General features: G+C 43.2%; 10 protein-coding genes and 1 long non-coding RNA gene across 33 annotated transcripts in view; 6 read left to right on the top strand and 5 right to left on the bottom strand.

Annotated features, from left to right (window-relative positions):
* Positions 1-8,130: 8,130 nt before the first annotated feature.
* Positions 8,131-16,456, top strand: CLDND1 (claudin domain containing 1). 3 transcript variants are annotated; one of them, XM_064466559.1, is made up of 6 exons: positions 8,131-8,195; positions 8,785-8,962; positions 12,917-13,218; positions 14,456-14,563; positions 14,937-15,074; positions 15,184-16,456. In XM_064466559.1, exons 3-6 carry the CDS (start codon positions 12,930-12,932, stop codon positions 15,402-15,404), a joined length of 756 nt encoding a protein of 251 aa, XP_064322629.1. In that variant the 5' UTR covers positions 8,131-8,195; positions 8,785-8,962; positions 12,917-12,929; the 3' UTR covers positions 15,405-16,456. The 3 variants fall into 3 exon arrangements, with proteins under 3 accessions (XP_064322629.1, XP_064322648.1, XP_064322638.1); XM_064466578.1 differs by lacking the exon at positions 8,131-8,195 and having other exon boundaries at positions 8,242-8,962; positions 12,980-13,218; XM_064466568.1 differs by lacking the exon at positions 8,131-8,195 and having other exon boundaries at positions 8,242-8,962; positions 12,920-13,218.
* Positions 16,457-27,105: 10,649 nt separating this feature from the next.
* Positions 27,106-49,067, top strand: LOC104052371 (phospholipase A2). 3 transcript variants are annotated; one of them, XM_064466523.1, is made up of 5 exons: positions 27,106-33,811; positions 34,436-36,618; positions 39,830-39,995; positions 45,602-45,708; positions 48,833-49,067. In XM_064466523.1, exons 2-5 carry the CDS (start codon positions 36,576-36,578, stop codon positions 48,994-48,996), a joined length of 480 nt encoding a protein of 159 aa, XP_064322593.1. In that variant the 5' UTR covers positions 27,106-33,811; positions 34,436-36,575; the 3' UTR covers positions 48,997-49,067. The 3 variants fall into 3 exon arrangements, with proteins under 3 accessions (XP_064322593.1, XP_064322603.1, XP_009511926.2); XM_064466533.1 differs by having other exon boundaries at positions 27,106-34,513; positions 36,350-36,618; XM_009513631.2 differs by having other exon boundaries at positions 27,106-36,618.
* An 11,821-nt stretch (positions 49,068-60,888) lies between these two features.
* Positions 60,889-116,213, top strand: GRAMD1C (GRAM domain containing 1C). Of its 6 annotated transcripts, none has more exons than XM_064466431.1 (19): positions 61,049-61,126; positions 62,234-62,305; positions 62,511-62,639; positions 80,086-80,170; positions 83,989-84,092; positions 85,864-85,959; positions 87,220-87,300; positions 94,010-94,128; positions 95,271-95,391; positions 99,265-99,427; positions 106,241-106,387; positions 107,167-107,285; positions 108,418-108,560; positions 110,297-110,400; positions 111,107-111,286; positions 112,794-112,851; positions 113,348-113,458; positions 114,280-114,385; positions 115,981-116,213. In XM_064466431.1, exons 3-19 carry the CDS (start codon positions 62,592-62,594, stop codon positions 116,056-116,058), a joined length of 1,863 nt encoding a protein of 620 aa, XP_064322501.1. In that variant the 5' UTR covers positions 61,049-61,126; positions 62,234-62,305; positions 62,511-62,591; the 3' UTR covers positions 116,059-116,213. The 6 variants fall into 6 exon arrangements, with proteins under 6 accessions (XP_064322478.1, XP_064322518.1, XP_064322501.1 ...); XM_064466441.1 differs by lacking the exon at positions 61,049-61,126 and adding an exon at positions 61,175-61,453; XM_064466408.1 differs by lacking the exons at positions 61,049-61,126; positions 62,234-62,305 and adding an exon at positions 60,889-60,998.
* Positions 116,214-117,351: 1,138 nt separating this feature from the next.
* ZDHHC23 (zinc finger DHHC-type palmitoyltransferase 23) lies at positions 117,352-135,714 on the top strand. Of its 4 annotated transcripts, none has more exons than XM_064466499.1 (4): positions 117,352-117,553; positions 117,884-118,585; positions 119,323-119,490; positions 135,650-135,714. In XM_064466499.1, exons 1-4 carry the CDS (start codon positions 117,447-117,449, stop codon positions 135,699-135,701), a joined length of 1,029 nt encoding a protein of 342 aa, XP_064322569.1. In that variant the 5' UTR covers positions 117,352-117,446; the 3' UTR covers positions 135,702-135,714. The 4 variants fall into 4 exon arrangements, with proteins under 4 accessions (XP_064322569.1, XP_064322553.1, XP_064322562.1 ...); XM_064466483.1 differs by lacking the exon at positions 135,650-135,714 and adding an exon at positions 124,720-125,068; XM_064466492.1 differs by lacking the exon at positions 135,650-135,714 and adding an exon at positions 120,578-124,923.
* On the bottom strand, positions 128,281-149,851 carry CCDC191 (coiled-coil domain containing 191). 2 transcript variants are annotated; one of them, XM_064466390.1, is made up of 16 exons: positions 149,570-149,851; positions 148,133-148,274; positions 145,690-145,821; positions 144,980-145,158; positions 144,262-144,476; positions 143,344-143,500; positions 141,279-141,469; positions 140,240-140,489; positions 138,450-138,904; positions 137,835-137,929; positions 136,146-136,228; positions 134,632-134,733; positions 133,003-133,146; positions 131,668-131,820; positions 131,126-131,280; positions 128,281-129,629 (listed from the first exon to the last, which is right to left on the bottom strand). In XM_064466390.1, the coding sequence occupies exons 1-16, from the start codon at positions 149,717-149,719 to the stop codon at positions 129,497-129,499; spliced, it is 2,736 nt and encodes a 911-aa protein (XP_064322460.1). In that variant the 5' UTR covers positions 149,720-149,851; the 3' UTR covers positions 128,281-129,496. The 2 variants fall into 2 exon arrangements, with proteins under 2 accessions (XP_064322460.1, XP_064322469.1); XM_064466399.1 differs by lacking the exons at positions 128,281-129,629; positions 131,126-131,280; positions 131,668-131,820 and adding an exon at positions 133,242-133,314 and having other exon boundaries at positions 133,007-133,146; positions 149,570-149,782.
* Positions 149,852-149,878: 27 nt separating this feature from the next.
* On the top strand, positions 149,879-163,999 carry QTRT2 (queuine tRNA-ribosyltransferase accessory subunit 2). Its single transcript, XM_064466461.1, has 8 exons — positions 149,879-150,078; positions 150,740-150,795; positions 152,718-152,794; positions 155,528-155,737; positions 156,692-156,891; positions 159,521-159,672; positions 161,210-161,327; positions 162,650-163,999. The coding sequence occupies exons 1-8, from the start codon at positions 149,879-149,881 to the stop codon at positions 162,909-162,911; spliced, it is 1,275 nt and encodes a 424-aa protein (XP_064322531.1). The 3' UTR covers positions 162,912-163,999.
* A 10,384-nt stretch (positions 164,000-174,383) lies between these two features.
* Positions 174,384-192,125, bottom strand: DRD3 (dopamine receptor D3). The gene is made up of 6 exons (XM_064466379.1): positions 191,841-192,125; positions 181,192-181,304; positions 179,817-179,959; positions 178,492-178,688; positions 177,263-177,608; positions 174,384-176,413 (listed from the first exon to the last, which is right to left on the bottom strand). The coding sequence occupies exons 1-6, from the start codon at positions 192,120-192,122 to the stop codon at positions 176,217-176,219; spliced, it is 1,278 nt and encodes a 425-aa protein (XP_064322449.1). The 5' UTR covers positions 192,123-192,125; the 3' UTR covers positions 174,384-176,216.
* Positions 192,126-246,530: 54,405 nt separating this feature from the next.
* Positions 246,531-711,970, bottom strand: ZBTB20 (zinc finger and BTB domain containing 20). 5 transcript variants are annotated; one of them, XM_064466348.1, is made up of 11 exons: positions 711,658-711,970; positions 649,982-650,041; positions 613,680-613,801; positions 569,661-569,736; positions 483,447-483,510; positions 366,577-366,631; positions 332,435-332,577; positions 279,866-279,962; positions 272,468-272,655; positions 252,487-254,094; positions 246,531-248,025 (listed from the first exon to the last, which is right to left on the bottom strand). In XM_064466348.1, exons 10-11 carry the CDS (start codon positions 254,072-254,074, stop codon positions 247,607-247,609), a joined length of 2,007 nt encoding a protein of 668 aa, XP_064322418.1. In that variant the 5' UTR covers positions 254,075-254,094; positions 272,468-272,655; positions 279,866-279,962; positions 332,435-332,577; positions 366,577-366,631; positions 483,447-483,510; positions 569,661-569,736; positions 613,680-613,801; positions 649,982-650,041; positions 711,658-711,970; the 3' UTR covers positions 246,531-247,606. The 5 variants fall into 5 exon arrangements, with proteins under 5 accessions (XP_064322418.1, XP_064322409.1, XP_064322398.1 ...); XM_064466339.1 differs by lacking the exon at positions 483,447-483,510; XM_064466328.1 differs by lacking the exons at positions 332,435-332,577; positions 483,447-483,510.
* Positions 512,551-517,784, bottom strand: LOC135315616 (uncharacterized). The gene is made up of 4 exons (XR_010375109.1): positions 517,739-517,784; positions 516,842-516,948; positions 514,385-514,484; positions 512,551-513,400 (listed from the first exon to the last, which is right to left on the bottom strand). It is a non-coding gene; the product is annotated as an uncharacterized LOC135315616 (long non-coding RNA).
* Positions 711,971-880,105: 168,135 nt separating the features above from the next.
* Positions 880,106-941,969, top strand: GAP43 (growth associated protein 43). The gene is made up of 3 exons (XM_064466315.1): positions 880,106-880,210; positions 912,768-913,395; positions 935,922-941,969. Exons 1-3 carry the CDS (start codon positions 880,181-880,183, stop codon positions 936,008-936,010), a joined length of 747 nt encoding a protein of 248 aa, XP_064322385.1. The 5' UTR covers positions 880,106-880,180; the 3' UTR covers positions 936,011-941,969.
* An 18,464-nt stretch (positions 941,970-960,433) lies between these two features.
* The window catches only part of LSAMP (limbic system associated membrane protein), a 1,028,083-nt gene continuing 912,988 nt past the window's right edge, over positions 960,434-1,075,528 (bottom strand). For 4 of the 6 annotated variants that reach the window (XM_064466267.1, XM_064466276.1, XM_064466286.1 and 1 more), the window contains 5 exons: positions 996,563-996,697; positions 992,557-992,677; positions 991,426-991,574; positions 985,366-985,401; positions 983,958-984,762 (listed from right to left, as the gene is read on the bottom strand). In XM_064466267.1, the coding sequence (XP_064322337.1) occupies positions 984,560-984,762; positions 985,366-985,401; positions 991,426-991,574; positions 992,557-992,677; positions 996,563-996,697 (644 nt within the window). In that variant the 3' untranslated portion in view covers positions 983,958-984,559. Of the gene's footprint in view, positions 967,943-983,957; positions 984,763-985,365; positions 985,402-991,425; positions 991,575-992,556; positions 992,678-996,562; positions 996,698-1,075,528 lie in introns of those variants that run through there. The other 2 variants (XM_064466295.1, XM_064466305.1) reach the window with 2 other exon arrangements.

Below are 1,075,528 nucleotides of genomic sequence, written 5' to 3'. Positions count from 1 at the left end.
GGAATGTAGTTTTCAAGATTCTGAACTTTTTTTTTTTTTAGGGCAGGATATTGCTAGTTTGCAGAGGTTCGAGATTGTACCAGCTCAGAAAAAGTCAGAGAACGGTGAATTCAGGTGCCACATTCTTTGTCTTTGCTTGAAACATTTTGTATAAATTACTTTTCAGGCCAAGTTCAACTTTTCTGAGGCTTGGAGGTTTTTTGTTTCTTTGTCTGTTTTTGATTGGTGTTTTCTGTTGAGAGTAATTCTATCATACAAAAATACTTAGGGAAAACATTTAAAACTACCGTCTTCATTCTGCTATGTAGTTAGTTGTTCTACATCAGTCCCAGGCCCTCCACTGCTCTGCCAGTACCCCCACGCTCCTGCCCTGCAGCCCCTCCGGTTCCCTTAGCCCTGGGCTCCCCACACCCAGCTTTATCATTTTGTTAGAAACTTAAGTGGACAGTTTTCCACTGTACCATACATTCTTCTGCAATCTGAAACTTGACTTGATGTTCCCATCACTACACAAGTTTCCTTATCAGTCTCCAGAGCAGTGGTTCCTTCTCCTCCTGACTGCACATCCCACACAGCTCTTGAGCCGTTGTTATGTACAGTGCTTGCTTCTCTTAAAGAGATCTGATTTCCTTCGTCTTTCATTCACAATATCAATATCACTCCAATTGTGGCTTACCTTACAGCCCGCCCTTCCAGCGTTGCATAAATCGAATGAAAATTCTCACTTTTTAAACTACTGAATTCATTACAGCTTTGTCAGTGCATACTGATTTGAAACGTCTACTACTGGTCTTCATCATCCTTCCTCTCTTCTGCAGATAAATTCATTTTCTCCTTCCCCTCTCACCTGCATGTTCACAGACCAGGAGCGTCTTCAGGATTCTCAAAGCTTTGAGCAAACTGCTTACCAGAGTGCATTTGAGCCCCAGGCAGATAGGTTGCAACTAAGTATGTCTCCACAGGCAAAGAGCAACTCCAAATTGCACGGACAGCAAATTAGGCCCTCCAGTGCACTCTGGATGCAGATTCATTCCACCAGTGCTCAGGTTATGTGCTCCTGTGTGGCAGGTACCTGGTAGACGTCCAGGCACATGGAAGAGCAGCCAGCTGCTATTAAATGACAGGCTGCTGGATCAAGGGATATTTAGGTGGGCACTCTCTTTTGTGTAGATATGCTTATGTCTAATAAGGAGTTAGTTATATACAACTGCCTTCATATCAGTAGGGCACCAGTGGACTCTTGCTGACTGTTTTTCGTGGAATGTTTAAGGATTTAATTATCTCAGTGAGTGTAATTCAGCCATCACAAACTCTGAAAAAAGATCAAGGTGTATAAAACCACCCTGGCTTAGATTACCAATCTGTATGCCACAGATGTTTAAATGTGAAGCTGTAAGGAAGTACAGGCTAAAAATCATCTCACCATCTGAAGATTACAAAAGATATATCTACTTTTCAGCTAAGAGATGTGTAAAAGTGCCCAAGTATCTTAGAGTTTACAGAAATGATTTTTGATGGATTCAGTGTGGAGGTGAGTTTTGCGTCATCTTATTTCTGCTTCAAGAAATGTGTTTCAGTTTTTTTCTTCTTAGCACTGGGAAATAGAGGCATTTTCTTTCAATCAGTGCTAGAGTAGAAGACCAGCTGAACATACAGTCTGCAGTGTAATAGTTCTGCCTGTCTTGCAAAGATGGACCTACATGTTATTCTACTCTGCACTTAGATCCTAACAGTTGCAAGCTTTAGAAATTGGGCACAAACTTCTCTCCCTCCATCTCACACTACTGCATACTCCTTGAAATTTACTCCCTCCCTCTCCCCATCCCAGAGCAGACAAAAAAGTTAGTAACTTTTTAAAAAGCTTAGTGGGACCGTAAAGATAAGCATATGTCCACGTATTGTGTTTGTGGTTCCTCACTTCGTTGTCTGCCTGTAGTTTAGCAGCCTTACTTACTAAAATAAAAAATTAGATAGTGATCCTTTTCAAACAGGTATGAACTCCTTTCTCTTGAATTTGCTCTGTATTTCTTGAATGCTCTAAATAGACTTGTGGATGTCACTGTGTGTTGCCATGTTACAGATGTGACACTTCCTTATCTGGACAGAAGATCTGCAAAGATTATATGGAGCATTATCATGAACAATGGAGTGATCTAATTATCTGAGCGAAGCAGCAGCAGGCGTATTTGTTGGTAGTCTGTCAGCCCTGTGGCTTCTTTTGTAGTAGTGATTCACTTAGGGCGTCATTACTCTTCCCAGAGCTCATTTCCCTGAGGTAGAGCCAAGCGCTCAAAAATACTCAGCAAATGGAAGTTTCCCTCATAACACTTCCACACAGATATTCCAGAAAGCTCAGCATATGACGCGCTAAGATCCAGGAGGTGTGGTGAGACGTTATGTCACCAGGAGGACAGCCTGTACCCTCTCCTCACACCCCTCCTAGATTTCCACAGCACTTTCCTCCTCCCAGACCACACCAGATACATGTAAGCCCTTTTCCTGGACAAAATTTTCTGCTGAAGCAACAGCTACTGGCTTGGCTTGGGTGTATGTCCTTCTGTTAGGGGTGCCCATCTTGTCCAGCCCTTGACACAGCTCTGAAAAAATGCAGCTGAGTAGTTTTGAACCTGAGAGTGAACCTAAAGCATGTGTAACCACACGCTCATGGCAGATACTGTAATTATGGCTGTGCATTTGGCCAGTCCTGCTTTAGGTCATGCGGTTGTCTGATGGTCCTGCCTTTCTCCAATGCAGTTGTGAATTTTGTCCTGTCAGTGTTTGTATCATTCCTTATACCTTCCTCATAGGAAATGCTGAGTTATTTCCAACAGTAGCAAGGGGAAAGATTTAATGTCTGTGTTCACAGTTCTGTAGTGCTTGTGATACACGTATTATGGCAGCCTTCTAATTTTGTGGCAAAATCTGCAAAAGAGATGCACAGCAGAACTATCTGCACAGGAAGTACGCAGCGCTGTGTATTCAGTTTGTTACACACACACCTTACAAATTTCTGCAATTGAAGCATTTCTGGTAGTGAGGTGTGAGTTTGGGGTTTTTCTTTAAATTTTTGTTACTTCCTCAATTTTACTGATAGTTTAAATGTGATTTTATTCCAACTTGTGCTTTTATATAAGCACAGGCATCTGGATAAAATAAGATACATATCTGTAAATTATTAATGATGATAAATGCTGAGAAGGAACAGAGGTTTACTTGGCTGTAAAAGAAAGTGTAGTAGTTTCGAAATGATTGTGCTTCAAAAACCTTCTGTAAGGAATAGAGATTTGCAGACAGTTAAAAAAACAATGAAAAAAACCCACCGAATTGGCTGAAGCTGCCCTACTATGCTATAACCTAGGTGAAGACAGGCTCAGAGGTAACCAGGTGAATGCTAACCAACAGATGTTTCACCCCTGAACAAAGAGGAGAGGGTAGAACTGATTCATGTAAAATTGTGGGCACTGTGACAGTGCATTGGGATAGGCTGAAATAGTTTCACACTGAGAGCAGTGGTCTTCAAAGTGTGGTGCAGGAAGAAAATATTTTTTGTACACTTCATAAATATTTATAAATAGTGTTTATTTCCTCTGTCATCCATTTTTAATTTATATTTTTATGTATGTTTTATAATGTACATAGTATATTAGTACAGTAGTACATGTACATAGTGTAAAAAAACCCCATATAATAGGGTGCATAATTAAAAAGCATCATACTGATGGGGTGCATGATAAAACGGTTTGGAGACCACTGACTTAGAGGACAAGTGGGCATCATTAAAACGAACCTGTGCTATTCATAATTTTCAGAAGAAGGACATCTAGAATAGGGTACTGTTGTCTTAGCCTACCATGTTCTGTGCCACAGCTAGAAAAATACAGGAGGCAGAAATAAACCCAGGGAGACTGTGTAAAGAGGTCTGAGGGGAATCCATGGGATTTTCTGCTCATTCTGGCTATGTGAAATGCTCATGGATGGTGCCTAAAACACAAAAACTAAACTTCCTTTTTTATTATTATTATTATTACAAAGAGAATATTTGTTGGGAGAGGCAATATGTTGTAGTAAATTAACTAGTAGTGTTGGAAGAAACAGGCACCTTTTCCCGATGTGAATCAATAACTCCTGAAGCAAATGTGATACCTGAAGAAGGTTTTTTCCATTTCTCATCTCATTTCTCACCGTGTGTCAGCTTCACTTAATGCAGATGGTGCCACTTCCTACAAATGTTTACTTATTTCCTTAGGCTGTGAGAGCTAAAACGACACAAATTTTGTATGACACAAATTTTTTTGCAACATACTAGGGTTTTGTTTGTTTGTTTTGTTTGCAGCACTGTGATGTTAAACTCTCTGTCAGTGCCTGAGAACTTCTGTTAGAGGTACTAATCAATCTGCATGATCCAGGTCAGCTATCAAAGAAACTTCAGTTTTGCAAAAAGAAAGAACAGCATTTAAGCTGTAGCCATCAGCGTTACTCCCTTTGTGCTTTTATGTGCAAACTGCCAGAGTGTCTGCACAGTAAAGCAAACTTTTACTTTGAAAACCTTCCCAAATGATCCTGTTAGGTAAACTGATCAACCAGTGGTTCCTGCTGAGGCACACTGAGGCGGTGTGAAAAGAAAACAAAAAAAAGATAGGTGTTAGCAGTGAATGACTCTCTGCATTCATTTGTAATGTTATTACTGGGTTGTTCTTATTATATGGAGGGGTATTTTTTCAGGGAAAAAAAAAATCCAGGTGAAATCTGTAGAAAGTTCTTGAAATTATGTAAATAAAATGAAAACACATCTCTCTGGCTGTTTTTGAGCAGCTGCACACATTGTATTGATCAGGGCAGATTGTGACGAAGAAGAGGCCACTGTAGTCTAGTTCAACAAGGAAGTAGCAACAGCTTCAACATTTTCCAGAACTGATTCTCATTTTTACAAGATTAGATCTTTTAGGAGAAAAACCTATAGACTTGTCAGTGTTAGATAATTCACTACAATTTACAGTAAACGGTTCCAATTCTGCTTATCCCATGGCTTTGAATACAGAGGTATTCTGTTTGTTTCTTTGTTTTCTTTTAACGCTTTCTATCTTCAACTTCTGATACTTTTGCCAGGTATACTGAAAAAAACTATTGCTGATTTCTTTCTTCCCTATTGCCATGACATGTATTTTATGGTCTTGCAAATCCTTAGCACTCTCTTCCATAAATTAAATTGACCGACCTTCTGTGATAAATATCACTGAGAGAGGTTTTCTAATTGCTCAGTGATCTTCATGTCCCTTGTCAGGTTCCTCTCTACTTTATCAACATGTGAAAACTAGACACGCTATTTCAGCAGCCAGCAGCAACCGTAGATGTGATCAACTTTTTTCCTCCTTGTGACTTCTGTTTATACAACTGAGGTTGCAGGAAAGTTGGTTTCTTTGGCCACAGCACCATCTTGCAGTTGGTAATCCGCCGTGACCCGTTTGTACTTTTCATTTTGTGCTTCCCAGGACAAAGTTTTATGTCAGGTAAGTATAGCCTCCACTCTTTGCTCTTAAATGAATGAGCTCATTGATGACCTTACTGAAATGCATGTTTGCTTGCCCCCAGCTGCCAAATGATCAGGTCACCCTGTACCAGTGCCCTCTCCATGTCATTATTTACCCTTCCCTCAGGCCTCGTGTCATCTGTGAAGTTTATCAGCGATACTCTGCTTTCTTCCAGGCCATCAGTAAAAGATGTTAAATATTTTAAAGTCTAGCATAAATCCCAGTCAGACCCCAAAATACGGCCTTGCAGAGTTACATTATAAGGTGTTGGTGAGATGGTTCTGTGATCTGGAAAGGTGGGGTGTTTAGGCAGAGGTTTCTTCGTTAAATATAATTTCCAACTACTTTTTAAAATAAAAAATTTCATTTGGTTGCACCAAGTCAGAGAAGTTTCTTATATTACTGCTTTCACCTTTGCCATCCTAGCTTCCTACCTCACTGCAAAAATGCTTCCTGGCTGTTCTGGGAGAGGAGTTGGTCAGGATCGTTCCCCAGAAGTCCTCAGAGATGTAAAAACCACAGACGTGATTCTGTTTTCTCTAAGTATTCATTTGCTAGTTTGGAGGTTGGTAAAATCAAAACTGGGTGTGGTAGTCTCTCAGCCAGGGGAGCTGTTAACCACCTTTAAAAGTCCTCTTGTAATTTGCGTGAGTATGTGTGCCAGGCATGGGGAGAAATGACCAGTTTGCAGCGTGGAGCTCATGTTGCTGATTTTTGCAATTTGTACTACATCTTTTTTTCCTTACTTGGTGTTTTCCCAAGTCATTCAGCCAGGGTATCATGTCACCATTTTTACAAGCCCTCGAGGAAAAAGAAAGAAATGTGAGCCTTATCGTAGAATCATAGAATCACAGAATCATTAAGGTTGGAAAAGACCTCTAGGATCATCAGCCCAACGCTACCATGTCTCCTAAACCATGCCCTGAAATGCCACGACTACACGTCTTTTAAATACCTCCAGGCATGGTGACTCCACCACTTCTCTGGGCAGCCTGTTCCAGTGCCTGACCACTCTTGCAGTAAAGAAATTTTTCCTAGTACCCAATAAAAACCTCCCCTGACACAGCTTGAAGCCATTTCCTCTCGTTCTATCGCTAGTAACCTGGGAGAAGAGACCAACACCCACCTCACTACAACCTCCTTTCAGGTAGTTGTAGAGAGCAATAAGGTCTCCCCTCAGCCTCCTCTTCTCCAGACTGAACAACCCCAGCTCCCTCAACCTCTCATCATAAGGCTTGCTCTTGAGACTCTTCACCAGCTTTGTTGCCCTTCTTTGGACATGTTCCAGCACCTCGATGTCCCTCTGGTAGTGAGGGGCCCAAAACTGAACACAGTATTCCAGGTGCGGCCTCGCTAGTGCTGAGTACAGGTGGATGATCACTGCCCTACTCCTGGTGGCCACACTATTGCTGATACAAGCCAGGATGCTGTTGGCCTTCTTGGCCACCTGGGCACGCTGCTGGATCATGTCCAGTGGCTGTCAGCCAGCACCCCCAGGTCCTTCTCTGCCAGGCAGCTCTCCAGCCGCTCTTCCCCAAGCCTGTAGTGTTGCATGGGGTTGTTGTGACCGAAGTGCAGGACCCGGAACTTGGCCTTGTTAAACCTCCTACAGTTGGCCTCAGCCCATTGATCTAGCCTGTCCCAGTCCCCCTGTAAAGCCTTCCTTCCCTCAAGCAGATGAACATTCCCACACAACTTGGTGTCATCTGCAAACCTACTGAGGCTGCATTCAATCACCTCATCCAGATCATTGATAAAGGTATTTAAAAAGACTGGCCCCAACACTGAGCCCTGGGGAACACTGCTGGTGACTGGCCGATAACTGGCTTTAGCTCCATTCACCACAACTCTTTGGGCCCGGCCACCCAGGCAGTTTTTTACCCAGCAAAGAGTACAGCTGTCCACGAGCTGCCAGCTTCTCTAGGAGGATGCTTTGGGAGACAGTGTCAAAGGCTTTGCTAAAGTCGTGGTAGACAATATCCACAGCCCTTCCTTCATCCAGTAGGCAGGTCACCTGGTCATAGAAGGCGATCGGGTGGCAGGCAGGACCTGCCTTTCATGAACCCATGCTGGCTGGGCCTGAATATGGCCACAGGGGGAGACTGAATAATTGAAACTGCAGAAATGAGAGTTTGCAAAGTGTTTGTGTTTCTGTAAAAACAGATGTAAAAAAGGACACTGGGACCACAACTGCAGATTCCCAAGCACCTGTGTCTTGCAGGTGTGCAATTTTGGCATGAACCGGTGCAACACCTCACGCTGGCCATGGGCAGTGCAAGGCACGGTGCCAAGGTGTGGCAATCCGGGGCTGGCCCACCGCCCGGTGTAAGCCAAGGGGGTCCCAGCTTTGGGATGACAGGTGCCAGGCGCCCTGAAGACACACAGGAGTGGCTGAGGGGAGGAGGCGAGGTGGGTTGCCCGCCGGCGGGCGTCGAAAAGGGGACCGTTGAGTCACCCCGGGGGCGGCGGGAGAGTAACAACTCCCATCCGGCATGGCGGCGGCGGGGCGGTGTGGAGAACTACATCTCCCGTGGTGCACAGGGGCGAAGGCGGGAAAACTACATCTCCCAGGGGGCCCCGCGCGGGGAGAGGGGGCGGGGCCCTTCCCGGGCCCCGGGGGTGGCGGAGCGGAAGCGGCGGGGTGGGGGCGCGAGGCGGCGATGGGCGGTGGGTGCGACGCCGCGCCGTGGCCGTTGGAACAGTTAAAGGGGGCGGTTGGGGAGTGCGGGAGGGGGCGGGTTGTGGCGGTATTTTCGGGTTCGCTGCTTGTCGGTGGCGCCTGGTGCCCCGGCGGCCGCGCTGGGTTGTTGCTTCCCCCTGTGTCAGGGTTGTCGCCTGAGAGGCCGGAGCAGCGGCGGCCGCGCTCTGTGGAGATGGTCCGGTCGGCCCGGCCCGACCCGGCTCCTGCCTCGTCCCGGCGGCGGGGGAGGAAGCGTGTCGGCACCGCCTGGGCGATCGGTGCCGGAGCGCGACCCGGCCCGGGCAGCCGAGCGGCTGCGGGGCGCTGCCTCTGCACGGGGCGAGAGCCCTTCGTACGGTCACTTACGCCGGAGGCCACTTGTCTGGCCGGGTCGGGTGCGGGATTGATCCTGGCAGGGCATGGGGCTGTTGGCCTGAGGGCTCTTGCAGTCATTTCCCCCCTTTCCCCTCCCTTTTAAATATTTTCTTCTTAATAAATAACTCTGGGAGATTTCTGTTAAGTAAATTCAAAGTGAAATTATGTTCTCGAGCCATTTGGTTTGCTTTCTACTTCTAGATCACTTCTTGTGAGCTGGTGGTGTTGAAGAAACTGAATGAATGGAACGGTTAGGGGAGATAGAAGGTTTGCATTTCATGCTCTCCACTTACCACAAGACACAAACAACGTTTTGCCTCTGAAGTGACCTGGAATCATTGGAGCTGTGTGTCCTGTGGGACTCTGAGGACCTCTGAAGGTAAAAGAGCATTTGGTGATATTCCTTCCTAACCCTCTGTTGCCCTGAGTATTAAAAGGAGGATCCTGTTCAGTAGCGTTGCCAGCCGTCTCCCTCCATGTACATCTTCTTTTAGACCTTCTGCCTATTTTGCTTTCCCAAGGTGCAGTCAGATAACAAGAATGTTTTCTGAGAAAATAACAGCAAATACAGCCTTACTTCTTTTTGATGTCAGGTAAAATTTGTTTCTTACATGTGGTGGCCTGCTGTTGGCTGAAGGGAGTGATTGCAGTCACAGGAAGAAAATACACATATTTTTATATTCTCATCTGCCATGGTACAGTAACTTCTTAAAATGCTTATCCATTCTCCAATCTTACAGTTTACTCTTTTTTTGCCAGAGTACTTGCTTTTGTACTGTTCTGTGGTTTTTTTCTTTTTCAACTCTACCGACTTGCCCTTTCTTTTCCCCTTCTATGCAGTGCATGCATCTAGTCATACTGTTGAATGTTGCTGCTAGTTTGGCCTTTGCCTTCTTTTTTATGAGCTGGTGCTTTGAAATTTTTACATCTTGCTTCTTTCAAAAATGAGTGTAATATCCTGTGAAGCACTTCTGCTTGAGTGCCTGTTTACTGCTGCCTTGTGTTATCTTATAGTCATCACACAGCTTATTTTCAGCCATAACTTGTTTGAAATAATTTCTACTGTTAGTATAAAATGTGCTGGCAATACCACATGAACAAACCTTTTGTAAAAAAAAAAAAAAAGGTTCTTGCTGACAGCCTATAAAGGCAAAATGTTATTATCAATCTTTGTCTTTATAATTGATGTCATATTTGGTGGTAGGAATGTTATTTTTTTGGTAGGTAAGCTTGTTCTAAGACACATATTTTTTCTGCATAGAACCTTTTGCAGAGCACGGCATAATCTCATAAACATGTGGTGTTTTACTTCATTGTCTTCTCTGGTAACTATTTTTTACAGACTGCTTACTATTCCCATTGGGCTCTGCCTGGGGCTAGAAGGATGGTTCTCTTTTCAACAGAGCAAAGGACACCTCGTTTAAGTGGGGGTGTGTCTACTGTAAATGAAGACCCATTGCATACACACAGTGAGTGGGCAGAGTAGTCAACTACACTGTGGCAGAAAGAACTTCTAGTTCAGAATTTGCCTAAAGTGTTGCAGAGTCTTTAACCTCTTCTGTAAGTAGTTGAAGTGTTAGGCAGCAGCACTGAGGGGACCTTAATTATAAGGAATGGGGGGCGCGCTCTTGCCTTGGCACTGTCTTGTCTGTACTGAAAATCCGTTTGTTCTTTCTGGGACAAATCCCAGAGAAAGCTGCCCACTAGATTTTGGGGACTGTAGCCATCTCAGCTGCTTTCTACGTATCTTCAGAGCTGTACATTGCAGGGATTGAACATCAGTAGATAGCCTTGTCACTTTTGCCAAGTGGGTAACGAACACTGGACAGTGCTTTAATTTACTGTTGTTTTTTTAACCCTTCATTTTACTGGTGAACTGCTTTTGGTTGCCAGCTGACATCAACTCCGCCAAGTCCACTGTATGCCAAAGCACAGAAAGCTGGCCAGAAGTATGTGGTTGCATTTTAATATTTCCAGCACTGGTGTTCTGCACCTGGTGACAGCAGCAGAAGGAATGTTGTATCAGAAAGTAAGATTATTTTTTTTTTGAGCCAGTTGGTCTCTTTCTGTACGTTAGGTACACAGGTGATAAGACTTTTTTATTGTAAGCATTTATATTAAAAGGCAATGGCAGCAAACTGATGGCCTAATAATACTGTGCTTGCTTTTTTTTTTTTTTGCTGGACTCTACTCTGAGGATGGAGCTTTGCTATTCCTCCTTCCAGAGAAAGCACGTCTTAAAGGAGTCTGTTGCATGCAGTGACTGTGACTGCAATATAGTGGAAAATCCAGACCAGCCTGCTTGCCAGCCTGCTCTGCTGCTTGCCCTGGGAGGGAGTTCCCAGAGGATCTGCCTAGCTCTGACCTCAGCTGGGCAGGATCAGGGCAACACAGCTTTGGCCCTGGAGATGCCACTCACCCTGTTTGCCTTGCAAGAAGTTTGAGAAGGGGAGGGGATCCCTCAGGGAACTCAGTGGGGATGAACAGTGAGGTCAGCCCTGTACAGCAACGTGCTCCCTCCCTATTCTGCTCATCCCATGTCCAGTGTACCTTGAGGCAGATGCTAGGGTATCAAAGGAGAATGTAAGTACATAACCAAGAATTTAACACTGCACAGAGTGTTTGCTTTCAAGTCTGGACTTGATTCTATGTCATCTTGTTAAATAAGCCTGTATATAATTTTTTCTCCCTCTCAATGTTTGTCCTAGCTTGTAAGAGTTCACAGCTTGTGGATTATTATTTAAGTACAGTTGTGGTATGCAGGATTTGCCATATTTTAAATGGGTGCTGCTTGTCAGTTTACCAAAAAACAGTTCTATTCTTATTCGTTGCTACGGATGCAGTTAAATGAGGCACACTGTAATATCGCTCCTTGAATATGGAAATTAAGCATAGGGGCTGATATTGTCTCTCCTCCCCAACCCTGTCAGCCAGTCTCAACCAAATACAGAAGCAGATGGGAGGGAAAAGAAATAAGAATGGCATTGTTAGCAGCAAATATTGGTGCCTTTGAAACGCCCTGCTTTAATTTGCACCTTGTTTTGTAGTTCAGAGTTTCTTATTGGCAGGTCTGACTTCAGTGCTCATGTTTTTCCTTGTGAATGCTGTGTTTCAAGACATTTGCTGTTTCCAGTTGCGGTTCACTCAGTTGCAAAGAAGTTAGACCAAAATATTTTGATTAACGTATGTGGGAGAAGGGAGGCAGAACAAGCAATAGACAAGAGCTGATTAGATAGTAGCTCATGTAACCAGAGTAGCTCTAGCTGCTGAGTTAAGGTCAATAGCTTTTTTTTTGCAAGACCATCAAGCCTGATTTATCATAATCCATAAATTTAATCAAGCACAGAAAACGAGCGAGCACAGCAGGCATCTGAGTCCCCTGACGTATTGCACTATCTGCAAAACATTCCATGTATTGGCAATCTATTACTCATTAAAGTCAGTGTTGTCATAAGTGTAAGCATGTGTGGTATCTGTATTTTCCCATGCCTCCTTTGACCCTGAATTTACATGGTTTGTGAGCATGACCCTGCAAAGGAGGGCATAAGTGACCCCTAATACAGGGAGCCAGAGCAAGGTCCTCCTGCCAGCGCATGAAGGCCTTTCAATTTTGGAAGCACTTGTCATCTTGTTGCCGTGCAACAGGGCACCCACCCCACCTGCGTTGTTTTAGTTCTTCAAAAACATCACTGTATGTATTGTGGCATTATTGTAGCATTTATAATAATTTCCAAATTTGCCTTTCAGTGCTTCCTTCATGCCTAAATACATTTCTCTGCTTCCCTAAAGGCATTCCTGCATCTTGGCATGGCTGCCCTTTGTGAACAGCCTGGAAGAGCTTTTTTGGTGTGCTTGTGGTTCTTATCTTTGCTGTAAACACAAGCTGTGGAAGCCGTAGGGGATGGCAGTCTAAAAATAACTTCTACCCTTGGTAATCTCTTAAGGAAAGATAAGTCTTCTGCCTGGGTGCTGCGGACGGATTCTCTGCAGTTCCCTACAGTCAGGATCACAAATGACAGTGAGCTGTGCCACCTGCTTTGGGGACAGAGTTGCTGTTGCTCTGTCAGTTCCTTTCTCAGAGAGAGGAGCTAGCACAGCATGGCTGGGAGAAGGGCAATATCCATGCCTTGAACTTAACAGATCCAGTGGATGCTGACCAGTACTGTAGACTTGCTCAGCTGTTCCTTTGATTCCGGTATGTTGGAAAAGGAAGACATGCATATCCTGAGGGGACATTGTGCAAGAGGAATGATGTCAGGAGTTTGATGCAGCTAGGATAACTCTGCATTTAGTGTCTGAGGAGTTACTCACTTGGCCCTCTCTTTCCTTACAGCAGCAAGGGCGCAATGATGGATAACCGTTTTGCTACAGCACTAGTAATTGCTTGTGTTCTCAGCCTCATCTCCACAATCTATATGGCAGCTTCCATTGGCACCGACTTTTGGTACGAATACCACACCCTGTCCCCAGCTGAGAATGTTAGTGAAGCTGGTAGGAGCATCTGGGAGGAATTTGTCAGCGAAGATGCAGATGAGAAGACCTACACAGATGCGCTTTTCCGGTGCAACGGCACAGTTGGATTGTGGCGGAGGTGTATCACTGTACCCAAAAACTCTCACTGGTACAGCCCACCAGGTACCTCCAGAGCAATTAACGTTTCCCTGGCTTGCCTGGGTGGTATGTGCTAACTTCCTCACAGCATATTCATACCACTTTGTTCCTCCGGAAGGCTTATTTCTAGCTTATGTGTGTTTTGTTGTGTGTTGTTTTTTTTTTAATAAAGACAGTCTAAATTTCTAAAGAAATGAAAGGCAAAATTATCTGTGGCTGTCAGTGCTACCAACTCTGGATTTGACGCGTGATACTTGATCTAAACGTAGTCTGGTATAACTTGATTTTCTTTTACATCTGCTATCCAACTGGGGATATAGTTATAGTTGCTCTAACAGTCACTGCTTTTTTTTTTTGAGAGGTCCTGGAATCCAGCAATAGAATAAAGAAATTATTTTATCAAGGGACAACTTGCTCCTTTTAGCTAGTCATTCATTTTGCTTGCATGTCACAAATGTCCCACTGTTGCATTAGTACACTTGACTTCTTATACCATAGTGGTAGATATACAATGAAATATTTGTATTCTTCTTTACTATGGTTGGGGGCTAAAAAAGTGTGATAAGCAATTATTTTAATTGCTTCAAAGTAGATTTTGGACACATGTTGTGTGTGTGAAGCCCCTCATCTTGAACTGTCCTAAAAATGTACCTTGAAACATTTTTTCTGTAGAAAAAGCATTACATGAAATTTCTTTCATTTTCTCTAACAAAAATACTAATTTTGGAAGACACTTAAACCAGCTCTGCTCAGTAGTATTCTCAGAGCAAAGTCTGAGGCATGAAAGGGGAGAAATTTAGTATACAGAAGCAAATATTTTCTGTTCTTTAAATAGTCCTTTCTATCCCATTTTTTAATTGAGTCTGTAGTATAGTACTACGTTCGGCATATGGAGATCAGCACAGCTCAGTTAAGCAGCTCTGAGTACAAGAATATGTAACAACATAGTTGAGCATTATATGCCACATTTTTTTCTTGATCTGTCAAGCATGGCCCAGTTCTCTGTGGGTAACTCGGGTAAGCTTGATGATTCTGCATGTTTGCTGTCCCTCATTGTAGTAACTATGTTATGCCAACTGCATTATGGTAAAGCATCCTACAGATCTGTTTTGAGAGGTAATTTTTTTCTCTAAGATGTTTTTTCTCTAAAATTTTTTCTCTGGGGAGTTTCCTAGCTTAAATGGTTAAGGGGCAGGGGGGAGTGGGGATGGGAGGGAGACATCTCATGGTTTGTTTTTTTTTTTTTTCTTCCCCCTTCTAGAAACTGATATGACTACAAACTGCATCAGTTTTTCCCTCTCTGATCAGTTTATGGAAAAGTACATAGAGCCTGGAAATCACAATAGTGGCACAGATTTGAATCGAACTTGTAAGTGTCTTTCATTTCTAGGTGATAAACAAGTAGGATGAAAAGAAGGATATTTCTCAAATACAGTCACTAGTGAGGGAAGCGTCTGTATTTACTTTTTTTCTTCACAGTAGTACAGGCAGTAGGTCAAAGTTTAAAAGGAAGACTTAAATGCTTTAGTAAAGGTTTTGCCCACGAATGCAGTCCAGGAATTTGGGAGTTAGCAAAAGAAGTTCTTCCTACTTTAGTGGGGCCTTTGGTCCTTTTTAGCTGTGAATGTATAGTGTCTGATGAAGCAGAAGCAGTGTAGGTAGAAGGGAATATAAGATGGTGGGAGGAGATTGATTTGTAGCACATTTTTAACAGACTTGTTTTGTGCCTTTTTCACGTGCAGATCTCTGGCGATTGCAGTTTCTCCTGCCGTTTGTCAGCCTTGGCCTCATGTGCTTTGGGGCTCTGATTGGGCTCTGCGCCTGTGCCTGTCGCAGCCTTTACCCTGCCATTGCCACTGGCGTTCTCCATTTCCTAGCAGGTAGGTCTCCTGCCATCTATCACTTACCCTCCTTCCTCCAGAACCCTCATAGTGACAGCCAGAGCACTTCAACAGTGTGCTCATGGCACTTTACTGCTTCCTTCCCCAGGGCTTTGTACGCTGGGCCTGGTTGGCTGCTACGTAGCTGGGATTGAGCTGCTCCATAAGAAGCTGCCCCTGCCTGATGATGTGAGGGGTGAATTTGGCTGGTCCTTCTGCCTAGCCTGTGTCTCAGCTCCTTTGCAGTTTATGGCAGCTGCTCTTTTTATCTGGGCGGCTCGCACCAACAGGAAGGAGTTCACTCTCTTGAAAGCATACCGTGTAGCATAAGTGCTGCTACCAAAGTACTGGGTTTCCATGTTATAGCCTCTTCTCCCCCAACCCTTACTACTTTTTTCCTTTTAGTCAGAATTTTACATTGTACTGCATGCTTCTTGCCAGTTGAGACAATTTAGCCTGCAGGCCTGGAAGACAAAGACCTCTAGGCTAAATGACCAAACTCTGCCAGAAGTCTGCAGAATTTGAACAGGTTTTTAAATTGGGATTTTTTTTAAGAATTATTATTTTTTAGGCTTCATTTGGTTATTGAACATCCCCTTAGTTAGGTGTACATGCCCCTTCCTAATCTTATTACCATGTCAGCCTGGAGGAAATAGGACTGGTGTTTGTGGGGTGGAAGAGAGATAGGAAAAGAAGAGGTGCAGGTAGGAAAGAATGGGAACCTCAGTCCACAAATAATAAATAACCAGGAGCTGTCTGCTGTGTGACCCAAGCAGGCAGAACCTACAGAGAGCATCCAAGAGACATGGGCGAACTCGGAAGCCTCTGTTATGGAATTACTGTAGCTAAATCAGTCCTACAGGTTTGCCTTGGGTCCCTTATTCTCACTAGATGGCTACTTTTTCTGGCTTCTGCCAAAATTGATGCAGGCAGAGCAGCTGCCAGTGGGAGTGCCACACCAGTACTGTGATTGTCACAGCACACCATCCCGAAGCAGACTCTGCGCTCATGTTTGCTGAGAAGCAGGATAAGTTGGCCCATGTGGAACTTTGTGCTGCTCTAGCTACACTGCTTCCAGGACCCGGGCTAGTTTGGTATCTGCACTACATGTGATTGTGTACTCTAATCTTAACTTGTGGTTTTGATTCCTAAGAAATAAGGCTTTCCTCTCTTGTGTGGAAAATAACCTGTCACAAGTTTTTTGTTTTTAATTTGGTTTAGTGTATGTGTGTATATGTACATATATAAACTTTTTTAAAGCTCACCTATTTATCCTATATAGCACACAACAGGTTTGTTTTTTTAAAAAAGGTGCTGCCCTTTTCCCATCTCACCCCAAACCTATTGTTTAAATGAATGAATTAAAAGAAAAGAGCTCAGAAGTTCTCAGTGTTGCATGAATCGAATGGGAGGGTGAGGGAATGGTCTGAAGTGAATTTTACTTGGGGAGAGAAAAGCCAATGTCTAGATCGTTCTGTTTTCAGGGAAATGTCACCAGAAACAAAGATGTCTGGTAGATTTTTTTAAAAATTAAATTCTTGGGCTCCTGCTATCTCTAAATTTTCTCCTTCTCATCATTGGGGGGCGCAACACCCCATAATCTCTAATTAGTTCATGGCTTCTGCACATATTTCTTTTAAATCACTGCTACTCAAGCCAGACTGGGTGGCATGTCTTATCGAGAAAACAATGTTACGAGACTAAGTTGTTTAATTCTGAGGCCTTAACTCCCCTTGTTTCCTTACTCCTTGCTTAATAGAAGAAATGTGTCTTAGAAGAAATAAATCCTGACAAAATTAATAAGTGTGATGGCAAGGATTCTGTGAGATACTGCTGATGAAAACAACACAAAAATGGCATTTTTCTCACAGCTAGTTTTTTTATTTTGTTTTGTGCTTTTGATTTGTCTTATTTTCTCAGTGGGTGCTCGTTGCTGGGTCAGCAAACTGTCCTAGTTACTAGTTCCCTGAAGATCGAGGATATATACTAGTGTATCATTTCTTCATCATGTGTGTGATAGAGATCAACCTACTTCTCAATTTATAATCATAGAATGGTTTGGGTTGGAAGGGATCTTTACAGGCCATCTAGCCCAACCTCCCCTGCAGTGAGCAGGGACGTCTTACTAGGTCAGGTTGCTCAGAGCCCTGTCCCAACATAACCTTGAGTGTTTCTAGGGATGGGGCATCTACCACCTCTCTGGGAAACCTGGACCAGTGTTTCACCACCCTCATTGTAAAGAATTTCATAATTCGAGTCTTTACAGAATGAAACAAGGATGATGATGAAAAGCAGGATCACTGAAAAAGCAGCGGTAGGCTGGTAGGCCATTCAAAGATAATCTTTCTCCTGCTCTTGAGTAATTTTTCACTTTTCCTCCTAAAACAGCTTCTTTCTCTCTCTACAATGTCTGGGCCAATTCTAACCCTGTGAAGAGGGGTTGTGGTACTTTTGTGCATTATTTGAGAGTAAATGAAAATCCGTGATGCTGATATGTACTGATGTGGTGCCTTTTCAGTCTCATTAGTTATCCCTGACTTAGGAAGATAAGGCCTAACTGCTCAGCTTGTGTCATTGCTCATTTGTCAGAAATACAAGGGCATGCAAGCCTCAGCTTGGGTCAAAAGGACTGGAAGGTCCTATTCTGCCCTTTGTGAAGAAACACTGCTGGTTATTTTATCTAGTACAGATTGGGGGTGTTTTCCTTTTTCAGGAGCTGGCAGAATAAACGTACTGGTGATTTTAATCTGAGCAATGGGAATCCTGTGTGCTTGCTCTCTCCTCTTGTATTAGACACCTGGTTTTCTGAAGTGTAAATCCCAGTTCTCAAATGTTAACATTCTTGCTTCCAAAAGAAGGATCCTTATGGAGAGAAAAGGGAATGTTAGAGGTGCTGTCAGTCCCTTCTTGATCATTTTAAGTAACAGCAAAACCAAGATTGCCTGCTTTTTTGGTGTCTCAGAAAAATACTGCTGTGTTTTTCTGCCCTGAAATGAAGAAAACCAGCTGTAATTGATCCTTGACTTGGACCATTTAACTAAAATGAGGGTCACCTTTCAGGGTTGGGTGTGGGTTTTTTTCTCACTCTTCTGTGAAGATCTCTTCATTAGAATGATTTCAGTGAGAAGCAGACTTCATACAGAAAGATGGCTATCCCTTTCCATTCTCTGGGATGATGGATCTGTGTGCTTTGCTCAAGGTGTAAAGGGAGCAAGAAGAGTTCTTGGACTGCTGGCTTGATTACACTAAACGGTGTCAGAGGAGGACAGAAAGACAGTGGACACAGAGGATGGAGTAATTCTATAAAAGAGAGATGATTAAGTGCACTAACAGATACTGAGACAGATCTTGGCCCAGTGTGTGTGTTGAATAATAGAATCACAGAATGGGTTGGAAGGCACCTTTAGAGGTCCAACCCCCCTGTAGGCGGCAGCAGCATCTTAAACTAGATCAGGTTGCTCACAGCCCCATCTAACCTGACCTTGAATGTTTCCAGGGATGGGGCACATATCACCTCTCTGGGTGACTCGTTCAGTGTTTCATCCACCCTCATGGTAAAATTTTTTTCCTTATATCCAGTTTAAATCTACCCTCCTTTAGTTTAAATCCATTACCCCTTGTCCTGTCACTACAGGCCTTGCTAAAAGAGTTGCCCGCATCCTTCCTATAGTTCCCCTTTAAGTACTGAAAGGCTGCAATAAAGTCTCCCCTGAGCCTTCTCTTCTCCAGGCTGAACAGCCCCAACTCTCTCAGCCTGTCCTTGTAGGAGAGTTGCTCCAGCCCTCAGATCATCTTTGTGGCCCTCCTCTGGACCTGCTTCAACAGTTCCATGTCCTTTGTGTGCTGAGGGCTCCAGAGCTGGACGCAGCACTGCAGGTGGGGTCTCACCAGAGTGGAGTAGAGGGGCAGGATCACCTCCCTCGACCTGCTGGCGACACTTAGTTTGATGCAGCCCAGGATATGGTTGCCCTTCTGGGCTGCAAGCGCTCATTGTTGACTCATACCCAGCTTTTCATCCACCAGTACCCCCAAGTCCTTCTCCGCAGGGCTGCTCTCAATCCCTTTGTCCCCCAGCCTGTATTGATAGTGGGGGCTGCCCTGACCCAGGTGCAGGACCTTGCACTTGGCCTTGTTGAACTTCATGAGATTCCCACAGTCCCACCTCTCCAGCTTGTCCAGGTCTCTTTGGATGACATCCTGTCCTTCTCGCATGTCGGCTATACCACTCAGCTTGGTGTCATCTGCAAACTTGCTGAGGGTGGCATGATCTTGCAAAGTTATTCATGAAAATATTAAACCATACTGGTCCTAGTACAGAGCCCTGAGGGACACCACTTGTCACCGGTCTCCATGTGGGCATCGAGGCATTGACCAATGCCCTCTGGATGCAACCATCTAACCACTTCCTTATCCACCAAACAGTCCACCCGTCAAATCTGTATCTCCCCGATTTATGGTGTGGTACATGCCCTTCAGAGGTTGTCTGCATTCAAGAGAAGCTTGAGGCTTGTGTGTATGTTTGCAGTCACATGTATGTGCAAATACAGACACCCTCATTCAAAAAAGCAAAGTGTTCCAACTCTGGAAGAAAATGGTGGGTGAGATCAAAGGCTGACTCATGTTCCTCAGTATTTTGTGGTCTGACTGTGGGAGATGTTTACTGATACTAGTTCAGTGTTGGAGATAGGGATGAGGTAGACAGACACAGTGCGATCAAGAGAGATGGAAAAAAGGGATGTCCTTGTGTGTCTGTGTGCACAGGGGAAATGGCACACATGTCTAACACTGTTGCATGGGCCAGTGAAAGTAGAGAGAAGGCATATCAAAGGAAAAGGAGAAAAAAAGAGGAGGAATCGCATCAGCCTGAGCGTGAGAATTGAGGACACTTGACACTGTATGGGAGAAAGCTCCCTGGACTCCAGCATGAGCTCCCCATGTGGGGAGTGTGTAGCCAGCATCACAAAGGCCAGCCGCTGCTCTTCTACCACCACTACCTTTCTGCCCACCCACAGCACCATCACAGGAACAGCATAAGCAAGTGGGTAAACTTCCCTCTTGTGTTTATGAGAAGCCTATAAAGGTTTTGTCCCCCGAATCCAAGGTGGGCAAGCTGTATTTGTCCTTCAAACATGCCTCTACAAGACTGTTTCTTCATGCGCTCGGGCTTGTTTTCCTGCGAACATTGAAACTGCTAGGAAAGCAGGACTAGCAGAAAGCTGCACAGAGCAATGAAGTGTTCAGCTGAGGTAGCAGCTGCTTATTTTTTCCTCAAAGTGATATTTTCTGTGTTGTCTCCCCCCCACTCCAAACAACTCAGAGAAGGGGCTAGTCAATGAAGCTGCGAAGAGGGGTTTTATTGATGTGGCTGTAAAGATGGCTCCCACTGGTATTGGAGGAGAGGTTGCTGAAAACAGAATGGTCAATCCCATTTTCTTACTTTAATAAAAGAGCACTATGGAGCAGACACAAAAATTGCTTTGTTGTGTAAAGGGGACGGTTTGCCACTTACAAACGAATAGTATATTGTGGGTGTAAGGGATAGCGTAGTCTTGGATGACCCAAGAGGCCCTTCTAACCTGTTGTCATGGCAGAAACTATGTGTGGTTGTCTAGTTTTCCTTCTGGACTGGGTGCTGGCCAGGTGGTCCTTTCTTCATGGAAGGTCTGTTGCACTCTTTTTGTTATGGTGATAATGAATGCCTCCTCTCCCCTCATCTAAAATGCTCTGAAGTGTGTTTTAAGAAAGGTGTTGGGATTTTTTTTTTATTTTTTCTGTTCTTTATCACTTATGGCTGGCACCAAGTTATGTACCAGCTTGCAGTCTCTCTTGCAGTGCTCTCTCAGTTGTGTGATTCAAGTCAATGACTTCTGAAAAGCTCTTTCCTGTTCACTTGCATCGTGTGTACTCAGCCACCACCTGCTATTCAAAGCATATTCCCTGCTTGAGCAGACCATATATCTCAACAGAGAGAGGATAACATCTTGAAGCTGCATTTTCGTGGTGTCCCCCATTTCCTCAAGAATAGCTAGAGTTTTGTGCTATAGAGCTTCTTTATAACCCGGTTTCTAATAGGAAAGGATCAAAAGTTTGCATGTTTAATACTAACTCTTCTACTGAGGTAGACTATTATTGTTGCCCTATGTTTTTAAACTACAACTTTCAAAACTATAGGGTGTAAAGTGAAGCCTTTGTTCAAGTTATGGTTCAGATATGTGACAGTGGAAGAATGGATACTCTAATGGGAAGGATGTATAGGTATCTGGATATGGCAATTACAGCCATATGCAAAATTACACTTAACAAGCACCTCTCTGCCTACTGATACATGCCAAACCTTTATACAAACTGGTGACCACTGGAAAAAATCTGACAGCAATAATGTATTCCAATCCTCTCTCTCCTCTTACCTTCTGAAACTACTACTTTAAAAATAACCATAGGGACAGTGTTTTTATTTATTGTTCAGGTCAGAGCAATGAGTGTCAGATGTCTCTGTGCTTCCTGCTTTCTGTGTACAGACAAGGGTGAAGGAGATTATATTGATTTTTGCAGAGGATCCAAGCATCTCTCTAGCTTTGGGTTTTCTGAGGTGAAGATTGAAAATTTTCAAGAAAACAAGAACTTTTTATTTAATCAAAATTAATTATTGCTTAATCAAAACTGTCCTAAAAAAAGGCCAGTGGGTATTTTAATAGACTTCTTTCTTTTTCCACCTTTCTCAAGTCTTTCATTTGCATCTTTTCAAGTGTTTGTTACATTAAATGGTTTTAGAATTTTGTCTTTTTTAGCTTGATGTTAACAAAGAAGATCTCCTGGTGTATTTTGTATCACTAACTGATAAGAGGAAACCCTTACATATGTAACTTTTTAATGGACCTACCCATTACATCTGTAATTTGGGCTAGTTCTCAACATCAGACATGGATATTTTAAAAAAATTTGGAGTACCTATTGAAAAGAAGGTTAATCTAAACATGCTTAATAGCCTTTCGAAAAATAATTAATGAGGGAGAGTTTCCAGAGCACTTTGTTAGCAAGGACTCTTTCTGTCCCATGTTATGACCTACCAGGTGTCTGGAGCTTCACAATCAGTCCTTTTTCCATTCAACGTCCACAGCTGAATGCACGTGATTATATTTTGCCACACATTAACTCGACTGAGCTGTGGTTGAGGACCATTCCCCATTGTAACTTCACCTTTTATCATCCTCATGATAAAAGGGTTGCACTACAATGTCTGCTGTTAGAAAGAAGGAAAAGCCCTGTGAAGAAGCAGCATGTGGTCTCTTTGTGGAAGAACCATCCTCTGCCTGGCTCTCTGCCCAGAGAAACCGAGGCAGAACCTTCCCAGTGGAGGGAGCATAGCTCTTCACCAGTGCCCCGTCATGTTTCCATACCCATAAGCTCAGTGGTGGGGTCTTATGTTAGATGTAAATGTCAGTATAGGGTGTCCTTCACACCGTGTCAGATGAGTTTGATTACAGTCTTTCCTAGCATCATCCAACTGTGATGTGCGATGGGTATACTCTTGGGCTAAGCTGCTGAGTCAGTACTGCACTGAATGATGGGTTTTTTCCTTCCTCTGAGGCCAAGTACATCTTGCACCTTTAGATAATTTGGGAGATTTCTCTGCAGAGTCTGGTAGCTGACGCTGTTGGCTGAGTGACCATGGAAATACCTTTTACATTAAATGGTTGCTATGTAAATTCACTGCAAAACCTCCATCATTATCAGAGTATTTGCCTATAACAAACACATGTAAAGAACATCAAAGCTGACCATCCAATATGTTTACACTGATGTTGATTTAATCGTTGATGCACTCCACCAGTTAATTGCCAAAGTGACGTGCGTTTTGGAGTGCTGGCTGGGTGAGACCAGGAGTGTGCTGCAGAGGCAGTGCAGAGCAGGTTCTAATTTCCTGTGATGCCTCCGTTCTGCCAGAGCCTTCCTGCCTGTGGGCGATGTTGATAGCAGACGCTGGAGAACTTGCTCTACAGCCTCTCCAGATCCTTCCTGCGTCTCAGCCCTGCACTGTACCATGCTCTCTTACCACTGCTGATTCCCTAATTTGAACCAACTACTTGTGTGAGTGATTTTGCAATCCCTGTGACTTTATTTAACTAATTTCTCCAACCCTCATTAAATTGCTTTGGCTGATAATGGGATGGGGTTTGCCTTCACCAGAAATGAGCTCTGCTTTCAGAGTGCTTTCTGGGGCTGTTGAAGTAGGTCTTTTTGCAAACAAATCCTTTTTGTCTTGCACTCAAGTGACCCATTTAGCTAGGTTTGACTTGCATTTTGATGATTACTTCCACAGAAAGCAGCAGCAGTGGTCAAAACCACAGCATCTGCCCAGTGCTGGAACTGTTTGGGTTCTCTAGAGGTCTTTGAGTTCTGGGAAGTGATTAATCATCCACAAATGATGAGGACTTCCCAAATGGCGTCAGTAGTGGGGTGCTGCTAGAGGAGTTGCCCCTGACTCCGGAGTGCTAAAAGGCAGGAAAAGCTGGTGAGTGGGGCACAGGCTGCAGTGGGAAGAAAGCAGTCCCTGAGAGTGGGTCACAGGTTCTGGAGCAGCTTCACCATTCAGCTGGAGCCACTGCAGACCTGCCCAGGAACAGCACTCGGACAACGGTGTTGACTGTGTGAGGGGCAGCAGGGACAATCCATAGTGATTTCTTCTGCGGGCCTGGGGTTGAGGAGGCTGTAGCAGCCAGGGCTGTCTATGGGGAGCACAAGGAAGCATGTAGTATTATGGGGAGAGGAAGCCAAACCTGTTCTGGAGCAGACAGGTGTGTTTTACATCCAGCCACATTTGTGAGCTGACAGGAGTGTCATCATCCAGGTTATAGACTTGTAATTCCCCTTCTGTGTCTCCTTGCTTCCTTCTCCCAGCTCTGTACTGATTCTTCCCCCTCCATTATCTTTCTTTTATAGCCTCTTTTACCACAAGGAAAACTAGCTAAACACTTCAGAGGCACGTTGGGCCGTACTCAGACGACCTTAAGTCTGTCCACCTCCCTGTTAAGCACCCAGTTGCGTGCATCTGGAAGTCTAAAGCCAGCTAATTGGAAATGCCAAGCACAGGAACATTTGTTAGGGTATATAGCTATGGCCCTGAATATCTTTAAAGCACTGGCACCCTTTTAAACATGGCCTGGATGCTGTTGGCTTATGGTTTTGTGGTGGGTTGACCCTGGCTGGACACCAGGGTCCCACCAAAGGCGCTCTATCACTCCCCTTTCTCAAATGGACAGGGGAGAGAAAAATAGAACAAAAAGCTTGGAGTCAAGATAAGGGTAGGGAGAGATCATTTACCAATTATTGTCATGGACAAAACATACTTGATTTGGGGAAAAAATTGATTTAATTTCTTACCAATTAAATCAGAGTAGGATAATAAGAAATAAAACCAAATCTTAACAAACACCTTCCCCCCACCCCTCCCTTCTTCCCAGGCTTAACTTTACTCCTGATTTTCCCTACCTCCTCCCAACCAGTGGCACAAGGGGACAGGGAATGGGGATTGCAGTCAGTTAATCGCACATTGTCTCTGCTGCTCCTTCCTACCCAGGGAGAGGACTCCTCACACTCTTCCCCTGCTCCAGCGTGGGGTCCCTCCCACGGGAGGCAATCCTTCATGAACTTGAACATGGGTCCTTCCCATGGGCTTCACAAACTGCTCCAGTGTGGGTCCCTTCCACAGGGTGCAGTCCTTCAGGAACAGACTGCTCCAGTGTGGGTCTCTCACAGGGTCACAAGTCCTGCCAGCAAACCTGCTCCAGTGTGGGCTCCTCTCTCCATGGGTCCTGCCAGAAGCCTGCTCCAGCGTGGGCTCTCCACAGGGTCACAGCCTCCTTCAGGTGCATCCACCTACTCCAGTGTGGGGTCTTCTATGGGCTGCAGGTGGATATCTGCTCCACCAGTAACCTCTATGGGCTGCAGGGGGACAGCCTGCCTCACCATGGTCTTCACCACAGGCTGCAGGGGAATCTCTACTCTGGCACCAAGAGCACCTCCTCCCCCTCCTCCTTCACTGACCTTGCTGTCTGCAGGATTGTTACTCTTAGATATTCCCACTCTTCTCTCCAGCTGCAATTGCTGTGTGCACAGCAACTTTTTCCTCTTCTTAAATATGTTATCCCAGAGCTGCTACCACCATCACTGATGGGCTCAGCCTTGGTCAGAGGGGGGTCCATCTTGGACCCAGCTGGCACTGGCTCTATTGGACATGGGGGAAGTTTCTAGCAGCTTCTCACAGAAGCCACCCCTGTAGCCCCCCTGCTTCCAAAGCCTTGCCACACAAACCCAAGACAGGTTTAAATTCTCTGCATCCAGTGTTTACAGAATGAGAAATAAGATCTTAATTTTCAGTAGAAGATTTATGTAGTACTGTCTGGGCTAAAGGAGCTCTTGTTCCTGCCAGCTGTCTGCTGTTACGCTTCCTACCCTGGGTCATCTTCACCCCAGGAGGTGCCAGCAGGTAACTGACAGCTTCTTGATATTTGGGCATTGTTCATGTTTAACAAGCTGGCAAGGAAACAGGGATCTACTGATTTGCAGTAAAGAAAACCCCTGTGGTGCCATCATACACAATGCAAAGCTTCTGGTCTATAGGTAAAGACAGTTTGTGGGAAATGTTTTTCCCCATTTTTCAGGGGCTACATCATATATTCAACTCAGGTTTTTCTTTTATTACCAGTAATTTTTAGATTAACTGCTAGAGTTCCTAGAAATTATGGGAGTCACCTTTGTCTTCTTACAGAAAAGAAAGATTTTCAACAAAGGTGTCACTAATTTCAAGCTCCCTGACCCAAGGAAAAATTCTGAGAGTTACTTGAAGCAGTGAGAAATAAGTGGGACAAAGGAAGTCACCAATACTGAAGATTCAGGAAGATTAATTTCAGGCAAAGGTAATGTTTTCTGTAGGTTTCCTATTCTGGGATGTAGTAACCCGGGAGATGCACAAAAGGTGCAGGAAATAATTTTTTTTCACTTGACCGTGTTCAGCCTTAGCTGATGTTGTGTGTTGAAGTTGTAGATAGTTGGGGGTATCCTGAGAGGAGTGAACACCACCTGTAGAAGGTTTAGAAACCATAACCTATAAGACAGGGAACAATGGAGGCATTATGCAGAAGGTAGGACTCTTTGGGTGGGGTAAGTAACGTTTTTTACAAAAGGAATTGACACAGACAATGGCTAGCAGTTCCCCACATCCAGTGGTGACAGGAAAAGAGGTAACTAGCTTAGTTTGTGGTAAAGGAGAACTGAGGTGATGGATGGAAGAAAATCCTGGCCTAGGCATGCTTGATCCTGAGCTAGATGATTATTTGTCCCTTCCAGCCCTACACTGCTATATTACTTGTTCAAACCATCTCCAGTAAAAATTCCACCTACCTGAGCGCTGATCTGCTGAGTGTTATCAAGAGATACCATCTCTGAGGAACTTTCTTGGCTTATTCTGTCACAGAATTTGTGAAATACAAATGCCAGAAAAGGTAATTGAGCATGGACCCGCACATGAACATTGTGAAATTCAGTGAAGATCCAACTACTTGTTTCGCCTGAGGCACTGGCTCAAGATGTGTTCCAAAAAGTCACTTATGCAGACTTTCCTAATATTTTCATTTATTGTATTTATCTGAGGTGTATTTATTTTGGGGATTATTTTATCTAGTCTCTAAGTGAGACAAACCTGAAAAAATTTATGGATGTCTATGTATTGATGATTATTGTCCTTCATTCCCCTTTAGAATCTATTGGCCAGTTCAAGCCATAGTTGCTGAAATACTGTTTCTTAACAAGTTTCCTGTAAAGAGGCCTCACAGAGGACAGGGACTCTGTTAGTGCCTCCACTGGAGGAAGCATCACCATCTGAGTACTTACTAAACAAAATAGTCCTTTGTCTAGATTACAGTTCATGACCATCTTACCCTTCATTTTAAAGCATTGATGTCACTGTGAATGAGAGATATTGTGTATTGGGACTCATTTAGATGATTTTGCAAGGGATGAATGAAATGCATTGGGACTTGATTCTCCTGGTTTTAGAACAAAGACTAATCTTGACATCCTGCAGACACCTGAGTGATGCCTGTAGATCTGGTCTGTAAAATTCACGGTCACAGATATATATAACTGTTTTGAACCTTGGTGCAGCATATTAAGGAAGTCAGTCACTTATTGTCATGAAGAATCACCTACTGATTCACTCCTCACAATATATTTCACATTAGATTGCTGTCCCATTTACTGCGTTTCCTGTAAGGGCAAAATGAGACTACACATACCTATTGTCTGTAGCCTAGCATTGCTCTCTTTTATGCATTGATGAATTAGTTCATATGGAGTGATGTTAAAAAAATTGTCATAAGTAGGAGAAGAAAAGCAGATGTTTGATATGCAATGAGACTTCTTTTTGATGTTTGTTATGCTGAGTCAGGCTGAAATGAAAGCGATCAAGGGAAAGCATCAGAAGTAAGAGATGACAGAGAACTTGACAAAAGCAAGATTTGGAAAATAAGTCTGAACTGCAAAAAATAAAGCTTATATTCCCCCTGGCCTTGCAGGAAAGAAGGTATCTTCCTGTTAGTGATACATTAATATCTGTACTGAGGTAGTATTCTTCTTGAGCTTCTTCACACAGAAGTACTTGTCGGCTGGTTGCCCAAAAACTTCTTTGAAATTTGCCTCTAAAAATGAGGTTAGTTAAGCAAGATTTCTTCATTGTTACTGATTTCTAAGAGATAATTAGTTATCTTTCAAATAGAAAATAACTTGTTTCTAACAACAGATTCTTCCCTATCTGAATTCATTGTGTCTTATCAGAGATGCTCCAATCTTGAGCTCCCCTTTGTTCTCTATGTCTTTATTTTTAAGTAAGGTTTTTTCCAGCCTACAAATGGTTTCTCTCAGATAAATTCTTGGAACTCTTTCCGGCTCATGTTATTGAACACTGCACAAATCTTCTCACAGTGACAAAATTTAACAAACAGGAAGAGTAATAAAGAGGTAAGTACGTTAAAATCATGAGCAGTTGAGGCCAGAGAGAAGAGCCGGGTCCAACTGCAAATAATCAAATTTGAAGACAGTTGCTAGCATCTCAATGGTAGGGTGGCGGGCATTTTATGTGCTTTGTGGGTATATGAAGCTGAGGTGTATGAAGCTGATGCAGTAGCTCTCATATTCAAAAGTTACAAGGAAATGCTGTGAGTTCAACTCTGGTATGACCAGATCACACTTTTAAGGGCTTTAAATACCAGTTTAAGATTTTAGTGTCAGATGTTAATTTTGTTCCAAAATCATGCCCTATGTCTTGAAGAAAAACAAGGAGAAACTTTGGGGCTTTGTTGCTTACCTAGAGTCAGTGGTATAGGAAATTCGTTTTGAAACTGTGTTGTGGTTTTTCAGCTTACGGGGTTTGTTTTGTTTTGAGGTTTTGTTTTTGAGAAGAAAATCTTTGTACATGGTTCTAGGTAGGAGAAATGTCTCCCCAGAGATCACCGCACCAACACATTTAATCTCTAGGATTACATTGCTTTGCACATTGTCATAGCGCATTGTGGTTGACAGATTACCTTGTCTGAGGCTTTATCCTGTGAAGACTTATGAAAATATTGGTGAAGGGAAAGTGTCAGACAGCTGAACGTTTCCAATCCTTACTTTTTCACAATGCACCCTGCCATTAGCCTGTTAATATCAGGCTTCCAGTTACAGCTCTGTATGATGGTACAGAGATACTTCGTCAAATAGCACAAGGGAGCCCTGAGTATACAAGGAAAAATAAACGCACAAGTACAGAACTAAGGCGATGAGCAAAAACTCAGACTTGACGCAATCTCCCAGACTTGATGCAAACTCAGACTTGAAGCAATGCAAATTCATAAATGTTCTATTACCGGCCAAGTACAGTAATTGTAGCCAGAAATGGTACACAGAGGGGAAAAAAAAGAAAGAAATACTTTATTTTAAAGAAAAGGAGTAGTGACTCGGAAAACAATACTTTGGTCATATCTGGTGTTAACGTAGTGCAGATAAGCAAAACTTAATTCAGGAGTAGTCTCAGGAAAAATGCTTCCTGTACAAACAGGGAACAAAGCACCAAACGCGCAATTTGGCAGTGGTTGAATGTGTGAAGAGGTGCTCAGCACTGTGCAAGAGAGGATAGCAAAAAATTACAATGTTTTAGAAAGACGACAAATAACATCTCCTGGATAAGTTACTCCAAAAAGTAGGCTGCTTGTGTCACTCAATCTGGCAGAGCTTTACAGACCACTTACTGAAGGAAAAAGAAGAAAAAACCAACAGTATTTCTAAAGCAATTGAAGAAATTAAGCAAATAGACAGTATCCTTGTCCTGAATTACATAGAGTCAGGTGGCCACCTCTGACAGCCCTAGGAAACTCAGCCAAGATGCATATTTGCCTAGGCTCAAACAATTTAAGCAGAACTCCCTAAAGAGTTGATTGTCTGATGCATGCCATGAAAGAAATATGATCTGATTTGGGGAAAAGCCACTATATTTTTACAATCTGGTGCAAAAAGGAGTATCAACAATTTGGATAGAGTGTTCCCTTAAGAACACTAGTGACTGGGAGGAGGGGTTGAGAATGCCCCTGGAGACCTGATTTAGGGAATATATGAACCCTCACAGCACAGTAGCTGCTATATTAGAACATCATCTACCATGAAAATTTGTATGACTGAGGACAACTGGTGGAATGATTCTTGTGTCTCCTAGAAGGAGCCAACAAAGCAAAACTAAAATGTCTGAGGAATAAGCACAACATCATACTTGGCGGACCTGCTCATCACCAGAGCCTATGGCACAAGTCAGGAAAAGTCACCACAAAAAGCCCACACGACTGTAGCTCTTGTGATATGGTAATATGCTGGCTGTCCAACAGGAGAATTTGAGAACCAACCAAACCTATGTCCTCAGTCCAACAGAAGTAGGAGTAAATATCAGTCAAGCTATCTGTGAGACAATTTCCAGGCAGAAGCAAGGAAGAAATTATGAGTGGGCAAAGAAGTGGCATGAGCTTTACCAGTGTTCACACTTGTTCTTCTGACTGGAGAGAAGAGAAGCTTCATCTTCCTATGTGTTTCAAAATATCACTATGGCTTGATTGTCCAGTATAGCATAGCTTAAGAAAATACTCACACCTTCAATAAATCTTATACCAGAAAGTTCAGGAGCTCATTGCAATGCATATTGGAGCTGTTCGGAAGGAGAAGAATGCCTCCAGGCAGAGACAGATGCTGCTTACTGTGCAAATATGACCATGATAGAGATCAGGGACTTGATGTCCAGTGGGATATACACATGGGGACAAGATAGAAAGAGAGACATGAAAATACACAACTTCCAAATGTACTACAGAGAAGTGGGAAGGATGAGTGGCTTAACTGTGGGAAAAGATACTGAAGTTGAATGTCGCCATTTTAACTAGGGCTATTTGGCCTGCTCTTTGCTGCCTAGCCCAGAAGGCCAAACACCCTGTATGAATTTACCCACTACTTTATCACTGCAGATCTTTTTCCTGCTAACTTTACAAGCATTCTTCTTGTAGTCACTTTCTTGGTGTTCCGGGAACTGCGTGAACTCCTGAATTCCCAAGAGGTGCTGAGTAACAATGAAGTGATAAGGCATTTTAGCAGGTACAGACTGCTATCTCACTCTACCATATCACAACCAACAGCATATTAATGATAAATTAGCACTTACAGTTTTAATTACGTTATGTCCTTCAGTGTGGTCTTAAGTTTACTGTAAGTACCAGGACTGGTGTGAGAAACAGTCAAATGAGCCAGATAAAGTTTGAAATCTCCCTATACTAGTAAGCAAAAGACTACATGAAATCATAACCAAAATGCCTTGTTAGGATTATTTGCTCAGCATAAAAGAGGCAGTTTTACTGGGAATTGAGGAGATGTCTCTGGGGCTGGGAGCTTCCCACATTGGCAGTTCCTCACTTGAGGGCTGTTCGTAACCTCTCCTTGGGCACAAAGGTACAGGCTTTGATCAGATAAATCCTTGTCATGTGAGGGAGAAAAGGACTGGCACTGGGACTGGAGGTGTGGTCAGTTACCCACTAAAAGCACAAAGCCTGAAGACGAGATGTAATACACACAGCATGCCCTCAGCTGGGGACTGGTCAGAAAGGAAAGAAGCACAAACCAGCTAGGTGACCGCAGTGACCAGCTCAGAGCATTGCCTCCACAGCAGCACAAATTGCAGAGCTGTCTCCTCTTTTCCTCCTGAAACGTGGAGCTCTTTTGACTAGCCCAATGTTTTTTCCTTTTCTTTTTTTCTAACACTTTTTGTATACCAAGTATGAAACCCAGAGACAACCATTTCCACAGCAGTGAATAGGTGATGAGTCATGAAACAAAAACAAGGTAGTGGTGGAAAATATGAGCGTTGGTGCAGGGATGTACACATGTATAGAAAGAGAGAGGGTTTGAAGGGCCCCTGAAATAATATTAACTGTCTAAACAGAGTACAGTATTTGAACTTGGGCTTGATAATTCAGATTGTGATTGGGGAAATGGTAAGGAAGACTTTCCCAATAGAGTAATAAATATAAGCTTAATTGTATGTCTCTGTAGGGGTTAACAAAAGCCTAGCCTGACGAACAGCAGAGGGATTCCAGGAATGCTTAAAAACTTGCTATATGCAGCACTGGTTGATGTCAAGAAAAGAGAACAGCTAAACCCTTGTTCTACAGTGCCCCTCCTAATAAATCTGCAGTGGTAGCCTTGAGCTCATGGCCAGCCTTCAACAGGGCTGCAGGAAAGCAAATCATGAACCATCATAGTAGCACCTGCTTGATTTCACGTTTCCTGTAGGAATAGGAATACCCCCTGTACACTGCTTGCATCCTAATAAAGCAATCTGGATAACGGGGTGGAGGTAGTGTAATGTATATCTACTTTTTTTCAGGAAGTCTCTAATTACCTGTCCTTTTAAAAGTGGAAGATTCAGAGCTCCCAAGTGCTCCATGACCTAGACAGGACCAACTGCTGTTATGAATGGAGGGCTGCAACAAAAAAACACTTTTCTCTGGTGGTACCTGAGGTTGAGGCAGTTCCAGTGTGAGTCTTCAAGCTATTTATGATGTTGTAGGTAAAAGTGGTAAGTTGGGACAAAAGGTGGAAGGAAAGAAGTGTGAGATGGCAAGTGCAGAAGCGAGAGCCTCTCTGTTCCTGAGTGAGCCTGTCCTGCAGGCAGCAGAACAACTGCTTGCTCTGCAGCAAAAGGGGAGTTACAGGCAGACCAGACTAGGAAATGGATACTTCTGAAGGTCTGAGCGTTAAAGACAGCGTCACCAATACTTGGGGTGGGAAGTCTGTTAAAGTCAGAAAAGTCTTGACATTTCCAGTGATGAGAGAACAAGGCAGGTGGGCCAGTCCCCCCACGCAGCAACTGTACTCCCTCACAACCTCTCTCTGCCTAATGAGAGAGCAGGAGGACAAGGAAGGGACACCTGCACCCCATATTTATTCCATGGGTTGTGTCTCCTCTCCCCATGCCTTGGGGAAGGGATATGTGAAGGGATGCAGCTCTGGGTTTTGTGTGTCATGAATGGAGTTTGAGGGGTAACAGATCCTCATGAGGGCCAGAGGCAGCCTTGAGGAGGGAAAGGAGCCTGCCAGGGTGGTGTAACTCTTCCCTAGCATGTGGCCCACAATGTTTACCCAGCATCCAGCAGTGGATAATAAGGAGGAAAATACTGCTCCCTCAGCATCTCACATCACCCCCCTCCTTCAACAATCCATCAGTTCCTTTATCCCAAACACAGGAAATTTCATGTGGAAATTACTTTTGAGGGGAGGGACCACACAGTCAGCTCAGGAGACAGCACCTTCTGAGACAGTGCTGGGAGAAAACTGCCACAGTAAAAGCCTGAGAGAGGTGGCCTTACTTCTTTGCCACCAGAGGATGGTTGTGGGTGTGTGACTGACTACAGACAAAAGCAAGCACTGACTTTGAGAGGGTGCTGCAGGCTGGAGCCATCCAGCTTCACTATTCAGAAATGTCACCATCAGTATGAGACCCGGTGCACAGCAGAACTGAAGCTTAAGGAGATACATACTGGACACCCTCAAACCAGTAGCCACTCTTAAAACTTTTATTTTGGGGCTGAGTTATAAACTGAAAATAATAATAATGTTGGTTTTCTCATGGAAGTTTTGCTAGGCTGTGTCATCACTAAAGCATGGAGAGACCTTCCGTGCAAGCCGATATTAAATCAGAGTGTTTACTTAATATGTTGTTGTATTAACTCCATTGCTTCTATAACTGGTTATGTAACCACAAATCATGTGGAAGTCTTAGATATGGGTGGTTTTTTTTCCTCTAAACAGGTAATGTTGGGTTTGTTTCCCTTTAGAACGGATTTTCTCTTCCAGCTCCCACTACCCAAACTGTCATATTGTATCCTTGAGTGTCTTTATCCATCCTCCTGTAAAGCAGCAGTCTTTGCGGGAGCAGTTCCTTTAGGGAACCTCTAAAGCCCATAGCACTGCAGGAAAGCTTCCTCTGCCCCTCGTGGGAAAAGCCCTTCTCCTGGCCAGCAAACACATCATTGAATCTGCTGGTGCTGACCAGAGACCTCTTCTTGCAGTTGGCAGTGACATCCACAGAGATGACTGGGTATTTCATTTGAGGAAGAACAGCCTCTGTGGGATGAAGGACAGCCCAGCTTCTACAATAACATCTGACAGCTTGGGTAAACATCATTAAAAAATGTAGAGTCCTTATGAATTCTTCTCTCCTTCAGCTGAAAACTTTTCCCTAATAGTGTCTTTCAACAATAAGGAGCCCCCATAAGCATGAGGTAGTATCATCCCTGAGAGCCAGCTGCTATGGTGGTGCAAACCAAAGGAACTCTGTTTTTGACAGAGCTAGTTCATCTGAAGAGATAGCCCTCCAACAGTATGGACTGATTGCCCCATACAAGTGTCCTGAGGCTCAAAGTACATTTATTCCCTATGCAGTTTTGGACAGCCAGTGCTCCAATATAGCTGCGTTTGCTGAGATGATATCCAACACCCTCGTGTGCTGCCTCTTGCTACCAGTGAAAAATGGAGCTCAATCAGTTTACATACAAAATGCGCGTGAAGCAGCGGGATCAGGGAATTAATTTTGTCTCCCTAAGCAGTAACAAAAATGCCCTCATGATCCCAGCCCACTCACCATAATATAGTAAGACCACGATTAGCACTTAATACTATTTAATAAATATGCTGTTTAACTTAATCAGTAATTGCACAGATAAATAACAGACTTGACCAGTCAGCGAGGTGAAATAATCATAAGGAAATAATACGCTAATTCTGCTTTCCATTTTAAGGTTGCATTTGGGCTTCCCTCCCTAATATCCTGCAGAAGTCGTCTTCCAGCATTGCAGATACATTTGGCTATCAAAGGGGTCTGTGTTTCTTTATTTTGTATTTATTGCTGAATGGGCAAGAGAACCTTCATCTATTATTTGGGGGGCAGGGGGCTGTGAGAAAGGGAAGAATAAAATTAAACTGTGGTCCGAAAGTTCATAATACCTTTTTTGATCGGGTTTGTAATTCAGGAAGTCTTTGAAAGAAGAAGATTAAAAGTATGTTTCAAACCGAAATTACTTTGATAAATTCAAGTCATAGAGCAGACTCTTATGAGCACTCAAAGGCATTTCGCTGGGCTCGAGGACCCTGGGATTCTGTAAAGCATCTGCAGAGGTTCCTGACACCTCCCCCTTGGTCCCCACTTAAGAACGTGGCCTGCCAGGTATCTGTCAGGGCTGGAGCTTGCTCTAACAGGGCATCTTGTTCAGATAGGCACACAGTGACTTAAAACCTAACTTCTTTTCACTTCCCATTTTGAGAACCTCCATCCACAGAGCCCTCGAATACAGCACACCCACCTTACAGCATCCTCCTTCTGCAAACTTATATTCTTGAGGTTAAATATTAGCCAGCAACAGCTCACGTACATAGAATTTGGCATTATTACTTGTGTAAATGTATAATCATTGAAGGGAGTTTCCAAGGGAGGAGGTGTAAGCTGCGCAGCTCCTCCTGGGTCCCTCTGATGTTGCAGAGCAGTTGAGGCACGGAGCAGCTGCGTGAGTGGTGTGCTCACCTCACCCTCCTCCCTTGCCTGCTGCCAGCGCACAGCCCATCACAGGGGCTGTGATGGGCAGGGGATTTCAGACTTACAGTTGTCATGAGATTTACCCAATTCTGCTGTCTCATTGGCCCTGTATCAAAGGCACCCGATATACACTGTATCTTGAAAATTCAACAGAAGGCAGCCCTATAAACGACTCGCTGCTGACCTTTGTTTCGAGTACCAATATTTAGCAAGCAAATATTTAAAACTGTGCCGTTAAGAAGGGAGGCACAGCTTTACTGTGGGGTGCTGCTGAGAAGCACCTAGCCTGTGCATGGGAAGGGGCAAGCAGCCTTCTTCCCCTCCTCTCCCTCCCAGCAGAGCAGCCAGCCCTGCCCACCATGCCCGCACCAGGGAAGGGGCAGATGCTTAGCCCCCAACAAGGCAGATGGCTGCTGTACCAAGCAAGTCAGGAGTTTTAAAGCTCTGGAGGGCTGGGTGAAGCTGTTTCAATGCCAAAGGCAAAATAACCATGGCCATGGCAGACGCGGAGGCTCTGTGATCCACCTTGCCGATCCAGCTGCCTGGTGTGACCAGAGCACAGCTGGCGCCAAAAGACTGTCCCCAACCACTGGTCTGTTGCCATGGCTGGGACCCACATACTGATGAGTCTTCAAGAAATCAATTGGTCTCAGTCAGGTGCAGCAACAGGCCAACAGGGTATTTTTCCCTTGGGAGTGGCGCAGAATTAGCTCTGTTGGTCAGTGTATAATTAGATACTTGCACCTAACAGTATTCTTTCTGTTGGATTTTTATAGTTTTGTCTCTTCTTTTTTAAACATGAAAAATAATCAGTCTTAAAATAAAATAATAAAAAAAATTACCCTGGAAAGAGTCATCTATAAAAAGAGAAAATCCTTGCCAGGGGAACGCCACAGCAATGAGCCCAAGCCGCAGAAAGCCTCGTTGCAGGCTTCGCTTTTCCACAGCTACTCAGAGGTTAACCAGGGTCTGTAAGCAAACAGCTTAAAGAAGGAGCCCAGCTTAGTGCCTGGGTGTCTGGGTCTGTCCCAGGGACCGCCAGCCTAATGCCCTCCCAGCAGCCCCTCCCTCCCAAAGGCGATGCTGGGCAAACAGAGCCAGCCCTCGCCCTCTCCTTGCGCAGCAAGGAGTCCACGGCGGGGGACGGACTGGACCCAGGCTGGGGCTCAGGGACATCACAGAAGCGGATGTTTCACTTCAGATGGGTGCGGAGCCATGTCTATATAAACCCTGGAGCAGCAGCCCGGGAGGATTGTTAAGCACACCCACACCTCGGCTCACTTGGCAGTGTGGCGAGGTGCTGTCAGCTGTCCCAGTAGCTGCACACTGGTGTACAGGAGCTCAGGAGCATGGGCTCCCGCCTGCTGCTGATGCTGATGCTGCTTCAGGCAGGTGAGTACCACCTCTCGGTCCCTCTCCCTTCCCATGCCTACCCCCATCCGGGGACAGCCTGTCCCCTTGCTGTCAGCTTTGCCTGCTTCATGGCAGGCACTTTGATGTGGTTTGACCAAGTGAGAAAAAAAAGCACTGCTTGACTCTTTTTCAAATGTGTTGCGAGGGGCTGTGTAAGTGAGCTGCCTGCCCGCTTTGCTTCCCTGGCGGTTTGCATAGCTGGGGCTGTATAAACATGGATCATTTTTCCTTTTGGATAGTTTTTTGCTACATGGTTGTCGGCGTCTGTGTTTCTTCATAGAAATACCCTCTTTTCATACCAGTGACCGTGGAGTCAGCAGTTTTCAATTTACCTGAATTTAAAGTAATTTAAAATAAAAAAAAAACACATCAATGTCTGCTAACATAAAGCCCCTACACACAGAGACAACGTGACAGTAAACCGGCAGGTCTGAGGTTATACCTGCAATACAGTTTTAAAATAAAAAACAAAACCTTGCCTTAATCTACAGCAAAGGCTGTCCATTTAAGCAGGAAATAGAAAGTGTAAGTTGTCAGATCCACCTCCACTCACCTCCCTGCAGGTATGTTCTCTGCTAAGGTGCCCCATTAGTAGTATAACTAATGATTGGATGTGCTCCTAATGGGAGATGTGGCTAAATGCAGGCTGCTGTGGAGACTCAGACTTTTCAAGGCTTTCCCAGCTGCGTTGACTTGGCTGCACAGCATAGAAAAAGCAATTTCAGTTCTTGGTCAAGTTATTAGCCACGTACATGAATATTGAAAGGTACTTGCTGGGGCTGACCTCTCAGCTGCAGTGACCCACCGTGGGGTCAAAACCCAGCCATCTTTCAAAGAACAAAACAGGAACATCAGAGGCTGCTTGGATGCCCATGTTATTTCAAGCTCTTGCAGAGCATGCAGCCCTAAGCACACTAATTGAGTCTTTTGGACTTAATTCCCTTTGGGGCTTTCTCTCCAATTTCATGAGCAGCTCCACACTGTAATTACAGTTCCTTGATCCTCAGAGATATCCCCAAAAGAAGAATGGCCTTTCTTCTTTTGGGTGAGGTACAGTTACCTTAGACCAGCCTCAGCTGTTTTCAGCCAGTGGCCAATAGAACAAGTCCATCAGTCCTGGCTTAAGAGGTCAGCAAAACACAGCTGAAAATTTGCAGGCTGCTCATCAGGAGGCCTGAATTCTTACAAAGAAGTTTTTGTCTCCATCGGAACATTTTCAGGGTCTGCAAACTGCAACAGGTTGAAAAAGCAAGATTTTTAACCCAAAATCCTGAGCAACTCTCTGCTTGTGATTTCCCCTGGGGTGCCTGAGGGCTGAGCACCCTTCTAACTCTGGAGCCCTGCTTTTTAGACAAGGGAAATAGGTCACCTCTTTAGTTTCGCATAACACCCATCTGATGTGTTTTTAGCACAAAAACTGAACACTCAAGTAGTGTTTAGGTGAGTAGAGCAGTTACTTTTTCAGGAATGTGCATTTAATCCCTGAGGAATGCCCCAGAAAGCATAAGGAGGCTGTGCAAAACCCTGCACTGGGACAGCCCGAAGCATCGATCCCCAGGGCGAAAACGGTTGAGCGCAGTGTTTGTTCCTGCTGCGGGCTCAGGCTGCAGAAAAGGAGCAAAGCCCTGCCTTCTCCTGCGTGGGGAGAGACCCTCCTTGTCCTTACTGGCATTTGGATCAGGCTAAGAGGACATGCCAGCCCAGGAGATGCGGGGAGAAGCCCAAGCAAGGCGATTAGAGGCTAGGTTTTAAAAGGAAAGCAACTGTTTTAATAATAGTATTGAGTTCTTGGGTGGTTTAGGGGATTAATTAGTCCGTGTTTGCACAACACTGAAGAGGTCAAGCGTGCTGCAGTAGCTGGGGGCAGGTGGCAAAGCAACTTCACTGGCCATTTCCCAGCTCTCAGGCATTACCTCCCTCTCCATCCAAGCATGCAGCAAAGTCCCTCCATTTCAGCAGGCTTTTCTTTTTGGAGCGGCTGTGCCAGGTGGGATGAGCGGATGGATTAGGCCATTGGTCTTGAGGGGTTTGATGATACTGGTGAGTAGCTTTGCCATGTAGGACAGATCAGTGCAAAGTGCACTTGGTCCTTCACAGTAAATCCAGGCAATATATGTACTGTCCTGTGCTGTGGTTAACATGATAAGCACCAACATTTGTAGCTGAGCATCACAGTGGTTTGGATGTTAGGGGCAGGGTACTCTTGGTTTCTGTAACAGTCCCTGCAAGGTAGAGTCTGTGGTTTCTAAAAAAGTTGCAAATTAACATGTGAAATCACAACTCTGTTGGAAAGACTTTTAACTCAGAAAAGTTCAGCCTGGTTTGGGTGGCCATCAGCTCACTTCAGCTAACACAGAGCTCCTTTTTTTTTCCCCTCAAATTAATGCAGCCAACCTGATGTTATGACCTAAATGGAACATAGCAATGGAAGCGGATATAAGTGTTGCCAGCACCTCCAAACTCTCAAAAGAAAGCTGGTATACATACATCTTGGCTAACATAGGCACTCTATCCTTGACAAAGTATACCTTACAGGCTCAGGGACTTGTAGCTATCCCTCTACGCAAATTAATAGTACTGCCAGCTTTTTGCCTTCTGGAGAATGTGTTAAAATATCCTCACTTGTAGGGGAAACTTGGATAATGTAAGACATCTTGGGCAACATAGAAACCACATTTTTTTCCGTAGAACCCAGGTTAGGTCTGATTGTGTGCTTGTCCTCTGCTGCTTCACATCCCACTTGGGACCACAGCATAGCTAGTACGCTTTCTCAGGTTTGTGAGCTCCGGGGTGCAGTGAAGCCTGGCTGGCTCTGTGTGGTGCTGGCACAGGCCCTGCAAAAGCTTTACAGCTCAGGCTGCATGGTGTGCAAAACTGAGCACACTGCTGCCAGGTGCAATCCAGCTGCAACCACACACTAGCGCACCAGAGCTAGTAAGTCTTGCCTGAATCAAGCTCCCTCTGCAGAAACAGCCTGCGTGGGTACTTCTGCATCTGCCTCCTGGTTATCCCAGCCTGCAGGTAAGGCCCCTGCAGAGTGCCCTTTGCAGAGTGAATGTCATGGCTAATTAGATTGTCAAGGCTGCACCCAACTAACCAGTCAAAACCAAAATGCCCCCCTTAAGAACTTTAAGAAAATCAGCGTCAGGCATGTTTAATCTTTGTGTGAAACCATGTCCTGTCTTTGCAGCTTGGAAAGGTGTTCTGGGAAAATCCCATTCACTGCACACCCGAGGAATCGTCGAATTGGCAGGGGCTATATCATGTGGCACAGGACGGTCTCCCTTGGCATATATTGGCTACGGATGCTACTGTGGACTGGGAGGACAAGGCTGGCCTAAAGATAGAGCAGACTGGTAAGAACTTCAACTATGTGTCCAGAAGCAGTGCAGACCTCCCCGCTCTTCCCTGTTGGTACTGCTGTGACCCCATGGATTTGTTGCTGCCCTGCAGAGAGGGAACCTAGTACATATGAACAGCACCGGGGAATTGTGAGTGAGGACCCACATATCGCTTGGGGTTTGAATGAGGGTTTATCCACCTTCTGGATGAGCCCAAAGGTCTTGGGACCTTTTACTATGTGAGGTGGAGGGCAAAGGAGAAACCAGGATATGATTTAATGAAATAGCTGCATATTTATTCAGAGGGCAAGCCCTGCCTGAAAAAAAAGGGGACTGATCAAGGTATTTTGGAGGGTTTTTTTCACCCTGGTCCTGAAAATGGCAGTGATGGGAATATCACCATTTATCCTCCGGAAGAAATCCAGATCACTGCAAGGAGTAATCAAACCTGTTGCCTTCATTGCCTCTTAGTTCACACTGATCAAGGAGAACAACAACAGAGGAGAGCATGGTGTTATTTCCCCTTTTTTTGGTTACTGGGGAAGATGCTGTGCTTGTTATTCCCGAGGCTAAAAGAAATTAGTCTAGGAGGTGTTGTAATCAAAGGTTTCTTTCTTCTGCTTTGCAATTAGCATACATGCAAATCTTGAGCATTGTGGACTCTTGTGTGCACTGAGCCCGTTATTTGAAGCCTTTTTTGGTTTGAAACCTCAGAGACAGAGCACACAAGTCTATCTGTTTATCTATAGTCTACAGGCCAGGTGTTACTCATAAGCAAGCGCTGCTTTTAGCAGGGGTGAAGGCAGTGTGTAGCTCCCTGGGAAGGAAACCGAGCTTTGCAGAATACCCAGCTGTTGGAGACACTTCACATTGCTACAAAACCAAACTTTGCTAAGTTGGCAGGAAAGGGAAAGGGACAAAAATGAAGAAAAGGTGCCAAAGTTAAAGACCAACTCTTCTGTGGGCATGAAAGGGCAGGTGTCCCTTAAAACTAGTGGAGCTGTCTTCATTAATGCAGCGAGATGTTTCAATCCCAAAGCCCTCTTGTCACATCCCCGTTTTGTATCTATGAAATATTTCATCAATGAAAGAGTCAATGTGGGACTTACAAATGATGAGTAACTGCCTATAAAGTGTCATAACTTTCAGCTGTAAAGATTTCTTTCAGTTTTCAGTAATACCTCTTGACCTGCTTATCACCATCTACAGCAGTGTCTTTACGATGTTTATTATTTTTGTTAGCCCTTATCCAGCTCTCATAATCAGGCCTTTAAAGTAAAACATGACTTCACTAGTCTGGAGTACTTATTTTACTGAAGGGATGAGTGGAGTCACCTAAAAGCTGTTTTCACAGAGGCTGAGGGACCCCCAAGTTTAGGTGACTTTGGGAGATGCAAGTGGTCAGCACTCCTGAAAAACAGACTGAGAAAAATGTGGACACATGTTCATCAGCCAGTGTTTCTCCTACTGTTTGATTTCCATGGGATACAGATTTTGCCCTAAGGGCAGAAAATGAGACTCTGCAACTAGAAATGCCTCAAAATACCAGATAGTTTGTAACGGGAAGTTTGGTCCTTTAAATGCGTTCATTATTATTCCTTAGCTGCAATGCTTGGCTGAAAAAAACAAAACCCAAACGAAAACAAAAAAAAACCAGAAAGGTTTTTAGTTAGGTTCTTAGCTAGGAAGAATGGGCAATGCCCCACTAGATTTAGCCCTAAAAATTTCCTTTTTATGTTTGCTGAAGGAATCTTCTGATATCTGTTACTGAGAACTACTGCAAAAATCAGTGTGTTTGAGTATCTCACGCCTATCAAAGTGAACACATTATTTTCCATATTTGCTATTCTAAAAAATAAAGAAGCAGAGTGGCAAAACTACTGGCTGTGAGTGACAAACACTCTTTGAAATTACCCTCTTGACACTTCTAGGTTTGCTACTGAGACCCTTAGAAGGGGAGTAATTTTCTTGTGAGTAATTCAGTCAATCTGTCTAGACAGAGCTAGAGTGCTTCTAAGCACCTCTCCTTTATGGGAAAAGAAAAAAAGCCATCGAGCTGGTAATCCTTTTATAAGGTTTATTCCACACACTGGCTTTGATGTGGCATTGTCAGTAATTACCTTTTCTCTTTTGTTCCACTCCCACAGTCCCATCACTTCAAGGCATAATGGCATCTCTTCTGCATAGAGTCAGTAGTTTTGTTTCTCCTTCCCCTTTCTTTTCCCCTGGATTGCTGCAGCACCCATTTTGTAAAGCAGGACCTGAGGATGCTCAGCATCTCCCTGAAAACACCAAATGCCATGAAAGGCAGGGTGGCATATATGGCTCATCTAAATCCTGGCAAAATCATAGGGAAGAGTAAGATTTCCCCTCAGCTGCTCAGTTAAAGCAAAACAAAAGGACACACAGTGGTGACGGTGCGGTTGACACGAAAAACACAACGTGACAAATTCTTACCTTAATGGCATTTGCTCAGCAGCAGGGGTCTGGCCAGCTGATCCCTGTGGCGCAGCCAGTGCTGTCTGTAGTCATTAGGGCTGTCTCATAGCCCAGACATGATTAATAGGTTGATTGCTAACTAGATGACATAGTTGTATTTGTTTTCCATACCTGTTGACCAGTGCTTTGCCATAGTGTTGGCTGACTCTGTTTGTGTTGGTCTAACTGAGCGTTAGCAGGTTATTAAAAGCTTAACACCACCTCTGACCCAGGTGCAGGAAGGGGCATTTCCAGACAGGAGGGGACCATATGAAGGTGGCAAAAGACAACGATAGGTTTCCTCACTCTTCATTCCCTGGCAGTTCTTTCAACGCATCTGAAAGAGATGTTTGTAAAATAGGAGCCAAAGTCTCCTCACTTTGTGTTGGTGTAAGCTGCATGACATCCCACTGCAGTTATGGGCATCATCAGGAGGAACTGGTGTAAGGGAAAGCAGAATTGTGCCCCAAATCCTGTGGTCCTGCAGAATTTATGCAATCCCCCTGTTTTTGCCAAGCCAGATAAGGAGCAGCAAGTTCCCACAGCTAGCTAGTACACCTCTCTAGTGCTCATTTGCTTGTCCTTGCCTGATTCACAAACCATCTTTTGCCCCCTCCAAGATCTGTTCTCACTTCTCCTACCTCTTTTTCTGTTTGTTCCCTCTGGCTCTCCATGAAGAGCAATTTCATTCCCTTGGCACACAGGGTTCTAACTCCTCCCTTTGCCCGTCTACCTCCACGTTGTTCCTCCTCCCCACACTCCTCCATCACTGACACCAACTTTACCAATTTGACTACTCATTCACTCCCCAGACCTCACCAACCCTACAATTTCTACACCTGGCACTCTGCCTCAGCTCAGTCTGATTCATGCCTCTCCACCATGGCCTCTTGTGCTCTGTGTTCCATATATGAGATGTCAATGATAGGCCTGCTCTGCCATCTGTCATCCCTTTGAGGATGGATGAGGCAGCTTCAGGCATGTTAGCCAGGGTGCCCTGGGCTGCAGCAACTCCTCCAGACAACACATGTCCCAGTTGTAGCTCAGTGCCATAGTCCATCCCTGTCATATCATATGACACATGGCATAGGGACTCAAACGTTCAAGAAAGCTGAGACTTTCACACTTTTTACAAGTTTGGAAGTTCTTCTCTCCTTTCACTTCCAACCTCTTCAGGACAAGACCAGGAGTGAGGTGTTACTGGACCAACAAAGATCTGACCCACAGCCTGTTACTGCAGCTATATCCAACAGAACCAGTTGGGCTGAATAAGCTCTTCTCAATTACAGCAATTGCTGTAACTTGTCATGGGAAAACTTCTGGCTAGGTATATCCCATAGGGCTTATTCCCATTCTGAAGTCCTTTGAGGAGGCAGCATGGAGGGGGACACTAGTCCGCTCTGCTAACTTACATTTCTAGGTTTCACAGTGCAGTGAGTAGTCTGGTTGTAAACATCACACAGGTTTCATCACTACAAGCTGAGAAAAAAAAGCATTTAGTTTGCAGACTCATCTGTGGGCCGGAATTCCTCCTTTTACTACTAAATAGGGAGCTCAATCATTAGGGAAAACACACTGGAATAAATTCAACTTGTGTGTAATCACAGGGTTTACCTGAAGGCTGAATTTGAGCTGACTGGTCTGATTCTGTTGTTTCTTTAACATGATTCACCTGATCTAGTTCCAGTCATTTAATGAGTTTGCATCTTCTTTGCACTTCAGAAACTGTTTTTTTTCCTGGGCTTTATCACCCCACACAGCCCACCAGGCCTCATATCTGTCCTCCTGCAGCAGCAGGTGATGAAGTTTGTGATGTTCCTGAGCTCTTGGGTAAGGTGCTGGCAGCTTCTGTCAGGTCCCCAGAGAAGCCCCACTTCCTGCACAAGGGACTTTTTTCCTTCTTGCAGGGTTGGTCCACTTTTCCAGAGGGATATAATGATGGATCCCAGACTTTCATTGGCTTTTCAGGTACACTGGCCTCAGTCCTTGAAGAAAAAAATCAAGGTCTTCAACTGGATTTGGTAATCTAGGCAGCCAGCACAGCCATGTTCCCTTTTGACCAGCTCATCAACCTCTTGAAGACATTCACATCTAGGATGCAAGAACTTCTCTAAAAGCTGTCTGTTCTTCATGTACCCCTAAGATCAGCCTGCCTCAATGCTTCCCAATCAGTAGAGCAGTTTCTGCGTAGTGTCCATATGATCTTTCAGGGACAGCTTCTGGAAATGCAGTTCACTCCTCCGGCTCAGGCCTCTGGCCTTGCATCTTTGTTGAAACAACCTTTGTTATCTGGCAGAGGACCTCTCTAAGTGCTGAATCTTTTCTTGATGTATTTTGAGCTGCTAAATTACCAGAATAAAATTCAATTGGGGTCAAGTTTTCCTATAAATTCTGAAGTAATCAATAGTGGAAATTATCTCACTGACTAGTCTGTAGGGCCGTTATCACCACCTGAGCTAGTCGCCCTCAGCTCCCTCTATGGTGAATGAAAAGCAATTGCACATTCAAATGCAATGTTTTTCACCTATGTTAGCTCTCTGCGGTATGACAATATGAACTGTGCTCCAGACATGCATAAAGGCAGTATAGATTGATATCTTAGATGTTTACATTTAGGGATCTGAAATTAACTTATATGAATCCCACCACTGAGGCTGATGACTTTGTAGCCTCAGAAACTGGATGGGCCAAGAAGCACGTGGCAGGTCCAGGTGAACTGAAGAGATGAAGCTGCTTGGTGATGCTGAGAAAGGCAAAAACCATCCTGACTCCAGATTCTGAGATGGGTCTAAGCCTAAGCCAGTGAGACACGATCATGCATCCCACAGGAACGCTTCAGCTCCCTTTGTGCGGGATTATCATGTATTGACCATACCTGCGTTTCTGAGGGCAAAAGCTTGGAGGAAGAAGCAGGGTGGTCATAGGAGCAAATATGGCATTAATGAGCTCCTGAGCCATGTGAGCTTTCAAAGAGATGCCAGGAAGCTGGGTTCATCAACAGATGATGTACTGACTGCTGGGGCAAACATTGCTGTTGTGAGTGATGCGTAAGTGGAGCACTCCTGGAGTACATCCAAACACCCCTGAGCAAAACATGCAAGATGCAGGAGGACGCCCCAACTCTACCTTTTATTCTCTTCCAGGTGCTGCCACAGGCACGACTGCTGCTATGACAAGGCAGAGAAGGAAGGTTGCAGCCCCAAGGTACAGCAGTACCAGTGGGCGTGTGAACAGAACACTGTGCAGTGCGGTAAGGAAAAGTTTACTTGCGTTGGGTTCGTTTTACTCCCTCCTCCGCAGATGGTAGGCTGACCGAAGAGCTTTTGTGGGCCTCAGAGGTAGACCAGTGTATACTGACCTGGTTTTAAGGCTGCTTTAGGCAATGTCCATAATCCCCTGAGCTCTCTTCCCACCCCTTGTCTGGATTTCTAGGCTTGCCCATAGTCCCCAGCTGGAGCTGGGAGGAACGCTGGAACCCCAGCACCACCCATTCCAGGTAACCTCAGTCCTCCCCAGGCTGAAGAGTGGGAGTGTGTGCCATGGAGCTGAGAAGCCATCTCATTTTGGCAAGGATGCAGATGCCTCTCTGGAGGCCCCCTGCCCTCCTGCATTACCTGCTTAATCCTGTCGCCTTCCCACAGCTGTGCAATGGTCTGCAAGGGTGGTCCTCCTGTGGCAGTTTTGGCCCTCCCTCCAGCAGGACTGTTCACTTTTTATTTATCATTACGTACAAGCTGTTATGCATGGCTGCAAGAAAAGTTAAATAGGGCACCATCCTGCATCTCTGCCTCTCACAGGGCTCCAACCTAAAGCCCTAGAGCTCCAGCAGGGATTTTGAAGCTTGCAGAATTGAATGCTCTTGAGTGCTGCAGGCATACAGCAAGTGTAGGCTGTGCTCAGCTCTACAGTTGGTACCCAGTCAAGAAGGTCTTGAATTGCACAGTCACAGCCCGTCAGTGGCTCGCACCAGTTTGTTTTGACATACACCAGATGACTTGAGTCTTAGAATTTGTCACATCTATTTCTAAGTCTCCAAAATGTCCCTGATGGTAAAATCCATTGTAGAACACTTCAAAAGTTTGAAAAGAAACATGTAAGAGTAAAACTTGTCCCCATAGCATCAAAGCTACTTGCTTGAACAATAAAAGACTCTTTCTACCTTGTCAGAAGACTATACTCTACTGGTGCCATCCTCAGCCTCTCCAGCAACTGAAAATGTGCCAGCAGATACAGGATGTGGCACAACACATCCTCAGTTGCTCTTTTCCCAGTGCCAGAACAACCTATTAAATACCAAGTGCTGGCTAAGGAATGTATTGCTTTAGTTTCTAACTGTTCTCCCTCCCACTTACCCATATTTCCATAGCTGGCTGATGTTTTCTGCTAGCTATTTTTATATGAAAAAAAAAAAATCCTGGGTTTTGTTTGTTTGTTTGTTTTTTGCTATGAAGGAACAATCCTAGTTGCAGATGTGAGATGTGTCATCAAGTCCATGAGACATGTGCAAAGTATGTCCCATAAGAGCACACTGGGCTGCAGTTGCTCCAACCTGGCTCACAAGCATTAAACCAATGCCATTAATTCCTTAACTGATGCCCAGGCAAGGCCTGAGAAGCATCCATCAACTGTTCTCCACAAGCCCTCAGCAGGCTTCACTTCCCCTGAAATCCCCCACGGGGAGGAACAATAGAAATGCATTCTGAAGGCAAATTTCCTACCCCAGGCTACAGCAGAGCAGGTGTTACTGAGGTGTGAAGATATAATGCCTGATCCCATTCAAACAAAAGGATGAAGAATTAAATTTCCACGCGTGTTTGCTGGGCCTAGGGTAACAACGTCCAGAAACATTAGAAGCAGATCTGCTTGCGCTGTCCTTTCTATGGAAGAGGAAGTAAATGCCTGTTACCTGGCACTGTATCACACAGATATTTTCAGGTAAATTAAACCAAAACTCATTTTACCCGGGACTTCTCCTTTTGCTACCGTTAGGCAGTTTTGTTCATGGAATGAAAAAAAATTGGCAAAAACCATATTTTTCAGTCCAGATATGCCATCAAGTGTAGGCAAATTCCATTCGATAAATATCTGGAATATAGAAACGGCTTTAAGTTGTGGGGGCTGCTCAAAAAAAATTTTCTGCTTTAACAGAAATGACTGCCAAGCCAGGCTCTTGTACCCACATTAGACTGACAGTGGTTGGCACAGCATAGGAAGAACTCAAGGGGCAGAGGGCGAGGAGGAAGTCAGGCAGGACTGGTAGCTGGGAAAAAAACTTAGTGCTGAGTCCTTATCAGTGGCCCCCTTGAAACACTTTTTACTGGTAAACATATGATTCTCTTCAGAAAAGCTTAAGAAATATAGGCTTTTCTTACATATCAGATACAGGGTTGATCCAGCAAAGTCCAGTGAAATCTGGAAAGATTCCTGTACTCTTTGCAGTTGCTTTTGCAGCAAAGCCCATGTGCACTGGCATGAAGTCACACTTTAAACTTTACCTAGTGCAGAGTATGATAGATAATCCATAGGAGCAGCCTCAAATAAACAAGGCACTGTGCTTTGAAATAATATTAGCCCAACGGCTTCATTTAACCCACCTATAGGTGGGATTCGGTTCATTAACCCAAAATCAGTCATTTGCAACCTGTGTTAGTTGCTTTGATATTCCTTATGGTCCTTACCTAGTCTTGTAGTCATATAATTGCATTATAAATAGTTCCATACATATGATTTTGATCAGCTTCATTAGCTGCTGACTCATAAAAATCAGGTACCTGACCCTGCTGTGGAGTTCCTTGGCTCCTCTGCCATGATCTAAGAGATGTAAGAGCAACTCACGGAGCATGAGTGAATGATGCCCAGTGGGTGCTTCTATACCCTCGGGTTTCCGAATGTCCCTCCAGGATACTCTTCCTTTCAAAGCAGTATTTTTTTCTTTTGAAATTGGTCTGATTTGCAGAGGGAGAAGTAAAAAGGGAAGTTGACTGACTGAAGGAAAATTGAATATTTTTAGCTCAGGCTAAGCAAAAATAATTATTTTTTTAATCTTCGGCCACTGAAGTTTTACTTCATTGTTCGCACAGCTCTAGAAGCAGGGAGCGCTCTGTGCTGGGCAAATTTTTGTAAGTATTGTCAATTTACATTGAGCTGCTACTTTTTGATGCTCTTCGTCACAGTTAAGGTCAGACTTGTCGATGGAGATAGGAAAAGGGAGGGTCAGATCCACACACAACACGACATGTTTGTCCTTCTCTCTTCCTGCTACCACAGCCTCTGTTCCCTAAGAATTCCTTTATTAGGGAATTGTTCCTCTTGAAACTGTTTTTTCCTTCATCGATACAGAATCTCTCATCCTCCGCTCACATTTTCTTTTGCAGATAACCTGACTGACCGATGTGAAAAAATGGTGTGCCTGTGTGACCAAGAAGCAGCCAAGTGTTGGGCAGCCGCACCGTACAACCCACTCTTCATCCTCTGGCCAAACTTTTTATGTGGACAGACTCATCCCACCTGCCATTTCAGATATGGGGGGCCAGAATAGTATTTTTAGGACTTTGCTTCTAACCCTCTGAATCTGTAGGTGCTGGAATAAAATTTTACCTCTTTTACCAGAGCTAATAATGGTGTGAGAGAATTTCTATCAGGCCAGGGTTTATGGGGAGGAGAGACAGGGTAAAATATACGCTGAAGTAAGGATAAGATCCTGCTCTGATTGCTGCTTTTGCAGAAATGGAGGGTTCGGTCTGCAGCACAGTGAGAGCACATTACCCGTCACCAAATGGCTTTTTTGTCCTTTCACATTGCCTGACCTTCAGCTCCCACACATTTGCACGTGATCTGGAAAATATGTAGGGACTTCTGCTGGACTGTTTTTTTAAAAAAAACCCCAACATCTCTGTTGAAAGATATGCTGGCCTTTGAAGACCCTCTTCTACTTTTTTGTTAAGGATATTAGGAGCTTATATTGAAACACTACGTTTCCTTCTGGCAAGAGTAAACCAAAATCCCATTCTTTCAGCCAAGGCTAGCTATGTTCAAGCAGGCCTTCTTTGCCTCTTGGTTACAAGCCTGTAGGCTGGAGCAAGCCAACAGGTCAAAAGCCTCTATACCAAGAGGCACAGACGGGAGCCACTGTTGCATCCCCAGAATCAACACACTCCATTTCCTTGGGTAGGTGATAGCAGCTGGGGAGCTGGGGCGCTCAGGAGGGCAGGCTCCTCTGTCTCTTCCGAAGCACAGCTGACAACCTTGGACTACCACCTTTAAAATAAGAAGTAATTGCAAGGAAAGACCCAAGGTACCTCATCAGAGTCTAGAGTCAGAGATACGTGGCCAGACTAAGTGGGGTTTTGGCGGATGATAATAAAAATTTCTTTACAAAAGCCTGTTTTGCCCCTCGCTGCAGGAGGATGCTGAATATGCCACTGTGGCTGCCAAAGCTGCAGGAAAAAGCAGCAGACTAACAAAAATTAAAATGCCAAACACAACATGTACTAAGGTGAAAGCTTTTATTCCATCTAGAGCTCAATTTTTGGCTTACATCAGAAGTTGTTCCACCTGTCAGTTTTCCATCTTCCAGTGACTCCCGTAATGCTGCACCTCAAGCTATGCAGAGCAAGAAGGAAAAGATAGCGATTGAGCAACACAGAGTAAGTACAACGCAATAAGATCTTCCAAGGCTTTCTGGCAAGTAAAGAAGTGATGAACTCTGTTCCTTCAGAGGATTTGCAAAGGGATGATGCTGTGTGAGCAGCATCAGCCTACGGGTGGGGGTGCGCTTCTCAGCAAGGGTTGGAAGACCCTCCCCGATAAGCAGGGGCAAAGCTCCTGGCCATGTCCCTGTCCCTGCCAGGCTGGCCATCAGGTGGCGGCAGCGCTCCAGCGAACGGCAAAAGCAGGTCCTCTTTCATCCCTTCAGGGATGGGATTTTTTTCAGCAGGCGGAGCAAGCTTTTTTGAGTGCCGGGAGAAGAGGTGCAAAACACACGGCTCCCCACTGAAAGCAAAAAGTCAGCTGAGCTCGGTCTGAAACGCAGACCACATTTTGGGTGTCACAAAGCGGGAACTAAGCTTGTTTCACAATCCAGCCTTCAGTGTCAGACTACTCTAATAAGACCAGCTGACAGAGCTGGAAAAAACAGGCAAGCTTTCAGGTACTTGAGCCTCTTCTCGGGTCATTCTTTTGGCTCGTGTGACGAAAACATCTAGTTTTCCCAACCTGATCAGTTGTTCTAATAAAAGATATTACTGGGCTTTACAAACCACACCTCAAACATTCACTTAGGCCATCACAGGCTTTCTGTAAGCGAGCATTACAAGAATATGGATATAAACATGTAGTTGGTGGGAGGAAGAACCATCCTTCCTCATAAACCTAAAAGAACCGAAGGAGACCTAGGACTTTGTTAAAAGAAGAAGCATCTCATTGAACAACTCTGCCAAAAGTGGCAGTTAAAGAAGATCCTATTATTTTGTTTATAGGTAACTCATGAGGCCCATGCATGAAGCTCTACCCAACATAAACAAAGAACTATTTGAAAAAGAGATGGAATATAGAGCCAGCCCTCTTAGAGTTCCAGCCACACCACTTATTTCCTGAACCAGATGCCCTGCCTGACCAGAGGTAAATAAATGGCTAATTCTTCCTTAAGTTAAAAAAAAAAAGGTACCTTTGGAAACAGGCAATTGGGTTCATCTTTCTAGCAAGTGATTCCAGAGTCTGGTTTGTGTTCCTTACCTTGGCGAGAGCCTTGTCTCATGCAGAGGACGCACCTCCTCAGCTGTGGGGTTAAAACAATGATCAGAACCACTACGCCTCCGATACCAGCCGCCACAACCCCAATGATGGTTCCAATGGATTCTTCTATACCAAACAAGCCTGGGGGAGACAGGAAAGTAGAGAGAATAATGTAAGATGTCGTCCAGGCAGGTATATGCAATGCAGCCAGCACACTTTCTGCAGTGGCTGCAGAGGAAGTTACTATGATATTGATTATGCTGATGTCTTGTCTGACAGGAAATCATGGGCTTCTACATGTACTACATGTACTATGAGTTACTGATTTTTTTTGTTCCTTTGTAGGAAACTGCTACGCTTCCTGGGGATTTAGGGATAGGACAACCCCATCTCCCTAGCAATCTCCCTTAACAGCTGGGTGCTCTTAGGATGGCAAAAGATGCTGCTGCCTGACTTAATGGGACTCATGCCCATATGCTTTATTTTCAAATGGAAAAAAAATACTTTGACATTTGAGAAAGTTATCAGCCTTCCTGTCTACCTCCAAGGGAGAGAGCAGCAGAGGGTGGTCAGAGCCCCACTGAAGTCCTTTCTATGATTTGATGCTCTTTGGGCCTGTTGCATGGCAGAGGTGGGATAATTCCATTTTCTTTGAGATAAGAGCATATTGGTATTCTGGCTTTTTAATTTGTCAGGACTGAAGGATGATTCAGGAAGAGCCTTCGGTCAGGTGAGCACAATAGGATGGGATGTTACAAGGGTTATGGAATGCAGCATGGAGAGCATCTGTCCCATAGAGTCGAGGCCATCGGAGTAGGAGTGTCTCTTTAGAGAGAGGGAGCTGGCTGGGCAACAGCACAAGACTGACCTGATCAGATTTTAAGTGACTGCCTCGTGCTCATGGTAGTCATTTTGCCATGTGACTCACCCAGCAAGGGTAATAAAAGAATGCTTTAAAAGCCTTCCAGTTTTATGTACAATTACAGTACAATCAGGCATTTATTACATATCTCTGTGTGGTTGTATTTAAGCTTCACTAGAAAATTTGGACAGTTTTGCTACCATATCCACATGCAGATTTCCAAGCATCAGGCCACCCGTTCACAGGAGTAGCTGCTACTCTGTGCTACCTAGCCAAATGGATGGACAACAAGCAGCCCACCAGTAAACCAGCTGTAGGTCATCAGTAAACCCCACTCCTCCCCTTCTTCTGCATACAGGGAGGTATCCTGTAGCCTAAATCTGTTTGTGGGGCTGCTCATTTCAGCAGGGAAGTGAGGGCAATGAAGGTGCTGTAGAACCATTACTTACCTTACTCCAAGATATATGTAGTTTGCTTCCTGTAATGGACAAGTTAATAGAGTCAGCTAATTTCTCCTTTTAATTTAAGGTAAGTTTTTGAGCTGGATTTGTGGCATGTAGCTTTTCTTTATGAACTGTATTTCTCATATTCTCTTGTCCCTTTAATTCAGGCATAGTGCAGAAATTATATATTTAATCTTCTTGGAAACACAGGAAGACAATTACACTGGCCGGGGTGCACACATTGCAAGAGTAACCTGTGCTACTGAGACTATGAGATCAAGCCAACGGGAGACCTCGTCAGACACATGACCAAGCCCTTGCAGGGGGGCACAGTTTTCTTGCCTTGTTAGTGCTATGGTTTAAATTGAGTAGTTCTATAAAAATTAGTAAGGGAAGAACTTGGGCTCAAAAGGGCAAAGGTTTAGTGAATCTTGGTGAGCTAGAAGCTTTGGTAATGAATAGGGGAAATGGCAAATGCATAATTTACTCTGGACACAGAAGGTACTATTTTTTGTTAATTAGATAATAAGATAATAAACCTTCTGATGTGTTGATTTATTGAGACCGGAATATGTTTAGCCTATGTAAAAAGGAAAGCTGCTTTGACATTTCCAGCTGATAAAGGCAAAGCAAATTATCTCCTTACTTAATATGCTTAGTGTCTATCTGTGAGGCTAAGAAAACATACCATGGCACTTCTAATGCTACTTTGATTTTAATGTGAATGAAGTTAAGCAGAAATGATGCAATGTGATCCTCATGTTTATTGTGGGATTACTTATGTCGTCCAGAGCTAAGGAATGAATATGCAAGTTGATGGTTTGAAGAGAAGTAATGTTGAAAAAAAGGAGTTTGGAGCTGTTACCCAAGACAGTATCTTGACATTTGTCACTCACAGCGGTTCTGCCTCATAAAGCTGTGAATACAAGAGAACTCGTCTGACTGTTTCATTCTTAGCACTGACACTGATTTTAGTGACAAAATTATTCCTTCTTCTTTTGACTGTAAATGCCCCTCCTTATAATAATACCTGTGTGACTGTTTATAGAGGCAAGCCAATCCAAATTAGCTGGCCTAACAAAAAGCATGAGAAATCCTATACAGCAACTACACTCCACGACACCAGGCCCTACTTGGTAGAGGCCAAACAGGCCAACTTCCCTCTTTCTACTAGCGTGTAGACCAGCTTTGGAGGAGAAAGAGGGAGAAAAGTAAATAACTTCAAATATTACCCAGAGCCCTCCTGATCCTGAGCTTTGTGCCATCTCCTGTCACCACCTTCCCGTCTGGAAGCATAACCTCACAGAAATAAATACCATGGTCACTGGTTGTTACATTGAGGATCACCAGGGAGGCATCCCCTTGGGACAAGTCACCACTCATGAAAACCCTGGAGTTATTTGGCAAAACGGTCATGTTGTTTTCTAGCAGGTCCGTCTGCCCCTTTTCATCTTCTTTGTACCACTTCACCACCAGGTCAGTCAGGAAGGGACGTCGTGGACTGTTAAAGTGACAGTTTAAGACCACAGTTTCACCCTCTTTGGCTTTTTCCTTGGCTGGTGTTTGAGTCACCAAAAGGTTCCATGGCTCAGTTGTTGTCAACAAAGAAGGTTGTGCTGTTATATGAGTTACAGCTGCATCCTCCTTGCTTGCACTTCCACCACTAACACCAATATCTGTACCAGGAAAGAGAAAGAAGAGGAGGGTTGAGGGTGGTAGATGATAAATCTTCTAGCTGCTCCTGACCTCTAACCAGCACAAAGAATGGCTCCTGGAATTATGACTTGAGGGTAGTCTCTATTATGATGATAGGGATTTTTTTGCTAGTTTCTGCTTAGATTATGTTCATGCATACAGACTGGTCTTTTCCTGACCCTCAGTTCCTTTCTACTGCCATACCAGAGGAAGATTAATGCCATTGTCCAATGGCTTTGGGTGAAATTTAGAGTTCATTCAGCCACATTTCCACCTAGAACACTAACGTCTTTCTTCCTGCCCCAGACAGTCTCAACTGCTTGTGAGGCAATGCAAAAAATTCACGTACCTTTACACACAGACAGCTCTGTTCTGACAAGTACAGTGAATATGTCTGCATCCTAATGCAACTGCCTGCATCCCAAAAAAATAACATGAGCTTCTTAGAAGTTTTGGCATGCAATTCCAGTTTCAGGATAGGAAATCTTGAAATTGTGAGAAGAATCTCCATTGCCAGAGACTGAACCCCCAGCAGAGGCTGTCAGCCACCTGGGGGATGGCACTTTAGCATTCTGTGGGTACCGATACTGAGGGTGACACCTATTCTCTGTGAAGGAGCCCCATTGTGCTGTTACCCTTTGTTAGAAAAATACGGACAACACATCTGTAGTAGAGATTTAAACCTGCCTTCTCTCACTCAGCTGTTAATTGTAGTATCGAACAGCCTTGAGCTAAGAGTAGTGTGAGTGGATCTCATTTCTGGAAACAAGCTTGGGCTCAGAGATGAGGGGAATAGTTGCTGTCTCAAAAAGAGGGAAAACAAACTCTTAAAAATAAGCCAACAGCTGTCACCAAGAGTTCAGACCAATTTTTGGAAAAGTTCCTTCTGTTGTTTCATTTTCTTCAAGTGAAATAGTCTCCCGTCATACTAGTCGGTGCCTTCTCAAGGGTTGCAGACCATTCCACAGTGAAGGTCTTGCCTTTCCATTGTCTTGAGTCTTCCATTGCCATCCAAAGGGTGTGAAAGGCTATTGTCTGGTTCTGGTAAAGCTTCACAATAACAATAGCCTCTCTATGCTGGGGGACAAATGTCTCAAGGCAATGGAAAACCAAACCCCTTGATGACTGGTTTGAGAGTTACTTGAATGGCTCCTCTAGGCAGGCTTGTACACAAAATCATAGTTGCATTCATAGTTATTATTATTTATGACTTGTATGGGAGTAGCACTGACAACTTATGTCAGACAGCAGGGCTCTGTTGTTCTAGGTGCCTTATAAAAGGATGGTGTACGGAGCTTACAGTTTAAATATCAGACGAGAGATAACTCATGGATGCAAAAATATAGAAAATAGAAGCTGGCTATGAAACTAGGCAACAACTTAGCATGTGAAATCCCTTCAGAGCTGTTCGGTGCTCTAGGCTTTTATCTCAATGTCAAAATTTTGCCCTTGTAACTGGAATACTCTGTTCATTAACCATTATCTCCACTGGATACTGCTGCTCTAGCTAGAGCAGTATGAGCTGCTGATACCTTGTTTTCAAGGAATGGCCACAGAAATTTTTCTCCACTGTAGCTATACCATACACACTGTAGCTTTACCATACACACCCTCTGCAACACAATTATAATTTTTATTCCTTTCAGTGATGTAAAGGGTCTCATTATTACACAGTCACTTCGTGGCATAAAGAACAAAACCGAGCAGGAAACAATGTGCTTTGATGTTGCATCTGCTCAAAATAAGTTTTATTTGCACCTCCTGTCATGAAATAACTGGCCTTGGCATCTGTGTTATCCCACATTTTTGATTCAATACATATCATGTAACTTACAGATAATCAGAAAAATGAAAACACAAGAGGAGTAGGCTGTATCATTTCACCTCAGCTCTGTTTGGGGGTTTCACTGAGAAGGTCATAGCAGAGCCTCTCTTTCTTTCTCTCTTTCTTTCTCTCTTTTCCTCTTTCCCCCTTCTTTCCCTCTTCTTTCCCTCTTCTTTCCCTCTTCTTTCCTTCTTTCTCTCTCCCTTTTTCTCCCTCTCCCTCCTTCTCTCTCCCTTTCTCTTTCTCTCTCTCTTTCTCTCTCTCTCTTTCTCTTTCTCTCTTTCTTTCTTTTTCTTTTGTAAGGTTGCAAAACTGGAACATACTAGTTCACTGGCACTCAAATACACAATGCCCTTATCATATTGGCATCTGGGAGCATACCATGCCAAATGCTTTGTTGACTCTGTTTCAAAGCTCTTTTTAAGCCAATCACTTCATTAGCAGAGTGATGTGTAGGTCCCAAGCCACAGAGGTTGTAGGGCTCAGTCCCAATGGAGAGGAATGCAAGGCTTTTCCGTGAAAGCACTTGAGCTAGACACAGTCCAGAGAAATACAGCATGGATGATCTTGTCATGACCTGGAAAAATGGTTAGATGATCTAATAGTTCATTTTTGATATGAACTCGGTAGTTCATGACCAGTTTTCAACAATGGAGGGGAGAAAGCTCTCTGGGACTCCCTGTAATGTGACAGTGTGGCCCCATATTTGCCGGTACTAGTAGGGCACCTCCCCTTTACGTAATCTGGAGGTTGATACTTTCCATTGTAAGGCTGTATGGTTGGTTGTGAATGAGAAATACATGAGGCAGACTAGAGGAGGTGGGGGGACAAAAGGAAAGAATAAAATACACCTGTGCTCCCTTCCAGTCCTGGAGCCTTTAACTTATTCTTTGGTGTCTGGAGTAAACCTGAGCAGCCCTGCAAGCTTGTTCTGCCAGCTGCCAACAGCATCAGGGAATCAAAATGTTGGGTGGAGGTTAGCACAAAATTTGCCCTTCCTAGTTGAGCCTCCTCTCCTTTGTTCACATACAATACATGGAGGAGAGGCTGAGGACAAATAGGGCTTGATTTCCAACCCACCCATGAGAGGATAAATCCTCTCATGCTGGAATGACCATTTTTCAGATTTTTTTTTGCTTTAGAGCTCAGCTTCACACTCAGCTGGTGCCATGAGGGTGCTCTACAAGCTGTATCCAGCTCCCAGTCGTCTATGATTAAGTGATCAATGACTGCACATTGCTCATCTTAATTTATATGACTTTTGCCCTGGACTGAGGTTGGCTTTCACAAATGGATATGAATAACTACCTTGTGATGATAACCGGTTGCTAATACATCAGAGAACCAAAATAGAAATGAAGCTTCTAGCAATGATGATACACAGCCCTTCATCTTGAAAAAGACAGGCAAACATACTCTCTCTGAACATTTGTATTAGCTAAACAGGAATGTATCAATAAAGAAAAACGTGTTTTAATGTAGTACACAACACTAGATAGTTTTCCCGCATCCAGAGGAAACCCTCAGCAGAAAGCTGCTTTTTGAAAAAAAAGAGAACCCCTCAAGCCAAACTCTAGGAATAAGCTATATTTCTTCTAATTAAGGAAGGTGGTTTAGTACTCACCCACCAGCAGGAAGAGGAGGAATGAAGGCATTGCAGATCTATAGAGCTTCCCAGTGTGCTGGCTCATAGCTGCTGAAGTATATGGCCTCACTGTCTCTCCCTCCAGTAGCACGGGTGAAAAAATATGTGTGTGTTATTGCAACAGGACCTCACATTCTGCCCAGTGAATGTCATGCTTACTAAAGTTACCACAGCTCCAAGCTCACAGTGGTCTGTCTACTGCCTGGATGACAGCCACATTTGAAGTGACAACAATGACTTCCTGGGGGCTGTTCTGATCTCTCCCAGAGAAGATGCCGAAAATGCTTGTGGAGAGAGCAGAGGGAAGATTATCTGTTGTTTTTCGCTTTGGCCTTGTATAAACCAGAACTCTGGGCTGAGTACAGAATATCCAGGTATTCGAAAGGAGACCTTTCTTCTGCTTAACCCCTCCCTAGTGGAGGTGAGAAGAAAAAGACCATTGGCTTAATTTTCTGAGCAGCTGGACTCCTTACATCCTAATACACCATGAGAGGAAGTCACAGGAATTCAGTATCTTTGTGGCTATACGCACACAGTGTTTATAGGTGAAATGTAGTCCCCAAAGTATTTTTTTTCAGTGTGGAACAAGTCCCTTTGCACCAAAAGTTGATTACTTAAACCCCATTTAAGTAAAGCTCGTCCATGCCACCAGGGTGGAGGGGAAAACTGCTAAGGCAGGTGGCCTGTCTGCAAAACTAGTGCGGGTGCTCTGGAACAGTCTCCGTTTACACAAAGGTACAAACACAGCGCTGCTTTGTGGGAAGAGCTGCAGCAGCTCCAAACCCCCACCTGTAGCATCTCACCCTGCTAGCTGTGCTACTGCTATACCAAGCAGGTGCCTCTCTCTGCTCTCACTAGCTGTCAGACACCTCTTCCCTCAGGCTCAGGACCAGGGATTATGGCACACCTTATCTAAGGACTTTGCATATCTTTAAGACTCTTCAGATAATGGAATTGTACTTGAGTATCCAGTAAAGACTCAACTCCCGAACCCCTTAAAACACATACAAAACACAATTCAGCTGAGAGAGGCATGAGTATTTCTGCTTTTCTTTGCCTTTGAAAGCAAAAAGGACCCCCAAAAAGCCCCCACCACACCATAAGGAAATCTGTCATCATGCTACTGTCACATGGCTTTCTTGAATAGACTTTTAATAAATTCCGTGGTCTGCATCTTTGCTTGTGGATGCTCCACAATAACTGCTTAAAAAAATTCCACACCTGACTTGCAAAACTCTGCTGACCAAACAACGTAAAGAGAAACAACCCATTCCTAAGTCACCACTTGTTGCTCTAGCTTTGATGTGGTGATGCCTCTATCAGGGAAAGTGAGATAAACTAGAGGAAGTATGTCTAAAGGAACCTAAAAGGGAAATATTTCTTCTCTGAAATGGGTTGGGAGAGTTGGAAGACCTGGGATTACCAGGCAGGAATCACTCCAAAGTAAATGAAGGGAACAAAGTAAAAGAAGGGAACTGGGACCAAGTGCAGAGCAACACAGCACTTCAGCAGAAAGCTGGAAGGTAGATTGTGAGAGTACTTCTGAAGGAAGTACTGACAAAGTGTTAGTGAGAAAAACCAACATATCTATGAAAGGAAAAAGTCAGAGGAGTCAAAAACAATCAAGAGTTTGAGGAGGGAATAGCCAGGAAAGTCAAAGACACCTAGCCGATCAAGAGGAGCAGGGACCGAGTTAATGGCTTAGAGTACTGGCCTGACTACGTCAGAAAAGTCAGCGTGGGAAGATGGAGCTTCACCAAAGGCATTCCAAACAGTGTCTGATTTAAACCCAAGTATTTGGTGTGTTTCTAAAAAAAACCTTCAAGAGTGTTTTGATGGACATACTACCGTTGTTCCTGCAAATGCTGTTTATCTTAATTTCATGCTGTAACAGCAATTCTCTTGTGAATCCTCCATTAAACAGGACATGCCTGAGCAAAACTGTCAGGCCAGCCAGCTTTTAACTGAGGGAATACAATGGGGTTTTAGTGTTGCTGGCAGCCACCAGTTGGATGTGAAGCTTCTCCCACTTGGATAACCCAGTATGATACAGAGAGAATCTCAACTTTTGGGCAAAAAGAAAAGTACATTGGTCCCCTGAGGGTTGTTGAAAAAAGCCTGAAAAAATTTGAACTTCAGAGGTCTAAATCAAGATAGCAAGCAACAAAAATGAAATAAAAAACACATTCATTTTTGTACTGGCCATAACTATGACTCACAGTTGGTGTGTTACAGCTCTCCTGTCTGGGCTGATGGCTGGGAGGGGATGTCAACCACCGGGACTTCTGTCACCTTTGCTAACACACCGGTGGGCAGGTATCATAGAGGCCAGAGATGTCCCTCAAACCACTTTCTGGGGAAGGAGTGACAGAAAAGGAACAGCAAAAAGAAACAGCGCTGCCAGGCCAGGCCGGTCTACTCCTCCTTCCCTCAGCTATTCATCCAGCCAGCTACCCAGTAAGCTAGAGGTTTCTTTTAATGTCACAGGGCTTTTTTATTTTCCCTCCTTCAAGGTGTCCTGAGGGCATAAACCTGCAACCCATCACCGCTCCACCTAGGTCCCCTAATTTGAGGGTCACCGTTTGGTGCTAACTTGGGAGTCCAGCTTTTCAAACCCCTGGGCGCTCACAGCGTGGGCAGAAACTACTTGGCTGTGCTCGGCAGCCATAAAAACGAGAGCCTGGGTTTCCTGAGATGAGTCCCCCACCGTTTATTTCCGTTATTTTCCACCCCACCCCGGCTCGGCCTGCGGCCGGCCCCCACGACGGCTGCTGAGGAACGGCGGGCAGGCTTTCCTTCCCCTCTCCCCCCCTAGGTGTCCCCCTGGAGCGGCCTCTCGGCGAAATTTTGCGCTGAACCCCAAATCCCCCTCGTCAGATTTAGGAACTGTTTTCACTCTCCGGACGCTGTTTTAACCCACTGCCGGGGCGTTGCGCAAGGGGAGGGCGGCGGGGCTTTCCCTCAAGAGGGAGGCAGATAACACGCACCCCCACCCCCCACTCCCCCGATCCCCGCAGCCAGGAGTTTTTCCTGCCACAGTCCTCAAACTTTCCACCGGTTCTGAGGCTTCGTAATTAACCCTTCTGGAAGCCGCTGAGGGGTTTCCCGAGCTGGCCGAGGAGGGGATCAGAGCTGCCGTGGCCCTCTCCAGTCGTCCCCCCGCCCTCGACGGCTTCCCCTCCTCAGTAGCGGCGGAGCCGCTCGCCCTTGGCAACCGCCTCGGGTCGGTGCCCCGCGGCCCGGCCGGCGCCTGCCCCTTTAAATGGCGGCCGCGGCCCCGCCGTGCGCCCCGCTGAGGCAGTTAGCGGGCGCCGCGCCGCCCTCGCCCCCCTCCATGGTAAGCGCTGCGGTCTGCGCTCTCCCCGCCCGCCCCTCTGGCCCCGCCAGTGGGCTCCATGCCCCCGGCTGTTGGCCCGCCGCCGCGCCGACCCCCGGGCAAAAGCCGGGCGGCGGCGGGCTGCGCAGGTAGGTGGGGGGCGGGCGGGAGCCCCGTTCCTTCCCCCGGGGGATGGGACGGGACGGGCGGGCCGAGGCCCGGCGGCGGGGCGGCCCCGCGGGCAGCGCTGGGAAGCCCTGCCCGGGGGCGCGGGGCCGCCTCTCCGCCGCCACCCCCATCCCCCAAAGTTTTTAGGGGCACGGCCCAGGGTGGCCCCGCCGGCGCTGCGGGCCCCCGGTGAGGAGGGGCGGGCTGCGGCCCCCGGAGGCAGGGTGCGGGCTTTCGGGTGCCCGGAGCCTCCTGGGGAGAGACCCAGCCCCGCTGCGGGGTGGCGGCCGCTGAACTCCGGCGACATGGTGGGTCGGGAGCGCCACGCCCGCGGCACGGACGGGTCCGTGGGCTGCGTGGGAAGGCGGGGCGGTGGAGCGGCCGCGGGTGGGGGTTGCAGCGAGTCGTGTTTGCGTGGAAGACCTCCGGATAGCGGCCCTTCTCTTACGCCGCGCAGCGTGGGGTGTCTCCTCGGGGTGGTGAGGGGGACTCTGTGTTCTGTGCCTTCCCTCGCCCCAAGCCTGGGCCGCGGGCTGGGCTGGGGCCCCGGGGGAGCGCTGGCCTGCTGGCGCGGTGGTCGCGCCCCTGCCCGCATTGGTTCGGTTTTGGGTCGTTCTGGACTTGAAGCCCAACTTTGTCTTTTACTGGTGGATCCTGTAGTGCAGGTGGTGGTAGTTATTGGTTCGGGCCCTGGACTGGTTTTGTCCCAGTTTGTTCGGTGGGTTGAGACAAGTGTCTTTCTGTGGCCCAGCTTCCCTTTGTAGAGTAGAACCGACCTCCCAAGTGAAGAATATTGATATCAAGGGAGAGTGGTACAGAAGAGTGCTTATCTTTGTAAGTGTTATGGGTAGAAGTGCTTGCCTCTGAAGAGTTGCCCTTGTATGTATGTATATATATGTACATATATGACAAAATTTATAGTGTAACATTAAATATAAATATTTGATGTATTTGTATAATAATATTATACGTAAGTGCTCTGGTAAATGCCACACCTGCATGTCCTTTCTCAAGTTTTGAAAGGTCCCACAGGTTCTAGAGACATGCTGCATGTCATGCACTGATGTCTCATGTTGATGTTATTCCAGCTCTAAATGTCCGTGCAGCTTCAATGTGCAAGTTGAGGGGCTGCTGTGGAAATAAAATACTCTGATAAAAATGTAAGTAATAATTAAATATAGTATACTCTGGACAAAACGTAAAATCAATGAAAAGACTGTCAGTGGGAAGTTTCCATGCCACTTGCTTGGTGAAACTAACATGTCAAGTTTCATTTAATATATAGTTGTTAAGTGGATTAACCGTCGTCTTATTTCACCTTTCTCCTCTGTTGTTGAATTACATACCTTGCATCTTTGTTCACAGGAAGTTCATGAAGTGGATCATGGTCTTATTAGCCAGCTACTTGCTGATTCAGAGGAGACTCTTAGTTCGTGCACAGAGAAAATGCAGGGTCCTGCTCAATACAGCTGGAGTGCTGACTGGAGCTTTTGGGTAATGTGTTTTATTTTTCTTGTAATTTGTGTTTTTTAATAAATATAATATACATATGTTTTTATGTATTTGTGCATATATACTAGCTTTATGTCAACAATTCTCAAGTTGCTTTGTAGTCATAAATTAGTAAAGTGTTCTCCACCCATGTAGTGAGCTAGGTAATTTTATCATTATCAGCTTACTAAAGTGTAAAGTGAGACTGAGGGGGGTGTGTGAATTTGTTTACCTGATGTCATGTATCAAGTTAGTGACAGGGCTTCTGGCTTCTGTGCCCAGTCCTATCTCCCAGTTACTTCAATGGTTCATTAACCTATCTGATGTCTCTTTATGCCTTTAGTAAGACAGGGTTGGTTGATGCCTTTTAACAGTAAGGGCTGAATTTTGATTCTCAGTGTTAGGTAGTACTTCTGATGTGCTTTCCTAGTGTCTGTTTTTTGTCAAGTAAACATATTCGTTTACCAGAAAAGTAAATAAGCTTCCTGTGTTCAGTGTAAAGAATGGGATTTGAGACTAAGAAGGGCAGAAAGGAGGGGTTTAATTTTGCTCCTCTCCAGGGGCATGCCTCACTGAAAGTGGAGGGTGTAATAATAAATGCTGTCTTTAATACTCTTGTCATGCTTTTGATAAATTTCTCTCTCTCTTCTTCCCCCCTCCCCCCCCCCCCCCCCCCCCCAATGCCATGAGAGAAGATAAACTTACAGGTGTAGACTTAGAGCATATTTTTGCTGTTAGTTTAGTGGATGGGTTGCTGCTGTTAGATAGGAAAGGGGAACACCTGTGTGTGTGGAGCCACAGGCAGGCTAATACCTGATATCATGAGATGTTGATTCCCTTCCTGACAGCTCTGACAGTCTGACTCAGGTGCTACATCAGGTGGCTCAGTAAATTGGCGTGCTTCAGCTTGTGCATAGGAACATCATCTAGACTACTGTGTCCTTGTCCTGATGAGGCCATCAGAGTATCCATTGTGCTCAGCAGGTGAAAGATTAAGTAACTAGCTAAGGCCGTAGTGAATCTGCGACAGAGCTGCGAACACAACTGGGGGGGGTCAGATTTCCCAACTCCTTATTTATAAACCTAGCTTGTATGTCTCTTCATCCCTCCTGTTCAAACTCAGCAGATGTCCTAGTGGTCAGAACATTGATTTTTGCATCTCAGGCCCTAGCATAAACTTCCTCCAAAACGCGTGTGTACTTTTAAACTGAGCAACGGTAGTCTGGAGCCAATGGAAATGGGACAGGCCAAATGAATCGCAGTAGGTCATAGAATTATGTTGCTAGACAATGAGTGCTTGTATCGTTCAGTATTTTCTCCACTATCCCTACAGCGACAAAGGTTATACAGAGCCGTCCTGCCTGTGCCCGGCTGTATCTCTGTACTTGATAGCAAATCGTGCTTCGCAGGCATGGTAACTGCCAGCTATGCTCTCATTAGATGGCAAACTAGACTGTGTAAACTAACTCTTGGTGGTTTGTATACAGCAGTTAATGCAGTTGGTAGTCTATGTGAGGAAGAAACTGTTTAGGTTTTGGGGCTAGTTTGTTGGACTTGCAGTTAGCACCTCAGTCTTTCCTTAGTAAGCTTGACAATCTAAAATAAAGTCAGTCAAGTATAATATGTGAAGAATATAACTGGCTTTGCATTTTTAGGTTTGAGACGTGTGCTGAAGGTTAGAAGTTTCTTTGAGCAGAGCTTTAGGTGTGTGTCTGCTCAGGGTATTGACCTGAGGTATTGCACCTCACAGTGCTGCTTTCTGCTTCCCATAGTAATGTGTGCCTGTAACTTCAGGGGAATGGGATTCCTCAGTGCAGTGACAGCTGCTAAGAGAGTGTGAGGTGTTTTCCAGCATGATTAAATGGTTGCCTTCTGTCTATGGTTTATACTTCAAGACCTCAGTATTTGTTTGAAGTTAGCATTTATTTGGTTCTGCAAATATTACCTTGCAGTTAAAACAAAGGAATTGTGTAAATACTTGTCTCTTGCAAGTCAGTGCTGTGGCTTGTAAATTTCTAGCTATGCTGTTTATGTTGCTGATTAGTTTTAAAAACCTCTATCAGTATGGTGATAGGAGGCTGTGGTACTCATTTTCTCAGCCTCAAGGGGACAGAACTTAGAAGTAGCAAGAGACAGAAAGTCACAAATTCATAGGTGCAAATTAAGATCTTCTAATTAAAATGTTATGTCATTGGCACCTTGCCCTGCTGCTGTAGACAGAAAATGTGTTTTAATAACTTGCATGGTTGATGATCAGCTGCTGAGTATATAAACAAATCATTAAAACTCTCTAAATACTGAGTCATAGTAAATGTGTAGGTGATAACATGGAAGGCACCTTGTTGCAGTGTGCAAAGCATGTGTCACTAACATTTGGCAAAGGATGATCTTGATGTCCTGTGGCAGGCGTGGATTTGTTATGCTCCTTCCTACTCTTAAGTCAGTAGAACTAAGGAGTTACTACAACAGCAAGGCTGGCCTGCAGTAGCATCCAGGGATCAGCTTTGGTTGCCTGGGTTGTTTGCTTTGAGAGGCTGCATGTTTGACAGCTTTGGTTTGCTCCAAGGATTCGTTTCTTCCAAGTAGGTACTCTTGCTTCTGTGATAGAAACCAAATGTGGATGTTAGAGCCTGACTGGTTTGACTTCAATTTTTCATGGATTTGAGTGGGAGTAGGCAGTTGTGCCATGCCTCTGGAAGTCAGGCCAGGTACCTTGAATGCTCAATAGGTGCTGTGAGCACATGTAATTAGTAGCAAGCTTGGGTTGGGAGCTTCTGGGATATAATCTCTTTTCTGATGAGGATGAGTGGGGAGAAGGAAGGGTAGCAGAAAAATCAGCAGGGAAGGAAGAAAAGAGAATCCTACTACACGTAACTTTCCCCATCTCAAAAAAAATAGTTTGGATAGCTTGATTGAAAAATTTTGAGAAAGAATTAATTTTCTGACTACTGTAAGCAATTCTTAAACTGGTAGTGTTAATAACTGCTGTTTTTAAGGTGTACTTTTTTGCGTTGGGTTTCTTTTGTTGTGTGGTTTTGGTTGGTTTGTTTTTTTTATGATCATTCCCTGGAAGTGGACAAAGCTAGGTTCTTATAACCTTACTGGAGGAAGAAAAAAGCTTGCTTGCAAACTTAATCTCAGGGGTTTTCCTCTTTACTGGAACCTGCACCTACTTTTGATTAAATGATTCTAGTTTTGGCAACTGCAGATAGAGATGATGAAAGTCAAAGATGCTTTGGAAATTAAGTTACATCTGGAAGCCCTGTCTCAAGATTCTGAATTAACTTTTTTTATCCTTTTGACACTCTTCATACTGAAATATAATTAAATTTAATATCCTGGGAAGAAGAAACTTGGGAAAATCTTAAGTGTTAAGTTACTGTAATGAAGAAGGTAAAGGTGAATGAGGAAGCTAATGAAAAGGATCCTTCTATCAAAAGTGAGGGTTTTCTCTCAGGGGACTCTAGCTTCTCTTAATAAACAGTCAAAGAAAGTTCACATTTGTCTACAATAAGAAGAATGCCTGTGGAAAGAAAGAACAAAAAAGTAAGTCCTTCCCTTGCAGTGAAAAGGTAGGTGGAAATTGTTGAAATCAAATGAGTATCTCTCCGAAAACTGCTTTTATCTGGATGGTTTGTTTAAGAATTTGGAAATGTGAGGTGCCAAAAAGGCATTGGAAAGAAAATAATAAAAGAGGCTTTAGAAAAGCCACTTTGATTGCAATGTAACGTCAGTTTAAAGGGTTGGTTAGTGTGAAGGAGCAAGAAGCAAATAAATAGTACAGTGAAAAGTGGAAGTAAGCCTCCTATTTTTCATAATACAAGAACAAGTGCAGATGCACAAGATTTGGAAAAGGATTTTGAATTCTGACAAACATGGATTTGGTTTCTGTGAGGAAGAGCTAGTCTGTGGGAGCGTGTGAGAATATGGATGCCAAGAGTGTGATAAACATATATGACTCAACCCTGCACAGGAGGGATGCAGATACACATTACAACTTGAAAGATAACTTTTTGCAGCACAGATAGAAGTTTGGGGCCCAAGACTAGTAAGGGTTAGATGAAATATTTCTTGCATCTATAGTTGTTGGAATGCTCCTGCCACCTTTCTCTGACTAATGTTCACTCTGGGAATGGTTTACTGGGCTTGTTAAATCTGTGCCTGTGTTTTGGCAGACTGATATTTAAGGTTGCTTCATCTCCTGTGTTGTGTATTTGGTATGTTACTTCTGAAGAAAGCTTTTCTCATCTGTGCCTCTGAATGCATGTGTTGTGAAGGAGAGACATTATAGCTTGTGACATCAGAGGAGGATTTTTAGCCTCCTTTTTATTTGCTGGTATGAAGCAGTCTGCTAAGGAGGATGAGAATTGGATAAATGCTGTAGGTCTCTGAAGAGAATAAAAATCTTAAGCACAATTATGCTGTTTTTTCTGAAATGTCATAACTTCAGTATAGTTTTTGCTGTACTTGTAGCACTGGTAGTTTGTTTACCTATCTGGAATTTCTAGAATAGGTGCTTTTTTTTATAGCCCTGTGATAGCATTAATTTATACAGAAGCAGTGTTTTAGAATAGTAGGAAAAGGTAAACTGTAGTTCTGACTAGCCCTTGAATATGGCTGATGAGGCTGAAGTGTTTTTCTCACTTATTTTCACACTGGGAATCTCTATTGCTTTTGATGCAGCTCCAAACTGAGCACTTGAGTAGATCTGACTGCCATTGAGTTTCAGCCTGGTCTTAAAAACTGGCAGTTGGTGCCCTGTCTAAATAAGCTTTCCCCAGCTGCAGCAGTGGGAAGTTTTATGTAATATGAATTACTATTACGCACACCTAAATAACTAGTCTAGAATCTGAAAGTTAAGTTTAATAGATGAGGAAGAAAATACTTCAGATTTCTGTGATTTACTTATTTTGTAAGTCACTGGGAGCAAAACTGTCAGAAATGCAGTATAGTTCAGAAAATCAGCATGAAGTTGGTTGAATTATGATATCCATTCAATGAAAGAGGAGTTCATAGCTTATGAAGTGAAAGCTTTGATAGCAAATGTAGTAGATGGGAGTTAAGCTCTTTTTTATTCTTTGGTTCGGTTACAGCTTTGTTGTTCAGTATTTCTGCAAAGAAGCAGTGGTGTAACATTCTTATTCCACTCTGCTACAGGTGAGCTACTTGCACCCCTTTGGAGGGAAAGACAACAGGTAAATGAAACTGTATAGGATGTGGTTATTTAGTGATACATTTAATTAAGTCATTAGCAGCAACTAGGGGTAGAAAATTCTCCAGGACATGTTTAAGAAGAAAAAAATTCAAAACCTGAAATCTTTTGAGGTTTAGATGATTTGGGACACATATGTACCTATCAAAAAATATAAGAGCATTCTAGACAAGAGTATATGGCTTTTCTGGTAATGACTACGCTGGAAGTTATATTTTGTCTCATCCTACGTGGCAGATGCTTATGCACTAATTGAGCTATGTCAGGATTCTGTGGTGATATCAACAGTGCTTTAGAAATTACATGGAGTAAATGTTTGTGTTTTTTTTTTAGGTAGTGCTTTTTCTTATGAAGTTGCTTGCAGAGTCAGTAAAACCTACACTTGGGATATTCATGCACAAGCTTTAACTTTGGTAATTGTGTATTTGGATTGTGTATTTGTTATGGCATCCTCCTAAAGCCCCTAGGAAACTGATGGATAAAGTCATTCAGGACTTCAGCTTGCTCATACCACTTCTCAGTTTCTCCTTCTGTTTTCTGCTATGCCTACCCGCCAGGACTCAAGATATCACCCCTCGTTCAGAATGAGTGGAGGTATGTGATCATGAACCATGGGGTGTATGTAGCTCTGATCAGCTTGTGCTGATATATGTCTCCCAATAGCTGACCCTTTATCTTCCATTTTTGTATGAAGTTCAAGAAAAATTATGTATGGCCTGTCTTTGAGAATGGTTCAATCAAATCTGGTAGCATCTTTTAATATAGAAATGACTAAGTAAAACCTATGCTTGGTTCCAAGGTGGAAAAGGAAGCAATCAAATTATATATTTCATAGGAAAAATAGTTTGGGGTCAGTTGCTTGTTGAGTGTGATTCGCTGTGTCATTTCAAATGCAGTAGGGCTTAGTGATATGACTAGTGTAAATTATACCAGCACAGTTAATGTAGTTGGCTGCAGTCACTACTGCATTAACTGTGTAACTACTGTTGTAATTTGTCTAATATGCTCCTACAGGTTGTCATCATAGTCCTGATCCAAAATATTTGTGTATCCTTCTATGATTTGCTGAAAAGTAAAAGATCAGTTATGAAATCTGAAGTGCTAAGTGAAAGTAGAATAAATCTTTTGAAGTCATATTTTTCCAAAATATATCTTGTTAGCACTCTTACTACCAAGAGGATTGTTTGTTTTCTTCATGACCTTTTCTCTGCCCAATATTTGGGAACTGTTACTGAACTTAAACACAGATTGGAGATACCAGAGTCCAGTTCTGGGAGAGGAAGGAGGGAAAAGTGCAACTGAGGTATACCATGATTTTGCTTCTGTGTTTAGCTACTTTTGTATTAAGTAATGTTGGTGGGACCTTGTTGCAGGTAAGGAAGCTGAGAGTTCGGGGGTAATGTCTTGTAGCTACTTTATTGTATGAGGTCCTCATTGTCATATGTGTGTGGTGTCTGTCCAAACACACCCCAACCCACACACCCCCTCCCCAGTCTGGATTTTTTTCCCCTAATTATTCAGTGGATCAAATAAGTCTAAAGGTAAGCAGTCTGAATTTTTTTCATTACTTAGGCGGTCTACAGTGAAAGATCAGGTGAAGGAACAGATGTTCTTAACAAATGACGTTGGCTAATTGTTTCACACACATGCTGTAGGAAGAAATATGAGTCAGATGAAACTGCTGTTCAGAAAGGAATGTATTTTTTATCCTAAAGGAAGTCATCTTGACTGAGCTTTTAATTGCCATTGCATCATGTTAGTTAGTACACTTATGGTTGTTGAAACCTGGACAATGTAGTTACAGGACTTGAAATTAAACTGGGGAGCAGACAAATTATTTGAGCTAAAGGATAACTTGGTGTTGGGAGGATGACAAACTAATTTTAATTGCACAATGTTAAAATAGGAACTGCGGAGTTTATACAAACACACTTGTTTTATTTGTGTTAAGTTTGTTTTAGAACTTGATGTATCACAGGATTTTGGGGGTATTGGTTTTTAATCCCTTAAATCCTTGAAAAAAAGCCTTTTTTAAAAATACCCTTAGTAATTTTATCACCAATCCTGTGATAAAGTTACTTGAAAAAAAATTGCTTGAATCGTACATCTTTGAAGTAGGGAAAGTAGGTCCAGGTCCACATTTTTTCCCCTAAAATGAGAAGGAGCTAGGTACTTAAGACTCTCGTGAACTTGGCTTGGACTAGTGCCTTGGGGAGGCAGCATGGGACATGGTCTCTGGCAGAGGCATTATAGGTGTAACTTTACTACCAGGTCCAAAGAAGTTATTGTCAGCTTCGGATGGTATTGATGAGGATGTTGGCTAAATCTGAGATTGGAGCATCTTGCCTCCTGGAAAAGCTAAAAGCACTTTAGTTTCCAGTTCAGAGTTGGGGAAGATGTTTTTCTGTGGAAGTGTCCAAATTGAACATTTTGTGTAACCTTCTTATTTAAAATGTAAATGTTTTTCATCCCAACTGTGAGTTACTTGGTAGCAGTTACATATATAATTGTATTTGAAACTGGAATTATCAGCCTTATTGCTAACTGCAAACTTAGACTCAGGTGTTTAATCAGCTGAATGTTGTGTTATAAACAGGAAATGCACTTAAATTACTGTATGCTTATGCTACTTCTGAAGCGTGAGTTACATTGGTACTCAGGCTTTTGGGAGGGCCTTTCCGGGATCACCTGGAGTCCTCTCACTGTCTTTCTGATGTAAAGAAATCGCCAATGAATATTTTTCTGCATAGATTTGCCTTGCAGTATCTTGTTCTGCTTTGGGATTCAGGCAGAGATTCCTTCTGATGTATCCTAGCTTTGCTTTGGGAAGGCAGAAGAGTTGCCTGTTTTACTGGTGAAACTAGTTCCTGCTATTTACGTACTTAGCTGATCTTGACGACAGAACTGCAGGCCATCTAAAGCACCACCACCCAGCTAGGTGCACAAAGACAACGGCTTAATCCTAATGAGCAGCTGTAGCTGGCAAAATGACAAATTGAATATAGTGGGGCCATATTTATCTTCTCCTTTTAGACATTGAGCTTTAAATCTGATTATAGGAGTGATTAAAATGCCTTGAAATGCGTTTTTCTGTTTCTTCTTTTGGCTTTTTCTGTAGAGCTGTGCTAGGACAGGGATCTGTTTCCTGCTGTTGAGTGAGTCATTAGCTCTATCTTCAGCCAAGTGCCCAAGGGGATCAACCTGTAGGAGGCTGGGCCTTCAGTGAGGGAGGTGGATGCAGCATAGAGACACTACAGGAGAAGAGCCTGGAGCTCTGAAACTGTATGTGTGTTGTGATAGCTTCTAGGGACCCAGTCTTGCAGCTGGGGATGGGTGGGTGGTGCCATGCAGCAAAGAGGGGCTCTGCAGCCCCTCGCTGCTGTAGTGGTTTGTGGTCTGTGTGAGGTGAAACTTGTATGCAGCCTGCTGTTCCCTGTGTAGTCCCCCTCACTTAAGAGAATGGTCCCGTATGCAAACTGCAGCTGGAGCCTGACTTCATTTAGTTATTTGCAGAAATGCAGCAGACAGATCCTAGGTAAGACAGGTGGAAGGGGACAGACAGCACAAAGAAGGCAGAGTAGATGTGTGCCTACTGTTTTTGTAGCAGGCAGAGGGGTCTTACAAGCATGCAAAGACCTATATGTCTTGCCTCAAAGTGTCTGCTCTGTGCCCACAAAGAAGTGGTGGTAGCATACTCATTTTGGGAGCTTGGGTGTGCATTAAGCATGCCCTGATCTCCTCCCCTCCCTGCTCTGGAGCTCAGACTGAGGAGGACTCTTAGCCATTGTTCGCTTTATAAGTCAAGCCACTGCTAAGTCTTGTGTAAGAGTAGATTTGGGTCCACACTGAGTTACCATGTATAGATGTACTCTAGCTTTAAGACTGGTGCACAGTAGGTCCATGGGCTGTAGCCTTCAGTGTTGCAGAGAGGGGGAGTGCTGGGCGTGGAGTGTTCCTTTCCAAGCTGGTGTTTCCCTGGTGATGGTGCTTTCTTCTGCTGTCCCCTTTGGGACTTTAGTGAACTTGAAATGACCTATGCCACTGCAGTCTGCCTCCCAAAATCTGTTTAGATGATAGCGGTTTTAGACTACAGCTGGGCAGCTCTGTGCCGTGCCCTGCCCTGCCACTTAAGTTTTCTTTGACCACTTGCTGCAGCATTTGTATGCAAGTTCTGCAAGGCTGGTGTGTTTCAGCCTGTTTTCCAAGCTGGCATGCAAGCAGAGGCTGGCAGAACACTAGCTAGCTCTGCTGGATGGTGTCCAGTACTGGCTCTGAGCAAGTGGGTGAGAGAGGGGGGAACTGTAGAGGCTGCCTGAGTGTTGGCCACAGATTTGCATGGGTTGGAACAGGCTGCAGGCAGCTGGAGGAGGAGGAGGTATGTGTAGGGGGTGTGTGTCTTCTGACTTTACATTAGCTTCATGCCTCAGTTTTATTTCTGAAATGGAGCATATGCTTTGATCCTCACTGTACATGTCAAACTTGAGATTTTATATCCAAATCAGAGCTGTTACGAAAGTGCATTGCCTTCACCACTTAAAAATGCTTTAGAACACTTATTTGCAGAAAGAAAGGACTGAATACTACAAAGCAATTTCTCCAGAATAAGCAGGGGATATTCTCAATCCCAACTACTTTTTTTTCTTTTCAGGGAAAAGTCTACAATACTACAAATGACAAGAGGCTTTCTTATTGTTGATAAGGAGGCCTTCTCAGCTGTAACATGTTCCCAGCAGGCTTATTTTTTTGTATGCTTGAAGTGTATTTCCTCCTGTGTTTGCAAGATGCATATTTGGTAGGTGCTGTTCCCTTTTGATAGAGGGTACTTGGGAAAACTGTATCCTGAGCTGTCATCTGGTAATGTGTATAGTTAAATTGCATCTCCATTGAGTGGAGAATAGAGCCCTGTGAGGTTAAATATAGACTTCGTTGGAATAGCTTCAGATGAACCCTGAATCAATGAAATGTAATGGCTAGTGAAACTGGGCTAATTCCAGTGTGATCTTGAAGGAGAAACTTGAGAATGGTCCTCATGTTCTAAACAGAAATACTTTGTTACAAAATTCTTCTAGACCTTGTCTACTGTTTTTTCTAAAGAAAGATTTTTTTTTTTCTTTAAATGTTAACTGGTTGCACAGTTTATAGGTGTTTGTTTGGAGAACTTTACATTTTTCATCTTTTTAAACATGAAGTATTTGAGTTTTCTGCTTGGGAAGGAAGCCAAATTTTAAAATTCTTCACAAAAATGATACTTTTGTTCTATTTCTAATTATATAACCTGATGTTAGCAGCATAGTTCCCAGTATATCATATGATGTTAAATTTTCTTGTCTGTCGAGATCGTGACAACTTTGATTGTAGATCTTGTAGGCTGTTTTCCAACCCGTGCTCCAATGTGATTTGATATTTGTACTTAAATAGGTAAAGCTCAAGTATGAGACCACCTTTCCTACTCTCAGAAGGGCAAGGTGGCTCATGAGGTGCAGGAGATGACCAGGCCTTTTGTGAGCAGGATTGCAGTTAGCTGAGTTCATGTCACACTGCGAGGGGGAAACGATTGTTAAGACAGGCCTCCCTGGTCAGTAGTCAACAAGAACTGCTTTTCAGAAAAGCAGGGTCTTACTATGTGCCAGGTCAATGATGGCTGATGAGACTGATGTCTGCAGTGGAGCTGGTGGGGGCTGGACTACTGTTGAGGTGCTGTGGGGCCCAGGACTTTTGATGTGCGTAGACCCAGTCTTTGAAATAAATAGGAGCAGTCTCCCTTTAGGAATTACCTAATTTGGTCAATTTCATGACACTGAGTGTCAAATACTTTGTAAGTGGGCATCCAGTATTTTAGTAGCTCTCCATAATTAAATAGTTCTGAAGAGTTTCTATATGGATTTTTTGGAAGCCACCGGTGTTAGTGGTAAATAATCTTAACATTTTTAGTGTGCCTGCCCATGCATCTGTGAGAACTAGTTAATAGTAATGCTCATTTTGGGGGTACTAGGGACTCTTGTCTTTAGCCTTGTTTATGGAATCTGATAGGATTTAAAACAAATAAACATGTAGAAAACAGAGTAACTCATGGCCTGTATTTCGGTATCCCTTCCTTGAAATTTTAGATGGTGTGCTTCCAACAGAAGAAACACATAGTTGCACCAAAATTCGTATTGGATGCAGCTCTGCCTGTAAACAGATGCCACTGAAGGAGAACTGCCATTGGTTTGTTTTCTGCTCAGTCACGAAGAAATGTTAAAATCTGTTTCTTCAATAGCCTCTGCAAATAAGAGGGGGGCTGGGCCACAGAAGGGGACATAATGACCCTAGTGCACAGCCATGTGCCTGTCAGTGGCCCACTGGAAGAACGCCCTGTGCTTATGAGATTCCCCTCTCCAGAGAAGTTAAGGGTGAATGAAGAAGAGCATACAAAGAATGTAGTAAAGTAGTCCTGGCTGCTTAAACTCTTCCCCCTCCCACTGTGGCCATGAGTTTGTTTCCATTTCCTTGAGAGAATGGGAACTTTTGGAAAGCAGGCTCCTAGGGAATACAGTGTCTGAGCCAATCCTGGCAACAGTTGCTTGCTTTTCTTTTTTTTTTTTTTTAATTGGTTGACATGTCTGATATGACCTATGAATTAAATACAACTCTGTGGATCATCAGGTATGATCAAATAGCTCCTTATTAAAAAAAAAAGTGGACACTGTACCCATCCAGTCCCAAAGTGCACAGTGTACTGTACATGGCACAGTAAGTCACCCTAAGTAAGGTGGTGTTGCTCTTCAGGTCCTCTGAGTGGTTCTTTCCCTGGGCAAATGTAATGTTTTTGTGCTTCAAGAGAAAGAAAAGAACAGTAAGTTACTGCTAGTAAAGCTTATGAGTACTCAATAATTGAAAATTAATTCTAACCCAATTTTTTTCTGTGATTCTGTCAAGGAATGGTTAGTGAAAATAGATCACTGTAGCAGAGTGGATCCAGACTGTTTGCTTGTGACAGGGTAAACAGAGAACAAGTCTGACACTTTCAACATACATCCTTGTGCTTGTTTTCAGAAAAAATGGAAAACCATGCCCTAGAACTGTGAAAAGATAAGCGATACTGGTAGTCACATGGACGTGAGCTTCCACTGTGATTCTGTGCCTGAAAGCAAATGTGAGTCGGATTTATTTGCAATGACTCCTGCAATGCTATGGCTAGCTCTCAAGAAGCACATTGAAAATAGGAGGGGATTCAGAAGAGCCATGAGAATAAATCTGAAAAAAAAATATAATTTTTCCTAATAGATTTGAGAAGCTTAATCCCTACCCCAAAAGAAGATATGGGGTAACTTGCTCACAATCTGAAAATAACTCACAAGGTGAAGATAAGATTAACCAACAGACCACTAGAAGAAATATTGATAGCTAGGATGGATTTATCCATCAGTAGTGGCTTTTAAGAAGGTAAAATATTTTTTTTTTTTCCTTTCCCAAGGGGAAATTTGTTGATTGCAGCTCAGGTTTTAAAGCAGGACCTAAACTGTGGGATAGCTGTGGCCTGTGCATCATAGATTAGATTGGAGGGTCATAATGAACTTTTCTGGACTCAAGAAATGGCTGCAGTGAGATCAACATTTCTCTGATGGAAAGGCTTGTCAGACTTGGTACGTTTTACAGGTAGCCTCAGCAGAGGGACCATCATCTCGGTGTGCCATGGGAGTTGTTCTTAGGCTTACAGATAAGTCTGCCTGAATCTATTTTGGAGTATGTGAAACCTTAAATTTGCCTGCCTTATACTGCTAAATGAAGCTCTTGTTTGGGGCTGTTAACTTAGCTCTCTCCTAGCCTAGTGGGGCTTTAGACTCACTGGAAGTGGAGTGTTGGTTTGTTTTGGTTTGGTTTTTTTAATGCCTTCCTTACCAGATAAGTTTCAAGAATACTTGTCGGGTTTGTTTTTTTTGTTGTATAAAATCAAACTCCTTGCTGACTGTATATTGTTCTTCTGGAGGCTATTTTCTTTTTCTTTCTCCTGATGCTAAGCAAGGTTTGAGATGAACGTGAAGGGGAGGAAGACAATGCATTCTTCAGTAGAAATGCAACAGATTTTGCCAGGATACTTAATGTTTGTTTTAATGTGTTAGTGTAGAATTATAAAGTACTTTCATCCTCACCTTAGTATCCAAATTTGTTTTCAACGATGTCTAGAAACTTCATATGAAAGTAGAAGTCAAGCTCCTCCATCTTTGGAGAACAGCACATCAGGTGGTCTTTTAAGTGGGAGGTAGAGATAGTGGTGTGGATTTGCTTGCTTGTAGACAGAGGAGCAAAGCCATGCCTCCCATTGGCCGTATTTTGATGGTTAAGTGAGGTTTCTGAACATAAAAGGGGAGCAGGTCAGGCAGCTTGCTTATAGGCTTGTTTGATTCTGGGACCCCATGTATTTGGTGGTAGGTGATACCCAAGGCTGAAGCTCAGTGAGAGGCACACGTGCCTCTCTAAAATGAGGTGACATCAGAGTTGTGTTACTCTAGTGGTGAGGTCAAGTTAGCTGTGTTCTCAGCTGTTTGTATTCATAGCTTCATGTCAGAATTCTAGAATGCAAATTGTCAGTTAATGTGGTTTTCGTGGTGTCTCAAGACAAGGGGAAAACACTAACAAAGCAAGTGCAAAATTACTGTCATTAGCAAACGATAAAAAAAGGTGTGCACCATTCCACTGAGGTTGATTGACTATTTGCATGCTTAGTTATATGTGCAATCAAATAATTTCCTAATGATTAGCATTTTTGCTGTACTCTTGGGAGAAAGTCTAGCTTAATTTTCTTCTGCAGTTTACTAAATGGCTCCAATTATTTACAATGTCCACACTTTGAAGATGTAAGTGTGAAGGGAAGCTGTTATTTATATGATAGAAGTCTGTTAAAAAACTCAGCTTAGTCCTGTTTAACACTTTTTTTTTTTTCTGGAAGAACATGATTTTATATAGCTGGACTCTGGTCCATTTCTAAACAAAGTATGAGAATCACTTGGGTTATGTGTCTTCAGGTAGTACCTGGTTCTTGTAGAACTCTCTAATGTAAAACTTCCTGGATGAGGCTGAAGGAGTTTTTCTGCTTATGCTGTTTTACAGGTTTTTGGTGTATTTTGTGGCTTCAGATAAAGAATGCTAATACGTTGTTGTCTGGACTTAGTGACTAAATATAGCATACCCAAAAATGCCTAGGATTATATGCAGGCAAAGTGTTTGCTGATGACTTACAGTTAAACTTAGAAATGTGCATCTGTTAAAAATTAGTTGCTGTTTTCATCTCTTATATGTCTTACTACAACCTAATTTATGCCTTTCTTTTAATATTTGATGGTAAGTTTTATAACCCAGAGGTGGCAACCTGTCTCAAATGCAGTCATGTCTTGGATATTATAATGGTGATTGAGAGATGCTGTATTCATATAAATGGAAATGTTTTGTTTTCCTCACTTTAAGGAAATTGATCATGCCAATAGTGTTAATATTGTCCCTGTTGTTTCCCAAGGCCATTGAGTGATCTCTTAATCACCAAGCCACATACTGAGCATGTAATAATTGGAGATCTAAGTGAGCTAGTTAGTTTTCATATGAAATAAGGAAAAGATAAGGTTAAACTTCAATGTGTTCACTCCCCCCCCCCCTGCTGATTAGATGAAGATTCAGAGCTGGCTCTTCATAAATGTCATAAGAGCTTAGTAGAAATCTACAACTAATAAGAGGATGTCTTATAGCCTGTTTGTCACTTGTGACAAGGAACACTCTTAAATGCCAGCAAGGGTTTCTCAAGGAAGCTATAGCAGGTTTTATGCTCTAGAGAAATTCTATTTCTAAGTAAAACACAAGATATCTTGGGTTTGGATTCTTGGAGATGTTGAACTGGCTGATTCGGGCACTAAAATAAACACATCTGTGATACTGTAATGTTCCTATTCTACTCTTCCTGATTCCTTTCATTTTATAACCACAAAAGTGATTCAGTGTCGCTCTTATCTCTTATCTGTATTCAGTGTGTTTGAGAAAGTACTTCCCTCCTAAAAGCTTGGCTTCTTAAATCATGGCTCTGTAAATCAGGCTTGAAGATTGTGAACTTTCTTTTGCTCTCATGGCAGACCAGTTCTTTTTTCCCCCCCCTATTTTGTGTTAGCGCTGTCCTCATAAGCTCAGACTTCAGTCAGTTGAGGTATGACTCTAAATTGTAGGGTCTCTGGAACTACAAGTGGCAACTTTACAGATCCACGTTAGGTTTTCATTCTTCTCTCTGTCTCTTTCCAGAGTAATCGCAAAGAACTCCGGGTCTTGAAAGTGGTGCAGTCATTGGATGCCTGTTTCAGATGATCAGTTAAAAGCATGCATTTCAGGGCACGATAAGGCTATGGTTTCTTGGCCTTGCCAATCTACTTTAGTAGATGACACGCTCTAAGAATGATACTTTTGTAATATCAGAAATAACTGAAATATAACTGGAAGCATACAGCTTAGAGGGCATGTTGCCCTCTTAGTTGCACCTAAAGCTTTCATGGTTACTTTTCTCAGAAGGATAGGAATGGATGTATTTTCTGTCTCCCTCCCTCACTGCCTTTTTACATAGCAATGCTCAGAATATACGTACGTGCTGTCCATGAACTTACCAGTGGTCAGACATAAAGACTTTCTTCTATTGATTGTAACAGAAGGTAACGTTAACGTGTTTCTTCAAAGCTAAACTGAGTCAGGGTGACGTTGCCCTCCCCTGTGTTACATGCACTTAAACGTGAGCTTGAAGTAGCACTTATGTGTTTTTGGAACCAAAGAGCTTGATTCTCAAGTATAGGTAGATGACAGACCATTGTGGGTTGTGTGTGTGTAGGGTGGTGCTCAGGGAACTTTTCTGAACTGCAAGAAGCAGGAATATCTTCTGTGGAAAACAGCAAAATGTGACAATGTTGTTGAAGTGGGGGCACTGTTAGTACTAGTTTATTAAGACTCTCAAACTGAAGACAAGTCTATCTTTGTTCTGGGATTGTTTCGACAACCAGCACAGACATAATGAAAGGGTAATGACCAACGAACATACTGTTAGTGTGCTAAAACTGGGTGGCTTTTCAGTAAACATGCTGCAAGGTCATACAGTTAAAAGTATTCTTTGCTTCCTTTCTTCTTTCTTCCCTACCTTAAATGTAAATAGCCTCTGACCTTATGGTAGAGATAGGTTTAACAGCGAATGTCAAGTTTTGGAGTAATACAGGTGCTCAAGGAGAGAATAGCAGCCATGTGCTTAAGATCTTTAGAAAGGTTAAAAAGAAAAGTGTAAAAGAGGCCTTTATAGTATCTTTATACCTGATTTTGGTAACACTTGAAAGTGATTTCTTCCTGTCTTAACTATAGTCCAGCTGAGTCATTGCCTTGTACAGTATTTGGTTAGGAAAGCCCCTAAAATAAGTGGCCAACATCTGTTAAGAAAAAAATATAGCCTTGTTATTACTGAAAATGAAAAACAGGGTATCTACAGCAGAACCATTTCTGGAGAACATGCTGAAGCTCTCCATTTGAATGGGAGGAGGGGCATTTGTTTATAAGAATAAGGAGTTAAAGTCCATCAAGATTAATATTCTTTGCTGTGAGTTTACTGCCCAGTTTGAATCTTAAATGAATGATAGACAATGATATCTTTAAAATTGGGGTAAAATGTAGAGCAGGGTAGGAAATCAAGAGGTGATGGTGGTGCTGCTATTTGTGTTCACTGGAGGAAACTTTGGTCTTTATTCCTATAGGTCTAATCACAGCAACTGGCAAAAAAAAAAAATCCACTGCATTGTAGCGTTCCCAAAATGGTACTCACATTAGAAATTGGTGTTCTAGGTTGTGTTTCTGTGTCCAGCTAGTGGCCTGTATGAGGGTTTGTTCTGTTCTGCCACCCCATGTGTTGTGGCCTCGATACCTCTTTAGTCTGTGCTAGAAGACTTAGCCCTGGAAAGGGCTCTTTTGCCCTTATGAGTGGAGCAGGTTGCCGTCATACAACTGTAGTACCTTGTGATTGGCAACTGGCCTGAATTGGGGAACAGTTTGGCCCATCCTATCCTAAATACTGGAAGCATACTCTTACATAAGTAAGCATAAAGTTACAGAGATTATCACATTTAGATACCACCTATTCTTCATTGCTCTTTTGATGTTCATTTGTTCTTCAAGATAAAATTACACATCCAGTATAAAGACAGTTGATGGCTGAAAATAGATGTTTGCTTAACCTTTTACCATTCTTTGTTACAGCTCTCAAGTTCCACTTACAAATATAGGAGCGAGGAATTCAAGAGACAGTTTTCTCATCTGCCGGACTCAGAGAGACTCATAGTAGGTAAGATGTAATCACACCAAAAGTGCTTGTCTTCTGGCTGATAACTCCAGTTTGCAGCAGTGCCAAGGTGGTGGTTTTTTATGGCAAATTGTAACTACAGCTGATATGTTCCTATTCTCCTGTCTCTGAACTTCAGGGAAAGTCAGGGCCATATTCTGCACCTGTAGTGCCTGCATGGTGAAAAAAGATTCCTTTTGGGGGTTGAGAATTGAAGGAGCGGATGCAAAATCCTTCAGTTCATCTAGATACAGGATGGGAGCCTCTTAATGTCTCTTCCTGCTGCTCCTTTCTAGTGTTTTTTTAGACAAAATGCTTCCTGACAGCAGTGGAGATGTGACTGTCAGACAGCTATTAGCTGACAAGTGGCAAAGAAAGATCACTATGCCAGGTCAGGATGAACACTGAGCATGTGAACTCGGCTTACATGCATTGGTGGGCCTGTGTGATGCAAGTGTGAGAACAACAGAGGTAGAGTTAAATCCTGAGAGCATTGAATTTGTTTTAAGGTCTTCCCAGTGTGGACAACCAGCTTGGTACCTCTTGCTGTGTTATAATAATTTATTTTCTATCCCATGAGTGTCTGAGTGGTGCCTCTGACTTTAAAGAGGCAACTAATTATGGTAGAGTCAGTTGCTGTAGTTGTTGAGGGAGGAGGGAATGATTCCACAGTTGTAATGGTTTGGTACTTGGATGCAAAGGTGAGGGATGTTGCTTCAGTGACCCTGCTAAGTAGGTAGATCATCCTTAGCAGAAGCTTTTCCCTTGCTCCCTGGAACTAAGCCTAGGCCCTTGCCCTAGGTACGTTGATTAATGTGACTTCTGAGATCAAGTGACACAATTGGTGCTTGTAATTTAAAAGACTTTTAAAAGAGACAAATGCCAGCTATGTGGTATGAGGACATAAAATTCAGTATTTAAGCATGTAATTCCTATCAGCCATCATAGGTCATCATTAGAAAACACAAACCAGTCTTCATTTTATCCTGACTTATAATGCTGTGCACTCGGATGGATTGCATTTGTCAACATCGTATAATGAGGGCAGATAAAAAGGTCTTATGCCACAAGCTGGTCTGTGCCGTTGTACTACTGCTCAGGCTAGCAGGCTAGTGCTGAGCATTAAGTATGTTATCTGTTGTGGTGCTGTGCAAACCTGTTCGTTCTGGGTTGGCTCATGCCTTGAGCAGATGTTTTTCACAGCCCAGTGTAACCAGGTTAGCTTATCCTTATCCATAGGCTGATGACATGGGTGTAGGCATAGTAGTACAGCTCAGCTGGAAGAGCAGAGTTGATAAGTGCGTGAGGTGGGAGGGGAGCGAAGCAAGTGGCAGAGAATATCAAAGTATGGTGCATAACTTCTTAGCACTGAAATGTTCCCTTTGAGCTCTGACTCCCTGTTTTGTTCCACTGCAAAATCCAAAGAAGGCAAGTGTATAACCCTGCCTCCTTTGCATGCAGTGATGTACCTTATTCCCTCTTTTATCACTTGCCTTTCAAGTAAGCCTGCCTGCACTGCCTCAGCACTGTGTGACAAATGTACTGTTCAAGAATTGGGTGTTGTTTTTATACAAAAGTGGCAGCGTAACTGTTTAAAGTTCAAGTCTCATCTTATGCAACCCTTAAAGTGAATATTGAGAGGCTGTCAGTATATGCTTGCAGCACGCTCAGTTCCTTCCAGGTTAATGGAAGAGAAATTAGAGCTTTCAATTGCAGAGAGTTAAATCCCTATGTCTTTTTCTATACTCAGAAGGAGGCAGTTGTCTGAAATGCCTTCTGCGTTTTTAAAATACTTGAGTTCGCTACAGAAGTAAAACAGAAGAAAAGGATGTTACTTCAAAGTGTCTGTTTGATGTTTCTCCTTACACAGGATTGATTTAGAAAGCCATGGAGCAAACTGAAGCACAGTTTCAATGAACAGACTGCCAAGGACTTGAAGAAAGATTTAATAATGGGTTAATCCCAACAGTGTAGCACCTGTTCCATCAGAAGCAAATTTATTATTTTATATACATTTTTTTACCCCATAAAAAGCAGCGCTCCTTTGGAAGGACTTTTTGCATCCTCCAAGCAAAGAGCTGCTCTTTTGCTTGATGCAAAGAAACTTATCACAGACTTTGCAGTGCTCAAAGAAGCAACTACTTGCTGCTTTGCAAAAGAACTGTAACTGCTCCTGTTCTGAACTTAGCTGTTAAAAAAAAGGCAACTATTCTACCGTAATGAGCACTGTACATAAAGATCATATGAAATGTGATTCTTTTCTTATAATGAAAGAGAAATATCTTAGACTTTTGACATAGGAGTTTAAAGGAGTGCCACTAACTTTAATTTGTCTGAAAATGTTTACAAGCAGCATCTTAAGTTACTGGATCTGAAAACTTAGAAGAGGAAATGTTAATGTCCTCCATTTTGTTTTGATATTTGCTTTTGTTTAGATAGGTCATGGTGTTGCTTGTGACTTCCTCAGTGCTCCAATATGTATAGGTCTGAATCCCTCTCCCTCCCCTAAACATGGAAGTTGGATGCAAACTTCCTGGTAATGCTTTCCACTAGTCGTTAACCTCAAACTCCTGATGCCTTCCCTCTCCCTCCTTTCCCAGCATTTTGGCATCTGACTTGTAACTGCATGTTTAAAGACAACTTACTGGTTTGTATTTCTTTAAGTTTATGTAATTCTCCTTACAGTTATGTCTCCAAGGGCTTGTATACATGCCTTAAGCTTGTTGCAAGAAACTTTATTTCCACTTGATTATTTGAGGGGAAAACCCAAGAGAATTTTAAAAATCATAATAAAAGCTTCTGTAGATGCAGGCTTACCTTGAAGTTACGATGGTGAGAGACTCCTGAACCTCTTGGTACTTCAGTAAGAACTGTATTCATCTTCCTGTTGTATACAAAATCAAAATTCTGGTTTAGACAATACCAGATAAATGCTTTTCAAAGTAACTTCAGAGGTTTCAGTGTTTTGTTAAAATCATTAACATCCTGCATGAATAGGTACATTCTGGGTATTTTCTATACATAAGGTAGCCTTGTGTAGGTTGGAGCTTCCAAAAGGGGTCTGCCTGCCTTAACTTTCTAGCAGTAGTGCTTCTGAAAATTCCTCTTGTTTGAATCTTCAGGCTCTGAAATGATGAAAGTTCTCTCAAAGAGGTTTTTAAAAAGTGCAACCAAATCCTCTGCTTGTGTTCTTAATTAGCAGGTGTTTGATGGTGAGTAGTTGCATTCTAGATTAAATCTGTTTCTCAGTAGGGATGTTGCAGCCAGAGGCAGTATCAAAATAAAAATGACAGTCAGCTTCTGAAAATATCCTCTGCCTGAAGAACTGGATAGCTTCAGGCTGCTGTTTAATGTCTCACTCTAGATAGTTTTAGCTAGTGATAGGATCTGTTTAGTGGAAAACGATTATCTCACTACAGCTATGAACTACCGTTATGTAGGAGTTGACAGTATAATCTGTTATACTATAAAATGTTTCTGTATTCTGTTGTTTAGGTGCTTTGAAGTTTGACTTACGAATACTTCTCCCATATACTCCTGATCTCGCCTGATACATCTTCTCTGAAAACATAGGATAATGTGCAGAGGGTCGATACGTGGAATGCTGTCTTCAGGCAGATGCTTCCATCAGCTCTGGCATTGGGGTGTTCCCAGAACAATGGTCTGGACGCAACCCAGTACAAGTCTGCCATCACAGACTTTTGAAGAGTGAAAGGAATAGCGTTTTAATTGTACTGTAGTACCTTATCTCATTTTAAGTTAAGTTTGGGTCAACTGAGCTGCAATAAGTGAGTAAATTTGCTCTTGTTCTCTATACATAGATTACGCCTGTGCACTCCAGAAGGATATCCTGCTGCAAGGACGCTTGTATCTCTCTGAAAACTGGCTTTGTTTCCACAGCAACATTTTCCGATGGGAGACCACAGTAAGATCTCTGAGCTCGTTTGAATCCCACCTCTTCTTTGTCCTGTACTATCAGGATATGAGAGTCCCTCCAACAAATCTTATCCTGTCAATCTCATGCTAGTAACTGTGCTGAAAGAAACAGCCTGCATCCCTGAGTAGAAATGCAGATCTATTTCTCTGTAAAGTGGGAGTAGCAATGGAGACATCTGAATGCTGAAGTAAGACTGCTCAGTCAGTCATTCAGGATAGAAAGGAGTTCAGGACTAAAGTTGATTCTTTACATTTCTGGATGATTCTCTGCCTCTCCTTACCAAGAAGAGTTGCTCTATAAAGAGGTGTAACATGTAACGTTCTCCTGTAAGACCAGGAGCATGATACAGTATATGGTGTTGCCCTGTTCAAGAACTCTCCAGTACTGAACCTTAACTTGATTTAGTCTCACATGTAAATAACAGCATCTAAGAATAGCTGAAGAGAATCTATAAATGACCTCTGCAAGTTCTCATATTGTGGTATGTAGCTTCTGAACAGTGTGAGCAAAAGTAGATATTCATGACATGTTGACCCTCTATTTCTGTCAAATTGGGTTAATGAGTTGAAATTTCTCATTCAAGCGGTTGTTCTATCTGCTGTAGAAATAGCATGAGGCAGTGAATGAGAAAGGAAAGATAACCTAGTTAATAGCTGGTGGAGACGTGTCAAAATGTTCTGTGGCAGTGAGACTGCTCATACCTTAACATCTTAAGTTCTACTCTGTGTACTCTGAAGTACAAATAGCCCATGTACCCTAAGCATTTCTGCAGCCCCTCTTTGTCTTGACTGAAAACCAAGCTTAATTTCATCAGATGGATTTGATGATGGAATGTTCCTTATCGTAGACTTGAGATTAAAAAAAAAAAAAAATTCCCTTTGAAGTGACACCCTTGAATATATAAACTGTTCAAAGACTGATGTTCAGCCAAAGCAGCATACCTCCTGGTATCTTTTTCCTGCTTGGCTAGCAGAGTGATATCTTAAGCAATATCTTAAGGCAATCCGAGCTCATCACCTACAGTGGTAGAGCCAAGTTTTGGGATCTGCTTAGCAGTCTGTGTTGATGTAGACAGAATAAGTGGAGGACCTTCTGCACACACAGGGAGAAGCAAGATCCAACTATATGTTCTTACTCTAAGCTGAACAGCAGCACAGCCATATCTTCAATGGAAAGGGGGTAGCCTGAGTGGAAATGGCTTGTTGCAGCCAATCAGACCATGCTCTTCTAAACAGAAACATTTCAAGTATTAATATGCAAGGCAAACACACACAGCAGGAAGATTTCCTTGAAGTGTCTGGACTGCAAATAAACCTCTGTGAAAATGGACTAGACTGCAAACTTCTGTGAGATGACATAGACAAGGTAGTCTGTTATCTGATCTATGTCCTGCCTTAACGTATAGTGTACCAATTGGGATTGGCTTTCAGGTCTGTGGTTTGTATGTGTCTGAGATTGTGCCCTTGATCATCAAGTGTTGCTGGAGGAGTGGAAGGAAAGAAGAAAGAACTACTTGCTTCCCTAGTCCTAGCATGAAAGAAGAGGAAGTTACTCTTAAGTCATCTTAACTTACTTCTACTTTGGAATGCTTGCAGTTAAGATAGGCAAGTAGAGACAGTAGTTGTCTTTATGATCTCAACTGAACTGCATCCTGGGGTTTGGGGTTAGTTTGAGTTCCTCTGGCACGTTCTGTCACTTTGTAAATTTTTAGTCTTAACACTTATTGCTAATATGTCTCATTAAATCTGTTTCTGCTTAGATTTCTATTGCCTTGAAGGATATCACTTTCATGACAAAGGAGAAGACTGCTCGGCTCATTCCAAATGCCATACAGATAGCGACAAAAGGAGAGAAGGTGAAATCTGTATTGAAAAATATATTTGGGTTGTTTTTTTTTAATGATAGTGTCTGGGGCAGAGCACTTGTTGTAGAATTAAATTTGTATAACTAGCTTCCCTGTCAAATCTTTAAATGCGATTAGAAGATGGACTTGGTGGTTTGATCCCTGTGTGCGTTGGCTTGATAATTCATCTTTCATTTCATTGCAGAATCCCCTATTAGTGTGATGCAGTAACCAGAAAGTAAGAATTTTTGTCCCACTGGTTCTCAAAGGAAGGCTATTTGAAAACTAAAAGTTCAGGGCCTGAATTCACAAAATATCAAACTGAAGGATACACATTCTGATCTCACTGGATTTAGAGTGGCCCTGGAAGAAAACTGCTGAAAACAAAAGGACTGTGATATCATGGGTTTCAAGTCATGGAAAAACCTACCCATAGAATATGCAGCTTTATGTTATGGGAAAAGTAGTTTTTTGGGTGTGTATTTGGAAATACTGCAAAACATTATGCAGAATGTTCTTATGTGCAACACACTTCATGATACTTCTGTAAATGCCTTGAAAATAGTAATTCTTGGCTGAATACAGGTAATAGCTTTCCAAGGTGAATCTGGAGCTGCTGTTTGTGAAGGGATTGCGATTCCTCATATTTGGCTGTTCCCTCTCTATTTATTAAATGCTAACTTTCATCATCAAGGAAGATAAACCTCTTTCACTGCTAAACAAACTTTCAGATGATCTCTAGAGGTCCCTCCCAATCCCTGGGATTCTGCAATTCTAGTGGGAAAGATTTTAATACTACAAGTGATGCATCTAATTTGATTTCCTATTTTAATTATTTTAATTTCACATCTTCTCATGTGAAAAGATTAGTAAAAGTAATATGTGGCAGAAGAACGGAAAGGGCTGTAGCCTGTTAGAAATAGGCATATGCATCTCTGACTTGTTCCACCTCCTGTTTGGAAGTGGGAGGAAGATGTAACTGTGTATTTAATTGAGGGGGAGCTCTTCCTTTATGCCAAAGGTACAAAAGATTGTGACTGGATGCCCGGAAGAGCAAGTGTCTTTATATATTATGTGGGTATTGGGGAACTAACTCTTGCTTATTAAAAGTGATAAAAAGTGTGGACTGTGAGGAGTATGAGCCCAGGTTTGAGTGAGACGAGCCTGCCATTGCTGAAAAACTTAGGATATTCAAGATACAAGAAAGCATTCTGGTTTTCTTGAAAATACCTACAAGTGAGCTCTTTACACCTTTTTTTTTTTCCCCTGCAGTTTTTCTTCACGTCATTCAGTGCAAGAGACAGAAGCTACCTCAGTATCTTTCGTTTATGGCAGAATGTGTTGCTGGATAAGGTAAGCTTGTAAGTGCCAGTACCTGTGGCTAAGTAACAAAATAATCTTTTTCTAATGTAAGGACATGTGACTTTGGAGGATCAGAGACTTTGCTTAAGAAGTTAGCTTTTCCTTTCTTACACAGAATTTTAATCTGACGTTCCCTTTCGTCTCTTTGTACTTTAGATCCCAGATAAGCTTTTCCTCCTTTCCTTCTCATGCTGCCATCTACTACCTTGCTGTTGATGGGGCATTTTGTCTTTGAAGATAGGTTGCATGCTTCTCTTCACTACCAACTCAAGCAGATATTACTAAACTGGCATTCATATGCTTCACGCTTTCTATGGCTAGTTTGCGACCAAAAAGGCAAGACGCATTTTTTCTTTTTAGTGAAAGCTTTTTTTTCTTGTCAAGGAAAAAGCCAAAAGTCACCTTCTCAGATAAGTTAGCTGAACCTTTGCCAACCAACTCATTACAGCTCCCTTGACCTTGAATAAATGCAACAAAGCCAGGCTGTATGATATGGAAGTGTATTTTGGCAACCTCTGCTAGTTAGCTTGATTTATATTGCAATTTGTGGACACTTAAGCTAATCTTTCTAAAAACGTACTGACACTTTTGCAGAACATCACTGTGAGTAATGCAGTTTATGTAAACCAATTCCTTCCTGTTTATGGCTCTCGTTGCTTAAATATTTCAAAACAGTTGCAATTGAACACTGAGATATCCATATATAACTCTGTATTACAATGGTCCCCAAAGGCTTAAAGCTGTTGTACTACTTATATATAGTACCCACACAAGTTTTTTTAGATGAATTTTAGGGTAGACTAGAGGCATTTTATCAAACAAAAGCTGAAAATGAAGTAAAGTGCCTTTTAAGACAAAACTAATGTCTTCTGCAAATATCCTTTATACAAACACTATTTGCCCATAACATCATAACCATCTTGTCTTCAATCCATCAGTAGCACTGTAAAAACCTGTACAGTGTCATCTTTTGACTGGAATGTACAACTGGAACTAATCTTGTTTTCTTTTGTTAGGCAAAGTTTGTCAGGAATGGTAACTGACTTAGTTCATAGAATCATAGAATGTCCTGAGTTGGAAGGGACCCACAAGGATCATCAAGTCCAACTCCTGTCCCTGCACAGGACAACCCCAAATTTACACCATACCTCTGAGGGTATTGTCCAAGTGCTTCTTGAATAGTGTCAGGCTTGGTACCATGACTGCCTCCCTGGGGGGCCTGTTCCAGTGCTCCACCAGCCTCAGGGTGAAGAACCTTTTCCTAATATCCAACCTAAACCTCCCCAGGCACATCTTCCAGCCATTCCCTTGGGTCCTATCATCAGTAACTAGAGAGAAGAGATCAGCGCCTGCCCTTCCTCCTCCCCTTGTGAGGAAGCTGCAGACTGTGATGAGGTCTGCCTTCAGCCTCTTCTCTAGGCTGATCAAAGTTGATTATTTTGTGGTGCTGGAGAATGAATGTATGGGTGCTGGACCAGAAGCAACAAGCTCTGTGCCATTCAGTATTAGTTTTTTCCCATGTGTTTCTACTCCTTGCCACTGAAAGTGTCACATTAGGAACAATCTTTCTCTTCAGAGCAGTAACAAAAGGATAGATCTGAACATAGAAGGGCATGGACTTCATGCAAAATGAGATGAATTAAGCCAGCAGGTTGTAGGGACCAGTGCATCTGAATACCTTGGGAACTCTCTTGTACTTTTTGTATCTAAACTTGTTATTAGCTTTTTTGCATCCTCACTGAAGTATGTTGAAAGAAAGAAGTCTGTTATGTGAATTTGTGCCTGGAGTTCTTGGTTATAAAATAGAACATTGCCATGAGGTGTATGCAGGGCTCTTAATGTGGTATGTTTGCAGCTACTTTTTGAAACAGGATGTCTGTTAGGTTAAGTTCCTGCTTCTGCAATGTAGTGGTGACTTCTGATTCTCAGACAGAAGGAGTTTGAATCAAATCTCGGCCTCCTTTATGATTCTTTACTTCTGAACCAAACTAGATCAAGCTATAGAGGGGCACTGAGGAGGTGGAAGTAGAAATGGATGTTGCTAGAGATGGGTCCACTGACTCTGCTACAATGACAGCTCTCCGTTGGCCTGTTGCTAAAAGAAAGCCCTTGGTGCATCCAAGCAGTTTTACTGCTTTTTCCCCACCCTCGCCCATGGCAGGGACAGCATACATTTGAAAGACATCTCATGTGTCTGAGGCTCTGGCATGGTATGCAGTGCCCTGAGTATGTGAAGCCTGGTGTTACTGGCCTCCTGTGGTCAAAGGGATCCTGTCAGAATTTAAGGCTTGTAACCAAAAAAACAAATCTCATTCTGGAACCAGTTTCAAAAGGAGTTGGTTTTAATGTTTCCTCTGCAAATAGCGAAGTATTTTAAAGCCTATGGATACTTTAATTACCTGGAGTACATTTGCTAGACCTGGAGATGACATCCAACTGTTAAATTATGAAATAAAGTCCTTCTGGTGTCAGAAGTGTAACTGTGAATGTGGCTTTCATAGTGCTGATTTGCGCCACCTGATGGTAGATACTCCCAAATTTTTAGGATATGGGTGCAGGGGATCGGAATTGCATTTGCTTCAAATTGTGTTTGTGCAGAGGTCACTTTCTGTCACTGGCTCTGGTATCTTCAATGCTTCCTGGGCATAACTTTGCGTTACAAGGTCTCACCTCCTCAGAGTGACTTATCTGCTTTACCTGATATACTTTAAGCTTTCACCCTCTTGCAGTAGGGTCAGTATGCCCTTTCCCAGATCTCCATCTTGTGGCCGTCCTGCCTTGTACTTCATAAGTATCGCGTGACCTAGACAGTTGAACAAGTAGTCTTCTGTAAAGTTTGCCTTTCTATTAGAAATTACTTGCTGCTTACCTTGCACTGTGTAAGAAACAGTAAATGGTTATATGCCGTTCCATGCCTAAGCTTACTTAGTCCATCAGGATGCTCTCCCGCAACTTTGTGTCACTGTTCTGATAGGACTGCTGGTCCCCTTAGCTGAGTAATTACAACTCTAGCTCATAGCTGCTTCTTCAGATCTTGCCCAGAGTCCTATACTGTGCATTTGGCACCCTTTAACTTTGGCTCCTCTGGGAACTAGTGGGTGCCTTCCTCTTAAGATGGTCCTTTCTTACTCTATTTTTTTTTAATGTAAATGTGAAGACTTTTTTCTTTCAAGGAAATCTTGACTTTTTTTCCATTCCTATTGCAAAATGTGCTCAGAGTGAGTCTCTTAGGCTTTTGCCTTGCCGTTGTCTTTTAAATGCTCCTGGTCAAAGGGGAAGCATCATGGAAAATAGTCATTAATGTAGGTCTGGAAGAGATATGACACCAGTCTTGATAAAACAGATAGCTGCTTCCCCATCCACTGAGGCTTTCAATAATACATCAGTTTATAAAATCAGCCAAAATTCCTGTTTTGCAACAGACTTTCCAGATTGATAAAACAAGTTTACTAATGGCTGCTACTGATAACAGAGCAACGCCATTTGTACTTTTCGTTTATTTTTCTGAAGTTTGTGGGTGTCAAATATCCTTCCAGTTTAAGGGAGAAGGAACAAATTAAAATCTAATTAGGCAGGTCATTCAAATCCTGAACAAACACAGTGCTCCTTATTTCTAATGGAACAAGGTCTTAACTTAATCAGTCTCAATTCCCATGAGTCCTCTTCCTTAGAGTTGGATTTATTTTCCTGTTGTTCTTATACTTTGCTGGGTAGAGATTTGCACCTGTCTCCAGAGGTATTGTAGTAGGTAAGTCTAGAGGTGTGAGAACCCCAGCTCATCAGAAATTCTGTGCACTTGTGACAAACATCTACCAGGACAGCAGTTCTACTTTCACTGGCAGCTTGTTAGGGAAGGTTGTGAAAAAGAAATGCTTGTTTGCACCTTTGTGCACAATGAGGGTTGTTTTAGAGATTAAAGAGGGCTTGGGTTGATTCTGACCTTTGTGTTTGGGCAGCTGGGGGGAGAGTTCTCTGTATTCCCTCGCAAACAAGCGATCATACAGAATTCCACGTCAGAGTTGCCTGGTGGGAGTGTGGTTTGTGGTGGGCAGTTGTCTCTGGAGTAAACCTGTACAGTGTGTCTTGTTCTTATTTCTGCATCTGTCCATAGTGTGTGAAAGTGGCTTTGCTTAGTCAGGGGTATTCTGCATTATTGCTTGTGCCATGCCACCACTTTGTCTAGTGTGAAACAGAGTGCTGATGTTTATGCTCCCGATTGAAAAGACAAAAAAGTACTTGCTGATTCTTGTAGCCTTTGTTTTTGTTTACAAAGAGAACTGAGGAAAAACGCAGCACAGACCATCACCTTGGGATGGCAAAGTAATTCATGTTTAGATCCAGCCTTTCAAGCTTCAGGGTTCCTCAAACCATCCTCTCAGAAGCAGAAGTCTGACCCAGAAAATTTGTGCCCTTTGCCTTCAGAACTAATCCTTTCTGATACAATAAAGCAAGTCTGGTTTGATCTTGGGATGTGACCATTAACAACTTGTTACATCTAGCTCAGCTAGGAATAGTTGAGCAGTGTGCAAGAATCCTGTTTTAGAAGCAGAAGTTGGTAACACTGACTTCACAAAACCAGCAGAAACAGCTTTATAGATTCCTGAAATGCGTAGCTTAGTTCCCTGCTTCCCTCAAGCCATTGAGCCCTCTGTGCAAGGGCAGTCCAATTTGCCCACAGACTGGTGCCAAACATGCTAGTGAATTTAATTAGCAACATGAGCTATTTCCCAGCTATTTTCTTAGGACTGGAAATAAAGGCACTGGCAATATTGGGCAGTAGAAGTGAAAGTGGCTTTGTTTCTGTCCTTTAATTTCTGGTTGAAAGGTGTGCTGTCTCAAGACACATGGTTTCAAAATATGACTGAGGTGAAATGCCAACTCTTGTTTTTAGCCATTTAATGAAAGCAGCTGTAGGTAGTTGTTTGTGGTTGTGAGTTTACTGCTCCTAAGTACAGCATGCCTGGGGAAAGTGAGGCAGGTGTGTGTTGATGCTAACGCGTGCACTGCGTAGCTCTGCTGAGCAAACCCCCGTGGCAGAGGGAGGCTGGCATTAGCAGTTATGACCCTTGCTTTATATGTGCTTGTCCTGCGTTTTAATGTTTACTTCGTCCTCGTTAGGTTCAAGTACCTTGTAACTGATCTTTGCCAATAGGATGCTTGTGCCAGCCGCTTGCTGAAATGCCTGAAACCTTCTTGTGTCGGAAAACACCCGAGGGGCGAAACCCTAGTCGGAGAGAGCGGGTTGGGGACAGCCGCCTCCTGAGCTGGCCTGGGTTTGTCCTGACCCTCGCACGCTTTCCCCCTGTTTTGGGGTGGGGGTTCCCTTGCGATGCAAGGCGGGGGTGCCGCATGGAGGGCGAGGGTGCGGAGGGACGCCCGTGGGCCGCCGGGGAAGGCGGGCGGGCGGGCGGAGGGGGGGTGCGGCCCCGGGCGGGCCGGGCCGGGCCGTGCCGGGCCCCGCCGCCCGGCAGGAAGTGGGAGCGCGGCGGCGGCGGCGCCCGGCGAGGCCGGGGCTGTCCCGCGAGCGCCAGGTTTGTCGCGGTGCGGCGGGACGGGGCTCGGGGGGCGGGTGGGGGGGCTCGGGCGGCCCCGGAGCGGGGAGCGCCGAGGGTGTACATGGGTGCGCGTTTGCATTGCTGCTTGTGAGTCAGCTCGCTTATGTCTGTCTGGAGCTGCGGGTAGTGTAACACTCCACAGGTGGAGCAAGGAGGTGGAGGGGATCGTTTAAAAGAAAGAGCTTTAAATAATGCATGGGTATTTAGTGTGATCATTTCATGCAAATAGTAAGCAGTGCTTGTGTTACCACCTCATTAGCATAGCTCTGTTCCCTTGATCAATATGGATTGTGGCTGAGGCACGTTTTTTTTCCTTCTTCCCCCTTTACAGCTGAAGTGGACTTTGAAACTAGCTGCTTACGTTGCTGGTATCAGTTTGTCATGCTGCTTTCACTTGCTGACTTTCCTGATGATCTGAGAAAACTTAAATGTATCCTGGTAGAGGATACATTAAATGTATTCCATGAGAATTCATGGAGCAGGGCAGAGAGGTTGTAGAGAAAGAGAGGAGTAGCTAGTGATGAGTGAAGGTAACTCCTATTACTGAGCAAAAGCAACTATTTCACGTAAAGGGAGGGGGGTGTCTAGTGCAGTTCCAAAGCAAGGACCCCCTGTCCCACCTTGGCAAAGCGGGCAGTTGGCTGACCCAGACACCGCTGTCTGTAGTGACTGAAACGCTAGCCTGTCACCATTTGTAAAGCGCCCTGAGCATCCTGAGGAAACAGGCATGTATCTATTAAGCAGTTTGTCCAAGATCAAAGAGGGAGTCCCTGGCTGTCTACTAGTTACTGGTGTTCTACAGTATCGAGTGAAATTCAGGAGGGAGCTACGTTGAAGATGTCTGTGAAAACACTGGTCTACATGAAGAAGCAAGTAGTGGCTACAAGTGTGTGTTTTCTTGAAATAACAATTTTTCTCATGTCTGATGTTATTGGTTGAACAGCGATGGGTTGGGAATATGGAGTAGGTGGGAGTACAGTTCCCCAAAATGCTGAAATCCAATCTTGAAATGTGATACCTAAACACTTTCAGTCCTTGTCAGAATTGAGGTTAAAGGCTGTGGCGTAACTCAAACTTCTTACTGTTTTACCTCCTGTGCCTTACTATCCCATGCTGTAGTTCTTGACTAGTTTGCTTTCTTTCAGAGGCTGACCAAGCAGGAATTCTGGCAGCTGGTGCACCAGAGCTATGGCTCTGAGCTGGGCCTGAACAGCGAGGAGATGGAGAGCTTCCACTCATCATCTGAAGACAATGGGCAGCCTCGGTAAGGAGAGGCTATATAAAGCTTATTGAAATACTCAGGGAGAAAGTGTCTTTTTTAGAAATCCTTCCTCCAAAGTGATGCTGTAGCCTTACCAGGAAGGTTAAGTCTACACTAAAAGGATTCAAAGAACCAAGCTGCATAAACTGAGCATGCATAAAAACTAACTTGTATTCGTTGTCTAAAATATGAGGAGCACAGCTGAGGCCCCTTAAAGGAGGGAGATTGGAAGACACTGTTCTCCCTGGATCTGCTTGGGGATATCAGTAGGATAGCTTAAAGAGCAACATTTTCTCATGATGATATCTAATTAGGAACTGTATGCCCTTCAACAATATGGAAGGGCTGAATGGAATGGAGCTGTATATGATGTTCAGACATTTTTTCCTCTCATCTGAGAGACTGAAATGCTTGTTTTGCTTTGTTCTTCTGATGTCTGAGGTCTTAGCTTATTTTTTTTTTGTCCTCAGCTTGAATTAGGAAGATGGAATAATCTATCTGTATGTGGATTTTTTAAACGGTTGCCTTGATTTTTTTTTTAACAAATATAGACTAACTTATGAACTGCCAGTGTCAATGTAATAATGGGGCTTTAATTTTTGTATCTGTATGTAAACAAGTATGGCTCTGCAAAATGGAACAAGGTCATTTTTGTCTCTCTTCAATCCTGTGTTATCTGAGTATGCAAGACTTTTTTCCCCTAACAAACAAGCTTCAAAAGATGTCCTATCAAATACTTCCTGGGTGTTGGGGTTTTGTTTGTTTTTGTTTTTCTGTAAAAAATGCACTACTTTGCAACTCTGGAATAAAGGATGCAGGAAAAAAATTTTCTCAAACTTAAAACATTTTCTTTCTAAATTTGTTCTAAGCTATCTATTTCCTCTTTTCCCACAGCACTCACTTTCTCTCTGATTCACCAGTGGTTGGTTTTATTAGCCTTACTTTCAGAAGCTGAACCTTCTGAGAGCTGGCTAGGATGAGGAAAATGGCTTGAGAGATTAATGAGCTGTATGTGGGAAGAATGACTTGGTAGTTTTTACTATTAGCTGAACAGCCATGGTTTGAATGTAAAAATCACACGTGAGAAGCTTCTTCAGATTTTTCAGCACTATCTCCAAAGGTATCTTCCTTTTTGCTTTGGACAGGTCCAGTATTTGTGATGATTCCGGAGAAAGGGATGAAAAACTACCTAAAATGATTGGTTTAGTTCGGGAACCCACGCTTCACACAGAAGGAGAGTCACTCAATAGCCACGCGTTGCCGGGAGTAAGTGCTGACAGAGCCTTTCTTACTATTTGTAAATGATAAGCATGTATGCTTAGCTTGTATATCTGTAAGCATGTATCTGTAATGCATGGGGATGGTAATTTCTAAAGAAGGCTGTGAGAATTCATGGTAGTCCAGAAGGCTTTCACATCAGAAATTTAAGATTAATATCTTCAGGTTTCAGGAATGCCTTTAATTTGGAAATGAATGAACTTCTATATAAGAGAATATTGTTGGTGTGAGTTTCAGCAATGTCCTAGCACTGACTCGCTGCATAACCTGGCTAGAATGCCAAGGCTATGCCTTGGTCTTCCCAGCTGCAAAACCAAAATTAACCATGTCTTATTCACCTTCCTAGGGACCATGTGCATTTTTATGCACGTACCTTTATGAAAGTAATGCCTTTGTTCGCTTCCAGTGCTTTCTTGTTTGTGCTATTTGTTGTTAAAATATATTTCCTCTTATACCTCTCTCTCTCCTATACATGAGGATTATTAGACAGTAGTTATGCTGTGTTATCCTTGCTTTCAAAGGTCAGTTAGTCTGCTGCTGTGAATATATGAAACCTTTTTTTATTTGGGTTTGTGGAAATGTTCCAGAAGAAAGGAGGAAAAAAACACACTTGATATAATAAAGATGAGTTTTCCCTTAATGCCTTGGGTTAATACAACTGAATGAGCATGGGTTCCTCACCCATGATTGTTGTATGAATTCATAAATCTATTTGGCTGGTTGGGAAGGCAAGCGTGTTATTAGTGGCATCTGAGGTGTGCACTGTGTCTAACACAGTTGCTGGGACTCCTGCGTGTAGTTGTACTCCTGAAAGGTTACAGACATTTTCTCTTGATTGATACTCCAAGGGAAAGATTCTGGAAAAGCAGATAAAGCACTGAAGTGTTTCTAATAAAGTTTGCTAGGGTAGGGTACCTAATTGCTGTTTCTGCTTTGGAGAATTTTGGGGGAGAGGAGGAAAGAGTCACTTGTAATAGTTTTTACTACTATATAAATGTTCTGACTTTTGTCACTTGCTAAAACTGATCTGGAGGTTAAGCAGGCTTTAAATAGTTTTGCCAAAATCCAAGCTAAGGGCTGTAGACTCAAACCCAGTAAACAATACTGGTATTTGCTTGTCAGATATTAAAAGCTTCGTTAATCAAGATGATGGGTATCCCTCATGGAAATCCTAGCAGTATAAAACAAGATATTTTTTTTTTGGGAGAGCTCTAAGGGAGGCCTGTGGATGCTGCTGGAATTTGGGTTCTTTAGGATAACTAAAAAGCTACCCAGGTAGCCTTGGTTTGGACTTGTAAGTCTTATTTGCACAAGAACAAGCCATTTAAAAATAATTGCTCTGCCTGGAAAAGTGTTTTGTTTACCTACTGGGTGCCACACCCAGAGGTGTCTCTTGCAGGTGCTAAATCTGATTGGGCATGTTAGTAGGCAGTAATGCCTAGGGATTTGGTTTGTGTGCAAGGAAAAACGCTAGAATTCACCCTTGAATAAACTGCTTTTTAAAAGTCCTTTAATTACAGTGTAGAAGTGCAGTCTTGATAAATGTGTAACTAAACTATGTAGCTTACTGTTCAGTGTAACTAAAACATATAATGATTGCGTTCAGCTATGTGTGTCGCTTGGCACTTTTCAAAAATGTTGACACACTTTCTACAACCCCAGGATTACAGCGTATGTTGTAGAAGCATGGGGGCAATAGGAGGCAGTAATGCTTAGAATGTATTTATCAAAAACCATGGTGCTGATGACACAAAACACACTTAATTACCTTCTGAAGACTGGACAGAAACAGGCATAACCCCTTCTGTCCTGCTCTGATATGCAAAGTAAGTCCCAAAGCTCTCTTCAGGGGGAGATCTGAAATGATGGAGGTATTGGCTGTAGTGCTTGGCCTGTCTTGGAAAAATACTGTTGATAGCTGTCTGTAGTTGATTAAAGAAAGTCCGTGTGTTAACAGCAGTCATGGCACATGTTCACAATGTGGGAATCACCTTATTGCCTGTCTGAATCAACCAACACCTTCCTTCCACCCCTTGTAGGGAGATCTTAGTCTTCCAGTCCTGGAGCCTGCTGTTCACAGGTTAAACTGAAAAACCTTGGCATGGACTTTAACGGTACTGGACTAACTCAGGATATAAATATACATAAGGAAGAAATTATGCATCTTTTGTTCCAGCTGACAGATCTTAAAATCTTTATTCTTTAGGGGAAAAAAAAATAAAAGAAACAAGAAAACTGTGTTTCAGTCGATGAGTTATTCCAAAAGCCTCAGCATGAATTTCCTCCTCTCTGATGTTATGAAAGGCTTTTTTTGTAGGAGCTGTTGCTCTAGCCTTCTGACTTAAGCCTGACTTTCCTGCTCCGCATATGGCATAGTGGGGCTGCTGTTGTGCTGGTGGTGGTAGCTCCAGCTGTTCACCAAATCCCAATCTTCATAAAAATGCTGTGAGAGTTCCTTGAATTTGTGCTGGATCTGTGTCAATTTTTAGACTGTTAAACTGCAGCTAGCTCCTTTCTGCCTTCCGTATGTATTGGTAGAATATTTTTGATATTGAGATCTTGGTTCTGTCCTAGTTCCTCTGTGTGATTGAGTATAATCTCAGGCATGGTAGCTCCTATTCAGTAGGAGCATTTGTTAATTAATCTGCTTTTCTGATGCAGTCTGTCTTTTTTTTTTTTTGACCTTGAGGAATTATTTTTGCCTGCTTATACTGCAGTCATTCATGCCTGTCACTGTGTTTCAGCCACCCACCTTCTACTAATGGCCCTTAGTTACACAAAATAGTAGATGGTCTTTATTTTGAAAAAAGCCAAGAAGTACAGGAAGTACATTATGACTATTCAAGTAGTGGATGCTCTTGCTTTTTTGAGTCAGTGCTTAATAATCTTTAGGGATAATGGTATTACAGATTAATTGGAACGACTCAGTTGAGGAGGCCTGATCTTATTTAGTATGGTCCATGTACTACTGTATATGGGGGGCCTGTACTACTATTGATCCCAGGTATCCCACTGGAGGTGATGGGAGCATTGAGGAAGGGTTTAGAATGAAAACTATGATTCATAGCTAGTAACCAAGCTTTTTCAGTGGCATTTTGAGATGTACAAACCTTGAGCGTACAGTTTCACTAGAAATTACTTCTTGAAGTGTACAGTGGCACATAAGCTTAGCCACCAGTTGTTATAATTCAGGGTTAAGAGCTGCATCATTGATTCAGTGACTGATGTTTTGGGGGCTGTCCTGCTTATATATTGGAGATGGCAAATGATACTCCATTGCTTTGTTGCCAAGAAGTAATGTTTTATAAGTAGGGTGGCTCTAGACGGTGTTTTAAACCCCATTTTTGTCAAAGGGTAATGGAGCCCTACAAAATAAAAACACCTTTCAAATATATAACTGGGATGATCTAATCCTGCTGAAAAAGGACCCCCTTGCTAAACTGGTGGGGGGGAAAAAACTAATCGCATCAATAAAAAGTAAATAATCTGTGTTAATTTAATGAATTTATAAATGCTAGCATTGGTGCAGGGAAGGGGACCAAACCATGCAGGTGGGTGCAAGGGGCCCGGATGGGGAGTAAACTGTCCCTTTTAAGGCAGCTGTAGGTAGGACAGTACAGATAAGTAAGTCTGTCCCTTATTACAGGGTAAAGTGAAAGTTTGAAATAAAGGGGGAGGTTGGTTGGGGTAGGGGAACAAGGTAGAAATTACTGCCTGACAGTGTGGTAATTGAGTAGGTAGAACTTGTGGCTTCCTTGTATATGGGCTTCCTTTTTATGGCTTTCTTCTTTGAAAGTAACTTTCTCTCCCTTTTAAATCATCTGTGATTACTGATTGCATTTTTTTTCTTGGTTGTTTCAGGTGGAAGAGTCCCCAAGTGAGAAGCAAATAAAGAAAAGCCCTCTTCTATCTTCAGAAAGAAAACCTGTTAAGCTAGTCAGGAGCAGGTCTTTAGAAAAGTCCTTAGACCTGAATGAGAATGAAAATCTTCCAGACAAGAGCAGTGCCTCAGATAGTGAAGAAGGTAAATCTCTTTAACAGTTGGGATCTGTAAGACAACCCGACTCTGGTGTTCCATCTCACTTGTGGAGCAAGTTAAAGAACTTTATGATCGTATGAAACTTGTTTGCTCATTTGCTTTCCAGAATTACAGCAAAAACATCTTTGAGTCTTACTCAGTTTCTGTGGAGGAAAAAGTTCCTGTTGAGGTGTTTAGAATGAAGGCAAATTGTGGTTTTGCTTTTTCTTCTTTGGGTGGGTAAAGAGTTGCTAACAGCTTAAACAAAAAACCCCCACAACTTTCTTGACAATGTGGTGGTGGTGATTCACCTTCCATGCTTTCACAGGTATTTCAAATATTTTTCTTTCCTTTGTTTTCACTTCTTGATAAATGAGGGGAAACATTTCAGACTGTCCTCCAGTTTCTGAAAGATTCCCTCACTCTCCCCACCACCGCTGCTTTACACTTCCACTTTCTTAAGGCATATAGGTTCAATGCTATTGATGGAGTTAACTGGGGAACTCACTGAAAGTCCAGCGAAGACAACTTCTCAGCTTTCAGGAGTATGTTTTGCATATTCTGAATCTGGTCTGAAGATGAAAAACCTTAACATGTATCTTGGAGCAGCTTATACTTTGTGTGCCAACAGAGTTAGTTATCTTAACAGATCCTAATATACCGTCCTCATAACTCATACCTCATTACCCACTACAAGATGAGAAGAAACTAGGATACCACAGTAGTGTAGACATTGTAACTTGGCTGTTACGCACTTCCTTTCCCCTTCTTACCGTAGGAGAGAAAAGCGTAGCTGTATGTCTTGTAGTGATTTTGGTATGTGTGGTTTTTGTATGTCTGGGGAGATAGGCCAGATCGTGGCTTCCACCCGGGCTGTATGACAGTGAGGCTTGTGCTGAGGTCTGTGGGTGCTTGTTCTGTGGACTCACAGTAGCCCCAGAGAAGTTCTTGCTCTATAAGGTGAGCTTTTCACTTACAGTGGGGAAGTTTTCTGTGCTAAAGGGCAGTAATTATTCAGACAGCTCACTGAAGTTGTGGTGGATGTTCTGTTAAATATCCCAATCTTGGACTCTGTAAGTGCCTTTAAAACGAGGTGTGCACAACCTGGATTGGCTCCAGAGTTGTATGGTGGTGTGCAAATGAAGGACAGAAAAGCTCAACAGTAGCAGTGTGCTCAGTAGCAGCTGAATATTTCTTTCAAATGCAAAGAGGTAACATACTTTCATCACATCTTGGTGGGAATAGAACAGTTGTTAATGGAGGCCAGTTCTTAATCTGGCTGAAAAACTTCGTGTCTCATGGTTTCAAACACAGTTGGCAAATGAAGCTGCTTGCAGGTGTCATTATGTTGGGATCGCTGAGGTGTCCAGGAAAGCTTTCAAAGTCATGGATTGAATTGACTGCCTGCAAGTTGATTGTTGCCTGAGGGATATACTTTATATTCAAGTAACTTTTCTTTGGCTTACCCACACTACTCCTATGTTTGCTTGAGTTCAGATTCAGCTCGATGCATGTGAGGTTGTATTGTTTTTGTGAATATACCTGCTTGAACAGCCTCCTCTTTATGCTGTACTCCTATACACTTAACAAGCTTTACACATTGTTTATTCCATCACAGGTGTATCTTTTAGAGCAGTAGAAAGTTTTGGCCTTTGAATGTTTTAGAGGACAGGAAAACTGCAAGATATCTTAATACCACACCTCTCTTCTGTCTCTGGATTTTATTTTTTCTTATGGCAAAGGTCTCCAGCAAAACTGATTGAAAATTGTCCTGTTGTCTTTCATGCTGCTGTTTGCCTAAATGAAAGCAGTAAATACTCCCTGTCATCCCTGCATTAGTGGTGTTGAGTAAATAGAGCATATTAAACTGGAGATGTCTCTTCAAAAGAGAACCGCTGCTTTTCTTATTTCTCCTCCCTCCCCCAAGACTAGTCTTCCTTATTTAGAGCAGGATTTTCTAGTCCCACAACATTAATCTCTTCTCTCAGATTCCCTTCCTCATGCTTAGAATTTTTTTCTTCTGTTTGTCTGTTTTCTATTGCAGTTGCCCCCTACATTTACAAGGTGAATTCCTTCATGCAAACGAAAGTAGCTTTCTCGCATGGCAAAGGTTTACCCATGCGATTAATCTCTCATGTCCTCTGGCTCATACTTAGGCTGCCCATGGAGGTGTCCTGGCAAATAAGGTGAGGGGCAAGCTCAAGACTGTTGTTTTCCAAATCGGGGTTCACCTGACACCCAAAGCTGGAATGCTGGAGCCTTAGCAACAATAGTTCCCTTGCCCTAAGCAAATCTTAAATGGCTTACTCGGGGATGGGGGTGTGCACTCACTCTGTGCCACTGGCTTATTGACCTGCTTGGTGCTCTTGTTGACTTTCAAAAATTGGAGTGTAAATCTTGAGACGTGACAAACTTTTGGCTTAGCTAAAAATTATCTGCAGACTTGATTCCAAATTTCAGAAAACAAATCTTAGTTTAAGCACAGAATATACATTTCCAAAATAGAGCTAGGAGCTTCTGAATTTCCTCAAATGACCCTTTTGTATGTAGGGTTTCTATATGCAGTGACAATGTTCAGCAGCCTAAAATACCTAAAGAAGGGGGAAGCAGGAAATTGGAAAACAGTCTTTTCTGTTAGAAAGCTTTACTGTATATGGGGACATCATAAATTTCTGATCTCCTTGCACAACTGGACAGGCTTACTGTGATGTTTCTATTTGTACTAATAACCACCTTAAATGTGTGGCCTGCAGGAGAGCATAACTGCTTGCACTGTAGTGATGTGAGATGAATACAGTGGTGGCTTGACTTTTCTTGCAGGTAGGGATATATGGGACAGAAAACGTTTGAAATACAGACTGGTTGAGATTAGTTCAGACCTGTTTGTTGTTTGGGTCTTTTTGTTGAGTGTTCCCACCCCGCCCCAAGATATGAAATTTTGGACATGCAATGTACGTAAGGAAGGAGGAGCCCTGTTGTCTTGTTGGCATCTTAATCAAAAAACTGAAAGCACGTGTTTTGTTGAATATATAACTACCAGCTATTTGTTGCATTGGTGTTTGGCGAATATATACTTGGGTTATCTAAAGGCAAAAGGCACACTTTTTTTTATCTTGTGAACTGGCAAAAGCTAGCATTGTCACAGTATTTAGTACCTCCTCAAGTTAATTTTGTACTTAGTATTTTAAAGTATAGGAGGGCTCTTTGATATGATAATGGTTAATATTGATGATGCAGTCTTTAAATAAATGGCATCTGGAACATGTTCACTCTAGGAATTGGTTTTATTTACTTGATTTCAGGTGTATCTGGTTAAAGGCTCCTACCTGCATATTCTTCATGCAGTGTGCAATTTTCCCTGTCTGCAGTGGCAGAGAAATCCTCAACAGTGCCAAGATTTGCATATATACTTTTTTCCTCCTGATCCTCCCCCAACTCCGTGGAGTGGAAAAATCAGCCGTTTTATTAATTTGTTTGATACAGTCTGCTTTTATCGTTTCAGCTTTCCTAATTTGATTGTGGTGTGTTTCACTTCAAGCTGTTGGCTCTTAAAGGGAATTTTAAGAACAATTTTTTTCTGCCCCTTCCCCCCGTTCAGTTTTCTGTCTGTCTTTCCTTGCACTGTAGATGTTTTCAAACCTGCAACCACTGCTGCATAACAGTATTATATTCAAACATTATTTCACAGCTTGCCTTGCAGTGATGAAAATGACCTTATGAAGTGCGAGGCAATAGTGGGGGAGGGAACAGACTTGCTGTCTTCATGCTGAACCAGGACCCTCTGTGTAATGTGTTTGCTTCTGAATTTTTGGGTCCCTAGGGATCCTAATTTAAAGTCGGAATAATCTCATGTTCTCTTATCAGGCAGTAGCTCCAGTTAATCTATAAATGTATTCAGGCTAAGAGAGTTAGTGGTTGATAACTGCATGCTGCTGAGGGGTTAGAACAGCATTAAAAGTTAAGGAGTTAGATTGATATCTAGATACCTGCACAAAACATTTTGGTCATAAACAGTATTTCTAAGCCATTCCTAGGTAAAATGCTTGATGTTGCTCTAGTATTGAGACAAAAGGCAGGTAGGTTTACATGTGGGAGTTAAAACAAACAAAAGAGTAGACCAACATGCATATTCATTTGTAGCAGAGATGAGCTGTTAAAGCTTTCTATTCTGTTCAGATTGTGTTTATACTGTACACTTATCTGTGCTATGCTACTGTTTCTGCTCACTGCTTCATCTAGGATTTGTACACATAAACTCTGAGAAGCCCAGAGGGAAGTGACTTGAAGCTTGTCAAGCTCTTGGTGTGTGCAGTGACTTGCTTCCACAGATGTGGAACTCACAGCAGCATTCATACTTGCACTTTCCAGACCTATCATCTGAAAGATTTCCAGGCTTTCTGGAAAACAGTTACTTGAATCCTAGCCTCTAAATTGGCTGATGGGCCTGATATGTCAACCCAGTTTCTGTTTGGATTTTCTGAAAATACTGCTTTGTGTGATAACACCATTTTTTTAAAATTGTGTTTGTTCCAAGAACTGAGAGAGACTGTAAGTAAAATCATTTCTCAATAGATACTCTGATGCACTTGACACTTCATTGACTATTCCTTATTAGAGACATGACTAGATAGAAATAGTGTAGGTAAATCAACTAAAAGGAAACTTTGTATAGACCCATGCATGCTCTTGCTTAAGACTTAGTGCAAGGACAGGCTTCATGCTTGAAGAGTAAAACATCTTAGTAGCAAGATCTGCACCTTAAGGTAATAATGCATGGGCTTTGAGCATATCATAAGTTGCTGTGGCTTACCAAATTACCTCACATCAGCAGAAACATATTAGCTGTCCTCAGGCATTTGAGGTGAACATAATGTTACGTCATTTAGCTAAGCCTCACTGAGGCAAAGGTAACTTGTATTATCTTGTATTTGCCAAGACATATACAAATAGCTGTCAAAGCTTACCTGATTCATGGTGACTTGATCATGTGTCTGGGTCTTTGTATTTTTTTTTTAAGTGGTAGAAGATTCCTTGGGCATGTCAAGGTCCTTCTGAATAAGACTCAATCAGAGTAACTAGGTTTGAATTAGCTGGTATCTGACTCCATGTGTGTTAGCTGATGTGCAGTAGGCAAAGGGGATGTCAACATCAACATCTGAGGCTTCCTGTCTCTGAGGAAAGAGAGGAAGTGGGGAGTGCACTCTGAAAGGAGAGGTCTGTAATGTTGAGGTCTTGTTAGCTGAGGTCAAACTTACAGTTCAGTTGGACTGCATTTACTGGAATTAGGTTCAACTCTGAGAAGAAATACAGTGAACATAAGCTGAAAACCCAGGCTGAATTTCTGGCTTCCCCCAGAACATTTCAGCACAGCAGAAGCTGTATCCTAGCATGTAACGACTGCATATTGGCTGGTTAAATAACTCTTAAAATGTGTGCTTGATTTCTGCCCCACCTCGCAATTATATAGACTTGTATCAGCAGACCATGATGTGGGAAGGAAGTCTTTCTCTTGTGCATCACAAAAACATGGCACTCATGCTTCACTTTTTGGGGCCCTGCACTGGAGCCTGATTAGGTCAAAGAGAACTTTTTTGGAGGCAGATGTATAACAGGGACTTCTAGCAGGCTAGAGGCAGCACTAGAGACAAAGTCTGCTCAGTCAGAATTGGATTTTGTTGGGGCCTGTTGTGGTGGTTAGTTGCTGCATTTGCATTTATCAATACTGACTGTTACCAAGCAGTGTTTTAAGTGTTGTAACCTTAGCCTATAGGCAGCTTGTGAACTATAGCTTGATATTCAAGCTACCTTTGCATTGGTGGCTGGCACTGACCTTTGCGGGCTCTGAGCATTCATTTGTATCAGTTGAAAGGTTAGGCATCCTGACTTCTGCCTTGTGTTCCCCTAGATTTGCTTTCAGGCTTTTTGTTTTGTTTTAGTGATGTGTGAGGGTGGGTCTTTTGGTTTTTTGGTAGTTACAGCTTAAGATGGACTTGTTTCTAAAGCATAAGCAGATTGAGTTCGGGTTGGCATAGGAAACTGCTTGCCCTCCAAGACGATAATTTTATCCCTTATCTCTTGGAAGAGTGGCTGAGACAACCACAAAGCTGAGTCATGCCAGCAGCAAACAAGAAGCAGAAATAGCAAGGATCGGTGCTGCAGCCACAGAATGTCACTTGGGCGCCTGTTGGTGGTTTTGAAATAGGGAAGGGCAATTAAGCATCTTGGTGCACTTTTCAGGACTGCAAAATGGAGCAGGGTACCTCTTGCATTCCTCTTATAAACAGGTATGGAGGGAGGAACAGTTTGAGGATCTGTTTGGGAGTCTGTACCTGGTCTCTTTATGCTGTGGGCAGTACCAGCATTAGAGATGTTAAAAGCAGAATCTGAAACTTGCCACAAGTAAGAAGAAAACTAGTATGGTTTCACTGTCCTACTTCTTATGCATGTGTCCTTTATACAATAGATACATGTACTAATGAAGATTATGGTAACTCTTTGTCTTCCCCAATGTTTCCTGTAGAATTAGTAGAATAGTGAAGGCAAAACTAAAGGGATGGGACCTTGTGATGTTGATTTATCAATTTACGTTTGTACAGGGAAACAGGGGTGAAGGGGCTGGAAAAGCAACTCTAGACTCTGCTCCTGAAGACAACCTCCCTACCAAATCATGTGCTGCTATCATTACTGGGTTTCTGAGAGTGAGGAGCAAATGCTGATGCAAGCTTGGGAAGGATTTGAGCTGTAATAAAGCTTGGGATATTATAAAGTTTCTTCATAACACTGGTCTTTTTGTAATCTGATCTCTCTGCCTTTCCTTAGCTGTGAAGGAGACTGTCTCTGAGAATGATCTCTATGGGAGACTTTTTATCAACAGAGTTTTCCACATCACTGCAGACAAGATGTTTGAAATCCTTTTCACCAATTCCCACTTCATGCAGAGGTTTCTCAGTTCCAGGAGTATAGTAGGTAATATATCCTACTCCCTTCTGTCCATGTTGCAAATTATCCTGAAAATTTCAACCTCTGAGAAATGTTAAATTAGGGCTAAGTTGAATTTTAAGTTTCTTCTTGCTTTAAAATAATTTTGAAGATTTAAAGTTCCACTATGAGAGAGAATATTTAAAGCTAGCCTGTTGTATCTGTAGATCAGTCACATTTCGAGTAAAAACCTCATTTTAGTGCGCCTTAATGCCTGAATTTTGGGTAGGCTATAAAGTTGATGCATTCTGTCAGACATTTCTGATTACTTTGTGTCCCAGAAATAGTGAAATGTGTACAGCTGGCACGCAGACAAGATCATTGCATCCTCCTAAACGATACTCACAGGCTTTAATTTTCTGGATGAAGAAATTTTATTCACTGAGAATATGAACAGAAAATTAAGTCAAAAAGGGTAATATTTATTCAGTGTCAGCTTGGAAGGCAAAGTGGCAAAAGCTTTTTGATACTGCTAAGTGAATCTATTAAACTTTAAGCAGATGAAAAATGACATATTTTCTTTTCATGGCTTACTCTTCTCCCCACCCTCAAGTCTCTTTTGGTAGACTCACATTTGGCTACTTAGTGCCTCACTTTGTTCATCAGCTAACTACAATTTTCCTTTTTCCTGCAAAAAACACATCCATTTGGAATCAGTTTTCTATCTGTTTCCCCACCACTGTTCTTAAACTGTTAAGATATGAAAGGGCAGAGATAATGCCTTTTAGGTAATCTGTATGTGAGATTTTGCATAATTTCTTCTGTAGATGCTGTATCAACCCCTTGGAATAGAGATTCCAGTGGCAATCAGTTGAGGACTTTGACATACACTGTAACAATTAACAATCCGCTGTGTGGGAAGTTCACAACTGCAACTGAGAAGCAGGTACTGTGTTGCGTGTGTGTCTGTTTGCCCTCTAAATCAAGGGAGTGGTCAACTCTACAGTCTGTCAGAGATCTAACCATGGATTAAAGTTCAGTGAGCTGCATGTGGATCTGCAGTTTAAACGTAGTATCTCTAAGGGTAGCACGCTGCCCCTGTCATTAGTGAGAAAATGCTGATGAAATCAGAGAGGCTTTCTAGCCTTACAAATGGCTGTAAACTTCTCTGACAAAGTCTGTGGGAGGAAGAAGTGTTAACATTTCTTATGAATTGCGGGGTGAGAAGAAACAATGAAATGCTTTCAGTCTCCACTTCGAGGCTCCCCAGTACAAGGGAGGGATGGAAAGAGTCCAGTGAAGGGCCACTAAGATGATTAAGGGACTGGAGGGATCTCATGTGAGAAACAGCTGAGAGCTTGGACTCTTCAGTCTGGAGAAGAGAAGACTCAAGGGAGGGATCTTACAATATATATAAGTATCTGAATGGGGGGTACAAAGATCTAGCTAGGCCTCCACCACCAAAGGCCACACCTTTCAGTGGTGCCCAGTGACAGGGCCAGAGGCAATGGGCACAAACTGAAACCACAGGTGGTTCCCTCTGAACATCAGGAAATGCTTTTTTTACTGTGAGGGTGACGGAGCACTAGAACAGGATATCCATATAGGTTATGCTTCTCCTTCCTTGGGGATATTGGAAAGCCATCTGGACATGATCCTGGGCAACCAGCTCTAGGTGGCCCTCCTTGAGCTGGGTTCTTGGACCAGATGACCACCAGAGGTGCTTTCCAATCTTAACCACTCTGTAATTCTGCTTTGGGAAAGGTCTTATAGGCCAGTCTCAAAGAGCAGCTGTGGTCATAAGTCAGTGGCCAGCCTTGTATCTCGTACTTAAAATGGCAGTAGGGAAGTACTGCTGCTGCCTATGTTGGCTTTGCCAGGAGGCATCTTCTCTTTCCCCACTCCATCTATACTTTCCATTCTTAACTGCTTTTTATTGTGGTTATTCAGGCTTTCTCCCTACTCTACTTCACTTGGAGCTGGTTGATCTAGCCTAAGGAGCTCAGTCCAAGGGGCGGGGGGTGGTAGAATGTGGTACCATGAATATACCTTCTTATTTTTATTTTCTTTTATGGTAGATCCTGCATAAGCAGAGCCAGAAAGGACAGTCTTATCATGTGGATGCTGAGGTACTGACCCATGATGTCCCCTACCATGATTATTTCTACACTGTGAACAGATACTGCATCAGCCGCACATCCAGTCACAAATGTCGATTACGGTGAGCCTGAGTGGTGCACAGTGGGAGGGCAGAAGCCAAGGCGTGCATGTTATGGGTTGATGAAGTGTGCCTATCAAAAGATCTGCCAACAGCATAGAGAAAAGTCAGTTTCTCTTGAAGCTGGGGATCTCCTCTGAAAAATGAGCTTGGTTTATCTCTTGTCACATGAATGCTGTATTTGGATCTCATTAATTCAGTGAGAAACGAACTCTTAAGCACCTCTCAAAGAGGTACAGAACTCATCTCCAAGACTGAACTGGGTTCTGACCAGCCTTGCTTTTTAGAGTGCCAGCTGTGTGAGTGGGATAAATTGAAGCTACCTGGGATGTTTTACTACAAAGTTTCTCAGATATCCTTGTTAAGTAAGGACCTGTGGAGGAGGATGGTTTTACAGGAAGGTGCAGGGAAGATGGAACATACCTACCTTTGCAGGGAGGGTACTTCAGCAAAATCAGTCTCCATTATTAAACCCTACCTAGATGGGGGTGTCTTAAAAGGCACTTCCCTTTCCCCTTTCATTTGTTGAAAATGCCTGAAGTGATCTAGTTCCATGTTCACCACACTCGTGTGACTTTCTGACTGTGTAATCCTTGATAGTTCTTGTGCTGTCTTTAGTAAGACCTTTTATCTCAAACTTCATCAATACCCAGGAAAGGTAAGCAAGCCTGGATTTTGTTCCGGCTTATCTCAGGCTATAAGAGTGCTGAAGACTCCATCTCTACTGGGAGGAGAAGGGAAGTTGTCCATGATGCAACTGTTCTGGATGATTCTCTTGGTGGTTTGTTTTTTTTTTTTTAGTGAGTCAGTCTTGCCTTTGAGGGCTATGTTTGTTTTATCTGAGACACATGGCAACCCTAGAGTAAGAGCAACCCTAGTTCTCAATATGGCACACAGAGAATGCCTGTATAGAACAGAAGGTGCATGGTAGTGTTACAGCTAGCTTTATTGTACTGTGTGTAAAATGGCTCAAAGACTTTATTTGAAAGATGCTGTTTTGTCAGACTAGAAACACAGTGAGCTTACATTGATTTGGATGATTATTTGCAAATGTTGAGAAAAGTGTATTCTAGGACAGTCAGTGTTCTTGACTTAAAATCACAGGCTATCCTTTTGTCCTTTATGAAGAGCTTTGGGATTCATTCAGTTATTAGAAGCAGCCCTCTGAAGGATTCTACTCCAATTCATTTCTATTCTGGAAGCATTATTGATTAGCTTGACCTGGGGAATGCAGGGCAGGAATCTCACTTCCCCTCTGTCATGCTCACAGAAAGATAGGTTTTAATTTCTGTCTCCTCAGGGTAGGATCTGAGCATTTGGTGGATGAGTGGTAGTAATGAATTTCACCTGCTGCCCATGTAATAAATCATGTGTACACATACAGACTAAAAAGCAGAACTTCATGGTCTGGAAGCCTAACGCCTATTTTAAATATATGTTAAAATGGGAAGACTTCAGAAGAGAGAAATTCTCTGCTAGTCTGAGTCTGAAGGAAAAATTTAAAATGTTTCCCATCATTTGGACACTTAATGTCCTGAAGCTGTAGCTAGATATGTTGTCTTTTGCTACTGTCTCCTGCCTTGCTTCAGTGTAAGCGCTGCCCAGGTGGAAAGCCAAGGCAGTTCCAGTGGATATTTCAGATTATGGACATAAGGTAGAGGCCTGCTTCTGGTAAGAGATTTCTGCTATCGCTGTGCTACCTAGAGAGCACTCTTTCACTATTGCATTCTGTTTATTAGGGTTTCTGCAGAAGTAAAGTATAAAAAACAGCCCTGGGGCCTTGTCAAGTCTGTAATCGAGAAGAATACCTGGGGAGGAATACAGGAAAACTTCAAACAACTTGGTGAGGCATTTTCCTCTTTGGTAGAGTAATAAGGCTACCTTTCCTATGTAGGTTCTCATGTATGACAAACTTGATTTCTCAAAGAATGGTTTGAAAAGAAGGCAACACCGAAGCAATCTCCAGGTCAGAAGTTCCTGTCGTCAATATATCTGCCAGTTCTAGGCAGTAGAAGAAGCCTGGTAGCTTAATGCTGACAAGGAGCTCTTGTACACCTTGTCAGTAATTGGTTTCTGAAGGAAACATGAGCAGCAGTAGGAAAGCTGTTAATTTCAACTGCACGCACCTATCTTTTAAGTATTTCCTTGATTGTGGGTATGAGAAGAGAAACACTTGGCAGGCTCCCTGGCTATGTCTGCTAACAGCCTGGCCGGCCACGCCTGCAGGCTCACAGTCTAACACAGCTCCTAGTCTCAGTCTAACAGTGTCTTGAAGTGCTCTTCCAACTGCTATCTAACATATCATTAAACAATCCTGCACAGGCTGAATGTACATCATATCCGAAAAGCATTCTAAGTGCCACCTAGCAAATAGGACAGGTAGTACAGGTCAAGGTGTAGTTTGTTAATTGCCTGTTTTAACTTCTAGTAAATGAACTTGCACTTGCCTCTCTTGCTGCCACCCTCCATATCTCACAATTTAAGTCTTCAGTGCTAGGCTTTCCAGTTTTTATTTTGAAAGTTCAATAACCTTGCTTTTCCCACTGCAGAATCAGATCTCCTAATGGAGGAATATGCAATTAATCAGTCCATAGAAGACTCTGGAAAATTAGTTGCCCTGAGACGAAGACGACGCACTTTACACCGGAGTCTGGCAGAATCACTTCCCAAACGCTCTTCCCAACACCCCTCTGGTGACATGGGAGTGGAGTCCCAGGGCAGCATAATAGGTAGGAACTTTTATATCAAGTGTTTTCCAAAAGGTGTGTTCAAGAAAGTTTAACTCTTGTAAGAGCATATATGTTACTCCCACTGTCTAGCTAATTGGTGTGATAGCAAATGCTTTATGTGTTCAAGCTTGTGTAAAAGAGACTTGGATGATGAGTATCTCATGAAACCAAACCTTAATCTAACTCTTTGGTTTTAAAACAAACAAAAAAACCAACCAGAGCCTAAAATGCTGCACTGGACCTGCATAGGATTGGAAATGAGATGGGATCAGAAAGAAATTTAACCTGGCTTGTGTAATGTTGCGGAAAATTGGCTTTATTTCTTCAAATAACTGCACACCCAAGTTGTGAGTTGATTAGACTTTGTCACTCACCTCTTGACCCTGTCACCTTGGTTTGGGGTTTTTTTATGTTAAGGAGTCAACTTCCTGTTGCTTCTGTAATTTCTGTGTCACTGAAGCAATTTTTTGCAGTTGCACTGCTCCTAGGCATGACAGACTTGGCCACTAGCATATACAGTATTAGCTACACCTTCAGTGATGAGGAACATCTGTGCGCTAATGTGTACCAGAGAATGGTGGATTTCATGATGCAAGCTGATATGTAGACACTGAAGTAGGAGCAAGTGCTCTTTCCTAAAGGGAGGAGACAACAATGAATGTAGCATTTAAGAGAGCGCTTGGATCACAGCATGTGTAATGGACTCTTATCTAACTGAGATTACTTCCTATAACTTAATTTTGCTACTGCTGCTCCACCTTTTCAGGTGAGTATGTCTGCCTCAGTATGCATTACAGCTTTTGTGTATGCTCCTTGTCCAGGGCAGTAGGTGTGAAGTATGTTCTAGGAGATCAGGGAAATTCTATTTAAAGATCATCCTGCCCACAGTGGTAGGTGACTGCCGCTCAGTTTGGAGAGGACGTGGCACAATTCTCCCTCACTAGTGTCTGGTTCCTGTTGTCTGATGACTAGCAGATGGCCTTTTGAAAGGCTGTCATCAGGCCAATATATAAATGAAGCTGGTAAGGATGGAACAAGTTAAAGGAGCACTTGATTTGACACCAGTTGTCAGGAGGACTAATGTGGCCAGGATAACAAGCAGAAGAGAGCCTCTTTGCAGGCTGTCTCCACTAGTGTGTGACTGGCAGCCCATGTGCTGAATGTGTGTTAGTGTGTTAGTAATGGATGGACTGTAGCCTTCTCTGGCTATCTAGGTTTAATGTGAACATGCCCCAGAGCTGTGTTCTCTGCAGCACACTAGGGTAGGGGCAATCTTCCTCCTGATGGAAGAGCCTGACTGTCCAGCTGACTTGTCTGAGAGGACTGCAGGAATGCCTTGGTGAATGTTGAAGATTATCTTGTGCACCCACATGATCTGTTATTTCTTTCCATCAGAAGCTGTTGAGCTATTCTGTGTGAAATGTTGGGGCACTGAGATGTATCTGCAGGCATCATTTAGGAATGTCCTTCAGTACTTTTTAACCTTCTTCTCTTCCATGCCCTATAGGAAGGAAAAGAGATGCTGTAAGTAGGACCACCACCATCATTGTAGTAATGAGTGTCTTGTAAGTACTCGCATTAAAATGTGGCTTGACTCAAGCTCATCTTGGTCTTTACCTGTATTTGCCTGTTCCTCACTTGCATGTCAACATTGCATGTAGTGTGATAGATCCTAACCTAATTTAAATGTATGTATAGGAGGGGAATGGATTGACTTAGTGATGCATGGAATGAAAATGCTGGCTTGCCAAACTAGTCTACCTTGCAGGTTTATGTATGTCGGATCCTATAAAAGCATCCCTAGAATTTACTCATTCCTAGCTTTAAAAAGTTCCAAGACGAGACACTGTTGTCGTTCCTACAGGTTGCTATTACACAGCTTAAAGCTAGCTGCTAAGAATTGTTTGGATAGATCTTTATTTTCAGTATACCACTGCCCCATGCCCTTCTTTCTCCCTGATGGATTCTCTTTTCATAGCTGTTTGTCGCCCAGATCTTGTTTCTGTAGCATTACAGATGAAACTGTTACAGGACTTGATTTTTGTTCTGTTCTCTCTACAGTTTGCTGTTCTTGGTCTTGCTGAATATGATACTGTTTCTCAAGCTGTCAAAGATAGAGCATGCAGCTCAGTCCCTCTATCATGTGCGGCTTCAGGAAGAAAGCTCTTTGAAGTAAGTTGAATTCACAGTCTTTGCTTTCTTTCTTCCTTAGCTTATGTCAAAATCTGACAATGAAACTTGGTGGTAAGTTTTCCAAAGCTGCTGGGGCTTGTTGTGCTTCTGTGGTCTATGCACATATCCAGGACATGCCTGACTGCATCTTGCCGTAATAAATTTCTCCTTTGCAAGCTGTTTTTTGGGGGAGTGTTAACCTTAGCTTGCATTTATCACCCTGCTGTGACTCATCTTCTGTGAATATCATAGTGCTGATCACAGAACCGAAGTGTTCACTCCATCCTGTGTGAACCAGAATGGTATCAAATGTAACATGAAAGATTCATTTAGCTTCTTGGCCTCTTCTGTGAGTCCCCTGCTAAATCCCTCTCCCTCTCAAACTTCCATATTAGGTGCCTTTTGTATTCAGACACATGGAAGAGGCTCAGATATTGCTCTCTGTCTTGACTGTGGTATCAGCAAACAAGTTAAAAACCATAACCTGATCTTGAGTATGAAAGTGGTGTGGTGACCTCCCATAGTGATCATCTCGGAACTGATTAGAGTAACTTTCTTGATAAGAAAGATCTTGCCCTCCGAGAACTTACATCGTATGCATAATGCGAGCACATTTGTTCTTGGTGGCTGTTGTCCACAAAGGTCCGAGGCAGTATCTTTAAGGCAACAGAGATTGAAATTCAACTGCAGGCAGCTTTTTATGGGGCTTCTGGAAAAGGATGCTTTTAGCAATGGCAGAGCAATGGTGGCAGAGCAGTTGCTTTCAGAAAGGCATGGAGGTGCTTGCTTCATGTTTCTGATGTAATCTCAATCTCTTTCAGCATATCCCCAGAAATGGTATCAAAAGAGGAGATCCCTCAATATGATAAGGACCAGGTTAAACATGTGAAGGGAGTTTTAAGAGACTCAATTGAAATGCTTGAGCAGGTAGGTCTGCCAGTCTTTCCTGGTGATACTCTTTGTTTCTCAACTCAGTTTTTTCCCTTCTGCCATCACAGCTTGTGTTTGGTTTCTTCTGGTGCTAACTAAACTTTTCGTGACGCCTTTACTTGTTTTGTCCTAGGCTTGAATTTGGCACAAAGGCAATGCTTGCATTTCTGATGGTTTTGTTGGTTTGGTTTTTTTCTTTCCCCTTTTGGACTAAGGTTAAACGTTTGTTTCAATTTTTCTTAAACCTGTCAAGTACTTTTACTGATGAGATGCATTGATGCAGTTCTGAATCATGACAGAGCAAACATGGGAGTAATTCAAAACAGAACCTCTTTTCGAAGAAGACTTAAAACATAACGTTAAGTATTTGACCACCTCATGAGGCTTCTTCATTCAGGTTTGTCCTGGCTTTTTCTCACCACTACTCTTCTAGATATTGGCGAGAGCTTCATATAGCCTTGGGGTCAGTGAACCACCTAATCTCCAGTGAAAAATAAGTTCTACAGACCATATGTTTCTGAGAGGCTCCATAGCTATGAAGTTAATCTTCCTTCTGGAATTTACAATTCCAGGCTCTTGCATACTATAAACACTATATAAAAAATGAGGTGGTTAAATACTGTTGTGTCTCTGATCCTGAAGTCCAGGACTGGTAAAACCCTAGGCTGAAATTTCAGTTCAGTAAGTGAAGGATAGTAAAGTCATACTTTGGGGTTTTTTCAACTTATAACCTATGAATGTTCTGATTTTTAAGGTCTTTTAATAAATTCTAAAATGTGACAGAAGAAATTATTAGACTCGGAAAGCTGTGGGGGAGTTCACATGTACCTCTATCCATCACCAGTTTGCTCTGTGTTCTCCCACACACTAAAGAAGTGTAGAAAAAGAAGCCATTTTTGATACTCCTTGTTCAGAGGTGTCTCTGCACACAAAATTGCTATTAATCTATTAAGCATTTTGGTCACAGCTTGAAAAAGCTTCTGAGTGATAGAAATTTCACTGTAGAAATGCATTTCCTGGTTTCTATGACCTTTTCAATTTCTCTGCTTGCTATCCAAAAAATTCCTAATTCTGAAGTGTTAAACTGCATTTTGAACAAACAGTGCTTAAAAAAAGAAACCAAACTAAGAATTCAACCACCTTTTTCATCCCAAATAACAGTTTTGTTTGGAAGTCATTGTAGTGCCTGTTACCTTGTGTTTTCTGAGGGTTGTCAGTAATTTAAACACATTTTGTGCACCAAAATGGCACTGGGAGGGCTAGGTATTAGAAGAAAATTCATGCTTTGCTGCCATGTTGCTTAGAGTATTTGCTATGAACATGTGGCTAAAAATGAGTGGGGTGGCTTATCTTCTGCACTGTTGTCTGGTGGAGTGGCAAGACCTTATCATACTGGACTGTTACTAATTATAAACTCTACAGAGTATAGTTGTTAGTGCACAGTAAAGCAACTCTTCATAGAGAGAAGGAAAGTGCATGAAATCCTTAAAACAAAAGGAGGAGGGAGACATTGTTTTCCTGATATCATTCACCCATGCAGGAGACTAACTTCAGTAACTGGGGGGTGGGGTGTGATGGTTGTATCTTTGCAGCTGAAGATCTCCCTTTCCATGCTCCAAAGAAGCTTTGACCACTTGAACAGGACACAGAGCAGCAAGACTGAGAGTTAATACCTACATCAGCTTTCCGTTCAAGATGTCGGAAGAAAAGATGTGTGTGTGTGAGGACTTGTGGGGTAGGAATTGTAACCGTCACCTTTGGACTCTTTACTACTATTTGGCTTTAAAGCTGCATGGAATAAAGGTTGCGTTCTACATTCCCATAACCTGGCGATATGTGTCTCCTGCCAGCCCTGTATCCTGTGAGTGAGCGAGGGCAGTTGTACTGCCTGTTAATGGATCTGCAGATTTCAGAGGAGGGGAGAGCACCCTCAGCAGAGAGCTGGGCTTGTCTTTAATGAAATCACAGGTTCTGTTATGTCAGTGAAGAGTGTATTGGAGAAAAAGAACAGGTAGTGATTTCACAGCCCCAGGATCCTTAAAGCTTTTTTTTTTTTAGCCACAAGGACCTTGTAAAAATATGTCACCATCTTTTAAGGATTAATATTTTTGAGATTAATTAACTAAACAGGAAAATGCTTGATACATCTTTGCTATATCTCTTGCATACTGTGAGCTTTGGCAGACTGCCTTTTGCCATATGTTTCTAGCTCTAACGGAGAAATTTCGGCCCTCGGTATTTTCCCTCCATCATGGGCTGCTCTTCAGTTCTGTAGCATGGTGTGCCCACTGATGATGAAACACTTTTTTTTTTCCTTCTGGCTTCAAGCTTCTTCTAAGCAGGCTGGGAGAGAAGGAAGATGAAAATAAAAATTGGCAGCAAGGAAAAGGGCAACATCCCTACAGGTTCAGACTGTGGTTGTGGGGTAGTGCTGGCTGGTTGTGCAAGCTTGGTCTGGCTTGCAGTGGTGCAAACAGCTGAGTGCCTCTGTCAGCAGCCTAGGGTAGGTTTGGGGGTGCATATGTGGGTGCTTGAGACCCTTAATACAGGGTCCTGGGTGAACCCCTCCAGGAGGTAGGTTTAAACATGTGCTGTGGTTGTTCTGCAGAATGGGAAACTTACCCTGCCGTATGTGGGAAGCTGCTACGCCCCCGGGGAGCAGCAAAGCCGACCACAGCCTTATGTCGCCCGGCTGTGGGAGCTGGTGGCGGCGGGACCGCGCTGTGCCCTTCCCACTGCCACCTGTTGCGCTGGTCCTTTAAGCCAGGTGCCGGCGCGTCACGGCCAGCCCCGCCCCTCCCCGGCAGGCATTGGGCCGTTCTGCCGTCAGGTGGATGGGCCCGGGGCGGGGGGTCCCTCATTCCCCCCACCCGCACACCTCCGCGCTCGGGCTACGCCCGGGCGCGGGTGGCCAATGGCGGCCGGCCTTCGCCGGGGGGGGCGGGGCCACCGGGGAGGAGGTGGCGGCGGGCGGGAGGCGGCGGCGGCGCTGCCGGGGGAGCCGCGTCCCGGGCCCGGCGGCGGCGGCGGCTGAGGGGGGACGCGGGGAGGGGCGGCGATGGAGGAGCCTCTCTGCTGCTGCGAGTACGTGGACCGGAGGGGCCAGAGGAACCACCTGGCGGCGTGCTGCTGCGACTGCGAGGACCTGGACGAGGGCTGCGAGAGGTAACGGCTCCGCGACCCCAGACCCGCCGGGTCCCACCCCGCCTCCCCCGGCGCCCCTGGCGAAGGGGTCCGGCTCCGAGGCACACAAACAGGCACCCTCCGCCCTGCCAGCGGTGTCCCCCCGCCTCGTGGGGAGTCCCGTGTGCAGCCGGTCCCCCACATCCTGAGGGGGCTGCTGCCCTGAGGGAAACTCGACCGGAGGGAGGGAAGGGGGAGGCGGGCGGGGGGCGCCCGGGACGGGCTGTGGGAGCGGGAGGAGGCAAGGGAAGGGCCGCGGGTGCGTGGCTGCACCTCTGCTAGCCAGTGTCTCTGTTTTCCTTCCCCTGACAGGTGGCTGACGTGCAAATCCCTGCCCCCGGGGGCTCTGGAAAGAATCGCCGACACCGTGGCGGACCGGGTGCGGGTCCCCTGGTTCGCAGGGGCCGTGAAGATCAACATCAGCCTCGTGCCGCCTCTTATTCTGCTGCCCGTCTTCCTCCACATTGCCGCTCTGCACTTCCTGCTGGGGCTGGTCATCTTGACATCCCTGCCCGTGGTGGTGCTGTGGTATTACTACCTCACCCACAGAAGGAAGGAACGGACCCTCTTCTTCTTGAGCCTGGGGCTCTTCTCCTTGGGCTACATGTACTATGTGTTTCTCCAGGAGGTGGTTCCCCGAGGCCATGTCAGGTATTCCCAAGTGGTTACTCTCACGTGCGGGTTAGTTCTTATGCTTGTGGCCCTGTCTCGAGCCAAGAAAGACCCTGGCTACCTTCCTATCCCAGCAAGCAACAAGAAGTTATCACAGCAGGGTTTGCCCAACAACAGTGTTAGAGGGAGCTCCAACGGGCTCCATGGCGTCACCACATTGGGAGCTGCCAGCGGCCGTGCTGCGAATGGCGAGGCTAAAGGCTATTTCAGGATGTCAGCTGAGGAGCCAGAAGGTGTGAAAAAGGACTGGTGTGCTAAATGCCAGCTGGTCAGACCAGCCCGAGCAGGGCATTGCCGGCTTTGTGGCAGGTGTGTAAGGAGGCTGGACCACCACTGTGTCTGGTAGGTTTTGCACTGCTGAGGCTACGTGTGTGTTCTCCCTCTCTCCTCCTCTTCCTCCTGCCCTCTTTGGAAGTTAGCGTCTTTTTTTACAGTCCCTGTCAAATGAGGTTGCTTTTGTTACGTGCAAGACCTGGTGACATTCTTCAAAACAGTAAATTTGTATTAACCATTTCAAAGAACAATTTAAACAACCTGGTTTTTGTAAGTGGGTTGACCTGATAGCCGTTAACTTCTACAGCATACTTCTGCATTGCTTTTGGTTCTCTACTGTTTTTTGTCTGGGGATGGGTTTTGGTTGTGTGGGTTTTTTTTGTTGTTGTTGGCTGGTTTGGGGGGGGTGGGTTTGTTTGTTTTAAGACTTGGTCTATGGAGCACTAGCAATTCTGCAGTTGACTTGCATTAGTGCTCTCCTGGGGCAAGGGAACCCAAAGCTGCATGTGTGCATGCAGTACTGGAAGCAAGGAGCAGTAGGGTATAGATGTGTCTCAGTGAAGGATACCATACTTGCTCTAAGTTTGAGGCAAACAGTCTACTACTGTTACCCTACTGGTCTGACTTGTGCCTATAACCTTTCTATAAAAACCTATAAAGCTGCTTTGAATGTGTTTCAAAGGTCTTAGCCTGTATTTTATAGAAGCACCTTGGAAATCAGGCTCTGACAGCTGGGGGAGGGAGGAGGAAAGAGAAGCCAGTTTCTTTTCTTTTTAAGCAAAGTAATGTCTTCTTTCCTTTTGGAGGATTAACAGCTGTGTAGGAGAGCAGAACCACCAAGCATTCATCCTTGCACTCTCCTCCTTCATGCTCACCTCTGTGTATGGGATTACGTTGACCCTGCACACCGTCTGTAGGGGCCGAACTCCATTTGTGGCATTGTTCTACTGCCCTGGGGCCTATTCTGACTACAGGTGAGATGTCTGTCTGGGAGAGAGCTGGGGTGGGAATGGGCTTGGTTGGGCTGGCAGCTTAGATCCTGTTCCTGGTTCTGTGCTCTAGGCCAGCGCTGTTGGCTGTCAAACCTGACCAAAAAGTGCTCCCTAAAAAGCCCTGGAAAGCAGGGATGCGTTGCTGCTTTTGCCAAAGTGGGGAGCCTGAGACTTGGAGCTCACCATTCATTGGGAAAAAGTTGTTGGAGGAGCTGGGTTTTGAAGTCTTTATTTATTGTGTCCCATATAGATACTCTAACATATGTTTGCCCCCAGATGCAGGAAACAGTCTGATGGCCTGGAATCTGTGTGCGCGCTCTCTCTCATCCCTCATTGTTTTTCTAGGGACTGACCCTCAAGGTTACCCACTTAGAGCAGACAGCATTAATGTACCTTGTCTGGTGGGGAGGGTGGTGAGAAGTGTTGGACACAAGTTCAGAGACTGGCGCTACCACTGATGGGCAGAGTACACTAACACAACTGACTCTACCTTCTTCTGTGCTCCATTTCATGATCTTTCAGGTGTGAGCATCATTGTGTCCTTAAACGAGGAACCAAATACCAACAGTAAGAGTACAGAGCTAGGTAGTGCAACAGCAATGTACAAGAGTAGCTGTGGTAGCGCTAAAAGCTTTCATTAAGTAAGCCCTGAAGCTTTAATTTTGAGAAAGCCTTTAAGGATTATCTGATGAAAGCAGCAAAGTGAGATCACTGTGACAGATGTAGACAGGGATTTGAAAGGATAGTGATTACCAGGGAAAGTCACTCTAAAGCAGCTGCTCCAAAACTAAATGGCTTCCTTCCCATCTTTTTCCCTGCTGGCAGCTCTGCTCTGTCGTTCACCTGTGTGTGGTACTGTGCCATTGTAACAGCTGGCATGGGATACATCCTCCTTATCCAGCTGTTGAACATCAGCTACAACGTGACCGAGAGGGAAGCTCGGCTGGCTCTGCGGGACAACACTGGGCGCAGGCTCCTGGGTGGGTTAGTAATAGACACCGGCCAGTATAACAGGGGTTTCCTATGCAACTGGGGCCATTTCTTGAGCCTGGGGTCTTCTCCTCCACAGCGTTCTGCTGAAGACATCGTGTGATGCCCCTCTTTCTGGAGATGATGTTGACTGACTTTCTTTAGCAGGGGAATGACCCCTTCCGCTAGGACTCCCTCCTTCCACACCCTTCCGTTATGGTCGGTGTACGGGCTGCCTATCCTGTCACTGACAACATCAGAGGCTTTCCCAGGCAGAATGGTTCTTTGTGTGCTGTCAGCCAGCAATAGGATGCAGAAAGCAGTAAGCCATATGCAAAAAGCTGGAGAGAAGGAGCCTGCTGCCTTTTTCCACTGTGGGAAACTTTGTGCAGCTCAGCTCAGCAGGAAGAAGAGCACAAGATTTTGGGAACTTGAGCTTCTGTTAGGTGTGAACCCTGGCATCAAGAGGAAACCACTGCTGGACTTCAGAGTGTGCACTGGTTCATTCAAAGGTTAAGGAATCCCTGGCTCATACCTACGTGCGACATTTCAGAGATGTCAGGAGGGTGAACTTTTAGTACGGATAACAGATGGACCGCTGCAGAAGCCAGGCTCTTTGGCTGAAGGAGACTGTCTAGGCCGTCACTGAGCAGCTTGCTCCTCTCTGGTGCATTTATCCCCCCACCCCCCCGATCTTCTATTCCATCCAGCTGTATACATGCTTGTATTAAGTGCCTCTGTGAACAACATTCCTGTAGGGCTTTTTAAGATCCCTTCACCTCTTGGCCCCTAAAGTTGTTATTCCATCCCCGTCTGTCTGGGTGAGAAGACACTGTCATCTTCAATGTTGTTCTTTCTGCAAGCTGGGTCTATGTTGGTTTGAAGGCTTGGCTTATCTCCCTCAACATGTTTCTGCTCTCATGACAGATTGTGACACTGAGGCAGCAGGTAAACATACCAAGTAAGGAGGAGATGTTTTGAAGCAATGTGTAACAGCGAACTCTGAGGGGGAAACAAGAATGGTCTCCAGTGCTACTGTAGTTTTATGGAGCTACCTCTCTCCCTCCCTCTATGGGAGAAGGGAGTCTGTGGGAGAGTAGATAATTCTGCTAACAGCATTTTTGGTAGGTAGCATCTTCATTGGTTGTGTTGCTAATAACTCGGTGATCTGGTTTCCTCTCAACCCAATCACTGTGGAGCTGCCTGACTGTAGATCTGTTTTCTCAAGCCAGGAAGCCAAGGAACAGTTTGGTCTCTGTGTACATAGGGAGAGGATGTGTTGGAACTGACTGTTTTTTGGGGTAGATGACCTGCACTGGCAGGTGAATGAATGCGTTAGAGGTGCTCTGCAAGAAGGCAGCTTGTTCCTCATCAGCCTGCAACTGTATCATTGCCTCCCCTTGAGCTTCAGCTGAAATCACAAGGTTTTGGTGGTGATGGTTTCTGCGGTTTGCGGGTGGGGGTTTTTTGTTGCTTTTTGTTTTAAACCCTATGTGCATGTGGTGCAAGAGTTATGGGTTCGGCCTAAGATGCAGAAGCAGAGGGAAGAGCCTTGTCCTAGCTATTGATGCGTGTGCAGCATGCATAGGTCATGCCTACCCCTGACTCCACCTGTGTGGCAGGCAGCTAGGGGATGTTGCCTGAGTGATGCAGATTCACTGTGTGCTGCTGTGCATTATCTCTGAAGAATGGACGGATGGCGTGTGGTGCCAGAAGGTAGCAGGGTTGGGGTTGTCCTTTGAGATCCCTGCCGTATTTGGTGTGTGTGCTCCTGATTACATGTCCCAGTTTAAGGTGAAGACCATGGACTGTTTGGTTTCCTCAAGTGGCACTTTCTAAAACCAGCAGATAACTGAGGAGCAGTTGCACTTGCAACGTGGGTGTGCAAAAAGTTACTGACTTACTGAGTGTCCCTTATTTCCTCTTACCCCTTTTCATCCAGTGAGCAATCCTTTATAAGGAGGTAAAGGGGACACCTCTCCTGCTTTCTGTCTGTAACTGAAGATACTGAGAGGTTTCTGACCACTTTCCTGGCCCTAATAGGAAGTAAAAGGCACCCAGCTGGACTGTGCTAACTGTTCCTCTATGACCTTCTGACTGTTTGGAGCTCGAAGCCTGACCCTAGGAGTTTAAATTCACACAAAGACCTCACCTCCACATGAGTTGCCTGTAAACGTTTCCATTGCACACGTGCATTTTGTGGTGCCTGCTGAGATGAACTGGAGCTTGGCAACCCTGGAGACAAGGGTGCTGTGGGCTAGCAGGTTTGTGATCTCCTCAGGTCTCGTCCTGCTGGCGCTTGGGGAGATTAAGGCAGAATGACCTCCTGGGCTTAGACAAACCCCTGCAGCAGAGGTAGCCAACCTCTCTGTCCCCGAGTTACATGTGCAGAAATCAATCATGCACTCATGAGCTGAACGAGCTCTGGCATCGTTTACAGGTTTGAGATAAGCGGTTTATCGGAGTCCTGATACACCTGGTTGGGAGAAACCAGAGCAGATCACAGATCATTTCCCTGGTAGCACCTGACCCTGTTGTGCTCACTTTCTCCCACAGGCAGAGACTGGTAGCTACTTTGCAGCCTGTCTGTCAGTGTAGCCTTGTCCCATGTCTCGTAGTGAGCTCTGGTGTGGGAGATTTCATCTGAACCATTTACACGGAGACCCAGATCCTCTCAGTGGTGTTCTCCCAGGCAGCGTGGACTTTGGAGTACAGATTAGGAACAAAGGGCTGTGGACTAATGTAATCATTCTGTAACTTGGTCGAGCCCACTCCAATATAGTAAAGTGCTAAAGTAAATTTTATTTTTGCCCACAGTCCAGAGGGAACTGGAGCCACTGAGGACACTAAAAGGGTTGCAAGGCTGTGGGTTTTTTTTAGAAGAACGCAGTGCTGATTCCCCAGTGAACAGGAAGTTCAGTGGCTGTAATCTGCGTAGCAGTGGTGACTTTTTCTTTAAGGGCATGGCTTTTCTTTACCATCCTGACCTCTTCCTGAGAGGATTTACCTTCTGAATGCCTTGGGAGATGGGAAGCATAAAGTAACAGGATATCTAAAAGGTATCTAAATGAGTGGAAGAGTTGCAAGCTTCAGATGCATACTTTGGAGCTCTCCTTTTAATAGCCCTGACAATCAACAAGAAGCCCTTGAGGAGTAATGTTCCCTTTTGCACTTTGCAAGGGCAGACTGTTGTGATCTCTTGTGCACTAAAGGACAGTTTCTTTTCTGAGAATTTTCTTGCTGTTTTCTTGCTGAGCTTATCGGCCGTGCTGGTAGAAGATGTTAAAACCTAGACATAGTCAGTCCTTAGGCTCACTCTGTTTAGTAGCTGCCTAGATCTATGCTCCCTGGGTGTTGGGGCAGTGGGAGCAGGCTGCATTTGACAGGTGACTTGTGGGTTGTTGTGTGCATGGCTTTGAGGCAAGGACCAGTGTCTCACCTGTAAAACCGCATGCACGTACTTGGCACTGCAGAAAACAGTACCCTGCTGGCCCTTGAAAAGTTTTCCCTGTGTAAGAAGAGATAACCCAGAGCTGGTCAGAAGCAGGGAAGGATTTTGGTAATAGCTAGCCTTGATGTTTCTCTGCCCAGACTTGAAAATTAGTTTATGCTGCTTTAACCGTGACCTTTTAGGAGGCATTTGTTGTTTCACAAATAGTGTGGACTTCTGCAGACCAAGGCGACTCTTAAGGGGCCAGGGTTCTGCTGTTGTAGTGTTAAACCCTCCATGACCAAATGCCAGCACCCTACTGTTTGGCGACTGTGCTGTTAGATACACCCTGTAAATGGTGGCTTGGCACTCTTTAACTCTTCTTACATCGTGCTTTTTTGTAGGCAAGTCACAGGTCCCCACATCAACTGTTTCTCCATTTAACTTGTCCTCAAATGACAAAAGTCACTGGTGAGCCTGAGTTGGAGCTGCTTGTGACTCCTAATCGTGTTTCAGCCTTCATGCTATGATGGTGCTTTCTTTTCTTCAAAGTAGGTTGCTTTCAAGTGTCTTAATGAAACCATTTGCTGTAAAATTTCTTCTGAAGATAAAATGGATACTGCCTCACTGCCTAATGTCTTAGTAATGCTTGGTTTTTTCCTCCTATATGAATGTATATTGCCTCATTAGGGCAGGAAGCGTGTGTGATTATGGATGTGTTTTCCTGTATTGCTTTCAGTGAAGAACTCTACAGTTTCCTAGGATTTCCTGCCGCTATTGGGATGTTTGTACAGTGAAAAATCTTTCTGCAGACAGGTGAGGCGCTTTCTGAAATGCAGGAATTCAGCCTCCCAAGATCCTTCTTTATGGAAGTCCTCTAATGATTATGTGAAGAACGACAGGCTCTAGAAAAACTGTCCACCTTGGAGAGTGGGGTGTTTGGAGTTTTTGGGGTGTTTTGGTTTTTGTTTTGGTTTTGGGTCATGTCGCCTCTTCTTCCCCCCCTCCCCCCCACCTCTGAACTTTAGGAAGAAACTTTGTGAAACATATTTGTGAGCTTTTTTGGAAGGACTGGTGTGTGTGTGTTTGTGTCCGTTCTGCATTGTATTCAGTGTTTCCAAATGGATGCGATTATGACTCAAAATAAATTATTAGAAATTATCTGTGGAGTGGCCTGTTGATTTATGCCAACACACTCAGCCTGGTCTAGTGACCAAAAGCTGCTGTCATCTCTTGGCTGTTTAGCTGTGAGCTGGACTTGGGAATAAGGGACCAACAGGTTGTGGAGAAGCTAGGAAACAGGTAAACAAGTGTTCTTCCAGTTCTGTGAAAGTTGACCTTTGGGTTTGTTGGTGTTGGGGTGAAACAGACTTGCTTTGCAGTTCTCACTGCCCTGGAAACTAAGGATATTCCCCCATGGTGGGGATTTGAACTGGGATCTTGCATCCCAAGAACAGTCCATTGTCAGATACTGAGTGTGTGTATCTGGTCGAGTTCCCAGCCTTTTTACCCAGTGTCTTGCTTTCCTTCCTATGCCTACCCACACAATACATCCAGAACGCCAAAAAGGAGCAATCTTTTCCTTTTAAACCCTCTTCTAAGCCATGTTTGGAAATGACGTGGATATTATTTGTACAGATAGTGGGAAGACATGTAGCCTTTGATCCTGTTGGTATCTTGGGACATCTGCTGAAAGGCAAGATGACTTTTAATGAGTAGAATCACAGGTGCCTTTGATTGTTCCTAGAGCTCTGCGTTGATTTGCCTGAGTGGCACTTCTGTCTGCTGTTCAGCTATTTCTCTTTGAAGATTACCTTGCACTTCCTGACAATAAGGACCTTGCTCTAGCAGTGAACCAGGTTTGTAGGTAGGTGAGAGTGGTATGTGCAGGAGGGTGTTGGGCTTCTGACACCCCAGTAGCCACCAGTTTCATTAACTCTAGTGCTGATAACAGGACACATGAGACCGCCATCTCTCCCTAGCTTTTATTGTTTTCCCCCTTTGTGGCTTGCCATGTTGTCCCCACACAGCAGGATCATGTCTGGAATGGCAGCTCATGTAAGGCCAAGGTGTGCTACTGTGGCTGGTGTCCATAACACATAACAGGTCTGCAAAGATGTGAGCTGTGGATCAAACTGCAGTAGTTCGTAGACCATTCCCAGGCTAACTACGGTCCCCAGCTACAATCTTGTTTGCCTGGGGGGAGCAGAGGAAATTGTTCAATACTTCAGGCATTGTGTCAAATCCGGTTTGAGCTGGGCCTAGGAGACTCTGAAGAGGCAGATTTGCTAAGAAGGTGTTTCTGTAGTCAAGGTTTTTGGGGAAGTGTGTAAGAACTCTGGAGGGCAGGTGTCAGCTGGGAATGGGGTTGGGGAGATGGGGATTTTGTGATCATTTCAGGGTTCTGCGTTTGCTGTTGTACCCAAATGAAAATACTCACCCCCTCCCAGTGCAGGAGAAAGAAAGTCTGGCTCTGCAGCCACCGCCCTCCCTTGCTAACAAGAGCAAGGAGCTGACAGGCAGGAGTGTGCCTGAGCTGTGAGAGTGTGGGCTGATGACCAGCATTAAGGCACTGACATCTGTATTTAACCAAGCACTGGAGCAGGAGGGATGCCCTGGCACAGTTGCAGGCTGAAGCTGTTTCCTCAGTCTTGACAAGTTCTCATGTGGGTCACCCTCCTGCTGGGAACTGTTTGCTGGAGCTTTAATTTGCAAAACGCTAACATCACGCCAGGGATTTTAGGGGTGTCCTGTGCAGTCTCTCAACAGCATCATCAGACACAGCCTTGCTTCTGTCAAGGAAGTATGAGTTGTTTCAGCCAGGTGTGGATCGAATGGGGAAGTGGAGGAGCCCCTCCAACTCGCCTTTGATTCTGACCAGGTTCAGTATGAATGTGCTTGATCCCTGAATATCATCCCTTTCCCTTAGCTGGATCCAGCTGAGGCTTCAGCTGTGTGCTAGCATGGAATTAGTAGTGGGCAAGGGCAAAGGGGTGTCAGAGTACAGCTCCTCCTGGATCATCTTCTTGGCTTCTTACTGTCCAGCAGAAGAGCATCTTAATAGGAAAACCTTTGTCAAAGCTGCTGAGATTAGAAGACAACTCTAGAAGTAAGAGTATCAGAGACAAAGGCCAGCTTTCAAGAGTGGTGACTACTTCAAGTTTTGGGGGGGAAGTTGTGCTCCACCTAAACAGCATTATTTTCATGGATGGTGAGTGGGCACCGTGGACCTCACAAAATGTGCAAGTGTGGCATTGCTGTGAGAAGAATCTGCAGATCAGTAAACCGGATGCACCTGAGTAGCCAGTGGTTTGGGGCACCCTTTTAGTGTGTGTGAGATGTAGATTCAGCCCCTGCTCAGCATGTTGCTAGGGTCAAGACCAGGCTGCGTATGGGCTCATTCACTCTACTGCTCCATACTCCTGCTATTCCCCTTAACAGCTGTGGCGTGTCCCACCTCCAGGGGCCTGTAATGGTACCTTCCCTCTAGCTGAAAAAGCCCTTGTGTCCTCGCCCTTCATTCTCTGGCTCACTATCCTCCTTATGCCGTGAATCCTGATGGAGAGTGGGCCAGAGACTTTCCCTGCTGCATTCGTTGCCAAGCCCCGGAAGGAAGAAGTCAGTGTAGGTAAAGGCCACCAGTAACTTGGGAGTGTAAGGGCTGGTTCAGTGTTCCAGGAGCTTGTTAGGCACTACATGGGAGAGGGTGGACTAAGAGAAGGCACATTGCTGCTGTTGTGCTGCCACAGCTTGCTGCTGTTAGCACCAAGCATGGCTGCTTGCTGCACTGGGGCATTAGTTTGGTAGCTCAGCCCTCAGCTCTGCTCCTCCCTGCCTCTTTGGCTCAGTCCTCTGCAAAAGATGCTACCCTTCTGCAGTGCCTGTTCTTCCCCGCATGATGAGTTATTCAGCCCTCTCTCAGCTTGTTGCTTCCTCTCACAATCTGCCTTTAATGCAGCCAGATGGTCTGTACTCGCCCACACTCCTTGCAGGCACCTTCAGCTCCCTGTGCTTGGATAATGCGCTCATCTCACCTGCTGGTGGTTAGGTCTGTAATCAGCTGTTGGGAGATGCCAAATGTTCGTGTGTTGTACGGGATGGATGCGGGAGGTAAACTGTGACAGTCATCTTCAGACCTTTACTGAGTGTCTGCTTGACAGCCTGGCTTGTGTGGGCAGGGAGGCTCACTGACCACATAGCTGTGAGCTCTCCGCATGGACAAACTACTGGTTCTAAAGCTCTGGAGTCTGCTGTGCCTGGGCACCAGACCTGTCCTATACACCTTTGTCTGCACTGCCTAGTGCTGGTCTAGGTCCCTGATCTTGGACTTCGGTCCAGTGCCATTCAGTCAGCTTCTAACACATTTGTACCAAGGACTCAGTTGTGTTCATTTCAGATTTGGGTTTACTGGAAACTTTCAATGTATATACAGATTTTTTAAATATCCAAGACAATGGATAACAGTAAACAGTCTTCTTCCTGGTGTTAGCTAAGTGCTCATTGTACTGCCAAATGCTTTTGGAGAGAACTTTGCCTATCTTGTTGTGAGGGGGAAGCAATTCTAGATTCCTGCCTTATGCTGTTGCTAAGACAAGACATACTGTACCTTAACGGCATTACCCTATCTGCACTTGCAGCAGGTTAAGGTTAAACAGTGATAAGAAACTTTCATTTTAATCATGTCAGCTTAGCTTATGTAAAAATACAGTCTGCCTTTTTCTTGGATTCTTGTTTTTTTTGAAGTGCTGGATTGAGTGAAAAGGCCCAAACAGACTTGCACGATACATCCTTAACCAGCTTAACAGTTAACCAGCTTGGAAAATCTTCACATGACAAGAAGACAGTGACTCATAAACTTGGAATCACTACTTGCCACCAAAATCAAAGCACTGTGCTTGTGAGATGACCAGTGCTATGAACTAGGCAGTCCCTTGAAAAAGAATCCCGGTTTTAGATTGTCTGTATGTGATGATGTGATCTGGACCATTAGCAAATATGATTTGCATGAATAGCTCTTCCCTCTCCTCCTCCCATCCAAACTTTCCTGGCACAGTTAGCTAGAAACTGTTCTCTGTGCGGCCAAGTTCGCAGTAGTGGTTAGGGGTCAGCTGCCAGTCAGGTCTGTTTGCTCTCTGATCAAGCTGTGTCACCCTACAGAGTACTGGCAACAGAAAAGCACCAGGTTACTGCTTAAAGAAAAATAGGTGCAGTTCAGTTCTGTGCTTCCTGTAATGGAGGAGGATTCATGTCAGTGCAGCAGCTCTGCATGTAGAAAGGGTCTTGGCCTGAAACACACCCTGTGCTTTGGTTATCTAGGCCTCACTGCCACCAGCCAAGACACCCCTACGGCTTCACACAAGGGGGTCCTTGTGGAGAATAACCCCCTGAAGTGTAAAGTAAAACCGTTAGGTAAGTTTCTATATATGCTTAGTTTATGACAGCAGTGGCCCCCAGGGAGTTTCCTTTGGCTGTAAGACCCTTTGCACTGGACAGGACTTCCACTTGGATTTGTTTCAGTCAGTAGGAAGATTGCATGGAACAGAATCAGTCTTTTTGTCCCCTTTCCCAATCTCCTTTGACTCTCTTCTGTCATGTCTGAAAGTCAGGGAGAATTTCAGCTACTCTCCTGCGTAGCTGGTTTCTCCTTTCCTCTCGCTCTCTTTCCTTTTTCATCAGTAATGGGTACTGCCTCCATGCCTTGAATGCATTCAGCATGAGCCTCCTTGAAGAAATTGGGGACACAAAGAACAAAGTGACAATATGCAGATGTACGCATAACATAACAGGTAATCAATAGATGACTTCCATTTGAGGGGGGAACCTCCCCTAAAATACTTGTGGGATTTGTCCTTTCTGCCACTAGTCAGGGCTGTGATATGGTAAACATCTGCATGCAGACTACTCCATCAATATGTCAATCATCCCAGGGAAAAAGAACATTTTTTTTCTCTGTTCTGCTCCCCCAAGAATTCTGCTCCTCCCTCCGACAGGAGTCATTAGCTGGTGTTTGCTCTAAAGATGAAAGCTGTCTCTTGAAGAATAAACAGGGTCTCTGAAAGCAGTTTCTTTGGGGAAAAATGCAGGTGGCTTTGGTCCAGACCAAGCACTTGGAAACACAGGAAGCTGGGCTCCAATTCTTACCTGATTTTAATCACCCCACCAAAGGTGCCTTGCCCTGGGTTCCCATATGGGCAATGGGGAGCAACAGTCCTTTCTAAAGACAAGTTTGCTATGTCAAGGTCTAAACTGGCTTTTGCCAGTCAGTGGAGGAAGAGGTAGTGAGGAATGACAGATGACTATGCTCCTAATATGAAGTCATACATAGAATAAATCTGGTCTCTTCCTGGGTCTGAATTTTCCCTGCTTCTTCCAGTTTGCTGGCTTGTTGAGTTAACTCATACATTGTTCTGATCTTACTGACACGGCAAGCTAGAACAGGTTTGTTCTACCACATAAGAGGTGAATTTAATTCCTCCTCCAAGGTGCTGCAGATCCTGTTTGGGCTATGCACAGGCTCAGCCTATTCATGACTGCATGCAGCTGACATGCTTTCATGGTGGGGCAGGTAAACATGCTTCTGTTTTCTGCTGAACTTTGACAATAGCACTTTCCTCCTGTTAAAATGCACAGTATTTATGCAGTTATGGGACAATGAGTGAACTGGGTGCATCCAGCTCCAGTCGTGATCGGCAGAGCTGTCTGCTGTAGTTCTCGCTGCCAAGTCAGGCTGACAATGGCAAAAACTGAAAGATTCCTTAAGCAGGGTTTCTAGTTGAACAACTTTGGATTTGTGAACTAAATAATCTGCTGCGGACAAAACAATACACAATAATTCCTGCAAAGTCATTTGGCTTGCTATAGTTGTACTTAAAGACTTTCCTAAGGCAGCTTTTAGCAGAAGCTGCATGGCCAGTTCTGCTAATCAGCTTAGAAAGTTTCAGCCACTTATCCACTTCCACTGTATTCTCTTTCAGCAGGCTTATAAGCCCTATGAAGGGTAACACTAAATTTCCTTTTCCAGGCTGCATGGAAAATTCTTACCACAAAACTCTGCTGATGTAGTCTGTGCATATCACAGAAGCAAAATACCAGCAGTAAAGAACCCATTCCATGTGTTCTTGGGGAGCAGATAACTGACCTGTCAAAAGTAGTCTCTAAAATAATCTATAGAGTTTATTAAACCCAAGTAAAGAACTGCTGGCAAGAGAATGCACTTACTTGTTACTGTGTTCATTAGCAATCTTCAGCTTCTCCCATAAGGTACTCTTTTCCTCCACGATCAGATCAAACCATGCCCAGAAGTACTTCTTCGTGAGGCAGGCTGCATGGAGGGTACTCGCTCTCTCCTCCAGAGTAGAGAGATAATTCTTGTACTAGGGAAGGAGGACAGAGAAAGAGGTGAGAATGGCTTCTTTCTCCCAACTGCCAGCTCAATAAGCAGAAACAGAGCATTGCTGAGACTGTGGCAGTGAAGGGTAACAGGGACATGAGTGGAGGAAAATCAGCAGGGAGCAGGGTGAGAGAGTGCAAAGGTGGACGTGGGGAGCAGTACGTAGGAGAGTGTCCTTGAGTGGGGAAAATGATGGACAGTGGAGAGCTAAAAGAAGGTGTCTGAAGAAGGAAACGATGTTGCTGGAAGGGGGACAGGTGTAACTCAGCAAAGGTTGGGCTGTGGGTATGTGAACAGCACTGTGGCGAGGGGAAAGCACAGTAGCAGCTAGCTCGCTTGGTATGGTTCCTCCAGTATGGTGCAGGCAAACCTTTAGCCAGTTCCTGAAGCCCCATCTCAGCAACATATGGGAATAGAAGTCCTTAGCCCAAGACATCTTCTCCATGAGGCTCTCCTGGGTGTGCTGGAGCCAAGCCATCAGGCATTTCCTCTGCAGGTGCAAGCAGTGGTGCCTTTGTGCCACCTAAGTCAAGACAGTGGAGACAGCAGCTAGTTACTTGGGCTGGTGACTACATAAACATAAAGCTACAGAAAACTGGATACACTAGAAAATTACCTCAGCTTTTTGGGGCCCCCCAAAATGTAGATGTCTGACAGTTGGAATAATTTACAGGGTAGGTTCCACCAAAGAGGGGTCAGCATAAGGAACAAGACCACTCTCTCTATCAGGCTACTGCTGTGTCACTTCTAGAGAATATCCTTTTGAATTAGATGCTCAGTTTAACCTATTGTGAATGGAGCAGAGGCATGGCTTATAAGTTTAGTCCATGTCCACAACTCTGACCAGCAGGGTGAACTTAAGGAGCAGCTGCTACCCCTGTTTCCTTCCATACATGCCTATGTGCATTTGGTCAAGTACCGTAAGTAGCTGCAGTTCCAGTGACTTGAATGGAAGCTTGCCGACTTAGCCCTGGGCTCTGGCTAAATCTTCAGGATATGGTTGAGTGTTATTAGTCCACCCCAATAAGGCATGCCAATTCAGTCATGTATGGAAATGCTTCATTAGCAGTATTTATGTTTCAGGGTCTCAGAAGCTACCATTTGCTATTCTGCACTGCACAGACCACTGGATTACCACCTGTGGTGTCCTGCCTCTAGCAGTGGCCAACACTGCCCAACAGCAACTCCAGAGAGACGGAAAGCCCTAGCGATGGGCTGGGGTTATCTACTGTAGCTACAGTGGCTTGGCAGTGTCTTACTGATTAGCTTTGCTGTGGAGCAAAAGAACTGACAGGCTCATGTCATATAACTTCAATTTATTTTTTTGCCTGTATCATACTAAACTAACTCCCACTCTGTTGTTATTGGCATCAAATCATGGCAGTTAGTACTGCAGACAAGTGGAGGCTAACAAAAGATGACTTTGATTAGACTGGAATTCATTCCTATCTCTGTCCTTTTGGTTCCTGTTTAATCAGCTATAAATGAGGCTGCCACACTTGTGGGTTTTTCATGACCTTTCATGATTATTGTCAGATAGGCTGATTTAAAGAACTAATATAGGGCATGGTGTGCAGGGAGAATTTCTTTTTCCATCTCTTACCTGGCTTAAGAGCCTGTTAAGGTTTCTGCTAAATGCTGCATCCATTCTTTTTCCCTTTCTCCCATGGCACCAGTCCTTTCCTCCTTTATCCTTAGCACTTACCAGCAGATTTTCCTGGGCTTGTTCCTTTAGCCTTTTCCATGGCACCATTCCCAGCTTTCTCAGCAGGACCTTCTCATAGTGATCTCTGGCCTTTTTCTGGAGCTGCTGCTCTTTCTCCAGCCTCTTTTGTTTATCCAGTTCTTTCTACAATAAAGAGAGCAGTAGTTTTAATTCACTCTAGATGAAGAGGAAGTTAAGCCGTGCCAATAGATCCTCATGTTGGAGCTGGAGGTCCTGACCTGACAGGAAACAGGGATTTGCATCATCTTTAGCAGTGCAGACAAGACAAGGTATGACCCCATGTACTAGAACCTGTGGTAGAAAGCAGAACAAACTGTCTTGAAAATCCTCATGGAAGATGATGGCATTTCTGGACGTTTCCTTGGGCCATGTATCAGCATGTGACCTTTCCTTAGCACTGCAGTTTGGTGTTACTGTAGCAGACGTATTATCTGTGGCTACCATCAGTGTTGATATAGCAGGAACCTCCTTCTGATGGGCCTTCATCAGTGTGGGGAAGGGTGCTTTGGTGAGCTCAAGGAGGGCAGATCCCTATGTTTTTATAAAACTAGATTGAAAAACTGTCCAAAAATGATTCTGAGTTTATGCATGGACACTAGCACTTAATCTAGCCTAAATAGTAGGGGAGGGTTTGGGGTATTATATAACTGTACAATATTACTTCTGCATCAGACTTGAGTGAAGGTCAAACATCCTAAAACACTCAGTCCAAATAGAACAGTAGTTGTAGGTCAAATTCCTGTAGGATTTCAAATGCACTATTTGGGTTATTAGGACAGCTCATTTCGAAGTAACAGTAATGAATTGGGGCTATTCCTAGGCTAGCTCCAAGGAGAGGATGCTTCTGTTCTTCACGTGGAAAGTTGCCCTTGATATATCTGTCAGGCTTGTTTACTTTTAAGTCGTGGGTTTGTGACTGGTATCATTGTGAATGCTGGAGTGGGTACAAGTGGAAGGAGCAGCCTGAAAGTAGGCCAAACATAGAATCATAGAACAGCCCAGGTTGGAAGGGACTTTGAAAGATCATCTGGTCCAACCTTTCATGGGAAAGAGAGCCTAGATGAGGTTATCTAGCACCCTTTCCAATTGTATCTTGCAAACCTCCAGCGATGGGGACTCTACCATGTCCCTGGGGAGGTTATTACAGCAAATGATTGTTCTCACTGTAAAACATTTTTCTCATACCGAGATGAAACCTTTCCCAGTGCAACTTGTACCTGTTTCCACTAGTCTTCTCCATGTGGCTCCTTGTGAAGAGAGCACCTCGGTCCTCTTTATAGCAGCTTATTAAGTACTAGAAACATGCTGCCACTGTTGGGGCTTATGTGGCTATATCTCAGCAGTGAACGTCCACCAGCTGGGACGTCTAGTCCTGCTGATGAAATGGAGACAGTATGTACTTCATAGCAGGTTTGGTCCACAGCCCTTCCCCTAATGTTGCCAAAAAGGGGTAAATGGTCATAGAGCGGGTGCTGTGCTGTGGAACCTGGCTCTACTAATGAAGACCACAGTTCACATTGCTCTGGCTGCTGACTCAGTACTAGTGGGTCATGGCTCTTCTTCCCTACCCCTGCTAAAGTGGGGGAAATGGGTGAGGTGTTTAGTCACCAGCTTCTGCTGCCTTCTTTCCTCCCTTCGTTTTTCCTGCTGAGCTTCCTTTTCCTCGGCCTCCTTCCTCTGTCGTGCTGCTTCTTCAGCCTTCAGCTGGGCCTTGAAATGGGAGAAAATCGAGGAAGGTAAAATTTAATTTGGTGCATGTGACCTTTTCAGAGGACATAGACCTCTAAGCTTTCCAGTATTCCTCTAGATTGACCAGCACCTGACGCTTCAGAAGGAAGCAGACTTTGTCACATAATAGACATGATCTGTGCTGGACAATGAACTGTGGAAGGGAGAGGAAGGAGGGGACTGTTCTTTCTGCTACCTATTATATCTATACATATGTGTGTGTATATATATCTTTGCCCTAAGTTATAGGAGTTGCCCCCTCTTCCCCTAAAAATGTAAACCATACACCAAGTTATTTATTGATAACATGGTTGCTTAAGTGAGTTCTGGGCTCCTGGGCTCTGCTCTGAAGTTTTTACTTCTACATGCCAAGCAGCGTTACAGGTACCCAAACACTTCTTTCCCCAAACACTGCAGATCAAAGATATTGTTTTACTTCAGTACTGGTCATACCTGGTACAAAATCCTTCTCTGAATGTTTACCTACTCTCCTTGCAGAGCCCACTCCGCTTTCATTTCACAAAGCTTTTGCTCTTGGTGTATGCATCAAAGGCCTAAAACCCACACCAACCATAATGTATGACTACTGTGACTGTGCTTCCTGATCTCTAAGATCACGGCAACTGCAGCTGAGGAAACCTAACCTGACACTTGTCTGCCCACTCTAAGATTAAAGTGTTCTCTGAGGCTCACTTCAGCCTCCTGTGTGTGACTGCATCTCTCTCACTTGAAGAAGGAAGAAACACTGGCTGTTTTATGACCCCAGTTCTGAGCTTTCATGTCCTAATGCAACTTCAGTCAATGCGTTCAGTAACAGCTCAATGCCCTGAAGCTAAGAAGGCTCCTCTGTTAGATGTGTATCACAGAATCTTTATATTAACTATTCAAATATTGTCAGTATCTTCTCTCTTCAGCAAAGCTTTGCTAGAAAGATGCAGGATTTTTACTAGGTCAAACTGCATGTCCTCAGGCTGTGTGTGACCAGACAGGAAAGGCAGGGGAGGGGAAACCCACCATTGCCAGGTCCGATCAAGTGGATCTCTGCACGCCCTTCCACCCTTCCCATCCTCAGCAATAACAAGTTACAGTCATGAGGTAGGTGTGAAAGAGGTGGTTGGGGGGGGGGGGGGGGGTAAGGGAGGCTGCTTCTAGAATTGCAACTGCATCAACATGAAGTGTCTGCCTGTGATATGGCAGGGCCAGTGGGGTCACTGGATGCAAATGCAGCAATAACTACTTTTGATGTGTGCCAGACATCTGCTTTCTCACAAGCTATAAACCTCCTGTTTTGGATAAAGGGCCTTTTCTTGGTCCCTGACTCTGGAGTTAAAACAGCATTTCTTGTAACAGGAATGATATGAAAGAGACTTTATTTCATTTTCCACTTTCCTTACCAATTTTTCCTCTTCTCTTTGTTGTTTGGCGGCTTCTAGTTTCCTCCTCCGTTCTGCCCGCTGAGTTGCTCTCTCCTCCATAGCTACAGAAACAGAGGACATAAAGCTTAGTGGAAATGAGCTACAGAATAATGACAGAAGTTTGATGAACAAGACCGACCACCCTACTGCCAGGCCGTCACTGACCTGGCAATGCCAGCACAAAGGAAGGGGCTTGCTTTCTGCTGCCTCCTATGGCTGGCACTGTCATGAACAAGGAACCCATAAAAATTTATAAGACGATTCAGGACTGTCCCAGTTAGATTCACTCTGCCCTTCTTGGTTGCCAGTCACAGCCATGAGGCCCAATTATGAAAGGAGCTGTGTCCAGAGGTTTTATCCCCATCTTCCCTGATTGAATGCTGAGGCTCAGGGCACCCAATTTAGCAGCAATTGCTATGAGGTCTCCAGTAAGCTCCAACTGCTTATTTAAAGAACAACTTCATGATGGAAACCATCCCTGTCTTAGTGGCACACAGGTACTTGGTCCCACCAGTGAGAAACTGCTGCTTAATGCTTCTTTTGGGAGATAAATTGCAATGCAGTGATCTTGCTGGCTGTCAGTGAAGGTGTTACAGTGCTGATATGACCACACAGAACTCGCAATGGAGTTGAGAACCTGTGCTCCCTTCTTCTGAAGTTGCAAACAAAGCACAGGCTGGAGCAATAGATGGCTGGGGGCATTTCAGTGTTTTGACTACCATAGTTTTCCTCAGTTTCTTTTCTCCTCTCAGCTGTCTCAGAATTCTCTGCCAAGAGAAAAATCATCTAGTGTCAACTTATTAATTGAATTTTTGGGGGACCTTCAAACAAAGCACTTCAGTGCTCTGAAAATATGCTTACTGTCCCTAAGCTGTACAGAGTTCAGGCAAATCAGAGTGAGTGATGGGTTGGACTAGATAGCATTGGAGCAGAACACAGTCAGTTAATGAAGGGCAACTACTAATGCCCAGCTATTAACAGCCAAAAAGCTCTGTTGATCCCAAGACTGTTAAAACGTCGCAGTGATTGTATTCCAATCTTTCACACAGACTGTGACCACCCCCCAGTTGATATGGAGGAACATGACTCAGGGATATAACAGAACCTGATCTTAATTTACAGCATGAAAAGGCTGTACCACATGTTTAATGTGTATGTGCTGTTCCACTGTGGCCAGAGAAGGGGAGATATCTCACAGAGGGCAGGGATCTGGAGCTCCTTCCCCTGCCTAGCTACTGTTGTCTCACAAAACCTTGGGTAGGTACTTAATTCCCTTTGAAATACCTCTGTCAAAGTTAGATGAAAATGACTGGTCACTTAAGTGTGACTTTGATGTGCAATGAAGGGTATAAGATTGACAGCAAATCCCTGTAGAGCTTCTCTCTGAGCCTTTTCATGCTAGAAACAATCACAAGTGTTAGGAGTAACCTCTACCACAGTGTACTAAGCGTGGACTTGAGGGGCTTGCAGTGGCCCAGGTTTTACAGACGCCTGACTTGGGCATATAAACAGCTCACCCTCACAGCACTGGTCAGGCTGGCAAGGTGTGCTGAGTTTTACTTGCATACTGTCATCAACCAGCAAGGCCAAGGCAAAGAAAGAGAGAAGTTTCCAGGCAAGCTGATGAGAAAAGTGGCCCAGAATGGTTTCTGCTATCTAGAACAATACCTTTCAGTATGGGATGAGCTGAGGTCAGCTGGCTTGAAGGCCTCCTGCCTGGCATCACTGCCCTTGTATTTTCTGGCCCATGAGAAACAGGTGGACTATGAAAGGAAAGAGTAAAGAAATTCATCAATGAATGTGGTCAAATGATGTCTCACACCTACCACCTATGGTTGAGAAACAGGCCTTGTAGTTTCTATTTTCCATTGTGCTGCATTTTCATTCTGAATCCCTGATACACCTTTTTCTCTGCTTGAAATGGGATTAATGATGCATCCTTGCAAAGGAGCTGAGTGCCCAGGGCTGCTGCATGTTCTGAAATACTGAGGATGACACTCTTTTCTCCTAACTAGATAAATCCCTGCTGCTACTATGTGTGATGCTCTAGTGTTGCTGTTTCTAAGTGGATCATGTATGGATCACATGGTGTCGAGCCATTGCAAAAAAGGAGAAGGATGGAGAACTGTGGCCAGCCTGATACTACCACTGAGGCTAAGTCACAGGTGAGAGGAAGAGCAGATAGCCTTGGCATGACTGAAGTGTGCCTGGCAAATTCTGGCTCACCTTAAGTAGGAATGAGACATGCTGACTAATTGAGCCTGCTTTATTGAGGGCATGTACCTCAAATGGGCTGTATTCTTGCATCTGGATTGGTTTTCCTCCCTGGTTTGTGAAGCAGAGTTGTTAAGTGGCTGGGTTACAGCTGTGGCTTGGGCTGCCTCTTCTTTGACTCTGCTCAGCCTCTGATTTTCCTGCAGTTCAAGGATCAGCTCTTGCTGTTTCTGAAGCTGCTGCCTCTGTTCCTCAATGAGATGTTGCTGGAAGGCATAACGGTGCTCAAAACGGCTACCATAAGCAGGAGTTGTCTTTGGCCCAGGTGCCTGACATTGCTGGCGGGGAGTGGTTATTTGACTCCTGTACACAGCCTGGTCCTGGGTACCCAGGGCTGCATGTTTTAGGGTAATCTCCCAGGCAAATTTGGGTTTTCTGTAGGAATGAGATGTGTGAGCAGCACCCCAAGAAGAGCAGTCTCTGGTCTGGTCAGGTTCTTTCTGTATGAGGCAATTTTCAGTTGGCTAGGGGGAAAAGGAGATGAGGGAAATACAGCATTGATTAAAACCAAGCACCCTTCTGCCCTTGCTGCACAATGTTTCTTTAATGCAAATCTAGTGAGATGCCTGAGAAGCAGGGTAATCTCAGCTATGCAATCTTGTATCCAGTTACTAGCCAGGGAAGAGAGGCCTTGTTATGCACAAAATGGGAGGCTGTGGGAAAGAACTGTTAAGGAGCTGTGTGCCATTTCACTGGGAGGAAGAACTGATCAGGCAAGAGCTCTGGCAGCAATATATCCTGACTCTTGTTAAGGAGCACAGCTCAGGACAGCTCATCTCTCGGGGACTGGCGCATTCACTTTTGGACTATATGTTGTCCCTACTTGGCACTCAGGCAGAGAATAAAGGAAAAAAAAACAGTTGTTGAAGTGATCTACACAGCTGATCTACTGGACAGTCCCTTTTCAGACAGAGAAGTCTACAAGGTCCTGCTTCCTCATGCCTCTTCTCCAGCTTTGATAAATATTACTGTGAAACTGGTACACAGTGGGGAATGAGGCTGTACCTTTTCTGACACATGGTCTGTCTCTGAAGAGGCATCAAATGTAAGGTCTGCTTTCTGATTCCTAGGTCAAACCCCAAATTCAGTCCCATCCTTCCAGCACAAATTTTACCAGTGCATCGGAAGAAAAATAGGGGCCTACTAGGATGATATAAGCACTGCAGGAAATCAACTTTTGCTGACGATAAAACAAATTAAAAGCTTGACCTGTAATATGTGTGCCTGAGCTCTCATGCTGTGATCAGGACACTGCTGTGGTACAGGTTTTATAGACAGAAAGGAAGACCAGGCTCTGACCTAACAATGACACTTCAAGGAAGCAACCTCTGATTCTCCTCTCCTACCTTCTCGTGATGTGCATTATCCTGAAACAGCCAGTGACAACTTTTTTCCCCCCACGCTTAAAAGCCAGAGCACTGCACTGGCATGACAGAATCTCTTGTCATGCAGTCAAGCATTATCCTTTTTCAGTCTAAGCAGGCATCAAAGACATAACTAACCTCTCAGCAAAAGCAATCTGGGGGTAGGATGCTCATTGCAACTCACAGTACATGAAAGGTTTGTTTTCTGCCGTCATTAGAGATTGATTATTTTTAAAACTCATCCACTGTCCTTCACGTTTGACTCTGATTTTTAAAGACTTCCCTCCTAAACAATCGCAGACAGGTATTTGGGGGTTACCCTGGCAAAGAAGCCTGCCTCTGGGACAACGTACTCTTTGTGCAATCTGAAATAAATGAAGTACTTTATTGGCATCTTAGTACTTATACAGACAAAACTACATGGGAAGGATTTACCTTGTCTTGCTGCACATCTTGATGATGGTTTACTTCTGCTGTGCCAGGCTTGTTAACCTCCAGTGGCCTGTCCAGACCACCCTTCCCCAGTGACACTGCCTCCAGCAGCTGTGCCATCTTTCTCTTTGTCTCTTCCCTCTTGATCTGCAGCTCTCGCTTTTCTGTCTCTGCTTGGCTCCAGCGCTGCCACGCCAGAAAGCAGCAGCGCAAAAGCCGTCGCTGGTTATGCTCTGCAGACAGTTGGTTTTTCCTGAATGAGAAAGCCTTGTGTAGTTATAGGAGCGAGGCTTCTGCCCAGGCTTGCCTGAAACAATTGCATCAAGTACAGCAGTCCAGACTGTGGCACGACGCCCCATAACTTCCCAGGTCTTTTTGTCACTTAACTCCGAAGGCCCTCCAAAGCTGTACAGGGTTTTCTCCAAGGAGAAGTGGGAGGGCAGAAAGGATGCCCATTAATTTGAAGTAAGCTTCCCTGTTTCCCCTAGTTCATGTTTTGCAATTTCCTGTGTTGTCCCTAGGCTGTAGGATAGGCGCACAAGAAGTATCCTGTTCTCCAGCCATCTGCATGGGGGGAAACAGCAGTCCCCCACCACACAGCATGCCAGATAGCTGCAAGAACAAAGTTTTCTGTGGCTGATAGGGAATTCATCCCACAGCCTCCTTAATGAAAGGCACTGACCAAAATTATTTCTGCTATACTACTACTGAAATAGGAAATAACTACATTAATCACAATAAATATGGCACCCCATATTCCCTGTGGTCCAGAGCAAGCCAAGGCCAGATTTCCAGGAAAGATACCTACAGAGAGAGTGAGATGCAGGCTTGTTGGAAAGTGCTAAAGCTCCTGTTTATCTCTGTCCTCCTCTTCGTCTGTGCCACAATGCCACTGACAGACTACAGGCTATGTAGCAGTTTTCTCAGAAAGCCACTGCTTTCCTCCTGCTGTCTAACTGGCAAGCCCCTTTCACAGTCCCTGATCACCGCACTGCCCAAGTACTGCTGCAGCAGGAGGAATCCCACACTGTAGGGTCAGTACCTGTTTTGATCTTGGAGATGAACTTGTAATCGCTGTATCTCCTGCTCTACTTTCTGGGCCCAAGTGTAGTTTCTCCAGGCTCGCAGGGCCTTCAGTTGGCATTTCCAGTCAGCAAAGGCTCTGGCTTTTCCCATTTTAATTCTGTGCTCCAGAATGACTTTCAGCCAAGCAGAGAAATGTCGTTGCATGCACTGCATGGGAGAGTTTCAGAAAACCAATGGGTAAGATACAGCCCATTACACAAATGCTGATCCTCTCTACCCTTCACATTATCTGACTTTAGTTTTTGAGATTCTTTTTAGACTCTCCACTTTCCACAATTACCTAGAGGGTAAAAAAAAAAAATAATGCAGAGCAGGTGCGGGTCGTCTACAAAAAGCAGAAAGAGACTAGAAAGATAACCTCATGGGGCTCTGTGCTTTTGAGTGAAACACACTTACTTCAAGTGTAAAGGAATAAAATGGGTGAGGAACATAGAATTTCTAGAGATGGAAAAGATGTTTCAAAATCTAGAAAATGTCTAAGATGCTACAGGTAAGAATACTTCTATGGAGAACAGTTCACAAATATCTCCATGGACCACTTGGGGTTTATTTTTGTTTGGTTTTTTTGTTTGGGTTTTTTTTTTTCAAATTTAGACAAAAATCAAGACACTTCCTAGCATGAATTTATGACACGACCGAAGTTAACCCTTATTCCAGTAGGAAGCCAAACCTTTCCCTTATTGTGTAATTAGACTTGCTGCCTCTGGGGGTGATTTACATTATACAGAACAGCAATTTGCTATCTAATCTCTTCCACGTGGGTCAACTCACAGGACTTGGCTGTTCCCCTTTTCTTGTAATGCCTTATTTTAATTTCATTCCTCTCACTCACTGAAATCTCCAAATGGAGGCTTACAAAAAGGACAAAATGTCAGTACATTAGCTATTTCTTTCTGCTTTAGGAAAATAATCAAAGTGTCACTATTGCTTAGCTCAGCTAAGCCGTGGCTTCTCGCATTTTGCCAGCCCTAAATTGTTCTGTGGTTTCATTCAGGCTTATCTTCATAGCTTAAATTGTGCTGGAGAGAGGTTGGGTACTGCTAAATAGTAGCCAAGCTCAAATCCAGCAGACAGGCAGATGAAGTGAGCCACAGGGAGAATCACCATAAAAGCTATGGGATTCTTCTATTAATAAAATTCTAGATGTAGATAAGTAGACACTAACAATGATGACTGCTCTATTAATTAAAAATATTATGTGATGGGTGGCATTCATACCTGCATTTGGGGAAACTTATTCCCTTTGCTGAGACTGCCCATATAAAATTATTCAGTACAAAAAGATTGCTCTTTAATTGCACGTATTTTATACAACTAGGTGTTTAAGTAAGAGCTGGCCATGGTATCAGAGTAATGAGGGTAAAAGAAATAGGTTCCTACTAGGAATAATTAAAGTCTGCACGTTTGCCTCAAAAGAGCTGTTGTGATATTACAGAATACCCTACTGCACCCAGTGGGAGTGGATCCTTGGGGAACCCATTACTGTGGCTGTGCTGGCATACTTCAACTCTTGGGGACCCGGCTCAAAATTCATCCCAGGCCTCAGCACTTCTCTTTCCTTTCCCTGCTCCTGCACCAGGGTCTGCAAGACAATATTTAAAATATCTTCCCATACACACAATACAGGCTTCTCAGGCCCATTTGTGCCACTTCCTCCCTTTTAATTCCTTCCTGAAAGGAAAATAAATCTTGCCCCACTGCCTCCTCTGTACACCTGCCTATTTCTCAACTGCAGAAGCCTTTACATTCGCAACTGTCCTGAGCACCTCATCTGTTCCACAATTCTAAATGAAACCTCCCACTGAGAACCCTTGAGGTACACACTGGCGATGAAGGCTCAGGATTTCTTGCTCCTAGTCTTACCATATACTTTTTGCCCTGTTCTTCTACTTCTGTGGTATCAGGAAGAGGGCTTGGAAGATGTAAAAATTTGTGACAACCATGACTTTTTACTTAAGTTTTGCAAATGGTAACTGAGGGCAGGTAGCTCAGAGTCTCAAAGAAAGAAGGGTGATGCTCACTCTCTGCTTATTGGCGTGAATCCTGCGCACTAGCTCCTGAGCCCTTTCCTGTTTCTCCTCTTCTTTTTCTTCTTTCTTCAGGACCAGGGGTGATGATGCAGTAATAGATACCTCCTGCATTGACAGCTTCTGACTTTTTTCTTGTCTCTTCCCCTCCCTGGAAAATGAACAAACATACGGATCTAATACAATGAGGAAAGTACTGTAGCACAGATTTCCCTCTCTTTTTGGCCAATTCTAAGTGCATCATCCCTACAGCTCAGAAAGTTGCTCATTATTTAACTCAGCCTTCTTAGGAAACTGACTCTGTCATGATTTGAGGTTCCAGAGATTAGAGTCTGGAGCATTTCCAAAATATAGCAGGCAGAAGAAATAGTAAGATTTCAGTAAAGCACTTGCATGAGAAGATTTAGGATCTCAGGACTGCCTAGGTAAATAAATGGCATCCCTACAAGTCACATCTCTGTGACAGTCCAAGCTCAGCAGAAGGAAAATTATGTCTCTGCAGAACCATCAGCCAAGAATGTTCTTTATTCTTTCATAGCAGAGGAAGTATTGTAAGTCCTAGACTTTCAACACAGACTATTCTTTTTTTTTGTGTGTGTGTGTGTGTGTGTGTACTGGCTTTCATGCTGCATTAGACCCTAAAAAGGCTGATGTGGCCACAGAGTTGATGGAGAAAATGAACAGTGGTGCAAACACACTCCTACTTTGTGAATCAGCGTACATACTGGTAATGGCTATGGGGAAGCTAACAGTATCTTTAGCTCATCTTCCCACTAACGATAAACTCTGCCATTGATGTTGGCAACAAAGGAATAAAAGGTTTTAGGAGAGTTCGGAGACAGAGGAATAGCATATGTTTCCTTTGGGACCACCATGCCCCATGCCCTTTCCATGCCCCCCTCTCCTCCTTACGTTCTCCATGCTTCTGCCATGGTGTGCCTCTTCTCAGCCATCTCCTTTCGCAGCTTCACCATTTCCCTCCGGATCTCCTCCTCCTTAGCCTTCAGAGCCTTCCTTCTGTCCTCCTGTGTTTGGAGCTTGGCCTCAGACACAACTGATTTCTTCAGGGGCTTTTCTTGTCTCTGAAGCTGTAACGCCATCTGACGCCTCATTCTGTTTTCTTTCACCTGGTGGGGGGGAAAACAGCAAAAGTCAAAGCAGGCACCAAAGGCTGAAGAATTTGAGGTTCATTGTCCACTGACAGGTTGGGGCACAATCCTCCTTTCATATGAAGTAAGCAACCATATCCATAGCTGACAATGACTGGACTGGTTCTGCTCCCAGACCAGCAAAACACTCCAAGAGAGTGAGGTTAAACCAGTATTACTTGATGGGAGCAAACTCAGAACTGACTGCCATGGCAGCTTTTCCTGACAGTGTTTGGAAAAGGGGAAAACCCGAGCAGACATAGTGACAATTGACTGTGCAAGCTACTGTGAATGGCTAATGTGCACACCAAAACGCAGTAATGTTTCAGCTAAACTGTAGAAGAGTATCCTTGGGTATTTGCCCCCAGGGCAGAGATTATTGCAGGTTGGGAGAGAATACTAGGGAAGTATCAGTGAGCATTTACTCTAATCCTGTAATCCTCCATCTTATTCCTTTTAACTCTGCTGCCTTGCCTCCTCACCTGCTTGTGTCTGACCTCCATGATTATTCGTGGATCTGCAAGTTTTTGTTTTTCCTTGATGTCTTCAAGCCTAAGGCCTTCCACTATCCCACAGTTCACATCTTCACTCTGCAGAAGATGCTGTAGGTATTCTTGGACAGAAGAACTTTCCAATTCATGTTCCAGATAGCTGCACAAGTCTGAAATGAGGAATTCAGATTATCTCAGGCTAGTCTGAAATGAATAAACCCCTCTGTCTCAGATCACAAAGCCTAACGTAATTAAAGGGATCACTTTCCCAGACTGTGAATGCATTTCTGATGAAAGCGGACACACTGACTGCACTCCATTTATCCCCAAAGAGTCTTAATCAGTCTCCCATTGAACACACCAGAGCAGTAACAACATTTTATCCATTTTTTTACTGCCTTGTCTCTGAGCATCTCAAACGGCTGTATAAATTTGACAGTCCTCACAAATACCCACACACAAAGGAAATAAAGTTTTTCTTCTACAAAGGGAGACATCGGAAATTTATGAGGTGCATTTGTGCAGCCCTACAATAAGCTGCTGTAAGAGCTGGGGGAGAAAAGTCATCACCTCTAATCTTGTTTTTACTAAGCCCACTATCCTGGCCTTAAAGCAACTTTTACTTCTCAGTCTGACAAGCCGTGAGGCCTGGTTCCCTTCCCCAGCACATCCTCAGAAAGGAAGCTTTGTTGTGCTCTCACCATCAAACCGCTCGTACTTCAGAGGGGCTGCAGAAGGCTCTTCCAGGAGGGCAGAGTCAACTTGCTCTTCTCCATCGCTCACCAGCTCCAGCTGCAGTTTGGACTTCATCCAGTTACTGAGCAGCTCTTGGGCTATCATGAGGAAAGAGACTGATTACTTCACTTGCTTAAAAAATATATGGTAAGTGTAAACTAGCAAGACGCTGTCTCTGGGATAATTACATCACATGCTGGGAAGGCTGTCTAAAATGACTGAAAGCTGATCTGCAACAAAAAATGGAATAAGGCTAATAGTTCCCATCTTCTTGCTCTATAAAAGAACAGGAAGAGAAGGTGGCAAACTTTTTCCCTGTCACAAATGAATTCTTCTCCACCCCATTTTTTCCTACATGATTCTGTGGACATTTAGATCACTTGTGTGATTATTATAGCATTTATCAAGGAGATGAAATTCACATGATGTAATTCATAACTCAGGTAGCTTTCATATGTTTTACCACTGCACTTGCAGACACTTAGGTATTTTCTACATGTGAACAGTGAAGGTTGTCAAATACAAAAAGAACCACTGTTTGGACAAAATGTTTGCTTCATGTGTATCAGTACCACAGCTCCAGGAATAATTGGTGAGTCTAGATTACATATCTGTCAGATGGCAAGCTTCACCAGAGGCAAACAGTACTCAGGATTAAGACTGCAACTACAGGAATGCACCCATGATGGATTTGGTACTCCTCAGTGAGCTCAACTGCCCAATGAATAACTGGGTATAAAATCTATCTGTGGACTTTATTTGCGTCTCCACTCTTCTGTAGAAAAAATGCAAAAATTCCTTTTTCAGAGTTCCTACTCAAAAGCAAGGACAGCTAACACGGCTACTGCCTCAACAAACCACCTGGCCTCGCCATATGGGTGGCCAAGCTGTTCGTGAAGCAGAACACAGGGCTTTAAACTGCTAGGCATCAGGAGCAGCCCTGCGAGAAGCTAAGCCATCTTGAGCCACCTGTGTGGTGAGGATGGGCAAAGAGCAGGGATTTCTGCAGCCACCGCACTGCAAGTCATGCCCTGTAAAGGCACGCAGTTGGCAGACAGGAGGAAGCAGCTGCTCCAAATCTCTAGTTCTAACACAAAAGAAAGATGCTCCCATTGACTCCTGGCATTTTAAGGCAATAAAGCGTTTTTAGAACTTCCTTAGAAAGGACTAGGATTTTGAAGAAAACATAAATCTAATGTTTATTGTCCTTCAAATAACTTTTGTTCTCTTTTATAATCTCTCAGGCCAACTCGGGAACAATGAAATTTATCTGGTAACAGAAAGAAGAGAGAAAAACAGCTTATCACTTGCAGAAGGGTTACTTCTGTGACAGGGCGATGTGAGCTCATAACTGCAGTAAAAGAGTCCTTGCACTTCTCTTATCAATACCTTTCCTTGCAAAGTGGACTATGTGTAGTTAATACCATTAAGGATTCTAATAATAGATTCCAGATAAAAGGCTTTCAGTTGAGCTAGGAACAATCCTGAGGGATTGATAGCTATAAAAGGAAAATTCTTAACAGAGAAGGGCAAACAAAAATAATAAAGGAACATGAGGAAAGCAAGCAACTTTTCCACCAATTGCAAAGACAGCTCCTTTTGAGCCACTATGCTGTATAATGCATTCAGACAGTGCACTGTAAGCAGATAGGTGTACTCGGTGCTATTAGTTGAACCCCTGACGATTACAAGTGAAAAAGCTGACTTCCTGTATTGCAGTGGATGCTCTTGAGACGTGTCTTTGTTCCATTCTGAAAGGCTCACTTTTGAGTCTTAAAAGAATGGTTAACTAAGTTTTTTAAAATCCTTTCTCCTATCTGCTTTTACACTGCAGATGTACTTCTAGCACTGATGGGAGATTCCTTCCTTCTCTTTTTTTTTTTTTTTTTAAATGTATCACAGTTTTATTTTCAAATTTCCTTAAGCGCTTGTGGTTGCAGGCATTACAAAGGAAATATTTAGTTAGCTAATTAGTAAGGAAAATTTTGCATGGGAATCAAAGCAAAACCACACAATTATTCATAGATGAGAAAGTTACACAGAGCAACTCCATTTTCACATCTGGCCTGCTACCAAAAATATGTCGGGTGATTTCATCCTGTTTCCTATAGCCCACTAACTTGTATTTGACCATACAGAGTATCTTCAAGGGCAGTATTCAACCTTGTCTTGACCTGAAATCCCCAGGAGACAGAGTTTATCCTTCTCTTAGGTATGCTAATTAAGATCTACCTTGAACTCCAGCAATTGATTCTTCTTATGCCTTTCTCCACTAGATGAAAGACACCATACTGTGAACTGTTTCTTACGGTCTCAAGCTTTGCAAAAGCCTGTTCAGAGCAGAACCACAATGCTGAATCAAGAATAGTTCATTTTAGGCAGCTTGGAGCAAGCAGTATTTCAGCTCACCTTCCTCAGAGGCCTCATCATGATCCTGCAGCTGTTCCAGAGGTCCCAAACTTGTCACAGGACCAAAAGGCCCCAGTGGACGCCTTGACTTTTGAAGGAAAAAAGCTTCAGAGACAGCATACTCAGAGGCTTGGTCCACTCTCTTTAAATTAAAGAAAGGAAAACATTTCTAAGGATTGCTGGATATTATTTTAAACTTCTATATCCACATTTCTCTTCCAGAGAGAGCAAATATCAGTGGGAATGTAACACAAGACAGCATGGCTGTTATAAGAAATAGATTTCTTTCAAAACACGTTTCTCTGACAGCTCAATTGACTGGAGAAATTGGACTTAGGAATCATTAAGTAATAAGCATTCATTTGGCAATTAGTGCAAATCATAGCGATTGGAGAACATGTAGGGAGAATACAAACACCCAGCCCTCACAAGCTGGATGGAGACTTGCTGAGCTAGTCCCCAGCAACCACCAACTATGAAATTTGGTACCAGCATTTTGTCATAACCAGGCTGGCCACTGTGTAAATAGTCTTAAGTGATTTTTCTGTCCCATACTTGTCTGTCTCTCTGAGGTGTACACGGTCCTGACGCATCATTGTGTTTTCACATGTAACACCTGTACCCCAGCCAGACTGTGTTTCTGCAGAATTTCTTCCCTTTGTGCTAGGGCAACCACAGCAAGCTGCTGCCAGTGGCCTTGGAGGCTGCACGAGGAGGCAGATGCACCCTCCTACCCACCATAAGAAGCAGGCTGAAGGTGGGGTGTTCGAGGAAGTGATACAAAGGGAACTTCACCCTAAAATTCATTTCCCTTGATTTCAGGTGGGTGTAGATGCAGGAGACGGTGCTTTGGAGTAAACCTCTTGAATTACTTGCCCATACATACAACCTGCAGTACAGCTCAACAGCAAGCTGTGTGTGACCCCTGAGTTTTATGCACAGCAACAAGTACCCTACTCTTGAGTGAGTTACTGTGCAAGTTACTTCACCTTGATAACGGTGTTCCAAGTTATCAGAGTCAAACTCTGACTGGAAATGAGATAGAAAAAAACCCCAACCAACCAGTGTTTCAGCCACCTGTCCCTTTTCTTGAACCAGTGTTTAACGCTGCCGTGCTCAGCGCCGTGCACCCGACTGCAGCCCGTCGACCCCATCCACTGGCAAACCGCACGGCCGCTGCTGCATTTCCCAGGTCCCACACCTGGGAACGCGGTTTCTGAGCCCGAGCCCGACCCCGCTTTAAAAAACAGTGGGGGTCCCGCGTGTGCAGGACCCAGGCCGAGCCGGGCCGGGCCCAGCCAAGCCAAGCCTAGCCGCCGCTTTCGGCCCGTGGGGCGTGGCCCCGATTGGACAGCGCCCCGCAGGGCGCGCCCCGATTGGACAGCGCGCTGCAGGGCGCCCCCTAGCGCTCTCCGGCTCCCCGGCGGGCCCCGTTACCTTCTGTCGGGCCGCGGCGGTGAGCCGCCGCCAGCGGAAGAGCGGGTACCGGCGCCCCGGGGGGCCCGCGGCCGCGCCGGGCGCCCCGGCGAGCCGCCCGCCCCTCCCCGCGGGGCCCGCAGCGCACCGCGCCGTCAGCGGCCGCGCCATGGCAACCCCGCGCCGTCCCCGCGGCGCGTGGCGGAAGGGAGGTGTCTCCCCGCCGGCGCAGGCTGATGATGCCCCGTGAGGCGCTGGGGGCGGGTACGGGAAGCGGGGAGGCCGCCTCGCGCCCAGCGGCGGTGCGGTAACGGGGCTGCGTGGCGGAGGATGAGGGTGTCGCTGCGCGGAGCGGCGGGCGGCGGGCGGCTGGGGGTGCTGGCGGGCCTGGGCCGGGGCGGGGCCGCCGCCCTGCCGCTGCCGGGCTGCCTGCTCTACACGCGGACCGGCTCGGCGCCCCACCTCACCCGCGACACGCTGCAGGCGGTCGGCGGCGTCCCCGCCGTGGCGCAGCTCGCCCTGCCCGCCATGTGAGTGCCGGGTAGGCGGTGGGGGGTGTCCCCGGAGGCCAGGCGGGCTTCTCGCTTCCCCCGGGGCGAGGCAAAACGTCGGGGTTGGTCGCCCCGTTGTTGCTTCCCCGTCGGAGGGAGCTGGAGTGGCTCGGCGGGGAGCAGGGAGAGGGCCGCATAATTTGAGTGTCTTTTGGCCAAATCCTTCGTAGCGACTTCACAGTCGTCTTCCCAGCAGAATAACAGCCTTTAGAAACAGCCAGCTCTCAAATCTAGTTAGGTGAGTGGCGACTGAAAGGAAAGATTAACATCATAAGGCTTGCCAGAAGGTCTTCCCTCCCGAAGTTGTGTAGTTGTTGAGTGATGCACGTTAGTAAGTCGCAGCGTGGCTTCGTGCTCTTGCTAGCAAGTCAGTGGCAGTGGAGATAAAAGCTCTGCCTTTTTGCCACAAAATCAGGAGTGCCCCGGTTTGTAAGCTGTGATTCTCGAGCTCTGTGTCTCTGGCATGTAGTTCCATCCGTCCCTGCTTTGCTGCCTGATAGCTGGATGGCAATTATCGGTGCCTAAACCAATCCAAGTTTGGATAACGCATAAGTATGGAAACAGAAGCCTTAGTTAGGAAACCACTGCTCTTTCTTGACAGTTGTTTGCTTAGTTAATGTATTTCTGTATCTGGGTGCAGGGCAGAACTTCACGAGGTCCTGGAAGAATATAAAGAAGGAGCTGCGAAATTTATAGGTAAAGTGTGTGCGTTTGCTTGCATGTCTGGAGAGGTGATACAGGTGGATCGTACTGGTGCATTTTTAGGCAGAAAGATGTAGGTATAGGCTTTCCACATTTAGGTGTTTTCATATTCAGTGACACTAAGGAAGATTTGAAATAGTACGTTGTCGCTAATATGGCCAGAAACCCTTCAAACAGGATACAAAAATACGTAGCTTTGCTTATTTCTCTTTTTCTGCACCCAGCCTTCTCCTTGGGAGCTTCAGCACGGACCGGGATGGGCTTTGCCCAAAAGCTGGGGCTAGAACTGAGAGAAGTTTTATTGTAGCCCCCAGTCACTGCTGCAAATGAATCTGCAATTTGTGACATCTTTTGATGAGAAGAATTAGAAATTCTCATGAAAATGGCCTTCCCCATACAGCTGTTCAAATATATTTCCTGAGAGTATCTACGTGCTCAGGCTGGCTGTTTTGATTCTCGTAAAACAGTTGGTTTCATCTAAAGATTTCCAACAGGAATCTTCATCCAGTATGAAGAATAAACAAGCCAAGCATCCCACATCAAATCAGTCTCAGCTGGTGCTCAGTCTCTGCTTCTGAGCTATTCCTGTTCTGAGAAGATGTTAGGGGAAGGACCCATGTTGGATTTTGTGGGAGCTTTGAGGAACTAAAGAAGCAGATGGAGGGGCTCATTCTTCCCCTGTTCTTTCTTCCTGTCTGTTTAGCAGTCGGCCTGTACTTGCTCCCTGTCTTCTCCTTCCATTTTTCTGTGTTAAAAGAGTCAGTTTTAGGAATAAACTCATTTTTACTTATGGATAGTCAAATGCAAAACAGTCAACGTTGCCATAGCCCTCAGCTACTGCACCATGCCTTTGATCTTCATCAGTCCCTGAACTCCATTTTTGGAGCAGTTCCTGAATGCAATCTTTGTCTTAACACCTTGGTGATAAGAATGGGTAAAGCAGCAGTTCCTGCGTTTGCGACTGTCCTGGATTTTTCCTCTGGTTGTTTTAACAGATCAGTAAAAGCTTGACTGCACACATTACGCAGCCAAAGATTGCTGTTGTCAAGCTCATGTGGCGAAGGAACCTGAATGCACAGTGAATGCGGGGTTAGCCTGTGTTTACATCTTGGGTGGTTGCTCGGAGATCTGGAGGACAATCAGCCATGTCAACAAGCTTCTCTGGGATGCTTGTTTGTCTGTGTTTCTCAGGCTACACTGGCTACAGGGTAAGCCCTGTTGAAGTGATGGCATGACTTTAATTTCTGTAATTTACGGACAGTTCTTTGGAATGTAGCATACTTTGCAAGAAAAAAAAATCTGTCTGAAATTTCTTGGAGGCTTCACCAATTTCAGTGACTATCTGAAGAGAAAAACTGTCATTGAGACGTACTATCTAGCTTTCTGACATTTGAAATCTCCAATCTGGCAGGGATGATAAATTTCTCATTTGTGTAGCTCACCTGTCCTCTCACTATATGTCGTCCTTCCTTAAAAGTTATAGGCTTGAGGTTGTTGCTCAGTTTAGATTGTGTCAAATGTCAGATGTCTCCAGTCTATCAGTTGACTGTTGATCAATTGATCAATGGTAAAGTGAGTCAGCTATTGGGTCTGGCAAATGTTAGTAGCAGGAGTATTAATCAAGAAGAAGCATAAGTAAATCTCAAAGGAGCTACATAGGCTGCAGAATAAAAGGGTATTATTTGATGCTTTGACCTGATGCTGCATCCTCCTCCCTCCAGCTAGTAAAGCTGGGGAAAAGGTCTGCCACCTGTGGTGCTGAGAGATCAAATGAACAATATTTTCTTTGTTAGAATGGATGTATTTGTGTTTATGAGAATACCCTGTTCCCTTTTGCAAATTTACAAACCACATCTTTATATTAGCCTTGTTTTGGTTCACAGAACTCTACTCTCTGTCTGTCTTTCTGTCCCCAGGTATGCCAGACACGGTGCTGTACTGCTCCCTTCATGACCCTGTCGCTCCCTGTCCATCTGGCTACAACACAAACAAGGTACATTGTAAAGACTTGAAAGGCTCTGCTTAAAGTTCCCAAGAGAAAGCTGCCAGTCCTCCCCTCACGTGTGTAGGGGTGCTTAGACAGCCACAGGATTTTTTTTATGCTTTATAGAAAAATAAATCTTTGCACAAAGAGGGGTGTCATTTACATGCTCATACCTCCAACTGAATAAAGCTGGACACTTTCTTACTTGGCAGTGCCTTCCCTGGACAGTTAAGTGGCGATTCAGATAAAAACGAGAGCTGTGGACTCCCATGCTGTTGCAGTTAATATGGTGGTAAAAGAAAATACATGTGTTTTAGCTTATATGCTGTACAAGCTTAAGGTGATGCCACCGATAAGCAATAAACCTGAACCGCTGTGTGTCTTTACAGTCTGCTGCAGGCCCACAAAGGGGGAGAACTTAGTATTTCTGCAGGAGGGTGGCTCAGCAATCCCGGAGTGTGTGGTGTTGCGGATGTTTGCCCATTCCATCCCACAAGCACGATTGTTCCCCATGCAATCCACACGCTACCTGCTGCCTGCTACAGCTTTGGCCTGGAGGGGCCGCTCCTGGCCCCTGCTCAGATACAGTCAGTCCCAGGCCTGTATGGGTATGGTCATATTGGGTGAAAGGTACTGAATGGCAGAGGGTATCTACTGCCATCCAGCTATAAGTGCATACTCTTTGCTGCTGGGAACCAGGCTGAGTCCTGTCTCTGCAGGGAAGGAATTACCTGGAGCTTGTCTCGCTGTTGGGCAGCTGTGAGGTGACAGCAGCGATCTAAGCCTGGGTGTTGCAGGTTTGATTTAGCTTTTTTTTTTTTTTGTTAAGATTTTTGTCACCTTTTTGCAAGGACTTCTGCAGCTGGATCTGTCTGACAAATGCTTATGAAAACTTATTGAAAGCAGCGGGATAGAAAGCTCTGGATTTTGTGCCAGAAAGCCTGGCACAGGCTGGATTTAAATAATCAGGAGGTAATGCTCAGTGTTCTAAGCCACATGGCGATTTTATTTATTAAAGCAGGTTTTTTTCCTTTGGAAAGCAGAATGAAGGTAACTAGACTTGATTACACTTTGTGCTCTGTGGCTCAAACAGCTCTGACTTCCCTTTGCCTGCTTGCAGCAGCTGTTCCTTGGTGTTGCCACATAAGAGGCAGCAAGTACCAACTGGCCAACATGCTGCTGCAGAACAACATAGAGCTGCTGTGTTCCAGTTATTCTGCATGTACCAATTTGGGATCTCCCTCCTTTGGAGTTGCTTTTTTTTTAATGGGAAATCGACAAAAATGTTACTACTTTGGACACTGCTGTCTGTCTTTGTGACGCAAATTTAGTGGAATTGGCTGATGAGGCCAAAAGTAATCAGGAGAGATGGATGGATGGACAGACAATAGATGGGGTGTATTTGCACAATCCTTCTGTTTTTTGTGGAGACCAGGCAAAAAAAAAACTTTGTTCTGCTCATATTTTTTGCATCAGCTGATGAAATTCCATTTGTGAATTAGTATGCACGAGAACTGCACTGCTTAATCGGTCTGTCAGGCATAGGCTAGGAGAATGTATCTAAATCCTTAAGCCCCAAAAAGACCCCGTAACACTTCAAGCTGTAAGCTATTTCTGATAGTTGAAAACCATTCCTCATTTGAAAAAGCAGTAATGGAGTTGCAGATGAAAAGAACTAACTTCTAAAGCGCTCGAGCCCTATACTTAACCTACTTGAATACCCCTTTAAGATTTTGGAGCAGCAGCATCACAAGTCTCACAATAATACAACAAAAGCAACTGCCAAGCTGCACTCATAGGTTAATTACAGATCCTGCAGGATAGGATGAAACATGGTAGCGCACATAGCTGCAGTGGCTGCAGTAACGTTTTGTGAATCTGGATGTTTAGTGAATTGAATGGTGACATCTGCTAGCCCAGAGGCATTCAGGTGACATAACCTCTCTGTGCAGGTGCTTTTGTCTTGCTTTAAAATCTTTTGAGGGTAACATGGAGTAACGATGGAAGATGGGGGCCCGTGTGCACACACAGAATGGAAAGTGTGTGAAAATACTGAGAAGACTCTGTGTGAAATGAGCACCTGCCATTTCATATGTTGGCTCAGTTTGAAAGCTGTGTATTTCTTTTGTGCTAGGTATTTCAATCCTTTCTTAAGAGGCTGGATTTGGGACCTAAAATAACATTGGATTCTGAGATGAAATTGTCTAACAACCTTTTGTATTCTTCCCAGGGTGTCTGTGTGGTTTGTATATACACGTATGTTCACATGGGTCTTACGAATTCGCTGCTCAGAAGAGGAAATAGTTTCTTGGTTTTGCAATGTGTACAGAAAATGAGTGAGCTGTATTTCCCATTGCAGCCTTTGCTGCTTTCCATGAGATGACAGCATAAGTTTGATGGGAATTAAATCTTTTCTTCTTTTAATTTTGTTTCCAATTCTGCCACTAATTTGTGTGATGATAGGCCAGCTGCTCTATCTCAGAGACTTCCAAACATGCGAAGAAGTCGCTGTGTTGAGCATGATGGCTTCACTGAAGAGTATCACAGAAATCCCAGTTCAGTCATTTACTTTCACTCATTGTGCCAAGTGCAGCTGATTATCTGAGCTGTGCTTCTGGAGAGCTTATCTGTGAAGTATCATTCCAGTACCTGGTGTTTCACCAGACCGATTCCTTCTCTCCTTTGACCCTTAAGGTCTGTTAAGCTTTGCAACTAACATTCATCCCCATTCTTCCTTGACAGACAGTGTCCCTGTGGGGAAACTCGGGGCGCATGGAAATGACAGCTTCCAAGTTCATGGACATACAGCGGGCCATCCAGCCAGACTGGTTCCAGTGCATCTCTGATGGAGACACCATTTCTGGGGAAGTTGGTAGAAAAAGGGCCAAGAAGTCTGTGGATAGGTCGCTTTCCTTCTTGGATGTTTGCCTTCAGCTGTTAGAAAAATCACCGGTAAGGTCCCCAGAATATCAGGGCAATAGCACTGTGGCTGCTTTTTGGTCTGTGCTGTATCCTGGGCCAGTCCCAGGATGTGATTTAGTAGGAAATTGTCATGCATATGTACCAGAGAATGCCCAGGTGACAGTCCTGAATGAGGTATAACCAGTAGTGCAGTGGGTTTTCCTTCTGCCACTCTTCTGATAACTTGCCTTCTGCACCAGGATACCCATCTCTGCTAGTTGAGGAGAATTTTCCCCCCTCCCCCCCCCTTTTTTTCCCCACTTCTGGACTGTAGTACATTTCTTTCACATAGCTTCATGCTGTCTGTATAGGTGGGCAAGGTAGCATCTTTTCATTCAGATTGAGAAAACCCATCTTATTGCTCTGAAGTCCCCTCAGTTCCAAGTGAGGGAGGACTTGCTAGAATTTACCAGTGCTATTCTTTATTTCTTCTAGCAGCTTTGAAACTTCCCTGCCTTTTGAAAGGTGGCATACTTTCTGAGTCTGTACTACATTGGAAAATGGGTGACAGGAGCTGGTACTGGTATCCCCTGAAAGGCAATTTGTTGTGAGATCTGGTATCTGACAGCCAGGATAATGGCACCTGCTTTGTATTCCGCAGTGACATGTGTAGTGCTGAGGGGGCATCTATAAAAATCCATGTACAAAGATGGTCTGTGGTTATTGCCTTCTACAGGGAGGTGGGAAGCATGGCACCAAATTTCTCTATGAGTTAGTGTCAAGGTAAGGAGCAGAATCTGTCCCTCCTAATCCCAATTCTACGTTATGCTTGGACTTCACAGTGTTCAGCGGGGAATAGTCTTACATGGGATGAAACACTGTGGCTCTGGCAAGTTCCTGGGAATGCAAGGCTTAAGTAGCAGGCATCTGGAGTCTGGGCTGTGAGATGTCTTGTGTGTCTTTGGCAGAGCACACTCTAACACTTGTAGCTTTCTCCTGGGCCAGGAACTACAAGGAAGTGTAATGTTTGGGGCAATTGAAGGTGGAGATGTCTTGGAAGAGAGGCTCAGATCAGCCAGGGAGACTGCCAAGCGACCTGTGGGTGGCTTTCTGCTAGATGGCTTCCAGGGATGTGCCATGGCCAAGGAGACCAAGTTGAAACTGATAGCTTCTGTCACAGCAGAGCTGCCAGAAGATAAACCAAGGTAAGTTGTGTGGGCAACATCCCAAGAAGTCCATCTGTCCTATTATGAGGACTGTCTACAGGCTGCTGTGCAATATCACTGTAGGAAATAATCACTGTGTTGCACAGCTCTGCGTGTGTGCCAGGGTGCTTAAATTCTGCCACTGTCAGGCTGCAGTCTTCAACCCTTGTTTCAATTTTTAGCTGCAGTTGGCACCAAGCTGTACTCATGCTGCGGGTTTGAGTATTCCCCATATTTGGAGAATAATCAAGATTTTATTTCAAGTCATCTTTACTTTTTTTTATGAAGAATGACAGTAGGATATGTCTGGGCTGCTTGCATTTGGTCTCTGAGGCGATGGTTTACTTGAAGTTCGGCTTGAACAAGAATGTTACTATCAACCTATTTTACAGGGCCCTCTTAGATAAACTGTCATGTTTCCAGTTCTCTCTGGTCTGAACTGGTGGAGAAGAGCAGAGGGAGGTGCTGACAGAACCAGCCAGTGCTTACACGATCTTATGGCAGCCAGCTCTGACCTAGTGCTTGAGGCACTGAGCCAGTGAACTACCAGAGGTGGTACAGCCCAGCCCAAAACAATTGTATTCTCTGCTTGGACTGGCATAGCGCGGGGATTGTTGTGTGTTACCACTTGTTAGTTGCACCCATCAGATCCATGCCAGAGACTGGACAGGAGTGGCAGCGTTCTTGACTCTTATAAATGACTAACAGTAACTAAAGAGTTCCATAGAATGTGTGCAGTATTAGCTAGTGGTTCAAGAAGTGGAGGGATTTCTTAGCACTGCGTTGAGCTTGCTGGCTTTTGCATGGGTTGCTCTTACAAGCGGCAACAGAAGCAGTACATGTGCTTTTTTCGTCATTTTGTGAAGAGCATGACTCAGGCCCCATTGGCTTTCTGTAGCTGTGCTTCCCTCTGCTAGCTGAGCGTTGCTCTGACCTAATGGTGTTCAAAAGAAAATTAAATGCAGAAGCATATGTCCGGTGTTGCAGCTTGTTCATGCTTAGTGGTGCCTGGGGTTTGAATTTTCCTGACAATTAGAAGGCTTGCTGTGTTGTTGCCATCCTGTCTGGTTGAGCTACTTAAAAAGGTCTCCTGGGAGCGTTAGGGTCCAATCTGCTCAGCTAACCTTAGTGGCTACCAGTGCATCTGCCTCATCTATCAAATAGTTTGCTTCTCTGGTTAAGACAAGTGTTTCTGACCTCTTTGTAGAAAGCAAGCTGGTTAGGGGGTCTTGTAAAAACATCAAGTGAATTTCAGACAATCCTGCTTTCCTGAATCACCTGTGTCATTCTGGCTGGAGAAGTTGTTTTGCAGCTGTGTTCTATCCCAATATGAAATTCTCTAGAAGACACACACTTTCCGTGCTTCACCCAAGAAGGAACTGCTTTTTGTGTGGTGGTGAAATGAGCTTATGTATCTACTCTTTAGAGTCCTTTCATGTACCTAAAGACGCTGAAGGTCTCTTGGTAAAATTTATTTTCCTTTTCAGTAGCATCAGAACCCTTGCAAGGACAAATGCTTGTCCTTTACCTGGGCGAAGATAAGTTCTATCAAGGGTTTCAATCATATATGCAGAGCTACTGTTTCAACTATTGAGTATAATTTTCTCCCTGCCATGAGAGCCTGAAACATAAGACACTCATGCTGTAAACTTCTCCCGTCCTTATTCTGTGCTCATCAATTTAATTGGAGTACTTAGAAAAGTGACTAAAAATGGCACCTTGTGACTTCATTTATCAGCCCCTGTGTATTTTCCTAATTATCTGTTTAGATCATTGCCCTACATAGCTTCTACTGCTGTCAGCCCAGCCATGCACCTGCAGGAGAGCAGGCACTGCTCTATTCTCTTCTGCTTCACCCACCCTCAGGGAAGCTGCCAGCTAAATTTGGCTAACAGCAGGATCTATATTGATGGCAATCCAGCTGGGCTCTTCCTGGCTGCTAATGCCATGTCCCAGGAGATGTTAAAGCCCAGGTTTTTGGGTAAATCATTTGAGCAGGTAGAGTGTAAAGAGGAGGGAAGAATAAAGCAAGGAACTTTTATCTTTCCAATGACATTTCTCATTAGTGCATTCTCCTCCAGGCAGTTCTCCAAGTGCTATATGATGTGTCTCTCACCTGAAGGACTTGTATCTTTGACCAGCTATCTCCTGCTGTCTCTGCTGCTCTTGATCAAGTCTTTTTAGACTGTCTCCTAAAGAGTTACCTGGCAAAGGGGTCCATGTGTCTGGAAACTGGTAGTTCCCTGGGGCACAAACATGACTGAGGAAAATACGTGTTCCATGGCAAAGATGTTAGGTGAATTTTGAATCTCAGTGTATTTACGTGTGTGTGAAGGAAACCAAATCACTTCAAACATAATGAACAGAATTATGTTTATCTGCAGTAGATGAGGGATTACTGCTGCCTTCCAAATGACAGATAAAGAAAAGCCTGCCATGTACTGGATAGGTTGGAAGCGGGGAAATGGAAGCACAGAGGATTCTGAGTGATGACTGTTGTACCCGCTTGCCTTCTGGTTAGCAGCTGCAGGGATAAGCTACATGTGCTGCACATGTGTCCTTTCCTTCAGGTACCTGCTTGCTTCTACTCAGAATATTCTAGATTTGTCATCTTGTGTGTCTCTTACAGAATCATCCATGGTGTAGGCAAACCAGATGAGGTGCTTGAGTGCATTGAAAGGGGAGTGGACATTTTTGAGAGTTTCTTTCCCTTCCAAGTGACAGAGCGAGGCTGTGCCTTGGTTTTCAGTTATGACTGCCATCCAGATCCTGAAGCAGCAGGTAGGCTTCTTGATGGTCATTGTAGTTTTTACTGTATCAGCCAGTATTGTGGCAAGCAGAATTAATGCTTTGGAGGAACCTATATTTGAGTTTTTTGTTTCTGAAATAAGTGCAGTAACCACTGGAAAAAATAGGATTCGACTGTGAAGTGTTGCGCTTTTGAAGGTGGGTTATTTTGGTGTGAAACCTGTTGAGGCGAACGTGAGGCCTCAACCTAGGAACTAAATGTCTGATTAGCCGAACTATGCTCAAGTATTTCTTAAACACCTACTGAATAGAGGGGAGTTTTTGTTCGACACCATTGGCAAATTTTCTGCTACCGTTACCAGTGAAGGCTGGTCCTACTAAGTGGAGATCTAATATACTTGATCTCTAGAATTAACTGAATATCTGTCTGTTTTAATAACATATTTTTGAAGTCTTTTCTTTTAGCTGACAAGGTTAGGGATCCTAATTTTTGGGGCAGCTTTTCTCTCTGTCATTGCATTCATCAGTTCATATCAAAACAAAAAGGAGATGTTCATAACTCATAATCTCATTATGCTGTGAGATGGGAGCATGTGTATCACCCATTAAAGCATCTATCAAATATGTTTCAAGCAGCCGTTTTGTTTTGGCCTATTAAATGTTTTTAATACAGAAAAGCACTTTACGTTTTTCCTCCTGGGTAGAACCTAGCGGCTTCTCATGCCTGGATAATTCAAAACCAGCTGAATAGAACAGAACATCTTGTTTGCTTGTGCTTGCTGCTGTTTTTTTCACCCTTCTCTTTGTTATTCTTTACCTTGTCTCACCTTATTCTTAAATTGTAAGATTCTGGCCAAGGACAATCTCTTTGTTCTGTGTCTGTTTACCACTCAGTAGACACGGATTATGCAAACAGTAATATTGATGTTTCCAGATACATCTCCTGCTTAAAAATAAACCTAAAAATGCAAACCTACAAAATTATGGGGTGATTTTTTATCTTTAAGATAGACTGCTGAAAAGGCAAATGTGGAACATGTGGAACCTACATCTTCTGCATTAGAGCCACCAGCCTCTTCTGATTCCAGTTGCTGGAAAAAAAAGGCATCTAAATCTCCGAGCCTGATGACAACATGGAAAGTAGAATGGTTGAATGCAGATGAGTTGCCTGTATACTCTAACAAAATCTCAATAAAATCAATTTGTTCAGGTGATTGCTTTCTATTCAGCATGCCGTTCAGACTGGAAATATTCTTGACATTTTATCAAGAATTCAGCTCAGCAGAGCAGCAAAAAGTTATACTGTTGTTTCAGCTCTAACTTCATTAGGTTTAGTAGATTAGTTTTTACTTGTCTCCTGCTGTTTTAATCATCTAAAATTGTATTTGTGTTAACTAACCTATGACAATTAAAGGAAAAGTAGTTGCTTACTATTGGAAAGAGGTGGAAACTTGTGGCAGGAGCTTTCATCTGGCAAGAAAGTAGCAGAAATACCTACTGTAAGGTTGCTACCCTTTCTCTGCCCTTGCTGTTAGTTCATAAAAGGCTGTTTTCTTTTTATTTAAAACAGTTTTAAAACAAAATGGGGCCCAGGACCTGGAGAAGAATGGTGCTAAAGAAGACCAGGATGAAATCTCCAAAGCTGACCCAGAAATGACACCATTTGAGATATTTCTGAAGGACAGAAGGTGCGTGAGTTTGTGAGGAGGGTACCTGCGGCTGTATCACTAAATATGATGCTTTTTTCCTCTGTATTTGATTGTATGTGGTCAGTAGCTAGATGGTAGACTTCATAAAACGTGATGGTTTTGAAGACGGTACTTCTGGACGTTGAATGGAGGTTGTTGGACAAGCATTCTAGCTTGTTACCAGGCAACAGTGTACAGCTGAGAGTGCTGTCTTCTGCCTGACCTAAAGCCAGGGATTTTCTGATCTCTCATCAAGCAGCAATACTGTGGTCATAACTATGTTCCAGCAGAAAGGCAGTAGGTTCACAAAGGTTGGATGGGGATCTTTTTGTTCTTCCACATCTAACTTGGGTCATCTTGAAATGCTAGATTTTATTTAAACTATGGAGAGCTTCCACTTTGTGATTCAGTTTGGGCAGCTGCAGAGCATTTCTGCATTTTCAGGATACTTCACAAAAACTTCAGCCAGTATTGCCACCCATCCTCCTCTTTTCCAAAGCTGTGGGTAGGCTGTCTGAGTAGACAACTGTGTTGCTTTGCTCGATCCTCTCCACTGTGTGAGAATGTTGCCTCTCATGGTAGAGGGGAATACTATTTTGAGAATAATGGAATCAGTAAATCCTTGTTTCTGATAGCGTCCTCCTTCATAGACTGTGTGATAGTCTTGCGCTGCAGCTTTTCTGTCAGGGAAGGCACAGATAAGGTGTCTCTCTGCTGTTCACTGTGATGTAGTAGAAGTTGTCCTCTGACTTAGATCTGTGGCCTTTTGGCTCTGTAGCAAGTTCTAGCGTGATATTTCAGTACTTAAAGAGGGACTATAGGAAGGACGGGGACAATCTCTTTAGCAAGGCCTGTTGTGACAGGACAAGGGGTAATGGATTTAAACTAAAGGAGGGTAGATTCAGACTGGATATAAGGAAAAATTTTTTTACCATGAGGATGGTGAAACACTGGAACAGATTACCCTGGAGAGGTTGTGGAGGCCCCATCCCTGGAAATATTCAAGGTCAGGTTGGATGGGGCTGTGAGTAACCTGATCTAGTTGAAGATGTCCCTGCTCACTGCAGGGGGGTTGGACCAGATGACTTCTAAAGGTCCCTTCCAACCTGAACCATTCTACGCTTCTGTGATTCTATGATTTGAAATCCTTTGTGCCAGTGGTGCTGGTCTTAGATGTCAGCACATCTTAGAGCAGCTGGATTCAGGCCCTCAGGACTTCAAGGCTCAGGTCCCTGAAAAAGACCATGTACTAACTGGATACTCCTTATTGCTCGAATGGGTCTTCTTACCTTTGAGGTTAATCAATGTTGCTTCCTCCTTAGGTACCAAGATGATTTTGGTCCTGTGCTGGAAGGATGCACCTGTTACTGTTGTCAGAGGCATACTCGTGCCTACGTCCATCACCTCCTGGTGACCAATGAGCTGTTGGCCGGTGTCCTGCTCATGATGCACAACTTCCAGCACTACTTCAGTTTCTTCAGTGCCATACGGGATGCCTTAAGAGACAATAAACTGGATCAGCTGAAAAAGCTTGTCTTTGGGCAGGCTCTTCAAGGCCCAGCAAACATGAAGCCAGGCCAGTGAGTTCAGAGACAATAAAGGAGGTCGTAGGCTACATCCTCATCCCGTGGGACTGTGTAAGGTGGACTGCCAGCAGGGTCATGTGGACCTGTTAGTAGTAGAGTGCATTCCTTCCTGGAGGGAATTGAAGGAGACATTTGAAGAAGATCTTGCTTCCTGGCAGGGAAGGAAGATCTTATTCAAATGTCCCTATTGGTTAATTGGCTTGGTGCCTTCTTGGGCTATGGAAGAGCCTGAACAGCTCACAAGACCAGTATGGATACTTTGTTTTCAGTTACTTGCTGTTGGTTTTCCATGTGGAAGGACAGAATTAATGAACTTGCGTTTGAAGAAAAAGCAGGACATATATTTAAAATTAATCCAGCTGCTGACAGGAGGCTCAGCAGCTGTTTGGGACTCTCATTCCGTATCCAATGCATATTACAGGTAATTATTTTTCTAGAAAATCCCAGTGGTGTGGTTGTCCCATCATGCAGCTCCTTGATGGAGATCCTGCCTCAGTCTAACGCCCTGTTCCTTGTGGCCACTGGCAGCATCTGTGTCCCTGAAAAGTGCTGATTGGAAGCACTGCTGTGTTCAGTGGCACAGGGAACTGTATGTTTACTTATCTCTCAGGCCACCTGCAGGGCAGAATGTTCTCTGGGCCAGGAGGAGGCCCTCCACCTTGGCCTGGCCTTGAAAACCACTGCCTCAGGAGTCCTGCTCTTTGACGTTAGACCCAGAAAGAAGAAAAAGTGTTTCATTCACATCCTGCTCTAGAGAGTTTTTTGACTTTGTACCCTTTCACCTGTATGGACTAAGATTGCACTTCCTAGCTAGCTTGTGGGTGATAATGAATGTACCATTCTTTCCAACTGTCCTAGTGCTGGTCAAATAGCAGGTTACTTACACAAATGTCAGTGTGAGATGGAGCTGTGGAAGAGATGTATTGCAGGAAAAGGTATTCAGAAAAGATTCTTGTGGGTCCTTGTTTTAAATATGACTTATGTCACATTTCTCTTATTCAGGTTTTTTTATGGCCTTTACTTTGGAATCCTGGATTTATTCATTTTGTTACAAAGCAACAATAAAAAAATTTATTATTTGTTGTACGTGCTGCTCAGTGTGTGACAGAGGTGGTGTACTAGGGAGCTTGAGTGCAGTACTCAAGGAGATGTCTCCTGGGAACTTGACCTAGCAGCCTGATGGAGGACAGTGACTCATCTACGGGTAGGATCCTGTCATGGAGCAGGGGTCCAAATAAATTGCTTCAAAAGAAGCCCTAATAGACATGGAAGCATTAGACACCTGCCCATCCCTGCCCCTATAAGAACTCTACTACCTGAATTCAGCTTAAAAAATACTACAGTTAAAGTTGCTGGCCTTAAAGCAATTAACGATTAATCTGCAGTTTGCTGCTCTTCACCATTTCTTTAATGTTTTAAGATTCTAATATCTCGCATCAGAATGACTTTATCATAAACTATAAGGAGTTTTTAGCTTCCCTGTCAGCATTGCCTGTATATCCATGTTTCCTTGGGCAGATACACCATGGTGTCAGAGTCCTTTCTACCATACCAGCCTTATCCACTGTCTTGCACTAGCTACATTCTTTTCCACGTGATTCTAAAGAAACGGTGCAAAGATTGCTTTACTGTTGTCTTTAAACAGAGGTTAAGGGGAATAATTCAGCCACAGAAATTATGTAAAATACAGGACTAATATCCTCACTCGAAGAAGTATGTTACAATAATGTTGATGCAGCACCAGGCAACTTGGAGATGGTCCCCTGGGCATACAGCCTGAGGTAGAAGGTCTGACATTTTCAGGATCCACCTATCTTAAAGGGCAGGGAATTCTAATGAAATAAAAATGTTTTGTGCTTCTTTGAAGAGGAACGCAGGATATGATGGTAGTGGGGCCTTGCAATGCTTGTTTCTGCAGTGTCTGTTCCTATGTTGTTGTACACGTCAGTGCAAAACCTTATGGGAGGGGACAGTGACTATTTTAAAACCTCTCCTTCACCCACATTTTTGAATCCACATGCTTACAATCACCAGAATACCTGAGTCTGCCCAGCATTTGGGCACCAAGGTGCTTGTGTCCAAGGGGTCTGTCAGGGATGCTGTGTGAAGACATGGAGGATAAGGGGTGCTAGCTGTTGTGTCCTTGCATTCCCTGCATTCTTCTTAGGTTGGTAGCCTTATTGCTAGTTTTGGAAATGCTGTTTTGTACCCTTTGGGAGCTGGCTGTGATCAGTCTCATGCTGCCCCACCTCTGTGAATCATTAGGATTCATTCACTTTTCTTTGGTTCCAAACCTGGGTGTTGTGAGAAGCTGCACATAGTTGTACTGGGGTCTTAGTGACCTGCTAAGCGAAGTGCCAATAACGTGCCGTTCTCAATAACCCTTCTGCTCTTCCTTCTGGCCTTCCAGTCTTCCCATGCTGCTGTGTTCCTGTTCATTCTCCAGTACCGATCAGGTTTTCTGGTTACGGTTCTCTGCCTAGCTTGTGTGCACATGCATGTGTGTACCAGAGCTGCACAAAGAGAACAATTTCCTATTTGGCAAAATTTGGTCAGGTACGTGCGCTTATTATCTAACAAACATGGTCACGAACTGCGCTAACCCTGAAACAACCTTAATGTGTTGTATTTACACAAGTTTTCAATCTGTCAGTCCTCCTAGTTCGCTAAAAATTAAGCAGCATTTTTCCTGCTAACTTAGAAAGTTTTTAATTTTATTTCCAAGCAGAGATCTAATTGATTTCAAAAACCGAATTCTTGCCCTAATACAGGGAAGAAAAACTACATGAAGAAAACTAAACTTTTCATGGAGAAGTTAAAATTGACATGAATAAGGAGTGGAAGATTTTCTGTGCTGAATTAACCTTACTTAGCACAGAAGACTGCAAAAGCATCCTTGACTGCCGCCCATCCCTGAACCGCCGAATGCAAAAGACCAGAGCAGAATACAAAAGAGATGGTGTGTTTGAAAAACATTAGACCCTTGAACATCTTCTCCTTAGCAACTTTTACTGTAACCTTCCCCTCGATAAAGAAAAATCTTTCATGCCCTTCTGTTTCTGATGAGCATAACTGGCAGGGCCACATGTTAAATGTTAAGTCCTGTGCCTTTCTCACTGCTTCATCAGTATTCCGCTCGGTAACTTGCTCCTTTCAGAGCTATTTTAATATTGCAGACTTTATAGCAGTTTCAAAGGTATTCAAAGGTATGCTTTTAAATGTGTTAAGGGAAAAAAAAAATTGGTTTATCACAAAAATGTTTTCTCCTTTCCTTCAGGTATGTCATTTCTTCCCGCATACATTCACTCACTCATCCACCCTCTAAATTACTAGGACACAGTGTCCACGACAGGTTGTATCAAGCCTTGTCTGGCAGTTTCTAGGTCTGCTGTTCTGCATCTCTGTGGGATTGCAGGAGCTGCCCAAGACTGGAAGTGTTCCAGCAAGGAGTTCAATTTATTTCTGCATCTTTTAGGTCCAGAGGGCTTTCAGATCATGGGGTTTTTATGCATAGAAAAATCAGCTCCAGGTATGTTTCAGAGGTACTTTTAAGCATTGGGTAGCTATTTTTTTCTTCCTGAACCCTGTTGATTTTTGATTCATAACCTGAGCTGGCAGGCAAAGGGCCCCAATAAAATGTTTAAAACCTTCCTTTCTGTAATTTCAAAGAGGTTTCCTCTGTGATATAGAAGGCCTACGCAAAATAGATTGTTAATGGTCTTATTTGTAGTACTCTGGGGTGATATGCATAATTCACTAGGGGCCTCATCTCTCTTCTGGTAATGCAGCACTCACTTCTTCAGACTATTAAAGAGGTTCAAGCACGTTACCATCCTTCCTTAAGCACATCCTGTAGGCATGATAGGACTTTTCAAACAAAAAGGGAGTGAAGCCAATTCCCTTTGAGAAGCTGGATCTAGACTGGCAAAGTTGGTGCCAGCACAAAAGCAGTTAACATCTTCCTGTAGCAAAATGTTCTTGTTTCCCCATCGATGTCGCCAGTGTGAATGGTGTCTCTCAGAGTGCAGAGTCTCCTCCCTGGTGGCATATTGGCTAGGAAAGGCAATACCTTCCCTGCCTCACGGTGAGGTGATGATGAACTACCTGGTTACTTCTACATGTCACCTGTATGATTTAATTCCACTGGCTGGGTGAAGGTGCAACACAGCGGGATGCTCTGTCACGCTTCTGATGTACCTTTACCAGCTCCTGGCCTCACTCAGTCCCCATCATTTCAAAGGCTTCAGAGAAAGCCTGCTCTGTTTGGCAGCTCTTTGTGTGTCCGAACATCTTGCAGAGCTCTCTAGGAAGCCGGTTTGGATGAGAAGGGGTTATCTGGTTAACAAGGGTTATTTCAAACTTCAGCCTGAAAATTTGAGAAGCTATGTAGTGGGGGCAGGGCCATATGTAAAGCAACAATAACTATCTGGATCTGCCAGACAGCTCAGGATTAGCCAGCTTCCCGTCTTCCCTAACCCCCTGCTACTGTGTAAAGCATTTTCTGGTCAAGGGGATGGTCAGTGCCCTGTGGAAGGCAATGGCTATGATTCATGCCTGCAGCTCTACAGAGCAAGACGTATCTCACCTGTCCATACTTGCAGAGCAGGTGGATTTTCAGATTGGTGGTCAATAAAAGATCTAAAAACTATGGCCTTCAGATGTAATAGCACAGCACAGATTTTCATAAAAGAAAGGAGTGGTTTCAAGGTCCTTGGCCAGAGTTCCTGGACCCGTTCCAGTGCTCTGTGTGTGATAGTTTCTGCTCTTGAGTTGACTGTCTTTCTGAGGTATTTATTGGACATGTATTGCAAAGCATGACAGGAAGGTGGCTTTGTAGCAATGACTTGTGCTCGTTGCTCCCTCCTTCTGCAGGAGAACGGCTGGTTTGCCTTTTGATGAGGTAATGGAGGGGATATTGAAGCAATATAAGCAACATCTTGCAGGAAGTCAGCAGAGGCTACAAATCTGTCCTGGGCTTTCTATACAGCCCTTACCAGACTGGAATGGAACCATGTAATGCCAAATTTAATGCTACTATGCTGAGAAACAGCTGAAGAAACCAACCGTTAGGAAAGCCAGATGCTTTCCTCAGACAAAGCAGAGTGAACTGGGATGGGGGGGGAACACAGAGGCTGGCAGACAGCCGAAGCCTTCAAAGAGAGGCAGCACCTTCAAGGAAGGGAGCAGGAGATGGAGCATCTGGGAGGAAGGAGCATAGGCAAACAGGATGATTAGGATTTGGCAAGGCCAGCAAAGAAAGGAGTGGGAGCTGTGCATTATGTCCATGCATCATTGCCAACACTGAGCTGCAGAAGACACTGGCATGTGCCTTTTTACATCCCTTGTTTCGCACGTCTTGAGGAGGAAGAACCATTCTGTTGTTGTTCAGGCTGTTTAGTGATGGCTGCTAACATCCTGCTCACAAAGGCAAAAGGCTACAGAGTAATGCTCGTGGCCTTCAGACCTGAGGCTGAGGGGGGACTGCATGTTGGACTCACCCCTGATACCTGGCTCCCCTGTTCTCCATGGCCAGCGTCCTCACAAATATTCAAGGGAGTCCTACAGCACTGTCAATCTGCCCATCTCCCTCTGCCTATCCCTCACAGACAGAAATGCCGCTGCCTACCAGCTGAGGCATAGCAAGGTGAGCAGTCCTTCTGCATCACAGCCCTTCCACCATGGCACAGGGTGGCAGAAAGAAATGCAGGGTCCCACAGTAGGTGTGCTTCTGCCCAGTGAAAAGTAGCCTTTATTTGCGCTGTTCAACTCACCGTGTTCGCAGCTGCGGGGCAAAACTTATTAAAACTGACAAGAGTCCCCAGGGCAGGGAACCAGAAAGGTCTTCCCCACATCACCAAACATACAGCAGCCTGGTGCTTGTCTCGCTGAGATGCTAAAATTGTTATACTGAAATTAATTTTTAATTATGTTCGGTTTCTTCTTTGGCTCTAGGGGTTTTCTTTTTCTTTGCCTCACATTTCCAGAGGCATTCGGGGACAAGACAAGACCAGTGTCTGGCAGGTTGAGATTCACTGATGTGTGGCCAGAATCATCAGGCTCAGGAGAATTCCTCGCCTGGGCCTGGGAGAAAGAGAATCCCTGTTGGAGAAAGTTGTGGTTGGCATCAAAGCTGATGGGGTCCCATTCCGGGGTTTGAGGCACTGTGAAACCACGGAAGGGTGGCACAAGTGATGCCAGGAAAGCAGAACAGGGTCACCACTCTGTCTTGAGTTGAGATTGACTGGAGAGTAACAGAGCACAGCTGGATCAGTGGCATTTGAAATTGAAAGGCAGGACTGGCCTAGGATATATCTTCTACCTCCTGTTCAAAGTCATTCAGCAAGATGTATGTAGCAGCTGATGCTGACTTTGAAGAAGTACTGTTTCGAATCCCTCACACCTTGAATTGCCTGCAGCTTTGTGAGCCTTCCTTTGCTCCTAAGGCAGCAGTTCAGGTGGTAAGATGCCACCCAGAGATGACAACTATGTTAATTCATTATTGCCATTAGATAAGGAAAAACTTTCAATGGCTCACTCAAAGGCTAATTCAGGTTTAGGGTACTCGCACTGGTCAGAGGAAGAACTGATGTGCCCATTCTCTTTGGGAGATGAGATACCTCACAGCCAGGAGCATTTGTAGGCTGAAGGCTGCCAAAGCCTGTCATCACTTCATGAGCAAACCATTACACACTTGGCTGAAACTAATCAGATTGGTACCAGTGTCCTCTGGGTGTCCGCAATTCCGATTTGTAGTTTTCTGAGCATCACCATATCAGCAGGCTGCAGCCTGTAGATCCTTCCTCAAAATGCTAGCATTGATTAGGTTCTTCAAAAACCATCATGTCAGTAACAGTGACTGAGACAGGGCTTTGCTCTGCAGTAAGCTTAAGCCAACCTCCATCTTGCATAAGGCTGCCCCTCCCAGAGGAGCTGCTAGGCTGAGCAGGTTGTGCTGACCCCAGCTGTGGACAGAGGACCAGCCTGGGGAAGCAGGTCCCCACGTCACTCCGATCACCATCAGAGAGGCTGCAATAAGGCAGACTCCAGGTGTATTTGCCAACAAGGGGTAAGCTCCTCATGCGTAGACCCACAGCGGGGTATAGCTGAGCCCAGCTGAGCCGCTGGCCTGCCCATTCCTTGCAGAGTCTAAGGACGATTACCTGGGGGAGTGTGGCTTTCTGCAAGACTTTGCTTTGACCTTGTAGTCTGGCAAATGTGGGGTTTTTTAATGTCTGGCTGCAGCTGGGATTGTTAAAACAATGTGTCCAACAGCTGCTGCAAGGTGCGCTGGAGCATGTTAGCTGAGCAGTGTCACCTGCAGAGGAACAAAGCCACGGTAGTGAGTGAAACCCCCCTCCTTCCCAGCAAGCAGCTTTCCCTCATAGAAGATTGTTTTACCTTCTGCCCATGGGCCTTTGTGCTCTCCTGCTTAAAGACTCCTGCATGACCTTGTGCCTATCGTGCTGACTCCGATGGGGGAGATTGCTTTACGGTTTCTTCTCTGTTTGTTTTACAATGTAAAACTCAACATAAGAACTGCTGATTTTAGCTCTGGATGGCTTCAGTTTGGTGCCTGGTACCATTTAAGGTTTTAGTAACTTGGGTAACCAGTTTTGTTGTAGTTTCGCTGCTACTCCTGAAGTTTAAATTGTGGCCCTTGACAACACAGCTGAGAGCCATGGGGCACACGTGGGGCTCTGCTCTGTGATGGACATCTGTTGCACCTGCACTCAAGTAAGCCACAGAATTCGTTTCAATAACCATCACATAGCAGCCTAAATAGAAATTTTTGGTGGTCTGTGAAGGGGTAGCAGTGAGCTATGGAGTTACTCTCTGCTTGCTTCTGCCTCTCATGCTTGCAGGAGTGAGTGACTGGGAGCTCCTTGGGGCGGGTTGTCTCATCTTGCCTTGTTTTCAGATGATTGGTACCCACCTTAAGTACCCTCTACTATCATGCTACCGCACATCAGCCTGAGGAGAGGTTGCAGATTGAGAGGCATCATGTGGAGTAGGGTGCTGCCTGGCTGGCTGGCTGGCCTTTCCAGCTCAGGGTCAGGCTCTTGCCACTTATTCTGAAAAAACTCTTATTCTGAACTATAGATTCATAACCCATTTTATTTACATGTTTTATGCTCTAAAAATCCAAAAGCACCTCAGAGCTGCAGCCGTTGTCAGGGTCCCCTGTGTCTCTCCAGGGACGGCACTGGGAGGTGCATGCACACACCTGGGTGGGTTGTGTTGTTTAGGACCTCCCCCAAAGAGCAGCATCACAGGCAGGAGCAGCAAACTTGACGCATGCAACGTGTGGCATACCTACCACAGCCATACCCCTGGGGAGCCCCAGGTACGTGTGGAGGAGGTAAGGGTCTCTGTGGCTTTGTCCGAGTCAGCGTGTAGTGCTGCGAGGGAGATGTGTGCGCCTGCCAACCTGAGCGAGCATAACTCACTGCAAGCCTGCTGAGCAAGCCGTGGGGGTACATGGGCCCAGTGGCTCATTCATCTGGGCTCCTGCAGCTCAGTCAGAGCCTACGGCTCTGCAAGCTGGGACACATGTCTGCCTGGAGAAACGGTGGAGGCAGGGGATAAACGGTGTTTTTCAGTCCATTTCTCAGGCGTGCAGTAATTGCGTCTAGACAGGCAGTACTTGGATGGCTGCCTTGTACCTTGCAGGGGGGGCTGCTGCTCCCAGTGGGTTTTGCCAGCTCTCTGTCTCCAAAGGGTCTTAACTTCCCTCAGCTACAGCAGAGATGCTTCCTGGCTATTCTGTCTGCTGGCTTATTTACAAATGGCATCCAGCACAGGGGACCTTAGGCATCCCATTCCTGCTTCCTGGTGGAGCAGAGTGAAGGTGAGCACAGACTGCAGGACCCCTTGCTGCGCCTGCACATCTGCCTAACCGTGATGTCAGAGCAGGTCTCATGACACCAGGAATTATTTACAGCCTGCAGCGGTCTCTGAGCTCCCTCTTTCCTTCTGTGGGAGAGGAGCTTTCTGCATTCTCCAAAAGCTCTTCTAATGTGAGTATCAGCATGTAAATGACACCCTGTACAATGCCTGTGGCTCTTCAGCAGAGCACAGAGTCACGGCTCACCTCTCTTCTTCCAGCTAGTCCTGGAGCCAGGGGAAAAAAACAGCAAAGATGGAAATGTTGTAGAAAATGAAGGTTAGGAGGAGGCATTTCCGTTAAAAAATGAGGGAGTGTGGATTATTCTACTGCAAATAATGAGTGGGGGTTTGTGAAGCACAGGTCCTGGGGGGCTCCTCAGCTGTCCCTCTGGCTTTCTGGGGAGAGTGGTGGGGGCATCAACTGTTTGCACCTTTGATTGCTTCTGTTCTTTGGCCTTTCCTGTGAGGCCACCTGTGTTCATATTGCCACAGTAAAACTGGGCATGGAGCTCAAGCAGTACTTGAGATGGGGAGAGATTGTGTTCTTTTGGTGCTAAGTTTTTGTAATTTGGCTTTCTATGATGGAGTGACTGCATCAGTAGACAAGGGAAAAACAATGGATGTCATCTATCTGGACTTCTGTTAGATCTTTGACATGGTCCCCACAGCATCTTTCTCTCTAAAGTGGGGAAATATGGATTTGATGGGTGGACTGTTCAGTGAATAAGGAATTGGTTGGATGGTCACATCCAGAGGGTAGTGGTCAATGGCTTGATGTCCAGATGGAGACCGGTGACAAGTGGTGTCCCTCAGGGGTCCGTACTGGGACCAGCACTGTTTAACATTTTCATCAATGACATAGACAGCAGGATCATGTCCACCCTCAGCAAGTTTGCAGATGACTCCAAGCTGAGTGGTGCAGCTGACACGCCAGAAGGACAGGATGTCATCCAAAGAGACCTGGACAAGCTGGAGAGGTGGGCCTGTGAGAACCTCATGCGGATCAACAAGGCCAAGTGCAAGGTCCTGCACCTGGGTCAGGGCAGCCCCCAGTATCAATACAGGGGATGAAGGGATTGAGAGCAGCCCTGCGGAGAAGGACTTAGGGGTACTGGTGGATGAAAAGCTGGGCATGAGCCAGCAATGTGCACTCACAGCCCAGAAGGGCAACCATATCCTGGGCTACATCAAAAGAAGCAAGGCCAGCAGGTTGAGGGAGGTGATTCTGCCCCTCTACTCTGCTCTGGTGAGACCCCACCTGCAGTGCTGCGTCCAGCTCTGGGGTCCTCTGCACAAGAAGGACATGGACCTGTTGGAGCTTGTCCAGAGGAGGGCCACAAAAATGATCTGAGGGCTGAAGCAACTCTCCTACGAGGACAGGCTGAGAGGGTTGGGGCTGTTCAGCCTGGAGAAGAGAAGGCTCAGGGGAGACCTTATTGCAGCCTTTCAGTACTTAAAGGGGGACTATAGGAAGCATGGGGACAATCTCTTTAGCAAGGCCTGTAGTGACAGGACAAGGGGTAATGGATTTAAACTAAAGGAGGGTAGATTTAGACTGGATATAAGGAAAAAATTTTTTACCATGAGGATGGCGAAACACTGGAACAGGTTGCCCTGAGAGGTTGTGGAGGCCCCATCCCTGGAAATATTCAAGGTCAGGTTGGATGGGGCTGTGAGCAACCTGATCTAGCTGAAGATGTCCCTGCTCACTGCAGGGGGGTTGGACCAGATGACTTCTAAAGGTCCCTTCCAACCCAAATCATGCTATGATTCTAATTGTGGGTGAGTTTTGTGGTGCTTTTTTTTTTTTTTTGTCCATAGCAGGTTATAGTTTAAGAGGTTGCTGTCAGTCCTGTGATCTGATTTTTCAAATCTTAATTATTAAATAAAGGACCATGTTTTTAGATACAAAATTCCTCCTATCCCTCAGAGCTGGGTAGGTACCAAAATACTGCTTGGTCTTCTGCCACACCTCCTGTTCCTCACCTCTATCCTCAATTGCCTTGGGGATCACTGCTTGAAGAACAGGTTCAAATTCCAGTAAGATCAGACTGAACATGACACCTGAGAGATGCTAGCCAGGACTTGAAGTGGACCAAATCACCCTTTAAAAAATCTTTTTTCTTATTTCCACTTTTCTGGCAATTGTGTATATAAAGCAATTGAAACTGGTCTCTGCTGGTCTGTGTTACGAAGCATCTTAATGAGAATGACTTGAGCAGCAATCTGTCCACAGGTTGAATCACTCAATTGATACCCCCAATATCCTGTGTGCCGAGTACCTCCCATGCTCCAGCACCTTTGAGCAGATGGAGTAACACTACCGCACGCCTGCCTGGCATAGCTGGGAAACTAATTGACCATATTTTCAGAATTAATCTGCTGGAAGTACTTACAGCAGCCGTTGATTTCTCTCCCAATTGCAAGTAAAATGCAAGTAATAATAACACTTTCTTTGTACAAAATTATCATCTGCCTGGACACCCACAAGAGGTTTTTAAGAGGGCTCCAGGTGAGAAAAGGCTTACGGAAGGGCTATATTCACCACAAAGATACCAAAACTTCCAGTTACATTTGTGGTTTATTGGATTAATGCAGTTACAATGCAGTATGGAGGGCACCTCCCCAGGCAAACAACACATACTGTCCATGAGCATCTCCTCGCAAAACCCAGACAAACAAAAGAAGAAGCTAGAGCTCTGCGATGTGCTCCAGAGGCAGAGGACAAAGGTTTTGGCTTTATATTAGGAAAGAGAGGAAGCCCTACCTGGATGGAGGAGCTGTGGCAGACACGGGCGGAGACAACACACACAGTTAACGCCCAAAGCTGTCAAATGAGCGCAGCTAACAGCACAGCTAAGCCTAGTCTTGGGAGTGAGAGCTGAGGCCTCAGATCTAATAGAGTGAGGGGGGGAAATGAGAGAAATGTGTTGAGATTGTCCCAGGTCAGATTTGCCTATAGAAGGAGAAGAGCATTAGAGTGCCCTGATGTAAGACCAGCTTACATGGTATGGCAGGGCTTGTCTGGTGTTTTCATCCAGGAACTACTGGAGATGGCATCGTAAGATACTGCTGGGAAATGAGACCGTGGCAGGGCCATGTTTGGCCAGCTCCCGGAATCTGGGATGTACAGACGCCCTGTGTGCTGACAGGTGTATCAGCAAGGGGAGCCAGGGAGAGCCCTGGGTCTGATCTTGAGGAACACGTCCTTTCTTACTCAGAGGGATGTTACTGAAACAGCTCTCCCCCAGGTGTGGGCTGTAACAGGAGTTATCGCAGCAATCAGACAGGACAAATCCTTAATCTAGCCGTGCTCCTGATGAGGAGAGGAGCACAAAGGGTGATTGGTTCCAAAGAGACCACTAACAAGTTTTGAGACAAGGTGCATGCAACCTACCCCAGCTGAAAAAACAGGTTTGAATCTATTGCAGGCATGACTGGAGCTATCCTAGGCCTTGTTCATTATTTAGTGGCCCCAGTAGATGACTGGGTGTGTGGTAGTTTAGTAGCTAATCTATTGGTGGTCCTTGGATTTGGAAGAGGGGGGACACTGTGATAGTGTTGCGCTTCTCATGCAATCTGATGTACCAGAGGGATGGTAGCCATCTCTCTACCTTGTAAGCAGCAATAAAATACAAGCTGGCAGCACCGGGGAAGGTTTCATTTGCAACAGGGGCAATTTTCTCATGCACTGAGACTGACCCAGTTTTATTGGCAAACATTTTGATGCAGACAAGAGGGATGTTGTCATTCTTCCATCAGCGCTCCGTTTCCAAGTTTCCTTGCCAAATGTTTGCTCTTGGCTCCTGATCAAGAGATTGGGATCCTTATCAAAGAGGTCGTGCTCTGCCCTCTTATTAGGACTGCTCTGCGTGAGCTGGGTGCCTTCTGCAGGCTGAGGCTCCAGCAGTGGGAGAGCAAATCCGTTCCCAACACGTAGGCGGGGGAGAGGAGAGATGCTGTCCGCTTGGGTCCCATGTGCTCAGTGAGCCTGGCAGCTCCCAGGAGCAGCACGCTGCAGTGGCTGAGCTTCCACTGCACGCCCAGGTCTGTCTCTCCGTGCTGCTGGTCCCAGTGCTGAGGGACCCACTGATTTGCCTCTGTGACTTTGTCCCCTCCCTCCCAGAAATGAGAAGCACTTGGGCTCTCTTAAGCAGGAGCATTGAGGCTCGGTGTGGGAAGCCAGCCGCGCAGGTGGGGCATGTTCCTGCTCTTCACTCTGGTGCAGAGGGTGCCTGGCTGTCAGCAACGACCACATCAGGCCGACCACCACTCACTCACAGCCGCTCAGAGCCGAGCGCAGTGTATCAATCCCCACAGCATGTAAAGCAGAGGGAGGGAAGGGCCCCATGCCTTGTCCCCAGCCCAGGAGTCTGCTGCAAACTGCAACCCATGCAGGCCAGTGCCAGCCCCACAGTCAGCAGCAGAGGATCTTGAGGAAGGCTTTGCGGAAGTCGGTGTTGAAGGTTGTGTAGATGATGGGGTTGAGGGCACTGTTCACGTAGCCAAGCCAAGTGCTGGCACTGTAAAGCCCTGGGGGCACGTGGCAGGACGGGCAGTGGGTGTTGAGGACGTGAATCAAGAAGAAGGGCAGCCAGCAGACTATGAATGTCCCTGGGTTTAAAGAGAGGGAGAAAAAAAATCCATTACTTCAGGGAAGCAACTCCTTGGAAAGGGGCCTGCACCTGTGCCCTCTACCTCCACCCTCTTGCTATTTCCATGTACATGTCTGCATTTGGTAAACACTGAAGGTGACATTTGTTCCTGATACAGAAGGACTTGGCAAGGGGTCAGGCTCCTTGGGACCAGTTACGTGAATGGATGGATGAGGCTTCAGAAGTGGCCTGGTGACAGACAAAAGCAAGTGGCCACAACTTAGAGGGAAAGACAGCTGCCTTAGCTGCTTTAATCAGTTATGATGAGGGCTGCATTATTTCCATGCTACTACTGAGTTAATGAGGTGAAGAAATGCATCTGGTGACGGTGTCAGGTGACTGGGGCACCAGGCTCCTGGCACCCTCTATCCAGAGCTGGTTCCTCTGCTGCTCCCTGCCTCAGTTTCCCCTTCTGTAATTGGAACTAAGAGCTGCTGCATGTATGGAAACTTAGGATTCTTCCAGCTATATCATAATAATATTATCAAAATAAAGGAAAAGGGAAAACAACGGTGTTGGCTGTTGCTCCCTCCAGCAGGGCTTGTTGGTCACTGATTTGAAACAAAAGGGTAACAAAACATAGCGAATAAAACACTAACGTACTTGGCTCTCAACGTCTGAGAGCATTACCCTAGACCCCTAAATGCCCCACCATTGTCTCTCCTGAGTCTGTGGAGCAGTGACAGCTGAAGTCTGGGCCTGGCTTGCATTTTTTTAATCTCAATACTCTATTAGGAGATTCCTTGCTCTTGCAAGTCCCAAACCATCACCCCCTGGCACCCCACTAGGCAGAGTGGCTCTCACTCACCCAGGACAATAGCTAGCATCTGTGTAGCTTTCCTCTCCCGAAGCTGGATCAGCCGGGGTTGCTGATGCGCTAGCTTCAAAGAGCTGATGGTTTTGCCATCGCTGAGCCTCCGTACTTCCAGTTCTGGCTTTGTACTCTTTCTCCTCTCTTCCAGCCTGCTGTGTAGTGTAGTCCCTGGTGTCTTGGGGAGGGATGCCTCGTGGCAGAAGCTGCGGTACCGCTGCAGGCTGAAGACAGTCAGCAAATTCCTTTTGGTAGACATCTCCTGGCCTGAGCATTTGAGTGGGAGACAGGGGGAAAAGGTGCCTTGGCATCTGTTTGGCAAAGCTTTTCTCTCCATGTGTTCCTGCAAAAGAGGATGCCACAGAGGAACTAGGAACCATTCATTGGGTCAAAGGATGATGAGGAAAGTTGTAGGAGTCATCCTTAGCCCCACTTGCTTCTTAGCTTTGCAGCATACCCTCTGGACTGACTTTGGCTTATCAGAGGAGTGAACGAGCACTGGCCAGCTCTCTGCCTCCATCCCACCAAGGAGAAGCATGAAAACCAGAAGAACTGAAACACCCACTCTGCTAACCTTTTGTTTGTATTTTTGTGTTGGCCCTGCTCCCCTCAACATCTCCACCCTTTTTTAATATAGCTTCACTGTGAGAAAATGGGTAAAACAAGTGGATATGCGTGACCAGGTGATCCCTTTCAAACCATTGTGCTGGTTCCCATGGTTGCAGATATTTCATCTAGAAAGGTCAGTGGAACAAATGCTCCATGCACTATGAGCATTCTGACCTCTTAAGTCTGTCAGGTAAAGAGGGTTGGTTTTTTAAAAATAATCTAGGTTAAAGCCTGCGAAGCCCTGAGAACGAAGCTTCATAGAGCAAATATCAATAAATGAAGACATTAAAATCAATAAATTAAGAAATTAGCCAGACTTCCACGTGGCTGAGAAAGCCCTGCTCTGAAGAAATATTGAAGTAGGCTGTGCTCTTTTATAGTTGCCTGGTTCTAGAGGGCAGAGATATACAGGGAGTATCCTCTTTCTAGAGGGCTGAAAAAGGTTTAACTGGAGCTTCTGCATCTCAAATGTCATGGTGTATGAGCGAAGGATGGGATGAAAACATGCCATGCCCCTTCTTTATGCTTTCCATTCTGTGCTTTGACCCTTTGAGGATAAGAGATGATGCATGACCTGTCCTTTTCGACAGCTCCTAGTGCATTCATGGGGATCTTACTTTGTGTGCATAACACGGTTTGGTGCTGGCGCTGTGGCTGCCCTGCCGGGTGAGGGTTCGCTTCTTTTGCCTTTGTCTTAGCACGAGGTAAATCCGGACATAGAGCAGCAGGGTCACCATGAAGGGGAGGTAGAAGGACACCAAAGAGGAGTAGATGATGAAAATAGGGTTGGATATGGAACAGACACTGGGATCTCCTGGGAAGGAGAAGAGAGAGAGAGAGGAGTGGCTGAGCTGCTTCGGTTTATTACAAAGAACTCTGGTGCATTGGCAAGTTGAAAGGTGGCTGCGGGTCAAAGGCAGTCTAAGGAGTGCAAGTATCTCCTACCTCAGTTGTTGCAAATTATACTGTGGCCTACCCACATGCCTGACTGATGCTTAAAACGGACTCTACTGAGGGCCATCCAGTATGACCCAGCATGCATCTGCTTGCTTTTCTGGCCATCAGCTCTGCCCTCTTCTCTCATGTCTATTCCCATCCTTTCTCCGAGGATCCTTTCGCCTTTCATCTTTACTCCTATCCCTCTGACAGCCTCTGAGCTGTCTAGATGCAGAGGTGTGCCTTCACCCGAATCTGTTTGGACCAGGCAGTGGGAGACAGCAGTATTTCCCACCCCCTGTCCTCTTCTCACCTCAAGCACTGCATAGAAGATGGATAGAGAGCAGAGGACTTCAGCCTGTGGCCCAGGGTGGGAGGAAGGCTCCCCTGCCCCTCTGCCTCCAGGGAGAATGGGCTGCTCTAGGTTTAGGGGAAGGAGAAAAAACAACCTGCTTCCAAGCAGGAGGCTAAATTGTTTACTTCCCTAAGGGATTAGGTGAGGCAGCAGCCAGCCAGTTGGATGGGAAGAACGTTTCTCACAAACAGTGCCAACACGCAATCCTTGCTGTTTAGAAATCTGTCCTGCGTCAGATTTATAACTGTGTGTCCAGACCTGTTGATATCAGCAAGATGCACTAAATCTGATGTGTTTGTGTGTTAGATGTGCTGCACGTCTGGAGATTTGCTCTGTGTGCACAGAGTGATTGTTTGGGGGAATCTGTAGACCTGGACACTTCAATGGGCATTGATTTGGCAGTAAAGCAGGCAGGTCTATCCTCTGAGCAATAGACAGTGTCTGCCTGAGCAAATGGCAAGTTTATAGACAAGAGCACATCTGCTCTCCAGCACTGGAGATTTTTCTCACCTTCATAGCGTGCTTTCCAGTTCCCTAAAATTTCCTGTAACTTAGAAAGTCTGCAGGACCCACATTAAATGGCCTTGCCATACACAGGGCAGCACCATTTCCAACCCCTCCCTGTGTGCTATTGTTTGGGACATCACCTACCTGTAGTATTGAAGCCGAAGAGGAGAGGGCACGACACTGCGAATGCCAGCATCCAGACTATCACTATCATGAGAGAAACTCTCCTGCAGGAGCTCTGCCCAGTGCTGTACTGGTACTGAACTGGTTTCACCACTGCAGTATATCTGCAGACCAAACCAGCTCCAGAAAGAGGAGAGGTAGGAATGGAGGAAGGAAAAGGACCGGGTTTTAAAGGGAGAAATGAAAGCCATGCAGGGAACATTGATGGTGAACATGGTGAAAAAACGGAAGAGGAAAGGAGAGAAGATCAGATGATGGCATCAGCAGTTTGTAGAAACGGTAAGTGGGGCATTGGGGGGAGGAACAAGAGAAAGCAGAGTTAGTTGGCAGCACTGCATAGAAACACTCTGCAGAACTGCTGTCATTGTGAAGCTACAAGGTTTGGGATACCAGATGGATCTAGAAACCCCAGGAAACCCCCATCCTTCAAGCCCCTAAGGTTATATGTGCACTGCTGGGAAAGAACAGTCTCTGGAGCAACCACAGCCTGCTACACTCTGTGCCTCAGCTGCCTGCTCTGGTGTCGGCCTCGCCGGAGGGTGTCCAGGGTGAGTGTCCAGGGCTTTCAGCTGCCAGGGTGGCCCAGGGGATGCAGCTCAGCAAGGCTAGTATGTGGGGATGTGGAAGGCACAGGAGTCATCTTTAGCATAGCCCGGGGCCTGCTCTTTGTAGACAGAGCCAAAATGACATGGTGATAAAGATTCCCAAGGAAGAACACCAGACCAACCCAGCATTGAGAGCTGCTTCATATGGTTACCCTTGAACTACATATTACAAAGGTACAGCATGCACTGTCCTTTCCTTCCCCCACCTTCCAAGGTCTTAGCTCCCGGCCCTCAGTGTTGCTTAAAATATGCTGCTTTAAGGTGCAGGAAAACATGGCAAGGCTGAAGATTACACAACAATATTCTTCACCCCCACCCCCCCCATGTATATGGCAGTAAATCATATGGCATGATAGTAAAACATCAAGAGTGAGGTCTCCAGAGGAGAAACCCTCTTTGAGACTCAGTGGGTGTTAAGATATTTGAGGCTCAATGGGAATTAGATCACCAGTTCTGGTTCCTGCCTTCAAAAACCATGAGGATGTAGTTGACTACCTACTGGTGACGTTTTATTGCTTGCGCCTCTCTGCCCTTAAGTGCAGACATCTTCTAGCACATGGTGGGCAGAGCCCACTAATAGCAGTAGTGGCAGTGATAGATTTGCAGGGAGGTTTGTGTTCCTGAAGATGCTGATGCTGCCTGTGCAAACCCCCCTTCCTTGTCCCTGCCACGCTGGGGTATGGGGCCGACCCCCATCTCTAGACTATCCCCTGGATGCTGTTGGCTCTCACCTGTCAATGCTGATAGCACAGAGGTTTAAAATGCTGGCTGTGCACATCATTACATCCATGGTGACGAAGATATCGCAAAAGATGCGGCTGAAAGTCCAGACTCCTCCGGTCACCTACACCAGCAACAACAAAACTGTCAGCCTTTTTCTGCATCAAGTCCTGATAAGTTACATATAAAGAGGTGCTCTCCTCCAAGTGTCTCAACAGATAGATGAGTTCATGTCCACTGTGATGTGCAGAGGGAAACTGAAGCACCTATGTTGTGCACAAGATAACACAGTGGTAGGTCATGGAGAAGGAGCCACACTTTGATTTCAATCCTTTAATTACTCTTACAGAGGGAGGCAGGGTGAAGAAATAGATAGCAGCTATCCCTTCCCTTAAGGCCTAGCATGATAAATTGATTTAAATTTGATACCACTGTATATATCATTTGTTTAAGGCTTATCTGAGAAAAAATAAGGGCTAAAAGTGTTTCTCAGCTTAGCTGCTGGAGTTCTCCTGCAGGCAGCAAGCTGGAAAAGTACTGCAAATTTTATGCATTTATGTATGAAACAGAGACCTGAGACTTCAGGCTTCCCTAAAACCTTATTTGGATTCTTATCTCAGTTACAGATTTTGATTATTAGATCTGAGTGAGAACTCACAAGTTATTCAGATAAAGGGGTTTGGTTTGCTACCATGTTGAGCTTTTGTTCTGGTTGTTCTGAATTCTTAATCTGAGGTGTGTAATTGTAAGAGCTTAGCTGTGGGCAATCTTTGTGATGGAGAAAGGCATTTTTTTGTCCCACCCATCAAGTTCTTGACAGTGACCTTTTTGGTTGACAACAACATGCTCCAAGCACTGTGTAGCACTACTCTCCTCCAGGCTGGGGTGACAGCCTGACTCCGAGCGAGGTGGTCTGGCTCAGCACTCACTCCTTGTAGGAGATGAACAAGGAGGCAGCCTGCCCTCCAACAGATAAACCCATTGGATGAGTACAACAAACAAATCTAATGCTGTGCTGGTTGGAGAAGGGGTGGTAGGAGAGAAAGAGGGAGGAAAGTCCTTGCTTGGAGGGAGCCTGCATTTTAGCCTTCAGCCCCATAGATCCTTCTGGTTCAGCTCAATCCTGGGAAGCTATCAGGAACCGGCACTAGTTCCTGGTCTCTCTGCTTACATTTAGACCACATTTGGAGTATTGCATCTGGTTTTGGGGCCCCAGTACAGACAAAACATTGATAAACAGGAGCAAGTCCAGCGAAGGGCCACCAAGACAGTCCCCAGGGGCTAGAGCGCTTGTCCTGTGAGGAGGAGCTAAGGGAAGAGGGCTTGTTCATCCTTGAGAAAAGGTGGCTTTGGGGTGGGGCACTAACAGCAGTCTCCTAGTGCCTAGTGGGAGGTTGTTAAGAAAGTTGGAGCCAGATTACTAAGAAGATGGAGCCAGGTTTTTCACAGCAGTGCATGGTGGGAAGACAAGAGGAAACAGGCATAAGTTGAAAGAAGAAAGGTGCAAAGTGGTCATGAAGGTAAACTTTCTGACTATGAGGACAGTGAGGCAGTGGAGCCAGTTGCTTGGTGAGTCTGTGCAAGCTCCATCCTTGGAGGTTTTCAAGTCCCACTCAAAAATACCTATCCTAGATCAGGCTGGAGAGGGTGCCACAAGTAAGCTTGGCTTCTAAGGCAGTGGGTCAACCCCTGCCTTAGAATCCCCGACAACCATTTCAGTGAAGTAATATTTCCTAATATCTAGTCCAAACCTCCCCTGGTGCAGCTTGACACCATTTCCTCTCATCTTATCACTTGTTATTTGGAAGAAGAGACCAACACCCACCTTGCTATAACCTCCTTTCAGGTAGCTGTAGAGAGCAATAAGGTCTCCCCTCAGCCTCCTCTTCTCCAGGCTAAACAACCCCAGTTCCCTCAACCTCTCCTTGTAAGACTTGTGTTCCAGACCCTTCACCAGCTTCATTGCTCTTCTCTGGACATGCTCCAGTAATTCAATGTCTTTCTTGTACTGAGGGGCCCAACACTGAACACAGAACTCGAGGTGCGGCCTCACCAGTGCCGAGTACAGGGGCATGATCACTTCCCTACTCCTGCTGGCCACACTATTCCTGATACATGCCAGGATGCTGTTGGCCTTCTTGGCCACCTGGGCACACCGCTGGATCATGTTCAGGTGGCTGTTGACCAACACCCCCAGGTCTTTTTCTGCTGGGCAGCTTTCCAGCCACTCCTCCCCAAGCCTGTAGCGTTGCACGGGGTTGTTGTGATCCAAGTGCAGGAACCAGCTCTTGGCCATGTTGAACCCCATACAGTTGGCCTCAGCCCATCGATCCAGCCTGTCCAGGTGCCTCTGCAGAGCCTTCCTTCCCTCAAGCAGATCAACACTCCCACCCACCTTGTTGTCATCTGCAAACTTACTGAGGGTGCACTCCATCCCCTCATCCAGATCATTGATAAAGATATTAAACAGAACCGGCCCCAACACTGAGCCCTGGGGAGCACCACTTGTGATTGGCCGCCAACTGGATTCAACTCCACTCACCACAACTCTTTGGGCCCAGCCAGCCAGCCAGTTTATCTACCCAGTGAAGAGTACACCCCTCCAAGCCATGAGTAGCCAGCTTCTCCAGGAGAAGGCTGTAGGAAATGGTGTCAAAGGCTTTACTAAAGTCTAGGTAGACAACATCCACAGCCTTTCCCCCATCTACTAAGTGGGTCACCTTGTCATAGAAGAAGATGAGGTGAATTAACCAGGACCTGCCTTTCCTAAACCCATGCTGACTGGGCCTGATCACTTGGTTATCCTGTACATGCCGTGTGATGGCACTCAGGATGATCTGCTCTATAACCTTCCCTGGCACCAGGGTCAGGCTGACAGGCCTGTAGTTCCCTGGATCCTCCTTCTAGCCATTCGTGTATATGGGTATCACATTTGCTAACGTCCAGTCAACTGGGACCTCCCTGCTTAGACAGGACTGCTGATAAATCAGGGAAAGCAGCTTGGTGAGCACTTCTGCCAGGTCCTTCACTATTCTTCGGTGAATCCCATCCGGCCCCATAGACTTGTGTGTCCAAGTGGTGTAGTAGGCGCTAATAATTTCCCCTTCGATTATGTGGGCTCCATTCTGCTCCTTGTCCCTGTCTTCCAGCTCAGGGGGCTGGGTACCCAGGGAACAACTGCTCTTACTATTAAACACTGAGGTAAAGAAGGCATTAAGCACCTCAGCCTTTTCCTCATCTTTTGTCACTAGGTTTCTTACCACATCTCATAAAAGCTGGAGATTCTCCTTAGCCCTCCTTTTGCTGCTAATGTATTTATAGAAGTATTTTTTATTGTCTTTTATGGCAGTAGCCAGATTAAGCTCTAGCTGGGCTTTGGCCCCTCTAATTTTCTCCCTGCATAACACTGCTACACCTTTGTAGTCCTTCTGACTTGCCTACCCCTTCTTCCAAACTTTCCTTTTTTTTGTCTAAGTTCCAGCCAAAGTGCCCTGTTCAGCCAGGACAGTCTTATTCTCCACTGGCTTGTCTTTTGGCATATGTGCTCAGCCTGCTCTTGCGCCTTTAAGACTTCCTTCTTGAAGAATGTCCAGCCTCCTGGATTCCTTTGCCCTTCAGGGCTCCCTCCCAGAGGACTCTGTTGATCAGTCTCCTAAACAGGCCAAAGTCTGCCCTCTGGAAGTCTAACATTCTGCTGACACCTGTCCTTACTTCTCTGAGAATCTCAAACTCTATCATTTCATGATCACTATGCCCAAGACAGCCTCCAAACATCACATCATCCACAAGTCCTTCTCTGTTCATGAACGACAGAACCAGCGTGGCTCCTTCCCTACTTGGCTCACTCACCAGCTGCGTCAGGAAGTTACTTTCCACATGCTCCAGGAACCTCCTAGGCTGTTTCCTCTCTATTGTATTTCCAGCAGACATCTGGTAAAATTAAGACCCCTTTGAGGACAAGGGCTAGCAATTGTGAAGCTTCTCCCAGCTGCTTGTAGAATAATTCATCTGCCTCTTCATCCTGGTGGGGTGGTCTATAACAGACTCCCACCATGATATCTGCCTTGTTGGCCTTCTCTCTGATTCTTACCCATAAACACTCAGCCCTATAGTCACCATCATTAAGTTCCACACAATCAAAACACTCCCTAACATAGAGACCTACCCCACCACCTCACCTTGCCTATCCCATCTGAAGAGTTTATAGCCATCCATTGCAACGCTCCAGTTGTGTGAGTCATCCCACCATGTTTCCATGACGGGAACTGTAACATAATTTTCATGTTGTACAATGGCTTCCAGCTCCTCCTGCTTATTGCCCATGCTGCGTGCATTTGTGTAGAGGCACTTCAGCTGGGCCGTTGTCCAAGTCACCTTCTTAGAGGAACACCCCTTAATTCTTTTGAAGTGTCTCACTGGTGTTCCCCTCTTGGCTCCTATTACATCAGTAGCCTCTGGCTCATCTCCACACAACTTCAACTGTGCCCCAGTGAACACAGCACTTCTCAAAGACACAGGCTGAGTGCCCTCACTTAGCATCCCATCCCACTAACCTTGGTATGTCGTCCCTCAGCTTGTCTTGGGCAAGCCTGATATTAGCCCCATCTCTCTTCAAGTCTAGTTTAAAGCTCTGTCAATGAGCTCTGCAAGCTCTCTTTCCGCTTTGAGAAAGGTCAAGTCCACCAGACGCCAGCAAACCTGGTGCTGTGTAGACCATCCTATTGTCACAAAAACCAAAATTGTGGCGATGACACCAGCTACAGAGCTATATGTTAATAGACTGGATGCATCTGTTCCAGTGTCACTGCCCACAGCTGGAAGGAGGAGAAAATAACCTGTGCTCCAGAGTCCCTTACTAGCTGTGCCAAGGCCCTGATGTCTCTTTTGGACTATGTGTTGCTGCTTCATCACCTCCCGCATGGAAGAACAGTAATGGGTAATAGTCCGAGGGCTGTACCAGGCTAGGAAGTTTCCCAGCAATGTCCTTAACCCGGACCCCAGGGAGGCAGCAGACTTCCCTAAGAGGAAGGTCTGTCTGGCATATTGGACCCTCTGTTCCCCTCAGAAGGGAGTCACCTACAACTATAACCTGTCTTCTCTTCCTTATGGAGGCGGTTTTGATACGGGGGCTGACCCTGGCAACACCACTGCCATAGATGGGCCGTTATCCACATCTACCATGGACTAGTCTTCCACCTGCAGAGCCTCATACCTGTTATACAGAGGCCCCTGGGAAGGTGAAGTGGGCAAGGAGGGTGTTTGCCTGCTGCCCCAAGCATGGAGTTGCCTCCATTCACTCTTTTCCTTTGAGCTACTGCCTTCAGCCTAGCTGGGTAGGGATACAGGTACCCCTTGATCTTGCGTATTTTCTGGTGGCTGCTCCTGTTTCTGTCTCAGGGAGGGCAGAGCAGGGCACCACCAGTCTATCTCTTCTGCAGCCTCCCTGAAGCTCCTTAACCTTTCTACCTCCTCTCATAGCTATGCCACCATGCTGAGCAAATTGTCCACTGGTCACCCCTCACACAGCTGCTCTCACGGCTGCCATCCATTACCAGAGAAAGGCTCTGGCACTCCCTGCAGCCTGGACAGCTGCATGTTTTTGTGGGAGCACTGTCTGGGTTGCCACATCCATGCTGGTGAGTGCAGAGGGCACAGCTTTCAGCTGGGTGGGTATCATAGCTAAGTTCCTACTGAAAGGATGATGGCTTCTGAATGAACTCACCTCTTGGGATGATAGGGTGACTACGCCCTTCCTGCGTGCCCTTCTGCATGAACTGCCACGCCACGATCTGTTTGACCGCCCTGTTTGCAGCACTCCTGGTCGCTAGCACTCCCTAGGCTGCTTTTTCCTAGCTTTCTTTTTTCTTTTCTCATTTTCTTTCAAAAGATAAAAAAATAAAAGGGAAGCAAAGGAATAAACCCCAAACCAAACCCTTAGAGATTTTCTGCACAATTAGGTGGGCTACAAGATGTGCAGACTAAAGGCTGTCCCTCTGAAATTATGGACCTTAGTAAGTAGGTTCAGTTTCAAAGAAGCCCCGCACCATTTTTGCTTTAATTACAGATCTGAGATCTGCTTGACTACCTCAAAATACATTAAAAAAATTATAAATGCTGGAAGCCTTTGCAGTGAGACCCAGTAAGGGGTGTTTCTGTAGTCTGAGGCAAAATGCAATGCAATGTCTGTGTGATCTGTAGAGTTTGAAGACTATTTCACCAGGAGCTGGTGCCAGGTGTTAACATGAAAGCCAGCTGCCGCTAGCCCAGGAGATGTGCAAGCACTTAACTGAGGGAGTTTCCAAGGCCCTGAGGACATTCAAATGCTAAGCCCAAGAATGTGAACCATTAAAACTGAACAAGGCGATGGTGGCAATGGCTCTGAAGTGAACCCTCTCAGGATAACGGCATTCAGATCACACCACCTGCATACTAAGCTGTAGCTTTTAAGAGAGTGCTTGACAGATCGAAATGTTTGGGCTTAAAACCCATCCTCACTTCCACCAGCTACAGCTTCTAAAATGGGGAGCAGCTCTGCTGAAGTCGGTGAAGTAGTTAATATTTACCTGTGGGGTATGCGAATCCAGAATTTATTCCAGACTCTAACAATGAAGAAGAGCCTTCTTATTACAGGCCTCGTTCATAATTTTTCAAATCCTATTTCTGCTCTTCTTTTCATTGCTCTGTTCCACTCATCTTTGCTACAGCAGCTAGAACTTGCTACTGTGCATTTCTGGTTTTCATGTGCTGGCAGGGTACTTGTTCTTTATCCCTCTGGTGGCTTTTGTCCAGGAATCTCAAAGTACATCACAGGTATTAATTGAATGAATCTTCACAACTGCCTAGGTGAGGTGGGTGGTCAAATATTATTCTCTTACAGCTGATGAGAGCAAACCACAGAGAGATGAGCTGATACAATCGCTCATTACCACTCAGTGTGTGTGTGGCAGAAGTGGGAATAGAGTCCAGGATCAAATTCTGGCTCTGTGGAAGACAACGCTAAAGCTACCTATAGACTATTGGGTCAGGTTCTCACCTCATCTTTCTTGATGATTAGTCTGCTTTATCCACAAAATTGTGGTATTATTATTTTTAACTTTCCAACCCTATATGAAGTCTTCCAGATTAAAAAGAAATAAATCACTGTGCTTTCATAAACTTATGCAAGTCCACCACTCTCCTGAATCCTTAAAAATAAACAAAATAATCTCTGTAAATCAGGTATGTATGATGATGCCATATACAGATGGGAAAGGTTGAACACAAAGCTGCGTCAGGTGATGACAGGCTACTTACAGTAGCGGTGCATCTAAGCATGCTTACTTAAGTAGTTTGTGTTTAAGAGAGTGTTCTTTGGGGTGCTGTTAACTGCCTGCAGCTGTGAAATGGCTGCTTACATTTTTGCATGGCAGGAGTAACTAAAAGCATTTGTGCAGTCAGGCCTGCTGACAAGTGGTAAGCTGCTGAGCTGCAGTAACTCAGTTGTCCGTCCTCCCTTTGACAGTAGTCTGGAGAGCTCCTTGAGCCCAAAGAGCGTTGCAGGTCTCGCTGCTCCGATGCGAGAGCCACAGAAGAGGAGACAGCATTACTCTCACATGTTCCAAACAAAGCTGCAGCCTGGACCTCAGTGACAATCATCTTCTGGAGCTTTTTTCCCTCTGGAGACAGAACTGGGTGTTGTAAGAAGACCGAGAAGGGTGCTCCAGGCCATGCTGCTACCTGTTCTCCTCCATTTATACAATTACTATGAGGCATGACGGTATTTAATGCCATCAAACTCCAGTGGGAAGGGTACCCTAATGCCACTGTCTTAGAAACCTTGGTGAGCTTCAGTAGTTGTGCCAGCCACAGCATCAGAGGTCAGTAAAGAACTGGGGTAGCAGTACTGGTATATTAGACCTACCTGTTGACCCCAGAAGATTGCTAGACATAGAACTGAATAGCATTTTTGTGCCAGAAACTTCATTAGGTGGAAAAGAGGATTTTGAGGTTATAAAAATGCTCCTATTGTTGCTCTGTCACAGCCTGCCCAAAAGACTTCTCAGAAAGAGACAGTTCTGGTCTGCGTAACTGATAAAATGACAAATTTAATGGAGAAGGACCAGGTCACAGATGGCTCTAAAAATTGAGTGTAAAGCCCAAAGTTCACAAGTGACATTTAAATCTGAGGTATTCATCCACCTTTAGCTTCTCCATAAATAATGGCCAGGTCTCAGATGTCTGGTTTGGCAAATGTTCAGTAGATTAATAGATATTGTACACGGTTTTGGGGACTGAATGATTTCTTGGCAATTTCCAGGCCCATAGTGTACTGAAGCATGATGCCATTTCCGCCTCATCGGTAGCATCGCTGATCCATAAACAGCAGTAAATATCTAAACGACTTTGGGGCTTTTTGGACTGTTTTTTAAATCTTAGTCTTACTGGAGTCCTACAGCCTAGTTCTCTAGGAGATGCTGTGTAATGCTGGGAGCGGTAGGTTGGGTTTGTGATGTGTTAGGGTCTTCTTCCTGTTGTTTGGGTGACTCTTGGATCAGCTGCTTTGATTATGCAAGCTCCGCAGATGGAAATGAATCTTGAATGAGTCTACAAACACAACTGGGGAACGGACATACTGTCAAGCTCACAAATCGTAACCACAGTACTGCATGGGGGCAGAGGCTGCTTCACAGCTGTGCCTCAGTCCCCACCCTGTCCGCATCGAGACCGAGTGCTAAGTCTTTTCTAATGCAAAGCATATTGTGATTGCCTTGAAGACTGGAATACACTTGAGGTGATGGACTACTCCAGTCTGAAATAAAATTTGACTTTTAATAATATTCTTTAGTTGCAATCAAATTGCAGAGTCTAACTCTGTCTTGCTGGGATGGCTTCCCCCGACACACTTATTCCTTGCTTTTTAATCATTTCAATGTAACACAACTGAGCCATACGCACCCTGCAGGCCAGCTCCAGGACTGCCCCACACATGCAGTATCTTGGTGCTCTCTCTGTTCTTCCACTCCACAGCAATGCTATACAAAAATAATTACCCATCAATGCCCTTATTATTACTTATTACTTACTATTTGCCCACTTATACACAGAGCAAACCCTTAATTTCTCTTAATTGTATAGCCTTGCTGAGACTGCAGTGGGCACAGTTTGGGAGCATGGCTTGAATTAACACAAGGGAAATGCCTAGGCTGGGTGCCAAAGCTTGCGTTGCCTATTCCTCTGCCATACTCCGGTGGCAGAGGAGAGCTGTAGGCCACTGTCAGCCCCCTGCTACTTGATCAAATCTGCTTGTACCTGCATAGTAGGTCTGGCATTTGCTGGTGTTGTCCTGTCTTGTCCTACTTTCTGTTCACGTACTGCGCAGTCCATATGCACAAGTCAAAATCCCTCTCTGCTTCTGCTTTGTTTTCTGGGAAAGAGGTCAGCCAAAGGTGGGCAGCTGCCAACAGAATATTTACCCTTACCCTTCAGCCAGATCCTGGCTTGCCCCTTACATAAAGAGCATGAGGCTTCAGCAAGATCATGGCTCAGAGGCTTATTCTGTCTCTGTTAGCATGAGAACAAGGTACTAGGGCTCAGCTGAAAGCTTATTGCTGATAGATGTTCACTCTAATATTTCTAGACCTACCAATTTTTATGAATTAGTGTAAAAATGCTGAAGAGAACAGATAAAAATGTCAGCTGTAGCATACCTTCTTGTATTTACTTTAGTAAAAATATTTGCCCCAGCAGTGGCTACAGTAATTCAGTATTTTGCCGTAGTGTGTGGGGATTTGGTTTCCATCTTTGCTGCCCTATATCTGATGGTGTTGTCCATACTGTGCATGGTCATGTCAGTACATTTTTACACCAGCCAATGTGCAAAGATCAGGGAAAAGGAGAATAAGACCCTGAGGGCTTGATGAGTCCTTTGAAGTTATTGTGAAAATGCTCACATGACCTAAAGAAATTTTGGAGCATGTTCTTCAGCTTCACCTCTTTGTCAGCCTTTTTGGGGAATGTTGCTTAGAGCTGACCTAACATCATGGGTTATAGCCATGATGGTATAATATATCATAATGTATGGCATAATATACCAATAACATTAGGCCATAAAGATGGCATAATATACCATAACACATGTGAAAGCTCTTAAACTCTGCAGGAGAAGAGGATTTGACTGCCCTCGCTTGTATTCTGTTAAGCAGGAATACGGATTGATCTGGGCTTTAAGATGAGTTCCTATGAGGTATTTCTACCCTATTTCCTCCCCCACCATTCCTGAATCATCATGGTGCTCACTGGCAACCCTTCTGGCTGAGGGAGTCAGCTTCAAGGATGCTCAGATAGAAGTGGTATTAGCCCATCAGAAACTACAGTCTACACTACTGGCTGTAGCAATTCAAGCTCAGGGAGACTGTGCTGTGCCAGGAAGAGCAAGGCTTAGGGTATCTTCTCACGGCTGGGACTGTGGTGCATTTATTTGGCGTGTGTCCAGCCTACGAGGGCCACCTGTGTGACATTGTGGGTTGCCACACACCCCACAAGTGCCCAAGAGCTAGCTGGGGGGTTAAAATGTGAATGGACATTTTCTGTACCGGAGCTGGCCTATCCTGAGAGCATGCTCTAACGCCCGTGAGCTCATAGTGCAGTTCAGTTGTGCTAATCTTTCCTAAGGTGTACTCACCTCCAGGTACACCACCCATGGCATCACCAAAGTAGCCACCAGCAAGTCCGCGACCGCCAGGCTCACCACAAGGTAGTTTGTTGTGGTTTGCAAGGTGCGCTCCCTCAGCACGGCTAAGCAGACCAGCACGTTTCCAAAGATGATGGCAAAAATCAGGATGCAGTAGCAGAGGGCGTAGTAGGCATGTGAGTGTGGCAGGTCAGACTCTGTAGTGTTGTCTGCCCCACAGGGAATGGGGTCGGTGGTGTTAGGATGACTGCTGATTCTTGTGAAGAGAGCCATGGGGACACCACTGCAAAGAGAAAGAGATGACTGAAAATCACAGTAATTCAGAAGAACAGTACCTTTTGTGGATGGCGTGCAACTTTCGTACTTCCTTCATGAATGCTACTTCAAGCCAGTTATAGAGGTCTTTTTCTCTGCTCATATATAGGCAGAGCTTCATGTAAAGTCTTGCTTGGCCTGTGTTGTTTTTCACTGAATCTAAGCCAAGAGCAGAATGCAAGATTTCACCTCCTGTGTGCATCTGAAAGGTGCATCTTACCAACTAGTGCAGCTGTATGGAAAGCAGCAATGGTTTTAAGATGCACCAAAGTCATACCACAGTACAATTCACCCAGGCAAGAGAGCAGTCTGAAAGCCAACAATTTGTAGTGCTGAGAAACACCCAATGCATTTACTCAAAGTAGGTCTTGCTCAGAAGCTTGGACCTAGTATCTTTTCTTCTGGGAAGTACCATCCCCTTCCCTCGTCAAAAAATGTCTTCAGTAACTTCACGCACTCGAGTGCTTGGCAGCCTGGCAGAGAGACTGCACCTGCAATGCTCAAGTAGCCTCTTGAACCCTGGCAGTAAGCACCACCTACTAAATTACTCTTTTCCTGCAACGTTTTTCAGTCCCAGGCCTTCTGTTCAAAGCAGAAGTCCCAGGCCTTCTGTTCAAGGCAGGCCCTGCCTGCCTTGCCAAAGCTTGACTGTCACTGCTGCCCCCATTTCATCCATACTGTGCTCTGTGTTTTCCATGCTTGGCCAGAAGATGTGCTTCCTGTGCTGAAGAGCAAATCAAGTTGTCATTTGGGATGAAATAATGGAAGGATGCTTGCAGGGTACTCGGCATTTCTTTTCCTTACAATGGATTCATGATTGTGCTCAGGAACCTACCCTTCCTTGATTTAGGAGGATGATTTTTGCCAGGCATATGAAGGCTACTGTCCCAGGGTTATTCCGTGACATTTAGTTGCTTGTATTTGATTTTTTTTTTTCTTTCTTTGCTAGTGCTCCCATCGCTGAACTCATCATCAATATGACAGGTACGAAAGGCAAGGACAAAATGTTGCAATGCCGATGGTATAAATATTACTCCTCGTTCAACCTCCCAACTTGAACAGCAGCATCTGTGATGCACACGTTCCTGGAAGAGTAGCTGTGCAATAGGTATAAATTGCTCCAGCACCCTGGCATAGATTCATCCTTAAAACTGGTGTCACTTGCTCCTGCTGGTTTGTAGTTGGGAGCGGACAAGGGCTGAATGAGATGGAAACTGAATTTCCCTCTGGCCCGTGAACACAGATGCCTCAGGACAGAGGGTGAAACCATGTCTTATGGCATGTGTCCTATTTCAAAGTGCCCATGCTTGTCTCTCCTTCTCTATCTGTCTTCTGCCTGCCCCTGACAAAGAAGTTAAGCCTTCCAACTGTATCTGAGGGATTTCCCATAGCGTGAGCACTGCTGCTGAGTCCAGGACTGCTTGTTCATAAAACATTTCAGCTGCAGCCACCCAAAGACAGGACTCATTTTGCAGCGTCCCCTGCACCGACACAGCTCCCGCTCTGGGAAATTTGTATCGTCTGGGGCCATGAAAGGCTAGTTCTGTAGTGCTGGAAAAAATCTACATTAAGCAGCTGCCTAGCTGATAAGCAAAGCCACAACAGGGAAGAACAGGACATCAGGCACAATATAACCAAAAGGCTTAAGGGACCACATTACACAGTTTGTCTGTGGGTTTCCCACCCTGGCACCTGCACCTTACATCCTTAAAGCACTATTTTCGACTCTCACCCGGTGGTCAACCTTCCCTACCAGGACCCCTCCCAGCTCGCCAGGGCCCCCCAGCCCTGGACTGTCCCACTCTCCCCGACCCTGCTCGCCCTGCCCGCGGCCAGGGTGCTGCCAAACCAGGCGAGGACCCGGGATACTGATGTGCCGGGGTACCGGGATAGACGCATACGGGGGCGGCGGGACCCAGGGGTACAGGCACACCGGGGTACCGGGGTACCAGGGTACCGGGATACCCGCCACCCGGGGCACCCGCGCAGGGAGCTGCGGCAAGGACCAGGGTCGGTGCCGTGAGGAGGGGCAGACGGAAGGGAAAGGGGGGGGATGCTTCTCCCGTAGGGCTCAGCCTCGGAAGGGTCCGGGTGCAGGTCGTGGTGCGGCCGCGGCTTCAGGCGTGGGGCACAGGGTGCAGAGGAGGGGTCCGGGCTCCGAGGGCAGGGTCCAGGCGTGGCCGCGGCTGTGGGTCCGGCTCCGGCTGCGGCTGCTGCTCCGCGCCCGCCGCTCCCGCACCCGAGGGGCAGCGGCAGCTCCGCTGCTCCCCGTCGTGGCCCCGACCCGGGGGCTGCCGTGTGCCCCGGCGATGCCGCGGGGGGCGAGGGAGGCTCGGAAACCGGGGCGGGGGGGGCGGTGCGGGGAAGGGGACCGCCGGCCCCGGGCGGGAGGGCAGCGGGGACGCAGCAATCAGGACTTACCCCCGCCCGCCGGGCCGTGGCACCGCCGCCGCCGCCGAGCAGGGCTCGGTGCCGGTGCCGGTGCCGGTGCCGGTCCCACCGCCTCCCGGCCCAGCGCACTCCCTCCTGCCGCCCTCCCGGCGCGGAGCCGCGGGGCGGGGCGGGGCTGGGCTGGCCGCCTCCTTCCCGCCCGCCCCAGCCCCAGCCCCTGCCCCAGCCCCTGCCCCAGCCCCTGCCCCAGCCCCAGCCCCTGCCCTCCTGGCGGCGGCAGGCTGGGACCCCGCAGTGCCCGGGAAGGGAGCAGCCGGGCTGCGGGCTGCGCTCCCTCTCCCGTACTCAAATGTCTTAAAGGTTGCCCCAAAGGGACCTGGTGGAGGGGTTCTTGGCTAATTTTGGAGCCAGGGGCCGCGGCAAAGGTGTGCTTTGCTGATGGACTGACGTGCTTCTGCCTGGGAGCCGAAGCAGAGCACTGGGAACCCAAAATCTGGGCAGTGCACTTGGCCCCAAAGTGCCCATGTTGTGGCAGAGCAGGAGGGGATGCCTTGGCCACAGCTGCCCACACTGCAGTGGACGGCAGAATCATTGAATCACAGAATGGTTGGGGTTGGAAGGGACCCCTGGAGATCATCTTGTCCAACCCCACTGCTTGAGCAGGGACACCCAGAGCAGGGAGCACAGGAAAGCGTCCACATATGTTTTGAATGTCTCCAGGGAAGGAGACTCCACAGCCTCCCTGGGCAGCCTGTGCCCCTGCTCTGGCACCCTCACAGGAAACAAGTTTTTTCTCATATTGAGGTGGAACTTCCTGTGTTCCAGCTTGTGCCCACTGCCCCTTGTCCTGTCATTGGGCACTAATGAAAAGAGTCCGGTCCCATCACCCTGACACCCACCCTTTAGATACTCACAGGTATTGATGAAATCCCCCCTCAGTCCTCCCTTCTCCAGGCTAAACAAACCCACGTCTCTCAGCCTTTCCTCATAAGGGAGATGATCCAGTCCCCTGGTCATCTTGGTAGCTCTCTGCTGGACTTGCTCAAGGAGTTCTACATCCTTCTTAAAAGTGGGGGGCCCAAAACTGGACACAGTACTCCAGATGTGGCCTCACCAGGGCAGAGTAGAGTGGGAGGATAACCTCTCTCGATCTGCTGGCCACACTCCTTTTAATGCATCCCAGGATACCATTGGCCTTCTTGGCCACAAGGGCACGTTGTTGGCTCATGATCAACCTGCTGTCCACCAGCACTCCCAGGTCCTTCTCAACTGAGCCGCTTTCCAGTAGTTCAGTCCCAGCCTGTACCGGTGCCTGGGGCTGTCCCTCTCCAGGTGCAGGACCTTGCCCTTGCTCTTGTTGAATCTCATCAGGTTCCACTCAGCCCAGCTTTCCCACCTGTTTAGGTTTTGCTGGATGGCAGCACAGCCTCTGGTGTATCAGCCGCTCCTCTCAGTTTTATATCATCAGCAAACTTGCTGAGGGTATGCTCTGTCCCTTCGTCATTGATGAATATGTTGATCAGGGCGGGACCCAGCACAGACCCCTGGGGAACACCGCTAGTTACAGGCATCCAACCAGACTCTGTATCGTTGATCATGACCCTCTGAGGTCTGCTGTTCAGCCAGTTCTGAGTCCAGCTCACTGTCCTCTCATCTAACCCACACTTCCTAAGTACCTATGAGGATGTTATGGGACACATGGTCAAAAGCCTTGCTAAAGTCAAGGAAAACAACATCCACTGCTCTCCCTTCATCTACGCAGCCAGTCAGGCCATCATAGAAGGCTCAGGTTCGTCAAGCATGATCCTCCCTTGGTGAATCCATGTTGACTCCTTCTGATAACCTACTTTTCCTCTACATGCCTGGAGATGACCTCCAGAACGAACAGTTCCATCACCTTTCCGGGGATGGAGGTGAGGCTGACTGGCCTATAGTTTCCTGGGTCCTCCTTCTTGCCCTTTTTGAAGACTAGAGTGACATTGGCTACCCTCCGGTCCTCAGCACCTGTCCTGTCCTCCATGACCTTTCAAAGATGATGGAGAGTGGCTTGGCAACAGCATCCTCCATCTCCCTCAGCACTCATGGGTGCATCCCATCGGGGCCCATGGGTTTCTGAGGATCCAGTTTGTCTAAATGATCTCTGACCCAATCCTCCTCAACCAAGGTGAAGTCCTCCTTTCTCTAGATTTTCTCTCTCACCTCTGGGGGCTGGGATGCCTGAAGGCCAGCCTTAGCAGTGAAGACTGAAGCAAAGGCGGCATTCAGTAACTCTGCCTCCTCCGCATGCGGTATCACCGGAGCACCCACCTCATTCAGCAGGGGGCCACAGATTCCCCAGTCTTTCTTTTACTGCTGATGTATCTGAAGAAGCCCTTCTCATTATCCTTGACATCTCTTGCCAGATTTAGTGCCAAGTGGACCTTGGCCTTCCTCATCACATCTCTGCATACCCTGAAATCTCCTTCTTCCGTCTGAATTTTTCTAGAAGCTCTTTGCTCATCTATGCAGGTCTCCTGGCTCCTTTGCTTGACTTCTTCCTCATAAGGATGCCCCAACCTTGAGCTTGGAGGTACTTGAATATTGACCAGCTCTCTTGGAACCCCCTACCTTCTAGAGCCCTAGCCCATGGGATTCCTCCAAGCAGGTCTTTGAAGAGGCCAAAGTTGACTCTTCTGAAGTCCAGGGTAGTAATCCTACTTGTCACCCTGCTTCTACCACACAGGATCCTGAACTCCACCATGTTGTGGTCACTGCAGCCAAGGCTACCCCCAACCCTCACATTCTTATCTAGACCTTCTTTGTTCGTTAGGATAAGGTCAAGCAGCATATCTTGCCTCATTGGCTCCTCCACCACCTGTGTCAAAAATTTATCCTCGATGTTCTGCAGGAACCTCCTGGACCGTGCACTCCTCGCCATGTTGCTTTTCCAGCAAATATCAGGGTGATTGAAGTCCCGCACGAGAACCAGAGACTGCAATTCTGAGGCTACTTCCAGCTGTCTGTAGGAGGCCTTGTTGACTTCCTTTTCCTCATCAGGTGATCTATAGCAAATGCCCACAACCGTGTCGCCCATATTTGCCTGCCCCTTAAGTTTTACCCATAAGCCCTCAACTCATTCTTCCTCCACCCCTAGGCAGAGCTCGATACATTCCAGTTGCTCCCTCACATAAAGAGGAACTCACCTTGCTGGCCTGTCTTTCCTAAAAAGCCTGTAGCCATCCATGACAGCATTCCAGCCATGTGAGCTATCCTACCACATCTCTGTAAATGCAATCAGACCACGGCCCTGCGACCACACACAGATCCTCTTCCTCCTGTTTATTCCCCATGCTGCATGTGTTGGTGTACAGGCACTGCAGAGAGGTAATTGAGCATGCAGGTTCCCCTGGAGGGGTGCATGAGGACCCACTGTAGCCATGCACACCCTTGAGGTGGTTGGTCTTCTGACTGTCATCTCATGAGGCAGCTAAGGCACCTTTGTCGCTGCTCTGGTTGGCCTGGCTTATTCCTCTGTGGGCAAACCCCTCAAGGGAAGCACTGAAACCCTGCAGCTTGTGACAGAAAGTTTGCACTTAAAAAATTATTAGTTTAAAATAAATAGAGATTATTTTTAAACTGAGAGAATTGAAAAAAAAAATCTTCAAATAAACTACCTTAAACCTGAGATGAGAGAGTGCTGGGTAACCGGGGAGGAAGGCAAGGGATGCTGGGGAAGTGTCATTCTCCTGGGACCACTGCCTGTAGGCACAGCACACCACATCTACCATGGCCAAGGCTTGATTGCAACCACTATCTCTGAGATATGGCTTCCCCTGAGGTCTGAGATCAGGTCTCTGAGGCCCAGTTCTCCTTGGACTGTGGTCCCTGGGAGGGCTCTGTGGTGTATGAATGATCCCAGTGGGCCTTCTCTCTTCCAGGTTTGGGCTGTGCCCACCATCAATTCTGGCACAGCAAATGGGGCTCACTGTGGGTTGTCACAAGGGTGCAGAAAGCTCAGCTGCAGGGCTAAGGTTTCCCTTCCCAGGCACACAAGAGTTGCAGGAGCAGCACTGCAGCCCCAGCAGGGAGGAGGGAAAGTGCTCTTTCCCCTTTATGCACCCGCTGGTCAGAGTGGCCATGGGCTAGCTTGTAGGTGGGCAAGAAGAAGAGGAGATACTGCAGAGAGCAGAGTTTATTAATCTATTTATTTTTAAGAAATTAATTACCTTAACAAGCATGGTTTTGGACTCTGGGTGCCTGGATCATCTCTCCTGATTGCAGCTATCCAAGCTAATCTCTTTGTGGGTGAGGGTGGTAAGAGGGAGAAGTGCTGTAGAGAGCACTTGTACCCATGGGGTGTGAGAGTACCTTTGGCCTGTTTGGGGATGGTGGAAGTGCCCGTACAGGACTTGATGGGGACTAATCAGTGCCAACACCTTAAACCAAGGCTGTGACTACCCAGAGGCAGGTTGGAGGATGGTACTGGATGAGTGTAATGAGTCACTGCCTAGTCCCTATAGGCGACATATTCACAGGTGTCCTTGGTGGAGGATGTAGCTGCCAGGCTATAAACCAAATGACCCATGAAGGGCTCTACAGTCTCATTGTCCCCTTGGGAGCTCCAGAATGGTTTGACATGGACTACATTTACCTTGCTTATATTATATGTGTACAGCTGAACTTCTGCTGTCGTCTGTCCCATACTGCTTACCTTCAGGGAAATGCATTTTCTAACTGTGCCTGGAGCAATCCCTTGATGAGTAAGCCCTCCCACCCATCTCTAGTAGAGGCTTCTTTTCTTCTTTTCAGTCCTATGTGTCCCCAAGCTCTTTGGTAAAGATTTCAAATAACTTGGATAAATCTCAGTGTTCCCTCCTAATTTTTCCCATCTCCTTGCCCATCAGTCCCAGTGCTAAGTTTATCTAGGGAGTGTTTTTGCAATCCTTTTCCTTTGTGTGTCTCTCTCCTGCCCATCCTCGTGTTTCTTCCTTCAGTTTCTAGCCACAGTCTCAGCATCCTGTCCAGTTCCCAAACCTCTGGCAGCTTCACCCAGCCTACTTGTCCTTCCCCACTACTGCACCTTCGCAAGCTTCTCACTCTCCACCTTGCCATCTCTGGCTGGGTTGCTAGTCCCCTCCACTCCTGCACCGTAAAGGATTGTTTGCAAATGATATTTGTTGTGCTTTCGCACCACGGTTGCTGTCACTATAGCCAGTGTTTGAGGCGCAGTGCCTATTGCATGCCACTCAGCTGAAATAAACCTTCCACCACTCATCCTGCAAGTCAGGATGTCCCCCTGACAATGCTATTGTTAGAATACTCTGTATCCACGGACGTTTTCAAGACCTGTCTGGATAAAGCCCTAATCTGACCTCATGGTTGACCCTGTTTGGAGCAGGATGCTGGACTAGATACCTTCAGGGGACACTTCTCAACCTGAATTATCCTATGCTGCCATGAATATAACCTTGCCCACTGGATGTAAACAGAGCTTTCCTGTTTAGCACAACCTGCAAAATTCTGATGAAACTTAAGTTCATACCCATGCCATCTAAACAGGATATGCCTATTCAGCCTCAGTCACTTTAATTTTTTTACAAAACTCGCTTGTTTTCACAGCAGCGACCAAAAAGGAACTCAAGCAGCTTCAGGATAATGTATGCACAGCAGCTTGCAGAACCAGTATAGACTCCTTGGAGAAATGGGAGGAAGCTACCACAGCTCACATCAACTAAGATTCACAGGAGATACAGATCCTGCCGATATCGATTCCCTTCTGCTCAGCCTTTACCTTCCCTCTTCCCTCTTCCAGCAGGCTGGAAAGAGGTAGCATCCCAAACCCACATAGCACACAGTGATGTGAGCTTCACCCACAGGGAATATTTGTCATGTAAATTGCATCCACAGCAGATTTTATACAAAAAAAAAATATTAATACAAGGGTAGGTGGTAGCATAACAACTCTATTTCTCCTCTGGTGGCTAGGCTGGGACATTCAGGTCCTAGTCCTTCTCCTGCTTCACTTAAGGTGTAATCTGGAGTAAAGGAGCTCTCTCTGTTAGGCAGAACTGGGATTTCAGGCTCTGCATCCCATAAAGCAGGCTGATCAGGTAAAGCCAGCGTTCCACCAAAACCCTGTCTAAAATTACCATTTTGATCCTATTTTCCTTTCTTTAAATTTTGGTCATGTTAGAACACATGTTTTGCAGCATGTTCGTGAAAGGATGGATCCTGCTGCAGTTAGTTTTCTTCTGCATCCAGTCTCGGGCAGTCGGTGCTGCTCGTGAGGACAAGACATGGGGCTTTTAAAAATGAGGAGGGTGATTCTGCAGGGATGCCTGTCAGAGAAAGGGCTGTGGAAGGGCTCGGGGGATCATACTGCCATACCTCACCTCATGGTGTCTCTCCACAGGCTCCAGGCTGTACCGTGCTCAGGGAGCCTAAGGGCCTCAGCCAAGTGGGACAGTTCCAGTTGATATGGGAGGAAAAATGCTGGAGGCTCGATGCATACGTGAGAAAAAGGGCATCAGTGCTCAAAAGTACCATTCTGCTCTCCAGGGAAAACTGTTCGCATTTTTGTGCAAAGAAGGTGTGGAACTGCAGGGCTGCCATTACCTCTGTCCCTCCTTCCCACCTCAGAAAATGAACCTGTCTGGTCTGTGATGGACCACACTGCTGGGGCTCTCGCCATGCCCTCTCATGAGGCACAGTCTTTCAGTGGCTGGGGCTGTCAAGTCATTTATCAAAGTGGCCCTAAATCTCAGAAAGTCTGGTTATTGCTAAGCGCCTGTTGCAGCTGTGCCTGGGGGCAGGGAGGGGTTATGTGGGTTTCCCTCGGGTAGCGTGACTGCCCCTTCTGCATGGGATGGCTCTCGGTCGCTGGAAGGGAGCAAAGCCCCGCTGGAGGCAGGGATGGTTATGGGAACTGGTGCTCAATTTGAACTGGAGGAGGGGTTCTATGAGCCAAAGCCAAATGCTAAAGCTACATTGGCTCCTCAGGTCAATGTCCTTCCTTCTCCCATTCCTCCCCTCCGCCTCAGCCTGAGGATCCTCAGCAAATAGGATCCCTCCTTAGCAAAGGTCTGCTGCAGCATCAGCTCCTTCTGCAGTGACTGTGCCTCTCATCTTCCCTCACACCTCTTCTGTCCTAAAGGGCTCTTGGGGCTTTCGCATTGTCACTTAACAGTACTGATGATTTCTGTCCTACACCTGGGATTCCTGCTTAAACCCAGCTGTCTGGCGCCCACAGCTCTGGGGTGTTTGTGCTGGTTTTCTGACTCCTCAGTTTCTCTCACCACTGGTCACAGCAATACACTCGTTTCACTGCTAGCAGGAATTTTTAATCCTCTTTTCCTGTTTGAGGCAAGAGACTGTGTGAACTCACATGTGCATGCAGGCAAATTGGGAGGCCTGTCACTGACCGGTGTCTGGCCCCAGTGTCCACCTAGAGTTACGTCTCCCTTTGGGTGGCACAGTGCTGCCACACCACAGGGAGTTTTCACTGGGCAGTGGCTCTGGTCACCTCTCCTTCCCAGACTGTGGTGTGATTGACTGGTGGACATCCGTGTCACTGGGGAGATGCCATGCTTCCTACTTAGGACTTGAAGTGTCCTAATCACCTCTGGCCGAGATGCTCATGTATCCCACAACACACACCAAACACTTAAGCCTCATGCAAGAGTGTTGCCTCTTCCAAACTTTGACTTTCTAGCCCTGAGTCAGGGTAGCCCATGAGTAGCGCAAGAATGCTTCAGGAGATTCAGTTTCTATTTTAAGAAACACAACAGAAAATCCCATTTCCACTTTCTTCAGGAATTAGTTGTTCCAAGAGCAGTGGGAGGAGCAGGGTCTACCCTGCCATGGGTTTGATGCCTCTGCCTTCCTCCCACCACCGTAACCCTGGCTGCTCCTCTTACTCCCTGGCTGAGTGGGAGAGTCGTACCAAGCAAGCACGGCAGCACACTGGGGAGAGCAGGCAGCAGCAGAGCCTGGTCTGCTGCCTTTCTCCTCCCCGTGCTGCTAGTTTGCATGGGGCTTGAAGTAATGCCATCCTCTTTAGGTTTGTTGTTACTCGCTCTGTCAGGCGTGGGTCACTGGGCTCCAAATCTTTGCTAAGGGCCAGAGAGGTGGTATGATTGCACAAACCATGTCTCCTTAAAAGAGCAATGAAGCTAAAAACATCTGAACCATTTTTACTTAAAAGCACTGAGAACACTGCTGAGGCAAGACCGACAAAATTATAGCCCGAACAGTGAGCCAAGAAATTAGGCTGCGTTCTGGTACTCTTCATTATAGCTTTCAGAGGTACTTCAGCTGCTATATACAGACACACCATGAAATGATCTCAAGTGAAAATTGCTGGGGTGGATGTAGCGTTTACGCTTTTCCCTGGCTGTGAACTGAAATCTCTCTCTGCTTCCTGTCTGCCTCCAAGGCAAACCTCCTCGCAGACCTCCCCTTTCTCTCCTGCACCCCCTCAAATACCTGCCCTAAGTCCTACTCATCTACCTGCCTCAGTGAAATCTGCCTTACCTATGGTTTCTTGTGGTCTCTTCAATGTAAACCTCTATTCTGGGCTGTCTGCCAGGACAGAAAATGGTGGGACCTGCTGCTGCCTCCTTGGTTTCCTGCTCTGTATCCCTGAAGTGCACAAGACAAGGAGCAGCTTAAGGCGCCGTTCCAAATTGCATCTTCCTATCTCCATGCCATTTGCATGCTGCTCAGGTTATAAAATCTTGCACTAAGTGCTTTTTCCTGAAGTTGCAAATAGCAGCTTCATCAGAGTCATCTGCAGGGCAATTGCAGTTGCACAAGCATTGTAGAGGTACGGGTTAATTTATTTATTTTTATTAAACCAGGCCTCTGAGAGCCAGAAATCAGGGGTTTCAGTGTGCACTTGTGTTTGACTTTGGGGCTGTTTTCTTCCGGGACCCAGTCACAGAGTGAGTGCTGTGGCTGCAGGGCTGTAAGCGTGGTGGGAGCAGGGCCACCACACCTCCATGAAGCCACAGAGTGGGTGTGCTCAAAATCATTGTGATTTGTGGCTGGTGACAAGAGGCAAAGTGGGTTTTTTCTAGGGGGGAAACATGTCATTATGGAAAATTCCCACTTCCATGAACTTCCCACGCCTTGAAGTAAGCCCTGGAGCAGGGGACTTCAGCTTCAGCTCTCCTGACCCCAGCTCAAGAACTGTTGTATGTTTTGCACAGACACTGGTCTGCTGGGACGAAGAGGTCCCTCATCACTCAGCCAATCGAGTGGTATAAAGCACACTGCTTCAGTGCTGCACGCACCCTGTCGTCTTGAGCAACCTCTTTTCTCGAAGCACTCTGTCCTGAGTGTAGGACGGGGTGGTTCCACTAGAGGGAGATTTGCTGGGAGGCTGGATTTCAGGTGGTGGGTTGCTGGCTGATGTGTTACAGACAGGTGAGAGGCACTTATATGACTGTGAAAGTCACTGTGCATCTTCTGAGGACATGGCTCTGCATTTAAAGACCTGTGCAGCTCAGTGTTTGATGCACTGGAGTGCTCTGCAGCCAGGAGCAGAGCATCTCAGCAAGTTTGCTGATGATACCAAGCAGGCAGGAGTGCCTGATGCACCAGAAGGCTGTGCTGCCCATCCAGCAAGACCTAGCCAGGCGGGAGAGCTGGGCCAAGGGGAACCTAATGAAATTCAACAAGAGCAAGGGCAAGGTCCTGCACCTGGAGAGGGACAGCCCCAGGCACCGGTACAGGCTGGGACTGAACTACTGGAAAGCGGCTCAGTTGAGAAGGACCTGGGAGTGCTGGTGGACAGCAGGTTGATCATGAGCCAACAACGTGCCCTTGTGGCCAAGAAGGCCAATGGTATCCTGGGATGCATTAAAAGGAGTGTGGCCAGCAGATCGAGAGAGGTTATCCTCCCACTCTACTCTGCCCTGGTGAGGCCACATCTGGAGTACTGTGTCCAGTTTTGGGCCCCCCACTTTTAAGAAGGATGTAGAACTCCTTGAGCAAGTCCAGCAGAGAGCTACCAAGATGACCAGGGGACTGGATCATCTCCCTTATGAGGAAAGGCTGAGAGACGTGGGTTTGTTTAGCCTGGAGAAGGGAGGACTGAGGGGGGATTTCATCAATACCTGTGAGTATCTAAAGGGTGGGTGTCAGGGTGATGGGACCGGACTCTTTTCAATAGTGCCCAATGACAGGACAAGGGGCAGTGGGCACAAGCTGGAACACAGGAAGTTCCACCTCAATATGAGAAAAAACTTGTTTCCTGTGAGGGTGCCAGAGCAGTGGCACAGGCTGCCCAGGGAGGCTGTGGAGTCTCCTTCCCTGGAGACATTCAAAACCTATGTGGACGCTTTCCTGTGCCCCCTGCTCTGGGTGTCCCTGCTCAAGCAGGGGTGTTGGACAAGATGATCTCCAGAGGTCCCTTCCAACCCCAACCATTCTGTGATTCTGTGATTGGGCTTGCTAGATCCAACGAACAGCAGCTGTTCTGTTTAACATCTGAAAGCCTGTAAGTACTCACTGTACTCTCGCAGCAATGCTTACTGATCACTTGCCCAACACTGCTTGCTATATGGCTGCTGCCTTTGCTTCTTTTAACTATGGAGGACATGAACAACTTACCATGCCTGTGGACTGGTTCATGCTGAATATTTTCAAATTGTTAAGCTAGAACCAGAACATAAGGGAAGAAAAATAACAAGGTATTGCCTTTGTTGAATCCCTACCTCTTAAAATTGAAATCTCTGTGGTTTAGACTCAAACTCAAAATTAGGCTCAGACAAAAAAATTTAACAGCAAATTGCTGCAGGGCAATGGATGAACCCTCTCCTGCTCATGTAGGGGTTTGCCTGATGTGCCTCAACCCAGAGCTGAGGTTGTACATGCAGGAAACATCTCTTGAACAGGTTTGGGTCTGACTGTTCTGACCAGCACTTCTGCTCTGACCACATGCAGGCTCTGGTGAGCTCCTGTGCAGTAGCAAGACTAATTACTTTTATTACCACTGCCTCTAGGAGGCCCCAGCTGAGATAAAGACCATCCTGAGCAGGGCACTGGGCATACTTGTAGTAAGAGGAAGCTGTTTCCTTGTACACAGGCAAGACCTACAGAGCGGGATGGTTGTGACTGGAGGACAAGGCTTGACTCCTGCGGTGTAAGGGCTGTAGAGGGAAGTGGGGGGTCGGGAGGGAGAGGTGGGAGGTGCAGGTAGCTGTCACAGGCCATATGGGGTGACAGCAGGGATGTGCCTGGAAGCACTGCTGGCAGCCCACGAGCCTGTCTGTGGAACATGAAGGGACAAAGAAGAATGGATGCACAGTATAGAAATGTATTTAAAAAGTTACTTTTCTGGTAGAAGGTGCCCTGTGGGGTTTGATACAGCCCTCTGTCTTCATCCTTCCTGCTAGTGGCAGGTGGCAGTGAGCAAAACTGCAGCCCTTGGAGGTAAGCCGGGACCCCACGGGGGACAGAGCACCCCTGGCCCCAGCTAACATGGCCCCATGTCCCGACGGATGCGGCCGGCCCCACACAGGGGCAGCAGATTCTGCTGAAGGCACCAAAGCATCCTGGCAGCAGCCGTTGGCCAAACACCAGCCCTTTGTATGGGAACAAGGCAAGTGCCCTGAGCAGGGTCATCCTGATGGCTCACCTAATGGGGGGCAAACACACAGCCCTACCTTTGTGGAAGGAAGCCAGCACCCCACCAAAGCCAACCACTGAGGTGTGCAAGGGGACCAGCAGCCACACATGAGCAATGGTTGACGTGCCGCAGCATGCTGATGCTCTGAGAGAGGTTTCCTGCACTGGTTTTCCTGTATAACACAGCTGCATGAACTCTCCTGACTCATATAAACACCACTTTTTTTTTTAAAAAAAGCTATCTAACCTCTTGGTAGCAATGATACAGCATGGTGCTGAGTCACACAGGATAATTATGGTGTTTAAAAAACAATCTTTGCCAATGCCATGTCTTCGCTTTTAATTTCACCAACTATCTTCTTATGAGAGAAGATTAATGACACCTAATATCCTTGAACAGAGGATTTCTCAGGAATGGGCTCTGTATGCACATTTCTTACACGCTCATCAATGGATTACAGAGTGTGGGGCCCTTTTTCACTACCCTAATGCATATTCTGGCATTGGTTTGGCCACTTACAAACTTTCACTATGCTTAGGCTTTGCTATAGGTTACTTTAGCTTTTTTGGTGCCAGCAGAACAAGCCCACTCTGTGGACAGGAGGTGTTTGAAGACCACCTCACGTGCTGATCATCCTACAGGCTTGTCTTCCCCACATTCCCCAGCAGTCTGCAGATCAGCCAGCCCTCCCTGACCATGAGCTTTTTGAAGGGAAGCTCCAAGCTGCCCTTCAGCTTTTAGCTTAGCTCAGTCAGTTCCTCTGAATCCTGCACTTCGCATTGAAGGAGACTGTCCCCTCAGTCCCACAACCCACGCAAGAAGGTGGCTGCTTCGACCCACTCTGTAGAGCTGCTGGGGCATGTTTTGGTCCGTTTGACAGGGAGCAGTGGGAGCAGGGAACCTGTCCTTCTGCCAGCATCTTCCCTGAGGGGCCTCCAGGGAGCTTACAGCTGGGGGAAAGTGCTCTGCCCTCTTGAAATAGCTCCAGAGGCAGTCCCACATCCAATTTCTGTTCCTCTGGAGTGGGGTGATTGCGGTCTCACTCCAAAAGGCACAAATAAGGAAATAAAAATGCAAGTTCTGTGTGTTTTCACCTTCAGCATAGAAGCACAAAATAATATTAAGTGCTGTTTGTTATACTGATCAGTAAAAAGCCAGTTGCTGTCTAGCAGCTCTGACTGGCTTAAGAAAGCAGCAGTGGGAGTATTTGTGCTTTTATCACTGACCTGGCTCTGTTCTTGGCCCTGATTATTCTGTTATTGGGTCATAAGATGGCGCTGCTGAAAGAAAGACCTGCTGTTGTGAGGCCCATCTCCCTACCATGTCCAGAAAGATTCAAACATGAACACCCAAGGGAGATTGCTAATCTTCTCTCTTAGGTGCTAGAAAGAATTCCACAAATAAACTGCATTTTGCCAGCTGTTACAAAGTCCATAGTTGCTGGTTCACTTTAAACTGCTGAAAGTGTACCCTTGAGTTCCCCTCATGAAAGCATTTGGCTGTATAGAGATGCCCAGGAGAACAGGTGAGGTCTCTGCACTGTAACTCTGGGCAACCTCCAGTCTAGACCCAGACCCCTCCTGGGCCAGCCCCACAAAGCCACAGTGCACTCCCCTGTGGACTCACCAGCTCTCTGTAATGCAGAGTGGGCTGTCACCTTGCAAGAGGTATGGTCCCAGGGGATCCTCTTTCTCCAGGGGCTACCTCTGATCAGCTGAGCCAGCTGTCTAGGGGTTTGCTCTGCCAATGCAAAAAGCAGGGCGTTTTGCTTTCCAAAAGTAATCTTCCTATTAATTGCAATCAGTCTGCAGCCACAGGAAAATCTGAGTCCATTCTTTCTCCAGTTTAATACGTGGATGTAACGGTGCTGAGATCAAAAGACAGAAAACAATCTTGTTGCTGCTATTAATGCTTCTGAGGCAAACTCTGGGCCATCAGCAACTCAGTTGACCAAATTCCTCCTGCTGCGCAGCTGGGATCAGTCCCTGCCCCCTTGCCTAGTGCATATGTTATTGGTCCAAGCAAGATGTGGGATAGCTATAGTCTGTTTGGATTAAGGAGCTTCACATCTACAGGATGACCATGTCAATCAAAGGAAGGAAACCTTCAGATATGCAGAAATAAGCTGTAGCACTGATTAATTATAAATATCTCCAAAAAAGTAAGACAAGACACCAAATGCAGTGAGAGAAGAGAGCTAGCTGTTCTTTCTAATCTTTTCCTTTTCAACACAGAACACTAGTCTTTTCAGTCCCTCATTAGAGGTGTCTGTGTGTGAGCTTGTTCGACTATACCTTCTGGCAAAGGGCTCGATGGTGTGTAGCGCTTGCTGGCACACACCGGTGACACAGCTTTCACACCAGCGCTCTGTGGCGGCGCTATCAAGGCAGGAGACGTGCCTGGTGTGAGAGGCTACGCTGCAGCCCAGGCTGGGCTTGTCCCACCAGAGCTAAAGCAAGGGTCCCTATGCTATGCCACAGTAAAAAGTTGGCTGTATCCCCAGTGTTTTATTTCTTGGGTGGGCTTTTTTTAAATTTTAGGAGGTTTTTTTTTCTATTTTTATTTCCCCCACTTTTTTTTTCTTCCCCACAATGGAAACTGCTCATGAGCCATTCCTTCAGTAAAACAAAAAGCTATGAAGCTTTTAAGTGCCCAGACTTCATCGCAGCACTGTGCAAGACTTGCCCTCATTCTGGGATGGACTGGAGAGAACTAAACTGCTGTTACCCACCTTGCTTGCCAGCTGCTGTTGCCTCAATGGCTCAGCGCTCGTCAGTGTGGGCCAACCGTAGTACAATATTTGGGTAATTAATTCCTTTCCGCAGCCTTCCTTGGGGTACTAAATATTTCCATGAAAGCTCTTGCTGTCTGTATGCTTCCCTCCGGAGTCTGAAAGTATTTTAACGTATTAGAGGGAAAGTTAAATTATATCAGGCACTTGCAACAATAAGGACATTTGCAATTAAGGAAATACATGCTTTGGTGCACAGGACCAAAGGATGGTCTCAAGTCATTTGCTGACGTGGATTTGTAACGACAGGAAAGGAGACACATTACTTTGGAGATTTCACCGTGAACTTTTAGAAAACACTTAGAAAATAAAGATATCAAATATAAGAATGGTAGGTACTAACCTATTCTTATCCATCGATAAGAAGGCAGGTACTAATCCATTTTAATTCTCTCTTCTCTTTTGAAAAACCAGTGCCAGGTAAGGTGTGCTAGCAGGTTGTTCTTTCCAGTTGAGCCTTGTGGATTTGGATTTTCTTTTCAGTTAAGAGCTTCAAAACGGTGAAGTATTTGAGTAGTTTGTAGAAAGAGCATTTCAATATCGCTCAACATTACACAAACTACCAGTACTAAATTAGGGAACATAAATGACAAAAATCCCCTTTCATTTGAGTCTTTAAGTAGAAAACTCTCTGTGCCTGTAGATATTTAATTAGTTTAAACAGTATATTTCTGATCTCTAGGATTTTACTTGTAACAAACAAGCAAGCATTAATAAAGCTTTGAGTTTTAGGGGCTTAGTAACGAATTCAAAGGATAATAAGAATGTAGGGAAAAAAATGACAAAACTCAGTGTGGGATCTTAAAGAAAGGGAAGATCATTTTTAAACTAAATCTTTAGCAGGTTGATGTTACACACTCACAGTCATATACTAACAAGCACCAAGATGTATCGTTTCAGGTGATCTGGCCAGGACCACTTGTGTGTAACTTGGAGGAGAAGGGACAGTGACTATCAGGACAGTGCCTCAAGTCCTTACCATGTCGCTGGGGTTTTTCTTGACTGTCAATAACAAAATAAATTTTGAACGGATGCTGAGGGAGGGCTCCCTTGGCAGTCAGCAGCTGCTAGGGGCTGGTCCTGTACCCGAGGCTCTGGCTGGCTGCAGCTTCCCCAGCCCACGGGCTGGGCTGCTGCCTGATGTCTGACCTTCCTTGTTTGGGCCATATATTTGAATTGTAAGACCAGACACTATCCTTCTGTCAGGCCAACAGGAAAACAAACGGTATATGTGATACGCTGCAGCCTTGTTGCCGTCATCCTGGTGTTCGGATGCTGGGTGTTCTGCTGATGAGTTCTCTGTGCTGCAGTTGTAGCAGCCTTTTGGCCATGATGAGACCAATGCACTCCTCACAGTGACCTCATTACCAGTTCAGGCCTTTCTTGTAACCCTCCTTCTGGTGCTTTCAGTCATTTCCATTCATGCTGCATGTGTACCAAATTTCTGTTACAGTGCTGACTCTCCTATTGTTATGTAGGAGGCGAGACAGAGAAGGCTTGTCCAGAGTCCTTCCCCAGGCTTTGATGGTGTCACCAGATGAGGACGTTACCTCATGCTGGCTGCCTTTCCTTGCTAAGATTTCCATCACTCTGTGAACTGTGAGACTGGGGTGATGCTGGTTTCAGTCCCGAGATACTAATGCACTTGAACAAAAATTTAAGAGTGCCAGTGTCTCCTTTGGGATCACTCAAAGTCAAATGGATGCACAGGTGTTTTTTCTGGAATGGGACCATGCTTACTTGCTCTTTCAGCATGAGCAGCTATGGGCTTTGGCCATGATCTGCTGTGGCCCATGTGGATCTTCCCACCTTGCACAAATGTGGCTGGGATTTTGAAATTCCCTCACTGTTGTACTCCTTTTCTGTAATGAAGTCAGGGTGAAGGGCCAGGGAACGATGAGGGTCTGGGCAGGGGGGTGGAGGCGGGGGCGGGGAGGGGCGGTGAAGGAAGGGAAAGCAGAGAGGAAAGATAAATGAAAAAAACATGGTTTGGATGGTGGGGCAAGAGGAGAAGGTGAAGCAGCATGTAGGTTATGAGCTTGCCTCTTTAAAGGCATCAATCAAGCATGACAAGTGGAAAAGGAGCAAACAGGCAGGTAGATGAAGCTGTCAGGGGAGAGGCATCCTGAGGTGCTTGTAGTGTTGTTCCTCAGGGGCACCAGCATGGCCCAGAGAGGTGTAGCAAGGGCTGGGTGGACATGGCCAGAGGAGGGAACTGGGGAGGACTGTGAGGAGACAGGGAGCCTCCAGCATGGGAAAGAAGACACAAATGCACAGATAGGCCTTGAGTGTTGAAAGAAAGGAGAATTTGGGGAAAAGAAGAGAGGAGATGGCACAAGAGGCAAGTGTGTGAGGGAAAGGGCTGCGGAAACATCCATCTGACCTGTCCATCAGATTTCCTATTCAAAGATGGGTCATACCCACTTTTGCTGGAAGCATTTAGAGCTGGGGCACCTGATACACCTGGCATGGCAAAACACAGTCACCAAACCTCCTCCTAAAATTCACCAGGCTAGCCAGACTCTGTCAGAGCCTGGCTGCAGGGAAGGAGAGGGGGACATCTGTGTGCTAAGTTCCCTCCTCCAAAGAGGGAAGATGGGATTAAGCTGCCATGCAGCAGCTGCTGAGCTGTTCCTGTTGCAGTCAGGAAGAGGTGCTGGTATTTCAGTCCTGTCTGGGATGGGCCTGGTTGTGGCACTGGACTTTGCCACACTAGTCGGCTCAAGATGGAGGTTTCCCCTTGGGCTGGAGCCCATGGCAGTTGGCTACTGCCCTGGTGTTTTTTTGCTGGAAGAGAAACCTGCTGGCTATCACCAGATCTCCAAACAGCACACACAGCACGTGGGCAACTGGGGAATTACATCTCTGGGTTCAATGTGCACATCGAACACATAAATGCCACTAAAGCTTGGCTGTAGAGGTCTAGAGCTGTTTTGGCTAGAAGACACTTCAAGTGTGGGCACCAAAGGAGAGGTATTTCCTGATGGCCTTTCCCAAAAAGTCCACTCAAGAGCATGTTCAGATCACCATAGTTTTTGGACAAATGCTTTCAGGGTCAGGCCCTACAGGGTCCATGGCTTATGAAACACATGTGTAGGGGACATATGTGTGCTTGCCATGCTCGGGTCCCTGCAGACATCTTAACTCCTGGACAATCAAAAGAGAGAAGGTGCAGAGGGCACTGAGAAGCGCAGCTGCTCTGCAGTGCCAGCATCGCTGCCAGGAACTTAGAAGGACGCCAGCACCTAAATTTCCTTGGCATTTTTTTCAAACATCACCTGAGGTTGGTGCAGGATGGTCTGGTAACATTTTTCTGTCTCACATATAATTGCAGGCCAGTGGCCTTGTTAAAATACTTGGTTTTATGATCTGTTTTTCTCCTAAGCAGCTGTTTAAACACTTTATTAATGGTGACTAATTAAGTCCCTTGGATAAAGTCCTTTGGAGGCTGTCCAAAGACATAAACCCAAATAAGCCTGGGCATTGTGATGAAACACAGTCACTAAAATATCTTCCCAAAAGCCATGTAAACAGATTGCAAACAGACCAAAGAAGGGACTGGTGAAAAGAGGTGGGTGGGAAGATATATAGATTCATGTAGGCGTCATCTAAAACCTAGGAGAAGAAGGGGAAGGAAGCAGGATTAAAATGCTTTGAAGTTCCTTTTGTGCATGAGATCTTAAACTCAGCAGCTTATATTTATGGTCACCTCAGGTCGGTAATGCACTTCCGAGCCAAGGGGCAAATAGGAGACCCTCAGCCCTGAGCCATCACACTGCTGGGCTTGCAAAGGCCACAAAGCATCCTGAAAGCCACAAGTGGCTGTGAAGTCAAGCTATTGACCTCATCGTGCTGGATGGTAAATTCCCTTGGAGGCAGTCTGCTCAGCTTTAGAAGGCATTTGGGCAGACAAGAGAAAAAAAAATTAAGAGCAGGTAAAGTTTTTGTGCACTGATAAGCTGGGGAAGGAGGCAGTGAGCGGCATGAGGAAGAAATATAATTTGACCACTGTTGGAGTGCTGGCAGCTGGCAAACCCTTCCTGCAAGGCAGTGGGCACTTTCTTGGCCAAAGCTGCCTTTGAGCAGCCATGGGTGTGGGCTTAGCAAGCCTCTCCAAGCATGACTCAAAAGACAGGTCTGGGCACATGCTGCCAAAAGTTTTCAGGGGTCAGCTCTGTGACTGAATTAGCAGCTTTTCTTCTGGGAAGCTTCAAGAGAGTTTCGAGACCCAAGAATGCACAAGTTTTGGCTGCGAACTCTGGAGGTGGCTTGCTGGCTTGCTCTATATCTTAAGGCTGGGACTTAGGTAAAGGCAAAGCAACCGCTGCCCAAATCCCTGGGATAGGCTTGGCTCCCATGGGCACGGGCGAACTGGTCCACCAGCTGGGCTGCAGCCCCATGCTCTGCTGGGGGCCAGGGTGAGCATAGAGGTGCGACACCGCAAAGCCCATTGCTTCATGGCACAGGGTATGCAGGTCTTGAACTTCAGAGGTCGAGAATGTAGTGGGCTGAGAACCTTTCCTACTACCATCCCTAAAGACATGAGCCGGCAGATGCTTCTTCCCTCTTCCTTCCCACCCTGAAACAGCAGAGTAGTCTTTTAATGGCTTATTTCCATCATGGGGGATGCAGGAGGAGTTGTCTCCAACCCTACAGCTGCGATGCTAGGTACTAGAAATGCATTTGCAGATACTTGCAGCTGATTGCAGGTCAGCAGCATGCTCATTTATGCTTCTTTCAGAGGGTAGGTGAGACCGCTGCTGTTTCCAATTAGCTTTTAAAATAATCCAGCAATGCCTGCTGGAATGGGAATTGTGCGAGCTATCACTCGTTAGCTTTCATGGCCTGGTGGCAGCATGGCTTAGCTGCTCCTGCCAAGGGGACTGTGCTGGTGTGTGGTCAGCATCCTCATATTCTCTGGTCCAGGTATGGGTTATGATGGCTTTTCTGGGATTCTGGCAGGGAATGAGAAATCTTGGGGTTTGTCTGAAATGCTGGCATTCATCTGCAGTGGGGCAAGTTTCTTTCATCACTCAGTGCCTCCCTTGGTGCTGCAGGCCTCAAACATCATGCAAGAAAAAAAAAAGGATTGTGCTGTTGTCTGGGGAAGTTGTCTGGGCTCCTGTTGTTTGCTTATTTGCTTGTTTGTTTGTTTTCTTTCTTTCCTTTGATTGTTTTGTTTTTAGTCTCTTCCAGACAGCTGGCTCTGTCTCATTCATCAGGCTAATTGATGATGGGCAGTGTGGCTATATGGAAAATAGGACTTGTCTGAATAGCTGGATTCTTTGTCACTTGCTTGTTTTAATGAGATGAGATGAGATGAAATAGATGGGGTTGCGGTCAGTAATACTGCCAGTGACATTATTGTGCACCTCTTCTGGCTTGGGCAGAAAAGCCTGGCATGAAACCCCTGCGGCACACAGCCTGCAAATTTAAAAGTGAGTGAAGGCTCACCCACGGTGTCGGTGTGAGTTTCATCAGTGCTGTGCTACAAGGAGAGTCTCTGGGCGAAAGAAGTGCTAAATCAGTGTTGCCTATGATTTGTTGGTAGCACAAGGGCTGCCACCATGGGGGAACGTGTGAGCTGAGTACTTTTCTCCACCCAGGTTTGAGTTTGAAGCCCATCAGTGGGACCCATGTGGGCAAGGAGACCATTGTCTGCTGGTTCCTAGGCACAGAGAGCTTTGTTAGCACAGCTGTTTCCACATACACTTTTAATTGTTTGATTAACGATATTTATGCCTTCCCTTCCTCCTAATATTACGACTTGGTCTGCAAGCTGTATTTCACAGCAATTGTAAGAGTGTTGCAGAGATGTCATTGATGATGACAACGATGATTACTAAAGGAAGCACCTATGCCAAGGCCTTCAAGCACAGTGGACCCCATTTCACCAGGGCTGTGGGGAGTATCTCTGATATTCAAAAAGGTGTGCAATGGGGACAGCCATGGCAGTATTCATCTGATCTATCTCCACGGAGTTGTGTAAGGGCATCCTCCTGTGTCTCTTGAAGGCAGTCACATTTTTTTTTGTTCCTTAGGTGAAATGATGTTTTAGTTTCCCTTTGTGCTTCAGACTTGGGTTTCAGTGCACAGACCCACCAGTGAATTGGTCAGCCAAGGAAAATTGCAGGAAAGCAGGCTCTTGACAAGCAGAGCAATGTTTCAAAAGCAGCTACATCCTGCTTTCAAGAGGGACTGGAGCTCAACTCTGAGGAGCTGCACATTTGCTTTGCCTGCTTTGTAATGGAGCCATGTTAGAGACAGAATGGCCCCTGTGGACCTGGCCTTAAAGTGTTTCATAACTCTGCCTGGGCCTCCGAAATCACAGAGCTACTGTTCTGCATCCCATGGATAGTCAATGGGAACATTAGGACTTCAGCCCTTCTGAAAAAAACTAGCTAATTTTAATGAAACTTGACTATCTTGTAATTTTTACCAGCACTTACCAAAAGTCACCGTTTTGATAAAAATTACTTTAACTCTGCACATTTTCTTCGGAAATGGGGGTTGGTCATCTTGGTTTTCGCACAAGGAAGCATTTCTAGTTCTATGAGAAAGTGGCCTGAAAAAACTTTGAGGTTCCTGGGGTTTTTTTTGAATTATGTTCCATTTTCAATACTCTAAATTATGCAAATGTGAGGCTTTAAGTATGCATTTCTGGGAAAAAACCCAGTCTGATTTGGGAGTTGTGCTGCAATCTGAGCATTGGGCCACAAATCTCCAGACAAGGCTCTTGCATTTCTTTGTTAATGTTGTAAACCATTGTGCATTAGTAGGATTTCTTTTTTCACTGTGGGCGCAGTTTAGCCATTGATTCTTGCTGTGAGGGGTCTTAGGGAAAAAAACAAACCAACCAAACCAAAACCCACCAACTCTAAGGCTGACCTTGACAGAGCTGCAGCCATGTCTGCCAGCCAGCAACAAAGCTTCACCTCCCTGCTGGGGAGGCTAGGAAAGGCTGTTGGCTGTTTATGGTGACTCTGGAGGGGGTTGCTTTCTGTTGTGGCTCTGCTTTATCATATGGTTTGATGTACACTCCTTGCATGACCAATATGCTTAGCCGTATATCTGTTTTGTTGTGTGTCTGGACGTAGAGGCCTGGATGGAGATGCCTGCAAATGGCTTGTGCAGTCAAGCAATGTCTGGTCCCAGCCAGAGGAGGGGATGGAGGTGTTCAGGATGGAGGCTACCAGGTGGCTGAGCTGGTGATGGGCTGCAAACAATGTCCACTGCCCAGTTTCATGGCTGAAAGGAGCCTGTGGGCTGGGGGAAGGGCCTGCAAGGAGTCCTCTTGGACCATGCTTAGCTCAGGAAGACAACGCTGGACTCCCCTTGCCAGCCTTGCAGGCCGGAGAGGGAGTAAATGCACAGCTGGTAGATTCAGGCTGTTACTTCATCCCAGCAGGTGAGGGAGAGCCCAGCCCATCTGTGATTATTACAAGCATGAACTAACTCAACAGGGCAGGGCTCACTAATATCTGTCACCTGTCTCTGACTAGGGTTGGACCCATGAATGGTGGCGTGAAGGGACCGTGCAGCCACATGGCTCTTACTGTCCTGGAGGGCCACTGGTGCATATCCAGCACCCCATGTTGGGCCAAGGAGCCAGACCCTGCCTGAACACACCTGAGTCCTGCCTGTTCTCCCTGGGGTAGCACCTCCCCAGCTTAGCTCTTGGCAGGCAGCTGGAGGATCAACCCAGCCAGCAGAGGTTCAGTTGTGTGTTTCAAACCAAAATGGATGTCTCCTGGCCAAAAGTTTCTGACTTTAGAAAAATCTGAAGTAGGGTCTTAAACCCACCCTAGTTCTGTGCCTCTATGTTCAACTGCATCTTCTGATCCTCTTTGGGGCCTGAGGACCAAGTCCTCAAGAGGGCTGAGCTGGGGCCATGACCCCCTGCGGCTCAGGGTGAGGAACCTTCTCTGAGCTATGACTGTAGAAATGAACATCTGCATGTGTGTGCCCATGGGTGTATGTGTGAGCTGTCCCCCCATGTCCTTCTAAGTGCTTACTGAGCACAGGCAGTGGTTCCCCAGAAGCCTATTTTTAGGCAATTTCCCAGTTTTCCCACACCCAGCTACTACAGGTGCAATTCTGAGGAGAGGCTCATGTCAGGATCCCCATTTTAGGCTTATCTGGTGTGCTTAAGTGTGCCAGCATATCTTGCAGCTGGGCCCCTGCCCCATAGAGAAGCCACAGGGGACCCTCCTCTCTCTCACAGACCAAAGGCAAGGGCACAGCTCAGGTGGTTTTATTTCTTCCTTGACTGGGGATGGGTTTCCTGTAGGAGGTTCTGCCTCATCGACTGTGTGACACCTCTAAGGAGCACTCCAGCCTATGGGGTTGGTATAGGGACACATCCAAAATCACCTCTATTCCCTATCTCCTCCACTGAGCTCCCACCCAAAGTCTCCTCGTGAGACAGTATGATCCTTTGTTGGGTCATACCAATGCATTGCTTAAAGTCACTGAAACCCTGACACCGGTCCCGCCTCCAGCCTGGGGAAACTTGCTGGGTTTAGTGGTCCTGTGTGTGCAGGGGTGTCTCCTCTGGTGTGGAGCAGTTTGGTTTGAGAAGGAGTCTAACTTGGTTTGCCTTGCAGTAAAAAAACCACCACGAACACCATGCTGCCATGGAGAGTGCTTTTGAGGGATGCCAGGGGACCAGGCACCATGGCAGAGGAAGGGGCAGTGTCAGCCCAGAGTACCAGCGTGCAGATGGGTGCTGATAATGAACCTGAGCATTTAATGTTTTGCACTACAAAAGCCATGTCAGGAGTGTGAGTATTGCAATAAAAATGGCCTGATTTGGTGAAGAGGGAGGAAGGGGAGGCTGAGAGGGTGTGGACGTGTCGTCAACCCTGTTACTCCTGACATTAGTTCTCTTTTGGGTTCCTTCACTCCTCCCAGGGCTGTCGAAGGGGGGTCCAGAGTTTGGGAGAGTGTCGTAGATGCACAAAAAGGACCTGTTTGGTGAAATGAATGAAACTATTGTGGGGGCTGGCTGAAAGGAAAACTGGCAGGGGCCCCCACTGGAGGGCTAGCTTCTCCTCGAAGGGAGGGTCAGAAGGTAAGTAACTATCATGCATCATGAATGACTGTGTCAGTAAGGCCTCTTGACTAAGAGGTCAGGTAGGACCAAGCCCGGGTTCCTGTTGTCTCAGCCCACCTCAGCGTGGCCACTGCAAGGGACACACAGGAGACGTGCCTGGGAAGGCTGTGGCTTGGGCCACCCATGGCCCAGCGAACCTCAGTGTCTAGAGCTGATCCCTGCAAGTGTGTCCTCCTGACTCTGAGGGAAGGGTGAGGTGTTAGACGTGAGGCCGATTGGCATTTTTGCTGACAGTGGCTGAGAACTAGGATTTGAGTTCCATGCTAAAACGTCCCTTGGAGCTGTTCATGGAGTAGGTCGCCCAACATGGTTTCTCCCAGGTGGGAGCCCTGACTCACAGGTCAGAGGACTGTGGGGAAAATTGTCCTTCACCCCATTATGGAAATGAAGATAATTGTTTTGCACACAGTGCACGCAGCTGAAAACAAAAGGACAAAATGGTCCTAATTTTCACAAGTAGAAAATTAAGATAGGGTACCTCAGTCTCACCTTGGGGCTCTCAGTCTGCTCCAAGCAGAAAGCTGGTTATCCTAAAGTTGACCTGGCTGTTTGTAATATGTGACCTTGAGACAAAATTAGGGGCTTTTCTAGATCCAAGATGGTTTTGGTTAAGTGCGAGCAGTGTTTGGGTAGTGAGCACGAGCGCAGCGTAGGTCTGCATGTCCAGTCCCGGTTTGTACCTAATTCTAATTCTCAGCCTTAGCAGCCAGAGCTTGGCGATGTCTGTGCCCTGGTTTTTACACCACTTCTGCCGTAACTTGCAGGAATTTTTTCTGTATTTTTTATGGCATTGGTTCAAGCGTGACCTGGGAGTGAGTTTGGTGGGGCTTGACTACTCAATGTTTTTAATGAAAGTCGTCAAACGTAGGATATTGCAACTCAGCGGTACTGGAGGCAAAAGCGTAGTGAAGGCATGGAAAGCTAAGAATGACATCCACTATGAAAATGGCAGGGCTGAAAGGACAAAGCTGAAGGGCAGGACTGCGTACATCTTCAGTAACTTTTAAAATATCATAGTTAACAAAATTTGCTCCATCTTAAAAGTCTGCTTTTAAGTGTTGCTTAAGTGTAGCACTGGGTCTGTTTCATTCAACGTCCCTGTTGCACAGAGTGCCTGGGGGATTCTGACCATTTCAACTTTTCTGCAGGAAAAATCACTAGCGATCAGCATGAACCCTTATGAACCATCAGCTGGCGTTCTTTGCCACTGTTCAACACAGTAATTAGTAGCTTCTAGGGGCTGTCCTTTCAATGTGCTGCTTGTAACGACCGAGGAAAACATTTTTACGGAAACTAGAGGGCTGAGGGCTAGTCCTTGTCAAGAAGGGGCAACGAGACCCTTCAGCGTGAGCGCAGATCCCAGGGAGCACCTCACTCTTCCAGAGCCTGGACCAACAGGCAGGATCTGTTTCTGATATTTGGAGAGGGCTGGCAAGGGCTGAGCAAGTGAATCGTCTTGCTTTTGTAGACTTAGTGCAGAGCTGCTTAAAATTGGAAGACTGGGAAGTCATTCATTTTATTTTGGAGTGACATCTCCGGCGCCAGTGCCCCAGACTTCCGGGCATCCGGCCTCTGCACCAAATACTGCTGATGTTCAGACTGGACAATAATCCCAACATGACGCAGCTTTCAGCTCTTCTTGCCGACAGCTGCCCGCGGGACTCGCGCCACGCTGCGTCAGAGCTCAGAGGGGTCCTCAGGACACTCACCATCCACCTTCCGTGTCCTCCAGGGGAAAAGAAACGCACAAAGACGCCTGCCACGTTCTTTTGTCTTTTTTTTTTTTTTTTAATTATTCCTTCATATTCAAACTTCACAAACAGTGTGAACTTGTACAATACCTCAGAAAGTGAAACTTACAAAAAAAGTGCTGGTAACATTAAAAAAAAAAAAAAACAAAAAACAAACATCATTCTTAGCAACATCAATTACTCTTCCACACAAAACAGAAACCTTGTAAAATTTATTTCCGTATTTTTTTTAAGGCGTAATACTTCCGTATAAAGTATATGCAAGAGATAAAACTTCACAGTATTCCAAAATGTCACAATAATAATAATAATAATATAGTATAATGAAGCGCTACAGTTAATTTTCTTTTTTTATTTTTTTTTTCCTGTTTTAAATAACAAATACAAGTCACAGGTAAATATACGTGAGAAAAATACGAGGCTAATATTAAATGGCAGGTAAGGATACTCTCACTGTAAGAAAAAACTGGCAGGATGTGTGTATTTATTCTATATTTTAAAGCACTTGATAGAAAAGGCGTATGCAAGGTAATTTTTTTTAACAATTTTCTATTTGCTTGTTTTTGATAACTGACATACCATTTACAGAGTATAATGAGAGAAAAAAAAGGAACTTAACCACTCAAAACTTTTGACCTGCTCTTCACATCGTCACAAACCATGTTTCTCGAGAGATGCCTGTACAGCGGTGTGTGTGGGTGTGTGTGGGTGTGTGAGAGCGTGTGTGTGTGTGTGCGAGTGTGAGTGTGTGTGTGTGAGTGCAGGCGGCAGCGCGCGCGCGTGGGTGTGCGGATGGGTGGGCGCGTAACGACACATACGGCCACAGCAACACGCGTCGGTACCGGCAGAGACCCGTCTCCTGCGGAGGATCTCCGCCGCTCCGGGGCCAAATCCTGAAGTCTCTGTGCTGGCAAGACGGCCCCCAGGGTCGGCGGCGGTGGTTGCCTGCATAGAGAGCCCAGGATTTAGGCCTGGGTGCAGCTTCCCATTCACTCAGGATCGAATGACTGTTGGGAATTTCTTTGTCCCCAAGAAGAAAATGTCCCCTTTTTAATGTATTCTTTAATTTTTTAACATCCGCACACACGAGTGCGTGCTCCCCCCTCCACCATTTCGCTCCCCCTCCTCCCCTCCATGCAACAGAGCAAAGACCGACCAAGAACTTTCCGCCTGTATCCAAGACAGTGCCATGAGGAACGGGAACGCGGGTGGCCGCCCCGGCTCCGCCGCGGGGCTGCGCGCTCAGGTGTGCGTGTGTAGCGTTTTGCAGAGAGGCCGGCGTACACGCGCGTGCGGAGCGCAGCAACACGCGCCCGGCCATACCCTCGCCCCCCACCCCCACCCCCGCGCGCGCTCGCGTGTACGTGCTAACAGCCAGCCACTCGGCCCACGGGTAACAAAAAGACAGCAGATAGCATTAACACATCAGTAAGGTGCTCAAAGAAAAAAAGGTGGCTCCCACTCCTGGAATGGGAAGCCACGTAAGGTGCTTCAAAAAGGTTTTTTTTTCTTTTTTTTTTTTCTTTTTTTTTCTTTTTTTTTTCTCAGTTTCAGACATTTTAAAAAAAGGACTGATTGAGCATGTGGTACGTGAGAGCAAGGCCGAGAGTTTTGAGACTTCTGACATCCTCCATAAACAAGAGCTTCCTCAGGGCAGGATGCATTTTTGTTTGTTTGCTGCTTTTTTTTGTTGTGGTGGTGGTGGTGGTGGTGGATCAGTTTAGATGCAATTTTTTTTTCATATAAAAGAAAAAAAGTAACAAACCAACCCAACGTGAGAATTAGCGTAAAAGTCAAACTGCGTTATTGGGCTGAGTTTTTGCTTTTGTCTTGTTTGTTTGTTTGTTTTTGCCCATTCATTCAGTTAGCACCGTTCCTTTTTATTCTGGTTACAACCCAATTCCTTCTGTAATTATTGAACGTACAGAAAGGACCAAGTAGTTGTTTTTATTTTTTGTGATCTGTTTCAAGAGCCCAACCGTAATTCCTCTGCTGCTGCTGTGTTTGTGTAGCATCTGGTTTCGTGAGCTTAAGGAGAAAGGTTAGTCTGCTGATATTTAAGGTTGACGTGTGTGTTTGTATGCATACACATTGTTCTATACATACACACTGCATGGATTACATTTTAACTGGAGATAAAGTGAACTGGGTTCAAACACATATGCACTATCTTCCCCTATGTATTTGAAACAGTCTGGAGCTTTGATTTGATTTTTTTTTTTTTAAAGTGCATTTAAAGCAAAATAACTGGCATTCACATACCCCATGGAAAACACGATAGCAGTGGAAAGCTTGACTATGCTAAACTCCTCAGACTTGACAACGCCAAAAGCAAATGGGGCAGTGACAGGCCTCGGTGTAGGCAGCTATTCTTGGGCAGCACCATTGGCAAGGAGGGAAGGCAGGAGGTGGTGGAAGGGAAATTGCTTTAGAGGTTGAATATTTGAACTGTTTTCGATTCCGACATAGCTGTGTCATTCCCAATACAGCTTCCTCTACGATGATTAATGACCTCTGTCTTATGGATGTACACGTCTGACTCTCCCTAGTTGTGTCTTTCATCGTGTGTGTGTCCCAAGTGCCAGCATCTATTAGGAATAAGGCACTGTTGAAATTACAGTTTTACAAAAGATGCAAAATAATCCAACCCTAACGATCCTGACTGCCCACACTGCTCTCTTCCCCCTCCCTCCCTTTTGTGGGGGAAATATTGCATGTGATAAGAGTTTATTCTTATGTTCTCTAAGTGTGTCAAAAGTAGGCCTTGGACAAATGTCTTAAGTCCATCAGCACCAAAGATGGGTAGGAATACACCCTTTCTCTTGTATATACATGCACACATGCAGACTGTTAATTGGGAGTGGGGAATATAACTGCGTCGCTCCCCTGCTGCTCCTCCCTGGCTCCAGAGCCTGGCCTAAAGAATACATTCCCAGTCCCCTGTCCACATCATTTAATGTACTGGATCATTTATGGAAGTGACTGAGGGATTTTTCATTCCCATCACCCAGGTGCTACAGGCTTTACAGGTGGATTGCTGAAAGGGTAAGCTCCTGAAAAGTTTGTGTGGAGCTTCCTGCTGTGCAGGGGAACAGCATGGGTGGGCGCCCACCCTCGTGCTTGCCTGCCAGGTGGACACTACTCAGGGGTTGCTTTGCGCCAATTCTTAAAATCAGAAAAGCCTCTACATTGCAGCTGGCTCCTCCATGGAGTCAGGGACACTGATTGTGCAGAGGGCAAGTCTGCAGAGGAGCTGGGCAGCAGCTGGGTCCCTGTCTTTGCTCACGAGCAGCTGTGGATTGCAAGCCGCTTTTCCGTTATGCCAATGCGCTCTTTTCTCTCCGCAGTTTTGACCTGGGAACAAGCCATGTTCCAGTAACTGGGTGGGGTTTATTGGCCCTAAAAATACTGCGGTCAGCCCATCATAATATGCATTTGCTGTAGCAGCTGGTATATCCTTCTCCTGCTAAAATGCTGAAAATGATCCATCAACTACCTTCCCTGAGCCAGGATCCCACTGGCTCCTCTCACCCTTCACCAAAGGCTAGGGCTGGCTCCTAAAGCAGAGAATACAGCAGAAAGTAAGAAAAGCAAGCAGAGAGTAGGGGTTATAGCAAAGAAAGCATGAGACCAGACAGTCTAGCATTTAAGCTGTAAGCTGGCCAGTTTAGCCACCATCGTTAAAATGGACTGAAATGAGTCTAAACTGCTATGGACTGGGTTTTTAGAAGTGACAGAAATCTTGGGTGGGAAATGAGTTGCCTTTTTTTCTTTTAGTGGTTTAAGTGTCATCTTGATAAGGCCACAAACTGCATTTGTCTTGTCAGTGTAACTGCTTGCAAATGGTGTGAACTGAAATTGAGAGAGTGCTTCACTCAGCTAGGATAGGAATGGGAGAGAAGAGCCACCCCATGCTCACTATGACTGCTCTGTAGGAGAGAGGAGCATCTGAGGAGGTGGTGGTGGAGGGTGTCTCCTTGGGAAGACCTGCTACGTGTGGAAAGGGAAGGGAGCTAGTAGCATCTCTCCACTCCCCTTCCCCTCACCACCACCTTACTGTTTTGCTGGACACCTATAGACAAGTAGCACTTCTAAAGAGCCTCCTCCTGCGTCTCTCACACGTGTAAGCTGGGGAAGGGGAGGAGCTTGGTATAATTACAAAAGGGGAAAAAGAAGGCACATGATTTTACTCAGTCCTGACTGAACCCACATTTTGAAAGCAAGGGCAGTTTAGGTGGAGGGCAAAAAAGTGCTCAGTGGAGCGGGAGCTCACTGAGAAGAAATCTCAGGGCAAAGGAAGAGGGAGAATAAAAAGGAAAGGCAGGAGAAATGAAGGCCACATTCAGCTTTCTGTCTGCTTGACAGTCTCAAGATTTGGCTGCATTATTTTCCAGGAAGGAAAAGAGTCTGGTTGGTCTCAAATGTAGCCCAGTTACATATCTCCAGTTTTTGTTATGGCTGTTGGTGTTTTCCTTCTTCCCTTTTCTCCGGTCCCATGAGTGCCTGGAGCAGTGCTTTAGTCTTTTTAAGCCAGTTCTTCAAAAATCAAGAGCATGGCACACCTCTTTGGTTGCCCTCAGCTTCTACTTCTCCTCAAATCCAGAACCAGTGATCAAACTGAGTAGTGCTCCCCGCTGGTCACTCCCACTATTGGGGTGCCAAAAAGGCTCGATTAGCAACTGAAAACGCAAACCATCCTCACACTTTCAGTTCGGTTGGTGAGCTGGTTGCAAAAGCCACTGGCTGGATGATGGGCACACAAGGGGAGCTGTTGACTGAGAAACTGAGATGTCATTTACAGAGGTCATTATGAGCATCGTGGCTCTCAGCCACTTAACCCCTTGCGCATCACCACGTCTAGGTACCATGAGTTTTCTTTCTCTGCCAATGACTGTAAGACTTTCTCATTCCTGTGGTAGATGGGAGAAGAAGTAGAGCTGATGGCTCAGCTTTGGGATTCCAAGTGTGTTGCATTTTTTCCCCGAGTCTCTGCCTCAAAAATGCATTTAGTTTCTCTCTTCCCCTCCCAACCTCTCCCCCCCCCCCCCCCCCCCCCCCCCCATTTTGCTCAGGAACTCATAAGGCAGAGTAATGAGAAGTAGGATCACCAACAGCTCTATGAAGACACAGGGTGGTAAAATGCTTCCACACAAACTCACAGTCCAGTGTTTGTGACATTTCATAAATAACTTTTTTTAAAAAAAAAAAAAAAGAATAACACAAGAACAATCCCTTTACTTACTCATCTGAAACAAAATAAACAGCAGTGGCTACAAACTTCTTCTTGTAACAATTACAAAAAAACTCCCAACAATACAATCCCCCAACTTTTAACACACGCCTTGAATGGTTTTTTTTTTTTAAATTTTAAACCTCAAAACTGCAGCATATCCTTAAGGGCAAACTTTTCAATTAGTTTTTTCTTTCTTTTCTTTTTTTTTTAAATAATGTGTTCACCAAAAAGAAAAAAAATTCCACAAAACAGTCTTGTACCAAGAAAATGCATTCAAAAATAGAAAATACTACACAACAAAAATATGTACCCCTCCTTTCCAAAAGAGTCTTCACAAAAATGTAGAAAAATGCCAACCATTTTTTTCCTTTCCTGAACACTTAACTTTCAACCTAGGGCACAATTATTTATTGACTTATAATGTCTGTTTTTGCATAAAATATGGAAGATACAAACCAACTATCAGGACTGTGAAGTTACAAACAACACCTCATTATTCTCCCCACCCCACATTCCCTCCTTAGAAAACAAACAGAGAAAGCCAATGTTTCAACAACTGATTGAAAGCTGTCAGGCTAGGAAAAACCATCAGCTGATATGGGGATTCAAAGATGCTGGCATAACAGGAAAATCATCTGCCTTTTAAAATGTATGCTCTTTGCATTTATCTCAACAAGAGACTCTGCCCTGCTGTACTCAAATGACCAGGCACTATGGAGACAGGACACTGCTGGGCACAGAAAGATCTGTGAAGAATTTGGGGCGATGAGGCCAGGGACCACATGTGGGCGCTTGCACGTGTGTGTGCACGTGGTGTTTCACTCGCAAAAGAACTGTCGCCATTTTGAAAGACAGAGAGGATGTTTCCATATGCCTTAAAAGTGCAAGGGTCATTTCTGGATCATAGTAGTTAAATACGCGTAATTTTTACTATGCTTAATAGTCAAGTCCATTCTTCTGGCAAAGGCAGGCTCTTCAACCAGAGTTAGATCGTATCAGTTCACGGCTGGGAGTGGGTAACAGCTGAAAGCTGGTAGGCAAAAAGTGTCACACCAAGGTGCATCCAGAACCGATTTTTTTCAGCGGGAAAGTGTTTTGCCTACCTTGAACAACGTTCAAGGGGTATTATATGATTAACACAGCCAAAAGACCAACTGTTTCAACAGCAATAAAATCTAGCAGTGGGGACTTAGGTACTATGGGGAAGGCAGCTGTACCTTGCATGCACGTGGCTAAATCCATCCTTTGTGTACCTCCTTTGACTCCATTGCAATTACATCTGCTTGCACCAGGGATGAATTTGCCCCATGTGGTTCTGGATTTTACGACTGTTGGCCATTTAGGAGCCCGACCCTGCAAAGCACTGTGCTAAAATACTCCAGATTGCAGAGCTAGGATCAAAGAGGCTTCTCTCTTCTTTTGTTTGAGATTGTTTGTTTTCTTTCTAGCATATCTTTTAGAGGATGCTTCCGTAATAAGGAAGAAGAGGGGAGCTTTTTCTTAGCCTTTTCCACTGCGTGGCTGTGTGTTTTCCATTTTTTCAAATGGCAAAATGTGTTTGTGTTTACTTCCAGTGCATTTTTTCTCAAAAATTCGAAACAAAAAGGAAACATTACTTTTCCCATCCTTCAAAAGGAAAACAAACCCACAACAGACCAATAAAGTACAATACAATAAAAATCAGGCATTATAAAAGACAACATAATGTGCAACAGCAATACCAAAGAAACAAAAATAAAATATATATATATATTAGGATACAAGTACGAATGAGCCAAGAAAGCTATCTAACCCCACTACCAGATGATTGGTAAGCATTGGTTAAGAAATAGGTAAGGCTATTCTGAGATTTCTAACTTAACACAGTTAACTGCTGCTTCTCTCACACCTTCGCTTCCTAAATTTTTCACCTTTCACTCACTGGTCTTTTATGTCTTGAAACTGATTTTTTTCCTTTTTCTTATTTTTTGGTCTACAGTAGAATTACATGTTAATAACAACAGCAAAACAAAACTCAAGCTTGTTGTGAGAGTAAGTTGGTGCCACATCCGTGATGCAGAAGAAAGAAGACAGACAACAGAACAACCGCAATCAGTTTTTCACACACAAAGCATATTCGAGGGCAACAGCATAGTTGACCAAAACAAGTTTGGAGGGGTGAGCAGCAGAGGCTGTAGGTTTACAACTGCACCAGCAACCAGAGCCTGGTCTTTTGCCTTTACCAGTGTCCTTTTGGACAACAGTAGCCCAGCTGCCATGTGGCTTTGCCATTCTTGCCATCTGGAGCAACAGCTGACCTGCCATCTACCCACCACTAATTGCACACCTGGTTTGATGGAAAACCGAAAGGAAAAGGAAAGGTAAAAGGCTCCTAGCTGGGCCAAGGCTGTCTCTTGGTCATCTTGGCTGATGTGACAAATCACCAGCCAGTGTGATACTAAGATCAGTGAGGGAGAGCACCTGGCTGGCAGGCCGTTTGGGAGCAGTCCTGAAGCAAATTCAGACTAAGGTGATGTGACAGATTGTTTAGCCTCCTCCATTGAGGAAAAAGTGATCAAGACTGACAGGTTACCCTGGGATCGTTCTATTAGTATAAAGTCTCTTAGTTCGGTAGGGATGAGAAAGCATATGCTCTCTATTGCTTCCAAATTGCCTTTGTAAATGTCAGCATCACCAGCCACCAGAAATGCGTTCCCTACAAACTTGGCTATAGCACTGTGACTGAAGCTCCATCATGATTCCTGGCATTTTCTTTTTTCTGTGGAACTTCTGAAACATAAGGTTTTCCTCAAGGGTAAGCTCAAAAATTACTGTAATGTTGAAAATATCACTAGCATCTTACTCAACCATAAACACGCCACACAGTACCAGCAAAAACTCAAGCTGATCCTCAGTAGTGCTTGTCAACGTCGAGGAAAGGAACGTACAGAAACAAGATGATCAAACAGTACAGGGAAGTTCTGTTTTGGATCTAGCCCACTGGCCAAAGTGATTTTCATTCAAGAGAAAAGGTGCAACAATGAAGCAGGATGACAAATGGAGAAGAATTATGGAAGTTAGTGTTCCTCCATCTGGAGAAAAATAGGGTATTAAGTTATGTGGCATCTCTAGTCAGCAACATATGTTTTGGCTTCTTAAAATAAACCTCAAGTTATCCTTGGTTTCTCAGTCAAGCACTGTCTACATGGGGCTTTAGTACCATGCTGGGAAAAAAAAAAAAAAAGTTTGTGCTATATTTAAATGCAGTTCCAGTTAAACTAGTTTCAAACTGACCATGTAGAAAGGAACAACTTATTTAAAAGCCATTAAAACTATAAAATCACACTTATGCCCAGGAACTGATCTAGTCAAGCACTGTAACTCAGTAGGAACATAGGCTGGAATGTGGCTTTTAAAAAATGGTTTGGTTCCTGTTTGCATGGACTAGACTGGTTTTGTTGAAACTGAGTCAGCTGGAATCAGGTTTAAACAGGCTGAACTCAAACCTGGGTTTGGAGCATGGCTCAAAGCCCACTTCTTCAGGTTGCAGTACTTTTTAAAAACTAGTGCAAATGGAATCTTATCACAGCATCGCAAGCATGCAGGGTTCCTCTCCTTGTCCAAATATGGTTGCCATCAGGTCACACCACAAGGGAGGAATATGCAGCAATCAGTCAGCCAGAACAGCTCAAACTACAGTTCTTTATTTTACCACAGCAGGAAAGGCACTCTGGACACAGCAGGCTCAGTAAATCCTCAGCTTCACTTTTTTCCTGGAGCAGTCCACTACTCCTCTTTGACAATGCAAATCCTCTCTGACAGTAGCAATATATGCAGCTGCCTTAAACAAGAAAACAAAACAAAAAGCTCACCTAAACAGAAAAGGGGAGTATTGGCTCATAACCTTAATTAACTTCAGCAGACAGACTTAGTTTCCTCCCATATCATGACTCTGTAGCTGTCACTACTCTTACAGAAGCAAATGGCACTTTACAAATTAAAGGTGCTCTCCTGCCACTGTATTATGCTGGCTCTCAAATGAACTGTGCTTGTATTGGGCATCCACTGCCTCATTACTGGACGATGACCTTCCAGTGGTTTTCATCTTACAGGATTCCTGCAGATGGCTCAGAAAGAGACTGCATGTTCTACTGTCCTGCCTGCTTTCAAGGGGAGAGTCATTCAGTAGTCCATCTAACACTGCATCAGGGGATACCTCCAGTTCTTCTCTTCCAGTCCTTTCAAGCCAGGATGGATAAAATCTAGGAGTGGAAATCTCAGAGCTTGCCAAAAAACCACATCCTTAACTCCAAAGTCTCTCCTGGTTCCAGACAGGTTTGTTCCTTCCCACCCAGGACCCATCTCTTGCATATTATTCCTCCTCTAGTTCTTGATACTCTTCTCAAACGAGGCAGGCCAACAGACTGCCCAGCCTGCAATCAGCTTTGCATTGTGCAACTCTGTGTAAGGTCTGTACTACCCATTCCTTGGTACTAATGAAGCCAAATGCCTTAGCTTCAAGTCTAAGGAGAAATTCAGGGCATGATCACCCGGTTACTCTAGACTTTCCTTCACAGCTGGATGAGTACTCCCCTTTTTTGACCATGAAACCTCTGTGTACATTAGACAGGCAGTCCCTCCACTTCAGGACCAAAGTAGATGCACTCATGGTTTACATTCTTCTCCCAGATGCTATACAGAGCATTTTTTCATGATCCTTTTTTACCTTTGGGCTGAAGTTGTAATTATAGTCTTACTGAAGGAATTCAACAAAAACTTTTGAGAGTTTATAGACCACAAAGAGCTACATCAAAGATGGATCTTGCTGCACATTACTACTGTTTTCTTTTTTCTCATATTATGCATGTTACAAAGTTAATGACCAAGGCATAGGCCAACATACATCTTGACTGTAAAAATACTTTCCAATTTAGGATTACATTTGATTCCAGCCAAAAGCCTTCATAATGCTTGACTATCTGTTTGAGGAGATAAATCAGACTGAAGAACTTAAAATGTTACAGAACAGCTTTGCCTAAGCAGGAATATTCCTTATTGTACTGAATTCCAAGTCACCCTTTCTTGTCCAAATGTCCCTCCTGCTCCCTCTGCCACAAAGGCTCGACTGGAACACCTTTAATTGAGTGTTCAGGATGACTGTTTATTGCACTGTTCCCATAACAGCCTTGGAAAGAAGTGCTTTTTTTCAGTGATCTTCCACTTTGGTAAGCCTGCTTTGTGGATTCACTTCTTGAGCTGAGAGATCGTGCTTATACTGAAGGGATGCTAATCACAGTTGAACCTCTCTGAAGAGATCCTATCTGACAATGCAATTTTTGACATCTGAACTAGGAATTGGTATCATTAATTTGAAGTCTTACGTTGGTTTTCATGCTGAGCAATTCTCCTAACTGTCTCACAGCCCCAAAGAACACTGTCTAGGAAAGGGGGAAAAAGATCTGTAGCACCCTGAAACCTGTGATGCCTCTTCAGTTTCTATTATAGTGCGCTTTTTTTACTTTTTTTTTTTTTTTTTTTAACAGAAGCTATCCAATACAGCTATCTCAGTGTCTGACTAGTTGCTTAAAGTAAAGGTAACCCCAGTTCTCTTTCAACCTGGTCAGGTTTACGGTACATCCTGTTTTCTGTGCCTATCCCTTTCTCTTCTCCCTTCCTGCTTAATTGGCCCCTTCCAATCCCACCACATGTAAATACATTTCAGTAGTGCAATGCAGTGCAGTGCAGTCATACTTAGTGCAAAAATAAAAAGCCTTATCTAGACCAAAAAAGCACAAACTCCCTCCCCACCCTACCCAGCCCCCAGGAAACGAGCTCTCAGTAAAAGTATTCGAATGCCCCAAAACAAAGGGGGATTTGCAGTCTCCCAGCCACACTTTCACATGCCTCATTTTCTCTCCTCCCACTCAATGCAGAGATGTCATTAGCAGATAGGACATTTATGGAAAACATAATAAGTCGAATGATAGAAACTGGAAAGGAGGCAAGCCATTGTTTGGGGGCTGCAGAAAGAAAAGAGAACTAAATGGATACGGCAAAAAGGACAGTGGTGGTTTTACACAAAGTCGTCAGGTGCAAACTCTGCAAGGGCACACCTTGCAAAGGGCATGTGTAAGTGTGGGTAAAAACCTAAAAAGCTTCCCTGTTCCCAATATACAGTCCTTATTTTAACAGTGCCCAAGCTAAGGTTCTGTAGTGCAATGAACTCTTCAAAGTGGCAGTTCTCTGTAGCCACCCTAAAACAAATGGACAGATCAACACTAACTTCAGTTTTCTTCCGTCTCATGCAGATATGCATGTGCATGGACAACTCCCTCCCCCATCCTGCAAATACATGAGTATATATATCTAAAGGATTTTTTTCATGGCCCTCCTAGGGCTATGGTGGGAAAAGCAGGAATTTTAATGACAGGCATGTAAGCTTTTAAGTACCTCAAAATGAAAACACGTCAGAAAAACAAAATAAAGTTCACCAATAACCAAGGCAAGCAGGTTACTGAATCCCAATCAGCCATACCTCCCCTAGCCTATCTATCTCTTTTAACAAAATAAAACATCTGCCAGGGCTTGCCACTCATTAAGATATCATTTGGGAAAACACAACAAAGACTTTGGGGTACTCACTGGTTTGGAGATTAACTTCAGCTTGGACAGCCACAAGAGCCTCCATCTAACCCTCATAACTACTAGAAAGGAGTGTGGGGAACCACTAGAACAGTGTAAGAGGCCACAGCAGGGAAGGAGGAGCAAGAAAGGGAAACGTATGAGAAAAGGAATACATTATGGCAATGCTTCTGGTGCTATACTAATCTCACTGTAATTGCTCAGTATGTAGAGGAATATTGCATGCTGCTTCACTCAGGCTCAGGTACACGCTTGTTTACGCCTTCTGCCTCTTCTCCTACTCCCAGCCTCTTCTTGACAACAGCAGCCCACCCCAGAATTTAAACAAAAGCAAATACCAACAAATAAACCAAACAATAACTGAGAAGCAGGTTCCTCCTTTCTCTTTCTCTGGCAAAGATAGAACTGTGTCCTTGCCTCCAGGCACACAGATACACTCTGTTTCATCCTAGTGCAGAAAAGACTAACAGCATTTCACATGCACAGAAATAAGGAAAGAACCTAGAAGAATCTAAATAAGGGTGCAGGGATCGTGAATATCAACGTCCAAAATAGAAAAATGCTAGATTAGAAGGATTCTTGCTGTTTGTCTTTACCAATGAGCTTATAATCAAAAATAAAGAGAGCACAATGGAATCATTAGCCATGGCAAGAGGCCAGCACTTAAACCCAGTCTCTCTGGGTGCAGAGTTACAGCGGTGTGTCCCATGCCAGAGCATACATGAGGCACCAAATGGATAGTGCTTACTAGCTCTTCTGTAAAGTCTATAAACATCAATTTAGCCAGTATCAGCAGCAGCAGTGAATTTTCTTGCTGTACAGCTGTGTGTACTTTGAATGTGTCCTACCTGTTTGCTGAAATGCTAAGTTCACCCTAGACTACATGGGTTTCCATCCATCCTCCTGCACACCCAACACAGTAGCACTTTAAAAAAAAAAAATGTCCACAGAAAAGCTTGATGTATAGTCTGAATTTGGGGTTATATAATTGGATTTTACAAAGAAACAACTTTATTTCACCCACACGAATATGCAGTCACCATTACAGGAAAGGTATGGCCAGAACGCTTCTGGGTAAAGCAGTCACAAACCTAGAATCAAGTAACTCCAAATATCCAAATACCTAAATGCTTTTACATTGTTCTGGCAATAGAAAAGTGACACAGCAAGGATGAAAATTAGGGAAAAGCAGTTGCTGAGTATCATAGATCTACGCTAGCTGTTGTGGCTCACTATTTAAGATAAAGACACCATCACCCATCAGATACAAAGAGGCTACATGCTTGTGGAATGAAAGACTCAAGGCTGTTTATGGCGCTCTGGACAAAAAAGCGTCCCACACCTTGTTCATAGGGAAGCAGCTGTCCCGCCCTGTATAGTTCTTTTGAATTAAGCCTCCCAGCAAGACAGAGAGACTATTTAATGACATTTGCCCTTAACACAGGCAAAATTTGTCCGGTGGAGTGAAATAAAATCTTGAGTCAGCTTTATAAAGAATAGAAACTTTGGGCAGAAACATGCCAAATTATGGGAAACAGTCCTGTGACATCTTAAAGGGTGTATATGAAACTATTTTTTAGGACTACCTATGCTTTCCCTGTCAGAGAAAATGCACTGAAGTCAACAAAAGAGCACATGGATCCCACCTGCAGAATTTGGCCCACAGAGTATTGGTCCAATAAATTTTCAGGATTAAGTACAGACCTCACTGATTCTGACAAGAAAGGTCACGCAGTACATCCCGCCTGAACTGAGCAGCCTATTTATCTTATGTTTGACAATAAAAGCTCATTATGGGTGGAGTTCATGGGAAACCACCAATTTTCTGCTTCATTTCATTGTAAGAATTTCTTTGAATCTGAACTTTGGAGCAAGGATCTAGGGGACTGAATGCTCAACACATATGAAACCAGGCGTAAATTCGAGATTTAAAGGATCCCCTTGAGTCTCACAGCAGTCCGACCTACATCCTGGCATTAGGACAAAGGAAACAGGGCAACCCAAAAGACAATGAAACCTGTTGAAGATACTTGTGAACAAGTAGTTCTGACTCCAATAAATGAAAGAGTGACACCTCTTCCACCAATAAATAGGAACTACAAACTTTTAAAAAGTTACTCATACATTTAAAAAAGAGCAGCAGCAGATACTGGAGATTCAGTCTTTTCCTCTAAGTGGCACGGGTGAAGAGCAAGTCCCTTGTATGGAGTTCAAGCATTCCTCTCTCCTGAGAGGACCCCCAGTCTTTGGTGCAAGCACCCCCAAGGTGGGGGACTCTCCTCTTATTCAACCTTGCAGCAAAGAGCTTTAAAATCCCTTTCTGTCCCTGCACAGTAGCATAAAGCAACATTCTCTTAGTACAAGGTTCTCCTTCTCGAAGTGACAGTGTTACCTACTTCAACTATTGTGTTCCTCAAAAGCTGTATAACACAGAATAGAAGTGCAAAAAGGAGCTGAATATAAATGCTGTTGACCACAGAAATGTGAGACCATGGCTTGCATTAGCCCTGGAAGTCTACTTGGTCAACAAGGAGACGGAAAACAAAAGTAATAATGAAAATCATATACTAGAATAAAGCTAATATTTGGACAGAGTCTTCCCTTGAAGTTTATATCATTCAAGGAAAGTCTCCAATGCAAGATTCTATAAAACTGTAAAGCCAGTATCACCTTCTGTTTTCTCTCTCCTTAGAAAAGCAGAAAATATGCACATATGAGACGAGTTTCTTAGAACATCACAACTCTCAAGATTAGTATTTCTTCAGAGAATGAAAAAGAAAGGATACATTTTCAAAAAAGCAAGATTTCTGGATTCACAAATGACTGTCTTTTATGTAAAAGATATGTTAAAATAGTGTTCACCAGCTGATTATTTTGTTAGTTTCACTTTCCCTTAGGCAATTGTACCTGTACACACTGCATTCTAAAAGTACAATCTCTAGTGTGGATAATCTACCTGTTTGGTACCATCCTGTTTGTAAAACCACTTCTTAGCCTAAAAATATAAACTGTAAACTGTATAAGATGCAAAATGAACTGAGGTGTTTAAAAAAGCATTAGGAAAAATAAAAGGCAACAAAGAAGTTAAATCAAGAAACACATTAAACTAGTAATTATCCTAAATGAATTACTGAACCTTACAGAGGATTAGCAGGGGAAGCGTGGAATGGGTATGCAGCCATTTAAATGATCAGGCATTCTCAGTGAAGTGAGAACACCATGAAAATATGTATGATTCAGCATTCAGTCAAAGGAAAAGGCAAAGACCATGGTCAGAAAATGTGGACCACTGAATCAGCACTCTGTTGCAGCAGCTAACTGGAATTAATTTGGGAAATGGCACCTGTTTGGCTTAATGGGACAAAGCCCATCCTTTACATAATTGGGTAATCTAGTTTTGTTACCTGCATAATTAATATTGAGAGGATAGTCTCTTCCTTCCCTTACAAATGGGCATACACAGAATAAAGAAAAGTCAGACTTTGAAATCACTGCTGGAAGACCATAACTTTTAAACTGCAAGTAGAAAGAAAAAGGATGAGGTGGTGGCCTCCATGTAAGTGCAAATGGCAGATGACAGGAGTCTGTAAGGAATGCCAGCACCTGATGATTCCCGTGCTTGAAGTTCTCATTTTATTATCGCAATATGTGGCATAGGTACCTCTTTCCCTCTCCAAAATAACTTTCAAGTTTATTGATTTGCAGTGACACAGATTTCCTCATTCTCAGTGAAAGCACAGTTTGTAACTGATGTGACCATCTCTCATTTCTTCCAGTCTTCACAGTTAGGAGAAATGATAAATGATTAATACCTCCTCCACCACTCTCATCCACTTGATTTTGCACATTTTCATTTAGGAGTGATATGCTATCACCCAAAGGAATGAAGGTCAGCTGAGATGTACCTGAATTAGAAAAGCAAATATAAATCCTCGTGCTCTTCTAAGTTTGCACTCTTACAAAGTTTGGATCTAAACTTGCTGCCTGGGCCACCTGTTGCAAGATGAGAATACAGAAAGGATGCCCCAGGCCACAAGGCTTGGGTGTTGATCAGCTCCCTCTGGGCCACTTGGATCTGGATGTTGACATAGCCCTAGTGACCTTTTTTTTCAGCAGCTCTGTAGTGACAATTAAAATCTAGTAGGAATGACCCCAAATCCAGAAGCAACAGCAATGTGGTGTGAAAATGATAAAGGCAACACTCACCTTGAAAAACTTTTGAACTGAAACTCAAACTTGCAGAGGTTGTTTTCATTTGAAAAAGGGGGGATCAAGTGGATAAATAAAGATGCAATTGGAATATATCAACAGTGGTGGATGGAGGTATTTTTTTATCCAATTCCTGGCAAAATCCACTGGCCACACGTAGCATAACTGTACAGAGAATATTTCTTCTACCCCACGTTAGTGCAGAGGATAATTTTAGGAAATCTTAAAACTTTAAAAAAACAGGACTTGGAAAGAGTGAAAGACCACTTGCGGCACCTCTCTCCCAAGGCTAGGAATGGAAGAGGAAAGTCTGACATATGCTTTTACAAATGAAATAACAGGATATCTTAGAAGAGAGCTAATAGATAACCTTATTGTCTTGATTAATTGTTCTTCTGATATGAAAGGGCAGCAGGGAACAATCTCTAACATTTTTTAGAGCCTAATACTGTTTTACCTTTTCTTAAAAAAAGTTACTTTCCTACATCTTGCTAAGTAGAGATGCAAAAGCCTGAAAAAAAACCGTGTAAAGATGATAAAGAAGCCAATAATATGAAAAAGCACACTAGAACTGTAATAATGATTGTTAAATGCTTCAGATAGCTGCAGCAGTTGATTGGGTTGTGCATGATACATGTGAAAAATAATTTTTCTATGATCATAGGCAGATGCAAAAGTTAAATGATTATACTATGTATATATATTGATATAGAATTGCTATATATAGTGTACTGTATGTTCTAGCTTTCAGAAATACTGTATTGTAGTGTACTGTACTTAACTAAGCAGATCTAAATAGCAACTTGTCATTTTCCACAAAGTCACTAGTACTGTTAACAAAAACCAAAAAGTCTATTTTCTCCAGTAAAAGAAATACGTACTGTTACAGTCACAGACATTTTGACTATAGAGAGACAATGTACATTTAACCAAAGAAAAACCCCAAACCAAAATAAAAACCTCACCCCAAAATCAACCAGCCAAAATTGTTGCATTTATCGTCTTATTCAAAAGGGGAAGGGAAATGCCACCAATCTAAGAAGAGGAATAACATTTACTCAACTTTGTATAAGTGAAAATGAAAGAAAAAAAATCTCCCCAAAATCTCCAATTACCCTTTCTGGGACAAGGAGAATCCCCCAATCGGGCAAAAGATTTAAAAGACTAAAATGCTAATTTTAGGGCCAACATGACACCAAAATAGGCAGCTGTAGCTAAAAGTACTTATTCATCCCACTAACTAAATGGGTGCAAAATGAGTTCTAGAAATCCTGCAGTTCTCACGGATTACATACTGAGTACTCTCACTGACCAATTCCTTCTCCTCCTGACAATCTATTGGTCTTCTAGACACACTAACCATGTTCCTGAAAAGATTTTGGCAAAGACCAAGGCAGAAAAAGTTAATTGTTAATTGTTAGTGACTGCACATTTCGAATGGATTACTCGGATTACTTATAAAGATATTCACAGTCTACATGTTTCAGAGTACACGAGGTGGGGAAAGAGCTGTTTGATATGGTGCTTTGGATACTGGGGACTCCAGAACTGGAGTATTTTAGTGCCTGTCAATACACTGCATTGCTAACTGTTTGAAGACTTGATAATTTTTTACTGTTCTTTTGAAGGGGAGCAAACAGGCAAGTTAGATTATTTTGCTTGGATTTTATTCCTTTTATTCAACATATTAAAATCCAATGCAAATGAAGGACTGAACTCAACAGTATCGTTCCAGGGCTGTCACCTCCCATGGGCGTCCACCTCTGCTAGTGCAACCTGCTGAGCTGGACTGTTTTATTTATTTTGTGGTGGAAAGACCACACAAGGCTCTGAGAGGCACACTTCAGCCTTCCCTTCAGAATGGGTACTCACAAAAATATACCAACCAAATCTGTGTGTCATGTTTTGAATGAGGGCAAACATCTTATTTGGGCAAACATCCAGTTAAGACCATTTGGCCATCAGAAAGTGTTTAATGAATATAGGCGTACACATATACTGTGTAAGTAGTGTACTTATTTTTTCATTAGATTCATATAGATTCATGCCAATGCTCCACAGTTAATGTTGTAACCATTGTTTCATCTAAACCCTTTCCTGAACCATGCATGTCCACACACTCAATTAGCAACCTGTCAATAAAGCCAGAAAGAGACAGCTAGCTACCTAACTACGCATGCACACACACACACGCGCGCGCGTACTCACACATACATTTACATGCACACACAGAGAGGCCATATGATTTGGTCTTATTCAAAGATCCCACAGGTACCAACAGACTACATGACAAATGAAAAGTCAAGGACTGCATGGGAAAAGTGAGAGGAAGAAAGTCATGATGTATTTCAGGGCAGTTGGGTGAATGTAATCCTGCTTCCTGAATGGTTGTTTAGTCTGGAGAAGAGGAGGCTGAGGGGAGACCTTATCACTCTCTACAAGTACCTGAAAGGAGGTTGTAGAGAGGCGGGGGTTGGTCTCTTCTCCCTAGTAACAAGAGATAGGACGAGATGAAATTGCCTCAAGCTGCGCCAGGGGAAGTTTAGGTTGGATATCAGGAAGAAACTTCTTCACCGAACGGGTTGTCAAACATTGGAACAGGCTGCCCAGGGAGGTGGTTGAGTGTCCATCCCTGGAGGTATTTAAAAGAAGGGTAGACGTGGTGCTTGAGGATATGGTTTAGTGGTGGACTTGGCAGTGATAGGTTAGCGGTTGGACTAAATGATCTTAAGGGTCTTTTCCAACCTTAACGATTCCATAATTCTATGATGGCCCTCTCTAACCAAACAGTATATATTCAACATGGGGGTTGAATTTTTAGGAGACTTTATAAGGCTCAACAAAGAACACAGCAATGTCCAGGTGGCAAAAAGAAAAGGAGCAAAGTGAATTAGAAAAGGTGCCTAATTAAATGTACAGATCTCAGAAAGACACCTGTCCATTTTCTATTAACAGGATGCTCCAGAATTGGCCAGCTGAACACAACAGTAAGTATCTATCCACATTTTCCTCAGGTGTCACAGGACTATGAACTTGGCAAAAAATCACCAACAAGCCAACTGTATGAAGTGTGCACAGTGTAGAAGTCTGCAGTTCTGCCTGGAAAATACCTAATGCAAGAAATGCTTTGCTACCCTGGTACCAGATTTTCCAGCAGGATAAGTCCCAGTGGGGACCTTATGAAAGCATACAGGATACTGTAACACCTAAGCCCAACCTGACACAGAGCATTTACGAGGGATGCTTAGGGTGTGGCTCCATGACTCTGCATGAAATTTCGCAGCACAAACAGGGCTCAAGTGCTAATAAAGTCTGCATGAGGAGTGGAAACAACAATGTCCCTATGGGCTGAACTGGATAGAAATTCTCACACACAATGGGGTATTGGCGGTTCTTTTGTTTGTATAATGTTATTGCTGCAGCAAAAGGCTGTTGTTAGAACACGTTTGTCTTAAAAGAAATCACTGCTAAACTAATCAAAAGGCCTACGTTTATCTCCAGTGACACGCATGCAAGCCCAAAAGTGCCAATACAGTTTGCACTGATAGGAATTAAGAACAGAATTTGTCACTGGGAAGTAGCTTTTCACTAGATTTCTCTCTCATGAATTCTGCTGGCATTGGTGAGGCTAGCGTCAGTAGTCAAAACACATAGCCTTACCCCCATATTATTAATTTGGTTTAGGAGGAGGATTTACCCTCCAGTGTTTTACAGGGAGCCGATGCCAACCAACCCAATCAAAAGTAGGAGATCACTTTGGAAGAGGACCAAACCTGGAGCTGTAACTGAAGGTAAGAATCAGCTGAGAAACACCGTCTAATATGAATAGACAACTATGCCTCCCTCGTATTTCGTTACCTCTTCCCTACCCTCTCAAACAGGAAAATATAACACATTTCGTATGAAGGGAATGTTTTAGATGAAACTTTGCTACAGATACAAAACATAAGCACACTCCATACTGCTCAGATGCATTTCTGTTTTAAGGCAGCAGTTGTATACAAGGCTATAGTGTATTTGAGGCTGTAGTGCATTTGCTTCCCAAAGAAGTATCTTACTGCTCTTTGCTTTTTGAAAAATAGTTAAGGACAAATGTGTAAATTGGGGGGTTAAAATACAGTTAACAGAGTGTTTGGAAGACCTCCTTGCTCTGTTTACTTCAGTGTTATACTCCTTTTCTAGGGGAAACATTAAGAGTTTTCCTTGGGCGTATGTGATTGTGCACAAAAATCTCTGTTCACTGACTGTGGGAAAAGGAAGTCAGTGAAGTAGACGTAGTTCTGGTGGTGGAAATAGTGATCATGTATAACATGAAGAATCATGTTGTAGTAGCACAGTTCTGCATATCTTGAGTTGGCTTCTTATTATTTTAAAAGCTTTTAGTGAACAATTCTTGGGGAAGCTGGCATTTAAAAACCATGACTAATTCTTCTGATGTGACTTTGCCAGAATTATGTTTAGAATACGTTTGACTCCTTGTAGTTTAAAATAAACCCAGAAACTCTTTAATTGAGTTACCAACTGCAGTTGTGAATAGTGATTTAGAGCACATTATGGGTCCAATTTAGTTTTTTACCTTATTCACAGTAGATCAGTCAATTCTGTTTCTCCTACACTTGGACTCTCTCATAATGCCTAGGGACCAAGCACTACTGCAGAGGCTAAAATGCAAAAAGAAGCAAGCACCACTGCTAAATATATAATGAAAAAATCTATTAATATTTAACTTTGGGTTTGGTTGTTTTTTTTTCACTAAACCAAAAAAATTTAAACCAAAATTATCTAACAGATTCCTAGTAATTAAATGCATCAATTTAGAGAGGGTATTTGTCCAGATACTGGCAGACATACACAGGGAAACAACTCTTCCGTTCACCAAAATTTTGCATTTGTGTAATTCTACTGTTTTCATCTTAGTTACTCCTCATCTATAGCGGAGGGGAATCAGAAATAGAAACATTGAATGCATAACATTTTCTCTGTTCCTAAAGGCACTAATCTAGTTGATTAGTTATCAGCACTGGGAATAATTAGATGGATATACACTACTACCTAACACATCTTGTTTCTCATTTACATATTTTCTTAGAAAAATGAAACAAAGATTCCCCCTTGTGCTTCACAACAATAGGTCTAAGAGAGTAAAGGATTCTTATTTTTCAGACAGCTTGTCTCTCTGTCAGTGCCTCCCTTGTGGACCAAATCTCTCTGTTCTACGCTAAAGAAAACATAACCTGCCTTTTTGTTTTGTCTGTGTTAGCTTGAAGAATATGCACACACCTAAAATTCTCTCCCAGTTTCCCAGCGTAGTCATTTGTCAAAACCTGGGGACTTCTTTGCCTCTGCTGAAATGAACTGGATCACGGAGTAGCTTTAAAGGAAGTTAGCTGAGACCTTATTACTCCTAGCAGGATCAATAAGAAGGTTAACAGCAGCAAGAACACTACCTTGACATAGGCACAACAAGCCCCTGATGGACATGAATCTAGCATTAGGCCACCTCCATACAACTTGGCTGTCTTACTGGACACACTGCAGTAACTCGGTAGTTCCAGTATCTGCCCCTCTGCAAGGCCTTTCTACCTGATTTTGGTTTCTGTCAGAAGGATGCTCAAGCACTGGGAAACCTTTTCAAAGCATTTACAAACTCAACACTCCAGATTTAATGTATTATCTGTAGTTCCTCTCATAACCCTTTCTTCAACAGAGCTATGATCACTGAGGGGCCAGATCCTACTGAGTGACAAGTTTTCTGGGAGCAGAGGAGGCTCAGAACCTCTCAGGGCCAAGTTCTGATCATATTACACCTCCTTAATGAATTTTCACAGCCAGCATAAAAACAAATTAAGGAATGTGAAAAGGAGCTATTTTCCTTTAGGCTGATTAGATGCTGCTTCAGTTGGGCTACCTGCTGATTCATTTTTATCAGGTTTATTTCAATAGCTCAGAGGAGCTGGATGCTGAATTGAAACGGCTGGATTACCAGGGTCTAGTTTTCCTTGACAGAACAGCCACCAGGTGCTAATTTGATACTGTATTTCTTTCAGAGTGGCAAGTCATCTTCAGTAGTGAGAGTCAGAGGATTTCCTTAGCATAAGACTGTCAGAAGGGTCACAAATCTACAGTCCTAGGCATAATGAAACTTGTTTATCTTTGAAATGGTTTGGGTGCTTCTGATTTTGGATTGGACTCAACAATCGTGCAAATAATATGTTTTGTACCTTATCCCTATGGGATTTGTTTTCATTACTATCAGAGGCAGGACATGCTAACGTAATACTAAAGGCAAGAGATGTGTTCCTTCACCATATGAATGATCCAGCATTAATCAAGTAGCTCAAGGTTGACTGAAATCAATCAGTCTGGGGTTGGTAAGAAGTGATGGGTCTGATGGTATGGGGGTTATTACTCAACTCTCCTTTGGATGAAAAAGAAACCAAAAGAAGAAAAATGGGTACCACTTGGCCTCTTTGATCTTAGAGCAAAGGGAAATCTCATTCTCTTAGAAAGTTAATGAAATGCTTCTCTTCCCTGTTAGTTTACTGTGAATTTGAGCTGGTTTTGAAAGTAACTAAGTGTGGGTCAGAAGTGGGCCTAGTGGAAGCATGACAGTTGCTGAGAAAGTGCCCCCAGAGCAGCTCCTGCAAAATATCTATACCTATTTCCCTTATGAGAGACAATTAATAGGGGGTTTGTGAGAGGAGGGACCAGACTGAAATATCATATTACAGCTTCTAGACTCATGTACTCGACTGGCATGTTCACATTATTTACGAGCCGTACTTGCTAGCCCTCTGCAAGAGATCACTGTAGGAGAACCCCACTAATGCACACACCCCAGACACGCACACGTGCACACTCGGTAGCCGTTCTCTCCTTACTGACCAGCAGACACTGACATGGTGGTCCTGCATTCCTTGTGGATTCAGATTTCCCAGAGAGAGGCAGACTTCAGTGGAATGAGCAAGATAAGTTAAATTTTGGTTCTCTGATTTATGATTTCATGTAATACAAGAACAAGGGTGTTTCAATGAACAGCAACAAAATTAACCTGAAAAGGAATAATTTCAACAAGGTGGTAATTAACCTGAGGAACTCACTTCCACAGGATAGCACTGGGGCCACCTAGCAATTAATAAGCTAAATCTTTAAAGGATAATGAGAACTATATGCCACAATATATAATTTTTATGCAGGATAAAAAGTTAAGGCCATAAATTATTATGTCTTTAGGTTATCAGCAGATACATACCTAATGAGGATTATAATAAATATTATCTCTTAGGCTTATTACTTTGTAATTATCCAACACGGTCTTTCATCTTCATCCAAATCATCTGTAACTAGCCACGGGTCAGAGACAGAATACTGGGCGAGGTGGACCACAGGGCAGATCTGCTCTGGCCAGTCCTACAGTTTCAATTGACTTCATCAGCCTCAGCAGCAGTAAGAGAAGGCACTTACCTCTCATTTACTCTAAGGCTTCCTTTATTGCACTTTTGCCTTGCAGAGAGGCCGTGATTTGTATGCTTGAATTTATGTCCTATTTAATGCTCTATTCCATTGCCAAAGCAATATAAAGGGAGCTTTAGGAGAAGTGAGAATCAGGCTCAAGGAATGCAGGATATTGCAGGCTCCATCAGAGGGATGTGTGCTACAGTCTGCTCTTTCTCATCTATATCGTTTTATCAGGTGTTTTGAAGGAAGCTTTTCAAGCATACTGAGATATATGCGCTCAAACACTGCCAACAGCAGTTTGTAGATCATTGCGACTGCTGGTGTACCACATGTATTCTTTCTGCTAAGGAATATTACAGCAATACATGGAGCTTGAAGATACCTGTAACATTCAGATATTGAAGTTGTTTCCAAGCAGTAAAAAAAAATTTCAACAGATGGGAGCCAGCATTATTAAAAGGAAATTAACATTTTAAAAGATAAAGGGGTATATGTTTGAGCTCCTAAGTTCACCGAAGGGCACTTAAATAAGTGACCTGATGAGCACTTTCAGCGACATTTGCAGTCATGCTGCAACTTGCTCCATGTTTTACAAAATCAAGTCACTACATTTTGAGCCTGGAAGTTCAACAAAATTAGTTTATATTTCAGGCACCCATTTGTGAAGACGTTGGCCTAAACTCTTTGACAAGTGATTTAGAATTCAGTCTAGTATGCCTTAGCTCTACCTTAAGAAGTTTGTTTATTTTTTTAATTGGCACCCTTCATTCATTCACAACTGATCTTTAATTCACTTCAAATTTATTAGGCCCCATAATAAATTTGCATTTCAACGTGATGCTTCTTTGATTTAGGGAAGGTTGAAAACTGCAGAATTAAAATTTAGGTATGACTTTTCTCTCTGAACACCATAGCGTTCAGATTTTGGTGGATGTAAACCCTGATTCTTATTTCCTGCGTACTGGCATTTCTCTTCTGGTTATCAGAACCATATTCCAGAATATGCTACATCTTGTCTATAGGTCACCAGATTTAACAATGGCAAATTAAACAGCTTTTTCCCAGACCTCAGATGACAAATGAGCAGCTACAGATTTTTAAGCTGGGTAAAATTCTTCATTAATTCCTCATATGGGACAACACCAAACCCTTTGATACTAAAGACCTCAGAAAAAAACCTCCTTTCCTCAGAGAAAGACCTTAAATCCTTTTGTATAGGTTCACCTTCCCCATCTTCTTCCATACCCTTGTCTCTAGAAGCTTCATTTTCTGTACAGATTTAGTGTGTCTTTAGATGGCAGATTTTAGTTCTCCCTCTCTGTGTTTTAGGCTTTGTCTTTTCACTTCTCAGTTTACATGCCAGCATTGCTTTTACCAGTGTGGCTGTGAGAACAATATTTTTCAACTAACTTGTGCTCCTTCTCCAGCCCCTTGAAGTACCCCAACAAACTGGTAACAAAAAAAGACGTTACTGTATAAGGGACTCATTTGCTCTGGCACTTGTCTCAAAGTCTCTTAATGCTGCCTACTGCAGCTGAGAGTCAGGGCTTCAACGTTTAGGATCTGCTGAACAATACCTTGCAGGATACAGAAAGATTCTGAGACTGAACCACCTGTCAGTTTTTTCCCCAAAATAAAACAGTAATGGAATAGGCATAAAACATAGCAATGAGGTTACCTGTGCTGAATCACAGACATCCGATACAGAAGCTGCAGGTGTAAAGAACACGCAAAATTGAATGTGGAGATCTATCAAGTCAATAGTTAGAAAGTTGTCCAGCACAAAAGAATGCCTCATGGGAAATGTTCAGTGTTCACAAGCAAAGTTTTGTAAACTTAAGAAAGTTTAATTTAAATATAGACACAAGTAAAAGCTAAACTAGCAATTTTTTTTTTTTCTTTTTGCATATTTTTGTTAGGTGCTTCTTCTCTGCCTAATATATAAAGTCCAGAGTGCAGCTGGTGCAAATCCTAGCTATGGATTTCAAGCAAGACAAAGATAGTGTCAGACACTGATCCAACTGAACTAAGGACCCATGTACTTTGGGAGCTGGCTTTGGGGGAGAAATTCTCACACAGATACACAGAAGACGACTAGGAGAACACCAGCCCAAACACAGTAAAACAAAATACAAACCACCAACATATATATGCAGATCAGGAATCAATCTTTCACACTGATCCTACATTCCTTGCATAGCTTCGCATATGCAGAGAATGCGGGATGTGGCCCTTCAGTTGGATGTTTTTGCAAATGAAGAAGGGAAGATTATTCGCAATGGTAACATTTTAAGTTATTTTGGCATTGGCACAAATTACCAGGGGCAGGATCAGATTCCCACACAAATATAGAAGCTCTCTAGCGAGCAAGGCAGGGATGAGAGAACAATACAGCAGATTAATTCTTGTCCAGTGACCAAAAAGAAGGGAAATCCTAGTTATTACACACTTTCAAAACTTTCATTACGTTTTCAAATAAGAAGAAAGAAAAGACTACAGATTCTATTATCCCCAAAAGCAAGGGAACATCGATAGAAAAATCTCTTTCTCCAAAGGAACCGCCCTTCAGCAGAAATAAATTCTGAGATGGAACCAAAAAAAGAAACAACAGAACCTTGGTAAGAGCCAAACAGAGAATCACGTAATTCAAAAACAAAGTAGCAGTTCAAATGATACTGCAGGATGCACAAACTCTAGCAGATAATCTCACAGATGACTTCACAGAGCCCCTCATCGACCCAGGTAATTCTTGATTCCATTAGAAAAGAGAGAGAGAAAGAATAATACTAGAAAAGAAAATTAAGAAACATCCTTCCTCTTTTTTAAAATAAAAATCAAGATCATCTCCCCTCCCCCCCTCTATCTGGAAGCAGGTTAGCTAACCTTAACAGTCTCAATTTAAAATAAAATATATATTTATATATATATTCATATATATAATAAAAGAGAAGATATTAGTGGCAGTGTACGCAAAACAAAAAAGAAAACAAAGAAAAATTACTTTTAACAATCTCACTTTTTTTGTTTTTTTTTTTACACAAATACTGTTGTAAATATATTAAAAAAATCAGCATTCTATCTGGTAAACGTCACTTTTGCCCCTCTATAAAATTTTGAATTAAAAAAGTCCCAAGAACTCTTTTTTTTTTAATTATTATTCCCCTCCCACCCACCCTCTATTCCTCTTTCTTCCACAAGAATAAATCCTGATGCAACTTTTTTTTTTTTGCAAAGATTGTGGGAACTAACCCTTCTCGTGTACCTAGATCCATAGGTTGCAACCTCTGATATCTTTGATTTTCCTCTGTGTTTCTCTTTGCCTTCTGTGAAAGTCCCTCTTGATTGTGCTGAGGCCCTGGGCTCAGCGAAGACACTGAATAAATTACAAAAAAGCCACCGTTGCTCGTTGTCTGAATCTTCTTGGTTTCTGCTGTAAGGTGGTGGTGGTGGTACGGGAAAAGCAGCGGGGAGGGTGCGCCAGAGAGCGTGGGATGGAGCAGAATCCAGGTGAGGAACCTCTGATTCTTTTTCCTCACCCTGCAGGGACTCCACACTATCCAAGCCACACTGCCTTGCACTCCCCTCAGCCCTTTCGTGTGTTTGTGGATGCGTGTGTGTGTGAGAAAGCAGACACGTGGTGGAAACCAGCAGGGCCTTGTTTCCTCTGGTTGCTGCTCAACCAGAAGCAAAATATTCCACAGTTCTAACTGGATACTGTGAAGTCCAAAAGCGGTCAGCATTGTGAATTATGTCCATTGAAACACTGCGAGCGGTGTACTTATAACGACAGTAGGCCTTGTAGATTTGTAATATATTTTGTTTCTTTTTTTTTTGTAGTGCTCTTCACAAGTGAGAAAAAAGAAATTGGGGTGTTTTTTTTGTTTTTTATTTTTTTCTGTCTGTTTTTTTGATTTTTTTGTTGGTTTTTTGTTTGTTTTTTGTAGTAAAGAAGGGTTGTATTTAGAGGCCAGTAGCTAGAGATCCAACCAGTGGAGCTCATGAAGCACTACCTGGCCTTAAGGCCACCATCCGAGGGAGGCTGGGAAAATTATTATTCACCCAGCCTCCGGAAATGTAATGTACCAGCAGGCAAAAAACAGTTCTTCATGTAGTACAAAAACAACAAAACGAAACAAACCCAAAAAAAGGAGGAAAATAAAGGTAAAAATGAAACAAAAATCATTTCTTAAATTCTAGTGCCATAGCTTTTTTTGTTGTTTCTATTTTTTTGTTCATAACAAAGAGAGAGAGAGAGATTCTACTTATCCGTCTGACACATGCATCCTCATGTGGTCGTTGAAATGCTCGATTTGGTCAAACTTAGCTGGACAGACAGAGCAGACGTACGTGGTCCCCTCCGTGCAGGCCACCACCCCGGCAGGGACAGCCCTTGCGCCGGTGCCGGTGGCTCCAGGTGTGCCGTTGGTGGCGCTGTGCAGAGCCACATGCCTCTCCAGCAGGGTCTTGTGGGAGAACTTCTTCTTGCAGATGTAGCACTCATAGGACTTCTCTCCGCGGTGGAGGCGCATGTGCACATTAAGGGAGCTCTTCTGGGTGAAGCGCTTGTTGCAGATACTGCACTGGTACGCCCTCACGCCAGTGTGTGTCACCATGTGTTTGATTAGGTAATCCTTTAAAGAGAAGGAGCGCCAACAGATGCTGCATTGGTGGGGTTTCTCACCTGCCCATTACCAACAGGAGAGAGAGAAAGAAAGAAAAACAGACAAAGGAAAGATAATAAAATTAAACCAGCTCGGTAGGATTCTTTGCAATAAACTAATGGTAAGTCTCATGGGGGTCTTTGGAGAGGTGCTCTGGCCAAGAAAGAGTAATTCTGTTAATAACTGTGTTTTGGTACACAACATTTTTTGTAACCAGAGGTTTCAAAAAGCTTTACAAAGGGGACTCTGGGTATTCCCAACCCATGTACAGTAAAAAGGAGCTCAGGCGATTTCTTCAAGTTCACATAGCAGGCGCTGACAAAGACAGGACTGGAGTTAAAAGGCCATGGCATCTACCCCCAGCTTCAATGCCACAGCTTCTGCTGCGCATGCTCCTACCTTGCACCTTGTACTCATTTCTAGACAGGTCTTAGCAAAGTTACTTTACCTTTCAGTGCCTCCATCTGTCTGTATGCAACAAAAGCATGAACAAAGCTAGTGATTACCAGATAGCTGACCTGTAACACACTCATTTTTGTGAAATTGCTCTAAATTTCTCAGAAGAGAAATGCTAGAGATTACCAAAGGAACCCAACGCTTTATAAAAGGTCTATACTTGCTGCTCCTTTTCCTGGTCAAATCTCATAGCTGAAGCATGGATAAGAGTAGCTGAAAAGGGAACCTCAGTACATAGAATTGCCTAGGTCAGCCAGTACCAAGCAAAAGGCAACTTAACAGATAAAATTCCACTGTAACAGATGTGAAATTTAAATGATTTGACTGCCAATTAAATAAAACACCTTAGCAGGTAAACCAGAGATATAAAACACTTAGGTCATCTACCACATTGCCTTGTGTGCCCAGGGCTGTTGTAAAACTGATTCTGGCAACATGTATAAGTGAACTCTGATCATATCCAGACAAACCAGTGACTACAAAAATACAAAAAACCAGTGACTGGAAAAAATATTTAGCTGAGCACATCTGATTGGTTTGACCACAGTACTCTTCATTCCTCCTCATGCTCAGAGTTCTTCTAGGAGGCAATGACACGACCCCATGTTTCACAGCATCAGCCAACATCTTCATGATATGTTGCTGTATTGATAATCTAGAAAATACCCAACACCCTGAATGTCCCATCAAAAACTGCTTTTTAATTTGTTTTCGGAATCACTTGTGGTAAATTTCAGGTGTGGTAACTCATCATCCCCAAAGCTGTCAGGGAGAAAGATGGTACCATAGCTCCGTAACAATCAAAATGATCCTCTATTTCACTGACAGACAAATTATTTTCCTTTGGTCATTCTGCAATTTCCCCTCTACCAGATATCCTTTTTCTTTTCACAGACATCCTGCTTCCTCCTCTTTACAATCTGTCTGGCACTGTTTTAAATCCTGAAGAGTCAATCTTCAGGGACCATCACATGCCTGTGGTAATATGTATATTCTTTGTGTAGTGAGATTACAATATGCTACTTATATTCAATTTTAAGAGGAGATAATTAATATCGATTGGATGGGAAGGACCTACTTTTTTATCTCCCCTAAGTCTCTGTTTCTTTTTATTTCACAGTTTGCACATATGACGGTGACATCTGTGAATGAAATCCACATGCTGCTCTTCCTTGCACCAATGATGAGTTTGTCCCTACTTGGTGAGAGACACTTGGTCAAAACACATTAAGTCCTTACTTTCCTGCTGGCTTTGCCGAACATAATAGTGTTGACTGTAGACAGGCCAATATGCTTGACACGTGCTATGTGGAAAACGATAGTGTGTCAGTTATAATAATGTCTGATTAACTTACCAGAGAATGATTATATTTACAATGCTCATTTTTGCCTTAGGCAATATATGTCCCAGAGTTTGTAATAAGTCAGTCTCCTCTGCTCTAGACCCTGTTAAGACTATGCTATAAAAATATCCTAATTTTTGCCTGCACGATTCTAAGTTACACTGGGTTCTGGTTTTCTAATCTTAGCTTCAAAATCTTCCTGGGATTTCTTCTCTCCTAAGAATCTCAAAACTTTTTAGGTTTTCTTTTTTGTATGCAAATGCATGTGCTTCCTAAGTGACCACTGTAGATTCTTTATTCCCGTGATTCTTCATCTTCAAGTCAAACAAAACTTTGCTCAGTGAATTAAATGTGCATGTTCCTCCTTTTGGTTCTTTATTTCATATTTGGCTGCCTTTAGGCAGCAATGTGGGACAGTTATCAAGTATTAATCACAGCGTGATATATAGGAGAAGGCAATGATGGCTTATAAGGTGCATGGACACCGCGTGCATGCCAGCGCTGTATTTCCACAACATTGCACGTCTTGGAGAACAACATTGTGGGATACATTAAAGTCAGCCTGCAGGGAACATAATAATAAATTACCCATCTCTAGTATGTTTGTGTTCATGTGAAAGAGGAAAGGGAGGTAAGCTTCCATTGCATGGAAAGCTACATCAGAGTGTAGTTTTCGGAAGCATAAAAGCATACTGTGATTTGGAGGCATTTAGGTTGCTGAATTCTGGTTTATGATCAGACTCCTCCACTTTGCCTGGCTGCTTTTAACAGGGCTGAAGAAAGTCACCCTGACAGTGGGAAAAATTGTCTTCTCTCAGTTTTCATAATGGTCCTGTCCAGCACTAGACAAGGTAGCAGACATGCTTTCTCTGAGGCTGTACATATAAAGGTTATTTTCAGGAGGGTTTTCTGAAGCCCTGCCCTCTATTGATTAAGGTGCAATTATTCTCCCAGACACTCTAGGAGCTAGTTTGTTCCTAAATGAACTTTGACATAATTTATCTACCCAAATCTCTCCTTGCCACCACAGTTCATTATTTTGGGCATTCACAGACCCATGCAAATAAAATATTAATTCATGATTGGAGATGCCTATTGATTTCCTTGGTTGACTTTATGTGTAGTAGTTAGGAGTAATTTAGGTCAGGTCTTCCAATATTATTCTTTATCTGGCTCCAAATACTAAAGGCAGTGTACAGTTGGGTGTGGGGGAAATAAAGCTCCTAATCTCAGTGAAGTTATTTGTGAAAAAGCCTTTCTAGCTTTTAGAACAAGGATGCAGGCAGATATATTTGCCTGTGTTCTGAAGGGGATATTTTTCTGAATAACGCAACACAACACTTTCTACATAGTATTTCAGCTACTCATCCACAACTGAAAGATGGAGTACATAAACAAACACAAAGGGTAATCTCAGGATTCATGATTCTTGATCCTTGCAGTCGTACACTTTGTACCAGTCCTGAGAAGTTGACCTTTTTGTATATGTACATGTCTGCGTTAGATATCTAGAGGAATTTTTCATTTAAGTGATAATTATAGGTAAACAGAAGTTAAAAGTTTACATACGCACATGGAAGTGAAATCGATTGGATACAATGGGGAGGCATAACTTACATTCCTCCCATACCTAGGGCAATTTCTCCAGGTTGTACTCCATGTATGATAAACCCAGCGTTTATTTTAAGATCTGACATTAACAAAACCACTGCTTGGTGAGAGAAATATTTACTCTTTCTCTAAACTAGAATTTCTCTCCAACATCAGAATGAGCCGAGGGCTAAAGCAAGAAAAATTTAGTCCTGAACCCAGGACAGTTTCTCCATGTAAGATACATACATCTCTCTGCTTTGAAGTCTCATAATTTGACAATGCTAGAAAAGGCAGTTTGGGCTCAGTAGTAAATACAGTTACCTATATTGTCTCAAATGACTATATACTAAAGCAGTTGCCTTTTTAAACAAAAAGGATGCCAACGTTGTGTTCTATTTATATTATTTTAAATTTTTCTCATTGAGCCCTACATTTCTGTACTCACAGCAGTGAAGCATCTGACTTACCTAGAGACAGGGGGTTGCAGCAATCAGCTTCAGTGAAGTACAGAAAAACTTCTGAAAAAACTCCAGATTTACTTTCTTACAGGAATATGTGAGATTTAGAAAATATGGAGCAGTGTGTGTAATACCCAGGCCTGGACCTACTGCTGCAACTCCACTAGGAATGAATTTGCCCTAAACTCATGCCAATCATCAGTGCTTGAGCTTAAACCCCCATAGCTGTAAAACTTAAGGGGCATGTCCTTTCTCAGTAGACACAGTTTTTCTTTAATGACTTAGTACAGTTCCCTCACGCCATTTCTATTCAGTGTTGCCTAGTCAGCTCGTGGGAGACAACAAATGCTTATAATTTCCTTGGATGGGTGCAGGACACATTTTACTCCAAGTAAAATGAGCTTGTTTCTGCACCATGCACAGTTAGGCTCCTATAAGGGACCTACATGTTTCTGCAGGGGCTCAACTTCAATGCAGTAAGCTCAGAAAGTGTTCAGTGACACCAGCTCCCTGCATAACCTCTCTCTCCTGTTTATGCTGGGAGATGACAGGCTGGGAAACAGAATCTAAGTCCATGTTTGTCAAGGACTTTCTCTGGCTTTGAGTATAAGCCAGAGGGATGCACTCTTACCTGTATGTACAAACATGTGCTTGACGTAGTTCTGTTTGGCGGTGAAAGTCTTGTTACAGAGAGTGCACTCGTAAGGCTTTTTTTCGCCTTGCCCACCTGCTGTGCTGTGGCCCGCAGATGGGGCCAAGGGCTGTGGGGCTGGCAGCTGGGCAGTAAAGGTTGACAGGCCAGGCTGGGACACTGTCACAAACTGTGTCTGTTGGCCAGCTAAAGGCTGGGGCAGGCTGAAGAGAAAAGGCTTAGGGCCACTGCCAGCAGACTGTGTGGTGAAAAGGGCAGGCAGATAGGTGTTGCCAGCTGTGCCAATGACCTGAGTGTTGCTGGTCAGAGTCAGTGGCATCCTCAGATTGCTGGTGAGGGTTTCTGTCTGGCGTAAGTAGATCTGTGTGGTTGGCAATGGTTGGGCAACAGTTGTGTTGACAGAAGGCTGCAAAGCCCCCTTTTCGGTGCCGTTATTGACTGTGAGCACTTTGCTGTCCATTTCAACGTCATTGCTTCTCTCTGGCGAGGAAGAGTTGGCATCTACATGCTGCTGCTGCTGCTGCGGCTGAGTGCCATCAGCAGGGACGTCATTTTGATCTGCTTGGGAAGGTTCTTGCTGCCCATCCCGGCCCAGACCAGCCATAAACTGCTGCTCCATGGAATCGGGCTCAGTGCCAATGGAGGAACTGACTCCCGAGTCAAAACTCTCCCCTTTGGGCTCACTCTCAGTGCCTTCTGCTTGGTCAGTGTCCTCAGTGCATTCCTCAGACTCATTGCGCTCAAGGATCTGCACCCTCTGTTGGCCATAGTAGTCATAGTCATCCTCCATCTCCTGCTTAATATGGATGTTGCCCATCAGGGTTTGAATTCGGACAGGGCGTGGTTGCTTGCGGCAGTGTGTGGTCTCTGGAGTGGTAGAGAGGTACCGCTCCATCTGTTGCGACCGTTCATGGATCCGAGTAATCCAGCTGGGGTCTTCCATGTGATGGTCCCTGGGGAGCCCCAGGGCTGTTTCATGGTGACTGACCACAGCTCCACTGTAAAAGGAGCGCTCCCCACTGCCATTTTGCATGGAACAGGCATAGAGGGCCGAATAGATCCTGTCCACACTGTGCTGTGAATGGCTCTGCAGGTAGCCAGACTCTGTGTCGGTGCTCTGCCCCGAGGTGCCTGATTCGGGTGTTCCCCTGGGTGTCTCCTGGCCAGAATCCTGAATCACTGGGTAGACCTCTCCCACATTTTGTGAGACAATCCTTGTGCACTCATCAATCACAGTCTTGATCTGCAGGATGCTGGCAGCTGTGAGGATTTGGAGGGCCTCTGACTGTGAGACCCGCAGCACCCCGCTGTACATGAAGTCAATGAGCTTTTGCACAGACTGGACTGACACCACTGAGGGGATCTCGATGTCGCTGTAGCCCAGCAGCAGCTTGTCCTGGAAGAAGGGGCTGCCAGCCGCCAGCACACAACGGTGGGCGCGTAGCATGCTCCCGTGGATGCGGACCGTCACGTCACAGAAGTGGCCACGGTTGCGCTGCTCGTTGAGGGTCTCGAGCACAGAATTGCTGAAGTTGTGAAGGTTGATGCTATGAATGCGCTCTGTCATCCCCTTGCAACTGATGTTACCTGTGGCAAAGCAGGTGACAAAAAAAAAAAAAAAAAAGAAAGAGAACAGGTTGAGTCTTGTCCTCTGCAGAGGCACAGCCAGGGCACTGATGAAGGTGACTGACCACTGGGTAAACAAAACAGATGATACTGTAAAAACCACACCCAAAGGCACTGATAAGAAGACATCTCTGCACCGCTAGAAGTAAACTTTGCTCCTCATTTGAAAAAGCTCAAGTCCTGAAATTTTGGACAGAAGCAGACAAAGACAGGTGTAGCTGGGCCTAAATTCCAACCACATTCCTGGGCCTTGGACTTCCTATCAGTTTATCTGGCTTTAAAAAGCCTAGAGCCAGCCAATTGTAAACACTGAGCACATGGATTAAAGCTGGATTTTAGGCTATTCGGAGGTGGACCCATGCCAGAAAAGATCAGATTCTTACTTTAATGATCCTTTATACCAAGTTGTTAACTCGAAGGGTCTATATGAAAATATGATTTCTATGTATTTTAAGGAATTTGGATACTTGTATCAAAAAAAAACCTGGCAGTCGCTTTGTAAAATCCAAATGTGGTTTAAGATTTAGGCTGTAAATGTTCCTAAAATCCCACGCGCAGTTTAGCCTGGGGTTGTGGTTTAGAACATTTGCTACCCAATAGTGACAAACAGTCTTTTGTAAGAACCCAAAGCAAAAAGTTAACATGATCTGTCCTCTTCCTTTTTAGCATATCCCAAGTTCTGACTTGAACCAGAATGCCATCATATAAAAACAAATGTTCTCCTGCTGTTATTTACTTGACAGAAACTGGAAAATTACAGACATTTACTCTAAGGAAGACTGTCTTACTTTGGCTGAATAATCTAAACAGAGAACAGTTTAAAAAAGCACCTAACCGATTCGGGTGCAGAGCCAGCATATTCTTCAAATTTAACTTATACAAGTGGCTAAAAAGTAACTTCTTTATCTCTCGATCCACTTTTCCCTATCTCCATCTTGCTTGCTTTGGTTTGAATGCTTTTTTGTTTCCTTTCCTGTTCTTTACTCATTTTTTGTCTCCTGTTCTTTATTCATTTTTTGTCTATTTATATTTTGATGGGCAGAACCTATTGTTTCACCTTTTAACTCTGAAGAACCAACTGCCCTTTGAGTGGTAAACAAATAAAACGTTATTAATTTCTTTTAGCATTTTTAGCACATGCATCACCTTGGTCCCCAGAAAAGTGTGCAGAGAGGAGAAAAGTAATGCAAAATCACCACTGGTATTAAAGGCGTTCTGTCTTGAACATTCCTACCAAAGATGTAACACCTCTTGCCACAATTACTTGTTAACGTGTGAGAATCCAAAAGTGAAATTTTGTAGAGGAGCACGAGTAAATTAAACTTGTCACTCCCTGTTTTAACAGAAATATACAGAGCAAATAAATGGCATTGAAAGCGGTTTCATATACATGCCTTTTAGCCCAACGATGTCCCTCTACTCCAGCCTAAAGCGTGCTTTACATCTCATACGCAGACAGTAGAACACTACTCACTGCAATTTGCAGGAAAATGTGGCATCCTCCCTGCTCTGTCTGTGTCTTCTTATTTATCCACTCCTGACATCTCAAGCACTCTCTGTCCTGGTGGTTCAAAGAGAAACCACCTTGGACACAGGTGGCTATTTTAATTCTCTGAAGTAGCTGAATGATAAAAGGGAAGCACAAAGGTCAGGAACTAGAAATCCTGATGGGGTCAAGCTGCCTGAAGAAGTCTGATGTTAACAGATGTAAACCAGCCAGAAGGGTACTAATTTCCATGTGAGGTTAGAGCAGTGGGTGGATGCTCTGCTCACATAGCAGAAAACAGGAGGAACACTAACAGTATCATGGAGGTTGTGAATTACATCTGTCTTGTTCATAAGCTCTGCTGGGAAACCTGAGTTTCCTCCTCTGATGAGACTGATCATAGGACTGGAAAAACATCTTAGAAACTGGGAGACTTTCCGTCAAGGGCACTGCAACTATTATTACAAAAAATAATGTGCAGAAAAGATGTATTCCCTCCTCCTTCCAGATAGAGTCATTCTCCAGAGGCCTTCAGGGCAGTTCCAGATGCTTCCCTTCCCAACATGTCAGATCACATGAGGATTCAAAACGTATTTATAAAAAAAGTCAGAATCCTTGATCTGAAAGGAAGAGAACTTGGTAAAAGCTTTGTACTGCTGGGAAAGAGAAGGGTGGAAAGTTATTGATAAATAGATGACACCTCTTTTCAAGACCTACTGTTGGCTGTGGCAAGTAATTACATAGCTACCTGTTTATCTGCACCTCCCTTTGAGTGGTTGCCTATCAGTATGCTAGAAATCCTTCCATCAATAAGTATTGATCACTACTTGGCTTGACCCTAGGGCTCCCTTTTCATGCAAACATGTCTTTAAGATGTGCTTCTGGGAAAGGTAATGACTTCTAGTTTATGTTTTGCTTTGTCAAATGAGGTATTTCATAATAATAAGAAATATGCAGCAGTCTAACTCAATAAACCAAAAACCCCGCCTTGCACATACACAAGGTGGAATATTCCACACATACCAGAGATGCTATGGACAGGTCTCTTTATTTGAGCAGGTGCAAATAAATCTACTTTGTTCCTATGTGCCTTGGCAGAGAAAATTAATTTTGTGAGTGGAACTCTGAAAACTGCACCCTCAGGACAACTCCTTTCCAGAAAGGTGTGATATGTACCACGAGACTGGATGACTTCTTGGTAAAGTGAATTTTGCCAGTTACCCACAAATTACACACAGAAAGGAGGAAGGGCAAGGTTCATCGCTAAGTTTCAGCAGTCTTTCTCAGGTCCCAGCTGCGGAAAGCAAGGGTTGTGTAGCCACAAGGTGTTTGGTCATTAGCTAACTTGATGAAAACAGACTGCAGGGGTTAATCAAGGCTAAAGAAAAGAGGTTTGCATGCACTTATGAGAGCAATGTGAATAGCTCTTGTATAGGAACTGACCTAGGATGCACCCTAAGGTGTAGGAATTGGTCTGAAAGTCAATTGAGTCACTTCATAAAAGGCATGGAGTACATTTTCGTTGCTCTTGGTATAACAGAGTTTTTCCTTAAAAAATCCTCTCCTCATTTCTTTACTTCTTCAAATGAAATTGGAACATCTACCACTTCTTCAACTGAGAAACAACTGAGGGGTGGGTCTAACAAATGGAAAAAAAAGCTAATACAGATTTTGAGGATGTTTTTTCTAGGCCACCTTCCTTGACATTCAACACTGAAAACCATACCTATCCAAAATACAGGTAACCAAATAATCTGCAGTAATGTCAGAGACGCTACTGTACGAGCCACACCAGTATACAAGAGCAGCTTTAACAAATTCCAGAGATTGGTCTCTAGCAAAACCCACTCTGTGCCACGCAGCTCCCCTCCCTCTCTGCAGAAAACTGTGTCCAGATCCAAGTTTTGTAGGTGCCCCTTACTGTGTGCTGTTTTAAGCTGAAAATCCAAAGGCAATGGTCCCCCAAAAAAGGTGGACTTACCAATGCGGGTTTGATTCTAAAGTAAATGCCACATTCTGACAAAGACTACTAGAGCCTTGGACAAGCCAGAAAGTGTGTCAGCTCCTACACACACGCACACTCACCTACTTGTCACTGCCCAGAAAGCTTGGCTCAGGAAAAAGACTGCTGTCTCAGGCTCTTCTCAGGCCTGCCACTCTTTTAAACTCAAGACAGTGGGAACCTTTCTGTGAAATTCAGTGGTCTTTGTTAAGTGCCCCCCCACCTTTTTTCTCCAGTAAACATGATGTAGACATCCCAATGGACTTATTCTGAGAACTCCTGTAAAATGGTTTTGTCCCCTTTCTGTGAAGCAAGTTCTGATTGGAGAGGCATTCACAAACCATATAGGAAAGAATGGGTGTGAAAATGCAAAGGCCATTCTCACCCAGATGGGCAATGAATAGGCGTTTGCCAGTTTTTTTTAAAAAAAAGAAAGAAAGAAAAAAGCAGGGGGAAAAAAAAAAAAAAGAAAAGAAAAGACGCCCAGACAACTGCACAGATTACACACATTTGCATCCTCCTGGGATGCAATTTGAAGCTGGCATGGCATAAAGGTGAAACATATTACTGTTCAACTTTGAAAAAAAGTTCCGTTTGCCCATATGCAAATGTACCGATTAAACTGTCAGGCTATTCACAGAAACATGCATGGAATTCATCCTCAACTAGTAAGAAGGAGCACAACGTGGATGGGAAAGGAAAAAAACTTTTATTGTGTAATACATGACTGAATGCTTAGAACAGTATTTCCCTGAATCTCATCCACCCCTCCTACTGACTTTTATGCTATGGACATTCAAAAGAAAGTAGATTTTACCATGACAATAACAATGACAACCTCTCCAAGTACAGTACCAAAGGGGAAGGCAATGGCAGAAGAAAACAGCAGGCAGCGGACTCCTGGAAGATGCTACAGAAAATGTGAAAGTGCAGCAGTGAGGTACAACAAGCATGGCTTGAAGGCAGTTTTCTATTTGCCAAAGCTACCATACATAGACCTACATAAAGCTAGAAAGGATGTCTGCCAAAGGTGATTTTTTTGTTTGCCAAAAACATAAAAAATGATCCCAGCAAACACACGATGTAGTAGAGCTACAAAGTTGTATGGAATACTGAAGACTGCAGGTCACACGTAAATGGCTATGTTGTACATTTTAAAATGTACTTAGGGAGGGTTTTTTTTTGTACAGCCACTAGATGTCCCTTTCTGCAAAGCCAGTGCTTACAGATTTAATGCTCATAACTGAACGATATCACAGAATTTGATTTTCTCTAGTGTCCTTTAAAATCACAGCATCTTAAAGCTCATTGCACAGTAATGACTACCATTTCTAGAAACACAGTGATGATGAAACCACCACAGCTACTGTAACTCAGCAAGCCTTCACCTGAAGCAAAACTGCCTAGGACGCTGGAATCCAAGCTCTTTTTGGAAACCTACTGTGTGGCCTTTCACAGGAATAACTAGCAGAGTGAACCTCAGAGGCTCTGTCTTGCTTCATATTTATGGGGCAAAGAGAATGATCATCTTATATCCTTAAGAACTGGTAGGCTTGCTAAGACAGATATAGACTGAGTTTAGAAAACTGTTTAGCAACCCATCTCACTGCTACTTAGACAAGATTAACTAGAACTAGCTTGATATTGTTGCCTCGCTTGTCTTCCTGACAGGCACTTGGAGAGACAGTAGAAAAGTTGGAGGCAGTGTATCTTGTATAGAATATGATATCTGTATATTCTTATCATCAAAATTATAAGTGCCTCCCTCGGTGGAAGAACACCCTGGGCCAGGACAAAGATGTGGAAGTTAGGACTGGTAGGCTTTCTTCCTGCTTCTGGAGCTGTTTCTCTGTGCATCTGCAATCCAGCCACTAGTTCCTGGGAGCGCCACAAACCTAAGTAACCTGCTGCTGCTGGAGACAAGCGTTATCATCTACTCCCTTCTCTCTCCCTCTACCATGCGTAGTTTTGGAAATCTCTAATCCTTGGTCTCCACATAAAGTGTTGAAAGACTGCAGCCTCCTGGCTGTACCTAAAGGAGGCATTAGGTTCTTCAGACAGTCATCTAGTCTACTCCCGTTCCTTGTGGTGGGAACAATTTACCTACACTACCTCTTCAGAAATTTGTCTAACATGTTTGCAAAAAACAACAACATGGAGGATTTCCACTCCCTCCCCAGACAGACAGTCTACTATCTTTATAACAATAAAGTTTTCCTAGCATCTAACTTTGAAACGAATTATTCATCCTTTCCTCCAGGAGACACAGAAGTACTGTCCACTTTCCTCTTTATAGCACTGTCTCACATAGTGGAAGGTGCCTCACTTTTCTTCTTTAGACCTATCTTTTCTGGAAAATACAAACTCAGGTCTTCCAATCACCCTCACTGGCTATATCTACTCTCCTCCCTCATTCTTGCCTTCTTCCTTTTTCTATCCAGTTTGTCCTTCTTTCACTTAAAATGCAGTGCCCTAAAGTGGATAAAGTACTCTAGCTGAGTGAGGTGAATGAAACAGTTGCCTGAGACACTTCATTATGATACTCTTTAAAGACCTTAATAAATAAAACCAACCAACCAAAGTCCTGTTATCAAAACAAAACTCTACAGATTTTCCTTAAGAAAGGCAAGTCTCAGTAAAGAATCCTTAACTTGGAATGAAAATCTCAACTCTTGCATAAACATGACAGTTCAGTGGAAATACAGCATTTCCATCTCAAGACATGAAAGCTATATAGCCACACAATTACCACAGGAAGTTTGTCGTTTCCATACATTAGTGTCTCCTGTTCCAGACTTAGCACCATCACCATGGGTGCTTTCTTCAGCTCCGATGACCTGATTTATCCCTAGTAATGAAGTTTTATTTTCTGTTGTTCTTAAGTTAGTTACTCTAAAATAAAACTCGATCAAAAGAGCAAAAATTCACATCTAGTGTTTCCATACACAAAATTAGTCCTGCATGACATTCCAACTCTCTGGGACCAAACTTAGTGGAGAAGTGACTTGAATTCAAATCCTGAAAACCTGGTAGTGGCTGACTTCTCCATATATCTCAATGATACTAGAGAGGCTGATTTAGCCAATCCTGCTCAGACTGATTCTCCTGAATACTTGGCCTCATTCTGAGCAGGGGCCTGCAAGAGGAAAAGCTTGTATGGAGTTTCAGGAACACAGCACAACATTTGTCTCCTCAGCAGGAAATCTGACCAGGAGCAGACCTTGCTTTCTGTTGCTTTAAAGGTTTGCTGGAGTTTTCACCCAATCATCTGCTTGAACATCTTGAAAATCAGTAATTCCTTCTATAATATCTATCCAAAACAAACACCAGATGACACTACACGAATTGCCCTAACCCTACCAGATTGTTGTTAGAATCAAAATATGTAGCAGTCTACATCTCACAGGAAGTACTGTATTTTTACCAGCACAACATCTATTAATGTGTCAGTAATATACTCTATGGAAGAAAGAATTGCTGTGTTCTGAAAGCTGTCAAACTTCTCTAAATTTCATAGTCTAATAACTACATTTATTTGAAAGACAGAAATGCATGCAAACACAAATACAACCTTATTCTCCAAGGAGCAAACGTATCAAGTAGATGGCTAATAAGAAAGAGTTTGCTTAAACTTTGTTCACAAGACAGGCTTTTTCTGCAGACTAGAGAATGTTCAGCAAATTTCCTATCAACGATTTGTACAGTTAATTGCCCTGTCATTTTTAGCATCTACCTAATGATGAGATATCCATTTTACATAAGACTGAAGACTAAACCATATGTGTTCTGTACATAAAACTGCTTCTATATCCAGTGGGCATAAATCCCCAGTGTCAAGCATAAAAGCCTCTATTTCAGCCTACATGCTTGGGGAGCGGGCACTGAATCACCTTCCTATGCTTCTCATGAAAGATTGCAGGACGAGACCGTCAGCACTAATCCTCTTTGTACTACAGTCCGCAAGCAGCAATGTCTGTGCCTCAGTTTGCTTCACACGTAGAACAAGAATAGCATCACACACCCAATTCTGCACAAGGACTGCCCACCTTAATTAATCTTAATAAAATGTTTTGCATTCATTGCATAAAGAACATCACAGGAAGATCAAGAATTAACTCCATAGGTCTCTTCAAATTTCATTCTCCAGGCTTACAAAAACAAAGCTTTCTTCTTACACTACTCTAGTGCCTTGATTTCTTTATACCTCTTTATGGTAAGCATCCTACTTACAGCTGTAAAACACCAGGTGAAAACTAGCTCCAGTTCTTAGCAGTCTGGTGACCAAGGGCTTCAAAGTGTTACAGCACATTCAGCTATTTTAAAGTCATATTCCATTTTTAGCCAGGGTATTTACTTTCCCCACTTTCACACCGATTTGTATTCTTGCTATTTTAGGAACTCCAAAGATACTTTACAGTAAAAAGGGTACACTCAAAAGCCATTTTTATTCCCAGGCACATATTTGGAGTCCAGTCCAATATACCTCCACTGTAAACACTGGCACACATATATGCACACTCTTTCTCTCAGTTCCTCTCTCAGTCCTCGTCTGCAGACCCTCTGCTGCTACAGCCATGCCATCATATCCCCCTAGCATGGACACGGGCTAGACTGATGGGGCATGCTTCTCCTGTAGGTATCTACAACACCTGCAAGCAACATATACTATGTTAACAGAAGAACCTCCAAAGCCATCATCACAGCTGCATTAACTGGGATTTCAACAGGCTGGCTATAGCGTTACAAGGGTGTTCATTCCTGTGCCCCCACCAGCTGTAACCTATTTATGTTAGCAAAAGATAGGATCACCAAATAGCATTTTAATGCTCTTTAAAACATAAAGGGAGAAAACTTTGTAGAACTGCCCTGTTGGAACTGGAAACAGAGAAAACAACATGACCACATGATGGCACCATTTCCTAGGAAGAGAAACGAGGCTGCGCTCATCCCTTCTTCAGGAGGGAACATTTTCTTGTTCTACATGAAAACTGTTTCAACCACGCTCGCTTGTTCCCAGAGAGCTCACGCACGATCCTGCCAAGCCCCAACATAGCCCAACTGTTTTAATTGGCTATAAGTTTAAGCCAGTTTGGCTCTTTAAAAATCTAGGTGCATCTATTGCTAGTTTTCCTTCACAGTGCCAGGTGCCGTTACTCAGAGGGCACGCTGCACTAGCAGACCTGCAGCAAGACAGCCACTGAACGGGGAAGAGATGAGATGGGCCAGCAATGCCAGTGAAGTTCCTGTGTGTAACACTCCCCACTCAAACAACGAATAGGGGGACGCTTCTTGGAAAGAAAGGAATAAACTTTTTGGAAAAGGTAGGCAAACACAGTGGTTTATTTGGCTATTCTATGGTCCTGACTGAAAACTTAATGTAGTCATTAAGAATATCTTCACCTGCTCTAAGGAGTTTTGTTTAAATCCTAATAGTGTATTTCAGACTGAATACCTGCAAGGAAAGTGAACAGGGATTGCTTTTGGTCATCTCGCTGTGGTCGACTGTATAAATTTATATCCTCTCTCAGAAGCACTGTTTAGGAAGAAGGGGCTGGGGCTGGAGGTGGGAGCTGAATATGGAGGAGGAATGAATTAGAAGGATAATAGGTGCAAATATATTAAAACATGTCTCCAAAAGAGACAACTGCTATTCCATGAACCCTTTCAGGTTTGCCCTGTATTGTTAGGTTTTTCCCTCAGGCAGAAAGACAAGGAAGAAAAGCTTATCAGTTTGAGTGTGGTTAAATACAGTAAGCCTGAAAGCCTGTGGGCTTTGGTTAAAAGGAAAATATAGATTAAAACCTCTTAAGATAATTACCTGTTTAGAAGGTTTCTATTCAACCTAGAATCCTCTACAGGGAGTGTTTGTAGCAGCCTGTTAGGAAAAGGGTGCAGTCAGAAATGGTTGACTTTTGTGGAAGATCACTGCTTATACCCTCCATGTTTCCAGAGAAAGGCCTTTCAATGTAGGAGATTTTGTTCTGGTCACAGAACTACTGGTTGATGGGAGAAACAAGGAATGAATGAAAAACTGTAAATGCCAGTCTTCAAGGCTGGGAAAAGGATTCTTTTATTTCTTCCAGTGGCTGTGTCTCAGCCCCAAGTACAGGAAAGCTATCACATGAAAATGCTAGATTTTATTTGGTTATTTTTTCCATTTATCTTTTTTATCTGTTAGTGAAAGGGTAATTGTTAACTAGTACAACTGGGTGCTTTGGTGAATACTTCAACTTAGAAATATCGTGAGACAGATATTCATATTGTTTTGGACTGTGGCTTCTTTATTTTGATTTTATGGGATGAGCGTTCAGGCCTGCTTATAATTCAGACTTAAATATCAGCGGGAAACAGCACAAGCTCACAGCAATGATACTGAAGGCCACAGGGAAAACTCCTGTCCTCAGTGAGACCTCTGCAATCCCTGGGAGCAGACTTATTTCCAAAATCACCTACTTAGTTTTGATAGGCAGAAAAATGTATAGTGGAACACCTTAAACTAATAAATGAAAGCAGTAAGTAAGAACTCATCATTCATGCGTGGCTTGATATCATCAGATGGATCTGTAGCATTAAATGTATGTTGTCAGCTCCAATGCTTTCCTCCCCCTGCCCCCCCCCAGGGAAAAGGCCCTGGAATTACATGTAGACACAAGCATACAGACACCAACAGGTGATATTAATACATTGTATGAGAGTTATTTCCCAGGTCTGCCTTCAGGCACATTCTACCCTCTACTTAGCTGAAGATATTAGAGATAGTATCTGGGAGTTTTACTTTTGAATACAGGGAATATGCCCTGTTTTGAAACGCCGCATAGGATCAAAGCACAAGGCATTTTTGTTAAAGTTGACATGGTTGCACACACAGGCGTGAAGCTGTGGGGAGAAGTCCCTTGCTCTGTTTTTATTTCCTCTATCATACCCCCTTTCACACAAAAATTGCTACTTTGTGGTTTTTTCTCTATCTGTGTAACATCAATAAATTACACGTTATCACTCCTATCATCTAGTTATAAAGAGCCTTTCAAGATTTTTAATAGATGCACAATATTGCTACACTTACATTTTCACTGGTTAAGAACTCAAAAATAGCTGTTGTGAGATTACTCTTAATTTATACTACTTCTCTCTTGTGGGCTTTCAAGAAGAAGCATTTCACCACATGTCACAGATTGATTCAAAGTATATATTGCGCATCCCAGCCGGGCAGAGATCCTTTCAGTGTTTAACACAACAAAGCTGGGATGAGTAGGGGTTCTAGGATTTGTTTATCCTTTTTTCATAGGCACAGTTAATTCCTCAAGGAGCTATTTGTGCTGACAGATTAACTAGAGATCTTGAATTCTCTTTGTATTCCAGTTCCTGAGTGGTGGATACATACGACCAGATCTTGTGTTATTTTTGCCTTGTAAATGACTCCATGGACAATGAAAACAGTCACAGAAAATATAAATGAAAAGGTGGCGCAATGGCATTCCCTCTAGAAACAATAACAATTAGCATCCTCAGAAACCCAAACGCACAGTGTCAGCCAGAACACATCACTGTGGCCCACCATGCACCAGGCTGCGAGGCAAATACCCTGATGCAAATGAAGGAGTTTAGTGGCAGTCTGATGGCTTACAACTGAGTTTCACCTATGGAATAGATCACACATCACATTTCTTGTGGAAACACAATGATTTTTCCCCCACAAAATCCCCTAGCACACTTCATAAACATTAGTGGCAGTATTAAACAGTACCATGGTTTTATGTTTCAGGTTCTCTCCCAGTACCATGTTAAGTTTCATTCAAAATGTTTTTGAAGTGAAAGAGCTCTTTGTTCTCGGCTCAACAATACAAGAATTGTTTTGGTTTCCTCTCATTTGAATACTGCTCTGGCCCTACCCTGTCCCAAAGTTATTGAGTGGGATCACAGCACAAAGATTACATGGCTACTCTACCATAGGTAAACAAGAGGAAAGAGGAGAAAGTGACGATGGAAGCAAAAAGCTCTGATGCTAGACAGATAACAGCAGTGAAAAAGAACGGGTCACAAGTCTATTTTTACATCTGCAGCTTTGGAGTTGCGTAGTTGCAACAAACCAGGCAACTAATGAACCAGTCAATATTTCTCAAAGCATGGAAAGTGTCAACCTAGAGCACTCAAAGGACTAACCAAGAGAGATGTAGCCACTGAGCTACACAGGGTTTTAACAACACGCAGTAGGGCAAAAGGAGATGGGGATGTCACTGCTTTAGTTTCCTTCAAGTAAGAGTTACCTGTCAAACACTGGAAAATCTTTTATGTTTGACCCTGCTGCATGAAGTGTCCCTCTGCAGACCATATTAGGGAAATGGTACATTTGGTTTAGTCTTCTCACCCAATTAGGACTGAGGAGATGACAGCAGTAGCATGAGTAGTTAAGACACTAAATAGCAACGATTGGCATGATTATGTCTGACATCCTTCAAGGAGAACACATGAAGTGGCAGTTTTGATTTGTGCAACTTCAGGAGGAACAACTATTGAAAGAAAATAAAGAAGAGGAAGTCAGTCAGAAAGAGTCTGAAAGGAAAAGATAAGGAATTAAAATCCATAAGATAAGCAGCCTTAATAATACTTTATTAGAGTCCATATGCATATCCAAGGAGAACAACAAAAAATAAGGAAGTAGAAAATGCTGCAATAGTTAAATAACAAGGTATAAGAGTTCATTAAAGCTGAAAATGTATCCTTCCAAACATGGCAATCATGCCTAAGTGACACTAATAGAACTGAGCATAAACTGTAGCAGGCTAGATGTAAAACAAAGATTAGGTAGGGTGAAGAGGAAATTTAAAGAAAAAAAACCACTAAAGGTATAAAGACAAATACTGCAATAAAACATTATTCAAACACATCAGACAGAGAAGGCTTACAGGGCAATGACCAGTACCTTAGAAGTTCTGTAGATTATTTGGATTAATAAATGAAATAGGCATATAGTAGACTTGGTAGGTTAGCTAGACTAGTGATCTATGAAAGCAGTAAAGGTAGTCAAAGAGGTTGCAGAAAATCTGCAGCAGAAGTGACATTATTGCTTTGATTTTCAGACTGGAAGATGATGGAAGAAGGTAAGCTAGCTCCAAGGGGAGAAGAGGAAAGCACTGATCTGAAGACTGTTATTAAAAAACCCCTGAACACCCACATACCAAACCAACCAAACAAACAAACAATTCCCAAACAACAAAAGAGTACTGGAACATCTTAATACATTGAACAATGACAGACAGTTGTGTAGGATTCATCAGTCACACATTTCATGAGTGAAGCAGTTGAAACACTCATCCAATATATAACGGAAGGATTTACTAAGATTCACAATTTAAGAACGTTAATAAAAATCTATTGGGGCAGACTCTGAAGACAGGAACAGGTAAACTCAGAAACAGCCTACAGATATCTTACTGGGAAGTTACAGTATGTCTCAGTGGCTGCAGTGTGACTTACAAACAGAAATATCACGGTATTATCCACTCAGTCACCTCAAAATCTTAAGAATGGAAGCTATGGAATTGTAAAGAGCAATAAGACTTTTTTATCCTTTCCCCTGGCACTTAGGAAGAATAGATACACTTGGGACATATCTTCAAGTTCTCCCCTGAAATCATGAAAGCTAGAAACCTGCACGGCTGTTTTAAATCAAAGCTGAAATTATGCATGTTATCACTGAGAGTTCTCTAAATGGAGAGCAGCCAGAAAAGCACTGAATACCACAAGAACTGACAACCTAGCATCAAGCCAATATTACAGGGTCATCATGACTGAGGGTGATCATGATTCAAGAGAATCAACATTTAGGATAATTAGACAAATTTTCAAAAGCATCTATGTGTTATAAATGTGGTTTATGCATCAGTGAGACTTAGGCTCCAAAGCCACAGAGTTGATTCTGAAAACTTACTCACTGACTTCATAACTGAAGTACCATATGCTGTTAGTCATTTCTCATGAGATGAAAAGCCCGAGAGACCAACCTGACAAAACTCACTTAGTGTACTGATTAGGAATATAGAGACAAGTTCCTATCAGTAGTACAACATTTTATACCACCAGCTCTTCAGTGTATTGTGATGGCTTTTTCAACAGAGGCAGGGTGAGCTCAGCTTACAGTTTTACATACCTGTACTTACTTCTGTCTCTACACAACTCAAGCAACATGTATCTGCTTCTACGAAAACGCAAGTCATTCCTGGCTGATATTTCTTTGATAATCTTACAAGCAGAAATATAAACCTACAGGACATAGAAACCACTTAAAACTGTTAAAAAGAGAAGCATTTACTAAATAAAATTTCAAATGTTCTGCAAGACAAAAGCATAATTGTGACATCAGTATTTCAGAACTATGCATGTCCCTGCTTCCAGTTTAGCTTGCTACAGAAAAGGCCTGTATCATTATTATTATATCATCTAAAATAGATATCTAAACATACATAATTTCTTAGGTCACCAAAAACAACCTAAAAATACTCAGCATTAGCTAACACATTCCATACATAGATTAGCAAAAATACAGATGAAAATGCTATTGACATACTGCCTGCCTTGGAAAATAAGGAAGCTGGTAGAATCAGGGCCCCCCTCCTCCCCTCTGAGAGTGGAGATCATTTGAAAGCTCCAGAGCAGTTCCTAGGGAATCATAGCCACAAATTTCCAGAGGCAGAGGGAAAGACCATAAGGGCATGTAACCTTTCTCTTCCTCCCACAGAACCTCAAAGAGAAACACAGGAAACCTAAAACACAAAGATGAGGCCAAACCACCTTCAGATCCATCTACCCTTTATACTAGCCACAGGCAAATCAAACTGTTGATTCATGGGAAGGGAACTGTTGGTCTCTCTAGCTGCTCAAAAAAAAGAAAACCCAGAGTTTCTACACCCACTCTCAATACTCTGTGGAGCTCAGGAACCTTGTGAGGTTCCCTCTCTGCCTTTTCCCATTATGCTAGAAGGCCATCAAGCAACAAAATCAGAAATTAGAAGAAGAAAATGGACTGCCTCAAAGTTCCTATCCTGTGAAAGCTAAATGATGCTGGAATTGGACTGAGTCAGCCAAGTCACTTGAGCATGTACGGACAAAGGGTTCAGATGTGGTCCATCACCGACAGTGTTTATAAAGTGCATTCTATTTAATGCATAAAAACTCCCCAGTCCCTTGCTAAAACATAACTTTAGAAAGTGCTCCCCCATCTCAACATCTTGGCAATGGCTGTTTTATGGATTTTTCAGAAATAATCCATGCCTCACTTTCCTTCTCAACTTGCATTCTGTACCAGAATCTCAGGTCTCTGCAAGAGTTCAGTGTTCTCTAAAATCATTAAATTGCTTCAGCAGTTTTTCCAATGATTGTCCAACTTGCCTCTCAGTCCCCAGGAAACTCTTTGCAAAGATGGTGCTTTTCCCTTGTCTGGAACAAATTCCTTCACAGATGGACCATCCAATATCTAAGAATAACTCTTTTAACTATCAATAGAGACAAAGAGATTCAGTTGCACTGTTCCCGTGGGATTCCTTTGAGTTTGGACACATCTGTTAAGATGCATACATCAGAGCTTGAATGAAATTTTTGTCTGATTGTATCTCTGAGAACTCGTGAAAGTTTCTGCCAAAATGATCTTATCTCTTGGCACTTGCAAAACATATAAAGTTATGGATGCTTTCTGAAGGGCTCCTGAAGTAAGAAGCCTATACAGACCAAATCAGTTTAAATACAGCCAAGTCCTCATGACTTCCTTCCCTCCCAGCAAAATCTTTAGAAGCTTTACCTGAGGCATTTCAGCCTTCAAACTAGGATCCTACCAACTTTATGCATTCTCTATCCATAAGCAAGAAAGTATGTAGAAAACTGCAAATAGTGTCTATCTCATATGCTTTCTATTGCTTCTTTGTAACCTTTCCAGAACCTGGGCCTCCATGCTTGTCCTTGCAGCTTTTTGCACAAACACCTTTCTTCTGGTTAAACAGCTACATCTGTTTGTGACAGCTGAGTAGCTACAGGTGTAACTCATTTGGAGCTCTATCAGCTCACTCTATGACTTAATTCCAAATTAATTCAAAGTGGTGCTTTTTCATCTGCCAAGCCCTACATGAAAACAATTACCTAAGGAAGCACCCCTTCCTCTAACTTGCTTCTCCAATTGCCTTGCCTGGGCTAGCATTTCCCAAGACTGAAAAAGATGGGAACCAGACACAATGCATCCTAGGTTTGGGATTTTGCTTCAAGAATTCATCTGCGCCGGAAATACATCATAATGTTCAAATCCAGAAATCTAGGAACCAATCCTACAAGGATCAGCAGTAATGCAATTTCATTGGGAATAAGTGGCACCAGAAACAGCATACAGAATGTACTACACTATAGAATTAAGACCTTAATTACGTTCTCCGTCATGTATGACTTTGCGCCACTTTTTTTTGCTAAGCGCTCATTTCAGTAAGACCGGCATTCATACATTTGCTTAGCCTTTCTTCACCTCTGCCTTTTACAGCTGAGGAGCAGATGGCTATCATAGAGTTTTTATTTCCTATGCTTGGAAAAAGTATTTTGATCTGAATCATTCCAAAAGCACCCTGATTTTTTAAAGTAGATTGGCTTCTCAATATTTCTCATAATAAATATGTGGTGGTGTTTTCTGCCAAGCACTAGTGACTGTGCATGTAAAATGATCAGTGAAGATTTCAAACTGATTTGAATAGGTGGCCCATAAAACCCAAGTCTTTTTTCCAGATACATGAACGAGGGGTTACAGAACCATCTGTACATCAGCGTATTTTTCCAAGAATTGATAAACCCTACCATGTTGACTCTTTCTGGGTGTTTTTGATATTTTCAATGAAAATGCCTCTCAAACTTCCTGTCTAATCTAGTTTTTAAGTATCTTCAAAATATTTACCATCCTCTAGAAAACTCCGCACCAGAATGAAGAATGTCCTTTGAAAATCAAATATCATCTGCAGGACTCTAACTGTATTTTGGGAACTAAATTCCAACAATTCCTGAGATAGGACAATATTAATATGGAAATTATTATTTTTCTGAAAGAAAAACAAAACCCAACTTCGGTGTGAAGGGAGCATCTAACATAGGTTTGCAGTTTATTGATATTGGTATTGTGAATTTAGTAGGAATGGAAGGTGATTTGGGGACATTAAAAACTTTGGGGTCTAAAAGACTCTATTAGTCCAAAGAACAGGTAGAGCATGAAGAGCTGCAGGCTCCACCTCCCCCTACTGCCCTCAGCCAATATTCCTCACCCCTGAACTTGGCCACCTCAGAAAGCAAAAGCAGGAGTTCATTCTGCAAGTTCCCTACAATCACTGCTGGCCTCTGTCCTAAGGTTGCTTTCATGGGTTTCCATTTGTACTGTCAAAAACCATCAGTGTGAGGTTTCAAATCCCATTTACTAATGAACTCTTTCATCTTTGTGAATGGGATAAAGAGATTCTTTGTTTGAAAATAAGGATTATTTTTTCTTGTTCTGCTCATTTTTTGCATCTTTTCACAAGCTTTTTGTTTTCAGAAAACATTACAAGACAAAACTGTACCCCAGTTTTAACAAAGAGCCTGACATCTCCAATTTGAAGATAATTCTTGTATATACTAAATTGCATGCTGCCTGCCGCTCGATTGTTTCACATCAATTTTCTTCTCCCCAAATCACCAGGTGAGATTTAGGAAAGTCTCCCCAATATCTACCAGCTCTATTAAAATCAAGATCTCTAGAAGAAGCTCATAATGAATAAAGTCAGAAGCCAACAGGAATGAATTGCAGCTAAAGTGATTTTGATAGTGACGATCCCTAGAACCCGGCTGGTTCCAAGCTTGGCCCTCAGGCAGGATTTTTAAATAAAAAAAAAAGAAAAGGCTATACATACTTTTTAATCTGATTTTTTATTATCATGCCCTGATTTTTTTTATAGGCTTTTACAAAGTCTGGTTGGCTTCTGAGCTCTTGAGACCTGGTGCCATCATCTTTCTTTCTCCTTTTTTCCCCCTTGTAAACTTTACAACATCCTAAAACAACCACAGAAGAGGTAAACTGTATACTCTAAAATTAGTGAATGATGAGGTTCACATCACCCTGCACATTCTTGCCTAAGAGACTTCCAGGCAGAGACCACTGTGAAATGACAGTGTTTTCAAGAGCTGACAGGTTATGTTCCGAGTTTCCAAAATCCAGTTTTAATCATTCCCTCCCTTATTTTTGTATTTTTTGGCAAAATGGAAAAGAACATTTTTAAAAGGCCAATTAACCCATGCTGAGTAATCTGAAAGTGAACGCACTCAAAACAAGGGCCTTGAACTGGTACAGCCACACAGGTCTACAAAGATTTTCCAGACTTTCACAGACTGATCCCCTCCACAAAACACTCCCCCCTTTCTTTGTGGAAATCCTTTACAATCCTGGGTGTCAAAGCCAGACACTTGGGAGAAAGCGTCCCATTGCAATACAGCACAGGCTGAAAATCCCCATCAGTAGATATGCTTGGGTAACGAGAAGCATGTGACTACCTGGAGAGGAATAACTACAGCTCTAGTTGGAAAGAGACACGCTTGAGGGGTCTTCCCTTTTTCATTTGTAAGAAACAGCAACCTGACCCAACAACATGCTCTCAGCTTCCTCTAGCTAATTGCATTATCATGACCTTAACACAAAACACTGTTTCAGTGGTAATTCCCAAAGAAGGGAAAAGGTAAGTCCTGAGGAAGTCCTGCTTGTGCCATTATGGAAAGAGCATTCAATTGGTAAACCTGGTCTGCAGTAGGAGGCATGTTTTCAAGAACCCCATTGCAACCCAGCGGCTTGTTGGTGTACTCACAATCAGATGACCCTGTGTGTGTGTGCAGGTTTGTTGGTGAATGTGGTGAGTGGATGAGGGCCGGGCTCAGAGACAGAACAGCTTCAAGGTTCAGGCAGGGAAGGCCCGGCTTGGCGCTGCATGCACCCGTCTGAGTAATCTCATTCTCCTCAGACGCCTTCTGGTTTTCAGCTGTCTTGGGTTTCTTCCTGAAAATAAACAAAGAGACCTTTGAAGGGACTGACTGCATATTTGGGAAAAGGCATTTTTAGAATCTGTTAAAGATAACTTACTTCTCCCCCCCCTCTTTTCCCTTACAGGGAAGGAGGCAGGGAAGACTTTCCTCCATGCTTCTTGTTTGGAAACAAGCTGCTCCTTGTTTTGACTCTAATGCAATGGCCCTGAGACTGTTACAGCAAATAGGCCGAGCACGAAGCTCCGCATTCTGCCCCTACTGATGACATATAAAATGAAACTCGTCCCAGTGGTTTAGACAGTCAGAGCTCCATTTGACAAATATTAACCAAGGCTGTAGCATTCTGAATATAGAGTTATACAGAAATGTAATAGAATTGTCTGAAAAGCAAACAAATATGTAAGTTTCCAGTTCAAAATGTATCAGCGTAAAGACTCATTTTGTAGGGAAAAGCACTAAAGTAATTTTGGGATGCAGAGGTCATCTAAGTAAACCATGAAGATTTAGAGCCTGAAACGACAGGCTATGAGCACAGAGCATGTGAGCTCTCAACACCTCCCTCCATCCAGGACCTCTGAGCATTTTGTAAACACAGGGAATTAAGCCTCAGAGGAACATTATGCACTGAGTTAATCACCACCTTCGTTTCACAGATGGAGGAACTGGGGCACAAAGAGAAGTTGCAGGTTTCAAATCACACAGCAAGCACTCTGAATGGAGAGGCAAACACCCACATTTCACTGTTTCACTCAGTTTTACAGGTGAAGGTGCTCACTCCTAGGTTCCCAGAGGGAGGTTGCTACTGAGCCAGCTCAGGCTGCAGCCTCCAGCCGGGGACACCACTGCCCTGACCCAGCACACAGCCATGGCGCCCGGGCAAACATCCAGCAGCTCCCACTGCGCGCCAGGGCGGGTCTGTGGCCACGCTTGCAAGAGAGCAGCAGGAGCTGGGGAGGCCAAAGCTGTTAAAATAAAATGCTGTTATCTCCTGCTGGCACCGTAGGCACGAGCTGTGGCAGGTCACCCTGGGATCAGGCCCTTCTCAAGGCAGCACCTCGTGCCACTGGACAGCCATGGTTTTGGGGTAGCATCTGGCCCAAGCGAGGGTCAACCCTGAGCATGGAGGTGCTGCTGGAGCCAAGGCGGTCCTGCCCGGCACCCACCCAGGCCCCACATGCGTGGTCCTGGCTCCCCTTCTGCTGGCAAAGCCCCTCTCGACAGGGACAGACTCCCCTCCTGAAGGGCCAAGGCGGGAGCCTCTTCCCCCCCCCATGCCCTGCTCTCCTGTGTCCCACCTAGCACCGCATGCAGCTGATGTGCTGAGCTGGCCTCTAGAATTTTAAACAACATCATCTTACAGCAAGAAAAGCCCCACTCCCGCGGGAGCACGGGGAACAGGGAAGAAGGGAGCGGACCCCCGGCCGGTTACATAAAGGCATTATGTAAGGGCGGCACGCCCGGCCGGGGGCAGGGCCGGGACCCGGCGCCATTTCCCGCCGGTCGCCGTCGGGGGGCAGCATCCGCCTGGCCTTGGCCTGCCCCGGCCGCCCACCCCGGTCAGCACCCACCGCCCCGAGGTGTCTCCCAGGCCGGAACGTGAAAGCTCTGGGAGAGTAGGGAAGAAAAATTGTAATTATAATAAAAATAATAATTAAAAAAGAGTTAAACAGGCCAAAAAGAAGTAAAACAAATGCCACATCGCCCCCCACCCTCTGAGTCCCCCAGGAGGTGCTGGGCCCAGTTGGCCGCTGGCACATTCCTTGGGCTGAAGGGATGCCCCGTCAGCAGGCAAAATGCAGAAAAGGTCCCAGACGGACAGGGTTCTGGGGTGCTGCAGAGGAGCTGAGCTCCTTAGGTGAACCACCACCAACAGAGGGGTAGTGCTGATAACACTGCAGCTGCTGGCAGCTCTGAGGCATTTTGGATTACGGGGGTCAAAAATTTCCACGCATGGGATGGGCAGATGGTACTGCTGCTGTAGCCTCCAGATAGATAATCAATATGCTCAAAATATACCGGGCTAAAGTCTAATCTGATCTAAATCAATAGGAGATGACCAAATGGGCCTTACTTAAAGTTGTAGATGTATAGCACAGGGCTGAACTGATTTATCCCATGTTAAATGGAAGGAAAATCAAACCATTTAAAAGCGTATTTTTTTCCTGAAGAGTAAACAGAACATCTCATCACTCCAAGCTCGGGCATCCTTCCATCTGTTCCTCGTTCTGTCACCAGGATCCATCTCTTACTACATGGATGAAGATGCATGAGATGCAAAGCTTGTACATGAGCACATATATTTTAAAGTACATGGACTGCATATGTTTTGTTCATTATGGTCTGTGTCGATCCTTGGTGTACAAACTCTAGGACATCTTCACGTGCCTCATTTCCAGATCTGTTGACTTTCTCATGTGCAGCCAGCATGCACCAGGGGCTGTGTACAAACCCCTGTTCTTCTACAGCATACCCAAAAAGCTTTCAGATAGCATGGCCTTTTGTCCAGGCAGCAAAGGATGTACGTAGGTTAGGCTGTAGGGTTAGACTCTGGATGTGCGGGGTAATGAAGTCCCTTGCGCCTGGAAGCTGAACTGCCACATTTAAAGTCTGTTTTCAGCTCAAGAGTTAACCCAAGTTACACGCTTGGAGTACAGCCTCTGACTCCACCTCTATCCACACACAAGGCACCTCCCCTGGGCAGGATGCTGTTGTTATTTGCACGGTAGGGGCTCAGTCTGATTTGTCGGCCGCTAGCCATAGTTGGTTTGTTAGACCAAGCACTGACTAATGCTTCGGCATGTGGCTGATCATGCGTGTGCCTCCCAGGCCTTCAAAACTCATTAGAGGGACAGGTTAAAAAATACTCTAGCAACAGGTAGAGACATCAGTGAAGCTGTGCACAGCGCCCCCTGTTTCCTCCTTTCCAAACCTCTTTATTTTCTGCTTTGCTCTTAAGGCTGACACTATGTTATCAAGACGCTGTTGCATCATCACTTTTGCACATCAGAGTCTTGAAGCTTGGTGACTTGTGCTCACTAGGATGGGGAGAGAAGCAGTGCTGCAGACTGGCACTGGAGATGATAACTCTCTACAGCAGTTCTCCATTTCTCTTACGCTGTTTAGACATGCCCTGCATCTCAGTAACACCCAAGAGGAATGTCGGCTTCCACATGAGGAAGGCTGAGTAAGTGAAACAGCCGAGTCAGCTAAGGATCTAAAGAAAACTTATCAGAAAAGAAAAGTCCTGGGGACACTGTGATCAAAACCACCTATGAAGAAACCCAAACAAGGTTCTTCTCCAGTCTGCAATGCCAGACTGCTGTTGCCAGCAAAGGAGAATGGGCAAAGCCAGACAAATCGTCCTATTGCTGTGATCTTCATCTATCCTAATTAAATATTCTTACATTCACTTACATAGTCTACTTCTATTGCTATCTTATTGCTGTAGTCTTCACAGGGAGAGTTGTTAAGTGTTGGGTCAGGCTGACAAGCCAGGTTGTGGCATCTCCATCCTTGGAGATTTTCAAAACTTAATTGAACAAGGCCCTAAGTAACCTAATGCAACTTGGAAGTCAGCCCTGCTCTGAGCAGGGAATTGGACTAGAGACCTCCAGAGGACCCTCCCAACCTAATATTTTTCTGATTGCACACTTCTTCTATGAAACTTCCATCAGCAAGCTCTCTAATATATGTCCCTGTTCCACAAGGTAAAATGGCACACCAACTGTGGAAGAGTATGACTGTCTTAGCTATGTCAAAAACCCTCAAAGCACAGGGAATAGGAGTGAGAATAAAACAAGTAATAAATAGTTTGTAGAACCTTCCCAAATTCTACCTACTTATGTACCATTCCTGGACTTCACTGATTGACAGTCCTGTGTCATTACTTCTATTGTGAGGGTTGGCCTACCTTGCTACTTTGAGTTCACGTGATTATGTTCTTTTCTACAGACTAACCCCAGAAATAAGAAGTTTGCTATTTACTTGTTGCTAAGGGCAATAAAAGTTGCAACTTATTTGCGATAGACTTGGGAATGTGCAAGGGGCTCCAGTCTGATGTCCAGTTCTCTCCTGAGCTCCAACACATAAACCTGTGGTATATCACAAGTCCTTCCAAATGCTGCACTCATTCTTAAAATTATTAGAGGGCCATCATCGTCTTTGCTTCTTGTGAAGGACAGCAGAAGGCCAACATAGCAAAGAGATGGCACTTCTGTATATGGACCCAATGCACAGATTCCTGGAAGTTGGGGACAGAAGAGATGCTGACCTTTCTAATCTAATCTAATTCTTGAGGATCACCGCAGAATTCACATTTACTACAGATTTACAAGAGATTTATCCATCTGTTTCTAAACATCCTACCTATTCCATCTCTTAAATTTCCTATCCTATATCTGGGTACTTTTCTTTTGTATGTATTCACTTTCAGCACTCCCTTATATTCATTGTGTTACTTCTCATTATGTTAATTTACACCACTTAAAAGATATTCTCTCCTTTCTTGATTGTATGCTCTCCAGTACCTAATATCAGGCTAACTGCATCCACTGTCATCCCTGAACTGAACTGTGCATATCAACACTTTCCGGCTCATGTGTAAAACAAAACCTACAATCACTGCCATCTTTTTATTTCTGTTTTCTGAAACTCCTCTGTCACTATCTTCATTGCAGTGAGGCACTCCCTCCTTGCCATGTACCTTAACACTACACTACCATACAAAAAGGTCTCAGATGGTGGACAACTCAAAATGCTGCAGCTACTCCAATGATTTGGGCACTGTCTGCAAACAGAATAGGCTCCTTTCTGTTTAATTTGAAGGCAGAACAGAGAATATTTTGGATGTCCTAACCTCTGAGCTACCTAGAAACTAATTACTATTAAAACCCCTGCTACACTTCCCCCTTTTTGCTGCCACTCATGCATTCATCCTTCTCCCCCCTAACCCTCCGCCTGCTCTCCACACATGATTTCTTTGCCTGTATCTCCCTTGCAATCATTACTTGAGTTTGGAATGAATTTCCCCTCAATGAATTAACATGGTCTTACAGCCGGGCCACCAAATCAAGTCTCTGTCAAAAACAGGCAACGTTATGTTGTTGTACTTCTCACACAGCAGCTATAACTAATGCTTGAACCTTTCCTTACTCAGAGAACAGCTCTTCGTCCTGTGGAGACACCAGGTTAGCGATGAACAAATTAGCTCAGGTATAGGAACCAGCATAGCTGCGCAGAACCCACAGTAGCATCCTGGCTCTCAGGGGAAGCTATGATAATGTGACTGTATGAGAATAATACTACATAATGAACAATAATGAGGCAGTTTTCAGCCTCTGAATACAGGGAGGGCTGGGTCACCAACCAGACCTTTGTTCATCGCATACTAAACAGCATAGAGGGAACACGCCACAGGGTTGCTGATGTTGTTACAAGTGCTGCTGCTGGCTGAGTCTGCCCACCCATGTTCCAGGCATTATTTCTCCTCCTCGCAGATACGGCATCACCTTCTAGTAAGTGCCCTCAGGTCAGAGATGCCTGTAGTGCCCAAGCGCTGCACTTAACTCACTGGTGTACGCTTTGTCTGTAACCTTAGTAATTCACAAAGACTGTATGTAATTAAAAAAAGCCCTGGCTTTTCAGATCCTAAAAATATAAGAGTGTGAAAATAGTTTATGTTTGATTTTAGGCAATATTTTTCCCAAGTGTTCTGCTGCACATTCTTCCTCTGCCTGTGTGCGACTAACACAGCTCCCGATATCAGTGCTTATCACTGCCAGTGTTGTGTCTCTTCCAGACATGACATTGACAATACATATTTAGAAACTGACAAAGTAAAAGAGAGAGAGAGAGGAGTACAATCATTGAATATGAAAAAAAAAAAGTCAGAAAGAACAGCGAAAAGTGCTATCTTTTCTGCCCAGAGACCTCACCTCAAAAATCAGGGCACACTGAATTCAAGGGCTGCAGGTGAAGATTCCTGAGACAAGCTCACTTTAAACCACCTGAGCCATCCCAGTTTTCTTGCCAGAAGTGTTGCTTCAGTAGTTAGAAGTCCTGCACAGGCTGACTGCCTGAATATTCACACAGCTTCTCTGATGATTTTGCAGCCACATTGATCTTCATGCTGTTACAGCTACATGACTGGCAGTTTGTTTAAAATCTCTGATTGCAAGTTTGTGTCATACAATGGAAAACACAAACTCCTGAAAACATTGCCATAAAATGAAATATGAAAGAGAAATCCCAGCAGAACACTGCAGAGCAAGAATGGGAGGCACGGAGAACTGACAAGAGAGGCCCGATGTTCTAGTGTAATAAAAGCCTGGAAAATTTAATCAACATGGAAAAGTAAAATAACCTCCAAAATCCCATACAGGAGACTGATTAACATAACTAAGTTAAATTCAGAGATTAAGTTAAACTAAGATTGAAATTTGCTGGGACTCTTTCAGAACTGAAGTGAGGTTTATATGCCCCCAAATTTGTCCTTTTTTCCATCTAAACCACAAGACTCATGAAAGTTAGGCCCCACCTACAAAACTTGCCTGACTTACAACCTCAGAGCATCTCAGCTACACCAATATTGCGACAATACTGGCAAGCACTGAGAATTGATCATAATTTACCAAAACTATGAGCTCTACAGGGGGACAAAAAGTGCAAGTAACACAACTGATAATTTCAGAGCTTAATAACAGCACAACACAAAGTCAGAATTCTCTCAGGCATCTTTACCTATGTAATCCAGCCAAAACTACCAAACTGTAATGGCCTTAAATCATAAATAACACAAGGCCCAGAAAGCACAGCATAAGCCTTTAAGGAGTTGCAGTAAATTCAATCTGTATTGCATGAAACACCAATGAGAGGAAAGGTGTCCTATTAAAAAGTAGTAAGAATAAAAAAGATAAACACTCTGAAGATAAACATGGATGAACCAACTAGAACAGCACAAACTGGAGCAGTAAGCAGGGAGAACCTGCCAAACTAAAAGATACAAGTAGATCAAACCAGCCACTGCTGTGAGGCTATGGCTTAAATATTTAACAGTTTTTTATTGACATATTTTTTGCCCACATATTTCCTTGCAAATGTCAAAAGCAAAACTTAGCTTACCCTCATCAGTAATGCTCACAGGTGCTGCAGTTTGTTTTTGTTTTTTAAAGATGTCTTTTTTTGCTGAAACAAGAAGTCTTTTATAAGAGATAAAATATACTTACAGTGGTTTCCAAATGGTATCACTCTTCAGGTAAATTACTCCAAGCCTTGGACCTAGTGCAGACGTTCATTGGGGCAGGGAACAGAGAGAGGCTGTGTCTGTACCAGAAAGAACCAAAAGGAAAGGTCAGGGGGAAATAATAATTATTTACTGAGAGCAAGAAAACTTGCTGCAATGCTAACTGGCATTCTCCTCTGTCAGTACAGCTGGCTGCAGCCTGGTAGGGCTGAATTCTTCTTGCTTCAATCCCTCCAGCCCCGGCTGCAAACAACAACAGAGTCAGTCCCCAGTTACCCCAGTCTGCCCATGCAACCTATTCTGGTGAAGTGAGGAGAGGGAGGATTAGCCAGCAAAGCGCTATCAGTAGGATTCATTCTGAGAAGTTGCTCACTCTAATGGCATGAGCACGGAGCAGTGATGGAGAGCTAGCACAAACTTGGCACTCAAGTGCATCTCATCAGAACAACAAGGCTAGTCCTGTTCAGAGCAGCAACAAACACTTCCTCTGGACTGAAAGGCAGGAAAAGGAAGGCAAAATCCTCCTTTGCTTCTTTTGCTGTCTTTACATCACAAAAATGATGGCTCATATCAAAGCAGAAACCCCGCTTATCTCCCATCAGCCACCAGGTCTACTGCGGTGAGACCAGTGAAATAACTTATTGTCAGCCTTTCAGGAAAGATTCAGCTCGGCAGCAGTTTTATGTCTGAAATCTCCTGAGCTAAAGAGGGAGTTGGACTCAACGGACTAATACAGAAAGGGATCCAAAGAAAAACCTCAGCTCCAATATTTGTTAGAGGGTGATTTCACCACCCAGAACTAAGTTTTTGGGAGTATTTACATTTTTGGGGGACTTGAATCCCTCTCTAGACTAACAGAACTCCTCCTTTGCTAACTTCTTATGATCTTTGGGTGGCTCGTTGTGGATGTTGGAAGTATGTCTGAAGTTAACATCCAGGGACAGAATTAAATCTTGCTCACTTCACTTATGCAAAGAACTCCTGGGACATGAGCATATTCAGTCCTACTGCCAGTGAAGCCAATGGTGCTATTTCCATGAATACATGATTTTGCCTACACTGATCAGACAAGAAAATCAAATATTTGTTTTACCAAAGAAATCAAGAAGGTGAACAAAAAAATGATAAGTTATGTAATTGTTATTTCACAGGTGGTTAATGTCACTGTGCAAGCTGGAATTTATGTCTGTAAATGCAACACAATAAAAAAACCCCACTGTTTGTGCAGCCGGAACACTGGAATGAACACCAGCCGACACAATGAAGGATTTTAGATGACACTGTAATAATGTACTTCACAAAATATACATTCGGTTTTATGTTCAATTTATACATTTTGTAATGATGACGTTTATTGGTGACTGGGATATATGCTACCTATTGATTTCAACAGGCTACATGGAATCTGGCAGCTACACTTCACAGGGGCTCAAGCAAACATTTTCTTTGATTCCAGTTTTTGTGGGTTCTCCCTTCTTGAAGTCTGCTTTGAATTGCAGATTGAGTAAATTTAAACATGAAAAAATAATCCTCAACTCAGCCTGAACCTCTGAGTTTCACCAGGGCTTGGGAAACGAACCATATGCCAGCATCAGGTTAGCTCAAAAGAATTACATGAAACAGTGACACCTTTGACCACTACCAGGGGTTGAATTTCAAAGATGCAATAACACCCAAGGATTCTGTACATTAAGTCCTTGCTATCACTCAGCACGGCTTACTTTCAAGCTCTCCTTCCCACTTCCATATGTGCCCCACCTGTTCTGTCAATGCTGACCTTGCTTCTTATATCCACTTTGCACAAATCAATCTGTCTTTTATCTGGCTATTGCTCACCTTTTTAAGGCATAAATCCTATGTCCTTTAAGAAGTGCCCAGTACTTCAGTTAACATGCATTTTTAGCTTGTACTAGGAGCAGAAAAATCACAGGATCAGGTCTTTAGTCTTTACTTCAGCAGAACTCCTGCTCATTTCACTCCTAATTTCACACAAGTGAAGCCTAAGAACTGAATGTACTAATCGTGCATATTTTGTCACCTCTCTTTTTGTGTCATTACTGCTCTTCCAATCTCTGGGATCCCAATCCAAGTGGCTCTCAACTGTAGCACTGCCTAGCACTCAATCTGGCTTCACATCAAGGGTCAGGCAGACAAGTTGTTAAGAGATGGGCTGTTCAAAGTCTTCTACAAAATCTGGGCACTAAAATCTCCATGAAAGGCAACACTTAAAATATCTTCATTTTTCTCCATCATTTTTGCTATGGACTGGGAGGATACATCTCTTTTCCTACACTGTGATGAGCATAAAGCACTGAGATCATCAGCAGTTGATAGGTACATTTTAAGTACATAAATCAATAAAGCTGATAGTGCTTTAGAAGACATGGGGAGTGCAGCAGAGAAGGGAACACCTCCAAATTTTAATAAAAGTCTTAATCTAGCTAGGGAAAAATTAGAGGAAAAGGATTTTTGACCATGAGAAGACTGGGCAAAAAGAGAGGCAAGCAGGACAACAGAGGAATAGAATGTGTGACATTGGGTTAAGTCACTTCTCCCTTCTCCACCTGGGCTCCTCTAGCCAGAAAAGGAAAGCATTTACATTTCTGCTTCATGAGGTAGTGTGTGCTTAATTAAGATTTTGGAGGATAAGTTTTCTGCATGAATGCATCCCAGAAATGCAGACTCTTATTACTTAAATATTTCCACTAATGATAGTAACTTGGGCATTTTATATATGCTCACTTTTATTCCACCTTGCTCTTTCCAAGCTTTATCCAGTAATTTAGAGGGTGTAAGAAACATTAATCGTATTACTGTTTTTATTAAGGAAGGTCCGTTTTATGATAGCAGCGATGTACTACAGATTGTGATTTAAGACATACGCTTTAGGTCAATTCTATACTGGCTTCAGTGGACTTGCAGTGGGCATAAAGTCAGGAGAAAATGTGGCACTTTACATAATAATGCTGATGATTAATGGGCTTCTGGACCATAACTCCATATTCTGAGGCACTGATTCTCCTTCTCCTCCTGCCTGAAATTTGTGTCTTGACCCTTTCATCTCTTGTTAGCTACCTTTCCAGAGCTGTTCATTAATCAGCACCATTGATCTGATGTGGTCTGTCATATCATATTACATAAAACACACATAAGCAAGCATTGGCCTGACTCTGCTCTTTACATAACACACCATCACAATATTTCCTTTACAGATGTCTTAAATATTATAAACATCAATTTCCTGCTGGTGCTTGGTCCTGAAATTTGCTTTTTCTAGGTTGGTTCCCCGCAGGACCTTTCTATCTCTCCCCTGGCTGTACTTCGTTCTGCTCAAAGACACCATCAAACACCTTCAGTATTCCCTGTTTGTTAGGGGCACTCATATGTCTGACCTGCAAGAGACAATCAGCAGAACAGCTCTTTCTCTTTGCTTAAGACCTGGTACCACAGTTTTCTGTTACTTTCTCTGAGTGAGTCTTGATCAAGGGGACTAAATTTTTTAGTTAATTGCTATTTATTTTATTCCCAAAATACTCTTTTCTCTGATATTTCAGAAGTCTGCTTCCTTCTGCCTTTCCTGTGATCCCTAGCAATGAAAAAACTAAAAGATGAGCTTCTTGTGAGCTTATTTCTGATTATTCTTACTTGCTGTGCTGGCACAGTGCTGTCTATCATGATGCAATGGAAAATAAGAACTTGCTAGTACCACAGAAGTTAGCGTGTCTGATCTTAATCCACCTATCATATAGATCTCTTGAGTAACGTGGGGTCAGTTTTAATTGACACTTTCACAATCATGATATATTTTCAGACTGAGCTGTCTAGGCTAAATGCAGTTCTTTTTTGTTCACTTTTTCTCTCCAGGAGTAGCATTTTGGGTGAAATTCTTAAAGCAGCAACAAGAAGGAGAAGATGAGAACAGCAGTGTTAGACATCAACAAATGTGATTTGAGAGTCAACTTGCTGCATGAAGTGCATTATTCCAGATATATTTTACTGTTTCTTTTTCAAAAGGCGGTACATCCTCTGACTAGGGCAGACTGTGGCACTCATGTTACATGAAAAAGGTTAGGCCGCTGTCCACCTGTAGGTAGATACCCACAGTGTCTTAAACAGAGATCAAGATGGACAGTTATGTAAAACACACCTTTCCAACAGAGGCCAGAACGTGTACCATAGAAAACATAAAATTTAGCAAACAGGACACACTATCAGAAGGCATGAATTTTTCACAATAGTCAGGGCTTCATCTAGGAGAGGAAGCTGCTCATTTCTATATTCTACTGGGAACACTATATGTCCACTATCAGTAACTGGGCCTGAAATTCAGAAATTAATTTGTTAATGGATTAGACATTTGCAGAAAGACTGTTTAAAGAGGCTGGACTGCTCTAGCCTGGTAAAGGCCAATTTCCCACAAGGACATCTTCGCAAATGTACTAGAGAAAAAAATATTTCCCTGAAGTCCCAGGGGTACTTACTGAAATCTGGAATAGCAACGTAGTTTGTAGTAAAGTCTACATCACGTTCCCACTTTTTGTCTCACAAACCCTCTATTACTTGTCTGTATCCATTTCTCTCTCCCGTTGTTCACTGCCCTTTATCTGATACTATAGAATTTCACTTCCCTTAAGCTGCAATTCTTTTCTTAAGTTTGAATTTGGCACTTGGAACAGGCATTCTCTAGGTTTCACTTTCATCTGTTGATTGTTCTGATACCTCTTTCTATTTGTAAGTGGTATTCTCAATGCAACAGCTAACCATAGCTAAGAGCTAAGGTCCAAAAGTATAACTCTTCTCCTACTGTTTTTCCTTTTCACCCCCCATGCCAAATGGCCCCTCCTGCCCTGGGCAGTGGTACAAGGTCTCAACCCTGAACTTTTGGAAAAGTTCTCTCTCACTTAAGAATTGGGGTGCTGCCTATTTTCCATTAATAAAGATCTCACCATGCTTAGTGTGTTGGGTGAATAAACCCTACACTTGCAGAGAAACGGGTTAGATGGTGTCCAAGCAGAGCAGGGCTAGAGGGGCCCTGCCTTCAGCCCGGTGGAGGAAGGGGACAGCCAGTTTTACTTGTCTGTGTGGATCCGATGGCCTGGTACATCACACCCACAGGAGTATAACGCTCTAGTGGACACAGTGCACCCTAATGACATCAAGCTAAACAGGGGCAGAACCTATATATTTCTGGAGTGACCAGGGGATCCCAACAGCTAACTGTATTGGAGGCTGAAGTGACTTTAACCGGGAATGAGTGGCAAAGCACCCCATTGCGACTGGCCCTGCAGCTGCATATATCCTTGGCATAGACCACCTCAGGAGAGGGTATTTCTAGGACCCAAAAGGGTACTGGTGGGCTTTTGGTGTAGCTGCCTTGGTGACAGGGGAAATTAAACAGCTGTCTACCTTGCCTGGTCTCCTGAAGAACCCTTCTGTTGTGGGGTTGCTGAGGGTCAAAGAACAACAGGTGCTGATTGCCACCACAACAGTGAACCGGTGGCAATACTGCAGCAACTGAGACTGATTCCCATCCATAAGCTCATTCATCAACTGATGAGCCAAGGAGTGATCAGCAAGACTTGCTCACCCTTTAACAGTCCCATATGGCCTGTGCGTAAGTCTAATGGAGAGTGGAGGCTGACAGTAGACTATTGCAGCCTGAACGAAGTCACGCTGCTTCAGAGTGCTGCCATGCCAGACATGCTAGAACTGCAGTATGGAGTCAAAGGCAGCCAAGGTGTATGCCACAGCTGATATCGCTAATGCATTTTTCTCAATCCCTCTGGCAGCAGAGTGCAGGCCACAGTTTGCTTTCACTTGGAGGGGCGTCCAGTACACCTGGAATTGACAGCCCCAGGGGTGGAAACACAGTCCTACCATTTGTCACAGACTGATCCAGACTGCACTGGAACAGGGAGAAGCTCCAGAACACCTTCAGTACACTGATGGCATCATCACGTGGGGCAACACAGCGGAAGACATTTTTGGGAAAGGGAAGAAAAGAGTCCAAATCCTCTGAAAGCCAGTTCACCATAAAACAAAGTAAGTTGAAGGGACCTGCACAGGAGATCCAGTTTTTAGGAATAAAATGGCAAGATTACTTTCATCAGATCCCAATGGATGTGATCAACAAAATGACAGCCATGTCTCCACCAACTAGCAAAAAGGAAACACAAGCATTCTTAGGCATTGTGGGTTTTAGGAGAATGCATATTCCAAATTACAGTCTGATCGTAAGCCCTCTCTATCAAGTGACCCGGAAGAAGAATGATTTCCAATGGGGCCCTAAGCAATGACAAGCCTTTTTAAAAATTAAACAGGAGATAGTTCATGCAGCAGCCCTTGGGCCAGTCTGGGCAAGAAAAGATGTAAAAAATGTGCTCTACACCGCAGCTGGGGAGAATGGCCCTACTTGGAGTGTCTGGCAGAAATCGCCAGGGGAGACTCGAGGACAGCTCCTAAGGTTTTGGAGCTGGGGATACAGAGGATCCAATGCCCACTATACTCCAACTGAAAAAGAGATATTGGCAGCATATGAAGGGGTTTGAGCTGCTTTGGAAGTGGTGGTACTGAAGCACAGCTCCTCCTTGCAGCCCGACTGCCAGTGCTGGGCTGGATAGTCAAAGGAAACGTCCCCTCTACACACCATGCAACTGATGCTATGTGGAGTAAATGGGTCGCACTGATCACACGATGGGCTTGAATAAGAAGCCCCAGTCACCCAAGAATCTTGGAAGTGATCATGGACTGACCAGAAGGCAATATTTCAGAATATTGCCAGAGGGGGAGGTGATGCATGATGAAGAAGTCCCACTGTATAACAAACTGCCAGAAAATGAGAAGCAGTATGCCCTGTTCACGGATGGGTCCTGTCAACTTGTGGAAAAGCATCGGAGGTGGATGGCTGCTGTGTTGAGTCCTATACAACAAGTTGCAGAAACTGCTGAAGGAGAAGGTGAATCAACTCAGTTTGCAGAGGTAAAGGCCATCCAGCTGGCCTTAGACATTGCTGAACAGGAAAAGTGGCCAGTGCTCTTATCTTTATACTGACTCATGGATGGTGGCAAATGCCCTGTCGGGGTGGTTACAGCAGCAGAAGCAAAGCAACTGGAAGTGCAGAGGCAAACCCATCTGGGCTGCCACATTGTGGCAAGGTGTTACTGTCTGTGTAGAGAATCTGGCTGTAAAAGTACGTCATGTGGATGCTCGCGTCCCCAAGAGTCGGGCCACTGAAAAACATCAAAACAACCAGCAGGTGGATCAGGCTGCTAAGACTGAAGTGGCTCAGGTGGATCTGGACTGGCAACATAAGGGTGAATTACTTCTAGCTCAGTGGGCCCATGACACCTCCTGCCATCAAGGGAGAGATGCAACATACAGGTGGGCTTACGATCGAGGGGTGGACTTGACCATGGACACTATTGCACAGGCTATCCACGAATGTGAAACGTGTGCTGCAAGCCAAGTGGTTAGAGCCTCTGTGGTATGGGGGACGACAGCTGAAATGGAAATATGGGCAGGCCTGGCAGATTGACTACATCACACTCCCACAAACCCACCAAGGCAAGCACCATGTGCTTACAATGGTGGAAGCAACCACTGGATGGCTGGAAACATATCCCGTGCCCCATGCCACCACCTGGAACACTATCCTGGGTGTGGAAAAACAAGTCTTATGGTGACATGGCACCCCAGAGAGAATTGAGTCAGACAACGGGACTTATTTCCAAAACAACCTCATAGACACCTGGGCCAAAGGGCACGGCATTGAGTGGGTGTATCACACCCCTGATCATGCTCCAGTCTCTAGGAAAATTGAACGATACAATGGGCTGTTAAAGACTGCACTGAGAGCAAAGAGAGTTGGGACATTCAAACATTGGGATACACATGTAGCAAATGCCACCTGGTTAGTCAACACCAGAGGATCTGACAATTGAGCTGGCCCTGCCCAATAAGAACTTTTATGTATTGTAGAAGGGGATAAAGTCCCTGTAGTGCACACTAAAAATATGCTGGGAAAGACAGTCTGCGTTATTCCTGCCTTAGGCAAAAGTGACCCATCTGTGGGACTGCTTTTGCTCAAGGACCTGAGTGGAATTGGTGGGTGATGTGGGAGGATGAGGAAGTCTGATGTGTACCTCAAGGGGATTTGACTTTGGGTGACAGTAGCCAATTAATTAAATTGTATGATGTTCATTGCTATTTAACATTGTGTATCATAATTTCTATGGTGGCTATATGCCATATCAATGGTATTACAGTAGAAACACATAGATTAATGAAGAATGAACTTTGATGAAAATGGAGTGAAGCACAGCGATAATGGAACCAGAATTGGCTTCAGAATGCAACAATCCAACATCACACACCATCTCTCCTGCCCTGAAGGACTGTTATGACAGAGAGAGCCTGAAGTCATGGACTAAATGAAACAACAAACATTTTATAGGGAAAGATACCTCTGTGCATATATATCAGAAGACAGAAAAAGTGGTGGTGATTAACTGGAATGTATTGGAAAGCATGGGACCTGGGCATGATGTAGATGGTATAGAATAAGGGGTAGACGCTGTCCTGGTTTCAGCTGGGATAGAGTGAATTTTCTTCCTAGTAGGTGGTATAGCGCTGTGTTTTGGATTTAGGATGAGAATAATTTTGGTAACCCACTGATGTTTTAGTTATTGCTAAGTAGTGCTTACAGCAAGTCAAAGACTCTTCAGCTTCTCATGCTCTACTGACTGAGAATGCTGGGGGTACACAAGAAGCTGGGAGGGGGCACAGCCAGGACAGCTGACCCAAACTGTCCAAAGGGATATTCCATACCGTATGGCATCATGCTGAGTATACAAACTAGGGGAAAGCTGGCCAGGGGGCCACTGCTCAGGAACTGGCTGGGTATTGGTTGGCGGGTGGTGAGCAACTGCATTGTGCATCACTTGGTTTGTATATTCTTTTATATTATTATTATTATTATCCCTTCCTTTTCTGTCTTATTAAACTGTCTTTATCTCAACCCATGAATATTGCTTCTGCCCTCCCCCCCAGTTAGCTCCCCCATCCCACCGGGGGTGGGGAGTCAAGTGAATGGCTGTGTGGTGTTTAGCTGCCTGCTGGGTTAAACCACGACAGTGGGGTGTGACTGTGGCAAATACATTAAGTCATGATTTTATCGATGCTGGTGTCAAATATGGGATAAATCTGTGCTCAGTGGAACTTCACCTACATAAGCTTTCCAGGGAACAGACTGATTTGTGGGTAGTGCTTGTATACTGCTAGTGTTGTTGAGTCTTGAGTGCTAGTTTTCTACAGATACTTAGTATTAATAGAGGCAGTTTGAGAGTATAAACAGCCTCAGGCATTCATGTGCTGATGCTGTAGGTTACAAGGCATCAGCGTTATGGTATGAAACTCAAAAGGCTGGTGGGAGGGGAACAAGGTAGAAGGTTAAGGTTCTGAAGCCATGAACAATGAAGATGGCAGCACAATCCGAGTACTGCCTTGTTACCGAGAAGATGGCACTCAGACAACAGAAAACTGCCTTGCTACCTTAATCAAGGTTCTCATGAAACCAAAGGTATAGTTGTGCCGCAATTACTACCAATGTTTCTGCAACTGAAATATGAGTTGCCATCACTGCAATCACCAGAGACGAAGGAAATGTGTAGAAATTAAATTGTTACAGTAATATATCCGCTTAAGATACTGCTTTGGCTAGATGAGCCAGATTAGCTCATGACAGATGAGCTTCATGAACATTTCATTGCCAAGGAACCCTGTCAAAATATTGGTGATTTCTCCGAATCTGTTCAACATCATGGAGATGTCAAATGAAATCTGAAAGGACATTATTTTTCAGGAAGAACAAAAACAATGAAAGCATACGAAGAGAATGAGCTGAGTTTTTTCCTCCTCCCCTACACATTGCTTTGGTTTCATTGAATGCTGTCCTTGCAAGCACTTTGGCATAAACCCTGAAACTCTTAGTCACATAGATGTTGGTGAATTGAAGAAAGTACTGAATGTACTCAGAGGACAGATCTCCATGCTTCAGCAACCAGGTTTGCAAACCGACAACAGATTTTTACCTAGGTGCAGGGACTCTATAATCTCAACACATAACACAATTTAATGAAGATTTACACTATTGGCACTTGTTCTGCCATATGCCTCTCCCTCCTGGTAACAGTGGTAGTGCACTTGATGCATCGATGTCCGGCCACCAAATTTGTAGTTCTCACATTGAAAGTTGACCTCAGTCACAAGTCTGAAGTACACTGTCATGAGTATGGAAGATGATACAAAATGGTAACTGACAAAAGTAATGAAATCCTATTTTATTTGTGGCTTGTTGCTTGCAGAAATTATGAGATACTGTTTATATTCATTTAAAGTGTAATTCCGTGTAGGACAATGGAATACCACCAGCTATAAATTTCAGTGGATTTGATCCATTTGGCATGGAACCACCCCCCTCAAGGTAAACTAGGAAACGAAACCTTCATTCATATATCTGGTTTTCTCAAGCACCAAGAGCCAGGTTATCAAATAAGCAAACAGAAAAATTGAACACCCTGCAAAAAACCAGCATCATCTTGATGGAATTCTTCCCTCTCACTGAGCTTTTGTTATGTGACTTGTTTTATAAGGAGAGGGGGGAACTTGCGGGGTTTTTACCTGCCTTTACTAGAGGAAGATTTATATTAAAAATCATGTTTGCATGCATTCTGAGGGGCAAGGTCTGAGACAAGGAATCTTTTCTTTAAGTTTTAAGATTCATAACACCACTGCCTGAATGCTGAGCTAAACAATGATGTTAGTGACAGTCAGGAAAAACACTGTCTGTTTTTGGATGACTGTCTCCTGTGTCTGAAGATTTCCCTTGCAAGTCAATCATTAAAGAGTCAGTACCCAACATAGTGAAAAGACTAGGTTAAAAGCACCATGAACATGTTTTCCCATACCATTCTTCCCATGTGCTTGCTGCCTCTGGCCTCAAACTGTACAAATGAAAGCTTGTTTGATTTATGTCAAAAACTATATATAAAATATCACACAGGATCCACAGAGAAACAGAGTCACTCTGGGCTTTGGTTTCATTATCCATTGAGGAATAACTGACTACAGCCTTGGAGTACGTAGAACTGATCAAAGTGTTTGCTTCCTCACAAGCAAAGAGAAACCCACTGTAGATTTCCTGTTTCATGCTTCAGTGCAAAAACACAATGAAAAAAGTTCTAGATGAGCATGTGAATTATTCTAAAACATTGTTCAATCAAATCTGATGGTTATGCACATTTGTGAAACTCATCATTTGAAATGTCAAGTCACTGACAGCAATGTGTCCTGAGGTGTGATGTATATTTGTGATAATTATTTGCTTTTTAAAGTTATATATCATCTGCATCAAAACAGGATATTTCTTAAGTGTGTCTGAAATGTAGAGATGTCAGTGCTGGCTGTGTTATTCAGATCTGGGTTTTAAATACCCTGTGCCAGGAAAGCACAGAGTCAGAATATGACTACAATGCCATTTTTGAGGCACTCTGAGTTATTTTTCACTTTTCCCCTAAAACTGTATGCAGTGTGGCTGATGGAGAATGATTACTAACGTTAATAGTAGCTGAAGTGATTTCTACTCTGTACAGTATATACAGCATGATGCATTATGGAAAATAACATAGCGATAATTGTTGTTATTCTTACTGCAGTATTAGCGAATGTTAAACTCTCGGGATTTATTGGAATTCTGTATTCAGCTCTTTTCTGTGGCTCTTAGAGGCTATTTCTCTGGTCATTTCAAAACTTTCTTGAATGAAACTGAAGGCAGTTGGCTCTGTTGTTCGATAAGTTCTGCTAACGTAGGAGGGCTGTCTCCTGAGTGCTAAAAAGACCATTTCCAAATCTTCAGCATCTTCTTCCTTGACAGCAGAAGTTACCACACAGAATGGTTTAGATGATGCTGAAATTAAATTTTACAGGAAATCCACATTTTTCCAAGAGGAGACACGGTAGGGAATGGCAGTTACTTGAGAGGACCCAATAGCAGCTTCCCCAGCTTTTATTTCTGGAAGGTGACACTGTAAATAAGCACCCCACTGGTGTTCGCTTTGGTATTCTGAACATAACCCTTCTCCCTGTCAGGAAGGGAACTCTGCGAGGAGGAGACTGGATCTTTGACTGTAGACAATCTGGCAGCTACCTTACTCCTCCCATCTCCCAACAGAAACTGTTGTAAGGAAATGGCCCAGATGAACAAAATTATGAAGGCGCTTGCAGATATTCTGATCTCTGCCATGACCGACAAGAAGTACTGTAGGAGATGGATCAGGAATCTTAGCTGTAGGGGAGCTCAGAGCTATTCTAGTTCAATCAGATTTCACAATTTGCTCTAATGAAGAGTGCTGGCAGAAGTTCAAAGCTACTCCAGGTCTCGACTCTCCCTCCACATTACTATAAAAATGACTGTAGAAGTGTTAACTGCAGAGGAGCCAAAAGTTGTTTTGGTTCCAGCCTTTCCCAGCAGGAGTAACTGAGAAAATAGAGTAGGAGTGCTAGTTCTGCTCACAGCTCCCTCAGCCTCCTGCAGAACACCAGAGACATTGCTGGGAACGCGGCAAAGTGTGCCCAGCACTGTCCCCCCTCGCAGCTCCCGCAGGCTCAGCTGCTCTCTGCAAACGCCGCCGATAGAGATGCACCGGCTCAGTAACTCCAGAAGTCTTCGGAATTAGCATTAACCTCTGGTGCTGATAGCCCAGCGGCTGTTTGGGAAGCAGAAGGTATCAGGAGGATGGCTGTGTTCAGCCAGCATTGATTTCTTCAGCCTTTTGTCTGTGTCTGCTTTCTGTCTCGTTTGGAGGTGGTTACTGTTACTACAAGTAGCATGAATCATGTCTCTGTTAAAAAACAGAGCTTCAATTGTCTTACATAACCCCTAGTAACTGCATGTCTAATAATAGCAAGACATTTCCAGGTAGGGAATCTGTCTGAGTCCCAGACACATGCACATGCGCGCACACACGCACATATTCATATTACTATTTACACCTCATCGCTGGGAAGGAGTGAGCTTTTAACACGCAATATGACAGTCCTGAGCTACAGGACCTGGCAACTATTATTTTAAAATGCCATTTTTCACTTATTGTCTTGAGAAGCCAGTCCGGTAAGTTCAATTTGCTTCACAGTCCAAGCAGCAAGAGGAAGTGAAAAGAAAAGACAACAGCACTGTTTGGTTTTGAGAGAGCATTGAACAGCAAAGGCCATGGCTGGATCCTGGTCTGAAAGCTTGACTTTTTCTAGACATGAACTCTCCTTCTGCCTCTTAGAGAAGGCCCACGTTTTTATAAAGTTGGTACTTCTCATAGTTCTGACAAACCCATATTTTTTCCACCCGTCACTTTCCCCTTGGAGAAGTAAAGGACAATATGCAACTTCCTCATTATTGCAAGGCTAATAGATAATGCTGCAAATGAATAATGAGATAGTCCAATGAAACTTTCTTCTAAGTTGAATATATTATGCATATAGTAACCCATGAGTGGTCCACAAAAAGGAGTTTCTGAAGATTACTATGGTGTCACAAAAGTTCTGAACTTTCATTCAGTAGGAGGTCAAGGAAGAAATTCTCACCTGTAATTTTGCTGCTGTCCTGTGAGACGTTTAACTGCCTGCCCTCTTGCCCAATGAGACAATATTTTGCTGCAGAGAAAAGTGCTACCAGGTCCATCAACTTTAGTAGCCTGATTCTGGTTAATAACAAACACAAAAGTCTTCAAAGGGAGAGAATCATAGACTATCTCAAGTTGGAAGCGACTCATAAGGATCCCCAAGTCCAACTCCCTGCTCCTCGCAGGACTACCTAAAACTAAACCGTATGACTAAGAGTGTCATCCAGAAGCTCCTTGAACTTTGATGGGCTTGGGTGCCATGACCCCTTCCCTGGGGAGCCTGCTTACAAATGAAATCTCCAAAGAAACCAGTTCCTTCTGACCTCTCTCACCATCAATCAGCATACCTGGGCATCCAAACTTGGATTATATGGTATTACCAACATAAGAGCCAGACTTCAGCCATTCCAAATGTCTATATTCTCTCGGTTTAAGAGATGGATTTGAGCCATGGATTTGGAAAGTCAGTTTGACTTCTGGATTGGTTCAGCTTTGAGAATCCAGTTTAGGTTAATCTCTTCACGTGGTGGGAATGTAATAAACAGTTAAAAACTTAACTGATGACATAATAAAAAATGTTCTCTTTCAGCTTTTATTTCTAACTCTATTATCTCTCTCAACTCAGATAATCTTTCTTGAAAGTTTGTTGGAAGTGCTTGAAAACAATAAAGCTTAGAGGATCAGATGTCAGACTCTGGTTCTATGCCTACTTCTGACCAAAGCGTACCACATAACCAGGCAGTATCTTTGGAAGAATCGTTACTTGCCTCTTTCTCAGGATCTATAGACAATGACTGACAATTTGGTATTATTATGGGATCAAGCGTCTTATTGTGAGGCCCTGGATCCACAAATCACCTTACAGCAAAGTCAGAACTGAACTAAACCTAAATTGTGTTTGAACTCACAAACTGACTGGTCTGGCCAACACTAGCAGACCAGCTTTCATGGATGCTCTCCCACTAAGTTAGTCCATAGTACTCATATGATCACAGACAGATTTCAGTGCGTGCAAGAGGGGAAAAACTGGACTGGTACTTTTATTTTTATCAAATAAAAGCCCATGGCAGCAATAAGACTACCATGAAAAGTCCAAAGACCCATGCAAGTGAAAAAACCAAATCAAACAAGAAACCTGCTGAGTTGTAAACTGCAGTTTATCAGTATCATGCAGTCATGAGCTGACTGTTACTGCCCTAGGGCAGGAAGTTCTTACCTTTTCTGTAGGAAGTCAAATTAATTTGCCTTCACTATGTAGTAATCCCCTTGCCAAGCAGTAAGAAATTCAGATACTGGCCACTTTGAGTTACAATGTACTAGAAACTAATGGAAACCATAGATCATGCATCAGTTGCTGAACTTGCAACATTCCTGCTAGGAAAAAAGTATTAATATTTTAATTGCTGATCATAACACTATGTCCCAGATTCTGGCTAAGTTTCTGAGAACACAATGGATCTCGTGCATTTATTTTTTGGTTATTTTTATTAGGACTGAAAATCCTGCAGGAAACACTTTCACTGGTGGCCCAGTAAAGGGTTAAACAAAAGTTGGACTCAAGTTTACAAAGCCATCTGAACTGGCTTCAAGTAGACATGAAACATCTATGCATCTGGAAAATGGAGCTTGCAACTGACTGTTCTGTACCATCTGCTCTCAAGAACATTTTCTGCTTGGGAGTTGCATAAGCAATGAAGAAAAGCACACAAACAACTTCCTGTACCATGTTTTCGGTCACTTGTAATGATGCATTACAAAGCAAACCACCTAAATATGCACAACTGTGCCTCACTCCAGATGACAACATGTATTATATAAAAGCAATGTCTGAGAGAAAGACACATATTTTAAGATATCACGACACAAAGAGCACCCAAGGGGAAATATTCACGACATGTGAGAGTTGGGGGCAAGTGCCAGGGAGAGTCTTGCCTCCATCTCGAAAGGCCAAGTGCAGTTCAGAAGGCAAAGAAATTGAAAAGAGGACTTTTTTTCATTTACAAAGTAAGATGACAGAACTTGGTGCATCTCCTTCTGTAACGGGGAATTTAACTTGTAAGGAATGTAAGCTTTTTGTTGTTATTTAATGTCACTTTAACACATTTTAGATTCAAAATTATTCTTATCCCCAAAGCTTTTAAAAATATAATTTGTTTAGACTCGCTTTGTTTGCCTGTTGGGAAGCCATGGCCTGATTTAATCGCGTATTGTGGCATAAATAAAACAATATCAACAGGAATTAGAATAGTTTAACCAGAATAAAAATACCTACCCCTCCAAATGGGTCCAAAACCTTTAAAACTGTGCACATATTTATGTATTGGCCTCTTTCTCTTTCCAGTGACTGCACTAATGGAATTGAATGGAGACGTATGGGGAAAGCCCAGTAGCCGTGCAAACACAGCGAACCACTGAAGGCAAAGGGGGACTGAAGCCTAGACTGAAGCAGGGCGTGTAGCTACCGGAAGGTACTTTGCCTCTGCTTTGGTGGATTTTTGATGCTGAAGTCAAGATGAGTTTCCCCACTAATGAACAGGCTCAGGCTATCAGTCTGCAACCATTACCACAGGATCACTCAGCAGTATAGGTCTGACCTGGTTTGGGCACAGGCACATGATCACATTACTATCAAATTAGCAAGAGTTTGTGTTGCTGCAAGAGAATAGATGATATATAATCAAGCCTGAAGTCAGAGTGGCGCAGACAGGTGATATCTGATCTGGCATAAAGCCTGCCATATAACGTTAATCCATTTGTTCTGAAAACATTCAAGCCAGTATGTGAATTTATCCTAGATCAACACTTTGTGTTATAGGGCTACAATGTTTTTGATAGGGTCTTATGACCCAGATCCACCGTGCCATCAAACCACTTCAGAAACAGTTTACAGAAAAAGCTTCAGAAACTGTTTGCACCACAGATTTTGCACGGCAATGACCAATTCTATCAATCTACAGGGTAAATATGGGGGTGCAAACAGCTCCAGGGCAGACAAACTCCCATGCACCTGAGTAGCAAACTGTCCTTGTAAAGACTAGCCAGGTAAGAATGAACGGGTTCACTTCCAAAATGGCATATATTACTTCCCATAGACAAAAAGGACTTAGACCACCAAATTTACCTTCAAAATATGGTGGCTTTGTTGTTAATAGGGGTTTTCCTAGAGAATGGACCCTGTAGTCTCGAATCTGCAGGACTAGACAGTTCTCAGGAGACCAGTCCATCTCTAAGAAAATATCTCAGCCCGTGGCAACAAACTCTCAGGTTAATGAAAACTGTTTGAAGATTTCAGCTGAATTAAGCAGGTGCACCTTTCACACAGGTCACTTCGGCATAGGAAGGAACATCAGTATGTTTTCTGTACCTACAATTCATTAATAGTAAAACCTAACTCCTATCCTCTTTGCTACATCATCCTTCCTCTGCCTCCCTTTGCCACCTAGCCCCCTTCCTGACTCTAACGCCTTATGCCTCCAGCCATCAGAAGGACACTGTATGAAATTTTGTTCATAATTACACTGGCAAGTCTTCTCTGGTTTTCGTGGAAGTTACATCCTCATAAACGAGAGCAGAATTTGGCCCTCTGTCTTTTCCAAAGGAAGACTAACGATCAAATAATTTTCTCACATCTCTGTTTGCACTTTCACAGTCTGGTTACATTGATTTGTGTCTCATAAGTAGACATTTCCTTTGTTGGTTACAAATCAATGTTATAGACCTAGCCTGCCTGCACATTTTTTCCTTCCCTCTTACTGTGTGAAAAACAAAGTGCAGCTTCAATTCTTCTTGCTTTATAAATGTGAACTTCCTTGATGAAGCGTAAGAGAGAAAAACAGATAAAATTCCAGCTCTCCCTCAAAAAACAGGAAACGTCTGTGCTTAAATTTCTAATTACCGAGATGCTTTATGGTGTGATAAACACCTTTATCATTCCAGTCCTGCCACAGCTTTGTTAACCTAGTTATAATCCTCTCCTTCAGATATCACAAGATTTCCCATAGCAGCCCACTGTGATATCACAGACAGCTATGACTTCATGGCATGAGTAAGGAAAAAAGAGGCAAAGGTTTTAGTCTGTAGCAGGACTGAGCTGCCACACAAATCTCCCCGAGAGGACAGAAAAGAAAAGGGTTTGCAATTGGTGCCTGCAAGGCAATGAGCTTTTTGACTGGAGTATGAAAATACAGTAGTGAAGATAGCTGGGTATCTTACTACAAACGGATACGCATGATAATAAGAAAGGAGTAGTAAGAAACAGAGCCATCAATCAGCATATACCAAGTGAAAGAAGGTACAGGTGTAAATGTGGAACATCTCCATTTGATTTGCCTTTATTAAAAGAGAAAAAAAATGTTTAAAAAAAAGAGTAAAAGCAGCCTCAACTCAATCTCATCTATTTTAATACTACAAAGAAGTTTAGTAAGTGACAGTTTCACCAATTTGATGGAAAACTTATGGCTGCCAAAATAAAAATAGAAATAGATTAGAGCTGGCATCAATAATAATAATAATAACAACAACAACAACAACAACAACAACAATAATAATAAGGTTTAGAGGACGTGAGATCAAAAAGGAAAAGAAAAATTTTACAAATATGAAAAAAGGCTTGTTACACTGCCGTCACCACCATCAAAGAGCATCTTCAGAAGTCAAAAGGGAATTTTATTTATTTTAAAGAACAGCACTAGGAATCATGAAATCTAGGTCCTACTTACACCTCTTCTGGGGAATCTATGCTTGGCCTTGAGAAAGATATTTCACTGCTCTGTGCTTCAGCTTCTCGGTGAGGCCAATCGAGATAATAACAGATTGACTTCCCAGGCATTTTATAAAGCTTGATTCATGAGTGTTGAAAAAACACTTTGAGGTCTTTATGTAGAAACTATTATTCGGAAAGACAGACAAAAAGGCATCTGAAGATTTGGGAAACACTTGAAAAAGAGCTTCCACAACTTGACCGTCTCCTGGAAATCACAGGAAAAGAACAAATAGCTTCCTTTTTTGGATTTTATTTCCAAAGGAAGCTTAAAACTTCTCAGCCTAATGGGCAAAGAAGTTGCCCTGCCAAATAGCTGGAGAATCAGCAAAGAAGTGGTAACGGGGAGCCCTGGCTTTGCTGTGCGCTTGCTCAGCCTCACTCCCTGCCGGACCACAATGCTGCAACACCGTACGCACGTGCCCATTCCCAGTGAGATAACACCACGCTGCTGGCCTGGTAGGAAGAGAGAGGTAGAGACGTTATGACTACTTGGCTGGCTGGCTGCTTGCACAGCTTCTTGCCAGCAGCAGTTCAGGCAAGATGCCACAACTGTTGCTATGACTTTGGGGGCCAACCGTTTGGTTTCTCTGTTCTACCAGTCCACAACACTTGGCATCAGCCTGCTTTGCTTGAGTTTAAAATGGAACTGGCTTTCTAAAACTTTTGAGTATTGTAATAGTAGATATGGTGGAATAGCCCTTGATAGATTAGATCCATCAACTAGGTTAGGAAAGAAAAAGATATACAAAATGAGAACATGAAAATTAAGATAACTATAAAACAAAACAAAATTATTCTGATTTGATGCAACTTTTCCAAACCATTTTACTTGAATGTAGATGACAAACAGAAGATACCAAGCTGCCATGAGTTAGAGCTGCAGAATCTGTGATTCTGTCGTTCTGTAATCAAATCTGTTCATCAATGTTGTTTTGGTTGCATCCATCATTGATGCAACTCTTGTCTCTAGTAAGAGTTAATCCTAAAGAACTCAAGAGATGGAACTGCCCAAACGTGGGTTAGCTTACTGATTAAGAATATAATCTACAAAAAAACCCAAGCAGTGATATGTTGCTACTTCAAAAGGACTACCACGACCACATTCATCTACAGGACAGAGAGAACTCAATATGCATTTCAACGCAAATATATTTATAGCTGCTTGTTTACAGCATATGGTGTCTTCCACTGTATTCTGCATATTTTTATTCTCTTGCACTATCAAAGTTAGCAGACAGCAGAAAGGTATGTATCTTTTTCTTATCTTATCCTGAACAGGCTTCACTAACAGGGACATAAATTCTGTCTTTTCAATACCAAGCCACAATTAGCACAGAGGTCGTGACATTGCAGTTAGCACAAAGGTCACAGCAGCACAGTTACCCAGGGGTTTCCACAGCAGAGCTAAGCAAGAACCCAAAGCACTCTGAGCATATGGAAATGTATAAGCTTTTTTTTTATGTCTGCATATACGCATGCCAGTAGTAAATATTTAAGGAAAAAACGTGATAACATAAGAATGAGAAAAACAATGATTGTAAGTGAAACAGTGACCAAAATATGTAATTGCCAGATGGACAAAATAGGTTTACCTGGTGGTCAGAACTGTGGAGAGAAAGGAAGCCTTGCCTTTTACATTTCATGCGTTTTAAGAAGCTGCTTAGATTATTTGTTTACTTTAACCTGACGTCAGTTCTGCTGACAGTAAGTGCTAGAACAAAATTTGTACTGGAATACAAACACCTTCAAATATTCCCAGGTATCTTGACATGGCACTTCTTTTTGGTTCTTTTTATATAGTTGTATGGATAAACATCAAAAGGTGAAACATCTGAGTTCAAGTCATCCAAAGACTGGGGAGCAGTGCCCAGACTGTGCATTTTGCTGCAGGTGCATGTTACTTTAAAACCTGGTCTCACGAAGGCTCATTACAGGACAATATGATCCACTTACCCTAACATTTTCAAAGAGGCCTTGGATGGACTTAGATAGCTGAAGGTGAGTGCCAGTATTTGCTGCACATTGGAGCAAGCAGACTCAAAATCTCAGCCCACAGGATCGGCTCCGAAAGCAGGTGGAGCTGAACTGTTAACTGCAGTATCCGAAACACAAGCACCATGAGAGGATTATACTGAGTTCTGTGACAACTACACTTTAGGAAATAGAAGGAGCAAAGGGGCTGAAGGAGCCTGAAAGGAAAATTAATAAATTCAGATCAATGGAACAGGCCTGGAGGCTGCTAAAGAGGCTCTTTTAAGAGCCACAGACGATGGCCACAGTCTAGACTGAACACACACAGAGAGAAAAGTCAAGACAAATCAGCACCATTAAAAGCTAAGTAATCACATCACATAACAACGAGATACAGCAATAGTCTCTCTGTCTCTGCTCTGAGGTGAAATCACCTGGAATGTGACATTTGTTTCTGGGCATCTCCTCATCAGTGTGATTGGAGAGAGCTCAGAGAAGAGCCACATAAACGACCAGGGTGGTGGAAAGACTGAGCTATTAGGAAAAGAAATGAGAGCTACATCTGCATAGCCCAGTTACATGCCAATGACTAGCAGACGAACGGAAAGCCATGAAAACAAGCTGCGTATAATTGAAAGGTGCAAATGCCAAAAAAAAAAAAAAAAGAAAGAAAAAAAACAGGGGCAAAAAGAGAGAGTAGGTAATAATAAGATCTATGGGTGAAATGAAGAACAGTAACAGATGAAATTCCAGGGAGCAAACAGCATAAGCCTTAAGGGTAGTCTTCTTAGGGAAGGAACTGAAAGTTGACTGTGTATTTAAAACTGCCCTAGACAAAACACTAGATGTGTGATGCACACACCATCCTTCATTTGCCCTGGGGAGACGGGCTGAGCAGGTCGTGATTGTTTTTCCAGTTTGATGACTCCAAGGTACACTGTGTTTTTCTGTCCAAAAAACCATCCGTGAAAATATGGAAACCCATGAAACACACTTTGGCAGGTTAGATGATGATTAACCAGACGGAGCCTAAATTCATATTCATTGGATAATCCTGTGAATTAGACAGAGTTGTATATGAAGAAAGGAGTAAACCAGCAATGAGCAAAACCTAGCGGGTTGAGGAAATGGCTCTTTTAGCATCAGATGGTACAATGAACAACAGCCACACAGCAGAGTGGATAATCCACTGCATAAAAAGAGAGCAGCATGTATTGATCAGGCAACAAGATGTGACAATGGAGTTGGGGAAATTACTTTAAAGAATACGTGACCTCCTGAACCATGATTTGGCCAGCTAGTCTACAGAAAGTTTAAATGCTTGCATCACAAATCCAGAAACCTGACTGTGCAGAAAGGGAGCTAGTCTCTTGCTATAAAGCATCCTAAGAAAGTCAATGACAGACAGACAGAGTGAGCCTTGCACTCTTCCACACTATTGAACCGTGGATATAAGCCTATAAAAGGAAAAATAACACCCCCCCCCTTACTTGAGTATTAAAACACTGCATCAAGCTGCACACGCAGACAAATGTATCACAGAGCCGTGCAGGGGGTGGCCGTGGAGGGAGCGCAGGCATCTGGACATGATGAGATGAATTGCAACTGTCACTTCCCATCCATAACCCCCCAGCAGCAAGGAGTGCAGACAGGAAAACCACCTGCTAAATCTGCGACACAGAAGTTATTATGTAAAGCAAACCAGATCCTAACCGATTTCAGCCTGCATTGGAAATAATCCTTAGCTTTTTTTAACTGGAAAGTAAAGAGCTTATGGGTGAGAAGCAAGGCAAAGGTAGAGAGAGAGGAATAAACTTGGTTCTACTGATAGTTTTCAGCAAGAAGGACAAACTCTCTCTACAGCAGTGGTGTTATTAAAGGAAAAAAAATTAGGTTCGTGGTATATTCATTTGAGTGGCAGCTGTTATTCTTTTCACAGTTTTTTGAACAAAGGGGAAAAAAGGCAACCTTCTTTGGACCAGAGACACTAACTGATTTAACTCCCCTGTGGCCTTACATAGGAGAGGCTACTTCAGATTTGGTGCTTCCATGTAGCCCTGACAATGCAGCACCTTCCTGACACTGCTAGCTCAGCCTGAGGTCTGATGCGTACAGCTCTGCTGACTGGGATCCTTCCACGACGTGAAGGAAAAAACATCTCGGGAAGTTTCAGGTGACATTATACAAAGTTTGTCTTTGCTTCTGAGTTACTATTCTGCTCACCTTCCTCATTGGTCAAGTATGACATCCAGAAGACTTTTTCCCTTTGCTGTACCTTCAGGAGCACAACTGCAAATTCAGCATTAAGATACCTCTTTGGATAAGAGGAGCTATTTGTACCAGCAATGGTGCTTCCTGCACAAAATGGTAAACATAAATGCAGTACTGATTACTTTGCAAATCATGCCTTGAGGCTGAAGGTCCAATGAAACAGTGATTTCAGAAGCAGTATCAGATAAGGTATTCTCATTACTCTCTGGGCCACTGCAAGAAATTACTCCCCAATCCCTGCAAAAATCCATGATTTAAAGAAAGATTGGTTGTCTCCGTTCATAGCCCAACTCTAGAAGCAGCTGTGCTGGCACAAGGCGGGGAGTTGTGCAATGTGTTGGCAAATCTGAGCAGCCAAAGAGGGAAATTTGTTCAACTGGTTTTGTCCCTGAAGCCCATGTGTTGACAAACCACAGCCTGTGCACCTTATTAGCTTTCTGCAGTTCCCTGCTAACTAATGGTATGTACCTGTCCATCTGCAGAGCCAAATATAGCTTCTTTTACAGGGACAGAAAGGAATCCCTGCTGAGCCTGACAGAAGACAAGGCCACCATGTGTCTGCCTGGTGCTGCCGAGTCCTGTGACAAAGGTGGCTCGAGGCTGCGTGTTTATTATCCAGCTGATGCACATTGATAACTTGACCTCTACACTTAGAAGATCCATGTAATATTTCACTGCTTACCTCAGCTTCTACAGGCCCCATATCCTAAAACCCCACATACGTCACAGAGGACCTTCCAAGCAGCTGATGGACAAAACACTTCTGACAGCCGTTCTGGCTAGGATAACATTTAAATATGAGGAGGAAATACAATGCTGCTCACTCCCCCAGGTGCAGGCTAACTTTAAAGTTAATACTGCAAGTCCTTACAGATAGGATGTTTTAATTACCTTCAGCCTGTCCAAACCACACTCCTAACCCTATGGGTACTGCTGATGTGACTGACAGCTGATAGCTTTTCTAAACACCAAGCAGAGCATTGCAGTCACTAGCGTCTCAAACTGCCTAAAATGGTGTCATTTTTATCACTTTGACAATACTTACGACAACTCTCTTTAAGCATAAAGGGATTTTTAAAATTTGCTAAGATTTACAAAATGAGCCTACCCAAAAGTTTGACGTGTGTATGTAAATTGATGATTCAAATCACGTACAAAGAACAGTCTGACTTTGCCTCATACTAACATTAAAAAGGGTGTCTCAGCTCACAGAAACAAGCTTGGCCCTCCTTTCCTTAGTTTACATAGCCTCCCACTCGGCTCACTCTCTCACTCTCCTTTTTCCCCGAAGTCTGGGAAAATAGATTGGGCTCATCCTCAAAATATACCAATCTTTGTCTGTGGAAGGGTACATGAATGTGGTAACCAGTGAGACAAGGCATGCAAGAGAACCAACGGCTGAGCTGATCAAGCTAATTCAGCTGTTAAGAAAAAGATCAAAACCCATAAAGCCCCTCAAAGGTCAAAAAGCATCTCCTAGTTTATGCCCGAGAATGACCTGGAAGTTGGTGTCATCCAGAGAGTGTGAATATGTGAAATTCCATGGCAGAAAAAAACACTACGCAAGCAAGAACTTGCTCTGTATATGAGCTGAAGTTTTTAAACCGTCCCCCACAGAGATAATCATAGTAAGATCCACGAGAAGGATCTTGTTACAATTCCCACCAAACACTAATGTAAACAACACCATGCTTCTATATTCAGAAAGCATCTACATCTCTGACAAGTCTTCTAAGATTTCTGAGACCAGAGCATCAAAATCCAGCCAAATGCAAGTAGGTTTTCATTTCCAAATGCAGGTATCTTAACATCCAAAGGGTGTGTTAGGATTTTCTTCTGGCTCATAAAGTATTAGGTACTATAATACCTAATCTCTAATTTATGTCTGACTCAGCTCCTGCTAAAATAAGAGATGCTGGTGGATCCAAATGGGAGGCTAGGACATTTCAAAAAACATTTTAGCCATTATCAGGCTTAGCTGGCTATGATGCATAAAGATGCTTTTTCAGGCAGAAGCAACGAGCATGGCTCCAACCAGCGCAAACTGTGGTCCTGCTAGAACAGTCCCTTTAGCAGAGATCTGCACACCCTCCCCTGAGTATCTGACCTTCTGTATACTGTCAGCATAGGTGCACCTACTGCTGGTGCAACAGATGTTAAAGTAGAAAAACCTGACTCCCAGAGCAGAGGGATTAATGGGGCATTAACACTAAGGCCCCAGTTGTGGCCGTTTAAATGCTAACAGCCTTAAGTAAGTTATCCAAAACATAAGCTTGCCGTGTGAGCCACTAGAACTTAATTATAGAACGTTTGGGGCCAAAACTTGCCCCAGGATACGCATGAAGTCATCCCGATGATGCTAATGGAAACCCATGTGCTATGTATTAGAAAAGCAACTGGTTCGAAAAAGGGCTATTTTAAAGCAGAACATAACAGGTTAGCTTTTACTGAACAGTCCTTTTCCTATTTACACTTACAAAAATTAATCATGTCACAGATACCCGGACTCATCAGCTGGGCTCCAATTTACATTCTTCACTAACATTCCCACAAAATCAGTTAAAGAAAAGCTTGGTTTTAAAGCCTAGGATGTTGAATTAATGTTCTGTTAAATCTGGCAGATTTTGTCCACCGTTCCTTATTGACCCTTCCTGTAATTCTCCTTTTGACAGTCTTCTGATGCACCTTTTCCTATCCAAAGTGTATTTCATGGTCCAGAGTTGTTTTTTGACTGAGCAGAGTGTATTTTCACCTCCTCTTCACCTCCCAGAGCAGTATTTCAGGGCTGATCATGAAGTGTGCCATTAAACCTAAAGCATGCACATGGCTCCTCTTGCATTGCAGCTAACAGATCTGTGAGACTTCAAATCTGCTGGGCAGCAGCAGGTAAACACAGCTTTTGTTTTAGCGGCTCAGTTACAGCTAAGTGAGCATCTGCCCTGGCTGTACACAGTAAACCACCTATTTCAGAGAAGTATAATTGTAATTGCATTTCATTGTCCTTTGAAACTCGGAGCAAGGGGCTTCAACCTGAGGGTCCACTGCAGTCTTTAGGACATTAAAAAACCCATCCTTCACTGCTTACTACCACAGGCAATTATTGATATCTATGTAAAATGAAAGGAAAATATCTCACTACCTAAAGCCTCAAATGATCCACTTGGCATGGGATTCATACACAAGAGGCAAAGCAGCAGAAATTCAGTATTGTTACATGGTTATGGTACTCGCTATATGCAATATTCTGAGCAAAACTGCTGTCACTTTAAAGATTTTCCTTTTCCTGTTGACAGGCTAAGGGGCTCAAGAGAAGTGTGTGATTGGACTCTTTTCTGCAAAGGGGGAGCTGAGCTGGCTCCATTTGCCACTTCTTTTGTAACAATTTCCCTTGTGGAAGTTATGGGCCTGTTCACTCACATGGAGCCCCTTGTTTCCCCCAAAAAGGACTTCTATATCATCGTTTCTTCAAGGGAATGCATTAGTACTTCTGTTTTATGTCTCCACGAACAGCACAGATGCAACTTTGAAAGCAAATCCGTGGTGAAATTCAGGAGAAGAATCAGCATGTGTGTGTTCAGAACAGAGTTTCCAGCATGAAGACAATCAGTAACTGAACCAAAGTCTTAGAATGGGCAATTTCAGGCAACTTCATCTAGGTACAGTTACCTATAGAATGTAAGGAACACACACATACATGCTTTTGAGAAAAAAATACCCAGCCTTTCAGTACACACTGACATTGCATAGTATATGCATTAGCATTTAATGAAGTGTTTGGGGCCCATGCTAACTTTGATTTGTAGGGCTTTAAGTCATGCAGCTCATGCTAATGTTACTGTATGCTGCTATGAATACAGAGAAGAATTTTTAACACCAGCTCTGTGTGTTACACTCACAACTCTCCTTTTATTTGAATGTAAATTGTGTGTTTAACCTCTTTGAAAGGTTTCAAAGATCCTATCCATATCTTTTGGGTAGAGAGTCTCATGAAAGGATGCAATGTAAATTATACCTACCCATTCCCTTGTGTTCCTCCCTTTTCCACACTTTTCCTTCTGGCTGTCCCTTTATCTGTGTTTTTTGGTCTCTCTTTACTCATTTCTAGTCATTCCCTTAGCCTGCCTTTGTTTTCCACTTTCAGATATATATTTTGTAATACCTTCTAACATACATCTTGTTCCTGCTGTTCCTACTCACCTCTACTGGCACTGGCACTGTCACATGCCACCACAGTACCTGGCCTGTAATTTGCCTGTTTACCTTTTCCTTGCATTTATTATGATAAACTCTCTCAGTCTCACACCTCACCTTTTGCTTACTCTGATTGCCTATCCTTTTCAGTTCCTACCACTCCAGAAAAGACAGGAGGGGGAATGAAGTGCTTGCAGAGGCAGGGCTGGCTGTCACAGACTGACTGACAATGAGCATGGTGCCTGCAAGTGCCGAGATGCTGCAGTCTGTGGAGTGAAGTGAGACCTCAGTGCCTGCTATGCCCTCCTTGACTGAAGAGACATTTTGAGTGTGGCTGCCGGTCACTGTGAGCCCAGTGACTCCCTGCATTCTCCTCATTTCCTTCTCCCAAGCTGTCAGACTGGCAAGGCTCAGAAGAAATCACAGGTTTCCTAATTGCATTTGTCCCTGCACAGAGAGAAAACTTAAATAAAGGCTGGTCAGATCTGTATGGATGATGGAGAATGTTTTGCTCCATTCTGTGCTAGTGTGGGCTCTTCGATTTGTGCCTGGCAGCTTCCTTGCTCCTGAGGACAGAAAGATAAACTGTGGCTTTGTATGGATGGGAAAGAAGACAAAGAGAAAGGAGAGAAAAGCATATTCATCACATTTATCAGTACAAACACTTTCTGAAATTATTCCTGCAATTTCAGGTACTGAGTCCCCTCCATGGGCACACCTATCTTGGATGGCTGTATCTTGGATTTATAGAGAAGGTTTGCTCCTTTATCTACGCAGTCAGATTGGAGCCCTTTATTGGTGCTGAACAGCCTGTTCAGGTCCTTCTGACTGCTTCTTGCTCAGGGGCAAGGCATCGTGCACTGTTTTGAGTGGCTATTTAAGTGGTGAGTAGGCTTTGGCAGCCAGGGAATCCAGAGAGAATGCGCAGCAGCAGCCCAGTCTGGACTGTGAATCCAACTCAAAAGCTGTTAAGTTTTCCGTCAACTGCACAGGATAGACTCATCTTTTAACAGGTCACTTTCTCGTCAAACCAAAACCAAAACCAAAAGCTGACTCAATCAGGATGGCCCAGCAACTCTTGGGAATCCCAGTGTCTTTAATGATCTGAGAGAGAGCAGGAGCCATGGACAGTCCTTCTCCCAGGTTATGGGTGGCTTTATGGGCAGCCTTAGTTTACATAGCACAGTGGCTTACAATTACTGAAATAACAACAAGTTGCTTTCTTCTTTTTTACTGCAAAGTCTCACGGGAAGCTTATTTTGCATACAGTGACTCAGAAAGCTGCCTGCTAATCTGCACGTACTGTATGTCTGTCTGGAGCAAGTCAGAGTAATTTGTCCTGTTGTTTACAGAAGCCTATTTATAACGGTACAGTGATGACCCAAGGATACACCAAGTCTCCCCTCCAAACACTCAGAAAGGGGCTTTTCACACTCATCACAAAGCCATGAAAACTATAGCTCCCTCAACTCCTCCTTCCAGTGAAGACGATCTCCAAGGGCAACAGGGAGCAGAGTGGGTTAGAGCAGGCTTTGATGAAATACATCAGCAAGAACATTTGTTGTGTCATGATCACAGCAAGAATCCACCTGCCCCAGAACAATACAAGGCCCCAAAGACGGAGGACAAGTGTCCTTGAATACCTAAGGACTATGGTATCCACTGCTGTTACTTTCCCCAGAATTCAGTTGTTTGCAAAAGGTAATGCCCTGAGGGATGCAGACAGGTGATCTGCATCTTTCAGGATTTTTGTTTAACGGTGTTCAAAGCCCAAAACTTCTAGAATGAAAGCTATAGAGTCACAACCTTTCTCTGTCACACAATTTAATCTCTTGATAATACCTGTTTCAGAAAGCACTGTGTGTCATGTATGCAGAAGCGATAGGCATGCAATGAATCATACATGTGTATTCTACATTCATTTTTCAGAGGAGTAATTTTAAGTGTCTTACATTAGCATCTCCTGCTGGCTAACCTTTCCCCCCAAGAATTAGATTAACAATTCTCCAACCTGTGCACCTTCAAACAACTGCTTCTTCCCAGACAAGGAAACAGGCTTTTCCTCTCTGTTACGGAAATAATATTCCTCTGTAGAATCGCAGAAGCCTAAGGTCCAGTCTTTACCCAAGATTTTGTTTTTACATTCATGTGCAATTTCTATTTTGCTTTAGAAGAAGGGCAACGTCACTGCCCTGGAAGAAAGAGCAGGTTTCTTCATCAGACATGTCATCCTCATTTTTGACCATGTCGCTAGACTGAAACTACGGATTATATGAACACATTTCCCATATTTTATATATAAATACAGACATATATGTCTGCACAGACACACGCACACCAAACTCCAATAATGTTATACATATTCATGTATGCATGTGTGTAAACAACTATTCAACCTTATTTTTACATATATATATATAGAATTGTTTGTATATACACTTATATATACATACATTTACTCACATATATGACTTGTAAGCATTTTACACTCATTAAATACTTTTTTACCTAAGCTTTGTGCCCTTTCTCTTGTGATATCTGAAGTATCTGGCTGAAGATGAAGGGGTAAGATGAATTACCCCTGTACTTACAGAAAAGAGACCCATCATGCCTAAAGCTTACCTAAAATATTTTTCTGTAATACATGTATCATTAAAGAACACAAAACCTTCTTCCTGCATCCTCCTTTATTTGGGGGCTGAGAAGGACTACTTGGAAATGGAGATTACAAATGTCCCAAGCCCATATCAGTAAAACTATCTGTATCATATCAGGAATACACGTCTGCCATTTCTACCATAGCACTTTCCATAAGAGGAGTGTACCAGGTACAGACTCTTCTACATTTCCCCACAAGCTTCTCCTCCACAGTACAATTTCTATTACCTCAAACTTCTTAAGACTTACAAAGAAAACAACCTCTTCCCCTTCCCCTGCTCCTTCCTTCCTTCCTTCCTTCCTTCCTTCCTTCCTTCCTTCCTTCCTTTCTTTCTTTCTTTCTTTCTTTCTTTCTTTCTTTCTTTCTTTCTTTCTTTCTTTCTTTCTTTCTTTCTTTCTTTCTTTCTTTCTTTCTTTCTTTCTTTCTTTCTTTCTTTCTTTCTTTCTTTCTTTCTTTCTTTCTTTCTTTCTTTCTTTCTTTCCTTTCTTTCTCTCTTTCTCTCTTTCTTTCTCTCTTTCTCTCTCTCTTTCCTTTCTCTCTTTCTCTCTTTCTCTCTCTTTCTCTCATTCTTTCTCTTTCTTTTTCTTCCTTTCTTCCTTTCCTTTCTTTTCCTTTCCCCAAATATGGAATATCTGACCATAAATTAAAGCGGTCCAAAGTTCTTGAATGGCAGTTCTGATTCCTGGAGCAATGACAAATACAAGGTGTGAATTTTGCAATAAGAGAATTCTGTATCTAAGCAAGACAATTCCTTCCACTTGCAAAGACAATAGGCAGAACAGGGTTAGAGGTGGCTTGTAAGGCCCCAAGAGATCAGCAACACTATTTCTAGCAAGACTACGTACAGAAAAGCTATGTATGTAATTTACAAATGATCCTAAAATATGTTTACAGCTATTTCTTATCTCTAGGGTTGGTCATGGAGGAATGGTAGAGTTGACTGAAAAACTGATTAAGAATGGAAAAACTGTACCCCCTTTTTATTTTTGGCACCAAAGTCTTAATTTTAAAAGTGATACTGTTATTCAGTTGCATGAGCTGAACAGCCTGCATAAATGGCATATATCCCTTTGACAATATATGAAGGATTAATTTTTTTCTACCATTTGTTATTTATACTGTGCGTCTGGTCATCTAAGTCATATGCTTCCTGCTTTTAACTGATCGACAACCTTTCCGAACAGGAGGATATATTCCAAATGATGCATAAGTACTCCTAACCACAAAAGTCTTCACCTGAACGTTTCTGAAATGTTCATTAGGAGAGAAAAATGGCAGAATGAAATAGAATCTGGACAACTATGTGCAGACGCCACTTTGTGGTGTTTTGCCAAGCTCAAGATTAAAGACTCAAAATACAAATAGGTGAAATAAGGAGCTCTAAGATTTTTGTGAAGGGTTTTGCTTTACAAAGAATTGCATGCCACGAATGAGAGAGTGATGTAGAGTGGGATTAGGGCTTTACGACATTCATATGGGAAGATTTTATCATAGACTTTTCTGCTTTCCAGGAAAAGCGGTCCTCCCAAACTTTAAAGAAGTTATGCCAGGTGTCAAACATTCTCTAGCCACATCACAGCAGTGAGAACAGAAACCTTCCTACTAATTACTCAGCTGAGCCTGTGGCCGCATTTTGTTGTTTCCTGGCAGTCCCTCTTCAGGTCTTTGAGCCTTCTCCACGCAGAAGGAGTGGGAGAGGAGTGGAGGGAACAAACCTGCCTATTGGTTGTGAGCAACACCCAGCTCTCTCTTCCCAGAGAAAAGATTTCTACAGTAGCACGAGGCTGTAGTGGAAGCAGGGAAGTGCATCCTGGAGCGCAGGGAGATGAAGCGATTATTCCTTGGCCTTGTAAGACGCCTCGGGGCTCAGCTGCGATGTGGTCCCTCAGCATTTCAAAGACAGGGCTGGCGAGCAGCTGCCTGCCCGCAAAGACCTCGGCGCGACGCGCGAGAGCAGCTCACAGGGGGGGATACGCCGGGCGGCGCGGGCGCGGGCGCGGGCGCGGGCGCGGGCGCGGGCGCGGGCGCGGGCGCGGGCGCGGGGGCGGGCGCGGGCGCGGGCGCGGGCAGCGGCGGCCGGCGCCCAGTACCACGGACAGAGCCCCCAGGCGCGGGTTTCCGCTTGGAGGAGCGCCGCCGCGTCCGCCATAAGCAGCGACCTGCTTCTTCTCACTCCCGGCAGCGCTTATCTTCGCCACTGCGGCTTGGAGCGAAAATAACGGGGAAAAACGTAGATGGTGAACTTCCAAGCTGTCAACAATGATTTCTTCCGATTATGAGAGGTGCTGAGCTCATATACCACTGACATCAACAGAATTCTGCCTGGACCTCAACAGCCATCGGATCCCAACACTCAGCTGTGTGGCTACTGCATTCTGATATGAGTCGCAAAACTAACTTCCTCTGCACAGTCCTTCGGAAATCATACTTAAGATTAGCAGGCGAGCTGGACGTCACCATACAACTTATCTTCCTTTTATGAGGGAAGAGCATTTTGTACAACCAAATCTACACTCTACCACTCTCAGATTAGGTCTCACTCCATAGATCTGCATTCCCAACATTTCCTTCTTTTCTAGATACTTAGACAAATCATACAGCTGTAGCATCAGCTCGTTGCAAGAGCTTAGAAATATTCTGGCTCGTAAAATCCTTGTAAATTACTGAAGTGCTAGCATTCCTATCTTACAGGGCTAGAAACAAAGGCCTGAAGATGTTAAGTTACTTGCCAGGGTTGCAGAAGAAAACAATAAGCAGAAAACTGAAAATCAGGCTTTAGAATTCCAAGTCAGTGATTTAACGATTGGAATAGTCATGCTGTCCGCTTCAGGATTAAAGACCTTCAAGACCCTTTTCCTCCTGCCCTCCCACATCATTAAACTGGATCTTGAAGTACTGTCATTTCTCAGTGGGTTTTGTCCTGTGCTTTTACTCACCAAATATTTTGAATACTTTTTTTCTCTTCCGGCCACTTCCACTATTCCTGCGTGTGTGTGTCCCCCCCCCCGCCCCTTTTCCTATTTCTCTTCTCCTCCTCCCTTTCTTTTCCAGTTCTTAGTTTCTACCAGGTTCTCAAATTGAACTTTCTCCCTCCTTCTAGGCCGTTTTAATCTTTGTTTTCATTTCCCCCTTGTTCTCCTTAATATCCTCTGCTACAATTCTGAGAAGGATTGATAATGCTCAGAGAAGTAATTTTTGATGCTCAGGTGCTATTCTAATGGAAAATAACCAAGCATACCAACCTCTCAACCCCTGGAAGTCAAAAGGAGGGTGAAGAAATTCTAAGTTTCAGGTAAATTTCCATTTGTATCTTGTAATACACATGTATATTTTGGGGATGAAATTCATGATACACAGCACACGGCTTTGAAACTCAGATACCTGAAACTGCTTTTTCTTCTGTGTCCACTTGTAGCAACTGAGTCCAAAGAGTCAGGAAAACCCCACGCAGGATTTTTTAACTTTTGACCCTACCTTCTCCCCTTGCTTCACTGAATTGCTTAAAATTCCATGCATCGTGCAAAGCTTGAGTCTAGTTTCTCTGTGGACAGCATAGGCTATAATTTGTTATGGCAACATTTTCTGGGGATGTTAAGGAGAGGTGCACACTTCTTCCTATTGCACCATGTATTTCTGATTTTCATTCTGGATGCTCAGAGAACACTCGATATTTATTGAGTCTTTCATAAACCCGAACTCCTGGCCTAGATCAGGATTCACTTTCACAGACCAGTTAGGAGCATGGCTATTCCCCCGTCCCGTGTCTCCTTTCCTCATTTCTCTGCCACCACGTTCAACTGCTCCATTCAGTGTTCAAGAGGCCTCAAGATGTGCATTTTCGTCTCAGCTCTACTGCCCTGTGCTCAGTGGCACAGACTGCCACATGGAGCTGAGATCACTCAAACCCCATAACTGAGTGACCTCGTACACCAGCAGTAGACTGAGAACATCTCAGTCAGATGTTGTAAAAGGTAAAGTGCATCTGGCAGCCACAAACTTCATTACGTCCCTAGCAAAGGCCTCATACAAAATGATGCTCCCTTGGTGCAAGAACCTTTTCTTTGCATATTCATTTACAACTCCAAGTACAGTCCTAGAGCAAAACTGATAGCAAGCGAGAAGTAGGCTGAAGGCTCTTTTCCTGATGGAGACAAATAGCAAATGCTAGCTACTTGCAATACCAAGTTCACTGTGCTTTGGCATTCCCAGATATCCTTAAGCATGGATTTCTTGGTTTCTATTGTTTGTATGTTCTGCCCCAATGCTATTTCAGTGTACATTTTAATGAGTGAATTTATTATATAGCTCACTGCACAAAAATTTCAGTTACATTATGAAAACCTGACTTTTGGATCAGATATTTCCTGCATGTATTTTAAACCCACCGTTGGTTACTGAGTAGCTTTTCTCCTTTTTTTTTTTTTTTTTTTTCTTTTTTGTTCTTGGTCCTGTCTGGGAATAAAGCTTAATGTTGGTCTGCCCTCAGTGCTGCTACCTTTTTTTCCCTCCCCTGTATCCCAGACTACAGTATAGACCTCTCTTAAACCCAGTGAGACAAGATAAGCCTTTTCTGCCTGGCAGCATTTCAGAGACATTAAGTGTAAGAGAGAAGGTAAGTAATTCACCATGCCTCCCCATTTCTGTAATGGGGGAGGACATCTTGATACATTTACAATACTCCTCTGGGGATATTTCATCAGTTATACCTAACTCTAATGGACAAGAATTGATTTGAACTTTCTACTTAGCACAGAGCTGTAAACAGCTTCACTCCAGGTTGCAGCAATGAACTGGTGTTTTGTAAAATCGAGAGAAATTTGGAAAACTTCTGCATTGGTCTATTAAGGAAGCTAGCAGCTGAATGATGCAGGGGCAAACTAACTTGTCTTTTCAGTTTTAGTAACACAGAGAGCAATGATTAAGCTAGACGGTACGGGTTTTTTTGTTCTAACGTCTCTCCATTTTTTTCAGGGGTTGGCCTTTTAGCTGTTTCATTTACTTTCAGTTAAGATTTGTCAAACCAGGATACAGCTTGAGAAGGTATTTTTATTGCTCTATTTAATGTCAGACATTTATTTTTGTAGTTCTCAGAGCACAAAGTCCAGAGGACTCTTTGTCCTGCTGTAGTCTATCAAACAATAGCATCCAAGGCTCTTGGGGTATTCCCCCCACCATCAAATTTTGTATTGGTTGGTACCTTAGGCTGTTTTATTCCTGGGCATGAAAGCAAAATTCCATCATTTCTGAAAATTTGGCATATACAGTATTGTATCTTTGCCAAGGTTTGCAAAGTGAAAATACAGAGTTCTTCGTAGCTCTGCTAGGGAGTAACTAAGCAGCTCCTGTTATCACATGCTGTATTTTTTAATGTCTGTTGCATTAGATATTATCTAGAAAGGTTGCAACTGGGGTAAATGATCACATCAGTAATCCATATTTTAAGGTCCCTATTTCCAACATACTGATCATCATGGTGAGCTATGAAAACGCTTTTGTAAGGCATTAACAATTCTTTACCAATAATACCAACAGTGACAGAAAACAGATAAGCAAAGGAGCTATGTTTTATACTAATGCCAGGGTTAGACATCAGGCAAGCATACGCAAGAAAAGCCCAAATGATGACCTTCCTAGTTCAACCTTTTGATTTTCCGAATGGCAGATGTCATTCTGCAAGGCTGTGCTTGTGCACCCTTTTCTTGCTTTGAGGACAGAGAGAATTGTCTTTTTTTTTTAATTGTAATCTGGGACTGGTGATGGAACAAGATACTGGCCTTCAAAGCTTTCCTACAGGGCTGTAGAAGTGCCTCTAACACAGGCAGGGGGGAAGATGTCAGGTTTCAAAATCATGCAGCTCTAGCTGCCAATGCTGTCTGACAATTTGAATGGGTTCCCAACCTATTTTCAGTAGGTATGAACACCGAGAGCCTAATCCTCACAGGCCTTGCTTAGTTTGGTAGTCTCACTGACGTCAGCAACACTGGCCCTCTGAGCAGGATCAGGGCTCTTGTTTTCAATTTTTCTCGTCTGCAAGAGACAACTGAAGATGTACTGAACCAAAATGGCAAAAGGCAAGACAGCCACCAGACTAATGTAACTTTAATACTGTGAATGATTGGGATGAATCATGAAAAACAGCCTATGTGCCTTCAGAAAGCTGAGAACCCCAGTATTGGGTATGCAGCTTCTACAGCTCTGGTATTTTAAGAGAGAGAAGCTATTAATTTCCTGCAGGTTCCTTGTTTGAGCAGAGTTTTTGGCATTCACCCAGCACCAATTTAAGGAGTTAGTAGCAAGTACTAGGCACAAGTCTAAATTCTACTCTCTGGTTTGTACCAGTGCTACAAACATGGCAATAGGGAAACTGGACTACTGCCGTTAACAGGCTGTGTCCTCTTCTGCAGATTGTAAATAGCTGATTAAATTGTGTATTTCCCAATTACGAGGGTCAGGTGAACCAACGTTGAATGTCAATATGTTTCTGCTTATTACTTTGGTGCTTTTGTTCTCTTATTATTTTTTTTTTACAGTTCAGTTTAATTTGATTTTATAACAAGAGGCACAGCTGTATTTTAAGCATTTTCTAATGAGTTACTCTAAGAGACACATTTCTTGACCCAATACCTCAATTTAGCATCTTTCTTGAGACAAGTTTGCAATTTGGGAACGTCAGAAGATGGAGAGAGAGAGGTGCTAGCACAAAGAATTTCATCTGAACGCTTCACATTCCAGCACATTTCAGGGAGAAACTGCTAAAAGGAACTGGGTCTTCAAATACAATCCTTATCATGAAACCACAAAGACAGCCTGGACTGAATTATTAACTTCTTTAGAGATAACATTTGCCACATCTCTTCTATCCTCATGGATATCCTAGGAAATGGATCCTGGATGCAATACGCAATGCTAGCTGCCAATTACTGCTTCACAGACCAGCACCTAGGTGGTAGCAGGAAGCAGCAGAACCTTCTGGCACGCGGTGCTTCGAAAGGTGTCCTTCCACAGAGGTGACATCCAGGAACAGAGCGATGGCCTGGTCAGGACAGCAGGCACTAGGCATTGAAGCACTGTCATGGTTTAGCCCCAGTCAGCACCTAAGCACCATGCAGTCACTCACTCAGTGCCTCCAACCCAGTGGGACAGGGGAGAGAATCGGAAGGGCAAAAGTAAGAAAACTCATGGGTTGAGATAAGAACAGTTTAATAATGAAAATAAAAACAAGTGATGCAACTGCTCACCAACTGACACCCCACCAGTCCCCAAGCCACGATCACTGCCTCTTCCCAGCTAGCTTTCCCCTAGTCTATATACTGAGCATGACGCCATATGGTATGGATGATATCCCTTCGGCCAGTTTGGATCAGCTGTCCTGCCTGTGCCCCCTCCCCTCCTGGCTTCTTGTGCACCTGGCAGAGCACAGGAAGCTGGAAAAGTCCTTGAGTAGTGTAAGCACTGCTTAGCAACAACTAAAACATCCCTGTCTTATCAACATTATTCTCATACTAAATCCAAAACAGAGCGCTATACCAGCTACTAGAAAGAAAATTAACTCTATCCCAGCTGAAACCAGGACAAGTACTCAGGCACGGACAGATTCTTCCAAGCAACTGGAAGGAGCCAGTACAGGCTAATCAGCCTACAAAAAATTGTTTATGGCTTTAACTATAGTTGTAAACAATTTTAAAACTACTGAAGCAAGGTTTTCTAACTTTATTCATAAGGTGACTGCTTGGTCTTTCAAAGTAATAGAGCAACGTTTGAATCTCCTTGTTTCTCCAGCTAATTTTAAGAACAGATTGCATTTTTTTCGGCCAGGGGCACCAACACCACCGTCTCAGCTCCCTGAATGCTCTAGGATTCATATATAACATGATGCTAGAAGATACATCACTATTTACGGTCTTTTTTTTCTTTTCCCATACACCTTTTGTGAAAGTGTTCTAAAGAGTATCTTAGGTGAAAATCGTAAAGGGCTCCTCCAGTATATACAATGATGACAAACAAATATAAATTCTTTACAAAGTTGCAATATTCCTACCTTTAAAAGTTCCCTCTCTTCTTTCATAGTGGCCCTATCCATTCCCCGCCTCAGACTCTCAAGCTCAAGTCTTTCAAGCTGTGTCTTTCTATGGGTTTGCTCTTTGCTTTTCCAACCACTGTCGCATCCTTTTTTTCTGCAACTTTTATCTAAGATTTATAAACCTTTCTTCTGGCTCTGCTTGGCCTAGGCTTGTGTTTAGTAACAAGTATTTGTTCGGCTTGAACAACCTTTGCCCATTTAGGCACACTCACCTTCCTGCTTCCCTTCTTGCACTTTGCAATACCATGTCTCCGTGGCTTCTCTGGTATGCTTACGAAGCCTTTGTGAATGTTTTGATTTTGTCACCTGAATTTTACAGTCCTCCTTGAATTATCTTTTGTTCTTTTTTTTTTTTTTTTTCCTTTTTTTAAAGCCAGAATAAAATAGGCTACCATTATGCATCTGTTCTGGTATTCAGCAGCATTAGAAGTGTTTCCGAAGCAATTCCAAAAGACTACAGTATGGCCTCGGCCAAAGAGCAGTTCTTTAAAGACGTTATAAATGAAAATGCTCTCTACAATAAATGCTATTTGCAACACACCAAACTGCTTGACTTCTTCCTTCTAGCTATTCACTAATGAAAATATTAATATTTCTAATTTACCAAAATAAATAAGTATAGGTGCAACTTCTAGTTTCTGGCAATATTCTCATTCTTACTAAATCATATTAAAGGAATGCACTGAAATGCTGTGTGATGAATTTATTTTCATGAAAACAGGGAGGAAGACAATGGATCTAGTAAGACAAGATGCCAAGATCTTTATACACAACATCCTTGAAAACCTATCTCTTCCCATTCTATTTAGGAAATAAATTCTGCCTTGAACTGGCTTAACCCAAGGGGCTATAAACTTTGGAATTCAAACTAGATGATTACATTTTCAAATAATTCTTAGATACAAAACAATCTTACATATGGCTTATAATCATGGACTCCAATATAATATTGCTAAAGGAATGTATCATTTTTATTGCTCACCTCTCCAAAACTTTCCCCAAGTGGCAGCCCACACATCTGATCCTGATATTTTTCACTTGTGATTCTGGATACATGCAACAATTGTCTGGGAAATATCGCAAGGTCCCTTTACATGGGGTGAGTTGGGTAAAGGCTCAAAATAAGTGGTGCCAATCCTTCATCCATCTGGTTTATGACTGTTCCAGATGGAAGGAAGCTATTAGAACACCATTCTTAACTCCCAGCAATGGCAGAGTATAGTCTCCCAATTAATGATTTACCATATGAGCGACCTAAGCTTATTCAGAAGGCCAAGAAAGTACTTGGCCCACTCCAAAATGTTCAGATCCATCTTGAAATGGAAAAGACCAGATTAATAGTTCCTGAATTCTACTAGCGAAAGGAGCTAGGACAGCTTGACAGTGCCTAACAGAAGCAGGATGGAAGTCAGCTCTTCCATTCTTATGCAAGTTAAAAATACAGGCCTTCTGCCCATGGCGTATTTTAGGACAACTGTGCTCTCCTGCAGCAGAGTTTCCAATCCAGTAACGCGGGTGCAGCCTTTGACATCCAACTTTGCTTCAAATGAGAAAAGCTTTCATTTCTTCAATGCTATTTAAACACCGAACCGTTAATGACAAGCAACTAATGTGGCCAACTGGTGCAGTGAAGAAACAAGAGAGGCAGTAGCTGGGGGTGACCAGTGGACCCCCAAGCTGCTGGGGCAGCTGAATGGCAGGGCAGGGCTCAGCACAAAAAGGGCTGGATGAAGAGGAGGAACCCAAAGCTTCGAGTGACACCTAAAGGCAGCTGGGATAATAGAGACCTTTAAAGAGGTCTTTGAAAGAGTGATGTGGAGCAGGGAGAGCAGGGGGACAGGAAAGGCATTGCTGAGGATTTTTCTGTTCATTAAGGGAAGTAAAATACAGCCCTCACTCATTATGGAGGCAGGCAGCCTCGCCGAGCTGATACATCTCATCAGCCTATTAATAAAGCTCTGCTCGAATCTAGTTTCACAAGGCAACCCATCGGAGTCTGTGCTTCCAACGCGTGGTACAGACACAGGGCTATGGAAAATCTCACCCTCCGGAGAGACCTGAGTGAGGCAGTCTTTTTCATTAATACCAAGTCTGCACAATGAATCAACAACAGATTCAATAAGGCCAGGAAGAGCAAAAATAGAGCTTCTGACCAAATAAGAGACATGTAATGAGATCAGAGTGAATTTAATGGGAACCTCTATTCCACTGAATAGACAAGGTCCCAAACATCCTCCTTCCTGGGTCTCAGGAGCTAAGCCAATAGACTTTGAGTTGCATCATTAAGTTCAAAATCAGACGAACTGTAATTGAAATAAAAGTCTTATTTTTGGCTTGTTGATCAAAATGGAGCTCAGATGTGCCTGAGGGCATGATTTTCATCAGGACCTCAATGCAACCCTTGATTTCCCAAGCACTGCACCTGCAATGAATCATGGGCTCAACTAGTAGCATATTAATACCCAGTTACCTGGTGTGCAGGTGGAAATAGAAAATGCAATATTTAAACGCTTTAAAAGCACCTGCCATTTATAATGAACACAATTCTTTCCAGGCACAAAATTGCATCTTAACACACATATGTCATTATTGAAAATCACGCCTGATGATTTTGGAATAGTATATTCACGTTTGTGCCTACATCCTGATAGCCCTTCATTTCCCCTCCCCCGATAATTAGTCTAAAAGACCCTCTTCCTGACTAAAGAGGTTAGTAAAGTAGAATCTCCATATCGTGATCACAGCAGATCCATTAACCTTGTGGGACAGTAACACAAAGCACACATCAACTGAGAGCCAAGCAGTGATCCTAGACTGTAAGTTGGAGTCAAAGATCACTAGTTAAATCCACTAAAAACAGCATGTGGTCCCTCCTTTAATATGTAATACAGCAGGTGATGGAGAACTGATGGAAATGAGAAATTTTGTTCTCATTAGCATCCATTGTCCTAATGTCTTGAAGCTTGGCCTCTAACTTCGCATCACACACAGATTCAGCAAATCCTGTGGGATACTCTGGTACCTAGGCAGAAGAGAGGACTGTTTCGGGGTTTAGTGATCTGGGGCAGACAAATGAAAGAAATAAATGGCTTCTTCGTTTCACTTGTTTCCTGCGGAAGAAAGCATCTGCATCAAAATGAGTTTAAGCATAAGGGAATACATTCTCAATGTGTTGCACAGGGATTTAGCCACATGACTCCCATTGATGTTTATGGGAAATGAGTGGCTAAATCCCCATGTAATAGGTTGAAATTTTAGCCCAAGGAGACTGACTGTGGAGGAACTCGTCAAGGTCTTTGCTTACAAAAATTGTGAGCGTATCAACCATTCTCAAATACCATCTCTCTTTACTGGTATACAATCAAGTGGACCCCTTGAAAGGGACCAGTAAAATTACCTCTATTAAAAGGTTACTGAAAAACTTTAAACTGCTCTACTAGCGAGTGCACGAACATGATCTGTGGGTAAAGGGGCATGTCAGAGGGTGACTTTTGTGTTGATCATGTCACTTTTTACAAGCTGATGCTCTCCTGAAAGACAAAAATAAGGGGTTATTGAATGATTTAATGCTTCAGACTTCAGCAACAAAAGGTTTCTAGCAGCATGGACATCCTGCTATAAAATGCATCAAGAAGAGCTTCTAACCATAGTTAGTCTCAGTAGGTTGCAAGAAAAGAAGGAAGATGCTAAATCCCTTGGCTTTTCTCCTGCCTTAAGGAGGATGGAGATAAGCGTCAGCTTAAAGTGAGAGAATCTCTTCTATTTTCCAATTACACAGATACAGGCCTACCGCAAGCCAGAAAATTTTCAGTAGCCAAAATTTATGACCAGATCGGCTATATGAATATCAGATTAGAGGTTTAACCAGGAAATACAAGTCTAATTCTTTCCTCAACCGCATGGCAGTTACTTCTCAGGGTAAATTAACAACGGACTAGCCTATTTCTGCCTAAAATACATAGTCGGGGTAACAGTGTTTCTGTGAGACCCGCATCCCTTCGGCAGCAATGCCAATGGAATTCTTCAGCTATTTACCCTCTCTCCCCTCTGGTCCCCCCCCAACCCAAGAGGGTGTTATGGAGCTAGTATGGACAAAATAAAAATGTTTTAATGTAGCAGATCATTAGATTATATTCTATCATCCTAGTGCAGGTTTAAATGAAGTCTAGTTGAAGTAGGGTGATTATAGAAAGTAGGTTCTTTGGAGATGTGCAGCCAGGGGGAAAAATTGTTGCATTTCTGTAAATATTTGGTTATAGCCACTGGAAAAAAACCTTCCTGTAGAGGTTAGTATTCATGATTATTATATAGACTTGAAAAACCTCTGAAGGTTTTGATTACAGCAGAAGACTTTTTTTTTTTTTGACAATTATAAACCATCAGTCAGCGGCATTCCATGAAGTTAGAGCAATGCACACCTATTTTTCTTTGGCCATCACACGACAATTTCAAAAGATATACTGCAGTCCTCTGTGTGTTTCAACTCTGAAATACTGTATATGCGAAAATTAATCTGGCAGACTCTTCTGAAATCGCAGGCTTCTGGGATGAGCAAATGGGTACAGTTTTCTTTTAACTGTTTTTTGAACCCCATGTGTTGAGAGAAAACAACAGAATGGAAATTGCTCATCAAAATGTTAACTTGTGGCACGGCAGAGCCCCAAAGCAGGTGCGTGGCATGCCGTTCCCTTCACTGACATGCCTACCACATGGCACCCAGTTCTGCCACCTCCATCCCTTCCTTTTGGAATCCCTCCTCCGGCAAACACAGAAATGTGGCTTGACACCGAGTCTAGCACAGAAGTGATGTGACCTTTCAGAGAGCAGGCAGTTTCAGAAAACCTTCATTTAGGATAATCCCTCATGGAATAATCCTTTGGATTAACGGTAGCGACCAGGGTTCTTCCAGCCCAAACGTAACTATGTTTCAGCTAATACTTTTGCTATTAGCATATCTAGTCAGAAAAATAATATGATCTTGCTAATTCAAGCTAAAAGCTAGGACGCTGACCTATCACAAATAACTGAATTTTTCAAATTAACATTTTAAAACATTGAACAGACAATACAAAATATAAATAAATAAAGGACAAAGCATCACAGAGCATACTTTGTTCATTTATTTTGACAACTGCTTAGGTTTAATTTGTGAAAATACTTTACAGTGTACAAGTCAATGTGCTATGATGAACTTTCTAAAAATAACGAAAGCCTCATCATATTTGAATGAATGTCTATCCCTGGAGCTTGTAGCTGGAACTGAAAGCCACTAAAGGTGACTGAGATTTTCAGAGAAAATAGGGGAGAAGAAACATCCTTTTGACTTGTTTTTACTCTTCACAGTGTTCTGTGTACTTGGACATCACAGACTGCAAGAAGCCAAAACCAGTTCTGTCTCCTGGATCCTTTAGCCCCCTGCTAAACCTTAGTGAAGGATCACGCAGATTTCCCCAAAATGTCTAATGTCAAATACAAAATTGTCCCGACATCTGGCATCCACCCACGTTTGCCTTGTATAGGGCCTTGCCAGACTTTCGCTGGGGTCTCAACCTGATACGCTTAATTTCAGATACCTGCTCACAACCAGGTTTCAGGTAAAGAAATGGATTTGAAATGAAACTGCCCATGGGCCTAGAATAAAATTTCACTTGCTCCAAAATCCCACATTTCTAGAGATACTACCTGGAATTTTAGAAGTCACTTTGGAAACATGAGCTCAAGGGTATAAAAAGTTTATCTTCACAACCTTTCCCCCCCCCCCCCCTTAAAAATGCAAGAAAATACTCTGTTCTTCTAACGCATAAAGAAAATGTTGCTCCATTTTCTCCCACAGTATGCAATGAAAGCATAGGATACCTTATTAATGTTCTTTGAAGAGAAGCTATCAAGACTGTACTATGTGGGTATTTGTCTCAGGGCTTAATCTATCACTCCCTTCCTGTGCAAAGCACTGAACTAACAGTTCACCAGTTTTGTTATTGCGTTTGTTCAGGGTGGCCTGGAGGTGCCAGAGATCACCCTACTGCTCTTTTCTGGAGGAGCACATGAAGCCCTAACACACTTCTCTGTAGGATCCAAAGGCCTCTGCATCCCCACCCAGGGAATGCATCTTCCTTTTGCTTCTGCTTTCATGCAACAGTGTTTCCCCATGGGTTTACATTTCCTTTTCCCAGCTAGAGAGAGTGTGCAGTAATCACCTGAAATGGGGAACTTTTGAGGTTTCAGAACAGAAGGAAATCTCTCTGGAAAAAGATAATGGCACAAAGGAAGTCTAAGAAAATCCTGGTAATGCCAGGCGAATTATCAGGCTGCAGGGAAGTCTGTGGGCTGCAGCAGCCCTTCATCAGTGGCCCTCGTATATTTGCTGAATTCAAGTTTCTTTTAGAAATAGCAGTACGAACAACTACTGTTTCTGGTGGTGAAGCAGAGTTGCCACGCCAGAGCACACACGTGTGGCACTCTTTCCAAATCTTTAAGGAAAAAAAAAAAAAAACGAGATTGGAGCAAAACTTCTCACAGATTCTGTTCTTAAAGAAACATAAACCCTCAACGATTTCAGCCACTGGGTTCCAGCAGCTGCTGTTTATTCCTTTCACCCACAGAGTGAAAGCTGAAGAACAAAAGGCTGAGGACAGAGTACTGCAAGTGAGCTGGCGCGAGTCAAAGAATTACACTGAACCTAAGTAGACTAGAGATGAAGAGGGACGTTAGTAGTACATGTTATGCTGATGGCACATTTATATACCACGCTACAGGACTGACAGAACAGGTAACAGTCAGGGGAAGCATTTCATTGACGGGAATGGGCTGGAGAAAAGTGGAGGGCTTGACCAAAATGGTTACACAAAGCATTCCTAGTAAAATATAATGCAGCAGTAACCATCGTTATAATCTTTATTACAGAGTTAGCACAGTTTACTACTCAGGTGTGCCATAGTATTCAGAGGTGAAAAAGGGGCAGCTCTTGCTATGCGGACAAATCATTGACGGGATTTTCAGGCTTGCCATTCTCCTGTGGCCAGAGGTAAATAACTCACAGATGTAGTTTGATTTCAGCCATGGGATGGCAAAGGGAGAACCAAGTCATAGCTCCGCAGATACTCAGTTGCTCCACTGGCAGCCTCAGTCTTTCCTTTCTCCTCAGGATGGAATTTATTATCATAGCTCTGAGCTCTGACTTTATTCTTAGTGGCTGAATTTGTGTCCAAATATCTCTTTGCTGGTTGCTTAGACTAGGTGGGGGGGTATTTCCCTAGAGGATCATGCTGTTTGAGGACAATAAACAGGTCTAAAAATTCATTATTTTTCTTTAACCCCCACCTCCTCATTATCATTTTGCAGTGGTAAATACAAAGAGCAGAGAAGCAGTGAAAAGAGATGATGTGCAGTACCTATGACAAAATACAGAAGCATTAAAGTGACGCTTCCTGTCTTCTTTACTTGGAGATGTAGTTAGCTGACATGCTAGAAATCATAAAACTGAAAAGCAAGTCTTTTCAGCAAAAAAGTGATTTGCTACTTTTTAAAGATTATTCATCGCCTACATTGCACGGGAGAACCTAAGTCCCCAGGAGTTGTTGGGATACATGCTGTGTGGCTTTTGAGATGAATACCAACCTCTGACTATCAGCTGAGCTGCATTCAGAGCCGTCTGGTGCCCTGTGGTCTAACAGCATGAATTCTCAGGGTATGCAGCGTGGATCAACCCACCCCTAAGCCTGGTGGGCATAGCCTTCCCTGGGCAAAGCTCACTCACACCTCAGCATTACTGAGGCAAAGCTCAAGAACCTTTTCTTCCCTGTGACTGTCTTAATAGAGAGATGTGTCCTTAGAAGAAATGCTGGGATGAAAATGTCAGAGTATTATTCAGTACTTTCCTGAAATTTTCCAGTGCTGCTCTTACTCAGGATTAAGTTCTACTTTATTTTGTTGTACCAACAAACAAACAACAAATCCAACCCCAAAGCATTTAGTCTAAATCCACTGGAGTTTTATTGCACTACTGCTTAAGTGGGAACAGACCTCAAACGCTACTTCTCCTTTTCTGAAAGCAGAAGACCTCAGCACTTGAGCTCAGAAGCTTGACCATTAATTGTTTGTATTGCAGGGCCTATGACATACTTAAGTAGCTGAGCACAACAATAAACACAATAGCCAGTTCATTAAATCATTCTTTGTTAAGACCTTCCAAAGCTTTGGGCTTAAGCCTCTTAAAATTGAAATAATTATGCTATTTTTTTAAACAAATGAGCAAACATAACTCACACAAAAAGGGGAAAGCACAACAGAGTCTTTGATGTATGCATCGTCACTGTGATGCCTTACTGAGATTAAACTATGTGTCTAACACCACTAAGAGGTTTCAGCAGCTCTTTGCAAGGAGAAGCTGAAATCAGGAAGGGCTATAAAGTGCGGCCGTTGCTGTCACCTCTCCTGCAACAGCTTTCCTTGGCCTGTCACATCATGAGAGAGGCTATCAATAAACTTTGTAGAGTGGTGTTTGTGGTCCCTCTTGCGTCTGTAAGATCCTGTCAAAACCTTGACTTGTTGGCGCACCCTGCCAGGCTCTGACAATGACTGGAGATGACAAAAGGTGGGAGTAGGAATGAAGGTTTGCTGCCTTGGGCAAGTTTGTTCTTTTAACGCAATGTGCTAATATTCCAGCTTCGAAAAATGGAGCCAAACTATTCACAGCCTTCCAGGTATTAGGCAGGCATTTTACACAAGGCTACTTAGATAAGGCTAAAATACTTCAATAAAATACTACTGTGATGAGTGCACTGAATTATGCTCGCTTTTAAATAAAATCACAATCCTCACCCTTTCTTTTGCCACACAGCTCCGGCTGCCTACAGCTCGCTCGTTTCTCCTCTCCGTGCCAACGTTGCAGCCTCACTGCAAAAGAACTCTGTTTCTCCCTAAAACATCCTGCACCTTTTCTCACATCATATGTCATGGACGGAATCTTTGCCTTTCCCTTCCTGTAAATACCTTTAGTATATGAATTCACACACTATTAGCATGAGAACACGTTCTAAGGAAAGCAGAAGAGAGATGCAGAGCTGAGCAAAAGACTTTAAAGAATAAATTGCCATCTTTTTTTTCCCACTGTTGCTACTATCTGCTTTTTCCCTTCCCTCAGCTGTGTAGGCTATGATGTTTGGTGTTCTGGCCATGTTGGACTAAGAGCCGGCTTCTGGTGGGTGCCGAGTGCCCCCTGTTCCTGAATGGGTTAATGACAGCTGCCAGTGCTTCATTTCATTTCTAGAGTTGTCCCCTAGATTATAAGCAGTTTAGGGATGGGCAGCGTTGCTTACGGGCTTGCGAAGCAATGTGTTCCTCTCTGGGAACAACAAATACAAACAATAATGGGTATGTTCAACATCCTATTCTATCAGATCATTAAATTGCTTTCTTGCAAGTTTTACCATTTCTTACAATTGCTGCCACCATGAATTTTAAGACAAAGCTCACACTGATATGGAAGTTACAGAATCGTGGCTTGGCGGAGGACTCCTGTGCTGTGGCACACCAGCCTCCAAGGCAGTTCTTCTTGGCAGGAGGGTGAAAATAAAAAGGTGATGGGGGGAAGAGGCAAAGCCCAATTTCCTTTTCCCCATGTAAGGTACCTCAGCCTGAAGCAGAGGGCTTGCAAACCACCTGCCTAGGACAGTTGTGGCCTCAGATCTAAGACTAGGTTCGCCTTCCTGTGCAGACACAAAGCGCATACAGCTTTAAAAAAATGCATAAATGAATTGAGAGTTAAAAACTACTAGAGAATACTCCCTGGGATTATCTGTACTATCAAGACAGGAAAACTTTGCAGATGCTACTGTCTCTCTAGAGGAATAAATGCTTGCATTTTAATATTCTCAGCAGCTGGTTCCTGTTGAATGCCATCAGGATGATTCAGCCACCCACCAGGAACACCAGTAGCAAGTGCACACACACAGAAATCTGCAAAACTTTCTGCTCTCGATGCCAGTGCTGTTACTTTGGCAGAGTCTGGTTTGTGTTAGCTATTCTTCATTACTACCAGTAGCAGGTTTAACTTCACCCTGGGATGGTGAAAGAAAACAACTAGTCCCTGGTGCTCCCCTAATCAATCCAACCTTCTGCTTCCTATTAGTAGTGCTTTGCCCAATCCACATCTTTAGCAGCTTAGTCTGTGGCTATCTCATTCACCTTCAGCCTTGCCACAAGTAACATATCTCTCCTGTGAGCTTGTCTCTTCAAAGTGGTGGCTCAGGCAGTTGATGTCCTTCCCCCTACAGTGGTCAATGTCTGATGAAAGGGACATCACCTTATATATATCTACATGAGACTCAAATGCGATAGATTACTTCCTCACCCTAGCTGATTAATTTATGTCTAAAAATATGAGGTCTGCTATCTCTCCCCATTTTTTAAAAAACCAACCTCAATGACGTTCCGTCTGTGGTCTGTGGATCACTTCCAGGTGTTTTATGGAGGTGCATCTGTCTAGCAGCAATAATGAAGCATTTACTTTTCCTCAAGTGGCAATGCTTCCTGTGGTTTTTGACCAGGTCAAATCACTCAAGGTTTCCTCTAATCTTACTGGGACAAATTTCTGCCTCTTTTTTGTCTGATATTTCTTGGAAGTAGACTGAACTGTGATGCCAATCTGCAGAACCCTACCTGGAGAGGACAGGAATTACATAAGACAGAACTAAACAGCACAGTCACTCAGAGAGACTGGGGGACCTGTGAAAAAGTCTTTCCTGCGAAAAAGGAAAGAGTCAATTTTAATTCATGTGATGACTGACAGCAAGAGCATGAAAATAAACTGCTCAAATGCAAAATGGCAGGAATGTAACAGAGCAGCTTCACCCATCTGGTCAGTAATGCCCACTTAAGTTTTCCTCCTTAGTACTATTGCCATTTCATTCGGCTCGATACATAAGGTGCTACAGGTGCACAGCAATGCACTATCAACATCTATTCTAAAATTATGGGGTTTAATCCCATCATCTCAGAGCAACCTAATTTCACCATTATTCAATGTTTTGGAAAAAAAGCATGTGTTCAACATGGAGAGCTCAGATCAAGCCAGCAGTGTTGGCCTTTCAATAGGAACAACCCCAAATACTGGTGCCGTACATATTGGTAACTCTCAAGTAATCTCTCAAGCAAATGAAAGAAATTTAGCTTTATTACCTGTGCCAAGTTGTTCTGATGTGGAAAACAAGCCAAACTAGAGAAGTCAGAGATTGTGCATTGAACAAGTGACAGAAACATTATGAACACAAGTGTTCTCATGTCAGATCCCTGATGTACCCATACAGCTTGTGACACCTACTGCTGACTGCAATGATATTCATCCTGATTAGAAGTGATGCTATCATATTCCTTACTTGCTTCACAACGAATATCTTCAAGAAGCTGTGTCATGTCCAGAATCCAGAGTGGTCCCTACCATGATCTCACCTTAAATCAACAAAGTTATGGAGCCGCCACTTGCTCATTCTAATGAGCGAAACAGTTAAGTGCCATTCAGAGTCAGCCAGGAGTCTGCATGAATATGGAAAAGAGAGGCAGGAGGGCAGCAGAAAGTGAGAGAATAATGTTTTATACTGAATTAAAAATAATAAAAAAAAAAGAAAATGTTAACTGCTTTCACAGTTTTCTGGTATTTCGTTTCATGTAAAACAAGAATTAAAATTCACAGAAATTAAAATAACTGAAAACCAGGGAGTTATTTTTCATTAAAGAATAAAAACAGTGTTTTGCTTTTTTTCTGCCTCAAAAAAAGAACAAGAGGAAGAGGAAAGAGAACATTTTAATTTCTTTTCTTTTTTTTGCAATCAATAATGAGGTTTTTTTGACCACTTCTTCCAGTAAGCTATCTCATTGGATGCGATGTGGCAACAAGGATCTGTTACCCATTGTGGTTTCAGGGCTGAGAATGGATTGGATTGTCTTCTCTGTTATTTTAGCCCCAAAGTATATTTTAAATAGCCTTAAAGAGAATGAAAATTCTTCTCATACCAGTGACAGGCAGAAATGGCTTTAGAAATGACTTTCATGTTTCCAACAGTTTCTGCTTTTTTCTCCTTCCGAGTAAACTTGCTTTTTCTTTGCTTGCACAAATGCAAGGGGATAGCCTGGTTTGAAAGATGTCAGAATAAACACTCAGTGATCCATCAGTCAACAAGAATCCCCAGATATGTGTTTCTAGTAAGCAGTGAGTGTCACGGAGTTTACTTCCACATACTTCATTCAAATCGGAGACAGGTCAGCCATACAAAGCCAGTTTGAAGGGCTGGCTTTGGGTTGGGTTTTTTTTTGTGTCTTGTTAAAAGCACATATCTTCTTAAAACCTACTCTGACTGGTCCAGACTGGCAGCATTTCAGTGCTTGGCCTTCAGTCACAACTCAGAAATTATCTTTTGTCTCATTCTATTTTCCCAGATTGGTTAGGACTAGACATGTGTTTTGAAAAGAAAATCAGAGTCCATTACAAAAATATTTTTTCTTTCGTAATAGAAACCAACCAGAATTCTACCTTGGCCAAAGGATTTTCTCAAGATTTAAGAGGAGAACACTAATACCTTCAAAGTGTGAAGAACTCATTCCACTCACACTTGGTGCTCCTGTAGCAGCAGCAACAAGCATTATCAGAGTTATTTCACAGGTAAAGGAAGACAGGAGAGAAATATTTGAGGTGAAGATGCAAGAATTCTTCATACTGAACTGAGTGAAACGCAAAGATAAAGGCAACCTTGCCACTTGTGCCTAATGATTTCATAGTGTTTTACAGGCCACATTGATCCCATCTTCTCAGCTGCCCCTGAGACAGGAAACAACTAGCTGGTTTTAGAGTCCCTTGGAATAATCTGGAGCAAGGGGGTTAAATGACCATTTCCAGGCTGCACCCTGAGCAGGCAGCGGGTGAGAAACATGTTCCAGCCACCAGAGCAAAGAAAGGTACTGCTCCGGAGAGGGCTGGAAGAGAAACAACTTGAGAAAACTAACAGTACACTTACCCTAAGAAAGTTTTACCCTCTTCTTTGTTCTTTTGTTGGTAGAAAAAGAAAATAGTTGTGTGTGTCAGAAGAGTTTTCTCTCGCCTAATTAGGCGTCCCTTTCGTTATGCCCTGAATGCTGGATTTTAATCCTGAGCACAGAGAGGCCTTGGGCAGAAAATTTGGCCAGTCTTTTTCACAAAGTCTGAATGTCTTCAGACCTTTCAAAACTGTACCAGCCACTCTCTAACCTGAAGATTAAGTGGTACGTTTTCAAAGCCGTAATGAGCTAAGCCCGCTGGCCTCCTGTGAGATAGGAAACTACCCACAGCTTGAGAAGCCATAGTCCATACTACCCAAGGTGAATTACTGCTACTATTTGCATTACATTCTTAACAAAATCTGATATTTCCCCATTTGTCCTGACCTTACGGACCATTGCAGATTACATTTGTTTCTCTTTTCTGTCCTTTAATAGCTTTATGATGCTTATCTTTTCACACTGCTTTGTGAGTCTATTCTCAAGACCTTTTCATTATATTCCCATCTCTTCCCCTCTTTATAACTGGATCTTCACCTTTACCCACATATTTTTTTCATTTCTGCCTCATCTACTGGGAAAGGAAAAGAAATCCACTGTCTCTGCATACTGCTCCTCTATTGACCCATTTCTTCTGTCGCCGGTAATTCCTCACATCTCACTTCAAATTCCACTACTCACCTTCCCATACCTTCAAACTGTACTCTGGGTGTCAAAAATTCACCACCAATCAGCAAAGTTTATTAATACCAAGCATGGGGAGAAGATTTCTGACAGTAGAGGGCTCCTTAATACATCAGACAAAGGCATGGCTAATGTTAGACAAATTCAGATCCAAAAGAAGTGAAATGGATTTTAAAACCTTCAGAGTAATTGACTTAAATATGTGGCCATTACCTTACTTACAGAGTTCAAGATGACCTGCCTTTCTGAAAGATATGTTCTAGCTCACCAGAAGAGAAGAGCTTTAAGAAATTCAGTAGGCTTTATCACATGAAGGAAACTAAATGGGACTAGGAGACGGGCCCTTGCTGCTTGACCATCCTCAGAGATGAAAAGGCACCAGTGTCCAATCTGACTCCGCTTGGCAGTGCAGTCTCATCTCTTTTCCCACCTGCTAGTAGACGTTGGATAGTTTGGGACAACTCTTTCCCTCTTCAGCTACAAGGACATTTCTCCCTGTTTGTGGGGGTTACCCTTTCCCAAGCAGGGGCTTCATGGCTGTCTTAAAAATGGTGATTGTGAGGATCTAAACAAATGCTTTCCCCTACCACCCATCTGTACACAGAGAGCAAAACAGAGCAACTTTTACTTTTCAAGAGCCTTTTCTCATTTTACAGCTCCAGTCCCTACCCCAGCTTCTGCTCAGGGCTTTTCTAGACTGCCTCCGATAAAACTGACCTAGTTATCACCAAGGTCCCCAGAAGCATCACTAAGAGCTCAAGATTAATATATTTTTTCTACTACATGGTCGAGGGATCTTAGCAGCCACAGAGCTGTTAGGCCCAAGACACATGAAGTTATCAATGACTTGATTTACATTAAATTACCATTTGGCGATTTATCTTCTTAATCATATCTATGGGAATATACAGTCATGTCTTAACTATGATACAACTGACAGATATGGAACCAACCAGCATCCAACATGTGGACTTCTCAAGGTCTGTTTAAATTCATTCTAAACTGTGGGTTTACGGCATTGCAAAAAGTTACTGAAAAAACATGAGTTAATATTTGTCCAGTTCTTTCACATGAGAAGTGCTGTTACTGTTGTCAAAAGTCTACTGTGGGCTTAAGTAGCTGTGAGAATGCAAAACAGTTTAAAATGTGAATAGCTTTCGTAACTAATAGCAAGTAGGCAATATAACAGATGGCAACTCACATGAAAGATAAACCACATCTTAATAACAATAACTTACATTCAGAGGGGTAGCGTTTCCTAGCGGTTAGAGCATGGGACTGGGATCCCCGGATTAGCAGGTTCTCCTCCTGGCTCTGCCACTGACTTGCTGTGTGAACTTAGAAAAGTCACTCAAAAATCTCTGTGCCTCAGTTTCCTCATCTGCAAAATGGAGATAATTCTTACAAATAACACCAGACTGCCGAGGGGAAAAGGCTCAAGTTGTTAGTTTTTATAATAGGCGTCATTTTGAGACACGTGAAGGTATAGGAGAGCAGTGTTTGCTGGTGCCATTATTCAGCCATTGATCAAATTGCAAAGCGGTTGCTTTGCTCAACACTGAGCGACTACAGTCACCCCTGGAGTGAGAGGTGGCAGCTGCTTAACTATCCTCCATGCCCTTATGGTACAGTTCAGGCCAGGAAGTGAATATTGCCCTGCCCAACTGACTCTTCAGAGGGAATTCAAGGAGGCCAAATATAATTACCTTCACTGAAATTCTGCCAGGACATTATGCAATCTTTAACAGTGGCTTGAATCTCTATTTTATATCTCCGACAAAAGGGAGCACCTACAGCTCTCCAGGTTTCTGTCATCATTAGTTGGCACATTACTTCGTTTTGATCAGAAACAAGATTGCTTCTCACTCTCTGACTTTGCTTTGTGCAGCCCTACAGAGTTTCACAAAGGTCCTCCAAAGCAAGCACCAGAACACTCTTATGCTGTCTGACATGAGCATAATACAAAATGAATAGGCTGAAAAATAAATGTCCCCCTTTGCTTTCCGCTATATATCAACTTTTTCTTTTTAATTTTTCTTTTCCTTTTTTTTTTTTTTTTAAATGAGCAATGGATTGAATTTTTAACTGTATGAGTAGTAGAGACTCTACTCAGAGAGGGTCCATTTTTGCCATGCTTTCCAGACAGAGATTTCCCCCTGACTTTGGTGAGAATGTAATGAAAATAGAAGTTAGAGAACTGGCCCAGGAGGGGAAAAATGGCTGGTTACAGAAAGGAAGATTCTTTGTAGGGTACACCTTGGTGCTTCAGCAATGCGCAGGCAATGGCACAAACTAAAGCTTGAAACCAACTTCCTGGTTTGCCTCATGAGTGGGGAAGGCTGTTTCAGATCAGTTCTGTTTTGCTCTCTTCAGCTGTACAGGGTTATTGTGGTCCTGATAATTTTCTGTGGCTTCTGAAGATTGTGGGGATATATTTCAACAAGCCAAAAAAAAAGTCACAAACAAAATCGTTATATCTATATATATGAATATATATATATATATATATAAAAAACAGCTGATCTAACTGAAGAAGACTCTGGCATCTTCCTACACAGTTTTCACTGGTATTTCCTGATTCTCCAGCCAAAGGAATCATCACTAAACCCTTTATTCTGGGAGGAGGGAACAAAAGTTATTTCTCATGCTAGCTCTGAAGGCTGTATGGGATATGTAGTTGAGATTAACAGGTCAAAGAGTTTGAGGAGTCCTATTTAAAGGACTGCCTAAAGAATATTCTATGTAACTGACTTAACTGCTCTCCAGATGGTCAAAACTGAAAAGGCCATCTGAGCAAAAATCAAGTTTTGGAAAGTGCCATGAGAAATTTTACCCAGAGGATGTGGATTCTGCTTCTGCTGGCTTCAGTGGAAACAGAATTACTCTGATTTTTTATTTTTTTTTTAAATCTTAGGTTTATACAAAGAAATGTCTGGAAATTCCATGTTGTTATTTTCAAAAGAGATGAGCTCAAATCACAAAATCTGGATCTGTATGCCTAACAGTGCCAGAAGTTCAGGAGAGTTTGGACCGACAAGGCTGGCTCAGGCAAGTGTTGAGTGTTTTCCCAGGATTTTTTGAAGGCCAATACAAGGGTTTCAAAGAGGAGAGAGGCATGTGCAACATGGCAGAGTTACAAAAAAACATCGCTTGGAATTTCCTGGGTTTTGTGAGATTAAAATTGTAAGTCTAATTAGTTTAAGGAAATTAGCTCTTTATAATTTTCTTTTTGTATTGAAGAAACATAAAAAATTAAAAATAGAATGAGACTGGAAAAATTAATGGGTTTCAGTAATTAGTTAATCAGAAAATGCTCCTGTCTCAGTGTGACTGCCCAACACACATTAAGAAAGGGAAAAAAAAAAAAAAAAAGAAAAAAGTAACCATGACTTTCCTCATACTTTCCAAAATAATATAAGCTTCACCTCTGAGCTTGGAACAACTACTTGACATTTCAACTCAGCTCATTTTTTAGCGGTAAGCCACTGAATTCAGTGTTTAGGTTGAAATATCATCTCACCATAACATTAATACAGAGATAGAATAAATACATGCATCCTGGCAAAAATAAACCAGAATTTGTTCCTCCTACTGGCCACATCACATTTACATGAGTTGCATGCACTAATGAAATGTTAAATGGAAGGGAAACCTCTTCTGAGCGCAGACCTTTTCGCCAAGTGCTGAACGGGGGATCTCTGACATCTGAAAGCAGCAGGACAACTTATTACGCTGTAGGAAAACGCATTTCTCTTGACAGTGGTGATCCAGTCTGAGGCCCCACAAGCCACACACTGGTGCACTAAAGAGACATGTGTTAGACAAGCTGTTTTGTCCCTTGGCTATCACCCTCCCGAGCACTGAATTTGGATTGGGCTGGCTTAAAAAAAAAGTCAGATGAAAGCAGTGAAGTTAAGCCAAGCCAAAACACAACTTTGGTGCAATTCCACCGAGTCCAAGTTATGCTAACAAAACTTTAGCTGCAACGAGCCTGGCCTGGCCAGCCCAGAGCCACGCTTTCAGACATTAGCTGCAGCGCTTGGCTTTCAGCTTTCTGCAGCTCTTCACTATATTTATTTAACGAGATAGCTAAATATGTATTTTATCATTATTTGAGCCTATAATAACTTCGAAACAGAATAATCTACTCTGCAGAGATGAACTCAAAGAAGTTTGGGGAGAACAGGTCTTTTTTTTAAATAAGGATGCTGAGCAACAATCCACAGAAATGGCCAAAAACTTTAAAGAAGCCTTCTGCCTCGCACTTACACAGCTCTTGAACTTCAGCCTTACCGTTGAGCTGATTGTCGAGTCAACTAAATTCACAGGCAGCTACCAGAACGAGCTCACAAATAAAATACCCACAGCTAGGACTACTCAGAGCACTGGAGCATGCGTAGAGTAACAGGGAACATCATGTACCGTGCATGAACAGCACACAATTTTTAAATGTTCGTAACGCTTATTTCAAAACCAAATTTCTTCCAACAAAGTCTGTAACTCCTTCCTTAGGACCATGAATGTGCCTAAGCACAAAATGTTAAAACAGGTCTGGTTTCAAGTTGCTAGAGGAAGAGGGAAAAGGAGAGAAGCCTCAAAATGTTGTCTCTGGCCAAAGAGTCTCTTACTTCTCATTGAGATGACTGGCAAAAACGAAATAAAAAGAAATGGTCTGCTGCTGAGAGCAAAGAAGAGGTATTGGTAATTTTCTGAAGGAACTGGAGGAATATACAAATAAAGTTTCAGGCTGCAGTTGTCCTCTCAACTCAGCTTTAACATCTTCACTACAGTGAGCGCGCCCTGCGTGCTACAGAGAGATGCTGCGCAAGGGCACGTTCAGCGCTGTCTGGTTTCCAACACTGATTCAAGGGGATCACGGATCACCCTAAATCCTGATATTCTAGCTCTGTTTGTCATTAACCCTTTCTCAGGAAAACCTGCACTGACTTCAGTGGCAAGGTGTCTCAGTTAGATGGTAGTAAGAAACACCACCACCTAGCAGGGAGACCTCATTGTGGTTCAACACAGCTACAGTACGGCCGAAATACAGTTGTTTCTGGATTTGTAGCAAAAAAATCTCAAATCCGTATTTGCCTCGCTTACAAGACTGCGTTTGTATGCTGGCCTAAGTATACACCAGAGAGGAAACACTAAAACTTACAGGTCTTCAGTATGCTGATAGGAATATCAGCACAAACTGTATATAAATCGCATATACAAAATACGCTCCTACTTTCCCCGGAGCATGGCGATCGGCCCGCACACAGCCAGCTGCTGAACAGTGCAAATTGGTGGAAGGACTGGCCGGCCAAAGCATCTACCTCTGATGGAAGAGTGTCGGTAACTCCTTTGTGCCTCTACAATGCAAACGGGATTTTGGCTTTCATGATCTTACCAAATTCAGATGAAAAAACCACCAAGTTCCACAAAAATACAGCTATAATTACAGAGGGAGCAAAGTTGTGTTAAAAGCTCATTTTCTGGTTTGCTTGCCGAAGATTATTACAATTCAGGTTGCACAAAACTGAAGCAAAGAAACAAAAACCTAAACACTCCAAATTCTTCCCAAACCACCTAAATCTCCCCCCCTTCAAACCCTCTCGTTTTGGAATATTTTTAAGGATTTTCCCCCCTTTTCCTTTAGAAATCAATTCTTAACAATTGTCAAAATAAATCCTTAGTTCGAAAACAGAAACGAAAACATTGCATAGGAAAGTATCAAAACAAAACATTACCTCTCTTTTGGAAAGACAGATCTTTTTTCTTGCAACGATTTAATACATTCGGTAGCAATGCATTGTTTCTGTTGACGTGACTTTGCATTTTCAGGCAAAAAGTTTTGCAGCGGTGTTTATCTAAATAAGGTATTGCTACAGACAGCACAAAGAGGGGAAAAAAGGAATCTCCCTGAACTAAAATGTGACTCTGTATCAGAAATATTGCTGCCAGAAATATTGCTACTTGGCTATACCCCTCCGATTGCTAGCTGTTGTCTGGCTCCCTCCATCCTGTTATCGGGCACCAGCGTTCTGGTACAGGAAACTTTTACGGGAGGTGTACAAAAAGCACATCTAATCTCTACCTTGTGCTTCATCCTCTATGCCTTCAGCACAAGATTTCATTTTCTTACAGCCTTAACTTGCCCTGTTTGCTCACCTAAATGCAGAAAAGCGCCCAGCATATGGATTGCTACCTGACAGCTTTTCAAACTCGATGTGGAGAAGGTGCCCGAATGAAATAACTAAATGGAGAAAAGTTTATGAAAGTGAAACAAACGACATGGAGTGGCAGGAGCAGCAGCAGGCAGCTCTGTACTCCTCCTTAGACTGACACAGGTGTATCCCAAGTTCACCAGCCCAGGCAGGAGAGACGGAAGGACATACACGAGTGCGTACAGACAGACCGAGAAGTGGCGGAAAGGGTGAAGGAAGAGGTAGAAGAGAGAAATAAAACTGAACGGTGTTATTTATTTTTACAACTCGACAATGAACTTTAATTTTGGCAGAGGATTAAAAACAGCCCTGGGAAATGATTAAGTTTTTTTTTTTTTTCTTTTCTATAAAGCTTCAGCATAAAAAGAGAGATTATTAAAGGGATACGCTCACACGGGCACACATAAAATAGGGGGGGAACTGGGGAGAAGGAAATGAAAGGAAAAGAAAACAAACAGCCTCCTAACAGGCCCATACTGCTAACGGGAGTCCAAATAAAGAGTCATATGATATCTGATAGTGCAGGACACGTCGCCAGGAGCTGGAGCGGATTGCCTGCAGGAAGAAAGAGCCAGTGTGTTACTGCTCAAAGAGCTTTTCTTTTGCCTTTTTTAATTTTTTTTTTGCCCTCTCTCTCTTTTCTCCTGTACTGTGAATGTGCTACTCTCAGGTCAGGTCCGCGAAGAGTCTCCGAAAGACAGCTATCGTCTTTCTCCCTACTTCTGGAAGCAGGGAGAGCCGCTGGAAGATGCCTTCTAGTTGAGATTGAGGGGGGCTAAATCTAGGTTTCAGCTCTGTAATGTCCTCCCTTTTCTGTCACCGTCTCCACTGTTGTAGACATAAAATGCTGACAAAAGCTTGTTAGATTAAAAAAAAAAAAAAAAAAAAAGAAAATTAAGGGGGGTGGGGGAAAGAAGAAAAAAGATTCAGGCAGAAAAAAATGAGACTGCTTATCCTATGGAAAACTTCAAAGGCCAAGTCCCATTTCTGTGCTCTTTTGTTTACTTTTCCTGTGATTTTTTTTCTTCCTTTTTGGAGAGTGAGAGAGCAAGAGAGAAAGAAAAGTCACAGAAAACATTCAGACCATGAAGAACATCAGGAGTTGGGAAAACTCTCTGGAGGAACGAGGAAAGCAGGGATTTAAAATAAAAGAAAGGCATTGCAATTTGCCAAAAGTTCCTCTATTCGTTATGCTTGCCAACAGAACTACCAGCTCTTTTTGGTGGTCCGTCCCTCTCCGTCAAGCATTTCACGTTAAACTGGGGAGCCCGCAAAGTACTTTCGACTTGACACAGCTATTGCTGCTACCCATCGAAATGCAAAGCACCCGGGTTACCTGCAGCGAAGGTACCTGGACTCAGGGCAGGGGACTTGAACCCATTACAACTCCCCAACTCCTGCTGGGGAAGCTGCTGTGCCCACCACAGCTTTGAAGAGAGAAGAGCCCCGGCTAACGGAGCTGGAGGGGTGCAAGCCCCCAGTCTAGATGCTGGTACATAAACTAAACTATGTTTTAACTGGCAGTTTCACTTGTCGTGAACAGTTTCCCTTCACTTTTGCAAGGGACGGGCTGTATCCTGCAGGACTTTTCGCCACTGTAGGGTACTGGCATTCCTAAAGCGGCGCAGGCAGATGCCAAGGGTGGATTTTCCCCCCTTCATCATATGAGGATATGTAAATGGACTAATTCTCCGTTTACACTTACACAATGCATAGATGTTGCTTAAAAACAGTGCCACAGATACATACGCGATACCTAAGCAGCTGTAACAGACGACCTCTTCTGAGGCAAGCCTGCAGCATGAATATAAAAATCAAGGTATTGTAGTAATAATGCCCTGCATCCAAAAACAATCATTGTAACTCTATAATAATTTGATCTAGTTCTGTATATTTTGTGTTTATGCTTTTTTGGGGGGGGATATAAGACACAGTTTCCTCTCTTGTTTTCTGTACCATTGCTATATGATGCAGTTTTTAGACTGGTAATTTGTCAAAGCCAGGAAAATACAAATCAATAAAGGAAGGAAGGCAGAATTTGGCTAAAGAAAGCACTTCCTTAAGCTACTGAATTTGCAACAGTATATATTCTCAAACATCCTAACCATTGTACAGGAGACAATGTAGAGAAGATATCCTGCATGTTATACACTACATGCAATAAAATTCCAATCTAATAATCTCCTTAAATGTGGTTCATTATTCCCTTCTATATTACGTGTGGCTTTTCCACGTACAAATAGACAAAGAGTGCATCTATAAGACATACATTCAGAAGCACAAAAAATCTATAGCACGAGGAGGTCTATCCTGAAATCCTCAATCTGGGGCTCGATTAAAGAACTAAACTCAGAAGGTGAAATGGAGCCATTTGAGAGAGGGTCCCACCGAACAGGAGGAACAAGCAAACAAACAAACAAACAAAAAAATCCCTGAGCTCCGTCTAATCATTTCAGCTGCCAATGAGAGGTGACTTTTAGACAGATGGTCAGGGAAAAGCTGGGTCCGTGGACACAGACGTTAGTGCCCCATCTGTATTTTAGGATCCTAGCTTCAACAAGCCATTACCAACTTTTTTTCTGAGTGACAGAAAGTGAAAGATTTCTGTTCCCACTCATAGATTTCTTTTCCACCAAAACCACCCCATTTCCCTCTTTTTTTTTCCCCCCAGTAAGAATTTGTTGTTTGATTTTTTTTAAGTAAACAGAAACTGTTTGCAGTATAACTTCTATGCCCAAAAAAAAAAAAAAAAAAAGGCTAGGTAAGTTGGCAAAACAGCAATTGGATTTAAAGAGAGAGTTTTTAAAAAGGGAGAAAAGAACGACATATCAAACTCACTTGGTCTCGTCCCCCTTCCATTCCTGTTCTTATTAAATCCAAATTATAATTTGGAGGTAAGAGAACTGCATTTCCTTTCAATCTATTTTGTTGCTGCCACACATTCTGTGCTTTGCTTCTCTCTCTTTCTTTTTTAGGAGGGGGGGGAAAGAAAAAAAAAATCCCTAATAAAAATAGAAAAACATATCTCAGGCGTTAAGCTCGCTCTCCCCCTTCCTTTGTAAAGAACTCTTTGTTCTCTAGTGAAAATGCTGAAAAAAATCCCCGGGCTCCCTGAAACAAGTGCAAAACACTTAGAGGCTTTTGGGCTGGCGAGGAGCCAGAAACCCTCCCGCTGTCTGGTTAGGAAGAGAGGAAAGAGAGAGAGAGGAGAGAGAGGGAAAAAAAATTGGAGCTTCCTTTAATAGACATAGGAAGCAGGTCTCTTTTTTTTTTTTTTTTTTTTTTTCCTTTTTTCCTTTTTTTCAAAACTGGCGGTCAAGCGTTAAGTAACTCCCTGTCTAAATCCACCTGCTGGAAATGAACTTGGGTAACCCCCCCCAGGGGTGCACAAAGAGGAGACACAGTAACACACTCCCGGCTCCTCTCCCACCCGCCCCCTCCCCGCTGCCCTGCTTCCATTCTCCCTGCTCCCGGCACACAAATGCCCACGGCTCGCGCTCCCCCTGCCACCGCCAACCTACGTACCAAAATAAACGCTCGCTCCGTCTCCTTAAAGAGCAGGGGGGGGGGGGGGGAAGGAGAGGGGGGGGGAAAAAAAGAAAGAAGGGGAAGAAAAAAAAAAAAAGCTTTTTTTTCCATCTCGGTTGCGACAGTGATAAGGGGTAGGGAACATCTCATACCTGGTGTGAATGCTAATCAGCCAGGAGTTCTCCTTTTTTCCCAAGACAGGGAACTGTTTCCTTCCAAATTTATTAGAACCTCCTCCACTGCCTCTTTGAAAAACCTTCTTTGTCACCCTCTTCCCAAGTCCTGATACTTCTTTAAAAAAAAAAAAAAAAATGGCTTCGGAGCTCCTTCTATTCTTGATATTGATTCTCTCTCTCTCTCTCTTTCTCTCCCTCTCTCTTTCTGTCTCCCCCCCCACCCCCCCACCCCTCCTCCTTTCTCCTGTCTCTGTCTCTTCTGAGTGGTCTATTGATAAGTCCCTAGAGGCACTGGGTCAGCCTGCCCGTAGGAAACCAGACACAATGCACAAATCTCCGAGTGCCATTCTGCCATCAGCAAGCAGACCACGTTTAGGAGAGAGGAAAAAAAAAAAACACACACACACACACACACACACACACACAGAGTAGAGCAAAAGACAGAGAGAGAGAGAGAGGGAGAGTGTGAGAAAAAGACTGATTGGAACAGGAGGGAGGGAGGGAGGGAGGGAGCGAGAGAGCGAGGGAGAGAGAGCGACACTGCCAGTCAGGTTAATCATCCCTACTTTAATTAGCTGTTCGGCTTAGACATAAAACAATTGAATTTGAATGATCTGTCAGTGGGCTCGGCTGAACCAAAGGGGAAATGCGAATATTACAAAAAAGACTGTTGGTGTATTCAGATAAGCTCGCCGGGAAAATCCTCAAAGGATAACTATTAAAACTTACCACCAAACAAGAAGTACAGATTCAAATGGCATTATACAGAGGCCCTCTCCGAAAAGCTGGGAGATCCCTTCCCTCTCTTTTATACACATCACCGCTGCTCTCACCAAAATAAACACCCGCGCCTTCCCGCAGCCTTCAGACACTACCTGTCCTGCGGGGTGGGGAAGGGCGTGCAGGTTTGCCTGCCACTTCGGTTCGGTTAAAGCAAGACTGTGCTGCCCTTCAGCTGAATTTTCCTGATGGATCACTGGAATGTTATGATTCAGGAACTACACAAGCTCCGAGAGCACATCCTTGCCACGGATGTCTGCACAGACACACACAAACCTGCCGGATACGGATGGAGATGCTGTATAGAGGCAGTCCCAGGTACTGGGACAGACAAGTCCCAGGCACTGGGGGGGGGAGAAGTTATGCCACAAAACAGGTGGGAAAGCAATCTATTCCTTCTACCCTGGGCCGCAAAACAAAGTGCAGTTCAAATGGATGAATCCTGGCGATAACCAGCGGAGTGGCAGCGCTGCTTGGCAGGCAAGGCAGAGATTTATGACACTTCTGCAAAGTCTGCTTCTGAAAAGGTGTGGGGCAGGCGGCCTCTCTCCCCGACAGGGAAGGCGGCAGGTAACACGCTGCTGTGAGAGGGAGGGAGCTGCCGGCATGTTTAGCTTGGGACACCATTCCCCCCGCCCTGCCAGAACTTCCCCTTGTCAGGCGCTGGGGTCCTGCACTGCCTTTCAGGGCACGCCGGCTCTGTTGTCCCCTCCTGAGTGAACGGCAGCAAGGGGGGTGTGTGTGTGAATTTACTGTGCAAGGCAGGTATATTCTCCACGTTTTAAAGACATTCTCTGTACTTCATGTAAAGCTGCAGCTCCAGCAGTAAATCCATAATTCCTGATCAGCTCCGTGAACATCTGCTGGATATAAACTTTTAAATGGGCACGGCTAACCTGCAAGCATTGCCCAAAAGCATGGGAAGAAAGTAGAGAAGGAATTCACAACTTGGCTGACTGCTGGCCTCCAAGAGAGGGCATGGGGATCCCCCCCTCACTTTGCATTTTGGGTACAAATGCTTAAGGAAAGAAAAAACAAAAGACAGACAGAAGCTCTAGCAACTTCTCTGTATTCATTTCATCATCTTTTCTACATACATCTCCAGGCAAAGCTAGCACCAGTTTTTGTGTTTCACTGTTAACGGAGGGCTGATGGGAGGTATCGGTATTATTCATTCCCTCTCTCACCCTCTGCTATAGGAAAAGGTGGGTTCCTGCCCTTTTCCACCTTTTAAAACGCCACGTGTTGGGTGTCTGTGTCCCATCTGCCTACCAGGCCTTGGGGCCCGTTGACTCAGCACAGATTATGGGAAGAACTAACCAGAGTCAACAGGAGAGGGATGTACTGCAGAAGCAAATGGGACATTGGACTTAATGAGGTCTTTTAAATGCTATTTATGAGTTTCCTCCCCAGTCTCCCCAAAATACAAATTGCTCCCATTTGAACTATTATGGGATTATGGGAGGTAAAATGCTACCAAAGAATGGGAACGGAGATTTCAGAGAAACACAGTACCATCAAAGGCCTCAACTCCTTTCTAGATGAGGAGATTTTGTAGAGCACAGTGACACAGACAAGCAGTGTTCTCTTCCCTGGGTCAGTACCAAACTAATAATCCAGCAGGGTGCAAAACAGCTCTGGGCTATGTGTCTAATGAAATATGCAGAGGACCTGACCGCTTGATGCAGGGGTTCAGTGGAAGAAACAGTGTGCAGTCATGTAATTACAGGCTATGTTAATGGTACAAGGGGCCCTCAGTAAGGTTGCACAGACAGCGTTAACTGTGGCATTTCCTTACTTTTAAGTGCTTGACTTAGTAACATTAACATTACAGTAATGCATTTTCAATATAATTTCTCAGGGTTTTCTTTTAAAGCCAACTTAAAAATCAAATGCCATTCCATGTTGCTGCTGATGCTGAGGCAGGTTAGCACCTGTGGAGCTGTAATACAGAACTTCACCACTTCAGCTGGCAGCGTCATTGGCAGCACGAGTAAAACAGTGCTTACGAGATGATCAACCACTGGAAGAGCATGAGGATTCTTAATTCAGGGGTTTGACGGTGTCTTCCTGACAACGGAAGTGCTGAGAGTCAGAAGCCCTAGGCTGACTTCCAAGGAGCAGAGCAAAGTGCACTGCAATGGGAAGGGACCCTTTGGCCCCTGGACCCCCCAGACCGCATCTGTTCTGTCACTGTTGGTTTTGATTCCATCCCCTCCATTCAGTTGGCTCCACGGACTGCTGTTCCTCCTGTTTTCTAGCTTCCTCTCTCTCATGCTATTTCTATTTCCCTACACTACTCCTTGACACAGTCTGTTCCTCATCCCACTGCCCTGACATGAGCATCCCCTCAAACGCCTCTTCACCTCTCCTCTACCCCAGGCATGGATGGGCCCGGGGTGCACAGGAGAGTGAGCTGCTTAGCATGGCAAATGAGGCCACGTGGCATTCCAGGCTGCCTTAACTAGACCACTCCTTGCAAGACTGTTTAAAACTAACTCGGGTATCATAATTTGCAATCCACAGTGTAGACATATCAAAATGTCCTTGTTCTCATTTCCAGTGCTTGCTGCCATAGCAACCCCTGGTCAAAAGGAAATTTCCATTGATATCAGAAGGAGCAGCATTTCACCCAGGTGAGTTTTTACTATGTGGCACGTATTTTATTAGCATGAGTTCCTGATATGGTGATCCCCAAATCTCCTGTAGCGCTTAATGCAGAAAGCGCTACTGTTAAGTCCTGCTCTCAGTAGGTCCCCTTCTACTAGAAGCCACACAAGTCAAAGACCTCCTGATTTCTATCTGAATATCAACCAAGAGCAGACCTGTAGTCTAAATGCAAAAGGCCAAAAGCAGCTCCAAAAAATGTACACCACCTTCCCCTCCTGAGATTTTATCACGGATTTTAATTTAGTTACATGATGATGATAATCTCTCTCTCTGCATCGCACCCTCTTACTTGCTCTTCCTTCATATAAAGCATTGCGTGTATCACGGAGGCTTAGCCAAAGAAGTGAGAATTGAAAGCACAGTCTGATCAGTTGAATAAAGTTTGCTCTTTGCTATGGAAAAGGCCATCAGTGCTGCAGCAAGCTTTCAAGCTCTTGTCTATGATACCCACTCCATAGGAAGAAAGTGTGGCTACGGAAGTGGAACAGATCTTTAACGATGAGAACTGTACCTGGATTTGCCACTGGCAAATGGCAGCATTTATGAAAGGAGAAGACACCAGAACCGCTCCTCGCCTCCTGACCTCTACAGGCATCACGTAACACCAGCCAAAAGCAGGACACAAAACAACAGCAGACTGGGAAGGAGCTGGTAATGGCACAGTGCTCACTCCTTTAATGTATATGAAGTATTCTGCAGCGCAACTTGTAACACTCAGCACAGCTGACATGAGCTGACATTAATGGAAAATCAACAGATGTGGGTGGCACAGAGAGGAATTTGGTTCCTTTGCAATGAAGGAGCTCTGTCTACCTGAAAAAAATGGCATTTAACTATGTAACCTCAGGATAAGTTGTATAAATATATTCCTCTAGATTTATTGGCTTGTCTTCATAAACAGCTGTGAGCCTGTGCTTTTTGTTCAGCGATGTAAACCAGCACAGCATGTTGGAGAGGGTGAATATATGGTTATCATTCTGTACATAAGAAATCAGAAAAAAAGACTGGAAAGTCCACCTATTACAGAAATCTACTTCTTGCTTATCTTTCGGGTACACAATCATTCCTAACTTGCACCACTATGCTTGGTAGATACCTTTGTATGCTAAGGTGAGAAAGGTACCATGCCTTGCATCTAACCTAGTTCATTTCTGTCATACATGCAATTTGATTGTCTGGGGCAAAACAAACAAGCTTATTTTCTGTTGCCTTGTTTACCAGAACTAGCCCCCCCGTATGTAAAACTATATCGAATGTCCAGGACTGGTTCCTAAAGCACCTGGTACTGACACTGTGCAGTTCCCAAGGCAATTCCTTTTACAGATTTGCTGACAATAGGGAAATCTAAATGGAAACATCAGCGGGGCTCCATATTTTAATCTCTTAGACAATCCAAATATAATGGCCTATTTTGTGGAAGAGCCTCTCTCTTTAAAAATTGAAAATATTGCAAACTGGGCTACGAGACACATTTTTGTTCTTTTTTGTGCACGTTACTGCCAGCAATAAGATGCTGAAAAGTGAGCCATGCCCTCACGGGCACCAGTGCAATCCCCTTGCCTTCAGATGGAAAAGCAACAGTGCAACCTAGGGGAACTCTTTAAAACATCTGGTTGAGAAGACACAAGAAGAGCAAGACTCCTGCCTTTCTTCCTCTTCAGCTGCATTGGGTTGAAAAGCAACATTTCGAAAATGCATTTTCACAATGGATTAAGGAAATCTGACCACTGGTTAAAAAGTCTATAAATGAGGGGGTGACTTTTGCAGGTGACGTGCTCTGTAGCTTTGTATGGATGCTTATTGTAAAGGCCTCAGAAGACTTTTAAACACTGAAAACATAAACTTTCTACCTTGCTTTCTACCCTCTATCATGATCCATACTGTTGTTACCAGATTGCATCTCTGCTCCAAAATTAAAACGACTTAAACAGCATCGTGTGTTATATTCAGCCTGTTCTACTCTGTTCCATTATATTTTATTCTATGATTTTTGAAAGAAGCATAAGTATCTCAGGGTGTCAGGAGGCTTAATTTTCTCTCATACTTTCATGGGAAGACAATTACAATTTTGATTTGAAGAACTTTAAAGCGGACGTCTGCCCCACTTCTGTTCTAAATGCTGATGTGAAACACGCTATACATCCCTCTTGCTAACTTTGGTCCTGTCACACATTCACAAATCTTATTTCCCACATTTGGAGGTGACAGGTATTATGCCTCTGCCTCCAGTCTTCCTTATCTAAAGATGTCTTGTTTCTGTAGGCTTTTCCATAGGCTTAATGCTGAGTAAAAATTGTAATTACTTTCATATTCCTCATTCAGGACAAAACCTTTGTAAGAACAAGAGAATTACTAGCGGTCTGGAGAGGTGTACAGCCTCAGCATATCAAAACCGTGAGACTCCCACCAAAATCACCCCACTGAGGGCTTCTGGCTCCTCTGTCCAACCATTAGTTTTGTCTTAGGGACAGCTGCAAGGGTCCCTTCTCTGCATATACTGCTTTCTCTCTTAGACTTGGATATAAATAGAGTGGGAAACCAAAGAGCCAGAGGAGGGTGTAGAGTTCTGCCTCTTTTCTGCAGCAGATCTGGTTGTCCATCTTGCCCTTGGGCTGGGTGAAGCCGTGAGGAAAGAAGACACAGATAGGGTTGATCACCTCCCCTCTCTCCACAGACACAGCTGCAGCTTGCAAGGTGACTGGAACAAGACTGGCTCAGGAAATGAAGAGTAGCGCATCACTCATTTTTCCTGCCTGTTTGCTCCTATCTCTCAATACATTTCACTGGTAGTTTTGTCATACAGGAAGACAGAAGATTCTTCTGGTTTCAGCATATAATGACTACTTTTAAAATGGCTTGCTATTCATTCTTGGGCAAACCTCAGTCTCTTCCTCCCTCCCTCAAGTTCGCTGCCTCTCATTCTGGGTTTGTGGGGTTTTTTTGAGGGGGGTAGGGTGTCAATTCTCTGATAATGTATTCTGATAAAAGGAAAAGAAGGGGCAGCAGAGGTGGCTTTCACTTTCTTTTGATGAGACTGTGGCCACGCTGAAGGAAGTGTCAAAAATTGAAATAATTTCATTTTGGCGAATACAACACCTCTTACAGGCTTGAGGTATGCAACTCCTGTGTAGCCCCTGGTACAAATCAACAGAGCCTCTTTTATACTTGTCTTCTAATATTTCTCTCTGACCTTAGAGAAATGGAGAATTGCTGTAGGCCAAGGAACTCTCATTTTGCCTTTGACATTTCTGCAATCCATCTCCCTGAGCTGGGAGACCCTTTCACAGATCCGGAACCTCACCAGCATAAGGAAGAATTAGTATAATTAAGAATAAGACACAGGGTCTCTAAAATGGGAATCATAACAATGACTAACATCACAAGAGTGTTTTCAGAATTAATTCGTGTAAGTAAAGCACTTAAAAGATAAAAAAGTAGGAGCTGCCACATCAGATTAGACCACTGCTCCATCTAGTTGAACATCCTGTGTGCAACAGAGAGCAGTGATAAATGCAGGGTAGCAGAATTGGGGTTCCCTCTCTGTGCAGAAACAGGGTTCAGTCTAAGTACAGCCAATACCAGGGCTTGGTTATAGCCTTATTTTATGACTTAGAGGACATATTTAAAGCCCTACAACCCTCTGTCACTAAACAAAGTAGTCTTGCAATTAAAGGAAAGAACCAGGCACAGCAAGAGTCTAATACAGTGGCCGTACAGCTGTACGTTCATTCCTGTGCAGGACAGCTTCTGACCAAGAGTTTCTGCTTGTGAATGAGAGAACCTAAAATTATTCTAGAAATCTCAAGTTTCCAAAACACAGTTAGTCAAAAAATGTGCAGTACTTATAAAATGGATATATAGGAGGACATATATGCACACACAACCAAGCTGGTTTAAAAAGCGACCAGATCCTCACTGGCTCTGCTTTGAGCAGGGGTGAGGGTTGGACCCAGATGACTTAAGTAAGTCCTTTCTCATTTTTATTATTCCAAGATTCTGTGATTCCACAATTTTCCATTGCAGAGTTCTGTCACTGAACATGATACAACTTGTGGTAAGCATAATTTTTAATGAAAATAATATCAGGGAAGTTTCGTGGGTCCAGGAAAGGAACTCTAGTTCAGAGCTGAAGAAAGAGGCGGACCCTAGAGCCTGATAATTAAGGGTGTGACGAGGGAGACCTAGAAGGGAACGGACTCCCACGCTCCGTCACCCACTGGAGGAGTCCTGGCCCTTGAGCCATCAGCTCTACTGAGGTGGGTCTTTTGAAAAGTTGTTTCTTTATGAAAAAGTTTCATAAAGCTTCATTCTTATACTCCAAAATTACCAACGTTTTCAGCATGGGGCATTGCTGATCCCTGGCCAGATCACCTATATGACTATGCATTCTGCAAGTACCTGCAGACCTTACATGACTGCGAACATCAGTTGTGACAAAGGTAACGACAATCTTTCTGTGAAATTTCATTATCTCCAATGGCTTGACACCTTTATTTTAATTCTTACAGATTTTTCTCTTTATGAAACAGCTTTATCTGAAAAGTAAATGGATGGGTTCGCATGAGTTTGTCTTCAGTTAAGAGTGGGGTTTTAAAATTTGTTTTTACTTTTGTACTAATCATGCAATGTTTAATAGAAACCATCCATACAATGCAAAACCCTGATGAAATAGAGCCACAAGATATTTTTGAGTATGATTCTACTCTATTCCATATTCTACTTCAAGACAGAGTAATGAAAAAGAACAAATTAGAAGATAATCTGTGAAAAAACAAATCCCTCATAACTGACCGAACCATAAATAAGACTTACATTACTGGGACTGGATAAAGTATCATCAGTGCTGGATTATTACATAAGAATATGTTAGTAATGTAGCAGGAGTCTAGTCTTTTAAGATGTGAAAGAGCGTTATCTAACCTCTCCGCAAAGTTCAGGAAGAGGAGCCATATGTCCAAATAATCATTTTCTTGCTGGTGTTTAACATGTCATTTTTTTCAAGGGCCCTATTTCAAGTTTAAAAAAAAAAAGTGTGAAATGCATTTCGATTTTTTTTTTTTTTTTTGGCAAAAGCAGCTCATTTTCAAGCTTGCAAGGAAACAAGAAAAACAAAATCAAATGTCAAGTAGATTTGCTCTTTGTTGTAATTAATACGCAAGCATTTGCTTGTAGATGGTCCTGAGCCTGAAAACAAGTAGTGTCAGTCATGGTGCTGTTATAAATGAGTAGTTCTCTGGGAATCCAAGGGCCAAGTACTCAACTAGTGAAAAACTCCACTCAAATCAATGGCCCTAGGCCAGTTTACATCTGCTAAGGATCTGACCAGAAAGGAAGGATGGTAGGAACGCCGATGACTGAGCACATCCACATGCTTGCAGCGATGGGCCCTACATGCAATGAGACAGCAAAGAAAGGTAAGGCAGACTTCTTCAGCGCGGGAGGTGGGAAATGATTAACAGAAAATAAGGAAATTGCAAAGCCCTACGCTGCAGACTACATGCACGCTCATTTTCTGGTCAAGGAAGTTATGTGAGATTTCTCTTTGAGTCAGAGCAAAGTAGTGGATAAAAAGGCCCAGTCTAGCCAGGGGGATTTCCTGGGGCCATCGCAGACCAGCTCAACATGCTGTTAAGAGGCTCGTTTTCATGAGAGTTTTTGTTGCATTTTTAACGCTGGCTCCAGGTCCCCTAGAGCTTTAAGTGCCACATCACAGTGCTACAAGCCCAGGGCTGAATGCTTGGCACAGCACCAGGCATCTTCCCTTTCTTCTCTCGGTTTCCTCAAGTCAGCAGGTGGGGCTCCAGGGCTCCATCTTGTTTTGATTTGTAGGGGGAATTTTTTTCTCCAGGAAGGTTGAAGAAAAAAATTTCCTGCTGAAAATTTGCTTTTCTCTTCCTTTCCCCCCATGTTGTTTAGTGGAGGCGTTCGGTGACAGAGAGAGAGGGGGAAAAAGGTGGTTTTAAAATTTTTCTTCAAAGGGGCTCACTATTGATTCTGAAATGGGATGCTGGAAACACTTCATCACCAAGGTCTACTCGCCTGAGGTCTGCTCGTATTTACATCAGGGTGAATAAGTAGCAATTCCACTGAGGTCACTGGGAGTGCTCTGGCAGGCAGCTCCCCTCTGCCGACGCGGGGTCAGCCCTACCGAGCCAAGCTCTTCAGCAGGACCAGCCACAGGCCAAGCCCTGTGCCAGGTTGCAGAATGGGTGTAAAAGGATGCAGGGCAAAGAAAACATAAACCTCTACCAACTTTCCCTGTGACATGGTCATAAAAGTGCTGGAACTCGAATGCTGGAGGGAGGAAGCAGGGGGCAAAGCCAGTACAGCAAAAAGCCCTACCAACAATACTGGCCAGGATAAGAGGCAACCAGGACAACTTATATTATTTTGTTACATATTTTCCCACATGCTTGTGTCCGATGTGTAATTCTCTCCTATCATTTAGGTCACTGCTGGATTTAGCCCTATGGGTTTGAACAATTAATTATTTTCAGTGATAGAACTATTTCAGTTTCAAAACTGGTTTGAACAGTAGATTAGTTCTAGATTAAATAATTTAACTACAGATCAGTAGTAGGTGTTTGCTCTATATTAAGATGGCATATCACTGAGCAGGTATTACTTTTTAACATTGTAATATACTTACTAATTTATAATGCTAAATTGTAAACTGGCTGAAAAACCATCACCTTGGAACACTACAGCCAAGACCTCCAAATTTAACCTCTTCTCCAAAGAGCCTTGTTCAGTCTTTTAAATGACCAACTATGGGGAAAAAGGAAGGAATGTGTCCACAAAAGGCTGTGGAAAGCTAGCTGCTTATCTCTGTGAGCATCAGCTTTCAGGCTGTGTGATCTTAAGCAAATGCTATGCCTCGATTTCCCCATCTCTATGTAACAATGGTACCTAATTAATCAGTTGCTATAAAGACCATGCAGTTCTTTTTAAGATGGTTTCCAGCAGACTACTTGAGGCAGACTTTTCAAATTATTTCTCAGAAAATCTCTTAAAGCAACCCTTAAACTGAAATAAATTTGTGCTCAGGTGTTTTGTTAAATCAAGAAGTGATTCATCCTGTGCCTCAGTTTCCTCTGCAGCTAAGTGCTGAAAATATGACCTCTCTACCTCACAGAAATCCAGGGAAAGTTAAGTCATTAACAATTACATAGCAATTGCAACTCCTGGGGCAGAAAGTCTTGGAGAATGCAGCAACATTAGATACGACGGATAACTGAGGCAGAAGAGGCCCAGAGCTCACACCCTAAGAAGTTTTGATGTTCATCATATCAGAACCAAAAGGATGGGAAGTTACTTCTGTGCAGAGCAGCAGCACCTGGGAATGTGTTATGCTCCGCTGCCAGGGGAGAGAGAAGGGCTTCAGACTGCTCCCCTCCCATGCCACTTCTCATTCCCAGGGAGAACTGCAGGCTGCTTCTGCTCTGCTGGAAACAGGGCACCAAGACCAAGTTGTCTGCTTTCTAAAATGAAAAAGCAAGAGTGAGAAGAAGAGGTGCATGGAGAAGAGATAAAGGAAGGGCATATTTTCAGAGGAGGGGAAACCACCGAACATTCAGAAGTGGCAAAACGACTTTACAGAAAGACTACTGGAAACATGTAAACTGAATGGGCCTGCTCAAATGTCATATTTAAGTTCAACTGATGGTATTAAGGGTCAGGAGTGACCAGTTTGGGTTACAGAAGTGTGCAATTGGCCAGCTGCACTCAATGTGGCCTTTACCTTCCTGCAATGTTTAGATGGGGATAGACCAGAATCAAGGCACTAGAGGTCCCTTCTGATACACAGTGGAGAAACTTGTCCTCCCACATATCATTATGAGGTCTGAAATGCTGCAGATGGCGGACTGAGCAGTCGAGAAGATACAGTGTACATTATGGAAATAAACTGGAAGCATAGTTAAAGGTTAGCAAGTCTTTTTCCCTTCAGCTGCCATTGATATGAATGACACCCGTTCTTGCACTGGCAAAGGGAAAGAAAAGACGGGTTGGTGTCACTTTCCCTTCTCTAAATTCTCAGATTTGATGACTAACAGGCTACAATATTTCACTGAGAAAAAGGCCTGTTTTTTACTTAAAAGCACAAAAGTATACAGAGAAAGTAATTTTCAAGGTCAGAGGGTTGTTTTGACATTTAAGAAATACTAAAACAGATTTTGGCTTTTAAATTTGTAAATCAGAACTACTTCCTGACCTGAGAGACAATCTGCCAAATTTCTAGCTGACCACAGGCTTTTCAGGGTAAGCTAGAATTATCAGATATATCACGCTGTCTAGGTGCACGCCTCTGTAACTTTAAAGTGAAATGTTGATCAACCTTAAAAAAACGTAGTTTCTGAGACCATACAAGTAACATGCACCCCTCTTGCAGTAACTGAAGCGGCAATCTTTTCTTTAATAACCATTTTGGTACAATATTTTGCTCACTACTTGAGAACTCAATAGCTTAAGATTAATATACTAATGAAAAAAGTGGAGGGAAATACAAATGTTTCAGCACACAGAAGCCAAAGAACTCCATTCATTTTATACCAAGACTTTGATCCTCCCACCAATCCTGTTGCAATACAAACCAATTTAATTTAATGCTACATCTGACAAACCAGACTTTTCTGAGATTGCATAACTCTGCTAAATCCCCGGGAGAACTGTAAATGGGCTGAGGGAAAGCCTCACAAATAGCCCATACATGCAGGTGGGCCACACACATACATAGGTAGCACAACCTTGCCGTGCAAGCTCAACAAAGCTTTGTGCATATATAGTATCAGAGGGTCATGCTGTCGTTAAAGATATGCGAGAGATTGCATGGCTTCTCCTTGCAGCCTGTTTCTCTCACAACCTGTCCTGCCTACCTCCATGGCTCCATTTGTGCAAAGTGGGTTGTAAAATAGTTGTGTTGTTTAAAATGGAGAGGCTGTACTTTCTGCCTTGCCCCTCACAGCAAAACAGCCAAACTGATTTTGCTGTTTCAATTAGGAAAGAAAACAAAAATTTTCATTGTTTTCTCTCCACACTTTTTTCAGTGACAAAGCCTTTCAGGCAAACTTTCAGCCAAAACTGGCGACAGCTCAAGATGCCGTCCTGCAAAGGCAACTACACTGGAGAACAAAAGCCTGCTGGAGTGGAGTGGGAGCAAGAGGATGCTGCAAAGTTTCTGTTGCTTCCTGAATGCCTCCCATACACACCTGTGCTATTTAAGTGATGCCCATTCTTGTATGGACTATAATGAGAAATACTTTCTTTCTAAGACTGTTTACTAGGTTTTAGTTTCCTTCTCCTACTTCAGTCAGAGCTGAAATGCAATTGTACTTAAAGGTCTGTTGTGGGTTTTTTTGTAAGTCCTGTTCATAATACTTAGCAGGAAAGCAGAGAATTTGCCAGCCTGCAACTCTTAAACTGACCTGGGCCTTACAGGATGTAACTCTTTCTCCAGGGAAGGATTTATCTCCAACAGACTACCCAACTCACTCACTTCTGCCTAATATTAATTCTGCTCTTCTTTTCTCTATCCAGTCATCTCAGCTTATCATCCTCCAGTCAACCAACATTTTAAAATCATACAACCTAAAAGATGACTCAGGAAAGCAAGAACTGATGAGCTCTGATGAAAAGATCCATGAACCTTGGACCTCCTGGTGCGTGGAATATACACTTACAAGAAGGAGAGAGATGCACAACATCACTGCTTAGCATTTGAATTGTTTTAGGTATGAGAACTGCAAAACAATTAAATGCAATAGTGGAGAAGTTTTGGATCAGAAAATGATTTGTGAAGCTGAGGAAGTGATGCTGCTAGCAAAATGAGAAGAGCATCATTTCCTTCTAACGCCCAGCTAAAGGCTGGCTTAGGCTGTGATTCTGGTTTTGGCAGGAGTACAAGGACGGCTTCTTGTGAGAACCACTGGCAACACTAGACACCTCAGAGGGGAAATGATAAAGGGAAAACAAAACCGAGGCCCTTCATGAGCAAGATGGCCAATACGTAGGGCACACAGCCAAAGCTTTCGAAAAGCTGAGAAGAGATCGATGGCACCCTGCTGTGCCAAGAGGGTTTGTAGAGTTAGGTGCTCCTATCTGGCTAAATTCAAGTTTTTTCTTCATGTGAATCAACAGTTTAGGTGCACAGATTAAATCTAACTAAATCTGGGGCTACTGCAAATGTGCCTCCAAAAACAGCAAGCTGAAGTCTGTCTCATGATTACCATTTCTCAAGGAGCTCAGATCAGCTGTGCTTAGAAAATGAAATGATATTTATGTCCCACTGAAATACCAGCACTGAATTCTTAACCTGGGGTTGCTACTGAAAAACTCCTGCATAAGGCACAAGGCAGTGCTGAGTCTTGCTCTCCCTCCCAGAATCGGTGGTTCTGCTGAGCTAAAAAGAATGAAAGCCATAAAAGCCCGTTTAATCAGGAAAGTAAGACAATGGCACTCTGAACGTTGACAAGGAGTGGGCTTGTTAGGTTAGAAAAGCATCTCTACGAAACCTCTGATAATAACTGAACTCTAGGAGGAACAGTATTCTGGTGAGCTGGGTCATGACTGCCACTAATATAGGGAGGAAGAGGTGCAATGACAGGAGATCAGATGATTTCCTCAGTACTGGAGGGAGTTTTACGGCTAGGGTTAAAGTGAAAATTCATGTCTTGGTCCTGTTAGCAAACCACAAGCTTATGTTGCTTTCACTACAAACAGATTTCCCTTCACCATACTGTACTTCTTGCTGACTGTTCGGGATGATCATCCAAAAATACTCCTATTTGTGTTATTTTTCACACACACCACCCTGAAACAAAATTCAGTATGAAAGAAGAGCAGTTTCCTCCAATACAGCTCAACATCCAAACTAAGCAGCAGTAAAATCATATTTATTCACTGACTGAGGTTTCAAACAGTAAAATGATTGTTACCGAGTTATAGATGGGACCATGCCCTGAATAAGACCCCAGAATAGGTCTCCGGTGACAGCTCTCTTACCTTGACAGCCCTAGGGAGCTCTGGGGGAGGAGGAGGAGTGTATGCACACTTGTAACTGAGGGTGATACTTGAATATAGTCAAGCTTTGTGATTGCAGTAGGTAGAATATGGCAGACTTTGCCTTTGGGAATGATGTGGGAGACAGAAAGAAGGGAGCTGGATACGTGAGCCCAGCACATACGTAAAAGTGAGGCTCTTCACCTGCAAGCTGGGTGTGCCTGTCATGGGAGTCACAGAGAGGGAAAAGCTGGGAGCTCCCTGATGCTCAGTGCGCCCGAGAGCGAGCCACGCTGCACAAGCTAAGTGATCCAAAGGCACGGGTGCTAAACGTGGTCATCTTCTCTCTCTGTGTAAACTCTGGCAAGCCCTGTACCTTTCTCTATGTCTTTGTTTTCCTGTTTGAATATGTGATATTCCAAATATTAATATTTTATTGACTCACAGCTACAAAGCTTAGTTCCTTAAAGTCTAGTACAGATCTTTGAAATCTTTGAAAAACTATATAAATATGAATTCTTTTATTTTTGTAGCATTACATTAACGACTGTACAGTGGAAGTTGATGAATTATATAATCTCTGTCTATATTTGCTTATACCTTTCTGAAACCGTTATATTTTCAGCAGATATTTCTCATGCCTTGTCTCAATCCAGAAATGACATTTTTGGTAAAGCTTTGCAAAAACCCATTCAGCTGTTTTTGAGTCATCCAAGTATGTAAAAAACAGTTTCCAGCTGTTAAGTTTTCCGTAAGCCTTTTTTTTCTTAAACACGCTTGTATAATTATAACACAGCTTTGTTTTAAAACATCAAACTTGACACGTACATAGTCCTGAAAGAGAAGTGGCAGCACTACCATGTTTGAAACCATTTGGTTTTGAAATAACAAGGTTATTACCATATTAAAATATCTTTCTTTTCTTAAAGATTCTCCCAGACACTGAGCTACAGTTTTCTAACTGTAGACACTCAATTCTGTAAATGACCAGTAAAAAAAAGAAAAAAAAAAACAAAGGAAAAAAAAAGACACTATTCTTGTAGTCTATGACTGAGCTGTAACAGGGAGGACTGGGGGACACTGTTTACACTGGGAGCAGGCTCAGACCTGCCTACAGTGCACTCTGCATACACATATGCACTCTTGAGGAGCACGGCTAAAGCTCTAGCCTAGTGTTTTCACAAGATCCAGATCGGCTTCATGCACTCTGGAGAGACTGGCAAAAGCTCGACCCACACACGCTTCAGCCCTGTCTGCTGGCGGGTGGCTCAAGGCCGCTCTCCCCAAGCCCAAGCTAGTTACTCTCAGTTTTAACAGCTAGCAGGCTAATAGCTGGCAATAAGGTCAGAAAATGTGTGGGTGGCATGGTCTGCTTTCAAGATCATGCTTCAACTACTAGTACAGACCCATGATTATGTACTCTCTAAAAAACTTGGAACTGGCACTTACGCTGGGACAGGGACAACTGTATCCTTCCCCCCTGCCCACAACACGTGGCGCTCTGCTGTGACGGCCACAGCTTTCCTTAAAGATTCTGACTTCAATTTGTTGTTGCATACTTCTACAGTTTTAATTATTGCATCTTTGCATTTTAGTATAGAATGGCATCAAATTAGGCTGGAGATGATTCCTCACTTATACTCTGCCTAGACAGAAATGCACTGACATGATACCAAGCAGACAAGAATCAGACATTTACTTAATTTAAACACTTCATTTAATCTGGAGTATTTCAGGTTTGATGTCTTAGTGGAGTAAGTGTTGGTTTTGAGAATATTAATGGTGGCTGAAACAGGAATTGTAGTCTGATTGATTATTGGATTACATGGGTTTTGTACTCAGAACTATTTTTTTATATGATAGCATAAAGGCATACGTGGCTTTTATGCCTGGCAGAAACCACTGGCCTCAGCAAGAACTCTTCTGCTGGGCTGGAGGAACTCTTTCTAAAGACTCAACATTTCTGCCAAAGGGAAGTCGCTGCATGTGTAGTTTTCTATATGGGGCTCAACTGTGCTGATTTGTACAGACCTGAAGAGACTCCATAGCTATTTCTCATGCAAAGTAAACTGCAGTTCCTCCTGCTCTTGCCTTTCCTGGGACCCATCCTCCTACCGTGCAGCTGTGAGTCCACAGAAGCTATCAATGTCAGTGACATGACAGTGAATCTGAGAAGACAGTCTGACTCATCCGAAAGCAAAAGATACAACTCTGATGGGCTTTCTCACAGAGAAATGTGTGTGTGCACACAGGCACTCTTCCCTACCATACACTATCTGAGCTTCTATCAGTACACCTATAACTCAGTTGTATGTCCATTACTTTGAGAAGCTTTCTGAATGTGTTTCAAACCACATCAAATGTATAGGAGGTGCTCAACAAACAAAATGTCACTGGAATACAACCACAGGGAAGAAAACTCAGCAGTTCCTACCCATCATACTCTCTTCTCTCTGTACTATCTGCCTTGGTAAGCCCACAGCTAAGGACCCTATTGTAAGGAAGGGGCAGAGGTAAGGTTGCTGTGGGAACCTTAATTCTAAATTTCCTGAGTTTAGGGAGATTAAAATCTCAGTCTTCACATCCCATTAGCATACTTTTTGTGCATACAGTACATGGCCTAGGCAAGTGTATTGTTTCTAAAGGAAAAGGTATACTATTGTGTAAATAGGTGTCTGTGCGTATTTTGGAAACTCTAAGCTACGTAATTCAGTTCTAATCAATGTTGCTGGATTTTGAAACCCACCAAATTAATAATGAAGTGGAAAAAGAATAGAAAAAATCCAAACAAGCAGTAAGTTATGGTGTATGCTCTACTATTCTGAGCATCAGTGTCAAGACAAAAGAAGAGTAAGTTTGCCATTTGCTAGTTGTTAATAATCAAGAGAAGATCTGCCAGACACACTCTTCAAGGGCTCTGTCTGTCTGGACCAGGTAGATGCTGCAACACACAAAGGACTTCACACACAGAAAACGAAAGAGTGTTCATGGACAATGATGCAGCGTTCTTAATTAAGATTTTCATTACTGATACATACATTAAGGTTTTGCTAATGCAAGTGCCCGAGCACTCTCATGTGCAGGTAGATGTCTCTGATTCTATCTCTAGAAACCCTTTTGCAAATCATCATGAACATTCACCAGCCAAGGCTCAAAAACAGCTCACCTGCCCTTTGCTATAATGACAATAAAAAAAAAAAAGATATTTTATTTGTCTGCCAGATGAGAACTTAACACTTTGCAGGCATGAGAATGAATAGGCTTTTGCAAGGCTGTGCTACAGCGTATTGAAACTGATTCTGATCTCACTTACACCTGTTTGATGTTGATGGAACATCAGGAGCTTCAATAGCATGACTGCAGCAAATGTTGAAGGAAAAAATGAGACACACACGTAGGTAAATGGAAAATGGGATAAAACACAACGTGAGTTTGCCAAAAGTAGATTGTAGTAGACTAACCTGATAACGTTCTTTGATAAAATAACTGATTATCCAGACAAAGGAAATGCAGTAAATTTAATCTATCAGTATAGCATTTGATAGAGTATCACAAGGGAAATTACAAGTTAAGATGAAGATTTGCCAAAGGACTGGAAGGTGAGCAAATACTTACCTGAATAGGAGATGGGGCAGTGGTGAAAAAAGCATTACTGGGCAAGGTGAAGGCCCAATTTCCATAATTTTTTAGTTAAACAAAATAGCATTTTCTAACTAGTAAGACTTGGGGGGAGTGGGTAACATGTATTTACGAGGCCCTTCAAAGGGAGGGGGTGTAGTGTAGGAGAAAGTGGACGCATGCTTAACAGCCATGAAAGGATCAATCAACGTCAATAAATGGCTCATTAACAATATTTAGGCCTCATTCACCTGTTTCTGTGTTATTTCTATGGTTCTGTCCTTTCGGAAATTCAAAGATGCTACAACTCTCCCAGCAGTTTACTTGTACAGTTGAATTTAATATCTAGTCCACTTTTGTGCTTTTAAAATGCTTTTATTCCCAGAACAGGATGCCCATTCATCTACAAATCTGCTTGCTGAATGCCTTAGATCTCGTTTGAATGCTGGACCCTGCCTCCCAACAAAATGCTGCTAGAAAAAAATGCGGAGGAGAAATACTTGGTGAACAGAAGGACTTACAAATTGCTTCTCCCTGAACATGTTACATGCTTTTCTTGATCTATTCAGGCTATGACATTCTGTGCATTTCTTCAGTAGGACAAACTGGCCTGACCACTAGCAAGGCAATGATGTTGCACTGGCACGCTGTATGTACCAGGATGACGGGCATCAAAACACAGCCATGCCAGGATGGAAGGTGACAACAGTGCCACAGAAGTCACAGTAAAGGTATCCATGTGAGATTAACTCGCAGGCTCCAAAGGAAATGATCTGCCAGTATATTTACAACAAGTTAAGGAAAAACCCAGATTTTCTGACAATCTTCCCTGAGGCATGCCTCAGCCTACAGGTAATTCAATGACTAAAATTGTTAGCTTTCCATTAAAGTTCACTGGAAGAAAAGCTGCATTTTTGCTTTAGTCTTTGGTGGCAACATTTAATTATTTAGTGTTGTAAGTAGACCATGTTAAGCATGCATGGACATTCACGCAAGAAATTTGCACTAAAAACCAAAACTTGAAGGATTTGTTAAGTGCAAAAATTGAAAAACAGTTTCTGAAACACACCATTCTTTGGGGTTGGTTATATGCTGATCACATATAGTAGGTTTCTTTCACAACCTTCAGTGCATAGTGCAGAGCATCCAGAATGTAACACGTTAATTTTTGTTTTGAATGTAAAAGTATATTTACTGCAAAAAGTGAAATTCAATTAATCCCTTTTACAGACATCCAGGATAAGTGAACATAGACGAATATGAAATTTCAACACATATCCAGATCCAAATCTTGCAACCGATCCTTACTCTGGTGATTGGGTGAGGCATGAATACCTTTAAATTGTATGCCATTTAAAGTTAGGATTCCATTTTTGGCTCTGAAAAATCAAGCTGTTTTGTGTATGTTTAAGAAGCTAAAAGATTAGAAAACAGCATTCAGAAAACTGATACAGCTATTCTATTAAACTTAAAACTCAGTATGATGGAATGGGAGAGAGTGAGATCCATTCAAATCCAAAAGCATTTGCTTTCAGTAGTGTGCAGAAATCTAATATTTTGGGCATGCAAACATATGAAATGAAAATATTACCTGGGGGGCTGAATTTGTGAACCATATTCAGCATGATATTATCCAAAATTATGGAAAGAAGCAGCAGTGAACAAGAGCTTCAGAGGAAGAAAACATTATTTCTTAATACACTGTGAATCTTTTATGTCCAAGACTTCCCATTCCCGCCAAGAGGTAAAACAGCCTTTGTGAAGCACGGCCTGAAGACCAATCACATATGTTTTGACCTGTACACCTGTGTAATGGCACACAGCTAAACTACATGGCAGATGGCTTTCATTTCTTTTTTTTTAAGTGGGAGAGGCGGAGAGAAAAAGGAGATGGAGGAGATACTCTTACAAGCTCATTTTCAATGATGGTGTCCTACACATAGGATATTCAGCATGACTATGGAGAGAGACGTGGTCTGGCATTTAGACCTCCATGAGTATTTGTATTTCGGTGCCAGTTTCAACAGTCAAATCTATAATCTTTTGATCAAGAAGTAACTTTTGGGAAACTACCTATTTCTAGATATCCAGTTTTATAGTAACCACTCCTCCAGCACTACTTGACCTTGGTACCATTTTTATCTTATATCTGATGTGTACATTTTATGAAGACAGGTATACAACACAATGTTAAAGCAGGGTGCATCAAAGAGGATTTCTGCATAAGGCGAACGACTGACAATACATTTCAGAAAAGAGAGAGATATATTTGGTGATATAACTGTATAAAAGCAACGTGCTTGCCAAAGTTGGAAGATAATTTACCATAACTGCAAAGGGAATATTCTGAAAAACTCTGCTACGCTCTGCAGTTGTGCCATTTTGCGCAGTGATTTCAGACCTTACAACTGGACTGTCTTAATATTTTGATGGTTGGTGTTCAAACTGCTGCAGGAAATGCTGCTAGTGATTCAGCAAGGTGGTCTTTTCCATCCAAGTATATTAAATTATGCCAGTGTGGGGTAAAAGCACACTGAACAACTGCATTTTCTTTCTGTCCCTTTCTCTTTTCATACTAAGTCTAAAATATTATGCTCCTAGAACTGTCTAGTTTAAAGTCCATTTTTTCCTGCTGTAATCTGTTATATTTCAAAAACAGCTAACACTCAATACATTATATTACGCTAATTAGACAAAAAATAACCCAGAACAAAAAGATCTCTTGTAAGCATAATGGCAGAAAGATGTGACATTTTCAGCTGTCGTGCTGGCCAATCTTAAATTCAATCTCATCCAACTTCAGGGGATATCTTGTAGATATTGCAATTAGAAATCAGGTTGCATACATGCCTCTGTTGTAATCCACATATCAACTTCCCAGCTATGAGCAGCCATTATTATTTGTTAAATAATTTGAACGTTAACACTCAGACTAATGCTTGAATGAAAAACCAGTATCAAATTTTGTCTTTCTTTTTTTTTAAACTGGCTACTTCTCTGGTTTTCTGGATATCAGGTCTATTTTTATGAAAGATGTTTTAGAACAAAACCATGAACTTTGTCAGATTTGTTTTAAATAAGGTTTTTTTCCCCCATGAAAATCTATTGCTTAAGTCCATTTGACGGTTATGTCTTCAGATAAAGAATAAAGCTTAAAGTTGTGGCACTTGTTCAAGAACGTTCATTCCAAGGTGCATTCTCAGTTATACAGTTTGATTTCTATAAACACATCTGAGCAGAATTTCTGCTCCACTGCTATTTTGAGCCTGTTTCACCATTTCTCTCATTTGCAAATGCCAAATAAAGGGCCTCTGCCCATGTTGTTCTCTCTTTTGGAACATTCCCTTCCATCAGGAGACACATAAAAGCTGGGGAAATAATATCCCTTTCCTGTCTCAGATTGCAGTGTAGGTGACCCGTCCCTTCCAACAACTCCTTATTTTCAGAAGCAGATGAACTGATTCTTCTGGATAATTTGCATGTCTATTTATTACATTAATTATGATAATTCTTGAAAAATGCTAACTCTTGAAAGCTGTTGTAAACATAAGGCTTATTACATCTAGACTTTTTTGGCATCTGCAAATGTTCATTTTTGATTCATGAATAAGCTTGACCTGGAGGTTATTAGCCTCCTCTGAAGTAATGGAGAGCTTCTTAAGAAACCTGAGAAGAGGAAAGATGCCTCCTCCCTATTCCTGATGTAGCAATCACTGTTGTTCCTCATCTGCAAAACAATACTAAGCAGCTAACCGAACAAAGGGGTTCAGAAGGTGCTAATTAGTTGTTATTTCATGATGATGGTTCACAGTGCTAACAGATGACAGTTTGGTGGTGAACAAGTACCAACAGCAGGGACACATATATAGATATCAGAGGCTATTTGAGCATCATCATGTCTGATAAAGTGAATATGTATTCTCAGAAACTGGCAACTGGCAGGCTGGAATACTGCTGGGTGTCTTTTGACATACGAATCACTGACCATATGATGGATGGTTCTCATAACTATGATGAGATCAGTAAGATGCTGCTCAGCTTTCCTTAGGTCATCATTACTTGACCGAATACGTCTTCATGAAGCTGAGGAATTAATGGCACATTTTAAATATCTCTCTTTCGCTCTCCCCCTCCTCCCCCGGCCGGATGTCAAATAACAAGGATTAGAATCAGTGCTGAATCTAATAGGAATGATGCTGGAGTTCAGTACAACCCGGTTACATCAGAATCCTATTTCAAGGAAATGGACAGATGTTCATGGAATGAGGTTAACATGTCCTGCAGCTTCTTTGTATCTGGATCACTTTGGTGCATTTCTGATTTGCACTTACCAAAGCTAACAGCCGATAACTCTTCAATATTGTATGGGATCCATCTGAATGGGTAGTGCTCCTATTTATCCTACTGTAGCTACCTATCTTACTGTAAAGCACCTTAGTATTGTTGATATTGTTACACGCTGTTGCCAACAGGATAGAAAGGCTCAAGACCGGTTCGAAGACTCTTCCATGAAAAGGTTGATTCTTGACAGAGTCCACCTGCTTCTCTCAAACTCCTGAGGATATTCAAGTGGGTCAGAGATTAGCCTTATTCCTTTTAAGTGGGAATATTGTTTGGGGGAGAGATCCATGAAATCCTTCCACCTCCAAAACCTTGATGGCATATAGCAAGACAGACACAAGTGTAACCTGGGGGAGGAGGAGGAAGACTCCAAATCATTGGCAAGTTGTGGATGGGCATACGAGAAGAGAGCCCAGCACCAGGTACTGAGGCAGAGGGCAGAACAAATCAGTTGTTATCTCTAGATCAGAAACATGCTTGACAGGTACCATTAACAGCCTCTAATGTAAAAATATCCCAATTCTACTTTTTCTGTTACCCAAAAGAATTCAGAGTATCAGTGGCCTGAAGGATCTATCCTCCAAAGACAGAGAGAACCAGTACAAACAATACAAACTTTATGCATGAGCCTGAAATAAAGTGAGGCTCCTACGGAGCTTGCTAAATTGGGAAAAGAAGAGCACAAAGAAGCCCCTGGCCGTGGAATAAGCCCAACTTAAAGAAGGAAGAAAGTGTGTGACTCTAGTTTTACAGGTTGAGAAACAAAGGAAGACAGTTGGGAGATGACTTACGCAGGGTCATGCAGCAAAGCACTGCTGGAGAGGGATTTCAGCTCTGGGTTTCCAGATGCCTACCTACCATGAAGCCAGCTTGCTGCTTCCACCAAAACTGCCTTGTGCTGCAGAGGTACAAGAATGATAAACTGGTGCCTTTGTGCAGACGTTGAAGGCTCACAGTCCCTGCCACAGACATAAATGATTTTGCCACTGCAGCAGGAAGTGTTAAGACAAGCGGTGTGTGCTTCACGTCCCTGAGTATCATTAACACTTTTTATCAATATTATGAAGTTCTGCAACAAAAATAATAGGATTTGTCAGGGGCCGTTATGAACCGCCCCTGCTGGATAAATACATAATACATGATGGCAAAGGTCTGATGGGACTTTAATCAATTGCCTTTCCGAGTCAAATAAATGTCACATTAGACGTAAGCCATGTTGCATTTTGTGGGGGCCTCTGCTCCCCTCGTCTCACAGGCCAGACACCGCCACGGGGAGCTATGCACGCGCATAGACTCCTACTTATTTGTAGCAAATATATCAGAGCAAAACTGGAACAGCACGTTGTAAATTACAGATTTGGGACACCTTATAATGAAAGGCAAAGGGGAAAGGGAAGAAATATGGGGACACCATAGACATGATAGGTCAGCTCAAATACATCTCCTTGGTAGCTGGCACTGTCATACCACCTTTCGCAGTCACTGCAGCATGTCTCATGTTTCTGCCCATGGGGCAGGGGAGAATGGTGTGTGCCATTTCCTTCTGCACCGCAAAAGTAGCGAATCAACTTTAAACGTTAAAGTGGTATATTTTAGGTCTAGTATCAGGAAAAGAAAGCTCTTTGGTTGTTTCAGCATGCACCTGAAAAAATTATGAATGTCCATTTGCACTTTAGCATCCCTTTGAAGAAATTCCAAAAATCAAGATGCAACTTGAACACTTGAACATAAATTTGCACATTTAATTCCTCTCCCAAATATGAAAGAGCTACTTTTCTTACTACGCTATGCTTTTATTTTTTTTTTTATATTCCAGGCAGCATTTTAACAGCCATCTACTTTCCTCTCTGAACGGGCAGTAGACGTGAATTTAAATTGCAAAATGGAGATCTAAAGTAACACAAAGTCTAGGCATATTTGGACATGGAGTTCTAAACCTAAATTTAAAAGTCCTCATTATTTTTGGCATTCCCTAAATACCTCCAACTTGGACATCCCAAGCAGTGGCTTAAAATGCTGGTGGACGTTTGGAAAACTTTGGTCTGTCTTTACTTAACTATAGTAAATATTATGAAGTGTTAGTGCTATATTTCCCTTTATATCACAACAAGAAGCATCATTGTTTTAAAAACACTAGATTTCACTGCCAACATGTATGAAGGAATCCCAGCAAAATGCAAACTTTTGTTCCAAATACGCAAAACCATCACGTGTCAGAACCTGGCAAAATTAAAACCCAAATGAAAACAAACAAACCTTCCCCAAAGTTCCACTCCCTTACCCCCCAAAAAGGAAAAAGCAAAATTTAAACCATGAAACCTTTAATTCTTCCTGTTCTAGGTCTTAAAAACACAATTATCTAGTTTACTATGGTATTTTCTTCAATCAAAAGAGTCACTGAATTGACAACTTAGATCACAGCAGCCAAACTCAAGTGCATGAGACCAGGCAAGAAAAGAACCCTACACAACATTTTCCAAAGAAGACACTAACAGATTTTTAATCCTGTTACTGTTAGATGTCAAAGAGAATACAGCACATTTCATCTACCCAGATAATAAGAGTATGTCGGTATGAGATAGGACAACACACAGGACTAGGTAAGGAATGGTCCCATGCCACAAGGTCAGATTTCAGCAAGGGCAGGTTGAAATGCTAGCTGACTGTCTTCTATACTTGTTTTATGCTTGCACAGCATGGAATACTATATCCTTTATTCTGAATCAGAGCACAACAGCATAATGACCGTCCTAACACGTATATCCCCAAGTATAACAGAAATCTTCCATATTGTCACCCAGAAATGCACATATAAATTCTGGATCAATCAATCAATCAATCAATCATAAAATGTCGCTGAACTAAGTCTGAGTCCCATAAGCTGACACTGCATTAAAATCCTGGACTGCTGGGTTAGAATAAAAACTCAGTACTTAGTTCTGTGGCCATGGGGAGAAACAGAGACATTCACAAGGGCCCCAGGCTGACTTGGATCGAACTTGAAGCAAATGCCCAACTCATATCAATGAAAAGTATAAAAAGTTTGGTATAAATACTTACATAAGAGACAGGAAAGGTTCCTTCAGAGGAAGGCCACAAACTGATCGTGAGTGATCTGAGAAGAAAAAGGAGAAAGTAAAAAGGAAATTAAGTGTCAATAAACACACTAAATGATACCAATATTAAAACAGGGATCGAGGAGACTCACAGATGGCAGCAGTTCCCACGGGGGAGAGAAAAAAAAAAGTGTTTCAAATTCACAAACTGCATAAATCTTGGAAGTTTTGAAATTACCTGACCCCAAAACTATGTAGCTGAGAAAACTGGTAATGACTGAGGAGCCTTTCAGTCCTGGGATAATTCCTAGCCAGCAGAGACTAAATATCCTCCGGTGGCTGTTCAACAGCCTCCGTGAAATAGGCTTGTGGCTCCTATGGACAAATGCTCTTATCACAAAAACACTGCCAGATTTGAATGGCATCCTTCTTAGCAGGCATGCCAGATGATACAGGCCTCCGAAACAGAATTCGTCTTCTTGATCCTGACCTTCACAGAAGAGGGGTTAGGCATATTATTAGGGCTGAGGATGCTTACATTACGGCTGATAGCTGCACAGTAATATCGTGTTCTTAGTTCCTTCTGTCAACACAGTATCGTTTGGACTTGATGGATTTGTTACTCTGAGACCCCTATGAAAAAAAAATGGCTGCATGGAAGTGGAACGGCTGAAGTATCGCAAACTTCCGGTAGACTACAGGTCTAGTTTCCAAAGTCTACTATGGAGTATCTAAGCTTTATTGCCAACACATTTTCCAAAACATATTAACCTGGGATGAAGTAATAGACAAAATGAATCAAAGCCTGATGCTCTGAATTGTATCAAGAAGATATACTCCTGTTGGACACAGAAAAGAAAGGCAGATGCCCCCAAAACGGTCAAAGCTACAAACCAGTCCTGTCTGCCCTTCCCTTCACCAAGCTGAAAAAAAATTCAGGTAGTCAGACCAGACAGTGGTCTCCAAAAGACTGTTATCAGGGGACCAAGAGCACGGTGGACAAAGACCATGGGATCCCTGTGGTGTACTCCTGTACCCTTATCTATTGTTTCCTGTCCAGTTACAGTGAGAGATTAGTTCCATTGTTCCTCAAAGCAATTAAAAGTATGCAGAGAAATACAAACCTAAGTTGAGATAGTGAAGGAAAAGTGAGGAGCGAGAGGAGAGAAAGAGGGAAGGCAGGCATAAAATTTGTTCAGACTTGTAGCTATCATTTGTGGGCATTATGGGCCTGGTAGAGGACACTGTGAGAGAAGGCATGTGTGCATATCTAGTGGTTGCTCATCCACAAGGGAGGTGGAAGAAATACAGCAAAGAGCAGAGAGAATCATAAAAACTTCAGGGCAGCAAACAAGATGCTTATAGCATCCTTTGGATAGGCCACCCAGAGAGGCCCTGTTTAACAGCAAATTTCTTTTTAAAGAAGCTGACTGCTCCCACATGTAAGGAAGATTTGCGTGAGAGAGAACAGAGGATGGATTCTGCCCAGACTGAAAAGCTGAAGTACCGTAGGATGAAAGGAAAGGCAAGATCAGGCTGTTGGAGAGCAGGTCAGAATTTATGTTCCTTTCAAGAATCCATTATTCTGATGAAATTTAACAGGGAAGTTCTGGTGGAAAAAAACTACTTTGCGAAGCACGTATCCCTTATTTTCCTTGAACATTGCTCCTGAAGATTTAACCATGAAGCCCACAGACTCATCTGCAATAGGCTATATGCGAAGGACTGTTAGTGGCTGGTAGTTGGGAAGTATTACTTTCAGGGTTCTGGGCAGATGGGACAGTGAGCTGTACACCATGGAAGAACCTGAGACAAGAAGTCTGAGCCAAAGAATGTGCTTGGAGCCCCGGAGCTCAAAAAAAAAAGAAGTAAAAAAAAAAAGCAGGAGGCATCCAACATGGGGAAAAAAAACACAGAATGGAAAATTTTAGGCCGGGTGGTTAGAGTTTGGCTCTGTTATAAGCAACATATAACAAGCTCTCTTAAGGGAGAGTCAAGCAACTTTGATGACATAGATGCTGAAGAATTCTACAAATTATGGCCTGAGACTCCGGAGGTGCTGAGTAATGACTTACACCAACATTGCTGTTGAATTTCCTATAAGAAGTGAACAAGACTGTCATACCTAATTAAAACTGTAGGGTAATTTTAGACAGGCACAATATACTAGCAACTGCAAACTACAATCTGACAAATCATCAGTACTGAAACACCATAATTTTTAAAACGATCGCAGTTGGCCTGGACGCTTGATTACAAGTTTTGTTCAAAAGAAAATACATGAAAACAAAACTTTCCATGTAAAGTATTGGAAAAACAAGATGTGTCTGAGGAAACTATGATTCATTGCAGGTTAGATAACTGCATAACACGTATGCGGGAGAGAAGTGGGCCAAATCCTGCTCTCACTGCCCTGTGCACTCGTGCTGACTTAATTGAAACCATGAGCAGAACCTCAACCATTAAAATGCTGGGGTGAAACTTTTTATCATATGGCACTGTTTGTCACTCGAGACATACTTAACCTAATTACATTAGATTAACACAGTACATTTCTTCAAGATATGCTATTATATAATAACATTAAAAAAATGAAGTCTAAGAAAGCTGACTGTTTTCCCCAGGTCTCCATGTTATAAGCAGAAAAATTACTCGTCTCTATTTATGTAGTTTATTTTCAACCCAGTATGCCTCTATTTGGTGGGGTGGACAAAGGGAATTCACTGATCTTTTTCATATTGAATTCCTAGTGTTAATTAATCATTATTATTTGGAAGGTGTTTTGGCCATTGGACAGAACAGCCAGGGGCTAATCTTAATCCCGCCCTTGCTTCATTGCGACCAGATTCTGCCCACTTTCTCTTTCTTTGCTACATGAATAAATTCCATTTAAATTACAAAGACTAAGAGACAAGCAAAGCCTAAATATTAAGGATATTTAGGAATCTATCCCCCCTTGGGTTTAATGAGAATAAGGTTCCTAAACACTGAAGAATTTCTATTTATGGGGATTTAAGATGGTGAAATCCAGTCATACAAGTTGTTACATTATATAAGCAGGTAATCGATTTATGAGGCTAACTACAATCTCAGAAGTGACTTAGGCATTCACGTCAAAGTCTATTGGAAGTCAGTGAAATTTTGACTGTAAACCACCTGGGGACTTGAGAATATTTTACCTTTGTTAGCTTAAGCACTGCCTACTTTCAACGAAATTAACATCTTAGGTGCCGAAGTAATTTTTGCAACCAGCGTTCAGTTGCTTCTTACAATTTACTCTCTAAGTGGCTTGAGGTAACCTGCTTCAAGTGCCTTTATCTTAGCAGTAAATTGGGACAGCGATTCCGCTCCATTTTTGCAAAGTGATTTAGGATCGCTCTGATGTAATGCACTACGAAGGTAAGAAATGTTATGCCTTCAGCCCCTGGACTGGCAAGAAGCAGGCAAATTATGAACTGCTTTAAGCAGGGAGGACTGGCAATAGATTCAGATAATCCTAAACAGACTGTTCTTGCCTCAGAACGTTTTCACCTTTTACCAATACAGAACCAGCAAAGGGCATAGCTTTATCATATGTAATCTACTAAGCATATTGGAGTTAAGATACAGAGTCCTGACATACCTCTCCTCCTGGCTGCACTACACCTGCTCGGTATCTAAACTAGAGTTTAATCCCAGTGTAGAATGAAGAAAATAATTTACTGGAGAATTCCTCTGTTCAGAGGGGGCCAAACAGAGCCAGGGCCATGCTGGGGGAACACGGTGAAAGAGGAGACAGCTGAAATTCAGTGGAGCCCTGTAAATGATCTGAGGGGGCAGAAAGGATGCACTGCATCTCTGACACAGCAGAGACAGATTACAGCAAAATTAAATTGAGGATTTTAGTGGATATAATTGTTGCTTTTATATATTAATGAACAAAAATAATACGTGATTCTAAACTGAATACCAGGTTTGACATTTAATCTGAGCGCTCGTACTATCCATAAATGTTCATAAACGTCACAAGACCCCTACCCTTTGATTGAATTACAATCTAGTATGCAATTTAGGAAGCACGGATTAATCTACATAGATTTATATTTCTGCAGGTTACATTGTTATTTGTTGATTTATACCCTTTTCGCCTAAGTGTCCTTTCCATCAAGAATCCAGGAAAATACATGCAAATCTTTAATAGGAGAGCAGCTCAAAATCCAGTGACTAGCAGCAGATGGAAACTTGGTTCAGTGAAACCTATACTAATTATCATTTGCTTTTTGAAGTCACCTCTGCTAATGGCCAGCAAAATCTTAGTCCCTGTGATATCTCCTATTACCTTCACATTAACTCTTACTACAGCCAGCAATCAGCTAACATGTTTCTTGGCAATGCTGCGCAATTAAACCACCTTTCAATCAGCTTGCTGAGGAATCCAGAAACGGATTACCTCACACGCGAGGTAAGAAGCCACATCAGGAAAAGTGACATGGCAACGTATAGAGGAAAATGATCTTCAAGTTCTCCTTCTCCTTCTTTTTCTTTTTTTCCCTGTGGTTATGCTACTTAAGGTGACCACCTCCTTTAGTAGCCAAAATATCTGAAATTTCACTGTCACCTGTACTAACAGGCTTCCCTCCCTGCACAATGGTGTCTGCTTGGGGACTGATAATGACACCCACTCAACCAGTGTCGCAGGATGTAAACGGTCCAAAAGGCCGACCAGACGACAGCGCTTCTGCAGATCCTGACCTCTTCAGGGGCCTGATCCTGCTCCCTCTGAAATCAATCAAGCCTTCTGAAAGGGTTAATGGGGCAGGTTCCCCTTCCTCCTCTGCATCGTTACCTCTATGTGCCCACCAGAAGAGGGGCAGGCAGCTCCCCAACACGGCCCTTGTCCATGCAGATTCACTTGTCCATACAAAACCGAAGAGAAGGGCTAGCTGCTCTGCCTAATGAGAGAGGAAATGAACACCACTTGGTTGAGTTAGTGCTAGGGAAGCGAACTAAGGAGATGGTTTTACAACTGACGGCTTATTGCAGCGAGGGAGAAAGCACAAATGGGAGAGGATACTGCAAATTCAGCTTGAGCGCCAGTTATATGGCCATGTATCAACCCTTAGTCTACGATACTGGGGAATCAAAATACGATTATCTTTGAAAAATAATGGCTTTTTGTAGATACATTAGAATTAAGGTAGGTCTATATATATTGGAATGCACTTACACATGTATTTTGATTACATATATTAAAGAATTTGAAAAAATCTACTCAACTACAGGTGCACACGTTCTTTTTAATGAGATAAACATCTAAATTGTGGTTCTGTAGAGAATGCAATGATGACTTGAGAACAATTTTGAATCAAAATTTCTTGAAATATTCCATCACTTATTTTCCAAAGACACAGTTTGTTTAGAAGCTACAGTCCACAGAAGATAACAGAAAAGGCAACCGATTCTTTCCTCACTCAAACTTAAAGACAGAAAACCTTGCAGTTTACCTTATCACAAATTGTAAAGGATTTATGGTGTAACTATAACTTATATTTTCTTTAATTAGTATATAAGCAACTATTTAGTATCATTGTTAAATTTGGACCAGAAAGTGCAGCAAAAGGACACTTTTTTAATTTTCTGTAATTAAGAATAGCTACAATATTAGCCTTGTCTTTTTCAAATTAAGAAATATGTACTGGGAAAACGAGACTTTAAATGTGCATTACACAAAAATGCTTTTATAAACCAGAAACTTCACTAGAAAATACAATAGAAAAGTCTTGATGGAATAGATTTTTCAGCAGACTCTGCTTGCCAGGAAAGCTGGATAATATTATGTTTCGATAGGACAAGAGAAATTAATCCGATCAGAACTTGGACTTTCATGTATATGTAAGCTCATTCAAAAAGACATCAAGTCAAGGAGCTGACTCATTTTACAGGTAACTCCACCCAAAATAAGTCCTACCAGCTGTTTTCAGTGAAAACAATGAGATAGATGAAACAACAAAAGGAATTTCTTACATCTGCAAATTGAACTCTAATTAACATCCATCAGAGGTCTCCAGCTCCCTAAGAACTTCAGTCAAGAAATCTCTCTATACAAAGCACTTCCGAGGAAAACATCTTTAAAAGGAGAGCTCTCTGGAAGCAACAGCACATTACAGCTTCAGCAGCAGTTGCTTTAAGGGGCTCAGGGTGGGAGCAAAACTAGCAAAAAGTTTAAAACCAAAAAAGGTTAAATAAATTCTTGTTTTATAATCTAAATGTAGCATTTTGAGCATGCGTCCTGACTTAAAGATGGCCTGAAATGGCATTAATTTTAATTTTCAGTAACTCTAACCACTGACTACGTCTTTGAGAAATTTGTAAAAATATGTCAAACCAGGACGTTTCGTTGGCAGGTGCTTGGCCGCCACAGCCCCGCTCAGCTCAGCCTACTGGCAGAAGGAAGCTGCCTACCACCACCCTTCCAGTGCCATGGCACTGCCCCTTCCCTGCTGTCCATCACTGTCCTGGAGGGGTGCATGGAGGCCAGTGCTTCTCGGGTGCTGGGGGACTAATTCTGGGAAACAGAATACCTGCGAAGGGGCGGCCGCTGCCAAAATAACCCACACCTACTTCTTCTGACAGCCGGGCTGTGCTGTAGGCCAGGTTCACTGCTCTGGTGGAAGCAGCTGCCTGCTCCTGCCTCTCATCTTTCCAACATCCCTGATGCCATTCCCTCGTTGCGTGGCTGTGCGGGCTCCCATCAAGAGACAGTAAAGGAGAAAAGATGGCCCTGGAAAAGATGGTGGCTGCGATGTGACTGGGTTGTTCCCATCCATCTTACAGCCTGTTCCCTGTTCACTCTTGGAAAAGGGGGGAAAAAAGTCAGCTGTTGACCAGATGAGTTGTCTTTGTGGTCCATAAACAGTTTGGGCACTTCTATTTTATAAAATATTTTGAGTTCACTACTCTTGGCACTTGGAACTCAGCTTTGAAACCTTAAACAGAAGAAAACAGAAAACATATCTATGTAAATATACAAGGATATATACCTAATGGTTCTGTCTGTCCTTCAGGATCATACCCTAAAAATTAGGTCTTAGCTGTGGCTCATGTCTGTAGGTGTATTTTCCGTCCTGAGGCAGTGTGGTTGAACTGGCAGCTCACAAGTTAGATCTGTTGCCTTACACCATAGCCACATCAGGTCATGCTCTCCTATTGCTAGATGGATAACCAGAGAAGTGTATCTTCTGCTTCTCTGCTTGGAGGTTTGCAGCTCCAGTGCACAGTCCATGTTCCCTTCACCCTCTCAAGTACCTGTCCTAAATTCAGCAGGGCCAAAACTGGATTACACAGCATGAGAAAGTACAATCAAATAATAATGAACTACTTAAGCAGACTAAACTTGAGTAACCAAAATGTTAAGCTGAGAAAGTACGGTACTGGACATAAATGCATCTGTATTAATAATAGCAATTAGTCAAGTTTGTCCACTATTAATAAGTAGATAATTGCCATAAAATCTAGTGATACACACAAATAGGTTACTGATGTGAGGAAGTGACCCTGGAAAATGAGTTCAAGTTATTGGTTGGGAGCTTTCTATTGCTAATTATTGTTTTCTTTCTGAGTATTAATGTTCCTCCAGGATGATCCAATAAATCTAGCAGTGTTGTGATCGCTTCTCTAAATGGTATCTTTGGATCATATGTGGTCCCAAGAGCCATGACACTCCAGTGTACTTTACGCAATTTATTTCTGAAGTGAGACATGCTGACTCTCCATAATATTTCTTTCATTTTAACATCTGACTAACATTCAATTTGGGACATAAATACTCCAATATATCATTTTTCCCTGTAGGCACTGCAGATCAGAACTAAAGGGCACTGGCTGAGTCTGTGAGTACCATGAGGCTTGGGGAACAGGGTGGGCTGGAGCAGGGGGCACTGCTAAGCCCAAGCTGCAAGGGTACTGGGGGGCTGCACCGGGATGTGGGGGTCTGCACCACCCACAGGTGCTGGGGGGCAAGGGGTATGAACAGAGCTCTGGCACACCCCAGGCTGGGGTTACACTGGACTTCAAAAATCCAGCTTGCTCTCTTTGGCGAGAGCTGCGTGGTTTAAGGCTTGAATATGAGGGTGTCTGTTAAATCAGGAGCGAAGTCACAGCAAGATCATTATGCAAAAGTATAAGTATGTCAAATTCATAGTCACAATCATTTAAAGAAAATGTCAGAATGTTTTCCTGACTGCCTGTCCAGTAAAGAAATCACAACGTGACTATACCAAGACCTATAAGAAAATGCTAATCTGACATACTGTACACAAGAGCAGCAAATCCTTGAAAGGTAAGGTACCATATGGTCTGTGGTCTGTTTTTTACAATTTGTACTGCTTCGAAGATGAACTGTGTTCTTGTGACAGTATGCAACACTTGGAATGAGACTAAACGCATTACAGAAGTATTTCACTTGCCTTTAAACCCCTGCAGACTCACTGAAGTCACCAGGGTTATGCAGCTGCACCACTGTATGCAGTGTTAAGCCCTCAGCATCTACAAAGACAGGTTAAATATGTGCTTTTTCTGAGTTTTGCTGGAGGACAACCAACTTTTTTTTTCTAAAAGGCCATAATCAATACTTTGGAATTTATTTTTCACCTCTTTCTTCTCACTTTATGCCTATTAAAATAAATCAAAACTACCTTACAACGATCCACTAAAATGGATCTGGGAACAATACTCTCAATTTTATATTCGTTATGAGAACAGTGTACCCTACAGCATGCTGTTAGTTTTGTGACATGTGCCCTGAAAACTGAGTTTTGGGGGAGCTAAATATTTTATTGCTCTTTTAGATGGGGATGGGTGGCTGAAGTGTCAAGAATGCAGTCTCATCACTGAACCTGATCCCTTGTCACCAAATCTGATTCTGTTTTATAGGATCCTGTCCCTAATTCTAAGTGTTAATGCTAATATATCCAAACCACGTCCCCACTACATTCCTTGTTTTATCAGTTTAACTTTGACATGCCTCCCTCCATGACACTCACCACCACTGTGATGCTACGGGAAGGGAGGTTAAGTGGTGCGACAGCAGGGTAGCAAGGATGGCCATTTTTAATCAACTCTTCAATCTTAACTGGAGTATCCATTTGATAATACAGACAGAGGACTACACACGGTGGCTGATAGAATTAAATTACTGCAAAATGTAACTGAAGAGAGAAGGTACCTGCCCCAGTCAGACATAACATAAAAGAAACCACACTGTAAGTCCCTAGCACCTTTTATGGTAGGACTTACCCTCTGAAGCAACGCTGTTCCAGTCCTGAACTTCCTCTCCTGAACAACCAAACCATCTCAGCCTACCTCAGCCTGGAAATGTCATTTGCTGACCCAGTCACCAGGTGGAAATAATATTTATAAATGAGTGGTGGGATGGGCTTCCTGACTGTCTGAATTACTTCTTGGGTTTTCCCCAAAACAGTATAATTCATCCATATCAAAGAAACTTACGTGCCTTGAAGCTGTGGAGTTCCAAATCCATATTCTCAAGGGTTTTATTAATAAATAAACCCCCAACAAACAAACAAACAAACCCAGCAACAAACTGAATGCTACCTTTTGCTTTACAGGGGGAATTGTCCTTATTTCCATTTTATGGAATGAAAAAAGGGAAGAAGAAAAAGCTAAACTGATCTTGAAGCTCATCAATGCTAAAGCAGAACTCCGAAATGAACTGACATCTTTTGATGCTCAGTTTAGAGCCTGAACCACATCAAATGAGAAGAAAAATCCTTAAAGAAACCTGAAAAAGCCACCTGCATGCTCCTTTCAATGAAGAAAAGCTGATCCCTTTGATTGCTGAAGCCAAACCAGACAGCAGACACAGAGATTTTACAAAGTCTCTTAGTGGTGAGCCATAGTTTATGCTATTTATCAGCTTTCCTGCAAAGCGTAAGTGTCCATTTCACAAAGACAAAACCAAAAGCAAACAATTCCAAGAACTTATCCAAACCCAGTTCACATAGTTCACTGCATCTATTTGCTTCAGAAAAGTAAACCCTTCTTTAGAGGTTGGATTTGAATATAATCATTATAGCGTTTTCCCAGCTCATCTAGAAAGGCAACAAGTTACAGCGATCAAAAAGAGGTTTCTAAGTGAGTCAGTTTAAGAAGAAGCACAATAAACTGTCATTACAGTCTAAGAACGTGTCACTTCTATAGATGGACCCTGTCTTGTAAGTGATTGCAGAATTCTATTCAATGTTAGTTTGGGACACAAGTGGGCAGGGGAGGGAAGACTCCGATCCAAGGGATACTGTATAGCATGAGAGCAATGCTAGCTTTATTTTGCAACCCATTATTTTCATAAGAACATGAATCAGAGAGATAAACTATGCCAATTTCTTCATAGCTGACTTGTTATAGGATATTGTTTGAGTCTTCGCTAATGACTCCTTGAGGTTGGTTATTACTGTGATTAGGAGTTGGGAGGATAGAGGTCTGAGACCTTTCAAAGGAAACATTTTGTTCAGAACTGTTACAGAAAATAAAGTCAGCATTACAGTAACTTTAACAACCCAACCAGGATAATGGCCTGTGTATGCAGACAATGCTCTTGCTATTTCAAATGAGGGAGATAAACTCCATATAAGATGGGAAGCTGAGATAACCAGCTATTCAGTCTTGGGGATCAGAAAGCTGTCAGCTTGAGAAATATGAATGTCTGTGGAAACATCCTGGAAAAGGAAGGATGGTGAAGTTATTAGCAGGTGGCAAAAAAAAAAAAAAAGCAGCTTTAAAATTTGCTTTTTGTTTGTGGCATGGATAAATAAAGGAATCTGTGATGCTTTGATACCCCTGGTAGCCTACTGAGATAGATTTTGGTTTTATTTTTATGCAAAAGCAGGCTGTATGCAATGCTATTCTGCTCTGACAGTTATCCCAAAAAGGCCATGCCCATCACTGAGGTTGGCATGAAAAACTACTGGCTTCATAAAGAGTGAAGCAAAGAGGTGGCTATGCACCACGTTCATTTGTAGCAATGGCAGATAAAAAGCATTCCTGGAAGACAAAGGCAGGTTTTGTGGGATCTGGTTCCCCACTAGACTCCTATCTGCTTTAGCCACAAAATCTTAGTTTCCTCATGCCGTAAAACAGAGATCAAAATAACTCAATTCCTCAGAAGGTATGTTGGGAGGGCATGTACTTAAAAATTAAGAATCCTTTTCTTTCATTATCAGCTCTATCATTTATCAGCTCTAGCTTTTATCACCAGCATCTAGCACTTGCCAGAATGGCAGGATCAGAGCCAACAGTGTTTGCCCAGATCCCTTTGGTACCTCTGATATCACAAGGTACCTGGCAAAGGTATCACCATACCCCAGCAAACCTTCATGGGAGGACTTTGAGTTAACCATGTATTTGAGAAAAACTAGAAGGTTTCCTTATTCAAAACATTCAGCAATTTCCATTTCAGTGTAGGTGAAATGGTGAAAAATACTGAGGAGAGAAATGTCTATGCAGAGCTTTGTAATGTACATGGACATTAACAGACCAGCATACCTGCTTTATGAACTAAGCTGGTGTCTTCAACCTAAAAAGGCCCTGAAGAAAAGTTAGGGACTTGAATAATGAGGTGCCTCTATTTACTGAAATATCTATACAGAAAATGCACGCGTTTCCTCAAAATATGTTTTCCTGGGGACAGGGGAGTGGTAAGATGTACCAAGTAACCTGGAAGATGATCACTGTTTTCTAGCTTCAAAGAAGGGAAACCCATGCAAGCAAGCAACCTCCCCCATCCGCACCATAAGAAAGTGACCACTGGGAAGGCTTTAATGGAATCAGCTTGTCAAAATGATGAAGCTGAAAAGGCTTTTACAGAATATGTCCATGACAAAAACTTTAGCGTAACGTATATAGCGCAGAGTGGTTTTTGTCATGGCAAAAGGGAAGGAATATCATTAATTTAGACACTAAGTGTAAGGTTCTGCTAAAACTCTCCATGGGATAAATCGCAGAAATACAGCCTTGGCCAGACAAATGGAGCCAGGGAAGTCCCAGTTCTTGTTAGAAGTTATCGAAAGTGCCATTGAGTTTTTAAAGTCTGTCATCGCTGGTAGATGATAAGAAAAGGGTTGGGCTGTTTTCTTCAGATCTACAAGCATCTGGCTACAGTCTTGCTGAGGCACATACATGATTGGAATCGAAAATGAGCTCTTTTAAAAGTGCTTCTTAAAGGGACCCTATTCATACGCAGTACTTTCTCCCCAAATCTTTTATGGGAAAAAAGCTCATTACGGTCACACAGACAAATGCTGTATAATCTTTCACCCTGTCCACTAGCAACGTGTTCAATCCAATTTACAGCACTTCCCGCTATTCTAGTTCTGGACTCCCCACACAGCTCTCCTCAATGCATACCCATCCTGACCCACTGCTCCCCACCCGCTGCTCTTTCAATTTCAGGCTTCCCTGGAGCACTGACTGCCATTCATGCCTAATAGCAAGGTGGAGCAACTTGATTATACAACTCTGAAAAGTGAAATTTCTGTGCCTTTTGTGCTGAAACGCCATAATTAAGACACATATTATTGTATGTTGGAATGCTCCGAGATAGGGATGAGAGCGGCCTTCGCTTCAGGAAATGACATTTTGTACCCATGACAATTTATATTCATCTGAAAAACAAAAGTTTCTGATTGAAGCTCCTTTAAACTCCTTCCCAGCTTGCTGACAGATCTGTTCCCACTCTTTGCATCCACTTCCATGTCAGCACTAAAGGAAGTAGGGGATGGCAATTAGTAGAGAGAAATTTTCAAGGAATCAGTTACTTGACTAATTCATGTCCTTGTCTGATTTTGGAAGGTCCACCAGCACATTCCAATTTTTTTTCAATGCAGCCTATTTTTTAATCCACCTTGGGCAATACCGTTCACCAAGCGCATACAGTCTGCTTCAAGTACTTGATATTTGGAGCAGGGGTGCATATGTGGGATCAAGCAATACAATATACCACGTCACACAACAGACACACAGCAGTTTTTGCCTCCTGACTGGATTAATGTTAAACCCTTGAGCCCTCAAACCATGTAGTCAAGCCTGTGCTTAACTTCAAAGGTGTGAATGCAATGGGACTCAAGCATGTAATTAAAATTTAACCTTTACTTCAGGTTCTATTTAACAGAAATGGACTTATGCATGTGCTTAAATGGTTTGCTTTGTAGAGCCAATTTATTGAGCTGAAGTAAGAATTGGGAAGAAGAGATGAAGACATCATTGGGATTTGGATTCTTTTAGGATTAGAGAGGAGAAAAATGTTACTATGGAATTATAAAAGACAGTGACCTCTTTTAGAAGACAAAAAGCCTTTTTGATGCAATACTAGATTTACTGATACTCTATAGCTTCCTGGTTAGGGATGCAGTTTGATCTTCAATCACCGTTTTTATGTATATGTAAAAGTTGTGTATGTATGCCTATCGTCATTTGCAAAAGGTCGTGCCAGCTCCTGGGCTGATTCCTTTGACTGCACAAGGGAGGTGGAAAACGTGCGTAAAGCCACCTCTCGCAGCACTTACCACTTACAGGCAAGCTGATAGTTCACTACCTGAAAGCATACAAGCACATGATTTTTAAAGTGGGCCGTTTGCTTTCACTAGAGTAAAGCCTGTGTGCTTGAATGTTTGCACAAAGCAAACACATGAAGGGTGTGACTGCAGCCGGAGCAAACTCATTTGTAAAAGTAAGTGAATACTCATGGACTTTTTGTGTGCGCACGCGTTAATGTCCACACAGTTGTTCTTTTATTAGGTATAAATGGCCTTTCTGGTTGACACTGAGAAACAGTGCATCGGTGCTCATCCCAAGGAAACATGCACATCTGCCAGCCTTCCTCATCTGTCAATATGCCCTCGCACAGGGTAGGAGCAGGGGTGAATCAGAAGGACTGACAATAGAGCTCGCATCAAAGGTAGTATTCCTCTGCCTCTCTGAAATGCAGACATTTTACAAGCCTTTCTCCCTGAAGGAATTAGGATTAGACTTCAAAGCTGCAGAACAAAACAGAGTCACACAGGCACACAATTATTGGACTAAGTCCATGGACAATGATACCAAGGGGTTTAACGTTCATGAGATCTTTTCAGACTATTGTAGTATCCTCTCTGTTCTCAGAGTCCTCTTCCCAGAGAAAGCCTCCGACCCCTCTGGCAGCGGCCGCTGTATCAGCTGGCACGACAGCACATGTGCCCCCTGCCTCACCGGTGGCATCGTATTCCCACTAGAAAGACTCAGTATACATCTTTCACGTTTCTTAATAAGGAAAGGATTACAAGGTACTAAGAGTATCAGGCACAACCCCACCAGTCCCTCTTTCACCCCAATTCTCTTCTCCCAAGCTACTCATTACATAAACTCTAAATTAGTTTCTCTTAGCTAAACAGCACAAAAATATTATAAACAGAATCAACTCTTCTTCAACTTGCTACACTTTTTTTTTTCTTTCACATTCTTTACAAACAGAAGTGGAAAAAAATAATATATGTACATAACAGCAAATGTTCTCTCACTATTTTTCTTTTTTTCTGTTTTTTTAAACTGTTTTTATCTTATATAAACAGTGGTGATGGAATTATAAACACCATTATTCCACCTCCATGTTAATACTCTTATTATCTTGCATAAACAGAAGTGAACGAATATGTACATGACACCAATCAATCCTTATAAAAAAAAAAGGAGAGAGAAGTTTTTATCTTTTATAAACAGCGGAGGAAGAACTTAATGAATTCAAAATGTAGTTTTCCTGTTTATATTATTATGATCCGAAAGTAGAAACCAAATGGATGTATATTCAACATCGCACAAGCAGTCAGTTATGAAATTCTTTCTTTCTGCTGACTTCAAGAGTAAATGCAGTATTAGTGAAATCTGCTGGTCCAAGAGATGTGAAAACTGGTGGCCTGAGTTTAACCACAGAGCAGGCAGGCCAGGGGCTGCGCTGCCTTCTCCTATGATACTTTTGCCAAAGTTCTTCAGCCCCTTCCTTGAAGGGCCACCCAAGATAAAATAGGATAGCTCATTCTCTGCGGTGAACTGTTAGTACTTGGTCTTTCTGGTGAGATTGCCAGATATAGGGGGCCAATTAATACAGATGGATTTTGTGTAATGTGGACACCTGCCACTAGAAACTGGGCTCAGACCCCTAAGTCATTTCACAGAGGCCACCCAACAGCTGTTCGACAGTAATGACTTTGGGGCATGAGTGACCTAGGTCAGATATAAACGTGTAACTTCAAGCTGATAGGCTCCATATGTCAGTACTAATCCCCCAAACCACCCACGCCTTCTGCTTTCTTATTTTCACGTGTGTTTGTTTCTGGCTGATCATCTAAAGCCCATCTCTGAGCCTAAAAGATTTTTCCCTATACCTTGTATGTCAGCATTAACCAGGATGAAGTGCAGTTTAAATTTTTCTTCCCCTCTACCATACTTTCCTATGGTGGATCATCTCTTCCTTTGCTTTAGTCTACCTCTTTCTTATCCTGAATTAAGTCAGTCATGGCAACAGGGTTTCCCACAAAGGACAAGTAGATGAGATTTTTTGTTTTCAGGGCCTGTCCCTTTTCAAAAAAGGGGCTGCTCTTTGGGTTGATGATGCTCTTCTCTGCTGTTATCCTTTGCAAAAGCAACATGCATTTTGTGTCAGCTAGGCGAGGTATAAATGCAAGCTGGGGTCTCCTGCATAGCTGTGTGCAACTGGCAGGCCAGGTGATCAGCCTTGCATTTCTTTCAAAAGCATTTATTCTGAGGTCCCACCCTGAAGACAGCTGCCTCAGAGCTGTAGGTGTTAACTCATCCTACTTTCTCACTACCCACAAAGTTGGGACCTTTGCATGTGAAGGGAAGATCACTCAAAAAATTAGGACCCAATTCCACTGTACAGATTTTAACAGGACGCACAGTCGGAACCACCTGCTAAAGGGCAAAACCTCTTCTATGAGCTATGCTTTGTGCTAAGGGGGTCAGGAAGGAAAACCTCTGTAAGAAAATTTAGGGGAATTAGGACCAATCAGGGAATGCAGAGTCCCTCTGTTTAGGGACTCGAAGAAAGAGTTTTGCTTGGCAGCAATCTGCTTTGCTGCATCTCAGACTGTGAAAGATTTCGTTAAAATAATAATTGCTCAGATAATTGGGGTGCATTTATCATAAATATAGAAAGAGTGTCGTCTCCTCGTGTGTCCCTCTTTTTTTCTCCTTGTATTCCATTTATTTTCTCTATTTGTACATACTCTGAGCCCCAGTTAGCGACCCTTCTGCTTGTTATCAGAGAAAAGCCCTGGCATGCAAAGTCCTGGCCAGCAGGATCTATGTCTGAATTTTCGCTCTTCATGGAGATGTTTAAGTCTAAATTTTGCAGCATAAGGCCCCTCTATCTAAAAAGGCTTCTTAAAGTACCAAATTAAACACACAAGGGAGAAGTAAGGCCTTTCAGAGGAGGGTAGCCAAAAATAGAAAGAAAAAAAACATATTTCACCATTTGTTTTGAAAACACCAAAAATGATTAAAACATATTATAAATTAAACTAAACTAAAAAAAAAAAATCTTACCATATGAACAAATTCCCTGCCAAGTTCCATTTTTAAATCAAAGCCATTTTAGGCTCATATGTCAATAAAGAGAGTCTTAAACTAACAAACTTATGTAATGGATTTTAAAAAACTGCACAGACGTGCTTAACTGAAATTGCCAAATCTGTTCGGACTACATGAGGAGAGAGGAGGAGGAAAGGGAAGGACATACAAAGGTTTGGGATTCATCTGTGCAACTGCCCCCAAGTTGAGACTCCCTTTGAAGTTGGTTCCAACTTTCATGGAGCCAAGAAAGATGACTCACTCCAACCTAGTTTCTCCCCCTGCCCCCTTTCAATAGACCTCAAAATTTGAGACAAATACCACTGGGCTTCCTTACGCATAGTAAAATTTAGGAACTTTTATATGGATAGCAAAGGGAAAGGAAAGGGAAGGAGGTGGGTGAGTGAAAAAAAAGCTACAAATATATCCACAAAGACTCCCAGACAAGAAGCAACAATGGTCAGGGAGCTTTTGGGGTTGGCAGAAAAAATATACACAGTAAACTAGGACAAAGAGATTAATTAAGTGATAAGCAAAATGCCGTTAAGTAGCATGAACAGAAAAATGTGAAAGAGAATTAAATATTTGTATACCTAACCCAGCTTTTGGTAGTTCTTTTCCACTTAAGAAATATTAGGTTTTGCTTTAGCTAAGAGGCTGTCATTACATTGCAAGCAAGTATACAAAAATATAAATTACAAGAGAAAGGATTACGCAGCCAGCTGTGTCACAACTGAAAAGGCAAAACTGGAGGTCTCAGCCTGTCCAGGCAAGGACTCCCTGCTCCTCTTCAAGTACTACATGCGTTCTTCCCCCCCTGAAAAGCATCCTGATACTCTAACCCCAGGCAGCGACAGCCCATGACTTCCTATAACCTTCCCTCCATGAAGAATGGGGACGTGCAACCTGCCTCCTACCTGTCCCTTTGAAATTTTCCAAAGGCCAAGTGGAACACCCTCTGACCTACTCAGGTACACCTGCTCCTCTCTTCATGCCAAACTTTGGGTGGCCAGGAAGGCCTCTTCACCCTCTCTCAGATTGCCCAAGTGATCTTCGAAGCCTTCCTAAGGGTCAACCGTGTTCCTTCATCTGAAATCTGCCAAGGTTAACGAACAGGCCTCTTTCTTTCCCTTTCAAGCAGGTTCCCCAATCAAGTTTTGTTCCTTTAGGATTTCGGTATTAGCAATAACAACAAAATTACTTCTGCATCTGGTGACTGCATGGCCTTGCTTCCCTGGCATGTTTCCACATTTGCTTCCCGATGTTCAGACAAGATTGTGTCTGGATCCAGGTGGTGTGGTTCAGGGGCAGTGTCCTGATTTAAGCCTCTCCCCATACTAATCTGACAAGAATGCTGTAATTACTTAGTATCATAATTATAGGAGGGCAAAGGGGGTTCTGTTGCTTTTTTTAAAATTAAAAATGTGTGCAAGTTCAAGAATGCTTCTCTGTCAAATTTACACAGAAAAAATAATCTCAGTTCATAATGATGAACAATGACTTAACTGGAAAAATAAATCACAGCCAGAAGGCAGGTCCCAGGACTGTGCAGCCAGTAGAAGATATAAAATCCCTCATGATATAAGAAAAGTTACAATAGGGCCACAATAAACTATCCACGTTTGGTGGCCTAAATCACTCCCTCTGTTAACTCCTGTACAACCCAGACGTCTGCAGATGTTTCCTCCAGTCACAATTCTGCAACTACGAGGCCTAACCAACACACCATCAGTGACCCATGCTCTACCCCACCGCCTTCAGTGAAGCAGCATGGGTGTAACCTAGGGAGAATTTGCCCGTCTGGGACGAGGGAGCTCAGAAATCACCTCAGGAATGTCTCATTACAATCGGATTTGCAGACTGTTTATACAGGCACATGCAGTGCTATTCTTTAGACTCCTTGTTTAGATTAAGGTCCCTGCATGTGAGGAGCTGAAGGTCCGGGTTCCAAGGAGCTGTCTCTCCCAATGGCATCGAATCACTGCCTTGCGCTGCCAGGCGCGTGCAAAGGGCATGATGTTTTCAGTCTCATTTCCCCAAAAGCAAAGGCTGGATCAACAGTTTGTTGGAAGGCCCCATCTGTAAGCAGCCATCAGGAAGGTCTCAGGAAGATCTGACCTGAGTTTAAGTATCGCTTTGTGCCTGTAGGTTTAATCTAGGAATTACCAAGTGATATGCCATCATCACCCCCCAAAGGGAGGAGTTGTACCAGGACTACAGAAAAACTGTACTTGAGCCTGAGCCTGGCCACTGATCTTGACTGAATCTTTAAAACAGATTGAGAATCCTTGGGGAAAGCAGTGATGAAACAAAACACCCGTGCTAAATTAACCCCTTCTCAGGGTCTTTCCACAGCACAAAAGTCATTATTTACTTAAGACATCCACAATCTATGAACACTGTGCATCAGATCAAGCACCCATGAGATTTGTTCAATGCCAAAAGAGAAGTTGGACATTTAAGCTTTGTATACAACTAGTTATAGTAATTTGAGCAAGACAAGAGGCTGAAATATGCCTTCATTTGCATTTCCAATTGTATGAAATCTTTGATGTTTTGTAGCTAGAGGCAATATTTGGTTCAAAAGGTCTTAGATGACTGATCCTAGAAGGTCCCAAGGTTCTTGGTTCCCACCAGCTTTCAAGGAAGTTACAGGTGCCCAGCACCTTACCGTAATGATGGGGAAAGAGTCACACGTATTCTGAGCTTCTAAATTTTAAATTTCAGAAAGTACCTTCACCAGTAAAAAACGGAATGACATCCACACTTTTGTTTAATAAATAAAATAATAATAATAAACCAAACGTACAACTCCCCCAAGCTTCAGTTCACCTTTTATGCATGTGTGGAAGTGTCTTTCTGGGTAGAAGAGCAAGGCTGTGCTGGGAAAATGAGTAATTTCCAGCTGGAGCAATGTACAAAGAAAAAATTGTAATTTGATCAAGGCAGTGATAGCTCTTCTCTGCTCAAATCAGTATTTGCTGCCAGATATGGGGAAGCTGTGACTCAAATCTGTAAATGCTTGTGAAAACATGATGGTTTGCAATAGAATGCGCAAACACTTTACTTACAACCACCTCTTTAAACACAAGTATAGAGGGAAGCACAGCCTGGGGGCTAGTGAGGCTTTGCAAAATTATCATGCAATTCTACCAGCCCCAAGGTGAATAGCTACTCGAGTGCCGTTATCCTGCCACAGCTATCTGGCACCACTGGCCTTACAGTTCATTGATGAACAGTGGAAAGTGTGAAGATCTTTTAAGTCCTCCATCAACAACCCACCAAACCCCATCCCCACCCCACTACCCCCGACTTCCTGGCACCCTAGAGAAAACAGATTTTGCAAGAGTTGTTTAGAACAAAGTGCTAAGAAACAAAAACACCTGAGCAGCAACTCCATTTTTTCATGGGGACTCACAGTGAACCCTAGGGCAAGTTCATGTGAACACTTCTAACCGGTTGGTTGCCTGGTTTTCCACAGGGCTAAAAAAGCACGAAAAAGTACAGTAGGAGACTATTAAAATGCACCACCACACTACAGCAACGCTGTGTTCTTTTAATGGGCCCATTCCTTTAACAGATGTTTGAGCAGTGGGCTGCAGCCTACTATAGCTGAAACCCACAGAAAATGGACACGTGCTTTGTTCAGTTTTTGGAAAGTACTTTGTGGCCTTTTAGAGCTGTGGTATAAATGTAAGCCGTACCTGATCCCAACTCCCAGAAATAATTAAGAGCCAGTGCCAACATTTATTCCAAGTCTGATTTACAGTTCTTGTCAGTATAAATACAACTGTCCTCTTCTGCCACAGGGAAGGGTGAACTGCCTTACAAAAAAATGCAAACCAGTCTGATCTTTTACCCAGAACGCTGCTGAGTAACTAATCCTTTAACCATGCCAGTTTGGGAATGAACAACAAAGGCAACAAGCATTTTGTTCTGGGAAGTGTTGCATATTTGGACCCTGAATCTTCTTCAGACTTTGAAAATGCTGATGGAATTACTGATCGCTTTATTACTAAATAAATACAATGAAGTTTTGAAAAAACTTTGTTTAGACATGCAATGCATTTTGCTAGGGCTACGTCACCAGGAGACAAAATAGTCTGTTCAACACAGTCCTTAAGTAACTTGTAGTCTGGTTTTGAAAATACAAACGTTCAAAGGAGTTCCTACCATTCTGGATACTTAGCTAAACTGATCTTCCTAGTCCTTTAGCCATAAGTACTCAGACAAAAGTTAAATGGACAGAAAACATATGAAGTGTCTGGAGCTAGCTTTAGAAAAACTGGTCCCAACAAAGTCAGCTTTGCCTTTGAATTCAAGCAGGCAGCATTAAATCTGTCTCTGCTTTGAAACTCACTCCCTTGTATGATCTGGTAATTTTCTACCTCAGTTTCCCCTTGCCACAAGGGAATAAATTCAGCTGTAAAATAAACTGCTGTTTTTAGATTACGATATGTCATTGTCAAAACAAAACAAAACAAAACAAAAAAAATACCCAAACAACCAAACCCCAAACCAAACCAAAACCCTGAATCCCTACAACACAGTTCAAAGAGGGGGGAAAACTCCGAAATTCCACCAGCCCTAAGACAGCCAATATCTCAGCAAGATACCAAGAGCCTCAGTGTAAAGGTTGTGCCTGCAGTGAGCTTTCTTACATCTTCTGCTCATATTTCTGAGAACCAGAAATCCTTTGGAAAGGCAAAACTGGATCAATATAGAAAAGAAGGGCTCTGAAGGGAGTTTAAAGAAATCTTCCTTCCTGCAACTCCCTTGTTGACCACTGAAACATAAAGTTTAAAGGTTTCCAGCCAAACCTTTAAAACTACTTACACATTGCAGATCTCCTTAGAGCCTTTTGTCTTTCTTAAATCTAATAGTAAGGTAGATAGATACATTGCATTAGGTACAGGACACCAGATCAGCATTCATGCTCAGCAGATGGAGCACAGATGGAGGACACATCTGACCTCAAAGCTAGAGCACAAGGAGTTGGTATGATTTAGAATCAGTCCTAGGCATTGGGATGTCAAATGTTGCTGCTGCCCCAGCTCTCTATCCACCATTGCTACAATGCTGCCTGAAATATGCACAAAGCAGATTTGGAAATGCTATGGCTCACAGTTGAAGGCTGTAAAGCAAATCAGAAGTAGTGATGGCTTTCTTTAAATTGTTTGGTATCATGGTTCAGGGGATCCTTCAGAAACAGCTTGGATTTTTGCAAAGTTGGGATAGAGCAGATAGCTAGGGGAGGTAACTTTGTTTTACATGCCAGTGCAAGCTGTCTGCACTTATGAGTCAAAAATTCTTGGGTCTTCTGCTCACCTGAAGTGAATCTCTCCCCTTTGAGCCCCAGTGCAGTAGCAGAAACTGTACAGCCAGAGAAACCTGGCTTCCTTCCCATCACCTCCCTCTGATTCTGGGCTCATTCCCTTTACCTTTTTAGGTACTTATTAGTCCACACCAAGCACTTCTCCATTTTTGCCACAATTATCTTTAAAGTATCCTTTATAAATTACAGGGATGTAATGGGAATATCCCACAGGTGGGAAATGGTGGCACAGAAAAACTAAGGCTGAGGTCTAAAATGGTATTTTGATTCCCATTTCCTATAGATCAAAACAACTTTATCTATTCATCCGCTAAGAACAGTGGAAGCTCAACTACCTGAATATCATGCAAAACCACTAGTAAGTATTTGGCCAGTCAAAGGTTCAGATAATGTAGGCATTTTTCATTGGAACAAACAGGCAATAAAGGACACAACTCAATCTGCCATCTGAGATAAACTGAAATTATTCTGTATCCTAAGCCAAAATAAAAACTGCCGAAGTTAAGCTCTAACTGATGCTTGGACTCAAACCTGGACACTCCGAAGTGCAAGCACACATACCTCAGTGTCATTTCCACTGTCACTTTCTTGTTTTCTTCTTTTTGTACTAAATATCATATGATGGAACACATCACGAAACTGAGTATCATCTGGGTGAATACAACTAGGACTACTTGAGATTTTTCCAATAGAACATATGGCCATTGGAAGATGCCGATTTATCAAAAGTGAAACACTGAAAACACAACAATTTCAATGAAATTTTGTTTAGGAAAAAATGGAATGATCTGCTACAATCAAGTCAATATTGCATCTCAATATTGCACCTTCTAGAGGGCTTTTTATTCAGATGGAATTGCACAATAGAAATTAAAAATAAAAGTAGAAATGTAGTAAGTTTTTAATGGACTGTCAATTAATTTTTTTGGAGCAAAACCAGGGGCACTTACGCCAGAAAAGCAAAAAAACACACACCCCAACAGCCCCCTCCCCAAACCTAACCACAGAATCTTACAGCTCTCTGAAAACTAATTCTTAGTTCTGCACACATCCTAAAAGAAAGAAAAATCAGTCCAGCTTTGTTATGCAAATGAGAGCAGAATACATGGAGATAGGTCTGCATTTCCAAAATGCCACCGAGATGCAATGTTTCAGGACCACCTGGGGAGTGGCAAGAAGATGAAATAACAGGGAAGAAATCGCACAGCTTAGTGAGCTGTGTATACAGGATCTCCTGGCTAAATCCTACACATACAGGCTTAACACTGTCAGTAGAGTCTAGTGGAGTCCTAGGGCTGCACTAAGTTCTGCAGTGGCACCAGTATGTCTGTGGGTTGGGACAACGAGGTCCCTTGCAGAAGGGAATTAACGGGCTGAGGCTACATACTCCCTCTGACTTTTTGCCTGACACTTCAAGACTGCATCTGCAAAAAAGCCTTGCCTGGACCACAAAATCAAAAGACAAGAATGTCCCTCCTGACATTGATTCCAGCGTAGCCCAGGCTCGTAGGTGCTGCTGCGGATCAGGGCCTGATGGGTCTGTGTTTCACAAAGCACTACTCCTGAGCCCATGCCTATTTCTGCAGAGTTAGCACAAGGATCAAGGTAAGTCTTTCAGAAATACTACCTGAGGTTAAACTCCCCATACTAACCCTCAGATCTCCTTCCTGATAATACACTAAGCCTCGAGCCCTGCATTTGTCTAAGCAGTATGGCTCTTGGAGAAGAAACATTACATTTTGCTCTGACTCTGTGGGGGGAAGAACCATCATTCCCATAGCAATCAGAAAATGAGACATGCAAGGACATAGTTCAGGCAGGAGAAAACCTTACCCTAATTGTTGATTACTAAAGTACCATAATGTGCTAGAGAAGAAAGGATTCCTGAGAACATCAGGACAGGACATTAGCAGATTAATATTAATCTCTAGAGTTCCAGATTCATTTCCTGTCCATGCTAATGTCCTCTTGATTACCACAGAAAACAATCACACAAAAAAGTTCAATTACAAACAGGACGAGAGACTTAAAATATTAACATTTTTGGAGCTTTCAACCAAATATGTATAATTAAATGAAAAGCTAGGCTAATGCAATGTTAAAGTTGAGATTTTAATTGTGCAAAGGTCAAGGAGTTTGGCATCAAAGTTCATCAGCACATTTAATCATACTGGGCCAAATTCTGCTCTCAGTTACACTGGCATAAACTTAGAACATCTTTATTTTATTAACTAGAATTATTTTAGCATCATGGAACATTGGCGTGCAAAAACACTAGGACTTCCTCACAATGTACGCAATACACAAGCTGTACAGTACAAAACACTACATGTGTACTAAAAAGCACATTGTAGACATGAGACAAAGCATAGCTGAATTTAATTACATAGTCTATGCAGAAGTTCAATAAAAAAAAAAAAAAGAAGAAAAAAACACTGCCTTTTGAATTGCACGAGACTTTATCATTTGTCAAATTATTACACATTGTCCAGGACATTGTGATGAAAAATTGTAGCCCACACCTGCAAGACAGCAGAAGTATATTCATTGTACTGCTGCACAAGTAATATCTGAATCGTTGCACTGAGTTAGCATCATTGTAAAACTAAGGACCTATATTCAAAAGATGGACTCATTTTGTTTATCTAACCTTGCACTGTGTAGTGAGACTTGCATATACACTCTGCCAACCATCCACCACAACCACAAGGGATCGAGCTGTTGTTTTCCTGCAAGGAACAACGTACTGAACCCCAAAAGCTTTTGCACTCATGGACAGTCCTGTTTGTGAGCTAAGTTTGGCAAACAAGTGTGCTTGCCTGCACAAAATTGCATGTGAACAAACCTTGCTTGAAAACCATCTAAAAGTCCAGTATAAAATGTCCTCGTTCTCTTTTAAAAGACAACATAATTTAAAACAGGAGAAAACAGAATAATAATGTACTTTATTGGAATAAGTAGGTCATCAAAAAATAAATGCGCCCACATTTATTGGAATGTCTAGTCCTCATAAATAGCTTAATGGATTTTTTTCAAACTTACTGAAACATTATTCACCTCTGAGCTTAGAACAAGCTTGAGAAATTTCAGCCAAAAAGGTAATTGTTTCAGAAAGTTATAAACCACCAAAGATAGGGGGCTTGCAATAAAAGTGCTGTCTCAACCATAACTACAATAAATGCAGCTAATGAATAAATGTGGTCTGGCAAGAACAAATAAAATTTGAAAAGTCTGATGTGGCCTGCACAAAATTCAGGAAGGTAATTGAGTGAGTAAATGTCAAATGAAGGATTTTCCTGTCTTCTGAAGAATTCATCTCAGCGCAAGATTCAGTGAAGGCCCGCAGAACCCAAAAGCAGGTTAGCTACATTTTGAAGCGAAGGAAAACCCCTCCTTTATTAACACCAGTTGTGTCTAAAGCCTGCAAGCAATAATGATGCATCAAAGATCATGTATTACAACAATTCCCTGCACTGGTAATCTCCAGCTGAAATGCTGACATGGCCCTGCCTTCCTTCTCTTTCACAACTTCCCACGCTCAAGCAGCACCAATCTACACATTCAAACAGATACTGTCTTTCCAGTGGCAACTCTTTGTGTGGCAACCCTATAACTTAACTCCTGTCTTAGTTATCTTGGGGCTTATTTATGTATCTGCAGTATCATTATCTGTATACATCACGTCTTTGTGCTCTAGAACTGCACAGACAACAAAATGTACATTTGATAACATGGCAAATAGAAAGACAAGGAAGGTTAAAATTACCTGACTTGGGTACAAAAGAACACAATTTTTTGGGGGTATACTTTTGCTGTGATGTGCTCAGAAAAACTTCTGGAGAACGAATACTGCCCAGCCACCCCCACTAGACTCAGACAGGCACTGCTTTCAAATAACATTATCATCTTATGACACAGTCACAAGTCCCTGTTTGTATGCATGCAGCTGCAGCCTCAAAAACCCTTTACAAAACGGTAGAATTATTTTAAATTGGATTCAAATTCCCACTGTAAATAACCAGAAGGTGCGTGTTCTCTAGTGCCATCTAGATACTACTAAAATTTTCCTCTAACAATCCTTCTGGAGAAATAAAACATAGTGCAGAAATCTTAGGAGAAAAGCTAATCTTACAACACTTTGGTTCAAGATATGTATACAGAAAATCACAAGAAAAGCTCCTAAAAGACCACTGATTCTGCTTTGAAATCCAGCCACATCCATACTTCAGCATGACCTTTTTGGTTCAGCTGTGGAATGTGATACTTCAATTAAAATGTCGTTCTCCATGTCCTAAGGCGTTGTTTGAGGATGATTTGGCAACTGACAGGCATGTTGTTTATTCCTCAACTGCCTGGATGTTATGAACTTCTCCACCAAAATAAACTAACAAAACCAAACAAATTCCCCATTGTGACAAACTGTAACAAGTTGTTTCACTTGTGAAACTGTAAGTGAAAAGGAACCAGAAATCCGTTCCATAGCTGATCCTTACGCTTTCCAGGTAGTGAAGTAAAGGGAAGATTTGAGTGAGGAAAAGATGGGAAGATCCCATCACTGGAGTCCTTGTATCATCTCAGTCTTAACAACAAAGATGCTACAAAGGATGCTAGATCATAATTTCCTTATAAAAGTCCTGCTGAACTTTATACATTGCAAAAAATTGAAAGAAAGCAAATAACAAAATAATCCACAATCACCTTAATGAGTGTTGCAACTGCGAACAGTACCACAGTCACTTACCATTAAACCAATAAAGCTTCAGTTCGATCAAGGTCTTCCTCAAATCCTACATATAAGCAGCCTTTTGCAGGTATTTTACTAGCTAAAATCCCACAAATTTCTCCTCTTGTAATTCACTACGCCACACACTTTGTATAGAATACTGCCTTCATCTCTCTCTGCAAAACTTTTACTGGGAGTTGCTAGAGGACTGGACTAACTCAGTCTGTCATACAAAGTCTGGGAAGAAATGTAATTCAATGCTTGTGTTGTCATTGCACTTTTTCAATTAAAAGGTTCCCCAAACCTCTTTCTTGCTATTTTTAGGGGTGCTGAATTGCCATTAAGCTGACCCAAGGTACACTGACCTCGGTGGAATTTTCTCTACCAACTCCAATGGGTTTTTATGTAGTCCTTCTGGAAAATACCATTAAATAAATATTAGATATTTATTAAATCGTGGTATGTTATTTCAACTTTTATCTATTTCTTACAGCATGCTATCTAAAGCACTTCCCAAACACTTCCCAAGTTATAAAATTTCCCAAATTCTTAGAAAATGTCAAGTGTGTTGAATTCCTCCTTGTGTAACTCCAAGCAGTTCTATTGCAATTTGGCACAGCTACTTTGCTAGAAAATCTCTGTACTTTTTGCTTGATTCACTAGAGTAAGGGTATCTACGGCTTTGCAATTTGTAGATTCAGGAGTGACATTTCCATTTAATTTGATTTAAAATTCTATGTTTGAAATTTCAGAATATCCACCCCTACAGAAATACTTAACCACAAATGTGGATAAAGCTCTTACATGAATTATCGGAAACAAAGGGCTGGATATCTTCTAAATATAACTTAGCATGTTCATCTAAGATCTAAATAATCATACTGATTTTACAACATCTAAAACTGGGGCCAGACATTCTTTTGGCTAGTCAATATGCTATTTCAACAGCTTGGTATTTTATCATTTCCTTCTTGCTTGATACTTAGAGCCATCTTTTCTCTATCAGTGTCACTAAATGTACCATTTGGAAGCACATAATAGTCAAAACATAACATAAAGGAGAGCTTTTCTCTATGCCTGGTCTGGTGACGTAGGTATCTTCTGAGAGGCTCTCTATCAAGCCAAGCTACGCTTGCTTTTGAATGGCTGAAGTTCACATGGCAGCTGATCTGTCTGTTCAGTATTTCAGTGTGAACGTGAAGCCCACCAAGCCTGCCATCCTTCAAATCCACCTCCTCCCTGCTCAGCAAGCATAGCACAATGACAACATTTGTGGTGTTGCGGCTTTCAGTGCAATGCTCATCCCACAAGCTTTCTCTATCCTTTACAAAGGCGGCAGAAATACCCTATTTTTCTAGTTCCCTCTTAGTTACACCCTCTTCTCAATACTTGCGTACTTCTCAGTACTTTGAAAGAAGCACACTGGGGCCATATCATCCCCTCACACGCTTCATACAGGAGAACCTAGAGGGTACTTGCAACGCCTCTGGTGGGCGAGCTGGCAAGCCTTGGAGGTGGCAACGAAGATCTCTAGAGAAATTGTTACAATAAAACATAACAGCAGACAGCAGCCAGAATTTTAAAAGGCATCCAGTGGCAAAGGAACCACCCTAACCTGCTGATGTTGTCTTGAAAATACCTTCAGGCAATCAGTGACGTCTTTAAGCACCTAAATGCTTTTGATAATCTGGCATCCAACAATTAGATCCCTCCATTGCAGAGACTCTGTAAATGGGAAAAGCGACAACAGCATGCAAACGCTGCCAAACGCAACATAGAAAACACTGCGGTAAGGCTGACATTCACCTCTCACCCTGAGTATTAACGTATAATCCGGAGAGGCTACACTGCCTACCGTGCAGCAATCCACTATCTGGTTCTAGGTATCTGATCATCCCTGCACGCTACAGAAATAACTGCAATCTATTCTGTTTCTGTACGAAGCAAGGGTGTCTATGAGGCTGCAGACATTATTTGCCCCAGGCAAAATTTGCATTCACTTCAAGGGTTCAGAGGGTATTGTTCATTTACTTTATTAAAGCATTTGTTCCAGTTTCAAAATAGATCAAATCTGAGAATTATGAAACATGCCTAGTCAGTCGAATGTCTGGGTATCACCAACAACTGGGACGGCACGCCATTTTGAAGCCCTGTTTTACGGGAAAAGTCACTGTTCAGAAAACCATTTCCTTTAGCAAACAACGTTTAGAACTCAAAGGATCTGAATAGGTTCTCCACTTTAAAAATAAAAGACAAAGCCTAAAAACGATCAGGTCAGACAAGCAAATGGTTAAAACCAGTTAGAAATCAGGGTTGCTCTCCACTTCAGAGAGCAATTTGATTTTGCTCTCTAAAGTACAGGCACAAAGCTATTCTCTTACAGGGAGCTAAATACCAGCTATTCCTGAAGCATTATGAGAGCGAAGTAAGGGTTCAGGAGAGTTTTCTCCTCTGAACCTCTATTTATCTGACTGGGATCAGGTAAAACACTGTCATTAGCACTTGCTCAGCTCAAAAGTCCCGGGTATGGCGTGCCCACTGGCATTTCATGACTCCTGAGAGGGATGACTGTCTGTTGAAGAGCAGTGCCAGCCTCCTCCTATTCCCCCGTTCCTGCTGGCACCCTGAGGCAAGCATCTGGGAGAGTATGCTGCCCCTCTCTGAAGCAGGTGCAAAGAATGGTAGTCAGTGTGTTCGCTCCCCGTGAGCCTGCTGCAGGCAGACAGAAAAGCCTGGAAATCCCTCCAGTAACCCTCCCGGGGGAGAATGAGAATTTAGCCAAGTGCACTTAAGACCAAAATTGTTGCAGAAAGGAGACACATACACTTGTTAAAATCCATCTGTAACATTCCCTCCCATCCTCCCCTTACTGTGGACCGATCTGGATTTCTAAAGAGTATAATTATGTCTTGCACAATGATTATTAGCTTTGGGATCTCTCAGAGAAAATTTCCTCACTGCACATGTGGCCATTGGCTGACATATCAAACACATATCACTCCATTTTTTAAATTTTTTTTTTTTTTTAACACTGCATTTTGCTGGGAGAGAGGCCAAAGAGAAAGGACAGGCACCCGAGCCCAGGGCCAGGTTCTGCACTATGCTGGTGTGTCCTGAAGGCCAAAGGGAAGAGCTGGAAGAAATGCCTTTGCTCGCTAACGCTCCCATTCCTCTGCCTGCACTCCTACTACCAACAGCGGGATGTCTAATCTCTCTGTACGTCACCAACAGACCCTTTACCAAGAATGCATTGACACATTCTTGATTTGCCCTTCTTATTTTGTCTTTTCTCTTAAAAGACAAATGAAATTGATTTTGTCTTCCCTAAAGCAGATGCTCACAATTCACTGTATGCCCACGCAGTGATGTCAAGGTTTACAATCATTGTCAAGCTACCTGGTAGCTTTTGAAAAAAAACCACTGACTGGCAAACTGCTAACAGCAAATATTACTATAATACACTATCCTCCTTTCTAAATGGATCACTGATGGGCTGGACATCAACTTTGACAATAGGAGATGCCTTTGTACTGAGCACAATTAATGTTTTTATGTATTAAAAAAAAATCTTTCCTGAATGAGACAACACGTTGTCCACTCATGTGAAAATGGCACGGCTATGTATCAGAAATGATACAGCCAGTCGAGAATAAAAGAAATTATTTTGCCTCCGTGCTGTGAAAATTTCAAGGCACCTGCACTTGGTAAAATGGAAGGTATGTAAGAATAGCGTCAGTCAGCTTGTATGCCTGAGGGTAATGGACATCATCCTTTTTCCCATCCCAGTCACCACCTTTTCCATTTCCAAAGGGCCTCCAAAGACGAAAATGAACTTGACAATCATTCTGCAAGGCAAACTGATCCTGATTCTTCCAGTCACTTTGTAATTCACTGCAGATGGTGAGAGTGAGATGTTTACTGGCTGGCAGGTAATGAGCCTCGTTGTAGATAATGGTGATGGACGGGCAATCGTGCCTGCTGACAAGGAGGCAACTCAACATGGGCACATGGCATTCATCCATGACTTCATGTAGAAGGATAGCTGTGACAATGTACTCAGGTTATAAACTACCCTCCTCTGTTAATGTCAGCATGCCGCTATACTTAAGCCTTTCCAGTTCACATTTAAGTAGCGTAGAATTGATCCAGATTGTCCATGAAAGTAGAACAGTCTGATTTGTGACCTAATGTTTACTCTCCTATAAGAAGAAACTTGATCTGTTTAAACATCTAGATAGTCCCTCTTCCGAGGTAATGCCATTCATCACAGCTGTCAGTGCTTCTTTAAAAGAGAAATGACCCTCAGGCATAGTATAAAACTCTGTGCAAGAACTAGGTACACCTTTGCCAAAAGAAGAAATAGGTCCTTTTTTCACTGGGCTTGTATACATGTTTTGAAAGGCCTACACACACTGAATTACAAGTCGGTATTCCCATTTCCATCCCCACCCCCATATAAAGGGACTTGTATTAAGAGACCTACACACTGTACTGACTTTTTTTTTATCCCAGATATGAGGGTAGTGGATTTGGACAAGCTCAGCCATTTGATGAGATATACTTAAGCAGCTGGTTCTGAGGGAAAATCAGAGCAATTCAGAAATGCAACAAAGGATAACAGAAAAGCCCTAACTCCATTTCTCCTCTCCTCGTAACTTTATGAAACAAAAATAAAAAGTCATACATTCAACCAAATACCACCAATGTCTTTTGTTTCACAAGAATATATTTCTCTTGAAGAAAGGGGGTATGGCTAAAATTCAAAAAACATGACCTTAAAAATTATTTTGTTCATATATATACACACACACACACAAATATACACACATTTAAACATGGATATTGTTATTCCACAGACAGACAACACTTGGTCTTAGTTTTCTTATTCTGAATCAAATATCCTTTCACTTCTTCCCTGGTGAAATCTGATAATTTGTACTGTACCCAGGCTTCAAGACTTGATAAACGATCCCAGTGCTATGAAAGTTTCATCCAAAACCTGTCTCTTCATAGATTCGCTCCAGATATTCTTTCTACTTTAAAGACTCATGTGATCATCACTTTGATCCTTTCTCCCTCAGCTCTATTAGGGGCACCATCTCTTCAGGGCTTGCAGCTTATAAAAAGACCACCATATTTTGATATGCCTTTGATGTTGTCTTCCAAAGTATCTTTGATTTTTAAGTTCTGTTCAACTCTTTCACCATTAACCTTGATTTCACTTAGGAATTAATAGATCTATAGTTTTATTGGAAGGCTAATTTAGAAATTCTGCTTTCTCTGGCACTATTTTCCCCCCCTCTTATCTGGAAAGGTAGGTGAAACAGCACAAAAAACTGACCGCTGTTTGCAAATAAATGAAGCTATAGATAAGCTAATACCTTTCTTGAGTTTTGAGTTGTGCTTATTGCACAAGTCTCTTACTGAATCATTAAGCTGCCAGCAAGTAAAGTGGTTCTGCAGGATGGTAATGAGCCACAGAGACCTTCCACGAGGCCACTAGTGACTGAGAGCTGTTACTAATGGATGACTCCTCTGTAAGGCTGTGGTTTCAGTCCTGTGCTTGAAGACTAAGTCTCCCCCCCATATGACACTTGCAACCCCCTTCTTTTGACACTCAGCCAAGAGGCTGAAGCCAAAAAGGCCAAAGGAACAATATCACTTTAAGTAAACTAAACTTTAAGTAAACTAGAGCAGTAAAACTTACTCAAGAGGAGAAACTGGCACTGTCTTTCAAGTCTCTTTAGTAGATATTTTCAATTTTTAGCTTATGATATTTGAGATTTATTCCCCCTCCTCAGGCACCACTAAGTACGACTGAAGATTCATCTTTGCTCGTATGAAGAGACAGATGAAGGCTAAAACCAGGTCAGCCATATACGTGCACACACACCCCACAGGATTTATTTATACACCCTAACTACATTCAGGTGACATTCAAATACGCGTCAGGTTCCTGAGAAAAACGTAAAGCTCTATCTATGGAAGCTGTATCTCAGTATGCCTTTCCTTTATTTAAAACTATCTTGCTTTTCTGCCATGAAACTGTTTATTTCCTATTCTTTAGAAGAACAACCTAGAAGACCTTATCCTCTCTCCTCACTTAAATGAAACTGCTACTACTGGAGACAAACACAATTAGTCCTCACAAGAACTGGCACACGCATACCCATCCTTTTCAGTATCTGCACAGGGCCATCACGGCAGCCTGTTGCCTTTGCTGAGTTTGAGGGTTGCCAGCACAGTTTAAGGGTTCCTTCCCAAGAGCACTCGTAATGCTACCACAGTTATCATTGTGGACTAACACTCTAACACCCAACCCTTGGGACACCCAGAGATTCTGATAAGACACTGCAATGAGAGAATCCAAATGCAGCTCATCAGATATGTGCCCTTTCCAATGATCCTTCCTATCACTCATCGCACTTGCTATCTAAAACATCTTTGGCAGAGAAGCACAGGCTGGGCGCTACATGACCTGTTCACAGCACTTCTCACCCTCCACCGCTTAAGTGCACAGTCTAACGTCGTAGCTTGAGAGTCCCACCCGGGGCTCTCTGCACAGCCCCATGGCCAGGCACGGTTCCTACTGTATCACGGCTTTCCCACAATCTTAGCCCCGCTGGAAAGCATTCAGCATTGAGAGGACCCGTCTTTATGCTGATAACACTAAAATATAAAATAATGCCAACAGCTGGTGCTACAAATGGCTTTTAAAAACGATGTTCATTCACTAAAATTCCTCTTGCTACTTTTGACATGAAACACGCAGTCTCTAATTATTCTGATCAAGACAGTGAAATACAAAAACAAACTTTAATTGTGTTTAACAGATATTTAATCAGGACTCACTGAACTACAGATTAAAGCTGAAATTCATAAACCATAATTACCCAATTGTCGCAAGCTTTTTGGTCCACATTCTGCTTCCGTCTGGGCGTCTGGCACTTTGCCCCGAATTTCTTTTAGTGTCTTCTCAGTTTCATTGCTGTTCATGTTTTCCAGCAGAGATTTAGCACAGATTATAAAATATCTGTTCTTGGCAACTTTATTAGTTGTTTTTTCTTACAAAGATTATATCCCACCTATCCCCATCCTGGGGCTGAATGAACAGGCATACGCCACGGGTTATTTCTTGCCACAAGCTACCCTTTCCTCCTGCCAGGGTCCACTTTTCCTACTCAGACTCTGATGCCCTGACCACTGCCGTGCTACCAGAACATCATCTGGATATTGCTTTGAGTATGCCATCCGACATAACTACCATGAATTATTCCTTCCTTTCTCAGAGATAGAAGAGGGTGCAATATGGCTTCCTGCTTTGGTAGGAGCTTTTTTATGTGCTTGATGCCCTGTATTTATATTTAAGAAGGTATGATGGAAGAAATATAGTTCCCATGGGAAGCAGAGAGTGGCGAGCTATATGCTAACCACCAGTTCATCAGGGAATTATCTGCATGGTCTCAGACTGCCTCCTGAGAAGATTACAGATTGTCCTTTAGCACAGAGAGACTGATTGTGCCAGAGAAGCATGGCTGTTGATGGAAGTTTTCTGGGGGCCTCCATACGTTGTGTGCAGGTTATGTGGGTACTCTGAAGGTAAGGATTTGATCTAACATATATGGGAAAGTGGTACTGACATCCAGTATTTTTACAGTGATCTGCAGAGTTTTCTAAGTCCCGCGTACCTAGCTACACTATATTGTACTCCAGCAGAAAAGGCATGAACCTGAAAGGTGAAAGCACTTTCCATTAGGATGAGACAGATAAAAGAGGAGAGGTTAGCAAACAGTACTCCAAGAGGCTTTGTGAGACCATATCTTTTGCTCCCCAAAGATGTCTAAACTACAGATCAAGTGCCTTTGACACAACTTTCCTTTTATATTATCACACTGTGGATTTCCAGGAGTTAGGGAAGAGTAAGTGGAAGAAAGTCTATTCAAAGATTTCAGAGAATTGACAGCCAGAAAGTAGAACTAGGAATATGGAAGCTCTGTTTTGCTGCCATTGCACAGCATTAGAGCTGGGTCCTGCACAAGGACAATGCTGAACTTGCTGGGAATGGATGGAAGTTTAGTTACAACTTGCTTATTTGCGTAAGTGATCTTTCCACAAAAGTGCTCACATTGCCTTGAAAATTCAAGACTCTTCAAACTCTTCCTGTTAGAAGACGATTCCTTGAAAAAAACATCCTCCAAAGTCTCCACTGCAGAACCTCCTTCACCAAGAGTCATCCTCAGGACGTTGCAGGGGAAGGTTATGATGTGGCCTTTCAGACAGGGCAAAAGCAGCTTACCAAGCTGTAGCTCAAGCTGGTGAACAGGAAAGAGACTTCACCTATCAGAATGGTGAAGCAGGTTCCCATGCTGGCACCAGGCCCACGCAGCCAGCCTGCTCGGCTGCAGGGAAACACAGAACTCCTGTCAGCCTTAACCCCTCTTAAATTCAGGGCTCAAGGGGGGGGGAGTAGATATGGGAAAAATGGTGCTGTGGAAGCATGGGACATCAGCTCTCTGCTGAAGATACAAGAAAGAGTGACTTTGATTAAAAAATGGGATGGTCTTTCATGTATACCTGGTATTGCTTTTTCTCTTAAGAGCTGGAAGTGTTCTTGAGAACTCCAAGTGTGGGGGAAGATACATGGAACCACATACTGAAGTTCTGCCAGAGGTATTTGTCCTTCATTAATAGAGTTCAAATAACTTCCTTTATTATCTTGACAAGAAGTACAAGAATACAAGCTAAACCTTTATCTATTTCTTTCAACCTGTTCTCAGCGAACATGCAAAACATACATGCATTTTTTTTCTGCACCTTTAAGACATTTTTCATCATAAAAAAATAGCATTTCATACATTTATTTCTATTGCGGTCATTTTCTCCCCTACCTCCACTTCCACTTCTTTTGAAGAGGCAAGCAGTCCTGTTCCCACTGAATCAGTCACATACCTTCCCCATCAGCTCCTTTAGAGCCAGTCTTAAAGAAGCAGCAGTGTACCACCTTAGCAGTCACTGCTGTGTGTATATCAAATTGCTTTTTTGTTTGTTTGCTTTTGAAACCTCTCTGAAGCTTTCATAACTTGACTGACTTGAAGGTCTCTGCAAGAACCCGTATCTCGCATTTCACAGCAGTCAGATACCAGACTGGGAAGATAGAGAGTCAAGGAGAAATATGCTATTTCGTCTGTTTCCCTCTTTCTTTTCCTACATAAGAGAGATTTGATTCTTTTTGTCAGCCACACAGTCTGAAGTCCAGTCACAGTTAGGTCTTTGCATCCTGTGCAGAAGTCTGATGAGAACACATGCTGTAGGATGGCGGATGGCTTGCCGTACAAGGCAGGCCTGAATTTTCACAAATTGTTTTCCAGTTTGGCACAATTGTTTGTCCAAGGGTTTCAAGCTCCGTACTTAAACAGTGATAAAGAAATTTCTATCTGGTGTTAGTGTCATTCTTCATTCAGACTGTTCCTCTGAAAACAGCCTACAGCCTTTGAGATGCAAAATGTATTGTTTTAATGTAGTCAAGGTCCCTGCTTGCTACATTGCTAAATCTATTTAGCAGATTCTTCTTGGTATAATCTGTCCCCAGACCTGAGGAAGCTCAGTGATTTTAAGTGTTTTAAGCTAATGATAATGGTTAGTGCTGAGAACAGATGTACCTGGCTGTGGTGTGATCCATTCTATTAGGCTGTTTGGAGCTGTGTGTTCATATTGACTTACCATTTTATGTCTATTTTCAAGGTGTGATGGCTGCATCGGGTGTAGTCTGTTTTTTTCCCCTGACATATGATGTATCATCATATCTGTGCTTTTTGATACGTGGTAACTGCACAGAGAGAGAGATGGAGAACATCTGCGTGTTTGTTTCCATGCCTTTCCAAGATTTTGTAGGTCTATTCTTGCTGTCCACTGGCAAGATTACGGGAAGCAGTGATATATACCTGTATTCATAGTAGACCATTACCCAGGAAACTGTTGCACAGATTAGATGTGCATGCAGAGAGTTTGATGACTACACTAGGTATTGTAGTTTACTTTCCCTGGTGTGAAGGCATTGTGCATGAGTGAATTCCCTGTAATTGGTTGCTGCACTGATAACATGCTAAGTGGAAGCTGTTTTACTGCTCTTCTCTATCCATAACACAACAGAGTGTAAAACTCTTCAGTCGTATCAATACACGGTGCTTCACTTCCCTTCAGCACAATGAAGGGAAATTTTCGCTGAGAATTATTTTCCTGATCGGATTGCAGGCTTGGTCTTACCATTCACAAACATCTGCTATTGCCACCCTCTGGGGACAATACGCTATTTGGGCTGTGCTGTAGATGAGGTCTTGTATCTTAGGGCCTCACCTCAGTCCTCCAACACATAGGCAAATCCTTCCTACTTACATGGACTCTACCACTGACGTGCTGCCAGTAGGAGTTACAGAACTAAGCTCTTGCAGAACAAATGCATCCTTAACTGGTCCACGTTATCACAGTGCAACAGGAGACACGCCTACTGAAAATGAATGCAGCCTCCTTAAATAAATCTCACGTATGCTACCCCTCCCTGTGTGAATTCAAAAAGCAGACACAAATTAAAAACTTCATGGGGCTCTAGCAGAGACACCATCTTCACCCTGACTAAATGAATGGAACTTATAAGGGGAAGATCCAACAGGGTTAAAATCCAAGACCATTTAAACAACTATAAGCACGTACAAGTTGAGAGATGTGCAAACACAAGACATTAGATCTCAACAGAGACGTGTAAACTACTATCCTGATCTGGAGAGATTAACTGAAGGTGTCACAGTGCAGCTCTGGGCCAGCACACCAGCAGTTCAAGTTCTGAACCACATTTCGAGCATGGAACTAAGTTCTTGTGCTACAGGGCACTGCAGTGATGTGGTGCAATGCTAGAAACTAGTGGTTAAAAAGTTAAAATCTTCAGGAGCCTCTTTATCTCTGATGGTTTGGCCAGCTTGAATAAAGCAGAGCCCAACTAAATGACAGGCACTAGGAGCTTAATTCTATAGCTTCAGGTCTCTTAATCAAAGTATGACACCTGTGTCATAAATTTAATTCACATTTCAATACAAAGAAAATACAACTCGGATGTTACTAATATACATTCTCTCCATTCCCTGAACCATGTTCTGGGCACTTTGTTGCATTGGAAATGGAAATGAAAATGCTACAGGTTAAATACCTTGGACATTGCTTCATAAAGGAGATAATTTGCTATGAAAAGAAAGAATATATAAAGATAAATTCTAATCTATTTCTGACCTTTGAGGTTCTACCAATATACGAATGCCTCTTTTTTTCTCCTGTTACCCCATTTCCTTCCTAAGTCCATCTACCATAGAAGCCAGTTTGCCCTCCATAGCCCTTCAGAACATGTGCTATAGACAAATCCTTCTTTCCTTTGTCACGATTTTATATAGATGCATAGGGAAAAAGGCCTGGTATTTGACATTTAATAAGAATCTCCAAAAGAACATACACAAAATGCATTAAGATTTTCTCCCTAGTACTCAGAAGGGAGTGAAGGCTGTTTGCCCACTGCTAGGAGGCTAGTTTATATCTGAAGCTGGGACCTCTGTTTCTGCAGCTGGTACAGCCATTTCTCTCTTACATTTTACATTCCAACCAATAAGGTTCACTTTTTAGCATGGGAAGAAACCATCTTTGTTGGAAATCAAGTTGGTGGAACCCAGTATTCCTCAATTAAAAAAAGACAATTTAAGTGGCAGTGGGATCTTATACTCTGGGACATGATATTGTACCAGCTATGCTTGGCTTACATTTTTAAGGCAGGTTTCTCAGTTATGATGTTGAGAAATTTCTCTAGCTTTGGTTTTAAATGAAAATTGCTGTTGACAGAATTTAAACTAAAAATCATGATGCAAAATACAATATGAGAAACTCTAAAAATGCTTCCTTACCTTACATTGCTGTAGTAATCCTACTCATCTCCCCTTCTGTTATCGTTATGCATTCATGTTATCTGTACGTACTGGACTGTGGGTCTTTGCAAGAAGCAGCCTGGACTCAGCTAACAGTGCTTTTTAAACTTCAAGTAATAATAGTAACAAGAAGCATTATCTGAAAATTGCAGAATTCATGACCATAACCTCACAGACTAGGCAAGGAGAATCGCACCTTCCAAAATGATTCAGGTATTTATACAGATATTGAGACTATATGAGAAAACTGCCTCAAGTTTCCAACACAGATCAGCCACTTGAGTCATTCTGGCATTCATTATTGCTGGCCTGATTGCTTTTCTCTCTGATGTACGTATCGTAAGCCACTGTGAAGGAAAGGGTGTAAGGCTGGGGAAGGGGTGCAATGTCCAGCAGCAGCAGTACGACTCAGTGCGAGCACACCACTGCTCTCCTTCACACAGCCACTGAAGCAGCGGTCTTTGTCTGTCCCTGCCCCGCTGCTGCCTGTGCCATCTCCTGCCCCTGGGCAAGGGGCGGCACATGGGCACTTCAGGTAGGAGAGGAGCAGGCAAGGAGGAGAGGGGGCGGCCAAACGACAAGAGGCCTCAAGGCAAAGCGAAAGACACACAGAGGCACCCTGCTCACTGGCTCACCGCCTGGCACAGAGCCCCTACAACGACTGTGGTTTCATCAGCGTAGACTGGCAGAGGACTGAGACCCTTCTCACCCAATGACCAGAACCCACAGGGGACAACTGATGGGCACAAGGTGCAACAAGGGCAACAGAAGAGACATGAGACAGACAGATGTTTTCTACCCCAAAGCCTCTAATGTGAGAGAGGGCAAATATTTCTTACAGTTTCTTTAAAAGTCATTAGACACGAGTTCTCACCAGCAGGCAATGAGGCCAGAACTGCTCTCACACTGACAGGGGGAAGTGGCAAAGCTGGCATCACAGCTGGCTGAACTGGGACCTGGTCATGAATGACAAATAAACACTGCATGGCACGTAAGGTGAACCACAGCTTGCAAGATACCTGAACGTCTGCCTTTTTCCCCTTTGGGAAGTACTTGTGCCAAGTACCACACCAACGGCAACTCATTGCCCAGAACTAAACTGAACCGGACCGACCACAGGGAAGGGTGCAGGGGCCTGGGGAAGATGGTGATAAATCCGCAGTGTAGGATGGGGAGGATGATGCTATTCCGTTAAACAAACAATAATCATTTCTGTAACCAGAAAGGAAACAGGAAGATGGCAAAACCCAGTTTTGACACGATGCAGAGAGGAAAGCATTCATTCATTTCTAGTAACAGTCTTTATCCTTGTAGCAATCTTTATAAACTGACCACAGGTATCACTTGTAATTTGCCTGTCAACCCTGCACTTCTGAAGAAACTTCTCACGAGTGAGGGGAAAAACCCCTAATTATTAAAAACAACCCCAGGCTGTGCCTTCAGGTTTTGGTCTGAATCCAGTACCCACAACAGAAACCTTTCAACAGAAGGCAGCAAGGACTTCTCAGGGGAAAGCTGCAGGTTCCCAGTAAAAACTGGCCTTTTTTCACCCTCCTTCCAATCTTATTATTCCCAAAAGATACAAAGAAAATGCAAGATTGTTGGGATTTTTATAAGAAGATTTAGCAGGTTTTTCATATTTGTTTAGACTGTAAGATATAATTTGAATTTGGGGCTTGCCTCTCTCTCTCTCCCTCAGTAAGAAGAAGAATGAGTTATTTGTTCTCTGAATAAGTATTTGTTATTAGTGGATCAGACATGGATAAGGTATATTATTACAACCATGTTTGTTAGGTATGATTTACATTGTTTGCTGCATATCATCTTAGGCTGTCTTTAATTTTGTTATACTTTAGGGGGTTTTTGTTTGGTTTTATGCATTTAGTCACAGTTGGTTGTGTTTTGTACTTTGAAAAAATTAATACAAAGGAAATTAAAAAAAAGAAAAAGAAAATATTTTCAAAATGATGTGGAAATCAAATCTATCCCTCAGTAATTTGATTTGTAGGAAATGGAGAGCAAAGCATTACAAACAGAATGCCTTGAAGTGCATCATAATTACTTACATGTGCAAATACATTGTCTAGGTTTAGGCATTCAGTTAATAATAGTCATAATAATTCTATGCCCTTACACAGGTTCTTTCATCCAAGCTTCCACAGGTTTGTGTAAGCAATGCTTCAGTACCCGTGAGTACTCGGCTGCTCATAAGGATGGAGAAATAGGGGCAAAAGTTCTCCAAGGCCAAGGACAAATTATGATTTGGTGTCAAGGTAGGAGAGAACGGCAGACGATAATTTTCTAAATACAGACGGATCAGGTCTGCAGAAGTCTGTAGCTGCTCCTACATTTCTACAACTTAATGGCTTCATAAGAATGAAGGAGAGCAAAAAATGTGCATCTTAGACCTTCTGTTCAACAAAGTTTAAGGGCTGAAAATTGACGTAAATCAGATCCATGGCTAATCTTTGGTGGAACTCTGATATATACAAAAATATACCAATATTTTGTATCAAAGCACAAAGACCGACAAATTTGCCTTTTTTTGAACTCTTTACTGGTGTGAATGGATCTCATCTGAGACTCCACAAATGCTTTTCAGACCACACATACTTTGTGGAAATCTGGGCTGAATGTCGAAGGGATCTGGAAGAAGGTACCCTATAAAGTTCAGTTGTTACAGAAAGTCCCAAATGCCCATTTCATGCTTGCAGATTATTCTCACATTTATGTCCTAAGTTTTAAGCAACTGAAAGCCATAATAAAACTCTGAGCATGCCATATTACCCCAAAGCTTTTCCACGATTCCTGCCAGGGAAGAAATGCTGGATTTTATACTCTTCTACTGTTTACTTCCATGCCACTTCCTAACTGCACACCTGCATCGCTCTCTCTCCCAAGCCAAGAGAGGAACCCACGGTTTCTGCAGTCCAGGCCCTTTGCTCCTTGCTAGCCAAAACTCCATCCTTAATTTACTAGAATATATGCTGTCATGCTTCACTAGATGACTGAAACCGAAGACTGCCAAATTATTTTTGCTGTTTCATTTAGCCGTGCAATGACGCTAATGCTTTATACTACTACCTGCTGAAATAGCAATAAGCGCTGCACTGCAGTTACTGACCCACGCAGGTATACAACTGCCTGTTCGAAGGGTTTGACATTAACACATCCCATTTTCGTTTAGTCTACATTACTGTGCTCCATGTAGCTGCAACAAGGAAGTGTTTCTCTATACATTTCCATTACCTGCTATGCTTTACACTAACAAAAATACTGGATATTATTTATTTGTCTGGCTGACTGACAAAGCCAGGCATCAAAGCATCATTCCGGTGTCACATACTTCAACACTCTAATCTTTCAGAACTTGTAAAGCAATCTCTTACAGCGCTTTGTGGGCTGTGAGATCACCCTGACAAACTGTGATAATGTTGGCAATCTCTGAATGGGTGTTCATTTGCAATCTTACTACAGAGGAATTGCTACGTTTCCAAATTTGAGGGCTTGACATAATCTGTCTCCACAAAGCTATCAGGGTCTGTCATAAGGCTGTCTGTGACCCAGGGATTTTATGGGGTTAATATCTATCCCCAGTGCAACTTCATCGTAAGCAGCAGAATATTACCTAGAGTATGGCTTTATCTATTTGCTTTCTTTCTCTTTATTTAAAATACTGCTTATTTGTTTGGTTTTTTTTTTTTTTTTTATTTAAAGTGCAAATAGCACCTAGTAATAACATCTGAGCCAGGTAGGGGAGATTGCTCCTCCAAACCATGACCAGTTTCATACAGCTTATGCCAAAACGTCTGCTCCCCTCATCACACTTAGTGACTGAGAAACAATGCAAATGTCAGGTCAAGCTACAAAGCTATTGCCATCATCTCTTCCCTTCCGTATGCTCCCAGTACTGGCAGTCTCTGGGCTGCAGTCCACAGGATATCCACAATTATGGCCCAGATTGAGGGAGGGGTAGAAAAACGATGGTACTCTGCCAAGTATGTCAGAACCTGAACTTGATCCATTTTCAAACTGAAGCTGAGGACTGTGGGACAGCACCACGTTCTCTATAATCCAGCTAAAGGAAGGAAAATAAGTTATCATCTTAAAAAAAAAAAAAAGAGCCAGAGTTAGTGCAGACCTAACATAAATAACTATTTTCTATTTGCTTCTGAACCTTATCTTTAACTAAAGAAATATGCTGTCTTGAAGTAGAAGGAAGATTTTTAAAATGCCATAAGACTGTTAAGCACCACAAGAAAAAGTGAGACAGAGGGAGAGTCTGTCTTCATCATATTTATGAGGGCCACAAAACTGCTAGTGAAGTCATTTAATTTTGAAATTACTTAGGAGTCCTTTAGAAAAGCCGGGAACACAGGATGGAAATAGAAAACTAAAAAAAGTGCATCCAGTTTCAAAATGAGATCCCTGCACAACGCCCTTTCCCTGCTATCATCCTCTTCGGCAAACCTACCAGCTCGGCGGTTCCTCACAGTTAACAAAAGATCCTCCCCAAATCCTCCTCAGGGTGTGGGTGAGCCGCTGTCACCCACAGTCAGTGAAAAAACCCATGCCGGGGCACAGGCGCTCCACATCAGCGCAGCACTGGAGGACTAAGCACTGGCTTGGATAGTCTGCTGAACTAATGCTGGGATGTTTTGCCCCCGTTTAGTACATTTTTACACAACAAGTTCCCTACCTTGGATTATTCCATCTAATCAAAGCAAGAATTGTTAAAGATGCACCGTACTTTGTTTTACCCCCATTTAAGCTATTTTCGGCATTTAATTCCCTGTGGAAAAGGAAACTTAGTGTCACTGTCCGACCTCAGGAATAAGCACCTAGCTGCAATGCTGCTGGACAAGTTTTGAATCCAAACAAATTCCAAACTTGTATTTTGGCCTCAAATTACACCAAACTTGCTCCTGCTCTCACTGTTATTAAAACACCTACTGCTTTTACCAGGAGCAGCAATTATCCCTCGTGTCTCTTCAGTCCTTCAGAAAAGTGTGTGCAGCCTTGGAAGCCCAAGGTAAATGTTGTAACACGTGTATTATCTTACTGAAGTCAGTAGGTTGCATGGATATAAAAAACCAAAAGGCTGCATGAAAAGATAGCAAAAGGATCCATCCGTCGGGCTTTAAAAGGTTAAACGGCATCACTAATACAAACACTGCAGATGGGACAGTCCTGAACACAGCAATGAAAACGGTATGTGCTTTTCCTTCCTAAAACTCTCTTCTTGAGAGCCAATGTTTTTATTTTACAGTAAGTTGAGAATTGGTGAGACTTGCATGCTAGTTATTATTTGACTCTTTTCTACATAGATCTACCTTTAAAGAAGAAAAAGTCTAAGAGCCCTGCCTGTCAGCTAGTGCCACTTCAGAAGCTTTTTGCTAACGACAGTTGAATTATAATAATGTTTCTCCTTTTTCATTTACATTTTTTAGTATTTTTAATATTAACAATAAGTCACTATGCAACCAAAGTTTTCTGAAAAAAATTCTGAACAATAAAGAAAAACTATCACTGGTAGATCACTATTTATAGAGGGAAAGAATACAGAAACATATTAAATTTACCATAAACAAGGGGTTTCATACCATGACAGCAACTTTTAATGTAATTCATTTGTCATATAAATTACATCCTTGGGGATATCCCATAAAATTAATCAGGTCAGAGAGAGAAGGAAAACAAATCTAAGACTTCCCAAAATTCCAGCAAACAATAGCTTTTAAACATAGCAGTATCAACAATCTCACTGTAAAGTTCTTCCCTCCTCTTCCCTGATTCTTCTTTCCAGGAGACCAAGATCGTCAGATTGAGAATCATCTTGGCCCACCAAAATCAAGGAAGGCATATAGGTTCAAGTATACAACATTTCTGAAAATGAGTATTTTGCAAGTGGCTCTGTCTTTCCAAACTACAAACTCCCTGGAAAAATCTGAAATATAATTTAGTAAAGACATTCATTGTGTCAATGTGGCTTTTAAGCACAAAGCTGCAATTGCAAAATCTGGGCATGATACATCCATCACACAACACAGAAAAGCAAAGGCGAGGATGGCAGGAGAAAACAATAACAATTCTAGACAAATTTTAATACTGGCCAAACTCATCCTCAAATCAAAACTCTGAAGCTTTGCCTCTTCATTAGCTTCTCTAGAGTTTAGCTAGTTTACCTGAAAAGTAATTTACTCATGCACTTTTCCTGTACCACTCTGGCTTCATTTTGTGCAAGAAACAAGACTTGGCTTTTTTCACTCCTCTCAACACAGCTCACTGAATTGAAGTGTTGATACACATGTACAGATCCAACACATTTTCTGACCCCATTCAGAAGAGAGATCAAATTTTGCTCTTCCTGATGCCCGTGCCACCTTCCAGTGTAGACTTGTATAATAAGAGCAGAATAGGAAGACAACAAAATGCAAGGGACTAACTGAGTTGATGGTGCTTGATCATTAACGACATTAACAGACTGCACTAATGGATAACTCCACAGTACAGATTTCATCTGGATCATGTGAGGACATGAGATCACATTTCTGCCAGGCCTCATATGTGTTAGTGTTAGCAGCAGGGAATAAAAGATATCAGATAAGGCATGGAGCTTGCTGGTAAAAGTCAACACATCAAAATGTATTTTAAAAACTGCATCAGAAGAATGAATTTATAATGGATCCGTGCTTTGCGTTTTGAGGTGACGGAGTTCTCGATCTGGTAGAAAGTTCCCAAAGCTTGATTTACTGCATTGTCAAAATATAGCCTGGGGGGACAATCTGACTTACAGCATCTTTATGACTGGTGATGAAAGAACCTTGCTTGGCTTTTAGATCCCAAGTTTGGCTCAAGATAGTGCAGTAGAGAACAGAACATCTTTTATTTTATGCTGGGAGTTCACAATGTTCCTCTTCAGCACAGAATTAGGTTTTACTGTATAGAATTCTCACACACAGCTCGCTGATGGGTTAGAATTCACACCTTCAGATTTTGGGGATATACTTCACACCCTTCATTGTTACTGCTACTAAAGATATGGATTAGTGTCCTCATGTCATTGTAGCATTTTTAAGAGAAATCTTTAGAAAATTCAGGAAAAAACTGTGTCTTTTACCAGGCCACAGCACGTCTTGTTCAGCCTTGGAAAGGCTTCAGAGTGCAGTAAACACATTAATTGGACATTATATGGACAGGTAAGGGTAGCTCCATTGCTGTGCAGCTTTTACTGTTCCTTGTCATGTTGTTTCAATACCCATTTCGTGTTTTAAGCAGGCATATATACATATCAAAGCATTGCACAACACTGGACAATGCTACAGATCCACAGGAAATAATTGTTTCACAAATGTGAAGCAGTCTGCACAAACACAAATTCCGTGGCCCAAATCTGTTCTAAATTATGCTTATGCAAATCCATGGAAGTCAACTAGTACCACTAGAAAAACAGAACAGATAAGAGCATGTAAAAATATGGCTCTGCTGTACAGCTATCCATGGGCCAAAGCCTGCCAAGCCTGCCATCACTTACATTCTCCTACTTTCCCAGCATGGTTTTACAGGAAATAAGAAAAATAAAGAGTATCTGGGATTTCTAGTTCTCTCATGAACTAGAGGAGGACACATGCCCAAGAACATATGGACTTAAATGTGTCAGCATCCTACATCACTCTTATTTCAAGAATGTTATTAATTTTTGTGGGTGGAGTCCAAAATTTTAATGCCATATTAGCACACAGTGGCTGTTTCTGTAATGCACATGTCACAGGGAGCATATGCTTAGCAGTCCAAGGATAGCATTTTAACTTGATTTCCAATTATTTTCTGAATTGTAATACTCTCAAAAGATGAAGCATTGACACTACTAGCAGGGTATTTCACAACTTTTGTCTTCACAGTTTCATCCGCTCACCTCAGTTCTGACCTCCAGGACATTACGCTATTGCAGATCTGGACTCTCCACACACAGCTGTTTCAACAAATCTCATTTTGCTCTATAATGCACAGCATGTGACTTCAAGATCAGTATTTGCAATGCTGAACCAAGTTACATGAGTGACGTATGCTACTCCAGGCAAAAATCAAGACTAAGGTCAGAAAATACTTTGCCCTGCTAACTTTACCTAAACTTCCATCCAAATCTTCTCAAATGAATGAGCCTCTTTACCATCCTCACAGGTACAGACAGATACTGTGGGTATCAGCCATGCAACCGCTCATACTGGATACAGCAAAAAATGCATTGCCAAAGGCTTTTTGGCTGTGAAGCAACAGGTGGTTTGGCACCAAGATTTCTACCTGTTTGTGGTTTTCATCTTTGGTTTCAAGACAGAAAATCAGATGATACCTTTCACTGCTGCATCTCAAGCAGGCTGCACGGAGAGCAAGGTTTCATTCCAAGCAAATCTCTCTCTCTCTTGCAAAGTTGAGGAAAACTGCCAACCACTGCTGCTCTTGCCATCAACGCAGAGATGTAGATGTTAGGGAAAGGCAAAGGAAAGGCAAAGGAAAGGGAAAGAAGACAAAGGTGAAGAAAAATATAAGTTTTACATAAACAACAAACTGCACATAATGACTACATCTGAGGACAATAAAATAAAAAGTACTGGCTTTAGTATAAAGAAACAAACAAAAACTTGGAACAGCTTAATCTAAGAGGTTTTTTCATTTATTGGATTCAGAGAATTTTTGTCTAAATATAGTTCCAAGGGACACAGTACTTTGAAAACATATGATAAAGGGACAACATTAAAGAAACAAACCTATCATAGCATCAAAATGAGCTACACCATTACTCAGAGAGCAGCCTAAGCCCCTTCAACAAACACCCTGCAGAGCAGCAGAAGCACTTAGAACATATGTTCTTGCCTACAAATAGTCCAGAGTGCAAGAGGTAGGTTTCATTTTTTTGTTTTTTAAATCCTTCTGCATGGGCCTAACTCTGCCTTTGTTGAAGGTACTGCTAACACACATCGAATGCAGTGGGAACCAAATGTGGATAACTGCATACTTTGAAAAATCACACCCAATATGTTCAACTGATGCCATCACTCTCCGAGGACAAGTGTAAGCTATGGAATATGACAAATAATAGAGAGCGGTACTCTAAAGTAAGCTTTTCAGAACCAAGGAAGCTTATTTTGATACTTTTTTACAGATAATCGGGAATGTGCGTCTTCAAAATAGTAGTCAAGAGTAGGTAAAGACTGTCTAGAGATCCTTACTGTGACAGAAGTCTCAATGCCTTTTCATAAAATAAGAGTTCTTCAAAGCAACTCGCAGCAAGAGAACAGCAGTGAAACTAAGCTTCAGATTAAAGTAAGAAAATGAAAGTCAGTGCCTCTCCACAGACATAGACGTAATGAGAATGAGTTCAACACATCTGCTAGTAATCAAAATGGGTCCACACTCACTAGTACACAGAAGAGTGGAATCCTAATATCAGCGAGACTTTGTTTTGCCCCAATAACTGTAAAATCATTCCAGGAAGTTGTACGTACTAATTTACCTACAGAAGATGAGAACTGCATGATTAGATTGTATTAAATCCATCTATACTAATAAAGACTGAGCTGAACAGAAAACAGAACTACCTTATCATGAAGATAAAATCACTGAGGGGGAAAGGGGCCCCAAAATGTTCTATTCCTGAGTTGGAGTTAAAAAAAAAAAAGTTTTTTTCTTCCCCATGAGAAGATGTTTCCATAAGAATTCACCTCTGAGAAAACCAAAATGGAAATTTCTCATCAACTAGCTAGAAAAATGAGAAAAAAAACAGAGTATAGAGCCTTCCAGAACCAGCAGTTGGGAAATACTTGTTTTGACTTTTCTTGGGTAAAACAGTTATTCCCAAGGAAAAAATTTATTTCAAGAAAAAGAGTTTCCACTGAAAAATCATTTCAATGGAAAATGCCTGGCCACGTCTTCAAAGGATAGGACCACTGGTCTTAGCCAGGGGAAGGGGAATGCCAAGGTCAGTGGACTGGGTCTGCCACAGTCCGCTTGCACCACCACGGGCAAACTGCTTCCATTCTCCACGATGCTATTTCTCCTCCAGCCTTTCTGCCTACGTAGACCATCCACACTTCTGGGCAGGGACTGTCTTTCACTGTACGTTATATGCAGCCCACTGTAACACGTGTGTATAATGACTTTCAGCACTGCATGAACAACAGTATTTTTCCCTCCAGTGGCTAGTTCCCAATACCGAGATGAAGAGAAAAACACTACCTATGGCTACAACACACTGCTAATCAAACACTATTGTATACCATGGGAATGGGGGGGGGAATGCCTTTTCATCGTAGAGCTAATCAGAGTTTATACACACAAAATCAGACAACTCTATAGTCCAGTCTTGTGATCTGTGTTCCAAGCTGCCAGAAATAAGGCAGGAAAGAAGCGAGGGGGGGCATCTCCTGTGTTCGTAATGAAAGAAGAGAGATGACTGGACTAAGAGCTGATGAGGTTACAAGGCAACAGCAGTGCCATGAGTTGTTTGGGCTTAAAGCCAGATGTCTTGTATTTCCTTTGATTGTTTCTAAATAATTAATGGTATTAATTTAATCATGTGACACCCCTCCCCCCTTTAGTATTTGGCTCTGTGTACTAACACTAAATATAAAGGAGAAAAATGGGACTGTCTATAGCATACTGAATATTGATGCCGTGTATTTGGACCGCAACAACAGCTGATACTCATATCCGTAAGACTATATATCTACAGCACTCGCACAATGTTTGCACAAAGTAGATCAAGCAGTAGCCTTCATACTCCATCCATAAACCAGCTCAACTATGGCATATGGACACTGCATGTTTGAAGTAGTAAAATAGAGGGTACAGCTCTCTCTCCGCCCACACTAAGATGAACCTGCCACTACTATTTCACGTAACATTTTCTGGCAAACTCCCAGTTTTCAGTCATGCTGGTTTGCTTGAAAGAAACACTCAGAGGAGACTCTGCTTGTCTTGCTGTTCGAACAAACAAAATAATCACGCATCTTGAGCTAACAGTCCAAAGCTTAATGAAGATCATCGAAAAGAGGCTACCCATGTGATGTGAGCATTCCCTTCTGACTTATCCACATAAGCCACTGCTGTTGGCAAAAGGAAATGGATTATGAGGACAATAAGTAACCCTGAGCTCTGGTCTAGACAAACCTTTGCTTGGTACAGTAGCATTCGGCGCACAAAGAAAACAGCAACCACCAGCAGTAAAAATTTAACTTCTCCAAATTTTTCAGCACCAGGGCACTGGCACCAACAGCAGGACCCGTGTTCCCGCACCTCTCTTGTTGAGGCTGCAAGTCTCAGAGGCACTGAGTACTCTCTGGCAATATTCTCAGCATTAGTGTTGAGTACTAGGACTGCGAAATGTAACAGCAGAAACCCTGAACAAATGAAGACTAATGAAGGCAGCTCCCTACTCCCTACATGCATAAGTACTCAGCAAAAAAATGTTTGCCCATTCTCCTACATACAACGGCCTACTCTCAGCTGCCCTAGTCAAGCCTCCAGTCCCACCCATCTTACCTACTCTTTTTTCCTACCAGATTTCCACTTAGCTTGAATCCCATCAGATAGTATTAAATGGGGTAGCTGTGAGGTAAGGGAAGGGAGAAAGAAATCTGACAGCTTGGAGTAGACCCTTGCTTTGTCCAGCAATGCCCCAGACTTCTGGAGGTAAGGACAAAGTGACACAAGGACTTCACAGATGTCAAATTTCAAAAAAATGTGTGCAAAGCTAACCTCATCAAAGAGCACCTGTGGGGAGTCAGAGAGGGCTTGATCAAGTTTTATTTCTTACCTTTTATCCACAGCTCACTATATGGTTGTCACTCTGCAGCTAGACTATTGGATCAAGACTGGCATTAGTGCTTTCTACAGTTACGATCCTTCAGTCAGGAAAGTGAACGCTGAAGAGTTCTCCACTAGAAAGCCTGGTCCTACTCTCTAAGGACTTAGGAGTCAAGACCTAGCAATCCTACAGGCATGTTTCTCCACCACTAACTCACCGAGCCAGTTGGGTTCATAGGAAGAAACCTATTTCATTACAGAAAGATCATACTGGACGTACACCTGAGCCTTTCAACTGGGACTGGGGCAGAGCCCAAAACTGCATCGGCCCTGCACACTGCAGAGAACATCACCTGGAGGGATCACCGTGACTGCCAAATGGCAGGCTGTGGCAATGCAGAGTGAGTGGCAGAGTGCTCTGGGTATCAGAGCCCAGGCTATGGGCTCTTCCGCAAGGAAGGAGCAGAATGAATATCAGACTGACTGTGCTGAGCAGAAAACATCTCATCCTGTCCTGTAAGTCCTTCTCTAGCAAGGTTATAAGGTTGAGTAACATCATTGTTTTCTTTCTCATGGACATACATAAACAGAGAAAACACTAAATAATCCTGGTTAAAACAAGAAGAGGAAGAGTAACAATGCAGAGAAACTTCAAGTGGCTCCTTCAGTTCCTACTAGCTATCTACAAAGAGTGGTAACATCTACACACGCCACATGCACTTCAGGAATATCTGGTGCCGGAGTACCCCCTTGGAAGTTGTTCACAGAAATTGGGCACTACGGTTCTGAACTGGAATGAGAGGAAACCGCTTCAAAACAGGAATGATCACGTAAAAATGACTAAATTGTTTGCAAGGTAGAGACACTGGAAACAACCACCAGTACAGTGGGACAGCATTTGAGTCTCAGCACTTTGTGAACAGCCCCTATGCTTATTTGCTTGTTTTTCAGGATTTTGGGGGATGGTGGTAGAGTGAGAAGACGGCATTCTTCCTGTGGCGACAAGGATCTCTGAGGGTGTCTACATGTCAGACTTTGCTGAGAATGTATCTTTTGTTCCTTCTTCTGCTTTATTTCCCTTTAATGATAGCTTTGCAGTGAATCCCATTTGTGAGTTGCTCAAATAAATGCAAATTTTACCTTGTAAGCAATACCCTCCAAAATACTACTATAACTGAAAATAAAAATGTTAAGAGCTAAAAGGCACTGGGTCTTCCCCAGTGGCCTCATCTCCCCAGTGCACTGGACTGCTTGCTATTATTATATATGGAGTACCAGGCAGGGTACCTGGTATTATAAATATGTACTGTATTAAAATATATAGCCCAAGTCCCCAGGGCCCAACATTCTAATTAGAATTACAGTTGTGCAAATAACTGATTTATTTGGCTAGTTGACCAAACTGAGAACATGGAAAGGAAAAAAAGGCAAAACAAAATACCTAGGTGTTTAACAAAATATGCTAGTTTTCTGTTTGTGTTTGATACATTTCAATTAAAATAGACTTTGTTTCAAAACAAAACCAGAAACCTTGTTCAGAAATATCAAAACAAAACCTTTCAGCTTTCCAAAACATTTCTTTTAAATTTTTCCTCAGGGTTTGGTTTTGGTTTTTTTTTTTTCCTCCATAGTTTTGGCTAGCTTGTATCTGAGGCAAGCATTTTTCAGCAAATAAAACATTCAACAGGTACCCAGATCTCAACTTAAGGGCTGAACTGTGACTTGACAAGTTCTTGCCTTAAAGGAAGAGCAGGGAAGCAGGGGATTTGTGTTCTCGGTTCAGCCCCGTCTTTGCATCCAAGGTGAGTTGTTATTTCATTTCTTTACAGTTGTCTCTCTGGCCATACTTTGCCTCTGCAGTCTTGAAGCTCGCTGGGCTTAGATGCACCTCCTATGGCGTCTCTGTACAGTGCCTAACACAATGGATTGCTCACCTCAGCTGGGGCCTATATGATTTACTATAATATAAATAACTGCAGTCAAATCTCTTTTTAATGCCATTAGTTTCACTTGCATATATTTAGCGGCCCATCATGGGAACATCAGTTTCTTTTTTAATTAATTACTTATTAATAGAGATAAAATATGAACGGACAACAAGTCTAGATTTTAACTGCTTCATCAATTTCGGTACTCAAAGAAAGCATCTCATTTACAGCTACCAGGAACCAAGGGGGACATGTACTGAATCAAGCCTGAAACCTGAGATCCCCTCAGCACTTTTGTACCCGCATTATTTGGGGACAATCCTCTCATCCCTCCAGGGCAGGAAAGACAGCTGGTTTGAAAGAGCTGCTTAGTGGAAAGCCTCACGGGCAACTCCCAAATTCTCTGTGCAGGGCTTTAGCCACAAAATTGTCACCGTTAGGAATGGGAAATACAAGTTCAATGTCTGCAAAGAGGTGGAAACTGCCTGTGAGGCTGAAGGGAAGAAGTGTGCCTGCCTCTTTTTTGGAGAGGCCTTGCATCTCGCAAGGCCAACTTGCTTAATCAAAAGACGACTTCAGAACTTGTTAGAAAATAAACAACACAAAAATAGAAATGAATGCAACGTTACGAACTCTTCAACTTTGACATGCAGCACTCGGGGCTGGGGGAGGGGAGGTTTCTCAGAGCACACATGGCTGTCACTGACAATAAAGTCAGTCACGTTTTTAAAACACTGGGGACATAGCTGCAAATGCGCCCTATTACGTCTTGAGATGTACTCCCCGGGTACAAAAGGTGCGTGGGTTACTGTAAGCTCGTGTGTTACTTTGCTGAGACCATAAAAGGCAGCACAAAGCACAGGCTGAGAAAGAGCAATTATAGAGTATTCGGGGGTGATCATTCCTACTGAATGGGCCTGGGTGCCTCAGGTATCCTGGAGCGCCACCGTAACTTTAACCCCACCCTATTTTCCTCCAACCTTGGTGCTGCTGCTCAGTTTTAGGAGACACCACAGCCATTCCATAGCCTCTGGGGCTGTACCTAACCCCCAGCCTTCTGCTAGGAACATAGAATCATAGAATCGTTAAGGTTGGAAAAGACCCTTAAGGTCATCGAGACCAACCGCTAACCAGAGGCGTACAGACCTCACCGGTTGCTGCCAAGGGCATCATTTGCATTCGGCCATTCCCCTCTGCATATGAGTGCCCCCATGCCGTGCTAAAGGAGCAATTATTATAATTAAAAAGAAATCCTCCTCCCTGTCCATTGTCTGTACTTATTGGCCATTGCTGCCATCTAGCCAGGCACATCTCCGATATTCACAGAAGCCTCCAGCCTGTTTATTTTCCCTTTGCTGCTTGGTCTGAAGCAGAGAAAAATGCATCCCTTGTTACTCACTGCCTCTGCTGAGACATTTGTAAACTTTCACAGGGTTTTTCTTTTTTTCTAACAGGTGACAAAACACTGTATAACTGCAGGTGCGCTGGGGACACAAACAGGAAAATGGAGATCAGATGCAGCTGTAGTTGGAGAAAGGGAAAAATCAAGATAAAGACAGCAGGTAAAGGAGTGCTAAAAAGAGCAAAGAAATGATTGAGAAGGGGTAGTTAGCTACTTTTGTTGCTGAGTTGCTCTTGCAAGGTAGGTCTAGCAGGATAATTTTGTCTATTTTGTTATCATGCCAGATTTTGGCAGGTGTTACCAGGGGAAGGTTGGAAGTTTACTGAAAAAAAAAAGTCCCTGGATGTTACTGGAAAAGGATTAAGAGGTTGTTGACTCATGCTAGCACTGAAGGATGTGCTGGAGGTCAGAGCTGAGGGGCGCTGGCTGGTGTTACTGGACTTGTGAAGTAGGAATGATAAGGAAGTGGTTTCAGAGAGCTTCTGAGTTCAGCTATATTCTTCTAAGAATTTGTTCCCAAAATTTGGTTGGGAAAATGTTCCTAATCGAGGGCTCACTCTGCACCCATCCCTTTATCTCCTTTTGGGATATACCACATGAAATAGAATGAAAAAAGAATATTCTAAGGAGACTTAGAAATGGAAACATTCAGATGGAGTTTCATGGCCTGCCTTCTGTCTACAATTCAGCTCTAAAAAGCCAATCTAAACTTCCAGACACTGTGGCCATTCACTCCTCTAGACAACCTGGTTTTAGAGCCATAGATCCAGCAACATAAGCAGCTAGAGGTGAAGCACAACGAGTAAACAGAAAATAAACATGATGACATTATAAAAGACACTGATTGCTCCCTGGCTGTAACATTTCAACCGGACAAAAGCGGGGTGGAGGACAGCAATAAATGTCTGTGAATCCAAATTTCTGATACTGTACTTCCTATTCCGCAAGAGGAAAGAATTTGCATTTTGCTTCCCTGATTTTTTTCTGCACTGAAAAGGGAGGTTTCATGGGTAATCTAGAGTAATATTCAGCTGTGAATCCAATTTATGCAGTGGGATAGGATTAAGAAAGGAACAGAAGGTCTGGATTCTGAACCTGCTCTAACAGTTTTGATTTGAATACAACCCAAGTCTTGAAATGGCTTGTTTTCCACTTCTGGTTTGGAGCTGGTTGAAATATTGCCACAGTAGCACTTCCTGTAAAATTTTGTCCAAGATTCTCATTATTTGGAACTAAACTCTAAAGATTTTGGCACCGTGAAATCCAAACAAAACTCTGTTCCTGACTCAACTGGCCCAGGAGTCAACTCAAGCTTAATCTGGTTCTGGGTCCAAATCCAGCTCCAGTCCATTTTCATTGTTATATAGATTATGCCATAATACCACCTCTAGCCTCAGGATTTATGATGCCTCCTTGCAGGATGCATATTTGTGTGTAAATACATAAATCACATCAGATAAACAAAGAAGACATGCCAGAAAACAGGAGGGGAGGGAAGAGGAGAGATACCTACCAAGCAGTTTGTCTCTAAAGTGTTGCCAGTTGTGAAAGGACTTGACGTGCTAATATCCGCTCATTCAGACTCTTACAGACATGCTAAGAGCGTGACGGCTGGCAGGCAGTGCATTTAAGTGCTGTTACTGAGGCCCCCAAATATTGACAGAGTGCCAGACTCTGAGAAACTATTGATGTATGCAGCCGGCCGCTGCTCCAGACACCTCTCAGACAGAGTCTTTAAATGTCACAGATTAATGAATTTTCATGAAACGGAGAATGAGAGAAAGAATTAAAAAAAAAAATCCTACAGCACCAACATGAAAGCATCTTTTATCCCTACACAAAATTCTGCCCTCAAGCCTCAAGAATCCTAATAGATTATAACAGATTGTAAGTTGGCAGGAAATATGGGGTAGAGGAGGTTAGACCCTCTCGACCATGCAGAGCATCCTCAAACAAAGCCAATATGCAAGACGATAATTTTTACAAAAAACAATGAGGATCAAGGGCCACTCAGATCTCAGTTTCATTTTAACCAAACCCATGAGTTACAAGGCTTAAGGGGTAGAATTGGTTAAACGTTTTTTTTTTCCTGAGGTACAAATGGGGCCAAACTGCGAAGTTCAGGTGTTGACTCTGAATGACCCTAACTTTAGAGCCATTCAGATAGACAGCTGTACTTGGACCCTCTCATAGTATTTGATGTTGTGCTTGATCTTATCCAAGAAATTGCCAAAGTTATGATATAACATTTTTATGCCATCAGATAAACCAAGTATGCTGATTATTTCTCTTTTTTCATTTATATCAGTGAACTCAAATATGTATGAAAGAACTTCAAATATCATTAAAATGTAATAATGCAAAATGCAGTTGGAGCGTAAATGACAAATCTATGCATAAGACATCACTTAAAGAGGAAGGAAGTGAAAGGATGATGTAGATGATGTATGCAGAGGTAAAAATGGGCTATTTATACCCAACTGTGTAAAAATACGGCTTCAGTGAGTCCCTCTGCACACAGCCACTTGGAAGCAGGGCTCCAGAAGCCATTTGCTCCCTTGTTCCCAGAGGCACAGGCACTGATTCCTGCAAGGCTCAACTGCCGCCACCACTCCTGGGCTGTCCCACAGGATCTCTCTTCAATGCAATGACACTGACCAGAGCGAGCACCAACACGACCAACTCCTAGCTGACAGAGAAAGGGAGGCTGCCATCACCAAGATGGTCAGGCCTGCTGCAGAAATATTCTGGAGAAGCTGAGAGCATCCTGAGAAGCAAATGTTCTCCTAAGTTCTCTCTGTCTCTGTCCACATGAGGCTTTGCTGACCATAGCAGCTATTACGTCTCACTGTAAGAACAGGGACTAGCATGAGCCATGTTCAAGAGGAGCTTGTTTTCACATCATCTTGTCAGTCATGTTATTTTTGACTACTTTTGCCAAAGGAAAAAAAAAGAATCAAAAATGAAGCTACCTTTCTGACTGGAAACAACTGGAAACAAGTGCAAGGAGCCTGACGCTAAGCTCCAGCTCATGATGACATAGAAGTCTTTGGTTTTCAAAAGCCAACACACTTCTGTAAGTTGGCACATGCAGCGATCAACTGTATCATGACCTATGACAGCAAGCAATTTGTGTTATCTACTCTTGTCCCCACCCAAAGCATGTCTTCCCTACCACCACACATCCCATGTCTGCCAGAGTTGCAGCAGGGTCTCCAACACTGTTATTGATTACCCATAGCTCTACAAATGATCTGGATGAAGTAGCAAGTAGCCATCCTCTGCTGACAGCCAGAGAGAAGTGAGAGCACACGTGTGTGCAAGAGTGGATGACACAAATGACTGATTAAGTACACGAGAAGACAAAATGTCAAAGCCTTTCTATTCTGAGAACAATCTCTACACAAACAAATAAAAAAATCAATATAGATTTTCACACAGGGAACTATTTTACACATCATTGCAAACATACTTTAAAACACTCAGTATTTTTCTTTAGGATTTTTAAAGAGCCTGTCTAATGTTACTGTCCCTTCTGGCCTGCTGTTTCTCTTCACATGCTCCTTTTCCTTTCTCCCCCTCTCTCTCTTTTAAAAAAATAGTAACCCAGGAGCTATCGTAAAACACTAACCTAGCGATTCATTCAGTCCAGGAGCACACCTTCAGCAAAGGCCAGCACTGATTGTATTGAAGGAAGATGTGAAAAATCCTCAGTGTTCTCCTTCTACAAAAGCTCCTATACCTCAGTAGAGATCAGCTTCAGTCTAACGATGATCCCTGAAGCACACAGATAAGCGCAGGTGCCCAAGCTATGAAGCTGTCCCTCACAATGGCTGATGATCTGGACTCTGCAATACCAACATGACAGTGTCCCTTTGGGTCACTTCATGTCCTGAGTACATGCTAGGGCAAGGCAGGCTCATCGCAGAGCCCGCCTCACACCTTCTCTCCCCAGGAGCATGGTGTGTATCACGGGGCAATGCAAGCACCATCTCCTCTAAGACCACCTCACACAGCAGCCAGTAACAAAACCTTCTTGGGAGAATGTCTCTTTTCTGGGGGAACAGAAAAAGGAATCTAAAATTTCTGAAATGTAGCAAAACTCTAAGTGAACATGTTGGGAAGGGAGGAGGCTGGGCAATTTTCTAACTCACTGCAGGGCTAGGACACTTTTTTATTTTCTCAAGGAGCCTTTGCATTTTAACTAAATGAAGGGACTGAGTTAGAAGACACTACAAAGTCTTATGACTTGTCCAAAGTTATGCAACAGCCTTCTCTCCCCATCATCTTTTGCAAATATTCGGATAGCTAAACCTTGTCCCTGTTCTCTTTGCATGCCAGCGTTACAACAGCCATTTCAGTTCCATAAATTCTGCACCATCTCCAAGACCAGGATAACAGAGATGGGCAAAATTTGACGAACTAAAAGTATTAACGGTTACACAAAATTTATCATAGAACAGAACACACAAAATACCAATTGCAAGGGAATGAATAAGAACAAAGGTGTTACAGAATTAAAATGGTTAGGTCTGAAAAGAACCTTGGAAGTTCCTGAGTTCAACCTCCTTCACCTGCTTTAGGACAGTAGAAGAAGCCGCCTCCTTTGTCCCTGTGATTTTCGCTACATACTTTCCATCAATTAATTTCTTGTGGTCATTTCTGATTACTGTTGCCTAACTTCCATCTTTTTCTTTCCTCCCCTCCGTATGCATGTGTGTGCATACATCACAGATCACAATCAGATTGCACACCCCCCTGCGTGTTAAAAGTCCCACTTCTGCTGACTTACTGCACTCTTAATCAAAAGGGCAGGAGGAAGCCGCCAGGATTCATTCTTCCCCCTATCTCCTTCTCTCTCCCTTTTTTCAAATGGCACAAATGTCAAACTTTCTAAAAGGATGTTTGGCATAGCTGAGTTCACTCATGTAACGTACAAAGTCGGTATGATCAAAAGGTTGCAGGGCTGCCCACTGCTGAAGAGGAGGGAAAAAAAAGAAAGGAAATGGGGATCTCTTCTGAAGTGTGAAAGAACGCGTGAGCCAACTGTTGCCACTGGAAACACCATGTCTATTAGCAGCAGCGGTGGGTCTGAAACACGGAAATCTAGGTCCGATTCCAGCTCGTCCGAAATCCAGTGCTGTTCTGATCTGATTTTCCTCCCTTTAAGAAACAAGTAGAGACACAGCTGTGGAACTGAAGACTTATTCTCTGTGCTTTGCATCATTATATGGAAAATGGAGTATCTAAGTGGAAAAAATAACAGTTGTTTTTGCAGTTAAAGTTGTTGAAACTAATCAGAAAGAACACAGATTCACACATCAAAAATACACGGTCTCTCTGGTGTTTTTATACTGCTACTTCTCACCACTGTGTCTTCATTCTTATTCTACCCACTGCTGAAAGGAGGACAGATTATTCCTCCCTTCTACATAGCTAAGATTGTTCATGTGGCAACTGGTTTGCAATTGTAGGGCACTTCATGACTGCTAAACTGCACGCTCGCACCTTCCTCTAAATTTCTGATGCAATGCTTCTGCTTTTATTCAGCCATCCTACCTGCTCCACTTTGCTGAGTCCTTGTGAAAATGTTCACATCTTCTTACCCAACATCAACATTAAAAAACGCCCCAGCTATGCCACTGGCTCCTGCAAAACGCCTGTACTCTGTCTCAGTGGCCTAAAAATTGGTGGTCAGAATACTCAGCCTGAAGAATCTCTCCTTGAGCTGAGACGGAGTTTCCCTGCCAGAAGATAACCCCAAAATGTAGATGGAAAAGCTCCTCGTCAATATCCATTTAATAGAAAAATCTTAATTATAGATAGCTTTCAGTCCCAGAACAGTAGACGGGAACTTGAGATTAATTCCCCCTCTGACAAAGTATGTGAACAATAATCAGAATTTGTAATCAATACCCAGAGGAGAGAGCATCCAAATTGTAACAGGGATTTGGGATTCATTCCCAGAGGGCGTAATGTATGATTTGGAACAGGTAGACTGGGATTAATTTTTGATTATGAAATATTTGAACAGCAATTTTCAAGTTTTAATGAAGAGAGGATGTGGACACCACAATTAATATAATTTCTGAGTCTCTTCATCATATTTCAGGACACAGATGACAGATCACAAACAGCTGTTCGGGTCGTACACAAGTTAATATGGGAGTGCCACCTAAAGGAAAGTGCACTAAGATAGGACTCTGGGGAGAGGCAGGCAAAGACCAGAGTTGCACTTTCCCCATTTCTAATAAAACTTGCTTATTGAAAATTCTGCATTCGAAGTAATTATTCTGTGTTTGCTGACTTTACACGGATAATCGTAAGTCAGAAACATTGGTATGGAAACATGGCTTTTCTCTTACACAGGGAAAAAAAATTAAAGGTGTTCAAAGGAGAAATAATTCTTGCTCTGAAGGAAAATTTCAAAATAGGAGCGGGCAAGGCAAAATATATAGAATCTCAGCACATCCTGAGGGGGGAATACAATGCAAGTTTTAAAGTTCCTTGGAATATAATAAGACGGCTAATTATTTGCCTAGAATAAAGATAACAAGTGAACTGTGAATCTTACCCTTTTCTGTTAGTTTCTACAAAATAATTTGCTTTATGTTTTCCTTACAGGCCAATAAGAAATTGTAATAGTTACGAGCTGCATCTGTAGCCATTTAAGACACGGGAAATTTCCTCTATTGAATATTTTGCCATTTATGAGTTAATCTAACACACTGATGTTTCAGGGTGCAGGTTGATTGTCACATGGGTCAGAAAACCTGGCCTCCAAGTCCAGCATTCAGTATTGCTCAGTTGGGGTAGATGCACCATCCAGAAGGAAAACGTCTTGTCCTGAAACAACTGCTAGGAGTCACTTCAGAATTAGGACTAAAGATGAGTTGAACCAAAAGCCTCTTTTGGCTCAACAAATATTTTATTCCTAATTTATCTTTCCAACCTTGTAAAATATTTTAAAAGGTGCTCTGAATTTCTGAAATTGAGGATTTAACTCTTCTGTTTTACTCCTGCTGCATAAAACTTTTGGGTCTTTCACTGAAAAGAGACAAGCCAGCTGGGGTTCCCTGTGGGGCCACCCTTCTCTCGTAAAACCTCAGACCCACATCTACCCAAGGATCATTTTCTAAGCCTCCAAAATTATATATAAGTATGCTGTCTTGCCAGACCCTATTAATCATAAACTTCTCGTTTCATTTCAGTATTAAACTCATCTTGTTCAAATCTCTAATTTTCCACACTGACAGAGGAGTTCTCTATACATCATTCAGCTCTATTTCCTAGATACGTTCAGAATTACAAAATTCATTCAAGCCCATCTGATCTCTTCTCACTAAACCTTCTGCCTTCCACTGACTGACAGAGAAGAATTAGCCTTCCTCCTGTCAAGCATACGTCTTTTCCCCACAAAAGTATGTGAAAACACATCCAGATACAGCCAATGACTCAGCTTGCCCTTGTACTTGTGTCTTTACTCTACAGAGCAGTCAATTTTATGGAGCAGCAAGTCCCACTGATATAATATCAGACAGACTACTAATATTTCTAAAGTAAAAACAGCTGTAGCACTCCCTACACGGCAGGGTACCACACGCTGAAAGCAGCAATACGGATGAAGTGGTACCATCGGCACCCCTCGTTCTAGTGGAGGCAGGAAGTCTCACAATGAAGTCATGCTACAGAGCGACACTGCTGAGCCTGATACATCACAGGTCATTTTAAGTCATTAAAAAGTAAAAATTGCCAACCACAATTATCCTCAGTGATCCTATTTAATATTAAACCCAGATGCAGATCTCAGGGTTGGGAAGAAAGAGCGTGTCAGATATTCTCTGTTCTTTCCCTGCTGCAGCAATGTCATCCATCTCATTTCTAACCCAGCACCACGGCGTCTCTCCAGTTTTACAAAGACTGCAGCGCTATGCCAGCAAAACAAACGATGGTACTGCTGGAACAAACAGGAGACAGGACCAAAAGAGCACTCAAGCCTCTCCTTGTGCTTTTTGGTGAGCCAGGCATTCAGGAGAAACGATGATGCTCCCCCAGAACATATGTGCCACAAGAAGCTTGGTGGTACGCAGCTGGGAACAGCCCCTTTTCTCACCTAGGGCCAGGTATTGTTGCTCTAAGAGGCACGCAGCAGGCTCCCAAGCAGCAAGCTTCACCCCCACAACACGACTCGGGGACCTGCAGAGGCCTCCGCTCCCACACCCACATACAGGCTACACCAGCTCTGCTGGCAAGTTAATCAAAGCAGCTATGGCAGGGGACTTAAGAGTCAGACAGACCCCATCAGGGCATGGTGTTAGTCACCTCACCAATTTCTGCCTCAGTATCCCCAAGTGTGAATTAGTTTTTGGCACCTACAAGTTAAGACGTCTGTAGCTTTAGAAGCACTGTATGTTAGATAGACAGATCGATATTTCATTTTAAAGAACACTATTCTACTACACTTTTGCTGATTTGAAAGAAAACAGACTGTTGCAGTTTTGGTTTTTTTTTTTTTGACTAAAAACCTGTAGAAGAAATTAAGTTACAGTCTTTTACAACCAGAATCTGGAAGGGCGTCCCATTGTAATATTTTCAAAGAGAAGTTGTGCATGCAGTATGTATGTGCATATGGTGTTTATGAATTGTTTTTTAACTTTAGATATTTTATTCATTTTTCCACATGGTACAAGTAGAACACACATCTTTGTTGGACAGACACCAATACAGTAACATAGCTTTAGATTTCAGGCACTGAAGATTCAGTGGGACAAAAGGCTACCCTATCTGCATGCCAGGACACCACATCCTGAAATTAGGACGCATGCCATCAGGCAGTCAATATCTCACCAAAGATACTCAGCCCTCGATACGTTCAGTTACACTAAATTAAGGAAACTAACCACTTTCAGTTATTCCGTACAGAGATAAGGACCATGAGAACTCTGTGTCTTGGCATACAACATCCTATTTTGATTTCACTGTATTATGGGATCTGCTGTTATCCACAGTTTGTGGACTTCATTTTTTTTTCTCACTTGCAGTATGCACACAGCCAGCATAGCAGCTTCAGTCACAGTGAGGTTCAAAAGTCCGCAAAGCAGAGGGACGGAAGCGGGTATGGAATGGCACAAAAGGACCTGGGTGCAGCTTCTGAGGACAGAAGCAGAAAGGGCAGGGACTCTACCTGTACCTGCATCCCTAGTCCCCACAGTCAGCAACACGGAGTTCAAAATTTACTTCTCCTGTTTATGCTGTGTGCGTGTGTGTAAGCTGCTCTCACAGATTCGTGGAGAATACTGAATGCATATTCTCTAGCGTAACTGCCTATCCAGACTAAGAAGTGTAGTTTATTGCTCAAAGTCAGATGAAATACAAGCGTGAACAGCTTACCTTCAGACCAGAGAAGTCTGCCCTGCTACTGCAGACTGCCATGTCTAATAACTATATAAACCTTGTTTATTTAATTTCAAAGCTGCTATTTCATTTAAGCCATACCATGGTCTCAGGAATCACAGAACGGTGGCATTTAAGAGGGAGAGGCGACGACTTAATTGATTTTCCAGGAAAAAGCTAGCTCCAGAAGCAAAATAAAGTTCCCTTTATAAAGAAGGGAAATACTAATAATATAACTGAGTGCTTTTTATAATTTAACACGGTGAACCATCATTCTGTTAAATGAAATATAAGAATGGACAAACTAGTTCAGAGAGAATAAATAAATATTAATTCTGTTCCCACTGGTAATTTCACACCTATCTTGCACCCCAAGGTCTCAGAAACAGAGTACAAAAAATACTACTTTCCCACTACCTGGAAAAAAAATGAGGATAAAAGAAACAAAGATTAACATTTACATGAACTTGAGATGCTTCAGTTTTCAGATAGTCAAATTAAAATGCCTGCACTGGGTCTCTGCAGCATGCAAAACTAATGATTCTTGTCCATTGTCCTACTGAAAGCCTGTTCCTGTGCCTGGCTTAAATTTGAGGTTTCTTGACAAGCTCTAATGAATGGTTAACCTCGCTTTCCTGATAAAAAGCAAATGGTCCCTAACTTCACTCTTTTCTTTGAACAAGCCCGTGAGTCAATGTGACTGCTGCTCTGTGCATTACTTAAACGTTAAAATAAAAAAGGGGGAATTTTTTTCCACTCAGGTGTGGCAGGTCCCACTGTGGGGAAGTTTGGCTCCACTCTCCCAGGCACGGACCCGGGGCAGCGCCGAGCCCTCTCCCATTCTCCCATTCCCTCTCCCGCTCTCCCAGCAGTGGGGCAGTCCTGGGGCTGCAGGGAGCGATTTCAGCAAGGCACGGTATAAATAGGAGATGTGCTGTAGCCTTGTGGATCGCAGGTGGCAGGGTGCATTTATCTTCACATGTGCCAGGATGTGGATATCTACAGCTTACGAGTGGGAAAGGTCAGGTATGTCAGCTATGATGGCAACAAACAGCCTCACTAGCGAGCACGGGCATATTCACCTTTCGCTGCTCACAGCTGGTGGACGCCTCCTGAGCTGGAGCAGAGCAGCAGCCCATGAGCACCGGCTACCTCTGGGCATAGTCCCGCCTTGGCTTGGGGCTTCCGCTCCTTCCCCTGCCTGTTGGGAAGGCACCACCGACAGCAAGGGTGGTGGGTAACGCCGGTATTTGGGAACCGCTCTCTTCTGAAGCCACCAAAGAGATTTATTATTTATAGGCGGAGGCATGAAAACATGAAGTACATACGTGGGGGCCTGTGGGGGGAGGGCCAGTTACTGCCAGGCAGTAATTTCAGTCTGAAGTTCCTATGACTTAAATAGCCACTTGAGCTCTGCTCTCACAGTTTACGATGTCAATAGAACCCCTAAATGAAATTACAGCCTTCTGATACGCAGCGGGGTAGCTTTTCTTCACCGTGTAATATACACGGCCGGGAGAAATTGCACGATACGCAGAGTTTCACTAAAGCAGAGTTTATCATAAGAATGTTCCCGCTAAAATATGATTAGGCTTCTTGTTTGCCGGATAACACATCTAATGAATCAGGGTGTGCGTGATAGCCATGTTTTGTGAATGCAGACATATACCCTGAGGTGAACTGGGCACTCCACCGCCTCAAAGCACCAGCTATTTCATTTCCACCATAATTTGCACCTGCTTTGTTTTGCCAGCAGCACAGACCCATGCTAGCTCTGGAACTCGCCTCGGTTCCAGGAACTCAAAGCATGCACAGAGGAAAAAACAAACAAGGCAGCGACGGGGGGATCTACGTGCTGTATTTACAGGGCTTTTTTTAAGCATGCCTGAGCCTGGCTAAATCTGATCAAGTTTTCCTTTCTGGTAGCCCTGTGAGGGCAGGAAAAAATACTTCCCTTTTACAGGTGGGCAAGTGAGCCATAGAGGTACAGATCACATAGCGATGGATCTGGGATACGGATTCAGGTCTCCTAAAGCTTATTCCATCTCCCTCCATTCTCATTACGTTATTCATCCATCCATCCCCCTTCCCAGCTCAACAGAGATAAAAACCTTCATTTTACCATTCATGCACCTTGCTATTTTTTATCTTTTAGCTGAGGACGTGAGTTAATTGTTCAAATGTTCCACGTCACAACACAACCCTGCAGCTGACAATTCGTGATCTGTCGTTAGTGGCTGCTTTACCTCAGAAACTTGTAGGTCTCTCTAACTTTCGTAACTTTCCCCGTCATATGACTTAATTCAGAATCAAGTTTTACTGTCTTTTCTAATTTGCAGGAATGGATATTAGCGATCTTTCAAAGTTGCAACCCTGGAAAACAAGCTATTGTTCACCTTCTAGAAAAGACAGGCTTAGAATACAAAATAAGAAAAAAATTAGCATACCTTAAAACGGGCCATCTACTCAAAACCAGGCAGTTGCTTTTATGTACTTTTACTGCAAAAAATTGTCTCTGGATATAGCTTAAGTTCTTGTACTTCTGAAGTGTCCCAGTACCTCTGAATCTGCGTATCTTTATCATTACATCCTTTTCTGTGCTTTGTTCTTGTCTGATGCAGTTAACAGTCACAGAACAACAAGCGTATCACATCAAACAAAATTGTTGTGCAGAAAACAGTGGTTTTGATTCTACTACATAAATATATGTTCTCTTCCCCAAAAGTATAAACTGGCGGTTTGAACACGGGCAGAAGACTACCATTTTCTCTTTGCTTGTGTCAGGCAAGAGATGAATACTCTTCCCACTTTATCTGTGGGTAAAACAGGGAGGTTGAATGCAGCAAAATGTGTAAAGCACTTCGAGATTACCACTTGGAAAGGATGATGTAACTAAAATGGCTACTGCTAGAAGCAAACAGTGCATCTATAAAAAATGACCGTATGTATTCATTTCCATTTTTAAAGCAACTATGGTAAACTATTACACAGTAGACTAAGAAGCTACTACTAATGAGACAGTTTATCATCTTACCATCCCAGAGTGTTTAAACAGACCGTTAAAATATGATTTGAAATTGCAGATTTTCAGCCTAATGATTTTAGACCATAGACAAACCATTATAACCTTGGACTACGTTCAATAAGCAGCTTATACCATAGTAAGAAAGACCGCCGATTTTCTCCACATTGCTGTACATAAAACACCAGCAAAGACAAGTTCCCTTACTACTGCAGAGACTTGCAGAATAAATACATTAATTAAATAATTTAAACATCGAGAGGTTTAGAGCAACACCGAGACTCTTAAAAAAGAGAACAAACATTGTTTTGCCTTCTTGGTGAAAGTTGCCAGAGTGACAGCCCTTGACTTCAATATATCCAGAGAACAAGTGTTATACAGGCAGAAGTTTGAAGTTTCAGACATTTAGCACTGTGCTTTGAGAACTTTCCATTTCACAAGTACTTATGTCTTTCAGACTTACACTGCCTGGAGGGAGAAAGTAAATCAGAGATAAGCTTCAAAGATCAGACCCAAAAGTGTGTGTGGGCGTTCAGTATAGCCCATTTAGAGAAAAGAAAAAAATCCATTATGTTTCTATCTGTGATGTGAACTGCCTGAAAGTTTGGGATGTTCTGATCTGTCAGCTGCTTTGAGTGCACTGCAGAAAGGTGATGCAACAGCCAAGTCGGGATCTTAACATCAATTTAGTCAAAAGCTGGGACCATTTGGACTGGGCTTTGATGTACGTGAAGGTTATTTCTATGTGTATGTAAGACTCTTTAGTGAGGGGATCAGCCAACTTAATTGCGGGTTTTGTTAAGAGCTGGTGATTTAGTTGAGGTTCAGAGAAAGGTTCCACAGCACCAGGGAACTAAGAGAAAGAGCTAACCCTCGCTGCTCAGTGCTGAAAAATGTCCACTTCACAGTTTTGTATATAAAAAAGAAGAGGAGTTCACAGTTCTTTATGGTTCTAACGCAAAGCCATATGAAACTCGGAGGTTTTGTCTATCTTCCACTCAAAGTGTTTAGGCAAAGTGTTAGCAGGGGGAAGGACTGAGAACCCCACATGGACCACAACCAAGGAAAATATTTGCAAAAAATGCCAAGCAGTAAAACCGCCAAATCTTGCATGACTTTACTTACTGGTTATCAGAAATAGCAAGTACTCTAATTTGGGTTGGATGCGATTTAATATTGAGCTCAGTTCTGATGTCAATGTCAAAGCCTCTGATAACTCCAGTGAGAGATCATTCAAAACCAGCCTTTACGTGCTGTCCTCACGACTTATACTGGGCATGAAACCAGGGAAAAGGTGACTGGGCTTCCCTCTATGTCACAGGTGACCAGCAGCATTTGGAGATGGGCTGTCTCCCTGGGGGTCAGACAGACACACTTGTTGATACACCTGCTGAATGAATCCAACTCAAAAGCAAGACAAGGGTGAGAAGAATGCTCCTAATTAGTATCCCATGTGAGATACGCTGGGTGCCATTAAACATCTTGTTCTTTTGCCAGGGACCAGTTTCAAAGAACAGGATAATACCTCAAAGTACAAATATTTCTGTGTATATACACACAAATATATATGTGTTTCTCATGTGCCTACTTTGTTAAGAGTAGAAAACGTTAGTCAAGAAATGATTCATTTTTTCAAGTCAGATAACATGGGAGATGATGAGCCCACGCACTGCCCCGGCCGCCTTTAGCACTACAGCAGTAAAAAGTTAACAGAAGTGATACATTCAGCAGGACAGGAGAAGACAAAAGGAGACCCTGAGCACTCCGGGCTTGGAACTAGAGATGCGCATCCCACTCCTTTTTCTTTCACTGGCTTCCCAATGTGGCCTTGAGAAAATCGCTGCAGCTTTCTATGCCTCGGCTTCCCTATCCAAGGGCTGGAAATAACTCTGCATTAAGTACCCTGACATGGCTGAGACACCTAATTCTTTAGCGTCCAAGATTCTGTATATTAAGTTCTCCAAAGTACATTTTTTTTTTTCAGATTGCCAGTTCCCCATAGAGACACGAAGATAAGGGAAGCGAGAGAGTTAAGAAAGTTTTTTTTAAAATCCAATCCTTCCCTCCCCCTCAAACGGACCAGCAGCCTATAAACCCACTAGTTCTTCCTATTCCCAGAGGTGGCTTCCACAGAAGCATTTTCTTTTACTATGCATCCACTGTAGAGTTTCTTTTCTGCTTGGCTGGGCAATCAGGTATTCAGAGCATAATGTAAATGCTCAGAACACAGAGGCATGAAAACTTGCCAGACAGAAACTCCAAGCGAAGGATTAACATCCCCCCCCCGCCCTCCGCAAGGCTCGGCTCAGCCCCTCTCTCCCCCCTCCCGGGTCAGGCCGGGCGCGGCCGCCGGCCCCGACCCCCCCCTGGCGGCGGGGGGACGCCAGGCCCGGCGCGGCACCCCCGGCCTTCAGACTCTGCTCCCAGCTCCATATTCCTCTGTGCTTCTTGCTCATTTGGTTTCTATATATATTTAAAAAAAAAAAAAAAAAAAAAGCCAAAAAAAAAAAAGCCAAAACACACACAAAAAAAAAACCAAAACAAAAAAACCTTTATTTCCTGCTCCTTCGCCGCGGCGGCCCCGAGAATAGAAGGCTTGACACATCAAATTCTGGGAGCTTCACCACTCACCAGGGCTGTGGTTCCTGGTCCAAGCGGTGACGAAGGAGAATCACCTCACAGTCTCTGGAGAGTGGCAGGGCTTGGCTGTGAAGCGCGCCCTGCGCCGATGGGCTTTTTGAGTTCGCTCTGTTCCAGAGCGAGTGCCGAGGCAGAGAAATTAGGGAGGGGAGAGGTGGGAAGGAAAATCACTGGAGCCTCTTACGATCAAACTTCCACTAAGCAAGAGGAAATGTCTTATAAATAAACAACAGCAAGAGAAACAAAAAAATCCATCCCGTCCTGCCAGAGGAATGTACATTATTGTCTCTTGACGGAAAACTTTACACCACACCAGAAAGCAAGAGAGCAGCCATGTCTCCTGAAGCTACCCTCCCTCATGGGGGGGTGGGGGGGTGGGGGAAGGAGGAGGAGGAGGACGGCAACGCGAACTTAAAAAAAAAAATATTGGGAAGTTCATGCGATTTCCCAGTAGACAAACAAAACTGTCCAAATTCAACAGATGTCACTATTCCAAGGTTTCACGCAGTGCTAAATTTCTTTAGATCTGATCATCATCGCTCCACCATTAGGACACATTCTGGGAGGAAGTTCAAGGCAAGGGGAAGGAGGAGAAGGTCACAGTCTCTCTCTCTCTCTGTATCTGTCTGTATGCATATATGTGTATATTTTTTTATGTATAACATGAACGTTTTAGGCATTTTATGTTGCATATTTATAACAACATTTTTATATATGCATTTTTAAAAATGCAAGGTACATGAACCTCTCCCACACCTCCCCAGAATTTTTTATATTTATGGGCCAGAGTTCCAATGCCTTCGTTCTCATCTCACAAGACTGCAACTGTAGTCTCCTTAAAGCTAACGTTTTATCATACTGCAGTTCACAAGTGGCACAAGTTTGGTGATTTCAGTACTGTCCCTAGCTTTGCAAAAAACTATTGCATGATTTGGCACAATGCACAGCAAATAGCAGTCTCTTTATGAGGAACTACAGATGGCAATTGAAAGAGTAATTCAAATAATTTATCAAGCACATTTGGAGACCTAGAATGGGGGATGGCCTGAGTCTACGAGAAAACAGTATGCTACAAGTCATTATTAGGGAGCTTATTAAACCTGCCTCACATGTAGAGCACTGGAAGATCACAGATCGCTGATGAGAACCGAGGTGCTTGGCAATGCTGTATTTTGGGTCATGACTAGGAAAGCAGAGTGTAGAGGGTGAGGACCTACCTCAGAGAAGTGGGCGAAAGACTAACAACAGATCATGAGAGAACTGAAAATGTCCCAGCAGTCTCAATCTGCACTTTGTTTCAGGGGACTCTTCCATTTGAGATGGAGCTGCAATGCCAAATGTGTATAGTACCCATCCCAACACTCAGCTTCCCAAATCTCAAAAAAAAAATATTTGCCTAATCTGTCGAATTCCTGAGGATTACCGTATTCGCAAGACACAAATGAAAACATGTTTTTAAAACTAATTAGCTTTACATCTGTGTGTTCTTGCTGGCGAAGCAATGCTGTCATAGACTCTTGTTAGCAACAATCAGTCTATGATGCAGGTGGATAAGGCAGAGACAAGCTTAAGATTGAAGTGTGAGTGAAAATAAAAGCTGAGAGTCTTTAATGCAAAATTTATAGTAAATCACAGCTCCTTCAGGCTCAGATCTTTTGGGGAAGCTATTGTTGAAGCTTTTCTCGATCTACAATACCAAGGTGATCTTAATAAATAAAAGAAGGAAGCATTTTCAAGAGGCTTCTTACGATGGAGCAGTAGAATTGACATCACCGGGGGAGCTGTGGGAAGGAGGGGAGTCCAATCGACTTTACCAGACTAATTGGCAAATCGTATATCTGACCATCTCACTCATGAACGCTGATACCAAAGAGGTCCCAAGCCTGAAAGGCCTTTTAGCAATAGAGAGAAGCTATCGGCTGATCTGATCTTTCCAAGAACTGCTTTGCTCATTTACAGATTGGCTCATCATTTAACTCTCGCTACCTGCGTGTTTACTAGCATTGCCAGAAATACTTAAAAAAATTGAGACAAAATTGAGCTCTTTCAAGTGCACCATGTTACTGAGAGGTGTCCAGAGAGCCAGGTGGTCAGAGAGCAGGGTGGTGCACAAAGGATAATGGAACGGAATTTGAAAAAATTCCTGACCATGCTGAGGAAAACCTTCAATGTGTCTAAGCAGGCAACGCAATCAGCAGCAGGCTGATCAACTGACCTTAGGTTCCCAATACCTCAGCTGCCTTTAGAGGAGTTACACAGATGGAAGAGAGGGCAGTATATGGCCCTCTGTGTTTAATAAGTCATTTGCTAAACAGTCCACAGATCAATAGCAGACATTAAGTACTCTGGCATTCTTATTATTTAGTATCATTAAGCATTAGGGACAGCCCCTACTACAAAAACTGGGAGCAGAGAATCAAATGAAATCTTCAATTAAAAAAAAAAAGGCTACAAATTTTCTGAAAATTTTACTAAGCAAAAAAAAACAACCCCACATGCAGCGAACAGATCACGCAATAGTGATCAAAATCTCAGCAAATTCCAACTGTCTGCCTGTCAGCACAGACTATTTCCATTACAGATTTCAGGAGACTGAATTGTGCCATTCTTGTTTCACTACCGTCAACAGTGGCTGCAGCTTCAGAACTGCAAAATAATAGGATCCAGGAGGACAATAATTTTCCTCCGATTTTTTATTTTGACATTTCCCATTCGTGCCCTTTTTCAAAGTTTTAATTTGGTAAAGGCACTTTTCAGCCTGTCTTTTAACAGGTCACTAATAACTCGGGATGCAAGATCTCATATTTCATTTTTTCCTGCTGCCACCACTAAATATTTCATTTACCTTGAGTACAGGCAGACCACTCTGGAAGGTTGTGGGTTTTTTTTTTTTTTTTTCTTTCCACAATACTGTTTACAGACTTATTTTCACATTTCATGATTTTGCATTAGGCTAGTTTGACCCTACCTGTTAAAGTAAAAGCAATAGACTGCCTACAGAAATATTTTCATTGTTTACATAGCTTGGTGAGGCAATCGTATTGATGTTCCTTCTTCTTGGGACCTGGATTCAAATAACTCGAGGTGGTGCCTAATTAAATCACGTGCTTTCTCTATATATTATTTTGTAATATTCATAATGCAGCGTAAACACACACAAATGCATACATCAGTGTACACACACACATATATAAACAAAATTATCAGTTCTATTTCTACCACCTGACTTGATGTGTTTGGCTGCAATTCTACATATGCACACACAAAATACAGATCTAAAAAAAAACTTTTAAAAACAACAGCACAACCTAAGGGTTTCTCTGCCTGCCTTATATCAGTCTAAGGAAAAACCTCAAAGAGGCTGATGCTCTCCCCCACCTCAGCAAAGAAAGGGGGAAAAACCCAGCAGAGGAAAGAGAGCGCTTGGAGACCCTGACTTCGCCCCTCCACACAGCAAAGGCTCTGTGCTTAGAGAAAGGCCATGCTGTGACCAGACCTCAGGAGCAGCTGCAGATAAGCACATGGAAGTTAATTCTGCTTTTTGCTCCATTAATCCCTGCTCCACCTTTGTGACCCCCTCAAGGAGGAAAGATAGCAAGATGGTACAGGCAGGAGAGCCAGGCACGTGCAGCAGGCCAGGCAGCACCAGGGGAGTCATACCATGGTTGGGCTGCCTCTGGATCCTGGGCTTCACAAGATTTGGAGACTAGTTTCCCTCGCTCCTGCCAGTCCTGCGCCCAGCACTGAACACTTGCAGGATCTCTGCAAGGGAAGCTTCATGGAAGGTCCCTGCAGCTTTCCCCTCTGCTGTATGTTCTCCTGTACAGGAGGAGGTACACAGCCTTTGGCAGTGGGTGCAAACAGATGAGATAAACAGAGAGATGAGATAAACCTAGTGGAAAAGTCTTCTCCAGATGTAGTGTCTCTATCTATAAATAGAGTTTCTCCTTGTGTCCTCCAGATGCAAACACAGAGTTGAGATTTTTGTTGCTTTCTTGTTTAGTACAAAGCAATTAAAATGTAACAACCTCTCAAAATCTTCCTTTATTAAAAAAAATAGGTCACGGACACAGAAGCAGTCAGTCATGGTTTGGAGTGGGCAAGCAAACAATTTTCATTTGATTGTGCCCTTGTTTTTGTAACTAGCTTTTCTGCTGTGACCCGCTATACTTACCCTGTCTGCTGCGCTAACCAGCAACATGCCTTTTTAATCTGCCTTCCTGGGGTCTGCATTTGATTACAGCATTCATGTTCTATTTAGATTCTTTTGAATCATGCCCTGTGGTGCTAGCACGAAAGGTGTTATTTATAAAATGAAATTCTGTTGTATTGCAACTTGGATTCAAAGAGGACAAGTAATATTAAATACTTACTTTATTTAATAATATCTTGGATTTATTAACTCAATTTCATTACAAGATTAGAGACGGTAACCTGGAGGGCGTTATTAAGTAATAAACAGGCTTCAGGCAACTTTGTCCCATATAAAATAAAATAAATAAAAATACATATATATGCATTTAAATTACTTCTATTTTGAGGGCCCAGATACACACCTCTAGCTCAAAAGAATGGCTTTCTTGATAAATAGCATTGCAGAGAGCTCTTGGCCGGAACCCACGAAGCTCATGATGCCTTTAGGACAACGGGCATCCACACAAAACTGCTATCCCAATGCCAAGTGACCGACCCTATTTAGTTGGTTGCATCCCATGTGGGATGAAGTCTACCACTCAGCTTTGACAGAACTGATGCAGGCTGAAGTTACTTCAAACCACTGTGGGCAGCACACCAGAAACCATGAAACTCTGCCAACCCGCCTGACCCTCCTTGACTTACCCAGCACCACAAGGCTCATATTTGTGAGCTATTCCACAGCTTTTACTCTCCCAGAATCACTCCTGCACGTTGCAGGACGTACCACAGGAGACGCACCTCAAGCATTTGGGGAAAACCACAGGCAACATGCTATTTCTCCCCCAAACAAGCTCCTACACTACTGAAGACCTCTTTCCAGAAGGAGAGGACACAGAAAGTTCCTGGCTTTGTACACAGTGTGATACGACTCTGTATGCTGATACTTAGCTCTTCAAGGTAACTTGGACTACATCTAAAACCCGCGCATGTTCTATTCAGTCGGGTACTGCACAACTAGCAGTCAAATTTAATTGCAGTCTCTTCACCCAGCAAGCTGAAGCACGCTTGCCAGCTTCCCAGCCCAGGGATTAGGCCTGTTAGGAAATTCACAGAAGGTTCAAAGCTCCCTAATATTGAGATACAATTTTTTGTCCATTTCCTAAACAAAACTAATAAATGCTAATACACTTAAATCCCTCTTCTCTGAAACACTCGACGACAAGACGTAGCTTATGTGACTTTGAACCTGTCAGGTCCACAATAAAGCCTGAGTCTGACATGGGAAAATAGCACAGTATCAATGTCACAGATACTACAGGCTGGGAATTCCCACTTGGAGGTGCATGGCTGCTAAAAGCTTTCACCCCACATCTGTTGCACAGTTAGCTGTGAGTCACCTGCAGTCAGCTTCATTAGACCCAAGGTGTCACTCAAATAAGACAAGCTACTGCTAGAACAAGAGAAATCAGATTTTTAAGTGTTTGATAGATTAAAAGGAAAGTGTCACGATATGTTAAATGGATATTCAAATACTTTAGGTATCAGTTTTCAGCTACTTACAGATCATATGCCTTTGCTTAAAGCTGGATGGTAGGCAGAGACCAAAAATAAAGGGCAAATTATTTTCTTCAGTCATGTGGTGTTGTTCATTGCAGTGACTCAGTGAAATACAAAATCCAGTGCATGAAGATCATGAAAAGACAGAATTACTTAAAGAATTAAATCTGTCCAGAAACAGATTTGAATTCAGAGTGGTCTCTGAAATTCAGGAGAGAACACCCACAGCACGGTGGTGCACAGATATCCCCAAGAGAAACTAAGGTTAAGTAACAGAACTGTATGCAGAAGAGGTTAATTTGGGTCAAAAATGAAGGGAGATTGAGAAACAGATTTATGGTGAAACTTTCAAAGGCAGAAGCAATAATTGCACCCGCAAAAGGCATGTGCATCATTGCTACAAACAAAAACACATGCTTGGACTCTCTACAGGCAATCTGGCATCTGCCTCCCATTCCCTCCCTCCTCCTGACCCTGAGACCTCTCTCTCTGGAATTTTGTTCCATGAATATTCCATAATGCTCTGCTCAGCTCCTACTTTCAGGAAAAGTCAGTGAAAACGCATTAGCTAATAAGTGGAAGTTCACAGCATTACTGTCAATCAGCAGTTGGTTTCCATGAGACAGATCTCAACTGGGAAAAATAGTGAGGTTCAGGCACAAATGGTATTCAGTCTACATATGTTATGTATACACACCACTTTGAAACTACTGAACTAACTTGTTTGGCACTTGATTTATTACCAGGCTCTCAAGGGTATCTACAAAATAAGCCAAATTTAAACAACATTCATTTGGGTCACTTTGAAGTGAGGCAGAAACAAAATATATTATTGGGTATGTCAGCAATACTGCAATTTACTCTCAGTCTCTCCTTCCTCACTTCTTTCTATATGCTTAAAACCATTTAAAAAAAAAGACTGAAGTTTTATTCTAGCTTTTTTTTTTGTTTAACTTTCATCCCCCCAGGTCTCAAAGTATAATAATTTCTATCCTGAAATAATTAGTGAGAGAAAATTGTAACTGATACTGTGGATTATAAAGGGAAACTATCTCTGTATTATTGATTAGAGCATGCTACTATTCCTGAATTAATGCCATATGTTTACAATGAACAGGGTAGGAACGTATACTCCAAAATTCAAGGGCACGGGGTAGAGCTTTACAAAGGCACCTTTACCTTCTACTATTTTTACCCACTCATCAAAGTTTCTTGCATCTTCTCCTCTAGAACGAAACAAAGTAAACAGTGCAGGAAACAAACAAACAAAAAAGGCCAGTTATTTCCCTTTTTTTTTCTTTTTTACAGGCTATCAAAACCAGAAACGCTGTAAAATGTAGATCCATTTCTAAATTCCAAATATCTTTAAAATGTAATACAACTGGGTCAATAGCTTTATAAGGAAGTGCTATGAGAAGAAGGTAGTTTTGTAACTTTAAAAGAAAGAAGGATTCGGTTTTAAAATATACCCCAAATTCAAGGCTATGCAGATAAAAGCTCTTGGTTTGACTTCTGATTAAATTAATGGAGAATGAGCTTGCAAGTGGTGGCAGTGAAGCACCAGCAAACCCAAAACTAGTTGACAGACACAGTTATAAAGCCTAATTCTGCACAATTGCTTCAGCGCAACTGATCTGAAGAAGAACAAACTAGTTCTTCAGGGACAGACAGTCTGAACAGTGGATGGAAAAACAGGAAGAGACCTCGGGGAGAGAATGTCACTGGGTGAAGCCTGCATGAGCTAGAAATCACGTGGCCTCTCAAAGACCCACCGAGACGTGAGGGATAAATGAAATGCCATTTGTATGCATTCTCCCACATCTCCACTTTCTTTCCACTGTCCTCAACCAAGAAACTCTCCGAATGTATCTACCTAATGAAAAATTTATCTTCATTTCCTCAATGAAAGTTTAAAAAGTTTCTAGGACAGACCTGTTTCTAAGGCAAACATGAATTACACTATAGCCACCCAGTGGGACAGTTTTTCTCCCTCTTGGGATGCTCTCCTTTTGCCCATGTGAGGTCAGCCTTTGAAGCCCACTCAGGTAGCCCTATAATATATTGAAAGAGCTCTTTAATTAATCAGTCACTAAAACTGATACTTAGTTTACATACTGAAATTCAGGTGCATGCTGTAGGAAGCCAAAGGACCTGGTTCCAACACAGCTGTCATCCTGTTTTGCAGTATCCAGTGAAAGCACAATTTAAAATTTTTATTTAAGCGTGTTTTCATCCAGCACTCTGTAGAAGGACCAAGGCCCATTACAGACACATCACATGGTAGAACAAACCAGTCTGACCCCGGGCAAAGGCTTTATCCTCTCTGTATCTCAGTTTCCCCAAGTGTCAGGCTGGAAGAGTCATTCTTTTTCATTTATTAGGGATGCCTTGGGAATTATTTACTTAACATCCAGATAAAAAAAGGCTCAGAATGGCAAAGTACTGTGGGGCTGAGTGAGTAGGCTTGCTGCAGTAACATGGCTGTTGACAGTAGGCAGCAGGTAGCACAGATCTCATGAAACATCACTCATGTCGATTTTAAGTTACATTCATTTTTGTGCCTATTCTGTAGGCCCCTGGAGATTAAATACAGCTGAGTGCTATTACACAGTTAGCTCCAGCGAATGAAAAATATACTCTTTTAGCAGCTTTATTCCTTTATCAATTACTGCTTTAAGAGACTTGTACTGTATTATTTTATATTGGCCAGTTGTAAAAATAATTTATTCCCTGAAGAGTTTTATTCCTTTAACATTTCAAATTTTTGTTCAATGTTTACCATGTGACCATTTTTGACAGACACTGAAAGGAATACTTTATTAAAGGAGCTAATACAGCTCCTTTTCTTAGGTACATTTTGACCATGTTTTACAAAAAAGACCTGGATATGATTTCTACTAACGCAGAAAGTCTAGTGAGACTTTTCTGCTTGCACTTTTGTTTGTGTTAGTGCATTTTCACCACAGGGGGAAAAAAGGCAGATCCTGTCCAGATTTCTGATAAATCACCAGACCTACCTACTGAGGACCAAAACCACCTTCCTCCCTTCTTCTAGGTACATCTTCTTTTCCTAAGCTTGCTCGTACCAAGGGCTATATGGAATAAAAATGAGTCCCTTACAGACTTGAAACACAGTATAAGAGCCATTGGGATGAAAACCTTTCAAACAAGCATAGAGCCAACTGCACAGTTAGCTGAAAAGCATGCTCAAACACTATTCAATGACGCTGACATTGTCAGGTATCTCTGTGACTTAGTTCTCTCTGTAAGTAGCTCAAACCACAATGAAAATAGCTGCCGTGATGAGGAAGATGTCCAGTTGGATTGAAAGGGCAAACTTACGTTGCATTTGAGAACATGGTATCATGGATGCAAGAACCCAGATCATGCTCAGCAGAGGCCTGTGATATCACAGAACAGGGTGACATCATTATGCGTGCCTCAGTTGTGGTCATACACAGTCCACGATCAATTAAGGATGAAGCCATCTGAGATGAAGTTCATCTAAGGATGAACAGTAGAATGAGCAGGGTGCACAGCAAAGCAGAGCTGGTGTATGAGCACTGCCAAAAGAGAACTAAGCTTTTGCGGAGACAGTGTTGCACAGACTCATAAAACCTTTGCTGCTCAACAGAAGATCTTGATTTCCTTGCCAATTCATAATTCAGATCAGACGGTGAAGGATTTCCTAAGGTTTGCAAACCCTGTTAACGACAGGGGGCCCAGATCAGACTAACCCTGGAGCTGTTAAAATGAAAACATGCCTTATGCAAGGTTTTGTACAACTTTAGCACAAACCCTGGACACCCTACAGGCTCACCTGGACACCCTACAGATTCACCTGACTTTTGCTTTAGGCTACTAGGCTCAAGCAAACTTTGGGAGAAAAGACTGGCAAAACTCCTAGCCAGCACCTTTCATCAGCAGTCCTCAAAGTAGTTTACAAAGGGATTTCCTATTTCATGAGGGCAAAACTAGTACAACGAGGAGGAATGCCTTGTTCAAGATCATTTAGCATACCAGCAGCAGAGCAGGGACAGAACTCAGGTTACTTGAGGTCCAGGCCACCATACTTCCCACCAGACACAATGCCTGAAGAAAATCGATACTGCAAATTAGCAGCAAAGTTTTGTAGAACCCTCAGCAAAAGATGTAGACACACCCACCAGGCCCCTCAAACACCTCCTCCTGCTCAGTCACACAAGTTTATTCACTGAATCTGGATGAAAAGAAGTCCTTTACTAACTGGAATGACTTGTGTCAATCTTTAGCCCTTTAAAACACTGACTAATTTTAGACTTTCTGTGGTTAAATACATTTGTAAACTATTAAAACAGTCTCCTGGTACATGGAAAACATATGGTTTGAAAATGTTACTCCTTCATGAAGGCCTGTTTCTTCAAAGTTTCCTTTAGTTGTATACTAAGCTTGTTTGTTGTTCAGAATGCTTATTTTTATAACTATTTATCCTCCTTTCCACAGCTATTTACTTAAATGATATATACATATGTGTGTGTATATATATATTAAAAACACATACGTTTGTTGACTGAAGATGTAACTATATGGTGCTAGTCAGAAAAAAGTATAAAAACTGCATATCCCCAGGAACACATACCCTCTCACAGCTGGTGCACTGCAAGTCTTCAGAGAGCAAATGCTGTTTGTGGTGTAGTTTTAATTCCTTACACATTTGGTTAATACATTAAAAAACAGGGAGCAAGACAGCCTGCCCAGTCTGAGATCTACATATGCATTTTCAGGAAGAAACCCTACATTTTATTGAGCCAACTAATGAAGAATATCCATTGTTTCCCCACCACTCCCAAAATACTGAGCTGTAGTTTTAACTGTTCTTCCTGGGACTATTTTCTGTGTAAGACTGTGATCACCATTTCTGGCTAACTCCACAGCCACCCTGCATTTGTCTTCCCTCTCCAAACCAATCCCAGCAAAACTGCAGTGCTCCAATCTCAAGCCACTTTGTGAACTTGAAGGAACCTGTGTTTATCTTGGGTATCTTGCTTGGCAATGCAGACTGGTGTTGGGTAAGCAGTTAATCTCAACTTTGTTTTGCACTTGATGGTTAAAAGGGAGAAGTATAGCAGACAAGGCCAGGCTAGTGTTAGTGGGAAACAGTCATCCTTGACCAACGTTTGGAGCAGGGTACAAACCCAGGAACTCCACAAATTCTGTCAGCCTTCGGAGGAAAATTAAGCAGGAGGCAATTTTTTCAGCAGCCAAGTGGGCTACAATCAGCATCACTCGTTCAGTTCTGAAGAACAACGGGTCTGGCCTAACACCAGGCCTGAATACACAAGAAGTGGACAAGGAGAATATTGCTTATATCAGAGCAGAAAGGTTGCTTTCAAGAAACTGAGAACCGTGTCTCTAGGAAACACGCTAGACCTATATTCACTAAATTAGAGAAAACAGCTGAGAGAAGTGAGTAAACAGGACAGACCAAAAACAGAATTGGAAAAGGCATGGTGACAGAACTGTAGAGTGTAAGTTGTGTACCTTATTGTATTGCTGGATGAGGAAAAGCAAAAGCCAAACAAGACCATAAATTCATGTCAGATTATTAGCTGCATTGTTTAATGAACTTTTGGGACTTGCTCAAATACTATGACTGCAGAATGATAATCTATAAAATAGAATTGAATAATTTTCTTTTCAAGCATTTTTCCTTGCATTTTATTGTACTTCAGATTGAATTTTTTTGGTGTGAATTTATGCTACCAAGGTTGGAACTGACTGATGTGTATGCACCTTGTTTGCACAAAGGAGTCTAAAATATTGCTCATGCAAAAGCCTAGATGCAACTACAGAGGTCAGAAACAATTGTCCATGGAATCAAAACGAGTAAGTCAGTAGATTTATTGTTCAAACAGTCTGTCCAAATAGCACCCTTTAACCTCCTAAGTAATGTAAGCCATAGAATTTCACTTGGTTATGTCTGCATTCAGTCTATAAGGTGAGAGAGTTCTTTGAATTATGAGAACAGAAGGAAAAAAATACATGAGAGAGATCAAGGAAATGAGACCTTGACCTGGCATGGGGGAATAACTGTTGGTTAAGGACATGTAATGAAGGGAGAGAAACACTTGAAGGAATATGTGTCTATACACTGAGTGGAGGTACTTGCAAAAGACCGGATAAATCTGTAATGCAAATACAGAGAAGACAGCACTAGGACAGCAAGGGAATAAGGAAAGATACAGATAAATTCCCTTTATCCTTAAAAATGACCAAGGATGTACTAACTATAATACATACTTGTTAGGTGAGCACATTTGAACTATTGTGCTTGAATTTTGACCTCTTGCTTGATGTAAAATTAAGTCTCAAAAAGAGAGAAAGGAAAAATGAACTTGGCCTCCAGACAAAATGCTGAAAGAAGTACTGTTTGCTTTATTTGTTGATGCAGTTTTTTGCCACTCCTGCTGCAACAGTGTGAAGGACAATTACTTCAAGTGTAATGAAATGAGTGCCCTAATGTGAACACTTTCAAACACGAGATCTATCACACCTTGACAAACTGTAATGCCAGAACCCTCCGCCATCACTGCTCTGTCCGGAAACTGCCCTCAAATATTTGAGACATTCCTGGAATTAATAAATAAGTGCTGATTTGGCCTGGCTGGTTGCTGCCTGGTATGCCCGGCTGGCACTGCCTTACAATGGATGGCATTGTTATGCTGCAGCGATTCTTTTGCTTCTCTTCTTAAATTTCCCAGTGCCAGCAAGAGGAAGACTGATTCATTTCAACTAAAGTGACTCTTGAATCAAAGATATGACTCATTTTAAGGAAGCTTTTGTTGGACGCTTAGTCTATCAAACTATGCATACTTTAGATTATTTGGCTTCTATAGATGATATAATCAGGCAGACACAACCAGTTTGATTCAATTCAGGTACACATTATTTTTGCATTGAAAAGCTGGACATGAACAAACAGTTTTAGTGGAGCCTCATCTAAAGTCTACGACCAAGCCTTTCTGTGCTTCTGGAAAGAGCTACATAGCACAGTATGTTTAACTTCTTAGAAAATAACAAAAAGCGAGTAAAAAGGACAAAAAATCTTTGTCAGTTCCCAAGGCAGTGAAGCTGCAGTGCTCAGAATTTGCTTTCTGCAACATACATAAATGTCAGGTTGCAATGCAAAAACCTGAAAAAGGAAAACGGAGTTTTTTCTTCTGTTGTGCTTTTGTCCCACGAAGCAGCCCGTAACACATCCCTTAACTTGGAGCTGCTCGCTGGACTAAACAGAATAATGTACTTCAAACACCTCTTTAATGAACAGAACTAAATGTACTGCTACAGATATTGTCTCTGCTTTTTAAAGTTCACAGATACAGAGTTAAGTTTCAGGTGAAGTTCATCAGGATGCCTATCGAAAACACCGGTCTACATCATACTGTTTGCCTTTCTATCCATGCATTTTCACAACTAGCTTTCATTTGCAAAAATCCTTCCAAGCATTACTTAGTCAAGGCTCACAATGGCTTTTTGAGATGGGAAAACAGTGGCAAAGGGTGATGTGATCTACTCAAGGCCACAAAAGGAAAACATTGTCAGAGACAGCAGTATTAGAAACTGGGATTAGCAGATCTCTTTCTTGAATCTGAAACATGCTTTCATTATCACAGAAATAACTGCTCAGATCACCCACACTTTTTAAAGACAAATACAGTCCCCTATCCTATTATTCAAAAGTGTCTGGAAAGAACAAATTTGCAAGGCGGATATGCATGGTCCTTTTACACAGAAGAAAGAAGCACTGCTATGGATATTCAAATTACCTTCAAGCCTTCAGGTCATTCGAAGTGAAGCTGCTAAATGCAGTGCTCCCCTTAGCTGCAGGTAGGTACACTTTCATATATTTATGCATAAACTATACATTCTGTACATCTACATATATTTGAGCATGCACACACAATATACAGTGACTAACATACCATTATTTGGCATGGTAGCAGCGCTGCATACTTGGGACTTGTTCCATAAGCAGGCTCAACCCTTTCTTTACCAGACTCACAAAGAACTAGAAAGCACGAAAGTAGCAGTCCTGCCATCTGGGCAGGAAGACTAGCAATTACACGCCCTCCTCTCACGTTAATGTCTTAACAGTCCCATATAGTGGTCACTATCCTTTTCCATCTCCTGGCTAGACAGTTTAAGCAGCCCCTATGATGTGTGCTAAAGAGTTCGAGCAGGAAGGATGTGTGTGTAGGTAACAGGAACTGAACTATGACCTGAACTAGGAACCAAGAGGCTCTTAGTTCTCAATCCGTATGTTCTTGAGACCTGCTACCCATGTCATAGGACAAGTGTGTTTCCACTTACCTGCTTATTAGAAAAGGGACAAAAATAATTACCCACAACACCTGGGAGACTGAAAGGCTTGATATATGTGTGTGTGTATTTGTGTATATACATAAAGTCTCCTGAATAACATGGGGATATATGGAGGCAGATGCTCCATTTAGCCCAGTCCTCCTTCTCCAATGGAGGCCAAGAGTATGCATCTGGAAGGAAAGGTATAAAACCAAAGCATGCCCCTTGTCATACCTTCCCAGAACATTCTCCTTTCCTTCAGTGATTTAGTTGATGGGCTTATATCATAGATTCACAGAATATCTCAGGTTGGAAGGGATCCATAAGGATCATCAAGTCCAGCTCCCTGCTCCACGCAGGACTACCTGAGACTAAAACGTGGGCTCCATTAAACCTGGAGGTGGGGTTAAATTCAACCAGGAAAGCTAGTAACTAAACCAATAAACAATATCCTTAAGTGGTAACAAAACGCAAGCTCAACTGTAAATATATTGCAATGTCATATTAAGAAAGTGCTTTGTGAACTACAAATACCTAGCTGAACTGTTTCTTCCAGGCAATGCTATTTCTCGCTTCCACAGGTAGCTCCAATGACAATCAGAAAAGGGCTGTATAACCAACCACAGCACAACATATATAATAAAACCTAGATCTGAAAAGCAGAACAGCATCATGGTGCATCCAAAAAAATAAATACTTTGAAGAGGCAGTGCGTATCAGCTTGGGTAGAGTGTCATGCTCTCATGGCGGATTGTTCACCGCTAACTTGGGTTCTCTGCACTGTGCTGAACTGTGCAGGTCAGTTTTCTAATCTCTCCCGGACCAGTGTCCCCCAGGACCTGATTGGTATTGCAGTATCTAATAGCAACACGACATGTATTGCTGCAGTCTGGTGTCTTTTGCTTAAACGTTTTCTGAGATACCAAGGCTTTTGAGAATAAAAGGTGACAAAAAAATTAAAACACTCTGGAAATATGGGGGGGTGTCCCTGCATTCAAAACTGTGCTGTCTGTGAGCCCAGTCACTGTCTGAGTTAAAGATCCAGTTCAGTGTCAGCTCATAGAAAACCCAACAGGAAAGCTCAAATTAGAAATGAAGATGACCTGCTATCATTTTTCTGAACACATCCAAATGTGGCAGTGTTGGGCAGAATTCAGCTCACTTATTTCAGCTAACTGTGAAGTCTGCATTTAGCCAGGTACCCTTGCTAACCAATGGATAGAGACAGGAACCTGTAAAGAGAAATATGTCCCATCATAACAAGGCTAGCAAAAGAGGAGAATAAATCACGCTCTGGAAGGGCCCATTTCTCTTCAGTTATTTTAGAAAAAAATCTAAAATTCTGACTTTCAGATTTCCAAGATTAAGCAGGAAGGATTTTCACCCTTAGCTGTGACTTTGACCCTGTCAGCTCACAAAGTAGCGATGGGTCAAACCCAAATGCTGGATTCCAGCACTTCAGAGCTTAGAGGAAACTTAAATCCCAGCTCACATCAAACTTGACAGACTTTTCCTGTACACGCATGCTTCTGTTTTGCTGCAGGGGAGGTGTGTGTTGGGGGAATTCCTCTAATACTTTTCTGCTGTAAACTGGCACTCCTTTCTTCCTTCTCATCTGACAGCATTCCCAATATACAGATGGGAAGAATAAAACGTTTGGGATACCTTTCTCTATATCTGCAGAAGGGATTTATGTATGAATCCTATTAATATTAGCAGAAGTGCTGTGAAGAAATCGGCACTAAGAAGAGAATATGACCCTGAGTTTAAAAAACTTCAAAGCTCAGACATCTGGGGACCCCTGTCATGAAGTCAAACAAAGAAGTAAGGAATGTAGCACAACTTATTTCCCTGGAAACAAGACATCTAGCCCGATAAACTCAAGTTGCCTTGATTCAGAAGCAGGAACTATTACAAATTAAGCATTTTCAAAGTGGTTTCGCTTTCACTTATCATTTGTTTGGATATTCAAAAACCAAAACCTGAATAACTGGCAGATGCTCGTATAGGAGGGAAGGCATCTCAGTTCCATTCAGTATTTTAAATACAACAGAAAGTAGTGCCATTCCCATTAGCAGAAATGGATCGCGATGCTACTCTTCAGTCAGGCCAATCTCTGCTGTACTTGGAAGAAATGTACAGAGAGGCTCCCTAAGCATACCTTCCTGTTTTTCTCACTCCTCCTAGAGAAGCAGAAAGAGCCTGTGCACAAGTTACTCCCAGTGCATCCAAAAGCACTGTCTGTGGGGTTCTGCAGCAAATTGTCTGCCTACAGGGAAACCTTAGGAAAAGCTTTTAACAGATTCCTGCAAGAAGAATTAAATAGTTGTTCAGAGAACAGATGGGAGGAGAAAAGAACGTTTTTCCATACCCTGCACCTGCTCTAGCCTCATATAACTAGATGATTATAGCATTCCTGTCTTAAATCATTCTCAAAAGGGGACCAAGTTTAAACTTTACAAACCTCAAACCCTAATTTAACCAAATAAAATACCACTCAACCCTGTCAAATGCTTTATATGAATTCTTAAATAAATGAGGTAAGTTCTTGTTGAGTGAGGTATCATATTTATTTTGACTTTAGACCTAACTCAAACCCTGCAACTCTTCATGAATAAGAAAGAGGGGAGAAAAAAAAAAAAAGTATTTCAGGTATGCTTGCCAGATTCCAGACTGGGTAAGTATAATTTTCTTATTGCAGACCATTTTGCAGTTTCAACAGTTTAAGTTTTCTCCCTCTTCACTTTAGGTCAGTGAATAATGTTCTTGTTTCTTATTTCAGAAGTGGCCCTGTTTTTTTGAAGTAGATGATAAGATTCCTGTGCAGTTTCTTTAGAAATGTAAAACCCCGATTATGAAAACATGCAGTCATATACTCAGCTTACGTCTGATTAGCTATTCCCCTGAATTTTTAGTCCTACAGGACTAGTCACACAAATAGGAAGTAGTAATAAGTATTCACAAGAGAAAGACCTAAGTTTATAAGTTCTGTTAAAATTTTGGGGGCTAAAGAAACCTACCAAATTCAAAATAGTAATGCCAGTGTTTATATTACTGTCACTGCTCTGAAAATGTAACAACTATATATCATGAAGTGCATATGTAATGTAAATATTGCAATATTTACCAATGCAGTTCCCAGTAGAACTGAGATATCCCAAAATTGGTGACAACCTCAAATTCCAGAAGAAACAAATCTCCTTTCTGAGCTGTTATATATTGCAGATTGCAGTAGCCATCGTATAATTTTTATAATTCCTATTGGTAGCTTTTCTTGTTGTTAGTACTTTTGATATTGAAAAAGTGCTGTTGATCAGAGAATTTAATTTGGTTTTTATCTTTAAACAAGAGCATAGACTATCTTCAGTAGTACTCAGCTCAGAAGTACCTGCATATACAGCCCAGACCACAGCATCCAGATATTACTGGAAGCATTCCCACTTAGCTAAATGGTCTTTGGTGCAGGCTTATTGGGAAAGTTCCCGGAGCTGTAAGAATAATTGCACTGAAGCCAATGGAAGTTCTGGGTGTGCCATTAAATGAGAAAGGAATAGGTCCACATGGGCTTGTACAAATTAGAAATATTCTAAACAGACTGCAAATCTCCTGCTGATACCTTAATTTGGATTTTTAAACCAGAAATTCCTTCCTCTGCTTTTCACGTAACAACTTAATTTTGTCCTGCCTTTCACTCAGAAATCTGGTCACATACATGGTCACGACCAAGAACATAAAAATTCCAGCACTGAATCCTGAAGCACTATTCACTTCTTAGGCAAAATTCCCTCCAATATCAATAGAAGAGTATGGGCTAAAAAAGCAGCTGAAAATTTATCTAATGGATGTCACATGATGACATGGTCCTCTGACAGTCTGCCCAAAGTGGGAGAACTGACACACAATAAGACTTTTTTCCATGACCTGCCAAATGCCCTTTATCCTCTTTTTAGGGGTGTCCTTAGGCCTTTTGCTGGAATTCAAAACAGTTCTAAAGTCCATTGTCAAAAATGCAGACACTTTACAGTGCTTCACTTTTAAATCTCAGAAAGACACTAGTGTATCTAAACTGTTCTCCTCACTCACCAAATGCTTTGTCCTGTAAAATGATAAAAAAGGACTGATTTGCCACCCTAGGGACTGCGTTCCACTGCTGAAATTATGTATTTTTACACATCCATAAGAAACAGTAAGACTAACATAGAACTGGAGTGCATTTCATTTTCTTTAAGAAAAGTTATATTTCACAGAAATAAAAACCAAGCTCTTAAAGTAGGAATTCTCCCCCAAGTTTGCACAGTAAGAATGTCACTACATTTTGTTGATGTGTATATTTCACTTTTCATTAGACACCACAGAAGCATCTCAGGCTGAAAAACATTTGTGTGGGTAGTTTATACCCATTAACAGACCAGTAAAACCAACTGAATGAGCAACAGAAAATCATGTTTACGACAAATAATTCAAGCTAGGTATACAGTCAGCTGTTACTGGATGAATGAATTAATATGTATGTTGAAAAGTTAGATGGCTTAGCCTCCAGACCATGATGGAGTATGCATGAAGTGGTACTAGTGTTTACACATAGGAGGTATGAAAGCACATTTAGATCAGTATAGTTCTACACAAACTTCATAATATCAAACATAATATACCCTCCTTTCTAAGAGACAAGAAAAGCTGCCATCAAGGAAAGCTTGTTGAATGGCACTCATCTGCTGTCACCCAAAGTGAAGTTCTGAAGCTTCGAGTGACATCTAATCTGCAAAAGGAAAGGACCTGAAGTAAACAGAAAATTTCTACATGAAGTCTTATTTCTCTATATCAGAATGAAGATATATTAGGCTATGGAAAAGAGTTTCTGGGAACAAAGTATCTCTAAATTATTTGGCAAATTCTCGAGAATAAGATAATAGGGTTTCCACTCTTTGCCTCTTTGGAGCTTTCCTGTACACAGTTAAAAGCAAGTCTACCAGAACCTGGAAGCTATGCTACCCACAGAAAAATTCCACGCAGCAAAAAATCATAGAGTCATTTAGGTTGGAAAAGACCCTTAAGATCATCAAGTCCAACCATTAACCTAACACTGCCAAGTCCACCACTAAACCATGTCCCTAAGTGCCACATCTACACCTCTTTTAAATACCTCCAGGGATGGTGACTCAACCACTTCCCCAGGAACCCTGTTACAATGCTTGTCAACCCTTTAGGTGAAGAAATTTTTCCTAATATCCAGTCTAAACTTTCCCTGGTCCAACTTGAGGCCATTTCCTCTTGCTCTATCACTTGTTATTTGGGAGAAGAGACCAACACCCGCCTCGCTATAACCTCCTTTCAGGTCCTTGTAGAGAGTGATAAGGTCTCCCCTCAGCCTCCTCTTCTCCAGGCTAAACAACCTCAGTTCCCACAGCTGCTCCTCATAAGACTTGTTCTCCAGACCCTTCACCAGCTTCGTTGCTTCTCCAGACACACTCCAGCAACTGTCTGTCTTGTATTGAGGGGCCCAAAACTGAATACAGTATTTGAGGTGCGGCCTCACCAGTGCCAAGTACAGGGGCACCATCACCTCCCTGCTCCTGCTGGCCACACTATTCCTGATACAAGCCAGGATGCTGTTGGCCTTCTTGGCCACCTGGGCACACCGCTGGCTCGTGTTCAGCTGGCTGTCAACGAACACCCCCAGGTCCTTTTCTGCTGGGCAGCTTTCCAGCCACTCCTCCCCAAGCCTGTAGCGTTGCACGGGGTTGTTGTGATACAAGTGCAGGAACCAGCTCTTGGCCATGTTGAACCCCATACATTCGGCCTTGGCCCATTGATTTAGCCTGTCCAGGTGCCTCTGCAGAGCCTTCCTTCCCTCAAGCAGATCAACACTCCCACCCACCTTGTTGTCATCTGCAAACTTACTGAGGGTGCACTCCATCCCCTCATCCAGATCATTGATAAAGATATTAAACACAACCAGCCCCAACACTGAGCCCTGGGGAGCACCACTCGTGACTGTCCCCCAACTGGATTCAACTCCACTCACCAGAACTCTTTGGGCCCAGCCACCCAGCCAGTTTTTTACCCAGTGAAAGGTATGCCCACCCAAGCCATGAGCAGCCACCTTCTCCAGAAGGCTATAGGAAATGGTATCAAAGACTTTACTAAAGTCTAGGTAGACAACATCCACAGCCTTTCCCTCATCCACTAAGCGGGTCACCTTGTCACAGAAGGAGATCAGGTTAGTCAAGCATGACCTGCATTTCCTAAACCCATGCTGACTGGGCCTGATTACTTGGTTATCCTGTATGTGCTGTGTGATGGCACTCAGGATGATCTGCTCTGTAACCTTCCCTGGCACCAGGGTCAGGCTGACAGGCCTGTAGCTCCCTGGATCCTCCTTCTAGCTATTCTTCTAGATGGGCGTCACATTTGCTAACCTCCAGTCAACTGGGACCTCCCTGATTAGACAGGAGTGGAGATAAATGACAGAAAGCAGCTTAGTGAGCACTTCCACCAGCTCCCTCAGTATTCTTGGGTGGATCCCGTCTGGCCCCATAGACCCGTGTGTGACTAAGCACTGTAGCAGGTCGCTAACCATTTCCCCTTGGATTACGAGGACTTCATTCTGCTCCCCGTCCCTGCCTTCCAGTCATGGGGCTGGGTACCCTGAGAACAACTGGTCTTACCAGAAAGACAGAAGCAAAGGTCTAACACCGCATCCAGTCAGCCAAACAAGAATTCTTTGCTTCCACGGGAATCAGCACCTTCCTCACCATAATCTAGAACCCTGAATCATTGTTTGTTGACACCTTACACACATTGATATGTGCAGCTGTCATCTGTTTGCTCAGCAGACAGGGCAATGAGATGAGACCCAAATAAATTAATACACATAACATAAAACTATTAATCCTATCCTCGAATCAGTTCCAGGCTCATGAATCTGTGTACTACCTTCTGAAAATACAAGCGTTCCTGACAGAAATACCACCTTTCTTTGGAAATCCATATGCTCCAAGTACAACCTTACAAAAAAATCTCACAGCCCTTTGGTCAGTACTAGTCTGACCACCTCCTTTACACAGACAGAAATAGTCTTGGAGGGCTGTCACAAGTACTACCTTACTTCAGACCCTATCAAGTAACAAAAATATAATAAGGACCTTGTGAATGTTCCCTAACAAATAAAAGAAAAAGCAGTGACTGAACCCCGGCTCTCCTGATCCCCAGTACTGTGTTTTCATCCAGTAAAACTTTCTAGGTTTCATGCCTAGTCTGAAAATACCATCATAACTTCTGGAAAAATACAGGATCTGTATGATGATGATGGTGGATGTTGATCTTTGGGAAGTGACTAATACTAACTTTGCAGGTCCTTAACACAATGTCTGGAGCAAAACCATCAAGAGTTTCCTTCTGTACATTGCACCTTTAGCGTGCTTTAGCCAGGAGTGCTCATACTGTCTATCAGCTGCACTCGTGAGCCACAGCAGGAAAAAACCTCAAGCAACAGTCAGAAGCCCACGGAGCACAAGCAAAACCTGTGTTTTGGAAAGGTAGGCCTCACCAAACCTGGAAAGTATTACGGCATCTTGCTTTTCTGAGTAGGAAGCCCTTCACCTCCATTTTAAGCAAGACACAGCAAACAAAAGTCTATTCTGTCTCCTACGACATGGCAGCATGTGACGGTTCAAGTGTTTGCTTGTCTCTCCTCTGAGTAGGTGCCTGCAGATCAGACATGCCTACAGGGGAGAAGAGTGGCTGAGAGCTTAAGACTCATTTCAGGAGTGACCCACAGAAGATGCGAGTTTGCTTATGCACCACGTCACCCCTTGGTCTGATGAAAGCCTCCGCGCCTCCCCTCCCTCCCCTCTCCTTTAATCTCTGCATGCTGCTATGCAGAAGGTGCCAACTTGAGAACAGACAGTTCTGAAAAGAAGGCAATTAAAAAAAAAAGCACAGTACTTTAGAAATTTAAACAACAAGTCCTGTGATCAAAATAATTCATAAAGGGAAGGATTTTATGAAGTCATTTCACGAGCACACAATGCTTTTTTTTTTGCTTTGTTTTTTAAATAAATCCGTCAGTACACATGCCAAGGCAACACATCTGAATACAATATCAGCAGACACACCCTGAATCCCTGCGCCTGTGCTCTCCCAAGTTACAGCAAAAGCTAAATGCTGGGCTTTCTGCCTACATTTTAACAATTATAAATTTATTTCTTTTCGTTTGGGTGCATTAATTAAAACCTCCCCCCCCCCCCGTCCCTGTACCCCCACCACCCCCTCTGGCTTTACAAGTGCTTTTCTCCCCCATCCACCAAAAAAAAAATTGTCTGAAAATGGATTTTTCTCTTACTGATGGTAAGTGTGTCTGTTTAAAAGAAAAACATAAAGGGATCTAACTTATAATGAATCCCTCTGGCATAAGGAAGCCTGTTCTAATCTCTCTTTATCGAGCTTGAGTGATAGTTTTGCTCAACGAGTATTGACAGGGCCGTCCTGTTTCTCAGGCTTTCATTTTCCCTGAGTTGGAAAAAGGATACAGTGCATTTTCACATTCTCCAAGTCTGCAGTTGTTTTTATATAAGAAGCAATTTGCTTGGGTCACATCAGGTCAAATGGGAAGCCTGCCCAGCTCTTGGTTTTAAAGGAAAAACATACAGAAAGACACAAAAACACAGCAGTTTCCTTCATTAAATTCCACTCTACCTGCCATGGGCTTGCAGCCACAATGGAATTTCCCACCCTGGCTGACCATAGCTAAACTTTTATTTTTAGGGTTTTGGGTGTTTTTTTCCCCCCTTTAAATAAAAAGTCTTATTAGTTTTGTTTCAAGTGAACTTTGAGGTAGGGGTTATTAAAGTCATCGCAATTGTCCAGTTTTTTTAAAATAAATAGATTAATAAAGTCCTAGAGTGGGGCCAAATGCCGAAGTCCTTATAGAAGCTCAGATTCTGATCTGTTACAATGCTGTAAGTCAAAAGCAACTCTTCTAAAGTTGCTGGAGTTGTGCCTGGGTAAAAGATCAGGATCTTGCCTCAGTGTTTAACTCATTTCTCACTCGGGGAAAACCTCAGCTGACTTTGGTGCGAGTTTGCATGAGTTAAGACTGCCTGTGAAGCACAGCGTGAAGCCTGTCTCTGCAATGTGTTAGGCGTTCTGCTGAGCTCTTCCAAACTTGCAGTGGCTTCAACACTTGAAAAGAATGGCACACAAATAACTGCCTTTCCTATTACTTAGTAATTGCAAAGGTTACCAGCACTAGGAAAGCTTACTCCCAAGGAAAAGGAAAGCAGCCACAGTCCTCCCCCAGCCTCCCAAACAATCACTGAAACCCGAGGTGAAATTCTACCCTGAACTGCAAGAAGATGATGCTGAGGGAGTGACTCAGCAAGTACATTTTTAAGAACAATAGCATATGAAGATGCTTCATTGATTTCAATATAGCCCTAAGGAGAACCAAACATAGTTGCTTGCTTTGCTTTGACTATGATTTCATTGCACACACAGGCAAGGGGGAAAAAAAGAGAGAGAGAGAAAAAAAAAAGATACATCCTGAACCAGAGGTGAGACTGTTTCTCTTAAGATGCTGAAAAGGTGTTTATTTTGAATCTGGATCCATCTGACTATCAAAGCATTCGTACATGGCCTTTCTCTGCTGAATGCCCAGCTAATCCCACTGCTTTGCTACTAGTTTGCGTTTAACTACAAATGTTATAATTAAGTTTGCAGAGACTGTTTGCCCGTAACTTTCTGCAAAGTTCTTTTGGGCTCAAAGGCTGGCCTCAAATGAATGATGCAAAGTATAAGACAAACTGGGGGCAGGTGGAAAGACAGTAGTGCAGGATCTACTCAGCCTTGAATTACAAGTGGGTGTCCCCCTCCCTTTCGCACAATTTCCTCCACCCTGAAAAGCCATTCAGCTTTTTTTCTACAATATATTAAAAAAAAAAAAAAAAAAAAAGGAGGGGGGGCTGAGGGAGGGGAAGAACAGTTGGCTCAATGCCCCTGTATCCTCTGTTTTCCAGAGACTCATGTGTGAAACAATGGCAGTTTTGCCTGAATCAGGGCTGAGGATTGCTGGACTTGGCCTTTGAACGATTTTTTGGACTTACTATCGTGACTTTCATCCAGAGATCACAAAGGGCTTTGCACTATTTATCACACTGGGCAGACCTTTGAAGCGGTTTGAGCCATATGATAGCAGAGTCACTTCTTCCCTTGCAGTCTCCGTTCCCCGGCAGTCTAAGAAACAAATGAGTTTTTAAAAATTTCATATACTCTCTTCAGTTTCAAAGGCTGGCTAGTAGGAAACTGCGAAGTTATCTTCATTTTATTTTCCCATGGCCAAATGGTTCTTTTCTTTTTCTTTTCTCCCTGCTCTCTCTGGTGTCTGTTTTTCTAGTTGATTCATCTATTATCCCTCTTTATATAATCAAATTTCTCTACTCAGTGTGTCATTGTGCTCAGGCCGTATAGTGCTCTGTCACCTCCAACTCCTTTCCTTCAGAAACTCCACACCCCAATTCCTCTTTAAAGTTGCTTGCTGAAGCATTTGTTCTTTCAGCATCGCTATACGTTTATAAACTGGGGATTAGTTCACTTTGTCTGCCTTCCAAAGCCATTTGCTGCTTGAGACCGTTTCATGAGCTTGTCTATTCATGTGGATAAACAAAAAAACCTCTGCTATAATGTGAATTAGGAAGACAAAACAGCAGTTGCATGGAACAAATACCAGTGAGGGTGAATTTAGTAACAGTCACAGTTTTTATTGGTGCTGCCCCTGCCTAAACTATTCTACTCTAACACACCTTTAGACAGTAGGATTTTGCAAATTAAAAGGATGATATTCCATTTTTCATAGAACTGAGTGACCTACCATAACATATTGCTTGTGATTCCAGCATTTCTACACTGAAGAGTCCCTAGGCTCACAAACTTCTGTCTAGATGATAAATCTGTATACTCTGCAGTTCTCCAGAGCAGTCCGTTATTTTGCACAAAGCCTTTAAAACTTTCTACTAAACTCAGGATTTTGAAGTGACGTCTGGCTAGCAGATGTGCTTATTCTGGAATATTTAGATATCCTCCCTCAGAACAAGAGGCCTTTCAACAATTTAAATTCAAATCAATGGCAAAATTCTTACTGATTTAAAAAGATATGTTCAACTCTTGAAGTAGGGAACAGGGCCTGAGTGTCAAACACTTTGTATGTAACATCAGAATATATAATGAAATTCCAGTCTCTGGATGTATTAATCAAATTGTGTTGATTATTTGGAGCTTAAAAATATGGTAGGAGGCAAAAAAACCAAGGAGGTTTCAAATGGTTTCCTGGAAAAATGATGGCTAAAGTTAGATGGAGCCCTATTAGCTACCTTGAGCCAGAGAAGGCCTGCAAAATGGCCCTCTTTCCCTTGAGGCCATTCAAGTTGTGTCACTAACAGCAGAGTTTCCTCAGCGCACTTCCACTCCTCTGAAGGGTCTTGCCCAATTTGCAAGACACCGTGCACCCCACTTCTCTGCTTTAAACCCCTTAGACCTGCATTTCCCCTTACAGCAATGTAGAGTGCTGAAACCCTCCAGGCTTCAGGGTCTAGATTCACGTCTGCAAAACTCAGAGGAAAATCAGATCCTCTCTATGCAATCATAAATGGTAGGAAGCGGCCAGAGGTCAGAATCAGAACTTTTTGCAGGTCTGGTGCAAACCTCTATGCGGTAAATGGCTTATCATAGGCTACTGATCTATCGGAGAGAGAACTGGGAGACAAGGTATGCCGCTGAAGTCTTAAAGAAATATTTGCCATTAGAGCTTCGATTCTGGTCAGGGAAACTTAGCAGTCTTGAACACCACAACTGACTAAATAGATGTCTTATGATTTTATAAATGACAGCAGGAATGACTGTAATTATGCTTATTAGCAGATAAAAATGTCTCTAAAGGATTGGGTTGGGGGGGTTTATAAAGCAAAACAGGAAACGGGCTCATTGAACACATCTGTGGTGCATGGTTAATCTAAGCCGAAGCCTTGCATACGTTCATTTTCCATGCCAAGCATGATCATCATAAGACATTATTATGTTCTATCACTTCTAGGGGTTATAGCTTGAACTACTACAGAAAACTAGCTTAAAATTATAATCATGTTAAGATATTACATGTATTTTCTTAAAGATGTGCTTAGCAATTCCATCTTTTGAGTGCTTCAACAATATTCCCAGAATCAAGCCTTTAAATTAAACTACTTCATTATTTGTGTTGCTTAGGAGTTTTCTGAAGGCAGAGTAGAAGAAAAGTTTCAAATATGTTACAAATTCTTCTCTAGAACCTGCTTGTGCTGCACACATTTTGATTGAAATTCCACATAATGTATGATTTTTATAGCCCTCAAGAGAGTGGTAAGCACTGGAAAGGAGAAGCAAGAGATATTAATCAATCCTACCTCAATGACTCGAATATTTAGGATGAAATCATGGACCCAGAAAGAAAACATTTACCGCTGATTTCAATATATCTGGGATTTCACCTTTCTTATTTAAATTGTAGATGATTTAATTATTAAAGTACCTAACTGATAAAGTAACTGGGCAGAGGTAAAAGCTCACTAACAATACGTTAGCCACCAACAAAACCAATATTTACCCTTCTAATTCTCTTACACGAATAGCAACTAGCCTTTCTGCCTTTAAAGCCATGCACCGTACTTAAGCTCTAAACAGCTGAAAGCAACAAGACGCATTCCACAAAGATACGAGGTATGGGACCTCCAAAAGCAATTGACAGGTTGGAGATCACAAACTCTCTCAAGAGTCCTGCTGTTTTACTGCAGAACTGGGCTGAGCTGAGCTTGCAGCTGGGATGCTGGGTGAGCTGCTAATGTTGGCCTCCCTGGACCCCCAGTGAGGGACGGAAATGATTCAGCAGTGCCCCATGCCAGCACAGCCCTGCTGTGCATCATACATCATCCCTCCTCAGCCCTGCAACTGGATTGAACTTGACGTGCTCACATGCCTGAGTACAGCTAAAACCAAAAATCTTTGCTATCGCGATTAGAAGACCTGTAGATTACAGGTCTGCGGGTCTATACTGCTTGCTGTGCTGCAGGGTAGATATACCTGGGCCAGCTCAGGGCAAGTAGAGATAAGCCCCATAGGGGTCTTTAATAGGGGAACACAATTAGCTGCCTAATAGGAATATTTGAAGATTTTATGCAAAAGAAAAAAATTCAGTTCAAGGCTGACTTTGTAAGGTAGGTGAGGATACCCAGACTTCTAATTTAAAATTCGTCTGAGTCACCACAACTGAAATACTTCCGTATTTGTTCACATTCCAGAACCTGCCAAGACCATCCTTTTTAGTACTTTAATATTATTATCATTATTTTCCCAAAATGTGGAATTCCTGCATCAAAAAGAGCTAGCAGGGTACTATGTTTGAGATACTAAGGCTGAATGAGTTCTCTAGAAATAGTCACCATTCACTTGCTCAGAATGGCAAGTTTCAATGAGATTTTCCTTGCTTTAATCGGTTTGAGCTAGCTCTTTGGCATTCTCTTATAAATAATAGAAGCTACACACTGCACTTTTATAACATCATTCATCTGAGGATCTCATAACTTAATTAAGAGGGACATTGTCAGGTTAAAAATCATATATTTTTTATTAAGTAATTTCCTTATCTATGTTACTAATAACATTTTAGGCTATTAAGCTGAAACAAATTCTTAAAATCTAATTTAACATCTAATACTAGCGTGTATATATTATATATACACACAGCTGGTTTACTTTCTGAGATATTAAAACAGATGTGCTAGCTTTACTTTTGTTTCAAGTTGGTTTCATTTACAGGTTTTCATATGTGAACAATGCTCTTCCTTCAGAATGGTGTAAACATCCATGAGAACATTTAAATGCAAACAAAAAACTATATTAACATGGAAGAAAATAAAACATATGGTTTTGTTAATACAAGACTTGCAAGGACTCATCAACAATAAAACTTTAATTTTGGAGAAAAGTATCTAACATCATAGGGTGGTTATTTTCACTTTCTCTAAAGGGAAGGTGATAAGTACTACTTTTCTATTCCTTAATTATGGGAGAGCACAAATCTGTTTGCTGTGAGGGAACACATCATTAATATATTCATTCAGCTATATCTGAGCCTTTTCAGATATCCAGAAATGTGCTGTAACTTCACTGAGGCTTAAAGCAGAGGTTTGCTTTTGATGAGAGAAGTTAGCTCTGGGGAAAGTTAGCATAATGAAGTTTCTACCTGTCACAGTTTAGTTAAACTGTAAGTTGTTGAAATCTACATGGCACTTCCATAATAGGCGGACAGTACCTAAAACACGGCGGGGGCTCTTGGAATCTATATAAATAAAGTGTAACATCAAAAACTACAGTACGTATTTTTCCAAACTTCACTTAATACAGGGGAAAACTAAGACACATGATCAAAGTCACACAGTGAGTTGATGATAAAACCAAAATAAAATCCATAGCCCGCACTGCTCACTGCTCACTAAACTACTTAGTTTCTTCCTGATGTTTCAACGTATTTTATATGAAGAAACAAAACCAGCTATTTTTCACTTGTGCTCTTACTAGCTAATACAGCAAGGAAGATGGGATTTTGACTTCCAGCAGGTCATTTTGCTTAGAAAGAGATTCCTTCTCTTTCCTCTGTTCCCTAGGTTCAGTGATCAGCAAAGCAGGGGTTCACTTGCAGATCCAGAGCTCCTGCCACTCATTTTGCTTTTTAATGGTCCATTGCTCAGACGTCAGTCCCAGGAGACATACTGTCAACTACTAAACTTTTTAAGCAGGTGGGGGTTGAAATGGGAAACAGGTCATGAGGTCAACAGCAGTCAGCCCTGGATACTGTTTAAAGAGAAAACTGCAATAAGATCGAAAATAATAAATATAAATAATAAACATACAGCCAAAAGGCCTCTCAGGAGCCGGTGAGGAGCCATGGAAGTGTGCTAAAGCCAACTCTGAAGAATGGTGGTGCAGCCTGATACGCAAAACCAAACACAACACTATTGTGCAGAAGAAACCCTTAGATGAGAAACACTAGTGTTCTTCAGGATTAAATGAGATTGTCTTCAAACTTGGCTGCAAACATTACATGCTCAAGGTTAATAATTTTTGTAGCGCAGAGACAACATGGAATTAGGCCAAAGACCACCTTCTACCCCAGGAAGAATTAAAGGTACACATTGTTATTCTACCTGAAAATGTGTTTTACCTAATAAATGTGTAAGCTTTCAGAGGTACCCTTTTGCTGGCTGACTGCAGTAGCGGGACTTGAACGTATATTTGTTTGTTCACAGCCAAACCTCCGATAACCTCCAGTAACCTCCAATTCTCTGATAAATCTTTCATTATTTCACCTTAACATCATCTTACGGCAGTATTAAATGCACCTGCATGAGAGCCATAGTTTTCATAAAGAGCAGGAAAGTGTATCCAGGATGCTACAAAACACGGATCCCTAAGCCAGGATAAATTTTTTTGGTTACAGACTCTTCATGTTGCATCTATTCAGGATCCAGGTCATAACAGCTGAGAACCCGTGGCTGGGTCTGAATGGCGGCATTCCTGTGCCAACTGCCGACCAGTTGCTTCATGGGCTTCGTTAAGTCTTTCAAATTATCAGTGTTTCATTTTCTTAATTTGTCATGCGCAAGACATGTCTTGAGAGACAGTGCTTTAGTATTTTGAAGTCCAACTATCATTATGTGCATCTCAGCCAAACTAGCCAGTGACAACTACAGATAGGATAATGCTTTTCAAAAATGTATTTGTGTCTTTCTGTTGGTGTCTTAAAAGTATGAGGTCTGATTACCCTGGTATTAATGTGTATAATTGTCTCATTAATCAGCACAGACCTTTTTCAACTGTATGTATGCTTCAGCAGTGAATAAATCGTAACAGTGATGGTATTTTTCAAGTAATACAATTTTTAAATGTCACACGCATATACGTCTGAAGATATCTGCCTTCCTCACTGACCATTCCCAAGACCAGAATACTGAATTTAAGAGGTAACTTGTCTAATACAGTAAAATCAATCCTGAGAGTCATGCACAGCTATCGCTCTCCATGCCCACTTTTCCCACTTTAAGGCTATGTTAATGCCCCGAAAGCAAATTTAGTCCTGTATTTCTGTGCCTGGGGGTTTTCTCTTAAAATTTAAAAACAAATCCCTATACTTCACTGATTTAAAAATAATGCTGAAGCCAAAGTAAAAAAAACCCCAACACACTAAGACCTGATATAACTTAGAGTACACTTTTACTGTAATTACCACGGAAAAAATAATAGCAAGCCAGCTGTACCTATTTACAAAGGAATTTAAGACAGGCTCTGGGGTCTGATATCCTTATCTCATGGATAGACTGAGCACACAAGGAAGATCCTCACCGTACAGTACTCCTATATTGCTAAAAAGATCAGCCAGAGCAACCATGAGCCAATGGCCTCATCCCTTTCAACCTAAAGGCTAAAAAATTCCAGTTGACCATTATCCTAGAACAATCCTGTCAGGCCATCACATGGTGATATTTATTACGTGTGTCTAGTTCAAAGGTGTTGCAAAACACAGGTAGAGAACTTGGTTTTTCAGAGCTGAGCGTTAAAAACAAAATATTCATTTTCACAGTGCTCATTACACAGGAAACAAAATGAGCCTGTGTTCCAGTAGCTGAAAGCAAATATGATCATATTCCACATCTTTCTCTCCTTTGCCCATTATTTTTTGGGCTCGCACATTCACTAGTCCTCCCCCCTCAGCTGCACAGTCTCATTTACTTTCTCCCTCAGTCTTGCATTCCTCCACCCTTGCCCTCCATAACCATATCTACCCATAGTTTTATAAGGCGTTCATGTTTTCCCTTCTCTCTTTAGCCACCACGTGAGCCCCAGCAGGGCTTCCTTCCCTGGCAGCCACCCTCCTGTCACGTCATGGAGGGCCCCAGTAAGGCAGCAGTTGCTGCAGGAATTCCCTGCTGACCAAGGGCCCCTCTAGGGTTCATGCAAAGGACTAAAACGCAGAGTCTTTTGGTCTGACTGAGATCATCATCAAACAATAAACCCACTAATTATAACTTTGCCTCATCCCTCACCTCTCCCTGAACCAGTTTACTCTCTTCCCTACAAAGAGAGATAGCAGCAGTGAAGTACATCCTTTGGGTATGTAAAGAAGGCCTCCTTCATTAAATGCTATGAAGTGTTTTGATATCCTCAGAAGCGTGGTGTTACTTAAGTGCTAATCGCTCTAGTCTTCAGTATGTCCAAAATTATTTCACTTGTTACCAAAAAGCTCCATTGTCACACATTACATTGCCGTTGCACTGAAAAATAATTAACAGCCTACATTTTGGGGTCCATTATTTGAGCAGTCTGACTGACTGGGGAATTATCCAGAATTCCCAAGTTTTCAACGGAGAAATTAGAAAACATTAAAAAGGTAGGCCAGGGAACAGCTCTATGAAACAACTTAAACAAAGAATGAGAAAAGAGACCATTCCTTCCAAGCACTAAGACAAAGCAGTAGGTAGAAGTCAAAGTAACAAGCAATAACAAGCAATCTATATGATAATTTAAGAAGGTAATGTGTTAGATGTAGTCCCAAAGATATTAAACAAAAGTATTCAGTAAATCATTCTTAAACATCCAGAAACCCAAAAAGTTATCAAGAACAGCATATAGTACTCAAAACAGAAGGTGAACATACAATTTTATATTTCAAACAACACATAACACCTGATGTAGAGAAGCAGTCTCTAGTACTCGGATCAGCAGCAAATTCACTGTCTCCCCTCTTGCTTCTTCAGCACCTCTTCACCTCTTTGCTTTTCTGGATGCAACCAACTTCATCAGCTTGAGGTCTAGCTAATACAAACACTGTTATACATATAAGTCAGTGAGTCAATATCTTTGGCTAACCGTAGTGAAACCAGGAGGGACTGAAACTCTGCATCCAAACAAACCTCAGGCTTCAGCGCCCACCAGATTATGACCTGCATTGGTTCCTTACCCTTCAGAGCTCCCAGATTCAGTTAGCTAACATTGGGCAAGCACTTTGATTACCAAAAAACGCCATCACCCCCGACCCCCACCCGACCCCCCAAAAAAACTCAAAACAAACACCACCACAACAAACCTAAAACACATAAACCCTAGGTAAAGTACCAGTGGTACAGAAAATTCAATAAATAAATAAACAAACCCCCAAGCTTTCAACAGATATTTAAGTAAGCTGCCAGTCTGTGTAAGACCAAATCCTTAGCTGGAGATAGAGGAGCAAATGTCTTGTAAAGGCAGCGCAGGTATGTTAAGAACATGAATCCCAAGGTCAAACTCAGTCTCTGAAGAGCAGCAGTCTGGGAAGGGGCATCTTTCACAGACTCTTTCCTCACATTCCAAAACTGTTTTTTTTTCTTACAGTCTCAAAGCTGTAGAAAGTCATCTTTCTTTCCAGTTTCAGCTCCTGACTTCCAGCACTGCTGGCCAGGCCGGCACCCAACGCACTCAGCCTCTAGCCGCTGTGGAATTTCTCACCCTGGCACCACATGCCCAGCTGTGCTCATGGAAGTGGAAAATCTGACAGCATTGTCTGAAAGACACAGCTTGGGATAATTGTTGCTCCTCATAGTTCCTCTGTCAGTGAATATTATCATATTCCTCTCACAGGAAGGCTACTATACCTCTCATATTCCTCGGCTTCCAGCCACAGAATTCCTCTGTGCCTTTAAAGCAGCAGCAAAGTATGTTATGATGTGAGAAAAGGTTTAAAAATCTTGTGCAGATTAAAGCTAAAATCTCCATAACTGTACCTGCTTTATTAAGTTCTTTGGGCAGCGTAAACATGGGAAGAGGAGGAAAAGGAGAGGAAAAGGAAACCAAAAGGTACCTATGCTTCTGTAACACAGATGGATGTCCTTCATGCCTGCAAAATCCTTATTTTATAAATACAATATATAGATTACACTTGTTTTAACACAGGAAAGAAAAATCACTATTACAGTACAAAAACTTTGTTGTAAATTTTAAACAAAACACAGAAAGGAAAGCTGTGCAGTAGCTCACAGCCAGGCACGTACCTCGCACACACACACCAGATCCCAGTACAAGGGACCATTTTTATCACAGATCCATGCTGTCTACCTTCAGTTCAATTAACATAATTCATCGCATCTAATTTTGGTATCTACCTAACCTGCTTGGAAAGCTACTGCCACCATCATGCCTGAGCTCCTCTTGACCTCCAGTGCCTCCGTCCCCCTGCTCCCGGGGAGGCAGAGTGTGCTGCTTCCCCAGGGTCCTCTAGGAGCGTGGTGGCAAAGCACGGGAAACAGCCCAGGGTTTATGCGTTTCAGGTTAGTGCCCTGACAACTTCACCATGCAGTTTTTCTCTCAAATGCATGCCACACGGGGGTTTTTTTAGGGACACAGAACTGAAAAAATGATGCCAACGAAAATCCTGCTCACTCCAGCAGTACAAGGGCTGAACTCTCTAATGTTCCCCATGGATTTTCCTCCGCTTCTCCCCATCCCCTGCCCCAACCAGTGATGTTGTTTCTCATTACTCACAAGTCATCACCTTTTTTTCAGAATGCTAGCCGATGCTTAAACATTTATTTCCCTGGAGACTGCCAAACCCAAAGTCATGACTGGAAGGACTTTCTCTCTGTTGCTTCCTTCCATTTCTTTTGCTACAGGTAAACGTGCCATTGTTATTCAGAGGAGAATAAACAACATTCCTACTTTACGCAGAGAACTTGGATGACAGTTTCTCTGAGCAATTTTCCACCCTCCTATTTGTGCATGCTGCTGCAATGGCAAGCCTTGCACTAATCTCATCTTAACACTTTTAGGTGAAAGCTCACGTTAATAGTGTGACTTAAGCTTCACAGTTTCACACCACCTTGGGCTGGTTCCACACCAGGCCTGATCTCCCATCTGAAATGGAGGTGAGTCAAAATCAAAACAATTTAGCCAAAGCCACCCAAGTATTAGACTGGTACCTCAAAGTAACTTTGGTGGTCCAGAAAACATAAATAAAGAGCTGATGCCCAGGTGCGGGAACAAAAGCTGTCCATAATATATTAAGTGATATGCTTTCTTTTGATTAAGTAGAACAATATCCATAGCCTCTATCTCTTTCAGTAGTCCCAACAAGTCTCCCCTCCATTTGTATCTACACAGAAGTAGGTGTAACCTAGCTTTTCATGTATCAGTATGTCTCTTCCAAAAATTAGTCATGATTTGAGGTGATTAAGAGATACCTTAAAGACTGTAATAGGGCACTTAAAATGGAGGTGCACAAAATCCCTAGGCATTTAATGAAATTCAGGCCAATATATACATAAAACATGCATAAATAATACATGTATTTAGTGCAATAGAAGCCTCTTCCTATATAGTTAGTATGTTATGAATTGAAAGAAATGAAAAAACATGAAGTAGATACAAATGCATGCACACACAGAGAGAAAATTATGTGGCCCTTTCTAGCATGAAAAGGAAATTATTAAAAGTTGGATAAACAACAACGGAGGATATGACAGGGGCAGCTGGAGAACCACACTGGGGGACAGAACTTCTAAGTGAATCCACACAAAAAAATGTCTCCCCTGACAATCCGTTGTTCTTCAAAGAGAATAATGATTCTAGAGATGAGTTTGCATTTGTCTTCGGATGTCACAATAAATGCTAAGAAAGCAGCTGAATGAGAGTTATTATTTCCTCTGAGCAACGAAGGATTTGGGTACAGTCAGAACACCAGCACCCGCAATCTGAGGGCAGATACAAAGCAACAGCAAGCTAGGCAGGAAGCTCAGAATCGTTCCCGGGCCCTGGGAAAGGAAGATGAAAGAGGCCATGGGGCAAGCTGGAGATCTAAGAAAGGTAGATCTAAGAACCACAACTGCAAGGCAGCTGTTAAATCATGAGGGAAGTAGGAGCATTGTTTGAGAAAGTGATCACACGAGGCATAAAGTTTTCCAAGACCAACAGAACATAACTGCATGCGAATCGGCGGAGAATGTACTGCGCAGAGGTCTATGCTACTTCGTTGGAATAACTTCGCCCATTTGGGAGCACTGGGGCTGCATCCAAGTCTTTACCATATTCACACACTCGCTACCCTGAGCACAGCAGAAAGGACTAGTAACCCCTTGGTGCTCAAGAATATCAACAGCTATGTTATGGGCTATCTAATCTGCCCTCCCTAAGTGAGCTTGCTGGGCAGAACATAAATCCAGCCCTACCTCTGAGTAACAAGATGCTTTTCCAACTGGCCTGGTGGAGTACTTGGCCTGATGATGACTCTCACAGTCAGATGTGCAATCTACCCTCTGGCTCCCTGTTGGTTTGGACTTGTTGCCGATATACTCTAACACCCACGACTGCAGGAGATAAAAGAGAGGTTCCTGTTTGACTGTATAAGACAGCATAAGACATAAGCATAAGACAGTCAACAGGTAAGCTATGTCCTTGCACCTGCTGTTTGCAGAACTGGCTCTTTCCACTGCACGCTCTTCCCTGCCGTGCTTCTATATGGAAGAAGACAGCTGTAAAAGACACAAGAAGTAACCTTTAAAGCTACTGTATTGCAGCTGGAAAAACTGACCCAAGAAAGTAGGGTGCTTCCTGTCCCACTTGGTTGGGCTGCTTCGGAGTGTTGGTGTCACAGTGCTTGGGAACCTGTTTCATTATTTGGTAACTTCCACGGCACATCTGAACACCCTTGTTTAGTCAGAACTAAGTCTAAAATGGACTATGGGTTGTGTTACAAAAGCATGAAAATATTTTTTAAATCCACAGCCCTGCCCCCCGCCCCCATACCGTTCTATCAAAACATACACAGGAAAATGTTTACAAGTTATAATCTTCTCAGCTAGGCTTAGTTTCCTGTGTATATTTCAAATGCAATGTCTCGAGAACACACACATACAAATACCTAAGAATGCAGGTGGGGTCCATGCAGACCTGAGTTCCAGGTTTTACAATGAACCATGTTATTTTCTTATATGTCGGCTTTGGTCTTTCAGTTTGCCCCATCACAGTTGGGTTATGAGATGAAGTTCAGAGTGAAGCTGAACGAAGGGCAACCACGGTGCGGTGCTGCTTTTTCTGTATGTGAAGTTGTGCACAATTAAGGGGAATGGAGAATCAGAGTTTAATTTGGCATTTTCAGAGCTGAGATTTCTTCATTTCAAAGGCTGAGTTAAGTCTGCAAATTTCAAAGTATCTAGCACACTATAAAAAACAAGAAAATGGAGCAATCACCAGAAGAAAGTCAAGTGCTCAAACTAGGACAAAGTAATAACTGACACGGAACTGGGACTTTCCCCGTTTTCACTCTCACAATTCTGTGGTAAACCATTTCGCTTTGTCTTTGGTTTAATTTAGGAAAAAAATATAGAAAACTCTCATGCTTGGAATGAGTATATGTTAATCTTTTGTTCTGAGTAATAAGGTGCAAAGAAATGTAGTCCTGGCAGGATACTAATTTCTGATGTTGTCAATTAAAAAACTTCTCCTGGTGTTTTGAATGGAAAAATCTCTCAGAAAGTGTTTTTATCGAAGCACCCAGTTCCAAGTCCTGGATTATTAGGTTAAGCTCCGTCAGCAGAGAGACCAATATAAATGCTTTTCATACCATCTGCCTTGATGCCTTGACAAAAAAATAAAGAAGAGGAAAAAATACGTAGGTCCAAAACTCTCGGATTTTAACCTGTTTCCCGTTAATATAAAGCCGGGAAATTCAGGTCCTAAACATATAAAATGAAAAACACGTGATTACGTCATTTTCTTTTTGTCTTCCCTCAAAACCTCACAGACCATCCAAAATCACCCAGTGTTCCCAGGACCTGATTTCTTTTTATATTTTATAATCAGAAAAGCAGCTTTAAGTAAATGTAGGCACTAGCAAATTATTTTTGCCACTCCCTTTTGCTGTTCTGAAAAGGGCTCGTTACAGCTCATGCATTTTTACCTGATGTTTATTAGGAGGCTCTGTATAATTACCAAGGTTTTGATTTTCCTGTTTAAAAACAAATTAGGGTGGTGTGCAGGGTCTTGCAATATTAGAAGGTAACTCCAACAGCTAATGACGGAGGACAGTGCCTCAGTGAAGGTGTTAGCGATCCATCTGGCCAATTAAAGAGTAACTTAGGCAGAGCCTGATACTATTTCTCAATTACAGTGGCTGTGACTTTGAGAGTTGAGAAGCAGCAAGATTTGGTGTGAAACAATGAAGTGAATACATAGAGAGAAAGATCAGGGGAGAGCTGCTGTAACCCCACATCAGAGAGGAAAGGGAAAACACTATCAGCCAGAGACATACCTTGACTTACCAACGAGAGAGGGGGCTGGACTTTAAAAGAAAACATCTCAGACATGAAACAAATACAGGTAAAGTCTGTCTCCCTGCAGATTTGCGATCAGAACCTGCAAGTGCTACACAATACCAGTACAATTATCATAGGTCTCCTCTCCCACAACAAAGTAAAATTCTCAGTGAGCAAAAGACAGCATGGGCTGTGGCTCTTCTGGAGCGAAGCCTGCGCTGGCCAGCCAGCTGTCCTCCACCGAACGTCCTTAGGTGGTAAGTTCTGCCTGTCTTTCCCTCAAGCAGCGGCACTAATTTGAGTTTTTCTCCTCTCCTTAGATAGCCATTTTGTAGGAAGCAAATTATCTTTCAGCTCCTTCCTACTTGGCTGAAAGCGATCAGCATGCTTAACAGCTACGTACGGGTGTGACAGACAGGCACAGGGACAGACAGTCCCATAAACTTAGATGAGATAACTTGGCAACAAGTACTCCAGGAATCTGGGGGTGTTTAAAACCTGGAAGTGGATCCAAACTTTAGCTTATGCCATGCCTGAGGTAGAGAGAGACCAAGGCCTTGTTCTGTGTGCTGCCTTCCCATTTGGACCCCCGTGAGTTCTGACCATGCGCTATTTTCTCTCGTGGCCATGACTGCAGAAGCAGGCCAGCAGGATCTCCCACCGCAGAATCTGGACATGGACACGCCAGAGGACTACCTTATGTATTTCACATCATAGACTATTTTAAAACTTTTTTTCTTTTTTCTTGTCTTCAAAATCATCGAACTTGAACTCAGAGGTCAGTAACAGCATTTCTTCCTGTCCTTTCCCTTCCCACCTGAGAGAGAACATCTGCCCCCACTTCTAGGAGGTTAGTACGCCCCTTCCCTCCCATTGCCAGTCTCCCATGCTGGCTCCTACTCCTTTCTCTCATCTTCCAGCCGTGACAGCAGAAGGAGTTAAAACCTCATACTGCTTTCTGGCCAGCACCTTCTCAAGTACGTCACCCCTCCCCACGCATGCACGAGTTGCACTGCCCTCCCTCTGGACGGTTCCACATATCTGTCCTCTGAAGTTACAGAGATGGGAATGATTTTCCTCAACATGAAATGCTGCATAAAGAGTGTGGGTGGGAAATATGCAGTGTAATGGAACTGAAACCCCATAAGGGAAATCAACGCAGGCAGCTGCTGATACACTATTTACTTGGATAAATCATCCATTTTCCTCCCGGGCAAGATGACTTGAGGTATCACCTACCCAGGATGGCAAGTGCAAATATAAATAATAAATAAGACTATCTGAGGAAGAATTCTCACTGTAATGGGTTTTGAGAGAACTAAGTTTCAGTTAAACTTAATCCTTGCTGTCTTCTGTGTCTCCAGCAGCAGAAACATCTGGTCGGTTTTAGATTCCCCTTGGATTCCCAACTTCAAAGGGAGTTATAAAGAATAACAAATACATGTACTGGCACTGAAAAAAAAAATTAGAGCAGCAGGAGAGAATGGTAAAATTGTCCTTATTTGACTGCTAGTGACAGGCGCCACAGGCAGAGCTGTGAGAAAAAATCTTAACGGCTCAGGCAAATAAGCTTTTTTTTTTTTTTAATGACTGGCTCTCTCTACTAATGACGCAGAAAATCTATGGGATCTGCCCCATAATGGCAAGAAGCACATGTGCCAGGGAGTATGCACGCAAGGGTATTCAGAAAACAGATTTCAAATCAGATATGTCCTAAATAATAGGCAGGAAACCAGGAACCAAGTTTTGTTCCCAGCCCTTTCACTGAGAGTACCCTGTGTATATTGTTGGTTAAATTACAGACGTACAAATTTTTGGCTCTTTTAAGTCAGTAGGACGTTGTAAAGTATGGTCAAAAACAATGACTGTCATATACGCTTTTCAAATCCTACTTCAAAACCTCCAGGAGCAGGGGTAGGTAAGCAAACACAATAACAGATGTCTGCAGCTTTCTGTCTTCCTTCCACTCTCTGGTGGCTGCGAAGTGAATGCCATGCTCCCTTTATGAATGCAGCACTACCAGCAACAACTTCTGACATGTTTCTGCCCTTGCGTGCAGTGAACAGAAGCATATAGCTGCATGCTGATCTTGTGAATCAGTGCACTCGTGAAACAATCACACCCCGTTCCCCACTTCCCCCATGCAGCATCAGGATCTCCTTTATCCTTTTTTCTTCCTCATGTTTCACCATTTTGGTCATATGGTTAACAAAATAAATGTCATGTGAAGGATGTGTGAGGATTCACGAACCTGTGTGAAGCCTCCTCTCTCCTAAACATTAACTCTTGTTGTATGAATGATTAACTCCTGTATGAACACTGAACTTGCTACTGTTTTTCATCAAAACTATAGACTCCTAAATGCCTGGCATCATGTAAAGCAAATTTACAAGATGGATGCCAGAGTGGAAAATTACAGAATAGGCTTTTGCAAATAGCATTAAAACCACAGCCATACCTCATTCACCTCCACTTACAGAGAGTCCATAGAATATACCGTTTCGAAGGTAGTCATCAAACAAATTCCAACCATTCCTGAATCAAAGAGACTGATCAACTTGTGGATTTTTGACAGAACAAGAAAAGCTGTATTTGGCAACTAAATTATTTGTTGCAACTAATTCATTCAGGTCTCTTGCTGGAGTTGCAACCATGACTTTTTACATGACCCTATTTTGCTTTATTATGTCATGAGGTAAGCAGCTTCCCATTGTTTCATCTTTAAAGATATTTCAAGACCTCTTAAATGCCCCACATAACAGCAAGATCATATCAAGATTTTCCCATAAATACAGTAATCTCATATTTAGATCAAAACTTTCAATCATAAAACCCCTAAGTTCTTGTACAAAGTAATGATCAAAGGATTTCTGCAACAGGCTCATTACTGACGGACCCTATTCCCAAATAGATTTCTCACTGAGTATTAGAAAACTGTAAGTGAAGATGCTTTACAAACTGCTATAGAAGTAGGAATTAAAGAATATACTGTGGAATTTGTCATCCCCAAGACAGAGATCAGCAATTTCTGAAGCTCACAGTGCGGCACTATTAAACAGTTGAATCTGAAAAGGGGATCCAAAATTAACCTGAATGCACAGCAAAGACAGGATGAGCCAGCTCTATGTCTGGTGTACTGCTAATAGTTTTGTGGGAGCCAAGGTGGGATAAACTCATTCCTCTTCCCCAGGAACTATCACTGGAAGGAATGCTATGGGCAGTAGTGTCTCTAGTGACATCAGACTGTTGGGACCTGTGAAAGACAATACTTTTGGAAACGCTACAATCCACAACGTACTGATGTAAAATTAACTTCTGGGAAAGCTTCGCTGACATCTTGACCTGAAGACCTTTGACTCTTGAAAGGAGGCCTGCCTTCTTAGTAGGGCTCTATTACCTGTGTTGCCAATACGCTCCTATTAGGAACCCCTTCAGATTAATGCTTACAATTTCAATTTTCCAGCAAAAAAGGCCCATTTACCTATAGATGGTAAGGGAAGACAAAAAAGGCAGATCAGGAAATCTCAGGGTTCCCAAAACTTGTACTCCAAGAAGGGATTTCTTCAAGAAATACTTAATATCAAGGTAACATTAGAAGTTTTCTGATTTCTGTATTTGCACTCAGAGCAGCTGTACTGCCGGTGTTGATTCCAGGCTGAGGGAAGCACAGGCTTCAATAGCTTGAACAACAGTCACGGGTTCTGACTACATCCAGCAGTTTGAGTGGAGAATTTCCAATATGGACTTGATCCCCAGTCTGCTAAAGCCAAGGAGAGAATTTAGATCAAGCTCGATACATGTTCCAAGTAAACTTCATCTTTTTTCTACAAGAAATGCTACATACAGCAAAACAGAGTTCATTTAAAAACCAGTCATCCCGCCTGTCTACACCCCTGAATCTTCACTCTTACGCCCTGCAGCAATGGTCCTGACTTTCTGAAGACAGACTGGCAAGTGAGTATCAGGTAAAAGTGAAGGCTTAGAGAGGTGTGTCAGCATTTGACTATTGCACATAGTGAGGGAAATAAAAGGTATTGAATGAGAAGGCGAGGCAGAATAGCTTTCTCTTTACATTTGCTACAAGTTTTTAGTGCTACAGATCTTTCCTGTGAAATCGTATCTCTGAGTTTGATGTGTCATTTATTAAAGGCAGCAGCACAACAAAAGGGACATAGGCTATCAGTCCTGGGACACCAGCTAACAAACACTTCAGTTAAATCCCAGGATTTCTCCAAACACCTTTATAAACGTTTCTTTACATCCTGTTTATAGCACGTTACATTCTGTGACTAGAGCTGGTAGACCAGATCCTGCATGGTCTAGCAGTTTCTTGAGCACCTTTCCTGTCCTCTTACATGCCTACAGGCATTCAGGCACAATGCAGCAATTGAATATAACCATTATAAAGACAGTTGAACTCCTGGCCAACCCTCAGCATGCACATATACATTTGCAAAGCATTAATGGCATGGTAAGTGAAAAACAACCATCCCAATAGTATTAGCCAGCTAGGCAAGATCTACAGATGCTTTCTGTTTGCTTGGGATATTTTACTGCTTATATTATCCTTTTGATGTGTGCTGCTCCACTAGCACGCAGGAAATATTGTGAGTGTGTCCACAACATAAACTGTTTTATTTATAGAGCTCTGAGGTGGGGGAGCTTTTATTTTTGCATTTTTTTTTAAGGCCTAAACACATCAATATTCCATCTCTTCATGTCCAAGATGAGTGCAAAATATGTTCTTCAGATTAAATCAGCCCTCTTAAGACTAAAATCAATTTATACTGATGTAGCAGGTTACATGCCTAGTCACATAAAAAAATTCTGATGAATACAGGAGACAGCTGTTGGACAAAGCATATCTTCCTGCCTGTCTTGTCACAGGCCTGTAACTGAGAAATACTAAACCAACTACACTATTGTCCAAACACATCTTTATTTAAAAACAGCTTTTCTGTACCAAAAAAAATACCCCTTTCCAGATTTGACAATCAGAAACAAAAGGTTAGGTGGTCTAACGAATGGAAAACCTTTTCAATTTGTATTACTGTGTCATCTTGTGTTTACCTCCGACCGGAGTGAGAACTCTGAAGTTTGCAGAGCCACAATTTCCCCTGAACGGGTGCTTGGACACTGACTGCTCTATCACTAACATACAGAAGTTGCAGTGCTGATATTCTTAAGGAATCCGGCATTGTATCCAGCCAAGTTTAAGGAAGCCAGATCTGAATAACCAAGGTGCCACAGGAACGGGTTAGTATCTCAGTCCTTGTTCAAAAAATAAGGTCATCACACTGTTGAGACAAGGTCAGGCGCCTTATGTTTTCCAGCAACAGAGCAACCCTTAACTATGTTCTTTGCTTTTAATCTTCACCCTTGCCCTCCTTGACCAAAATATCCCTCTTAGATTCATGTTTTGCTTTAGTAGGGTGCCCCCACTGAGACAGATTCAGGCCAATCCTGAAGGATTTAAACTTGGCCAAAACCATAAGCTAAAGTAATACGCCTCCAAGGCATATACCACATTGTGGCCCTGGACAAGACTGCTTCCAGAAGAATTTTACTATTTAAGTATACAGATCCTACAGGAGAATGGAGAGGGAAAAACATCCAATATATTAAGAAGAAACAGAGGGAATGCTTTGGGTGTTACACAGGACCAGGAAAGAATCAAAGCAATAACCAGAAAGTGCTCAACTAAGGGAAGGTCACTTTTAAATCAAATCTAAGAAGCAACAAATGGAAGTGTATACACTAATACTAACTGTACAGGCTTGACAATCACACTGTCATTACATTAAACTGTTTGCTGACTTCGCAAGCAATTGCACCGTGATAGGCACCCAGAATTTGAAAGGTTTGGTCCATGACCAGTCCAAAGAGAAGGAAAGCAGGAGAGCTGAAATGGTATCAAAGGCTTCCCAATTTGCCGAGCAGAAACACAGAATGTATTTCCAGGGGAGATCTATGTATAGTTACAGAGGCAGATTCTGATTAACTATTACAGAGACAGAAACCCTCATTATAACATCAATACAAGAAGACCTCAGCATAGTCTAAGGGTCCTCACACATTTTAAAATTTTTGTTGATTTAATAGAATATGACAGATTTAACAGATTTGTGAAAATACATTTAGTAGAATTCTGATGAAGTACTCCCCTAAGCACCACCTAGGAGAGCTCAAACACAACCCAAAATTCCTGCTTTATAGGATAGCTACAGACTTTGAAATTTGCTTTTGTTTCACAGTTGAATTAAACACCGCATTGCAAAGTTGCCCATGAAACAAAAATAAAAAATCATTTCAATCAATTCCATGTTTTGTTTTGACAAAATAATTTTGTTTTGATTGTTACTTTCAGTTTTGATTTCAATTTTATATTAGAACATAGAATAAATTTTTGAAAGAAAAGTTTGAAACAAAACCATTTCTGTTCCAGAAATGCCAAAAAGCTTTATCTGGAAATATGAATAATGAAAATAAATAAAAGCCCTGGAAGTTTTTGTTTTGGTTTGGTTTTTAATGAACTAGTATTTCCACAAGAAGAGAATCCCACTAGGTATTTTTTTAGTGCTTCTAGTCCTGACCTTCAGTACTTCTTAGTGAGCCCCAGAAGCTTGTAATATCTCTGCGATGCTATCAATATATCAGTGACAATCTAGTTATTATTAATAATCCAGCTGGTATGTTGTTCTTGTCCAAGAGCTGGTGGAGCTTACTGATATATGAAAGGTAAGAGGCTTTTGCAGACAGTCATTTATGTAACAACTAACATATGTCTTGCTGGATAAAGTACCCTTAATTAGTATTGCCATTTGGGGACGTATCAAAACCAGTTCTGAGCAGGATAAAGCAGCAGGCTGAAAGTCACAGAGAGTCCTACAGAAGAATCTGGGGTGAGGAGAAGTGAGAGGAATGCTAGCTGTTTCTGCTCTGTCCCTGTAACCTTAAACTTAGAGTGGTAAAGAAATGTAAGAGCAGTCGAGATTAATAAGACGTTTAACATCTATGAATTCCTTTTTCTTTAACCACTTGCTCCAACTGCTAAGAAAGCCCTTGATCACTGTTCGTACATTTCCAAAGGAATAAAATGCAAAATATCATGAAGTCATGTGAACCTTGACTGAAGCTGTGAGAAAAATCCTTGCCAAAACCAGGAAGAATTCAGGGATTTCACGTAGATCAGGTAGCAGCAAGAATGCCAACATATGAAATTATTCCCTCAGGAAGACCAGAAGGAGAGCTGAAATACCACTGGACCTTAAACCATGACAGCACATCATTCCCAGTGATTGGCATCCCCTGGCTACTTCAGCATTGAGATGCTGATGAGAAGTGGTTGCATCCCATGCCATTTGGTGAAGGCTTTTTTGTAACATGGACAGAATCTCAGTAAGAACTAAACAATTTTTGTTTCTGACAGAGCAAATTTCTGAACACAGTGCTTGGAGCAGAAGTCCAAGGAATCAAACAACTGTACTGCTTAGTCCCCCGCGTACGCACTTTCTAACTGGAACCTGAACGTACCTACCATAACACCAGATGCCATGCGTTGCAAAGCAGAGATGAGGAAAGTCTTGGGAAGGGCTGTTGGGACTACCTCACCTGTAGGCTTCTTAAAGTATTAGATTTGGGGAGAAGTGTTTGAGAAGAGTGGCTAAAATAAAAGGAGTTAGGATGGCGTATCTTTACAAATATATTATTATCATATGAGAGAAATACAAAGGCTTGTTCAAAAGCCTGAACTACAGTTACCTCTAACAAAGCTTTTCCTGCTGCACACCAAGCAGACTGTTGAATTTGTGTTCTGCGTACTTGGCCCAAGTGCCGACACCTTCCACAACCTGGAAGGAGTTGAACACTCTCTCCTTCATCTTGTGTGTGCCTTCAGCTAAGGCTGTCTGTAAGCCCTTCCTAGCACTAAGATTTCAGAGCCTAAAGGCCTGAGGAAGATGACTAACACCCCTACTCTTCACAAAATAAAAACACAGATGTAGAGATCAGAGAAAACAGAAAATACCCAAATGCACATCCATGCCTCAGCATCCTCAGCAGTAGCCGTGAATGATGCTTGGGCTTAGATCCACATTAGGTGAAGCTTCCCTTTCCCACACACAGTGACTCTTCCAAATGAGGGATCTCGTTCCTCTAATACCAGCTTCCCTCTCCCTTAGCTGATCTTAGTTATTAAAACAAACAAATGAAAAAAACCCTCCCTCTGCTAAGCATCCCTCCCTTCTCCTCTCCCAACTTTCCTTGTGTCTCCCTTTGTGTCTCCCAGGGTTTGTTGTTTTTAAGCCCTTGCACTAATACCTGGCCTCTTTGTTCTTTTTTCTGTTCACTTAAAACTCCAGCCCCCAAAAGCGAATTTGGAGAAAACTGGCTTTCTCTAGTTGCCCCATTGTTCTTCTCAGGCAAGATCTATTTCAGATGTTTCTATTTCAAATATTTAATGACAGACCTATTCATACAAAGATATGCCAACACCACTCCCCTGTCTCTTTGGCATGATGCAGAGCAGAGAAAAAGATTGTCACAAGATACAAGGGTTCAGTTAGTCAATAAAATCAAGTTCTAGCTTATAAACAGTACGTAGCAGATTCCACACATTGCCACACTTCCCAGAAGCAAAAGCCTGACAAAGAGCAGTTTCAAGGGAGACCCCATGGGATACACACATCCAGTTAGCACTACCACAGTGGACGCTGGCTGGCTTCCCTTCCAACAGGACCTGAAGAGAAGCCAAAGACTGTATTGAGCCTCGGAGAATTAACTTACTTTTGGGGTCTTGTCTTCACTGCAGTGTCGTTTGAAAGTACAATGCTAATGTTGCCCCCAGCATGACTCCCACCCACAACAGAAGCCTCTTGCTCAAACTAAGTGCTATTTTAACTTGATTCTTTGGCCTAAAAAAAGATTATAAGTGGCAGGCCATGTGTTGTAGTTACTAGTGTCAGTAACACAGTGGGAACTCAGCAGTTCTCTGGTTACGGGTTTAAGGCATTGATCTAAGGCCCTGTCTTGCAGCTGGGATCTAGACTAAAAACACAAAACCCTTACACCCAGTTATCTACATTAAGCTCATGCAGATAGCATGTGACAGTCTGATGTTAACAATCTGCTTCTCCTCTCCTCAGTCTCTGCAGTACATTGCTGACAAATAAATATTCCAAATTTGCAGAAGAAACCACATGTGTACAGATCAGTTTAGGACAGAGAACCCTTAGCAACATCAGTCTGTAACACTGTTCAGATAAACTGATTCAACACATGTAAAACTAGGCTGGTTTTAAGCCTTTTTACCCACTACCTCTGCTTACCCAGGCTATCACTGGGAACGAGGTGGACTTTTTGCAAGTACCTTAGAGTCGCTGCTTGTGAAACACAGCACAGCTGCACCGATAGCCAACTCCCACAGGAACACAGCGTGATCAGATTTTAGCTCTGTGTGAACTGCAGACCTTATATATATGGACAAGAGTATTTTAAGGCACATTGTGGCATGTGAGAGCAGGCGGAGGTGTCCATATAGACACTGTCTGGGTGGCAAATCCAACCTCTTGCATCTTGATTCTTACCTACATAAACCCTCTCTTCACTCTAATAAGCTGGCATGAGATGAGCAAATCTAAGAACAGGCAACTAATACAAACCACCACAAAAGTGGCCATATTGTCATCTGAATGTCTCATGCTCTAGTTTATTTACAGTCTCCGGGGCTGTAATCCCAGCTGGTAGTTTTAATTAGTAGTGAATGTACTTTCACAACAAATTGGACCTTCTCCTTCTTGGGCATCAGAGATCCCTTCCACAGATGACTGTGGAATACGAAGAGACAAATTTGGGGGACATCGGGCAGGCAGTTTTCTCATATCACGTATCTGAAAAACTACCATCACTCTCTGGCTCACAAGAGGACTTGGCAGCAAGTCAGACTATTTTGACTAACCAGAGGACTCTTTCCCCCAGTGCCAGAGTAGTAAGATACAAGCATCATGGAAGCTTGTAACAAAGCATAAAGTAATGCTGTTTAGGAATCAATACAAAATTGTGGGCCACAAGGCCAGCTGCAGGGGCTGTCTTTTGCTTATGGGTTTTAAGCCAAAGCATGGGATAACATGGCAAGCATCGTCAGACTACGTACACGTCTACTCTTTAGCTGTTATCATACAGGGGTAGCTTTGCCCATTCTGCAGCCATTAGTAAATGCCTTTCTATAAAACTGCAAGTGTAGCAGGGTTTTAACAATCTTTTTGCCCTAGCTGCTCTGGGATTTTTTCTTTCTTAGCTGTAACCAGTTGCAACCAGTTGTGAATAAGTTGTTATCCCTCTGTGCGACTCACAGCAACTAAAAGAAACCAGTTTCATTATGCAAGTCGTCGTGTCCGTCCCCGTCCCGTCCCCCCCCCCCCCAAAAAAAAAAAAAAAGAGTTTTGTTTTATGGTTAATTATCCATGGTCTATTTACAAAATAAATCAACCCATTGTGCACCACCAGGATTTGTGGCCTTATTTGAACTTTGCTTTTCATTAATCACTTTAAAAATAAAAGCTAACTAGATTTTTTTCTTTTCCTCTTTGGTTTATTACTTGCATCTGGGTATAAATTGTAAAAATGGTGAAAGAACAAAGTATGGATTATTCACCCTCAGTTTCATGACTTACATGATCTCAGTCTTGTCTTTCTCCACGTGCCTAAACAGATGCACAGTCCAAAAATTCCAACATTCTGTAAGAAATGCAATCACAAGAAGGTTGAAATATTTTTTAAAACTCAAACATTGACTTATTCCAAAAACATAAATTGTAAAAAGTTTTCCTTAAGAAACAAAAAGGTGGGTAAATATTTCAAGCATACTTAAGCTACTATAAGAGGTCCATAAAATTACTCATATAGATACCTAGGTAATACACAAATGTTTGTGAGCTCTGAGTGCAAGGCTATTTTGTTTAGACAAAACCTAATTGCAGGCAAGCTGGAGAAGGCAGAAAATTGATATCTGATTTCTTTACAGTGCTTACAGTTTATTCAAGAAACAAGATTTCCTTTTTTCCTGAAAATCGTTTAATTATATAAGATGTTTAGATCTTGTCCCCATGCGATGACAGACAACTACCGAATTTCTGAACACTAGCCAATGGAGAGGCAGGCGAAGGACATTTTTAGCTGCTCTGTTAAAAAACTAACCATATTAACACTTATTTCACTCTGAGAGGGAATAAAATATGTATTTGCATAAAACTGAGACTGTCCTCAGTTTCAATTAAGAAAGTCTAACAATGTATTTGTTTCCACTTGGACTCTTCAAGTAAAACTAAAAAATAAGAAAGGCTGACAAACCACCACAATAAAAGTATATATAACACCAGTATATCAAAATACTGCCCCCCCTTTTTTTTTTCTTTTCATTTACCAGTCACCCTTAAGCACTCTTTGCCTTTACTATGAGGAACAGAAAGTCACAGTGCTCCACGTAATCACTAGTGAAACGCTACAGATAAAGCTGTGCTGCCAGTAGGTCAAAAAAATGTGGTTCTGCCGCACTCAAGACTACAACTTTTTACTTCAAAGCTCCTGAGCTGAATGCAAGTATAAAGAAGACCGAATACAGCCAACAGGTATCTTTTAGAAACCGAGATGAAGAGCTGAAGCTAAGACATTAGATCATTAATACTACATACTATTACTAATAGGAGCTCAAGAAGGTAATTTCTGCTTGCCTGTTGGTGCGAAATAGAATTGTAGAGATTTGAAAAGTTAAAGAAACCCACTGCCTCCTCCTCCACTTTGCAGATGGCTGAACTGCTTTAACTTTCATTTCCAAAAGTAAATTAGCTCCTATGTAAATAAAAGTAAAAATTGAAAGCTGCCTCCACCTGACTGCAAAGCACAGCAGCTGGGCTGGGAGAGGAATGGGTAGGCCTTCAAAGAAAAAAGCCTTTTTAAGGGACTCCTAATATGAACGCCTGCCCTTGCAGCAGTGAGCTGTGGCCCTACAGCCGCTTTCCATTATAAATGCTAAATTGGGAAATGTTTAACATTCTTTGTTTAATCTTTGCAGTATAAAGAAAAAACAGCTGATTCTCAGAAACACGACAGCCCGAACAACCGTTATGGATCTGCCCCTCCCTTCCTCACAGCAGAACAGAGCATTTCCAGCCTCAGCAGCAACTGACACTTTTTAATCAGAAAAGTATATTTAGATGGATCCCACAAAATGAGACTGAAACATTGTCTTTTTTTTTTTTTTTTAAAGTCATGTAAGGGCCCTAGGCAACCAGGATATTTAATAAAAACTGTAAGCAGAAAAATAGTTTACGAAATATATGTAGTGAAAACCATGGGCAAAGATAGTTTCAGATGTTTTCTACACTGTTCTTTGTTAATATCTTTCCACAGTCTTTCCATGAAGAGCATTACTATTTGTTTTGATTTAAAACTTTATCACCTAAGTGTGTTCTTCTCTTGTTCGCTGCACAGTCAAAGCAGTGAGTCCATCTAGCCTGCTGCAACCAGTCACAAATAAATCAGCAGAAACTTGGGAGCGAACAATCCTCTCTGCTGCTTACACAGGCAAACTCTCCTTGTATCTTGTCTCTGCAAGAACTTCCCTAAAGGGGTGAGTTTCATCATGTGTCATAAAAGCCAAATCAGCCAGAGGTTTCTCCAGTCAAAATTATGAAATAATACCCCAAATTGAGTCCCTACAGAAACTGAACTGTTTACAGTTAGTTTTCTTACAAGATTTTACCCTGAAGCACGCTTCGTGGATTATCAAGTCTGGTTCCCTGCTCTCTTTTAACACAGGTATAAAGGTCACATCCTGAAGAGTTGTTTTTAAGCCTCTGCATCAATAAGGTGAAGAGAGCTTATCCATCCCTCCCACCCTAGCCACCAGCATTCAGCAGTTGGCACCGGCGAGACCAGATGTCCAGGAAAGAAACCCATAAGCAAATGAGGATGTGCTCCTTTCCCAAAGTGGGTATGACAGACTGCATGGTACACCCTCTCACAGGGCTCACGCTGAGGGAAGCACTCCATCCAAACAGAGCCCTCTTTATTTAGCAACAACAGGAAAACATTAACCATTGTGCAGAGGAAAGAGCAAGGAGTATCCAGGTGTCGACCCTGCTGTAAGCACTGTGCCCATCCCAGCAACTCCTCTACACCACTGGACTTCAGCGATCCTTCCCTGCGGGTGTCACGGCCCACCTGCATATGTTAACAGCAAAGACTAGAATGTGCAGGTTGTCGGATGGGAGAAACAGATTCTCAGATGGGAGAAAGGAACCCCCTGCTTCGTTTGCTGTGAATGCATAAGATAATTTCGAAAAGGAGTAGTACAGGAACATTCAGTGCAGCTAGGCCTGATACTTTTGTTACATCTACTCTAAATATATTGCTTCGTGCTTCATTTCTTACAGACTTAAGTCAAAAAGACCTGTGAAACTACTGAAGGCACTAGCAATGAATTACTGATATAGTGAAGGTCACAAAACTGTCATAAACTTCAACCAAAGTGTCAGAGTTGCAAAAAACACTGTTCTGAGAAACGGAGGGAGGAAACCTTGCAGAATAATTACTAGATAAAAAAGACTACTGTAGCTAATTCAGCACATTGCTGGTTACAGCAAAATCCTATTAGCTAGCTATTTTTCCAATATACCCAACCCCAAGCATGTGTCGGGGAAAAAAAATAATGAAATTTAAAAATAAAAAATAACGTAGAGCTCTTTTCATTTTTGCTGTTGCTTTTAAACCTTTAGGGTTCATATTTAACCTTTCCTCTAAAATAACAAACTTGATTTTAAGAAAACGAAGGCACAGATCTTCGTACTGGCAGAACTCAAACAGCTTATGTTTAAAAAATAAAATACTAGAGTCTTTTAAAGTTGTGAAATGAAGTCTTATTCATTAAAACTGAATATTAACATCTCATTACAGAAACTGTTCAAACTATCACTTTTGCCTATTTTGCCTATGAATTTAGGAATCAGAAGTTTCACAGGTTGCATGTCTAGCATCTGGTCAAGTCAAATCACCCTCTCTTCCATAAATTAAAATTAGGTTTCCGTTCTGCAAAAACCATAAAATTCCATCATTCTGGTTGCTGTTCAGCTGTGTATATATAACTAGACTTTTAGCAGCAAGTTTTTCTTCTTGTTTAATTTGTAAATACTCAGAAAAAAATTAAATGTGTGTTTGACCATTAGGGAAGGTTAGTGCCGTATTACAACTCCATGTAAGCGTATGAAGCAAAGCTGGGGACTGAACACTCAGGAAGTCAGAGGTAACCTGTAACTGAAAAGCACGCAAATCCACTTAAGAGGGAAATTTGCTTGTCTACTATGAAAAGTTATCAGGCTTTGTACCCCCACTCCAAATAAGTCTTCCATTGTAATTAGTGCAGACAAAAAACTTATAGACTCAAACTCTGAGAAGATGGGCAGAAAGTAATTTTCATACAAAGACATACGACTACTCTTTTGATTAAGTTAAGCACTGGAATCATTATTTATCATGTTCTCTGTAAAGCTACGCAGTCTACATTTTCCAAGCATTTTATAAAGGGTTGACAGCTATTAGGGACACCAGAATAAGGGACTTTAAGACTACCCTCCTCCACTGCATGCAACCATGTCATATACTGCTATTGATACATTGATTCAGCCCATCTTACAAATACATGTTTCCAGGCCCTTTAATTCTTACAGATAGTCTTCCAGAATTTAATCCTCTGATGACTAGGGTCACCTTCTGATTTCCATCTAACATTTATAGACGGTTGATGCCCACAGTTTGGTCTTTGTGACAACATCAGCCTGAAGTTTAAATGATTTTTAGCCTCTCCAAATTATTTCAACAATTATTTCTCCCTATGCATTTAAATCTACTTTATAAACATTAATAAAATAGCATTAGATTATTTCTGTAGGGCACAATAAACCAAGTATCTACTACTATAATCCCTAAGAGATTCGGTACTGAGAAAGAAATGGAGGCGGAAGTTTTCGTTGCCCAGAGCCAAAGCAAGGGCTAGTTTCAGAATCAGGCAGGGAATCCAGGTGTTCCAGTACATTTTTGAGTATCAGTGTACTCCACAGCAATTTGGTGAAATATATTCATACAGCTTGTAATATACTTACAGAGCTTAAAATATTCCACATCCTGTTTTCACAAAACCCTATTTCACTTAAAGCTTGTCTCAGGGATCACTGTTGAAAGATGTCAGCTTTAACTATTTTTCCATTGTGCCTGAAGTGGGCATAATTCACACTCAGGCTCATTCTATGACTGCTTTCCAGTGCCAGAAAATCACCTTAAAATAACTGAGAATCGAGCCCTATAACTTTATAATTGACCTAATAGACTCCTGACATAATATCAACAGAATTAGCAGCATTACACTAGGGAAGTATCTGTCCAAGAATGTGCACGCAGACAAGAATGGTTTGTAAAGGGCAAAAGAAAACAAACCCTGACACAATGCTCGCAACCACAAACAGGTCAGATCCTCAGAGGGTACAACTAGGAACAAATTGGTTGCAATAAGTAAAGGAATATTTTCTTCCTGTGATCAAAAAGTATTAAGTTTTCTTAGGACTGACCCTTTTTTTACCCCCCCCAAATCTCTTGTTTTTTTAAATTCTTTTATCAAGGTTATACATTTTTCACTTGCATTTGAGAGAAATCAATTAAAATATCCCAAACCATCCTAGTCAAAAGAATATCTGGATATCTTCAGACATCGGTCACTTAAATGAAATAAAAATGAAGAAATAAAGTTCAGTACCACCTAAAATTTCACTATGCTTCCGCCCTTGCGGCTGTTATACAGAGACTGACCTGACACTCGCATTAAGGTCAGGGGAGGAAAGGGAAAAAGCTTTCACTGTATACATCCAAAGTCTGGGGGGGAGCAGGGGTGAGAGAGAGGAGGAGAGAGGCAGAAACACTGTGCAGAAGCCAGGGATGTTCCAGAGCGCACTGTGACAGGAAAATGCTCAATAAGAATTCCTCCAGCCAAAAAGTGATCTTAAATAGATCCATTGTCTTCCAGCCTGAAGCCCTTAAAAAGGCTCGAAATTAAAGTCCGTGCTGTGGGCACCCAGTCCTCCTTTCCTTTCATCAGGATTTGCAGGTTTTAATACAATCTGTTGTGAGGAAAAACAGTAGAGCTGTACAGTCCAGAGAGGTAACAAAAGCGAAAGGCAGGCGAGAGTTACATAACTGACTTTTTACATAAATATTACATTGAGAGATATTTTGTTTTTCAGAAGGGAAAAAAAATAAAAAAAAAAAAAAGAAAAGCAGAAAACCGCGCCAGAGAATTCAATCCAACCTCCCTTACTCCTCGTCCCTCTTTCACTTTGTAACATGTATCGAGTAGTTTAAACCGAGGTTTTTCTTTTCCTTTTTCCATTAAGACTAAACAAATAACCAATTCAGCCTTAAACACTTCATAATAGTTTTTCTCATATTACCTGAAAAGTGCACCACATCATGGAAGCTGGAAGAGAGTCTTATTTTAAAGCACAACCAAGCCTGCCTCGCTTATCTGCAGCACAGGGCAATTAGAAATGACCATGGATGTTAAACTAAGTCCCCTCTGTACAGTCTGAGAAAAGGGAAAAAAACTGCAAGTCTCCCCATCTGTTATTTCCTTTTTTTCCTTTTTTTTTTTTCTTTTGGCTGTAGAAAAGCAAAATTATGCAAGAGCTTTTGAATGTAAATCCTGTGTGTGCTTTTTCCCTTTTTGTCTCTGTGTACACGGTATGCGATATTGCGTAACTGAGTACAGAGTGGGCGGTTAGCATTTACTATTGATTTACACTACTCCATGTAATGAATTCAGAGCTCTAAGAGAGGAACACAGACGAAGAAATGCAGAGGGGTGAGATGCGGATTTAAGGTATGCGTGGGGAGGGGCGCCATGGAAAGGGGAGCAAAGCATTTAGAAACAGAATTATGCCTTTCTGAACCAAACATGCTTTTCCCAACCTTTTCATTTTCGTGCCCTTTGCTAGAAGAGTGGATGCTTAACAAAAGCCATGAATCCTTCCGTCCAAAAGCAAGGTTTCCCTCCCGCACCCACTGCCCAATTCCTATTAGAAACTATAGAAAAATACTCATTAATGCTACTGTGGCACTTCTTGTGCTAGGTATAAAGATGCATACAAAGCTCTCATTCAGCCATGAGGGTCATTAAGGTTACCAAGTGTGATCTTTCTTTAGTAATACTATAAATCAACTTCTGACCGACTCCTTCAGGACCTACAGGCTTGTAGGAGCACTGAAACATAGGCACTGTGCACAGTATGTAATACAAAGCCCTATGTTTTTTGAGATGGTAGGGTGACATGGAAATATGGGAATTAAGCCTGGAAACAAGGAACACTTCACCTGTTTTGCTCAGTCATTAGGCCTGCCAAAATGTCCTCATTGTTCTATCTTACACACAAGCACATGCCTGGAGTCCTCAATTTAGACACAGACAGGCCCCTAGCTCCATAATGGGAAACATTTTGAGTCAATAAGGTAAAATTCTCTTGCGCCCACTGCATTGCTGAATCCTTTGCCTCCAAGGTGAGACACGAGTTTCCAAATTCTGCCTGCGCCCACTTGACACTAGGCCCTACAAAGCAAGGAAACACCACCAGGCTGGCACAACACTGGACTGCTGGGCATCCATTTATTTATTCATATTGGTCTGGGGATTTTGCTAATAATGTCAATGTGATTCTAAAGTGTGTTGACATAGTTTCTAAAGCACACTGAAAGACTGAAGACTAAAAGGAGGTTTATTACAAGCCACAGGTGACACCTAGCCTAGAATCATAAATGAAACCAAGTATGCTGATAACAACAACAACAACAAAAATCAACTACCAATGTTAAAGCTTCTTTTGCAATGGGCAACATGTTTTTTCTTTACAGGTCTGGCATCAGGTATTTTTACAGCTCTTAGGACCTTAGCAAAGCAAGTGAACAAAAAACCCCTGTGTTATAAGAAAGGCAAACGCTAGTCTAAGGAAATTCCACAGATTTGCAATGTTTCTGACTATTCTGTTGGTTTTTTTTCTTTCCCCAGATCCACATCTACTAATATTAACTATGATACTACCAGCCAGCATGCAGGCAGGATCTCTCTCAGGATGTTAGAAAAAGAAAACAGTAATTCACTGTCTTGCACGTGTTTATTCATTCTGTTTGCACAAAACTAGAAATGCATTGAAATTACCCAGAAAAACTTTACACAAAAGGTCATGTGCAGCCTAACGAGTCTGGTTTGTCTTAAAACAAGACTGATCCTTAGAGGAAAAGATTAAGGTATTCATAAAGAGGGACCTAGGTATGGAATCTGGATTAAGCACTCATTAATACAGACTGGGCCAACTCAAAATATGCTCAGGTACGTTTTCTTTGTTGACCAGGAGAACACCAGGGGAAAGAACTGAGACACAGAAGACATGAACAGAACATCATTGTCATGCTGTCACTAGAAATTATGCTTCACAACCAAACTTTGAGTTGCAAAGACACTCATGCAACGTGAGTGTCTCAGGAACCCTGACTATAGGACCAGTTTATCAAACAATGAGAACCTGCACTCTTCTGAATATACTGCATGTGAGGAGGAACATATTTTTTAGCACAGTTACACACTTAAAGTTAGTCTGGAAGTTTAGTACATCCTCATGGGATGCAGTGCAGAGCTTAAAACGCATTAGTTGTATGAGATGTTTTATATAAAATAGATAGAAATACTGAAGAAATACCACCTAAGGGAAACCAAGCTCAGATATCAGTAAGAGCAGCTCCAACACTGCTATGCTTGCTTTATCATTGCCCAGAGTACACATACATTTAAGCACTTGTTTCCATGTTAGATTATAAGCAAATGGCTGGCTGTGGATTGTACATATCAGGTTCAACCAGAGATCTGTATCCCACAAAAATATGGGGAGACAAATTAGGGAGTTCAGTTCTGATACATTTGGTACTTGAAGGGCTATCAAGTGAAGGTGACAAGAGTTTCCACTATAATCAACTTGCCTTCAATCCCTCAAAAATTTTGGCAACTTCACTATGTAAATTTTCTATTCTTAATGTCTACCTAATCTGAAATTTTGTGAAAACTTGAACAGACAAAGGTTCACCTGTTTTGCACATAGGGAATGTGAAAAAAAACCACCACAACAACAAACCACCATCCAGAGATTCAAGAGAAAAGGGGAAAAAAGAGAGAGATTAAACTATCTATAGTAAAAACATTAACAACTAAAAATATGGACTCATAGTTTATAAAAGTAATTTCTGGCTAGACACATGTTTCAATAAAAAGTGTTCTACTATGATGAAAATACTGACGTTTTTAAAAGTCTACACAGCTCTGAAATATTTTACAAAGAGCATCCTGAATACATAATTAGGTCAGAAAACCCTAAAAAACCCCTTTGTGTGTGTAACAAACTGCCCTTTTTGCATGTAACTCTATGTTACAGTCTTCACCTTCTCTGAGATATGTTGTCCCTACAAGACACATACCTGCAAAGTAAATTATTTTTCACTGTGCTACACAGCCGTTTTGGGGCTTGGGTTTGGTTTTTGGTTGGGTGGTTGGTTGTTTTTTGTTTTTCTGATTAGAGAAACATATTAATAGTAGATGCCATTTGCACATATCAACGATTCTATAGCTCTGTATTTGCAGAAAAACAATGTCACTTCTCAGGAAAGACTGTATCATAAGGGAGAGACTAAGGTTATAAACAAGTTATTACTCTAGGATTTCATGATTTTGCATGTAAGCCTAATGTTTCTCAATACAGTTTCTGTCTTTTTAATGACTGTAGGAGGAGATAAGCACAGTGCTAGGTTGCCATGGGCTTTTAATGGCAAAATGAATAATAAAAAAAATACTAAAATGATAGAGACAAAAATTAAATACATTAGAAATGCTTGCCAACTCTTCTTGCTAGTTAAAGAATCAACAAACCTTTTGCAGACCTCCTGCAATATGATTTTCCTTGCAGTGAAAGAAAGTCACAACAAATACACTTTTCTTGGCAATTTACCTTTATTTTTCTCCTACGGACTTCTCTTTCACATGAAACTTTTGGACTCCACCATTTTGGAATGACCATGACACAGCAGAAATTACTCAACTTTCCCCACCCCTCAACCAACCTATTAAACATGTGTAATGGTGTCATTTCCTAATGGCTCTTACAGACTGACATATTTCCAAAATGGTTTTATTCAAAATGAATGGCAGTAAGATTGGCAAAGACTAAGAAAGCGAAGTCCAAGGAGACTAGCAAAGAACTCAGAGTCAGAAAAAAAAGGTCTCTGGATATTTTTGCCATGTCTGCCAGAACCAAAAGAATTGAGGTTATGTCAGTGTTTCCATAATAAACCTCAGTTTTCGAGACTATAACTCAGCTGCAATGGTCTGATCCAGGCTGAAATCAACACATGCAAGGTTTTAGATCAAGAGCAATTTTAATTTTGTTTTAAGAAAATATTTCCCCTACTGCTAATACAATCTGATGTTATAATTTAATCAGGTAAGGAATTATTAATGTATCAGAATTAGGGACAGAAAGGAGCAGGGAAGCAGAGAACAAAATTCAGAATTCACAGTGAATGCTTTCTGGGATAGCATAACTTCCCTTCCAGATATTCCCTACAATATTTTGAAAAGTCCATATTTCTATGGTAATTGGGGGCTCAGTGTAATTCCTGTCCAACAAACATTAATATTTGTTTTGGTCCCGAAAAGCTAAATCTTATTTCAAAGTAAGTGTGGCTGTTATAATATGCAACAGACTCAGAAACGACTAGGAGGGACTCCAAAGAATTTACTGGATCACAGAATCACAGCGTGGTAGGGGTTGGAAGGGACCTCTGGAGATCATCTTGTCCACCCCCCCTGCTTCAGCAGGCACACCTAGAGCAGGGGGCACAGGACCGTGTCTAGGCAGGTTTTGAATATTTCCAGGGAAGGAGACTCCACAACCTGCCTGGGCAGCCTGTGCCACTGCTCTGTCACCCTCACAAAGACATTAACTGGATAGGCCAGTTAATTTTTAAAGTACTGTAATTTATCATATTCTTTCACCTTATACCTCTCAAATATCACTCTTACACTACACAGGTTTCATCCTGCAGGAGTCCAAGTAACTCAGGGATATTCAGAGAATAGGTAGCTCGCACATCTGAGGAGTCCCCAGACTGCAGAGGGCAACGTACTCCGGTGAGGCATGTGAGAGCTGTGCCCAGAGCTGAGCACATCCTCCAGCCCAGAGGTGAGAGATGATGATGCTGCCACAGCCTCCGTGAGCAGCAGCACCTGAACAAAGTCTGCAGGTCCCTGTTTCATAGAACTTTTCCACTAGCTCAAGGACAAGCGAAAGTGTCAATGCCACCTCTGTCAGCTAGAGATTTCCCCGTAGCGTCTTATTTTTCATATACATATGGCTTTAGACTCCTCTTTGTGTTTAATTCGGGTATCTCAATAGATGTAGTAAAAAATAAGCACCTTCATAGGGTATTTCATGTGACTCAAAGATAAAATTTTTAGAAAGCACCTAGGAGATTGGAAACTGGGGTCTAACCTGAATAACATGATAAAATATACCCTGAAGAGCTTATTTTCAGGTATCAAAATACGAAAGCTGAGAAAAAATGACTTGTGCCAAACCATGTAACAAGTTCAGCACCAGAACCCAGATGTTCTGAGCTGCCTTTCTCTTTTTATCTGCAGAGGAAAATTAGCTTAGACTGGATATTTTAAGAAAACTAGTGTAACATGAGCTGAATACCACAGCAAGGCTTCCACCACTTGACATCTTAATTCTGTCTTTGGTTACATTTTGTCATATTAAGCACTGCTGGTCTGAGTATGGATATATACATGCTGGTGTTTACCTTTCTTCTGCTTTCCTGTGAGCTCCTCAGAACACAGAAACTTGACAATACTCATCAGTTAATAGCATATTTTTTAAACAATTAAATAAATTAAAAATAAGCGAACGATTTGTAACACAAGACTGAACGTCAGTAACAGTATTTTCTACTGTAATCTCTCCATGTTTTCTTAAGACCGTCAGAGCACATTGTCAAAAGAGATATACTCTTATTGAACACCTTGCTCCATGAGTAGTTCCAATGAAATCATGAGACCTATTAACAAAACAGGGTATTATTCAATTACCCAACTCTGTGGCATAATTATTATCAAATCTACTCACAAACAGGGAAATAACTACATAGACCTTAATCAGTTTGTGCAAGATCTCACTCTAAATGAGTGGCCAAGCTGGCAAGAGAACACCAAACTCTCGGCTGCTAGCCTCTCGCTGTAAACACCTCAATGCTACCTGTATTATACAAAAATTAAAATAAAACACAGTATTGTCATTTTTCTGGCATTTTCCAGCAATCTTGATTTATCTGAACACCCTCATCAATATGTTACAGAATAAGAAGAATGGACTTTTCGGGCCCCCCTAAATAGCTGCAATGTTTTCTTTATATCTAGTAAGATTAAGATCTTTCTGACTTTTTCTGCCTATACTACAGCTATGGATTACCAAAAGCTATATTGCTACAACAGACAAAGCTGACTGTTAAAACAGGCATCAGAGATTTCCAAACAGAAGACTAAGATACACATATACCCACACACTCACAACATTCTTTCTGAAAGTTAATTTTGTCATGAACTTAAATGTTTTTCCCAATATTCTGCCACCCAAGATCATTTGGAGAGACTGTAGGACCTGAAGCGAAGATGATCTGTTGTGCAGCAGAAGCAGAAAGTTGACAAACACAGTGCGTGAGGCTTACTGTTAAATAGAAACTAGAGGTTGCACTTTCTCAGACTGTGGGTTGGGACTTTTATTTTAATTACTTATTTTAAGGTAAAATTACAAATGTTATGCTTTGTTTCCACCCTCTGACTTCTAACCCCAGAAGAAGCTACACAATGACTTGTATCAAGCAAATGATTACACAGAGTGAATCTTCTGTCCTAATTCCTGCTCATATTGGAAAGAAGTTTTCTTACCTTTTTCCTACATTTGCTGGGAGCCAACAGTGTCATCCCCTCAGTCATTTCAGCGTCAGCTACTCTTTTATTATACAGAATGTAAGTAATAATGAAACTGTGCTGATCTGCTTGCTTTCACTCTATATAGTGTCTATATTTATAGGCTTATGCTTCTATTTGAATCTATATTTATCTGCTTTATCTGCCTACAGTGCATCTGTTTCTCATACACACAGACATATATACATACACACGCGTGCATGCACACAAATATACAGACATATATAAACACACATACGGGCATACCCAAGAATATGCATACTTACAGCAGGCTTCTGTTCAACAGTAAGATTTGTATAAATATAAACATATGCGGTATACACAATATAAATGAAGACACATGCACAAAGAGAATCATAAACAATTACATGAATAAGCCTTGGTGGCTTTAGGAAGGTTTATTATTCATCGGGCTGCCTAGTCAAGAGGATTGTATACATTTGGTTTCCTTTACGTTACTCTGCTGCAGTAGCTTTGCAAGCAGTAGCAATTTTGCTGTTATTTTGTCTGGAGTTTTTTCTGCGTAAGCTTACTTGGCACAGTTGTGAAATCACTGCTATCCTGTCTGTAGATCGATTCTCTGTCGGTACCACTAGCAGTTTCCCTCAGGCTAGTCATTAAAAAGGCCAGAGTTAAGCCACCCTGTGCCAGTTCAGGAGGCCATCCCCTAGAGGGAAAGAACAAGGTGCAACTCCAGATCCAGCTCAATATGGCAATTCTAAGACCAAACATTCCCTAGGTCTTAAGAGTAAACAACATTTTCCCAAATTACCACAGGATAAACAGGGTATTCACCTTCACATGAGCAGAAACCAGTATTCTGCCCCATCACTTAGATCACACCTAGGTCTGCCTTGACTTTTCTTCTTGCTAGCTAGGCTTCTGTTAAGTCTATCAGAACTGCCAGAGCAGATGACTGAAGTCTGTGACACTAAGGTCTCTATGGTGCCATAATGTGATAAAGCCTGTGTTAGGTGAGCTATGTAAATAGGTTATAGCATGTCTCCACTGGACGATCTTAATTCAGTACTGGATTCGTTCACAACCTACCATCTCAAAGGGTTGTTGGAGGAGGAGGTTCCACAAGATAAGAGCAAAGCTAAGCAACAAAGTCACTGGGGATTTCTTTCTGTGACCCTCATTGCAGAGGCTGTATTTTGGCTTCTCAGTTGCTCATAAGGCAGTGAAAATGAACTGCTGATTCAAAACAAGACCTCTGAGTTCTTCAGAAAGGAGCAGGAAACCCTAAGCCAAAAATTACTGGATATAAAGGCTAAAGAAATAAGATACAAAGAACCCACTGGTATCAAGGGCAGCTGAAAAAGATAGTCTTACCCATAATCTTTTTGAAATCCTGCAAAACTTCAAATATGGCCAAAGAACGTATCGTGGGATTTTATAAGAGTAAAAAACTATACTCAAATCTAAAATAAAGTCTACTCTGAAATCCCAGTAATAAGCGTATTAATTAGAAACTTAATGGACAAACAAATTGTTAGTGCTTCTTTAAAAAAACCCAAAGAAGTTCTAACATATCCTGTAACTCAAAATCAGTAAAAGAACACCTTAAGAAGACACTTTATGTCAAGATTGTGTTGGATAACTAAACCAGAAATACTGCTTCCTAAATCAAAGACTTCAGGATAATTCTTTCATTCACTCAATCATACTGAGGAACTGCTCCTGTAGTAATTTTATGATTATCTGGTATTAGATGGTCCATTTGAAAGAGTTTTCAGAAAATCTATAGACAAGAAGGCTTTTAAATATAATATATATACACACACTTTCCATGTAGACAGATTTTCCATGTGTCTTAATTTCTTTTTGGTCTTAATATTCCCATTTCTTTATCATTATACTGAACTGCAGCTGTTGAACCGAACTCCATTCATACTTCCCTCACTCTTAGAGCTACCCCTTACCCCTGATGACTGACACAACCATCTTAAAATTTAAAAAATAAAATTCCATCCTCTTACTTTTTTTTTTTACTGCTCAGCACAACTTACACAATAACATGGGATGCACACTACTTGAAAAGTTTTGCCATCTAGAAACAAAATACCAATTTGAAAGATGGAAGAGAAAGGATTTTCGGTTAACTTCTGCATTATCTGAGCACCATCAGTCTGGCAGGGTCTATTATGAAAATACTGCCATACTACTAAAAATGAGAGTTTTGTGGTAACTGCAATGACTCTGCACTTATGTTATCTTTAGCAGTGACCATTTAGCAACCAGTCCATTCTTTTTTTTTTTTTTTCTCAGCAGGGTATTTTATAGTCTTATTGGGCTTAAGAGCATTTCTAAATTGAAAAATATAATTTAATTATTCAGGTGGCAACAGATTGATTACAGAATATAGTTTCTCTTTGAGGGTACCCTGCAATGTACCTTTATACATATAAGAAACTGTTTAAGCATTTCTTTGATGCACAAATGTACAAACTCCTACCTCATTTGTTCGGCATTCTTTGAAATTCTGTAGGTAGAACATAAAAGGAATCTGTTTAATGCAAACTCTCTCCTTTCTTATGACAAAGAGAGTGAATATTACCAGAGTTCAAGAAATGCATCCTTTTTTTTCTGTACACAATGCACTAAAAAAATATAGGCTGGGACAAACGTCTAATACATCTTATATTGCTTGAAGGAGAAGAGCTATGGTAATACATAAATACCTCTCAATTCTCGGCACATTGTCTGACAATATATCTTAATATCTGACATATATCTATCCCTTCTTAGGAATCCTTCTATTAGATTTGCTAACTGGTATCTATGATCCTAAACATACTATATTATTTCTCGGAGAAGATTTAATGTTATGTTAAAATTCAAATTAGATATAGTAACCCTCTACCTCCAAATAAATTAAAATACAAAAACTTAAGCCCCATCCTTGCCTCAACAAAGAGCCATGTCATTTTATGCCAATGCAACTGTATGGGTTTATAACTCAATCTTATATTAGTATAACAATATCCGTGCATGAAGTTGATCTAGCATAATTACTTTGTAAAAACATCAATCCTTTCAAAGAGAACAATTATATTAGCATAAAATCTATGCACATACTAGGCCTTAGTACATGCCTGAGACCTCCTAAGACAAAACGGTAAAGACCAGCTGTCCATTCCAATGGTCATGGTTCCTGATTAATCTCACCAAAGCTGAAACCGCCCCAAATATATCAGACTTAAAGCAAGTAAACCATGTGGGACATGCACTAACATGTAGAATCAGAATTTCAGAGACCAGCAATGAGCATTTAAAGATTGAAAGAAAATATTTGTCCAATTTATCAACAGACAAACAGTAATGAGAAAATATAAAAGGGAATTCTTCTGTTGGGTTTAGTGGGACAAATTCAAAGAATGATACGGCCACTGTAAACCAAACAAGTCAGTTTAGCAGCTCTTCTTAGAACAGGCTGAAATCTCACTAACAACAACTGATTAATGCTGCTTCCTAACAAACAGAAACTTAAGCTGTAGATATACAAGTACAACTTGGCACCATTATAATCTCTCCATAGAACCTTTCATATGGCCAATAATACTTGAAATTTGGAAACAGAGTAGGCAGTATGCTTTCTGAAATATGCCATTCCACCACTATCTCAACTATTTTACCCATAACCGTAACAGAGGACTGAAAGTGTGACTTAGAAAAGTCAGTAACAGAAACAATAGAGCTGTACTAAAATTTGAGTGCTTCAGAAATGCCTAGTTTGGCACACTGCATAGTTTTTCTTTCTTGTTTCTTTGTTAAGGCACCTCCAAGTAGTATAGATGACTTAAGAACATAATACACTCTTGAAACTGAGATATCAACAGATGAATTTTAAAACATTATAGAGGACCTTCCCAAGTGGTAATGCTCTAGGGCTTTAGCACTGAGTTTGATATATCTTCTCAGAAGCTCCTAGTTCTTTATAACGCTCAAATAGTCTGTGATTCTCCGAACACAGAAACCACCCTTATTTCTCCTTGGAAAGCAGCAGAAACATCTTCTTCAGAAAAAGAGAGGGGGGGAAAAAAACCCAAAAGAAAAGAAAAAAGTGTTAAACTCTGTGGATCATCTTGACCAAAATAATGAATTACCTCAACAAATAAAATGCTGGCAAAAATGTAAGGAACTGACTATCTTAATCCTATGACTATTAACTTAAATTGATCATCCCAGCTTTCCTGGAGAACTGTTGCAAATTACTTGTCTCCTTACACAATGAAAGAAAAGCATCCTCTCCTCCCTGCAGTAAGCACTACAAAGGTATTGAGTAAGATTTTTGTAGATAATTACCTCGGGAAGTTGTCTTGAAGGCTCAGGGGGAACCTCAGCAATGTGTATAAATACCTGATGTAGGGCAGTAAAGACCACCAAGCCAGGCTGTTCTCCATGTTATCCCGTGAAAGGACAACAGAGAATGGGCACAAATTGAAATACAGGAAATCCCATTTAAACATGAGAAAAAAATTTTGATGGTGAGGCTACTCAAACACCAGAATGGTTGCTCAGAGAGAGCAACCTTGTCTCCATCCTTGGAGACACTCAAAACCTAACTTGCGACAGCCCTGAGCAACCTGGTCTAGGTGACACTGCTTTGAGCTGGAGGATTAGACTCGCCAATATCCTTTGCCCTCTTCCGACCTCAATGATTCTGTGAAATTTTCTTTTCAGATATGAATTTAGGAGCTACACCATAACATATTAAAATACCTTTCTGTGCATGGCTTTATTTGACTTGGTCCTGCTCAGAAATACAAAGCTTGACTCCAGGCTGTATAAGATTAACAGAAAAGACGGTAGAAATATCAGTATGCTTTTATAAGGCCTTTGGGAGCAGCAAAAGGCACACCCTTTATCGTGTACTTTGTTTATGATAGCTGCTGGATACTGATAGAGTCTCAGGTCACCATAATCTATACACTATCAGATCTCCCTATCTCTGCATGGCACCTTGCTGTAGAAATCAAACCTTCATTCTGCATCTCAATAGACCTAAAGACTCTTTCATCTACCTGATGTAAATATGTCCAAGAGAGAAGTAACAATCTTCTGTACACACTCAACCTGATATATTTTTCTAGGCTAACAGACACTTCTGAAATTCCAACATGTGAATGAACAGATCCAACCCAACTGACTTACATAATTAATATTAATCTGCAAGTTCTCTTACCTACCCTAAATTAAATTTGCAAAAAGTATGATTATTTACAAGCCGAGATAAAATAGTGATATAATTCCTAAGAGTCTTAAAAGTCTTTCCATCATTTCTCTTTATTTGGTGCAAATAAGAACCAGAAAAAGTCACAGCAATTGCAGCACAGAAGGAGATGAAGCAATAATCATTCCACTGAGGTTTCAAGGCCAGAAGAACACTGGCAGATACTAACCACCCGAACTAGAAAACCTAAATCTGGAGAGCCGCAACTGGATGCATATAGAGCTACCTATATTCTTAAGAATTAAAACCAGTCAAACATGCCAAACGGATGAAAAGAAATACAGCAACAGCCAGTTTCCTCTCTCACTCATGACCTCCGGTCCTCTGATCTCCTCAGAAATAGGGGGAAGGGCACTAAATGGTAAATGTAATAACAGAGTCAGAATCCTTTGGCTTTTCTACCAGTGTAAAACACGCTAATTTTAAAGGACAGTGTTCTCATGCATATCAATCTTTGCAAGTTTTTACTAAAGTACAGCACTACTGAATTTTCAGCTGCTCAAAATTAAAATCAATTTACCTTCCTGGGATTTCTGTAAGTATCTACAAGCGAGAATCTTTTCAGATGTGATTGCTAAAAGATGCGATATACTCTACAACAATTGGTTTGAAGAAATGCTTGGACAGCAGTGCAATTTAAAAAGAGTTTTCATCGTTGCCGTCCAATTCTATTTGAAGAAGAATTTGCATTTGGACTGTCCATCTTTTACTCTCATCTCAGAACCTTTAAATTCCTTACATGGCCAGGAGGTCATACTTTTACAAGAGCTACATTTGAACGTTTAGAAAATCATCAATAAAGGGTTCAATAAACGCTTATTAGCTGTTACAAAGGATTGAGTGGAACAAGCCAATTGATGTTTATAATAACCTATAGATAGATCTGTGATGTGCTTACAAAATGTGTAATACATATTATCCATCTCAGAAATGTTCTTGGAATATTGATGAATCATATATAAACTTTTATGAATTGTTTATAAAGTGTGTCATCAATATAAGTGTAGCTGGATAAACAATGCAAGAAAGAACTTGCAAGGAGGCTATTTACAGCCCCTGTAAACACACATACTACTTCGTCATGCAAAGACTTGAGTAATAGTCTAATGTTTTCACAAGGATTAATCCTTCTCATCCCTCAGCTGGTGATCCAAATCTTATCTCCCCCTCCTGCATAGTACCTGCAGATATCTCAAACATCCAGGAAAACTGAGCAAGTTGCACCCATAGTGACATATGGACCATCAACTCCTACAGCATCAGTAGGGAGCCATATGGCTTCAGATTTTCAAAACCCTGTAGGAAATTCCATCCCTAAGGAGCACTAGGGAGTATATTTGTAGGGGGAATTTCTGAATCTTTGTAAGGAACTTAACTGATGAATGGATTGCTGCTATGAATGCATGCAATTTTTACCTATGTAACAATTATAATATTGACAGTATTTCTCTCTTTACCCTTGTGTAGTCATAAATTATGCATTCTGCTGTTAAATCAGTAAAAATCCTTTAATGTCAGTCAAATGACCTCACATTTCACTGAAAGCAAAATCTGGTCCTGAATGTCACAGCAGTGAGAACATAACAAAATGGAAATCTCTTGTGAGAAGGCATTGCAAAATTTCATGGCACGTTAATTAATCTTTTCTGATTGCAGTAAGGCTTTCACTTCATTGACATACACTGGAAAGCACAGACAACTACCAGTCCTTACTGTCGTCTTTTCAAAAGAGGTTTCCTTGTGACATCGAATACCATCCAGAAAGTTACATACTGTCAGGAAGTTCGCTGGAAGAAAAGAAACACACTAGATATTACCTACTGAAAAATATGAAGAATGAGGCTTATATCTCTACCTATGCAATTTTAACAACATTAAGACTAGAGTGTAACTTCAATGACTCCATGTCTGGTTCATGTTTGTGCTCTGTATCATAGTTCTGCTTTGATATAGTATCACATATTGACTGTTTTCAGTAGAAAGTATCAAGATTATCCGGCTCCAACAAGAAGTCTATGTTTGTAGATCTATGATGAGAACAAGATTGTCCATTTTTTATTATTTAGCTCCTAATTCTATGTTAGGCAGCCATGCAAACTATACTATCTGAAATTCAAGCACAACTTCCTATCTAACACCACTGACAGAACCAGTGTGCTGCAGTTCCACAGGTTTTCCCAGAAGCACAACTACAAAGCCCAATTCTGCAGTGTGACGGTTATGCACAAGAAAATACAGATAATATGACTGGTTTGGGAAGCATTGTCAGGTGAATACATTGCCCCACGTCAGCTCTGACCACGTCAGAGTAGCACATCAGAAACACATTATGGTTCTGATGGGAGAGTAAGCGAATACAGCAACATATTACACTGAGTACAGGAAAAATCTAAGGGCATCGTAGAAAAGCTGGAGAGAGTGATTATATAGGCTCAGGGGGATACCAGCAATTATGAAAAGGACATTGCCAGCCACAACTGAAACGCAAGGAACAAAAGCCAACAATATGGTATTAATCACATGCCCTGTCCGTGTATGATGCCAAACTATTCAAAGCACAGAATGTTCTTTATTCACCTCATTTTATATTGCTGAATGACTATAGCATTTATGAAAATGAGAGATTAAAAACATTGATATTAACCAACCTTTGGGCCAAATCCTACTTATCTTATTGATGCAAGTAGTTCCACTGATTTTAACAGATGTAATTACTATTGACTTCAGTAGAGCTACTCACAGAGTTAGGAGGGCAGGATGTGGATCATTGCATAACCAAGCTTCCCTTACCACCATGAATGGTGCCAACTCATCATTTCTGACGCAACCCTCCCTGCTTTTCTGGTAATGGATCCCTTGAGCTGAAACAACCGTATGCACCAAATTCTGTGATACTTTTGATGTGAGCACAGTAGTAACGTGAATGAAATGACCAAATTTATTTTTACTCACCTCTTCAGAAGCAACAGATCCAACCCTCTGACACAGAGAACTTCATAGCACGGTTTTATTGTTCATTCCTCCAATTCCTTATGAATGAAACATCTGGGTGGGGCTAGAATTAAACTTCTGCAAGGACTGCCTATACTCTGATGATTATGGTATATTTGAAAAGGATAATACAAATTGAATTGATTTACAGCAAGTCTCTTGGGTACAGGAATAAATGCTTCCAGCCACAGGTTTCAAGCAGTGGATAGCCCTTCTGAAGGAGATTAGACTCATCCCGTTCTCCCTACTTTCAGATTTAAATGCAGAGTCTCACTTATGACCACACCTATTTTGTTCTGCAATATCCCTTAGGACCATGCCAGAATGAAGGAGATTTGAGGGGAAAAAAAGAGAGAATGCAGCAAACATGAGGGAGAAAAGAGAACGAAATCACCTTGGTTTTTCACAGCTTAAGAGTGACGCTAAGGATGCTGCCTTTTAGAGGCTCAGTCCTTGCTCTTCAGTCATACTGCTTCAGTGCATCTGAGGTAGGGGCCGTTAGACCTGTAAGACGGCATCACACACATGCAAAGCAGAGGAAGGCAGAAGTCTGGGACTCCTTTTTCAACCACTTATAACTGAAAAGGCAGAGAACCAGTGCTTTATGGCAGTTAAACCCATTGGAATATACTATAAGACAAGAACGTCTGTCTTCAATCCCAGCCTTCCACAATCCACTTGCTACAGCATATTCTGAATAGCTATTTATGGTGGGGACCAGTTCTAATCTCTTTCTTATTTCATTATAAAATTTAAGTTATCTCCATCAATCTCAAATTCCTTTGTGGTCAGCTGAGATAAGAACCAGTCTGAAGATGTTCTGCTGCACTGGTTCTTACTCCTTTCGGTGAGAGGTTATTCACTGCCCTCTGAAATTCCTCACTGGCTCCTCGATGTAGTTATAGATTCAAAGTGACACAGATCTGTATATTTAAGGATACAGATTTCAGACACTAAAAAAAAAAGTCATCTTTTCTCACAGAGCAAATCTTTGCATGTAGGACATTATGAAATTCTTCCTCATTTTGTAGAAATAATACAACTAGACTTAGATCCTGTTATAACTAGGCTTAGATCCTGTTATGTGCACATTTTAAAAATGATTATTATCTCAAGCACACAGAATAATGGTTAATATTTCAGATTTTAAAATACAGCGGAGCCTCAATTATCCAAATTCAGTGAACCCAGACAAGGTTTTGCCCCTTGTCATTTATTAATTAAATGGTAAATTGCTTCTATTACTAATTATTTCCACAGATCCATGGGCATGGAGGGCATTTTGGTTACTGGTAAACGCGATTATCGAGCTCTATTCAGTGTTCTTCCCATGTTCTTCAGATAATTGAGATTCTGATGTACTCTGAAAACCATTTAAAGCATTTTTTACAACATATTACTGGGAGAGCTTCCAGGTCTTGTAGGTCCTCTGGGGTAGAGGCATCCCCAAGACTGTGGGAGGCAGCACTCTTGACAAGCCAGAAGACAGGGAAGTGTGTCAGCCAATGCATAAAACAAAAGCAAAACTATTTCTTGAGCACAATCTGACAATTTCTAATCCCACCAGCATATTAGTTTGAATGAGCGACTGATTGTCTGAATAGGATGATAGCAAGTCAGACACCATGTTAAATTTGCTCTTTTTTGTGGCTGCTCTCTATTGAAGGGAAGAGAAGTTTAGCTGAAGAACCCTTTAGATGTGAGGGATCATACAAAGGAGAAATGGTCTAGAGCAAAATGGCCCAGACTTAAAAAGACCATCTGAAAGACTTTAAGGCTAGAGGTACAGAACTGTACACAGGAAAGAAGGATTCATCATCTCTGGGTGAAACAATGAGAACTCTGTATCTTTGTAATAAAGAATAGGACATAAGGTGATAAAATTGAGGTACTGAATTCAAAAAAGAGCTGCCTCAACAGACAAGGTCTGTTGTCACTTTGAGCAGAGTATCTAAACAGATAGCCAGGTCAAATGCATAAGCACTTCAGAAGAAAACCTGAAGTCTAAGGACTAAGATAAGTGCAACATTATTTTTCAAAGAGAAGACTTATATAAGACAAGGCTTCAGCAACTGGAGAAGATGATGTATGTTGCAATACTAGGGTGTGTTTTATAATAATCACAGAGTAGAATGCACAGGTGAGGGACTGCTGCTGTGAATTAAAGCATATATAAATAAAATGAATAAATGAAAATTAAAAAGGACCATAAAACCTCCACGGCTTTTAATTCCAGGCTTAAAAAGAAAGAGAATTATGTTAGACTCATACTACACAACATCCTGCCAAAATGCTGACAGCGACTATGAAATGTAAAATGCAAGACTTGAGGTAGCCAGAAAACCCATGAAAGAAGGAGCAACTTTGCTTTAGTGCTAAGATCACTAAACATACTTTAATATGGCCGTATTAAAGAACCATCTTGTAATAATGAACATAACGTATGTAAATTCAGTTCTCTATAGGACTCAGAAAATAACAACTAAATCCACTACAGCAATATGTAATTTCAGAAAAAAAAAATCCTATTTAAAATAAGGAACGTAGGAAAAGAAAATTAAAAAGAAGCAGCTAAGGGTAAAATGCTTTCAAATGCTACTGTTAGAAGATACGTTATCAGAGATTCATGTCTCTTACAAGTAACAGGAAAGCCTTACCTTAGAATAGCTGTAATAATCCTGACCCCCAGTTGTCTGCCTCAATCATTCTGAGGAACATCTCAGCAGTTTGTCTGGCAGACACAGCAAATTACAGCCTGAGGTATTAAAGAAATCCCTAAACAGTTCTGATTTACCTGAATATGCTAGGTTGTAAACTGTCATAATTCCGTTACCACTTCAGATGAAAATCCTTCACAAAAGGGCAAAAATATCCAGGAGAAAAGCATGATACAGTTCCTTTAGATGCAGGAATGTTTAAAGTTGTCCTACAGTAACTCATTTCTACTCATTACTCAGAACTCACAAAACAAATGTGTAACCACATGTGAAAAAAGAAAATAGTAAGATTTTTAAAAAGTGGCCCAAGTGAAGAAATTTAATAGAAGTAAAAAAAAATAAAATCCAAAAGGAGGAAGTCCTATCTAAATGGAGAAAGCAGAAGAAGGTGTACATTTTGATGGCTTTTTTTAACCAGAAGAAAATGTAGAATAAAGCAGGCCCATGAAAATGTTGAGGAACAAATTTTTAAAGCCATAAATAACCTTTCTAAACACCTTACACAGAATCTGTTTCTGCCAACAGATGAGGTGTGAAAAGAGTGTTCAAAGAACAAAAACCCCAAATTAATTCTTTGTATTTGTGTTCACTATGGAGAAGTTTAAAAAGGTTTGCAAGTGAAACCCCTTCTCTGGAAGGTCAAGACTGAGAAAATCGATAATGGAAAGAATAAATGGTTCCCATATAACAGTTATAAAGAAACTCAGACATGAAAGAGCTTAACTAATAACTCTTGCACATAATCAGGGTGGGCAACAAAAGCATGGAAAGTGATTTAATAGCAATAGTAAAAAAGGGCTTTAGGAAGACTCACACAGATCCGTTGGTCTATATGCCATAGAAACTGGTAGAAAATATAATAAATAACAACAGACACTTGGGTAGATAAAACAGGGAAGATTCAACGTGAGTTTTTTCACAGAGGGTAATTTTGATTCACAAATCTACCACGGTTCTCTGAAAGAGTCAATGCGCCTATGTGTGAGAGATTCAAGTAGCACTAGCTGCTAAGAAAGAAAGATTAAAACCCTCACCAAAGACTCTAAAAGAAAGTTACCATGACATAAGAGAAAAGAGACTAAACATTCATACAACACAATAGGATTTAATTTAGTTACTACTACACAGCAAAGACAGTGTGGAACCCTTGTGGATATATCTATGAACGCACCAGCTCAATACTCAGCATTGATCATAAAGGGGGAAAAAGAAGTTGGGAATTATTAAGAAATAATGAGAAAATAAAACTAAAACAATAATTATACCCTTCTAATAAATCCATATTAGACTCACATATTGAATACTATTTGCAGGTTTGAACTCTCAATGCAAGAGAGGACATAAGCAGCCTACAAAGATGCAGAAAAGGGCACAAAGATGTTCAGAGCATGGAATAACTTCTGTGCAAGAGAGATTAAAAAGAGTTGGGTTCTTTGCCCTGGAAAATAAATGATTGAGAAAAATGTAAAGGAGTTTCATAAAATCATAACAAACAAGCACAAGGTGAACTGTTAATAATTGTTCCCTGTTTCTCATTACATATTTCTAGGAAGCATCCAAAGAAGTTATCAAGCACCAGGTTTAAAGCAAACAAAAGGAAGTACGTTTTCACACAATATGTAATTAAATTGTGGAATTCACTTGCACAGGTTGTTTTCGATGCCAAAAGCAAAAATGGTTTCAAAAAGCAGTCAGACAAAATCAGAATAGAAAGCTTGGGCTTGAATAGCCCCTTCTGCCAGGGCTACTGAACACAATGATACAAAAGCAGACAACGTTACCCCACACTAAGAAATGGGAAGGCTCATCTGTACATTTCTGAAGAGCAGAATGAACCAATCTGACATGCATATCAGACAGCAGCTAAGCTTCAGCATAGTTAACACATAGATCACAGAGATTCTGGCTTTAAAATGAATTTATGGAGCACATGGATTATGGCTGAAACTGATAATTTACTATTGCACTGTCAACCTACTGGATGTTGATTAATATCCTTCCCCAGGTACAACCATAGTTGAAGTGTATGTTAAGGACAAGGAGTTAAGAGTGAGACAGAGAAACATTTGGAGAGCAAGGTATTCTTTCAGGAGACTTGTGATATATAGATACAACAAGGTTTCCTAACTGGCTGAGATTCCAATAGGTGGTACTCATTCCCAAGATGAAAACAATCTACCTTATGTAGTTACCAGTGATGATACCCACTTTGGTTCTGATTGGTCTTCGACATTCACACTATGAAGTGATTTCTGTGGGAGCTGCAGTTAGTCTATTGTGCATGTTACACTCAAAAATGCCTTTTAAGAACTAAGTAAAAACATTAAGGTCACAAAGCAAAGCATGCTAAAGTATGAAAATATCAAAATGAAGTCTGTCACAACAGCTGTAGTGTTACAATACAATCTTCCATGTTATGATTGTATATTTTCTGTTCTGTATAATGGATAGCATCCAGGGAATGAGACTAATTCAAATACTCTTTTTTTATCCTCTCTGTTCAGTGTGTGGCCCCAAGCCTTGTTTACTGAGTGGCATCCAAGTCTTGCATAAAATAAGATGGTTTTTTGTTTCTGGCTTTTCTGTGGTACTCATCACTATAGCGTCTGAATATCTCAACAATCTTGGTGAATTAATTCTCACAATGTACCCTCAGATGTCTGGAATGATTTTAATTCCTCATTGAAGAAAACTATGAGAGAAATGACGTGACATTTTCATGGCCACACAGGAAGTCTGTATCGAAGACAGGAAGACAATTTAGATCTGTTCATTTTAAGGGGTGCCAAGCATCTCCTGAACTCATCCTACAGGAGAAGCAGTCAGAGGATTCCTGCTTTTCCAGCAGACCCGCAGTTCATCTGTAGCATAAACGTTCTCCAGCAGTGACGGGATACCATGGACAGGGACCTCATTCCCACCACACCGTGTATCTAATCCTGTGAACTGGGAAAAGTGGCTCTATGGATTCATCGCTGCAAGATTTGCAAAGCCCGTGGAGATACTCAGATCATCAGCATGATGAGGGGCAAAGCATGACATTTTGTCGGTACAATCTTTTGCCAAAATTTCCCCTCCCGATTTGCATTCTCTAGGACTCTTGCCAACATAAGGTATTTTATGTTATGTTTTTCTAAGAAGTCTCAAGCAGGGCCAGTGGTATGGGTGTAAAAAATCAACAACTGACACATGGACTGTTTCTGTAATGTTAAAGATTACAATTTATAGCTGTGGTGTAGTTCATAACTATGGATTACAACTTCATGAAACACTCTTTATACACCGCACTGGTGCTCTAAGTGTATAAAAACACCTACCAAATCCAAGAAACTGAGAGTAAAGCTCAGTCTCTGTCCTTCTATTGTGTTTCCTATTGTGCCTACATATTGCAGCATTTGTGGTCTGTAAGATCACCCACTGTAAGAACAACTTTCAGTTCTCTGTGACAATAGGGTGAGCTGAGGACAGACTGGCAATCTTTGGAGATGAATTTCCTGCCCTTTGTGGGTTTCAGTTAGACTCTTAGCATTATTTGAACTTTTGTGGTTTAATTTTCTTTGTTGTTGTTTTAATTCTAATGGCAGCAAATGGGAAGAAACAACATCCCTCTGGAGGCAGTGGATCTCAGGATGCGAAGAGTAAATGGCCATGTTTTCTCTTTCTGGCATTTTAAGATACATCAGCAAACAGAGAAACCTAGCAGTTCTGTAGAATGGCAAAGGTACGTACAGGTCCTTATTTCCTGGTAAAGATACCAAAAGCCTTAGGATCTGTTGGTGTTTTACGACCTTCTGAACTAATTTCTTCCCATCAGCATTCAACCACTACTACAAGCTCAGAAACTACTTCCTACCATCCCCTTACTAAGGACTGAAAAAGAAATAGAGTGGAAGAAAGGCTACTGCATGAAGGCTGCCCTGCAGTAGCATTATTAGTTGCACAAAACATACATGAAAGAAAGCATCTGCCAGCCTGAGCGCCAAATATTTGATTCCCTCAACTCTTATGGATTATAGTTGTGCACTTGCTATTCAGAGAACAAGAGCTCTGAATTACTCAGGGAGCAATGGAAGCCCTTGGAAAAAGCAGCTGAAGAAGTCCTGTCCCACGTTCTGAATTTATAGAATTGTTAAGAGACTGCCCTTCTCTCTCCCCAATTCCAACATCTGTGGGCCAAATCCACTACCTTTAGGACAAAAAAGTAATGAAAAAGATGTTTTCTCAGCCGATGTGCAAGCCTAGCTATGCAAGGATATTTTTCCACAACCACTGGTGGCTTGAATCAAGTGACCTGTGCAAACACCGGTGAACTTTGGATGCAAAGATGAGATCAAGAGCTATACTTCAGTAACTATAGCTATTAAATTCTTAATGGGTGTCAGCTCTTTTGTTATGTTCTCCCCTCACAGATGCAAAGGACATTATAAAATAATATTTCTAATGTATATGCAGGGACTTTCCCTTTATACGTTTGAAAAAGAATCATAACTCCACTGTAAAAATAAATATGCCATTAAAACAAATAACAAATGACTTCTCCAAGGGGGAAACGTGCCAGCTATGGGATAACAGTCACTACCTACTGCCATGAGTTTTCTCAAATTCCACGGATCATCAGCATGAGAGAGTTTCAGTTAGGTCCATCTTGACTAACACATGCAGAAGGGAACGTTTCTGTTTCTTCATTCCCTCATTCTCTTGGGTGTCACAGCTTCCTATCTTTTGCTTCTGTTTATAGTTGTGTCTCACCATGTATTTCAGGAAAATAAAAATCTAAAAAAAGATCAGAGCCTGTTCCATTATGTACCCTTCCTCTTCTTCTTCTCCTTTCTTGCATTTGTGCAGTGTTGTGGCACCTATTAACTACCCATGTTTTCAGAATGACATTATACAAGGTGCAGGATGTACCACTGTGCCCTAAAAATATCAACAACTGCATTAGTCTCACAATAATTAATGGCAGGCATTATGCAAATGACAACTTTTTCACTGCAAAATAATGACATTTCTTCATTTTGAGCAGAGTTATGCAAAACAATGAATTGAGGATGATAAATCACACAGGAGAATTAAGAAAGCCATAACGTTCCTGCCCAGGCAGGCAGAAAGACAGACAGACCAACAATTTAGAACACATTGTTTGTTCTCAAAACACTATTAAAAAATAAATAAAAGCATAGCCAGCCGGTCATTAGAACGTATGTGTAATTTAGTTTCCCCCCTTTAGGCAACTATGCATAAGGGGATGTTAAATTCTAGCAATTGGATTATTACAAGTCACAAGCAAATTTTTTTTATTAACCTTAATAAGTCATTCACTCAGAGACTACAGTCATCAGGCAAATAAAATGTATCACATGTCATTCTCCTACACATTAACTAATTTCTTATGCAAACATCACAATGTATAGCAATTACCGCTGCTCCAAAAAACCCCAAAGTCAGTTTCAATTTATTTTATTGCTTTTGTGCATGGCTATTTCCTGTAACGCTTTACTCTCTATCCCCATGTTTTAGGTGCAAAAAGAAAGAGATACAAGAAATGAGAAGCTACTTCTCTGAAAAGTTCCCACACCTTTTTCTCCTTATTGTGAAGGCTGTTGGAAAAGACTTAGGTAAGATCCTCTTGTAAGCCTAAAGAAGCTTCTCAAAGGTAAAAAGCTAACGCTGACCAGCTGCAAGCACCCTCCCTTCCCCAGCCCTTTCTCCACTACATGCTTCCTACCTCCTGAAAGAGCAATCTCTGCCCAGTCCCCCCAGTGCCTCCTGCCAAGAGCCTGGTGCAGGACGGTCTGTGAGCTCCCCAGAGCCACCATTCCTGCACTGCTGCCTAAAGAGCAGGCTTCCCAGCAAGAGTGGGGCTGGAGGGTAGCTTTGAACTCCCCGATGTACAACACTCCTCCACTGTTCCTTACAGTGTCTCCTGCTGGAACAGAAGTATCTATGAGCTTTTTAATAGACAGCACTCCTGGATCTTTCTTTCCAGTGATTCCTGCTGGGACAATCTGATGTATCAAAGAATTACAGCGATTAAGAGCCGGAAAGACCTATGGTATTTAATCATTTACTCCATCCTCCCACCTGAGCTGGGTATTTCTTACACTATTTTTTCTGATGTTCCATCTAGTCTAACTTTAAAGACTGCCAAATAACTGGGCTCTCAGCTCTTACCCGGGGAGGTTATTCCACAGTGCTATGTCACGAGATTGGAAATTTCCCAAGGTTTTTGGTGTAATTTTACTTCTTTACATTTAGTTTTATTAAGCAGGCATTAGTTTTCGAACTCCCAATACTGCCATAAGATTTCTCTTCTGTTAGTAGAGACTGGAACTGCACCAGTCTTCCTCACATCCGTAGCTCAGCATGATATTAACAACACTGTCAACTGAAAAAAACCTGCATTTGCAGCACCTAAAGATTATCCAGAGACTGTTTTCATTCTTCACAGTGACTTCTGATGAGAACTGGTGTGAACAGGGAAGCAGGACAGGACCTTTACAACCAGTGCAGTATTCTCTCTCTTCTAGCCACATCAGACGCTCCCCTCAGGAAGCATGGTCACTGTTCCAACACACATAAAGCAGAGCATCAGCAATTACTACATATTTCCCACGATGCCTGGGGGTTAAAATGTATAGCTCCTGTTAAGCATAGTGAAGGGGACTGGAAAACTAACAATTCATGCATCACAGTGAAGAGTCAACTCCAGCTTTATCTGAATCAACAGGAAGATCAACCACCATGTTTTCTTCTCTCCAAATGCAAAGTGCCCTTGCCTTCACCCAAAAACAACTGAGTACCTCATTGACACAGCCATGCAGAGAGCTCAGGGAGGAGAACAGTTGTGCTGGAAATAACTGGTATCTTTGGAAATGAAGCGGTAGCAGTTGCGCCCTCCCCATCCCCAGGTCCCCCCCCTTACTATCTATTTCTGGACTCTTAAGGTTCAGCACAATTCACCCCCCTTGGAACACTGCAAAAAATTCTCCACCTCCAGCCTCTCATCCGGAAGTTAATAACATTTTGCAGCTCTCCTTAAATAAAATCCAGCCCATCCTGGATCAATAAGACTGATGCCTATTTCCCTAATGGCAGCCGATTGCCATTTGCTATTCAAATCAGACTAGATAAATTACAGTACATGCCAAGGAACAGGCCAGTGAATTAAGACAGGCCTCCTGAGGACCAGCGATATTATTAATCTTTTAAGACACTATCATATTTCTTCTTGACAGTGTGCGTAGACTCTCAGACATGCTGCACCCAGATTGAAATATCAGCTGCTGCAAAAAATCAATAGCGTTAGAAACACAATAATTTTCTGTCTGCAGGGCCCCCAATAAGCAACACTTGTGTTTCTCCCCCTTTCCACATCTCTGCTCCAAACACATTTGTTTTAAAATCCAGGCGTCAAATCTGAATAATAATTGTAGTGGGCAAAGTTGCTTTTGTTGTCATCCTTTGCCACAGAAGCCACAACTGTGATTCTTGATAAGGTTGCGGTTCTCAGAGACGGCGTAAGGTACTCAAGGGTCAGATACTCACCTAGTATATTTTACCCTTCTCCCCACAGCCTCCTGCTCAGTCTCTTGCTCTCTCATTGCAGGCTTTATAAAGACAGATATTGCTAGAGCTCCTGCTATCCCTAAGAAAAATGAAAACAGGGACCTTGGACCTGAACTGACAAAGGGAGACTGTACATGACAAGAAAGCAAAAAGCTTAAGGGATTTCTCTTCACACTGGCAACAGAAAGGGTCAATTCAAACAATTTTGATCTCTTTAGACCTGTGGATGAATTCAATAGAGGCTCTGACAGTCAAGTAAGCTGCATGCCTGGCTTCTCAACCACTCTTTACGCTAAAGGGGAGAAAGATTCTACAACTGATAACTATTCCAAAAAAGGGTATTTTATGATTTATGAGAGCAGTGGGCTTAGGGAAAAATGTGGGGCTTAGGGGACTGGCAACAAGATGTTAAATGAAGCTTCTCCTTGCCCTTGACATGATATAGTTTAACTGTATGGGGAAAAAAATTATAAACCACAACAAAATCAGAAGTCTCCACATAATTCTAAGCATAAGAATAATCTGCATATAACTGGGTAAGAAAAACATCTACAGAAATGGACCAGAGTGGATAAATCAACTACAGGTTGGCTAAGTTGCTATTCAAGATTGCCAGATTGCTGGCATCCCAGGTCAACAGTGACCAGAAAGAGCTGATGAATGTCCCAGTTGGGTGAGAGTAGTAAGTCGATGAAATCATTCAAGTTACATCACAATTAGCAGTTGCCTTCTGCCCTTAAAACATTGATAGAAGCATCGGGAGGACCAGAGACCAAAAATATTAACTCTCCTCTGGTGCTTGCAGAATCTTGGGGGCTTCAATTTAACCTCTATTTGAAAAGTGGGGTATGCATGGCCACAAGCAATAGAGACATAGCCCTGCCTTCTGGTGAACGCTAAGGTGACCTGGCCGGTGGCCACAGCATATCAGCAGGGCACCCATTAGTGAATGGATGAGGAGTCTGCCTGTGTGGTTGTCGGGTATGCACCGCCTTCTCTATGTTGAGCAGAGAACTTGGTTTCCCTCCTCCTTCCTCAGGATTCTCAGCACAGCATCTCTCTCTGGTGCACAACGTGATGTGCTTAGACAAAAAGGAGAGTGAACTGCCATCAGGCTTGTGGCTAAGGAGGGGGTAATTTTAATTAGAGCTGGCCAGTGGATGAGAATTTTGCTTCCTTCACTGGGACAGAAATAACAGGTTTTGAACATTATAAAAAAAAAATAGGTTGGCCAAATGCCTTCAGACCTAAAAATCTGAGGTTTTCTATCTCTCCGTCACCAGAGTGGCCAGAAAGTTCTCTTCATCAAAGTCTTTGTGCTAAAGAGGAAAGGGAATATTATAATGAAATGACACCTTGTCAATAGTGTTCTGACCAGCTCTAAAATGAATATGACAGCACCGTGATGCAATTTTCAGTTAGAAAATGAGTTACCTCCCTGTAACTCGCACATTCAAGGAGCAGACTCAAGATGCAGCTCTTGCTCCAGATTCTTCGTAAACTGGATTTGATCCGCGCATCTGAGTGAAACTGCTGCTGATACATACAGGTATCACTCTACCTCCAATAGATTTTGTTTATGCCACATGGGGCCTAGGAATATTTTGATAACGCTTTGTATTATTTAATTTCATTGTTTGTTTGTTTGTGTTTTTTCTTCTAGTGTTTGTCACCTACTTGAATTAAATTATGCTTTCATTAATCTAGGAAAAACCTGCCCCCAAATCTCAGTAACTGGACATTAATTTGGGAAACTGAAACTAATGTATTTCTAAACACGACCTTGTTAGCCATGTGGATGTGGAGTTCAGTCTAAACTGTGGGCCTTATACGAGCATGGGTACAAGACTACAAGTCAGCAAGCAGTATGGGGGCTAAGGAATAAATACTGAAGGACCAGCAAGGACAAAATGGGATTTCAGCCTACCACTTTTCCTCTCCTATCCTCAAATCACTCCTCTGCTTGCTTCTCCTCGTTCTCCTATAGCCTCCTCCTATCTGTGCTACTTCCTCTAACTACAGGATCACTGCTGGTTTGATTTTGCACAGCAAAAATCATTAGCTCACACAGTACTAGGGCTAGGAGCAGCATAGTTTCTCAGATGTCATGGCATCTGTTCTAAGACAACTGGGGCGTACAAATATCACTGAGTGAGAGAGAGAAGAAAAACTCCTTTCTCCAGAGCAGGTTAGAGACTGAAATAATGTATACAGCCATGAACACTTTGAGTCAGGCCTTGTGACAAGGTCCTATGGCAGCCCCTAATGTGGTGGTAGTCTTAAGCTACTCCTGGGATCTGTGCTACACCTATGCAGAAAGCCCTGAAGTTGTAACTGGGCTGCTGTATAGCATCACGGACACAAAACTTCACACATTAAAGTACGCGACAGCCATTATGAGTGCCCTGTCTTTATGTTTGTAAGCATATTGAACACCTGAATATGAACTGAGGTGTTCAGAAAGGTGGGAACTTCACATCACTGGACATTGTAATGAGGCTTTCACACATTAAACTTGTACTCCACCTGCATGTATCCTTTTCCTGTTGGAAAGAAACACAATTTTTTCTGATCAATATACACTAATTTCTTCCTTTCTTTTTCAGTGCTATTATACGCCACCCTGTGCCCTCCCTTATCCTTGCATTTGGAAAAGATATAATCTCTGTAGTGACTGGCCACACACAACTATTGTTCAGGTTCCCCTGATATTTTTCCCCTGGAAGCAAGATCATCGGTGCAGTGGACTGGTATTAGCAAGGCTATGTAACTAGATGGACTCCTTCATGCTGAAAAACACTCTCTTGGGATTTAAAAGAAGCTGTGCACATCTTCCGACACTTCTGTTTCTAAAGCAAAGTATTAGACTGAGGGCAAAAGTACTGTACAAATAAAGCGTTAGGGCCATTGCTGCTGGTCAAAGCTGGTTCAGAGGAGATTCTCTAGACAGCTCTGGATAGATCCTGCTGGAACTGAGTCTGCAGACTGTAATGTTTAAATACCATTCAGAAGTTAAAACACCAGTGACAAACCCAGTTAGTTTTAAAGCCAGATTTCCATTGCAAAACACCCTGCATGCCATCCCTGCTGACAGGCAATGCTAGGCACCGCTGTCAGCTACAGGGTACAAAAGGAAGAGGAAGAAAGTAAATGTATTGCAAGTTTAAGGCACAGACACATACTGCTAACAACTGCTGTCTGATATTCTTCCTCATCCCCACTCTCTACCCCAAGACATTGCTCTGCTTTTGCAATAGAGAAGAGAGCTGGTCTTTGCACAGAAATCTACCCACAGGCTATAACTCCAGGATACCAAAAAAGTATTCATCTTACCCTGTGCTTGGCCTCTTTAGTCATAGGTGCTGAACAAGCCAGTCCTTTGAGGAGGAAGCAACACAGGGATCATCGTCAAACTGTGGCAGTGATTCACTATGATAGTCTACCAGCTAATTCTACAGCTGGATAGAGATGGAAACTGCAAGCGCTTTTAGGGGAGAGGAGCTGGGAGAAGAGTGACAGTATAAGATCTCCATGCTAGAAGGGTGGAAGAGAGTCAAAAGTGCAACTCAAATGGTATGGGTTGTATAGAATACATCATGTGAGAAGAAGAAAAAGGGAGATCTAGCTGGAAATGGTCAAAAGACATAAAAGATACAAAAGGAAAAGCAAAGAACATCGAATGATGAGAAAGTAAGATGAGATAAATCAGGATTTTGGGGAGTGGTTGAGGGAAGAAAGCCTAAGCACTGAAAAGATGCCAGTAAATTAAGCCAAACTTCACCCAACCAGCACAGGACAGAGCACCCTCCCTAAAAGCTGCAGCTAGATAAAGACTGTGTTTCCTTTTCTGGTCATTGGAATGACCCACCATCTGGACACCATTAACATCTATGTCTAGCAATAACTTGAGAGCAAACTATTTTTGAGGGCTTTGTCAGCTATTCTTCTCCCCATACCAGTACCACAACCTCCCTGGTATGGCCAGAAAAATATCCAAACAAAGCATGCATTAGAAAATTTGGATCTTCTCACCTCTTGATGGTGATTCGGTTCAGCTGTGGTCAGAGGTGTTGGGAAGTCACTGGTATACAGTGACCTCTGTGAAACAAGCCTGGAAAAGGTAATGAACTTCTCCAGAATAAAACTCTCCGTGGTACATTGCAAAAAATGGCTGCTGATGCTCCCTGGTTGCACCCTTAATAAAGCAGGTCAGAAGGAAAGAAGGCCTGACACTGAGAGCTCGGGAGCATCCTAAATCCTCCCTTTGCATTCAGTGCCTCCTGTTGCAATGAGGTACCACACAGCTGCAGGAACTGAGCCATAGACCTGTGCAAGACACATTAAGTAAAGCCTATCAGTAAGCCATGGCCTCTTCTTTTGTCTGAATAAATACTCCCTCCAAATCATGGCTAATATCATCTAAGGGGGGTGGGAGGGAACATCTCACACTGCGGCAGCCCCACCGTCTCTCTCACATGGGTAGAAGTACATTTTTTCACATTCACACAACTCTATCCCTGCACTGGAACCTCTGGTGGAGACACTCCCAGATCAGTTACAGGTTTTAATTATGAGATGACAGTACCGATGGCTGGCTTTGCTTGAACCGGCATGTGTCGCTGAAGCCGATGGGAAATATGTAAGAAAGAGACCCAGTTTAATTAGCCTGAATATTTTACAATTATTATTTTCTACAAGCAAACCCTCCCACATCTTATTTGTCACCTGTCAGGTTGCTGTTCTTATCCACCACGATCTCTCCTTGCCTCTTTGTGTCATAAAAAAACCAATGGTGAAAATGACAGACAGATACAAACAAGATTTTGGTAATTACAGCACTGTGGCTGGTGGTTGTTTGAACATCGTTTTATTTCTTCCAATCAAACAAGTCCTTGGACTTCACAGCCCTAGAGCTTCAGACAGGGGTGAAACTGATTATATTATGACATTACAGTGCAGACTGGCAGATCAGAAAAAGTGGATTTCGCTCAGTAATTAAACTGCAGTATCTTCCGTCTAAAGTCCAGGGCAGGATTAATCGAAAGGTAGCTCTTTATCATTGCGATTAGTGCTGGGATTTGAAGAGTGAGCCCACAGATTTCTGATTTCATAGCTCGTCCTGGGTACCAGCTTATCGGTGGCTGCACATCTGTCTGACTTGTAAAAATAGCATGAGGTCAAGATATATTTGCCAAGTTGCACAGTTTCCTTTATTTTATTTTTAGCTGAAGGAAATTCAGATTGATTTAAATATTACAGTGTCCTTTGTCTTTCTGTGGCAGTACAAAGATTTCTATTTAAGACCTGTTAACATACACCACTGCCCCCATCCTAAACTGCATTGTATCTATAGGACAGACTCACAATTTTCTCTGTAGCTTTACCTTTATTCTTCAGGGTCCAAAAAAATCCACCTGATCTTGGGAAACAGAACAATACACATTTGAAAGACAATACCTTTATAGCTGTGCTAAAATGGTCTAGCAAATCACGTTTCAAGCTTTCAAGGAGCTCCTAAGATTTACTGGATGAAAATAGCATCTTAAGATTTTGGTTTTGTGTCAGAATTGTATAAAATCCCTAACACCAAATCCCAGGTGATGCGTCTTTTTTTGTGTGTGTATTTTTTTAAAAAAAAGAGTTTCCAAAAATCTTTCAATGCTCTTGTTTCTCCTCACAACTTTAATAAACACAGAGCTAGGAAAATGTGCTCTGTACAGCCAGTTTCCTTATGCTGCTGGCTAGGGGAACAGCACTCCTGGCACCTGCCTCACTGGAGGAGATTATCTACAAGTGGAAGGAAGGCAGGGAAAAGCAATGGATGTCTCTTTTTATTTTCTTCTGCAAGTAGTCATCATGTTCAGGAAACAGAAAAATCAAGGCAATAGAAAGAACAACACTATTTCTTCCTCCCATCAGCAAAACAGCTAGGATCTGACTTGACATTCCAGAGATACTCTCTACCTAAAATTTGGTGAAGACAACGCTGTTTCTGGTTAGATTCTAGGGGGAATACCCCAGTAAGAATTCCAACTCCTCAAAAGTGTGGTGAGGGTGACTTGGCATTTGTCCTTAGGAAGTCATATAGTCATATGCATTTTTACATTCCTTTCATTATGTTTTCAAGCCATGGCAGTCACAAAAACTGGTGAACCACAGGCCACCATTAGTAGGTTCCAACTTTTTCCCCAACAAAGGCTGATAAAAAATGAAACGTGTTTGGGAAAGCTTCAATAAAATTTTTATTTGCAGCTGAACAGGGCTTTTGCAAGACAGATGCTTTACTGAAAATGTTAGGAATTTTGGAGGAAAACTCAGCTGAAAATCAAAAGTATTCTCTCTGGAAGTCAATTTTTCAAGACTCCTTTAAAAGTTTTAGGCTTTAAAAAAGGCACAATTTAGGCTTTAAAAAAGGCACAATTTTACACTGGTTTGTTTCACCCACAGAACACGCAGCTCTGTGCCTACTGCATTCTGCATGATTCAAATGTATTTAGAATAGCTTGGCCCATCTCTACAGCAGGATAATCTCCAAAATGTCCTTTGACATTTTGCCTGTAGCAATGTCTTGTCTCATTTGTATGAATCTTTGATGTAGATTACGAAGATCTAAAGCAGGGGCAATCTCTTAATTTCTACTCAAACATTTACTACAAACAGACCCTAATTCTGCTTGGGGACTGGGGTAGTACTACAATCCAAATAACAAACTAAACAATTCCCTAGGCAAACAAACTATTTTATTTGCAGTTTTATTGTTATTGTTATTTTCGTAATGGAATTTACAGAGAAAAAACCCAAATTATTCATAACCATTCATTTTAAGTCTTGAAAGCTATTTCACAGCTCTCAGAGCCACAGAAGACCCTCAGTTTTCATGCAGTCTGATTCCCATACAATAAGGAACTTACAATTCCACCCAGTAATTCCCAAAGCAATCCTAACACTAGTATCTGAATGGGCATATACCTTTTACTAACACATACCATCTTAATTTAAGGAATTAAACCAGCAGAATATCACAAAATACCTTGTAAATTTGTTTTAATAAGTACTTTCACTGCCCAGACACTTATAAGTGGGGAGAGAAGAGGAAATCTAGCCAAGCAAACAGGCAGAGGCACAGAAACATCATACAGATGAATGAATAATAGTGTATTTCTTGGTCAACTAATATAGACACAGATAAGTAATACCAGACTGAATAGTTTCAGTAATCTTTGTTTAAACGGCTAGCAAAATATGTAATATAATCCCACTGCTATACTTGTTCCTTATAGAGGTGTGAAGGTGAGTATTTTATTCCTAGTCCTGCTGCTGATACCGTAGATACGGATTCATTTCGCACAGAGATTTCAAAGCTGGTATTCAGACCACTAAAATATTCCTCAGACCAAACCAAACACAAAATGCAAATGAACTACTGCTGATCCTGATCTCATGCTGTTTCCTTCCTGCTTTTCACTGCTTTCCCCCCACTTTTCCTCTGAAAATTCTAACATGTTTTAAAAATATTATTAACCAATCCAGTAAGTACCAGCCTTTATATTTTTTCTCATTTCTGAGTCTTTGTATTATGGCTTTGATCATAAATTCAGTGTCTTCCCTCCAATCACAAGGACTAGAAACTTATTTTGCAAACAAAAAACAAAGATCTTGACATTATCTGTTTGCTTCATGAGTAGAATCTTTAAGAAAAATGTCAGATATTATGACACGTTCAGTAACACTGCAACCACTGCCAGCAAAGTACAACATTAATCTAGGTGTGCACATCTCTCTGGTTTTCACATCATGCAGAAAAACTGAAATTCCACAAAAAGAGCCTTACAGCTGTGAGTTGCTCTAGAGGAAAGCTGTATATTATAGCATATTTGTGATTTCAAACATGATCGATCAACAAGTGTTTCCTACTACATAGAAACAGACCCTAAAATGCCAAATCCTGGCTTTGAGGACAGAGAATTTCATATTAATATAAGTTGGGGCAAGATTTGCCCCAGTGGGAATACAACCAGAATTAATGTTCTGTTTTACAGTGTTCCTAAGGAACGACAAATTTCTTCTACCAACCACCTGGAAAAGGGGAAAATACATGTCTTGCAGCATGATGTTGCTTTTTGAAATTAAATCACAGCTGAAAGCTTGGATAAGTCCAGCTAAGAGAAGAAGATAATTTCCCAGCCATTAATACCAAAACTGACTGCATATGTTCCCCAAACTCAGAAGATGCTGTCAGCATCCAGTTCCTAGGCCATATGTTAGTTGGATGAACTAAGTCGATCCATAAACCTAACCAGGAAGTTATCATGACGGCTGAAACTCTGATGCACTGATTAAGAATCTGTTTATCTCAATTAAAGACATAACTATAATTACTTTCAGTTGAGTCACTCACACTCTCGTAATGTACCCATCCTCAAATGATATTTAACATCACATTCTAAGTATGTCAAGCATTCGTTCCATTAATACTACTTTCTACTTCTAGTCTGCTTTTTATCCCAGGAGCACAAAGCACTTTGTGATGATGAATTAACTAATGCTACCATCACCTCTGCACTGGAAATAATTGGCTGGAGTCCACTCGATGACCCTGGATGATAGCTGGAGATGTGATCCTCACTCTTCTTAGCACCTATTGCAAGTTGTAACCAGAAGACAAATCATCAAACAATAAAACTGAGTGACAGTGGCTTCCCCAAATTCACCAAGTACGGAGCACAATCAAAATAAATGTGTCAGAGTAAGCAGAGATCATAAACTTTACTTTTAACAAGGTAGAGCATATGAAAAACAGAAATATCAAAAATTAAAAAAAGGAGAGGCACAACTTACAATTTCCTAATTTAACACCAAGTTTGCCGGGGTAACAGTATCTTATTCCACTGCATGATCATTAGAAATATAGAATGGTTTGGGTTGGAAGAGACCTTAAAGACCATCTAGTTCCAACCCCCCTGCCATGGGCAGGGACACCTCCCACTAGACCAGGTTGCTCAAAGCCCCATCCCACCCGGCCTTGAACACTGCCAGGGAAGGGGCATCCACAACTTCTCTGGGCAACCTGTTCCAGTGCCTCACCACCCTCAGAGTGAAGAATTTCTTCCTTACATCTAATCTAAATCTCCCCTCTTTCAGTTTAAAGCCATTACCTCTTGGCCTATCACTACATGTTCCTGTAAAAGGTCCCTCTCCAGCTTTCTTGTAGGCCCCCTTCAGGTACTGGAAGGCTACTAGAAGGTCTCTGCAGAGCCTTCTCTTCTCCAGGCTGAACAACCCCAACTCTCTCAGCCTGTCTTCCTTCAGAGAAGAGGAGCCCCAGCTCTCTGGTCATCTTTGTGGCCCTCCTCTGGACTCACTCCAAGAAGTCCATCTCTTTCTTATGTTGGGGGCCCCAGCCCCAAACACAGTACTCCAGGTGGGGTCTCACAAGAGTGGAGTAGAAGGGGAGAATCACCTCCCTCAACCTGATGGTCATGTTTCTTTTGATGCAGCCCAGGATACAATTGGCTGTAAGCACACATTGCCGGGTCATGTTGAGCTTCTCATCGACCAACATTACCAAGTCCTTCTCCTCAGGGCTGCTCTCAATCCATTCTCCACCCAGCTGTATTTGTGCTTGAGATCACCCCAATCCATGTGCAGGACCTTGAACTTGGCCTTACTGAACTTTGTGAGATTCACACAGGCCCACCTTTCAAGCCTGTCAAGGTCCATCTGGATGGCATCCCTCTCCTCCAGCATGTTGACCGCACCACACAGCTTGGTGTTGTCAACAAAGTTGCTGAGGGTGCACTCAATCCCACTGTCCATGTCACTGACAAAGGTGTTAAACAGCACCAGTCCCAATACCAATCTTTCAAGAAAGCCACTCATCACTGGTCTCCACTTAGATATTGAAATGTTGACCACAACTCGTTGAGTGCGACCATCCAGCCAATTCCTTGTCCACCAAGTGGTCCATCTGTCAAACCCATGTCTCTCCAATTTAGAGACAAGGATGTTGTGTGGGACAGTGTCAAATGCTTTGCAGAAGTCCAGGCAGATCATGCCAGTTGCTCTTCCTCAGTGCTGTAACCCCATCATAGAAGGCCACCAAATTTGTCAGGCATGATTTGCCCTTAATGAAGCCGTGTTGGCTGTCACCAATCACTTCCTTATTTAACATGTGCCTTAGCATAGTTTCTAGGAGGATCTGCTCCACGATCTTGCCAGGCACAGGCCTGTAGTTCCCCAGGTCTTCCTTTTTTCCCTTTTTTAAAAATGGGGATTATGTTTCCCATTTTCCAGCCACTGGGAACTTCAACTGACTGCCACGACTTCTCAGATATGATGGATAGTGGCTTAGCAACTTCATCTGCCAGTTCTTTCAGGACCCATGGACACATCTCATCAGGTCCCATGGACTTGTGCGTCTTCAGGTTTCTTAAATGGTCTCAAACCTGATCTTCTGCTACAGTGGGTGGTTCTTCATTCTCCCAGTCCCTCCTTTGTCTTCTGCAACTTGGGCAGTGTGGTTTGAGCACTTGCTGATGAAGACTGAGGCAAAAAAAGTCATTGAGTACCTCAGCCTTCTCCATATCCCGGGTAACCAGATCCCCTGTTTCCTTCCAGAGAGGGCCCACATTTTCCCTGGTCTTCTTTTTATCACTGAAGTACCTATAGAAGCGTTTTGTGTTGCCATTGATGTCCCCAGCCAGATTTAATTCTACCAGGGCTTTAGCTTTCCTGACCCGATCCCTGGTTGTTCAGACAATTTCTCTGTGTTCCTCCCAGGCTACCCGTCCTTGCTTCCATCCTCTGTAGGCTTCATTTTTGTATCTGAGTTTTTTCAGGAGCTCCTCGTTCATCCATGCAGGCCTCCCAACGTTTTTGCCTGGCTTCCTCTTTGCTGGGACGCATCGTTCCTGAGCCTGGAGCAGATGATCCTTGAATAATAACCAGTTTAGATTTACAGCCTCTCTCTCCTATGCTACACTTAGAGGCAACAAATGAGACTGTCCAGTGTGGAAGATTAACAAACTGGAGAATAAAATAAACAAACTGATCTTGCTAATTTCTATCCTCCAAGTTTGGTTTCTAGGTGAAATTTCATGAAATTAAACCCTTCAGCACCGATCGTCAACAAAATACAGGTTTCTGCTGAAAGCATCTACAGATTGCTTTCTGGAAAAGGTTTACACAAGGCTGTTCTATTCAACAGCTCCTCAGATTTTACCGTCAAAGAAATCTATCCTTTCAAGTCCCTCTACATAGACCACAAAATCCTGAAATACTTTGCTAACTTTTGATTTGGCTTCTACTTAGGTAAAATACTTACTGAAGTCAATGGGAGCTTTGTTGGAATAAGGGACGAAAAGAGAGTTTGTAAAAGACATCATTTTTATTTTCATGCTAGAAAATAGCTGCAGAAAAATATCAGTGCATGAAATGGAAGAAGAAGATTCAGACTTCACAGCATTGCTTCTAATAAGGGTTACTTAGCGGAGCAGACTGATCATGTATGGCTAGTTGATACCCAACATGATATATAACTTTATGTTACCAGCTTAAAGGAAATAATGCCATTAATGATACCTGTAGAACAGGACAAAATCTACACATGCTATACACTATCTCAAAGTATAATCCAACTGTTTAAAATGTATGGTATACACCTTGAGTAACTTCAGATAATACACATTTTTCCTCTGTACTCCAGAATTTAACAAACTGCAGGTATTTAATACATCCTTCTGTTATCCTGCATAGATTTCAGTAACCTGGACATAAATTCTATTCTTCACTTTTCTTTGATATGTATTGCAATTAATAGAGGAGTTAAATACAACAATTCAACTTTTAGTAAATTTTTCTATGACTAGTAGGCATGAATACATGGCAGACTGGGAACTCAAGTCATACTGACACTGCTCAGCACACGTGCTGAGGGGGCTTTTATACTGTGTCAGGTATATGAACAGTTAAACTGTATGTTAATTATTCTTAACTGCCCATCACATCCCCAGTATATGGTACAATTAGAATGAGCATAGCTAAAAATCTTGGCCTATGGGCTCATCTAAATTGCCAGAAAATTGCTGATGTAATCAAATCAGCATTAATGAAATCAGCTGGTCTATATCTGGCCTCCCTTCTTTATACGATACACCATTTTAACAGAGGGTCAGAAATTACATCTAATAACTGCTAGTAAAATGATTTATCCTAAATTACTATATGGTAGGATTATCAGTAGTAAATCGTATGCTAGATGTGGTTACAGGTATGTAAAGTTTGTTTTTTAGGGCTCAAGGCATTTGCTTAAATAGAGCTTTCAAGTTCCATCAGAAAAGCCCTAGACCTTAAGCACATCTGGACACGGCTAGCAGATATGACCCACCACTTCTAAGACACCTTCTTTTTTTGGAAAAGCAGCTGAAGGCCAGGGGGTGCATCCTACAGCATCTCAAATGGTACCAAATACCCGTGTTTGAGCCCTTATTGTACAGACAATGCATGTGTACCTTTCCATCTACTCATTGTTTTCAGACCTTCTTATCCTCAGCACAAATGTAAGAAAACCAAATTCCTTCTGTTTCTGGCCAAACAGAAAATAAGATATTAATGAAAAACTCTGCTCAAAAAAGTCCACTTCATGCCCTCCGTATCTTAGCTGAGGAAACTCATACTCTGCCTCTGGCTATAACACATGCAAAATTGCCTCCAACTGAGGGAAAATCTGGAATTCTAGGAAGGACATCTCTTTTACATTTTATAGATACTCTGAGCTCAATCCTGACAGGAATTCACAAAGTCCAGACTGAACAGATCATGTTGGACTGCATTTCCCCTGACTCTTGAATTTTCCTTTAAAGATTATGAGATTGGATTTTCTAGACTAGATCCAGAGTCTATGCTAGTCTCTTATGCCAGCCAACACACTTAACCCACTGATTTCAAATGTTTGCCCAGAAGCTGCAGGACGATTTATTTGCTCTTGTTCTCACCTTCCTTCTTCATGCACTGGGAAAGCTACTGGAAAGACAAGCTGATGTGAAGTGACTTCTCTCAGAAAACAGAAATACCTCCCTGTAAAGCTCACCCAGTGCATTGTCAAATTTCAAAAACATTAATTTAAAAACACAGAGACTTATTCATATTTATTCAGGATCCCACAGAGATGGTGAATACTATTAGACAGGGGGTTTAAAGTAAGTAATATCTGCTGCCTCTTCTTCACTACTCTAAAAAAAGAAGCCCAACACTGGTAGAAGCATTCAAACTGCAGCCTATATACTAACGAATCTACAGCTTCTTTTTATTTCACCCTTACTTGCTTTTTTCACTTGCAGCGGTGGTGCTTTTCGATGGCTGTATTTTCCCCTGTATGTCCATTAAGAACAAGACTTTTGGTTTAGAGCATTGAAAGATTTGGTAGTGCAATGTGCACCCACAAAGGAGACATGGGTTTGGATTGAAAGCAACCTCAGGGACCTCGGTCAGTGGAGCACAGACATATTATAACCACACATTTATTGAAATGGGAGACTCCTCATGCAGAGTGATACTGTTGAATTCTTGAGTGTTTTTCTTTCAGAGGCAGTATACTGTCTCTGAATTCAACAAGAAAGCAAATTAGAACTCCTGGGTTCCATTTCTAGCCTGCCACTTACCCATGATAAGATATTGGGCAAATCATTTAACATAAATATGCTTCAGTTTACAGAGCTGAAATACTGCACATGGGTGTAATAAGACTGATGAAATGTACTGTAACAGTATTATTAAAGTGCTTTCTCCCAGATTTTAAAAATTCCTTATCAAAGGCTCTCTTAATCCTCCTCGCTGATTTTTAAAGCCTACTCACTTTCTTAAGAATCTCCTTCTCAAAGGACAAACTTTTTCAAATGTCTGAAGATTTCCTTGTAGGCATTTGTACAAGATTTTAGAAAAAGGCTACATATGGTGTCAGTAGACTATAACAATTTAAGAAATTATTGCCTTCAAGTCCCAGCAGCGTGGCATAATATGCTAGGATCTCTTTACATGTCTTTATCTGACTTTAGCTTAGTTCTGGGTACATGTGAGAAAGGGCAGCCGTTTCCCTCTCCATCATCTCAGTCCTGACCCAGAAACCATTCCGGTTCACCCACTTTGATCTGTGCTTGGGCTCTGCCAAGCAACTATTGTTTGTGTAACTTTTTAAAACCAACAAAATTATCTTAAATTCAGTCTTTCAATGCACAAATTAATGTTCACCAAAACTCCGAGGATCAGATGCAGCAGAGAGACTAATATTAGAAGAGAAACCAATAAATTAATATCTAGCCAAATTTAGCAAGTAAGGTACCCATGCTGAGACTAACAGACACATCCACTCAGTCCTAACCTTTCCTCTTAGTATGCATGAAACAAAAAGAACTCATAAAATGTAAATGCAAACCATTTAGAAGCTAGTTAAGTCTCATCATTTTAAGTATGTACCAAGTAAGAGAGGTCCATCTTCTCATAACCTGCAAAGCTGCATAGTGCTCCTATTTTACACACAGAAACGGAAAAGTGAAGACTAACATTTCTAGGACAACTCCCTAATTTTAGTTATTCAGCTTGAGGCACCATGCATAGAAGAATCTCAGATAACTTAAACTGCTTACAGCCTTCATCCAGACTTCCTTTATAGCCTATGAACAGTAGTGAGCCTTTATATGAGGGTCTATTTCAGATGCCTTTCCAGAGGCTGAATCACACCTCTAAGTGCCTCATATTCTCCAACTGACTGCAAAGGGAGTCCAAATGAGGATGGAGGTACCTGCACCATATGCGACTAAATAGCAGCAAGACGATCCTTTGACCCTGGTTTTCAGAACCTCTGAGCATCTCTAGCACCTAATGAAATCCATAAAAGCTACAAGTGCTTAGCCCTCACTTAAACCAAAGATGAATAAAAAGGAGCTTTCCAGAATTAAAGCACAATAATTGGGAGACCATGTTGTGAATTCATTAACAGTTTGTTAATTCAAAACATTAACATCATAAGCCCAGGGTAGGAGCCTTACAGCTCCTGCAGTCTTTTTTTTTTTTTTTTTCCTCCCTTAAGATGACATCATCTCTCCAGCTACAAGTAATACAATGTTCAGACTGGCCATGAGAAAATGTAATACGCTTTAACCACAGTCAGACCTCTAGTGCTACCCTACCAGGAAAACTTTCCAACTAGCTCTTCTGTTGTGATAGCACACATCTTACCTGCTTTACAGCAAGAACATTCTCCAGCAAACAGGACTGGCACCGAGGGGGTTTCTACAGCTTTCATGGAAGTTGTGCAGTTGCCTTTCTTTGCAAGTATTCTTTTTCCTCCTTTCCTCTTCAGTGAAAAAAGAAATCTGATCTTCACAGATGGAAAATTAAGTATCGCCAGGACGGTCAATATACCCAACAGCCATTCAAACTGGTCTGATAAATGAAAGTACTTAAATAGTTGCAACCAAAATAAGCAACAGAAGGTGGGAAAAGAAATGCATAATTCTGCCAGCTACTAGGGTACTGTTTATGTTATACTAATTGGAGCATCACAAAGTACACAGAACACAAACTACTAATAGCATTTTTTGCATGCTTTCGTATCTGCATACTAAATCACAGGTACGTGTGGTATACAAAATTTAGAAAGGGTATCAATTAGCTTAGTTTCCCCAATTGATACATCAGTGTTGTCAATTGGTCTTTCAAACCCCCCTGCCAGGAAGATTGCTCAAAAATATAAAACGGCCAATCCCAATCATGATGCAATGTGATTGCTTTAAATGACTCCATTCCCTACATGATGTCTCCACATTTGCAGGTGGTGCATGTTAGAAATACCAGAGATGAGGTAAACAAGATTACATAAATTAACAGAATCACCCTTCTCTCACATGGTCACCCCAACCTCCAAGGACCCAAGTAGTGAAGAAATGGCCACAGAGTAGTAGCGCAGGGAAGGTCTTCACGTCTGTCCTTTCTTTCCCCTTCACTAAGTGACTTTTCAGGGACTTTCCTGCATGTTAAGCATATTTTTTGCATTGCTTAATATTGTTATTAATAATTCATATTTTTGTCTTTCTCCTCTCACTCTGACAACTTTTATTTTTAATCAATGGGCATGTGTCAAATTGCTTTGTTATTTATTTATAATGTAAGCTGACAAAAGAATGGGATATGTGGTATAAAGCTGAGAGTGTGTTTCTTTCCTATGGCTGATATCGTTGGTAATAACTATGTGTCTTGTTCTAATCAGTAGGGTCTGAAAAACTAATTTTGCCACAAGTAATGGAGGACTTATTTAGCAGATTTGTACAAGTGGATGCGTCTTCTCTGTCCCCATGTTCATGCACTGACATAAAAGTTGAAACGTATGTTGATTTGTAAGTGTGCACATTGTCTCTGAGAGAGGAGCAGAACGCACAGAAGTGCTAATAACAATATACCAAATATTGATGTACTTATTCAGGCAAATGTATTACTCAGATTAATATGCTTGGTCTCCTAATACATCAACAATTTTCACAACCTGGTTATGACTTTTCAGCTAACAAAACCCAGAATCACTAACTTGCACAAGACTAGAGAGGAATTCAGTAGCACAACGCCCACTTCAACCAGCAGCTCACCTTGCCTCGTAAAGCTGGGAAAACAATTAAATGCTTCCTCACCGAACATGTGAAAAGCAAGCTGTTGATTACAATTGGCTTCCACATTACATACTTTGGATTTAACTCTTACGGCCTTTTTACACGTACATATTTTACCTTGACTGCTGCTTGAGAAGTCATTTACTCTCTGGATTTTTTTTTTTTCTCAAATAGTATAAGCACCTCATAGTTCCAGCTGAATGAAATTCAATGTTGTGACTGTCTTGGTGTGTCCTGAGGGAGGAGGCAGCCCTGTCTGGACTGTGGGAATGGTTTGGTGGAGCTTAGGATTGTATTCGGCAGCAATATTTGCATGCTGGGCAGGATGTTGTCATACAGGGTGTAGTCATTGTAAAATAAAATAAAGCACAAAGCTATGAAAAAAAAAAGGATTAGACACTTTTTTCTGGATAACAAGGATACTGTGCCATGCAACTTCTAATTCAAAGGAAGGCACGGACTGAGGTTGTCTACTTAGGCTCCTGCCTGAAAAACTCCTACTTCCCATTTTCCTGTAGTCACCACCTCATGTTGAGCGCTCGGTGGGGGCATGTTTGAACTTTTTATTTCAAAGCCTAGCGAGAGGGTTGGTGCATTAAGGTAACATCCCTTCACATCCTGAGCCAAGCACAATGTAACATCAGCAGACACTAGGTCCAGCAGAGTTACCTGTTGCAGCTCTGAAAGCCAACCAAGTAACAGCACACATCACAAGTCTCAAAGCAACCATATGGGCTGGCCAGTAAATTTGGGAAGGTATGTCAAAGAGAGCAAGGTAGAGGATTACATCATTAGAGCATTACGTCGTTAGTGCTATGGTTTGGGGAGGGAAGAATTTACTTTGATTTTCAGAATAAACTGCCATGTTCTACACACATGCATTAGCTTCTATTTTCAAGTTAGCTGGTGTTTCATTCTGTTTTAATTAATCCACCATGGAAGGAAGAATAAAAATTGAAGCATTTTCTTTGATGTTATCCTAGCCTTAATGCTTTCTTTCAATGCCTTCTTCACCGCACACATCATGCTGAGAATAAGCATGGCATTCAGAATGAGGATTGTCCCTCCTGATTTACAATTCAGGGATACAAAGAATGCAAATGTCTATTTCTTCTGAGCAAAGACCAGTTGGTAGCCAGATCTCCTCCATCTTAAGCCTGATTTGATACAGTTATTAGAGAATCCACACTCCAATATGGCCATGATAGGAGTGGACAGTTCACATATTTCTGTCAAGAACACCACCAGCAAGTTAATTTCCCCTCACCTACAAAATAAGGGACCGTTCCGATTTCGAGTGCCAGAGGAAACTACGGCCATTTGACATACTTTGAACAACAGAAATACAGTAAAACCAGGGTAACTCTTAGGTATCATAACTAACCCCACCGCATAACCCGGGATCAGGCACATATAGCATCTGGACAACTTGAAAATTGGAGAGCATTGCCCTTGCCCAGGTAGAGGAACCCAGCAGTCCAAAACTTGTGACACTGCTGGGGAATTAGTCAATGATTTCTGAACTGAGAAGGCTAGAGAGTGCTCTCCTCACCTACCTTCCTCTCCCAGAACAACCTCATAGAATTAGCTTTTTATTTCTGAACACCAGTGTTGCCAGTTAGGAATGGCACAAGCAAGTAGAAGGAGAAAAGCATTCTTGTCTAGTATACTCAACAAATCTACGGACTTAAAAAGGCCAGAGGAAAACCCTCTGGATGCACAGATGAGCTGGGCTGCAAGACAATTAGAAAACTAGACAATTTGGAAATAAGGCTAGTGTGCTGGAAAGCACCGACTCTCCCTGGATATGAAATAATGCCCTTTTCTGTTAATTGTCTTCCCTTATCTGATTCAGCAACACAAAAGCAAAGGTGGGTATGAGTTATTCAGTTGTTTTTGCGTTTTCTTTGTTTGGGTTTTTTCATATGAACCTGGTTTTATTTAGGGGTGAGATTTTCACAGTATACAGTACTGACCTATTTTGTCCTAAGTGTATGGTAAACCCCACGTTGACTTCCGTGGCCATGAAGTCATTGCTGACTTTTAAGAAGCTTACCCTAAAAAAAACCCCCAACATTTAAAATAATCATTTAGTGGCAGTATGTATCTGATGCTTATAGGTGGTCCTATCTTTTCTCACCATATATTTTCCATTTCCTACCAGTTGAAGCTTCTCTTTTTCTTCTTTTGTAATATGCTTGACTGATAGATGTAGTTACATACCTAACCGATATAAAGGCACAGAAGCCTATTGGGGGACAGCGATTGCCACAGATATTACAGTTACCTATTCAATGCATACTGGTACATACATAACCATATAATTACAATCCACCAGTAACATGATGTGAATGCAGCTCAAAATGTTGCTTGGTATGCGTTCAGTCTAAAATCTACTAGAGATTAAAAAAAAGAGGGAGGCTTCCCCTAGTGGAGAAGGGACACTACCTAGGTTTACTGATCTGATGGCCTGAATCGTAGGATGAGAGAGTCAAAACAATTGGATCATCTGAGGTTAACACACAGCCTGCAAGAACAAAAATCAGCTTGAACTGTAAGGACCTGTACATGCTTCCAAGGACTATGGGTCTTCTGATTTCAACAGTGAGGAAAAGATCAGGGCATCTGTTTTTCCTTCCTCAGTTGCCATCTTATTTGCTGTGTGGCCTGCTTCATTTCTCTGTGTCTCGATTGCCAAATCCTTAAATAGGAAATGCTAATTGTGTACAACACCAATGCCCTGAGATGGTATGTTGTAGTTTGATCAAGTTCTTTTGCCGTTAACTGAGGAGGCACGCTATCTCTGGGATTAGGTATTGTTTACCAAAAACCCCTGAGGTTTTAATGTAAAAAGTAATGGTACTATTGCTGAATAGGAAACCAAAGGAAGCTTATCTTTTAATGTAGTCACTTTCCAAAGAACTTACTTCTACTCTACAAGCCTGCCTTATGTAGTATGTGCATTTTGAAATTAAATATACTAAGAGGCAGGTCTTCTGATTATATTTACACCATGAGCCAAATTTAATCCTGCCTTACACAGTAGGTAGACACTTTGACCTTCAAGAGGTGCCAATCAAGACAGAATTCATCTCAGTACCTTTCTCTGCCAAAGTTTTCCATGATCTTGCTCATGTGTTTTACAGTAATGCTTTCTTTTTCCCTGTTCATTAACTATTAAAATAAAATATTCACATGACAGATTTTTGCCTCAGTTTTCCCACAGCAATCATATTTCCTCACCCAAGAGGATGTCAGGAAGCTTCATTAATTGTTTCTGAAACATTTACAACTTTTCATGGAAAAGGTAAAGCATCCATCTCCTCAAGGAGAAAAATAATTTCCAAATGGATGAAGTATCTCAGCTCCCCTCTGAAGCACACATGTATTTTTATTCTTTTCTCAGACATAAAGAATTTGAGACACACGTTATAATCAGTTTGTCAAGTTCACATGTATTACCTAAAGACCAGAACTTGTGTCTTTTTCCCTTCAGTTCCAGTCTTTTATCTCAAAGCGATACTTCTTTGTTAAAATACCCCTGGATACGGTGACAGAAAAGAGGGTATCTGAATTAAGCAAGTCACTTCACAAGCAACAGCACTGGTGAGCCTTGGCTTCCTTTGGATTTGGGTTCTCCTGCTCTGCGACACCCCAGCCTTCCCAGTTATGACTGCCCTCTCCCACTCTACCACTTCTTCCTCCCATGCTCTTTCGCTCTTCCTTCTGGCCAGCGCTCCCAGCACCGCCAGCTCCCTCCTCCACACCGAGTAGCCAGGCACCCAGAAGTGCTCAGGAGCAAGAAGCACAGGTGCTAACCACCAGACCAGTCGGGGAGACCTGACTGGCCTCAGCTGGCAGGACAACCTTTGCGTGCATCTTTGGAGTGCACGCTGCAGGCTCCCTCGCAGGGCAGGAGTAATTTCTGCCTCTGCCTCATTTCCAGTTTTCAAAAAAAACCTGTAGGAATTCAGTCTCCTTGCAGTCTCCACAATTCTGTCAAGCTTGCTTAAAACCAGATGGTTTTAAGCTAATAAGAGAGGATGACAGTGGTCAAGAAATGAGGCATCTTCTTGTATCAGTAATTTACCAGTGCGAACACCCCTGTCACCTTTATTCGTATTTTTCTGGATTCATGGACTGTTATCCGGAGTCACTGCAGGCCACAATGGTTAGCCCATGTGAAATATGAAGCCCATTTACAGTACAAAGAAACTACCAGCTGGCAGCAGCTCACTTGCGCTAATCATACGAGAGTTGTTTTCTGTTTTTTTAAAATTATTTTGTTTTTATTTTTTAGAATTTCTTTTTTAATTGGAGGAATAGAAATTTCAAAAAACCCTGCAAGATTTCTAAACACAAAAATCTAAGGTAAAAGCATCAGCAGTCAATGCAAATAGAGAAACACACGAAAGAAAAACAAAAAGAAAAAAAGACCTTGAATTTCAGAACGTATCACCAGGGATACCACCAGGGACGGCCACGACTAATTTAAAGACAGTATTGTCCCCTTCCAGAGGGTGCATTGATTTTCTTTCTTTCCATGTATCAGGACTGTAGCACTATTTTAACACTAGGTTAAACTATTAATATCAAAATGATAGGTTAGAAATGAGCTCCACAGGTATGCACTGAAAAAGTTCTCTGCTGCAAACTGAAAAATGGGGATTGATGCTCAGAAGAGATTAAGGATATCTCAGGAGTAGGGAATGAAAAAGCATGTCAGAAAGCTTCAGGATATGAAGCCACAGGGAGTTTGGGGAGGATATTGAGCCAGTGTTTGCCAAGACCTTGAATTAATGTACTAAGACTCTGTAATGATCAACTCCAACTAACACATCCCGACTGAGATTCTCTGAAGGAATGATTAGCACCAAGTTAGACTTGAAAGCAAGGTGGCATCATATGAATACTATTCTGCCTTCATGCATAATACAGGCCCTGAAGTCCTGTCTCCTACCTGCAAACCAGATGAGCCCCATGCAAAATAAAGATCTATTGGGTTTCATCTGCTCAGGCTGAGATTCCCTCATCTGATTCCAGCCCTGCAGTCACCCACTGCAGCACAGCACCACCTGCACAGGGGAGTGCTTTAGCTTCTCCTCCCTCCTGTGATCCCTTGTGCCAGGCATAGAGTGACAGCTTGTCCTCTGGTGCACTAAGCACACTGCACCCATTGCCCAGGGCTGGGGAGGAGCCATGGCCCTGTACGGCAATATGACTGTGACCCTGCATTCAAAGTACTTGCAGGAGTGACCCACGCTGTATCAGCCTAACACTGGGGCAACTCGGCCGCCCGGGGGCTTGTCACACACAGACTCCTTGGCCATCCCGGCTCACGACCTAAATAACGTATGTCCTCCTAACCCCTCTGCAATGTGACCCCGATGCACAGCTCTCATATGCTGGGCCTGAAAACAAACAGTACATTTGGGGAGCCTTGGATTTATTTCAAAATAGATGAAATCCTTTTCCAAAAGAAACAGGAACATAAAAGCCTTTGTAATGGAAACAGTGAGACATGGGCTTCAGACTGATCAAGCTGAAGCAGTCTTCAAGGCAATCTTTTGTCAAAAATGAGCAATATTTTCACTCCCTGCCCCGCAGCAGACCCTGTGATATATTTTATTTCCTTTGCAACTGGCATCAACTCATTTTCCAAAGTCAAATACATCTACCTTCCTTGCTTCTCTCTCTTGGGACTCTTTGAAAGAGAAGGAAAACATCAAGACTAGACTGTGTTGTGGGATTAAACATGTCAGGAGAGAAACAACAGAGAACACAATTATAGGCATGATACATAATACAAAATAAATTGGGGAAAGGGTGAGAAAAAGAAGAAGCATAGCCAAATCATCTGAGCTATAGCTGCAGACAGCATAAATCCCCCTATAATTTGCCCAATCACAATTGCTTGGTTTAGGATTCTGCTGCACTCCATTTCACCACTGTCTATCACTCACACCCATAAACCCAATGCTGCTTTTTGCTGCACAGCTTGGTCATAAAAAGCCTTCCTCCCCGCAAACCTGTCCTCCTGCCAGCACAAAAATCCCAGGTAAATCTGCCACGCAGTATCACCTCCTCACAGTGCTAGGAGCTTCTGTGTCCAACCACTTTTTATGCACCTTGCTTCAAGCATCATTTTCTGAGGGCTGACTCATGCCACCATGTCCTTTACTTCTAAGAGGACTGGGTAATTTGCCCTTTATAGAAACATCCTTTTTGTCTGATTTCCACTCTTGGAATTTCATGAGGTCACATAAATTCTGTGTCACAGGAGAGTACATGAACTGGTGTGAGCAGGAAAATCGTCATGGAAAGAACAAATGTCTTCATAAAAGGACGCTATCACTACCTTACATCTATTTACATTTCACAGTCATCACAGCTTTGGATGGCAGCTCTCATTGTGCCTCTGACATCTCCCTACGTGGATGTGTTTGCGGCATTTCTCTGTTCTTCCTGCATCATTATTCAATATTCTGAGTACAATCCTAAATGTATCAATCCTTTTGCTCCCCTTCAAAGCTCCTGCCTTTGTATACTGAAACCTCCACCACAGACCACTTTTCACATCTCAGGTTAAAGCAGCTCTCTGGAACTTCTGTTGAATTTTCTACTGCTTCACAATGAAGAGATTGTATAGTAACCCCAGAAATGCCTTAAATATGCATAAAGGAAGCAACACCTTTATAATGAAAAGGTGAGCCTTCTAGTGAGAGGTCACATTCTAGTAGTAATGCGCAAAGAAATGCTAAAACCTCATTACTGCTCACGCTGTAGGGAGATCTCCTTCAGCTCAGCTGGACTGAAGGACCAGGACCAGGACCACTGAGGCAATTTGTCTGAAAATAGGAACCAGAGAGCAATCTTTCCTCTAACCATATCATACATTCACAGCTGGCTACAGTATTCTCCCTGCTTAACTCTCCCCCATGACTCCATCTTTTAAACAAAAGCAGAAGAAAATCTCCCCATTACTTTCTTTTTTTTCCAACTGCTCAAAAAGTTTTCCATCCTATTCATCTTTTCATTTTAACTTTTCAAAATATTTTATAGTTCTTATGACTTGTTTTTCCACTTTTTATAAACTTTGTTCCAACCTGATGACTAATGGAAAAAATGTTTTTATGGAAAAATTGATAGTATGATATAGCAGATTCCATAACTCCTAGAAGAACTTTTGCATAAGATTATTGATCTCTAATATCTTCTTATTCCTGTAGTCATTGCTTTTAAAATGTGATTATGGTTATTATGAATTTGTTTTCTAATAGGACTAAACACACTGAAACACTTTCCTTGCAATCTAGATTTTAAAGACTTTCATATTTAATGCTTGGGCACTAAGTGCCATGTTCATTATTTGCCCTTTCCTAATTTCTCACTACTAGTTAAAATTCTTATTAGTTATCCTCTTGGTTTCCTTAATCATTATTTTGCTCTGAAATAGAAGACCCTATTCCCCAGTACTCAAATTAGAAGGCTAGAAGTTAGGATCTCTGTTTTTTCTACCTCCAGCAACGCAAGAAAGTAATTTTGTTGCCTTGTATAAATTACTTGCTTCTGCAAGGATAACTGTTCCGATCTCTAGAGAAAGGCTACACCACTTCATAGTCCTCTGATATCCCAAGACCAAATGTGCTTAAGAGCACCTATGACTATGAAGTGCTCCCAGCCCTGCATTACGGCCCTGATTCAGTAAGCGCATGCCAGGGATTTCAGTTGGACAGCTCAAGCTTAAGATCACAAAATTAGGGCTTAATGACTTTATTAATAATGAAGCATTTATATTCTCCAACCATTTTCATTCTGAATTGGGATTTACAGTAGTGTGAACAAAACCCTGAATAAATTGCATCTGAAGTTATCAGTAGCTCACAGAAGCTAAGCCCTATGAAAACGTGAAGAACTGAAAAAGTGCAGGCGTAGCTCCTTAACCACTGGAAGGCTGGCTACATACTTTGACTACCCCATGTTCAACCTGTACGGTAGGACAGATGTGACTAGAAAGAGGTAACAGTAATGGTAGGATTTTTCTTCCTTTGCTAATTACCTACATGTGTTGTTTTGCTTGAGGTATTGAACAACTTAGTATACACACTTCAGAAACATGTTTTGAGAAGCCTCAATAACTAGCGTTTCAACAGTAATACATTTTTCCTTCCTTAGTGTTTCCCATACAGGGTTCACAATGGTCTGTAGAAGGATACACGAGTTATTCCTCGGCTACTGTCCTGCTTTTGTGTGGGAAACAGACATAAAAAGTCATGCAAAATCTCAGCTAGTCAATGGCCATAAAAGAATTCAGAGCAAGTCTCTACCTTCCAGCACTCTGCTTTAGCCATGAAGCTTGCCTTGTCCTTAGCAGTGGATGGCTACTTTCAGGATACAGTGTCCCTGCATCACCCACCATAAACACTTTTTTAAAATGTATGTATTTAGACTCTTGAAGTCCATCTTTTTGCCATTTCTCCTCTTTTTTTATGGTTTGTCTGAGAAACAGGATTTCTTTGCATTGCAGAATCTGAGCAGGGAGCTGCACCTGTTAGCTCTGTGATACCTCAGGGCTCTCTAGTCAACCATCTGCTTTTCAAAATCTATTTGTTGTCTCTTGGGCAACCAAGAAGGCATAAAGTATGTTTGATCACCTTAATGCTGAAGGTGATCATTTACACTAGAAAAATATACCAGGCCAGACAGAATTTTTACTAAGAAAGAAAATTCCTAGTAGAAGGCAGGGTGGGGCAAGAAGAAGAGGCAGAAGAAGGGAGAAGGCGGGTGAAGCAAGAGGAAACGAATGGGAATAAAACTCACATTCTTCCAGCAAAAGTCAACTCGATATGCTCTACTTCAACCCAGGGACTTCATATTACATATTTCTATAACATGCCTCTATATATGTGCAGAAATAAAAAGATAAAATTTTACAATCTAAACCAAAAAAAAAGCTTTTCCCAGACATTTTAATGTGACTGCTGGCCTTGAATTAGTGCCTGAAACACGCATCTTTCAAAAGAACGAAGCATCGTAGCACCACCCGAGGAAGAGGCCTGTGTTTTCTAGTAATAGTAGACCAATGACTGATTCATACTTCCATTATATCACAATTGTGCTTTTGTTTGGCACCCTCTCATCTCTTGCAAGTCACTTGCAGATGGTCTAGAAGCCACAGAACAAGCTGTACTTCCCTCTCCATGTCAGCCATCCCCATCTTATGGAATCCTTCCAGTTTGCTGCACACAAGGTACAAGGATCCTTCTCCACAGATCTCTCTTTTGACTTTAAAAAACTTGCCCTATGATTCTGTAGTCAGCCTTTCCCACTACCAGAAATAAATAAATAAATAATTTGACGGCTTCCATCTCTCAATGCACGGTAAGTTCATGGCACCCAACCCAGGAGAACGAAACCGAGGGATTTAGTGGGGTTGTTCAGTACCTCACATGGACGGGGGTCCAAAGGAAAGACTTTCAAGAATACTACAACGTGGTTACGTAAGTTGATGTTATGCCACCGCTTCGGATTTTGCAGTCAACCCTGATCACCCTGTCTCAAATAGGATAGGGAAGAAACAAAAAGGGTTCAAAGAGTAAAAAGACTCATTAAAGCCCTAAAGAGCTTTCCATGTGAGAAAAGTTTAGAAAGCTTCAAACTGACAGGGAAAATGAAAAAGACTGAACGTAGTGGAAGTGATATAAATGTAACTGCACAGAGCAAATAAAATAAATCTGACCTCCCAAGAAAAGAGGGGACAGTCATTAAAACTAAAAGGCAGAACATTAAAACCAATAAAAGGATTATTATTTTTCATCCACATACTATATAATTAACTTGCAGTACTCTGTACCCAAGACATCAGAAGGGCCAAGATTTTATGAGTTTAAAAAGGACTAATTATTGCCATAATAATAACAATAATAAAAAACATTATAATAATGATAAATATATTATAATTTTAGAAATAATTAGCATAGTACTGAATAAACAGAATATCCACAATTATGGTACGATAAAGTATGAGGACTGAAAACTGCCCATGTTTAAAGACATAAGCCAACTTAAACCTATTAAGGAGAAACTACCCCTGTGGGAAAGGTTAAATCACCATTACTCTCTAGCAGGAACTTAGGATTTTTTTCTGAAGGACCTGATACTGGATTCGGTGATGCTTACTGTGTGGCTTTCTAAAGATGTGTCTGCAATGCATAAATGCCCATCAATCAAGTATTCAGCTTGGCTACCCCACCTGACAGGGTCTGTACAACCAAAAGCAAATCCCTATAAAATCAAAAGAACATTTTTGTTCTTCAGGGGTATGCGCTATTCTCATTTACCTGTGAGAAGTGAGATTGTTTTGGCCATTCCTTTTAATGCACATGATGAAATGGGGAGCAGAAATGAAGAACAACATTTTGTAGGCTTGATAAAAAATGGCAGTGTTACTGTTTTGTTATTTGAAGATTAAGATTTGAATAAGAGACACATCATAAGGCACAATATTCTTACCCACCTATACACCTCCACACCCTAACAGACATTTTTACTACTAGAAGATTAAGTTTGTATGTGGAATAAACAAAAATAAAATTCTCTGTGAATTTTAGCCAGCTCATGGAGAGCAAAAGGAGCATCCCTTCTTACAGATTTTTGCCCACATTTGGTCTCTGATGTGTAATTTTGGGTACAATTGTGAGGCAGCCTCTCCCTCAGCAGGGTGATTAAAAGCGTTTTTCCCCTTCGAACAGCTGCCTACTTCCAAAGAACATGGAGAAGCTTAAGTATCTTGGAGACTTTCACCCATCAAGCTTGGCTGAAAGTGGTGAAATTAAAAAAGGGAAGGAATAGAAGACAGGTAGGCAAACTGTAAAGAGGAGCAAACAGAGTGGATTCGGAGACATCTCCATTCCCTGGGGAGCCACACCTAGGGAAGCCCCAGGGATGCAGGCAGTCCCTAAGAGTTGCTTAGAAAAAGTTCCTTCCCTGTCCCATCTCACAAGCATTCCTCCAGTGAATCTAGACTGCCTAGCAGTGCAAGCACATAGGGGCAATAGGTTTCTTGCCCCACATTAAGCTGATGTGTAGCTTTTTAATTAGAGGCCGGAACCCATTTAAACTAAATAAAACTGGGCTGTATACTTTCTCCTACAAACTTGTTTTGTTTTCTTGCACATTGTACAAGAATGTTTTCTTGTACATCTGTGCTTTTAGAAAAGCATACTCTACAGCCTAGAAGACAATCCCCACTTCCCCAACTTTTAGACGAAATATAGCTATGAAACCAAAACATCAGTTCTCTTGGAAACAGAAAAAAAGTTGCAGTCCTGTAAATGATGGACAATCTAAAGCTTCAGAAGAAATATATGCAGTAGTATATACATTCTTACCTGCACAAATCTGTACCACCAGCCTTTGAGAGTTTTTTTACATCTACTCTGTAACGATGCATATTTTTGAAAATTATTCTAGTGCTCAGGAATGCCAAGAATTTAGGAAGAGAGCCACTGCTTAAGAGAGCAATTATTTGCTAGTAAATACTCAATTTGCTTGTCCTGTGATTTTTCTTCTCCTAACCCACCCTCTCCAGAATCCGTCTCTTACTACGTCATGAGCACAAGAAGCCTTTTCTTCATAACACAACACTTCAGACTGCTATTTTGTTAGCATTAATTAAGAATTCCCTCTACTGGTCATTTTCTATACTCTTACAAATAGCACCTTGAGCCCCGGACATTAGAAGGCAGTGAGTCAGTGTGTGGGATTCAGCCACCATTTATAAACACCTTCAACCACATTCACCTAGTTTACAATATTCAGGACATCTCAGCTGAATTACTGCTTTGTGTCCAGTTTGTATTCAGATGGGGGCCATATGTTCCTTCATGTATTAGAGCAGAGCTCATTAGCGCTGCTGCAGTCAAGCCACAGCAAACATTTTTTTTTTCTGTCTTGCCTCCATTTTAACCTGATTAAAAAAATTTTCTCCAGGGTAGATTTCTGGAAGAGAACTGCTCAAATCAAAAGTACTGTTAAAATGGATATGTGTAAATTTTAAATTACTTTTAAAATTAGCAGCTGCTTTTGCTGCAAAAGAACTCAATTGTTACTTAGGATTAGACTACTTACTAAAAGCACCTTCTAAAAACATGGAAAAGCCGTCACAAAAACTCTGCTGCAGTAACCACAAGGGCTAAGCATTCAGTGAGCACACAGACCTAGAAAAACTCAGTATCCAAGCTCTCTCGCAAGGATTTAGGCACATAACCTATTTTTAAAGAGGGTACGTATGTATGCATCTGTGCAGGCAGCATCATACAACTAGATTAACACCTTGCAATAATAGGGAGAGTGGGTGTAGTTAGAAATCTGGATGTGCAAATTGTATTTCCTAAGAAATTTTGTGTAGGCAAGTTCCATTCTGCTCAATCAACAGTAGGCAGAGAAATACTATATTTGGCAAAAATTAATAAAATACAGAAGGAGTAACTTCAATCACCCACGTTAATTGCTAAATGAAAATCTAGGTTCTGAAACACAAAACAGGAACAACCTTAGAGGGAGTATAAGAAAAAAATGACCCACCTGGGATTGAATGGTACAATAAAGAACCCACTTAAATCCACTTTAGGATAGAAATGCATCATCTGTCAAAATCAGTTTGGTCTGGCTACTCCTTACATGAGTGAAAACAGCTTGTGGGCCCAAAATTGAAAACTAACATCATATCATGGATACTCTACTGCATTTAGAAGAACTGTGTGCATCTCTCATGATGCAGTGATATTGTAGAAAACCACAGAATCGCCACAAATTCAAACTACAGGATGATAATGTAATAATAATTCCTCACATACAAATATGCATTCTAAAGTACCACGTTCTGAGCACAAACAGCATCAGAGGCATTGAACACCCCTAATAAAATGCATTTATGTTATGCATATCCTATATATCAGCTGCTAAAAAGCAGACAAGTTAGAAATATGCTTAAACAACCCAGTCATCTTTGGGATTCTTGTATGTGTATATCTTACAGTTCCATATGCCTACGTTGATTGTTAGCTCCTGTTAGAAATTATTCAACTTTCTTCCCAAAACCCCACTGCCAAACAGCAACGTAACAAACAGAGGTCTGTGAACTTTGTAAAGGCACCGATCATCTCCTCCACGCAAGACGACACCCTCCAAAAGCAAAATAGGATGGGGAAACACAGCATGCGAAAGGTGAAAACCCCACTTTGCGTGGATTGCTTCCTTCTTCCCTAAAACTGATTTTCCTCTGAAAGCTCTAAAAACAGGGCACCAAAAATACACCTGGTGGCTAATACACCTAGCTATACAAGTGCCTTCAAAACAGGAGAACTTCCAAGTGCCTCGGTAGGGCCCACCCTGTAACCTTTGATGTAAATGACAGTTATCAGGTGTTTCAAGGCAGCGGTGGACCTGCTCTCCAATGGCCTTTGTGAGGCAAAGTCTTTGGAAAGATACTGAACTTTGGTTAAGCAGAGTTACATACTGATCTTATGTAAGATAAACTACTTGGTTTTGCTTAGGCTTTGACTTAAACTGACATAAACAAAGCATTTGAGAACTAAATCCAACTACTGTTTAGTATGTGTTATGTATAATTCAAGAAGAGGGCAGAGAAGAGTAGATGAGTCTTAGGAGGTATTCTCAGGTCACATTTTCAATATTTAGATGAGAATCTGAATGTGAAACTTTAAATCAATTTTAAACAAAATTAAAGTACATTCAAGAAAATGAAAGTGACAAGTATAATTCTGGTGTTAAGGCTCAGAAGTGAAAAATGAACCATATGAACAAAACTAAATTTTTATAAACAACTGTAAGCACAGTTTGTTGTAATATTCTGTAATAAATAATTCTTTCGGAAAAAAATGGATAAGGACTTCCTAATTTTTGTTGTCTTAAATTACGTACTTTCACATTAATATACTAATTTGTCTTTGCACAGCAGAGCTTTTGAAAGAAAAGCTGACACACTTAATAGGGACAACTGGGTTAAATGGGAATTTACTGGATAAAATCAGAACATAACAAATTCTTACTTATCCAGTGTAATTAATGTAAAATTATACTCTTCTCAACAGGGACTGCATGGTAAAAGGGATAGCTGGTTTGCTTAGGAGGTGCCCCCATTAACGGGATTTTTTTTTTTTTTTTAGATGCTCTAAGCAATCAGCTAGTAGAGCCAGACATTGTCCTCAAGTAACCTCACGCAGCTGCCTTCAGTGCAAAACGCTGTCACTTCTCAGACTTCATACGCTGTGATCTGCTTCCTTCCTTCACATTCGTCCCCCGAGGGACGACAGTCAAGTGCAGCAGTCCCTCCTCTCTCTGCGGCCCAGCGAGCGAGTGCTCACGTGGCACGACGTTTTAGCAGCAGGGCTGAACACAGCCCTCCGTCTTAAGGTGTGCGTTGCGGTAGGAACCCCTTCCAAACCCAACTGACAGGAAAACGGGTATGTGGTCACTCTAGCTTTTTAACCTCACGTTTGTTTTCTCCCTGCTTGCAGCACCTCTTTGCTTTCACTTTCAAAGGTATTTTTTATTTTCTGAAGCTGGACAGGCATTCTGCGGTCATTTTTCTAGCAAGAAAAATCTCCAAAAATCTCAAAAAAATATCTCTCAAAACAACTTAAGGCTTTTTTTCTGTATCACAAAGGCTCTCAGTACTAACATCTCCGTTCCATCTCCCCACTGAATTAACTCTCAGCATTACCTACATAATGTATACCACCACTACACACCAGCTACAGCAAGGCATCTTTAGCTACTTGCAAATTAAGAAAGTAGAACTTCAAACAAGAAACTTAAAGAAAACATTAATTTTGAGGAAAAGAGGAAAAAAAAATCCAGCAAATTAAGCCCGTGTTTAAGTGCATTAACCAGGTAACATAAAGGATTCAACTGGTCCCGGAGAGTTCAAATTCAGCTACTCGATGTTATGTCTTCATCCAGGTAAATTCCTACTGAAATCAACAGATGAGCTTCTGGTCAGTAGCACCGATACGCACCCGAGCTAACACAAATTCATGAAGGTGTGACCGTGCCCCAAACCTGACGTGAGGCAGCAATGCCTTAAGGAACACACTGACTGGGCAGTTAGCAAGAAACAGCTTGCTATGGAAAGCTCTCTCCGGTGGAAAGTTGTGTCCTGGCAGGCACCAAGGACCACTGCAGCTGAGCACTTCTCTGGATGGGGCTCTTGGAGGAGATAAACACTATTGTTATTTCCTATTAGCAGCGTTAGGAAGCTACGGAGGTACGTGGTGACACTTCTGCCAGTCCGAGCATGGCACGTGAACTTATTTTTTATTTTGCTCTCTACGCCAAAGTGAGTTTTTCACTAAAGAAATCTTATAATTCATTTTCTGTACATATTCAACAAGAGATTATTCCACCACATGACAATATGATATAACTTAGGTCAGGCGTGGAGGCGTAGTTTGCACAGGCTGTTACTAAGTGACAAAGGAATTTAGGGCATCAGTGAAGAGGTTGCATTTGTTAATTGTTCATTTCCAAACAGTGGTGGCTACAAGGGGGTTGTGTTTGCTTGGCTGTTTTTTGATGGGGTTTCCTGCCTACCTCTGCTGAAAGTGGCTGCAGAAGAGCTGGCCACGTATTTTGGTGGAAGAATCATTCAGAAGAGATTTAACAAACAGCCCAGGTGCTAAGTGGACACCACTGATGTACAGTTGCAGCCTCTGATATTTCTCAAGTTTGGGTTTTTTTTTTTGTTTTATACACCTCACTTAGAGTTCACGCAGTGCACTTATTTCCAGCTCAGATTTAAAAACCCACCAGGAAAAAAACATAATACCTTATCCTATCAGACTAATAATACACAGCTTATGTACCATTTAAATCAGAATTGCTTTCCCCCAGTGAACAGTGGATAAAATCATTCTAGACTGCAGCAGATGGAACTAGAAACTTTGCCTTCCTGTTTGCATCTGGGGCACATATGATCAGCCTATGTGAATAAGGCGTCAAGAAAACATTTAAAAAAGAAGTGTATTGGGAACACTACCATTTGCAGATAATAAATCACAGAAGAATCACAGCATTGCAGCTCTGGAACAACCACTTTTACCCTGTAAAGGGGATCAAAAACTCTAAAGTAATGAGCCAGGCTGGATAAATTCACTCACTGCATCCTGCAGGGGTGAGAGGAACACACAGAAGTCTCCTCTATGTCAGCAGCCCTACTCAACAACGAGGGAGACATGGAGGTTTCCCACAGCAGCTGCTGACAAGGTGTGCTCAGGAAGGAGCAGAGGGGCCCACTGCGACTGCCTTGCAGTGCGGACGATTTCCTGGTGGAGCTCCAAGACTGTGCGCTGGGAGAAGGAACACCCCACTCTGGGCACAGGCTGGGAACCCGACCCGCACGTGCGTTTTCTGGGGCTGACTATCAGTTTCAGAGAGCAGGTTTATCAAAGGACCTCTGCAGCAGGGAAATAGCATCCCCCTTCCTTTTACAGCTGGGGAACGTAGGCGCAAACATATTATTGACTTTTCCAAGGTGACCAAGTCAGAGAGGAGGACAGAAGCCAGATCTCTCTCGGTCTGTTGATCAGAGCCTTAACACCACCAAGCAATCCTCCCTCCAGCTTCAAGGCCACACAGTCTGAGGTTTAGTATTTTCACAGAGGGCATAATCAGGGCATAAGTGAGGATGTGCAAGACAGAAAAAAACCCTCTTGTTTGATCTTCACAGGAAACCTTAGCCCTGAAGTAATGTTGAGGGAACAAGAATAATGAAAAACATGATTTTTACTTGCAAGTCTAACACACGAGGTTTGAAGGTCATCAAAGTGTTTTTGCCTCTGAAGTGAGAACTGGTGTTTTTACACTATACTTTCAGCACAGTGGTTTTAAAGTATCTCTGTAAAGATGGATACAAGCAGTTTGTTTGCCAGGTTAGGAATTAAAAGAAAAAAAAAACAAAAAACACACCACCAGATTTAAAACCTTCCTTGGCTAATTACTCTTAACATTTTATTCACTTAATCAAAGGAAAGAAAAAAAATCAGCTTGACTTTTTTGACAGCAAACTCAAACCAACTGGAAAATTCACCTCCTACAAGAAATGTTAAAAGGGAAAACTCTGGATAGCAACATGTTAGTGAAATGCTTTCAGCTGCATACACAACTGTATTGTAATGAAATCTTACGTTCTCTTTGACCCGCTACCTCTCCTTCCCTCCAAAAGACAGGGAAAACTGTTGGATTTGAGCATTGTTTTTGATCAACTCCTTTCCCATAGCAAGAGGCACTGCATGGGATGCAGGCATATAAAATTCCATGCCTGTGAATTTACTTTGTGGACTACCTGCACACATAAAAACACGAAAGAAGTTACGTTAAGGTTAGAGAAAGAACACCACTATTTCTTAAACATTATTATTTTGCTTCCTTAATGCATTTTGTTGAGTCACATAACTACTCTTAAATTAATTTCAGAAATAGGGCTTACTGGGGATCACTAATGTTTTTTCCCCAATTATACAAGAAGTCAGCAGCATTGCTGGGAATCGACTGGAGCTGCGAGATTCTCCTTCTGCCTCTCCCTGGCTCTTCTGTGAGGCCACAGTGATCTTCTGTAGCCACTGGGAAACAGCAATTTTTATATCTAGAGATCAAAGGGGCAGAATCTGTTCTCTGAAGATGTAAAATCCTAATACAAACTAAAACTAAATGCTCCTAAGTTGTTCGCTGTAGGGAACTTGGGAAAGAGACTTTGTTTTGCGCCATTTATAGTGCTTTGCAACCAAAAGTTTTTAGAGAAATCAGAAAAACATATACAGAAGTTTAGGTTTGAAAGAACTGTTCTGGGACTCATGCTAACATGATATTTTATAGAAAAATAATAAAATGAACACAGATTATCTTTCATAACAAGCTTCCAGTTTTATTTTGTTCTATTTAATCACGTATTTTGTTGTGGCCAACTGCATTCTCTCTGGTCTCTTAGACAGTGGGTTTCATGCATTCTTGCATATATTTGAACTTTTGATCATTTTCCAAAAATTCACTGCTAGTATCCTAGGCAGCCATCACTGGGTAGCAATATGGGTCATTCTAGTTCAGAATAAAAAGGAGATGAGTGTGACTGATCCTTTTTCTCAAGGCCAAATCTCATAACAAATCATCTGGAGAACTGCCAATGACTTCAATAAGACCAGAAATTGTCCCTACTGTTCTCTAAAAAAAAAAAAAAATTCATCTGCCTTATGAGAAAATCAGGGTGCAAATTCTCTAGCCAGACTACATTAATTCTCCTACACACTAGGAAAAGGAGAATCAGACAAAAGAGCAAAGGGAGGGACAGCAGTCTCTACTGTTTGTTATTGCTAATCGAATTCCAAAATAGATGGAGGGAAAGCAGGGAATGTGAGCAGTGTTGCATCCGCTCCTTCTGAGCAAAAGCAGAAACACTACCACCTTTTTTTACTTTAGTACAATTTAGAACATGTTTTGCTATAAAAATAACATATATGATAATATATAGATATAATATAGGGCTGTTCTTGTCTTAATCCTTTAGACTTTGCTCCCAGCAAAGAGCAAATGGAAGAAAATAAAGCTCGGATATAAAATTATTCTGAAGTTCCTTTTTGTCAGAAAATGAAAGGACAAGGAGGGAAAAAACCACATGCTTTTGTTCCTTTTTTTGAATGTCATGCTTCAGAAAAACATCAGTATGTCTATATGAGTACATGTGTGTATGTATGTATGTCGGATTTACTGGAATGGCAAGGAAGAAAATGAGTTGATCTCAAAAGAAGCCAAGGATCTGGGACTTGAATTCTCTGACTTCAACTGTGTTGCAAGGACTTGGAATGTGAAAGACACTGGCATATTGTGTCTTGCTGTGAATGAGAGCTCAACTCTGAAGCTTTACAGCATCTCTGTTCCTGAACAGCAAAACGCACTGCACACGAGGCACATCTGAAGCTTGGGAGGTGACTTGCTCTTCTCGACCTCTCCCCTTCCAGCTGCAGTGCTTACCCATCGAATGCCTGGCCTCCTTCTGACCTCTCAATTCATACTAGCTCATGTTGACGAGTCACTTCAAAATGAGATCAACACAGATATGTAAAGGAGTTTTCAAAAGCTGGTGAGCACAGGAGATAAGCAACAGTACCACACATAAGCTACATCTTCCACTGTTTGTGTGTTAGGCTACCATCTTCAAGTATCGCATCATATTACTAAAGCATCATCTTTTTTCTAAGAGCTTGTAAAACTGATTTGGGGTTGGTGTTTTTTTGCATGTGTTTTGGGGTTTGGTTTTTTGGCTGGGTTTGTTTGGTACCCACCCCCCCCCTTTATTTTTTTTTTAACTAGTGCTATACTTTCACTCAGTTCTATTAGGCAGCTACGTCCAAGGCAAAGGACAAAGGCAGGTATGCAAGTGGGACACAATACTGAACTGCTTGGGAGGTGGTGTGAGTTGGTGTTCTTCCGAACACCACCGACCTTCCAAATCTCCACAGGTCCTCTTATAGGAAGAAAGAGCATACGGGAACTCAATTTCAGGGTGAATTACATGATCATCAAGTCTCAGAGATACAAAAGATGGAAAGTAGTTTGAGAGGAGTAGCCAGAACTAAAGAATTTCAGTCTTGAGTTTCAGACCCCATAAGCAGCCCTTTTAGCAAAGTTACCTTGTCTCATTGCTCTTTATGTTAAGGGGCAAATACTTAAAGTAGCAATTTAACCACAGAATGCTTATATTAAACAGGAGCCTCCTGCTCTCTACTTTCTATAATTTACAACAAAGAGTTTATTAAACACAACTCTTTCTGTCTGACATTCAAATCCATCCCTGCAACACACTCTCCTCTGGATTTGCGCCACCGAATGAAATGCTTTGGAAAAACAAAATAAACCAAAACCCTGCTGTGGAAACAGGACAAATCTAGTTTCACATCCCCTGCAGAGAGAGAAACAAGACGGAAGTAAAAAGCACCAAATGGAGCTCATAAAGCTTCACTCTGATCTCAGCCTCCACATTCTGGCAGAAAGCACTACCTAAGAGATGTGCTCTGCTTCAAGTGAGAACAGCCTCTGATTGCACCGCGAGCACAAAAATATATTGTCTGTGAACAATTATCCTGAACAAACTCTGAATAAGGGAAATCTGACTACAGAATAAGGGGAAATGCGGTGGGAGGCAGGCTAATCGCCCCCCCCCCCGCCCCTTCCCTTACCGAGGCCTTATCTCACACACCAGCCATCTGTAGTAGCTGTGCCTGTGACTATGTTTGTGGGCTCTGCTGAACCTCCTTTCCACAGACTGCCTGCATTGCGCACCGCAATCAGGTGGCAATCATCCCCGCCCATCAGAAATCGTCCACCACGGGAGGGAAGTAATTTGAGTCCTGTAACAAAACCAGTTTCTCGCTTTAGGTCCATTTTATCACAGGTAGTTGCCTATATTCCTTGCAACATTCTATATAGCAGCACATAAGCAGAAGGAAACCCATCCTAACCCACAGGTGCCACGGGGAGTTAATGTGGCTAGCGTTAAAATTTACTAGCTCTTTCTCTTTCAATATATCTACAAATAAAAATAACTTATTTGTTTGGAAGTCACTGCCCAAAATAGCAGCAGTTGAACGTCTTGAAGCTACCGTGACATACCTAGAAAGAGAAGGATGCACACCTGAGTACAGTCTTTCTCCATTCCTGGATCCTGGGCATCTCCTCTTTAGTTACGTCTTTGAAGACAATCAGCAACTCAGGGAGAAAATGTTTGTTGGGGCAGAAGTCTGATCTGGGGTTTTTGTTTTGTTTTTTACTTTAACACTGCACCCTTGTGCAGTTTGGTACATATATATGCGGATGGAAGAGGAAAGAAAAATCACAGAACTAGATACAGGGAGGCTACCTTCTGATCAACCAAGCTCTCATCTTTCAGGTAAAACTGCTCTTAAATTCAGGTAGGAAAAGAGAGCACAGCAGAATGCTTTGCCCAAATGCAGGAGATTCTGTAACACTGCTGACAGCTTTCTTTGACCCCCAGAAGATCACATTTACTTCTTGAACTTTGAGCTTAGTTTATTAATGTATTGGGCATTCTGTATATATTCCTCATTGGGATTTTAGAGCGAGAACATCTTCAAATCCTGTGTAGTAGGATGATCTCTGTTTTCGACTTTAGTCCTTTATTCCATTAGAAAGACAATGTTCTGCCATGATTTTTTTTTGTTGTTGTTCATTAATTCATTTGAGACTATTTCTTAAATTTTCATTTTAATGCTTTTTTGTGTGGGTATATTAGTCACTTCTAAAGTTGCATACAACTGTCACTGATTTAAAATCTTTATTAACACACATACACAAATCTGTATTATATATGTACATGCATGTATGTGCATGTGTATGTATGTATATATTTAAAAAAAAAAACCAAACCAAAAAAACCTTTCCAACTGCATCTTCTTCCCTCCTCCCTTCTCCATTCTGAGCAGGTTCCTGCTATCAACTGCTGGAGTGTGCTCACTCTACACCTAGAGCTATAATTATTTTGCTTTAATTTTACAAAACCTTTTGTTCCATTCCCACGAGCCCACCTGATCCTTATATTACACTTGCTCTATTAAAACACTCATGCAGAACAAAGCGCAGTTGTACTGATTCATAAGTAACTCACCCCCCCACCCCCTTCACTGCTTCTTTCTACTAGGCTCATGCATCTTACTGCAGTTTCATGACACTGTCCCTGATGTCAGCCCATGGTCCCATTTTTTGCTGGTTTTTTTTTCCTTTCTTTCTTTCAAACCATTATTTTTATGTGCTTAGGGTCCAATTACACTATTGTGTGCTGTTGTTTTGAATTGTTGTTGTTCTCAGTCACTTTATGTTATGCTCTTTGGCACAACAACAGATATAGTGCAGAGGGTGTTATGGAATTTATTTGTTGTAATCAGACTCTAGGATTGTTTTTTATTATTATTCTTCACAGAGTACAAGCACCAAGGCTAGCCCTACATTTTCCGAGGCAAGCAGAAGACCATTTGTAGCCCAGCCTCTGACACCACATACCCTATATGCAGTAAAAAGGCCCAGCAGCAGCTTAGGTCAAGGTGATTACTATTACTTGGGCAAGGCCTACATGAACCAGAGGCTTTAAGACCAAACACACCAACAACATTTACAATAGGATCTTCACAGACGCACTGTGCATTTCAGATTTGGGCGGGGGGGATACGACAGATACCAAGCCAAAACCCAACCTCTCATAAATTATTGCTGAAAAATGGAAGGACGCAGTACAGCTTGTCAGTGAAGACAGGAACAATAGAAGGGCCATTTCATCTATTTGTCCTGTACAACAACTTCGCTGAGCTGAGACAGCCTTCATTTTCTGGCTTACAAAGCACCAAGCAGGTTGTTAGGACTAAGTAACAGATAAATAATAATCAGCCAGAACAGTGAGGAGCTGGTGCATATGGAGAAAGTGCTAGCAAAGATCAAATGAAATTGAGCTCTTGGTAGCTATCTTTTCAAGATGGGGATCAGGACACTTTGCAGTGCCCCACTGAACACCACTGGTGGTAGGTGAGTACAGGAGGACAGACCAGGCAAAGATGAGAGAAAGCAAGAAGGGGAAGGAAAATGGGGTGTGTGTATATTTTTCTGGGCAATGTGTAACAACGGTGAATACTAACGACTTCTAGCAATGAAACAGAATAATAAGGAAAAAGGGGAACGTGGCAAGGCACAGAACAAACACAGCTGTAAGGGGTACAAACGAAAGTTGCGATTTTACAAAGAATAACTGTTCCGCACATTTTATGTAGCATGTCAAATCTATCAGATTTTCTCTTATTAAATCATCATTCTACAGCAACAATCATTCTCTCAATCAATCCCCCGTGTTAACATCTCTTAGTAATGACTAACTTGGCAGGAACTGATGTTTACATATATTTTAAAGTCCTGAGCACTGTTCTGAATTTTTTGGATGTTAAATTTCCTTTACATTTTGTCTCTTATTTTTTAACCTGTTTTTAAAGGATGGATGCATTCAATTGGAAAATAAAGTTCTGTTACATACACTCAGATTACGTTAGCTCTGGAAATTGGCAGTGGGATAAGAACAAAACCATTCACCTCCTGATTGCTGATTCAAATCTAGCCCAAGTGAGATAGTCACAGAAGCTTTAAGCCTCCCATGGTGGCTTTGCGATTTGAGATTATTTTTTATGAATCTCAATCCACTTCAGGCCAAGAATGAGAATCGCAAATCCACTGCCTCGATGAGCATTAACTGGCATCACTGCACACGGTTACAGAGGAGATGCCAAAAACCAAACTGGTCCTGGGGACAAACTTCCCACCTTACCCTGGGAACTGATCATTAAAAAATAGGGTTGGTTCATGCAAATGTGGAACGCAGGGAAACATGTACATATCTATCTAAAAAACAGAAAACAAACCAACCCACCCGTAGTCACATCAGCTAGGTGCTGCAACATTTATGTTAAATGTGAATGGTTCTCCAAGACTTCAGCAGTCCTAACTTTCCCCAAAACCAGAAGGTGTCTTATGGTGCACCCCTGTATCGCTTTAGAGCTGAGACGCAGGGAGGGCACGCGGAGAGAAAAATAAATCAAAGGTTTTGCATCCTAACTCCTGAGGAGGAAGCAGCAAGCCTATGCACTCCTTACCCCTTAAAATCAAAAAGGGCCACACAGCAACTGCAGGCTTTGGTCATTCTTTGGTCCACTCCTCCTGCCTAGGTAAGAGGAACAAATGAGGCATTTATTTTTGCAGAAGACCAAACCTGAGGAGGGCTGCGTTGCTCTTTTTATTTTATTTGGGACACGACTGATTAATAAACTATTAGCAAAGCTATTTCACTAAACAAACATCCTATAGCATCTGACAAAATAGTGATGCTTAGCTATATTTCCCATGGCTCCTTCTTTCAGGGAGCATGAATCATTCAAATCACTTGGGAATTAGCTACTCCAGCTTCCTTCCTTAGATACATTTGCTAACCTGAGGGGGGTAAAGGTCTCAGGACCCAAGAGTAGATTTAAGTTTTTCCACCATCTGTGCTGAAGCGCAGCCAATGCAAATTCCACCTTCAGACCTGCACTCTGGTGCCTCCCTGTTATGTTTCATTTTACATTTGTGATCTTTATTCCTTAGAAACAGGAAAAATGCACAGCTGATGAGCCATGTTTGCATGCAACTTGAAATAGTTTCTTCAGTGGTTGTTGCTTGGACATGCACTTGACTGTTCAAAGGGAAGTGCGATGAGAAATAGAGCTGCATTTTAAACTGCCAAGTATTCCTAATTTTACACAGGGATTTTTGAAAGCAAGCAGTTCCCTTTAAAGTTTTCAGAGATATCACTGGAAGTATTCATGTGTAAAACAAGGAAAAGTTGGTGGGGAAGCCAGACATTTTCCCCTTCCTTTGCTTTTCACACATTTTTTTCTCCTTTTCCCTTTTTGCCAACAGAAAGAAAAGGGAAGATATTAACAAATGACAAAATGAATGAGTAGGGGGGTTTGATGGTCTTTGACTAAAATAAAAATTCGAAGAAGGGTAGCCTTTCAAGTTGTAAAGGATAGCCGTAATGCATACACATGTATAACTTGTAAATGCTTCTATCACAGCAAGTTCCAGTAAAATTATAAAAATAAATCTAGATGTAGCTAAGTAGATAGAATAAGTACAGATAAATTCAGTTGATAAACTGGAATAGACAAACAACAGCTAGTAAAACTATTAAGAATTTGGGAAAAACCCACATATTTTACATTAATTTTCACTTCAGATCTGACACAGAGAATGATGATTTAATTTAGGAGTCATAAGACTAATAATCCTGATCCCACTGGCAGAGACTTCAACTACACATTGCATCTTTCTAAACCTACAAAATTGTTTTACATATGTTTTAGGGAGGCTCCAGAATGAGCCAACTTGTATCTCCATAGAAGCCAGTCTTCAACCCATGACTCAAAAATCATAAATTACAATATAGTTGAGTCCAGCAGAGCAAGGAACCACTACTTCAGTGAAACAGGTATGGCTTCACTGAAAATTAGAAGAAACCATTTTCAGAATGCCCAGTAGACAATTCCAGCTCTCATTTAACATGAATTTTTATGGACATTGACTACACCTCAAAAAACCACTTGTGTTCTCGCTCAATGTTTTGGGAGAGCTGATAACACCAGGGATCAGAGAGAAGTCAAAACCTAACTATGCCTCAATCTGACGTGCCTATTGCGAGGAATAAGGTAGCACTAGCCAAGCTTAGATGCAGGAGCTGTACACAGGCCCACATCAATGTGCTGTGCACTGTGATGACGTGCTTTTCACATTGATGTGATATCATGTTCACAGTTTGATCAATGAATCCTGACTCTTATGATTTTCTTGGTCTCTGTGGAAGCTCAGATCCTTCCTCAGAGCTGGTCATCTTGCTCAGTAACTGACACGTTGGGTTTGCAAGCACTGGCATTTAGCCATCTTCCACGTCTGTTGGAATCTGACCATCATTTTGAGTACCAAGTGACCCACCAGCTGAGAGTCTTTACCAAGAGTCAAAGGACGCAGACGTTTACTGTGACATTCCCACGACAAGGTGTTCACCACAGCAGTGAAGAAAACCTGTTCAGGTATTTCCTACAGGAGGAAGTCTCAAATGAAGAAAGAGTACTCAAAGTGAAAATGCCATCACATACAGATGCCAGATTTGGCCTTGACATGGTATTTGAACCTAGAGCAGGATTTGAACTTTACAGTTCACTTCACATGTCCCAGTTAGTTTCTCAAGCTGCACAGAAAGCAGATGAAGTTCACTTTAAACATATAAAAAGGAGACAACAGTAACTTTTGAAAAAACATTATAGGGAATAATTCTGCTCTGGAGGATTTATTTATTTAGTAATGCAAACAGTACACACTGAGATAACATCTGGCAGTGTTTATTACAATGAAACCCAATCAATACCTCTGTCTACTACAATATTTGTCCACAAAACAGTCATTCTTCCAAGCACCCACAAGAAATATGCAGCTAAATATTATAGTAGCCATTGTCAGCAAAAAGGGAGGTGGTCACCTTAACTCTTCTATTCAAGACCCAAGAGAAGACAAGGAATTAGATGTACCTAGACACAAGAATGATGGTGGAAAATTAGAGAGGAAGTTAGAGAGAGAGATGCAGCTTGTAGTATTGCAAAGAGCACAGAATTCATCCTCATAGAAATTTCAAAAAGCAACAGATCCCAGAATTTTTTTCTTGTGCCTCAAGAGGTTTAAACTTAGGGCAACCCATTACTTTTGCTAGTGAGCTACCAGGCCTTCCGTGGCATTTTAGAGCTACAAGTACAGGCAGAAATTTTGACTTCTCATTTCCTTTCAAAGTCAGAATTCAGAAAGAAGTGATACTGAACTTCCCCACATAATTAAAAAGCCAAAAAAAGATTTCTTTTGAAAGTTCTGTATATTAGAATTTCCAACTAAGCCCTTCCATTCTTTTCTATTTCTATATTTGCATTACTGCATGTCACTGTAGGAAAACTAGCAGTGTTTTGTGCCATGAAAAAAGTCACTAAGCATTAGTTCAGTAAGTACTAAGCCTTCACCTCTCCTAAACCTAAGTCCCTCTTGCAGTCTAACAGATTTACGTGCAGTAAGACATGCATTAGTACTTACATGTCACAAAATTAAGCAAAAAATAACAAAACCACACAAAACAAAACAATCCATATTATTTTTCCTCCTCACATTTTTGGTTGCTATAATTTTGCTTTGTTGAAACAGGCATTTCCAAAGAAAATTGATATATCTGATTAATGTGACGATACATTAAATAAATGTACATTTGCCCCCATTTAATTTCACATTTTGCTGGCTCACTGTTCAAGGCATTTCTATTTGTACAGGGCCTAGAGGTAAAATAAGACCTTCTGTGCAACACCAAGTCCTGAGGCATGAGCTACGTTCAGAAGTCATTGTGGTCATATGTTACCTTTCTCCCATAAAAACTTGCTCTTTGACAAGATAATTGGGATTGTAGTTATGAAGTGGGGAGAGCGGGGAGCCGAGGGGATACAATTTGTTTCCCTCTCTACTGATCTAGATGTATTGGGCAGAGGAGAGCACATTTTAGTTTGGACTAGTAAACTGAGGAGCCACAGTAAGCACAGCAGCCACCAAGGAAGCCGTTATATGCAACACCAATTCCTGTAATTTGTGTTAAGTAAGATTTGTATTAGGTGTTTTTGTTTGGTTTCTTACTGTTTCTTGCCCTCCACACCACAAAAGTCATACTGTAACCTAAAGTTCCTAATGGTGTGGCCACTAGGAATGTACTGGGGAAGAATTTTAACAGTAGTGCTATATTAGCAAAGTACTGAAAGACATAAAAAATGATCTTCGAAGCATTGAAAGTGGTGAAAATCCCACTAACATAAATGGAGGCCCTACTTAAAGGGCAACAGTACCATCCATCTTTAATATTCATCCTTTACTGTCACTTTAGCCACATGAATTAGTGCTAGACTTGCAAATACACAGAATATTTGACCTAGCTTTACGTGAGAAGGCTGGGACTTCACATGTGCAGAACAAGCTCCTTTTTTTTTTTAAAATATTTAAAGAAATACAGGCCAAATACAGACTCATTTTTGAAAGCTCTCAACACAAGATCAGTGCAGGAGTTTCCATCTGCAGATCAGTGCTGTAGAGGAGCAGAAAAGCCAAACTGAGACAGAGACTGGAAATTTTACACCTGGTTTCAGTGCAAGCAAGAGCCCAACCCCAGCCCAGAAAAGGACCAGTTTGCCTGAACTACACACCAAATTTGCCAGTTCCTCATCAGCTCCACAGAAGAACTGTTATGTAAGCTAGTATTAAAACTGAGCTACATAAAATGGGAGAGAGGAATAATTTCTAACCAATATAGTCTCATGAACTTTCACAAAAGAACTCCAAACCACCTAAAATTAGGAGATTAAAAACTAAAACTTTCATTCAACCACTACTGGACAAAACCATGCATATGACAACTTTAATGTCACTTTGATATTAAAGCAGGGTAAATCTTTAAATCTTTAAGAACCTTATGAAGTTCAGCACAGAAAAGTGTAAGATCATGCACCTGGGAAAACATAATCTGGGAGTGCAGCACACACTGGGATCCAGTTGGCTGGAGAGCAGCTCTGTGGAAAGGGACCTGGGGCTCCCGGTGGACAAGAAGCTCAACATGAGCGAACAGTGTGCTGCTGTGGCCAAGAAGGCCAACAGGATGCTGGGTTGCATCAAAAAAGGGCATCACCAGCAGAGAGAAAGAAGTCCTTATTCCACTATACTCGGCGCTTGTCAGGCCACACCTGGAGTACTGTGTATAGGTCTAGTCCCCGCTATACAAAAAGGATGTGGACAGGCTGGAAGGGGTCCAGAGAAGGGCCACCAAGATGACCAAAGGACTGGGAAGCCTGCCATATGAGGATAGGCTGAGAAAACTGGTTTTGTTCAGCCTTGAGAAAAGGAGGCTCAGAGGGGATCTCATCACCACGTACCAGTACTTAAGGGGTAGTTACAAAGAAGATGGACGACTCCCTTTTTACATGGAGTCACATGCAAAGGACAAGGGGGAATGGACACAAGTTGCTCTTGGGAAGATTCCGATTGGACACCAGAGGGAAATTTTTCACACTGAGGACAGTCAACCATTGGCATAATCTCCCCAGGGAAGTGGTTGCCTCCGCCACACTGGACACCTTTAAGAGTCGTCTGGACAGGGTGCTGGGCCATCTTGTTTAGACTGTGCTCTTCCCAGAAAGGTTGGACTAGATGATCCCTAAAGCCCCTTCCAACCTGTGATTCTATGATTTCGTGAAATCTAATTGTTTCAAAAAACAAATCTAAAGCAAGCATGACATATTTCTTTTCCCACTGTAAATCAGCTAAGGGAAGTTGTGCACTTCCTCCTATACCTCAAGGCTGACAGGACAGCAGACAGAGCAGTTGGTGTCTGCCCCTCGCCAGGGGCAGCACTGCTGGAGAGGGTGGGAACAGGTGTATATATGTAAATGCATCAGGCATACAATAACCTACACCATGCAAAGGGGCAGCTCAAGCACACACATTTGCAACACATCCTGGCTCCACTGACAGGAATGTGGAAGAATCCTACTGAATTTATTGGGGCCAGGATTTCACCCTTTATCAGTAAAAGAAGTGATCAGAAAATGGCTGCACTCAATACAGAAATGGTGTGCAGAGTTCTGGCAGGGATTGCAGGTGATATCATGTTTGCATAACCTCTCCAGGCACTACAAAGAAAGGTTTCTTTGCCACACCGCTTACCTGCAGCCCTGAATTTCACCAAGTTCAATAACCCTGAGTTGCCAGCTCTAGGAAGCAGCAGGGGGGAGTTACAGGCAAAGTCCTATTCTGCCCAGGCAGCGGGATGAAGTACAAGCACCAGAAGTGAGACTCACTGTTTCACAATATGGACATTTGGGCTTCCTACCTTCTCAACAGAAAAAAAAAAAAAATGCAGGAGGAAAAGTCTATCACCCTTCCTAGACTTCTACCAGCACAACCACGATTAATCACAATGCAGCTTTAAGAACTAGTTCAGCATTAAATAAGGAACATCTATTTTGCCACACAGTATATTTCTTTTACAAGGTTTTCTATGCATAAGGAGGCTTAAAGAATAACTACTGTATGGTATAGATATATTCTAAACATTATGACAGAGATAGTGTAAGAATTTTTCAGAAGTTAAATGCTTTTAAATGTAATTAAATCATAATAAAGACATCACACAGAAAACTGTGCCCCTGACAGTCTGACAATGCAGGGACATCACAAATGTTTTCCACCATCACAAGGTGTGGGAAATCTATGCCTATCTCATGTTGCTGAAAGGCAAATTCTATAGGGGGATAAAACCCCCATATTTTAACAGCTGAATATTTCATAAAAAATAAAATTTACCTGGCACATTTGGAATTCTCTGGGACACTAATGGCTGCAGTGAGGAAAAGATTCTTTCTGTGCCCATGGAATAATCACTGAGCCTTTAGCCTCTAGAGCTTGGAACAGGCCGCCCAGAGAGGTGGTAGAGTCGCCATCCCTGGAGGTATTTAAAAGATGTGTAGACCTGGCACTCTGGGACACGTTTTAGGAGTTCAGGTAGTGTTGGGTTGACGGTTGGACTTGATGATCCTAGAGGTCTTTTCCAACCTTAATGATTCCATGATTCTAGAGCTTCCCTTTGGCTGCCTCTAGGTTGCACTCCACCCAACAAGATTCTTCCCTTTGCCCTTAACACATCCCAGTCTTATCACACTGGATAAAGACCCTAACTCTGGGGTTTGAATTCCACTCGGAGTTGAGCGCCTAAATGTTAATCCATTGAGCTTTAAAGCCCCTAAAACAGATGTGGACCTGGTAGTGAAGTGGCTTCGTATTTGTTATAGACTGTAACCACATATAGTAATTGTGATTACCTTCTTGCATGAACTCCTGAACTCTTGCCAGAGGACAGTTCCCTGGACAGGGCAGGAAAACACTTGAGGTGGCCATGACTGGTATCCTGAGGAAACCAAGTATTTGCCAGATATCTAGGGCTGTACTAATATCTGAAGATTTTCTTCAGTGCAGTTCTAGACCCACATGTGTCAGCACACAGGTGTGAGACCACTGCAGCATAACAAAGACTGGTAAAGTGAACAGGAGTTTGTCACGGCAAACAAATGTCTTCTTGAATGGCAAGCATGATCAGAATATGTAGCTGCAAAGAGCAGTATTTTCTAAACCACACACACAAAGAGAGGGTAAGAAGTAGTAACAAGTCAATTTGTGACACAGAAAGAAACAGCAAACAGTATCGTTTCTGGGGTGATTTTCACATGACCAAGAGGCACCGGAACAAATTCAATCGCACCGAAGCCCCAGCAAAAGTAAAAAGCATAATCCTTTCCTTCCTGCAGGATAGAAACAATTACAAGAATCAAAACTCTTACATTGAGGTGCCATCCATAAGCATCAGTACCTATAGCAACCTCACTTATTGACTCAGTGATTTCTCACCCCTAATTGCGTTATATTTCCCATCAGGATGATATACTACGCAACTCTATACCCTCTTGGTCATCTGATTTCTGGTCCCTCAACACCCTCTCTCTGCATTCCTCAGGCTTGTGTGATGCCCAGCCGCTGGAATTTCCCTCTAGTTGTTAACCGCATCCAGGCAAAAGCTGTCATTTATGCACTAAGCCTGCTCCAGAGGGTGATCATTTTATATTTGTTTGCTTGAGGAATCCCATATCACTTGCTCTGGAGAAGTGACAGCCGCTCAGACATAAGAAGGTTAGTTGTGCATTGAAACAGGGCAAGAGACACGACAAAACAGATTACCCTCCTCACTGAAAACCCTAATGAATGGGAAAAGAAACTGAGATGAGGATTCATCTGCCTCTGGCTCAGACTCTGATGTTCAGCAGATTTTCCGATTGATGGTCTGATATTGCAAACAATATCAGGAACTGTGCCACTATACCCTACCTAAATGAACTGGGAGTGCAGGATCATGACCTAAACTGGTTCATAGTCAGAGAGGACACACAGTGATCTGGCACACAACTGCTATCACTGCTGCTGGGAAATATATACATAATTCCTTGAAAAGGTTCTGCTGCTAAGAGACACAGGATTCTCGATTACTTATTGCCAGTCTTGAAAGAGATGAGATAACACACTTCCATTTTACAAAAGATTTTCATTATTCAAAATTTCCATGAGAACATTACATGAAGAAGAATGAAATTTCTAAGGAAATATGAAGCCAACCAAAAAAAAATGCTGCCAGGGAAAGGAATGGATTTGAAAATATTTGTAGATGCAGGTTCTGACTCAGAGGTGCCTTCAGTTATTACTGACACCAAAACATTTTGCTGAGGCAAATACTTTTCCAATGGCCTTTAACAGCACAGACCAATCTGCCAAGTGCTCACTATCTCCAGTCCAGCTGTCTTGCTGCCGGCTCCTGCAGGCTCCTAAAGGAGAGAGGTATAAGAAAAGGGAGCAAGGAGCAAGAACTAGGTCCTTTTAAACCAAAATGCTGTGGGACGATGATGCACACACAGAACAAAAGATGCTGGAGGAATTCCTTTGTCATGAGGAAATACAGGACTGTTAAAATACACATCTGAGGGACAGTGTCCCCTATCAGACTTCTGAAGGCCCGCAGAGCATGCATTGGACATGTTAGCAATGGACCTCTGTAGAGGATTTATTGTAAAAACACAAATAAATAAAGCAAATATTCTGATCTCTGTCATGTCAGTTGAAACTGTTGAAAACAAGAGACCAATTTTGACAGAACTGAGATTAAAATCTCTTCTAATCTATTATCTAGATGCAGGGACAGTGACTGGAAAGAGGGCAATAAGAAGAACCAGATCCTCTACAGTGAAATTCAGAGCTAGACCAGTTGCACTAATGAAGAAAACAGACCAGAAAGTTTGGGTAACTTACATTCATCAGACTGCTCTACATCAAGCTCTGGAATTTGAAATGATTCAGTGAGAGTGTCCTCAGGGAGACTGATGTAAATATAGAATAACCACAATGCCTTTCTGTTGAGTCCCTCCCATTATACACTGGTTTAGCTGAAGAATTTCATTTCGGATAGGACAAAATAAGACTACCAAGGCTTGGAAAAGGGCAGGCCTATGGTGCCTTTTTCCCTTTTGCAGCTTATTTGATGATATCTCTGGTTTAAGGTAACTGTCATTGCTCGGTAATATTTAGTCTTTCTTTTATCTTGAAGCAGACCAGCAAATGCTTTGGTAAATGGAGTGAAAGATTTTCTGCTTTCACCATAACATCTTCAGGTGCTGAAATGCTGAAGTGTTTTACAACTTACTAAAGTAGTGCTACTCAGGGAAGGAGTACTGATATTCCCATGCCTTTTTAATATGAGTGAATCACAACCCACACTCCTTTATACACTAAAGCAACCACACACTGGAGAGCCATTTTCCTATCTTCATCTATTGTGGCCACTATTCTGCAAAAACAAGAACTGCCAGCTATGAAAAAAGTTGGGACTCTACCTGTTTGTACACTACAGCTGATGCCCTTAACGTACAGACCTACAACAAACAAATCCCCACACAACTGCTACACATCCCAAAAACCCCAAACCTTAAACATTTGCAAGAAAACAAAAAAACGGAGGGACTTAATTATCAATCATTCCCAACTCTTTTTTTTTTTTTGTGCTAAGTTGTGAATGGAACTGATTAAAACCACCTGGCAACTAACAAGATTTTCAGGCTGGCCAACTGCATTTTGAGATTTGCAGTTCCATTAAGTTAAAATATCTTCCAAGGATGTTTACACGAAAAATCAGAAAACAGAGGCAATCACAAAGTTCCTAAACTCCCGAGACATTTACCTTTTTGTAGCAGGCTTTACTCCAGCCCCATTACATATTTACCGTGATCATCAATCCCATTTGCAACTTTCAACTGTCTCCACGATCTATGTCAGAGGCCTTTGTATCAGGCAATACCTGGAGTCTGTCCATTTATCCAAATTTTAAAAACCGGTAACTGAAACAAATCAGCATTTGTGCACTGACTGGAAAGAAACCATGCAGATGCACAGCGACTAAAAATCTGTCCTCGGTGTCTATATGACTCCCTCCCCTATCCTCCTCTAAAAAAAGAAGGGTCGAAGCAAAATGCTGGCAGCCCAATGAAATGTTTGAAGAGACAGTATGGTTTCAGTTATGAGAGGATGGAAAAATGAGAACCCTGGGGATCTTTTGGGAACATTAAGCTTTATTAATCAGGAATGTATTAGCCACATACCAACATTCCCAAACGGTACGCTGAATCAGAGAAACGCCGGGGAGCAAGAGAACCCATCCAGGCTAGTCTTTCTGCCTTACAGCAAGTTCTAGCATGCCCCAAGGGATGGTTTTCGAGCCATTCCTTAAAAAAAGAAACCTCCCCTGCTTCCACAGTACATACAGGTTGTGTGTCCTAGTGCCTTACAACCAATACAGTCAGAACATGGTTCTTAATATGTTACTTGGTGATTTTCACTGCTCGTTGAACTGATTTCTTTAAGTCTTTCTCCCAGTGGATATGAAGAACAATTAATCACTGTGCTCCTGATTATAACTTTTCACTCACTGGATTTTTTTTTTCATATTCTCCTTAACATACAACAAAAGCAACACTTTCAGAAGCATATAATGCCACGTAGGGCTCCTACATATCCACTTGCCCCGGGCCAGATAACAATCAACCAGTTTCCGCTTTCTCAACAATTCTAACACTAGGACAATTTCTGCCTTGACAAGCATTTCTGACCTCTCCACATTTCCACTGGGGTTCCACAGGTAGAAATCAGGGCAAAATTTATCCCCGTGAGTTTCTGGATTAATGCCTTGGTATAAGAAGGGGAAAAGGCAAAATTAATTCTCTTTCTTAGTACTAACACAATTCCTCAGTGACAGTCAGCCCCAAGACCTTTGCTCAAATGAAGCACACTTCCATACTCATTTCGCATTTGTACACGTCTTCTCCAGCTTAGCTCCTACAAGCTAGTATCTTCTGCATCAAAAAAAAATGGCTTAAACTACTGAGGGTTTACATTTTGTCAGAGGAATAGGAACTGGGAATTTGCAGGGTCAACAAAGCCTATCTTAGACATGAAATTCTAGTTAAAAGAGCAAGCTACTAGATGGAAGGACAGACCGCAATATCCATCAGGAACTGTGAGGATTCTTGCACGGTAAAGAACACAGTAGGGTAGCCTGTTTGTTGCTTCAAAACTCTTCCTTCATTTAAAAGCACTACTGTGATGGACGAAGGCCTTCTCAGCCCTGACATCCTGATGCTACACATGCAGCATGCACTCTGGGATGCCAGCTTACTGTGTCACATTGGCTTGGGCTCTGCCTGCTCCCTTCCCTATGCCTGCAAGCTCAATTGAACTTATGAAAATTCAAACTGTCTTCTGTCTGTTTCATACATCATCAGCAAACAATCACTAGACAAAATGAATTTGCTTTCTGTAGTTTGGAGGCTACACAAATGTCTCTGCTGTATAATACAAAAAAGGGGAATAAAGTTTGGTATGCAAGGTTAATTCAGCATGGAGGAAAGTAGCAGGGAAGCAGACAGAGAGAGAACACGAACAATAAAATACTCAACAGTGGGGAGAGTGACATGAGAAATACTTCTGTAAATTGGAGTTGGCCTTGATACCTTTGAATGATGGAATTAAACAAAGGCACAAGTGAGTTGTGAAAGATCACCCCCATGAGTGGCTGTATCTCCATCCCTCGTGATTTGTCTACACAATATTCTTATTAATAATAACAATGGTTTCTATTTTTCATTTAAGAGCTTTGCAAACACAAACTCAGTAATGTTCATAGAGCTGTATCAGTTTGAACCAGATTGAAAAAGTGATCTGCTGAAGAAGGCGCAGCGAGCTTAAATGACTTGTCGAATGCCACTCAATGAGCCAGCATCCGTCATGATTAGGGCACTGGATCTCTTGGTCAGTAATCAGATCAGGAGGCTGCATAGGGCTGAAGCCTTGAAAAATCTCTTTTTAACAAAAATAATGTCTCATATACTTCTTATTGGCTTTGGCCGATGGCAATGTAACTAAAACCATTGCTCTGAAAGCCTATCCAGTGTGTCTCTTGTATAGGTTTTTCAGGTTGTGCGTACAGAATCTTTTTCTTTCACACACAATACGCTCTCAGTGTCTCATAAAATCAAGCAGATGCTGAATGTGAGCAGAGGTAGCTCCTCATACTAGACTTAATCCTATTTGAGGTTAGTTGCAAACAGCAAAGTACATAACCACATCCTTAACTTTAAGTATTTGAGCAGTCCCATGGACCTCAATGGACCTACTTCCCTATCAATCCACATAACTTTAGTACACAGCAAAACGTGGCCAGAGCATCCAACATAGCAAGAATCCAGCCCACAGACCTTTTCCATTAAGAGCATGACTGCACTACATTTAGAAGACTGGGGTTTTATGCAACTGCCTGACAGATGTTCGCATGTTGTGAACCTGTATTTTCTTCTAACGCTGTGTATCAAGTCAAGCATATTTTCATATCAGCTGGAAATCTGACCCATCTTAATCTGTTGCTTTAGGGACATCCCTACCCTAAAGCAAGTTTTCCACCCTTCAATTAAAGAAATCCAATTAAAAAAAAAAAAAATCAAAAAACCAGAAAACTACGAGAGCATGGCTTGCCTTTTCTTCCTCCTGCTTTCAGGTTAATACAGGAAAGCCATACCGGGAAGTTCACTTTATTAAAGATCTTAGAATTAGAGACATCTGATTACAGCAAACATACATAGGAAACAAAGGAAATCCTTAAAGTATACTTTCCTCTATAAAGAAGGCGCCCCCATTTTTATTAGCACTGTTAGTAGTTAGATTGACACATGGCATAGAAAGAATCACATCCTCATCTTACAGCGTACATGCTCATACACAGAAGTTTCCCTACCTTGTCTTTCTGTATTCCAGAGACAGGCTGTATGCCAAGGCTACAGAACTTAGGAGCAGCCAGAATTTTATAGGTGGGGTATTTTTTTGGAAAAAGCAAACAACACAAGAAACTCAAAGATTAGAAACTTGGACCTTTACTTCATGGAATGGAAAGAAGAACTGGGCAGAACAGAGCAGACTTGAGAGTCGTGACCCCACACTCTGTTCCCAGTCTGACCACTGATTTACTCTGACCTTGAGCAAGCTGCTCAACACCTCTGCTTTGATATGCTGGCCGCCCTTGATTAAAAAAAATAAATAAATTCCTATACACGAGTTTTACACTCATGTATTTATTTCCCCTCCAAAGCCTAGAGTCTCATATAACTAAAAAAAGCCCATTCCAGCCAGCACTGATCATCTGGCCATATATTGCTACCTGGTATTTTGCCTTAGGGCTGTCCACGCAGGACTTGCTGACCATCTGGATCCTCAGGATTCAAAGAACTTGCCTTAATTCACTCCCCACTCTGCTACTGCATATTGGAAAGAGAATTACTTCTACTTTCCAAAAAAATTTCTCCTGATTGTTCACACAAATTGCAAGACAACTTGGAAATTCTATACTCACAGATTCAGAAGCATTCCCCCACTTTTCCCCCAACACCTCCTGACAAATTGCTGATGGACCCAGCAAATCCACAAGTGTTTTCAACTCAGCTCACCAGTGTAATTGGAAGGTTAACCTCTGGTGGCCAGGGAAGCTGCTCATATTCAGGAATGATGAGCAGAAAATGTTAAATACCATTCACTGGCCACAGCCTGCAGTTAATACACAATATTTAAACAACACAATGGCATGGCCCTTGCCAGTAATGTAAAAACACAATGGAGTAGAGCCAGAATGGCACAATCTGCCTGCCTGAGTCATGCTTGGCGCTCCACGCTGGAAGGGACATGCATTAGCTGCCCACAGTGTACTGTACCCTTCAGCGAGTTTAAAATAAATCATTAAAATACAATTTATAAAAAAAAAAAAAAGGGGGGGGGGAAGGGGGAAAGAAAGGAAAAATCCCCTGTAATAGTTAAAATATTTTAACACTGAACTACAAAAGTACCACTGTGGAAGAAGGCTCTGGATTTCATTACAGACTGCACATTTTGATCTCAAGCAAGAAAACAAACCGACTTTGCTTTGTAATATTCCACAGCTTTGTACTCCCCAACTAAAATAATTTTTTTCCTACTATCTACAAGCTCCTGGATTTTTATTCATATATTATTTCATTAGATTCATAGCATCTGAATCTACTGTATTTTCCATCCTCTTTTGCGTGCCTGTTGTTCAGCCACTGAAGTTCCAAATCTTAATTATTGTCCCAAATACATTTAATAAACAGATTCTAAATAAGGCTAGATCAGACTGATGTACAATCTGACTTGCATTTATGGAATAACTATGCTCTTAGAAAGAGACTCCTTTCTTTCTGAGAGACGTTAAGATGTTATTTTGACTGTTTTGTTGTGTCACAGCACAGATGAATTAGGCATTTCTGCCTTAATCTACACCCTAAAACAGCTGAAGACCCCTGTGATGTCATCAGAAAGTTGTTCATTTTTTTTCTTGTATAAAGGAGAAAAATTAGTTTATTCTCTTTTTGTGATGTCATAACAATGTTTTATGCTACAAGGAATCTCCTGCTACTTTCTGTTATCTCTGCAAAATGCAGAAATCCTCACTGACAACAAAGCGACAAGAACTGTAGATCAGCACACACAGAGATGCACACTATTCCTAATAATATTCAAAACAAAGCAGAAAAGAATTATCTATTCAGGGGTCTAAAATTAAAGATCTGCAAGATGTTAAGTTCAGTTTTAATTTTTAAATAAAACTCCTTTGAAGTTCTAAACCCCATTTAAGGGGACTCTGACCTTTATCCAAGACCAGCTACTGTGCTAACACTTTGGATGCATACAGAGGAAAATACGGAACAAAAGGTACTGGAAAAGCTTTTACTTACAGGAATGCAGCACAGCCTAATCTTTTTGTTTTTAAGGTGCAGTGATTTCAGCATCTACAATGTAACTTCAGGCAGTCTGAAAAGAAACAGGTTAAAATCTCTTTCAGTTATAATTGGTATTTCAGCTTTAATTAAAAATTAAACTTTCATAATGTTTCACCATCCAAAGCAATGCATTATCAGTCAAGCGTAGCCTCTTTTTTTTTTTTTTTGTTAAAAGAAGCTCTTCCCAGAGTAGTTTGCAATGAAAGAAGAAGGGGAAAAAGGCAATTGAGAGTAGCAAAATATATTTCTTCAGCAAAAGATCTCTGAATAACTTGGAAAGAAGCCTTCTGCCACTTAATTTTAACAATCAACCTTATACTAATTAAAAAAAAAAAAAGCATCACAATTAAAGACAGAAAAACACCATCACATACCAACGACTGTGAGGGGGAAAATGTTAATTTCAGCAAAACAAGGACATTGCTAGGACCAGAACATACGCACCAAAAGGGAAAATATGGTTTTACATAATGCCAGCCAACATTTTTAAAATAATTTGTTCTACAGCATGCAGCACTTTTAGACTGTTGCACGGAGGAGCAAGAAAGACAGATAAGTTCAAAAAGAGGAAAGCTGTTTTTAAAGTGTACAAGGCAAAGGTCCTTTGCACCCTTTTGTTAAGGGATATGAAACAGTTACTCTATAAAACTGCAAGGTTTCTTATCATGTAAAATAAATGTCATTTTACTGTGCAAAACAGATGATTAAGAACTGGTAGCTGTAGATATAGCATTTAAACAGATGCAAAAAAATTTTTTCTTTTTTTTTTTCCAAAATGCAGTTGGAATGACAATAAAACTCCAGGGGTTGCACCATAAATACGAGTTTAAATGTTAGACTGGAGTTTAAAACCTGTGGTTTTAATTATATCTAATTATAAAGGCTCCAAAACCAGCAGAAATGAGAAAAACAAAAAATATTAATAATAAATTAAAACAATTTTGCAATAAGTTGTCAGGATTTGGCCTCACAATAATAAACCATACAGCAATATACACAGACACATACAATGTACCAATGATTCACTAAAGGAACAAATAAAAACTTGATTAAATTTTCTTTTTAAAAGGTGACAGCAGAACTTGCTTAATTTACCCCATTCAAAGTCAAAGCTATTCTCTTCACCAGCAGCACACTGACAGAAGTCTTCAAATAAATCCTGGATGCGAATCTAATACCGATTTTGAATGTCTCACAGGCTGGGGGCAATTCCTAAGTGAAATTTTTCCTTTGTTCACCCATGAGTAAAAACCCAGTTCTTCAGACTTCAGTGTTACATGAGCCTTCCTAATGTGTCCCCACAGATGTTTAAAAAGAAATGCACTGTATCAGATGATATACTGTCACACGAACATGTTCATACACACGTGTATACCACAAACAGGAACGAGCTCAGGAACTTATTTTTAGGTTTAACTTTTCCACTCTGTCAAGATCAGGCGTATTGCGAAGCAGGAGGCAAAGCAGAGAGCATGGAAGGGGACAGCATGGCAAGAGTTATCGGATCTTCTGCAGAACCAATTCTTGAGCATTGAAATGAAGAAACAAGAGACCCCAGACAGAGGCACTAGGATGATGCTGCCACAGGGTAACCTTTATAGGCTTGGATTAAATTTTTCTTGAAGGAATCATTTGAGAAACACGTTCCTCGTCCTTTAGACAATCTTTACATCAAATAACTATCCTTCTTTCTCCTGATTGGCAAGTAGTAAGATAGACAGGGAACAGTGGAGAAATCCAGGCAAAACCAAAATTAATCTTAACTCCATCAGAAGTAGGCAACGGCACAACTGTCAGGTAAGTGGTAACAGCTTCAGTCTCTGAACTTCCATTTCCTTCCCTTCTTTCTCCTTCCAAATTTACCCCTTTTCTAACATCTTCAGGACTGTCATGCTGACTTGCTGGCAGGGAAGGAGAGGGGTAGTGGTATTTGCAATCCAAAGCTATTTCTTTTAATGAATGCAATGAAAAACTGACCTCAACTGAGAAAACAAAGAGCATTCACTGAGGGTGAAATGTATCCCTGTATAGAGAGCCAGCATACAGACTGCACCACTGAAGCCCTATTCTGATGACCTAAATAGGAATAAATTGGTGCATGGACTTCCTCAGAGTGAATTTTGTCCAAGACCCTTATTTTCTTGTAGAGAACGAGTCAGCATTTAGCCCTCTCCAATCAAAGCACAAAGGTATAGCCCCCACTTCCCATGCTGGGCACTGTCCTGACATCTGCTCTTTGGTGTATTTTCCTAGTGGTTTTAATGTGAAGTCCTTCCTGCTCCGTGCACGTTCTTCTGACTGGAAAGGAAAAGGAGGAAATGCAATATCTATCGCTGCTCCATGAGTTAAGCAGCAGGGCATAGTGCCTGCAGATAAAGCGGCCCCACTCCTCAAGGCAGGCCTAACCGGTGCACGCTAAGATCCACCCAGTAAAACAAACGGAGCCTCAGAAACAGCCCACTGTGAGAGCGCATCCACTGCCGTCTTGAAAAACTTCAATTAAATAGGTGTAGTTAACAGAACACCCGACATACAACACACACAGAGCATCTTAAAGAGCTATTTTAGCTACAGGTTGGAGTGAAACCCAGAGCAAAACCTACAGAAAACCTCATTAAACTCAGAACACGGATCATTGCCACTTTAGTAACATCTTTCATTTTACAAACAGAGAAGCCTGTGACCTTGAGATGAAATGATTTAGACGGGTATATGTATGAGCAAGAGATAGAAATGGAGGCAGCTTCTTAAGCAGGAGGCCCGCATTCCTGTGCGCAGGTGAGCGTGCCTAGCATTGCGGGGCAGGAAACCGCTGTCTGAAAGGAGTGCCCCAATCCCCTTGTGAAAGGGATGTGGCTCAAGAACAGCCGGTGAACCTCTGCTTGAGAGGCCCAAGGGCTGGAATTACAAGAATGAGGAGTATGGCAGGTCAGGAATGAAGTATGTTAATAGAGTGTTAAAAGGAGAGCAAGTGTTAGCTCTCCGTAAAGGCTTTAAAAACAAATATCAGAAGGTAAACATATTTCACTTTGCTTTCTCATGATTCTTGCTTGTTGTAAAGCTTATGCAGAGCCTCAACACTGTGAGAGCAAAGCTACTGACTGTACAATGACCGAAGTTCATTAGCAATATTCTACGAGGCATATGGCACCTGACTCTACTGTGCCTAACTCATGTTTATAGTCTAATCCCCCACTTTTGTAAGAACTACATACATTCCATCTAAAAAGTCAAGAGAAGAAAAAAGTATCATTTACTACTGGAAAACGTTTCAGAAGATGTCAGCATTCTGCAACTGCTTAGCAATAAGGAAACTCCCTATCTGTAAGGGTTTGATTTTCCTTGGATACCTGAAGTCAGCTGGAGCAGGTCAATGAGAATCATACAGTTGATTAGTTATGGGGAAAGGGAACACTGGAAGAGAATATAGGACAACACTTACTGATATCTTTTTAATTTTCTACACAGAATTTACAACATCAGTCCGTATCTTTTTCAAAGTGCTTGCTCATATCATTGCGCTCACTTCTGGAACTGCAAATAAATGATGAAGTAACTGCCACAAGTAACTATTCACAGAAAGTAAAATACTGATGTCCTTTGTCAGGAAAAGACTCATGGATTATATTAAGAAAGCCCTCTACGACAACCAGGGAAGGTGGAAGGGTAGGGGGTGCGGGAAATCAGGCCCATTACTTTCAAAAAAAATTTCTAACAAGCGCAGGGGCCAGTCAAGAGACCTCAGGCCAACTTCAGAATCCAAATAATGACTTAGGATATGGCCCAGATAATTTTCTGGCATTTTAGGTTTGAAAACATAAGCAGGGCCACGGATTAACTGTGTCATAGAAATCAGAGAGGGAGGCTGATGCTGCACAGGCTCCTCATCTAACAAAAAATAAGCAAACTTTGAAAGTGGAAACAGTATAGACATACCAGCACAATGCTCTGTCTAGGCTCATCAGTAATGCAAAAGAACAAATCTTATTAACATAGATATAGCATTACACTACTGCTTTTTTAAGGTGAATGCACTTTAGCTGGTACTAGTTTTCTATAAACAGCTTTATTTTGTGTCACCATTCTCTTATCTTGAGGGGATAGAATAAAAAAAAGATAACAACAACAACAACAAGTAATGCCTGTGCTTAAAGAATCCTCCCAAAAAGGAATGTTTCCTGAATTGGAGCCCTTTCTACACTTTCAAAAGTAGTTTAAAAGGAGTAAAAGAGTTTTAGCCATTTCCAGTTCTGTCTTTGAACTCATGGCCATTTCTCTGGTATAGGAAGCACTGAACTGGGCTTCTTCCTAAGCTTAGGACTGTGGCTCAAACCAGGGTCACAGGGCTGCAGATGGGAGAAACCTGGGGTTTTTTGTGATTTAGTAGAACAGAGCACAAGACAACCTACGGCACTGTGCTGAGATTGAGGGTACCTGCCACTGCAGTAACAGACAACAGGAGACTGAAGGTTTCTTTGTCAAAATGGTAGATCTCCATCTGTTTTTACTTCACTGCAAAGCTGTGTGCCCACAGAGATTTCATCTTCCTTATGGCATTCATCTTCTGAATTTACTCTCCCAGTAAAGAGTGTATCCATTAGAAATTTTGATTTTCCAAACTGTTCAGGTAGAACAGCATTTTTGTCAGGAAAAAGGTGTATTTTTGGCTACTTTTTACACACCCCACCCCGCCCCCAATAGCATTTGAACTGTTTTCATTCAAGTATGTAAAATACTGCCTTTGGGCAAAGACTAACACTCCTTGAAATTTAGGTTTCAGAAAGTTAGAGACACTTAACTGAATAAAAGCTGTGATGCGTAATCAGACCTAATGGTCACTCTGAAAAAGGTACTGGATGCAATTTCACCACAAAGGCCCTCATACTTGTTAAACATGTTGCATCCCTTAATAGCACAGTCCACCCCTCTCATTTATTCCTACTGCTAACAGAGTAGGCAACAAGCACTTGAGAAGCCCAGCTGTGAAAGCACATTAGAAGCTGAACTTCTCAAACCCTGAAGAGCTGGTCTCTTTATAACTCCACTTAAGACCTGACCTGGACTCCTGAAATGCAGATTAACTGGTAATTCTCCTACAGCCAGGTGGGACCCAGCATCCTTCTAAATACCTCTTGAAGCTTTCCTCCTACACGGGGGCGATGATGGTAATCAAGTTGGCTGCTGAAAACCATGATATTCCCTATTCCAACTGTTTTCTTGCACAAGCTGTCCCTAGATCCTGTTTATGTTCCCAAGGAACAGGAACAGTGACAGCATGCAGCTTTCACAAGGCCTTGCCCAAACAATTCTTTCTTCTAAAGATACAGTTTTTTTGTGAAGCTGATATTCTCTGAGCATCTCTTGGAATACAGCTTGAGGACTTTGCTTATGCCATTTACAAGTTTTTGTAGCATATAAGCTCCCACTTCTTTTCAAGGTTCATAATGCTTTGATCTTCACAGCCTCACCGCTCCTGTTGAATGGTACCATCTCCCATGGCTCAAATTATCTTTAGTGCATAAAATGATAATACCTGTTAAGAAGCAGGCTCTATCATATAATCACAGCAGAACCTTCACATTTATTCTGGTTTAACACATAAACTTACATCAATAAATGTTTCATTGTGATGGGTATTTCAGTGCAGTGACAAACTGGGCGGATAAAGGAAATGTGGCGGATATAATTTGTTTGGATTTTAGCAAGGCCTTTGACACAGTACCGCACAGGAAGCTCATAGAGAGACTAGAGAATTATGGTCTGGATAATAATACAATAAGGTGGATAAAACCTGTCTGACAGATAGGAAGCAATGAGTTATTAATCAATGGTATGGGATAAGAATAGAAAGAAGAATCTACTCCAATGCCGAGCAATAGGTGCTAGGATTATTATCATTAAACAGATTCATTAGGATGAGAAAGAGAATGTAAATGTTGACAGCATCCAAAACTGATGATTCAGAAATATGAAACATAGTAAATGCGAAAGGAATCAAAATTGTAAGATCCAAATAATGGAGATGTGCATGAGCCAGAACAATGCAATATTTAATATATCTTAAAATGTACAAAATATTATCAAATACTGATAGAGAAGTTGGTTTTGAACTCAGAAATATGATGTTTTCGCTGTGTGAGTATATGACTTCATCATGTTACTCTGCACCAATATCGTCCAGTTGTGAAACTGGCTCCCTTGTAAAGCAAGCTAAAATAAAAATTACAGCCACTGTGGTCAGGGAAGATCATCTGGATTCTTTTCTTAGAGTAAGGATATTTGTTCTAATGATTAAAATTTGAAAGTTTAAAGTAATCATGTATAATGTCCTTAAATTCTTTGGAAACAAGGTCCTCCTTTAGTCATAGTCCTGAGTCTCCACTGCCCTGCACAGTTAAAGCCTTCTCATTGCCAATTTCTGGTACAGGAGATGACATTGAGTTATACCCACAGAGACACTGCGTACACTTGCAGTCTAATGGCTACTCCTTCTCCACTTCCTTCACAGATCTCCCTGAAGAAGTTCAGTCTGACCTTTGTCAATGAAAGGTCAAGATCTTGGATGAAAGGCAATATACTGAGGTGAAATGAAAAACCACATGGCATTGCACATATATTTCATAAGACATACGGCAGAGAAGATCAAAGTGATAAACCTTTATTCTGAATTCTAAATATCCTTAAGTATTGAGCAACTAAGCATGGCAGTTGAATATTCCCAGGATAAACTCATCAATATCAGCAAGGCATGAAGTTCACTACATCCAGCTTCTCTCCCTCTTACTAATGCTGGAACTTTTTTCCTTGTACGGAGAACACACCTCCCTCACCACAGCCTCAGCTTAATCGTGTGCTCCAAGAATAAGGACAAAATAACTTTTATTGTCCTTTACTTGAGTCAGCAAAAGCAAACTGAATGTGTGAGTAAAGGCTGCAGGTTTTCAACTGTAAGAAACTTTGGAAGGTTGTCACAACTACTACTCTTGACTTATTGTTAATAGTCCATTGCCTTGCAGTCTGACATTAGGAGACTGTACCTCGTAACCCAGCTCCTTTTTTAAATCCATCACCTATGTTTTCAGGACCTTTGATCTTCTCCTAGGATGTGCAATACTCCTCCCACCCTCACGCAGCAGCCTCACCCCATCTCCCTGACAAGCACCTCCTTCCCTCTTCTCCACTGTGAGAATCCGCCTTCCCTTGTTCACACACAGAGCTTCCATTCCCGCTCCTTTGCTGTGCAGGGAGAAGGTATTAGGATGAAGATGTGACACTCCTCTCGCAGGAGGAGAGGACAAGGAGGGAAGTGGCATCAGCACTACATGATTCTGTAGTTCTAGTTGATCCCAGAGGAGTGGAAAGAACAAGGTGTGGCATACTCCCTGCAGCTTTCCAGAGCAACAGCAAGCGTGGCTTCTGGGGCCCTGGAACACATTACATGGACAGGAGAGCCATCGCTGCTTTGCTACACTAAGCAGCCGCCTATCCTGTCCATGTAAAGTAGTTTTTAAAAGGGTCTTCTGCCCACTTGCTTTGGAACCTACCTCTGCAGGCCTACCAAGGACCTTGGGAAGAACTTGGGATTTTGATGTGTAAGGAGCGACATGCTACCTTTTAACAAAGTACAGATAATAGAAAGTGGAGTTAGGACTATAGGCTAAGTTCGGACTTCATATAAGCAGGTGCACCTGAAGGGGTACCAGGACTCTTCCAGATTATGCATGGAGTGAGTTTATCCCACCATGTGCAAAAGCACAAATCAATGCACACTTTTACTTAGATATATTATTTATTCTTTTGCCAGTAGGCCATTAACCTGAAGTCCAAAACCGGCATCATCTTGCACAATGTCATGCACAAACCATGTCCAGAAGTTTCACATTATTCCAGTTTATGTAATTGCCATATTAACCTCAAGGCCCAAGGAGGATACTGAACAATATCTTATTGTACAGGCTATTGAGATTCAATATTATGGGACAATGCTACCAAACCCCCCCCCCCCCCCCCAATTTCATTCATCTCTGAAATCTTTGGAAATTTAATACCAGAGGACTTTGAGACTTTTGGACTCTATTGTAAATCTGCTGCTTAAAATTTTAATGTAACACCAATGCAAGCTCTCAAATATTTCCCAGTAAAGTCTGTATATAAAGTTTGTGTTTAATTAGACATCACCCTTCAAGAAGTGAAATTCAGACCAAGCTGGAACTATACAGAAGTTCAGAGAAGTTCAGCTCCTGCATTATGATCTGGCAAACCTCTATTGTATTTTTTTCCTGGAAACAATACAGAGAAAGAGAATATATCAGCCATGACTCGAACTGATCACTGTGTCAGAACAGGAAAGAATATCTGGAAAAAAAAAAAAGGAGAAAAAAAAAATCTTCCATTTACTTTCGATATTAGTAACAACAACAGAAAGGTTTTTACATTACCAGCCACATCCTGCAAAATCTAACTAATAAAGCAACAGCATAATTACTAGATAAGTTTAAAATGGATTTTTAAAAAGAATGGCTACTTTTGCTGGAGGCAAGATATATCTAAATATGTTGCAGGACTGGATTCAGAGACCTCAGCATCCTGTTGGCCTAGTCCAATACAAATTATGTTTGTAGTTATTCCAGGGACCTTGAGCTATAGTTTGTATACACTTAAATCTATGCAATATTTATCTCTGCTTCAAATACATAAGATGAAGAGTACAAGCTAGGTACGAGCTCAGGCTAGTAGGGATTCTGCAGTGGTTGAATTATTCAAAGCACCAAGACTAAAATTCACTCTGGCTCCATTTGCAGTACAAAAACCAAAACACCCCTAAATAGGCAATAAAATATTATTATTAGAAAAGCAAGGTTGGGTATTCAACCTGTTCCTTAATCTATGTTTAAGCAAAACAGATGAGATCAAATGCACCCCCCTGGTGGTCAACCAAACTACAGAATTGAAACTGTTATGTAATTTTTTAACAGTAAAAAACATCTTACAAAAAACTGCATATGGCAAAACACAAAATTAAATTCCATCCTGTTAACACTAATACTGGGGAAAGGACTACGAGACCATATGCTAATTATATTCCAGGTAAAGAAGAGGAGGAGTTCAGATATGCAATTGGTAACTAGCTTTCTAATAACATAACGACTTCAATCTTTTTCAAGTCTTTTCCAAAATACCAGAAGTGATTAGAACACATTATGGACCAGTCACTTGCCAAGTTTCATGTTTGAAATCAAAGCTGTTTTAAAATTTCCTGAACAACAAAAAAGCATTTTAAAACTGGTAACATTCAGTCATGGTGATATAAGCAAATACCAGCCAATCTGAATCTTGGAACATTCTTGATCTTTGTGTTGCTGCTAAGCCCAGAAAAATATTTCAGGCCCAATTGCTAAGACAGTGAAAATAATATTCACAAACAAAAAAAGGATAATTTACATATCATACGACTAAACTTTTTATTTCTTCAATATACCTCAATGGAATTAAAAGCAGAGACCCTTCAAGATTTTTTGTCATCGTAACCGAGACGTAGCTACATTTACCAAAGATGAACCTGCCTGTAATTTGCATGGAAGATCTAAACCCTTCCTCCTCCTCTCTTCTGCAGCTCCCCCAAAAAGAGGTCAGCACTTTTGAAGTATGTTCTCTACAAATATTATACAAAGGAACTGGGTCTGTCATGGAGGAGCTGCTTAAGCTTCTTTTCATATGCTGAGGAACGCTGAAATAACATAGGCCAGCAGGATCTCACTCTTCCCCCACCCAATACTAAGCAATGTGTAAGGAACAAAATTGGACCCTGCACCTTCCACAGTAAAGGTACTTGCAAAATACATTAAGCCGGCCAGGAAACAAAACACCAACTGCTATTCCACTCTGACTACCGTTTTTAAGATTGTTGCCCATTTACTCCAACGTATGCAAGCAGAAAAAAGAAATACAAGAAGAAACCAAACTTTAGGGCAATAGTTTACAAGAAAAAGTACAAGATTCCAAGAGTTATATACACCTATAAATTCTCTTTATGCTTCTATGTGTACTAATAGAGAAAATAACAGAAAATACTGTATTATTTAAAGTCAATTGAATGGAGGTTTGCTTTCAATTACATGTAGTCAAATGTCCCTGTAATCAGTTGGTACAGTAACTGCGCAGAAGTTCCCAAACATTCAGCCTTTTGTCCTTGAATCTCAAAATTATTTTGAAATGGGCTTTCTTTTCCATGAAGAAAAGAGCCGCCGGATCCTCTGCTGTAACCATCTGACACAAGACTCTCCCTCATGAATTTTTCTCTCAGCTTAAGTTTTTACTCTTTAACAATGCCCTACAACATTAATGGCTTTATAGTTCTTAACTGTGACTGAACCTCATATTTGGGCAAAAGAGGAACTTTCCATCTCCTGAGCCATAACTCAAACCAGTCCAGAATTTTATGTAATCAGCTATCTCCTTTCTGTCCTCATTGACTGGAAGTCTGCATTAATAAAAAATAACCAGTACAGCAGGGCCCTGATGTTCACAGAGGCAAATAAAGATCTCCCTAATGTATTTAAAAATGCTTCTTCCACTGGTGAATTACAGGAAAAAAGTTGTTTTTTTTCTTTATTCTAAGCCACATTAAGCCCAAAAGAAGGAAGTCCTACACAGTAAATATGTACAGAACTATTTCCTACCTCTGCAGGCTGCAGAAATCCCACTGTGTTAAATAAGATGGTAGAAGGCCACTTAAACATATTAGTCTATTAAACCTGCATTCCCTTATTGTTCTTAACATGCTAACAGAACATTCCACGCTGGTGTTTATTTGTAGGACTTCTGAAGAGTCATGCACTACCACCATTTCTCGTAAACCAGCATGATGGTCCACATACCACTGGTGAGGCTCTTGCTGATGGCCTGCAGAAAACTCGTTAGTCACATTGCTCTGGGTCACCTTATTCCTAGTTGCTAAACTGCATTTAAAAAAAATTTAAAAAAGGGGAAAAAAGACAGCTAAAAATACATTCAATATTTAACTTTCCACCAGAGGCAACCACAGTTAGTTCTCAAATAGAAAACTACACAATTCCAACCTGGAGGGGAGAGAAGCCTCACAGCTATGAATAAAAGGAGGATTGTCTCAAATTTCCTAAAATGCCTCCCACATTAAGATGTGTCCATATCAGGAAGAAATTAAGAACCCTATCTTTAAGTTCCCACAAGTACAGTTCCAATTAGGAACGGTTCTTAGCTTTGAGCTATCACCGTGCTAAAAATAGCGATGTTCAGGAAACACATAACTCTCAAAAGTGATTTCACATACAATCTGTAAACATGTTGCCCTTTTAGGTAAAATGGCAATTGTTTGAAAGCCAGAAGCCAGAAATATTAAAGTGGAAGGGAACTTTAAAGATAGTTTGCAACCCTAAAAATTGAAACATGCCTTTTTTATTTGTTTTCTGTAAAAAAAAAAAGAACCTGAGAGGACTAAGTAGAGTAGGGATTGGTGAGGAAGATGAGTGAAAAGAAACTTCTGCTTTCAAAGTTTTTTGTTTATATGCACATAGATAGACATACACATACATAAAAGAAATGCAGGTGTCCTTTTCTTTTCATAACCTTGTATGCATCTCTGAGGGACATGACCTGTACCAATCCCAAATTTTGTCGCATTTCATGCAAATTTCATGCTTTCAGTTTATGAGATATGGCTCATAAAACACAACTTCAAATTCACACAGGTCAGGTTATAAGTACAATGCTGCCATAGTTTCCTTTACTAATTTTTTTTTTTTGATTCCTTATTTTTCTTTTTTTGTTGTACCTTCCCTTTGCACTTTGAATGGTACGACGCTATTTTCTTGAAAGGTATGGTGGGCAACTTCTGGGTTGGCAGGTGACAAACATTGGATGATTCTATTTAGTATTAAATTTGGAGGCATTAAACAGGAACGTTATTCTTATTTTTCCAGGTGTTCAAAATACTGTTTGTCAAGTTTCTTAATGCAAATTCTTAAGCAATACTTGGAAAAATACAAATCTTACTAAAAGAACCAACAGAATTTTCAATATAGAATTGAAACTGTGTGTAATCTCATCTAAGGATTTCAAGAAGTCCTCTAGCAAAGTAAAGAAAAATAATTTCTGTCATTGTCATTGCTTGAAGGAAAGAGACACAGACAGATAAGCCAGACTGGACAAAAATTTTGAAGAGAACGATACTCTGTTCCTTCTTTTCTGATCATGCCGAACTCTCTCAGAAGGAGATTAAAGTGCAAAGACCCAAAACTGAGCTTGTATCTCTCCAAGAAGACTTAAACGGGTGCTACTGGCAGTGGAACTCCTACAGATAACTCTGTTGTTACCACTCACCTTTGAATATCAATCCCATCAGTGGAAGATTAAAAACTAAACCGATACACTGCATGGTTAGAGCCAAGGGTGAAGGAAAGCAATAAAATGATGAGGTGAATCATCATTGCAGATCCCTTCTTGCAATCAAGTGGCATAGTTCTTCATAATGTTGTGCCCTGCCATGCCAACTGGGTTGTACATTGAGAACCAGAACAGCAGTCCTTTCTGCTTGGCATAAACAAAGTAACTAGGCAAGGACATCAGAGAAGGTCTAGGATCTTCCCTTCCAAACCAGAACATCTGTAGCTTTTAACCACCTCTTCATAGTCAGTATTTCATTCTGTATTTAAGAAAGGCATCATGCTACCCTGACACTGTGTAAGCAATGCCATGGGAAGCACCTAGTGATGAACTCATCTGTTACACCACCGCCGCCCCGGCCCTGCCTACAGGGATGTCCAAAAGCAGCCTTCTGTTTTTCTCCACTATACGTAAGGGCTACATAGCTCGAGACTTCACACCTCATTTGTAGAGACATCCTAATGTGGTCTTTGTCACACACAGTTTCCCATCATTCTTTAACAACTGGGACAAGTTGGCTGTCTGTTAATAACTGCTGGCAAAAATAAAGCAAGGTCCTGAGTCGAAAAAATGCATTAAAAATGATTTGGCATAGTATAATGTAACTTTTTACTGATGACCCCTGAGACTTCTTGCATTATGCCTGCTGGCTGATAGTCGCTAAAGACTTCTCACAGAATAGAAAAAAAGACTAGAGACCAGAGAGTACAGAAAACCATATGTGGTAGTAACTATGGAAAATTTGGTAGTGTCATAGACCCCTGTAGAGGAGGCAGCTTCATCTCAACTTTCCATACCACAGAAAGAGAACAACAAAAACCCCCAAAACAAAAACCAACACAAAACACCCTCTCCCTTTTATGAAGTGCTATAACAAATTCTGAACACACCAACCATTTCATTGCACAATCAAGAAATGTGAAATTTATGACATATCAAATGATCAGTCTCATGCCTGAAAGACAGCTCAAACTCTGTGCATGAAAAGTAATCAAATTTCAAGGACCACAGGATAGCAAACTCAGTTAATCAGAACCATTTTGGGCTCTTGTAGGTCGCACAATAGCTGACTAAAAGCCAGGGACAGTAAGCCACCTTCTATGCAGAGCTGTACCTGTTATTCTCACTGTCCTTCAACCTAAGGAGCATTGCAGAAGATTCCCACATCACCAGAGAGAAATCAAACAAATTCTGTGAAAAAAGTTTGACGCAAGCAGAAAGTTCCTTCTTTAGGAAAACCCATGGTGTAGCCAAGGCAAAGGCACACCTAAAATACAAGTATGCTAGACCACATATAATTGATATTTGCTTGCCTTGAACCCAAACATAAGTGCAAAGAGTCACTGATATGAGTATATTATATAAGACCATAACACTAACAGTATAACTGGACAAAATGCATAAACATTTTGTAATACAGCTAAGCACCAGTATGTGACACATAATCACAAAGGGGCAAATGGATACTTGTGTTATTGCTGCAGAAAAGGGAGTACAGGAAAATATGTGAGAAGTACTAAAATCTGCAGCATAAGAAAAAGGACATACACAACAGGCAGGAAAGGTACCTGCTGGAACCAGCATAATCCTGAAGATTAAGCTGGAAAATACTTGGTAGAAATAGAGCAAGTGTTTGTCTTAAAAATAAGATAGTATTGGGAGCAGATGAGACTACCCCCTTTTTTGGTTTGTTTTTTTTTTTTTGGGGGGGGGGGGGGGTGGGTGGGTGGGGTGGGGCGGGCGGGGACAGGTGGGAAGAGGGATAAAAAGCATAAAAACCTCAAAGAAAAGCAAATGAAAAAACGAGGACTAAATATGTCACTTCCCTCATGAAAGAGCTCTTGACTGATGACCTCAACCTTGGTGACCAAGACTACCTGGGACTGTAGGACAACCAGAAGGCATCAACTCTGTGGTATTGTACACTTGCAATACCTAATGTAATGTAGCTAATGTAGAAAGGGATTGTTAAGAACCAACTGAATACACAGTGATAATAACTAATAATTATTAAGAACTATTGGCTATGAGTATTGTTAATGAATGCCAGTCTAGTAAAGATTTGCTTTTAAGCTTTAAACTGGCCTGAATTACCAGTCTTCCAAACACTCGTTCATTGTAACTGATGCTAATACTCAGCTTCCTGCTGCACAGCTCACATAGAATCACAGAATGTCCTGAGTTGGAAGGGACCCACAAGGATCATCAAGTCCAGCTCCTGTCCCTGCACAGGACAACCCCAAATTCACACCATGTCTCCAAGAGCATTGTCCAGGTGCTTCTTGAAGAGCGTCAGGCTTGGTGCCGTGACTGCCTCCCTGGGGGGCCTGTTCCAGCGCTCCACCACCCTCTGGGGGAAGAACCTTTTCCTAATATCCAACCTAAACCTCTCCTGACACATCCTCCTGCCATTCCCTTGGGTCCTATCATTGGTCACCAGAGAAAACAGATCAGTGTCTGCCCCTCCTCCTCCCCTTGTGAGGAAGCTGTAAGACTGTGATGAGGATGAGGTCTCCCTTCAGTCTTCTCTTCTTTTTATTAATGGTAAGCTAATGTCGAGGTAAACCTCTCAAACCCATAAGTGCTCTTAGGTTTCCACTCTTCAGGCTGCACAGTCCATACCCAAACTGTCCTCAACTCAGAGAAACATTTTCACCTGCCATTATTCAATCAACAGAACTTGCTCAAACCTTTCTGTATGAATCATTATCAAGACATATGTCAGCATATCTTAAGAAAATACTGACAGCCTGTTTACCATTATCTTTTCCCCTCTCAGTGTTCAGCAATAAAGAACCCTGAGATCCTCAGTCAGGAATCTGAAAATGGCCCTCATCCCACACAGAGATCAATTCCATCAATCGGTATTTTCTTACTGCGAAGAGACAAGTGGTTTGCCAAAGGTCAAAGCAAATAATTGCTTAAACGTGTAATAACTAAGGATATCCTATCTCTGGCTACCAGCTTTTTCTCTTGGTCTCCTTAAAGCTAAAATTGTGCTGTCTGGACACATCCTCTCCTTAATACTCTTTTAATTTACCAATTTCGACCAAATTTGCTAGAGGGGTGTAAGACTGAATAAAAAATCTGATTACTACAAGCTTCATAAAAAAAAAGGCAGGGGTAGAAAGAGACACTATTAATTCCCACCCCCCCTCCAGACAGAACCAACAGTACAAGTTGATACCTTAAGCACCATAGAACTGGATTTATAAACACGTCAAAACCCAGAAAATACTTCAGTGAGAGGTTACACCTTCTAAGGCAGCAAGTCAATCAACCATAACACTAATCTGTAGAAAATCTAGATTTATTAATTCTACTGCTCACTGAAATAATTGTGTCTTGAAAATTACTGGAAGCGCATTCTTCTCTACTACCTTCAGCAGTCCTGATAAAAATGAACCCTATAACAAGAAGTCTTCTCATTAACCTCCTGAGGTGAAAGAAAGACTACATATCACCAAGAACCACCATTTGGACAACAACAATAACAAAAAAGTCTTCTGCCTTCAATTGATAGCTAAAGAAGTCCAAAGACTAGACCTGCATTCCAGAGCTATTAAGCACTTAATATCTGTTTTTGCCTAAGATGAACAATTTCTATGCCCTATGGAGAGATGAGGTTTAACAAAGATTGCTAAAGAAAATTAGGATCTCAAACAAAACTCTGCAATATGTTATTAGGTATGCTAATATTTTTGCATATCTGGTGTCTTTCTCTGCTAACACCTTAAGATGTCCAGAACATTCTTCTGTATCCAGAGTAAAGGGGAAAGTTGACTTCTACTTTAATTCAGTTTCTGCAACTTCAAACCAGTCAGCTTTTAGCTTCAGAAAACAAATAAGAGTGTTAATGGCGCAAGGCACATTTAGACATGACCAACACATACGAAAGGTTACATAAAAGACTTCAAGACTATATCTGTCTTCTGATGTGTCTCTACAAGTCATTCATTAGTACATCCTTCAGCTGCGTGAGGCAGGAGAAAGATTCGGCATAATCTGAAAGCATTAATGAACCGGTTAGCAATGGGCCAGATATGGACAAGTGAGTATTTCCATCAGCTCATCGTTTTTACCAAGGAGAAGGCAGCATAGAACAGAGATTCTCCTACAGCCACCACAGATGGTAACAAAAACCTAGGCTACAGCTCCTGCAGCGAAGAGCTACTGCTGCTGAGAGGTGGAGGAGGGATGATGCAGCCACTGTAAGAGAATGGGTAGGGTACAACACAACATGGCCTGCAACACAGGAGGTGGCCCCAGGACTGAAATGCAGCCCTGGTAGCTACCATGCTGGGGGTGGGGATCCACAAGAGTAGACTGGGAGTGAACCTGCAGTGTCCTTTCCATGTTTTATGAGATTTTTGCTTCTTCCTGTTTGAAAAACAGGTGACACAAAGTAACAGGTTGACTTCTATGCTGCTCCTTTTAGGCATCATCAACCATTTCAGGGTGTTGTTATAAAAGACAAGTGTCAGAATAATTTTTTCTTCTCTGACAAGTTGTATGATTGCTCCATTAGCCAATACCATCACTTTTCCAGAAGCTGTCAGTAAAACGGCAACTGATACCTACATAGGAAATAATTGCAATACCTCGGGTCACGCAATGTGACAGTGATGTGCAAATGCTGACTACTGTGTACACTGAACTTCATTTTCCACTTTCATCGTGGTTTTGGTTTGTTGTTGTTTTTTTTTTAATTCCCAATCATATGACTCTGAGGATTTTAATTTAGCAACCCCCAACTTGACCCTCATTTATACCTTAATCAAACCTACAGCATGAGCTGCAAGCTGCTTAAAGAGCTGGAATATAAAAAGAAATAACCAGTCATTTTCAGGGCTTCTGTCGTTTCCACTTACACTCTGGAAGATTACTGTGTGGACATCCCTTATGTTTGAAGTACGTGCAGGCCTCTCTGCTTATTTCATTATTGAGGCCACAATTCTGGCACATAATCACATAGTTCCTGTTTACAGCTAATACTGCTGCAGAGCTTAAGCACTACATCAAGGAGCAAACTGGTGGCCCTCCCATGCATCCTTCAAGCATGGAAGTGGTATACAGGCTCTGAAAAGATAAGCGCAGAAAGAGCAATGTATTCCAACTGCACTGGAGAACACACGGAGTTCTTGAGAAGGCCCTTGATTACCTGGACAATTTCTTTCTGCCTTTTCCGAGTTAGAATATGACCACCACCTTCGGATTAACTCTTGACAACGTGTTCTTTCTCTGGGAGGCGGTGTTTCTGGAAAGCATCTTGCTGTGCTAGAAATCTTAATAGGGTCATCACACAGGTGGCTGTGGCACACCCTCTTACTGAGATCTTTGTTTCCCATAATTATGCTCCAGGATAATAACTTGGGTAGCACTGGTGAGGGAGTGAGGGGAAAAAAAAAAAAAAAAACCAAAACAAAAACCTACCTCCTGCACTGGCAGGATAACATAATTTAATCCTCAGGCCAAATGAAAAACCTCTGCATCTGAATACCTCCACCTAGTACGCAAGTTTGGTATTTTATCTGAGCATTAAGTTGGTGGCCCAGGTCCCTCTGTTTTCATTTTCTCCTGTGCTCTACTTTATATCCCAACTATGACTGCATTCAGCAGCACACGTTAGTGATTTCCAAATCATCAGCTCACATTTAGTCCCTATTTTCAACTGCACACTAGGGACCTGCACCTATTCCACAAATAGAAAGAATCCAAACGCTTTCCCCTAGGCTCCTGCTTAGGATTTCATTATTAATTATATTTGAAGGTTATACAGTTAAAATACTAACTTTTTTATTTGAACATTTATATTAAGCTGCTGAGATTTCTAGCAGCTTAGCAGCATTATTTCTGTGTAAGAGAATAAGCCTCTTAAATTCTGCACGCAGGCCTCTCGTCTAAAATGAAAGATTTTAGAAAGGCACTGAAAGGTAACACTGAGTTAATGATGCTTTTTAAACTGAGACCTCCAAGACTGGTCACACAGAACTATCAGTTATGCACCCCCTTGACCTTAAGCCCTTTCACATGCTCTGCCAACGGTGCCTGAATTTAAATAAAGTTTAGCAAAAAGTTAGTTCCAGAAGATGCACCTCAGACTTACTGCTGGTTACAATTTGTAACATGGATTTACTATTTCCAGTGCAGTAAGATGTTTAAATATTTGGTAGCAATTCCAAGAAGACTGTATTTAACTATTTTCTCCAGAGATAATCAAGGTTAGGTACGAGAGTCATCCGTCAAGAATGGTGGATATTAAGAGAACAAAATTTTTTTGCAGGCGCAGATGTTGGCAGACAGACCAGATGACCTCAGCAAATGAAGGCCTATGCCAACCAACTGCTACCTCACAACACAAACAAACTCCCAAATTTTAGATAGCTGGCCAAATTTTTACTTTAGATATATGCTACTGTAAATCCAGATCACTGACACTCGTACAAAAATCCAGGGTTATTTCTGAGTTATGACGCATAAAATAACAGAATTTGTTTCATCAGGCCAATTTAATTTCTAGCGCGGTTCTTTAATCAATGGATATAAGATGACAACCCCTTAAAAGCATCCAACTGGTTTGACGAGTGAATGCCCCTTCAAAATAAAGCATTGATCTCATACCTCGATGAACTAGAGCGTAAAAATACACCAAACCATGCTTCCTCATATGATTACAGGATGCCTTGTACCAGATGACATTGGCTCAGAGCAAATGTTGCATCATTATAACTACCCAGCAGTTACAACTGTACTACAGCCTTGAAATCCATCTCTTGGAAAATATTACTGGAAATACTAAATAAAAATACAATTCATACACTTCAAGCATGTTATATTGCCCAAACTCAATACAAATATTTAACTAATTAATGGCAGCTAGGTAAATGGAAGTGTTAACTAGTGTTTAAATGTTAAAGCATAGCAATACAACAGTGCATTTAATTACCGTTTAAATAAACGCATACAAAGGGCTTGATGGGTTTTTCTCGATGTAAAACTAACAAGGAAGAGAAGAGATAGGTTATGTAAAATTTAAATAAAAGTCTTCCCAAATTTAAGACGTGTAAGAATACCAAGGGGCATCAGGGTACTCCTTCTAAGCAAGCCAGAATCCAACTACAGCGTCATTTCTCATGAAAGGCACAAAATGCTGAGCCCTCGTCCTTGCTCTTTCTTGTCTTTTGGAAGGAGCCGTACACACACCTCATGTCTTTTAACACTGTCAGGAAGCTGCCTAAGGACAGCCTAAGTTTCAGCATAACTTGCAGAGACTTAATCTCGTGTGCCAAGTTTCAGCCCGGAGTGAATTTTTAACAGTCGAGTTATAAACCCATGAAAATAGGGGCTTACAGTTGAACTGCTGACAAACCCTTAACTACAGCGGTGCACACGGCGCCAATAATAGACAAAACTGCCCCATTTTATAGCACACAGGAAGGCTGGAATTCAGCTGTTATCACAGATAATAATAAACTTCTGCTGGTGACTCAGGCTCTCAGCCCCAGATTTACATTCCCTCTGTCACTAAGAGTTTTTAAGTTAAACAATTTTACATGAAAATGCAATAAACAACATTTATATTACCGACGGCATTTGTTCCAACTGCTCTCGCGCTAAAATACTGCGCTGCTTTCCGCCCGCTCTCCATCTCCTCCTCCCCGCCCCATGCCGCCGGAACCGGGCACCGACCCGCTCGCTCCTTGGACTCTCAGGCAGCCAGGATGAAGCCTGGGACGGCCCATGGCACCCGGCCCAGACCCACGCCACCCACCAGATTGCACCGAGGGGAGAAGCTTGTGTGCTGAGCACTGCCTGTCCCTATTCCCCCCGCGCTGCAGGGCTGCTTTCCATCCTCTTTCTCCACAATGCAAGGGAAAAGCAGTCCACAGCACTATTAACAGACTTATTTTATTTTTCATATATCTATCTTTTCCCCCCCCAGAATACCTCCTGCAGCACTCATCAAGCCGCCTCAAGGAAGGAAAAATAAATAAATAAATAAATCTGTAGCTTAACATTGCATCCTAGCTCTTCAGTGTTTCCTCCTGCTAAAGAGCCAAGGACAGATATGGAAAAAACAGACAAAAAAGGAGGCTTGCTTCTCACGCAACGGACACTTGAGGGGAAAAAACCATCTGGTCTGGAGAATTTAAAAGGTCTTGTGGAGTTGTCTCCCAAGTTGTCCCCAGTCACTGGCACACAGACACCAGCTACTCAGAGAACTTCTTATGCACAACTTACCACTCCTCCAAAGTTTCTTTTCCTCCAGAAAAAACTATCCTTCACTCCCCCCTAAGGAACAGGATTACATCAGTGACCACCAAGTTTATCTGCCCAATATCTATATTTTATTTTTTAATCCATCTCTCAGAAGCAGCTTTTAACGCATTTGGATTTTTTTTCTATCATAAAATATTCTATTTATTTCCCAGCAGCTGGTGTCAAAAAAGTTGTTGTTTTCTTTAAATATTACTCTTAAATAAATAAAATCTGTTTTCATATCATGTAAAATTAGTTTTGCCTGCTGTGAGTTTGTGGCATTATGAAGTGATCATTTTTCCCATGAATTATTCAAAATGAGGATAAGAAAAGGAAAAGAAAAAGATGACGGACAATAGCATGCCATTCAATTTGTATAAATGCAGTAGTCGTACTAATAGTTCACTATGTGCAACACAAATGAAACGCTTTTTCTTTGTCAAATGTAGCCACTAACCTTAATTTAGTATTTCAGACAGAGGTAGTGAACGAGATTTATTTCATTCCTCTGTGTCCCCCCTGTGACTTATCTAGTGGGGCAGATAATAGACATGTCTCTTTTTTGCTAGCAAGATATCAATATTTTAGACAAGAAGTTTTTGGTTGCTTATCCTCCATACTATGGCTCAACTGGCCCTTGATGGCCTTTAAGTCTCTTTCTTTCTATTTTAACCTATTCTTTGTTGAAACCTCTGGTTTGACAGTGTCTCTCTGTCTTTTATGAAAAACTACTAGAATTGTTAACATTTCCTCTGGAGTCTTCATATTACCCTGTCTTTCAGAACTGCCGTAACTGCACAGCTGTAATTATTCTCACTTTGAATTCTGACTGTCGTATTTGGAAGGGGATGAAGGGTGGGGATTGTAATAAATCATTCTGGCTCCCCAAGGCACATAGTACATCTCACCAAATCTATGATGAACTTTTAAGGTAGAGGGGGCTTATGGACTGAATGTATAGATAAACTGCTAGGACATAAAATGCGATTTTCATCAAGAAGAATGAGATGATGATAATAAATTTGTGAGAGAAAAACTACAGAACTACAGTAATTTAAAAAATGTTATTTCATATAGTTTATCACTAATAACTTCCTTGTAAAGGAATCTTCTCTTGAAAACAGAATGCTTTCAGGAAGTTTCAGAATACGGTTACTAAGTACAGTAACAGCCTAGTGCTAAAACAGTGGGTTTGAGACTCATGAATTCTATCTGGCATTACAGCACTGAAATCAATTCAATTCTGTTTCAACCTGTCCAACCCATACATTATGGTGATTAAAATATTTGTGTCACAGTAATGCCCATAGAGCTGGATCAGAAACAACAATCCTTTGCACCACATAGAAAGAAAGAATTCCTCCCCAAATATTTTCAATAGGGATAGCATTAACCTGCCACAAAACGTTCATCAGAAACACTGGCCTTCACTATGTCACCTTTGAATAGGAAAAACTTTAAGTATTTCAAAAGAAAGTGGGGATTTTTTGAGGGAGAAAGAGACTGGGTGAGGTTTTTTGTTTGGTTGGTTTTTAATTATGAGAGTGAATTTCCCTCAGAATACCGTACAGATGGATTCAAATGAAAATCCTGGACCTGGACATTGGAATCCTGGACTATTTGCTGTAACAGCATCATAAAAAGGATAAGTGTTTCATGCAACAAAGGTATGTTGATCACAAAGTCCTTCTGTAATAAAGCACAAACATGTCTGTTGTCAATTAAAAGCAAGATTAGGATGAAGTGTAGTCACCAGTGTCCCAAATTCCATTATCCCATAGCTACAAGCCATTACTCTTTTTTCCAATTTAATTTTTTTTAAGTAGGTCATTCTTGTATACTCTAATTCTTTTTTTTTTTTTTTTTTTTTTTTTTGCCATCCGTGTCAGCCCAATTTTGGCCAAGTCTCCATGCCCTAGAGACAAAATAAAATCCACACATTTGTTTCATACAAGATTAAAGTATTTCTATACACACAACTCTCATCCACATCTTACAGATCTCTATATACTAGACAGAGCGCATGCAGTAGTCCATGAATCTTGCTTGCAGAGCCCTTCAACATTTTTCATTTTGAGACTAATGTAAATGGTAAATATTTCAGGCTTACTAAACAAAATAGGGTGTTTAAAGCGCAAAACATCTCAAGACCTGATAGGAAAGAAAATCACGTCTCACGCTATCTGAAAGGAATACCGAGATGTTTACAGGAGTCATCAACCTCCTGCCTCCACAGCAGCGCAGCTGCTGCACAGCCATCTTATCAGCACCTACAACTCTGCAGTATTTTGAGGATTTCCCCTCTAGATTCCTGTTGTGAACTTTAGAAAATTAAAGAAGAGACCAGCTGAGGAAAACCAAGCTTCACTTTGAGCTTTAGTACAAACAAGAGAAGATTGTGGGAGTACTGTGTTGATGCCCACAGAGCATATACATATGCTTTATGTAAGAGAAAAGAAGAATTCAGATCCAACATTAACTTTTGCAAGAAACCCCACAAGCATTTTGACAGATTCAAATTCCAGCTAGAGACCTTCCCCACTGCCTTCTCTGCCTGTGGTCACTGGGACTACCAGTGCATTCCATCCACAGCAACGCAATGAAGTTACAGGCTGGCTCTCCAGGTATTAATTAAAATATTCTTGCTTATATTGCTGTACCCTGAGCACTGATTTTAGCTTTATTTATTTATTTATTTTAATAATACATGCTCATTAAAAAACACGGTAAGCAAGCAAAATGTACAATTCTACTGACAGCAGTAAAGTTGCACCCATTTATGCCAAGACTGAATTTATTGATAAAGAACTAAAGGATAGAAATTTAATTAATGCTACTCATCATGGTTTTATGGAAAGTAGGTCTTGTCAAACAAACCTGATTTCACTCTTTGGTAAGTATGTAAATTTTCTAAGCATAAGAACATACACGCTTACAATTTTCTAAGCATTTGACTTAGTACTACTACACAGCATTCCAGTTCTGGGAATGAAAGCATGTGTTGAACAGCTAACTCATGGAAGACCCTCACAAAAAACATTACCCGGGGTGTCTCTGAACACAAGTGTTTTTAGTAGGATGCACGTAAAATTAGTAATAATCCCAATACTATTCAGCATTTTGATCAATCACTCCAAATTATAAAGTCACTGCTGATAAAAATTTCCAGGTGACACAAAGACAGAAAAAAGATCAGGAGAACAGGGTATCAACAGATGGGGAGAATCAGGCATTTGCACAAGCTTCTGTTCTTTGAAATAAAACTTTTTTAGTATGGCATACCTTTAAGAAAAAGGAACATATGCTGCATCCAGAGGATTGGGCAGAGGGGCATGTGGGGTGTGCTACACCCTGGAAATGATTCTCAAAAGGATTTAGAGGTCACAGCAAACAACTGACCATGAACACCCAGTGCAATGTGGCACGGACAGCTAACGCAATCCCTGGAGGCAAAACCAGGAGGTAGTGGGTAGGCTTGGAAAGGCATTTTTACTTTTCTTTGTTGCATTGTTTCCTAAAGGGATCTTCAAATGGGTGAAGAAAGGCATAACAAGAACCAAAGTCTGGAACGTGAAGCCAAGAAAGAAAGAAAAGTCAAATCAAACCAGAAACAAATCCCACATTTTTAAAAAGCAGGAGAATTAACCATTGAAACAAAACTATCAATGGAAGGGAGGAGCTTTCATGTCCTGATGGTTTCAAGATGGAGGGATGCTGTCTGGACATAACTGCGTTCAGAACAGGGATCACTGGAGAAATCTAATAGCTAGTGACACACAGAAGGGCAAACTAAATGATCTAATGGTCCTTTCTGACCTCAAACCATACGAAAGGAAATTTCTGATGTTATATGTGACCTGCAGAATTAAATAGAATGTTCTTCTTTCTGAGTGACCGTAACAAGCAGTCCTCCGACAAAAGATGCGCTTTTGCCCGGCACAGTGCATCAGGTTTCACTGCTTGTGAAGATTTCTGAGAAGAATTCTCAAGTCTGGAGACAGCTTGGAAAAATATTACTCATGTCCTCTGAAAAAAAAACCAACCACCAATCCATTGCTTTGTTTGTTGGTTAAATGACTGCACTTCACCAGAGCATAGCTCAGTAGAGTGCCATCACCCAAAGCTCACATTCAAGCTCCTCCCAGCACTGGAATGTTTGCACTCCTCTCTGGGTCTGCTTCTGTGTTCAACTTTGCCTTGTGCTGGAAACCATGTTTGGTGCTGCTTGGAGGAATGCTATCCATGCAGCAAGGAAAAATCTGCCCATTTGTTGGCACAGGGGGAATTTCCAGTTAGGACTCCTGGAATTCAGAGATCCTGAAATTTGCTTCAAGTATATGTGAAATGACTCTGAAGCCATTATCTTTTATCTCCTACTCTACTTCCCGCCCCCACGCTCCCAACAGTTCAAATATGTATCTAAGAATACTGCTACAGCTGACAAAAAGCATTAACAAGATTTTTATGGCAACAAATAGCTAGATTTTCAGGTCCTACCTGAAAGCTAGAGCTGTAGAAAAAAATACCCCCTAAATATCCCGCTGGGCACAAGGATCAGAGCCTGCTTCAAGGGAACAGCACCACCTACTGAATCGCTCCCACAGCTCCCTGCAGCTCTTCCTGGCGATTCTTTTGGCCAACTACTGGCCAGACAACTCTCTCTGCTAAATAAATCACACCCCAAGATGGCACAGCTGCAGGAACTGAAAGAGATAAGAGATGCTCCATTGCTAACTCTTCCTTTGAATTCTCCTTTTATGTGCTGTAAATGGTTCAGCTTAAAAATGCAATAAATTTTTTGATGTCACTAAAACTATGTTTTAGTTACAGTTACAAGCAAATGTCACTCATCTACACACTCTACTTACTGGCTGAAAACAATATGATTTAAGGAGTATGTCAGCAGTAAGAAAAGACTCTTCCCACTGGATTAAAAATGTGCATTTTAAGAAAGGAAACACTTTTAGAGAGAAGGAGAGGGAGTCTTCTGTTTCTGTAGTTTATTTTTCTGCTTAATGAAACAAGGTTTCCAGCTTCTACAATAGCAGCTGCAAAGGCACTTCATTAATCTCCTGAGTGCACTGCCTCTCCCTGCATACCTGTAGCTGCCCTGTTCTAGCCTCCTGAAAATTATCTGTTGGCATCGCTTCAACATTCTTATGAAACAAAAAAAAAAAGACGTATTAAACTGTGTAAATTCTACACCTTTCCGAAAACAACGTTAACCAGAAAGTTAATTTTCTGATACTTCTCCCATATTTTGAAGACCTTCAGAAGCACTGAACTCCAACTTGCTCCCATTAAGAACAAATCAAAAGACCGCCTGTAGATGTCTACTCAAGTAAACGATAAATGGGAGAAGTCATTGCTGCAGTCTCAACACAGACTGTCAAATGCCAGATGCTTGTTCAGGCCAAAGCTTTCAGGGATGATTAAAAAAAAACAAAACACCACTCACAAGAATTTTGAGAAGTTCTCAAGTACACTAGGAAAACAAATGCCATAGGAAGCAAAGAGTGTTCGTCTCCTATCATCATCTGGATGCTCTGAAAATCCCATATGACGAGATTTGGCCCAAGGATTTAGACAAACTCAAGTTCTCCCACTTTATTCTGGAGTATTTAAACTTGACTCACTTATTGAAAATTGATTGATATATATCTATCATGCAGTCTGTTTTAAGAGGAAAGAGCATCAGTGAGCCTCAGACCTCACCATCTTGTATTTCTTAGTTCAAACATTCAACACTAATTATGTGAGGGGTTTAAAGCGTTCTCAAACCTTTAAAGCTGCATAGAGGAAATGCTAGTAGGAAAAGCTAGTGACAGGGCAGTGCTCCCAGGTCTGATTACTAATTACATTGCTTCCTTATATGTGCGCCTATAATAATTATGATACAAGGTGGAGTTTCAAGTACAGTTGATTGGAAATTTTATGATAGAACTCCTCCCAGAACACTGGAACTCACCACAAGTTTTGTAGTGCAATATTTGTTGAAAACACTAAGATTTCTCTTAGCATCCATGCCACGGTTAACTTACAGCTCAGGAAATTCCCCCTCAAATGAACAAAAATGGCCTGCACTGTGCACAGTTTAGTTGACTCCAAATATAGGACTTTCCAACTGTATGGAATGGATAAAACCTTTGTTTAAAATTCATTTCATATATGGGTTTGCAAAAAAACACCACCATCATTATCCCACCAAGTGAAAATTCTGGCTTGTGTTTCACTCAAGGTTTTACAGAACTAAAGGGAAATTAATACGTACACTCCAGTCTATTCATGCAGTTACATTTTAACTTTGCAGTATAATCTCTTCTTCTTCACAATATCACAATATTTTTCCTAACTTATCTCCAAGCTCTTGAACTTTACTTCTGCATAAAACAGGACATACTGTTTTCCACATGTGTACAGTGTACACAGCAATAAGGAAATAAAATTAAAACTACAGAAGTAGCCAAAATGGAGATAAGAACTGAGGTTTATTTGCTGCAGTATTTTTTCTCCACTGGTGGAGCAACTTCCATAATGGAGTCCCTTCGATTCACTGAAAAAAAACTGGCTCTTCATCCTAATGCCCATTCTAACCATAAACTACACAAAAAAAGGCTCGGTAATACTTCTTAATGCAATAAAACAATAAATACCATTCTGCCACCAGGAGAACAAGCCAGTTAAACATGCTACTTTATTTTTTTAATTTGCAAGAAAAAAACAGAGCTGATTAAGGAGAATGAACCAGTCACTCCCAGCAGCTACCCCACCCCACCCCAGTTAAAAAAAAAAAAAAAAAGACCTTAAAGAACAGGCAGATGAACAGAGGGGGAAAAAAATATCCAATGCATTAAGCGAAAGTCTGTAATATTATCTAGAACGACAGCACAACCATTGTTAGTGCTGCCAAAGCACTGCATGTTTGCTATATCACCCCAGGTCCTAGGAGAATAATAAACTAAGCAGATTAGACAGAGACTGATGTCTCTGTGCTGCCCCAACCTCCACCAAAAACGGGCGCTGCTCTGTGCTTTAGAGCACAGGCAGGCAGGTAAATCCAGAAAATGGGTACTCCGTGTTGGGGGGGGGCGGGGGTGGGGGGGAACGGAGGGACGACAGGGAGCTGCTGCCAACAACCAGGGCCTGTTTATTATTTAACAGTTGGTATTGCTAGAGGCCTGGCACTGCAACAGAGCAATCTCTGTTTCAGCGCGAGTAAGCCTGATTATGAGAGCACGGGAGCCAAATCATGTTTACCATCGTCGGTGAGAACCTCAATGCCCCCAACAGACATGGAAATCCTTACCACAGCATCTGTCCGTCCAACCGTCATCCGCAGGCTGCCCCCCTGGGGGAGGGGCAAAGAAGGGATGGCAATCCCCATGTGGGACAGGGAAGGAAGGTTTTGGACAAGACAATCCTCAGAGCTGTAGGGTACCACCTACAGCTGGCACTGGCCAGTCCATCCCCTCCTCTCCATTTTTATGAGCCAATACGCCAGCCTCAATTCACCACCTCAAGCACCTGATGTCACCCAGGGCTAAAATCAGTTTCCAGCTCTGGGGAAGGTAGAGGGCAACAATGGTCTTGTGCATATAGTCTACTTCCCCACTCCCCCCAGCAAGGACAGCGTGCCATAGAGGGGGCACTTCCCCAGTGTAGGTCCCATGATTTGCAGAAAGATATCACTGACAAAGAACTTGGGATTAAAAGTTTTCTTAGCTTCTGCTGGAAGTCATCCCTGTATACAAGAAAAATCTGGAACACCTCCCTTCACACACATAAACTTCAAGTAATTTAATTTTTTAAATTTACAGGAATGCTCACAGAGATCCAGTCAGACAGTAAAATAGAATTTGTAAAGTATGGAATCTATTGAGTAAATGCAATTATCAAGTGCCATGAATAAACAACACTAAGTCAAGCCTCAACAGCCTATTGCTATGAAAATCATAACAAAGGAAGATCAGACCATCCTGGTGATACGAAGCCTTTAGTTTTAGCTTGCTGGTCTAAACGCTAGCTCCTTCTGGTAACCACAAGAAGCTAGTCACCTCTGATAGCTGCTTCTCAGTCTACATAAACAATTTCAATGAACCACCTTCAACTTCCCAATGACAGGACTCATCGCCTTTGGCGTTTCTCCAGTTCTGGTGAGGTTCAGTACAAGGGTGGGCTGTTGGAAGACATGTATTCTACTTGAATCTCCACCACTGGCATGCTACATGACTCGGAGCTGGTGGAAAGTGACTTTTCCCACATCCCCTTCTTAAAAAGGGGGTAATGAAAAGCAACACATATAAAAACTAACACCTGATTCTTTAATATTGATGAGGAGCTTCGCAGTGGTGACATGGTACATGTGCTTAGAAACACAGAGTTTTATTATATCTGCATCACTACAATAGAGCCTGACTGGTCTCGTCAGCAGAGGGATAGCAAATGGAAAAGCCATTAGAAACTAAGGTTTAATTGTAAGTCAAAGTCACTCCAAGTTAGGACAGCCAGGAGCACAGTAAAGCGGGATCCTTGAATCCGCTGGTTACGGTCTCACCATGGGGAAGGCCCTGAGCATCACGAGGAATCACATACCCAGGGAAAACTGGAGCCTGCCATAGCTTCTGGGCAGCACAGGAAAGCGTTACTCAGACAGGTGGTTAGAAGCACAAACCACCACCTGCTCCTGGATCTCTTCTCACTGTTTTCCCCAGCTGACTCTGGCCCTAACTGCTTTCAGCTGGCCAACGGCAGCTGCCCTGTACCGCTGTGAGCGAGATGGCTGCAGGCTGCTAGCAGTCAGAGAGGGGGGAGCAGCAGCTGCGCACCCCTTCCCTGTCGCCTGCACACAGTCCTCTCCTCTGCTGGCCATTCATCCCCTAGGAGAGGGACCCAACTTGGGCTTCTATTTAAAGTCCCTAGTTTAGTCAAAAAATCCCTTGGCTGCAGCACAGATGATCCACAGGAGGAGAGGGCACAGCAAGCAGCAGTCTTGCCTGCAACTAGCAAAAATAAGAGAGTACGCAGTAGATCCTTCAATGCTAGCAGGAGAGATGGCTGTGCGTGACTCCGGGGCGCAGGGGAGGGTGGGCAGAGCATGCTCAGACACAATACCTACGCTATGGATACAAACAGCAGACTTCAGTCTCCAGAGCTGCCAATTTGGCACTAACATGTAATTTGTACTAAATAACGGTTCAAGAATTCAACACAAATAATGTAATAATAGCAATTAGACCCTTTACCAAGCATAGCTGTATCAGACGTGCCGTCCAGTCGTTTCACAGAAGGTAAAAAGCACTTGACGGAGGAATCTGCACCTTCACAGGCATTAGAGGTGTGCAGGTATATGTAATAATTGCATTCCTTGTGTACTAATGTTTGCATATAAGAAATGCGTGCTGAGCTAGCATAACGCCTCCTTCCTCAAATAATAACTAAGTTTCATACTGTGCCTGAAGTGCTCTTTATATAGTATGCAGAAATGGGTTATGTAGAGATTAGAGCTGTGAAAGTTGTTCACAACACAACTGAAAATCTAGTAACAAAATCCAATTCCAGTCTAGGTTTCCGCAACAGAAAACTCAGGCCAGCTTTACAAAGGTCTGTGAATTTTTGATGGTTTTGACACTGAAATCATACCAACCTTGTAGCCAGAAAGAGAAAGGAGAACAGAAAAATAAGAAGAAAATGAAATAGCATGGGAAGAGGCTGGAAAAGAAAATGGAAAAAAAAGCAGGAGCAGCGAGGTTACTTCCCTTCTTATGCTACTACCCTTCTTTTCCATGGTGGAAAGGGGAGAAACAGCCCCCACCTTTTAGGGAGTGCACCTTGTTATACTGGAGCCAGGATGTGATGTGTGCAGTTAGGGGTGCTCAGATGCTTTTGTATGTATGTGCATCATTACTAGGAGATGACTAGATTTGGTACTGGGATAATATTCCACCATTGTGTGGTGTGTTCCCATCTGATGTTGCCTTTTCCCCAGTTTAAAAAAAAACCTAATAAAAAAGAAAATTAAAAAAGATACAATAATTGTTACTGCACACTCTAATGAATTATTGTGTTCAAGGTTCCTACAAAAAAAGTAATATTATACTCGGCTTATGTTTTAATTGATTTATTAATATTTTATCACAGGAATGTAATTTAAGCTCCTCATGATTTAGATCTCATAAACCTTTAGCATTTTGCAAATTCAAATTCCAATTTAAAGCCAGGGCGAGCAATTAACTTTTCTATCATCTTGTCAGGGGAGAAGGTTCGTGTTTAATTTGAGACAAAGTGACAGAAATATATATACACTGTATGTATTACTCCAATTTAATTTATGAGTCAGCACCATCCACCTTCCAAATGTAGATTTAATGGAAGGAGAGGAGTGAGTGGGGGGTAGACCCCACTATCATGGCACTTGCTGTGATATCTGCCCCAAATTCACTATGAAAAAATGCCCCTGGTTTATTGAGATACTGGGCTGGATTGATTACAGCTCTATTTTCAGTCCCTTTGTTTTAATTTCTATTCGCTCGTCACTTTCTCATATAAAGCATGTTCTCTCGAATGTCAACTAGCAGTTCCCAGCCAGCAAGGGACAGTTGATGCCACGGCAGGTTCTCCCACGGCCTGTCCCAACTGCTCCACCTCCTGCCCCCATCAGTCCCCTGAGAGGCAGAGAACAGGCAAAGAAAGCTCACTGTAGGATTGATACAAGTTAGTACCCGTGGGACCAAGCCCTGTAGTCCTCACTGATGCAGCAGTCTTGCTGAAGTCTGCATGATGCTCATTTGATTAAGGAGAAAACAGGAAAAAGACGGTGCTGCTGGACTATCCTTGTTATTATCTCCCACTCAAAAAGATATTCCAACCTCTCTGTGTGTAACAAGGAAACCTGCAGCCTAAATTTGCATGGGCAAAAATTTGCACAAACATAAAACAGTTGGTTAGCATTTGCATGTGCTCTTTTAAGAAAGGAAGGCAACGGCTACCTGCCAGAGATTTTCCAGGTCTGCTGTCCCCCACAACATGGCTAAACACTGCATAGGGGTTGGCTTGTGAGCTGGAAAGAAGGCTACTGAGAAGTTGCTCCACATATTACCTATTGGTCTTTACTGTGTCCCTAAATACTTACACAAAGCAAGCTGTACTTCAGCTTTATAGAGGAGAGGTTTTTTTGATGAGTGAGAACTGTACCATTACCGTTGATACTTCTGATAGCCCTATCACATCAGAGGCAATTGTTCTAGAAAGGGATTAGGGGCTTAATTCCAACACTTCTATGCAGAACCAAGCTGAATCTCAAGACTCCCAAAATCTTGACGCTGCAGGCTTAGGCCCAGACATTCCAATATACCAGAATAATCAGATCTTGTTCTGATTTACAAAGCTGTGACACACACTGCAAACGCAGATCCAGCTCTACATCCAAACCTAGCTAAGTATAATTGTAACTTCTAGTGGTCAACAAGCGTGTTTGACGGACCCAAGTCAGAAACATTCCTCCTCCTCATGAATTTAAAGTTTTGGCCTTTATCTTCAAAATATTTGAAAATCAAAACAACTTTGAAATAAACAAAAATTTCCACCAGTTTAAATTCAATGATATATTTTGTGTCAATAATCTCAGGCCATTTCACTGGAATTCTTAAGCATCTTTAGTATAATTTTCTCTCATTGGAAAAAAAAAGTATACTCTTGTATGGAAAAACCACAATTCCTTTAAACAAAAAAGCCCAAACAAACCCATGTCTCTGTGCGTGTGTATACAGATGAAAAGTTCATCCAAAGCTTTTCTCCAAAACTCCCTATGCAGCCTTATATCAGCTTACAGTTAAAATTTATGTAGCGGAAACCAGACTCAAGGTATAGTCATGATATAAGATCGAAGATGAAGATGATCTCCAATATTCAGCCATACTTCGCTCTCAATACACACTGAACTTAGAGCCAAACTTAAAATTATTGTTTCATGCCCAATTCATTTATGAAGTTTCACTCTAATTCAGAGCCTCATCACTTTCTAAACTCAGGTAAAAAAGCTTTGCTGTCATGCATATTTTTAGACAAATTATAGCAGAGTGTCTTGCAATTTCCATTACTTTGTGGTGTCTGCACTGCTGATAGACACCAGCCTACATTGGCATCACTGCCGAGGTGTCCTAATACTTGTCTGAAAAATACTATTAACTGCACATCACAGGCATTTGAAGTGCATAAGAAAACCATAAACTTAATTACACTGGAGGACTAGTGTGATCTCACATGAAATTTGAGCTACTGTTATTAAAAATAGAGAGATTGCATTTACTTAATGCTTCTTACAGTAAACCAGTCAATTTTAAACTTTCAAGGTTGTATAATCAGACAAAACAATATTGGGGGGAAGAAGCTGTCTGTGGAATTTACTAGTACAAGTATTTCACATGTCAAGCAGCAAAAATTTGTGTGTTTTTCTGCTAAAAAGAATATTCCTTGAATTACTGTTGTATACGAGATAGAATAGCTATTCAGACTGAAGAGCACAGAGACTTAGACTAAAATAATTTGCAGAAAAGATTGGTTGCTGTACAGCATTCTTCCTTACCCCACCCCCAAAAACCCCAACCCATCTTCAATTTCAACCAGCTTTTAACTTCTCAGATCTGTTCTTCGTGCTGTGTAGCCATTACATCTATTCATCATACTGGGAGCATTGCCTCCCTCTTCCACAGGCTACCCAAACCTAAATGGGGAAGAACTTTTGTTTTCTTCACTTTTCTTCTGTTACTCATGATTTGCCTCCCTGAGCCTATAGAGGCTACCTGGGGAAAAAACCAAAGTGAGGAACCTTTCCACCTCCAAAACCACAGCCAGGGAAAAAATGGGTTGTGTTTAAACTAGCAACATGAATCCATGGCACTTAGTGACAGCCAGATTTTAGATACTGAGGTCAAGAGATGCTCCTTGAAATGAGTCACATCCGGAGGCAGTAAGTTCCCTACGGATACCCTTACACTTGCCAGGTCTCCATTAATAAGATGAGGTGTTCTCCAGCAACAGTGGGACTGAGAGCAGGGATTAAGAAATTACCCAATCGCTCCCTTGCCCTCAGCGTGGCAGAACAGCTGTATTACACAATGCCATTAAACCATCCTTTTGGTTGGAGAAAAGCAAGAGCATTCGCCTTCGTTTCTCTTCCCGTGCTCACCAGCCCTACCCCAGCCTCTTCAGTCTCAGGGACTTTGATAAGGGAATGAGCGTACAAAGCAAACTGCTTGACAGGTAAATGCTTGCCAAGCATGTGCCTCATAAAAACTGAGAAGTTAGAAAACTTTTCCAAGGGAAGACTCTTAAATCTGCTCATGACATGAAACTGCCTTGGGATCACACCAGCTGGACTCTGAAGACAGGATGTTGAATCTTACTTCTGACAATTACAATTTGCTTAATTAGATTAGAAAAAAGTTTAATCTTTGTATGTTTTACCATCAAAAATATCTCCCAAGAGTAGTTGCCCCTATAGGAGTCTCAAATCTTATAATCTGTGTTATCAGAGATTTTATGCAGGAATGTTTGCTGTCCATGCTGCAGTATTTCAGACCCCCATGACTGACTTTGACTTAGGAAAAAATACAATATTTTTTTTTTTTAATCTTCCCCATTTTTGGGGAATTATCCATGCCTTAGGTAGCATAATAATTTGCAAAAAACAACTTTTCAGATAAAACTGACTCACACCTGATTTTAACTACACTCCTCCTTTCAGCAAATGATGGGCAGCCACTCCAGGTGGATAAAAGTACTACAGCTTGTAACACGCAAGGTAAAATTGTCTACTGATAAGTACATTGCTGTAGTAGTATCCTACCTAGGTCCAAGTTCCCCTAAGTTCTGTCCTAACCCGTATTACGCTTGTTTGAAAAGGTGAAATGAATCTTTAGGGTGGTGAAGAAATAATCTCCTTCCAGTCTTATTGAAAGTCTGCATGCAAAAGTAATGTTGCCACATAATCCTGCAAAGCATACACCTGAAAATCAGTATGGTTTTGACTCAAAAAACAAACAAACAAAAACGCAAAACACCCCCAACACCAACAGCACCAAAAAAACCAAACCAGAAAATCCCCCACAATGACACCTTTCCCAAACTGGTAACCTAAGTGGACAATAAAAGAGATCAAAACCAGAAGCAGAATAGCCCTAGAAGCAGGTCCACTCTTTCTCAAAGGGCACTTTTTGAAAAGTAGCTTCAGAAGCACACCTACACAATTCATACACCACTTTATTTAATGTTCCTTTCTATGTTTGCCCAGGTTCACATCAAGAGTACAGCAACCCAAGGTGTTTCCACAGCAAACTTTCATGTCCACGGCAATTTTCCCTTTCAAATTCAATCCAGTAAAATGAAATGAAGCAAAATGAAACAATCTTTATATACCAGTTCAGCTAGCGTTCCCTAACCCTCATTGTGCTGCATCTCTCATCAGCTCTCATTTACTCAGACAAGACAGAAAAGATTTGCAGATCCTATTACATTTTCCCACCCTATTTCCCATTCTGTGTGTAATTTTTTCCTTCAAATAATACTGATTGTGTCAACTGGAGGGGGGGGGGGGGGAAGAGAGAGAGAAAGAAAGAAAGAAACAAGCACTCTTTGTGTTCTCTTCATAGTAATAAAATATAAAAAGAAGAATTCACGAGAAAACAGCTGAATTCCCACTGCTTAGAAAAAACGGACCTGGCTACAGACAGACACATTCTACTTAGAGCAGCATCTCCAACTAAACTGTCATAGCATCAGGAAGAGTTGTGTGCACTTTTGTCAGTGAATAGTGTGGAACAAAGTGCACTTCCTACCAACAGAAAGTCAAAATCCCGGAAATTGCTATTTTATGGGGAGAAAAAAAAAGTAGTCTTTTTTATACCAGGAAAGCAATGAGAAAGAAGGGAAGAGCAGGGCAGGCTGTTACTACTGGTATTGACTTCTTTTTCTCTTTAAAGGAAAATTAATAGAATGCTTTAGAAGGATAGAAATAGTGAAGTGTTAAAAGGAATAAGTGAACTGGTAAGAGAAAGCAGAAATACTAGCTTTCTTTGTAACCCACTTAAAGATGTCTGATTTTACAAGCAACTCAATTCAAACACATTTTTTGCTTTAAGCACATGCATGCTCTCACCGTAATCTTGAGAATAAGAGCACCCTTTCTTTTTCTGCTATCTCCTGCCTCACTTATTAAACATTCTCCAGTGTTTGCAATAAGTGAGGCAATTGATCTTATAGAAAACAGCCACTTACTAAAGAACTTCCATTCAACCTCAGACCAGTCCAGGTACTACAAGACGACTGGTTCCCACAGAAAACAGCATGTGATCACATAATTAAAAACTGGGAAAGTACAGGGAAGTTAAATTAAGGCTGCTCTGTCAACTTTAATTCTAGTATTCACAGATTTGACTTTAGATAAGTGAAATATTCTTTCACCTTTTTTAGTGTAGTTAATTTTCTGGATTTTCAAATAGCCAAGTGAAAAAGAAAATCTGCTACACACCAACATATCAGTGCTTTGTGGTCATCAACAGTATGGCAGCCTTCAGGCCCATCAGACAGACCTCTGCCTCTTGAGTTAAGCAGCTGATAATGGTAGTAGGTCCTCCTTATTTTCTTGGAGCAGCTATTGTTAGAGTGGCAAGATGCCCAAGTGTCCAGAAGAAAAGGACAAAATACCTCCCTACCCCACAAAGGTCATTCAGCTGATTTTTTTCAAAGCATCATGCCAAACCATGAAGGCACAAGAACTCTTAGAAGATGCTATCACAATACTTTAGCATGGGCAAACCCAAATACTTTCCTCTAGCATCAGATCTGAAAACAGCACATTCATAGCAGAAGAAGCTCTCCCCCAAAATTATGTTTAAAGCTAATAAAGCTAACTAGAAATTATTAAAATTCAGTAAAACCTATAAGCAAGTGAGACAGGTTGTTGTAGCAGTAACAAACAGCAAAACCTGCTTCTAATAAATGGAGATAATGTGCATGAGAGCGCAAAAAGGAAAACACTAGGCAGGCTTTAAACAATTCAGAACATCACAAGCATGTAATTTTAACTTGCACAAACATGACTGAAGCACAGGTTCAAGGAAAACTCCACCTAATAGGAGAAATGGTGACTGATTAAGCTGAACTCTTCCTACATGTGATATGTTCAGGAAGCTACGTCCATTCAGTTTGGTGGACAAAGAAGTCCCTGCATCAATTCCCAAAGACATCTACACAATCCCACTGTCCTAGAGACTGAGATGCTGATAGACACAGTAAATGGAAAAGGCAAGATTTTGTTTAAAGATAAAGGAGAGAACTGTGAAACAGGAACAGAGGGGCAGGAGAAGTCTCTGCCATCAGGAATTTTGTCTCCTGTAACAACTTCAGTCATTTCCTCACAAGAGGAAGCACACATCCTCCTCATCACCACTGAACAAACTGAGAGTCAACAGATCTGTTTCTTAAATAGATGAAAAGCTAAACTAACTTGATTCCTACCAGACAAATCCTACATGGCTTTCCTCATGCACCTACCTGCATTAATCTGAGCACAGAAGGTCCTGCTTAACTAAAGCTCCTGCCACCGCAGCCCTCTCTTTCACTGGGAGCACAAAGACTAATTCACTATGCTGGAAGGAGAAGAAAATACCCACCCACTATTCATCTGGTTGTGTTCATAAAAAGCACTACCCTGACCGTACTCCCAAAACTGCACTGCTCCTGCAAATGTATACATTACAAACTTACAGGTCTGGAATTTACAGTCAACAAACAGCAATACAAACAACCACCAGAGAATGTATAAACACTTGTAGGAGCAAAAATACTCAGCCTGGCTGCACCACACACAGTGTTTATTTATCTCCCTTGCAGAAGATCAATGGGAGAAGACATTCAAAACAACTTTTTAAACAAAGTGTCACTTTGTGTTAGTTTATGTCAGTGGGGCTTCTTCCAAGTACTTGTGTCACAGTAAGATATGGATGTGTTTAGATAGTTTTCTTGTTCCTTTACTCCAGGCATGGCAGCTGGGCACGAGCGAACAGAGAGAAGGGCTGCTAGCCTGATCGAGTTACTGATTTAACATTTAGAGTCTTTGCAGCTCAAGAGAAAACTGTTGTGTGTTTGTAACCTGAATGCAGGTCAGTAACTTTGAAAGGTCAGTCTGAACGTTTTAAAATCTTTTTTGTTATTAATCCCCCACCAGCTCCCAGTTCTGTGAATGCCAATGAGCAGACTCAGCTTATACAGAGCTGAGTAGCAGTTAGCCTGCACCTCTTTAGAATATGTCCTCAAGATGATGCAAAAGGAGTTTTACAGCAATGACTTGCTGCCGTACAAGCAAATGAATTCTCAGTTCACTTAAAACCTGCTGCTTAAACCTCAGGAGGCAGAGATTCCTTTACTGGGGTTTCTTCATCTGTTGCTAACCCATTACTTTAAAGCCAAGGTAACTGAGTTTTCTCCATCCACTTATTTCACTTTTTAGGAATACTCAAGCTATTTTGGTGCTATCTTGCACTAATTTACACAAGATCATAAGATTTGCTGATGCTCCTTAATTACACAGATAACTCATCATAATACACTGCACTTCTATAACGCCTTTAATCCAGAGATATCAAAGCCCTTTGCAAAAAAATACGTTGACCTTACATCCCTTCCCCTACCCCCCTGCATTAGGTCCATATCATTATCCATACTTCACTGTCAAAAAAATACAGCAGAGCAAGGTAATGCAATTTAGCAGGGTTACAAAGAAAGCAGTAGAAACAGGCGCAAAATACAAGTTTTCTGATTTTCTAGCTCCCCGCGTCCTCAGAAGGCCAGCTACCTGAGATGGTGAAATTCAATAGAGGTTATGATTATGCCTCAGGTAGATTTTAATTTGTAACATGCAAAATACTAAGATGTGTGGTTTATGCTATTGGCCTTTCAAGGGTCCTCCAACTATACAACAGCTTTTGAACTGGCAAGGGACAGGAGACTAGGGGAAATACTCATACTAACACAAAAACTTCGGAGTTTTCTTTCCAAAGGATGAGACTCCAGTTTGAAAAGTTTTTGACGATAGCAAAGATACTACAGCATCACAATAACTTTAAAACTAATTCCCTTCTGATATAATATGCCTGGTCTCCAAAAGGCAGAGAAATAATACAAAAGATGTGTGACTGCTGCTTTTCTGTCAGTACAGCCATCTAAGTAAGCATCTGCTCCTGCAAGGCTGGGTGATGCCAACAGATCACATGAAGAAGTCAGAGTTTCTCCCCCTGTTCTGGTAGAGCATACTCACTCTCCTGTTGTGTCTCATGAAAGAATGGACGAGGGAGGAGAGGAGCACACAGGCACTGGAGCCACTGACAATAAATGAAAGCAAATAGTAAATCTATGGAAATAGTCTGCTTGTGGAATGGACTACTTCAAGTCAAATTCAGATCTGAGGCAAACAGTTGATCTGGAGTAGCACTTAGAGCTAGCAGCGACCTGATTCACCATCAGTTTATGGGAAACTGTGCATTCAATTCAGAGGATTCTGATCAGGCAGGAAAGCGTCTGAAGTCTCAGGACCCTGGTGTATCTCCCCCTCGCTTAGAGTATTTCCATCATATACTTCCCTCCTCCAGCGCTAAGGCACTAGACTTGATGCTGCCTGATATGTTTAGGTTTCTAACACCAAAATGAATTTATGAGAACAGATGAGTATTTGTGACCACACATCTGGCAGTAAACTTGTTTTGAGGGTCGGCATCTTGCGGAGCAGTCACAAAGCCAAGAAGGCGATAGCATTAATTTTCAGGCTCTGGTTTAAGCCATAAATTACCAATGCTTTGCTTTACCTCCCACCTTAAATATACTTGAAAATTTGTCATGACTCCCCCTAAGCAGCCACCTTCAATGATTAATTTTTCAAGGAAAATTTTTCTTGCATTGTGGGTGCAGTAACCTTGTAGTACTGATGGACTTATACAGGAGCAGTCTTTTGTTTTAATGACTTCAAAAATCTCTTAAGATCCTTTATCCAAGACTTTTACGAGCTAGCATCTCTCTGCTCTGGGAATGTCATCTCCATTACCAACTGAAAAAAGTAATGCTTATGTATCCCACACCAACACTGAAACATAATCAAATAAGGAATACTGGTTAGATATTAGACACAGAGCACAGTAAGAGAGCCACACTGAATCTTCAGTAATTGTCAGAAGAACATAGCTTACTGAAAACAGATCCTGTTTCACAGGAACACAAAATTCTAGTTTATAATTTAGCACTGAAGAGGAAGAGGAAATGCAGCCTAACATACGTTCCACTGATAATGCCCTTTCAAGCTGTAAGAATGTAGGGTGCCTTACTCTGAAAAAAACCCACGTTTTGTATGCTCCTGCAATACCCTTCAACCATACAAACATATGATCAACTGCCATTTATGTTACATTATTAGCATCCTACTTACCGGTGCCTAAAAGGTGACTGTATGTAAGACTGAGCAAACTGCCCTTAATTTGTGATTTTCTAGTTATGCACCCTGACTGATCAAGTGGGAGCAACTTGTACCCCACCCATTACAAGACTCCTCTGCAATATGTTTGCCCAAATCAGTGCACTCAAACTCCTACAGAAATTATCCAACAGCATGAGCTGGCTTGGAAAACAAGTCTGCCTTGCTGTGAAAGAAGACATTACCCCACCAGAACTATCACCCTCATGCCTTTCTCTTTTTTTTAATTTACTTTTTAATGGAAGCAAAAACCCCTGTCATCTCACCTACTCCTCTTTTAATAAGGAATGACTGCCGTGACTACCCCCATCTAGAACCACCATTCACTGCCAGCACCTCTGCTCTCCTCGTGTGCTTAGAGAACAACTGATTAGCACTTTGCATAATTAACCTGATTAGCACTGTGCATAATCAAACTGATTAGCACTTTGCATAATTAAAAAGAAATAATAATAATAACAATAATAAGCAGTAGGTAATAGCAAAAGCTGCTAGTCCCAATGCCTGTACGATAGCTCTAGGATTAGTTTAGTGCAGCATATTTTATTTCTTAAAACTACTTTTTTAAAGATGCACAATCTCCTGAGAAAAACAAGTTAAAAACATTTCTCATTTACTTTCAAGATCACTAGTGAAAATAGTGGCTGTTCCACCATTACAACTTAGGATTTCTTGTGCCTCCCTCTGCTGCAGCTGAAGACATTCAATAGGACGATGCCTGATCAGATGGACCACTGGTCTGATTCCCACATCTGTCTACAGTACTGCTTTTGGATTCATTATCACAGGATACAGAAGCCCCACAACCTTTAATGCATATATCTTTGCAATGCACTTTGAGGGTAGGAAAGCTGTATTATCATTATTGTCAAGATGGACAAGGTAGTAAGATACATATCCTCAAAAGTACATAGGCACTGAATTTTCCCCTGCCCTAAACAATTACTCCAGACCACAGAAAGTCTGGAGAAGAACATGGAATTCATCAGATTCCTGCTCCTAAGCCTGCTTCACTCTTCCCCCATTTGAGCATCATCCTTGTCTGCATGTGTGTTTTGCACCCTGCTCAAGAATGTGAGAGACGGAGGGTACTTCCTTTGACCGCTGGCCTTTCCTACCTCCAGTGTAAATCTCCCAATTATGGTTTCAGGATTAACAACCACCTCCCAAAATCTGAAGAACCCATGCAGCTACACCTAGCTCGATCACAAACTGTGTGAAAACATCAACATTAAATGTCTGCATCACTAGTGACTCAGTTCTCCTAGGACATTCAACAACAGACAGCCTAGAAGAGCAGTGCCCCAAGTGAGTAGGTAAACCACTAACATTTTCAGTTTACTAATGTGGCCTCATCCCTCCTAGTCACCACTACACCCTGTGTTTCTCCTCACTGTTCATACCTCATTTCTCTCTAGCATCCTTATACTGTAGGTGAGATTTTCCTTGTATTCTCCACAGAGCAAACTTCACCTTACATCTTCTATTATACCTTCAAGAGCACACAAAATATTCACCACCAACCCTCCACCATCTCCTTACAATGACCCTGCCTTCATCTCCCACTGGGTAGCAGACACATGTTATGGCTTCTCTGCTGACTGCTCAGCCAGTATGGTTGGGACACTGGGCAACTGGGGAGTCAGTTTGTTCTGAGTGATCAGTCCGTCTGCCCTGCAGCTGTCCAGACAGCAATTGCTGCCTCCGGACTGCACGGGGCCCAGATGCAGCACATTGCATGGACCTGTCCTAGACCAACGACCAAAATATTCCCACTGTGCTAGAGTTTCTCTCATAAACTCTCTCTCATAAAATAAGCCAATGTGAAACTGTGAGGGGAAAGAAAGACCAAAAGAAAGAGAATCTTACTGTAATTAACTGGAAATGTATTACCCCATGCACAGAGGCCTCTCCATGACGCCAAGCAAAAGAACCCATACGCACAGCAAAGGGTGCGGGGCTAGTCACTCATTTCACAAGTTGTTTAGTTTCAGAAGAAAACTGTTGCTGTAGAGATTTTTCAAGTCCAAATGTTCCTGGGGAAGGTAGTTCCAGTAATTCTGGGAAGGAAGCCAATCCCTTGGCTTTATATGTAAATATTTAAACAACATTATTTTTATATACATATATTTTATACACATATATATGTATTTCTTTAGAATAGCAGGCTTGCAAAACTGCAACGGAAAAAATATGCCAGTCAACATACAGCTATCGGTTCACCTGCCTGAACCATGATAACCGATAGTCAGAAACAAAATACAGCAATGACTTCAAAATAATTGAGCCATGTCATCTATGTATACTAATCCACCCAAACAGAAGAGCTGAAAGAGCAGGACTACAAATTCTAAAGTAGAGAGATTAAAGTCTTAAATTTTATCTCCTTAGAAGTGGCAAGAACATAAGGTTCATCAACTTTAAATCTTTCAGAGCCTAGATGGATGCTGAGTGCTCCATCCACAGGTGTGGAATCCCCAGCTTTGGAGGACACACAGCTTCGCATTCCTAGCATCTTAGCATTCCGACGCCTGACAGTAAAGCTGTGACTTCATCGTGTTTAGAAAGGTCACTGCTGCTTCAGGCTTAAAGCAGGTACATACCTCAAAAGGGATTACTTGGTAGAAAATGCAAGCAAAAGAATGAAAACATATCTGGCACCGACATCTAGTGAATAAATAAAATGGGAAGAAAAAAAAAAGCTTTAAAATTGTTGAGGAAGGGGTTGATAAAATGGAGGAAAATGATTTAGTGAGCAGAAGGTATCCAAGTCAGAGTGTATGATGAATAAATCAATCCATGAAAATAAAATTTACCACATGGATTCCACCTGTATACACTCAGTAAGCAAAAAACACACCCTAATACACGGTACATGTGTGTAAATTCATAGCTATATGATTTAAAGAAATCAAATATTTATTAATACAATATTTACATGTCTGCTCAAGTATGTATATATAGCACAGCTAGTGTGAGTTTTAAGATCACAGAAGTGTACATACATATACATAAAAGTGCAGGAAAAAAGACCACGAGTAGGGCAAGTCTTTCAGAAAATATTTTAATGGCTTTTCATAAAGCCCTCACCCAAACTTTGAGGGGTTTTTGCAATCTTACATTTTTCTATTGCAAAATACACCTGCTTTCTTTTCTTTCCTTTTCTCCCCTCCCTAAACTAAATATTTCTTCCATCTAATGACTCTCTTTATTAGACAGCATCTAATTTGCATACATTTACATACAATTTAACTGCTAGCTTCTGAGAACAAAGAAATGGCTCTGTATTGTACTGAAGGACAATACTCAGAAAAGGAAGGTATAAAAACCAGCTAGCTCGGTGGCTGTGTATTCTCTTTGTTTCAAAAATACCAGGATTTTTAAACACACCACTTAAAGGGTGAAAAAGATTATTTCATCAAACAATGAAGAAAGATACAGTGCAGCTCCCTTTTAACATATTCTCTCTCTGGCCTGGTTAATGGGATTTAAGGGTCCAAGATTTCTTTGCTTTCTTCTGTTTCCTTTATTAGAACTGATGGATTTAATTCTGTCACATATTTTACTTCATATTTTATTCCTATAACAATCTATGCTGAAGTTCAGCTCCAATGCTAATTCAATACTATCTTCCTTTCCTTGCAGTCAGCCTGGAATACAACTGAATGATCTTTGATGGGCATGAAGTACTCTGCCCTCAATGCCCAGTGCTAATGGATTTTAGAGAGAGTCTGCCAGAATTTTGCCTTGTGGCAACGAGTCTAGAGATAATGAAAACTTACCATGTAGCTGACTGGGAATCAACAGGAAGGGAAGCAGGGCTGAGCTCCGCTTGTGAGAACAGGGAGGGACTGTGGTCAGAGTAAACGCAGGATGTAAAGGATGTATCAAGCCCTCTAGTTCCCTAAAAGAAGAGAAAAAATGATCTTTAAGATCTTTCATGAAGCAAAAAACCTTTAGAAACAGTTGGCAAAACTCTAATACAGGCCCTACCAAAAGCATGATACAGAAGCAAAAGGTTTTTCTCCAAAGGCTTTGCAGTGGGAGTACCAATTGCAGAGGACAGCTGCAAATCTAATCCATGTGGACTTGACAAAAATCTTGCAGGGGAAAAAAAAAAAAAAAGCATGATTTCAGGCTGCATGCCGCACATCCCCGTGTGTCCTCAAACGTGCGAAACTCAGCGGAGCAGAATGGCCTGCCATTTGTTACTGCCTGCTTAGCATTGCTGCCAGCTTCGCTCCTGAACTCTTCCCTTCCCAGCATCGTACTCAATGACTTGTGCTCAGTGGGGCAGACCAAGTAAAACTTATTTTTGAAAAAGTAAAGCACCAACATTCAGTGGCTCAGGAAAGAGGGAAAGAAGGCCCAATCACTCTAGCAGCATTATTATAAGGGCCTGTCCTACAGAAACATAACAAGTGAAACCTCCTTTAGTGTAAGCTGACCTATTGCAACAGGACTATACATCGTAAAAATCTTTAGGCCAAGACAGCTTGTGTACAAAGAAGGTGCAGTGTTTAGGATCCAGCAGTCATCTGCTCCACTCGGTTAGCCCCAGCCAGCCACGTAGTATGTGGTATACTGGCTTCATATGATCAGAAGGCCAAGGGTTAATTTGATGGGCATTCTCACACCAGCACGTGTGGCACAGTAACACTGGGGCAGAAGAGACAGGAGCCACATCACAAGCTGTACATGGAAGAAAATTGTGCTGATCCTGCCCTGACATGCCTCACTGGCACTCAAAATACATTATAGATTATTTTCAGGCACAAATTTTAATTTAAAGCTGGCTGAAATGTTAATGAAGTTTTAGCTCTTTTTCAAAGGGGAAAATGCCCTTCTGCTTACAAAAGTGTTTCCTTTTTTTTTCCCCACCAGATTTGCTTCTAATGACATATAGCAACCAAACTTCATAAAAGAAATTAATCAAGCCTTCGTATCATTTTCCCTTTTCAAGGATGGAAAGGTTGAGGTGTGTGATCTTCAGAGTTTCTGATGCGTACCAAAATGAAGGTTTTAGCAAGCAGTGGAGAAAGTAAGCTCCAAAGCCATAGTTCCTGTAACTATCACATCCTACGCTCACAGCTCTATCTTGCTAAAACCACTCGGTTGTTATTTCCAGAACCTTAAGAGTGTGGCTACCCTACAATGAAAGCTGATTTTAATTGGAGCTGCCACAATCCGACCCTTCCCTCACCTTTTTTCTCTCCTGGCCACATGTCCCTGAACTCATCCTTGAGCCAGGACTGGACAACTGTCTGGTTCAGGAAGCTTTCAGCTGAATGTAAATTTCTTTTCCAAGAGTTTTCAGCCAAATCAACCCCCAGTCACAGCTCAACATCCAGGCATGAAACTCAGGGGTTAGAGCTAAGGAGGCAGAACTGGACAAATGAAGGGACGGCAACAGAGTGGCCTCAACATCAACCCTGCATTAAGCTGCTCTGGACCTAAATCTTGAGATATCTAGGGCTACTTCCATATATGACATGGAAGAAAGGCTCTTATCACATAGCTGGAAGCCAAACCAATCTTGGTGTTGTGGTTTAATCTGGCAGGCAGCTAAACCCACAGCCATTCACTCAGTCCCCTACAGTGGGATCAGAGAGCGAGATAAAGACAATTTAATAGGACAGAAAAGAATGGGAAAATAGTAACAACAATAATAAAAGAATATAAAAAACAAGCGATGCACAATGCAATTGCTCACCACCTGCTGACTGATGCCCAGCCAGTTCCTGAGCAGCAGACCCCTGGCCAGCTTTTCTCCTTGTTTATACACTGAGCATGATGCCATATGGTATGGAATATCCCTTTGGTCAGTTGGGGTCAGCTGTCCCGGCTGTGTCCCCTCCCAGCTCCTTCTGCACCCCCAGCCTGCTCACTGGTGGGGTGGGCTGAGAGGCAGGAAAGGCCTTGCTTGACTCTGTGTAAGCCCTGCTCAGCAGCAACGAAAACATCCCTGTGTGTTATCAACTTTCTTCTCATCCTAAATCCAAAACACAGTGCTACACCAACTACTAAGAAGAAAATTACCTCTGTCCCAGCTAAAACAGGACACACGCTTTATAGGTAAAAAAGCCACCCCCTCACATACTAACCTAAAATATACTGGCAGGCTATGCAGATCATACAGAACAGATGCAGTCTGCTTCTGATGAAAAATAGCTTGAGATAATGGTGCACTGCTACAATCTGCATCAGGGGCAATTTCCAAGTGGCAGGTTGAATTAGCCTCAAGTGACATGCATTACAGTAATGCTTCCCTGAGGCAATAAGGCAAGGTCCCACGTTCAAAAGGAAAGAATTGAGCTTTCTTGCCAAAGGCAAACGATAAAGTGCATGATTAAGAACCACTGTTACCAGGACATCCAGAGGCTCCTGAAAAAAACTTCAAGGACTTCAGAAAATACATTTGGAAATAAAGAGCAGGAATTTTCTTTTACATCTCTACAGTTAGACTACTAAGCACCTCTTCTGCTACTTTCTGGAGCACAAGCATTAATTCCATCCTGACTGGAAAATAAGCTTTCTAACCATAGGCATTTCTAAAGTCACCCTGCCTAAACAGTTGTACAGGAGGTTGCGGGAAGTGTATCTGGATTTCAGCTGAATTCAGAAGACACTGCAGTCCAAACCTCCTCTTTTAGCTTGCCTGCCCTAGGAGTAACAAAAATTGGAACATTTTAAACCCTACATGAGAGAGATCCTATGGCAGTAAGGAATCACCCAACACCATTATTTACAATTTCTTCAGGAAAAGTCTTCCCTAAGGAACAGCTTCACTAGCCAGTTAGCATCCACAGATGATTCACCATCTTTGGAAATTACAGTAACTGAGAGAACTAGAAGAATTAGTGCGGACACCTGATCTTCGTCCATTTTCATCACCTCAACAACCAATAACCAGCCTTTTCAGTATTGCAGTGAGAACTTTTATACCCAAGTTACAACCAGACCTCAAGAGCAGAATACCAGATCAGACATAAGAATTGGTAGCTTTTTTCCTTCAACAGTAATAAAATAATGCTTTCATACCTAGCATTACATACCAGTATGTGTGATTCTGAAGCAATGGCCTCCACACAACTACTTGTTTTCATTCCAGTCTTACATACGCTTTAAAGATGGCTACAGTTTTTCCATCAACCATGGGCAGCTGCACAGGTTGTTACACAAATCTATACATGTTCAAGTTATACGACCCCCATACAATATGTTTGGCTGGTTTCCCCAACAGGAGACTCCTGTTTTCCTTCAACTGCCTTTAAGATACTGTCATCATCAGTACAACCCACTCGTGCATATATTTTTGCTGTAGTGTCACTGAATACTTTATTTCTAAAATAACTGTCCATTGGAAAACCTGCATACATACGTACCTGCAAACTAACATATATATATACACACACACACAATACACTCTGGCAAATACCTGTTATTAATATCCAATTATGACAGTATCATTGTCTTATCATCACAATTGTTTGATTAAATTAGATTTTATTTTTCCGGGTTACAACAGGTGCCTACAACAGTTTTTACAATCTTTAAAACAATGAGGGGAGTAAGAATTTTAAATTATGCCAATATTTGAATACTTTCTATTCAAGTGCTCTTTACTGGTGTAAAAGTGTATTGCCACAACACCAGCCTCAAATTTTATCTTCATTTTAATAATTCTTCTTGGAGCTAAAAGTAGGTTAAGCAAATTGTTCATCAGATTTTTCCCTTTCTTTTCTTTTGTTGTTACGTAGTCCATTGAAGCTGAGAGATGAAAATGCAAAAGGTTGGTGTAAGCAGAAAAATAATTCAGTGGAAAGAACCTCCTCTTGCACCAAATTAAATTTTGGCATTTATGAAATTCCACTTTTTGTACATAGCTGTCTCGTTAACACTTTTTATTAGACATTACAGGTGGGATTATACAAAGAAACAAGGGTATGATCTCTGTCCGCTCAAATCATGGTGAAGTAGTTCAAGTTGAATCCACCAGCAGCACATTCAGGCCAGCTTCATATGCTTTTGAAAATCCTCCCCCTTTCCAACCTCCTGAAACAGTGGGCAGGAACAAATAAAGTTCCACCATCTCGTGTCTGGGAAGCAACATCTACAAGTTGCAGCTCGTGCAGTTCTGTCACGTTAAAGGTGCTGAGAATTCCCTTTTAAATACAAACAATATTTGTGAAGCTAGTAAATTCTTTCAAATATTCACTTTGATTTGATAAATTACATTAAACGCAGTTTGGCTCAGCAGAATTTTAAAGCATGACAGCTAGAGCACGAGTAGGTCGTTTTACACACAAAAGTAAGCTCTACCCAGTTGTGTATATAGCCTAGATTATGTATGCAGGCCCACGCTCCCCGAGGTAACAAAATTACCCGGCTTGCACTCCAAGCCAGTCAGAAACCGTGTAGTTGCAGATAGCAAAGTCAAGCCCGAGCCAGTCAGTCCTGCTAAGCAGCTGCTATCTCCGTTGCTTATTAGTTCACCAGTACCACTAGCCACGACCAAAGGCTTCAGATGGGCTTACACTATGTACAGAACAAATTGTCTCTGCTTTCAAAATACTGCAGAAATGCAACCACGAACGAATACTATCAAAGGATGGAGGTAGGAGAGAAATCTATTTTAAATTTTCTCAAAACATTTTTTTTTAACACTTAAGAGAAATCCTTAATCTTGAATACCGTATAACAACAGAATCATGCTGTTTGTTGGCAGAATGCTAAGTTTCATTTTCAGCAGAAAAAAAATTGTATCATAATTTTTCCTGATTTAGATGGGTTTTAGGTCAACCTTAGCTACATACAAATGAATGTTTTGTTCAAATTACAGGGTAATTTTAATTAGGACACCCTGTTAGACATCCTGTTGTTCTATTTAATGGACTTTCTCAATTATGAGAAGAAACACCTCCCCACCCGCCTGGGACTTAAAAGTTAAAGTAAAAATTATGCTGAATAAATATACAAAGATAAAAATTATTTATTCTGCATTAGATCTTTTTATTTTGTTAATCTTTATTTGGCAACTTCTGTATCAAAAGAGCAGAGTTCAGAATTCCACACCCATTAAACACCTGTTTAAAGACCACTTGAAGCACTGCAACCAGCCAAATACGTCCCAATTAAGCAGAAACGTTGGCACTGCTGTCCCGAGTAAGGAACACCCATTGCCATTTGCTCTCATTAGGTTAAACAGGTTTCTTGGGACATAGCTGAATTCCTGATTATGTGCATTGCAAATGGCTGGAGAACACCAGAACAATAATATTTAACTCAGCGTGGCCTTCTGTCCAGTTGTCGAGCACAGAATTTTGGGAAAAGTGAAAATTGAAGCTTCAGGAAGCGGCTGGGAGTTATGTGCACCACACGAGACAAGTTACGCTTCTTTCAAGAAATTGCCTGGCTGACCTAATGGAAAGAACTGGGCTGGGGTTTCTTCCTAAAAACGAGATTAAGAGCCGATTCCCTTTTTTTTTAGCATCTCCTCCTTTGCACTTTGTATTAGTTTGATTCCCTCACACAGTTTTATTTGTTAGATACAGCATGATATGGTATCTTTTACATTCACTTTCGTGTTAAACTGGCCACTGATTTCTTGGTGTTGTACTTTTATGGATTCAGTGATGGAATGAAAAGCCCAGAAAACAAAACCTTTGTTCATAGATCAGACACACTGTTGCAAGTTTTCCAAATATTTTTGTCAACTTATGTAAAGGCTCTTCTAGAGAGACCAACTGCACAGCAAACAGAAGAATCTCATCTCTCTCATTCATTTAACCTTTGGGCCTCTGTCAAGGATGTGGACATGCTTGCCAATAAGCAGCAAGTCAAGTGGTCTTTTTCCAAATACCCAACAATACATTTCAGGGTGGTGCCACTAGAAAGCCACTAGACAGAATCAGAGCAGAGTGGTAGTGATTAAAAAGTATGTCTGAAATGGTTCTAATATCCATGCTCAATCCTCTATAATCCCACTTCATTATCAATTCATTAACTTCCTTTGTTGTCCTTTCTGTCACCCTCCTGTGCTAGTCACTCATATATCTTAGTTTGGAAAGCGCTCTGCTCCCTGTGCACAAAAAAACTAGCGTACTTCACATAAAATTGATCAGTTAACGGTATCCAAGTAAAAGATGTAGAGTCTCTAAACTGATACTTTAAAATCAAACGTATAAGAAGGATGGTTCAGCACTATAAACACTACTTAATTCACAACTCGTACATCCAGGACGTTAGCAGACTGAAAAGAACATCTATATATTTTTCTCTTCATTTATGCCAGTTAGACTACTTCAGAAAAATAAATCGTGTTGGTTTTCTACTACCTCTAGTACTTAGATTAGAATTCACAATTATTAGGTGCCTACATTTCTGAAGTAAACTTTAGTACAAGAGAAAAGCATTCTAGGAATAAAAGATGCCAGCTAGCAGTTGCTGCTGACCTAAAACTATACTTATTTTCAAGACAGCCATAAGAGTGGCAGATGCTTTCTTGTTCTGGCTGGCTACAAATGGCACCAAGAAATCTTAAGATAGACACTTGCATACTTACTCTTTGCTTGTTCCCCATCACCACCAATAACAAGTATTTTTGCATACAAACAACACTTTCTGATTTGCAACAGCAAATTTATTTAGATATCCACGGGTGCTATATTCACTGTGGTCTCAAGAACAGTCTCCCTTCCATATTCCTGCTCATCTCAGCAACAATGCTGGATACCCAAAACATCTGAAAAAGAAATATTCCATAGTTCTTGTCCATTATTTAATTCATAACAAGCATTGCTGCTTAAAGCAAAAATGCTTTATATCATCCCTAAAAACTGAGAGCCACAGTCCTTAGCCATTTCTCAATTTAAGCCTTAGTAACTTCCCCTCTTAGAATCGGTGGCTGACATTTTATTCAGTAGATGATATCTGTAGCTGCAGCACTTCCAGACTACAAAGAGCTGCAATTGCTATCATTACAAATGGATGTTTTATTGGTAGATGTTTTGAGAGACCAAACCAGAAAAGGGTAGGAAAGCAAGAGCACGGCTGGAAAGAAAACAAAAACAAGCCCACAAACAAACAAAACACTACAAATCACAACAGGACAAGAGAAAAATCAAGTGGTGACATCATCTTACTGGATTAGTGAAAACAATTCTGGCTTGACTGGAATTCCAGTTTTCATCTTCCTTTGTATTTCCATTAGACAACTATGTAAATGTTTAGCTGCACCACTTTCACAGACACCCTGATAAACTACCTTGTATTACTCATATCTAAGAACACTTAATGCAGCCTAAAGGTAAAAATAGTAGTCATCTGTACTGTAAATACAAATAAATAACGGGAAACATATGCTTTACACTACACTCCTTGAAAAAGCAGAAACAATTCATGCTGTACGTTTCAACTGGCATTTCACCTCCACTGAATCAAAGTGTATTTTGGACCCCAGAGAAGTTGCCTTCAACAACACCCTTCAAACGCCTGAGCTCAACAAAATGCAGAGCAGTGGACTGGCACGTTGGCTGGAGAAGCAATGGAATATTCCATGGGAGCAGAGACTTTGTTACATCACAAATATCTACAGGCAAATCACATAATCTTTTTATATGTGACATAAATAAGAGATATAGGTTAAAAGGAAAGAAAGAAAGAGCGAACTTCAGAATTGCCTGCAACACTTTGTGGAACTGACCTTTAATTGCCTACAACAGCAGTTTTTAAAGCTTTTGCAGGAAGCAAGTAAGTCCCCATACACCAGCTGAGGACAAGGCTCTCTCGGCCCTAGGAATATGTAGTAACACCCAAGAAATAAAGGGAAGGAGAAAAAAAAAAAAAAGAGAGAGAGAGAGAAAATAGGCACTTCACTGGAATAGGCTAATACAGTGATTTCTACAATACAGAAGCCTACCCAAATATTCAAAAAAAAAAAAAAAGATATCACAGTTAGTCTTGCATTAGGAATTATACTCTTCCTGACCATCAGGATCCCACAGTAGAGTAGCATCTTTCAAGACAAAGTTACAAAGGTGAACGCTGTGGTCTGTGAAATGGAAACTAAAGTATCAAAAGAAAAGAGCAAGAAGTGAGGTGTGGAGCAAACACTGAAGAGGAAAACAGCCGGAATAAGAATCTAGATACAGCCTTTGCCTTTGGGGCAGAGAAGGACGAAAAAAAGCAAGGCACATAAACTTTATGAACAAAGTAAGGGGAAGTCAGTGGAGGAATATATTAAAAAAAAAAAAATGTTTCAGCATGCCATCTCGTAACATCACATTGAAAAAACCACTCCATTGTGTGTTGCTACTGTAGTTGGCCAAGTGCATTGTTGTATTTAATTTGAACTTTGATTATGATAAATCACACGATATAGGGAGGCAACCAAGTGACTGTCAGTCCCTGCTGAAGTCTTACCCTATTAAAACTTAGAATGGTAGCAATACAGTAACCAAAATCTATGTACATGACACCAGAGGAAGGAATCCGTATCCCTTCCCGGATATACATTGAACGCAACATCCCAGGATTGCTTGGTCATTTGTTAGATGTGAACAGTAGCTTTGCTGTGCCAGCAGTTAGACTGTTAGAGCAGTAGATAAATTTGGTGCACACATCAGATACAGCAAACCACAGGCTGCCCAATTTTCTAAGGAGAGCACAGACGCTCTGCACACCTGAGCACAATTAGGTCCTACTACTTACGAAGAAGAGAGCCGGGGTTGGCAGTACCCTAGCTTGAAGGGGAGGGAGGCAGTTGGAGGAGATACATAAACCTGTTTCTGCTCACTACCAACAACATTATTGCAGGCACGAGTAATGAGGTGGCTAGGCTAGAAGGGGAAAGGGATATAGGATCTGGAGTGCTTTATCAGCTCCAAGACCAATGCTGGTTTTGGCACTATTTTCACTCTAGTGAGTTACAAACAAAAAACCACAACCAAGCAGGTGCTAGCAATCTGAGAGACCACATGCCAGCTACAGCTGCTTCAGACTGATTCAATTACATCTGCCTGAATAGTCCCAGGACATCGAATCCACTGAAGGGACACCCAGGTCCAAGGGAGACCCAGTACTTTGGGATTTTAACACTCCATTAAATCAAGGTGGAAGTCCCCCAGCTGAAATTAGGGGAGGATACTCAGGCAGGGTCTGAAGCACGTGATCACACTCAGCCTAGGATAAGGTGGAAGCTGGGAGACAGCATACGCATGACACGGGGATACACAGTAAAAGCCCTTTGGAAATAACACCTCAAAAATTTCCTGAAGCAGCCTGACAGCACTGCCTTGTTTCCCAATACACTGGGTGTAGCACATTTGCTTGAACACGCTCTTGGGATTGGGACTTCACTCCAAACCTTGTTTGTACAAAAAGGGGCCAAGCAGCTGGGAAATTCTGGAGTGTAGTGTGTCCTCATTAGCTCCCATCTGCCATCAGAACTCAGCTCATGGCAAGTTTGGCTAAGTCCTGGTGTTCTCAGGTCCAAATCTGGGTCAGTTTTAATTACACTATACAGAATTCAGTGTGCAGTTTTTAAATCCTTATTATACAGTGCAGAAGAACGGGCAGCTCTCCAACTAATCAATTTTTTAAAAGTACATATATAAAAATTTTAAACCAGGCTAGACAGACAGTGGGTGGAAGAGGAGAAAAAAAAAAAGTATAAGCGAGTACAGGGGTTAGTTAAGAGAACTGTTAGCAAAAGTGGGTCACCAGCAAGTTCTGCTTTAAAACTTCAAAGGAAGGGGAAAAAGAAAAAACTCTTCATTTTTTAAGACAGTAAAACTGATGTGCAAGATGTATACAATTCATACTGCTTAGCATAGGTTACACACAACATTATTGCAGCCGGATTACTATGAAGGGAAAGAGAGATTGTCTTGCGATTACAGGACCACAGCAGGCACTGGCTGACCTATTCCCATATCTTTCAACAGTCCTATTGCCTGGCTTAGGAAAAATCTTTCTCCCTACACAGAAAAATGAAGATTGTAGCCTTTACTCCACAGGTATAGAAAAGGTGTGGTTAGGAGGACAGTCCAATGGGATTCTTGAAGGTGATAGCGAACTGCAGGATGTTAGCCTAAACCCTCATCCAAATAATTTTTTTTTTTTTGGACTACTGTAACTGCTATTTGTTTTCCATTTTTCTATGCCCTCAAATAGCCATCAGCTAGGTCAGGACTTGAAAAGAGTTTTGCTTGCCAGGTTGCTGGCAAACAAAATTATAGGAGGCACAGAGAACTGCATGTTTTTCACTGAACAGACACTTGGGATAGCATAGCACGCCAAATCTTAGCTATGTAAATTGGGCTAAAATCTACTCTCAAAGTCAACAACCAGAATCTGCCCTGTTTAGAATCTTTGTCAGATGCAAGGGAGCAGGTGGAAGTCTTCAGTGACAGCTACCGACATAAAGGTAACTCAGAAATGGAGAAGGATGATCAAGGAGCAGTGTAAATTGTGATGAAGTGATAGATGCTTGTTAGAAGAGCATAATATTCTGCCATCCCCTACACAAAAACTACACTTTCAAAGATTTCCAAGTTTGCTTTAACCATTTCCATGCAAAATCCCAGTTAAGAGATTTCCCTTTGTGTACCTTGGTAGTATTATCATAGCTTTCATTTTAGAGCTACAACATTGTGGAAACATAACACAATCCTACACTCTCCCTTCACTTGGTAGGTAATGTATACATCTCCAGTTGCTAGGTGAACCTAGTACACCCTAACACAATAAGAAATACACTATTGACTATGCCAGGATCAACAAAAGCTACGAGGCTGGAGTAACCAAACAATGTTTTTTCTTTAATGGAACCCTCCTCCCTCACACCACCTCTAATACATGAAAAGCCATACATCAAACATACATTACACAAAAATCCAAGCAGAAGTCAAAGAAATAAAACCTACCACAAGAGCGTTACAATCTTAGGTACCACCAGCTTCTCCATTATGGTACTTAAATGGCAGAGGGCTTTTTGCCCATACCACCTGACTGGTCACAAGCTCTAATTATCCCCACCTGGGCCCACTTGTATTAATTAGGACAATTAGCCTCACCGTCTCTGGGATAACTGTCAATTTAGGTGAGCTGACACCAAAAAGAATTTCTATAAAAAAAAGCAAGCTGAAATCACAAGCAGAATTGGCAAGGTAATCTCCAATTATTGAAGAAAAAAAAATTACCCTGTGCAAATCTGTTTTCCAAGGGTCTGCTTCCTTAGCAGAACTTCTCACTATGAAGTTTCTCTGCAGATCAGTAAAAGAACAACAACGTGCAGGAGAACAGTAACAGCAAAAGCTGGTAGATTTAGCCCAGACATTATCATTGTATCGTTCTTGTAACAGAAATTTCAGTGCCCAGATGTGTCTCTGGACTGTGCTCTCTTTTAAAACACTGTTAGTGCAGTTAGGCACGTTTGATGGACTTTCGAAGACGTGATCCACCAGTGACTAGGCAGAACAGACAACCTACAACTTATCTACAACAAAGAGCAGAGTAATAACGCTTTCTAGTGCTGCACATGCTCTGGAACACTGACAAGGAAGTTCAATGGTGAAACAGCGTGGCTACTTCGGAAGCCTGGAAAGGGAGGACCGTGCAGTTCAGAAGGAAAGTTCAGCTGCTAGTTGATGTTTTGGTTTTATATCATCTATCAATGTAGCTTTATTAAATAACTTTGCATACCTCTTTCTTTGGCCTCTCTGCTTTTCCTCTTCCTCCATTTGACATGTATTATAACAAACCATTCCAAAAGGTAAAAGGCAAAGATGGCTAGCACCGAGTGCTAAGGTGGGCTTTTAATAGGCTCTGAGCAATCTTAAGGACGCAAGTATGACAACAGGTGTCAATCACTACCTGCTGCAATGGTGGAACTATAGAGTAGAAGGAACACTAGCCTCTGAAGAATCTTTACATCCAGCTGCCTAGACACATGGAAGCTGCAGTGTGGAAAACAAGCCCTCCCCCCCTCCCCAAGAGAAAAAAAAAGAAGTCTGGAGACTCCAGGGTGAAAGGACAGGCTCTGCCCATGCTCACATCCCTAGAGAGAGATTTCTTTTTCTTTCCTTTCCTTCCCCCCTCTAAAATGGTGGTCAGATGTGACCCAAATTAAAGTCACTAAAACTCTCCAGGTTCTTCAGCTGGTAATGCAGCCACTTCAGAGTTGTCTATTGTCACACTAACTTGTTCAAGGTATATCTGGTAGCCCTGAATTCTGACCAGGGAGCCTACAGAAAAGGAGACTGGCTGATATTTCTGAATAATCCACGCTGTTCTTGCATAGCAAGGCTCCCACAGAAGCACATCTTCCTTCCACAATTCTGTTCACGGAGAAATGGTGAAAGATCTGGCATGGCAAATGAATGCAGATACACTCTCTAGTAACAAAGCAAGTATGCCATTCTGAGATAGGGGATGTTTTATTCTGCAGACTGTCAACACCTGGGGATGTTAAAAATGTGAAAGTAATTTACAGAATGAATTAAACCATGGGGATCCCAAGTTAGAAATTAAAGAGACACTTGTCAAACATATCTCCACTAAAATCTGATGCTACTATTTTCATCTTACTGTACCCTATACATAGCAACTCCCATAATCCTCTTAGTGAGGTCTGTCCTTCCAACTACGCGAGCTGGAATACCTGAGACAACAGTATGATTTATAAACAGAATGAGTCTCTCAATTATATTGTCCTTGGTTGCAAGAGTTTAAGTCATACCCTGAACATCTGAATGTCATTTTTCTATTGCACTTTATTTGTGAGTAGGTGGGTTTGGTGCTATACAGTCTACATAAAATGAATCAATACATAAAAATGCAACATCTATTATCATGTGTTTAGCAAACATCCAGCCCATGGCTTGTGTGTGTTGTGCAGCACAGTTGTTATTACCAGCTAACAACATGTTCTAAACTAGCAGAAAAAGTCCTACAGATCTAATTTTTATGATTTTTAAAAACAGTGGAGCAGGGTTAAGAGGAATTTGTCAAATTTCTGTGTTCCCTGTACCTGCAGAGGAGGAAACCTGCAATTCTCCCACTGCAATGAGAAGATGGTATCAAGAACAGCACCAAACGAGGCCAATCAAGGGATCACAAGTACTTTCCTAAAGAATAATACACTATGTATATTGTTCTCAGATAAATACTGAGAGTCCTGACTGAAGTGATGTCAACTTGCACGTTGTGTGGTCCAGTTTCCAGCCTGCATGACAAAAGACAGCAAAAAGGCAAACAGACCTACATACATATCTCAGTTTACTCCATTCTATTATTTGATAGCCAAACTAATGTCAGATAATGAATTCAGAAGGCGCTCCATGGTGGGGTATGGTATAACCCAAGTTTAAGACAGAAATGGAAGTAACAACAGACAAACACAGGGCAACAATGAAAAGAAAGTTCACAATATACTATTTTTATATAGCAATATGAGATACAAACACCAACTATCCCCATTTTCTAGATGAGGAAACAAAAAGCCCTGGTCTAGACCACAAAATAAGTCAAGGGATTCATGCTGAATATACAAGATAAAATGCCAATCTCTGGTCTGTATTTATTTTATCACATTTACCCTCAGTACCAGACAACTTGTGCTTTATTTTATTCTTAAGAAGTCAACAACAGATAAGCACCGAAGCATGTATCTGGAGCATGCTTCAACTGAAAATTTACCATGCCCACATCATGTCCCATTGCAGACTGTACAGACAGCTGCACAGGCTCAACAGCATGTCCCTGACACTAGCCAGGGCAGTTACTTAAGGAATCTGTGGGCTGGGCAAATCAGGAGTCTTGCTGCCCTCCATTAAACTTTTCCAGTTGCTAGCAAACCACTGAGTAAGTGGTTATATTCGTATCTTGGTGTTAAATAGCCCTCATAGACTTTTCTTTTATGAGTGTATCTAATTTGCTTAGTAGGCAGGCTTCCTTCTGCTTTTTTTTCATCTTGGGTTAATGACTTCTACTGTCAATATTTGAATTGTATGTCTAAAGAAGATTTTCTGGAGCTGCAGAAAAGAGATCTCTGATACGAAAACAAGGAAGAGATTGGTCCATAGATCACTCCTGGGCTAAACCAGCATAGACTGTAAACAGATCTTAAGACAATGGCACATCTGTTTCTGTCTCATGATGAAGATTTCAACAGATCATAACAATGCTGTAGCTTTGCAGTTTGTTTAAATAGATTTATAACATACTAACTCCCTTTTAGAAAAGCCAAGAGATGCTTAATCTGAGCCAAGAGGCACAAACTCAGTAGATATGAAGGTGAAACAGTCTCAATTTGCCAGTCAGGCTTGGAGTGTGACTGCATCTGCTGCTTGGATGCTGCCTAATTAGGCCAAGATCAAGGTTGCAAAGATTGATTTGATTCTGATCCCTCAAAGCAAACAACAAGACCCAGAAATCAAAGCTTAAAATAAAATTTAAAATTATCTCATGAAGTCATCTTATATTTTCCACACTGCAGTGCACATATCATGTGTGCACACATATGCACACATTCACACTCAAATCCATGTTATCCCCTCTATTTGTATGTTGCACCACTGCAAATATACTCTAAAAGAACATATTTGCTGGAGGAAAACAGCACCCATTGGTGCAGAGAACCTATGCTACTATTCCCCTTTTCTAACCAGAAAACACTGATTCACACTACTTGCCTCACCTCCCTGCCCCTTTACCAATGAGGATCTCACCTTACATCTCTACAATGCTTTCCTTGGCCAAGTCTGCAACTCCAGGCGACCCAGCCTCGATTGTAGGCAGCAAAGGCAGAGAGTTCAGCTCAGAGTTTCCCATGCTCAGTGCATGTCACATAACACAAGCAACCTGCTAAGGAGGTGCTATGTGCTCTCTCAAAGTCACAGATGCCAGCAACAATTGAGCAAGTGCAGCCTAGCTTTTCACGATTCCTGCCTGTTGCCCAGGAACCACACAAAGCGCTTGGAGATTTTAAACAGGTGCAAACAGTGCTTTTCTCCCATGCCTTGTCCTCCAGCACGTCAGACCAGACAGCCTCTGCAATGGCAATGCAAGAAGAACCAGAAAACAGCAAATTAACTTTTAAAATGTGATCAGAGTTCCCACTGATAAAGCAACACTTTTATGACGCGAGGAAAACGGCTCGTGTGTAGCACAATAAGCAGATGCAGAAAGGCTTGGACAGGCTTGCCTTCGTGAAGACCCGCTTTTTCAGAAATACACAACTGTAACATAATTCTGGGTTACACATTTTTTCTGAATTTGTCAGTGTTTCTCACCTGCCAAATATTTTGTTAATAGAAGAGGTAACGTTTCAAAACACACAATGATTCAGAACACGTAATGAGCACCAAAAGTAAATGAAAAGGCTGCATTTTAAAATAATTCTATAGCTGTATAGGAATTTTTAATGCTTAAAACCATCTGTCAAATAAGTGTATTTATGGGCATAACATGAATCACGCAATTATCTAATTTTGTGTATGTATAGAAATTATATATGTACCATGTGTTTACAGCCCATTGCTTAACATTCTAACCTTGTACATACACAGCTCAGTGCATAGGTGGCACCATAGGTAGAAAGAAAAGGTACTTCCTGAACTGAAAATCTGCGAGGCAATTTTTAATTTTCTTTCATTAGAAAAGACTGCAATAACTCCAGAATGATTTGTTTTGTCAATATTGCCGACACTGTGTTAAGGTCATCAGTATGGGTTTGTTATTAGCCATGTTCCCACCCTGGTAATCAGGCAAATTGCTGTTAATTTCAGGCAGAATCTTGCCTGAATTGGAAGGGAGCGGGATCTGGTTAAGGCCATTAACCAGATGGCCGTTAAGATCTGGCACTCTGATGTTATGATCAGCTACTAGTCTGGTGCCTACCTGCTACTTACAAGCCTACTTACAAGAGCAGGCACAGGTCAAGCCTTGAGCAAGGTTCTTTCACTGTTCGTTAGAAATGTTACAATGCTGACACGCATGCTAAGGGCTTCTATCTAAACTGAAACTGCTCAGATAGGTTTTACCCTCCCTTTTGGATTCGGCTTTCCATTTGGATGGGAGGCTGAAAAGGCTAAAGGGTTCTCTTGTACAGACGCCAACAAAAACAAAGGTAAACTTAGAATTTTCATTAACTGTAAATTACAAGAGCAAACAGAAATAAGGATTGATGTGAGCAACAGGGAATGCTAAAGCTTCACCAAATGTAATGTGTAATGCCTCAACCCAAACATATTTTGGGATGACTGCCAAGAAGATGGGTATAAACGTGGGAGGCTTAGTAGAGTACAGTTTGAGCTAAAATGTGTAAAGTTTTCACTTGTGCTAAGGAAACATTCGTAGCTAGGTAAAAACAAGGCCTTATGAAAAATCCAATTTTGCATCTAATCTAAATTTTCCTGGGCAAAGCAACTGCTCTCTTCCTAAACTGATCCTCGAGATAGCTGGTGGTAGCATGTAATTGTTGTGGATAGTATTGCCATGGGTTAGGCACTAGTTGAACATTGGAAAGTCTAGAGGTGTCCCATCCAGCATTAGGTGGTTTGATGTTCTCATCTAAACCTGAATCAGAGTTAGTCATTATAATGCTTTTGTCATTTGGTGGTCCAATGACACCTGTACAACCACGAGGCAGAAATGTTGGCTCTGTCTAACAAGCTTTCATTTGCTATCTTACCTTACACTGTTACCTGTTAGATCTTTTGACGCAGAATCTCCCACTAGTGAAGGATGCAGCATGCCAAACCATCAGAGCTTCTTGAATGAAGAATAATTAGTGTCCCTTATGTTGTTGGGGCTGTAGTAGAATGGGCATTAAATAACCAAATAATTTCTCTTCACTGCTAAAAATCCCCCAGCAGAAAAGCGTCAACATGGTTGAGGTTTGGTTTGTTTACTGTAAGAGCTGTGCCTCAACAGTAAGAGTATGAGATGCTCGACTCAAAGACTAGCTCATGAACTAGGACTTAAGTTTACTTTCCATCAGATAAACAATGGACAATTCTAGTAAAAGCAAGAGGCTGGAGAGTAAAATCCTAGAAATTCTATAGAAATGTCCAACACAGGCTCATTTCTCAGTTTTTTTTAAGCTACTTTCTTGAGTTGACAGACCTTTTTTTTTTTTTTTTAAATAAAAGATGTCAATGGCAGTAGAGCTTCTTACCTATTTTTTCTGCACAGACTTCAGAAAGTATACATAGGAATGAAGCTCCAAGAGGCCATTTTACCAGCTACCACTTCAGCTTTATTCATGTGATTGGTTCCAAGATCTTGAGACAGTAACACAAGTTACTTCATGTTTCTCTATGTTAGAGTGAGGGGTACATCCTTCCCTCTCTGTGTCTGAGATGATGCAGCATCAGCAGCTGACAGATATGGACAATCTTTTGATTCCCCTTAACGCACCTCCAGTTCTACAGATGTTGAAGTATGAAGTGCCTATTAACAACACAGTGCAGGAATCGTACTGACAATACCCGAAGCATCCCATTACTTGGCAAATAAACATGGCCCTCTGGTAAAGAGCTGGTGACACAGAAACTTATCCCATCTAAAAGAGAAATAAACTCTCAAAAGACACTGCCTAATCATTCCATTGCTCAACACGTAGATCTATTCAGCTAGGAGGACCAAAGGTGACAAGTAACCCTAGCAATATATACACATAATGCTACTTGTCACCAGAATACAGCCTCCATTGGTGGGAGAGACTGTGCCTTTCCTTTCACTGGAAAACGTCTCCCTTAAGGCTAAGATTGGCACAAGAATGGTGGGAACATTTAGGGAGGACTCTAAGGTAAATGCAGCTCAGATTTGCCTCCACGGTTGCCAGTGACTAAGTGGCAGGCAAAGACATTTCTTAGGTTGTCCAAGAACAGAAAGTACACAGTGTGTGATGGAGCTTAATGACAACAGTGATTCAAAAGACTCTTTTTAAACACTAGGTAAGGATCCTAGACATTGTGGAACAGGCCAGGACTCGGTATTTTGGCAACAATCTTAGGGTGAAGTTACCCTCTCTGTAAATGGAAACTTTCCTTCAAATTACATCAAGGCTGTGTACCTCAGCAAAGCTTAGAGTCTGAAAGAAGAATGTATCCTTTTCTGCAGTGGCTTCTGTAAAATAAGAAACTGGATTAACCATAGTCTTAATTGGTGCCAGCCAGGCGACAAAGCATACCATCAACACTCTGCTGTAAGGTAAAAGCTATTGTAATTTTAAAAGAATATCAGTTTAACATCCTGCTCCAGAAGTGCAGGATGCACATAACCTGAATTCAGGTTTCTTATAAACAATGCCTGCTGAACTTCTAAATAATACCAGAGTAAGAAGCACCATATTACTTTCTAGGAGATATTTACAAAACTCTGGGTTATTCTAAGCAGATATAAGCAAATATTATTATTCTGAATAGCACTACAGGCTGCCCTCCATCCACAGCACCATGCAGGCTGTCAGTTTTGTAGTTAGGATGCATTTTGCAGCAAGACTTAACTGTTCTTTCAAGTGCACTGTACTGCTAGTTGTTGTCACAATTATTTATAACTAGGGACATCCATCTCCTACTAACCTTCTGTTCTGGTCCAATATACAGGAAACAGTATTTGAAGAGTTGAAGTACATTTATATGAATTTCAAATCAATATTTCTTAGCCAGATTCTGCCCCCTGTTTTTGACTGCAATCCCAGGCAAGTCAAAAATGGTATTCTCAGTCCTCCTCTATATTGCACGGTGTGTGTCTATAAAAACTTAATATTTATAAAACGTCAGGATGGCAAATGAAGATGTTCAGCTAAAGAAGTGCTTTTTCAAGAGACTTGTAAACATGAGACCACTAGTTGGGTTTCTCCTTTAAACTGTGTCATAAAAGCACTGTAGCATTCTTTAACACAGAGAAGCAGTGGAATAGTGCATGAAACACTTGATTCCAAGAAATAATCTATCCCTAGCTTAGCAGTGAACTATCCTACAACCCTGATAAAGTTACTTAACTGTTCTGTGTTTCAGTTTCCCCATCTTTCAAATGGGGATAATGATACTTTGTAAAATCACTCTAAGGTTCTTCAAAAATATATTATCATTTGGAAACTTGTAAAGTGCACTGGAATGTCTAAAAAAAAACCACTGAGAATACAGGAATAAGTATTGCTTTAAACGTTTGTTGCAATATTTTAATACAAGTCATACCTTTCTTATAAGTACTTTACACTATTCTCAAGTGTTTATATGTACTATTTAAGAGAATGTACTAAAATTATCATACCTCTAACATACCAGATTTGAAGATACCACATGCTTTAAGTTTAAACTTGCAACTGTTGGTTGAAACATGAATCTTTTCACAGACCTCAGTAAGACATGGACTGGGTCCTGTATTTTTTCCTAAGACAGGCAGCAGTCCTCCAGCTGAGGTATCACAGCATCCTTTGAAACATACAATAATTAGGAAACTAAACGAAAAAAAAGAGAACATTGTGTCCTGCCTCCCGGACGTTCGTTTCAGCACCTACATGATATAGATGCCACAGAAGACTCAGTCTTACTTTGAAGTGCAGGAAAATATACCATGGTAAGAGACTGAGCGTCATTCAAAGCATCCTTTGAAACTTCTTAAAAACTGCAGCTGAGCTTTGTATCTGGAGATGTTTTAATGATTAGTTTATTTTTCTGTACTTTTAGAGCACAGAAGAGCAAATTCATTACACGCTTAAAACTCAACATACTTTGCAGGCTTTAGATATTCAAACACTTTACTTCTGAAAGTTTATCCTGCTTAAACTTGTAGTTGTAGGGTGTAATCCAAAAGTGGCTGGACATATATATTGTAGGTCAAATTCCAAGTAATCAATCAACTAGTTAAGTGTTTTAAGGCAGGTATTTTAGTGCAGAAGAGAGCTGTTTCCTCAACTTCATAGTACAAGAATGGACCACAGAGTTTCTCAAATTATCAACACTACAGATGGATGGGACCAAGTGTGGAAACTGCCATACCCAGAAGATTATTTCCTCTGGATGTTATTAAAAATCAAAACCAAGATATCAGAACTGGGGATGGCTCACAAGTTTAGAGACAGCGCTCATTATAAACCAAATGCTACAATAGTTATATTACTGCAGGAGAAAAAAGTTGTGCAGATTCTACAGCCATTTCATCTTTAATAAGTATTTCATTCACTAACTTTGTAATACAGAGAAAAGAATTTCTATCCATCAAGTTATTCAATCATATTTATAGCAGATAAAAATTTACAAGCATTAAGTTAGCTACAGTCACCTTATCTCCAAGTAAAAAATTACCTCCGTATTTGAATACAAAGCAGCAAACTGGATTTTCTTATTCTTATCAAGATTAATATAATACTTGAATGCAAATAGGACAGCTAGATAAACAGTTACAACAGCAACGTGTGAAATTCCCCCCATTTTTAGATATGATTAAGAAAGCAACACCAGAAATACAAGCAAAAGGGAATAAATAAAGTAATCCAAATTAAAATTATGTTTTATAAGTACGTATGGTCCTGAATCTGTGGTAGACCTGTGAGGAGAGATTGTCAACTAGAAGAAGGGGAATGAGGTGGGATGCCCTCAGATGTTTAAGAGCACAGAGTGTGGAAGAGAGTGCAAGAGTGGGAATGTGTCCACGCAGGTCATGTTAAAGCTTCAAATGTCTCCAGCTCAAGTGAATGTGCAGACAGACAACCACTCCAAGCAGAACTTTTTACTGATTAAATCACTACCATAAATCTCAATATGTTCCCTGCCATATTGGCAGCCTGTCCCTTTTTTCCTTTTAACTGTGGGCCAGATCCTCAGCTGGTATAAGCTGGCATCGCATTTTGTTGCCTTCAGTGGAGCTAAGCCAATTGATGCCATCTGAGCATCTGATATTGTATTTCTGCAGCAGTTAAAAAATGATACAGTGGCATTAATTACTACATAGCCATGTCTCATAACCCCATGGCAGGGGTGGGAAGACTTCTCATTTGTAGTCACCAGTCAACATACAAAGTGGAAGGGTCAATTGGCATTCCAAGCTCAGTTTGATGGCTGTAAAGCTACTAGTATCTATCTTTATTCGATTCCACAAGTCAGTGATAGTCATTCCAAACACAGGAGACACCATTTCTCATTTTCCTATGTTATTTAAATACTTAAAATTTGTTAACTCGAAGGCACATAGTAGCTACACTATGTCCTTAAAGCACCATAAGCTATTGCATCAAAAATGCAATGAACCTGACATGCAGAAGAACAGGCAAACTGGGGCAGACAAGAATTCATTTCACTGAGAAGCCCAAGTCCCACTGCCAGCAGTGGATGCTAACGGAAAGAGGGTCAGTACACATTCATCTGTAAGCACTCTGCTACGGACCTACAGCACATCAGAGATGCAAACTGAAAAATCCTTGAGGTTATAGCTGCAAGTCATAATATACCTGTACTTTTATCTGTAACTGTTAGGAAGAGCTTTACAGTGATAGCTTTGTAGCATCATTCTCCACTGCAGGATGCAGAAGAATCAGAAAATGGAAGGCAGTCATCTTTCCCAGGTCCAGAGGGACAGTGGTGGCAGAACTCAGAACATTATCTTAGTCTTTTTGTATTCACGTTCTTGTTTTCTGCTTGGGTTTTGTTGTTGTGAGTTGATGTTGATAGGCCACCCTGCCCTGTAGAGCTAACTGCTACATTTCAATAGCTGGCTGGAATAGAGGCTTTCGATTTCTGACACCACACTGAGAACCTCGCCTCAGACATAAACATTCTCCAGTTTATGATCTTCTTGTAGAGAGGGTGGTCTTTTTTTAGTTCAGCAAAGGGAGCAGTGTTGCACAGGGCTCGTTATGGACAACTGCACATTGGTTTGGACTACCTCTTACAATGACCTGACACTCATAGCTTACATTCTTTGTGTAAAAAGCCCATGTGTTCCATTTCACTGCAGAAGGAAATAACATCAACAGGAAAATCCTAACACCCAAACGAAACCTTTCTTCTCCAATGAAATAACATTTCCTACCTTCTACCCAACACAAAAAAGTGTAGGTTGGGACTCCAAAGAACAAGGGTGGGCTCAGACGCTCAGAAATCCAGTAGCAGTAATGATCGCTTGCATCAACATTCTGGCTGCAGCAAAATGTTCATTAACTCAGGTAGGTTACTGAGGGTTATTGTCTGTGTGTTTGAGGGAGGGGTAGATGGGGAGTTGTTCTGTGGCACTGAATCTACCTTGGCCTGCCTTCATTTGCATTCCCTGCCCTTCCCAGTATTTCCTCTCATACATAATTATCTCCTCAGCTCCTAAGTTATTTTGTTTTAAGCACTGCATACCCCCTGGACTCTCAACACTGAGATCTTACTGAACGTTAAACAAGCAGATTCCCATCTTTGTCTTCAAATGTGTAAAATAGAAGTACTAACCTATCAGACAAAAAAAATACTTATTCTCCACCTACTCATTAGAATTTGCATGTTATAGCAGCATGCACACTCCTAACAAGCTTCCAAATGGGGGATTGGAAGTAAGCAGACTCATTCTAGAAGTAAATGTAAAATAAATGGCCTTATGTTGGCTGAAGCATATGTCCCAAAATGCAGATAGTTTGCTGCGGATATAATGTAACTACCTGATAACAAGCAAAGGCCAAAACATGGGAAGATAAACCCTGGCTTGACTGACTTCAACAGCCGTTTTGCTTGCGTAAGGACAGACCATGATATTCAGGGATTTAGCCACAAAAGAGCAGAGCTACTGAGAAACAAGAAACAAAGAAAAAAATGAAAACAGCAAGGGAATGAAACATCAGAGAAGACAACATATGCGGGAAGGATAAGAGTAAACAGGAAAATGTAAGGGGATTAATAGCAACAGGAGAAGCAATGGACACGTATTGATTTGTTAAAGCTTTTACGGGATTGACTGCAAGCTTCTTTGCTCAATACACAGTAGTATTTAACATGCCAAAGGACAAGAAACCAAATCTACTTATATTAACCAGGAAAAACCGTCCTGTTTTGGGAGAGTTTCTGTGAGTGCCTCTCTTCATCCGTACCAAAATGGCAGTCTCCAACTTTCTCCCACACGCTTCCTCCACCTGTATTCATAGCTCAACTCCCCCTCTAGCTCTCATCCAAACAGTTTGCTGATAAGGAGGAAGCATTTTTTATCCTTGCTAGTAATGGAAAAGCAGCAACAACCTGCCCCTCTCTCAGGCCTCAGCTCAGCAAGGAATTTTTATCAGAAGGCCGCTGAACTGACCCACTGATGAGCAAAATAAGCAACGAAGAAGTACGGGCTCAGGTTAAAGCTGAGTTTCCTTGACGCTGTCTGTTTGTGTACCAGGAAGATGCCAGGATGCTGGTGAAGTGTACTCAGATTCTTTTCAAAAAATCCCGCTGTGATGAAATGTCTTCACAGCCTCTCACATTTGCTACTAGGTTCTGATACTACAAATGCAGGAAAATGATGGAAGCTCTACTCCTGTCATTCTAGAGAGCGTTCCACTGGGAGCAACTTCAGATAAAAAAAAGAAATTGCAGACTTTCTTTCAGAGCTGAGCGTATCTGAGTGTGGCAGATCAGATCCACACTACAGAAAGGTTTGAAACCTATTACATACCTAGTAAAAAATGTAAAAGAGTTTTAAGTAGACACAGTCTCCCTAACTCAATTAAACCACTTGATAAAGAATATGTCTAAAATTCACATGAAGAATATCATCCACCTTCAAAAGCTTGGCCTCCCATTTTTGTATATTTTACTTGGCAGAAATATGTCCACATTCAGTCGTTTTGTCTTAAGTCAGTCTAGGATCCAGCTGTTCTGATATTGATGAGAATTAAAATTTTAATCTTCAAATACTTAATTTAACTGTTATTCAAGAAATATTATTGCTTAAATAAGATGCTCCCTTCACAAAAAAAAATGCTCATAAAAATCTGTCTTTTTTTTTATTTTTAATTATTTTCTGTGTCCAAATTTTCTAACAATCCATAAATGTGTTTAGTCATCTTTACCACAGGGGAAGAATATAAGTAGGGAATTTCTGCCTGACAGAAATCCTGCAAGTGACAAAGCTTCTAATTTTGACTTCAGTGGAAATTCTGCCTCAGTATGGATTCACGGGATTTGGCCTATGCTTTGCAGAGATGCCTGGGATTCAAGTATATTATTACTTAGACACTTGTTTTGCTAGAATCTCAAGTGCACCCTTAGAAGAACTGGAGGGAATGAGTTTGACAAGGGATCAAAGAGATCAATTATTATTGTGTCCAGTGGACATAAAGTTTCCAGTGGACACCAGCTGGATGGACAGAAGATGGGAGTTAATCCAGTTTAGTTTTAGGGTACTAACACACAAAGTAGAATAATTTCTTTCCTCCCCAAAGCATGGTTGGCATTTATATTCCCATTTCTTATGTAATGGAGCTTTCCTAGTATTTATTATTTATCAAAAATACTTGTTTTCAGTGTTCCCCTAGGAAGCTGATATACCCAATTTCTAATTAGAAAAAGCATGCAGCTGTTACTAACAGGACAAATGCTGAAATGCTTGCCCGGGATTTAGACTGTCCACTGTTACAGATGCAATGTGACTAAGACTCCCCATGACATCTAGCTGATAGGGCTGGGGAAATCTGGCCAGGCACCTTGATAATAAACAGAAATATACAGGCTATGCAGCCTCATGACTTCCATCTCTCAAGTCTGTTTCTCTGTTTCCTTTCCATTGACATCTCTTTCCTCCCTTTGAAAAGACGTGGAAGGGAACCAGGAAAAAAACAACAGCCTGTAACAGAGGTGTTCTAAATCTCTGTGAAGAAGCAGACAGAACAAATGGCTCCTCAAAAGTGAATCCCAGGTGCAAGCTCTATGCTGCAGTTCTGTAATCCTAAACACAGGAAGGGTCGCAGATATTCTTTATGCTGGAACAACCTAGCCTCTAAACTTGTATTTACTCCAGTAAATTGCTCTTCCTTTAACCTCTGATTTTGCTACGTGGTAATAATTTTGCACTGTTGCTCAGAGGACATCTCTTTGCTTTGCTAACTATCTGTTATGACGTGTGTGTCACTGCAGAATTTGGCCATGTAAATCTTGAAAGTAATTTGCAGCTCTGAAATCCAATTCTGATACATTTCTCCAAATCCTATGCTGCGAAAACTCAGTGGAACTATGCAAAGGATATGAAGATAACATCTATAAACGCTGCAGCTGGGTACACAAAAAGCTGCAGAGGGAAAATAAGGGTTACCAGAGCAAGAAAATACTGTTAATTACTTAGTATTTTTTCTTGAAGCATAATACCTATACCTAGAAACCACACATTCCTATCTGCACATCACATCAATAGTAGAGGGATAAATTTCTCTAGAAGGAAGAAGAAACCAAAAAGAGAAACAAAACAGACAAAAAAAAAGTACTCACTAGGTAGTATCTGCAGATGTTCAACTAGCAACTTCACTTTGGCCACTCCTTCTTTCAGCAAAACCCTACACTATGAGCATTACAAATATTAGGCTTCCTCTCTTGTGTGCCCAGTGATAGAAGTTTGTAAAAAGTTAAAGGATAACGCTGAGAAGCCAATAATAATTTTGTGTTAAAATATCCACATAATAATACCACTGTGATGGTAAATTTCCACCTTGGGTGTTAAATACTAGTGTCCTCAAGCTTCTCCTGTTCCTGTGGCTTAGGCGATGCTGTGCTCGGGAGGCTCAGGGTAAGTCTGTCCTCCCACGATTCTGGCATGAGCCAGCTCAGCAGAAGAGACTTTTATTCTGATATGACTCAACCAAGAAGTACTCTGGACAGATATCCAAGGAAAACAGAAAACACCCCACAAACAGCAATCACATCATTATAATGTATTAAAATGTAAAGTGTTTACAGGATTAAGCAGTAACAGCACTGACACGATAACACATGGCATGGCCTCATCCTGAAAACCTCTCTCATCTGAATAATCCTAAGTGTGTGCAGCCCCTTACAGGGACTGTAAAGTGCAGAAAACTATGAAATTTTGGAGGAAACAGATGAAAAAGCTGAAGCACCAAGCAGCGCTGTGACTCACTTAGAATTCTACAGAAAACAAGTAGAAAGTCATAAATAAGACTGTTTCTGACTTTTGATCTTGTCTGTGGGACATAAGATCTCTCCCATGAGAACAAATATACCAAAGCAAAAGCAACCCCTCCCTTGAAATTTTATTATATTTCTATAATTGACTCAATATACCAGATCAATTGCATTTGAAAATACAGCTATTAAACCATAACTAGACCATCTTTGGAGCCTTTGTTTGTCAACTGCTTCAAACAACAATTCTTCTGCAGACAAGAAATCAGACTGTATTTTTACAATAATTGCAAGTCATTTCTAGGAGAAAGAGGTAGCAACAATACCCGAGGAAATAAAATAACACACTTTTGTGCTTTCCCATCAAACCCGATAGTGGTATGGGTTTAAATCAGTCAGAGGCAGCTACGCATGAGAGATTGCACTCTGCAGGCTCTATCAGTCAGAAGTCAAGGATACACGTCCATGATTTATCGTACTTTTCATGGTAATTAGCTAGAGTGCCATTTTGCTTCCAGTAGCATCACTCAACTTTCTTTTTTTAATTTGGTCTCTTTTTCTGCAAATGAATTTACATATTTCTCAGTCTCTCATCCCCTACTATGTTTTATTTATGAATATAGGCCTTCCTGATGGTAACTTTAATGTGAAGAAGGTAGTAATTAGTGTACCTATCTGCTAAGTTAATCCCTTTCCCACAATGTCTGCAGAGAAGTTTAAGGTAAGTAACAGTTTACAGTCAATATTAGGTTTAATTATGCTTAATGAGGGTAACTGTCTCTGTTTACTAACTGCACCTAGGTGTGTAGCTCCTATATGAGTTTTTCTCCCAGCCTCATTCTGCGCTGTTAATAGTGCCACTGTGCGTGGTACATGTGGTGCTTTAATCCATAAAACTGCTCCAGGAGAGCCAACCGAGTGAGGCACCTGTTTCAACACAGGTTCAGAGGGAGCAGAATGGCCTTAAAACAATGACAGCTTTGTGTAAGGAGAAAGTTTTACTGTCCAATATTTTAGTGCTTGCAGTGCACTAGAGAAAAAAAAAGGGGGGGGGGGGGGGGGAACCAACTCAAAACCAAAAATCAGATGTTCCCCAAGCCCCTCCTCTTGAAAAAAATTAAGATAAAGTAAAGCATTTGTTCCCAGTTTGCAGGGATCATCCCCAAGAGCATTTCCTGCAGGAGCTACTACGTTCTTTTAGTTCATCAAAAGCTGTGTTAACAATTAATACCCTGATGTTAAGCAGAACAATGAAGACTTCTTGTCTCACTCATATTTCATTAGTAGGTATCTTCCAGAACTAAAGAGATTCTAGAGGCAACTGAAGATGTTGCCAACCTTGTCTTATAACTCTATACCAGTAAAAGCAAAACCTCAAATCCAAAACCAGTTCTACGTCAACTGCTCTGTTTTCAGCCTCTCTGTAATGTTGTTACTTCAGTCTGTGTCTTTCTAAAAGGAAGATCTAGATTTGAGTTTACTTCATTACTTTTTGCCGTAACATTCTCCTTTGTGAATTCATGTGTTACCCCCTTGGGAAATTCATGCGATGGGAATTTTTTCATACATATTTATAACCACCTATGAAAAATGCACCTTCCTAAATCTTTGACTCCCTAGGATGCATGGATTTAGGGGGGTTTGTGTGTGTGCACAAGGGACTCAGGTTGCAACAGAAGTGCTGAAAAACAAAGCTGTTTGACTTGCAATGAGAAATGGAAGTCGAACATGCAGAGAAATTGTTCTGTAAATGGAGAGGTTAGTTCATTTGATTTTTCCAAAGCAGTAAGAAGTGAGTTCTGCATTTTGTTCATATCAGAGAAATGTGAAGTTTGCTCAGACATAGCTTAGGAGGTCGGGGGTGGTTTTTTTTGTTTTCTTTTTTGGCCTCGTGAGCACTCTGCATGAGTCCACATGTTCCCTCCTTATTTTTGCCATTGGCAAGCCTTCAAGAAAAAATCTCTGGTTAGAAAATTGTTCAAAAAAGGGGGAAAACCTTCAGCTAAATCATGCTTTTTGTTTTTAAAGAACACGCAAGTATTTGATTGTCAAAGTTATCAGTTACTAAAGTAAGATTGTATTTAAAGGCTAAACTCTGTAATTCTGGAAGCTATATCCCAATTGACACACTTTGACTGTACAGGTTTGAAAATCTAAACTCAAGCCTCTTTGTAAAGGCTTATATGTATTATTCCTACAATGTGCCAAACTAATCTTAACGCCCATCCTGTGATGTTAGGGAAAAGGCTTCTAGAAGAGAAGTGAGATTTTGCAACTGATGTCTTTCCTTCTCAACACCATGTTCCAAAAAACGTGATCTAAACAATTAAATACAAGTTTAAACACTATGTAAAACTGCTAACAGCTATATAACAAGAAGGAAAAGGTACCTGCTTTCAAAGTGACAGTATATTCTTCCTTTTGCAATTTAAGACATCTATATTCAGATAAGCATGGACTCCATTATGAGATGAAAATTATTGACATGCACATATATTCTTCGGAAAATTGGCAAGGTTTCGTATCCAAGAAGGCAGCAGAAGTAGGAGGGGTCACTTGACTGCTTGAATACAAAATCCAGCAGCTCGCTTAATTTAATGACTTAAAATCCTACAGAATCTGGAAAATTTAAACAACTCATGATTTCAAGGATACATTATGGGAAATCTAACTGGAGAATAAAACCAGCACTTAATACAATTGGCCAACACCAGGAGAGGGCATATTCAAGTTACTTCTCACCTGCTGCTGCCTTTCAGTTAGTGCCATAAACAAAGCTTGTCTAACTGATCATTAACCTAATTTACTAAAGCACAGTCCTAGAGTTAGAGACAGAAGGATTATCTGCAGGCCACTGACGCTCAGTGTACATACATGTGTAACTGTCTCCTCAAAAATCCACAGGCAGATAGATCTCCAAACCCTAGGAAGCAGATCTCCCTGAGAGAAAGACAGATGTGGGCATTACTATGAAAATCTGTGCAGCTCCTCTCCCCAGGCACCTGGTTGGAAAAAACCCCCTACACCTTTCTGGAAAGCCTGGGAGGAAGGCGGGCTTGCTTACTTGCATCAGTCTGGATAATAACTAGGTTTTTCCCATTACAGTGTTGCCTCTACACACCTCTCTGCTCAGGTTCACCAATTATAACAAAGAACCTTGGGAGGATAAAGATTTTTTAAAACTAATTGCAAAATAATAATTAAAAAAAAGAGCTATTTTTCAAACGTCCAGAGTTTGCTTCAGCAAAAATAATTGTTTTCCCAAGATCTAGGGTGGTTCAGTCACCTCTAAATGAATTGAATCTCTGCTGCAGTATAGCATCTCAACAAAGAGAAAGACTCTCCCTCGATGATCCCTAAAGTAATGATGAGAATCTCCAGTCTTGGTGGAGGGGGTTACCTGAAAGACATACAGTCTGGTGGCCTCCAGAATCACAAGGAGGCTTAAAGCTTAAGTTGAAATGGCTCATTTCATGTTTATAGCCCAGCCAAGCAAGTGGGACTGGAACATTGTGTTTTAGCCACATACCAATCAAACTGTTAGAACATAACTTACAAGAGAACTCTTGGATGCGGATACTGAGATCTTGAGGCAATCCCATCTCATAAAGAACATTTAAAGGTGCCTATAAACATTATGGTAAAGATATATTAATTCCAAGTAAGGAAGAAGTTGCCGATCAAAGTTCTGCAAATGACCATAATTCAGGTTATTAAAAAATTAAAGGAAAATTCCTTAGGTGATTAAAATTCTCTATGAGTGACTGAGTAACAATGTTTCTTGCTTCTTTATTTCCTTCAATATCGTTTTCTTGCCAGAGAAAATACAAGTTTTCAGCTGCTTGTCTCTCAGAAGAGCCTCTGCCTACTTTTGTGTATTCTCTCTACCATCCTTAAGATATGCCTTTTGATGGCAAAGAGACTTGTATAATCCCCAAAGTCCTATTAATATCAGTAAGAATGATACAGGATTGATTCAAAACAACCAGAGGGAATGGCTAAAATGGCCTCAAAGCTGTTTTTCAGAGTCAGAATGGTCTTCCTCATCTGCCTGGCACTAAAATGTGCTGCTGCCAAGTAAATGGTGCAGCTCACACTGCTGCTGACTTCTTGCTGTCTCTCATTTTGTCGTCTGCTATTTTATTTGCTGGTACATGAGGAAGAGGGGTTTGGTCTTTTAATGACCCACATTGCCGACAGCACTGAGTTATGCCTTCGTGCTGCTCTGCTAATCATACTATTGCATAACCTATGGTTGGTTTTGACGGGAAGCTTTACAAAACGAACATGGAAGGTGTTCAGCAGCATCACCACAGTGTCACCATACAAACGTCTGATTCAGCTCTGACAGGAGAACAGATGTCCACTGATAGAAAGAGGGGACAGGGAGAGAAAGACAGAGATACTGAGACAGAGGGGGAGAGAGAAAGAGAGAAGGAAAAGGAGAGAAAGTGAGGGAAAGGATGGGTGAAGGAAAGGAGGGAGGGAAGGCAAGAAGGAGGGTGGGAGGTAGGGAAGAAAGGGGAAAAGGATTTCAGGGTACTACTCAGTGAAAGATACATCTATTGAACTTTGTGGGGCACAGTAATGTTTTGAAGAGAAAATCTTCTGCCACAGATGAAGGATATAACCCTTCCTTTGACAGGTAGTCCCTGGTCAACCCTAGTTCTACTTGTATGGAAAACCATGGAAGCCAAGTGCTTACTGGGTTTAAAAAAGACAACAAAACAGAAATCTGACTGGGAGAAGGAGCAAAAAATTTCACTGTCCTGAGCTACCCATTGAAGAAAATTAACTTTCCCAAAACAAACACCAGAAATATTAAAGATCAGAAGTTTAATCTGTCTGGCCACCTGAATATTGACATCTGGACAGCAGAATTGCTATTTATTCTTTCCAGTGAAGGTAAACCAACTCACTGGCACAGAAGAAAGAATTTAATACCAAATTTTGTTCCATGTGGCAAAAATGCCAAGCGTAACCTGTGCCACATCCTCCAGATATTACAAGATGAACTGCCCTTAAGATGAAAAACAAAATCAGAATGACCGAAAGGAAAGTTGCTTCTTGGCTTCCACCCTGGCAATTAATACAGATACACACATCTGAGCAAGAACCATGGTGGTTTAAATACCTTCTTCTGAATCTCAAAACTTCACTGACATCTATCCCTTGCCCATACTTTTTCACTCCCAGTGGACAGAGAGGTTGCCTTTTTCATTGAGGAGTTGTCAGATCACAGCCCCTGGCAAATCAACATGAATCACTGGCACACGACTGAAATGTGTGCTCTAAGAAACAGAATTTTAGCATCCTGAAACTCCACTCTTAAAGCACTGAATGAGGAAACCTGTTCTGCCAGCGTGTTGATTAAAGAGATGAATACTTTCACATGCATTTTCAAAAACGGTAAAGGAGGGAGAGTAAAACATTACCTCTCCCACTTTTACCTTTTATATAGAAAATAGGTCTACTGGCGTTGCATTTTTAGTGTTACTAGAATATCTACTGAACAACACAATGCATATGCATGCAGGTAAACACAAACACAGAGGCACACGTAACACTGAACTTTTTGTTGGCAGACAGACCGCGGTAACCCATGTCCCCTGGGCAGCAATCAGCTATGAAGGAAGAGGAAGAAGTTAGTGTAATGATTAACTAGCCCACTGACCAGTAGAGCAGCAGCAGTGCAGGCTGCGATGCCAGTCGCCTCTCCCTCTGGAATGCTGTTGGATGCCTGGAATCAAACTCAGCACAGAAAAACCAGCAAATGTAATGTCAACATAAGAAAGAAGCTGAATTTCCCCTCTTGGAGTTTGCACATAACGAAGATGTGCAAGAAGAGACATTTTCTTTTAAGCTTGATGTTGAAAGAACATGACAGATTCCAGTATCAGCATTTATCAAATATGTATGCATAGGTTTTGGTAAGATTAATAAGATTATTGGTATCAGCTATAGACAATTATTCCGTATACAGCAGCAAGCAAATAACTCTAATGGCAACTGGCAAGTATTATCGTTGATAGTGGCAGACACGGTTTTAGTAGTGGAGCAGATGGCTAAAGTGCATGCATTTAGGTGGTGAAAGACTAAACCATGAGTATCCCTAGCACCAATCAGGGAAAAATCAGTGTCGTCATAGCTGTTCCCCTTCCTTTGGTGCTTTTACCCTGCAGTCCCCAGCAAGCTGCAGAAATACCTTCCAAATTCTTTCAGATCTTTCCAATTCTTTTAAAGCAGTGCATTAAAGGTGAACATACCGCAATACAAACTGTATTTCTCTTGGTGCTACCTCAGTCAGCATTTTGCAGAGAGTCAATACACTACTGCCTGGACTTCAGCTGGAAAAAACAAATTCCATCTGATTTTTTTCTATCTTTCAATAACTTAACTTCATAAGCCACGGCATAAATAACAATCAAAGATTCAGGGTTTTTTTTATTTTCCATCAAAAGCATTTGCTGCTTACTTAAGAAGACCTTGAAAGAAACTATTTAGCAAAAAAAGGCAAATTCTTTCTTTCAATAAACTCACTTTCCCTCTGAAAGGCTTTGCTCTGTGTGTGGATTATGCATTTACTTTAATTATGTTGAAGTGCCTCCGTTTGAGTGGGTAGGAGTTAAGTATCCGCAACACCAAAGTAGGTCCTAGAATTAGTTGTTGTAAACAAAATGTTCTGCAGTGGCCTAAATCTGCACAAGTAGTAAGCCTTCAGTATTTTGGAAGTCCTTTTCCACAAAGAGTACTTCTGGGGACCCTGAAAGCTATTGGACTCAGGTCCATGAGCATATATTATGGGACTTATATTGTACGGACAGGTCATATCTTTCTAATCATGAACACATATAAATCCTTTTTCTCATTCTGTAGGAAAATAAAAATGTTGTTCTTATTTAAACATGGAAAGCAAAATCCCACCTGGAAGAGGCTGGTACCAACTAAAGCAACTGACCAGAAATTTTAAGCTGTCACACAGGATGATTTATTACGACACAATGACCAAGTGATATAAGGGAATGCAGAGAGCCAGAACAACATAAACAACTATGCATGTAATAAAAAACAAACAAAAATCTTTCAGAATCTCTCTAATCACTCACACACACACACACACACAGACATATACACTCATGCACAGATACAGGAATACTTGTTACCCTTTGTTAAATGTTTCCAGATATCTTTCTGATTAATAGGTATACACACTAAAAACAACAAGAAGAAAACAAGCCAAAAAAGCCCTAGGAAAACTTCAGATGGAAGAGTTTGGACATACTTATGTGCACACATTCACAGAAAGAAGAGGAGGAACCAAACCTGGGCAAAATACACAGGATTACCACTTTATAGGCAGTGGGCACTGACTTGAACAAGGGTTCCAAAAATAAACACACCTAACATTTAAATCCAAGCTGTATTTTCAGTAGCACCCTTTCTCCCATGAATGTATATACACTCAACTCAAAACACCAGCAGCTAAACATCACAGCCTTGAGGAATTTCAGTTCTCAATCTCAGGAAAAAGCTATCGTCCAAACCTTCTGCTGTATCCACAGGCTTCTACCACCACATTCTGATTTAAGGACACAAACGCAATAAAACTAAAACCAAAGAGAGAGAAAGCAGTTTAAGCAAAGAGTTTGCACTACCCATTCCTTTACAGATATGAAAGGTGCGATGTAGGCATCTGGAAAACCAGAAGATATCTTCTCTGGTAAATCTAATTTCATAAGTCTCCCCAGTTTCAATCTGCCTTTCTGTGCTTTGCACATACTTCCACATAAATTTATAGCTCCTCTGCACTGTTGCCCATAGTTACACCCAGTATTTACAGGTAAACCTGCAACCCTGTTCCTCCATGGAGGTAAATGAGAAAGGAAGGAAAACAGTATGAAGGAAAGTAGGAAAACAATTCTGCACTTACTCGCCTGTAGTTGGTGGTTGTATCTCAGGAATACTTGCCTTAAAATACAAGTTGTTGTTGAGGTTTGATTTAAAAATCTCTGTCAGTTTTGACATTCAGGTGAAAGTATTGCTGCTAGCTCCAGAACAATTTGCATATCTTATCACTAAATAAAATGTCTGAGGTATGCACCAATCTGATGAAATTATAAACAAGAGTCCACACAAGCACACATGCCTTCCTGTTTGATTTCTGTCCTGTTCACTCCTCTATAATAAATCATATGATCATCTCATTCTAGCTGGAGGTTTAACTGTGCATGTAAAAGGGAAAATGATAGCAGCCTATTCTTTTTCACACTTTACAGCTGAGAACCTAACAAAACTGCGGATATGGGAACAAGCAAAGAAGCTTATTTTGTTACCATCTACCTCCTCTTTACTTGCTACAAAATTGGTGGAAACCCCCATGTATTTATGTATTTTTAAAAATAACTTCCCTCACTGAAAATAGATAAATAAATGAAACTACACCTCTTTTACTACAAAGACTAATATACATGCTTAACTTTATGTACTGCAATTATTCTCATCTACTTCAGCAGAATTACTCATAATGCTGTAAGTAAAATACATGTGTAAATCCTTGCAGAATCATGGCCTGAATTGCCAACGATGTTATGTGGCACAATTAAATGCCTAGGCCTAGAATGGCTCTTCAGAAAGATTAGAAAAAAAACCCAAACTTTAGGCGTAATAAGTAATAAAATCTACTCCAGGGAGCAGCTATTGGAGAAACAGTATTGAGGGAGTCGCCTTCCCTTGGGAAATTCACCTGTCACAAAATCCTTCCAGTAATTCACCTTCTTCCTCTACCAGTTATCACCTTCACTTACCACTCCTTTCTCACTCATCAAATACCATTTTCCTTCTCCACACATCCTGCTGCTGCTGCTATGTGATGAAGGAGACAGGAGATGCATCTTACTCCTTATACTTTAGTGCAGTGAAGTAGGATGAGAGCACACATCTAGCAATAAACAGCTCACGTGCTCATTAGCAGAGCTGGGTGCACAACTGAACGACTTCACCAACTTTGCTTCTTAACCTGTTGCTGAATGGTTCACATGCTACTGTCTCACTGAAAATTATTTACCCAGAAAACTCTACGGACAATCCTTAACCTATTACTGGAGTTCATTACAAGGAGCTGCTAATCAAAACACATACAAATCGGATACCTAAATTGCCTAGCTCTGTCTCCTGATGAGTAGCTTACCATCTGGCTTCCTCTGCAAATACTCACGAATGCTACATCAGAAGTTACTCTCTGTACATTATCTAGTTTTTGACTAAAATCCACAGCTTCCACAAACACTTCCGCTGGTAAATTAACTCAGTCAGAAATATTAACTAAAATGCCAGGAAAACAAAGTCAATCCCTTAAAAGTTCAAATGACTATTTGTCACAAACATTTCACCTCTACTAATCAACTGCAAAAATGAATGATAGAAAATGCAAAGCTGTATTATGTTTAGCAGTTAACATTTTAATAAGGAGGAGATTAGCAATTTTTAATACCTCCAGTGCTTTGTTATATACAGTAGCACAATAACTGAATATTTTAATTGCTAATTATTTAGACCTCATTCAGTTCTCACTCAGGCAAAACTCCCATTGAGGGACTCTTGCCTGAGAAAAGAGCTACAGGATTTGTCTTACTGTAATTTGAAAAATCTTTATATATCATAAAAACTGTCAAGTTATAGTGAGACAAAAATCATTAAATCCTTAGCAATATTAAACCCTACTGAAAGTCCCACTGACTCTTATTGCCAATGTTTTTATATTAAGTAAAACAGATAATTGCAGTTTACCAGTTGTAACTTACCTGTATAATTTATGCCCAGATATGCTGGTGCTCTTAAAGAGGTCTAATAATGTTTTGAGTCTTCTTACCGTATCCCTGCTTTTCTCCTGTGGGAAATCTCAGTTCAAATGTGATAGGGAAATAGCATTTCCAAACAATTATGATATCTACACCTTCAGAAACCCCAAAACTAGCATTTGGTTTTACCTTTTGACTTCGGACTCCAAAAGGGTTAAGAGCAGCTCTCAACACTTCTTTCTTATGCTGCTGTAAAGAAAAAGAAATGCTTATGTTTAGGGATTTGCACACACAACACCTTGAGTTTTCATAACAGTCAAAGAGCTAGGCATTCGGTGGGGGAAGTGGGTGGAACGCTGTATATATATAAACATACAGGTATCTGAAGGAAGACAAAACAAAGTCCTACGCATTCACCTTTAGTACACAGGTGACGAACAAATAAGCCAAATGTACTAGTATCCGAAATGTCACATTATATGCATCCTTCAGAGAGAAAAGCTACACATCCAAACACCAAATTAATAAGATTCCATGTTAAAAAAAAATTCTCTGTTTTTCTGTTCAGCATAGTTTCATTCCTGTTAGAGATAAAACAAATGAGTGTCACAACCAAAGTTTTGCTACTTATGTTTGCTATTCAAATGCATTTGTGGAAAAAGTTACAGGTATGTACTCCAACAGGTCAAGAGTTTGAAGAGGTTTGTGTGTTCGTTTAATAAGAAAATTGTGTATAAAGTCTTTGCATCTTTCAACTATAAATGGCTTTAATGATCAAAATGTTCAGAAAACCTCTCTATAGGCTGCATTTTGAAAAAAGAATTAAAAGCAGACTCAATACCATATACCACTAATTACCAAAATGTTCAGAACTGGCTGCCAAACAGCTGAGGAAAGAGTAAGTATTTTGAAGTCTGAAAATAAGACTTGGACACTCTCCTTCCACCAATTCAGAATATGTTTTAGGGACCTGATTGGCATAATCTCCAACTCCTGTTATGAGAGGTTCACTTAGACTGCAATGCCCGAATCCACTCCAGCCAGGCTTCTCGCTTCCTCGCAGGAGCAGCAAGACCCCTTCGTTCCCCCCAAGCACTGACCTCCTACCTAAGACCTGTGCCCAAAGCCAATAACCTGCTTGAGTATGGCAGGACGGGGCTAACTAAGCCTACTGGTATTCTTTAGTCCTTCTCCGGTGAGGGGTTTTCAAAGCTAGACTCAAAGACATTTTAATCGCTGAGGTTTTGACCCCTTTGTCATACTGCAGAACTGATTCAGTTGCGCTTATTTGCTGCAGACCTGTCTCCTCAATCCTCGGATGATTTTCTTTAACTGCTAACGGACCTGTGATCTGTTACCTGTTAAAAGCAATCTGTTACAGAAAAGAACTGCTCTGTGGAGCACCCTTGCTCATTTAGAAAGAAAGGATACAAAGTGTTGCTTTCTGTAACACCAGCAGGCTTTCAGGCTCAGCATTTTGGAGCCTGACTTCCCACCAGTTCCTGGCTACTACATGGGTGCTTCCATTGCTTTCTCAGAGACACGCTCGCAATTTCTTTTCACATCAAACGACGCCCCAGCTTCAGCATTTGCAGAAGTTTCCCTATGGCACCCGCCCCCCCACCTACTTGGGTCCATCCTGAGCATACACAGCATAGTCTTTTTGATGGCGGCTTCCACTGCTTTCAGGCAAGAAGGTTTATTTTGCTTGAACTAAGGCATGCGCTTCAGCTTTCATAAGGTCTGCAGTTGCCTGAATAGACATGCTGGACGGCAGCTGTTAGCGCTTTCCAACATTACACAACCATGGTCTGGAATAGTCTGTCAGTTCTGCGCAGACAATGAATAAAGCAAAACAGAAGGGCTAAAATATTGAGTAACGAGGATAGGATTTTGACCTTTAAATGCTGTTAGATGTATTGCATGAGGATATGTTTGATTTAAGCGATACTATTAGGTATGAAACTGTGCTGTTTGCCTAATGTCTAACTCATCTGACAACTGAACCGCCCTGTACTTGCTGGCACACTATGTGCTGCAGCGAGAGATGGCTCTGCTGCGTGAGCCCAGCAAGCGAGGGTGGCACCGGGGAATCTGGAAGAGATGAAAAGACAGGAAAAAGCATTGGAAAAACTGATCACAAGGTGAAAGAAAATATTTTCTATTTTAAACCCACGGATCAGTCAGACCCGTGGTGGTACTTAGACATCATCTTCTCAAGCTCTGCAAAGGATTAAATCCAAGTCAAAAGCCTCAGTTTCCCTTTTCTGGTCGACTAGCATTTGAGATTTTGTACAACTACCCATGACGTACACAGCTATCTTTTTGTCAGTTGTGATCACTGCCAGAAAGTGCTATACAAGAGCCTGTATAACTGTTACGGTTACTTTTCTTTATTTTCACAATCATTAATCAATCTTTTTCAAACATTTGGATGCAACATTTCTGCCACATAGTTTTTAAAAATATTTTAATATATGATTTAAATTAATGAAGCCTTATACCTGAGATGGTCATTTGTTGGACCAAAACAGCTACTAGAGCATACAATATCCAAAATTACAGGCCATTCGTTTGTTTTTTTTTCAATTCCAACCTCCATGTTTACATTTAATTGTTTCACTTGGATCAACAGCTTATTGGTGATTCAAATTCTATCATATCAAGTAATACCCTCTAAATCTGATGCATTCACATGACATCAGTGATGTGAAAAACCATGCACGGAACTCAGGAAACCGCTTTTGGTCCACTCGAAAGTTAAACCCCACATACTAAGCAAAGGCAAATACTTTTCAGCTTAGGATCACAATGGGCTTACTGACCTCAAAGTCACAAAATATATCACAGTACTCAGAGACGCTTGAAGTAGATCATGGTAATTTCCCATAAAAATGTGCTTTCAAGGGTGAAGGAAATTAGGTACACTTACCAACTCTGCTTTTTAAAATATCTAACCAGAACAAGATCTACCTCAAAAAAAAGAAATATAGAAATGGACAATTTAAAAAGTGCTGAATTTAAAATGCCTCTTCTGTTATGCCAATTGCTTGTACAGTAACAACAGCACACTGTACTGCTGTTCAAATGCAAACAAGAAAGAACTATACATACTTGTTCATTTCCTTGTGTTAATGTCTTATAAACTGCATGGCCCTTTGACATTTGCTACTAATGAAAAAAATCCTATTCAGTGAACTATCATCAGATTAAGTGAGACCAAGATAAATACATTCCCTTCAAGAATATGTAAAGTATGTGTCAATTTTATTTACATTTTCTCTCAAGGTTATGGAGTTTTCACCAAGGGGGTAGAGAATATTATAGGATGATAACCGCGATGATCTTCTCTTTTTAAGACTCTATAGTCCAAGAACAAAATGCAAAGAATAAGATAAATTTTATTAGCATCACTCCAGTTCAATTCCTTCCAAACAGTCATCATACATACAAACTAAACTCTGGCAGCAAGTGGATGAAAGGAATCGCTGTTGATTAATGCTAAGAATATAGGAGCCGAAAGGGTTTCAGACAATGATTCACTGTGAGGCTACCAGTAAATCTCTTGGTCTCTGTTGAGATTCAGTCAACCTGGCACGAACATTGGGTAAAGTATGTCCTTAGCAAAATGGACAATGCATCACAGCAATGCTCTTGTTTAAAAAAAAAAAGACTTGTGTGTGAATTTAATGCTTATGGAAAAGTCTAATCTGGCAGGCTTAGAGATTGAAATCCTCTCATTTCCAGGACAGTACTTCTAACAGCAGAACAGATTGACTCACAGAGGCTCACCACTCCCCCTCTGCCTCGAACTGAAGGTCCATGTTGAGTGGTCAGGCTTTGTGGCTGGTTGAACCTCTTTCACTGGACTCACTACCACAGACCGATTACTATTGACTGGAGTAATATTTTCTGTGATACGGACTTCTGTGCATTGAGAACTAGAGTTGAGATCTCTTTAACTTGTTTCGAGAGTCAGGCTTGTCTGTCTGGGGAGGAAAAAAACCTGAATAAATCAAATGACTTGCATTAAACTCCATGATAAAGACAGATTCTGGAGAATTTCTGACGACAACTGCCCAAAGCGGACCACTGACCCGGCCTGCAAGTATAAGATAATGAACTGGATATGAATTGGCTTTTTTTTTCAGGAAAGAAAGCTTCGTACAAGTACAGAAAAGTTTTAACAAAACAACAGTGTTACAGTACCATTCTTAACGCATAAAAAAGTCTTTCAGAAACAATTTAAGTTCCCCATGCACTTCTAAATTCTATTTGAAAAGGACTATCTGGCCATATTTATCTCCACGGAAGACTTGGTTTAACTGTCTAAGCCCAGGACAAAATGACCTTTGAAGGCAACAGTCATGTGATGGAGAAAGGGAACATCTGTAACATTCCCTACCAGGTTAACCTCCTCTTAACTTTATGTACCATAACTTTACTTAAACAGAAATCATCACCTGGAACATGAGAAGCAAATGGCATTTTTAATATCAGAGGTAGTAGCATCTAGCCTGTGTATTTCTTCAGAAGGAAATACCAATGCAGACAGTGAATTAAAACATGCCATGGCAACAGATGAAGACTTCAACTGTCAACAAAATCAGGCTATTAATTCTCACATAAACAGTCTTTTTAAATCTTTGATTTTTAATATACAGTCCAAAGATCACTCTCACATTTCAGCAGCTTTTGTCTTTTAATGCCAATCATTTCAACTGACTTTTCTCACTACCCTGTGCTTTCTCTCCCCTTTGCAAAAGGTAAGTGAAAATATCAAATGATATCTTACTCTGCCAAGACCAAAGGAACAGTTCAAACATTCAAAAAAATTAAGCAATGACTTTGCTTAAGGCAGGGAGGGAATGTGATTAGCAGTGGGGTGGATCGCTGCCTGGCAGGGGAGGGGGGAAAAAAAACAACAAACACAAACCCGAAACCAAATCTCTTCTCATTCTCTGTTTCAATCTATGCCTAGGTCTAGACTATGTAAACAGTAACCAAAAATTACTGGATGGAGAGCACAGAATCATTTTGCTGCTCATCATGTTCTTTTCTCAAGTGACGGATACTGAGGTTCAAAGGGAACCTTGGCCTGTTCATTACCGCCGAAAGCAAAGACACCCTGACTGATCCACTTGGACTAAACTGTCACCTGCCACAGGAGGCAGTCTCACAATGGATGGATCTACATGCGTCTGAGAGAGCAGCTCACACTGCTCTTGGCCTCTCTGTACCTCCTCAAACGACAAAGAAGATTTCAGACTTCACAGCCATCAGCTTACAATCTTTCACCGGATCGTAACTTACACAACAAGAAAACAGATATATGATGTCTGTTACCTTATTTTTTCCCTTAAATTTCTGTTCCATTTCTGAAACAGAACATGGCTGAAACATTCCTTTGACTAAGATGAGACAAATGTCACCTCATAACAAAGTCAGACTCCTCTATTCCTGGTCACTGGCATCACAAAGTAGGAATCAAAGGTGCTGCTTTTGTCCGAAAAAGCATTATTACCTTTAAAATTCAATTCCCTCAAAGCACTAGAGACTAGTCTGAGGGAACACAGAAGGCAAATGAGAGATGACAATTCTCCGCTGTCTCCAGAGACTATGTGTCCCTACAGATTTTGCTTCCTGTGCAACGTTTAACTCCTTGATGCTGTTTCTCTCATGATCTCTTCCTTGGCAGAAACTTCTGCAAATTTAAAAATCAGAACATGAGCCAAGTAAATAAAAATAAATAAATAAAGCTCAATGTCTATAAAAAGTACACAGACTAACCTACTTAATTATTAACAGGTAAACACAACAAATTCTGAATTATTTACTTAATCTTTTCAGCTACAAACCTCAGACTTATAGAGCATGAAATACATGCTTTATTTTAGGACACAAACCAGATATTTTATAAGGCTGTGGGCTTTTTTTTTTTCTTTTGGAGGTGGGGTTATTTTGAAGAATACACCTTTCTTATTAACCCCAAAATACCCTCCTCTCGCTGAACCCTGGTGGAATTTTAAATACAGAAATAAAAGTTTTAGTATAAAGAGCCTGTATTCACATGTTTGGTAGTGAACGAGCCAGCTATTTCTGACTTGCAACTGAGTGAAAATGAGAATCCTGTGAGGCATATGCACCCTCTCCTGTTTCTGTACATCTGCTAGGAAGGCACTAGATTCAGAGGGAGAACCTGGTGAAGACAGAAATTCTACAGTGAAGCATAAAATAGTCCAAGGTACAATCCCATTTTCTTTATTGAATAAAGCTACCCTGCTGAAGTAAACCTTGACTGTGCTGCAAATAAAAAAAAGGGCAATGTTGCCTCTCCCTGATGATGCGATGAGGTGCTGTTCTAGGCCTGACCTCCAGCAGAGTCCATCTTTATGTTCTCCCTCCTTCTGACACATCGTTCTGCCTAACCCAGTGCGATCTGATGCACCCTTCCCTGGTGATATGCTGAAAATGAGGTAAGTTCCTTGCTGGATATAACAGCGACACTTCTGTATCTGCTGAAGTTAGCACATACCCTTTGAAGCCTCCAGCATTCAGTAGTGTAAAACAATGCCATCTCCTCCGCAGTAACCTCAGGCCATGGTACAGTCATTACCATCCAGAGAAAAAGCTACATCATCATCACGATCACAGAAGAAATGTGGTTGTGAATCTCAGACAAATTTTCTTAACTAGCTTTCCTTTGGAAATGATTCTATACTATTGCATTTGAAGCCCTGGATTAATAAAGACATACGCAGATATGCTGAAGGTGCACATGAGAGACATGCCACTGAAAATCTATTCTGAAGTTTCACACAGAAGCAGAGGCCTTCACAGGAGCATTACAATCATATTTAACAAGGTGTTCACATACTACTATTCCCTCATCATCTCTAGAAACCTGTACAAATATGACATCTGATAACATATTTATTAATCTACTCTTAACTGCTACAATGGTTCAACATAATCTGGGTTTTTTCCTGCTTTTAGATCTTAACAATTTTGTCAATATTTACACACTATACTTTTTTTGCCTACCAAAGCCTTCCAAAGGTGCAATTCAGGAGATGAGACAGTTAATCACAGAGCTGGCTTAGCCTCTAATTTAGGTGGCCTACTTATGTTAGTAACATTTTATTAGCACATTATGCTGTATATTTCACATTTAGTACACGGTGAAAATGGTTTACAGTGCACTGCTTACATAAATGACTTACAAATTCTGTTTGACACATAGAAAACAGTGTTTAAGTAATACATGTATTTCTAAGTATAGGTAATGCTACAGAAAAGGATATAAGGATAAACAGAAGACGTGGAGAAAACACTAAAATGTATCTGATGATGGAGTTAAAGGCTAGCTTATAAATACTTTGGTAGACCAAAGATGTAGAATTAGGGATATACGCACAGTGTACATCCCTCTCTTAATTTTTTATTTCAAATCTTCCTCTGGAAGCCTCAGCAGACGTCCAGCTGAAGGAAAAAAAAAAGACTCTCTTAATTGCTGAAGTCTCACAGCGGAGACAACTGCAACAAAGCATACAGCAAATCCCCCCAAACCCTATTGTATTTTACCAGACTCAAAAGACAAAGTAGGATCTTTCTCTGAGTTTAGGAGTGCTATCAGGACATTTTTCATGAGGCAGGTAAGTTAGCTATGTCCTCATGAATTATGCAGCCTTTCCAGTGTGTTCTCAGACAATGCCAGCTGGAAGCCCCAGGGGAGGATGCCCCGTGCATAGGAGCAGCAGGTGGTACCAAAGGAAGTACTCGGCCAAATAAAGATCCAAGTTTTCCTGGAAGAGCTGGAGAGCAGCTCTGAGCAGGGACTCCAGCTATCTAACTATAGCCATTTTGGTTTTACTGATGTTCAGAAATTACAACTGCAAAGGAGATTTTGACTTTAGCTCCTAGTTATGAGGAAAAGTATACTGGTTTTCGTGCTCTTCCTATTTAGAAAGTGAAACAAAGCTACACTGGCAGGCATTTGTAAGGGCTAGATCAAGGAAAATCCTTCAGCCTCACCTGAACTAGGCCTATGTGAAAAGACCCGTAAGCAGTCCTGGTGCGATTCTTACTACCTTGGAGGGGCAGAAGAAGGGATTTAGCCTATTTGTTTCAGCCAGATCCTTCTTAACTTTCAATTTAATTAAGCCACTTTAGATACAGGTGGCTTTTTTTACCACATACCCTTGCAACAAGTAGGTAGAGTAACTTTCCCGGGGGGAGAGCTTACACCTTAGCCCTAAGTTTACCCCTTGATCTCTAACAGGCGAATCATTCACATTTATCAGAAATATGTTTTTCTGAGATTGTCTGACAGGTGAATATATCAGCATGAAGGAAGGATGATGGCCTTCCAGGACAAGTTGTCTCCAGTTGCCTCTAAAGCCCGTGATACCCCAGTTAAGAAGGAAAAGTTCATCAAAAGGCAAGGAATGTTGTTTGTAATCAATATGTTTTAACTTTTTATATTTCTTCTGCTGTGTAATTTGTCAATATATCTATAAATCCTTTTATAATGAGGTAGCTAAGACAGATGCTAAGACTTTAGTAAATACGAAACTTGTGTTTTGCAAAAATATATGATCACAGCAAAAGCATTTTTTTCTACTGGTGAAGCATCTTCAGTATTATTACAAAGGATCCTTACTGTTTATTACAATCCCTGACAAAATATCAGTTCCAAGGCTTTTCTCAGTATCTTCAGTTGGTGTTCTGTCAAGTGACATTCAAAACCATTTTTATTTTGAAAAACAAAAACAAAACAAAATTGAGCCTATTTCACATTCTTTTTATTCTTGTACTTTACTGAATTTTTCAAAATTATTCCAATACATGTACAACACTTACATGGCATACCCTAAAATGTCTCACAATAGAGAAATTCAGTTCACATTTCCTCTAGGAAAAAATCCGCAAAACAAAATGATCTACAAAACCTCTTACAAAATGTATCCTTCCCCAGTTATATTCAGTGGGGGGCATTAAAAATGCAATATTTGCCACTTTGCAATGACTTCTGGACAGAAAACAGTTCCTTCATGCTGCAATAGGTTCCTCTAGTCTAAACATAAGGGGAACTAGAAGCAGAGTACACACTTGAAAGAGTACTAAATATGACACCCACAATACAGCTCTGATCCTGATACCACTTTTTCCCTTATTTTTTCCTATAATTTCTATTATTCATTCCAGATACAGTATTTATTTTTTATAATGATTAATATGTAAAAATCAGTACACAGAAACCGAGTAACAAGAATGGGTCTAATTAAAAATTTATGTTATTACAAAAATAACTACTATATTAATCAATATGAAGACTGAGATATTCAGATCAGTAGGACATTTTTAGTTCTAACATTCGCCCTGCTTTAAAGACATGAGGACAGTTGATTTAGTAAAAACCTTAGCTGAGATACGTCGATATATAGTATTTGAATTAAAACCATGTTGGGAGCTATATTGCAGCTGGTAGATATCTCCATTACAAGAATGCCTCATATTTTATAGAATATAAAGCTTGTACAGATTAAGATCTGAAGGAAACTATCCAAAAGGGGCTTTACAATTTTAGCTGAAAATTCACCAGCAAAATTGAATGGATAGTTGTGGACCAAACTAACCTTTGCTGTAATCTTAACAAAACCAGAGATTCAAGGATGAATTTAACTCACTGGTTATTTACTCAGTAGAGTTTCTAAATCAAGTACACTTTAGTACAAATACTGCATGTTGTAAAATTTGTTTCTTGAGGTGATACCCCTCAAAACACGTGATCCAGCTGATGTTGTTATTCTAATACGATGCACATATATAATTTTTATCTATACTTTCCTCAAACTTGCACAAAATTACCTCCACTTTTCTTCCGTTTCAGTGGATTATCCAGGTTTTTGCCCTCTTACGTTAAATGAGACTAAACAAAGTTTCTGAAATACATCGTATAATACAAAACTATGTTTTCGGTTAATAAACTCTTTGTACTGCAGTAGAGTTTAGAGATTGCAGTGTGATTGAGGTATTAGGCACTGCAGTGACACAGACTGGGAGACAGCCATCACTAGAAAACATTTTTGAGACACGCCAGCCAAAGAGTGAAAGAGCAGGAATTACTTTTTCAGATGAGCTGGGACACACAGATTGGAGTTATTCGGGAAATCTGTGACAGCGTACAGTGCTGAACTTTTATCTCAGGTTACACTCCACTGCTTTAAAAACAAGCCCTTCCTTCTTATCTATTAACTAACATAAAGCCCACTCCAAAAACCCCAGTACTACATCTGCCCCATTAACTTAGCAATTCCAAACATCATGCTTCTTTGCATTTGCGTAACTCTAACATCAAGAATCTCAAAGCACTGTAAAGCAAAACCAAACAGAACTAGATTATCCTCACTTTACAAGCAGTAAAATAAAAACATAGAGGAATTAAGGGTAAACTCATCTCACCTAACTCTGGCCAGTAAAAGACGCTGTTGCCTAGGCTGCTCCTTTTAGGCTGCTCCTTTCACCACTGGACCGAGGTGAGCATCTTGAGAGGGTAATTCCTTCTCAGTTATGTGGTTAAGTCAATCACCAAGGAAGGCTCTCCCTCTCCTCTGCCTATTCCTTCCTTAGCCTAGATGCCTGGACTAAATGCCTCATGTTTAGATGAGTGAGCGGTATATCCCCATCCTATCACAAAGTAGACCTCTCTCCAGTGTTCCTTTGATAGCTTTACTAAGAGGCAAAATGGCGACTGGCCAGAGTCTGTACATGCTGACTAGTCAGCACACACATGCAGAAAATTAGGTGTGCGCTGCTAGACCTACTAGTGTGCTGAAAAATGAGACGAACAGAACTCATTGCTTCTTAGTGTCCAGGTAGTCTAAGAGTTGACCACCATTTCTTGAGCTACTGGCAGGACAAACAAATGGCTGTAAGTTGCTAGGTCTAGCTGAGATTTGTGCTCTCAGCCCAGAGTGGAAGCCCAGCAGGAATACTCACGTTCCTGTCACAATATGAATAATGGTTATAAATAAAACTCACATCAAAATGAGATTTTTTTTTTCCAAGAAAGGTGATAAAAGTCTGCTATCAGACTTTGATCCAAGTCCTACTATTCAGAAAAGGAAATGCCTCTGAATCCCAGTGAAAATTAATCTGTTTGTGGCTGAAATAACTTTTAAAAAGCAGAAATGCTTCTATCATTTTCTCTGTCAACCCAGAGATCATATTTGGGGGTCCAAAAATGCTTGACTTTTCTCTGCAGATTCGCACACATCAGAAAAATCTGGCACTACACTACATGAGAGAATCTTGAAGCTCTGAAGTAACTGTGAAGTGGTATTTCAAATAGCTCTTCCAAAATGAAAACTGGTTAACACAAAATTAAAGTGATGCCTCTTCCAACAGACAATGGGAATGAAAGACACATTGTCTTGTGTCTCCCACAGATGAATGACTTAGACTAACATCTTCCATTCTATGCACAGAAAGTTAAGTAATGTATTTCAGTGTTTTTGCCAAATAAAGCCTGGGAAGGAGTTCTCTAAAGAAAGGATGCCAATGGAGTCACAGGGAAAAATACCAGCACTTTCACTCAATCACTTTCCAAGTCCTGAAGGGAATAAGCAAGCTGCAGTACCTCAAGAATCAGATTTTGCAAATTCAAGGTTCTCCTCTTTCTTCAGTTGCTGGCAAAAAGCACCCATTAGGTACATGTAAAAGCACTAAAGTCTCGTTTTAAAACAAAGGACTGCTGTGTAGCAAATGAGCCTGAATCGTACATGCTTATCACAAGCCCAGCAGTTAGCACTGAGCCAACAGCTAGAAACAGCGCTACCATGCTCATGCTTCTCAGTTTTAGCAAGTCGCTCTGTTTAAAATGAAAGTAATATGCTAACAGTTCCCCAACCAGTATTTGTATCGCTATTATAAATGGTTATCTGTTATCAGCAGAGAAGAATCGATACTTAATGCAGTAGCTAAAGACCAGCACTCACTGTTTCACGGCTGAAGGGAGAGAAGGGAGAGGGACGCTAAGGAGCAGGATTCTGACTGCAGATCCTGCCACCAGGAAGCAGAGCAGCAGCGAGCAAAGAGCAGAAGGATCTCCCAGGGCCAAAGTAGTGGAATGGTGTTTCCTAAGAATAAATTTGCATTGCAGATCTTACCACCTTCGTCCATACACACACAATTTATTTATTTGACCTCCCCATTCCAAAGAGAGCTGGTCAACGAACAAGACCTATCAAAAACCAAGAGTGGCCTCGACTTTCTCCAGCTAAGAGGATGAGAAAACAAACGGAGAAGCTCTCAGTTAACTCAGTGATGAGTATATCCATACGCTCATAATGCTAATGCTAATGATTCCTACTGCAGGTACTAACACGTCAATAACACCTTTGGACAATTTTTTTAAGGGCATGAAAATAATCTTAATACATTGCCAGGGTAATATCTTCATATCCATCTACTACCGTTAAGTTAACTTTCCAAACCAGAGCAACCGACATTATGCATAGGAATTAGACTGAGTCGTTAATGTTTATTTTTATGGGGAAGAAAAAGACTATCTTAACTCTGAACTTTCCACTTCTGTTAATGATTAAAAAGTTATTTAAATATTAACTTTATTAAATCAATAATTTATATGACACTCCTAAAATTTACTTACAACACATACTAGCCAAATCTGTTTACTGTTTTGGGGGCAGGTAGATCGAGTGGGTGAAGTTTTCAGACAAAAAAAACCCCATTTCGAATAGAAGATATAGACCATGTCCTACTTATTATTTAGTGTGGAGCAAATATGTTCAGAGGGTAAAGGGTCTCTTTTAAATGACAGAGGGGTTTTCTTTTCCTTTTTATTTAGTACAACCTGGCCCTCATATACCTAAATAGCTCTACTTAAAAGGTAACCTTTATTAGGTAATTTTTAAAATGGGAATTATGATAGGTACTAGCAAAAATTGCTTGGCAGTCTACTTACTGATTCTTTACAGAGGCCAATTAGTTTACCAACAGACAAGATGAAATCTGTTACAAAAAATGGGACTTACATGTTAAATCCCATTTATAGCAGAGAGTTATTTGTTTCTAGGACTGGTCACCTAAAAAAAGGGACAATAAATCGAAGACTGTATCATACTTCAACAATAGTAACCGGTGCCCCAAACACCTTCCATCACAAATCTCACTGGCATGATTCCTACTTTACTAGTGAGAAAAACCTATCTGAAAATGAGTCGGGGTGAGATAAAAAAGAGAAGAAAATAAAAGGCTTCCTAACTTCCAGTCTTGTGCTTAGATGAATACATTACTATTTCTGACCCAGAGACATTACATCTTTTCATTTTTAAAAGAAAATAATCCTGTATTTTTAATGTCTCTCTTGCACACCCACCTGTGCATCCATATTTGTGTAATCCACTATCATCACTAAAGCAATCTATTAAACAGGTATCATGGCCATTCAAATCTGAAAGTGAGTGTAAAATTTCAGTCCTTACAATATTTAGTTTATCTGTGTAAGCCCCTTAAAACATCGGGTGTTTCTGTTCAGCAGAGTCCCTCCAATGCATACACTTACACTACCCTCCCCGTGATACCACAGGCAGCGCTTTCCAGTTACATAGAGCCCCGCCAATTAAAAAAAGTCAAGAGTTAACAGCAGGATGCTGTCGAGAAAAAAGCTTAACTTACGAACATGTTCAGATTGCCATTGCCCAAAAATCTGAGTAATGTTCCAGATATGTTATGTTAATCTGTTACACAAGATTGTCTGAAATGTGAATATTTTTATAAGGAGTACTGAGGGTGGTATTGGGGGTTGGATGAAGGCAGGTGGCCAAAGTTATTACTGAATTGAAGAGGATTATTTTAATTATTATTGGACTATTAACCCTCTGCATGGTCCTATTTAGCCAGTTTCATTGTGTTTACAAGTAATATGATTTATAACTATTGTACTTGAAATTACTGTTGATCACCGAGCATTTGGGAATAAAAATAGGTATGATTAGATGTGCAAAGCTCATTTGAATGCAGTTTTACGCATGGATTGGGTTTCTATCCACTAAAAAAATAGCCCTTAATAATAAGATATCAAGGAAAATGCAGTGAGAAATTATATTTTATGTATAATATGTGATCTGTGTATTCTAGATACACCTCATAATGAACGTGACCAAATACTGAACACGAACTGAAGAACAAACCTTTTGTGTTGATGCAAAATTTGAGTGGCAGGAAAAAAACATAACAGAAGATAAGGGTTTTCATTCACAATGCAATGTAAATTAAAAAACCATGGATACAAAAGAGTAGAAACAAGAAAGGTAATATAACAAACTTACATTTCACCCTCCATCATTATAAGGATCAAAACAGGGGCATACATCTCCATTCTAGTCCGATGGCCACTATAATAATAAATTGTAGTAGCTCACACGAGAAATAAAATATCAAGGACTCAGTTATGTTTTAAATTAAAACAAAGCAAACCATAACAGAAAAGAAACAAAACAAACCACAAAGTCTATGGGTTGGTCTGTTGCTTTTTTTTTTTTCCAAACAAGGGACAAAATATACATGGAAGTAAGGTATATCTATTTATGCAAGCACTTTGCCTTTAACTTCACTGAGAACAGCTTGAAGCTCAGAGACTTCCCTTACCAAGCCTATTTTCACTCTAAATAGGTCTTGACGGTGCTGTAGCTGCTAAGCCAAAAAAAAAATGAGGCCAAATTTTATGTGGTCATGCTAGCGTGGTGGAAAAGCTTTTGTGAGGATTTAATGTTGTAACTGCATTTGTACATCTGGCCCCTCACAGACCTTCAGAGAGTCAGACATCTACAGATACTTACACAGATTATTAAATGGCCTGTTAGTAGAAGAGGTGGATTCAGGACACTGCCACATTTGAATTTGGTATCTTGCAACTGGACTCTGACATTTCATTTGGATACTTAAAACATTAATGTTATTGTATCCAGCAGACCTATATTAACAAGTTTGATGTAACAGATGGGAGCTTTTTCAAAAAAATGTAAACAGCTGATCTGAGAGCCAGCACTTTCTATAGACAGACCTTACAGTGAAATATAGCACTCTACTGTTTATTCCAAATACATCAAGGCATTGTAAGTAGACCACTTTGTACAACGAAGAAATATAGTAGATGTTAGAGGAACACACCTCAATAATTTATCTTCCCACTTTCACTAATTTTAAATAGAACAATCTCCCTCAAATTCTCTGCTTCTGGCCTTAAAAAAAAAAAAATCAAGGAAAATATTGCCCTCCATAAGCCAGGGCACATAATTTGAACCAAATCTCACTGAATCTTCTCGTAGAGCTTCTCATTGTGCATTCTCAACACCACCACATTTCTGAATTTTGCTAATTTAAATATTATACTCATTTTAATATTATGTATTACACTAGACCTTACTGATTGTCTGTAATGTGAGTAGTTTCCTAAACACGTACTTACAAACCTGCTCCTTAATAAAAATAAACTACTTCAAAAACAAGACAGGCACAAGAAAGCAGTGGGTTTTGTTTTGTTTGGTTGGTTTTTGTTTGGTTTGGTTTGTTGGGTTTTTTTTTCCAGAAATGGGGTTATAATTGTTCTTCTCGGATTACCCCTCTTTGGATTTGAGCTGCACGCTTGTTCTTGCACATATATTTTAAGGGCATGTTAGTTAATATAAATGGTTACAAATACAGGACTGTCTAGTTTCTGCATTTTTCACAATTACATATTTGCTTAAGCACAACTGAAATTAATAACAATAGCCGCATCTGACTGCAGTCGCTTCTTGTATGATTTCTGCGATGCAGTAATAAAAGACACCGAAAGTTCAGTGCTCTCAAATGATAACTCTAATTATTGTAATGTTTACCACAGGAAATTACCTGTTGGACAACCCTGCCCAGAATCCTTAGCAGGAAATGGGACAGATTTCTGTCTCTGGAGAGGAACAGCCAGCCTAGCGCATCGTTAGCAGCAACGCTTGAGAACTGTCCTCCATTAACGTGGGGTGAAAGATGGAAAACTGTAGCCCCTGTATGAATGCAGCATGCAAGAGATTCCCAGAACTGTATTTGAACATGGGTTGGGGTTTTTACCCCTCTGAAAATAAGAAAATCAAACTATTTAATGCAGCGCTCCCAAGCCGTTGATATTATTATCTTATTAACTTGGTTAAATAACTGAACAAGAAGAAAAGATCCCCGTTCACAACAGGCAGTGAAAGCAGAGCAGAGCCGCAGGATGGGAACTGCCTAAAAGTAGTACTGAATCTCTGTGGTCAGAGTCCAACTTGCGTGCTTTTATTCAGATGCTCTTCTCCTTCTGCGAGTCCGTACACGCTTTTCTGATATGGCTAGTATGCATCAGTGAAGAAATACCCACATTTCTTAGGCTTATGACAGTATGAACACCATTAGAAGTGGTTCTGGTATGACAACCCTTATTTTGCACTTCTCCGTTTCTAACTTCCTTCGTCAATTCTCATCCACTTAGCACTTCCAGTTATTGTCTCAGGGCCAGATTTTCAGCACTTTCTGTTCATCTCCAGCTCTCTCTGCAGCTTTGTATGACAACCAAACTGACTCCCCTGCTGTCATTTGGGATACTTTTAACATTAACTGGGCAAAGTCCACATTCTGTTGCTTCAAATATTTCTTGAGTATCTATTCACTCTGTGCTTGAGAGATCTCCAGACTTTAGTTTACATTCTTTAAAATTGGATTTTTGCCCCAAGTCCAGTATTTTTGTAATATAACACCTTTATATAAAACAAATTGTCCAGTACATGCAGAAGATTAAAGGAATGAAGGAGGCACTCGGCTGTCCTTTAATTTTCCGTGTGTTTAATGCTATCTTGGAGAAACATACCCATTTTCATTTTGAATCTAATCTACAAGCTATGTTGGATGGTTGTGCAAAGAGCCAGCACGCTAGCTGTTTAAGGAAACAAAATGGAGCCAGGAACAGGCACGCAATGTTCAGTGACACAACCCGCTGGATAATGGATAATGTTTGCTTACTCTCCAATACTAGGTAGCTTTGACTTTATTTGTCATATCCAGAGGATTAAAATCCAGAGGCAATCAGGCTGGTGGGTTTTGTATGGCCTCTTATGGACAGAAAGCGGCTAGACATTTCTGATCTGGGTTCAGCTACCAAACTCTCGTAGTTGTGGGAGTGGAGATGAAAGCAGGCTGTTTCAATTAGGCTGGCTATAGAGACAATCTGGAGCTGTGAATTAATTGATTTGAAGACCAAGAGGGACAGCTCCTGCATAATAGAGGCCGTGGAATCTCACTCTGTAATTACAGTTAAGTTCAGCTCCAAATCCAATAGAAATCAAAGGTGACCGTATCAGGACCATCTCTAATCACAAGTGGCTCTTTCCCTCACCACTAAGTGCAAAACATTCCACATTTTTTTCTATTTCAAAAAGCCATTTGGGTTTAAAATGAACCTATGTGAAAGATCTTCATTCCTGCACGGACAGGAACAAATTTTCCACTGCTGCATGAAAAGACTAGGACAATGAAAGTATTGGGAAGGGAAGTGGCAGGGGGGAGGAAAGCTCTGCCTTTTTGGCAGTACTTGCAGAACATTAGTTAGGGTAGGTGGAGTCCTGCTGGGTCTAACCAACTGCTCAGTTCCCCCCGTAACATTTTACTGGCCCCCAGCTTTACACTGTACATCTCAGAATGCGGCAAAAAAGCTCATCTATACATGTATTTTAAAAGACACAAAACTCTTGAGTACACATCCAAAGCAGATCAATTGCCTTTGCAATATCCTCAGAACAAAATGTTCCACCAGCAGATCTGATAAGAAGAGCCAAAAAATGGAAAACACTTGCTACCAATTTATTGCAGTCACCCATAAACTATTACTAGAACATTATGTATTGGGGTTCAAGCCAGAAAGCTATTAAAGCGGACTGCACCAAAGTCTTTCCACTATGCTACTGAAGCATTAATAAGTCCTTAGAGAATTGTGTTTATGTTGAAAGAATCATCTTATAATCAAATTTTCACACACAAAAAATGCAGCTCTTTTTAGAATTACTGTGCGCCTTTGCTCTCTCCCCCACATTGGCTAGTGTCTCCACAAATACCATCATTTTCTATGTTTCTGTCTGGCCCAAACCCTGATGTACATACTTTGTGTTCCAAGCTGGACAAATTTCAAGATAAATGGTGCTAATTGACAGTGTTAATGGGCGCAGGATGTACCACATCCTTTCCCCTGTTGTCTCTGCCTAAGTGTCTTTCTCGCTCCTTACAGTCATTCTTTGTGCAAGAAGAAAAAGAGTTAAAAGATAATGCTAAAAGGGCATCACTACCTTTTTTTGACTTAGACACATAAATAATAAACATCCAGTGGTATTCTATGGGACTGTGTTTCCAGTCCCTATTACAGGAAAACCTCTAATAAATCAAAAACCTCCTTTCCCATTTAAGAGACAACAGCGATACCCCGCAACATAATGATTAACCCAATGATTTAATGCCTCTACCTCAACAATTGTTGCTTTCCTTTGAGAAAGTGTATGCTTTCTTTTCAGTCACTTTCCTCTGATAGCACACAGGTGCAAACCACAGAACAGAGCAGGCCAAGCAGAATTATAGCAGTTCCTCTATCCCTGGAACCTCTTTAAAACAGTAAGTTTTAAGAGTTTAAATGAACTGGGCCATCACTCCAGAAAGACATCAGATTCTACTTGAATTAAGTACAAAAAAGACCTAAAAGTCCAAGAAGGGAAGCCAAGTCCCTTGTATGCGTTTATTTGTATTATACTAAGCAACTAGTTTAGATAAGAGTTGAAATTTATTCTATACGGTATTATTATTATGATATATATTATTATTATCGTCACCATCACATAACCACTTTACCTATATCCCCACTCAGAGTCCTACAGAGGGTAGGCTAGGGGAACAGTACGGAATTCTGGAAAGGACAAGCTTATGATAACATAAGGCCTTTCCTTATTTGTCTCTTCAATCCCTGGAACGTCCTTATGCTTTGCGACATGACTGGGAAAGCAGTCCTGGCTGCCGACTGCCCCATAGCCTGTGCTCAATGGGTAGGAAAAGTTAAACTTCCTTGCAAACAAGGAGAATCTTCAGTAATAAAATACCATTGTAGTGGCTGTAACTACCAATTTCGCTTTTGTGAACATGTTGGCCAAACATCATTACGTTTGATCAGACAGTACTGATATACTTGACTTCAAATAGACTGATTTGAAGAAATGTTAAGAACTTGCAGCTCTCACTGTCAATGGAAATTGCAGAAACTTAGTCTCTCTCCTCTTGCCTTTAGTATACACAGAGAAAAAAACAAGGATAGCAGGTCAAATGTATCCCTTAAGTAACTTCACTAGATCCCACTGTGTTTTTTATCTCTTGATTAATGACTGTGGGATATATTGCTTGCTCAGGCAGCACATTTATGTGTGGAGCTTTTCTGTTTGCTTGTGTAATTAGTTACATTCCAATCAAACTTAAAACAAAAATAATAAGCAATCATTTCTACCTGCACTAGTGCACAGGACACCAGAGAGTGATTTTGCAGTAGATAAACAGACCACATCTAAAACTAAATCTCTCTCTATGGTTTGCCTCTTCACAGCAGGATTCAGGCTCTGCTGTCATCACGAGAGTCAATGAAATCTTCAACTCGAGAGGTCCTTTTTGATTCTTCAAAGAATACAGACACACGTGCTGGCATAACAACGTGTCAGTGAGACATTTTAAGTGAGACCCTTAATATAATGCTGGAAAACTCTCACTATGCCAGGAAGAGGAATGAAAATACTTAAGCAGAAAAATCAACACCCCAGAAAGGCTTGGAAGTGTTCAGGTCTCCCGAGATTTCTTCTAGAACCTCTACAACAACTGAGTTACTGCACCTTCTGCTCCAGCTCCATTAGTTCATACACAACAAAAAAGCTGTCCACTGCTTCACTGAAAGGTTTACATTAAGACAGAAGTCTGGTGCCCAGGAGAAATGTCCTAGATGTTTTCTATGCTTAAAAGGCAAGATGTGCCTACTATGATTTTTTCTGTAAAGGGCAACTGAAGTATGGTATTAATAAAAAATAAACTATGTTAACTTATGTTAAGTCTTTCTCTCTTCTCCAAAAATACACAACTGAAAAAACCCTACCCCAACAGTACTAATGCACAAACAGGTCCTCTCCATCTGCCAAATATATAGGTCATTTCAATGAGTGACAGAGACAAAGAGGCCTGATTTTAATTCATGAAATATTCCTGCTAATAGCAAAGTTATTGAGACATCTGTTAAAAGCCTGACCTGTTATAATGGGGGGATATCTAAAATGACTGAAATTTCTATTTAAATTAATGCTACACTATTTTTATTGAGCATTTTAAAGAGGGACTGCTATTAACAAAAGCATTATATAAATTAGAAACAGGCCCGCAATAATCCTCCAGATAAAACCTGGTGCTGACTTCTAATGCTATGGTATGAGCTTTTATTTGTGTGTGCGCTATGTGTATATATTACAATATAGCAGATATATTAAAAAAAAAATATCTTAGAGCCATAGCAGCCCAGTTTAAAGTTTGGTAGGGAACAGTTGGCAGACATCGGGGGGGGAGGGGGGAGTAAATATGTTTCATGGCCTGTATATAATTGAACATTCTGTAAAATTCCTGTAATGAAAATGTCAATACCATGGAAATCCTTGAAATGTGGACACAGACGGATAAATATGACTGAAACCAAATACTTCCACCCAGAATGAGTAACAGGCCTTCAGACAAAAAAAAATAATAATTTACATAATAATGAACTACACACTCAAGAATACGAACAAAATTAAGTTTTTGGTTTTGGGGTAGTGGTGAGGTGAGCAGAGGAGGTGGAAGATAGGTGACAAAAGCTGTCAGGAGGACAGCACTGCAGAGGCAAGGTACGGCCTGGATCTCCCCCCACTGGCTCGCAGAGAAAGGCAGCTCAGCACCAGGAAGGAGCCTCCAATGCCATGTGCAGGGCTGGGCCCTGGGTCATAACAAGGATGACAGCAGTTCTGTTATTGACTTCAACAGAACAGGACCGATGACTAGCTTTCTTCTCTTTATGTTAGATGACCTACTAGAAGATGTGTCGCGCAGGTGGCAAGTACCTCATCCTCGGAGGCTGGATTCTGCTTCAGGAGCTCTTCAATGACTTATCTTCTTCACACTGGCTCACTCCCAAAAGCCGGTGTCAGAAAGGGAAGGCCAGGTTTTCCCAGGCCACAGGGACACGAGCTAGAGTGAGGCACACGGGTCCCAGGTCTTCATAACAACTGCTAAGAAAACACTCAAGCACAGCATCCGAACTCCAAACCAAAGTAATATCTGAACATGCACCAGCCTTTCTTCTCTTTCTCCCCCACGCCCTAGCTTACTCACAAGAAGCTCCGTGCCTGCACAGGTGGAAGTTGTAGGGCCTTCTGCAGCACTGCCCCTACTACAGATGCCTTGTGGACCGATGAGATACTGAAGTGCATAGCAGAAAGTACATAAACAACCAGGTGTAACTGAGTAAAGGCTCCTCACAAAGCTGCCAAAAGCCTTTAAATCACATTACAGGATAAAATACAGCTCTGAAAGTTTACCTATAGACCACTTATATGTCTATTTTATATTTAATTCACGTTTTCCTTTTTCTGAATCTAAAAAATGCTGGGTAGCAGTTCAATATGTTTTCATTAAAAATGCTGTTGTTTCTAAGGGAGAAAATTCAGAGAGACATCATTATTTAAAAGGGGTGGGTCAGCCAAGAGAAACTCAACATCTACAACAAAAAATACAAGCATATACAGAAAATATAAGGTCTAATATATGCTACTCCACCATTACAAATATCGTGCACCCCCCACAACATCCACTTAAGTCATAGCATACAACCACCTGACGAACCACCCATGTGAAATCTAGACCTTTTTAATAAAATTAACTAGGCAGGGATCTGCATTTTACTGTTTCTCCTGAGATGGTCTATCAATGTTCAGAGTTTTACAAGCATGTCTTTATTTTTTCCCCTCCACAATCTGTATTTTACCACTTCTTTTATTGCTTTTTCCTTTTTCTATTGCTGTGTGAGACATCAACGTACAATGTAAAATACATAGACAAGGGAGACAACCTACCTCTACTGAAGGTTTATGTACAAAACATATGTATGTACAAAACATCTGTATGTACAAAACATACAGATGTTTTTCTTCAGCATTCAGCTATAAAAGCACTACACACAGCTAACAACAGTAAGAGAGAAAAGTGATGATTTTAGGCTGCCAGTCTCCCCTTGGCAATAAAACGTTCAGTCTTGACTTATCCAGTCCATAACTCTGAATACTTCTCCATGCAATTCTAATAACCCCTTAATTGTATTTCTGAATAGATTATAAGCACACTTTAGCAAAGCAAAAAAAGCATCAAACAGTGCCTAGATGAGTTTTCTTCTACTTTGGTAAGATCAACTGACATTCTTGTATTATTTCACACCTCTTTCCAAATTCATGTTCTGGTGCAGACAGTGGTTTCGAGGAAAGTTCTTAAAATCCCTACTTAACCAGTATCAATTAAATGTCACTGAATAACCATAACTGTGCCTTTCCTTATAGTCATTATAATATGGACATTATGAAAAGAAAATGGAGTAAGAGTCAGATCTGTCCTGAAATATGCAAATGTCTCATCATTAGTCAGTAATACTTTCCTCCTTTTGCACCTCATTCAGGATCCTACTTGACAGACTTTCCTCTTGGCCCACCTTTGCAAACAAACAAAAACCACAATCCTATCACGTACCTCAGTGCAGGAAGCAAGGGCAGTGGATGTAAGCTACAGAAACTGAACTTGTGGCTCAAATTTCCTATCGGAGAACTGCACTGCCACCTTCTCAGCCCAAGGAATGCTAACAAGCAGAATGATACTTAAGAAGTAGATTATTAACATCAATGAAACCCTCTTATAAAGAAATCTCTTCCGCTGGGGGAAAAAAAAAAAGAAAAAACATTTGTCTGCATTTTTTTGTACTTAATACGGTTAAAAGTAACAGAACTGAAAGATTTTAGTAGGAGAAACCATTATCCAATTCTGAGTGCACGGGCAATAAAAAGATTCACTGTTCACCCATGAAGTCAGGAGGTCCCGCTCCTGTGAGCAGGTCTGTCTCTTCACACCTTGCACTCACACACAACTCAGCTGAAACCATTGCAGTTCTCCATAGAGATTTCCCCTCGAGAAACTTCTGTAAGCTTGAGGGCTAATTTATTTTCTCTCTTGTTTAGCAGGTCCTTGTAACTTAACACTGCAGGAAACAAAAGTCCTTAATTACTACAATTTGCTTTTTAAAGAACTTAAAGACTATGCTCCTCCTTCTTCTACTAAAAGCTGGGATTCTTTTTCTTGTTTTAAAATATAGTCATTTTATGAAACATTTTTTGCTTTAATACTAAAAGCATTACTTCCGCATCTTCTAGACCAGAGCAAAATTCTCCCTGTTCCAGGAGACTTTACAGTGTCCTTTTTTTCCCATTCTGGATCAGAAAACAACCACGTTCTCTTGAGTCTTTCATGAAGAGAAAATGAAAGATAAAACAGACTTCATCGGAGACATGTGAGGCTCAGGGACAAGACCTTGCCGTCTTATTCAAAAACAGGACTTGAACATAGGTGTTCCCCATCTCTGGTAAAGTGACTCAATCATAAGGCAACTCACCATTCTAAATGGATTCTCAAAGTTTCTGTTACTTTGACCAGGATTTTTTTTCTGAGGAATGCTACAAAACCCAGAGAATCATTAATAAAATCTGGTAAACCCCCTTAAAAACACTGAAAACAAATGCAATCTCCACTAAAGTCAATATGACCATATATAGTGATCAAATACCCATTTCTCTGAGATGATCACTTTCTCTGCAAGTGTATTTGCACACAATTGTTGGCAAGTTCTTTTTCTGGCTGCTTAGCTTCACTGGAAAGTTGAGGAAATTTTAAGGGAAGTATGTTTTGGGGTTTTTTTTAACAGGAAAGAGACTCTAAATGGAAAAGGGAGGTTCAAACAGACCTTCAGGTGGCCCAGGAGCCCCAGGATTGGCCTAGCTTTCTCTGGCACCTCTGTAAACACAGGGAGATTTAAGCAGAGGGGACATGACAGGAGAGGTGGGGGGACCAGCTGCCGTAACAAATCAACAAAAGAACTTTTAGGCACCTCAGAAGCATTACGGAGGTTTATACTGGGCCCAGTGCTATTAAAGGTAATTCAGAAGTTCTCACTTCTGCAGTGACAGGTGGAACAAGACCACGTACCAAACTCAGCAGCTGCAGAGCCAACCCTTCACTGACTTACAATGGCTGCACAGGCGGGTTTCCACCAGATCCAATTTCTCCCACATGCATACATTTCAGAGGGATAGTGTGGAGCAAATCAGAGATCAAGTCCTCTGATTTAGCCTTCAAACAGTACAGCTGAAATCTCAATTCCTTTTTAGCTTCTTGAAAATAAAAGCCTGGGGATGCAAAGGGGAGGTGGAAAAAACATCAAGAGCTTACACTTCACATTCGCATTTTGTCTCACACCTTGGAGGGCCCCTGGGTAATGACCAGGAGGGGACACGGGGCCTCCAGTAACCTGCATCCTGCTGTGACTTCTGCACTCACAGTTGGTGATGTCTTTCTAATTTCCAGTATCTTTGTCTCATAAAAGATAATAAGAAGATAAGTTTCAGTTCCCCGTTTCCCCTCTTCTTTCAACACCCAAATGGTGCTTCCAAGAACAGTGCCTGACTGTATCCCTAAACTGCCCTCCAGGTGTCACTGGGGCAGGAAATCACTGTTCCCAACCTCAGTCTGTTCCTTGTTACAGTAAGTTCCTGGCGTATTTTTACTCAGAAAGGTGTATGGTTCAAAGGGATTCTGTAAAGGTAAAACAGACCCGTTAAATTCAAATCTTTGTAGAGATTAGATCTCTTCTGAAGTTCCACTATGCAAACAGGTTGTGTTTTAATGTATAAACATAGAAACTTCACTACAGTGGAAACAAGACTTAAGATGTTGTCCTTTTTTTCCTAAGAGTGAGAGAATAGTATGAAAGATTTCCTAAGTGGCTGTGATAGATCTCTCCACAATAACTTGGCACATGTAATATGTACTAATAGTTTGTCATAAAAGAACGATCAGTACTCTAGGGCACCAGGCATAGGCTGCGGAGCATCAGGTTCACCCAGAGGCTCTGCACATATGCTGTTACTTTTGGCAAGTGGCAATCTCACCGTGCTCCAATTTGTCATCTAAGAAATGAAAGTAATAGCTCTGCCTCTCCATCAGCGTTGCACAACTAACCATGTTAAAGTTCTGATAGTAAATATGAGAGTATTTCCCTGTTACTGAAGACTGAACAATTATTTTTTAAGCCCAGCTGGTAGGGCATTCAGTGATGAAGGCCAAGGGTGGGTTTGGATGAAATTTATGGCATATTGGACAAAAGCTACAGGACACTTGCACAGAAGCTATTCTTCTCATCTGTGCTTCTCTCCCAGATTTTTAGGGAACTGCAGTGAAGAGCATACTGTTAGTTTCAGTGCCCCAAAAGTTGGAAAATTTTTAATATTATGCTATTCATAAAACAAGCATTTAAAGAGTTTCTGAAAGTAGAAAATGCTTTTAGGGAAAGGAATGCAAAGAGAAAACACAGGATGCCAGAAGGCAGCACGGAGAAAAACAGACTGAAAAGATTTAACCTGAAGTATTTATAAATTTATTTTCTTATTTGCATTTTTTTAGCCGTAATATGCAAGCTAAACCTTCCAGAAGTTTCAAATGGTACTTTAAGACCTCTGGAATACAGTCTGCTAGCCTGAATCCAAAGCTTTTGTCCTTCTCACTTGTTTTCCCACACCATTACTATCCCATATATAATACCTTAAAAAAAAAACCAACCATGTAACCCATCAAGTTGGGTTTAATTTACACAGAAAAAAATTAAATTATATATTTCTCTGGGCATCAGACACTCCTGTTTTCAAACTCTAGACCAAAAATACTAAGTTAGACCTTAATGTGGGCTTAACATAGACTTAAAACTGGCTGGTTTTGGTTAAAAGCAACTACAATGAAATTTAAGAAATAAGAAAAAGTTACATGAGAGAAACCACTGGGGGTTGGATTGTGTTGGATTTTTATTCATCTTTATTAAACATTTCCCAAGGAAAAAGAAAAAAAAAAAACAAACCCCCACACATTTTTACCACTGAACGCCTTCCACAAGAACCCAATAAAGAACATTCAACCTAGCCTAAGAAACAGAAACATGTCAAGGAGGAAAGAAAGCAACTATGTTCACAGGATGAATCAAATTCTCTTTTTGCTTTCACAGGCAAGACAAAGAGTTGCCCAAGCGCATATAAACAGAAGCGATGTGTATGGGCCAGCATAGAAACCTCACATTTTGATTCAGCCTTACCAGGCAGATTATCAGCAAGCATAAATCATTGCAGACAATGGAGGCAGGCTGACAGCAAACATCTGATTATTTGGCCATCTATTTTGTCCTGACTAATGTTGGAAGCGGAGAGCCCACAGAGGAAAGTAGAGCTTCCATTTGCCCACAAACTCACTAGCACAGTATACCCTTTATAGGACTCAGAGAAGTCCTCAAGCCTTCATTTAACTTCAGTTGAGAACACCCAAACGGTAGCGGAGTGCCTCAACAACATCAAAGTGAATGTGGTCACAGGCGCCTTTCAAGTCAACAATATCTGCTGCTGTTCTGCCTTCCTGACGAAAGAACACACCTAGAAACAGCGTATGACAGAGCCAGTTTCCAGTTAGCCTCTGGCACAGAAAAGGACTAATTAATGTTTCACTTCAGTAGGATCTTCTGTGCCATCAACCCAGTCTAGCCCATTTTTTAAGTGAAACTACTGAAGACATTGGGACTGTCTCCATCTTTTGCATCAGGCAATTGGTTCCTGGTCACACAATGTCTCTACAGGGACATAAAATAGTTTTAAACCTGAGAGCAATCCAAACTCCTAAGCCTATGTGGCAGAGACTAGCTCATACCCACACTGCTCAGAGCTATGTGTCTCTACAGCAGACTTGTCCTAAACAGAATTACTTGAGAAAGTACAAAGCAGAGCCACAGTGAGAGCTAACACATGAACTGCATAGGTGATCAAGACTCAGCTGCTCAAACTTACCTCCTGGCCCTCTTCCACTTAGAAGAACAAATCAGCCACAGTATACAACTTCCAAACTTTGACTGAAGTTACTTTGACATCTACAACTCATTTTCTAAAGTGACTTTGGGTATTTCTGATCCTAAGACAAATCAAGCCTCACAAAAATGCAGAGGGCATTATCTCCTAACTGGATGATCCACTACTGAAAATGGATTTTAAGAACTTCAGACATTATTGAATCTATTATTGAATACTGAGCTGATATCTGAAAAAGACAAAATAAAGGTATACGAATGGAGAACAATTCTAGAGTCAAGCTTTTGTGAAAGAAAATTTAAGGAGGTTCAAGGTATTTTTCATACAGGATAGGCAGATGTAAGTGAATAAGAACCAACTGAGAAAACCCTGTCAAATGCAAACGTCTGCTACCTGGCATATACTTTTGTTCTTCTGGGACTACTGAAAAAACCTCCACTTACTGAAAATTATAACAGTACTGAGCTTGCCATCTCAACTGCCCAGTATCACGCCATCCTCAATTTATTTGTCACACAGAAACCACTTTTCAGTAAAGATCACCAAGAACTTCTACAATATTGAGTACTTGTTGGCTGTAAAATTCTGTGAGTGCCAGCAAACTCAAAGATTGACAAAGCTGTGTCCCAACTGATCGCTGCTGGCAAAGCAAGTTGGAGACAAAGTTCAGCTCCTGTCCCAAATATAATTCTACAGGAAAAAAAAAATTAACTAACCACAAGCAGAAGTTTCAAGAGTCTTTTGACCTGGAGTCATCGTTCTGTATTCAATTCTGGGTTATGTAATGCCTTCTTCCCTCCTCACCCAAGCTTTATATTTTTTTTAATCTCTGCAAAATGGAGTATAGATATAGTTATCTATTACTCTTGCTGATCAATACCATCTGTGGCAAAAGACTAGGGAGTTATACTGGACAGATTAGACACTGAAAAGCTTTTAAAATTACCAAGAAATCAAGGGCAACATACAGTTCTGTTGACTGGTCTGGATTAACTCCCAAAACTGGCTGATAGAAAGACGTGAGAATCTTTCCAAGAAGTTAAAACCTGTAGCTAATAAAAGTAGCTGCAATATGAAAAATTAGGCTCTTCTCCCTTTAAATCACAGCCCATAGAGGCACTGAAGTAAATCCCTTAATCTCTTTTTAAGTAGCTATTTTATCCCAACTTCCTCTGTGGTTTATACCCTCAAAGCATCTATACCACAACTCAAGAACAGCCTAGGCAAGGAGCTTCAAGTTCCTTTTCTTCAAAAAGAATCTATAATTATAAAAAAGGGGGGGTGGGGGGGAGGGGGAGAAACAAACAAACAAAAACCAAACCACTAAACCAAGACGACCACTAACCTGAGTTTGGCCTTCCTGATCTTTTAACCCTTTTTCCAAGACCATGCATCAAAAAGAAACATTCACCACTCTTAAAACCACCATCACATATTCACTTAGGCATGCCAAGGATTAAAACACTGTATGTTTGCATCTTTTCCAAGTACGTATCAGTTCATGAATCTCTTTTCATCCTTGTAACCCATTTACGGATGAGAAAAGTGGAACAGCAATTTTAAGGCCTCAAGTCTGTATCCATGGACAAGTTTTCTGCTTTTTTCACCACAGTATTCAGTAGAGCACTGGGCAGATGCAAGGGGATCTGTCAAGATTCAGTGCACAGCAGCCAAATTAACTTGCTCCAGGATTTCTAGCAAGTCAAGGGTAGACTGAGGTGCAGATGCAGAAATCTAAATCTCTTAGTCATTGGCTGAAGCTGAATGGACGAAGAAAAACCCTAGAAAAAACTTTCCGAAGAAAGGTTCAGTCATAAGTTTTAAATGATGCTGCTGTTTCTCAGGGAAAACCAGAAAAGTGTATTTAAGATGTTGGACCATGCCTTCCTCAAGCAAGGACAATTCCATAATACCATAAATCTATGCCTGACTCATTGCACAATAGCATAAAAGGTGCTGAATTATGAAGGTGAAAGTGTTCGCTTACACAGCCTTCAATTTAATGGTGACACATAATTTTTTTTTTTTATATATATGTTTAGGGTTTTTTTACAATACTTTGCATTTTCACAGAACTTTACAAATATTAACTAACCATCATAATCTTCACCAGGGAGGCAAGTATCATTACCTACACATTACAAATAGGAAATTCCAGGCAAAACAGTTGGGTATCGTATCTACGACCACAGAAGTCCTGTCAGTGCCAAGAGGAGTAGATCCTTGCCCCCTGACTCACATTCACATCATGCCTCTCAAATTGCATACCAGACTGGCCTCTTCATTTGATAATAAAGGTCAGTCCTATCTTTTAGTTTTCATGAAGAATAATTTGCTGTAGATGTTGACATCTTAACTTGAGATCTGGGTGATTCCACTAGTTCAGCAGAGGAAACACCAGCATAATGCTGAAGGTTACAAACTGAAGTGTAAGATCACCAAATTTTAAGAAACATGCCAGAGAGGCAGATGGTTATATAGTAATGAAAGGAGAGCATTATAAACTAAAACCACATTCTACAATCTCCTTCCTTGTTTAGACATATGCACCCTGACTATTTACTAAACCCATTGCACATCTTTACATTTCATCATCTGCATCAGCTCTGAAATTTTTTGTGTTTGTTTTTGCTTAAATAAAAATAAACAGAAATCTTCACACCTGGTGCTCACATTTAAAGTCACAACACACATAAAGAACTACTCACGAACTAGGAAAGGGACACTCGGTAGCTGAATTATGGGTTCCCATAACATTTCATTCCTTCAGTTAATGCATTTCTTTGAACTCCTCTGTCCTAAGTGCACAGGATATATGAGCACATCAACACTTCCATGACAGGCCAAATCACCCACTTTCCATAGCAGTAGATTGGCATGTCACAGAGAGTGTGATTAGGAGGTCATCAGAGTACACAAAGCACCAGATTAAAGCTCAAAACCAAGACATATTTGCTCCTTTGGTTATTAAAAAAAGATCAGAAAAGGAAAAAAAGCCCTGTTGTAATTGAAAAATATGAGGCTTAATATATTGTTGAAAATGCTTCTGTGCAAGGCTGGTCGGGATTTTTTTAAACCAACAGCATGTTATCTTTTGATAGAGAAAATACTCGTTTATTATAATGTAGCCTCTACTTAGGTTGGTATCAGGTTGACAGGCCAGCACCATTTGTTGCTGCACCAAACTCTTAGTTTCAAAGTAAGAGAAAAAAGAAAAGATAAGCAGAAGGTTGAACACATGTTCCTAACCTTGAGATCTTTTTGATTCTGTCTGTAGATTGCGCTGCTGAATATGTTATTAAAAAAAAATCTGGTAATTCTTTGGATCTCCATATTTCTCTCAACTCTAACCCACTACGACCCACCTTCTGCTTTTTTAATGCAGGAATCTGAGTCTGCCAGTTTGCTATGCTTTCTGAGAAAATCCATGAAAAAGAAGGGAAGCAGGCAAGCTATCACCATATCCTACTGATGTCCAGGAAATGCCAGCCTAGCAGCTGTCACAACAAACAAACTTCAAAGTCAGAGAAAAAAAACCTAACATTTACCCTTACTAACACTGTATCATTAATGAAAAAAACTTTATGAGAACCAGAATCAGCTTAAGAAGGAGAAAGAAGTAGCAGGGAGGTATCTGGTTGTTCGGTGGGTTTTTTTTTCCGCCCTTCTGAAGGAGAGATCTAAACGCCCACGTTCTCCAAAATGTCCTTGATTAAAATCTTCAAGAAAGTTATCATTCATGCCACCTCTAACCTTATGTCTTCTTGCTGAAAATTTTCAAGGGAAAAATGCTTCCATCACGTCCTTGGTGCAAGTACTCAAGGATGTGCCTTTCTCACGAGCTCTGAAAATCTTAAAACCCCTTGTCTCCTTGAAGGAGGTAAAAGGATGTCTGCTAAACACTTAGGTTTACATAACATTTCTTCCCTCTTACTGAAGAAAAAAAACTCTTTTTAGAAAGCACTTCATATTTTGAGAACACTGAATGCTTTCTTTCCTTTTTTTTTTAGTATTTTTGGCAAAGTATGTTTTTGATTATTTAAAGATAATCTCTATTCTAAATTGCATCTGACTCACATAACCTCCATACTTTGGAAACCACAATAAAAGTGCCATATATTGGCTATAAATGAATAGGGAGTGAGTCAGTGAATAGTTAAGGACATTCCACGGAAACGCATGAGCTGCACACTAAGTTTTTAGAAAAATATTCCATTTCATTTTTAGAATTAACAGCATAGGTTACTTGGAACAAAGAAAATACTCTTTTTTTAATTCCCAGATGCGATGTGTTTTGTTTTCCTTATGCGTCTTTGTCTACTGTACAAAGACACCTTTAGTGAAGTGACAGAAACACTGGTGTTTTCAGAGAAAGAATAGTCACAACTTGTACATACTAAAGAATTTCTGTAATTAAGATTTTTTTTTTAACTCTTTCACTGGGAATACCTCATTCTTTGGCCTTTGCAAGGCCATCTTATAATACCAGCTTACAGAAACGACTTTAAGGAAATCACGTTTTTCTCTAGCTACTGAGTTCAAGTGTGCTTAAGTTCAGTGCTTTAAGTATTTAAAAAAAAAAAAAAAAGTTGATACTTCTATTTGCAAAGGCTCGTATTCTCAGCAATGTCCTCATATTGAATATATGAAAAAGTTCATTAAATACTAACTGAAGTTTTCCATGCATCATCTTGTTTGCAGATCCACACTGGGGAGCCATGCCCCTTACCGCATGCATCCCAGATCCAGTAAGTATGGTATAAATAACTACACAGAAATCCTAAGTAGGGGACATGAGACAAACCGAATTCTTACAGCAGAAGCTTATAGCTATAAAAAGAGTCATAATAACTCTCATTCTATCAAACCCATAGCTACTGTCTGAAAAACAACTCTTTTCAAGATCAAAATCTGACAGAGCTAAAACATTTACTACAGAGGGACCTAAGAGGAAGGTTTTCCATTCCAACTTAAAGCCAGAAAAGCTGACTGGACCATAACTAAGCATAAACTTAAACATGATGTGGAAACATATCTGGGATAGGGACTTAGCAATCCTGGCAGCCATAATTCACTTCCAGAAAAGTCATTAACCACGTAGGTGCTGAGCATGCTGGAGGACCCCAGCACAAAGCTAGGGAAAAAAACGAACAAGCGAAAAACCCAAACATGGTAAGGAATTGCTCAGTGGACCTAGGTGTACTAAAATCAAAGGCATGCCGTATTCTTTCCCACTGCCTCTCCTGACTTGGGCTGCACTAGGCATTTGGATGGAGAACGCAGGTCAAGCTCCAACACAATCATCCAGCCACATCTTACCTATCCCCTGGAGAGTAGGAGTAGGCAGTCAGTGACCCCCCCCAAATAACAGAAGATAACTGTATTGATTAATTATTAATCTCACATTGAACCATGGGGACTGAAGAGGACAGGCTCTTGCAGCCAATATTCTGCAGTCATAAATCAAGGTCAGGCAGAGCTCTGGGGACAGACCGGTCTTGACCCCAGAGCCTGCGTTGACGGAACCTCACCTTTTTTCCACCCCTACTCATCTGTCACTACCATGCAAGGAAAGTTCAGGGTTCAAGGTTCAAAAGAGAGTCTACCCAACTACACCTTTGGCTCACAACAATATTAAGCAATCGTCTCTGTTAAATGACAGCTTGGGACAGCAGCTCTTTGAGCTGAGTACCTAAATAAAGAACCCTGCAGGATACTAGAAACAAAACTTAAATCAGCAGCTGTTTTCTATACATGACAAAATCAGGATTTCCTCAGATGAGATAGGTGTGGGAGATCCTAAACCCCTTCCCACTTAATCCCCATAGAAAAAAAAAAAAAAATAGAAAAAGTGTCCACCCACAAAACTACTTTAAATCTTTTCACCTCTTCTCAAACGGAGATGTACACTCCCCTGACATCTCTACCAATAAAACCAGAAGGAGGAGCGAAGCTTAATGAGATATAAAAATATAACTGGATTCCTTTTTGTATCATTTGTTGCTTTTATTTTTGGACTGTTTACCCACTGAGGTGACATGATCTGTAGCAACACAGCATAACCCTAAAACCCAGCATCCCTCTCTGCAACACTTGCTCTGGTGCGTCCAGGCTGAAGCTAAACAAGGGCTGATGGTGCAGAAGCGGATCATCCACACTCAGAAAATGAAACACAACAGACAGAGGGATAAAAGAATTCTTATTCTTCAGGAGTTAGCTTGTAGCTGGGTACATGTGACAGAGAGACAAGGATGGGAAAGGCTCTTCCCAAGAGTACGAACAGGGCAGACAGCCCAGCATTTTCAATTGGGAAGATAACAGTTCTAGTGTGTCTAAGGAAGACAGCGACTGCTTTCTATCATGTAACTTTCAGAGGACATTTTTCAAGAGCAGAAGGACTAATTAGGTCATCGTGAAACTTCACATGCTTTCAGCAAAAACTGTACTGGCTTTGCTGAAGTTGTCTCTTCTGTAATCTAAAATGGCCCATCTCTTCAGCCTTGCCCCAACAGCCTTCCTCTGCGGCCCCTGTCTGACCAAATGGTCCCTTGTTTTGCCCAGCCGGGTACTTTTACAACACAGAACAAGGTGCTTTTACCAAATCAAATGCCCCAGCCTAGCAAACTAAACAACATTTCAAAACAGATCTGGCTCACCTGGTGCAATTTCCCCTGCCGCTTCCAGCAGTTTAGAGATAATGTAGGATTACCAAAGTTAGGCATGCTCCCAGCTTTATATTTGGAGTACTATAAAGAATGGCATTTGGTTTGCTTTCTCCTGTTCATACCAGTGAAGTAGGACCTTCTTAAACTGAGCCACTCCAGAACTGAAATATTCCAGTAACCTAATATCACACAAGCTTAAAGGCCTATCCCCAAATGTGTGCTCAGAGTTGTCCAGTGAATTCAAAGCCACAAATACAAAACCCTTCTATACATGGATAACCCTTTAATACAGCTATTTCTTCCCAGTGAGCTACAGTATGCATGCAATACTGGGTACTGCTCTGAAGTTGGAAGCAAGCACTATTTATACTGCAACAGAGAGCAAGTTTGGTCTTAACAGGAGGGATGCCAGCTTCCCAAGCTTCCCAAGCTGGCATGCATGATGGTTTTGCACACAAGAAAATAAAAATGAGGAACAGAGGGCAGAGGAGGGAGCAAGAGCTGTAGCCCTCACTCCTTCTGTCTGTATCTATTACGAGTGCAAAACCAGCTGTAAACAGTAGAGAAGTCCCTATTAAGCAAAAATACCAACCTGATTAAACAGTGGGCAAAACAATTACACATTTTTGGACCTAAATTAGTCCACTACAATTCACTAGGATGATAAAGGACCTCCTAAATAAACTAAACATGCAGTGTAAATCTGCAGCCTTTATCAGAATGAGTAAACAGGTGTTGAAGGCTTTTAAGTTGTGGGGAAAAAGACTCCTGAAAAACAGCTTTTAATGTGATTGCACCAACTTAAAGAGACGGAAGAAGAGGGTAAAAGGAAAAAGAAAACACCTAACATGTCATACCAATCCTTTGCCAGGATGTTGTAAAATTCTTCATTACATTTCCTTGAATTTTCTCCCTATATTCTGCCGGTGACAGCTTGATTCTGCCTACGCTTATCAAACGGATGGGTGCATGTACAGCCATATGATGGAAAAGAGCTTCTCCATTAAAAACAGCAGCTGAAGGCAGTTTGCTGCCACCAGAAAAAACCCTCCATGCTGCAGCTCGTTCTGCAGGAGCCCTCAGGAAAGCCCAATTTGGGACACAGGCCAACGTGACTGCCCAGATGGGCCGCACAGAGCCCAGCGGCCTCAGCTGAAGCATCCCTTGGTCTAGGCAGCTGCACTGAAATGGAGGGCACAAGACCGGTGTGTTTTTGTGTGCATGCCCGTGTATGATCTCTGGGCTACGTGAAACTAAAGGCTTTTTACCACCTTCTTGCAGAATCCACTCCATGACTCCAGCACATGCAATTCTCAGGAAGTTTTTGTCATTCACACTGAAATTTTTCCTTGCTGAGTTTTACCCCTTTGAACATCTTAAAATAATTCCTTTTTTGTCTTAATATTTTACACCCTTCAAATACTTGTAGATTGTTATCATATGTCTTAGTCATCATTTAGTCCAAACTGTACATATTAAAATCTTGTAATCTTTGCTCATATTTCAATCTCTTCAGCCTCTTAACTTCTGTTGCTCTTCTCTGAATTCTCCACTAATTTCTTGACAACTTTTTGGCAACAGAGTGGCCAGAATAATAGTGTCATGGACACCTTACGGCTGTACAGAGATAAAGAGGGAAACTTGTGCAACACCAAAATGACATTAGCTCTTCCCAGAAAACAACAAATATGTCTAATCTGTTGTCCAGGATCACTTAATTTTAGTGGCTGCACCATGAAATGCTCTGAAATACAAGAACAAATATTCACCTAAAAATAATAAATCAAGAGTTTAATATACTCAAAACAGTGTTTAATTATTCTCCATGTCACCTGTGAGGAAAGTAACATGGAACAGTATTTACCTGCAATGCTGGAGAGCAAATGGCTGAAGGGAAGTCTCAAAAGACATGACCCATCAAAAAGAGGCCACACCAAAACAAAGAATCCAAACAGTTTCTTCACTACAAACTACATTTAGAGGCAAGTTACAATCAAAAAGGTAAGGAGACAAAGCAAGGCTTAAAAAGGGAAATCTTTTAAAACAAATACAACTCTCCTAAGCTCTGGAAAATTCTAGCATACAAAATCTCTACAAAATAAGACAAAGCATGGTAGCCTTCTGTGCTGGATATTTGGACAGTAGAAATATTCTTCAGATAAATCTGATCAGGCATGGGACTAAGATGCATATAATCTAACTATTATCTTCCTAAAAGTTAGGAATCTAACTGAAGCCACCATAGTAATCTCCAGAGAGCCATTAATCCCATCCTAAAACTGTAATATATTTAGGATGAATAGCTCTCTAGAGGTATTTCTCCTCCTCTCCACTGATAACAGAGAGAGACTAAATAGCTGTCTTTAGTCATCTTAAAGGAAAATGCAGTCAAGTAACCTGTATCCAAACATCATTTTTAAATGCTGGTCTCTGAAGGAATTAATGTAAGCAATTAGAATTTGCAGGCACTTTAAATATTATCTTCTCTAGAAATTTCCAATTATTTGGAATTAAAACCAAAAAGAAAACAAACAAAAGGAAGAACCTACAGATTCATATTCAGATGTCTTCTCATCTTTCCAAGAACTAAACCAATGAGTACTGAACATCTGCTTGTGTAGAAGATTTTGTTCCAAACAAGTCTGCAAACATTGGTGGCAACATGACAGGTTCAGTACGACACAAATCTGTCATTGCCTTAAGATGTACAGTTCAAATGCTCTGAAATGGCTATTAACTAACTAACTAAGGTCTGGGAAAGGGCATTCAACCTTCTTCTGGTTCACAGTAGGCTGAAACAGCAAATGAGCATGAACGAACTTAGTCAGTAGAGAAGACTCACACAAAGCTGGGACAGAAATCGGACAAAAAGTTTCATTTTAGAGGACAATTATAGGGAACCATATGGTTGCAATGGCACTGATCTGCAAAACTTCCAAAAATGCTACCAAGAAAATTATGTACGAGGAAAACTGAGAGAGTAACAGCAAGTCTATTAAGCCATAGCTGACATGAGAGAACACAAACTCTTACCACAGGGAACTTGCAAGCTAAGAGGAAGAAACAAATTTTAAAAAGAACAAAGGACGTGGGGTGGGGATTAAAAAGAAAAAAGAAATGGAAACCAGAAGTATAGGAAAAGCAATACAGTATATTGATATTACAAACCAATTTTTAAGTCAGTAAATTCAGATTACAATGGAATTAAGTGGCTTTTAAGTGAGGCCAGGATAGTCTCCTGGACATTCCACTTCAGGGAGGCAACACAGGAAGAAGGGACAACACAATACAGAGGGCATAAGGAATACAAAAATATCTATAAAAAACACTTGAAGGACACCAAGGCTCCAAAGTGACTACAATTTTCTAGAAGCAATACTGGAAGAAACAGTGCTCCTCCCAGTCCTCACAGCAGAGGCAAGGATCAGGCAAGGACACAAATGCTAGAGACAACTGTGTCACACATGGATGCAGATGGCATCACTAAGGAAAGATTTTACTTGATTGGCCATGGGAAATGCTACTAAAGAGAAGAGGACATCCACCTCATAGAAAAGGAGGAGGATGTCTAAGCACCAACTTGCTAACCTACTGGAAGGTCTCTTAACAAGGAGTAAAATGGGCAGGTGAAAAAAACCTAACGGCTCTGTACAAGCAAGAGTAACTTGGTCGGGACCTGCAAAGATGAGGTGAGCAAGACAGAACATAGGTTGCTAGGGGGAAAGAAAAGGAGGAGGATAAAATATCTATCATGTAAGCATCTCTTGTGTCCATATAATAACAAAAGAAGTTTGGTGAATAGAAAAATAAACTAGAAATCTTAACACATTATCAGATTGTGACTTAATTAGTGTAACAGAAATCTGATGGGCTAACTTGCATGACTTCAATAGAGATACAAAAGGGTATATAACCTTTGTGAGAAGAATATGGAAGAGGAAAAAGGGAAGGTGAGATGCCTTCTGCAGACTGCACAACCATGCTCTGAGGTCCAGAATGTACTGAGCATCAAGCATACAGGAAAACTACAGGTAGTGATTAAAGGCAGAAGAAACCAGCTCCACCATGGTGGGGAAAAACCACAATTAGTGAAGTAAGCCAATCCATTTGCATGAGAGAGCTGGTGAAGATGGGGATTAATTACACATATTCTGTGGAGAAAAGAGTACAGCAGATCACAGCTTTCCAGCACTTTCACGGAATTCACATGAAACTTTTTTACTGTTCTTTAATTCAGAAAGTAAAGACCAAAAAGACATTTCCTCTAGACTGGGCTCTAGCCTGTATGGATGAACAGACTGATTGGGTGAGAGTGCAAGACAGACAGTCATGACGTTCACAGTTCTTCAGAAAAGGAAGGAGAAAAGCAAAATAAAAGTCAATGGACTTCTAGAATGTAGATCTCAAAGACCTTGGAGAACTAGAAGGTAAAAATCCCTGTCTGAGTCTACTGGAGAAAGGAAGTTAAAGAGGCATAACCATTCTTCCAATAAATTATAATCATATATGCACCAGCTATCCCAATAAAGAGGAAAGAAGGAGAATAGTAGGGTTTTAACTTCACTAAATTATGAGCTCTTTACTCCTACCAAGATAGGAAAAAAAAGCCTGAAGAATGCAGAAGGATATCAGAACACATAAGTATAAAACTGCACAAACATGTAAGGACAAAATCATAATGGTCAAAGCACAAAGTTAACAAGGTGTATCAAGAGTAACAAGAAGCCACTCTATTAGTACATTTAGGTATGTGAGGGAAAATGTGGATCTGTTAATCAATGGAGAGAAAGATCAACTGACAGATGATGTGAGTAGGCTGAAGTGCTTAACACCTTTTTACGTACCACCTTTCATTCAAAATTTCAAGTGGAGAGCCATGGATAATTCACTTAATACTCATGAAGAGGGAGGTGTATGGTCTTACTCCAAAAGAAAGAGCAAACATATTAGGGAGTACTTAGCTAAATTAGGTATTTTTCAAGTCATCTGTGTATTAATTTCATCCCGGTATCTTTAAAGAACTGTCTAAAACAGACTTTCAGACTTTGCAGAAGACAAGTAAAGACTGAAAGAATAAATCTAGTACCTACCCATAAAAAGACAGAGAAAAAAGAAAGAAGAACAAGGGAATTCTAGGCCAGTCAATTTAAGCTTAGTTCCCAGAAAAACTATTGAACAATGAATCAAACTAGCTTGTAAGCACCTAAATATAAAAAAGGAGTAGCAATCAACATTGATTTAAGAACAAATCATGCCAAAACAACCTAATTTCCTTCTACAGCAGGATAAGAAACCTTGTGGAAAGCAAACGTCATGTACCTTGACTTTGTTTTGGCCTTTGATAATCTTATATAATATTCTTATAAGCAAGCTAGAACAAAACAAGCATAGTCATGGTATCACACAGACGCAAAGCTATTTGGATAAGCGAATCCATGCAGTAATTATCACAATACAAGAATACATCAACCAGTTTCTGCCCTGAGTTTTGTTCTATCTGACTTTTTCATTAATAAACTAGATGATGGAATAGAAAACATGTTTATTGAACTTGCAGACATGAACCTGGGAGGGCACTGAATAACTTAACAAAATTCAAAATTACCTTGGCAAATAAAAGAAGTCATCTAGAGGCACTGGATGAGATTCAACAGGAATATGGGTAAAGTAATGTACCTGGGCAGAAATAATTAATGACACAAATATAAGATGGGAATAACTGAGCATGTAGCAGTTTTTCAGAAAAGAACCAAGGGTTATTGTGAATTATAAGTTTGATTTAAGTTATTAATGGTGAAGCAAGGACTGAATAATCATTTGGGGGTTTGTAAAAACAGACACGCAGCCCCAAGGACACAGGAAGTTATCTTTCAGCTCTACTCAATTTGGAGAAGTTTCTTAAGAAGTAAACTGTCAAATTATGGGCAGAACTTTTCAAGAAGATGTGAAGCAGCTGAAGAATATGCAGAAAAAAAGCATGAATGATCATAAATGCAGATACCATAAACAGTGTGGAAAACCTGCCAAAAAAAGACTACATGTTACCCAGATTTTCAGTACAGAAAAGGTTATTGCAAAGGGAATGGGATTAATTGCCAAAGAAGTAATGGAAGTAAACTGTAGCAAGAAAGATTCGGGTTAGGCAAAAGGAAAATCTTTTCAATGGCAAGAATAGTGAGGTACTAGAAGAGATCATTTGAAGTGGGACTTACAGCTTAACAGTCTGGACAATCACTTGTCAGGAATAAGAAAAAATACAGTCTATCCTCTTTCGGGCAGGGAAGGAGACTACCCAAGTTCCTTAAGCCTTTCTCTTTTTTTGAAGGTTCTAGAATGGCTAAAATCGGTAGCATTAAAGACAAGCATTAAAGGAAAATCCCACAAAAGAAAAAAAAAAAAAGATGGTAGTGAAGCACTACAAAATTATCATATATCTTCAGATGAGAAAATTTCAGCCCAGAAAGGTACCGTCTTTGTGCTTGGATTTCAGCAAGATATGTGTTTATACAAGTAATCTAGGCCAGAAGTAAGTGAGAGTGTCTCGTACGATCCTTCAAGATAGCTTCATTACACAAGGATTGTCAATCCTTTAGGTTTCAGTATGCCTTAGATGCTTACAGATAAATCCATCAAGTCCAGAGACTAACAGAGAGTCTTTAGAATAGAAGCCAGTACCTGCTAGGCCTTTCAGCTGGTCTGACAGCAGCAGCAAGTCACAGCAAAGTGGCAGCAGCAAATTTAACCATTTTTTGTCATCTGCTCACTATCAGGAAAAGAAAAAGGAATAAAAGGTAGGAAACACCATGAAAGAAGCAGCAAAGGTAGAGTGCTGGAAATCAACTGAACCCAAGGCACAGTATCTAAGCATGATTTTGTTAAAAACATTTTTATCAAGACTGGAGTACTGTATTAAGAGAGAAGAAAATCTAATGAAGACTGGGCCTCAACTATATTTATTTTTAATGTTTGCAAGCTTTTCCAAAAGCAAAGAAGTTTCTTATGGTAACAACACACTGGCAAAACCACCTCCCAGTTCTGTGATGAACCCCAGATGTGCACAAGGAAGGGCACGGCTGTACGGTTCCCTCTTTCCTTCCAAAACAGACCCTCACCTTCCCATCCTTTGAATGCAGATTCTATTTCAACCAACTATTTACACAATTCACCATCCACACCCTTCTGTCATGGCCCACCCGGCGGCACTGGTCCCTGCTTCATTCCCTCCCTGCTTTCCTCACCTCCACAAAACCAGGGTCCAACTCCATCCTCTCACCCCTCTATCCCACTCGCTGCTCACCTTCCCCATGATCCCTGCCCCACGGTGCCTTGGGCCTCCTCCCCAGTCTTGAAGAGATAGTGCAGATCCTGACATGGCCGGTATTTCGGCAGCAGCTGCTGGGAGCGGAGCAGGCTGGGTTACCGCTGCTGACAGAAACAAGTTACTACCTGCCACATGAGTTTCCTTAAGTGCTGTTCAGAATATCAGGGCAATTATCTGAGGAAAGATGTTTATCTTGTGGTCAGATAAGAATCTCCACACAGTCAGGGCTGGGAGCTTCTAGCTATTGCAGTGGCTCAAATACCTCAATGGATTACTCCAGTCTGCAGCAAGTGTCGCAAAAGAAGACCGCAGAGAAATTATTTCCCAAGTGAGATTTCATAGCTTTTTGCCTGCCTAGAAGACAGGCACCTCAGCTGGCCCAGTGCATGAGACTTCACACAGCAGTTCACGTTACCTGGGCTGTCACTCCAGACGAAATGCCTGCTGGCAGATCTCCTTGAGCTCAGGACCTCACTTGGAGGCAGAAAGCCCTGCAGATATTGCTAAGCACCACGATCTCTATCCAATTCCCAGGACCACACACAGAAGACACAGCTGGACAGCAGGGTGGTCCAATGCATCTGGAACATGGAGTCCCACAGCAGAGGAGATGCTGCTGTGCTGCATTTGCCAACATGTGAACTGCAAACAGCATGGCTGAAAAGTGTAATGCAGAGATCAACCAAATGAGCGAGTCCCAAACATCACAGTACCTAGCAGACCTAAGAGGCCTTGACATAAAAGAACGCAAAGGCTCTTCCATCAATTAGTTCCACCTGCTTGACAGAGAGTTATAAAATTTCAGTCCTATCCTAAAGATACATAAACTGAGGCAATAGATACGTAATACCTTGCTTCAGGAAACACAGGAGGTCTGCATTTTTCTTGAATCGCTAATAAAGGCATAGGTAAAAACGCCTACTCCTACTAATATGAGTGGCAGAACAGTTTGGGGAATAAGATTAAGTTTTAACATTTTCCAAAGAAATTGAACCACTACCCAAACTCATTATTCGAACACTTCTTACATATTCGGACTCTTCCCAAATGCACTACTTGTAAACATATTCATAAGTGTAGGAATTAGCACATATATAAAAACTATTTTGTATACTTCTGTGGTGACTGCAGCTAACCCTGAAGCCACTGGAATTCTGATAATGACAGGACACATATGTGCACCAGATAACACAACTGAGATACCAGGAAGCAAATTCATGCCATAGTGATTCATGTTTCTGACTCCATCTAGTTGCTCAGTGCTGTCTGCTTCTACATTACTTGAAACCTCAAATAGCCAAACAGCTTTCCCAGTATCTACACACAAAACTTCAGAAAAATTAAGCTGTTTCCTTTAATGTGTGAATCAACCTGTAGGTCACATGGTATCTGCTGCAAAGTAACACTGAGACCAATAGCTTAATAAAAAAAAATTAATATGGCTAGTATGGATATTCATTACAAAGTCAAACAGAACTCAAATCGAGTAGAAAACCTACACCTACACTGTTCAAAGACTTGGCCAATTATCCCATGACAGAGTAAAGTAGGAACTTCCTCCAAGACTAGGTTTTTTCATACTTGTTCATGAGAAGGCTTTCCTTACCTGCTTCAGAAGTTTTTGACACTTTCAGTGAACTATGTGAACAACTTACTTGATTTCTTCAACAGTTCCTGTCTTCCTACAAATATCCATAAATATCTGTAGGTATCTGTAGATATCCATAAATATCTGTAAATATCTTTCCTGTAAATACCATACACCGCAATTCTACAACTTTTTAAAACACCATTTTTGGCAGAAATGTCACACCAGTTAGCTGGAATTTCTAAGCTCATCTAGAACCTAAGAGCCTCCTGGACAACATTTTCAAAACTAGTATCTAGAAGTGCTCATCTAAATCCATACGCTACTAGAAGTTCTCTGCATCCAGCAGCTTTGGCAGGTGCTTCTGGGCATTAAGTGCTTTGGAAAAAGTAGCTACTTATTTAGAAACATAAATATGGCATTAGGCAAGTGAGATGAGATAATCAGTTCTTTTAAAGCTTAATTCTTTACAGTTTTAGGATTAGGTTTTCTGCCTCCATATCATATGAAAAAACCTGAGGTCAGTTAGCGTACTTGAACAAACACCCTCTCTTTGACGCTAGCAGGTCACCATCCTCAATGAAGCTTTCAAGCTGATCACTCACTTTCTCTGCTGGCCGGGTAGAGCTAGAACCTACAAATATGTTTTAAATCCATCCTTATGCAGAGGGTTTTCACTGTACAAATCCAATGCTGTTTAGTGTGGAGATTCTACCAACTAACTCACAATCGGTTTGTCAATTATCAATTTTATGAATTAACAGCATTTTAAACTTATATGTGTACTTAGGAACAAAGTCAAATTAAACAAGTGTAATATGAGTAAGGCTGGCAAATGTACTCTAAAACATTCTTCAGGGCACAATCTCAACATACAATTACAAGCTCCTATTTTCACACTGTGCATAGGCCTCTTTTGGAGAAAATTAGTTTCTCCCGAGGTAGTTTGTCATTACTATGCTCCCACCATAGTCTGTTCTGCCATCACAACCAAGAAAAACCTCCCCCAAGCCCTCTTTCTCATCTTTGACCTAACCCTACACCAGAGTAGCCAAACGTAAGTAAAGCAGCTAGCTGCCAAGCAGAAACAGAATTTGTGAATACACTTGCTTTTCATGTAATAATTCTAGAAGTCATTGCAAATACATGGTATCTCTACCTTTGGTATGCTTTATTCCCAAATACTGGAGCTTATGTATGTACAAACTGACTTTAACAGAAAGGCATCTTCAGCACCTGTGGACCCTCCAACAACTGCACAGGAAAACAATGGTGTCCAAGGAAAGGCAAGGCAACCAGTACTGTCAAGAACAGTGCAATAGTTGGCATTATGATATTTTCCTCAGAGCAAAGAAGCTATTGAAATTAGTTTTGTTCTGGATCCCCAGTACAGAATGAATTGCTTGGGACAGCTTATCTATCTCTTAAGCCAAGTCAGCATGGGGGCGCTGAGAAAGGTAAGGCAGATCAGCTAAAGGCCTGACATCAACACGCACGCATTTAATTGTCTTGAAGCTGTGAGCAGATGCTCTAATTCAACAGCAAAGTTCCCTGTAGCTCCTTATTCAGTTAAGCTACACTGGTCTAAGACTAATTTACTCCTGAATTAAAGCAGTCCCCCAAGGATTCAGCACAACTCATTTTTGCATACTGACTTCATGCATTTTGCCAATTTGCCTCAGCTCTTCCTGAGTTTCCCAAGCCTCAAAGGAGTTTTCAGCCTATACCTGAAGGGAGCTTGGCTACTCCATCGCTGATGTTGAGAACATCAAACTGAGTGTTTTCTTCCACATTTTCCATCTAGAGCACAGAAAAACTAAAAAGAAAGCCCTTGCATTGCATAGCTGCTTCCTGCTCCAAGGTGAAAATTCAGTGGTTTTGGAATTTACCACTACCTTGCTCTGATTCTCACTCTTTTACTTTGTGGAAGCCAGTCTTGAGAACTGGCATGTTAATACACAGGAAACAAGCAGAAACAGGCAATGGAAAAAATGCAAGAGGATGCTAATCCCGAAGTGGAATTTGACCTATCACATCGTCATCGTTAGAGACTTCAAATCATGTCAAAGCTGTATCTACTGACACTGGTTTTGTTCATCATGATTTGGGAATGGCAGTCATATCACCATGCTCTACAACTTCTCATCACAACCACTGTTGTGCTACCTCAGCACTTTCTGGAAATTAATCATATTCCATGAATTCAGTACTAATTCAATTTGATACTAATCCTAAACCACGATTGTTAGTTCTCAGAAGATTCTAATAAAATTATCTATAGAAAGGATCAGTGATTTTTAAACCAAATTAGTTGCTTCCTTACAGTGAGAACTCAGACCACCATTTTATTTAAGTCAAAATTTAAAGCAACTCTCAAACTATAAGCACTCAGGGGAAGTATAGGTGTTCTTGTTCCATCCAGGGTCATTAAAACTTACCTGGGCGCTGGCAGCAGTTGGGCAATACTTTGTTTTGGCCTTAACTGCATGGATGTTCAGGTTTCAGTGATGCTTTGAGTGCACTCGCACAGACACACTTAAGCACACACATGTGCAGATGATAATCCCAAGAAACCTCAGAAAACTGAAGTTCTTGTATTAAGTTTATTGATTGAGCCATCTGAATGATAAACTAGATTTAGAAGCCCTACTGTATAGCAGCTGGCTGAAAGGAATGCTTAGAGGAATAAATAAATACACATCATGCCTGACGTTTCCTTTCCCCAAAATAAATTCATTCATTATAAACGAACTGTCACATCGTCACCTTTAGAGACTTCAAATTGCGTCAAAGCTGTATCTACTGACACTGGGTTTTGTTCAGCACAATTTGGAAATTGCAATCTTATCACCATGCTCTACCATTTCTCATCACAACCACTGTTGTGGTACTGGAGCATGGACTTTCTAAACTTGCATTTTTAATTCTAGATGTTTTTGAAACAGAATATTTAACGTCTCAGTGTCAATTAAAAAAAATTATCCCAATCCCAAAGTGATTTGTGTAGCACTACCAACCAAGAACTTTTAAATATTTTTATATATTTTATTGCTCAAAATAATAACAATAATAAATATGCAAATGAAAGTAAAGCCCTCTGGACAATATTTTCACTGATTTGCTGGAGAGAAGGACCCCTAGTGTCCACCTGGATTTTAGCCAGCTTGGGGTCTGGTGACTACACAGCTTCCAGGATGAAAAAAAATCATAGCTTGTAAAATATTTCCTGCAGACACCTTCCCATCTCTCGTATTTAGAAACCAACTGATTAAAAGAAAAAAATACACGTATACAGTTCTGCTTTCTTAAACTAATTATTTCAAAATATTATCTAGGTATCATGTGATCATCTGGACTCTGAGGATTCATCATTACTGATGAACAGGAATGTGCCTTGGCACAATAGTTTCAGTGGTTGATTATGCATTGCAGACACCTATAGATAAACATCTCTATCTGTAAAAAATGAGCACTGTCTCCAAAAGCAGTTTCTGATGAAGCTTTAAAAGCAGCATCAAAAAAATGTAATGCTAGAAGGATGAGGCTGCCCAGCCCTGTCATATAGTAGCATTGCTTTCTAAGAGGCAAAAAAAAATCTGCATCATTCCTTATGATCAGGGTTTCACCCATTTATTTGGCTAATCATTCAAATGGCTAAACAGACCTCTAATTTGAAAATAAAAACCGATTGATGCAATCACAAACAAGTTCTGAAATTGTGATTTATAAAAAAGAGGGGAAATCTTGTTCTAAGCCAAAACACACACACAGTTACCTTTTTCTAATCAGAGCATTCATTTCTCCTCATTATGATCTCACAAGCACATTAAAATCTTATTAACATTAATTACTTCTGAGCGTCTATGCATGAGCAGCGACAGGCTTGCGTGCGCGCGCGTGTGTATGTGTGTGTGTCTCTGGATCATATCTACATTTATATACCTTGCTGCACTTTGCTTATAAAACATGTGAAAATATTGCTGCTAACACCAATTAGCTAATTTCACACACACAGATAGTAAGCTGCTGTCTCGCTGCACAGCTTATTATAGACCAGCAGACAGATGGACAGACAAACAGACGCAAAAAGCATCACGGCTCCTCCTAAATGCAAGATCTGAAATGCCTGGCACCCCCAGGAGTGCGAGTTTTATCCTCGTAAGTCTGAGGGAACAAAATGACACAAATAAAAAAAAAAATAAAAAAAAATATAAGACAGCCAAATATCCCATTTTCTACACAGATGGGTTCAATGATGAAGTGATAGAGACAAAGAAAAACTGGCAGGCAGACAAGCAGCCGGCGCACAGAGAGATAGACGGAGACAGATAAACAAAGCAACAGAGAAAGAGATGAAAGCGTTATTCATATATGTGAATTTGGGCTAAACAATATCAACTTTATCCCAACAATAAGGTAAGGAAAGAAATGGCAGAGCCAAGAGCTACAATAGGTCCGACTTCACAAGCAAAATTAAATCCTGACTCCCTACAAAACTATTTATGGGTTCCATTTACACTGAGCACACTACACACAGCACTGCTGCTGGTGAGACTCAGCTCCACGACAAACTCCAGAACAAACACAGGCATCTAGACAGTTATTGCTGTCGAACTGCACCTTCCTCTTCTCTCTCACCTTTTGTCCCTCTCTGATTTAGATCCACCTCTCTCCTACTTCTATACCCCGTCCTCTGGATCACTTCTCTCTGCCAGGGGTTAAGATATGAATAACACATCAGCATCGCTCATCACGCCGAAGCCATGTTTCTCCATTGCTTGGGGATCAGCCTCCCAACCACAAGTCTTTCAGTCCTTTGCAGAGCCCAGTTGGACACTCGCTGGTTGTCTTCCTCTCTACCCAACTACCTCTCTCTCTCATCCTCTGCAACTCTGACAACTAACTGCAACCCTCAACTGGAATTAAAACTTCCACTGACATCAGTAGGATACAAGGTTTAGAAGCATCAAGATTTGCCTTTCAGCACTACCACTCTTTGTTTCACTTCTGTATTCTTCCACTGATGATGTGATCAGGCAAAACACCGTTAGGAGGGAAAGGATTAAAGCTTCAGAAGACACTTTTCTGGAGAAATATCCAGATGGCATGAAAGGCTACCTTATTGGGAAAATTTCTGACATGAACACATCTTCATTTCTCATGGTAACGCAACTGTTTGCATTTCTGCTCGCTCCTCTCAGATCAAGAGGAGGCAAATGTGGCAATAATTGCTGTTTTACCCCCAGCCTTTTTCAACTAAAGATTTCTGAGCACTTCACAAGATGTTCATTAAGCTTCAAGGCATGCAAAAGTTAGTCCAATCACTCCATTTTACTTCCAGGGAACAGAAGAGCAGTGAGGTGAAGTTGAAGTACCCAGATCAGTAAGAAGGCCTGCAGCAGACCCCAAAAGTCCTCTTGCTTACATTTCTCACATCTTCTCTTCCTACATGTGCCCTATCTGCGGTCACTATAAACGGTACCTGAACTAAAAGAAATAAAATTCAGTGTTTGAGGACTGTACTCAGGATGCTTGACTTCTGTTTATCTCACTCATGACCTTCTCCTGATGATGCTCATCTGGAAGGACCTACTCTCACACAAGCCCAGCACAGCTGCTGAGAGAACTACCATGAATGCAGTCAAGCAGTTTTGGGACATCAGGTGTACTTCAAACATCCAAATTAGATATGGAGTATTCACAACAAATCCAGTGATCCCAGGAAGCTTGGGAGCTCCTGGGCATGGACATTATTACAACTGCATTGCATGCAAGCGGTAAGCTTCATGCACCTTGACGGAATTCTGCCCAGCTCAGTTTTACTGTGCACACACGACAGACCTGGTCACACTGCAGTGAGGGAACCATGGTATATGGCCCTTTCCGCCACAAGGAACAGGTACATGACCTGCTCAGGCAGAAAATAAGTAAGCGAATTGAACACCACTCCATTTACTCAGCTTACTATGCTGCTTTTGTTAAGGTTAAATATATAGGTGTTGAGAGTAAAGATACAGAAAAGTAAAAGCTTTATAAAATAAGCAAAGAGCAATAGAGATTTGAAGCTTTACAGTTTTATGCATATGTCAAAGTAGGCGCTTGCATATTTTCTAAAACATAGAGCATAGACCTCTAAAGCCTCTCCTGAACCATGCAGAATTACTTCCTTCCTGGCCTCTCCCCAAAGTGCCCTGAGAGGAAGCAAGATTCTCTCTGGCAAGTCACGGAGCCTCACCAATGATGGTTAACAGCAGTTCAGCCAGAAGTTCAGCTCATTTACCCGGGCTTCCCAGAAGCTTTGAGAAATCCCTGGCCAGTCATTCTTCCAGATTCCAAGCTCCCTCCTGTGCTCCCACCTCACTGCTCTCCAGGCACATTGGAAACTTAGGAAAACAGGAGGGCCAAGGAGAATTTCCTCCTAAATACATCCATGATCCCTATCAAAACCGAAGGAAGGGCCACAGATACATGAGTTTGATAAAATGGTTAAGAAATAAGTATTCACTAGATTTGCTGACTTAATGCCGACATAGTTGTTGACTCTTTAATCCACCTTTCCCTAAAACTCGTATCTATCTCTCTCTCTCACTCTTTCTCTCTCTACTGGTTCATAGAACCCAGAAGGAAAAATGGTATGTCCTATAAAGCACTCCTTTGGAGTTCTGAAGACTTTATGCATCCTAATTACATATGGTGAAAGCTGTACCTCACTAAATTGAAAAACAAACCCAGAAGCTCATCTATTTAAGTAAATGCATAGCAGTGGAGATGCTTAATGAGAAAAAAGTTGGCAGTTTTTTCGTACCACAATAGCATGTAGAGGCAACTGTGTAACACGGAACCTCTGCAGAACTTCCCTATGTCCAAGTTTAGCATGTAAAGTGGATACAAGTGTCCTGAAAAGCAAGAGGACTCAAATACAATTGACTTGAGGATCTCTCATAGGACCAATGCTTATCAGCAGAGATATACCAATCTCGGAGACCATTCAATCTACGGAACAGGTCATCATGTATATGTGAAAGGGGAATGGGAAAAATGTCTATTTAGGGGGTATGGGGGGGACAAGGGGGGAAGACATTTATTGGCTTTCCTATACAAAGAAGCTTGACTTGCCTTTCTCAGGTGGGAATTCTCCCAGTAAACCTGGTCTCTGCATCAACTGTATTTATCTGCTTCATGAACCTTATTGTATTGTGTCTACCAAAAGTCACAGAAGGCTGAGACAGTATGAGAGCACTTGAGAGGTGCACTTGGCATCCAGACCAGCCTTGCGATCCAAACCCCTCTGCGTCCCTTTGGAGGTTAATAAGATGAGGTTTTACTGACTCCATCCTGGCTTTTATAAGCTTCTCAGGGATTACCAAAATTGGAGATTGCATATGAAAAAGCCGGTTCATCCATTTCCTAGAAGGGACATTCATCCCGTTTGCCCTTCGATCCCTGAAATGTGAGACATGCCTGAGGAGCGTTCTTTGTTATAATGTCTCACAAATATATCCAGTGATGGTGAGTCCATATGTCTCTGATAAAGAGAAAACCTTATTGTGCATTCCAGCCTTTTCTTTTGTAAACATACTACACTAGATGAATTTGGCTCTCAAAGAAGAAAGTATTAATTGTGCTGGCTAATAAAATTTTCTGTTGCTGTCCTTCCAGTCTGGCCTTCTAAGCATCAACAGACATTAAAACTGGCTCTTGGGAAGTAAAAAGATACTAGAAAGCAGTACGAACCCAAAACTTGTTTCCAAGTTTTCAAGAATTGAGATCTGAAGCTATTCATTGTACAGTTTTCAGATGAATGTACAGACAACTAAGTTCCTCCCACTGTTCATTCTCTGACGGATACCTCAGCAGCAACACATCTGTGCTCTGCCCAAATCCAGTACTTGCAAGCTCCCATTATTATTTACATGTGCTTTGTCTCCACTGACAGTTTAAACAAACAAGTAACAATCCTCTTCAAATGCTTTGTGTCCAGTGAACCCTTAGGGGCTATCTTCTCCTTTACATATTGCAGCTCTCACAGAGGTTAATAGCAGTTGCACATGCAAGCAGTTATACATACAAGAAGTCCAGAACAATGTAACTGTTTGAAGGTGCTTTCATCTTTACATGTGATAGGGAGCTTCGGTCTTCTTTTGATGACTATTTCATGAAGCAAGCACACCAACATTTATTTCAACAAGGTATACCCTTCCCCTATGATCATTATTGCACGAAAAGAGGTGACAGACTGGTCCTGTTTTCGAACATATACTTCTTGGACAAAGCTAAAACTGGAGCTCACTGGGACGTATCCAGCTGTGGGAAATCCAATCATGGAAATATAAGAATTTGTTGCTTACAAGTCCTTGAAGTTATATTAACTCAGTTTAAACAGTCATTATAAATAATAAGCAAAAAAAAACCACACAAAAAATTTTTTTTAAATTCTGCTATTAAAAATAAGACTTTGTTGGCATGTTAAATTTGTTTGGCCTCAATTTTCAGTTACTGTAGGGTCTTTTTATCTTGTTCTGAAAGTAGAAATAAGACTTTACAACTTAAGGCAATGAAGTTGTATATGTGTTACCTCAGTGGTGTAAAAAAAAGCCTAACAGTCTTTAATATAGCCAAGAATCATCCGAGCTTCCTTTGACCATGGAACATGGTCTTTACTTTTCCAAGTCCCATCTGCATGTACAATACACTGAGGAAGGAAGAAAGAAAGGCACCACTTCCTCTTTCTCTCTATGCCTCGATTGTTCCTGATTAAAAAATGGAAATAATAATGTTGATTCAGCTACTGGAGTTAAGCAAAACTAAATTAACTATTTTCGTTAAACACTATATTTGAATAAGTTTCTTCAGAAATGCAAAGTGCTATTTATTCATATCAGCAGGTATCTCTGGCTAAACTGTCCTGAACCTTTTGTGAGCATTCCCTTCACCGGCTGAACTCAGCCGATAAGTGCTCTCTGTTTTGAAGTACGTGTGTCACTCCTTTATCCAAAAAAGCCTACGGAAGACTTAGACAGAACTGGCACTTCTCTTTTTTGGGTAATGAGAACAAAGCAAAACAAAACAAATCAACAACTACAAAATCACACAAGGTCTCAGGATTAAAACTTTGCAGATGAGCAACAACAACAACAAAAAAGGCGTCTCTCTGGATGTTAAATTCTTTGCAGGCTTTGCCTGGGCATTATGAGAATAATCACCAACTCCTCCTAAAAGCAAGCCTTTCCATTAACTCCACAAGCTCAGATTTCAAGGAGATATCTTGTAAGAATCTTTCTTATTAATACACCCATGTTTGCTGCCACAAGGGAGACAGTATGTAACACAGCAAAAATTAGGTCAAAATCAGCAGCACTGTCCTAACGAAAACTGTCTCCTGGTCACAAATCACTTGTGGAGTACCACGCATTCTCTTTACTGCTTCAGACGTATGCCAACTGCAGCCAGTAGGCTAGAAATACAAAGCTAAATTCGGCTCTCAGTTGAATGTTGATTCTTCTAAATTTCATGGAATTGGTCCACTTTTATTCAAATGTAACTTAGGGCAAAATATGACCCATAAATATTTTAGCAGAGACACAGACGTTCAGAAATTTCATGTGGAACTTCTTATCCCAAGAGCACAGTCCTCTGAAGATGATTATTGTATGATGATTATTCCAGCTGACTGCTCATGAGGGAAAAAGAAAAGGGCTGTGGCCTCGTCCCACTCCTCTCTGGTCCTACTCATACAGAATCCTGCTGCTAAAATTTTCTCCCTCTCCTGCTAGTGGGACCAAGTTAGCCCTTCTTTTTGCATGAAGTTCAGACTTTTTGTCCTCATTTTCTTTGAACAGCTCTGCCCCCTGCCTGCGTCTCAGCTTTTATTTCTTCTAGCTGCTCACATTCTTCACAAACCTCCCTTCTAAATGCTCCATTTGTATCCTTCTACCACATCGAAGCCAATGTTCCATAGTAACATTACTCAACCAGATTTTAATAACTCTCTAAAACAGCTTACAGTCAACTGAACTGTGTTCCTGCACAACCAGTCCTAACCAGGGAAGTCCAGAAAAGTCCATTTTAGCTCACTTCCTTTTTGTTTTCCACTTTTTTTACCTGAAAAAGATGTGGAATGAAAATTAAGTTAATTTTGGTAGCAGATTAAATCATCACAGGGCTAGATATGGATGTGATTTAGACACGAGGGCTCTCACCCCACCATAGAGTCAGCTTTAACTGAGCTAGCTCAGTTATTAATAGCAGTTTGGTCAAGACAGCCTAGGGTTGAATGCAGTGAAAATATGTGGCTCAAAACATATGCAAAATTCACCTGAGTTCCAACATAATACAGCCTGCATTATCAGGGCAGAACAGTTGCTGCCATCTAAACTACCTAAGTAAATGCTAGTTCTTAATTAGCACTAGGTGAAAACATCCTCAAAAAAAAAAAAAAAAAAAAACAAAAAAAACCAAAACACCACCAAAAAACCAACCCAAAACAAGACCAGAACTATTCAAAAACTTAATTGGGAGGCTGAAGCAAACCCATTAAAGAAAGAGGTTGCAATGCACTTAATAAAATTAGCTAATATAGCTATAACTAATGCTTCCTCTCCCAACTGCTGTCAGAAACTGACGAACATCATTATCCCTATCCTGAAGACCAGTAACTGAGATATTGAGAAAGGAATTGACTTGTTGAAAATTACACAGAAAACTAGAAACAAACTACAAATCCTGCCTCCCTAATCAGTGGGTTATCCTTACCGGTACCTACGTACTTGCATACATCATGCTAGTGACTGTACTGAAATCTGATTACAACTTCTGATACCGCACCAGAGCTTTGTGCTGACACAAATATTTAAGATCTCTGTACAAGGTTAAAAAAAAAAAAAAAAAAAAAAAAAGAGAAAAGAGGAAAAAAAAGTTGTCTAAAAAAAGCATTAAGAAAGGCTCTGAATGGGATCCAGTGCCCCGTAAAAAGGGACTCACAGATGAGCAGAAAAAGAAAGTTAATTCCAGAATCCAGAAATGCCCAGTACCAGGGAAAAATACCGAGATTTCTCTTGCCTGGCACCAAGTACAGCATAGCCAAATGTACGGCAAAAGCACAACTGGCTTTTAACCTCATTCAGGAGCAGCTGCTTTCACAGCAGTGAAATGTTTCAGGCTGATCCTGACTGACTTAGTGAACAAATGATTTGAAGTTGGTATAGCTCAGAAGGAACCAGCTCATTTGGGAAATGTCACTATCTTAAAAACACACTTTTTCTATCCAACCAGAGCAAGCTTTGAAGCTTTCAAAACTTTGCTGTGGCTTGGAGAGGAAAATAAAAGTAGCATTTTTATGAAATGCGGGAAATTACAGAACATGGCTTGGACTTCAAATGGTCCGCCCATGAGCCAGGACAGGCTGGGCCTTCGCCGGGAACTTGTGTCGCTTCTAATCACCTGTATTAGTTTAGCACTAGCAAAAGTTGCCAGATTGGTAGCCCCAGGCGCTGAATTCTCTATTTATCCCCAAAGCAGGTACAGCAGGAGGGCAAGCTATCATAGAGGTACCAACCCCTGCTATGACTTCTCACGTCCAGGGACCTGGTGACAGGAGGGTGATGTGGTCTCAGTGTTGTACTGGTTTCCTGATGCCTCTGCCGTGACTGCCCACACGGGGGCCAGTTTCCCACGCTATGTTTCAGGAGGACGGGTTCCTAAACTGCAGGGCCTATGAAAGGGAAATAATGGAGACTCATCCTACAAGCATCCTCCGAGACTTTCAGAAAGAAGAACCAGGGATTATTTTCTTTGCATTATATTCTATCTGTCTCAAAATGAACGAATACTAGAGAGAGCAATGAGGCCAGAGAGAGTCAATGTACAGAGTACAAATGAGATTTATATGTGGCTTGAGTCACTCCAGCCAATTAGCTACCCACCAGGCTGTTTGGTGTATTGTCCCTACTGTATAAAGATTTAATAAGCAGTCACCTAGATGGGAAGCATGAGACTTGCAGAAAGGAAACTTTTCACTACTCTACACGGAAAACTAGAGCCCAGTCCTGCAACAGCTCTGCACAGCTGATTCCCACTGATGTGTCAGCGGCTGCAAAACGAGGCTCTTTATCACGACAGTCCACGTAGGTGGAAAATATGGGAAACACAGGACAATCTTTCATTATATAATTACCATGTCAGAAATCTTCCACACATTCCAAATATTCTACAGGAATTAATAAAGCTTTCTTCATTTTTTTTCTCCGATACTCAGTCTTATCCTGGACTTGGACATTTTTCATAGCATGAAAGTACAAACTGCTGGATTTTAAAAACTTATCTACTGGGGAAATGTGCTGTGTAGGGAACGTATTAAACAATTCAGTCTATGTTTGGAAAAGAAATACAGATTCATCACAACGAGGAAGGATGTTCAAGAGTATCCTGAAAAAACAGCCGGTATTCAAGCCAAAGGACAGGATGAAGTGGGCACAACAGTATAAAGCTGACAAGCAGATTTAACTGACAGTGACAGAAAGAATTGGAAGCTGCCAAAGCCTAAGCTACACTAGGGCTTCTTCAGATACTACACGCACTAAAACTGAAACTAAAAGCACCAATGAGAACATTTTTTCAAACTCTTTCAGATGGGAAAAATCCCAGAAGGCGCAGCAGCAGCGAAATGGAAAATAGAAACTTTGGGAAATGATAGAAAAAGAAACACCTATCAAATATAAGTGAGACTGGAAACAGAGCAAAAAAGGCTGAATTACAGGATTGGACATTTCATGACCTTTCACAGCAGTCCTGCCTGGTATATAAAGCTTTAACATACTTCATCAGAAGACTTCTTTTCCTGTTAATACTGCTCGTTGCAAGAGAGCTCAAAGCCATTCATTTAAACACAGTTTTTGCAAGGCAGTGTCCCAGAGGGTGTGGCCCAGTCTCCTGGGAATAGCATTTGTCAGTCCTGGAGAACCAGCAGAGGGAGCACATTAGCAATTAAACATGGTTTTCTTGTGTTTGTGCCTAAACAATGAGATTTTTTGGTTGGGTTTTTTGTTGTCATTTTGTTTTTATTCTCAGCATTCCTCTCTGTCACTAATGTCTGTGACTCACTTAGCTATCAAATTGCTCGGAGTTTATGAGCCAAAGCCATGGAGAATAACAGGCTCCACGTCCACCCCCCCATAAAACAACAGTGGACATAAGCTTTTACCTAGATGTCTTTCTTTGCTCTCTCCCCCTATCAACCTCATCTTACCCATTCCTGACATCCTGCCCATGAAATCTTATGTTGCCACATGACGATTGCTCTCAAATTCCTGCACTGTGACCACTAACTTTCTAGCCAGAGAGAAAGGCATATGGATCTCTAGGGAGGAAAGATAAATCAATAATTAACTTTCAGTCAGCTGAAGGGACAACTCTGAAGTCCATAAGGCAACTTTCCCAGCCCTGCTTTTGTATCCTCAAGGGACTGATTGCTCTTCCAGCTATTGATGATTTTAGAAGGAAGATATTAGAAAGCCTGTCTTTTAGCTGGAGAAAAAAAAAAAAAAAACACCAAAAAACCAACACACAACGACAACAAAAAACACCCAAACCCAACCCAAAAGCAAAAAACATCAGTGGACCAATTTCCATGCTGTATTTACCTCAGAATCAAATGGCACACTATACTTGCCTGCATTTTTAGCTCTACAACAATCCCAAGATAAATTTACTACAGAAGCGTAACATTAAGAGGTCATCTACAGGTGTGACTTACAAAATGGCATCACTTCTGCCCTGCAAAGGATTTTTCATGGGTGCACTGCAGAGGGTCAGAAGCATTGTCCTTTCAGGTTTCCTTTCCTCTTTGCTGTGGTTACCAACTGTCTTTAACACAGACTTTGATAACCACCAATTCGATACTAGCTCAAACATTCAGGAAGACCATATGGGTTTTGGTTCACCCTTTGCACCGTCACTTATACTTGTGCAAACGGACATAATATGCTACCTAGGGGTCCATGTCCACTCAGTTCAGAAAAGCACACGGAAAGGCAGATGGCACGAGGCACTGAAGGATGAAGACCTGAAGACACTGCCAGTGTTTGAATTAGGTAGGACTGGTTTCTGCTAGAATACCTATCTTTCATAAAAGATGCTGAGGAGCAGTACCTGATAACAAGTACAGCACAAGCTGCAAATCTGCCCTCCATGGGGCTGGCCAGGCAGGTTGTTGCTGATGGGAAGAGACCACCTCCTGGCACGAAAGGATTTCAGCCTTTGTGCTCGCTTCGTCTATGGCCTTTCTTCCCAGAGTGCCACCTAGTGCCAACTCGGTCAGCAGCTCGCTTTTCTGCGAGGGGGACACCTGCCCCATCAAGAAACAGGCTGGGGCCCTCCACACTCATTTCACCAAAGCTAAACCCCAGCTGTCAGAGGGACAGTAGTTGTTTCTTTAAAGACAGCTTTATCCTATTAGCCCCATTTCCCACTCCTGTATTTTAACTGCTTCAAGATACACAGTCTTCACTGCACGTGATAAAAACTGAACTTTTTTCTTCTTGCAAACCTCTGGGATGCGTAGCCACCCTCCCCATGGCACCGACAGCCCTGGCTGCCCCAGCGCCTATGGACGAAGGCGACGGTGTGCGTCCCCATGCCACCAGTGACTATTTCAGAAGACCTGTCCGCAAAGAGAATCCGCCAGTGCCGGGTGGTCAAAATGCTGTTATAGTGCACGATGGCACTGAAGGATTAAGTACAAAAATGTACGGAAACATGAAAGACATAGGCAGTAATCATTCCGAAATGCCAGTTTCCTCTCAGAGGAGAATTGGATCAGCGCCATTAGAACTAAATATTAACTTTTAAGATAACTAACAACCAGGAATATAGGCAACACCATCAAAGCAAAAACCCTTCTGGACAAAAGCCTTTGCCTTTATTCGCTCCTCACTGAAAGTCTGATGCATCTGTGAAAATCTACTCAGATTAAAACTGTACAGATACTACAAAGGTATCTCAAAATTTGGTGTGTGGTCAAACACTACTCTCTACCAAGAGAAACCTGGATTATTGGCATAGATAATTAAAAAACCAAGTTATTTTTTCACAGTTGATATTGTTTGTTTACTTTCTGAATCTTCTTGGGCCAAACTAACAAGACCAGTGAAGTCCATTTCACTTTGATTTGCCATTATTTTCCCTCTGCAGCAGAGTCTGAATGGCAGACTCTACAGAGGGAAGAAGCTATTGTTTAAAAATAACTATTTCCAGTGCATTTTTTCATTTAAAAAAATATTTGGATTTTCTAAAAGTTTTGCTTAAAAAAAAATAATCTAAGTAACTTGAAGTTAAATATCAGTGTTTAATTTTCCATTAACATTTATGAATCTCTTTCAGTAGACGCTCTTCACCATACGGATCTCAGTGTAAAAAAGTCCTATAAAAAGAGACAGGAGTGAAACCAACTGAAATCTATAAGGCCACAGCATGCCATCAATTTCTAAACAGAACTCCTATTCAAGTAATTCTGCTTAAAACATCGCATGGCCTGCAAAAACGAACAGGGTTTTCTTGAAATTATTTAAATAACAATTTATCTAAGACTGTAATATCTCTTGTATGGGATTTGTAAGCCATCCCACAGAATTCTCTAGCAGGGGACACTGTTCCCTATTTACATCAAAGTTTTAAATAAATAATATTACAATTTTTTTAATTTTCTGCAGCTGTTTTCCCTTATGAATAAGCTGGGCCTATGAAGAAAATATGAAAATAGAAAAACTGCAAGTAATATTTATAATAATGATATATCCAACTCAGGAAATTGCTGCAACTGCCTTTATCAAAATAAACAAGATTGATATTTTTTCCTCCTTTAAGAGAAAAGCAAAATCCTCCACTATTAAAATTAATCTGACTTGGTATTTGTTTGGTATTTGGATTTGACTGTCTTGTATCCAGTTTTTGGTCCTGTTTAAAAAAAAAAAAAACCAAACAAAAAAAAAAACACAACACAAAAACATATACACAAAAAAACCCTACAGCGTTGCTTTTCGTCTCACAGGAGTGAAAGAAGCATATACACACGCCATTCAGCCCAAAATTACTCTAGCTACAGGGCATGGCAAAGCATGAAATAACTGCTCCAGAGCACTTCCTCATGTGGGTGTGTTAGATAACTGTCTGCTCCAAGGCTAAAATAAAGCACACTGTGACCCAATCAACACCACGAGCTCTGCTCCGCACAGCTGCCCGGGCTGCGAGCATGGGAACCCAGAGCACCCCACGCTGCCCTGCGCACACCGCTCGCCAAACTCGGACCTACCCCTCTGGCCAACAGGCTTGACGCTCCCCGAGTTCCAGCTACAGCATCATATGCCGGATTTAAGTTTACTTAGGCATACTTTACCCTTTACTGCTGTATCCAGATTGCAAACGGACTTTGTGCTAAGTTTTTTTTTTTTTTTCTTTTTGCTAGAATATACTTGGGGTTCAAAGGAAATTAAACCCTCCTAGTGAAAAAGTTTTTAAGATTAAAAAAAAAAAAGAGATCTTACTGGCTATTGACAAATGTTTCTCCTACTCCAACTCGCCTCCTCTGCTCGAATTCTTCTCGCCTGGGGTTTTCACAAAATGAAGAGGTATCTTGTAGTAATTTTTAAAGTTTTTCAAAAATGTTAAGATGAGGCTAGGCTTCTGCTAAATGTACGCGCAAGAATCCTGAGGACAGGTCCACGTTCTTTCCCACAAAAAACCTGGGCTGCTGAGGAACGTACACCTGCCCTGGTTCAGGAGAAAATGACAGGTGCCTGAAAACCCACCCATCCCACGAGGGGGCCGGCCGCTAACGCTCCAGCTGCATCACTCCAAGCTGACCACCATCCAAAGGCATCAGCTACTCTACATTTAAGACCCCTACATTTTTGGCATAACTTCAGCATCCCCTCTATGCCCAAATCTGAGTTTCAAAGCTTGAGATTCAAACTTTAAGATGGAAGGAAACACCTTGCTACAGTTAACAGGTCGTTTGAAGCAACAAACACATTTAAAGTCTATCAGCAAAATATTTATTTAGAAGCTTGAATAAAAAGGAGGGAAAAAATAATAGGAAGCAACGAATGTCATTCCCCAGCTAACAGATGAGCCACCAATTCTTGGCAGACTGATATATAAAACCTTGAAAAGTTTCGCTCAGGTTCTGGAAATAAAGCTGCTAATAAAATGGAGCAAGTAGTTTCTGTAGTTGCAGTGCCAGTGAATAGATCTGCTGCTTTGGATTTCAATTAACTTAGTTTGTTCAGCGAGGAGGCACTTCTGTTGAAACTGGGGAGTCGTAAGTTAAAGGACAGCTAAAAAAAAAAGCCCCAAACAACTGCAGAAAAACCTGTTGGCAGCGAAAGTTCTCTCTGGCTGTAAAATAATGGATTTTTAAGAAACATTTCAAAGGATTTGAAGGTTTTGGAGAATCTCCTAGGCAGTCCCAGGTGGGTAAGGAATATTGCATTATGGACTTCTTTGTGCTAAGAGGAAGGCCTAATGCATGTTTTTAAGAAGTCCGCCTCTTGCTATTAAATAAATAATTTTCTATTAAAAAAGGTGATTGTTACTGTTAAGAGATCTCCACTGATCAGCGTCCATTTTATATAATTACTTACGATTCTCCAGAACATTTTATGTAACTCACTTCCACTATCTCTTTTCTTTTTTTTTCTTTTTTTTTTTTTTTGTTACCAGCAGAGTAGCAGTTTTACTCTCCAACAGAAATGACAGGAGCTCAGATAAAAAGACCATTTCAAAAGGATCAATTTAAGCAGTCTTTAGAACCCATGATAAATCTGGGCTCCAAAAACCCGACAATGCTAAATGGGCTATGAAATGCATCACAAATCCCTCCCCAGAAAAAAAAAAAAAAAGAAAAAAAGAAAAAAAAAAAAGAAAAAAAAAGATTAATTCCGAGAAAAGCTTCAACGTTTGAAATTACAAATAAGCAGCATATTTGTGGAATGAAAAACGGTAAATAAATAGTTACTATTTCTGGACAAAATGGCTCGATAGATTTCATAATTTGCCACCACTGTAAAAAATATCTATTCCCTTCCCCCCTCCCTTCCCCGGCAGTACACACGGAAACACAAGCATAACCATGCATAAAGTGAGAGGGTGGGGGGCAGCCAAGGATACAAACTCCCTCTTAGAAAGTTTGAATTCTTATTAACCCAGTGATGCCTCCATAACGTTACATTAGATCAGCAACATAAAAGTTGGAATATACGTCTCCTTTCTTCCTAGCAAAGGAAACTGGAAAAATACTAATAATGAAAAATAGACGTTAAAAATATCCAGGGGAAAAAGTACATGTACAAAAACCAAAATTAACCCCCTCCGCCCCCACAGCAAAACAGACAAACAGCAAAATCTCCAAATAAAAATCCTGTCAGGAGGAGTGGAACCTGCTTTCTCTTTTTTTTTTAAGCTTTTATTTACTGTATGCCAAGCATGGACTTTAAACTTACAGTGTGCATATATATATAGAAAACAAAGAAGGAGAGTCACCGTTAACCCTGGTCACCGGCATTACAGCTAAAAGTCATTAGCAAATACTAATAAAGCCCCATTTAGCAGTAAATAAGGAGAACGTGATATATGGACGGACAGATGGAACTGCATAAACAGAAAAGAAAAAGCAGAGAGACCCACAAACATACGGAGAGGGCTGTTTTAAAAGAGTGAAAGGTATTGATTTACTTGGAACTAGTGTTGGAAAACAAACGTATTTGTTTCCTTCGTGATTAAAAAAAAAAAGTAATTAAAGTGAATCATAAGGGGGCACACCCTTAAATAAGTAGAAGGGGGGAAAAACATTTGTAGAGGGTAAGGCCTTCTATAGATGTTCCGAATTTTAAGCTAGCAAATAGGTCTGGCAAACTTACATCTCTAAATTAAAAATCGAGGGGGGGGGGGGGAATAAAGAAGTGCTGGTGGTTTAAGGAGAGCAGAGGCTTTATTCTTTTATTTTTTATAAAAGTTGACTGGCCTACCTTGTTCCCCAGTCCTCAGTTTGTCTCCTCATAGTCGCTGTCTCCCTGGAAGTACAGTGTGAGTGGTAATGACTGCCTGCCTCCCTAATGAGTCCATTTTCCTGCTCTTGATGTTGTGTATATACACACACTGCAACCTACCTTACAAACCACAGAGACGGGAAAGGGAGAGCGAGGGAGCGAGAGCGAGCGGGAGCGAGCGGGAGCGCGAGAGACAGGCAGGGAGAGGGAGCGAGGGAGCGAGAGAAAGGCGCACACAGACAAAGCCCTCCTACCAGACAGCAGACAACCCTCCTTCCCCTATCTAGCAAAATACAACTCGGCTAATGCAGCAACAGGTTCAATGCTGCCAGGCTGAGGCAGCGTAGAAAAGGTACTCGGGGCTGAGCAGGCTTTCTGGCAAATAAACAGTTTAGTGCCGCCTGGCTCCACCTTTCTTATTTATCTTACAGGATGTTGGAATGCATTGTTTCAGACGGTCCATATAATTACCATAAATACATTTTTTTTGGTGCGTATTAGCATGAAGCGCCGAAACGTATCAGCCATTCTGCTCCGTAACCTTATAGCTTTAACACATGCGGGGAAGGTGTAAACATATCTCTCTTGACAGGCAGACTACACAAAGCCCACTGATGATTTTAAAGTCATGACATCTCTCGGGAAAGACGCTCCTGAAGATAGGTTTCCCCAGACAATAGGGGAGCAGGGAAAATTGATCTTGATGAGGAAGAAGTCTTCCTAAGGGACTGCTTGGTAAACAATTGAAAAGAGAGGGCTATTCTCCCCAGCATTCCCTCCCTTCAAAAATATATATTGGGAAGCTTCTACCCCTACAGCTATAATAATGTGCTGTGCTTATGTCTGAACAGGTGCAATGCATATAGTACATGGTGTTACAAGGACAGAAATAAATCTCTCAAGTAAAAAAAAAAACATTTTCCCAGTTGCAAACAGGCCAAGGTTATTTAAAATATCGGTCTAATTTGAAGAACGCTCCCCCTGCTCCCTACATTTTTTTGCTGGGGGGAGCGGGGGGGGCTAGAGGGAAGGTGTGAAGGGGAGGCAGAGATGGGAAAATCAATACACATAACCAGTTACTAGATTTTTATTTTTACAATATTCTGACATATCTGGAGAAGATACATGCTGCTTCTGAAACAATTTTCACTCAGCCCTGCCTCTCACCACATGTAAACTTACACTGTCACAAAAATTCTGTTAATTTTGACAAATACAGGCATGTGATAGTAGCAAGAGCAAGAAGACAAGATTTTGTAGACAAAGGTTCTCCAATAACTTAAGAACTTTAACTGGGTCCAAGTAAAAAAAAAAAAAAATTAAAAAAAAGGTTAAGTGATATTCCCAAGGTTATGCTGCAAATCAGTGGAAAGACAGATGAGAACCCATATCTCCTGATGCTTAACACAGAATTTGCCTGGAGCAACTCATACCAACCTAGAAGTTAAGTGTCCTGTCTAAGCCAGTTGTGTAGGCTCCCTCTATTGTCGGTGGAGAGACAGGCACCTCCCAAAAGCAATTCATCCCAGCTTTCCCTCTCTCCCTCCACTGGGCAGGGAGCCTACACAACTAGATTAGGCTAGGCAGCTAGCTTGTAGTTGGCTAAAATTAAGGCAAATGAATCTCACTTTTGATCTAAAGCTCTATTACAACATCCTGCTTCCCAAAATACATTTTTATTATCGCATTTATTATTAGGCAATATATGCCTAAATTGCAGTGATCGAAAAGGGATAGCCTGCTGACTAAAAGAGACAGGTAAACTCCCTAGATTCATGGATTTGTACCCTCAGGCTGGCTGGGTATTCATGAATCACACTGTCTTTATAATATTAACCAGCCGGGTGACTGGTGAATTTGATTAGTTTTGTTCACTGGTAGCTGCTACACATTTTTGTATCTCGCTTATGAACATTTTGTTTTCATCTAGATGTACAGTAAATACAGAACGATTTAGTAATTTTTTTCAAAAGGTTAATTTTCATTAGTTTTTTCATCAAAACACAGCCTTTCTGACCTTAGGGTAAAATACAAAGAGTAAAAAGCTCTATTAGGTGACTTACTTCAACTCCTTCTGTAATATGTAGCTACATACACACCTGGCATACGTAGAGGCAGCTCTGCAAGTCACTCCAAATATATATTGCAAAAATTTAACCCTATTACATATTTACTTCTCTAGACTTTATGACCACATTCACCTTATCAAAGGGTATGTAAGGTCAGGAAAGCAGAAGCAGCATTTTGAAGCTTTGCTTATAACTGTGGTAACTTGATCTGGCCATGTATATATCAATTGACCGCTCACTGCCTCAGTTTTTCCATCTGTAAAATGGACTCAGCTAGTTCCATGAGCAGATGGTACCATAAATATATGAAGTGCTTCATCTTCCTACCTCAGCCTGGCATCTCTCAGAGTTTTATGATGGAGAATATTACGGGAAAAATATAAATACTTTATCAAGGGGATCTGTATCAAAGCCAGCTGGTGAAAAAATCACAAGATTATATATACTTCTATTCCATTCAAACAGTATGAATAGTCTCTGAATTTAAAATTTTAAAACTAGATCTACACCAAAACGAGGATATCAGGTGTAAGAAGCTCTTAGTACCCTGGAACATTTGACCCTAAACTGACATTCATTCCTCAGCCCTACCTACCCTATAAACACAAATCTGAAGAGAGATTCAAAACGTACCAAGTTTAGATAAAATACAGATTTGAACCCTTCAAATTTAACAGACATGCAGGATTAAATCCAAGCACTAAGTCAAACACTTAAGTTCAAACAGCATTCAGATTTTTCCATGGATCCAGATCCAAAAACTCTAAGTTGGGAGGTACCTAGATCCTTGCTTCCTGTTACTTTCTAGAAAGGTCATGTATGTATCTGAACATGGATTACAGGTCAAATGCCTTCATATTTGAGGAAGCCTGAATCTCTGCAAGAATGCTAGAACTGGGCGCAATTCCATCCAGCACTTAGACCAGACCTAAACCGGAACCCAAACCTACTCTTTCCAAAGTTGCATGGGGTTTGTGTACATGCAAAACTGTAGAACCAAAACCAACCACTTTCAAACCTTGAGACTGTTTGTAAGCAAATATGAAGTAGATTCCAACGTAAGCTACTTTTGGCCCTCAATCAGAAATGAATCCAATTAGCCATAATCTTTATAAAATCTAAGTATCTTTCTGATATGACTGATAAACCCTACAAGATGTGATCTGTACAACTGGATCCTTGCCTGCAAGTCTTTCTAAATGGATCCAAACCATCAATGGCCCAATGCTCTGTTGTCTTATTTGTAAGACATTCAGTCTACCTAAACCATACACAAAGAGCATAAAAAAATCCTGAGTGATGCAACTGAATGGAGAATCCTGATTTAATAATGTTTTGCCAACATAAAAACGTTTGCTATTTGCTTGATTCAAAACGCCCGATGAGAGCCCACTCGCCATCACGCCACATTCCTGTCAGCCGGCAATTCCTCCGCTCCATTACAAGAGCAGGTCGATGGCTATGTACTTGGTTCACTTGAAGGAAGAGGAAAGAGGACATGTAACTGCTGACGGCTTTCCGCCCTGTCACAGGACTGGACACACACTGCCATGTGATGGTGAGGGAGTGACACAGCAGTCACATGGCAGGCCTATGCTTGCCAGGCAACAGAACAGGCAAGCGAACTCTTGTCACGTGCCCAGGAGCGTACCCCTCCCATGGCAGAGACACAGAATTTTAGTTATGCCACACATGGGGTCACCCCACGAGAAAGAGGCTGGAACAGAGGGCTCCCAGCCGTCTTAGTAAAAGGCTGCATTATCCATCCTGAATGCAAGAACAGGCAATGCTGGTCTACAGAGTAGACGATACTTCTGGTTTTCTTCTTCTGTAAACTTGTCTTCTCGGTTCAGAGTTAATCTCTAACAACTGCCATCAGGGAGGCAAGGGAGCTCCAACCCCTCTAGCAAAGCCTTAAAAAGAATGAAAAAATTACTAGCACCATAAGGCAGGTGGAAAATTCTGGTGCTTGGCGCAGCAGGGACCCCAACTACAGTTCTCCCAGGGAGCTGCAGAGCCCTAAAAACACCCTGATCTTCAGTAGTAACGGGGGATAGGAAAAAAAATGAAACTGTCAACCAGAACTGTGAAAGTCTTTGTTGCAAATGACAAGATTCTGTATGATGGACGAAGGTGCTTCAGTGCCAAGTAACATATTCTATACTGCTCTGGTCTTTCCTCTCCTTTTTATGTTACCAGGCCCACCAACATGCTGAGTTTAGACATATCTTGTTGTCAACTACAACTGGAAAAGGAGTCATGGCATCATATAATCATGTAGAAGACTAAGAGCTACTACTTCCTTTGGAAAAAAAGAAAAAAAAAAAAACAGACCTCAAAGACTGGCCTCTTAGCATATATCTAAGGGCTGATTTTCAAATTGTAAAGAAATTTAAGTGGGACTGACTCCTTGAACTGGCTGGGTATCCCGCCCATCCTTGTGGTGGGTTAACACACTGGTTTTGATGTACTCCACATACCTGCCCTACGACAGTTCCATCAGTGCCTTCAGGGATCTCCTCTTTACTACAATCCCAGGAACTGTTCTTAGAAACCAGGCTGGTTTAACACCATACTGGTGTTAAAAATCTCAGGCAAATTTCTGTCGCAATTCTCTTTCAGATGGTATAGGCAGGACCTAGAAACACTCAGAGCAACATGTCTGAACTTGATTGCTTCCACTTAGTCCCCTTCATCCCATACGCAGATCTGCTAGACTCCCTGGTACATCACACCGTCATGTTGCCAGCCCAACAGGATTGGTGATTCACATTTCTCTACTGGTATCCTGCAGTGTCTCTGCAACTTTGTTCAAACGTAATGAGAAAGATGCCAATTAAAAAAGCACGAGAGTCCTGCAGCGTGGCAGGCTGATTCAAATTAGATACCTGTATGAAGTGATTAAAAATAGGTTTTCTAAACCTGTAGATAACAGGAGGACAGTATGTTTGATTTACATCAGCAGGGGTCAACAAAAATGTAGAAGAACCACACAAAAGCTCTTTATCCCTGCAGATTAACTGGTGAGGATGCTGAGGACAGAAGGAGAAAAATACAGTGCGCTTCTGGTGTCTTTCAATATGCAAAGAATCTCAATTGTTCTCCCATTTCAGCAGTCATTACTTACTGCCAGACCTCCAAGTAAGTAATACTTTCCTTTAATTTAGCAACTTTGATCCCTCATTCCATAGTTCAGTTGCACATACACATTAACAAATCAAATCTCACAACTTCCTTTGGCAAAAAGCTACCGTCATTCCTGTTTTACAGATAGTAAAAACTAAATGGAAAGAGTTAATCACTCTGTAGAGGATAGAAGTGAGATTGGGATGTGAGGCTTTCCTGATCAGAAGTTCAGGCTATGCTGCCTCTATGGATCAGGCTCTCAGACAGCCCAATTGATTGGCAAGACTGGGGCACACTTGCTGAACCAGAACTGCCTTTTCCAATGTTGTTTGTTGCCTTTTTTTAATCCCGCAATGTCAGATGCAAAGCTGACATGTCTCCAGCAGTTTCAATGGATTTGTGAAAATTTGTCCACAAGTAATATGTACCATAAATAAAGTACCATAAATGCCCACTCTCTTTTAGGATGAAACTACCAGCACTTTGGTAAAGGAACACTTCGCACAATGACTGCACCCTTACAGCCCTTAGGCCTCTTTGTACAAAGGCTGCGAAATGGTGTTTCCACTGCATAAAAATCCATGTCAGATACAGCATTACTCTAGTACTGTGTTGAGTAAATACTGCTGCTACATCAGTAAACTGTGACAGCGAGATCTAGGCAATGTACGAAATTTTGTCCCAACAAAGCCAATCCCTTGCTTTTATACCCATCAACAGTGGTGTGTATTAACCACCACCTACAAGGACTGAGAGTCCTCATAAAACAAACTCCAGAAGATCAGTATCAGACCAACACACCATTTTCCTATTCAAAGACCAAAACCACAGAAGAAGTCCTCAGACTCTCACGTGCTTCATCCCCATCTCCCCATTACACATACACGCACACTCGCTTGGGATGTTTACGCATTAGCTTTCTGTCTGGAATATGTAGATTGTGTTGTAATTATTTAACACCTAACAACCTGACATTACGTATGTGGTCTTGGCTATGTATGTGTTCATTCTCTCCACTTACAGAGTGCTGGGATATTACCTTTATTTGCATCGGCAGGCCATTTGTGACCAATATAGTTGTTGAGCTAACATGCAAAGTCCTCATCCAAGCTGTGGAGTTACAATGGAATTGGATCTCATTACACAGCCTACTGCATTGTATGGTGCACCCTCTATGATATAACTACATGGTTCCCAAAGGTTACCTATAATTCAATTATAGAGAGTCACGTTGCAGTTCAGTCAACAATTAAGGACTAGAAATTTGATGATTTGCTTACGGAAATCCATACTGGATCCATCCCAAACTGAACAACAAATTGCATAATGTAGTGTCACCATCTGAAAAGAGCTATGGTAACAAACAAGTCAGGACCCACATCTATCACCCTCTTCTACCGGATAACTAGGATGACTATCAAAGATTTCTGGTTTTGTCCCAGAAAGTTAGGGAGCATGCAGGAGGATTTGATTGCTGTCGTAATAATTGCAGATGGTTATGACATGAACCACAGTGAAAATGCTGAAGCTCTTGGTGGCCATGACTTCACTTTTACCCTCTTTAAATAGTCAGAAGAAAAACCCAACCCAACAAACCACACCAAAACAAACTTCTGCAACTCTAGGGACTGTCACATCAGTTGACATGCACTAAGTTTATCATAAATGAAGATCTGATCTAGATGGAAAAAAAGCGAGTGGCATCACTAGCAATATATTGGAAGCTGTTATTTGACCCTCTGGGTGCAACTGAATATTTTCACAAGCTTATGAGCATAAATCCATTCTACCTGGAAAATACGTCTGTCAGCATTTTCAAACATGCTACTCTTTCAAAAGGTAATGATCTTCTAGTTTAGAATATCACATCTGAGAGTATTGCCCCCCAAATTAATAGCGACTTCTGGAAAAATAAATTGCATTTTTGTTTTTAAGCGTATCAGATGTACAAAGACAGAAATTCCATACTTTAAATAACTTTTATTTGATTGACTAAAGTGGACAAAAACATCTCTACAGAAAAGAGCCAAACAGTGTTGAAAGTTCAAACATCCAAAAATCTTGAGTAGGCCCTAAAAATTATGCAATGGTCTTAAAAGCCAGGGAATTTTTTTTTTTAATCTCTATTATGCTCCCAAGTACTTTTTAAAGCTTTTCTATAGAATTTCTGTATCTATTTTCTTAAAGCTAAGGCTATATGACCAAGACAAAAAAAAAAAAAAAAATCATCACAACATGTACAATAATGCTGTAATATCTGAAAGGAGCAATACTAAGTGTCATTATTAATCTAATACTTCCCCATGCATGAAATCCCTTTGGCTGACGTAGGATTATTCTGCTCAAACATAGGCACTGTGTGAAGGTTCCTATATATGATCATTCTCCATGTATTCTAGGCAAGGGGAAACCAATGTATTTACCAGGCAGACTGGAGTTGTAAGTTACTGAAAAGGCTGGACTCTTTCTCAGAGCTGTGTGGCTTTGCATCACACTTTTAAGCAGCTCAGCACAAAATTTCACCTTAGGATCCAGGTTCAGATGGCCCAAATTCCTGCTAAGTCCCCACGCTTAGGGTTTCTGGATATATGCCCTTAAAATCCCACAAAGAGCCAACAGAAAATATCAGGCACAGGCACTTGGAGGTGTTTAGGCCAACTCACCCTGACCTGGGAGTATATAAAAGTACCTGATTCTGTTCTGGGGTAAACTAAATATTATAGAGGCCGTGGTGTAAAGAGATGGAGATGAGTAAAACATTAAACAAAGGTTTATCCTTTTTAGTCCAAGAAGGCCAGTCCAAGAAAAACCTTAACTGGTGACCTCTGTATCAAACATGCAAGAAACACTAGTAGGGATGCAACCATTTTACTAGCACTACCACCACCAAAATTGGGTAGAAAAGTTTCACTTTCACAAACCTTGATTATCTATAGACTACTTCAGGGGGATTATTTTTTTGTGTAGGTGGGCAGGATTCATCATCTTCGAAACTTCTAATCAAAGATGTTTCTGAAGAATAAAAACCTAGATGTACTAGCTGTAATAAAGAAAAGGAATGTCCTGGTCTGAATATTTTTTTTACTTTATATAAGGTAAGTTCTCCTAGAAAAACTAGGTAAGACTGGTTCCAATTAGTCCTTTAGTTTTAGCCTAAAGGAAATTATTTTTGGATAATCTCAACACAGTTTGCTCAGCTGTTTTAAAGAACACATTTAGAGGTGCATTTCGTTTCCTGAAATATTAATTGAAATTCATTTTTTAAGGAAAAGATGAAAGAGTTTATTATTTAAAGCCCAAGAAATTAAAAGCAAAAAGTTGTATTAACTTCAACTTAAGCCCCAAGTCTTATTTTACACAAGAACAGAGATAAGAGCCTTTCTTTCAATCAGACCTATCAAAAATTGGAAGATCTGGTGAGGTTAGTGGTGGTGGTAAGCCTGACAGATATGAGCTTGGGTATCCTATAGACAAACAACTCTTTTATTTCACCTGTATTTGAACAAAAGGGTCTTTTATTACAGAACTAGAATGTACAGAACAAGGTGGCATAATATCTTCAAAAATATATAATGGAAACAAAATGTACCGACTTCAATGCTACTGTTCAGTCAGGTTTTGTAGCGAGCCCCTGTCAGATACTATTTTATGGTCGAAGGGCTCCTTTTTTATAACTTTCTTTGCAATTATTAGCTAGGACTGTAATATTTGGTATTGCTACCAAGATGGTCTACGATTATGTAATGAGAGATCCCCTTTGCAATATCTGTGCAATTAGGCATAATTAAGTTTGTCAGAGGAACCTTAATTTCCTGATTTTTGAGTAAATAAAGAATCAATGTTAATATTGCACTAATCAGTACCAACTAACATTTAATCTGTTTTGTTTCAAAATCAGAGGTCACATTGTGAAACTGTTTGATACGATGCAATGAAAAACACCCGACAAAATAAACAGAAGTTGGAATAAAGATAACTTTACTGGTACTTTGCTGTGCTGTCCCTACTGTTCCATTTGTTGAGTTGTCCAGAAGCCAACAAAATACCGGTAAGAATCAGGATACAAATATGACTTTAAGTACTCTCTGTTGTGGTCTTGGAACGAATCGACATTTGTTTTTACCGCACTGTGATAACATCACAGCTGTTAGAATCATAAATGCCAGGATACCTTAAAGCTTTCTGTTTCAGGAACAAAGGTACTACCACTACAGCTATTTGAAAGTCTCGACGAGCTTCAGTACACCATTTGTGGGCCAGGCACCAAGCAAGAGACAAAAATCATGTCTGATAGAAATCCCACAAAAATATCAATCTATACATCATGCATCCATCCAACTGAGTAAGTAAAACTGAGTTTCAGTCTGGAATTCCTAGGGATTCATATAGTAAAGCTGTAACACACCATGAGAAAATCACTGGGGATTACCCGATGTGGGCTTAGGGGGAAAACTGGGAGTGCCCTGTTTATGGCTACCTGGTGCAACATATCTATTCTCAGTCACGAGGGCTGGGACTGGCTGTTCAGGCACCACATCCCGTTCATGCATGCATCCAGTGCTGATAATCATTCACAGTTTAAAAATAGGTATGAGAAAGGTAGTCACAGGATTATAATGAAGAGAATTTATGGGGCATTCCTCTCCCAAACTGGTGTTTCAATCTAAACACTACTCTGGGCTCGAGGTATCAAAATGTGACAACAGTGCTCAAGGTCTCCATAACAGGATTATCTCTTTTCTTTTCCTGCCTTATCTCTTGGGGGAAAAAAAAAAACAAACAAAACCACACCACAAAAAACCACAAAACAGTAAAACAGTAAATAGTTTTATATTTAAATGAATGACAATAGTCCTCAGAGTCAGCACAGCTTCGAACATCCAAGACTTCTTGTATTAGGAGTCTGACTGCAAATAACCAAGTGTCAGCTCACATCTACTGCATTCTTTAATTAGAAGCTCACAGTCAAGCAGGCTACGAGCTTTTTACCTCCTAAATTAAAGCTGTACTTTTGGAGCACAAGAAGTCAACCACCAGGGGAAAAAAAGCACCAGTTTACCATACTGCTAAAAGTCAGCTCAGTCTGAACCCTGTCTCAAAATATGAAGGACAAAAATTATACCATTTTTCTGGATAAGCCACAATATAAAAATTTCTATGAGTTTTTGGTGTTAGGTACTTAATGATGTTGGAAGGTCTTTGGGATTATTTCACAGGCTAGTCGTCTGAGAAAAGAAAAGTTATGTGCAAGACAAATGAAACCAAGGAGTTGACTTACAGGCTCTCAGCACTATCCACAAGTCTCAAAACTCAAGATTATCCATCCCTATCTATGCCAAGAGCTCCCTTTCAAAGGAACAAGAATATGTGCTTCACAATAGCTCAAAGGTGTTCAAATCCCTGCAAGATACTAGCACTATATTCCATTCATTTTAATGGAAAATAGATGTCCAAATTCCCAAAGACAGCTCTTTTACCATTGGGCCCAAAGAAACAGATTACATGAAAATACCTTTCTATCACAAGAGAAGACAGGAAAAAAAATTCCAATTAAAACTGATGGAATTGATCGAAGAATGAAAGCCATCAAGGAACAGACAGGCAAAACAGGGAATAAAATAAGGGAAAAGTGCATAAAGTTATCTCATTCCCCTCAAGGAGTATAAAAAACCTTCCTGCAAGACTATAAGAAGGTATTTCCACTTTGTTTTCTAACAGCTAAAGGAAGCGTAGATTAAAGACTAGGAAGCATGTAGAAAATTGTGGCAACGGCAGACCGTAAAGTTGGAAGAAAGACATTGAAACTTAAATTACTCCATTGTCATGATTAAATGGCCAGGAAGCAGTCCAGTGTTTTAGGAGTAGCCATAAGCACCTGTAACTTCATGGATCTGAGTTCGTACTGAAGCCCTTTCGGCTCCAAAAATATTCCTAGCCAATACTGCTTGGGCTAAAAATTAATTTCCCATAGCTGCAGTCTTTAGGCTTACCATAGATATCTGCATCTTCGCAGCCTTAACCTGCTCTTCTTAGCACACCTTCATACTCCAACCACATGCATACATGCTCCCTCCTGCTAACTTTGCCCTTCCGGTACTTGGTTGTCTCACGTGCGCTCAAGACTAGATCAAGCCCTGGGAATTTCTGAGCAGAGCCCTGGACCTAAGACCACCCCTGTGGGGACAAGGAAGTGCTTGGTGGATGAAAAGCAAACCATCCCACACAGTTACCATCCCACACATTCTCCTGCTGTGGCCAGGCTCTCAGCCCACAGAAAGCTTCTTGGAACTTCACCACAGTACCTGAAAAGTGTTCCCACTCTTAAAGGAGTATGTGTACCCCATCTTCGAGTCAATAAACAATTTAAATGAAGTGCTACTTGTGAAACTGATTGCTAATTTTCACTTAACAGCACTACATCTAATACTGCACAGGGAGGGTAATGCTGGCCCATAGATGCATACTACTTTGCAGCCATGAGAGAGATTGAGGGGAAAAAAGCACAGTAAGCTGTAGCAGGCCACTAAATACACCAATGACAAATCTGAACAAAATCAGCACAAATTCTGTGGTACTCATAAATAAGCATACTTCTCTCTTTTTCAGCAACTGCAAGCATCTAAGGAACACTGGCTGTTAGAGAGGTGCTCTTCATGCCCTCCCCTTTAAACACCATTCCAAAACTCACACATATGTTAACTGATGAGGTGGAGCCCCAACAGACAAATCTACATGTGGCTTCAAGAGCAGAAATACATTTGACCCAAGACATCAGGCCTGCATCTGCTGTAACACGAGTTACAGTAGAACTTTCCTCAGCCCCTCACAGTGGCCCCAGGGGAGATGTTGTTACATTTTGCTGCTGTTGCTTATATCTAGTTTGGCCAAGAGTCCATGGATCGTGATAGCTGTATTTACAATTTCAGATACAATCCAGTGGCATTTTTTTATTAGCGCTAACCATTTAGGATCTGCCACTTAGAAATGTTTACAGGAAAATGAATAGGAACATGTGATGCTTAAAAAATTAGGCTAGAATTTCAATCTACAAATAAAAAATTTAAACATTCTAAAACTGAATAGAGAAGTGACAAGAGTACAATGATCTTTGTCCCCCATAAAAGACAGCAAAAACTGTACACTTTTGGCTACCTACTTATATGGGGAACAAGAAATGCTTTCAGGGCCTGACGAGAGAGATGCTGCTAGTTGATGGAATTATTTGTCATCAGATGTTAAAATGAAAGTAATATATGGAATGAGTTTTGAACGTGAGCTTACAATATTTTTAGGATCTAAAAACTGCCATTAAGTAGTCTGAGTATTCTCTAACAAGCATCTAACAAAAGTTTGCTATCTCACTCAGGTTTTCAATCCTAACTATTAAATCCAGAGAGCAGATTTTTTACTCTACTGTTAACATTGAAGATAGTGGAGTTACAAACCGGAGCTTAATGGTTAACACACATAAGAATATTCACCTATCTGACTTCAAGAGAAGTTGAACAAAGCAACAGGAAACAAGCATATACATGTACCAAAGTCATACAAAACCCAAGATAATTCTTTAACAGTATAGTGTAGGCATTGTCAAAAATTGTTCAAGAAGTTAGGATGAATTCAAATCCATCTCAAAAAGTGCAGACAATTCACTTCTGCAGACCCTTCAAGATGAGATGTTCTTTTAAGTGAAACTACTGAAGCAGAACTCTGATGAGTTTGATGATCCTGAAAGTGAGATGTCTTTAGTGCTATCATTATCATTATTAAACATAGCTGCAATGACAATTTAAATCTGTGTTCCAAACCTCCTAGATGCTCTTCAACATTAGACACCTTTGTGTCTTGAAGACCCAAAAATAAGCTTACTAGTTAATTATGCTATAAAGAAAAGCTCTGCTTAACAAGACAGATGCAACCTTATTTTATCTTAATGATATTGCCTTCAATGGAACACAAAAGAAGCAATTGATTGCAATGATTGAAACATTTCTTTCAGAGACTTGTAAATTCAGCTGTCCACTACAAGAATCTCCAAGTGAAGAAACGGCAAAAAATAAAGGAAAAAGTAACAGCATTGAACAGTGACATTAGTGCAGGGTTGGCTAGCTGAATGTGACAAATGACCTCCTCTAATGGGCACGAGCATACAAACAGTGAAATGTACATCCTTGCATGCTGCTATTAATTCTGTACCAAAATGAAAACCACAAATATTGCTGCAGTGTTACCGAAGATACCATCTAAGAACACAGAGAGAAAAACAAAGAGGACATGAGAAAGATGTCTTTATTATTCAGTTAGACAACAAAACCAAAATTGAAACAAGAATGTTTAAAACTCTTTCTTCTGCTTCTAATACACGGCTGCTCAGGGCTGTATTTCAGCCACACTGAGTGAAAAAGTAGCAACCAAACTTTCCCAAAACCGTTCCGTAGAGCCTAAAGACAAAAATCACTCTGCTATCACCAGCAGGCTGGCTAACTCAATTGAAAAAGGAAGCCTGATGTCCCTGGTTCTCAAAAACACTTGGTGTTCCTCTCAGGAACACGTGCCTCTGCGTTTGCATCAACAAGTGTCTTGAAATTTACACTGAGAACAAGAAGGACTTTGATCAAAAAATAGCACACATTTTACTCTGCAAGGAACTTTACAGAGAGGTACTAAATTTACAAAAGCAGTTGAAGGAGGTTTCAGAGGGACTTGACAGATTACAGGCTGATGACACTACCGTTACAGCCTCCGTGGAAATGTGGTTTGATCTAATTAACAACAAAGAACTAGAACCGCTGAAGAACAAAATCAAAAAATTATTCAAAGATGCATGGAAGCTTTCCATTTTGCAGCCACCAGGACTGATTCCAAACACAGATGGATGGAATTAAACCCAGGATAGGATGTCGAGGTTGGGACAGGCACAGAACATATTCCAGATATCTCAAATCTCCTAAGATTAAAAACTGAAGATCCGTATTTTTGGCCTAAATATGTAATTACAAAATGGATTTGGTTGAACACAATTAATTTAATCGTGCAGGTGGAAAATACAGATGTTAAATTAGGGCAGACAAGATGGCTGAACTTAGAAATGCTGGATTTTACAACAGATGCATTGCTGTCCAGCCAACTCGGCATCACTTTTACACATTTTTAGTTTATTCATATCACTTTGATTGAAACTGTGTAATAGCATAGGTGCTAAAATCAAAGAATCTGGTGAAGTGCACTGATATGCAGAGTTAGACATAAAGCCTCGTAGACCTAACTTTTTTCACAGACTACAGAGACCATGAGGATGGTCTGATTTTTTAATTATAGAACCACACGCTTTACATTTTAGATAACGTGCCTTTTTGTGTTTAAGGAATAAATATGCCTGTAAAATAAATCCCATCGTATGTGTGTACTGTTTCAGTGGGTAAAATAGTACATTTGAGTGTTTTCTCTGAGAGGCTTTTGCAGAAATTACCAAAAAAGTCATGCCAGGGAGAAAAATTCAACTCTGATACGTTGGCTGCTGTTCCCACGTACAAATTTTCTCTCCACACCCAATAGAGAACACATACTTCAGCTGAACAATTGCGAGCGTATGTCAGCTATGCCAATATCCTGTGGAAAGTAACAAAAGCCTTTAACTTATGTTTAACTGAGAGAAGTGCATAACTAAGAAAGTTTGTGCCTTAGAATTTCAAGTCAGATTTGGGATTACTGTATTTCCCTCTTTGGGAAGTTGTACGATTACTAATCTTATAATTAAAAAAGTTAATGAGGAAACATGCTAACATCAGATGATTTATGTGCCTATTAATATTACAAGTGTATTGGGAAAAAAAAAAGGGGGGAAAGGAAAAATCCATTGTGTAATCCAGTTCTGATGAAATGCCGGACAATTTTGAGACTGATAAAGTGAGTCACTGCCAACTGACTCAGCATGACAACAGGAGTTCATTGTTGCCTTCGGACCAAAGGAAGCAAGCAGCCAGTTGGTTCAAACTGGATTCTTTCTTTCACTAAAATGTGCTATTTCCACCATCATCTTCTCCTTTCGTGTCTTCCATCAGACCCTCTAGTGCCTCCAGTACATATCGCATTTATTAAGCCCTGCACTATTCAGCTAGCATCAGATACAACACACATTAAGCCCTCAGATGCAGCATGTTACAAAATTAACTTAAAAGGCTGGAATACAGCTCCATTTTTAAGTCCCAGTATATTTATATTTCACATATGGTTTTCGCTAGGCTATTCACAGGGGGGACTATAAAGCATCTCAACATGTGAGGTACTCTTGTAAACTCCACTATGTCCTCAGTTGCACTTACTGTCCTCAGGCATGGGGGATGTTGTACTGCAAGTATTAATACCGATATACGTGCCGCCTGTTACATCCACATCTCCCCCTCCCTGCTTGTAGGTTTGGCAACAGCAGGATGGCTGAATTCAGCTCAAAAACTGGAATTCCTGTTTGTCTCCAAGGCTTTCTGAAGATTGCTTTCTGCCAGGCACTGCAACTTCCCCCGGCACCCTCTGAAGTTAACAAAACAAGGAGAGCTCAGCAGCTCCGACTGGACTCGGGACCCTTCAGAGTGTGGGCGATGGGACAAAACAAAATATACTGCCCCCATCCTTGAGGTCTCTCAGGACTGAAGCTATATGAGAAGGTTTGTTTTTTTTTTAAAATGTTGTAACAAGGTGGAATTATATTGTCAATATACAGGACTGATCAAGAGGAAGGTTCACCTGTTGCACACCATTGTATAAAGTAAACAGAGTAATGTTACAAAATCTGGTTTGTGGCTCTTTTCCTTCAATATGCTCGGATCCCAGTCTCATCAGTTATTATTTTCTGCTTTTCTCACTAAAGCTGCTTCTCCTGAAGTCTGTCAGAAATGCGAAAATCCCTATTTCTCCAAATGAGATTATTAAAGTCTTAAAAGTTTACTGACTTAACTGAAGTTTATGAGAGAATGATGGAAATAAAGTTAAATTATTTTTGAGAAGAAACAAGCAGCAAAAAAGGTCCATACTCATTCAAGCAGCTAAAGCACCCCCAGCCATTTTAACTTTTTAAAAAGCATATTTTGCCAAAAGGAACTATGCCACATCAAAAATCATCGTGCCAGGAGAAAGAAACTCCTCGCAACTGAAGGACAAGATTGGTAATCAAAAAATCTGGGTTATATTCTTGATAACTTGGCAGGTGACTTTGACTAAGTCAGTCCACACCTCTAAATCTGAGTTTATCCATCAGTGCAAGAGGCTACTAATGCTTCCCTATTTCAGGAGGGTGTCTTAAAGCTTAATTAATTGATGTTCATAAAGAACTTAGATTCTCAGATGAGAGGCATCAGAGAACACCAAAGTATTATTAATCTCAGGTGCCAAAAAGCTATCCCTGCTCTTGCATGAAACAGCTCTGAAATATTTGTAATTTCTATGGTAGCAATATCCCCAGTCCAGTTTGCAAATTATGAGAGTTATCCAAACAAAATAAATGTCTGGTCATCAGAGTAAACAAAGACATCATTTTACGAGTCCAATCTAAATTGTAGTGATAATCAATATGAGAATAGCAGTGCCCACAATGAAACCTGTATTAATTATGAAGAGAGTTTATGAAAGAAATTAATCATTATTATGGAGTTCGCTGTAGGAATTTAATAGCATGAGCCAATTCTACATGACTCTTATGATGCTTGAGGTCAAATATGCTGAGTTTGAAATAAACTTTAATCTACTCTGAACTAACTTTGTATAAAAAAAGAAAGCTTCTCATAAGTTCCACAGTACTGCCCAAAATAACAAATCTACTCTACCCCATAAGTGCGTGTGGTCAGATATGCCATCCTGAAAATAGATTCTAATGTCTCTCTTCCCTCTCTCTTTTTTTTTTTGTTTAAATTGGTGCTATAGGAGAATTATATACACCGATAACAAGAGAAAATTAGATATGGGAGATAACCAATATATTTTTAAGCTTACTCTGTATTTTTTTTCTTAAGTAAGCGCCCTTCCAAAATAAACACAGCAATGTTTATGGAAATAAAGAAACAAATTATAACAATTTTAGGTAGCATACCGCAGTCAAATAAATACCATTTTCTAATAAAACAAACTGGGAGAAACCCTAATAGAAGTTAACCCATAGTAAGCAAAACAAAAAGTCAAGAGGCTTTCTGTTCCAAAACCAGAGCTGTTCTTCAGAGCTGAAGAGTCATATCCATTGGTCAACTTCAGTATTAATCAATTAATCCTTTTTGTAAGATTAGAAATTATCTGGGGAGAGGCTATGACTGGAAGTGTTGAAAATGCTCAGTGTTGGCTTAATTCCATCCCCAGTCAAGTCAAGTCCCAGTTGTCTTCAAAGGGAGAAGAGCTCGACTGATGCTGAGAGCTTTTGAAAAGCCTATCCTTTATATTTATTTGCTTTTGTAAAGTTCTTCTTACAACAAATAAAAGCAGGAAGACATAAGTAATGAGCCCATCATATCTCTGAGGTCCACGCACGGCAAGAACTCCATGGGTCAGAAGTGGATGGAGAATTCTCAGGGGGGGTTCTTTTTCGGTTCTTACTTCTGAGCGTGTGCACGTTTGTGAGGGGGAGGAACGTAAGCCATTGGGATGCAGCCAAGTCAAAAAAGGTTGGCTACCCCTACAGGTGCACAGAGAGGTGCAGCTGAAATAGTATCTTATTGCTTTTGCAAAATATGGGATTGGCTATTTTGGAGACTGCTAATAATGTATGCGAAACTTACAGCACTGTCAGTAACAGTTAGGTGTGCAAAAGGAAGAATGAACCCTTAAAATTTTACAAGAATGAACAGTGTCCAATTAAAATAGTCCAAAAGAGCTCAGTGTGAATATTTCTCTGAGCTTCCTTTGTTGATGCCGTAGGATTTCTTTGTAGTTGTACAATTCTGCAAGCTAAAATTCTCTTGGCAACTACAGACTTCCTTACTTCTGATCTCATCATACACAGATGGCTGAGGCTTGTAAAATATTATTAGGGGACGTGTTGGAGTGGCCTGAACATGGGTCACTCCAGCAGCGTAATCTGACTCTAACAATTTCTCTGGACTTGTATAACCTTGAGTCCCGCTGCCATTGTTTCCCAAACTGCAAAATGGGAAGAGAGTCTACCTCCTCACGAAGCAATGAGAACATGTGAGTTAATATACGTACAACTCTATAAAAAAGGAAAAGTGTTACTGCTATTTGGGGAGAGTAAGATAGGGTCATGTGGGCTTCGGTTTTATTCTCTTCTCTGAAACAAACACCGACACAGATATAAATAGTGCCTGCAGAAAAGCAAGGGGTGAACTTTTTTTTTTTAACCAATTTGGAGCTTCTGCATGTAAAGTCTGTTTAGAGGAGATCTGAATAGTTTAATAATTAAACCAAAAATCTTTAGCTCTAAAAGTATTAACATTTACCAGAGTAGATTTTTTTTCAGTGGTGTCATAAATTCACAGCATTTACCCACCAGTTCTGGTTTTCATAACAAGACTGTGGTTTTTATTTTGATCACTGGTTAATTTATTGCTGTGGCACATCATTTTGCTTTTCTTTTGGAGGTTCTGAGGAAAAGTAATTCCTTACAGACACTGTTCAGATGGTATTTTTCAATTAAAAACACTTAAAGCAGAAAGGAACGGTTGTCTGGTGGGGGACTGAAGATCAGAGTTCAATGCTTGGCTCTACAATAGACTCCCTGGGGAAATTTTCAAAGGCACAAATGGCAGGTTGGCACATCACTCCCATGCTTGCTTTAGTGGGAGTTAGTTGCCTCTGAAAACCTCTCTTTGCTATCCCGAGCAAGTCACTAAATCTTTCTGTGTCTTGGTCTGCAATCACTACAGTGGGAATTTTAGTATTTTGTTTCTCTCACCTTTTGCCTGACCTGCCTATTTAACCATAAGCTTCCTGAGACAGCACCTCTGTTTTACAGTATGTAAAATCCCCAGCACCAGTGGATGGGGCACTGATCTCACCTGGGACTCCTAGGTTCTGTTAGAATACAGACATGCAAATAACATTAATACTAATTGGGAATCCACAGAGTATTAATTTAAACTGGCTTCCCTAAGCCTGGGTTGTCACGCTTTTCAGGAGCAGCACTGCATTGGTAAAGGTACCAGATTACCAGCCCAAGAGAACGGCATCCACAGAACAGGTGCCGGACAGCAGGACAGGGTAATTGCTTCCCAAGTATCACCAAGAAGATGATCCATTCATGGAAAAGGGGGATTAGCAACCCTCTTCATCTCAACCTCTGATTTCTGGTGATTTCACTTTTGGCCAACGTGTACCATTTAAGTCTACACTCTTTGACTGAAATGATACATTTTACTGGAAGAAAAAGCGAAGCCTAAACAAATGGCCACGAGGCCTTTCAGAAAACTAATCGTGAACCTGAGTATGCATTTGCACCGCAAGAGCACACCACAAGTTCAGCCACTGTGGTAACAAAACCAGTTCTGTCTTATATAACTTGCGAGTCAGGACTAGGCAAGACAATTTTTATTTTCAAACCACAAATGTAAAATTCTCAAAAATGTGACATGTGAAACCACTTACAGGGTGAGTGACAATATAGGGAATAAACATGCATGACAAGTAAATTCAAGGAAATATTGATCTGTACTTGTTTATTCAAAAAGCAGAGTGCCCCACAGAATTTTTCAAATAAAACCGACAATTATTTTTTCTACTCTACTGAACTTAAATGCAGTGTGACCACGAGGAAAGATTCATATTCCATGTGCCCTCATTAATTACCCACTACCCTATCTGGAATTACCAAGTTTGCCAGATGAGAAGAGGATAGGGCTCATTATACTCCAGAACACTACCACAGAGCAATGACGTCTTTCAGATACCCACCAGTAGTTAAATTAGGCGTTCCACTTTTGTCCTATTGCATAAATTATTCTCTAAGTCATTCATCTTTCTCAACGATCTTTTTATGGCTATAACCAAGATCCTCAGTTTTGTGGGCACATTTTTTTTCCTCAAGTTAACTCAGCTAAAGCCAGGACCATTACAGTAGGAATTATTTTTGATAAAATATATTCCTAAGACTAACTCATATCTTTATGTGCTAGGCACATCCTCTGCTTCTTTGTGCATCATCCAGTTTGTATCATCCATGCAATCAGCCCAGTATGCAATACAAGACAGCATTCCTACAGCAGATGTAAATAATTCAAGAAAGTTTGTAACTCCTCAGGGAGATTTACTCACAGATCACCTGTTCACAGAGTTTAAAGAGCTGTCAGAAGAGTTCCAGGATTATTATAGACCAACAATGGGAAAGGTTATAATAAAACATCGGTATTATTACAGCACAGAACTGAAACTGGCTTTGATTTTGGCTAAATTAACAAACTTCAAAGGGATTGGTCTAAATCTGCCAGTGGAGGAATGTTGTTTGATTGCATCATGTACTGGGATGCTGCGGCAGTCGGATCCAGAAAGAATTACGCATCACAGTCTGACATGGCTCTGATAATAGATAAGTAAACCGTAGGATTGCCAAATGAAGAGGTCAAAAAAAAAAATCCCAACAAAAACAAAAGAGCTGATAAAGCAAATTACACCAACAGAATTTGCAGCGCAACGCGAACAAAAGAAACCCAAACAAACCCCATTCCTATTAGTGATGGGATGCCCCCGCGTCCCACATGGCATCATTGCAAATGGATTCTGCAGAGAGTGAGAAAGACACAAGCACACAGTTCTGCTGTAACAGCAGCCCACGGCAGAATGCCACCATTCGCCAACTGTGAAACCTTGACTTGCTGGCCATGTGCCTCCACTTCTAGTCTACTGATCCACTAAATCAGTCACACCTGAAGGTAGGTTCATGATTATGGGTGACAAACCCCCAACCTTTTCTGTTTGTGATGATCCTTGTATTTTCCTTCCAAAGGCAAAGTATGCTAAGGACATTCTTTATATGTCCAGAGGCCAACAGACTGTCACTTTCTTTACACAGTGTACCACATATATCTAGGACATAGAAGGGATTATTTAAGACTCTAAAGGAGACATTTATACCCAGCACATTTCCAGAATAAGGACAGCAAGTTGCTGAAATAACTTATTTAAAACTTTTTCTCAAGTATAGAGTGATAGAATTAGAGTAAAATCATCTAGAAGGGGTTGGAAACACTTTCTCATGAAGTCTTAAACATCACTTCCAGTGACATTAACTTGAGCTACACGTCCCATCGGAGAGCAAGTGTCAGCAAAGTAAATGCATTAGTTAAAGCTTAATAGTAGTTTGGTGTTCAATATCCTGAAATATTTAATATGTTTTTTCCCAAAGTAAACTGTTATTCACTTTTAATGAAGACATTAACCTGCTTGATTTGTAAGCTCCTGTGGGAAGTCAGTCTAAAACACTGTCACAAGAGGTAGGCAAAAGTAACAAGAGCTGTGACAGGAAATCAAGCACATTTTAAATGTTAAAAAAGCAGCCAGAAAATGAGTCTCAATATGCTCTTGTTTTCTTTTAGTTTTGTTTATTTTTTGGTAATATGATTTCTGCCCTTTAAAAGATGCCAATTAAGGCTGGTTATAACGTAGTCTGCACGTAACTGTGGGTATTGAAATCTATGTGAGTTTTCACCAACTATTTTGTAAACAAGAAGTGGTAGAATACAGACTCAGAAAAAGAAGTTTGGGTCAGATTCTGAACTTCGAGACACTTTTCAGCTTCCAGCATTGCAGGATGACAGCTTTAAGCTGGAATCCACTGTTACACTTTTAGTCGCAGTTTGAATTTTCCAGACCGACTTTGGATACAGTCTACATTTCATGGGAACAGCCGGTCTTGTGAGTTTTCAGCTTGAAATGATAGTGATATAACAAGATGAGCAAAAATGGTGAGACCCCAAGCAATTAAGGTGGGTGTGTACTCTTCCTGAAATGCATATTGGTGGTTTGACAAGGGAGACAAGCTGGCTGCTTTGTTTCACAGTAGCTGCGTTTAGTTCATGCTGTCAAGCGTGGATTCTGACACTTAACAGTATTAATATTGCTATTTCTATTGATATAATTAGCACTTCTATAAATAATAGCTAAAGCTGCCATAGCTAAGTATATTACTGCAATCAGCACCATCAGGCCCTTCTTCGTTACAGACCCTCCTGGAAATACAAAGTGATTGATCTCAACAAGAAGACAGCCACTGAGCAACGCTGTTGATTCTAGCGGCCCAGCTAAGAGCAGCTACCACCAAGTAGAAGACTCTCCTAAACAACTAGCTTGTATGTGTGAGACAGAAGTTTCTCACCAGTCTGGCACCTGCCAATGTTTGAATGCTATAAATAGGGGCTCTTCTTTTCAGCCACACGATAAAAAAACCTTGCGTTGAGTTCAGTGGATGTTATTCATACACTACCATGGGGAGAAGTCCTACGAATGTTATTTCGATCCCTAATTTCATTGTTACAATTAAAAATGCCAAAGAACAACAACAGTGGCCCAAACACCAGACTTCGGGCACTTCCAATCTGATCCAAAGAACTTTGCCCTTGTTTAACCATGCCTAAAAGCCGTAACTTCTATGGTAGTTTTGAGGGTGTTTGGTATCTAACTTGAGGTAGTTGTGCTTAATGACTGCAACTTACAACTGCTATCCGTGGGAGAGGGAAATATACAGAACTAGTAGCGCCGGTGGTGGAAATAAAGCCTCAGGGTCTGAAAAGATGCATGCAAAAGTATAAGCAGTTAAAAATTGTCACCAATTCTTGAAACACTGGTTATTTTCTGCTTTCTTCATCTTCCATAAAGTGACGTGGGTAAACACCACACAAAGATTTTTCTGAAGGCCAATATTTACAGTGTCTGAAAATAGAAAGCATTACGTGTAAGAAAAGCAGCCTAGATTTCTGACCGTAGTTTGTCACAAAAAATTCTTTCAAAGTTTGAAGTTCTCAAGCTTTAATCAAATGGATGCGCTAAAGGTCATATAGGGGATCAAGTAATTTGTGTGTATAATTAGTATTGGGTGCAAGACATGCACATTTCGGAATCCTGTAAGTTCTTCCAGAAACACTACTTGCTAGCTGCAGTACTTGAAAACTTAAAATGGTAGAGAGGGTACTACAATTCCAAAGAAGCTTTGAACTCCTGTACTACTAATACGGCTCACTTTGTACGAGGCCAAAGCACTCACACAGCGCTACGTCTTTCAGTAGCACCAATGCCAAAATCATTCCTGTATAATTCCACTGATGTCACTTCAGTTATTTCAAAGAGGAAATTCATGTCTAAGCCACGTTCTGTTTTCTGATGCAAACCCAGAATAACTACACCAAAGCTTATAAAGCTACTGGTGTTGGCATTTATTGTCAAACCAAACAGCCAATGGAATAATTGGCACCTACCATCTGGAATTATTACTTGAGACATTATATATAACCATAACAGCAGCACTTCAGAATTCTCCATGTACATACCTTTGCAAATATTTGCGATGACAGCACATGGTATTATTCCCGTTACACAGCTAAGAAACAAAGACTGAGCAATTTTCCCTAAAGTCAAATATGCTATTTGTGGCAGAGCAGCAAGCTTTGAGTCCCAAGTCCTAAGCCAGGAACCAGAACCAGTAAACAAGTACTCAGTCTTCAGTATGCTTTCATAAAATATAAGAAGCAATAACTGCGTTGGACCTCCATATTTGATGAAAATACAAAAAGGAAAAATGAGGGAATAATTATTTCTTTGAATAAGTAGTAAAAGCATCAGACTCAGAACTTTCCCCAGTATTGTGAGAAAACTTGATTACATAGTGTTGTATTTTGGCATTCCTGGAGGCACCTTTCACAAATACCTAGGAAAATGAGAGTAGCATCGGGAAAGCTACCAGTATCAGTAAGCGCAAAATAACCTAAATCCTGAAATCTTTTTTTGTTCTGCTCATCCTGCCCAGGCCACAAAGTACGGGACTTCACAAAGCAGTACAGACCTTCCACGATCACCTCATGTTGTGAAAACCTCCCAATGGCAGCTATTTGCTTTTGCGTCAGAAATGTCCAATGATTCATCTCAGTATATACTGCCCCTGAAAATTGAAGAACTGAATTTTGTTTTGTTTGTGTTGCTCTGATCCCTAGGATCGAGGGTCAGCATGACTGTCTACTAAAAGTCTACTAAAAGCTGCCAATCTGAGACGCTGTATTGTTTTTGTTTTTTCAATACTGTAATGATTTGTGCACACTTTCTGCAACAGCCGGCCTCTTCAGAGAGCCTGAACTGCTCGTAAGATTTCTTGGGCTACTATGTATGCAATTACAGATGAATTCTGCTTACTTAACATTAATTTGGTACTTTGAACAAATTAAAAATAATTATTTTTCCCCATAGCATTAATATCTACAGTCACTCTGGAATCTTAATGAGCTGAACTTCCTAAGTTCAGCCCATACTTGGCTAGAGGACAGCCTTTTCCTTCATGATACACACGCGATCATTTGGGAACAGTTTGCAAATCTAAAATCCCACCTCGCTTGAAGGGATTTACAGCCTCACATGACAAACTATACTGAACAACACTGAGGCTCTGTGAAAAATACTCAAAAAGAACACATTTATTTTCTAATACCAAGATGGAAATAGTAAGTCTTGAGGGCCACCTGGAACTTGACCAAGGTTACCCAGCAAGGATCAAATCCTATTTGTCTTAGGCAGGCAGTCCTGCTGAAATCAAATAAGCCCACAGCACAGATCAGTATATGAGGGCTATGGTTTAACTTCTGAGGCATGCTATAAATCCTGTGCCATGAAATAGGTGCTGTGGATTAATTTCTAATCCCAAATTATAACTCCTCATTGAAGAGCTGAAAATCCAATTCCCCTCACAGGTTTAACTAACAAGGATAGAACCGTGCTGAGATCTTTTAAGACTTTACTTTTAAAATATCAAAATATTTTCCAGGATACTCAATTAGTGCAGTGCCAATTAAAGCACACCATCTGAGGTAACAGAACAAATCATAGACTATGACACAGCATCTTTTTTTTTTTTTAAATCTGCCTTCATATCTAGTCGCTAATTTACCCAATAAATTAATTCCACAAGTGGCTCTCCCAGCCATCAGCTGGAATTATCAAGTTTCTGCTGTATTTCCAAAACAATGCCAGGCATGCATGTGCGTAGGAGGGATGGGACAATGAAGCCAATAGGTGCAGCTGTGGCCTGGGAGGCAGAAGGTCTGTTCAAACTCTGCCGCTGACTGCTCTTTGACATTGGGAAGTCATTTCAGTGCTGTTTAATTCAGGGTCTTTCTAGCATATAATGTTTTAGCAACGAAGTAACTCCCCAAACATTTGGAAGGCAAAGAGGAGCCTTCATGAACTCCATGAAATCTTTTCCCCTCAAAATCAGAAACACGGGGGAGGAAGGGGTGTGTGAACGCCAGTCTGATGCCTTTTTATCTTCCCCATGTGTAAAACAGAAAAAATGTCAACATTCACAAAGCATCTTTATGCAAGTAGAGGTGAAAGACAACCTCGGTAAATTCAGGCTATTGAATGAGGTAGGTGGTATCTTGTACATCTGGCACTGCTGCCACTCAGGACCTGAACTGCTCTCCTCTCTGGTTTGAATGCTAACCACCCTGATTTTAAAGCAGGGGGCTTCGGATTCCATTCCTAACATTACAACTAACATTACAACATAGTAACAGCGACCATGAAATCCCCAGGCAGAAGGAAGGATTATTTTTTGTGTGTGTGCTAACATAACAAACGAGCTATCTTTTAAGACTTACAAACCATTTCATGTTGGAAGATACAAGGCATCCATATCTTTAACAACTGACTAGTCCCAGATTCTCCACGCTATCAGAAAGTTTTCTTCTGCTAGAAATGAGCGTTTTTTAAAAACACCTACAGATTAAATGATGAGATTTAAAATAATGCTAAAATCTTCTGTAATGTTCTTCCTGCATTACAAATGGACTATTAAATCAGTGAAGTGCCAATCAAATGCTTTTGTACTTTGAAAGAAAGGTTTAAATAACAAAAGCAGATTTTCAGGCCTCTCTCTCCTGTGGTAGTCAGTGTCACCTATGCACTAATTACAACATATTTACTCTCTTTTCTAGTAAGATCACAATTGAATAGAATTTTCAGAACAAGATTTTTAAGAAAAATTGCAACCAGAGCCTAGTGGATTCTGGCTCTTATTAATCCAGCTTGTCTACGAAAAATACAGTGTTATGCAGTAAACTTCAAGATACATGACAGGATTGAATAATAACAGCTCTGGATTCAGTCTCCAGCTTTAAAAAATCAACTCACTGCATGACCTCGGGTGAACTGTTAATTAACTAGGGCCAAATCCTCTGTGGACTAAACACAATGGAACTAGCCAGTTTGTACAAGCCAAAGATCTGGCCCCAAGTTTCCAGAAGTTTTGATTCAGGCTGGCCAAATACTGGAATTTTCGTCCTACGAAAAATTATTCAGTTGTGTTTCAGGATGAGAAGTAAAGCTCTCACATCCTTTGTGGAATAAAAATTCCAAGCAATTCCTTTAAAGAGGGAAAAAGAAAAAGAGGACTCTCACGGGAAGACTTTGTTAACTGTGCTTTCTCCCTGTAAGCAGAAAGTGGAATTGACAAAAGTCTTCAAGGCAGGTAGCCATGAACCATCACTTTAATTTTTCGGTCAGAAAACTCTAACTTTTTTTCCAGTAAAACTGGAGCTTTCCTGCAGAAAACTGCAACTCACAAATACCACATTTTCCACTGGGGTGGGTCCTCCCAGTCAGCTCTAATATTGTGTACTCATAGCATCTACAGAAGGCAGCCTAGCTGCTAAAAGAGCTCTTGACCCTGAGGTTTTTCTTCTTGTTAAGAGAAGGATGACACTACTTTCCTATCACAGATTTTTGTCTTGACTTACTCTTTCTTGCAAAGCACCCTAAGATTCACAGGTGCTACACGATTCTGCATTTCTACGACATTAGCCCTGTAATTTCAAAGACATCCTTTCTATGTGCGAGTATATCCCAGGCATTCAGGGAGACCCAAGGAGGTGTTCAGATTTCCGGATCGTTACACAGTTGTAAATAATCACGGGTTTTATATAGACACTTTTTCCTCCTAAACAATTTGATCTGAGAAGCTAGCTTCAGGCTTTGAGTAGCATTAGTTCATTTCACTAGACCGTTGACTCTTTACTTTCTCAGAATTTCTCGTTTGCAGTTCAGCAGAGAGGACTGCAAGACTGACAGGAGAGAATTCAACCTGAAAAATAAAGACTTAACTCGGCTACGAAAGGAATTAAAGGCTGGGTATCCCTGACTGGCAGCGAGGCAGCCCGCTTTCTGGTTCTCTTGCTGCAACGACTAGCGAATTCATTTTACCTCTGTACTCCGGTTAATAAACGGGCGAACACTCCCTACTGACAGGGCTAAAGAAACCTGGGTGCGAGACCCTGCCATCTTGGCATAAGCAGATGTGTGGCACTGGAAGGACAAGCGACTGACGGCTTTTGAAGCCGCTGTCGGACCCGCGGTATAAAGTATCCCGTTGGCTCGCTCAGGTGGGAACGCGCTGCCGACCCCGGCGAGGATCAACGGGCGTTTTCTCCGTGAGCCCGAAAGGACGGCGTGAACGCGCAGCCGAGCTCATCGGTGCCGGCGGACGACCACCTTCCCAAGCCGGGCTCTCCCCCGCCGCCCGACCACCCTCCCACCCCCTCAGCCCGCCGCCGGCACCGCCGGGCACGCCCCCCCACCCGGGGGGTGCCGCCGAGCTGCCCCCCGCCCCCGGCCCGGCGGACGCGGCCCTCGCCTTCCCGTCGCGCCGTTCACAAAAGGGCGCTGGCAACTTTTGCCGGCCAGCGGCCCTTCCGCGGGGGGAGGAAGGAGGAGGCGGCGGCGGCGGCGGCGGAGGAGGAGGAGGAGGAGCGGGGCGGGGAAGAGGGGGGGATGTTGGTGCCAACTCTCCCTGCGACCGCACGCACCCTCAGGGGAGAGGCGCTGCGGATACGCGGGGCGGCCCCGCCGGCTCGGAAACTTTTCCGGGACGGGAAAAAGCTCCGGGAAGCGCCGGGAGATGTGCGGCGGGGAATTCGGGCTCTCCCTCCCGGACCCAGCGGGACGCCTGAGGAGCAGGATGCGGCGGCTCCCCGTGGCGCGCGCCCACCGCCTCGCGGTTGGGACCCAACAGCTGGCGCCCGCCGGGCGAAACACTGCGCGCGGCCCCGCGCCCCCGGGCGCATCAGCAAACCCGGCTCGCGCCTCTTCGCCCCCCCGCGCGGCCCTCCGCGCCCGCCTGACGGCGCGGCCCGCCCGGCCCGCCCCCCGGTAGGCGGTGCCCCCCGGCGGCCCCGCCCCTAACCCCCCGCTGACCCCGGAAACGCGGTACCTCTTTCATCTTCTCCCTTCCCCTCGCGCGGCAGCTCGACACTTTCACAGGCAGCCGCCGCCGCCTCGCCGGCCCCCTCATTGGCCCCCGGCCCCGCCGCCCCACCGGCCTGCTCCCATTGGCTCACGGCCCCGCCACTCCACCGTGAGCCTCGCCCACCCCACCGCTCTCTGGATCCGCCCCCCTCCTCGCGACTCGTTGATAATTTCCTATAGGCGAAGCCGCGCTCCCCGGCCCGCTACGCCCCCCTCCTATTGGAAAGCGCAAATGTTGGTAAAACGGATGGCGCCTCTCATTGGCCGCAGTTTAGAACGATAGCGGCCGCCTTCGCCGGCCTAGAGCTCTGACTGGTTCTACGCAGCTGTCACTTTCTCCGGCAGCTGGGTATCGATTGGCCGCCGCGAGTGCCCCCGCCCTCAAGCAGCAGGTTCGGTTGCGCTCCCCCTTCCTCCCCCCCCGCCTTCTACGCATTTCTATTTCCCGCTTTATTTATTTATTTTCTTCATAAACTTAAATGACCCCGGAGGGGCGGGGGCCAGGCGGGGCCCGCTGCGCCCAAGGCGACCAATGGGGAAGAAGGAGCGGGGCGGAGCCATCGAAGGCTCGGGCCAACGGGAGCCCAGTAGACGGTCTGCGTTTGGCCCGCCGCCGGCCAATGGAGCGGCGCCCTCCGCCCCCGCCCGGTGCCGGCGGTGGATCGCTGCCCGCGCCCGCGCGCCAGGGGGGCTGGTAACGGCCGCCCGGGAACGGCCGCCCGGCCAGGCGGGGTTTAGGGCGGGCAGGACGCTGCTCGCTCGCCTCACGCAGCGGCGCCGGCCCGGCCCCGGCCCGGGTGTGGGAGGAAGGGACACATAATCGTTTCCTTCCTCACACCGGGGCGAGCAGCAGGCGGGGACCCGGGGGGGTGTTAGGGCTTGGGGGTGTGTGTGAGCTCATCCCACCTCGTACCTCGCTTCCTGTGGTGTTTCCTCAGCCTCGCGCCCCCGAGGGGAGCTTTGCCCCCCGCCGCGGCGGGTTGGCTCAGTTTGCCCCGGCTTCCCAACACCGACGGGGCTCGTTACAGGTTCTTTCTGAGGCGGATCTCGGCGTTTCGGCCCGGGAAGCGAGGTGAAGTCATTTTCCCCAAGAGCGCTCTAGTCTCTGCTCTGGAGCATGGACTCCCCTAGGGACATAACGCCTTTAGGGCTGGGGCGAGGGCCCGCCTCAGACAGATGCGACAGTTCCTTTCACAGCGAAGGCATCGTTTGTACGTGTTGGTTTTGCAACCAGGTCCGAAGCGAACTGACAATGAGCACTGTTGCCACAAGCACTGGGAGGATTCCCTGAGAGGCCAGAGGTCGGCTTGCATCGAGGGTTCCTCCAGAAGGGACCTGAGGGCAGTTGGCCGTATGGGTCACCCTCCCTTCCCATCAAAAAGAGGGCTAAGCCCTTTCTTACTGTTCTTAACGTGAATATATGTAAAAAGCTTTTACTGTCCTTAATGCCTCTCCTGCTTTTTTCTGTTGTCAGTGTTTCTGATGGTAACCCTGCATGCTTAACACAGTTCTTTCAGAACTCTCTTCGTCTGACCTACCTCCCACTTTCTGCCTGCTTCCTTTTTTGTTTCAGGTCAAATAAAACTCATGCTTTATCCAAATCCAACTCTTACTATACTTCCTTTTCCTTCCTGTACACTAGGTTAGTTTAGATTTGGAGGTTATCATTCCTTTGAAGAACTCTCCGTTTTCTCTGACAGACTATTGCTACGTGATCCAACATAACCATTCTCCCATTCCCTCACCCAGGCAGTCAGTTATGTTTGCTGTTCTCTGTCCTTCCCTTCACATGGATCACCCATCTGAAGGTATCACCCCAGCCCAAGCTGCCTCCCACATTCATATCACAAGTATTTGTATCTGCCTGAAGAGCTCCCATTGCAGTTGGTTTCTTCATCTTCTGTGTCAAAGTTTGTCACCAGTGTTTTCCAGGAAACGCCACTTGTTGGGGTCCTTCCTGCATCATCGAGTCTCCTGTTGCTGTCAGCTTGGGTGATTCTGCTAGCTGGTTATAGAAACCTGCTCTGCCTTGCGAGCTGGGTTTTGTGGCAGATCCTTGCCAGGAGAGAGCCCAGCTCCTTCCCTCTCATTGTTCCCAGGGACATACAGCACTCGTCACTCCCTTAGCATGTCTGATTTCAGAACTGATGTATAATACGCAAAGGACACCTCTCCTCCTCCCTCCCCCCCAGCTCAAACAAGAAATTACCTTTATATTTGTATTCACGTGGGTTACCCCACTGCAACTCTATTGCCTCAATTAGAACATGCCCTGTGTAACGTTTGGGTTTTTTCTGATGGGGGTGTTGGGTTTTTTAACGTAATGGGAGTAATTAGTAAGGAAATTACAACTGGTAGTAAAAGAAGGTAAGGACCCCCTCAAACATAGCTCAGTATTGTAGCGAAGCACTTGGATTTTAAGCACTGGCATAACCTGATGGCATAGCTGCCTAAACGTAAGCGTATGCTGAAGTTCTTTGCCGAATCAGAGCTTTAATTTTCTTTTCATTTTCTTGTGGCCTGTTCTGCGTTTTTAAGCTGAGACAGAGTGTGAAGTAAAACACTCAGAAAAATAATTTCTCTAGGGCATATTCTGTTTGATAATGTCATACCTGGAACTTCATCTGGGCTGTCAAAACAATGGCGCATGACAGTAAAACTGAGCACACTTCATATACATAAATCTTTCACAGTCTGTAACTAAGTATTGAGAATGAGCTGGAGGCTCCTCTAGCTGAGTTGTTTTACTGAATGAGAAATTACATGACCGTTGGAGAGCAGATCCCTCCCAGCAGGGAACTCCAGGTACAGGTAGAGGTGGCAATGGATGTATGGGCAGGCAATTAAAAGGCATAACTGCAGGAGGACAGGGGGTTTTAACGAGATGCGGAGGGGGCGATTCCTCTCCTTGAACAGTGTTTGTCGTCCACCTCAGATCATGAGGCTGCGTTTCTGGTGGGAGTGACAGCTGTACCAGAGATGCCCAGCGAGTTATTGCTGATTTGCTGACGCAACAGGGAAGAATATTTCCAGTGATGATGTGGGTCTGCTCCTATTTAATGCCATTATTAATAACTGTAGGACAGAGAGCATGCTTTTAAAATTTATGGTTAGAAATCATGCTCAAAAATGTTACAAACCTCGCAGAGGACGCGATTAGAACGTGAGCTGATTGTGTTAAACTGAGAAAGTGATCCAACCAACAATCTGGTATTTAATAGCATTGCTAAGCATAGTATAGAAATAGAAATCGACTGTAGAAACAGTTGAGGAATTTTCTCCTGAAAGACGAATAACTAAGGAGGCAGAAGGTCTACAGAAGAGGATCCAAGAGGTCAGGCTAGATCACAAGTGAAATGCAAAGCAAAGGTGAAAAGGACAAATCTCATTCTAGGGCGTACAGGCAGGAGAGTCGTATGTAAAGTAGGCCCGGGGAGAAATAGTTCTTCTGTACCCGGTGACGAGGAGGCCTCAGCTGGAACACTGGTTTTGGTTTTTGATGCTGCATTTAGAAGAGATTTGAAGGATCAGAGACTAAAAGGTTTGAACTAGCAATAGTAAGAGACTTAGAAAACACAACCTACAAAACAAAGGGCAAAGGAACTGGATTTGTTTAGTCTTAGAAAAGGGAAGAAAGAGGGGAACATTACAATGTTCTTGCATTAGGTAAAATTACTGCAGAGGAAGATAAATAAATTGTTCTGCAAATCCACTGGGTCAAGACAAAAAGTAATAGCTTTCATTTGCAGCAGCGTTTTAGTCCAGAATTCGGGAAAACCTTTTGTGGGTTCATAGAATCATTAAGGTTGGAAAAGACCTCTAGGATGATCAAGTCCAACCACCGACCCACCACCCCCATGCCTCCTAAACCATGTCTTGAAGTGCCATGTCTACATGTTTTCCGACCACCACCCAGGAATGGTGACTCTACCACCTCTCTGGGCAGCCTGTTCCAATGCCTGACCACTCTTTCAGTAAAGGCATTTTTCCTAATATCCAATCTAAACCTCCCCTGGCACAACAGTAAGAGAGTCCTTGGGGGGCACAGGATCCCCGATATGAAATGCTTTTAAAATTACAACAGATCGGGGCCAACCACCCCTCTGGACAGTTGCCCAGGGCAGCCAAGCAGGAAGATCTTGAGTGCCACACTGCCTTGCTGGGGCAGGCTGGGAACTGCAACACTGGGAGCAAAGCAGCTGTGAGAAACAACTCCAGACTCTCCAGGTCTTTCAGCAAGAGCCAGCAGCTCCTGCTTTACCTGGAGACACAATACCACCAGTCAGCTCAAGGGATATTGCCTCTAAGCAGCAGCAGTTTCCAGCTTCTGTTTAAGGTTTGTTGTCAGGTTTCATGTCAAGTCAGGGATTGCAAATACAGTCGGGACAGCACTGCTGGGAGACTACCAGGCAGCGGGTGTCAGATACTGTCAAGTGTTGTCTACACTTGTCCCTGCAAGATCTTTCAGGTCTGTCCTAGCATTACATTTTTATGAGCAGGGTTTTGACTAGAGGAGTGTTATAACAAAAGGCCGCTTTGTAGCTCCACACCTCTGCGCTGTTTGAGCTAAAACCCTATAGAGCACAATTCCTTTCAAGCCAGTAGAGTTGCAAGCAAATGCTTCTATTTGTGGAGTCATTTAAAATAGATCTTGAAAATAAGGTGTCTGGTCACACAGTAGAAAGACTGGTAAGCTTGGAATCTTGAAAACAGCAACATTAAAATGGTTTGCACTTTTGTAGTACCCTTAAGCATGTGAATATCGGATTCCATATAGTTGCTTACCGAATTCAAGTTTTGGGGCCTGAATTTGCTACCTTAATTAACAGGAATGAAGAAGTAGTCCCTCATCAGGCAGAGCTCATAGTAAAAGCATAAAAATTCTAATTTATTGCATTCTTTCAATATGACTTAATTTTTGAGCATTTTGTGACAATCTGACCTAATATTGCACTGATTCAGACAATAGAGCTGTTCTATTGTACTTTAATGACTGGAAATGTAATTTGCTTCCTGTTTAATATTTAAGCCAGCAATAATACTAAAAAGGCTTATTGCTCCTAAGAAAAGATGAAAGGGGCATAACTCTTAAGGTTTTTTGTGTTCAAAATTTGACCTACTTTAAAAATACTAGAAACTCATGGGAATGGTCCTCAGAATTAAAAATACCAATATAAGACTGTTGCCTGGGAATTTTAAGATACATCACTTCCAGCTCATCGAAAAGCAGAATTTCCCTCCCAAGGGAAATCCAGATAATTCAAAATTAATTTTTGTTCTGAAATAATGAATTAGCAGAGTTTTTCACAGAATGGGAAGTTTTGAAAGGAAAAATATTCTGAACTTTAGAAATATTTAATTTGGGCTTGATGACTATCTTGAAGTTTTTCAGTCTGGCTCAATTGAAAAATCAGTCTGTGCCTGCCCTAGCTGCCTCTAGTGACGCTTATACAACTGCCAGCGCTCTGCAGGCTTGTTCTGTTATTCTCCTTGGAGAGACCGACTCCCTGGCTAGCCCACATTGCCCATGAAGCTCTTCCATGGTGAGCAAGGCAGACAAGTTTTGGTGTAATGTGCAAGACAACTTGCAAAGGCTGAGCAGGAGAGGATAACAGAAACTTGCATTATCTGAACTGCTACAACAGTGAGACATGTGGTGGCCCAGATAGGGACGCAGAACCATAGAAATAAAGCAACTTGAACAGAAAACGACACAACTAAAACACCATCTTCACATGAGGTGCAGCAGTGGGCCTGCCCTACCACTCCCCCCAGAAAGTCCCATTGCCTTTTCATGTGGTATTACTGCACATCCCGTTATGCCTTTGGACAATATTGCATGCACAGCTCTACCAAGTCTTTCCTCTTCCCTTGCCCCTCACCTCCTGCATTTGACCCTTCAGGGACCACATCCCTCCTTGTCAGCCTTGTGCTGGGGCTGTCCCCATGACAGGGCTGAGTGAGTTGAGACCCACACCTGCATGGAGAGGAAACCTGAGATCCAAGGCTTCATGAAATCCCTCAGGGACAGAGCCGTTTCTAATACTTTACATATTACAAGTAGATGTACACTGGTAAGCCATTGTCATACTCCCACCTGACAGTTGGATGTACTGGTCTCTGTGTAAAGTATGTTGGGGGTTTTTTCTTTGTTTGTTTTTGTGTTTTTTTTTTTAAACCATCCGCTTGCAATGAATGTTGGTAAGATATGCATTTAAAAAACCCCAAACCATCACAAGTAATTCCATGCAAATATCTGTATTTTGTCATGCCCTGCTAAAGCACTGCTAAAACTTGCCCCTCTGGAAGCACACACAAAAATGCCAGGTATCACTGGAAGGATGGTAGAGAGAAGACAAATACTTTTGAATGTTTTGTTTCACTTGGTTTTTATAAAAAAGAGGCATCTCTCTAAACCATGACATTTTGACAAACAATGATGCTTTGTGTTACCCTTTAGTGAGAAGAAATGTGAGCAGAATAGTTTTGGGCAATCTGAAAAGCAGCTTGGGAAGGAAGACCGCTGTGTACTATTCCCAGATCAGTCATTTACTTGCTCCATATATTTGGATAAGATACTTAGTCCTTATCTATATGCCAAGGTTGTACTGCTTTAGCTGCACCGGTTCAGAAACGCTATACAAACTCGCTAGTATTAACACAACTTTATTGGTATTCAAGTACTTTTATCAGAATAATAAGTTCATGTTGGGCAAAAGGAATAATCTTACCACTATAACGTGCCTTTGTACCATTATAACTGCTGGCACAGTGGGGAATGTACCGTTATAACAAAAAGATAAAAAGATCTCAGCCCTCACCAAAATACTTGTACCTAGTAGTAAAACTGTGTGTAGACCACCTTTGGTGCCTCACTTTCCCCCATCTATAAAAGCCTTTCAGCTCTTACCTTGCAGGGCTGTCAAGCCTTAATTCCTCTCTGTAACAGGGCTTTGTAATGTCTGCACGAAATGTGCCAAGGCTTATTTTTAGCCAGTCACAGAGCTTGTTTAAGTTTCTAAAGAGTATTTGCAAGAGGCAGCTGTGCCCCAAAACATGCCATAGCGGAGGAGTTCAGCTGGGCTTGCTTCCTTTTTTCTGTGAACATTTCACATTACATTTGACTCAGACTTTTCTGACAGCTATTTTGTGACATATTGACTGTGAAGTCATCCCTGTTATTTCATGTATTAATGTGAAACCCACTCTATTTCTCTGGGCTTTGGGGATTGGCTTCTTTCCCCCACCACCATTAGTCTGACAAGGAAAGGTTAAATCAAGACGGACAAAAATCTTTCTTGTTCAAGGCAAAAATACATCAAGGGAGTTTTCCCTGCTGCCTTTTGCCTCAAATCTGAGAGGGAAAAAGAAGTCAAGAGGCTGCCATCTGTTGGGAGACGCTGGGGAGGACACCAGAGCCTCCGACCCTGGCAGTACCTGACCAGAGTTGAACAACGTGGGGCTAATTGTTGGTGTAAATGACATCAGCATTTGTCCTACAGTCAGTAGCTTCTCTCCAAATAATTTAGTAATGACAAATATTGAAAATACTTAAAACTAGACATTAACCAGATGAAATGTTTAGACAGCAATAGTAAAATGCATTTGATGAAACTTTATGGACTGAAACTCAAATGAGTTTTACTTGGTAGTAATAGAAATGGGGATGCTGATGCAATTCCTAGTTCCAATCAAAAGGGTAAAATTCAGAAGCAGCAGTCTTTTGAAATTAAAGAAATATCATTTCAAGGGCAACTTTGATTTTGTTCAAAAAAGACTTCCTAATCCACAAATCCGTTCTGATGACTCTTTTCCCACAGGCATTCACTCTGAGCACCAAGGCCACTGATATTTTCTCCAGGTTTGCTCTTCATTTTGAAGCCACGGAGCAGGCTACTTTGCAGCAGGCTTTCTACTCCATCTTGCAAGCCACGCAGGACTTTCAACTGCTCAGCCCTGTGGTAACTCAGTTGTCTGCTACACTGGATATGAGACTCAAATCCAACATTAGCGGGAGAAGTCTGGATCTGCAAAGTCCCCAAAAGATGCCCACACAGAATACAATGCATAGGAATAGGATCCTCTAGATTATCAGACTCTAAAGGTTTACATACCTTTGTTTTCCAAACATCTAAGTAGAACATGTCCTAACCCACACCATGGACATAAAACCCCCTCACCTGCTTTCTTCCAAGAAATACAGTGTTTAAGCAAAGTGCAAGGGCATCAGAACTGCCACTCTCCCTGTTGGGCGATAGCCTGGGTCCAGGAAGTCCATTAAGCTGGAGGAAAGGTGAGATCTTAGAGAGGCCCAGTGAATTTTAAGTGTTGTAGACTTCCCATCAGGCCTGCTTTCCCAGTCACCTCCAATAGCATGGAACTCCAGCCCAAAGCTCCATGCTGGTATCTAGTGAGTGGGTCACATCTGGCTTGAATTTAGCATTCGCTATTTGTTAGCACTCTAAAGACTGATTAATTTATGCACAGCCTGTGTGTATGTGCATATGTGTATGTATGTATTAAGTAAGAGACAGCTGATCCTATGCAGGCAAGGTTGACTGTTACCCCTGAGGCAAGAGGCTCATGGAAAGCAGGGTGGCCGGTGTTGCATTATTGCCCTTTACTATTCTTTGACCTCAGTTTGATATATTTTTCCATAACCCTAGGCAGTGAGCTGTCTGTGGGTGGGAACTATCTGTGTGTTATTGTCTGTTAAATGAGGACCTCATTGTGGAATACAGCTTCTGAACTTCACTACTAACCATATAATACCAAGAGGCAAGGTGGCCAGCATCTGTCTTAACTGGCCCACCACTACAGGCAAGGTGGATATTGCCTGATCCAGGGGAAGCCTGCAGCAGGAATAAAAAGCTGTTCCCTTGGAAGTGTGCCGACACTAGCAAAACATGAAAGCTGCAATTGCTAAAAGCATGAATAATACACACATCACAAGAAGCAATAACTAGGATAGCAGCACACAAAGGTGACCTGTGAACCTTCCAAGAAGGACAGTGGGGAGACAACAGCAAGTATAGTCTAAAATAATAGCGTGAGAAAGTGCTGCTTCAAGGCGTAGCAGAGGCACATACTAATCATTGGAGTTGCCTTTTCAGTTGTTGTGTCTGTTGCTGAAAACTGAGTGATGCCAGCACATCAAGGGGATGTCCAGGGGACTTGTACCTACATTTCTGACCCTCTAATATTTTTTGTCATGCATGGATAGGAATTTTTTTTTTTTACACTGAGTGTAAACTCAGTGTTTTTCAATGGAATTTACACTGTGGGGCAAAAAGTAACCACAGAACAAAGGATATTTTGCCTTGCCCACAGAATCTCTCAGGATATTTATACCCAGGTGCTACTGTTGTTTGAAGGAGCAGCAGTTAGAGTGGTTGCAATGTGCACCATTAAGGACAAATGAAACAAAGCTGTACGAGAATGAAGTTAAGAGAGGCCCTTAGCTCAAGTAAATTTGATGTGAAGGGCACAGGGTAATCCCTGATTCCCTGGGAATAGCATTCATATTTTGCCATGAAACTGTGCTTCAGAATGCAAGTCCTTTGGGTTACTAAGGAAGCACTGAAAGCATTAGCTGAACGTACCTGGTGCAGTATTGCCTGACTGCTTCTGTGGCCTCTGAGGCTTTAGCTTGGGGGGAATTACAAGTGTTCAGTTCCTCTCCAGGGGACATTAACTCTGGAACATAGTGCTAAGCATTAAATTACAACGCATATAATCATTTCACTGTTAATCAACTCATGTTCATACTAGAATGCTTACTTATTTGTCACACCTTCCCAGATCCGACAAGCTCTTGTTGCTTTCTACTCAACTGTCCAGTTTGGATTGACAGTACAGGAACCCTGTCTGAGTGGTGTCAGGACAAAGATGTTTGGCATTCTGAAAACTGGAAGTAAAAAGATTAAACAAACCTGAATATAAAAATATAACCCATGACCTAGTGTTCTCAAGGTTGTATTTATTTTCACATTTAATTTCAGTAAAAATGTACCTTTAAGATTAGAGTCAACACAATCAATGTCTAGTCTGCTGCACTGTCAAGATAAAAATCCAAGAGATTTTCTAAAGGGATTGTGTCTAGTTTCCAGTGAAATTCATGGTGATGAAGGGTCCTGATAATGCAGAATATTGTTCAAGAGGCTGGGAATCAGGACATGCAGGTACTGCTTCTTTGTGCTATATGCTTGCTGAGAGTTCTTGGGCAACTTGTTCTCTTTGTGTCCCTCTTTCATCAGGGAGAAAGTAGTAATAACAACACTCCTAACTTCTACACACAAAATTAAATGCATAAAGCAAGAGGAGCAGAGGTATTACTCACATACTATCTGCTATCATTACTCTGGGATAATGAATGAGAAGTGCAGTTAGGGGCATAGTGGACATTACTGTACTAGCAATAATGGAGTAAGATTGTCCTGAGTACTAACATTAGGGATCTATAAAAATGTCAACTTTCTTGCTGCTTCCAAAAAATAAGCTTGTCTCCCCTTTCTCTGAACAGCTAATAGCACTTGCTGCATCTAGTGACAATGCTGAAGTGACAGCTCTCAGCCTCTGCTCGCTCCCTCATTTCTGTTCACATTAGGATATGACCTAAAGGGCTGCAGGGGCACCATGTTGCCTGATTGCTGGATGATGTCAGCCCCAATCATCTATGTATCATGTCTCTGGGGCACTGAATCATTTCCTTTTTTGTGCCCTTTCTGATGAAGAGGAACTGGAACTAAGCACTTTTGCCTTTCATAGCCCCTGGCTAGTAGTATCTGGCATGGGAACCAGTTATATTGAGCAGGCTGTGCTGGAACTTCACATTTTAGCCATAACTGCTTAGAAATTATGGTGCTGCCATCCCATCTAGTGGAGGGATCAGATTAATTCATCAGCTCCTTGTTGCTAAGTAAGCACATACTTCTGCTATGACTGTAGGAGCAGAGCTATCAGCCTTGTCAGGATGCAAGCAGCCTGCACAACGTGCTCACCCATCGTTGATTCACCCTGTGCAGAATGAATTGGGTGCATTTCTTGATATTAAAAAAGAAGTCTGAAAGTCTACACTGATGTCAGACAGCAGTAGTTGTATCAGAAGACCAACTGAAAGACAATCTAATGGCCATATTGGGAGAGCTCACCAAGGGAAAACCCATCTCTGCGGCAATGCTTCACTGAGAGTAATAGGGAAGCAATCTATTACTCAATCTACAAATTTTTAGGTCCACCCCACCTCCCCCATGCAGCTGTTCTGACCTTATGTCTTGCTGTCAGCCCACCAAACTGTTCACCCCACACTCTTCCACGGCTGTGTAACCACTGGCTGAAGACGTTTGCACTAGGGAGGAACAACCGCCTACCTTTAACTACAGGCAACACCTTTGCTGCACCAGAGCATGAACATGAGAACCAGCTATAATTTCTGATTTGCTGCCAATGATTAAAACAAATTAGCCAGTTTAAGGCTAACATAAACACTTTGTAATTCCCTCTGAATCCTCCTACAACCCCATTAGGGTCATGATCCACCTTAGAAGTTTCGTCTACTTCATAGGCAGGACAGAGAGGGAGATATCCCTTCTTCCTACATGGAAGAGGCTGCAGAATCAAAAACTGCTAAGTTATCCTTCCCTGAAAGAAGAAACTATCCACTAACAGGTCAGATAAGCAGGGCACATCACAAAAAAACCCTACCTAGCACCAGTAGAATCAGCCATCCTTGGATCTGTGCAGATCATTTTGACTTACACTGAGAAAATGGGGGGAATTTCTAGTATGTCTGAAAATGAACTTGAGTGACTCCTCCTTGAGGACAGTTTATTCTGCCAGCCCTAAACCTCATTCCCACTGACCCCCAGCAGCTACACAGTGGAGAGCTCTGTCTACTGCCGCTGGGCAGACAGCTGCTATATGGTGCCACATGCAGGCATTTCCCACCCTGTGCCTCAGCATGTGGGAAGCTCATGTGCTAGGACAAAAGAAAGCCCGTCCTGAACAGGAAGAGGGCTGTAGACACTTTCTGCTCTGCTATTGGCTTGAATAGAGCCCATCAGGCCATCTCTCCAAAACAAAAGAATGTGATCTCTCTTAGTTTCACAGACAAGAGTTTTCCTTACAACCGTCAGTCTTGCTGGCACGCAGAGAGTCTGCGGGCATGGAACAGTCTGGGTGTGAGGGGGCACACAAGAAAGGCGAATGTGCCCCTATCCTGCTAGTAAGGAATCCGACATTGCCAAGGCAATGCGTAGGACAAGCTTGCATCCAGAGAGCTTGTGGAAACCCATTTTGTAGATCAAACACAGATTCCAGCTAAAAGGATTACTCATGCATAATGGGAGTGTTAGAAGGGGGTTATTCATTCCCCCTCCTCTTTTTCATACTTAGAGATAACCTACAAGTTAAAACACAGTTTTTTTACTTAAGATAAAAATACAATGCCTTCTCCTATCTGGTAGTGCCTCCAGCCTTTACACACGCAGGCCCAAATCACATTCTTTTCATAGTAGTATGAAAATGCTCCGTTCAAAGTGCACTAGATGGCAGTGTTCCTTTTGAATCACTGCTAAGCCACTGCTCCACCATGATCACCACATTCATAAAGCAAGGCCCTAACAAGTGTTGACATTGTCATTCCCAAGATATTCTTCCAAATTTTGGGTTTCCAACCTCTGTGTCTTTCTGAGGTGGCAAACTGCATCCTGCCTCCTAGAGTCCCTTCTGCTGTCACATCTAGGAAAGCCTTCCTCATGTTTAGTTCTCCCCTATTGCTTCTTGCTGTTGAGCCCTCAGAGCTAGCGCTGAACACAAAGACTAGTTGTGTTTCTGCAGCACAGGGGCTATGGCTCATATGTTGCTTAATCTTACTCAGACTGAACTTAAGAGTAAGTTTTACAGCAACTTCTCCAGTACAAGCTTGGATCCGTTGTCTGCATCACTCTTTGGGATTCTTTGGAAGAGGATGTGCTTCCTTGATGTATTATTATGAATTTGGAACTTTCAGGTAACACATATGGCTTTCCAGTATGAAGCCAAGGACATTTTTGCTCTGTGAGATGCTGGGGATGCTCAGAATCAGCACACCTTACCAAGGCAGAACTGCATCTAACCGCAAGTTGGGAGAGAGGAGTAAGTAACTTTGGTAGCCTTGTCTCATATTTGAGTTTGCTTTGTCCACTTGCAGGGGGTTCCTGACAGATTCATTAGCATTGCTCACATCTAGTGAGAAATTTAACTTCAGCCAGATCTCTCAATTGTGCAGGTCTGCCTCCTTTTGTCCCTAAAGTAAGGCTTCAACTCATTTAGCAACTGTCCTTTTAGGAGGGAAAGCAACTCTAAAAGGAACTGCACTCTTCATTTGATGTTGAAGGGACGATGAGGTCTGAGAGCATCTCAGAGGAAGAAAAGAGGGAAAGAATAAAGCAGTGCCCAAACTGTCTTGGTTGACTTCTACTCCTCATAAGGCAGGAAAGTTTTAGAAGGCAGTCATTTAGGAGGGAAAGCTGATGGTAGTGTTAAACAAATCCCTAATGCCTGAATGACAGAAGTCCTGTCACCATAGACTCTGCTGAAGAGTGGAAGGTAGAGCTCCTTCCCTGGTAATAAATCCCTGAGAAGCCCCAACACTGCACTTGCATACATGGCAGAGCAATGTCTTCTGTTCACTGTAACGCATGCTCTCAGACCATCCTTGCAGACACTGGAGGAAGACATGGGAAATAAATGCCCTTGCGTTGCCTAATCAGTCTATAACGACAACACAAGTATTGCCAGTAGACCAGAGCTGAGTCCCAGCCCCAGTGCCCACCTACAGGAAGAAAATTGAGCTTGTGTAGCCTCTACCCTGGCTCGGGGCTCAGATTTCAGCCCAGGCATTTAAGTATAAGTGGAGGATATGGAGACTTTTTTTTCTCTGCAGACCCCCCCCCCAAAAAAAAAAAAAAAAAGGTAGTGTTTCTACATCTACATCTACAGTGTAGATGAGCATCTACACTGACCACTTTGGATGCAAACACACCAAAGCTTGTCGGGTATCATACCCTGCCAGCAGCCCTACACAACGTGCCAGATGACCTTCCTAGACCACAACACACAGGGGTTTGGACTCTACACCATGCTGCTACACCTCAGGCTTCCTGCTAATCACCACCTCCAGCAGCTGGATGTGATGGTGTCCTTTTGGTGGCCAGAAATACTAGCCCCTATGGGGTAGTTTCTGGTGGCAAACATAGCTTGTCTCCGCAGCCAAGAGAGGGCAGCATTCTCCCTCAGCTGGGAAGGTAGAGGAGGAGGGAGCTGCCTGGCCACACATCTCTTTCTAGGAAAAGGCGTGCTTTATCAGATGGCATTTTAGAACAGACATTCATTTTAAGACTTTGTGCATCTGTTTATAGAGATATCAACTGATTTACACCTTGGAGTTGCTGGGGACAATTTATCACACACCTATAAATAAAATCCAAGCCAATTCTTGGTGTGCCATCCCCAGCTGCCCATGCCTGCCCTTATCCCAACAAGAAGGCATGGCAGTCTTCTGGTAACCGGCATCCCTCCCCAGGTGGTGGCACAGTAGGAAAGGCAACTGCGTCTCTGTTTCAGAGTATATAGCTTTACAAGGTGGTGATGGAGGGGAGGCAGAAGAGAAGAAGTGGGCAGGTGCTCTGTGTTTTTGTTACTGTTTTATATTCAGGCATAAGTAATACCAAAACTGGACTGCAGAAAAAGCAGCCAGTAAATGGAAGTAGAAGACTCCATCATTTAGCAGTGACTTGTGTACCAAATGGGGGCCTCGGTTGCCTAGAATTGCTTCTCCTACAAACAGCTATCTGCATAATCCACTGAGGTGGATGCCCATGGAAGCCTGCACTGGAGCTCGTGCTTCTCTGTACATCTGGCAGCCTTCAAGTGCTGAGCTCCTGATGAGCTCAATGGAGGCGTGGTAGAGCTGGAAAAATCCAGCCTGTGCCACAGCAAGGGGGAAAATGCAGAAAAGCCTCTCCCTGCCCAGGTTCCTCCTGCAACAGGTGAGCAGGCAAAAGGAAAATGCAAACAGCTACTGCTGCACCACTCGCCCAAGTAAAGAAAGGGGCTGATCACAGAAGGGTGGCCTCATCCAGGGAACCAGCACTCCATTGTAGAGTTGGGAAAAAGAGAACAAGCCCACACTAGCAGAGATGTGCCACCAGCATTTAATTTCAGAGCTCCTGTGGTATGCTTCTTATTGGCCTAATTAACAAGCTTGAAAGACTAGGAGTCACAAGGTTCATATGTAAAACAGATGGTAGACAGGACATCAATAAAGCTCTTTTAGATTATTCTGGAAAAAACCAGAAGCTTTTGCTTGAAATAATTTCAAGCAAATGGCACTCAATTTACAGTTCTAATAGTGCACATTATTTTTACTGTTTCAAACCTTTAAGAATGCCAGTTCTCACTGAAGATGAGTTTAACTACAGCAGTAGATGCGGGTGGGTTTGATCTAGTGCTTAGCATATTGCATCACCGTACAAGAGAAGTAGGTCTTATTGCCAGCTCTGCTACTGACCTGACACACACCACTTCACCCCTGCCCTTCTGCCAGACTTATTTAAAAATGGGAATACTTCCTTTTTATAATGCTTTGAGATCCTTTTAAGCAAGAAAATGGAGAATTATTAGAGGTTCATATCCTTCAGTTTTTGAGTACTGCTATATTTAAGTTTACAAGTGCTTTCACATTTTTGATTAGAACCATTTCAAAGAAAAGTCAAGCTGAGACACTGTGCGCATATACACTCAAACACCACACAGTTCACCAAGTCATCTCTGACTCAGGCCAGTCCTTCCACAAGCAACAGGGAAGGACTTCAGCCCTGAAGATACACAGTGAAAGCCAACAAAATGGGCATTTATTGGACTGTATTTGGGACACTGTCCCCTACTCTCACTGGGGAGAGTGTCTAGTTGATAGATACAAGATTAGCAGAACTTATACCGCCATATCCATGGTAGTAAAATCTAGACAGCTGGAGGGATCCAAAGACCAGTGAAAATATACTATTATACATAGAAATGTCCTAGCCACTAGACTACATGCTCAAAGGCAGAGCACTGGTTTGTGCTCTGTCTGCTAGCTCATACTGTCACATCACCACCACAACTCCCAACAGTAAGCAAGTACTAGGATGGAAGCACATGCTATATTTCCACTTTTATTTACTAAAACAGACTTGGCACTCACTTCACTGTCACTGTGACATGGGATGCTGGTTTCAGGCATGAAGAGAAATCTCTCCGGGCCAATTGCAGTCACTGGGTAACAAACTCAGCACTCAGCTGGAAACCATGAAGTGAGGGTTTAGCAAAAGCTGGGTTTGATCTATTGACCACGCCTACTGAAGAAGTGACTGCTGACTGAAAAGCAGCCAGGAGCATTCAGGGCTTGGTCTCATGAGAAGCCAAGTATGAGCAGAATAGTGCTATTTCTTCAGCTTGTGTGTGCTGGGGTCACAGAGGATGCTGGATGTGCTCTCTATTCCTGGGGGAGAAAAGACCCCTCACTCAGTTATTTGTCTTCACCTAAAGCCCTGATCCTGACTGATTATAGCAGAAAGATGGAAAAGGCACACCACACCCAATAATTAGCTTTTGTACTGATTGTGGCAATGGTTAGCGCAGACGCCATCTGATATGCTTGTTTCCTGTGAAGCATTGAGAGAAATGTGAGGATTTGCAGCTCTCAGACTATTTTAGAAGGAAGCAAAGATGTTTGGTGTGCTGAAAGCAAATGGGATCAGTGGTTTTCCTGTGTTTCTTAAAAGTGCTAAAGGGACCTGGTTCATTCAAGCCACAGGAAGGCACATTAATATCCAATAAGCTTTTGGCAGAATGCAGAACAGTAAAACACTTGCTAGAAGGGTTGAAATGCAGAGACTTGAGACCAGGCAGATCCAGTAACAGGCTGGAGCACCTATAGAGGCAATGAGACAGAAATGCATAGGTCTAAAACTGCAGTTCAGTACCCCTAATTTCCTTTCTCATCATACACCCACCCCCAGTCACCGAGATCATAGGTCTCTCTTCACTTCCTTCCAGATGCCTTGAGTCTATTTTCCCAAAACTAAGATATTCACAGTGCTGCTTGTACAAAGCTATAAGCAAAATAAACTCCAGAGACAACTCCATCCCCCTGCTATTTCCACAGGGGGTTGAGGAATAAGAACACCACACAAATGCATCCCTATATAGGTGACGCTTGAATCTGCACATCACATTTCCAAGCTTAGCTTTGCTTCTCTGTGTATCTGATGGGAGCACCTCTGTGCTGAGCTCCTGCCTCACCCTGAGCAGAGCAGATGTAGTAGGTTTTCTTCTTCGTACCCTTAGAGCACACATTCCCCCATGCCACAGATAACTTCTCTGACCACAGGGCTATTATGCTACAGAGAATCCCCCTTGGATGCATTAAAGGAGAAGAATGGTTGCTTGCTTACTCCATTGACAGACACAGCAACACACACCTGTGATCAGCAGAGGATCTGACAGCAATGCACATGTAAGATGGGTCCTGCCCTCTGTCACAACTTATTTGTCCCTTAGTAATAATAAAGGGACTGTCTTCTGTGGGGCCATGGGGGAATTGTTTGCATTTCTTTTAACGTCTCTCCCTGATGTCTGTTTCCTGACCCAAGTCAAACCAGCCCAGCCCTTAAGCCAACACACCTGCAGAAGCTACATGCTCAGTAAAGAGGCAGCAACAAGCTGCCCAAGGAATGGCCTCCACAACATGGTATCACTGCTGTTATCCCCATACAGTCAAATCCCACTCTTGCAGCAGCAAGCCCTGGACAAGCAGATGGGCCCTGCTACATGTAATGACTGTGTAGGTGGGGGTGAGGACTTGCTCACCCCAGCCCTTCCCAGTTGCCTAGGTTTTAGCAGTTGCCTGCTAACCCTGAGCTGTGCCCTTGTTTAATGAGCAGGTTTCCATAGCTCTTTCTGTGCCATTTACCTCCCCTCAGACATGGCACAGGGAGCCTAAACCTAAGCCATGACTCTGGCCAGTCTGGGCTCTCCCCTAAGGGCCATGACAGCTAAGCACTACAGCACCCGCATGCTTACAGGATCTTGCTCTGCGCAGCGGTGAGTCACATGGTGTAGTGACTCAAGTACAGACTTGGGCATTGATTTCTACTGCCAATTCCAATATTGACATCTTGTGTTATTAGCTAATACTTGCAGACAAAAAGGACATCAATGGCTTATTGCTTAAATGCACTTAAAAAAGAAGGCCATTCTCTCAATGAGTACTCCCAGCATCTAAGACATCAGCCCAGTGTAGTCCCCTATTTAGTAATATTTCTTTACATATTGTTTTCACGTTGACTCACCTTTCATTATAATTACACAAGTTTGCATAAAAATAGGATATCTATTTTTATGGAAGTTCATCATCTGCAAGCAGCAATGCCCCTTCTTCAGGAAATATTTGTAGCCAATAATTGTTGCTTACACAGTGCCATCTTTCCACCCCCCCGAAATTCTCCATGAAGTTCTCCAGGAAGCCATGTTGCTCACCTTACAGCACAGATAATTCCAAAGCAGAACACACTTACTCAACAGTGCTTAAGACTATGAAACTTCAGATAAAAGCTGACAAATAACTTCATATCTGGTTGAAGTGGAAGGAAGAGCATAGCTACACATCAGATTTTGCAGTGCAAGTTCTTTATAAGAGTGCTACAGGAATCTGACTATAAATGGTCAAAAACTCCATTTTAGGTTCCGTGCGAGAGATGGCACTGTTAGCACCAGCAATTAATTTAGAACCAGGAGGAGGTGTATGTAGGAGGACACAGATGTATTTTTAAAGGTAGATTACAAACATTAATATTAGAAGAGGTATTTTTGTTTCTGTTTTGATTACCAAAAGGTTATTACTTTTTCACTGAAGGAAGACTCATATGTTCCATTGCAAGCGGATTGGTATTTCACTAGAACACAGGAAACAGAAAATAGAGTCAGCCGGGAAAGGAAACCCAGAAATCCAATGCCAACCAGGCTAGATATGTTCTTGTTTAATCAGGAATTGATTTCTTTTCCTCCAGATAAAAAAACCCCAGTGTATACATATGTGCTAGCACCAACATTGTAAATGGGAAGAGGTGAGGAATTTAGACCTTGCAAGGCAGGTATCATGGGAATCTTCACTTGCTAGATACTACAGATAGTAGCCAAATATTTCCAGTTCTAAAATCCCAAAGTAGAGTTAAAAAAAAAAAATCTCAGCAGAGCAAGCAATATTCACAAAGTGGACTTTCCATGCCTAAACCCACTATTCAAGTCCCACAAATGTTTCTTGCTGCCTTTGTACTTAGTTGCACAGGCTACCTGTAAAGCACCAACCCTCTGCTACTCAATATAGAAACTCAAAGAGGCATTAAGCAGCTCAATGCCTCTTTTAAACCTTGACCCTTGACTGGGATTGCAAATGATTAAGTAGAAGAGCTGCCTCCTTGGTGGGTCCTGACCTGGCAGGTGTGTCTAAATCACACAGAGCTAACACAGCGCAGCTGAAGAAGGTGGTGCTGTTGCTCTGATAGGCAAATGTACCCAATACTTAGGATATTTACTATGGTGTGAGGCACCCAGATTCCCCTCTCAGATAGGGAAGGGGGTAGAGGCTACTCAGAGACATGCTTTTAAGCATTTAATAAAAGCCCCCTTTTCCTCCTTCTGCTTTGGTGCTGAAGCCCAGTAAAAGGCCTTTAATCACAGCAGTTCCTTTGGGTGGTTTCCCACAGCATTTCCTATTAGTTCCTTTGGGTGGTTTCCTGTCAGGCTGTGGTTTCCTAATTGGTGAAGCCAACCTCCCTCTGCCCCAGCAGCATGCTCCCAGCTCTGCCCTGCGTTGGTGCAAGCATCCATGCAACTGTGTACCCAGTTTTTGTGTTTGGTTGGGTTGATCTGCAGCTGGCTCAACTCTGTATTCCAGCTTCCTTGTGCCCCATGAATGCTTGTGACAGAACAAGGGGTGGAGTGGGGAAAAAAAATTACTAAGGGTGCCCCTTTTGTCAGCAGCCCACTTTTGGAGTGGCTAAAACCAATTATGGCACTACAGTGTTGCTTTATCTGAAGGGCGTCTGGTGCAGGGTCTGAATGCACCTTCTAACAGTGAGTCTGAAGACTTTAATCATCTGGCTTAGTTCTTTAAAACAAGTTGGTCTTGAAGTGTCGGTGTAAATTTGTCCTAAACAGCGAATGTATTTCTTGTGCAAGAAGGAGAAAAACTCGTAAGTGAGAGAAATACAAGGTGATCTTGTTGACCAATTAAGTTACTGGAAAGTGACAGTTTCGACAGTTTCAACAGTTTGATGATGCTTCAGTGTTAGGAAGCCAGAAAAGCATGACAAGAATTGTGGTATGTGATGTACAACTGAGTCACTTATTTTTAATAAAGGAAAGAAGAGTTAGAAGTTTCCTACTATCAGCCCACCAGCAGTTACATTTAACTACTGAAATCCAGATTCACCCAGCTCTGCTGTAAAGCAGATTTGCTTGGGATATTGGGTGATTTCCTGGAGTAAGAAATCCCGTGGCTAGAATATCACAGGAGGGCATGAAATATACTGTGAGGCCGTTTTACTGTCTTTCAGGAAAAAAATCCTGAAAGTGGCATAAAACACATCCCAGCAGGTTGGTGGTGTGCTGTTTTGCATTTTCAGCCAGAGGGCAACAGGAGAGGGAAAACATCCAGTGCCCAGACTTTGAGGGGAGATAAGCAGGATGATCACACTGCATGCACACCAGGATCACTTGGTTCCCTGGCCTTCTGCTGAATCTCTGAGGAGAGCAGGAACATTGCACACGACTGAGAAAAAGCAAAATCAGAAGTTAAGGGAAATGCAGTTCCCCTCCTTTCTGCTGTGTCTTTGATCCGGGTAAGTTCTTGGTTGTCCTTCCGCGGGAATGGGCAACTCACCTGCTCCAGAGTGATGGATGGAAACAAGAGTGGGCCGGGCACCAGCATGAGGGTAGGAATTTTTTCTGCCTCTCATCACAGGGACTCTGAAGTGGGAATGCTAAAGAGGACAAGCCCCAAACATAATTATTGGGAACTGTGTTTAACTAGTGTTTAACTACAGGACAGTAAGAGGACATGTAGTGGGACAAGAGGATCAGCCACAAAGAGGTGTTTGTGGAAGTTTCTATGCATGGACAGTGCCCTTCTCTGGGAAGAGTGATGCTGATGGGGCAGTGGCCAACCTGCACAGGTAGCCTGAGGGCCTGTATTTATCCAGAGATGTCATCTGGGAGTGATATGGCAAGCTTGTCCCCACAAGATATGGCATAGCTGGGCTGCAAGGATTCATCTTTCTGAGTGTAAGGTAACTGAAAATCTGTTTAGGTACTGAAGGGTAGGGCTCTGTGCTCAACTTGTGGACAGAAGGGAGCTAAGCTCTGCTGATTTGGGTGAAAAAAAGTAATGGGAAGATTGTGCTGCAACCCCACCATAGAAGCTCAATTAAATAAGCTGGTAAAAAAAAGTTACATATGAACCTGTTGGCTCAGTGGGCCAATGAAGTTAAGATGGGACAGTTTCTATAGCCACTAACACCAAGGGACAGGCGAGTCTAGTGTTCGACCTGGTTGGTTTTAAAAATGCAGTCCAAATTATGAGGTACTTATTTACTGTTGGGCACGTGGGGGTGTCACTACTCTGGAGAAAGCCTCGAACATTGGCATCAGGAGCATGAAACTTAAAATTAGATTCATCAAGGTTCCTGGAGTTATGAATTAATTGGGATTCAAGAAGAAGGCTTTGCGTTGGTCCTCCAGACAAGCTGAGGGAGACCTCTGGATTGAGATGCTGGATCTCAAGCATTTTCCAGCGATATATAAACTCTTACTTTGCTAAGGAATAGAGATGGTCCTTCCACTTCCATATGCTCAAGTCGGCTGTGGAGGAAAACACTGCCCTTTCCATGTCAAGGCAATGTTCTTTGCTAAATACTTTGCTTCTTCACCAGAGCATTTCCCAAAAGATTGGAGAAGAATTAGAAAGCGACCAGGGCTTGATGCTGTGGCTTATTTATAAAAAAAAAAAAAAAAGAAGGTTGGCTAGAGAGCCAAATGTTTCTCCCCGAAAAGCACTATCATTTTCTGCTTCCCCAGCACAGAACCCAGATGGGACCAAGACAACAATCTTCCTGCATTGCTTCTGGTACATGTCATTAATTTAACACGAGGGATGTTGTTGATAGACACCAGTTTCTCGGCCTTCCAGTGTCATTTGCGATATAGAATCTGCTGCTGAGTCTGGTACAATGCCGTGTTTGTGGTAGATTTGCTGCATGAAAAGAGAAAGTCCAGCTACCACAGTTACAGGCACAAACGAAATGTTTGTTCTTTAGCGTGATTTCTAATGCAGGTCTTGTGTTCATGTCTGCCTAAGCTTTCACAGGAAATACATATGATTATTATGAAGCAACATTGGTTCAACATAGTGGATTTTGTACAGCTGAGAAAATCCCATTCTTCCATACTCCCTGTTTTGCTGATGATCCCTAATGCTTTTGAGGAGCTAGGTCATCAATGTATTTTAAATACGGAAGTCAGCCACAAAGTGGTAAAAGAAAATATCTGGGATCTTCTTCCTTTGGGGCTGGTTTGAGCCAGTGACTGAAATGAAAACACCATGTCACTTCTCCTCTGGCTTTGGATATAGGAGCAGATGACAAGCCTAGCAGGAAAGAAAGTTTGTTTCACCAATGGATAATGGACGCCCTGTTTCCAAGACTGAAACTCCAGTACCTACACCTGCCTCTGACACACTGGCTGTCACACGACCCACCTCATACACAGCGGCGTGACACTCTGCACCACGCACAGGCTTTCAGCAGCAGCGTTACTGGGTCCGTATGTCAGACTCCACTGCTCCCTGCCTTCTGTTTGCCTCCCAAAGCTATATAAAAGGATTGCTATCATTCGGTGCGGATGCCCACTTTGCTAATGTTTGTTTCATGCATGCTAATGAGAAGACCAGTAAGAACAGATTTATGTTTGGCTCAGCCCAGAGGTAACACGCATGAAAACGCTGACACAAATGCTGAATAAAAGGGATTTGAAAATCAACATCCCCTACTGTTACCAGCTACAGTGTAATCCTCTTCCAGGCCTGTTGGGAAATGTCCTCAGAGAAGCTCTGACATCAGTGCAGCTGCTTCTCTCCTCAGCAGTTCAAGCTTGCTTTCACTTTTTTCACTGAGGCAAAAAGAAATGGCAGAGAGTGTGCAAGTGAGAGAGAGAAAGATTATCTTCATTTCTTAAACTTAATTTTGGAGATAATGTTGTTTATATTTCTGGGAATTAAATGGGCAACCCTAAGAGGATAATAGATGGAAGTAGCTAACTCCTAAGCACTGCTTTTGCCTTTTTGCATGGTAAAAGCTTCACAGCCAAACCTTTTGTCTAATTCGGTACGGTTGCTCGTATGGTCACAACTCTGCTCTCTTGCACACAAGTCTTTCAGTTTTTCAGGCAATGTTCAGAAATGCAGCTGGGAAGATGTGAGAAAAGGCATGATCATAACTTCTTTTTTGCACCATGTCTGTTTTGAATCCCCTAAGGTATCTATTTATTTCACCTAGCGCAAGATATGCCTTCCTTCTTGCCCTGTGAGCAAAGAAGGCATAGCTGGGAATGTCAACGCTGGCCTTCAGCTGAGGAAGGCAGTGCAGCTCCCTGGGAGTCTGAGTGACTTTGCATTTGCACTCCCTGAGAGACCAAATGGCAGCCCAAGGGATAGATGAGTACTGACAGAAAGCATTTAAAAATGTGAATAAGACTGGAAGAATATGCAAAAGGCTAAGTTCAGGTCAGCAGTCCATCGTCTTGATCAGCACAGCTTACATGTTGACCAGGGGGAGCAGGGAGGCCTGGGAGCTTTAGTATCTGTGGATAAACGCCAACCTAGTAACCCATCCGTACCATGTAGATTTGTGGAGGCCCTGTGTACTGTAGTCCTTTCACATTTGCTTTGCCAAGAATATCACTTAGACCATACTATAAATGGACAAATCACAGAATCACAGAACTATTTAGGTTGGAAAAGACCTTTAAGATCATTGAGTCCAACCATAAACCTAACACTGCCAAGACCACCACTAAACCATGTCCCTAAGTGCCACATCTACACGTCTTTTAAATACCTCCAGGGATGGTGACTCAACCACTTCCCTGGGCAGCCTGTTCTAATGCTTGACAACAACCCTTTCAGGGAAGAAATTTTTCCTAATATCCAATCCAAAATCTTTCCTAACAAGCTGAGGGTAAAATAAATGAGATATCTATGCTGCCCCTACAATTAACATAAAGAGATGGACTAATTCACCCCATTTCTGCCAGGACGGAGTGAAATATTCAAAAAAGACACTTTATTCGTCTCTGTTGACTACAGCGGGAACCAAGGGGGTAGCTTAGATCTGGCTGGCTTTCGTATTGCATCCCTTCTAGATGGGAGGAGCGTGAGTGTTGTAAGAAGCACTGTACCTCTGTTAGAGAGATAGCCAGCAGGAGCCTTGATGCTTGGAAGACCTCAGCTCACCAAGAGGGCAGATTCATTCCTTTGCCTCACTGAAAATCTCTCTAACTGTGTACATGCAGCAAGTATGTTTTGGACACTGAAGAGCAAGTGTTAGGTAATAACTCTTAGCAGATTACCTAAAATTTATAAGTGGTTATAAATAATGAATGGGTACACTTCAGCTTTTAAAGCTAGCTATGTACTCTGAAATTTAAAGCTTCCATTCAGCAAGAGTGTTTATTTAGTTTCAGAGAACTGCACTCTTTTTTATTTTTTTTTTAGCTAAACAGATAACCTATTAAAAATTGAATGAATATTTTAGAAGCTGTAACAACCCCTACACTAAATAGAAACCTGACTCTATAATATTGCACCCAAAATTTTTTTTTGGTTGTCTATTACTGTGTGTGACATTGCTGATTGACCCTGCCTGTCTTGCCAATGTGAGGATAAAGAGGCATTTTGTCCATAGAGATGGCCTCTCTTGTCAATCCAATCACATATGATTCAGATGACCTTGGAAAAGCCACCTGAAAAACAAATAAATTACTCATTGCATGTCATAGTGGATCTAGAGCCCTAATCTATACAACACCTCTAGAGATGCTGACTACTGGCATTTCAATGAGAATTGAGGGTAATCAAAATAAGTTAAAACTTTGTAGAATTGACCTTGTGGGTCTTGACTGAAAGACCATTAAAGCCCAATGGAAAGACTAACCATCTTCAGTGGGCTTTTCATCAGTTTGCCAGAGAGCAACCCATAGATACAAGACAAAGAAACTATGCTGAAGAAAGGACCTCAGCACAGCCCTGACACTGTGAACATCCTGTACAGTGATTTCACTACGTGCAAATGCAAAAAAAAATCCCTGAAAAGGACCTAGCCATGCCAACCACGTCTCTTGCCTGTGTGACCTTTTTCTGCATGTCTTTAGGTATTGCACTTCGTATTGGAATTTGTCTGTACCTAATGTTTCTGTACCAGTCACCAATGCATGGGGATTTGCTATGATTCTGGTGCGAGCCAAGCCTGCACTGTCTCTTCCTGGGATCAACAGGAGTTAAGTACTACCCAGGTTGTGCCTAGTGAGCCATAGCCTGAGATCAACACCCACACAGACTGAGAAAGAATGGCGATGTGTTTATATACATTGTTAGCATGTTTTGAGGTAAATATTGATTCACTCCAGTAGGATGATAATTAGAGATCGGTTTCTTTTCTGGTGCAGCTTTTTTTCCTGTCTTTTTTTTTTTTTTTTTAGGAAACTTTCCATGTTTTCTAATTTGCAAAAGAACTACTGAAGTAAAAATGAATTAATGAAGGTATCCCTAACTAGCTGTAATTTCCACTCCCTGTCTGGCTTACTTTGCACAATAAAGGACATAGGGAAGTTGCAGAGAATTTTGTCAGACCTGTAAATAATGCTGTTACATAATTGTCTCCTTCCCTCTGTCTCCATCTGTGTGCTTAAGTAGAGGGATCGGCACCACTTACATAATTTGCTCTCATTTTCCTCCCCTTTTCCTCTCCCTTCTGGCTGGAGTCTCAGGACAAACCCTGCTCCCTATACCCGGAGCAAGCTTCCTTCTTGCTTCTCCATCCCTGGCAATGTCCCAGGGGCAGCTAACCCTCCCCATGGGGTCTGCTGCTGGCTACGGTGTGGCAGTAGCCAGGCTTCGGGATGTGTTTGTGGGTGGCGAGGGAGACTGGGGCCCTCCCTGCTCAGGCAAGTGAGGTGCATCTTCCTGGACCCAGACAGGGACAGGTCATCTACCTGACCCCACCTGGAGCCCGTGTCTTGTACAGCTAGGGTGTCATTGCCATGATAGTTCAGGAGGGGTGCTGTGCCTCTTGGGGCTGATGTTGAAATCTGTGGAAGCGGTGGGTTTGACCCAGCTCCTATGGCAAAGCTGTTATTGTAAAGCCCAGCCCTTATGGCTGGTATCCTTATGGTAGAGATAAAGGCTGCCCTGGATGCTGAGAGCCCGGAGCATCATGTGGTCGCCACTCCTACCTCAGATCAACACCATGCACAGCCATTTTCTTCCAGATCTTTTTTGATGTTAAGCTCTTCTCCCCACTCTGCTAAGGAAGAGAGCCGGGGGAGGAGACACCTCGGTTTGGAGGATTTTACGCTAACAGCTTGTGTGAACCCTGTTGTGTGTCTTAACTCCAGGCGTGGGGCCTGTGACCATTGGGCGGGCTCTGCAGCATCCCTGATCCGACCTCAAGGACCCAGGCGGGATGCATGAAGCTGACACTGCCCCACTCCATCCTGGCTTACGGGAGGGTCTGCAAGGGATCCTCCAGGCTCCTCTTGTCTCTCACTGCCCCAAAAGGGAAGTCAGATGTCTAGAGGGAATATGTCCACAGGATATTACAAGCCACTCACACAAGCTGTGACAGAAGCAGAGTATTGTAGTAAAATGATCCTTTATGGTCTCAAGGGTATTTAAAAAAAATCTACCAGGGAGAGTATTTTGACAAATACCTTATTAAAACCCCAAGAATCTCACATTGCACCAGTTTATGTAAATCCCAAGGACAAAGGAATATTTAACTTTTCACGTACCATAAATAAACCTGTTAAACTAATACATCTCCAAGGAATAATAAAATAGGCAAATACAGTAAATACATTAGTTCTGCCCCACTTTTATGTGAGAGGTGCTTTCCTTTGTCTGCCAGACAGGCACTTCTTTCTGGAGGGAAAAAAAAGGAAATTGTTATTGATGAAAGGTGGCAGCCTGTTTGAATCTCAGGAAGCAAAGCCACAGCCTTCAATTGAAGGAGTAGCCAGCGCAGGCAAAGTGCACAGGAGATGATGGAAAAATCAAAGGGAAAGGAGTGAAGGCTAGTGGCTGAAAAGGAGCATGAGGTGGATGCCAAGCACAGCTCTGGGAATGGCATTTGTGGTTATTTAGAAGAAATTACAGTTAGCATACACTGCGTCTTTTTTCAGCAAATGGGGAAGAAGACTTGGACCCTGCAGTTTTAAAAAGATCTCTCTCTTCTCCATTTCTGGTTATAGCCATCTTAGTGAACACAGAAGATTTTGAGACTTGAGTCACAAATGAGAGGATGTGGGAACACAGAGCATTTTATACTGACCTGCTGCACATAAATAAGAGAGGAAGGGTGTTGGGTGGCCTTCTCTGCTGACAGCAGATGGTGAGAGCTGTGATGAATGGCCAGTCTCATACCCTGGGCATGCACTACACAGTCTGCCCACTTCTGCCAAATTTAGGTCAGGATGTCTCCGTTTCCAGTTGTGTCAAGTCAGGGCTGGCCTCCAGCATGCAGGCAGGACCTTTGTGGACACTGAGGATGTGAGGGCTTTGTGAGACAAAAGCTTGAAGGAAAGAGCTTTACCTTTGATAGTACTCACAGATCGATTTCTCCATTCTGAACCTTGCAAGTAAATACAAGAGAGTTATGAGTTATGTTAAGACCTTTGGAAGAGATGGAGGAGTGTGGGTACCTGCTAGTTTCCATGTTGGACAACAAGGGAACTGAGTGTGAAATCTGCGAGCAGTCTGGATGCAAAGCAAAACCTTTCTGTCCTGTTCTGAATGACAAGCTCGGGACACCCGCTGAAACCTGATCTTCCCCCAGCCAGCATATCCACAAGTCCTCAAAACATAAGTACTGCAGTGTACAGCAAGTGTCTCCATTGTATGCCATGATTGTGCCTCCATGGTGACACAAAGAGGATGGATGTGAGAAGGGTGTCTGCGCTCTCAGCAGCACACATAGGAAAGGACCACCTTGCCTTAGAGGTCTAGTTACAGAGGTTTTTCAGAATATCTGCTCTGCTCACAACAATAATATAAAACCCTATACCCTTACAACAAACTTACTTATTGTAAGACCAAAAGGTTAATAAAATATTCCATGGAAGAGGACAGGGTCACCACCACTAATATTCTAGGTTGCTGATATAGCAGGGTATTTGTTAAAAAAAAAACCCGAACAAACCCAAAAAAACACTAAACTAAAACAAGAACACTAAAAGAAAACTTACGAGATAAAAACCAAAACCCCCACACGAAGTGGTTCTAGGCAGCCTAACCAGTGGAAGACATCCCCTGTTCCTGAATCCAGAGATCAGTTTAACCTTGAGTGCATGTGTGGAAGACACACCAGCTAGGTAAAAGAAAATTCAGTGCCAGTAGGAATGCCAACATGCCCTGCTTGCATCAAGTCACTAGTTACAGGCCACAATAATTCTTCTCTCATCCTACTGACAGTTAAGGTATCAAAAGTCGGGGGAGTATTCCTATATTTGGCCCAGACAGACCACCAGAGGAAGACAGATGCATGAAATTAATTTAAGGCAAATATGATGCAAACACTATTGATCCAGTCTCCTTTCAGCCCCTCGGAAGTACCAAAACATGGGACACCCAAGGGTTTTATCACACGCTGGCTTTCCTAGCTGCAGGGATTCTTCTAGTGAGCTGTAGATTTCTGAGATTTCTGTCCATATGCTTCCAGGTCTTGGTTTCTCCCATGGAGCTGTAACTAAATTTTCTCCAACTAAAAGCATGTGCTTTTCTGTGATACGGATGTTTATCATCTTTCTTTCCAGCAAAAAGGAGCTTTTTTTAAAAAAAATAAAAAATAAAAAATAAAAGACTTATGGAGGTGTAAAGCGATCTCTGCAAGGGCTTGCTCTGTGCTGCTCAGTTATGTCTCTTCCTGCATGTGAGCCATATCTTGAGTGATACTTTTCATGTCCCCATGCTGCCTTGCATTGCGCCTTGTAGCCATTCCCTTCGGCTTGTTTGTGAATGTGAGGCACACTCCTTACTGCTTTCTCTTTAAAATGCTCTTCTGAAAATGATGCTCTTAGCTCTATCGGGTTTCTTCTCACGTGTTGCCTGATGCAGTGAAAGGTGTGGGGGGAGAGCTGGGAGCTGCTGGTTTCCATTTTAGTAGGCCCATATATGACATAAGAATATAAGAGCAACAGTACTGGGTTAGAGCAATGTTTTAACTGGCCCAGTATTCAGTCTCTGTTGTTGGCCAAAAGCAGATGCCTAAAGAAGCATGTCAGAATGGAGAAAGTATGTACAATACTTCCTCTGACTATACTTCCAGCTCTGTTTCGAACTTGGGGACATGCTGGGCCAGGACTCATTTCTGTGCACCCAAAGTTATTTTATCCATCAGCTTGTCCAACTGCTCTCTGAATGTACCTAAGGTCATAGCACACCTTGTGGCAAGGAGTTCCCCAGTTCAGCTGTGTGTTTGCAGAGAAATTACCTCCTTTGTTTGTTTTCAACCAGCTACCTCCTAGTTTCATTTGGTGCTCAAGGTTCTTGTTTCAGAAAAGACAGGTAATAGTCCGTGTGTGTCTACCATCTTCATGGCACTTGCTACTTTACAGTCCTATCAGCTGTCTCATTTCTAGGCTGGAGAGTCCTAGATGACAGTCGTCCCTTGTATGTAAGCTTTTCCATACATCCTCATTATCTTTCTCTGAACCTCGCCCAGCTCTGCTACGTCCCCTCCTGAGATGGGGAGGCCAGAGCTATAGACAGACTTCAAAATGTGGGCAAACTGTGGATTTCTATAATAACCTGTGGATAGTCTGTGTTTTCTGCTTGGTTCATCTCCTAGGAAGTCCTAATATTTTCAGCCACTTCAGGCTGCCAGTCTCTGGAGTAAAACTTCCAGAAGAAATGTATACTAATATATCAATTTTGAAAGATAAGGGCCATGCGTACACATTTGATGGAATGTGTTTGTTCACTGACTTTTGTCACACGAATCCTACTGGAAGGATCACTTGAGCACAGCTGCTAGCTGACATGAGTAGCATTCTGCAAATGAAGATAACATGGTGATCTAGAAAGGTTAACAGGTACAAAAGAAGATACCAAAAATTTGTGGGTTTGCTAGGGGAATTCTCAGGCACTAGTGGCCAGAAAGCTCTGGGTCTTCAGACAACATCAACACCTTCCATGAACTAGGCATCAGAGCTCTCCTTCCTATGCTAGCCACATAAGACCAAAGCAAGATAATTACTCAGTAGAAAGCACTAAACTTGGCACTTAAGTACTTTTTTCCTACCACCATTAGAACCCTTATTTTTCAGCCATCCTGAAATATGTCATTCCTGACAAATCTAGGAGATGCTCTTTGAACAAGCTCTTTCATTCCTGGTTCCTCGAAGAGGGAGCAAATACAGTCCTGCTATCCACCTGAGCCACAGATACAATATCCAAAGGTGTTAATCCAAAGAAGACATGGTACAGCATCAGAAATCACTTGTCAGAGGCCAGGCTCCATCTTCAGCAAGCTGGAGCTTTAGGTTTCTTGGAAACATTGATCAGTGTAAGTGCAGATCAATAGAGGCTTTTGTGTTGGCATTTAAATGTTAATCAATCACATTTTATTAGAAGTTTAGAGGCACCGTGCCTGTCTTTGTGTCAGAGTGTGTGTGTGTGTGTGTGTGTGTGTGTGTGTAGCAGGCGGGTAGTAAAATCTGGCAATGTCAGATCAGGCAGCAAGAGGGACTGTCTTGCTGCTGCACAGCAGACCTTCAGTGCCACCAAAAAGCAAAGCTGTGCTTTAGAAAGCAGAACAGACTTATGCAGAACAGAGACAACAGGTCCCTAAAGGAAGCAGTGCCTAGCCATGCATTTGAGCTCTGGTTGTGTGCCGAGTACCTCCATGCTGCTTACCCTGAAAGATGCCTTGGAGTGGCTGTACTTGGCTGATAGCAGGAGGGTCAGAGTTAGGGCAGGGGGATATGCAGGTGGTGCCCTGTGCCTTGAAGCACATTTCAGCACACAGTGAGTTGGCTGCAGTAATCCAGACTTGCACTGGTAGCCTTCATCTATTCCAGGGGCCTTGGATAACATCAAGTGACCAACACTAAAGCAGAGAAACAGAGTGGGATGTTTCCCAGCAGGCCCGTTATCATGGACTGCAAGGGCATATGCAAGGGCAGCTCAAGTCCATGCTGCTTATCAGCAAACTGTGAAAAAAAGATGCCAGGCTAAGGTGTCCGGAAGAGGGTTGGAAACCAGCACTACAAAGGGTTATTTTCCTGGCTGCCATATTCCCTACTGCTCACTGAGAGATGGTGCCTGACTGCTTCTCCACAGTGTTTTGAGGCAGCTGAGTAAATGGGGCTGTAAGACCCATCTGCTAAGTGTGATCAGTATCAAGCTGGAGGGATGGGGCAGATTTTGTGGTTTCCAGATGTCTCTGCTGATCAATGCCAGAGTGAAAGCTGAAGCAGAAATGGATGAATCAAAGCGGCATTGTAGGGGGCAGAAAGCTGTGGAAGTAGGTACATGATAGCTTGAACAAAGAAGACAGACATCCAAGAGTGGCAGAGAAGAAGGCAGAGCATAAATCCAGGGGCTTAGTGAGGGACTGGTGAATTGCAGAAAAACTCTGGTGTATATATAAAATAGGCCTTTTATTGGGACTTCCAGTGACATCTAGAATAATTAATGGCAGAACCAAACAGAGAGAAAAATCTCTAGAAAGAAGAGTATGCATCCTTCCCTCTATATAGATGTAAAAGTCCTCTTGGAAACCCGTGCTGAACTCTTTTTGTTGTTCTATCCCTCCTTTTATGGAGCAGGGTAATTATCACTGGGAAAGGCCAAGGCACTATTTCATTTCATTTCCCAAAGAAAAGGAGAGTGAACTATAACTGTGGATGTAATTTTACTGCCTTATGCAAGCAGTCAGACATATGCTCATGATTATTTTGATTGTAAAAGGATGGCTGCCTCTCTCATCTTAAGGAGAAAGAAAATTCCTTTTTCTCTGGATTGTTTGCAAGTCTGGGCTCATGTCAGTAAAGGTTCACAGCACTTCCAAAAATTAGGTCATATGTGCTGTGATGGGCAGCTGGCTTGCCCGCCACTTAAGAGCTGGAGTGACAGCAGTGGCTGAAGAGGACACTCACATTCCCAGGAAGCCTCTCCAGGAGCTTTAGCTGCCACCATGAAAGGCTCACATCTCAGGTCTGGCTTCTCCTGGAAAAGCTTGCAACTGTCAGAGCAAGGTACAGGGATCATGTCTGAAGGAAAACATCTTCCTGGTTAGGGAAAGCTGTCACGCCTTCATTTGTCATATTCTTCAGATAATTCTAGCTGTCTGCTGTAGAAGTATGTGCTGGATAAGTACAGTATCTATGCACATAGAGAGCTTGCTTCTGACAGCTCACAGTCAAACCGTCTTTCCTGTCTTTGATAATATCTGTAAGGAGCTCTAGATACTACAGTGATGGGTATTTTAGGTGTACCCATCAAAGAAGAAAAACAAATGACAGGATAATAAGGGTGAACAATCCCTTCTTGGTGACATTCAGAATAATGTGCAGCTTGTTCTGTGCGATATTTCAGTGGGCATCGGGACCCAGAACCCTCTGAGATTTCCTGAGCTTTTGTTCAGTCTGTAGCCTTGCTTTGAGCCACAAAGGTGGTCAAGTTCAATTATTATCATTGAATGTCCCTAAAGTGTCCAGGCTCACTTGAATCTGAAACTCACAGAGAAACTTGGAAATGCAAACCTTCGCAGAACTAATGGATGTAAAATACCTGCACATCCTTTTGACTGAATTGAGGAATGGTTTTGGCTCTCAAAGACAGCACTGGAAGTCATGTTGCCCCATTCTTTACCAACTTTCTGTCTCTACTTCTTATATAGTCTTGGGGAAGATGCCTTTAGTTTCCTAAAATGTAAATTAAAATAATGGTTACCCACATTGTGATGGGGTCCTGACTCTTCATCCATTAATGTTACAAAATACTTTGGGATCCTGTGTAGAAAGCATTAGAGAATGCCGCTGTGGTTGTTTATACGCAGGCAAGAGAGTATGTTTTAGCTAAGGTGGGAAGTGTAGGTGGAATAAGGTCAGCTGCAGATGAAATGACTCAGACCTTTAGAATTGAAAAGCCATTAGTCTGTCTATCTGAGGACCTGATGTCAACTGGTGAATGTTTTGCCTGGGTTCTCATAAGGACCATCTTTCCAACAAAGAGAAGATTTGATGACCCACTCTAAAATGGTGTTCCCAGTAGGCCGAAGCACTCAGAAGCCCATGATGCCATCAAGACATCAGCGTGTCATGGGCGGGTGGCTGGATTTCATGAGCCTGTGCTGAGTTGCAGGCATGCTCTCCATCACAGCATTTGAATCCTGCACACCAAAGAGCAGGTGTAAGCAATGCAGGGATCTAACACAGAACAGCTTGGGTGACATCAGAGTGACTGTGTGCTTCTGATGGGAAATGGTAGTATCAGGGCAGAGCAGGTGTGAGTCATCTCCCAGGAGAGAGAGGCAGAAAAAAGGAGATGGAGAGGGGAGGAGGAAAGCAAGAAACAGATTAGCTCATACAAATGTATTCCCCTTGCCTGGCTTCCCCTCTCTTTGTGCATCTCCCTCTCCCTCCACAACACACATACATAAGCATAGAGACTTGACTGTTACGGCTCGGCTCCAAAGCCCTGTCAGACAGATCATTTGCTGCTTTGTTTTCTTCCCTTGCCTGTCTCTGCCCCAAATTCAAGATCATTTAATATGTGGCTAGATAAAACTTGAGCAATTCTTCAATACGCATTTACTTTCTGCTTTGCATTAGTTCATTTCAATGCTTCCCATGGCAGGGACCCAAATAAAAGTGGAATGGGGATCTAAACAGAGTTGGCTGCAGACCGATTGCTGTATTTCTTGTACGATCAGCTTTCACCATATCCCCAGTGTGTTCCAAGTGCCTTGCTGTAATGACTTAAATATAAAAGGTCATGATCAGGGCAGGAGGTGCTTTGAGTTTGTTAGCTGGGTAAGACAGATGAACAGTATACAAGGTGAATGGGTGGGAGGGAGAATCTATGTGTTGTCAACACAGGGGAAAAGACACTCTGGTGCAAAATGACTTGTGTTGCAGATGTACCTTGCCACCATTAAGCCCGCAAAGAGCTGGATGCGCTCTCTCTAACAGGCAATGAAACACAGCTTCCAAATGAAAGCACAGTCCCACTCGCCAGCCCTACAAATCATTCTGAGGCTGTAGCACCAGTATTTAGGGCAATGGAGCTAATAATCTCTCCAGAAAAGGAATGGTACTCAAAATATTTGTTAGATTAAAAAAGCTAAAACAGCAGAAGAGTTCCTGGGAGGAACAGATTAATAACAAACAAGACATCCACAGATCCCCACGGAGTCCCTGCTCTTCCATATGACCTCACTCCCATGTAGCGTGCCAAATTCTGCCAGATTGTTACCAAATACAGAATCAATGTTCTTAAACTGCATTTAGAGATGATGACTGTGCACCTGGAGTAACAACGGAGAAAAAGAATTAGGGCGACACTTTCTCATTCAAGTCCCAAAAGGCCTGGGAAGGGAGATGAATATTTCTTTTAATGATGAGGAGAGAGACAAGATGTTCTGTTAAAGACAATATGGAAAAGTGCCTAACAGGAAAGCAAGGGGCACCACGGAGTAACCAGTAGCACAGGGTATTAATGAATATACAGAAGAGGTAAAACTCTAAACACATTGGAAAGCATTAGTCAGGGCAGATGCCTGTGCTATTGTATATAGCCCAAAGGTTTCTCTCCTGCTCTGTCTTGACAACATTTTTTTCAGCTGTAATACTAGTAGAAGATTTTATATTTAATGTGGTTTTGCGTGTATGTATGGCAGGGGGTAAGAATTAATAAGTCAGACGAGAATGCCTGAAGAAATTTGACCATCCTCTCTGGTCCTGAGACAACCCCTTTTTTTCTGCAAGCATTGAATACATTCCTTTCACACCACTGAAATGGTGAGGTGAACTAATTAAGACAAAAATAAAGAGAATCAAACCACCGAGAAAGTCTTGTAACACCAAAGGTTTACTGTTCAATAACAGACCAGGATGACTCATATCTGTAAGCACTCTAAAATCCTCCTGCATGTTGACACAACCCCATTGTCCTGCTGTTCAGTGCCTGTGTTCCAGTTGTCACAGAAAATGAAAGGACAATAGCTATTGTTATGTTGCAGCTGTATATTGTGACTGATTCATAGTTTCCCTTTTGGGGAGGAAGACGAGCTGGTCTTACACGCTCTCAGGAGTTTGCAACACACATATGTAATTGTCACATATCTGAAGATGGTGAATATTAGACCCCACTTGCTGCTAATAAACCATCATTAGTGAATAGCTGATATAAGTTATTGTAGTAGCGGTATGAACGTTTCAAGGTATAAGTGAGGCAAGGTTTTCAGGCTGGAAAATCTCTTTTATTAGCTGAACTGACACATTTGGAGTGAAAAACCCACAACAGAAAAGCCTTTGGGAATCCAAGACCTTCTCCAAGCTGAATGCTTTCCAGCAGAACCTGAAAAAAACAACTTTGTCGCCAAATGGAAATTCTGTTTTTATAACAAGTTTGCATTTGTCATAAAAAAAAAAATAGAGCCTTTGTGTTATTTCATTTAACTGAAGCCCCAGTATCTCAAAGCAAACATGACATCTGTCTGTCTGTCTTTCAACTGATATTTTTTGTGGAGAAAACAATCCTTTCTAAATGAACTCCAGTCTGGCGTAACACTGGAGAACATGCTCGCTCTCTCTCTCATTTACATAAATACATCTTTTATTAACTGTCACTACACGAACAATTCATCATGTAAGACATAAACAGCTGATAAGCAAACAAGTGGGTTCCTTTACTGGCATAAGTTAGCAAAACCATATGAGTTCAGTGGGTCTCCATCACTTTACATCATCTTGAGGTCTAACCCAGAGACACGGTAGGAACACAGGCCAAATCCTGACTGATTCTCCGTTTTGTTTTCCTCAGCTGTTGAATGACAGACAGCAGAAAGTAAGGGGGAGTGAGCCCATACGCAGAGGCAGTGCATGTGAGACTATGCATGCAGACAGTATTTTTCATTAAGCCATTAATGAACACGGATACCAATGAAAGATAGGTACTTGGGGTGAAAGACGTATGGCCATAGACGCTGCTCCTCTGACTTCCTCTCTTATTGTTCATCTCTGTTTGCTCGTGTGGCAGCCACATGGCTGCCTTTCAATAATTCAGGATCTCGTTTGCACGCATGGCCAGTCCTGCTTGTCACATTTTCTCACCTGATCACGAGTTCAGCTCTCTGCAAATGAAGCAAGGTTTGTAAGGAGTTGCAATATCTTTTATTAGACTGGCTGATATACTTGGAGGGGGGCTGGAGTGGAGGGAGGGAGGACAAGAAGAAGAGCTTGTGTGCCTGAAAGCTTTATAATTTTTTCCGACTGTATTAACTAGTCTAACAAAAGGTACTGCTTCTCCTAACAGCTTGCCTTGATGATCTCCTTAGACTGTCATGACTACCTCTTCTGTTATTGCAGTTTATGTGGACCAAGAGTTGCATTCCTACTAAGTGCACGCCTCCATTGATCTCTATGTGCCATTTTATTTACCTCCCACAAATAGTTCCACCACATTTCACAAGGTTATGGGAATAAACAAGATTTCTTAGTGTTTGAGTAAACATGATTTAAATAATTGCTTGTCACTTCAGGATCAGAACAACTGGTTTGACCATTTATACATGATGGTATTAGCACCAGAACTGTTAAAAGCAAAAATTAACTCAACAGTATAATAACTCAGCCTGAGTCTCAGGCACGTTTTCCTAGTGTAATATGGAACACACCACTAATGGACACTCTTCTTTGCAGTCTGAAGTAGGAGAGCTTACATTAGAAAGCTCAATAGCTGCATCACTTTTAATCCATTCCAAGATATTTTTGCGTAGAAAATATCATCCTTTGCTTCTTCATATGGTGCTCTGTCAGTGAAAGTTTCAAAGATTTCACCTGCAGAAAATTCAAAGTATTATCTTTACAAAAGTTGCTGTAGAATTACTATGGTGTTGTACGTAACGCATACAGAAGCTTCTGAAGAGTGATACAAAGTGCAATGTCACAAAGACATACAGGTACAAGCTATTACAGATCTTTTGGGAGTATGATCTCAATTAAGGATTGTAGAGTGCTGTGTAGAAGGCAGAAGAAAATACAGAAAAGAGCGAGAACAAAGACTAAATATGTTACAAACATCACAGAGTCACCCTTGTTTAACATGACAAATGTCGCTTTCTTATGTGTGTCATGTCCATCTTTTCTTTTCCTTTTATCCTTCTCACCTGGTCTAGGTGGCCTGCAGAAAGAAGCCTTCCTTTCCCCTCTTCTAGGCACCTCTTTCTCAGTCCTAAGCATTCACAAAACAGGAGAGAGTCCCCACAGAGATCAGTCCCGAGCATTTAAGCTAATCATGTATTTTGAAATAACAAGGTTTGAGTTCATTTCACTTGCCTTTAGGGTGCAATTGCTTTGTGTTTCCAAGCTTTTATATACAACCATGAAGGACAGGTACTTTTTTTTGTAAGGAAAGCTGAGGGTCTCCTTTAGACTCTCAGTAGTTGGCAGCAGAGGCAACTCTGATTTCTGGGGTCTTGGCTCCCACTCCTTGCTTTACTCACTATGCTGACATTCAGCAGAAGTTAAGATATAAGGAACAATTTATCTATCTGGTCCATTAGCAACTTTGAGAAATCTCTTAGATTATCCTTGAGGTTTGTTGTGGTTTATTCTTTTGTTCTAATCCCACCTTTTATCATGTACAAATATTTATATGTATATTTAATCTGTTTTGCTCGCCTGTCTTGCCTTGGGTTATATTTCTGACTTGGTGCTTTCCATTTTGATTGAGGTGGTGACTAGATGGGCCTCATCTTCCTCTTGGTTCAAAGAACAATTCATTATTTCCTTGTGTCTGGGGAATGAATGCCTCTGTATGATATGTTGGGAGACAGGGATAAACATCCCTCCTGGCTGATTGATAGTCTTATTAAAGATTGCAGTAGGTGAAATAATCCCCTGTAGCTTCAGAAGGGTAACGTCCCTTTCTCTCTTCCCCTCAGATTGGCCTTAGGGCATGCTTGGGACTTGGCTTATGTTCTGTCCAATCTTATAGCATTACTTAATTAGCCTTTACTGAAAGCCACTACCATTGATCACTGGCGGGACACATTTTTACTGAGGGAGATGACAGAAGTGTGTATCCACCAAAAATTGCAAATTCAGTCAGTCCAAAGCTGAATGAAAATTTGCAAGTGCAAGTTGAGTTTGGTAATTTGTTGCTATTCTTGCTATTGTTGCTACTATTTTATAAGTTTAACTAATATGCAAAGATTTTGAGCCCTTAGCTGTCGCCTGCAATATGCAGAAGGAGGAAGAAACAGCAGTGACACCTTGATGTCCCAGTTAGTCATTCCTTCCTTTGAGTTTTGCATTTTCCTTCCATGTTGATCTTCTTGCCCTCCTCCTAAGGGGCTTCTTTGCACATTTCCCACCCTGCGGTCCATCACCGGTTGTGTCCTTGACACTGTCAATGTATTTAGCCTTTTCCTCTTCCTCCTACTGCCCTCTTACCTTCACCCACTGTACCCTGTCTGCAGGAGACAACCTTCTAGACTCTGTCCTGCTCATTCCTTAAATCCCCTCTTGTTCATTTTTCCAGGCAGCTCTCAGGGACGTTTATCATCCAGTCCCCTCCCTGACAGAATGTCCTTTCTAAATTAATAATTAGAGAGCAAACAAAATGTGTACATAGCCAACAATGTGTTCAGCTATTGTGGCTTGCTGATCCAAAGCATGTGAAAATCGGTGTGGACCCCTCCCTTTTTGATCAGGGTTTGCTGCTACATTCCTGATCCTTCCTATAAAATGAAGTTTTTTCTTTTCTTTTTTTTTTTTTTTGCTTGTAATGCACTCCTGCAATCCATATAATAAATTAGATTATAATCCCCTCATGGGCAAGGACCTGTCTTTTTGATATGCCTGTGCATCGTTGATCTCATAGTATATATGCATGTTTGCACATTCTCACCTCCTGCTTCAAGCACACCAGGATATAAGAATGAAATGAGAACAGAGGCCGACAATATTTTTCTAATTATTAGCATGCAGATAACCCCCTTTAATTAAAGACATTATATACCCTATAAAAAAAGAACACTCCTCTGTCAGACTGCTGTCTTGTAATGGCTTTGTGTTTGTGCAATTAGGACCAAATCTTGAAGCCACTGAAGCCAACGGTGGCCCTTAATGGGATTAATTCTTCATTTGTGGGGTGATGGGCTAGATGATCTAAGAGGCCTCTTGCATCTTGCGCTTCTCCAATCCCTCTCAGGGTAAATGACACATAATGGAAAAGACAGATGTTTTTAAATAAACTGCATTAAATGTCCACATATAATTCCCAGTGCGGGTTAAAAAACCCCACCCGTGTCTCCCTGCTGGCGTGCATGCCCCTCTTACAGAGCAGGTGTCTCCTGTGCTGCAGACACTGCATGAACTCGTCAGTACCCTGCAGGTTTCTGGGGGGTATGTATCTCTCTCTTTCCCAAGATCCTCTGGGAAAACTCTGCAGCTAGCACTAATCGAATTGAACCACTGTCAAGACTTCCTGCGAAGCTTCGAGGAATCATTTCTGAATATTAGAGGTACAGGAGAGGAAAGGTTGGGGGTGGGAGGCAGGGCAGTTTTAGAGCTTAAGTGGATTACATAGCTTTATAACCCAGTTAGGGGTCTGTGGACTCGAGTGAGCTGTTTTTTCCCCTCCTCTGGCTGTCTGCCTGTCAGATAGTTCCCCTGACAGGCAGGCTTTATTAGCCTCCCCCAGCTGGCTCTCTCAGCATTTCTTATTTTCCAGTGCTCGCATCCCCTAGCAGCTCGCCTCAGCCCTTCTCGTATCTCTAAGCTCCCCCGGGGTCCTTCCCTTAACTGCACCAGCTGTCTGCACCCGTTGAAGTCTCTGCACTAGCCTCGTCTACCAGCATTTACCAAGCCTGGTGGCAGGTCTCTGCCCATGCAAGTCCCAGGTAGACAGCAAAAGGTTCATCGTTTATCCCAGATCAAGGGGCCTATGTTTGAAAGGTAACCTGCTGTCCAACTCTCTTCTATTTTAAATAGCTAAGAGGGCTAGCTTAAAAATATATGGGCACCTAAGCACCGGTGTTGGGTGGGATGAAGGAACAGCAAATGCCTAGCACATCTGGATGCACTAATATTTCCACATTTAGCAGAAAAGTTGGGTGAGCATGAGTTAACCATGAGCCTGGTTGTTCAGTCTGAGCCCTGAAATTTCCCCTCAAGACTGAGGTGTGAGCCTGACATCTGCTGGGGACTGCACCACTGCTACAGCAAACGCCAGGTTATCCTTCCTCAGAGCTGCTCTGCCAGGAAGGGTGGTGGCAGGGAGGCTGCTGCCCGAGGGACTCTGCCCAGGGTACAACCAGCCCGCAAGGAGGAACCGTGACCAAAAGACTTGGTGACCCAACTGCAGCCTGGTGGGAGGTAAGGGCTGAAATCCCAGTTTATGCTGGAGGGCTCCAGTCCCTCAGGAGCAGGCCAGATGCAAGAGAGCAGCCAGCTGGCACATGGATCCAGGTTTACAATGCCTGTGTGGGTGTCCATGGCCACGTGAGAGACAGCGCTCCGCATCTGCAATGGAGTATGCCTGACAGCAAGCTGAAATCTGATTGCCCTCTTTTCTTTTGATGCATCCACCACCACCACGAGGTGTTGGCTTTGCTGACATAGCTGGTTACTTTAGACTCGTCTTATTCAGCCCTCTGGGCTTTACAGCCAGAAATGCTGCAGGTAGACTCACCTGCACAAGGAAGAAAGAGGGTCACTGCTTGGTGTCTGCCATCCCTGTGTCTCTGTGCCTCCTTTCTGTCCTCATCCACAGACTCCTTCCCCCTTCCCTCTCTGCTGCTATGGTATACCTCTATGGGACTTCTGTTGGATCTTACAGGAAAAGATGGTTTCCAGGGCTGACTGGGAGTAAGAAAATCATGTAAGAGAGGCTCAAGGACATGAAGAGTGATGGAGAGTAGATGCAAGTGCCCCTTGGCCTGATTAACTACTGACCTCATGCCTTAAAACTGTGCTAGAGGGTGCTGTGCTGCTGCATCAGCTCCGGCGAGGAGCACTGTAAAAGAGGGTGCTTGGCCACTGGTGGCAGGCAACATCCCTGGGCTTTGCTTTGTCAGTGAAGGCGTCGGGTCTCCTGCTCTGACCAGACGCAGGCAGCTGGCTGCAGGCTGCCATCCTCACTCCTTGCCTCTTCCCAGCCCCAGGCAGGGCCCAGTGCTGCCCTGCGGTGCTGCGCAGGTTGCCGCTTTGCCTCTCGACAGGGATCGCTGCCCTTCGGTAGGGATCTGGGAGCAGCAGATCCTGCACAGGCTGCCAATCGCACTCATCAAATCCCTGTGGTTGCCGTGGCTGGCCAGCCCCTGCCCAAAAGCAACATTATTCTCATTAATCATCCTTTGAGTACAGCTAGAGAGGCGCACGCACTGCGCAGCCTCCACCCTGCAATGCCGAGTGTTTGCATAGTGTGATGTGGCTGACCACAAGCAGTCTCCAAGCTGGTGCTTCTGGGTCTGGATGCAGCTCATCCAGTATCAGTATAGGGACCTCTGGTCACGATCTACTGGGTCTATTAAAAAGAGGGATCCTAAGCAGCGTGCAGGCAATATGGTAGCTTGGAATTTTGGTGATAGAAGGGTTACCAGCAGCATCTTTGGGCTCTCTGCCAATGCCTAAATAACTGGAAGTGTTACTTTCTCCTAAAAGTAAACCTGGCCTTTGTGCTGCTTAGTCACCAATTGTATTTGTTGCTGGCAGAAATCAGCAGATAAAACATGTATCTGAAAGCCTTGAGGAGAAGAAAGAAGTTGGCGGGTCTCGTGGTTTTAGCAGGGATCTTATGACAGCGTGTGTTGCATTTTTTTCACGAGGATTCATATCCTAGAGGAATGTGGCTAGTTGAGGATCTCAGGGGTTTTATTAAAATTTTTAGAGTGAGTTTTCAGGGCTTTTGGCATGGAGGAATACTAAGAACTTCATGCCAGTTTAACCTAATGAATCAGAAACCATAAAGCAAATAATAATAAGCTAACACATCTATTTTTAAACTCATGATTTAAGCCACTGTCATGATTTTGATGGGGCCTGACGTGATTTTCCAGGACTGGGACTGGTAATAAAGCTTTTGTGTACTGATTTGAATGGAAAATCCTTTTAAAATCCTCCAGCTTGCTTGCCTTAGTCAATACTTAACAAGTACTCAGCCACAGCAGCAAAAAAAGTCTACCACTCAGGACATTTTCCTTGCCCCTCTCTTTCTCTTCCTGCGTAGAAACACACAAGGGTCATGATTCATCCCCATCCCAGGGCCAAGTTAGCGAAACTGGTGCACAGCAATCCTGTACCTGGGAATCCTGGAGCCGCTGACAGCCAACCAGGAGTCCAAACGAGAGACAGGAGCATCCCTCTGTCAAAGCAGTTCCTGTGGGGCTGAGCAGGGTCTGAAGAGAGAAGAGGACAGACCTGCTCAGGTCTATAAGGCCAGCCTGGGCTTGTGCTGCAGTTATTCTGTGTCCCTATAAAGTTGTCCTGGGACTGAGCGAGGGACAAAGGTAAGATGAATTTCAGAGAAGTGGAGAGGGCCAAGCCATGGCAAAGACACCCTGTACAGCCTCCGTCAGCCCCTGTGTGGACACATAAAATTGCTTGTCTAGTGGCTGTGTCCATGGAGGAGTGGGAGAATGCCAGCTGGTCCCTGTGGCATTTCTTCTCAGGAGCTGAGCGAGGCAGGCATTTATGGGAAGAAAGAGCTGAAAGCAGGAAAGGTAAAGTGCCATTCCTACTGCCCCCAGCCTGCTGTGCCCTCGCAGTCTGGATCGAGATACCAATCCTGGTGTGAGACAAACTCATTTTTACTCCTTTACCCAATGTTTTACAGCTTGTCAAAAGGGTCTGGGATCAACTGTAGGAGCAGCAGGCTCTGAGCAAGCCAGATCCATCTCAGTGCTATTTTGAGGCACTTAGCTTTCTGGCCAGCGGGTATGCTGTTATTCCTCTAATACAAGAAAATAAACACATGAGGAATGTATATGAAAAAAACAGGTGACTCATAAGGGAGAATAGCCTCATTCTGTCATTAGTGGAGGGTAATTTGCCACATATTTACATCAATATTACACACATCTGCACAAAGCTTCACTGCCTGGTCACACACTTTGGGCTGAGTGTGCGGCCGCAGCTGCCTGCGGCAGGAGAGCAGGAGAGGGTCCGCAGTCAGGTGCTGCTTGGCCCCGATTTCTCCTTTATGTCTGAAGAGTGGAAGAGGGTGAACCCTGGTGCTTGGCCCTAAATCTGTCAAGAAGTGATTTGAGACTTTGAGTAGAGCTCGGCCTTTTCTTCCTCCTATTAAAAAGAAAGAAGATGGTGTTTTATAGGTGTGTTACAGCTGCATGAATGTGCTGATCTTTAAAGAATGATGTGAACAGCCTCTTGAGCTACAGCTGGACACAGCGCTGTCAGCAGAAAGATTACCTGAAATTAAATCTCAGAGGAAGAGTGACCTGTGAATGGCCTTGAATCAACTTAATAGGTGAGTTCACTCTACGAACTAATGATAACACACGTAACTGTTGAATGAAAAAAAGAATCTTCCTTATCTAGAAAGTGTCTCCCACCTCTGCCCTGTTGAAGGAAAGGTGGCTTGTGAAGAAATAATTTTTTCCCAAAGTGGCTTAGGAGCTTCAGATCCATTTTTTAAATCTGCTTACGCATTTACTTAGAAAAATCTCATCATAAGGCTTTTTGTTCTTGGCTTTTTGAGGCAGAGATTTTGGTGTGAGCCAGTTTACATCAGAACTAAAACCAGGTATCTGCACGTATCTGGAAAGCACCAGCTCTACTGCCAGTGGCGTGCACACCACCCATTAATGACAAAGTGAATGAATTCGTGTGAAGAAGCATGATGGGGAAGGACTGCAAACTCCTATGTGAAGCCTAGACTGAGCCCTGCCAGCATGACTAGAGAAATAAAAAGGATGATGCAGTTCCCTGCTCACTCTCTGGCGGCAGAATGGCACTGCCACCGGGGGCAAGAAAAGGACATTATGTTTTCGTCAGGACTATCATCTACCTCTCCCCTTTTCATTAGAGAAAAAGAAACATCTTTGTTACAAAAGAAATATTTATGAAAAAATCAGGAAATACAAAGAACCAGCAGATAAACATCTTTTTGGGTACAGGAGAGCAGGGCAAGCTCTTTACCTTGGCAATATTTTCAGAAGAAATAACCCATTATTTCAGACAAAAGCAGTTGGCAGCTTCTACTCAGCTTGGCTTGGCCCATAGCACTGAGGAAACAGGCAGAGAAATAGTGTGGAAGATGGAAATCCCCTGGTGCCCTGCCTGCTGCCACTCCCACCTCGCTTCTCCTAAAGCTTGTCTTGAGGAAAGCAGGCTGCATTCTTTCAAGGACCTTAAAGACCTGCTTCATATCCCTTTTAGGTACCAACTGTGAGTGCAGCTGTTCCCTGCTCATCCATTTTCAAAGTCCCAAGTGGACGGGGAGTCTTCCTGCTCACAGGTGTGTGTTTGCTACTGGTGTTTCCAAAGCAGCGCTCTGATCCACAACAGCTACGGTTTTGTCACTGCCTTGTTAATTTAGTTACCACAGTATAAAAATATCTCAAAAGACTGGCTCACTCAAATTGCAGTAGCTCCAGGCAAGAGGGCTGCCAGCAGGGAGCTGCGTTACAACTTGACTTGATAGAGCTCAAAGGTAAAGGTGTGTTCAGTAGTGACAAACAGGGAGCAACAAGCACCTCACTCTGCCTTGTGTTTCCTGAAATGTAATGTTTTCACAGAAAAAAAAAAAAAGGAAAAGAGCCATTTTAGTGGAGCAGGTTTGTCTAAGCCTGTTAGGGGTCAATGGTGTGCTGTAGCCACTGGCAGAGTGGTGCACCAAAACCTAGGGAGGTAGAATGGCGCAGCGAGGAGGAGGAGGAAGGGGGACAGTATCGCTGCTCTTTTCTGGTAACAGAGTTCACTGAATCTGCCAGAGTTGTGCAAGTCACAGGAAAAAAGTGACACCAGGGCTTCCAGTATCACAGAACCTGGTCCTGTAAAAAGTAGCGTGTCTCCTGCTAGGTGGCACAGCCTGGCCTGTGCTTGTCCCCCGACCCTGGACGGGGTCAGATGTGACCTGGCGCAGCCCCAGTCATTAAGGACCCACCATCACATCTGGCTCTGACACATCCGGATCAGATGGTTTCTCCTTTCCAGGGAGGTGGCAGTGGCTGAAGGACGCAGGCTTTGCCAATAGGCGCCTGTCCTGTACACGTGCTGGAGCGATGCGGGAACATGCAGGCACTCCTACCAGCCTAACGAGCTGGTGGGAGACCCTATACACTTGGGAAGCCCCTGTAATGCAAAACTATGCCTCCTCTGCCCTGCAGGTGATCTGTCACACTTTCCAACACGGACCCCCTGGTGTAAAGGTGTCATATGGGTAGGTTTTGTTAAGGGTAGGGCAGAGACTGAGCGCTGAGAAAGGCAGGTAAGGCAAAGTCCCACTCCCTAGAGGGCTAAGAAACTTAAGATTCCCATATACTTTCTGTCAGAGTTGTGTTGCCAGCACCTCAGATGGTCCTACAGCAGAGGAGTAGTGAGAGTATCTTTGGGTATGCTAGGGAAGAGAACTGCAACGTGGATGTCTCAGGGATGCTTTCTTCCCTCCCCTGCAGGCCAGAGTCTGTGCTCCCCGCACCTAACTTCTCACTGGGAAATATGGTGGTGCTAAAAGCTCTGCATGCATTTCCAGAGTACCACTATATGTTGCCTGTGTGAGCCTGAACCGCCAGTCTGCGCAACAGTGACACCCACCTTTCTGTGCAAAATGCAGAGCCATTCTCTACACATACATGTGTGCCTGACTTCACGGCATGGCACATACGGAGGCGGACTGGTCTGCCATGCCATCAACCTGCTATGCACGGTCTCAGCGGTCCTTCTAAGTGCAGGACCCAGGGCACCTGCCTTCAGACAGCGCTGACATCGTGACCACAAAGACAGCTGTGCCTGGTCCCTCTCCACAGAGAGAGAGAGAGAACGGCACAATTTCAGACTCTGCAGTGAGTGTACGTCTAGTGCACATACTGGTAATAGCACCGTGCCGGGGTCTCGGTGTGATCTTCCTGTTGCTCATTTGCTGGCAAGTGTGAAATGCAAATCCCCCTGGGCTTCTGTCTCCTCTCAATATTCACAGGAGCATGAAGGCTCCTGTGTGGAGGGGAGGGTGAGAGCCGTCAGACAGCAGAGGGCTTTGTCTCCTCCTTCACCTGGAGTTTATGGGTTAAAAAAAATCTGCTTATTCGAGAGGCTTTACAGGGAGAGTCAGCTCACCGCAGCTGCCCTGAGTCCAGCCTCCACCTCCTCTTGGGGGCTGGCGAGAGGTACGACACCTGGCGTGTTTGAGTGCAGAGGCCATTGCACCAACACTGTGGCTCCACCGAACCTGGTGATGCTGGGGCAGGGGACACGGGGTCTGGGAGGAGGTTCCCCAGGGGGAGTTTGGCCTGAAGGTCTTGGGGCAGTTGCCCCCATCCGGGGCCCACCGGGCGATGGCTCCCACCCTGCCCCTTTCCTGTAGTGTGATGGTTCCAGTCCAAACCCTGTCAGCTCTCTGGAAATGGCAAGTGAGACACTTGTTGCCATGGTGATCCTTAATAGTTCTGACTCAGATGTAGCGTTGCTACGGCAACCGCATCCGCAGCCCTTGGGAGGCAGTGCCGGCACGATTTTTCTCTCGTAGCGGCAAAGAACTCCGAAGCCCCATTTTGCACACTCCTTGCTGCAGTGCAGTGACGAAGCTTTGGGCTGTTTTATTATTCTCCTAATGAACGACGGTCCTGATCCTTCCCCAGTTACTCTACTGGGTAGAATTGCTCTGGACCGCCTCACCATGGGCACATTGTCTGCACCGTAAAGCAATCCCAGCCCCTGCCTTTCAGTGGCTCATCAGAAAATAATATATATATATACATTTATGTATTTATTTTTGAAAAGGAGCAGTAACATTTCAGGACAGACTCCTTTCATCTCGGGAGATCAAGGTGTGATCGAGCTGGGAAGGTAGTTTTAAGATGAAGAGTGTCTGTGGCTGTGAAAGGAGAGACAAAGGGAGAGCGCATGTGAGGGAGTGGGTGTGCCCGTGAGGAAAGGAGCGGATCTGTGTGCAGAGAGTGTGTCCGTGGGCATGGCTACGGATGTGAATGGGAGAGCAACTGCCAGGAGAGGAGATGCCAAGCAGAGCGTGGGTGTGCCTGGTGTAAGATAGGAGAGGACACACTTACTGGTGGGCACGGGTGCTTTTGTGTGCGAGAGCACGTGTGCTCAGGCACAGGGAGAGCAGGTTCACGTCATGCAGATCTGCGTGAATACGCTCTCACTCACATTCGGTCCCCTCTCCTGTCATCTTTGGCTGTACAAAGACAGCCAGCGATACACGTAATGCCTGAAAGGCACTTCAGTCCCCATGGGGAGGATAAGCTCAGGGATGGGGGGTGTATGTTAAGTTTGCTTTTGCAAACCTAGCAGCAAAGACTTTCATAGCACTAAATAATCCAGCCCAAATCATTCAGTGATATCCTTACCAGGCAGAGGTAGGTGGGAATCTGAATTCTCCACGTGGGCACACTTGGACTTACATCTCAGCCAAACCTCCTGTCCCTGAGAGACTTGGGCATCGTTCCCAAGGGAGCTGGTCAGTGCTTTTCCCAAGTCAAATGTCTGACTGCTCAGTCAGGCAAGAGGAACCACTGGAGAGATGTTTAAAGCTGCCCAGACTCCTCAGGAGTTTCATAAACTTTGTGGTTTGTTTTTTTTTTTTTTTTTCCCCAGCTTGTCAGAGAATCACACCAGCCTCTCTGCTGTCTGACATCCTGGTTCTTCTAGCCACCATCTTGCACTGATAGGGCATGGTGGTATGTCCTGGAACAGACCTTCAGACAAACTGGGATGACTGGAAGGATGGAAAAAATGACAAAGTCACCATCAAGGTGGGAGATAATTTTACTGCTTGCAACATCTTGGTGGAGCTGGGAAGGATGTAAAAGTGGCAGATGCACAGAATAAGGATGGTGCTAAAGAAATCAGCCACATCCTGCAACAGGAGAGGGTCCAGGGTGACTCCTGTGTGTCTGGCTCAGATGATGTGAGGACAGAAGCCTTATTGGCAAGGGTAAGTAACACAAGAAGTGGAGGTTTTGGCATGGAACCTCATGAATATAAGGCAACTTTAAAGAGGTGCTGGGGGACAAAGACATGAGAATGAAGATCGTGGAGTGGTCCAGGATGGAGAAAGAGTCCCTGAAGTGAGGTCACGTGGGCACATGAAGGTCCCCTGTGGACTAAGTTAAAAGGGGGAAAAAGGGCAGAATTAAGGTATGAGCAGTGAGGGCTCCAGAGGAGAGAGGTTCTCAGGAAGTGAATGAACCTGTGGTAGCAGCAAGGTTTCAGGGAGAGGAAGCTTGGGATTCAGGAAGTAGCCAGTGCAGGGTTTCAGGATGAGGAGTTTATGAGGCTGGAAGGTGATGAAAGCCAGATGGAGGGTCTCCAGAAGCGAGTCTGAGGCACTTCAGAGGTTAATACAGTCTGTCCAAGGAGTTTAGGGGGGTGGGAAGATAATTGAAGAGACTCAGTCAAAGGAAACTTTTAAACATGTACAATAACTTGCTTGGTATGCAGAGAGAAACTCATCCCTGGTGTAAGCCTAATGAAATCAGTGGCTTTGGCTTTAGCTCTGGCTGTTAATTCCACATGACAGAGGCAGAATGAGGGGAACTATTTGTTTTTCACAAAGTGATGGTATAAAAAGTCTCTGAATTCTCTTTTACCCGTCAAAAATTATAACCCAAAATATTAAAATGGTGTATTTTTCTCTTCCTTCTCCTAGCCCTTCTGCCTGCCTCCTTAGAGGAAACCTCTCTCTGCCCATCATCGGGGTGGTGCTTCTGACAGGCTACAGCTGTGCCTGCACTGGACCCGGGCTCTCACTTATTGGCCTTTGTCACATACGATGGGCAGAGTAGTACCTGTGCCCTGTCACTGCATGTGTACCTGCTACAGAGATGGGACCCTGTGTGGTAGCTCGCCTTCATCTCACAACCACTCCCCAAGGAACAAACTGGAGCTGGACTTGGTTCTTCACCCCACTGTGAAATCACAGCTCCCTCCTTCCCTGTGCAACCTGTGCTGGTTCCTAAATGACTGTGGTCTGTGTAGGATATTTTGACCATGACACCTGCTGGCATCAAAGTGAGAGGAGGACCACACCAGCAAAGGCTACCAGAAGAATCCCTTGGACCTAATACTAAATGAAGCTTTGGACTAACTATTGCAACATTTCCGTCCCTGTTTTGGCATGATCAGCTACAGAATTTGCTGGATCTGATTTCTTGCATGAGACCTGTAATAAAACATAAAAGTAGGGCTGAATTATTGGGGTTTTTTAAACAGAAAATGAGGGGCACTGGAGAGGCAACCTAATTAATTTCTTGTTTATATATCCGGACACGATATAAACTGCTACCCTCTGCTCTCCTTGCTCACATCTAAACAAAGTAAGGAAGTCTCTGTAAGGACATTGATAGCAAAAAATACTTTCCTTCCTTGTTTGTCTTTGGGGCAGCTCAGTCTCTCACACAGAACAGCAACTTTATTAAACATGAATTAGTGTAAAGCATGAAAAAAATAGATAATTATTGTTGAACCATTACACTCAGGAATTCCAGCAATTACCAGGTGCATCAAGATTATTTCAAAGAGAAAATCATGTCGCGCAGGGAGAGGGTTTGGGGGCTGGCTGGGAAAGAAGGAAGAATAGGCTGAAATACTGCAGCTGTCTTCCTTGTTGTTCCTTACCCATAAAAGCAATAAGTTGTTGTATGGCTGTGCAGGTTCAGCCTGACCTGAGCTGCAGACCTTCTAGTAGGGTTTGAAATCACCAGCTAGGAAAATGGCCCATGATGTTTGGAGCATGGGGGTGGGGGGGCACAAGTCTGTTGGGGCGGTGGAAAGAGAGAGGAAGGTTGTAGGGTGAGGACAAATGGAGTGAGGGTGCAAAGAAGAAGAGAGGATGGTCTTGTAGTTTGGATGCAGGTATTAGGACGATATCTGCTTGCTCTTGTTGATGAAGATTTCGTTTAACAGAACCCCTTTATCCACAATAAATCTCCCTGAGAGCACATTAAAAAAAAAAAAGCACAAACAGGCAGTCAGAAAACTTGATACCTTCTGTTCCACATACACTTGGGCTTCCTTGCTTTGAGGAATCACACTGTAGTGAGAGGTCAAAGCACAAAAGCCATGAAGGTTTTGTTATTTTTGTATTTCTGTCCTTCTTAAGCAGTGATGCCCATGAGATTAGCGTTTACCTTGATTTAATGTCTCATCAGAAGCATGACATCCCCAGCAGCCCTGCTGCGGTGCTACTAAATGAAGCATGCCCTGTTTCCTCAGCTGGGACTTAAACCTCTGCCCTTAGAGACCTGAGGGGTGGGGAAGAGGGATGGGGAGACAGTGATAGATATTGACCCACCTAGCATGTATGCTAAATTAAATAACCAGGCTTTATTTTTTAACCTATTTAAAACAGTTACCGTTCTCTGCACAATTGATGTTTGCGTTTGCGGAGGTTACTGAGGTGGCAGCTGCCGCAGTGTGAGCCTCCCCTGCTCTGTACCTTTCCCCTGACTCCCATGCTGTGGGTGACCTTCATGTGTAAGGACAGCCACTGTCTTAAGGAGAGAGAGAGAGGGAGAGGGAGAGAGAGAGAAAGGATTTTCTCTGCCAGTTAATTGAATCCAGGCCTTGTCTTCAAGTGTGCTGGAAAAGCCTTATTTCCCTCTTGCGGTAGGGAAACAGTTGCTCATGCAGGAGCTGAGCAGATGAAACCCTCCAAAGTCCCTTTGCTAAAGATGTCAAACTGAATTTGAATCACATCTGCTCTTAAACCAGAGCTGACCATGGTCTGTGGGAAAGTGCTACTGATTTCAGTGCTGCTTTACAGTAAGCAGCAATACGGCTCAGTGACTATCTATTTTGATGACCAATTTTTCAGTGTATCCTACATTTTCCTTTTTCCTGTTCTCCTCAGCACATCTGCCCCATACTGAGTCCCTAAGAAATATCACTCATTATAAAAACTCTCCTTTGAGGGCCTGTTGTGACAACCCTTTGAACTCCTGTGCTGGGAGAGCACAATGCACAGGACGCAGAATTACAGGCAGTTAAATTGCCTCATTAAGAGAATGTTATTAGGGCCTATTTGGTCTTTTCCTATCAAGCCCTTTTGAATACTTCGTCTAAGCCAGTTTTATGTCACAGGATGCACCCCTGTTTTCCCTGAGGGATTTTCCTTTACTCTTTTCTCTTCATGTCTGTGCCCTCACAAGGGCTGGATCTGGCTGTGACATGGACAGGGCGCAGCATCACAGCCATTCCCTTGCCATAGGATATCCAAGGAGGGCCATCTGGAGAGGACACTCCTCTTTCTGGACCAGAACTTGTAGTATCCATACATCCCAGAAAACATCTTTGCCCTTGCCCCTGAAATGGTTATTGTGGGTTGTTTTTTTTTGTTTTGGGTTTGTTGTTTTTTTAAACTTTAAAACTCCCAAGAGTGTGTGTCCCCCAGGGTGTTAGTTTGGTTCAGCACCATACCTCCAGCTAAGAAACATAGGCTCTCCGTAATTCTACCTCTCTGTCCTTTGCTACGGGGATTTACCCCACTGAGATCTTTCAGGCTGTACATTTCCTGTCCTGACTATTGCACGTTTCTTTTTTTACGGAGTCCCAGCTACGCAGATTTCCGACTTCCTAGGCACAGTGTGCTAACACTTAACTTGTATTCTGACATCTTTTGCTTCCTAATCGTCTTTGGTCAGAGTTCAGAATTGCCCCTGTAGTTTCAAGAGCCTTTGCCATTATATGCCTGTCTTTTTCTGACCCTAAGCTCTTCCCTGGCCATTACTCATGGCCTTCTGCAGCTGGCAGTGCCATACATGCACCTGCTGCCTCATCCATTGGTGTATCCTTTGCTATCTCCTGTGTGATGGTCTGCCTTTTAACGTCATCTTAACCTGTAGCAGAGCAGCTTACCCCAGACCAGGAATCTTGTGTGCTTCTGACCACTTTCTAATTAGGAAGACCTTAATTTACAACCTCCCATGTTCCCTGCAGTGCGCCTTGCAGTGCTGCATATCACTTCTCTGCTGTGGCCAGGATCTATGCAGGCTTGCCCTCACTGAGGGAGCCGCCAGCTGTGCTGGTAGGCAAGGTGCCTCAGCTGCTGGTGTTGGGGTGGGGGACGGGGGGTGTTTTACACATGAGCTAACGCGGGGATTTCATCGCCCCCGGCACTGTGTTTCTCACAGCACAGTGAAATTGTACTGCCTGAATACGGTTCTGCTGCTTCCCTCCAGCCAAAGAGCCACGTTCGACCCCTGATCAGTTCGAAAAATCATGCTTTTGTGCTGTATGCTGAAACACATGCAGTAACCGATGGCCAGGGTATGAATCAGATCCTCAGCCAGGGTAAATTGCTTCGGCTTCAGTGAAGTCAGTAAAGCTAATCCATTTTCTTCCAGCTGAGATTTGGGGAGCATGGATTAACTATACTGTCTGGAGTCAGTCTTGATTACAAATCCAGGCATAATGAAGGATGTGGCTCCACTGACCCTGTTATTCTGCAATGTCTCGAGCTTCTCCTCCGCACGGTGGGGCTCGGTGGCTCCTGTGCCCTGCCTTCCTGCGGTGCGTAGGAGAACAACCCGGCTGCTCATTCACAACGGGGACAAGTGATGCAAAGGGAAAGGACTGTTCCTGTACTGAGATGCACAGCAAGGCAGCCCAGGTCCATGGAGACTCTCTGATTGATGTGACAGGAAGGGAGTAACAAGCCTGCTGATGTGCTAACAGCATTTTACTCCAGCAGTTCTTGCCAAAAAAAATAAAACACCTGTGACAAAAACTAAACTAGCTCATTTGCTCAGGGCATAAATGTCCAGGACCTGAAAGTCACCACCCAATGTAAGTTATGAAGCCCTGCCTTCCTCCAGGAAGATGAGCGTGATATCTCTTGACACGTTAGGCTCAGGGTGCTCTGCACTCTGGTTTAATGCAGTGTTGACTTGGCCTGTCTCTGAAGGGCTACCACCCTGTGATTTGTAACTCAGTCTTACCTGCAGGTCAGGAGACGAAGGGTGTGCATGTGAGCATGCATATATATAAATACAGCATGAAGTAGCAGGAATTGGGATTTTCCTCATGAAACCTTATTTTCCCTTAGTCTTATCGAAAGAGCATTCTACTTGGACCGGGGGGTCACACTGGATTTTGGTGGCAGGCTGTGAAAGCTTGGGGAAAGCTGGACCATTTACCCAGCTTAGGAGAATTATAAAATATTTGATAACTAACTCCTTTTTGATGTACAGCACCCTTCTCCAGCACCAGTCCATATTATCAGGACTTGTGGCATGAGGAGACAAGGTCTTCTCCTTCCATACCTGGCCTCTGGACCATACAGTTTTCTTCATCATCTTTACCAGGTTCCTCTGACTTGTCCTTATCATTCCCATGGTAAAACATCTCTTCCTGAGTGGTAGGACAGTCTTCCCCATCTTGGGTAGAGTCTTATCTTTCTCTTCTGGCATCTTTTCCACCGTTGCTGCTTGTGACAGCAAAGGTCTTTGAGTCTCTCGGTTAGTGAGCACATTGAAAAATCTATGGGGCTGTAAAAGTACAGCTTATATTTTGCCAGGGTATTTTTAAACCAAGGCACTACTTCCCTGTCCTGATTGACAACGTGATGGTGCAAAGGCAAGAGCAAACTGTGGGAAAGCAAGAATATGTAATGTTCTCGTTGCTGCTGAGGACTCTTGTTGCATGAGGGCCAAGTGTCAAAAATGTTTATCTTCCTCCTTCTCCTTTTATGAGGAAAGGTTGAGAGACTTGGGTTTGTTTAGCCTGGAGAAGAGAAGACTTAGGGGGGATTTCATAAACAGCTATAAATATCTAAAGGGTGGGTGTCAGGATGATGGGACTAGTCTCTTTTCAATATTGCCCAGTGACAGGACAAGGGGCAACAGGCACAACTTGGAACACAGGAAGTTCCACCTGAATATGAGAAAAAACTTCTTTACTGTGAGGGTACCAGAGCACTGGAACAGGCTTCTCAGGGAGGTTGTCTCTGGAGACATTCAAAACCCGCCTGGTCACAGCCCTGTGCCCCCTGCTCTGGGTGTCCCTGCTCATGCTTGAGCAGGGGGGTTGGACAAGATGATCCCCAGAAGTCCCTTCTAACCCCAACCATTCTGTGATTCTGCGAGTCAGTGCAAAGTGGGACAACTGCAACTGGAAAGACTGGCAGCAGCCTAGTTCAGAGTATCTTGGTCTGGTGACTAAGCCCTTCTCTTTGGAAGTGGAAACAATGTGGATTCAAACTCCTCCTGTGCAGGGGGCTGATCCTCTCTGCATCGAGAGGATGCTGTCACTGCCAGGGAAAGAGGGCAACTGGCTGCTCCTGCTGGGATACTTCAGTGCATGCAGCCTTTCCTTCCTGTCCTGTTCATGAGACGAGCTTACAGATAAAACCTGGAAGTGTCCCGCTCATCTCTTTACTGACACAGTCTCTTTCCCTGCCTTAGTCTAATTTCATGTTCAATTATTTGAGAAATTCATCTCGAATTTGCTGATCATTTTGGTGTCCCAGAAAGTACCACTCAGGGGAAATAAATGATTCAGCAAAAACAGAGAAAAAAATTCACCTGCCTCACTGCTGTCACATCTGCTTTACTCAGCTCCTGATGTACCAGTATCTAATTCTTCTTGTCGGTGACAAACTTAGACATAACACAAAAGCTGCCATCTGCTTTAGGAATCCCGAGGTAATTTTATTCAGGCTTTCCCTAATTCCACCAAAGTCAGAAGATGGATTCTTGCTCATCTCATTGGGCTACAGATTATTCTCCTTGCCTATCAAGACACCACCAAAATCTCTTGCACGACCGTTCCATCAGTTGGGCTGGCGACATAGGAAAGGGGTCTTTCCATTGATATGTACATAATCTATACATTTTCTTCTTTGAAAACAGGAATGGTAGGCCCTAGAGAAAATGATCCAGCCCTAATTGTTCCAGTGACCTTTTCCTTGCTGTCCACTGACTATTTCTTATGTCCAGTCTGGCTTCAAACACTGCAGGCAGTGGGGCTTCCATCACTTTTTGTGGAAATTATTCCACTGCCTAATAAATCCCATTCTCTCCCAGGTTATGCTGAAATGGTATTTTCATTAATTTCATGTCAATGCATTTGCTTATGACCATCTGTTTGCTGTCCTTTAATACCCTAAACCATTGTTTGTGTTTCCATCTTCAAGGCTTGTTTAAGCCTATAATCCTCTCCTGAAATTATCACTTGATTAAATTATAGAGAATGACTTTTTAAAATCTTTTTCTCTCTCTTATTCCTTAATCATTTCTGTTGTCCTTCGATGAATTTCTCTTTAATGCTGTCAATCTCTCCCTGGCTTTCAGCGTCCAAAATACAATGCCGTATTCAAATTACAATACAATGTTCTAGTTGTGCCAGAAAATTTTACAAGGTCATAATTATTTCCCCAAGCCCTGAGGTCTGCAACCTCTGCCTTTTGACCTACTTGGTCTCTGAACTTTGTCACCTCTTCTTCTTAAGGTATGAACTATTTGCCCCATTAGGAAGCCTTGAAGGTCCCTATACATAGTCTGTAAATGCCACTGTCACAGAAAAGAGCAGAGACCAGATATCGTATCAGACCATAAGAAAGAGGCATGTAACACTGGAGGCCATGGTCTGCTCTGTGGTGGCAGAGCCTTGCTGAAGCACTGCAGCCAGTGTTGCATGCTGCATGCAAAGAAAGGTGCAGGTTATTTGGCGGGGACAGCAGAGAAGAGGATTAAAAATTATCTGAGGTCTAGAAAACACAACCTGTGAGGGAAGGCTGAAAGATTTGTAGTTATTTCAGCTAAAGAGGAAAAGACTGGGTCTAGAGGGAAGCCATAGGAAAACCTAAGTCTTCAAATATACCAGAAATTGCTTCTAAGAGAAAGGGAATAAACTAGTCTTCCACTAAGGGTAAAACAAGGAGTACTGAGCTTAAATTTCAGTAAATGAGACTTAGGCTAAACACTAGGACAAGCTTTTCAGCTGAGGAAAATGTATGTGAGGTCAGGAATAGATGGCCTAGGGAGACCACATGAACCGCCGGCACTGAAGTTCTTCAGAACAGGTAGGACTAAGATCTGTTAGGGAAAGTTTATACCAATACTGACCCTGCTCCAGGGCAGGGGATGGACTTGATGAGCTCTATTTTCTATGGTCCTGAGGGCAGAAAATGAGTTCAGGCTGGTGACCTTCTCACAATGCCCCCTCCTGTTAAGTAGATGCTGTGTGTGTGTCTGAGTATGTGTGGATGTTATGAGAGAAGCTGACAGATAACACTCAGACAGTGTTGGTTGTATCTATTTTCCAACGAACGGTTGCCTTATCCTGACTTTATTTTAACCTTAGTTTAACCCGGGAGAAGTTATAAGGAAGAATAAGCTGAGCTCCACAGGCTAATGTTTGTATCACATATTCAGCACATCTGATCATAACTCCTTCCTGCACTGCTCCTGAAATTAGGTTTAGGATTATTCCAGAACAGTAGGTACTAGATTTGTTGGGCTGATCTTTGAATAGAGATACTCGCTGCTCAGCCCTCAGCTCAGCTTACTCAGGCTTGGGGCTAACTGAAGCATTTGGACCATCCTCTCATTATTTACTGACATGGGATGTGTCCTTCTTGCCCTCACTTGTCTTTTCCAGTCCAGTAACATGCCTCCCTGGTACATCCTCCCTCCTTTGCTCTGCATGAACACCTGTTGGAGCTGAAAGGAGACACGGGGCAAAGGGAGTTAGGTAGGGTGCCAAAGTGGGTTAAAAAAACCCCATGTCAATCCACAGGGACAGTCAAGAATTGCAATGAGCTAGACCAGCAATGAGGACCCAGATATCCTTGAAGGGCATCCGGACTACCTTTTCATAATGTCCACACCTTTTGGGCCTGGATTTGATTCAGAGCTTAAGTGAACTCCTGGGTTTGGGACGAGTGTGGGCAGTTTAGGGGCTTTCTGCACCTCCTGGGAGAGCTGTGCCCAGGTCAGTGAGCCAGGGCCCTTTCTGTTTTCTCAAGAATGGCATGGGGAATGGTTGCTTGCTGGTGTGAGAAGCAGGGGGCACTGAATTAAACTACCAGCTGAAACAGAGCCATTAAAAAGACATGGTTCTTCAAACATGCAGTTCAGGTGTGGAGACCTGTGCTACAGATGTTGTAGACGCTATATGCTTGCTTACATGGGCTTCAGAGGGGTCTGGACTAGTTCAGGGAATGGGAACCTATTGAGGGTTATAAAGATGTCACTGATGGCTCAGGAAATCCCAGCTGCAGTCTGCTGGAGGGTATTGTCAGAGTTTTCTGGATGTTCCAGATATACATTTTATATTTGGCCTCTTAAGAACAAGCACTTTCCAAGTAGTTTCTTCCAGCCACTGCTGGACAGACTCCTGGACAGATGGACCTTTGATGTAACCCGGGATAGCTGACCTTAAGTTCTTATGTCAGTCTGGTATGTAATTATTATGTCAGAAATGCTGGCATGATCTAATGTTTAGTGTAAAAGTTGACACTGTTGGGTTTATCTGGGTGAAAGCTTCAACTGGGATGTCTAAACAGGGACTGCAAAAGTCTGCTCCCAATATAAAATCTGGCATGTAAAATGCATTAAAATTATGAGCCAGAACTCAGCTAGTCTTTGGTGATTTTCATTGTTTCAGCTACTACAGGCAGCAGTTTACGAAAAGGGCCTGCACATGACATTGTAAATCCCATAGCAGGCAAGAGTACGGGAAAAAGTATGTTAATTCACAGTAGTAAATTCAGGATCACACGGCAAGCACATGCTTCCTTCTTGAGGCTGCCAGTTGCACATGTAGCTGCAAGCAACTCACTGTGAGCCATTTTGCACTGTGCATTGTTTCCTCCCTTGGCTGATAATGTCGTTAAAGACCTTTGCACTTGCCAGTGACAGTCAGGTGTGAACAGAACTGACAGAAGACTTGGGTTGTACCCGACCCTCTTCTGAAGTGCGATCAGACAAAATCCAGCAGTTTAATCTGCTCTTGAACTCTAAAAAGCGCCTTAAAGCACTATATAAATATCTCTCGCTCTCTTAAAATTTGAGCCTGACACTTGGAAACTGACTCTTTGTTAACACATAAGGCTAATGCTCTGTAAATCCTGATGCTTCACATAAAGTCATGTGGCTGTAGAAAGCGGGCAGGACTTGTCTTCATAGGAAAAGTGTCTTCAGATTAGACTTTGCCCGCTTTGGGAAGGGGCTTGTCATATGCAGCTTTATCATCTCAGGTAAATTGCTACGGCCATGCTGTTTGTCAGAAGCTGAGGACCAAGTTGTCCCCTTCCTGATCTCCTCAGCTATCTGCCTTCAAGTCAAGGCTGGCAGAGGAGGTGAGTTAAACGGCTCCCACATAGCAGATTTGCATCCGTTCAGTCCATGCTGTGCAATAATGCTGCAGATTGAAGCTTTTCTTTCTCTACTACTCATAGAATTTTCATTATTAATTTAATTTTTATTTGCTACTATCTATCTTTGTATTTGATCTCCTGTACTTTATAAATACACATAGTGGAAGGTTAGGTTAGGGCACAGACTTATGATGTGTGATCCTAAGGCATGCTCCTGTAGACAAAGCCATTTTGCTGTTAGTCTTGCATACAGCACTTCTGGGAACTGGAGGAGCATGTGCGTGCTTCTTCGCTGTTCTGATTGTTTGCTGTTCTGCAGGAACAGTGGATAGTTGAAATAACCTGCTTATTGTGCTAGAAGAATGAGGATCTCTCAGGGTGATGGAGCTTTCTGGGGTGATTTTCTGTAGTGGCTAATGTCACAATATGGCTAAGGACATCTGATTACCAAATATATTTCCCTTGTTTGTGGTGTGACACTAGCTACCTTTAGGTTTTTTTGTGAAGAATGCATAAAATTCTCTGACATAATTGAGGTGGCTGACTGAAAGGGGTATCTGCGAGTCGCTGTATGTGTTGTGGTCCAAAACCTTGTTCTCCCTGAACCCTACAGGCAACACAGGGTACCAAAATAGTTGTCAAAATCACAAGCCAATGACATTAAAAATCAAAGCTATGCATACCTAGTTCAAGACGGGATTGAAATCTGGACATCTCAATAGGTATGTTCTCTTCATCTTCTCAGTATTTCTACTCCCCCAAAACAGTAAGACTTAGCTAAAAAATTATTTTGCACATTTATAACAATTTCTGCAAAATATCTCAATGGATTTTAAAAATATGAATGAAATGATCCAAGTTTCCTGTGACTTTTTGTGTACATTTCATAGATGACGCACACTTTGCCCTATATCCCACAGGAAGTCAATGGGCAGAGCAATGTCTAGCAATGCTGCATATCACTCTTCCACCTCTACAGCTATACATAACCTTTAGACAATGTTTTGGACATATCTATTTTTGTTCACTTTTCCTCAACACTAAATACGAGCATTTTTTCCAGCTTTCTGGAGGGAAGACTCCATTTCCAAGGGGATTTCTCAGAACTGCACATGCCATTATCAAACTTGAATAGGTTTCTGAATGCACCAAATCTAAGTTGCTCTAAACCAGGCTGGGACCTGGGGTCTGTTTTTCTGCTTAATATAAGCTTCTTTTAAAAAGTAGGAAAATAAAGCCTAGAAAAAGGTAGGCAGGAACTTCTATCTGATTCACAGCTTCTTTGGAGACTATGCACTTATTCAATTCTGTTCTAGTGTTTTCTTTCAACACGGCAGGAACCAGGCTGATTTCATAAGCACTTGCTTATATCCCACCAGCACTCATGTCCCATCAGGTACAGAGTGGGTTTGATCTTCCAGACTGATGAGGAATGACAGCTACTAGCAAAGGTGGAGAAGTTTATTTCAAATCATAATCTGAGCCACTACCTCTTACCAGTATTTAGAAATCGTGTTTTGTCCCTGATTTCCTGGAATATCCTGCTGCAGTTTCCTGAACCCTACCAATCAAGATTTTTCACGGCAACCTTTTGTGTGGGACAGAAAAGAGATACATGGGAGGTGATAGGGGTGTAACTGGTAAATGATCTGAGTTTTCAGCTAAGGAAGAAGGGAGCTGGACTGATGCTTCCTGTAGAAATTAAGGGAAAAACAGCGAAGAGTATAGTTTGAAAATTAGGAAAGTGTTCTTATGGATGAAATCCCAGGGGCTGGAGAACAACCTTCCCAGGGAAGGGGTAGCAAAACAAGCCCTTGGGCTTGTCTTTCACAGCAGGTGAGCAGTTCAGACACTAGAAGGACACAGTGGAAAGTGTGAAAAGAGGTGGGCACTGCTGTATGGTTTTTGCAGACTTTCCTTGCATAGCTGTATTACCAGGAAACTCTAGACTGCAGTGGATAAGCAGTGACAGTGGCAAAATGAATTGACATCTCTTCTGGCACCTGCCTATGCAAAAATGACTTCCATTAAACAGTTGCACCAGTCAGGAAAAATGCTGCTAAATCCTACTACATGCTGTGGGCACAACCACTGCTGTGTGTTATTGAGATGCCTCCCAGAGTACGTATTTAATGAGAAGAGCTCATATCTCTTGAATACCTTTGGATACAGATGCAGAACATGTTATGCCAGATAAAAGATATTCCAGGTTAAAGTGTGATCTTTACAGCAATGCAACAAAGTACCTTTCCATGGACATACTTTTACCCCACAGCCAAGCGAGGAAGTTTATTTGTCAAAGGAAATGGGGTAAGTGACTCCACAAGCAAGGTAGAGAAAGAATGTATATGCGGGGCCATTATGGCAGAGTTGCTGGTGTTCTCTGCAGGGTCACACCATAGCTTGTTCTGGGCTAACTTCTTTGTGTGCTGATATTCACAGACACCTAGGGTAGGACTGTTCAGTGTGGGTGATTACAAGCATACGGAAAAGCTACAGAAATGGAGAAAAAAACAGTGCTCTCACAAACCATGAAGCTGTCTCTGAAGAGAGGGGACCAGGGAGTTATATGGGGACAGCACTGAGTGAAACCACTGTTGTCTTGGAAACTCATCGAGAAAAATTAACATACAGAAAGATCTTATTTTTCAGAGGCAATCTATGCGTGCATGCGCACAGACACACACACGATAGAGAGAGAGAGAGATAGGTAGATAGATATTCATGCTCCTCTGCTTCTTTGCTGATGACTGTCACACCCAAAGCCAGTCAAAATAAGAATTCACTGTGTCTGATTTTAAAAGAGAGAATAGGAATGGACCCCTATAGTTTGTCTTCAGTATAGTGAGAACTGCTCTCACTCCAATTCAGAGAAACAGCTGTTACCTATATGGATGAATTAAAGAACATATATGGATGAATGAAAGATACAGATAACAATGGCTTAGCTTTCTGATCCTCCCCAGAGAAGGAAGGAGACCTATCTTCGATTATGAAGATGGAGAGCTGTGGGCATAGCTTAAAGACCCATTCATGCATCACACTGAAGTCTGAAACAGCCAGGAAGACTTGGGTAGCTGTGATCATAGGGAAAATGGATGTTAGTGATGGAGAACACTTGTGACCATAACTACCCTTACAGAGTGCTTCCAGCCAGTGAAGCAATTTACCCTGTGCAGGAGGGAGAATGGCAGGAGGGACCTTCAGAAGACTCTGGAGTTATCTTTTAGTGCTTTGGGAGTACAGCCCTTGCCAGCAGGGACAAACTTGTTGCTGTCTGAGGATGGGGGGGGGGGGGGGCGGGGCAACAGCATGCGTGTGCCTGAGCATGCACAAAGTGAGGGACACCACTCAACTTCTTTTGCTGAAGGCAGCTCAAGCTCAGATACCTCCTGTCCTCCTCTTGCACAGCTGAAATGAGGTGCTATCAAGAAGTAGTGGAGGATTTAGTCCCTCAGCTCAGGTTTATGAGCCTCTAAACTAGCCTGCCAGAGACAGGCACTGGCGAGGAGGAACAGATATTGTCCAAGGTACAAGACTGCTATCTTTTCTGGCTCCATGGATCATTGAACAGGTAGAAAAAAACATGCTGGACTCTCCCTCCTGAGGAAAAACAGACACCCATTTTGTCTCCCCTTGCCAGAATCTCAGGGAAATAGATTTGTAATTTCCCTCTTGCCTTGTTGTGCACTGGTTTGGGAAGGCAGCCAGCAGCACAGATCCAGGCTCTGGCATATGCATGCACTCTAGCATGGGCAATGAACTCCTTTCAGATAGATTTATTTCACTGCTTCCCATGCCACCTCTCTTTGCTGACAGCACTACATTATCACAGCACCCATAACAACTAGCTCCTTTAATCATTAGCCTGTATTTACTAGCCCTGTTCCTAATGGCCCAGAGTTCACTCCCCCATCCTTAATGTCTCTCCTGTCCTGATACCAGCAAGGAGCCACACTGTGGTTTTAAGTCTGAATTAAGTCTTTTGATACCCTGCACTGCTCTCTGTGGAGGTCTGTATCTGCTTTGGTCTATACCGCACTGACCTGTTAGGACCTGGAAACTCATGGTCTACAGTGATGGCCCACTGCAACTCTAGAGCTTGGCATGACTCTCAGCTGTGATCTCTGTGATATCCGATTCCTGTGAACAGGAACCTCTTGTCTTTTTAGAGATGCAGCTATTCTCAAACTGCAGTGCTTTCACGGTTAGCTGGTTGAAACAAATTCCAGCATTAAGTTCCCTTCTACTCTCCATGCTCCAGGTTATGTTTTGTTTTCCTGAATGGTCTGGGGCTGGGAGATGACAGACATGGGCACTGTGAGATCAGGTAGCCTATTATCAGAAGGTAATATGTAGCCCTCTTGGAGTCTAACCTATCCTCAGAAAATATCTTAGTGGAGACAATACAGTTGATAGTAAGGAGCACATACATTAGTGTCATGAGCACTACAGTCCTTGTGGCTATGCCTCGTCTGGCACCTCCCACCAGGAGATGCGAACGGAGGCTGCCCTACTAGTAATTTAGAACAGCAGCATCCAGCTCCCCCTAAACCACTGCTGATATCTTTCTGACAGTCTCCTTATCTTGGGAGAAAGGTGCTGATAAAAGCCACATTAAAGCAGTTTCTCATCAGACACAACTATCTTGCCACTGTAAGTCAAAGCCACTGATTTACTTGTGATGGTTTATGAAAGAGCATCAGCTGCTACAGACGTGACCTCAGTAAGGAGTGTCTGTAATAACACTTGGGGCATGGCTAGTCCCTTTCAGGAAAGGATGCCTAAATACGTGTTCTGTGCCTTGTGTCGGGGAAAGCAAGGCAGTGTTGCCCTAAGGCGTCCCATCAGTTAGGTAGCAGGGTTGACTCTCCAAACCACTGTTCCTTCACTCTAGCTGCTGCCTCTTGAACACCCTAAGGAGCAGCCCTCCAGTGCTCACTGCAGTGTTGAGTGTGTGTAAATTAAGCAACAAATTTCATAGATTACCTAACACCACACTTGGGCCACGCTCTCTTCCAGTGTAAAACTGAGACACAGCCATTGGCCTGGTGGTACTAAGTTGGCTTATGCCGCTAAGTGTCTGGCCTGTGCCTTCTGCCTGCTTCTTGTTGGCAAGTGGATCTTGCAAGATCTACCCTGGGAAGAGGGATCTGCAGGGCAAGGACAGAGGAAAACTCCCAAGAGAAAACAGAAGAAAGCAGAACTAGGGGTTGACACATGATTTCTGCTGTGTGATGGGGTTACCAAGTTTCCCATTATATCCTCCCTCAGAGTTGCTGGGTACTTATGGTAAGGTGAGTCAGAGTATTACTTCATACCCTGTGCTTTACCATGGATCAGCAAAGCGCTCAGCCCAGGCGCTCTCGTGCAAGACAGTTTGCTTCTCTGAGAATCATTTCTTACATGACCTCCCTTCTGGGTGCACTAGGGGAAGGAGGGGCTTTTGCTTTGACTAAGACAAATCCCAACTCTACTCATCTTCACAGAGCACCCCTGGGGACTGCAGCTGGTCAGGGTTCCTGGAAACCTGCTTTGCATCCCTCTTTGCACGTGATGGTTAGAGCCTATGTTCCAGATGTGACCTTTGTGTAGGTGACAAAAGAACGTCTCCTTTGTAAATCTAATGGCACCCATTATCCAGCCTGCATATTTCCAGAGTTCAGAGATGGATCTTTGTGTGTCAAGAAACAGAGAGCTATGCTTTCTTCCTATATATGCTTTTTTCTGTTTTGTACCTTTTTATCCCTGACTATTTTATATCAAGAGCTGTTCATCATAAAGACCAGAAAACGAATCCTCACAGGAGATGGGGAAATGTCTTGGCATCAACAGTTTAGTAACGGATTAGACAGCCTTTTCATGTGGAGTTTGCCAATATGAATCCAGCCCACACCGGCAGGGACTGCAAATTTCTATCATGTGCTGACTGGCTGTCAGCCGATAGGAAATGAACTTAGTCCCAGTCCAGTTCCTACTCGATCAGTGAACGTCAGAAACTCCACCACTGCTGGAAACTGTCTCCCTCTTTCACTGGCAAGCCTGGCAGAGAGGCTAGAAAGTGAACAAGCTGCAGGCTACTCTTTCATCTCTGGGGATAATATCTAAGACATATCAGCATCAGGAGCTGTAAGAAAAAAGCTTACTCAAGCATTGTTAGTACTCAACATGTTCTGTGTTGAGGCTTGTTGCTGTTAATTTGAAACTTTTCACCATCCTCATATTTAACACAAGCATAAAGAGATTCTCAGGAAGACAGAGAAAAATCGCAGGTGGTGTCTCGATCAGAAAGGCACTACATGAGTACTCTAGGCAGAGTTTTAACAGGTGAATGCGCTTTCACACAAGAGCTTGAATATGTCCCAAAGGCAAGTTTTGCATTCTAAAGCTGTGCCAGGGAGAGGCAGAACTGCTCAGATGTCACAGCCGGGCCTGCCTGGGAATTTTTCAGTTGCATTGGTTTTATAAAAAAAAATGCCAGCTTGCTAAACCCCAAAATTGCTCAATAGTTCTAATTACAATTCTGTGCGGAAGGATTTTTCCACATTAATTATTGAATTCCTACACAATGTGATTTTCTCTCTTGCTCTAAATGGAGGCCACTAGCCAAACGCCTTCTGGTGCTAGACACAACTCCACATCAAAGAAATGCACACAAGGAGCTGCAGTGGAAAAGGAGAAAAGAGCCAGATGAGAGTGTTGACACTGTGCCACCTCACTGGCACAAAGAGAGTTTGCTTCTCTCTTCACACCAGCACTGCTGCAATGGCCCTAAGAAACACAAGCTCATCTTTCATCGGCATTTTCTCACCACATCCTGGCCTATAGGAAGAGGTGTAGAAGATCTCTCCAAAGTTTATTTCCACATTGTTTTAATTTTTGGGTTGGGAACTCTTCAAAACAAGACAGAACAAAACTTGCCTCCATGTAAGCACAGACCATGTGTGCAAGTATGTGTGTGTGTATGCATGACTGTGCAAAATTGTGTGTGCACCATGTGCCACTGAGGTTCTGCTCTGAACACCATGAGCAGAGGATGCCTTCATGTGTGGTTTTGGTACCTACTCAGGGCTTTATTTTCTTCCAAAGAATTTCTCATTGGATTCATTGCTTTGACAATTGGAAATGACAGGAAAGGTGATAGCTGGATTCATTTGCTACCAGTCTGAGATTGCAATTACGTAGCATAATGCTTCAGAGCACCGGTAAGCATCGTTGCATCAATCCTATTGCTGAGGAACCCAAGGCACAAAGTCTTGTCCACACCCATAAGAGATAGTAGCAGAACCAGGACCAGGATTCAGATCTCCTAGTACCTCTTTCTCTGTGCTAACCGCTCAAATGCTGTTTACTCACTCTGCTTATAGCCTTGTATCCTGCTCTCATTGCCACTTTCACATTCTTGTTGATCTGAGCTCTCCCTTTAGCTATGCCTTTCAAGTCATAGAAGCTGTAATGAATATGTATCAACATTTCAAAGCCATAGATCCTGTGGTGGAGAAACAAAAAGGGGACGGGAGAGACAGACACACATACAATCTAATTCGTTTTTAAATGTCTGTAATTCATCCAAGAGCATTATCAATAATTACTAGAAGAAAGCAGTAACTCACGTCATGAAAAATCAGTGCTTTGGCAAAAAGCTGGCAGCAGGCCTTACAGATATCTCGCACATGCAAAACCTTTCTTGAGCATGCTAATTAACTGGGGGGGTGAGGGGGAAGAAGACCTTGCTGTCTGTTCGCAGCTCTGGTGGCCTCGCCAGGGAACCCTGCTGTTCTGTCAGCGCTGTGCCTGCGTCAGGCACTCTGTAGCCTCCTGGAGACAAATTCAGTGGGTGCATGCTGTATCTTGTCCCTGGCAGGAGGTATGGGTTTTCAGAGGAGCTATATGGGAGCTGAATGCATTATTTTCTTAAGCCTCTCTTGAATGATCAAGCCTGGCTGCTCATTGAGTAACATCTCGAGGTCCCACCACTGCCTTCTGTCAGCTGCAGTCATAGCTGTCCTATGCTCATGGCAGGGCAGTGGGCATCTCCGATAATCTCTGTTATGCCATATTTAAGCTCTTAAAAGCTGTGACTAGGAGATAAGTGGAGGCCCGGGACACAGCAGTGGAAATGCATCCAGAACTGCCTGCAGTCCCCAGCAGCTGCCTCCTGCCTGCAGACCAGAACTCCCACCATAGACAAAACCAAGGTAGGTGAGACAGATGGGGTAAAAGGAGAGGAGCACTCAGAGAAGGGAGGTTGCTTGTGTTAAAACTTGAATATTTTTTTCACCTGAAGCCACTCCTGGCCGCTCAGTTTCTGGACATGAAGCTACCAGGCCTGTGGCATTTAGACCGGTTCCCATCCATCTCATTTTCATGGGCTGCCAAAACCTGCTTCGAACGTATGGCCCTGGCAGGGCAGAGGATGAGGTGTGGGGATGCTGTGTCATTTTTGCAGACCTCTGAGTTGGTCTATGGTGATGAATGATCATCCTCTTCCTTCCCCACATGATACCATAACCCATGTGATGCCCCTCTGATTCTGGGAAAGGGGCAGCTGGGGGCTGTGCCCCCTGCTGCTGCCACACACTGCCAGGCAGGCTGCTTTCCTGACTCCTTTTCCCTGGGCTCACCAGCACCATGGGAGCAGAGATACCGGCACAAGTGCCGCGGGGCATCCCTGCTGTCGTGTCAGACCTCAGGCAAAAATACAGCTGGGACTGCAACGTCCTAAACCCAATGGTTAGATCTGCTGGGGCTCATCAGTCTGAGACTCGAGTCTCCTCCACAGCTAAGGCTGACCAAAATATCATTGCAGCAGATAGGCATAGCATTTGGGTCACCCCTGGTACAGTCCTCTGTGCTGGGCTACAAGTGAGGAACATTTGGCAGTTTCAGGTAATATAACAGCAGCTGCTGACTCTGTGGTGTGTGTCTCATGAAACTGCCGAACACCTGTACCCTCCAGTTGGCATCTAGTTAATTAACGGATAAAATTCAGGAGATTAGCTTTCTGCACAAAGATCTATATGCTTTAAATCCTGCAGGTGCACCCGGCACTTTTAATAGACATAAAGAAGGTATGGAGAAGACCCTTTGGTCTGGAGACATCTGCCCCAGTGGCCTGAGGGCAAGGACAGCCCGTGGTCCATAGATGGACAAACAGCTTTCAAAGGACGCTTAGAGAAGTTGGGATACTTTTTTTTCTAGATACTGATGTTGAAGTCTTTATTTGAACCCTGCCAGTGTGTTAGAAGACAGACGACTTATACACTTTGCACGATTTCATATCCTTATATGCACCTCACTAGCTTGATAGGCATGTTTTATTTAATCTCATAAATCAAATGTTTGTAGTGGTCCTTGCTGTTTCCCATGTAATGTCTGATGCTCTGTGTCATAAATGGGCCATGAGTCCATAGGCTATACAGACACTCTTGTCTTAAGCTTTGGGAACCGAAACAGGCATTTCCTCATTGACAAATACCCATGTGTCCTATGGAGAACAGAACTGGGGCATATTCTGGGTCTGTTAGGGTTTTAGGATTTCCCCCCACCCTGTAAATCAGGTCTAGTTTAGCACTTCCGCGCTTGATCAACTTGTGCCATAGCCTGATGTTTGTTGACGAGAGCACCTAGCCCTGTGATGTCATTGCTGAGCTGGGTAACAGCAGGTGACATCACACGGAGGGGCAAGTCTGTCTCTGAGGACAGGGAACTGAAAGTGCCCAGTACTTTGCAGATGTGCAGCTGCGTGGACAGACTGGACACGAAGCTCTCCTCAGATGCACTGGACAGGAAAATCGAAATTGAGGGTTTGTTATTCTAGCCCTCCCTAAAGTTGTGGCACCAATACCACAACAAAGGCAGTGGAACGCTGCGTGGAAATTGTTTAGATTTAGTACTCTCTTACTTCATTATTACAGCACAGCCAGAAAGGCAGACCAGAGCTGTGCTTTGTAAGCCTAGTGAGTAATGATCTGAGCTATAGATTAGCCAGTAAATGAATACTCAACTGGTATATCATGATACTGTCATTCCTGAATCCATTTCACACAGTAGTATATGTAAAGTTATAATACTGTCTGCATAATCAGTGGGTGGTGTTGCTATTTTTTCCCTTAAGGGTATGATGGACAAACAGCTTCTCCACTGTACATTTAAACCACTTCCATCATTTCTATTCATGTGACCAGGATAAAATTATATAGGAAAAGATGTGTAGGTGATGAAATTGCCCTCCATTTTTATCCGTTGTTTTTGTACAAAGGACAAAGAAGAGACAACAGACGAGGTGTGTGTTGACATAGAGGTGGGTGGAAAACATAAATAACTTGTATCTCCAGAAGCAAACCCTAAAAGACAGCTTGACTGTTTGAGGAGTAGGGCTAGGGGCAGTCTGTGTGATAAGATGTTGGCGTTCTTGCCTTCTTAAAGCTTTCTATATAGCTTTGCGATCTCTCTGCTATTTTTTGTGGGTTTCTTGAAAAACAAAAACAAAGATCCCATTTCACAGGGATTAGAGTTTCCATGGAGAGCTGTAGCCCTTGGCGCCTGTGGTAGGTTGTGGCAGGGCTGTAATGACAGCCCTAGTCCGGTCCCGCCAGTCCTGAAACGTTAGTGTACGCACAAATGCGCACATGGAGGAACACACGCACTTCATCTTTAATGGGTTTTCAATTTTGTGCATGTGGGAAGCACCAGATAACAACCCTGGAAGCAGAAGTTGATTGATCACAGATCTGGTATGGGATTTGGGTGGCACCAACAAGGCGCTTGGTGCCCTTGCTGGTCTGCCTGTGACGTCCCAGTCTCCACAGCTTGGTTTGTCATTGGCCTCTTCAAGAAAATGACCTTTGAGGACCAACAGCACCAGTGGTTTTTCTGATGTGGAGGTTGACCACTGAAACTAGAAAACCACCCTCTTCAAAGATCCTAGTGTTTCTTTCTCTGGCCCTTCTGCGTCTTACTCTCCAAGGCTTCTGGCCAAAATCAGCCCAAAGCCAAAGGGTCAGCAGCTAAACGAAATTGCAAGGCTTTTAGAGAGCCTGGCTGGCTGGGCAAAGGGCCTGGCTTGAAGAAGGAGTGAAGCAAATGGGGTGGAGACCAAGGAACAGCGACCTCACAGGGACCTGGGAGCTGGGCGGGGGAGAGGAGGGGAGGGGGAGGCTGAGATCAGATCAGCAGGAAGGAGGCAGAGATGGAGACCCAGGGATGGGAGTGGAGAGGGGATAATGCAGAAGGTGGGTATGGGGGCTGAGGTGTTGGATGCCACTGGAGGGAATTTGCTCCTTTCTCTTCTAAAACCCTGGTTTGTCACACACACAAATCAAAAAGAGCAAAGGGTTCAGAGAGAAGCACCTCCAAGTTAAAGATTACCTGCGCAACCTTCACTAGGCTTTGTACCACATACATACAAAAAACCCTGTTTGATTACCTGCTTACCTATGATTTTATGCACAAGGTGGGCTCTGCCTTGCAGCAGCCCAGGCACACCTTGCTGCCTGTGCTCCAGGCAGCTGCCCTCTCTCAGAAAGGCATCCAAGCCTCGCCGGCAGCGATCACTCAGTGCGGGTCAGTGGCTGGCTTCTGCTGCAACAGCAGTCCCTGCTCGCAGGAGAAAGGCACTCGAGTGAGAGGAAAGCTTCCCTGCACTATTGTGCCAGGTCTACGGTGCTAGTTTGTTTTAAGGCTAAGAAAAATACTCAAAGATTGGACATCAGTTTCTGGGTTTTTCACATGCACTGGCTGCACTCTTTGGAGGGAGCCTGTGTGAGCAGCTGGGGGCTCAGGACCTCTGCTGGGCTGGGGTAGCTGGGGATGTTAATGTGAGCGGGGTGCAGTCTCCTTCATATCATGGCAGGGTGTCCAAAAACTGAACATGAAAACACGCTTGGGTAGGCTTTTCACAGCTGCACCTTTACTTAATTTATTCATTTTAGAAGGTACACATATTATCCCCATAACATCTGTAGCCTGCTGTTATCCTGATGTGTTGGCTCCCTGCATATAGTCATACCTAGTTCCTGGTAAGAGGCAATGGGGACTCTGTCAGAAGGGACTAAAGCCAACTCGAGGTTTATTTTGATGAACTCACTGCATATCAGGAGGCATTATCTGCAACACATTACTCTTGCAATGTAGGTAGGCAGATGTGTTTGGCAGCTGGAACAGCAGGAGAATTAAGACTTGATCTGTTTCCGTTTAAGGCAAACGGGACTGTAGTCACTGACTTTAGATGAAGCACGACTGGGACCCAAGAGCAGAGTCAGTCCCGCAGTCTGCTGTTTGCCAATATCGTCTGTGCTGGTGCAGGAGAGCGCAGAAGCCCGGTTAGAGGCAGGGGGGCAATAATTAGCAGCGCTTATTAAAAGCTATGGCGACTATTCATTACAGCTGCTGTTGGCCACCCAGCTTCAACAGCATGAGCCCTGAAGTCGGAGGCAGGGGGAGGGGGAAGGAGAAGTAAATGGGGGCCTCCTTCACTCTGGTGTTCCAGTGGCCGTCTCTTTTCCAGAAGACGGATGTTGCACTCTAAGTACCTCTCCAGAGAGCTAATGGCCGACATGGCATTATTACCAGCCTGCGATGAGCTCCATTTTTTTTTTTATGATAGTAATTTGTTACACCGGTTTGCCACATGCCCGCTGCTTCCTTGTTAATCCAATAATCTATATGAGAAAAGCAATTTGACATTCCTCCTTCCCATCTGCCACCCATCACCCAATCTATATCTTAACTATCAGTGATTTATTAATGGTGTCTGCATTAAGCACATCTCCGCTTCATTGGCGCCCTCGATTCCCTCCCTCCTAGAGATGCTCTCTGGATACATTTAGAAAGCAGAGTCAGCATGGGGTTGAAAAGCAACAGTAAAAGCAACCAAGTCAGGGGATTTCAGGTGCTTTGGTCAAATAATCCACGTGCTCCCAGGCGAGGGAGTCCAACAGCCCGAAGCCAACACAGCTAAGACTCAAGTGGATGCTCAGCCCCCCTGCTCCTTGTGAAGCATGATGCACTAGACAATGCAGGGCTCTGTCAAGTTTATGTCTGTAATCCCTTTGCCAGCATCAGTTTGCATCCAGTGTGGGTCTGTGTTCAGCAGCTGTTGGAAGGGTCACCTGCTTTTGATGGGCTCATTCCAGTGGTTGCTGGGCGATGCTTCAACAAGGTAAAACAACCAGATCCGTGATCTGTGGAAATAATGAAGTACAGCATCCAGTATCCTAGATTCCTTAAAGTCTGAAAAGAGTGGGTTTGTCTGCCTTTCTGTCAGTGGCAGAATGAACAGCGCAGCCTTTACGTGATCACCTATTTTCACAACACTTGTGAGATTACTGTACCTTCAATACCTTCAGTAAAGTTGGACTGAAGTCAGCCAATGAGCTCAAAAGCTATCGGAGGTGAAGGGCATCCGAGAGGCTAACGTACACACACACACACAGAGACACAGACACTCCTGTGTGTGCTTGCAAAGGCCTTGTTTCCTTAGAAACCAAGCTAAAAATCTACTGGCAATATTTCAGCCTGCTTGCCAGTATCGGTAAGGAGCTCAGGGACTACTTGAGTCCTGTGAAATGAAATTCTCTTTTCCTTTCTAAGGAATTCTCTGCTTGAAATTAGATTTGGGAAGCACTGATTCTTGCACAGCTTGAAGCTCGTGCTGCTCCACCTGTGTGGGTCACAGGACTGGCATTCCCGGTCATTCACCTTTCATTCTCAAAATTCAGCCTGCGTCCTTGCATATGCTGGCTGGGCACTGCAAATAGGTTTCATTGATTCAATTACTCCCCATACAGCAATTGCGTACGTACTTACAATACAGCTCAGCATCTTGCTCAATTTCCGTGTATGCAAAAACACTGCTTAATGACTTTTAATTTAACTCGCGTGGGAAAAACAAAAAAGAACATTTGAGTTTACATTGAAGTTCGTCATGCACATCTTTCCTGCCATACTCCCGCAGATTTAAGGATGCAGAGTACAGAAACCAGATCTTGAGGATTACATAATTTAACACGACCAGATTTGGTCACGTTGAACTCTCTGTTATATAGAAAGTTCATGCCACACTTTGGATACAACACATTTAAAAAGCATGGGGTGGACAACGTGGCAGATGATACCTTTGTTTCATTTTTGCCAAGAGGTCTTTTTAAAAGGCCTTCATTTATGCAGGATAGCCTAGCAGAACCCTTTCTGTAATTATTGCTATTTTTAAGTTCCAGAAAAAAAAGAGTCATTAAAGAACAAAGTGCTGTGAGGAGAGCCAGATTCCCAGGGAACAGTGACAATGTGAAAATGAAACAGTTCTAAGCAAAACTAAAATGGATTTCATTGCTTTTTGAAGCCCAGTGCAAAGAAAGGGCAAACAGCATCCACCTGCTCGAGATGTGCAGGGGCAGGACATGATCTGCGCTGGGCGGGGGGAACGCACTGTTGGTGCTGCCAGGTTGCCTTCCGAGATCGCTGGCACTACCTGGGCTTTTCCCACTCAGCTTTTTTCCTGGCATAGGAAGGGTAACTGGAGAAAGTTTCAGTTTACTGGGGTCCGTGGTGACTGGCTTAGAGGTCCCACAAAGCAGTTCCCACCTAGCCTTGCAGTCCTGATACACTGAGCAGTGTTTATTTTACTGCTTCTGAATTTTTGCCTCTTGGTGCTGGTGAGCTGTCGTTGAGATGCTGCTCTTCCCACTGCTCTGCTCCCCAGCCATTTGCAGTGCCTCAGGATGCCAGTCTTAATATTCTTGAAGGCCCCCAAGGTGATTTTTTTTTTGCTGTTCTCTTTCCCTAGGGCTGAGATTTTCACTGGAGTTTTAGAACATGCGTTAACCCACGTTTACCAAATGTCAGTATCATTTGGACTAATAACTATTTTAGGCATAATGGAAAATCTTGGGATAAACAGACTGCAAAGAACTCAGATATAGATTCATCATTAGGAACTGGGTGATCTGCTTTGGTTTTTTTTTTCTTTTCTTTTTTTTTTTTTTTCAAGCTTTCCCACTGTTTGATATGTCCATGTAGTGTCAAGAAGCCCTGATGAGCTTTAGGGCTTTAGTGTAGCACTGTACAGTGGCTGTACCGGATCCCAAACTTGCCATCAGTGATTCAAAGAGCTTAGCATACAACTCAGAATGAGGCTAACCCAAATGGTTTTGGTAAATAAACTATTTCTTGATAATCACCAAGTCAGCCATGGCCATGCAATAATTTCTACTAAATCTGCTGAACAGCCAAAAAGGGGTTTGTTTTTGGGTTTGGTTTGGTTTGTGTTCTTTTTAAAGGAACAAGAAGCTAAATTCCTAAACTGGGGGATGACAAGGAAGGCCCGTGTTAACCCAGCTGCCTGCTCCAGGCATTCACTCACGCTAACAGAGACGCAGACTCTATCCCCGCCTCTGCCTCATCGGCTTGGAATGATATATTTCTGCCCCAGATTTTCTGGGGTAAACCTCTTTCATTCCCTCTGGCTGGAGCTGTTCCACTTCCTATAACATATTTAAATCCTTTCTGTATGGGGTTTATAAAGAGGTTGGCTACATGCATTGCATGCGTAGTACAAAGCGGAGCAATGTGAAGATTGACCTTAACTTACATAAGAACCTCCTATAGCAGAGGAGGTAGAACTAAAATGGGGAAACCTGAATATTTCATGGTCCATCAGATGGAGAAAGCTGCCCCTCCATACTTCGTGTGGTTTAACACTGCACTGCTGCATAAAGCAACGTCTGTCTCCAGTCTTTTATTCCCGTCGTTTGTTTCTGTTAAACTTACTGAAAATGGAAAGGGAACATTTCCTTTTGAATTGAATGAGATGTTTTCTCTGAGCCAAAATAAGGAAAAAAAAGAAAGTTTGTTTGTTTGTTTGTTCATTGATTTGGCAAGGAAAGTCCCCTAAGCATTTGAATTTTGGCTCAGATCAGAACTACTACAATGTTTTGTCTTTTTCACATTCATCTGTCAAACAGCAACAATAGTTCTCTACACAGGCCTGCTGGAAATGAGATGCAACGGCTCAGGCTACCAAATGAATGGATAAGGGAGGGTACAATTGCATGACAGGACAGTTTTGGCTGTTCAGACCTGGTGTGTGCATGGCACAGTGACGCCACCTCAGCTGAAGAGAGTAAAGCTGAGCTGTGTGGAAACAAAGCATATGAGCAAATCCATTCCTCTCCCTCCTCCTCCCCAGGGTCATTGCTTGTAGGCCCTGCTGCACTCCCTTCTGGAAACACAAATATTTTGAGAACTTGTCCTGGTTTTGGCTGAGACAGAGTTAATTCTCTTCCTAGTAGCTGGTATAGCGCTGTGGTTTTGGATTTCGTATGAGAATAACTTTGGTAGCACACTGATGTTTTAGTTGTTGCTAATTCAAGGACTTTTCAGCTTCTCATGCTCTAATGACCGAGCAGGCTGGGGGTGCACAAGCAACTGGGAGGGGGCACAGCCAGGACAGCTGACCCAAACTGGCCAAAGGGATATTCCATACCATATGACGTCACGCTCAGTATATAAACCAGGGGAAAGCTGGCCGGGAGGCTGCTGCCTGGGAGGTGGCTGGGCATCAGTCAGCAGGTGGTGAGCAATTGGATCATGCATCACTTGCTTTGTATATTCTAGTATTTCTATTCGTATTACTATATTACTATATCATTATTATTATTATTTCTACTATTATTATTATTTCAGTTATTAAACTGTTCTTATCTCAACCCATGAGTTTTATCACTTTTACTCTTCCGATTCTCTCCCCCATCCCACTGAGGGGAGGGGGGAGTGAGTGAGCAGCTGTGTGGTGCTCAGTTGCTGGCTGGGGTTAAATGACCACACAACTGCATGATGATGGCTTCTCCGACTGACGTCCTCTTCCTGAGAAGAACAAACCCCCAGAAAAAAATCACTGGAATAATCCTGGCAACCATTTTCATAAAGGGTTCTATAGTCAATGATGGGAAGCACATCTTTGGTGTATGATGCTGCAAAACTGTAAGAAGAATCTGTATATTTGCTGTGGGCATTCCCTTAGGCTGCTGTGTCTTAATGGCACAATCTTAGAGCAAGCTAATGCTAGAAGAAGAGCAGAGAATAGTGCAGGCAGGAAAGAGGCTGAAGCTAGATCCTGATTTCATGTATGCACTCCTACTCCAGAAAACGACAGTTTGATTGACAGGTAACCATTACAAGTTGGGGCTTTTGATAAATCAGTGTTTTGGGACCTGGGGTTTCCCGGGGTTTTCTCTCTCACAGAGTAGCTCATTAGCAAATATTCCACAGGATTTTTTTCAGTCTTCATATAATTATGTATATCTACAGCCCTATGTTAGGAAAAATTTAAAAGTCAGCATTTTGTATTGTAAGACTGTTTGGTGCTGAGTATTTCATGAGTTGCAGAGAGGTCATGTGATGGATTATTTGTCCTTGCTGCTATGTATAGAAGAGCTCATTTGGCAGTACCATAGAAAGAAAGATTTCATTAATGGCTGCAGAAAACCCGAGTAAAAGCTGAAATTATTTGGGGTGGGGGAAAAGACTGGAAAGAAGGAGGTTAATCTCATATTTGTAGCTTTGTAGACCTCTGCAATTACCTTTTTAGATATGAAGTTATTTCCCCCTAATAATCTGCTTGTTTTAAGTGCATGTAACATTCCTACATTCCAATGTTAAATAGCAATGCTGGAAAGATAGCAGTTTGACAACAGTCAAGCTGCCCCAGGCTGCCATCACTTTGCATATTACTCCATAAGGTGTCTGAAACTTTTTTCAGTGGAAGATGTAATTATAATTATATAATTAATCTTTTCCTTGATACTTTCTTAAAAAAATAAAAGAACGAAAATCTCAAAAAGGTATTTTTTTCTGCTTGTACTGAAATAGTTTTTGTGTTTGATGTATTTGACAAAAGTGCTTTTTTTACAGTGAGTCTTTATAAAAAACAAAAAAGCAAAACAAAAAAAAACCCGCCAGCAATTCATATTTTTGTAAAAATGTTTCCAGAGAAAAAAAATAGTTTCTGACTAGCTTTAGTTATGCTGTATTTTTTTATTAAAATCTCCATTTCTTTGCATTCCCGCTGCTTATTTGACAGTCTCTGCTTGTCTTTCCTGTACTCACTCGTCATCATTTCACAATCTCTCTTTGTACTCTACACTTCCTATTTTTAATTGGAATGTTCTTCTTTCCAATTCCTTCACCTTCTCTGTATCACAGCTCTTAGGTGGTAGATGATCCTAATAATATCTGAGTTGGAGCTGAACTTTAGACCTGTGGTGTATCTGAGTTGTTTTGAGCTAGCTAAAAAATATTAGAAAGAAAAAAGGTAGACATGAGACACTGTTGAATATTTTTACCTGATTTGTATAAGCAGAAAAGAGATGCAACAGCTTCAGCTAAAACAGAGGTCTCATTTCTCTTCTCTAATAAAGACTAGAGTTTCTTATGTGGGAGATATATCTATTTTTAATATCTTTATGTATATTTATATGTTTATAATGAGCACTTTGCGTTCCACTTCTTTTCTTGCCCAGAAATGTGTCAGTGAAACAATCTGAAAGAGGAGAGAATCGGAGAATAAAGAAGGTGGGAAAGGACCTCTGGAGGTCTCTAGTCCCACCTCCTGCTCAAAGCAGGACCAGTCAGATCAGGTTGCTCAGGACCTCATCCAGGCAAGCTCTGTGGGCAGAGATTACTGTGCTTCTCTTTGTGCACCTGCAGCAATCTGTTGGGACAAAACAGAAGACAGCTTGGTTTGCAAATATTGTCTGGACAGGAGGACTGAAGCTGCACTGGGCTAAGCCTCGGCCTCTCATTTTTTTTGTGTTGGGCTCATGCCCTCTCCATCCCTCAGCTTGAAGCAAATCAGAGAAGCAGTTTCTTTTCACTGTGTGTCATTCAGGTTTAAATTAAATAGATGCAGCTCACATCATGCCATGCAACAGTCTTCAGAAAGAAATGGGAAGAAGAAATACTCTTGTTGAACCTGTCAGAGGGACTATAATGGGCTAGGAGACCTCACGCCCTGCCTTTGTACCAGGAAGTGGCGTAAGGCAAAGGAGAAATAGTGGGGGAAATGAGCTTTGGACCTTTTCCTGCTTTTGTGGGCTGGGAAGAATGGCAATACCCAGGAAGGGCGGATGGTTGGGATGCTGCTGGCATCAGACAACCATGGCCCTCTCACCTTGTGAGTGCAAGCCCTTGTGCTGTTTTCCATTTGCGTGGCCACATGAAAATAAGGTCAGACTGATTTCATGCATTGGCACTCGTACAGAGCTCTGTAGCTCCACACGTTTTCAGGGGATGGATATGCTTCTGCCCAAAAAGTAGTGTTTTGCTTGCATGAGGCAGAAGACAGTGACGCCAGAGGTCTCACCCCGGAGATGGGCTCTGCACTTGTGGGCACCTAGAGTGACCTCCATCAAGCCATGGGCCCTCCACTCAGGGGAGCCTTCAGAATCAAGGCCCAGCTGAGACAGCTTTACCTCATGGACATCTGTGACTTCTACTTTACATCCAACTGAAATAACCTCAGCATACTATGGAAAAAAATGGCTTTGTCAAAGTTCAGTAACACTGGAGAGATTTAACAGTCTGACCACTGTCTTCTCGTCTGATACAATTTATATGTACTCTTTAAATCAGGAGTAATAACCAAATTATGTATGTTGAAAATGATGAGGTCTAGAAGCTCATGAAACATGTGAAATGAAACCTGAAATAGGGTGAAATTTGACTAGTTTCAGCTGTCAGTACAAGCTTAAAACTCAGGTAGGGCTCATTAGGAAGTTCATCTGACCTTTCAGACTGAACCCAAGGCTGATTTTATGTCTGATCCACAGAGAACACCTTATATTTTTTTTCTTTTTTTTTCCTTTGTTCACCTAGATGAAATCTCACTGATTATGACTGGAAGCTCCTAAGTTTGTTCAAACCCAAAGTTCAAAGCAAGTTCAAAGTAGAGGAAGCATGTAGCCACAAAAATGGAAATAGTTGAGTTTTGAATCCATGAGATCAGAGTAGCTGGAATTTGCACTTTGCTGAAGCTGCCTCAGCCAGAAGAATGCTCTGAAAAGATGAGAGTTAAATCCCGATGAATAGAGAAGAACAGAGGAGGCCCTAGCTTTGGCCTTCATCTTTGGCAAAGATGGCTGATTTTCTTAAATGGTTTTGCAATACAGATGAATCCTATCCACTAAATATTGGGTAGACACTGCCATGAAATACACTAGAAATGGGTAAATCAGTGGGTAGGAGAAAAGAAATAATGACCTGCTTGGCCTTTAAGTAGAAGTATAGTAGGGCTAAGAGAGGTCTAGCTCTATGGAATGACTAGTTTAGTCAGGACTTCTCATCTCAGTAAAAGTCTAAGCAATGCTGTTTGCAATTTGCTCTGTGAAACTTCCAGGCTCACACTCTGGAGCCATGGAGAAATCAAGAGATTGCCTTGCTAAGCTCTGCAGATAAAGGCAGAAAATGTGTACCATTCTTGCTAGTGGGAGTGGGTAAAACAGGTAGGTGTTCAGGTGCAAGTCTGCTCCCATCTGGGGGAATTATAAAAACAAGCAGCTGGGGAAGGACAAGTCTTGTGTTTCCTTTCCTCCTTTTCTGAAAGCATTTTGTGTTTATACCTGCTAGAGCGCAAAGCATTTACCATAGAAGCTTCAGTGTTGCATTCTGCAGCTCCCTCTCCCCTTTAGCTCCTATGTATGCTTCTGGAATGGGTTGTTACTGTAAAACGGGAGCTGGGATGTAAGAGCGTTGATAGGTCTGCTTCTTGTCACCACCAGTTTGTCCTGAGAAAGGCTCGTGGGAAAGAGATGCATGCAATGCTAGCTGAAGACACACAGTGCAAAGATACTGGACAGTAGCAAGTCCTGTCAGAAAAAAAGAAAAGAGAGGGGAATAAGGAGTGAGAAAGAAATGGACCTGTGGAAGATTCAGTTCTGAAGGCTGGAAAGATCTGTCTGTATCATCTTGCCTGATGTCCTTCTCAACAGCAGGCAAGGAGCCACATCCAGCAACCGCCCTGTCTCATCCAGAGATATATAGCTGAACTAAAGCGTATGATTTTAAAAGACCTCATCATACAGTTCAGCACAGGCTTGGTGCTGACAGCCTATAGCTCTGGCTCTGTCATCATGGATATGGGACAGGACTGTACTGCAAGCTAATGTGACACACTTTATTAGGCAATTGTGACTTCTTGTGACTAGCATCATCTCAACTGCAGCAAGGAAGACAAACTGAAACTTTAAGGAAGAGAACTTGCTTACTAATAATTTTGTACATTTCAGTGGTTAAACCAGGGTGTTTTCTCCACAAGCTTTTCAGGTCCTCTTCTGTCTGACTACATTGTTCTCATCATAGGATCATAGAATCATTAAGATTGGAAAAGACCTCTAGGATCATCAAGTCCAACTGCCAACCCAACACCACCATGTCCCCTAAACCATGCCCTGAAGTGCCATGTCTACATGTTTTTTTAACACCTCCAGGGATGGTGACTCCACCACCTCTCTGGGCAGCCGGTTCCAGTGCCTGACCACTGTTTCAGTAAAGAAATTTTTCCTAATACCCAGCCTAAACCTCCCCTCATCATAGGTCATCATAGTGCTGTAATTCATGCTAGCCACTCAGCAGTTAGGCAGTGCTGCCTACAGCAATACCTCATCCTCTCAAGGGATTAGAGGCAAAGGGGTAAGTCACAGTGACCTCCTAGGACAGTTCAGTATGTATTTCTGGGTCTCTGCAGGTCTCTGCAGCCCCTTGCAATTCATACAAAAATTCAAATCTCTCTCATGCTTTGGTATAACACACTGGCTCTGTCTTTGGCTGTAACATGGAAAGCTGTGGGTGCTTTGAAGGTGGTAGAACATACGTATGGACACAAGTGAAGAAAAATTGTTTTCAGTATCCTGGGCAAATGTTTTCTAACTGTAAGCTGCTGCTCCCCCCAGTTTGAGTCACATATATGCCTGCTAAATGGTATGGGTGTCAGGCATCCAGCGCTTCCTTATTCTTCAGGTCCTGCTGGTAATTCAATCAGAGAGGTGCTCTTTCTCCTGCCCCAGGAGCAGAGCGTTCACTCTGGAATGAAGAAGAATAATGTTGGCTCTTCTCCTGCTAGTACCCTGCCTTCATTTCCCTCCTGCTGCTTCTGAACCCTCTGACCCTTTCAAAGGCTGCTCAGCAGCCTGCTCCATCTTCTATTGAATTGAATTGCAAATCTGGAGAGGCCGCAGTGGGAGCAAGCCATCCATTTCAATTCTGTGTCCCTGTTGTCCCTCCCATAGGACCATGGCAGACCCTGAGGAAGTGCAGTCAGCATTTGTTGATTGAGCCCTCTGATGAGATTTACTTCTCTTTAGTGAGAACTCAGTCATATGGTCCCAGCTGTGTTTGGTCCAGCCAAGGCACAGTCATAATACAGAACAAAACTTCTGGAGCTCTGCATACCCTAAGCAACTCATGGACCCTTTCAGCCGTGTTACTGGAGAAGCAGACTTGCAAAGCTTGACTCGCCATCTCTGCCGCCCATTAGGAAAATGCAACAGCAGGCAGCCAACTTAGGACAACCTACCTACCTAGCATATGACAAGAATACTTCTGACATGAGCACCCTTCAGCGAATTGCCTTTCTGCTGAGGAACCATGGAAGATGGATGACCAACAGGAGGAGCATCGTGACCTGCAGCACATGCTGCAGGGAATTACAGTGCCCTGATCCTAGGGAAGCCAGCACAGACCACAGCCCCAGGGTCTGTGTCCTTACTTAGAGTGACTAATTCTCCACCCGACTGCCAGAGGTGAGGGGTCAAAGGAGAGGTCAGAGCGGGTCACAGATCAGTGGAGAGAATACAAATCAAAAAGAAACCCTTGGCCTTTCATCTTGGTTTGTATTATCAGTTGGATCTATCTTTTTATAGCTCCAGCCTTGCTTACCCTTTGGAGCAATCTGCTTTCCTCTGACCACCTGCAGAAGAGCAGTTCAGAAGATGGCAGCCGCACTCACAAGGTTTATGCTTGACATCTCTCTGAGGTGACCCTGTGACAACAGGATTTCACTGCTATGTCTCGCTGGAGCTGCTCTCACTCCTGTTGACTTGCTCTCACTCCTGTTGACTTCAGTGACAAAGCTCCTAGCCTTTTTAAGCCATGCAAGACTTGCAATAAATTGCAACTTGTCATTACAGTGGGTAGCTCAGACAAAGCTCTCCTCTGCAGTGAGCTGGGTGGCACATCATCCCTTGTGTGGTCTGCTCAGCACCCTGCACTCACCTTATATGAGCCACCAATGCCCCCTTCAGCGCACTGTGGTTATAGTGTTACTTGAGACCATTCTCCTTCACCATTACTGCCATCCCAAGGGTGCTTGTTACTGACTCTCAGGGGCTAGGTGTGGAGAATACAGGGAAAAGGACTTACTTCCTCACTCTTTGTCTCAACCTTGGTGTGTATGTATGTGTTTATGTTTCTCTTTCAGTGATGATAGCAAATGAACCTGCAATCCTGTTTCAAAATTAGGATTTGCTTGTTTTTTTATATTTTTGTAAGGTCTTTCTTGCTCTAAAGCAGAATACTTTCAATCTTGGGTACCTCTCTGCCACACCCACAGCCCTAATTGTGGCTGTCTTGAAAGCAATAGTTCAATTTTGCAGCATATTTGGAGTCTTTAAAATTAGGTTTGATTCCAAAACAGAATCAAAAGGAACCTTATGGCTTTTTCTTGATAAAGAGTGTTTTTGTCTCCAGCTGACCAGTAGCCCAGTGGGACTGGCATGTCCTGATGGCATGGTAGTGCCAGGTAATGCAGAGTTTGACCCTGAGCCCGGTCCTCCATGTGGGTGGCTGCTCCCTTGTCACGGCACTCATGGCACACTCTGGCTGGAAACTGCAGGATGGGAATGAGCTGCTCACTTTGCTTTTCTTGTCAGTGGTTCTTTCTGAGGAGACGGTAGCTCTTTCTCCCCTTCCCTCCTTTCAGGTGTGTTTGGTTTGGTGGGTTTCATAGGTGCTGTCTGGGGTTTTCCCAGTCCCTTGGGCAAAGATATCTGGCCGAGGGAGACAAAACTGTCAGAGCGCTGCATGTTCAGAGACTTTGATGGGGATCAGGAGTTGCAGGTTTTGGCATAGTAGGGGAACGTGTTCTAGCTGTGGAGAAGATAATTGGTTGTAAAAAACATATGGCATGTCTCTGTGTGAGCAAGGCGACTGTTGACAAACTCAGCTTTGCCGACAAAATGGCTATGAAGCATATTCCTGTACAGGGTATTCTTTATTCCGTTGTATGTTTCCCTGTAGCTACTATTAGAAATTATAATCTTTATTATCCCTCTTGTCTCATATCTGGTAAGAAATAGTAAGGTCAATAGTCCTACAAGGCATCAATGTCTCAGCAAGCCCACTCTTTTTTTGTCTTGACAACAGCCAATAAATCTCAGAAGGCTTCCTTGAAATACAGGCGAGAGGAATCTGTTTATAGTCTGTATGTTGTTACTTAGGATGTTCATAGACTCACAGAATAGTTTAGGTTGGAAGGGACCTTTAAAGATCATCTGGTCCAACCCCCCTGCAGTGAGCAGGGACATCTTCAGCTAGATCTGGTTGCTGAGAGCCCTGTCCAACCTGACCTTGAATGTTTCCAGGGGTGGGGCATCTACCACCTCTCTGGGCAACCTGTTCCAGTATTTCACCACTAATACCTGCTTTTGTGGTGGAAATAATCACTTCTAGTTGAGCTGGAAAAAACCCCAGACTGTCCCAGGAAAAGGTGGCCTTGTGCCCAGGAATGTGGTGGTTTCCATGGTAATAGATTAAGATGGACTGTCTAGGGCCAAACCAGATCCCAGCAAGCTCCAAAGGAATCTGAGGTGTTGGTGCCCACTACAGTCTATGAGCACAGCACCATGGTTTCTGAGCCCCTTTGCTTAGCTGTGAAATCGAAGTTGACTCTGCAGCTTCTTAGGGTTTTACATGGAAAAGATACTGCAGCACTGACTGACTTGGTCAACATTGCTGGGGAAAAAAAAAAAACAAACCAAAACAAGACAGTGGTGAGGGTTGTGCTTTCATAGGGGAACAGGATAGAGCCAGTTCTGGCAGCTCCTCTCTGTCCTCTCCTTATAGGCTGGTCATGACTCTCAGCACGGGAATGTGGGAAAAGGAGTTTTGGGATTATTTGGTCCCATACACTTTGATACAGGGACTGGAAATTTAATCTTGCTGCATGTACGTTTCTGCATGAGACTAAACAGAAACTTGAGATAGAGGCATTGGGTTGGGAATGTCAGTCTGTTTTCATTAGACATGTCTCTGCTCTGGACATCTGCAAGTCGAAGTAGCTCCAATAATGGGCAGCCAGCAACAAATCATCTGTGTTCTTTTTTGAGGAGCAGTGACAGTAGGAATTGCTTATTTGGAGATATTTTAGCATGCCTGATGTAATCTATCTTCTTTTCTGATTGTAGGTTGTTGAGATGAGTGATTGTCTGCATAGGCAGAAAAACTATTTTTTTTAAGAAGAAATCTGGTTCTAGTTTGACTACTTATTCAGTATCTAAGTGGATATTTCTTTTCTGCACAGCTTCACACAGAAAAAGGTAACAAGACTGCTGCAGTCTCTGGCATAAGTCTTTCTTACTCATGACTTTAATGAAAGTATGAGTTTTACAATCCCTTCCTAGACAGGCTGCTTTGGTTGTTGTCCAGAAAGTAACTCCAAACTATGTATTAACAGCTTGGGCTATTTTGGAACAACATCTTTTTTATATTAATAATTTATGCGCCTAAAAATTTCCCTGTCATTCCCCTCAGAATTGGATTTCTTTTATTAGCTCCCTGTTGAGCAGATTATGTTTTGATTTGAGGAGAAATTATAGTTATTTCTTGATGAGAGTTGAGACAGGAATTATTGGGAACATCACTGCATTTTGTACAAGCAGCTGGATGCATTTGGCTGAGCTGATGCTGGATGACATTTTCACTACAGTGTAGGATAGCACATGTGGTTGACTGCTGGTGTCCTGCTGTGTGGTAGGACAGAACTTAAAAAGTGACACCCTGACACTGGTAGTAAGATTACCTTGTTCATTTTTCTGTTTTCAGAATGGCCAGTTGTAAATACTGAGGGAAGAGTACAAGGAAGAGAGCAAGCAGTGAGCAATCCCAATCTTTAGCAGATAAGGAAATTCAAAAGTCACAGACAGACTATAATGTTGCATTGTCACCAGTGGTGAAACTGTATATTCCCTTTCTCAATCCATTTCTACTCCTGACCTGAACAACTTCTTATAATAATATATAAATGTATTTAAACACGATGTGAAAGAACTACTTCTATCTAACCCTGTCAGTTCTGATGATTCTTTATTGGGTGAAAGAACAACTAGTTGTTCCTTAAGTACCCCTGGCTTGTAAGGTTTGTTGATAGTCATGTTGGTTTATCTTTAATGACTTCAACCGTAACCTATTATTTAGGCTTTTGGTCACCACTGCTATTTTCATAGTCTTGTTGATGGTCCCAGTTCAGTGGGATCAGTATTCGGCTGCAAAGTCACTCCTCAGTGGAACAAATGGTGTGTAAACCTCCAGCTCTAAAGATCTTACCTGGAAGGATCTTCACATGCCTGTTGCTACCAATGTATCTCTTCCCCTGTCTTTTCCCTTTGCTTTCCTTTTTGTGAGGAAGCAGGAGGCTGTCTCATTTCCCTTAAGAGCCAAGCACCCCTGCCAGACATCTTCACTCATGACGGCTGTGGCACACGGCTGCAATGGTGATGGAATCTGTCTGATTGACACCAGTGTGTCTCCTGGGACAGGCAGACCACCTGAACACCCCAGGAGGTAACGTGAAATAGAAGCATGAGACATTTCATACTGTCATTCCCATAAGACACCACAATGGCACTTCAAACTTAAGCTTTTTATTTTATTGTCAACCAGACCATTGTGGTTCTGGGATAAAATAGTTTTGTTTGCAATAATCAATATGGAAAACTCAAATTGTTTCACTGAAAATTTTTATTAAATTATTTTTCCATTTTTCTCTTTTCATTGAGATTTTCTATTAAAACATCCAACAGCAAATTTCTGATGTTGCTAGACTGAATCTCTAAGCAGGTGTTTCTACCTTCCCATAGCACTTTCTTGTATATTGAACCAAAACTTTTGGGCAACTTCAGTTACATTGGTTTTCCTCACTCCCATGCCCCACTGTCCCGTTGTCTGTCACAGCTGAAATAAAAAATACAGGCTAACAATTTCCAAAGTAGCCAAGTCCCCTGAGCCTAAGCTTTATTCAAGGCCAGCATGACTAGTGCCAGCTTTAAGCACAGCTAAAGCAGGCAGTTGCCTAGGGCAGCAGACTGCTGGTGGCAGCAAAACAGTCACTGTTATTCTACCTGCTTTTCTGTGTCACAGCCATGGAGACTGAGCTGCCTGCTATTGCCAAGCATGTGGGTCAAGGTGTGTGAGCCAGTAGCTATGCCTGGGTGTGCAGTCTCCCTGGGAGCCGTAATTGTCACCCATCCTCCTACCCACTCCCCTGGGGTCATCAGGCAACCCTGAGGACAGCAGCTCTCCCAGCTCCAGTTCTGCCCTCGGCTTGCCATCCCCAGGTGGTGAGCGCCCATCCTTGTTGCTTCTCCATGAGATGGCAAAACTGAACTTTATTTACACCAACACAGGGCTTTGAACTCGTTCTGCGGGAGGTTCAGCCATGTGAGGTCTGCCTTATTTTCACAAATGAGACTTACGTTTTTCAGTCACTCATACTCTTTGGAAAATGTTACCATAGAGTGAGTATTCCTACTACTGGATTTTCTATAACTACACATAGTCGTTTGAATGGTTGTGAGGCATTTGTGCGTAAACATGATTTTGACCGAGTCTGTGCTTATGTAATCATGTTCGATGACAGCTTACATAGAAGGTTTAAAACATATATAGAATCGTATATGTTGGAAAAGACCTTTAAGAACATTGAGTCCAACCGTAAACCTAACACTGCCAGTTCACCACTAAACCATGCCCCTAAGCACTGCATCCAAATATCTTTTAAATACCTCCAGGGATGATGACTCAACCATTTCTCTGGGCAGCCTGTTCCAATCCCTCACAACTCTTTCAGTGAAGTAATATTTCCTAATATCCAGTCTAAACCTCCCCTGATGCAGCTTGACACCATTTCCCCTCATCCTATAACTCATTGCTTGGGAGAAGAGACCAACACCCACCTTGCTACACCTTCCTTTCAGGTAGTTGTAGAGAGCGATAAGGTCTCCCCTCAGCCTCCTCTTCTCTAGACTAAACAACCCCAGTTCCCTCAGCTGCTCCTCATAAGACTTGTTCTCCAGACCCTTCACCAGCTTCATTGCTCTCTGCACACGCTCCAGCACCTCAATGTCCTTCTTGTACTGAGGGGCCCAAAACTGAACACAGTATTGAAGGTGTGGCCTCACCAGTGCCGAGTACAGGGGCACGATCACTTCCCTACTCCTGCTGGCCACATTATTCCTGATACAAGCCTGGATGATATTGGTCCTTTTGGCCACCTGGGCACACTGCCAGCTCATGTTCAGCTGGCTGTCAACGAACACCCCCAGGTCCTTTTCTGCCGGGCAGCTTTCCAGCCACTCCTCCCCAGGTCTGTAGCATTGCATGGGGTTGTTGTGGCCCAAGTGCAGGACCTGACACTTAGCCTTGTTGAACCCCATACAGTTGGCCTTGGCCCATCGATCCAGCCTGTCCAGATTCCTCTGTAGAGTCTTCCTTCCCTCAAGCAGATCAATGCTCCCGCCCAACTTGGTATTTGCAAACTTACTGAGAATGCACTCCATCCCCTCATCCAGATCATCAATAAAGATATTAGACAGAACTGGCCCCAACACTGAGCCCTGGGAAACACCACTTGTGACCGGCCACCAACTAGATTTAACTAGATATGCTGAGTATATATTCTGAAATGTATTGGGAAAGGCCTCTCCGTAGCTGAGTTTTGCTTAGTTCAGAGAACTGAGGTGCAACTCTGGCTCCTGCACTCTCTATTGCCTACTCCCACTGAATGGCAGAGCAGCTCCAATTCCCGACAGGGGCTGTAAGGCATCGCAGGCCAGACAAAGAGGGGCCCACTGTGGTTAAATCTGCAGTACCTCTGGTGCATTGCCCAGGCTAAACCTAATAAAGATGATGCTGGTATACTAGGCAGCTACAGAGTCTTCTCCAGATGAAGAGTCTCCCTATTCCAAGAGATGCTTGAGGTGGATAATTTTAGCTGGAGTATTATTACTTGTGCCACCTGTGTGGTGGGCAGTGGCCACAGTCGGGATGTGTGTAATTACTACACAACACAGGCCCTGTTTGGTGTGGTGCCTGTGAGCAACAAGTGATGTTGCAGTTCAGTGGCAGTGTTTCAGTGCCGCACAAAAGACGCCCTTGCGCTTCTGTGCTGTGCTGGTGGGAGGCCACAAGTGTGGACATGGTGGGAGAACATGCATGGGGAGAGGCATGGGCCAGCTTTTCATTTGTGTTGCTATGTGGGATGGGCCATAAGTTCTGTGCATGCTGACAGTGTGAGCATGGACATGGCGCCTGAAAGGCACTAATCCGGGCAGTAATGGGATTAGGGTGTTATCTGGGTGGTGGGCATTGTGCAGTGCATTGGGCCTCAGCACAGGACAGCAGCAAGTCAAATGGAAACACTGTCACTGTGAACACAGCACAAGGCAGAGCTGTATTCTTTGCTTCAGTCCTTCGCGCTTCCTCCCATGTTTTCAGGGCAGGGAGATCTTAATTTCGTTTGCCGAGTGACCTCCCCATCCCCTGCCTGCAGCACTGGTGAGAGATTAGCACAGATGAGAAAACACAGAAGAAACCTGCTGGAGCCAATATGGGAAAGTCTGTGACAGGAAAAGCGAGCAGCAAGGTGTCTGAGCATGGCCGGGTTGTCTCTAGGCGACCCAGACACAGGATGGTTTCAGGCCCTGGTGCCACTGCTCCAGTGGGGAATTGCAACCACTTTAACTAGGAGCTAGCTTTAGCATTTCCCCAGAGCAGCAGGAGAGCAGGAGACAAGAAGCCTCTGGAGAGGAGAGGGAAGCTGGAAACAAGGAGCAAAGAACACAAACTGGAATAGATTTTCTAAAAGATATATCTCTGTTTCATTCACAGATACCCTGCACCTGGAGATCTTCTAGAAGGGCATTGAGAAAAATAAGGAGTGGTTGCAATTAATTCAAAGATAAGCTGGTAGGGAAAGATTTTCTTGTTCCAAACACCAAGAGTTCCCAAGTCTGTGGATCATTGTGTGTTTAAAGCATGGTTGTCTTTAGGCTATGAGGTCTGCTATGGGCTATGTACTGATTACCTCACTCATCTTCATTTTCAGTGTGGTGCCTGAGAAACTGCTTGAGGGCCACCCTAAACCAGTATCAGGCTGAGGTGAAAAGTAGAGCTGGGCAGTGGGGGTGCTGGCATACTATCAGAGCTTGCAATGACAGACTGGCAGTGAGGACTAGGACTGCAATTTCTGAGGACAGAACCGGTTCTAGGCTTGCAGGATACAACAGTAGGTGTGGGGAGAAGAAATTGGATCATGCTGGGTGGCCAGGCAAAGAAATCTCTGGCAGAATGGGCAGGATATGACTAGCCTTCTCCCTGCAGCCAAATCTTGTCTTTCTATTACTGAATGTAACTTGCATAGAAATGGCTATTCCCTGAGCCCCAGCCAACATATTAAGGGTTAATGCATTGCGTAGTGGCAATAAATTTTGCTTGTATGACAGAGGAGCAGGCCGGAAATGTTTGCTGAGGAGAAGCTGCTGTCAGCATCATGCCTTTTATTAGTCTGTACATTCCTTCCTTCCCTCTAATGAAATGCCCATTGACATTTATGGTCTTGACATCTGGTGAGAAAGCCATTGTCACCTCCACACTGTCACTTCTCCCAGCACAGCGGGTCCCATCCTAGCACTTGACAGTCATTGTCATCTTCTTTTCTAAAGGACAGAATCACAGAATGGTATGCAGAATCACAGAATGGTTGGGGTTGGAAGGACCTCTGGAGATCATCTTGTCCAACCCCCTGCTTGAGCAGGCACACCTAAAACAGGGGGCACAGGACCACATCCAGGTGGGTTCTGAATGTCTCCAGGGAAGGAGACTCCACAACCTCTCTGGGCAGCCTGTCCCACTGTTCAACAAATCTTTCCTGGATGGATTTTCTTGCCTTTTGAACTGCACCTGCACTCTTCTAGGATTACTCGATGAGCTTGTGTTCATGGGCAGTGGCCATTTTGTTCGCTAACATTCTGTAGCCTGCTGTAAAGGATCCAAATATTCCCTGCTCTCTAGTGACTTATTTTTACTCTCTCTCACCGTCTTTTGCCTCCTTTTTGTTCCAGATAGCTCTTGATCCCATTGGCTGTTTTTGTAGGGAGTGCAGGTCTCAATGACCAACTTTATACAATGACCAGGCAGGCAGATGAGAAAGACCATCTCAATGTCTCAACAAGGAAAGGACAGCACTGTGAGCTCAACTCTTATTAGCCATCAGAAACTCTACAATAGAGATAGTGCTTGAAGGTATCCCAGATGCAGAAAAAGCTTTTCAGTTTCCATGCAGTTACAGGATACAGATGGTGCTTCAATAATAGTGGTGTTTATGGAGTTACTTGGTTTATTCCAAAGTAATAGTTATTTGAGACTCAAGGTACATGGCTGCTCTGCTTGTACTGGCAAACAGCTACACATTCATTTGTAATGTGTTTTGGTCAGGCATGCACTAATGTTTTTTTAAGATACAATCAACCCATAGCACCTCTTACTGAAAAGGTAAATAATAAGCCTTCATTCAGTTGTCTTTGGTGTCTTTTTTTTTTTTTTTTTTTTTGGGGGGGTGGGGGTGGTGGTGTGGCGTGGAGGGGAAGGTTTTTGGCTTTTTCTTTCAGGATTTCTTCAATGTTGTTAAACCCCTTAGCATAACTGAGCACCTACTTCCACAGCTGGGATGGTGAGATCACAGAAATCCTTCATGGTCTTTCACAGGAACTCCCAGGTTGCTGGTAGGTGTCTATGAGCAAAGAAGGCTTGCTGCCAGTACCATCCCCTCCTGCATGTGCAGCTCTAACCATCAAATTTTTCACAGCCATGGAGGAAGGTGTTTGATTCTGAGGTCCAAGTGTGCTGCCCAGGCAGCTGTTTCCCACCTCCTCAGAGGAGACATGGTGGGCTGGAAGGAAGGCTGGTTCTCATCTTCAGGCTGCCAGCTGAACTTCTCTGGTATTGTGTTTACATCTGGACAAAGTACAACTCCTGTATGTTCTCTTCTGGTGGTTTATTTCTGAGTATGAAAACGAACAGGAAGAACAACTCATAAGTCTGGATGTGCACACATCTCCCTGCTTCACATGGGATCTGAAATAAAAAAATCTTTGCTCCTTCACATCACTCCTTGCATCAAAGGTGAGAAGATTCCTATGAATTTAAAGGCATGATATGCAAGAGAGTTGCTTCATCTTGTTTCCGTTAATAACATGCATATACTACACTTATGAAAACATAGCCTTTTATTGATTTAATCTTCTGGCAGATCAGTATTTATGTTGCGGCTAAAACTGTCTGCCAGAAAGGACTGTTCCTCATCTCTATCCTGAATCTGGCTTCAACAGTAACATATTCACTTACATCTTCCTTCAGCCAGTAAAGAGCAGAATCATTTAATCATTTTCTTTCCAGTAACTCAGGCCTTTTCCCCTCTCTGAACCTTTGTCTTATAATAGCTGAACCATGGGTCATCATAATTTTTCTTTCAGCCTTTCCTAGGTATAACACTGGCTCTATACCCTTTGACAATACCTTCTTTTCCTCGTCTTTCTCTCTTTTGTTTTTCTATAACTAACTCTCTGGTCTAGACATAAAATCCTAGGAGACACAAATTGTGGTTTATTTCCTCTAAAGAATTTTTTCTTCCAGCTCTTTTGATAAAACCCATATATGTAAATCAAAATTAATATGTAAAATGGTGGTTTAAAAAGAATGTAGTCAGAGATTTTTGCAGGGTCAACAGCCACAAAATCTTCTAAGAGAGTACACTTAAAACAGGTTACCATAAGACCATCCTTGAATGTTTGTTCCAGGGCTCTTTAGAGGACTTGAACAAAATTTGCTGCTAGTCCATCTGGCAGAAGGTGACAAGCAGGCAATGCACTGCTGAATTTCTTTGAAGAATAGTTTGAAGTTTCTCAAAAGGTAATGGACAGTTGCTGGCAAATGCAACATTTCAAACCTCATCCTTATTGAAGTTCAAGGCATGATTCCCATTGACCAAAATTTTACCCAGGGTATACAGGCAAGCCATAGGCAAAAAACATACTGCCTACAACATAACTTTGTAGAAGGGTTGCTTGGTTCTCTGTTTGGTTGATTTTTTTTGTTTCGTTTTTTTTTAATAAGGTCTTTATAGTCAAATAATAAAGACAGTGTTCTGCACCTCTACAGGAGTAAGCAATTTCTTTGCTCACAAACTTACAGTTTTAGGGACAGAAGGGACTAATACACTATCATCTAATCTGACACATGCCAGAGACATTTATCCAGCTGTTTCAGTAATGAGTCCAATAACTTGTCTGCAGTTAAAATAATGTATCATCCAGTAAGGCATCTGATCTTGATTTGAGGATTTTTAAAATGTGCCAAAGCCAGCATATTTTTGTACTTCGTTCTTACATTTGTTAAAAAAAAAAACCCAGGTCTTGTTTCTTGTTTGAATTTGTCTGTGTCTAGCTTAACGTTATGAGATGTTGGCCCGTTTTTCTCTGCTATACTAAAGACCCCGTAAGCACTAGGCACTTCTCTTAAGGTGTTTACAGGTGGTAAGTTAGACACCTCTTGGTCTCCTCTTTGATATGGTGAAGAGACTGAGCTATTGCTACATTAGTCTCCCTGCCTTTGAGGCGTGTGAGCTCCTTGTGTCATGCTCTCTTCTTAGTCCAGGTTTCATCCCACGGCTGTGTACAGAAACAATTGGGCAGCACAGAGTCCCTGTGCTTTGCTGATGCCATCTTTGGTGTCTGTGCCTTCCCCAGTTGGGGCTGGGCCTCCTGTCCTAACTGTAAGATGTGCTCTCTAGAGTTAATTTTGTCTTGTGTTCACAGGTTTTGGGGGGAATTCCTTCATGTAACTGAGCTCACCAGTCTCTGTATGGTCACATTTCCTTATGTGAATGATCTGCAACTTTTTCCGAGAGAAGGATTCTACATAGCAGCAGGTTCTGGAAACCTCTTTCACCCAGCTATAAATTTGAAGAGATTTTATCTGTCTCTGGGAAAAAATCTTTGGAAACAGCTGTTGTCTCCATTTGAAAGAAAAGAGCAGAGACAAGCCATCTATGAAACTGTCCAAATGTGGAAAGTTGAAATAATGCTTCCAGACATTAAGAAACAAGTCAGACATTTGGACTGTGCTTGGTGTGAAGTTCTGTGAGGGATGAGGAGGTTGTTATTTTCTTCAGACCTACTAATCAGTCCAAAAATACTGCCGTTGGCTTATGCAGTGTAAGAGGACATTCCCGTGGTAGCCCTCCTCTGTATTGCAATGGAAGACTACTTGAGCCTGATCTTGGATTCTGGTCCATTTAAAGGACCTTTACGTACCTTAATCTGTCCAAATTTCTGAAACATCCTCCAAGGCACCTCCTCTTTGCAAGTCCTATTGTGCAATCTCCTTCTTCACTCTGCAAGTCTCCTCATAGGAATTCCCAAGCAAGTTTGTCTTCATTTTCACCAATAAGTGATGCTCTCTGTGATCCCCTGTGGAGCTGTGAAGCTCAGGGTAAGTACCTGCTAGAGAAATACAGGCATCCCTGGAGCAAAGGACATTGGGAAGAGGGCCAAGCAACTCAGATGTGATGCATTTGTTATTATGGCGCTGTAGGAAAAGCCCTCTTTCCTTTACCCATCCCAATTTTCTTTTTCATTAGCCTCCTGACGCTAACCTCTGAATAACTTCTAAAGTAAACAGCCCATAAATATTGCACAAGACTCCAATGCTAAAAGCTGATAAAGTTTATAGCACTTATAAAATAAATAGAAGGAAATGCTTTTCAGTTTCCTATTTATAGGTCTCAAGAGGGATCTCAGGTATGATTTATCACTTCAATTTTAACTGTATTAGTCTCCACCTATCACATACACACAACTCTTTTCCTTGGTCATTCTTTTTTTCTCACACACGGTTGCTTCCTCTTTTCCCTGGAGATGTGCTCACACCCACACAGCCATTTGCCCTCCACATCCTTTGCTAACAGGCAGGAGACTGCGCTCCTTTGCAGGGTGTTGAGTGCCATCAGTTTTCACCAGAGTCAGCAGGCGTTGAGGGTTCTCAGCATTTAGCAAGAGGCTCTCAACCACACATAATCCAATGAAAACTACTTTTTCAAGTCAATATGGCATGAGGCCAAAGAAGGATTAAAAAAGAGGGAGGCAACATTTTGGATGTGGGTAGATCATTAAAGCACAGAGAGTATAGTTAACATAGGGTGTGTTTCTTTTTAGGGCATTCCTATATGCTTTCCAAGTGTTAATGTTTCTAAATATGCTGTATTCATCCTCAATCGCTAGTGCATTGCACTTGAGCAAATAAATGGACTGTGGCTAACAATACCCTTTTCCTTGGAGCAAATGAACATAATCTCTTCTATTTTGTAACAGGGGAGGCATGCTTAGGGCCACATATCATGTGTCTAAATTAGCATTTTATGTTGGTACAAAGATGCACTTCTGAAGTAAATCTCCTGGTTGTTCCCATTTAGTTTATTTTCCCATTTAAACAGAAACACTTGTTCCAGAAATATAACTGCTAACAGCATTCAGCCCATGGAGCCAGACTACAGCTAGACCAACTTAACCCCCAAAAAACATGTAAATGTGGACATCAGATCCTCAGTGCCAGCTGTTTTGCTTTAGAGCTCCATTCCTATTACACTGCAGCATTTGCTAACATGGCAAGCCACAGCACCACCACAGCTTTTGACACCACCGCATCCTAACTGGACTTTCCTATCCTGGTTCTGTATTAAAAAACAAACAAACAAAAATGCCTTTCATGATTGTGATTGAAGTAAATATATTTATGTTTGAAATTCCCACAAACTATACTTCCAGGGTTTTCTTCCCCAAGAGGTTCAACTGATACTAGAACATAAAGAATAGTAAGAGATACCGCCAAAAACAGGAGCCCACAGAGCTGGAGTCTAACTTGCTCCAAGGAAATAAGGGAATTAAAACTGCTGCTTCTGATACTGCTTATGTTAAGCTGCCCGCCTCCTCATCACAGGAGGGAAACTGGGGTTTAGATAATGTGAACCTGCTTGCTAGAAGGACCCACGATGAATGGGGTGAGGGGGAACAGACAATGGAAGAAAGGTTCAACAGAGGAGGAAAAGGAAATGACAGATGCAAATTTCTGGGTGTGGGGAAAGGGGAATTATTCAAAAGACACAGAAAAATCTGGTGTGTGGTGTGAGGAGGACTCTGCAGACACACAGAGGATTTCTCTTCCCATGTGTCAATAAGTGGCATTTCTGTTTGGAGTTTGTAAGGCCCTCCCTACAACTTCTTCATATACCCTACGATATCACTCTCTGCATATGAAAGGCAACTGAGAAAACTTTACTCTCAGTGAATCAGGCTCAGACGTTTTGGCTTCAGTGCTGGGGGTCTGCCTCGCTGATCCTCCCTGTTAAGAAACACTGCCTTGTCAGCACTGCCATTCTCCAGGGCTTGTCCCCTTCCTTCTCTAGTCCCCATTGCTCTGGCTAGGTCTATGTTCTTGATGCATGAGCTCTCCCCTCAACCAGATCTGATCAAACTATCACCCTTTTGCTATTCAGCCTGTTAGGTAGCATGAATAAACCTTTCATCATTTACTGCTTTACACCCCACTGACCATACTGTTGTCTCCTATCAACAGCAACTACAGCTGCACCTTTCTATCTGCTCAGGCCAAAGGCAACTAGTCAATTAATATGAACTCGATTCCTTTCCAGTTCAAAGCTTACTCAGACTCTGTAGTCCCAGAGAACTATTTCTAGACACACACAAAAAAACCCATGTTCTGGTTTAACTCATCTTTTATCTATTTGACAAATTTGACCTGCTGGATAATACTGAGATATGTTCATTACCTTCAGGAAATATTGCAGCTGTTAGAAGGCAACTGTAACTTCAGCAGACTTACAATTCCACCATTTAAATCACCCTGTTGTCATCTTGAGACTATTAAGCATGGGGTTTGCTTCAGCTGAGTTTAGCCATCTAAAAACAGTGTACATAAGCATGAGTTCAGTCTCCCTCTATAATAGGTGGGGAGGCACAAGTGGCTATACATGATGTTGCTCCATCTGTTAGAGACACCCCTCAGGATGAGAGAAATGCTGCCTAGGTTAGGAAGCTCGTTTGTCCATGTGGCCTACATCATTAACGAAATGGGTGGCCTCCTTCAGAGGGGTGATTCAAAGGCATATTTTGTTGCTTTGGGATGCAGGAAGAGGCTGGAGAATGCATCGAGAAAGCCAGTCTGTACTCACAGGGCTGGCACACAGCTAGCTTTCTGTGCAAATGCTTCTCTCACTAAAAGATCCTATTGAGCATCAGAAGGGTAGCATCTTTTGGTTGTCGTGCAGCATTTGGTGCATGAATTATTGAGGATTTTCATGGTAATAAGGGAATTCCTGATCTTCTTATGCAGTAGCTGCTGGGCAATTCTTCCTTTCCAACCTTGCTGTCCATGGCTCATGCTCTGTCTTTGCAAGGCCTTTGTACAGTTCACTCCTCCTACAGCAGCAAAGAGGTTAATGAAAAAGCCACCTAATACAGTCTGCCTAGGATAACAACAGCCTCAGATGTTGAACTGCCTGGCAAATGCTGCAAGGCCAAGTGCAAATGAATATAGGACCAAAGCAGAAGATGTGCCTGCCCATGGAGGGAAACAAACAGGGCCTGGAGATGGTTGGGGGAAGCAGCCTGACAGACAGCCATCAAAAGCCAGGCAGATTTATTAGCCTGCCAAGAAGTGACAGGAGGAGGGTGATGTGGTGAAAGCAATACGTAAAACATAAACGTCAGTGAGAAACATGAGCTATGGAGCTCTGTGAATAGCCTCTAAAGACCAAGCCTGATGTGCCAAAGAGCCTTTATTTCCAGAGGTCAGGCCTCTTGCCTGTCACTGAGTAGGGAGGGTGGAGTGAGCTTTCCAAGTCCAGAAAATTACATGGTTCCTATCCAGCCATTTTATTCTGTGCATCCTTAGGGTGACTCATGCCTCTTGATGAATGTATCTCTGGCCACAAAGAACTGCAAGCATTACAGAAGAGCCCAGTCAAGATAACAACTCCTTTGGTCCTGCAGCGGAGATTGCTGAAGATCGCAACAAACAGAATTTCCCTTCCTGAAGCCTGACAATTTGGAAACAAGAGACCAAGCATAAATCTAAGGCTTAAATCCTCCCTGATTTCTCTTCTGGAAGAATGGGCTTTTGCAAGCTTAGTAAGCTTCCTTTATCTCCCTTGGTCCAGAAGTAGAAAGATGCTCTGTCCTCAGAATAAGCAGGAAGAGCAGGCCACTGAGCCCTGTACTTCCCTTACCGTGCCTCAGCACAGGACTGGTATGACTTCTCTGTGGGCAGAAATATCAGCACGGAGACTGCTCCATGCTCCATTCAGCCGTGACCCTCTCCACCGAGATTGCCAATGACAGTGAATGCAACTAGCTCCAAAAGAGCTGTGGTTTTAGTGGTATGGGCACCTGTCCACTAGGAAGTGCGCTGAAACCTCCGACACATTTCATAGGTTCCGCCAGAGACTCATCAAACACTAATAACATTCAATCTCTGCTAACCAAGGCTGATTTTGGACCAGATGCTTGGAAGTGAAATACTACGTATCCCACCACCCATCCCTGCCATAAGTCAATTATACATTGTAGTATTTGAAGCCTATAAAACAGAGCTTTTTATTATATGCCATGGCTTGCTTTGGAAGATATTGCAACCACAGTTGAGTTTGGAAACTTCACACATAGCTTATTTTATTTTCTTTAATGACTTTATAGATATATCTTATTACCAACCCTTTTATCCACATGATGTTATTATTTTTTTAAATTGCAAATAATATTTTGTTTCCTCCTATTTCTGTTCAGCAATGAACTATATAATCTTATTCTTTATTTAGATGCATTTGTTCTCTATTCAGACAGCATTAGTGTGGCCCACAATTAGAATTCACTCTAATTCAAACGCCATCACTTGCCACGCTCCAACCCACACAACAGACAGTGCGGTGGCAGAGACATTGAAGCATCTTTTGAGAGAACCTAACGCCAGAGTCTGAACTGTGGTTTGGACCCATGCAGAGAGCTAGAGTGGTGTCTAGTCACTTTGGTGGGCAGTCAAATGCCACCAGATGCAAATGTAAGCCACATCTCTTACATATGAGCTATGGGCTAACAGTGTTTTGTATTGATTTGGACTAACCCAAAGTTAGTCTCATGTGAGGACAACCTGCTGCTGGGTTCAGCTGGCTTTGAAAACGACCCTTAGATCAACATAGCAGATTTTGATTGGAGCTTAGGTAACTCTGTATGGTGAATAACTGTATAACACTGATGTTTCCCTGAGAGAGATCACCTGCCAGCACCCCATTAACTCCAAGAAGAAGGAAAATCTCATGCAAAAAGACAAAAAATAAAAGGTTGTTTTAGTTTAATCTGTTTTTATAAAACAAGGTGCCTCCACAATTTCTATGATAGAGTGGAAAAGAACAACAATCCCTAAAAGTGAGGGAGAGCAAAAATAAGAGTTGCAATTTTTATTACAAGAGTGATGGAGGGAGGGGTGATAATTAAATTAAGTGCAAAGTATCATGTGAAAGCACACTAAATGAAAAGACAGAGGTCCTACTTCCCGCCCAGCCATGTTAAAAAAAAAACAAAGCCAAACACCAAAAAATAAACCAAAACCAAAGGGAAGCCATTTAGCAATTTTAATAAAACACAGTCCTGAAAGGGACAGGGAATTGTTGCTCTGTGGCAAGATGGGAAACAATTCCCACCCCACACTCTTTGGTCCTTCCTTTCTCCTGACCCTCTCGCCTCTCTCATTCCTCCACCTTCCCATGCGGCAGCCTCCATCCTGCCGCTCTCCTCTCATCCTTTGCTGTCTTTTTGACTTTAAGCAGTTCCCTAGCAACAGCTGTTTTCAGCTGAGAGGAAGCGTCATGGACATTTTGCAGGCACAGCCATGGGCAGGGCTCGGCCTCGGCTCACGGGTGATGGCTGACCCCAGGACTGAGTGGGACACGGCACAGCTCCAGGGCAACAATTTCTGCACCGCTCTCTGGTTACAGCCTGAGACAGGGGAGCTGCACCTAAATCTTACATTTGCCCTGTTCTTCATGTTGGTTAACAAAAGGTTGCTCATTCTGCTTCATCAGAAACGTTTATTTCCCCAGACCAAACGCTGGGCTTTGCCCAACAGAAAAGCCTCTCAGACAGCATCAGTGTGGCAATTCTATGTGAGGGACACGTAGAGCTCAAATAAGAGCTCTGATTTCTATGGGTCGGATGCTGTCCTGACCCTCTTGCTGTCCATCCCACCTCACTGCTGGAGGCTGTTATCAGGGAAACGTGTGCTCACACCTCAACTGCTGCACTTCACAGTGGCACATACTAGCTGGACCCACCGTGGGCTGTGTGTGGGGACAGCCAAGGACCCAGGCACACATCCCCTTTCAGCTGCCCTGCTTCTGCGGCAGCGACGCTTTAGCAGAGGGGAGGAATGGGCTGCTGAGGGCAGCAGCATCACTGCAGTAGTTACCAGAGCTCAGCTAAAGGGTGCTAACCTATCGTTGTTACTGATGTTGCTGTTACTATTACTACTGTTATCGTTATTATATTCCCTGTTTAATTTCTCCCAAAGAAACCAAACCTATGTTACTTTATATAGCAGTCATTCACTCACCACCCACAAATGTCTCCCATCATAAGCCCTGAAGTTACTCTGGAAAATGTGATGCAAGTGTTTAAGCCATTTGGTAGGGATTTTGAAAACGGGACCCCAAGTCATCTCAATGCAATATTTTAGTCTAGTAATAGACTAGTTCACTACTTAAATTTGTAACGATGGCATGCACTCACATAAACCTATAATGCCAAATCATCAAAGCATCTGACAAGACCCCACAGCGTAGTTATTCCAGTTCAAAACAGAAGAAGAAAAAAGACAAGGTTTTCTCCATTATCCAGCAAAACAAGTGAACAATGGTATTTTTTTTTGGGTGGCAGAATAGTGGCACTATTCTGCAATAGTGCCTTGATCATAGGTTTTTTCCTTCTGTTTATTTCCAAGCTTCCTAATTTTCCTGTTGAATAAAGGTGCAGAACTGTCTTGCATGGTGGAAATTACATGTCTGGATGTGTTGTGAATCTGACCTCGCTCTCAGCCTTGCCTCTTTTCAGAGTGGTGTTTTGTCTGTGCTTTGCTCAGCCCTGTATGAACAGGGGCCTGGCAGCCCTGCCAGCTGCTGCACCTTATGTACGAGACACATCAGTTACCCACTGTTTCACCCCACCTCCTGCCACATGGCAGCGTCTGCGTCTCCTACCTTGCCTGTTCAACACTCCTAGCAGTGTCCCCCTCAGGCACCCTGCATATCTGTGAGCCAGCTATGTCCAGGGTTGGGGGTCCCACAGCAGGAGAGAGGTTGCACAGCTGCTACCAAGTACGCATCTTCTAAGGGGAACGCACACTCACATGTGCCCCATGAACACATGTTTTCGGTAGGCGTAGCCCTTCCCCTGCCAATTCCCATGTGACCGGACTTACTACAGTGACTTAAGACTGCTATAAGGTAGAGAGTAGTATTAGGGTGAAGCCTTGGAAACGATAACTAGGTGCCTTGGCTCTCCTAGCCTGAAGAGGTCTCCAATCTGTACCCTGGCTTTGCTGTCCTCTGCATCAACAGCAATCATCATTTGTGCTGGTATCCCCTTCTCCCTCCTCTACCATTTCACTTCCCCAGCTCTGCCCCTGTGCCTCCATCCCTGTGACAGCTGTCTGGGCTGCCCAGAGTAGCTGTTGTGCAGAGCGGGATAGGATGTGGATGGATGATAGATGGGATAGAGGAAGTACATGTGGGCAGAGGGCTGCTTGGGTAGAGAGAAGGGATTGTGGGGTTTAGGGAAGGGGGTAAGGTGGAATGGAGCCCATGTACTCCAGGGAGAAAGGAAGGAGTAAAGGGCATCTGGGGGAGAAGTGGCAAGAGAACTGGAGGAAAGGCGACAGACCCCATCGCCCATCTGTGGCCTCTTATGTCTGAAAATCCCACTGCCATCCTCTCTTGCCCACACTCCTCCTGAAATCTACCATCCTTTACATCACACTGATGCCACCCAAAGTACCACTGATCCTTCCCACACTCCCGCACTTTTCAGCCTTTGGAACCACCTTCCTTGCCCTTTTCCAATGTTGCAGAAATTCACTTTTCTTACCCTGAATGTGCTGGCAGCAGGAAAATTCTCTGAGGCTGAAAACCCTTGAGCTGCCAGGGCTGTGACCTGATGCCTGGGAATTTACCTCCCAGCCATCCTCACACCAGCTTCGCAGGAGCTGAGCTGTGCCTGCTCTCACACCTCTGTGCGCTGCAAATAGCACCTCCTTCTTTGGCCCTACCCCCGCCCCCAGCTGAGAGACCTCTCTACTGGCGTGAAAATGTGCCCACTTCATACAGCCACACATTTTTTGCCCTTTGTGTCCTTCGCAAACCTCTTTTTCTTTTTTTTGTTGATCCCTACTCTTCTGCATGTCTCTGCTCCTTTTGCTCTTTACACATTTCCTTTTTGCCAATATTCAGTTTTTGTCTTATCTCCAGTCCTAAGCTTGTCTCTGTCAATCACTGGGGCTTAGCAGCAAACTAGTTAATTCTGACTAAGTGCCCTCATTAGACTTAAAATGAGATTAATGGTACAGTACAGGAGTTTGCACTTCTCAGGCACTTCTTTAAGCTATCCCTTGTCTCAGGCAGAGACCACTGCTTTAGTTATACCAGCTCATATTTGATAGGTTCTTTCCCAAATCAGAGGCAAGACTTCTTTTGTTTTCAAAGGAATGCTTATACACTTAGAACTTGAATATGCCATTTGGGCCACATAAACGTATGTTGGCCAGATGTTTAATACCCCCGTTTCAATGTGTTTTGCTGACAATAAAAGAATAATGAATGTTCCTGCAGGACAGTTTGATGTAGATTAGGATACAACAAATGCATTTTGACATTTGAGTGTGTAAGAAAAGCAGAGACTAAAAATGAATGAAATGTAAATTCTGTTCTTATTTTTCCTCTGTGAGCTTGATATTTTATCCATAGGTCTGAGTATAACATACATTATGAGTTGACCAGCAATATACTGTAAAAACAAGACAAACAAACACCCCAAGCCCAGTCACAATGAATGCCACATAAATCATCCCACATAATGGGCCTGTGGAATCTGCCCCTCCTGGCTATATTCAGTGGGTATCATCAGCTGCATTCCAGCAAGACTGAATTTGATGAAGTAAGTAACAATCTGGAGCGTTTATATGTTCCACCTATTGAAATGACAAGCGTTAAAAAATACTGACACTACAAGGGATCAAATTCTGCTCTAATTTACACATCTTAAAATCCTACAGGAGTTACTGGGTGTGTGTTGGTGTAACTGGAAGCAGCATTAGGTGTACAATTTATGGAAGCAGTTTAGTACAGGGATAAGCCTATCAGAGATTCACACACACACACACAGGCGCGCACACACACAGTTTCTGCATTTTGTAAACTGCCATCAATCCCCAGTACTGCCACCACAGAAGATAATATCTTCTTGTCTACAATAAAATATACTCTTTCTAAATTTGGTACCAGAAATGTTTATTCCTTGCACAGCTCAACCACATGAATAAAGAACTCAAAATGACTAGAACAATTCCAACACAGATCTGTTGGTATGCACCGTATTTTATGTCATATGGAGTACTTCAAGTTACATGCTCAAATATGACACCAGACAACATATTGGGAACTTGGAGTATGAAATCCTGGTTCTGCTAAAATCATGGTTTACTTGTGCCACTGCTTCCATTAGCGTTAGTCTCTGGGCAAGCCTCAGTTATGTCAGTGCTGGAATCCTTTTGCAGGGCCTGGACTACTGATGAAGCTGGTGGGTGGATATTGGTGTGCTTGAAATGTATTGTGCGGTTAGGACTGGTCCCTGAGGGTCTACTGTCTTCTAACTATTTAGCTCCTTTGGTCCATAACGGTACTGCAAAAGGGAAAAGATGGACACAGTGATACAGAGCTATAAGCACTACCAAAAGCTGAGCTGTCGTCCATTATCAAAGTGCCATGCTTTTCACTAAAGGAAAGGGCACTCAGCCATAAAATCAGGAAGCACTGAAGAAAATAGCAAAAAAAAAAAAAAAAAAAAGGCAGTCTGAGATAGGATTTCAAATAAGCCTGGGTCTAGACTAGGTGACATGGCACGTGAGGTCTGTGGGGCTTCATTTGGGAGTTCAGATGTGAATTGTTCTTCCGGCAGTTCCAATGGGACCAACTTCTCCCCAACTTGTGTTCCCTCTCTGTTCTGTGGTGCCTCTTCTTCTATCTTCTATTTTTTGGCATCTAGTTCTTCTGAGGAACAACTCCTCTCTCTTATAGGATACTATGGTACTCATTATAATAAAGACCTGATCTCTGTTACGACGCAAAGATCATATGGCAAATGAAATAAAGGATAAATAGGTGAAAATGAAAGTGCCATCTCTGCAATGAGATATAGAGATCCAGCGTAGCTAAAAGCAGTCGTCACTAAAAGTTTCTTCAGAAAAAAGCCTGTTTCCCAAAGGTGGGATTTCCCTGCCAACGTGTAAACCCAGGAGACTCTAGTCTCAGCCTGCATTATGTAAGAATATATAAAAACAGCTATATGAGATAAACCCATTCTGTGTAGTCTAGAGTTCTGCCTCTGATAGTGGCCAACAGCAGTGCCCTGGTAAGAGTATAGAGCCGGGCCAGCATATAGCAACCCTTGCCCTGTATGCTCTTCCAGCTTCCAGCAAGTTTTGGCTTAAGAACTCCCTGCACAATACAGCAGCAGAGCTGCATCAGGTAGCTTCTGATGTTTGTTTCTTCCAGTTCTGTATTAGAATACTTTTGAAACTCATATGAACTTCCAGCATCCATAAAAACCTGAGAAAAGGTACTCCAGAGCTTAACTGTGCATTACATAAACGAGCTGTTTCTTTGCTCCACTTTGAACCTGCCACCTGCCTGCCTTGAACATGTGCATATGCTGTGATTCCAACACAGTATTTCTGGCCTCTCCTCCAAGCTGAGGTGTAGGAAATCATATTTGCAGACTCAGTAGTGTTATGTAGCGCACAGCAGCATCAGAGACACACATGGGAGATGGTGTTATTTTCATACTACTCCTCTTGGGCTTTCAAGAACCTAAAGACTCCTGGTCTTCCAGTCCACCTTATTGACAGGATCCGGTTTTCTGGTTTTTATGGATGGATTGACACAGTGGCAAGCCTTCCCGGCATAAGGAGTGGCCTGACTATGAAAAAGGAATATGAAGAGAGTCTGCTGTGATTTTCTTCCTCCCTCTGATTCACAGTCATGTTTCATTTCACCAGCTAAAAGCCCTGAAGTGACACAGGAGGTTATTCAGGGCCATTCCATGGCAGTGCAGCTGAGTAAAAAGTATGGTTTCCAACCTTACTAGCAGCTGAGCATGCTAAATACACAACTATCTTGCCAGCATCAAGAAGTCATGTGGCTCTGCCAGCTTTTTCACTGTAAAGAGGATGGAATAGATCTTCCAAGCTGTGCACAAAACTCTGCAGTACAGCCTCCTTCCTCCCACTGTATTGCTCTGCAGTGGGTGTAAAGCAACACATTAAACACCTTTATAGCCATGTGAAGGCTATTCTGATTTTCTGATAACGGTTCTTGCTATTAAAAATAAAAAAGCCCTTACATGCTTTTTCAGACCTGAGTCACTGAGGTTCAGCACTGTTTATTGCATAAGTGCAAATGCAAGCTCAGGTCTGCCAACACTGCTGCAGGGCTTAACGAGACGGACACATCGGGTTGTGCCCGCCTATGTCCGCTCACGCGGCCTGCCTCGGTACAGGCAGGCCTCTGCAGTGACCGCGACAAAACATCTGATAGCAGAAATACTAGCAACTACAGCGCATGCATTTAGTGCTGAACCCTTACTGGTTTTTGCTTGCCCTGTCCCAAAACCCTCTCTGTTCCTCACGGTGAGAAATAATGGCTCTTCCCCTCTTCCTCCTGAATATACTGCTCCATGCAATGGAGTTGCTGCTATTGCTTCTCCCCCTTACCTCATATGCATGACTGCTGGTGTTCAAAGGTAAAAGATTCTTTTTCTAGGAATTTGGTAAGTGGCTTTTCCTCTGATTGCAGTCCAGAGAATATGTTCAGGAGGCAGCTGGATCTGGCTACTGGCTTTCCAGAGACCCAGAGCCAGTCATCCCTACACAGCAACATAAAAAAGGGAGAGTCACCAAAGGAGGGAAGAATGTGTAGTGGGAAAAAAGCATTGTTAAGGGACACCTGAGGTTCTGTCTGTTCTGGAATATTTGGGAAAATATGTGAATATAGAACCAATAAGGATGTTCTACAGGTTTCAAATATAACACACAGCATTGCTGTGAGTGAGAGAAAGCGGGTTATATATTTGATGGCTGAAATACTGCCAGTCTCTCTCCCCCGCCTCGAAATATGTTCATGACGCCTAGACATAAAGTTCAGTGTTTCATTCCATCTCAATAGGGATTTTATGACTAAAGTGCCGAGGATAAGAAAAGACCAATTTGTAGTTTTATTGATCAGGCTAAAGGTCAGGGGCAGACGTGTAGGTCATGGTGCTTCCTCTGAACAGACACAGGACCAAGCGCCTGCCTTCTGAAAGCTGAAGAATGGAGGCAGGGGAGGGGGAACTTACACTGATGAAACATGACAGCTGAGATGTCAATCATGACCAAATTGGACAGGCTCAGGGATGGGAGGCCTCGCAACAACCATAACTTTGCCCCCATGCCTGCATGCTCTGGCACAGGGGCTTGTCCTATGTGTTCGCTCAGCCTGTGATGTGGTGTATGGACAAACACCAGGACACAATTTAATATAATAAAAACATAAGTCATGCTGACGAAGTTTATGAGATCGAGTTCCCCAGTCCTACTGAGCCACATAAAACATATTCTGTCACTACGGGCATTTTGGCTGAAATGGTAGGGGCTTCTGCTGCATGGAGATAGCCTGGAAGGTATTTGTCATCATAGCCCACTCTGGGCTGGCTCCAGTAGTAGCATAACACAAAACTACATTGATTCATTGTCAGGAATTTACAGTTTAGACTTAAAATGTCATTAAGTGAAATGGTTTCCACAGCAATGTCAGTTTTTCTCCCCTACATATATCAATTTTGTCCTCACTTGCCCCTGTGAATCACCACTGGAAGTGAGACTTGGTCTCTGTAGTATATCCTGCTCCTGGTCTCTCTGTGTTATGTTTGCAGTGTAAGGCTGTTTATGTCTGAGTCTGTGCTTGCTGTAAAAGACAGAGCTTTAATTAAAGATGGTTTAAGTAAACTTCAGTTACTGCTGATTCTGAACTATGCCAAGAAGCTGCTGGTGTAATGCTGATAGACCCACCTTCTGTCCTTAGTTTGCTTCTGCACCCCTTTGGGGACTGGCTCATGTTTCCCAAAGCCCTGGAGCCAACAAGATCTTCACATTTCTGGAAGACCTCCCTCCTGTGAGAAGGTCCTTATTAAGCAACTCGTGGCCTTCGCAGCCCCGACGCACTGTTCTGATCTCCCTGCCTACCCCACCAAGTGTAGCAACGGAAGGAGGCCTTCATACTTTTCTACCATTTAGGATATGTGCCTGCCAAGTAAACATTACTCTAGGTGGCTTAATTTAGGTACTGCTTTTCCTGACCTTACTTCTTCAGATTTAGTCTGTACAAAGCAAAACCAGGGTTTTGTTTTACGGTAAACTGAATCTTCAGGTACTAAGGAAGGATTCCTAACTTGTAAGTGACAGGCTAACACAGCTAAGCTCTTTGAAGAGGGTCCAGAGAGCTGAAACCTTCCCTTTAACTTCCCTTCCCTACATTAAGTTGAAGGCAAACTAATCCTGAAAACAGGCAATGCTGCAAGTCCCGGAGGAGGTATATCATTACATGTACAAAATACCTCTTCAGTATTTATCCCAACACCTAGACTGTCAGATGGCTTGATTAATATCTCACCATTTCACCAAATTTGTAATGAAGGAAAAAAATACTGGTCATTTCTTGGTATCTGATCCTGGCTTGTGGCGGGGAAGGCAGATGACAAATTGTATTGGTATCCCTTTGAGCCCTATTTACTCTGAATTTGGAAATAACAGAGAGCCAGTTAAAGGTCCTGGGAAGTACAAGTTTAGGAATGGTGTATGCCACACATCAGGTCTATCAGGAACTAAGATGCTCTAGCACACGCACTTGCAAAAACTGCCCGCCGAAATGGAGAACAGACCTACTTTCATTTACACTTTCTTATTCCAGATCTCACATCAGCTGAATTTTTCTCTGCCTGCACCATCTTCATCCTGATGGTTTCTGAGCTCCATACAAATTCTGGTTTTATCACATACATACCCCCTAGCAATCTAAGTCCTCGTCTTTCTTTTCATGCTGTATTTTTCCTTCTACTTGTTGATCAGGTTAGTAATGAAGCTTCATGGTAGGTTCTGGCAATCATGAGACATGAGGTCTCACATCTTGAAGCAGTGAATTACTTAGCTAGTTACATAGCTAGCTGCTACACAGCTTGGTTGGCTTCTAGGTGCCTGCCGCACCAACTGGAGCTGCTTCTGGCCAAGCAATTTCATAAGCATGGTCAGCTGCAAGAGTCGTAAAAACACAGATGCCTTGCCTAAGAGCTCATTCTAAAGAAAAAGGTGCAGTCATGTGATTGGACAAAGTCAAATAGTAGTTATCTATACCTCAGTGGCAATCTTTATGCCTAGCAGACTTGAGGAGTCCAGTGTAACTCTGAGCACTCATCTCCCTCTGATCTATACCTTTTCTTCAGACCATGGAGCTAGAAAACTGTCCTAACGTCATATAACAAGGATTGAATAGCCAAAGCTCTGCATGTATTTAAATTACAGCCTTGATGCTCCATTAGTGTGCATTTCTATTGCCTTCACTACTTATATATTCGAATGTCTGGTAAATAGGTTGTTCTAGTAAGGAAGAAGGAAGGGTCATATTTACTTAGGGTAATAAGAAAATATGAGAGGAGCAGAAAATAAAGAGCTGCCAGCGACTATACCTAGTGTTTTGCAGCTGAGAGGGTTTGCATCTAACTGCCATGCCTATTAGACCACAGCATATCTTATAATTAACTAGCAGCAGTGGGGGAGAGACATTCCCTGGGTGAAGCCAAACAGCAGCTGCAGTGTCTGTGCTGTATCGTACTGGGGAGCAACCCCTCAGTGTGAAGGTTTAGGAGGACAAGATCAAAGAAGGAGATCCTGAACTGCAAATTGTTTGGTCTATGGAGGGGATGGGTAAAAGGCAGAGATCATTAGAGGTAACTAACAGAGGGAGGGAAAGCTGGAGGCCAACAGGCATCAGTTTGATTCAGAAGAGCAGAGACAATAGGGTGGCCTCATATACACAGGCAAAATCTTAGTCTCTGAAGCTGCTTATGGGTATGGAGAAATGCTCCTTTTGATCTCTGACATATAATTGATGTTTAGGGACACAGTGAAATATTACAGAGAAATTGGGCAGAAAGATTTTAGCAGCCATATAATCAGGGACGTAAGTGAGAACAGGATGAGATCTGGGAGAGTTTGTGATGAGGGCAGAAGACAGGTTTGGGGCTAGAACGAAATAGAGTTATGGTCAAGTCCAAAACTGGGGCCGTACTTTGACCTTACAGGCAGGGTAGGTGGAAGGAGTCTCTCAGAGCTGAAACTGGAGATCATGTTTTGCTAGCCAGGAAGGTGCATTTGCAATAAGGGTGGTAAAAAAGCCATGATTCACTTTGGATAGTAAAACAGCACAGCTGAATTTCCTGTTTTGTTTCAACCTACTTTCAGGACATCCTTTGGCATATGTTTCCACCACCAGGCTAACTCTCCAGGCTGGCACACAGATGAAAGCAAAGCCTGACCTGTTCCCACAGGATCTGCTGTCACCTGTGCATTTTGCGAGGGTTTCTGGAGATGTTTCCCGCTTGTGCTGCATGGCACAACTCTTCCCCAGGGAGCTGTGAGCAAATTGGCCTGTGCAGGCACACATGGGAACCGTGCAGAGGGAGCTCGGGTCTGGAGGAGCTTGGGTGGGCTAGCGCCAACTTCCGCTGCAAAGAGCACGCATTACAACCCCAAGTAAAAGCAGCTTCCATGTTCTAGTCTGTATCTTAGGTTAGGTCAACTCCACCCGATGGAAAATAAAAATAATTGAATGTGAAACTTTTTTTTTTTCAGTGGATGAAGGACAGTTGCCACACCTGTGGAAAAGCCTGGTTTATCTCCCCCGGGAAGGGAAGCCCTGGCCAGAACAGAAACCACCGCAGTGCGGAGGAACGGGGGAGCTTCAAGGATTGGCAATTACTTTCGTGTATTTGTCATCGGGGCTGCCGGTAGTAATGTGTGACGCTTCTGGGGAGCGTTCTCGTCTGAAAGTCTTTCTCCTGGAGACGAGCAGAAAGCAGGACGAAGCCCTGAGCTCGGCTCCACATCCCACTTCAGGGCCGGCAGACCTGCCTCAGGCGCAGCCACCTCACCTACACCTCTATTTTCAGGGCTTGAACAGGGGCAACCGCACAAGGGTGGAAGATGCTGGGACGCTGAGCGCAGGCAGGGTGACCCGGCCCGTGTAGCAGCAGGTGAGGGCGGGCTCAGCCGCCCTCTTGCCCCGGCCACAGCTCCCCCGCGCAGCGGCGGGACAGGCCGCCGTGCCCCCTCTCCCCGAGGAGGGGCCGGGTCCCGCAGCCACGCCAAGGTACCCCCGAGGAGCAGACAATGGCCTCCGGGGTCCAGGTCGCGCCGCCGTTGCGGCCGCCGCCGCCCGCCACCGCCTCCCCCGGCGACGCCGCGGCGGCCGGGGCGCAGCCGGCAGCTGCTCGGGGCTGGTTTCCATGGCGATTGCGGCGGGGGGAGGGAGGGGAGATGTCTGCAGGGACCGGAGGGGGGAGTGGGGGCGGGGAGGCATGGCGGGAGGGAGCGGCAGGGCGGCGCAGGGCGGTGCGGCGTTAACCCTTCGCTTGGCGGGAGGGGGGCTCTCCGCAGGGCCGGGAGGGCGGCGGGAGGCAGCCCGGGCTCGCTGGGGTGGCTCCGGGTCCTCTGCCGTCCCCGCTGCCCTCAGGCGGCGCGGCTGCCGCCCTGAGGCGAGGCGCCATCCCGCCCCAGCGCCGAGGCGAGCCGCCGCCGGGGCTGCCTCCGCCCGCCCTCCGCGCTCGCCGCCTTCGCCCTGCCACCCCCGGGGGCACAGATGAGGTGGCCCGCACCCGTAATTCAGGGCGGTGACAGGATGTGCAGGGGAGGAACAGGAGGGTGAAGGGGGTGGGGGTGCCCCTGCAGCACTCGCTTTCATGGAGGTCTGGCCTGGTGGCTGCTCAGTACGCCTCTGCGGCTGCATCCTCTGAGGAACACTCCTGCAGCAGGCTTGGGGAAGCCACCGGCCATTCTCCCTGTAAAACATTTAGCAGGTCGGCCCAGCCGCATCCTCCCGATGGTACCCGTGGTCATCTTGGAAATGCTCCAGTGCTGGGTTACAGGTTGCGGGAAGGTGCTTGGCGAAGAGTGGAGCTTGGGGTAGTCGGCCAAGCCGCAGCTGGGCTGCGCGGGCAAAACAAACTGTGTGTGTAAATACACGGACTTTGGTCTTCACACAGGAGCGGGTTCCGGAGTTCAGGATGGTAGTTACCGTACAGAAAAGTGCTTGTCACCATGGTGACCGAGCAATGCTGCATCTTCCTGGGAGTGGAAAGCGCCAGTCACTGGGACCTGTGGCGTGAGACCGGTGGGTTAAATGCAGCTGTCCTTACCTTTTGAAGCCAGGGATCACAGTCTGTTATATATGTGACCATGAAGGTAGTTGGTTGGTATCAGCCTGGTGACCACCCGCTGGCTGTATGTATAAAGGAAGGACACCATGAGTGTACACCGGTGTCCATTGCAGGCAGTGTCTTCCAAAAAGAGCCTTGCAAAAACAAAGGCAGCAGCAGGCAGTGCAGCAGGACAGGAGAGGCACCTATCCATCACCAGGTGTACCAAGAGCTTTCCTGGTAGTTTGGTGTTTTGGTTTGGTTTGATTTGGTTTTTACCAGCAACATACCTTCATCTGATAAAAGTTATGACTGCTCTGTAAAACTTTGGTCCTTTTCAGGAAGTCCAAAGTATTCACCTCAGAAGCCCAGGAAAAATCTCTAAAACTCCTAATCATAGGTGGCCTCCCAGAAGGGTGTCAACAAACCTCCCTGATGCACTGGTGAATTCCTCTGTTGTCTCACTAAGAAGAGAGTAGCTTTAAACATGGCCTAAGAAACTCATTCACTGGTTCTCATACCTGAGAACTTAAAGGCTCTGAACCAGGTGGGAGAAAAAACAAAACAAAACAAAACAAAAATTCCAGAAGGAAACTCAGTGGATTCTCCCTTATCCAGATCTCCTTAGGGTCACCATGAATGAAGCTTGGCTGATGGAGGTAGTGACAGATTCCTGAAGTGTTTTGAGAGGATTTTGTTGAAGGTGGGAGGGGCTTTGGCTCCAAGGAGCGCTTGCACCGCAAAAGGCAGTGCCCATGAGGGAAGTGAAAACACCACTCATGGATGGGCTGCCCAAAGTATGTTCAGACAGGTAAGGCAGTGCTAGACTGTGAGTACTTGAGCATGCACGAGATGAGCTGGTGTATCTGTGCTTACCCATGCAGAGACATTAGGAAATTAGCCATATTAGCGTAGCGTGACATTGAGGTTAATCTCCCCCATTTCTGAGCAGAATTTGTTGGGTCTGAAAGCACATGTGGCTATATTGTTTCCAGCTCTGGAGTTATTTGGGGCAGAACGGGGAGCTCCAGGCAAAGTAGGTGGTAGCTACAGGGGTTGTTGAAATACCTCCAACCCTGCTGTCACCTCTGCCAAAGCCAGGCTGGCAGCATCACTTGGAGAAAGGCTGAGTTGTGTAAAACAACATTTATGGCTGAGGGTACTGGCCTCTCAGAAACATCCTCGTTGCCTCTGTTCTCTTCCTCCTGGAGTCCTGAGGGATCCCCATTCCAGTTCCTTTCTGCCTTTTTCCCCTTCCCAATCCTTTTTCTTCCTCTTTCCTCTTCTTGCACAGGAATAGTCCAGCTGAAATCCCCACATCAAAACTTAATTTTACGTACACTCCTGCAAATCTGCCAGCCACCTCTGGCACTGTCTTGGGGGATCTCTGCTTCATGTAACCTTGTCCTTTGAGACCCCCCAGGTCAGGTATGGTCACCGTAGCTAAACCTGGCAGAAAGCTGCCTTCCCTGTCAAACACTACACACACACACACACACACACACACACACACACACTCTCCCAGGACACTGTGGGAATGACAGCAGCAGCAGAATTACCTGGCTGCTTTTCAGAAGAACATATCTCAGACTAAAGTAAGGCAGAGGCCTCAACCACTCAGTGTAATTAAACACAAGCATCATTTTTGTGTAGCCTGCACCGTGGCAACCGCAGCAGTTATTCAGCCGGAAGGTTCAGAAGGGAGAGCCATGGTATTTCACAAAAGATCCTCCTTGCAGGCAGTGCCTTAAACAATTTCATTGAATGAAATGCACTTGTGGAACAAAGTGCAGGAAAGGGGAGAGGGGGTGGAAGAAAAACACCCTGGATAGAACCACACCACTTCTGGCCATGGTCCAGTAACAGCTCTTGGGGCAGCACCTGGTGTACTATTAGGGTGACAAAGGCTTTTTATACATAGTGTTTTGGCACCCTGATAGCATATCTCTTTTTTCTCTCTTTCTCTCTCGAGTTCCCCAGAGAGGCAATATATTGCCTTCCCTCTAGTTAAAGGGAGAGGGGGCTATTTGCATAGACAGGTCACTCTGTTTCTGTTGAAGGTGAAATGAAAGGGCTAGCCAGTTCATGCACACAGACAAGAGGATATAGCACTGTGCTGTCAGCCATTACAGGAACCATCAGTAAGGCAGGGTGAGGCAGCTCAGCACAGTGCGCGCAGCACTTGCCAGAGCAAACCTTTGGGTCAGGGTAGCAGAAAGAGTGATGCTCATAAAGCCACTCAGAAAGGAAGGGGAAAGCAGAATAAAAGACAAGGGGTCAGATTTTTTGGCTGCTATATATGACCCTAAATTCTTCTGGCACCATGGTGGGGAGAGAAAGGGTATGGCCACAGTACTTTTGCATCCCAGCTGTTCTGGACTCTCATACATGCAACATAGAGCCAGATATTGATATTGCCAAGGGCAGAGTAGCAAGCACAATCTGGGACATGCCAAAGGGACTGTGAGATCCATTGCCACCTAGGATGGGCTCTATCTAGTATGCTGGAGGTCCTGAGATGGACAGCCATAACCTGGGCAACAATCTGCCGAAGGGACCAGCGGAACAGGAGAGCCTACAGCTGGAGCTCCTGCAATTCAGGCTTGGACTTCTTTGAAGTTTAAGGGTTGGATACTGCTGCCAATGAATGCAAAGAAGATTTGGCAATCACCCTCAGCTAGTGCAGGAGAATAATATCAGCTGAGTCTTACACAGTGCTTTTCATCAAGAGATCTCATGTCTGTGTCATTACTGCTAGTTTTTTATATCTTAGGAAACAGAGATATGGAGAAGGCGAGCGGAGTTGTCCAAAATTGCCCAGTAAAGTGGTGGTAAACCAGATAGGAAACCTGCTGCCTCACACTGCCAAAATTCACTAGTCACACGCAAGGGAATGAAACATAAGGCTGCTGTCTTCCTCGTTGTCTGAGATAAAGCAGAAAGCTCTCTCTCAGGTTGTGGATACTGAGGCCTCCTGTGCCAGGATAGCAGATGCCTGCACTGTGTGGGTCCCATGCCCTTATGAGGATCATTGTCCAGACAGCATGTCTCACTCTGCAACTGGTCTGAAGTGTTTGTTCCTCACGTGGAATGGCAAATGGCTGGGAGGTAACCAGATTGATCTCCCTTGTAGGCCTTTGCCTGGGACTTGGTACGCAAGTTCCAGATGGTACAAAGCCCCTGCTGCTTGGATCTGCACAAAAAAACTCCGGCTTCCTCAACCTATTTCACAACATATTTGGCTTGCTCTTGGTTGGTTGCTATTTGTACGAATAAAGATGAGCTGCCAGGAACGTTTGCAAACAGTGAAAAGCAAACTGAGATGCACAAAGCAAGTCAAAATAGGTCTCAAATCTGGCAAAATGCCTGCAGGTGCTTATAACATTTGACTTACTCTAGCCCATATATTACACACCCACACACTCATTCATCCAGCTTTCTCTTGCCCTCACACCCACACACGCTCACCCTTCACAGATTCATTCACCTTCTCCCTCCCAACTTTCTCTTCCAAACACAGTCATTCCCACACACAAATCTACCTCAGACACACTCTTTGTTCCCCATACACAAGCACACACACATTTATGAGTGCTGAGTGCAGCGTCTGTAGGTGGTATACATACATTCGTATAGCAGATGATGCTGTAATCTTACACCTATGCTCTGAAAAGCCTTTGGGATTAGTGAGCTGAGAGCTCTGATCGCTCTCACTTTCACGTAAAATACCACTGATCCAGTTTATGGGGCTGGCTGTTTCCATCCTTCCCTGCCTCAGCCTGAACTCTGCCATCTTTTTTCCACAGAACCTCCCTTTCTGCTCATCTTCCCCTTGCTCCCCTTGACTCTTTCTCCCTATGCTTTTCCTTTCCCACATTGCTGCCCAAGACCACAGCATTTCAGAGAGCTTGGCCATCCCTGTCTCTCCATGACCAAATATTGGCCCGGATTATCTCACCAGGAGAGTGAGCAGGGATGAGCAATGAGCCTGCCATGCAGTGGCGGGGCACAAGGAATGAAATCCTGCAAGGTGTGGTGAGATCAGAAGCAGAGACAGTAACCGGTGGGGCGGACCACACTGCCATCCGAGCAGCACTGAGCCTGCCTGGCATTGAGCCTGCCTCTAATGGAATGTGAGCCACCGCTGGGAATGAGCTCATCTGTAATCCACTTAATTGAGTTTTATGAGCAGGGCTCTCACATCGGGGAGCCAGTCTGCCTTCTTCCAGCACTCACCCTCCTTTGCTTGCTGCCTGGGGAAGAGAAGGGGAGTGGGGCATGCATGCACTGCTCTACCGTGCTGTTGATCATCTGGTTTCTGATTTTCTACCTACACTGGAAAATGTGCAGGGAGCTGGACAGACATGCTCTTCAAGAGAGCCACTGCCTCATGGTCTAATGTTGTTTGCTTCTGCTGCAGGTAGTGATGCTCAGATTTCCACGTGAATTTTGGTGATGCTGTCAGGATGCAGAGCCTCAAGTTCTCCCAGCTTTTTGGTCTCTGTGCCAGTGCTGGGTACTCAGAGGAAAAGCTTTGATGTGCTGTACAGATCTCACATATGCAGGAATCATCTTACCTGGGAGTCCAAGTGGAATGGGGACAGAGGCATTCTGATCTCACTCCTGCTTTCAGTGTGCAGTGATCTCAGTGGTGGAGCTGTCAGGATCCCATAAGAGCCTTTGTTTACACTGTGATGCCTTGCCATCTTTAGCATCTGCATCATCATTTGTTTGTACTATGTGAATTGGTCACATAAGGGCCAGCAAACAGAGAAATTTGCCTGCTGTCTGCAAAGGGATTTTCAGGCTTGACTTTGCTTGGTGAAAGATGCAGCCTTTTCTCTTTGTGAAGCAGAACAGGGGGAGAAGGAGAAAGTGAGAGAGGAAGCCTTCTCCCCAAGGGAATGTTACTCTCCTTGGAAAGGGCTAGTGGAGACCCTCTGGCATGTGTGATTTGGGATGTATTCCCTCCGGTGCTGGCATAAATGCCTATATTTGAAATAAATGCTGGGTGCAACTCCCGCTGCTTTTGTATTGCTTCTGGTCTATGTCATAGGAGGAAGCTTTGTCATGGTTTCAGATCTAATGTTGCATACACATTGCAGAGCAGTAGCTCAGCAGTTCCAGAAATCCATAGCTTTGAAGAAAGGTCATGGCATATGGAAGGGAAAGTGTCCTGATGTATTAACACAAAGGCCATAACAGAGCTCTACTGTGAACAGCAATGCCACCACTGTGCATTGAGTGATACTTCAGGTGTTTCTTAAAATCCCTAGACACTGGAATCATGGAAAGATGTGATAATAAAAGATTTTGGCTTTGTACATATGTGCTTCTAGTTTTCACGGTTGCAGGCAATACTAAAAAATCGGACTAGATGAAATCTGAGGACTCAAAACCCAGAGTGGAAATAAGAAGAACCCATATTATATGGTTTGGGGTTCTTTTGAATGGCATGATTTTTAAGCCAGTCTCACACAGAGGTGCAATGACTTTGCATTGACATCCTGATGCTGAGACACCACAATGACTATTCAGGATGGTTCATTGCAGCTGTGGTACAGCTGAAGTACCCGTTTTCTAAATCAGCTGTTGCTTTTGAAGAGGAAGTCTTTTTGTCTCATTGGCACCTAGAATGTGAATCCAGCTGGGTCAGCAACTCTCCTGTCTTTGTTTTTGTTTTCAGATTCTTGCAGAATGAGCATTGCAGGACTGCAGGGTTCTTCCAGTCCCTAGCACCTTGCCTTCACCTCTCCCCTCCGTCCCAGCTCCCATGTCCATGTATGTTTGAGGATGGGCGTTAGAGCAATGACTCTACTACTCTACTAGTAGCAACATAACAGGCAAGTCTGTTGGAAATTGATGCTGAAAGACTGGTATTCAGTTGGACAAACTTAGACAGAGACTGCCTTGGAGTGAACAAAGATATTTTTTTTTCCCTTTCATACCATTTACTCTAAAACCTGAAAAGAGTCTTCCCAGCATTATACGAAGTCCCCAAATGGCCATGCAATCTGGGTAGAGGTAACACTCTTCCAGTGAATCTAATGCTGGAAATATCTTCTCCCAACTTAAATACATTCTTCTGCCGTGTCCTTTCACTGTGAAACTCCTGACATCATGTTTGATACTATTTTATCCCTTGAGTAGTAGCTAGCTTCAAAAATGGCAGGAGACCCTCGGTAGTGCCTCCGGCTCTCTCTGTTTACAGGATCCACACACAGCATATGGTAGATGGAGAAAGGAAGAGCTGTTAGAAGGATGAAAGCTGTTCCAGTAAATGTGGTTGTTAGAAGCCAGTGGAGTATCTGTCACTGTTGAAAGCAAAATATTTTAGGATATTTGTACTTCATGGCACAAATGTTTTTTAGAGAAGTTTTGTAAAAATTATTTTTTTTAAAGTAAACTGTCCAGGAAATTGCTTCTGTTGTATCTCAGAGCACTGAAAATGTCAAAGTTTCTGCAAAGATCTGCACAGTGTCTGCTTCTTCCAACCCAAAAGGAAGCTTGTGTGCGTCTTTTCCTCCCCATCCACAGCAGTTGGCCTAATAAAAGATATTGACCCTCTCTACAGCATTTGCCTCCTGTTTAGATGTTCAGGCAGTAGCGGGGTCTGTCTTGTTTATCCAAGACAGGCAATCTTGAAATAGCCAAGTCTGAAATAATTACTGCTCTTTCCTCTTACTTCCCCCACTAAATCTCTTCCTTCCATTATGACTACCCAGATTTGCTGGTGGGACTGAGCCAAAAGCAGGCCACAAAGTGCTGACAGGGGCTGTGCTATGGTGTGGAGGTCCATACTGCATCAGCTATGGAAGGTCATGCATCTCTCTACTCTCAGTAATAAATATGCAGCGTGGCTCTTCAGCCCAGCCCTCCCCCACTGAGCTCTTCACATCTATAAAACACCCACTCACGTGTGTGTGTATAAACAAGCAAACAAATCACGCCACCTAAAAAACTAATTGAACAATTCCTCCTACAGCCTGGGAAGGAAAAGAAGAAAGGAGGATGTTGGTTGTTTCTATTTCTGAAATATTGAAGAGCTACTTAACTACTATTGTGACAGAAAGATAGATAACTGGGTTGATTAAATGGTAAGAAAAGAAGAGGGAAAGTGTGGAAGAGAGAGAGAGGAAGAAGCTTTGTTACATGGCTCTGTCAGCTTGATTAGTGGCTTTCTCCTGAATCCTCAGTGGAGTGGCCTCTGTGGGTCAATCTCATTAGAGATAAAAATGGAAGAGCTGCAGGAGTCCACACTGAGCTTTACCTAGAAGGTTTGACGGCAGGGCCTCTGCTCAGGAGTGGAGGAGCGACAGCAAGGTCAGGAGGCGACTAAGATGGAGATGGCAGTGACAGCGGCACCGCTGACCAAACGACCTGCGGAATACCATTTGTTCAGCAGGGCACAGAAAAAGGGGGTTTGTTCCTAGCGACAAACCAGTGGCCAAGGCACCATGGCAAGTAGATGCTGAGCAGACAGTTTTCCAAGTGAGCTGACTAGCCTACTGGTGACATTTCCCTGCAGGTCCGCGCAAATTTGCTGAAGTGCATCAAAGGTGATTCCAAGAAATAAATCTGTCTCACCGCTAGCAAGCAGGGCTTTAAGGTCAGTGGCCCTCATGGGGCAGAGCAGCATGAGGCCTACCAAATTTTCTCAGGCGGGAATGGCATCGAAATAGCATTTTCAAAATGATCAGGATCCCTGATGTCAGGGTATTTGATGTCAGGGAGAAGAAAAAAAAGTCTGGAGCTGCTGAGGGCAGCTGAACAAGTCTCACAGTCTGTTTTCTAGAGAATATTCTCCATGCAGCAGATGACCAGGTGGCTATCAGATATCCCAGGAAAGGGGTTGGGAAGCCCATGTGCAGTATTAGGCTTGCAGTTGCTACATGCAAGTGCAGTGGGTTTCTCACTGTAGAAAGAGGCATAGTGATGCTTTCCTACCTCAGGGGTAGAGTGAGATTGGGTCCTGCTTGTGAAATGCTCTCTTATACTCTAATGCAGCACAGCGTGCCAGTGCTGTGAACGGCCTTACAGATGGGATTGTGGACACTTGGCATGTGTTCCAGGGGCCAAGAGGGGAAGAGGCACATGAGGGTATGTGGTGTGTGTGGGAAGTTTGCAGTGCATCTGCTCCCGCTGTATCAATTCTGTGGAAAGAAGGAAGCTGACGTTAGTACTCACTGTATGGATTTTGCAAGGTCTGTGGCGATACGTGCTTCCTGCGATAGATTAGAGTCAATTTCTGTCTTGTCAAAAGTGGTTAGAAGTAGGCTAGTTTTTTTCATGTGCTTGGCTTTAGGTGTTTGTGTGGTAGCTGAAGGCTGGCCTGGCAGTCTGGGGCCTGCTTCAGAACTGCACTGCTTCAGAATTCCAATGGGATTATAGCTTAACAAGGGCCAGAACACTGCTGGGCATGGGAGTTTCCTGTGACCTCTTCAGTGCTGCTGACAACGCACCTGTGCTGGCTACAGGTGTCCTAGCCAGGGGTGCCACACTTCTACCCTCACACCCTCTGAGAGCAGTCCTTCAAACTCTAGGCTTTCATGCTCCTTAGATGGGATCTGGTGTCTCTCCTATTCTTTGCCTTCATCTCTCCACTCCAGATGCCTGTGATCCCAGCTGGTCCTGGCTCAGCAGTCTTTCTGTTGGGACCTGTGTGGCCCTGCGCTGACACAGGTAACCAGACAGTGATCGCAAAGCAAGGTATCGGTAGTCAGAGCAGTATCGTACACCATAAAAGGAAAACCTTTCTTTTAGTCCCTTCTGGTGGTAGGACAGCTGCTTTTGCTTTTCCGGTCCCACAGTGGATCAATTCTTTTTTGTGAGTTTGGGATCCACAAAGGTATTCCCTTTCCCATGTCTCCAAGGAGGTGCTCTTAAAGCCATATTGATGCCTTAGCCCAAATTCTTAGGCAAAATCTCCCTTACGACCTAAAAGTAGCATTTTCCCAGGGCTTGTAGCAAGTTACTGCCTATTACTGACCCTAGTTGTGTTTAGCCGAGGGTGCTTATTTAAAGCTAAGACAATGTACTTGAAGCTGGTTTACTGAGATCTTCTTAAAATAACTTTTTCCTCTGCAGTTTTCGTTAAAGCCTGCTCTATGGAGGGAGTAAAAATCCTTGTAGCCCAACATGGCCCTGCAAAAATTTCCTCTTTAGGTACTCTGTAATATCACCAATCAACTCCAGATCCTTCACTGCATTTTCATTTTAATATCTGTTTCTCTTACAAGGTAATTTGGAGACTGGAAATCAGAGTGAGGATATGAAATTCACTTTTGCAGAGGTCCCCCCCAAAACTATCAGCTAACTACCCTGGCTCTGAAGCAATGATGTGCAAGAGAAGCGCTCTGTGTTGCATCTTCTAATTCTCATTGTTACCACTCTCCATTGTGTAAAGAAGCTCGCAGAGGCAGACATTCATCTAATATTCCCATTAGAACAATCCTGTTAACACGAGTGATTTAAGCATAGACTTTTGTTGTAGAAATAATAGCTTAAGTGGAGGTGGAACCTCCTCTATACATCCTTCTCTTTTTCCTTTGAAATCTCAGGGCCTACAGCATATTATATGTCACAGGAAATATCGGTGTAACTGCATATTGTAATTTGCTTGCAGCACGTATCGTGGAACGTATCAATGAAGTGTTTGACAATGATAGCAGCACAGAAATAATCTGGTTTTATGATCTAGCAGACATTTTTTATCAAGCTGTTTAAGGCTTTTATTATTTGTTGGTGGAGTAATATCATAACAAGAAGCACTGTGTAACTAATACTGCATCCAAAGTGAAAACATCACTTATAACATCTTCTCCTTTGTAAAACAAAGTCTTGCCAGAAAAGGCCTCTTTACCTGAGCACACAGGCATTTGTGTGATCAAGGACTTCCCTCCGCATCCTCACATCTCTGCAAGTATTTGTGTAGTTGTGAGTGATGGAGTCTACAAATGAGAATGTCAGGCAGAAAGTGTTTATGCAATTTTGAAAATAATGTAGATACTGTAGTTGAATCTGAGAGAGATAAGATTACACTGTATGTGTCTGATTGTGTGTCTGTGTGTATGAAAGAAAGTGAGCGCGAGAGAGATTACATTGTGTTAGAGAAAGGAATGACAGTATGTATGAGGGAGAGATAAAATTGTGTTTTCAGGGCCTCTGTGTTAGAAAGATTTCATTGTGCAGGTGTGTGTGTAGCTGTGCTTATGCTAAAGAGAAGATTTGTTTGTGTGTGTTTAGAGGGTGAGATTACGGTGTATGTGCATTTTAGGGATGCAATGTGTTATAGTATGTACACATGTGTATGTATGCATATGAACGAGAGAGCCTACACTGTATATGTTAAAGAGAAGACGCTCGTAGTGTGTGTCCTTGGAGAATGAGAAATTCACAATGTAAGTCTGTTTCACAAAATGAAAATGTAAGTATAAAAATAACACAGCATGTATGTTTATATGTATGCATGTGTCTGTATGTATTCTAGATACTTTGTAAACTGCTTCAATTTTATTTACAAAAGAAACCACTGTCAGTGTTTTAGAAACATTTTTCCAAAATTCTGGAATTTCCTAGAGCTTCTTATGCTTTTTCACTCAAAGCACTTAGGCTTTTAAAAATTACCATTAAAATATTTGTTGAAGATGCAAAACTATATCTAGGGAAATATGACTTATAAAATTCCCTCCTGAAGAAAAGAGTCAATTGGAATAAGCGTTCATTTCATTGATGAACAGCACTTGGAGCAAATGGAAAAATCAAAAATTATCAGAACTTGTACTTTGCCCAAAGCAAATTTTAATGACACTTGTTGGGTATTTCATGATAAATTCAAAGCAGTGAGTTACCAAAAGAACATCCTTCCCTCCAGGAAACATGAACATGTATTGGTGATTCAGAAGCAGGAAGTTGTGATATAAACATGCATTTTTAAAAAGAATGCATGATATCCTTTTCCACGAGTCATTTGTAGATCTGAGCTGCCTGCTAAAAGCACTCCTTTTTTATTCAGAAAGTAGTCACCTGAATGGAGTTTTTATCTATGCGGAGAAAAGGTAACATTTTGGATATGCTAGAGAAGAAGTACGACTGAGCCATATGATGGAGAATTAACATACTCCTTTTTATGTGCTGAAGAGAGACTTCTACTGTCTTCTCCCTGACTCAGACCTCCCCTGCATCTTGACAGCAATGCCTCTGCTTCCCTGTATCTTACTCAGATTTAGCTCTCAGCACCAGGCACCCCCTGTCTTTACAGCTCTGCCGGGGTGAGACGGCCTCTTCAGATGTGCCCACACTGCGTTCTGCTTCCATGGACAAGGGCTGGGTCTTAAAGGTGGTGTGGCACTGGGACACACAAAGCGGAGGCCACTTTCCCCGGCCTTCCGTTTGGCCACTCCAGCTGTTGTCACCTTACTCAGGAACAAAGTTGAAGTGGGCCACTGGCAACTGCTTAAAATGTTTTAATCTGACCTTGGCTTCATCATGTAGGTCATTTAGGCTGCTTGTGTTCCTGTGGTTTCATATTGCTGCATACTTGTGGGAGGTGGTCTCCCTGTCCTCTCCTGCTTAGAGTCCCTGAGGTGACTGGATACTCCAAATGACCTCATGCTCACTGCTTACTAGCAGTGGAGAAATGGATGGTCAGGACTTGCTTCTGCTAATCGGAATGCAGCATCTGCAAGTAGGCTGGTGTTCTCCACACCGTGATTCATATGCCCATCACTTCCACGTCATGGCAACCTTAGGAAAACTGTCGGACTGCCAGGACTGTCACCACACAGGTTTGGAGAGAGGCATTTGGCATCCTCTTTCCCAGCTGCTTCTAGCAAGGGGAAGAAAATCTGCCTCAGTGTGGGTAGAAACTTCTCAGTCCTGCAAAGGTATGTGCAAGGGGTGGAGAGAAGGTGGTAGGGAGCACAAAGGGATGTTCTTGTTTGGCCAGCAGTGGTTCTTCTCTACCTGGGATGGAGTCCAAACCTTACTGCTGGCAGCCTTTTACTACCAACAGCTACAAATCGTTAATTCCGTGGGTATTCAGCCTGGACGAACTCCTCTGGTATTAACGGCCATCCCTCAGTGTCATTCTATAAGGCCCTCATTGCAATTCAGCAATAGTTAACTTCTGTCTGTAAGTTTGCCTTTTTGGCCAACAGCCATCTCACCTCTGGCTGCAAGCTTGATGACAGGCTCGAGGCGTGAAGAAGGGTGAGACTCCGTGAATACTGGAGAGAAGAAGGTGAAGACAGAGCTCTTTCATCTATTTCAGCACTAAACCAAATGCAAGCCATACCGCTAGCCGTGCAGCATAGCCATTAAACATCTGCGCTACTTTGTGCTATCATATGATGAAACCTTCCCTGTCTCCCATGCTTAAGTAAGATGATAGGCAGACATTTACTCAAACAGTTAATCTTCTCTATGCTCATTCCCCCAGATTAGCTAGTATGTCTAATTCCGGACCGTGCTGTTTTCAGACCTGGTGGAATCTGGCTCTGCTATGCATTGACAACAGCTGTACACCTTCTCTTGGTGGCTTTGTCTTCCTGCACACAAATGCCCAACAAGTCCTCCCCGTTGCACTCAGTCATGCACTTTGTAGCAGGTGCATCTGCTGGTTCTCTTGTGTGCTCTTGTGTTTATGTGCACTGCCGGGCTTGCCAATTCTCAGCACCTTCTTGTGATTCTCATTATATTTGCTACTTTTCTGCAAAGCCACAGCTCTTAGAGTCAGGTGGTTGCATGAAAATGCTGGCTGTCATTTAAGAAAAGGATGCAAATTTGTAGCTTTTCTGGTTGGGGAGAAAGCTTGTACATGTAGCAGTATAATGGATCAAAAGAAACAAAATGAGAAGACAAACTTTTTCTTGTTTAATTGCTTGATTTCTAAGTAAACTTAATGATTTCTGGAGGGGTGCACAGTCAGGTTTTTGACTATCTGGTGTGGGTTTAGATATACCTTTGTATACACATGTGCCTTCTCAGCTGCATATATAAAAATACATGTGCATTTGGGTGTAGATATGCATGAGTACACCCACACCTGTCAACTGCACACATCCCCTTCTCACAGAAAGCTTCGCTCCCACTCTGCCTTTCTTCCACATTTCCCTTTCTGCAACTTCTGTCCAGCACCTTTCTCTGAGTTATGGAATCTCCAGTGATGCTTGTACTGAGTAACCTTCTCCCCCGCTCTCCCTCCCTCCTCTCCTTCACTCCAGGAAAGCTCTTTCTGATTCTCTTTTCACTGATGTCTGGCATTCGTACCTCTGCAGACAGAGAATGGCAGGAAGACAGTGACGTGAGCAGACAGAATAACCAGGGAATAAAAAGGAGTTGGTTGAGAATCTGTAATTAGAAGCCCAATTTCCATTTCCTTCTCAGGCACTTTTAAAATCCCTTTCAGGGGTTTCTTGACTGTCTCAAAATTGAATGTCATTGAGATTTTTTTCTTCTTTTTTTTTGCATCCTCTTGTTTCCTTGGCAACAAGTTGGTGATGCAGGAGCTAGAAATGTGCTGTGTCTCCGTGGAGATGTTGGCGTGGGTGTGCCATGGTGACATCCACGATGGACGCACAGCTCTACCAATCCTACCCCACCCCTTGCAATAAGCACAATAGACCCAACCTCAGAGGTGACGCTTTTATTTTTAGCTTCATAGGTGTTAATCTGCTCTCTTTTGATTGCACATACACCATGACGATGGGTCGTAAGATCCAGACGCCTCATTAGTTACATCAGCAGAAATTGACTGACTTGAGGGGAGGGCTTTTAGGGCCAAATCTTCAGGTTTGAATTCAGGAACTTCTTAACTTAGAAGAAAGTACACTCCTATCATGGAGGGGCACTCATTGCAATGACTTAAGTCTTTCCCCTTCTCTTTGAGAAGAGTTACCAGTCATTAATGAAGAGAACTGTGAATCAGAGCTCCTGTCTTTTATTTTGTTCTAAATGAAGTTGTTTCTCTCTTTCATACCTCAAGGGCTGCTCATTTGGAAAGCAAAGAATCTGCTATTGCTTTTGGCCTGGGGCATGGGAGATTAAAGTTTGTTGAGACATTTAGCCGGAAGGTTCCAGGGTGACTTACTTGTATACTCCCATAAGACAAAACTGCCTCTTCCAAAGAGATTGTTGCCCAGATTGCTTAGCCCTTGTTTGGGTCTGCCCAACAGCATCCAGGTAGCCTACAGAACTGTTCATAAAGCAATAGTAAATTGTGAAGACATCTTAGACTACACCTCCCCAGACACCTCAGTGTAATGCGCTCTCTCCCTCTTGTCCCATACACTCAATATCTTTACAGTGTTTGTTTTTATTGTGCATGCAGCCTGTTCAACCTTGTTTTTCTGTATTTTGCATTCATCAATGGTCTGGATGCAACCCAAGACCCAAACTCTCCTTTGATTTAGCTCTTGATACACACAATACCCAGAGTAAGGGCTAGCCACAGTCTCATCAAATATCCAGAGGTCCTACTGCTTTTTTTGTTGTTGTTGTTCCCTAGGAGGCTTTATGACATCACACAGAAACTGTGATGTCAACAAGGAACCCTCTGGGTAGGCTTTTGAGATCTAAGATTGCTAAGGTTCTTCTTTCTGCCAAATGACTGTAACTTCATCCCAATGGGATTTGCAATAGGGCTCATCCATGCAGCAATAAAGCCAAGTATCGAATTCTTCTTGCCAGAAAGACCAATTAAAGGATTAAATGTGAAAAGCTGAAACCCCTAACATCCATGGTGACAGGGTTTTCTTTTCTTTTTTAGACTGTAATAATCTTTGCAGCATATTGTTCTGGGATCAGCACCCTTGGGGGATACATTAGTACAGCAATTGATGGAAAGAAGCTGGAGAGGGAAACCAAAGTGAACCCAGCCAAGGCAAGATAAGCTTCACTTCCAGCCATGCTGGCGGATTTCTTTTGCCTTCTTTCCTACGCTTCTTTAGCAATTCAGGCACAGACAGAGTTCATTCGGTTTCCAAGATCCAAGGTGCATGTTCAAAAGGTGTTTTATTGTGTGAAACCAGAGGAAGCATGAGGAACAATCAGACACCAGAGGTACATTAAGAAGATGTGTCATTGACACATTATGTCAATGAGAAGGAGCGAATCCAGGTTCTGTTTTTAGGGACATTATGTTCCAAGGCAGGCACATAAATCTGACTCAAACGCCTTACTTTTTGGATCTGAATCCAGAGTTTATTCCTGACTGGCACTGAAATCCAGGTCAGATTTTTCTTTTTATTTGCAGTTGTATTAACAGATGAAAGGAGCTGACACATCTGTCTAGCTCCAGCAGTATGCTCAGCATTGTAGTTAATGTTGTCTTTAGACCTCCTTTAGGAGGTCTCCTGCCTCAAGGAACTGGCAGCCCGTAGGTGTGACTTGATAAGATGCAGAACATGGTACAAGAGACGCTTCTACTAACTTTAATGGGAAAAGGTTGCATGTTTACTGGGAGTGGAAGTGACACAGCAGTGTCCCCAGCTTAAAACCTATTATGTGATGAATTACCTGGAATCAATGGTAAAGGGAAGGGAAGCTGTTGTTGGAAGACTCAGTAGAGGGAATATGTCTAAAATCATGTGACTAAAACTAAATAGAGAGGAAGATGAGCTCAAAAACTTAGGCAAAACTGTTCTATGGGATTTTTTTTTCCAAGATACACTAGCAAAGTATCTGCTCTCTGCAGAAAATTTTAATTAAAACATTGTATTGTTTATGTTTCCAGCCCAAAATTTGTTACTGATTTGGCAGGAAGAGTAAAAATTTTCCCTAACCCCTCTCCCCTACCTTCTTCTTCCCCCTCTTCCCCATCTCCCATCTCTGGAGCTGTGGGGATGAACCCTACACTTATCAGGAACACCGCAAGGAGGATCCTGCCACCTCAGGTTCTTCTCCATTTTGGGAAGCCCCAAAGAAATCCCAGAGTAGCTTTCCTCATACCCAACAGCAATTGATTTCCCCATGTCATCTGAAAAGCGGGTACAACATGAAATAAAGTTCAGTCCATATTCTTCTGGCACCTTCTTCTGCTGTCTGCTTCCTGTGTTGGTTAGCAGCCCTTTGTGCTAGGTGCTGTATGCACAGAATGCATGAAAGACCTCACCCTGTCTCTTGCCCCAGGAGATTAGACAAGCATGCACTGCGCATGCAATTGCTTTTGATTTCTCTTCCCTTCCCCTCCTTCCACTGACTGAGATTCTGCAGCTTCTGCAATATTACAAGTTCCTGTCAGCTGTCAGGGCACTAAAATAAACCTTTATCTTGTCTCCGCAGCCCTGAATGACGGGGCTGGCAATAGGTGCACTGCAGCCAGGCAGCCATTTCTGCCATATGCTCTTTCAACCTCACTGCATGCTAACACAGCAATCTGTAGCCTGCCAGATTTGCTATTTTTCCTTGCAAGACCTACAAAAGGAGGCAACCCTGGTTCCTATCTCTTCCTATTGCAGTATCTTATTATGCTGGGTTATAACGTTATTCCTTTCTCCTTCTTCCTCCAGCACTGGGTGAGAGTGAGAGTCCAGTGCTAGAGGATGAAAATCCTGCTAATTCTCTTAAATTAGACTTGGCTGCAAAAAGGGCCTCGGGGCACACATCATAAATTGAGGTGAAACCATGCATCATGCAATTGGAGGGAAAAAAACCCCTATCTTCCTTTAGGGAGAGAAGATATTACATATTCACACTTCAAGCATTCACACCATTGCCAACTAATCCTTCTTATTCCACAAGGCTAATTTCAAAATAGCATTTGTATGGCATGGTTTGCTGGGGAGGGCACTGATGAATCAGTTAGCTGCCCTTTATAATAAGCCTTGCGCAACTGCTTCCTAGGCTGCTCTTTTCAACTGCCTTGTCTTCCAGTCATCTCTGTGCCACATGCTCCTTATTCAAAGGGCACCTGTTGAATAACCGTGCAGCAGCTACTGAGCAGGGGCAATAAATAAGGGGAAGCACAAATACATAGTAGAGTTCAAGCCACTGCTTTTGTATGTTCTTGCTGTAGGGACATGGGGATTCTGCTGAATGACTGTGCTGATGCTTGAATGAGGAATGATAAGCCTGTAATCTACTTGCATGGCTGTGCAACTGCTTCCTGCTGAGTAGGAAAGCCTAGAAGAGTGTTGTTAGCCCTAATACTGCTGCAGCTCAAAGCAGTTCTTTGGCACCACAGGCATCACACATGCCATTGGCTAAATAAGCCCTACACTACAGCATTTGGTTAAATATTTCTGCCCAACAACAGTTGGGAAACCCAGAAACTGCAGAAGAAATATGTTTCCAGCCAGCTGTTGTAGGAGTAGCTTGTGATGGGTCTGAAATGCTGTATTCATTGATTTGGAAACCCACCTGTGGAGTAAGTTACATTAAAAGTGCACTACATTAGCAAAGAAACCTGCCCAATATGCTGGTGTTTCTGCTAGCTCAGAATGTAGGTCTGTCCCTGTCATGAGGAGAATTCAACACTATCTCATCCCACTTCATCCCATGATGAAGTGGCAAAAGCTATAAAGATAGTTCAGTTTTATGATTATTGCCTCTGAGTAGAGGACAAAGAAAGATTCAAACTAGTGAAGGGGAGGCAGGGAAACTCAGGCATTACTCAGTCTGTTTGGCAGCTTGAGAATGACCATTCTTGGGTAGACCAAAGGGCCATCTAGTTCACGCTCTTTAGTCAGGAGCCAAAACCAGGGATGGAGCAGTAATAGAAACAGCAAAGATGCTTCCCCCAGATGCTCTTCCAACCTCCAACAGTTTGCAGCATTTGCAGCTCTGATACTTTCTGAGGTAGAGAGTGTCTGACTAACCAACAGCAACTTAACTCTGGAAAAGCCATGGGAAGTTCTGCTTCACCCGTTATGGCTAGGTCAGAAAAAGTTATTAGGAGCTACAGGAGCCAAATGAGGGGACCATGTAGGTTCCAAGGAGATTGCTGTGTTGGGGAGAGTTTACGGAAAGTATAGTAGAGAGGAAATTTTAAGAACATGGTGTAGATTTGGGGGTACTGTGTGCTGACGTGTCAGAATAAGAAAGTTTTGCCTCATGTGACTTCAAAAGGATCAGATTTGAGACATTTCAAAAAGTGTCATCACATACAGTGATGTTAATTACCTTAACCATGGATATGTTCAGCAATGACTTATAAAAAAGATGAACTATGATATATTTCAAAGGGACTTAAAGAAAGATGGGTGAGGGTTTTTATTCTTATTTAGGAATGTGGTAATTGGGGAACTGAAGTAAATTTATCAAGGTCCCAAAGAATGTCAGGAGCAGTAAATACTCGCTGCAGCGAAAAACAGTTATGGAACTATTTGAAATTACAAAAGAAAGTGAGTGCTTCCTAAACACTGCAGCAAATGTATATAGATTTTAAATAATATGGACTCTAGGCTGAGCCTTAGGAAAATAGATAATGCTGTTGCCAGTGTGTAAATGTATACACTATGAGAAAGTGTTGTTTGTTGCTCAGCTTTATACATCTCCCTGTTAAAGAATTGTTTCCTAAAGCCTACGAAAATGTCCATTTGTTTCAGGAGGTGGTGTTGCTTTAATATAAGCTTTACTTAAGACCAGCTGAACACTGGGGCCAGAACAAAGCCGCAGATCCAGTTAGATTCCTGACTGGGTGATGGAGGAGAGAAAGAAATGTGCTTAAAGTCAAGCATAGTGTAAATGGATTGGGTTCAGTAGGATGTCACAAAGAAATCTGAAAAACTGAGAGGAAGTGGATCTGCTTCCAAATTTGAAAAAAGACTTGTAAACTAATGTTTATCGAGGCATCTTTTTGGCAGTCTCAGGAATCCTATCTTTGATCCTTCTATAGATTTAAGCTCTAGGAAGAAGGAATAAGGATTTTAGACAGAATTCACAGCAGATCCAATAATTTGCCAGTAAAACAAACAAGAAAAAGATATGCGATTATTATTAGAATGCTTGGACAGATTTTACAAAAACACAAGATTGCACTGGATATAATGAAAGAATTTTGAAGTTATTAAGCTAGGGCAATCTTGCTTTTGTGGTTCAAAAGGCTGAGTGTGAATGCAGAGTAGAATTTCTGTTCCACTTAATAACATTGCAGGAGAGTGCAAATATTTTCTATCTCTTACGTCTTTTAATAATATCTTTTTAAAAACTATTGTGAAATTCTCAGGATGAGGTGAAATGACATGTTCAGCACAAACAACTTTGATATGTAGGTGACCTCACTGCTACAAGACAGATAGAAAGGCTTGTACAATAGAAAGTTGGAGGAAGTGACAGGGAAGAGAGGATTAAGATGAGTTTTAAGATCAATGAAGGTAAAACAAATGCTTTCTAAATTTTTTGTGTGCAGACAAATAGAGGTCTACTCTAATGCTGACCATGACTTAAGCTTTCAAAGTACAAAACCATCCTCTAATTTTCTTGGGATGTGAGAATAGTGTACTTACACAGAAAGGACTGATAGATGCCCTGGGAAATAATGAGACAAATTTCAGGCCGGTGAGGTTGGACTGTGTGTGAAGAAGACCCTAATAGGAGACTGCAGGAGTTTGACGAGATGGTAAAAAGGCAGATGCAGCAAAGTCCCATCTTCAGTGGGCACAGTATGATCAAAATTAAGTCAGGCACAGTAGCTCCGCATCCCTTGGGAGGCCATTTTGACTTCTTGGATGACTAAACATACAAAGGAGGCAGTATTCACCAAAGATCTAAGAATTAATAACCTTCACTGGCTTCCAAGCAACAGTACTAAATGAGCAATGTATTTCAGTAACTTTCCTCTCCCTGTTGGGCTCAGTTTTAGCCTATTAATTCCCAGTGGTTGCAGAAAATGCTGGAAGTCCTTTAGGGCATCACAGTGCCTCAAGCCATGGCTTGGTAACTATTGAGCTTAATGCAAGAACGAAAATGACCATGCTGCTCTCTATTCAACATTAGTGGCTAACAACTAAGCAGGGGGGTCTGGCCTGTATCGTGTAATATGGAGATAACCTGAAACTGTAGGCTTGTTACCTCTTTGTGATTGGTGTTGTCTGAGGACTCAATGTTTTGTTTTCTCTGATAGTTTGTTTTTGGTTTGGGTTTTTTTTGTTGGTGGTGGTTTTTTGTGTTTTTGGTTTTTTTTTGTTTTAGCTTTTATCCTTAAGAAGGAAATTAACGACATTTTTAAAAGTTTTAGGCAGAACTCGGGACTGTTCTTGAACTGAAGGGCCATGCCAGTCTTATCTTTGTATTGTGGCTAACTTTGAGAAAGCTGGACATATATAGTTTGCTTTTCTAACATTACAAAGACTTATTTCCATTTTAGAAAGTACCCAAGGAAATAGCATTACAAAAGCTATGCTGAGAAAACACAGATCCCTGACTTGAAAAGAACTCTAAAATGAGGAAGCTCAGAATTACAGTTCCTGAAGCAGCTGAAATTGTATTCTCTTGTATCTATTCTTAACAATAGAACCTTTCAATATATGATCATACGATACAGATAAGATTGTCAAACTCTCCATCATTTACTATGGAACGTTATTCGTACTTGAGCTTAGCTTTCATAACAAACAGAAAATGAACTTCTTTTTCCTCCTCTCTGGCTGAATAAATTAGGCTAACAAGGAAGAATTACCCTGCACATTTTATAGCATACGATATTAAAACAATTTTTAACTTGACCCCACTGAGATGAACATGTATGAGAAGACCATCAAGATCAGCATACTTGTCTCCTCTCACATAGGTGGTGAACGAATGCCTTTTCCCTCCTTTCTCCCTCGAGCTGAAGGAGACCTTTCCACCTCCACTGAGCACTGCATCTCCTGTGCTGTTACCTGAGTAGGCATAAAGCTCTCCGTGCGCTTGGCTACGGGTCTTTGTCACACACACACACACACCCCCCTTGCTGCTTCCCACTGCCTTCATCAGGCTAAAACTCTCTGGCCTCTGCTTGTGTCAGGTTGTGCCTCATCTGCTGGATAGATGGGACTGGCAGCTGTGGTTGGCAACTACAGCAGAAGGATGGGGCAAACTGGGTGAATCATGCATGCAGGTTGTAGGGCAAAGAAAGGGGTGCAGCAGGCGTGAAACAGGACTGGCTTCTCTAGTACGTCGTAGTGCCAGGCATGCGTGGTATATGCCACTTGTGTTGTATAATACAGTTTTGTCAGGTAGTGAGGGAGGCTTTATAACAGCCCGCAGAGATTAGGCTGCCCCTCTCCAGAAAGCTTCTCTGTCTCCTTGCCACCAGAATCACTTGGGGAAGGAGCTAATCCCCCAGATTTGCACAGTAAGAAAATTCACTGTTATGCTTGGAGTGGCTTCTAAACCTCCAGAAAAACATGGTCCAGAAACACAGCTCTGTATCCTGTGGAGCTGAGCTAAAACAGAGCCTTTCACTGCAACGCAATTTCCATGCATGGGGCAGCAGGTTTGGATTCCCGCCTGCACAGTCCTGGACTCTTAATAAAATTCCATCTGTGTTTCCTGCCCTCCGGGGTGAATTCCATTGGCTAACAGTGGGGTCTTGGAAAAGAAATAATAATTGCTGTACCAGGGCACTATGATGAAGGCTGGCCATGGTGTGGCTCTGGCAATGTAGGAGAACTCTTTTTTAACGCACACACCCACTCCGATGCTGCTGGAGTGAGGTGATGATAATCAGAGTTGTAGGAATCTTAACTATGAATCTCAGTTCTCTAGTATTGGTGATTTTTATGGACCAAAGAGAGCACTTCTTAGCTTGTAAGAGTGCTTCAGTCCCTACCTGCAATTCATATAGGTTTGATACTGGATTGCATCAAAATCACTATGAGTCTATCTCCCACTTCTAGCAGGATTCTGCTGAAGGGGTACTGTAACAAAATTTTGGCCGTAGTGAGACCAAACTACAGACTGTTGTCTGCCCAAGCCCTGTGCTCTGCATTTTGGACTGGGGAGCTCTTCCACTTTAACTAGATGCAGCGAGTTTTGTGTTGAGGATACCCTCTCCATATCTCATGCCAGCCTGACAGACTGAGGGATATGGGCTTTCCTCCTTCCTCTCAGTGTGTATCTTGTGGCTAATCTAAATGAAGCCAAGGCAAGGAGAGATGCTTTTTGGAGCCTTAAGACAGCCTTAAGACAGGTGGATGTTTACATTTTTTTTGCCCTTTTAATTCCTGGTAGATCTTTGCTGTTCTAACTCCCCTATGTACAGCTCTGGATAAGTGAAAGGGTCAGGTCAGCTCACTCCACCACCTCAAACTTCTCCAGTACAAATATTCCTCCTATGTCCTTTAACCATCTCTGTGGTTTGTTGAGTCTGCTGCTGTGATCCTGATCAATGCATGGCCTGGTCACCACACACCTGTGAGTGAAGCATGGCCACAGTTAGAAATTCTTAATCCTGAAGGGCTGAAGGCTAGGGCAGATATGATCTGTTGGGTGTTTTTCATCCCTAGAAGCTTCACCCCATAGCTCACACTGCCGTGCCAAGTAAGGGCATTGGAAGGTCTTCCTTAGCTTTTATCTCCTCTCTTCCATTTCTTCGGTGCAGGATACCCCATGTACCTTCCTGCATGCAGGCTAGTTCTGCACAGTTCAGCTGTTTTGCTGGAGAGATGAGTCCAGTCCACTGAGGGGACAGGAAGGAAGGAGGATGAACCTATCCCTGCCCACCCACCTTCCCAGTGCTGCTGGAGCAGCCAGATCATGATCTCCACTCTGGCTTGAATGAGAGGCATTGTGGGCAGGTGTGGAGCCATGCCAGGGGGTCCAAAGAAGGCGCAGGAAATTGTGACTGACACCATAATACTGTCCTGTCATCATACTGGTATTGCTGGGCAGCTTCCACACTCAGCACTGCAGTGTTAGGAATGGCAGTATATCACTGGAGAAGCCAGGAGGGGAGTGAAACAGCACTGAGGAGGACTCTTTTTCTCCAATCATGCCCTGAAGTTAGCGTACAGGACTCACACCTCAGCGCTGGTCTCCATCCCAGGCACATCACAGCCTGCAGCATGGAGCAGCGTAGACATCTCCCATGTGGCACTGTACGGTGGCCAGCCTGGATGCTGACAGCAGCTTACCATGGCACGGCAGGACTCAGAGTAAATGATGGAGCCAGCCTGAGAAACAGGGTTAAATCGGCGCATGCTGAGCTCCTGGTTACCACTGATTCTCTTTAAAAGTTTGCTTTGCTGAGCCTGTGCTACAGTGGAAGGGACTGCTGCGTATACCCAACAGCACACACTGAAGGGTCCCTGGAGAAGCAGGAAGGGGCTTCCTGGGTCATCCTCTCTCATATTTGGTTTGGTTTGTAAAGTATCACATTCCCCCTTGGCAGACTATAACTACACTGAGAATAATAGCTGATAGGTTGACTGCTTTCTGTGCTGACATTTTTCTTTTTGACAGACAAGCAGATGAGATTTTGTTTTATTGAAGAGTTACAGTCTTCAGCACTAAGCTGTGCTGGGATTTAACTGTTGTGTTTGCATTTTTGATGATTCTGAAGCTCAATAATAATTAACATTGACGTGAGGGTTACACAGACCATTCTTTGTGCATGTTAAAAATCTTTCTACCCTTGCTCCCACCCAGATATTCCAGTTTGTATACGCCACATAATTTATAGAAAACACATTTTTTCTAAGAATGATGAAAACAAGGAAATTATGGAGGCCGTTTCTTATTATATTTCCTATTGTAAAGTCAGGTGTCTTCAGTGCTGTGAGCCCACCTGTGCAGGCATGGGAAGAAAATCACAGGTTATAAATGCAGAGCACCTGTGCATATATCTTTGACTAGCAGGATGGCAACAGGTGGTAATGTCACGTGTGTTCAGTATCATGGAGGAAGAGCATCCGAAGAGTCATTTAAAGGCACTGAATGAATTAGAGCATTCCTGGACAGGCATTTTCTGAAGTCTTCTCTGCGAGAGCAAGTGGCATTGTACCTTTTGAAAATCATGTGTTTAAAGCCACATATTTCACCCTGTGGCATACGGACAGTCTTAGGTCAAAATAAACTAGGCTCTCCTTTCTATTCTTAATAATTCAGGATTAACTGAAATCCAAGGTAAATTGACATAAGTGATCCTTATACTGAAAAATGGGTAGTCCTCCAAGGAGATTCATGACTATGTCTAAGTCATTCAGAAAAGGAGTTTGGTCGTAGTGTTGCACTGCACTATTTGTGTCGTTAAGCCATAAATGACTGAAAGTGAGGCCAAATGAGACCAGAGTTGCAAAGCTACTGAGGAAACTAAAAATGCAAGTGGGCCAAAAGTGGGATTTTCAGGAATTCCTATTCAAATGAGGATCCTAAAAAATCTTTATAAAATTGGCTTTTTTCCCTTCAGCATGAAAGTTGGCTAACAAAAGGCGAGGCTACCACTATATGTGGAACATATGAATACAGAGAAAACCCAGTCTATCTCCCAATGAAAGCAAGTCGCTCACTTCAGTGCTGTTTTTACTGAAGCTTTAAATATCCCTAGTAACGGGACTTTCACAGTACTTCTCTTGAAGAGACGCCTCTTCAGTTTAGCATGCTTACCACTGGGACAGCTCTTATAGGCAAACTATCTTCCTCCTTCTTGTTTTTATTTAACTTTGTCTGGCCAGGGAATCAGCCTGATTACAGTCCCAGAAGCAGGTTGAAACTAGGTGGTTCTTCAAACCAAAACTGAATCTAAGCTGCTACTACTGAACTTAAATTAGCAGCTGGACTGAGGATGCTTTTTCCTTGAGCCGTTTTGGACCTCGAACTGCTGGGTAAACTTCAAGCACTGCTAAAACTTGCAGCAGAACTGGACAGCAAAAAAAAGCACTGTTTTTTGCCTCTCAGTGCAGCCACCCTATGTTGTAGCAGCCACTGATACATCTCACTACTTTGAAATGATCTAGACCTTTTGATCTAGATCTTTTAAATAGAAGACATGGCTTTGAATTAAAGGAGTCATTTTAATGATTACTTTACACGAACCATACCCTCCTTCACAGTGAAGGAACATGCAGTATACACCAAACAGTGCATTAATAGGTCTCTCCAAATGCTTCCTTTCTCTTCTTGAGGCTTATGGCTTTTGAAAATATCACACTTCACCTCCTCAGCTGTCATTTAGTCAAGTCTCATGGATGAAGCTTTTAAAATCTGTGGTCATTGTTCACCCTCTCCTGCCAGGCCCCTTCCCCAGCCCCCCATTCATGTTAGTCTTTGGAACTGCTCTTCCTTTTATTTGTGTAGATTCAAAAGGCAAGGTCAAAGGCGCCTTTCAGGGCATGTCTACACTGTGCGATGCAGTGTTATCCAGAAACTCTGAAGGAGTGCTGAATGAGCCAGTGTTGGCTGCGCAGTGGAGAGACAAAAGTGTCATTTGGATGAAAGCATCCCATCTTGACTTGGTGACTTCAAGAAATGGAGATTCACCTCCTCTCCTTCCCTTGAGTTTTGCTTCTGATGTTCATTAATACCCTGGCTGAAGTCCGTGCCTTTGATTCCATCTCATTCCCTTCGGCCTTTTCATTGCTGTGGACTTGCCCTTTTTCCCTTCTGTGTTATCAGGTAATTTATTTTATAGGGTGAAGTGATGACATAGCCAAAATGGCAGGGCATGGGGTGCTGGGATATGATTCTCAGAACCATATGATTGGCTAAAGAATTTAAAATCCAACTTTAAATGTACTTAAAGGGTCCTGATTTGAAAGAAAGGGGTGTTAGGAACTGATGCGCCCTGAAAATTTGGGTCTCAGCTTATGGCTCTTCTATGTAAGAAGATTAATTCAGAGGAAACTCAGATGTGACTCTGCAGTGGACTGGCCACTCACCATGAACTCTACATACATGGGGAACCTATTAAGGGGGTTTTGTGCAGGCATGGGAAGGCATGTGTCAAAAGTGGTTTGCAGTAAGCTGGAGCGTAGAGTGCTCATGGGGCTGGGCATGAAGAGAGGTGGCTCTGCCTTTGGCTCTGACTTAAGGTGGTGGCAACTGCCCCGGCTGTGTACAGGAAGGTGGCTTGACCCTAGCTGGCTGCACCAACACAGCTCTTCTGCCGCCAGCCTGCTCCCCCTCTGGGTGGGTGCCTGGGGAAGATGGGGGCTGGGAAGGCTTTCCTCGGCAGGGCTCCCTACAGCAGGGAGGTTCCCTAAAAAGGCCTTGTCAGTGGGAGGAAAACAAGCTTCTGAAACACTTCTGAAGCGTGATTCGTCTGACCTAGTTTAGGCTCCTGCTTTAGGATGATCTGAATTGCACCCTTGAAGTTCCCTTTCCTCTTTCTTGTCACCAAAGGGAGTCCAGGGTGACGCTTTCAGATCGTGACATGCATGCTTGACCAGAGGAGTCCCGTCTCCCAAGGGCACCGGGAGCAGTTGTTTGTGTTAGCAAGCGCCCGCAAGCTCGTGACACGCTAACTTCATACGCTAACTTCATTGTGGAGATGAGCCCCCAGCAACTCCTGGGGCTGGGGCAGAGGCTCCTAAATCCTAAGTCCTAAGTCCTGTAGACATATCCCAAAATGCACTGCTCCTCAGTGCCTTGGCATGGCGTGGCCAGCAGTGGTGTATGTCACAGATACCCCTCCCTCGAATTTGGTGCCCATTGCTTTCTGCTGCTCCGCTTCTTTTGTGATTGCGTAGCTTGCCTTCTTTTTCTCTGCATGCATTTTCTGAAGCTGAATCTGATTTCCGTTATTTAATCCTTTGGTCTACTTTTGTGTCAGCTGGTGTTTGCGATTCTTCCCAATTTAGTGTCTTCTCTGAATGTCATTATCATACCATTATTTCCCTTTTCTAGACTGTGAAACCAGGACTGACACTGATACCTGCTTGACCCTAAAAGGCACTTCCCTTAAATTACACACAGATGTAGACAGCTAGATAGATTCTCTTTGAAATGCTGTTTACTTTCCTTAAAAAAAAAAGGGGTACTGGGAACTGCAGTGATGTCATAGCAACTGAATATGATTAGGTAGGAGCCTGCGCTGAGGGGTATTCCAGAAACTGTACCTATATGTGTATGCATTTATTTGTATAAGGGCATACATGTGTGTGAATATTTGTGTTAATAATGTATTTAGATATATTTAAAGAGGAAAGGCCTTAATAATAACCTAAGACAATTTTTTTCTCTTTTGCGGGTAGTTTTACATTAAAAATAAATTAAAAGTAACTCCATGGTGAGGCAGAGAAGTTGATATAGTGACATTAGTGCTAAAAAAGAGAACAGCATCTGACTGTGCCTCCCAGACACGGTAAATAAAGTAAGATACATTTGAATTTTTGTAGATGAAATCCTAAAAATCCAGCAGTCTTCTTGTATTTTTCACGTGCTCAGCATTGTCGTACTTTGGTTTAACTGTTGTCTGGAATATTTTTTCACAATGACAGATATAGCTATCCTGCTCAGATACATTCTGAGAAAACACAGTGTTGTAACTTTCAAGACGTGTGCTTGGGGGTGTGCGTGCGCATTAATGTTCGCTCAGGCTCACGCATCGCCATGATCTTCTGTGCGTGCAAACCCATACATTTTTGTTCCCGCACGTGCATGGGGGGTGGCTGTGTCTGTGAACATGCACATCTTCCTCATAATAGTTTACAGCAATGTGCAGGCAGAGATAAATAGATGTAGAAATTACTTACGCGCTGAAATTAATTGAGATCGATACTGAAGGGAAAGGGATGATTTCTGTAGGTTTTGAAGCTATTCTAAAAAAATAAGTCTGTTGCAGGAGTATCATTTTCTGTGCCTGTGGAAGGTCTATAGGATGGACGGAGGGAACGGGGGAGAAAGTTGTCCCGTTCAGTGCTGCAGGACGTCACCATGCGGGGTTTATGCCTGCACATATGAAGAACGCAGCGTGTACATATATGTTTGCGAGTGTGCTGCTGAGGGGGAGGGGGATTTTTAACAGCCTTTTTATCATATTTGCCGATTCCCATTTAGCTCGCAGCTCCCACCTACGGTACGTCACCTGTGCATGGCATATACCGCCTGACATGGCAATACCCCCGCTCCCTCTTCTCCCCTCCGTGCCCTCCCCACCCCATGCTCTCTTCAGACATAAATCCCGCTCCTGGCTGTGTCTGGGTGCTGGGGGCTTCGGCTGCCCTGGTGAGAGTGGGGCTGGGGGCTCCCCACTCGCCCGGGCCCCCTCTTTGCCCGGTGCCTCCCAGACACACCCCACCCCTCCCACCCCCTCCGCAGTCTGCAGTGTCCCCTCGCCCCTGTCGCCTCTGTACAGTGGGAAAGTCGTTGGGTAATTGGGTCCAGATTGGAGATTTTAATTATTCATGAGGCTGGCAAGGGACTTGGGGGTGGGTGGGGGGGGCTGCTGGGGTGGGGGTGGGGTGGGGAGGTGACGAGCCGGGGAGAGCTGGTGAACAATTCTGGGAAGGGTAGGGAGGGAGGCAGGGAGAGGCAGCGTGTGCATGTGTGATGAGCAATAGCTGTGGACCTTACAGTTGCTGCTAACTGCCCTGGTGTGTGTGCGTGTGCGTGTGCGTGTGCGTGTGTGTGTATGTGTGTGTGAGAGAGAGGGGGGGAGAGAGAGGGAGGGAGGGAGGGAGGGAGTGGAGAGGGTGGGGGGGAGAGATAAGAGAGAGAAGAGGAAAAGGAGAGAGGAGAAGGAAGGAAGAAGAAGGAAGGAAGGGGACAATACGATCATGCTGTGCTGTATGAGAAGAACAAAACAGGTAGAGCTGAAGATTTTTATATTTCTTTCCGTTAAGACCTCTCCCAGGCTGCTGCGTGTCCGTGGGGTGCGTGTCTGCCTGAGTGCGTGAGGGGCTGGGGTAGGGGGGGAGGAAATTTCAGCTGCTTTCAGCAGACGTCTCTTTTGCAATTCTTTAGCATCTTGCGACTGAAGGCTCTTTTCACACCCTTCAACATGACTGTTTTGCCTTTCCGGAGATGGTGATGTGGGGAAGGGGGGTGGCCTACGTCCACATTTGGGGAGCTACCAGAATCCCCCCTCTATTCTTCTTCTTATTTTTTAACGGTGGGCAGATGTATTGCCTGGGATTTTCTGTCTGCAGTTCTGAGGGTGTGGATGGGGGGTGGGGGGTGGGGGGGGGGGTGCGGCTGGCAGGAAACGTGATGGGATCTGGCTCTACCTTGGAGATAAAGGAAGCGATTCTTAATCTTATGCTAAAAAAGAAAGGATGCCCAGTGAGCCTTGATCCCTGGTCAGAATACTCTCTATTGCTCCTGGCTCCGATGAATGGGAGATGCTTTATGTGCGTGTGCTGTGAGGTGGCTCGGAGGACAGGTGCATTCATTTTTTTTGTGTAACAACAATCTCAGCAAGAATTAACCTGAAGCTTTTTTTTTTTTTTAACCTCTCCTATAGCAAAAAATGCAATTAATTAATAACAAACTCATTAGCCAGGGGAGGGGGAGAGTCACCCTCTCTGCAATACCCTTCATAGTATAGCCAGTTAGACAACTGTGCACCAGCTGGTAAAGAGACGGAGGACCACGCCTCTGTGAGCTCCGAACTCGGGTGGGATAAGAGAAGCTCACGGTGTGAACCTGTTGGAAACCAGTTCATTCTCCTTACTGGTACCACCTGGCTTTTCCTGACAGGGAATCGCGATGATAAGAAGGTTTGGGTGGTGGCTAGTTTTCAGTGCCAGATCTTTTATGTACAAAATGATAATGAAATTGAAAAAAAACCCTACTTTGGTCATTCCCCCCTCACCCTTCCCCCTTTTATTTCGTGTGAAAGCACAAACCTGCTCCTGATTAAGAGAGCCTATTTTGGCTCAGCCTCTTGGTCTTCCTCGGGAGGATGCTGGATTTGTGCAGTTGGAACTTTGAGGCAGGAGCTGGCCCCAGATACCTTTGTAAGGCGTTTGGTAGTGACAAAGAGCTTTGGTCCTCGTTCTGAGCAGAAAACTCAACTCATTCTTAGGTACAGCACCACACTGGTTACTTTCTTGATATATGTGTACATTTGAATATCTCTCACAATATAGCACTGCAGTATTCTGGAGCAATAGCCTAACACACTGATGTGAGTAACTCCAGTTACTGTAGAACAGCACAGTGTTGAAAGAAAATCCAGGTTAAGGTGTGTTTCTGAATGGAGATGTATGTATTACCAAACGAAGGAGCAATTTTGTAGAATAATGGGGAGGGGCAGGTGAACAGGATAGAAAGAGACCCTGCGTCATCCTGTGTTTCTCCCCATGCAAGTTTTTCAAATGCTTTGCAATTAATGATACGTTCACTAAAATCTGGAGGGAGGTGGTGATGGCTGGGGGGGAACACGTTGCAGCCAGCCAGCAGAGCACGTTCAGCTGGCAAATATGGGGTGAAAAGAGCAGAGGAGGAGAAGGAAGGCAGACAGGGAGGCAGAGTGACAGAGCGGTTGGTGGAGGTGCACAGCAAATTTTAAAATAAATTAGGTAGCTCTGGGATTCTTTGGAGTCAGAAGAGAGCTGTTGGGGGAGGGGGATAATTTTGCCCATGCCATCACAGGTTGGGCATTAAAGCTCCTGAATAATATTCTGATGTATCTGTTCTTCACATCTTTAAGGGTTTGTTCCTATCGTTTTGTATTGTGGCATACTTAGAAATGCATGGCATGCAGGTATCTTGATCGCACATAGCCCTCTCTTCCCACTCTGTGCATTAATCCACCGCATGGTACACACCCCTTTGCGCGTGCATGTGCGGCACGCGTCTCCACTCTCCGGTCGCTCGCATCTGTACTACACATATATGCACAAGCACACATGCACTCGTTTGCACATGCTTTCTGATCCTTATGCAGCCATACAACCTGAATGTGCCTTCCGTGCATATTCGGTGGATGTTCCTGGGCTCAGAGCCCAACTGCTGCTCCTATACCTGAATACGCACCACACCTGCCAAACTGGCAATATAACAGTTCGCTCAGCAGAGCTGGGGATACACCAGAGGAAGCTTTAATATGGAAAAAAAAAAAAGACCTCTGTTTTCAGCTTGTACTCTTCCTCTGTCCCCACCCAGACCTTTCACTGAGAGGAAAAGATGGAGTGGGTTCTTCAGCACAGGCAGGAGTTTCCTTCCCAAAATAAAGACTGCTCTCCTCAAATTATTTTTCAGGGAAGCCCCTAGTGTCCCGCCTTTCTGGCAGTGAAAGAGCAAAATGTTGAAATTACAGGCTTGGGCTTGGAAGAAATCCCTTCACATTTGTGTCTAGGTGTGCCTGTATGTGTCTGTCTTCCCACCCCTCAAAGACAAATATGTTCACACACTCATACCTTGCAGATTATTCTTTCTTGTGGGTGCGATGCCAATGTGAAGAGTGAAGTATCTGACTGACTGTGCCCGCCCATGAGAGATGTAGATAGCTTGGTGTTGTTTCTGCCCACTGTTAATTGCAGCTCTGAATCTGTGCCCACAAAATATTCAGCTAAAAGGTGGCATAACCGAAAGGCTGGGTGAAGCAATTTCTGAAAAATTGAACTTAACCCTTACTGCCAGCGAGACATGCGGTCAGTAATACGCAGAGCTGGATAGTGAGATAGGTGGCTAGGAATGCAAGTGCTGCATGCACCACATACTAGAACAGATGGACGTTATGGGGGTATGTGCTCAGTATTGGATTGCATGAGTGATTAAACAATAACCCGCAAGCAGGTTTCCCACTTGTGGGTGAGATGAGTCTCATTCATCACCAGCCATATCCGACGGCTTCCCTCCCATTCTGTCTTCTCCTCCTCACCCCAGTGCTGGAGAGCCAGCGGCTGCAAAGGTTTAAACCTGCCACACCCATCAAATCAAAGGAGGGAGGGGGGAAGAGGCAGTCTGCATTTCTTTCCCCTTCCACACGAGCAGCATGAATAAACAGGGCTGTACCTCTAAAGATGCAGTTTAATGCAATTGGAGAAGGAGAAAGCATTAGGGAACTGTTCTAGCAATTACAACCAGTCGGTGAGGTGTCTTGTCATTCCAGGAACTGCAGATGTGTGCAGGAAGGAGGAAATGGAGTAAAAGAGAGAGAAGATGTACGCAGAGTTAAGGCTTTCTTGCCTCAGGATATTAAAATGTCTTGGACCTCATTTAGAATAGCTTAATTATGCTGCACAATCCAGATGCTTCAAAACTTGCAAGGCATGGTCTTACCTTTAAACACCAACGTGGAGAGAGGAAAAGGGCTATTTTAAAGGAAAGGTGTCCATCCACGCCCCTCCTCCCTCCACTTGCCAGCGTGGTGTAAATCACCACAGTCCATTGACTTCAGGGCAGAGGCACTTCATCTGCACCTGGAGAGAGTCTAGCCACTGCCTCTGCCTTTTTGAGAGACACCGAGCGGTCTATTTGCTTCTGCCAGTAAACAATTGCTGCATGGAAGTTTAATTACTCCAGGTCCTTACGATTTCTCCTCCTGGGTTGATACCCCTGGGATTTCTCCTGAGAAGGGTGTCTCCAGAGAAACTCCCCTCCCATCACCCTGTCCTCCTCCGCTGCCTTTGCTGACTATTAGAGACATTGATTTCTCCTAGATCGCATAATGTAACTGTTCTTAATGGCATAGACAAACCCCCTCCTAGGGAACTAATTGCAGGCAGAGTTTCCAGGGGGAGAAGGACAGCGATAATGCTTAGTGGGAAAGAAACCAGTCTGTTGATCCAAATTGCCTATTGCCACTTGCTCCTGGATGAGAATCCCAGCAAAAAAAGCAGTCAGGGAGTACCCACCAGTACATAGAGGCATCCCTGCTGAGAGCGCTGTGTTGAATGCTGTATCTGCCTGTGCCAGGCTGGGTACACATGTGCAGCCGAGGAACTGACATGTATTGTCTGGGGGCTTGTCCTGGCCCAATGCTGAGGGTGTCTGAAAGATCTCAAAGCTGCTTCTGCCTCAGGATGAGAAAATGGGCTGTAGCTCCAGACTCTGCCCATGCCATGCTGAGGGGGCATCCATTGCTTGGGGATGAGGGATGAGAGGGACCCCTCCTTCAGTCATGTGGCTTTGACTGCCTAGGAGGAGAAAGTGCAAAGAGGTTTCACCTCAAGTCCACTCTTGTTTCAGGCTAGTTGTCATGGATTCTGTGATGCCATCCCAGGATCTAGTAGCTACCCTGCACAGACATTATATTTCCCTCGCCCCATTTCCCAGGGAGCAGGAATTCCCCAGTGCTGGCAGATGCTGAGTTTCAAGTCCTGCTTGTGCTAGTGGGAAGGTGAACTGGGCCCTTCACCCATTGCAAGATGGCAGCAGGCTGATAGTCTTGCATGGTATAAATCAAGGATGTGTATACCTGCTTGGGTTCACCGGCCTCATGTTGTGAGGCATGTGCTTACCTCAGTGACTCTCATCTGCTCCATGTGTAGAGGACATGGGGTGTAAGTGAGCTCTGACTAGTCTATACTGAGCAGGCATGTATATGCTGAGGGATTAATGTGTTAACTGGTAAAACAGCAGGCATAGCCTGAAAAAGCCAAAGCCTCTGCTTTTGGCTGAAATAGTATGAAGCAAAAGCACCAAGTACATATAACCTGAGACCTCTTCATGCTCCCTGTAGGCTGGTGGTATGTTACTGACTACCATTTGCTCATCCCATGTGTTGCTGGTCCGTGCATCCTTCCCTCTGCATGACTCTCCTGTTGTCCCCTCCTCCTGCACATAAATAACTTGCACCTCTTCTGGTGCTTTGGGCTTCCTCCCTACACAGGGAGGGCTTTATCTGGATGTGAGAATGAACGATAGCTCTGATGACAGTTCCAGGCTAAAGACGCCTGAGGATGGGAAACCTTATAATGGCAGCTGTCTGTGTTGATGCCCTTTGGAAGTCACTATGCAATTCCCCTGTTTGCTGCGAGTCTGACAAGGCTCAGGGATAGATTTGGCAGCAGTCTGTACCTAGCTGCATCTGAGTTTTGAAGGCCCAGTGTCCAGCTCTACACAGGGGAATGCTAGTCTGGCAAGAGGAGGTCAGTCATCCAGAAAGGCCCAGTGGAAGGTGCACATGCCTTGCTGGTGGGAATACTGGAATACCTTGGTGTGGAAATACCAGAGCAGGTATCCAGGTGAAACACCTTTCAACATCTGAAGTCCAAAGTCCATGTGCAATCCATCCATATTAATTTCATCTATAATTCCAGGATCCTTCTGAGCATGCCAGGAGGTGACGTGTAACCTCAGAGCTGTGATGGCCTCATGTGGAGAAGGTGTTTATATTTCCTTAGGGCTCTCCCTATCACCTGCTGAGTGTGTGTGTAAAACTGCATGGCTTTTTATGGTTGCAAGCACCACAGGCCAGTAGTTAGTACATAGGAATTGGTTTCAGGAGAGCTGGTTTCTCTTGCTAGCAGTGCTATTAACCTGCTTTTTGACTTGATCTAAGCACAGTTTCTCTGCCTGTCATGGCTGTCTCTGCAAGATGCTTCTTTAATTTTGAAACTAAATAATTAGTGTGTTAAAAAAAAAAAATAAAAAGGGTTCAGATGCCCTCAGGTGAGAGGTGCTTTAGAAAGGGAAAGCATTGCTTTATCCATCCTCAGTCACTCCTGCAGTGCTGGGATGTTTGTTAGCCACTTGAGTTCCTTTAACACAAACCATTGATTTTCTTCCCAGACCCAGGCTTTATTACTATGGGCCAGAGCCCGAGAGTAGGGCTACAACTTAGTTTACTCCCTGCTATTCAGCAGTGTGCTCCTTCCTCTCCTACCATCATAACGATCCAGCCTGTAGCAACCTACAACATGTGTATGGAGTGAAGGAATAGCGTAATGAAAATAGTGATTTGTTTTTAATATAACAAAAGGGACTTGTGCTTTTGGAGTTACACTGATCCTGCTGTCTCCGCCTGTTATTCATTTTGTCTGCTCTCTCCATCTGTTCTGCTCCTCGCCTTCCTCCTGCTCCCTTGACCATGCAGTCCTCCTGCTGCTGCTTCTTCTCTCCTCCAGCTGGGTACCAGCACTCCATTAGGCTGTGCTTCTTGGGGGCTCTTGCTGGCAGCATCAGCCACTACCACCAGGGTCTTATTCCCTTCACCTTTCCTGGCACTGGTGTCAGAAGGGAAGCTGGTAGGAGGGAAAACTGCATGGGTTCTTTGTGCTTCCAGTTGCTTTTGCAGCTTCCCCAGTTCTCCTCCACTTGGGCAGCTGTTGCAGCTACTGTGAATGAGCACCTATAGACAGAGAAAGCAAAGCGGTGCATCTCCACCTGTCACATTGCTGTTAACATAGGGAGAAGGTTGCCCACCCCCAGCAGGCATCTGGGGAGGGGTATGGCTGCCATAGGAGTAATGCATGCAGAACAAACTAGTATCACCATTCCTGCTTTCTTTCTTCTTCTGAGCTTGTCCCTTAGCTACTAATGCCACTGTTGGGTGGCAAGCTGTGCTCCAGCTGTCTTGCTGGCCCAAGAGAGGATGTCCTGAGCCTGCCTTCCTCCCACCAGGGTTCGTTGGCTTTGATGCCTTGAAAGGAAAGCCAGGATGTACTTATATTCTTTTAAATTATAACTAATAAATGTCAGTCCCATTCATTACTCATCTTACTTCTGAAGTTTCTTGAATTAATTCCAGCCATAATCACAGTGTATCTCTATTTATAGAAAGCTAGGACATCTCACAATATTTAAACATTCTGTCTGTAGGAGACACCTTTCTGTAAAGGCTGGTAATCAGTAAAGCTAATAGGCTCTAAAAGAATCCTACTCACTTGGTTTGAATGCCCCTAAAATTTAGGGGTGCAGGGGAGTATGTTTAGATCTGAACCTAGCTCTGAAGCTAGTTTTATTCCACTGTTCTCATAATTGCCTAAGAGTGAAACTGTGGTCTCAGGAAGTTCAGGTTTTTATGAATTGGGATGATTTTTAATAATTGGTGATGCCCAGAATAATTTACAGTTTTGATTACTCTTATTAAGAATATTATCAATTGGCATCTAGTTCATCAGACTATTGAATGGAGTCTAACCCATTTGTTTTATTAATAGTATCCAATGTCCTTATAAATCTGCAGTGTGAAGTACTCAAGGGTGGGCAGGTCAGGGCAGCATGGTGCCATACTTTGCTCTTTTGCGTAAGATGCCAATCATTTATATTAGTTCAAACTGAAGCAGCAGGATGCAAACCACAATGGTTTTGAACTGACCATTGTTCTCCTTGTATCATTGCTTCTTCTGTCTGCCCACAGCTTTAGGAGTAAGAAATTCTGTGGTGGATTTATAAATAATGTAACAAAAATCATCTAGGTTTGGAAGGGAAGACGTAAAGAAACAAGTATCACTTGCCGATTTGCTGACAGTAAGATTTGCAGCCATTTGGTTTCATGTGAGATTGAAGTCCACTGCTGGAAATCACCTGCTGAGAAAATGTGAGGAGGGCATCACCTGCTTGACTGTGCTTGAGAAGCATGGTGCGGCTGGGAGGCAGTACTGGAATAACAGGGAGCTGGAACGATGGGGAACTGAAGCAAAGGGGCTTTTAGGTGCTGGACCAAAAGTTTATCCTCAGCAGGGACACTTCACTGTAGATTGGAGAGCTGCACTGAAATGTAGCTTGTGTTCTTCAGAACTGGGGGCACCTTTCTTAGGGTCAAGATTTTAATTCTTAGCTTTTTATGTTGGAGTAGTCAGGCTGGCACCTTGCAAAGACCTGGATTTCACAGCCTGAGATGGATTCTGTCAGAATGGAGATCTTGCCTGATCAAAGATGAGAAGCCTTCCTCCTGTTTGCATTTCCAGTGGAAGACACAGAGGAACTTCAAGCCCTACATAGACTTTTGAGGATGGACACCTGCAGTGGAAAACTGATGTTTAATGTTGACCATTAAAATTGCAGTCAGAAGCATGATAAGGATGCAACCAGTCCCACCTAAAGCACAGGATCTGGCAAATGGCCTTTCCCTTGTAGCCTAAATTCCAGTCAGAATATCAGCTAGAAGAGGTTAAAACCTAAGGAAAGGACATATGAAGCAAGGAAAAAAGGTCTTCCCCTGAAATAACTGAAGAACTGAAGCTAACTGAAACCTCCATGAAGAAAACAGAAGTTGGATAACTTCAAGAGGATAGTTAGCAAAGTTAATATGTGAATCAATACCTGAAGCTCCCTCTTATACGGTAAAGCTAGATATGCAGCAAAAAGAACCCTCCATTATGATGCCAGTGTACAAGACTCTGTGGAAGACAAAAGAATTGACAAATTAGTGAAAAACGAGCCCTAATGGCTTATAGGAACTTTTAGCAAATCTCCCTTTAAAGTTCAGTTAATTCTTCCTTATGTTCTTTGTTTTCTTCCTTTGAGTCATATGATTCCACAACTGAGGAAGAGATACCATAATACAGTGCCTTATCTTGTAGAATTTCATTCCTTTTTAATTAGGGTGTGGCTGACAAGAGTAGTCTGAAATGTATCACAGTGTTTTACCATTGTTCTGAACTGAGAAATAAGGGATTGTTGTAAGTTGAACTACCTTCTTAGAGGTGCCTGTCATAGGCTGTAGAACTTCAAAGCTTGCTTCCTTTCTAACTGTAGAGGTGTCTAAAGTCCTAAGATAATTACACTTACACCTGTAAAATCCCCATAACTTTTAAAGGCTGCTTACTGGCACGCCTAGATGATCCTTAGTTTTACAAGCAATAATCAGCTTGATACCTATTTAACAGCTAAGCTACCGTGGGATCTACAAACCAAGTATTCTTCCAGTTGCTTTCCCTGCACAGCTGAAACGGGCAAGCTTGTCAGAGCACATAGTTCAAATGTCCACAGAGAATGCATCCAAGAGGAGGGCAATGTACTACCTCCCTTTTATCCAGAAACACTTTGATTAAGTATTTACCCAGAGGTGCGGTGAACATACCATATCTGCCTGAGTACGTCTGTACCCCCACTTCCCAGGCTATAGAATATACTGCGACCAGTGTTTGCTGGAGAAGCTGATCTATTTTGCACAGACAAATAAAATATTAATTGGGCCAGAGCAAGAGAGTGAAAGAATATAATCCTGACTCTCTACCTTACTGTTTATGATACTTGTGGATGGGAGGGAAGAGCTCTGGTTAAAGCTTTACATCATACATTGTCAATAAGGCCAAAGCATTTTATGCCCATTTTGCATATCTCCAGTAACATGGCCAACTGCAAGTTGATGGCTAAAACAATTAATAGGAGCCACAGAGGAGGAAGATCAGGATCTAGGAAAAGGGCAGAACAAGTCAGGATGTACTGATGTAAGATGGTTGTTTCAAATCTTCCTAGCTAAAGTACAAAGCTGATGGAAGCAATCTCTGAACCATGAGCTTTGAATGCTTTGAAGACTCATGAGGGCTGGATGAGGTGTGACAAGGCTGAAAAAGAATGAGGCGAAGATAAGAAATTACAGACTACTCAGTTTAACTTCATTCCTGGGGAAAAAAAAAACAACGGTAGAAATAATCAAATAAAGGAGATTATTAGGAGACAGCACAGATCTGTCAAGAATAGATCATGTCAAACTAATTTAGCTTTCTTCTATAACAAGCCTTGTGGATACAGGGGAAGTAGTTGTCATACCTTGTCATTTGTAAGGATTTTGACATTATCTCACAGGCTTTTAACATAAGTGAAGCAAAGAAGCATGATCCAAAGGAAAACATTACAGCAGAGATGCAGAACTGCTGTAGATAATCCTACTCAATGAGCATTTTTCACTGATTTCCTGTCGAAACAGAAGACTCCATTGAGCGGGTTGCCACAAGTTAGAGCCATGGCCTGTTAGTGCTTCATGTTTTCATTAAATACATTGTACTTTACATTTTAATTTCAACCTGGATGACTGTCTGGAGGAAGTGTATTTTAAAATCTGCAGATGGCACGAACCACGTATAGGCTGCTGGAAATTAGTGAAATTCAAGACAAGCTTGTCAAACCAAGGACCTGGTTTGAACAGCAGCAGAGCAAATGTGAAGTGCCCTCCATGGGAGTGATTAATAAATTGCAGCCAGCTGTCCATGGGATACAACAGGCCAGATAGCTATCCTTCAGCAGGGGAGACAGGGTATCTAGAGAAACACAAGTTCAGCGTTAGTCTAGAACATCATTCTGTTGTCAAAAAGGAAAACATCCTCTTACCAGGTTGTGCAAATGTGAATATAGGCCGTAAGACACATCTAATAAGCCTTCAGCTCTGATGAGCACATGTAAATCTCAGCTGAAATGTCATGCCTTAGTCTTGTGCTGCAATCTAAGAAGGTGTGGTCCAGTGAGACAAAGTGCAGACTGGGATAGTGAGAATTGCTAGAGGTCAAGGGAAATATAATTTGTGAGGAAAGACTGAAATAATTGGGGTTGGTTAACCTAAAAGGCTGAGAAGGGTCAGGATGCTAGTCTAGCGAGTGCAAGAAAATGGGAATAATCTCTTCTTCCTCTCCAGGGTGGATAAAACAAGGAGTAATGGTGTTTAATGGGCTGTCAGAGTGATTCAGACTAAACTTTTGGAAGAGTTCAAAAGGACTGTGATGCACTGGAATAGATTGTGTGAGAAAACTATGGCATCTCCAGTTACTGAAGGGCTGTAGGAGGTACTTCTGGACCAGAGGATGGTCTCTTGTGCTCTTGTTTAGGATCAAATATTCACTGCAGCAGAAACTGGACTCATTCTGTCCTCTTGCAGAAGAGTGCTTATCCAGTAGGCTATGAAGCTATGTTTACTTCTGTGCTCACTCTAACTCTGGCCTCATGCTTATTTAATTCTTCCATGAAAAAAAAGCCTAAGAGCTTAAGCAGGAAAAGCTAGCAGCAGCTTACTCTAAACAGTCTTCTGTAGGAGGAAGGTAAGACGAGATCTTTTCAGGTACAGTAAAGAGCTGAATCAACATCTCCCATAATTTAGGGAAGCTAGTCTCCACTGAGGTACTACATAAATACCTATCTACTGCTTGCTGTCAAAGAGGAACTATAGTTGTTGTCTCATTCTGGGCAGGGGTTCAGGGCTTGTAATCCAAAACAGAAGATGCCTCCCTGATAACCAGAGGAAGATGCCTAAACCCAGACAATTTAGATGTTGCTCTGTCTTCAGCATTTGCTATAGGCAGGCTCAAAAGGCATTTATTTGGTGTATTGTGATATTGAGGTGCCTAGTTCTCCCTGAATTTTCTAGTGGACTTAAGACTATGGTTTCTATAGAGCATCTCACCTTCTTCCTAGACTCCAACATCCGTCTTCTGAACACAGACATCTGCTGGAACTCCACACTGAGGTTCTCTTTTCATCATCCTCCAGAGATAATTATTACAAGGGATTTATCAGTTGGTGTCTTCTTCTACCTGCCTGACATGAATTGTCTCAAAGCATTTATATGGCAATCACTCAGAAATTCCCAACTGGAGTGCTGTACCCTACTAGCACTCACCTTCAGTGCTTAATCCCCTCTGCTCCCATTATGATGTGTCCCAGCGGTTGCTGGGAATACTGAATAAAACATGCTGAGATATAATATTCACCTTCACTGGATATATTCTCATGCAGCAGAAGAGCTACTGCTGCATAAGAATATTGAAGAACTAAAGCTGACCTGTGGTATCTTCCATTATCACGTGCTGAGTCCGTACAACCCTCAGAAAGAAATCCTTTCTTCAGTTATTCCAAGGCCTTTACACAACACAAGAAGGGGAACAAGACACCCTGCCTACAGTCAGGATTACCCAACTTTTGGGGGATGAGATTAATTGTAACAGTCAAAGACAATCTTTTCAACTACATCAAATTTTGCTGAGCTTTCCCTGTTTGGATAAGAATTTTCTTGGTAGGGTTCTTCTTCAAATAGATACTGTGGTTTTTTAATTTGTTGTTTGGCTGTATCTGTTGAGATTAGAGGAATAAAGCTTTGAAAGTGTAAAGAGTTTTGCAACCATTTAATAAGTAACAGCTGTGCCTTTATAATATAAGGAAAGAGAATGTCATTATTATTTCAAATGATGAAATTTCCTATTTTCTTCCTTTTTAGTTTATGTTTTGAAATAAGAGATTAAACACTTTTGTTAAGCATACATTGAGTTTTCAAAGTCAAACACTTAGAATATGGAGAATTTATTAAAAGGGTTGCTTGCCCATCTTTAATTTGTCATCTTTCTTGTGTAGGTGTAATGATGTGGTCCTTAATTATAAGGCATTATAAGATATTGGTATGTATTCTTTTTCAATAGGAATACTGTCTCATTCATTGTGCAAAATGGAATATACTTAGGGACTGAATGAGTTTTGCCATAAATGAAGGTGTTTTCTATAGGTCTCCTGTTTCATTTACTGCCAGTGATGAAGGTTATGTATTGAATTGGGCAGGGGGCTGTTCAAAAACAGAAGAATGGTCTCATGTTTTGGCAATTGAATACCGCCCTGAAGAATTGGGCTTTTTCCTGCCTTTTGCCATGAGTTCCTATGTGATATGAAAAAGCCATATAAATGAGGTTTTCCATGGGTGGCCACTAATTGGTGTGTTCTCATTTTCTGGGTTCTCAGTCCGAGACACCTGGGGTCTGACTTGCAGAAGCGCTGAGCCAGTATTGTATGGAGTTCTGCTCTCAACACGCACAGAGCTGAGGAAATGCTAATCCAAGGCATTGCAAATTAGGGACCCAAAATTAGCAGGTGCTCTGGCCATTTTGACCTTAGCCTCTTTGTGTCTGATTTCGCTGTCTGTAAAACAGAGATAACAACCCCACCTACCTCCCTGGGAGAACCTCCATTAAGGCTCATGAAGCACTGAGATATTATGGCAAAATAGCACCACAGAAAAAGACCATGAGGAAATTAGTATTCTGCATTCAGTGATGGGTTTGAATGATGTGTGGCAAATAAGGCACTTTGCCATGCCTGAAATTAGGGTAACGGGAAAATACTGAATCACTACCCACTCAGTGAGCTCTGTCTATCCTTTGTAGTAGCTGGGGTGGGGGAGACTTGCAAGAAAAAAAAAAGATATGATAAAGATTATTATAAGGCATAGGCACAAGGAAGTCAAAGTGAGGTTTCAGAGAGTCTCCATTTTACATTTTGTGCTTCAGCCTTTACCATGTGCCCAGAAAGATGCTTGTAAGACAGGCTTTTTCTGTAATACATGAGTCATGCTACTTAGTACTCATGCCTGTGAATGATGGGTTGCAAAATAATTGGGAAAAAAATGGGCCAAATGTGTTGTCACTGAAACTAGTACTACATTTTTTACTGGTGTCAGAAGATGTCAGCTTAGATCCTTAAAAAATCCAGCCTGAAAGAGTCTTGTTGTTACTCCCTTTTAATGTGAGGCACAGAAGAAAGTGGAATTATTTGCTGAAGTCATTCTGCCTGTTTTCTCTATATACAACCAATAGCTTTTAAACTAGTATTCACATGCCTTGCATGAATTAATCTAGAAATGATGGAAGAAGTAAGGGCTTGTTCCTCTCTTCTTCCCCTCCCTTCTCCTCACCTGGAAGAAATAGCTTGAGTAATGCAAATAGTACATTTGCTTTATTTGCCAGTCACTTTATATTTGTGTCTGTGTGAGTGGGGTGTGTATCTGCCTATGGGACTCCATGGGAGGATCTCCTGAGGAAGGGCTGAGCTAGAGTTGAGGAAGCAAGCAGGTCTATGGTATCACAGGTCCTACGTCCTGACCTTGGTGCTGTTCTCATGAAATTCAGGCTCTCGGTTGCTGCCCCGGAGGATCTCCAGGTGGGGAGGTTGTGCTTGCACCAGGAGAGGCAGTCTGTCTGGAATGTAAGCTCCAGACCAGGATGGGCTTAAGAAAGAGCCTTCAAACTGGGTTTAACAGGGAGCCTCAGAAGAGGCAAGAACCTCGGTGATACACCGTCGAACATGGTCATACACTTTTATTAATGAGAGCCTGCCTGGGGTTTCTCCCTAGTCTGAATATGCTGTTGTTATTGTGGTGACTATGAATGTCTATATTACCTTTCTCAAATCTCTGATGCATAAGGTGAGACACAATTTTCTGTCCAGGCACAGGTGGGAATTTTTCCCACCATTGCTACATGTGCTGGCTGCTGCTGAACTGATATGTTGCCTCCTAGGCCTCTGTGTCCACGAATTATCTCCAGAAAAAACGTTTACTTTTCCTAGTGGGGCTCAACGCAGCCTAAGGTGCTCAAGGGAGAGTTTTTCTTAGCAGAGACTGAAATGGAAATACAGAAATCCCAGTACAGAAATTCAAAGGTCTTGGGGAAAAAAGCAATTCATCAGTACTCTGTAAGCATGGAAGAACAGTTGTGTCTATTCTGTTGTCCTGAGATGTGCCAGCACAGCATGACATTGTAAACCCACCGAATTTAATCTCTGGTTATGGCTTGAAGCCGATACCTTATGAGGATACCCCGTCTCCTGTTTTGAGGACCTTCTGCTGAGATTGCACTTCATGGCAGCTTAAGAGACCCTCTTCCTGCTCCTCTGGAGTTAAATCTCTGGCTGTCAGGACTGACGCAGAGTTGATGGTCAAGGAGGAGTGATCCAGAGATATACTTCATGGAGGCATGTCGGTGGCCAAAAGAGAAGGTCCTGTTGGCAGGTCTGGAGGAAGGACACTGTCCCTCTGCCAGTTAAGAATGGAAGTGGACTGGCTGTCAGTGTAGGGAAGAAAGAGACCTTGTTTCAAAATGAATGTGTGGTTTTCTCCCTGGGCCATACCTGCTGCATGTTGACCCAGAAAGGTGGTGGAAATGTAGGTCTTGTGTTAGTATTTGTGAGGTGGTGGGGATTTTGTAGACCCTACTGCTCCCAAATCAGATGGGATTTCAGCCTACCCCTGGGGCCCCCTGCTTCTGTGTTTGTCTCAGAAGAAGTGTACACTGCCACAGCACAGACATTAAAGGGGAGGCAGAAAAGGCACTGGACTGGGTCAGGAGATAATTTTATTGGAAGCATCTACAATTGTGTGGCTCCACTGGCTTCATCTCCCCATAGGAGAAGCACTGACTGCAGCAGATAATATTGCAGCTTGTAACCACCCACTCCAGAACTGAAGGGACTTTACCAAGCTAAGGTCAATCTTCCTATCTCGCAAAGTGCAGTAAGTGGCCCCACTGGCAGGGCTTGCTTTCTTCTCTTTTTCTTCTGTGGTTCTGACCTGTCCCTGCAGAGAGCAAAATGTGCTCCTCATTGCTCTGCCTCCTTATACCCAGCCCCATTCAGTTCCATCTTTGACATATGATTCATTGCATCTCAGCTTCACACAGTGTGGTATCATCGATGCCGATATCCCCGACCTGTAATTTTTCAACTTCTTTCTTGGGTACTTGCCTCTAAGCTTTTCCTGCTGTCAGGCGCAGCAGATGACAGAGTATGCTGAGTACCTCTAAGGATACCATACTGAGTGATTCTGCTGTTTGGAAATTTGTTTGTGAAAACTCTAAGCAGCACAGAAATGCCTGGAGAAGCTAATCAGAATTGGAGATGGCACAGTTTGTAAAAAGTACAAGTTTCAAGTACTGTGGTGTAAGCAGGAGGTCAGTGTACTGCCAGTGGCAGTGAAATCGCACTCAGAGCACAGGAAAATGCTGAACAGGATTTCTGTCATTCCTTTGCTCCACTTTTATCAATGCCCTGTGCTTCTGCCCTGCAGCACCCTTGCTATTGCAGCTCTGATGTGCAGGGTAGCCACTGAGATGCTGAAAACTAGGTAAGGATATAACCGATCCTTTGAACAAAGTAATTCTCTGTTCAGTAGCTTTTTGTACGTATTAAATGAATAAATCTTTAGGGGGCTTTTCCCTGATGCAGTAATTGTGCACTCATTAAATTGCCAAATAAGACTTACTTTCTATTAATTTATTTTTTGCTAAGAAAAACATTTCATTTTCCACCGATAGTCCTGCCTTACCTAATTCAAGGATGGGCAACTTGTGGCTTTTAAGCCACAGGCAGATACTGAGCAATTGAAGTATGACTCCCACAATGGAGATTCATCATATTACTGGCAGCACACTGCTGATGTTAGGACTACATTTTTATCAGTATCTTCATGTGGGAGGAAGCTTTCAGGGGCTTTTGAGATCAACAGCTCCCTACAAGCTTTGGGGCTCAACTGGGCACCTGGCCTTACCCCATCCCACACTGGGTGCTGGGACCCTGGGGAGCCGTTGCTGTTTTCTGCCAGGGAGCTACTTGTTGAAAAAATCCCTCACCTCGCCTAGGGTCCTGGTTAGGGGGTTTGACACCTCTTGGACTTTGGAAAGGTTTCTTTTTTTAAAAGGTGCTTATGAGACCAAGAGGTTTGAGATCCCATGATTTAGCTAAGTGCATTTTAGAAAGTGAAATCTGGGTAAAAGTTGAATTATCCCGCATTACTAGAAGTGGAAATAGATTTAGGCTTAGCTGCAACATAAGCTAGCATATCTGTGAAAAAGACCACGGAGAAACTCTGTTAGAAGAAAGTTATTAAGGCTGTTCAGTCAAGTATTAAAAAATTAGCCAATATTGGAAATGCAGTTGCCCATGCAACCTCAGCATGGTTTCCTTTTGTGAATGTATTTCAGTATACTTCTAATAACAGGAACATCTTATTTTTCTTTCCAGGGATTCCTACCGCATTCAGGTCACAGAATGGACAGTGCTCACTTAATGAGCAGTTATTCAATATTTTGTTCTCTCATAATAAGTCAGCGTGTGACCCCACAGCTTTGCTCAATAAATACTATTCAAACTCTGCTCTGAAATCAGCAATACTAATTTTCTCCTGGGCTGTCTTGTGATTCTGAGCACATCTCTAACATTACTTAGTAAATGTTTGCAACACCCACGTGAGATAACTGAGTAATTTTACTCCACTTTTGCAGATGGACAACTGAGGCATAAAGAGAGCGTTTGGTCAGCAGGACTCCCTAATTTTATGTGCTGAATTTGAGAAACAGAGGATGTGACTTTTATTACTAGTTTTAATTTTCAGTTCCACGTATCTGAAAACATCTCCCACTACTGCCAGCTGCAGCTCTGAGTGCTCAGAACTGCTCCAAATCAGACTCAAGGTATCTGAAGTCAGCTACTCAGAGATGCAGAACATGCCACTAGGAATCACCCCATGAAAAGTTATGTGCCAGGATAACAAAGGAATTCAGCAGCAAAGGTAGCGCAGTGCTGTAGGACCGCCGTCTGTTGGCTGCCCAAACCCTGAGATCCTCTGTTCTCCTTTGCAAAGCCTCTGCCTTCTGCATTTTAACTTTCCAACTTCCAACTGCAAAAAAATAGGACCAAGATTTTAGTGTAATCCCTTTATACCCTTGAGTTTCCTAAGCTTCAAATATCCAGATTTCTTACTAACACTTTAAGTCTTCTGTAAGCTCCTTTGTTTTACTTTGCAATCTTTCAGCAGATATTTACAAGCCTAGTTCCAAACAGTGGCAGGGTGGTATCAGGTAATTTACAGAACTGTCCTAACAAATAAGATTTATATAGGCAGGAGCCTAGCAGGATTTTCAAAGAGCCTTGGTGCCTAATTCGCACTGGTTTCAATAGGATTAAGGCAAGTAGGCATTTGTCAAGATCCCACTGTTCGATCCTTAAAACATGGCCTTTTAATTCTTCTTTCAGTCAAGTTTACGTTCACCCTCTAGAGCTAAAGCATAGGAACATATATTAAATGTTAATAATTCATGAAAGTTTGTATAGTGCTGTCAGAGTACAATCTGGAAAGTGGGCATCTTGGGGGGATGTGTTATATTTTCTTCAGGCTTTAAAATAATTGCTTCTGCAACCGAAGCAAAATACAGGTGGAAACTTTTTCGTCTGCTTTGCACTGAGATCAAAATGTTAGTTACCTGAAAGCTCCAATAGGTGCTCCAATTCTACACTGAGTACTCTCAGATATTACTAAGGGTTAGGCAGATCCCAAAACTTTGAGTTATTGACTGGTTTGAAAGAGTACAGGAAGTGTTTGTGCATTCGTAACTCATTCTTTCAGGAAGGGATCAAATGACTCATGTTGAATTTAATCTGTTTGAAAATATTCTGTATCTGGGCTTCATTTCTGATTTCATTTCAGCAGGATTTAGTGATTTGGTTATGCAAACTGACTTAAGGTGGTGAATTTCTTGCAAATTACTCACTTACTCCACTATGTTTATATATGTGTGTGTGTGTGTGTGTTTGTGAAATGCAGTTTGTGATAGTTATACAATATGATTTCCTCTCTCTGATGGGAAGGAGGAAAAAGAAAGGGATACTGAAGAAAAAAAAGAAGACACACGCTTGGGCTAAAATTTTAGATATGTTATCATTCTTTATAATGGAATTTGCATGATTTGCCTCTATTTTTCATGGCTGAGAGACCAGTTTATCTGAAGAGCAGAGTACAGTTAATGACATAACCTGGCCACATAACATTGACTTTTGCATACCATAATCTTTGCTTCATTTGAGCAGACCTACAATTTGCTTAACTCCAATGATGTGCCTTATGAAGAACTTAGTATTGTTATTGTTAATGCCTCAATAAATTGGACTGGCAAGAACCAGTCTTGTCCTGTGTCTTCCTGAAGAAGCAAGAATTATGTCTTTCTACCAAGAAATGGCTCTATATTTTAGATGGTGCTAGGAGAAGTCAAGATGGTTCCTATAGTATCTGAATTGTTTTTTGTCTGTAAACCAGTGTGCTGCCTGTGCTCTTTCTTGTGTCCAGCACACCCCCATCGTCTTGACTCCTGTTGCTTGTTTCATTGCTTCCTTTCCTGGCACCACAAGGGAGCTATATCCCAAGGATGTAGAAATAATAATGGTTGTCATCATCATAAATCTTCATACATTTGGCTCTTCTCACAGCGGGCACCTCTTGCTTTATTTGGAAGCTCACCATTAGGACAATAGAAGCCCAGATGGAAACTCTTGGAGAACCTCCGGAAAGTGTTTGACATCCTTCCACTCCATCTTACTTGTCCCAAACTGCTCCAGCTACCCAACTTCCTGACATCCTCTGAAAACTCCTAAATGTGCTGAATAGCATCTGGGGGAGGCTGTCAGGAAATGGAGCAGTCAGACTCAGGACTGTGTGTAACAATCTGCGTGGATGCCTGTCTATCTATAGGACACTCAGCCGTTCATGAGTTCCCTGAAGCTTTTTTTTTTCCTTCTTTTTCTCCCTAAGTGATTAGTTATTTTCAGCACCATCAATGTTCATGGCTGCAGCTTTTTCTATTGCCTTTGGGAGTCTGATCCACAGATTGGTTTATTTTTAGCTATATTGCTAATTATTATTTTTGTGAGTATAGTTTTTCATTATTCATTAAAGCTGGGGAGGCATTTTAGTCATTTCTCAGTAGAACAAATGTGAATTCAGTAACCAAAGTAAGATCTCTGAGTAGGGCTTAAGAGGACTGGGAAGAGTGGTCTGGCAAAGACAGATGGCATGACAGGTGAAAACTATTGATATATGAAGGAGTGTTGCTAAGAAAGCAGAAACAAGCAGGGGGCTGGAAGAAACTTTGGGAGGAACTCTTTAGTTCACCAAAGAAATAAACTGCCACAGAGACCCAGAGGATCATCTTTGGGGGAAAAGTTGAAAGATTGGTAAAAACCACTGCTCTTGCAGGGTGGGTTAAAGATGAAGAAAATCAGCCCTGCCGCAGTGCTCAGGGGGGGTGTCGTGGTTTAGCCCCAGTCAGCACCTAAGCACCACACAGCTGCTCGCTCACTCCCCCCACTCCTGTGGGTTGGGGGAGAGAATCGGAAGAGCAAAAGAAAGCTCATGGGTTGAGATAAGAGCACTTTAATAATTAAAATAATAATACTAATAGTGGTAATTACGATGATGATAACAATAATAATAATAATAATGGTGATCATATAATAAAAAGGAAAATAATGAGAGAGAGAGAAATGAAGCCCGGAAATAAAAAAAGGAAAAAAACCCACAAGCGATGCAACTGCTACCACCTGCCAACCGACGCTGCTGGTCCTTGAGCTGTGATCACTGCGTGCCCCAGCCAGCTCCCCCCAGTTAATATACTGGGCATGATATGATATGATATGGAATATCCCTTTGGCCAGTTTCGACCAGATCTCTTGGCTGTGCCCCCTCCCCTCCCGGCTTATTGTGCACCCAGCAGAGCATGGGAAGCTAGAAAAGTCCTTGACTAGTGTAAGCATTACTTAGCAACAACTAAAACATCAGTGTGTTATCAACCTTGTTTTCCTACTAGGTCCAAAACACAGCACTACACCAGCTACAGTGAAGAAAAATTAACTCTATCCTAGCTAAAACCATGATAGAGGGCCTAGAGGACCCTGGAGATTTCTAATTATTTGCTCTTCAGTGTGTGACAAAGCTGTGGAGCGTCAACTGGCCCTTACAGACAGAAGATGAAATGCTGCGCATTTTCTGGTGCTAGATTGTCCATGTGTACTTCCCAGTGCTTTCTGTCTGGCTTTGCATGGGATTCTGAGGGAAGAAGGTTCCTATTCCAGAAACTCAAAAGTCCTTCTCAGGATGAAAACTCTCTTCCTGTATCACATCTGCAGCAGAGTAAAAAGAAGTGGAAGGAGCTTTGTGCACCCTGCCTGCCCAGCCATCCCCTCGTCCTCAGCAGGGGTCCCTTTTCCCACGACTTCTCTGCCAGGGGGGCCACTGAGTAAAGACCTCCACAGGGAGGGCTCCAGGGGTGCCTGGATGTGCTGGTTGTGCTACAGCTGCACCAGATACAGAGTGATCTAAACTGTGTGCCTGGGGAAAACACATTACAATGTGCAGTGCTTTGAGGTTACTGCCATGCTTCCTGACTGAAGAATGGAAAAAAGCCAGAAGACTTTAGGACCAAGATGTTTAAAGCTTATTGAAGCCCTTTTTTAATAGCAACTTAAAGATGGGAAGCCCAGGGAGTGAAAAAATGGAAAGAAAGAACAGCTCTCCTACAGCAGGAAGCTTAGGAGAAGCTCTGGGTGACTACTTCAATATGGCTGTGATATACTAGCCCTTATAAGTGGCGAATCCAAACACTTGTGGCTTTTTTCCCTAGCACATCTATTCAACATGTTCCCTTTGGCTGGAGGTCTTTATAGCACTAACTTAACAGTGTCCACAAAGGGTCTATCGCAGCATGCACCGCAGGCTTGCTTCCTCCCTCCCCCTTTTTCAATGGGTCTGTATATAGTAGAGGAGCAAAGTAGGAAACAAAATGGCTCGAAGCCACATGTGCATTTCCCACAGCTCAGTGCCAGTCTCTAGAACAAGTGATTAAGCCCTGAGGCTACTGGGTCTTGTGTTCAGCTGCCTGTGGCCCCAAAGGATCTTTCCAATCAAAGCCATGTCTGTGCTCTGGTGACAACCTTACCTGAAGGATGGGAGAGGGGTATGGCACAACATTATGCCCTTCGGCACTGTGCCACTCAGGAGCGACAGCTGCAATCACAGGCCTGATTCATTGAATTTTACGGACCTTGGAAAGCACTGAAGTTACACAAACCAGGCATGGTCTCAGGCAGTCAAGCCCAGGTTCTTGGGTGAAAGAAGTTGTGTCATACAGGTTGCCTCTGGAGACCTTTTCAGATTCTGACAGGCACTTATGCCTCCCTTCAGGATGTTCTCATCCTGCACTGACAGGAGGGAATAGATAAGAGCGCTGTTTAAATATTGCACAGTGCTTTACCTTGCTACACCACCATGCATTTGAGGCTCTTGCAACACTACAAATATTAATTAAATTAGGTTCAGAATCCTTCTGGAACATTACAATGTCTCCTCTCACAAGTCGTTTGGAGGAGCAGACCACAGAGGTCTTGTAAAAATGATCCCTAGTGAAAATGTCATTGAAATAAATTAAATTACATTCCACTTTCACCATCCCACATTGCATTTGGCATTGAATTCCAATAGATCTCAGTACAACTGTTTGTTGATAAATTCTACAAACTTCAGGATAGGAGGAATATAGAGAGAGATGGTCTAGGTCTTCTCACACTTTGCTGTAAGTCAGCAGTACCTAAGAGCTCATAGTGGGACCAGTGATCTGTCTCCTATATTTGGTACCTTAAGAGTAGGTTTAACTCATCCCATTCTCACCTGAACTTAGTGACTAAGGAGGGAGGAGATACTTGATCTCTCTCCTTCTTTCTCTGCTCATACTTTAAACAAATAAAAGGAATGAGAAAAAAATGTAGGCCAAGAGTGATTTCACAGAAGGTTTTCTATACGGTCTCTGGCATCCAAGACATGCTGTTGCTGTGAAGAATTCAGATCCATAAGAGTGGTCCATGATTTGCCCGTTGCTTGTGATGAGTTCGTATGCATGCTGTCATGAGAGCCTTATCAGCCACCTTGCAGAAGATCTGTGGAGCAAACATCAGCACAGTGTTACCACTGAAGTAAAGGTGGGCGGAGAGAATGGCCGGGGCAAGCCAGAGATAAAATTACATGTGGGTGCATGGGGGCAATCTCTGGGTCAGTCAGGCCAAGACGGGCATGAGGATTCAGAACACAAATCAATAAACTGCTTCCATGAAGATCATAGCCAGCACTCAACACCATCATTCTCTGCCTCCTGTGGCAAGGTTGACACCCCGTCCTAGTGGAGCTGGGGCTGGTGTTAGTTGGGTCAGGCAATCCCATGGAGCAAGAAACAGAGCAAGGAGAGCCAGTCCTGGCTGGTAAGGAGAGGACATGCCATCAAGACCTGTTGAACCCATCAGAACCAGAAGCTGAGAAAAAGCCAGCTTCTCTAGTGAGAAGATGGAGTTTACACCAATAGGTGGAAGCCTTTGCTATAGATTCCTCCTCTTTGAGGATACGAGAGCCTGGTACACACACAGCTCAGACCTGCAGGGTGGATGTGGGATTGGTCTATCTGGAACAAAAGCTGAAGAGGTAATGAGAGACGACATCTTAGGCGGAGCTGTTTTAGAGCCAGTTCATCAGATTGCATAGACCTGCAACTCTGGTTACTTCGGTTTTGCTGGGGGCAGCTCTGGTGATTGGAAAGATTGTACTCTCCTCCTTGGGGAATGGGGAAGCTGTTGACTAAGGGTGGTGCTATGAGCTAGGCTGTCTTTCAGGAGATTAGGAAAAAAAAAAAACAACAGGCAAAGGTCTGACCAGGAGGATGATGAACAGTAAGTAAGGCAATACTGACTTTACTGTCCTTGCCAGATCCTAATCAGGCATCCTGGTTGCTACATTCTTCACGTCACCTGTCATTTCAGGTGGGATACACACCCCTGTCTCCTGTGAAATTCAACTGCTGTATGTGGTTGTGGGCACAGGTAGCAGCTACAGGGTTTCACCCCAGCAGTAGCTGCAGTTCAGGAGAGAGACCTTTTTCTTCTTTGTGCAGGTGCTAGGTGTAAAGCAGTGGGGGGTGAAAGGTCCTGTAGAAACATCACTGTCTAGATGGTCTGTGGAGCAGAATTTCATTGTAGCGCAGTGTGGAAAGACAGAGGAGGCTGGTGCACAGCCAAAGCATTTTCCTCATTGAAGCCTTAGTTGACATGAGCATGGCTGATAATTGAATAGGATACTCATGAGAGCACCTTGCCTCCCCTGCAGCACTACAACAAAACTTCAGGTTTCAAGGGCAGAGTAGGCATCACCCTTCCCATTTTACAAGTAGGGTGACACAGACCTACAAGCAAAGGACTGACAACCTTCATTTCCCACCTGGATTTCCTCTCTCATATCTCCCTGCTGCCTTGGAGAAGCTGCTCCATCTTGCTTCCCACCTCCACTGTCCAGGATGGGGAAGGAGGAGGAAAGGCTCAGCCCAGAGCTGTCACACATTAACTCACCCACGTCCAAATCAGCCTGCTTACTGACAGGTCCAGCTCCCCAGCAGGGTACTGTCGAGAGTCTGATGCGGGGTCCTCGGGACCACTGCTAGCCCAGTGCTCATGGAAATGACAGCCAAGGTTGTGCAGAAAGGTGGCATGGGCCAGAGAGAGAACTGTCAACACCTCCTTCAGTTGTGGCACAGTCAGTCATGCAGATCTGCTCCAGGAGACCCTGCTTGGCTATTTAGCTGCCTGCTTTTTCTTGGTATTTCTTGCTGTCACCTCGTTCGGATGTGGATCAGTGATTTTCTCTCTCTCTCCCTTGCACTCTCCCTCTGTATCTCATCTCTGTCAATGCTCCTCATATTTATTTGCCTCTTTTCCATTCAGTGCCTTGGCTTTGCACAGGTTTTACCTCTGTCCCTGCCTTTCCATTTTTTCTTTCCATTTGGTTCCTTTGTTCTTCCCTCTCCTCTACTCTCATTCCTTTCCTATTCTGCCTTGAGCTCTGTCTTCTCCCTCCCCTGGCCTTCCACCTTACCGGACCAGTTCCTTGCAGTGCCCCTTCTATCCAGCCTGAATTTCAATCCCACACCTCCCCTTCCCTGCCCACCCCTGCAGGGGCAAAGCCTTAGGCTGTGCTGGGGACAGGACGTCACTGCTGTAATAGCAGAGCCCACGCTCTAAGCAGCTTCCCAAGCCACTGGGAATTAGTCCATGCCTTGCTTTCCCTAACTGCTGGGGATGTTTGTTTGACTTTAATGAACTTGAAAATGCTTTCTCAGAAGATAATTGGCCCCATTTCCAGTGACATAAATTAAAATTATTATTATTATTATTTATTATTATTATTAATAATAATAATAGAACAAATACAGCCCTGAGCTTCCTGTCAAGCAGGGAGGGAGCTACATGATACTTAGCTCTCTCTCATCACTAGGTTGAGAGATTTCATGGCATTGGATGTCACTGCCAGAAGGAGGTACCAGAGGAGATTCAAGATTAACAGGCAGGTTAAAAAGAAGGTTCAGAGGCTGTATGGCCTTGGGCTTGAGCCTTTCAGCGTTATTCTGCTCACTGCAAAAACCCTCAGCAAACCAGCTAGGAACACGAGTGGGTGCTGGTCTAGTGACAGGGCCCCAGTCTAACTGCCCATGGTCTGATGGTCCCAGCTCAAAATTTGTCACAATTTCTAGGTGTAACCAGGAGAGGTCAAGGTAACCTCAGAGATCAGCAGTCAACATGCTTGTAGTATTGCTGCCTGCAGTTTGCTCAGGTTGGGGGGAAGTAGGGACACTTCCCATCACCAGAGCTGGGTACAGTCCTGTGTTCCCATGGAAGGAATGGGATATGAGCTGCAGGACACAAGCTGCTGCTTCTTGTGGAAATGGCTCTAGAGACCTTGCATAACCCTGGACTCTGGGGAGGCTCAGCAGCTGCCTGCACCAGGTCTCAGGGAAGCAAGTCTGAACTGTAAATTAGCCTCTGGCCCTCGGCTGCAGCTAGGACAGAAGCAAATGTGTCCAGCCTTCATGGGGACAGGCACTCTGAGCCACCAGAGGTTAATAACAATTCCCTGAAAATTTTTCTGGAGTCCAAAACTAAGCAAACAAGAAAAAAGAGAGAGACAAAAGGTGGAGAGGGAGAGAGGTTGATAATTCAGGATCTCATTACCTGCTCATGGTCAGCAGACCATGGGATTCTGTCTGAAGGTGTTACTTTAAAATAATTCACATAGCAGCAACCATCCTTGGCCTAACTGCCCTGAACAGGGCCACACAAACCACATAGTTTAAGTCTAGATAGAATTTCTCTTTAGTCCAATGACATCCAAGCTTGTGTTTCAGCAGAAATTGCATATTCTTTGAATGGACTTTACTAATCAAAGCATAGTTCAAGGGAAATTTTTCACGTGGTCCTTTTGCTGAATTTCTTCAACATGGTCTATTTCAGGAGTGGATTTACCCTGTCAGCTGGGATATCTTCCTGCTTCATTTCCAGGCTTTGGTCCCTTGATCTGAACGCCTGCTGGCTGGCTCCTTCTGGAGCGACACAAGTATCTCCGTCTGAAAAGGAGACTAGACACAACTGACAGCACAGTACATGCCAGGATCTTACCTGAAGCAAGAGCATAGATGCTGATTGTGCCAAATACTCCAGGCCTTCAAGAGAGTCTACCCAGACCTTGTGCCCCCAAATGCCCTCACACACTTAGGCCGTACCCCAGGATATACACATGCCCTTAACATTAACTATAAAAACACTGCTTTGGCAAACCGCAACCCAGTCCTGTCTCTGAGACTTTGGGTGCTTTGAACTGAAAGATGAGTGAATGCATCCTGCACCCCCCAACCACTGAAGTGCTCCACAGAGCCCAGATCAGACCCAAGGCACGTGCTTTTCCCCAGTGACATCCGTGAGCCGCGCTGCTCCAGAGCGTATGAGTCCTGGACATCAGCCACTTTGTATCAGCTTCAGGGGCAAGGCTCTCCTCTCTTTTACCCAGCCCGCAAAGGCATCTTAGGCAGTATTGAGTGCCTTTCATCATTTAACCACTGGAGCTATAGGAGCTTCAGGGTGGTAGATGGCATCATGGTTGACCACCAGCTTAACAGAAACAGGGTGTCTAACAGAAGGGAGGGTCACAAAACAGGTGAAGAGAGTATAATGGATTTATTGAGAAGGCACACTGAAAATATCTAAGTAGGTCTAGCTTAGATTGTTTTCTACCTCTCTTTTCAGTCACTGTACACAAGTGAATAACATCTATCCATCTGCCAGACCATCACTAGCTTATTCCATTCCAGGCACCAAAAAATAGAGGAGAAATTTCCTACATGTGAGAGGATCTTGTAGAGGAAAGGATGGAAACTCCATTGTTAGAGAATTTGAAACTGGAGAGCTGAAACCTTCCTAGTTACACCCTGGGGAACCATCCTGCATAAGCCTTCAGAGAGATGAATTAATCTTTTCTCTCTCAAGGGTGTTTTACCCACCATCACCATAGTCATCCTGGGAAAAAAAAAGGAACTATGTTTGTTTCCTTGACTTGCAGACACATTGTGCTGAGAGGTGCCTTCCTCTAGCCAGGTGTCTTCACACCATTTAACTGGGTTAAAAAAAGCGCCTTTGTCTGTGCTAAATTGCTTCCTCACTTCACAAGGCGTGAAAGCCTTTTCTCTCTCTCATGTGTCCATGCTTCACTCCTTCTGGGGAGACAGCTGGTCTTTTTTTTTTAATGCATTTTGCTCCTTAAATGCCATCTCTGAGACAAATCAGGTCATGTAGTGCCAGGCCCACAAAAGCATTGAGGTGACTCAATCCTCTGAAATCAATGGGAGTCAGGTGCCTAAATTTCTTTGTGAGTCTGGGCCCAAGTGACCTTGAGTAACATCAGTAGGAACATACATTGTGCTCTAGTCAAGATTAGAGCATGGGCTGAGATGCACCTTAACCCCACAAGTACCACAGGCGATCAGTTGATTCAGCACTACTTCACCTCGCTAACTGAAGGGAAGATTTCCACACACACCTTAGCACAAGTGTCGTGAGAAAGGAGTGACTTGCAGTCCCTATATCTTTTTGGATGGAGAACACAGATTGGATTTTTTCCTTAATAATGAGGTATCATATTTCCCTTGGATTGTGAAGTGGGTTGTTGATAACTGCCACTGGTCCTATGCATGTCTAGGCTCTGGCCGGTATTGATGCCTTCTCTGTGTGAGTCCTAAATCTGGACATGTGGCACATGGTTTTCAGAATACCAAGAGATGGCAACATGAATTGAAGGGCTCTGGGATTTGGTGTCATGTTAAAGAGGATCTCCTAAGGACAGAAAGGAGCGGGATACCAGGGTAATGACTGAGTGTGTAACAGCCTGATTCTAGGATGAACATTAAGGAGGCTGGTACATGCTATATATTGGTATGCAGAGGAAAGGGAGAGCTATAGAGAGGGACAGAGGAGACTGTATAATATTGAAAGACCTTTTAATGGAGCAGTAAGTTCTTTCCTGATCTCTCCATCCCAGCATCCAAAATACAAAATAATGTGATTATTTTTCCAAGGCCAGACAATGAGATACACTGCAAGAGACAGGTGGACAAACAGCAAACATGGACCAAAGCACTCTGTCACCTCCTCTCTCGCTCTCTGGAAAGCATTTAGTTTCTCCATTTCTCTTTTCCTGACATACCAGCACGCGGGACATTTAGAAGGGCCTGGAGGTTATAATAACACTTTCTTTGTTCTTTGCCATATTTTGACCCATCTGTAAGCTGTGAGTTTGGAGATAGAAGGTGGAAAGGTGGCCAGAGATTAGAAGTCTTCTTGGGGTCACGGCTCAATGCGATTTGCACATTCCTGGTACCGAAGAACTAACCGCTGCCCTACCTGTGTCTTAAACATTGATTTCTTATCTTCTACTCTCTCAGCTGTGTGACAGCAAGGAAAGTCTCACTTAGAGGAACAGTCTGCCTGGGAAGGGATGTCCTAGAAACCTGGAGGTGTGGCAGACAAGCAGATGGAGATGGTGAGAGGATCATCCCTCTAGGATTGGAAAGATGTTATAGGCTGTGTAGATAAAGACATAAAAGCTTAAGACTGTGATTCATAAAGGCAAAGCTTTGCACACTGGCTTCAGTGGGTATGTGGGGATGGTCTGAATAAAAAAATTGACATGTTTGACTATGTATGGCCTTTAATACATCTGTATAGCTATGTATCCACCAGCCTCAGTGATTTCAAGTCCTTCTGCCATTGAAAGATCTATGATTTATTTCATACTAAATGAAACAGAGGATATTTGCTCTGTGTAAAATGGCAATACATTGCATGCACATTTACAATATCATGAATATGTCAATTTTAAGTACTGTGTAAATGAAGGGTGTGTGTGGTGGAATACTAATATACAAAACCTATCCTTACCAGACCTGATTCCTGGCTGGGAGCTCTAGATTCTGTACAAACACTAGTGATAATAGTCACTTTATTCCAGCCACAATACTACAACCAAGATGTTATACACACATGGCAGATAGATAAGGCGGACAGATTTCTTGTTTTCCACTGAGATGTTTTTGAATACATCCTGGCAGGGCTGACTCACCCTTTTAGCTTTCCAAGAAAGATAAATTGCTTTCCAGGAGCTTCACTGTATACAGTTTATTTTCAAGCAACTTCCTTAACTAAGGTTTATTCTGCTGTGTGTGTAATCTGCAGTTGAAAAGCCTTTGGGTTTTTTTGTGTGAACAGAAGTTTCCCTCTGAACAATCTATTTCTCACCCAACCCGTTGTTATACAACAGGACACACATACTATACGGATACTGTGCCCTATCCCAGAAGTAGCTGCCGGCCAGTAGCCTGAAAATAAGTAATTTCAAATGCCTGGGATGCTTCAGTGGGGAAGGACTGAATAGAAATGGGATTCCTGAGGGCCACAGTTGGCACAGACAAACTATTAGTACACTTCTTTCATCCATGACCTTAAACTCCACCTCTGCCCCAGCCTCATGTTTCTTATCTTTTATATCTGAAATTGTGCTGAAAGCACTGTTGGAAATACATTGTGCAGCTGCAAAACTTGTGGTCTGGCAAGGACTCAAACTGATGGTTGTCCCAAATGGGATAAGAGGACAATGATGTCATTGGAATAGCAAAGGAGACTTATAGCTTTGCAGTGCGGTACGTGCAGGTGAGAGGTTTCAGTCTGCCCTCCCTGGAGAGAAAAAGCGCTCTCCCATTCCCTGCCAGGTAAAGGGTTGGCTGGCTGGAAGTCACACCTTCCCGTGAGTTCATCTGCCAGAGCAGCAGGAGAGTCAACCCTGCTGCTCACTGCGCCCTGGCCTCCTGCTAGCAGTGGGAGGAGATAAGCCTTCGCAGGGCTGCATAGCCCAGGCAACAGGGTAACTCCTCTGGAGTCGGAGGTACGCATGCAGCAGGCCACACTTCATCACAGCTGTCCTGGTTGGCACAGGAGGTACGTGGGATGTGAGAGCAGCAAGGCCAGTGGCAAGAGAGATCTCCCTTCAGTCAATGGTTTTTGTCTTTGTCCAGGGATAACAATTTTTGCCACATTCACTAACGGTTTTGCAGGAATCAGGCATATGGGACTGGACCTTTAGGGTCTTTTAGTTATGTCTAAATTGTCTTTCCAGTCTCCCAATCCTGTTGCTGTTTGGAATTGGCCATAGTCCTTAGGGAGAGAGAGTCAAAGCTAGGGCGTTTAAGTGTTATACAATGCTATAAAGGAGTATTTAGTGTATCTTCACATTGCTGTGGCTACAGTGTAATGCCGGCATACTGAAGCTCTCCTTAAACCAGCTAGTCCAGGTATTAGTATTTATGTTGCCACAGCAACACAGGACTTACTGCAAGCTGCAAAACTTGCCTAAGGAGCAGGATGGATAAGCCTGTGCAGAGCTCTGCACTACCCTGGCTGGATCACAGCTGTTCTGTGAACATGCTAGTTCAAAGGTACTTCTGATTTGTTTCCACCCGCTTGTGCTGAAACAGCCTGAAGAGCTTACCCCAGATGCTGCATAACACAGTGCAGAGTTAGCTATGCAGGCAAGAGACATACATGAATGGTTACAGCATGCTAACATCTGCATTGTCTTTACACATAACCATCACCTGCTCTGACAAGCTGAGACAAACATGAAAGCCCACTTTCGGTACCATGACACTTAATGCACTTGGGGAAGGGTAGGTGTAACTGCTGAGCTGTGCCCCTGTGGTAGCTGCAACAACTGTTTTGTTCCTGGGCACAGTCAGGAGCACAAAAACACTTTGTGCTCAATTCTGTGTATTAATATCAGTTGCTTATTAATTCACAGGCTTTTTCACTCACCCCCCTACATAAGCATCCTGGCACCTAGTCTCACTCCCAGACTTATTTCCTGCTGTATACAGACCCATCCTCACCCCTGAGTGGCTCTGTGGAGCGGCTGTTTTCCTTGATGATTTTGGGGCTGCTTGTTCCTTGGCCACCATACCCACTCAAGCTCACTGTACCCACTCAAGCTTACTTGAGGAGTGATCACAGGTGGGCACCAGTGCTAGGGTGGGGGATCCTGTGCTCACTGGGTACCCAGGGGGAGACAGTGGGTACCATCTCTGGCATGCCAGTGGCCAAGCATTTGGTTTGTTGGCACAGTTTCGCTCACACGTATGTGCCTGACCCTGTCTCACACTGTGGAAGTTATCCCTTCCAGTCTGTTTCCCAGTGACCGCTGCCACTGTGGCCAGTCCTTTCTCCCCCATCTTCACAGGCATGGTGTTTCCAGTGTCATGTGTGCATGCTGCAGTGGCTTCTTCTCCCTTATTCCTGCTGCACTCTTTTTTGAATGTATTTACAGGCAGTCCCCTCTCTCTGCTCTTCTGGTCCTGGGCCTTTCCCCAGATGGCACCTCTTAGTTGCAGTGGCCTAAGGAGTGGTTTTCTCTTCCCACAGAGGAATAAATGCTTGCTATCTTTCTCAGCCAGCTCATTTTCTTTCTTTTGTGACCTGAGCCAGTGTTGGAAACCAGGTGCAGACAGCAAAGAGGCCAGTGGCTCTGCTTCTGAGTAGCTCTTTTGAATGCTTCCCAATGGGAATATTAATAGAACAGTGTCCTTTCATCAACATGCAGCTAGGCTGTTATTGCCCAAGGGCTGCTAAATTATTGGGGTGAAGCATGGTATGTCCTGTAGATTCAGTGGGGGTTTACAAACTGAGCGTTATCTGTCTGCAGCAGACCAGTGTGTGGCGCAGGCTCTGTTTTGGTCCCATTTAAGACTGTAATGCATGGCTTAGGTCTAAAACACATGGTGAATGGTTGTTCTTTGTTGCAAGGCTGAGTTCCCTGCAAAAGTCAGAGAAATAATAATAATCTCCTGAAATTGGGAAGACTGGTATCTATCTGCCTATTATTCCTTCACTGAAACCATGAGCGGGAGAAGAGGCAAAGTGCATGGAGCGCTTGCAGGCAGGGCATTTGTGAGGATTATATTCTCTTAATATCTGTGTATGCCTGACAGCATGCATCTGCGGCGGGTCAGGCAACAATACCATTCTCTGTTGGCAATCCTGAGTCAAAAAGCTATAAAGGACAAAACACTTGGTGTCATTAGAGTCAAACACCTGTGAAACAAGGTGTCATTAAAAAGAAACAAAGACTTAAAGGCAAAGGTGGATTTGGAAAGATTGTGAAAATCCCCCTCGGGAGATTGTTTTGAAAATGAGTAGGGGAAAAAATTGGTATATTTCAAAATAGATGGAAAAATAAATCATGGGAATAGAGACAACCCAGATGGTGCAAACCTTTCCACACAGCAAAGGTGCTCTCAGCGTTGCTGACAGAGATGATGAGGTGCTTTAAATTCCTTTTACAAACCCCCTGTGTCTGTCCAGCCCTAGGATGAAATTAAAGCCACCTGCCTTCAAACCCATACCAAATGGAAAGGCTACTTTGAAATTTGTCACTGGTTAGCAGGAGGGGAAGGTGGGACATTCCAAATGAAGCCAGAGCCTGGGCTGCACCTGGAGAAATCTTAACTTATCTCCCTGTTTTTTTCCTCTGCCCTCCTCCCTTGTTCTTCTTCAAAGGTTGAAAAAAATGAGGACGGGGACCAAAAGATTGAGCAAGATGGCATCAAACCAGAAGATAAAGCTCATAAGGCAGCTACCAAAATCCAGGCCAGCTTCCGTGGACACATAACAAGGAAAAAGCTCAAGGGGGAGAAGAAGGGAGATGCCCCGGCATCTGAGACTGATGCCGCTGACAAGAAGGAGGAAGGCCCTGCTGGCGGAGCGGCCGAGAACAAAGAGAGCGAGGCTCCCACTGCCACAGAAGCGGCCACCGCTGACAGTGCTCAGCTGGAGGAGGGCAGCAAAGACAGCAGCGTGCCAGCAGAGGAGAAAAAAGGAGATGGAGCCACCGACACGGGCTCAGATCAGCCAGCCCCACAGGCTGCCACTCCTGCTGCCTCCTCGGAGGAGAAGCCCGCTGCTGCTGCCGCCGCCGAAACGGAAAGTGCCACTAAAGCTTCCACCGATAACTCGCCGTCCTTGAAGGCTGACGAAGCCCAAGACAAAGAGGAGCCTAAACAAGCCGACGTGCCTGCTGCTGACACCACTGCCACCACCACCCCTGCCGCAGAGGATGCTACTGCCAAGGCAACAGCGCAACCCCAAATGGAGACAGTGGAGAGCAGCCAAACCGAAGAGAAGACAGGTGAGTGAATGCCTTGCTAGGGAATGGGCCTCTCCAGAAATGCATAACTCCCTTGGTCTTTTGGGGACACATCTGAGGTTGGCCAGCAAGAACTGGTGCAGATGTTAGACTATGGGTTAACAAGGGCATCCTCTTGCTGGGTTTCAGGGGTGGGGGGAGTTGCATGTTCTTGTTTAACGCCCTCTTCACTGCTTCCTGGCAGCTTTTGGAAATACTGCACTGCCTCTTGAGGCTCCTGTTCCTCTAGGTGGAGATGCCATCCAGCCCTTTTTACCATGGTGGTGAGAGAGTGTCAGCCAGCTGGCAGGCTTGGAGGAGCCTGGGAGAGCTCCCCAAGCTCTACATATGCTAAAGAGGGTGATGAACCTTCCCAGTCACACTAGCACAGGCAGCCCCATTGGGGCAACAAAACAGCCCAAGCTGACAGCAGCTCACTGGAGGCTGACAATATGAGCTACAAATCTCAAAAGACAAAAGCGTTCTCATACTGCAGGAAGCCATTTAGCCTTGCTGGTCAAGAAGGAGCCAAAAGGGTCCTTTTGCCATCTGGCTGTGAACGGATGAGGTTCCTGGTACAATCATATCCTAGTCAGGAACATCCTGTTATCAGCATTCCTTATAGTTTCATCCACACCAACACTTCTAGCCCTTGTACTCGGAGTAGCCCATGACAGCTGTACTTGCCTGAAGCTTTTAGACATGTCAGCTGGGTCAGACCCACATGGTAACAGGATTAGATGGGCAAAGGGAAGATTAAAGGCCCTGACAGCACGGTGAGTGAGGACAGAACAGAGGGCTGAATGCAAACGGTTGCTCTAGGAGGTGTTTTAAATTCTTTGCTCTTGACCAAGTGCAACTCTGCTTAACTAGTTCCCCTGGAAAGAGGTGAAAAGTTTTGAGAGGAAAAAGTGAGTATTTTTGACAGAGGCATAGTGTTTACCAACCATAAAGAAGAGCTGGTTTTGAATTGTGATACTGAGCTGGGTGGGAAATGCATCAAAGACCTAAGGATATTTTTGCTCTTGCTCTTTACCTTCCTTACATTACCAAAGAAAGAGAACATAAACAAAAAAAAGAGGTAACATCAGAGGTAGGCTCCACATGAAACTCAGTCAAGAGGCAGTGCCAAGCATAACTGGCCTCCACATTCATGAGACATTCAGTTAAACAGGACATTCTGCATTCATTATCTTGTTGGGGCAAAAATGTGGCATATCATCTTGATATTCATAAACGGCCTGATATAAATGTTACAGAGCCTCAGCATCCAGTCTTGCACTTACTGATATTTCTCCTTTATTTCGTTTTGTTGACTACATCTCTTCCACAAATTAAAATTCCTTGTCTCTAATTAAACTTCTGCGCTTCATAGCTAACTCAAGGCTTCAGGTGACTCTGTTGTGCTAAACAAAGCAGACAGATAGGGAAGAACAGATATCCAAGTGGACAGATAAGTACTGGGAGAGGAGCTCATGCAGAACATTTATGATTTAAGGTATGGACAAAGGAAGTGGCCTTCAAAAGCATGAGTCTAAACTGACTGTACACAACAACAAAGGACTGCTGGTTTTACCTCCTTTCTTTTAAACATTTCTAGAGATAAGCCTTGAAATTGCATCATCCAAGTTGACTTTTTGTTGTCGGGGTCTCCAGCCCTTTGTTCTTACTTTGTGTGATGAGTTGAGAGGCAAAAGAAATGCCATGTGGCTTGTGAAATCTAATTTGGTATGTTGTGTGCTGTACTTGTGTTGTTTTTATACTTGGGCAAAGGTATAAACATTAATGGCAAAAATAGGCTAGAGGGAATCAGTGTTTCAGGGTCCTGTGTACACAGGATAATGAGTACTCATTCACTCTTATTTAAGACTTGGGATGCCTTATTCCTAAACAGGAATAGTGATTCTGCTTTGAATTAACATTCTATTTTTATTCAGATTAATCTGCTTTAATGGATACGCATAGGAAATTCATAGTAGCAGGCTATTTTATTTGCTTAATTTTACCTATTTTGACTCACCAGTCATCAAAGAATGGTTTATTTCTATGCAGTATTCTAAATTATTTGCAGATGTCTTCCCCGTGCTCTTGTTGGCTTTAACATCATTTGTAGCAGCCAACCCTTTATGGCAACATCATTTGAAGTGGCCGTTTAAATGCATGTTTTAATACACATTTGCACATGATGTTGTTACTTATGTAAATATCTAGCCAACAGAGTAAGCTGGAAAATCTACAATCAAATATATATTTAAAAACAAGTTTTCAGTGATTGAGTTTTCAAGATCAGTACGTGCATCTATTTATACTTCTTGAATATGCATGCAGTAATACCCAAGCTTACTAATATTTGCAGAAAGCAAACATGGAAGGTGTGTGGCCACAGTCAAACTGATAGTCTCTTTAAAATGTTAATGACTATAGATTTTTTTCTAAATTCCTATTCCAGTATGATATTAGCCTTCCAGTCACAAACTCAAACAGCTGGGTAAGCGCCCCCAGAGCCATCCAAGAGAGAAATGCAAAAAAGATTAAATAGGCCTTCTTGTTCAGCTCTGTCAGGATGCTGCGTTGTGTTCTGCAATACACTCTGTAGCACAATGTCCAGAACAGTAAGAAGCTGCTTTCTCCTTAAAGAATATTCCAGGAAAGAACATCATCACAGTATAAAAGTTCCCACAGACAGCAAATATTTCAAAACAGAAAGCCTATGCTTTCTTTTTCCTATCTTCATCCTGTTACTCCCTCTCATCTCTTTAAACCTCTCTGACTCTCCTGGTACTTATGCTTTCCGTAGACTTAAAGACATTTGCCATGTCTCGACCTTTCTCCCAGTCATCCCCCGGCAAATGCAGCACTGGTGGTTGCTGGCACGGCTGCAGTGGTCGTTCACGAAAGAGGGAGGGCTACCACACATCTGCCACTCCAGTATTCCTCCAGCCTGGGGAGAGATCGTCTTTCACCTTCATCAGTCCCCTTCTCCCAGAAGTCATCCCCTTGGCTTTCGAAGGTCATCGCTTATCGTTTCTGTGATCGAAGACTGGCACACTAGTACGTGGTGTCAGGCTGCCAAAAATAAATCAAATTGGCTCCCAGCCAGTGTCATCAGTTGGCTGGTTGCCATGGCTTGCTTGGCTGCTACTGCCGTGAAGCATGCCGACCGTGCTACTTTTGTGCGGTGATGTTCGACTGCCTTGAATTTTACTACAACGGCTGTATCGTGTTATTTGTGGATAGCTTCCATGGTGCAAACACTAGCAAAAGGCAAGGGCATTTCATTTATATCCAGAAGAGATTTTTGCCTTCATCTAAGGGAAGGACAAAAAAGACAGGAAGAGGGGAAAGGAATAACTGACCAGATAAAGAGAAGTGCAAAATTTTTAATGCTTAATATTTAATTTTTCTGGAGTGAGGGAGATGCTGGGTGATTCTTCACCCCAGTCACTAATTCCCCTGGCAGCCCTCAGCTCTCCTGATTATTCAGTTCCACCTACTCTACCTATCTGCTGGTAATGGCTTAGGAAATGGCTTCAAACAACTGTCCTGTATCCAATATTAGTTGATCTGGAACCCCAGACATTCCCAGTTGTACAGTAGGGCAGTTTCTAAGCAATCCTCAGTGTAACAAAAAGGGATGGAAAAAGAAGATAGATTCCAACCTGGGTAAGGCATGAAGTGAGTCAGTGGGCTTTGTTCAGCGGCAGTGAGGGATTGATATAAGAAGGACAGTCTCTTAGTTGTCTTCATGTCTTTTGGTGGGTGACTTGCATGCCAAGAAAGTGTTCTTTTATCTGAGCATCCTTGCCAAGACTTATGTTTATAGGCTTTCTTGTTATGATCCAGCTTTTTTCCTCTTTGGTGTTGGTATTATGCTTAGAGAGGCTCTCTTAGATGCCAACCTACTCAACAGGACAAAATTCAAAAGTAGTAGGAGAGAATTTATACATTGCATATGGATGAGGAGATGAGACTTATTCTAATCTATGTTGCATTGGCTTAAATCCAGAGAGTCTCCATCAAAGTTACTGGAAAGAGTCTACATTAGCACAGCTTTGAAGTGAGATCAGCATCCAGTACAGCAGACTATAGAAGAAGGTGGGCTACTGTGTGCCTTATGGGGAGGAAAGGAGGTGAATGTCACACAGTGTTAGATTCTCTTTGTACTTTCCCAGGCTTTCGAGTCTCACCTCCAAATTTGGCTAGCTCTCACATCAAAAGCACTCTCAGATTGTCAGGTAAGAGTACAACAAAGCCCAGAAATTTGAAAGAGTAAATTGTGCCTAAGGAAACAAATGGATCTTCCTTTGTTGGGAAATGAAGAATGCTTTCTCCCGCTTGAGGAAATAGCTTTACAATGGAGCAGTTTCACAGCTGAAATGAAAAATCAGCCAGATGACAATTGCTTTGCATGTAAGCGGGCCAGCAGTTCCCCCAAGGCTCTGTATCCTGCAAGCAAAGAGCACTGGGAGGCACCATCTTCTCTTCATTTCCTCAGAGGGAGCAAGTCCCTATGGATCCTTTTTTCATGGTTTAGAGTTGAATCAGTTTTTTGTTTTCAGTTCAGTCAGCATGTTGATGGAAGGACAATACTTGCTGCACCTAGGGAGCACTGGCTATATAAAGATTTGGAAAGGGAGGCTGTCTATTGTCATGTACCAACTAGAAGGTATGGCCTGCACTACACAAGAGGATTGCAGTTGTATAACTGGAATTTTAGTCTTGGTCCATGGGTAGCTGGCATGAGGCAGAACACCCTCACTGCCATTCCTGTTTCACGGGAGCTTATCTCTGCTGCTACACCTGGCAGCCGAGGAAAGCAATGCAAATGTAGTAGTCTTCCCATGACTGCCCCAGAGGGAACAACTCTAAGCAAGCGTGCCAGCATTTTCTTGTCTGTAGTACTACTCCAGCAATGAAGTAAGAATATGAATGCAATGTTGGCTACCTGCACATGCTGAAAGTTGCCAAAGTATGTGCCTAGTCCTCAGTTGCTCTGAAATTTTTAATCTTTGCATTGTGTCTACATGGGTATAAGCATTGCATGTATGTTTCACAGCCTGCTTTGCATTGGTGTAAATAGCCATGTGAGGGGCAGGGTGAGGAAAGTGGAATGTCACAATTTTCCAGAGAACAGGAAACCTACACACTACCTGCTACAGGTGCAGGATTTCCTCCTCTGTTGCAGTGAAATACTGCCTCTGGTCCCACGTGTGTCTCAGGTCTGCTATTTTCTAATGAGATGCAGCTTGCACCATATAGGTGGGAACTGCTCGAGTGGGCTAGTGGTGAACGGGGACCTGACCTCTTTTAATGAAATCTTAGGTGACACTAAGCATATTTACCAATGACAAGGTGTGGGCTGACACTGGAAAATGCCTCTTGAGGAGAGCAGGTGAACTGCTGTTTTTCACCAAGGAGATACCAGTTCTTTTGGGCCTTCAGTAAGAAATGAGCGGACACTCAAGGCTGGTTTATTCTGTGAAGGATGAAAATTATAGGAAAGGTGACAGCAACCTTTCATCCCTTCTGATTTTGGGAACGACCACTGTTGCAGTATTGGCCAAACCCCTCCTCATTGATCATGGCATGCTGTGCAGAGTTATTCTTCATATGGAGGTCGGTCATCCTCACTCTTCTTCACATCTTTATAGCATTATTCCAACTGAACAAAGCTATCGGTCTTGAACCTTCTGAACTTTCTAGATGGTATACCAAGATTTGCTGAGAGTGATATGCTCTTACACATCTCTACAGGAAGGAGCTCTTACAAGCAGTACATACAGGTGGTTTTGTTTAAGGCGGTGCACACTAATGTCACAGTATGTGCTCATGTTGTATTGTGGTCGCTCATGCTAACACACAGCTCTCTACAGCCAAGGCCGATGGTTGAACTCCACCTAGATCTTGCTCAATATCACTGTCTCCTTGTTAAAATATTTTCCACAATGGCACGCTACAACTGCACTCAGATCGCCTTCAGAAAATGCTCACATGGGAGGAAGGCTTTCTGCCATAAATGATAACCAAATTCTCTGCTGAGGAGGGCTCAGATACTGCTATTTGTCCATACCAGTGGACAGAATAGACAGATGGGCAATGAAATTTAAGTGGCAGCTGTTTGCTGTAGCTGCCAGCAGTGCTCTGCACCACCACCGGTGTAATCTCTTTACACTAGGATCAAGTAGGCTGAACTTTTCAGACAGGTATAAGCTTGCAGACTATCAGCCAGGATTTACAGCTCCAAGCAGCAATACTTTAAAGGTACCAGTACTGACTCTATGGTACAGACAACTCCCATGTGGAGAGGAAAGGGATTGGAAAAGTTCATCAGGTCAGCACAATCAGATTAGTTATATATTCCTCAAAAGCTGTATAATAGGTACATTAATACTGGATTATCAGTGGCAGTGCAGTGATCACTTCTAATCTCTGTGGCAACTCCATGTACCCTGGCAAGGTGAAGCTGTACTCCCAAGGGTCCATGAAAATACCTGGTAGAGGAACACAGAAATTGCCAAGCCAGGTCAGACCTAACATCCATTTATTGTAGTTCTAGCAGTGGCTAGCACCAAATACTGCTATGGGCAGATTTGGGGTTAACTGTCTCTCTGCTGCTAGGACTCATCCCTGTCCTCTGCTGCCTAGGATTTGGTTTAACAGTTAGAGCATGATGTACTATCCCTTTTGATACTAATTATAACTGTGGCTTTATATGGCACATATATAAATGCGCAATATCTGACTGACTGTCAACAGCTTCCCTGACTCCAGCCAGCTGTACAATGACCAGAAGGTTCAGCAATGAATTGGCCACCACTGCCTTAAATATCTTGCTGTACTTGTGTTATGTCACAAAAAGAGCAAAAGCATCTGATAGCCCTACTTTATGCCATTGATTATTGTACATAGCATCATACAGTATGTACATATGCACAGAGGTCGTAGTACTGTAGCCCTTGCTGTTCATCTATTTCCTGAAGAAAACATAAGCAATGCTTTGAATTGCTTTTTATATTAAATGATTCCATGATTTTCAGCATCTTTGTTGCTTTTGTCTGCACTCCCTTTAAATCTGCAAATGTCCTTTATGAGGTGGGGTGACAAAAACTGTACACATTAGTCCAGAAAAGGCTGTACTTCTATACACGTATTTCCAGAAAGGCAATATTTCTTCTGTTTTGCTCCTCATCCCAGTCCTTATGCATACCAACATCTTTGCTTTTTGAAGACAGCTACCCAATGAGCACTGATGACTGCAATGACATCCAGGTCCGTTGTGGACTTGGAGTTCTCCTTTTTGTAAAGGCACTGCACAAATATTTTATTCAGCTATATGACGATTTGTGAGATTGGGCAGTGGCCAAGAGAACCAAAGAAAATGTAGTCCGGGACAGGACGCTTACAAGTCAAGCCACTGGCATCACCTCTGTGGAACAGGTTCCACCTCCAGTTCTGGACCTCCAACAGACCTGTGAAAGACCAACTTACACAAGCTCAGTTTGAACAAGTCTCTAGCCACAATATATTTCTCAAGACTACATTCATGCTGCAAGCTTGACTTAAAGAAGGGCTTCCTCCTTCTCTAGCTTTCGTCTCTGTTGGTGTTGTATGTTTTTCAGGCAGAAAATAGAGGAGGCATTTAACAACAGTGTATGGGCGAAAACTGAATGATGGAGTGTGATGCTACTGTGTGCTTAGCTGTTCCCTGAAGGGGAGTCTGGTCTGGTTTTGCAGGTTACTAGAACTGTGACTTTCTTTCTAGTTCTGTATTCCCTGCTAAAGGCTCCCTTTGCATATCCTTTAGCTCTAATGACCTCTACCATATAAAGAACCTTGGCTTTATCATCACCAAATGTGAATGTGATCTGTGGAAATGTTTCTTGTTTCTTTCTGTGTCCTTAGCTACATCACTGTCAGCATGGGACACTGGAACAGAGCTGAAAATCTCAGCTGAGGTCCTGGCAGCCAGGAGCCTATGTTGGACACCTGCCCTTTGCAGGGCTGCAGAGTAATCAGGAAAAGGACTATGGAAACCTGGACAGGGCCCAGAGATGTAAAGGAAAATGTTCTTCTCCTAATGACAGGAAAAGTGAGACTGAAGGCGCAATGTAAATAAGTCTTAGATAAAGGTCATAAGGTCCCAATTATCCAGTGTTCAAAGGACTGCACACTTTCCAGCTCTACCTTGAGGCAATAGCAAATGAGTCCTCTTTTCATTATGAAAGAAAGCAGAAGGTGGAAGACACTATTCAACCTCTCCATCTTCCTTCAGCAAAACACAGTAATTGGGAATGCTAGTAATGATAAGTGGACATTACCTGTAACCTACAGGGCTTAATGAAGAAGAAAATCTCTCTGACATTTGGAAGAGCATCCAAATCCCAACGCTAAATTGGTGCAGTGCTGCAGAATCATACCCGACAATGCATTGCACTTACAGGGAAAGGGATGGGAGGGCAGGAGCGAGAGCTGTGACCAGTCTGCAGGAGCATCCCCCAGTGCTGCTGACTTTGGCAGAACCCTCTTAGCAGCTGCGAAGAATGTTCCAAAGACCTTGCTGGATAACCATTTGAAGAGATGGAAATGGAATAAAGTAAATGTAATTTAACGTTGGGGTGGTGGAAAGTACTTTTTAAAACCCCTTTGCTGTTCTTAAAGGCTTTGGGCACCCATTGATTTGGAAATAATGCAAGCCTCTGAGAGGGAGGTGTGAATGCAAGCTTATATGGACTGAGTCCATAACTGCCTAGTTTTCAGATGAGTATAGGACTCCATCCCTCACTGGGTGTGGGCTAGGAAATGAAAGAGTGTGTATTCCAGCATACGTACCCTGTGTTACCTATCTCAACATTTCTTTTCCAAGGTCCCCTTCTCCCTCCATCCTTCCTCCCATCTTTTACAGTCTGTTTGGAGGCAACATTCACCAGCTGTAGCTGCAGCTACAGGGCTGAAATCTAAGCCTCACTAACTTACGTCAGGTTAGGATTTCACCTGTGATTTCAGCATCAGTGTCATAAGCAATCTTCAGAGTACTCTTCAGTCATCAGTGCTGAAACAAGGGATATGCCACAGGAGACCAAGCCCTGGGCTGGAGCCTGCCCCACTGCACTTCAGAAAGATGTGTGAGTTGAAGCAGTCCGTGGTCTTAATCTTAGATCTGCTCACAAATCGTCTGTATGTTCCTTCCCTTGTGAGAGACCCAGTGCAATATTGTAATATTGGTCTTCTGCTTTCCCTTGTGGTCAGAAGGGATGGGAATCCCCTGCATTCACAGGGTCTCATCAGAGGGCTGCTGTGAGGTCAGCAGGGCTGCTACAATTTACATGAGCAGCAGCTCTGTCTGGCCCTTTGTCTGTGTTCACTGTCCATTATTCAGCTGGTACACCAGGGATCCAGATGTTGAAAGCACAGCTCAGGAAGGTAACTTCTGTATTGCCAAACAGTGAGCAGGCATGACTGTCACCTAGATCTCCTGACCCTGTACCACACGGTACAGCTCCTAGTGTTCAGCATGGACATTAAGGGTGCTGCAAGATTGCAAGTCAGTGGGTCTGGTGGGTGTTTGAGAGATCCTTCAGCAGTGTAAACAGTTCCAACACATGCCTTTAAGCTTACCTTTGGGGATGAAGTCATGCACAAACCCATCCCAGCACTACTGCCAAGCCTTCACTGGGAGACTTACCAGTGTGGCCCGACATGGTGCCAGGCACAGGGGCTGACCTTGACCTCTTGTCCATGACACAACCGCTCCTTAACACACCTGAGGCCCAGCAGGAAGGCAGGGAGAAGAAATGCACAGCACTGCTGCTGAGCAGCACCACTCCTCTGGATGAACAGCAGACTTCGGTCTCAAGAGACACAGACCCAACACTGTTCACTGCACTCAATAAAGACACACAAAATGAGAAAGAAAATGTTTCTTTGTGCCTCAAGCTAGGAACCTGCATGACTGTGAGAAAGATGGATGATTGCACTGATTTTTACATCAGGGAACAAGGAGAAAATTCCAGCTGTTCCTATCTGATGTAGCATACAACTACTTCTTGTCCTCGTTTCTAGCAAAACATATACACGTGTTTCTACCAGAGGAGTCGAGCCTGGTTGCAGTTCAAACCCCCTCCATGCAGGGCTTCTGAGTCCTGCTGGGCTGGAATTTTTCTGTGAAACTCTTTTTTTCATTGAAGAAGCCTTTAACTTGTCAAAAGCAGACAGAATGTACCAGTACCAGGGGTTATGGGATTTTAGATTAAAGTAGTAAGAGAAACCTTTGCTTGCTTTTAGAGTAGCTAGCACGTGAGGGTCAGGTACTCCCTGAATGGGACAGAAGACAAGACAGACTCATGCCTTACCCTAGGAAGCTGAAATGCAGTGATCTTTGCAAGCAAGCCATTGGGCTGCTGGATGAAGTTTCCCCGATCCCTCCTGCTGGAGTTGTTCCACTTTGTATAAAATATTTATTATTTGCTGGAGCCAAGATGTGGAGTTTGGTCTCCCCCATTCCAGATGAGTGCCCTCATGGCTGGTCTACAGAGTCAATGTTTTCCTCCGGCCCAATGAATATTTAATGATTTATGAAAGTGGAACAGCTCCAGCAGGAGAGGAAGAGTAAGACAGACGTGTTCATTCACGTGGATATCTCACGACATCGCTTTGTGACCAAGAGGCAAGACCCAAGACAAGGACCTTTACAACAAATAAAATCAGCCAGAGGACAAGGGGAGAGAAACATGAGCATGAAACACTGGGGTGCCACTTCCTATGCCTCAGTGCAATTTCAAAGCAATTTCAGAACAGTTCAAGCCTGGTGGGTTCATGCCTCAGATAAAGCCCTCTTCTGTGACAGCCATTGTCAAAACAATGGTGCCCAAGCCAAAAGCATGGGTTGGTCCACCTTGGTCAAAAACTTAGAAACTCTGCAAGTGGGAGCTGTGGTAACTCACAGCCTCTGTGGACCTGTGCAGAGCACAGTAGACAGTACTAAAGAGCTTTGACTTTGCCATTGACAACCTGGACATACTTGCTGCTCCAAGGTGTTAGGTGATGCAACCTGGCCTCATGCCGCCATGGCACGGCTGGCTGCGCACAGGGCATGGGGCTGCCTCGCTGTGCCCTTATGAGGTCTTCCAAGCATTTGCAGCTGCCCTGCTGGGTGCCCTCATGTCAAGGCTGAATTCATTGCCTGCCTGATTGAATTGTTATTGTAAAACACAATTAAACCAAGATGGCTACTGCAAGACAGCAGCACTGGTTCACTTGGTGCAGTGCTCAAAAAGCTGAAAAGATGGAAAGTTCCTCCCAATCTGGGAGAAGGTTGGGTTTTTTTAAAAAACAGAAAACAAAACAAAACAAAAAATCCCAGATCTGAATTAAAGTCAGAATTACTAATGCTAGCTGCTACCACCTTCACAGGGAAGACCGCCGCTGGCAACGAGGGCACTCCTAAAAGTTTTTCCAGGCAGCTCCCTCCTTACTTCACAGTGTGTAGCTTGGCCCTCTGAAAATGGCCAGCACCAGGCACAGGGTTGCCCTACACCCCACTTTTTCCCTAATGCTGAGCACTTACTGGACAAGCATCACCACACCTCTGGTCACAGAGATTTCTTGGGGTGGAAGAGGCAACTATGCAGCCCGACCCTCCCACCTTAAGTCAGGCTCTGGCTTTTTACTCCTAGCCCTTAGGCTTTCTCATGGGCATCCAAGGGATGAGGTGTCAGGCTAAGGAGGATCTGGTCTTTGCAGTATGAGCTGGGGAAGGTGTCCAGCTGCCCACCCAGTTTTGCAGGATGGGTGCTGTGACTACTGATCTTTCCATCCCTGGAGGGCTGTGATTAAGCAGTCCCAGACGGGATTTTGGGCAGAGGGGAGGGTTGCTCTGCACCAGCAATGCCACGCCATGTTATCTTGAAGTGGGGATTTCCCCACGAGTGCTCATAGTTCAAAATGCCTCTTCCTATGTCCGGGCTGTCCTAATGTGTGTGATGACCTCTTCCTGTTGAAACAAAAAGCAAAGGTTCCCAGGAGCTTCAGTGGGTACAGCATTAAGCCTGAACTGCCTCCTAGAGAGCAGCTGCTGTGTTTCCGTGCCCATTCTGCACAAAACCCATTGGGATCCTACATGTGTGCACACCAGCTGTGCGTATGGGAAATATTAGTAATATCTTCGATGCAAAGAGCTGGTGTTGTTGATGTTGCAACTGCAGGGGACAGTTATCAACAAGATGGCTGTGGAAGGCCTGACAACAGGCACTTAATTCATTTTAGCATCCAATTTGCAGAGCCTTGGTGTATGAAGATGGACAGAAACAAACTAATGATCTCTAAATGAAATTTCTCCTTCATTTAAACACAACATTGGAGGATAGCAAAGGGAAGAAAAAGAGACATTTTATATCCTCTCCTTGATTGTAATTCCCTGCCTTCAGCTAGATCAATATCATTTCTGCTGGAGATGGAGGCTGCCTCTGGTTTCCATGGCAATCTGGTTGTTGGAGGCTTGCAGGCTCCATGAATCCCCAATTTATCAGCCTTCTAGGCTTTAATAATGGAGACCAGCAGCCAGGCAGCTTATGAATGGCACATGTCTTTTGGGCTGGGGGAAGGGAGGTGGGAGCGTGGTTTGTAGTAAGGGCTGCAGCAATTTGTTTTCCTGACACCGACAGCTGAAGGGGGAGGAGTATGAGGGGAGGAGCAGTGCATTAATTCTGGATGCACTGAAGGAATTTCTAGACCTTTTTGCTGCAATTACAGAAGATTTCCTCCTCTGGTTTCTTTTCCCTGGGCAACTTTGCCAGGGCAGGGGAGGAGAGCAGCCTCACAGCTGGTCCTGTGTGATGAGGTGGGAACTGTAGATGGAGAACCCAAAGGCTCTAGCATTCTGCATGTTTCTTTTCTCTCCTTAACCCTCTTTATTTCAGGATCAGCAGTGCATGAATGCCAACAGTCTGCCATGGTTCTGGGTTCATTTTTATCCCCCTACTGGTCCTACCACAATTGCCAGGCTGATCAGTGGAGTTGTAAGATGGGCAGACCTCTGAGGATCTGGTCTGTCTATCAAACTTCTGTTGCTTGCTGTGCTATTCTCTGTGCATCTGCCAGGCATCTCCAAACCTCCAACCCCAAAGTGCTGTAAGCTTCACTCCCTGAATTAATTACTCTGCTAGAAATGTCCTGGCTGTACAGGAATCACTGTCAGTCACTTCAATATGGCTACATTTTGCTCACTTGGCCATGATCTACTCAGGGTATTTCCATTTCCTCTTATCTTTTCTCTGATTTCTCCCCTATGATCTCACATGTCAGTCACCTTAGGGAGGCTAAATAAATGGACATGTCTTATCAAGACCTTGTTCTTCTGTCCCCTCACATGCCCTCTGTTTCTAAACTATCCTCCAGAATTAACCCAGCAAGAAGGAAAAAAATGGGTGACACAAAAGAATACTGTTGCCTGAGATGGGGACATCCTGTTTTCCAATGTGTATGCCAAGAGTAGCTGCCAACTGTTACATTCCACAGCTGGAAGCAAGTAAAACCTCCATATCCAAGCTGTTCAAATTACAAGGTATTTAAGGAATTAAAACCAGTAGCCTTTCTGGTCTGCAGGACCTATGTGAAATCAACAGAGGCAAGGGAGGAGAAGAGTAAAGAACAACTTGTGGGTTATTTCTTCTTAGGTTTTCCTCAGGTGAAGTAATGAATGTCTTTCTTCTACCTGCCTTCCTGTGATGGTTGTGGGGGTGCGGGGGTGGGTATTGCTGAGATTGCTGCACCTCCAGTTTTGGCCTGAAATTAGGGCTTTGTGGAATTTCAGAAATCACAGGACCAAGGCATCACACTTACGACAGTGCTACTGTGTGCAGAGTGTCTGGTTGAGATGCTGGAATGAAGAGCCAAGGCAACCCAGCCTCCTGGTTACACCACAGGCTTTTGTACGACCGCAGTCCAGTTCTTCATACTTTCTCACTCTAAAATGCAGATAAAAGCCTTTGCTTTCTTCACTGGGATGCCACAAGGGTGAAATACCTCCATGATTAGGCCATTGTTGTGGTGATGAAGACCTGATAAATACTTACATTGTTGGCTACCTGTAGCAATTTGGGAAGTTCAAAGTGGAGACAGCTCTTGATGTTCAGAAAGATCTGAGTTCATCATAAATGTATGATCTAGATATTATATCCTGGTTTATCCTATATGTCTGATATTATCTGGATATTGTATCTAAAAAGACCAGTACACTACCTTGCTGGAACGTGAAGCAGTGGATAATGAAGAACTGTGGTCTGAGTGTCAGCAGACACATCTTTGACTCTGGCTCATCCTTTCTGGGGAGATGGAGAGGCTGGTAGCTTGGAACTTCTCCTGAAGGGAGCCCGTCTGCTCCAGCAGGGCAGCTGAGCATCTGATTGAGAATCAGATCAGCTCTGACCCCAGGTGATGGCTGGGGCAGTCTTGAGCAAGTCAATTCCCATTTCTCCTCTTCAGGCTCCCTGGCTGTAAAGGCCATGGAACCTTGGTAGGAGTCTGTTGAGGTCAGCACCGTTGATGCTGTTTGACAGGAGGCCACTCCATGCCAGTGCAAAACATCCGCCTCCCAGGCACCCTCATCCCAAAAGGGCTCTTTCACCTCCCCTTTGGCTGCTGTACTACACAGCCTCCCACTTGCCCACCACTTCTAGTGCAGCAAAGCATCTCAACAGAAGCACCGTGACAGATCACACTGCTGCCAGGTGGGAGAACCCTGTCCTCCCTGGAGCTGCATTTACTAGTAGGAGTGACGGTGGCCAAGAGAGAGGCATTGTTAAAGGAGGTCTCACTGTCTGAAAACCTAACCACTCTGGTAGGCTTCTTCCATCCTTAGATGGATTGTATAGGTACTGTACACAGGAAGTTTGGGCCAAAAGTGCTGGTAATAGTCAGGAATAAATGACCAGCCAGCAGTAGGCATGCCATTTGTCTCAGCCTTCAGGCCTGGCTGCATCCATGGGTGTGGGAAGGAAATGGCAGTGGAAGAAAGGAGAGCCACTCCTTTCCCATGCTCCAGGAAGCAAAAATATTTGCAAAGGTAGCTGTAACAGGGTTAACACCTCACATTCACAAGGAACATCCTCCCATTTCTCTCTCCACCCTCTTCCTCCACCACTCCCATTTCTCTGGAGACCTCACTGCTCCCTCCCTGTCAGCCAAAGTTGGGGAGTTTCCATGGCAACCCAGCAGCTGGTGTCTAGACACTGTGAAAGATGCTTTGCAATGGATCTGCGATCCTGACTCCCCTTGGCACCCTCTCCCCACCGCTGCGCACCCTGAGCATCTCTCCCACCACTACTTCCCTTCCATCTACTGCGCACACAGATGCCGATGCAGGGTGGGATTTCTGTGGTGGTGCTGGGGGAAGAAAGGCGTGGGGCGGGAGGACAGGGAGAGGAAATCCCTAAGCCACTGGCTCTTCAGCCTGACAAAGCGCAAAGGCAGCTGGGGCGACAGAACTGGGGCTGGATGTCCTCTGAGGATTTAGCAGGATCAGAAGAAGAGGCAGACATCCAAGCTTGGAGCAAAGTCATCAGCCATGGGACTGGCAGAAGTTGTTTTTTTTCTCTCTACTAAGGCAACTGAGGTTCGCATACAAGGCACTGAAACAAAGATGAAGCAGTCCAGGAATAGGAAGCCCAAACTACCATGTACTGTGGCCGTATTCACCTTTGTGTTTTAACCTTAAGAGGCTTCTTTGCCTGCTTCTTTCCAGTAGTTACTGGGCAACTTCCCTGGACCTTCTGCCTGCTGCTTGCAGTGGGGACATCCCTCCCCACCACCTTGTTGCAGGGTTTACCAAGGGGACGCAGATCTCCCAGGTGCCATGTGCCCACCAGGAATCCCCGCCAGGGCTCAGGGAACCAGGTGGTACCCTGGGACCATCTGTAACAAGTGAGGGATTCACCAGGGGTTTGAGAGAAATCACGCAAGTCAGTACCCCGGAAAAGACACAGCCACTCATCTGAAATACCCAATTCCTTCATTTCTCATGTAAGGTGTTTTGCTGGACCAGCATGAGTCTGCCAGTTTTCAGAAGCAGCGAGTGGGGACGGCATAGGATTTTAGCACTGCATATGACGGATTGTAGGGATGACTGCAATGGGCTAACTTGGATTGGGAAGAGAACTGCATAAGCAACAGCTCTGAACCTGAACTGCGTCTCATTTCAGCAGTCTCAGTCCTACCATCGTCTGCCTGGACTTGGCTTCTGGCTGGTTAGAAGGACAGATGGATTGGGACAGATGAATCAAGCTGTGAAGCCTGGATCCAAATCTGGATCCAAATGTCATTAAAACTAGGAGCAGCTTAGGTCGGGGATTTTAAACGGGGCCTTCCAGTGCTCCTTACCCTCCAAAAATGTCTCTAAACAGAGTCATCTCTTGGGAAGACAAGGTCTGCTTATAACGGGGCAGCAAAACCCAGATTAATATTTGCAAGCAAAGAAGAGACCAGATGAGGCACAGGTTTTCAGTTTTATCTCTGACCAGGCTGTAGTTGGCAGAGGACAGAGGGAAAAAGGAGTGAGCCTGACAAATGCTAGAGAAAGAGCAGCAGCTGAGCAGATCTTGTCAATACTTTAGCACAAAGGCATGGGAGAGTTCTAGCAGCACAGTCAGTATCAGCAATAATTATGGAAACAGTGGGAAAGCAGGAAAAGCAAAATCCCTGCATCTGTAGTAGAATCCCAGAGTGTTTGTGCAATTTCTCTTCTCTTGGCATTGGCTGTGGTAATTTAAAGATCTGCAGTGGAACAGAGACAAAAAGGAAAACAAAACCCAAGCCACCAGCCACAAAAGAAATGATCAGCAGAGAGGTTGCTGCTACTATGGTCATAAGCTGATGTCTGCTCTGATTTAATTAATCTTGGCAAGTCAGACGGGAGCTGGGCAGGTCCCAAGAGACAGTGTTTTACCCGGAAATCCACTCAACCTAATTTCACTAATGTAGGGCAGTGGAGAGACTTGGAGAGGAGCCTGCATGCTCAGCCATTAGAGCACAGCATAGGCAAAGGCAGCTGGAAGTACCACCATTGAGCAAAACTGCTGCTTGCGTGCCTGCTTCAGCTTTACAGCAACCAGAGCTGCATATGTTCGCGGCGTTTGCTCCTCAGCAGGGCTCACAGACATGACTCTCACCCTTTCCAGGAAATAAATGGAGTGCTGAGGGGCAGGAGCTCTCTAAGACCCTATTTCAGCAAGGATCTGTAGTTCATTTCTGTATTGTTCCTCTTCTGTGGGCAAAGCAGTACCCTAGCAGGTAGCAGTTGGAGCTGTAGGTATGAAGCGTGTCTCTGACACAGGGCCTTTAGCTGGGAAGCAAATGCTCCTCAGCTTCTCCCACCATGCAGCTCTATCGCTTGAGCAATTCTGCAGATGCAGCTTAAGGTTTGTCTGAGGCTGCCCAAAAGGTTTCTCAACTTGGCTGCCCCATCCAGGGTGCTAGATTGAAGTGAGATTGGTAGCAACTTGGCTCACAAAAGCCTGTCTCTGTAGCAAAATTACCCCATGCTATAGGACGATTTGGACTGCAGCATAGATTTCAAGGGACTGAAACAAAAGGCAAAGCTGCAAAACAAACTAAAATCTCAAAGCTGTGTCTGGAGGGGACCACAGGGCTGGAGTAACAGGAACAGTGCAAGTGATGACTGGTGTGCATCAAAACAACTGTGAGGATGATGACTGCAAGCACAAAGTGGTTTTTGTTGTGGGTCTTGTTTTGGGGATTTTTTTTTTAGCTTTTTGACCTAGCCATTCCTGCTTTATCCTTCAGGACAGATTTTTTTTTTTTTGGCCCCTCCTCAAGCTTCTTTTGCTTCATATTACAGCTCAGCCTCCCCTCCTGTTCTGCTTCTTCTACACATGCATGTGTTGTGTTCTCATTTTGTGAGTTTGGGCCCTTCTTTTTGCTCTGTGGCTGAAATGCTCTTGAACAAATGTGGATGTCTTCACCTTGGCTTGCTAAAGATGTGGTTGATCCCAGGCTGCAACTCCTCTTGTCCTAAAGTAGGCATCTAAAAAGGTCAGGTTAATAGAGTCTTAGAAATGTCATGTTTATTTCCACTGATTAGAAAGGGAGCAGAGGATGAGAAGACCAGCTGGAGATGTCTCTGTGTAGATGTCTGGAGTCAGGTGAGATGTCTATCCACTCCCACTTCAACTTTCCCATTTCATGATCTCTTCACGTGCATCTCGGTGCTGCCCCAGTCCTGGTCCATCTTAAGAAATAACTTACTGCTTCCTGCTTGTTCTCTCCCTTGCAAGTGGACACAGGGGACTCTGAGCTTGCGGGAGGAGATCTCACAGTGCTGGCATATTCAGAAGGGAGGCAGCTTTAGACAGGTGGGAATTTGGCCACCCGGGATGAAATGGTTTTGTTCCTCAAGCAGGGGACAGAACATTTTGCCTAAATACCCTGAATTATCACCTGCTTTTTTGTTACCTTTTATGCCTGTTCCAACAAAGTGCAAAGTGAACGTAAAATGCCAAAGCTGTGCAGTTCTGTCTGTATAACTGTATCTGTCCACTACAAACCAACAGGTGCGGCAGCCCAGAGTTCAAGGACATGGGAAATCACGACTAGTATTGGGTAAAAAGCAATGTAAGGAATATCCTTTCTGATGTATGGAATCCTCAGGATAGCTAGCTACTAATGTCCCCAGGAATACCTTGCCCTCCTTTGCTGGGATGCTGAAAACTAGGCTGGACAAAACCCCAGAAAACATACTGCAGAAATAGCCTGCATCAAACAAACTGGTGAAGGGTGAGTCAGATAAACCGTCTCACCTCTCCTCAGGAATCAGAAACCACTATTAACTGGAACTGATGTCAGGAGGGTTGTGCTGTATTGTTCCTATTGCACAGAGAGAATCCTCCTCTTTTCACTGCTGTAGTTTAGCAGTGCCACAGATTGAACTTTCTTTTTTATGGTATTACTTCTCGCTAAAGTTCATTATGTTATAATAACACCAGGTTGCTTCTTTTCCTTCATCCTGAAGTTCAATGAAATGATGCTAAAGCTGCTAGGTAATAACACATAGCTTAGCAGGGTGTAGTAGTGCATAGGGTATTTCCCCTTATTGCTTCAACACCATGCAAGAAAAAAGAGGGAGAGTGGCTGGCTGAATTTTTCTATGATAATTTCTAATCAAAAAGGTAGACCTCTTATTTATACTTGAGGCATGCACGGTCATGAAAATTTGCTCTAGTTTGCCAGGTGTCCAGCATTTGGTTTGTATGATTCCCCTCTGTTGACTTGAATATGTGATGAAGTGACTTAAAATCCTTTCTGCTGCTCCGTGACCTCAGAGTCAGTACAGTTACTTCAGCCATGGCAGTAATCAGTGCAGTCTCTGGGCTGCTTCAGCAGAGAGTCATCTGCCTAGTCAGCAGTCAGCTCTCCAGAGAAAGGCAAGAGGGGCAGCGAGACACCAGTGAGGCGCAATTCCTCTGCCAGCCAGGGATCTCTGGGCACCACGGGCACTCCCTGGAAATTTGATTTGCCGCTGTGGTGAGCCAATAGGGAACAAAACATGGCAGAAAATTTTGTTTCAGCCTCCCTGCTTATCATAAGAGGAAGAACGGCACGGGAAACATTGTGAGCTACCTCATGTCACCAAGCTTGCCAGCTCCCCCACTTTGAGTGCAAACGGATTTCCTGCCCATCTCGCTAGGACAATTGTCAAGAGCCTACCACTGTAGGAGCTGGGCTTCTCTTTCAGCTGCTGCTGTAACAGGGGCATCTGTGCGACTTTGTGGTTGTATGTCTTGACCAAGGCCCTCAGTGTCACAGCAGGTATGCAGGACCTCCTAGTGTCTATCGCTGTGCTTGCTGCATTATGGGCCCCTCTGTGGTGCTGTCCTGAGGAGGCTGTCGGGACTGCCGGCTAAAATATCTACATATTTTCAGTAGGAAGACACAGAAACTTTTAAATATTATGAAATATAGCATCAGGGGTTGTGTGACTGAAGCTTCATTGCCAATCTTTTATTACTCTTTCATTCATCTTGCATTTACATGCAGAAAAACAGAAATTCTGCCTTACTAGGATCTGTCAAAGCCTTACAGAAAAGCATGCTTTGCTGCTGGCTCATGGTAGTCTTTTGGCTCACATTTAGGGGTAGATGGTCATGCATGGGGATTCTACTCTCAGGTCCGTAATTCAACATGTATCCTGCCATGAATGCTTTGGAGAAGAGCAGGATTAAAAGGACTGCCCTCCGTCTCTAGTGGTGTATGATCAAATAATTCAGGAAAATTAACAAAACTAGGGCAAGTTGGCCAGCTTTGCCTTCCAGCGATACTTGCATTCTATTTTATTCAGTAGCCCGTTTTGTCTTTGGTTCATGGCTGTGGCTGTACCATATTTAGAAGGAGTCCTTGAGTAGCACTCTATTCAGCTGTTCAGTATCAAGGGAAAGCAAGTCCATAGATATTTTTGCTGACAGAAGGTTTGCCGGTGCAGGGGCTCAGGCCGTGGTACTGGGCTATTGGTTTGTTCCCACAGACTTTTTCCTTTTGGAAAATCAACAGTCAGAGTTAACTAAGACAAAAAGTATTTGAAGGTCCAGAAGCAGAGCCTTTGGTGAAGATGATTCAGGATAGGAAGTTGCATACAACTTAAAGGTGATCCATATGGAAATGGTGGATAGGAAGGAATTCAAAAGAGAGGCTAAAGAGCTGAGGGGGAGAGGGAAGCAGGAATGTAGCACCTACTGCCAGTGTTGGAAGCAAATACAAGTCTGCCATCTGATGGCATTGAGTGGACCAGGCCAAAATGCATAAATGGTGTCGGTAAGGAAAGGTTCACATCCCAATTAGCATTCTCACTAATGCTAAACATGGGTGTGAGGGTGCTAATACTCACAAACTAAACATTGCCATGTGAACATCCATATTGTTAAGCTGACAGAATGGGCCATGGTGTGATTTTTGGATACGGCAACTAGCTTTGCCCCAGGCAGCTCCCAGACGCAGCCACCCTGTTCTGGAGAGTAAGGGAGTTTAGCCATATGTCTATGAGCTGTGTGGTGCCAGCTGGCCTCAGGGCCAGCAAGCAGTCCCTGGCCCATTTTATTTGCTGGTGCAACATAATCTGATAGCCCATCAGAGAAGCCAGGAACTGTCCGGTTCAAAGGGACCCCACAGTCCTCTCTGAATGACCACCGGAGATACAGTGATGCTACAGAGGTGTGTCAAGTGCCAGCACTGAGGTACGTGACGTAACAATCTTGAGGTCTGTCCCACACCACCCAGCCCTTCAGCACTTGTTTCTTTTCCCTGTTCTTTATCCCAAATCTGGAGTGATGCTGCTTGCTTGGCCTCTCCATGGTCTGTATTTATATGTATGTGTGTGTTTGTGGAGTCAGTGAGGAACGGGGAGAGATGGGGATGGAGCAGACCAGCCTTTACAGTACACTAAGACCCTTGTGCATTATTCTACCTTACAGCCATGCCGCCCTAGGTGCACTATCACCTTCACCTGTAAAAAGCAATCCACATGGTGCATAGACCTTAGCAGGGCTTCTAAGAGAGGCCCAGGAACATGTTAGTGTACCCTGTTCTAAACATGATGCGAGCTGCTCAGCTGGAACTTGGAGACAATTAAATTCCTCCCGCTGCAATGAGAGGAGCATGGTGTCTTAGGCTGGATGAACCCAGCAGCAATATCACTCCAGCTTGAGGGGCGCTCCTTTCATTTACCTTGTCCCTCCCGGCCACCTCTGCCTTCCCCTTGGTTCTGATCACCTGTCTAGTCCACTGTTGTGGGATTGCTCCTAGTGTTTATTTTAACTTCTCATGTAAATGGTGTGCCAGAGCAAGGTATCTGATTGACAGGCAGACCCATCTTCCAGTTAGACTCATTGTTCCTCCTGGGGCAGCTCTGCCTTTCAAAGGAGAGCCAAGAAAACTGGAGAGATGTGATCACCTCCCAGTTGAAGGCTCCCATTGTTGAAAGCTTAGAGACATTTCTCTAGATCTCTATTCTGCGTAAGAGGAGTCTGAGTTACAGGTTATAAAATTTTTCCCTCTGCTCTTGCAAGCTTCAAGTGCATGTAGAATTTTCCCTTCATGACCTCTTTAAGACTCAGCTGGAAGGATCTGTAGGACTAAAAATTCAACAATGGTTGGCACAGTCATTGCATTCAGTAAAATGGTAGTAGAGGTGTCTGATCTAGCTGGTAAGCCCACAGCCTAATTAGTGCACCTGATTAAATGAACGATGGTTGCCTGCCCCATCAGCAGCAGGCTAGGCAGCTCCTTCCAGTTGCATGTGCTTTCAGTGGGGCTGGGGGTGTTTCATGAGAGCTACACACTTGACTTCTCTGCTGGCCTGAACCCCAGTACGTTCTTTCCATGATGCAGAAGTGCCAGGGGCTTTGAGACCTGGGTCACTTTGGGGAGAGAGAAGTCTGAAGCCATGCAGTCCCACACACGACGCCTGTGTGCACATGCAGGATGCTCTAGATCATGGCTGACTAACCCTGGACCATCTCTTTCCTCTCTAGATGCTGTAGAAGAAACCAAACCTACTGAAAGTGCCCAGCAGGAAGAGGTGAAAGAAGAAGAGAGCAAGGCGGACCAAGAAAATGCCTGAACATTAAGAAATGACTCCCCATTGCCCCTCCCTCCCTCCCCCTATCCTCTATCCTTCCTTCCCACCCCAATCTCGATCTCCCCCCTTCCTGCTCACATCTGTGAGCCTGTCCGTCCCTCTCCCATTCCCACTTAAACCCTTTTTCTCTCTGTGTGGCAAACATTTAAAGAAAAAAAAAAAAGCAGGAAAAATCCCAGTCAAACAGTGTGGCTTAAACATTTCTTTGTTTCTTGGTGTTGTTATGGCGAGTTTTTTGGTAATGATGATCCAATCATTTTGGGAAAATTCTTGCACTGTATCAGAGTTCTTTGACCTGGCGCGTGCGTGTGTCTGTCTGCCCACCGCGAGCGCGCTCTCTCTCTCTCTCCCCCCCACCTCTCTTCTCCAAGTGTGTGTGTGTGCAATGTTACGTTCATCCGAGGAGTCCAGACTTACCGAGTGAGTTAAAACAAAAGAGGGAAAAAAAAATATCCTTTTCTTCCTTTTTCAATGTGATGGAATGAACGAAAGAAAAAAAAAAAAAAAGACCAAACCCAACAAACGAATGAAAAATCGTACTAAACCCCAGTTTGTTTTCAGAACTAAAACAACAAAAAAGTGCCAATTAGCGTAATGCTTGGCTCCAGGCTCCTTTTTCAAACTGAACAATAATTATAATAAATGAGAATAATGATCATTAATACCACCGTGTCGCATTTCTATGCTGCCGTACATCCTGCTGGCCTGTGGTCTTTGGTGGACCACTTCTTGTGTGGCCCCGCTGTGCTCCTTGGCCACCGGTCAGTGACCAACCACATTCCCTGGCACTGCTGAGGGGATTTTTTAACAGAAGCAGGCTTGGATTTTGAGTGAGGCATTAGCACCAACTAACATAAATAATGCAAGTAACAAAGTCAGTTTTAGGAAAGAACAAAATAAACAGCTCTCTAGGAGACTTCTAGGCCCTCATTTGGAGAATAATGGTGACCTTGGAGGGATGAGCCTGGACAGCCCCATGGGTCCCAGCAGAGGGACCAGCTTTGGTCCATGCTGAAGGTCTGACCCTTGCCGAAGGCCACACTGAGGGCCATGAGGGGACAGGGTCCTGGTGCCTGAGCTCCCCCCAACAGCACAGTGATGCTCACCGAACTGGGCTGGGGTTGGAGAAGTTGTTGAGTGTGTCTGGCCCTCTGAAAATGTTCTGTTTGGCAAAATAAATTGGGCCAATGCATTGAGTAAATAGGCACATGGGCAGGACAAGGTCTGGTAGTGCAAGATCCAGTCGAGTGCACTTTGAGAAATATCTCATTCCTACTCCCTGGCAAAACCTGGGTTGGTTCACCCAGCTCTAGCAAAGGCCAAGGCTTTTAGCTGTCATTTATGTCCTTTCCACACAGCCAGCTAAAAGTGTGGCACAGGCTTGGAGCAGAGCACCACCTCATCAATCTCCACTACCGCTTTCCACGGAGTGTGGGATTTTCCCTGGTGCACACCAACCGCACACCCACTAGACCCAGCCTGCCCTGGTGGAGGACTGACAGACACCCAGCCCTGAGGCTGAATGGCCATTGGGGTCCACTGCTCCGTTTATGAGCTGCAAGAGTCAACAGTTAAAATTTATTAAGTAATAACTGCACTTTGGAAACCCAGTTATTGCTCTTTCACTGCCATGATTATTATCATGTGCTTTCCCACCAGCTTCTGATGGTTTCCTGGCCGCAATGGCAATGACAGCCAGTGTACCCTGCAGGATTGCCATACAATGCTGCAGGGCCGCGGTTAAATTGGCCTCCCAGCAGTAACACCAAAAACATGGGTCTGCTGACAGCCCCAACATCCTCCGGTGGCTGATGCTTGGAGTGGCAGTGCCACAGCCTTCAGAGGGCTGGCTGGCTCTCCCTGCCCTACTCCTTTGTTCACCTCCATCTCTTTGTTGGAAATAGGGAGAAAAGATGAATCGTGTCTCCTCAGAGATGATCGGTTTGAACACAGACCGCTCACTGGAAGTGCCATCAAAACACGTCAGGATTCATTCCCATGTGCTTCCTGGCGTGTAGAAACGAGAGAGAGAGAGAGAGTGGGAGGATTTTTTAAAAGAGAGGGAAAGAGAGAGTGGGAGAGAGATTGGACAGAGATTTTTAAAAACAGGGATTAGAGAGGTGAGGGGGGGAAAGATTTTCGAGTGGATAGATGGATGATAGGGAGACAGAGGGGAGTATAGCTAGAGTAAGAAAGATTAGAGTGAAAAAGATGAGAGAGAGACAGGAAGAAATTAGATAATATGGAGCAATAGATGATTGCTAGAGATAGTGAAACGTAGCTAGCTAAAGTAGATTAGACAGACTAAATAGGTAGAAAGATGGGCTGACTGACAGATAGGTATTGTGTCATACTTCATAAACGATATATATGCTAATATTCCCATGTCATGATGGGTGGTAAACCCTGAGACACCTTCCAGCCTGACCTCAACTCAGCAGATGTAGCGCGGACATCAGGCATTGCTTGGACCGTATGTCAGGTCTCACCACCCTGCCCGTTTCTGCCGTGCAAGCGGCAAGGGGGTGGATAGTGTTTGGGGAGGGCGAGCGCTCTGATGGACACAGGGGGCCGAGGCATAGGGAGGAGAGGCGTAGAGTATGTTTGCTGTTCGTAGCACACGAGGTGCCCAGCCCAGCTCAGATGTTGCAGACACCCCATGTCTCTAGCACCGAGTCCAGAGAACTGAGGTTCAGGTCTCTGGATTTGTGGGAGAGATGTCTGGGAGGAGGCAGGAAGGAGAGAGCACGGTTTTTGTTTAGCCTCATCTCCTGGCATGACCATTTACAAGAGTTTTCTTAAGGACTGTCTTGCCTGTTTCTGCAAAGACCGCCTGGTCTGCCTGCTCTTCTGACTTCAGACCCCAAAATTTTCATCTTGCCTCTACTTTACTATTACTGTTTTTAACTTTATAAGGAAAAGAAAACTGCCTCTCATGTCTTCCTGGACATAGGCCTTCCTCCCTCCTCAGAAACAGAAACATTTTTCTCTCCCTAGGGATGTTTTATCTTCATATTTCGCATGTTGCCTCCCCTTGGCTGATGGTTGGGGCATCGTGTGTGTTTTGTCACCGTTCATAAGAACATACTTTGCCATGTTGCATAGGGAACAAAGGGTTGGGTTTTGTGTTCTGGTTCTTCCCCCACAAAGAGAACGGGGTATGTGGTTACCAACTGCAAACCTAAATAATTTAAATACTAATTCCTCTCCCTTGGTTCCAGTGTAAAATTACTAGCTGTAACCAAGCACCCCCCTATCTTTCTTATTGTACCGTGTCCTGATCCTGCCAGAGATTCAGGGCAAAGAGAGCGTGAGAGAGAGCACACAGACAAACCCTGCCTTGAGCAGGCAGTGGTTTAATGTGTAATACACAAGATTTGTATAGGAAGCTGGGCTGTCTTCAGGGTACAGGAAGAGAGCAGAGAAAAGCATTTGGATTTCCTTGAGTTGCCTCTTCAGCCAGATTTTAAAAGGCTAAACGGAAACAGTATAAAGGATGTAGCATGGGACGGAAACTGGAAGGAGAACAGGGGTATCTGAGGAACAATTTTTCTAGCAGGATATCAAGCGAGCTGAGAGCAGCACAAGAGGCAGGAGGTCCCAGAAGTAAAGAGTGGGGCAAAGACTATCCAGCAGAGTGGTTGGAGCTTTTCTACCACTCCTGATGCAACAACTGACATGAATTCCCCAGGGAGTATATGTCTAATCCTCTCTCCTTGAATAGTATATAGCTTTGCCTGGAGGTGTCTGTGGTTGTTACTTTATGTATGGAAAGGGAAGGGCATGTCAGAATGACTCGCACTGGGAATATGGTGTCTGACCTCACGTACAGTGCTGTGGAAATTCGGAGTCCAAAAGGGGCTTTTCCATGCCTCTGCAGTAAGATATGCTAGCGGTCCACATCTATGCTGAATGCTCATACCAGCTGTAGGCCAGCTCTTGACATCTCACCTCATCTAGACTAAGCCTTGGAAAAGTATAAAAAAAAATCCCAACTTAACACCCCCATCAATACAGTAGATCATTCGCATGCATTTGGTCTGCTTTGCAACGTTTGTGGCATCCACAGACTGTCTGCGTTGATAGCGTATAAAAACCCACAACCCTTGCAATAGTTGCATCAGCCAAGAAGCTCCACCGTGAGCCACATTCCAAAGGGAGGGGAAGGGCATCCTGCTGAGATCCCTACAGACCCAGTGTTTTCCAACCCCAAACCCTAATGCAGCCCCATGAGAGGCCTCAGCTAGGAGGAACTCACCTATGGTGACAGCGTAAACACCATCACTTGGGGAATGTGTTACTCTAAATGAAAGAAATGGCCGTGACTGGAGGAGAGGGGTTTAGAAGGAAAGGAAAGAAGAAAAAAAGGAAGAGGGAGTTCATACCAAGCTCCCCACAGCAGTTATTTCTTTTTTCTGCAGTCTCTGAATGGCAAACCAGCGTGCGAGGCTTTTTGTACTGAAGGTCTGGTGTTTGTCATAGGTGTTTTAGGAAGGAACCAGAACAGCTGTGGTTTGCAGAGGTGGAGGGAAGGGTCTGAATGAAAGGTTTTGTGGTCCCTCTTGGCTAAGGAGTCTGTTCAGTGGTCACCTGCAGCTCAGCGACGCGGGGGGGGGTGGTGGTGGGGGTCCTCTTCCAGGCCTGTGCTCAGATTCCCTGCTTTTCCACATTGCCACATTAGCACTTTCACTGGATATTTAGAGCACCTCAGGACTGGTTCTCCTCTCGCTCACACCGGGGTAACTCAGGAGTCGCTCCACTGGAACCAGTGGTGTTAATCTGGTGTGAAAATAATGCGAGAGGAGGATTCAACTCCTCGGGGGGGAATTTTCCAGGTCCCCGAGGGGGAAAAAAAATCAATGGGAGTTACATGTCTAACTGCCACTTGTGCCTGTGAAAGTCTGCCCCTTATCTACCCATATGTATATAGGGTACCATTTTCAGAATAACCTAAGTGACACGGGCTCTTGAGAGCACACATTTCACTGGATTTCAAAAATATGTAAAGCTCCTAAGGCCCAGATGCTGAAGGATGTCCAAACCTCTCTCTGCAGCGAATTTGGGGTCTCAGGCCTAAAATTTTCCAGTCATTTTCCAAAATGGAACTGAAGATCATCAGTCATTTAGGTGGTCCTGAAAGTGCTACCCTCTATCCATTTATCAGGGTGTTGATCTCAGGTCATGTGCGAGCCTGCATTCTTACCTACAATGCTTTACTACTACATTCCTCTGTTGAGCAATACGTGGAAGAAGAGGTGAAGGTCGAGATTTGCAGAATAGGCTAGTGACCCCAGTGGCTCACATCTGGAGTGCCCAACTTGAAAGACACCTCACTGGGGCCCAATTCACAGGTCCCAGTACAGGTCCCCTGTATACTCTGAACATCAAGATCCATGTATTACACACCCAGAACCACTGGTCACTTCCAAAAAAAAAAAAAAAAATCCCAGCCTAAGACCTAGACTACTCTCACAAAAGAAAATCCTAGGTGAACCGTTCATCCAATAGCTTGGTTTTTCTGCTCATGCCTGTTCCCAATGAACGAAACACATCCCTGTGCATCACCTAAGCCCTATTTTGAGGCGTTACACTGGCATACAGCTGAAGTAACACAGTAGTAAATCGGGGCCTGAAGAGGGCGGCTACAGCCTAGAGAGTATCAAGAACTGTGACGTGTCTGGAAGCTAATAAGAGCAGAACTTGACAATTAGAGCGGCCCATTTCCGATGCTCTTGTGTGAGGATCTGGAAAGAGTCTCTCACTCATTGTACTTGTGCATTATGAATGTGTCCATCTGCAGAGATCTAATGTACACATATGTCCTGAATATTGTCCTAAGGTTGCAAGCTTCAAAAAATGAGCAGAAAACATTCCCGAGAAGTGAGAATAATACAGATGTCTGTATTTGAAAAATTGGTTCAAATAAAGTCTCTCACTTATAGATATGTGTAGTTGTGTGCAATTATTTGCTCCTGGAATAGAAATCTCTCCCTTGAGTAGGATTTTAGTGCTTTTATGAAAAATCTCATTCCATTCTCCCTTGACCTTGTCAGTCAAGACCTATTACTGCGGAAAGAAATACTTTCTACTTTTAAGACCTATTACTGTAGAAATAAATACTTTCTACATACTCTGTCTGGTAAAAAGCTATGTCAAAATGAAAGGGTGAAGTAAAAGGCCTGGTATGTTTTTACTGTTGTTAAATATCTGTTGAAGTAGAAGATACAGGCCTGATGCAAGCTGTGGTCTCCCCATGCAAAAGTACTAGGTATTTATATAATCAGAAACAGACATCGCTGCAGATACTCTCGACCCAGGAAAGGCTAGCGTGTGGCTGTCTAGACACTGCCTGAAACCAGGCTGAGCTGAGGAAAGCTCTGCTTTGGCACCATGTATCTGCAAAATGTCCAGAGCAAAATGCTGGGCCCGGGATGTTCCAAGTAAGGGAATCCGCTTGGGTGTAGAAATGGTGATGTGGATCACCAGTCAGTAAAGCACTCAGCATGTTTAAGGAAAAATGAGGACAAAATGGAAGAAAATTTTTTTGGGACAATTGAGCAACCTTGTGCAACTGTACCTAAAGGTATCAATTTCCTCATTGGATTTAAAGCTTCAGTAGTTCACTGGGGAACTCCAGAGTTTTTGAGATAGGAATATGCATTTCAGCACCTAAGAATTCCCACCAAGTTCCTTCCGTCAGTATCAACTTTGTGCCAAGCACAATGAAATATGAACAGAGCAGCAATTGCTGCTCAAGCTGTACGAGGCTGCTGACTTAATGCTGTGCTGTATCTGTCAGCAGCTCAAGAGCAGAGCTGAAATCAAGCATTTTTATCACATCTATTCATCCCAGGAAGCTTTGCAACCACTATTTAGAAATCACTTGCAACTCATCTCTGAAATACAGCAGCTGGCTTAGCAAGGGCCCAGGAAAATTCCTGATGAGGCTCCAAGGAGCTGCCTGGGAAACAGAGCAGACCCCAGCACCTCACATGGGTTCTGGACAAAGTGCCAATTTACAAATGAAAATGACACAATTAGATGTCTGTATTCTTGCATGTAATCATCAGTTGCCCGTGTCTTCTCCAAAAAAGGCGTGAACTCCAGCTTGTGTGCAAACAAATATTTAGCGTATAAAATCAAGTGGTTTCAATTAGCCACATCGCTAGATTGCAGGGCTCAACCCTGGCACACCGGCTTTGCTTCTGTGGGGCAAAACACCTGTAAAGGGGCAGCCAAGGACCTCCCTCCAAGTAAATGGATGTCTTGGGGTAGCAAGGCTGCCTTGCACGCTTTTATCATCTACACAGCAGAGGCAGGGAGGGGGAGCAGGAGGCTGCACAGTAGTCCCATGGCATGTGCATCAGCTGAAACAGGCTAATGTGAATCTCCGCCACCTTCATTGCTCTACTGAGGTCTCCAGCAAAAGACCAGTGTTTCTCATACCATCACTCGAATTTCCAAGTTTGCTATCCTTTACCCAGAAGGCAGCATGAAGCACCTTGTAATAGACATTTACAGTCTTCTAATCTGCTACACTTTGCCCTGTTTTACCACTGTATGCGGAGCTGGCATCCAGACTGACAGGGACTGCTACCCTCTGAAGATGAGCAGAAAAAGCCAGACAAAGGAAATTACGCACTTCCATACCTAAGATCACTTTTGTTTATTATAAATGAAATTATTTTTCTCCATGTAGGGCCAGTTTTATTCATTAAAGAGGAAATAATTTTCATTTAGCCTGGCATTGAAAGGTAAACATGAGTAATACGAGAGGCAAGGAAGTAAAAGCCCATTTCTCCCAGAGGAGAACCGCTGACTCTGTAGCTGAGAGGCAGGGTTTGCACAGAGGTGGTAGCTTGTATGAGACAGACTGCCACAGCTGCAGAAACAGGCTTGGGGTACTCCAGTCTCTGTCAATGCATAGGCATACAGTGCAAACTGCAAGCTGGGTACAGGTAGAAAAGCACTGCTTTGTGCTTAATTTAATTAAGCAAGTTATGAGTAAAACGTAATTAATGTTTTGGGAGCAATGGGTGGATGCTAAGCCAAGAGAGATAAGACTCATTATCTGTGGTGGGAGGGAGGAAGGGTGGTACAGGTCATCATTGGCTAGATAAAAAGGAAGGGTTAATTGGAGTGAACCGAAAACTGCTGGCGAGGCCTCTCTCTACTGAGCCCATGATTGTGCTTTTTTTTGTCTTGAGACAGTTGTCTTCTGAAGGGTTTTGTGGCCATCCTCAGGACCCTAACCAAGAGAGGGAAAAATGGTTTCTCTCATTGGAGGAGAGGTCTAATGGAGAAGGTTCAATTTTCCCCCTCTACACCAGGTGTGCCCATCCTTGGCCATTTATCTATGCACAGTCAGCCAGTCTGTGGTTTAAGTTTTGGTGAGCCTCATTCAACTCCTGTCTGTGCAACAGCTCATTTTTAAGTGCAGGGACAATTTAACCGTGGATGCTGTGGGGCAGAGTGTTCTTCCTTTTGTTTGTCCAGGGGCTGAGACTTTCCTTCTTGGGTTTCTTTCATTTTGAGGCAGAGTGATTTAGGAGAAACATAGCAAAAGCTAAGAAGCTGCCAGATTTAATGGTGGCCTAAGGGGTGCTGGTGTCCAACAGGGGAGCCACTGGTGGCTTTGGATGTGGAGGACCAGTGTTCTGGAATCCATGGAGGAGAAATCCATGAGGACCAGCCCTGTGAGTGATGATGGGTCACATTCTGTAGAAGCCACTTAAAGATTAAAAGACAATTCCTGGTTGAATGCCAGCACCCAGAAAAGGGGTGCGCAGTTTCTGAGCACTGGCACTTTGGCTTGTTGACTCCACTGCTTCTCGGTAGCTGAGAGAGGCCCTACAGCCATCGGTTGCTGCCCCCAGGCTCCTCCCCAGTCATGACAGCCAAGCCTGGTGCCAGACACCCCGCAGGGCATGTTTGGGAGTCAGGGCTGGAAGACCAGGGTGCAATACAGGGTGCATAGACTTAAAAGACCTCACATCCTGGCTAGTCCCTACGAAAAAGCTGAAGACCCCGGGGGCACCGCCACCCTGTCTCTCATGTCTGAGGGGAGGGCAAGCAAGGCTTGCTCGCCACCGTGGAGCACGGGTGTGCGGGCTGTGGCGGGAGGCTGGCGGCTGGGGAGGGCTGGCTCTGCCTGGCTGCGGTGGGACAGACGTGCTGCCGGGCTGTTGGCACTCCCTGCCTCCCAGCCCCTTGCCAGCAGAGAGCCCATTAATAAGGCTTTCCAGCCTGTCACTTCCACGCTGAATCCTTTGAAAGCTGTGCTCCTCTGGGCCCATTAGAAGGAGGAACTGTCTCTGCTGAAACATATGGGGCTGTCAGGCTCTGTCTGGCTGTTGCTCTGAAAGCTGCTGCCGCTCTAGCTGTTTACTGACAGGGGGGTAAAAGCCATCTCTAGGAGGCTGTGATGAGGACGGGGGCTTGGTAAGGGGCTGGGGGAAGATGGCAGGTTAGCTGGGAGGGATGCTGGTAAACAGTGTGCCAGTAGGTGATGGGCTGCTATAGGAGGGCATTGGGTTAAAAGCCAGCCAAAGGGCTGCTGGGCAGCTCAGGGGGTCTGGCATGATATGAGTGTGATAGCGGGAAGAGGTACCTCTGAGGACAACCAGAGTAAGCCACGTGGTGAATATTGGGTAGGTATGTGGGGGCCATCTGCAGCAGCAGAAGACACATGGCTGATGGCAGAGCTGTTTGGACTTGTCTGGGGAAGGAGAGAATGGCAGCAGTGCTGGGTGGCTTTATGGGGCGGTGCCAAAGGGAGGCTTTGGAAAGCATCATGTGGTCAACACCAGCCTGGAAGTTGCTAGGTACATTCCTGACATCGCCTGAATGCTGCTGGAATTTCTCATTACCCAGCGCACCCGCCCCCCAGCTCCATTTGCAGAGACTGAAGAGGATTTAATGGAGTCCCTTGACTTTTTCCTCTGAAATATTCATAGGTTTTAGCAGTCCATTTCATGCTCACCTCCTCCTCCATTAGAGCGCATCAAAGAGGGACTGGGTGGAAAGTACACTGCTGTGGAGCCAGGGAGACTGATAAAGGGACCTGTGGCTCTAACCAGAGGCTGCTGGGAAGTGATCCACTCCTGGGCTGTTCCTTGTCCCTCTTGCCAGGCCAGCAACATGACTCAAAATAAGCCCTGAGCAGCATGCACGGGGAGGTGATTAGTATAGTGGGAAAGGAAGGAAACTAATTAAGCAGAGAGCGCTATCTGGAGTTGCTGTCCCCTGCCCCCTGCCTCCCCGTCACACGCATACATCCCACATCTGTCTCCCTGCCCCTCTTCATAATCTGCAAGGCCAAGAGCTCTGTAAGAATTGCAGAGGCTGACAACAAATGCCTGGAGGCAATTAATTTCCTCCTTGCCTCAGCACTAATGCTGTGCTAGGATACAGGGAAAGTCCAGAGCTTCGATGAGACAGTGCAGAAACGTGTTGGATTTTGGATGCCCTGTCTGCCATACCTGACACTGCAAGGACCCTGCTGGCAAGTGTGAAGAAAGGGTGTAATAAATAGTGCCGTTGCACTCTGCTCTCTGAAATATCCCATAAGATCAGGGCCAGGTGGGATCTCAGAGCATAATCTGCACCATCCCCATCTTGCACAAAACAAGAGCAACTGGAATTGCGGCGCATCCCACCGTGATATAAAATAGACTTTCTCAGGTATACTCATTTCCATTTTCTTGTTTTCTGTCTCTCCAGTTTGACATTTTCCAAACCTGTTAGGTACTGAACCAGGGCTCTGATAATCTAACAAACTGATATGTCCCCACTGAAGTTCCAGAACCAAATACCTCTGAGATTTTCAGGGTGGGGAGAGGTGCAACTCTGCTCCAGGCTCAAACTGCTTTTGCAGCAGCCACACTCCTAAAGCTTGCAGCTTAAAGTCCTACGTAAGTTTTTATCAAGGACTCCACAGACTATAGTAGGACCTGGATGGTGCCCTAAGAAAACAGATTGTTCCTGCACCAGTGCTTATCACAGCAAAAAGTACAAGAGATGCTCAGCAAGGAGCTCCCAAGTCCACTTGGCTTCGCTCTGCATTAGTACTTGGATTAACCAAAAGAGCAAAATCTTCATGCTAATGAGTTATTCACTCTGGTTGACAGGAACAGAAAACAGGATTATAAATGTACAAATTCCTGTGGTTCCTCCCTGCTGGATTAAAAACCAGAACAAAGTCACAGATGCAACAGCACCTATTTATTCTTATTCTCAAAACATTTGTCAGGCTGCTTGCCCTTCCCTCCTCTACACACACCCCACACACAGACAAATATACACACTCGTGTGCGTGCCCCAGGAATCAGATGTTTATGTAAGTATTTGCAGGATGTTCCATGTCTCCCTGAAATGATAATCAACGAGCCCAGAATCGGCTTAATTACTAAGCATTCATCATACGCCCACAAGCTCTTCCACAGCAGCTCCACGCAGCATCTCTATGAATGAGTCTGCATGTTTTTCTCTGCTGCCAAACACTGCTCTTGATCAAGAGCTCGAGCCCTTACATCTGAGCTCTTGTGTTGTCTGGTTATTTATTTATTTATTTTCAGACAGAGAGAAAGAAGTTTGTAAAGCAGCAGCAGCGCACGAGCAGACACAGAGAGCATCTCGGGGTGAGACTTGGCTATCTATACCTTTTTGCAGCACTCTCTCCATGCAGGGTAGAGGCATGAATGATCCCAGTTTTAAACCACCAGATCAGAGGTTTAAACATGTCAGGTCCATAGTCTGGCAATTAACTCTTTCTGTAGAAAAGGCACAAATTAAGAATCTAAGTACCGAGAAGTGTGAAATGATGAAGTTTTGCTTTCCGTGGGTTGCACCCTGACACACATAGGCGCTCCGCAGATAGGCACTTGCAAAAGAACCAAAGAGCTGCTTGCTTTAGCTGAGGCAGTCAGAAAACCCACTGCTGAGGTAAGAAAAGGAAGCACTCTCTGAGGCAGCAAAGTGCATCTCCTGTGAGAAATAGGACCATTTATGGCTCATCAGAACTTTTCTGAAGGATCTTCTGGACTGAGGCTGTGGGCATCTGCAAAGATCGTGGTCGTGCCTTCGCTGTCTATCAGTGCACTTTCTGTCAGCCCCCAGCAAACAATCCCTCACGTAACTTCTCAGGTGATTTCACAGAGGTACTGAGCACAGGTGGAAGAAAGATTCAGGCTCCCCCAAATTGCTCTGTAGTTACCATCTGCCTCTGTTAGCCTGACAAGGTTTGGACTTTTCACACAACTGTAGCTGCCTTCATTTCCTTCCCTGTGGCACTGCTCTAGGAAAACCCACATGATGATCCTATCACAATATTGCACAGACTGGAGCCATTTAAGGCCATTAAGGTCACACTTCTCTATTTTATTGCTCTCTCGTGGAGCTTGGAGACCACAGAGCCCAGAACCAGGGAACCCCTTTCTGTCTCTACTGTGCTTGCCATCACATGGCAAGAAGTCTCCATTTATAATACAAATCCTGGTGTCAGCTATGCCCTGAAACAAAAATGTGATCAAACCAGCATTTTGATCTGAAGCAAGGGCGAAGCTCACAAACACAGGCTCACTTCTGTGCCCAGGCACGTTTACACACAAGAGGTGTGACTTCTCGTCTCTGTTCATACAGGAAAATTCTAAAATGGCCAGAAACCATTTTGCCAAATCTTCCATGTCCCAATTTATTAGCTATTCAAGACCCTTTGTATGAACAGGCCATTGCTCACACAGGCACTTGGCTATTGCCGTCAAAAGTAAGCAAGATGCTCCGGCAGCGTCTGTGTGCCCAAATGCTGGCCAGCTCTAGCCGTTCAAATTCGGCATTAGCAATGCCAAGGTTAAAGTACTGTCTCTGGCCACTGGTGATGCCTGCAGACCTCAGAAGTCTGCCAGCCTTAGCATCACAGTGTTTCTATCACGCTGTACCCAGGAGCTGTCAGTACTCTAACAATGTTATCTTCCCAACCCCTGGAGCACCATGTGAAGGACGATTATTACAACACAGGGCTGTGAAGGCTTAGACCCTCAAGACATTTTGCGACACCTGCCTCCCGGTTGTGCAGCAGGGCTCTGCCGCTTGCCCGGGGCGCAGGAAGAGGCTGTGGCAGAGCGCACAACGGAGCTCATCTCTCAGGATTTCGTGCAGATCAGATCAGTAACTACTCTCCTCCGAAGTATTTATTCTGCAGAGAAGATGATGGGAATAAAACATAACTTTAAGCCTTGCTAAAAATACATGCCATGAAGACAGCTGTCTTCTAAGGGTAAAAGCATCTCCAGGGATGATCTCTGGGGAATGCCTCTGTAAGCAAAACACCCCACAGGGAAAAGGCTTCTTGGGACCGTCTCAGTAGGTGAATGCTCTGCTAAGTGAAATGCCTTGGGAGAGCACGTATCTGCACGGTGCTCTGCCTACCTCTGTCTTTCCCCAAATAGGGCTTCCTGTCCTTGCAGCTCTGAATAAGCCTGCTGTAGACACAGAAAAGTCTGCACATGTACGCTAAGGCTTTCTTTTAGTTCATCTTAGAGAGCAAGCCTTATGAGAAGAGGTTGATGGAACTGGGGGTGTTTAGCCTGGAGAAGAGGAGGCTGAGGGGAGACCTTGTCGCTCTCTACAGCTACCTGAAAGGAGGTTGTAGCGAGGTGGGTGTTGGTCTCTTCTCCCAGGCCATTAGCAATAGAACAAGAAGAAACTGCTTCAAGCTGCATCAGGGGAGGTTTAGATTGGATATTAGGAAAAATTTCTTTACTGAAAGAGTGGTCTGACATTGGAACAGGCTGCCCAGAGAGGTGGTAGAGTCACCATCCCTGGAGGTATTTAAAAGATGTGTAGATGTGCCACTTCAGGGCATGGTTTAGGAGACATGGTGGTGTTGGGTTGATGGTTGGACTTGATGATCCTCAAGGTCTTTTCCAACCTTAATTATTCTGTGATTCTACGATCATAAGATAAAATTTTGAACTAGAAACACCATTCTAGCTCACTCAGCTGTTCATCAGTAACCACTTTGCACCAGCTGGGCTGTGCACAGAGCCTTGGCACAGCACATGGGCACGGGCCTCCGCTTGCAAACAAGCATAGCCCCCCTTACGCTTTTGTTAATGTCCAGGTCTAAATGTCATTGTCGTTCATCTGGCAGTACAGCAATGGCCACCTGAACTGGGCAGCCTTTGCCACGGGGTGACATGGTAGCTGGTGTGATAGGGAAAGAGAATGAGGATTTTAGGAGGCCTTTGCACTCCTGAATCAGCATCTGGAGGTACACCCCTGGCACTGTTCTAGGGAAGAGGTGAGTTAGGCACTAGCATCCCAACACTCAAGTGTTTAGAGATGGGGCAGCCAGAGAGCCATGCAGCTTGCATGGCCGCTACAGCAAAGCATCCCTGCGCTGCTCAGAACAGATCAGTCATGCTTTCTGCTGCTTTTGAGACTGCTGGAGGGGAAAATTAGATTTGCCTTTTGTTCAGCCTGCCTCATGGAAAGCCTCAGCTTAGTGGCTGGTGAAAAAGCAGGATCCACATGGCACATGCACTTCGGTATTGGCTCAGTTGGGAGGGAACCTGAGAGTTGTACCTCCTCCTCTCTCAGCTGGCTCTGATAGCTCATGCTGGGGGTAGAGGCGCTGCATCGCCACCAGAGAGACATCAGCCTCCCTTGGCAGCTATCCACAGTGCCCTGCTTGTGGTGGAGAAAGCCATGCCTTTAAATGAAGGTGGAGATCCATGGGCTCCATCCTTTGCTAAACCAGGCTCAAGACCCATGGTGCATGCACGTACTTTCTTGGCTGACTGCACATGCCTCCCAGATATGCCCTGCTCTTGTCCTGTTTTTGTCCCACCAGAGAATGTCATGGCACATGCTGACAAGATGCAGCTAAAGAAGGGGGCAGACTGCCCTCCGCCTTTCCTCACATTAACCTTACTGTATTCTGACTGGTCACCTCAAAGGCAGCTCCTGTAACATTTCCTGTCTGAAAGGCACTGATGCTGGAGCAGGATTTAAATTTATGTTCCCACAAAATGTTTTTTCCATGAAACATTTTTTTCATAAGCCGTGGGACAGATTGGAATCTGACAGGTTCAGCTGTTGCTGGATGAAAGGAAGAGCAGAAGCGACACGAAATTTTTAGGAGAACTATATTAAACTCTGTGTAGGATTCTGATTTAGTGTGCAAAGTGAAATTTGAGCTGATATTTCATTATCCTGTTTGCAGTACACTCTGGCAGCATCTCCATTCATAAAACAATTCAGCTTCTGTCCTTTAGTGTTGATCTATTTGTTTTGCTCTAGCGCAGTTTTCAAAATGCAATGGATTTGCCTTCCTGCGTACTTGTGTGCATAGGAAAGGGACAACACCTCTCCAGGCTGCCAGCCTTGTGTTTGTGTGTCGGATCCTGAGAACGTGTCCTCTCAACAGTAAGTTATTTCATATGGGAGTCCCTCTGCAAAGCTCTCTGCGAACACTTGGTCAGCTGTGTTTCTTTTCCCATCTTCTGGACTAGTGGAGGGCAATGTGAGCAGATAGGCAACGAAAAGAGAGAAAATGCAAAAGGCTGAACTAGGAAAGGGCGAGTGCTGGGGAGGGAAACACATTTTCTGCTTCCACCTGAGCAGGTCCCAGTGACCCATTACAAGTGGGTGACTTGCCTGGTTTTGCAGAAATCACGGTATGCAGTCTCACCGGAGGGTTGCAACGCCTCTCCCACTAAGCCTGCCTTGAACGAGAGCTCCTTTGTTCTCTTTGGCTCTGCCCGCACTCGCCGAGTCGGCGCAGCATCTGCCTGTGCCCGGTGAGGGGCGAGCTTCCAGCCCATCGCAAGCAGAGATGCAATGTTCTCGTTGCACTCCTTCCTGAAAAAATTTCATCCCTTCTTGTTGGAAATTATAATAACGGACCTCACTCTTTACTGATATTTTCTTAGCACCTCTGCAAGGTGAATTCAAGGAGCTCACAGATCCCAGGGGTATCGTTTTACCCCTCCTTTCGAGTGGCATAAGAACTAAATCACCCTTTACAGTGAGTTCAGCCTGATCCGTCTCCCTTCTCTACTCCCTTCCTATCAGATATTGCAGCACCTCAACCACCTTCCCTGTCTCCCAGCTCCTGCAAGATGTGCAGCTACTTCTAGACAGCCTCTTTCTACACCCCAGTCAAGTAACTAAGAGCTGAGATAAAAGGTTCCCACCTTCATAAATAATCAATGTGGGCCAAATGGCTCGTGCTTGCTCAACAAAATCATGCACTAGAAACAGAACTGGAAGAGACAAACACTAATGCTGCAAGGAGGTTAACCTAATACCAATAAGGTGGGAAGGAGATTCGAGTAAGAGCAGAAAACAAGGGAGTGGAGCCCCCTCAAACACTTCCCAATGTAGCCACACTTTTTTCACCTGTTCGTAAAGTGTCTGGAGACTGGCTTTGATTTAAACTAATTTGCTCATTACAAGGAAATTATTAGAGCAGCCTGCTACCTGCCAGCACGCTCCAGACCCTGGGAGAGATGCAGCCTCTGTGTTCAGCCCCGCTCAGCAGGTCCCACCGCACCATGTGTCTGACAGGTTTGCTGGTACTGGTGGGATGTGGATGTGGAACCAGCATCAGAGGAACCAGTGAGCCCAGCGTTGAGGTCCTGCTGTAGGCACAGGGTGTGCACAGAGCAATCACAGCCCAGGTAGCCCTGCTCAAGGGCTGTGTCTCCTGTACGAAGGGCAGCTCATCTAAAATGGGCTCTCCACCAAATTAAATTGCTAGAGCAAGATTATGGGACAGCATGACCTCAAGGCTCCAGAGCAGGTGCCCACACGCTATAGCTGTCCTTTGCCTCTGTGGCACCTCTCAAGCACAGAGTCCCATCACTCTCACGTCGGAAAGGAGCTCACTGACCAGCACAGCAGACTCATTGGTGTCAGTATAGCAATGCTGATTTTCACCACATGGGTATCATCTGGCCCTTAAGGAAGGCATCTGTGCAGTGGGCACCAGGTGCAGAAGGATGCACAGAGCAGTGCACAGGCTCGCTCCCCATGGCACGTGCTTCTTCCAGCCCTTGACAAGCTTATGTCTCTTAGGGCAAGAGGGCGCAAGGGTAAAAAAAACAACCACATTGTCACAGAGACAGAGCAGGAGAACGCAATGGCATTGCCAGTGTTCAAGAGACAGAGACGGACAGGGACAGAGTTCAGCAATTCATTAAGTGAAAGTGCCCAACTGGCTGAGAAAGGGACTATACCCTCTTGTATACAAGCAAAAGCCATCTTACACAGCCACTGTCTTTGGACCCCAAGGCAAAACCTCCCTGACCCTAACTGTGATCAGGCCATCCTGGTTTCTCAGACTATCGCCCGAACCTGAGCACAACATCAGCTTTTGGCCACTGGAGTAGTGATGACTTCCTACTCCTGTCACCTTTGCTGCAGACAGAAACTGTTTGTTGCAGCTACGAATTTAAAAAGGTGGGAGGGAGGATAGCATCAAAGAAAATACACCTTCCTGCTCTGAATAAATGTCTCCTCAGCTCTAGTATTTATGCAACAGCTAGGGGGATCACTAAAGGGCAGGGAGGGAGAGCTCCAAAGGTACAGACAGTGAGCAAGGGAGTGTGCAGGAGCACTGGATTCCTTGGGAGATAAAATTTCATTGCTACCTGGTTAATCTCCTGAGCTTCTCATTGCAATTTTGTCTCATTCAGTGCTTTTTGAAATGAGTTGCCATTTGTCTGTCTGGTGCTAATTGTCCCTCATTTGCCTCATCAAAGCCATCATTAGAGGCACAGAGTGCCTCCATTGTCTTTTTTTCCCTTTCTTCAGTCACTCTCCTTAGTGCCTCTCAGTTGCAATCTGCTCCTGTTACTCTGATCTGGCTGCCTCAGGATGACCCATCCCTCCACTGCCCGAGGACACGTTGCTGCCTGGGGTAGCTGCCTGGGGCAGGGGGCCAGGGAGGTGCTTTAAAGCAGTTGCAAACCTTTATTTGCAAGTTTTACAGCCTTTTCCCAGAGTTGTTTGGTGTCTTTCCCTATTTCCATTTCAATTAGCTGCTGGGGGTAACAGGAGCAGAGCAGGAAGGCTTTGGACAGCTTTGCAAACGCCCTCTGAGTGAGCTGGCTCTCAGCTGCTGGCTCCTTACAAGAGGCACTCTGTTGTGCTCCCCAGTAAGTAAATCCTCTGCAGCCAGCAGCCAAAATCCCCATGTCTTCTCTGCAGCCCTCGGGTCCCCAGGCACAACAAGAGGTGCACCTCCCTAGAGAGATGCTCTCCTACATCATCCTCAAGGAGACAGCAGCTCAAGGCCATGCTTGCACACCCATCCCTCCCGCAGCCACTTGCTGCCAGAAAACTTGGCAGGAAAAGGCCTGACTGGGCTCAGGCATATGATCACATTTCTGTCCCACTAACAGAGCACACAGTACAGCTTATGCTGATGGGTACCGGGGCCATGTCAGCTGGAACCCCATCCTGCAGCGTGGGAGGCTTGCCCTGATGCCTGTCAGCAGCTCTACTGTGCCAACTGCTGCCCCGGAAAAAACTTGCAGAAGAGTAACGCGCCACTACGAGCAAGAGCGACTTGCTTCAAGAGCGTGGCACTGTGCTCATCCCACTGTGTGCCATGGATGGAAACAGCAGCACTGCTCCCTGCTCTGCCTCAGCCACAGTGAGACAGGCCACACGCCGTGTTGGGGTACCAGAGGTACAGCTGGGGCTATCACTAGCAGCCGCCTTCAGCAATGAACCTCTGGACATCTTAGTTTCTGCGAGCTATGATCAGTGGCAGGAGGCTGTGCTGAAGGTACGCAAGGCTCTATGGTGGAAGGAAGGCCACAGACTGGGTCAAGTAACATTAATGGAAAGATACAGTGAGCCCACCCCTTCCTCCACAAGACAGACAGCCAACACATAAGCACTGGTGCTGGGAAGGGGGTTGTCTTCACTTTGCTAAGCAAACCAGTAAAGTCAGCAGCCAGTGAGATGATCTGGGAGAGGTTCTCCATGGCCAGAGAAGTTGGCAGGCCACTCTACAAATGGGTGATGGACCCACAGGCAGGCACAGCAACCTTTATTTGAGACTAAGGCTTCCCAAACCACACTGCAGAGAGTATGCATAGTCTTATTTCAAGCTCAGCCTCAGCTCATGGGTGCTCTGGCTGAATGCAGAGTGCCTGTGTTTTCCATGACTTGTGCCACCTGAAGTCAATTTAAGAGAGCAGTATGTCCCTGACGCAGAGCTCCTCCAGTAATGATGGTTGTGCCACCCTTATAGCCAGAGATCCAGCTGCGTCCTTGTATGATCTGGCTTATGCTGTTACTTGCTGCAGGCTCTAGCACCTCTAGGAGCTCTTCATGTGCTGCCTGCTGGATTGCTGTGGGAGGGTGCTGGCTAGCAGACAGCCAGGTGGAGACAGGGCTCCCACTGTCAGTCCTGAAGAGGACCTCCTGCTTCTCTGCCAGGATCCCTGGTGGTTCCTCTGTCCCTGCATGATGCTGAGACAATGAAGGTTTGAAAATGGCATATGGCTGGGTGGTAGGGGATGGGGAAAGCCCAGCTGGAGTCAGAGATTCTCCCTGTGGCCATTTCAGCTTGCTCACTTGCCATGTGTACACTTGTCCAGGGAATGGGGAGGGTTGGGTTGCAAGGAGTAACCCTGCAGACTCATTGGTGCCAGATCCTTGCTTTCTGTGCTGCCATATCCCTTGGCCTGAAAGCAAAATAACTTCTTGTCATGGTTTAGCTCCAGCCAGCAGCTAAGCAGCACACAGCCACTTGCTTACTCCCCGCACCCCAGTGGGGTGGGGGAGGGACTCAGAAGAGCAAAAGTAAGACAACTCATAGGTTAAGAACAGTTTAATAATTAAAATAAAATAGCAATATAATAATAGGAATAACAACAATAATAATATAATGAAAAGGAAAATAATGAGAGAGAGAGGGGCGAAACCTGGGGGAAGGAAAAAAACAAACAAATGATGCAACCGCTCGCCACCCACCAAATGACGCTGCCACTCCCCAAGCCATGATCGCTGCTGCCCCAGACGACGCCCTCCAGTTAATATACTGATCATGATGCCTTATGATATGGAATATCCCTTTGGCCAATTTGAACCAGCTGTCCTGGCTGTGCCCTGGCCCCTCCTGGCTTCCGGCGCGCCCGGCAGAGCACGGGAAGCTGGAAAAGTCCTTGACTAGTGTAAGCACTACTTAGCAACAAGTGTGTTATCAACATTATTCTCATACCAAATCCAAAACAGAGCGCTATACCAGCTACAGTGAAGAAAATTAGCTCTATCCCAGCCAAAAACCATGACACTTCTCTCATAACAGTGTGCATCTTTTGATCCTGACTCTGCCACTTGCCTGCAGTGGGGATTAGACCATTATTCCCCATGAAAAGTTCAATGCTGCACAAAGTACATGGCTTCAGTGCTGGGAAGGGACCGCAGCAGAACAACAGGGCAAAAATAAAACCCAGCTCAATTCAGGTACCTACAGGAAACAAGCCTGCATGACTATTAGAGCTATATGTGACCACGTAGGGCTGAATGCAGGGCCAGGACTGGAAGCCAAGCGTACTGTGAGGGACTGAATCTCTGCTGGATTCCTGCAGTTGTGTCACATGCCCTGTGCATCCTCACCGACCCTCTGTCTGGGCGGCACCCTTGAGGGGCTTAGGCCCTGGAGTGATTACTTCAGCTGGGAGGGCAGGTTTGCAAAACAGGCTGCAAGCTAAAGAAAGTCTTGGAGGCTGGGCTCCAGGAGATGGAAAAACCCAGATCCATGTGTTGGCCTGCAGAAGAATGTGGGACCGTCTACTTCTACCAATGACTTCCACAAACTCCCCCATTGCTAGCACTGCAGCCTGTCACCACAGGCATCAGGGGACTGCACCCTCAAGTCCCAGCCACAGAGCTGGATAAAAAAATCAGTACCCAAGGAAGGAGCAATAGCAGATTGATGCAGAGATGCGGTTTCCAAACCAAGCCCAAAGGGTGCCTTCCTGCCCTCCAGCCCTGTAACAGTTTTGCAGCAGGTCTCATCTGGCAGAGTAGCATTATTCCTGCTCAGTGTTTTGCATTTTAGTTGTCATATTTTGAGAGCCCTGAAATCAGATTTATCACCAAGGTTATTGGAATGTATGACCACTCTGTTCTGCATTTCAGTTAACACCTTCCTTTCTGTCAAATATGGTTCAAACATTTGTTCCTTTAGCTTCCTGGCCATTGCACCATTTTTCAAGCTAAACTGGAAAAGCAGCCCTTTTGAGGAGGAAGCAGCAAATATTCTACAAACCGTATACTATGAAAGTATTAATTATCAGAAAGCATTGTCTAATGGTCCTACTCCAGCGTGATCCCAAGTTTTTACAGACACCACACCTGCCATGAGTGGACAGAGTTTGTAACACAGACGACAGACCAGTGACAAGGTGTTAAGTACAGGGATCTCTCTGGAAGTAAGTCATTGCAATTTCCAGCTCTCGTAGGAATCCCATGTCACAGCCACTCAAAGACACCCCCATGCTTCTGGGATGCTTGGGTCTGGATTTTGTGGTAAGTTGAGACATTTGCATCCTGATTTATAGCCCAGCCCAAAGTGTCACATTTTGAGGAATTATATGAAAAAAAAAAATCCCTATTTCACATCCCAAGCATCAAAATATGTTGTCTCTAAGACAAATACGCTGCCTTGGGATTCCAGCTGCTGATGGGCACAGTTGTGGCAAATCTGATCAGGTGTTTTATCCATCACAGTTTATCTCTCTACACCCAGCTCTTTTCCTGTTTTGACAATGTCTGCTTTGGATAGAAAAAGCCTGTCTTGGCTGAATTGCAAGATATTTTTATGGATGCACATTTTCCTGTGGTCTTTGAGCACCATAACCCTTAAACTCATTTCCAATTGCGATTTAGCTGTGCTTGAACATAGTTCTCCAGTGAGGAAAGATGAAAAACACAGTCCCCAGAATATCTCATCACTTTTCTTACTTTTCTGGAATTTCTGAGTTATGGTAAGTGCCAAGAATTTTTACCGGTAGGTCTGCATCACTGCTAATAATTTCCTATGTACCTTTTCCAGTGAGAATGGGGCACATCTAATAACTGCTGTTACAGATACAGAAAGCTCTTTGTGGTAGTAAACGAGGCAATTAATGCTAATGAGGCTGCTGTTAGCAAGTAATACTATTGGTGTTATGCTCATGCCTGACCAAATGCAAAGCTTCAGTTTGTTAAGCAGATGCCGGTGTTAACAGCCAAATTCTCTTCTCATGGATAAGTTAGTGTTAGTTAAATGTACCATTAAAAATAACCATTTAAAATGTTAATGAAAGGAAAGGTTGTGCTTGCCAGGGTTTTGCTTGCCTTCTTTTTAGCCTCAGCTTTAAGGAGGTGGAGGAGAAAAGGCACGGACAGCTTTTCCAGGTGTGTTCAGAGCAGACATTGAGTTGGAGTCCTGGTAGCACTGGGGACATCCACGTACAGCACCAAAAGGTGGCTTGTTTCCACCTCAACAATCAACCAATAAAACTCAGTACCCACCTTTATAGCCATACAGCACACTGATACCCCAGCATTGGGCTCCCCCCACCAGCTTTGCCTGTGTCCCCCCCTCCCTGCCCCACAACCCCCCTGCTCTCCCAGTGCCATGGAAGAGAATGGCAGCAATGGAGGAGGGTTCATAAGCCATCGCTTCTTCTTGGTCTTGAATAGCAAAGGTGTGGCAAGCGCTAGCCACGTTCATGTTCACAGGCCTGCTTACGCTCAGTGTTTACTGATGTACCTCCGCTTAGCATGCTGTTTGTGCTGAACTTCCAACAGCAGGTTTTATTTAATTTCATGCAATTTGAGAAACAGGACTGTACTGAAAACCAGGCTTTCGTTGTCCTACATGTTATGTTCCAGAAACAAAATTAGATAAGCCTTTTCATAGAATATACCCGTTTTGTACATAGGTCTCAAGTCTCTGCCCCAGCAAACTGCAAACAGGCAGTAGAGGAGAAGGTGGAAGGTGAAACAGAGGCAGTGAAGGCACCACACAGATGCTGGGCAGAGCACACCCAGAAATAAACCCTGTTTTTTCATGCTCCAGCAGTGTGCAAGGATGACACCACCTTGCTCTCAGCGTTGCAGCCAGGCTCCCCCATGGCGCGAGCTAAGCCGGGCCATGGGCAGCCTCGTGCTGCTCCTCTGGCGTTGGGGTTGCCTTTCCCTAGGTGGAGGCACACGCTGCTCCTTTCCCTCCTGGGGTACAACCCTGGGCTGCCCTAGCCCTGCTGCATAGCCAGGGCCTGGGCCCCAGCCGCACCGCTGCCTTGTGCAGTAGCACATGCAGCCATTTCCCCAAAGCCCACCAGGAAATACAGGTTCTCCCACCGGGACAAGGAAGTTTTTGCAAGGCTGTGACAGCAAGGTGGTGCTTATGCACTGGACAGGCCCCGCCATTGGCGTGATTTGGCTGTAGATGTCCTGAGCTCTCCATCCCGCCTACTTACCACGCTGACATATCCCAGCTGCTGCTTTCTCCTTTCACCAGACTCTGGATCCCACTTTTTGGTTTCTTCGCTTGGCTGTGTTTTCTTGTAAACTCGCCTTAGCTACGCTGTTGCCCCCTCCCTCTGCTCTCTTTCTTCTAACCTATTCTTTTCATGCCTGGTTGTGCCTGTGGTACAAGACTCCTGCCCCTCTCCCCCTTGCCCTGGCTGCCCTCACTCCAAGCCCCAGGCCCTCTCCATTCCCCTCTCTCCCCTCTCCCTCCCTGACCTAAAACCTGGCCTCTCCTGCGCCGTGTTCTTCTCTGTTTTCTGGGCAAGTGTTTCCTGTCTCCTTCCCCACTGGCCTCCTCCTCCTCCATCTCCACCATCGTGCTCTGTCTTTTGGTGCTCCTCGCCTGTGCTCGCCTGGGCCGCTCAGCCTCAGCCCATCCCCTCCGTCTGCTTCCTTGCTCTTCCCTTCCTGGCACTGCAACCCTGATCCTGACCAGTACCTGTGCACATGCGCATGTACACACACAGCTATGCTATTTATTTTTTTTAAAATAATGATTATTTGCAAGAGCTGAAGGCAAATGCTGGCTTCAGGGCTGGGCATTGCAGTTTCATCCATGCCACCCAGCTGCAGACAGCCTCCACAGCCCTCCTCTCCTCATGGCAGCCCCAATTCATGCCTATTTACAGCCAGCCTGCTCCCTTCATCCCCAGGGCCAGTCTGCTAGGGGTGACCCCGCGCCCTCAGCCCCAAGCCACTTGCCCCTGACCTGCTTGCAGCCCTGCACCACCTTGTCCCGCAGAGGAAGACCAGGAAAGGGGCAGCCTGGCCCACATTCCCTGGCTGGGCTAGGAAGTCATCCCTAGACTTGATCAGAGACAAGCCAGCGTATGCAAGGAAGGGAGGGGAAATACAGAAACATGACCTCCTTTTCACGTTTATTTAATTTTTGTATTTTTTTTGTACTTTTTTTAAGATCACAGAAGAGCAGAGCATTCATACATGTAAAGAAACAGAAACGAGATAACAGAAGTTAAATACATTGAGAAAAGAAAAAATAAAAAGCTTCTTTTTTTTTCCATCACTGGGTTTTGTTCATTCATTTGTTGGGTTGTTTTGTTCTTTTGATCGGTTCTTTTACACACACACTTGCGCTTTTAAAATTTTATTTCACAGAGCTATTTCCAAAAACAAACCAATGGCAAAAATTAAAATGGCCGTTTTCTCGTTTCATTAAAGAGAAGTTCAGCTCATGTCTACAGTGCTGGGGAAAAATATATATAAAGATATAGATATATATATATATTTATATGTATATAACACTGTTAATGAGGAGAGTTCTAACCACCCCACTGTGTAGCAAGAAGAAGGGACTGGCCTTCATTCTCAAGGTCTAGAGGATGAAACTTGGCTCCAGCTGGGAAAGTTGAAAGATTTTGGGAGGTGACAGTGGCACCGCGGAGGCAGGTTGCTGCTCTTTGTCCCCTCCTCCCTTTCCTGGCACAGAGGTGTGCTCCCGCATGCACAGGCACAGGCACAGGCGCGCTTTCTCCTGGTTTCCTCCGGAGGTCACCACGTAGCCGTGTGGGCAGACAGAGCCATCGCCGGGAGCAAGTGGAGGAGCGTGTGTCTGGCTGCGTGTGTGATGGAGGGCGTGGGAAAGGCGAGTGCCTCTATGGTAGCCATGAGGACTACTGTAGCGCGTGTGTGGTAGAGGTCACAGGGGTGTGCGTGTGTGCCTGTGCATGGCCGAAATGGGGAGCAAACGTCATAATTTCGGAGGACAAAACCACACTTGGGAAGTGCTGTCCCCACTGGCTGGCTCCTAAGTGGTCTTGCTCCTTGTCTCCATCCGTGGCCCGTATGTCATGTCAGAAACATCCACACGCCTGTTCCCAGAGCGCAGCCGAAGCTACCTTGGCCTCACACTGCATCGCGCACTGCGGCCCTTTGCAGCCTGGTTTGCATGGCCCGGGAGGCCAGGAGGCGAGCGCCTGATGCAGCGGGAGCACACACAGGGAAGGAAGATCCTGCCCTACCTGGAAACAGACCCTCCTGGATGTGACTCTGCCCCTTTCCCGGCCATGCTGCCCAAGGGGCCCTGCTGTGCACACAGCCCTTCCACCCGTGCTGCAGTCATGTCCTCCTGACTTGCACTGCCCCTTCCTCCTTGGCTGCCCAGGCACTTCTACGAGGTTTGCAGGGCAGGCTGACTTACTGTGACACCTGAGCCTGCAACAAGTGAAGGATCCTTTGCTTGTCACCTGTCTGGGCTAATTAGGAGAGCTGTTCCTCTTTCCTAAGCCCTGCCTTGGCTGGTCTCCTTGCCTCACGCACATTGCCCCAAGCCACAGAGGCACAGAGGACCATACCAACATAGCCTTGCCAAGCTGACTTCTGCTTTCCCGTTATGGTGAGTGAATCAAAAAGCCAACACCACATATTGCCCTAATGGGAGCCAACCATCAAGCAAAATTTGTGGGGGCTGCAGGAGCTGCCTGACATTGTTCTAGCAAGTTACAAGAAGGAAAAGAGAAAGAGGTTTTAATGGTGTGACACAGCTCTTAGTCAGCAGGAGTCATGCAGTTAAAAAAAAAAAAAAAGGTCTTCTGGGCATCCCACTGGAAATGAAGCCGCTCTAAGATTAGCGTTGAGAGGCCATGGTCTCCTCCTTTGTGAACCTGGGAGTTCTGCGCATGGACGATGGACTCATCCCTACACTTTTCCACTGGCGTCACATCCAGTTTCTCCATCACTTCCTGCCTGAGGTTCTGCTTTCCATGGGACAGTGTGCTCCTGGCATCCCTAACTCAAGAAGCTTTGTCTATTCGAGTCAGAGAAGCAGTAGGCTGTGTAGCATCAGGAGAGAGAGAGAGAGAACTGCTCACCCCCTAGCATCTCCTCTGTAGGAATGTCTTGGTTAGCCATCCTCGGTGTCAGTTGCTACGTCACATCAAGCACCATGATGATTTGGGCTGCAGGTCAGTGTGCTTGGAGGAGAGGAAGCAGAGGTGTGAGAGGGGTTGGGAGGAGAAGAGCTGTTTCCCTGTGCCCATAGATCCCCTCATCAGGGAGGCGTGAAGTGGTAAAGCACTGCACAAAGACTGAGCTGGTAGCGGGGCTGTGAAAGACTCTCAAGTGGCTCCTCCGACTTCCCAGGTCCTCTTCCCCAGTTGCTCTTGAATCATCAGGACTTGCTGTTGCTCCCCCAAATTCCTTCCAGATGTGCAGCTTTCATGTGTCAGCCTGGAGATCAGGTGGCTATTGACAATGACTTTGTCCATGCTGTGAACTTGGACTTTCAAAATGTGGCTTGGGGGCATGGTCTGGATGCACCTGGAGCTACGAAGAGCTGGTGGGGCTTGGATATACTTTGACCAAAAGTGGGGCAAGCAGCAGTACACAAGAGATCTGCCCAAGCGGTGAACAGTCAGTGGCGTGAGAAAGGTGCGCAGACAAAGACTAACTCTCGACACAATGCATGTCACCAATGAAATCTTCATGAATGGCACGTTAACATGCACTTGGTGCTAGCATGGGGTGACACAACTTCACGGGTGAAGAAAGCAGGAAGCGGGGAGGAGGGGAGTGCATCACTGAGCAACGTACCCGCAAGCTGCGGGGCTGCAAACAAACAAAAATGAACACAACTGCCAAGATACAGGTGTCGGCTGGAGCGTCCCGTGTTGCCCTTCCCAGCCGTTCAGAGACAGGCGTCTGCTTCGTTTTCCATCTGACCAGACACACGCTCCAAGCAACATGCTGCCGTCATGCATGGAGTTCATGTGGCTCGGGGTGGCTGTATTTCCCCTGTCCAGTTCCTTTCAGAAAGACTTGCCTTCATCCCTCCTCTCGGTCATCTGAAAAGGGTTAGAAATCTGCTAGCAAGTATGGGGCCATATATTAAGTCCAAGTCTTTGTTCCTCTGCTTGGACATTACCAGACATCTCATGTAACTGCTGTAATATTTACAAACCAGTAGAAGAAATACAATTTTTTCCTTTTTTTTTTTCTCCATTTTGTTCTTTTCTTTTTATAACACTAAATGTTAAATCTCCATCAATTAAACACACTTAGAATGACAAGCTCAAGGAACTGGTGTCCCATTCCAAACTCCTGTCTCCCCCTGTCCCCAACCAGCTGAGAGGCAGCAGGAAGCAAGAGCACGGCTTTTTGGGAGGGGATAGGGAAGATAGCAACATGAACATGGAATAGAGGCGAGGAGGAGAAACAGTTTCAGAGAAAAGGGCCTGAGACATGAGAAATCCTTTTGCAACATCTCTGACAAAGGGTGGAGGGGAGAAAGAGAATCGGGAAAATCGTTTGACCTTGCCTGTGTTTCCTACGTTCATCTGAGCTCTCCTCTCAACAGATGTTTTGAGTGATCCCTGCTTGAGTTCAGGAGAAACAGGGGGATGGTCACAGCATCCCGGTACACACGCAGCAGCTTGCAGGATTAGCTTCTTGGAGTAAATCAAGCTCCAGCCTACCCACAACTTCCCCAGCCCCGCTAAGGAACAGACATTGCCAGGAGTGGGGCTCCCAGCACTGCTGCAGATAACAGGCATACTTGGTATTTGTGGCTTTTCTTGGACAGGTCTGCAAATAACTGGCTTTAACCCTGTTTCACAGCCATGTGACAGAGGCACAGATCTGCCCAGATTCTGTAAGCAAGACTGGATCCCAGCAAGGGGGGTTAAGAGGCAGATGGCTTCAGAAATTGGGTGTCCTGGTTTTAGTAATATATTCCCCTTTAACCATAAGCCTCCGTGCCTTGACATCTAAAAAAATATCCCTTCAAAACTCCTTCAAATCAAAAAAAGATGTGAGACAATGAGGTGACTTGTGACCACCACCACACCATAGGGCTCTGATGTGTGAACCCAGTGCCTAGGAGTGACCCCACAGCGACAAAAACACATGCAGAAGACAACACACATGGAACAGACCTTACAATAGCAACCAGGTTGACATCAAAGAGAAGCCTCAACCTAAAAAAAAAAACCCAGTAGGCTTGACCCAGCCCTTAGGAACAGCCTGTGACAGCAAGTCACTGCAGACTGCCTGCCTTCTTGCAACAAGCCTGCGACAACAAATCCAGGCGTAGGCACAGCCCCGAGAATGAGAAATGCCAGCAATGCGGTGTTTTCCCTCGTGCCAGTGTGCTGGAGAGGGTGCAGCTCCCAGCCCCAGCTTCTGGGACCAGCATCAGCTCGTGGGTGTACCAGGGGGATGAGGAGCCTTGTTGCAGCAGGAAATCCGGAGTTGTTACTAAGACACCAAATGACACGACCCTCCCGAGAGGTAGGCGTGAGGACTGGGGTGGCTGAATGCTCTGAAGGATACAGGGCATTTTTTCCTGGGCTGCAGCATGCCAGTCTCCAAAGGAGATGCACAAGCGCCATCAACGACCGCCCTGTCTCGGAAGTGGGGAGCTGGCCCTGGAGGCCTCGGGCAGATTTCAGGCACCAGTTGCTCAACTCTCTCCTCTTGCACCAAGGCACAAACACCCCTAGGCATGGCTTTGGGGCCTGGAGGAGCAGAGGGAGCGTAATTTACCACCATCTAAACCCACAGCAGATCTATAGCAAGTCTGCCATCACCCAAACTTCAGCCTCTCATCTCTTAATACTCCCTTGCTCATTCTGGTTGCCTGTGAGGAGCCCTTGACTGCCTGCTTAATTGCCTGCCTGCTGCTGCCCGAAACAGCTGAGCTCAGCAGAGAGGAGGCGGGCACCAGGAGTGCCGCAGTGCAAGGTGAAAGCACCGTGCTGAGCGGCAGGGAGAGGCCTTGGCGGAGCGAGCCCCAGGCATGCAAAGATGCAGCAATCCCCACTTCCCTCCCTGGCAGGGGACCACCCGGTGGGTATCCCCTCACGCACACCACAGGGCTGCAGGCCCAAGCTGCTTCCCCCTTGCCTTCAAGAGTGTGCAAGCATGGCTGCCAAGAGTGCTGCTACTGCGCCAATTCACAGGGCAAAGACAGAAAAGCAAGCTTGCTGGTGCTTGAAAGCTCAGTGGTGCCGAGCACCTGTAAAACACTGTACTGTCGTGGGATGGTCACTTGACTTCTGTGGGATAACTCAAATTCCTCCCTGCACATCCCTCACCCAAAAAAAAACAAGTGGCTAACTGACAAACCCTGTGTTTCATCATCTTTGCTGCTGTGGCTGCTCGGGCTTGTGACTGGCCAGGAAACACAGGCATTTCTCCCCACTGGCCCTGCCTGCACACATGCACTGCTGCCACTGGAGCGTACTACAGTCAGCTTCCCCTCTCCCAGTGCTCGCTCTGGCTCTTCCAGCAGACCTGTTGCTGACATGGCAATTTCCAGCCACCACCCAGCATCCTCTTAACCTTGATTCTCACAGCCCGCTCTCTCCCTCTCCTTATCCTCACTCAGGAGGCACTGGAGCATCTCCTGTTGGCACCTCTGCATGTGATTCTGCCATGGGAAGAGTGGTGGCAAGCGACAGCCTTCTCCAGCAAGACCAGCACCCTTCAGATGAGAAAAGAGAAAAGCAAGGGGAATTGTGCTCCCTACTTCTTTGCTGCACCACTTTAAGCTCCTTCCTTATAAGCCCAGGATTTTGGACCTGACATTTGTTTTTCCTCTTACATTCACAGGTCCTGGATATTGTCTGACCCAATTTGTTTCAAATATGGAATTTGCAGAGTGAGCTTTCTAGTAGCAGTCGTGTACAATACACGCGCACACTCACACACACGCACACACTCACCCTTACATACACATTTCCTTTTATAACAGGGAGGACAGTAAGAACAACAACAAAAAAGGGTCTTGGCTCTATTTTTGCATGACTACCAAAAATGGTTAGGAATGACCAGATTGTGGTTTTTCATGTTGAGGCATCGGTCCTCCGCGCACGCTATACCTACAGGAATGGCTGCTCGGTGATGTCCAAGGTCTCATCATTCACATCCCACCGGCCCGGCCTCCCCAGGAGGAGCGGGCGGCTGCAGTCTGCACTCCGTAGTGCTGCAGGCCAGTCCTGGTTTCTTCTGCTTATTTGGACAAATGCACACCCCCATGCGCGTGTGCAAGCACTCATGCGTAGCAGGGGCTGCTATGCTGGTACTTGAAGGCTGAGAGCCAGACAGGTTGCAGGTGGGAGAGAAAAAAAGGCTAAACGAGGGTGCAGACTGACGCTTGCAAGCAAGGTGGCCAGGAGTCAAAAAGCCAGTGAGGTGAGGACACTGGAGAGGGGACACCATGGGAACCTGTGTTGCCAGCTGCCCCTCTCTCCTCACCCCTCTTGTCTGCCTGAGCGATCTCTCAGCATCTTGTCTCACACTTACAAGGCAGGACATTATCTACAGCAGGATGAGCATATGTACACATGGACTGTTCTTTTGCATGCTTAGAGAGAGCAAGAGAAAGAGAGGAGAGAGAAGACGGAGCGAGCGCCACACATACACACATGCACGCACGCACACAGGCATACACGGGAGAAAGAGAAAGACACCTGGTCAAATTGAGGGGGGAGAGGAAGAGGATTAAAAAAAAGAAAAGTATGTTTTCAGTAGAGTTGACACAGCTTTAGTTCAGGCCAGCGAGCGCGATGTTGCATGAAGGAGGGGACAGGAAAGAAAGTGTTTAGCAAGGGCTGGGTGCACAGGAGCGCAGGCTGACGTGAAGAGAGGAAGGGGTTCTTCACAGGACACCAGTGTGCAGAGAGCTTCAGGTGACTTGCTCTGGTTTGCGGCGCTTTTTTTTTTGCCCTTTTTTTTTTTTTTTTTTTTGTTTTCAAAAGTATGAACTGGCTGAGCATTGGCTCACAAAAATGACCCAGGGCATCCAAACAGTTAAGTGGCTATAGACACCGAAGCAAAGACCTCTTTCCGCAAAAGAAAGAAAGAGGAGGAAGGAAGGAAGGAAGGTGAGGGAGTATGGAAAAGAGGAAGGAGGAGAGAAAAGAAAAGGGATCTTCTGTTCGATTGGCTGTGTGGGTTTTGTTGGATTGTTTACATTGCAGCATCCTCCGGCGACACGATCCTTGCTGGTGCCCCACTGTCTCCCTCGCTTCGTGTTGCCTCCTAGATGGTCGGTGAATTGACAGCCGGTTTGTCAGGTTTCGGATTAAATGTTGCTGAGTCGTCTTTGCTGTAATTTTTCCTCTCCCCCCTCTTCGCTCCTGAACACACAAAAGTTGTGAAAGAAACAGTCCTCTCTCTCGCCCCCCCCCTTTTTTCTCTCTCCCCTCTCTTCGCTCTGTCTCCTGTATAACGCGTTTTGTTTCTGTGTGTTGTTGTTGTTGGCGTGTTGGGTTTTTTTAATTATTATTATTATTATTTTTAATTCTGATTTGTATTAACATTTGCTGAGTAGGCAGAGCAGGGACGCTGCCAGCAGCCACAGTGGGACGGCCAAACTCATGGAGCCGTTGTCTACTCTCCCTGTGCCGGGTCCTGCAGGGTGCGAGAAGGGAAAGAAAAGAGGACAAGATTACACACGGCTGGGCGAGATGGGGGCAACGCAGGAACACGACGCTTTGCTCCCGGGCTGCTCCTGCGGCAGGGGGCCGGGGCAGCAGGCCACATCCGCCTTCCCGCTTAGGTGAGCCTCTGTCCTGCCCTCCAGCTCCTCAGCGTCCTCCCCTCCCGCCCAATGCTCTGACGGCATGCGGCTCTCCCTAAGCGACACCCAGGCTGGAGAAACAGGGCCTGGAGCAAGCGGGAAGGCTCAGCCCCAGCTGCTAAACCCATCCCATCCCTTGCCGTGCCTCCAGCTGGGAGCCGCTGGCCGCCTGGCGCGGGGACACGGCTCACACCCTTGCACGGCACAACCCCCCGGCCACCAGCCCCACACCTCCCCGCTCCGCCGCCATCCCGGCAGTGGCCCTGGGATGCCAGGGCTCGTTGTAATTCTGCGCAGTGGCCAGTGCCTGTCTGCAGCCAGACACCGGCTCCGCGGGGGCCGATTCATCACAGCGGTCCGATCAATAAAACATGGGCCCAACCAGCGGCCGCCTCCCCTCCCAGGGGCTGTGCTGCAATTATTTATTTCTTAATCAGGGTGGAGGAAGGCTCCGCTGGTGTGTTTATGGCCCTGTGGCACGACACCTACGGGGTGAGGGCGAAGGGTGTGCCAGGGAGGTTGATTTTTTCAGAAGGGTGCGGGATGAACTTGCATGCGTGCGCGCGCATGCACGGGGGTCTGTCAGAGGGGGCAGGGAGGAGCGCTCTGCCGCAGCAACAAATAATGCAGCCTCGCTCCAGGAATATTAAGTGCTAACACTCCTGACATCTTCTCATTCATCGTCCCATTTACGGGTTTCCTTTTCTGGGTGGCTTTAAAGGCAGCGTTGCTGTTTTAAATTCCCCCTGCAATACCAAGCCTTGGCCGCCTTCTCTTTATAAAAGGGCAGGGAGGCGTACATGACTGTGGTTTCACAAATGCAGCCTCATCATGCATATGCACACATAGGTTTACACATATAGGTACATTTATATGTATACATACACGTGCATGTACATGTACACGTATATGCATATGCCCATGTACACGTATACATACACCTATATGTGTATGCATATGTGGCGCTTTACACAGAGGGTGTGCAGGAATATGCTGAAGTGTGGAGATGGAAATGAGTCTAAATGTTGGGACTGATCCTGCTGTGGATGAAAAAAAGACATGCTTCCTACCAAGAAGAGCTATTTCTAATGGCAGGTGGGAGCCAAAACCCAAAAGCCGCCTGTTCAGGAGAGCCCCAGGGGACCAAAGCGCAATTGCTCCCTCTGCCAACCTGCAGAGTTTGCCAGGCAAAGAGCTGCGCGCTGCTGGGTGGAGCACGGGTGCCACAGACTTGCTCGGCAGCACAGTCACTACTAAACTCTAGCTAGTGGCTAAAAGGCAGCAAATCCAAGAAGGATGTCCCCAGAGCCCCTGAAATTCTGTAGCGCTTTAATTTGTGTGATTTCTTCCTAATGTAGCCCGTCACTTACTAGATCAGCTGTTTGTGCCCCAATTCTAATCCTCCATTATTAAGCATGTGCTGAATCGTGTGGAAAATTTATAGTCCACCTATGGCTACTTATTTCAGTTATTCCCTGCTCATCTTTTCTGGCTTGTCACGCAAATCCTACAGCACTGTTTTTTCACTCCCTGTTTGGGTGACAGGAACTTATTTTCCCCTCTGAGCTCAGGAACAAGTTCAAGTTCAGCTACCACACTTACCTGACCTATGTGTCAGAGAAAGCATCTTTCATGGTCAAATGACTGGGGGGAGGAAGTTTGGGACCATTTGCGTCCCATGTTGACAGTGAAAAAGGTCCCAAAACACAACTTCTCTGGCCCAGCAAATAATCAAGAGCACACCAGGCAGGGTGCGTCGCCCACAAGAAGTTTTTAGCCATCACATTTTTACTATTTGGCTAAAATACTATTTGTAACACACACGGACACGTATGTAACACGTGCTGTGGCAGCCAGTCCCCTCCGTGCCACTTCTCTAGGGTGCACATGCAACCAGAACACGTCATTGCATGCCCATGGGGGCATGCAATGCACACCTAGCACAGCAGAGGGATAGGAGGTATGATTGGCCTTGCCTGGGTGTTGCTGCCTTAATGTGTGTAAGTGCGTGCGTGGCTCTGGGGTTTGGGTGCTTGGGTGGTGGGGGTGTGGTATGCTATGGAATGGTATGGTAAAGAGATGAGCTTCTGCAATACCTCGGCATAAGGGAGGACACACAAGGCATGGTGTGCTGAAGGACTTGGAAGAGGGTCACATCAGCTTCTGCTCTGCTTGAGCTTGTGTGTGTAAGCTTGAGGATATCTGAGAAGCCAGCTGAAAAATGGTGCAAATTATATGTCCTCATCTTTCCCTGCTGAGCTCCCTGCATGTGACATCGAGGCGGTGGTGCTGGCTGCAGAAGCCCCTCCACGTGCAGGCCCGATCATCTTCTGCACAACACCACATGCCAATACCAGCAGTTGTTTGCACCAACAGGCCGTGCGTAGCTCCGCGGGTGCCGGACAGTGTGTTAAGCTGACTGGGGGGCCTGGGACCCGGTGTGGTTCAGTGCTGCTGCAGTCCCTGCTCATAACCCTGGGGGCTGCGTGTGATCTCTGTGTCTTACAGCACAGATAACGAAAAGTACATGCCACTGTCACGTGTATTGTAAAAACGCGGGGAAGTTATAGTTCAATCACAAAATAAAATCTGCTCTAGATGTACCTGCTCAAGCAGGGGGGTTGGACAAGATGATCTCCAGAGGTGCCTTCCAACCCCTACCTCTCTGTGATTCTGTGAAAACTTTGAGAATTTAGGCTTTGGGAGGGACTAATTACTCAAACTTAAAAAAAAAGAAGAAAATATTAGAAGAAATTAAAATATTCATCTTTGAGTGAGATTTTGTGCAGGAAGTAGCATCTGCTTTCAGTTCACACCATTGCTTCCCGCCTTCTTTCCTAGCCACACCTCGGTTTTGCCACGCTGCGACAGCCCAGGGTGGCAAGATGACTTCTGGGGGCGCGCGCGTGTGCGCGTGCTGCTGGGGGCGGCGCGTGCTGCTGGGGGCGGCGCGCGCCGCGGGCGCGGGGGCCGAGGCCCCCACGTGCCAACGGGTGAGCCTCCACGCTGGGAGGCGTGTGCCAGCCCCCTGCGGCGGCGTGGGCTTGCCACGCGTGTGCTGCCGAGCACGTGCCCACGCACCACCACGGCCCCGCGCCTGCACGCTCCCTCCTCCACCCGTGCGCACCGGCAAGCGCACCCCCCGCCCCCCTCCTCCAGCCAGCCGCACGGACACGTGCATGCACACGGACGCGCACACGTGGCCGCGCGCGCCCCCCCCGTCCCCCTCGCGCGCACGCCCCAGACACCCCTTGCTCCCATACCCACGGCCAGCCCGGGCGCGCACAGACACGGGGGGCAGGTACAGCCCCCCACGCAGCCCCGCAGGCACGGACACCCCGCACCCCGCCCGGCGCGCGGCGCCGCGGTCTCTGCCGCCCCCTGGCGGCCGCACGGGGGGATGCTGCAAAGGAGTGGCGCTTTGCCCACGGTCTCCCGCTTTCGTAACCTTGAGCCCGCGCTCTGGGCGTTTGCTCCGCGAGCTCATCTCCCGGGCTGATCATTCCCCTGCAAAGTTCGTGACCGCGCAATAGCTTTGAAGGGGGTTTTTCTTCCACCGCAGCCGGGGAAGGAAATTGGGTTTCTGATGCTGATGAGTTAATATCAGTATCTGGCAGCATTTCACAAATAAACCCTTAAGTGACCCCAGACCCCAAATGGCTGACCAAGTCAGATCACATTAATCAAACTGAGAAGAAACAGGCTGAAAATTGGCAAGGGCGAAACAATCGCACTTCTCTTCCTTGCTCCAAATTGTGCAACATTTAGATACCCGGTGTAGGTGGACCCCCGCCACGGCACCTAACCCTGCTGCAACAGCCTCATGGGAGACTGCGCCCCGTGTTTCCGAGGGTTTGTCCATGCCATGCATTCAGCCTGGGTGATCTGCCTTGGTGTCACGGCATGATGTAGCCTTGGCTGAGACTTAGAAAGCGGTAGCTCTCTCAGGGCTGAAGAGGGCCGTGTCCCACCCCTCTCCCCAAGGCAGGGTAACCCAAGCCATGTCCTTAAATTTAACCATGGGAAAAACAGAGCCGCGCCACCGTGACCTCGCTGCTCCTGCCCACCTGCGTGCTATGGCTCCATGCACCAGCCTTGCACGGAGAGGCTCCAGGGATCTCTTCCTGACACTTCTGGGAGAACATCTCCATACTTTTGGGTGGGGATATGGAAGGGCCAGAGACATGGGACATGGGACTCCAGTGATTTTACCCAGTGCCTCACCCTCCAGCAGGCAAACCCTTCCACGCAGCAGGAAGTGGAAGAGTTGCTGCATGCTCCTGTGTGCAGCGCGCTGCTTAGGCTGTGCTGCGAGAGCTTTACCAGCCTCATATGCGGATCCAGTGGCACCCACTACTGCTAAGGTTGCCTGACCTTCCCCATTATAAGGCCCTGTTCACGTAGCACTTTACAAGCATCAACAGGGCAGGTGGAACGCTCGCATGCTGGGTGATTGCCTCGAGCTGATTTTATTTCTTTATAAGTGGAAAAGCAGCAGCCAAAATATTTCTGCTGTGTCCGAGAGCAAGGCTTGAGAAGGAAAAAAATATCTATTTCAATGATAAATAAAAGAAAGCCAGTGACTGTCCCTCAGAACATTTTTCTGCTCTGATGCTTTGGCTCTGAGCCTTGCAACAGTGCAGTGATTCGATCTTTCAGAAAAAGGTAAATAGCTACATAAAACTATCTGCCTTCAGCACCATTGGGGAGGGCCTCCCCACATGCTTCATGCATCTTGAATGACTTTTCTGGGACCACTGCCACCAGTGGGTCAGTGCTTTGGCCCCTCACAAGTTTTAGCCCCCCCCATACCACTGGCACAGCACAGCTGGGCTCGCTACACCTGCTCTGAGGCCTGACCTTGCTCCTCCCCGGAGAGGTGCAAGCTGGGGCTGCCCCAGGGCTCTCCTGGAGAGGACATGAGTATCTGTGCTAGATTGCATGGTACAGCTGTAACACTTTTTCTTTGGTGTGTCACGGTTGATGAGCTGCTCCTACTCCTGTGAAGGGTGTAGGAAAAGACAGAGCAAGAAGGGTAGAGAGGCTTGGGTGAGATGGTGGAGGGAGAGGGGAAAAGCAGGGTGCTGCTTATGCTCACAGCAAATCACAGCAAGACTGCAAAGCCAAGAACTGGTCTCTTCCTCAAAATCAGCCAGCCTCCAAGCAGAGCGTACCACCTGAAATGCCCAGCTCTACTGGGTCAGCCCAAGGGTCTCGTCTAACCATCAGTTCTGTCCCCTGCCGGTGCTGGGAGGGGGCTGGCTGGAAGCACATGGCTGGCACGGCATTGTATTGGCCTCCCTCAGCTGCTTCAGAGTCATCCTGAGCCAGTGGCAGCTGCACTCAGTATCCCTTGACAGATTAATTTTTTTTTGTCCCTTAACTTCTCTAGTCACTTCTGGACTGCCTGAAGACTTCCAGATCCACAACCTCCCTCAGTTTCTAAGGAGCACTGCGGCAGTCAGCTGCCAACAGTGATATTATGGCCACACGTCAAATTTGGGTGTTATGCTCTCCTGTGACTTTAGGACCTTGCTAGTAAGGTCCAGAAAGGCACCAGAAAGCCTGGTGCACTGCTCTTTACTAATTGCGACCTGAACTGGCTAGATGAAAAACTGCCTCAGTCACTCCTTGCTCTGCAGTCTTCTCTGCTGACTGCACAACCAGACTAAGGAAAGCACTTGGTGTGGGAAGAATTAGCTGGAGTATGTCCAGATCAACCTAGGAAAGAGAGAGGTGAGCTTTTTGTCAAGGAACCTGTTAAGAAAGAAGCTACCCAGTGTCAAGAGACTGGTGGCCACTGAATGCTCAAGTCCTGAATCACAGAGCTGCAGGTCTCCCCACCGAACCTCAGGCACAGCTATTTCTGAGCCCTTAGTGGATGCTACCCAGGTGGCTGAATGAAGCACAGTTTAGTTGTGCTTGGTATGATGCCCCTAAAGGCCTAAGCAGCTGAGACTCCAGTGGTGCATCCTCCATGGCACAGGTTCAACCTCCAGAGATGAAGCTAGCTGCAGAAATCACTGAGAGGGAAGCAGACTTCTGAGGTCTGACCTTTGTGGGATGAAAAAAGGGCCCTTTTTCTCCCTGCCTTCAAGCCTTGAATGTATAGTGCTACAAGGCACTGCCACACACAGCCTCAGCAGCAGTGGTCAAGGTCAGAAGGCTGCTCGGTAACCCTGTACATGCCCTACCTCATGGCTAGCACTGGTCCCTCAAAGCCTATAGTGCCCATTCAGGGTTAGGGGCTGCATGAAGAAGTGATAAATATGGGAGGAAGACTGTATCAGGTCAGAGGCATAGGAAAAGGCCGCTGTGATGAGGAATATAAGGAGGAGGTAATATGGACTGAGGCAATATGATGAGCCTTACACTTGTAGCAATGCAGGGCCACAGCACGGGAAACAGTATGAGAGAAGGTCTTCAACTGAAATGGCAATGTGGGCACGCTCAGCTCGGGACACTGAAGAGGGCAAGAGGAGGAGATGACAGCCAGGGTGAGGATGGGGAGATATAGGTGCTGATGTGAGCATGCAGGTTGGCTAGGTAACAAGAACAGGTCCTGGGAGAAGGGGAGACGAAGAGAGGAAATTAAGGCCAGATCAGGCATAAAGAAGCAGGGGTGGTGGGAGAGAGGCAGGTACAGGGGAATGACGGTGTTTACGGGAAGAGGGAGTTAGTACTAGGAATGCAAAGGGAAGAGCAAGGAGTCGGTACCAGCCCGGGTCAGAAGTATAGGAGAAAAAGTGGGGATTCCTACAGAGCTGTTTGGGCAGGGATGTGGTGACAGGTGAAGCTCAAATGCCAACAAACAGGTACGAGAGAGGGCACGAGCAGTACGTGAAGGGGTGCTGCGAGCTCGGCAGCATGCAGGCGTGCAGCGCTCGCCCCCCGAGTGCCCTCGCAGAACCCCCGGTTGGCACAGGACCCCCCGGTTGGCACAGGACCCCCCGGTTGGCACAGGACCCCCCGGTAGGCTCTGCTTTGCACCCCAGCAGCAGGGCCGGGGCGTTTGCTGCGATTCCCGCCCGCCTCGCTTGGCCACAAACCCGCGGCAGGAGCTGCAGAGGGGTACGGCGGGGTGGGGGGCGCCGCCAAATCACCTCTTCTCCGCGAGGTGGCAGCCGAAAGCCAGGAAAAAACCGAAATGGTGGGCGCTCACCCGGCCCGCCTCTCAACCCCCCGGCGAGACTCCGGGCGGCGGAGAGCACTGGCTGCCGGGGGCACCCAGGGTCTGGGGCTGCGCGCACCTGCGGGAAAACCCTGGGGTCCCGCACAGCAAAGCCCCCGGGGGACCCTGCTAAAGAAAGGGGGGCAGCTCTGCGTGCTCTGAGCCGCTTTTGCCTGCGGCAGCCCAATATGGCCGTGTTTTTGTGGCACAGAATCTGACCCCCCGTCTCTCCACAACCGCTGCGCAGCAGCATCTTTGGTAAAACTGCCTGGGGGGGGGGGGCGGGGGGGGCAGATCTGATCTGCTGGTTGGTCACCCCTGTCAAAAACAAGACATCTACCCACTACAGTAGCAACAAATAGAGGTTGCAGGGAGTGGCAGTAAAGTTTCTAACCTGTTCTACTTCCTTCACACAGATATTCCCCCTTCCCTCCCCTCAGCACCCTTTTGCAACACCCACAGCACCCCTGAAGGGGCCCATAAGCGAGGGGGAAAGAGGCTGTGCCATGTCATGTAACCCTTGCTGACCAGGCAAGGTAGGTCAGACTTGTAAGCAAATCTGCAAGTCCTCCCGGTCGCAGAGAGGCATGCCTCCAAATGCTGTGAGCAACATGATCACCACCAGCAGAAATTGAACCTATGCCTTTCAGGATTCCCAACACAGACCTTTAAAAAGGGTCATCTGAGACGCAAGTAGAAAGCATATGTATTTCTGGTCCATACCCAGAGGGGAAAAAAAAAATCACCCACCCATCTGCATGTTTCACACCCACATTCGCTGATGTACAGTATTTTGCCAGGGGTGAGTCCCATCATCTTAGTAAACCAAAATGGAAATAGGAAAAGAGACAGTGGGGGCAAATTTTTCTCTTATTTACATTAACAAGACTCCAGGGCTTGACATATCTGCAGTCCTGATGGAGGAGAGAAAGTTCAAAGGGCATCTGAGAGCCACAGGCTCCTCCTTTGCTTTGGGGAATTTGCCCTTGGGATCCTGTTAAAGAATGCAAAGTAAAACCTGGCATAAGAGGACAATCAGTCCCCAGGAGTTTCTAAATGGAAGTGAGGCCAGGAGGAGGCATGGGACAGGCTAGGGGGATTTGACTGTGATGAGAAGGAAGGAGTGATGGCAAACGAAGTAGAGCTGGCCTGCTGTTCATCCAAGTGCTCTCCACCCTGAGCAGCTCTGGGCTCCATGCTGTTGACAGGCTGACTCTACTTACAGTGAAGGCTGGAGTCCTGCTTCTTGAGCAAAGAAGAGAACAAAAAATGAGGGAGGAATTAAAAAAAAAAAAACCCTCTAAAGGAGAAGGTGCAAGGAAAAGGGGGTGTGCACCATACATGTTTCTCTCTGTCATCTCACTCCCTGGGGCCTGGAGGGGGTCTTAGGTTTTACACTTGCCAACTCCTCTGCAGGAAGTAATTTTTCTAGTCTGTTGACTCTCTCGCCAGGGCTTCAGAAGATGAAATCTTTATTATCATGAAGGCTTAAAAGGGAGGAATACTGTTAATTCCATTTTCAAGGTCATACTTTGAAAGTTATTAATTTCTTTCTTCCAGGGCTTTGCACTCTACTCTGAGGCTTTAGGGATTAGCAGCTTCTACTTACTAGGGTTCATTTGGGGCTTTTTTCTCACTACTTTCCTGTGTCCTGTGTCGTCGTCCCCCCACCCTTTGAGAAGACATGATTTTTCACTCCCTGTTCTTAATGTTGAAACTCTTTTGTTCATTACTTTCTTGTACCCCATTGTCACCACCAGTTCTGCTCCTGTAATTAAAACTTGACTGTGACTGCAGTGGCAATAGGCTGGCTTTTCTAGAGGTGGAAGTACCACTGTGTAAATGAGGGAGGATGCCCTCCAGCAACTCTCCAACAAGATTAAGGAAATGTCTCTGGTGTCTATCAATCTTAGCACACCGTTTAATGTATTTCAGAATTTGCTCATGCTTTTTTAGCACTGAACAGTTCTTCCCCATGTTTTGGAGCTCATTCATGGTGTACTAAGTACTCATCTATCATACCTCATGTCTTAGTGAAGATTCATTCTGTAATGCAGCGCACCCATCCTTCGCTGAGGTCTAACGAATATCCCTGAAATTGTACTTCATGAGATTGTCTTCCAGAAATTGTCTTTCTGAGAAGGTCGTGGTGTTCAAGAGCTGGCTGCTTACACCATTTATGCTGGAACTGCTTTACAGTACTCCTAGTCTAGAATTTAACTGTTTTCCTGACCAGTGAGGCTGGTGGTGCCTAGAAGATCACCTACATTGCAAGGTTACACAAAACTTTCATCACCAGATCTGTCCTGTAGATATCAAAAAGTTCCAGGGTTTTCTCATAGCTGAAAAATAGTTCTCCCACCCTTTCCATTCCCCTGGCAGCTGGAGGAGATTTAAAACAAAACAAAACAAAAAAGTGGCAAACTACTGATACAAAATCAGTTATTTAAAGCTGCTTTGTCTTCAAGCCATTCGTTGAAGACTCTCATCCTACAAGCAAAACAAAAAAATACATAGCACTGACTTTTTCAGGGTTCATAACAGAGAAGATATGAACTTTTTCTGCTTTTCACTTTCCTAGCATACAGCAATCCCTCCCCTGCTCACCTCTCAGGTACATGTGCACGGCACAGCAGACCAAAGGTGACACCAGCACACAGTCTGGTGTCACAACAGGGAACAACCAGCAAAGCCCCCCTCACCCAGAGCACACACAGCCCTAGGAAGCAGGTTTGCTAATTGGAGGCTCTGGAACTTCTTGAAAAATTAATATTTGCATCAGCTTTATGTCTGTCTGTTTACCCACTTCATTCCTGCTATGGTTTTCCACAAGCTTTGCTGGGTATTTGGCATGAGAAAGATTTGAGTGGCTGTGAGCAGAAATGAAGAGGGGGACACAACCGAAAGGTGACTGGAAAGGAGACTGGAGCAGAAGAACAACTAAATTGGGGTGGATCACAACCCAACGTACTTGAGGTTGCTCTGGCACTGAAATGCAGTCGTACCGCTGTCTCTGCCCTGCCTATCCTTCACCTCTGGTACCTGCAGCACAGTGCCATCCCCACCTATCCTTGAGGTCTTCTTAGGGCCATCATTCATCTCTGGGGACTCCCGTGCAGTGAGCTTGGCAGAAACCAACCCTTGTCCCCATCCCTCCTTGCCCAGGGGTAGAAGAAGCTGGCAGGAGGTTTCAGCTAGCCTTCGTCAAGGGCTACTTGTGAACAACAAGGATGAGGCCTGCATCTTGGGAACGCTATAAACAAGCCTGTGCCCTTCTTTCAGCATTTCAGCTGAAGAATGAATTCTTAATGAATTAGTGATTTCACAGGAGTCAAGCTGGGCCCACAGACTGGTGTATGTCTCTAAAGCATGTGGTCTAAGTAAATATTACTTTGTGTCACCTGTAGTTCTCACCCAAGTATGGATGCGCATATGTGTGTGCAATTCCAGAGTGAGACTCCTGGTCACCTTAATGTCCTAACAGTGCAAGCATAGCTTTAATGTCTGGCCCAGGCACAGGGAAAGCTGGAGCATAAAGCCACAGTGGCTTCCCACCACCCATTCCCAGACCAGTAATTAAAAAGAGAAAGTTACGACAGCTTACACAGGCAGCTGACGTGGCCTTCAGCTGGATATGTTGGGGCAGCGGGAAAGATTCCTGCAGCCACTCCAGTTCATCCTTTAGATGTTCTAGGGTGCTTGGAAATTGCTCAGTGACTGTGGGATGTGCCTCCGAGCATGGGGTGCGTGCGCATGGTGCGTAAGGTGACCTGGCTCAGGAGCGCACTCGTCCATCAGTGAGCATGCATACCTGTAACACCTACCGTAGAGGCTGCCTGGCCAGACCTCACTGAAGCTGTTATGATGATTATAGCACATCCCTCTCCATGGCCTGACCCCTTCCTCCCGCCCGTGCACTCATACCCCAGATTGCAGAGGGATGTGCAGGCAACGGCGGGGAAGGGCCAAGCGCATTTCTCCTTTGCTCACCTTGCCGCTAGGACTCTCCCTTTTGCAGGGGAGCTCTGCTGACAGACCTGATCGCCCACGGGAGGGAAGGCCTTCCAGGAGCACTCTGCTTTTTCTGCAAGCCTGATTTCTTTGGAATGGTTGGCTTTTTCCCTGTGCACCCCCTCCCTCCCAAATCCCACACCCCCCTTCTCCCGATTGTTTTTGTTTTTAGAGAGAGCGCTTAGACAGCTGTATTAATCATGCAAGCCCAGCCATGTGTAATGTGCTTTATCAACAGCAGAGCAGACACTGAATGGCAACCAGTTCGCAAGCGGGCCCGGTGCAGTGCCTGAGCCGGGAAGATAAACCTGCCGCTTCCCAAACCGACTTACCGTCATGGGTTAGTGAATGGAGAGACTGTTCACTTGGGACAATAACCAGAGGGAAGGCCAATTTGTTAGGCAAATTCTTGAGTGGTTTACACTGGAAGTGGAAGGGGGAGGAGGAGGATGAAGGTGGGAATTGTTCTTTGGTCATTTTCTCTCATGGGTGGGAGGAACTTTTGTGTGTGTGTAAGGATTAAATCAAGAGAACAGTGGCTGTTCGTCATCCTCCTCCTTGCTGCCCCCCACACTTCAGTCCCAGTCAGCCCAGGCTGGCAGCTCAAAACAGAAGTAAGGAGAGCGAGGGGGAGAGAGCAAGGATTTAGGTACACCTGCTGTGCAGTGGATATAGGTTGCCTTCATCATCAATAAGGAGGAAGGTTCAGTTGATGGCTTCAGAAACTTATCTAACGTACAGATGGTATCAGACTATGAGTATCCTCCAGGCTGAGGATATCTGTCTCAAGAGGGTTATAGCCTGCCCGAGCTCTGCTTTGCAGCGTAATCTGTCCATGCTATACCACTGACACTGTCAGTGTCCCTGACGGACAACAGATTTTCCATGGCATTTGCTCTTCCATGGGTTTGTTTCTAATCTCTGCAGTGCAGTTGTGTGTTTTCTCCCCCACTGGTTTCACCCAACCTCCGCTCTTGCACCTGACTGCTGTGCCCTGACCTCTGTTGTGCAGGGCTGTTGTGCATGCATGCAAAGCCACGCCTGTGACTAAACAGACCTTGAAATGCTTTCCCTATCCCACTACATGGGCCCAGCTTGGAAGAATATCTTTCTGGGCCTTCCAGTCTCCGTTCCTACTCTCTGCTGCTGTTCTTCCTCACTTGCTGGATTCTCCACAGCATTCCTACTGGAGAGGGTTATGCAAATTATGCAACCCAGGGCTCATTTCGGAATAAATCAATCTAAATTAAAATTAATGAACAAAAACTACCGAAACAGATCAAGCAATAAAGCTGTTTCTTTCTCTTTCTCACTGTGTCTCTCTTTTCTCTTTAAGAAAGCTGGTTTCTTTATGCTTTTTTTTGGGAAGAAGCAGAATGGTGTTGTGGTTTTTGTTGTTTTTTTTTTTTTTAGAAGTCTGAGCAAACAGAAACTGTGTTGCTATCCAGAAAAACACATCAAGCAATGCTAGTAGCTGTAGCAGAAATAATTCTTGGCATTTCTCTTTTCCCTAAGATGCTATTTCCAGCCACATCCCTCTACCTTTGTTGGAAGACACCATCATCACCTCTGATTTTATTCACTTTTGACCACATGGTCAAAATAAGATATAATGTCACCCCTTGCCTGGTACCTATGAAATAGCAAGAAACAATAAATATGATGTTGGCCTTCTGCCTTCACCCTGTCTTTTCCTTCCTGATCCCTTGGCCTGAAACCCCTGCTGGCTTGGCGCCCAATGCAGTCCCAGCCTTCGGTACCTGCAGACCTGGCAGGGACGGACATTGACCCCAAGCAGCAAGAGAAGCTTGGCTTGCCTGAGCATCCACCCTGCAGAGCCACCCCCTTCTGCACTCACCAAATGGAGAACGAGCTCTTTGGAAAATCTGGCTGGATACCACCAGCGGGAAGCAAGGAGAGCCGTGAGTTGTGCTTCCTGCCCAGGGTCATGGGCGTTACCAGGTGCCAATGCCCAAGGCTCAGCCAGCTTTCAGGGAAGAGAGAGGCATGATCCAAGTAGTGAAGTAGTGAGGCACACATCACTGCAGAGTGATGAGTACAGCTGAACTGTGGCCCCCCCTGAATATCTGAGAATTTATGGAACTACCAGACATGCACATGGCTCCAAACATGCCCTCCTGCGCTTAGTCCCTATGGCCATTATTTTTCTCTGCTGCTGGTTTCTATGTCAGGATCACAATAGGACAAGATTGGCTATTTTGGCCTGTTCATGCTACGATTTCCCCAGCTCTGCCAACTAGTTTGTTTCAAAGGCTGCGAAGGCTTGTGTTTTCACTGACCTTTTCTTGGAGCCCAGCTGAGAAAGCAGCCACTGGCCTCAGTGAAGAGGACTCCAGAGGCGGACAGGTTTTTTAGCTGGCCGCACTGTACTGGGAGGGCTGGTTTCTGTGGGCTGCTCCCATGGCATTGCCTAGTCAGCAAAACCCCCATAACGTGTTAACCCTTTACAGTCTGTACTTTCTCTATTCCACCATGCTTCTCTCCTTAGCTCAAAATATTCAGATGTTCGTCCTTTGGCCAAAGGAGACCCTGCTGACGTAAGAGCTGCGTGCTCAGCTGGACTGACATGGCCACACACTAGAGAAAGCAAAAGGGAAGCAGGGATGGGTGGAGGTGACCACTGCAACAGATGAGCTCTCTTCTCAACAGCTTGGACCTCCATAGGGAGGCAAGAGTACTGAGAGGGTATTAGAAAGAAAGACGCTCTCTCTTTCCCACTCTGGTCATCAGACCCAAATGAACACCTCTTTTCTCCCTTCCCCCAGCTCCCACCCACCTGATGAAGGCATTAGTAACAGTACAGGCTACATGGGCTACAGCTAAATGGAGACTAGCTACGATCTACAGTCACACAGGGTCATTCTCCAATCAGTGTGCATTTTGGCAGAAAGACAGGACTGTTCATTCTCCTTTTCCCTCCCCCTTCTCCAATTATTAACACACTTGCTATAAATCTTTTGCCACCCTGTTAATGGCCATGACTGAACTTTGTCTGATCGGGCCCCAAGGGCTGGCACGCTTGCTGCCCGTGGGCAGTTCTGGATGTGCCGCTCCCTGGGAAACACGACATGTGCCTTGCAGAGCTCCCCAGGCATTCAAGCTAACCATGCTGAGAAAGCCCCTGGTTAATCTGTGGCTAGCACTCATCACAAGTCTCCCGAGAAGACTCCAAGGTTTTGAAGCCCATCAGTCTGGCTAAGCCATTCTGATGTGGACACTAGGTGCTAATCACGGGGGAGGGAGTTTATGTTCAAAGGGCTGAGGGCAAGGGACAATGGAGGACAGAGATGGAGCCAGCACCGTAATTGTGACAGACCCCTTTGAGGTTCAACAATGATCTCACTTGCCCTCTTGCTGGCAGGCGTGGTGTGGCATAAGCCAATTCTCCTTTTCCAGAAGAAAATTCTTTAGAAAAGCCACCTGATGATGCAGTAAGGCCTCCTTTGTGACAGCCAGGTCTCGTGTCATCCCATTATAGCATGATGTTGCAATGCAGACAGGAAGATGTGATGATGTGGCATCATCCCAGAAGACATTTCAGGGCATTTTGAGTGCCCACTGCAAAATCAAGAGGGCTGGAAAATTTACCAGGGACAATTGTGTTGAGAGCTGAATCAGCTGGGCTCCACCAGCCTTTTAGGAAACTGCCTCATCACTTCAAGTCCCGTGTATTTAGTTGAATGGGCTGCTTCTGAGTCTCCAGCCTGCCTGAGAGCAAGATGTTTCCACAGAAGCTAGCTAATGATAGCTATGCTTAGCATGACTACAGTGCTCTTCATCTCAAAACACCTTCCTTTTAAATTAATGCTCAAAACCCCACAGGGCAGGGAAGTGTTACTGAGGCTTAAGAGAAATGGAAATTGAAGGAGAAAGAGGGAGGAGGCTGTGATTCTGGTCTTTGAGGGGAGGCTTATTTGAGAGCTGAGGACTGCATCTCAGAACATCACTCACAGGGAGAAAAAGGTCTAACAAGAAAATTTTATGCCTAAGGTGTCTTTGAAGGTGAATGGCAAAGTAAAGCAAATGTTGAGATAAGCACCAATAGCTGTGCTGAATGCCCACACTGGAGAAGCTGGTAGGGGCTGTCAGAAAACAAATGAGGTCCAGAGTATTTAAAATCTACTTTCCCCCTTCTGCAAAATCCTTTTTGCATATTCTGGGTCACTGGAGATATCTCAGCATTTGGCACCACAGACTCCTGGAGATTCCTCACAGAAATGATGTCACACCAGGATGTCCTTTGAGATGATCTCTGGAGACTGGGGAGCAGTAAAAGGAAAAAAAAAAAACCACAAACAACCAACTTCCAAGACAGAGGGGGAAGTGTTTTAAAGGGTTGACTAAAGCTGTACAGGATGGCCTTGGCAGCTTGATTAGGAGGGGTACTTGGTATGGAAATCCTGGCCTTGCTCGCTTGCAGTTTTATCATTTAGCTTAATGGGCTACTAATTCAAAACCAGCTGTAAACAGGGCTGCTATGAAAAAAATTAACACTGCCTGCCTGTGGAATTTAAGGATATATAATAAAAATAATCATAAAAAGAAAGAGCCCTGGCTTTTCCATCAGACAAAAGTATTTGTCATTGAAAATTCTGTTTAAAAAAAGGAACACCCCAAATTGGAAAACTCCTCAAAACCTTACATCCCAAACACCCTCAGCAACTTTAATTTCATATCCAAGCACAAGTTTCATTTGCAATACATACAATAATGGTGTTTAATTGGATTTATTTTTCCACACTAGGTTCCCAATGGCCTACTTTACTCCTTTTCTCAGCTTCTTGAATGTTATTTACAAATCACTCTCTGGGATTTAATTTTAATGGTAGCTTGATTTCTCCCTCCTCCTCCCCCCCTTTTTTTTTTGTAGGTACTTTTCTTTAATTGTATTTGTGGATTTGCCTTTTAAATAGGCAATTGTGACTACATCCTGAGCCCGAGTAAGTTGCCAAGAGCAGAGCTTGATTTGAAAACGACAGAGTAGTTAAAGGGAGCTGGTGTAACACCCAGCATTTATCGTTCTTTTCATGGGAGTACCTGCAGGTGCTTTACTTGGGCAGGTGCCCTTCTGCAAAACAACATGGGTTTGCAATAACACTCTACCCCAAAGCTCTGCGCAGACATTAACTATTTAGGGCCCTGAACATCCCATGAGTTGAGTGTGTCTTCATCATACCGTCGTAAAACAAAGATACTAAGGAGCCCTAGGCCAAGATTTTTTAAGTGAATATTGGGACTGGCTGCCTCATTGTTGCTTTAGTTTCAAATGCTGTAGCCTGCTTTCTGGAAATGCCCAGTCTCTGCGCTTTTTCAGAATCTCGAGGTCACATCCAAACCCCGAGTCTCGTGTGGATGTCAGGGCTGCACTGCCTGGACCTGAGGCATGCTTGGGCAGCACAGAGACAGGAAAAGTACTCAGACCCTGTTTTGCCTTCATACCTTCTTCCCCTGGAATAAAGCAGACAGTAACATCTCACCATGCACCTCTTTTCATGCTCTCTGTCTCAAATGCAGCACTATGTGACTGGCAGACTTGGGGGTATGTGACAGACAAATGAGTAAACGAAGTGTTTCACCATGAATAGTTTGCAAAACTAGAGTGGAAAAAACTCCTGGCAGCAATTCAGTTTTTAGCTTCTCACTTGTCCCTTCCACCACCTCTGCAAAATTTTAGATCTGCTTATGTTTTTGATCTAAATCAGAACATGTGGGCAAAGACAGCTTAGGACTGGAATACATATTTGGATTGGGTCTGCAGAGAAATTGAACCTCACCGAAACTGTCCAGAGCTGGGTGAGGATACAATGTCATGGCTCGAAGCTTGGCTAAAGGTTGTTGCTGTTTAGTTGATTTGTTTTGTGGAAAGGGAGGGGGGAAGGGGAAGGATGAAAAAGGTGACAGAAGGGACCAAATGACATGTAGATGACAAGGGAAAGCCCTTATTTTCCTGCATTTCTGAACTGTTTTGCCCATCCCTAGCTCTGAGCATTTATCAGGATGATGGAGAATGACCCGGCTAAAGAGCTACTTCAACATAAAACATATACTGACCTGGAAAAGGATTGGGGAGTGTGGGTAAAACTCGTTCTAAGGGGGGAAAAAAAACAATAAGCAACATGCAGGAGAAAAGGACAAGCCACTTTTCACACCAAGCAAGCAGCAGATACAAACCTGATGGAGTTGTTCATCCCCAAATTAGATGAACTACAGTAGGTTTCATATACAGAGCATTTTGCTAGCAACACACCTAATACACATCACCATCCCCTGGGACTGGGAGTCAGAGAGAAGTAATTTGAAAAACTAAACAAATAATATCCACACAGCAAGAGGGATTAAGCACCTGTAGTGAAGGTAATTGGAGTTGATGGGCCACATCTCCCCCCCTCTGACTTTCAAGACCACTCATGTCATCACACTACAGCTCCTCTAGCTACACCTCTGGCTGGAAGCTAGTCTTGGCAGAGAGGCGAGTTGTGGAAGTCCTCCACAGGTAGTTGCTGCCTCCCCAGAACCTTCTCCACAATAGATTTCTCGCCAGAGACAGGGCCGCTGAGGATCTGAGCATGGGAGCAGTCACCCTGGCAAATCCTCAAGGGCATTCAGTTTCTTTTGAGCCTTTGTCTTCCGATGGGAAGAGAGTTTTTGCAGACTCAGCAACCTCTAGTTGTATGCAGAGCCTGATGTTTTGGTTATAGGGTTTTTACAACTTGTCCCCGTTATACGTCACAGCAGGACTTTGGTTTATGTCACTGCTGGCTTCACGCTTTGCTTCTTCCACACAAGGATCTCAAAGAGTTGCACAGACTCTGAGGGAAACTGGTGTCAGAGACCTCGGTCTAAGGCTAACAGTAGCCTTAATTCCATTTTACACATTGTGCAGCTGATGCACAGAGCAAGGAAGCAATTTGCCCAAGGTCAGATGCTGAACTGCTTGCAGAGCCAGGAGCAGAACCAAGAATGCAAGCCCCCCCCCAGCCTGACCCTGATCACTCGGTCTCTTTTCATTACCTTCTGAGCTTGCTGGATGCCTTGCACTGACTGAGACAAGTTCCTACTCAGGGACTAATCGGTAGGTAGACATTTAGCTGTAGAGATATGCCGCTATGAAACAGCTGATAGGCCTGGGGCAATGAGTTGTCTCATGGCTTACCTGTGAGGACGGTGCTAAGATCAGTGCTGATGGACATCGAGCTTGGCAGGATACGTCAGTAGTCCCCTACTATTCTCTGATCAACACAGGCCCAGCTGTTTGCAGGCCAGTGCTCTTTACAAAGCACCATTGGTGCAAGAAGCTAGTTTCTGACTCGCTGGAGCCCACGAGGATGTAGCAGATCAGGCTGATCCCTGTGACACTGGGAGATCTCCTGCCCTCATGGTGGTAATGGAGCTGTTTGAATCCACAGCAGGCACAGAAGAGATTGTCTTTTGCATAGAAAATACACGCTAGCCTGGATCTCTCTGTTTATGTAGCAACAGGGGACTATTGTTCTGTGAAAGCAGGCTGTTGTGCTGACATGACTTCCTTGTTATTTAGTTTGGTTAAATAACTCAACTCCCTTTTACCTTCTTCCTGCACAGCAGGCTGCAGACTGCACAGCATAAGCATTTAAAGCAAAGCACCGCGGCCTCATTATCATGCTGCTTTCTATTCAAGGACTCTACCTCTGTTCCCCTCGCCCCACTGCATGCTGCCTTTATTGCTCCACCCTGGCTCATTAGCAGTGTCTCAGCCTTGCCCCACCTGGCTGTCACCCTAACCGCTCTCCTCCTCTCCCGAGTCTCCCCGTTATTGGCAGCCCCTGGGAAAACACAGGGATTGCACTAAGAGTTAGTGAGAGAGTTTTTGGCCACAGTTACACGCCAGACCCTAGCAGCACCCACCATAAGCAAATGCTCAGGCGCAACTAAGCATGGGCAGAGAGTTAGGAGAAGGGGCGTAAGCATGTGCACACAGCCAGCACTTTTGCTGGGTGCTAACAAATAATGACAACTTCAGTGCCATCTCTTTTTAGGAACGTGCCTCCTGCTGGGATCAAAACTGCTGGACCAGGACGATAACTCTACCTGAAGCATCTCAAGGAGTCAGGGGTGGGATCCTGACTGCTGCTGCTTCTAATTGGCACAGGCCTTGCCAGCTGCTGCTTCACCTCCGTGTTTCTTTACTCCTTCAAGCGTGCAGAGGATGCAGCAGGGGACCTGCTGAGGTGGCAGTCTCCTATAATTGAGACAATTTAGCCAGCAGGACTGCATAAGGATGCGCGGCACTGCCCTGTTGTCTCCTGTTTTATCCTCTGGGATGGGCTCGCCCTGCGGGAGGCAGGAGTCAACTAATTTGCAAGAGCTCTCATTTCTTTTCTCTGCCTTGCTAGGATGCACCAGGTGCTGCACCTGTTTCTGTGTACCAGGGGTGTGTGTGTGTGTGCTTGCTTATACATCACACAGGTGCATATGTATGTATACATACGTACATGTAAACCTGTGTATCTAGATGCTTGTATAGCAGGTGTGTATCTGGTATATATATGAACATATATACGTTTCTGTGTAGCACAGGATAAGATACAAACTGTGACTTTTACTCATAATGCTTTTCATAGCCCTCTGTTAGCTGAGTGGAATGAAAACATGTTCCTTCTCTCCTAATAAATACACTTAGGAAAAAAAACTGTTTCCCTTCAGTTGTGGCACTGCTTTTCACCTCAGTTGCTCTGTGATGGTAGCCCTGGCTCGGCCTCTCTGTCAGGTAGTCTTCACAGAGATCTGTGTTACTGCCCCTTTCCTAGGTGTCATGGTATTTTGTGCTTGGGGGTTACAAACCATGGTCCTAGGCTCTGCAGAGCTACTGGCTCACTAGTCCTGCCTCCCAACTCCTCATATCCACATACAACAGAAGAGAACATTTGGGGGCATCTTGGGGGGTGGGTTGTAAAGCTCAGTTACTTTTTCACTGGTTTGGCAGGTTGAACTGGCTCAGTGGATTGTCCACTGAGCACCAGAATAAGGGAAACAACAGAAGCATGTGGCAGAGAGCAGGGTGAACAAAAGGAGTGGGGAGGAAGGGATGGCAGCAAGCTAGTAGATCAGTTGTACCATCAAACTGTACCTGAGTACCCTCTCTGCAAACACATTCCGTACTGCTGTTGGAGACAGGTTCCTGGGTAAGACAGACCTTTGGTATGGCCGTTTTTATGTTGTTATAAACTCAGTCTCCAGGAGTGAGGGGCATAAATCTCTCCACCTACAGCAGGCAATCCTGCTGCTACATCCTGTAAGGAAGATCACTAGCTATCTATTCATACAGCTCAAGGGAGCTGCTTTTGTATTTTAATGCATCTTCTATCTATGGCATTGACATCTAAGACACTCAGTCTCTCCAAGAGTTTTTCAGTGCTGGCTGAGATTTCCTAGAATGGTAGTCACCCATTTTCCTCTATTGCTAAATTGTTCTTTCACATCATTTTGCTAGCTCCCCTTCTGCCCTCCACCTCAGGCAAAGCTGCCAGTACCTGATGATTAACTCTCTGGTTGTTTCTTCACTCCTGGCTGCCATTCTTTTTTGTGCTGCAATGGGACACTGAGGAGCCACTGCTGCATCTGCCTCCCTGGTGGGATGTTGCCCTACAGTGAGCTTGTTCGCTATTTAAAAAAGAAATAACTCTCTGATACTAGGGATGAAAAACACTCCCGTGTATTTGAGTACCTGCTGTACCTTGCAAAAATTTGGCACTGCTTTATTTTTCTGCCTGGGTGTGTGGCTGGGAGTGTGCATTACCTGTTATTTTAGCTACTGTGTGATCACTACAGTGTGGGTTTTTTTGTCATCTGGGCTTGTAGGTTTTTGCAGCTTATTTCTTTATGAGGCTGGATTCCCTTCACTCATTTCCCCCCTGATTTCTTAACCTTAGAAATACCAGCTGTAGTCTGCCCCAATTTTTTTTTTCCTCTCCTTTTCTCTCTCCCACACTAACTAGAAGGAAAACAGAGATTGCCTGAAAAAATACGAAACAATTGCACACTGAAGAAATAGGGATTAACTGAGCAACAAAAATAAAGGTTAGAAACAGTCCACTGAAAATCATCAACTCTCCCCTAGCTCCTGCACCTCCATTCTTCTGGCTCTTGTGAAGTTCTCTAGTGTTTTCCAGCATAAATAGGCCTTGAATTTCTACGGTAAAAATGATAAACAAAATCCAACAACTTAAAAGAAGGAAAGTTTTCTTCATACACATCAAAAGGACACTAAAATAGGACCCTCGCTGTTGCAAGTCATCTTTAATAGCTGCCACCTGGAATAGTTAACAACAACTTTGCAAGATCTCCCTGTGTCTCTTACAGGTTCTGCCACTCCTTTTATGACCATGGGTAAACGACTTCTTCACCCTGTACCTTAGTTTCCTACTGCAAAATGGTGCTAATAGCACTCACCCATTTCTAAATAATTTGTGATGTTAAAGTATTCATTGCTAGCAAATCCTTTGAGATCCTGTGAGGTGAAGTTCTGAAGTCACGCAAAATGCTTTTCTAGCAAAACCAACCCCCCAGCTAAAATCACGTGTGCATACATACATTATTGAATTTCATCTTATATTTTGTTTCAGTGATGCATTTCAGCTCATCTGTGTAACAGGAACCAACAGAGAGGGCCAAATTTAGAATTCAGCCGCAAATAATGGATTCTAAACTTAGCATTATATTAATATCAGCAAGAGCAAATCTGGAGCATTTGAAAATTGTGTTCCAGATTGCTGCCTGAGGATTTTATTTGAATCTCATGACAGTCACAAGAGCAGGGTGAAAAGACTTTAAAAGTAGAAATTTGCTTTGTGTGCTGCAATGCTACAGGAAATCAAATATATGTTCTTTTATGATAATAACTGTTCTTTAGAAAAAAACTTCCACAGATTTTGATCTTGGCACAGATCCCAAATTTTGCAAAAATTCAAACTGCCATGAAATAAATCCAGAGGTGGTAAACGAAGAATGCCAATGGATTTATCCTTCTGCACTGCGTCTGTTAAAAAAAATAACCACACCAAAACATTGTTTTTCTGATGGTTTGATTAATCTGACCACACACAGCAGAAACTAGACTAAACTGCGCCCCATACTAAGACTGCTTTACACAGCTTATCGTTTTTCTGTTTAAAAGGACATGCAGGTCATGGCCTGAGTGTTTTAATGCAGTTTGGGACTGTCAGAGGAATAAAGCCCTAAGTCACTTTTGCGTCTACGTGTCCATTCATGTGAGTGGGTCATTCTGTTGCAGTCTGTTTCTGGTGGCATTAACAATGTGTGGTCCAAGTCGAGCCCAAGTTTTGGACCTGGAATCAGGAACTGCGTTTTGAATACATCACAGTTTATACATGTGTGTGGTAGGTGAGGGGCGTGGGCTCTGTTTAGGGTCCAGTTTGACTCAGCTGCAAAATTCAGAACCAGCAGGTAACTCTGCTCTAGAGCTTGGTCTACTCCCAACTTCTGTCTGTTTACACTTACTACAACCAGCCCAGTAACTGAAAGGTAGCAGAATGAGATCCAAGGAATTTTATTCCATATTTCATCTGCTGATTACCTTTTCCCCCATGTTCCCTGTGGTATACCCCTTTAAATCATTCTGTCTTTTGCCACTTCTTTCCCTTCCATTTTCAAACTCATTTCTCTTTTTCTTGACTCTTTCTTGTTCTCCTCAGGCGTGGTGGCTAGTTCTCTCCATCTCTCTGAATTACTTGTCATTTCTCAGCTGTCACAGACCCTCTGAGCCCTGGCCTTCTGTCTCCTTATTAAAGGGGCTGTCATTCTAAAGGGGTTTTTTGTTTCCAGCTTTAAAACAAACATGTTTTTATTATTTTAACAAAATCTGACTTCAGCAAAGAAAGTCAATCAAAGGGCTTGACCATAAACCTTTTAATTTGTCTGTGCTTGTGTTTCACGGCAAGTATGAACATGTAGGTATCTGAAGCAGAGCGCTGAAAGCCAGTTTATGGCTGGAGGTTTTGGGGGGTGGGGGTGGCAAGCGGATGCTTTTCTGAGTTTTGATCACTCTGTGCTTCCTACACAGCCTGGTCTTTGCAAGAGCAATCTGGACCTCCCTTCACCCTCTCCCACACTTACTGTAAAGGTATAGGCTGGCATTTGTGACTCCCAGCTTGTTGGCAGCCACGCAGGTGTAGTTCCCGTAGTGTTCCTCAGTGACGTTTGCCACCATCAGCAGAGACTGGCTCCCTGTGCTCTTTATCTCCAAACCGTTGGCGCTGTTTATCCTGGGAAGACAGGAGAAGAGGTGTGTAGTGCAATAGCTGTTGTGTATTGGGAAGGAAATCACTGCCCGGCCGGCAGTAAACCAAAGTCATTCAGCCCAGCTGGCAGGTGAGGACGGAGGGAGGCAGGAAGGAGAAGTGAGAAGAAAGAGACCAAAGAAGGCATTGATGGAATGCAGAAGGAGGGAATGAAAGGAAGAAGGAGTGCAGTGGGGTGAAATGCCACCAGGACAGCAGCGGAGAAACAAGAAAAGCTGAGGGAAAGGGAGGAAGCCTTTTCCTGGCACTGACTAACACGTGGAAATGAACATGCTATAGCCAGCTGAGGGCTAGCCTGTACTTGAACAAAAGGTTTTTAGTGAAACACACCAATTCATGTATTCCAATATGTGCATATACCAAAGCTGAGTCACCCCTGAGCCTATGCACATGGGTCATGTTAAAAGCTAGGATAATAACACAACCTTCTTAATGCCAGGCAAGTGCTCAGGTATAAGGGACAGATCCCTTTTCTTTTCTCATTCGCTCTCATATGCAAATCTGGGTGGCTCAGGTCACACAGATGGGGGAATCTTACAGTTTAGCAGTTCCTTCCCCTAGATGAAGGCACCTAGAGTGGCATTACCTACTCAGAGACTAACACTGCATTTTATCGTCTGTTTCATGGGCTATTTAATACAGGAACATCATCAGGAAGAGAGCGCTATTGATGCCTTAATTGTATATTGACCCATAACTGACTTAAAGGCAAGAGCTCCACCCTCTGCACTTCTTTCAGCATCCCTAGTGCAGAGAGGGATTGCATCCTCCAGTCCTGACCATGCTGGCTCTGCTGAGTCTGATGGGACCATTGTGACTTACATGGTTTGTGAAGAGTAATTTGTCTGAGGAGAAGAGTTGGGGTGGACGTCAGGTGATTCTCTAAGGATCCTCTATTGAGTGGACTGAAAAGGAGAGAAGGGAAGAGGCAAGCTAAAGGTCTTACCTGGTATCATCTCTGTACCACTCGAAATCAGGTGTGGGCACTGCTGATGCCTCGCACCGGAGTAAGGCTTGTCGTCCCGTGGCCGCTTCATTGCTTTTTGACTCTGTGATGGTGGGAGGGTCTGCAAAAAGGAAACCTGTGGTCACTCCACACTCTTCCAGGTGGAACGAAACAGTGAAACTCTGTCAGGGCTGGCATCCTCATGGAAACCATTCGGGCCAGTGGAGGCCCACAGCGGCTGCTTGCTGTTGCATATGCTCCCCCCTGCTCCTCTGGAGAATACCTGCTCTTTGAACTCTCCCTGATACACCGTGTTAGCATCACTGCTTAAGCGTGCTTCTCTTCAGTAACACTGAATAAAGTTCTGTCATAAATGCATAGGCATACACAGGCAGAGTTAAGGTTAATGATGGACTTCTGTAATTTATGAATATTTACCTGTAGTTCTCTAGTTCACATGGGCTCCTCAGAGAGAAGATGAGAGAAAGAATTCATCAAGGGTAAAGGAAGATGGCAAAAGTAAAAGGAATAAAGAAGGAATTTAACACTAGCATGAAAATTATTTTCCATACAGCCTCTGTGTCTAATGTAAAAAATATAATAAGAAATGAAAGAACTGAGGCAACATGTATAAGACAGAAATACATTCACAGCTTAAAAGGGAAGAGCTTTAGCAGGAGCTGTGGATGTAACTTTGAGAGACAGACCACTTGTTGAGACACTTCCCTTAGGCATCTAAGGTTACAAATCCTGCCCAAACCTTCCTGGACAGCATGCTTTGTCACAGGCTCCAAGAGGGCTCGCCCATGATTGCTCTGCATGAAGCTTGCCCTCAGCCCAGCGTGGTGCTCCCACCTCTGCTTACTTGGAAGCCTGAGAGTTGTGCCATGGGCAAACAAAACTTGGGAAACATAACATTGTGGTCCGCTTGAGCTAGGTCTCAGTGCTGGCTGGGTGCTGGTAGTGTAGGTACTGGCATCTTCAATCCCAGTCCCATGTTCAAAATGATAAGCGACAAGCTTTACGTGTTAAATGCCAGAATTATTTCCACCTGGCTGCTGTGAAGGATCAGGGAATAAGTGCCTTGTCCCTCATCACTAATACTTGCATACCCTGAGATTATGGGGCTGCAACTCAGCTACTTGCTGAGACTTGAGTTACCATAAAGCACACTCTGTGTGTACAAAGTACAGCTCCGCTGTCTGTACCCATCCCAGTGCTGAAAAGCCAAAAACCGAATCAAAATGCATTGTATCAGTCAAAGAAAAAAAAATTCTGTCTGGAAAATGTGTGGAAAGAAGTTTATTTGTGAACACATTAGCCATCTCGATGTGATCCCTTTCCTGACCTTAATCGTGATTTTATGCAGGTCTTTAGGGATATTGCAGTGCGCCCTCTAACATCATAAATATTAATAAGTGTACATAAATAGGATCCTACATTCAGAGGCTGTGGGTTCACGTAAATATTTTAATTTGGAAAGGAGGAGGAGTAATAAAAGGATAGTGAAGGTGATTTTTTAAGCACCCTTCTTCAATTTTTTGGTTCAAGGTGTATATCTTCTTGCCGTCTGCAGCAAGACAAACCTTTTCCATTTCACTGAATCCAGTGCAAGAGGTGAGTCACAAAATGAACAAGCACCTTTCTACGGACCTAGAAAGTGACCGTGGCAGGCATGTGCTCCCCAGGCTGCTGCCAGGGAGCCCAGCCCCTCGCTCTGAGCAGTCCCTGCCATAGCCACCCGCCTCGGCTTTTTAAAGGGCAGAGCCCAGACGGGTGGACAGGCCATACCTCAGCTGTGGCTGCTCTTGTTAAGGTACTTCGCTGCCGCTCAGCGAAGGGCAGTCTGCTTGCTGCAGCGCTCTCCCAGCAGACCGGGCAGGCAGTGGCCCTGCACAAACCAGCCTATTGTAGTCAGACAGCAGCTGCTCTGCGTTTAGCTGTTTGCTGCCGGGGAAGCCAGGAGTGGGTTGCCTTTAGCTGTTTTCTCCCTACTCTTCCCCAGGCCTCAGTTTCCCTGTCTGTGATGTGCAAGGGCCGTTATTTGGGAAGCCTGAAGGTGGTAGTGTGAGACCAAAGCAAAGCGAGGATGCTCTCTCCTCCAGTCCGGGCTGACGAGCTACGTGCTCCACAGCATCAGCGGATGGTAAGAGATGGCTGGGAAGCTCCTGAGGTTGGGCAGGTCCCATTTTTCAAACTTACTGTAGCTTTCTGAGTTTCTGCTGCTTGTGGTGTAGTTTAAGGAAGAAGATAAAGATGTACACAAATGTCTAGCTTTCGTTCCCCAAACAGGACGGATTTTTGTTTTCCTGTGCATGGCCCTCCTGACCTCTTAGATATTTTCCCTTTGTTTTGAAAGAAAAGATCTGTCCTGAAGGAATTTGTAAGTTGCTTACATTACAAATTAAGTGACATAATAATATCACAATACCCTATCACATTATATTTTCATATATTCCAACATTAAAAATGTTTAAGATCTTACTGTAGCATAGTTATTATGAGTTGAAACTAAGTCAAAATGAAACATTCTGACTTATACAAACAATCTGTTTCAACCATGTTAAAAGCATCGTTGAAATTATGTTTCACAGAAATATTTGAAAATATTAATTGGTTCTCATGGAATGTCTCTTTTTGACAGGAGAAAAACACTCAACAGTTTTACTGCAGAAAATCTGCTACGACAGTTTCACATTAATGCCAAATTTGGCCCATGAAGCAGCCGGTATTAAACCACTGTCACCCAGTTTCTAAGGGAATTACAAAAAAACGGATTCTGCAGATGCTGCAGGGAGCCTATAAGCTTGACTTCTAAGCAAGACAGACAAGTTGATCTGATGTGATGGCCCAAAGGGAAAGAAAGAGACAAAAAGCAAGAATGGTATTAAAAGGTGCTAAAATCACCTGTGGTGGCAAATGAGACTGGGATGGGCTGAAACGCTTACTGCCATCAGCTCTCTGCCCTAACCCACTCCCCGAGTGCTACTCATGAATCAATGCATGTGCACCCTGAAACATCTCTGTAACCATCTCCAATTTCAGTTTAAGTTAATATTCTGGTGTGCATACTGAAGAAGGTCAGGAGAGGATATACCTCCCATTCATCCATCCCTGCTGCAGAGGTATTAGCCTCCAAGCAAGGAAACAGAGCAGGTAGACGGGGATATTAACTTTAAAATACTGCAGTGCTAAATATGAGCCAAACAAATATGGAGGTGGACACATACCTATGTAGGATCATAAGAATAAGAGCAGTCTCAAATATCTTATGTCACTGTGAGAGAAGCGCACCAGCAGAGTGAAGTGGACATCTCTCTAAGCATGTATATAGGTGATGGGATCCATGCCCCCACTCACAGAGGTGTGGATGTAAGCCACGTAGCTAATTGTGCCTCCCGGTGGTTTTAGGTTGGCTACCATACCCTTTGGTCAAGCCCCTTTCTGTATTGCATTGGTGCACAGAGGGTCTTTTAGAGAGGGCTTTATGCCAATGACCTGAAACGAGCATAAAAGTCAAGTTTTTGCACCCTCTCATTAACACATGCTTCTACTGCACGTCCCCCCTGGCCTCTGGGCTGTGATACCCATGTAGGAACTGCTGAGATGGCTGGGTGCAGGCAGGCGTGTGTTTGCCCTGAACCCTCTCTTATCTCTCCTTGCTGCCTTGCTGAAGCTTCTCTTCACGCTACTGTTCTCCCGAATATCAATGAGTGAAAACAAGGCATCACCAGCATTTCTGAGGGGTGAGACAGGGGAAACTCACAGCTCCTCTCTTTTTTTTCTTTCTCTCTCTCTCTTTTTCTTTCTTTTCTTATATATTACCAGGTTTAAAGCCAAGCTATACCCTGCGATAAGCATCTGACTGCACATAGTTTCCTCAGCCACCCCCCCATTTCAGATCATATAATATAAACACAGAAAGGCTTCTCTATTTATCCTAAAGTCACCCCCGCCCATACGCAAAGCTTTCCCCGTTGATCCACTCCAACTGCGATGTACTCACAGTTCACAGTGACCCGGACTTGCTTGACGTCTGCTGAAGCAACCTCGTTGGCAGCTTTGCATTCGTACTTGCCCGATTGTTCTCGCGTGATCCCTAGGATCTCCAGATACTCTTCCTCGCCTTCAAACTCTCTGCCTGGTAGGACAGAAAAATACAGATGGTGGCTCTGTTAGGCATTCAGATCTGGGAAGCCTTCTGCTTAATTGCTATGGGGGAACAATCACAACAGGGATTCTGCAAATAAACAACAGTCATAAGCGATTCTAAAGTTATTGCAGAAGCCATGTCAGCAAGATCTGGAATTTAATTTAGTTATGGAAAACTTGGTTTCTGAAAATGTGGAAGGACGCATACAAGCAGTACCAAAGTGTTGCACCTTATAGGCTGTCCAGGCCAAGAAGAAAAATCTCCACCATGTGAGACTGGAGTAAGTTCACTGGTGTGTTGGCTGAGTACCAGGGGAGGTTAGTCAGCCTGTGGCTGATGGGCTGGTTCAGGGCTAGCTGGTTCATGGATCTTCAGATGTGGTGGTGTACTGTCAAAACCATTTTCTCCACTGCAAAACTGTGAAAAATGTCTTTCCGTCTCTCAGAGCAACCACCACCCCGAAGTGCCATCGATCAGATTGAGCTACTGTTAAACATGGCCAAACTGAGAGAAACAAAGTGTAATTTGATCCACGGAGACCAATAATCATCACAAATCCCTGATCTACTGTACATATGAAATGACATATTTAAACCGTGCTGCCTCACTAACACGGTTTTGAAAGCAGTGACTTGAGTGTCAGGGTTACAGCCGGGGGCAGGAATCCAGGGAGGTCTGTGGCCTTGCTTTTAATTCACTGTACGACCTTGGGTGAGTCACTCCCTTGCTCTCCCTCCGTGAACTGCAGTTAATAGCCCCCCTCTCCCATCACCTCCTGGTCAGAGAAGGGCGGTGAGGTTAACCCATGTAAAACACATTAGAATCATTGGATGAAAGGTGCTAGGGAAGCATTAAATACTAGGATTGGTATATCTACCCTATTCCTTCAGAAAGCAAAGTAAGGCTCCTCCTGGAAAGAATCTGAACCATACTGGCAGCAGTGTAAAGGGAGATGCCTCCCTCCTCTGAGAGGGCTGCAAACACTGGTCTGAGGCTTGTGAAGCCACAAGGCCCAGCTGCATGCCTGTGTATGTTTAGAGAAAGTGTCCCCTAACCCTCGAAGGGTGAAAGATTTAAAAAACAAAAGTCATCTCATAAGAGCTCCCATTCTGGTTCCTCAGAGACTGGCCAGGTTTTCCAAAGAAACTCTCTGCCCAGATGACATTTTCTGCTCAATAGGTGCCAAGCACTTCTGAAACCCTGCCCACTTCATGGAAGTGCATAGAGTTGTTTGATGGAGTTCAAATGGTGCCTGTGAGAACAGGGCTGCTGTCCTTGGCTCTGCAGCACTGTGTGAAAGCAGTAAGCACTGTCTCTGGAGCTAAAGTTTCTGTGGAGCCACCTGCAGCGAATCCTACCACACACGCACAGGCTTGCTGCAGCGTCTTGGCCAGGTCAGTGCCAGCTGAGTGCATTTCCCGTCTGCATCAGAGATAGGGACTTCAGCAACTTCAAAATCTGCTCAGAACTCTGTTCCTTACACAATTATTTTTCCCTTTTTTAACTTTTTTTCCCCAGCAATTTTCAGAACTGTTCTAGAGGAAAACTACCCCCTGTCACAGAGACTCAGCATGAAAACACAGTGTACCTATTAAATTCAGGCAAAGACAAGGTTTCCCCTCTCTTTCAGTGGGCTAACCAGCAGTCCCTTTTCCAGCTCTTACCAGATGTTCAGGTGAGCGGAAACCTCATTGCTATGTCTAAAACTTACAACTGCTTTGATGCAGGGTTTTGCATCCCCTAACAGTCTGCTGAAGGGCCTTACTGCATGGCAGCAGCATATTTTACAAGGTAGGGAGGCAAAGTTGGCTTCTGCTGCCCACCCAGTGCTCCAGGACACGGCTCTCAATCCTCTGCTGTGCACTGGGGCTGCCACTCTGGAGAGTCAGTGAAGACGGAGGCAGGGTGGGATTTTCACAACTGCTTTTTATCGCTGTAACTCATGACTATGTTAGGGGATATTAACTCCTCTGTAGGACCAGAGTTAGGTGAGTCATAGTACTGGAAGGGACTTCAGTCACCACCTAGCCCATTCCCCAGCCTCAGGGCAGGACACATGGGTCATGTCAGGGAGGCAGCCATCCTCTGCCCTCCAGCAGCAGAGCCTCTACAGCTGCGCCAGACGATCTGTTCCAATGCTTTGCTGTCCCTACCACTGGAGCACTTTCCCTGTAGTTTGACCTGAGTCTCCCTTGCTGCAATTTAAAGCTATTATTTTTGTCTTAGCTGCTATAGACAAAAAGAACAAATCATTCCCTCCTTCTCTGCAATAGCCTTTTATCAACTTTTAAATCACTTATGTTCCTCCTTCAGTTGTCATCTTTTTTTTTTTTTTTTTTTTTTCTGAATATTGCCGGCTCTGTCAACCTTCCTGTGTAGGTGAGGTTTTTTAGACCCTTGATCATTCTTGTTCTTTCCTTTTAGGCCTCTCTGACAAGTTCACATTTTTCTGGAAGTGCAACGCCCCAAACCAAGCACAGCATTTCAGACGAGGTGTTACCATGGCTGAACGCAGATGAAGGATTGCATTGTAACTTCTGTGCTGTGCTGCCGTCTGTACAGCCAATACATTGTTTGTGGTTTTGCCATAGCATGATTAATTTTGTTTGTGGCTTTGCCATAGCATGATTCATTTTTGGTCAGGAACTGTTTTAATTTCCAGATCTTCTTATCACATACTGCTACCTGCTAATAATGCTCTTTGAAAATCCCACCCCCCAATTTGAGCTGACAACCAACACTCCCCTCCTTTCACAGCAGCACTCCCAGTTGGTAGGTCAGCCAGTTGACTGGAAAGTTAATCAGACATCAGGGAAAGACTCACAAAGAAAAGGTTAAAATGTAATTTGCCTCTGCTTTGCAAATCATTTGCTCTGCAGTTCTGCCTTGTTTATACACAGGGTTCATTCCAAGTGGGACTTGCTTCTTCTGCAATTTGCCCTTGTCACAAGACTGTCACCATAATGAAAAGAAGGTTGAGGGTGACTTAACCAGCTCTAATGGAGTGGCACACTCATTAAGGGTGCTGTTAAGTCTGTCTGTCAGAAAACCACATCAACGGGGCTCCAAAGTATCCTAAAAGGGTACATACTTTCCTAAGGGAAGATGTTTTTCAGCTTTTCTCCTGCATACGTATGTGCACTTAAAGTCTAAACCATGTACCGTGTCCAGCAGGAGAGCTTTCGCAGCTACACACAACACTTCCCAAGAGATGATGAGCTGATGATTTGGCCAGTGGAGCTCTCTGGGAATGAGTGAAAGGGATGACTTCTGTTTTAAAGGGCATGCCAAAGACATCAATAGGCCTATTCAGCTCCTCGTACCCCAGCTCCAGGACACAGATATGAGCATAACACTTCAGGGAAAGTTTCCGTTACAGTCTCATGCTGAAAGAGTGGTAGCACTGTTCCTGTCCCTGCACTGGTGACCTGTTTCAACCCTGGGCATCAACATTTTTCTACAAGAACTCAGCTACTCTCACTTGCAAGACAGACACTTTTGCTTGCAGCCCTGTCCCCTCTAAGAGTACATTAACTATTTCTAACAAAAAGCATTTATATGAAATTGAGGTGTCATAGTACAGATCAGGGAGAGGAAAGATGTATCACAGTGTGTTAGAAAAATGTCAGGTTGTGATATCTTGCACAGAGCTGTAGAGATGTTTTCACTAATTCACCTTGGCAGCCAGATTAGGTGAGTCATATAACTCTAACCTCTAAGGCAAAGAGGGGGCAGGGGAAGACAGAACAGAGCTTTATACACCAAGCAAATTTACAAATGTTTCCGTGAAGGAGCCAGCTTTGGCAGGGAGCTGATGGTTGTCACTATGCAGTTTATCAAAGCGGGGAGGGAGAAGGCTTGGACAATGGTCTTTGGTACCGATAACAATATGAACATATTCTATTAGGTGAAGAGGGGCTGCCAGCCCCTGGCAAGTGAGCCACTCCATTCCCATTAAGAGAAGATGTTTGCCTTGAGCATGTTATCCAGGGACGAAATCCTGACCCTACTGCCAAACCTTCCTTGCTGACATGGGTTGTCCCCTGGCTGCTTTGTCTGGTTCAGTACAACCCCTTCCCAGTGAGGGGCCTTCCAGGTTTCCCTGGGAGGGATGACTCCTTGTGCAGCACAGCTCTTCTCATCCCAAAGCTTTCGTTCCCATGACTCCAGGCAACCTTCTTCCCTGCAGGTTTTTTTGCCTTTCACATGTTCATAGTTAGCTTGGTTTGTTGCTGCAGCCCCATTAAACACCGTCTTGCCAAGCTGTAGCTCCTTAACTCTGTGCCAGTAAATCAGAAAGAGGAGCTTTCTGCTCTGGAGGCTGGAGATAGAGAGTACAAACCTGGGAGGCTTGACAATCAAACCAACAGGGAATGACCCCGAGCAGAGTGAGCCAGGCGCCTTCCGCTGCTTGGAGCTGGCAGAGCCCTTGTTGCAGAGGGATCTGTGGCAGGCAGCTTTGATGCGTGCAGGAGGAAGGCTTTGAAGGCCCTCTTGCCTCAGCCACATTTCCTATACCCTGGCTTCCTAATTGGATCCGGTAAAGTAAATAACGAACCCAAACAGCAAAGCTGCTCAGCAATGGTAGCCTGCTGGCAAGAAGCTCCCCTCTCCCCCCACCGTTTGGGGATAACCTTGTACACCCCATGGGCTCTGCATATTGTCCCCTGTTGACGTGCACACATGCCTGTGCTCTTGTATATATATGAGATACATATAAAAAATGTATATTACATTACATATTTTATATGTAATGCATTTTATATATTTTTTTATATATATATCCCACTGTCTATGCAGAAACGCAGACTTACACCCTCCTCACGTATTTATGGGCCCTTCCCACCTCCACCCAAATGTCCTTTTGCACTGCCACGCATCATCACTCTTTCCTCAAAGGCTAAACTCTTCCTTTCTAAAAATGGCACGCACCCAGACGAAACCCCACTTGTACTGTGTGCAGACAGCTCTTTCAGGTAGTCAAGGGACCAGCAATGATTTCATCTACATGCTCTACCAGAGAGGCCTTTCCCTTCATGCCCTAGTTCCTTATATCTCCAAAGAGAAGCTAGTCTGCAAAGGTGGCAGCCACATTTTGCTCCGTCCTCTACTGTTTGCACCTACAAAACTGGGCTCCTTCTTGTGCAGAAATTACTATAGGTCTCTCTTTTTTTTTTTTTAATACTGTCGTGGTCTTAAACTAAACTGAAGTTTAGACCCACTGGAAGTATCTGATTGCATTTGGTATGAGGAGAAAGAGATCAGATACCCTGCTCCTATGTTTGTTTTCCTTTCAAGCCTCTTTTTAGTTGTGAAGCAGGGAGAGCAGAAGGGGTTATGCATCTTTGTTGGGCCTTCCTCTGCCTAAAACAAGATGCAATGGGATAAAAAAGATTGCAAATCAATAAATGCCATTTGAAGTTTTTTTGTGTGTAGCAACTTCCAATGCTGAACTGCAGTTTTTGTTCTCTCTACACTCTCCATTTATTGTTTAAGGTTTTGCTCACCTAACTTTCCTCCTTCCCTCTGCACCTTACATTCCCTAGGAACAGGCTTCTGAAAGACAAAAATAGCTAAGTGAGCCTTTGACATATATTTTTTTTTTGTTTTACCTCCAGCTGGGATGATTTTTTTTTTAATTCAAAACTTTGAAGTTTTCATTTATCAGTCTCTGTCTCCTCAGCCATCACAGATTCCAGTGAGCTTGGCATTTTTTTTTGTCCCTTAGTTGAAGAGGCTTGTTTTTAGCAAAGAGATCAGTGGAGAGCAGCAGATGGTGGATGAGCAAAGGGAGAGCTAGTGCTACCATGCTACAGTAAGAAAGGAAGGGAGAAAAACTAGTGTGGCATGGAAAGTGGTGAAAATGGGGGAAGCTTGAGAGCGAGCGAAAAATAGAGGGAGAAAAAATAGAGGGGAATGAAGAGACAGACAGTGTCTGGGAGAGAGAAATGTAAACAAGGTGAGATTGTTCAGTGACTGAGAAAAAGAGAAAATGGTAGTCAGCTCTTGACAAAGAGAAACGCACTGAGACAGAGCGCGTGAGAAAGACGGGAGGTGAGGTGGTGGCAAAGAGAGAGATGTACAGCACAGAGAGAGGCACAGACATCCCTTGTGTAAAGGGAGCCACGAAATAACAACTGCCAGAGGGACAGGAACAGAGGGGTCACATGTAGTAAGGCAGTAATTACTCTGTTTAAGCAGTAAGGCACAGCAGGGTATTTATTGTTTAAGCTGGCCTCATGCCTCCCATGCCCTTAGGTCTGTAGCTATTACACATAAACCAAAAAACTAGTGCAGTGCCAGGGAGGGCTCTGGCCTGGCTCTGGCTTCATGAATGAGAATGAGTCAGATCAGGAGGAAACATCCTGGCATGGTTTCCCCTGGCGTTCATGGGACCTGGCTCACCAGTGATCGCATTTTCTCGTTACGTGCAAAGCTGGCTGCCGTGCCTCCTGAGCCAAGGACTGCACCTGAGGAGCTCTCTGTCTGGGGCAGCATGAGGACCTGCAATTTTCATGGGGACTTTCTCCCCAAACCCCACTCATCTAGCATGCAAATAAAACCTTCCAGGTTGAGAGCAGCCTCCCCAGACTGAACACGGCTGCCTCTGGGCTCTCTCTCAAGGGACAGTGCTGACCAAACCTAGCAGGAGAGATCACTTGGGATGCCTTGCCATCGTTGATGTCTCTGCCCAGGAGCTGGAAGACGTGAGTTGACAGCTCAGATGCAGCCTGCATCCCGGCCGCTGGTGCCTCTCAGTGGGGGCCATCTGACTGAAGCAGGCACAGCAAGCCTGCTGCATCTCTGAACTGCCGCTCCCTCTTCACTCATGTTCATAAATGACCACTAAAGGTCATCACACTCTCTCACACACAACCCTGAGTGTGGGCGTGGAGCAGGTGTGCAATATACCACTGCATCCCAAGCAACTGATTAGATTTTCCATTCAAAATCCACATGTGAACACAAGAAAGAAAGGGAACCACCCCCTGAAAAAAATCCAATCCTGCTTCAGGTCAAAGCCTTCTGTTTGACCAGTGGTTTTTCTTCTGCTCTTTGCTAAACCAGAAGAAGGAATTAATGTTTTGCATCAACTTGAGAGATAATTTCAAAAAAAAATATTTCATGTCAAAGAAAATGACTTTTTAAACTTTTTTTTTTCCCCAAATTGCTTACTGAATTTAACCCACATTTGCTAACACTTTTTAAATGAACACAAACAGCATTTCTGGGATAGATTAATTGCTCTTCAACAAACCTTGGCTGTGATGCCAATGTGTAAAGTAAATTATGAACCATGAGGTAAATTAAGTCATCTAATGTCACAGCTACAATATTATACTCCCTAAATGTTGCATGCTGCAATGTGAGTTGTCATGACTATGCTACCAAACATCAAGCCTTAATTCTACTGCCAAGAAAATGACATATAAACATGAACAAACCGGTAGTTGCACTGTTTCTGCATTCCCACATTTCTGCCTGCTGCCCATAGAAGGCATCATCAGCTAGATGAATCATACCAGATCTTTAGAGTGTCTTAATAAGGCAGGAGCTGGTAAGTCCTCAGGGCTGAGGGGGCCATGCTGGAACAGCTAATAAAACAAAGGTTGAAAATAGGAGGTCCAACAAGGAATTGCAGCCCAGACACAGGGGTTATTCAATGTGCACACATCGATGGCAGCACACTAATCTCTCGCTCCCAGCAGTGTGGTCAGCTCTGTGGGGGAGCTGTGCCCTCTTCCTCCACCATCTACAAGAAGAGGATGAACCAGTGGTTGCCCCTGGCAAGAGGAACAGTGGGGGGGTGGGGAAATCAATTGGTGTTTGCTTCCCACTGTGTTAAGCACAGGAAGATAATGCAAGCTGAGAGCTGATGCAGGGGACTGGGTTTTCTTGCACATCATGGAAACCTATGAAAGGCAATTAAAATACAATAGCAAGCAGTCAACCCTTACAGTCTCCGATGACTCTGTCAGCTGGTTTGCTCTCATTTGGCCTCATGTACTCCTCTCCCTGCAAGTTCTCCCATTTTGGACAAAGCACTCATGCTATCATCATTATACAGTTTGAAGACAAGTTCTTCCTTACAGACCCAAGACCAAAGAAAAGATCAATAGCAAGAAGTCCCATTTGGGGCAAGTTCCCCAAGAAGCCTGACTGAACCGTATCATTTCTGTCCTGCCAGTGGAGAGCAGGGATGGACTGCAATGTAGTTCCTAATTTAATTCCACAAACCCTTCTGTAAGCCCCAGACCTTAGGGAAACCTCATGTGATGACGCTCAGTGGTACTGATTGTGCCAGTATGTCAGTCTAGGAACTATAGGGTTGGTCTCTGCTTGGTGGTGTCTTTAAAAATCCTTGTTATGTTCCTTACAAGAGTCTTGTGTCTCCCATAGAGGAAAACATGCTCAATATACTATTGTGCAAGAATCAAGTGCCTTGCTTTTATAGGCACGCATGAAAATGATTCCTTGTTTTTAAATATAATGGGTTTGTTCCCTTTTGTCTTATGTCCTCTCATGCTTGTTGGGATGAGGGGGTAAGAATGAACCCCGAACTTCAACGTAACAAAAATGACAAAAAAATTATTCCCCCACCCCGAGATTCAACTTAGCCCATAGAATTCCATCCTTTCACATTTGAAACCTGGAAGAAGGCTTGAGAAATTACGAATTGACCCAAACTTACTTGAAATTGGAAAGACCATTACCGTAGAAGCTTACACAGTGCTGTGGCTCTTTCTCTGCAAGCTGGAGCCAAACATTTCATGGCCAGATCACACAGCCCCTGAATATCCTGTGCTTTTGCAAGATGGCAATTTCTGTAGCTCATCCCTGTTTTCAGTGAGGCTGCTCTGAACACCAAGCTCACAACTAAAACCTAAAGACCAGGATTTCTGTATCAGCCTGGATCTTGCCACTGATCTTTTACACAGCTATAGTTTTCAACTGAGGAAATGAGGTCAAAGAGCTAAGCCACCCCTCAGCAAGATTTACCCTTTCAAAAACATGTCAGTGTGTTGTGATGCCTGGCACCAATATTTGTATAGGCGGATTAGCTCCTTTAAAAATCGTTTTGTTTGCTTTTCTGTTGACCACTCTCCTTGCTGCAATGTTTCTCAATTAGATCCAGCACAGTGACTGCCTGACACCATCCCCTGTATCTGCTGTTGGTGGAAGGACCAAAGGGGATATTCTCCAGGGAGCACAACATGGGACCAGGAGATGAGGCTAAATGGCTGGATTTAGGATTGAGCTGGCATGAAGCATTGCCAGGTACCAAGGCAAGGATCACAGAGGTTTTGAGCAGGGTGGGGTGTGCTGGGAAGATATTGTCTGGGCTCACATGCTGCAGGGACTTTTGATCAATTGGGCTGGCTCCTGTGATATTATCATCTGATGTATCTGCTGTTGATTCATAGTGATAGTGGTTGAGATAAATGATTGCTTCAGTCCAGGATATTTAATTCCTACGCTGTTAGCCACTCCCTTGCTTTCCAAAGAATAAGGAGTCTCTGTCTCTCAAACTTGCACGGCACTGGCTGTGAAGGAGGAGGAAGGCATTTGCTCAGTGACTAATATTGCAGCTTGTACAGTCCTACAGGGGAGGTAAGCAGAGAGGAAATATAGACCCTGATTTTGAGCTCTTTTAGTTCCCAGCTGCAACTCTTACCATTTCAAGTGCAGCTGTTCATCATCAGTCCTATTGCAGCAAATCATGGCTGTCAGGCAGGGTCCCTCTGCCAGGAATATGGGAAAAAGACGGGGTTCACCAGAAAGGGAGAAGGCAGAAAACAATGAGTAGAAGAAACAGTTTCAAACCAACTCCTTTCTGACTTCTTCCAGGTAACCGCATAAGTTTAGGAGGGGATCTGAAGACAAACCAAAAAGATATTTCATTGCGTTTGTCCCAATTCCCTAATATTCTTTCTTGTCAAGATCCTTACAGAAAATGTCCAACAACTGTAACACTGCTGGCACGAGAAGACCATGGCCAACCATGTCGATCAAAAGTGTCGCACTGGGCTTCACTTCTCTGTATCCACCTGTTACCGTCATGGACAGGAATCCACTTACCTCTCTCTTCCCTGTCCCTCCTCCCTGCCCAAACACACTTGTTCTCCTCTGGAGAGAGAAACGTCTTGCTCTGACATGAGCCCAGAGTTCCTACAGGAGCCAGGGGCAGCCCAAAGACCTGAGAAAGCACGAAAAGCCATCCATTTTTTGCTGAGGACTCATTGGCTCGTTTCCTCAAGGCTCCTGAAGAGGCAGGGGCTTCATTAGAGTGCCTGCACAACTGCACACCGGTGAGAGTTTTACTGTAACTGAAACAGCAGTTGTTCTAATTAAACCAACACAGAGCAGGCCACGTTAATCACTGGCCTGATTTCATCTTCCTTGATGAGAGAGGGGAAGAGGAATCAAAACTGATAAGAGAGAGGGAAGAAGGGGAAATGTGCTGAGTCCATTTGCTTCTGGTTCCTCAATTTAGAGCACTAAGGGATGTCTCTCATCTCTGTAAAGATTAATGTGAGCTTCTGATGGCACGTTTTATTAAATGGTTGTATAATAATTAATGCTTGAAGGCAGGGTTTCCAAAAGCCACTAAATGCTTTAACAGGACAAGACCCAGTGGCTTCCAATGGCATTTGTGCTTGCAAGTCACTCAGGTGCATTGGAAAACTTCACCTCTACTCCCTTATTCAAATCAGTGCCTCATTTACTCCATCAGCGTGACCTTGCCAGGTTATATGGAAGAAACCAGGGGCAGGGGTGAAAACCATGAGCTCTCTAGGGAGACGGTCCATGTTCCTTCAACCCTGGGTAGAGGGAAGGGGTGCCAGCAGCACATGACCTGAGCGAGAAATCCATCAGCTGATGAGCCAGTACCCAGACACCAAGGACACCTGAGGAAATAACAGCATGATAATTCCCATCCTGTCTCTCCCAAAGCCTGCAACAGGGAGGTATATCCGTCCCTGAGATGAGGCATGCCAGCAGGCCAGGTAGAAATGCTGCTGGCAAGCTAGGAGGCCAGTGGGCCAAAGCTTAATAGGAAAACAGCAGTGATTTGTCTCCACCACTATTTATGTTTCAAGCACATGACAGGCTGTCAGTGGAAGTGAGTGCTGCTAAATTTACTGCTTCTCAGATCTCTGCCACAGTTGCATACTTGACAAGTCACTTCATTTGAAGGGCTAGGTGTTGGGCTGGACTTTCCTCCCCCACACTCTCCTTCAGTAAAAGTCTCAAACCAGCTGTCTTTACACTGCAAACTTCCCCTTGGGGGCTATATTATCAGGGTGTGAGTTTAGAGAAGAGGGACGTTCCCAGCATGTTCATTTTTAACCCTGATACATGCCGGTCTTATTCTGGGCCACTTGACTGCAGATGCGTGTCTGACAGGACACACACAAGACTGAACCGAACTAATAATAGCTGGGTTACAGGGCTGGGCATTCGGAGATGGAGAATGTGAGTGTGTGGTGAGCACGGGTGAGTACCAGCTGGGTGCGTGGGCGAGAGCTGCCAAGCATCCTAAGGAGAGCAGTGTGAAAGCTTGTGCGGATGCAAGTGGAAATGGAGGTGGGTGAAAGAGTATGGAGGAATTAGACTGCACATAGGTGCGCATGTGTACAGGCTTTGTAAAAAATACACATGGAAGCACAGGTGTGGGACTGAAAGTACGATGGAGAATTAACATAAGGATATGCACGGGGGAAGGCTGGCAGACAGGGAAAGAGGGGTGAGAGGACAAGTGCAGGGGTGTGCCTGTGGTCCTGCGAGCAGGCAGCAGAGCTGCCTGTTACCTGGCAGCATGTGCTCCTCTGTTTCCTCTCTTTTTCAGAGGACTGCAGTTCATGGTATCATTTGCCTCCACTGTCCCAAGTGTTGCATGGTGCCTGCATCCACACAGCCCCATGCGTGCCTGCGACAAGGCACCTTTTGGCAGGTGGGACAAGAGAAGAGGCCTCATTTCTGTCTGAAAACCTATAATGGCTGGTTTCAAACACTCCTGAAAAGCAGCAGAAGGGGAGTGAGGCTGCTGTTTGATGATGTGGGCCCTAAGAAACTCCAGACCTTCCCTCCCTGAACCTGGGCACACTCCCAGTGCTTGTCAGGCTCTACCCTGTGCCAGAGAAGGGAACCGATCTAGTTCAAAACCAAACCAAAGAAAAGGGGGTGAATGTTCCCCTTTCAAGGTGTGAAGTTCTTCCCTTTCACTCTTAGCTGGGATCAGCACACTGGCCAGGGCTCCTGCAACATAGCTGGCTGGCAAGAGAAAACCAGGCGGCACAGTGACAGTCAGCAAAGTCCTTCCTGCTGTCTCAGCTCTTTTGTCTCATCCTTTCATCTGCTCCTTCTGCTCTTGATCTCTCTTCCTTTCCTATGGCTTTGGCCCAGGCACTGAGGAGGCAAAGCTGAGAGGTGGGAAGCTCCTCTCAGTGCTAGTGCTGCATTCAGGACAAGCTGGTGCCTGGACGTGGGTGGCCACCACTCCCACATATGACATGGTCTTCTGCCCATGCAAAGGAGAAAGGCTGGCGTGCTTTCTCTTAAGGTTTGGGGTTTTTTTTTCTGACTTGTCCTCATTGCACTACAAACACCTTGTTGAAGGGTTCTGGTCTTAGTTGTGTGGAGTGTGCTCCCACCTTTACAAAGCTGTGCTGCTGGGTGGCACCGAATCTTAAATGCTCTGACTCTCCTTTTGGCTGCTATCAAGACACGGTTTTCAGGAATATGATGTTATGAAAGACAGCCAAAGGGGACTGGGCACATCCTCCTGCCCCAGCCACTCCCTTCCTTTCTTCTATATGCAGTGGAGCTCTGCTTTCTCCCACACATACTCTTGATCTCATGCACAAGATCCTTTAATTTTGTTCTCTCATGCGCACTCAGTAAATTATACACGTGCATGCACATAAACACATATCCCTACACACGGTGCCATGCAGAAGTGGGACACATCCTCTTTTTTCCTGTCACAAGGGTGCAGGGCAATTGCGATTCTCCACCAGCCCTTTAGGAATCCACTCTGCTTGCTTTTCCAGTGGTGCAGGCCAGAGGCCTTGTTCTGCAATTGCGCTGCATAGTTTATATGATTAAATGTAGCATCTGCAGCTATATTAGCTGGGCTAATAGTGACAAGTGCTATCAATCCTCATACTTCAGTGAATAAACTGATCACCAGCTGGGGACAGAAATCTCCCCTTGTCTCTCATCACCATAATGTACAAACTGCATGCTTTATGTGGGTTTCACACCACTGTACGCACGAATCATGGTTGCAAATGGGCTGATTCTCTCTCTCCTGGCAGATTAGAGGCTTGTAACACCAGACTGTATTGACAGTAGGCATATTGACTGGCACCACAGTGCATAGCATCCAGTCCCCCCTCCTTTACTGCAGCACCTTCTCCTCTTTATCAGCTTTGCCATTGGAAGCATCTGCAATGGCTTGTCAATACTTTGTCCTCGCCGTGCTGATCTGCAGATGACAGTCACACACTGACAAAGATTGCCTCTTTAGAAACCCAAGAGCAGATGGAGGGAAACTGAGAGAGGTGGAGTTTGTGAGTTAGAGGTTGACAAATAGTTTTTAGTGTCTTCTATTCTTTCTTTGGTTCACTGTTTTCCATACAACATAGCAGACATTTTTATGAGTGGCTCATCCAAGGCTGCTCTAAATTTTACTGGGGGTGGGAGAGAAACATGACAATTGTGCCCTCCCACCTGGCCCCAAGGACCAGGAATTCATCCACAGTAATCATCCATTCCCTGTGGATTGAGGTCCTTTGACACTTTTACTGGATAGCCCCTCTTAATCCAGCCATCCAATCGAATTCCTTTTTATCACCTCTCCAATACCCATACTCCATCTGAGCGCTCTGTGTAGGCGAAAACTCAGTGGAAGATAAAATCCTGCAACTTCTGACCATAAGGTGTTGAAATAATAGTGAAAAAAAAAATGGTTTTCAAACCCCCTCTCCCCAAACACTTATTTCTTTATTTCTCAGCTGCTTTCAGAACTGCTGTCTTTGTATTTCTAAGTCCGGCATTCCAAATGGGATGCTGGGTTTGATTAAAACAACTTCCTGGCTTATAGGTTATGTCAATATCCTGGTGGGATTTTATGCCACTAATCTCAGCAGCCTGCAATTGCAGAACAGTTGAAGGAAGGGAGGAATGTTAACTACATTAAAATGGCAAATTCACCTGCAGACTGTATTTTTTCACTGCTTCAGGAGCAGAAGATCCTGAGATACTTTTCAGACAGTATGAGCTTGCATATACAGAGGGATGCAACAAGCAGGAAGAAGACAGAAGGAAGAAGAATGGAGAATAAGGGAAGAACTAGCATGACACAAAAAAAATTTTAAACAATATTATGAAGAGGGTAGTTTGTGAGACACAAGTCTTCAGGTGAAGGACAGGAAAGGAAGTAGATAAGGAAATGAGACACACAGCATGAGATATAGATTAAAGGTTGATTAAAAAAAAAAAAAGCAAGGGGATGCAGAGGGTTAGGGCAAGCAAGCAGAGCTCTGAGCAAGGTGAATCACTGTGGGAAAGCAGTGGGGAACGTAGTTAATGTTGGCTGGGAATGCAACATACAAGGGGTAACTGAGGCCTGAGTCCTTCAGATGTATCGCAGTTATACTGACCTGTGGTAAACAATTTCACTGCTCACAGGCAATACAAGGCTGTTGGCAGTATCACTGAAGGCCTCACTTAGATGGTGTGTACACATGCATGGGAAATACAAGTAGGAAGAGAGGTAGGCTTCCATGACCTTTGATAGTGAAGGCTCGGAACAGAGTGGGAATGTTTGGTGCTAAATCCTCCTCCTTACTTTCTGCCTGCTTCATCTCATTAAAGGCAGATAAAATACATCATTAACTACCATCCCATTCCTAGACAAACAAGTGCTCTCATTGCTACTTTCTCAAATACAGAGAAGTCCTCTAGAAGGTCTCAGTTAATAAAATGCTCCGTGTTACGAGACAGTCAGCGATTCATGGACAACGAAGGAGCCATAGTCCCAACCCCCAAACAATCCCAGCACTGCAGGAAATCTAGAAGATAATCTCCAGCACTTTCCATGCAGCCCTGGAAGAGCTCCCACGCATTTCTTTTCCCCTTTTTCCCCATGACTCTTGCTGTGAACAAGTCTTGGTTTGCATGGAGGCCAGTGTGGCTGCCAAGAGGCTCAGGGAGGAAAGAAACACTGTGAGCCACTCCAGTTGCTTGTCACTGAGGTCATTTGAGGTTTCGATGCCCTCACTTGCAAATCTGTTCTGGTGGGCAAAGGCTCCTCACATCTCCCAGCGGCATCAGCTTGTCACACAGCAGAGCTGGGCTGCCTGATGCCTGCATGGGAGGGAGCCCACAAGCTGGGATGCAGCAAGAAGCTGCTGCAAGAGGGGATGGAGATGAAGCCCAACCTGCTGGAGATCATGGGATCATGGGTCTGCTCCTGGCACAACATGAGAAATGGCCTTGCTGTTCTGTGATCTCCTGAACACGCAGCTTGCCCAAAGAGGCTCTCATCTGTCATATACAACGGGAAGGCTGAGGTCTGCTGTGAAGGGGAAGAGCTCTTCACTCAGATCTGGAGAAGCCTGGCTTTTCCTACACCCCTCGCCTCTTCCAGCTGGAGGCACTTGCAGGGAGTCATGGTAGAGAGCTGGAGGAATGAGAAACTTAACCCAAAAGCCTCCTGAGCTCTTTCCAAACAGAAATTGGCTGAAGGTGACATATAACCTTCTGAATTTGAAGCTCCTCAGGATGTTTGTGTGTGCTGCTCCTGCCAGCATGCTATGTTAACTCATATATCACTTGCTTAATGGTTCAGGGATTTGACCACCTTATTTTGGAGCAGATAGTGAGTTGGAGGCAGGAATGTTTAACTCCCCATCTGTGTTTCTGCACACTCAGTCATCTACAAAAGTGGTTGATTTCTGCACTAGCCCAAAGGCAAGCTCGACTCTTTCAATTAGGAAAAAAGAAAGAATAGACATTTTGGAGCCCTCAGAGAGACAGAGATGGGTTGATGCTGTCAGAGAGTATCTAGCACTGCTTAGAGTCATAAAGAGGGAGATGGTCTCACTTCCCTTTCAGGCAGGAATACCACTCCCCACCTACACTGCAGTGCCCATCACCAGCCCTGTGCAGGAGGGGGTGCCTTAAGAGCTGGGGCAGGAACACAGGCTGTCAGATGCTCACCTATATTCTCTTCTCTGCCTTCTGCATGGTAGCTATGGAGGTGTTAACATCCTTTCTGGTTCCAAGACTGGAGTCTAGGTGATAGATTAAATCTCATCTTAGACAAGAGTGTTTCTGGGGAATGAGGGTGCAGAAATTCCTACTGAGTTTTCTCTGGAGAAACACAGTCTAACTTAGATTCAGACTAATAGCCTAACACTTGTTCCTCTCTAAAAGCAGAAAATGCCCAAGGCATTTTTCTTGTGCTTGTGCAAAGACACTGATCACAAACCTGTATACAGCACCACATTCTGGGTCCCTTCTGCAGGGAAAAATCATTACGCAAAATCACACGCATACACCCAGCAAAAAAGGCAAAAGATGAAAAAAATTTGTGCGCAGAGGGAACAGTTGCAGCTGTTTCAATTTATGAGACAAGAAATTGTATTTCAAAGAGAATACAGGAGTTTTCCCCTTTGAGAAAGTTATTAACCAGAATTTGCAACAAACCCCACTCCATTTATACGCCCCAAAACTGAAGGGCCCAGATAGACATTATACTATACTCTGAAGGGCTCTGACCTGCCAAGAAGAGCTTACAAGCCTCAGACCTTGCCATCCCAGAGGTCTGAATCACCTCTCCTGCTTTTTGATCCATCACCCCGCTGCTTCCAGTTTCTCACTCTTTTTTCCCTTCCTCAGTTCACATACCTCTTTTTGTCTTTTCACTTCCTCCTCTTACCCTCTCTCCTTCCTCCTCTTCCCCTGTAACTCCTTTTTATCTTCCAACCCTTTTCTCCTGTCAAGCATATATCTGTCTAAAAGACCAAAACCTGACTGTAACTCAGCTGAGCTACTGCAATGACAAAAAAACTTCAATGACAAAAAAACTTTATTGGAGAAACATCTAGTGTATTGGAGAAACATCTAGGAGAAGTGTACTTATACTTGCAGCTTTGTTTTTGTTTTATAGGTGTCTGTTACATGGCAAACCCATGTAGCAATTGCTCCAAGAGAGACAATGCCATATCACACCACGTGGCTGGAAAAGACTTAATTCTTCTACTTTGAAGCTGCAGGGAATTGAACCAAAGGGGGGGCAAAAAAAAAAATTACATGAAAAAACCCCACCCTACAACTGACGGAGTATGCTACAGCTAAAGAGATACCACTGGGAGGTGTTGGCAGCAAATAACTTCACTTATGGAAGCTGGGCTTCCAGAAATTTCCTTGAAAAAGAACCCACTGAAGATGTGTTTGATTTGAACTGATAAGGACCTGTGTCTAGTTCTACTTAAGGAACCTGGTGGAAAGCTCAAGGCTGATTATAAATCTTTTGCATATTCTAGCTTTGATGCTTAGGACATTTATCAAGAAGGTAAGAAAACAACAGAAGATATCATGGTAGTGTAAAAGAGGGAGTAAAAACTAGAGAGAAGGTCAATCCAGCATCCCATGTGTACCTGGTCTTAAAAATAGATAATTTAGCGTGGAACATACATCCATGCTTCACTCTCACATGTTAACAAGGAAGCAAGTAACTTAAGGAGATGATAGTTGCCCATGAAGGAAAGACAATAAATCAAGCAGTTATATAAATAAAGGACACTGTCTTCTTCTTAAAACTCTCTCATTGCTGGAGGAAAGACAGGGGCTGGGTAGACAATCACCCTTCTTCTGGCAATGCTGCTGTTAGACATGCCCTCTGTGTCTTGTTGCTTTCCACTTCTATCTCACAGTGTCCACACACACACTTTTCTATATGTATATTTGCTTGTGGTCAACTTTATATAACACAATTTGTATGCAGCAGCCTGGAAATGAAAGTATAACAAGCATTGCAAAACTGATATTCTCCTCATTAAACTGAGAAAAGTCCTCTTTCACCAAGTATGACCTAGTATCTATATCTCCCTTTTGGACAATATATACTGTGCCGTACATACAATGGAAGCAATAAATAAGCCATTATGTAAAACAAGAAGAGGCTTCCTAACAGGGCAGTGAGTGTTTGGCATGCAGTCATTGATTTAAACATCAGCCAAACAGGTAATGATTAAAAGATGAGAAAATGCCTGGTCTCACTCAAGAGCCCAATCAACACATTACAAAAACCTTCCACAGTTTTTGCACAATAACTCTCTGGATAACTCCCACTGAGTAGGGTCCAAGGCACAGGCCTTGGAAGTTTTTGACCCTGCTGCCCAAAACCTCTCCATTTGGAAGACAAGTGACTTCATCTTCCAGTATTTTCAGCCTTTTGTGCTTTCCCTAGTACAAGAGTCATGGTATACATTAAGCAAGAGCTCGGTCTTCTCCAGCAAGCAGTGGTCAGTACCCATACCAGTAGAGAGAGGGTCAAGTTTAGGATGAGAACAGCAGCAAAAGCAGCCACTATTTAGTACTATAAAAGCAGCCTTTTTCTAGTTTCCATTGTGTGATCCTACCTCCACTGGTCAAGGAAGCCTTCTTTGTACCCTGAGATACTACATGCTCACGAGCCTCTCTACAGCTAGCCCACAACCCAGTGTCAAACAGGCTTATGCTGAATCACTCAGGGTTTGAAGTTGAGCAAAAACAAATTGGAAAAAATACTGCATGCTGGCAACAGTCTTTAGACTGAGCATTATATGAGCCTGACGTGGAAATAACTGAGCATCTTACTGATTTGTACAACGCTGCTTCTCTTTCAATTCACCAGCTTTTAACCAGCTGACTGAACTGTCTCTGGAGACTCCCTGGTTCGAGGTTCACCTCCACACAGTTCTTCCTGTCCATCTCCTTCTAGTAACCAGCCTTTCTTTTCCAATTCCTTCAGTATGAATAAGAATATCTCTGCAGGGAAAAGTTGTCTTTCTCTGTAATCCCCGGTTTAATACTCTGACATGGCATCAATATCCTGCTGCTATCTCTTCCTTTTAATTAAGTTCTACCCCTGCCTTTTATGCCCCTTCTCCTTAAGTCACTCGGTTTCCCTCTTCTCTCTGCCCTGCTTCACCCTTCCTGGTGGGGTTTGTTTTTTTTTCCTTCCCTTTCCTCCTCTCCTGGAAACTTGCCAGCAATATAGCAGAAGGGAGCACACTGAGAAAGGTTAGGCAAACACAACATTATTACCAGAATCAGCAACATATTGCTCATTAAACATTTAAAATCAACAGTTGCTGGCTTGATCTGCCAATATTGTGAGGAATGCCAGTTTTAGCTCAAGGTGCCTCTTGTTTCCAAAATGGCTTTATTTATGATGTGGGAGCTGGTGGCTGCGAGAACAAAACCCTACCTCCAGTGGCCAACAACACCCAAGCTACAGGCGGCTCCACGGAAAGTTCCCCAGCGAGCACCAATCATTTCTGCCTCCCCGTCGCCCCCGCTGCTTTCCAGAAACAAATGGATGTGTAAGAGCACAGAAATGTGTTTGCAGGAGATAAATTATTTATCTGAAATTTACTGTTGTGAAGTCAGCGTAATTCTCAAATCCGCAGACATATTTTATGCACTGATAGGACATTTCAAACAGGGGCATTTGGAATCATTTCTTCCCTCCTTCTGCAAGTATTAACAAAATAATGCCTCACCTGGAAAAGAAAAGAGCTGGTGCTGGAGCTGGAAAGGCAGTAGGATAATATGCTTGTAGTTTCGTTTTGTGTCCCAGTAAAGTTGTTGCTTGATAAACAAACCAGCATAACACTCCTTCCTCCCCTCCTCCAATCTCTGTGATATTTGCCTTTATTTTTTTCTCCCTAGTCTGTAACGTTGATGCACTTGATAGTTGTAAAAGACAAGGTTTATACCATACCAGGTACAAACATCACTACTGTGGGAAAATCCCAGTGCCCTCTAGCTCTGTCAGTGTCCTCCCTCCGGCTCTGCAGCAGTCCTTGCTCTCCCAAACCAGGTCAGAGACTCCTATACCCATGCACATACCCACATGTGTATCGCTACACGGGCACTCTCCTTTCTCCTGCTGGCTTCTGGGACATTTCTGCATTGATCAAGGCCTGTCAAATGTCACGTTCTTTCAGGAGTCCCCTGGGTAGTACAGGGTATCTAAAACCATGCCACTGACAATATGATGAGTAGGCATCCAAACCAAGATTCCTTCTTCCCAGAAAATAATTCTGGGGAATTTTTGCCAACTATTCTGAATGGAACAGAGCTGGGTCTTAGGTCTCGGTGTGAAGATCTGTTCACTCTGAATTGTACTTGTTTGAAGCATTAAGATTGTCCCCTGCTAAGGCAGGATTAAAGAGGTCCACGCATAAAGCACGCAGTTCACATAGCAGACAATCAGCCCAACATTTCTGATAAGCTTTTGCCCACTCAGCAATAACAAGACCCACAGATGCTCGCAGGCACCCCTCACTTTAAGTCAGTCAGAATGGAAATGAATATGGCATGGACATGTCTTTCCCTTTGTTCTGCGTGGGTATATTTAAACTAGCACATACTCAAAGAGAAGCCAATGGCTTGCTCAAGGCTCTAGTAAATACAAAAGGCAGCAGTAAAGACTGTGGTTTTCCACGCTATAAGTGAGCATTTTTGAGAAATCAGATGGAATGCTTCCAACAATCCAGCAGAGAAGTCCCAAAAGCTCCTCATTTTAACAATAACTCTGTAAGTGGATGCACTCCCCCACCTGCCACTTAAGAAGCCTAATCACATACCAGATCCTCCGTTAGAGTTGGCCACTGCACAGCAAAGGAAAAGTTGGCAGCCATTTTCACTGAAACATAGCCTAAGCATCTTGAAATGCTGCCACTAGAGTTTTCAGAGGGAAAAGGAAAAATAAGAGTCCTTTTGATTTAAAAACAGTTAGTCTCCTCCTTGCATCTGGTGTCCCTTTTGTCTGTTAATCCAAACAAACACCTGACCTATGGTCAGATAAAACTTGCTGGATTTTCACTGATAGCAGCAAATCTTCACTGCGGCTGCGAACGGCTATTTTTGTGTGTTGTTTGATATTCAATAGGAAAGATGGAGCCCCTCTTCCCAGCCCTCCTGAGCTAATTACCAGCCACTGCTGTTGACAGGACTGCAGGGCCCTGCTCAGGTCAGCCCAAAAGATCACGCTCTTATACTTAGATTCCGTGACAGCAACTGATGGTGAAAAATCGCTGCTGCATTAACCGAGACACTAGGCAGCCACCAGAGATCTCAGACCACAGACCATTATGGTACAGTACCATGGATCCAGACAGACCTGGGCCACACCTGGCAAGCGATCCTCAAAGTGTGGGGCAGGCTGTGACTTACCTACTCATCTTACACAGAAATGAAAGTGCCAATGTTAACCTAAGTAAGGAAGTACCTACGGGTCCAGCTTTCTGAGCCAGAACTGACTCAGAACAGTCCTCCGGCTTCATCAGAGGCATTAAAACAGACAAAGCAGCAGCAGGTTTTGTTAATCAGCCAATGACTTGACTGACCAATGACTGTAAAGAAATGATAGCACACGTGTATCTTCTGGATCTGAAAAAAGCACAAATTGAAAAAAAACCCGCTTAAGCCCAAAATAAACCCAAACCTTTCTGTAATGCTAGCACAGGTGATCTAAGCTCTAGGTATGCCAAGTAATTTAAACAGAAACAAAGCAAGTCTGAATTTCTACACATGGTACCATGTCCTGAGGACTGGAGAGAGAGCAGCCCCACAGAACAGCAGTATGCCCTTGCTAGAAAGCCAGCAGTGGTGAAACCGTTTGCTCAGATTGCAAAATATTTGTAGCTTTAGGCAGTCCAATGATTTAACCATTTAATAGTCCGGAATCATTGGCCTAAAATGAGTGTTCAATACCTCTGCACCTTTATTAGGCCAGGAAGCTCCCCAAGTCCGTGTGGGTTACAGCAGCCAGCAGACCCTTGTGCTCTGAAGCGATGCTGCACTGCAGAACTGTATCAGTGTCAGAAAAAACTCACAACCTTCTCCTGAGAGGGTCTCCCGAGGGCTTGATCCTTCAGGATGCAGGTATCGGTTAATGCCTTCTTTATCTGAACAAGGTGCGATAGTTGTGAAGGGGTAACTTTTTATCAATTTTGTTAAAATGATGCCACCCGTCCTCTGGTCAGCATTCTCACATCATTTCAAGAGTGTTGTGTTTCTGTCAGTATAGGCAGATTCATAGTGAAATAAAAATCCAAATAAGCCAGCCAGGTGTACCTCTATAACAGGGTCAACTTTAAAATTACACCTTCAGTTAAATGGGTGCAACTTCCTCATGTAGCCAAGCCCCAAGCTCCCTTTTTAAGAATAGGTAGCACACCAAAAGCTATTTTCTTATGAGAAACCCCAGAAATAAGTTTCAGGCCTCAGAGAGAAGGATTAATTTGCTAGTAATGAAAGTGACACACAGGGAAAATGTAAAATCAATCTTGTGTTTAAAGGCAGAACAACACTGGCTCCACTTCCATTTTTTTTTCTCTCTCCCTCACTGTCCCCCCCTCTCCCCACAGTGGCTTGTTACCACTGAGCATACATTATGCACATTACCCACAAGCCTCTGCTCTGTTTAAATTAAAAAAAGAAACAGCGGTTTTAATCAATCTATTTGCACTCCTCTGCCACAACTCACAAAAGCAGTTTGATTTCTTTTCATTGCTCTCCAGAGAGCTGAACACAGATGACTAAAAAACCCACTGCAAACTAGTAATAATAATAGCAATAGTAGTAATAATAATAGTGACCCCCCCAAAGAAAAAAAAAAAAAAAAAGGCAAAAAATGAAAAGGGGAGGCACAGTTAGCCAACCCTTCAGCGAAACACAGACTACTTCAAAAAATAACAAGTCAAATTTGACCAAACCCCAGTGATTTGGCTTATTCTGATCTTGGACATCCCTCCCTCGCACCACCGACAGCTGAGATTAGCTGCAAAACAATGGAGGGACTTTTCAATCCTTGAAAAACTGGATTGTCTGCCTGCACCTTTTCTCCAATTCCTGGCAATTCTCCTACATGCACATTCGGAAATGAAGTTGTTCCCAGGAATTCAGACCCTATCTTGGGTTTCACATACTCTACGATTCAGATGTAAAATTAAAAATAATGGAGAAATGTTTAGCTGTTTTTTCCCATAATGAATCACAGCCATAATTAATTCTACCCTTCAGATCTAGTGACTGCTAATTCTTTCCCTCTTTCTCCAGTAAGGCAATAGGAAGAAAAGCAGACCAACCCTTAACTAGACTATATCAGGCTGAGAACTCCTACTCAGTTTTCTATCCATAAACAATTTTACACAGTGAAAACCTTTTCCTCTGTCTTTCTTCCGCAGACAAAGAGAGAAAAAGAATAATCTACGCAAGAAGGAACCTTGAACCAGAACCAGGTTCTCCCCATTGCTGGACCCCTAATGGGACGAGACCTTGTAGCTGCAAAAATGGTTCCTTGCTGCAGATGCTCTTCTGGCTCCTCCACCACCCTCAGGCAGCACCCCACTTCTGCGTCTGAAACAACTCGCACGATCTCTACACCAATCTAAGGCAACTACCACTAGATGTATGTACATACTTTATACTTCCAGACCTAAATATTCCCCAGGTCTCCCATGTTTTAGATTCCCGGACTTACTGTTTCAGCGGTAAAGATGCTGCCAACACGGTGATATGTCTTTCTGCTTCAACCCAGATACATAACTTGTCCCTTTCGGCCATCTCAAAGACATACACGGTATATTAATGCTAAATTATATTCACAGTTCAAACTGTGAAAAAGATTTACTATTCAAAGGAGTAAAGCCAGGGACCATATCCAAGATACAAATCTAGATGCTAGTTCCAAACTGAAACACGCAAGTATTTTGGGTTGTCAACACCTTAGGGTTTGGTTTATACTTATCTTTAACCAAAATACTGCCATTTTTGCCTGCAGCTTTAAAAATGGAAGAGAGGAAGGGAAGATACTGGTTATCTTCCTAATTGCTTCTTTGTAGCAGTCATCTGCATAGGAAATAATGCTGGGATTTGCCATGGGCTTTAAGAGAATTAGATGCTCTCTATGCACAGAAAGTTACTGGCTCTGGATGGCTAACTCCATCGGGCTAACTGGAAAATCCCAGCTAAGCAGCAAGTCTCAGCAGTGCTGGGAAAAGGAAGTCAGAAAGAGTAAGACGATCTAATGGTACTGCTAAAAAGTAGTGACTGCCCCAATATTTGCAGGTGCTCTTTGAACTAGAGGATGCACCATTTCAGAAGCAGCAAGGGAATGGACAGGCAGGGTGGGTGCAACACACAGAAGCACATCGCAGGGTATGTCGTGATTCTTGCTGTCAGCGTGCGGCATTAGAGGCCAAAAATACAAAATGTCTGGCAGACACAGAGAAGAGAAGGCCATGTGTGGGGAGCTTTTGAGCCTGGGCTGTGTTTGGATATGTGGATGAGCGACCATTACCACACAGCAAAGGCTGCAGTGTTCTCCAGCCAGGGGAGCAGAAGGCACCACACCACAGAGCTTTCCGGCGGAAGAGCCCTAGCAGAAGAACTCCCTGCAGGTAACCATGAAAAGCATCAGCCTTGCCATGTTTGGAGCATGCTGTAAGAGGGGTCTCTTCACATTGCCTTTTCTCACCTAACAGAGCTAAAGTACTGGGCTCTGCCAGTATGCTCTGGGGAAAGAACAGCTATCAGCTGGTATAAGGAAAGTGGGGAAACTGCGAGTTGAGGGTCAACTTTAGGGACTTCTAACCTGACCAATATAAACCCCAGGCAGTCAGCGGGTGGTAAGTCTAGACCACAGTGCAAACCACATGAAGGTCCAAATGATACGAACTTGCCAATGGTGGGGAAAACTACCAGATGAAATTATTATATTGACAAGTTCATATTTTTCGACGTGGCTAGAACAGCACCGAAAAGTACTGGGTTTTAAGAGGCTCAGCCCTTGAGTCCCACAGGTCCAGCCCAGCCAACCACTGTGTCTGTTACCAACGCTGTGGTGCAAAAGGAGCAGATTTATAGAGCAAAATGGTGCTGGACACCTGCTGTCTACACTATATACACTGCAGAGGTTTACTTGGGACTAGCTCTATTCAGGCCCCACGGGCTGAACACCATTAGCAGCTGGTGAGTCTGTGCATCTCCCGGTTTAGCTTCACCTGAAAGGAAGACAGCATATGCACAGAGACCTTCCTGCAATAGAACCAAAGCAGATATCTGGGAGATATGCTTCCAAAGCACTGTCGGGATTCAAACTCAAATGCTAATGTAGACACACTCTACACCACATGTTGCATTGCATTGCACTTCATAAGTGGTAACTTTCTACATATACAATATGATTCAAAAACAATTCCCTTTGTAAATATTTACACCAAGGGTGGAGAGTTCATGAGAGCTGTCAATACTTCACTGTGCCAAGTGCAAAAAGAAACCTTACCACGTCTACTTCCGTGCAGTAAAATCAGATTGGTTTCCAAGTTCCTGATTTTCTTTTGATTCTGCACATCCTCAGTATGACCTTCCTCACCGAGTCACACTTCATGTGTCCACTATATTCCAGTGACTGCTGTTAAAGTCTATCTAACAAGAATAAATATTGAGCATCGTGACTTCATTATTCTGCGATCTCCACGTCCAAGAATTTACCAGAGCAGAGACTCCCATCATCCTCTGCCTCAGGAACTTCATTGCCTCTCCTTTAAAAATCCTGATTATAGACAGAAGACTGGCTGTAAAAGTGAGATGGTAAAAGATTTCCCTGTGTGATTCACTCATTTTTCAAGGCAAAGGATGCTTTTCTCAAATGCCAGAAACACGGCAGGTTCATCAGAGAAGAGTCTCTCTTGCTCTTCCACCATTCCCAGCAGGAACAATCCTGCCTTTGGAAACAGGATGATGCACAAGGTTAAAAAAAAATTCTCATTCACCTTTTGTTCCACTGAGTCTGTAAGGCTAAGAGAAATAAGCAGTTGTTTACATCTGTAAGGTAAGGAGATGGGACTCAAAGACAGAGAGATATATGCTGCTGTGTGAGTTTGCACTCACATAGTAAAATGCGTTAATGGATAAAAATCAGACCAGCAACTTTAGGGTTCCCTTTAAAATAGAAATCCTTTAGGATCTCCTAAGCAGAGACAGAGCTCCCACCTCCCACACAATCTAGATTTATCACCGACTCGCAGCAGCGCTGGGCAACCACAGGCCAGAGGGTCCCTGTTTCAGCAGCCTTAGTCCACCCCAGCATGCACACCAGGTGCCAGAGGTAGCTGGGAGTTTGCCTGCTCTCCTAGGAGCACCAAGTATCCTGGATGCCCCTCTTATCTGTCTCCTGGAAGGTTTGGAAGAAGGGCTTCAGTAGCAAAGAGCTTCAGCTGTTTCCTCAAGATTTTTGAACAGCGGGTAGTTCAAACAGACTGCTCAAGTCTGAGGTACCTATGGTGTCAGGGCTGAACAAGAGAAGGAAAAGAAATGCTCTTCAGTGCATGGACATATGAAGACTTTTGAAATCTACACAGTATTTTCTCTCCTGCTGGGTTTAATTTCCTAGTGAAGAGCTATCATTATATATATATATATATCTCTCTCTCTCTCAAATACCAGCTCACATTTTCACCCAGCATTCACATTTCTACATTCTCATGCATACTGCACAAATGCTTTCTGGCAGCACATTTCCCTCCCAAAGTTTTGCTATCTGATCACCATCATAAACAGATTCAGAGGTGCTGCTGATGTATGATGCACAGAATGGGCAAAAGACTTTCCAGATGTTACTGTTAACCTCTGCTACACCTCCATCAGTGCAGTCCAGCTGACGGAGCCTTGCTGAAATGGTCTGGAAGGGCAGCCGAGAACTAGACTTAGGGACAGGACCCAGTATGTAACGAGTTTCAGAGCAGGGCTCTTTGATGCTCCTGATGCTCTTCTGAGTACCGCAAAAAAGCTCTATGTGGGTGTATGTACATATGCATGTGTGTGTGTTTCTGCATGTGATGGAGGACTTGGCTCTACATGGGAAGGTGAGGAATATGCTCTCCTTTTCTTCCTCCTCCACTCAAAACAATTTAAGTATTCAGGTTTGATTTTCTTTTGCATTTCTTCTAGGTTTCTTTTGTTTGTGAAGTCCACAGGGCAACATCCAGAGCTCTAGAGCACAGCAAAGCCCATGGCGCTGAGTGGAATGGCTTGGACAGCCGGTACATTGTACACAATACAGCTCGTCTTGAACTTTATCAGCCTCCGTTATCTCTAGCCTCAGCTTCATACAGCTTTGGCACTTCTCCTCCTCCTTCTGTTTACATCTTTTGTTCCTAAAGCTGTACCAAGGCACCTGGGGCTTCACCCAGAGCGCCCCTGCTCCCTGCGCTCCCCACCTGCAGCTCTGCCAATAGCCCTAGCAAGCACTAAGGAGACAGAGAATGGAGAAAACCTGATTTTATTTTAGGTCTTTTTTTTTTTTCTCTTTATTTTCTTTTCTTTTCAGGATCCTCTACAGGATGAGCGGCTAACTGCCTGGAGCAGCTCTAACTCCTCTACGGCAGCACACCACACGGCCGAGCATTATTCACTGAGGACAGAAGCAGGATGGGGCAAATGTAGAGGGAAGGCAAATGGAGAAAAATGAAAAAGAGTCAGCAAATGACTGCAAACCAATGGGTGCCAACAGACAGGAGAGGAGGAAAGAGCAGGGAGGGCTCTGAGTGAAGTGCACGGTCGTAGTTATCCTTAGCGCAGCCGCAGTTACCATGGAACTGGGATCAGCAGAGCAATGAGGGGGGTGCTCCCCCCCAGGAAAGCTGCAAGCAGCGCTCAGCCAGGCAGCCTCAAAGACAGCACAGTGCCACTGCCCACCTACTCAAAACTCCCAGGGCAGCCCAGCCCACTCCTCCATCTGCCCAGGCACCAGGATGCGCTGAGATGTCTCCTGCCTTGGCTGGCACCCAGACTGGGTGAGCACATCTTTGCCAGAACCCTGCAGAGCAGCTGGGGACTCAGGGCAGGGAAGCAGCGCCCTTTTGAAGTTGTTACTGCTGCTGTTTGTGGCACCCCAGACAGAGAAAGAAACCATCAGCTGGGATGGAGGCGGGGGACTGGTTTTGTTTTCTTCTTTAATAGGCTGGAGCACTGAGGAGGTAGGAGGCTCTCCGTTAAGGGCTGCCTGCCTGTGCTGGAGGATGAGAAGTGTACCTTGGCCAGGCGTTTTGTGGCTGGCGGGCTGCATGACTGCTGTTGGGGGACACAGGCTGCACCACACTGGGCTCCTCCAGCCTGGTGTCTGCGTCCAGCAGCCCAGGGTGGAGGGAAATCCCCACAGCACGGTGGGGTCAGCTAAGCAATGCCATTTGCAGAGACGAGGCTAAAGAAATGGCTCCCTCGGTAGCACAAGGCAGCCAGCTGCTGGCCTGACACAGACCATCATCAGAGGCCAAAACCGCAGCAACAAGACGCCTGGAGAGGCCAAGCCTGCAGTTCTGCTGTGAAAACCCTTTCCCTATGTTAAGCAGCAAGACAGGCTGACACCACATCCAGTTTACAGGTGTCATGCGGGGCAGGATAGTTTGCCCTGCATCCAATCAGCCAGGCAGCCTCTCAGGTTTACCCCAGCATCTCTCTGACGCTGGGTGCTGCACTCAAAGCTGTTTTCCCTTTGTGGGACGGGCTTTCTAGCCACCAACCTGCCTTCCCTGCCCCTGGGGGACGGGGCAGGAGAGGGGGGATGCCAGCAGTAACATGCTCACACTCCTGACAGTTGTACCTTTGTAAGGCTGCCCCGAGCCTGGGTTCACTGGTGCTGTGAGGCACACGGGCTGGTACGTGCCTCACCTGGTACTCCGGTCTCCCCCCACCCCGGGGCTGACAGACAGTTGGTGCTGAGCCTGAGAGGTGCTCCAGCTGAAAAAATCTAGGACACAGCAGGGGGCTAACAGGCAGGTGGAATAAGAAACAGATGTGGAGTCGATGTGGTGTGAGGACTGTGCTTGACCTGCAATATAGCTAACATCAAAATCAATCTACCCACTGTAGCTGGTCCTCCACCCCTTCACTACCTCCCCCCTTGGACACCTACAACAACATATTATTCCTTCCTTCCTTCCTCTGCCAGACTTACCCGCCTGTCTTTTGCTGTATCTGTTTACCCATTCCCCTTATCCTCACCTGTATCTCTCTCCCCGCTTCATCTTTTTCATTGTCTCTTTCTTTCCCCACTGTGCATTATGATTTCCCTATTTTATTTCTTTCACCTCCTCTGTCCCCTCATCTTTCAGCTGTGTTTGCTGTCCCTCTCTTCCTTCATCATACTGGTCTACCTTTCCGAGCCAGTTAAACACCTACCCTTCCTTCCATCTTTTCACTGTGTTGTGTCTCTGTATGGCATATCTATTTATTAATTTCCTATATAGCAAATATCAGCAGTTTTGTTGGCTTGCTTCTCTCTCCCTCTCCTCATCATTATGAGAAAATAATGAGCTGGTTGGTCTATGTTATTGGTTGGGGGGAGGTGGGGAAAGGAAGGGCATGCAGGAGTAGCAAGCCAGGTGCCCCAGATCATTTGCCTGGGAAGTTCTCTCCTCTTTCTTCCTTGCCCACTGTGGCCTCATTTATCTAAGGATGTGGCTGCTTTTACTCTATATTATTAAAAAGCCTAAGAAAGCAATCATTCTGCAGAAGAGAAACCATTAGGAACAGAAGGGCTCTCTGCTAATCATTACCTGAGACTTGCCCAGAGCCGGCAGTTAGGAAGCAGGTTCATGATTGTCTCCCATGGCCCATAGTGTCTTTTACACGGGGATTTTTCAAATGCTTCCCTGGTTCTGGGCATTCGGAAGAAAATAAAACATTAAGCTATGGGTTGAAGTAGGACATTAAAAAAAAACCAACGTTCTGACTTGGTGAGAAAGCCCCGCTACCTCTTCCAGCCTCGTGGTCCCACTGCATCAGTCACTGGCTTATTACTGCTGCCATCTGCTCTCCATCCTTCTTTGTAGCCTCAGACCCTCTCCTGCAGGGAGGTACCACTGTCGCCTCCCACCCCATCACAGAAGTTGTCCCTGATCTCATATCCTCTTCCTTCAGCCTGTTATGGCTTCGCTGCCTTCCTAATGCCCTTCCTATCCACATTCCCAAAGTGATGTCTATCACAGCAGTCACCGAGAGCCCACTTCAAGCTCGCCTCTGCCATCTGTGCTTTGACAGTCTCCTTTAACCCTCTCAAAGTGCTAGTGAGCACCTGCCAAGGGGAAAAGTGAACAACATACCTCAACACTCAGTAGTAGCTCAGCAGTTAACTTAAAGTTGACCAGGCAAAAACTTAAGACATTAAGCAAAATGTTTTTTATTCCCTCCCCTTAAAATTGGCCTGAAATATCATGACAAGCATTATTTATCTTATTAAGTACACTACATTAACCTTGCAAATATGCTAATGCACAAAAGGCGCTGCCTTAGCAGCTTTTTAGAATAGGAAATTAACCATGTTCATCAGAAAGCTTTTAATTATTATTATTTCTTAAATGCTGGCGTAATGCAACGGTGCTTGTTCTGTCAGGGGCACCAGAGGAGAAGGATGAGGGACATATGCCACCTTCCTCACAGCTGCCCTGAAAAGGCAGTGTGGGCATTTCTACCTGAGCTATGCATTAAGGAGCTGCTCTGCCCTGCAGCTGCACCGTTGGCACGGGGAAGGGAAGAGCTGGAAGATCAGGCAGAGGAGGGAAGACTAAGCTAAGTACCTTCACTGAGGTATTGCTCTAGCACAGAAGAGGATGTAGCTAGAAGTGCCGCATGCTGGGGAAGGACTGCAGACAGCAGAGGGAAGGGGCCGTGTCCTTTGCCCAGGGTGAGCTTCCAGTAGCTGCCGAACACCTGGTGCAAGCCCTGATCTAGGAGAGCGCAGAGAGCCTGACAGCTGTCTCACTTAACACCGACTTTCAAAAAAATAACGTGCTTGGACTGAGCAAGGTGTCTTGTCTCCCTGTCTCCCTGTGCAGTCAGTGGAGAGGGAGAAGTGCCCCAGGGGGCCGCTCATCCCAGTCTCAGGCCAGTACGATGGCTCCCCTCCACCAGTGCCTCACGCTGTGAGCCCAGTTCGGATGACAGAGCTGGGGCAATGCCAGCATGTTTGAAGCAGCCCCTGTGGTGGTCAGGGTGACAGCAAGGTGTACTCTCACACCCTCTCAGCAGCCATCACAATTTCTTGTCCCAAGGACATGGCCACACTACTTGCCCAGTCTGAAACAGGCTGAGCACATCTCCTCTCTGCCTAGTGGCACTGAGCTATGGGCTGTAACGGCTCATGAGCAGTGTGGCTGAGCAATGGAGAACATCACGACTGAATACCCTCCTGTGTCTCAGTGCACGTACACTATGGATTCACAGCCCTTTCCCAGGGCTTGCCGTCAGCATGGTGCTACTGGTTCCCTTTTCCATGGTGACAGACATGCTCTGCTCCCCCGGCTGCCTACACCTTCTCCCTGGTGAGGAGTAACGAGAACAACATTTGCAAGCAAGGCAGGGCGAAATCTGCTCCCCAAAACTACCAGCAGGAAAATTGTAATTCTCCCTGCTCATCCTGCTCAGGGCCTGATCCAGGGTGACTTGCCACCTTGGCTAGCTGTGCCTACCCATTGCAGTAAGGGCTGGGCTGCTTCTTCTGCCACCCAGATAGCCCTTTCTGATGCGTTTACAGTGAGACTTCAGTTCTGCATCCCGTGTCATGAGCCGGCTGGCATTGCTGCCTGGGGCTCCTTGCAGGGCAAGCTCAGCTCAGCTGGCACAGGCAGTGCAGTCACAAACATAATTTCTGGCATTTCTGTGAGTTTTTCTTTTTTTTTTTCTTTTTTTTTTTTTTTTAACGGTGGCATTACTGTTGCAGGCTGAGGGCAGCTGCTCCCACAGCTGCCGCAGCTTGCTAGTACATTGCAGCCAGCAACACCCAGGAGATAAGGCCAAGGAGCACAGCTCTGCACTGTCTTGCCTACTATCTCTCTAAGCTTTTTAAAAGCTTTTACATATTTTTTTCCCTAAGTAAAATCTTAAGAGGGCAGATTTAGCCCAGTATCCAATGCCTTTCTGGAGTGTGCCCTGATAAAGAAAAAAAATCATCCCCCGAGCAGTGTAGAGGTGAGGGAGCTTATCCCATGCCACTGCGTGGGAAGTGTCACAGCAGGATAAGCCAAAGGAAATCAAAAGCTCAGAGATTTACCCAGACACAGAGAAAGGGATGATATTATCCAATATGACATTACATGTTCTTTCAGTAACAGAAATCAGCTTCCATCGGTCAAATGCTGCTCTCCTCCAACATGATAGCCTTCCTAAACAGACTGTGCAGTGCATGAAATGCTCTGAGCATTTCTTTCAGTTTGTTTGTTTTCCCATTATAATTATTTTCTCTGTAGTCATCACTCCTAGGCTGTCTTTCTGCTTGGAGAGGCTGAGGCAGCACTAACTGGGTGCAGACCCACAGATGGCTCTCCAATAGTGTCTTGGACTAGCATATGGTAAATAAGGAGTTGTGTGCCCTTTTCTCAGTCAGCAACAACATGCTGCTCCCTACAGTGCTTTCTGAGGGGCAATGCTTGGACAGCACAGCTCTGCTGGCCTTCTCAAAGCCAGTGTCTGCACTCTGCCTCCTTTTGGCCTGGATCTGCGTTAGAGTATCTGCTCAGCTTTGGCCAGCTTCAAACACAGCTCCAACATCTCCTGTGATGGAAAGCTCTGGAGAACAACTATTCAGTGATAACCCAGGACATGCTGCTTAGATGTCTGCCCAGCCGTGGAGTTTCAAAGGCAAAAATCAAACCAGCAATCAGGAACAACCCCAACTGAGCTAAAAGAAGTCTGAAGCCACCCCATGCTGAGTTTTCACGCACTGTCCTTTGCACACCTGGCCTTTCCCATGGCCCTTGGACCACTCTGTCAGCGACCTTGCTGCTCCACAGACATGGTTAGCAGGAGGTGAAGGACAGGCAGGCTCCTCCTTCCGAGCACTCCTGTGCCTCTGACAGGCAGCCCCAAAGTGGCCCCCTACACCCAGACACATGTGCGCACACACCCCTGCAGCTACACGAATTACACCCTTGAGCCAACCATTTCCTCAGTCCCTAGTCACATCTATGTCCCAGTGCACTGGGTTATTTGGGCCCAAACTGCACTTGGTTGCACTCAGCTGACCATGGCCTTGGAGAGGAGCGGTTGCACCACCAGACGTGCAGCACTGAGAGCTGGATCCGTGGGAGGTGTAGGGAGGGAAGGAGACATTTGCATGGGGGAGGGTGTGGAGACAGAGACTGAAGGTGGAGGCACACACATGTAAAATAAAAAGTTTCTTGTTCCCAAAGAAAGCACAAAAGGTAATGGTAAGGCCATCTTTGCCCAAGACAGCATCTCATCATCCTCTTGGAAACCTTGCCAGAACTGCCATCATGGGAGAGAGAGTGATGGATGCTGGAGGCAGAGCTGCTGGCATGTCCCCTTTCTGGATAGGATGGCATAGGTCACTCAAGAGAGTGGTCTGATCTCTGTCCTTTCAGGTAATGAGCCACAAATCACAGCCATGTGTTTCTCAGTATGCTCAGGTGATGCTACATAAAGGAGCATAAATGAACATGGAAGAGGTTTCAGGAGAGATGAAGGGAGAAGGAGGGGGAGGCATCGGGGGTGGGCAGGGGCTGTGGTTGCAGAAAACGTAATTTGCTGACAAGAATGCAGCAATTTATTTTGAGCTACTACTATGACTGACGAGTACATTCCCTTTCATCTCCAACTTACCTCCTCCATTCTAGTATGAACTGTGGGCAACACAGGGCCTGCCTCTCTCCTTCTCGGATTCTGTGGACAGTGCTGACTTGGGAGGCTAGGACAGGCTACTACAGTCAGCAGGACCTTCATCCTGGCTCCCTTTTCCCCAACAAGCCCAGCAGCATCCCAGCTTGCCAGTGGAGAGAGCACAATGCAAACCTTCTAGCTATGACCAAGCTTTCAGCAGGAGGTGCGAGCTAGGAAGGTCTCTCTTTTTATCTTTTTATCTTGGGACTCAGTAGCCTCAGATTTTGTGGGTTTTTTTCCTCTTTTTTTCTATAATTCCTGGCACTCATGGTTAGTACTGCAAGAAGATGTTTGCCAGGCAGACCTCTGGGCAGTGCCATGCACACTCACGTATGGTTATGTATCCCACCCCATCCTGTTAAGAAAACTGCTCTACATGGGAACACCAACAGTGCTAAATGAAATGAATGAATGAACAGAACTGGTTCAGCCTCTCTGTCCCATACTTAATACTCCCTCTGCTTGCTCTGGAGAGGGACTGCTCTGGTCACAGGCCAAACAGCAGAAAGGCTGCAGGGAGGTTGTGGGAACTCCTTCAGATTTTGATTTTTCTACTACTTGGTTGAAAGGGAGGTCTGAAAACTTTTTAAAGCAGACCTGAGCACTCAGGGTGGAGGGATTGGCAAAGGCCTATGGCAGGAACTGCACAGCAATATTGGAAAAGGGAAAAAAAATTAGAATTTTGATAAAGAAAATATTATACAATTCATTTTTTTGTGTAGGAGCATAGAGTGCACTGGCTTACTCTTTCCTGATGGTATAGTATGTCAGCTGGCACAGCTTCCCAGGGGGAAGTACAGTACATACCACTCTTCTGCAAGCAGGAGCCATTTGGCTGATGCAGGGTAATGCAAGAGCATGAGGGGAGGAAGGCAAGGGGGAGGGAAAAAACCACCCTAGGAACCACCTTAGGAACCCTTCAGCCAATATGTCATCCAGAATGCCTCCACCTTCAGCCTCAGCAAGGGGGTTCCCAGAGGAAGACAACTCCATGGTAGCAAGCAGGCAAGGGATGGGGTAAGACTGAGGTGAAAAAACCAGCTTGTTGGAGAAGGAGGGGCCCCAGTAGGAATGACCTGCAGGTAGGTTGCAGCTGCTACTTCCTCACACAGCAGGAGAAGGAAGGCCAGAAAAAATGTTTAATGCTTGGGAAGTTGCTGCTGCCTGTCTGCTTGTCTCTCCATTTCCTAAGCACCATTTTTTGCAGCCCAAGGGAAATGATTTCTTCTCTATTGTTGGTTGATTGGACACTTATCTAGCTGTTTGTCTCCATTTTAGACAAAGAAACTGGTTTTTATTTTGGCTTTCTCTCACCTAGATATTTTTGGGCAGCCTATTGCTGGATGACGCAGGCATATGCTGGTGTTCCTGCTCTCACACTCCCTCTTCACCTCATTGCCATGACCCTAGGCCAGAGGGGTGCATGTACAGCACAGCCAAGAACTACTCTCTTCAAAATACTGAGGACTATCATAGTCCTCCTCCTAGTGAGATGTGTTGGCCAGGTGGAGTACAGACTGACTCCACCTTGCTATTCAGTGCATTGCAGGAGCACGCTGAAGACCAGTAGACTCTGCTCTGGGCTGCGGTACAGATCCCTCGGTTGACCCAGTTTCTTCAATCCCACCACCTGGTTTGGTAGCAGGTTTTGAACAGCCCAGTTCACACAGGAGGGCACCTACTCTCTAAGTCTCTGCTGTGGTCGGGCCAGAAGGTCAAAAAGGGCAGTGCACCTTGGGCTAGAGAAAATTATTCCTTATTTTGGAGCCTGAGAGGAAAAGGAGCTGCTCTGGAAATCCTGAGCCCCCGTACCTGAGCTCCTTTTAGAAAATGTGTTCAGATTGACTAGCTTCTTCTGGATTTCAATCTAACACCCAAGAAAGAGTATAGTACCACTAATTTGCTGTACTGCTGGAATCTTAAAAAAAAAATCTCCAAAAGCTAAGTTTTCCTTCAATTTTTTTTAAATTGCATGTCAGTGCCTATGCCAAACATCAGCAGTCAATACAGAACTTAGATGATAACAAATGTAATGTTAATTACATGGTTATTGTTACTCATTTTTAATAAGCTCTTTATATGCAATCAAGTAATAAAGCAAAACTGAGGCTCTTCGCAAAGTGTACTTTTCCCAAGAAAGCATGCAAGAAGCCAGAAAAATCTCCAGAAAGGGCTCCAGACACTGGAGTGAGATTCCTAACATTGATCCCCAGGTCTTCTGACACTGCAGCCATGGTAGCTAATCTAGTAGCCTGGCAAAAGATACTGGCAAAGATAGTTACTGGCAAAGAGTAGAGCTATACATACGGACACCCAGAATCTCTCCGTCCATGATACCCCAGTCCCGTGCTCACCAGTCTCAAACCACTAAGGAAAAGCAAAGCAGATACCTAGAGAAATATCAGTTTGCCTCCCTACCAAAACCCCATTACTCACGGCAGAATTTCCTGTTCTCAGTATGTTAAACCATCACACCTCAGCAGGAGCAGAAGCCTTACCCATTAGGAAAGGGAAAGAATTCTGCTCCCCCTTTTGTATCAGCCTTGGAAGAGTCTACGATAAAACACGTCCAAAAGCTGTGATGATTTTATATGCAGGAGGATGACATTATATTAGAGGATTTCCCCTGCCCTGTAAAGCTGGACTTAAGATTAGTAAGGCGCCTGGATTTGTTGCTGAAGGCATGCAGACAATGCGACTGGTACAGCGAGCTAAAATGTCCTAAAACATTTGTAAAATACTTCAGAATGCCAGACACAATCATATCTTTAATAGTAACACACAGCAGCATAAAGGGTTTACCAACATGCATTGCAATATGTTGCCTTATTCCTGCATGACAGGGTTACTATATGGAGCTTGTTCCCAACAACAGAGCTGATAAAGCCAGATGCCATCCCTGCCAGCACTCATTGCATATCTGGGGCAACTTAGGGACCTGCTGAATGAAGGAAATCCTCCTCCTACCAAACACAGAGTAGCAGCAGAAATGCTTCACGGCAGTTTTTTTCAATCTTAATGACTGTAACAGCTTCTGCAATCTTTGTAAGGGAAGCGGACGAAAAGGAGCCGGAGATTGATTGTCGCTCCCCTTCTTGCCATATTACAAAAAGGACTGCGCAGTAAGAGATGCGTAGGAAGCCTTGGGGAAGGGAGATAAGGGAACAGAGGGGAGAAACATGGGCTTTAGAGATACACCCCCCAGTTTGCCTATGTGAGTCTGAAATAAAGTATCTGAATGCTGATCTTAATATGCCTGAGCGTTAGAAAAGTTTGCCTTTCTGTCCAAGTCTTGCAACATGAATCCACCTCTAGTCAGCAGGCGGTACTCATAACCAAGCCCCTTTTTCTGGATTGAAATTGGCTGCCAGCAGGGAGGACATAACTCAAGAGGGACAGCACAGCAATATCTGTTCTGGAATGTAGACATCAGTTAATGTTAGTGGTGGGGAGGGGTCAGGAAACCCTCTTGGCTCTGCTCAGTTCAAACCTGTCCAGTTTAAGGGCCCGACCCAAAAGGTCTCACTCATGCAATACTTCTGGAGAAGCATTTTGCTGGAGTCCAACCACAGGTGCAGTCTGTAGGGCTGCCTGTCAGGAGCGGAAGTGCTGCATGGGGAAGGAGACACAACATCTGTCCTAAACTTTACTTAAATAAGGCTTTTTCCCCCCATTTTTTAAAGCACCTATTGGGTATTTACTTCAAAACCAGAGCCTTCATGCTCTGCAAACACAGGCCCACAAAATGACTGAAGCAGCTCTGGAACAAGACATCCAGAATATAATGAGAAGGGGAGGGGAAAAATTAAAGGGAAGAAAAAAACCAGCCAGCCCAGCAAACGGCATTTAAGTGTCTCTCTTCTTCTCTCCTTCCCTTGTTCAGTCATTTCTGTCCTGCTTTGAGTGTGCTGTTTTTATCTTCCTCGCTCTCATATAAAAGCCTAGCTCCCCTAGTGAGTGTGCAGATGATGATTTGGCATTGTCCAGGACCATTATGCTGTCAGCTCTCAAAGAAAAAAAGGCTTGTAAAAATCCTGTAGTCACACAAAGGCAGAGCGTGCGGCTCAGGACAGTTTGTACTGCCACCTGCTAATAACCTTTCTGAACAATAGCTTACATGGAAAGATCTTCCACAGAACATGAAATTCCTCTTTCAGCTTCACCTTCACTTACTCCTAATTACTGTTCCACTCTCAGCTATACACATGCTACATATGCAAATCCTCTTTCAACCTCTTTTGCACAGAGCAGAGGTGCACCTGCCTCCCCCTGGTCCTGTTCTAGCGCCATCCAACACCACCCTTGCATGATCCACTGCACGCTCACTACTACTCCCAGTTCAGTCAAGCTACATGCAAATTCATTCACATACATGGTCACCACCACTCCCAGCAATTTGGCTCCTGCTCTGCTCTCAGGTGTACAGAGCTCAACTTAGCACATGCTATTTTTCTTTCTTTAATTATTCAGGAATAGAAATTTGAAAGAAAATTAAGAAGATGCTCAAGAAAGCCATTTCTGTTAGAGACATAAGATAGGATCAACAGCTTTTTCCAAAGCACAGAAAACCCAGCAAATTTTCTTGAGGCAACTTAAAGACGGAAGAACTTCCACGTGCATCAGTGGTGTGAGCAGATAATTGACCCAACTTCCCCTGAGCCCCAGTAGTGTTGAGTCCGTTGCAGCCCAAGCTATACAGGCTGATTCTTCCGCTTGGTTTGTAGAGACTTGGGCCCTGACAGAAGTGAGGTGACCTATCTACCTCAGACAATTTATGACACTATGACCTCCAGTGTTTGCTCTGGTGCAGATTACCAGCTCCGTGACAGCATCAACAGGAATATGCACCAATGCATCAGCTGTCCCTGTTTACAGCATTGGACCGCTGCTGATAGCAGGTTTGGGCTAAGATGCTGGACAGTGAAACTAAGCTGAAGTGTGGTCATGTCTGTCTTTCTGGCAGCTCAACTATAGCAAAAGTTGCTCACTCCTGTCATGTATGGAGCCAGCTACGGGCATCTCTGTTATCACAGAATCAGAACAATTTATGTTGGAAAAGACCTTTAGGATCATCGAGTCCAACCATAAATGTAACACTGCCAAGACCACCACTAAACCATGTTCCTAAGTGCCACATCTACATGTCTTTTAAATACCTCCAGGGATGGTGACTCAACCACTTCCCTGGGCAGCCTGTTCCAGTGCTTGACAGCAACCCTTTCAGCGAAGAAATTTTTCTTAATATCCAATCTAAACCTCCCCTGGTGCACCTTGAGGCCATTTGCTCTTGTCCTATGGCTTGTTACTTGGGAAAAGAGACTGACACCCACCTCACTACAACTTCCTTTCTTGCTAGAGGAGCCTACAACACCATACAGCCACTTCTGGGGATACCCTAGTCTACAGGAAAGATTGAAACGGCTAAATCTGATGAGTGCAGGCTGTCCCCTCTTAGAGATAATTCTCAAACAACTGCAAGGATTTGGCAGTATGTAAATGGGGCTGTGAAGCTGGTACATGAACAAAACGGCACAGCAGAACCTGGAAAGGAAATGGAAATGGACTTGGAAGTGACCCTTGCTCTGTACGCACCCAAGCCAAGGTCAATGCGCAGTAACTCTAAACACAAAAGCACGGGCAGGCTCTGATCTCTGCTATGCCTGCCTAATGCTAGATGTACACTACCACAATCGATGGTGTTAACTCTAGACTTACACCCACCTCCAAAAGGCCAGGATGTGGCCCAAAGGGTTTACAGTGGGGTAAGCAAAAGCAAGCTCTGGGCTTGCAGGCTTTCAGCAGTGTATTTGCTGAGCTGGGACTAGTTCCTGTTCATCGTCCGTCGATTTTAATGAAAGTCACGTATCTAAAGCAAGGAACAGGAAAGCTGTGTGGAATCCAAGGTTTTGCAAGTGTACTGAACAATAACAACATGCACTAGGGATGCACTAGGGATGAAATCCACCCTGAAAACTAGGGCTGCCAGGAGGAGCAGCCGTCTTTAAGCTCTGAACTCTTTTCTGAGCAGGGCCGTATCCTGCTGTCTGTTACCAGGATGCCTATTCCAAACAATGCTGCATTTATCTTAGCTGACAAACATTTACCAGAGCTGGTGACATAAAGGCCATGCCTACTGAGACGAGAACCTAATTCAGGCAACAAAATAAGCTGTACCTAAGATGCACATCAGGCACAAACTGGCAGGAAAAAGGACACACGAGGTGAAAACCTGGGTCCGTAAGACGGTTTTGGTGTTCTTTGGGTGCACGGAAGGACTATAACTTACATGTGGAGCTCCAGTTCTAGGCACTGCTCCAACCCTTTTATCACTGTGAACAGTTTGACCAGCCCTCAGAAACACCCTGTGTACATGAAGTACTTGTAGGGAGCAGACGTGGTGTCAGACCCCTTCATAACCCGCTCGCTGGGGGGTGGAGAGGGAAGGGACAGGGCAAAAGCTGTCTGCGCTGGAGCTGGTGTCAGGGGCTAACACCAGTCCTTTAGGGATGCTCTTGTGTATGTTAGCAGCCTGTATAGCTCTGGACATGGCCCAATAGCGGAGAGGGAACCCAGTAGCTGTGGGGAATTGCAGTAGTTGATATATTTTCCCTCTCCCCACTACAACTTCCTCTGACCCATTTCTGCCAGTCTCAAAGTTATGGTCCACTCGCCATGTACACCCACCGAGTCCTGCTTTAGTGAAACACCTCCTCACTTTCTGAGCACTCACTCTTCGCAGCCTGTGTAAAGGTCACCACTGTATATGTAGCTTCTGGCTTAAAGTCTCTCTTTATTAATGTTTTTCTCTCTCTTTTTCCACTTTCTTCTTGTGCTAAGGGATCATGAGCAGAATGAAATCCTGACATACTTTCCAGTCCCAGATAGCTAGGGGTTTTACCCTCCCTAGACGAATCATCCCACAATTCTTTGGAAAACATGAATGCATTTCCCTGTGGTCCACAACATCTGAAGTATCCTGTCATTATTATTAAGTAAAGGAAAGCCTTCAAGGGCTGTGGTGTTGTCCCCAGGTACTTCAGGATGCAGTGTTAGGAGCAGGGCCGAGATCAGCACAATGTTTTGCTCACTGTTAATGCCAGACATTCAGGCCTCTCTAATTTCCAGCACAGCAGAGCCCACTTGAAGAAGTTCATGGTCTTACCCAGCAGTGCAAGAAATGGGCTCTTTATGGAGTATGAAATCCATTTTCCCCAAGCCTTCATTTGGACTGTGCTTTATGACATGAGAAGATGCAGTAAGTGAATAAAGCACCACATTCTTGCTGACTGATGGACAGATGATCTGAGCAGACTGTTTCTGTATCTTCCCTTCCCACTGCTGTATATTTGCTGGGCTGTGAGTCTTAAAGCCAAAACTACTTGGGAACCTACACTTTCCCAAGACTTTTTCCCCTCCTCATTCCAGAGAAGGAACTGGAAGTTAACATAGGAGTGAGGGCAAGGAGAGGGAGAGATATCAGCTTTGGCACCTGTAAAGCTTAGATAAGAGGAAAATTGATGAGTGAGGAGCTTGGACTCAGCTGAACTGCAAATGCAGCACTGCAGCCAACGCAGACTGGCTGCAAGAGAGCATGTACTAACTTCACAGCAACACCAGACAGCGGGGGTGGGAAAGTGCTTACTGAATTCATTCTCTTGACATCCAGGAAGATAGAGAAAGGAGAAGTGAGGTAAGCAGGGGCTCAGGTTGCTTGCCAGAGCCAGAGAGAACCAAGAAAAAGACTATACTAAAGCTGTTCCCTTAGTCCCCTGCAGAACATCAAGATTTTCTTCATGCAGGAGGGAAACAATCATGTATGAGACAGAAAACCCATGAGTTACTCAGTTACTGGAGCTATGGCAAGCAATTCTGGGAACAGCTGCATTTTCCCATTCCCTCAAAATAGAAGTTAAAACAAAGGCACTTTATTCTTTTTTTGTCTTCTTCTTCTTTTTTTTTTTTTTAACAGGGAGGATAATCTGCTCCAGGAGAGACAAGAGAGAGGGAGATCATCCGTACAGAGCTCCCTGGTTTCAGAAGTCTAAAGAGGGCAATGCAGTCTCTTCTGATTTGAAGATAACCTTCCTCTCATGGGCACGTTCCCAGCTGGCATCAAGCTGCTTGCTTTGAAGGCAGCCAGAGCCATTCATACCAGTTGGGAACATCACCTGCTGTATTAATGGGTTTCCCTGGAGATCCTGCTTGGTACGTGGTCCCCTGGCCCTGCTGCTCTGCTCTCCTTTGCCCATCATGGGATCCCAACAGCCCAGAAATTCCCTCTGTGCTGGTGAATGAGCCAAGGTTCCTGCTCTGCTTGAGCATCCTGGCTAATTCTGCAGATCACTTTGGGTTCATATTCACTCACTGTACCCCTCAGCCCCCAGCTGAAATGGGCTGCTTACATTCCCTAGCCTTTAGGCTGATTGGACTGCCTGCCTGCCTGCGCTTCTGCTTCCCAGCCACCTCTCTCCTGCATCCAACATCGCCTGCTGCCTGAACAGTGCAGCAGCACAGACGGACAGGCTCTCACCCTTTACCTCCAGCCCCAACTTCTCTCAGCTGCTTTCACCCCTGAGCTTTCCTGTACTGAACTGTGAGATCTCACTGATGGGAAGAAATCAGCTTGTCAGACCTTCTCGCTAGATTTCACTTCTTTCTCTCCCCAAGACACAAAAATGTCCTGTTCTCCGTAGCATCATATATGGGTTCAAAGAGTCAGTACTTCCCCAACACAAATGCATGAAAGGAGGATGAAATGCAAGAGGAAAGAAGAGAAATTAAGGGTATGACAGGCTTCTTCTAAAAGCAAAGCCCCCAGTCTAGCATCTCAGTGGTGCAATCTCAGAGGCCATTAAAATCAGGCTACAGTGAAGTAGCAGCAGGGGAAATGGTATAAAAAACCTTCTCTTTCTGGAAACAGGAGACAATATTTGGCCAAAGTTCAGGGAAGGAAGGTCAGGGGGGAGGTGGAAAGGGAGAGGGAGAACAAGAGAGTGTGCATGTGAACAAACTCCACGCAGTTTGTCAGATCGTAGGTCTTCTTTTGCCAGCTTAACCTTCGATCTGCAGACACGCTGGCTGGGATGTAGATGGTTCAATATGAGTGTTGTGTGGAGCACAGGCAACAGGGCCAAATCGGTCCCTTGTGTAACTGCCAGTTTCAGCAGGAACCGATGAGATACCGACTTCAGTGCAGCTGTGTTGTGGTGAACTTATAAGTGCACATGTGAAGGTTGCAACTAGATCTGTTTTCCCATGGGAGACAGCACATGGGAGTGAGATTTTTTTTCCTCTCTTCTTGCTTCTCCAAGAATATCTTTGAAATAGATGGAGATTTTTTGTAATAAAAAGAGGATAACTGGGCTTGCCATAAATCTCTGTAATGTATTTTCAACAATCCCTGTGCCCTGGATGGCTCAGCTTGGGGGGCACTTTCTAGGTAGTAGCAAACACCAACCATATGAAGTTTAACAAGGGCAAGTGCCGGATTTTGCGTCTGCAGCACGGCAACCCTGGATGTACGTACAGACTGGGGAACGAGACATTGGAGAGCAGCCCCATGGAGAGGGACCTGGGGGTTCTGGTCAATGGCAAGCTGAACATGAGCCAACAGTGTGCCCTGGCAGCCAAGAGGGCCAACTGTGTCCTGGGGTGCATCAAGCATTGCATTGCTGCTAGCCGGTCCAGGGAGGGGATTGTCCCGCTCTACTTGGCACTGTTGCAGCCTCACCTTGAGTACTGTGTGCAGTTTTGGGTGCCACAGTACATTAAGGATATAAAGCTACTAGAGAGTGTCCAGAGGAAGACCATTAAGTTGGTGAAGAGTTTAGAGGGGAAGCAGTATGAAGAGTGGCTAAAGTCACTTGGTTTATTCAGCCTGGAGAAGAGGAGACTGAAGGGACACCTCATCCCTGTCTGCAGCTTCCTCAAAAGGGGATGAAGAAGGGCAACTGCTGATCTCTTCTCTCTGGTGACCGATGATAGGACCCAAGGGAATGGCAGGAAGATGTGCCAGGGGAGGTTTAGGTTGGTTATTAGGAAAAGGTTCTTCACCCAGAGGGTGCCTGTGCAACAGGCTCCTCAGCGAGGCAGTCATAGCACCAAGCCTGACAATATTCAAAAAGCACACCCTCAGACACATGGTGTAAATTTTGGGGTTGTCCTGAGCAGGGACATGAGTTGGACTCATGATCCTTGTGGGACCCTTCCAACACATGACATTCTATGATTCCATGATTCTTTAACGATGTATACTATTGGTGAAATAATATTTGGAGGACCATACAGCAAAGGTAAAACTAGGGCACCACACAAAATAATTGCTCCAGTTTCAGACAATCAACACTTGTGGCCTAATGGCTCAGCTATTGAGTAGCAGCCAGGAATTACTTCCATAGTTGCTGAAGATGATCAGGGCAGATGGGAACTGCACAGGCAGTAGCACAAACCCATCTGTGGCCTGGCCAAAAGGTAGACAGCTGATTTCATACCTGCTTCCCTCCTACAGCTGAGAACAACTGGCTACCAGGCCAGCTCCAGGTTCAAGGCCCAGGGTGGGAAATCAGCAGACAATCAGCTGACATCTGTTGATTTGATGGGATCATGAATGCCTTCCTGTATTTGCATTACCTACAATCAGGCTGTGAGTTGCAATCAACAGATCGCTAATGTACTTATCTGACAAACTGGAAATTCACTAGAAAGGCTGGAGCAGGATTAGTATGGAGGAGTGAGGGCAAGAAGGATGTGGATAAACTGGAGAGTCTGGAAAAGAGCAGGAGAATGACCAGATATCTAGGATACATGAGCCACAAGGAAAGACAAAACCAGTGGAACCTGCTTAGCTTAAAAAAGACTGAAGGAGGACACAATAAAAGTGATGAAATCATGGGGAAAGCTCCTGCAAAATAAAGGAAGTAACAGATGATTGCATCTGATTCATGACAGATGGGACAAGAAGGTATGGTCTCAAACTGCAACAAGGTGGATTCAATTAGGCCTCAGGAAGAACAGCAAGGATAATGGAGGAAAAGCATGAATTGTCTTGGGAAGGTGTGGAGTCTTTCAAAACAAGCTAGAGAAACAGTTATCATGAATGACTTGGGAAGAGCTGACCCTGGCATTATGCAGGGCTATGGACTAGCTAGCTTGTGAGATCCCCTCCAGACCTTTGTTCCATTCATCCACTGTAAGATCAGCATTCTGCACCCATGATGAATTGACAACAGCAGAGTCTAGCCAGTAGCTGCCAGTAGCCAATATTTCACTGAAGGTGAGGGCATGACAGAAAGGAGGAAAGGAGGGGAATGGTATACAGGACATCTTACAATGAAAATTGCAATGATACATCAATGCACTTGATCAAACTCACACATGAAGGATTTCCTCGTTACCCTATTGGCTGCAGCTTAGTATGCATTCATGCTAAGCTGCTATGAACCACCACCGTTGCTTTCCTCACCTGTGGCTCCTCAACCCTAGCCTAGCTATCCACTGCCAAGATGGAGTGCTATGGGACTGCCTTCAGCCACACTAAGTCATAGGACATCACCCCAGCTGGCCAGTGGCTTTGCAAATATGTGGAAACCCTCCTTCCCAGATGGCATTTTACAGTCAGGGAAAGGGAGAAGGAATAACACCATTAGAGTTTGTTGTAACTAGGGCTGTGCATGACACCTCCAGCTAATAGGGGAACAGGATCTTATCAAGGAAAAGGGCCAGGATGGGCCCTCCCTGCTTTGTCTAGTAGCTTATTGTCAGATTGTCAGCTACCACAGGTCGAAGTCTTCTCCTGGATCCCAACCAAGCAGACATACCCATTTTCACCTGTGTTATGACCTGAGCTTGATGATAAAAAAAAAAATCTGATGCACTGTGCATGAAAATAGGGGTGACTTTTAAAGAAAAAAACCCTCTGCCCTTGAAGAACAGGGTGCTGTTTACGAGAGCAGCACCTTTTTTCAGAGATAGCTGAAGGTTTCTCGCTCTTCAACACAGCATTAAAAGGTGAAGCTGCTGTCTCTGAGGTGAAAAACTCTGCATTTTCTGATCACCTGCAAATAAAAATCACTTCAGTCCAAGTCCTTTCTTGTAAAAGCAAAGGGGTTTTAACTGCAACGTGATGGTCAGGTTCCCAGGTAGGGGTGTAGTTACTTTCTGCCTCTGTTAAATTTACCTCAGGAGTTTAAGATGGGGCATGGTGCACATCACTGAAGACAAACGGCTGCCGTGTCAAGCTGCTGAAATGGGAAGCGCAAGCCCTACGCAAACAGCTTCTTTAGTGCCTTGCCACGGAGTCAGACAGGTGTCAGGGCCTAGATTGGAAACTGTGAGTCAGGTCCTCAAATGGACCAAAATGACTGTGCTCCAAGTAAGCACTGATTTATATCAGCCAAAATCTGTCCTGATGATCTCAAACTGGATCAAATTATTGGAGTTTCTGGACACTCTAACAGCTGCCCTGATCTGTGTATGTGAATGAGAAACGGCATGCTCACAAATATGTCAGCTCATGGATACACACAGATTGCAGGGACATCTGGCTGACAGAAACTTTAGGGGATGTGGAACTTGTGGCAATGGGAAGAAATCCATTATCTGATTAAAAGGTTAGATACTGTAGGAGGAAAAGTACTTGCAGTGAGCCTGTTGAACAGAGGCCTCCGTGGGGAAGGCGCAAAAAGCTCACCATTAGCCAGTTTCTGTTAATCAGTTTTGATATAATTCTGCCTGAGTGTGCCTAATTATTGCTGCAGCAGCTTGAGCCATACATAACATGAGCAGGTGCTGTGAAAGCTTCTCTAAGACTCCATTAATGCTATTCCCTCCTGCCCTGCAGTCCCCTGGCTCCCTACACCAGCTCTGCCCCTGCCCCTCAGCCTTACTCCATCACTGTCTAATCACCGATCACAGTGAGGAGTTAGATGCTCTACTTGCAGCTACTTCTACACCAAACGAAGAACCAATTTTTGGAGCCACAGATGGAGAGGCCACATCTGATTCCCGTGGCCTAAACTTTCCAAGGGAGTTTTTACTTTGCACAGTTACACCTTTCCATTTGGCCTGGCTGCCCGCTTAGTCCTCAGTGCTTATATGCAGTTGGTGTGTATAAGCGAGCAGCTGCTGAAAGAGGAGGAGTTAAGAATCATTTAAATCATTAGGTTTTCATCAGATCTCATTCTGCTGCTGGAGTGCCCTGGAAGCATCTGTTAATAAAAGGGGGTGGGAGGTGGGGGGGATAAAACCCATCTCCCTCGTGTTGAGATATCTTTTTCTATCCAGCTGCACCCAGAATGAAAGAGCTATCAAAGAAAGCTCCCCCATTAGCCATCAATTCAGAGCAACTTCAATCAGTCAGTTCTGCTGGAGCCTGCGGGAATATCTCCCCAGCAGCCTCCTACATGCTGCACTTGAGTGCTCAGAAAGAGCCACATTAAACCTGCCTGCCATCAATCCAGGGGCCTCCTTCTCTGTAACTTAATGAGGTGAGCCAGTTGGCATCATTGACAGGGAGCTGAGGAGTTAAAATGAAAGCCAGAGTGCAAGCTCCCCTAGCTGGAAAGGTGTGCATGCACAGGGTAAGCAGCTAAACACTGGCCCTCCTTTAAGGGCCTCTATCAGACTGGGGGCTCTTTCTGAGCTGCAGCACATCCAGGGAAGTTTGAGACGGATGGGCAGCAGCTAACCGGTGCAAGCCAAAGGCCTCCCTCCTTACCAGGCTGACAATCCGTGTTGGCATGACCTGTCCTCCCTACGCATTTCTGGGCAGTCAGGGTGGGGAGAGGTGATGTCCTCCCTCATCCCAATGATGTGAACTCCTCTCAAGCCTGTCCCTTTTGCTACTGACACATGGCATGCCTAGGCGGTGATCGAGCCTGGTGTGGAGAGGCCATTCTGTTATCTGCTGCACTAACAAGGGGGCAGGTGGCTGTCTCTTCAGGCAGCACAAATCCTCCCTGTTTGTCACACAGCTGGAGGGTGGCTGAGCCGTACAAACCCAAAGAGAGAAACTGTGTCTTTCCCAGCCATTTTTAAAGACCAGAAAAATATATAGCTTGAGACACAGGGCTTCTCTCAGTCCTCACCTCCAACCAGATTGGGAGGGCCAAAACTAAAGCAAATTCCAAATACGTCTGATACCCAACTATCATTTGATTTAGGTGCTATTTATGGATTGGACCTGCCCACCATCCATCCTGGTGACTCCCAAGGCACCTTTCTTGATCAGGTGCTCCTGGCAATAGCTAGATCCTCAAGAGCAACTTCACTGCTGAGTTAGTTTTTACTTCTCTTCCTTGCCACCTACTAGACAATTTCACTTCCTCTTCCTTTTCTGGGAGGAATTGCTCTTGCTCAAGGGAGCTTTTCTAAGAGCAAGTACCTCCCTTTTGAATGCTACTTGAAAATTGTTCCTCCCATGTATCAGAGTCCATACTACCAAGCGGGAGGAATGTTCTGATGTGAAGATGGTAGTCACAGATTGAGTATTTACCAACAAGGTTGCCCACACCTGCTTTGTGGAGTAGGTCTATTGCTTCAAAAACCCAGAAAAGAACATGAATTATCAGGAAGTCACAAAGCAACATTTAATGCAGTATATCTTCCTTGCTTGGATCATAACGTTTTCACCTTCAAGATAAGTTGTTCAAGGCAAGAAGCACTGTATGGCCACCTCTAGAAGCATAGCAGCATATTTCCCTTGACGCTTTTGTGATCTGAGTGCTCAAGAGGAGTTAGCAGTTCAGCATGACCAGCAGGTAAGGGCCTGCTTTGATGGTTGGTAGTCAGATGCCTCAAATGACAGTGAGGTATGTTGTATAGTGAGCATGCTCCTCCTGTCACAAACACTTCCATCATCTCTGTGCTTGGTTGGAAGTAGCAGCCCTTCTTCAATCTGCTTCTTTCCTCCAGGCAGGGAAACATCTTGTTGAGGCTGTCAGAGACTGCCTCAGTGGGGAAGAGTATGTGGAACTGAGCCATGTCAATGTGTTATTGGCAAAGCAGCTCATTGTGTCTCACATCTCTCAGTGCTCTGGGCTTGCGTGTGCACTGAAAACAGCAAAAGAGAGGGGACAATATTGACCCTGCAATCTGTCCAGCAAATATGAATGGAGCCACCCCCTCCTGCTGGGTCCTTAATGCTCCTCAAAGAGTTCTTTGATCAATATCATCAAAGGATACCACTATATCAAGGAGCACCAGCATGGAGCCTTAACCTCCCTCCATGCCTAGAAACAGGTCGTCCATCAAGATCACACCTTGGCCATGCCCATGTCCCAAGCCTGATCATGCAGGGGTACAGGCTGTGGAGGAGGTTAAGCACTGCTGTGCTTAGCTCATTGCTCACCTTTCTCTATGCACTTGCTCTCGAATGTCACAGTGGGAATAGGGTGATATTTAATAAAGGAGCAGGCTGACAGCTGACAAAATCCAAAGCCTGCAGCTCAGGCACTGACAAGGAACCTCATTCTTTCATCTCACATCATCTGCAGGTGGGGCAGGAACGCAGCGTAGCTCTTCCCTCCCTAACCAAGACGGAGGGAAATTGGCAAGACTGCTCCATGCACTGGCTGGAGGATGCAGCTGAATATGCATCCTTTCACCATCCATAAAGGAAGGACACTCCACAAACATGCATCTAAGGCCCTTTCTAGAAGGTACTATTTGTAGCAGTAGTCCCAGACAAGCCAATATGTCTAGTGCATAAGCAGTTTCGTGGGCCAGAGGGTGACTTACTGTGGATGCAGCAACATGAGAGTGCTTAAAGTACTTGTGTAGAATCCGCTCCATTCTGCAGCTGGTTCGTGCCTTAGCAAAGTGCCCTGAAACTCTTGTTATGTCTCTGCTCGGGGAAACTCCTCCTCAGTACCATATCCTGGGGACAACAGAGTAGGTATGCCTCTATGAAAGTGCTGGCCAGGAGCCTCAGAGACTCTCCCTGCCTCGTCTAGACCTTCCTTTGACTTCATGTTCCAGCTCCCCTCTTACACTGCCTACTCAGGGACTGCAAGGGATATGTTAGCCCTGTTCACACTGCTGCTTTTGCCCTGTTCCCACTCTATCCCTACAAGAGGCAGACTGAAAGGAGGTAAAAAATTTAAACTGGGAACAATTATCAGGGAGGCCCCAATACACAGGTGCAGACATGTTTGTTTGTAAATGGTATGTTCTACAGATGATGTTTTCTCTCCTCCCTGGTGGCAGCTTCACCTCACTCCTTGCAAAAGGGGTTTTATCACTCAAAATGCACCATATGAATAAGAAGAAAAGGTTAAAAAGCAATTTCACCACTGCCAAAGTCCACAAAGGAAAAATAAATATAACAGAATTTCCCTATTCCCCTAAACATCTTTCACCATCCATGGGATCTTCAAGGTCTTGTAGTTATGAAAATGATTACACTACTGCTGCTACCAACAATACACTGCTGGTGCATTTCACTTGGCATTCATGTGGATGCCTGTCAAGGGAATATCTCCACGCTCACACGCTCATTTACATGCAACAGTCTGTTTTGTTTACAGTTCAAGTGCCCATTTGTGCACAGGCCTTTCAGTGTGTATAGCTTTCTGCTTAGGATGTATAATACGACTCTTTCAAATGTCTAATAACAGACAGCTTACACTACTGTCAGACCGGATAGATATACTCATTGATTTCTGTATCATTTGTATAATTTAGCTTGCATTCAAATGTTTCTATTAGGGGTATTAGGCCTGGACTACAACTACTCTGGGTACCCATCGAGTAATAGTCTGATTCAGATTAGAAGGCTGTGGTCAGGCAGCTCTCACTCCAGGCCTACTGTTTGAAGACACTATCCCTTCCCCATGCTTACTCTTCTTAGCTGGAGATTATTGCTCCCACTGATCACGCCAGCACCTCTTACTCCACTTAAGGCAAAAAGTCAACAGCAACCTCAGCTGACTTTACACCCAAGCAGATGAGAGGAGTTTGATACTATGCTCTCCTCTGCCTATACAGAATTGCAATCTTCATCAGGGAAATGGTTAAAAAAGTAAAAGAAAAAAAATACAGATGAAAGAGGGGGCAGTACTCTTGGACTTGATATTTATAAAATTAATGTTTGGAACATATATGTGTATATACTGGGGTGGTCTATTCCCGCTCCTGTTCAGCTGTGGTGCTAGTGCTGCTTTAGTACAATGTGCATTAGGCGGTGTTGCACTGCTTTGACTACACCTATGCAGTTAAAGTGGCGCAATTTCATGTGTTCTTAAGGCCTCAGCTAATGAGGGCATTAATGACAGCTGTAAACACTGGGTCCACACTGCTTTATCTCTCCATAGTAACTTTAATCCCATGATCTCAAAGCACAAGACAAATGTGATAAATAAACCTTTGCAACATGCACCAGTGCACGTGAGGTATTAGAGCTGGTTTAATTTTCATGGCAAAGATCTTACATGAATAATGAATCCTTTTATTATGCTCATGAATTATCTGTGAGAAGCCTGTGAGCTTTATGAACATGTCTGCTGCTCAAAATTTTTTAATGAACAGTTACCGTTAACAAATGTCATCGTACTGAATTACACTGAAACTCTTTGCCCCAGCGATTTGAGGTTTGTGACTGGCGACCTGGGGTGCAGGACAGCATTTAGCCTCCCTGGTGGAAAAATGGGAACCTCATTAATGAGGATGATTACGAATGGACCGTATTTGTTCACACTTCCACCCTGCCTTGCAATCTCATTTGGATAGGTGAACCAAGAGCAATCACACACCTGACTTAATGTGAGCAGAACCTTATATACCAAAAGCACTGAGAACAGGGAATAAAAAAGGTCACAAAGAGAAGCAATTAGTTGTTTGAGATAGTCTCAACTGTCTTTGGACACCAGTCCAACTGCAATTCCTAATCTTTAGTAAGTACCTTTACCTGTGTTTTACAGATTGAGTAAGTGGCACACCGGGAATCGGAGTAACTTTCCAGGGTCCCCTGTCAGACAAATGATTTAACTCCCTATCTACTCTATATCATGTCTCCACCAAAAGGGCAAGGGGCCTCTGTTTGTGAAACGGACCTAGAAATCTCAGTTGAATGAGCTCTTTAAGGGGATTTCTTACTTGAGTTGATTAAGAAATAGCTTGAGGTTGGTATGTTTCCTTCCAGTCAGGTACGTCCTTCCCCTGTTGAATTTGAAATCAAGAAGCATCTAGGCATGTAAAAAGGAGTGATCATTGTAAGAGAAACTAGGCCCCAAGCTTTCAAATCCTTAGAAAATTTGTTCTTGAAATCACCAGCTGTGTCCAAGTTCTGAGTCAGTTATAATGTCCACATCCACTCACTGTATCCAAGGTAGGGATTAAATACATTAGCCTACCAAAACCCAGGAAGAGAAAAATACAACTGTGTAATTCTCAACTGAAATGCAATGCTGAGTTCAGGAATAACAAGACCTGAAAGCTCGCTTTTACCTTGGACAAACAATAGCTGCACAGCCTCAGACGTGCTCACTGCAGAGGAAGAAGAGGGCCAGCAGAACAGAGCTAATTAGAACCATGTGGTAGAATGGGCTGGAGCCATTTTCTTTAAATCTAGGTGCTTACCTATCTCTGTGTCCCTATGCCATGCCTTCTTGGTTTATCTGTTGTTAAACCCATCCACCCTCCTCCTTCCACTGCAATTAGAACCAAGCATTTCCTTTGAATTAGCACATCAACACTCCCCTGTCCCAACTAGAAACAGTTTTGCCTCAGGTCACTGAAAAATATTCATTGGCAGCAGCACTGTCTGCCGTAGGCATTACCTTGCTCTTTCATCCTCATCACACAGCTCTATTTAGTTTTCCCAGGGCAGTAGGCAGGAGCAATGGAAACCAGAGCTATCCCTTACCAGGGAAGCTAGGCTTTCCAGCTCTTTGGGGATATGCAAAGTTAGCCTTTCACGTGTACAGGAAACAAGAGATGCTATGTCACTTGCCTCTTTTCTTTGGTCCCTGGTGTCCAGTTTTTAATCTTTGCTCATACTGAGAATGCAAACCATCACACCAAAGGCTCATTCATGTAAATAGTCCGCACTGCACGTTTCTCAAAACTACAGTTTCTCTGGGGTGTCACCCCAGAACCGTGGGGCTCTGCTGAACCTGGGCACTCCTCCCCCATACCAGACTGTTGGCGGGAACCAAAATGGATGTAGAACTCCCAGGGCAAAATTTCTACCATAAGAGATCCTGCTGCAGATCAGGATGCAACTTCAGATTGTACCTAGCCTGCAGTTTCTTAATTTTTAGCTCATGTCGATTTCTGTGAAAAAGTAACCAATCCACCAAATCACATGAAAGTAAAAACAATCAAACAACTCCTCTCACACCCCAGTCCCAAGGACAGAAATGAGTACTAAAAGTCTCACTGTGTGAAGTACAATTTATATTCAGATCATTCACACGCTACCATTCTGGACTTCTGAGACTGGCCAGGTGCTTCTGCCTGCAAATAATCTGACAGTGTGGACTACCAGGGGTGAGTGTTTTAACGTGGACCAGACTTAGATGGGGAAACCAAAAGATAGGTTTGTTTAATACTTAACACAGGAGTACCCCCTTAGTTTATAGGAAGTGCACTTTATCATCGTATTTCATCCAAATGCATACCCTCAGTCTTGCCACCTCATCTGTCCTTGGATGACCTCGAAATTGCTTTTGCCCAAATCAAACTCTGATTGAACTTCCAGGTGTCCAAGCTTTCATCCTCACAAGCACATTCTCAAATGGAACAAGAGCACGAGCAATTTCCCTTGAACACTGAGACTAAGCACATGGAAAATGAATCTCTTCTGTTCTTCAGTAAATTAATCACAGGATTTTTTATTTTCCAGTCTCACCGTTTACTCTGCAAGGAATAACTCAAACCTTTTGCATTCGGCAGCTAGGCAAGGCTATTAGGAACCCAGTTTGATTCAGTACATAGTTATGCCAATGTCAGGATACTGTAATTCTGGCGTCAGGACTCCTGGCGAGTGAGTCCCCTAACTAATTAAAAAATGAAAGGATACCTGCTCCTCTGCTTCCTACGCCCTGCCGACTCTAAGCAATTACTTATGTGCCAGCATCATTGTAAATCTGTGCTTTAGTATACTGTGAAAAGCAATTGAAGTTATGCAGCAACTTAACATAGAAACACTTATTAATACCTGCACTTACAGTGAAGGGACTTGGGTCTGCTTTGTTCAAGTGATGAGATCATTTGCAGAGCTTTCTAGTCAACGCGAACCTGACTGACAGGTCTCTTAGGCTTTCAATTCATCCCAGCAGACTACTGATGTGTCTCAACTGTTCCTTGGAACATCGCCATCCTCTCCCAAGCAAAAAGGCAGCAGCTAACATTTTATCTTTGCCTTTGTAAGGCTGGTGTTCAGACATGGAGATCGGGCCTTCTCCCTAAAACTCCTGCCAGCTGAAGGAAGACTTTCACATGAGTTATGCTAGACTTAGGTGAAAATCTGAGATGAACCTTTTATTTGGTTCCAGTTACCCCTCCTAACTGATGTGCAACAACAAGCTCACACTTTGAAACAACTCAGAGCATCAGGTAAACTTTCTTGGGCACATGAATAAATATTTTCAGAGTCTTATCGACCCATCTCATACGCCTGTGTGGTTCTTTTCCTGTTGTGCAGGGACACACTATACCAAACTTTTTTCACAGTAAAGTAAGGAAGTGCTTTTATAATGTTTTGTGAATGAGGAATGGAGGCAGAAAAAGATGAAGAACTATATTCTGACCAGCTAGCAGGACAGCTGATGTGGACTTGAGGGTGTGCTGGGCATCCATGTTCAGGAAAGCAGTGAGCAAACCAGAACTCCTGTCCTCTAGGGCTGTCTCGCCTGGCTCCCTCCACAGTCAATGGGAAATGCTGCCGCCACAGCACACACAAAGCCAGAGTGTGCTGCACATACGGTGATTTAACAACACACGGCCAGAGGAATGGAGCAAGGGAGCTCATTTTTTTAAGTGACTCATAATTCCTAACAGGTAGAACTCTCCTCATGACATGAAACACTGTTCAACCTCCCCAAGTTAGTACAATGTTTTCCAAAGTGCTTTATTTTATTATAATATTGACAGTCTCCTGCTTCGAAAAGCCTTATTTGCTCTGGGGAAGAGTGGCTTAGAAGCTGTAGGAACATAGTTACCACCAGTGTATTTGTCCCTTTCCCTCAATAGTAACTGGTCAGTTAACCCCCCCCATCACAATAAGCACAATTGGAATTATCTGCTGATAGATATCCTGTGGTCAGGACTCTCAGAGCAATGGGTTAAAGATCCAAAAGGATCTCTCTGGTATGTAAACTTGTAATGGCTGCAGTACAGTGCAGTGATGTAAAATCAATGCAGATGCAAGCTTTAACGCAAAGGTAATGGGGAGGCAAAGACATAAATAAGGAAAACTACGAGTGAAGAAAGGACTGGTAATAGAGGAAAGCACAAAGTGAACACAAGGTGCTGTCATTTAGGATAAATAATGCTTAGCTCTTGGACAAGGCTTTTCAGACATGCAGCCCAAAGTGGTCTAAAGATGAACTAATACCATTTTATGGTTGAGGAAACTGAGGCACAAAGAAGGGGTGCTGCTTACATGGGATCACATAGTCCATACCAGATGCAAAAGCAGACTCCAGGTTTCTCAGCTTCCTATACTTAGCTCCACCACGCTGTGCTAAAATGATTTGTTCTGCCATTTCTGCAGTCTTTCTCCAGATATACTTTGTTGGCTAACAATAAAAGCAGCTTGCTGCTGAGGTATGGTTCTCCTTAGTCCAGAGGGCTATGTCTGTATTGAGGTACTCCTTTTCCACACTCCACTTTCTCTTCATTTTCAACATTTACACAGGTACAATAAGGTTAGTTACCTAGTTCAATAGCAGGTACCTTTGCATAAGGCACATGTCACAGCTGAATGCATACTGGAAGGGCTTAGATATGTATTCTAAAGGAGGAACATACAGAAGTAAACCATAATGTCTATTTCCATCCTTTAACATTTTTAAAGCCATTTTGTTCCCAGAATTACTGCAGCCTCTCAGACAGGAAGGCCACACACCGTGCTCCATCGCCCTTGTCCTCCTCTACAGCTAGACAAAATACTCCAGCTGAAGGGTACTCCTGGAAAACCTGCTTTTTACAGCTGAAATACTATTCAAATGATCTTTTTCCACAAGGAAAAATATTTCAGTAGAAAACTTTGTTACAAGTCCAAATGTATTTTTAAAAATACTCATTAAAAAATAGCAATGTCTCAGTTTTGTATCTCTCTCACCCTTTGTCCATTTCCCCATTCTATTTGATGCTGAATCCTTATATACCTATTTTTTTCACCTTTGCTTTTCCCTATAGGTCACTTTCTCTGTTCTACCTCCCTAACCTTCTTAACTTCTGAAGTTGTTGTATAATAAATGGAGAGTTATTAGCTCATTCAAAAATAGATATGTTCCCAAAAATTAGAAAGTGGAAAGTGTAAATATACACACACACAGACAGAGCAGATACGGCATTATCATTTTACCACATTCAGTGATGAGGAATAAAAATAAGTACAGGAAAACAGATTCTTCAAAGCCCCTTTTTAAGGTATTATAAAACCAAAAAATCTGCTCCATTTTTAATTTTGCAAACCCAAAATAGCTTCCAAGAAAAGAAATTAATCCTCTTTTATTTTTAAAAAAAATTTCACCTCTACTGTTTCTCATAACCTAAAATAAACATAAGCACCACTTATCTGGCATCATGCTTTGTTTCTGTTTTCAGCTTGCTGGCAGCCTGCTACAAGTCCCTCTTGGGATTTTGCTTCTCTCTCAAAGCTAGGTAAGTGTTACTCTCCTGCTTCTCTTGGAATCTAATCCATTATTTCTGGACTGAAGATTTTATGCTTTTCTCTCAACACCTGTCAAAGGCATTTCCTTCTCCAAAGCCGCCATCCTCATTTTTCCAATTAATCGCTTTCATTCATTACCTAATCAATCAACAAATAAATGCTGATCACTTTCCTGGGGAGACAGTGGTAGAAGTCTAAGTGGTGAGAGAACAAGTAATCTATTTGAATATAAAATTCAATATCAAATACTAAAACCCCATTTCGCCCAGACTCTCTAGGGTTCAGAGGCCTGCCTAAATAAAAATCAGTTTTCCAGGGACGGTACTGACACTTGACAGAGTTTATAGTCTACCCACAGCTTTAGAAAGTTATTGTTAGTACCTGAAGGGAAGGTGACCATTTAAAAGAAACACTCTGCTTCAAAGACCCAAAGGGTCTTTCTAATGCTCTCCAATCTTTCCAACAGCTTGTGATGCCATGGTTAGGTTTTGATTGATTACTCACTTATCTAATTCTCACACAGCACTGAGAATACTTTTAAATCATCAATTTAATCCACGATTCTTGGGACAGGCCCCTATAAGATGCTTCTAAACAGTCTGGAGACTTGTAAAAATGGACCTGTAGGCTTGTTTGAAATGCTCTGGCTGGAATATCTGTAGCCATGCAGCAGGGAAAATGTTCTCAGGTGGGAATACTTGCAGGCTTCTCCAATCCAAGTTGTTGAGCATTCTCCAGAAATATTCAGTTATAGAAAACTATTTGTAGGACACGGATTTTAAATCTCAGTTCTACAAATATTACTCTAAATCAGGGCATATGTCTCAGCTATTTCCTCCTATTTTATGTGAATGGTATAGTAAGATTATCTGTGGTCCACAAATAATTTATTGTATTTCTTACCACTCAACATCTCCTGCCGTGTCAGAAGAAGGTTTGGGAGACACAGGGAATATACACATTCAACAGCTGCTCTCTGGATTATTGGTCTGGCAACATGTGTCTCTCCTTGATCACCCTTTTCTACTTCTGACTTTCAAGATAATTTGTCTAACATGTGACAAGCCTATCCTAAATCCCAAATTTTAATAAGCTTGGAGTCTTCAAAATACATTAATTCCCAAATCTGCCAATGCTGCCAGGGAATAACTGTAAGCACAAGCGTGCCTCCATGCTGGCTACAGGGAGATCATTTACAGGCTTCAATGTGGCAGCTCCTTTGGAGCACCTCAAGCTCCAAAGGACTGCCATAAGCTTCACAGAATCACAGAGTGGTTGGGGTTGGAAGGGACCTCTGGAGATCATCTTGTCCAACCCCCCTGCTTGAGCAGGCACACCTACAGCAGGGGGCACAGGACCACATCCAGGCAGGTTTTGAATATTTCCGGAGAAGGAGACTCCACAACCTCCCTGGACCACCTGTTCCACCGCTCTGTCATTGTGAAAGTAAAGAAGTTTTTTCTCATATTGAGGTGGAACTTCCTGTGTTCCAACTTGTGCCTGTTGCCCCTTGTCCTGTCGGGCACTATTGAAAAGAGTCTGGCCCCATCCACTTGACACCCACCCTTTAGATATTTATAAGCATTGATAAGATCCTCCCTCAGTCTTCTCCAGGCTAAAAAACCCCACGTCTCTCAGCCTTTCCTCATAATAGAGACACTCCAGTCCCCTGATCATCTTGGTAGCTCTCTGCTGGACTCTCTCCAGTAGTTCCCTGTCTTTCTTGAACTGGGGAGCCCAGATCTGGACGCAGTACTCCAGATGTGGCCTCACTAGGGCGGAGTAGAGGGGGAGGATAACCTCCCTCGACCTGCTGGCCACACTCCTTTTAATGCACCCCAAGATACTGTTGGCCTTCTTGGCCACAAGGTCACAGTGCTGGCTCATGGTCAACCTGCTGTCCACCAGCACTGCCAGGTCCTTCTCAGCAGAGCTGCTTTCCAGCAGGTCAGCACCCAGCCTGTACTGGTGCATGGGGTTGTTCCTCCCCAGGTGCAGGCCCTTACATTTGCTTTTGTTGGATTTCATGAGGTTCCCCTGGGCCCAGCTCTCCAGCCTGTCTGGGTCTTGCTGAATGGCAGCACAGCCTTCCGGTGTATCAGCTGCTCCTCCCAGTTTTGTGTCATCAGCAAATTTGCTGAGGGCACACTCTGTCCCTTCGTCCAGGTCATTGATGAATATGCTGAACAGGACTGGGCCCAGCACAGACCCCTGGGGAACACCACTAGCGACAGGCCTCCAGCCAGACTCTGCACCATTGATCATGACCCTCTGAGCTCTGCCGTTCAGCCAGTTCTCAATCCAGCTCACTGTCCTCTCATCTAACCCACACTTCCTAAGTTTACCTGTGAGGATGTTATGGGAGACAGTGTCAAAAGCCTTGCTGAAGTCGAGGTAAACAACATCCATTGCTCTCCCTTCATCTACGCAGCCAGTCAGGCCATCATAGAAGGCTCAGGTTCGTCAAGCATGATCCTCCCTTGGTGAATCCATGTTGACTCCTTCTGATAACCTACTTTTCCTCTACATGCCTGGAGATGACCTCCAGGATGAACTGTTCCATCATCTTTCCCAGGAATGGAGGTGAGGCTGACTGGCCTATAATTTTTCGGGTCCTTCTTCTTGCCCTTTTTGAAGAATGGAGTGACATTGGCTACCCTCCAGTCCTCAGACACCTCTCCTGCCCTCCATGACCTTTCAAAGATGATGGAGTGGCTTGGCAGCAGCATCTGCCAGCTCCCCCAGCACTTGTGGGTGCATCCCATTGGGGCCCATGGGTTTGTGAGGATCCAGTTTGCCTAAATGATCTCTGACCCAATCCTCCTCAACCAAGGGGAAGTCTTCCTTTCTCCAGATCTTCTCTCTCACCTCTGGGGGCTGGGATGCCTGAAGGCCAGCCTTAGCAGTAAAGACTGAAGCAAAGAAGGCATTCAGTAACTCTGCCTTCTCTGCAACTTGCGTCACCAGGGTACCCACCTCATTCAGCAGCAGGCCCACAGCATCCCCAGTCTTTTTTTTTACTGCTGATGTATTTGAAGAAGCCCTTCTTGTTATCCTTGACATACCTTGCCAGATTTAGTGCCAAGTGGGCCTCGGCCTTCCTTGTTGCATCTCTGCATACCCCGACAATGTTCCTGTATTCCTCCCAAGTGGCCAGTCCCTTTCTCCACATACTGTAAAACCTCCTTCTTCCACTTGAGTTTTTCTAGAACCTCTTTGCTCATCCATGAGGTCTCCTGGCTCCTCTGCCTGACTTCTTCCTTATGGGGATGCACCCATCTTGAGCTTGGAGGAAGTGGTACTTGAATATTGACCAGCTCTCTGGGACCCTCCTACCTTCTAGAGCCCTAGCCCATGTGATTCCTCCAAGCAGATCTTTGAAGAGGCCAAAGTTGACTCTCCTGAAGTCCAGGGTAGTAATCCTACTTGTCACCCTGCTTCTACCACACAGGATCCTGAACTCCACCATCTCGTGGTCACTGCAGCCAAGGCTACCCCCAACCCTCACACCCTCAACTAGACCTTTGTTTGTTAGGATAAGGTCAAGCAGCGTATCTTGCCTCATTGGCTCCTCCACCACCTGTGTCAAAAAGTTATTGTCAATGTTCTGCAGGAACCTCCTGGACTACACGCCTCGCCATGTTGCTTTTCCAGCAAATATCAGGGTGATTGAAGTCCTCCATGAGAACCAGGGCCTGCGATTGTGAGGCTACTTCCAGCTGTCTGTAGGAGGCCTCGTCAACTTCCTCTTTCTCATCAGGTGACCTATAGCAAATGCCCACAACCATGTCGCCCATATTTGCCTGCCCCTTAAGTTTTGCCCATAAGCTCTTGACTCATTCTTCCTCCACCCCTAGGCAGAGCTCGATACATTCCAGTTGCTCCCTCACATAAAGAGGAATTCCCCCACCTTGCCTTGCTGGCCTGTCTTTCCTAAAAAGTATGTAGCCATCCATAGCAGCATTCCAGCCACATGAGCTATCCCACGTCTCTGTAACTGCAATTAACTCATGGCCCTGTGACCGCACACAGATCCTCTTCCTCCTGTTTATTCCCCATGGTGCATGTGTTGGTGTACAGACATTTCAGGGAGGTAATTGAGGCAGCTAAGGCACCTTTGTCGCTGCTCTGGTTGGCCTGGCTTATTCCCGCATTGGATGTGATGGCATTAGCATTGCCAGTTTGGACCTTGCCCCCCAAGTCCTTCATTTTAAAGCCTGAGCTTCCACTCATTTCTTTTCAGTTGTTCATATTGCTTCCATGGCAGCTGTACTTGGATATGCAGAATACACAGAATAGGTGGGGCTTTTAAAAGAGAAGAGTTTCCAGCTTCTCCTTGCTCCATATCAGCTGTGCTATGTTGTAGAAGCATGTCCTGTCTGAGGGACTCAGTGGGCTGTAGACAGACGCAAGAGCATAGTCCCTGTTTGCAGAGGCACTGACAGGGGAAGAGGCTTGTCGGGCAGACACTCCAATTTTGGATAGAGTTAGAAATAGAATCAGAAATAATGACTCCCTCTCTCATGGGTTAAAAGCCAGACAGCATACTATTGTAAATGACTCTGAGATCCTTGGATGACAAATAAATGGGTAGGCACAAAATATCAGCAGTAAACCCTGACAGTAGTAATTTCTGTCTAGTGAGATGATAGAAATCCAGTCAAGCGATTTGTTCTGCCTTCTAGTGGTGATCCACCCAAAGACTGAGCAGGAAATCTGCAGAGATTTTCAGAAGTCAGTACAATTTACAGTTTCAAAGAAGTGTTCCCTTTTACAGGTTACTGTGAGACAGGAAGATCCACCAGACCATTCCACATATGAGAGGATGCACCTTGCTCTCCACCATCCCACAACAAAAGCAAACAGTTTGGCTCAGAGAGGGCAAAGAGTTGGGCAGCTCTGAAAGATAAAGCCAAGAATGGCAACCTAGTCTCACTTTTTACTTTCCAGCATCAAATACCTTTCAGTTGCCCCATTTCTTTAAGCAGGTCAGAGCAGGTATCAACTGTGTCTATCTGTATCTATTTGCGCACAAAGGCAAGAACCTCTCTTCAGAAGATCTAGCATACCAAATTTCTCCATCACTTATACAAAGTCTTCCTTTCTCTGTCCCTTTCTTGATGGGGCTCTTGATTTTTTCTGTTTGATACGTTTTCATGTGCACTGCCTGATCACCGGCTCTTCAGGGCACAGCACACATCCAACTGCATTTCCTTTTTCAATGTCTGTTTTATTGGTTGTAGCAAATCCCATCGCTCCAAAGTTAGCATATATCAAGATACAAAGTCAGACCCTCATAAAATGCCCATGTTAATGCAGGGAAACAGTGCAAAATGCAACCAGATGTTGCAACCCTTTGGAGCGTTCCCCTTCCAGCTGCATTTATTGTTCGCTTAAACAGCCTCTGTAACTTGCAAACATTACGCGAGTTTTCTGTTGGCTACATGGGATACTCCTCAGGGCTAGGATCCCCTGTCCTCACCTATTTGCAGTGCTTTGTCCTCTCTCCAGGGTTACATCAGAAATGGTAAAAATGAGCAGCTTCCACATCGGGGTGTTTGCAGTGGGACAGAAAGCTGTGTATTCCCGGGAACCACCTGCTCATATTCCCCCTCCTTACCTCATTCACATTCTCAGATTCAAACCATTTCCCTGAGCAGGCAAAATGCAAGAAGGTGCTTCAGTCCCGACCATGGAGAGGAACCTGTCTGCACTTTAGCAGTCGCTGAATACAAATACTTTCCTTGGGTGAAGTGGCTCCTCCCCAGTCCTTCAATTTGACAATGATGCCCTAAGTGCGGCAAAGTTGTTATGCTTCTCTCACCTAAGGCACTCAAATCATGAGTATTTCAGTGGGAGAAAGGTGAGCCAGTTTGAACCAGTTTGGAAGGCAGACAAATGGCATCCCATCCCCAGAACCTGATCTGAGCAGCTTGTGAGTTTGAAGGAGCACTATGATCATATTTCACCTCATTAGCTTTCATTCCCCTGCTTCTCCATACACCCCACAGGCTGCATGGAGCTCTCCGTGGAAAGGAAACCTGGTTTGGATGGGGAGGAAGCCATGCCCTCGGGACGCCAGGTTTAGAGGAGCCTCTTGACAGGGGATGTAGTGCTTGGGTGCTCCAGAGAAGCATGTACAGGCCATGGGGAAGGGCCGCAGCGGTGCCACCTGCATCCTCGTGAAAGATGGGCTGTCATTCCAATGGGTGTTACGGACTGGATGCAGAAATTGCTGTGCCAGATTCTCTGGACTGTGCTACGCGTGAAATCAAACTAGATGATCCCTTCTGGCCTTAAAACTTAGCTACAGTAAAATCTTATCATACTTCCCTTTTTCCCTTAATGTAAGGAATATTTCTTTGCAAAGGCCAGCTACATTTATTTTTCAGTTCAAGACAGCCAGCTTTTTTTGCTGAGAAAACTCAGAGGTCATTTCTCTTCTCTGAGATTTACTATTTGTTACTCACTCTTTGAGCCGTGAGAAAAGAAAGTGTCTGTCTTAAAAGCTGCTCTCACTGACTAGGGCACAGCTATTCTGGGTGCCTTGCAAGAATGGCTCCCAGCTTTTTTTGGGCAGCTGTATGCATTTACAAGCCAGAAAGCCCTGTGTCTGTGTCTGTTGTCTCCCCCCTTTTTGAACCTGGTGGTTTGACATGAGTGAGGTTTTGCGCAAGCCTAAACAATGATACCAGTGAGATCACACAGATGGTCCTTTGAGAGAGGGATTGGCATCATAGGCTATTCCTCATACTGGAGATCAGCAGCAGCAGCACAAATGCCCAAGAACCCATTTTATAGGTTGATGTTAATGATTTATAGCATTACCACAGCTGTAGTCTCTCTGGAGCAGTTGTGTGTCTTTTGCTCAAACTTTAAACACCACAACTTCAGCCAGTCTTAACAGTCTCCAGTCTCATCCTCCCAAATGTGAGGGAGTCACGTCATCCAGTCAAAGGTCAAGCAAAGGCTGACTCTTGAGAAAATGCGCATTACTCTGTGAGGCAAAGGTGATTTGACTCAAACCTTTGGCAGGCTGGTAAGGAAAGAGCATGTAGATACCCAGCAGGAAACCTTCCCGAGGCATGCTAGTGACAGAAGCCAGGGCTAATGGACAGGCAGTAACTTGCTTCCACCCCTGGGAGTCCAAACACGGTGACCACCAACAGGAGAGTATCTTGTGGTCTCAGTAAGGGAGGCCACCATCTCAGAGGGCTAAGAAAAATAGTAGACTTGACCACACAATTCATCTAAGCTCCTTGACAGGAGAAAGGTGAAGGGGCCAGAACTTTACTTTTGTTTCATATGTGCAAACACAACCCAGACCAAATATGACCAAGGGTGTCCACACACTCAGTAGTTTCCCTGGGAACCTGCTGGTTGGCTAGGGAGAAGTTGGAGCCATGTTACCTGACATCTATTTATTTTATGTATTTATTTATTCATTTTATATTGAGAACACACTAATCTTCAAAAATTCATCTTCTCAGAAGCAGCGAAACACATTTTCCAGTCTTGTTGACCTTTTGGCTTTGTGGAATCGCAATCTGATATATTATCTGATAATCATATTACATACCTGAATGCTGCCTTTCATCCATTCCCTGGTGCGGGCTGGTTATGAGTCACACAAAATGAATACCGATTGGGTGGCATTTACACGCCATGCATCCTGACCGGCTACATACGCGAGAGCATGAAGGTCACCCACTGAATTGTTTTGTGCTTTAGTCAATATTGTCCCATGTGCTCCCGCAGCCCTGTTTTCAGAGAGTATTATCTAATTGAAAACCAAATCTCTGCATCAGAATGCTAGCCAGGAGGCTCACCCAGGTCTCTCCCTTTCTCTATGCCACAACCACTTGTATTTGATACTAAGGACTCTCATCTTTACCAGAAGAAAATAAAACAAGAGCTTATTTGAACATCTATACAAGATAAGTGGAAGCTGAAATGGCAATGATGGGAGGGGTAAGCGTGGTGTCTAAGGAGTTAGAAAAAAGCTGGGGAAAAGGATAGCAGTAAAAAATAGTTCCATGAATATTGATGCAGATCTTTAAAAAATATATTTTTGTGTTTGTGCTCTTCTTGCGGTTGCTTTTCAGACTTATTCTTGTGCCTTACCTTGAAGGAGCCCCAATGACTCCATCTGACAAATGTAGAATATCTGAAGCAAGCAAGCTCCATATTTGTACATGTATTTGCACCTGTAACCCAACCCTAAAATATTTTTGTCCTTACCATAAATGCATATCTGTTCTATCTCAGCGAAAAGACCAAAAGTGCCTTAGGAGTACATCAGATTTAAAATTCTCATGGTTGGTATCATGGAGACGTTTTGGGGGAATAAAAGGGGGTATAGAAAGATCCTTGGCTTATGCACTGTTACACAGGCGGGTAGAGACAGATGTGAGCACAGAGCCTAGGACATGAATGCTAACGTTTCAGTGAAGGACCACTGAGGACCACTTGCAAAACGGCCTTCAATTGTCGAGCATGTGAGCAGCTACGAAGAGTGATGAGCCCTGCCGAAGACCTGCCCACACACCTCTGCCTGGGCACGCGCAGCTCACCCCTGCACTTTGGCTAACCTCCCCGTGGCACAGTGAAAGCAGTCCTGTTCCAACAAGTGCCACTCAGCTTCATCCCAGCTACAACAAGGGACAGAAATTACATAGAGGAAATTTAACCATCTTTGATTTCCTCTCCATAGGGGTAAAAAATAGTGAGCCAGAAAATGCAGATGATCGCATAATTGGTTATTAATGAGCACCAAGGGCAGCAGCAACTGTTTGCACTGACAGAAAAATCTCTGACAGTGCATGATGTCAGCATTGATCTGTTTTACCAACAGAAGGAAAAATCCTTCCTGTGCAGGGTCAGGCGCTAGAGACAATTACGCAGCAAACACGGAGCAGGGAAGTGGCTGATCTGCCCAACCAAGAGATGCCTGCTGCTTTCCTTGCTGGTGCCATTATATTGCTATGGAGATAATACCTACAACAAATCTGCCAGCTATGTGCTATGGGTGGTGGAGCTGTAGTACAGGGCCAAAAGCTTTTCCACCAAATCAAACTCTGCTTATTCAGAAATGAAAGGCAGTTCCCTGGATCCCAAGCAGCTGATAGGGACTGGTGAAGCCCTGGAGGAGCAGGTGCCATCAGGTGCTCCATGTTTCCAAACCCTGTTCTTTGTGTCTCCCTGGTGAACTTTAATGGCACAGACCTGGGGCTCTTCAACTTGCTCTTAACTCTTTTTCTTCCACTGCTTTGTTCTTTCCTCCCTCTTTCTAACACCAAATACCTTGTTTTCTCTCCTTTTCTCCACCCTGGCTCAGTACACCTCTGCTTCTCCATGCCAATGCATGGGTCTCTTTCCCTCCATGCTTCCCCACCTTTCTGTTCTGCATCCATTTTCTTCGGTTAGCTCTGCATATACCATTCCCCCTGGCCTTTTCCTTTCACTCTCTACATCGACATCTTCCGTCCTCCATGCTCTCTCCCTCTGTCTTTCACCCTCTTTCTTTGCCACCTGCCAACTCCAAGCCTGTCTTTCCCTCTGTGCTTTCCAGCTCTTTTCTTCCCTGATGCCATTTCAATTATTGGCCGATTCTCTGCTCGCTTTCCTCTCTCTCTCTCTTTTCCCCTCTTCTCTCCCTCAGGGACTTAAGCTTGTCTCTCCCCATTTGTTTCAGGGATGCCGTTGCTGTGGGTTTTTAGACATTTGCAGGTTTGTTTGTTTTTATCATCACACCCCTCTCTTGCTGTTTAGCTGCTTGTCACTTCACTTTCCTCTTTCTGCCTACCCCAGCCAGAGCATCGTTATGTCCTTTCTCTGTCTCAGCCCATCATTTCCCACAGAGACCATTATTATTAACCATGCCGGGAGATGTATGAGCAGCGGTCAGCAGGGCTCTGTTTCAAATTGATGGGAATCAGAAATGGAAGTGGCACAGCAGGCAAGGGGAAACGCCAAGTGGAAAGGAAGCAATGGCACCTCGCAGGCCGGCGCTGCAGAGGGAGAGCTGGCAGCTGAGCCGGAAGGGTCTCCAGCACCCACACCCTGACAGCCGCACCTTAATTAATGTTCCCCATCAAAAAGCTGGCTGCAGCCAGCGAGTGTGAAGGATTTTCAGTGATCCAGACACTGCCTGTTGTACTGTAGATCAAGCCTCATTTTACAGAAACACGTCTCCGTCAGCCTCCTGACATCTCCAGGCCAGACAGAATTCCTTTCAATTAAAGAGCTTGCAGGAGGATCCCATTACTGTGGCAGGTATCTCTAGTGCAGGAAAGGGATGGAAGAGCAGCTGCCAGCACCAAGCAGCGGAAAGGAGGGAAGAAGCTATGAATATGGTTTCTGATGTTGATATGGGGAGAAGAATCGATTCCCAGTGCAATGTGGTGCTGGGAAGAGGGGAAAGCATCTCCGACAACTGCATTATGGCGTGGTGGGGATATAGCCTGTGACAACCTCCAAAACCAATGGAAATGTTTTGTGTTTGCAGAGTGAGGAGGGGCTTGCTCTTCCCTGCTTTGGAAAGTGGAGAAGGGCAAAGTGCAGAAGACATTCAGTGGCTGGGAGGCTCGGTCTTCAGGCCTGATCAGCCTTGAGTCCCATAGCAGTGCTTATTTAATGAGCTAAAGAAGCAGAAGCAGGGGGAGCCTCAGTCTTGTTGTCCTCAAAGATGCTGTTTGTGAAGTGACAGTATGCTGGGTTCTTGCTTGTGACAGGGATCACGTAGGGCAGCCTTCTCCCCTCCAGGGGCATCTGCTCCAAGCTCTCTGCCAACTACTGCTCTTTCACTCTCATAGCCCTTGAACTTCCAGCTCCTGGCATGAGGAGGAGCTCCAGCAACACTCCTGTCCCAAGCACCACATTTATAGGGCAAACACTTTGGAAACTGCCATACCCATCTAGGGAACAGCATCCTGAGACAGCAAATGTTCTTGCACAACACCTCAGTACAAGCTGCACTCTCTTTCAGATACTTGCAGGTGGGCACATGGTTCTAATAACCCTGCTCCTTCACACGTTTGCAAGTCCAGGAATTTAAAGCTACATTTAAAATGGCCTTCAAAACACTGAAAAATTGCATATGGGAAAGGATCGCTTAAAATTGCTCAACCAGCCCTGTCTCTGCTGCCTTTCCCCACAGGCATCATTTAGTTATTGCCTGCATATAAATTAGGCAGGCTTTGATGGAAGAGCTATTGACAAGGGTACCACACTCCATTTTCTTTTCCTGACCTGGGGAATTCTGAAGAAGAAAAGAACCTACGTTACAAATGGTCAGAAAAAGGACAGTCAAGTAACGGAGGGAGTGCTTCGGTACACAGTTATTTGCCATGTCTAGTAAACAACTAGTAGCTAGTCGGTCTTTGGGTTTGCAGGCTAGCCAGCTAAATGAGTATCCTTTGCTAATGTTAGTATTTTGACAATAATTTTATATTTAAAGTCACTTTCAGAAAATCTGTTCTGGACAACTCTCCTGAATGAAGCTGTCTCTGAAGCTGTCTCCTTGTGAACCTATTTTCAGCACCTTAAAGATGATGCACACCGTTTGCCAAAGCAATGTGAAGACAGGTCCCAGTGGATTCTGTTTACAGCCTTAAATTTGAATTTCCAAGCTAGGGTTTGAGAGAGGGAAACAGGGAATTTGCAACATTCCCTCCTAGATTTACTGACACTGCATAACCACTACATCAAAAAAAAAAAAAAAAAGAACTGGCAAAGGGAGAGACAACATACAGGCAAAAGGGGTGATGTGAAAAAGATCAGCAAAATAAGTAAGACCTCAGTCACAAAGCAATGTTTGCCACTAGTATATCCGTTTTTAGGCTGGAAACATGCAACCTCCCTGTTTAGGTACAATTCCCTGTACAATTTCCAGACACTGACATCCTGGCCATGAAGGCTGTAAACTTTGAGGAAGTCTTGAGGCCCTTCCAAACTATATGAAAACAACTTTGATTATATAACTGAGTTTCCCCTCCTGCCCCCACCCCATTTTTTGTTGTCCATGTCATCCTTGTCAAGAGCAACTCATTAAAATGCAGTTGGGGCTTACAGACCAAATTAAGATGAGAAATTGCTGGGAAAAGGTTCCGCATTTGAAATGCAGCTCAGTTTTTTGACTCATTCTCTCCTCCAAGCTCTGTTATACAGACTTCCCTGAAAAACTGTTCCCTGAACACAAATTAAGGACTTTGAGGCATCTGGGGCATCTGGGGTAATTTTTTTTCTGCAGTGAAGTGTTTTGAGTGAGAAAGCTTAATCCTCGAGTGATCTGGGTCCTGATACACACACCTTAAGTGTCAAGTCCACAGATAATGGCAACCACAACCCTATTATATTTTAGCATAAATTAGGCCAATAATATGGGAAGTCAGACAAATTTATTCATCATTTTGGAAGTATTTTAAATATCGACATTTTTTAAATGGCTACAAACTACTGTGTGGGCAAGGAACTTCATAGTGGTCAGAGCTGGAAGAGAGCTGCAATAATGAAATACTTCTGCATCACCATAACCAGAACTCATGAAAAACATTCACCCTTACAGAGAATAATCTGTTCCAGTACGGCTGGGGATTTAAGACAACTATGTGCAAATTACAAGAAGCCATGAAAAAAGTTAGAAAAACATCTACGAAATCAATCCATTTTCACAAGCTGCCCTCTGTTCAACACCTCAGGAGTGGTCTGAAATGTTTCAGGATGCATCTAGCTTGGTTTAAATTAACATAAGTAGTTTTTCAGACAGATCAAGTTTGGCTGAGTAGCCTAGATTTGGAGGCACATGTAGGTGCCAAGAGGTGTGTTACAACTTTATCTCTGTGAAGACCACAGTCTCTTCAAAAGGCAGAGATACTTAGCTTTCCATTTAAGACATGGCACATTTTATTTTGACAACAGCAGCCACAGGAGTAGTGGGGAAAAGGCAGTATTATATGGCAAATCAGCTGACTAGGTGGCTCACACACTGTCACATACATATGCAGATGACATTACTTGTCTTCTGGGATATGAATAATGCCATAAATGGCACACACATATGGAGTATTTTCTTAAAAGTGACTAATGCCTTAAATTACACACTCTAATACCAAGCAATGTCCGATCATTTTTTAAAGGCATTTGACTTACAAACAAATCAAGTTCCTAAAAGATACTCAACATCAGCTGTAACACAAGGAAGGAAGGAGAGCAGAGACAGATTGATGAGGGAGATGAATGGTCAGTGGAGTTTCGGGTAGAATCTGCTAGTACATTACATATCAGATACATAAGGAATAAGGGAACATAAATACCAGCATACCCCTTGTGACCACTTAGTTTCAACACGAGAAACAAGGATTTGGGCTCAGTGACTCAGCTAGCACTCAACTAGAGACAAGTGCAGCAATCCAAGGAGAGCAGAGGGCCCCAGAGGCTGTGCATAACTCAGCACCACTGTTACTCTTTCTAAGGAGGTTACAAAACTCTTCTAGGGCTGTGGTGGCACCAAAGAGGGAGAGAACTAAAAAGAAAGTAAAATGAATGAATAAATAAATAACCTACTTCTGCTGAAGGTCTGTGCAAACCGGGAACATTACAGTTTTAGGAAGTCTGTGTTGACTGACCTATGCTGTATTCTGCTCTGTGCCTGGTGCTGTTCCAGCCTTTTAATGGGAGAACAACATTTGAGGCATGCTCCAAAGCAGCAGTGGGGGGTAGTGGCCCAGCTGGGGAGCAGGGCTGGGAGAGCAGGAAGGTGCAAAGCCCTGGTCTCATCCTCACAGTTGCCCAACAACAGCAAAGTGAGCTGCTATCAGGGCAAAAGGACTCCCATTTTTCACCAGCAGAACTTCACAACCCTTTCCCCCAACAGCCCTACAACACCCTAAGCTCAGAGATGTGTAACAGCTCTTGATCTCTTTATTCAGCTCCCTCGCCCATCTGTAGAGAGTTTCATGGATACTCAGTGTCCCCTGCCCTTTCGCACACAATGACCAAAAGCCAGTGACAGAAGACCTGATGCTCATTTTTGCAATCGACCTTTGTTAAATTGCCTCCTAGAAAGCCCCTCTCATCGGCATGGAGAAGAGCCCTCTGGAAGAACTGTGGGTTTCCTAGGAGAAGAAAATGTACCTGTGCCCATGCCTGTGGCACTGCCTGAGCCTGACACTCTGAGGACATAAATCCTTCCCTCCCAGATAAGGCAGACGTGCTTGATGTGCCAGGGAGAGCAAGGAGAGCCGTGTGCTGGACCTCCCCTTACCAAACAGGAGGGCGAGACAGGCAGAGCTTGGCATTAGTAGCACGTGAAGGTGTCCCACCACAGTTTCCTGCTAAGAAACCCTTAATACTTAGTTCTGACCCCACAGTCTGCTAAATATGCCAATGTGTTACTTCTTTAACGCTCACCAATTTGCTGGAGCTGCCCCTGCCTGGCATAACCTCCCTTGACCACCCACTACACTGAGGCTTCAGTAGAGTTGGCTGTGCTCTTCCTCTTGACAGGACCCAACATGTTCATGCCTCATTGCTCCATGCAGCTGGATGGGTTAGATGTATCCTGTGCCACATTACCAAGAAAAGATGACTTCCCTTTGAGTACAGGACCAAGTGAGGGATAGCAGGGAGTCAAAGCCTCCCTGACAATGGAGAAACACAATCTTATGCAGAGAGGGGGAGTTGGGACATTCAGCCTCCAGCTCATATATCAGCCTAGAGACTGGAGAAACACCCTTACTTCCAAACAGATTCACGGTTCCCAGACTGTCAGGAGAAAACCAGACAAGGGGCAACCCTTGGCTGCTTTTAAAACATTTCTATACTGATTCCTCCTTGAGATACAAAGCAGTGAGTGAGGTGAAATCTCCTCTTACTCAAGCCTTATTTTTCATAATTATGCATCTTTAGTGTTTCATAACGACCAATTTAATCACTTTTGCCGTTTAGAGGGCTATAACAGCCAATCATGGTAATGGGCTTGGTATTTGGTAGGAACCATTTAACGCCCAAGAGCCCTTGTTCTGAGCCACTTGATGCCACTTAAGTTTGACAGACAGACTCTCATTAGCACAAGTTGCAAAACCTCTCAGATGAAGCTCATTTCTTTTAAACAAACTCTGCTCAGTGATCCCCAAAGTCTCCGAGTGAGGAAATTTTTAGCTCACTTCAGTTCCATGCAGGTCTGTGGAAATTAATCAGCATATTTTGCTGTGCTGGGGGCTTCCTATGAAATTCTCTACCTTTCCTCCTCACAGTTGTTCTCTTGTGCCTTGCATGTAAGCTTTGTTCCCCTGTGGCCAGCCAGTGCCTGTCTCCTGGAGGGCCACCTGGGGTTACGTGACCTTTCCTTTTCACATGTAACCCTTTTGATGAGCTTCTGCTCCACGCTGACCAACCTGACCTGCCTCTAAGGGACAGCTCTCACAACGCAATTGTTTCTTGCTAGGGACAACCGATTACATATTTGGAAACCTTGAAAAATACCTACAGTTCTCTAGCTGCTGCTAAAACTGCTGCCCTTACCTTTGCCATTCCTGCTACCCTATCCATTCTTTGGACAGTGATCCACAATGCAAAAAATAAAGCTCAGGTCATCTGAACTGCTTTAGACATGCTCAAACACACATGCAAGTCTGCATCCCAACTCACATGATGCCCAACAGATTTGACAACACTCATAGTCCAACAATGCTGAATATTTGCTTCAAAAGCAACCAAAGCAGGCCTCCCTACATAGCTGCAAGGATAGCAGGAGGTGCTGTAGGTCATGTTTGCCAGACACATGGGTGGAGGCTTGTGAGAAATCTAAGGCTACTGTGGTAAGAGTATGCAGGGAAGGACAGAGGTTTTTACTCAAGGACTTACTAAGCAGAAGGGATGGCTTCCCCTCAAGGGACTTTGTGTTCAATGGGCAGGCTAACGACTCAGCATTGCTATCAAGGAAGGATGTCAGATCTATGATGTGTGGTTTAAACCCATTGAATCTGTTCACTTCTGCAATGTTCCCCAAGAACAGATTTGCCCTTTACATTTTCTCTCTTTCCCATTATATCACAACCATTGTACATGCAATGAGACTGAAAGTTGTAAATGTAGGAGTGCTAAAAGGAAAATACATTGATATGTGAACAGTTACCTCCTGGCTGACAGAAGAAAAGCATATTTTGTGGCACAGTCTGATGGGACAGAGCGACATCTCACCCTGTGAACAGTCCAAATGCTTCAGTAAGGCAACTAGGTAAAAAACACAGTATGCTGAGCTAAAGGAGTCATAATCAGTCCTTAGAAAGGAAACCCCCATATTCAACACTACTTGCAACTAATGTCAACACCTTCCATGCCTACTGCTTTCTGACACGTGAAATGGTGACCTGAGAGAATGGATGATGGGTTGCCCTACATCTAAACAGTCTAAATGGACCCAGTGTCTAAACCACCGTGTTTGGTTCAAGTACAACTAATGCAGTATTCTCAGTGCCACAATTAAAACCAACTCTGTGTTTCACCAGGCATACACAGACAAAACCACAATATTACAAGACACTGTGTGCACCTGTCCAAAGCTGGAGAGAGCATTAACCAATGTTATGATGTATTACTTGAGAAATAGCCTGATGCCCCTTAATTAGAGGCTGCCTGCTAAGGTATGCTCAGCAGGAAAAGAGTTAAGGTTGCATTTGTAACCTTAAATCTCACCTTACCTGGCTTGTGAGTGCTTAACTGTGCAACTTTAATGTGTTCTTATCAGAGCATTTTTACTGAGCCATTATTAACATCAGTTAGATACAATCTAGCATTTCCCAGATCCCCCTCCTCCCCAGCTGTTACCTGAGCCACACATAACCCAAGATTCAAAGGAAGCATTTAACTCGACCTCTGCTATCGTTCTCCAGACACCCCATGCCACTAATTCCCTAGCAGCTTCTTTACACGGGACTAGCCTTTTGGCTGGTGTCTTGCATGCCCCTGGCCAGCCTGCACATTGAAGGAAATCCTCTACTGATAATTAATAAGCTCCCCTGATGCTGGCTGCTCATTAATCCATCATTTTACTCCTCTAATTACTTTTGTCTGTTCAAGTTAACAGTCTCCTTCCCTCATTTTCCCTGGGCCTCACACAGGAGATGCTGCATGGCAGATGTGACTTTTCTTCGTCCCCAAGTCCCTTACAGTCTCTGTTCTGTCCATGGTCTCCAAGACCCACCCTGGCATTTCCTGAGGCACAGGCCAGCCCCTCACATGGAGTGACTTGCCTCTCCATGCGCCTGTATTTCACCCAAATTATGGTACATGCAACTCCAGGCTTCTGAGCTGGGGCTTGCTGAAGGAGCATCTAGGGAATGTGGGCTTCCATCTCCACCTGTGTCATCCCCTGGAAAGCTCCCAAGAGCTTTCCTCACAGCAATCAAGTGTTTGTAGATCTCCCTGCAGGAAATGGGGGCACTTACAATTTCACAGACCATCTATCTATATATGCCCTGACTGCCTTTTACAATAGCAGCTTCTACCCAAAGACTAACAGTCAGCACAAATTAACTTTAAGTCCTTTGGGCAGAAGGGGAGACAGAAGCAGGAACCAATTATTTATTTGCTTGGAAGATGCCCAAGTACAGCAGAGATAAATGCAGTAGATAGAAGTGAGCGTGTCAGAGAGAGGCTGGAGCTGCAAAGTTTGGAGCCTGATCTGAGCTTCTGCAATTCAGGGAATTTCTGAAATTTTGTCTCTTATCATGCTTAACACTAAAAGTGCTTTTTCTCTGTCCCCTTCATGCAGCTGTACTTTAGGCTGTACAGACAGGCTTTGGACATCTGTACGGATCCATGCCCCACAGTCAAAGGATGGCAGGTACAACATGACTCAGGATACTGTCCGCCTTCCCCTCTGCTTTTATTTTTCATTTGCAACCTCAAATGCAAGCCTTTGAGGTTGATGCATAAAGCTGGTAAACATCAAAAAGCTTACCTGTGCAGCAAAATGCATGCACAGACCACCAGCATGGTGAACATACAAATGAACACATATTAAAACGCTCACAAATAATGCCTACAGCAGGGTGCACCTGCATAGCCATGTGGTTTTTACAGATCTACAAGCTGCACAGCAGGTAAGGATGGTGGTAATGACATGCTGACCATTACGGTACATGTACTAAGGTGACCCTGCCAGCAGTTCTCAGCCAGGCACAAGCAACAGGGCACTGACCTGCAGGCACCTTGATGAGGAGCCTAGGGACCCCCTGAGAGGCTGCATTGCTCTTCCCTCTGCCTACCCCAGACTGCAGCTGGCTCATCTCCCACCGGTGCCTTTCCTTGGACACAAGGCTCTATGAGCTGCTCCGTAAAGTGTGCTGTGGATACGGTCCTGTCCTCACTCTGTGACCTCACTCTGCCACGGTCCTTGGTCAATATGATGATAACTGAAATCTCTCATGATCAATGCGTTTCCCAGACCATCATTACCTGGATTACACTTGTCTTGCTGGTGGCCTGTGCTGATCCTTTGGCAGGATATGCTCATCCTTCAAACGGCTCAAGTCACCCCAAACTGGGTGTGAACTTAAAAGCCTGCATCAAACTGCAGCTCATGCTTCCCTGGATGGGCCTGAACTCACCGCCCCCTCCCAGCCTCCCTGCTGCCGCCTGCTTTGTTCCCATGCCGCAGTAACACTGTGGTGAGTACTCATTCTGAGTTTATGAGAAAGGATGATTTGTTCAGCCAGTGCATGAAAAAATATTGAGTACATGAGAAGAGCCATATTTTTCAGGTGCTGTTCAGAGAGAAAGAAAAAGTAACAGAAGAAGAAATAAGAACAACATTTTTGAGCATGCATCTCCTAAAAAAAAAAATAAAAATCCCTGAATCATGTTTTCAGTCTCTCATGTTTTCCTTCAGACAGGGAAGAGAGGGATGTTCTGAAGACACATTTCTCAAATGCTCAGAAAGGAGGCTGAGGAAGGAAAAAGAGCACAAGTGTTCACAAAACCAGGGTCTGTTGCAGCTTTGCATTACCAAAATAGCTCACTACCTTCAGCTGGGAGACTCCCACTTCCACTAAGCCTGTATTCAGGCCTGGGAGAAAAGCTCCACACTGCAGGAGGCTGAATGACACCTGATCTTGCTGTGGTCGTCATGGCAAGCAGGTTTGGGATGTCTTGCCCCCAAAGCTGGCTTTTTGTTTGCCCTGGGTCTATCTCTGTACAGGAGATTCTTGAAAATCATGTTTTCCTTCCTGCTTCTCTCTATTCTATTCTCTCTCTGTTTCCAGCTATCGGTAGAGCTGGGATATATATGCCAAGCGGCTTATATATAAGTGGGATTGGCGTGGGGGTGGAGGCAAAGGCAACAGACAGACAATTGTGCAGGTGGAGCCAGAAGAGGTGAAGGCTTTGGGGCTGTACGGGAAACTCCCTCCAGACATCACTGTCCTAGCAGGACCCATGTGCTGCAGTAGATGCTGTCATCCACACTCGCTGGGGTCCTCAGACAAGAGGAGACAGTAGCTCTGGCTCCAGTGCAGAATACATCAAGCAGTGAAGTCACCGAAGCCACTGAAATCAGTTGAAGTCACATTACAGCATAATAACAAAAATGGTGAAGTCTCTCTCTTTAAATGAAAAAAAAAAATAATCAAAAAAACCCAAACCCCACCAACACAGGGAACAGCTATAAGCTACTACCTTAACTTTCCCCTTTTATTAGTATGTCTCTCTCCTACTGTGAAGAGAGAGTGAGAAATATGCTTGCCTAAAGTGAAAGTACTTATAGATTACAGCTACAAGGGAGAAAAAAAACCCGCAGCCTCTCAATTTTCTTCTTAAGGATAGCTTTCTTAAGGATGTTTGAATTGAAACTATTAAATTTAAAATGCTGTGAATATTTTCTCTCTTTAATTCACACTCAACCTCTCTGTATCTTTACAAACACATTTAAATTTTCAGATGTGAACTACAGCTGTGAACATAGAGCTGCCAGTGGGGAATATGACCTCCAGATGGCAGGGAAAATGGGACCCACTCCTAAAATATCAGCCTTTTGTCCCTGTGAACCCAGAAATGCTCTGTCACCAAACAAGTAGCTCCAAGCACAAGAGACCCAGAACAGACTCGTTAGTTCAGATCACTAGAGGGAGACACGATAACACACACACACACCCCGTCAGTACCTTGCACTCAGTAACATTCTCTCCAGACAATTTGTTTTGCTGTAGCTGACTACTTACAGGTAGGATACAAGAGTGCTGGATGGCAGGTTTGGAGCACAAGGAGGGCTGGTAGGGAAGGAGGGCAAGACAGACAGCACCTACCACACCAGGCAGGGTAGGCAGCAGACCTTTCCTCTTTTTATCCTAGTCAGGACAGGAAAGTCCTTTGATTTCAATGGGTTTTTGCTAGTGGGAATGATGAAGGACTTGCTAAGGTTCATCAACCTGCGGCTGAGATCCTACTTTCGATAGTGTATAGCAATTCCTTTTCCTCATTAGGAAAAGTCATTAGTCATTAATTATGGAATATTTTGAACTCTCATCTTCTTGGGAGCTCAGTTTTTACTCCCACCTCCAGCCTTCTGGGATCTTTCAAGACTGGCTTATGGAAGGAGGGGAGAGAAAGAAGCAGCTAGTTATTCCTGCATGTCCCTACTAATCAGAAACGTCTCCATTGAGAAGCACTAGTCTTGAGGGTAGAGGTAGTGACTGTACAGCACTGCAGCAACAGCAATATTACAGTATGCGATGAACTAGAAAAATGCTGCTCTTCTGGAGGTAGATGAAAGTTTTCATATGGACGCAAACCAGCTCTGCCTTTAAAATGCCATGGAAAAGACTCTTAACACCATGGATGACTAGAAGTGGTACCCACCTAGGAAGTGGAAAGATGGAGGCAACTCTACCAGACTCCAACTTGCTGTAAAGAACAGCATTTTTATATGGCAGGAAAGCCACTAACTTGGTACACAACTGCCACTTCTTCCCAGAAACAGCACAGAAAATCTTGCCAGAGATGGAGCAGCCAAGCACTGATAGGAAGACTCCAGAATTTCCCCTCCAACCACTGCTGAAGGAAGCAGGGCAAATTCCCTCCTTACAGCAGACTTATTTGCCTGTTCCCCAAAAATGCCAAAATATTTATGAGGCCTTGTTCTCCCTCTCTGCCATGGGACAGAAGAGAGAAAGAAAAGCTGTTAAGAAAATGAATGTTTCATCAACAGTGTTTGTACTGAAACGCCATCGCAGACCACAGCAACCAAACGGGACACTATTACAATAGCAGGCATCCGTGTGCAGTGTACGTGTCTCTCTGGGCACAGAAGGAAGTAATCAGAGCTCTCCAGTGTGTTGGGGAGATAACACATTCAGGACTTAAGTGTATTATAGGTGAGGAAAGGAGCGGGGGGGCTGCTGCCTGTGGGCCGTGCACTAAGAAGAGGGGACTTCTAAAAAAGTAAAAAATGTGGAGCCAGTGGAAGTGGGAAGCAAATAGAGGTTGAAACCACTTTGGATGCCTTCTACAGAAGCCCTGAAAAATTTGAAATGTTGGCTTGTTTCCCCAGGTTCTCCAGCACCCTTTTCTCTTTTTTTCCCTATAAAGTTGGATAAGATGAAGACTAGACCAAGAAAGAAAAAGACATCTCAGAAAGAGTCCTAAAGCAAATGGGGAGTGTATAAGAGGCAAAGTGAGAGGTCCTGTGGAAGACGACCATATTTTTGCCAGAGAGCATTTTGAGGGTGCAAGAAATAATAAAAAAAAAAAGATGGAAAAAGAGACCTAGTTAAAAATCACCAGTTGCCCCCAACATCCTAAAATGCAGAGTTGAACAAGTACCTTGTAAATCTTAAATTTCCTGATCAGGCAAAAGCAGCTAGAGGGGGAAAGGATGTGACATGAGAAGAGCTGGCACAGTACACCACAAAAAAGCCCACCAAACCAACCCCCCCCCAAACAAGAACACTCCTTCTCTTCACAACTGTTACACTGAGTTTTTAAGAGTGCAGCAGAGAGGTGGGCTAAATCCGAATAGTTTA

Source organism: Phalacrocorax carbo, chromosome 1 (assembly GCF_963921805.1).
Source record: "Phalacrocorax carbo chromosome 1, bPhaCar2.1, whole genome shotgun sequence".
In the NCBI taxonomy this organism is placed as follows: domain Eukaryota; kingdom Metazoa; phylum Chordata; class Aves; order Suliformes; family Phalacrocoracidae; genus Phalacrocorax; species Phalacrocorax carbo.
The sequence above is the reverse complement of the archived record's forward strand: the minus strand, read 5'-3'. Positions and strand labels throughout refer to the sequence as shown.

Coding starts and splice junctions, on each gene's coding strand:
- CLDND1 (XM_064466559.1), top strand. CDS start 12,930: ATGATGGATAACCGTTTTGCTACAGCACTAGTAATTGCTTGTGTTCTC. Junction 13,219..14,455: donor TCACTGGTACAGCCCACCAG/GTACCTCCAGAG, acceptor TCCCCCTTCTAG/AAACTGATATGACTACAAAC. Junction 15,075..15,183: donor CGTTCTCCATTTCCTAGCAG/GTAGGTCTCCTG, acceptor TTCCTTCCCCAG/GGCTTTGTACGCTGGGCCTG.
- LOC104052371 (XM_064466523.1), top strand. CDS start 36,576: ATGGGCTCCCGCCTGCTGCTGATGCTGATGCTGCTTCAGGCAG. Junction 39,996..45,601: donor CCTAAAGATAGAGCAGACTG/GTAAGAACTTCA, acceptor ATTCTCTTCCAG/GTGCTGCCACAGGCACGACT. Junction 45,709..48,832: donor ACAGAACACTGTGCAGTGCG/GTAAGGAAAAGT, acceptor TTTCTTTTGCAG/ATAACCTGACTGACCGATGT.
- GRAMD1C (XM_064466408.1), top strand. CDS start 60,924: ATGGCGGCCGCGGCCCCGCCGTGCGCCCCGCTGAGGCAGTTAGCGGGC. Junction 99,428..106,240: donor TGCCTCAGATAGTGAAGAAG/GTAAATCTCTTT, acceptor GCCTTTCCTTAG/CTGTGAAGGAGACTGTCTCT. Junction 114,386..115,980: donor CAATTGAAATGCTTGAGCAG/GTAGGTCTGCCA, acceptor GTATCTTTGCAG/CTGAAGATCTCCCTTTCCAT.
- ZDHHC23 (XM_064466473.1), top strand. CDS start 117,447: ATGGAGGAGCCTCTCTGCTGCTGCGAGTACGTGGACCGGAGGGGCCAG. Junction 117,554..117,883: donor CTGGACGAGGGCTGCGAGAG/GTAACGGCTCCG, acceptor TTCCCCTGACAG/GTGGCTGACGTGCAAATCCC. Junction 118,586..119,322: donor CTGGACCACCACTGTGTCTG/GTAGGTTTTGCA, acceptor TTCCTTTTGGAG/GATTAACAGCTGTGTAGGAG.
- CCDC191 (XM_064466390.1), bottom strand. CDS start 149,719: ATGGCGCGGCCGCTGACGGCGCGGTGCGCTGCGGGCCCCGCGGGGAGG. Junction 143,501..144,261: donor ATGGCAGAAGCATGGAGAAC/GTAAGGAGGAGA, acceptor TTCATTTTCCAG/GGAGGGGAAGAGACAAGAAA. Junction 131,821..133,002: donor AAGCCCAGGAAAATCTGCTG/GTAAGTGCTAAG, acceptor GTCTTGACTTAG/GTGGCACAAAGGCACCACTG.
- QTRT2 (XM_064466461.1), top strand. CDS start 149,879: ATGAGGGTGTCGCTGCGCGGAGCGGCGGGCGGCGGGCGGCTGGGGGTG. Junction 155,738..156,691: donor AGCTGTTAGAAAAATCACCG/GTAAGGTCCCCA, acceptor CTCCTGGGCCAG/GAACTACAAGGAAGTGTAAT. Junction 161,328..162,649: donor ATATTTCTGAAGGACAGAAG/GTGCGTGAGTTT, acceptor CTTCCTCCTTAG/GTACCAAGATGATTTTGGTC.
- DRD3 (XM_064466379.1), bottom strand. CDS start 192,122: ATGGCTCTCTTCACAAGAATCAGCAGTCATCCTAACACCACCGACCCC. Junction 179,960..181,191: donor TGTGCTATCAGCATTGACAG/GTGAGAGCCAAC, acceptor TTTGGTCTGCAG/ATATACTGCAGTGGTGAAAC. Junction 177,609..178,491: donor AACCGTGTTATGCACACAAA/GTAAGATCCCCA, acceptor CCTCTTTTGCAG/GAACACATGGAGAGAAAAGC.
- ZBTB20 (XM_064466348.1), bottom strand. CDS start 254,074: ATGACAGAGCGCATTCATAGCATCAACCTTCACAACTTCAGCAATTCT. Junction 248,026..252,486: donor GCACATGTTTGTACATACAG/GTAAGAGTGCAT, acceptor GGTAATGGGCAG/GTGAGAAACCCCACCAATGC.
- GAP43 (XM_064466315.1), top strand. CDS start 880,181: ATGCTGTGCTGTATGAGAAGAACAAAACAG. Junction 880,211..912,767: donor GTATGAGAAGAACAAAACAG/GTAGAGCTGAAG, acceptor TCTTCTTCAAAG/GTTGAAAAAAATGAGGACGG. Junction 913,396..935,921: donor CCAAACCGAAGAGAAGACAG/GTGAGTGAATGC, acceptor TTTCCTCTCTAG/ATGCTGTAGAAGAAACCAAA.